At 49.3% G+C, this 1,153,433-nt stretch overlaps 1 protein-coding gene across 2 annotated transcripts; it reads right to left on the bottom strand.

Moving 5' to 3' along the window:
• Window positions 1-198,724: 198,724 nt before the first annotated feature.
• Window positions 198,725-821,930, bottom strand: LOC138487598 (transient receptor potential cation channel subfamily V member 6-like). Of its 2 annotated transcripts, XM_069614065.1 has the most exons (15): window positions 821,452-821,930; window positions 814,795-814,892; window positions 813,549-813,671; window positions 705,931-706,071; window positions 687,528-687,626; window positions 677,024-677,196; window positions 623,519-623,665; window positions 590,796-591,002; window positions 455,773-455,859; window positions 455,612-455,688; window positions 428,144-428,309; window positions 308,786-308,852; window positions 255,278-255,546; window positions 203,649-203,755; window positions 198,725-199,662 (listed from the first exon to the last, which is right to left on the bottom strand). In XM_069614065.1, exons 1-15 carry the CDS (start codon window positions 821,676-821,678, stop codon window positions 199,479-199,481), a joined length of 2,172 nt encoding a protein of 723 aa, XP_069470166.1. In that variant the 5' UTR covers window positions 821,679-821,930; the 3' UTR covers window positions 198,725-199,478. The 2 variants fall into 2 exon arrangements, with proteins under 2 accessions (XP_069470166.1, XP_069470167.1); XM_069614066.1 differs by lacking the exon at window positions 255,278-255,546 and having other exon boundaries at window positions 199,524-199,662; window positions 821,452-821,817.
• Between the last annotated feature and the right edge of the window lie 331,503 nt (window positions 821,931-1,153,433).

Genomic DNA, 1,153,433 nt, shown 5'->3' with positions numbered 1-1,153,433 from the left:
ATCTTCCATACTTAAAATTATGTATCTTTTCCTCACACAACACTTTGTTACATTTTAAACAAAATCAACAATATGAGCGAGCATCAATTGTCGCAAGCTCCAATCCTGTTTTTCACCCAAAAATGTTTTTTACACAACAACCATCAATTCACATTCTACAATATCTTAGTTAAACAATCGCGTAATTTTCACGCTAATTCTTCCAAAAATGTCTTATTTTTTATGACGTTAGAGGAAAAAGAAAAGAAAAAAAACATAAGACAGATGTGACAGACTAAACAGACTCCAGCCGGCTACATAGATCTCCTGCCCATATGATTTACTCCGACATGGAGTGTAGCCCATTCCTTTAGAAAACGTCTAACCTGTTTTGGTCTCCTATTGCCCTATCTGTTCAGGACTTTGAATGCAGGCTTCTTCTAACCGCTATATTTAAAGTGTAGGTATTTGGGCGGGCCCTCAAGTCAATATCACCTTCCCCTTATATATATACATTCTACTCTACTTCTGACTTTATTTTTTGTCCCACCTCCCTCCGTTGCCTTCCCTTACTTGTTCTAAGGCATGCAACTTTTTGCCAAATCATTTAGTCTTTTTCACTCACCGTTCGCATGTTTTTCCTCTCTGGAAACTCGGGATCACCGCCTTCGTCACCGCCTCTCCTGCTTTTCTTCCGGAAGGCTGCTCCTAGAAGTGGGAAGGGATTTGTGGGTGAAAACACAGGTTCCTTCAGACCTCAACTACAGATTTTATAATTTACTCTAGCCACTATCTACGGGGAGCTTCTTGGTCTACTTAGCAAAGGACCTGTGATATTGCAGAGGACCTAGAGTTACTTATGTCGATGGTCAATGGGTGTCTTCTCTAATCGATAGTTGATAAACCATTATCTCCTACCAAGTGTGCACTAGGACCACAACTGGCCCATAAAGCTGGGGATTACCCAATATCACTTTAAGATGAGTAGCAGCACCCGTGAAATGGATGGGGATGCAGATTAATACTCTCGCATCGAATCAATAATGACAACTCAATAGTTTGGCAAAGGAAGTCCGTTTAATAACAAGTACCAAAAACCCGGAGTTCATGAACATCAGCAATCGCTTGATCTTCCTTCTCGCTTCACAACTCCAACGAACTTCATAACTGGTCATCACTGACGTGTAACGCTTAAAAATGTTGCATGCAATTCTATTGGTTATAGGAAAGTAACCTTAATATAGATACTATATCTGTATATAGTAACAAAGTGAGGAGATTGGATAAACAGTGTCATGTGGGGCATCTGAGCATTTTCTTCAAAATGGCTGCCGTCGACATCACTAAAAGTATGACGTCTCATTGGTTATATTAACTATAGGACTCTAGATTACTTGGTCCACTATGATTGGGTTGGCATTAACCCCACTCATACTTTTCCACCAGCCTAGCAGCATGCAGAATAGCCGGCCAGGTGCAGGGAGCTTGTCCACTCCCCCAGTCTCCCTCCAATTATTGCAACAATCAATCCTCACTTCAGTGGTCATGTGTCAATTATTTCTTTGTATCTTGGCCTCGAGACTAATTCTTGATCTGGAAAAGTGAAGGCGTCTGGGCATGGCACAATCCCATGCGTGGTTGGGAAAGTTTCATCCCTTCTGCTGGCTCGGTCACGTGAGGCCGACACCGTGAAAGTCGTCTTATTCTTCATGTAATTTTTGCATTTGATTGAATTTTGTTGGCCACCTGCTTCCTGTGGCTTATCTTGACCTTTCACAATAGGATACTCTGGTCTTCTCTTCATTAAATGTATCTACGGCTGGCCTGTTTCAGCTGGTACACCTTGGCTTCTTGGTATGACTTGCCTTCGACTGAGTTTCTGTCTGTCCTTAATTCTCGATTTTCCTGCTGCGACGCTCTCCTCGTGAGACCTTAAGTAACCTTTGGTCAGTTCTGCTCTTGTGCATAGTGGGAAGTATACTTATATACAGTTCTTTTCTTGAGGTAGACATGTATAGGTGGTGCTTGCCGCAATCTATTTTACTATTAAGCTTGAGCAAGCCTCACGATTTTCTTAGCTTCTTGCGGTTCCTTGCATATGTACACGTGTACGCTGGCTGAATATCTGCATCATGCTCATGGCATAAGCATCTAACATTTGACATTGTTATTTCGCTTTAAACTCAGGATGTCACTTATCCATGGTGTTTTGTCTCTTTTCATCATTCATAGATCATCATATCTTTTATATGTGAGTCAGTCCGGGTTCTTGTGACGTCACCATTCGTCTTCTTTTAGGACTTTGTTGGCTTCTTCAGGCATTGCATTTTGACAATCGTCATTCTGTCTCACTTGTCGATATGGGTTTCTCAATGGGTACCTTATTGTCCAAGGTTTCTTAGGTGCAGGTACCTGAATAGGTGCTGTCAGTCTGATAGGTACTGGGCAGAGCCCCGCTGCTGCTCTCTGCTGGTTTATTTGCTCATCATACGTCACATATTTCAGCGTGAATGTTCCTGGTACCTCAAAATGGGCGGTGGGGGTGCGATTTTGTGTTTGGGACCTCCTCTTCAACCCCATTGCATGCATTACCTGTATTGAATTTAATTCTGATTGCCCAAACTGCCTGCATTACCTGTACTGAAACACACTGTGATTACCCATTTGCCTGCAATACTTGTATTGAAACTTGCCCTTTTACCCATAAGCCTGCTTTGAATGTGAAACCCACCAGGACATCTACACCCCTCTCTACTGAACACATCATGACACCCCCTACACTCCCACAACACACAGACATTCCACCCACCCCCTTCCTACCCTCCTGCTTCTCCAAACCTTTCTACCCAACTGCTGCTCTCTGCAGCTCCAATGTGCTCTGCCACAACCCCTCGAGATCAAGTAAGGTAGATGCTGTCCCATGGCTTGGGCGGAATCCAGTTTGCCTTTTGCTTAGGATGCTATTTTCTTGTAGGAATTGCTGGATTTGGGTATAAAATCTACAATAGCCCGCAAACCAGCTTCCTTTTCCTTCTGATAAGGGTGAGTGTTTAGATGCCTGTGTACCTAGTCATGTTCAACCCTTAACCATCAAAAAGGGCGAATGACCATGTATTATCCAAAAATATACATATTTTAATATTGATCAAAAACATCACAATTTACAATGCATTTCTGTAATCCCCACTTCCTGTCTCGTTTTAGGGGGAAATAATCCCCATTTTACTGGGTAATAATTGGTTTAGGGGGAAATAATCCCCACTTCCTGTCCTGGTTTAGTGGGGGAATATTCCCCACTTCCTTTCCTGGTTTAGGGGGAAATAATCCCCTCTTCCTTTCCTGGTTTAGAGGGAAATAATCCCCACTTCCTTTCCTGGTTTAGGGGGAAATAATCCCCTCTTCCTTTCCAGGTTTAGAGGGAAATAATCCCCTCTTCCTTTCCTGGTTTACAGGGAAATAATCCCCACTTCCTGTACTGGTTTAGGCGGAAATAATCCCCTCTACCTTTCCAGGTTTAGGGGGAAATAATCCCCTCTTCCTTTCCTGGTTTAGAGGGACATAATCCCCTCTTCCTGTACTGGTTTAGGGGGAAATAATCCCCTCTTCCTTACCAGGTTTAGCGGGAAATAATCCCCTCTTCCTTTCCTGGTTTAGAGGGAAATAATCCCCACTTCCTGTCCTGGTTTGGGGGAAATAATCCCCTCCTCCTTTCCTGGTTTAGGGGGAAATAATCCCCACTTCCTGTCCTGGTGTAGGGGGAAATAATCTCCTTCGTTTCCAGGTTTAGGGGGAAATTATCCACACTTCCTGTCCTTGTTTAGGGGGAAATAATCCCTTTTTCCTTTCCTGGTTTACGGGGAAATAATCCCCTATTCCTTTCCTGGTTTAGGGGGAAATAATCCCCACTTCCTTTCCTGGTTTAGGGGGAAATAATCCCCACTTCCTGTCCTGGTTTAGGGGGGAATATTCCCCACTTCCTTTCCTGGTTTAGAGGGAAATAATCCCCACTTCCTGTCCCGATTTAGGGGGTAACAATCCCCTATTCCTTTCCTGGTTTAGGGGAGAATATTCCCCACTTACTTTCCTGGTTTAGAGGGAAATAATCCCCACTTCCTGTCCTGGTTTAGGGGGTAATAATCCCCTCTTCCTTTCCTGGTTTAGGGGGAAATAATCCCCTCTTACTTTCCTGGTTTAGGGGGAAATAATCCCCACTTCCTGTACTGGTTTAGGGAGAAATAATCCCCACTTCCTGTACTGGTTTAGGGAGAAATAATAACCCTCTTCCTGTCCTGGTTTAGGGGGAAATAATCACCTATTCCTTTCCTGGTTAGGGGGAAATAATCTCCTCTTCGTTTCCAGGTTTAGGGGGAAATTGTCCACACTTCCTGTTCTGGTTTAGGGGGAAATAATCCCCTCATTCTTTACTGGTTTGCGGGGAAATAATCCCCACTTCCTGTCCTGGTTTAGGGGGAAATAATCCCCACTTCCTTTCCTCGTTTAGCAGCTTTCTAGACTCAGCTAAGCTTTGGCAACACATTCCTGCATACTCTGCTGTAAAGCAGCCGTGGCAACCCTACGAGCCTATCTGTGGTATGTGTCACTCAGTATTTATATATATATATATATATATATATATATATATATATATATATATATATATATATATATATATACACGCACACACACACACCCACACCCCGATGTGGGGCTCCAGTTGCACGGGGTCACTCTACGCAATAACTATTTGGCATTGTCTGGGCTCTGGGCTGAGGACGTGTCTGGCTGTCTTTCCTGTACACTGCTTGCCTCCCAAACCCACCATGTATAAACGCTGCTAGAATTCCGACGTGCACAGAGCTGACTTTGCTGCTCAGCCCAGCAAGTATAACACATTGGTATTAGGTTTGAGTAGGCTACTAGGCTGGTGGCTCCGCAGAACCTATGCCCTAATGTTCATAATTATTGAGAGTGCAGTTCTTAACACACTGAAGTAAAACATAAAAAATAAAAACCTTTATTAAAGTGCTCATTAAAAGGAATCCACAATAATTGGCCCATTAATAATGTTAAGAAAAGTGGTCCTTGAAGGCTACCTCAATTCAAGAAATGTTCAATTTCCCGATGGTAGGGTGACAGATAAAAAAAGAATAATGGGACAGGCCACAGACATAGAAGTAGGACTACAGCAAACAGAAACAGGACTCTGATAAAACTGCAGTCCTATTTCTATGTCGTTGGCCTGTTGCGGGGGTATGCTCACAGGCACATTCCTCTCATTGGAGCAGAGCGGCTATGGAGGGGAAGGAGGAGGAAATGGGGGCGTAAAAAGCCTTCAAACGCAGGAAGAGTCGCGCTGGTCCCGTGATTTCAGAATCAGTTCCCGGCAAAAACTGGGACCGTAGCCACCCACCCATCCAATCCCGGGACAGGGTTAATTAAATAAAAAAAACACTCTGGACCACGGGTCAGAGGGTGATTTCCTGGGACTTTCCTGAGAAATCCGGGACATCTGGTCACCCTACCTGATGGTCCGATCCACCCCTGGGAGCGGCGGGGGCTGTTATAGGTGTGTGCACATGGCACAGTTGTTTTGCATTTGGTATTTTTGCAGGAGTATGGAGGGTTTTAGTATGGATTCGTTGGGGGTTGCGGAGGGGTGTGATCCTTATGGCATTGGGTCAAGTCGCAGTCCTGCATGTAGCTTGTTGGGTAACTGAAAGTCAGTGTTCCATGGTTAGCTATGTTTGGTCTCTGTGAACAATGCAGTGTTTTCAAAGGGATCCTTTTCTTCAATCTACTGACCTTATTACTGGCATGATGTGTTCTCTCCTGTTGAGTCTCGCTGCTGCGTGTGCTGCCCATATGTGACAAATCAACTTCTGGGCCACCCGTGGGCCAGGATTTTTAAACCATCAATCAACCCCACACCTCTAGTATACCAGAAGGGATCCAAACAGATTGGAATACAAGTAAATTATAAGACCTTCTTGTCCAATTTTGATAACTTGGACGGAACGGCAGGCTTAGCTCGGCAAGGTCGTTGATCGTTGGTTAGTTGCAACACAGTGAAAATACAATTATTACCCAATGATAAAAGGGACTGTCCAGTCAAGGTTGTGTAACAATATCTACTTTATTATTACTACAACAGATAGTTCTACCGCACTACAATTTCAACCCACACTGTAAAGGGACACAGGGGAAAGAAAGTTTCACATAGGAATGGGATGCACTCTGGATACTGAAAGGAGGGTCGTTGGTAAAGCAATCAGTCTTACTGTTCAAGGTGACTTCATTTCAACACCAAAGGGGCAAAGCATCGTAACTGTCTCTAGGGGCTTTCTGAGAAGGACCAGGGGGGCAAAACCACAGTATACCTGGTGCTGAAGAAGTTCTTGGTGCTCGGTAGAGTCGAGGCGGTTCCAGGGTGCTTTGCAGCCCGTGAGACAGAGTTAGTGGAGGGAGACAGCTGTGGGTACCAGGCGGCAGGCAGTTTGGCAAGCGAGGCTGGACGGACGTCTGCAGGCTGTCTGGCGCGGCAGCTCAGGACCAGGAATCATGGAATCTGTGCTGGTTGGTGGATCTGGAATGCTGGTCGAGGCATTTTGGACGGCTCTGCTGACTGCGGCATTACAAGTCAGCAGTGCAGCCGGATGCGGTTCGAGGACTCTACTGTCTTTAAAATGTCCTTAAAAAGATGGATGCTGGATGATGCTTGTGTGGCACTCCTTCTAGCCTCTTCCAGAGCCCAGGTCCTTTCAAGGTGGACGGCCCAAAGCTCAGGAGAGTGATTGCAGGCAATGGCCTTGTCCTTTGCCCAGAGACTCTCTGGCACTTCCCTCCTAGGGAGCTTGCAGAACCTAGCTGGGCACGCTATGTGTTGGCTGGTTACCGGTTCTGGAGCTACTGGACGGGTCCTCTCAGTCTGGTATCTCCTCTGTTCCCTGGGAGATGTTTAGGGGAGTGATCTTGCTTCCCTCTAGAAATTCCTGGCCTTCCTTCACTGGCAGAAGATGTAAGGTACACTGTACATTCAGCTTGTGTCCAAATTAGTCATTTTTCATACTCCCTGCGAAGTCTTCAGATGATCTGATCAGTGAGGGGCTCAGCCCTCTTTTAAAGCCAAACGGGCCCCCGTGATTGGTGCAGACTAAGCCCACTTAATGAACCAATCTTTGGTTCCCACCAACAATCTTCAGTGATGCTTCCGGTCAGAATCAGAGTCCCACTCATCTTCCTTTCTGCTTTACATCAAAGTGTCTCCCTAATTAACTGAGCCCAGTGTTAGAGAGAATTTTCAAAATGCGCTAATTACCTTACCTTTTGAGACCCCCAGCAACTTTGCTGGATTTCTAGGATTTGATTTTTTTACCTGGGAAGAGTGTGAACCTTTTCCCACTCTTCCATGTATTTTGTGTATGTTTTACTTTTGTGTTCTTTGGTTATGGAGTTTTAAAACAACTCCAGTGGCATCATCTTTTTCTGTGTGTCAAACAGCACCTTCATTGCAGTGGCACAGGGGTGTCTTTCAGACACCTCTGGGGTTTAAATACCTTCTCTGGGACTGACTACCATCTCCCAGAGCATATATAGTTAAATTGGCTTTACTGACCCAGCACACACTATCTTCCTATAGAGTGCTGGAGGGGTTGCCTAGCTTCCTCTGAGTCAACACACTCATGTAACAGTAAAATGTTACCTTTTCCTACTTTAAATGGCAGTGGTTTAGATCAACTACCGTGATATTTCCCGACCGCTAAAAAAAGTAGCTAAAAATCAGGTCAGCCATGTTTTTCAATATGGCGCCCTAGACCTATCTGTAAAAACAGACTTCGTCATCTTTTTTCACCATTTCTTTTAGGAAAAGTCCTTGTTTTTGTCTCCAGGTTTGGTCCCTTTGTTCGTTGGCCTTTGGCGGGCTTCAGTGCTGAAGCCCTCCTCTGGTGCCTGAGTGTCTGGGATGGACAGGATGTGGGGGAGGTACCCGAAAATCCCTGTGCTTAGTCTCCTAGGAGACCTGAATGCACTCTGGTGTGATTGGCTGGCTGGCTGTCTGGCAAGGACAGCCACCCTGCTGTGTGAGTGACAGCCAGGCTGGAATGAATGGGGGAAAACTGTTTAAAAGCAGGTCTCTGGCACTTGGAAAGCAGAGTCGACCACTGGAACGAAAGAACCGAAGACGAGCTGAAGGAAGAGGACTGCTGCAACTCCTGGATGGCCGGTGAAGCCCTGCTGCAGGTCCTAATTGCCTGAAACTCAGATGACCGAGAAGCCCTTCAAGGTTAACTTCTTCCCTTGAGTTTGGTGGGAACAACCAACTCGTAAGTCACCTCGACACCGTCCCCATCTGGTCAAATTTTCATCGGAGTGCTGTTGAAAACCGGATAGCCAGAAGGAAGGAAACCATCTTGTGGACTTTAAGGCACTCACACCTTAAACCAACGTCTTGCTACTGCTTTTGGCCTCATGCCTGGGACATGCAGGAACCTCCCGATTTCCTCCTTGTCCCCAAGGATGAGGCTCAGGAACAGCGAGATCTGCTCGAACTGCCAGGAACAACTGCCTCAGCTATAGCTTTCTTCATTTACAAGATACTGTGCAAATACGGTCCAGAACTATTTTCGGCCATTGAGAAAGTGCGTGAAACTTTCCCCAACTATGAAGGATTGTTCTTCCCTAAACATTTGTCAAACATTTCGCCTAGCCAAATTCTTCTAAACTCTGTGGCAAAGACTTAACCGTTATCTACCAGAACTGAGCTATCCTATACAAAGGCTCTGAGCCATTGACTTTGGCCGAGGCCTATGAGAAGAATTGCTGGTTGCATTTAACTGAAACCGTTTGCCCTGCCTATGAATGTATTGGGGCTGTCTATTCTTAAAACCTTGTCTTTTTACTCCTTTAATAAGTATTTGAAGTGCCATTTTGCTCCCACTTCATAGGAGCTAAACTTGTTCAATTACTTACCGGTTGGATTTTTGTGGTTTATTAGTGTGTGATATTGAGCTGCTTATGCTAGTGTAAAGTTTTCTAAATGACTGAGTAAATAAATGTATATTCTTTTACCAAGAAACCTTGAGTAAGTGTTTACTTGAATCACTGTATTTGTTGGTCCTTTGTGTAACTTCTTCTACTGCTCATTTAAACTCTTGAGATAAGTCTGGCTGCTCAGCCATCGCTACCACTTTACTGTTTAGTACAGGCTTGTACCAAAGGTGAAATTGTGCTTACACTTGTAGTCCTAATTGCCTGTGGTGTTACTGCAGGGGATTCTGCCTAACGCCCAATGCGGCGCTTGGTCACAACATGGGCCTCCTTTGAAGTAGGGGGTTCCAGGCAGACTTTCGTCTCCTAAAATTCACAAACTTTCCTGCTCAGAAAAGGAAGGAGTAGTTCCTGACATCACATTCACTGCCCTTTCATACCAAGGATGGGGGTTAGTACCAAGTTCACACATTGCATTACAAAGAGGTGTTGGTTTCTGGTCTCCATTGATACTTCCTGCACCCAGGCCTTCCCTGAGGCCTGCGAATTAACACTCCTCAGTATTCGCCACCACCAGCAAGGTGTAACAATGGAGATGCTAATACATGGTGCTTTGAAATGCTAATCAGGCTGCTCACGGCCAGAGGCTTTTGATGTACCCACAAGTGTCAGCTACACATGACAGGTGAGGGTGGCGCTGGTAAACTGTGTCCTCCCAGAGTACATGGGTATTTTTCTGCTGCGCTGTAAGCATGGAAAATATGTGCGGGAATGGCCCCACATATTTGCAGATGTTAATCTCCCATCATTCATTCTTTTTAAATAAACGAAAAATGAAATAGCCCAGCCGAGCGCCCTCTCCCTGGGCGGAGGGTCGAATTCCTCACATGCCCTTCAGCCTCAACATGGGAACCACCACCCTATTGAAGGTCTGGTTCGTCATAAAGGCGAAAGTACAAGCTGAGGCCATCTAAATGTCCATGCTCGGAGCCTGGCTTGTGCTGGATTTCCATATCAAGTGCTTGTAGGGATATGGCCCCCACAAAGCTTAGGGTTCTCCGCTTGCATGGCCATTAACCATCACAGAGGCCGGTGGTCCTTATGGATCGTTAAGTGAGACCCACAGATGTAGGGTTTCAGCTTCTTTATGGCCCACACGACCCATATGCCTCTTTTTCTATCACAGCCCAGTTCATTTCCCTTTTTGACAACCACCTCCTAATATAGGTGACAGGTTGCTCTAACCTTTCAGAGTTCAGCTGCGCTAACACTGCTCCAATCCCAAAATCACAGGCTGTCTGGATAATGAAGTCCTGACCATAGTCTGTCACTTTCAGAACTGGGGCCCTGCACAATCCATCCTTTAAATCCTGAAAGGAGATTTGACAGGCAGGGGTCCAAGTTACCTTTTTTGGCATCTTTTTGGATGTTACATCATTCAGGGGCTTGGCAATGGCCCCACACCCTCTGATGAATGACTAGTAGTACCTGGCGAGACCTGGATAGGCTCTCACCTGCGTCTGTGTGGGGGGATGTCCCAATCCTTCACAGCCTGTACCTTTGCTTCTAGAGGGTGTTTATTACCTCCACTGAGCAGGTGGCCTAGGTAAGTCACGGTACCCTGCGCTATCTGGCACTTCGTGGCCTTGATAGTCACTTCTGCATTCTGCAGCGCCTGAAGCACTTGTTTCAGGTGGGATAAGTGACCCTTTCAGGTGTGGCTGAAGACAGCAATGTCATCTAGATAGGCGACGCTGAAGTTTTCCAGTCCGGAAAAAATGTGGTTAACCATCCTCTGAAAAGTGGCAGGGGCATTCTACAATCCAAAGGGCATCAGAGTGAACTGATAATGTCCTTCTGGGGTTGAGAATGCTGACCGCTCTCTCATTCCATCTGTCAAACCGACCTGCCAATACCCCGCTGTGAGGTTAAAAGTACTCATGTACTTGGCAGTGCCGAGCTTGTCAATGAGCTCATCTGCCCGAGGAATGGGGTGCGCATCTGTCTTCGTGACAGAATTGAGCCCCCTGTAGTCCACACAAAAGCAAACTTCAGTCTTCCCACTGCTGGTCTTTTTAGGGACCAGTACCACTGGGCTAGCGCAGGGGCTGTGGGATGGCTCTATCACTTCAAGGGACAAAATCTTGGAACATTCCTACTTGATGGTGTCCCTGACCTTATCGGACATCCAGTGAATTCTACTCTTCACAGGCTTACTGTCTCCAGTGTCCACATCATGGGTGCACCAATCTGCACAACCAGGAGTCCGTGAAAACAGACCAGCAAACTGTCCCAGTAAACAGCGACAGTCTGTCAGTTGCTGCTCTGACAGGTCTGTTGCAAGGTTGACACCTTCAACTGACCCATCTGTGGCTTCAGTGTGCAGGTGGTCTGGGAGGGGATCGGTCTCCTCTTCAGTCTCTCCATCAGTCTCTAACACCATGACCAAGTCATCCCGGCTATAATGGGGTTTTAGCCGGTTGACGTGAAAGACCCTGTGCATCTGTTTAGGTCCTTTCCCATCAATGAGATAATTCATTTCACTGACCTATTCTAGCACGCAGTACGCCCCAGTCCGCTTGTCCTGAAGGGCACTGGGTTTGACCGGCTCCATAATCAACACCCACTGGCCTGGAGAATCGACTGTCACTGTGGCCTTATGCCAGTGCTTTATCGGCTCCAGACTGGCCTGAGATTCTTGGTTGACTGTTCCATGTACTTTGCCATTCTAGAACGAAGGCCGAGTAGATAGTCCACCACATCTTGTGATGGGAATGAGGGCTTGATTTACCATCCCTCCTTCGCTAGAGTGAGGGGACCTCGTACAGGGTGTCCAAACAGAATCTCAAAGGAGCTAAACCCTACTCCGTTCTGTGGCACCTCCCTGTAGGCAAACAGAAGGCATAGCAGGAGAATATCCCATTTTCTCCTCAGGTGCTCTTCCACGCCCCCCATCATGCCTTTCAGGGTCTTTTTTGAACTGCTCAACAAGCCCATTGGTTTGTGGAGGAAAGGAGGTAGAGAACCGGTAGGTGACTTCACACTCTTCCGACATAGCCTTCATATATGCTGATATGAAGTTTGATCTCCTGTCAGAAACAACTTCCTTGGGGAATCAAACATGGGAGAATATTCCAATCAGTACCTTGGCAACCATGGGGGCTTTGATGCTCCACAGAGGGACAGCCTCAGGGTATCTTGTGGCATGGTGCACCACCACCAAGATATATTGGTTCCCTGAGCTTGTTTGAGGATTGAAAGGACCCACAATATCTATGCCTATTCTCTCGAAAGTCTGCCCAACCACGGGTTGTGGAATTAAGGGGGCCTTTGTGGCACCACCTTACATGTCAGAAGTTTAACAAGTCGGGCAGGACTGGACAAATTCCTTAACTTTTATGCCGAACTGCAGCCAGTAAAAGTGTGTAGACAACTGGTCCGATGTCTTAGTCACTCCAAAGTGACCTGCTAAACTAATTTGGTGAGCCAAATCCAAATGGAACTTTCTGTTGCATTGGGGAACCATCAACCTTCTGGTGTCCTTGCCCTCAGGATCCTTTGGCTCACTGTACAGGAGTCCATCCTTCCAGTACACTTTGAACAGTCCAGGGGCCTCGCCCTTAGCCTGCTCCCCTGCTTGCTTCCGCAGACCTGCCAAGTGGGACACTCTTTCTGGAGTGTGTAGAAGTCAGTCTGATCTGGGCCCACAGCTGTTGTGAACTCATCCAGCTTGGGCAGACACTTCAGATCTCCGCCCACCTGGTCCTCCACCTCAGGTTCCTGTGCTGCACCAGGCAACCCTGAGGTCATGGGGTTCCCTGTGTTAGGGAGAATTTTCAGAAATGTGCTAATTCCCTTCTACCTTAGAAACCCCCAGCTCTTTTTGCTAGACGTTAGAACTTTTCATTTCAAACCTGGAGGGAGTGAGACCCTTTTCCCACTCTCTCATGTTTTTTTCTGTGTTTTGGACTCTTTTGACTTTGGGGTCTGACAAACTCCATAGGCATCATCTTTGCATTGTGTCACACAGCACCTTCAGTGCAGTGGCCCAGGGAAGTCTCTCAGATTTCCCAAAGGGTTAAATACCTTCTCTGGGATAAACTACTATTTCCAAGAGAAGTGAAGTGAAATTGACCTTACTTAAATTTTGTAACTTTCTAGACCCAGCGCACACTATCTTACAATAGGGTGCAGTTACCTAGTATCCGACTGAGATAGTTTGGCAGGAGAAATTTGAAAACCTGAGTGCTTGTACTATTATGTTAGAAGTGGATTTGGCTGCAGGTAAATGCAAGGTGTGGGTCGCCTGCCAGGTTTGCCACAATTTGTAAGTTATAGAGCGAAGGTTGCATTCACACTGCGCACAAATCACAAAAGTCCAGACGGAAGTTGCATGTATTTAATGGATTGTAGGTCAGCCTGACACATGTTTCGAACTATGTGCTCTTTGTCTGTGGATGAACATATATACAAATGAGTTTTAAAACCACATCAAAATAATGTTTCCATTGAGGTAACACAAACCAAAAGACAGTTTAGCAGGGCGGAGAACCATAAACCGCATGACAATTCATTTGGGTTGGTGCATATAAAAAACAATAAGAATTTCGGAATTATGCACTCACAAAAACAGAAAATTGTACCCCTCCATGTAAGTATTGCATATAATACAAAAAAGGATATCAGGCGGCAGATATGCACAGAAAGATGAAGAGATGGAGGAGATGGATAGGGGAAAAGCAAACACACGAAATTAAAATGAATGTTTGTAAACAAATCATACATGGTTCAGTGTGTGCGCTGTATCCAAGCCTTGCAAGAGACTCATTGTATATAATAATAAAGGGAGTATACCTTGTGTGGTCTTGGTGTCATTCTATACCACAAAAGAATAAAGTTACCGGTAAATAACGTGAAGCCATCACTGGTTATATACAATTCTAACTAAAGAGTGGCTAAATATAAAGACTGCTCCTTACCAATTGTCGAGTGACCATGGACGTGCTTATTGTGCAAGCGGTCATCTTAAAGTCAATATAACAAACAATACTAATTAGATTAGACACCCTTTGGGTTTTAAATTGCAACCAAACTCATATTGATAAATCTAAATTGCACATAACTATATAAACCGCTGTTGCGTGATTCCATTCAATAGGTAATGGTAATTACTGCATGCGTGCAGCATTAGTAAACAATAACCGTCCAAATGTGTAGCCATCAAATCCATGATTTCCATGCACACAAAAGTAAAAGAAATGTGCGCTCTGTTCGCGTAATAGGTTAATACCATTATTATCCACATCACATGTGTGAGGATAGACCCCATTAGACCACCAGGGGTCATATAGAAAGACTCCTTACTCACCCAGCCTTTCGGCGTGTGATCCCTTGTGAAGCAAGTCCCTTGCTGCTTGCTGCTTGCCTATATCCAATGCATGGTGCAGGCTAGTGAAAACACAAGTGTGTGCTCAAGTAGCCGCCATGTTGGATGAGTAACTATCATCTCAAAGGTAATGCCACATATATAAAACAATCAAATCGACTACCACATTCCTAATAAGTGCTCCACTTGCATCTCTGGTAATCATCTTGACTGGATTATCATTAATAACGTTCAACTGACAGTGACCGACACCATTCCATGCATTTGGACAGATCATCATACAGTTGAAGCCACACTTTCCTTCACTTCCAATCTCGATCATATTAACAATTCCCCTAAATCAAATCACACTTGACATTCTTGAAGAAGGTCTTACAGATGTCATGATAAATACCACAGATAACGACTCTTGCGAGAACATCATCCGCAAATACAATAATCACTTCCTGGAGCTACTTGACAAACATGCACCACTCAAAAATAAACAGGCTCACCCTAGTCCTAACCACCAGCATTGGTTTACGCCCGAATTGAGCATTCTCAAGACAGCTAAAAGGAAATTAGAAAGAACATGGCATAAAACCCCTTCAGAGGAAAATAAAGACAACTGGAAAAAATGTGATCTCTTATACAGAGCTAAACTGACTGAAGTAAAAAAAGATTTCTACAATACTCTAATCACCAGTGCCTCTAATTCCACCGGGAAATTGTTCCAAGTCCTAAAATCTTTCGAAAAACTACCCACACTCTCCTCTCCCTTCCAACCAACTTTGACCGACTGCGATGCAGTTCAACTTGCCTTCTCGAATAAAATTAAAAAAGCCAGAGACTCTATCATAAGTTGCAATGTATCGATCCCACTACCATCTGTGCAACCTAAGACAACGAACCCGGACTTAAACATTCCTAAATTCAAATTTTCCCAAGTTTCTACTAAAGACATGAATGACACTCTTTCTGCCATAAATTGCACCACCTGCGCGGAAAACATGGTACCTCCAAAACTGATTTTAGACAACGTTGAAATCTTCTCCCCTTTTCTCTGTCGTATGACAAATGCCTCCTTTAGAGATCGGAATGTACCGACTGGAATTAAAACTGTCACAGTCACCCCCCTAGTTAAGAAACCCGGACTAGATCAACAAGACCCCACTAATCTTAGACCTATCACCAATAGCAATTTCCTGTTGAAGGTACTCGACAAAGTAGCAACTAAACAACTGCAAGAGTATGTAGATCAACACAGCCTGCTACACCCCCAACAATCAGGCTTTAGAAGTGCCCACAGCACAGAGTCAGCTTTGCTGGACTTGCAGACCGAAATGTTGAGCATTTTGGACAGAGGTGAAACAGGACTGTTAATCCTCTTGGACCTCTCGGCTGCTTACGATTTGTTAGATCATGGAAAGCTCCGAGAGGCCCTGGGCGCAGCTGGAAACTGCACCCAAGATGCAATAGATTGGGTTTCATCATTCTTAGAACACATGAATTCTAAAATCAATTGCGGAGGCCATTCCACCTCTCCCAAACCTGTAGATTGCGGCATCCCTCAGGGAGCTAGTTTCTCTCCCTTACTCTTCAACTTATATATCCGCTGCCTCTGTAACATTCTATCACAACTTGGAATCTTTTTCACCTATTTCGCTGATGATACACAGCTCATCCTGGAATTGAGTGGAAATCATTCCATTGACAACGACAAGCTATCGGTCATCTATAACACCATTGAAAACTGGATGTTAACACACTGGATGTGTCTTAATAGTTCCAAAACGGAACTCATGACCTTCGGAAATGCCAAAGCCTTAAACAATCCTGGTCCGGATTATTCCGAATTCTCTATAAAAGACTCTACCATCAAGGTATCAAGTAAGGTCAAAACCCTAGGTATTTACCTACAATCCTCCCTAGGTGCAGAAGCCCAAACCGATTATTTTAAGCGAAATTGCCATTACTGTCAAAGGCTCCTCTGCCGAATCAGAACATTCCTAAACATCAAGAATAGTGCCACGATAGGGAGAGCTACTATTCTGTCTCGCTTGGATTATGGCAATGCATTAATGCTTGGAGCCAGTAACAACTGCCTGAAACAATGCCAGCTCATTCAAAATAATGCTGTCAGGTCCATCGTAAACAAATCTAAGCGTGAACACATCACTAAGGACAGAAATGATCTTCATTGGCTGGCAGTGAAGGAACGGATCCTGTTTAAATCACTGACCTTAACCCACCGATGTCTCTACGGCACGGCAATAATAAACGTAAAGTGTGTCAGCGGAAAAAAACAACAAGTTATGGAGGAACCCGTCTATGGAACTAGGAGGGGGGCACCCAAATTCAGAACCACAGATCAAACCATACCAAGAGCAAAGAAATTTAGAAACCATAAATGTTTTATTTGTATTTCATTATATGTTTAAAATATACATATTGAATCATGTTTCAAGCTCATTATCTGAATAATACCATTTAATTAGAAAATTGAAAAACACAGTACTTTTCTAAAAACACGACTGATAATTCAGTCAACGCTAACTTGATGTAGCCAAGCAGTCTGAACGTCATGTCGGTTGAAGGGGATCATCCAGCTGGCGGTCAGAGGCTACGGCCACATTTAACAATATAAGAACCGCCGTAGCTTACTAGACAAAATAATGTTGGTTACTTCTGAAGTTAAGACCAACAGAAAAAAGAAGAAGGGGTACGGTTCTTAGCAAATAAGTCATGCTTCCAGTTGTCCAAGTTTCAATAAAAAGGTTGCCCCCTCTCTGAGGTAAGGTGACTTTTGCCAGACCCACAAATGTAATTGCTTTCTTGTCATCTATTTGGTATACCTTTTGCCAATGTATCACTAACGGGTATTTAGCACCCAGATTTGATATAGTGGACAGGTGTTCCCTTATTCAAATTTTAAGTGGCCGAATCGTGCTCCCAATATAATAGAGTCCACATACACATGAGATACAATAGACAGAATTTGGAATTGCAATTGACAAATTACTTCACATGGTGTGTTCCCAAGATTCCAAAGTCAACTGGTTTGGTTTCCAAAGCATGGGCACACATTGAGCAGCCCCTGCATTTGTAGAAACCTTTGTTCCATGCCAATTGCAACAAGGTTTGTTTTGATTGCGCGTTGGTCATAAAAGAAGGGCTAGGTATGTTCTTAAGAGTACTTGCTTTGTTATAAATGAAGTTAAGATATGGGCCTAACCATGTACTGATGTCCTTATCCAAATGCAGCAAATGCCAGTGTCGCTTCATGATTGAATATATGTTAGAACTGTCTGCATTGTAACGTGTAATAAATCTCAATTTTTTACTTTAAGTAGTCTTGGTGCGTACTTCTTCATATTGTTCACTTCATGAATCGCTGTGTTACGGGTGCGATAATCGTAGCCTCTTGATAGAAACCTCTTGGTTATCAATTCATATTCTGTTTTGAAGTCAGCAATATTGGAACAATTTTCTACTGGCCCTAGTACACTTTGAACAGTCCATGGGCCTCGCCCTTAGCCTGCTCCCCCGCCTGCTTCTGCAGACCCGCCAAGTGGGACACTCTTTCTGGAGTGTGTAGAAGTCAGTCTGATCTGGGCCCTCAGCTGATGCGAACTCATCCAGCTTGGGCAGACACTTCAGATACCCGCCCACCTGGTCCTCCACTTCAGGTTCCTGTGCTGCACCAGGCAACTCTGAGGTCACGGGGTTCCCTGTGTTAGGGAGAGTTTTCAGAAATTAATTAATTCCCTTCTCCCTTAGAGACCCCCAACTCCTTTTGCTAGACTTTATAACTTTTCATTTATGACCTGGAGGGAGTGACACCTTGTTCCCACTCTTGCATGTATTTTTCTGTGTTTTGGACTCTGTGTTTCTTTTGACTTTGGGGTCTGACAAACTCCATAGGTATCATCTTTAAATGGTGTCACACAGCACCTTCAGTGCAGTGGCCCAGGGAAGTCTCTCAGATTTCCCAAAGGTTTAAATACCTTCTCTTGGTGAAACTACTGTTTCCAAGAGAAGTGAAGTGAAATTCACTTTACTTACATTTTGTAACTTTCTAGACTCAGCACACACCATCTTACAATAGGGTGCTGGAGGGGTTACCTAGTACCCCCCTTGTCTAGTTTCTCATGTAACATTTTTATGTTACCCTTTCTACAATTAATGGCTGGTGGCAGTGGTTTGCTTTTTCCTACTTTTTTTGTTTCTACCGCAGGCTGCAATTGCAGCTGCAGTAAAGCACACATGGGTGCCCATTTTGTCAAAATGGCCGGTCATCTTTTTTCAACATTTCTTGTTGGAAATGTCCTTCTTGAGATTTACTCTGCGTGCCAAACCAAGTTTGGTTCCTTTGTTCGCTTTGTCTTTGGCAGGATTCACTGGTGAAGACCGCCTTTGGCTCCAGCGTGTCCGGCAGGGGCAGGAAGTGAGGGAGGTGCCCGAAACTCCCTGTGCTTAATCCCCTTGGTTACAGGAATGCACCCAAAGGTTATTGGCTGGCTGGCTGTCCTTGGAGGACAGCCACCCTGCTGTGTGAGTGACATCTAGACTGCGAATGAATGGGAGAAACCTGCATAAAATGCGAGGCTTTTGGCATGGAAGGCAGAGTGAACCACTGGACGAAGGAATCCAAAGAAGAAGTTGGAAGAGATGCTTGCTGCAACTCCTGGATTGTTGGTTTGCCCCATGAAGCTCTGCTGCATTGCTGAAGCTCCGAATTTGCCTCGACTAGAGAAGCCCTGCAACAGACGACTTCTCCCCTTGGGTTGGTGGGACTAATCAACCCCAAAGCGAACTTGTCTGGACATCCTCTTGGAGTTGGCTGTACTTCCATTGCTGCTGCAGGAACTGATTGCCAGGGAGAGGAACACCAGAGCGAATGTTTGTTTGTTTGTTTATTTATTTATAGCGCGCGCCAGACCCGAAGGTATCCGGGTGCATGTGCAAGAATACTTTAAGCTTACAGTTTACAGTTATACATTCCAAGTAGATACAGGATACATTGAGAACACGGCGAAGTTTACCCTACAAGTTTGTACACGAAGTTACATACAAAGTTATATACACAAGTATTTGTACAGAGAGGTGTATACACAGTATACATTGACAGTCAAAGAGCAAGGTGGAATAAGCAGGGGTGATGAGCAAGTAAGTATACGTTCCGCTGCAGTTTAACAAATGGGTGAGACGTAAGTAGTCTTGAGGTCGATAGTTATAGGTCGTTTTCTTTGAGCCATCTAATACAGTTAAGTCTGAAGTGTGGATAGGATTTGTCAGACCTTAAAGAGGATGGGAGGGAGTTCCACAACTGGGCTGCTTTGACAGGGAAGCTGTTGCCTCCGGCAGTGGTCAGTTTAAATGGGGGTACAACTAGTTGGTTGGTATATGCTTCTCTGGTGGGTCTATTGGAAGTTCTTCAATTGGACCTTTCTACTAAGTATTTGGAGGTTAGGTCATTAATGCTTTTAAATGTTAGTGATACTGTTTTAAGTTTAATTTTGTCCGCTGTGGAGAGCCAATTAGATTGTTTTCTGATATCTGAGATATGCTCTCTTCTTGCGATTCCTAAGGCAGCTCTGAGGGCGTTATTCTGCAAAGTTTGGATTTTTTGCAGCATGTGTTTGTTAGACCCTATGTATAATGCGTTACAATAGTCCAATTTGCATAATACCAGAGCTCTTGATAGGGTGTGGCAGCTGGTAGTGGACAGGTATGGTTTTGCTGCTCTAATCAACTTGCAGGTGTATGGGGTACTAGAGGCCATTGCACTCACCTGCTTTGTTAGAGAGAGGCAAGAGTGAAGGTAAAAACCTAATGTTTTTACCTCTTTTGCTACCTTAATGATTTTTCCATCTATAACAAATGATGAATTGTCATCGTTCAGTCTTTTGATATTTTGTGTGTTCCCCAGTATGATGAGTTCCGTTTTGTGGTCATTCAGGCATGGACCATGGCGGACCATCCATGCCTGGATGATTGATGAGGTATATCTTGTTCACCAAGGCCAAATCCTCTTCATAATCCCCTGAAAGTGGGATGAGAATCTCATAGTTAGTGTAGGTGACACCCAGAAGGTCCAGATCATCAAACAGGGGCTTCGTGAAAATGTTATACATAGTAAGAGGGACACAGGAGCCCTGGGGAACGCCACATGTGATAGATACTGGGTCAGCTGCTGCAGAGGTAGAGAAAACTCTCATAGTTCTGCCGCTTAAGAACGACTTGATCCACGCAATGGCATGCGTGGAGAAGTGGGCCGCAGATTCCAGGTGGGTACAGAGCACATCATGATCCACCAAGTCAAATGCCGCTGAGAGATCCAGAAGGAGGAGTAAGGCTGTTTTTCCAAGGTCTCTCAGCTCATCGACCTGGGTTTTGAGATCAATGAGCACGGTTTCGGTACCGTGCTGAGGCCTACAACCTGATTGTCTAGTGCCTAATTGTTGATGCAGCTCCAGGTATTTTCGAATCTCTAAGTAAGCACCTCTGTCTAGTATTTTTAACAGAAATGGTACTGTTGCGATTGGCCTGTAGTTAGTCGGGACGGATGGGTCCAGAGTTTGCTTTTTAAAGAGGTGGTGGACCCAGGATTGTTTGAGGTTGTCTGGTATCGTACCTGATGCAAAGGAAGCATTAATGAGTTTAGAGATAAATGGGGATAGGTCCCTGGCCGCATCTTTTATCAATTGGGTTGGGGATATGTCGCCTCGACAGTTGGAAGGTTTGAGCGAGAGTATTATCTTTTCAATCTCTAAAATAGTTACTTTGGTGAAGTTAAATTTTTGTTCTGGTTTGGTAGAAGTAGGTGCTTCACCTCTTTGACTAGTTGAAGGAGGAATATTTTGTTTCTTTTTCTCAATTTTGGTTTGGAATGCAGCTATTTTGTTGTTTAGCGCTTTTTGGATGTTGTAGCACCACGTTTTATTTTTGTCACAGTTGTCCGGAGCAGGGATGGGGTTTTCCAGTTCCTTTAGTATAATGAATAGCTCTTTGGTTCCGGATTAAACCTGCAGTATTCTGTTGTTAAAGTCCACTTTTTTAGCTTCCTTATTTCATTTTTGTAAATCTTAGAGGCGTTGGTGAGAGCTGCTTTATTAGTCTCAGATGGAGTTAGTCGCCTGGCAGATTCACATTTGCGTTTTTCAATCCTTAGGGATTTGAGGTGAGGATTGAACCAAGTGTTTAAGTGTGCTCTGAGCTTACTTTTTCTCATTTTCAAAGGGGCAATAGTGTCTAAGGCTATGGCCATGGTTGAGTTAAATTCATTCACTAGGGCTGAGGGGTCCAGTGATTCAGGTAGGAAGTTTAGAGTTGGGAGGATAAGTGGTAGCAGTTTATCTGTGGTTATATATTTTCTATTTCTGGTTGGTAAGGGGGGAGCTAGTATATTTTCATTGGGTTGGGTAGTGTTTTCATTTATGAGGAAGGTTATTAGCGCATGATCTGTCCAAATCTGTGGGCTGACATCAGTAATAGTTACATTACAATTGTGGTTGGATACCCAGTCGAGTGTTCTGCCTTTTTCATGTGTAGGTTGTGAGATTCTTTGGGTAAATCCTAGTTCTGTGATGACTATGGCGATATTAGTCACTTGCAGATCTTTGTGGTCATTGAAACCTAAGTTCAGTTCTCCCAGAAGGTTGGCTTGCGATGAGTTTTTTAAGTTGTTTGAGAGGATCATAGAAATGTCCTCCTCGAACGTTCCAATGGGACCTGGTGGCCTATAGCTGAGGTGTATACTGATAGATTAGATTGAGAGGATGATGTTAGGAGTTTAGCGGTTAAGGATTCGCAGGATTTGGTGTTTGAAGGCGTTTCTATTTTTATGGAGAGATTATTTTTAGTGATGATGGCTAAGCTGCCTCCTCGAGAGTTGGATCTATCTTCTCTGAGAATGTTGTAATTAGGGGGCAAGGCAAGCATCAGAGCGGGTCCTGCTGCTTGGTGAAGCCAAGTTTCCGTTATGGCTAGGAGGTCGTAATCCCCTATTTGGATGAGATTCAGTGGGGTGTTTGGTTGGGTGACACAATTTTTCTTTTTGGTTGGCCTATTGCTTGATTTGCAGTGATTGTTAGTGGGATTGTTGAAGTGGGAATCATTTTTGGTGGGGGAGGTGTTTAGTTTAGTGGCATTGAGTTGGAAGTCTCTTCTATTGCTAGGTTTGATGGCTAGTCTGGCTGGTGGTTCATAGATTTTAGGTAATCTTGATTGTAATTTGGCGTTTCTACTTAAGAGGTCACACAGGATGTTTGTTAGAGAGTGGTAGGTGATAGGTGACTATATAGACTGATGGTTGGTGTCTGGGGTGGTGGTCAGTCGGCGCTCATCAGAGTTCGATGTTGCAGTGGCCATAAATTGCTGTGGGTGGTTTACTGCTATCATTGTGGACCAGAGAGTGGTCAGATAGATGAGGGTGGAGGTCATTCTATCCTAAGGATGATTATCTATGTCTGGAGGGGACCACAGTAATGGCTAGGTAATCAACTGATAGGTTATGGAGCTCATGGTTTGTAATATGCAGTTCAGGACAGGTAAAGTGGGGCCCAATGGAGGGCTATTACCAGTAGTGGTAAGGTTATTACCAGTGGACTGATATTGCTTTCAGGTAAGGTCTAAGACACTTGCACCGGGATGGGCTGAGGTCAAGTACTCTGATGGGGATAGTTTAATATCACTTGCACAAGAGTAGGCTGGGGATTTGCGCAGGGATGGACTAGTATCAATTGGCTAGTAACAGTGTTCAGAGTAGGCTAGGTCACAGGCTAGAATCAAGGTACATTAGGCTAACAAGAGTACACTAGGATTGAATGCATATGGATTGCTTGTAGCAGTGTGCAGAGTAGGCTAGGTCACAGGCTAGAATCGCTAACAAGAGTACACTAGGATTGAATGGATATGAAATGCTAGCAGCAGTGTGCAGAGTAGGCTAGGTCACATGCTAGAATCGCTTACAAGTGTACACTGGTATTTGCACAGGGCTAATATCAATTTAAGGCTACGTCAAGGGCACTTGCGTTGGGGTTAGGTTGCTCACATAGTTAAAAACTATGTACATAACAGGCTACTTCCAGCTTGCAGAGCTGACTGTAGGGGTTAGGTTATTCACATAGTTAAAAACTATGTACATAACAGGCTATTTCCAGCTTATAGAGCTGACTAAGGGCAGAAGTTATAGCAGTGGAGACCGTACATAGGGAGGAAACAGGGCATTAACATAGCAGTTTTGCGTTTGTACGAAATGCATAGTATGTGTTCATAATGAGGGCTGGCTCATTTAGGAACTGATCTGGGCAGAGTGAAGTATATAGATGGTCGGCAAGGGGCCCAGATGGCATTAGTAGACAGGGTTTGTATGACATAGAGTCAAGGTGTTGTTCACGGACGAGCTGGCGGGTAAAGTTAGCGTTCGGTGGTGGCGTGTCACGGGTACCGTACTGGTAATGTATTGGGCTAATCAGTCGCTTCAGTAGACGAGCACGTTGTGTGGGCAAACTTACTATCTGGCAGCCTGGCAGGGCTTGCACCTTGTGTTAGGGAGAATTCTCTCTTTTGGCTGAATCTCCTAACCTAGTGAGTCCCCCAGCAGCTTTGCTGGATTTCTGGAGTTTGTTTTTTCCTCCTGCCAAGAGTGAGACTCTTTTTCTCCCACTCTTGGACATGATTAATGGTATTCCTTTGATTGGTAATGTGTTTTATGGGCTATGGGGTCCTTTACTCCATAGGGTCTCATGTGTGTTACACAGCACCCTCCGTGCAGTAACACAGGGGTGTCGTAGTGACACCCCACCATAGACTCCATGCCCTGGGACTGACTACTGTCTCCCAGGGCATGGAAAGTCACCATTGGCTTTACTAGTCCCAAATTATTAACAGAAACCAGTACAAACCATCATATTGTGGAAGTACTGGTCGGGGCAATTCGATTTCCCTGGGGTCTGTTAGTCGAGGGGGCACGTCTCCGTCCCCCTTGATCGAGTTTTGGCTGGTGGCAGTGGAAACTACTTTTTATATTCAACCGCAAATATTTTCCTATGGGATTTTCCCATTGTTCGAGGCTACCAGCTTTCATTATTTAATTCTCAGAGCCTCGAACATACCGCCGGTTTATTTAATTAATATTAATTCTCCGGTTGGTATGTTTTGCCAAGACTCGATTCTAAAATGGCGTTTGTGTTTTCTTCTGTGACTCCAACCCAAGTCGAGCCCTTTGTTCCAATTTTTGGCGGGCTTCTCCACAGAAGCCTCCAAAAGTGGTGCCACTCTGTCTGGGTACCACAGGGGGTGTGGGAGGGGGTTTAGGCACCCTGGACTGAGTTACCGTGGTAACTCAAGTTGCACTCTTGTGTGATTGGCCCAAGTGGTGAGCCGGCCAGCTCACCACTTAGCATGTTTGAGTGATAGCTAGGCTGAGTAAATGGGGGTTTTCTGCATAAAAGCAGGGCTTTGGGGACTGGAACTTCAGAAGTCGCCACAAGACCTGAGAATCCGACGAGGGAGAAGCTGAGCCGACCTACCACGACGACACCACCGGTGGAGCCCTGCGGAACCGACTCACCACTTCCCGACGACAGAGAAGATCTCCCGGCTGGAGAGGCTTCTTCCCCTGACTGGTGGGCACAACCAGTTTACCTTTCTTTCTTCGCACCCCAGCCCGGTTTGTGGTCGAACTGCCCGTGCCAAGCACCCCGGCGGCCGCATAGCCACTCACCACTGAAACGCGAATCAACGGACCGCTCCTTGTACCTGAGAAACTCCGCGGCTGGTTTCTTCCCTGGCAGTGCAACGGGCCCCTGTCTTCCTCCAGGACGAGATCCTCTCTTCCTCCGGACGAAGCACCGACTTGCACCCGCTGCCAGAAACAACTGCCCCCGCTGTAGCTTTCTCAACAGTTCAAGGTACCGTGTCCGCCAGGCCTCCCTTTCTAAAGATTGCAACAAGGTAATAATAACTCCTTAACCTTCTGGACTGGGCTGGCCACCTTGACCCTCTAACTGGTCCCTTTTCTTTGATCCAACTTCTTTTTGAAACATTACAAGACTTTTGTGCACTGCAACAGTGTGACCGTGGACACATTTCGTTTGGATCCTCTTAAAGTGGATCCGGCCTACTAACTCTGAATTCACGGTTTTACTTTGCCTTCCTCTCTTGCTATGTTCTTGTAAAAGTGTTGGGATCTGTTTCAAGTTGTTCTCTGCTTTTCTCTCCCTTTTTAAAACGAACTATTAGAGTGCCATCTACGTTAAGCGCTCACTGCTGTCTGAAAATAAGTGGGGCTTTACTTAAGACTTGTCTAATATTCTTTAAAGGGAGTGTATATCTTTTAGTGACCGTGTTTTTGAATTGCTTACTATTAGTGCCTGTATGTTTTTCTAGATGTGGTTTTAAATAAATAATGATATCTCTTTTACACCAAACCCTGGTCAGTGTTTACTTGTTCCATTGGGTGCTCTTGACCTATTGTGAATACTCTGTATACTGCCTAACTCTTCTTGAGGGAAGTCTGACTGCTCAGCCACAGCTACCAAGTGAATCTGTGTGGTACAGACTGCTACCAAGTGGGTTTACTGCCAAACACCTGTAGTCCTAAATATTTTGCAGTGGTCCCAGAGGGAACTGCACAGGTTTCTGCCTAACACTGGTGTACAGCGGTGGGATTTGTATTGAGTATACACTTTAGAGTGCTTGTTGAACACTTTAGGACAACTAACCACAGAGCTTAGCACTAAAAAACTGATTTTTCTAACTATGTCTGCTATGGAGAGTTATACCCTAGAATCATTGTGTGCCAAAACTGCTGATTGCTTAAAAGTATTGTGTAGACATAAGAATCTCTCTGAGAAGGGCAAGAAAATGGAACTTATAGAAAGATTGTTAGAAAACCAAAGTCTGGGTGGTACAGAGGAATCTACCCCCCCTCCCCAGCAAATGTAGAAAACAGTGATGGTATTGATCTGAATCAAAGTCTTGAGAATGAGTCAGAAGAGGAAAGTGAACCTAATGAAGTTAGCCACTCTGAGCCTCTGTCTGCCTTACCTACTGTACCTACTGGGCCTATCACAGGTCACACATGTAACCCTGCTTATTTTGAACTTGAAAAAATGAAGCTTGAATTAGAGTACTAACGTTTTTTTAGCTCAATCTGAAAGAAACCAAGAGCTAGAGTTCAGAAGAATGAATGCCCAGGCTGAGCAGAAGCAAGCTGAGTTAAGACTCAGAGAAATAGAGCTTAACCATGAATTAGAAATGAAAAAGTTGTCTGTAGAAAATGCTTCTCTCTCCTCTGGTTCTTCTAGGAGTTCCAGTCCCAAAAGACCCCGGATGCCTAAAGAATTAGTGGGTATGTATGAACCTAGATTGGATGTGTTGGATTGGTTGAAAATGTTTGAATGTAATCATGGGCTCGAGGACATCACAGGGAATGAGTTACTTCCCTGGTAGTTCTCTAGGCTCCCCCCTGTTGTAACTGATGTGGTAATGGAGTTGGGGGAGGTGGATAAGAAGGATTATGAATGTGTGAAGCTAGCTTTGATAACTAGATTTGGGAAGACCCCTTCCCAGTACCTTAAGAGGTTTAGGACCCTCAAAAAGCATGATGGTACCCCTTGGGCTACCTGGGTGAGTGAAAGTTTGAAAAACTTAAAAGGATGGATTAAGGGTTACAGAGTTAACACTTATGAAGGAATGAAGAATCTTTTAATGTTGGAGTCAATTTATGATGCCTGCTCTCCTGAGCTCAGACAGCACTTGGCTGATTCAAAGGAATTAGATTCCAGGAAGTTAGCTAAGGCTGCTGACTTGTGGGTTGCCAACCGGGGCCACTCACAAGGATTCTGGGGCTACTCAGAAAAAGGATGAGGGGAAACAGCCAAAGAAGGACTCCAAAGAGAATTCTAATAATTCCAATTCCAAAGAGGGCCCCAAACAGAACCAAAGGGGTGAGCCACCAGGGAAAACAAATAAGGGTAGTGTACCTCCTGGTGCCAAACCAGAAGGAGGTCAGGACAAGCCACCATTCCAGAAAGCATTTGGTAAATGCTTTGTTTGTGGCTCTACTGACCATGTGAAAGGATATCCCTGATGTAAGGGTAAACCTTCAGGGGTCCAGCTTGTGTCCTTAGCCTTCGCTCCAGAGGAGGAAGTCCGAATGGCAAGTGGAAACTTTCTATTACTGGCTGACGAACCCATTGGAGTCTCAGCCAGTGTTTCTTTAGTGTCTCTGGGTCTGTGGGAGCAACACAACTTAGATGTCTATAATTCTATCCCAGATAATACTAAAGAGTATTATAAGGACAGTGTCCAGGTGAATGGTCAGGAGACTCCTGCCATTAGGGACACTGGGGCCAGCATAACTGTGGTGGACAAATCGATTTTTCAGGCTGAGGATGTTGCTAAGGCAACCAAACGCCTCACCAAGTTAGCTGGAGGGCCTGTGCAGATGCTTCCCCAATTACCAGTTCTCATCCAGTGTAATGACATGACTGTGAAGATACCTGTCAGCATACAAAGTGAGGTGCCAGGAAGGGTTCTGCTGGGTAATGACTTGAAAACTCTTGGAGTAGTGTCACACACCCCCAGACCTTCTAGTAAAAGGTTACAGGAGCTCACCAGACCTGCAAGGGAGAGGACCATGAGAGGTACTCTCCAGGAGATGATGAAGAAAGAGATCACTCCTGCTCCACTGGAGATGTCAGCTGCTGTCTCTAAGAAAATAGAAGAAAAAGGCAAACCTAAAACTTCTAAAAAGACCCTCACAGCCAGCACTCCAGTGCAGCCAACAAGGACTTCCCCTAGGTTGTCCAAAGTTACACCAGTAACTCCCCCTCCAGCTGAGGCTGAGAGGGAGGTACAACCCTGTGTGGTTGAACTAGACTCTGAAGAAGAGCTAGTAGAAGGCCAGGAACTCATTGGCGATCTGGATCCTGTTGACCATCTTGAGCTGCAGTCTTTACTGGCAGAAGGTGGACCCAACAGGGCAGACTTCAGTAGGGGACAGAGAGAATGTCCAACTCTGGAAGGTCTTCGCGCCAGGCGGATGCTCAGGCTGAAGGGCAAGAGCCTGGGAAATATAGGTTACACTGGGAAGATGGCCTCTTCTACAGAGAACCAACCGAGTCTGCACCTGGGGACAACAAACGACTTGTAGTACCCCAAGAGAACAGACCACAGTTCTTGCAGTTAGCCCATGAGATTCCTTTGGCTGGTCACTTGAGTTTCAAGAAGACTAAGGAAAGGCTCTCACTCTACTTTATTGGCCAACGATGGGGGCCGAAGTAGATAAATACTGCAGGAGCTGCCACACCTGCCAGAACTCTGGTAAGGTTGGCTCCTAGAATGTGGCACCTTTAGTGCCTCTCCCAGTTGTGGGAGTCCCATTTGAGAGAGTAGGGATTGACATTGTTGGTCCCCTTGATCCTCCAACCTCCTCAGGCAACAGGTTTATACTTGTTGTAGTAGACCATGCTACTAGATACCCTGAGGCAATTCCTATGAGGACTGTTACAGCTCCGGCCGTGGCTAAGGCCCTCCTTGGTATTTTTACCAGGGTTGGGTTTCCTAAGGAAGTAATCTCTGACAGGGGGTAAAATTTTATGTCCCACTACATGAAAGCCATGTGGAAAACCTGCGGAGTTACTTACAAGCTCTCAACCGCATACCACCCTCAGACAAATGGACTGGTTGAAAGGTTCAACAGAACCATGAAGAGCATGATAGGTGCTTTAGAGGACCCCCTTAAAAGAAAGTGGGACCTTCTACTGCCCTGCCTTCTCTTTGCTTATAGAGAAGTCCCTCAGGAGGGAGTAGGTTATTCTCCCTTTGAACCTCTCTATGGTCATCCGGTCAGAGGTCCATTGGCCCTGATCAAGGAGGAGCTGTAGAGTGCTCCTTCCCCCAACCCAGTCAGAGTAACTGACTATGTGATAGGTCTCTGAAGGAGAATGTCACAAATGATGGCAGAAGCAAGTGATAACTTGAAAGCTGGACAAGCATTGGTCAAGCACTGGCATGACCAAAAGGCCAACATGGCTGAGTTTACTCAAGACCAGCTAGTTCTCGTTATGATTCCCAAAAGGCAGAGGGTCTTGCAAGACAAATGGATGGGACCCTTCAAAGTTGTGGGTAAACTTGGAGAGGTCAACTATCTGGTGGACTTGGGCAACCCCAAGGAGGCTCCAACAGTCTTCCACACCAACAGACTAAAAGTGTATGTCTCCAGACCAGATGTAGGAGCTTTGCTTCTAGCATCATCAGAGGAAGAAGAAGAGAGTGAAGCTCTTCCTGATCTCCTCAGAGGCTTACCTTTAGACGAAAAAATTGAAGGAGTAAATCTCTCTTCAAATCTGACACCTGAGCAACAGGAAGAGTACAAATCTATGTTGAACCAGTTTGCCTCTCTGTTCTCACTTTCACCAGGCTTGACCCCTTGGGGACAGCATGACATATTCACTGGTGACTGGCAGTCAAAAGTAGAGGATATCGAATGTCAGAGAATGTAAGAACCCACATCAAAGGTGAGGTCAACAAGATGCTTGATCTCGGGGTAATAGAGCCCTCTACTAGTCCATGGTCTAGCCCAGTTGTGTTAGTACCAAAGGCAGGATCTAAAGAACTTAGATTCTGTGTGGATTGCAGAGCTCTTAATGCAGTCACTAAGACTGATGCCCACCCTTTGCCAAGGACAGATGAGTTGGTGGATAGACTTGGTGCAGCCAAGTTCCTCAGCACATTTGACTTGACGTCAGGCTATTGGCAAATAGCCCTGACAGACCATGCCAAGGAGAAAACTGCATTTTCTACCCCAGTTGGCTTATACCAGTTTAAGGTTATGCCTTTTGGATTGAAAAATGCACCTGCTATGTTTCAAAGGAAGGTAAACCAGGTTCTGAATGGGATGGAGGACTTCTGCATGGCATACTTGGATGACATAGCAATGTTCAGCAATTCCTGGGAGGAACACGTGGACCACCTGAGATATGTTTTGCAAGCTCTTGGAAAGGCCAATCTGACCATAAAGGCAAGTAAATGCCAGATTGGACAGAGTAAAGTGGTCTACCTTGGACATGAGGTAAGAGGTGGAGAAATAAGGCCTTTGCCCACTAAGATTGAAGCTGTGCAAAATTGGACAACACCTACTACTCAAACCCAGGTGAGAGCCTTCTTAGGTCTCACTGGGTATTACAGGAATTTCATTGAGAACTATGGGTCCATAGCTTCTCCACTGAAGGTCATCTCCTCTCCAAAATTCCCCAAAAAGGTTAGATGGAATGAGGAATGCAATCAGGCCTTTGAAACCCTGAAAAAGGCTCTTTGCCAAGCCCCAGTACTCAGAGCTCCTGACTATCACCAAACTTTAATTGTGCAAACTGATGCTTCAAATGTAGGAATAGGTGCAGTCCTCAGTCAACTGGATGGGAAAGGTAGGGAGCACCCCATTTGCTTCCGTAAGCTGAAGGATCCTGAGACAAGGTGGGCAACAATCGAAAGAGAATGCTTTGCTATTGTGTGGGCACTGAAGAAGTTTAGGCCATACTTTTATGGTTCTACTTTTGTCATTTAGACTGACCACCAACCCTTGAGATGGTTAATGCAAATGAAAGGGGAAACTCCAAAACTATTGAGATGGTCAATCTGCCTCCAAGGGTTTGATTTCCCCACTGAGCACAGGTCAGGTGTCACCATCAAAATGCTGATGGACTCTCTAGGATGTATGTCATCGACTAGAGGTATGAGGTTCATCCAGGAGGGGATTAAATCCTCCTGTCCCTTAGTCTGGGGGGGCGAGTGTTAGGGAGAATTCTCTCTTTAGGCTGAATTTCCTAACCTAGTGAGTCCCCCAGCAGCATTGCTGGATTTCTAGAGTTTGTTTTTTCCTTCTGCCAAGAGTGAGATTCTTTTTCTCCCACTCTTGGACATGATTAATGGTATTCCTTTGATTGGTAATGTGTTTTATGGGCTATGGGGTCCTTTACTCCATAGGGTCTCATGTGTTTTTCCTATGTGTGTTACACAGCACCCTCCGTGCAGTAACACAGGGGTGTCGTAGTGACACCCCACCATAGACTCCATACCCTGGGACTGACTACTTTCTCCCAGGGCATGGAAAGTCACCATTGGCTTTACTAGTCCCAAATTATTAACAGAAACCAGTACAAACCATCATATTGTGGACGTACTGGTCGGGACAATTAGATTGCCCTGGGGTCTGTTAGTCGAGGGGGCACGTCTCCGTCCCCCCTGATCGAGTTTTGGCTGGTGGCAGTGGAAACTACTTTTTATATTCAACCGCAAATATTTTCCTATCCGATTTTCCCATTGTTCGACGCTACCAGCTTTCATTATTTAATTCTCTTAGCCTCGAACATACCGCCGGTTTATTTAATTAATATTAATTCTCCGGTTGGTATTTTTTGCCAAGACTCGATTCTAAAATGGCGTTTGTGTTCTCTTCTGTGACTCCAACCCAAGTCAAGCCCTTTGTTCCACATTTTGGCGGGCTTCTCCACAGAAGCCTCCAAAAGTGGTGCCACTCTGTCTGGGTAGTACAGGGGGTGTGGGAGGGGGTTTAGGCACCCTGGACTGAGTTACCGTGGTAACTGAAGTCGCACTCTTGTGTGATTGGCCCAAGTGGTGGGCCGGCCGGCTCACCACTTAGCATGTTTGATTGACAGCTAGGCTGAGTGAATGGGGGTTTTCTGCATAAAAGCAGGGCTTTGGGGACTGAAACTTCAGAAGTTGCCACAGGACCTGAGAATCCGACGAGGGAGAAGCTGAGCCGACCTACCACGACGACACCACCGATGGAGCCCTGCGGAACCGACTCACCACTTCCCGACGACAGAGAAGATCTCCCGGCTGGAGAGGCTTCTTCCCCTGACTGGTGGGCACAACCAGTTTACCTTTCTTTCTTCGCACCCCAGCCCGGTTTGTGGTCGAACTGCCCGTGCCAAGCACCCCGGCGGCCGCATAGCCACTCACCACTGAAACGCGAATCAACGGACCGCTCCTTGTACCTGAGAAACTCCGCGGCTGGTTTCTTCCCTGGCAGTGCAACGGGCCCCTGTCTTCCTCCAGGACGAGATCCTCTCTTCCTCCGGACGAAGCACCGACTTGCACCCGCTGCCAGGAACAACTGCCCCCGCTGGAGCGTTCTCACCACTTCAAGGTACCGTGTCCGCCAGGCCTCCCTTTCTAAAGATTGCTACAAGGTAATAATAACTCCTTAACCTTCTGTACTGGGCTGGCCGCCTTGACCCTCTAACTGGTCCCTTTTCTTTGATCCAACTTCTTTTTGAACCATTACAAGACTTTTGTGCACTGCAACCGTGTGACCTTGGACACATTTCGTTTGGATCCTCTTAAAGCGGATCCGGCCTACTAACTCTGAATTCACGGTTTTACTTTGCCTTCCTCTCTTGCTATGTTCTTGTAAAAGTGTTGGGATCTGTTTCAAGTTGTTCTCTGCTTTTCTCTCCCTTTTTAAAACAAACTATTAGAGTGCCATCTACGTTAAGCGCTCACCGCTGTCTGAAAATAAGTGGGGCTTTACTTAAGACTTGTCTAATATTCTTTAAAGGGAGTGTATATCTTTTAGTGACCGTGTTTTTGAATTGCTTACTATTAGTGCGTGTGTTTTTCTAGATGTGGTTTTTAAATAAATAATTATATCTCTTTTACACCAAGCTCTGGTCAGTGTTTACTTGTTCTACTGTGTTCTTCTGACCTATTGTGAATACTCTGTATACTGCCTAACTCTTCTTGAGGGAAGTCTGACTGCTCAGCCACAGCTACCAAGTGAATCTGTGTGGTACAGACTGCTACCAAGTGGCTTTACTGCCAAACACCTGTAGTCCTAAATCTTTTGCAGTGGTCCCAGAGGGAACTGCACAGGTTTCTGCCTAACACCTTGCAATCGCTGCAGACAGCTGCAGACAGGGCCCTTATAGGACACGGCCCTTCGAGAGATGTGGCAGGCTTCCGCCTCCAGTTACGAGGCAGTTAGTAAATAGGGGAACTGAGCCAATCAGCTGCTCAGATCCGACAGAGTAGAAACCCACAATAGGCATCTGTGGTCGCGTCAGCCATTTTAGAGTGGTCATTCGGTGTCCTCGAGGCAACGGGCCGAGGCTTCGTTACTGCTATTAATAGCCTTGCTTTCAGTGAAGGTAAGAGATTTACTTCAAAGTATGAATCAAGGCTTTTTTGTCGGCTGTAGTGCCACTGGCTGGGCAATCAAACGTTCCGTACGGCCGATGTGGGTTCCATGGCAGGGCATCGGTCCAACAGTGGAATCATGTCTCATTTTTAAGTTGGACTCGAGCTACAGGAAGATCCTCCGGACTTTCATGAAGCAGAACTGACCAAGCCTTAGCCACCTCAACAGAGTCCTGGACCCCAGATGCGGGGAAAGTCCATAAAGGTGCCCGAGAAACATGGTGGTGCTGTTTGCAAGAGCTGCGAGAAGCTGAAACCGCGAAGTGAGGCTGATCTGAAGTTTGCCCATTGCTGCCGCCAACCTTCCATTCGTAGTGCAGGAGTCCACAGACGTCCTCCCACTTGTCCCCATGACTGAGGCCCAGGAACAACAGGATCTGCCGACCTGCACAGGAACAGAAGCCAGCTGGAAGCAGTTTTTCTTCAAAGACTTCTAAAACTTTGTGCAAGACTTTTTTGCTTCAGTTCACCTAGACTTTTGCTCAATTGACGCTGGCTGTCCTGGTTCGCTGAAAGACTCTTCTCACCTCTGACTTTGTGCTTTAACTATTCCCCAGGAAAGGGTTAACATTCTTTGCATTGGAGGGTTTAAAAGTACTTACCTGTTTAAGAATATTTGTTAACCATTGTTTTATTTCCTCCTCCTTTCCTTTTGACACTAATCTCAGTATTGCTCTAAATGTGCCAGGTGTTATGAACCCATAGACCTAGGACCTTTAAGACGAGTTAGCAATATTTAGAGCTAGATGTGGATACAGAATTTACTCAAACATCAATCATCAAACCGACTCAGTAAGTTGGCAAAACTTGGTCTGTTTTATTTGCAATTGTCTAAAACAGGGAGTTACAACAGACATCAACGGACGTTCACTCGATTTCTCTCAGCGCATATTATAAAAAACACAATTTTTATAGTACAAACTTGTCATAAGTGACATCACACTACGCAGCAAACTACAAAAACCTACTTGGGGATGGGCTAGGGTTACAGGGAACATCTAAGTATACGTTCCATACTGACAGGGGAAGTGATTGGGTCTCTACTGTCAGGTGGCCATCCCAAGTGCAAGTCATCTTCCCTGTCACTCTAATACTCGACACTTCATTGGTTATACAAACTATAAGTCTCTTTGATACGTGGCCCTCTATAATTGGTTTGCACGCTTGTACCCTTCTGGAATATTCCACACGCTAGCAGCAAGCAGGCTACCATATCAGGTGCAGGGAGGCTCGGCGTGATCATGCCTCCCCACCCAATTAGCCCAACATCTATCATCACTCTTGCACTCTGCCAGTCAATTAAGGTTGTGAACTTGGCCTTGCAGAAGCTCTCTGTGCCCTGGAATAAAAGGGAGTATCTTCTTGGTTTCTGTAGAGCTCGACCCAATGTTTATTTTGATCTGACTGTGTGACTCGGAGGCCGCGTTTTCAAGCTCTTTGCAGCATTTAATTCTATTAAATTATGAACTTTTGATGCCTTCAGTGTTTTTCTATTCCACCTCAAACAGAAGTTTGTTTCTTTCTCACGTTCATGTGACTACTGGATGGACAACCAGGCTCACGGTGGCCTCGACTTCTTGGTGCTGGGCCAGCCAAGCCTTTCTTGAATTTCTCCTCCGCCATCAGGAATTTTCCAACTGTGCCACACTGAAAACTCTTCCCAATCATGGGGTTTCAAGCCTTGTTAAAGTGCACCGTAGAATATCCAGGTTCTATAAATTCCTATGTATTATACATTGGCGCATTGTCGCAACTATTCACTATGTAGCCAGCCTTAAGATCACTTTGTCTACCTGCAGTGCTGCGTATGTACATGTGTGTACTAATTTGCATTTTTTTTCAATGTTTCTGTAGCATGAGCATCTTCATCTCGGGCCCAAAATGTTGCTCACCTTTACCACCTCCTCTTCAGACCTTATAGAACGTCTATGTTCTTTTATCTCATGCATCTTTTCAGTATGCGTCAACTCTGCTTCGCATGACGCCATCAGTCCTCTCTTTCATTTGTTCTGATACTTCCTCTGGAAAGTTGTTTTAAAGGCATTATTTCTTCGTGAATGCATATAGGGTTTTCTCAATGGATGCCTTATTTCCAGGATTCTCTCCGGTACAGGCATTCTCACTGGTACTGCACGTGTCGCAATTTCCAGTTCCCAATATATAGGCAACATGGGGGCAGAGCTTTTGGTGGGGGTACTTGACTCCTCCTCTACAGATATATCAATGTCCAGTGTCCTAGTTATTTAAGTCACATCAGGGTGTTGGAAGCATCTGTGTACCATCCCCAATGGGTATCTACTGATTTACTGAAACTGAGAGTGTGTAGTTTTGAAGTGTATTTTTGTGTTACATATCTTTGCTCCCTTCTAAAGAAGGCTTTTTCAACTGACTGTTAAATTAATGAATAATAGTTTAATCAAGAAACCTTGAATGCAAGTGTTTATTTGGATACTTGCCACGTGAATCTCTGTGTAACAACCTTACTGCTCACATTGACCCCTCTTGAGATAAGCCTGGCTGCTCAGTCACGTTACCAACTTGTGTAGTACATGCTTATACCAAAGGTTGGGTTAACTATTGCCAAGAGTTCAAGGCTGGTGCAGTCTCTCGCCTAACACCCTGCTACCAAAGTAGCTTCTTCTGTGGCTACTTGCCCCTCTCCCACAGGAGTAGGCGATACAGCAATCTGTGGAACTGGACTATGGGCTATCGGCCACGCCGGTTCTTCCAACAAACTCTCTTGAAGCACTCCAGGCCCTGAGGCTTCAGAGCATTTAATCTGGCGTTCTCTTTGGCCCTTGATTGTGTAGCTGCTGCAAATATTTTGGGATTAGGAAGACAGGAAGATTATTACCCAACAGACATGGAACACGGATGGGGTCTTTCACCGCTACATGGTGGTGGGTCGTTACATCTTGCCAGGTGAACTTTAGTATCACCAAGAGGCACTTACTCTTACCATCAAATCCACTTACGCACAACTCAGGCCCATCAATATACTGGCCTGGCTGTACCCGCTGCCGGGTGAGCGAGGTGATGCTAGCTGCTGTGTCTCGGACCGCAGGAGTTTGCTGTCCATTGATGTACATGTGCTCTAGATAGAGTTGAGTATTTTTGGTAACTGGGGTCTCTTCTGGAGATCCGGTACCATTTGCACTCAGTGTAACCAATCCATATTCGGGCACTCCCTGAGTCTAACTTTCACTATGGCTTGCTTGGGTAAGCCCTTACAAGCAGGATCCCCTTTCCTATAGCCCAACTCCTTACACATGAAACAACCTTTGGGTGGTGAGAACGCAGGTATCCCAGTGTTACGGGTGCCTGCACGCTTCTTTTTGGTGTGCATGACTGAACTAGAGTTTGGGGGTTTTCATTCGCTCTTTTGGGGACCTGACTTTGGATAGGATTGGGTTGGACCTTTGTCCTTCCCATTCTTGTTAACTTTTTTGTCCGCTGATTTTTCTTCCGGCTTGGGTGTGCTCGCTTGAGCCTTTTTCTGGACTCGAGTACTGAAAAACCTTTCGGCAGCTTTGGCAAGCTCCCTAGGATCTGTGATAGTCTTGTCCACTAGATGCTGGTGTAGGTCAACCTCACAATTTTTCAATTCATGCTCACACGCCATCAAATTGTACATCCATTTTAAATGTGTCAACTTTGTTACCAGTCACCCACCTGCACAGATATTTCAACAATTGTGTGAACGTTTCAAAGTTCTGCCCACTTTTCTTTCTGAGCTCTTTGAAGCTCTTTAGATACTGTTCAGGGGTTTTACAGAACTTCCTGAGGAGGGCTGCCTTCATGCGCTCATAAACAGGCCTTTCCTCAGGAGTTAACTGAAGAATTGCAAGAGTCCCTGGTGTCGATAAGCGACTCATCAGGGCTGTACCCCACCGTACCTCATCACCTCCTGCAGCTGGAATGCCAGCTTTGAGCGCTTCAAACCAGTCAAAAATATCCCTCCCCACCTCATAAACCAGTACTAAATCTTTGGGGATGTGCCGTCGGGGCTAATCCCGAGCACTCTGGTTTGAGCCACTACTGCTGCTCGCGCTAGAGGCGGACCTGTTGGCCTCTTTCTGCTCTTCAAGTGGCAGCATGCACAGTTCTATGGTGACCTTGTCCCGCTGTTTCTGTTCCTCTATTGCTAACCTCCTCTCCTCAAGCAGGAGCTTTCTAGCCGCTACCTCATTAACAGTCGGAAGAATTACTGGGCCACACAGAGACTGTGCTGAGGCCTGGGACCTGCTGGGTGCCTCACTAGCTCCTGTCCTCACTGACACTCCTGTGTTTAGAGAAACCACACGTGCACCCCAGTGGGATGATTGGCGAGAGACACTGCTCTTGCGGTCGTTCTCATCATTTATCCCCTACGGAAGGTCTTGTCCTTTCGGATACACGAGGCCTAGCCCGATTCCTGGGGTCTCCTCCCCACCTGCCCTCGCTTCTACCCAAGCTTGGAGGCTGGTCAACAACTCAGGTTTATTAATCTTAGTGCTGTGGGGAAGTCCCCTCTCTTGACATAAGACGCACAGGACATCCTTGGTCATGCCTTTTATAGTCTCCATGTCAAGCACTATGACTATTACTATCACCTAGCAGTGACTAAACGTTGCCTGCAACAGTACTTTTATGTTTGGGTGACTAAACTGTGCACAAGGCTCCAACTGATCCGACCGTTTGCCACCAATGTGACAAATCAACTTCTGGGGCACCAGTGGTCCAGGGATGAATATCCGGTTCTAAACCATCAATCAGCCCCAGACCTCTAGTGCACCAGAAGAGATCCAAACAGATTGGAATACAAGTAAATTATAAGACCTCCTTGTGAAATTTTGGTAATGTGGACGGAACAGCAGGTCGTTGATTAGTTGCAACACAGCGAAAATACAATTATTACCCAATGATAAAAGGGACTGTCCAGTCAAGGTTGTATAAACATATCTACTTTATTATTATTACTACAACAGACAGTTCTATCACACTACAATTACAACCCACAGTATAAAGGAACACAGAGGACAGACAGTTTCACAAAGGAAAGGGATGCGCTCTGGATACTAACAGGAGGGTCGTTGGTAAAGCAATCAGTCTTACTGTTCAAGGTTATTTGGTTTCAACACCAAACTGTCGTAACTGTCTCTAGGGGCCTTGGGAGAAGGACCAGGGAGGCAGAACCACAATGTGCCTGGTGCTGAAGAAGTTCTTGGTGCTCGACAACGTCAAGGTGGTTCCAGAGTGCTTTGCAGCCCATCAGACAGAGTTAGTGATGGGAGACAGCTGCAGGTACCAGGCAGCAGGCAGTTCAGTAAGCGAGGCTAGACGGACATCTGCAGGCTGTCTGGCGACACGGCTCAGGGACAAGAATCTTTGTCTTTGTGCTGGTTGGCAGATCTGGAATGCTGGTCAGGGCGTCTCGAACGGCTCTGGTGACTGCGGCGTGACAACAGTCAGCGGTGCAGCTGAATGTGGTTCGAGGACTTGAGTGTCTCGAAATTGTTCTTAAAAATATGGACGCTGGATGATGCTTGTGTGGCACTCCTCGTAGCCTTTTCGCAGCGTCTGTATTCTATCAAGGCGGATGGCCCAAAGCTCAGGAGAGTGATTGCAGGCAACGGCTTTGTCCTTTGTCCAGAGACTCTCCAACACTTCCCACCTAGGAAGCTTGCTGTCGGAACCTAGCAGGACATGCTGTGTGCTGGCTGGGTACTGGTTCTGGAGTTGCTGGATGGGTCCTCAGAGTCCGGTATCTCCTTCTGTTCCCTGGGAGATGTTTAGGGGAGGGATCTTGCTTCCCTCTTGGACCTCCTGGCCTTCCTTCACTGGCAGAAGATGGAAGGTAGACTGTACATTCAGCTTGGGTCCAAATGAGTCTTCCTTCTTACTCACTGTGAAGTATTCAGTTGATCTGATCAGTGAGGGGCTCAGCCCTCTTTTAAAGCCAAACGGGCCCCTGTGATTGGTGCAGGCTAAGCCCACCTTAATGAACCAATCCTGGGTGCCTAGTCTGAGCTCCAATAAATGGGGACTGACACCGCCACCGGCACTTGTTATCCAGTGGTAAATCTGCTGTATCATGTGGTGGTATTCTGGCAGATTTACCGCTGGAATTCCACAAAACTTGAAATTAGGGCCTTGCCTTTCTTCCCAATAGGGACCGCGAAGGCTGTTGGACGAGAAGGCTGGTTGGTGGTGTGATGGTCTGAATAACATACCACTTGCTTAACTAATCTATAACATTGCAAGGGAAACAACAAAGCCAATTAATGTAAAAAATGGAGTGCAAACGTGATGACTTTGCTCAATGGAAAACGGGGACACATCACTGCTTTTAAAGCCAACGGAAGTATGTTATTTTACCACAAGGTGGCAGTGTTGTATAATCACTGTGAAAGAAATGACTCCAGAAGCTGAACCAAGTGACATACTTCCTTTTCTCATCATTGAAAACAATCGAATTGTCTTTAGGATCTTCACATTCTCAAGAACTAATAATTACTCCTAAGAAAAAATGTAAAGAAAGTAAAATGAATCTGTTGTTGTGAGACCGCCTAGGATGTTCTGTGAAGAGTGAGGAGAGGCGGTTCTGCGGTCCATAAGAGTGTGGGCCTCATTACGACTTTGGAGGTAGCCATGGTGCTATTAGCACCATGGCTGACTCCAAAATCGTGTCCGGGTCCGGGTTCCCTGAATGGGGAAATACCGGGCCATTACGACATCGGAGGGCCTGGTATTTCCTCCTTCAGGGAACCCGGGCCCGGTCCTTCCCCATTCGAGCCCCCATAGGGCTCAATGGGGAGGGAGCTAACAACGGGCCCATTATGAACAGGCCCGTTGTTAGCTCCCTGGTCCCCTCGCGGGACACGCTATGGATGTCTGGAAAAACCAGACGTCCAGAGCGGGTCCCGCGAGGGGACCTCGTAATAGTGCGGAGTGGGTTTAACGGCACCGGTACCATTACCAGCGCCGTTAACCCCATTCTGCACTAGTCGTAATGAGGCCCTGTGTCGGAATAATGATTGACGCAGGGAAGATGCACAAGATGAAAAAACACGACCCACACCTACCTTATTACATTAAGGCTTCCGCTTTTATGGTATTTATTTTTCTGCCATTTCCGTCTGTATTTATCCACACTTATTTTTTGTCATATAAAAAGATAATTCGCAACCAGTATTTTTCTGCATTTATTCTAATAAAAACATGCATTTATTAACGCACACATGCAGCCATATAGGAAAGAAATGCTGGCTGTAATTCTTCCATAGCTACAAACAGTTGCTCCTGTGACTGCTGCTGCCTTAAGATAGATGCTGTCAGTCATTTTAAGAAATGCAGTCCTTTTTTATGCAGCTTTTGCACTCTACATGCTCCCATTCGCAGGCCAATCGCATTACAGATGTATGAGTGACATCATAAAGAACCAGACAGAAAGACCTGTTTTTCCGTTTTTATCAATAAATACAGACAGAAAGCAGATTGATTTCCGTCTGTATATGTGTGTAAACATCAATAAAAAGGTAAAACTGGAATCCTCACCTATGATCCTCTGGGATCCTGGAAGGTTACGGATTGTACGTGAAACTTTTTACTGTCGTCGAGTGGCAGATACTGTGAGGACGAGGCGGACATTAGAACTCTGCCAGGTAGGTAGAGACGGTTTTGAAGTTCTTTAGAAGCTGCTGAGTAGAGAGTTTGAAGGAGTCCTCCTTCTAGCCGCCGACTCTGGGTGCTAGATAGCGCTGTATTCCACACTACCTGCAAGAACGCTGATTTTTCCCATGTAAAACGGGCGGGAACCCATGAGTGAAGCCAACTTCCGGTGCGAGTGCCACTGGCGATAAAGAAGCAGCATTCCAAGAAAGCCGTCGTGCGCACAAACTGTATTGTGTTTCCATATGCCCCGTGGCCCTCCATGTAACAGGAACCCCATACCTGAAGAGAAGACATGGACACGTCTTACTGTTACGGGCTCCCGGCGGCTACTGCCGTCACACGGGGTCCCCTTTTATTCATCGCGCATACGCAGGCCTCGTTCTGGCTCGCGCATGCGTACGGGGTGTGCATCACTCCGTAACATTCCTCCTTTTTCATAAAGAACAAACAGAGTGATAAAACAAACAATAGTCAACTGCCCAACTGGGGCGCATACATAAGTGCAAAACAGGTAACAAGTTTACTGGCCCAACGTGGGCCATTACCGTCCTCCCTGGGCATCAGGGATCAGGTTTCATTATGAGTTCACGGAACCTGGCCGGACACCTTCGACCTTCCCAACTCGGATGCTTTCTGCCATCATTCCTGGACTGATGGGAAGACTCGGTTGGTGCCAGACTCACTCGATCTTTGCTGTTTCTGGGCGTTGAAATGATGGGCTGAGTCGTGGGTTCACCTGCGACGGGGTCGTCCGCAGTGGATCTGGTGTCCACTTTCTTGAAATAACAGGAGTTTCTCGTGACAGTCCCTCTGCTGCGGTCACCACTGACCCATTGACATGAGTCACGCCCATGGGGCTGGGCTTGTATGTGAGAGAGAGTTTTCCTTCCGGGTGCCTGTTGAGCACCAGGACGGTGTCCCCCACTGTGATGTTGGGCTGCTGGAGGTGCCTCCTGACATTCTCCTGCTAATTGCGCATCTGTCGCTCCTCTGATACCCTCTGATCATCAATGGTACCCGGGTCACGCCCTTCCACCTGCGGTATCAGTCCTTGGGGGCACCGATTGAACAATGCCTCTGCTGGGGCCACCCCTGTGGACTGATGGGGTGTGGCACGGTATTCGTTGGCTCTGGGCCACAGTGGTGTCACCTTCCAAGGAATTATTCCACACCCCTTTATGCACTGTGCGAATTGATGGCCTTGGAATGGGGGTCCATTGTCTGAACATAACTCCATGGGGAACCATGTGTGGCGAATATCCGATCCAGCGCTTGAGTGGTGTGGTCACTGGCGGTAGATTCAACCAACTCAATCTCCGGGTATTGAGACCATTGGTCGATTACTGCTAGAAAGTATGTTCCTCTCTCTGTGGAACCGAAATTGGCATGTTACCGTGCCCCAAGGACTGTCACTTCTCCCCATGGACTCAATACAGGGTTCCCTCGCTGATGGGCTGACAGCTTGGCACCACATGCAGTGTTGCACGCACTCGTCTACACAACGTTTCAGGTCTGGGAATCAGACTTTGGTCCTCAGACGCGCCTTAGTATTGGCCATGCCCTGGTGGCCACTGTGGGCTAGTTCGAGCACCCTCTCGACCAACAGTTGCGGTACTACAATCTGCCATCCTCTTAGCAGCAACCCTTCATCTGACACAGACAGCTCATGATGGGACCACCACAGCGCTTGCAGATCCTGTTGTGCACCTTTCGACCTTCGTGATATGTTTGCCAGCGCCAGTTTCCAGTCCCCAACAGCCATAGCATTGTGAATCAGCTGAAAGCACTCATCATTTTTGGAAGTTTCTGCCAGCTCCTTCATGGTTAACGCTATTGGCATGGCAGCCTCTACAACATGCCTGACCAATTTTCCGAATGTCCTTTACTTTCTCTGGGTCTGGAGATATACCTCCTGCGTGAAACACAAAACTGAAGAATTCAATTTTATCTTTGAAGAACTTGCATTTCTCTCGATGGAGGGTTAACCCCAAGTCTCGGATCCTCTCCACCGTCTTCTCGAGTCTCTTCACGTGTTCCGCCTCAGAGGATGCGTATACCAAAATGTCATCACTCAAATGTAGTTCTCCGTTTAGACCTGCAAGGGCACCTCTGATCATGTTTTGAAAGACTTCTGCAGCCGAAAATATTCCAAAACTCAGTCTTTTGTATTGGTAAAGACCGTTGGGGGTGGTGAAGGTGGTTATGTACCTGGAGGTGGAGGCTAGCTCGAGCTGGTGGTACCCCAACCGAAGGACCAGTTTCGAAAATATCTTGGCTCCCTGGAGTTCTCCTACCACATCATCAAGAGTTGGTGTCAGGTGACGCTCCCGTTTTATGGCTATGTTGAGCAGGCGAATGTCCACACAGATGCGCACTGCCCCGGGTTGCTTAGGGTTGGACGCCACAACTATTGGAGAAACCCACGGGGTGGGGCCTTCCACCCTCTCTATGATGTCCAAATCAACGAGTTGTTGCAGTTCTTTTTCTACCTGCCGCCGTAGGTGAAATGGGATTGAGCGGTGTTTCAACCGGGTTGGGCTCACAGACTCATCAATGTGCAAACAGATGGGTTCTCCCCGCAGTTTGCCTATACCTTTTGAACAATTCGGCACACCATTCTGTAATGTCATTAACGTCGGATTGATATACGGACAAGGCGAAGTGTACAATGTTCAAAACCGCAGACGCTGCACAGCTTAGCAAAGAGTGTGGACTGACTCCTGTTACGAAAAATGAAGCCTTGATGGAGTGTTGGCCGTGGGTGACTGGTGTGGTGAACACCCCTTGCAGGGTGAGGGGTTTATTGCCCCCAAAGGAGTATATCCTGGCCTTTGTTTCATCAAGCACTGGTGGACCTGCCAGATCCTCATAATGTTTAGCGGCCATTACGCACACGGATGCTCCTGTGTCTATCAGCACTGGGGTGGGGGTATCACCAATTTCTACCACACAGGTGGGTTGTCGACATTTCCTCGAGCCAAAGTCAATATTCGAAATGAAGAACAACTCTACATCCTCCTCTTCCTCCTCGGCCAGTTCAAGATCTTGCATCCCTTGTACAATGGCAGCCACACTCTTTTGTTTTCACGGGCCACTACTGCCGGCCCTTGCTGGCCCTCATGAGACAGCTAAAGGGTTGGCTGCTCTGCATACCCTAGCAAAATGTCCAGTCGTGCCACAGCACCCACACACCCTTGACTTTGCTGGGCAGTCATTGGCATGCGAAGGTCGTAGCCGCAATACTGACATGGTTGGGGCAGGTCGGGCTTCTCAGATGACTCTGGTCTTCACTGGGCCCATGTTAGGTGGAAACCTGTGCAGTTCCCTCTGGGACCACTGCAAACGATTTAGGACTACAGGCGTTGGCGGTGAACCCACTTGGTAGCAGTCTGCACCACACAGATTCACGTGGTAGCTGTGGCTGAGCAGTCAGACTTCTCTCAAGAAAAGTTGAGCAGTATGTGGAGTATACAACATAGGGCAAGTCTTCACAGCAAGACAAGCAAACACGCAACGAGGCTTAGTGTAAAGATATTAAGGTATTTATTTATAACAAAATGTCTATGAAAAACACTAAGGCAAATCACGGCAAACAAATCAAACACAATTACTCTATGGAGTAGACGATCAATCCCCCTAGCAATATCGACAACTCTAGGTTCTACTGGTACCACTTATTTTCAGACAGAGGTGTATACCTCAACCCAGATGACACTCGAATATTAGTTAGGACGGGAGAGAAAAAGATAGATAGGCAGGTTACGAAATCAACACAGTTCAATCCTATCGGATAAAATGCAAGGCAGGAAGGCAAGAATCACAATAGATCGTAAAGTTCAGAGGCCAGGCCCACTCGGAGAGAGGCAAGGCGCGATGTCCCAAAAAGTCTCTAGTGGAGATGCATTCAAGTCTGTATTGCAAATTGTTATCGGTGGATTGAACCAGTTCAGAACAACGAATGAGAAAAACTTGGAGGCGACCCAATGGAACGGAGAGGATTAAGACACCTCACTCGAACCGATCGAAAGGGAAGCCAGGCGGACACGGTACCTTGTTGTGGAGGGCAGCTCCGGCGGGGGCAGTTGTTCCTGGTGGTGGATGCACGTTGGTTCTTTGCCAAGAGTAGAGATGACCTGGTCTTCGAAGAAAATGAAGTCCGGTGCACCACCAGGGAAGAGACCAGCCGCGGAGTGCTCCGTCACAAGGCACCACCTTTTGGTCGCGGTTCAGGGGTAGTGGCTATCCGGTTGCCGAGGTGCTTCTGCACGGGCAATTCGACCACCGCGTCCTGAGGCGAATAAAAAGCAAAGGGGACTGGTTGTTCCCACCAGTCAGGGGAAGAGACTCTCCGGCAGGGAGATCTCCTCTGTCGTCGGGAAGTGGTGAGTCGGTTCCGCAGGGCTCCACCGGAGGTGTCGTCGTGCAGGTCGGCTCAGCGTTACCCTCGTCGGATTCTTAGGTCCTGTGGCGACTTCTGAAGATCCAGTCCCAAAAGCCCTGCTTTTATGCAGAATACCCCCATTCATTCAGCCTAGCTGTCAATCAACACATGCTAAGTGGTGAGCGGGAAGGCTCACCACCTGGGCCAATCACTCCAGAGTGCGACCGGAGTTGGCAAGGCAACTTGGTCCAGGGTGCCTTAACCCCCTCCCACACCCCTGTGGTAACCCAGACAGAATGGCACCACTTTGGAGGGTCTCTGTACAGAGGCCCGCCAAAAGTGGAACAAAGGGCTCAACCTTTGGTTTAGGAGTTACAGAGACAAACACAGATGCCATTTTACAAACCGAGTTCTGGCAGAAAATACCACTCGATAAACCTATTTAAGATAAGTAGATCGGTGGTACGTCAGAGATTAATGAGAAAAAGTATCAATCTCCAACAAAGGGACGAGTCCCATAGGGTTATGCTCGGGGTCGAACATAACAAGTAGTTTCCACTGCCACCAGCCAAAACTCGACGAGGGGGGACGGGACAGTGCCCCCTCGAGTAACAGATCCAGGAGTAATCGAATTACCCCTACTAGTACGTCCACAATAAGATGGTTTGTACTAGTTCTGTTAGTAAATTTAGGTCTAGTAAAGCCAATGGTGACTTTACATGCCCGGGGAGACAGTAGTCAGTCCCCGGGTATGGAGTCTATGGTGGGGGACCCGCTAGGGCGCCCCGTGTTACGGCACGTAGGGTGCAGTGTAACACACATAGAAAAACATATGAGACCCTATGGAGTAAAAGACCCCATAGCCCATCGAACACATTGACATTTCAAACGAAATTACACACATACATGTCCAAGAGTGGGAGAAAAGAGTCTCACTCTTGGCAGGATGGAAAAAACAAACTCCAGAAATCCAACAAAGCTGCTGGGGGACTCACTAGGTTAGGAAATTCAGCCTAAACAGAGAATTCTCCCTAACACTCGCCCCCCCCAGACTAAGGGACAGGAGGATTTAATCCATTCCTGGATGAATCTCATACCTCTAGTCGATGACATACATCCTAGCGAGACCATCAGCATTTTGGTGGTGACACCCTGACCTGTGCTCAATGGTGAAATCAAACCCTTGCAGGCAGATCGACCATCTCAGTAGTTTTGGGTTTTCCCCTTTCATTTGCATTAACCATCTCAAGGGTTGGTGGTCAGTCTGAATGACGAAAGTAGAACCATACAAGTACGGCCTAAACTTCTTCAGAGCCCACACGATAGCAAAGCACTCTCTTTCGATTGTTGCCCACCTTGTTTCAGGATACTTCAGCTTGCGGCTGATGAAGCAAACGGGGTGCTCCCTACCTTTCCCATCCAGTTGACTGAGTACGGCACCTATTCCTACATTTGAAGCATCTGTCTGCACAATGAAGTGTTGGCGGTAATCAGGAGCTCTGAGTACTGGGGCTTGGCAAAGAGCCTTTTTCAGGTTTTCAAAAGCCTGATTGTACTCCTCGTTCCATTTAACCTTTTTAGGGAATTTGGGCGAGGAGATGACATTCAGTGGAGAAGCTATGGTCCCATAGTTCTCTATGAAATTCCTGTAATACCCGGTGAGGCCTAGGAAGGCTCTCACCTGGGTTTGAGTAGTGGGTGTTGTCCAATTTTGCACAGCTTCAATCTTACTGAGCAAAGGCCTTATTTCTCCACCGCATACCTCATGCCCAAGATAGACTACCTTACTCTGTCCAATTTGGCATTTGCTTGCCTTTATGGTCAGATTGGCTCGTCCAAGAGCCTGCAAAACATCTCTCAGGTGGGTTACATGTTCTTCCCAGGAATTGCTGAACACTGCGATGTCATCCAAGTATGCCATGCAGAAGTCCTCCATCCCATTCAGAACCTGGTTTACCATCCGTTGAAACGTAGCAGGTGCATTCTTCAGTCCGAAAGGCATTACCTTAAACTGGTATAAGCCAACGGGGGTAGAAAATGCAGTTTTCTCCTTGGCATGGTCTGTCAGGGCTATTTGCCAATAGCCTGACGTCAAGTCAAATGTGCTGAGGAACTTGGCGGCGCCAAGTTTATCCACCAACTCATCTGTTCTTGGCAAAGGGTGGGCATCAGTCTTGGTGACTGCATTAAGAGCTCTATAGTCCACGCAGAATCTAAGCTCTTTAGATCCGGCCTTTGGTACTAACACAACTGGGCTAGACCATTAACTAGTAGAGGGCTCTATTACCCCGAAATCAAGCATCTTGCTGACCTCACCTTTGATGTGGGTTCGTATGTTTTCTGACATGCGGTATCCTCTGCTTTTGACTGGCAGACAGTCACCAGTGAGTATGTCGTGCTGGCCCCAAGGGGTCAAGCCTGGTGAAAGCGAGAACAGGGAGGCAAACTGATTCAACATAGATTTGCACTCTTCTTGTTGCTCGGGTGTCAGATTGGAGGAGAGATTCACTCCTTCAATTTTTTCATCTAAAGGTAAGCCTCTGAGGAGATCCGGAAGAGCTTCACTCTCTTCTTCTTCCTCGGATGACGCTAGAAGCAACGCTCCTACATCAGGTCGCGAGACATACGCTTTAAGTCGGTTGGTGTGAAAGACTGTCGGAGCCTCCTTGGGATTGCCCAAGTCCACCAGATAGTTAACCTCTCCGAGTTTACCCACTACTTGGAAGGGTCCCATCCACTTATCTTGCAAGGCCCTCTGCCTTTTTGGGATCATAACGAGAACGAGCTGGTCTTGTGCGAATTCAACCATGTTAGCCTTTTGATCGTGCCAGTGCTTGACCAATGCTTGTCCAGCTTTCAAGTTATCGCTTGCTTCCGTCATCATGTGCGACATTCTCCTCCGGAGACCTATCACGTAGTCAGTCACTCTGACTGGCTTGGGGGAAGGAGCACTCTCCAACCCCTCCTTAATCAGGGCCAATGGACCTCTGACGGGATGACCATAGAGAAGTTCGAAGGGAGAGTAACCTACTCCCTCCTGAGGGACTTCTCTATAAGCAAAGAGAAGGCATGGCAGTAGAAGGTCCCACTTACGCTTAAGGGGTTCCTCTAAAGCACCTATCATGCTCTTCATGGTTTGGTTGAACCGTTCTACCAACGCATTGGTTTGTGGGTGGTAAGCTTTTGAGAACTTGTAAGTAACTCCACAGGTTTTCCACGTGGCTTTCAGGTAGTGGGACATAAAGTTTGACCCCCTGTCAGAGATTACTTCCTTAGGAAACCTGACCCTAGTAAAAATACCAAGGAGGGCCTTAGCCACAGCCAGAGCTGTAACAGTCCTCATAGGAATTGCCTCAGGATACCTAGTAGCATGGTCTACTACAACAAGTATAAACCTGTTCCCTGAGGAGGTTGGAGGATAAAGGGGACCAACAATGTCAATCCCTACTCTCTCAAATGGGACTCCCACAACTGGGAGAGGCACTAAAGGTGCCACATTCTTGGAGCCAACCTTACCAGCGATCTGGCAGGTGTGGCAGCTCCTGCAGTGTTTTTCTACTTCGGCCCCCATCTTTGGCCAATAGAAATAGAGAGAGAGCCTTTCCTTAGTCTTCTTGAAACTCAAGTGACCAGCCAAAGGAATCTCGTGGGCTAACTGCAAGAACTGTGGTCTGTTCTCTTGGGGTACTACAAGTCGTTTGTAGTCTCCAGGTGCAGACTCGGTCGGTTCACTGTAGAAGAGGCCATCTTCCCAGTGCAACCTGTATTTCCCAGGCTCTTGCCCTTCAGCCTGAGCTTCTGCCTGGTGGCGAAGACCTTCCAGAGTTGGACATTCTCTTTGTCCCTTACTGAAGTCTGCCCTGCTGGGTCCACCTTCTGCCAGTAAAGACTGCAGCTCAGGATGGTCAACAGGATCCAGATCTCCAATGAGTTCCTGGCCCTCCATAGGCTCTTCCTCAGAGTCTAATTCTACCACACAGGGTTGTACCTCCCTCTCAGCCTCGGCTGGAGGTGGAGTTACGGGTGTAACTTTGGACAACCGCGGGGAAGTCCGTGTTGGCTGCACTGGAATGCGGGCTGCTGGTTTGGGGATAGAAGCCTTAGGTTTCCCTTTTGCTTCTGATGTCTTGGAGACAGCGGCCGACAATTCCAGTGGAGCAGGAGTGATTTCTTTCTTCATCATCTCCCCGAGAGTACCGCGCATGGTCCTCTCTCTTGCAGGTCTGGTTAGCTCCTGTAACCGTTTACTAGGAGGTCTGGGAGTATGCGATACAACTCCGAGAGTTTTCAAATCGTTACCCAACAGTACGCGTCCTGGTACCTCACTCTGTATGCTGACAGGTATCTTCACAGTCATGTCGTTACACTGGATGAGAACTGGTAATTGGGGAAGCATCTGCACAGGCCCTCCAGCTAACTTGGTGAGGCGTTTGGGTGCCTTAGCAACATCCTCGGCCTGAAAAAACGATTTATCCACCACAGTTATGCTGGCCCCAGTGTCCCTAATGACAGGAGTCTCCTGACCATTCACCTGGACACTGTCCTTATAATACTCTTTAGTATCATCGGGGATAGAATTATAGACATCTAAATTCTGTTGTTCCCACAACCCCAGAGATACTAAAGAAACGCTGGCTGAGACTCCAATGGGTTCGTCAGCTAGCAGTAGAAAGTTTCCACTTGCCATTTGGACTTCCTCCTCTGGAGCGAAGGCTAAGGAGACAAGCTGGATCCCTGAAGGTTTACCCTTACATCTGGGATCTCCTTTCACGTGATCAGTCGAGCCACAAACAAAGCATTTACTGAATGCTTTCTGGAATGGTGGCTTGTTCTGACCTCCTTCCGGTTTAGCACCAGAAGACACACTATACTGCTGTGGTTTTCCCTGTGGCTTACCCTTCTGGTTTTGTTTGGGGCCCTCTTTGGAATGTGAGTTATTAGAATTCTCTTTTGAGTCTTTTTTAGGCTGTTTTCCCCTCATCCTTTTTCTGAGTTGCCCCAGAATCCTTGTGAGTAGCCCTGTTGGCAACCCACAAGTCAGCAGCCTTAGCTAGCTCCCTGGAATCCAATTCCTTTGAATCAGCCAAGTGCTGTCTGAGCTCAGGAGAACAGGCATCATAAATAGACTCCAACATAAAAAGATTTCTCATACCCTCATAAGTGTTCACTTTGTAACCCTTAATCCATCCCTCTAAGTTTTTCAACCCTTCACTCACCCAGGTAGCCCAAGGGGTACCATCATGCTTTTTGAGGGTTCTAAACCTCTTAAGATACTGGAAAGGGGTCTTCCCGAATCTAGCTATTAAAGCTAGTTTCACACTTTCGTAATCCGTCTTATCCGCCTCCCCCAACTCCATTACCACATCAGTCGCAACAGGAGGGAGCCTAGAGAACAACCAGGGAAGTAAATCATTCCCGGTGATGTCCTGGAGCCCATGATTGTATTCAAACAGTTTCAACCAATCCAACACATCCAATCTCGGTTCATACATACCCACTAATTCCTTCGGCATCCGGGGTCTTTTGGGACTGGAGCTCCTAGAGGAACCAGAGGAGAGAGAAGCATTTTCCATAGACAACTTTTTCATCTCTAACTCGTGATTAAGTTCTTTTTCTCTGAGTCTTAACTCAGCTTGCTTCTGCTCAGCCTGGGCATTCATCCGTCTGAACTCGAGCTCTTGGTTTCGTTCAGATTGAGCCAAGAACCATTTATATTCTAATTCGAGCTTCATTTTTCTAGTTCAAAATAAGCAGGGTTACTTGTGGGACCTGGTATGGGCCCCGTAGGCAGAGCTGGTAAGGCAGGTAGAGGAGCAGGGGAGACAGTTTTGTTAGCCTCTCCATCCTCGTCAGCCTCTTCATCGCTATCATCAGAATTACGATTCAGATCAACACCATTACTGTTATCTACAGTTGCTGGAGAGATTGGTTCCTCTGAACCAGTACCCAGACTTTGGTTCGCCAGCAATCTCTCGATTAGTTCTAACTTCTTGCCTCTTACAGGAAGATTCTCTTGCCTACAGAGAGCTCGCAGACTCTCAGTATTTTCACCTGACAAAGACTCTTGACTGTAAGTTTCCATCATAGACATGTTTTTTGAAAGTTGCTTTTTGTGCAAAGTTTTGTGGTTAGTTATCCTACAGTGTCGAAAAGCACTCTAAATTGTATACTCTATACAAATCCCAACGCTGTACACCAGTGTTAGGCGGAAACCTGTGCAGTTCCCTCTGGGACCACTGCAAAAGATTTAGGACTACAGGTGTTGGCGGTGAACCCACTTGGTAGCAGTCTGTACCACACAGATTCACTTGGTAGCTGTGGCTGAGCAGTCAGACTTCCCTCAAGAAGAGTTGAGCAGTATGTGGAGTATACAAAATAGGGCAGTTCTTCACAGCAAGACAAGCAAACACGCAACAAGGCTTAGTGTAAAGATATTATGGTATTTATTTATAATGAAACATCTATGGAAAACACTAAGGCAAATCACGGCAAACAAATCAAACACAATTACTCTACGAAGTAGAAAACGATCAATCCCCCTAGCAATATATCAACAACTCTAGGTTCTACCGGTACCACTTATTTTCAGACAGAGGTGTATACCTCAACCTAGATGACACTTGAATATTAGTTAGTACGGGAGAGAAAAAGACAGGCAGGTTATGAAATCAACACGGTTCAATCCTACTCGGATAAAATGCAAGGCAGGAAGGCAAGAATCACAATAGATCGTAGTTCAGAGGCCAGGCCCACTCGGAGAGAGGCAAGGCGCGATGTTCCAAAAAGTCTCTAGTGGAGATGCATTCAAGTCTTTATAGCAAATTGTTATCGGCAGATTGAACCAGTTCAGAACAATGAATGAGAAAATCTTGGAGGCAACCCAACGGAACGGAGAGGATTAAGACACCTCACTCGAACCGATCGAAAGGGACGCCAGGCGGACACGGTACCTTGTTGTGGAGGGCATCTCCGGCGGGGGCAGTTGTTCCTGGTGGTGGATGCACGTCGGGTCTTTGCCAAGAGTAGAGATGATCTAGTCGTCGAAGAAAATGAAGTCCGGTGCACCACCAGGGAAGAGACCAGCCGCGGAGTGCTCCGTCACAAGGCACCACCTTTTGGTCGCGGTAGAGGGGTAGTGGCTATCCGGTTGCCGAGGTGCGCTGCACGGGCAATTCGACCACTGCGTCCTGAGGTGAATAAAAAGTAAAGAGGACTGGTTGTTCCCACCAGTCAGGGAAAGTGACTCTCCGGCAGGGAGATCTCCTCTGTCGTCGGGAAGTGGTGAGTCGGTTCCGCAGGGCTCCACCGGAGGTGTCGTCGTGCAGGTCGGATCAGCGTTACCCTCGTCGGATTCTTAGGTCCTGTGGCGACTTCTGAAGATCCAGTCCCAAAAGCCCTGCTTTTATGCAGAAAACCCCCATTCATTCAGCCTAGCTGTCAATCAACACATGCTAAGTGGTGAGCGGGAAGGCTCACCACTTGGGCCAATCACTCCAGAGTGCGACCGGAGTTGGCAAGGCAACTCGGTCCAGGGTGCCTAAACCCCCTCCCACACCCCTGTGTTAACCCAGACAGAATGGCACCACTTTTGGAGGGTCTCTGTACAGAGCCCGCCAAAAGTGGAACAAAGGGCTCAACCTTTGGTTTAGGAGTCACAGAGACGAACACAGACGCCATTTTAAAAACCGAGTTCTGGCAGAAAATACCATCCGGTAAACTTATTTAAGATAGTAGACCGGTGGTACGTTAGAGATTAACGAGAAAAAGTATCAGTCTCCAACAATGGGACGAATCCCATAGGGTTATGTCCGGGGTCGAACATAACAAGTAGTTTCCACTGCCACCAGCCAAAACTCGACGAGGGGGGACGGGACAGTGCCCCCTCGAGTAACAGGTCCAGTAGTAATCGAATTACTCCTACTAGTACGTCCACAATAAGATGGTTGGTACTAGTCCTGTTAGTAAATTTAGGTCTAGTAAAGCCAATGGTGACTTTACATGCCCGGGGAGACAGTAGTCAGTCCCCGGGTATGGAGTCTATGGTGGGGGATCCGCTAGGACGCCCCCGTGTTACGGCACGTAGGGTGCGGTGTAACACACATAGAAAAACATATGAGACCCTATGGAGTAAAAGACCCCATAGCCCATAGAACACATTGGGCCTCATTACACGGAAGGCGGTGAGCCATGGCGCTATTAGCGGCATGGCTCATGCCGGTAAAATACCGGCACCGCCTTGGCGGAAAGGGGATTTACCGCCCCATTCCAAGGCGGTTAACCATTACCGCCTTCCGTGTAATGAGGCCCATTGACATTTGAAGGAATTACACACATACATGTCCAAGAGTGGGAAAAAAGAGTCTCACTCTTGGCAGGATGGAAAAAACAAAGTCCCGAAATCCAGCAAAGCTGCTGGGGGACTCACTAGGTTAGGAAATTCAGCCTAAACAGAGAATTCTCCCTAACAACTATGGGCGCCGGGGGCCGGTTGGCTCACCTTGCAAGATGCTGGAAGCCGGGGTGCACTGCTCCTGCAGTGTTGGGGGGAGCTCCTGCTCCAACCACGGCTAGAGATACGATGCTTAGTACATTGCATAGTACATTGTGAGATCCATAGCATCGACGTCCTGGACTGCTGTGTGGGTGTGGCCTTGACTTTCTCACATAGTACACTGTGAGGTCCATAGCATTGGCGTCCTGGACTTCTGTGTGGGTGTGGCCTTGACTTTCTCACATAGTACACTGTGAGATCCATACCATTGGCGTCCTGGACTTCTGTGTGGGTGTGGCCTTGACTTTCTCACATAGTACACTGTGAGATCCATAGCATTGGCGTCCTGGACTGCTGTGTGGCTGTGGCCTTGACTTTCTCACACAGTACACTGTGAGATCCATACCATTGGCGTCCTGGACTGCTGTGTGGTTGTGTGGCCTTGACTTTCTCACACAGTACACTGTGAGATCCATAGCATTGGCGTCCTGGACTGCTGTGTGGGTGTGGCCTTGACTTTCTCACATAGTACATTGTGAGATCCATACCATTGGCGTCCTGGACTGCTGTGTGGCCGTGGCCTTGACTTTCTCACATAGTACACTGTGAGATTCATAACATTAGCGTCCTGGACTGCTGTGTGGGTATGGCAGTGCTTATGTCACAAATATCTTTCAGCAGCATTTTCACCCAGGTGCTGGATGCCATGGCCGCTCTCCTGTTTCTGATCACACTCAGTTCCCAAATGATGCCAACACAATGTTCTCAGTTCAGATTTCTACAGAGTGGCAGTTCTCCCCCAAATTCCATTCAGACCCACAATTATTATAATAATTATAATAGTTTTTTTATAACATGCTTAATGCCAAAGAGGTTTCTAAGTGCGGACCGGGGATTCAAACCTGTGTTGCTCTTCGTCATCTTGCAAGACGAGCGCTTTGCCACTGAGTCTAATAAAGGAATGCCCTTTGGCAATAGCAAAGGGTTCACACCATCAACCTTCGGGTTCTATGTGACACCAGCATATTCCTCAAAGGCATCTGTGTCATTCGCCACGCTGAGTGGCGGTTACTTCCGCGTTGGCGGCTTCATCGCGGACAAATGCTTCACTAATTCCGGCACATTCTTTTTCATACTTGCGGTGCAGGTCTAGTTGTTGTCCAAGATGGCGGCCGCCGGAAGGTACTTGTTCTTCCTTCTCCCGGCGATCGTTGAGTTGCAACCCCTTAGCATAGGCTTTCGCTCATCTTTTGGTAAGACGCTAAGTGTTCCTTTCTTGGCTTGTGCTCAGCCGCTATATTTCTCCCTCTGATTTGCTCCTCTGGCGTTTCTGCTACTCTACCTCTTATCCTTCCCCCTTACCTTCTCTTCGGCTGTCCTCCTTGTCCTCTCGGCTACGCCGTTGCGAGTTCCTCTCCTTCCGCCTTCTGTTTGTTATTGTCCTTGCCGCCGCCTCTTGCGGTACCCTTCCGCTAGGATACTGGTCCAGTCGCGCTGCGGTTCTCCTATTGCTGGCTCCGTCACCTGTACCTGGTTCATCTCACCTCCCAGAACTTAGTTGCTGCAAAAAGGGTTTCTGGAGGCTTGCATTGTATACTTCACTTTCAGACCTCGTTTCTTCGCCACTGACCAATCAAAAGTTGGGTTTTTGATATCCAACATGATAGGAAACGTGCTGACATGGGCCACTCTGTTAGTAACCAGTGCGAACCCTATCTTGCAAGACTTTACCGGATTCCAGACTCTATTAAAACAGACTTTTGAGAGACCAGAACTAACATTTACAGCCTGTGAAGACTTATTAGATGTTCGCCAAGAAGCTTCAGATGTCTTGACTTATATATCTCGTTTCAAGACTTTGGCGGCCGGTGCTGGCTGGCCAGAACAAGTGCAGTATGTCATTTTTAGAAGAGACTTAAAAGAAGAGTTAAAAGATGAACTCGCTCGGTCTTCCCGACCTCTGACGTTTTCCGACTTACTTTCTTCGGTATTGCAGATAGAATACCAACTACAGGAACTACGCACGGAACACCGCAGACATCGTACAGCAGTACATCTCTCTGACGCCTTGCCTTTTACATCATCCTTGCCCTCTTCCTCCCACTCCCATGAAGAGCCATGCAAATTGGAGCCTCCAGGGGTCCTCTTTCATCTGCAGAGAAAAGACGAAGAAAGGAAAAGGGACTCTGCGCATGCTGTGGTTCGGAACAGCATCTTCTTAAGGATTGCCCGGAGGTTGCAACCAAACGACAGGGAAACGACTATGCTCGGCGCCAGTAGGGACTAGATTCCGAGGGGCATCTTGCAATTCACTTAGTCCCTATGTTTCACTCTCGGTCTCCACTCCAAACACTCCAGAAGATTCCAGATTGATGGTCATTCCAGTCCGTATCAACATACCCAAAAGACCAGTGGAATCCCTAGCCCTCCTGGATTGTGGGGCAGCAGGGAACTTTGTGGACACTCTTTGGGCGGAAAAGGTAGGCCTTCGCAGAGTAGTCCGCAATCAAGACCAAAAGGTAAAAGGAGTGGATGGTTTCCCCCCTTTCTTCGGGACCCATAACACACACCACTGAAGAACTACCTATTACCATTTTTCAACACTCTGAGGTGCTCAAGTTCGACATAATACAAGCTGCTTATTTCCCTATCATTCTCGGGATTACCTGGTTAAGGAAGCACAATCCTCAGATAAACTGGACCAGTAATCAGTTAAGTTTCAGTTCCTCATATTGTCGGCTTCACTGCTTCCCAGTAACCAATAGGAGTGATCTCCAAACCTTGATGGCAATAGCAAGCAATCATGTGGGAGTACACGCGTTACCACAGTACTGTACACCATATCAAAAAGTCTTCAAGGAAAGGAAGCCTGCTACGTTACCTCCCCACAGGCCAGAGGACTGCACAATAGATCTGGAATCTAACGCCCTGGTCCCTTTTGGTCAAATGTTTTCCTTGACTCAAATGGAAAGATAGGTTCTTAAAGACTACTTGGATACTAATATGCAGAATGGTCTCATTCTGTCATGACCCACAGAACGCACCCCTTCTGGACTTCCTGGTCCTTGTCACGGCGGGGCTTGCATTCATTGTTTCTCCCAACATGGCCGTATCACGTGACATGCCTCGCACTAGCCTTCACAGCGCACGTAGTACGTTTCATAAATATGCCACGCCCCCGTGGGCCCGCACGTCTCAATGTTATTGTGAAGTAGCGACCAGACGTGTGCTCCATAGCTCGCAATATTATTCCCTTACTTCTTCCACTCTAATCCAATTCTTGTCCCTTTCCTTCTTTTCGTGATTCCTGGACTCGTGTGCTATTTGCGCACCCTGTTATTTCCTGGATTCCTGGACCCCTGCTTCCCGGTACTTGAACGCACGCTGGAGTGGGAAGAGACTTGTGCAGCCTTAGTCAAGACTCGAGCAGTACGCAAGAAGGCATCGATCAAGAAATCCAGCAAAGATCGAACTCAGGTGAGAAGGGGGGAACTCCTTGACACGTTCAGCCTTCTAAGTCTCCAGCAGGAGCCTCTCTGTTCTTCATTAAGAAGAGAGATTCTACTGAACTTCAGTCCTGCATAGACTATAGGGGCCTCAATAAGGTTACAGTTTGTGACCGCTACCCTATGCCGCTTATATCTGAGATGATTGAGGCAGTTCAAGGTGCGTGCATTTTTACCAAGCTAGACCTCCGGAATGCATACCACTTGCTTCGCATTTCTGAGGGTGACGAGTGGAAGATGGCCTTCCGCACCCCGTATGGATTATACGAATACAAGGTCATGCCGTTCGGGTTAGTGAATGTGACGGCTGTATTCCAGCGGTTTATGGACTGAGTTTTGTCAGACCTGCTATCGGTCACAGTCATCGTTTACTTAGACGATATTTTGATCTATTCGTCTAAAGTAGAAGAACATATTCATCATGTCCAACAGGTCTTGGAACGTCTTCAACAGTACCAACTCCTGGTCAAACCCGAGAAATGTGTATTTGCAGTATCCTCTGTACCCTTTCTAGGATACATCCTATCGGAAGAAGGTATCTCCATGGACCCCGGCAAGGTCTCCGCTATACTCGGTTGGTCATCTCCTACTAACGTCAAGGAAGTACAAAGATTCCTCGGTCTATCAAACTTTTACAGGAGATTCATTTCCAATTTCTCTGAAATCGTCCTTCCAATCACCAAGCTACTTAAGAAGAGTGCTGGCATTTTCGAATGGTCTCCAGAGGCAGAACAGAGCTTTGATAAGCTGAAGAGTCTATTCTGTTCTGCTTCCATTCTTCGACATCCAGACCAGAACCGACAGTTTATCGTGAAGACAGACGCCTCAGCTTCTGCCATAGGAGCGGTTCTGCTTCAGTCCTACGAAGGCATGGAACATCCCGTTGCCCACCTCTCAAAAACGCTGTCCCCCAGCCAACTTAACTATTCAGTACTGGAGAAGGAGCTACTTGCTATGAAACAGGTTTGCGAGGAATGGCGACACTTGCTTATAGGATCTCGTCACCAATTTTTCATTCGAACCGATCATAAGAACTTGCGAGTCTTGCAGAACATGGAATGCGTTAACTCAAGGCAAGCCCGATGGGCTTACTTCTTTGCACAATACAACTTTTAAATCACCTATCTGCCTGGAACCAACAACAGAGTAGCCAATGCTTTGTCTAGGAAGGAAACCACCAGTGAGGGGATTACCCCTCCCAGGGAACAAATATTCCAAAGAAACAAGATACTGGGCCTTGTGGCAACTTTCTTCCAAGAGATCAAGATGGCTCTGACTACTGAAATGCCTGAACTATTAAGCCAGGGAGGAATGATCTATACCGAGAAAGACAGCTTGGTGTATCATGGTAATCAACTATATATCCCTTCCGGTCCATGGCGACGGAGGATTATCAGTTGGTGCCATGATCCACTCACAGCAGGTCACAGAGGACAGCAGAAAACTACTGAACTTGTTGCAAGATCTTTCTTCTGGCCTGAGCTCAGAAAGGACGTCAAAGACTATCTGAAAGCCTGCCCAGTGTGTGCCACAGCCAAATACCCTTCTGGTAAGCCATTAGGATTGCTGACCCAGTCTGAGATGCCTACACGCCCCTGGGGACTCGTTCCTACTGACTTCATAGTCGACTTACCTGTTTCGAATTCCTGTACCTGCATTATGGTGATGATAGATGCTTTCACCAAATTGGCACATTTTTCTCCCCTATCGGGATTACCAACGGCTATTGAGATGGCAGAGGCATTTGCTCAAGACATTTTTCGACTACACGGCCTTCCAGATAAGATCATCTCAGACCAAGGAAGCCAATACATTTCCAACTTCTGGAAGGCTCTCTCTTCCCGCATCGGGATTGAAAGAGCTCTGTCCTCTGACTTCCATCCCCAGTCCAATGGCCAGACGGAATGGCTCAATGCTACCTTAGAGCAGTATCTACGATGTTACAGTAACACATACCAAGACAACAGGGTTGCCTTACTACCCACGGCAGAATTTACATACAGCAATTCAAAACATTCAGCCACCGGTCAAACTCCATTCTTTTGTACGTATGGGGTACATCCTAGATCCTTTCTTCCTATTCTCCCATTCCCACTAACTCTCCCACTGCTGAAGCCGCACTCCAGTCTATTCAAGAAGCCCACAACTCGGCCAGACAGTGTTTAGAGATAAGTAGGAGGCAGAACAAGGAACAGGCAGATAGGCATCGCAAGAACTGTCCAAATTGTGAAAAATGAGACAAAAGAATGGCTCTCTACTAAGTTTTTGCCCAAATGGGTTCATCCTTCTAAGCTTTCACCTCGCTTCTTGGGTCCCTTTTCTATTCTCTCTAAGATCAACCCAGTGTCCTACAGCTTAGACCTACCCCCCATCTCAGTCGCATACATCCTGTCTTTCACTCTTCTCTCTCAAACATTTTGTTCCTGACACTTACCAGAGAACAGTTCCCAGTCAATACTTTGCCCGTTCCAGCAGCAAAGATGAATATGAGGTCTCCGCTATCCGGGATTCCCGGTACTACAGAGGACGTTTGGAATACTTACTTTCATGGAAGGGGTATCCCGAGTCGGAGGACTCGTGGGAACCAGCTTCCCATGTCCATGCCCCTAGGTTGTTAAGCAGATTTCACTGCTTAAACCCTAGTAAGCCCGGGGTCTTTCGCTCTAGAGGGGGCATACTGTCATGCTCCTTGCTGAGTGGCGGTTACTTCCGCATTGGCGGCTTCATCGCGGACAAATGCATCACTAATTCCGGCACGTTCTTTTTCATACGTGCGGTGCAGGTCTAGTTGTTGTCCAAGATGGCGGCCACCAGAAGGTACTTGTTCTTCCTTCTCCCGGCGACCGTTGCGTTGCAACCCCTTAGCATAGGCTTTTGCTCATCTTTGGGTAAGACGCTAAGTGTTCCTTTCTCTTTCTCGGCTTGCGCTCATCTGCTATAGTTCTCCCTCTGATTCGCTCCTCTGACGTTTCCGCTACTCTGCCTCTTATCCTTCCCCCTTACCTTCTCTTTGGCTGTCCTCCCTTGTCTGCTCGGCTCCGCTGTTGCGAGTTCCTCTCATTCCACCTTCTGTTTGTTATTGTCCTTGCCGCTGCCTCTTGCGGTACCCTTCCGCTAGGATACTGGTCCAGTCCCGCTGTGGTTCTCCTATTGCCAGCTCCGTCACCTGTAGCTGGTTCATTTCACCTCCCGGGAACTTCGTTGCTGCAAAAAGGTTTTTTTCTGCCATTCCGGCTTTTTCCCTTTTTTCTGCCTGGCCATGGGAACGAGACCACAGGACTGCTGGTTTGTTAGCAGTCACTGTGGCTTCCTCTCGAGGCAGGCACACACCACCAAAGAAAGAGAGAGATTACCTGACACGTCGTCACCTCAGCCCTGGAGATTTGGAGATACACGACGCAGGTGAGGAGAGAGGGGAGGAAGAAGGGCTTGAAGTTACAGAACAGGACAATCTGTGCCAAGTTCCCCAGATCAACACATGATGCAGCCCTAGGCATGCAGAACCACAGTGTGCCACAGTGGACCCGTAGCATGAGAAGCAACCGAATCTGGCTGCCAGGTAACTATTTGGCTCCCATAAGCAGGGCACATGTTCAACTGCAAATACCACAAAAAGAATCAATGATGATGCCTTGTCCAGACCATGGCTACTGACCCCCCGGTGCACTTGCCAGACTGCTGCTGAATGGAGTCGCCATCGAGTAACACACAGACCCGCTATCTCCCACCACACTGAATGCCCTTCCTCATACCTGTGCCTAATGAGGACAGGTGTGATCAATCTGCAGGCATCATTCACCTGCTGCCAGGCATGTCTGAACATAATTCAAGGGAAAGGCAAAGGGAAGAAGCAGTGAAGGGATCTCTTGGACGTGTGCCCGATCAACCCCTGGTGCCCCCTGTTGGCAGCCGATGATGCATTGCTTTCCATGCTCTGATACTGATGCCCAACTGGGAATGTGGTAGCTTTCTTCCATGTCTGTTGCCTCACATGCATGCCATGCAAAGCTTCCTATCCTGGTAAGCTGTGCTTCCTCATGCCCTGACAGGCAGCTTACTTCTTCCTCTGATGCTTCATCTAGTGTGTGGGAGTGCAGTGAGTCCTAACTGTGATGCCATGCTCTATACATGCCATAAAAATGAAGAGCTACTCTGCCAGTGGTCCAGATTGGATTCCCATGGTAGAAAACCACACAACCAACACCAGCAGAGAAGTGGGAGGGCAAGAACGAAGAGGCCCTGTCCCTCCAAAAGCATTTCCAGCATCACAGGCACCTTGTAAATCTAGTTTGGTAAAGATAACTGCTGAGCATAACTGATCTAATAAGATGCAGATCAAGGGAATCTGATATCTGTTCTTGATGGTAATATTGCTCTGCATGCAGTAGTCAATGCAAGGACGCAAATCGCCCTTTCTCTTTGGCACGAAGAATAAAGAAGAAGAAGCAGGTTATCTAGAAGGGCGGATAAAAACCTTCCATAAAGCGGAGTCAATGCATTCCTTCAAGACCCTGTTTTCTGTGGCTGTGAGCGAATACATTATATTATTAGGTAGTACTGCGCACTCCAACAGGTCGATAGGGCAATCATAGGGTCGATGTAGAGGGAGGATATCCGCTCTCCCTTATTAAATGCATCTGCGTATCCCTGGAAGTCCGATGGTATGAAGGACTCTACTGCTCCTACCATGTGTAAACTAGTGACCAAGGCCATGGCGGGCCTCTCTAAAGGCTAGGAGGAGAAGCAGTGTGTAGAACAGAACTCAAAAGAAAACATCACCTCCCTCTTAACCCAGTTGATGAGAGGATTGTGGATGTGAAGCCAATCAATGGCCAGGATAAGATCAAAATAACGGGCAGCAATAAGGTCAATCGAAATATGTTCAATGTGACCATTCAAACAAGTCTAAAGCAAGGTCTCAGTTTGTTCCTTGACCAATCCTGAAAGCAAGGCTGAACTATCCACCGCTCACACAGTTTCATGTACAGACCAATCCCGAAAGCAAGGCTGAACTATCCACCGCTCGCACAGGTTCACGTAGAGACCAATCCCGAAAGCAAGGCTGAACTATCCACCGCTCGCACAGGTTCACGTAGAGACCAATCCCGAAAGCAAGGCTGAACTATCGACCGCTCGCACACGTTCATGTACAGACCAATCCCGAAAGCAAGGCTGAACTATCGACCGCTCGCACACGTTCATGTACAGACCAATCCCGAAAGCAAGGCTGAACTATCCACCACTCGCACAGGTTCATGTAGAGACCAATCCCAAAAGCAAGGCTGAACTATCCACTGCTCGCACAGGTTCACGTAGAGACCAATCCCAAAAGCAAGGCTGAACTATCCACCGCTTGCACAAGTTCACGTAGAGACCAATCCCGAAAGCAAGGCTGAACTATCCACTGCTCGCACAGGTTCATGTACAGACCAATCCCGAAAGCAAGGCTGAACTATCCACCGCTCACACAGTTTCATGTACAGACCAATCCCGAAAGCAAGGCTGAACTATCCACCGCTCGCACAGGTTCACGTAGAGACCAATCCCGAAAGCAAGGCTGAACTATCCACCGCTCGCACAGGTTCACGTAGAGACCAATCCCGAAAGCAAGGCTGAACTATCGACCGCTCGCACACGTTCATGTACAGACCAATCCCGAAAGCAAGGCTGAACTATCGACCGCTCGCACACGTTCATGTACAGACCAATCCCGAAAGCAAGGCTGAACTATCCACCACTCGCACAGGTTCATGTAGAGACCAATCCCAAAAGCAAGGCTGAACTATCCACTGCTCGCACAGGTTCACGTAGAGACCAATCCCAAAAGCAAGGCTGAACTATCCACCGCTTGCACAAGTTCACGTAGAGACCAATCCCGAAAGCAAGGCTGAACTATCCACCGCTCGCACAGGTTCATGTAGAGACCAATCCCAAAAGCAAGGCTGAACTATTCACCGCTCGCACAGGTTCACGTAGAGACCAATCCCAAAAGCAAGGCTGAACTATCCACCGCTTGCACAAGTTCACGTAGAGACCAATCCCGAAAGCAAGGCTGAACTATCCACTGCTCGCACAGGTCCATGTACAGACCAATCCCGAAAGCAAGGCTGAACTATCCACTGCTCGCACAGGTTCATGTACAGACCAATCCCGAAAGCAAGGCTGAACTATCCACCGCTCGCACAGGTTCATGTAGAGACCAATCCCAAAAGCAAGGCTGAACTATCCACCGCTCGCACAGGTTCATGTACAGATTTATTCACAAAAGGAATTTGATATCTGTGGGCAAAGGAAATAGCCAAATGAATGCAGGTGGCTCCTTAATCCACTATAACAGTAGCATGAATGGGATCCTGACACAGGAAAGTAAGAGGGACTTGAAGTCAACATACAAAGAAGATGGAGAGAGAGCCTCGGGAGGCCGCTTAAATAACGGGGTCCCTGAGTGGCCCCTTCTAGGAGTGAGCCCAAGAGTTTCTGACTTCTTCTGTGGACACTTCTGGCTTTCCACAATATACGCAGAGATTGGAGTGAGTGGTGAGTGTATGCCGCCCGTCTGCATAGGTTCAGGAATGGGCTGGGGTGTATGCCGCCCGTCTGCATAGGTTCAGGAATGGGCTGGGGTGTATGCCATCCGTCTGCATAGGTTCAGGAATGGGCTGGGGTGTATGCCGCCCATCTGCATAGGTCCAGGAATGGGCTGGGATGTATGCCGCCCGTCTGCATAGGTCCAGGAATGGGATGGGGTGTATGCCGCCCGTCTGCATAGGTTCAGGAATGGGCTGGGGTGTATGCCGCCCGTCTGCATAGGTTCAGGAATTGGCTGGGTGTATGCCGCCCGTCTGCATAGGTTCAGGTATGGGCTGGGGTGTATGCCGCCCGTCTGCATAGGTTCAGGAATGGGCTGGGGTGTATGCCGCCCGTCTGCATAGGTTCAGGAATGGGCTGGGGTGTATGCCGCCCGTCTGCATAGGTTCAGGAATGGGCTGGGGTGTATGCCGTCCGTCTGCATAGGTTCAGGAATGGGCTGGGGTGTATGCCGCCCGTCTGCATAGGTTCAGGAATGGGCTGGGGTGTATGCCGCCCATCTGCATAGGTTCAGGAATGGGCTGGGGTGTATGCCGCCCGTCTGCATCGCTTCAGGAATGGGCTGGGGTGTATGCCGCCCGTCTGCATCAGTTCAGGAATGGGCTGGGGTGTATGCCGCCCGTCTGCATCGGTTCAGGAATGGGCTGGGGTGTATGCCGCCCGTCTGCATCGGTTCAGGAATGGGCTGGCGTGTATGCCGCCCGTCTGCATAGCTTCAGGAATGGGCTGGGGTGTATGCCGCCCGTCTGCATAGGTTCAGGAATGGGCTGGGGTGTATGCCGCCCGTCTGCATAGCTTCAGGAATGGGCTGGGGTGTATGCCGCCCGTCTGCATAGCTTCAGGAATGGGCTGGGGTGTATGCCGCCCGTCTGCATACGTCCAGGAATGGGCTGGGGTGTATGCCGCCCGTCTGCATAGCTTCAGGAATGGGCTGGGGTGTATGCCGCCCGTCTGCATAGGTTCAGGAATGGGCTGGGGTGTATGCCGCCCGTCTGCATAGGTTCAGGAATTGGCTGGGTGTATGCCGCCCGTCTGCATAGGTTCAGGTATGGGCTGGGGTGTATGCCGCCCGTCTGCATAGGTTCAGGAATGGGCTGGGGTGTATGCCGCCCGTCTGCATAGGTTCAGGAATGGGCTGGGGTGTATGCCGCCCGTCTGCATAGGTTCAGGAATGGGCTGGGGTGTATGCCGTCCGTCTGCATAGGTTCAGGAATGGGCTGGGGTGTATGCCGCCCGTCTGCATAGGTTCAGGAATGGGCTGGGGTGTATGCCGCCCGTCTGCATAGGTTCAGGAATGGGCTGGGGTGTATGCCGCCCGTCTGCATCGCTTCAGGAATGGGCTGGGGTGTATGCCGCCCGTCTGCATCAGTTCAGGAATGGGCTGGGGTGTATGCCGCCCGTCTGCATCGGTTCAGGAATGGGCTGGGGTGTATGCCGCCCGTCTGCATCGGTTCAGGAATGGGCTGGCGTGTATGCCGCCCGTCTGCATAGGTTCAGGAATGGGCTGGCGTGTATGCCGCCCGTCTGCATAGGTTCAGGAATGGGCTGGGGTGTATGCCGCCCGTCTGCATAGGTTCAGGAATGGGCTGGGGTGTATGCCGCCCGTCTGCATAGGTTCAGGAATGGGCTGGGGTGTATGCCGCCCGTCTGCATAGGTTCAGGAATGGGCTGGGGTGTATGCCGCCCGTCTGCATAGCTTCAGGAATGGGCTGGTGTGTATGCCGCCCGTCTGCAATGGTTCAGGAATGGGCTGGGGTGTATGCCGCCCGTCTGCATAGGTCCAGGAATGGGCTGGGGTGTATGCCGCCCGTCTGCATAGGTCCAGGAATGGGCTGGGGTGTATGCCGCCTGTCTGCATAGGTCCAGGAATGGGCTGGGGTGTATGCCGCCCGTCTGCATAGGTCCAGGAATGGGCTGGGGTGTATGCCGCCCATCTGCATTGCTCCAGGAATGGGCTGGGGTGTATGCCGCCCGTCGGCATCGGTTCAGGAATGGGCTGGGGGTGTATGCCGCCCGTCTGCATAGGTTCAGAAATGGGCTGGGGTGTATGCCGCCCGTCTGCATAGGTTCAGGAATGGGCTGGGGTGTATGCCGCCCGTCTGCATAGGTTCAGGAATGGGCTGGGGTGTATGCCGGCCGCCTGCATAGGTTCAGGAATGGGCTGGGGTGTATGCCGCCCGTCTGCATAGGTTCAGGAATGGGCTGAGGTGTATGCCGCCCGTCTGCATAGGTTCAGGAATGGGCTGGGCTGTATGCCGCCCGTCCGCATAGCTTCAGGAATGGGCTGGGGTGTATGCCGCCCGTCCGCATAGCTTCAGGAATGGGCTGGGGTGTATGCCGCCCGTCCGCATAGCTTCAGGAATGGGCTGGGGTGTATGCCGCCCGTCCGCATAGCTTCAGGAATGGGCTGGGGTGTATGCCGCCCGTCCGCATAGGTTCAGGAATGGGCTGGGGTGTATGCCGCCCGTCCGCATAGGTTCAGGAATGGGCTGGGGTGTATGCCGCCCGTCTGCATAGGTTCAGGAATGGGCTGGGGTGTATGCCGCCCGTCTGCATAGCTTCAGGAATGGGCTGGGGTGTATGCCGCCCGTCTGCATAGGTTCAGGAATGGGCTGGGGTGTATGCCGCCCGTCTGCATAGCTTCAGGAATGGGCTGGGGTGTATGCCGCCCGTCTGCATAGGTTCAGGAATGGGCTGGGGTGTATGCCGCCCGTCTGCATAGGTTCAGGAATGGGCTGGGGTGTATGCCGCCCATCTGCATAGCTTCAGGAATGGGCTGGGGTGTATGCCGCCCGTCTGCATAGCTTCAGGAATGGGCTGGGCTGTATGCCGCCCGTCCGCATAGCTTCAGGAATGGGCTGGGGTGTATGCCGAGAAAATGACCTGCTTCAAAGACAGGTAGACAGCGTTCCCCCTGCGTTCAGACTGGCACGCATCTAGTTGGAGAACAAATTCTAAGAGCTCGGGATAAGTCTTAGAAACAACAGCAATCCAGGACAGGGCATCCTTGAGAGGATTACTGAAAACATGGTAATAGACAACCACTCTTTTATGTTTCCGGCCACTGAGTTTCCACAGCCAATGGTTCAAACCTAGCAACACATTCCAACAAAGTCTGATGACCTTGTTGTATTTCAAGGAACTCGAGATCTGAGGCCTGAGCCTCAGAGTTGGTGTCAAAAGCTCTGGTTATGTGAACGACCAATGCTCAAGTTCTGAGCGCTCGCAATGCCTAGTAGGACCGCCTCTTTCCAGTTCATCAGTTTTATTCTATTTGCCTTTGTTCCCATGTTCCCTCCCCATTTGCCCTGTGGGCGCTTATTTCTTGATGCATAAGCACCTTACAAATGCACAATAAATAAATAAAATATAATACAGTATCATTTGCCTCCAGAAGAGGGTTTGCCCAAGGGGCTGTCACTCCTCCCAAATGAGATGGCACAAAATTGGCGCGTGAAGTGGCATACGGAAAGGCAGCCGGTCTACAAAGGAAGTACAGCTTGCACTGATTCAAAAAGGTGTGGAACGTTTTAGGATCCCCTAAAAAACGTCCCGGAGGAGCCAAAGGAAAAGGATGTGCTAGAGTCAATTGAAAACCCTCTAACGAAGCAGCCTGAGCCACTGGACGACTCCCAACAGGAGGAGAAATACCGGAGGGCTGCGAGGAAGGCCCTGCTGCGGAAGCATCCCTAAACTGTCAGGGGGCCAATGGGTGTTGAATGCTCTGGATGGCGTCAAATCATTGATGGAACTGCGCACAAGCTGTAGTCCTGTCCAAGCTGAGGGGCACAATGGCTTGCAGAACTGCAGACAGCGGATCTGCTGAAGCTTTCGCATCACCCAATATAAATGGTGGCTGCTCAAACTGCCAAGATCAGTGAAAGACACAGTACCAGAGGTCACCTGGAAGGCTAAAGGAACTTTGGGCGGATCAGACCTTCCTGACCACCCAGTTGCTCCCAGGAAGACACCCACTGCGATCACAATGGGGTGGTGAAGGAGATAATCCAAAAAAGCAACTCTCGCCAGGAAGCTGCAAGGCACAAAACAAGCAATCAAGAAGGGATCTCCAACTTCAGTACAAGCACAACTCCCATGTCCAAGCCAAATTCACCAAGACAACCGAACCAAGAGGGTAGTCCAAAAGAACCTCCAATTGGAATGTCAAATCCTAGTAAACCAGTTCACCCATGTACAACAAATCCAGAGGAAAACCCAAAAGAAGGTCCAAAGCCATCCAGGCCCAGTTAATTTAGGCACAACAAATCCAATGGACAAATCCCCAAAACGTCCAAAAAACAAATCCAAGTCCAGAAGGAAGAAGGCAATCCAAAAGGTAAGAAGCAGGTCTGGAAAGAACTACTCACAGAGAATGGTGAGGAGCACAGTTTGTTAGGCAGACTGCATTTAAATAGCTCCAGGAAGTGCAGGGGACGGAGACTGAATCGGGTAACACGCAGTGACGTCACCACGTGTTGTGTGGCGACGTCATGTGCACCACTGGGCACCCGCCAGGAACCATAGTGTGCAGCCAGGTGTGGCGGGATTGTCGCCAGGAAAGCTGCCAATGTCTTTGCCTGTTGAGGAACATGCTACCCTGGTTCCGCCGTGTGACGCCAACACCTTTTTCCACAGAAGGCCTTTGATTTAATTCAAGACTTCATCTAATGTGTATAGGACTGTCTGAATGCCATACGTTAGAGATGGGACCATCTTTTTTCGATAAATTGTCTCAAGGGTACAAATGAGAATTTACAGTAATCTCTGTACACCCTTTTCATCTGAGGAAGCGTTGCGTCTGCCTTTGCTCTTATCATAATTTTAATTGCATTGATTGTTGGAGACATATAGACATTGAAATCGAGATTTAAACCTCTCCAATTTCTGGTCACCCCACTGTCATCCTTTTTCTTTATGAACACCTCCAGTTCAGTGTCTGTAGATCTGGGGGCTCTTGCACCCAAAACTTGGATTGGCCATGGCGCTGTGGCCTATGTCTCACCACCTGCCCACTTAATGGCAGTCCCATCAAAACCACGGAATCCACTGTTTTCTGTGGACTTTGGGGCAGTGTTGGGTGCTTGCGTCATTGTTAGAGTGAATCCCACCTGGGCTCTTTTTAACAGCGCAAGGGCTTCAAAGTCACTTCATCTGGTGCTCGCTCAGACACCAAATGTGGTCTGAAGTCACTTCTGGCAGCCATGGCGGCTCTCTGTGGCAGTGGGACCGCCAACATACATGTTGGCTGGTTTGCTGGCTTCATCCCACTGCGGCGCAGTGCTTATGATACATTGCATTGGTATGCCGGCATCCAGGGGTGGCGTTCCATTGAAGCCTTCTGTGGCGATGGGCAGGCAGTCTGTCCACCCCCTCTATAAATCAGGCCCATTGTCTCCATGGGTGCAGGGGCTAGCTGTAGAACAGGTTGCCACAGAGCTAAAGTGAAAAATCCTCACGTCGTCCTCCAACTTTCTGGTTGTGTACTCTTCTTATACCCATCAAGATGCACATTTTATAGCACACACAAGTAGTACATCGGTGCCCCCTTTTTAAAGTGATGGCATTTTGACAGGTGGGAACGCCCCCTGCGTTTGGCATTAATACCACCCTTAGATGGTTGATTCAGCCCCAGTTTTTTTCCCTCAGACTTTTTTGCCGAAAATGTTTTGCAGAAAAAGATCATCAATATTTTTGTTTATTTGGGGGCCCCCCCAATCACCTTCTCCCTTATTATTTATTCTCTTTACACCACCCCACCATATCCCTTGCCCCTCCCCACATTTTTTGATGTTTTTTTCAGCAAAACATTTTCAGCAAAAAATGCAGCGGAAAAAAAAACAGGCGATGAATGAACTATGAGAAACCAGAAGGTGTCTCACCCGCTAGTCCCCAGGGATCTGTCAGCCAGGTGGCCAGGACATGGCCATCGCTTTTGGATCCCGTTCCTCTGGATGGACCAGTGCAGGAGGATCACCTGGTTGAGGGGACTTTGGGGAGTGGGACACCGGATGGTGAGACACGGTATCCCCTTCCCTGTAAGACCTTTACCCCATCCTACCAGGTAGGATATTTAGGAACTCACCCCCCTTTCCTGACACAAACACTTTCTCACAGACAGCTCACTGTGAGAGAAAACGGACTAACACCTGAGCCTTATACCTGACATGTCCAACACAAGGGTCAGGCAATTACTGATTTTTACACACCTGGCTTCCATCACACTTCCCCACACAGATAAAAGGCAGAGCACGAAAGCACACTTTGGCAAGGTAAAACACAGAAGGAAGCAGCAGGTCCAAGATGGCAGTTTAATACAAGGAAAAAGACGGCAAGAGCAGCAAGGGTTGCAGGGAGGGAAGTGCCCGTGACCTTTTTGGAGAAAAACAGCTACTTTTAGGAACCTTCCATAATAAGAAACATGATACGTGGAATTAAAGCTGAAGAAATGTGCATTCTGTGTCGGAGGTCCCCGGGGCTCTCCCGGGTCGATAGCCATGGCGGGGAGGAGCGATTGCCGCCATGATACTGTCCTTGGCTCCTACAACAAAGCAGCGCCAGTAAAGTCAGCACAGCTGGTAAATTGGGGAGACTAATCGCAGACCGTTCTGTGTTAGAACCAAGGTTGCAAGCGGCAATATTGTATGAAGAAATCTGAAGAGAACTGTGTGAAGTGTATGTGCTGAGCGACGCAAATATAACTGAACATCCAAGAAGTGACTGAATGTTTGAATCCAAGATAGATACCATACACAGAGTGCTCCGGCACCACGTGGGCGCTCATTTGAAGGTGTCTGTTAGGTATCCAACTGAAAGGTGGCAAATGCAAATTGTGAATTGTGAAATTGAAGTGGTCCTGCAACGGGTCAAGCTAAACCCTGTGCACATTCGAATGTCTTCGATAGTTTGATGCAAACTGAAATTGGTCCGAGCCCAGCTGAGGGAGACTCATTGTGTAAAGAGGAAGTCTCTGAACCTGGCTGAGAGGCATCTAGGGTGAACCGTGAGTCACCCAAGAAAGAATATTCTCTGAACATTATAAAGGGGGATCCAAAGTAATGAGCATTGTAAAAAGGGATATGAGCCTGGTTGAGCAGGATGCAGGGTGAAGAGTGAATCATCCAAATTGAATACTTGTGAGAGGAAAAGAACTGTGTGTTTTGTTTTTGATTCATCAGGGCCTCTGAATCAAAAGACTTTGATAAGTAAAGAGACATGGGCACAGAAGCCCCTGATGCTGGTAATTAAACTGTATCCCTGTGCCGAAGAAGCCAGAATGTGTGCTTTGCTCGAGTGAACAGCTTTGTCCCGTGCTGAAAATGTGGGGAAGGGAGGCCAAAGGCCTTAACATCCTGACATATCATTCTGTGAACGCTTGTTTCTTTTTCATGAACTCTACCCCACACTATTTATATTTAGCAGTAAGGATTGGCAATAGGTTTATTAGTATAGGCCCTTTTATTTTGACGAGACTCCACTAGGACTGCTTTATTATTATTTGATGGTCATAGCTTGCTCCCATCTTTAGATTTAGGATTAGATAGCCGTTTATCACACCCTTGTTGAAGTTCAATAAACACCTGGCATGATCGTTATGTTTTTTTGATAACATTAAAAGGCGCCTGTATGGGGGAAAGGAAATATCCACTGTTGAACTGTGGTCACTTGTGTCTGTCTTGCTATTGATACCATGCTTTTCTTGCAAAACTTTGTATCCACTTGATATGGTTTGATAATGGTTTGATATAAATTTAATACAAAAATATTAAAGTTGATATCAATTTTATGTTTAGACTCAGACTGGTATCTTTCTGGGGCTACTAGGTGTTTCTTTCAATCTGCAAGAGCTTGAGGCTATTATTCTGTGTCTGTTTAGTTAGTTTGGATCTGGTCCTCTTAAATGGGAACTCTTTGGATGACATCCTGCCTAGTTACACATGGTCCAATGCAGTGGAGTAACTTTGCTGAAAATGTTGGTGGGGGACATGAAATCTGAGGAAAAGGTGCCCCAGCCAAATGTAAGGGGACAGAATGGTGTACGATGAAATTTGGGGGGGACAAACACCCCTGTCCCCCCTAAAATTACACCCATGCTCCAATAGCCTTTACAAATCCACTTTGGACTTTGTATTTGTGTCCCCTAATTTTTTTATTTCATTGATAGTTTTAGCGTTGATTCTGATACGGTTAGTGATCATTCGCTCCTTAGGGCATGCTTTGGTGGCATCAGTATTTTGTATTTTTGTATTTTATTGTAGCTTATAAAGCACTTTTATACAAAGGGCTACACAGAGTATTTAAACAACTGTACAATAAATATGAAAAGATGAGGGAGGTTCAAATATCAATTCTGAAACCAGACAGTCATGGACAGCGGAGAAGATGATTTTTTAAAGAGACCTTAAAAAGAGAAAACACAGTAATAGATCGAAGAGGAAGAGTGTTCCAGTGGAGAGGAGTGAGAAGCTGGAAAGAGAGAAAGCGAGTCTGAGCACAGGGTGGATGAGGAACCGACAACTTTAATAGACACGGAGAACGAAGAGAATGAGAGGGGGTGTAAAAGGACAGGAGAGCACCAAGATAATTGGGGTTTAACCCATAGTGAGATTTAAAGACTAGACAAAGAACATTTAATTTAAGTTGACAGTGAAAGGTAACCAACCAAGAGAGGCAAGTGATGCTGAAATAGAATCCCGATAGGAGAGAAGACAAAGTAAACAGACAGAGGAATGATACATGGATTTCAAAGGAACCAGACAAGATGAAGGGAGGCTGAAAAGCGTGGCAGAACAATTGAAAAGTCGAGAAAGAATAAGAAGGAAAATAAGCAGTTTGGTTGCATAAAAGGTGAGGAAGGAGCGAACCTTACGGATAGTATATAAATGAAAACTGTAAGACCGGGATGTAAGGGATTTATGATGGATAAAAGAAAGATTAGAATCCAAATAAAGACCAAGATTTCATGCAGTGGGGGGAAATGGAAAGGATAGAGGATGGAAAAGAAATAGATGGAGGCAGTGAAAAGGAATTGGCAAGAAAAAATAAAACCTCGGTTTTCCCAGCATTCAAGGTAAGAAAGCGCAGTGACATCCTAGATTTAATAGCGGAGAGACAGGAAGAGAGAGTGTGTCGAATTTCAGGTGTAAAGGAAGAGAAAGATTGGAAAAGATGAGTCTCATCAGCGTAAAAGTGTTGAGAAAATCCATAGGAGGTACTCACAGGAGCAAGTCATGAAGTGTAAAGTGATCTTCCTGATCAGATTTCGGATGCCATTTATATAAATCCTCGGAAGCACGCTGTAATTTGGGGATCCAAGTATGCCTTTTAGTTTAATGCTAGGATTGATCAGGACTTGTTGGGGGGGACTCTTTGTAGACATGTGTCCCCGTTTGTTTTCTCGCCCACTTGCAGGATACGCTTGTGGTGCTAATTCTGTCTTCGACTCTTAGAAGGGACAGCAGCCTCTCAGTATTATCACATAGGTTTAATGCAAGGTACATGATAGAAACAAAAAGCTGAGAGGGGATATTAGGAAAACCATAAAATTAGGTTCTAATGTGGTTCCAACTATAGCTAAGCTTAAGCAAACCTATAGGAATTGGGTAAAGGGTCATCGTGCCTTGCTACTGCAGAACAATGCAGACAATATGCTTTATGGCCCTTTCCTCTCAAGAGACGGCTCATTTTTGGAGATGAATATGAGGTGGGAGGGGTGGGCAACTAACGTTGCAACCTCAGCCTATTCTAGGCAAGGTGTGGGAGAACTATTTTAGTAATATGAATGCTGTTGTAAGCCGTACAGAGGTTTGTGCGTTTGAGAATCGGGGTTGACTTTGGGTGTGGAGGCTTAGGACTTTTTGGATATTGACCCAGTAGGAATCCATGCGGCTATTAGAGGGCTAAGTCTTCAAATGCCCCTGGTCCCGATGTTCTATCAAATTTAACACTAAAATCAGTGCCTCTTCTATGGGCTATATCAGTTGTTTTGCGGTGTGGTCGGGCGGACTATGTTCCCAGATACTTGGAGAGAGGCGATTGTGGTAGTAATCTACAAAAAGGGTGATAGGGCTAAACGGGGAACTCTCACCCTATCACCCTTTTGGATGCTTCCTACAAGATCTTTTCCAGGTTTCTGTTGCGTGCACTGGAAAGATCGGCTACCTATGCTAACAAGTTGGATTTTAATCAATCTGGCTTTCTAAAGGGAACAAGCACAGCTCTGAATTGCTTGGTGTTACAGATTTTGAAGAACCAGGTGCTTCAATCAAAGTGCACAATTAATCTCTCCTTTCCCGATATTTCCAAGGCATTTTATTGTGTGGATCAAAACAGGTTTTGGGGGATGCTCTGGATATGGGGTGTCCTGAGGCCTTTGTTCAGATGTTGGAACTCCCGCATGAAGACAGTAGAATCAAGGTCAGGTTGGATAAAAAGGGTATGTATTCAGGGTAGATCTCTGTGGATTGTGGTTTGCATCAGGGATGTGTACTAGCCCTTTTTCTTTTTAACTTATACATCCTGGGAATCAGGGCAGCATTGGGGGGTCCAGGATTTAATCCCCCGAGGTTGGGACATGTGAAAATGCATTACATCTTGTATGCCGATGATCTTGTTTTACTTGACCACACTGCAGTAGGACTACAGAAGTCTCTGGTGCGGGCACGGGACTTCTTTAGGGACCTTGGGCTGGACATCAGTGTCATTAAATCCAAGGTTTTGATTCTTACCGCAGAAAGATCTTGTCGGGTAGGTCTAATTTTGGATGGTATATTGATAGTAAGAAGCTGCAGAATATCGGAAGTCACTGACTTGAAATATCTTGGCGATGTCTTGCTACAGGTTTTGGCCTCTTACCTGAGCAGTGCAGGAACCTCCCGACATCCTCCTTTTTGTCCCCACGACTGAAGCACAGGAACAGCGAGATCTGCTCGAATTGCCAGGAACAACTGCCTCAGCTTGAGCTTTCTTAATTTAAAAGGTACTGTGCAAACGCAGTCCGGAAATCTTTTCGGCCATCGAGAAAGTGCATGAAACTTTCATCAACTACGAAGGCTTGTCCTTCCCTTAACATTCGTCAAACCTTTCGCCTAGCCAAATCCTTTAAAAATCTGTGGCAAAAACGTAACCGTTACATACCAGAACTGTGCTATCTTATACAAAAGACTCTGAACCATTGACTTTGGCCCAGGCCTATTGAGAAGTCTTGCTGGTTGTATTTAAATGAAACCCTTTGCCCTGCCTATGAATGTATTTGGGCTGTCTTTTCTTATAACCTTGTCTTTTCCCTCCCTTTCTAAGTATCTAAAGTGCCATTTTGCTCACACTTCATTTTTGAGCTAAACTTGTTTAGTTACTTACCGGTTGGATTTTTGTGGTGTATTAGTGTGTGATATTGAGCTGCTTGTGCCAGTGTAATGTTTTTTTTATAAATGATTGAGTAAATAAATATATATTCTTTTACCAAGAAACCTTGAGTAAGTGTTTGCTTGAATCACTGTATTAGTTTGTCCTTTGTTTAACTTGTTCTGCTGCTCATTTAAACTCTTGTGATAAGTCTGGCTGCTCAGCCATTGCTACCACTTTACTGTGTAGTACAGGCTTGTACCAAAGGTGAAATTGTGCTTACACTTGTAGTCCTAATTGTCTGTAGTGTTCCCAAAGGGTACTGCGGGTGATTCTGCCTAACACCTGCTTGCAAAGCTTTCGACAGGCTTGTTACAGGGAGGGACAGCATTCTATGTGTAAAGGAAAGCTCAGGTCTAGGTCTTAGCTCTACATGCAAAGCTTCATGCAAGGTGTCTGTGTTTTAGAGGGCAGCAAGCATCTAAACCTCTGTAAATATTAATTTTAAAACATTGTGACAAGTCGTGCGGCTCATGTATTTCTTCGAATGCTGAGGCTTGACTGTAACTGTGCACACTTTGCTCAGCACAAGATATTTGAGTCAGTATGAAGTGGCACAAGCACATGTTTGTACAGGCCTTTTTCTTTTGTTTTTGTGGAAAAGCTGCAAACAATCAATTTTGACGTACACAACCGAACGGGGGTGTTATTTTAAACAGTGTTGCGTATGCATTCAGGGCTGGCCATGTATGAACACACCTTAGAAGAAAAAATACATTGGCAAAGTCAATAGTCGTGTCCTTTATATAGGTATAGTGATGTTAGAGTTTGAGGATTCGAGAATGTTGATTTAAACTATGTTACAAATGTATTCAGAGTTGGTCATGTATGAACACACTTTATAAGAAAAAAGACATTGTCCTCCTTACGAGATTGACCTTCCCATTCCCATTGAGTCCAATGGGACTCAATGGGAATGGGGAGTAATAATTAGCGGCACCCAGCAATGAGAAATTACCGGGTCCGCTGAGGCTGGAATGCCCCGGTAATGGCCCATTGCTGGTTGCCGGTAAATTCATGACTCCAGCGCCAGACGTGCCGGTATTTAGCAGCACGGCTACTGCCAGGGTCATAATGAGGCCCATTGACAAAGCTGATCGCTCTGGCCTTTATATAGGTGTAGTGAAGCAGAAATGTATTTTGAAGTAATTTAATTTAGTGTTTGTGAAGAATAGTTTGCCATATGGGAGCGATCTGAATTTAAATACATGTCATGCAGAAAATAAATTTTGAGAAGGGCTGTGTGGCCCAGTTGTCTCATGTGTCCGGTGTTTTATATTAGGGCACAATTTATAAAATGGGGCCATAGCTGTTTTAATGGTCCAGCTGTCCCATGTGCGATCGTGTTGTCCGATGTGTGGCACTGTGTCCGATCTGATGTTGTTTTTTTAATTGTATCATGATTTAAAAAAATATATTTGCAATTTTTATAAAATATTGACACTTTTGCCAATGTGTCACAGATCACACTGGTGGTTGAAATTATTAAAGGCAGCCAAGATTCAGTGTGTTATATTTGGGTTCAAGGTGTAAATATTAATGTTAAATGTTGAGATATACTGATTGTATATTTTTCATGTTTTTTGTAGAAATCGCTTTCAACAACTGGATGATGTGGCACGTTGCTCATGGAAAACCAGCTTGCAAGGATGGATGTTTTGAGGACCCAAGAATGGTGTTTGGGGACCCGGCAAATCATCACGGGCATTGCGCTGTTCCAGCATTGTGTGCGACATGTAGCCGCTGATGCTATAGATCTAGGATGTAGCGTGGATTGTGCAATCTTACAAACACGAAGGCCTGGGGGGGTGGCTCTAGGGCTGTCCATGGATGTGTCTGATGGATTTGTGGAGTGTGCCATTTGCTGGTTCTCAGGGGGCTTCAAGCCACATAAGGCAGGGGATGACACCGCCAACGGCGAATGGCTTTTGGGCTGGTTTAATGGTTTAATGAGCCCCAGCAACAAGGGTTATGGAAACGTCTTGAGAGAAAAGCAGGGTTTTTGGATGCCCTCGCTATCTGGAAGCACAAGGCATATAGGGGTTGGTGGCGCCCATTGCTTCATCATCACCAAGGGTTGTATACCAGAGGAGCTGCTGCTGCCAAGATATCAATCACAGAGTTTTGACAACCGGGACTACAGAATTTCAAGCATTGTTCTGATTCATCTTGCTTGTTGATCGTAAGGGCCGGAGGAATGTCTAATGGGTCCCTACTATTGATGTTGTTCTTTTTCTGATTTTTAAGGGGCCTGAGGAATGTCTGGGGGGGTCCCGAAGCATGGAGTTGTTCTTTTATTGATTTATCAAGGGGACAGAGGAATGGCTGACAAACGGCAAGCCCAATGTTTTTTGTTACAGGTGAGATGGGATGGGATGCTATATGTTGAATGATTTATCCTGACTTTTAAAGGCATGCTGTGTGTGCTATATACTGCATGGGTTTTCAAAGGTATATTGTATCATCATTTTTATTTACAGCTTTTAGCTATGTAGAGGAGGCAGCGCATTTAATTTGTAAGTGTTTACGTTGCACTTAAATGGCAAATAGAAATGAGCAGATACAGTCATTTTTGTTTTAGCAACTTCTAGGAGATTGAAAGGCTAACCACTGTAAGGAAGGCATGCTATCAAAGACTGAATACAGACACAAGTGATCCCAGTTCAAAGGTGTTTATTGAACTTCAATGGGTTGGTTGAACTCCTATCTAATCCTACATTTGAGGATGGGAGCAAGCGACGACCATCAAATGATAATACAGTCCTAGAGGAGTCTCTGTGAAAATAAAAGGGCCTATACTAATAACCCTATTGCCAATCTTCACTTCTACATACAAAGTGTGAGGGATAACAATGTAGGCAAAATACAAGTGTTCATGAAATAATATGCCAGGATAGTTGATCAGTTGGCTTCCCTTCACCACATTTTCAGCATGGGGCAAGGTGGCACGTTTGAGCTTCACACACACTCTGGCTTCTGGGACACGAGGAAACAGTTCAAAGGATAGGGATCAACACCTTCTGCCAAAGTCTCTCTCCCAATGACAGTCTCTTATTGCAGAGGGCCTGACGTAACAAACTAAACAACAAAATTCCTTTCTTATCAGGATTTTCACATTCATAGGTTTGCAATTGGTCTCCTTCGTTCGGGCTCAGACCACGGATCCCCATGGTACGGGCTCAGATCCCTTTAGCACAATGTTCACGATTGGTCTCCCTCATTCGGGATCAAACCACGGATCACCCTTGTTCGGGCTCAGACCACTTTGTATAAAAAACCAAAGACTTTTGATTGTGCAAAGGGTTTTGCTTGAACTGTCGCAGACCCACTTCGATTCACTCCATTTCTTATTCTTTAACTTTTACTTAAGTTTCTGCCACTTCTTGGCTGAATATCTTACAGAGACCTTCAATTGAGCACACTCGTGGTGCCGGACCACTCTGTCACAAATATTGCATCTTCTTTTCTACAGTTCTAACATCCACCAGCCATTAGGCTGTCCTCGCGTCTTTCATCACACGCGTTCAGCAATCTTTATCCTTGCTCTTTTTATACAATGTTGCTGCTTGCAACCTTGACTTCAACACAGACCGGTCTTGCATCAGTTTCCCCAACTCACCGGCTGTGTTGATCTTTGATCTTGGAACCAAGGACGATGCCACAGTGGCTGCTGCTTCTCTCCGACACGATCAGCCATGCAGGAGGGCCAGATATCTCTGACACACAATACAGCATTCTTCAATCTGGTTTCTTGGCCAGATGCTTTTTGATCCAAAGGTGTCTAGAAAGTAACGGCTTACCGCCGGAAAGGTCAGCGGTATCTCCCTCCTTGTGCACCCAACTTGGTTTGCCATTTTTCTTCCCTCATTCAGCTGCCATCCCAAAACTGCTGTTCCTTCATGTGCTTTGCCTCCAGAGTGTGCTCTCATGCTCTGCCTTTTGTCCATGTGGGAAAGTTTAATGGAAGTCAGGTGTGAATGGTTACCACTAATTGCCTGACCTTGCCTGACCATAGTAATGGAACATGTCAGGTACAATGCTCGGGTGCGACTCTGTTTTTCCCAAAGGCGATGGCTGTGCCCTGGCCACCTGAGAAAGAGATCCCCGGGGACTAGCGGGTGAGACACCTTCTGGTTTCTCACACCACCCACTGTCATTTAACCTCACCCGAGAAGCTCACACTTAGATATCTGTACATGTTTTGTTAATACTCAAGTATTTGTCATTATGGATACCAGGCTAGAACACCCCTTCGCGTGTGTGCTCACTAGACCTTCTAGCTGCAGCAAGAATTATTTTGTCAAAATACATTTAGAAAATGCCCACACTTTGAGATCACATGTACCTGATAATATTATTTGTTTTTCCTGTTGCTATCAACCCCTTTATAACACCTTGCAACAGCAGTTTAAACAACTGTGGTTTGTAGATAGTATGCCCGAGAGTCTCAACCACGATCGCTTATTGCCACGAGCATGGTGAAAATGATCATCGTGGATGATTTGATAATCGAAGGGGGTCAGAATGCTAAACTAGAAAAAGCCTTTAGTCAATATTCCCATCACTGCAATCTGAGCATTTGCTATATCATGCAAAACATATTTAACAACGGCAAGAGCAAATGACCTGTAACACTAACCACTAATTATATAGTGTAATTTAAAACCCCCCGAGATAAGCAACAATTAGCCATGATAACCCATCAAAGGTAGTGTTAGGGAGAATTCTCTGTTTAGGCTGAATTTCCTAACCTAGTGAGTCCCCCAGCAGCTTTGCTGGATTTCTGGAGTTTGTTTTTTTCTCCTGCCAAGAGTGAGACTCTTTTCCTCCCACTCTTGGACATGATCTATGGTGTTCCTTTGACTGTTAATGTGTTTTATGGGCTATGGGGTCCTTTACTCCATAGGGTCTCATGTGTTTTTACTATGTGTGTTACACAGCACCCTCCGTGCTGTGACAAAGGGGTGTCATAGTCACACCCCACCATAGACTCCATACCCTGGGACTGACTACTGTCTCCCAGGGCATGTAAAGTCACCATTGGCTTTACTAGTCCCAAATTATGAACAGAAACCAGTACAAACCATCATATTGTGGACGTACTGGTCGGGGCAATTCGATTGCCCTGGGGTCTGTTAGTCAAGGGGGCACGTCTCCGTCCCCCCTGATCGAGTTTTGACTGGTGGCAGTGGATACTACTTTTTATATTCGACCGCGAATATATCCCTATGGGATTTTCCCATTGTTCGAGGCTACCAACTTTAATTATTTAATTCTCATAGCCTCGAACATACCGCCAGTTTATTTATTTAATATTAATTCGCCGGTTGGTATTTTTTGCCAGGACTAAAATGGCGTTTGTGTTCTCATCTGTGACTCCAACCCAAGTCGAGCCCTTTGTTCCACTTTTGGCGGGCTTCTCCACAGAAGCCTCCAAATGTGGTGCCACTCTGTCTGGGTACCACAGGGGGTGTGGGAGGGGGTTTAGGCACCCTGGACGGAGTTACCTTGGTAACTCAAGTCGCACTCTTGTGTGATTGGCCCAAGTGGTGAGCCGGCCGGCTCACCACTTAGCATGTTTGATTGACAGCTAGGCTGAGTGAATGGGGGTGTGCAGCATAAAAGCAGGGCTTTGGGGACTGGAACTTCAGAAGTCGCCACAGGACCTGAGAATCCGATGAGGGAGAAACTGAGCCGACCTGCTACGACGACACCACCGGTGGAGCCCTGCGGAACCGACTCACCACTTCCCGACGACAGAGAAGATCTCCCTGCTGGAGAGTCTTCTTCCCCTGACTGGTGGGCACAACCAGTTTACCTTCTTTTCCTCGCATTCCAGGATGTCTTGTGGTCGAATTGCCCGTGCCAAGCACCCCGGCAACCGGATAGCCACTTACCACTGGACCGCGAACTAAAGGACCGCTCCTTTTAACTGAGAACTCCGCGGCTGGTTTCTTCCCTGGCAGTGCAACGGACTCCTGTCTTCCTCCCCGACGAGATCCTCTCTTCCCCCGGACAAAGCACCGACTTGCATCCGCTGCCAGGAACAACTGCCCCCGCTGGAGTATTCTCACCACTTTAAGGTACCGTGTCCGCCAGGCCTCCCTTTCTAAAGATTGCTACAAGGTAATAATAATCCCTTAACCTTCTGGACTGGGATGGCCACCTTGACCATTTAACTGGTCCCTTTCTTTTGGTCCAACTCTTTCTGAACCTTTTCGAGACTTTTGTGCACTTTTCAACCGTGTGACCTTGGACACATTTCGTTCTGATCCTCTTAAAGTGGATCCGGCCTTCTGAACTCTAACTTCACGGTTTGACACTGCCTTCCTCTCTTGCTGTGTTCTTGTGAAAGTGTTGGGATCTGTTTCAATTTATACTCTGCTTTTCTCTCCCTTTTAAAAAGAATTATTGGAGTGCCATCTGCGTTAAGCGCTCACCGCTGTCTGAAAATAAGTGGGCTTTACTTAAGACTTGTCTCATATTCTTTTAAGGGAGTGTATATCTTTTAGTGACCGTGCTTTTGAACTGCTTAATATTAGTGCCTCTGTGTTTTATTAGAAGTGGTTTTAAATAAATAATTATATCTCTTTTACACCAAGCTCTGGTCAGTGTTTGCTTGTTCTACTGTGTTCTTTTGAGCTATTGTGAATACTCTGTATACTGCCTAACTCTTATTGAGGGAAGTCTGACTGCTCAGCCACAGCTACCAAGTCAATCTGTGTGGTACAGACTGCTACCAAGTGGGTTTACTGTCAAACACCTGTAGTCTTAAATCTTTTGCAGTGGTCCCAGAGGGAACTGCACAGGTTTCTGCCTAACAGGTATCCATCCAAAACGCATTTTTTCATGGAGGCTTTTGAAGATGCGACCAGTAAGCCTTACGGATATCTCCTGGTTGATTTAAAAACAACCACTCTAGAGGATTATAGATTGCGCACCAATCTATTTTTGCCGGGATTACCTGCAGTTTTAATACCGAAAAAGACATAAAAATTAAATCATTAAGTGCAACATCACGTCAGTAGCCGGTCGCGCTTTTACCATGTCAACACAAAGAAACATTGCACTGTTGAAAATGCTTGTATATGCCACCCCTCAACAACGCAAGGCCATTCTAGATGCGACCTTCGACGATTTGGTGGCCGTGATTACAGAGATAGCTCAGTACACTTTAAAGTGACACGTCCCCCTAACACACTGTCAGATAAGTGTGTTGAAAAAGAAAAAGAATGTCATCAAGAAACTGAGCAATAAACAAATCTTGCTAAGGGCTAAAAGAGTAAAGGTCTCACAGACCGGCAGGTTCATAGGATCGCTCATAGGCATAGCCCTAGCGCTAATAACCAGCTTACTTGGGGGACAATAATGGAACACACCCATAAAATGTAGTTGGTGCGCAAGCATTAGTTGGAAAGCCTGACGACTCCCACACCCACGCCGGATTAGGATATACGAAAAGTTATCATGCGTCTCGACTCTGAAATGAAGGATGTTTTAAATAGATCTGATTTAGCGGCGCATGATAAAGCTGCATTATATTCAAATATTCTGCATAAATACCTAAACCACGCCCAACATGGCGATGCAGTGAAAAACAAACTAAGTTTATAAATGCTGCCTGAAGAGTCTAGCGGTGTGAAGGCTCCACCAGCAACAGATCCGGTTGTGGCCGATGTTGTGAACACTCTCATCCAGTACTATAAACCTAACACAGAACTATTGCTACATAAAATTAAACGTGCAAAGCATGTGGCCGCGTGGACCGAAAGGGGAGAGTTTATTTATAAAGGCAGGGTTTTAAGCTGTTCGAACCTGCATGATCTACAACAGAGTGTTACAAACCAACACCCCACTGCTATAATAAATGCCCCCATCGGCTGGAGCAAGTTTAGGCCATCAGTTGCCGAGTTTAATATTCCAAATCTGGTTGTGGGTAATGTCTCCCAATGACACATTCTGAAGGAGCTAAAAACTGGGGTTCTTTAAAGTAGGCATGGCATGACAAGTATGACACTGACACAATGGGTACAATTTGAAAAACCTTTATTGAAATTGTTGGGGTTGGAGAAACTCCTATGTTGCCCTATAACTAAGATGGGAGAAGTCACGACCACCAAATAATAAATAATGCAGTTCTAGTGGGGTCTGTCAAATCAAAATGGCCTATACTAACAAAACCTAATGCCTGCCCGATCTTTTGGACAAAAAATTGTAAAAGGGAGAAATGTATGCGAAAAGGAAAAAATTGGTGTTTAAATTAATAAATGTGGCTGAACCAGCTCTCCTCCCCACATTAGACCTCACGCAGTAAGGGTTTCCCTGTAGGCAGGATGACACACTCTGGCTCGGCTCCTGAAACAATAAACCGTTCCAAAACGTGGATCGAGGCCCAGCTGGCCCTCCTTAAGTCTCTTGTATTGAGTTCCCAAAATCATGTTTCAACCAAAAGTTCACAAAGGTCCCCCTCTGTCGGGCTCAGACCTTTCACCATGCAGTTTTCGTAGGTCCCCCTCTGCCGGACTCAGACCTCTCACGATAATGTTCAAAACAAACTTGCAAGGGGGCTCCCTTCCCCAAGCTTATTTCACTTCGGGTCTCCCTCTGTCAGGCTCGGACCACTTTTGGAAGTCAAAGACTTTCAAATGTGCATGGCTTTCTTTGCAGACCACTGCAAGACTACTTTGACTCAATGTTTACAGTTCAACCTTCACTTTCCCCTTCTCTAGGAGTTAAACTTCTTTATTTCACTTTTGGAGTTCATACGCTTTATCAATTCAAACAATTTACTTTTCACGGAGACTTTCGAGTGGGCTACTTTCTTTCGCCAGACCACTCCGTTACTTAGTATTGCTATTTTTGCAGCTGTCTTTTACTTCAAAGTTCATTCACAGGACTGCCTTTCCTTGTGTTTAATTTACATGTGTTGAGCTTTCATTTGCGATACACTGTTCCTACTTCAAACTTTAACACGCATTGGTCTTTCAGGTCACTTGCCAACTCACCGGCTGTGTGTCTCTTCTTGATTTTGCAATTCCCACTTCACAAGTCAAGGTTAGTACCACAGGTTTGGCCTTGCCTCCCCAACTCTGTCGTTCACCCTGGCATCCTTGAAACACAATGCAATCTTGTTACAGACTTGATGGTCGTGCAGAGTAAGGATACCTCCGTCCCCAAGTACCGCACAGGCAACACCAGAAATACTGCCTGTGTGGTCTTTGAGGCCACAGGTGAAGTGGTTCGTAGGCCTGGATTCGGGAACAGCCGGAAAAGGACCCCTCGAACGCTGTAAGGCAATGGGTTATAGGATAAGCACAGAGCAGTTGGCAAGAGTAGAACCACAGGGAAATGATCCTAAATGGCTTACCTAATGTGTTGGTAATAGATGTTTCAATATCAGCAGAGGGGCGTTGGGGGTTCCCCAAGTGGTGGATATGCAGACAGGCAAACGCCCAGCGTGAAGGCCAGAGGCCAAGAATCCAAGGCAAGAAACAATATCCGTAAGGCAGATCAGGGACAGTCCAAGGGTCAGGTAGCGAGAAAACAGTTCCAAAACGAGGTAACAAGAGGCAAAGGCACTAGGAATCCAATGAGCAAAGGTAGTCCGGCAACTGGTGATCCAATGTCAATTCTTGGGCAAGGCAAAGGCAATCCGTGGTACAGAAAACGTGGTCGAGAAAAATCCGTGGAGTTAGCAATAAAACGAGCGTCACGGAATCCGGGTGGAAACAGCTGTGAAGCGAAGCTCATTGATTTCCGGACTCTTTTATCCAATGACGGCGTATCACGTGATGGGGAGTAACAGAAATCACGTGATACGGAAGTATTGCTGCAATGGAGAGTCACGTGACGCGTGATGCGCGGATCCTCCGAGGTCCATTCAGGGCACCCTGGCGACATGGAAGCCTCCAGTGTAGCTGCCAGGAGCGGGAGGGAAAGTAAGTGCCAGGTGAATGAGTAAACCCCCGGGTATGTTGACTGAATGGGCGCCTGGACATGCGTGCAATCGGATGTGTATGTGAGTGAGTGGGACAGCAAGAGGCCGAGGGTGGGGGTGTGGCACCCGCAGAGGGGATGTTAGGTGTAGGAGACGTAACAGAGTCCCCCCTCAACGGCCCACAACCTCGTGGGCAAGCAGGGCAGTCCCTATGGAATCGAGCAACAAGGAGAGGGGCATGGACATCAGAGGAGGGAACCCAGGAACGATCTTCAGGGCCATAACCCACCCAGTCAACGAGATACTGAAGGCGCCCTCTGTGAAGACGAGAACCCATGATGGCATTGACCTCGTACTCATCAGGGGTGGATAGTGAAACGGGAGCAGGAGGCGTCGTAATACGGGTAGGAGCAAGACAGGGTTTGAGGAGGGAAGTATGAAAAACCGGGTGGAGCCGCCAGGCAGAAGGGATCCCAAGGCGAAAAGCAACAGGGTTCAGGACGCGAGTGATTCTGTAGGGACCAACAAAGCGAGGCAACAGTTTGCGACAACCGGGGATGCGTAGATGCCGGGTCGACAACCATACCCGATCACCCACGTGATACTCAGGGGCCGCCGTCCGCTTCCTATCAGCCTTTGATTTCATAACTGCCTGTGCCTCATGAAGATGGACAAGGGTTTGAGCATGGACATCGGTCAGATCGCGAACACAGGCGTTAGCAGCAGGAGTGGCAGTAGTGAGGTCAGGTAGTGGGAGAGTGCGGGGATGTTGACCGTACATAGAATAAAAGGGAGAGAAACCCATAGCAGAATGTCGGGAATTATTATATGCAAACTCAGCGAGATGGAGTAGGCTAAACCAGGAATCCTGATACTGGAGGGTCAAGCAACGCAGGTACTGTTCCAGGGCCTGGTTAACTCTCTCCGTCTGCCCGTCACTTTCTGGGTGATAGGCAGAAGAAAAGTGGGCATCAATGCCTAAGAGCTTGGTGAGGGCACGCCAGAAGCAGGAAGTAAACTGTGACCCACGATCCGATACAATAACCTGCGGAAGACCGAAAAGACAAAAAACAGCCTTAAAGAACAGGCGGGCAAGGGTCGGGGCTGAGGGAATGCCGGTACAGGGGATGAAGCGGCCCATTTTGGTGTAGGAATCTACTATAACCCAAACGGTATCATAGCCCTGTCTGCGTGGTAGGTCTGTGATAAGATCCATGGAGATGGTATGCCAAGGCCTGGGGGGAATAGGTAGGGGTTGGAGTAACCCCAAGGGACGTCCCCTACGAGCCTTACATTGAGCACATACTGAGCAGGTGTTAACATAGTTATCTATGTCTCGTCTCATGGATGGCCACCAACACCATCGGTGTAGCAACTCAAGAGTACGTTGCTGCCCTGGGTGGCCGTTGATAGCCGCGTCGTGGGACCAAGCAAGCGCCTGATTGCGGACATCGCTCGTGGGAAGGTACAGTCTACCCTGGACGAATGGCAACCCCTCCTGAAGTACGATATCCCATTCATTGAGTAAGTGTGGATGTTGGGAAACCCATTGCTTGATGGTCGTAAGCATGGGTGGGGATGGTGTACATAGACATATGACATGGCCCTTTCCCAAAACCGTGTCCGGGAACAGAGGCAGCGTTTCCCCCCCAGGGGAGCGGGAAAGAGCGTCAGCTTTGCCATGGACCGAACCCGGCCTGTGCTTAACCACAAAGTCAAAAGCAGCAAAGAACAAGTGCCAACGCACCTGTCTGCTATTTGCACATTTAAGCGAGGCCAAGTCCTGGAGGTTCTTATGGTCTGTGTATACTATCGTCTGGTGCCTTGCCCCCATGAGGTGGTGCCGCCAGACCTGGAGGGCATCCTTGATGGCCAGGAGTTCCTTCTCGGTCACCGTGTAGTGGGATTCGGCTGCGGAGAACTTCCGCGAATGGTAAGCAACCGGATGTAAACAGCCCGTGGCAGGGCATGGTTGGGACAGCACGGCACCTAGAGCATACGAAGAGGCATCTGCTTCTAGTACATACGGTAGATCTGGGTCGGGGTGCTGCAACACAGGGGCTGAGACAAACCTAGATTTGAGAGTGTCAAACGCCTTCTGGTGTATGGAGGTCCAGATAAAGGGGACAAGAGGGCTAGTTAACGCTGCCAAGGGAGATACAATGGAAGAAAACCCAACTATAAATCGTCGGTAAAAATTAGCAAAGCCGATAAAGGACTGTAATTGTTTGGTGTTGCCAGGGATTGGCCATTCCGTGACAGCACGGACCTTGGATTGATTCATCGATAGTCCCCCAGGAGAAATGTGGAAACCCAGGAAGTCCACCTCTCTGACATGGAACGAGCATTTTTCGGGTTTGGCAAACAATGCATTCTTCTTAAGGCGTGATAGGACTTCCCTGACATGAGAGACATGGTCCTCCAAAGAGGAAGAAAAAATCAGGATGTCGTCTAGATAGATCACCACATACGTATCTAAGATATCAGAAAAAATGTCATCGATGAAACGTTGGAACGTTGCAGGAGCATTACAAAGCCCGAAGGGCATCACGGTGTACTCGAACAACCCCTGTCGGGAACAAAACGCGGTTTTCCATTCGTCACCGCGTCGTATTCGGACCAGGTTATATGCCCCTCTAAGGTCTAGTTTGGTATAGATCGATGCCTTAGTCAGCCTATCCAGGAGCGTGGAAATAAGAGGGATAGGATATCTGTTCTTTATTGTGATGGAATTCAGTCGTCTGTAATCCACGCATGGGCGCAAATCACCCTCTTTCTTTGGTACAAAGAATATAGGACTAGCAGCCGGAGAGCAGGACGGCCGGATATGACCCAAACGCAAGGCCTGTTGTATATAGTGCTTTAGGGTTTGTTCCTCGGATGGTGATAGCGAGTAGACCCTTCCCTTGGGTATGGGAGCTTCTGGAAGGAGATCGATAGGGCAGTCATAGGGCCTATGTGGAGGTAGGCCTTCCGCTACGGTCTTATCGAAGACCATGTGGTAATCTTGGTATTCCTTGGGGATGCCTGCCATAACGGCTCCCACGGTGTGTGCTGACGTGCCGTCAGGTGCCGTATCGCTGATGTGGGAGGAAACCATAGCGCCGAGAATAGAGGCAGGTGATGAGAGTGACTCGGGTTCTATGAGACAGAAATGTTGGCATTCTTCTGACTCAAATAGTACTTGTCCCGTACCCCAGTTGATTAACGGGTTATGGTGTTTCAACCAGGGTATTCCGAGTATGACCCCGAACTGGGGTGTGGTAATGAGGTCGAACGACAAGTTTTCCTTGTGGGTACCTTGTATGACCACCTCCAAAGGTGCGGTTTGATGCTTAATCGGGCCGGAGGCTAAAGAGGTGCCGTCAACAGCCTGTACCGGTTCGGGGTGATCCTTTTGGATCAGAGGTAGGTTAAGACCATGTGCTAGCGCAATGTCCATAAAACAACCCGTGGCTCCGGAGTCTATCACTATTTGCACAGCATGAACGATCTCTCTGGTGGGTTTCAATAGGGCTTGTACTGTAACAGGTCTGATAGGACCAAATGCAGGGTCAGCGGGGGTCGTGAACGGGCTCGCCGGTGCCCCCGGTATCATGGGCGAGCCTTCTGAAAACCCGGCGCTTTGTTTCTCGGTCGGCGGGGGCATTCTTTTACATAATGTCCGTTTAGACCACAATAGAAACAAGCGTTATTGGTTCTTCGACGTTCACGTTCTGACTGTGTTATGGGACTCCGGATTCCGCCTATTTGCATGGGCTCGGAACCGACGGAAGACGGCGCTGGAGATGGCTGCCCAAACGTGGATTCCATCCTTCGTTCGGATTTGCGGGCGTCCACCTGTAAGGCAAGGTCTACAAGGTCTGTGAAAACAGAGGGAAGGGCAGGGACCACTGAAAGGGCGTCCTTCATAGCACCACTGAGTCCTCGGTAGAACACGATCGCCTTCTTTTCCTCAGGCCAAGAGGTTTCAGCGGCGAGTTGGTTGTACCGGGTGATGTACTCGATCAATGTTTGTTTACCCTGTGTAAGGTCCAATAGTTCCAGGTCCCTTGCCTGGGCCTTGTAGCGGGTATCGAACACTTTAGCCATCTCTGTGACCAGAAGCTCAAAATCATACAATACAGGGTGGTTGCCCTCTAAGAACGGATTTGCCCAAGTGGCCGCTATGCCTGACAGATGAGATAAGAGAAAAGCGGCTTTTGTTACCGAATCGGGGAAGGCCTGAGGTCTGCACAAGAAATGGAGTCTGCATTGATTTATGAAGGTGCGGTAGGTCCGTGGGTCTCCCTGAAAGCTTTCTGGGGCAGCAAGGGGAGAGGAGGTTGGGACCAATACAGGGGCAGGAGCGGAAGCAGGTATGGCCTGGACTGGAGGGGTGGCATCCCTAAACTCGATGTCCGCAGACGGGGAATGATGTGCGCTTTGTAGGAGGTCTAGGCGGTGGTGAATGGCGGCTGTGGCTGTGGCCATGTCAGTCCTGAGAGCCACTACGGCCTGCATTAAAGCGGTCACGGGGTCCCCGGCGGAGGGATCCATACTCCGACGGCCAGAGGCTTCACAGTCTGTTACAGACTTGATGGTCGTGCAGAGTAAGGATACCTCCGTCCCCAAGTACCGCACAGGCAACACCAGAAATACTGCCTGTGTGGTCTTTGAGGCCACAGGTGAAGTGGTTCGTAGGCCTGGATTCGGGAACAGCCGGAAAAGGACCCCTCGAACGCTGTAAGGCAATGGGTTATAGGATAAGCACAGAGCAGTTGGCAAGAGTAGAACCACAGGGAAATGATCCTAAATGGCTTACCTAATGTGTTGGTAATAGATGTTTCAATATCAGCAGAGGGGCGTTGGGGGTTCCCCAAGTGGTGGATATGCAGACAGGCAAACGCCCAGCGTGAAGGCCAGAGGCCAAGAATCCAAGGCAAGAAACAATATCCGTAAGGCAGATCAGGGACAGTCCAAGGGTCAGGTAGCGAGAAAACAGTTCCAAAACGAGGTAACAAGAGGCAAAGGCACTAGGAATCCAATGAGCAAAGGTAGTCCGGCAACTGGTGATCCAATGTCAATTCTTGGGCAAGGCAAAGGCAATCCGTGGTACAGAAAACGTGGTCGAGAAAAATCCGTGGAGTTAGCAATAAAACGAGCGTCACGGAATCCGGGTGGAAACAGCTGTGAAGCGAAGCTCATTGATTTCCGGACTCTTTTATCCAATGACGGCGTATCACGTGATGGGGAGTGACAGAAATCACGTGATACGGAAGTATTGCTGCAATGGAGAGTCACGTGACGCGTGACGCGCGGATCCTCCGAGGTCCATTCAGGGCACCCTGGCGACATGGAAGCCTCCAGTGTAGCTGCCAGGAGCGGGAGGGAAAGTAAGTGCCAGGTGAATGAGTAAACCCCCGGGTATGTTGACTGAATGGGCGCCTGGACATGCGTGCAATCGGATGTGTATGTGAGTGAGTGGGACGGCAAGAGGCCGAGGGTGGGGGCGTGGCACCCGCAGAGGGGATGTTAGGTGTAGGAGACGTAACAAATCTTCACTTGTGGGATCTGGCCTTCGCCACATGCCTTTCGCGGCCTGTCGGATGCAATGACCTCCAGTAAAGAACTCTTGGGTTTTGGACCCACTGCTCTTGCCCCTTGTTGCAATTGGTTTGCCTTCATCCCGGAAAGAGTGTGTCTTTGGGCCCTGCCTTTCTATTGTGTGAGGAGAGCTAGTTGGTATTGGGTGTATGCACTTAGAATTAAGTGCCTGACTTTGTCTGACCCGATTAGCGGGACATGTCCAGTACGATGTGTAAAAGTTAATGTTGTTACTCTGTCACCCTCTTCATTGGCCCAGTGTTTGTGTAAAAAGGCGGGGCGGAGTTGGGACCTCGGAGCATCCTAAAACATACGCTGGGTTGGATAAACAAAATAGGGGGCAATACCGCATCTCACCATCGGCTGCCTCACATCCACTCCTGAAGACCCCTCACCCAGGTGATCCTCCTGCACTGGTTCACCCCCAGGAACTGGATCCAAAAGCGATGGCCGTGTCCTGGCCACCTGGATGACAAGTCCCTGAGGACTAGTGGGTGAGACACTCTCTGGTTTCTCACAGTTAACGCAACTCCTCGCCAACAACAAAGCCCTTTAGTCCCTGCTCCCTGAGCCCCAAAAGGGTATTGAATACCAGCTGGTTTAAGGAATCTTTACCCACCCCCATCATGCATGACTCTGAAACGTCTAGACCACACTGAAGACGTGACAGACCTATATGTTTATCAGAATAGTGCAGGGTGCCCATTGTTGAATGTATATGTTTCTTCTTTGCTATACTGTGATATAAAAAATGTTCTTTCTGTCTTAAATATGTTTTTTTAAAATTAATGTTTTCAATTCATAAAACCGACTGGTTGTTTGTTATATTATTTAGTATGTATAACAATGCACAATGCTTGTTTTTCTATGTTTGAAAAACTATTGTATTGATATTTGTCTCACTGTATAGACGATCCACATTTACAATTTTGACATACTGTAAACATTTTCCAAGATTTATGAACATTATGTAACAGCTTGTCACCAAATCTGGTTACCATTTGATCGATTTACATGTAATTGCTCAAATACATTTTCAAAACATCCAACAGCGATTTCCATTCTGACATTTGACTGATAAAGAATATACAGTGTTGACCACAGGCCGTGGCTTTAGAGATTTGAAACGGTACGGTAATATAACATGAAGACTTTGCTGTACTTCTTAAAAGTCTGTTAGAACTCTGGCGCATATGTGGTGCTGCGGGAAGCACGCCAAACTGTCAAACACCCTCAGCACATCTCCCCCCAGCCACAGAACTATCTAATGTGTTCAGCCCAGGCCTGCGGATCAGTGTTCAGCACCAGGCTAATTGGACGATTTCTGGGTAGGCGTCTGGGACATGTATCGCTGGCATAATCACTGTAAAATGTTTTTCGAGCGTGTCTTAGCTTGCACAGAAAAGCTTTTATCTGTAGAGTATCCATTAAATATAAAAAAGTATGTTTTATATGTGCGTTGATCTTGAGAACGCTATTGAAAATGCTCCACACTAGCAGGGAGTGTGTGGCAGTTAGGTGTCTTTCAAACTTTATTTCAGCGCATAGGTTTCCGACCCTCATGTGGTTGAAATGCCCCGCTGATGCGTTATCGGGTCTTAGATCAAAGACCAGTAGGTTATAGCAGAGAGCATACTCGTTGCATGTGAATGAAAATGATACATCACGCATGTGTTTTCCTGTGACAGACACCTCCCCCATGTATTTCTGATTATGTTCGGAAGTCCAGAATTTGGGGTTTATGCTTTGGCAGGAATCTGAACACTGTTGTTGTGCAGCACCGCATAGTTCATGTCACATTGTTTGAACTCAAATGGGTTTTTATCGTATGCCCCGCTAAGGGCCATTGTTTCAACAATTCCCATGATGAATATTTTTGGGAGCTGCCCCAGAAACAGGTTGTCTTGACTGGTACAGCGGCTACCGGTAGGAATGCTGAAGACTTTGAGAGCAACTCTCTCCACAGGATACTTTATGTTAGATATCTGCAGAGCCTCTGCATGCGCCAGTCTAATAGTTGGAGAGACGATTACATGCGCAACAAATAAACTGGCCAATTTGATAACTAGTTTGTGTTGCTTAGCATTCCCGCTCATGAGGCAAAAAGCATCAGTGTTTCTGGATGATTTCACTTTAAGGTCAACGCTGTTAATCTGTAGTTTATCCTGAAAGGAATGGTCAGCATGTAGGCGGCCTAGTAAATCAAATACTTGTCTTGGCGTGATAGGCTCTTCTCACGAATCCCTTGCTGTCACCGTCCAGAGTGGTGTTGTCGAAATGTGCGTTGTTGCGATAAAAGAGCCCCGCTGAGAGTTGCTTATCCAAGTCATTGTGGGCATAATTTAACAGGCTCTATATATAGGTCCTGAAGGCGTACATGTTCTCACTCTGCGCTGTCATTCGATTGCCTAGCGTCACGTCCACCTGGTTAAACATGGTGGCTATCAGGTAAGCGATCATGCCAACTCATGTTGTTGCCCGCAATGTCGGTTCCACCCACCTTTGTTATTTTACAAGTTAGATGTAGCAGCGTGTTGTTCAAATCCAGATACATGTCGGTCGAGCCCGATACAAACAATTCTATAGGGGCTAGAAGTGATAAAGCCATCAGCGGTGAGACCTCGATAAAGAAACTGCTATCGATGATGGTCTGGGTTGGGGGTACCGTGAAAAATTCGCCTGAGGCTCTGTGTAAGAAGGCCATTGTTCTTTTATCACTGCCCTTGTGTCTTTTGGAAATAACACGTATCTTCTTCCTGTTTGCCTGTGTGCGACAGGGTTTTGATCTGCTTTTCCTGGAGGGTTTTAGGTGACTATGGAGCAGGACACTGACCACTGCCTCTTAACGTGCTTTATAAATGGGAACTGTTTTTTCAATTATGTTTCTAACACTGATCGGACACATGCGTCTAAACTGCTTCTTTTTCAAAAGAGGGTTATTAGATGCTTCTATGGCCCGTAAAGTTTTAGCTGCACATCGTTCAGTTCCTGCACCAATCCTAAATTGTGTCAGTGGTTGCGTCTGACGCATCATTTTTACAATGCGTTTAGGGTTGAACATGAAACATATTTTATGTAGCAAATTATACACGTAATATATTTCCAAACATTTCTGAGCATCCTGTTGGGGATCATTAATTTTATGTCCGTAGCACCATCTGTAAAAGTATTGTTTTAAACACGCCCCAGTCACTATGGCTGTAATCCCTTGGGTGGTTTGAATATCAGTGCGGAGAGGAGCCATGTGTCCATATCAGTCTCCATTAGCGTAACGCATATCATACACAGACTTTTATCCCTGGGCTTTCAATTCCTTTTGAACAACAAGCACAATGTCCTTAAGGCTATCAGTCGCCATCAGCGAAAAACACACCTTACATTGGCTACTTTCAAAATACCTAGAGTTTTCAAGTTGGTTGGAACAGCAAGCACAATAAATATTAATGACCTCTGCCGCAGGCTGGTTCTCCTCACCCCCACACACATGTCCCTGTTTTTCAAGGCTCAAAGGGGCAGAATCAATCTCTGTCGTCATCGCCACAGCCTCCTGTAGAACCATATCTTCACAGTCCTTGTCATCAGAGCTCGCACCAGCCACAAATGACTGCTCCACATCTGCATCATCTTTGTCCCAAAACTCTTCGGGTTCATAGTCGGCCATTAAATCCTGAGCATCTTCCATCCCATCATATATTGTGAAATCCACAGGGCTTCCTGGGGGTGTTCTCCCCCCTGTCGTAACTGTAGCTGTTCATAATAGCTGTTTCCTAAATAGGCCCTGTAAAGCTCAAACGTGCTGTGTTTTGCAGCACACTGCAAAAAGCTATATAACCGGGTTGCAAAGTCCATCCCGATGCCATCGCAGCCTCAAGCTGGCCCTTTCAATCAAATTTATATCAAACATTCTTGAAATTCTTAAACTATATCCATTTTATATCAAATGTATTAATGGTTTTATTAAAGTGCATGCCAACTTTATATAAAAAAATATTATAAAATGTATATAAAGTTTATATAAACATCATTCAAAAGTCTTAGCAAATGTCTACCAGCTTCAGATACAAATATGAAATATATATTTTTTTGATAATTGTTTTTAGTTTATTACAACCTTCAGTTTCACATTTTCAATTAAAATAGCGTCTTTCATAGTTCTTGCACATGTCCTATTCCTTACACATTCTTGTTACCGTATTAAATAAGGAGTTTTGAGATTTGTTCCAAAAATATGACCAGTGCAAATGTAAGCGTTGTATTTCTTCCTTCGCACATGGTATGCCACCATTCTTCCCCATTCAGCACCAGTCTACTCGCAATGACTGAACCCATCACTCTTGTTCGCAGTGATCGTAGCGTGGGGCAGTATAACGTAAGGTGCTGCAGAGATTCATCTGCATTTTGACAAAAACAACACCTCTTATCCATGAATAGATTTATTCTCTGGCTTTCAAGGATCTCCTTTGTTGGAAATAAGTTGAAGTGAAATTTCATGAAGAGGCAACAATGGCGCTCACTAAGAAACTTTTCTAGGTACTTTGGCACATTCTTCAAGGCCTTTGCTTCACTTACTGTGTTCTTATAAAGTCTGTGTTTTTGTCTTTGTTCTACAGTCTTGATCCAATCATACTCCCAAAGTCTCCTTTTTACAGCCTCAGCGTTCGTTTTTAGAGTTTCCACATTGGAGCCAATGTCACTTAGTAATTTCAAACAATAGTCGTTCCATTCTCTTAGAATTGGTTCTGCTTTGCATTTGTTTCCAGATTGCTGAATTACAATTTGGGGAGGGAAAACGTCGACTATTGTTTTCCTGTACATTGAAATAGAACTCCAAACTACTCTAGCATTTATAGAAACCACCCCCAACTCATACCTTATGATGGTAGTCGGTACACAGCATGTGAGGCGCCGAATAGTTCTCCAAAAAGTACCCTCCAATGTTTCCCACAGTCCTTGGACACCACAGTGCACAGTTTGCTCCGTGGGTTAGAGCTGGCAATACTTTCTGTTTGTAGTACATAATTATCGGCAACAATGAGAATTTGCAGAATTGTTTACAAACCATACACGCCTGTGCGGTTAGTTGCTTATTCTTGGTGCATCGTTGGCACTTGAATCAATTGGCATACCTAGATATCTTGTGATGTCTACTTGCTTCAGGTTTTTTTTACCCAGGTACCAGCAGTTTGTTTCTTTTCTTCTTTCCCTTCAGGTTTTGTAGGGTCAGGACCTTAGTTCTGTTTACGTTGATATTCGGCCTGTTGTTCTCTATGTGTTTTTGTAATGCATTCAGCTTCCTCTGCAGTCCTATTTGTGTTTGATCTGCTACGACTAAGTCGTCTGCGTAGAGCATCCACCCAACTTGATTTTGGGTGAAAATGAGTTCACATCCTCCAACACTTCTCCAATGTCTGATATGAAGAGATTAAATAACACAGATGCCAACGGGCATCCCTGTTTAACTCCCCTATGTGTGTCTATTGGTTTGGATAGGAGGCCAGCTTGAGGCCAAATCTTTATTTGCGTTTTTGAGTGGAGTGCTTTGATTGCAAGAAGTAGAGCTAGAGGGCAATTCCACTCTTTCAGCTTTGACCCATAGTAGCTCTCTATTGATACTATCGAACGCCTGAGTTAGGTCAATAAATGCTCGGTAGATTTATTTTCCCTGTTTAATTGCCTTCAACTTAAAAACAAATTGAATCCATATCCAAAGCCCTTTACAAAGCATGCTTGTCGGCAATCAAACTGCTTTGTATCCTTGATCCAGCATATCATTTTTTATTGAATTACAGATGCAAATATTTTTCCTAAGACATCTAATAGCGCTATTGGTCGGTAATTTTGGGGATCAGTTCTTATTCCCTTTTTATAAATTGCCACTATAATCGCGCTATGCCATGGCTTTGGAATTTCTTTCTTTTTTATTATGCGTGAGAACAGCGTGATGCAAAATTCTGTCCATTCTTCCTGCAACTCTTTGAGCATTTGGTTGGTTAGCCCATCAGGCACTGGTGCTCTTGATGAGCTGGCATTTTGTATTCTTTTGGCCATATCCTCCTTATCAAAGTCAACATCCCATTTGTCTGCCAGTGGAAGTACAGGATCAACCGAGTACCCTTTTTATTTTTTGCAACAGTCTTCAAAATGCCTTATCCAAACTTCTTCTGGGATCATGTTAGTCTGAATGGTCGCCTGTGGGTTATTTGCTTGACTTATTAGCCCCCGGAACTCTCTTGTGTTCCTGTCAGTTAAAGCTTGTAATATTGGTTTGGCGTCTTGTTGCTGGGTCATGACCTTGTGGGAGATAAGCCAATTTGTATACCTTTGTTTTAGGGCCTTTCTTTTTTTTGCTCCTTCCGTTGACATCAGATGCTAAGTGCATCTTAGGTCTTTCTGAAGTTCTCTCTTTTTCTTGACAATTTGTAGATCAAAGATGTGATTGGTTTTTAGTCTGCATCTAAGTGCCCCTCAGACTTTTTTCGTGTATACTTGAAGTAGCGGCATGTATTCAACATCGATTTTATCTTGCACGTTCCGGCTTCCAAATTTCCTATGCATTTCACACACATCTTCTGTGTTCAGGCGAATTGTGTTTATTTCCTGGTTCCACCGACAGCTCTGTCTTCCACATGTCCTGCATTACAGGTTGTATCAGGTTACACTCAAGCTCCAGTATTTTATGGTCACTGTTTTTCATGGGTTTGACATGTGTCGCTTTTCCTGACATGAAGAAGTAGTCCAATGTTGACCCTTGAGAACCTCTCCTCCATGCTGCTTGCACTGGGATATCGCCTCATATGCGGCCATTGAGCATGCAGATTTCTCTGGGTTCCACTTCTTCCCACAAGATCTTTGTTAGGGAGAATTCTCCAGAGTGGCTAATTTCCCTTACCTAATGAGTCCCTCAGCAGCTTTGCTGGATTTCTAGGATTTATTTTTTCACCTGGTAAGAGTGTGAGCCTTTTTTTCCCACTCTTACATGTGTTTTGCTGTGTGTGTTTAACATTTTTTGTGTTCATAGACTCTGGTTCCTCACCTGCTCCAAAGGCATCATCTTTTTACTGTGTGTTACATAGCACCTTCAGTGCAGTGACACAGGGTTGTCTTTTTGGCTTCCCAACTCAGACTCCATTTTCTGGGACTGACTACTGTCTCCCAGAACATGTAAAGTTGCCATTACCTTTATTAGTCTTTTAAAATCCACAGATCCAGTACACCCTATCTTACATAGAGTACTGGAAAGGGTTTATACTTGTCCCTTTTTGTCTGTTTCTCTTGGAGCCTTGTTTTGCTCCCTTTTCATCAAGACTTGGCTGGTGGCAGTGGTAACTACCCTATTTTTCATACCGCAGTTATCTTAAATAACCTTTGTATTGTTTTAGGCTATCTTGGTAGCCTCGAACTTAAAGCTGCTAGAGCATACACGTTTTTATACGGTTCCGGCTAGGTTTATTCGCCATTTCTTTTTGAAAATGTCTTTCTCGTGTTTTACTCCGTGCGCCAAACCAGGTTTGGTTTCTTTGTTCACCGTCTTTTCGCAGGCTTCAACACAGAAGTCCTCCTTAGGCGTCCAAAAGTCTGGATAGGCAGGATGTGAGGGAGGGGTTTTAGGACCCCTGCCAAGGGATCCCTTGGTAACTTAAGTTGCACTCCTTTTTGATTGGCTAGGTGACTGTCCCGGCGGGACAGCCACCCTGCTATGTGATTGACAGCCAGGCTGTGTGAATGGGGGAAAACTGCATAAAAAGCAGGTCTCTGGGGCTGGAAAGGCAGAGTCGCCACTGGAACGAAAGAACCGATGAGGAGCTGACAGAAGAGGATCCCTACAATGACTGAACCGCCCGGTGAAGCCCTGCTGCAGGTCCGAATCTGCAAGCTCCAACGACAGAGAAGATCTACCAGGAATCTTCTTCCCCTGAGCTGATGGGACCAACCAGTTCACTCAAACTGCAAACCAAGACTCCCTCCTCTGGTCGAATTTGCTGTACAGAGCTACAGTGAACCGGATAGCCAGGAAGGTCGGGCCCTGCTTGGGTTTTAAGGAGCGCACCTTTTATTCGTTGCTTTGCTCTGCTGCTGGTAGCTTCCCTGGGCAGTGCAGGACCCTCCAGTCTCCCTACTTCATATCAGTCTGACAGTCGCTTCAGGAAACGTGAGCCTGCAGGAACTGCCAGGAATGTCCGCTTCAGCTACAGCTTCTTCTCCATTTAAAGGTGTAAGTGATTTCAATCCAGCACTCCAACTAAGTCAATGCCTAGTATGGGATGCCCAATGGAAACCCATATTTATATATTTTTGTGTCAAAAGTTCTTTTAATTCTGGATGAAATACCCTTATATAACGGCCCTCTCTTTGAATCCCCCCGGTCTCACTGAACCAAGAAGAAGGTTGTTTTGCAAAGTTAAAAGATTTATTTGAAGAATTGAACAATATATAGATTACAATTTTATAAATATGAATAATATCTGAATATCACACTTATGAATATGAACAATGATCAGCAATGGCTTATATTACAATATTCAGCAATCTATTTAATCAATTAGGAGTAGGAATAGGAAGAATAATGTAGCAGAGAATACTTTGAATGGGTTCAAGGAAATGCAAGGATAGGAAGGAATGCAACACAGAAATAAACTTGATATGACTTCAATCAAAGACAATGGGATTACTCTTTCGCTCTGTTACTACTCACTCCCCCCAATATACAATATGAAGATATGGAATAAGGGCACACAGGTATCAGGAATAACAATCAACAATTTCAGTTTCGATCCACTTCCCCCAGCAAGCTTAGAAAGAACAGGTATGATTTTAAAACTGGTCACTTGCTTTTTAATGTAATATGAATTGAATGGCTAAAATGACTTTAATTCGCTAAATGGGATTCAGAACTAGAGAGAGTTGATTTGGATTGGGTCAGGTCAACACTAGCAATGATTATAGAATGATTAGCAGATGGAAAACGAAATACAGAACTTGAAAGCAAGAAATAGCTGTTTTACATGGAATGAAATTGGGCCAAATGCAAATTCGCGGCAACTTTTTTGCGTGAGAGAAACGCGAATACGGAAAAACTATAAGGAATTGGAATGTCGTTTTGGGTTCATTTGAAAGCTGAGGATGTTAGCTTGAAAATGACATTTAACTTTCTAGGACGTACGGTTCAAAAGTTACAGAGGTTTTAGTAGAGGTCGATTGTTCTCAAAAGGTGTGAAGATTTCTAATGAAATTGCGCTTTGAATTACAAACAGGTTGGCTTACACTAACAATTCTCACAGGATTAGATGGATGAGAAAGGATTCAACATGGACAAAAGAGATTCTACAATGCAGTCTGGATATGTTGGAATGGGTTGAATGGATTACTTCAAACTAAGAGATGACTATGGACAGTTCTACGCTAAATACTCACAACTCTGGTTTAAAGTGGACCCGTCAAAGATCTGGTCAAAGATTTGGACTGGACTTCGCTTGCCATCGGACAGGTCTCAGGTACTTGGTTCTGCTCTCAGCACTCTGGTCTCTGCGCAGCCTCTTGGACTGGATCTGACGGGTTCTGTGTTACAGCTCTGCTGGACTGATCTGGATCTTGGGTTTCTAGCAAAGGTTGTTGGCCAGAAGCAGCAAACAGCTCAGCCAGGCTGTTGAATGGATTAGGTTAGGCCCCGTGGAAATTTAGGGGTAAATCAGGTTGCAAGATTTTAAAGGCCCGCTGAGAAGCGTTCAGCTTTTTGGATTGGCCTTTCTCCTTCAGAGTTCTGGAGTCTGGATCTAGGTTCTAGAGTCTGGATCTAGGTTCTGGAGTCTGGATCTTCCTGCAGGGTGCTTTGCCAGTGAATCAGTTGATGAGTGAAAGTGTGTGTGTGGGGGTCCTCAACAGTCCCTATTTATCCATTTTCCAAAGAGGTGGGGAGGCTGATTCTACTATGCCCAACCCTCTAAGGATCTGATAGGTCAGAGAATTCCCCCTCTCCTGATTTGAGAAAGGAACAGTCTGCCATGATGTGTCATCATGTGTCAGAATGACACTGTGTTTAGGTTCCAAAGTAAATCCTTCCCCTTTGCTTTTACCCAGAAAATCTATTTTTCCTGAAAAAACATATTTTCAATATGCACAACTTGTTAAAAATACATATACAGTTCACAGATTGCCTAAGGTAAGTTTCTGTCCAAATCTTATCTTCCTATGAGTTTTGGTTCATAAATGCCAATTTTTTGCGCTTTTGGTTGGTTACACATTTTCGGATATGTACCATTTTTTACACATACATGCACATACCCTCTGGGCATATTCCTGTAATTTTTCATGTTCCTAACATAATCACAATTGCTAGAATATGCCCTTTTTCATGGTTCAGTCGCACAGATTCCAGATTAGTTTTAACCTGTGAGCGAATTTTTTATTTTAACAACCTATATTTGTATCAGTTCAGTAAAAATTGCTATAAGTCTTTTTCTAAAACATTCAGTTACTTCATTTTCAAATCCACATTTTCAGTCTGGCCCGCCTCCAAGCTTGGCTGAGTCAGAGAGTCACATGGCTTCTTCCTGCCAGTTGGTGTCAGTCACACCCAAATTAACATTTTCTATTCAGTTCAAGGAACCCATTGTCTCTTTCCCAGATCAGCAGAGCAACAGGCCAAAGGGCCCCTCCTACCCTTATTAGCATTCAAATGAAATTTCCTGTCCTTTTGGTGGGAAGCAAAAGGATGGTATGATCTCAGGGGAAGAAAGCCTCTTTGAAGTTTTAGCTGAATCAGGTTACCTTATGGTCAATTTGACATTGTCCCTTGTGAAAAATTACAGTTTCAAATTTAAAATCAGCAAACATATCGTCAATTCCAGTCTTTTTCAACATGAAAATCAATGTGTGGCACCCTATATTGCATTTGATGGAAGGCCCTTCTTTGGCATATTTAGCTTTTGAGACACAAGTTTCTCCTGTCAGATTTAGAGATTGCCAGCGTTTGACGGAGGCGAGTAACGGTATTGCGCTCATTTTTGACAGATTTCTTTCCAGCAACCATCTTCAACAGTGGGCTTTGTTCTCATAACATATACTCCTGTTGACATTATATTTATGTGGATTCTTAAAGTAGAATGATGTCCAACGCCCAACAAGGAGGTTGGATCTTTCTGGGTGGTTTGTGAGCCATGATTTTTGCAAATTTGACAACCAAGAAAAACGGATTTCAACACAGCTCTGTATTTCTTTTGCAATCAGCCTTGCTCTGTGGGCAGTCAATGGTGTGGTCTCCTGTGTTGCCACTGACATAGGCAAAAGTGGATGGTGGCCTATTTTTCAGATTTTTACTGCGCCCTTTTGGGTGATTTTAGCGAGCAGAATGCTTTCCAGTGGCCATTCTGATGTTCCTGTTGCAAGCAATGCACAGTAATGTTGCAGGGCCTGGACTAGTGGGGGAAAACATCCCACAAGCCCCCCCTCTTGCGATTTGGCATTGATCGTCCATCAATGGGAATTCGCAACACTGGGATGTCAGTTTCATCTCTTCTCATTCCACAAATGGCAAAGTTCCTCATCTTTTCCTCCATCAGGGGTGGATCGATCGGTTCTCCTCGCCAGTCCTGATGTGAGTATTGAACAATACTCTGGGCCCCTCAGATCTTTGCTCCTGGTCCCCGGGTAGTCCTCCTTGGTTTACGCCTCAATGGTTTATCAATCCTAGGATGACAAAGCACAAACATATTCATAGACATTTCCCCACCACTATTAATGTAGTGGGGCGGACACATACATTTGATAATCAGGACACTTTTTTATTATTGTATTTTATAGGCTATATATGGAATATTTTAGAGTTGGAATTCTATGGATCTGGAGTGGCCCCCTCTGGGGTTCCAGAAGACTCCTCCAGTTGCTGCAGAGTGTGCCTAGGATGGCAGCACTTTAGTTGGTTAATATGGACCCACTTATCTTCCCCCTCTGCCAAACTGCCTTTGGGGATGCTGATTTTGTAAGCGACTGGTGAGATTTTGTCTACAATTTCAAAAGGACCCCTCCAGGTAGGCAACAATTTGCGTTGTTTATCCTAGTTCCTTTGGAAATTGTATAAGTAGACCCGGTCTCCTACATTGTACTCTTTTCTGGTCGTCTTCAAGTCATAGTGGGTCTTCATGCTGTTGGCTGATCTTTCTAGATTTCGCTGAGCCTAGGCAAAAGCATGTTGAAGGTGTTTTCTCAGATTTTCAACATACTCATGAGTTGTGGAGGCATTGATCAATGTCTGCTCCTGGGTTCTATAGAACAGATGCTGGGGAAGCACCATCCTGCGTCCAGTCATCAGCTCAAACAGTGACATTTTAGTTGCAGATGAAGGGGTAGATCTGATGGCCATTAGGACAAGAGGTAATCGAATATCCCAACTTGGCCCAGAATCTGCCACAAACTTTTTTAATATGCTCACAATTGTTCTGTTGTATCTCTCGACTACACCACTAGAGGCTAGCCGGTAAGCAATGTGTAGCTTCCTTTTAACCCCAAGTATCTCCCACATCTTTGTCATTACTTCGCTGGTGGAATGGCTACCTCTGTCTGACTCGATCCTTTGGGGTAGTCCAAAACGCGAAAAGATGTGGTTGATAATCAGGGCAGCTGCTGTTTCTTCCTTGCAGTTTGGTGCCAGGAGACATTCCACCCATTTAGTAAACAAGCATTTCACGGTCAACATGTACTTGTTTCCCCTAGAAGAGCGAATCATGGGCCCGATAAAGTCGACTTGCAAATCTGACCATGGCAATGTCATCCCCCTCTTTTAGAGAGACGCACGGTGTGTGAGGGATGTTGGCTGAAATTGTGCACACAAGACACCCTTCAAGTATTGGTCAAGGTCCTGCCCCATGTGTGGCCAGTATGCAACCTATCTTAAGATTTCAAGTGTTGTATGAAACCCCCTATGACTGGCTGTGGCCACATCATGGGCGTGACTTAACATCAGGCTTCAGAATGAGGTAGGAACCACCCACTGATCATGGCCAGCTAGGGATTTCCTCACCAACAAACCGTCTTGGATTCGGAACATTTTTGGACATTACATCAACACTCTGAGGTCCTCTTTCCCTATGTAATCGGTATCCATCAGGGGAAAGTTCTCAGGGTCCTCAATGTGTTGATAAAACTTACCAATTATTGGATCCCCTTTTTGAGCCGTAATCAAATCAGCATCTGTGCTCTCCTTACTCCATTGTGCAGTTGAGAGTTCATTGTGAGCATTTGTCTGTGACCTAGTGATAGCAGTGACCTGGATTTCCCCCAACAGGGACTCAATTTCAATTAGATCTCATTGGATGGCTCCGGTTTTGACCAGCTGAACAGCTAAGTAATTTCCAGTTGTTTCTGGTCCCTCTATTTTGGAATGACCCTTGATCTTTTTCCAGTAGATGGTCATCCCATTTGAGGTGACCAGATCATCAATATTTTGAATTAATTTCCCATGTTTCAATGGTTTGTTGTTAGCACATAACATGCCTCTGGTCTTCCGGTTAACCAGGTGCTCCACAAACCCGTTCCGTACATAATCTGAATCTGTGATTATGACCAGTTTGTGGAGTTGAGGTTGGTAAGCAGTGAGGATGGCTTGATGCACAGCCATCAACTCTACCATTTGACTACTTCGGGGACCAATCTTGTACCCAGCGGAGGGTTCTGGGGACTCATTCACCCATGCATTCCCTACGCCGGCCACAAGTTCTTTTTCCCCGTTGTTTTCAACATGGTAAGAGCATCCATCGACATAGACAGTGGGCATTCCCTCACACTTGTCTTCTTCAAAGACTTTGTGTGGGGAATTGAGGTATGCCTCCATGTTTTCCTTGATTTTTAGACTCTCGTCCTCGAGACAGTTTTCTCTGGCACAATCATGCAAGTCAGCCAGACCTTGAGCGAGGGGACTCTTCTTGTTTTGGTCATATCTGACCTCCACAGGAAAGCCTTGCATTGACAGAATCCAGGAAGTAATTCAGGAATGACTCACATTTCCGGCCTGGATTCTGTCACTTTGGAGATATTGAAGAGGCTGGTGTGGAGTCTCCACTATGATGTGTTCCCCATGGATAAACGGGCAGTAATTCTTCAATGCCCACACCGTTGCCAGGAGTGCATTCTCACAATCATTGAATTTTTCCTCCACAGAGGATAAAGTTTTACTCGCATAGGAGATTACTTTATTGACCTTGTCATGCTTTTGGTATAATACTGCAGTCAAGCATGTATTAGAGAACCCTGTCTCCAAGAAGAACTCCTTGTTTCTGACAGGGTAAGCTAGGCAAGGCGCTTGTGAGAGGCTGCTCTTGAGTTGTCTTACTGCCTCTGCTTGTTCTGGACCCCATTCCCACTTGACTCCCCCCTTCAAAAGATGAATCAGGGGTCTTGTGATCTCTGCGTAGCCCTCAATGAACTTTCTACTGTAATTTGTCAGTCCAAGGAGGCTCCTTAGTTCCCGCAGAGTTGTGGGGTCCTTCAATTTCTGGAGTGCTTCCACTTTCTTTTCCTGGGGACAGAGACCCTGAGGAGTAATCTCATGCCCCAAGAAATTGACACGGGTTCTACACTACTGTGCCTTTTGAAAGGAACGTTTTGCTCCGGCGGCCCTCAACTGGGTCAGAACATAACGGATCTCCGCTATGTGTTCCTCTACAGATGAACTTTTGATGAGGACATCATCTACATAAGCCAGGTTACCCCTCGCACTCAGGTCAGGCATGGCCTTATGTAGGAAAATGTTGAATTCATTGCCGGAGTTGATGTATCCGAAGGGAGTCCAGGTCCATGTGTACTGCTGGCCCCCAAAGGTAAAAGCCAGCTTGTATTGGACCTCCCTACTGACAGGCACAGTCCAGTATCCATTGATCAGGTCTATTGCAGTGAATACCTGTGACCCCTGGATCTGGGCCAGCCCTGGGTCAATGTAGGGAAGAGGCTATCGGGAAGTATGGACACGTTTGTTGAGCTCCCTAAGGTCGGCACAGAGTCTCCACTGGCCGTTTGGCTTCAATATCCCCAGCACTGGATTATTGAAGGTGCTGTGGACTGGACGGATTATCCCACGGGACTCAAGGTTCTTAATTATTTCAGTAAGGGACTTGATGCGAGAGTCAAGCAATATTGCTTCACAAACACTAGAGTAATGCCAGGGTCCATGGGATTTGTTGTTGTATGGATGTCGGTGCCACCACAGTCATATGAGTCCACCGCAAAGAGATCTTGAAAATCCAAGAAAACATGTTTCAACTTTTGCTTCTGCTCCAGAGTCTCACAGGCATCAGCTAGGTTGGCTCTCTCTTCAACCATCTGCCCGAAGCTTGGAAAGACTTCTGGTTTCGCTATCTCAGCGGCCTCCTCCAGCTGGGTGGAGAAGTCCCTGGTCAGAGTGCTGATTTGGACTGGTGGCTTCAGGTGGGGAAGGCAGTCCTCACGGGCCCGGAAAATCACCTCATCAATCCTGAAGTCACAAGTCACATCCTCCTTAACATATGGGCAGGAAGTGTGCACCAGGAAGTTACCCCCATGCCGGGTAAATATCCTGTCTGGTGTCGTGTTGTCATCACTGTCACTGTCAAAACAGTCCTTGGGGATTGGTCCTAACAGTTCAGTGCCTAAATAAATCAAACAATGTCGGTCATCAACCGCCATTCCAATAATGGTGCCTGCGGCTAGAGTGATACTCTTTAAGTCGCTGTTATCCACCTCTATTGGAATGGTGTCATGTTCTATGTTGATTAATGGTGTTGGGTTTACCCCCAACCCTTGCTGTTGAAGAGAAGCATTTAGATGAATATAAGCATCAGGGTTTTTCAATATCTGTCCTCTTTTAACTTTCACTTCCAGGGAGAATTGTCGGGTCCTTTCTGGGATGGTGACTCCTTCTCCAATCTGAATTTCAACTGCATAAGGCAGCAGTAGAGCTGACCTAAATGCTTTCTCTGGGTCATCAAAGCCCATGGGATTATCTGCTAATCGGGACCAAGCTTTGAAGTTTATTAGGTCCAAACTATTGGCAAAGGGATTGAGAATGTCACTGTCAAAAGGTGGCAGTGACGTCTCGCACTAACCAACAATTATGGACTATGCTCTTGTTGCCCATGGAGATTTTGAGCATACACCTGCTCGGCAGGAGATGTTTGGAATTTGGTGTTTCCAGATCCATTTCCCATTTGTCTATGAGTCTAAATATGGGAATGGCTGGATCGTTTGGGAGTTGGCAGAACATGGCTTCGCTGAGGAAGCTCTTATCATTGTTCACATACACTCAGGCGGGAACAGGGTCCTTCCCTTCATTTAACTGAACAGGGATGAACAGCTGCTCTCCAATTTGCTGAATATCAGCCAGGCTCTGAGCTGATTTCACATCTTTCTGGACTATAGGAGTGGGAATGTCTGATTGTGGATTGGTAAAGAATTTCAGAGTGTTTCCTTCCAGTGTGGAATGCCACCTTAAACTGGAAGGAAGGTTGATTCTCAGAAATAGAGAGGACCCCCCCATCACCAGTTTGTTGTCCTACTGCTATTACTGTCACGTCTGGAATTTGGTTGTTCTGGAAGTGAAATTCTACTTGGTCAGATTTTTGTTCAACCATGTAGCATGTGCCGTTTAAACTGACATTGGTTGGCTAATCTGGGTCCGGAGGACCTTGTTTACGCAATCTATTAGGGGTGACAACCTTCGCAGGAGGTCATTCCCTAGTAAACAAGGGGTGCCCTCTGGAGTTACAACTATGACCGGGTGCTTCACCTTGTGTCGCCCAATTTTGATGTCCAAATCCGCAGTCCCCTCGGCAGGAATTTCCTTCCCGTCAAACTTCTGAAGTTGTCCAGGAAGGAGGGTGAGAGGAATTTGGCATTTCTCCCCCCTTCCTAAATTCAGTTTATCAAATGCCTTTTTGGACAGAAGGGTAGCTTGGGATCCAGTGTCCACCAGTGCCAAAATTGTACCCTGCCCCTGTACTTAGTATCTCCCCTCCTTCTCCGCAAGCGGGCACAGATAATGCACATTTTTTGACAACTGGTGGGTTAATTTTCTAGTTTTGGACATTGAGAGAGAAGAGATTTGGCCAGACTTCTGTGTGGAGTCTTGGGAATCTGAAAGAAAAAGGTGGCAACTAGAGATCGGAGGAGTTTGGAGTTCCCCTGGTTCCAGTTCTGGGCCGCCACCCCCCCTTTTTGGAGGTAGTCACCAGGATGGGTTTGAACCAGGGCTTTTTGATACTGTTGGGTCTGGGATGGGATGATGGGCGGCGCTAGCTCAGTCCCCACATCTACCCAGTCTGGATTTGAATCCTTTGGGACCCATTTTTCTTTGGGAGGAGTTCCCCCATCTCTGAAGGAGATCCTTTTCCCAGGATCCTCTGAGGATCCCTCTCCTTCAAATTGGAAGACTCGTACCTCCTCCTCAAAATGGGTCTGTTTGGGTCCTTTGTTTCTCCTACCCCCCTCTGCTCCTTAGGTGGCAGACTTTCAGGGGCAGGAGATTTTTGTTCCGGTTCCTTGGTTTCCAGGGGCTTTTGACAAGTGGGGAAGGAAGCTTCCTCCAAGGCTTTACACCCCCTTCCCCTTGTGCCTCCTCCCTGGGAACCGGTGGGTTGTTGAGGTGCTGCCCCCGTCATTGTTCTGGAGCCCCAGGTCCAGAGTTTGGGGCATTCTGTGCCGGCTTGCTCATCTGAGGGTTCTGCGGAGCACTCAGCATGCGACCCAGATCCTGTGCCATGCTCTGGACCTGGCGCTCTAGCTGTGAAACCCGCTCAGGCTGACACGGGGTTCTCATTTCTCCCCACTGACCACTGCCTCTTAACGTGCTTTATAAATGGGAACTGTTTTTTCAATTATGTTTCTAACACTGATCGGACACATGCGTCTAAACTGCTTCTTTTTCAAAAGAGGGTTATTAGCTGCTTCTATGGCCCGTAATGTTTTAGCTGCAGTTCCTGCACCAATCCTAAGTTGTGTCAGTGGTTGCGTCTGACGCATCATTTTTACAATGCGTTTAGGGTTGAACATGAAACATATTTTATGTAGCAAATTATACACGTAATATATTTCCAAACATTTCTGAGCATCCTGTTGGGGATCATTAATTTTATGTCCGTAGCACCATCTGTAAAAGTATTGTTTTAAACACGCCCCAGTCACTATGGCTGTAATCCCTTGGGTGGTTTGAATATCAGTGCGGAGAGGAGCCATGTGTCCATATCAGTCTCCATTAGCGTAATGCATATCATACACAGACTTTTATCCCTGGGCTTTCAATTCCTTTTGAACAACAAGCACAATGTCCTTAAGGCTATCAGTCGCCATCAGCGAAAAACACACCTTACATAGGCTACTTTCAAAATACCTAGAGTTTTCAAGTTGGTTGGAACAGCAAGCACAATAAATATTAATGACCTCTGCCGCAGGCTGGTTCTCCTCACCCCCACACACATGTCCCTGTTTTTCAAGGCTCAAAGGGGCAGAATCAATCTCTGTCGTCATCGCCACAGCCGCCTGTAGAACCATATCTTCACAGTCCTTGTCATCAGAGCTCGCATCAGCCACAAATGACTGCTCCACATCTGCATCATCTTTGTCCCAAAACTCTTCGGGTTCATAGTCGGCCATTAAATCCTGAGCATCTTCGATCCCATCATATATTGTGAAATCCACAGGGCTTCCTGGGGGTGTTCTCCCCCCCCCCGTCGTAACTGTAGCTGTTCATAATAGCTGTTTCCTAAATAGGCCCTGTAAAGCTCAAACGTGCTGTGTTTTGCAGCACACTGCAAAAAGCTATATAACCGGGTTGTAAAGTCCGTCCCGATGCCATCGCAGCCTCAAGCTGGCCCTTTCAATCAAATTTATATCAAACATTCTTGAAATTCTTAAACTATATCCATTTTATATCAAATGTATTAATGGTTTTATTAAAGTGCATGCCAACTTTATATAAAAAAATATTATAAAATGTATATAAAGTTTATATAAACATCATTCAAAAGTCTTAGCAAATGTCTACCAGCTTCAGATACAAATATGAAATATATATTTTTTTGATAATTGTTTTTAGTTTATTACAACCTTCAGTTTCACATTTTCAATTAAAATAGCGTCTTTCATAGTTCTTGCACATGTCCTATTCCTTACACATTCTTGTTACCGTATTAAATAAGGAGTTTTGAGATTTGTTCCAAAAATATGACCAGTGCAAATGTAAGCGTTGTATTTCTTCCTTCGCACATGGTATGCCACCATTCTTCCCCATTCAGCACCAGTCTACTCGCAATGACTGAACCCATCACTCTTGTTCGCAGTGATCGTAGCGTGGGGCAGTATAACGTAAGGTGCTGCAGAGATTCATCTGCATTTTGACAAAAACAACACCTCTTATCCATGAATAGATTTATTCTCTGGCTTTCAAGGATCTCCTTTGTTGGAAATAAGTTGAAGTGAAATTTCATGAAGAGGCAACAATGGCGCTCACTAGGAAACTTTTCTAGGTACTTTGGCACATTCTTCAAGGCCTTTGCTTCACTTACTGTGTTCTTATAAAGTCTGTGTTTTTGTCTTTGTTCTACAGTCTTGATCCAGTCACACTCCCAAAATCTCCTTTTTACAGCCTCAGCGTTCGTTTTTAGAGTTTCCACATTGGAGCCAATGTCACTTAGTAATTTCAAACAATAGTCGTTCCATTCTCTTAGAATTGGTTCTGCTTTGTATTTGTTTCCAGATTGCTGAATTACAATTTGGGGAGGGAAAACGTCGACTATTGTTTTCCTGTACATTGAAATAGCACTCCAAACTACTCTAGCATTTATAGAAACCACCCCCAACTCATACCTTATGATGGTATTCGGTACACAGCATGTGAGGCGCCGAATAGTTCTCCAAAAAGTACCCTCCAATGTTTCCCACAGTCCTTGGACACCACAGTGCACAGTTTGCTCCGTGGGTTAGAGCTGGCAATACTTTCTGTTTGTAGTACATAATTATCGGCAACAATGAGAATTTGCAGAATTGTTTACAAACCATACACGCCTGTGCGGTTAGTTGCTTATTCTTGGTGCATCGTTGGCACTTGAATCAATTGGCATACCTAGATATCTTGTGATGTCTACTTGCTTCAGGTTTTTTTTACCCAGGTACCAGCACAGTTTGTTTCTTTTCTTCTTTCCCTTCAGGTTTTGTAGGGTCAGGACCTTAGTTCTGTTTACGTTGATATTCGGCCTGTTGTTCTCTATATGTTTTTGTAATGCATTCAGCTTCCTCTGCAGTCCTATTTGGGTTTGATCTGCTACGACTAAGTCGTCTGCGTAGAGCATCCACCCAACTTGATTTTGGGTGAAAATGAGTTCACATCCTCCAACACTTCTCCAATGTCTGATATGAAGAGATTAAATAACACAGATGCCAACGGGCATCCCTGTTTAACTCCCCTATGTGTGTCTATTGGTTTGGATAGGAGGCCAGCTTGAGGCCAAATCTTTATTTGCGTTTTTGAGTGGAGTGCTTTGATTGCAAGAAGTAGAGCTAGAGGGCAATTCCACTCTTTCAGCTTTGACCCATAGTAGCTCTCTATTGATATTATCGAACGCCTGAGTTAGGTCAATAAATGCTAGGTAGATTTATTTTCCCTGTTTAATTGCCTTCAACTTAAAAACAAATTGAATCCATATCCAACGCCCTTTACAAAGCCTGCTTGTCGGCAATCAAACCGCTTTGTATCCTTGATCCAGCATATCATTTTTTATTGAATTACAGATGCAAATATTTTTCCTAAGACATCTAATAGCGCTATTGGTCGGTAATTTTGGGGATCAGTTCTTATTCCCTTTTTATAAATTGCCACTATAATCGCGCTATGCCATAGCTTTGGAATTTCTTTCTTTTTTATTATGCGTGAGAACAGCGTGATGCAAAATTCTGTCCATTCTTCCTGCAACTCTTTGAGCATTTGGTTGGTTAGCCCATCAGGCACTGGTGCTCTTGATGAGCTGGCATTTTGTATTCTTTTGGCCATATCCTCCTTATCAAAGTCAACATCCCATTTGTCTGCCAGTGGAAGTACAGGATCAACCGAGTACCCTTTTTATTTTTTGCAACAGTCTTCAAAAAGCCTTTTCCAAACTTCTTCTGGGATCATGTTAGTCTGAATGGTCGCCTGTGGGTTATTTGCTTGACTTATTAGCCCCCGGAACTCTCTTGTGTTCCTGTCAGTTAAAGCTTGTAATATTGCTTTGGCGTCTTGTTGCTGGGTCATGACCTTGTGGGAGATAAGCCAATTTGTATACCTTTGTTTTAGGGCCTTTCTTTTTTTTGCTCCTTCCGTTGACATCAGATGCTAAGTGCATCTTAGGTCTTTCTGAAGTTCTCTCTTTTTCTTGACAATTTGTAGATCAAAGGTGTGATTGGTTTTTAGTCTGCATCTAAGTGCCCCTCAGACTTTTTTTGTGTATACTTGAAGTAGCGGCATGTATTCAACATCGATTTTATCTCGCACGTTCCGGCTTCCAAATTTCCTATGCATTTCACACACATCTTCTGTGTTCAGGCGAATTCTGTTTTTTTCCTGGTTCCACCGACAGCTCTGTCTTCCACATGTCCTGCATTACAGGTTGTATCAGGTTACACTCAAGCTCCAGTATTTTATGGTCACTGTTTTTCATGGGTTTGACATGTGTCGCTTTTCCTGACATGAAGAAGTAGTCCAATGTTGACCCTTGAGAACCTCTCCTCCATGCTGCTTGCAGTGGGATATCGCCTCATATGCGGCCATTGGGCATGCAGATTTCTCTGGTTTCCACTTCTTCCCACCAGATCTTTGTTAGGGAGAATTCTCCAGAGTGGCTAATTTCCCTTACCTAATGAGTCCCTCAGCAGCTTTGCTGGATTTCTAGGATTTATTTTTTCACCTGGTAAGAGTGTGAGCCTTTTTTTCCCACTCTTACATGTGTTTTGCTGTGTGTGTTTAACATTTTTTTGTGTTCATAGACTCTGGTTCCTCACCTGCTCCAAAGGCATCATCTTTTTACTGTGTGTTACACAGCACCTTCAGTGCAGTGACAGAGGGTTGTCTTTTTGGCTTCCCAACTCAGACTCCATTTTCTGGGACTGACTACTGTCTCCCAGAACATGCAAAGTTGCCATTACCTTTATTAGTCTTTTAAAATCCACAGATCCAGTACACCCTATCTTACATAGAGTACTGGAAAGGGTTAATACTTGTCCCTTTTTGTCTGTTTCTCTTGGAGCCTTGTTTCGCTCCCTTTTCATCAAGACTTGGCTGGTGGCAGTGGTAACTACCCTATTTTTCATACTGCAGTTATCTTAAATAACCTTTGTATTGTTTTAGGCTATCTTGGTAGCCTCGAACTTAAAGCTGCTAGAGCATACACGTTTTTATACGGTTCCGGCTAGGTTTATTCGCCATTTCTTTTTGAAAATGTCTTTCTCGTGTTTTACTTCGTGCGCCAAACCAGGTTTGGTTTCTTTGTTCACCGTCTTTTCGCAGGCTTCAACACAGAAGCCCTCCTTAGGCGTCCAAAAGTCTGGATAGGCAGGATGTGAGGGAGGGGTTTTAGGACCCCTGCCAAGGGATCCCTTGGTAACTTAAGTTGCACTCCTGTTTGATTGGCTAGGTGACTGTCCCGGCGGGACAGCCACCCTGCTATGTGATTGACAGCCAGGCTGTGTGAATGGGGGAAAACTGCATAAAAAGCAGGTCTCTGGGGCTGGAAAGGCAGAGTCGCCACTGGAACGAAAGAACCGATGAGGAGCTGACAGAAGAGGATCCCTACAATGACTGAACCGCCCGGTGAAGCCCTGCTGCAGGTCCGAATCTGCAAGCTCCAACGACAGAGAAGATCTACCAGGAATCTTCTTCCCCTGAGCTGATGGGACCAACCAGTTCACTCAAACTGCAAGCCAAGACTCCCTCCTCTGGTCGAATTTGCTGTACAGAGCTACAGTGAACCGGATAGCCAGGAAGGTCGGGCCCTGCTTGGGTTTTAAGGAGCGCACCTTTTATTCGTTGCTTTGCTCTGCTGCTGGTAACTTCCCTGGGCAGTGCAGGACCCTCCAGTCTCCCTACTTCATATCAGTCTGACAGTCGCTTCAGGAAACGTGAGCCTGCGGGAACTGCCAGGAATGTCCGCTTCAGCTACAGCTTCTTCTCCATTTAAAGGTGTAAGTGATTTCAATCCAGCACTCCAACTAAGTCAATGCCTAGTATGGGATGCCCAATGGAAACCCATATTTATATATTTTTGTGTCAAAAGTTCTTTTAATTCTGGATGATATACCCTTATATAACGCCCCTCTCTTTGAATCCCCCCGGTCTCACTGAACCAAGAAGAAGGTTGTTTTGCAAAGTTAAAAGATTTAATTGAAGAATTGAACAATATATAGATTACAATTTTATAAATATGAATAATATCTGAATATCACACTTATGAATATGAACAATGATCAGCAATGGCTGATATTACAATATTCAGCAATCTATTTAATCAATTAGGAGTAGGAATAGGAAGAATGATGTAGCAGAGAATACTTTGTATGGGTTCAAGGAAATGCAAGGATAGGAAGGAATGCAACACAGAAATAAACTTGATATGACTTCAATCAAAGACAATGGGATTACTCTTTCGCTCTGTTACTACTCACTCCCCCCAATATGCAAAATGAAGATATGGAATAAGGGCACACAGGTATCAGGAATAACAATCAACAATTTCAGTTTCGATCCACTTCCCCCAGCAAACTTAGAAAGAACAGGTATGATTTTAAAACTGGTCACTTGCTTTTTAATGTAATATGAATCGAATGGCTAAAATGACTTTAATTCGCTAAATGGGATTCAGAACTAGATAGAGTTGATTTGGATTGGGTCAGGTCAACACTAGCAATGATTATAGAATGATTAGCAGATGGAAAACGAAATACAGAAGTTGAAAGCAAGAAATAGCTGTTTTACATGGAATGAAATTGGGCCAAATGCAAATTCGCGGCAACATTTTTGCGTGAGAGAAACGCGAATATGGAAAAACTATAAGGAATTGGAATGTCGTTTTGGGTTCATTTGAAAGCTGAGGATGTTAGCTTGAAAATGACATTTAACTTTCTAGGACGTACGGTTCAAAAGTTACATAGGTTTTAGTAGAGATCGATTGTTCTCAAAAGGTGTGAAGATTTCTAATGAAATTGCGCTTTGAATTACAAACAGGTTGGCTTACACTAACAATTCTCACAGGATTAGATGGATGAGAAAGGATTCAAAATGGACAAAAGAGATTCTACAATGCAGTCTAGATATGTTGGAATGGGTTGGATGGATTACTTCAAACTAAGAGATGACTATGGACAGTTCTACGCTAAATACTCACAACTCTGGTTTAAAATGGACCCGTCAAAGATCTGGTCAAAGATTTGGGCTGGACTTCGCTTGCCACCGGACAGGTCTCAGGTGCTTGGTTCTGCTCTCAGCACTCTGGTCTCTGCGCGGCCTCTTGGACTGGATCTGACGGGTTCTGTGTTACAGCTCTGCTGGACTGATCTGGATCTTGGGTTTCTAGCAAAGGTTGTTGGCCAGAAGCAGCAAACAGCTCAGCCAAGCTGTTGAATGGATTAGGTTAGGCCCCGTGGAAATTTAGGGGTAAATCAGGTTGCAAGATTTTAAAGGCCCGCTGAGAAGCGTTCAGCTTTTTGGATTGGCCTTTCTGCTTCAGAGTTCTGGAGTCTGGATCTAGGTTCTAGAGTCTGGATCTAGGTTCTGGAGTCTGGATCTTCCTGCAGGGTGCTTCGCCAGTGAATCAGTTGATGAGTGAAAGTGTGTGCGAGGGGGTCCTCAACAGTCCCTATTTATGGATTTTCCAAAGAGGTGGGGAGGCTGATTCTACTATGCCCAACCCTCTAAGGATCTGATAGGTCAGAGAATTCCCCCTCTCCTGATTTGAGAAAGGAACAGTCTGCCATGATGTGTCATCATGTGTCAGAATGACACTGTGTTTAGGTTCCAAAGTAAATCCTTCCCCTTTGCTTTTACCCAGAAAATCTATTTTTCCCGAAAAAACATATTTTCAATACGCACAACTTGTTAATAATACATATACAGATCACAGATTGCCTAAGGTAAGTTTCTGTCCAAATCTTATCTTCCTATGAGTTTTGGTTCATAAATGCCAATTTTTTGCGCTTTTGGTTGGTTACACATTTTCGGATATGTACCATTTTTTACACATACATGCACATACCCTCTGGGCATATTCCTGTAATTTTTTATGTTCCTAACATAATCACAATTGCTAGAATATGCACTTTTTCATGGTTCAGTCGCACAGATTGCAGATTAGTTTTAACCTGTGAGCGAATTTTTTATTTTAACAACCTATATTTGTATCAGTTCAGTACAAATTGCTATAAGTCTTTTTCTAAAACATTCAGTTACTTCATTTTCAAATCCACATTTTCAGTCTGGCCCGCCTCCAAAGCTTGGCTGAGTCAGAGAGTCACATGGCTTCTTCCTGCCAGGGCAGTTGGTGTCAGTCACACCCAAATTAACATTTTCTATTCAGTTCAAGGAACCCATTGTCTCTTTCCCAGATCAGCAGAGCAACAGGCCAAAGGGCCCCTCCTACCCTTATTAGCATTCAAATGAAACTTCCTGTCCTTTTGGTGGGAAGCAAAAGGATGGTATGATCTCAGGGGAAGAAAGCCTCTTTGAAGTTTTAGCTGAATCAGGTTACCTTATGGTCAATTTGACATTGTCCCTTGTGAAAAATTACAGTTTCAAATTTAAAATCAGCAAACATATCGTCAATTCCAGTCTTTTTCAACATGAAAATCAATGTGTGGCACCCTATATTGCATTTGATGGAAGTCCCTTCTTTGGCATATTTAGCTTTTGAGACACAAGTTTCTCCTGTCAGATTTAGAGATTGCCAGCGTTTGACGGAGGCGAGTAACGGTATTGCGCTCATTTTTGACAGATTTCTTTCCAGCAACCATCTTCAACAGTGGGCTTTGTTCTCATAACATATACTCCTGCTGACATTATATTTATGTGGATTCTTAAAGTAGATTGATGTCCAACGCCCAACAAGGAGGTTGGATCTTTCTGGGTGGTTTGTGAGCCATGATTTTTGCAAATTTGACAACCAAGAAAAACGGATTTCAACACAGCTCTGTATTTCTTTTGCAATCAGCCTTGCTCTGTGGGCAGTCAATGGTGTGGTCTCCTGTGTTGCCACTGACATAGGCAAAAGTGGATGGCGGCCTATTTTTCAGATTTTTACTGCGCCCTTTTGGGTGATTTTAGCGAGCAGAATGCTTTCCAGTGGCCATTCTGATGTTCCTGTTGCAAGCAATGCACAGTAATGTTGCAGGGCCTGGACTAGTGGGGAAAACATCCCACAAGCCCCCCTCTTGCGATTTGGTGTTGATCGTCCATCAATGGGAATTCGCAACACTGGGATGTCAGTTTCATCTCTTCTGATTCCACAAATGGCAAAGTTCCTCATCTTTTCCTCCATCAGGGGTGGATCGATCGGTTCTTCTCGCCAGTCCTGATGTGAGTATTGAACGATACTCCGGGCCCCTCAGGTCTTTGCTCCTGGTCCCCGGGTAGTCCTCCTTGGTTTCCGCCTCCATGGTTTATCAATCCTAGGATGACAAAGCACAAACATATTCATAGACATTTCCCCACCACTATTAATGTAGTGGGGCGGATACATACATTTGATAATCAGGACACTTTTTTATTATTGTATTTTATAGGCTATATATGGAATATTTTAGAGTTGGAATTCTATGGATCTGGAGTGGCCCCCTCTGGGGTTCCAGAAGACTCCTCCAGTTGCTGCAGAGTGTGCCTAGGATGGCAGCACTTTAGTTGGTTAATATGGACCCACTTATCTTCCCCCTCTGCCAAACTGCCTTTGGGGATGCTGATTTTGTAAGCGACTGGTGAGATTTTGTCTACAATTTCAAAAGGACCCCTCCAGGCAGGCAACAATTTGCGCTGTTTGTCCTAGTTCCTTTGGAAATTGTATAAGTAGACCCGGTCTCCTACATTGTACTCTTTTCTGGTCGTCTTCAAGTCATAGGGTCTTCATGCTGTTGGCTGATCTTTCTAGATTTCGCTGAGCCTAGGCAAAAGCATGTTGAAGGTGTTTTCTCAGATTTTCAACATACTCATGAGTTGTGGAGGCATTGATCAATGTCTGCTCTTGGGTTCTATAGAACAGATGATGGGGAAGCACCATCCTGCGTCCAGTCATCAGCTCAAACAGTGACATTTTAGTTGCAGATGAAGGGGTAGATCTGATGGCCATTAGGACAAGAGGTAATCGAATATCCCAACTTGGCCCAGAATCTGCCACAAACTTTTTTAATATGCTCACAATTGTTCTGTTGTATCTCTCGACTGCACCACTAGAGGCTAGCCGGTAAGCAATGTGTAGCTTCCTTTTAACCCCAAGTATCTCCCACATCTTTGTCATTACTTCGCTGGTGGAATGGCTACCTCTGTCTGACTCGATCCTTTGGGGTAGTCCAAAACGCGAAAAGATGTGGTTGATCATCAGGGCAGCTGCTGTTTCTTCCTTTCAGTTTGGTGCCAGGAGACATTCCACCCATTTAGTAAGCAAGCATGTCACGGTCAACATGTACTTGTTTCCCCTAGAAGAGCGAATCACGGGCCCGATAAAGTCGACTTGCAAATCTGACCATGGCAATGTCATCCCCCTCTTTTAGAGAGACGCACGGTGTGTGAGGGATGTTGGCTGAAATTGTGCACACACAAGACACCCTTCAAGTATTGGTCAAGGTCCTGCCCCATGTGTGGCCAGTATGCAACCTCTCTTAAGATTTCAAGTGTTGTATGAAACCCCCTATGACTGGCTGTGGCCACATCATGGGCATGACTTAACATCAGGCTTCAGAATGAGGTAGGAACCACCCACTGATCATGGCCAGCTAGGGATTTCCTCACCAACAAACCGTCTTGGATTCGGAACATTTTTGGACATTTCATCAACACTCTGAGGTCCTCTTTCCCTATGTAATCGGTATCCATCAGGGGAAAGTTCTCAGGGTTCTCAATGTGTTGATAAAACTTACCAATTATTGGATCCCCTTTTTGAGCCGTAATCAAATCAGCATCTGTGCTCTCCTTACTCCATTGTGCAGTTGAGAGTTCATTGTGAGCATTTGTCTGGGACTTAGTGATAGCAGTGACCTGGATTTCCCCCAACAGGGACTCAATTTCAATTAGATCTCATTGCATGGCTTCGGTTTTGACCAGCTGAACAGCTAAGTAATTTCCAGTTGTTTCTGGTCCCTCTATTTTGGAATGACCCTTGATCTTTTTCCAGTAGATGGTCATCCCATTTGAGGTGACCAGATCATCAATATTTTGAATTAATTTCCCATGTTTCAATGGTTTGTTGTTAGCACATAACATGCCTCTGGTCTTCCAGTTAACCAGGTGCTCCACAAACCCGTTCCGTACATAATCTGAATCTGTGATTATGACCAGTTTGTGGAGTTGAGGTTGGAAAGCAGTGAGGATAGCTTGATGCACAGCCATCAACTCTACCTTTTGACTACTTTGGGGACCAATCTTGTACCCAGCGGAGGGTTCTGGGGACTCATTCACCCATGCATTCCCTACGCCGGCCACAAGTTCTTTTTCCCCGTTGTTGTCAACATGGTAAGAGCATCCATCGACATAGACAGTGGGCATTCCCTCACACATGTCTTCTTCAAAGACTTTGTGTGGGGAATTGAGGTATGCCTCCATGTTTTCCTTGATTTTTAGACTCTCGTCCTCGAGACAGTTTTCTCTGGCACAATCATGCAAGTCAGCCAGACCTTGAGCGAGGGGACTCTTCTTGTTTTGGTCATATCTGACCTCCACAGGAAAGCCTTGCATTGACAGAATCCAGGAAGTAATTCAGGAATTACTCACATTTCCGGCCTGGATTCTGTCACTTTGGAGATATTGAAGAGGCTGGTGTGGAGTCTCCACTATGATGTGTTCCCCCTAGATAAACGGGCAGTAATTCTTCAATGCCCACACCGTTGCCAGGAGTGCATTCTCACAATCATTGAATTTTTCCTCCACAGAGGATAAAGTTTTACTCGCATAGGAGATTACTTTATTGACCTTGTCATGCTTTTGGTATAATACTGCAGTCAAGCATGTATTAGAGAACCCTGTCTCCAAGAAGAACTCCTTGTTTCTGACAGGGTAAGCTAGGCAAGGCGCTTGTGAGAGGCTGCTCTTCAGTTGTCTTACTGCCTCTGCTTGTTCTGGACCCCATTCCCACTTGACTCCCCCCTTCAAAAGATGAATCAGGGGTCTTGTGATCTCTGCGTAGCCCTCAATGAACTTTCTACTGTAATTTGTCAGTCCAAGGAGGCTCCTTAGTTCCCGCAGAGTTGTGGGGTCCTTCAAATTCTGGAGTGCTTCCACTTTCTTTTCCTGGGGACAGAGACCCTGAGGAGTAATCTCATGCCCCAAGAAATTGACACGGGTTCTACACCACTCTGCCTTTTGAAAGGAAAGTTTTGCTCCGGTGGCCCTCAACTGGGTCAGAACATAACGGATCTCCGCTATGTGTTCCTCTACAGATGAACTTTTGATGAGGACATCATCTACATAAGCCAGGTTACCCTTCGCACCCAGGTCAGGCATGGCCTTATGTAGGAAAATGTTGAATTAATTGCCGGAATTGATGTATCCGAAGGGAGTCCAGGTCCATGTGTACTGCTGGGCCCCAAAGGTAAAAGCCAGCTTGTATTGGACCTCCCTACTGACAGGTACAGTCCAGTATCCATTGATCAGGTCTATTGCAGTGAATACCTGTGACCCCTGGATCTGGGCCAGCCCTTGGTCAATGTAGGGAAGAGGCCATCGGGAAGTATGGACCCGTTTGTTGAGCTCCCTAAGGTCGGCACAGAGTCTCCACTGGCCGTTTGGCTTCAATATCCCCAGCACTGGATTATTGAAGGTGCTGTGGACTGGACGGATTATCCCACGGGACTCAAGGTTCTTAATTATTTCAGTAAGGGACTTGATGCGAGAGGCAAGCGATATTGCTTCACAAACACTGGAGTAATGCCAGGGTCCGTGGGATTTGTTGTTGTATGGATGTCGGTGCCACCACAGTCATATGAGTCCACCGCAAAGAGATCTTGAAAATCCAAGAAAACATGTTTCAACTTTTGCTGCTGGTTTCGCTATCTCAGCGGCCTCCTCCAGCTGGGTGGAGAAGTCCCTGGTCAGAGTGCTGATTTGGACTGGTGGCTTCAGGTGGGGAAGGCAGTCCTCACGGACCCGGAAAATCACCTCATCAATCCTGAAGTCACAAGTCACATCCTCCTTAACATATGGGCAGGAAGTGTGCACCAGGAAGTTACCCACATGCCGGGTAAATATCCTGTCTGGTGTCGTGTTGTCATCACTGTCACTGTCAAAACAGTCCTTGGGGATTGGTCCTAACAGTTCAGTGCCTAAATAAATCAAACAATGTCGGTCATCAACCGCCATTCCAATAATGGTGCCTGCGGCTAGAGTGATACTCTTTAAGTCGCTGTTATCCACCTCTATTGGAATGGTGTCATGTTCTATGTTGATTAATGGTGTTGGGTTTACCCCCAACCCTTGCTGTTGAAGAGAAGCATTTAGATGAATATAAGCATCAGGGTTTTTCAATATCTGTCCTCTTTTAACTTTCACTTCCAGGGAGAATTGTCGGGTCCTTTCTGGGATGGTGACTCCTTCTCCAATCTGAATTTCAACTGCATAAGGCAGCAGTAGAGCTGACCTAAATGCTTTCTCTGGGTCATCAAAGCCCATGGGATTATCTGCTAATCGGGACCAAGCTTTGAAGTTTATTAGGTCCAAACTATTGGCAAAGGGATTGAGAATGTCACTGTCAAAAGGTGGCAGTGACGTCTCGCACTAACCAACAATTATGGACTATGCTCTTGTTGCCCATGGAGATTTTGAGCATACACCTGCTTGGCAGGAGATGTTTGGAATTTGGTGTTTCCAGATCCATTTCCCATTTGTCTATGAGTCTAAATATGGGAATGGCTGGATCGTTTGGGAGTTGGCAGAACATGGCTTCGCTGAGGAAGCTCTTATCATTGTTCACATACACTCAGGCGGGAACAGGGTCCTTCCCTTCATTTAACTGAACAGGGATGAACAGCTGCTCTCCAATTTGCTGAATATCAGCCAGGCTCTGAGCTGATTTCACATCTTTCTGGACTTTAGGAGTTGGAATGTCTGATTGTGGATTGGTAAAGAATTTCAGAGTGTTTCCTTCCAGTGTGGAATGCCACCTTAAACTGGAAGGAAGGTTGATTCTCAGAAATAGAGAGGACCCCCCCCATCACCAGTTTGTTGTCCTACTGCTATTACTGTCACGTCTGGAATTTGGTTGTTCTGGAAGTGAAATTCTACTTGGTCAGATTTTTGTTCAACCATGTAGCATGTGCCGTTTAAACTGACATTGGTTGGCTAATCTGGGTCCGGAGGACCTTGTTTACGCAATCTATTAGGGGTGACAACCTTCGCAGGAGGTCATTCCCTAGTAAACAAGGGGTGCCCTCTGGAGTTACAACTATGACCGGGTGCTTCACCTTGTGTCGCCCAATTTTGATGTCCAAATCCGCAGTCCCCTCGGCAGGAATTTCCTTCCCGTCAAACTTCTGAAGTTGTCCAGGAAGGAGGGTGAGAGGAATTTGGCATTTCTCCCCCCTTCCTAAATTCAGTTTATCAAACGCCTTTTTGGACAGAAGGGTAGCTTGGGATCCAGTGTCCACCAGTGCCAAAATTGTACCCTGCCCCTGTACTTAGTATCTTCCCTCCTTCTCCGCAAGCGGGCACAGATAATGCAAATTTTTTGACAACTGGTGGGTTAATTTTCTAGTTTTGGACATTGAGAGAGAAGAGATTTGGCCAGAATTCTGTGTGGAGTCTTGGGAATCTGAAAGAAAAAGGTGGCAACTAGAGATCGGAGGAGTTTGGAGTTCCCCTGGTTCCGGTTCTGGGCCGCCCCCCGCCCCCCTTTTTGGAGGTAGTCACCAGGATGGGTTTGAACCAGGGATTTTTGATACTGTTGGTTCTGGGATGGGATGATGGGCGGCGCTAGCTCAGTCCCCACATCTACCCAGTCTGGATTTAAATCCTTTGGGACCCATTTTTCTTTGGGAGGAGTTCCCCCATCTCTGAAGGAGATCCTTTTCCCAGGATCCTCTGAGGATCCCTCTCCTTCAAATTGGAAGACTCGTACCTCCTCCTCAAAATGGGTCTGTTTGGGTCCTTTGTTTCTCCTACCCCCCTCTGCTCCTTAGGTGGCAGACTTTCAGGGGCAGGAGATTTTTGTTCCGGTTCCTTGGTTTCCAGGGGCTTTTGACAAGTGGGGAAGCAAGCTTCCTCCAAGGCTTTACACCCCCTTCCCCTTGTGCCTCCTCCCTGGGAACCGGTGGGTTGTTAAGGTGCTGCCCCCGTCATTGTTCTGGAGCCCCAGGTCCAGAGTTTGGGGCATTCTGCGCCGGCTTGCTCATCTGAGGGTTCTGCTGAGCCCTCAGCATGCGACCCAGATCCTGTGCCATGCTCTGGACCTGGCGCTCTAGCTGTGAAACCCGCTCAGGCTGATACGGGGTTCTCATTTCTCCCCACTGACCACTGCCTCTTAACGTGCTTTATAAATGGGAACTGTTTTTTCAATTATGTTTCTAACACTGATCGGACACATGCGTCTAAACTGCTTCCTTTTCAAAAGAGGGTTATTAGCTGCTTCTATGGCCCGTAATGTTTTAGCTGCACATCGTTCAGTTCCTGCACCAATCCTAAATTGTGTCAGTGGTTGCGTCTGACGCATCATTTTTACAATGCGTTTAGGGTTGAACATGAAACATATTTTATGTAGCAAATTATACACGTAATATATTTCCAAACATTTCTGAGCATCCTGTTGGGGATCATTAATTTTATGTCCGTAGCACCATCTGTAAAAGTATTGTTTTAAACACGCCCCAGTCACTATGGCTGTAATCCCTTGGGTGGTTTGAATATCAGTGCGGAGAGGAGCCATGTGTCCATATCAGTCTCCATTAGCGTAACGCATATCATACACAGACTTTTATCCCTGGGCTTTCAATTCCTTTTGAACAACAAGCACAATGTCCTTAAGGCTATCAGTCGCCATCAGCGAAAAACACACCTTACATAGGCTACTTTCAAAATACCTAGAGTTTTCAAGTTGGTTGGAACAGCAAGCACAATAAATATTAATGACCTCTGCCGCAGGCTGGTTCTCCTCACCCCCACACACATGTCCCTGTTTTTCAAGGCTCAAAGGGGCAGAATCAATCTCTGTCGTCATCGCCACAGCCACCTGTAGAACCATATCTTCACAGTCCTTGTCATCAGAGCTCGCATCAGCCACAAATGACTGCTCCACATCTGCATCATCTTTGTCCCAAAACTCTTCGGGTTCATAGTCGGCCATTAAATCCTGAGCATCTTCCATCCCATCATATATTGTGAAATCCACAGGGCTTCCTGGGGGTGTTCTCCCCCCCCGTCGTAACTGTAGCTGTTCATAATAGCTGTTTCCTAAATAGGCCCTGTAAAGCTCAAACGTGCTGTGTTTTGCAGCACACTGCAAAAAGCTATATAACCGGGTTGTAAAGTCCGTCCCGATGCCATCGCAGCCTCAAGCTGGCCCTTTCAATCAAATTTATATCAAACATTCTTGAAATTCTTAAACTATATCCATTTTATATCAAATGTATTAATGGTTTTCTTAAAGTGCATGCCAACTTTATATAAAAAAATATTATAAAATGTATATAAAGTTTATATAAACATCATTCAAAAGTCTTAGCAAATGTCTACCAGCTTCAGATACAAATAATATGAAATATATATTTTTTTGATAATTGTTTTTAGTTTATTACAACCTTCAGTTTCACATTTTCAATTAAAATAGCGTCTTTCATAGTTCTTGCACATGTCCTATTCCTTACACATTCTTGTTACCGCATTAAATCAGGAGTTTTGAGATTTGTTCCAAAAATATGACCAGTGCAAATGTAAGCGTTGTATTTCTTCCTTCGCACATGGTATGCCACCATTCTTCCCCATTCACCACCAGTCTACTCGCAATGACTGAACCCATCACTCTTGTTCGCAGTGATCGTAGCGTGGGGCAGTATAACGTAAGGTGCTGCAGAGATTCATCTGCATTTTGACAAAAACAACACCTCTTATCCATGAATAGATTTATTCTCTGGCTTTCAAGGATCTCCTTTGTTGGAAATAAGTTGAAGTGAAATTTCATGAAGAGGCAACAATGGCGCTCACTAGGAAACATTTCTAGGTACTTTGGCACATTCTTCAAGGCCTTTGCTTCACTTACTGTGTTCTTATAAAGTCTGTGTTTTTGTCTTTGTTCTACAGTCTTGATCCAATCACACTCCCAAAGTCTCCTTTTTACAGCCTCAGCGTTCGTTTTTAGAGTTTCCACATTGGAGCCAATGTCACTTAGTAATTTCAAACAATAGTCGTTCCATTCTCTTAGAATTGGTTCTGCTTTGCATTTGTTTCCAGATTGCTGAATTACAATTTGGGGAGGGAAAACGTCGACTATTGTTTTCCTGTACATTGAAATAGCACTCCAAACTACTCTAGCATTTATAGAAACCACCCCCAACTCATACCTTATGATGGTATTCGGTACACAGCATGTGAGGCGCAGAATAGTTCTCCAAAAAGTACCCTCCAATGTTTCCCACAGTCCTTGGACACCACAGTGCACAGTTTGCTCCGTGGGTTAGAGCTGGCAATACTTTCTGTTTGTAGTACATAATTATCGGCAACAATGAGAATTTGCAGAATTGTTTACAAACCATATACGCCTGTGCGGTTAGTTGCTTATTCTTGGTGCATCGTTGGCACTTGAATCAATTGGCATACCTAGATATCTTGTGATGTCTACTTGCTTCAGGTTTTTTTTACCCAGGTACCAGCACAGTTTGTTTCTTTTCTTCTTTCCCTTCAGGTTTTGTAGGGTCAGGACCTTAGTTCTGTTTACGTTGATATTCGGCCTGTTGTTCTCTATGTGTTTTTGTAATGCATTCAGCTTCCTCTGCAGTCCTATTTGTGTTTGATCTGCTACGACTAAGTCGTCTGCGTAGAGCATCCACCCAACTTGATTTTGGGTGAAAATGAGTTCACATCCTCCAACACTTCTCCAATGTCTGATATGAAGAGATTAAATAACACAGATGCCAACGGGCATCCCTGTTTAACTCCCCTATGTATGTCTATTGGTTTGGATAGGAGGCCAGCTTGAGGCCAAATCTTTATTTGCGTTTTTGAGTGGAGTGCTTTGATTGCAAGAAGTAGAGCTAGAGGGCAATTCCACTCTTTCAGCTTTGACCCATAGTAGCTCTCTATTGATATTATCGAACGCCTGAGTTAGGTCAATAAATGCTAGGTAGATTTATTTTCCCTGTTTAATTGCCTTCAACTTAAAAACAAATTGAATCCATATCCAACGCCCTTTACAAAGCCTGCTTGTCGGCAATCAAACCGCTTTGTATCCTTGATCCAGCATATCATTTTTTATTGAATTACAGATGCAAATATTTTTCCTAAGACATCTAATAGCGCTATTGGTCGGTAATTTTGGGGATCAGTTCTTATTCCCTTTTTATAAATTGCCACTATAATCGCGCTATGCCATAGCTTTGGAATTTCTTTCTTTTTTATTATGCGTGAGAACAGCGTGATGCAAAATTCTGTCCATTCTTCCTGCAACTCTTTGAGCATTTGGTTGGTTAGCCCATCAGGCACTGGTGCTCTTGATGAGCTGGCATTTTGTATTCTTTTGGCCATATCCTCCTTATCAAAGTCAACATCCCATTTGTCTGCCAGTGGAAGTACAGGATCAACCGAGTACCCTTTTTATTTTTTGCAACAGTCTTCAAAAAGCCTTTTCCAAACTTCTTCTGGGATCATGTTAGTCTGAATGGTCGCCTGTGGGTTATTTGCTTGACTTATTAGCCCCCGGAACTCTCTTGTGTTCCTGTCAGTTAAAGCTTGTAATATTGCTTTGGCGTCTTGTTGCTGGGTCATGACCTTGTGGGAGATAAGCCAATTTGTATACCTTTGTTTTAGGGCCTTTCTTTTTTTTGCTCCTTCCGTTGACATCAGATGCTAAGTGCATCTTAGGTCTTTCTGAAGTTCTCTCTTTTTCTTGACAATTTGTAGATCAAAGGTGTGATTGGTTTTTAGTCTGCATCTAAGTGCCCCTCAGACTTTTTTTGTGTATACTTGAAGTAGCGGCATGTATTCAACATCGATTTTATCTCGCACGTTCCGGCTTCCAAATTTCCTATGCATTTCACACACATCTTCTGTGTTCAGGCGAATTCTGTTTTTTTCCTGGTTCCACCGACAGCTCTGTCTTCCACATGTCCTGCATTACAGGTTGTATCAGGTTACACTCAAGCTCCAGTATTTTATGGTCACTGTTTTTCATGGGTTTGACATGTGTCGCTTTTCCTGACATGAAGAAGTAGTCCAATGTTGACCCTTGAGAACCTCTCCTCCATGCTGCTTGCAGTGGGATATCGCCTCATATGCGGCCATTGGGCATGCAGATTTCTCTGGTTTCCACTTCTTCCCACCAGATCTTTGTTAGGGAGAATTCTCCAGAGTGGCTAATTTCCCTTACCTAATGAGTCCCTCAGCAGCTTTGCTGGATTTCTAGGATTTATTTTTTCACCTGGTAAGAGTGTGAGCCTTTTTTTCCCACTCTTACATGTGTTTTGCTGTGTGTGTTTAACATTTTTTTGTGTTCATAGACTCTGGTTCCTCACCTGCTCCAAAGGCATCATCTTTTTACTGTGTGTTACACAGCACCTTCAGTGCAGTGACAGAGGGTTGTCTTTTTGGCTTCCCAACTCAGACTCCATTTTCTGGGACTGACTACTGTCTCCCAGAACATGCAAAGTTGCCATTACCTTTATTAGTCTTTTAAAATCCACAGATCCAGTACACCCTATCTTACATAGAGTACTGGAAAGGGTTAATACTTGTCCCTTTTTGTCTGTTTCTCTTGGAGCCTTGTTTCGCTCCCTTTTCATCAAGACTTGGCTGGTGGCAGTGGTAACTACCCTATTTTTCATACTGCAGTTATCTTAAATAACCTTTGTATTGTTTTAGGCTATCTTGGTAGCCTCGAACTTAAAGCTGCTAGAGCATACACGTTTTTATACGGTTCCGGCTAGGTTTATTCGCCATTTCTTTTTGAAAATGTCTTTCTCATGTTTTACTTCGTGCGCCAAACCAGGTTTGGTTTCTTTGTTCACCGTCTTTTCGCAGGCTTCAACACAGAAGCCCTCCTTAGGCGTCCAAAAGTCTGGATAGGCAGGATGTGAGGGAGGGGTTTTAGGACCCCTGCCAAGGGATCCCTTGGTAACTTAAGTTGCACTCCTGTTTGATTGGCTAGGTGACTGTCCCGGCGGGACAGCCACCCTGCTATGTGATTGACAGCCAGGCTGTGTGAATGGGGGAAAACTGCATAAAAAGCAGGTCTCTGGGGCTGGAAAGGCAGAGTCGCCACTGGAACGAAAGAACCGATGAGGAGCTGACAGAAGAGGATCCCTACAATGACTGAACCGCCCGGTGAAGCCCTGCTGCAGGTCCGAATCTGCAAGCTCCAACGACAGAGAAGATCTACCAGGAATCTTCTTCCCCTGAGCTGATGGGACCAACCAGTTCACTCAAACTGCAAGCCAAGACTCCCTCCTCTGGTCGAATTTGCTGTACAGAGCTACAGTGAACCGGATAGCCAGGAAGGTCGGGCCCTGCTTGGGTTTTAAGGAGCGCACCTTTTATTCGTTGCTTTGCTCTGCTGCTGGTAACTTCCCTGGGCAGTGCAGGACCCTCCAGTCTCCCTACTTCATATCAGTCTGACAGTCGCTTCAGGAAACGTGAGCCTGCGGGAACTGCCAGGAATGTCCGCTTCAGCTACAGCTTCTTCTCCATTTAAAGGTGTAAGTGATTTCAATCCAGCACTCCAACTAAGTCAATGCCTAGTATGGGATGCCCAATGGAAACCCATATTTATATATTTTTGTGTCAAAAGTTCTTTTAATTCTGGATGATATACCCTTATATAACGCCCCTCTCTTTGAATCCCCCCGGTCTCACTGAACCAAGAAGAAGGTTGTTTTGCAAAGTTAAAAGATTTAATTGAAGAATTGAACAATATATAGATTACAATTTTATAAATATGAATAATATCTGAATATCACACTTATGAATATGAACAATGATCAGCAATGGCTGATATTACAATATTCAGCAATCTATTTAATCAATTAGGAGTAGGAATAGGAAGAATGATGTAGCAGAGAATACTTTGTATGGGTTCAAGGAAATGCAAGGATAGGAAGGAATGCAACACAGAAATAAACTTGATATGACTTCAATCAAAGACAATGGGATTACTCTTTCGCTCTGTTACTACTCACTCCCCCCAATATGCAAAATGAAGATATGGAATAAGGGCACACAGGTATCAGGAATAACAATCAACAATTTCAGTTTCGATCCACTTCCCCCAGCAAACTTAGAAAGAACAGGTATGATTTTAAAACTGGTCACTTGCTTTTTAATGTAATATGAATCGAATGGCTAAAATGACTTTAATTCGCTAAATGGGATTCAGAACTAGAGAGAGTTGATTTGGATTGGGTCAGGTCAACACTAGCAATGATTATAGAATGATTAGCAGATGGAAAACGAAATACAGAAGTTGAAAGCAAGAAATAGCTGTTTTACATGGAATGAAATTGGGCCAAATGCAAATTCGCGGCAACATTTTTGCGTGAGAGAAACGCGAATATGGAAAAACTATAAGGAATTGGAATGTCGTTTTGGGTTCATTTGAAAGCTGAGGATGTTAGCTTGAAAATGACATTTAACTTTCTAGGACGTACGGTTCAAAAGTTACAGAGGTTTTAGTAGAGGTCGATTGTTCTCAAAAGGTGTGAAGATTTCTAATGAAATTGCGCTTTGAATTACAAACAGGTTGGCTTACACTAACAATTCTCACAGGATTAGATGGATGAGAAAGGATTCAAAATGGACAAAAGAGATTCTACAATGCAGTCTAGATATGTTGGAATGGGTTGGATGGATTACTTCAAACTAAGAGATGACTATGGACAGTTCTACGCTAAATACTCACAACTCTGGTTTAAAATGGACCCGTCAAAGATCTGGTCAAAGATTTGGGCTGGACTTCGCTTGCCACCGGACAGGTCTCAGGTGCTTGGTTCTGCTCTCAGCACTCTGGTCTCTGCGCGGCCTCTTGGACTGGATCTGACGGGTTCTGTGTTACAGCTCTGCTGGACTGATCTGGATCTTGGGTTTCTAGCAAAGGTTGTTGGCCAGAAGCAGCAAACAGCTCAGCCAAGCTGTTGAATGGATTAGGTTAGGCCCCGTGGAAATTTAGGGGTAAATCAGGTTGCAAGATTTTAAAGGCCCGCTGAGAAGCGTTCAGCTTTTTGGATTGGCCTTTCTGCTTCAGAGTTCTGGAGTCTGGATCTAGGTTCTAGAGTCTGGATCTAGGTTCTGGAGTCTGGATCTTCCTGCAGGGTGCTTCGCCAGTGAATCAGTTGATGAGTGAAAGTGTGTGCGAGGGGGTCCTCAACAGTCCCTATTTATGGATTTTCCAAAGAGGTGGGGAGGCTGATTCTACTATGCCCAACCCTCTAAGGATCTGATAGGTCAGAGAATTCCCCCTCTCCTGATTTGAGAAAGGAACAGTCTGCCATGATGTGTCATCATGTGTCAGAATGACACTGTGTTTAGGTTCCAAAGTAAATCCTTCCCCTTTGCTTTTACCCAGAAAATCTATTTTTCCCGAAAAAACATATTTTCAATACGCACAACTTGTTAATAATACATATACAGATCACAGATTGCCTAAGGTAAGTTTCTGTCCAAATCTTATCTTCCTATGAGTTTTGGTTCATAAATGCCAATTTTTTGCGCTTTTGGTTGGTTACACATTTTCGGATATGTACCATTTTTTACACATACATGCACATACCCTCTGGGCATATTCCTGTAATTTTTTATGTTCCTAACATAATCACAATTGCTAGAATATGCACTTTTTCATGGTTCAGTCGCACAGATTGCAGATTAGTTTTAACCTGTGAGCGAATTTTTTATTTTAACAACCTATATTTGTATCAGTTCAGTACAAATTGCTATAAGTCTTTTTCTAAAACATTCAGTTACTTCATTTTCAAATCCACATTTTCAGTCTGGCCCGCCTCCAAAGCTTGGCTGAGTCAGAGAGTCACATGGCTTCTTCCTGCCAGGGCAGTTGGTGTCAGTCACACCCAAATTAACATTTTCTATTCAGTTCAAGGAACCCATTGTCTCTTTCCCAGATCAGCAGAGCAACAGGCCAAAGGGCCCCTCCTACCCTTATTAGCATTCAAATGAAATTTCCTGTCCTTTTGGTGGGAAGCAAAAGGATGGTATGATCTCAGGGGAAGAAAGCCTCTTTGAAGTTTTAGCTGAATCAGGTTACCTTATGGTCAATTTGACATTGTCCCTTGTGAAAAATTACAGTTTCAAATTTAAAATCAGCAAACATATCGTCAATTCCAGTCTTTTTCAACATGAAAATCAATGTGTGGCACCCTATATTGCATTTGATGGAAGTCCCTTCTTTGGCATATTTAGCTTTTGAGACACAAGTTTCTCCTGTCAGATTTAGAGATTGCCAGCGTTTGACGGAGGCGAGTAACGGTATTGCGCTCATTTTTGACAGATTTCTTTCCAGCAACCATCTTCAACAGTGGGCTTTGTTCTCATAACATATACTCCTGCTGACATTATATTTATGTGGATTCTTAAAGTAGAATGATGTCCAACGCCCAACAAGGAGGTTGGATCTTTCTGGGTGGTTTGTGAGCCATGATTTTTGCAAATTTGACAACCAAGAAAAACGGATTTCAACACAGCTCTGTATTTCTTTTGCAATCAGCCTTGCTCTGTGGGCAGTCAATGGTGTGGTCTCCTGTGTTGCCACTGACATAGGCAAAAGTGGATGGCGGCCTATTTTTCAGATTTTTACTGCGCCCTTTTGGGTGATTTTAGCGAGCAGAATGCTTTCCAGTGGCCATTCTGATGTTCCTGTTGCAAGCAATGCACAGTAATGTTGCAGGGCCTGGACTAGTGGGGAAAACATCCCACAAGCCCCCCTCTTGCGATTTGGTGTTGATCGTCCATCAATGGGAATTCGCAACACTGGGATGTCAGTTTCATCTCTTCTGATTCCACAAATGGCAAAGTTCCTCATCTTTTCCTCCATCAGGGGTGGATCGATCGGTTCTTCTCGCCAGTCCTGATGTGAGTATTGAACGATACTCCGGGCCCCTCAGGTCTTTGCTCCTGGTCCCCGGGTAGTCCTCCTTGGTTTCCGCCTCCATGGTTTATCAATCCTAGGATGACAAAGCACAAACATATTCATAGACATTTCCCCACCACTATTAATGTAGTGGGGCGGATACATACATTTGATAATCAGGACACTTTTTTATTATTGTATTTTATAGGCTATATATGGAATATTTTAGAGTTGGAATTCTATGGATCTGGAGTGGCCCCCTCTGGGGTTCCAGAAGACTCCTCCAGTTGCTGCAGAGTGTGCCTAGGATGGCAGCACTTTAGTTGGTTAATATGGACCCACTTATCTTCCCCCTCTGCCAAACTGCCTTTGGGGATGCTGATTTTGTAAGCGACTGGTGAGATTTTGTCTACAATTTCAAAAGGACCCCTCCAGGCAGGCAACAATTTGCGCTGTTTGTCCTAGTTCCTTTGGAAATTGTATAAGTAGACCCGGTCTCCTACATTGTACTCTTTTCTGGTCGTCTTCAAGTCATAGGGTCTTCATGCTGTTGGCTGATCTTTCTAGATTTCGCTGAGCCTAGGCAAAAGCATGTTGAAGGTGTTTTCTCAGATTTTCAACATACTCATGAGTTGTGGAGGCATTGATCAATGTCTGCTCTTGGGTTCTATAGAACAGATGATGGGGAAGCACCATCCTGCGTCCAGTCATCAGCTCAAACAGTGACATTTTAGTTGCAGATGAAGGGGTAGATCTGATGGCCATTAGGACAAGAGGTAATCGAATATCCCAACTTGGCCCAGAATCTGCCACAAACTTTTTTAATATGCTCACAATTGTTCTGTTGTATCTCTCGACTGCACCACTAGAGGCTAGCCGGTAAGCAATGTGTAGCTTCCTTTTAACCCCAAGTATCTCCCACATCTTTGTCATTACTTCGCTGGTGGAATGGCTACCTCTGTCTGACTCGATCCTTTGGGGTAGTCCAAAACGCGAAAAGATGTGGTTGATCATCAGGGCAGCTGCTGTTTCTTCCTTTCAGTTTGGTGCCAGGAGACATTCCACCCATTTAGTAAGCAAGCATGTCACGGTCAACATGTACTTGTTTCCCCTAGAAGAGCGAATCACGGGCCCGATAAAGTCGACTTGCAAATCTGACCATGGCAATGTCATCCCCCTCTTTTAGAGAGACGCACGGTGTGTGAGGGATGTTGGCTGAAATTGTGCACACACAAGACACCCTTCAAGTATTGGTCAAGGTCCTGCCCCATGTGTGGCCAGTATGCAACCTCTCTTAAGATTTCAAGTGTTGTATGAAACCCCCTATGACTGGCTGTGGCCACATCATGGGCATGACTTAACATCAGGCTTCAGAATGAGGTAGGAACCACCCACTGATCATGGCCAGCTAGGGATTTCCTCACCAACAAACCGTCTTGGATTCGGAACATTTTTGGACATTTCATCAACACTCTGAGGTCCTCTTTCCCTATGTAATCGGTATCCATCAGGGGAAAGTTCTCAGGGTTCTCAATGTGTTGATAAAACTTACCAATTATTGGATCCCCTTTTTGAGCCGTAATCAAATCAGCATCTGTGCTCTCCTTACTCCATTGTGCAGTTGAGAGTTCATTGTGAGCATTTGTCTGGGACTTAGTGATAGCAGTGACCTGGATTTCCCCCAACAGGGACTCAATTTCAATTAGATCTCATTGCATGGCTTCGGTTTTGACCAGCTGAACAGCTAAGTAATTTCCAGTTGTTTCTGGTCCCTCTATTTTGGAATGACCCTTGATCTTTTTCCAGTAGATGGTCATCCCATTTGAGGTGACCAGATCATCAATATTTTGAATTAATTTCCCATGTTTCAATGGTTTGTTGTTAGCACATAACATGCCTCTGGTCTTCCAGTTAACCAGGTGCTCCACAAACCCGTTCCGTACATAATCTGAATCTGTGATTATGACCAGTTTGTGGAGTTGAGGTTGGAAAGCAGTGAGGATAGCTTGATGCACAGCCATCAACTCTACCTTTTGACTACTTTGGGGACCAATCTTGTACCCAGCGGAGGGTTCTGGGGACTCATTCACCCATGCATTCCCTACGCCGGCCACAAGTTCTTTTTCCCCGTTGTTGTCAACATGGTAAGAGCATCCATCGACATAGACAGTGGGCATTCCCTCACACTTGTCTTCTTCAAAGACTTTGTGTGGGGAATTGAGGTATGCCTCCATGTTTTCCTTGATTTTTAGACTCTCGTCCTCGAGACAGTTTTCTCTGGCACAATCATGCAAGTCAGCCAGACCTTGAGCGAGGGGACTCTTCTTGTTTTGGTCATATCTGACCTCCACAGGAAAGCCTTGCATTGACAGAATCCAGGAAGTAATTCAGGAATTACTCACATTTCCGGCTTGGATTCTGTCACTTTGGAGATATTGAAGAGGCTGGTGTGGAGTCTCCACTATGATGTGTTCCCCCTAGATAAACGGGCAGTAATTCTTCAATGCCCACACCGTTGCCAGGAGTGCATTCTCACAATCATTGAATTTTTCCTCCACAGAGGATAAAGTTTTACTCGCATAGGAGATTACTTTATTGACCTTGTCATGCTTTTGGTATAATACTGCAGTCAAGCATGTATTAGAGAACCCTGTCTCCAAGAAGAACTCCTTGTTTCTGACAGGGTAAGCTAGGCAAGGCGCTTGTGAGAGGCTGCTCTTCAGTTGTCTTACTGCCTCTGCTTGTTCTGGACCCCATTCCCACTTGACTCCCCCCTTCAAAAGATGAATCAGGGGTCTTGTGATCTCTGCATAGCCCTCAATGAACTTTCTACTGTAATTTGTCAGTCCAAGGAGGCTCCTTAGTTCCCGCAGAGTTGTGGGGTCCTTCAAATTCTGGAGTGCTTCCACTTTCTTTTCCTGGGGACAGAGACCCTGAGGAGTAATCTCATGCCCCAAGAAATTGACACGGGTTCTACACCACTCTGCCTTTTGAAAGGAAAGTTTTGCTCCGGTGGCCCTCAACTGGGTCAGAACATAACGGATCTCCGCTATGTGTTCCTCTACAGATGAACTTTTGATGAGGACATCATCTACATAAGCCAGGTTACCCTTCGCACCCAGGTCAGGCATGGCCTTATGTAGGAAAATGTTGAATTAATTGCCGGAATTGATGTATCCGAAGGGAGTCCAGGTCCATGTGTACTGCTGGGCCCCAAAGGTAAAAGCCAGCTTGTATTGGACCTCCCTACTGACAGGTACAGTCCAGTATCCATTGATCAGGTCTATTGCAGTGAATACCTGTGACCCCTGGATCTGGGCCAGCCCTTGGTCAATGTAGGGAAGAGGCCATCGGGAAGTATGGACCCGTTTGTTGAGCTCCCTAAGGTCGGCACAGAGTCTCCACTGGCCGTTTGGCTTCAATATCCCCAGCACTGGATTATTGAAGGTGCTGTGGACTGGACGGATTATCCCACGGGACTCAAGGTTCTTAATTATTTCAGTAAGGGACTTGATGCGAGAGGCAAGCGATATTGCTTCACAAACACTGGAGTAATGCCAGGGTCCGTGGGATTTGTTGTTGTATGGATGTCGGTGCCACCACAGTCATATGAGTCCACCGCAAAGAGATCTTGAAAATCCAAGAAAACATGTTTCAACTTTTGCTGCTGGTTTCGCTATCTCAGCGGCCTCCTCCAGCTGGGTGGAGAAGTCCCTGGTCAGAGTGCTGATTTGGACTGGTGGCTTCAGGTGGGGAAGGCAGTCCTCACGGACCCGGAAAATCACCTCATCAATCCTGAAGTCACAAGTCACATCCTCCTTAACATATGGGCAGGAAGTGTGCACCAGGAAGTTACCCACATGCCGGGTAAATATCCTGTCTGGTGTCGTGTTGTCATCACTGTCACTGTCAAAACAGTCCTTGGGGATTGGTCCTAACAGTTCAGTGCCTAAATAAATCAAACAATGTCGGTCATCAACCGCCATTCCAATAATGGTGCCTGCGGCTAGAGTGATACTCTTTAAGTCGCTGTTATCCACCTCTATTGGAATGGTGTCATGTTCTATGTTGATTAATGGTGTTGGGTTTACCCCCAACCCTTGCTGTTGAAGAGAAGCATTTAGATGAATATAAGCATCAGGGTTTTTCAATATCTGTCCTCTTTTAACTTTCACTTCCAGGGAGAATTGTCGGGTCCTTTCTGGGATGGTGACTCCTTCTCCAATCTGAATTTCAACTGCATAAGGCAGCAGTAGAGCTGACCTAAATGCTTTCTCTGGGTCATCAAAGCCCATGGGATTATCTGCTAATCGGGACCAAGCTTTGAAGTTTATTAGGTCCAAACTATTGGCAAAGGGATTGAGAATGTCACTGTCAAAAGGTGGCAGTGACGTCTCGCACTAACCAACAATTATGGACTATGCTCTTGTTGCCCATGGAGATTTTGAGCATACACCTGCTTGGCAGGAGATGTTTGGAATTTGGTGTTTCCAGATCCATTTCCCATTTGTCTATGAGTCTAAATATGGGAATGGCTGGATCGTTTGGGAGTTGGCAGAACATGGCTTCGCTGAGGAAGCTCTTATCATTGTTCACATACACTCAGGCGGGAACAGGGTCCTTCCCTTCATTTAACTGAACAGGGATGAACAGCTGCTCTCCAATTTGCTGAATATCAGCCAGGCTCTGAGCTGATTTCACATCTTTCTGGACTATAGGAGTTGGAATGTCTGATTGTGGATTGGTAAAGAATTTCAGAGTGTTTCCTTCCAGTGTGGAATGCCACCTTAAACTGGAAGGAAGGTTGATTCTCAGAAATAGAGAGGACCCCCCCCATCACCAGTTTGTTGTCCTACTGCTATTACTGTCACGTCTGGAATTTGGTTGTTCTGGAAGTGAAATTCTACTTGGTCAGATTTTTGTTCAACCATGTAGCATGTGCCGTTTAAACTGACATTGGTTGGCTAATCTGGGTCCGGAGGACCTTGTTTACGCAATCTATTAGGGGTGACAACCTTCGCAGGAGGTCATTCCCTAGTAAACAAGGGGTGCCCTCTGGAGTTACAACTATGACCGGGTGCTTCACCTTGTGTCGCCCAATTTTGATGTCCAAATCCGCAGTCCCCTCGGCAGGAATTTCCTTCCCGTCAAACTTCTGAAGTTGTCCAGGAAGGAGGGTGAGAGGAATTTGGCATTTCTCCCCCCTTCCTAAATTCAGTTTATCAAACGCCTTTTTGGACAGAAGGGTAGCTTGGGATCCAGTGTCCACCAGTGCCAAAATTGTACCCTGCCCCTGTACTTAGTATCTTCCCTCCTTCTCCGCAAGCGGGCACAGATAATGCAAATTTTTTGACAACTGGTGGGTTAATTTTCTAGTTTTGGACATTGAGAGAGAAGAGATTTGGCCAGAATTCTGTGTGGAGTCTTGGGAATCTGAAAGAAAAAGGTGGCAACTAGAGATCGGAGGAGTTTGGAGTTCCCCTGGTTCCGGTTCTGGGCCGCCCCCGCCCACCTTTTTGGAGGTAGTCACCAGGATGGGTTTGAACCAGGGATTTTTGATACTGTTGGTTCTGGGATGGGATGATGGGCGGCGCTAGCTCAGTCCCCACATCTACCCAGTCTGGATTTAAATCCTTTGGGACCCATTTTTCTTTGGGAGGAGTTCCCCCATCTCTGAAGGAGATCCTTTTCCCAGGATCCTCTGAGGATCCCTCTCCTTCAAATTGGAAGACTCGTACCTCCTCCTCAAAATGGGTCTGTTTGGGTCCTTTGTTTCTCCTACCCCCCTCTGCTCCTTAGGTGGCAGACTTTCAGGGGCAGGAGATTTTTGTTCCGGTTCCTTGGTTTCCAGGGGCTTTTGACAAGTGGGGAAGCAAGCTTCCTCCAAGGCTTTACACCCCCTTCCCCTTGTGCCTCCTCCCTGGGAACCGGTGGGTTGTTGAGGTGCTGCCCCCGTCATTGTTCTGGAGCCCCAGGTCCAGAGTTTGGGGCATTCTGCGCCGGCTTGCTCATCTGAGGGTTCTGCTGAGCCCTCAGCATGCGACCCAGATCCTGTGCCATGCTCTGGACCTGGCGCTCTAGCTGTGAAACCCGCTCAGGCTGATACGGGGTTCTCATTTCTCCCCACTGACCACTGCCTCTTAACGTGCTTTATAAATGGGAACTGTTTTTTCAATTATGTTTCTAACACTGATCGGACACATGCGTCTAAACTGCTTCCTTTTCAAAAGAGGGTTATTAGCTGCTTCTATGGCCCGTAATGTTTTAGCTGCACATCGTTCAGTTCCTGCACCAATCCTAAATTGTGTCAGTGGTTGCGTCTGACGCATCATTTTTACAATGCGTTTAGGGTTGAACATGAAACATATTTTATGTAGCAAATTATACACGTAATATATTTCCAAACATTTCTGAGCATCCTGTTGGGGATCATTAATTTTATGTCCGTAGCACCATCTGTAAAAGTATTGTTTTAAACACGCCCCAGTCACTATGGCTGTAATCCCTTGGGTGGTTTGAATATCAGTGCGGAGAGGAGCCATGTGTCCATATCAGTCTCCATTAGCGTAACGCATATCATACACAGACTTTTATCCCTGGGCTTTCAATTCCTTTTGAACAACAAGCACAATGTCCTTAAGGCTATCAGTCGCCATCAGCGAAAAACACACCTTACATAGGCTACTTTCAAAATACCTAGAGTTTTCAAGTTGGTTGGAACAGCAAGCACAATAAATATTAATGACCTCTGCCGCAGGCTGGTTCTCCTCACCCCCACACACATGTCCCTGTTTTTCAAGGCTCAAAGGGGCAGAATCAATCTCTGTCGTCATCGCCACAGCCACCTGTAGAACCATATCTTCACAGTCCTTGTCATCAGAGCTCGCATCAGCCACAAATGACTGCTCCACATCTGCATCATCTTTGTCCCAAAACTCTTCGGGTTCATAGTCGGCCATTAAATCCTGAGCATCTTCCATCCCATCATATATTGTGAAATCCACAGGGCTTCCTGGGGGTGTTCTCCCCCCCCCGTCGTAACTGTAGCTGTTCATAATAGCTGTTTCCTAAATAGGCCCTGTAAAGCTCAAACGTGCTGTGTTTTGCAGCACACTGCAAAAAGCTATATAACCGGGTTGTAAAGTCCGTCCCGATGCCATCGCAGCCTCAAGCTGGCCCTTTCAATCAAATTTATATCAAACATTCTTGAAATTCTTAAACTATATCCATTTTATATCAAATGTATTAATGGTTTTATTAAAGTGCATGCCAACTTTATATAAAAAAATATTATAAAATGTATATAAAGTTTATATAAACATCATTCAAAAGTCTTAGCAAATGTCTACCAGCTTCAGATACAAATAATATGAAATATATATTTTTTTGATAATTGTTTTTAGTTTATTACAACCTTCAGTTTCACATTTTCAATTAAAATAGCGTCTTTCATAGTTCTTGCACATGTCCTATTCCTTACACATTCTTGTTACCGTATTAAATCAGGAGTTTTGAGATTTGTTCCAAAAATATGACCAGTGCAAATGTAAGCGTTGTATTTCTTCCTTCGCACATGGTATGCCACCATTCTTCCCCATTCACCACCAGTCTACTCGCAATGACTGAACCCATCACTCTTGTTCGCAGTGATCGTAGCGTGGGGCAGTATAACGTAAGGTGCTGCAGAGATTCATCTGCATTTTGACAAAAACAACACCTCTTATCCATGAATAGATTTATTCTCTGGCTTTCAAGGATCTCCTTTGTTGGAAATAAGTTGAAGTGAAATTTCATGAAGAGGCAACAATGGCGCTCACTAGGAAACATTTCTAGGTACTTTGGCACATTCTTCAAGGCCTTTGCTTCACTTACTGTGTTCTTATAAAGTCTGTGTTTTTGTCTTTGTTCTACAGTCTTGATCGAATCACACTCCCAAAGTCTCCTTTTTACAGCCTCAGCGTTCGTTTTTAGAGTTTCCACATTGGAGCCAATGTCACTTAGTAATTTCAAACAATAGTCGTTCCATTCTCTTAGAATTGGTTCTGCTTTGTATTTGTTTCCAGATTGCTGAATTACAATTTGGGGAGGGAAAACGTCGACTATTGTTTTCCTGTACATTGAAATAGCACTCCAAACTACTCTAGCATTTATAGAAACCACCCCCAACTCATACCTTCTGATGGTAGTCGGGACACAGCATGTGAGGCGCCGAATAGTTCTCCAAAAAGTAACCTCCAATGTTTCCCACAGTTTGCTCCGTGGGTTAGAGCTGGCAATACTTTCTGTTTGTAGTACATAATTATCGGCAACAATGAGAATTTGCAGAATTGTTTACAAACCATATACGCCTGTGCGGTTAGTTGCTTATTCTTGGTGCATCGTTGGCACTTGAATCAATTGGCATACCTAGATATCTTGTGATGTCTACTTGCTTCAGGTTTTTTTTACCCAGGTACCAGCACAGTTTGTTTCTTTTCTTCTTTCCCTTCAGGTTTTGTAGGGTCAGGACCTTAGTTCTGTTTACGTTGATATTCGGCCTGTTGTTCTCTATGTGTTTTTGTAATGCATTCAGCTTCCTCTGCAGTCCTATTTGTGTTTGATCTGCTACGACTAAGTCATCTGCGTAGAGCATCCACCCAACTTGATTTTGGGTGAAAATGAGTTCACATCCTCCAACACTTCTCCAATGTCTGATATGAAGAGATTAAATAACACAGATGCCAACGGGCATCCCTGTTTAACTCCCCTATGTGTGTCTATTGGTTTGGATAGGAGGCCAGCTTGAGGCCAAATCTTTATTTGCGTTTTTGAGTGGAGTGCTTTGATTGCAAGAAGTAGAGCTAGAGGGCAATTCCACTCTTTCAGCTTTGACCCATAGTAGCTCTCTATTGATACTATCGAACGCCTGAGTTAGGTCAATAAATGCTTGGTAGATTTATTTTCCCTGTTTAATTGCCTTCAACTTAAAAACAAATTGAATCCATATCCAACGCCCTTTACAAAGCCTGCTTGTCGGCAATCAAACTGCTTTGTATCCTTGATCCAGCATATCATTTTTTATTGAATTACAGATGCAAATATTTTTCCTAAGACATCTAATAGCGCTATTGGTCGGTAATTTTGGGGATCAGTTCTTATTCCCTTTTTATAAATTGCCACTATAATCGCGCTATGCCATGGCTTTGGAATTTCTTTCTTTTTTATTATGCGTGAGAACAGCGTGATGCAAAATTCTGTCCATTCTTCCTGCAACTCTTTGAGCATTTGGTTGGTTAGCCCATCAGGCACTGGTGCTCTTGATGAGCTGGCATTTTGTATTCTTTTGGCCATATCCTCCTTATCAAAGTCAACATCCCATTTGTCTGCCAGTGGAAGTACAGGATCAACCGAGTACCCTTTTTATTTTTTGCAACAGTCTTCAAAATGCCTTATCCAAACTTCTTCTGGGATCATGTTAGTCTGAATGGTCCCCTGTGGGTTATTTGCTTGACTTATTAGCCCCCGGAACTCTCTTGTGTTCCTGTCAGTTAAAGCTTGTAATATTGCTTTGGCGTCTTGTTGCTGGGTCATGACCTTGTGGGAGATAAGCCAATTTGTATACCTTTGTTTTAGGGCCTTTCTTTTTTTTGCTCCTTCCGTTGACATCAGATGCTAAGTGCATCTTAGGTCTTTCTGAAGTTCTCTCTTTTTCTTGACAATTTGTAGATCAAAGGTGTGATTGGTTTTTAGTCTGCATCTAAGTGCCCCTCAGACTTTTTTCGTGCATACTTGAAGAAGCGGCATGTATTCAACATCGATTTTATCTCGTACGTTCCGGCTTCCAAATTTCCTATGCATTTCACACACATCTTCTGTGTTCAGGCGAATTCTGTTTATTTCCTGGTTCCACAGACAGCTCTGTCTTCCACATGTCCTGCATTACAGATTGTATCAGGTTACACTCAAGCTCCAGTATTTTATGGTCACTGTTTTTCATGGGTTTGACATGTGTCGCTTTTCCTGACATGAAGAAGTAGTCCAATGTTGACCCTTGAGAACCTCTCCTCCATGCTGCTTGCACTGGGATATCGCCTCATATGCGGCCATTGAGCATGCAGATATCTCTGGGTTCCACTTCTTCCCACAAGATCTTTGTTAGGGAGAATTCTCCAGAGTGGCTAATTTCCCTTACCTAATGAGTCCCTCAGCAGCTTTGCTGGATTTCTAGGATTTATTTTTTCACCTGGTAAGAGTGTGAGCCTTTTTTTCCCACTCTTACATGTGTTTTGCTGTGTGTGTTTAACATTTGTTTGTGTTCATAGACTCTGGTTCCTCACCTGCTCCAAAGGCATCATCTTTTTACTGTGTGTTACATAGCACCTTCAGTGCAGTGACACAGGGTTGTCTTTTTGGCTTCCCAACTCAGACTCCATTTTCTGGGACTGACTACTGTCTCCCAGAACATGTAAAGTTGCCATTACCTTTATTAGTCTTTTAAAATCCACAGATCCAGTACACCTTATCTTACATAGAGTACTGGAAAGGGTTAATACTTATCCCTTTTTGTCTGTTTCTCTTGGAGCCTTGTTTTGCTCCCTTTTCATCAAGACTTGGCTGGTGGCAGTGGTAACTACCCTATTTTTCATACCGCAGTTATCTTAAATAACCTTTGTATTGTTTTAGGCTATCTTGGTAGCCTCGAACTTAAAGCTGCTAGAGCATACACGTTTTTATACGGTTCCGGCTAGGTTTATTCGCCATTTCTTTTTGAAAATGTCTTTCTCGTGTTTTACTCCGTGCGCCAAACCAGGTTTGGTTTCTTTGTTCACCGTCTTTTCGCAGGCTTCAACACAGAAGTCCTCCTTAGGCGTCCAAAAGTCTGGATAGGCAGGATGTGAGGGAGGGGTTTTAGGACCCCTGCCAAGGGATCCCTTGGTAACTTAAGTTGCACTCCTTTTCGATTGGCTAGGTGACTGTCCCGGCGGGACAGCCACCCTGCTATGTGATTGACAGCCAGGCTGTGTGAATGGGGGAAAACTGCATAAAAAGCAGGTCTCTGGGGCTGGAAAGGCAGAGTCGCCACTGGAACGAAAGAACCGATGAGGAGCTGACAGAAGAGGATCCCTACAATGACTGAACCGCCCGGTGAAGCCCTGCTGCAGGTCCGAATCTGCAAGCTCCAACGACAGAGAAGATCTACCAGGAATCTTCTTCCCCTGAGCTGATGGGACCAACTAGTTCACTCAAACTGCAAGCCAAGACTCCCTCCTCTGGTCGAATTTGCTGTACAGAGCTACAGTGAACCGGATAGCCAGGAAGGTCGGGCCCTGCTTGGGTTTTAAGGAGCGCACCTTTTATTCGTTGCTTTGCTCTGCTGCTGGTAGCTTCCCTGGGCAGTGCAGGACCCTCCAGTCTCCCTACTTCATATCAGTCTGACAGTCGCTTCAGGAAACGTGAGCCTGCAGGAACTGCCAGGAATGTCCGCTTCAGCTACAGCTTCTTCTCCATTTAAAGGTGTAAGTGATTTCAATCCAGCACTCCAACTAAGTCAATGCCTAGTATGGGATGCCCAATGGAAACCCATATTTATATATTTTTGTGTCAAAAGTTCTTTTAATTCTGGATGAAATACCCTTATATAACGGCCCTCTCTTTGAATCCCCCCGGTCTCACTGAACCAAGAAGAAGGTTGTTTTGCAAAGTTAAAAGATTTATTTGAAGAATTGAACAATATATAGATTACAATTTTATAAATATGAATAATATCTGAATATCACACTTATGAATATGAACAATGATCAGCAATGGCTTATATTACAATATTCAGCAATCTATTTAATCAATTAGGAGTAGGAATAGGAAAAATAATGTAGCAGAGAATACTTTGTATGGGTTCAAGGAAATGCAAGGATAGGAAGGAATGCAACACAGAAATAAACTTGATATGACTTCAATCAAAGACAATGGGATTACTCTTTCGCTCTGTTACTACTCACTCCCCCCAATATACAATATGAAGATATGGAATAAGGGCACACAGGTATCAGGAATAACAATCAACAATTTCAGTTTCGATCCACTTCCCCCAGCAAGCTTAGAAAGAACAGGTATGATTTTAAAACTGGTCACTTGCTTTTTAATGTAATATGAATTGAATGGCTAAAATGACTTTAATTCGCTAAATGGGATTCAGAACTAGAGAGAGTTGATTTGGATTGGGTCAGGTCAACACTCGCAATGATTATAGAACGATTAGCAGATGGAAAACGAAATACAGAACTTGAAAGCAAGAAATAGCTGTTTTACATGGAATGAAATTGGGCCAAATGCATATTCGCGGCAACTTTTTTGCGTGAGAGAAACGCGAATACGGAAAAACTATAAGGAATTGGAATGTCGTTTTGGGTTCATTTGAAAGCTGAGGATGTTAGCTTGAAAATGACATTTAACTTTCTAGGACGTACGGTTCAAAAGTTACAGAGGTTTTAGTAGAGGTCGATTGTTCTCAAAAGGTGTGAAGATTTCTAATGAAATTGCGCTTTGAATTACAAACAGGTTGGCTTACACTAACAATTCTCACAGGATTAGATGGATGAGAAAGGATTCAACATGGACAAAAGAGATTCTACAATGCAGTCTGGATATGTTGGAATGGGTTGAATGGATTACTTCAAACTAAGAGATGACTATGGACAGTTCTACGCTAAATACTCACAATTCTGGTTTAAAGTGGACCCGTCAAAGATCTGGTCAAAGATTTGGACTGGACTTCGCTTGCCATCGGACAGGTCTCAGGTGCTTGGTTCTGCTCTCAGCACTCTGGTCTCTGCGCAGCCTCTTGGACTGGATCTGACGGGTTCTGTGTTACAGCTCTGCTGGACTGATCTGGATCTTGGGTTTCTAGCAAAGGTTGTTGGCCAGAAGCAGCAAACAGCTCAGCCAGGCTGTTGAATGGATTAGGTTAGGCCCCGTGGAAATTTAGGGGTAAATCAGGTTGCAAGATTTTAAAGGCCCGCTGAGAAGCGTTCAGCTTTTTGGATTGGCCTTTCTGCTTCAGAGTTCTGGAGTCTGGATCTAGGTTCTAGAGTCTGGATCTAGGTTCTGGAGTCTGGATCTTCCTGCAGGGTGCTTTGCCAGTGAATCAGTTGATGAGTGAAAGTGTGTGTGTGGGGGTCCTCAACAGTCCCTATTTATCCATTTTCCAAAGAGGTGGGGAGGCTGATTCTACTATGCCCAACCCTCTAAGGATCTGATAGGTCAGAGAATTCCCCCTCTCCTGATTTGAGAAAGGAACAGTCTGCCATGATGTGTCATCATGTGTCAGAATGACACTGTGTTTAGGTTCCAAAGTAAATCCTTCCCCTTTGCTTTTACCCAGAAAATCTATTTTTCCTGAAAAAACATATTTTCAATATGCACAACTTGTTAAAAATACATATACAGTTCACAGATTGCCTAAGGTAAGTTTCTGTCCAAATCTTATCTTCCTATGAGTTTTGGTTCATAAATGCCAATTTTTTGCGCTTTTGGTTGGTTACACATTTTCGGATATGTACCATTTTTTACACATACATGCACATACCCTCTGGGCATATTCCTGTAATTTTTCATGTTCCTAACATAATCACAATTGCTAGAATATGCACTTTTTCATGGTTCAGTCGCACAGATTCCAGATTAGTTTTAACCTGTGAGCGAATTTTTTATTTTAACAACCTATATTTGTATCAGTTCAGTACAAATTGCTATAAGTCTTTTTCTAAAACATTCAGTTACTTCATTTTCAAATCCACATTTTCAGTCTGGCCCGCCTCCAAAGCTTGGCTGAGTCAGAGAGTCACATGGCTTCTTCCTGCCAGTTGGTGTCAGTCACACCCAAATTAACATTTTCTATTCAGTTCAAGGAACCCATTGTCTCTTTCCCAGATCAGCAGAGCAACAGGCCAAAGGGCCCCTCCTACCCTTATTAGCATTCAAATGAAATTTCCTGTCCTTTTGGTGGGAAGCAAAAGGATGGTATGATCTCAGGGGAAGAAAGCCTCTTTGAAGTAGTAGCTGAATCAGGTTACCTTATGGTCAATTTGACATTGTCCCTTGTGAAAAATTACAGTTTCAAATTTAAAATCAGCAAACATATCGTCAATTCCAGTCTTTTTCAACATGAAAATCAATGTGTGGCACCCTATATTGCATTTGATGGAAGTCCCTTCTTTGGCATATTTAGCTTTTGAGACACAAGTTTCTCCTGTCAGATTTAGAGATTGCCAGTGTTTGACGGAGGCGAGTAACGGTATTGCGCTCATTTTTGACAGATTTCTTTCCAGCAACCATCTTCAACAGTGGGCTTTGTTCTCATAACATATACTCCTGCTGACATTATATTTATGTGGATTCTTAAAGTAGAATGATGTCCAACGCCCAACAAGGAGGTTGGATCTTTCTGGGTGGTTTGTGAGCCATGATTTTTGCAAATTTGACAACCAAGAAAAACGGATTTCAACACAGCTCTGTATTTCTTTTGCAATCAGCCTTGCTCTGTGGGCAGTCAATGGTGTGGTCTCCTGTGTTGCCACTGACATAGGCAAAAGTGGATGGCGGCCTATTTTTCAGATTTTTACTGCGCCCTTTTGGGTGATTTTAGCGAGCAGAATGCTTTCCAGTGGCCATTCTGATGTTCCTGTTGCAAGCAATGCACAGTAATGTTGCAGGGCCTGGACTAGTGGGGGAAAACATCCCACAAGCCCCCCCCTTGCGATTTGGCATTGATCGTCCATCAATGGGAATTCGCAACACTGGGATGTCAGTTTCATCTCTTCTCATTCCACAAATGGCAAAGTTCCTCATCTTTTCCTCCATCAGGGGTGGATCGATCGGTTCTCCTCGCCAGTCCTGATGTGAGTATTGAACAATACTCTGGGCCCCTCAGATCTTTGCTCCTGGTCCCCGGGTAGTCCTCCTTGGTTTCCGCCTCAATGGTTTATCAATCCTAGGATGACAAAGCACAAACATATTCATAGACATTTCCCCACCACTATTAATGTAGTGGGGCGGACACATACATTTGATAATCAGGACACTTTTTTATTATTGTATTTTATAGGCTATATATGGAATATTTTAGAGTTGGAATTCTATGGATCTGGAGTGGCCCCCTCTGGGGTTCCAGAAGACTCCTCCAGTTGCTGCAGAGTGTGCCTAGGATGGCAGCACTTTAGTTGGTTAATATGGACCCACTTATCTTCCCCCTCTGCCAAACTGCCTTTGGGGATGCTGATTTTGTAAGCGACTGGTGAGATTTTGTCTACAATTTCAAAAGGACCCCTCCAGGTAGGCAACAATTTGCGTTGTTTATCCTAGTTCCTTTGGAAATTGTATAAGTAGACCCGGTCTCCTACATTGTACTCTTTTCTGGTCGTCTTCAAGTCATAGTGGGTCTTCATGCTGTTGGCTGATCTTTCTAGATTTCGCTGAGCCTAGGCAAAAGCATGTTGAAGGTGTTTTCTCAGATTTTCAACATACTCATGAGTTGTGGAGGCATTGATCAATGTCTGCTCTTGGGTTCTATAGAACAGATGCTGGGGAAGCACCATCCTGCGTCCAGTCATCAGCTCAAACAGTGACATTTTAGTTGCAGATGAAGGGGTAGATCTGATGGCCATTAGGACAAGAGGTAATCGAATATCCCAACTTGGCCCAGAATCTGCCACAAACTTTTTTAATATGCTCACAATTGTTCTGTTGTATCTCTCGACTGCACCACTAGAGGCTAGCCGGTAAGCAATGTGTAGCTTCCTTTTAACCCCAAGTATCTCCCACATCTTTGTCATTACTTCGCTGGTGGAATGGCTACCTCTGTCTGACTCGATCCTTTGGGTTAGTCCAAAACGCGAAAAGATGTGGTTGATAATCAGGGCAGCTGCTGTTTCTTCCTTGCAGTTTGGTGCCAGGAGACATTCCACCCATTTAGTAAACAAGCATTTCACGGTCAACATGTACTTGTTTCCCCTAGAAGAGCGAATCACGGGCCCGATAAAGTCGACTTGCAAATCTGACCATGGCAGTGTCATCCCCCTCTTTTAGAGAGACGCACGGTGTGTGAGGGATGTTGGCTGAAATTGTGCACACAAGACACCCTTCAAGTATTGGTCAAGGTCCTGCCCCATGTGTGGCCAGTATGCAACCTATCTTAAGATTTCAAGTGTTGTATGAAACCCCCTATGACTGGCTGTGGCCACATCATGGGCGTGACTTAACATCGGGCTTCAGAATGAGGTAGGAACCACCCACTGATCATGGCCAGCTAGGGATTTCCTCACCAACAAACCGTCTTGGATTCGGAACATTTTTGGACATTACATCAACACTCTGAGGTCCTCTTTCCCTATGTAATCGGTATCCATCAGGGGAAAGTTCTCAGGGTCCTCAATTTGTTGATAAAACTTACCAATTATTGGATCCCCTTTTTGAGCCGTAATCAAATCAGCATCTGTGCTCTCCTTACTCCATTGTGCAGTTGAGAGTTCATTGTGAGCATTTGTCTTTGACCTAGTGATAGCAGTGACCTGGATTTCCCCCAACAGGGACTCAATTTCAATTAGATCTCATTGGATGGCTCCGGTTTTGACCAGCTGAACAGCTAAGTAATTTCCAGTTGTTTCTGGTCCCTCTATTTTGGAATGACCCTTGATCTTTTTCCAGTAGATGGTCATCCCATTTGAGGTGACCAGATCATCAATATTTTGAATTAATTTCCCATGTTTCAATGGTTTGTTGTTAGCACATAACATGCCTCTGGTCTTCCAGTTAACCAGGTGCTCCACAAACCCGTTCCGTACATAATCTGAATCTGTGATTATGACCAGTTTGTGGAGTTGAGGTTGGAAAGCAGTGAGGATGGCTTGATGCACAGCCATCAACTCTACCATTTGACTACTTCGGGGACCAATCTTGTACCCAGCGGAGGGTTCTGGGGACTTATTCACCCATGCATTCCCTACGCCGGCCACAAGTTCTTTTTCCCCGTTGTTGTCAACATGGTAAGAGCATCCATCGACATAGACAGTGGGCATTCCCTCACACTTGTCTTCTTCAAAGACTTTGTGTGGGGAATTGAGGTATGCCTCCATGTTTTCCTTGATTTTTAGACTCTCGTCCTCGAGACAGTTTTCTCTGGCACAATCATGCAAGTCAGCCAGACCTTGAGCGAGGGGACTCTTCTTGTTTTGGTCATATCTGACCTCCACAGGAAAGCCTTGCATTGACAGAATCCAGGAAGTAATTCAGGAATTACTCACATTTCGGGCCTGGATTTTGTCACTTTGGAGATATTGAAGAGGCTGGTGTGGAGTCTCCACTATGATGTGTTCCTCCTAGATAAACGGGCAGTAATTCTTCAATGCCCACACCGTTGCCAGGAGTGCATTCTCACAATCATTGAATTTTTCCTCCACAGAGGATAAAGTTTTACTCGCATAGGAGATTACTTTATTGACCTTGTCATGCTTTTGGTATAATACTGCAGTCAAGCATGTATTAGAGAACCCTGTCTCCAAGAAGAACTCCTTGTTTCTGACAGGGTAAGCTAGGCAAGGCGCTTGTGAGAGGCTGCTCTTCAGTTGTCTTACTGCCTCTGCTTGTTCTGGACCCCATTCCCACTTGACCCCCCCCTTCAAAAGATGAATCAGGGGTCTTGTGATCTCTGCGTAGCCCTCAATGAACTTTCTACTGTAATTTGTCAGTCCAAGGAGGCTCCTTAGTTCCCGCAGAGTTGTGGGGTCCTTCAATTTCTGGAGTGCTTCCACTTTCTTTTCCTGGGGACAGAGACCCTGAGGAGTAATCTCATGCCCCAAGAAATTGACACGGGTTCTACACCACTGTGCCTTTTGAAAGGAAAGTTTTGCTCCGGCGGCCCTCAACTGGGTCAGAACATAACGGATCTCCGCTATGTGTTCCTCTACAGATGAACTTTTGATGAGGACATCATCTACATAAGCCAGGTTACCCCTCGCACTCAGGTCAGGCATGGCCTTATGTAGGAAAATGTTGAATTCATTGCCGGAGTTGATGTATCCGAAGGGAGTCCAGGTCCATTTGTACTGCTGGCCCCCAAAGGTAAAAGCCAGCTTGTATTGGACCTCCCTACTGACAGGTACAGTCCAGTATCCATTGATCAGGTCTATTGCAGTGAATACCTGTGACCCCTGGATCTGGGCCAGCCCTGGGTCAATGTAGGGAAGAGGCCATCGGGAAGTATGGACCCGTTTGTTGAGCTCCCTAAGGTCGGCACAGAGTCTCCACTGGCCGTTTGGCTTCAATATCCCCAGCACTGGATTATTGAAGGTGCTGTGGACTGGACGGATTATCCCACGGGACTCAAGGTTCTTAATTATTTCAGTAAGGGACTTGATGCGAGAGTCAAGCAATATTGCTTCACAAACACTAGAGTAATGCCAGGGTCCATGGGATTTGTTGTTGTATGGATGTCGGTGCCACCACAGTCATATGAGTCCACCGCAAAGAGATCTTGAAAATCCAAGAAAACATGTTTCAACTTTTGCTTCTGCTCCAGAGTCTCACAGGCATCAGCTAGGTTGGCTCTCTCTTCAACCATCTGCCCGAAGCTTGGAAAGACTTCTGGTTTCGCTATCTCAGCGGCCTCCTCCAGCTGGGTGGAGAAGTCCCTGGTCAGAGTGCTGATTTGGACTGGTGGCTTCAGGTGGGGAAGGCAGTCCTCACGGGCCCGGAAAATCACCTCATCAATCCTGAAGTCACAAGTCACATCCTCCTTAACATATGGGCAGGAAGTGTGCACCAGGAAGTTACCCCCATGCCGGGTAAATATCCTGTCTGGTGTCGTGTTGTCATCACTGTCACTGTCAAAACAGTACTTGGGGATTGCTCCTAACAGTTCAGTGCCTAAATAAATCAAACAATGTCGGTCATCAACCGCCATTCCAATAATGGTGCCTGCGGCTAGAGTGATACTCTTTAAGTTGCTGTTATCCACCTCTATTGGAATGGTGTCATGTTCTATGTTGATTAATGGTGTTGGGTTTACCCCCAACCCTTACTGTTGAAGAGAAGCATTTAGATGAATATAAGCATCAGGGTTTTTCAATATCTGTCCTCTTTTAACTTTCACTTCCAGGGAGAATTGTCGGGTCCTTTCTGGGATGGTGACTCCTTCTCCAATCTGAATTTCAACTGCATAAGGCAGCAGTAGAGCTGACCTAAATGCTTTCTCTGGGTCATCAAAGCCCATGGGATTATCTGCTAATCGGGACCAAGCTTTGAAGTTTATTAGGTCCAAACTATTGGCAAAGGGATTGAGAATGTCACTGTCAAAAGGTGGCAGTGACGTCTCGCACTAACCAACAATTATGGACTATGCTCTTGTTGCCCATGGAGATTTTGAGCATACACCTGCTTGGCAGGAGATGTTTGGAATTTGGTGTTTCCAGATCCATTTCCCATTTGTCTATGAGTCCAAATATGGGAATGGCTGGATCGTTTGGGAGTTGGCAGAACATGGCTTCGCTGAGGAAGCTCTTATCATTGTTCACATACACTCAGGCGGGAACAGGGTCCTTCCCTTCATTTAACTGAACAGGGATGAACAGCTGCTCTCCAATTTGCTGAATATCAGCCAGGATCTGAGCTGATTTCACATCTTTCTGGACTATAGGAGTGGGAATGTCTGATTGTGGATTGGTAAAGAATTTCAGAGTGTTTCCTTCCAGTGTGGAATGCCACCTTAAACTGGAAGGAAGGTTGATTCTCAGAAATAGAGAGGACCCCCCCATCACCAGTTTGTTGTCCTACTGCTATTACTGTCACGTCTGAAATTTGGTTGTTCTGGAAGTGAAATTCTACTTGGTCAGATTTTTGTTCAACCATGTGGCATGTGCCGTTTAAACTGACATTGGTTGGCTAATCTGGGTCCGGAGGACCTTGTTTACGCAATCTATTAGGGGTGACAACCTTCGCAGGAGGTCATTCCCTAGTAAACAAGGGTTGCCCTCTGGAGTTACAACTATGACCGGGTGCTTCACCTTGTGTCGCCCAATTTTGATGTCCAAATCCGCAGTCCCCTCGGCAGGAATTTCCTTCCCGTCAAACTTCTGAAGTTGTCCAGGAAGGAGGGTGAGAGGAATTTGGCATTTCTCCCCCCTTCCTAAATTCAGTTTATCAAACGCCTTTTTGGACAGAAGGGTAGCTTGGGTTCCAGTGTCCACCAGTGCCAAAATTGTACCCTGCCCCTGTACTTAGTATCTCCCCTCCTTCTCCGCAAGCGGGCACAGATAATGCACATTTTTTGACAACTGGTGGGTTAATTTTCTAGTTTTGGACATTGAGAGAGAAGAGATTTGGCCAGACTTCTGTGTGGAGTCTTGGGAATCTGAAAGAAAAAGGTGGCAACTAGAGATCGGAGGAGTTTGGAGTTCCCCTGGTTCCAGTTCTGGGCCGCCACCCCCCCTTTTTGGAGGTAGTCACCAGGATGGGTTTGAACCAGGGGTTTTTGATACTGTTGGGTCTGGGATGGGATGATGGGCGGCGCTAGCTCAGTCCCCACATCTACCCAGTCTGGATTTGAATCCTTTGGGACCCATTTTTCTTTGGGAGGAGTTCCCCCATCTCTGAAGGAGATCCTTTTCCCAGGATCCTCTGAGGATCCCTCTCCTTCAAATTGGAAGACTCGTACCTCCTCCTCAAAATGGGTCTGTTTGGGTCCTTTGTTTCTCCTACCCCCCTCTGCTCCTTAGGTGGCAGACTTTCAGGGGCAGGAGATTTTTGTTCCGGTTCCTTGGTTTCCAGGGGCTTTTGACAAGTGGGGAAGGAAGCTTCCTCCAAGGCTTTACACCCCCTTCCCCTTGTGCCTCCTCCCTGGGAACCGGTGGGTTGTTGAGGTGCTGCCCCCGTCATTGTTCTGGAGCCCCAGGTCCAGAGTTTGGGGCATTCTGCGCTGGCTTGCTCATCTGAGGGTTCTGCTGAGCCCTCAGCATGCGACCCAGATCCTGTGCCATGCTCTGGACCTGGCGCTCTAGCTGTGAAACCCGCTCAGGCTGATACGGGGTTCTCATTTCTCCCCACTGACCACTGCCTCTTAACGTGCTTTATAAATGGGAACTGTTTTTTCAATTATGTTTCTAACACTGATCGGACACATGCGTCTAAACTGCTTCTTTTTCAAAAGAGGGTTATTAGCTGCTTCTATGGCCCGTAATGTTTTAGCTGCACATCGTTCAGTTCCTGCACCAATCCTAAGTTGTGTCAGTGGTTGCGTCTGACGCATCATTTTTACAATGCGTTTAGGGTTGAACATGAAACATATTTTATGTAGCAAATTATACACGTAATATATTTCCAAACATTTCTGAGCATCCTGTTGGGGATCATTAATTTTATGTCCGTAGCACCATCTGTAAAAGTATTGTTTTAAACACGCCCCAGTCACTATGGCTGTAATCCCTTGGGTGGTTTGAATATCAGTGCGGAGAGGAGCCATGTGTCCATATCAGTCTCCATTAGCGTAACGCATATCATACACAGACTTTTATCCCTGGGCTTTCAATTCCTTTTGAACAACAAGCACAATGTCCTTAAGGCTATCAGTCGCCATCAGCGAAAAACACACCTTACATAGGCTACTTTCAAAATACCTAGAGTTTTCAAGTTGGTTGGAACAGCAAGCACAATAAATATTAATGACCTCTGCCGCAGGCTGGTTCTCCTCACCCAGACACACATGTCCCTGTTTTTAAAGGCTCAAAGGGGCAGAATCAATCTCTGTCGTCATCGCCACAGCCGCCTGTAGAACCATATCTTCACAGTCCTTGTCATCAGAGCTCGCATCAGCCACAAATGACTGCTCCACATCTGCATCATCTTTGTCCCAAAACTCTTCGGGTTCATAGTCGGCCATTAAATCCTGAGCATCTTCCATCCCATCATATATTGTGAAATCCACAGGGCTTCCTGGGGGTGTTCTCCCCCCCCCCCCCGTCGTAACTGTAGCTGTTCATAATAGCTGTTTCCTAAATAGGCCCTGTAAAGCTCAAACGTGCTGTGTTTTGCAGCACACTCCAAAAAGCTATATAACCGGGTTGTAAAGTCCGTCCCGATGCCATCGCAGCCTCAAGCTGGCCCTTTCAATCAAATTTATATCAAACATTCTTGAAATTCTTAAACTATATCCATTTTATATCAAATGTATTAATGGTTTTATTAAAGTGCGTGCCAACTTTATATAAAAAATATTATAAAATGTATATAAAGTTTATATAAACATCATTCAAAAGTCTTAACAAATGTCTACCAGCTTCAGATACAAATAATATGAAATATATATTTTTTTGATAATTGTTTTTAGTTTATTACAACCTTCAGTTTCACATTTTCAATTAAAATAGCGTCTTTCATAGTTCTTGCACATGTCCTATTCCTTACACATTCTTGTTACCGTATTAAATCAGGAGTTTTGAGATTTGTTCCAAAAATATGACCAGTGCAAATGTAAGCGTTGTATTTCTTCCTTCGCACATGGTATGCCACCATTCTTCCCCATTCAGCACCAGTCTACTCGCAATGACTGAACCCATCACTCTTGTTCGCAGTGATCGTAGCGTGGGGCAGTATAACGTAAGGTGCTGCAGAGATTCATCTGCATTTTGACAAAAACAACACCTCTTATCCATGAATAGATTTATTCTCTGGCTTTCAAGGATCTCCTTTGTTGGAAATAAGTTGAAGTGAAATTTCATGAAGAGGCAACAATGGCGCTCACTAGGAAACTTTTCTAGGTACTTTGGCACATTCTTCAAGGCCTTTGCTTCACTTACTGTGTTCTTATAAAGTCTGTGTTTTTGTCTTTGTTCTACAGTCTTGATCCAATCACACTCCCAAAGTCTCCTTTTTACAGCCTCAGCGTTCGTTTTTAGAGTTTCCACATTGGAGCCAATGTCACTTAGTAATTTCAAACAATAGTCGTTCCATTCTCTTAGAATTGGTTCTGCTTTGTATTTGTTTCCAGATTGCTGAATTACAATTTGGGGAGGGAAAACGTCGACTATTGTTTTCCTGTACATTGAAATAGAACTCCAAACTACTCTAGCATTTATAGAAACCACCCCCAACTCATACCTTCTGATGGTAGTCGGTACACAGCATGTGAGGCGCCGAATAGTTCTCCAAAAAGTAACCTCCAATGTTTCCCACAGTTTGCTCCGTGGGTTAGAGCTGGCAATACTTTCTGTTTGTAGTACATAATTATCGGCAACAATGAGAATTTGCAGTATTGTTTACAAACCATACACGCCTGTGCGGTTTGTTGCTTATTCTTGGTGCATCGTTGGCACTTGAATCAATGGGCATACCTAGATATCTTGTGATGTCTACTTGCTTCAGGTTTTTTTTTACCCAGGTACCAGCACAGTTTGTTTCTTTTCTCCTTTCCCTTCAGGTTTTGTAGGGTCAGGACCTTAGTTCTGTTTACGTTGATATTCGGCCTGTTGTTCTCTATGTGTTTTTGTAATGCATTCAGCTTCCTCTGCAGTCCTATTTGTGTTTGATCTGCTACGACTAAGTCGTCTGCGTAGAGTTTCCACCCAACTTGATTTTGGGTGAAAATGAGTTCACATCCTCCAACACTTCTCCAATGTCTGATATGAAGAGATTAAATAACACAGATGCCAATGGGCATCCCTGTTTAACTCCCCTATGTGTGTCTATTGGTTTGGATAGGAGGCCAGCTTGAGGCCAAATCTTTATTTGCGTTTTTGAGTGGAGTGCTTTGATTGCAAGAAGTAGAGCTAGAGGGCAATTCCACTCTTTCAGCTTTGACCCATAGTAGCTCTCTATTGATATTATCGAACGCCTGAGTTAGGTCAATAAATGCTAGGTAGATTTATTTTCCCTGTTTAATTGCCTTCAACTTAAAAACAAATTGAATCCATATCCAACGCCCTTTACAAAGCCTGCTTGTCGGCAATCAAACCGCTTTGTATCCTTGATCCAGCATATCATTTTTTATTGAATTACAGATGCAAATATTTTTCCTAAGACATCTAATAGCGCTATTGGTCGGTAATTTTGGGGATCAGTTCTTATTCCCTTTTTATAAATTGCCACTATAATCGCGCTATGCCATAGCTTTGGAATTTCTTTCTTTTTTATTATGCGTGAGAACAGCGTGATGCAAAATTCTGTCCATTCTTCCTGCAACTCTTTGAGCATTTGGTTGGTTAGCCCATCAGGCACTGGTGCTCTTGATGAGCTGGCATTTTGTATTCTTTTGGCCATATCCTCCTTATCAAAGTCAACATCCCATTTGTCTGCCAGTGGAAGTACAAGATCAACCGAGTACCCTTTTTATTTTTTGCAACAGTCTTCAAAATGCCTTTTCCAAACTTCTTCTGGGATCATGTTAGTCTGAATGGTCGCCTGTGGGTTATTTGCTTGACTTATTAGCCCCCGGAACTCTCTTGTGTTCCTGTCAGTTAAAGCTTGTAATATTGCTTTGGCGTCTTGTTGCTGGGTCATGACCTTGTGGGAGATAAGCCAATTTGTATACCTTTGTTTTAGGGCCTTTCTTTTTTTTGCTCCTTCCGTTGACATCAGATGCTAAGTGCATCTTAGGTCTTTCTGAAGTTCTCTCTTTTTCTTGACAATTTGTAGATCAAAGGTGTGATTGGTTTTTAGTCTGCATCTAAGTGCCCCTCAGACTTTTTTTGTGTATACTTGAAGTAGCGGCATGTATTCAACATCGATTTTATCTCGCACGTTCCGGCTTCCAAATTTCCTATGCATTTCACACACATCTTCTGTGTTCAGGCGAATTCTGTTTTTTTCCTGGTTCCACCGACAGCTCTGTCTTCCACATGTCCTGCATTACAGGTTGTATCAGGTTACACTCAAGCTCCAGTATTTTATGGTCACTGTTTTTCATGGGTTTGACATGTGTCGCTTTTCCTGACATGAAGAAGTAGTCCAATGTTGACCCTTGAGAACCTCTCCTCCATGCTGCTTGCACTGGGATATCGCCTCATATGCGGCCATTGGGCATGCAGATTTCTCTGGTTTCCACTTCTTCCCACCAGATCTTTGTTAGGGAGAATTCTCCAGAGTGGCTAATTTCCCTTACCTAATGAGTCCCTCAGCAGCTTTGCTGGATTTCTAGGATTTATTTTTTCACCTGGTAAGAGTGTGAGCCTTTTTTTCCCACTCTTACATGTGTTTTGCTGTGTGTGTTTAACATTTTTTTGTGTTCATAGACTCTGGTTCCTCACCTGCTCCAAAGGCATCATCTATTTACTGTGTGTTACACAGCACCTTCAGTGCAGTGACAGAGGGTTGTCTTTTTGGCTTCCCAACTCAGACTCCATTTTCTGGGACTGACTACTGTCTCCCAGAACATGCAAAGTTGCCATTACCTTTATTAGTCTTTTAAAATCCACAGATCCAGTACACCCTATCTTACATAGAGTACTGGAAAGGGTTAATACTTGTCCCTTTTTGTCTGTTTCTCTTGGAGCCTTGTTTCGCTCCCTTTTCATCAAGACTTGGCTGGTGGCAGTGGCAACTACCCTATTTTTCATACTGCAGTTATCTTAAATAACCTTTGTATTGTTTTAGGCTATCTTGGTAGCCTCGAACTTAAAGCTGCTAGAGCATACACGTTTTTATACGGTTCCGGCTAGGTTTATTCGCCATTTCTTCTTGAAAATGTCTTTCTCGTGTTTTACTCCGTGCGCCAAACCAGGTTTGGTTTCTTTGTTCACCGTCTTTTCGCAGGCTTCAACACAGAAGCCCTCCTTAGGCGTCCAAAAGTCTGGATAGGCAGGATGTGAGGGAGGGGTTTTAGGACCCCTGCCAAGGGATCCCTTGGTAACTTAAGTTGCACTCCTGTTTGATTGGCTAGGTGACTGTCCCGGCGGGACAGCCACCCTGCTATGTGATTGACAGCCAGGCTGTGTGAATGGGGGAAAACTGCATAAAAAGCAGGTCTCTGGGGCTGGAAAGGCAGAGTCGCCACTGGAACGAAAGAACCGATGAGGAGCTGACAGAAGAGGATCCCTACAATGACTGAACCGCCCGGTGAAGCCCTGCTGCAGGTCCGAATCTGCAAGCTCCAACGACAGAGAAGATCTACCAGGAATCTTCTTCCCCTGAGCTGATGGGACCAACCAGTTCACTCAAACTGCAAGCCACGACTCCCTCCTCTGGTCGAATTTGCTGTACAGAGCTACAGTGAACCGGATAGCCAGGAAGGTCGGGCCCTGCTTGGGTTTTAAGGAGCGCACCTTTTATTTGTTGCTTTGCTCTGCTGCTGGTAACTTCCCTGGGCAGTGCAGGACCCTCCAGTCTCCCTACTTCATATCAGTCTGACAGTCGCTTCAGGAAACGTGAGCCTGCGGGAACTGCCAGGAATGTCCGCTTCAGCTACAGCTTCTTCTCCATTTAAAGGTGTAAGTGATTTCAATCCAGCACTCCAACTAAGTCAATGCCTAGTATGGGATGCCCAATGGAAACCCATATTTATATATTTTTGTGTCAAAAGTTCTTTTAATTCTGGATGATATACCCTTATATAACGCCCCTCTCTTTGAATCCCCCCGGTCTCACTGAACCAAGAAGAAGGTTGTTTTGCAAAGTTAAAAGATTTAATTGAAGAATTGAACAATATATAGATTACAATTTTATAAATATGAATAATATCTGAATATCACACTTATGAATATGAACAATGATCAGCAATGGCTGATATTACAATATTCAGCAATCTATTTAATCAATTAGGAGTAGGAATAGGAAGAATGATGTAGCAGAGAATACTTTGTATGGGTTCAAGGAAATGCAAGGATAGGAAGGAATGCAACACAGAAATAAACTTGATATGACTTCAATCAAAGACAATGGGATTACTCTTTCGCTCTGTTACTACTCACTTCCCCCAATATGCAAAATGAAGATATGGAATAAGGGCACACAGGTATCAGGAATAACAATCAACAATTTCAGTTTCGATCCACTTCCCCCAGCAAGCTTAGAAAGAACAGGTATGATTTTAAAACTGGTCACTTGCTTTTTAATGTAATATGAATCGAATGGCTAAAATGACTTTAATTCGCTAAATGGGATTCAGAACTAGAGAGAGTTGTTTGGATTGGGTCAGGTCAACACTAGCAATGATTATAGAATGATTAGCAGATGGAAAACGAAATACAGAAGTTGAAAGCAAGAAATAGCTGTTTTACATGGAATGAAATTGGGCCAAATGCAAATTCGCGGCAACTTTTTTGCGTGAGAGAAACGCGAATATGGAAAAACTATAAGGAATTGGAATGTCGTTTTGGGTTCATTTGAAAGCTGAGGATGTTAGCTTGAAAATGACATTTAACTTTCTAGGACGTACGGTTCAAAAGTTACAGAGGTTTTAGTAGAGGTCGATTGTTCTCAAAAGGTGTGAAGATTTCTAATGAAATTGCGCTTTGAATTACAAACAGGTTGGCTTACACTAACAATTCTCACAGGATTAGATGGATGAGAAAGGATTCAAAATGGACAAAAGAGATTCTACAATGCAGTCTGGATATGTTGGAATGGGTTGGATGGATTACTTCAAACTAAGAGATGACTATGGACAGTTCTACGCTAAATACTCACAACTCTGGTTTAAAATGGACCCGTCAAAGATCTGGTCAAAGATTTGGGCTGGACTTCGCTTGCCACCGGACAGGTCTCAGGTGCTTGGTTCTGCTCTCAGCACTCTGGTCTCTGCGCGGCCTCTTGGACTGGATCTGACGGGTTCTGTGTTACAGCTCTGCTGGACTGATCTGGATCTTGGGTTTCTAGCAAAGGTTGTTGGCCAGAAGCAGCAAACAGCTCAGCCAAGCTGTTGAATGGATTAGGTTAGGCCCCGTGGAAATTTAGGGGTAAATCAGGTTGCAAGATTTTAAAGGCCCGCTGAGAAGCGTTCAGCTTTTTGGATTGGCCTTTCTGCTTCAGAGTTCTGGAGTCTGGATCTAGGTTCTAGAGTCTGGATCTAGGTTCTGGAGTCTGGATCTTCCTGCAGGGTGCTTCGCCAGTGAATCAGTTGATGAGTGAAAGTGTGTGCGTGGGGGTCCTCAACAGTCCCTATTTATCCATTTTCCAAAGAGGTGGGGAGGCTGATTCTACTATGCCCAACCCTCTAAGGATCTGATAGGTCGGAGAATTCCCCCTCTCCTGATTTGAGAAAGGAACAGTCTGCCATGATGTGTCATCATGTGTCAGAATGACACTGTGTTTAGGTTCCAAAGTAAATCCTTCCCCTTTGCTTTTACCCAGAAAATCTATTTTTCCCGAAAAAACATATTTTCAATACGCACAACTTGTTAATAATACATATACAGATCACAGATTGCCTAAGGTAAGTTTCTGTCCAAATCTTATCTTCCTATGAGTTTTGGTTCATAAATGCCAATTTTTTGCGCTTTTGGTTGGTTACACATTTTCGGATATGTACCATTTTTTACACATACATGCACATACCCTCTGGGCATATTCCTGTAATTTTTCATATTCCTAACATAATCACAATTGCTAGAATATGCACTTTTTCATGGTTCAGTCGCACAGATTGCAGATTAGTTTTAACCTGTGAGCGAATTTTTTATTTTAACAACCTATATTTGTATCAGTTCAGTACAAATTGCTATAAGTCTTTTTCTAAAACATTCAGTTACTTCATTTTCAAATCCACATTTTCAGTCTGGCCCGCCTCCAAAGCTTGGCTGAGTCAGAGAGTCAAATGGCTACTTCCTGCCAGGGCAGTTGGTGTCAGTCACACCCAAATTAACATTTTCTATTCATTGTCTCTTTCCCAGATCAGCAGAGCAACAGGCCAAAGGGCCCCTCCTACCCTTATTAGCATTCAAATGAAATTTCCTGTCCTTTTGGTGGGAAGCAAAAGGATGGTATGATCTCAGGGGAAGAAAGCCTCTTTGAAGTTTTAGCTGAATCAGGTTACCTTATGGTCAATTTGACATTGTCCCTTGTGAAAAATTACAGTTTCAAATTTAAAATCAGCAAACATATCGTCAATTCCAGTCTTTTTCAACATGAAAATCAATGTGTGGCACCCTATATTGCATTTGATGGAAGTCCCTTCTTTGGCATATTTAGCTTTTGAGACACAAGTTTCTCCTGTCAGATTTAGAGATTGCCAGCGTTTGACGGAGGCGAGTAACGGTATTGCGCTCATTTTTGACAGATTTCTTTCCAGCAACCATCTTCAACAGTGGGCTTTGTTCTCATAACATATACTCCTGCTGACATTATATTTATGTGGATTCTTAAAGTAGAATGATGTCCAACGCCCAACAAGGAGGTTGGATCTTTCTGGGTGGTTTGTGAGCCATGATTTTTGCAAATTTGACAACCAAGAAAAACGGATTTCAACACAGCTCTGTATTTCTTTTGCAATCAGCCTTGCTCTGTGGGCAGTCAATGGTGTGGTCGCCTGTGTTACCACTGACATAGGCAAAAGTGGATGGCGGCCTATTTTTCAGATTTTTACTGCGCCCTTTTGGGTGATTTTAGCGAGCAGAATGCTTTCCAGTGGCCATTCTGATGTTCCTGTTGCAAGCAATGCACAGTAATGTTGCAGGGCCTGGACTAGTGGGGGAAAACATCCCACAAGCCCCCCTCTTGCGATTTGGTGTTGATCGTCCATCAATGGGAATTCGCAAAACACTGGGATGTCAGTTTCACCTCTTCTGATTCCACAAATGGCAAAGTTCCTCATCTTTTCCTCCATCAGGGGTGGATCGATCGGTTCTCCTCGCCAGTCCTGATGTGAGTATTGAACGATACTCCGGGCCCCTCAGATCTTTGCTCCTGGTCCCCGGGTAGTCCTCCTTGGTTTCCGCCTCCATGGTTTATCAATCCTAGGATGACAAAGCACAAACATATTCATAGACATTTCCCCACCACTATTAATCTAGTGGGGCGGATACATACATTTGATAATCAGGACACTTTTTTATTATTGTATTTTATAGGCTATATATGGAATATTTTAGAGTTGGAATTCTATGGATCTGGAGTGGCCCCCTCTGGGGTTCCAGAAGACTACTCCAGTTGCTGCAGAGTGTGCCTAGGATGGCAGCACTTTAGTTGGTTAATATGGACCCACTTATCTTCCCCCTCTGCCAAACTGCCTTTGGGGATGCTGATTTTGTAAGCGACTGGTGAGATTTTGTCTACAATTTCAAAAGGACCCCTCCAGGCAGGCAACAATTTGCGCTGTTTGTCCTAGTTCCTTTGGAAATTGTATAAGTAGACCCGGTCTCCTACATTGTACTCTTTTCTGGTCGTCTTCAAGTCATAGGGTCTTCATGCTGTTGGCTGATCTTTCTAGATTTCGCTGAGCCTAGGCAAAAGCATGTTGAAGGTGTTTTCTCAGATTTTCAACATACTCATGAGTTGTGGAGGCATTGATCAATGTCTGCTCTTGGGTTCTATAGAACAGATGATGGGGAAGCACCATCCTGCGTCCAGTCATCAGCTCAAACAGTGACATTTTAGTTGCAGATGAAGGGGTAGATCTGATGGCCATTAGGACAAGAGGTAATCGAATATCCCAACTTGGCCCAGAATCTGCCACAAACTTTTTTAATATGCTCACAATTGTTCTGTTGTATCTCTCGACTGCACCACTAGAGGCTAGCCGGTAAGCAATGTGTAGCTTCCTTTTAACCCCAAGTATCTCCCACATCTTTGTCATTACTTTGCTGGTTGAATGGCTACCTCTGTCTGACTCGATCCTTTGGGGTAGTCCAAAACGCGAAAAGATGTGGTTGATCATCAGGGCAGCTGCTGTTTCTTCCTTTCAGTTTGGTGCCAGGAGACATTCCACCCATTTAGTAAGCAAGCATGTCACGGTCAACATGTACTTGTTTCCCCTAGAAGAGCGAATCACGGGCCCGATAAAGTCGACTTGCAAATCTGACCATTGCAATGTCATCCCCCTCTTTTAGAGAGACGCACGGTGTGTGAGGGATGTTGGCTGAAATTGTGCACACACAAGACACCCTTCAAGTATTGGTCAAGGTCCTGCCCCATGTGTGGCCAGTAGGCAACCTCTCTTAAGATTTCAAGTGTTGTATGAAACCCCCTATGACTGGCTGTGGCCACATCATGGGCATGACTTAACATCAGGCTTCAGAATGAGGTAGGAACCACCCACTGATCATGGCCAGCTAGGGATTTCCTCACCAACAAACCGTCTTGGATTCGGAACATTTTTGGACATTTCATCAACACTCTGAGGTCCTCTTTCCCTATGTAATCGGTATCCATCAGGGGAAAGTTCTCAGGGTTCTCAATGTGTTGATAAATCTTACCAATTATTGGATCCCCTTTTTGAGCCGTAATCAAATCAGCATCTGTGCTCTCCTTACTCCATTGTGCAGTTGAGAGTTCATTGTGAGCATTTGTCTGGGACTTAGTGATAGCAGTGACCTGGATTTCCCCCAACAGGGACTCAATTTCAATTAGATCTCATTGCATGGCTTCGGTTTTGACCAGCTGAACAGCTAAGTAATTTCCAGTTGTTTCTGGTCCCTCTATTTTGGAATGACCCTTGATCTTTTTCCAGTAGATGGTCATCCCATTTGAGGTGACCAGATCATCAATATTTTGAATTAATTTCCCATGTTTCAATGGTTTGTTGTTAGCACATAACATGCCTCTGGTCTTCCAGTTAACCAGGTGCTCCACAAACCCGTTCCGTACATAATCTGAATCTGTGATTATGACCAGTTTGTGGAGTTGAGGTTGGAAAGCAGTGAGGATAGCTTGATGCACAGCCATCAACCCTACCTTTTGACTACTTTGGGGACCAATCTTGTACCCAGCGGAGGGTTCTGGGGACTCATTCGCCCATGCATTCCCTACGCCGGCCACAAGTTCTTTTTCCCCGTTGTTGTCAACATGGTAAGAGCATCCATCGACATAGACAGTGGGCATTCCCTCACACTTGTCTTCTTCAAAGACTTTGTGTGGGGAATTGAGGTATGCCTCCATGTTTTCCTTGATTTTTAGACTCTCGTCCTCGAGACAGTTTTCTCTGGCACAATCATGCAAGTCAGCCAGACCTTGAGCGAGGGGACTCTTCTTGTTTTGGTCATATCTGACCTCCACAGGAAAGCCTTGCATTGACAGAATCCAGGAAGTAATTCAGGAATTACTCACATTTCCGGCCTGGATTCTGTCACTTTGGAGATATTGAAGAGGCTGGTGTGGAGTCTCCACTATGATGTGTTCCCCCTGGATAAATGGGCAGTAATTCTTCAATGCCCACACCGTTGCCAGGAGTGCATTCTCACAATCATTGAATTTTTCCTCCACAGAGGATAAAGTTTTACTCGCATAGGAGATTACTTTATTGACCTTGTCATGCTTTTGGTATAATACTGCAGTCAAGCATGTATTAGAGAACCCTGTCTCCAAGAAGAACTCCTTGTTTCTGACAGGGCAAGCTAGGCAAGGCGCTTGTGAGAGGCTGCTCTTCAGTTGTCTTACTGCCTCTGCTTGTTCTGGACCCCATTCCCACTTGACTCCCCCCTTCAAAAGATGAATCTGGGGTCTTGTGATCTCTGCGTAGCCCTCAATGAACTTTCTACTGTAATTTGTCAGTCCAAGGAGGCTCCTTAGTTCCCGCAGAGTTGTGGGGTCCTTCAAATTCTGGAGTGCTTCCACTTTCTTTTCCTGGGGACAGAGACCCTGAGGAGTAATCTCATGCCCCAAGAAATTGACACGGGTTCTACACCACTGTGCCTTTTGAAAGGAAAGTTTTGCTCCGGCGGCCCTCAACTGGGTCAGAACATAACGGATCTCCGCTATGTGTTCCTCTACAGATGAACTTTTGATGAGGACATCATCTACATAAGCCAGGTTACCCTTCGCACCCAGGTCAGGCATGGCCTTATGTAGGAAAATGTTGAATTAATTGCCGGAATTGATGTATCCGAAGGGAGTCCAGGTCCATGTGTACTGCTGGGCCCCAAAGGTAAAAGCCAGCTTGTATTGGACCTCCCTACTGACAGGTACAGTCCAGTATCCATTGATCAGGTCTATTGCAGTGAATACCTGTGACCCCTGGATCTGGGCCAGCCCTTGGTCAATGTAGGGAAGAGGCCATCGGGAAGTATGGACCCGTTTGTTGAGCTCCCTAAGGTCGGCACAGAGTCTCCACTGGCCGTTTGGCTTCAATATCCCCAGCACTGGATTATTGAAGGTGCTGTGGACTGGACGGATTATCCCACGGGACTCAAGGTTCTTAATTATTTCAGTAAGGGACTTGATGCGAGAGGCAAGCGATATTGCTTCACAAACACTGGAGTAATGCCAGGGTCCGTGGGATTTGTTGTTGTATGGATGTCGGTGCCACCACAGTCATATGAGTCCACCGCAAAGAGATCTTGAAAATCCAAGAAAACATGTTTCAACTTTTGCTGCTGGTTTCGCTATCTCAGCGGCCTCCTCCAGCTGGGTGGAGAAGTCCCTGGTCAGAGTGCTGATTTGGACTGGTGGCTTCAGGTGGGGAAGGCAGTCCTCACGGACCCGGAAAATCACCTCATCAATCCTGAAGTCACAAGTCACATCCTCCTTAACATATGGGCAGGAAGTGTGCACCAGGAAGTTACCCACATGCCGGGTAAATATCCTGTCTGGTGTCGTGTTGTCATCACTGTCACTGTCAAAACAGTCCTTGGGCATTGGTCCTAACAGTTCAGTGCCTAAATAAATCAAACAATGTCGGTCATCAACCGCCATTCCAATAATGGTGCCTGCGGCTAGAGTGATACTCTTTAAGTCGCTGTTATCCACCTCTATTGGAATGGTGTCATGTTCTATGTTGATTAATGGTGTTGGGTTTACCCCCAACCCTTGCTGTTGAAGAGAAGCATTTAGATGAATATAAGCATCAGGGTTTTTCAATATCTGTCCTCTTTTAACTTTCACTTCCAGGGAGAATTGTCGGGTCCTTTCTGGGATGGTGACTCCTTCTCCAATCTGAATTTCAACTGCATAAGGCAGCAGTAGAGCTGACCTAAATGCTTTCTCTGGGTCATCAAAGCCCACGGGATTATCTGCTAATCGGGACCAAGCTTTGAAGTTTATTAGGTCCAAACTATTGGCAAAGGGATTGAGAATGTCACTGTCAAAAGGTGGCAGTGACGTCTCGCACTAACCAACAATTATGGACTATGCTCTTGTTGCCCATGGAGATTTTGAGCATACACCTGCTTAGCAGGAGATGTTTGGAATTTGGTGTTTCCAGATCCATTTCCCATTTGTCTATGAGTCTAAATATGGGAATGGCTGGATCGTTTGGGAGTTGGCAGAACATGGCTTCGCTGAGGAAGCTCTTATCATTGTTCACATACACTCAGGCGGGAACAGGGTCCTTCCCTTCATTTAACTGAACAGGGATGAACAGCTGCTCTCCAATTTGCTGAATATCAGCCAGGCTCTGAGCTGATTTCACATCTTTCTGGACTATAGGAGTTGGAATGTCTGATTGTGGATTGGTAAAGAATTTCAGAGTGTTTCCTTCCAGTGTGGAATGCCACCTTAAACTGGAAGGAAGGTTGATTCTCAGAAATAGAGAGGACCCCCCCCATCACCAGTTTGTTGTCCTACTGCTATTACTGTCACGTCTGGAATTTGGTTGTTCTGGAAGTGAAATTCTACTTGGTCAGATTTTTGTTCAACCATGTAGCATGTGCCGTTTAAACTGACATGGTTGACGCTCTGTTTTAACTTTATTGGTTGGCTAGTCTGGGTCCAGAGGACCTTGTTTACGCAATCTATTAGGGGTGACAACCTTCGCAGGAGGTCATTCCCTAGTAAACAAGGGGTGCCCTCTGGAGTTACAACTATGACCGGGTGCTTCACCTTGTGTCGCCCAATTTTGATGTCCAAATCCGCAGTCCCCTCGGCAGGAATTTCCTTCCCGGGTGAGAGGAATTTGGCATTTCTCCCCCCTTCCTAAATTCAGTTTATCAAACGCCTTTTTGGACAGAAGGGTAGCTTGGGATCCAGTGTCCACCAGTGCCAAAATTGTACCCTGCCCCTGTACTTAGTATCTTCCCTCCTTCTCCGCAAGCGGGCACAGATAATGCAAATTTTTTGACAACTGGTGGGTTAATTTTCTAGTTTTGGACATTGAGAGAGAAGAGATTTGGCCAGAATTCTGTGTGGAGTCTTGGGAATCTGAAAGAAAAAGGTGGCAACTAGAGATCGGAGGAGTTTGGAGTTCCCCTGGTTCCGGTTCTGGGCCGCCCCCCCCCCCTTTTTGGAGGTAGTCACCAGGATGGGTTTGAACCAGGGGTTTTTGATACTGTTGGTTCTGGGATGGGATGATGGGCGGCGCTAGCTCAGTCCCCACATCTACCCAGTCTGGATTTAAATCCTTTGGGACCCATTTTTCTTTGGGAGGAGTTCCCCCATCTCTGAAGGAGATCCTTTTCCCAGGATCCTCTGAGGATCCCTCTCCTTCAAATTGGAAGACTCGTACCTCCTCCTCAAAATGGGTCTGTTTGGGTCCTTTGTTTCTCCTACCCCCTCTGCTCCTTAGGTGGCAGACTTTCAGGGGCAGGAGATTTTTGTTCCGGTTCCTTGGTTTCCAGGGGCTTTTGACAAGTGGGGAAGGAAGCTTCCTCCAAGGCTTTACACCCCCTTCCCCTTGTGCCTCCTCCCTGGGAACCGGTGGGTTGTTGAGGTGCTGCCCCCGTCATTGTTCTGGAGCCCCAGGTCCAGAGTTTGGGGCATTCTGCGCCGGCTTGCTCATCTGAGGGTTCTGCTGAGCCCTCAGCATGCGACCCAGATCCTGTGCCATGCTCTGGACCTGGCGCTCTAGCTGTGAAACCCGCTCAGGCTGATACGGGGTTCTCATTTCTCCCCACTGACCACTGCCTCTTAACGTGCTTTATAAATGGGAACTGTTTTTTCAATTATGTTTCTAACACTGATCGGACACATGCGTCTAAACTGCTTCTTTTTCAAAAGAGGGTTATTAGCTGCTTCTATGGCCCGTAATGTTTTAGCTGCACATCGTTCAGTTCCTGCACCAATCCTAAATTGTGTCAGTGGTTGCGTCTGACGCATCATTTTTACAATGCGTTTAGGATTGAACATGAAACATATTTTATGTAGCAAATTATACACGTAATATATTTCCAAACATTTCTGAGCATCCTGTTGGGGATCATTAATTTTATGTCTGTAGCACCATCTGTAAAAGTATTGTTTTAAACACGCCCCAGTCACTATGGCTGTAATCCCTTGGGTGGTTTGAATATCAGTGCGGAGAGGAGCCATGTGTCCATATCAGTCTCCATTAGCGTAACGCATATCATACACAGACATTTATCCCTGGGCTTTCAATTCCTTTTGAACAACAAGCACAATGTCCTTAAGGCTATCAGTCGCCATCAGCGAAAAAAACACACCTTACATAGGCTACTTTCAAAATACCTAGAGTTTTCAAGTTGGTTGGAACAGCAAGCACAATAAATATTAATGACCTCTGCCGCAGGCTGGTTCTCCTCACCCCCACACACATGTCCCTGTTTTTTAAGGCTCAAAGGGGCAGAATCAATCTCTGTCGTCATCGCCACAGCCGCCTGTAGAACCATATCTTCACAGTCCTTGTCATCAGAGCTCGCATCAGCCACAAATGACTGCTCCACATCTGCATCATCTTTGTCCCAAAACTCTTCGGGTTCATAGTCGGCCAATAAATCCTGAGCATCTTCCATCCCATCATATATTGTGAAATCCACAGGGCTTCCTGGGGGTGTTCTCCCCCCTGTCGTAACTGTAGCTGTTCATAATAGCTGTTTCCTAAATAGGCCCTGTAAAGCTCAAACGTGCTGTGTTTTGCAGCACACTGCAAAAAGCTATATAACCGGGTTGCAAAGTCCATCCCAATGCCATCGCAGCCTCAAGCTGGCCCTTTCAATCAAATTTATATCAAACATTCTTGAAATTCTTAAACTATATCCATTTTATATCAAATGTATTAATGGTTTTATTAAAGTGCGTGCCAACTTTATATAAAAAAAATATTATAAAATGTATATAAAGTTTATATAAACATCATTCAAAAGTCTTAGCAAATGTCTACCAGCTTCAGATACAAATAATATGAAATATATATTTTTTTGATAATTGTTTTTAGTTTATTACAACCATCAGTTTCACATTTTCAATTAAAATAGCGTCTTTCATAGTTCTTGCACATGTCCTATTTCTTACACATTCTTGTTACCGTATTAAATCAGGAGTTTTGAGATTTGTTCCAAAAATATGACCAGTGCAAATGTAAGCGTTGTATTTCTTCCTTCGCACATGGTATGCCACCATTCTTCCCCATTCAGCACCAGTCTACTCGCAATGACTGAACCCATCACTCTTGTTCGCAGTGATCGTAGCGTGGGGCAGTATAACGTAAGGTGCTGCAGAGATTCATCTGCATTTTGACAAAAACAACACCTCTTATCCATGAATAGATTTATTCTCTGGCTTTCAAGGATCTCCTTTGTTGGAAATAAGTTGAAGTGAAATTTCATGAAGAGGCAACAATGGCGCTCACTAGGAAACTTTTCTAGGTACTTTGGCACATTCTTCAAGGCCTTTGCTTCACTTACTGTGTTCTTATAAAGTCTGTGTTTTTGTCTTTGTTCTACAGTCTTGATCCAATCACACTCCCAAAATCTCCTTTTTACAGCCTCAGCGTTCGTTTTTAGAGTTTCCACATTGGAGCCAATGTCACTTAGTAATTTCAAACAATAGTCGTTCCATTCTCTTAGAATTGGTTCTGCTTTGTATTTGTTTCCAGATTGCTGAATTACAATTTGGGGAGGGAAAACGTCGACTATTGTTTTCCTGTACATTGAAATAGCACTCCAAACTACTCTAGCATTTATAGAAACCACCCCCAACTCATACCTTATGATGGTATTCGGTACACAGCATGTGAGGCGCAGAATAGTTCTCCAAAAAGTACCCTCCAATGTTTCCCACAGTCCTTGGACACCACAGTGCACAGTTTGCTCCGTGGGTTAGAGCTGGCAATACTTTCTGTTTGTAGTACATAATTATCGGCAACAATGAGAATTTGCAGAATTGTTTACAAACCATACACGCCTGTGCGGTTAGTTGCTTATTCTTGGTGCATCGTTGGCACTTGAATCAATTGGCATACCTAGATATCTTGTGATGTCTACTTGCTTCAGGTTTTTTTTACCCAGATACCAGCACAGTTTGTTTCTTTTCTCCTTTCCCTTCAGGTTTTGTAGGGTCAGGACCTTAGTTCTGTTTACGTTGATATTCGGCCTGTTGTTCTCTATGTGTTTTTGTAATGCATTCAGCTTCCTCTGCAGTCCTATTTGTGTTTGATCTGCTACGACTAAGTCGTCTGCGTAGAGCATCCACCCAACTTGATTTTGGGTGAAAATGAGTTCACATCCTCCAACACTTCTCCAATGTCTGATATGAAGAGATTAAATAACACAGATGCCAACGGGCATCCCTGTTTAACTCCCCTATGTGTGTCTATTGGTTTGGATAGGAGGCCAGCTTGAGGCCAAATCTTTATTTGCGTTTTTGAGTGGAGTGCTTTGATTGCAAGAAGTAGAGCTAGAGGGCAATTCCACTCTTTCAGCTTTGACCCATAGTAGCTCTCTATTGATACTATCGAACGCCTGAGTTAGGTCAATAAATGCTCGGTAGATTTATTTTCCCTGTTTAATTGCCTTCAACTTAAAAACAAATTGAATCCATATCCAACGCCCTTTACAAAGCCTGCTTGTCGGCAATCAAACCGCTTTGTATCCTTGATCCAGCATATCATTTTTTATTGAATTACAGATGCAAATATTTTTCCTAACACATCTAATAGCGCTATTGGTCAGTAATTTTGGGGATCAGTTCTTATTCCCTTTTTATAAATTGCCACTATAATCGCGCTATGCCATGGCTTTGGAATTTCTTTCTTTTTTATTATGCGTGAGAACAGCGTGATGCAAAATTCTGTCCATTCTTCCTGCAACTCTTTGAGCATTTGGTTGGTTAGCCCATCAGGCACTGGTGCTCTTGATGAGCTGGCATTTTGTATTCTTTTGGCCATATCCTCCTTATCAAAGTCAACATCCCATTTGTCTGCCAGTGGAAGTACAGGATCAACCGAGTACCCTTTTTATTTTTTGCAACAGTCTTCAAAATGCCTTTTCCAAACTTCTTCTGGGATCATGTTAGTCTGAATGGTCGCCTGTGGGTTATTTGCTTGACTTATTAGCCCCCGGAACTCTCTTGTGTTCCTGTCAGTTAAAGCTTGTAATATTGCTTCGGCGTCTTGTTGCTGGGTCATGACCTTGTGGGAGATAAGCCAATTTGTATACCTTTGTTTTAGGGCCTTTCTTTTTTTTGCTCCTTCCGTTGACATCAGATGCTAAGTGCATCTTAGGTCTTTCTGAAGTTCTCTCTTTTTCTTGACAATTTGTAGATCAAAGGTGTGATTGGTTTTTAGTCTGCATCTAAGTGCCCCTCAGACTTTTTTTGTGTATACTTGAAGTAGCGGCATGTATTCAACATCGATTTTATCTCGCACGTTCCGGCTTCCAAATTTCCTATGCATTTCACACACATCTTCTGTGTTCAGGCGAATTCTGTTTTTTTCCTGGTTCCACCGACAGCTCTGTCTTCCACATGTCCTGCATTACAGGTTGTATCAGGTTACACTCAAGCTCCAGTATTTTATGGTCACTGTTTTTCATGGGTTTGACATGTGTCGCTTTTCCTGACATGAAGAAGTAGTCCAATGTTGACCCTTGAGAACCTCTCCTCCATGCTGCTTGCACTGGGATATCGCCTCATATGCGGCCATTGGGCATGCAGATTTCTCTGGTTTCCACTTCTTCCCACCAGATCTTTGTTAGGGAGAATTCTCCAGAGTGGCTAATTTCCCTTACCTAATGAGTCCCTCAGCAGCTTTGCTGGATTTCTAGGATTTATTTTTTCACCTGGTAAGAGTGTGAGCCTTTTTTTCCCACTCTTACATGTGTTTTGCTGTGTGTGTTTAACATTTTTTTGTGTTCATAGACTCTGGTTCCTCACCTACTCCAAAGGCATCATCTTTTTACTGTGTGTTACACAGCACCTTCAGTGCAGTGACACAGGGTTGTCTTTTTGGCTTCCCAACTCAGACTCCATTTTCTGGGACTGACTACTGTCTTCCAGAACATGTAAAGTTGCCATTACCTTTATTAGTCTTTTAAAATCCACAGATCCAGTACACCCTATCTTACATAGAGTACTGGAAAGGGTTTATACTTGTCCCTTTTTGTCTGTTTCTCTTGGAGCCTTGTTTCGCTCCCTTTTCATCAAGACTTGGCTGGTGGCAGTGGTAACTACCCTATTTTTCATACCGCAGTTATCTTAAATAACCTTTGTATTGTTTTAGGCTATCTTGGTAGCCTCGAACTTAAAGCTGCTAGAGCATACACGTTTTTATACAGTTCCGGCTAGGTTTATTCGCCATTTCTTTTTGAAAATGTCTTTCTCGTGTTTTACTCCGTGCGCCAAACCAGGTTTGGTTTCTTTGTTCACCGTCTTTTCGCAGGCTTCAACACAGAAGCCCTCCTTAGGCGTCCAAAAGTCTGGATAGGCAGGATGTGAGGGAGGGGTTTTAGGACCCCTGCCAAGGGATCCCTTGGTAACTTAAGTTGCACTCCTGTTTGATTGGCTAGGTGACTGTCCCGGCGGGACAGCCACCCTGCTATGTGATTGACAGCCAGGCTGTGTGAATGGGGGAAAACTGCATAAAAAGCAGGTCTCTGGGGCTGGAAAGGCAGAGTCGCTACTGGAACGAAAGAACCGATGAGGAGCTGACAGAAGAGGATCCCTACAATGACTGAACCGCCCGGTGAAGCCCTGCTGCAGGTCCGAATCTGCAAGCTCCAACGACAGAGAAGATCTACCAGGAATCTTCTTCCCCTGAGCTGATGGGACCAACCAGTTCACTCAAACTGCAAGCCAAGACTCCCTCCTCTGGTCGAATTTGCTGTACAGAGCTACAGTGCACCGGATAGCCAGGAAGGTCGGGCCCTGCTTGGGTTTTAAGGAGCGCACCTTTTATTCGTTGCTTTGCTCTGCTGCTGGTAACTTCCCTGGGCAGTGCAGGACCCTCCAGTCTCCCTACTTCATATCAGTCTGACAGTCGCTTCAGGAAACGTGAGCCTGCGGGAACTGCCAGGAATGTCCGCTTCAGCTACAGCTTCTTCTCCATTTAAAGGTGTAAGTGATTTCAATCCAGCACTCCAACTAAGTCAATGCCTAGTATGGGATGCCCAATGGAAACCCATATTTATATATTTTTGTGTCAAAAGTTCTTTTAATTCTGGATGATATACCCTTATATAACGCCCCTCTCTTTGAATCCCCCCGGTCTCACTGAACCAAGAAGAAGGTTGTTTTGCAAAGTTAAAAGATTTATTTGAAGAATTGAACAATATATAGATTACAATTTTATAAATATGAATAATATCTGAATATCACACTTATGAATATGAACAATGATCAGCAATGGCTGATATTACAATATTCAGCAATCTATTTAATCAATTAGGAGTAGGAATAGGAAGAATAATGTAGCAGAGAATACTGTGTATGGGTTCAAGGAAATGCAAGGATAGGAAGGAATGCAACACAGAAATAAACTTGATATGACTTCAATCAAAGACAATGGGATTACTCTTTCGCTCTGTTACTACTCACTCCCCCCAATATGCAATATGAAGATATGGAATAAGGGCACACAGGCATCAGGAATAACAATCAACAATTTCAGTTTCGATCCACTTCCCCCAGCAAGCTTAGAAAGAACAGGTATGATTTTAAAACTGGTCACTTGCCTTTTAATGTAATATGAATTGAATGGCTAAAATGACTTTAATTCGCTAAATGGGATTCAGAACTAGAGAGAGTTGATTTGGATTGGGTCAGGTCAACACTAGCAATGATTATAGAATGATTAGCAGATGGAAAACGAAATACAGAAGTTGAAAGCAAGAAATAGCTGTTTTACATGGAATGAAATTGGGCCAAATGCAAATTCGAGGCAACTTTTTTGCGTGAGAGAAACGCGAATACGGAAAAACTATAAGGAATTGGAATGTCGTTTTGGGTTCATTTGAAAGCTGAGGATGTTAGCTTGAAAATGACATTTAACTTTCTAGGACGTACGGTTCAAAAGTTACAGAGGTTTTAGTAGAGGTCGATTGTTCTCAAAAGGTGTGAAGATTTCTAATGAAATTGCGCTTTGAATTACAAACAGGTTGGCTTACACTAACAATTCTCACAGGATTAGATGGATGAGAAAGGATTCAACATGGACAAAAGAGATTCTACAATGCAGTCTGGATATGTTGGAATGGGTTGGATGGATTACTTCAAACTAAGAGATGACTATGGACAGTTCTACGCTAAATACTCACAACTCTGGTTTAAAATGGACCCGTCAAAGATCTGGTCAAAGATTTGGACTGGACTTCGCTTGCCACCAGACAGGTCTCAGGTGCTTGGTTCTGCTCTCAGCACTCTGGTCTCTGCGCGGCCTCTTGGACTGGATCTGACGGGTTCTGTGTTACAGCTCTGCTGGACTGATCTGGATCTTGGGTTTCTAGCAAAGGTTGTTGGCCAGAAGCAGCAAACAGCTCAGCCAGGCTGTTGAATGGATTAGGTTAGGCCCCGTGGAAATTTAGGGGTAAATCAGGTTGCAAGACTTTAAAGGCCCGCTGAGAAGCGTTCAGCTTTTTGGATTGGTCTTTCTGCTTCAGAGTTCTGGAGTCTGGATCTAGGTTCTAGAGTCTGGATCTAGGTTCTGGAGTCTGGATCTTCCTCCAGGGTGCTTCGCCAGTGGATCAGTTAATGAGTGAAAGTGTGTGTGTGTGGGTCCTCAACAGTCCCTATTTATCTATTTTCCAAAGGGGTGGGGAAGCTGATTCTACTATGCCCAACCCTCTAAGGATCTGATAGGTCAGAGAATTCCCCCTCTCCTGATTTGAGAAAGGAACAGTGTGTCATGTGTCATCATGTGTCAGAATGACACTGTTCAGGGTCCAAAGGAAATCCCTCCCCTTTGCTTTTACCCAGAAAATCTATTTTTCCCCAAAAACATATTTTCAATATGCAAAACTTGTTAATAATACATATTCATATCACATATTGCCTAAGGTACGTTTCTGTCCAAATCTTATCTTCCTACGAGTTTTGGTTCATAAATCACAATTTTTCTTGCTTTTGGTTTGTTACACATTTTCGGATCTGTACCATTTTTTACACATACATGCACATACCCTCTGGGCATATTTCTGTAATTTTTCATGTTCCTAACATAATCACAATTGCTAGAATATGCACTTTTTCGTGGTTCTGTCTCTAAATGTCGCACAGATTCCAGATTAGTTTTAAACTGTGAGCACATTTTTCATTTTGACAACCTATACATTTCATATGTGTATCAGTTCAGTACAATTTGCTATAGGTCTTTTCCCAAAACATACAGTTACTTTAGTTTCCAATCCACATTTTCAGTCTGGCCCGCCTCTAAAGCTTGGATGAGTCAGAGAGTCACATGGCTTCTTCCTGCCAGGGCAGATTGTGTCAGTCACACCTGAATTAGCATTTTCTATTCAGTTCAAGGAACCCATTGGGCCTCATTACGAGTCCGGCGGTAACCATGGCGGTAAAACTGCCTGGTTACCGCCAGACTCGTATTACCATTCCCATTGAGTCCTTACCCGAGTTTTTGTCCATTAAACGCATGCGAAAACAGGCACCAGGGAGCCGCCATTTTGTGATAATCCTATCACTTGCCGCATCGCCCTGGCTGACCTGCTTCTGCGGCACTAAATCAAATCCCCCGCCCCTGAGCCTGTCATCAGCAGACTCGTACCGCCCATTTCCCAACGCCAAAGAACGTCTCGTGTCAACAATCGCTGCGCCTCAGCTAATGACGTGTCGCCATGGAAATGGCAGGACGCCTCTTTCCTCAATAAGTATAAACAGACCGTTTCCCAACACACAGCAGCAGATTTTCGATTCCATTCCTCTCTGTGTGTTACTTTCAGTATTCTGTGACTCGTTTCTGTGCTCTGGTCAGCTACCTTCGCCGCTTGTAGCCCGTGTGAACAACTGTACCATCTCTGTAAATTATTTTACTTTGTTTACCACACAATGGCTACAATAATGCCCTACATGTACGAGCCCGAGTATACCGAGGAGGAACTACTGGAAAGGGAAGCACGCGAAAACGATGGGGATTCGGACGGCAGTTGGGAGGACGATTCAACAGATGAAGAGCCTGGGCCTAGTCGCATGGACGGCGTCTCCACCTGGTGCACATGCAATCGGTGCGAGCTAATGCCAACCGAGGACGAGAACTGCTGCTGCCGAGAAAACTCGGGATGCCTGGCCTACATTTCGGAAGGCGAGCCACGACCGCAATGCATCAACGAGCTGCCAGACTTCAAGGCAGCCTGCCTCACACGGGCCGTGTTGAGAATAATGATGGTGCTTATGCACGAACTTCGCGCAACTGTTCGTCCTCGTAATCCGAGTAACGAGTAAGTATACTCTGCTTGTCATCCCACTCCTATTTCATGTTCTTCTACTATATCCAAAATTATATATTCATATCATAGTAACGCATGAAAGTCGTTCAATAGTGTGCATTGTCTAGATAGCATTTGTCTGTGCAGAATGCCATTAGTTACAAGAATTGTCATTGACAACAAATGTTTATTAAACTTATCTTGGTCATTTAAAAACAGTGTGTTTCATTCCTTTTCACAGGTGGTACAGGCTGGTGGCCTATCGTTCCTTTACATGGTGGCTCCACGGAGGCTTGGACACCGCGTTCGAAGAGTAATACCCGCCTGTGCCGTTCGTGCCATTAGAGAAACGTTCCCGAGTGACAACGGTCAGTACAGGGGATTTTCTCTCGCTGTGCTGCAACCTGACCTGTATAATATTTAAATTCTTGTATTTTTGTGTCATGAAAATAAGATACAAAATAAAACACCACATATATTTTAACAACGGTTGTTTCAATTTTTTAAATGAACCAAGTGTGTCTTCATTCAAGGATGGACGTCAGACATCTGTGCTCCGAATGGGTGAAGGTCTGGTCGCTGTGAAGCAGGGTGGTCACTATCTATCTAAGCTAACATAACATATTCTCGATAATGCATGCACTAAATAACACTTGTTCAAAGTCTTTCAGAAGGTTATGTCTCTATAAAAGTCACACATATATCTATACTAACAATTACCATTGGATTATACAGGCCTTAGGGTCTTGACCACTATAATACACCGGTTGAAGTGTGGGTCTGTGCTCACAAGAATCTCCGGTATGTGGCATTTGTTATTGATAAGCAACGATATACTATCAAAGGCGGTTCGAGCCAGTGGATGAGCACTGGCATGTGGGGCTGTCTGGGGCGCGAACGGCCAAGGTGCCAAACTACATGTACACTTCAAAAGGTATGCCACGCAAAGGGGCCATCGGTCACATGGCCTCCTCAGACCCCGTGTCTCCAGCCAGGCCTCCCCTTGAAGCAGGCCGCCCCCTCCAATCCACATAAGTGTGTCTCCATTCAGCAGTCTTCCTGTGCCTTATCTGCACGCCCCAGGCCTCTCCATCCCACCCCCTCTATCAAAGGCGGTTCGCACCCAGGGATGAGCGCTGGGATGGGGAGCTGTCACGGGCGCAAACGGCCAAGGTGCCAAACAGCATGTACACTTCAAACGGTATCCCACGCCCAGGGGCCATCGCTCACATGGCCTCCTCAGATCCTGTGTCTCCAGCCAGGCCTCCCCTTGAAGCAGGCTGCCCCCCTGCAATCCACATAAGTGTGTCTCCATTCAGCAGTCTTCCTGTGCCTTATCTGCACGCCCCAGGCCTCCCCATCCCACCCCCTCTATCAAAGGCGGTTCGGACCCAGGGATGAGCGCTGGCATGGGGAGCTGTCACGGGCGCAAACGGCCAAGGTGCCAAACAGCATGTACACTTCAAACGGTATCCCACGCCCAGGGGCCATCGCTCACATGGCCTCCTCTGATCCTGTGTCTCCAGCCAGGCCTCCCCTTGAAGCAGGCTGCCCCCCTGCAATCCACATAAGTGTGTCTCCTTTCAGCAGTCTTCCTGTGCCTTATCTGCACGCCCCAGGCCCCTCCATCCCACCCCCTCTATCAAAGGCGGTTCGGACCCAGGGAAGAGCGCTGGCATGGGGGGCTGTCACGGGCGCAAACGGCCAAGGTGCCAAACAGCATGCACACTTCAAAAGGTATCCCACGCCCAGGGGCCATCGCTCACATGGCCTCCTCAGACCCTGTGTCTTCAGCCAGGCCTCCCCTTCAAGCAGGCCGCCCCCCTAAGACCACGACATACATACGTCATTCATTCACAAACACACCCCTGTTTCTAATACTTTATAAACCACTTGATATACCTCATGAGAACATCTTTGTGCTTTGCAAGTCAACTCCTGAACGTGCTACCTGGCAACCACTGAGATCTACGCTAATCTGCTCGTCATCGTGCTATCCGTGAACTTCTGTGACCGCTTAGAGCAAACCCATCAGTGTGCTACCTGTGGCCACCCACCTATTCTCCTGCAACATACTGCTCTGCTTGCTCAATCCAACTGTTTGTTGGTCAAGTTAAGGCCATGTATCCTAGTCATATTTCGCAGACTTTTAAATTTCTATCTATTTGCGAGTAGAGTACACAATAGTGCTATGTTCATTGGTCTCATTGCTATTGACTTGAGTTTCCATTGCTATGCTATCAATAGATCTATTTATTTTCATCTTTGTCTATTGTCATCGAATTGCATCCTTCGGGGGTCCAGTCTATAATGTAAGCATGTTTCCTTCTCGTGCAAGACAGAACATCCAAGGGACGAGTCACATGTTCAGATTTTAGTCACATCATTTATACATTTCTGCAACTTATGCAAATACTAAGCCGCACATAATGAACTGGTATAGTTCCTGCGACCAAAACAAACCTTGCATTGATCATTGTATGATTCATTTACTTTTGTATCAAATCTTTATTCATGAAGATTGTATAATAATGTCGATATTTACTTTTCAGATTTATCAACAATGCCTGCCTGTTCGATTAGCGGTTGCCCTACGAAGACCCATGCAAAATCTGAAGGCACTACAATGCATGTATTCCCGAAAACTGTTGATCGAATAAGAGAATGGTTCAGACATTGCGGATATCCACTGGATGAGCTGGAAAGTAGAGTCCAACAAGTCTTACAGGACAAGAGGGGTGATCGATACTGCATCTGCAGCCGGCACTTTTCCTTGGACATGTACACAACATCTTGGGTAACAAAGAAGAATAAACGGCGAACAACACGGAAATTGCTCGAAAACGCTATTCACACTCTATTCGTCCACATTCCGCCAGCGGTGAGTCAAGTGTCCGGATTTAGCTTTAGGCCTTGCGGTAGTGTGTAGGTAGCCGAATGGATTAATTGATATTGTAGGTGTTCTATCCCTTGTAATAATTTCGATATTGATATGAGTGTATAGCTTTTTGAATAATGACATTTATCAATATATTCTTTTTCGATTTCATAACCCACAAACGAAATGTATATATATGGGAACAGGGAACTGTGCTGTATTGAGCATTTTTCAAGTATTCTGTCGCCTTACATGGCTATTTTTAATATTGGCATTTCATTATCAATCATTAATTTACCTTTACAACTTCTTGACTATCCCTTGAATCTGAAGCAAGTACATTCTACATCCTTGACGTGGTCGCAGTTATCAACCACTTCTAGCGTGTATCAGGTAATCTTACTAGGCTAATCCGCTACAGACTTGTTTTATGCATGTCAAGTAATAGTTTTATTCTATTGTGTAATTATTTTACCCAATGTTTGGTTAGTGCTTTCCAATTGATATACACCTTAGTTATCATCCACTGGTGTTTGTTTTCAGTTATAATTAGTGTTATCAATACTAATGCAAGTACTGTCTTTCAGGGAGATGCTGAAGCGTCCGCCACATCTACAACATTTCTAGATGTTCTTCACCAGCAGGAGGTATGGATACTGACAGCTCCATCGAGCGTCATCATCAGAGCTGGAATTCTTGTCGTTTGATTGTTCTACACAATGTTTCATTCGTGGTTAGCCATTGATATGTACCTGTGCTGTCGACCCCAGGTGTGTGTTATGTTTTCACTATTGTAATCCTCACTAATGCAAGTACTATGTTTCAGGCAGTTGATGGAGCGTCAACCCCTGCACTTGATGCAGAGCCTGACATTCAAGTAATTCCAGGGGAAGTGGAAGCGGGACCATGCGTATATGAATCGGCGCAACAGCTTTCGGAAGTGCGCACTACATTTGCAACATCCATAGATATTCTTCAGCAGCACGAGGTATGGATACTGACAGCTCCATCATGCGTGATCATATAACGTGATTCCATTTGCTATACTTTCTTCCCTATTAACGCAAGTGCTGTGTTTCAGGGAGACGGCGGAGCTTCCACTACAATCACAACATCCCATTTAGATGATGCAGATATAAATAAATAGGAGAAATAACTCGATTAAATGTGATCATATTTACATTTTCCTTGATTCTTTTAGACAATGCATCATTTGTGGTTATCTCTTTATATGTACCTGTGCGTTCGACCCCAAGTGTGTGTTATGTTTCCAATATTGAAAACCATACTAATGCAAGTACTGTGTTTCAGGGAGACGACGGAGCTTCCACTACAATCACAACATCCCATTTTGATTATGCAGATGTAAAGGAATCAGAGAAATAAGTCGATGAAATCTGCATATTTATATTTTCCTTGATTGTTTTAGACAATGCATCATTTGTGGTTATCTCTTTATATGTACCTGTGCCATCGACCCCAAGTGTGTGTTATGTTTCCAATATTGAAAACCATACTAATGCAAGTACTGTGTTTCAGAGAGATGCTGATGCCTCCTCTCCAAAACAACGATTCATGGCAGTCCATGCAGAGCCATAGGTATGGATACTGACAGTTCTATCGAAATAGATCATCACTCGTCGAATACTTGTCGTTTGATTGTTGCACACATTGGGCCTCATTACGAGTCCGGCGGTAACCGCGGTGGTAAAACCGCCTGGTTACCGCCGGAATCGTATTACCATTCTGCCTCCGTGATTCCCGGAATTACTGGGGCATTACAACCCCGGTTTTCCGGGAATCACGGAGGCGGAATTGTGTAAATCCCCATTCCCATTGAGCCCTATGGGACTCAATGGGAATCGGGATCATGGAAACACCGGCAGCATCTCGTAATGCTGCCGGTGTTTCCTCGTCCGCCTGCATGCGGGAGGTGTTAAACCCGCCAGGTCAGACCTGGCGGGAACATCACCTCCCGCCTGCAGGGGATGGGATCAGGCGGTCCGGAAACAACGGTGGCGGCGGGTTTACCGCCACCGTTATTTCCGGACCGCCAGGGTCGTAATGAGGTTTAAATCGTGTTTGGCTATTGAGATGTACCTGTGTGTTCGTCCTCACGTGTGTTTTATGCTAACAATATTTTGATACATAGTAATACAAGTACTATGTTTCAGGGAGATGCTGATGCCTCCTCTCCAATACAACCATTCATGGCAGTCCATGCAGAGCCAGAGGTATGGATACTGACAGCTCCATCGAAATAGATCATCACTGGTTGAATACTTGTCGTTTGATTGTTGCACACAATGTTTAAATCGTGTTTGGCTATTGAGATGTACCTGTGTGTTCGTCCTCACGTGTGTTTTATGCTAACAATATTTTGATACATAGTAATGAAAGTACTATGTTTCAGGGAGACGATGGAGCCTCATTCCGTGCTGTCTATGCGGATACAGAAAATATAGTCGTTGCAGCGCAAGAGGAAGGGAGGACATGCGGAAACGAATCGGAGCTACAGCGTGCGGATGTTGAAGGTCGAGTCAAAAAAGTTGCAAAGAAAAAAAAACAAAAAAAGGTTAGCTACAACCAGTTAATAACTTTAAAAAAATGTTTGTGCTGGGGACTATTGTATGTTTTTTTCCAGTCAATTGGACTACACTTTATCTTGTTTTTAAACTGAACATCGCTTTTCCAATCTCTCCTCTAGTTACCCGTGGGTGTCAGAACTATACATACACAGACAGTGAAGCGAATGAGAGATGTTGCTTGCCAGACCATGTACACTATGGAGGAACTATTAATTGAGGCGAGGCGTGTTCAGGCTCGATATGCTCATGTCCAATAGCCAGAACATGAATTAACTGTGTTTGGAGAATACAGCAAAGTTGCATTGGACCATTGCTACAGTGCGACCGCACCACCACAAGAAGATGATATTGAATGTATTGAAGATAGCTCTGAAGTAGTTGCAGATCAATTCACACAATCTACACCCGCAAAAAAATTGGCACCCAAAAACATGTCAACATTGTTGTGTTCTCCCATCAATGTTATTGTAGCAGATGTCGAAATGACAGAGAATGAACCAGCCGCAGCATCCATAGACGCATCAGAACTTGACAGCAGCGATATTACTTTCCAATGTGTTGAAATCTCTGCAACGTCACAGGCCGAAACAACGTTGACGCAGGATGACAGTCTAATGAAAGAGGGCAAATACATTGTATTCTACAGTTGTTTGATGGAAATTATAAGTATGCTGAAATGTGGGCATTCAGTTAGAGGGAAAGTATGTGGGAAGCCATTGATTAATGTAACTCGTCAAATAAAAGGCAGTACGTCAAAATAAATGCCGCCTGTCGATTAAATCATAGGTTCTCATGGTCTGCACAAACGATGCTGGGGAAAATGCCAGCAGGCAATCTACTGTGTGCAGCTGCATCACTTTTTAGTGGCTCCAGTTTTAGAAAGTTAGAGGCTTTCTTTCAGTTTGTGGGACTCCATTTCATTTCTAAATCGCTGTACTACATATACCAACGTGATTATCTGTTTCCGGCCATTAGTGATGCTTGGAAAATTGAACAATTGTCTCTAGCAAGTACATTCGAAGGGAAACGTTTCGGGCTAGCCGGCGATGGACAGTGCGACAGCCCTGGATTTTCTGCCAAGTACTGCACCTACCACTTTCAGGACATGGATAGTAAGAAAATTGTGAGTTTGGTGGTCGTGCAGGTAACACAATGTACATCCTCAGTGGCCATGGAGAAACTAGGATTTAGAAAATCAGTGGAATATCTACAATCAAGGGGAATGCACATCGACCTCATAGCCACGGACAGACACTTTTCAATTGCCAAGACAATGAGAGAGCAGTTCCCGCACATTAATCATCAATTTGACATATGGCATCTTGCTAAATCAATCAGTAAGAAAATCTCGGCTGCAGGAAAAAAAAGGTTTTGAAAGTATTTTGAGTGGTCCCAGTCTATCACCAACCATCTTTGGTGGAGCTCAAAAACTTGTGAAGGGTCAGTGGAAATACTACTTGAAAAATGGCGGTCACTAATGCACCACTGTACCAACGTTCACCGCTGGACAGCAAATTAACATTTCCACCAATGTGAACATGGCCCTTTGTCCCAGAGGAGGCACGGAAGAAGAAGTGGTTGATTCCATCTTCACCGACACACAAAGCCATTGAGAAGATTGTTTTCGACAAAACTCTATCAAGAGATTTGAGAGGACTGACAGAATTCTGTCACACAGGAGATTTGGAGGTGTTCCACAATGTGTGCCTAAAGTACAGGCCAAAGCGCTTGCATTTTAGCTTTCGGGGCATGAAACATCGCACTCTACTAGCGGTCTTGGCCCATAACAGCAATGTCGGATGGGAAAAATCTAGGACTAGGGGTAAAGTAAGGAAGCCTCGCTACACTAAGGTGTTTTCAAAACGAAGTAAGCGATGGGTGATCAAACCAGTCTATGATGAAATGCAGTTCGACTTTGTGAAAGGCCTTATTGTTGCTGTGTTAGAGAAGCACAGAATTTTGGACGTTTCTGTGCAGAGCAGTGATCCATTGCCACCGAACATTGCAACTGTGCCATGTCCACCAGAAGCACAGCTGGTTGTGAAGTACAAATCCCGGTTTAAATAATTGCAATACGATTGTCTTTTTGTAAATAAATGTTATTGTACAGTGTACCTGTAACCCTAACCCCTACCTTCACCATCATGGGTGGCGAACAAGCTGAGTGTCATCTTTGAATTCTCTCTATTCACCTCATATATGTGTATGTATATATTTTTCTCATGTAAATGTAAATGCTGCGCACTGTTGCGCACTGTTAACGGAGGGGAGGCTTGCGTATTGCAAATAATAAAACAAACAAACAAACAATAAATCTCACTTTTAACTCAACTCCTGTGGTACTTTATACTTTCCCTGATCTTCCGCCAAAAATTAAATGTCTCCATTTGGGCTGCAAAGCTCGCAGACAACGGGGACAAAATTGGGGGCCTCAGAACACGCCAAGCGGGCCGTGGCATTTGGGAGAGAAGCCAGTTTGCATTTGCACATTGTGGCGCACTACATAGACGGATTCTAAACTTCAAGTTCTCACAGATGCCTATACTACGTTATGTTGCAAATAAAGAATGCGAAGGACAGCGGCTTTGATTTTCAGCTCGTGCCCAGAAGAGGCCCACAAGTCGCACTGGAAGTATAAGGGTCTATTGTTTTTTGACCTTGAGACAGGGACCATGCCGAAAGAACTTCATTTGAAGGGGGTGCGCAATAACGTAAGAGACGATAAGGCAGAAAATTCAGAAACTAGACCGAGTTTCATTTTAGTTCAGTATACGAAAAATCGTTGTCAAGAGCACGGTCCGATTTACAGACTGCATTACGCAGAGACACAATGGAAATTTCAAATATAATGTGAGTAAATCTTTAGATGCTTTTATACCGGAATGAAGAATTAATGAATGGATGCATGAATAAATGAATGAATGAATGAAGAGCTAGGAAAAGCAAGGAAAACGTGTTCGTAGTGGGCACATGGGCATGCAGGTCCACTGGTCTCACCGATCTCGGTCCTTGGCTCAGCCACTTTTCCCTGCACTGCCTACCTGCACTACGGGACTGTCTCTGTATCCTTCAGCCCCTTCTCCCGGCATTTACCTTGCACTTGCCACCAGCTGGCCCTATTATTTATCTTGTATTCTACTAACCATGTACAGCACTTTTACCCCCCTCTCCCCTTCCCCATGCGCGATCTGAAAGACAGCTGGCCTAGTAGGATCGTTGTCTGTCTGCCCTTGTTCGCCCCCCTGCCTCGTCGCGCCTTGAAACACTTGTGTATAGGCGCGTTACAAATGCCACATCATATTATTCCACACGCATGTAGACTAACTGTCGTTTCTCATTGTGTGTTGGCCTCGATTTATTTCGTTACTTTTCGCATTGATTTTAGAGCCGAACATAATCCATTGAACTATCCTTGCAAGCAAATAGTTTCTGATTGGCCGTAATAAATAAAATGAGTAATATTAATGAAGATCGGCTGGCGAGACTAATTATAATTTTTTTGTTTTCATAACAGGTATTTGCTCCCCTTCTGCTACTGTCATCGGTTTGAGACACCGGCAGACGGATTCTTCAATAGACACCTGCAGCTTCCTGTGAACATCTGGAGCATGTTAACCATATTATGGGACGATCGCCAAGGGCCCTCATGCCCTTACGCTGTACTATTGGCTAGAAGCAACATAACCTTTACGGTGGACTAGTGCCTAGTTGATGGAACAGCCTTGCGGTTCACCGTACTTCCAAAGTGCTTCTTTTAACGAAAAGCAACACCCTGTGTACCATAAAGGAACAGCGCGTGACTCAATATAAACTTATCCGGATTTGCGGATACAGATAAAAGAAAATAAATGGCTTTCGGAGTTCATATGGCAATTGCTGAATATTCTCTAAACATTTAAGGTCAAATAAATGTACTTTACCAAATGTACCGTGTTACTGTTTGATTTTAAAGTACAGTTTCATATTCCGAATTGTGGCACGCTGTGTTGTGAGATGGTCTGTGTTGGTTTCCGGGTTCTGTGTGGAGTCGCGTAGAAGACGACTGGACGCGTTTGCCTACGCAGCACAGTAACGTCATGGAGAGAGGCGGGGAATATGAATGTTTTGATAATGTCAGGCTCAGGGGCGGGGGATTTGATTTAGTGCCGCAGAAGCAGGTCAGCCAGGGCGATGCGGCAAGTGATAGGATTATCACAAAATGGCGGCTCCCTGGTGCCTGTTTTCGCTTGTGTTTAATGGACGAAAACTCGGGTAAGGTCCATAGGAAAGTTTTCTAAAATCGAGCCACTTAGGCTTAAAAAAACATGGCCAACCCGTAGGGACAATAACATTTTTTACTGGACCATGCCTTTAAGAGGGGCAATGGTGTTGATTGCGTGGGCGAGGGTGTCGTTAAATATATCCGCTAGGATGTTAGGGTCTTGAGAAAATGGAGGTGCTAGACACGGTAAGTCAAGATAAGGTTGGAGGTTATCAGCAGTTAACTTTTTGGAACTTCTGGCTTGGGTAGCTGGAGCACAAGTATTCTTTTTAGTGATTGGGGCTGTAGGGATGGAGAATTGTATAAAGCTATGGTAGACCGCGTTGGACGTGATGGTGGCCTCGCAATTGTGGTCGACTAGTCAGTCCAATGTACGACCTTTGGAATGGGTCGGTGTCATAATTGTTTGGAAGAAGCCAAGGTCTGTGAGGTCCTTGCTGAAGGATATAGCGGCTTTATCATTAGGGTCTTTGAAACCAAGGTTGAGGTCACCAAGGAGTAGGGTTTTGGTAGGTTTTTTTTATATTTTCGCTTAGTAAGTGGGTGATGTGTCCTTGGAAGTCTGCTGGGAGTCCCGGGGGGTGATAGATAAGATGAATATTGATGGTGCTGTTAGGCGAGAGTGTCAGTTTGGCTGATAGGATGTCTACGTAGCCTTCCCAGTGGTGAGTTATAGGCCTAAAATGTAGGGCATTTTTGAAGATTCTAACTACCCCTCTCCTATTTTAGAGGGTCTATACTGTCTGAGGATAGAATAATCTGCGAATAGGGCTAAGGTTATGGTTGGACCAGATGCTTCGTGGAGCCATGTTTATATCTAAGTTCTGGCTTGAGATGAGGTTGTTGATTTCAAGAGTGTGGGTGTTACGAGAACGGACATTGAGCAGGGTGCATCTGAAGTGCGGTGCCTGGTTAATATTATTTGGTCATGCCTGTTTACCTACTTTGGGTGTAGAATCATGTACCTTGAAGGGGTTGAGAGTGGGCTTAGTTTTGGGTGGCAGTGTGGTGCTAGAGTTGAGGGTGTGCAGACCCTGGTGGGAAATGTTGACCCTGGTGGGAAATGTTACATTTAGCAGAGGTGCAAGTTTTTAGTCTGAGGTTCCTATGTGATACTTGCGTGGGAAGGGAGGTTATGAGCATGGGTAGTGTGCGTGTTCTGTAGAGTCTAGAGTGGTAGTTGGGTACATGCGTGACAGCACGTGTAATGTAGTGAGATGGAAGGTTGGGCCTGTGTGCATCAGTCATAGTGCGATTGGATAGGTTGGCGGTATCTGGACAACTACGGGCATGCAATCTGGCATAGAGAAGTATAGAGTTCAAGAAGAGAACTGCACCTATCATGCTACAGTGTAGGAGCGTGGTGCACATATTGACTGGAGAGGTGGAGAAGAGCTCCCTGATAGGCTAGTGCATAATACGAAGAGGCAAGGACAGATGGGCTGTATTGAGTATGATTGGCTGACACGGGGACGGCTAGGACAAAGTAATTTAGTAGAGTGGCAGATAGGCTGCTTCAGCAAACAAATGGCAGTGGGCTAATTCAAATATGTTTCAGTAGTAGGCATAGGCTATATCAGCACACAGGTGGCTCCTGCCGCTAAGCAATTGGCACTCGGATGGGGCATTCCGCCCATGGCAGTCCGCATAAAGATCGCTAGTTCCATGATTACATCAGCCATTAGTAGATGTTCCAATAAGGTGTACGAGAGAGTGTGTGGAATTATCTTGGCATGGCTAGCAAACGGCGATGCAAGTGGGGAAGAGCCGAGGGTAGCAGCATATTGTATATGGTCGGTGAGGCAATTAGTTATGCGGGTGGCATTACAGTCTTTTTTATGCTTATAGCTTTAATATATACTTTCAATATACCATGAAGTTTAGTAAGCGGGGCGATGCCCAGGACATACCCGCAGCCCCAGTTTGTCTTTTTACAATGCTACCACCAAATGTTCAAACTTTTGGTGTTCAAACCTTTGGTGGGAGCATTTTTAGAACTTTTGGTCATTGCAACCATTTATTCAGTCAAATCAGCCTATGCCCCCCTAGCCACACACAAGGGCAGGCGTATAGCAGCTCTGCTGAAGTAGACCCTCCCAGCCACATACAAGGGCAGGCGTATAGCAGCTCTTCTAAAGTAGGCCCCCCTAGCCACACACAAGGGCAGGCGTATAGCAGCTCTGCTAAAGTAGGCCCCCCTAGCCACATACAAGGGCAGGCGTATAGCAGCAGCTCGTGCTGAAGTAGACCCTCCCAGCCACATACAAGGGCAGGCGTATAGCAGCTCTGCTAAAGTAGGCCCCCCTAGCCACATACAAGGACAGGTGTATAGCAGCAGCTCATGCTGAAGTAGACTCCCCTAGCCACATATAAGGGCCGGCGTATAGCAGCAGCTCATGCTGAAATAGCCCCTCTCAGGCACATTCAAAGGCAGGCGTATGGCAGCAGCTCGTGCTGAAGTAGACCCTCCCAGGCACATACAAGGGCAGGCATATAGCAGCTCTGCTGAAGTAGGCCCCCCTAGCCACATACCATGGCAGGCATATAGCAGCAAATCGTGCTGAAGTAGACCCTCCCAGGCACATACAAGGGCAGACGTATAGCAGCTCGTGCTGAAGTAGGCCCTCTTAGGCATATACAAGGGCAGGCTTATAGCAGCTCGTGCTGAAGTAGGCCGTCCCAGCCACATACAAGGGCAGGAGTATAGCAGCCGCTCGTGATGAAGTAGACCCTCCCAGGCACATACAAAGTCAGGAGTATAGCAGCAGCTCGTGCTGAAGTAGACCCTACCAGGCACATACAAGGGCCGGCGTATAGCAGCTCGTGATGAAGTAGGCCTTCCCAGGCATATACAAGGGCAGGAGTATAGCAGCTGCTCGTGCTTAAGTAGGCCATCCCAGGCACATACAAGGGCAGGTGTATCGCAGCTTGTGCTGAAGTAGGCCCTCCCAAGCACATACAAGGGCAGGAGTATAGCAGCTGCTTGTGCTGAAGTAGGCCCGTCCAGGCACATACAAGGGCAGGTGTATAGCAGCTTGTGCTGAAGTAGGCCCTCCCAGCCACATACAAGGGCAGGAGTATAGCAGCAGCTTGTGCTGAAGTAGACCCTCCCGGCACATACAAGGGCAGGAGTATACCATCAGCTCGTGCTGAAGTAGACCCTGCCAGGCACATACAAGGGACGGTGTACAGCAGCTGCTCATGCTGAAGTAGGCCCTCCCAGGCACATACAAGGGCAGGTGTATAGCAGCTTGTGCTGAAGTAGGCCCTCCCAGCCACATACAATGTCAGGAGTATAGCAGCAGCTCGTGCTGAAGTAGGCCCTCCCAGGCATATACAAGGGCAGGCGTATACCAGCTTGTGCTGAAGTAGACCCTTCCAGGCACATACAAGGGCAGGAGTATAGCAGCTGCTCGTGCTGAAGTAGGCCCTGCCAGGCACATACAAGGGCAGGTGTATAGCAGCTTGTGCTGAAGTAGGCCCTCCCAGCCACATACAAGGGCAGGAGTATACCAGCAGCTCGTGCTGAAGTAGACCCTCCCAGGCACATACAAGGGCCAGCGTATAGCAGCTCGTGCTGAAGTAGGCCCCCCCTAGGCACATACAAGGGCAGGCTTATAGCAGCAGCTTGTGCTTAAGTAGACCCTCCCAAGGACATACAAGGGCAGGCGTATAGCAGCAGGTCGTGCTGAAGTTGGCCCCCCTAGCCACATAGAAGGGCAGGCGTATAGCAGCTCATCTTAAAGTAGACCCTCCCAGGCACATACAAGGGCAGGCGTATAGCAGCTCGTGCTGAACTAGCCCCCCCTAGCCACAAACAAGGGCAGGAGTATTGCAGCAGCTCGTGCTGAAGTAGACCCTCCCAGGCATATACAAGGGCAGGCGTCTAGAAGCTCGTGCTGAAGTAGGCCCCCCAAGCCACATGCAAGGGCAGGCGTATAGCAGCAGCTCGTGCTGAAGTAGACCCTCCCAGCCACATACATGGTAAGGCGTATAGCAGCTCGTGCTGAAGTAGGTCCCCCTAGCCACATACAAGGGCAGGCGCATAGCAGCAGCTCGTGCTGAAGTAGACCCTCCCAGGCACATACCACTCAGGTGTACAGCAGCAGCTCGTGCTGAAGTAGGCCCTCCCAGCCACATACAAGGGCAGGTGTATAGCAGTTCGTGCTGAAGTAGGCCCTCCCAGCCAGATACAAGCGCAGATGTATAGCAGCTCTGTTGAAGTAGGTCCCCCCTAGCCACATACAAGGGCAGGCGTATAGCAGCAGCTCGTGCTGAAGTAGACCCTCCCTGGCACATACAAGGGCAGCCATATAGCAGTAGCTCATGCTGAAGTAGACCCCCCCTAGCCACATATAAGGGCTGGCGTATAGCAGCAGCTCGTTCTGAAATAGGCCCTCCCAGGCACATACAAAGGCAGGCGTATAGCAGCAGCTCGTGCTGAAGTATACCCTCCCAGGCACATACAAGGGCAGACGTATAGCAGCTCGTGCCGAAGTAGGCCCTCCCAGCCACATACAAGGGCAGGAGTATAGCAGCCGCTCGTGATGAAGCAGACCCTCCAAGGCATACAAGGGCAGGAGTATAGCAGCTGCTCGTGCTGAAGTAGGCCCTCCCAGGCACATACAAGGGCAGGCTTATAGCAGCAGCTCGTGCTGAAGTAGGCCCCTCTAGCCACATACAAGGGCATGTACATAGCAGCAGCTCGTGCTGAAGTAGACCCTCCCAGGCACATACAAGGGCAGGTGTATAGCAGTTTGTGCTGAAGTAGGCCCTCCCAGCACCATCAAGGGCAGGTGTATAGCAATAGCAGGCGTATAGCAGCAGCTCGTGCTGATGTAGGTCCCCCTAGCCAAATACAAGGGCAGGCGTATAGCAGTTTGTGCTGATGTAGCCCACCTAGCCACATACGAGGGCAGGCGTATAGCAGCTCTGCTGAAGTAGCCCCCCAGCCACATACAAGGGCAGGCATATAGCAGCAGCTTGTGCTGAAGTAGGCCCTCCCAGCCACATACAAGGGCAGCCGTATAGCAGCAGCTCTGCTGAAGTAGGCCCCCCTGGTGACATACAAGGGCAGCCGTATAGCAGCAGCTCGTGCTGAAGTAGGCCCCCCTAGCCACACACAAGGGCAGGCGTATAGCAGCAGCTCGTGCTGAAGTAAACCCTCGCAGGTACATATAATGGTAGGTGTATAGAAGCTCTGCTGAAGTAGCCCCCCCAGCCACATGCAAGGGCAGACGTATAGCAGCAGCTCATGCTCAAGTGGACCTTCCCAGGCACATACAAGGGCAGGCGTATAGCAGCTCGTGCTGAAGTAGGCCCCTCTAGCCACATACAAGGGCAGGCACATAGCAGCAGCTCGTGCTGAAGTAGACCCTCCCAGGCACATACAACGGCAGGCGTATAGCAGCAGTTCGTGCTGAAGTAGGCCCCCCCTAGCCACATACAAGGGCAGGTGCATAGCAGTTTGTGCTGAAGTAGGCCCTCCCAGCTCCATCAAGGGCAGGTGTATAGCAACGGCAGGCGTATAGCAGCAGCTCGTGCTGATGTAGGTCCCCCCTAGCCAAATACAAGGGCAGGCGTATAGCAGTTTGTGTTGATGTAGGCCCACCTAGCGACATACAAGGGCAGGCGTATAGCAGCTCTGCTGAAGTAGCCCCCCAGCCACATACTAGGGCAGGCATATAGCCGCAGCTTGTGCTGAAGCAGGCCCTCCCAGCCACATACAAGGGCAGCCGTATAGCAGCAGCTCTGCTGAAGTAGGCCCCCCTGGTGACATACAAGGGCAGCCGTATAGCAGTAGCTTTGCTGAAGTAGGCCCCCCTGTTGACATACAAGGGCAGCAGTATAGCAGCAGCTCATGCTGAAGTAGGCCCTCCCAGACACATGCTATGGCAGGCGTATAGCAGCTCTTCTGAAGTAGGCCCCCCTAGCCACATACAATGGCAGGCGTATAGCAGCAGCTCATGCTGAAGTAAACCCTCCCAGTCCCATATAATGGTAGGCGTATAGAAGCTCTGCTGAAGTAGGCCCCCCCCAGCCACATGCAAGGGCAGACGCATAGCAGCAGCTCGTGCTGAAGTAGACACCTATAGTCACATACGAGGGCAGGTGTATAGCATCAGCTTGTGCTGAAGTAGGCCCCTATAGTCACATACGAGGGCAGGCGTATAGAAGCAGCTCGTGCTGAAGTAGGCACGTATAGTCACATATGAGGGCAGGCGTATAGCAGCAGCTTGTGCTGAAGTAGGCCCCTATAGTCACATACGAGGGCAGGCGTATAGGAGCAGCTTGTGCTGAAGTAAGCCCCTATAGTCACATACGAGGGCAGGCGTATAGCATCAGGTCGTGCTGAAGTAGGCCCCTATAGTCACATACGAGGGCAGGCGTATAGCATCAGCTCATGCTGAAGTAGGCCCTCCTAGCCACATACAAGGGCAGGAGCATAGCATCAGCTCATGCTGAAGTAGGCCCCCCTAGCCACATATAAGGGCAGGCGTATAGCAGCTCTGCTAAAGTAGGCCCCCCTAGCCACATACAAGGGCGGGCGTATAGCAGCAGCTCATGCTGATGTAGACCCTCCTAGCCACATATAAGGGCCGGCGTATAGCAGCAGCTCGCGCTGAAATAGGCCCTCCCAGGCACAAACAAAGGCAGGCGTATAGCAGCAGCTTGTGCTGAAGTAGACCCTCCCAGCCACATACAAGTGCAAGAGTATAGCAGCAGCTCGTGATGAAGTAGACCCTCCCAGGCACATACAAGGTCAGGAGTATATCAGCAGCTCGTGCTGAAGTAGACTCTCCCAGGCACATACAAGGGCCGGTGTAGAGCAGCTTGTGCTGAAGTAGGCCCTCCCAGCCACATAGAAGGGCAGGAGTATAGCAGCAGCTCGTGCTCAAGTAGACCCTCCCAGGCACATACAAGGGCAGGTGTATAGCAGCTCGTGCTGAAGTAGACCCTCCCAGGCACATAAAAGGGCAGGCGTATAGCAGCTCTGCTAAAGTAGGCCCCCCTAGCCACATACAAGGGCGGGCGTATAGCAGCAGCTCATGCTGATGTAGACCCTCCTAGCCACATATAAGGGCCGGCGTATAGCAGCAGCTCGCGCTGAAATAGGCCCTCCCAGGCACACACAAAGGCAGGCGTATAGCAGCAGCTTGTGCTGAAGTAGACCCTCCCAGCCACATACAAGTGCAAGAGTATAGCAGCAGCTCGTGATGAAGTAGACCCTCCCAGCCACATACAAGGGCGGGCGTATAGCAGCAGCTCATGCTGATGTAGACCCTCCTAGCCACATATAAGGGCAGGCGTATAGCAGCAGCTTGTGCTGAAGTAGACCCTCCCAGCCACATACAAGTGCAAGAGTATAGCAGCAGCTCGTGATGAAGTAGACCCTCCCAGGCACATACAAGGTCAGGAGTATATCAGCAGCTCGTGCTAAAGTAGACTCTTCCAGGCACATACAAGGGCCGGTGTAGAGCAGCTTGTGCTGAAGTAGGCCCTCCCAGCCACATAGAAGGGCAGGAGTATAGCAGCAGCTCGTGCTCAAGTAGACCCTCCCAGGCACATACAAGGGCAGGTGTATAGCAGCTCGTGCTGAAGTAGACCCTCCCAGGCACATAAAAGGGCAGGAGTATAGCAGCTGCTCGTGCTGAAGTAGGCCCTCCCAAGCACATTCCAGGGCAGGTGTATAGCAGCTTGTGCTGAAGTAGGCCCTCCCAGCCACATAGAAGGGCAGGAGTATAGCAGCAGCTCGTGCTCAAGTAGACCCTCCCAGGCACATACAAGGTCGGAAGTATAGCAGCAGCTTGTGCTAAAGTAGACCCTCTCAGGCACATACAAGGGCCGGCGTATAGCAGCTTGTGCTGAAGTAGGCCCTCCCAGCCACATAGAAGGGCAGGAGTATAGCAGCAGCTCGTGCTCAAGTAGGCCCTCCCAGGCACATACAAGGGAAGGCGTATAGCAGCTCATGTTGAAGTAGACCCTCCCAGGCACATACAAGGGCAGGAGTATAGCAGCTGCTCGTGCTGAAGTAGGCCCTCCCAGGCACATAAAAGGGCAGGCTTATAGCAGCAGCTCATGCTAAAGTAGGCCCTCCCAGGCACATACAAGGGCAGGTGTATAGCAGCTTGTGCTGAAGTAGGCCCCCCTAGCCACATACAAGGGCAGGAGTATAGCGGTAGCTAGTGCTGAAGTAGACCCTCCCAGGCACATACAAGGGCAGGTGTATAGCAGCTTGTGCTGATGTAGGCCCCCCTAGCCACATACAAGGGCAGGAGTATAGCGGTAGCTAGTGCTGAAGTAGACCCTCCCAGGCACATACAAGGGCAGGTGTATAGCAGCTTGTGCTGATGTAGGCCCCCCTAGCCACATGCAAGGGCAGACGTATAGCAGCTGCTCGTGCTGAAGTAGAATCTCCCAGGCACATACAAGGGCAGGCGTATAGCAGCAGCTCGTGCTGAAGTAAACCCTTCCAGGCACATATAATGGTAGGCGTATATAAGCTCTGCTGAAGTAGCCCCCCAGCCACATGCAAGGGCAGACGTATAGAAGCAGCTCGTGCTGAAGTAGGCAACTATAGTCACATACGAGGGCAGGCGTATAGCAGCAGCTCGTGCTGAAGTAGGCACCTATAGTCACATACCAGGGCAGGCTTATAGCAGCAGCTCGTGCTGACGTAGGCCCCTATAGTCACATACGAGGGCAGGCATATAGCTGCAGCTCGTGCTGAGGTAGACCCTCCCAGGCACATACAGGGGCCGGCGCATAGCAGCTCGTGCTGAAGTAGGCCCCCCTAGCCACATACAAGGGCAGGAGTATAGCAGCAGCTCGTGCTGAAGTAGACCCTCCCAGGCACATACAAGGGCAGGTGTATAGCAGCTCGTGCTGAAGTAGGCCCCCCCTAGCCACATACAAGGGCAGGCGTATAGCAGCTCTGCTAAAGTAGGCCCCCCTAGCCACATACAAGGGCAGGCGTATAGCAGCTCTGCTAAAGTAGGCCCCCCTAGCCACATACAAGGCCAGGCGTATAGCAGCTCTGCTAAAGTAGGCCACCCTAGCCACATACAAGGGCAGGCGTATAGCAGCTCTGCTAAAGTAGGCCCCCTAGCCACATACAAGGGCAGGCGTATAGCAGCTCTGCTAAAGTAGGCCCCCCTAGCCACATACAAGGGCAGGCGTATAGCAGCTCTGCTAAAGTAGGCCCCCCTAGCCACATACAAGGGCAGGAGTATAGCAGCTCTGCTAAAGTAGGCCCCCCTAGCCACATACATGGTCCGGTGTATAGCAGCTCATGCTAAAGTAGGCCCCCCTAGCCACATACAAGGGCAGGAGTATAGCAGCAGCTCGTGCTAAAGTAGGCCCCCCTAGCCACATACAAGGGCAGGAGTATAGCAGCAGCTCGTGCTGAAGTAGACCCCCTTAGCCCCACCCATCTGCAAAATAGAGCACACCTTACCTTCAAATGTGCATTTGTAATCTTTGTACAGAGAAGCTATTGAGTACATATTTGTAGATGTAAAGACACATGAAGAGTGCTTGGATTTTAGGATCATACATTCAACCCACAGTGACCATCGTATGTTACAAGCCACCTTCACATTAAATCATGAGACTATAACATCTCCTGGAATATGGCAACCGCAGTAGGGTCCATACAATCAAGGGCGAGCTCCTCAGCTGGTCTTCTAGTGAATGCACCATTGATACTTGTTCTACTGATCATTTTGAGGAATTTTCTAAAGATCTGGTATTTAAGGGCTCAGAGAGTGGGAATTTTCCATGTAAAAAGCGAAGTCACATACATGTATTCAGCTTGGAGGTTGCTGAAAGAAAATGGAAACGAATGTGGTCAGTATATCGAATTAAGAAGAACACTGACGAATATCCAGCTCAGAAAAGTGTGCTTGTCATGTCGAAAGTGGTCTCGACAAAATGGGGCAAGAAAGAGTCAGGCTGATGCAAAAGGCATGTTGAGGATATTACGAAACAAACATTCTCAGGCAATTTGGAGGGTGATTAACAACTTGGATCCCCCCCCATTGCATAAACGGTTGAATGCTGTTACAGAACATGAATGGGTGCAACATTTGAATATTCTGTATTCTTGTATGATGGGTGCACCCAATAGTGTGTCCTTCGATGGAGGACTTGATTATAATTTGGGACCCTCAAATTTTGAGGAAGGAATTATGCTGGACGTGATCTCGTGCATCAGCTTGTCTCTTGCTGCTGGTCCGCACCTTCTATCAAACTTCCTGTTCAAGCTAAATCCTCACGTATGAGCACACACTTTGTCCATCTTATTTAAATCTATTCCTAAATCATGGTTCAAATCACACATTGTTCCCATATATAAGAAAGGTGTGAGATCAGTCCGACAAACTACAGGCCAATCGTTGTACTTGATACTGACAGCAAGGTCTTTGCTGGGATCTTGCTGTCCCAAATCCAATCCTGGTCCTGTTCAGCCGGTAGATTGGATAAATGGCAGCTAGACTTTAGAAGAAATCTGTGAACGTCTCTTAATGGTCTTATAGTAAAGGGCATACACGATGTGGCTTGGGGTAAGAAATACAAGTCTGTCTTTGTTGTATCGATTGATTTGACATCTGCATTTGATATGTTTGATTGCAACTTATGGTGGAGAAACGGACGGGGGATACCACCCGGTCTCCTGCGGTTAGTAATGGGCTTGTACCAAATGGGCCTACTATCGCATCCAATTAAGACCTCTCCAGGTGTCAGGCGGGGGTGTGTGTGGGCCCCTTTCCTACACAGTTTGTATATATCTGACCTGGGCGAGTATTTGAAATCTGTAGCATTTGTCACACTGGAGTTCCAACACTTAAAGGAATGGCTAAATAAATGTGCTATTGCTCTTGCAAGTCAACGGGGAAGAATGGACACTTGTTTGTAGATTCTCACTCATGCCCGCTGTTTGGTGTAGTGGAGGCAAAATGATGCCCAAGACTACATATGACATTGCGGTATACCCTTTGGAAGTGGTGGACTATCTACTATACCTGGAAGCCTTACTATGGAGAAGGGCGCTTCGACTCCCGAGCCCGGTGCCTATCCATGCTGTTGGGTACGAGCTTGGTGTGGTCTCTTTAAAAGCAAGAGACAGTGCAAGATTGTATCTGCTGTGCGAAAGATGCTTTGTCGTGCTAAAGGAACCCTGTATGATGATCTGGGGTCATTCTAAATTCTAAATCTTGGAATTGGGTTCATGAAATGTTGTTATACTGTCAAGCCCTTCGGAGAGAATTGAGCTTATCCCTCCATGATCTTGGGGGAAACCCTGTACGATTGGACTCACAGTAGAAAGTATGCATGTTTATCCATCTTAGGTGCAATCCCAGTTTGATCCTATCTAGCTATCTACCCGACCAAGTATGGAAGGTTCATTTTCTTGCGTTTTCGGTGGAATATGTTGGCAACTAAACCCTTGCTGGTTAGGTGCGGCCTGCTGGATTCTCTGTTAGCAAACTCTAGATTGTGTAATGTTGTGGGGGAGAGTGAAACACTGACACACATTTTATTGGAATGTTCTGCTGTACATTGGCAGAGATGTAAATACTTGAGGACATTTCTTGGACAAATGTGTGCGGGAGGTAGCGATCAGCTGTGGACCGTGTCTTACAGGACACATGACTTCAACTGTTCTTGCAGTTGTGATTTTTTTAAAATGTTTGGGTCTGGATACTTTTCAGAAAGAGTTCTAGATGTTCTTTTTTCTCTTTTTTTCTAATTTTATTTAGTTTCTTTCCATTCTGAACTGGTAGTATGCAGAGACAATGTGTAACAGAGTATATTGTATGAAAACACGTTTAATGGTTTTATTGTTACATTTCCGGCATTGTTATTACTCTGCATTGTTATCATTTGTGTATTTTTCTTTATTTTAATGTTTCTTGTTTTTTTTTACATGTAATTTCTTGTTTCTTTTGGTTAAGGTTTCTTAGCTATATGACAATAATAAAAAAAAAGAAAACAAATAAAGAAATGCCCATTTGAGTCTGGACTGACCAACAAAGACAGAATTGTGTGAGTTGGAAAAAGTCAATAACGGAAAGGTGCCGGTGTTGGGCAGACTGAAGACGGTGGATTCCATGTAGAGTTGTGACGTGGCCTGGGCAAGATGGCTGCATTATGTACAGTGGACATAGGTCTGCATATTGAGCAACGTGCTGAGTGATATTTCATTTGCCGTTAGAGGAAATCCATGTAAGAAATGGCAACGAGGAGTTATGCTGCGTTCTGTGGGCTGTCTAAAACACAGTTGTCTTTTGTGGCGAATGCACCTATGCAGAAATGTGGTCCATCCCCCGGGCAGCCTGGCTCTGAAGTAGCCGCTGAGGGAGAGTGGTATTTCATCAGCTGTGAGTGTGCACTTCCTCCCAGGCCACGTGCTTGCTCCCAGGCCATGCGCTTGCTCCCAGGCCACGTGCTTGCTCCGAGGGTGCGTGCTAGCTCACAAGCCCCACGCTTGCTCCCAGGACGCGCACGTGCTCCCAGGGCGGCGCACACTCATCTTGCAGAATAGAGGATTGCAGCGGCCGTGGCCTAGACGTGGTAAATCCTTTCTTCGCTCTCCTCCAGTGTGTGGTCCAGACCTATCCCATGGTGTTGGTTGGTGGTTGCAGAGGTCTCCAGTTCACCCAAGCTGTCATCAGACTCGTCCTCCTCCTGGTCCGAAACCTGCGGCATCTTCTGCTTGCTGGATTTGCTGTCGTGCCGATCTTGCACACTGCCACAAAGAAGCAGAAAGAGACAATTAGAAAGCATTACAGTACAACCCCAGCTGGATTCCATCCTTCCTAAAGGACTGCTTCCATTTGGACACATGTATCATTTCATGGGGTCACAGTGCCTGGTTCTGCGAGAGCCCTCACACCCTGTACTTGCTTGGCTATTTCCAGCTGCAAGTGTGGAGCTTTTGTCATATTTAAACAGGGACCAATTTGCCTTCGGAGTGATCAGCATTTGAGATCGACTTTGGCTTTCCGCAGAACTGGATGGCCTCTATACTTATAACAGCGAAGTTGGCAAAATGAGTGGTTTCAGAGGATCAGGTTACCACAATCCGATCTCTGTGACCACAATCTGATCCCTGTGACCACAATCCGATCTCTGCGACCACAATCTGATCTCTGTGACCACAATCCGATCTCTGCGACCACAATCTGATCTCTGTGACCACAATCCGATCTCTGCGACCACAATCCGATCTCTGTGACCACAATCCGATCTCTGCGACCACAATCTGATCTCTGTGACCACAATCCGATCTCTGCGACCACAATCTGATCTCTGTGACCACAATCCGATCTCTGCAACAACAATCCGATCTCTGTGACCACAAACAGCTTTTTCTAATTCAGATGAATATCATGGGTGGTCTTGGGAGTATTCGGGCTTTGCATGTTGTGTTTTTAGATTTTCTGGGCTGCGCCTTTATCCCTGTATAGATTGTGTCCTTCCACTGACTTTTGGAAGGAGGCCTTGTTAAAGCCCCCGCTGGCCACTATCTGACCCTGGTGGTCCTTTGTGATGGTCCTGTGCGGCTGACGTTGCTGTGAGTGAGTCTGGCAGGTTCTCCCTCTGACCACAGAGCACAATCGCCAGGCCACCATGTATTTTTTGACCAGTGTGGTTGGATGTTTGGAAATGTGTTAGGTTTTTTACTTGAACTGGACTGTTTGTGGCATAGAGGTTTCTGGGTTCTCACCATGTTTGGATCAGAAAAGAACCTGAACTGCTCTGTCCACTTTATAAACATAAAACATAGAATCAAACCAGGTGTCATCAATTGAGATGAACTTTATATTGATAAAAGAGTTCATTGCAGTTCAAAGAAAGGCCTGTGCTCGCTCAAGCATCCCGGCTGACTCATGATCATGAAGAGATCAACAGGGATTGAAGCAATAATGCTTCACCCGGCAGGACATGACTCTGTGTGATAGTCGGCAGGACATGACTCTGTGTGATAATGCTTCACACGGCAGGACATGACTCTGTGTGATAGTCGGCAGGACATGACTCTGTGTGATAATGCTTCACCCGGCAGGACATGACTCTGTGTGATAATGCTTCACCCGGCAGGACATGACTCTGTGTGATAATGCTTCACCCGGCAGGACATGACTCTGTGTGATAATGCTTCACACGGCAGGACATGACTCTGTGTGATAATGCTTCACCCGGCAGGACATGACTCTGTGTGATAATGCTTCACCCGGCAGGACATGACTCTGTGTGATAATGCTTCACACGGCAGGACATGACTTGTGTGATAATTCTTCACCCGGGAGGACATGACTCTGTGTGATAATGCTTCACCCGGCAGGACATGACTCTGTGTGATAACATGACTCTGTGTGATAATGCTTCACCCGGCAGGACATGACTTGTGTGATAATTCTTCACCCGGGAGGACATGACTCTGTGTGATAATGCTTCACACGGCAGGACATGACTCTGTGTGATAATGCTTCACACGGCAGGACATGACTCTGTGTGATAATGCTTCACCCGGCAGGACATGACTCTGTGTGATAATGCTTCACCCGGCAGGACATGACTCTGTGTGATAATGCTTCACCCGGCAGGACATGACTCTGTGTGATAATGCTTCACCCGGCAGGACATGACTTGTGTGATAATTCTTCACCCGGGAGGACATGACTTGTGTGATAATGCTTCACACGGCAGGACATGACTCTGTGTGATAATGCTTCACCCGGCAGGACATGACTCTGTGTGATAATGCTTCACCCGGCAGGACATGACTTGTGTGATAATTCTTCACCCGGGAGGACATGACTCTGTGTGATAATGCTTCACCCGGCAGGACATGACTCTGTGTGATAACATGACTCTGTGTGATAATGCTTCACCCGGCAGGACATGACTTGTGTGATAATTCTTCACCCGGGAGGACATGACTTTGTGTGATAATGCTTCACACGGCAGGACATGACTCTGTGTGATAATGCTTCACCCGGCAGGACATGACTCTGTGTGATAATGCTTCACCCGGCAGGACATGACTCTGTGTGATAATGCTTCACACGGCAGGACATGACTCTGTGTGATAATGCTTCACCCGGCAGGACATGACTCTGTGTGATAATGCTTCACCCGGCAGGACATGACTTGTGTGATAATTCTTCACCCGGGAGGACATGACTTGTGTGATAATGCTTCACCCGGCAGGACATGACTTGTGTGATAATTCTTCACCCGGCAGGACATGACTTGTGTGATAATACTTCACGCGCGAGGACATGACTTGTGTGATAATGCTTCACCCGGCAGGACATGACTTTGTGTGATAATGCTTCACCCGGGAGGACATGACTTGTGTGATAATGCTTCACCCGGCAGGACATGACTTGTCTGATAATGCTTCACCCGGCAGGACATGACTTGTGTGATAATACTTCACGCGCGAGGACATGACTTGTGTGATAATGCTTCACCCGGCAGGACATGACTTGTGTGATAATGCTTCACCCGGCAGGACATGACTTGTGTGATAATGCATCACCCGGCAGGACATGACTCTGTGTGATAATGCTTCACCCGGCAGGACATGAGTCTGTGTGATAATTCTTCACCCGGCAGGACATGACTTGTGCGATAATGCTTCACCTGGCAGGACATGACTCTGTGTGATAATGCTTCACCCGGCAGGACATGACTTGTGTGATAATGCTTCAACCGGGAGGACATGACTTGTGTGATAATGCTTCACCCGGCAGGACATGACTTGTGCGATAATGCTTCAACCGGGAGGACATGACTTGTGTGATAATGCTTCACCCGGCAGGACATGACTTGTGTAATAATGCTTGACCCGGCAGGATATGACTTGTGTGATAATGCTTCACCCGGCAGGACATGACTTCTATGATAATGCTTCACCCGGGAGGACATGACTTGTGTGATAATTCTTCACCCGACAGGACATGACTCTGTGCGATAATGCTTCACCCAGCAGGACATGACTCTGTGTGATAATGCTTCACCCGGCAGGACATGACTTGTGTAATAATGCTTGACCCGGCAGGATATGACTTGTGTGATAATGCTTCACCCGGTAGGACATGACTTCTATGATAATGCTTCACCCGGGAGGACATGACTTGTGTGATAACGCTTCACCCAGCAGGACATGACTCTGTGTGATAATGCTTCACCCGGCAGGACATGACTCTGTGTGATAATGCATCACCCGGCAGGACATGACTCTGTGTGATAATGCATAACCCGGCAGGACATGACTCTGTGTGATAATGCTTCACCCGGCAGGTCATGACTCTGTGTGATAATGCAACACCCAGCAGGACATGACTTGTGTGATAATGCTTCACCCAGCAGGACATGACTTGTGTGATAATGCTTCACCCGGCAGGACATGACTTTTGTGATAATGCTTCACCCGGCAGGACAAGACTTGTGTGATAATGCTTCACCCGGCAGGACTTGACTTGTGTGATAAAGCTTCACCCAGCACGACATGACTTGTGTGGTAATGCTTCACCCCACAGGACATGACTTGTGTGATAATGCTTCACCCGGCAGAACATGACTTGTGTGATAATGCTTCACCCCTCAGGACATGACTTGAGTCATAATCCTTCATCCAGCAGGACATGACTTGTGTGATAATGCTTCACCCCACAGGATATGACTTGTATTACCCGCTCACTGTAATGCCGGGTGACTTACTTGATGTACCATCTATCCTTCAAGCCATACTCCTTCCCAGGGATCCCGGTGCGCAGCCACAGGCGCTGTGGCAGTCTGTGTTCCACCATTGTAGCAGCAGCAGCGATCTGGGAAAGTACAAGAAAATTAATGTTTCAAAATGGAATATGGTTGTGCTCTTCTTCAGGGTTTAAGGTTTACATTCTAAATGATGAAGAAAGGGCATGAATAAGCAGTGAACACGTCTCACTTCAGTTGATTAACATTTAGGAGCCTAATATACACGGACAGCTCTGGAATATCTATTGAATGCCTGCATCGACGAGCTGGAACAACATGATCCACGGCACATAGACACCAACGCCACAACTTGCAGAACACCACACATCCCATCTCGCAAAACCACCATCAACTCGGCAAGTGAGGGTGGCAATGCCTTCACAAAGGTCTTTCAGTGACTACTTTGGCTCCACTGAGATTTTTCCTGCATGCTGCAGCATGACTCATCAAAGGGCTCCACAAATTCAACCATATCACCCCAACTCTTCTGCTGTAAGCACGTATCATCTTCAAATACTCTACATTTACAAGGCTGTCACCCTGAAGTGTCCAAGCTACCTCGCTGAGAAACTCAGCATCTCTGGAAGCCTAGGAACCACTAGAATTAAGGACGCATGCAGGGTGGCAGGAACCAGAAGACAGGCCTTCTCTGTCTATGCTCCCAGACTCTGGAACCTCCTCCCTGTCACAAAAATCTTGCCACTTCACATCTGTGTTTGACGAAGCAGTTCAAGACACCTTTTCAAAGAATGGCTCCACCCTAACACCTAGGTCCACACACATTCCCCACCTAACCTGAGACGATGTGATCTGCCCCGCCCCACGGCCTGTTTCCTCCGATAGTTGCTTGGAGATAAATACCTTGCTGCCAAATTGCTCACCGTCTGCTGCCCCGTTCTTAGCTTCCTGCTCCTTTGTACCTCTGCTTCCCTCACTGTGTTCTTTCCCCTATGGCTTGTAAAGTGCTCCGCTGCTTCCTGAAGCCGGGTCCACGCTCAATAAATACCATAGTAATAATAATAATAATAATACATTTCCTCTGGATCTCAAAATCCACTCAAGCCGTCTCCGTGGTGCTAGGGATGCAAATGCATTCAACGTTTCTTTTCCCGTCGTCTGTGAGATACAGAGACTGCAGGGGCAGGCATTTCAAGAAAGCACATGCTGACCTACCAGAGACGACAGATAGAAGAACAATCGAAAACCACTGGCTGAGACGCCATCCCACCATAGCAGACCCTACCACAGAGAAGGTACCATGGTTGCCCAGGCTAGAGGGAGGCGAGCGGGAGGAAGAAGACAAGACGGGCTCTGGGAGCCCGAGAAACCCGACTAATGAACACTCGCCAGGACCAAAGACATTAACCGAGCTAGAGGGTCAAAGGGGTCTGGAGAACCCCAAGAGAAACACGAGGCAATGATGCCTGCCGCTTAGCGAAGAGAGAGATAGTAAAATGTGTGGGTCTTAAAGTAGGGATGGACAGCGACAGGTCACGTGCGCTAAGGACCTACTATGAATCCCTGCTTGTGCCAAAGAGAGAGAGTTTGCCGATGAGCGTTGGAGGGCACTACATAATGCTCGCTAAGCAGGGGACGCTTCTCTATTTGGGAAATTGGACTCTAGTAGAGACCTTAAATCTGACCAGTGCCTGTGACGTTGTATCAGCGGTGAGCTGTGAAGAGCTCACTTTTCAGGCCTATATCACAAATGTTTGCCTTTCTTGCCCTTGGGTGCCTCTGTGCCCTGTTTGAGTGAAGCAGTTCCTTTGACTATTATAGTGGAAGAGGTTGAACTAGCTCTGCCAGGTCCAAATGGGGTAAGGCCCCAGGCCCAGACTTAGTTCCTTCAGATTTATTGAAAAAGGAAGTTAAAATCTGGCCCGCAGATCTTTAAAAGCTTTTCAATGCCATCTTAACTACGGGCGCTACCCCTGATTCCTTGCGTAGAGCAGTCATGGTTCCGATCTACAAAGAGGGAGGCAGGGAGAACCCCCCAAATTATCATCCAAATTCTTTCCTTGATGGTGTGGGAAAGTTATTTAGTAAAATCATTTTGAAGCACTTCCAAGATTGGGCGGATAGCAGCAACATAATAACTGATATGCAGGCGGGGTTCAGGAGAAATAGGGGCGCGGCTGAGCAGTCTTTGATTCTATCCCTGTTGATTCTTTATGCTGTGTTTCTTGCTGTGTTTCTTGCTTTAAACACCGCTTTTGATTCTGTTTCCAGGGGAATGATGTGGCAAATTCTGTTAACTTGGGGGGCTCTGTTACATTTGATTGACGCATTAAACCAATTGCATTAAAACACAAATGCTTGTGTTCACTATGGCTGGGGTGCGTGGGGGGAGTCAACCGACACGGTTGATGTGTCCATTCGTGTGACACAAGGTTGTGTCCTGGCCCGCGCCTTTTTATCCTCTACATACAGGAAATAATTGATGTTTTATTGAGCGGGTGCCAGGACTGCCCGGAATTAGCCTTGTGCAAATACCCGCTGCTTTTCTACGCGGGTGATGCAGTCCTAATCTCAACCACTCCTCAAGGCCTGGAAAAATCCCTTTCTACTCTTCTGGCCAAGTCTTCTGAGCTTCACCTGAAACTGAAGGTGGGTAAAACAAAATCGATGGCGTTCAGTTCACAACCCTCCAAACATAGCGTGATGAATTTGAAGGTAGGAGGCGCTCTGATTGAACAAGAGGACCGTTTCCACGATCTTGTGGCGAGGTTCCAGGAGCTTCCAGGCTGGGTTGCCCAAGTTGATAAAGTGGCAATCAACCTGGACAAACTAAATGGCATTGTTAGGTCATATTTTTGAAGCCGTGGTAGTGATGCTGTGCCCCCAGCTCTGGACCTATATAGCAAGCAGGTACAGCCTGCAGTGCTTTATGGGTCGGTGCTCTGGGGCCATGCAAAGGTTGGCCAATTGAATATAAAAGGAAACACATTTTTAAAACAATTATTGGTTCTCCCCAGGAGTGCTCCCTCTGCCCCTACTCACTTGACGTTTGATATAATTCCTATGGGCACCCTGGCTTTGTGCAATCCTGCCTTCTTTTGGATAAAGGTCTGGTCTCAACCGGGCCTGGAAAAGTGTAGGGAGGCGCTGTCACGCCTCATGTCTATGAGCAGAGGCAAAAGCCACAAATGGTTTGTTCATATTAAGAAGATGTTACATGGCCTGGGTGTCAGTGAATTTTGGGGTGATCCAAGGGGGAGCTGCTGTTCAGCCTTGAATAAATCAAAGATCTCTGCTAAACGGATTGCAATGGAGCTTCTCGAGGATGCCACAAGTGCAAGCTTGGTGTCTCTACTTTGCCCACTTTAGCAGTACTTGGACGAGATCTCCAGGCGCCTGAGATTGGGCGTCTTCCCAGTTGCCCTGTGGACCGAGGCCTGGTGCCCCTCAGCATCTGGTATCTGTCCTCTGTGCAGTAGCATAAGAGAAGCAGTGTCACACTCCTTTCTGTTCTGTGAAAAGTCAAAGAGGTGGAGACTCCTGTTCTTAAAGCCGGTCCTTCGAGACTCCGGAATTCCGCAGCCCATCCCCCATCCCCCATTCTCCCCCCCCCCACTGGGATATCTGCGACAGGCTGTGGCTGATGGGAAAGACATTTCGAGTCATCCTTTAGGATAAGGGAGCCTTGTATGTGCCAAGGCTGCAAGCATCGCTCTCCTTGGTTTCATCATTGAGGAAGGCTCAGACCACTGCAATGTACTGGTTTTAACTTGCTCTTTTTTTTAACTAAATCTAAAAGTTTGTTTTTTATTGATTATGTATTTCATAATGTTTTATGACAAATGTCGAAATAAACCATTATTACAATTACAATACGAGAAGCGTGAACCTGGAGGGTGAAATCAGTTGAAAAGGGAAGGCACCAGGTGGTGGAGAGGAGAATAAGGGAAGCTTCCCTCCACTTCATATAGATTTCCAAGAGAGTGGGAAGACAAGGCGGGTTGAGGGAGCCCTAGAAACCTGAGTAGTAAACAATGGCCAGGGCCAGAAATACCATATAAGCAAGAAGGTCATAGGGGTCCGGAGAACCCCATGGAAACAAGCGACTTTGTACAGTTCACAAGTAGAAACGGATTAAACAGTTTAACCAAAAGCCTAAAGGGCAACAACTAAGTTGGCGGAGAAGGGATGACGAAAGCATCCCTCCTTTTAAAGAGACTGGCCCTCATTCCGAGTACGGTGGTAGTCATGGCGCTATTTGCGCCATGACTGCCTCCCATACCGGTACCGACGCCGGTTTGGTTCAATGGGGACTTACCGGTCCATTCCGACCTTGGAGGGACCGGTAAATCCCCATTTACCAAACCATTCCCCATTTCCACTTGAGCCCCTATAGGGCTCAATAGGAATGGGGAGGGCGCAAATAACAGGTCGGCGTATGCCAAGCCCGTTATTTGCGCCCAGGTCCCTTAACGGGTCCCGTCCTTAACACCTGGTCAGACCAGGCGTTAAGGAAGGGACCCGCTAAGGGACCTCGTAATGGGGCGGTAAGGGATTACCGCCACCGTTCTCCTTACCGGTGCCCAGTATCCCTTACTGCCCTACTCGTAATGACCCCCACTGAGACTCTGGGGGAGTAGAAGCGTTTTCTTTGGTGAATTTACATGAACATTTTCCTTTGAGCTGACATCAATATTCATAAAGATATTACAGTGATCTTGGCTGGACGAGACCTGAGCCAGAAGCCGAGAGCTCCGGCGGGTTTTTGTTGTTCTTCCACAGTGGCAGGGCCGTATAGTGGATAGGTTTTGGACTGAGGACTACTTTTGATTTTGACTGACAAGCCGACTCCTTCTTCTGGTTCACCGCACTACCAATACTGGGCCTCCTTACGAGGTGGGCGGTAAGGGATACCGGGCACCAGTAATGAGACCGGTGCCGGTAATCCCTTACCGCCCTATTCCAAGGTCCCTTGGCGGGGACCGTAAGGAACGTGTGGTCTGACCACACGTCCCTTATGGGTCCCGCTAAGGGACCAGAGCGCTAATAACGGGCTTGCAAGTCGCAAGCCCGGTATTAGCACCCTCCCAATTCCCATTGAGCGCTATGGGGGCTCAAATGGGAATGGGGAATGGCATTTTCATTGGGGACTTACCAGTCCCGCCAGGGTCGGACTACACCGGTAAGTCCCCATTGAACAACTCCGGTGCCGGACCCGTTATTGGAGGCAGTCATGGCACAAATAGCACCATGGGCCTCATTACGACCCAGGCGGTAAGTTACCGCCTGAGCCGTGACTTTACCACCATGGCGTAAACTACGTTTACGCCATGGTGGTTGGCGGACTTACCGCCCCATTCCGAGGTCGGCGGGGCGGTAAGTCCCCAATCCCCATTTACCCTTCCCCATTCCCATTTTTGCCCCATAGGGCATAATGGGAGTGGGGAAGGCGTTAATTACGCCACCGTAAATTACGGTGGCGTAATTAACTCCATGGTCCCTTAGCGCCATGGATTTTAACACCTGCTAAAAGCAGGTGTTAAAAGCGCCATGGCGCTAAGGGACCTCGTAGTTGGCGGTAAGGGGTCGGCGCAGCTAACGCTGGCGTTAACCCCTTACCGCCAGGGTCGTAATGAGGCCCCATGTCTACCACCAATCTCGATTGAGGCCCACTGTCTCCATAACAAAGTGTTTTAGAGATCACCTACATTACCTTTGATGATAATCTTCAAGCAGTAACAGATTGTACTGAATATGTTGCACTTTTATGTAAGAAAAAAGACAACATAGCCAAAGACAGCATTTGCAGAGACTCCAGTGATCCCTAAACTGCCGCAGCACAGACTGACCAATAGGCTGCAGTGTTGTTGATGTCCAGCCTGTGAATCTTTCTGGAAGAGTTATATTAATGGGGACTTACCGGGTCCTCCAAGGTCGGAATGACCCGGTAAGTCCCCATTCAGCAAGACCGGACCCGTACCCGGGTTTGGAGGCAGCCATGGTGCTAATAGCACCATGGCTGCCTCCAAACTTGGAATGGCCCCCAATGAATATAATGAAATGGGCCCTGTATCCACCCGGGTAACTTAGTGAAGAGGCTCTCAAAGTCGCTCAATCATTCTTGTAAGTCCCTTTTCTGGTTGGGGGTCAGATCTTCAGATGCTAAGGTCGCGACTGGGTCAGAGGATGGGCAACCAGATTCTGTAGTTTTTATAGCAGCCATGAAGGGGAGTTTATTGTTCTGATTTCATCACTTTAACCAGTTAATCTGATATGTGTTCTCTCTTCTGCCAGTTAGGTTGCTGGCCCTTATAGTTGAGATCATCTAGAACATCTGCGACAATATAGGGCACGAGTCACTAGGCAAGGAGTTTACTGTCCTTGGTAGGCAATAGGACCATGGCGGGATCACCCACAATTGCTCCTGGGCCTACCTCCAGGGATCACAACTAAGCATGATCTAAAAGCAGCTTCTTGGTATCCAGAATAACCAGTGACCAGGAGCTACCACAGCAGGTCAAGCAGCTAGTACATAGCATTCCGCAAGTCTAGCTTTCACATAAGATACAAAAACATCAATGTGTGTATTCTTTATGACCTCTTGTGCTTTAAATGTTGTATAGATGTGTCCTGATGTGTATTTATAGATTGTTCCAAATGCGGCCAGGGACATCATTTAGGGGTCACCAGGGGTCACACTTGTGATCCCTGAGGTCTCCATTGCTACCCCTAAAAAAAGATTTTTTTTTTTTTACAAATTGAAGCTCCTGAGCAGTGGCCAATGCCATGTGGCTATTTGAGCTATGTGTCTTTCTGGGATTCCATACAATAATTGCTACACCCATTAAAAGTTTATTTCAGGCACACTTCAGGGGGTGAGTCACTGATTTAGTCTGTTCTTAAACACATCAAATTCACAATGCAGACAAAATCCTCCAAAAAGCATTTACAGTAGAATAAGCATCCATTTCGGATTATGGGGGTCATTACGACCCTGGCAGTAGGGGGTTAATGGCACCGGTAAGGATGCCGGTGCCGTTAACCCCCTACCGCCCTGTTATGAGGTCCTTTAGCGGGTCCCACACTGGGCCAGCTGGTTTTACCAGCCGCCTTTAGCGGGACCCGTTAAGGGACCAGGGTGCCAATAACAGGCCCGCTATTTGCGGGCCCGTTATTAGCTCCTTCCCCATTCCCATTGAGCCCTATGGGGGCTCAAATGGGAATGGGTAATGGTTTTCGAAATGGGGACTTACCGGGTCCGCAGAGTTCGGAATGTCCCGGTAAGTCCCCATTCCGACACCCTGGACCCGGACCCGAGTTTGGAGGCAGCCATGGTGCTAATGGCACCATGGCTGCCTCCAAGCTCGGAATGACCTCCTATGTCTTTTGCTTTTTGCAAGTTGCAGTTACAGCATGTTAACAGGTTGACAGGGAACAGGGGGACACATGGACACATAGAGACTTGGGGCTGGGCTTACAGCAACGGGGGGATACGGATATATAGCAACAGCATGGGGAACAGGAAAGACATGGTACACAGTGATACATGTGTGGGGCATGTTTACATTTACATTCGTATTTCTATCCAGATGAGATTCAGGCTCATGTTTACAGATTCACCCAAGTGGAGCTGTACTGGCTGCTTTCCTGTGTCCATTCCCATTCCACTTCTTTCCTTTGCATTCTTCCTCATCAGGCATTTTAACTTCTTTCTCATGGATCTCTAGTTCGTGCCTTAGTTTTGTGTGCCCCGGTCAAGAAATGCACTGCCTGGCTGTGGGTCGAGAGTGTGGGCTGGGTACGACCACCCGCTAAATGACACAGGGCCGGTGGATGGTAGGGGCAGGATCTCTTGGCCCACCAACCATGCCCCATTAGCATGGCAGGGGCTTGACATCGGGGGCGAAGATATGATGCTGTCCCACAGTTTAATGGAAAGTTATACCCCAAGGTAACTGCAGAATGGCTGCCCTCTTGTGGTGAGGTGCTCCCAAAATGCACCATGCTCAAATTCATTAAAGAAGCATGGGTCACACCACTCCTGAAAAAACCTACCCTAGATGCCAACCTTCCCACAAACTACCGCCCCATTACAACGGTATCCTATCTCCTGAAAATCCTTTACCACACTGCTTATTCCCAAGTCCAAACACACCTAGAAACGAACAACCTACTTGTTACCCGTCAATCCCGCTTCAGGCCCAGACACAGCATGGAATCCAGCCTTCTTGACTTAAAGATCCAATTGGACCACCTCTGTGACAATGGAGACCTCGCCATCCTCCTCCCTCTTGACCTCTCAGCAGCGTTCGACCTCGTCCACCATGACATCCATTGTCACCACCTCACTGGCTTATTCAACCTTTCTCCTGAAGCAGCCAACTGGATTAAATCCTTCCTGAGCGATTAAACCTCTACGGTCTTTGCCGGGTCGGAATCAGCTGACCCCATCCCTGTCTTCTTTGGTGTCCTTTAAGGCTCCTTTCTATCTCCCACACTGTACAATATGTATACCAAACCACTCGTTGACCACCTGAACAACCTAAAGATCCGCTAAACTAAATTCACTGACGACACACAAGTTATCCTTAAGCTCACCGGCAATCACAAACTTGACTCCGACAACATCAATTGAGTTTACAGCATCATCCAAACTTGAATGGCCAACCACCACCTGTTCCTTAACGATGACAAGACAGAGCTGCTCATTGTTGGCTCTCTGCATCGCCTCAAACACCTTGACCCCGCCTTCTCCACCTTCTGTATCGATGGAAACACCACCCCTGTCTGTGACCATGTCAAAACACTGTTGGGGTCATTACGACCAAGGCGGTAAGTACACCAACTTTACCACCATGGTGTAAACTACGTTTACACCATGGTGGATGGCGGATGTACCGCCCCATTCCAAGGTGAGTGGGCGGTAAATCCCCATTTCCCATTTACCCTTCCCCATTCCCATTTTTGCCCCATAGGGCATAATGGGAGTGGGGAAGGCGCTAATTACGGCACCGTAAATTAGGTGCCGTAATTAGCACCAAGGCGGGTTAGCGCCATGGATTTTAATGCCTGCTAAAAGCAGCCGTTAAAATTGGAATCAGGCGTTAAGGGTTAACGACGGCGTTAACCCTTAATGCCTGAGTTGTAATGAGGCCGTGTGCGTCTACTTTGACTCTGAGCTAAACATGCACAAACATGTAAAGGCTGTTGCCTCATCCGCAGTATATTCCACCAAACTCATCAACCTTTCCAGAAAGTTCCTCACCCCCACCAACTGTCTCACACTAGCCGGAGCCATCATTGGTAGCAGACTTTACTATTGCAATGCCATCCTTGCAGTGACCTCCTCTAAAAACCTCAAAAAACTCCAATGGATCCAAAACAACACTGTGAGAGCAGTGTGGGGCTTGAAACGTTCCGACCACATCTCCAAAGTGAGACTGGGAGCTCATTGGCTGCCTATCAAGGCATGCATTGACTTTAAATCTGATCCATCACCCACCGATGCCTGCACAACACCGGCCCCCTGTTAGGCAGAATCCTGTGCAGTTCCCTTAGGGAGCACTACAGAAGATTAAGACTACAGGTATGAGCAATAAATCCCCTTTGGTATCAGTCTGTACTACACAGATTTAGTTGGTAGCTGTGGCTAAGCAGTCAGACTTATCTCAAGAGGGAAATGAGCAGTATTCAGGGTTCACACAATAGGACTATAATACTATGGTACAAGGAAACACTGACCAAAGCTTTGTATTAAAAAGAATATATATATTTATTTTTTCACACTTCTAAGTTAACACATTAATCACAGTTATTAAAGCAAGTTAAAATCAGTCAGGAAAAGTATACACAACTCCCTAGTTTAAATTGTAGACAAGTTTGAGCAAGAGTGAAAACTGAGCAAAACGGCACAGTGAAAACCAAACACAAATGGCACTCTAGTAATTTCTCACAAGGGAGGAAAAGCACAAGTTATGCAGGAATATATTCTTAAAGACCTTAGCAACACTTCCCATAAGTTTGTGAACAAGTTTAGGCAAGGCAGTACTTTAGCATGTATAATACTTAAATGAAAACCGAGCAAAATGGCACTTCACAAGTTTTAAAAGTGGGAAGAAGAAGGTGGTTATAAGAAGTGGGTGCACCGCACAGTTCTAGTTGAGAAGCAATCTAGAGAAGGCAGTTCTAACAAATTCAACCAGAGTCAATAGGCCTGTGCCAGAGTCAGTGGTACAGGGCAAAGAGCCGAGGAGCAAAATGTTCTTGTAGCTGCAGTCAAGTCTTTGTTAAACGATTCGAAAAGGTGGATGCAAAAGGTGAAAGACAATGTTAGAGTATAGGGGCGGCCAACCCAACAGGTAGGTGAAGGATTTAACAACAAAAAAGAAAAACAGAGTGAGATCCACCCTGTAAACCCAGTGCTCCTCCTTGCTCCTTGATGGGAGCTAATTTCATTCCTCTGTAAATTCCAAAACAATAAAGCTGGCATTTAAAGGTCAATTGTGTGCGATACACCAAGTTGTAGAATTTCAAATTTCATGAATGCAATGAAGTTTCAAACTCTTTCTAAAAGTAAATAGTTTGTGTTTTAATCACACAATATTTAAGGCGAATAAGCAATTTCCAGGCTTCAAGTATAAGCTGTTTGCCAATGCATTTCGGTGCATAGCACCATCTTCAGGGCTACATAAATTAAAATAAACACAATTGTAATACATTGATATTGAAAGAGAGTTCCAAATATACATACCGCCATGATGCGTCAATTCATATATATGCGTGAAGACAAGGAAAAGGACAAAACACAGAATTTCTATTAGTGTCCTAGGCTGTATTACATTGCTGGGTGAACTGTTTTTACATTATCATAACTGGTTCCAAACCCGTATATCACGGTTACCTTAGCTTAATCCTAGCTTCGAAGTTGGTATCACCTTGCGGTCAATCAATCAAGTGCATCGGGAACCCGTCCTCCTTATTTGGAGAAACACGTATTGAGCTTCACTCAAGTGCTACTCTAAAGAGTGCTTCCAATTCAGCTGCAGCATGCAATCAAAGGTGCTTACCTCTACAGAGCTCCGGTCCGTCTGCCTCGAGCATCCGGTTGCGAGTGCTTGCGCCCGTTCTAACCTTCGTTTTTAGTGTTGCCATGGTGATCGCAGCGACGTCCCATGTCCAGGATTGGACAAAGCCGGTGCGCCTCCAGTCCCGCCCCCCATAGACATGAGAGGGCGGGACTGGTGACCACCATGGCAACTGCACATGCGTGCGAATCTAATGTGTGAAACAGGACCATGCGTCCTTTATTTAGGATCAGGGCACAGCCTGTAGTGCTGCAGGTGTTTATGGGCGCTAAAAGATAAAATACAGCTCATACATATACCGACATTAGAGTTGTGTTTAAATATGATCTAAGGAGCTGAGCAGCAATGCGTGCCCCACTCCCGTACGTATACCAGAACACCTCATTGTCTCATCTGGTAACTAAGGCTAATGGTTACCATGGTAACTACTATTGCAGGTCTAGTGAGTAAAGGACGTATTTAAATGCCCCGTAACAGTGCAGGATCTCCTTACTGTAATAAAAATCAAGTAAAGTGAACATCCACAGAGCATATCTTATTGCATATGTGGTGATCAATTTATCAGGGAAATTTACATGTTCCAACCTATGTTTTAACCACATTTATATGCTGTCAGGAATAAGGGCTGGTGCCGCCGGGGAGTAACTAAGTTTGCTTTTTGAAGCATTGGTAAAGAGAACTACATTTCCCAGCATTCCGGGGAGGACCTGTAGTTCAGCGCAAGTTGCCGCGCGTTGCCAGCTGCAAGTAATGAAGGGCAGCATAAAGCCAACACGCTCGCAGCCGCAGGTGTGGCTTATTTTGTGTTCCTGGATGGGTGCGGTCGGAGCGAGACGTGAGCGAAGCTTTCCTTACAGCCCGTAAGATTGAAGCTGGCGGACTGACTACAGCGTTTTCTTCAGACTCTGAGTGGTCCCGTGGGGCCGCTCAGAGCTCAGATAAGTAATGGGTACATTACTCTGGTAAATGCTGGAAGCAGGAGGAATGCGGGCGGGATGGTTGACATTGGTTACGGCATTTTCTTCAGACTCCGAGTGGTCCCATGGGGCTGCTCGGAATTCAGATAAGTACCGGGCACATTACGAGTTTTACAGCAAAGTGTTTGTTTTCAGTAAATCCTTGTTAAGGACTTCGATGCTTAATACTCGTGTGTTCAAAAGCACACGACCGAGTGTGGACCATGTTTTGGGTTGCTAAATCAGCAACATACAGTACAGCACATTCAGGGTTCGGGGCTGTTTAGGCACACCAGTGTTCTGTGTCCCTGTCTTGGCATGTACATTATGGCTATAGGTGTTCAGTGTTGCTTCCGCTTGCCCAACGGGCCATGTGTCATGTATTTCATGTATGGAATCTAATTCCATTGTTGGTGTTCATCTATGCTTGCCATGTGTTTATCTTGTTACATGTTCACACGTATTAAGGTGTGTTTATACGATTTTGGAGGTAGGCTGGAGGCAGAGCATAACCTATGGGTTTAGTTTAGGAAAAGAACTAGATAAGGAGGTTTTTTCCCTGTGCTTCCCCTTTCCTATCCACCTTAGGAGTTCCCTAACCCTCTATCCGGTGTTCCTACATCCCTACCCTATCCACAACCTCTTCCTAACTCCTCTTCCCCCCATTGGCTGCCACGTGGTGTCCTGTGTCTATAATCAGGCGCCTGTGCCAACCACGGATGGAGGGTCGAATTCATTCGGCTTATGTGGTTCGGGGGAGAGTGTCGATTCCTCTCCTCCATTATTGTGTGCATACTGGCATAATAAGCCACCCCCATATTGGGATACTAAAACCACCCAAGCCAAATGGATACGACTCCTCCGCCTTTAGCCGATGTGCTAAAGGCTCTTTAAGATATTCAGTTTGAATTAGCACAGGCACGCCAAGAGTCAGACAACTTAAAAGTACAAGTACAAGGTTTGATGGCTCAGCGAACTCCCTTGGAGGGGGCTAGTGGGTCTAATGTTAGAGAACCATCTACTAGTCAACATGCTACCGTTATTGTTCAATCTCCTAGTAATGTACCGTTAGCAGCACCTGAACGGTTTTCTGGTGATCCTCGGAAGTATATGATGTTTCTTACACAATGTAGATTGCATTTTCTGTGTAAACCCATGGCGTTTGAGACCATTCAGGCCAGAACGGCATTTGTAATATCATACTTGACAGGGGATGCAGCGGCCTGGGCAATGCCCTTGGTTCAAAAGGATGATCCTTTGTTGTATAGTTGGGATGGGTTTTTGGCAGAATTTGGAAGGTTGTTTGATCGGCGGGAAGTGTCTTTGGCCCAAGATAAAGAACTATTAGGGTTGAAGCAGGGTACTAAAGATTTGGTAACGTACGTGACCCAATTTAATAGATTGGTGATTGAAACAGAATGGCCAGAGGCTAAACAAACAGTGTTATTTTATCAAGGATTGAAGGATGAACTAAAGGATGCCATTGTTCAAGTGGAGCCGCAACCTAGAACATGTACAGCTATGATAGATTTGGCATTAAGACTAGATCACAGATTGAACGAGAGAAGAGGTGAAAGAAAAAGACCGGAGGCTGTTTCGTTTGCGAGACTAGATAGAAGTAGAGGAGGAAGGTTGAGTGAGGCGGAACCCATGCAGATTGGTAGTATCAGAGGACCTTTATCAACCGCGGAAAAAGAGCAGCGTAAAAGTAACAATCTATGTCTTTATTGTGGACAAGCAGGGCATTTTATCCGCAATTGCCCTAATACTCCTCAGAAAGGGGGCGGGGGAGACAAGAGCAAGAAGGAAACGGTAAAAGAGATGGGCCGGCCTTAGGGGGAACACAGGTGTCTGGCCCGAGTGAAGTAAGGTTCCCCAGATGGGAGCAAACACGGTTGGAAGTAAAACCTCTCATTTTTATATCCTTGTGACATTATGTTTTGCGTTGTCCAAAAAAGAGGTATGGGCAATGGTGAATTCGGGGGCTACGGGAAATTTTGTAGACATTACTTTGGCTGAACAGTTAGGATTACCTGTGCAAGACAAGGAGAGGGTGGAAGGTGTGCAGTCAGTGGATGGGTCCCCATTGATATCCCGACCAATTCGGAAGCAGACTGAGAAATTGGAAATGATATGTGCGGCAGGTCATAGAGAGGAAATCACATTTGATTTGATAGCAGCACCTCAGTTTGGTGTGATCCTGGGAATGCCTTGGTTGAAGGAACATAATCCAAGAATTGACTGGGCAAAGCAGAGGTTGTGGTTCGAGGAACAGGAGTGTAAGGAACATATGTTATCAGAATCGGGACCGGCAGCATTGTTGGTGGAAAGGAAACTGGATATGCCAGTAGTGGGAGTGGTGGAAACAGAGATCCCTGCCCAGTATATGGAATTTGCTAAAGTTTTTGACAAAAAAGGAGCGGAACAACTACCACCGCATTGATCATATGATTGTGTAATTGAATTAGAGGAGGGGGCCAAGTTGCCTTGCAGTCGGATATATGCCCTCACTGAAACTGAAAACAAACATCTCAGAGAATATCTTGATGAGATGTTGGCTAAAGGGTTTATCCGACATTCAACTTCCCCTGTTTCTTCCCCCTTATTTTTTGTTCCCAAAAAGGAAGGCACGTTACGAACATGCATTGATTATCGTGCACTAAATAAGGTCACAATTAAGAATAGGTTTCCTTTACCTTTGATTTCTGTCTTGTTGGATCAAGTACGGTCCGCAAAGATTTACACTAAGTTTGATTTGAGAGGTGCCTATCACTTGATAAGAGTTAAGGAGGGTGATGAGTGGAAGACGGCCTTCAGAACTAAGTTTGGGTTGTTTGAGTACCTTGTAATGCCATTTGGCTTATGTAACGCTCCGGCGGCCTTTCAGTTTTTTATGCAAGAAGTATTGCGAGATTTCATTGACATTTTTGTTATTGTTTACATTGACGACATTTTGATATACTCAGATTCCCCAGAACAACATGTTGGACATGTACAGGCCATGTTGAAGCGTCTGCAGGAATACCAACTGAGTGTAAAATTGGAGAAATGTGTATTCCATGTAAAACAGGTTGAATTTTTAGGATTTATTTTGACACCAGCAGGAGTGGTTATGGATCCCAAGAAAGTGCAGGCAGTAACTGAGTGGCCTTCCCCGCAGTGCATTAAAGATATCCAATCATTCTTAGGGTTCGCCAATTTTTATCGGCGTTTCATTAGTAATTTCTCTAAGATAGTTTCTCCTATCACACAATTACTTCGGAAGGCAGTAAGGTTTGTTTGGAATTCTGAGGCAGAAAGTGCTTTTAAAGAATTAAAGAAAGCCTTTACTACAGCACCCGTGTTAAGACATCCAAACACTGAGAAAGCTTTTCAGGTGGAGACAGATGCTAGCAATTTCGCCGTGGGAGCTATATTGTCACAGAAAGAGGAAGATGGAATATGGCATCCAGTGGCGTTTTTCTCTAGAAAATTGACCAGTTGTGAGCAGAACTACTCCAATACTGATAAGGAATTGTTGGCCATTCGGGCAGCCTTTCTAGAATGGAGACATTATTTACTAGGGGCACGACATCAGGTGGTGGTGGTAACAGATCACAAGAACTTGCAATATTTTAAAACTGCACAAACCCTGAGCCAGAGACAACTGAGATGGTCCCAGTATTTTAATGAGTTTGATTTTGTGGTAACATTCAGACCAGGCAGTAAAAATGGGAAGGCGGATGCCTTATCCCGACAACAAAATACAGACAACCTAGTAGAAGAAGTCAAAACAATCATTGCCCCAGAAAAGGTTATTGGAGCAGTCACTAAACACATAACTGATCAAATAAAGAAGGTGTTGTCACCAAGTCAAATGCAGAATTGGAAAAATATGGATGAAACACGAATGGTGCGGGAGGGGTTGCCGTACCATAATGGGCATTTGTACTTACCCACCAATGAATTACAAGAAAAGGCGTTGTATTGGTGCCATAATTCACCTTTAGCCGGACATGCTGGGCAAAGGAAAATGCAAAGTATGTTAGAGAAGTACTTTTGGTGGCCTACATTAAGAAAGGATGTGGAGAACTATTTATTGCACTGTGAAAATTGTGCGCATAATAAGTCTGAGCATGTAAAAAAGAGAGGGCTCTTACAACCATTGGCCACTCCTGAAAGACCATGGACTCACCTGTCAATGGATTTCATTACTGACCTACCACCCGATAATCAGTTCAATACCATTTGGGTGGTGGTAGATTTTCTGTCCAAACAAGCCCATTTTGTTCCATGTGTGGGAATTCCGGAAGCAGGCAAGTTGGCAGAGTTGTTTTTGCAACATGTAGTCAGATTGCATGGTCTGCCAAAGAGCATTGTGTCGGATAGGGGCTCGCAGTTTACATCCAGGTTTTGGCGTGCTTTCTGTCGGATGTTGGGAATCAATTGTGCTCTGTCCACTAGCTATCATCCTCAAACCGATGGGCAGACCGAAAGAGTGAACCAGACATTGGAGCAATACCTGAGAGGTTACCTGGGGGATGGCAGAGAATCATGGGTGCAGGCACTGTGGTTGGCGGAGTTTACATATAATAACACTTTTCACAGTTCTTTGGGAATGGCACCTAATGAATCTTTGTATGGGCATGAACAAAACATGATACCAGAACAACTACCAAACATGGAAAATATGCCAGCGTTGCAAGAGCGAAAAGAGTTGCTTCTTCAAGTCAGACAGAGGGCACGCACAAATCTGGAGAGAGCCAAAGAGGCATATAAAAGACAGGCAGATAAACATCGACAAGAGAGTCCGCAGTATCAAGTGGGGGATCGGGTTTGGTTATCAACACGCAATCTTTCATTGGTAGGATCACGTAAATTTATGCCTCGGTTTATTGGTCCTTATGAAATATGTAAGTGTGTATCAAATACTGCTATGAAATTGTGTTTGCCAAAGACTGTGCCGGTACATCCGGTATTTCATGTATCTTTACTTAAACCTGCAGCTCCCGGAATGAAAACCAAACGGCCTCCACCCATTGTACAAGATGGACAAGAGGAATACGAGGTTAAAAGGATTTTGGATGTGAAAAGGAAGAAGACGCATCTATGGTACCTCATTCAATGGGTAGGTTACGGACCAGAAGACTGTTCATGGGAACCAGCAGAGGCCGTACATGCCCCCAGATTGGTGAAATTATTTCATTTGAGACATCCAGAAAAACCCGGTCCTGGAAAGAGGCCTGGGAGAGGAGGTAATGTCAGGAATAAGGGCTGGTGCCGCCGGGGAGTAACTAAGTTTGCTTTTTGAAGCATTGGTAAAGAGAACTACATTTCCCAGCATTCCGGGGAGGACCTGTAGTTCAGCGCAAGTTGCCGCGCGTTGCCAGCTGCAAGTAATGAAGGGCAGCATAAAGCCAACACGCTCGCAGCCGCAGGTGTGGCTTTTTTTGTGTTCCTGGATGGGTGCGGTCGGAGCGAGACGTGAGCGAAGCTTTCCTTACAGCCCGTAAGATTGAAGCTGGCGGACTGACTACAGCGTTTTCTTCAGACTCTGAGTGGTCCCGTGGGGCCGCTCAGAGCTCAGATAAGTAATGGGTACATTACTCTGGTAAATGCTGGAAGCAGGAGGAATGCGGGCGGGATGGTTGACATTGGTTATGGCATTTTCTTCAGACTCCGAGTGGTCCCGTGGGGCTGCTCGGAATTCAGATAAGTACCGGGCACATTACGAGTTTTACAGCAAAGTGTGTGTTTTCAGTAAATCCTTGTTAAGGACTTAGATGCTTAATACTCGTGTGTTCAAAAGCACACGACCGAGTGTGGACCATGTTTTGGGTTGCTAAATCAGCAACATACAGTACAGGACATTCAGGGTTCGGGGCTGTTTAGGCACACCAGTGTTCTGTGTCCCTGTCTTGGCATGTACATTATGGCTATAGGTGTTCAGTGTTGCTTCCGCTTGCCCAACGGGCCATGTGTCATGTATTTCATGTATGGAATCTAATTCCATTGTTGGTGTTCATCTATGCTTGCCATGTGTTTATCTTGTTACATGTTCACACGTATTAAGGTGTGTTTATACGATTTTGGAGGTAGGCTGGAGGCAGAGCATAACCTATGGGTTTAGTTTAGGAAAAGAACTAGATAAGGAGGTTTTTTCCCTGTGCTTCCCCTTTCCTATCCACCTTAGGAGTTCCCTAACCCTCTATCCGGTGTTCCTACATCCCTACCCTATCCACAACCTCTTCCTAACTCCTCTTCCCCCCATTGGCTGCCACGTGGTGTCCTGTGTCTATAATCTGGCGCCTGTGCCAACCATGGGTGGAGGGTCGGATTCATTCGGCTTCTGTGGTTCGGGGGAGAGTGTCGATTCCTCTCCTCCATTATTGTGTGCATACTGACATATGCGCAGCTTGAAGTGAACCAACAGAACAATCCTAAGGATCCAACTGATGTGTTGACCAAAATCATATTTGCAGTTTCAAAGGGAGTGACCCTAGTGCTCGACAGTGTGTCCATCCTATTATAGATCCTTTATACAAAAGGAAAAAATGCAACAAAAATCAAAAAAAGGGCATCAACAAAAAAACAAATTTTAAGGAAAACAACCATAATGCATTTCTTCAAGAGAACACCCCTCATGATCAGTTATGTCTATCAAATTCATAGCTTTTTACAATGCAAAAACACAAAATACAATTTTCTAAAGAAAACAAGCAACATTAATTTCTTCATTCAATCCTCTTGGTGTTAAAGTACCCAGTTTATCGATCAAGAAGGATTCCCTCTGGTCAAGTCTCTGCTGCAAGTTCATATGGGTTTTTTTTTTCTTCACCACTTCAAGAATTTGGAATCTTATCTGGGATAAATTATGTTTTCTTGCATCCCAGTGTCGTGCCACTGCGAAATTCTTGTTGTCATTGCGTATACAAAAGTGGTGCTTGTTCCATCTCAATTTAGCAGCATGTGTCGATTGTCCCACATAGTAAAGTCCACAGGGACATCTTATGGAGTAAATTATTACATGATCCAAATTGCCTCAGTTTTATCTTCTCTCCAGTGTGTGGATGGTTCACTACATTCCCCTTCTGTATGTATCCACAGTTGGTACAGTTAAGGCACGGAAATTTTCCAGTTTTTGTCGTGTCCTTTTTAGAATTGAGGTATCCCTCAAGTTTTGACTTCTTTTGTAAGCAAACGTAGGCAGTTCTTTAAAAAGTGTTTGCACTCTTTCGTCTAGGGCTAGTGTGCTCCAATTCTTTCTGATTATCTCTTTAATGCGTTTACTCTGTTTTGAAAATTTAGAAACAAACACCACAGGGGGTGTTCCTTCAGTCTTTTGCTGTGTTTTCAAAAGCTCTTCTCTCTCTTTGTTCTCCAATCTTGCCTCAGCTTCCTCTATATCAGATACAGTATACCCACGGGTCATACATTTTTCTCCCTTTCTGCTTATTGCTTCTTCATAATCTGCCGGGTCACTAACAATCCTCTTCACTCTTAACATTTGGCTGTAGGGTAGGTTTTTTATCAGGCTAGATTGATGAAAACTCAATTTGAGTAAAATTTTGTTCCTGTCTGTGGGTTTTTGATATATGTTGGTCCTGTAGCCTGTAGTTTCCTTAGCGACCTTTACATCCAGGAAGTGTATGGTTTCTGTGGAAAATTCTGATGTAAACTGAATATGTTGGTCTATACTGTTCAGATATTCTAAAAACATTTTGAGCTCTACTTCAGTATCATGCCAAATTCCGAAAATATTGTGGATATATTCGATCCACAGTTTAATCTTGCTTTTCCACCCTTCATGTTTCAAAACGTGATCTACTTCAAATTTGTGCATGAATGCGTTAGCGTAGGACGGTGCCATAGTTGCACCCATCGATGTCCCCGCTATTTGTAGGAAAAATGTCTCATTGTACTGAAAATAGGAGTTTTCACCAATAAATTCAAGTAAAGCCATGATGAATTCTTTCTGGGCTGGAATGTCATCTTCTTGAAGCAGCAGCCATTCTACTGCCGACCTTCCCTGGTCGTGCGGGTAGCGAAGTATAGAAGCTTCTTACATCTATTGTGAACAAGATGTTTGTTTCAGCATATTTCGATTCTTTCAAATATTTCAAGAAGTGTGTGGTATCCTTTACATACGTACTGGTTTTCTGTATTAAAGGTTGTAAAAAATAATCGGTGTAGACCCCCAAAGGTTGTAGTATGCTATTCGTGCCAGTGACTATGGGTCTGCCCAGTGGGTTAATGAGATCTTTGTGTACTTTAGGTAGTGTGTAGACGTGGGTGATTTTAGGGAAATTATTGGTCAGAAATTTCTTGGTATGGTGATTTATCCAGCTAAGTTCTTCTGCCTTGGTAAGTAGTTCTTCTAAATTTAATTTGATTTCGACAGTCGAGTCCTTGTCCAATCGTGCATACGTGTCGGGATCATCTAGTTGCCTCACACATTCCCTGTTGTAGTCCATTTTGTCTAAGAGTAGTAGTGCTCCCCCTTTGTCTGCACTCCTGATGGTTAATTGTTCATCCCCATACAATCTATTAATCAACTCCCATTTGTGTGGTTTCATAATCCCACACCCTTTGGATTTAAATTTGATTTTCTCAAGGTCTTTGCTAGTCTGTTTTTGGAATATCTCAATGGATGGCACATTGATTGGTGGAATGAATCCACTCTTTCCTCTAAATTCCTTCAGTTCTTCTTCATCCATTGTTCTTCCTTCTGATACCTCCAGTTCATTGAAAGAGACTTTTAACTTCATTTTCCTTACCAGTTTGGAAAGTTCTACTCGTGTGTCAAACAGAGAGCTATTGTATGTAGGTACAAAACTGAGAAAAATTAAGTACTAAACTTTTCTCTATCTCTGTCTCGTTTCTGGTCCTTCCCTTTGCTTTCCTCTTCCCCTCCTTGTTCTTTTGGTTCTTTTTGGCCTCTCTCTAAAAAGGAGTTACTCGTAGAGGTGCTTGGTCTTTGTGTGGGGCTGCTGTTTCTAGTTTCCTGTTATGTCCTGGGAGACAGTAGCCAGTCCCAGGGTACGTCCTTTACCCACTAGACCTGCAATAGTAGTTACCATGGTAACCATTAGCCTTAGTTACCAGATGAGACAATGAGGTGTTCTCGTATACGTACGGGAGTGGGGCACGCATTGCTGCTCAGCTCCTTAGATCATATTTAAACACAACTCTAATGTCGGTATATGTATGAGCTGTATTTTATCTTTTAGCGCCCATAAACACCTGCAGCACTACAGGCTGTGCCCTGAGCCTAAATAAAGGACGCATGGTCCTGTTTCACGCATTAGACTCGCACGCATGTGCATTTGCCATGCTGGTCACCAGTCCCGCCCTCTCATGTCTATGGGGGCTGGGACTGGAGGCGCGCCCGCTTTGTCCAATCCTGGATGCGGGACGTCGCTGCGATCACCATAGCAACACTAAAAACGAAAGTTAGAACGGGCGCGAGCACTCGCAACCGGATCCTCGAGGCAGGCGGACTGGAGCTCTGCAGAGGTAATCACCTTTGATTGTATGCTGCAGCTGAATTGGAAGTACTCTTTAGAGTAGCACTTGAGTGAAGCTCAATACGTGTTTCTCCAAATAGGCAGGACGGGTTCCCGATGCACTTGATTGATTGACCGCAAGGCAATACCAACTTCGAAGCTAGGATTAAGCTAAGGTAACCGTGATACATGGGTTTGGAAGCAGTTATGATAATGTAACAACAGTTCTCCCGGCAATGCAATACAGCCTAGGAGACTAATAGAAATCCTGTTTTTTTTCCTTTTCCTTGTCTTTACGCATATATATGAATTGACGCATCATGGCGGTATGTATATTTGGAACTCTCTTTCAATATCAATGTATTATAATTGTGTTTATTTTAATTTATGTAGCCCTGAAGATGGTGCTATGCACCGAAATGCATTGGCAAACAGCTTATACTTGAAGCCTGGAAATTGCTTATTCGCCTTAAATATTGTGTGATTAAAACACAAACTATTTACTTTTAGAAAGAGTTTGAAACTTCATTGCATTTGTGAAATTTGAAATTCTACAACTTGGTGTATCGCACACAATTGAACTTTAAATACCAGCTTTATTGTTTTGGAATTTACAGAGGAATTAAATTAGCTCCCATCAAGGAGCAAGGAGGAGCACTGGGTTTACAGGGTGGATCTCACTCTGTTTTTCTTTTTGTCAGTATTTTGTATAGCCTGTGTGTCATTGGGCTACTCTCAACCTGGTAGCTCCACATAGAAGCAACAAACGCATAAAGTAATATATAGCATATCAACTTATTTGTTTAATTAAATAGAACTAATAGTGGTGCCCACCTCATCTCCTCACAGGTAAAGGATTTAAAACTCCTTTAGCACTACCACACGGAAAGGGAGGCCTGGCGGAACAAAGTACCTTGAAATGTAGAAGAGGCTCCTGCGGTGGTGGTTGTTGCTGGCAGTTCCTGCCGTTCGGGAGATCCAGCAGAGGAAGAGGGGCTCTCATCGTGTAGGAAGGTTTGAGTTACTGCACTGCCCCGGGATGAAACCAGCCGCGGTACTGCCCAACGCAAAAAAGGTACGCTCCTTTAAATCGCGGTCCGGGTGGATGGGTGCCTGGCTATCCAGTCTCCGAGTACAGGGTACTGGCGATTCGACCAAGGCAGGTCCAGGAAGGCGATTGGCAAACTGGTTGGCCCCACCAGCTCAAGGGAAGAAGGCTTTTGCAGATGAAGATCTTCTCTTGTCGTGTGGAGAAAAGTGGTGAGACGCTGCAGCAGGGCTTCAACCGGTGGTTCAGTTGTTGCAGATGTCTTTGGCTTCTCTCCTCATCAGCTTCTTAGTTCCAGTGGTGACGTCTTGCTCTTCCCTTCCTCAGGACCCTGATTTTATGCAAAAGGATCCCCATTCATACGGCCTAGCTGTCACTCACACAGTGGAGTGGTCATCTTGGCGGGAGACCCTCCAGCCTATCAGGGCAGAGTGCGACATGGGTTGCTGAGGCAACCCTGTCCAGGGGTCCTACTCCCCCTCCCACACAATGGATCCACCCCAGACTCAGTGGCGCCGAAAGGAGGGATTCTTGGCAGAAGCCCGCCAAAAGGACGAACAAAGGATCCCCGACCTGGGTTAGGAGTTTAGAGAAAGACAGGAGAAAGAATTTATATAAAAGTTCTGGCAAATAAAACCTACCGGAGCAAAGTTAATATAAAAATAAACCAGTGGTATGTTAGAGGCTGTCAGTAAATGTGGTAGCCTCGAACAATGGGAAAATCCCATAGGGAAATATTTGCGGTTGAATATTTTTGGTAGTAACCACTGCCAACAGCCAGAAACTTTTGAGAGAGGGACGGTACGGTACCCTCTCGAAAATGAACATAAGGGAAAAACTGTTAACCCTTCCAGTACCTCCATAGTAAGATGGGTTGTACTGGTTTTGTTCATAAAGATTGACTAGTAAAGTCAATGGGGACTTAAATGCCCTGGGAGACAGTAGTCAGTCCCAGGGTATGGAGTCTTTGTTTGGGGGTCACTACGACACCCCTGTGTCATTGCACGGAGGGTGCTGTGTAACACATGTGTATAAAGATGGTTCCTATGGGGGTGAGATAAACCCCATAAACATTAAACACAAAAAAATAGCCTAGAACACACGTAGCAAACATGCATAAGAGTGGGAAAAAGAGTCACACTCTTAGCAGGAGAAGAAAACAAACCCTTCAAATCCAGCAAAGCTGCTGGGGGACTCTATAGGTAAGGGAAATTAGCCATAGAATGAGAATTCTCCCTAACAACCCCCTACCTCACCCATCGTATCGCCAAAAAACCCAACGTGCGCAGCCTCCATTCCTCCTCCACGTTAATGAGAACCCCCAGATTCACCAGAAAAAGAGCCGGAGTAACCTGCTTCACCACCACTGCCCCTACCCTTTGCAGCACACCCCCCACCCAACAGCAGAGATGATCCCTCCTACCTGACCTTTCGCAAAAACATAAATGCGGTAATTCATGGGATAAATGTGCGCCGAAAAGGGGAGCGCAAGCGTGAAAATCACAGTGCATGCGTGCCAAAGCCGCACACATCGCCGTTGATCGATTCATGGAATGCTCTGCGCTAGTAAAAGCTGGGATGTGCCCCAAATCCGTGGGTGGCACACGTGGGCGCACATGTCACTAAACGGCGTGCGCTACGTGCACAGGGAAAGCACACATAGCGTAGCGTACACAAGAAAAGTGGGCATAACATGGGGCGTAACAGGTGGAATGGTGAACAACACATGAAAATGTGGGCGTTACAGGGGAAGTACAGGAGGCAAATGCTCGCAACGCCCACACGCGCGCTAACAACACGTATTCATGGAATCGAACAGGGGAAAGGCATGTGCCAAAAAAGACGCGCTAATCCGGAAACACGTACGCCAGCAGGAAGCAGGCGTAAGCGCCCCCGTGCAGCATAAAAGTGCACACAAACAACAAACAAGCTCAGACGCTACGATGAATATACCGTTCCTCGCAGCAGTGGTCGTGGGACACTGCAGGAGGAGGAGGATAGCCAGGCCCCGCATTTATTTTACCCAGGACCAGCCTTTTTGGGATGCCTGATGACCAGGTGTATGGGAGGTACAGGTTTCCACCACAAATGATCCTAGACCTGGTGAGGGAGTGGGAGGATCTCACATCACCCACCCTGTGCTCGCAAGCACTGAGCCCCTTGGAAAAGGTGCTGAATGTACTGCACTTCTTGGCTACTGGTTCTTTTCAGCGGACAAGTGCCATAGTGGAGGGTGTGTCACAGACCACGCAGTCACGCTGCCTACACCAGGTGTTGGCCATCATGACTGCACGCCCCTCAGTCCGCAGGCACATATACATGCCCAGAACACCTGCAGAAAAGGCAGGCTGTTGTCCAGCAATTTTACAGGGTGGCACACTTCCCCAAAGTGCTAGGTGCCATTGATTGCACCCATGTGGCTCTACGTCCACCCAGGGCCACTGAGCATATCTATCAGAACCGCAAGCACTGGCATTCCATCAACGTGCAGGTTGTATGAGATGCCAAGGGAATCATCACCTCAGTATATGCCAACTATCCAGGGTCTAGCCATGATAGTTTCATATTCAGAATGTCACCCCTAAACTGGGACCTGGAAGCTGGCCGGCATGGCGACACATGGCTAATTGGTGAGTATAAATGCCTCTCCACATGCATGCATGTCACAAACTGAGAAATGGGAAAACCCCACTAATGACAACCATTATCACCTCCCCAGGGGACAGTGCCTACCCTCTGAGCACCCACATGATGATGCCAATTCAGAACCCCACCACACCACCCGAGGTAAGATACAACACAGCCCATATTGCAACCTGGGGCATAGTGGAGCGCACATTCAGAGTGCTCAAGTCACACTTTCGCTCCCTTGACCGCTCTGGTGGGCAGCTGCTATACGTACCCCCAGTAGTGTGCAGGATCATAGTGGCAGCATGTGTCCTGCACAACGTTGCAACCCAGCGGGGCGTGCCAGTGGACATGGTGGTGCCCCCACATCCCCAACCACATGCACGGCCACTGCGCATGGGAGGTGAAATTGCACGTGGTGAGGCAGCCCGGACCCAGCTTGTGGCAAATTACTTCACCTAAAATCCCACCCCTGCGGAGTGCACACAGGCCTGGCACATACCAGCTGACAATCAATGATGATGACAAAAGGGACAGTCAACTGTCACAACCATACCAGCCTGAGATTGTTCATCTGGAAGTGCTACATTGTGTGCATCCCTAGCTACTCAAATAAACCCAATGCTGTGTCACAAAAGGGCACAAATTCATGCAACATGAAGGACTACCCCCTTGCAAAATACCACATCAAAATAGTGGCATGTCACCCAACACCTCCCCAACACACCATGGCATGGCATGCAATGTGAAAGCAACCAAATGAATGCACAACACATGACACAAGTGTCACAAAGTGCACTGTCCTAAATGGAAACAGGCCACAGATAATTTTCTCTCAATAATGAATACAAAAAGAACACACATGAACAAATACTTACCAGCAAGAGAAAAAATCAGTACATGGTCAAACAGTGCCAATATATTACAATAAAATATAAAAGTAATGCAAGTGTCACAACCTGACTAAGGCAGCACATCGACCCCTTCCAACTGCAGATTGTTGCTGGAAGGCAAATGTATCAGTGAACTGCATACAACATGAACTGCATCTGCAAAGTAGATAGGCTTGTTAAGACATGAAGAAGGTACATGTATATAAGGAAAAAGTCAAGGATGTAGAACCATACATAAATCCACCATGCAGTGGAGATTTCTACAACAATACCCACTAGGGATGCACACACAGTTTTGACTACAGATTGTCCACACAATTTATGGGAGCCCAATGTCACTGTGTAAGTTACTGTCACTTTGTCACACCCTTTGAAAGCCCATGGAAAGGGGAAGCAGGAGGGGTGTGTGTGTCAGGAACCCAACCATCTAACCCAAAGACTTGACAAGCCTGCATGTGCCCAGCTGGAATACACAGTGGATTCATATGGGAGCCACACAAAGCACCACACTGTTAACAAAAAAAACAAATAAGAAATGGCCATGTGTGGACCAGGGGGGAAGCCACCGAGGAGTGACGAGGTACAGGGTGCACCCCAACACCCACATGCGTGGATGTTGAGAAAAAACAAAAATACCTCCATTGGCTCATGGCCTGCACGGCTACACTACAGTGGGAGAACTGCCATCGATGTCATCACCCTGTGGTGGTACATCAGAAGGTGGCCGTGATATGGGAGGCAGACCACGCAAAGCCCTGGCATGCTCCTCCATGGCAGCAAGCATGCGGGTCTGAAAGGTTTGGTTTTGCAGGATGATGGTACGGAGATCCCCATGCAGCACCTCACGGGTAGCACGCATTTCTGCCCGCATGGCCTCGCGTGATGCCCGGATCTCCTGACGGGTTGCCTGGAGCTCAGCTGAGAGTGTACGTGTCAGCTGCTCCAGCTGCTGTTCTGCCCTTGTACTCTGGGACACCTCAAGTTCACCCAGAGTATCTCTGAGGGAGCTGTGTTCTAACCTGAGGGCTGCCCTGTGGGCCTGTGACTCTACAGATATGGCTGTGCAAAGAGTCTCCAGTCCAGCCCGTCGGTCCCTGTCGGACGCCAACATGTCCTCCCTGTGTGAGTGGCAAATGGACTCTGTTGCCTGCTGCTGGAGCTCCATCTGCCTTTCAGGGGGGAGAATGGAAGTGGCCAACCTATCCATTGCCTGAGCCATCATTTCAACCGATGCTCCCTGTTGTGCTGCTATACCGTACATGGAGTTTTCCCGGACAGTATTGCCGTGTGGCGCACGGCCACTGCATTGGCAGGCATCACACCTGTTTGGGGCAAGGCGATCTGCACCTTGCTGTGCTGGCACTGCCTGAGGCTGCAGGACTGCATTCCCCCTTTGATCTGCTGGCCAGGAACAGGAGCAAATATTGTGGAGTGTGACCCTGCATCCATAACCGCCACAGGCAGACTTTCCAACACTGAAATCCCCATAGAGGGGTCTACCCCCGGTGCAGGTGGGTTGGACAGAACAGCATCCCTGCCAGAAACACTCACCTGCGACGGCACATATGTCTCAATGTCCGATTCAGCACCTGATCCATAGAGGTCTCTGGAGGTGTACCCAGAGACACCCGTGGACAGTATGGTCTGCAGGAGGATTGGGTTTTCACCCACCACCACCCCACGTCCTCAACTGGTGCCCGGTTGTGCCTGAGATTCCTCCTGGGTCTGCACCATCTCCTCAACCTCAACAGCATCAAGTGCCTCATCACCTGCAAAAACATGAAAGATAACAAATGGAAACAGGCATAAGCACCATAACACACACATAGGCCTGAGGAGGCAGAGATGCAGTACATAAATGACACATGTCCCACATGATAATAACTCTGGCATGCATGCACTGTCAAAGAGTTGGAAGGGGAGGCAAAAAGCACACACTGATGACTGCAAGATGGAAAACCAACACATGTGCTGCATGCTGGATAGCACTGGCATCAAACATTAGCCTGTGAGTGGCATGGACAATCCACATACATGACACATGCCAGCACACAGACGGCACGTACCACAGCCATGGCAGATTTGACAAGGACACCCAGATGGTAGCAAATCAGTACTGTCACCCATCCATGTGAGATGGACATCATGAAATAAAATATGTAAAAAAGAGTGAGAAAACACGCATGTGCCACACGTTGCTACAAAGCCAGTGTTCACTGATGCAGTGATGGCAGGCACATGGATAAATCCATGGTTGATCACTTCGACATGAGAGGATACAATTGTCATGTTCAACATTCAAACAGGGCCCCAAAATGATAGAGTGCAGGGCATGTGTAGGTGCACATTACTCAATCAGCCTGATTGTACAAATCTTTCCCCTAATAAGTCAATAAATGCGGGCCATTGTGTGGAGTTATCCATGACAGAAGGCAACAGAAATGTCTGGTAAATATGCTAATCATTTCATCAATCAGGCAGAATGAAGAGGAAAACAATATGAACAATGTTGTGGCAAGAGGACAGCTGAAGGCCAAGTGGATTAATCATGTGCAAAAAGTGAACTGTGGTCAGAAGGGATACTGTGAAACGGAAACACAAGGCCGGGGAATGGTTTTGAGGGACCACATGGGTGACCCATAGCAGTCATGACTAGACAGCCTCACCTGGCACTCAACCAGAACACATCACCCACGCAACATACACATGGATTGCACACACATGCATGGTCACTCACCGGACATTGCTTCAAGATCTGGTAGGTCTCCCACGCCTTGGATCTGATCCTCTGTGATGAATGTTCCAGCGACAGACACATGTTCAGTGCGTTGTTCCTCCTCTGGTGGAGACCCACCGCCAGTCACCAGAGTAGAGGCATGATTTGAAGCCAGCTTGTTCTTTGCTCTGCGTTTCAGCTCATTCCAGTGCTTAGAGCAATCATCAGCTGTGCGCTTCACAAATCCAAGGGAACTAATGTGCTCCGAGATGGTCTGCCGGTGGGCCCTACGTTGAGCAGTTGTAGTCTTGCACCCTGCAGTCACCACCATTTCGCGGCCATGGGCCGACACATACCCCACAAGTACATCTAGTTCTGCATCATTGAAACTAGGCTTCCTTGATGTGCCGGAGTGAGTAGCCGTATCTGGGGTCCCAGCCTGTACTGCAAGAGCACCCTTCTTCCTCTTGGGAGGTGGTGCGGACCCTGAGTGGCTTACGCCGCTCTGGTTGGTAGGGGCTGAAGCGCAGGTGGACTGGGCACTGGAAGTTGCCAAAGGCACGATGACTAAAGGTCTCACTGCAGGCATTGGCTGCTGAGTGATGTTGGCAGGACCAACCTCGGTGTGATGGACTTGGACCGACACTGCCCCGGCTGGGAGACTCAGAGCTGGTGTGGATTGAGCTGCAGCTGACCCTGCAGCCTCCTCACCCTGGCTACATGGGGCAGCAGATGACATTGCTGCCCCAAATCCACGTGGCCTGGTGACAGCAACTTTCACCGCCACACGTGGCTTAGACTTGGTGACACGGAAGTCAGCCTGTGAGTCATCCTGTGCCGGTTCTGTTGACAATATGGGCCAGTTTAACAAGGGCTGAGCTGGGATGGTGTCAGCTACATCTCCCCGAACCATTGGGGGGGGCTTAGGTGTCCCTGATTGGTCCTCCACACACTGGCCTCTTGGGCCACCCTGCACATCCTGGCCACATCCCATATGGCGCCCACCTCTTTGAGCTCGGCCACCTTTGCCTCCCTTACTGCTTGTCGCCTCCCAACCATGGCACTGATGTTGTTGTGCGTATGGGAGTTGCAGTTAACAATCGTTCTGGGCAATTGGGGTGAAAGGGGTAGGGTACTAGATGGAATTCATACCCTAGTGCTCTAGCAAGGCTGTCTGTGACCCTTGGGGGAAGATGAGGGGTCACGCAATGCACAGGCACCCCGAAAACAATATTTAACGTGCACGCAACCCCTGGTAGACCACATGCGTGGTAAAATAAACCCGCACTACGCTGTGGCACCCAGAAACACAAAAATAAGCGTAAGCGTGATACACACAGCCTACAATGACCTCTGAATGGGTACGCGACACACAGGGGCAACCACAGTTGGAAAATACATGCGCGACTCACCGTCTGCCTGGAAAAAGAATGTGAAAAAGACGCACGTGTGTGTGTTGGCAACACCCCCGCCAAAAGAAGAATTGAACGCTGTCTGAGTAAACAGGGAGTACAAACTGGAACCGTTGTGAAGTTATCGCGTGTGAACCGACAAGAAGTACAAGAATCACCCGCTCGCTCTCCACAAAAAGCACATACAAGAAAATGGCGTCCTGCGCATACCTTTTAAGCCAGCCCACACGTGCAACGTCACTTACGCGTGTACGCGCTAAGGCCCTTTCCTCCAATTTTACGCAGTGACACCTGGATGTGCATTTTTTGCACGTGTACAATCAACATGCACCCGTGTTGAGGGAAACGCCCTTGTGCGTCACGTCCCAGATGCACTTACACGCTAAGGGTCTTTCCTCGAATTACACGCAGACGTGCAATTTTTTCACGTGCCAAATCACTCTGTATCAAGCTGGCCATGCAACAACACACAGAAGACCACGCTCCTGCCCAGAAGGCCATTTTCCTGCCCCCCAGAGCCCTGAGCACGCTCCCACCTGCCATCTGCTGCTGCTGCCTGCTGCCCATGTCCCCTGCTGTTTGGTGCCTGCACGTCAGCCATCTGCAGGGGTCCAGTTGGTGTGACCACCCCTGCTGGAACAGAAGACTCCCGACTGGGATACCATCGCTCCACAGCCCAGCCCCAGCACCCAGTTGCCCACCCACACCTGCCTCTGGGGTTGCCATGTCAGACACAACACCATCTGGCGCCACTGGCAACCCCCAGCCAGAGAGGCAGAGGGCTACCAGCTTCAGTGCCAGTGAAGTTGGTATCCTGGTGGAGCAAGTCCTGGGGCAGTATGATGCCCTCTTTGGAAGTTTGTGCGCCGACAACGAAGGATGGAAGAGGATCTGGATGGACATTGTGGCTGCCATCAATGAGGAGAGGGTGGCAGTCCGTGACATTCAACACATCGGAAGCGCTGGGAGGACTTCAGGTCCAGGACCCTCAACAAGGCCCGGCGCCTCTTGAAGGCAGTGGATGTCAAGGGGTGCCGGGTCCGCCTAACCAACAACCAAATGAGGGTCCTGGAACGTATACGCCCAGCACTCCACGTCCAGGTCCTTGAGGAGCAGACCCGTCTGGAGTCGAGCGGTAAGTGTACATGCATACTGATTGGACGCTGTGCATGTTGTGATGTGCCAGGAGTGTGCAGGTTCAACATATGTCTGTGTAGGGCCATGTATGCATGTGTATGTACAGGGAAATGAGCCTGCCGCATGTGAGTCCTCTCATGTGTGAGACACATCTATGGTGTATGTGTTGGTAAGCATGCTTGGCAAATGCAGGTGTTGGTGCACACATTTTTGAATGTCTGTGTATGTACTGTGGCATGGTTGTGGTGTCACACATGAATGCTGCTCCCACCTGCATGTATCTGCACTATGTACATTTGCATGTGTGTGTATTTGACAAGTGTGCAACTGTGATACACCATGGATGCATGTGACACCTTCATGTAGGAGGCTGATTGCCAGATGTGACATGGATGGGGATGTTATCACAGCAACAGGTGGTGGAGATGTACAGATACATGTATGTCTGGTGGCGTGTGTGCATGTGTTCTGCACTCCCCGTGTTGCATGTGACGTCAGGCTCACCTTCGGCTGTTCATGCTGTTGTTTGTGTATGGATGGTGCTGCCTGGTGCAACATTCCTGTTGATGTGCTCATGTGTGTGAGTTGAAATGACATGTGTGTTGGGGAGTGTGATGACATGTTTGAAGTTTGACACTGCCACTCATGTACAACTGTCATGTGTGTATCAGACTATTGTACAGTGCCCTGATGCCTGTGTTCTATCTCTCCCTGTCTGCAGCGTCCACTGATGAAGAGGGCGGAGATGGTGCTGTGGAGCAAAGCGGCAGGGATCGCACCGCCAGCCGGAGATGCAGGGCCCAGCTCCCCTCCCATGTTGTCATCTCATCGGGGAGTGAGAAGTCTGGTGCCGCGTCCGTGGCCGCAGCCGCCGAGTGTACGTCCAAGAGGCGGAGGTCAGAGGTGGACTCCTCGGCAGCAGAAGGGGCATCTGAGACCCCACAGGGTCTGATGGAGGAAGATGGCACCGAGTCATCCAGGTTGGTGGGGGGATTGGTTGAGGAGGAGGCCGTGGAAGGGACACACAAGGGGTCTGGAGGGGGGGATTCCACTGGTGCTAGTGGTGCAGTCGAGGGGCAGGGACAGGAGGCAGCACAGGCAGCTGCGGAGGTGCCTGTGTGTAATCCTGTCCCCGATCATGTGACTGCATCATCCCGCAGCAGCAGGGATGCCTACGTCCAGACCCGTTTTCAGGGAGGGGATGAGTGCACAACAACTGGCCTTCCTCTCCCTGCGGATGTAGCAATCCGGGACCGTGTTGAGCCTGTCCTGGCTGGGATGGCGTTGCGTCAACGGGGCATGCGAGATGATGTGCAGTGTTTTCGTGAAGACACTGCATGTCATCTCAGATGCCTCTTTCACTGCGTCGACCTACTGGGACGGGTCACCAGGACTGGATTCCTCCGTCTGCTGGACCTTCTTCCGACCCCCTCCTCACCTGAACCCCCTATGCGCCAGTCGTACTCCATGCCATCTTCCGGCCCATATATCACCTGGGTACCCTATGGAGCTGCCTCTGACCCAGCGGCCAGGCTGGTGGAGGACACATCCCTGCCACAGTCGGGAGTCGGAGGTCCAGCAGGGTTGGCCACACCAACAACTGCACCCCAGCAGGAGGAGGATGTGCAGGCATCAAGAGCCAGGGCACAGGCACAGCAGCAGCAGGCTCAAGGTGGGAGCGATGATGGCTCGGGGCCATCAACATCAGAGGGGCAGGCATCAGCCAGGGGTCAGGAGGACCCTGGATTGGGAGTGTCTTCCATGTGGCAGCGGTTGGGCCAGCACATAAATGCGGAGCGGCAGCGGGCAGAAGAAGCACGGCTCACTATGGTCAGGGTGGAGAACTCCATGCGCAGGGCACTGAGGCAGGCCGAGTGCCTCGAGGCAATTCACAGGGAGTTGGAGTTGGACATGGCGTTATCCCTGCGAAACCTCAGGGCCGCCTCCAGGACATAGAACAGGAGTTCGATGATGCCCTGGCCTGGGATATCGGCAAGTGAGCCGTTGGACTATGCCCCACCTTTTTGTAGATAGTTCTTTATTAGGTATTTTATTTTGTAGGTTTCATTTCAATGGTTGGGCTCATGGACCCTGGATTTGTTATTTGTATATAGTTGAACAATGGATTTATCGTCATTTTATATTTTTTTCACCCGTGAGCAATGGATTTTACTTATTATTTTCCCTTTGGATTTGCTTTGGTGTACGGAGACTTTGGACACATTTTCATTTGGATTTATTTGGATTCTGATTTCATATTTTTTTTCATTTTGGAACATGCTGCATTTTATTTCTTATTTCCATTATTGTGTGTTTTCATTTGATTCACTTCATTTTATGTTGAATACATTTTTGTTTCATACTTCAATGTGTGGTGTTCTCTCATTGGTTTCATGCATGTCACAATGTGGATTTTCACATTCACTGGCACCCATTGTGTGTGTGTGACGGAAATGTGTTGATGTACATACATGCCATTTTGGTTGTATGATGTAATGGGCATTTCAATGTGGGGTGGATGTAATACTTGGTTGATTCTTTGGGCAGGGGTGGCGTGCAGTGGGATTTAGGTGGCCATGAGGGCCATGATTGTGGATCATGATGACGTGTTGGGGGGGACATGAGTCGGGGCCTGCTGGTAGGTGCCCCTCACTGCCGGGTGGGTGGGGATTCAAGGGGACATGAGTCGGGGCCTGCTGGCAGGTGCCCCTCACTGCTGGGTGGGTGGGGGTGCAGGGGGACATGAGTCGGGGCCTGCTGGCAGGTGCCTGTCACTGCTGGGTGGGTGGGGATGCAGGTGGACATGAGTCGGGGCCTGCTGGCAGGTGCCCCTCACTGCCGGGTGGGTGGGGGTGCAGGGGGACATGAGTTAGGGCCTGCTGGCAGGTTCCTGTCACTGCCGGGTGGGTGGAGGTGTAGGGGGACATGAGTCAGGGCCTGCTGGCAGGTGCCCCTCACTGCTGGGTGGGTGGGGGTGCAGGGGGACATGAGTCGGGGCCTGCTGGCAGGTGCCTGTCAATGCCGAGTGGGTGGGGGTGCAGGGGGACATGAGTCGGGGCCTGCTGGCAGGTACCCCTCACTGCCGGGTGGGTGGGAGTGCAGGGGGACATGAGTCGGGGCCTGCTGGCAGGTGCCCCTCACTGCTGGGGGGTGGGGGTGGGGGTGCTGGGGGACATGAGTGGGGTCCTGCTGGTAGGTGCCCCTCACTGATGGGGGTTGGGGGTGCTGGGGGACATGAGTGGGGGCCTGCTGGCAGGTGCCCGTCAATGCTGGGTGGGTGGGGGTGCAAGGGGACATGAGTCGGGCCTGCTGGCAGGTGCCCCTCACTGCTGGGTGGGTGGGGTGCAGGGGGACATGAGTCGGGGCCTGCTGGCAGGTTCCTGTCACTGCCGGGTGGGTGGAGGTGTAGGGGGACATGTGTCAGGGCCTGCTGGCAGGTGCCCCTCACTGCCGGGTGGGTGGGGGTGCAGGGGGACATGAGTCGGGGCCTGCTGGCAGGTGCCTTTCAATGCCGGGTGGGTGGGTGTGCAGGGGGACATGAGTCGGGGCCTGCTGGCAGGTACCCCTCACTGCCGGGTGGGTGGGAGTGCAGGGGGACATGAGTCGGGGCCTGCTGGCAGGTGCCCCTCACTGCCGGGTGGGTGGGGGTGCAGGGGGACATGAGTCGGTGCTCACTGGTGCATGGTGACATGTGGGCTCGCTGGGGTGCATGCCCAGGGTGGATGGGCCACCCGCGGGCCATGCCGAAGGTGGATGGGCTGCCTGCGGGGCATGGCCTGGGGTGCAGGGTAGTCCCCTGTGGTGTGGGCTGCCTGCAGGGCCTGGGGAGGGGGGAGAGGGCACACCTGTGAGGACCCACACTGCCAATTTGTGTGTGATACTTCCAGCGCACCCCCAAGATACACGTACCCCGCTCGCACAAGGCCTATCGCATGTGATACTCCACGCGCACCCCCAGTAATACACGTACCCCGCTCGCTCAGCAAAATCGCGTGTGAAACTGCACACGTGCCCCAAAATACACGTACCCCGCTCGCCCAAGGCCTATCGCGTGTGAAACTTACTCCGCACCCCCAAGATACACGTACCCCGCTCACCCAGCGAAATCATGTGTAATACTCCCCGCGCAGCCCTAAGAATACACGTACCCCGCTCGCACAAGGCCTATCACTTGTGAAACTTACCGCGCACCCCCAAGATACACGTACCCCGCTCGCCCAGCGAAATTGCATGTGAAAATGCACACACACCCCAAAATACACGTACCCCGCTCGCCCAAGGCCTATCGCGTGTGATATTCCCTGCGCACCCCTCAGAATACACGTACCCAGCTCGCACAAGGCCTATCGCATGTGATACTCCCAGCTCACCCCCAAGATACACGTACCCTGCTTGCACAAGGCCTATCGCGTGTGATACTCCCTGCGCACCCCCAAGATACATGTAGCCCACTAGCCCAAGGCCTATCGCGTGTGATACTCCTCACGCACCCCTAAGAATACACGTACCCCACTCGCACAAGGCCTATCGTGTGTCAAACTTACCGCGCACCCCCAAGATAAACATACCCCGATCGCCCAGCGAAATCGCATGCAAAACTGCACGCGCCCCCCAAAATACACATACCCCACTCGCCCAAGGCCTATCGCGTGTGATACTCCCCGCACACCCCTCAGAATACATGTACCCTGCTCACACAAGGCCTATCGCGTGTGATACTCCACACGCACCCCCAAGATACACGTACCCTGCTTGCACAAGGCCTATCACATGTGATACTCCCTGCGCACCCCTCAGAATACACGTACCCCGCTCGCCCAGCTAAATCGCGTTTGAAACTGCACAAGCACCCCTCAGACCACCCGTACCCCCGCTCGCCTAGCGAAATTGCATGTAATACTCCCTGCGCACCCCCAAAATACACGTACCCAACTCGCACAAGGCCTATCGCGTGTGATACTCCCTGTGCACCCCTCAGAATACATGTACCCCGCTCGCACAAGGCCTATCGCGTGTGATACTCCCTGCGCACCCCTCAGAATACACGTAACCTGCTCGCCCAAGGCCTATCGTTTGTGAAACTTCCCGCGCACCCCCCAAATGCACTGTCCCGGCCCTGTGAACTGGTGCAGGGTTAGCGCGGCCCTTTGCGCAGCATTGGGGATTCAATGCCTTATCCTTGCGCAAGGGGCGTTCTTGGGGGCGTAACTGGCGCTGCGGGATGTTCTCTGCGCCAGCGCTCAAAATGGCTTTGATATTCCATGAATACGTGGTGCACCAGAATGCTGTTTAGTGCACATGGCTGGCGCACGCTGGCGCACGCTACCTCTCTGCGCTGCTCGCGTGCGCTGCCTCTGCGCTGAAATCTATGAATTACCCTGAAAAACTATATTATTCAGCAAATATGTGTAACCTTGCACACCTGCCTTGCTCTATGTACTGTTTGACTGTGATGTAATCCTTAGCGCTGTGATACCTCCGGGTCCTGGGTGCTATCAACAAATGAAATAAATAAATAAAATAAATAATCTACAACTGAAGGATTGTATCATCAGCTGCAGAGCAGTTATTGGTGTGATAAGAGGCCTTGCAAGACTCTGATCTAAATGCGCACTGTAGATATACATGTTATATTATACACAAACCTTGCAAACAGATTAGATCGTATTAGAAAAGTGGCTCTGCATGAAATCATGAGGTGCTTTAAGATTTCCATCTTGTCCACACGGTGGCAAAGCCTGCATATGTGTTGCTCTTTGGAGAAACCACGCTGTAGACCTTAAATTCCCATCGTAGATATCGGGTTGAAGCGACACTGCAGGCATAGAAATCTGTGATGGAGACAGTAAAGTCATCGGCATAGGGAAGCCTTATGATGGAGCCAGTAATGGCATTGACATAGGGAAGCCATACTATGGAGATAGTAAAGTAATCGCCATAGGAAAGCCATATGATGGAGCCAGTAAGAGCAAGAAGCCGCTGTGAACCAAAGGACCACCAAACCCATTGAAACTGACTACAAGGCCGGTGGGCGAGACGGATCACGAAAGGAAGAACATTGAATTGCAAAGCCGTCCTCTCGTTACGTGTGTAGGCTACTTCTCCACCAGGCACCAACTTTATAAATAAACGGCCTAAGAAGCACCAGGTCCGGAAATCTGTTAAAAAAGGGAACCCCTTGACGAAAGGAAACAACAACGGCATGATGCCTGGCACAAGCCTAAAATTGATTGTTTAAGTTGCGTAACGCAATGCACAAAGAGAAAGTGACCCTCCACCTTCTCTGCTACAGTAATCGACCTTTAGTCCAACCACAAGAGTCTATAAAGTTCCTGAAAAACTATGAAAAACCCGGGGATTTGTTTTTGTGAACTTCTCCGTCACCTTAGAAGCAATATACTGTCCTGAAGAGGGCCATAATTAGAACAGCAGAACACCAGGGATGGTGTTGATGTAATCTGTGGGCCGAAACATATGTAGACATCCTGTAGACACTACAATTCATGGGTCTCCCCCCTACAGCATTAGAACTTTCACGCTGTGTATATTGAGTTTGTTCCCCTAAAAATTTTTGTTAGAAAACCAACATTTTGTCAAGGTGATCTGTTACAACTGTCACTATACCAACTCTAGACACCACTAGTAGAAAAAATGTGTTTTTGCTGGACTTTTTAATTTCAGAGTTTTTTTAATGTGTTTTAAATTTTTGAGGTGTCTTGTGGAAAGCACCCACCATGTTCTTTTGTGTTACTAAATTGATGTGATTACAAATGTGTTTTGTACTCTGGTTACTCTTTTGAAAACAACATTTGTTCTATGTGCCTCTCAGATAGATGAAATATATAATCTATCCCCATCTCCTGTTCCCAGACCCAAGTCCGAGGTGGACTAAAAGAGGGGTAATTGAGCTTGTCTTTTTGCGTGTTTGACACTCCATAATCAGTCCCTACTCTAGCTCAATCCCCCTGTAACAAAAAATTGAGACTCACCCTTTGCTTACCCCATCGGCATAGGGAAGCCATACGATGGAGACAGTAATGTCATTGGCTTAGGGAACCATGTGATGGAGACAGTAATGTCATCGGCATAGTGAAGCCATACGATGGAGAAAGTAAAGTCATCGGCATAGGGAAGCCATACGATGGAGACAGTAAAGTCATCGGCATAGGGAAGCCATACAATGGAGACAGTAATGTCATTGGCATATGGAAGTCATACAATGGGGACAGTAATATCATCGGCATAGGGAAGCCATATGATGGAAACAGTAATGTCATCAGCATAGGGAAGCCATATGATGGAGACAGTAATGTCATCGTCATAGGGAAGCCATATGATGGAGACAGTAATGTCATCGGCATAGGGAAGCCATAAAATGGAGACAGTAATGTCATTGTATAGGGAAGCCATATGATGTAGACTGTAATGTCATCAGCATAGTGAAGCTATATGATGGAGACAGTAATAGGGAAGCCATACGATGGAGACAGTAATGTCATCGGCATAGTGAAGCCTTAAAATGGAGACAGTAATGTAATCGGCATAGGGAAGCCATAAAATGGAGACAGTAATGTCATTGCATAGGGGAGCCACATGATGGAGACTGTAATGTCATTGGCATAGTGAAGCCATACGATGGAGACAGTAATGTCATTGGCATAGTGAAGCCATATGATGGAGACAGTACTGTAATCGGCATAGGGAAGCCATAAAATGGAGACAGTATGTCATTGCATAGGGAAGCCATATGATGGAGACTGTAATGTCATTGGCATAGTGAAACCATACGATGGAGACAGTAATGTCATCGGCATAGGGAAGCCATACAATGGAGAAAGTAATGTCATTGGCATAGGGAAACCATGTGATGGAGACAGTAATGTCATCGGCATAGTGAAGCCATATGATGGAGACTGTAATGTCATCAGTATAGGGAAACCATGTGATGGAGACAGTAATGTCATCAGCATAGTGAAGCCATATGATGGAGACAGTAATGTCATTGGCATAGTGAAGCCATATGATGGAGACAGTAATGTCATTGGCATAGGGAAGCCATATGTGGAGACAGCAATGTCATTGGCATAGTGAAGCCATACGATGGAGACAGTAATGTCATCAGCATAGGGAAGCCATATGATGGAGACAGTAATGTCATTGCATAGGGAAGCCATATGATGGAGAGAGTAATGTCATTGTATAGGGAAGCCATATGATGGAGACAGTAATGTCATTGTATAGGGAAGCCATATGATGGAGACAGTAATGTCATTGCATAGGGAAGCCATATGATGGAGACAGTAATGTCATTGGCATATTGAAGCCATACGATGGAGACAGTAATGTCATCAGCATAGGGAAGCCATATGATGGAGACAGTAATGTCATTGTATAGGGAAGCCATATGATGGAGACAGTAATGTCATCGCATAGGGAAGCCATATGATGGAGACAGTAATGTCATCAGCATAGGGAAGCCATATGATGGAGACAGTAATGTCATTGCATAGGGATGCCATATGATGGAGACAGTAATGTCATTGGCATATTGAAGCCATACGATGGAGACAGTAATGTCATCAGCATAGGGAAGCCATATGATGGAGACAGTAATGTCATTGCATAGGGAAGCCATATGATGGAGACAGTAATGTCATTGGCATATTGAAGCCATACGATGGAGACAGTAATGTCATCAGCATAGGGAAGCCATATGATGGAGACAGTAATGTCATCGGCATAGTGCAGCCATACGATGGAGACAGTAATGTCATTGCGTAGGGATGCCATATGATGGAGACAGTAATGTCATTGCGTAGGGAAGCCATATGATGGAGACAGTAATGTCATCACATAGTGAAGCCATACGATGTAGACAGTAATGTCATCAGGATACGGAAGCCATATGATGGAGACAGTAATGTCATTGGCATATTGAAGCCATACAATGGAGACAGTAATGTCATCAGCATAGGGAAGCCATATGATGGAGACAGTAATGTCATTGTATAGGGAAGCCATAGGATGGAGACAGTAATGTCATCGGCATAGTGCAGCCATACGATGGAGACAGTAATGTCATTGTATAGGGAAGCCATATGATGGAGACAGTAATGTCATTGCTTAGTGAAGCCATACGATGGAGACAGTAATGTCATCGCATAGGGAAGCCATATGATGGAGACAAGCATGTTATCGACATAGCACGGCTCGATTTTGGATGGGAATTCTTGGACTGCTTCCAGAGTTTGCAGTATATCTGACACATATATACGCTAAACTCTATAGTTACACCCTGGTGATGAAGTAGATTATTGTATTCATGCCAGATTTGAGCCCTTCTTTAGGGCCCTGAGAGAGGCCGAATACCATTACCAGACTATGGTATGATAAAATCCTTGAAATGCAGCCGAGGTGGGAAGTACTGACCAGCGTAACTCGGCACGTTCCCATTGCAATGCCCATGAGCACATATTATAAGTGAAGGTTTTCACAATGACATCCAAAATGGCATTATGGGGGACATCAACGGCACATCAACGCGAGTGCACCGAGTTAAGCTGGTCATGACTTCCCACATCTTCTGAATTTCAAGGGTTTTGATGCGCTAAATCTGCTCATTTTAACTGCACCGTAACTAAAGTTTTTTCTGTGTATTTATGTATGCACATTAAATGCTCAGATTTGCCAAAAACCTGGCATAATCCCAATAGTGTCTCTGTTTATAAGAAAGGCATGAGAAACAATCCTAACAACTATAGGCTGATTACCTTAATTTACCTCAAAGTCTTACCAGGGATGTCATTTCACCAAAATGCCGTAAGTGACATCACACGACTCTTGACCTCTGATGACATCACAGGAAATTATGTCATTTGGCCCCACCCCAAAGTGGCATCACGGGAAGTGATAGAACACAACGTTTCACCACTTGACAAAACAGGAAGTGGCATCACATAGCATTGTTCCTAAGTACACTATGAAAAATATGGTTTACGATATCACTATAACCTGATATACATTTCATACAAGAATGGATCGCCATATGTATCATTAGGATCAGCGTGTATAGGCCCATATTACCAAATTACTGTGAATGCCAGCAGACGTCTCATGGCCAAATGCTAATGATGTGTTATTATATAGCACTTACGCTTAATCGCTTTATATAGAACAAATACACATACAATATCATCCAACCTGTGTTGGTTCTCATTTTTCGACCTCAGAAGGATGAAAGGCTGAGTTGGCCTTGCCCGTTTTCAAACCGGCAACCTGCAGATCACACACACATTGCAGCAGCGATCGCTCAACCCACTGAGCTATCTTACCAGCTATAGATATCTTACCGGCTATATAACAATGAGCAATTATATGTCTGAATGTTCTGAAAGTCAGAAAGCAAATTACACTCTGTAGTGGATACAATTAAACTGGTAGCTGAGATTTAACAGCAGGCCAGTTCATCTGCAGGTCTGGTGCAAAGTTGGGCACATGTCAAGCCTGCGTGGATCTACTTTTCAGGCTTCAGAGGGTGGCAAAATACATACCATTTGGAGGGTTCATAACTTTGTATTAAATAATTTAGTATAGCGCATAGAAAGCAGTGCACTCACACGGCATTCCGTACTCTGGGCACCCGTTACTCATACATGCAAACATACATCCCAAACAGCATGCCAGGGAGATGGGAAAGATAGACACAGTACAACAAAGCATTGATTGTGGCATGTGTGCCATGGTCAAACAATTCTACACTGTACACAATCTTTTTGGCACAAGGATGTTGCCAAGTGACCGAGGACACCGAGATGGAATGCCTTGTGATGATCGGAACAGACACAACGGCAGAAAAGAACAGGCTATAACTGCAACTTGCGAAAAGCAATATACATAGGCTGAAATGGATGCTTATTCTACTCTAAATGCTTTTTGGATGTTTTTGTCTGCATTGTGAATCTGAGGTGTTTCAGAAGAGATTAAATCAGTGAATCATCCCCTGAAGTGTGTCTGAAATAAACCTTTTATGAGTCTAGCAATTATTGTATAGAATTCCAGAAAGACACATTATTTGATATTCCCATTCTTTCTTATTTAGGGTCACCCCTTGTTTTTTTAAGAGGCCTGAACAAGAAAGCCTTCCACTCCAGAAACAGAGAGCCACTTGGCGCTGGCACAGCCCAGGAGCTTCTGTTTAAAAAAATAAAAACAGCAAAAACATTTTTCTTTTTTTTAGGGGTAGCAACTGTGACCCCCCTGGAACCCTTCAAAATGGCGTCCCTGTTCCCCGGTCTTTCTCCTCTGCTCCTCTTAGCGGACTTCTTCCTTCATTCGTTCTGTTTCTTCTTTCTTCTTTCTGATCTTCCATTCCCAATATGGCTTCTGCTCCCTGCTCTCTCCTCCCTCCTCTTACCTTTTCCTCTGTCCTTTCCTTTCCTTTTGATCGATCCCTCCTAACACACCTGCCTTCCTTTACTTGCTTCTCCTCCAAGATCCTGCCGTCTTCACTTCCTTAATGCTCGTTGCCATATTCAAACGGGATTGAATGGGTAAATACAGGGCACTAGCATGGACCAGTTGAGTTTACAGACTAGTCGATAGTCGATAGATGGTCCGGGCCACCAGGCCACTGTAGGTATAAGATGAGCATCTCGAGGGCCTACAAGGCTGGGGTGCCATCTTGTAATGGGGTGGCCCTTCCATGATGGCTGCCTGTCCTCAGGGTGTTTCTCTCCCTGACTGCATCTGACATTGGCAGTCCCAGTTGCCTCAGGCTAAGCGGTGGTGGCGTGGCGCGATCCTACGTACGGGGCGCCTCTTCTAAGGTTCACTGCTCTAGGTTTGCAATCTGGGGTTTATGCCCTCCCTTCTTATGGGGTGATTGTGGGCTGCTGCATAGAGGCTGAGAATAGGGGAGGGCTCCTGGGGGTGCCGCCATATTGCACCTGTGTGGTGGACATCAAGCAGCGGGTGGCGTCCCCTAAACCCACGGCCCCCCTCTCTCTCCTCTTTCTTGGCGCGAAGTGGCAAAATAAGTCCAAATAAATGTTTGTAGCGTCGATTTCACAAGTATTTGATTTGCTTTTTCAAGATAACTTGATATCAATGTTGACAGGAAGCTGCTTCCGTTCTGGCACAAATGGCCTCATTTCAAGTTCAGCAGTGCAGGAAAAAACTAGTGGTAATTCTGTTACTGGCACTTTTTTTGCGGTAATGGAATAACTGCAATTTAGACTGCACCGCCGAACTACAGGTTTGATTTAAGTGGAGGATTTTCCTCCCGCATACCGCTTCAGGCTGACGGTAAGTATACCACTTTAAGGTAAAAAATCTGCGGAATTCCACCAAAATCCCCATGGAGTCCTACTGACTCCAGAAGTGAGGATTAACACTGTCATGCCAGCTCTTGCACAGAAGTGAATGCTGGCAGAGGTAAGTCAATGCTGTGGAACACTCACAGGAATGAATGCTGGCAGAGGTAAGTCAATGCTGTGGAAACCTCACAGGACTGAATGCTGGCAGAGGTAAGTCAATGCTGTGGAACACTCACAGGACTGAATGCTGGCAGAGGTAAGTCAATGCTGTGGAAACCTCACAGGACTGAATGCTGGCAGAGGTAAGTCAATGCTGTGGAACACTCACAGGACTGAATGCTGGCAGAGGTAAGTCAATGCTGTGGAAACCTCACAGGACTGAATGCTGGCAGAGGTAAGTCAATGCTGTGGAAACCTCACAGGACTGAATGCTGGCAGAGGTAAGTCAATGCTGTGGAAACCTCACAGGACTGAATGCTGGCAGAGGTAAGTCAATGCTGTGGAACACTCACAGGACTGAATGCTGGCAGAGGTAAGTCAATGCTGTGGAAACCTCACAGGACTGAATGCTGGCAGAGGTAAGTCAATGCTGTGGAAACCTCACAGGACTGAATGCTGGCAGAGGTAAGTCAATGCTGTGGAACACTCACAGGACTGAATGCTGGCAGAGGTAAGTCAGTGCTGTGGAAACCTCACAGGACTGAATGCTGGCAGAGGTAAGTCAATGCTGTGGAAACCTCAGAGGATTGAATGCTGGCAGAGGTAAGTCAATGCTGTGGAAACCTCACAGGACTGAATGCTGGCAGAGGTAAGTCAATGCTGTGGAAACCTCACAGGACTGAATGCTGGCAGAGGTAAGTCAATGCTGTGGAAACCTCACAGGACTGAATGCTGGCAGAGGTAAGTCAATGCTGTGGAATACTCACAGGACTGAATGCTGGCAGAGGTAAGTCAATGCTGTGGAAACCTCACAGGACTGAATGCTGGCAGAGGTAAGTCAATGCTGTGGAACACTCACAGGACTGAATGCTGGCAGAGGTAAGTCAATGCTGTGGAAACCTCACAGGACTGAATGCTGGCAGAGGTAAGTCAATGCTGTGGAACACTGACAGGACTGAATGCTGGCAGAGTTAAGTCAATGATGTGGAAACCTCACAGGACTGAATGCTGGCAGAGGTAAGTCAATGCTGTGGAACACTTGCAGGACTGAATGCTGGCAGAGGTAAGTCAATGCTGTGGAAACCTCACAGGACTGAATGCTGGCAGAGGTAAGTCAATGCTGTGGAAACCTCACAGGACTGAATGCTGGCAGAGGTAAGTCAATGCTGTGGAAACCTCACAGGACTGAATGCTAGCAGAGGTAAGTCAATGCTGTGGAATACTCACAGGACTGAATGCTGGCAGAGGTAAGTCAATGCTGTGGAAACCTCACAGGACTGAATGCTGGCAGAGGTAAGTCAATGCTGTGGAAACCTCACAGGACTGAATGCTGGCAGAGGTAAGTCAATGCTGTGGAATACTCACAGGACTGAATGCTGGCAGAGGTAAGTCAATGCTGTGGAATACTCACAGGACTGAATGCTGGCAGAGGTAAGTCAATGCTGTGGAAACCTCACAGGACTGAATGCTGGCAGAGGTAAGTCAATGCTGTGGAACACTCACAGGACTGAATGCTGGCAGAGGTAAGTCAATGCTGTGGAAACCTCACAGGACTGAATGCTGGCAGAGGTAAGTCAATGCTGTGGAAACCTCACAGGACTGAATGCTGGCAGAGGTAAGTCAATGCTGTGGAAACCTCACAGGACTGAATGCTGGCAGAGGTAAGTCAATGCTGTGGAACACTCACAGGACTGAATGCTGGCAGAGGTAAGTCAATGCTGTGGAAACCTCACAGGACTGAATGCTGGCAGAGGTAAGTCAATGCTGTGGAATACTCACAGGACTGAATGCTGGCAGAGGTACGTCAATGCTGTGGAAACCTCACAGGACTGAATGCTGGCAAAGGTAAGTGAGTCTGGAGGTAATTTGGTGGATTTAACTTGTAATGAGACCCAGAGTCTCTTGTAAACATGTTGGGACTTCCTCTTCCAGGATGAAGTATCTGAATGTTCCTTCTCGCAGTCTTGATAGTGCGCTTTGGTACAGAAATTACGTTTTATCCTGTGTCAAAACTCTGCACACCGTCTGTTAGTTACTTCAGTACTTGGACTACATTTCTTAGAATTCACTATCCAAACCTCTCTCATACGCTTAATCGAGCATTTTGGTACTTTGGCTACATTTCTTATTTTATTTATTTCAGCAGCTTTATTTCGACATGAAAGTCCTGAAAGCAGTACACAATAAAAAGTAAATACATCAACATCAAAATCACTTAACACATAAGTAATTTACAATCAAGAACACATTCATCACAAGTAGTTTCCTCCCCTGCAGGACATTGAGCTAATACCTTGGCCTTTCTCATGTGAATCGTTCTTGCCCAGCTCAGATAGTTGCTGGTAGCAGAAACGGCCAATACGTCTGCAGAATCCAAGCTCTTAGCCATTTCTTCGCTTAGGCACCTGCAGCTGCTATTTAAAAACAGGGGCTTCAGAAAAGCCTTCCTCGAGGGTTTAGTCACTGGGCACAGAAATAGGTAATGTTGCACAGGGTCGTCCACCTCGCTGCAAAGAATACATGTTGCAGGAACCGCATTGTTCAATCAGTGCCGGAGTGCGGCTGTAGGCAGAATTCCAATACAGAACTTTAGATATGCATCCCTTTCCCACCTGGAGGTGACATAATCCAGGTACTATTCTCAACTGACCCATTGCTTATTAGCACGGTATCGGGCCATTTGCTCTGAGACCCTGGATTTCATCAGGATATCACACTGGGCCTTAGCCCCGCTGCGCTCTTGATCACTTCCTTAGAAGCGAATGTTATTACACAGGGGTTAGACCAATACTTTTCACGTGGACAACCCACTTCAGAGAGCCATATCAACAGACAAGGTATTGGTTCAACCACTGTGCATTGACCATTGATCAATCCTCTCCTTAATATACAATGTTATCGATAGGTATCAGTATTCTTTCCAATTTTTTCGCAAATTAGAGTTTTCAACAGATTCTTCACCTTCAAATTTAATTTCAATTGGTGATTACTATGCTCCTGCCAACACGTGTTTCGACCTTACAGAAAACAAGTCTTCTTCAGGGCCAATGTATCACCTTTCTCCTGTTTAAATATTCTAACTTACTAATTGAACGATGTCCAGCAGCTTACATATAACCTTGCTGGCTGGACTAAGAGATCTAATCCCCTTTGTTTATTCAGAAAGACAATGGTTTCTCCTTGGCTTGGAGTTGCGCTTCTTAACCTTTACAATGCTTCCAATAGCGGGTTGATGCTGCCTGCAGTGGTCTGGCCATTTTTGAGGGTGAACATTTTTTTCTTTCACTTCAGAGAGCTGCTCATTTGCCCAGACAAAACATCCATGACTGCCGCTTTACATTGGCGCAGATGGTTATTTGACCATAAACTGGCCCAAAAGAGCGCCGGGCGCAGTTTGCAAATCTTCCTAAACCCTTCTAGACCAGTTTCCAGTAACACTAGAATGTTCAAGGCAGTGGTGGGCATTCCAAGGATATTTCTCTCCGCCACTAAAAGGGCTGAATCTCCACTTGTCCCCAGAGTTCAGACCCATAAAATGCTGCCTGGAGGGCTTGTGCTTCATACGCCTCCAGCGAGAGCCATACCGCCCCATTCTCAAGCTCATTAGTGAATCTAGCAAGGGCCACACTATACCTAACCAGCATTAACTTGCCCTCTCAACCTGCATTTTCCAGCCTCATGACGCCATGACTCTCAGACCTATGTAATCTCACGAATGGACTTGCGCAATTGCACATCCCCCAAAGAGAGAGTTAGGGGCTTCTACTTCCTCCTGGAACATCATGGCCTTAGGGGGGGGCCAGTTCCTCTTAGTAAAAGCCACAACATTCTCCAGTTGCTTACGGGCACTGGCAGGTGTTAGGAAGGAAAATATTGCATCGTCTGCAAACAATAGTGCTGGGAACTTATCGCTCGCTAGCGAAGGATCCTCAGTCTGGGCGGCCAAGAGCCTCTTCAGGACTTCATTAATAAAGATACAGAACAGCTTGGGTGCCAACACACATCCCTGACAAACTTCCTCTGGATGTCAATGCTGCGGGGGTACTTCCATCAGCGCCCCAGCGGACCACCGTGGAGTTCCCTGTATAAAGGCTCTGGACAGCTGAGAGCAATACGGCTGGGATGCCAAGCTCCTCTAGCATCTTTCAGAGATGTGCTCGGGGTACAGTGTCGAAGGCAGTTCGTAAATCAAAGAACAGTGCACATACATTTGTCTTTATAAGAACAGCTGTATTTCTCACAAACCAGTCGGAGGCTTTGATCGATGGTGCTGAAGCCCTCACAAAACCCCACCTGGCGGTGGTCTATTACCCCGTTAGTCAGAGCCCAGTCATTCATGTGGAATAAGAGTGCCTGGGCACACGTCTTCCCCCTAGCATCCTCCCGGCATCTAACAGGGAGATAGGTCTAAAAGGAGCTGGATCATCATGTGGCCCCTTTTTATGTACTGCCGAGGTCCAAGACATGCTAGACAGCACTACATTGAATAGTTTAGTAAAATAAGGTACCCAGACGGTAGACTCATTTCTGAAAAAGTCTATCGGTACTCTGTCCGGGCCTGGCGCCTTACCTAACGTTTGGCGCAGCAGTGCAAGTTCTACCTGGGCATCGCTGAGTATCAGTGGGGTGGGGAATGGGACCCCAGCTGAAGCAGCACATTCCTTGATGGTACAAGACCCCATCAGAGTCCCACAACCCTCTCGATAGAGGTTATCATAGCATTCTGCCCATGCTGCTTCAGGGATCGAGCCGTGTGGCTGACTATGGCTCCCTCGGTGAACGGCCCCCATATTAGACCAGAAGCCCTTTGAGTCCCTGCAGCCAATTGCTTCCAGGAGTGCCCTCCATAAGTCATCATGCCACCCTCTTTTCTTGTCATTCAACATCTTGTGGTATTCGCCTGTTACCCGTCTAACCTCAGCACACCTCTGGGGCACTTGATTCTTAGTGGCCACTATGAGTTGCCCCTTGTCCTCCCGGCACTCCCTGTCATACCATGGGGCTGCTTTCTCTGGAAAGTTATGAGCTGGTTCAGAGCAATACGCTCCCACCTGCGCTATAATTTACTCATGGAGTTTGATCAGGGCTGTGGCATCACTGGGATCAGAACTTGCAAAGGACTCACAGAGGGGACAGATGCCAGCCTACTCCCTCCAGACCCAAACCACAGAGCTCATATTCTTTCTGGCCTCGCCAAGGGATTCAAGGGCGAGCACTCGTCACTCATCTACAGCTTGGCTCCCTCCGAGCACCGCCCAAAAGTGCTTTCTCACCACCATACATAGCGGGGGGGGTGATCCCTCTCCACCCCCTCTACAACTTCAAATGCCCTGATAAATCCCCAGGTCTCGAGATTAACAAGCATGTCATCAATTTTACTAGAGGACCAGTCGTTATGAAAGGTGGGGGCAGCAGGTCAGTCCCCAGGAAATTGGCCGTTGCACGCCCTGAGGTCGACCGAGGCAAACAGAATTACCATTTCTTCCGCCGACCTGTGCTGCCTCCTAGAGGGAGTGGTAATCGGGGGGGCAGACCCCAGAGCCTATCCTCCTCTGTCATGGCATCTTCCAGGACACACACCAGCTCAATCTGTGCATTAAGGTCCCCCATAACTAAGGTTTTTGGGAGTCCAGTAGGACACACCCTCCAGGCCACCCCCCTCCCTGGGAAACCCCTGTTATAAAAATGTACAAGCAGCACGCAGGTGCCATCGAGCAATTTTATGTCCAGCGCCAAGACATCAGGTGGATGCATATCTATCACTGTTACTGTTTTAAATAAGGTCACATTGACCCAAGACACCAGGCCCCCACAGAGGCCCCCCCTTACTCCCCTGGATGTGGAATAGAGAATGTTGCATACCCCCGCAAGTGCGTAGGTTCCAGGGCACCTCAGACTCCCTAATAAATGTGCGCCAGTCTTTGTCAATGAGGTACTTGTCGATCCCACTTATGTGCCATGACAGAACTGGCACCCCGGGCAATAATGATGTCAAACTATCTGCCATACAATGGGATGGATTTGCTCGCTGCACCCTGTCATCTTGTTCACGGGTGAGAGCAGAAAGAGTTGAATTCCAACCCTGCACGGGGTGCCCAGAACTTTAGGTACTGTAGCCCAACTCCTGGTTTTCGCTCAGCTGAACTAGGCGTTCTTGAATCCCGGCGGCGTTGAGACAAGGAATCCTAGCGAACCTTCTGCTCCTACATTTCACACCATGGAGCGTCTGGCCCAACGTGTGCACTTCTACCTCCAAAGTTCCTATTCCACTTGTCCTTGTCCTCGTTCTTTTTATTCTTGTTCTGTCTCAGGATTTCCCATGGCTCCTCACAATGCCCCCCTCTGCTCTCGAATATCATTCATGTCTCCCCATCTCTCAGAAAACCTGTCACAGATCTCTTGACAGGTCTCTATCGTCTGCCACTCCTCAGTCGATGTGGTCTCCTGGATTGTTTGCTTCCTTCCCACTGTGGCCTCCAGTTCCCATACCTGTTCTTCCCACAGTGCCCTCCAGTTCCTATACCTGTTCTTCCCACTGTGGCCTCCAGTTCCCATACCTGTTCTTCCCACTGTGGACTCCAGTTTCCATACCTGCTCTAACCACTGTGGCCTCCAGTTCCCATACCTGTTCTTCCCACTGTGGCCTCCAGTTCCCATATCTGTTCTTCCCACTTTGGCCTCCATTTCTCATACCTGTTCTTCCCACGGTGGCCTCCAGTACCCATACCTGTTCTTCCCACAGTGGCCTCCAGTTCCCATACCTGTGCTTCCTACTGTGGCCTCCAGTTCCCATATCTCTTCTTCCCACGGTGGCCTCCAGTTCCCATACCTGTTCTTCCCAATTTGGCCTCCAGTTCCCATACCTGTTCTTCCCACTTTGGCCTCCAGTTCCCATACCTGTTCTTCCCACGGAGGCCTCCAGTTCCCATACCTGTTCTTCCCACGGAGGCCTCCAGTTCCCATACCTGTTCTTCCCACGGTGGCCCCAGTTCCCATATCTGTTCTCCCACGGTGGCCTCCAATTCCCATACCTGTTCTTCCCACGGAGGCCTCCAGTTCCCATACCTGTTCTTCCCATGTGGCCTCTTGGGTACCGTCTTCCAATGATGGAATGCTTCCCCATACCTCTGGGCTCGTGCTCGTCCAGGTCTCCACAGGTTCTCCTCTTCTCATCGTGCGCTCCTCATGCTTCACCCACCAGCTGGAGATTCGTAGGGCCTGTTCTCACTTGTCTCATTGACACAGTGCTTCTCTTATCCTTCTCACTCCCCCGTCTTTGACCTTTAGCCACATGGCCCACAGAAGGAAAGTGATAAGAGCTCATGCCGCCATCTTGGATTTGGATTTCAATGCCATTTCTCTCTGGAGCTGTTTGGTCAGAGGTGAGTTCTCTGATCCCATTCTTTATCAGAGGTAATACCTGTCTGTGGTTCTGCTTCCAGCAGGGCTCCCATTTCCGTGCATGTAGTTGTATGTATTTGTGACAGTCTAGAGAGGCATTCTTTCACAGACTAGCCTTTTCTGTTTTTCTACTCTTTGTAACTGTGATATTCTGTCTCGCTGGGTGAGCCTTTAGCTCTCTGGCGCCCACCTCTGCTATTGCCTGGATTCTCCTCGGCTCCCGTAGCTCTTACATGCAATCAAGACTCACCTGTGCTCACAGCAGCCCTGTCTTTGGGTGTCTCACACACATGCACTCGGGACACAGCCCCTCCTCGCCAGTCATCACACATTGAGACAGGACACAGCAATACTCTGGGTATTTCTCGTGTTTCCGGATCCGTATCAGCGTGGGCTCACCTGTGCCAGCCAGAGCCCCTCCTTCTCCTGGGTAATGCTGGAATATGTGTCTCCCAGGGTGGCAATCAGCAGGTTGAACATGAGCAGGAAGGCTATCACGCAGAAGGACCCGTAGAGGGGGCTGTACATGGGGGGCAGATGCACGGTGTAGTTGGCAGGTCCATTCAGGATGTTGGAGAACATTTCGTAGGTGGAGACAAGGGACATTGGGTAACTGTAGAAGGCCCCCACTGCCATGCCTTGCACCTCCTGGAAGGCCACATAGTAGGCTGTGGCAGGAAGACAAACACAGGTCAGAGGAACATGGAGGCACCTGCCAATCAATCAATCAATCAAAGCAACCTAACAAGTTCATCATACAATCATAAAAGAAACAAATATACGTCAAAATACAGGGCAAAAACATGATCATACATATGGTAAAAATGTTTTAAACAAACCGCATGTATAGAAAACATACCACAACAAATATAGGGAGAGTATTCTCGCAGCCCTAGGACTCCGTTCTCTCTAACTTCAAACGTGAAGACACGGATTGGACATTCTAGTCAGTCAATTGCCCTGACTGAATACAGGTAACAAACATGATACTTCATATGGTCAAATATTAAAACAAACCACATATGGCGAAAAATATATACAACAAGTGTAGGGGAGAGTATTCTCGCAGCACTGGGACCATTTCCTACCTTACTTCTAGCATGAAGGCGTGGATTCCATATTCTACTTGTGTCGCTCAGTGAGTTATGCCATGAAGGCGTGGATTCCATATTCTACTTGTGTCGTGAGTTATGCCATGAAGGCATGGATTCAATATTCTACTTGTGTTGCTCAGTGAGTTATGCCATGAAGGCGTTGTTAAGACGGATTTCTGAACTCTGTCCTGGTGGCGCAGAAGTTCAGAAGGCCAACCTAATTACTTGGAACAGGGTAACCTCTGGACAAGCCAGACCAATCAAGGTAGCGATCGCGGCGGTCAAGACTAGGTCTCAAGAGGGGTGAGGGTGACTGAAAGCCCGCAATGAGCACACAAAGCAAGAGCGCTTACAAACTACTCCAAACAGGTGTTATATCAAAAATATAAACACATTTATTTTAAGGCCTTTAAAACAACGACCGTAGCGAGAAAATCACAATATCACAATATTAAACCAACACATACCATATCAACACAATATATATACAAATACACAGTCGCAAGCGTTTAAAGCACGAAATATGTAGTCCACCTGAAAGGAAAGGAAAACAGGCAGTGCGATAACGCTTTAGACTCAGTTCGCCTTCAGAGGCACCTAACTAGATGGAAGTCCGAGCCCTGCGAAGAGTGGAGCCTTGTGCTCAAAGTACCTGCCACGCCGGTGCCAACGGGCAAAAGGGGAAGCTCTTCGGAGGAAGTCAGGCAGTTCGGGTTAGTGCACAGCAGAAGGAGAACAGGTTCCGCAACTCAAGCGCAGCCTCCACAGCGGGCAGAAGCAGAGCGCGAGTACGGCCAAAAGGGTGCTGTTTTTACACAGCAGGGAAAAGCAATGGGATACTGCAGGAGGGCGACCAGATCCTAGCTAAACTACTCACCGGTCCCCGAAGCAAGCAGACCCAGGCTTCTCCACGTTAGTTTCAGCAGCTGGCAGGTTCAGAAGAGCAGGGAACGCCTCGTAGTCGTGTAGAGCAAAAAGACGTCCCAATCGACGAAACCAGCACAGTTTTGTTGCCGCAGCAGGACAACGGAGCGGCTGTGTGTATTCAAGCCAAATGTACACTCCTCCCTTCAGACCTGGGGACGCCAAGCGTACGAAGCGTGGGAGAGTGACAAGGACTCGAAATACAACACAACCTGGCGGCAGTTGCAGAGCAGGACTCCCTTGTAAACTGGTCAGTCAGCTGGATGGCCCAGAGACACTTCCGAAGGCTTACTTGGCAGGAGATGATGAAGTCGCCGGGAATAGCTGTTCCTGCTATTCCAAAGGTCGAAGCACCAGTACAGGCCTTCTGGTTCGATCCAAGGAGGAAAGGGTTTCACAGGACGACAGCAGTGCAAAGGAGGATTCCTTCAGCGGGTCACCAGCGATTCCTCGGTCCAGCCTCGTAGTTGCAGGATACTTGGCTCCTGTATTCCTTCGTTCGTGAGAACTCAGGAGATCGACATGGTAGTGGTGTTTCCAGCTCCCTCTTATCCACGGTTCCCTTCGCGCCAAAACGGAGGGGAGCCAATGGGAGATCCGCTCATCAACACACATACCATACGTGGACCAATCACGGACCACAGTGGTCCCAGGCATTCACACCACCCTAGACTCTCTGGCACCCAGGATGTGTATTGGGACCAGACATCCCAGCCCACACCCTGGAGGCACACAAACGACATGTAGAAGCCCGCGAAAGCAACCACGTTTCGCGGGAAAGTACATGCCCAAATAAGGAAGGCCCCGGGTCGCTCGACCTGGGGAAGGTGAAGGGAGCAAGACGGTCAGTGGACAAGACAAAGGAGCCTCGCGGCCTGGCCATTTTGGGAGCCAGGCCACCATTTTGGGTTCAGTGCAAAAACGTGCTCAGAACGCCAAAAGGAGCTCAAAATAAACAAAACGATCGCTGCCACCATTCGAGTCCCTGAATGACTTGCACCGATCAAATACCATCCTAAAAGAGTATCTAGGGCCTGTAGAAGGCTAGAGACCCAAGAGAGCTGTAACTTAGCTTACAGTGCCCTCTTGTGTCATGTTGCACTAAAGCCGCAACACGATAAAAGAAACTACGGGAAACCACGTTCCCCGGTACTGACTGTCTTAAGGGCATGTCAGTTTCCCCGTAAGAAAAGAGCGAAAGCCCAGAGAAGTGCAGCAGTAGGCTGTACTTCTCTGGCAAAGTCAAGAACAAGGTTAAAAACAATAGCAAAAAGTTTAGGGGTTGCCACATGGAAGGAAAATTCCCTACAATTACGAAATCTTTCCTAACAGGCGTGGATTCCATATTCTACTTGTGTCGTGAGTTATGCCATGAAGGCATGGATTCCATATTCTACTTGTGTCGCTCAGTGAGTAATGCCATGAAGGCGTGGATTCCATATTCTACTTGTGTCGCTCAGTGAGTAATGCCATGAAGGCGTGGATTCCATATTCTACTTGTGTCGTGAGTTATGCCATGAAGGTGTGGATTGAATATTCTACTTGTGTATGGATTCAATATTCTACTTGTGTTGCTCAGTGAGTTATGTCATGAAGGCGTGGATTCCATATTCTACTTGTGTCGTGAGTTATGCCATGAAGGTGTGGATTGAATATTCTACTTGTATATGGATTCAATATTCTACTTGTGTTGCTCAGTGAGTAATGCCATGAAGGCGTGGATTCCATATTCTACTTGTGTCGCTCAGTGAGTAATGCCATGAAGGCATGGATTCCATATTCTACTTGTGTCGTGAGTTATGCCATGAAGGTGTGGATTGAATATTCTACTTGTGTATGGATTCAATATTCTACTTGTGTTGCTCAGTGAGTAATGCCATGAAGGCGTGGATTCCATATTCTACTTGTGTCGCTCAGTGAGTAATGTCATGAAGGCGTGGATTCCATATTCTACTTGTGTCGCTCAGTGAGTAATGCCATGAAGGCGTGGATTCCATATTCTACTTGTGTCGTGAGTTATGCCATGAAGGTGTGGATTGAATATTCTACTTGTGTATGGATTCAATATTCTACTTGTGTTGCTCAGTGAGTAATGCCATGAAGGCGTGGATTCCATATTCTACTTGTGTCGCTCAGTGAGTTATGCCATGAAGGCATGGATTCCATATTCTACTTGTGTCGTGAGTTATGCCATGAAGGTGTGGATTGAATATTCTACTTGTGTATGGATTCAATATTCTACTTGTGTTGCTCAGTGAGTAATGCCATGAAGGCGTGGATTCCATATTCTACTTGTGTCGCTCAGTGAGTTATGCCATGAAGGCATGGATTCCATATTCTACTTGTGTCGTGAGTTATGCCATGAAGGTGTGGATTGAATATTCTACTTGTGTATGGATTCAATATTCTACTTGTGTTGCTCAGTGAGTAATGCCATGAAGGCGTGGATTCAATATTCTACTTGTGTTGCTCAGTGAGTAATGCCATGAAGGCGTGGATTCCATATTCTACTTGTGTCGCTCAGTGAGTAATGCCATGAAGGCGTGGATTCCATATTCTACTTGTGTCGCTCAGTGAGTTATGCCATGAAGGCATGGATTCCATATTCTACTTGTGTCGTGAGTTATGCCATGAAGGCATGGATTCCATATTCTACTTGTGTCGTGAGTTATGCCATGAAGGCATGGATTCCATATTCTACTTGTGTCGTGCGTTATGCCATGAAGGCATGGATTCAATATTCTTCTTGTGTATGGATTAAATATTCTACTTGTGTCGCTCAGTGAGTTATGTCATGAAGGCGTAGATTCAATATTCTACTTGTCTTGCTCAGTGAGTTGCGCTGATGCAGTTTTCTTCGACATAACCAAGCTCGAAGAAGATATTGGGCTGCACAAGCCACTCTCGAAAGATCTGTAGTACATTTGCCAAATTGCAAAGCATCCTGTGTAGTGTGGATGCCTGCTTCCCTAAGAAGCACTCTCAGATACTGTACTGGTATAGGTTTCAATACATCACATATAAACAAAAGATGTGGGAGTGTCTCTTCACCCATACCACTGAGGGGGCACAAGCCTGACCCCCTTAGGGTCCAAGACTTCATAAAGCATGCAGACTAATGCACAGAGCTCTTGCCTACGGTGGAACTATACTGTCTAAACACTCCCCGGATGCCAGCTCCCAGGGCCTGGTTTCAAGATTCTAGATGCTTCTATCCTTCTGCTCCTGGTGGCCTGGAGGGATTGCTGTGTAGCATGTTGCAGGCTCTCCTCACAGCTTCTTCCATAGTTCAGCTTCCTTCAGGTCATACAGCACCCTTTGCACATGGCAACCCACAGTATACACCCCCACGCCCTCAAACGATGCTTTGGAGCATCCCATTATTTGCCACGCCCCTCAGCACCCCAATATAGGGCCGGAGGCTGAGCGGCTCGGTCTCCGATTGGGCAAACATCAAGTCCAAGGTGAAGCAGCGCATTGGGCGAGCATGTGGCAACCTGGACTAGACCTTTTAAATGCGTATTTACTATTTATTAGCTGCAAGATTAGCTGCATCCAGGAATCCCCAAAGTTCTGCTCCATACAGTGAGGCGGGGATAGATTCTGGGGCTGGCGTGGTGACCCCTCTGCCCTGTGCGCACCACTCTATTCTCTCCGAGCAGCACAGTCCCTGCTCAGATGCATAACCCAATAGCTGCTTATTCCTAGGTACTCCTAGGTACTCATAGGTGCTCCTATGCACTCCTAGGTACTCCTAGTTACTCATAGGTACTCCTAGTTACTCATAGATACTCCTAGGTAGTCCCATTTACTCCTAGGCACTCCTAGGTACTCCTAGTTACTCATAGGTACTCCTAGTTATCCCTAGGTACTCATAGGTACTCCTAGTTACTCATAGGTACTCTTAGGCACTCATGGGTACTCCTAGGTACTCCTAGGTACTCATAGGACTGCACTTCTTCCAAGAGATTTCCGGTCGCAGTCATATCTATTTTGTGATATTTTGAGAACCGGGGCCTGAAAACAGCACCTTTGTTTTGCCGATATTCAGGATAAGCTTATGAACATCACATTTCTTTACAAAGATGTCCAAATGATGTTTAGGCCTTGTGGGGCAAGTGGAAACGAGGCGCGCGCTTGCACTTGTGAAAACGTGCACTTGAACATCATGAAGAGAAGTGACTGACACCGATATCCATGCCACCTCGGTGAGAACATTCTCTATCATGTAGCACTTTATCAGTCTTTTTTTCCTGTAGCTGAATCCTACCCAGCGTAAAGTCAAAGTCTTTCTTTACTGTTGTTGAGAGAATCGTTATGCCTCCATGGGGCCAACTCTTCTCAGTACTCTGGTAAAGAACCTGTTATTACTCTGCAGGTTTCTTAGGCTCTGCTTTGCCTGAGTTATATTAATGTGTGGATCAAAGGCGGAAGAGACGTCACCAAAACAGACAGTAGTGTTATCAGGGATTTCTGAGGGAAAATGGGTTAGGGAGTTTCTTCACGGAATGGGACTCCCTATCCTCACGAGGGGAGTCTCTCCCTGTGAGGCCTCACTTTCCACCATCCTTAAAGGGACTATTGGGTAGTGGCCTCACCTCCCTAGCCTCACAGGGAAGGGCTCCCCACTGGGAAGAAGTGACCAGGTCCTGTGAATCGTCACACCATCTGGTGTGGCAAGAACTCATAGACAATTCCTTTTACATCAATTTCTTTGCACCGATGTCATTCATTTTGTGCATAGCCCCACATAAAATAGTTCACTCTCACTCAAAAGACATTGTCCATGCATGTGTTTTTACATGTGACTTATTTTGTACAGTGCAAAGCACCCATCCTCTCCCATCGTCCTCAGTCCCAACACTCACACTCTCCCACCTCTCTCAATCCCCAACACCCATGACCTCCCACCTCTCTCAATCCCCAACACCCATGGCCTCTCTCCTCCCTCAATTTCCAACACACATGCCCTCCCACCTCACTCAATCCCCAACACCTATAACCCCCACCTCTCTCAATCCCCAACACTGATGCCCTCCCACATCCCTCAATCCCCAACACCCATGCCCTCCTACCTCTCTCAATCTCCAACACCCATGCCCTCCTACCTCTCTCAATCCCCAACACCCATGACCTCCCACCTCTCTCAATCCCCAACACCCATGACCTCTCTCCTCCCTCAATTTCCAACACACATGCCCTCCCACCTCACTCAATCCCCAACACCTATAACCCCCACCTCTCTCAATCCCCAACACTGATGCCCTCCCACCTCCCTCAATCCCCAACACCCATGCCCTCCTACCTCTCTCAATCTCCAACACCCATGCCCTCCCACCTCTCTTAAGCCTGAACACTCATGCTCGCCCACCTCTCTCAACCGTCAAAACAAATGCCCTCCCATCTCCCTCAATCCCCAATACCCATGACCACCCACCTTTCTCAATCCCCAAAACCCAGGCCCTCCCACCTCTCCCAATCCCCAAAACAAATGCTCACCTATCTCCCTCAATCCTCAACACCCATGTCCTCCCACCTCTCTCAATCTCCAACACCCATGCTCTCCAACCTCCCTCAATCCCCAACACCTATGGCTTCCCACCTCCCTAAATCTCCAATACCTTTCTCAATCTCATCCTCCTCGATCTTACCTCTGCCTTTGACGTGGTCAACCAAGCCGCCCTCATAAATCATCTATGGATCTTGCACTGGCTTGGCTGACCTCCTTCCTATCCAACCAAACTTCCCAGGTACAACTGGGCCTTTTCCTCTCCCTCCTCCACCTCACACTTTACCTGTGGTGTCCCTCAGGGCTCTATCCTAACGGTGTGGCTCTTCAATATCTACCTTTCCCCTCTGGCCCACTTGATCCTCACCTTCTCGCCTCACTTCCAGTGTTATGCTGATGACACACAGCTCTCCTTCAACCTTCCCTCCTCTACTTCCTCTATTATACCTGACTGCCTGACTGCTATTCAAGCATGGTACACAGCTAATGATCCCTGCCTTAATGCGGTAAGAATGAGATCCTAGTCATTGGGATTTCTGCTCCCTGTTTCCCTCCCACTCTCTGGCCGCCATCATAGGGTCCCCTCCCCTCATCTTCTTTTGAGGCTAAAAACCTCATTGTCATCTTCGACTCCTCTCTCTCCTTCTCCCTTCACATCATAGCCCTTGCCAAGAAGGCCAACTGTCAGCTGCACCTCCTCAGAGGTACTATTCCTTTCCTCACCTTCCCTCAGAAGCTTAGTGCCTCCAGAGCTCTGGTTCTCTCTAGGCTTGACTATTGCAATAGCCTCATCCTCAATCTGCCTCTTTCCTCTCTTCAACCCCTCCACTACTCCAGAATAGGACTGCAAGATGTATCCTTGGCCTCAAGCCAGGGCTTCATCTCCCCAGCCCTAATATCTCTCCAGTGGTTCCCAGTGGCGGCAAGTTTCAAATTCAAGACCCTCTGCACCATCCACAAGCCTTTCTGGGGCCTGGGACCGCGCAACATCCAACTCTCTCTCCCTAAATACCCCCCTGCTAGAGCATTTCGGCCCTCTAGCTCCGACTCTCTGCAGACTCAACGTTTCTCCAAGCAGAGCATGGGGTAGATCTCAATCTTCGGCAGGAACTTCCCTCTGGAATTGCCTCCCTGCCTCTCTCAGACTTCAGCTGGATCTCCTTAAGTGTAGGAAGTGGCTCAAGACCCTGCTTTTCTCTTCTTCCTTCCCTCTTGCTCTCCCTTTCTAGTGCCCCGGTCTGTCTGCTGTAACTGGTGGCATGGTCCCGTATGAGTCTTACAGGGCACCAGGCCCCCCTCACCCAGTCTATCTCAGCACCGGACCAACCTAGCACTGCCTTTCTGGGCCCCCTCCCTGACAAGCCTGGAGGGTTGGCACTCCAGGTGAGTCCGGTCCTCCCCCGTCCCACCACCTGATGGTGATCCCCTGGCACTTGCCCTCCTGGGTTCCCCTTGGCACTTGCCCAACCCTACGCCCTCCTTCCACCTCGCATTGCACTTCTTGGTGCTGCACTTTCATGATCTGAATGTCACAAGGCCTAGTAGGACCGTTATTGTTTTTATCTCCTTGCCCCACCCCCCCTCCTTTTTGTCTTGTGGTGCCTGGAAACACATTGTGTATAACCGCCTTATAAATATGCTACAAGTAAAAAATAAAATAAAAAAAAAATACCCATGTTCTCTCACCTCACTAGTGCCAGCTCTCTCGATCTCCAACACCCGTGTTCTTCCACCTCCCTCGATCTCCAACACCCTGCCCTCCCACCTGCCTCAATCCCCAACACCCGTGTTCTTCCACCTCCCTCGATCTCCAACACCCTGCCCTCCCACATCCCTCGATCCCCAACACCCGTGTTCTTCCACCTCCCTCGATCTCCAACACCCTGCCCTCCCACCTGCCTCAGTCCCCAACACCCGTGTTCTTCCACCTCCCTCGATCTCCAACACCCGTGTTCTTCCACCTCCCTCGATCTCCAACACCCTGCCCTCCCACAGCCCTCGATCTCCAACACCCTGCCCTCCCACCTGCCTCAATCCTCAACACCCTGCCCTCCCACATCCCTCAATCCTCAACACCCTGCCCTCCCACCTGCCTCAATCGCCAACACCTGTGCCTTCCCACATCCCTCAATCCTCAACACCCTGCCCTCCCACCTGCCTCAATTGCCAACACCTGTGCCCTCCCACATCCCTCGATCTCCAACACCCTGCCCTCCCACCTGCCTCAATTGCCAACACCTGTGCCCTCCCACATCCCTCGATCTCCAACACCCTGCCCTCCCACCTGCCTCAATCGCCAACACCTGTGCCCTCCCACATCCCTCGATCTCCAACACCCTGCCCTCCCACCTGCCTCAATCCCCAACACCCGTGTTCTCTCACCTCACTAGTGCCAGCTCTCTCAATCCCCAACACCCGTGTTCTCTCACCTCACTAGTGCCAGCTCTCTCAATCCCCAACACCCGTGTTCTCTCACCTCACTAGTGCCAGCTCTCTCAATCCCCAACACCCGTGTTCTCTCACCTCACTAGTGCCAGCTCTCTCAATCCCCAACACCCGTGTTCTCTCACCTCACTAGTGCCAACTCTCTCAATCCCCAGCACCCGTGTTCTCTCACCTCACTAGTGCCAGCTCTCTCAATCCCCAACACCCGTGTTCTCTCACCTCACTAGTGCCAGCTCTCTCAATCCCCAACACCCGTGTCCTCTCACCTCACTAGTGCCAGCTCTCTCAATCCCCAACACCCGTGTTCTCTCACCTCACTAGTGCCAACTCTCTCAATCCCCAACACCCGTGTTCTCTCACCTCACTAGTGCCAGCTCTCTCAATCCCCAACACCCGTGTTCTCTCACCTCACTAGTGCCAACTCTCTCAATCCCCAACACCCGTGTTCTCTCACCTCACTAGTGCCAGCTCTCTCAATCCCCAACACCCGTGTTCTCTCACCTCACTAGTGCCAGCTCTCTCAATCCCCAACACCCGTGTTCTCTCACCTCACTAGTGCCAGCTCTCTCAATCCCCAACACCCGTGTTCTTCCACCTCCCTCGATCTCCAACACCCTGCCCTCCCACCTGCCTCAATCCCCAACACCCGTGTTCTTCCACCTCCCTCGATCTCCAACACCCTGCCCTCCCACCTGCCTCAATTGCCAACACCTGTGCCCTCCCACATCCCTCAATCCTCAACACCCTGCCTTCCCACCTGCCTCAAATTCCGAAACCCATGCCCCCTCACCTCCCTTGTGCCCGTTATAAATGTAAATTCTGAATAAGGGACATCCCTGTGCCCTCGTAGGGCATGTCTGCTGGTTCAGGCTGTGAGCGGGCCACATTCCTCTGGAAGTGGCAATGAGGGTGACAGAGGTGGAAACCTCTGCCTCCTCACCCCGGATGTGCTGAGGGGTCAGGTCTATGGCGCTCTGCCCCTCTAGCCCACACCAGTATTGTCTTCCTGCTCTTTTCATGGCTGCGGGGGCCGAGTACTGGAGGTAGAGGGGCTTGGGATGGTGGATGAGCCCTGGGATGTGGTTGGGTGAGAATTGTCTACCTGAATGGACTGTGAACCTGTTGGGTGGTGAATGATAGGCAGTCAGTTATCTCGCACACTACTTGTACATGGTATAGCAGAACACCCATGCGCTATAATGGATGCTGATCCTAGACATATGTCGCTTCACAGTGGTTTAACATACGTTATGTTATGTTATTAGGCTTGTAACGTGCCAAAGCCCGTGGGCACCCAGGCACCGAGAGGCAGAAAGAGTAGTGAGTAGCAGAGCACAGTCAATTCTAGTAAAACAGCATTGTCTTCAGCTGTTTACGAAAGACAAGATGGTCCTCTGTCTTTCGTAGCTGTGGGGGAAGGGCATTCCATGCTCTGGCAGCCTGGATATGGAAGGCTCGACCTAAACCACAGGATAGTTTTATCCGGGGTAATTCCAACAGGAAGCCCTCAGTAGATCTTAGATATTTCCGAGGTCGGTAAATGCTGATCTTTTCTTTCAGGTATAGGGGAGCATTACCAAAAATACATTTATGACAGGTTGTTAGCAGTCTGAACTGGATACGAGCTGCCACCGGAAGCCAGTGGAGTTTTCTCCTGGCTGCACTGGTGGGTTCTGAGTATTTCATCAGATAGATGATCCATACTGCTGCGTTCTGTATTTTCTGTAGCTGCTGAATGTCAGCCTTATTGGCACCTCTCAATAAGGCATTGCAGTAGTCTATGCGTGGGAGAATCACCGCCCTCGCAAGCTTAATGCGGTTTTCCACCGAGATTAGAGGTGCCACTTGTCTGAGCAGCTTAAGGTGGTAGTTGGCATTGGTGGAAATTGCTGTAACATGCGCCTCACAGTCCAGACTTTCCTCCATGTACGTACCTAGTGTCTTAACTTTCTGCACTACTTTAATTTGGTTGCCATCGATAGTAAAACAGGGATACCTCTGGTCTAATTTAGATTGGGCCTGCTGGGGGGCGAAAAGTGTTAATTCGGTCTTGGCAGTGTTTAAACAGAGCCAATTCATGGACATCCATTGTTTTTTAACATGATAGGCTGCTGCCAGTGTCAGTTGGTCAATATCAAGATTCCCAGTGATATCCTGATTTAGACTTTGGATTAAAGTGCTATATAAATTCAATAAAATACAAATACAAAATCCAACACCAGTTGGAAATCATCAGCGTAAGTGCAGAAGAAATCCCCACTGATTCTAAATCGACACATAGGGGGAAGATGTAAATGTTGAACAACAGGGGGGGAAAGACAAGCCCCCTGAGGAACTCTGCATGTCGTGGTCTGTGACTCAGAAGCAGAGTCACCCCAAAATACCTGTGACTGGCAGCCTCCCAAAAAGGATCCGAGCCAGGTGATGGCATTTTTGGAGAGTCCTCCCATGGTGGACATCCGATCGAGCAAGGTTTTGTGGTCTAGCAAGTCGAAGGCTAACATACGCTAGGATGTGTTCAATATTTCCAACAGATCAAGCCTCTGTGGCACCCACAGCTTACAGGAGGTGGCGGCTGTATCTCGTCTGGCATGGTCTTAGATCAAGTGTCATCTGTGTATTGGGCCGTGGGGTGGCCAGCAGACATGGCACAGTAGGTTAAAGACACTGCTCCTGCAAGGTGGGAGTAGGGTCAGGAGATGGTACCGCTTGCACAAATGGCATTTATATGTACTGGGCAATTCTTTGGCGCTGATGTTTCCTACGTGGATTGATTGCTGTTTGGGGGTTTCAGTGATGAATGTAGGTGCACAGGATTCATTTTGGAACTTGGCCATGGCCTGCCCTCATGGATGTGTCTCATGATTGCATGGGGGTCACAGGTGCATTTACACAACGGTAGCTATCTATATCCATTTACACAATGCCCCACCCTGCCTTGCACATGCATGTTGCTGCTGTGCCATTCTTCACATTGTCCTTTGGCAGTGCAGTGTCATGGGAGATGTGACGTTCATACTCAGCAGCCTCGGGTGGAATGCTGGATCCAACTTTGGGCCACCTATGCTCCGAAAGCCTTCCATGCGGAGGATGCCGCTGGCTTTTTCCTTCCATGGTCTGAGGGCAAGTGGCTCTACAGTGCCACCTCCTGTTGTCTCCCGCCGGTAGTTTGCCAGGAGTCTGTGGTCCCTGGCCTTGAGATCATTCCACCTCTTCCGGCAGTCCTCTATGTCATGTGGTACTGTGCCCACTGCCACCACTGTGTCCTATATAGAGTCCTAGATGGCACCCTTCCTCTGGAATGATGTCTTCCTCTGCCTTACCCTGAAAAGCTCCTTTGGATGGAATACGACTTTGTCAACGAGCACCTGCAGCTCTGCCTCGCTGAATTGTTGTGTCCTTAGCTGCATTTCAGGCACTTTTGATGTGCCTTTCTCCTATGACATTTTTGCCACCATGTTACGGTCAATGGTTTGTGCATACTCCTCTATACTTGTAATGTGGCAGTAATTCTGTCAGACAACACATACTTAATGCCCTACTCGTAATGAGGCCCAAAGAATTTTTAGGAAGTGAAACAGATTGTTGCCTAGCACTGAGGAAGAACAAGACTTTTGAATCCCATCCACGGAGACTGTATAGGAAGTGAAGCAGATTATTGCCTAGCACGGAGGAAGAGCAAGCTTTTTGAATCCCATCCACAGAGACTGTATAGGAAGGGAAGCAGATTGTTGCCTAGCATGGAGGAAGACCACATCTTTTCAGTCCCATCCAAAGAGACTGTATAGGAAGTGAAGCAGACTGTTGCCTAGCATGGAGGAAGACCACATCTTTTCAGTCCCATCCACAGAGACTGTATAGGAAGTGAAGCAGATTGTTGCCTAGCACAGAGGAAGACCACGGGCCTCATTACACGGAAGGCGGTAAGGTTTTACCGGTACCGGTAAGGGCACCAGCACTGGTAAACCCTTACCGCCTTACTACAAGGTCCCTTTGTGGGTCCTCCCTTAACGCCTGGTTTTTACAGGCGTTAAGTACGGGACCCGCAAAGGGACCTTGGTGCTAATTACGGTACCGCAATTTGCGGTACCGTAATTAGCACCTTCACCATTAACATGGAGCCCTATGGGGCTGACTGGCAATGGTGAAGGGGCAATGGTGGATGGCGGAATTAGCCCCCCCACACACCTTGGAATATGGCGCTAATTCCGCCATCCACCAAGGCGGACCCGGTAATGAGGCCCCACATCTTTTCAGTCCCATCCAAAGAGACTGTATAGGAAGTGAAGCAGACTGTTGCCTAGCATGGAGGAAGAACAAGCCTTTTCAATCCCATCCACAGAGACTGTATAGGAAGTGAAGCAGATTGTTGCCTAGCATGGAGGAAGACCAACCCTCTTGAATCCCAACGAATGGCGACTGTATATGAAGTGAAGCAGATTGTTGCCTAACATGGAGGAAAACCAAGACTTTTGAATCCCATCCACGGAGACTGTATAGGAAGTGAAGCAGATTATTGCCTAGCACGGAGGAAGACCAAGATTTTTGAATCCCATCCACTGAGACTGTATAGGAAGTGAAGCAGATTATTGCCTTGCACGGAGGAAGGCCAAGCTTTTTGAATCCCATTCACAGAGACTGTATAGGAAGTGAAGCATATTGTTGCCTAGCATGGAGGAAGACCAACCCTCTTGAATCCCAACGACTGGAGACTGTATAGGAAGTGAAGTAGATTGTTGCCTAGCACGGAGGAAGACCACATCTTTTCAGTCCCATCCAAAGAGACTGTATAGAAAGTGAATCAGACTGTTGCCTAGCACGGAGGAAGACCACATCTTTTCAGTCCCATCCAAAGAGACTGTATAGGAAGTGAAGCAGATTTTTGCCTAGCACAGAGGAAGACCAGGCCTTTTGAATGCCACCCACAGAGACTGTATAGAAAGTGAAGCAGATTGTTGCCTAGCACAGAGGAAGACCAAGCCTCTTGAATCCCAACGAATGGCGACTGTATATGAAGTGAAGCAGATTGCTGCCTAACATGGAGGAAAATCAAGCCTTTTGAATCCCATCCACGGAGACTGTCTAGGAAGTGAAGCAGATTATTGCTTAGCACTGAGGAAGACCACCAAGCTTTTTGAATCCCATTCACAGAGACTGTATAGGAAGTGAAGCAGATTGTTGCCTAGCACGGATGAAGACCAAGACTTTTGAATCCCATCCACAGAGACTGTATAGGAGGTGAAACAGATTGTTGCCTAGCACGGAGGAAGACCAAGCCTTTTGAATCCCATCCACGGAGACTGTATAGGAAGTGAAGCAGATTGTTGCCTAGCACAGAGGAAGACCAGGCCTTTTGAATCCCATCCACGGAGACTGTATAGGAAGTGAAGCAGATTGTTGCCTAGCCTTTTGAATAACATCCACTTGGACTGTATAAGAAGTGAAGCATTGTGTTGCGTAGCATGGAGGAAGACCAGCCCTCTCGAATCCCAATGAATGGGGACTGTATTGGAAGTGAAGCAGATTGTTGCCTGTCAAGGAGTTCCCCCCTTCTCACCTGAGTTCGATCTGTGCTGGATTTCTTGGTCGATGCCTTCTTGCGGACGGATCGGGTCTTGAATAAGGCTGCACGAGTCCCTTCCGACTCCAGCGTGCATTCAAAGTTCCGGGATGCAAAGATCCAGGAATCCGGGAAATTTACAGAGTGCGCTACTCAGCATACGAGTCCAGGAATCAAGAAAGGAAGGAAAGGGACTAGGAATGGGGTTGGCTGGGAAAGAACCAAGGAAAACAATACCACGAGCTACGGAGCACACGTCTGGTCGCTACTTCGCAATAGCATTGAGATGCACGGAGCGCGGGAGGCGTGGTCTATTAATAGACACGCTACATCCAACATGTAGAGCGACGAAGGTGTTTCACAGTGGATGGCCATGTTGGGAGTACCAGGGAGTGTAAGCCCCGTTGAGACAAGGACCAGGAAGTCCAAAAGGGGCGTGTTCTGTAGGTCATGACAGCATGCCTCCTCCAAAGACCCGTTCCTCCGGGTTTGCCCGGGTGTATAAGGTGAAATCTTCTGAGCAGTCGAGGGGCCTTGAGATTAGAAAGTGGTTCCCAGGTTCTTTCACTAGGAGGATATCCTTTCCATTCAACCAGGTATTGAAGCTGACCCCATTTATACCTGGAGTCACATATTCGGGATACTTCATGTTTCAATTGGTTGTCTATCAGCAGAGGAGGAGGTCAGCAGGATTTCCGGGAGGACTGGGTGTAGGGTTTTAATAAGGAGGTGTGAAATACTGGGTGAATTTTCTTCCAGGAGTCTGGTAGTCTGATCCGGTATGAAACTGGATTGATAATTTCCTTGATGGGAAATGGACCATAGTACCGAGGGGCCAACTTGTTTGGCCGTAGATGACGGGGTAGTAATTTCGAGGACAACCAGACTTGATCACCAATTGCATAAGAAGGGCCTGGTCTTCTATTGGAATCCGCATACCTCTTACTCTGTGTTCTGGCCTTCTCTAAGTTTTCTTTGGCCTCCTGGTGTACGTTGATGAGAGTTTCTATCCAGGAGTCAACAGTAGTTACTGGTGTAGGATGAGGGAGAACAGAGGATAGAATCGATGGATGGAAACCTTGGCTACAATAAAAGGGACTGGTCTTAAGTGCTGAATGATCGGAATTGTTGTAGGCGAATTCAGCCACGGGTATCAGGAGTGACCAGTCACCCTGAACCTTGGTGGCGAAACATCGAAGATACTGCTCCAGGGTCTGATTAGCACGTTCTGTGGTCCCGTTGGTTTGGGGATGATAACCAGATGAGAGGGCGCGTTGGATTCCCAAAATGCGACAGAGATGTTTCCAGAATTGAGAGACGTATTGAGGTCCTCAATGAGATATAGGGCCTCATTACACGGATGGTGGAGAACCATGGCGCTATTAGCACCATGGTTCAGGCCGGTAAAATACCGGCACCGCCTTGGCGGAAAGGGGAATTACCGCCCCATTCCAAGGTTGGCGGGGCGGTAATTCCCCCTTCCACCATTGCCCTTCCCCATTCCCATTTTTGCCCCATAGGGCATAATGGGAATGGGGAAGGCGCTAACTACGGTACCGCAAATTGCGGTACCGTAATTAGCTCCCTGGGTCCCTTTGCGGGTTGGTTTTTAATGCCTGCAAAAAGCAGGCGTTAAATTCCCCAAACCGCAAAGGGACCTCGTAGTAAGGCGGTAAGGATTTACCGGTACCGGTAAAATACCGGTACCGGTAAACCATTACCGCCATCCGTGTAATGAGGCCCATAATCTTGGAAGGAAGTCCATGCAAACGGAATATGTGTTCCAGGAAAATTCCAGCAAGCTCGGACGAGGATGGTAGCTTACACAGGGGTGTAAAATGAGCCATATGAGTGAACAAGTCTATGGTAACCATGATGGTCGTGTATCCTCAGGAAGGTGGTAATTCCACAATTAAGTCTGTAGCAATGAATTCCCATGGCCTTGTTGGCAGTGTAGGTTGCAGTAAAAGACCCGCCGGTCTCTTGTTATCATGTTTATTTTGACTACAGATAGTACAAGCTTTGATGTACTGCTGTTTGTTGGTCTTCATTCCAGGCCACCAAAACTGTCTTTGTATGAGACGGAGGGTGTTGGTTATGCCACAATGTCCGGAGTGAAGGGTATCATGACAGAGGTTTATTATTCTTTGTTGTAGTTTCTGTGTGGGAATGACCAGTGCATTGTCCTTGAATAAATATCCTTCCTTAACTCTTAGGTTCCATTGATTCCTCCTTGAAATATCCTTCCAGAGATCAGAGGATTGGGTTTGCACTCAAATTTCTTCCAGGAGATTGACTGCTTGAGCTACTAAGATCGTGTGGGGAAACATCTTAGCATAGGCCCTATCTTCAGTAGCTACATAGTCAGGACGTCGAGATAAGGCGCCAGCAATCAGGTTTTGTGATCCGGGAACATGAGTGATGTGGAACTGGTACTGGGCAAAGAAGTAGGCCCAACGCACCTGATGACTGTTCCTACACTCCAATGACTGTAGAATTTGAAGATTCCGATGGTACGTGTGGACCTGAACTGGATATCTAGCACCCAGAAGTAGATGTCGCCATTCAGTGAAGGCTTGGTGGATGGCTAACAGTTCCTTTTCCAGGACGGAGTAATGTGTCTCACTGGGAGTCAGGGTTCGTGAAAGGTAAGCAATGGGGTGTTCCAGTTTATCCTCAAGTTTCTGCTTCAAGACCGCTCCTATGGTGTAGTTAGAGGCTTCCGTTTCCACTAGGAATGGTCGATTTATGTCGGGTTGGGCCAAGGTGGGGGCTTGCATGAACTCTGTCTTTAAATGTTGGAATGCCTTATCTTGTGGTGTAGACCAGATAAAGGGGGTGTCTTTCTTCAAGAGAGCAACGATCGGCTGAACGATCTCAGAAAAGGTAGATATGAACTTCCGGTAGAAGTTGTCAAGCCCCAGGAAGGATTGAACTTGTTTCACGGACTTGGGAGCGGGCCATGCCAGTGTGGCCTTTACCTTTGAAGGGTCCATACCAATTCCTTCTGGGCTAAGGATGAATCCTAGGTAGTGAACAGAAGTAACATGAAACAAGCATTTTTCGGGTTTGGCTAAAAGTTTGTGTTCACGGAGTCGTTGTAATACTGCCTTTACATGTTCTTCATGCTTTAGAGGATCCTTGGAAAAGATCAATATGTCATCCAGATAGACAATGACGAAGAGGAATAACATGTCAGAAAACACCATATCCATAAAACGTTGAAAAACTGCGGGGGCATTAGCTAGTCCAAAGGGCATGACTAGATATTCATAGTGACCAAAGGGTGTTCTAAAGGCTGTTTTCCATTTGTCTCCTTCCCGGACACGGATCAAATGATAGGCACCCCGAAGATCCAACTTCGTGAATATTACGGCGCCTCCCACAGCTTCTAGGATATCCGAGATCAGGGGCAGTGGGTACCGATCTTTGAGGGTGCATTGATTTAAGCCACGATAGTCGAGGCAAGGTCTGAGTTCCTTGGTGTCCTTCTTGGGAACAAAGATCAATGAAGCACCCGCTCGAGATTTTGAGGGTCTTATGGTGCCGTTTTCAAGGTTGGTATCCAGGTATTCTCGGAGGGCCTTTTTCTCAGGTTCGGAAAGGATGAACATTCTGCCGAAGGGAATCACTGCTGAGGGATCTGTATCTATGGCGCAGTCTTCAGGTCCGTGAGGGGGTAAGGCCTGGACTATGGCAGTTGAAAATAAATCAGCATATCCCTGATAGGCCTCTGGTACTTGTATGATATTGGAAACCATGAGTGGTGTTTGCTGGTCTCTTGGTGGTTCTTTAGGGGGTGTCAAGGAGGGATCCAGGAATAGACAGTGAGACATACAAAACTCTGAGCCTAGGAATAGTGATCCTGCTGTCCAATTGATATACGGATTGTGCTTCTGTAACCAGGGCATACCCAATACCATGGGGTAATGAGCTGACTTAATGATGTCGAATGTAATCCGCTCTTGGTGATGGGTTATAGAAAGCTGGATCTCTTTAGTCTGCAGGCTTATGGGCCCTGAAGTGAGGGGTCTTCCGTCGATTGCTTCCACCAGCTGCATGGTGCTTCGTGTCTCATATGGAATATGATGACTAACAACCCAATCTTGATCAATGAAAATTCCCACAGCTCCGCAGTCTACCAAGGCCAAGATGGAATAGGTCTTATTCTTGGAGGGCGATAGGAAGGCCTGCAGTATCACCAAATTGTTTTGTCCAGGAGAGTGCAAGGATGGAATTGATGTGGAGCAAACATCTCTCTCCCGAAGCTCTGCTCCATCTAGGATCGGGAGCTGGCGTTTCCGGAACGCAGAGGAGGGGCTAGAGGACATTCCCTAACCAAGTGTTTGTCTGAGGCACAATACATGCACAACCCCGTATGAATCCTTCTCATCCTTTCTTGCTGGGATATAGGTCCATGGAAGGCTTCTATCTGCATGGGTTCTGGTTCAGAGACTGAGGCTGGGTTTGTGTACGTCTTGGTGGTACTCTCAAAGGACACTTTCAGAGGATTACCTCTGGATTTCTTCTTCTCTGCCTTCCTTTCCTGGATACGGAAATCTATTTGCATGGCAAGGTGCATTAGTGCCTGGAATGAGTTTGGGCGAGCTACTCTGGCCAACTCATCCTTAATCTCCTCATTCAGTCCTCTCCTGAAAAGGGTAAAACTCGCCTCAGGGGACCAATCAGCTTCCTTGACTAATTGCTTGAATCGGGTTACATAGGTGAGCATATCCTGGGATCCTTGCTGAAAGTCTAACAGGTATTCCTGGGCACTATAGACCTGCTCTGGACAGTCAAACATGGTCTTAAGGGCTTGTATGAACCCATCATAGTCATGTAGGAGAGCATCGCCAGAATTAACGAGGGGTGTAGCCCAGGTTAAGGCGTTTCCTGAAAGGTGGGAAATTATGAACCCCACCTTAGCCCTGGGAGTCGAAAAGTAGTAGGGCTTAAAAGTAAAGTGGACCAAACATGAATCCAGGAATCCGCGAAGGGTTTTTGCCGACCCATCGTATTTGTCCACTATGCCGCCCAGCAACACACTTTCTTTTGTGGCAGAATCACGGGATAGAACTAATTGTTTGAGAGCAGCGTTTTCCGCCTTTAGATTCTGTACCTCGGTTGTTAGTTCTTGCATGCCACGCATCAGGTCCTGAACGACCGCTTCCATGTCCATATCGAGTTTGGTCGGGTGGCATCTCAAACTGTCAAGGAGTTCCCCCCTTCTCACCTGAGTTCGATCTTTGCTGGATTTCTTGGTCGATGCCTTCTTGCGGACGGATCGGGTCTTGAATAAGGCTGCACGGGTCTCTTCCGACTCCAGCGTGCGTTCAAAGTTCCGGGATGCAAAGATCCACGAATCCGGGAAATTTACAGAGTGCGCTACTCAGCACACAAGTTCAGGAATCAAGAATGGAAGGAAAGGGACTAGGAATGGGGTTGGCTGGGAAAGAACCAAGGAAAACAATACCGCAAGCTACGGAGCACCCGACTGGTCGCTACTTCGCAATGGCATTGAGACGTGCAGATCCGCGGGAGGCGTGGTCTATTAATAGAACATGCTACGTCCAACGTGTAGAGCGAGGAAGGTGTTTCACAGTGGACGGCCATGTTGGGAGTACCAGGGAGTGTAAGCGTCGTTGAGACAAGGACCAGGAAGTCCAAAAGGGGCGTGTTCTGTAGGTCATGACAGTTGCCTAGCACAGAGGAAGACCAAGCCTTTTGAATCCCATCCACAGAGACTGTATAGGAAGTGAAACAGATTGTTGCCTAGCACGGAGGAAGACCAAGCCTTTTGAATCCCATCCACAGAGACTGTATAGGAAGTGAAGCAGATTGTTGCCTAGCACGGAGGAAGACCAAGCCTTTTCAATCCCATCCACAGAGACTGTATAGGAAGTGAAGCAGATTGTTGCCTAGCACAGAGGAAGACCAAGGCCCTCATTACGACCCTGGCGGAATTCGGAAAACGATGGCGGAAATGCAATACCGCCATCGAATAGCGCTCGGTGCGACTATGACCCGTCACCGCAAAGTACGAAGCCACTAGCGACACCGTAGTGAACGCCAACGCCAACTGCACCAAGCACGCGCGCGCGCGCCATGCCAAACCGTAAACACCACCATGGCGCAAGGGTACGCCAATTCCGACCCTAGCGGACATGTACCTAACGCCATCAAGCATGGCGGAATGTACCATCCCGCCATGGTGAGAAGTACGGCATCGCGAATCAACCGTAAACGGCCCCACTGAGTGCCTGTACACCGCTCCCTGCCCACAAAGTACAACTCCCCGTAGGTGCAATGAAGCCACAATGCAACCAGTGAAATGTACAAGTCACCCATGCATGCCAACGAACAAAAAAACACAACAGGGGCCAATGGGAGCTGCAGGGCACAGATGGCACGAATACAGAAGCCATCCCAATGGACATGACCACAGTCCCCCACCAAGAAACGCACGCAAACACAGGCACCTGTGACCAGAAATATTCCGAAAATCACATCATTCCACCAGTCCACCTGGCTGACCGGCATCTGTCACACAAAACCCAATCCCCCGCCCCTGAGCATGACAACATTCAAACAGTCATATTGGCAGCCCCCATCCCTGACCTCACGGGCTTCGTAGGCAAACGCGCCCAGTCCAGTACCACGCAACTAAACTCCGAAGCTGGAACCCAATGCAGATCTCCTCACAATACATCGCTCCCCAAATAGGCATATGCCACATCACTTGCAAAGAAGAACGCTACACGGGCCAAATCAGAATAGAAATTTAATGCACAACAAAATCACCAAGCCCATACAGCCATCAGGCCATGAACTCCAAAACACATTTCACCATTGTGGGCTGCATCCGCAAGAAATGACCAGCCACTACTTGTGTGACGCCCTGTTCCATCATGGTACACAGAGCCACATTCACGTACGAAAAGGCAACATGGAAGCGCACAGAACCGCAGGGCCGTCCCAATGGGGAGGCACTAGTCCAGCTGAAAGGCCGAAATGTTGCTCCGAGCCACCAGTACTGCGTAAGGGCATGTGGCCCATTGGCGATCGTCCCATAAGATCGTAATGCTGCTCCACTGATTAACACGAAGCAGCAGGTGTCGGGAGTAAAACCCATCTGCAGGAGTGGCATACAGATGGCAGTGGCAAAAGGGGAGGAGATACCTGTCAACCAAAAGAAAAGAAAAAGAACAGAATGGCCATCAGAACTACATTCCAACAACTCACTTCAATGATCACACTAAATCCACAGCCATATGCATGCTAGCCCACTCCAAAGGTCCATCACCACCCAAAAACCACTTGCGACTCATAACTATCTATATCGAGGTGTAAACACCATCACAAACGAGTGTACCTGTGCATGCGTCTGTCAAAACAGAATCCATCAGATGGGATTGGTAACGTGCATGGACACAAGTGTCTGAGGGCGCGTCGAGACAGGGAGGGCTCAACAAGGCCAGATAGACGATGGTCCCACTATGGCAGCCCTGCATCACATAGCGTAGGGGAGGCGGATAGATCCCAAGAAGCCCTGTACATGGCAAACTCTGTATCAAATCACCTGCCCATGCATCCATTCATCATTCCCTCATCCCGGGATTAAAACGCCTGAATATTTACTCACATAACATTAGAAATATCCATTGAGTCTGTGCGTTATGCAGCCTGCAAAATCCACAGTGCCCCAGCCCGTAATTCCAGTGTAGTGAAGTAACATGTATTTGGGAACGTCCGGCCTCATCGCCCACGTCGCCATTGCGCATCCCAAACCATTCATATCAATCATTGCATCCTCGCCATGGCCCCTGTCCCAAGGACATTGAACAATAGTACGTTATATTTGCAGTCAGACCTGTGGGCATTTCCTCGCCGCCAGCTGAAAACCGAAAGCGCCGCCCTTCGAATTCCTCATTTGCAACATCACGTCGAAGAGGCATCTGTGGCCGTTTGAAATCACTAATTAATCCATCGAGTGCGGCTGTGTGTGAAAATGGCAACTGCCTTCACCCACAAATGGGACGCCCCGCCCGTCGTTGCAACTCGGTACAGTGATGCATGAGGGCCCACCGTTACTCGAGTACTACGTTCCACTGACCCTTCACAAGTCTGTTCGCGACTGCACAGATAGTATGTGAAACAATGGGACCACAGCAGAATGAACATATCAACCAATGTTACACGGCCATCGGGCACAAATACATGATTGCAATAGCAAGATGCCATTCCCCGAATTGCAGCGTAGTGCGCGGGACGTGCTCGGCCAAAGGGGAGAGCAGTTTGCACAGGTGGAATGAATCACCACAGGTGGAGGCCATACAGCCTGATAACACATAAATTGCACAGCCAGTCTCCTCCCACAACCACACCGAAATGCTACCGGCAGGACTCGCGATGTTGGCCCTGGGGGACATGATAGCACTGCAAGTACTCCAACTCCAAGAAGAAGACGAACACCAACTACAACCGGCCGCACAGAGGAGACGCAGGAGGAGGAGGAGGGCAAGGCAGGGCCAGCAAGGGCCGCCAGCACAGCCACTACCACCACGCAGGCAGCCCGCAATCCCACGCCTCCGAGCACATCCGTTCAACCTCACTGATGAGCAGATCCACACCCTCTACCGTCTGGACCGGGACACCATAGCCGCCATTGTGGACATGACACAGGCTGACCTTGTCAGCATGATAGATAGCCCAACCGCCATCCCACCCCTACTGAAGGTGGTGTCTGTACTACACTTCCTGGCCACAGGCACCTACCAGCACACAGTCGGACAGTTGCATGGCATTTCTCAGCCACTGTTCTCACGGACACTATTGCAAGTGCTCGATGCCCTCCTGCAGCACGCAGACGACTACATCTCCCTACCACGCTCGGAGCAGGAAATTACCAACACAAAAGTGGGATTCCATGCACTTGCCGGCATACCGGGTTGCATTGGTGCCATCGACTGCACCCATGTGGAATTGGTCGTCCCACATGCCATGGAGGCCCAGTACCGCAACCGAAAACAATTTCATTCTCTGAATGTACAAATGGTGTGTGACTCCAACAGGATCATTACACATTGTTGTGCCCGATTCCCTGGATCAACCCATGATTCTATGGTCTTGAGGAACTCTACAATACCACGCTACATGGAGCGACACGCAGGGAACAGATCCTGGCTACTCGGTGAGTCTCATTACATGCATGATAATGTGGGGTATGTGATTCGGCAATGACCTGGCAGGAAGGGGGGGGGGTGTGCGTACGTAGCAATGGCATTCCACATCATACGTTTATCGTCCACATACAGGTGATGCTGGATATCCACTGAAGAGATGGCTCCTCACACCAGTCCGGAACCCACGGGACCAGCATGAGGAGGACTACAACCATGCCCACTCACGTACCCGTGTAGTCATTGAACAGGCATTCGGCCTACTGAAGGGTCGTTTCCGCTGCCTCAGCAGGTCTAGCGGGGCACTCCTGTACCGCCATGAGAAGGTTGCAAAGATGGTGATGGCATGTGTCATGCTCCACAACATGTGCGTACGTAGAAATGTGCCCATGCCCCCTGACGCAGAACTGCAAGCACCTGATGATGGTCATGATGAGGGTGGGGATGTGGCAGCACCTCAAGGAGTCTGCGAGGCACCGGAGGGCCGTGACATTCGTCAGCATCTCATTGAAGTATGCTTCTAGCACTCACGCCTGGTGGCTGATACATGGACACGGGACTCGTGGCACTGTGTGTGTCTGGGACATGCACAATATGGACTGTACGCCTATGATGGCCTAGTACACAAAGATCAATGTCCACACATCTCATTGGTTGATCGTGCACTGTTTATGGCATATGTGATATCATGTAGTACACCCTATCGACCCGCCACCCAAGTGAGCCCAACACACCCCCTCCACCCTCCTACCTCCCCCCCGAACACCAGTGTCCAAAGATGCTCATTGTCAGTGGGCTGTCGCTATTGCAAGCCCCCTCTGCGGGTATCAGGGGCACCCCTGCCTGTGGAGCGCAGGTTCCTCCCAGATCTACGTTGGGGGCTGCCCTGGACGGAGCTTGCAACGGATGATGTCTCTGCCTGCTCACGTCCATGCATGTCCCTAAGGGTTTGCGAGAGCTCAGTGAGCACACGGCGCACTGCGGCAAGTTCGGCACATACGTCCTTGGACGTCGCATGCAGTTCCCCCCTCAGGCTCTCGGTGCTTCTCTCCATTTGGACTCCCAGGCTCTCGGTGCTACTCTCCATTTGTGCCCTTAGTGTCTCTGTACCTCTCTCCATTTCTGCCCTAAGTGTCTCAGTTGATGTTTCTATGTCTGCCTTAGTGCCCCCACATTCATCGGCATGGTCCTTGAGGAGCGTGGCCAGTTGCTGCTGTTGCACGATTAACTGGTCGAGGGACTGTTGCCTCTGCTGGGCCATGGCCATTTGCGGGGGTGTCACAGAGGGGCTGTTGTCCTCATGTTGCCTTGCCACAGGGCTTGTGGGGGATGGCCAGTCGTCGTCTTGTGGGTGCCCCTGCGTGGTATCCTCATGTTGTACGGGATGGGACAGACAGGGGGATTGGGACAGGTCATGGATGGATCTGACTTCGACATCCCCGTCTTCTGTGTCGGAGCATGCTGCCATCAATGGGGTGTCACCTATGGTGCTGCTGCCACCAGAGGCAGTGCCTTCTGTGGCATCCGTTGGGGGGACCTGTGGTGGTGGTGTTGTGGGCATGCTGGCTGCTGGGGTGCCTGTTGATGTTCCCTCCTCTGTGCTGCCACCTGATTTGTGCTGCTGCCGTGTCTTGATGCGTGCAGCTGAGGTGGAGGGTCTTTGGCCGTTGGTCTTGGCCCTCTTTGCAGGTGTGCTGGTAGGGGTGTCCTGATGCTCGTCGTTTGGATCGGACCCTGTGGTGGAGTAAAGGAGGGCGAGGGTTATTAATGGGTCTGTGGGTATTGGAATGGCATTGTATCACATGCATTGGGGTGGTACCTGAGGGTGATTTGGGTCGGGGCCTTGGAGGTGCTTTCATTTGTGTGTGGGGTGAGGGTGCAGTTGTTTGGCAGCCTGCAGTTAGGGCGTGCCTGCTGCACGTGTAGTGCGTGTTTTAGGGGTTTTTAATTATTTATGTATTTATTGTGGGTTTTAACGTGCGCTATCAGGCCGATGTGTGTGGACGTTCTCCTGGACATGTGTTTCTGTTGCACTATGTGGACACATGGTACTTCACATGGATGGACTTTGTGGATTTGGCATTGTTTTATTTGGCCCACCTACCTGTATCTTCGGATGTCTGCACTCCTTTCTCCATCCCTCCGACTCCCTCTATGCTCTCCATTCCGATGGTGGAGGCACAGATTTCTTCCCAGGGGGTCAACTTGATGGGTGATTCAGGACCTCCCCCGGTGGCTGTGGCAATGTTGCGGTTGGCAGAGAGTATGCTGCGGACGCGTATCCGCAGGTTGTCCCATCGCTTTCGGCATTGCTGTGGGTTGCGGGGTGCGGTCCCCACCGCACTTACCCGCTGTGCCACCAGAGCCCATATGGCCTTCTTGTTTGCAAGTGCCGTCCTGGTCATTTGCGTGCAGAAGACGACGGCAGCATTCTCCTGGAGGGTCTCTGTAAGCACGGTGAGTTCCTCACGGGAGAAGTGGACCTGCCGCTTGCGGTCGCACGCTTTTTTCGCTACTTTTCCCATTTTTCTTGGTTTCGCTAGGGTGGATGTCGGGTTGGGGTGTGTCTCAGGGTAGTGTTTTTAGTGGTTGTGTGGTTTTAGTGGTTTTATAGGTGTACGGCGGGATGTTTCCCGTTCCGGGCCCATGTTTTAACTTCCCTTTCCGTATATTTCCGGTCACCGTACTTTTCGGTAGGCGCACACTGCGGTGTCCGCTGTGATGGGTGGCGGTATTGCACCTAGGACGCCGTACGGCGGCGGTGTGGGCCGTTTTGGGGTCATTTCTGCCATCGCGGACTTTGCACTTCCGCCATGCCGTGGTGCTCGTGCCCGATGGGTCGGAATGGGCCGCACTTTGCTCCTTCGTGCAATGGCGGAAACGCTATTTACGCTGTGGCGGTCCGGTCAGTCACTTTCCGCCAGGGTCGTAATGAGGGCCCAAGACTTTTGAATCCCAACCAAAGGAGACTTTACAGGAAGTGAAGCAGATTGTTGCTTAGCACAGAGGAAGACCAAGACTTTTGAATCCCAACCAAAGGAGACTTTACAGGAAGTGAAGCAGATTGTTACTTAGTGTGGTGGCAGACACGCCTCTTGGATCCCATTCACGGAGACTTTATAAAGAAGCTGAGCCAATTGTTTCCAAGTGTGGTAGGAGACCAGCTCTGGCTAAGGGAGCTACTTGGATCACAGAGAGCTCCACATAGACTGTTAAGTTCCTAACTGAAGACAGCACACTGTGTTTTCATAAAGTAATTGTAATGTAATTTTATAGCTTTGACTCGTCTCTTGTGTTAGTAGCAAAAACTGTCGTTAGTAGCAAAAACTGAGTAGAGAAATTAAATATTTTGCAGCACGAAGGACTTTCTCCACAGTGAGCAGAAAAGATTCTAAAGTTTCATGCATGCCTGGTCTGTCTACCTGAGATTCCATTTAAAGGCTTCCGGCCCAGCCGCGTGAACGGTGAGATGTTTTTAGGACAGACAACTTTCTGTTATCACATGTGCTTACAAAATATGCACAAAATGAGATTTGCAAACAATTAGGGCTAAATAAAAGGGACAAAAGAGGCAAGCCAAACAGATTATATGCTCTAAACTGTGCTGGGGGATTTGCTGATTTAATTTTAATTTAATTGTTTTTTATAACGCGGTTAATAACTGAATTTGGTTTCTCAGGAGTGAAATTTACAAACTACGCTGACGACACTCAGTTGTTGGCAGAACTGAGTGGAAATTGTAGTTAAGACTCAAAACCCATACAAAATATCTACCGAATCATTAAGGATTGGATTGCTCAACACTGACTATGCCTCAATAGCGGAAAGACTGAGTTGTTGGTCTTTGGATCTCCCCACGCGAGCTCTAAATTGGGCAAGGTGTATGCAGAATTCGACATTGATGGCCATTCTATCACGGTCTTAGACCAGGTCAAGACCCTTGGGGTGACAGTGGATTAGACACTGGGTGCTGACTCTCATGTAGCAAATGTTGTAAAAACATCCCAGTATCACCTGAGGCTGCGCAGGCTGGATAAACCATATGTTACCAGTAAAAACTGTCAGACCTTGGTCAGAGCCATAATAATGCCCTGCACTGATTATTGTAATGCCTTGCTCGGTGGAGCCGGCAAACACTGTATACAGAGACTCCAGGTCTTTCAGAACCACGCAGTTTGTATCATAAAAGGTGTCTCCAAAACAACACATACATTGGGCTAGGAGGGAACTTCACTGGCTCCCTGTTGGTTTTGACTCTGACACATAAATGCCTGTCTGGACTTGGTCCAATTTATCTGAAGAATATCCTCACCCGTAAAACTTTGGGTAGGTCAACCAGATCAAATAACACTAATCATCTTGTTTGCCACAGAATCAAGAGAGGTCGGGGCAAAGTTTGCTCTTTTTCGGTTATAGCCACTCTTGCTTTGAATGAACTCTCACTTGAGATGTGAACAGAGGAGAGCCTGTTTACCTTCAGAAAAATGCTCTAGACTCTTTTATTTAAATAGAATATCTGCCCCTATCGACCTCTCTGCCCGGAACTCCCATTTGGGTAGCCCTTTGCCTTGTTCTGTGTTATGTGTGTGCCCTGATACCTGCAGGCTCCGGCGCATTACAAGCATAAACATAACATAACATTCAAAAGTTGGTTTGAGGAGCTGCTGATTCTTGCAAAGCTATTAGCCGCTTTTTAGGCAGAAACCTGTGCAGTTCCCTCTGGGACCACTGCAAAAGATTTAGGACTACAGGTGTTTGGCAGTAAACCCACTTGGTAGCAGTCTGTACCACACAGATTCACTTGGTAGCTGTGGCTGAGCAGTCAGACTTCCCTCAATAAGAGTTACTCAGTATACAGAGTATTCACCATAGGTCAAGAGAACAAAATATAACAAGTAAACACTGACCGGGGCTTGGTGTAAAAGAGATATAATTATTTATTTAAAACCACATCTAGAAAAACACACAGGCACTAATAGTAAGCAATTCAAAAACATGGTCACTAGAAGATATACACTCCCTTAAAAGAATATTAGACAAGTCTTAAGTAAAGCCCCACTTATTTTCAGATAGCGGTGAGCGCTTAACGTAGATGGCACTCTAATAATTCGTTTTAAAAAGGGAGAGAAAAGCAGAGAATAAATTGAACAGGTCCCAACACTTTTCCACGAACACAACAAGAGAGGGAGGCAAAGTAACACCGTGAATTCAGAGTCAGTAGGCCGGATCCGCTTTAAGAGGATCAAAACGAAATGTGTCCAAGGTCACACGGTTGCAGTGCACAAAAAGTCTTGTAACAGTTCAAAAAGGCGTTGGACCAAAGAAAGGGACCAGTTAGAGGGTCAAGGCGGCCAGCCCAGTCCAGAAGGTTAAGGGGTTATTATTACCTTGTAGCAATCTTTAGAAAGGGAGGCCTGGCGGACACGGTACCTTAAAGTGGTGAGAATACTCCAGCGGGGGCAGTTGTTCCTGGCAGCGGATGCAAGTCAGTGCTTTGTCCGGGGGAAGAGAGGATCTTGTCGGGGAGGAAGACAGGAGTCTGTTGCACTGCCAGGGAAGAAACCAGCCGCGGAGTTTCTCAGGTACAAGGAGCGGTCCTTTGATTTGCGGTTCAGTGGTAAGTGGCTATCCGGCCGCCGGGGTGCTTGGCACGGTCCGTTCGACCACAAACCGATCTGGGGTGCGAAGAAAAGAAGGTAAACTGGTTGTGCCCACCAGTCAGGGGAAGAAGCCTCTCCAGCCGGGAGATCTTCTCTGTTGTCGGGAAGTGGTGAGTCGGTTCCGCAGGGCTCCACCGGTGGTGTCGTCGGGGTAGGTCGGCTCAGCTTCTCCCTCGTCGGATTCTCAGATCCTGTGGCGACTTCTGAAGTTCCAGTCCCCAAAGCCCTGCTTTTATGCAGCATACCCCCATTCACTCAGCCTAGCTGTCAATCAAACATGCTAAGTGGTGAGCCGGCCGGCTCACCACTTGGGCCAATCACACAAGAGTGTGACTTGAGTTACCAAGGTAACTCAGTCCAGGGTGCCTAAACCCCCTCCCACACCCCCTGTGGTACCCAGACAGAGTCGCACCACTGTTGGAGGCTTCTGTGGAGAAGCCCCCCAAAAAGTGGAACAAAGGGCTCAACTTGGGTTGGAGTCACAGAAGAGAACACAAATGCCATTTTAGAATCGAGTCCTGGCAAAAAATGCCAACCGGCGAATTAATATTAATTAAATAAACCGGCGGTATGTTCGAGCCTATGAGAATTAAATAATTAAAGTTGGTAGCCTCGAACAATGGGATAATCCCATAGGGAAATATTCGCGGTCGAATATAAAAAGTAATTTCCACTGCCACCACCCAAAACTCGATCAGGGGAGACGGAGACGTGCCCCCTCGGCTAACAGACCCGGGGGCAATCGAATTGCCCCGACCAGTACGTCCACAATATGATGGTATGTACTGGTTTCTGTTAATAATTTGGGACTAGTAAAGCCAATTGTGACTTTACATGCCCTGGGAGACAGTCAGTCCCCGGGTATGGAGTCTATGGTGGGGTGTCACTATGACACCCCTGTGTTACTGCACAGAGGGTGCTGTGTAACACACATAGTAAAAACACATGAGACCCTATGGAGTAAAGGACCCCATAGCCCATAAAACACATTAACAGTCAAAGGAACACCATAAATCATGTCCAAGAGTGGGAGAAAAAGAGTCTCACTCTTGGCAGGAGGAAAAGAAAATAAACTCCAGAAATCCAGCAAAGCTGCTGGGGGACTCACTAGGTTAGGAAATTCAGCGTAAGAGAGAATTCTCCCTAACACTGCTATTCTGTGCTTTGACCCTATCTGCTACATGTCTTCAAGGAACTTTGATTGCCATGCGGGTTCCAAACTACAGACTTTGGTTCCCTGGCCAAATTCTCATCTTTTTTCGGTAGCTCTAATCCAGTCATCAGATAGTCTCTCTGCCATCAATTTATATGATTCCAAAGGTGTTGGTCCTAGTTGGGTAAAAGCATGGTGGCTGAATGTGGCTGAAGAGTGAGCGATATGGCCGCGGGATATGCTCTGTATTGTACATCCATGAATCTCTTTCCAGGCGCATCTCTGCACATGTCCTTTCCCTGCCACGCACTTATTTCACTCTCCCACATCCACCTCTTTGTGGCTTCGGGACTGTAGTTCTTTTGTAATTTCTTATCAATCAGTACAAAGTTTATTCGGAAAACAAATTCCATCAAACTTACAATGCAATAAGATAATCAAAATTGTACAAAAGAGATAAAAAAATCAGACCAATGAATAAAATTAAGTTTGAAGTTTTAAATTCATGCAGAACATTCATGGAGGAACCAATCACATTCATCCTCAACTAAGCGACGCTCTGATTCTCAATGAGGCTCTAAGGAAACTCAACAACACACACGCCTCTAGTGGTGTCTAAACCTTCAGCAGGTTACATGGCCTAAAATTCAAACCTCCGTGCAACGAGATTAAGAAGTGCTGACAGGGTTTGGCCTCGGCCCGGCAAAAGACCAAGGGAGGCATCACGAGCTTGGCAGTAACCCTTAAATGCGGCACTAACGCTATTACCGCTGCATTTAAGGGTCCACCAAATCACAGGTTTGACAGGATTTACCACAGCTCAGAGCTGGGGGGAAATCCACTGGGAATTTGCCATTTTTCGGTGTTATTACCGCACGGTAATAGGGCCGATGGTAATCCCGCTGAAAATCCCCCATTCGGTCCAGTGGGGAATGGGGAACTACCGTTCCGCCAAACCAGTGAGACAAGTTGGTGGTAGCCCTTTTAGTGTGGGCGGTATCCTGGTGGGAATACCACTGGGATACCGCCCAGCTCGTGATGAGGCCCTACGAGATGCAACAGGTCTTCAATAACCCCATTACAAATCCCACAGCTTTAGCTGGTAGATCTAATTCCTGGCGCCTTTGCAGGATTCCTCGAGCCATATGGCACTGGACCTCGCTCTTGTGATGAGAACCTGTTCAATTCTAGTCTTGGGCCATGAAAGTAACCAGGCAGCTGACCATCAACCAAGGCATTACATGCTCTTTTGGCAGCTTCACAATCTCCAAACCTTCTTAATGCAAATATCTTCTTAAGCGTAAATCGGCCAAACTTCTAATAGCATTTGTTATTGTTATATCGCTGGGATTGAAAAAGGAGGAGGCAAATCCCCCTTCTGTAGAGATTTCAATATGAACGCCATGCATGCGATTCCCAGTATCTTTATTCCATGCATGAGAGTCTCAGTATCTTTATTCCATGCATGAGATTCCCAGTATCTTTATGCCATGCATGAGATTCCCAGTATCTTTATTCCATGCATGCGATTCCCAGTATCTTTATTCCATGCATGAGATTCCCAGTATATTTATTCCATGCATGCGATTCCCAGTATCTTTTTTCCATGCATGCGATTCCTGGTAAATTTACTCCATGCATGCTATTCCAAGTATATTTATTCCATGCATGCAATACCCAGTATCTTCATTCCATGTATGTGATTCCCAGTATATTTAATCCATGCATGCAGTTCCCAGTATATTTATTCCATGCATGCGATTCCCAGTATCTTTATTCTAAGCATGCGATTCCCAGTATATTTATTCCATGCATGCGATTCCCGGTATGTTTACTCCATGCATGTGATTCCCAGTATATTTATTCCATGCATGCGATTCCCAGTATCTTTATTCCATGCATGTGATTGCCAGTACATTTATTCAATGCATGCGATTCCCAGTACATTTATTCCATCAATGCGGTTCCCAGTATCTTTATTCCATGCATGCGATTCCCAGTATCTTTATTCCATGCATGCGATTCCCAGTATCTTTACTCCATGCATGCGATTCCCAGTATATTTATTCCATGCATGCGATTCCCAGTATCTTTATTCCATAGATGCGATTCCCAGTATATTTATTCCATGCATGCTATTCCCAGTATGCGATTCCCAGTATCTTTATTCCATAGATGCGATTCCCAGTATATTTATTCCATGCATGCTATTCCCAATATATTTACTCCATGCATGCGATTCCCAGTATATTTACTCCATGCATGCGATACCCAGTATCTTTTTTTCCATGCATGTGATTCCCAGTATATTCATTTCCCGGCACATGATGTGGGCAGAACTTCTTTGTTCAATACTACGATGTCACTTGACCATACCCTTAACTAGAGCCCGAAGGTTCCAGTCTTAAGTCCTCTTGATAGAATGGAACATCCAGCTGTTTATGCACTGCATAATGAGGCATGGATAGTGGGAGGCCCAGAGTGGTGTTATCAGGGGGGGTGGAGTGTGTTCCCGAATCCCCACAAGCTTGCCCTATACAAGGTTTAGCTCTATAGACGCAAAGTCTCATTTGTATACATTGGCCTTTATAAGATGAAGCGAATCTCTTTGTTCCCCCGATGCTCTGCAGCACCTTGGATGCCTGTTTACCAATGTGAACATTTCCATTAAAGGCCTCAGAGAATCAGATGCCCAAATAATAACAGGATTCCACAGTTTGCAACCTTTTCCATCTATCGAAAAGGCCCTTCGGCTTCCAAACTCAGCCTGCAGATCCAGGCACATTGGCCAACCAATCGAAATCCCCAGTGAAAGTACTACAGCCTCTCCAGCAGCATGGTGTCACCCACGTACGCTAGGACAGGGGTCTGCCATGCGCCAAAATGAGGGGTGTCCGTGTTACAGTTGTTTAAGTAATCAGCAAGGCTGTTACCACAAAGGGAAAAAAGCAGTGGTGAGAGCTCGCACCCCATGCAAACGCCAGTTTCCACTGGGAACAACGGTGTACAATGTCCATCAAAACCAGAACGAATACACGCATAACTATGTGCACCGCCGTGAAGAGAGAATATGGATACGGCTAATTGGGCAATTCATTTTCCTGCCATATTTTTCACCCGATTGCCATAGTTTTGCCCTATTGACTTTGTCAAACGCAGTGCTCAGGTCCACGAATGCCATAGAAATGACCTCCTTTTGCAAGTAAATAGAGCATCTGCTTGTTCATTCCCGCTCCGCACCAGAACGCCAATCGGCTCTCTGCAAGAAGATCTTTACTATCAGCCCAGAGTCCAGGATGGAGACAGGTCCATCGGCTGAAGGTCATTCTCTGCACTTCCCAGGCTCTCTGCAACAATATCTTTACTATCAGCCCAGAGTCCAGGATGGAGACAGGTCCATCCGCTGAAGGTCATTCGCTGCACTTCCCACGCTCTCTGCAACAATATCTTTACTATCAGCCCAGAGTCCAGGATGGAGACAGGTCCATCGGCTGAAGGTCATTCTCTGACCTTTACTATCAGCCCAGAGTCCAGGATGGAGATAGGTCCATGGGCTGAAGGTCATTCTCTGCACTTTCCAGGCTCTCTGCAAGAAGATCTTTACTATGAGCCCAGACTCCATGATGGAGATAGATCCATTGGCTGAAGGTCATTCTCTGCACTTCCCAGGCTCTCTGCAAGAAGATCTTTACTATCAGCCCAGAGGCCAGGATGGAGATAGGTCCATCGGCTGAAGATCATTTTCTGCACTTCCCAGGCTCTCTGCAAGAAGATCCTTATTATCAGCCCAGAGTCCAGGATGGAGATAGGTCCATCGGCTGAAGGTCATTCTCTGCACTTCCCAGGCTCTCTGCAAGAATATCCTTATTATCAGCCCAGAGTCCAGGATGGAGATAGGTCCATCGGCTGAAGGTCATTCTCTGCACTTCCCAGGCTCTCTGCAAGAAGATCTTTACTATCAGCCCAGAGTCCATGATGGAGATAGGTCCATGGACTGAAGGTCATTCTCTGCACTTCCCAGGCTCTCTGCAAGAAGGAAGATCTTTACTATCAGACCAGAGTCCAGGATGGAGATAGGTCCATGGGCTGAAGGTCATTCTCTGCACTTTCCAGGCTCTCTGCAAGAAGATCTTTACTATCAGCCCAGAGTCCAGGATGGAGACAGGTCCATGGGCTGAAGGTCATTCTCTGCACTTCCCAGGCTCTCTGCAAGAAGATCTTTACTATCAGCCCAGAGTCCAGGATGGAGACAGGTCCATCGGCTGAAGGTCATTCTCTGCACTTCCCAGGCTCTCTGCAAGAAGATCTTTACTATCAGCCCAGAGTCCATGATGGAGACAGGTCCATCGGCTGAAGGTCATTCTCTGCACTTCCCAGGCTCTCTGCAAGAAGATCTTTACTATCAGCCCAGAGTCCAGGATGGAGACAGTTCTACTGGCTGAAGATCATTCTCTGCACTTCCCAGGCTCTCTGCAAGAAGATCCTTATTATCAGCCCAGAGTCCAGGATGGAGATAGGTCCATCGGCTGAAGGTCATTCTCTGCACTTCCCAGGCTCTCTGCAAGAAGATCCTTATTATCAGCCCAGAGTCCAGGATGGAGATAGGTCCATCGGCTGAAGGTCATTCTCTGCACTTCCCAGGCTCTCTGCAAGAAGATCTTTACTATCAGCCCAGAGTCCAGGATGGAGATAGGTCCATCGGCTGAAGGTCATTCTCTGCACTTCCCAGGCTCTCTGCAAGAAGATCTTTACTATCAGCCCAGAGTCCAGGATGGAGATAGGTCCATGGACTGAAGGTCATTCTCTGCACTTCCCAGGCTCTCTGCAAGAAGGAAGATCTTTACTATCAGACCAGAGTCCAGGATGGAGATAGGTCCATGGGCTGAAGGTCATTCTCGCACTTTCCAGGCTCTCTGTAAGAAGATCTTTACTATCAGCCCAGACTCCATGATGGAGATAGGTCCATCGGCTGAAGGTCATTCTCTGCACTTCCCAGGCTCTCTGCAAGAACATCTTTACTATCAGCCCAGAGTCCAGGATGGACATAGATCCATTGGCTGAAGGTCATTCTCTGCACTTCCCAGGCTCTCTGCAAGAAGATCTTTAGTATCAGCCCAGAGTCCAGGATGGAGATAGGTCCATCGGCTGAAGGTCATTCTCTGCACTTCCCAGGCTCTCTGCAAGAACATCTTTACTATCAGCCCAGAGTCCAGGGTGGAGATAGGTCCATCGGCTGAAGGTCATTCTCTGCACTTCCCAGGCTCTCTACGAGAACATCCTTATTATCAGCCCAGAGTCCAGGATGGAGATAGGTCCATCCGCTGGAGGTCATTCTCTGCACTTCCCCTGGCTCTCTGCAATAAGATCTTTACTATCAGACCAGAGTCCAGGATGGAAATAGTTCTACCGGCTGAAGGTCATTCTCTGCCCTTCCCAGGCTCTCTGCAACAATATCTTTACTATCAGCCCAGAGTCCAGGATGGAGATAGTTCCATCGGCTGAAGGTCATTCTCTGCACTTCCCAGGCTCTCTGAAAGAAGATTTTTACTATCAGCCCAGAGTCCATGATGGAGATAGGTCCATCGGCTGAAGGTCATTCTCTGCACTTCCCAGGCTCTCTGCAAGAAGATCTTTACTATCAGCCCAGAGTCCAGGATGGAGACAGGTCCATCGGCTGAAGGTCATTCTCTGCACTTCCCAGGCTCTCTGCAAGAAGATCTTTAATATCAGCCCAGAGTCCAGGATGGAGACAGGTCCATCGGCTGAAGGTCATTCTATGCAGTTCCCAGGCTCTCTGCAAAAAGATCTTTACTATCAGCCCAGAGTCCATGATGGAGATAGGTCCATCGGCTGAAGGTCATTCTCTGCACTTCCCAGGCTCTCTGCAAGAAGATCTTAACTATCAGCCCAGAGTCCATGATGGAGACAGGTCCATCGGCTGAAGGTCATTCTCTGCACTTCCCAGGCTCTCTGCAAGAAGATCTTTACTATCAGCCCAGAGTCCAGGATGGAGATAGTTCTACCGGCTGAAGATCATTCTCTGCACTTCCCAGGCTCTCTGCAAGAATATCCTTATTATCAGCCCAGAGTCCAGGATGGAGATAGGTCCATCGGCTGAAGGTCATTCTCTGCACTTCCCAGGCTCTCTGCAAGAATATCCTTATTATCAGCCCAGAGTCCAGGATGGAGATAGGTCCATGGGCTGAAGGTCATTCTCGCACTTTCCAGGCTCTCTGCAAGAAGATCTTTACTATCAGCCCAGACTCCATGATGGAGATAGGTTCATCGGCTGAAGGTCATTCTCTGCACTTCCCAGGCTCTCTGCAAGAACATCTTTACTATCAGCCCAGAGTCCAGGATGGAGATAGATCCATTGGCTGAAGGTCATTCTCTGCACTTCCCAGGCTCTCTGCAAGAAGATCTTTAGTATCAGCCCAGAGTCCAGGATGGAGATAGGTCCATCGGCTGAAGGTCATTCTCTGCACTTCCCAGGCTCTCTGCGAGAACATCTTTACTATCAGCCCAGAGTCCAGGGTGGAGATAGGTCCATCGGCTGAAGGTCAGTCTCTGCACTTCCCAGGCTCTCTACGAGAACATCCTTATTATCAGCCCAGAGTCCAGGATGGAGATAGGTCCATCCGCTGGAGGTCATTCTCTGCACTTCCCCTGGGTCTCTGCAAAAAGATCTTTACTATCAGACCAGAGTCCAGGATGGAAATAGTTCTACCGGCTGAAGGTCATTCTCTGCACTTCCCAGGCTCTCTGCAACAATATCTTTACTATCAGCCCAGAGTCCAGGATGGAGATAGTTCCATTGGCTGAAGGTCATTCTCTGCACTTCCCAGGCTCTCTGAAAGAAGATCTTTACTATCAGCCCAGAGTCCATGATGGAGATAGGTCCATCGGCTGAAGGTCATTCTCTGCACTTCCCAGGCTCTCTGCAAGAAGATCTTTACTATCAGCCCAGAGTCCAGGATGGAGACAGGTCCATCGGTTGAAGGTCATTCTCTGCACTTCCCAGGCTCTCTGCAAGAAGATCTTTACTATCAGCCCAGAGTCCAGGATGGAGACAGGTCCATCGGCTGAAGGTCATTCTCTGCACTTCCCAGGCTCTCTGCAAGAAGATCTTTACTATCAGCCCAGAGTCCATGATGGAGATAGGTCCATCGGCTGAAGGTCATTCTCTGCACTTCCCAGGCTCTCTGCAAGAAGATCTTTACTATCAGCCCAGAGTCCATGATGGAGACAGGTCCATCGGCTGAAGGTCATTCTCTGCACTTCCCAGACTCTCTGCAAGAAGATCTTTACTATCAGCCCAGAGTCCAGGATGGAGATAGTTCTACCGGCTGAAGATCATTCTCTGCACTTCCCAGGCTCTCTGCAAGAATATCCTTATTATCAGCCCAGAGTCCAGGATGGAGATAGGTCCATCGGCTGAAGGTCATTCTCTGCACTTCCCAGGCTCTCTGCAAGAATATCCTTATTATCAGCCCAGAGTCCAGGATGGAGATAGGTCCATCGGCTGAAGGTTATTCTCTGCACTTCCCAGGCTCTCTGCAAGAAGATATTTACTATCAGCCCAGAGTCCAGGATGGAGATAGGTCCATGGACTGAAGGTCATTCTCTGCACTTCCCAGGCTCTCTGCAAGAAGGAAGATCTTTACTATCAGACCAGAGTCCAGGATGGAGATAGGTCCATGGGCTGAAGGTCATTCTCTGCACTTTCCAGGCTCTCTGCAAGAAGATCTTTACTATCAGCCCAGAGTCCAGGATGGAGACAGGTCCATCGGCTGAAGGTCATTCTCTGCACTTCCCAGGCTCTCTGCAAGAAGATCTTTACTATCAGCCCAGAGTCCAGGATGGATACAGGTCCATCGGCTGAAGGTCATTCTCTGCACTTCCCAGGCTCTCTGCAAGAAGATCTTTACTATCAGCCCAGAGTCCATGATGGAGACAGTTCTACCGGCTGAAGATCATTCTCTGCACTTCCCAGGCTCTCTGCAAGAATATCCTTATTATCAGCCCAGAGTCCAGGATGGAGATAGGTCCATCGGCTGAAGGTCATTCTCTGCACTTCCCAGGCTCTCTGCAAGAATATCCTTATTATCAGCCCAGAGTCCAGGATGGAGATAGGTCCATCGGCTGAAGGTTATTCTCTGCACTTCCCAGGCTCTCTGCAAGAAGATCTTTATTATCAGCCCAGAGTCCAGGATGGAGATAGGTCCATCGGCTGAAGGTCATTCTCTGCACTTCCCAGGCTCTCTGCAAGAAGATCTTTACTATCAGCCCAGAGTCCAGGATGGAGATAGGTCCATGGACTGAAGGTCATTCTCTGCACTTCCCAGGCTCTCTGCAAGAAGGAAGATCTTTACTATCAGACCAGAGTCCAGGATGGAGATAGGTCCATGGGCTGAAGGTCATTCTCTGCACTTTCCAGGCTCTCTGCAAGAAGATCTTTACTATCAGCCCAGAGTCCAGGATGGAGATAGGTCCATGGACTGAAGGTCATTCTCTGCACTTCCCAGGCTCTCTGCAAGAAGATCTTTACTATCAGCCCAGAGTCCAGGATGGAGACAGGTCCATCGGCTGAAGGTCAGTCTCTGCACTTCCCAGGCTCTCTGCGAGAACATCTTTACTATCAGCCCAGAGTCCAGGGTGGAGATAGGTCCATCGGCTGAAGGTCAGTCTCTGCACTTCCCAGGCTCTCTACGAGAACATCCTTATTATCAGCCCAGAGTCCAGGATGGAGATAGGTCCATCCGCTGGAGGTCATTCTCTGCACTTCCCCTGGGTCTCTGCAAAAAGATCTTTACTATCAGACCAGAGTCCAGGATGGAAATAGTTCTACCGGCTGAAGGTCATTCTCTGCACTTCCCAGGCTCTCTGCAACAATATCTTTACTATCAGCCCAGAGTCCAGGATGGAGATAGTTCCATCGGCTGAAGGTCATTCTCTGCACTTCCCAGGCTCTCTGAAAGAAGATCTTTACTATCAGCCCAGAGTCCATGATGGAGATAGGTCCATCGGCTGAAGGTCATTCTCTGCACTTCCCAGGCTCTCTGCAAGAAGATCTTTACTATCAGCCCAGAGTCCAGGATGGAGACAGGTCCATCGGTTGAAGGTCATTCTCTGCACTTCCCAGGCTCTCTGCAAGAAGATCTTTACTATCAGCCCAGAGTCCAGGATGGAGACAGGTCCATCGGCTGAAGGTCATTCTCTGCACTTCCCAGGCTCTCTGCAAGAAGATCTTTACTATCAGCCCAGAGTCCATGATGGAGATAGGTCCATCGGCTGAAGGTCATTCTCTGCACTTCCCAGGCTCTCTGCAAGAAGATCTTTACTATCAGCCCAGAGTCCATGATGGAGACAGGTCCATCGGCTGAAGGTCATTCTCTGCACTTCCCAGACTCTCTGCAAGAAGATCTTTACTATCAGCCCAGAGTCCAGGATGGAGATAGTTGTACCGGCTGAAGATCATTCTCTGCACTTCCCAGGCTCTCTGCAAGAATATCCTTATTATCAGCCCAGAGTCCAGGATGGAGATAGGTCCATCGGCTGAAGGTCATTCTCTGCACTTCCCAGGCTCTCTGCAAGAATATCCTTATTATCAGCCCAGAGTCCAGGATGGAGATAGGTCCATCGGCTGAAGGTTATTCTCTGCACTTCCCAGGCTCTCTGCAAGAAGATCTTTACTATCAGACCAGAGTCCAGGATGGAGATAGGTCCATGGACTGAAGGTCATTCTCTGCACTTCCCAGGCTCTCTGCAAGAAGGAAGATCTTTACTATCAGACCAGAGTCCAGGATGGAGATAGGTCCATGGGCTGAAGGTCATTCTCTGCACTTCCCAGGCTCTCTGCAAGAAGGAAGATCTTTACTATCAGCCCAGAGTCCAGGATGGAGACAGGTCCATCGGCTGAACGTCATTCTCTGCACTTCCCAGGCTCTCTGCAAGAAGATCTTTACTATCAGCCCAGAGTCCAGGATGGATACAGGTCCATCGGCTGAAGGTCATTCTCTGCACTTCCCAGGCTCTCTGCAAGAAGATCTTTACTATCAGCCCAGAGTCCATGATGGAGACAGTTCTACCGGCTGAAGATCATTCTCTGCACTTCCCAGGCTCTCTGCAAGAATATCCTTATTATCAGCCCAGAGTCCAGGATGGAGATAGGTCCATCGGCTGAAGGTCATTCTCTGCACTTCCCAGGCTCTCTGCAAGAATATCCTTATTATCAGCCCAGAGTCCAGGATGGAGATAGGTCCATCGGCTGAAGGTTATTCTCTGCACTTCCCAGGCTCTCTGCAAGAAGATCTTTACTATCAGCCCAGAGTCCAGGATGGAGATAGGTCCATCGGCTGAAGGTCATTCTCTGCACTTCCCAGGCTCTCTGCAAGAAGATCTTTACTATCAGCCCAGAGTCCAGGATGGAGATAGGTCCATGGACTGAAGGTCATTCTCTGCACTTCCCAGGCTCTCTGCAAGAAGGAAGATCTTTACTATCAGACCAGAGTCCAGGATGGAGATAGGTCCATGGGCTGAAGGTCATTCTCTGCACTTTCCAGGCTCTCTGCAAGAAGATCTTTACTATCAGCCCAGAGTCCAGGATGGAGATAGGTCCATGGACTGAAGGTCATTCTCTGCACTTCCCAGGCTCTCTGCAAGAAGATCTTTACTATCAGCCCAGAGTCCAGGATGGAGACAGGTCCATCGGCTGAAGGTCAGTCTCTGCACTTCCCAGGCTCTCTGCGAGAACATCTTTACTATCAGCCCAGAGTCCAGGGTGGAGATAGGTCCATCGGCTGAAGGTCAGTCTCTGCACTTCCCAGGCTCTCTACGAGAACATCCTTATTATCAGCCCAGAGTCCAGGATGGAGATAGGTCCATCCGCTGGAGGTCATTCTCTGCACTTCCCCTGGGTCTCTGCAAAAAGATCTTTACTATCAGACCAGAGTCCAGGATGGAAATAGTTCTACCGGCTGAAGGTCATTCTCTGCACTTCCCAGGCTCTCTGCAACAATATCTTTACTATCAGCCCAGAGTCCAGGATGGAGATAGTTCCATCGGCTGAAGGTCATTCTCTGCACTTCCCAGGCTCTCTGAAAGAAGATCTTTACTATCAGCCCAGAGTCCATGATGGAGATAGGTCCATCGGCTGAAGGTCATTCTCTGCACTTCCCAGGCTCTCTGCAAGAAGATCTTTACTATCAGCCCAGAGTCCAGGATGGAGACAGGTCCATCGGTTGAAGGTCATTCTCTGCACTTCCCAGGCTCTCTGCAAGAAGATCTTTACTATCAGCCCAGAGTCCAGGATGGAGACAGGTCCATCGGCTGAAGGTCATTCTCTGCACTTCCCAGGCTCTCTGCAAGAAGATCTTTACTATCAGCCCAGAGTCCATGATGGAGATAGGTCCATCGGCTGAAGGTCATTCTCTGCACTTCCCAGGCTCTCTGCAAGAAGATCTTTACTATCAGCCCAGAGTCCATGATGGAGACAGGTCCATCGGCTGAAGGTCATTCTCTGCACTTCCCAGACTCTCTGCAAGAAGATCTTTACTATCAGCCCAGAGTCCAGGATGGAGATAGTTCTACCGGCTGAAGATCATTCTCTGCACTTCCCAGGCTCTCTGCAAGAATATCCTTATTATCAGCCCAGAGTCCAGGATGGAGATAGGTCCATCGGCTGAAGGTCATTCTCTGCACTTCCCAGGCTCTCTGCAAGAATATCCTTATTATCAGCCCAGAGTCCAGGATGGAGATAGGTCCATCGGCTGAAGGTTATTCTCTGCACTTCCCAGGCTCTCTGCAAGAAGATCTTTACTATCAGCCCAGAGTCCAGGATGGAGATAGGTCCATGGACTGAAGGTCATTCTCTGCACTTCCCAGGCTCTCTGCAAGAAGGAAGATCTTTACTATCAGACCAGAGTCCAGGATGGAGATAGGTCCATGGGCTGAAGGTCATTCTCTGCACTTTCCAGGCTCTCTGCAAGAAGATCTTTACTATCAGCCCAGAGTCCAGGATGGAGACAGGTCCATCGGCTGAAGGTCATTCTCTGCACTTCCCAGGCTCTCTGCAAGAAGATCTTTACTATCAGCCCAGAGTCCAGGATGGATACAGGTCCATCGGCTGAAGGTCATTCTCTGCACTTCCCAGGCTCTCTGCAAGAAGATCTTTACTATCAGCCCAGAGTCCATGATGGAGACAGTTCTACCGGCTGAAGATCATTCTCTGCACTTCCCAGGCTCTCTGCAAGAATATCCTTATTATCAGCCCAGAGTCCAGGATGGAGATAGGTCCATCGGCTGAAGGTCATTCTCTGCACTTCCCAGGCTCTCTGCAAGAATATCCTTATTATCAGCCCAGAGTCCAGGATGGAGATAGGTCCATCGGCTGAAGGTTATTCTCTGCACTTCCCAGGCTCTCTGCAAGAAGATCTTTACTATCAGCCCAGAGTCCAGGATGGAGATAGGTCCATCGGCTGAAGGTCATTCTCTGCACTTCCCAGGCTCTCTGCAAGAAGATCTTTACTATCAGCCCAGAGTCCAGGATGGAGATAGGTCCATGGACTGAAGGTCATTCTCTGCACTTCCCAGGCTCTCTGCAAGAAGGAAGATCTTTACTATCAGACCAGAGTCCAGGATGGAGATAGGTCCATGGGCTGAAGGTCATTCTCTGCACTTTCCAGGCTCTCTGCAAGAAGATCTTTACTATCAGCCCAGAGTCCAGGACGGAGATAGGTCCATGGACTGAAGGTCATTCTCTGCACTTCCCAGGCTCTCTGCAAGAAGATCTTTACTATCAGCCCAGAGTCCAGGATGGAGACAGGTCCATCGGCTGAAGGTCATTCTCTGCACTTCCCAGGCTCTCTGCAAGAAGATCTTTACTATCAGCCCAGAGTCCATGATGGAGATAGGTCCATCGGCTGAAGGTCATTCTCTGCACTTCCCAGGCTCTCTGCAAGAAGATCTTTACTATCAGCCCAGAGTCCATGATGGAGACAGGTCCATCGGCTGAAGGTCATTCTCTGCACTTCCCAGGCTCTCTGCAAGAAGATCTTTACTATCAGCCCAGAGTCCAGGATGGAGATAGTTCTACCGGCTGAAGATCATTCTCTGCACTTCCCAGGCTCTCTGCAAGAATATCCTTATTATCAGCCCAGAGTCCAGGATGGAGATAGGTCCATCGGCTGAAGGTTATTCTCTGCACTTCCCAGGTTCTCTGCAAGAAGATCTTTACTATCAGCCCAGAGTCCAGGATGGAGATAGGTCCATCGGCTGAAGGTCATTCTCTGCACTTCCCAGGCTCTCTGCAAGAAGATCTTTACTATCAGCCCAGAGTCCAGGATGGAGATAGGTCCATGGACTGAAGGTCATTCTCTGCAATTCCCAGGCTCTCTGCAAGAAGGAAGATCTTTACTATCAGACCAGAGTCCAGGATGGAGATAGGTCCATGGGCTGAAGGTCATTCTCTGCACTTTCCAGGCTCTCTGCAAGAAGATCTTTACTATCAGCCCAGACTCCATGATGGAGATAGATCCATTGGCTGAAGGTCATTCTCTGCACTTCCCAGGCTCTCTGCAAGAAGATCTTTACTATCAGCCCAGAGTCCAGGATGGAGATAGGTCCATCGGCTGAAGGTCATTCTCTGCACTTCCCAGGCTCTCTGCAAGAACATCTTTACTATCAGCCCAGAGTCCAGGGTGGAGATAGGTCCATCGGCTGAAGGTCATTCTCTGCACTTCCCAGGCTCTCTGCAAGAAGATCCTTATTATCAGCCCAGAGTCCAGGATGGAGATAGGTCCATCGGCTGAAGGTCATTCTCTGCACTTCCCAGGCTCTCTACAAGAACATCTTTACTATCAGCCCAGAGTCCAGGATGTAGATAGGTCCATCCGCTGGAGGTCATTCTCTGCACTTCCCCTGGCTCTCTGCAAAAAGATCTTTACTATCAGACCAGAGTCCAGGATGGAAATAGTTCTACCGGCTGAAGGTCATTCTCTGCACTTCCCAGGCTCTCTGCAACAATATCTTTACTATCAGCCCAGAGTCCAGGATGGAGATAGGTCCATCGGCTGAAGGTCATTCTCTGCACTTCCCAGGCTCTCTACAAGAACATCTTTACTATCAGCCCAGAGTCCAGGATGGAGATAGGTCCATCCGCTGGAGGTCATTCTCTGCACTTCCCCTGGCTCTCTGCAAAAAGATCTTTACTATCAGACCAGAGTCCAGGATGGAAATAGTTCTACCGGCTGAAGGTCATTCTCTGCACTTCCCAGGCTCTCTGCAAGAAGATCTTTACTATCAGCCCAGAGTCCATGATGGAGATAGGTCCATCGGCTAAAGGTCATTCTCTGCACTTCCCAGGCTCTCTGCAAGAAGATCTTTACTATCAGCCCAGAGTCCAGGATGGAGACAGGTCCATCGGCTGAAGGTCATTCTCTGCACTTCCCAGGCTCTCTGCAAGAAGATCTTTACTATCAGCCCAGAGTCCAGGATGGAGATAGGTCCATGGACTGAAGGTCATTCTCTGCACTTCCCAGGCTCTCTGCAAGAAGGAAGATCTTTACTATCAGACCAGAGTCCAGGATGGAGATAGGTCCATGGGCTGAAGGTCATTCTCTGCACTTTCCAGGCTCTCTGCAAGAAGATCTTTACTATCAGCCCAGAGTCCAGGATGGAGATAGGTCCATGGACTGAAGGTCATTCTCTGCACTTCCCAGGCTCTCTGCAAGAAGATCTTTACTATCAGCCCAGAGTCCAGGATGGAGACAGGTCCATCGGCTGAAGGTCAGTCTCTGCACTTCCCAGGCTCTCTGCGAGAACATCTTTACTATCAGCCCAGAGTCCAGGGTGGAGATAGGTCCATCGGCTGAAGGTCAGTCTCTGCACTTCCCAGGCTCTCTACGAGAACATCCTTATTATCAGCCCAGAGTCCAGGATGGAGATAGGTCCATCCGCTGGAGGTCATTCTCTGCACTTCCCCTGGGTCTCTGCAAAAAGATCTTTACTATCAGACCAGAGTCCAGGATGGAAATAGTTCTACCGGCTGAAGGTCATTCTCTGCACTTCCCAGGCTCTCTGCAACAATATCTTTACTATCAGCCCAGAGTCCAGGATGGAGATAGTTCCATCGGCTGAAGGTCATTCTCTGCACTTCCCAGGCTCTCTGAAAGAAGATCTTTACTATCAGCCCAGAGTCCATGATGGAGATAGGTCCATCGGCTGAAGGTCATTCTCTGCACTTCCCAGGCTCTCTGCAAGAAGATCTTTACTATCAGCCCAGAGTCCAGGATGGAGACAGGTCCATCGGTTGAAGGTCATTCTCTGCACTTCCCAGGCTCTCTGCAAGAAGATCTTTACTATCAGCCCAGAGTCCAGGATGGAGACAGGTCCATCGGCTGAAGGTCATTCTCTGCACTTCCCAGGCTCTCTGCAAGAAGATCTTTACTATCAGCCCAGAGTCCATGATGGAGATAGGTCCATCGGCTGAAGGTCATTCTCTGCACTTCCCAGGCTCTCTGCAAGAAGATCTTTACTATCAGCCCAGAGTCCATGATGGAGACAGGTCCATCGGCTGAAGGTCATTCTCTGCACTTCCCAGACTCTCTGCAAGAAGATCTTTACTATCAGCCCAGAGTCCAGGATGGAGATAGTTCTACCGGCTGAAGATCATTCTCTGCACTTCCCAGGCTCTCTGCAAGAATATCCTTATTATCAGCCCAGAGTCCAGGATGGAGATAGGTCCATCGGCTGAAGGTCATTCTCTGCACTTCCCAGGCTCTCTGCAAGAATATCCTTATTATCAGCCCAGAGTCCAGGATGGAGATAGGTCCATCGGCTGAAGGTTATTCTCTGCACTTCCCAGGCTCTCTGCAAGAAGATCTTTACTATCAGCCCAGAGTCCAGGATGGAGATAGGTCCATGGACTGAAGGTCATTCTCTGCACTTCCCAGGCTCTCTGCAAGAAGGAAGATCTTTACTATCAGACCAGAGTCCAGGATGGAGATAGGTCCATGGGCTGAAGGTCATTCTCTGCACTTTCCAGGCTCTCTGCAAGAAGATCTTTACTATCAGCCCAGAGTCCAGGATGGAGACAGGTCCATCGGCTGAAGGTCATTCTCTGCACTTCCCAGGCTCTCTGCAAGAAGATCTTTACTATCAGCCCAGAGTCCAGGATGGATACAGGTCCATCGGCTGAAGGTCATTCTCTGCACTTCCCAGGCTCTCTGCAAGAAGATCTTTACTATCAGCCCAGAGTCCATGATGGAGACAGTTCTACCGGCTGAAGATCATTCTCTGCACTTCCCAGGCTCTCTGCAAGAATATCCTTATTATCAGCCCAGAGTCCAGGATGGAGATAGGTCCATCGGCTGAAGGTCATTCTCTGCACTTCCCAGGCTCTCTGCAAGAATATCCTTATTATCAGCCCAGAGTCCAGGATGGAGATAGGTCCATCGGCTGAAGGTTATTCTCTGCACTTCCCAGGCTCTCTGCAAGAAGATCTTTACTATCAGCCCAGAGTCCAGGATGGAGATAGGTCCATCGGCTGAAGGTCATTCTCTGCACTTCCCAGGCTCTCTGCAAGAAGATCTTTACTATCAGCCCAGAGTCCAGGATGGAGATAGGTCCATGGACTGAAGGTCATTCTCTGCACTTCCCAGGCTCTCTGCAAGAAGGAAGATCTTTACTATCAGACCAGAGTCCAGGATGGAGATAGGTCCATGGGCTGAAGGTCATTCTCTGCACTTTCCAGGCTCTCTGCAAGAAGATCTTTACTATCAGCCCAGAGTCCAGGACGGAGATAGGTCCATGGACTGAAGGTCATTCTCTGCACTTCCCAGGCTCTCTGCAAGAAGATCTTTACTATCAGCCCAGAGTCCAGGATGGAGACAGGTCCATCGGCTGAAGGTCATTCTCTGCACTTCCCAGGCTCTCTGCAAGAAGATCTTTACTATCAGCCCAGAGTCCATGATGGAGATAGGTCCATCGGCTGAAGGTCATTCTCTGCACTTCCCAGGCTCTCTGCAAGAAGATCTTTACTATCAGCCCAGAGTCCATGATGGAGACAGGTCCATCGGCTGAAGGTCATTCTCTGCACTTCCCAGGCTCTCTGCAAGAAGATCTTTACTATCAGCCCAGAGTCCAGGATGGAGATAGTTCTACCGGCTGAAGATCATTCTCTGCACTTCCCAGGCTCTCTGCAAGAATATCCTTATTATCAGCCCAGAGTCCAGGATGGAGATAGGTCCATCGGCTGAAGGTTATTCTCTGCACTTCCCAGGTTCTCTGCAAGAAGATCTTTACTATCAGCCCAGAGTCCAGGATGGAGATAGGTCCATCGGCTGAAGGTCATTCTCTGCACTTCCCAGGCTCTCTGCAAGAAGATCTTTACTATCAGCCCAGAGTCCAGGATGGAGATAGGTCCATGGACTGAAGGTCATTCTCTGCAATTCCCAGGCTCTCTGCAAGAAGGAAGATCTTTACTATCAGACCAGAGTCCAGGATGGAGATAGGTCCATGGGCTGAAGGTCATTCTCTGCACTTTCCAGGCTCTCTGCAAGAAGATCTTTACTATCAGCCCAGACTCCATGATGGAGATAGATCCATTGGCTGAAGGTCATTCTCTGCACTTCCCAGGCTCTCTGCAAGAAGATCTTTACTATCAGCCCAGAGTCCAGGATGGAGATAGGTCCATCGGCTGAAGGTCATTCTCTGCACTTCCCAGGCTCTCTGCAAGAACATCTTTACTATCAGCCCAGAGTCCAGGGTGGAGATAGGTCCATCGGCTGAAGGTCATTCTCTGCACTTCCCAGGCTCTCTGCAAGAAGATCCTTATTATCAGCCCAGAGTCCCGGATGGAGATAGGTCCATCGGCTGAAGGTCATTCTCTGCACTTCCCAGGCTCTCTACAAGAACATCTTTACTATCAGCCCAGAGTCCAGGATGTAGATAGGTCCATCCGCTGGAGGTCATTCTCTGCACTTCCCCTGGCTCTCTGCAAAAAGATCTTTACTATCAGACCAGAGTCCAGGATGGAAATAGTTCTACCGGCTGAAGGTCATTCTCTGCACTTCCCAGGCTCTCTGCAACAATATCTTTACTATCAGCCCAGAGTCCAGGATGGAGATAGGTCCATCGGCTGAAGGTCATTCTCTGCACTTCCCAGGCTCTCTACAAGAACATCTTTACTATCAGCCCAGAGTCCAGGATGGAGATAGGTCCATCCGCTGGAGGTCATTCTCTGCACTTCCCCTGGCTCTCTGCAAAAAGATCTTTACTATCAGACCAGAGTCCAGGATGGAAATAGTTCTACCGGCTGAAGGTCATTCTCTGCACTTCCCAGGCTCTCTGCAAGAAGATCTTTACTATCAGCCCAGAGTCCATGATGGAGATAGGTCCATCGGCTAAAGGTCATTCTCTGCACTTCCCAGGCTCTCTGCAAGAAGATCTTTACTATCAGCCCAGAGTCCAGGATGGAGACAGGTCCATCGGCTGAAGGTCATTCTCTGCACTTCCCAGGCTCTCTGCAAGAAGATCTTTACTATCAGCCCAGAGTCCATGATGGAGATAGGTCCATCGGCTGAAGGTCATTCTCTGCACTTCCCAGGCTCTCTGCAAGAGGATCTTTACTATCAGCCCAGAGTCCAGGATGGAGACAGGTCCATCGGCTGAAGGTCATTCTCTGCACTTCCCAGGCTCTCTGCAAGAAGATCTTTACTATCAGCCCAGAGTCCATGATGGAGATAGGTCAATCGGCTGAAGGTCATTCTCTGCACTTCCCAGGCTCTCTGCAAGAAGATCTTTACTATCAGCCCAGAGTCCATGATGGAGATAGGTCCATCGGCTGAAGGTCATTCTCTGCACTTCCCAGGCTCTCTGCAAGAAGATCTTTACTATCAGCCCAGAGTCCAGGATGGAGATAGGTCCATCGGCTGAAGGTCATTCTCTGCACTTTCCAGGCTCTCTGCAAGAAGATCTTTACTATCAGCCCAGAGTCCAGGGTGGAGATAGGTCTATCGGCTGAAGGTCATTCTCTGCACTTCCCAGGCTCTCTGCAAGAAGATCCTTATTATCAGCCCAGAGTCCAGAGTGGAGATAGGTCCATCGGCTGAAGGTCATTCTCTGCACTTACCAGGCTCTCTGCAAGAACATCTTTACTATCAGACCAGAGTCCAGGATGGAGATAGGTCCATCGGCTGGAGGTCATTCTCTGCACTTCCCCTGGCTCTCTGCAAAAAGATCTTTACTATCAGACCAGAGTCCAGGATGGAGATAGTTCTACCGGCTGAAGGTCATTCTCTGCACTTCCCAGGCTCTCTGCAACAATATCTTTACTATCAGCCCATAGTCCAGGATGGAGATAGTTCTACCGGCTGAAGGTCATTCTCTGCACTTCGCAGGCTCTCTGCAAGAAGATCTTTACTATCAGCCCAGAGTCCAGGATGGAGATAGGTCCATTGGCTGGAGGTCATTCTCTGCACTTCCCAGGCTCTCTGCAAGAAGATCTTTACTATCAGCCCAGAGTCCGTGATGGAGATAGGTCCATCGGCTGGAGGTCATTCTCTGCACTTCCCCTGGCTCTCTGCAAAAAGATCTTTACTATCAAACCAGAGTCCAGGATGGAGATAGTTCTACAGGCTGAAGGTCATTCTCTGCACTTCCCAGGCTCTCTGCAACAATATCTTTACTATCAGCCCAGAGTCCGTGATGGAGATAGGTCCATCGGCTGGAGGTCATTCTCTGCACTTCCCCTGGCTCTCTGCAAAAAGATCTTTACTATCAAACCAGAGTCCAGGATGGAGATAGTTCTACAGGCTGAAGGTCATTCTCTGCACTTCCCAGGCTCTCTGCAACAATATCTTTACTATCAGCCCAGAGTCCAGGATGGAGATAGTTCTACCAGCTGAAGGTCATTCTCTGCACTTCCCAGGCTCTCTGCAACAATATCTTTACTATCAGCCCAGAGTCCAGGATGGTGATAGTTCTACCGGCTGAAGGTCATTCTCTGCACTTCCCAGGCTCTCTGCAAGAAGATCTTTACTATCAGCCCAGAGTCCGTGATGGAGATAGGTCCATCGGCTGGAGGTCATTCTCTGCACTTCCCCTGGCTCTCTGCAAAAAGATCTTTACTATCAAACCAGAGTCCAGGATGGAGATAGTTCTACAGGCTGAAGGTCATTCTCTGCACTTCCCAGGCTCTCTGCAACAATATCTTTACTATCAGCCCAGAGTCCAGGATGGTGATAGTTCTACCGGCTGAAGGTCATTCTCTGCACTTCCCAGGCTCTCTGCAAGAAGATCTTTACTATCAGCCCAGAGTCCAGGATGGAGATAGGTCCATTGGCTGAAGGTCATTCTCTGCACTTCCCAGGCTCTCTGCAACAATATCTTTACTATCAGCCCAGAGTCCAGGATGGAGATAGGTTCATTGGCTGAAGGTCATTCTCTGCACTTCCCAGGCTCTCTGCAAGAAGGAAGATCTTTACTATCAGACCAGAGTCCAGGATGGAGATAGGTCTACCGGCTGAAGGTCATTCTCTGCACTTCCCAGGCTCTCTGCAACAATATCTTTACTATCAGCCCAGAGTCCAGGATGGAGATAGGTCCATTGGCTGAAGGTCATTCTCTGCACTTCCCAGGCTCTCTGCAAGAAGATCTTTACTATCAGCCCAGAGTCCGTGATGGAGATAGGTCCATCGGCTGGAGGTCATTCTCTGCACTTCCCCTGGCTCTCTGCAAAAAGATCTTTACTATCAAACCAGAGTCCAGGATGGAGATAGTTCTACCGGCTGAAGGTCATTCTCTGCACTTCCCAGGCTCTCTGCAACAATATCTTTACTATCAGCCCAGAGTCCAGGATGGAGATAGTTCTACCGGCTGAAGGTCATTCTCTGCACTTCCCAGGCTCTCTGCAACAATATCTTTACTATCAGCCCAGAGTCCAGGATGGAGATAGTTCTACCAGCTGAAGGTCATTCTCTGCACTTCCCAGGCTCTCTGCAACAATATCTTTACTATCAGCCCAGAGTCCAGGATGGTGATAGTTCTACCGGCTGAAGGTCATTCTCTGCACTTCCCAGGCTCTCTGCAAGAAGATCTTTACTATCAGCCCAGAGTCCAGGATGGAGATAGGTCCATTGGCTGAAGGTCATTCTCTGCACTTCCCAGGCTCTCTGCAACAATATCTTTACTATCAGCCCAGAGTCCAGGATGGAGATAGGTTCATTGGCTGAAGGTCATTCTCTGCACTTCCCAGGCTCTCTGCAAGAAGGAAGATCTTTACTATCAGACCAGAGTCCAGGATGGAGATAGGTCTACCGGCTGAAGGTCATTCTCTGCACTTCCCAGGCTCTCTGCAACAATATCTTTACTATCAGCCCAGAGTCCAGGATGGAGATAGTTCTACCGGCTGAAGGTCATTCTCTACACTTCCCAGGCTCTCTGCAAGAAGATCTTTACTATCAGCCCAGAGTCCAGGATGGAGATAGTTCTACCGGCTGAAGGTCATTCTCTATCAGGCCAGATTACAGGATGGAGATAGGGCCCGGGAATAATCAAGGCTCCAACGTACAGTCGAAGGCGCACATAAGAACTCGTGAATTTCTAGAGAGAAAAACAAGTCTGAAGGCATGGGGTTGGGCCAGGGTTTCTTCCCCACATGTGTGAATCGCACCTTCATCTTCTGCGGCGTAAGGCCCTGATTATCCTCAGCCCCAACATCGCCCTTGATAGCTGTCATAGGGGAAGAGAAATAATTGACCCAGGTTGTGTTTCGGACTTTTCTAGGAATCTGCTTATCGTTAGACTGTGATTAACAAATTCCCAGGAAGGCTGCCACTATCAAATCTTCCCCATTCTCCGCTGCTAAAGCCTTGTTTTCTGGCTTGTCTAATGTCTTATATGTACCTGTGTTCCGTCTTTACCACTGCCCGGTTGGTAGCCACTTGTCAGGCCTTGAGCCAGAATATTGCTACATTCCTCTGTCATTTCATTTCATATCCCGAAGCACAGCACCAAGTACTTGACATGAAATCGCAAATTGCCAAAGCTAACCAATAGATTCCACATTTATAAGGGGGCTAAATTGGTGAGGAGAGGGTAGGCTTGAGTGTTGCCGTCACCATAGCTTAACTTTCCTCCAGTTAATATTGCTGGGAAGGCATTTATTGTTTGCACAGCAAAGTGCCTGATTGGCAGCAAACTGGACAAAGTCCAAACCATGCTTAAGACATTGCTCACAATTCAGCTTGGGTCCTCCACAGAGTGCAAACAGAAACAACCCACTCCTTACGGACGTTTTATGCACGGCCATTTTCATCTGCATATTGTACTTTTCATGGGTTTTAACTGTGACAACTGAACAAGGACGATACAGTCTTTAAATACCTGCGCTATATCCAACGGTCACCACAGCCAGAATCCAGCAGAAGCGCCAGAGATCACCCACCACCATCTGCAAGGAGAAGAGAGGTGTGGGTACTTTATTGCTTTGCTCTTTTCATGTATCTGAAGTCTTAAAAACATGAAACACTCACCATTGAGTTGAATTTATGTTGGAGAGTCAACATGTTTTAGCTTTGCACTCACTCCTTTTGCTAGGCCTAGTCTAGCAGAAGGCAGGAGCCATGTCCTTGAGCCACGATCATGCCTTGTGGGATTTAAGCCTAGTCTAGCAGAAGGCAGGAGCCATGTCCTCTAACCTCACTCAGGCTTTGTGGGATTTAAGCTTAGTCTAGCAGAAGGCAGGAGCCATGTCCTTGAGCCACGATCGCGCCTTGTGGGATTTAAGCCTTGTCTAGCAGAAGGCAGGAGCCATGTCCTCTAGCCACACTCACGCCTTGTGGGATTTAAGCTTAGTCTAGCAGAAGGCAGGAGCCACATCCTCTAGCCACACTCACACCATGTCAGATTTAAGGCTAGTTTAGCAGCAGGCAAAAGCTATGTCCTTGAGTCACTCTCGTGCCTTGTGGGATTTAAGCCTAGTCTAGCAGAAGGCAGGAGCCATTTCCTCGAGCCATGCTTGCGCCTTGTGGGATTGAAGCCTATTCTAGCAGAAGGCAGGAGCCATGTCCTCTATCCACACTCGCATCTTGTGGGATTTAAGCCTATTCTAGCAGAAGGCAGCAGACATGGCCTCGAGCCACGTTCACACCTTGCGGGATTGAAGCCTAGTCTAGCAGAAGGCAGGAGTGAAGTCCTTCAGCCATGCTCGTGCCTTGTGGGATGTAAGCTTAGTATAGCAGAGGGCAGGAGCCATGTCCTCTAGCCACACTCACGCCTTGAGGGATTTAATCGTAGTCTAGCAGAAGGCAAGAGCCACATCCTCTAGCCACACTCACGCCTTGTGATATTGAAGCCTAGTCTAGCAGAAGGCAGGAGCCATGCCCTCTAGCCATGCTCGTGCCTTGTGGGATTTAAGCATAGTCTAGCAGAAGGCAGGAGCAATGTCCTCTAGCCAAACTTGTGCCTTGAGGGATTTAATAATAGTCTAGCAGAAGGCAGGAGCCACATCCTCTAGCCACACTCACACCATGTCAGATTAAAGGTTAGTCTAGCAGCAGGCAAAAGCTATGTCCTTGAGCCACGCTCGTACCTTGTGGGATTTAAGCCTCGTCTAGCAGAAGGCAGGAGCCACGTCCTCTAGCCACACTCACGCCTTGTGGGATTGAAGCCCAGTCTAGCAGAAGGCAGAAACCATGTCCTCTAGCCACACTCACACCTTGAGGGATATAATCGCAGTCTAGCAGAAGGCAGGAGCCATGTCCTCTAGCCACACTCGTGCCTTGTGGGATTTAAGCCTAGAATAGCAAAAGGTAGGAGCAATGTCCTCTAGCCACACTCGTGCATTGAGGGATTTAATCGTAGTCTAGCAGAAGGCAGGAGCCACATCCTCTAGCCACACTCACACCATGTCAGATTGAAGGCTATTCTAGCAGCAGGCAAAAGCTATGTCCTTGAGCCACGCTCGTGCCTTGTTGGATTTAAGCCTAGTCTATCAGAAGGCAGGAACCATGTCCTCTAGCCACACTCACGCCTTGCGGGATTTAAAACTAGTCTAGCAGAAGGCAGGAGCCATGTCCTCTAGCCACACTCATGCCTTGTGGGATTGAAGCCTGATCTAGTAGAAGGTAGGAGCCATGTCCTCTAGCCATGCTGTCGCCTTGTGGAATTTAAGCCTAGTCCAGCAGAAGGCAGAAACTATGTCCTCTAGTCATGCTCGCGCCCTGTGGGATTTAAGCCTAGTCTAGCAGTAGGCAGGAGCCATGTCCTCTAGCCATGCTCGCGCCTTGTGGGATTTAAACCTAGTCTTGCAGAAGGCAGGAGCCATGTCCTCTAGCCACACTCATGCCTTGTGGGATTTAAACCTAGTCTAGCAGAAGGCAGGAGCCATGTCCTCTAGCCACACTCACGCCTTGTGGGATTGAACCCTAGTCTAGTAGAAGGCAAGAGCCAAGTCCTCTAGCCATGCTGTCGCCTTGTGGAATTTAAGCCTAGTCTAGCAGAAGGCAGAAACTATGTCATCTAGCCATGCTCGCGCCGTGTGGGATTTAAGACTTGTCTAGCAGAAGGCAGGAGCCACGTCCTCTAGCCATGTTCGCGCCTTAAGGGATTTAAGCATAGTCTAGCAGAAGGCAGGAGCCATGTCCTCAGCCACACTCACGCCTTGTGGGATTGAAGCCTAGTCTAGTAGTAGGCAGGAGCCATGTCCTCTAGCCATGCTGTCGCCTTGTGTAATTTAAGCCTAGTCTAGTAGAAGGTAGAAATTATGTCCTCTAGCCATGCTCGCGCCCTGTGGGATTTAAACCTAGTCTAGCAGAAGGCAGGTGCCATGTCCTCTAGCCATGCTCGCCCCTTGTGGGATTTAAGACTAGTCTAGCAGTAGGCAGGAACCATGTCATCTAGCCATGCTCGCGCCTTGTGGGATTTAAACCTAGTCTAGCAGAAGGCAGGAGCCATGTCCTCTAGCCACACTCACGCCTTGTGGGATTTAAACCTAGTCTAGCATAAGGCAGGAGCGATGTCCTCTAGCAACACTCACGCCTTGTGGGATTGAAGCCTAGTCTAGCAGAAGGCAGGAGCCATGTCCTCTAGCCATGCTGTTGCCTTGTGGAATTTAAGCCTAGTCTAGCAGAAGGCAGGAGCCACGTCCCTCTAGCCACACTCACGCCTTGTGGGATTGAAACCTAGTCTAGCAGAAGGCAGGAGCCATGTCCTCTTACCATGCTTGTGCCTTGTGGGATTTAAACCTAGTCTAGCAGAAGGCAGGAGCCATGTCCTCGAGCCATGCTTGTGCCTTGTGGGATGTAAACCTAGTATAGCAGAAGGCAGGAGCCATGTCCTCTAGCAACACTAACGTCTTGTGGGATTAAAGCCTAGTCTAGAGAAGGCAGGAGCCATGTCATCTAGCCACACTCACGCCTTGTGGGATTGAAGCCTAGTCTAGCAGAAGGCAGGAGCCATGTCCTCTAACCATGCTTGTGCCTTGTGGGATTTAAACCTAGTCTAGCAGAAGGCAGGAGCCATGTCCTCGAGCCATGCTTGTGCCTTGTGGGATTTAAACCTAGTCTAGCAGAAAGCAGGAGCCATGTCCTCTAGCCACACTCATGCCTTGTGGGATTGAAGCCTAGTCTAGCAGAAAGCAGGAGCCATGTCCTCTAGCCATGCTTGTGCCTTGTGGGATTTAAACCTAGTCTAGAAGAAGGCAGGAGCCATGTCCTCGAGCCATGCTTGTGCCTTGTGGGATTTAAACTTAGTCTAGCAGAAGGCAGGAGCCATGTCCTCTAGCCACACTCACGCCTTGTGGGATTTAAACCTAGTCTAGCAGAAGGCAGGAGCCATGTCCTCTAGCCACACTCACGCCGTGTGGGATTTAAGCCTAGTCTAGCAGAAGGCAGGAGCCACGTCCTCTAGCCATGTTCGCGCCTTAAGGGATTTAAGCATAGTCTAGCAGAAGGCAGGAGCCATGTCCTCAGCCACACTCACGCCTTGTGGGATTGAAGCCTAGTCTAGCAGAAGGCAGGAGCCATGTCCTCTAGCCATGCTCGCACCTTTTGGGATTTAAGTCTTGTCTAGCAGAAGGCAGGAGCCATGTCCTCTAGCCACACTCACGCCTTGTGGGATTGAAGCCTAGTCTAGCAGAAGGCAGGAGCCATGTCCTCTAGCCATTCTCGCACCTTTTGGGATTTAAGCCTAGTCTAGCAGAAGGCAGGAGCCAGATCCTCTAGCCACACTCACACCATGTCAGATTGAAGGCTAGTCTAGCAGCAGGCAAAAGCTATGTCCTTGAGCCATGCTCGTGCATTGTGGGATTTAAGCAAGGTCTAGCAGAAGGCAGGAGGCATGTCCTCTAGCCACACTTGTGCCTTGTGGAATTTAAGCCTAGACTAACAGAAGGCAGGAGCCATGTCCTCTAGCCATGCTCGCGCCTTGTGGGATTTAAGCCTATTCTAGCAGAAGGCAGCAGCAATGTCCTCTAGCCATGCTGCCGCCTTGTGGAATTTAAGCCTATTCTAGCAGAAGGCAGGAGCCATGTCCTCTAGCCACACTCGTGCCTTGAGGGATTTAATAGTAGTCTAGCAGAAGGCAGGAGCCACATCCTCTAGCCACACTCACACCATGTCCGATTGAAGGTTAGTCTAGCAGCAGGCAAAAGGTATGTCCTTGAGCCACGCTTGTGCCTTGTGGGATTTAAGCCTAGTCTAGAAGAAGGTAGGCGCCATGTCCTCTAGCCACACTTGTGCATTGAGGGATTTAATCGTAGTCTAGCAGAAGGCAGGAGCCACATCCTCTAGCCACACTCACACCATGTCAGATTGAAGGCTAGTCTAGCAGCAGGCAAAAGATATGTCCTTGAGCCACGCTCGTGCATTGTGGGATTTAAGCCTAGTCTAACAGAAGGCAGGAGCCATGTCCTCTAGCCACACTCACACCTTCTGGGATTTAAACCTAGTGTAGCATTAGGCAGGAGCCATGTCCTCTAGCCACACTCACACCTTGTGGGATTGAAGCCTAGTCTAGTAGAAGGCAGGAGCCACATCCTCTAGCCACACTTACACCATGTCAGATTAAAGGCTAGTCCAGCAGCTGGCAAAAGCTATGTCCTTGAGCCACGCTCGTGCCTTGTGGGATTTAAGCCTAGTCTAGCAGAAGGCAGGAGCCATTTCCTCTAGCCACACTCACGCCTTGTGGGATTTAAGCTTGGTCTAGCAGAAGGGAGGAGCCACATCCTCTAGCCACACTCACACCATGTCAGATTAAAGGCTAGTCCAGCAGCAGGCAAAAGCTATGTCCTTGAGCCACGCTCGCGCCTTGTGGGATTTAAGCCTAGTCTAGCAGAAGGCAGGAGCCATTCCTCTAGCCACACTCATGCCTTGTGGGATTGAAGCCTAGTCTAGCAGAAGGCAGGAGCCATGTCCTCTAGCCACACTCATGCCTTGTGGGATTGAAGCCTAGTCTAGCAGAAGGCAGGAGTCATGTCCTCTAGCTACACTAACGCCTTGTGGGATTGAAGCTTAGTCTAGTAGAAGGCAGGAGCCATGTCCTCTAGCCATGCTGTCGCCTTGTGGAATTTAAGCCTAGTCTAGCAGAAGGCTGAAACTATGTTCTCTAGCTATGCTCACGCCGTGTGGGATTTTAGCCTAGTCTAGCAGAAGGCAGGAGCCACGTCCTCTAGCCATGCTTGCGCCGTAAGGGATTTAAGCCTAGTCTAGCAGAAGGCACGAGCCATGTCCTCTAGCCACACTCATGCCTTGTGGGATTTAAACCTACTCTAGCAGAAGGCAGGAGCCATGTCCTCTAGCCACACTCACGCCATGTGGGATTGAAGCCTAGTCTAGCAGAAGGGAGGAGCTATGTCCTCTAGCCATGCTGTCGCCTTGTGGAATTTAAGCCTAGTCTAGCAGAAGGCTGAAACTATGTCCTCTAGCCATGCTCACGCCGTGTGGGAGTTAAGCCTAGTCTAGCAGAAGGGAGGAGCCACGTCCTCTAGCCATGCTCACGCTTTACTGGATTTAAACCAAGTCTAGCAGAAGGCAGGAGCCATGTCCTCAGCCACACTAATGCCTTGTGGGATTGAAGCCTAGTCTAGCAGAAGGCAGGAGCCATGTCCTCTAGCCATGGCCGCGCCTTGTGGTATTTAAGCCTAGTCTGGCAGAAGGCAGGAGCCATGTCCTCTAGCCACACTCACACCATGTCAGATTAAAGGCTAGTCCAGCAGCAGGCAAAAGCTATGTCCTTGAGCCACGCTCATGCATTGTGGGATTTAAGCCTAGTATATCAGAAGGCAGGAGCCATGTCCTCTAGCCACACTCACACCTTGTGGGATTTAAACCTAGTCTAGCAGAAGGCAGGAGCCATGTCCTCTAGCCACACTCACACCTTGTGGGATTTAAACCTAGTCTAGCAGAAGGTAGGCGCCATGTCCTCTAGCCGCACTTGTGCATTGAGGGATTTAATCGTAGTCTAGCAGAAGGCAGGAGCCACATCCTCTAGCCACACTCACACCATGTCAGATTGAAGGCTAGTCTAGCAGCAGGCAAAAGCTATGTCCTTGAGCCACGCTCGTGCATTGTGGGATTTAAGCCTAGTCTAACAGAAGGCAGGAGCCATGTCCTCTAGCCACACTCACACCTTGTGGGATTTAAACCTAGTGTAGCATTAGGCAGGAGCCATGTCCTCTAGCCACACTCACACCTTGTGGGATTGAAGCCTAGTCTAGTAGAAGGCAGGAGCCACATCCTCTAGCCACACTTACACCATGTCAGATTAAAGGCTAGTCCAGCAGCTGGCAAAAGCTATGTCCTTGATCCACGCTCGTGCCTTGTGGGATTTAAGCCTAGTCTAGCAGAAGGCAGGAGCCATTTCCTCTAGCCACACTCACGCCTTGTGGGATTTAAGCTTGGTCTAGCAGAAGGCAGGAGCCACATCCTCTAGCCACACTCACACCATGTCAGATTAAAGGCTAGTCCAGCAGCAGGCAAAAGCTATGTCCTTGAGCCACGCTCGCGCCTTGTGGGATTTAAGACTAGTCTAGCAGAAGGCAGGAGCCATTTCCTCTAGCCACACTCATGCCTTGTGGGTTTGAAGCCTAGTCTAGCAGAAGGCAGGAGCCATGTCCTCTAGCCACACTCATGCCTTGTGGGATTGAAGCCTAGTCTAGCAGAAGGCAGGAGTCATGTCCTCTAGCTACACTAACGCCTTGTGGGATTGAAGCTTAGTCTAGTAGAAGGCAGGAGCCATGCCCTCTAGCCATGCTGTCGCCTTGTGGAATTTAAGCCTAGTCTAGCAGAAGGCTGAAACTATGTTCTCAAGCCATGCTCACGCCGCTTGGGATTTAAGCCTAGTCTAGCAGAAGGCAGGAGCCACGTCCTCTAGCCATGCTTGCGCCTTAAGGGATTTAAGCCTAGTCTAGCAGAAGGCACGAGCCATGTCCTCTAGCCATGCTCGTGCCTTGTGGGATTTAAACCTAGTCTAGCAGAAGGCAGGAGCCATGTCCTCTAGCCACACTCACGCCTTGTGGGATTTAAACCTACTCTAGCAGAAGGCAGGAGCCATGCCCTCTAGCCACACTCACGCCATGTGGGATTGAAGCCTAGTCTAGCAGAAGGGAGGAGCTATGTCCTCTAGCCATGCTGTCGCCTTGTGGAATTTAAGCCTAGTCTAGCAGAAGGCAGAAACTATGTCCTCTAGCCATGCTCACGCCGTGTGGGAGTTAAGCCTAGTCTATCAGAAGGGAGGAGCCACGTCCTCTAGCCATGCTCGCGCCTTACTGGATTTAAGCCAAGTCTAGCAGAAGGCAGGAGCCATGTCCTCAGCCACACTAATGCCTTGTGGGATTGAAGCCTAGTCTAGCAGAAGGCAGGAGCCATGTCCTTTAGCCATGGCCGTGCCTTGTGGGATTTAAGCCTAGTCTAGCAGAAGGCAGGAGCCATGTCCTCTAGCCACACTCACACCATGTCAGATTAAAGGCTAGTCCAGCAGCAGGCAAAAGCTATGTCCTTGAGCCACGCTCGTGCATTGTGGGATTTAAGCCTAGTCTATCAGAAGGCAGGAGCCATGTCCTCTAGCCACACTCACACCTTGTGGGAAGGCAGGAGCCATGTCCTCTAGCCACACTCACAGCTTGTGGGATTGAAGCCTAGTCTAGTAGAAGGCAGGAGCCACATCCTCTAGCCACACTCACACCATGTCAGATTAAAGGCTAGTCCAGCAGCAGGCAAAAGCTATGTCCTTGAGCCACGCTTGCGCCTTGTGGGATTTAAGCCTAGTCTAGCAGAAGGCAGGAGCCATTTCCTCTAGCCACACTCACGCCTTGTGGGATTTAAGCTTTGTCTAGCAGAAGGCAGGAGCCACATCCTCTAGCCACACTCACACCATGTCAGATTAAAGGCTAGTCCAGCAGCAGGCAAAAGCTATGTCCTTGAGCCACGCTCGCACCTTGTGGGATTTAAGCCTAGTCTAGCAGAAGGCAGGAGCCATTTCCTCTAGCCACACTCATGCCTTATGGGATTGAAGCCTAGTCCAGCAGAAGGCAGGAGCCATATCCTCTAGCCACACTCAAGCCTTGTGGGATTTAAGCTTGGTCTAGCAGAAGGCAGGAGCCACATCCTCTAGCCACACTCACACCATGTCAGATTGTAGGCTAGTCTAGCAGCAGGCAAAAGCTATGTCCTTGAGCCACGCTTGTGCCTTGTGGGATTTAAGCCTAGTCTAGCAGAAGGTAGGCGCCATGTCCTCTAGCCACACTCGTGCATTGAGGGATTCAATCGTAGTCTAGCAGAAGGCAGGAGCCACATCCTCTAGCCACACTCACACCATGTCAAATTGAAGGCTAGTCTAGCAGCAGGCAAAAGCTATGTCCTTGAGCCACGCTCGTGCATTGTGGGATTTAAGCCTAGTCTATGAGAAGGCAGGAGCCATGTCCTCTAGCCACACTCACACCTTGTGGGATTTAAACCTAGTCTAGCAGAAGGCAGGAGCCATGTCCTCTAGCCACACTCACACTTTGTGGGATTGAAGCCTAGTCTAGTAGAAGGCAGGAGCCACATCCTCTAGCCACACTCACACCATGTCAGATTAAAGGCTAGTCCAGCAGCAGGCAAAAGCTATGTCCTTGAGCCACGCTCGCGCCTTGTGGGATTTAAGCCTAGTCTAGCAGAAGGCAGGAGCCATTTCCTCTAGCCACACTCACGCCTTGTGGGATTTAAGCTGTGTCTAGCAGAAGGCAGGAGCCACATCCTCTAGCCACACTCACACCATATCAGATTAAAGGCTAGTCCAGCAGCAGGAAAAAGCTATGTCCTTGAGCCACGCTCGCACCTTGTGGGATTTAAGCCTAGTCTAGCAGAAGGCAGGAGCCATTTCCTCTAGCCACACTAATGCCTTGTGGGATTGAAGCCTAGTCTAGCAGAAGGCAGGAGCCATGTCCTCTAGCCACACTAATTCCTTGTGGGATTGAAGCCTAGTCTAGCAGAAGGCAGGAGGCATGTCCTCTAGCCACACTAACGCCTTGTGGGATTGAAGCTTAGTCTAGTAGAAGGCCGGAGCCATGTCCTCTAGCCATGCTGTCGCCTTGTGGAATTTAAGCCTAGTCTAGGAGAAGGCAGAAACTATGTTCTCTAGCCATGCTCACGCCGTGTGGGATTTAAGCCTAGTCTAGCAGAAGGCAGGAGCCACGTCCTCTAGCCATGCTTGAGCCTTAAGGGATTTAAGCCTAGTCTAGCAGAAGGCACGAGCCATGTCCTCTAGCCATGCTCGCGCCTTGTGGGATTTAAACCTAGTCTAGCAGAAGGCAGGAGCCATGTCCTCTAGCCACACTCACGCCTTGTGGGATTTAAACCTACTCTCGCAGAAGGCAGGAGCCATGTCCTCTAGCCACACTCACGTCTTGTGGGATTGAAGCCTAGTCTAGCAGAAGGCAGGAGCCATGTCCTCTAGCCATGCTGTCGCCTTGTGGAATTTAAGCCTAGTCTAGCAGAAGGCAGGAGCCATGTCCTCTAGCCACACTCACGCCTTGTGGGATTTAAACCTACTTTCGCAGAAGGCATGAGCCATGTCCTCTAGCCACACTCACGCCTTGTGGGATTGAAGCCTAGTCTAGCAGAAGGCAGGAGCCATGTCCTCTAGCCATGCTGTCGCCTTGTGGGATTGAAGCTTAGTCTAGCAGAAGTCAGGAGCTATGTCCTCTAGCCATGCTGTCGCCTTGTGGAATTTAAGCCTAGTCTAGCAGAACGCAGAAACTATGTCCTCTAGCCATGCTCACGCCGTGTGGGATTTAAGGCTAGTCTAGCAGAAGGGAGGAGCCACGTCCTCTAGCCATGCTCGCGCCTTACGGGATTTAAGGCAAGTCTAGCAGAAGGCAGGAGCCATGTCCTCTAGCCATGCTCGCGCCTTGTGGGATTTAAGACTAGTCTAGCAGAAGACAGGAGGCATGTCCTCAGCCACACTAATGCCTTGTGGGATTGAAGCCTAGTCTAGCAGAAGGCAGGAGCCACGTCCTCTAGCCATACTCGAGCCTTACGGGATTTAAGCCAAGTCTAGCAGAAGGCAGGAGCCATGTCCTCTAGCCATGCTGTCGCCTTGTGGAATTTAAGCCTAGTCTAGCAGAAGGCAGGAGCCATGTCCTCTAGCCACACTTGTGCCTTGAGGGATTTAATAGTAGTCTAGCAGAAGGCAGGAGCCACATCCTCTAGCCACACTCACACCATTTCAGATTGAAGGTTAGTCTAGCAGCAGGCAAAAGCTATGTCCTTGAGCCACGCTCGTGCCTTGTGGGATTTAAGCCTAGTCTAGCAGAAGGTAGGAGCCATGTCCTCTATCCACACTCGTGTATTGAGGGATTTAATCATAGTCTAGCAGAAGGCAGGAGCCATGTCCTCTAGCCACACTCACGCCTTGTGGGATTTAAACCTAGTCTAGCAGAAGGCAGGAGCCATGTCCTCTAGCCACACACAGCAGCAGGCAAAAGCTATGTCCTTGAGCCACGCTCGTGCCTTGTGGGATTTAAGCCTAGTCTAGCAGAAGGTAGGAGCCATGTCCTCTATCCACACTCGTGTATTGAGGGATTTAATCATAGTCTAGCAGAAGGCAGGAGCCATGTCCTCTAGCCACACTCACGCCTTGAGGGATTTAAACCTAGTCTAGCAGAAGGCAGGAGCCATGTCCTCTAGCCACACACACACCTTGTGGGATTTAAGCTTAGTCTAGCAGAAGGCAGGAGCCACGTCCTCTAGCCACCCTCACGCCTTGTGGTATTGAAGCCCAGTCTAGCAGAAGGCAGAAACAATGTCCTCTAGCCACACTCACGCCTTGAGGGATACAATCGTAGTTTAGCAGAAGGCAGGAGCCATGTCCTCTAGCCATGCTTGCGCCTTGTGGGATTTATGCCTATTCTAGCAGAAGGAAGGAGCTATGTCCTCTAGCCACAGTCGTGCCTTTAGGGATTTAATATTAGTCTAGTAGATGGCAGGAGCCACATCCTCTAGCAACACTTACACCATGTCAGATTGAAGGTTAGTCTAGCAGCAGGCAAAAGCTATGTCCTTGAGCCACGCTTGTGCCTTGTGGGATTTAAGCCTAGTCTAGCAGAAGGTAGGTGCCATGTCCTCTAGCCACACTCGTGCATTGAGGGATTTAATCGTAGTCTAGCAGAACGCAGGAGCCACATCCTCTAGCCACACTCACACCATGTCAGATTGAAGGCTAGTCTAGCAGCAGGCAAAAGCTATGTCCTTGAGCCACGCTCGTGAATTGTGGGATTTAAGCCTAGTCTAGCAGAAGGCAGGAGCCATGTCCTCTAGCCATGCTGTCGCCTTGTGGAATTTAAGCCTAGTCTAGCAGAAGGCAGGAGCCATGTCCTCTAGCCACACTTGTGCCTTGAGGGATTTAATAGTAGTCTAGCAGAAGGCAGGAGCCACATCCTCTAGCCACACTCACACCATTTCAGATTGAAGGTTAGTCTAGCAGCAGGCAAAAGCTATGTCCTTGAGCCACGCTCGTGCCTTGTGGGATTTAAGCCTAGTCTAGCAGAAGGTAGGAGCCATGTCCTCTAGCCACACTCGTGCATTGAGGGATTTAATCATAGTCTAGCAGAAGGCAGGAGCCATGTCCTCTAGCCATGCCCGCGCCTTGTGGGATTTAAGCCTAGACTAGCAGAAGGCATGAGCCCTGTCCTCTAGCCACACTCACGCCTTGTGGGATTGAAGCCTAGTCTAGCAGAAGGCAGGAGCCATGTCCTCTAGCCATGCTGTCGCCTTTTGGAATTTAAGCCTAGTCTAGCAGAAGGCAGGAGCCATGTCCTCTAGCCATGCTCGCACCTTGTGGGATTTAAGCCTAGTCTAGCAGAAGACAGGAGCCATGTCCTCTAGCCATGGTCGTACCTTGTGGGATTTAAGCTTAGTCTAGCAGAAGGCAGGAGCCATGTCCTCTAGCCATGCTCGCACCTTGTGGGATTTAAGCCTAGTCTAGCAGAAGACAGGAGCCATGTCCTCTAGCCACGGTCGTACCTTGTGGGATTTAAGCTTAGTCTAGCAGAAGGCAGGAGCCATGTCCTCTAGCCACACTCATGCCTTGTGGGATTGAAGCCTAGTCTAGCAGAAGGCAGGACCCACATCCTCTATTCACACTCACACCATTTCAGACTGTAGGCTAGTCTAGCAGCAGGAAAAAGCTATGTCCTTGAGCCACGCTAGTGCCTTTTGGGATTTAAGCATAGTCTAGCAGAAGGCAGGAGCCATGTCCTCTAGCCACACTCATGACTTGTGGGATTGAAGGCTAGTCTAGCAGCAGGCAAAAGCTATGTCCTTGAGCCACGCTCGTGCATTGTGTGATTTAAGCCTAGTCTATCAGAAGGCAGGAGCCATGTCCTCTAGCCATCTAACACCTTGTGGGATTTAAACCTAGTCTAGCAGAAGGCAGGAGCCATGTCCTCTAGCCACACTCACACCTTGTGGGATTGACCCCTAGTCTAGTAGAAGGCAGTAGCCACATCCTCTAGCCACACTCACACCATGTCAGATTAAAGGCTAGTCCAGCAGCAGGAAAAAGCTATGTCCTTGAGCCACGCTCGCGCCTTGTGGTATTTAAGCCTAGTCTAGCAGAAGGCAGGAGCCATTTCCTCTAGCCACACTCACGCCTTGTGGGATTTAAGCTTTGTCTAGCAGAAGGCAGGAGCCACATCCTCTAGCCACACTCACACCATGTCAGATTAAAGGCTAGTCCAGCAGCAGGCAAAAGCTATGTCCTTGAGCCACGCTCGCACCTTGTGGGATTTAAGCCTAGTCTAGCAGAAGGCAGGAGCCATTTCCTCTAGCCACACTCATGCCTTGTGGGATTGAAGCCTAGTCTAGCAGAAGGCAAGAGCCATGTCCTCTAGCCACACTCATGCCTTGTGGGATTGAAGCCTAGTCTAGCAGAAGGCAGGAGCCATGTCCTCTAGCCATGCTCGTGCCTTGTGGGATTTAAGCCTATTCTAGCAGAAGGCAGGAGCCATGTCCTCTAGCCACACTCGTGCCTTTAGGGATTTAATAGTAGTCTAGTAGATTACAGGAGCCACATCCTCTAGCAACACTTACACCATGTCAGATTGAAGGTTAGTCTAGCAGCAGGCAAAAGCTATGTCCTTGAGCCACGCTTGTGCCTTGTTGGATTTAAGCCTAGTCTAGCAGAAGGTAGGCACCATCTCCTCTAGCCACACTCGTGCCTTGAGGGATTTAATCGTAGTCTAGCAGAAGGCAGGAGCCACATCCTCTAGCCACACTCACACCATGTCAGATTGAAGGCTAGTCTAGCAGCAGGCAAAAGCTATGTCCTTGAGCCACGCTTGTGCATTATGGGATTAAAGCCTAGTCTATCAGAAGGCAGGAGCCATGTCCTCTAGCCACACTCACACCTTGTGGGATTGAAGCCTAGTCTAGTAGAAGGCAGGAGCCACATCCTCTAGCCACACTCACACCATGTCAGATTAAAGGCTAGTCCAGCAGCAGGCAAAAGCTATGTCCTTGAGCCACACTCGCGCCTTGTGGGATTTAAGCCTAGTCTAGCAGAAGGCAGGAGCCATTTCCTCTAGCCACACTCACGCCTTGTGGGATTTAAGCTTGGTCTGGCAGAAGGTAGGAGCCACATCCTCTAGCCACACTCACACCAAGTCAGATTAAAGGCTAGTCCAGCAGCAGGCAAAAGCTATGTCCTTGAGCCACGCTCGCACCTTGTGGGAGTTAAGCCTAGTCTAGCAGAAGGCAGGAGCCATTTCCTCTAGGCACACTCATGCCTTGTTGGATTGAAGCCTAGTCTAGCAGAAGGCAGGAGCCATGTCCTCTAGCCACACTCATGCCTTGTGGGATTGAAGCCTAGTCTAGCAGAAGGCAGGAGTCATGTCCTCTAGCCACACTAAAGCCTTGTGGGATTGAAGCTTAGTCTAGTAGAAGGCAGGAGCCATGTCCTCTAGCCATGCTGTCGCCTTGTGGAATTTAAGCCTAGTCTAGCAGAAGGCAGAAACTATGTTCTCTAGCCATGCTCACGCCGTGTGGGATTTAAGCCTAGTCTAGCAGAAGGCAGGAGCCACGTCCTCTAGCCATGCTTGCACCTTAAGGGATTTAAGCCTAGTCTAGCAGAAGGCACGAGCCATGTCCTCTAGCCACACTCACGCCTTGTGGGATTTAAAACTACTCTAGCAGAAGGCAGGAGCCACATCCTCTAGCCACACTCACACCAAGTCAGATTAAAGGCTAGTCCAGCAGCAGGCAAAAGCTATGTCCTTGAGCCACGCTCGCACCTTGTGGGATTTAAGCCTAGTCTAGCAGAAGGCAGGAGCCATTTCCTCTAGGCACACTCATGCCTTGTGGGATTGAAGCCTAGTCTAGCAGAAGGCAGGAGCCATGTCCTCTAGCCACACTCACGACTTGTGGGATTTAAACCTACTCTAGCAGAAGGCAGGAGCCATGTCCTCTAGCCACACTCACGCCTTGTGGGATTGAAGCCTAGTCTAGCAGAAGGCAGGAGCCATGTCCTCTAGCCATGCTGTCGCCTTGTGGAATTTAAGCCTAGTCTAGCAGAAGGCAGAAACGATGTCCTCTAGCCATGCTCGCGCTGTGTGGGATTTAAGCCTAGTCTAGCAGAAGGGAGGAGCCACGTCCTCTAGCCATGCTCACGCCTTACGGGATTTAAGCCAAGTCTAGCAGAAGACAGGAGCCATGTCCTCTAGCCACGGTCGTACCTTGTGGGATTTAAGCCTAGTCTAGTAGAAGGCAGGAGCCACATCCTCTAGCCACACTCACACCATTTCAGTCTGTAGGCTAGTCTAGCAGCAGGCAAAAGCTATGTCCTTGAGCCACGCTAGTGCCTTTTGGGATTTAAGCATAGTCTAGCAGAAGGCAGGAGCCATGTCCTCTAGCCACACTCATGACTTGTGGGATTGAAGTCTAGTCTAGCAGATGGCAGGAGCCATGTTCTCTAGCCATGCTGTCGCCTTTTGGAATTTAAGCCTAGTCTAGCAGAACTCAGGAGCCATGTCCTCTAGCCATGCTCGCGCCTTGTGGGATTTAAGCCTATTCTAGCAGAAGGCAGGAGCCATGTCCTCTAGCCACACTCGTGCCTTGAGGGATTTAATAGTAGTCTAGTAGAAGGCAGGAGCCACATCCTCTAGCCACACTCACAGCATGTTAGATTAAAGGCTAGTCCAGCAGCAGGCAAAAGCTATGTCCTTGAGCCACGCTCGCGCCTTGTGGCTAGAGGACATGGCTCCTGCCTTCTGCTAGACTAGGTTTAAATCCCACTAGTCTAGCAGAAGGCAGGAGCCATGTCCTCTAGCCATGCTGTCGCCTTGTGGAATTTAAGCCTAGTCTAGCAGAAGGCAGGAACCATGTCCTCTAGCCATGCTCGTGCCTTGTGGGATTTAAGCCTAGTCTAGCAGAAGACAGGAGCCATGTCCTCTAGCCACTGTCGTACCTTGTGGGATTTAAGCCTAGTCTAGCAGAAGGCAGGAGCCACATCCTCTAGCCACACTCACACCATTTCAGACTGTAGGCTAGTCTAGCAGCAGGCAAAAGCTATGTCCTTGAGCCACGCTAGTGCCTTTTGGGATATAAGCATAGTCTAGCAGAAGGCATGAGCCATGTCCTCTTGCCACACTCATGACTTGTGGGATTGAAGGCTAGTCTAGCAGCAGGCAAAAGCTATGTCCTTGAGCCACGCTCGTGCATTGTGGGATTTAAGCCTAGTCTATCAGAAGGCAGGAGCCATGTCCTCTAGCCACACTCACACCTTGTGGGATTTAAACCTAGTCTAGCAGAAGGCAGGAGCCATGTCCTCTAGCCACACTCACAGCTTGTGGGATTGAAGCCTAGTCTAGTAGAAGGCAGGAGCCACATCCTCTAGCCACACTCACACCATGTCAGATTAAAGGATAGTCCAGCAGCAGGCAAAAGCTATGTCCTTGAGCCACGCTCGCGCCTTGTGGGATTTAAGCCTAGTCTAGCAGAAGGCAGGAGCCATTTCCTCTAGCCACACTCACGCCTTGTGGGATTTAAGCTTTGTCTAGCAGAAGGCAGGAGCCACATCCTCTAGCCACACTCACACCATGTCAGATTAAAGGCTAGTCCAGCAGCAGGCAAAAGCTATGTCCTTGAGCCACGCTCGCACCTTGTGGGATTTAAGCCTAGTCTATCAGAAGGCAGGAGCCATAACCTCTAGCCACACTCATGCCTTATGGGATTGAAGCCTAGTCCAGCAGAAGGCAGGAGCCATATCCTCTAGCCACACTCACGCCTTGTGGGATTTAAGCTTGGTCTAGCAGAAGGCAGGAGCCACATCCTCTAGCCACACTCACACCATTTCAGATTGTAGGCTAGTCTTGCAGCAGGCAAAAGCTATGTCCTTGAGCCACGCTAGTGCCTTTTGGGATTTAAGCATAGTCTAGCAGAAGGCAGGAGTCATGTCCTCTAGCCACACTAACGCCTTGTGGGATTGAAGCTTAGTCTAGTAGAAGGCAGGAGCCATGTCCTCTAGCCATGCTGTCGCCTTGTGGAATTTAAGCCTAGTCTAGCAGAAGGCAGAAACTATGTTCTCTAGCCATGCTCACGCCATGTGGGATTTAAGCCTAGTCTAGCAGAAGGCAGGAGCCACGTCCTCTTGCCATGCTTGCGATTTAAGGGATTTAAGCCTAGTCTAGCAGAAGGCACGAGCCATGTCCTCTAGCCATGCTCGCGCCTTGCGGGATTTAAACCTAGTCTAGCAGAAGGCAGGAGCCATGTCCTCTAGCCACACTCACGCCTTGTGGGATTTAAACCTACTCTAGCAGAAGGCAGGAGTCATGTCCTCTAGCCACACTCACGCCTTGTGGGATTGAAGCCTAGTCTAGCAGAAGGCAGGAGCTATGTCCTCTAGCCATGCTGTTGCCTTGTGGAATTTAAGCCTAGTCTAGCAGAAGGCAGAAACTATGTCCTCTAGCCATGCCCACGCCGTGTGGGATTTAAGCCTAGTCTAGCAGAAGGGAGGAGACACGTCCTCTAGCCATGCTCGTGCCTTACGGGATTTAAGCCAAGTCTAGCAGAAGGCAGGAGCCATGTCCTCAGCCACACTAATGCCTTGTGGGATTGAAGCCTAGTCTAGCAGAAGGCAGGAGCCATGTCCTCTAACCATGCTTGTGCCTTGTGGGATTTAAACCTAGTCTAGCAGAAGGCAGGAGCCATGTCCTCGAGCCATGCTTGTGCCTTGTGGGATTTAAACCTAGTATAGCAGAAGGCAGGAGCCATGTCCTCTAGCAACACTAACGCCTTGTGGGATTAAAGCCTAGTCTAGAGAAGGCAGGAGCCATGTCATCTAGCCATGCTCGTGTCTTAAGGGATTTAAGCCTAGTCTAGCAGAAAGCAGGAGCCATGTCCTCTAGCCACACTCACGCCTTGTGGGATTGAAGCCTAGTCTAGCAGAAAGCAGGAGCCATGTCCTCTAGCCATGCTTGTGCCTTGTGGGATTTAAACCTAGTCTAGAAGAAGGCAGGAGCCATGTCCTCGAGCCATGCTTTTGCCTTGTGGGATTTAAACTTAGTCTAGCAGAAGGCAGGAGCCATGTCCTCTAGCCACACTCACGCCTTGTGGGATTTAAACCTAGTCTAGCAGAAGGCAGGAGCCATGTCCTCTAGCCATGCCCGCGCCTTGTGGGATTTAAGCCTAGTCTAGCAGAAGGCAGGAGCCACGTCCTCTAGCCATGTTCGCGCCTTAAGGGATTTAAGCATAGTCTAGCAGAAGGCAGGAGCCATGTCCTCAGCCACACTCACGCCTTGTGGGATTGAAGCCTAGTCTAGCAGAAGGCAGGAGCCATGTCCTCTAGCCATGCTCGCACCTTTTGGGATTTAAGTCTTGTCTAGCAGAAGGCAGGAGCCATGTCCTCTAGCCACACTCACGCCTTGTGGGATTGAAGCCTAGTCTAGCAGAAGGCAGGAGCCATGTCCTCTAGCCATTCTCGCACCTTTTGGGATTTAAGCCTAGTCTAGCAGAAGGCAGGAGCCAGATCCTCTAGCCACACTCACACCATGTCAGATTGAAGGCTATTCTAGCAGCAGGCAAAAGCTATGTCCTTGAGCCATGCTCGTGCATTGTGGGATTTAAGCAAGGTCTAGCAGAAGGCAGGAGGCATGTCCTCTAGCCACACTTGTGCCTTGTGGAATTTAAGCCTAGACTAACAGAAGGCAGGAGCCATGTCCTCTAGCCATGCTCGCGCCTTGTGGGATTTAAGCCTATTCTAGCAGAAGGCAGCAGCAATGTCCTCTAGCCATGCTGCCGCCTTGTGGAATTTAAGCCTATTCTAGCAGAAGGCAGGAGCCATGTCCTCTAGCCACACTCGTGCCTTGAGGGATTTAATAGTAGTCTAGCAGAAGGCAGGAGCCACATCCTCTAGCCACACTCACACCATGTCCGATTGAAGGTTAGTCTAGCAGCAGGCAAAAGGTATGTCCTTGAGCCACGCTTGTGCCTTGTGGGATTTAAGCCTAGTCTAGAAGAAGGTAGGCGCCATGTCCTCTAGCCACACTTGTGCATTGAGGGATTTAATCGTAGTCTAGCAGAAGGCAGGAGCCACATCCTCTAGCCACACTCACACCATGTCAGATTGAAGGCTAGTCTAGCAGCAGGCAAAAGATATGTCCTTGAGCCACGCTCGTGCATTGTGGGATTTAAGCCTAGTCTAACAGAAGGCAGGAGCCATGTCCTCTAGCCACACTCACACCTTCTGGGATTTAAACCTAGTGTAGCATTAGGCAGGAGCCATGTCCTCTAGCCACACTCACACCTTGTGGGATTGAAGCCTAGTCTAGTAGAAGGCAGGAGCCACATCCTCTAGCCACACTTACACCATGTCAGATTAAAGGCTAGTCCAGCAGCTGGCAAAAGCTATGTCCTTGAGCCACGCTCGTGCCTTGTGGGATTTAAGCCTAGTCTAGCAGAAGGCAGGAGCCATTTCCTCTAGCCACACTCACGCCTTGTGGGATTTAAGCTTGGTCTAGCAGAAGGGAGGAGCCACATCCTCTAGCCACACTCACACCATGTCAGATTAAAGGCTAGTCCAGCAGCAGGCAAAAGCTATGTCCTTGAGCCACGCTCGCGCCTTGTGGGATTTAAGCCTAGTCTAGCAGAAGGCAGGAGCCATTCCTCTAGCCACACTCATGCCTTGTGGGATTGAAGCCTAGTCTAGCAGAAGGCAGGAGCCATGTCCTCTAGCCACACTCATGCCTTGTGGGATTGAAGCCTAGTCTAGCAGAAGGCAGGAGTCATGTCCTCTAGCTACACTAACGCCTTGTGGGATTGAAGCTTAGTCTAGTAGAAGGCAGGAGCCATGTCCTCTAGCCATGCTGTCGCCTTGTGGAATTTAAGCCTAGTCTAGCAGAAGGCTGAAACTATGTTCTCTAGCTATGCTCACGCCGTGTGGGATTTTAGCCTAGTCTAGCAGAAGGCAGGAGCCACGTCCTCTAGCCATGCTTGCGCCGTAAGGGATTTAAGCCTAGTCTAGCAGAAGGCACGAGCCATGTCCTCTAGCCACACTCATGCCTTGTGGGATTTAAACCTACTCTAGCAGAAGGCAGGAGCCATGTCCTCTAGCCACACTCACGCCATGTGGGATTGAAGCCTAGTCTAGCAGAAGGGAGGAGCTATGTCCTCTAGCCATGCTGTCGCCTTGTGGAATTTAAGCCTAGTCTAGCAGAAGGCTGAAACTATGTCCTCTAGCCATGCTCACGCCGTGTGGGAGTTAAGCCTAGTCTAGCAGAAGGGAGGAGCCACGTCCTCTAGCCATGCTCACGCTTTACTGGATTTAAACCAAGTCTAGCAGAAGGCAGGAGCCATGTCCTCAGCCACACTAATGCCTTGTGGGATTGAAGCCTAGTCTAGCAGAAGGCAGGAGCCATGTCCTCTAGCCATGGCCGCGCCTTGTGGTATTTAAGCCTAGTCTGGCAGAAGGCAGGAGCCATGTCCTCTAGCCACACTCACACCATGTCAGATTAAAGGCTAGTCCAGCAGCAGGCAAAAGCTATGTCCTTGAGCCACGCTCATGCATTGTGGGATTTAAGCCTAGTATATCAGAAGGCAGGAGCCATGTCCTCTAGCCACACTCACACATTGTGGGATTTAAACCTAGTCTAGCAGAAGGCAGGAGCCATGTCCTCTAGCCACACTCACACCTTGTGGGATTTAAACCTAGTCTAGCAGAAGGTAGGCGCCATGTCCTCTAGCCGCACTTGTGCATTGAGGGATTTAATCGTAGTCTAGCAGAAGGCAGGAGCCACATCCTCTAGCCACACTCACACCATGTCAGATTGAAGGCTAGTCTAGCAGCAGGCAAAAGCTATGTCCTTGAGCCACGCTCGTGCATTGTGGGATTTAAGCCTAGTCTAACAGAAGGCAGGAGCCATGTCCTCTAGCCACACTCACACCTTGTGGGATTTAAACCTAGTGTAGCATTAGGCAGGAGCCATGTCCTCTAGCCACACTCACACCTTGTGGGATTGAAGCCTAGTCTAGTAGAAGGCAGGAGCCACATCCTCTAGCCACACTTACACCATGTCAGATTAAAGGCTAGTCCAGCAGCTGGCAAAAGCTATGTCCTTGATCCACGCTCGTGCCTTGTGGGATTTAAGCCTAGTCTAGCAGAAGGCAGGAGCCATTTCCTCTAGCCACACTCACGCCTTGTGGGATTTAAGCTTGGTCTAGCAGAAGGCAGGAGCCACATCCTCTAGCCACACTCACACCATGTCAGATTAAAGGCTAGTCCAGCAGCAGGCAAAAGCTATGTCCTTGAGCCACGCTCGCGCCTTGTGGGATTTAAGACTAGTCTAGCAGAAGGCAGGAGCCATTTCCTCTAGCCACACTCATGCCTTGTGGGTTTGAAGCCTAGTCTAGCAGAAGGCAGGAGCCATGTCCTCTAGCCACACTCATGCCTTGTGGGATTGAAGCCTAGTCTAGCAGAAGGCAGGAGTCATGTCCTCTAGCTACACTAACGCCTTGTGGGATTGAAGCTTAGTCTAGTAGAAGGCAGGAGCCATGCCCTCTAGCCATGCTGTCGCCTTGTGGAATTTAAGCCTAGTCTAGCAGAAGGCTGAAACTATGTTCTCAAGCCATGCTCACGCCGCTTGGGATTTAAGCCTAGTCTAGCAGAAGGCAGGAGCCACGTCCTCTAGCCATGCTTGCGCCTTAAGGGATTTAAGCCTAGTCTAGCAGAAGGCACGAGCCATGTCCTCTAGCCATGCTCGTGCCTTGTGGGATTTAAACCTAGTCTAGCAGAAGGCAGGAGCCATGTCCTCTATCCACACTCGTGTATTGAGGGATTTAATCATAGTCTAGCAGAAGGCAGGAGCCATGTCCTCTAGCCACACTCACGCCTTGAGGGATTTAAACCTAGTCTAGCAGAAGGCAGGAGCCATGTCCTCTAGCCACACACACACCTTGTGGGATTTAAGCTTAGTCTAGCAGAAGGCAGGAGCCACGTCCTCTAGCCACCCTCACGCCTTGTGGTATTGAAGCCCAGTCTAGCAGAAGGCAGAAACAATGTCCTCTAGCCACACTCACGCCTTGAGGGATACAATCGTAGTTTAGCAGAAGGCAGGAGCCATGTCCTCTAGCCATGCTTGCGCCTTGTGGGATTTATGCCTATTCTAGCAGAAGGAAGGAGCTATGTCCTCTAGCCACAGTCGTGCCTTTAGGGATTTAATATTAGTCTAGTAGATGGCAGGAGCCACATCCTCTAGCAACACTTACACCATGTCAGATTGAAGGTTAGTCTAGCAGCAGGCAAAAGCTATGTCCTTGAGCCACGCTTGTGCCTTGTGGGATTTAAGCCTAGTCTAGCAGAAGGTAGGTGCCATGTCCTCTAGCCACACTCGTGCATTGAGGGATTTAATCGTAGTCTAGCAGAACGCAGGAGCCACATCCTCTAGCCACACTCACACCATGTCAGATTGAAGGCTAGTCTAGCAGCAGGCAAAAGCTATGTCCTTGAGCCACGCTCGTGAATTGTGGGATTTAAGCCTAGTCTAGCAGAAGGCAGGAGCCATGTCCTCTAGCCATGCTGTCGCCTTGTGGAATTTAAGCCTAGTCTAGCAGAAGGCAGGAGCCATGTCCTCTAGCCACACTTGTGCCTTGAGGGATTTAATAGTAGTCTAGCAGAAGGCAGGAGCCACATCCTCTAGCCACACTCACACCATTTCAGATTGAAGGTTAGTCTAGCAGCAGGCAAAAGCTATGTCCTTGAGCCACGCTCGTGCCTTGTGGGATTTAAGCCTAGTCTAGCAGAAGGTAGGAGCCATGTCCTCTAGCCACACTCGTGCATTGAGGGATTTAATCATAGTCTAGCAGAAGGCAGGAGCCATGTCCTCTAGCCATGCCCGCGCCTTGTGGGATTTAAGCCTAGACTAGCAGAAGGCATGAGCCCTGTCCTCTAGCCACACTCACGCCTTGTGGGATTGAAGCCTAGTCTAGCAGAAGGCAGGAGCCATGTCCTCTAGCCATGCTGTCGCCTTTTGGAATTTAAGCCTAGTCTAGCAGAAGGCAGGAGCCATGTCCTCTAGCCATGCTCGCACCTTGTGGGATTTAAGCCTAGTCTAGCAGAAGACAGGAGCCATGTCCTCTAGCCATGGTCGTACCTTGTGGGATTTAAGCTTAGTCTAGCAGAAGGCAGGAGCCATGTCCTCTAGCCATGCTCGCACCTTGTGGGATTTAAGCCTAGTCTAGCAGAAGACAGGAGCCATGTCCTCTAGCCACGGTCGTACCTTGTGGGATTTAAGCTTAGTCTAGCAGAAGGCAGGAGCCATGTCCTCTAGCCACACTCATGCCTTGTGGGATTGAAGCCTAGTCTAGCAGAAGGCAGGACCTACATCCTCTATTCACACTCACACCATTTCAGACTGTAGGCTAGTCTAGCAGCAGGAAAAAGCTATGTCCTTGAGCCACGCTAGTGCCTTTTGGGATTTAAGCATAGTCTAGCAGAAGGCAGGAGCCATGTCCTCTAGCCACACTCATGACTTGTGGGATTGAAGGCTAGTCTAGCAGCAGGCAAAAGCTATGTCCTTGAGCCACGCTCGTGCATTGTGTGATTTAAGCCTAGTCTATCAGAAGGCAGGAGCCATGTCCTCTAGCCATCTAACACCTTGTGGGATTTAAACCTAGTCTAGCAGAAGGCAGGAGCCATGTCCTCTAGCCACACTCACACCTTGTGGGATTGACCCCTAGTCTAGTAGAAGGCAGTAGCCACATCCTCTAGCCACACTCACACCATGTCAGATTAAAGGCTAGTCCAGCAGCAGGAAAAAGCTATGTCCTTGAGCCACGCTCGCGCCTTGTGGTATTTAAGACTAGTCTAGCAGAAGGCAGGAGCCATTTCCTCTAGCCACACTCACGCCTTGTGGGATTTAAGCTTTGTCTAGCAGAAGGCAGGAGCCACATCCTCTAGCCACACTCACACCATGTCAGATTAAAGGCTAGTCCAGCAGCAGGCAAAAGCTATGTCCTTGAGCCACGCTCGCACCTTGTGGGATTTAAGCCTAGTCTAGCAGAAGGCAGGAGCCATTTCCTCTAGCCACACTCATGCCTTGTGGGATTGAAGCCTAGTCTAGCAGAAGGCAAGAGCCATGTCCTCTAGCCACACTCATGCCTTGTGGGATTGAAGCCTAGTCTAGCAGAAGGCAGGAGCCATGTCCTCTAGCCATGCTCGTGCCTTGTGGGATTTAAGCCTATTCTAGCAGAAGGCAGGAGCCATGTCCTCTAGCCACACTCGTGCCTTTAGGGATTTAATAGTAGTCTAGTAGATGGCAGGAGCCACATCCTCTAGCAACACTTACACCATGTCAGATTGAAGGTTAGTCTAGCAGCAGGCAAAAGCTATGTCCTTGAGCCACGCTTGTGCCTTGTTGGATTTAAGCCTAGTCTAGCAGAAGGTAGGCACCATCTCCTCTAGCCACACTCGTGCCTTGAGGGATTTAATCGTAGTCTAGCAGAAGGCAGGAGCCACATCCTCTAGCCACACTCACACCATGTCAGATTGAAGGCTAGTCTAGCAGCAGGCAAAAGCTATGTCCTTGAGCCACGCTTGTGCATTATGGGATTAAAGCCTAGTCTATCAGAAGGCAGGAGCCATGTCCTCTAGCCACACTCACACCTTGTGGGATTGAAGCCTAGTCTAGTAGAAGGCAGGAGCCACATCCTCTAGCCACACTCACACCATGTCAGATTAAAGGCTAGTCCAGCAGCAGGCAAAAGCTATGTCCTTGAGCCACACTCGCGCCTTGTGGGATTTAAGCCTAGTCTAGCAGAAGGCAGGAGCCATTTCCTCTAGCCACACTCACGCCTTGTGGGATTTAAGCTTGGTCTGGCAGAAGGTAGGAGCCACATCCTCTAGCCACACTCACACCAAGTCAGATTAAAGGCTAGTCCAGCAGCAGGCAAAAGCTATGTCCTTGAGCCACGCTCGCACCTTGTGGGAGTTAAGCCTAGTCTAGCAGAAGGCAGGAGCCATTTCCTCTAGGCACACTCATGCCTTGTTGGATTGAAGCCTAGTCTAGCAGAAGGCAGGAGCCATGTCCTCTAGCCACACTCATGCCTTGTGGGATTGAAGCCTAGTCTAGCAGAAGGCAGGAGTCATGTCCTCTAGCCACACTAAAGCCTTGTGGGATTGAAGCTTAGTCTAGTAGAAGGCAGGAGCCATGTCCTCTAGCCATGCTGTCGCCTTGTGGAATTTAAGCCTAGTCTAGCAGAAGGCAGAAACTATGTTCTCTAGCCATGCTCACGCCGTGTGGGATTTAAGCCTAGTCTAGCAGAAGGCAGGAGCCACGTCCTCTAGCCATGCTTGCACCTTAAGGGATTTAAGCCTAGTCTAGCAGAAGGCACGAGCCATGTCCTCTAGCCACACTCACGCCTTGTGGGATTTAAAACTACTCTAGCAGAAGGCAGGAGCCACATCCTCTAGCCACACTCACACCAAGTCAGATTAAAGGCTAGTCCAGCAGCAGGCAAAAGCTATGTCCTTGAGCCACGCTCGCACCTTGTGGGATTTAAGCCTAGTCTAGCAGAAGGCAGGAGCCATTTCCTCTAGGCACACTCATGCCTTGTGGGATTGAAGCCTAGTCTAGCAGAAGGCAGGAGCCATGTCCTCTAGCCACACTCACGACTTGTGGGATTTAAACCTACTCTAGCAGAAGGCAGGAGCCATGTCCTCTAGCCACACTCACGCCTTGTGGGATTGAAGCCTAGTCTAGCAGAAGGCAGGAGCCATATCCTCTAGCCATGCTGTCGCCTTGTGGAATTTAAGCCTAGTCTAGCAGAAGGCAGAAACGATGTCCTCTAGCCATGCTCGCGCTGTGTGGGATTTAAGCCTAGTATAGCAGAAGGGAGGAGCCACGTCCTCTAGCCATGCTCACGCCTTACGGGATTTAAGCCAAGTCTAGCAGAAGACAGGAGCCATGTCCTCTAGCCACGGTCGTACCTTGTGGGATTTAAGCCTAGTCTAGTAGAAGGCAGGAGCCACATCCTCTAGCCACACTCACACCATTTCAGACTGTAGGCTAGTCTAGCAGCAGGCAAAAGCTATGTCCTTGAGCCACGCTAGTGCCTTTTGGGATTTAAGCATAGTCTAGCAGAAGGCAGGAGCCATGTCCTCTAGCCACACTCATGACTTGTGGGATTGAAGTCTAGTCTAGCAGATGGCAGGAGCCATGTTCTCTAGCCATGCTGTCGCCTTTTGGAATTTAAGCCTAGTCTAGCAGAACTCAGGAGCCATGTCCTCTAGCCATGCTCGCGCCTTGTGGGATTTAAGCCTATTCTAGCAGAAGGCAGGAGCCATGTCCTCTAGCCACACTCGTGCCTTGAGGGATTTAATAGTAGTCTAGTAGAAGGCAGGAGCCACATCCTCTAGCCACACTCACAGCATGTTAGATTAAAGGCTAGTCCAGCAGCAGGCAAAAGCTATGTCCTTGAGCCACGCTCGCGCCTTGTGGCTAGAGGACATGGCTCCTGCCTTCTGCTAGACTAGGTTTAAATCCCACTAGTCTAGCAGAAGGCAGGAGCCATGTCCTCTAGCCATGCTGTCGCCTTGTGGAATTTAAGCCTAGTCTAGCAGAAGGCAGGAACCATGTCCTCTAGCCATGCTCGTGCCTTGTGGGATTTAAGCCTAGTCTAGCAGAAGACAGGAGCCATGTCCTCTAGCCACTGTCGTACCTTGTGGGATTTAAGCCTAGTCTAGCAGAAGGCAGGAGCCACATCCTCTAGCCACACTCACACCATTTCAGACTGTAGGCTAGTCTAGCAGCAGGCAAAAGCTATGTCCTTGAGCCACGCTAGTGCCTTTTGGGATATAAGCATAGTCTAGCAGAAGGCATGAGCCATGTCCTCTTGCCACACTCATGACTTGTGGGATTGAAGGCTAGTCTAGCAGCAGGCAAAAGCTATGTCCTTGAGCCACGCTCGTGCATTGTGGGATTTAAGCCTAGTCTATCAGAAGGCAGGAGCCATGTCCTCTAGCCACACTCACACCTTGTGGGATTTAAACCTAGTCTAGCAGAAGGCAGGAGCCATGTCCTCTAGCCACACTCACAGCTTGTGGGATTGAAGCCTAGTCTAGTAGAAGGCAGGAGCCACATCCTCTAGCCACACTCACACCATGTCAGATTAAAGGATAGTCCAGCAGCAGGCAAAAGCTATGTCCTTGAGCCACGCTCGCGCCTTGTGGGATTTAAGCCTAGTCTAGCAGAAGGCAGGAGCCATTTCCTCTAGCCACACTCACGCCTTGTGGGATTTAAGCTTTGTCTAGCAGAAGGCAGGAGCCACATCCTCTAGCCACACTCACACCATGTCAGATTAAAGGCTAGTCCAGCAGCAGGCAAAAGCTATGTCCTTGAGCCACGCTCGCACCTTGTGGGATTTAAGCCTAGTCTATCAGAAGGCAGGAGCCATAACCTCTAGCCACACTCATGCCTTATGGGATTGAAGCCTAGTCCAGCAGAAGGCAGGAGCCATATCCTCTAGCCACACTCACGCCTTGTGGGATTTAAGCTTGGTCTAGCAGAAGGCAGGAGCCACATCCTCTAGCCACACTCACACCATTTCAGATTGTAGGCTAGTCTTGCAGCAGGCAAAAGCTATGTCCTTGAGCCACGCTAGTGCCTTTTGGGATTTAAGCATAGTCTAGCAGAAGGCAGGAGTCATGTCCTCTAGCCACACTAACGCCTTGTGGGATTGAAGCTTAGTCTAGTAGAAGGCAGGAGCCATGTCCTCTAGCCATGCTGTCGCCTTGTGGAATTTAAGCCTAGTCTAGCAGAAGGCAGAAACTATGTTCTCTAGCCATGCTCACGCCATGTGGGATTTAAGCCTAGTCTAGCAGAAGGCAGGAGCCACGTCCTCTTGCCATGCTTGCGATTTAAGGGATTTAAGCCTAGTCTAGCAGAAGGCACGAGCCATGTCCTCTAGCCATGCTCGCGCCTTGCGGGATTTAAACCTAGTCTAGCAGAAGGCAGGAGCCATGTCCTCTAGCCACACTCACGCCTTGTGGGATTTAAACCTACTCTAGCAGAAGGCAGGAGTCATGTCCTCTAGCCACACTCACGCCTTGTGGGATTGAAGCCTAGTCTAGCAGAAGGCAGGAGCTATGTCCTCTAGCCATGCTGTTGCCTTGTGGAATTTAAGCCTAGTCTAGCAGAAGGCAGAAACTATGTCCTCTAGCCATGCCCACGCCGTGTGGGATTTAAGCCTAGTCTAGCAGAAGGGAGGAGACACGTCCTCTAGCCATGCTCGTGCCTTACGGGATTTAAGCCAAGTCTAGCAGAAGGCAGGAGCCATGTCCTCAGCCACACTAATGCCTTGTGGGATTGAAGCCTAGTCTAGCAGAAGGCAGGAGCCATGTCCTCTAACCATGCTTGTGCCTTGTGGGATTTAAACCTAGTCTAGCAGAAGGCAGGAGCCATGTCCTCGAGCCATGCTTGTGCCTTGTGGGATTTAAACCTAGTATAGCAGAAGGCAGGAGCCATGTCCTCTAGCAACACTAACGCCTTGTGGGATTAAAGCCTAGTCTAGAGAAGGCAGGAGCCATGTCATCTAGCCATGCTCGTGTCTTAAGGGATTTAAGCCTAGTCTAGCAGAAAGCAGGAGCCATGTCCTCTAGCCACACTCACGCCTTGTGGGATTGAAGCCTAGTCTAGCAGAAAGCAGGAGCCATGTCCTCTAGCCATGCTTGTGCCTTGTGGGATTTAAACCTAGTCTAGAAGAAGGCAGGAGCCATGTCCTCGAGCCATGCTTTTGCCTTGTGGGATTTAAACTTAGTCTAGCAGAAGGCAGGAGCCATGTCCTCTAGCCACACTCACGCCTTGTGGGATTTAAACCTAGTCTAGCAGAAGGCAGGAGCCATGTCCTCTAGCCATGCCCGCGCCTTGTGGGAGTTAAGCCTTGTCTAGCAGAAGGCAGGAGCCATGTCCTCTAGCCACACTCACGCCTTGTGGGATTGAAGCCTAGTCTAGCAGAAGGCAGGAGCCATGTCCTCTAGCCATGCTGTCGCCTTGTGGAATTTAAGCCTAGTCTAGCAGAAGGCAGGAGCCATGTCCTCTAGCCATGCTCGCGCCTTGTGGGATTTAAGCCTAGTCTAGCAGAAGACAGGAGCCATGTCCTCTAGCCACGGTCGTACCTTGTGGGATTAAAGCCTAGTCTAGCAGAAGGCAGGAGCCATGTCCTCTAGCCACACTCGTGCCTTGTGGGATTTAAGCCTAGTCTAGCAGAAGACAGGAGCCATGTCCTCTAGCCACGGTCGTACCTTGTGGGATTAAAGCCTAGTCTAGCAGAAGGCAGGAGCCATGTTCTCTAGCCACACTCATGCCTTGTGGGATTGAAGCCTAGTCTAGCAGAAGGCAGGAGCCACATCCTCTAGCCACACTCACACCATTTCAGACTGTAGGCTAGTCTAGCAGCAGGCAAAAGCTATGTCCTTGAGCCACGCTAGTGCCTTTTGGGATTTAAGCATAGTCTAGCAGAAGGCAGGAGCCAAGTCCGCTAGCCATGCTGTCGCCTTGTGGAATTTAAGCCTAGTCTAGCAGAAGGCAGAAACTATGTCATCTAGCCATGCTCGCGCCGTGTGGGATTTAAGACTTGTCTAGCAGAAGGCAGGAGCCACGTCCTCTAGCCATGTTCGCGCCTTAAGGGATTTAAGCATAGTCTAGCAGAAGGCAGGAGCCATGTCCTCAGCCACACTCACGCCTTGTGGGATTGAAGCCTAGTCTAGTAGAAGGCAGGAGCCATGTCCTCTAGCCATGCTGTCGCCTTGTGTAATTTAAGCCTAGTCTAGTAGAAGGCAGAAATTATGTCCTCTAGCCATGCTCGCGCCCTGTGGGATTTAAACCTAGTCTAGCAGAAGGCAGGTGCCATGTCCTCTAGCCATGCTCACCCCTTGTGGGATTTAAGACTAGTCTAGCAGTAGGAAGGAACCATGTCATCTAGCCATGCTCGCGCCTTGTGGGATTTAAACCTAGTCTAGCAGAAGGCAGGAGCCATGTCCTCTAGCCACACTCACGCCTTGTGGGATTTAAACCTAGTCTAGCATAAGGCAGGAGCGGTGTCCTCTAGCAACACTCACGCCTTGTGGGATTGAAGCCTAGTCTAGCAGAAGGCAGGAGCCATGTCCTCTAGCCATGCTGTCGCCTTGTGGAATTTAAGCCTAGTCTAGCAGAAGGCAGGAGCCACGTCCCTCTAGCCACACTAACGCCTTGTGGGATTGAAGCCTAGTCTAGCAGAAGGCAGGAGCCATGTCCTCTAACCATGCTTGTGCCTTGTGGGATTTAAACCTAGTCTAGCAGAAGGCAGGAGCCATGTCCTCGAGCCATGCTTGTGCCTTGTGGGATTTAAACCTAGTATAGCAGAAGGCAGGAGCCATATCCTCTAGCAACACTAACGCCTTGTGGGATTAAAGCCTAGTCTAGAGAAGGCAGGAGCCATGTCATCTAGCCATGCTCGTGTCTTAAGGGATTTAAGCCTAGTCTAGCAGAAAGCAGGAGCCATGTCCTCTAGCCACACTCACGCCTTGTGGGATTGAAGCCTAGTCTAGCAGAAAGCAGGAGCCATGTCCTCTAGCCATGCTTGTGCCTTGTGGGATTTAAACCTAGTCTAGAAGAAGGCAGGAGCCATGTCCTTGAGCCATGCTCGTGCATTGTGGGATTTAAGCAAGGTCTAGCAGAAGGCAGGAGCCATGTCCACTAGCCACACTCGTGCCTTGTGGAATTTAAGCCTAGACTAACAGAAGGCAGGAGCCATGTCCTCTAGCCATGCTCGCGCCTTGTGGGATTTAAGCCTATTCTAGCAGAAGGCAGCAGCCATGTCCTCTAGCCATGCTGCCGCCTTGTGGAATTTAAGCCTATTCTAGCAGAAGGCAGGAGCCATGTCCTCTAGCCACACTCGTGCCTTGAGGGATTTAATAGAAGTCTAGCAGAAGGCAGGAGCCACATCCTCTAGCCACACTCACACCATGTCCGATTGAAGGTTAGTCTAGCAGCAGGCAAAAGATATGTCCTTGAGCCACGCTCGTGCATTGTGGGATTTAAGCCTAGTCTAACAGAAGGCAGGAGCCAAGTCCTCTAGCCACACTCACACCTTGTGGGATTTAAACCTAGTGTAGCATTAGGCAGGAGCCATGTCCTCTAGTCACACTCACACCTTGTGGGATTGAAGCCTAGTCTAGTAGAAGGCAGGAGCCACATCCTCTAGCCACACTTACACCATGTCAGATTAAAGGCTAGTCCAGCAGCTGGCAAAAGCTATGTCCTTGAGCCACCCTCGTGCCTTGTGGGATTTAAGCCTAGTCTAGCAGAAGGCAGGAGCCATTTCCTCTAGCCACACTCACGCCTTGTGGGATTTAAGCTTGGTCTAGCAGAAGGGAGGAGCCACATCCTCTAGCCACACTCACACCATGTCAGATTAAAGGCTAGTCCAGCAGCAGGCAAAAGCTATGTCCTTGAGCCACGCTCGCGCCTTGTGGGATTTAAGCCTAGACTAACAGAAGGCAGGAGCCATGTCCTCTAGCCATGCTCGCGCCTTGTGGGATTTAAGCCTATTCTAGCAGAAGGCAGCAGCCATGTCCTCTAGCCATGCTGCCGCCTTGTGGAATTTAAGCCTATTCTAGCAGAAGGCAGGAGCCATGTCCTCTAGCCACACTCGTGCCTTGAGGGATTTAATAGAAGTCTAGCAGAAGGCAGGAGCCACATCCTCTAGCCACACTCACACCATGTCCGATTGAAGGTTAGTCTAGCAGCAGGCAAAAGCTATGTCCTTGAGCCACGCTTGTGACTTGTGGGATTTAAGCCTAGTCTAGCAGAAGGTAGGCGCCATGTCCTCTAGCCACACTTGTGCATTGAGGGATTTAATCGTAGTCTAGCAGAAGGCAGGAGCCACATCCTCTAGCCACACTCACACCATGTCAGATTGAAGGCTAGTCTAGCAGCAGGCAAAAGATATGTCCTTGAGCCACGCTCGTGCATTGTGGGATTTAAGCCTAGTCTAACAGAAGGCAGGAGCCAAGTCCTCTAGCCACACTCACACCTTGTGGGATTTAAACCTAGTGTAGCATTAGGCAGGAGCCATGTCCTCTAGTCACACTCACACCTTGTGGGATTGAAGCCTAGTCTAGTAGAAGGCAGGAGCCACATCCTCTAGCCACACTTACACCATGTCAGATTAAAGGCTAGTCCAGCAGCTGGCAAAAGCTATGTCCTTGAGCCACCCTCGTGCCTTGTGGGATTTAAACCTAGTCTAGCAGAAGGCAGGAGCCATTTCCTCTAGCCACACTCACGCCTTGTGGGATTTAAGCTTGGTCTAGCAGAAGGGAGGAGCCACATCCTCTAGCCACACTCACACCATGTCAGATTAAAGGCTAGTCCAGCAGCAGGCAAAAGCTATGTCCTTGAGCCACGCTCGCGCCTTGTGGGATTTAAGCCTAGTCTAGCAGAAGGCAGGAGCCATTTCCTCTAGCCACACTCATGCCTTGTGGGATTGAAGCCTAGTCTAGCAGAAGGCAGGAGCCATGTCCTCTAGCCACACTCATGCCTTGTGGGATTGAAGCCTAGTCTAGCAGAAGGCAGGAGTCAGGTCCTCTAGCTACACTAACGCCTTGTGGGATTGAAGCTTAGTCTAGTAGAAGGCAGGAGCCATGTCCTCTAGCCATGCTGTCGCCTTGTGGAATTTAAGCCTAGTCTAGCAGAAGGCTGAAACTATGTTCTCTACCCATGCTCACGCCGTGTGGGATTTTAGCCTAGTCTAGCAGAAGGCAGGAGCCATGTCCTCTAGCCATGCTTGCGCCATAAGGGATTTAAGCCTAGTCTAGCAGAAGGCACGAGCCATGTACTCTAGCCATGCTCACGCCTTGTGGAATTTAAACCTACTCTAGCAGAAGGCAGGAGCCATGTCCTCTATCCACACTCACGCCATGTGGGATTGAAGCCTAGTCTAGCAGAAGGGAGGAGCTATGTCCTCTAGCCATGCTGTCGCCTTGTGGAATTTAAGCCTAGTCTAGCAGAAGGCTGAAACTATGTCCTCTAGCCATGCTCACGCCGTGTGGGAGTTAAGCCTAGTCTAGCAGAAGGGAGGAGCCACGTCCTCTAGCCATGCTCACGCTTTACTGGATTTAAGCCAAGTCTAGCAGAAGGCAGGAGCCATGTCCTCAGCCACACTAATGCCTTGTGGGATTGAAGCCTAGTCTAGCAGAAGGCAGGAGCCATGTCCTCTAGCCATGGCCGCGCCTTGTGGGATTTAAGCCTAGTCTGGCAGAAGGCAGGAGCCATGTCCTCTAGCCACACTCACACCATGTCAGATTAAAGGCTAGTCCAGCAGCAGACAAAAGCTATGTCCTTGAGCCACGCTCATGCATTGTGGGATTTAAGCCTAGTATATCAGAAGGCAGGAGCCATGTCCTCTAGCCACACTCACACCTTGTGGGATTTAAACCTATTCTAGCAGAAGGAAGGAGCCATGTCCTCTAGCCACACTCACACCTTGTGGGATTTAAACCTAGTCTAGCAGAAGGTAGGCGCCATGTCCTCTAGCCGCACTTGTGCATTGAGGGATTTAATCGTAGTCTAGCAGAAGGCAGGAGCCACATCCTCTAGCCACACTCACACCATGTCAGATTGAAGGCTAGTCTAGCAGCAGGCAAAAGCTATGTCCTTGAGCCACGCTCGTGCATTGTGGGATTTAAGCCTAGTCTAACAGAAGGCAGGAGCCATGTCCTCTAGCCACACTCACACCTTGTGGGATTTAAACCTAGTGTAGCATTAGGCAGGAGCCATGTCCTCTAGCCACACTCACACCTTGTGGGATTGAAGCCTAGTCTAGTAGAAGGCAGGAGCCACATCCTCTAGCCACACTTACACCATGCCAGATTAAAGGCTAGTCCAGCAGCTGGCAAAAGCTATGTCCTTGATCCACGCTCGTGCCTTGTGGGATTTAAGCCTAGTCTAGCAGAAGGCAGGAGCCATTTCCTCTAGCCACACTCACGCCTTGTGGGATTTAAGCTTGGTCTAGCAGAAGGCAGGAGCCACATCCTCTAGCCACACTCACACCATGTCAGATTAAAGGCTAGTCCAGCAGCAGGCAAAAGCTATGTCCTTGAGCCACGCTCGCGCCTTGTGGGATTTAAGCCTAGTCTAGCAGAAGACAGGAGCCATTTCCTCTAGCCACACTCATGCCTTGTGGGATTGAAGCCTAGTCTAGCAGAAGGCAGGAGCCATGTCCTCTAGCCACACTCATGCCTTGTGGGATTGAAGCCTAGTCTAGCAGAAGGCAGGAGTCATGTCCTCTAGCTACACTAACGCCTTGTGGGATTGAAGCTTAGTCTAGTAGAAGGCAGGAGCCATGTCCTCTAGCCATGCTGTCGCCTTGTGGAATTTAAGCCTAGTCTAGCAGAAGGCTGAAACTATGTTCTCTAGCCATGCTCACGCCGTGTGGGATTTTAGCCTAGTCTAGCAGAAGGCAGGAGCCACGTCCTCTAGCCATGCTTGCGCCGTAAGGGATTTAAGCCTAGTCTAGCAGAAGGCACGAGCCATGTCCTCTAGCCATGCTCACGCCTTGTGGGATTTAAACCTACTCTAGCAGAAGGCAGGAGCCATGTCCTCTAGCCACACTCACGCCATGTGGGATTGAAGCCTAGTCTAGCAGAAGGAAGGAGCTATGTCCTCTAGCCATGCTGTCGCCTTGTGGAATTTAAGCCTAGTCTAGCAGAAGGCTGAAACTATGTCCTCTAGCCATGCTCACGCCGTGTGGGAGTTAAGCCTAGTCTAGCAGAAGGGAGGAGCCACGTCCTCTAGCCATGCTCACGCTTTACTGGATTTAAGCCAAGTCTAGCAGAAGGCAGGAGCCATGTCCTCAGCCACACTAATGCCTTGTGGGATTGAAGCCTAGTCTAGCAGAAGGCCGGAGCCATGTCCTCTAGCCATGGCCGCGCCTTGTGGGATTTAAGCCTAGTCTGGCAGAAGGCAGGAGCCATGTCCTCTAGCCACACTCACACCATGTCGGATTAAAGGCTAGTCAGGCAGCAGGCAAAAGCTATGTCCTTGAGCCACGCTCATGCATTGTGGGATTTAAGCCTAGTATATCAGAAGGCAGGAGCCATGTCCTCTAGCCACACTCACACCTTGTGGGATTTAAACCTAGTCTAGCAGAAGGCAGGAGCCATGTCCTCTAGCCACACTCACACCTTGTGGGATTTAAACCTAGTCTAGCAGAAGGTAGGCGCCATGTCCTCTAGCCGCACTTGTGCATTGAGGGATTTAATCGTAGTCTAGCAGAAGGCAGGAGCCACATCCTCTAGCCACACTCACACCATGTCAGATTGAAGGCTAGTCTAGCAGCAGGCAAAAGCTATGTCCTTGAGCCACACTCGTGCATTGTGGGATTTAAGCCTAGTCTAACAGAAGGCAGGAGCCATGTCCTCTAGCCACACTCACACCTTGTGGGATTTAAACCTAGTGTAGCATTAGGCAGGAGCCATGTCCTCTAGCCACACTCACACCTTGTGGGATTGAAGCCTAGTCTAGTAGAAGGCAGGAGCCACATCCTCTAGCCACACTTACACCATGCCAGATTAAAGGCTAGTCCAGCAGCTGGCAAAAGCTATGTCCTTGATCCACGCTCGTGCCTTGTGGGATTTAAGCCTAGTCTAGCAGAAGGCAGGAGCCATTTCCTCTAGCCACACTCACGCCTTGTGGGATTTAAGCTTGGTCTAGCAGAAGGCAGGAGCCACATCCTCTAGCCACACTCACACCATGTCAGATTAAAGGCTAGTCCAGCAGCAGGCAAAAGCTATGTCCTTGAGCCACGCTCGCGCCTTGTGGGATTTAAGCCTAGTCTAGCAGAAGGCAGGAGCCATTTCCTCTAGCCACACTCATGCCTTGTGGGATTGAAGCCTAGTCTAGCAGAAGGCAGGAGCCATGTCCTCTAGCCACACTCATGCCTTGTGGGATTGAAGCCTAGTCTAGCAGAAGGCAGGAGTCATGTCCTCTAGCTACACTAACGCCTTGTGGGATTGAAGCTTAGTCTAGTAGAAGGCAGGAGCCATGTCCTCTAGCCATGCTGTCGCCTTGTGGAATTTAAGCCTAGTCTAGCAGAAGGCTGAAACTATGTTCTCTAGCCATGCTCACGCCGTTTGGGATTTAAGCCTAGTCTAGCAGAAGGCAGGAGCCACGTCCTCTAGCCATGCTTGCGCCTTAAGGGATTTAAGCCTAGTCTAGCAGAAGGCACGAGCCATGTCCTCTAGCCATGCTCGTGCCTTGTGGGATTTAAACCTAGTCTAGCAGAAGGCAGGAGCCATGTCCTCTAGCCACACTCACGCCTTGTGGGATTTAAACCTACTCTAGCAGAAGGCAGGAGCCATGCCCTCTAGCCACACTCACGCCTTGTGGAATTTAAGCCTAGTCTAGCATAAGGCAGAAACTATGTCCTCTAGCCATGCTCACGCCGTGTGGGAGTTAAGCCTAGTCTAGCAGAAGGGAGGAACCACGTCCTCTAGCCATGCTCGCGCCTTACTGGATTTAAGCCAGGTCTAGCAGAAGGCAGGAGTCATGTCCTCAGCCACACTAATGCCTTGTGGGATTGAAGCCTAGTCTAGCAGAAGGCAGGAGCCATGTCCTCTAGCCATGGCCGCGCCTTGTGGGATTTAAGCCTAGTCTGGCAGAAGGCAGGAGCCATGTCCTCTAGCCACACTCACACCATGTCAGATTAAAGGCTAGTCCAGCAGCAGACAAAAGCTATGTCCTTGAGCCACGCTCATGCATTGTGGGATTTAAGCCTAGTATATCAGAAGGCAGGAGCCATGTCCTCTAGCCACACTCACACCTTGTGGGATTTAAACCTATTCTAGCAGAAGGAAGGAGCCATGTCCTCTAGCCACACTCACACCTTGTGGGATTTAAACCTAGTCTAGCAGAAGGTAGGCGCCATGTCCTCTAGCCGCACTTATGCATTGAGGGATTTAATCGTAGTCTAGCAGAAGGCAGGAGCCACATCCTCTAGCCACACTCACACCATGTCAGATTGAAGGCTAGTCTAGCAGCAGGCAAAAGCTATGTCCTTGAGCCACGCTCGTGCATTGTGGGATTTAAGCCTAGTCTAACAGAAGGCAGGAGCCATGTCCTCTAGCCACACTCACACCTTGTGGGATTTAAACCTAGTGTAGCATTAGGCAGGAGCCATGTCCTCTAGCCACACTCACACCTTGTGGGATTGAAGCCTAGTCTAGTAGAAGGCAGGAGCCACATCCTCTAGCCACACTTACACCATGCCAGATTAAAGGCTAGTCCAGCAGCTGGCAAAAGCTATGTCCTTGATCCACGCTCGTGCCTTGTGGGATTTAAGCCTAGTCTAGCAGAAGGCAGGAGCCATTTCCTCTAGCCACACTCACGCCTTGTGGGATTTAAGCTTGGTCTAGCAGAAGGCAGGAGCCACATCCTCTAGCCACACTCACACCATGTCAGATTAAAGGCTAGTCCAGCAGCAGGCAAAAGCTATGTCCTTGAGCCACGCTCGCGCCTTGTGGGATTTAAGCCTAGTCTAGCAGAAGACAGGAGCCATTTCCTCTAGCCACACTCATGCCTTGTGGGATTGAAGCCTAGTCTAGCAGAAGGCAGGAGCCATGTCCTCTAGCCACACTCATGCCTTGTGGGATTGAAGCCTAGTCTAGCAGAAGGCAGGAGTCATGTCCTCTAGCTACACTAACGCCTTGTGGGATTGAAGCTTAGTCTAGTAGAAGGCAGGAGCCATGTCCTCTAGCCATGCTGTCGCCTTGTGGAATTTAAGCCTAGTCTAGCAGAAGGCTGAAACTATGTTCTCTAGCCATGCTCACGCCGTGTGGGATTTTAGCCTAGTCTAGCAGAAGGCAGGAGCCACGTCCTCTAGCCATGCTTGCGCCGTAAGGGATTTAAGCCTAGTCTAGCAGAAGGCCCGAGCCATGTCCTCTAGCCATGCTCACGCCTTGTGGGATTTAAACCTACTCTAGCAGAAGGCAGGAGCCATGTCCTCTAGCCACACTCACGCCATGTGGGATTGAAGCCTAGTCTAGCAGAAGGGAGGAGCTATGTCCTCTAGCCATGCTGTCGCCTTGTGGAATTTAAGCCTAGTCTAGCAGAAGGCTGAAACTATGTCCTCTAGCCATGCTCACGCCGTGTGGGAGTTAAGCCTAGTCTAGCAGAAGGGAGGAGCCACGTCCTCTAGCCATGCTCACGCTTTACTGGATTTAAGCCAAGTCTAGCAGAAGGCAGGAGCCATGTCCTCAGCCACACTAATGCCTTGTGGGATTGAAGCCTAGTCTAGCAGAAGGCCGGAGCCATGTCCTCTAGCCATGGCCGCGCCTTGTGGGATTTAAGCCTAGTCTGGCAGAAGGCAGGAGCCATGTCCTCTAGCCACACTCACACCATGTCGGATTAAAGGCTAGTCAGGCAGCAGGCAAAAGCTATGTCCTTGAGCCACGCTCATGCATTGTGGGATTTAAGCCTAGTATATCAGAAGGCAGGAGCCATGTCCTCTAGCCACACTCACACCTTGTGGGATTTAAACCTAGTCTAGCAGAAGGCAGGAGCCATGTCCTCTAGCCACACTCACACCTTGTGGGATTTAAACCTAGTCTAGCAGAAGGTAGGCGCCATGTCCTCTAGCCGCACTTGTGCATTGAGGGATTTAATCGTAGTCTAGCAGAAGGCAGGAGCCACATCCTCTAGCCACACTCACACCATGTCAGATTGAAGGCTAGTCTAGCAGCAGGCAAAAGCTATGTCCTTGAGCCACGCTCGTGCATTGTGGGATTTAAGCCTAGTCTAACAGAAGGCAGGAGCCATGTCCTCTAGCCACACTCACACCATGTGGGATTTAAACCTAGTGTAGCATTAGGCAGAAGCCATGTCCTCTAGCCACACTCACACCTTGTGGGATTGAAGCCTAGTCTAGTAGAAGGCAGGAGCCACATCCTCTAGCCACACTTACACCATGCCAGATTAAAGGCTAGTCCAGCAGCTGGCAAAAGCTATGTCCTTGATCCACGCTCGTGCCTTGTGGGATTTAAGCCTAGTCTAGCAGAAGGCAGGAGCCATTTCCTCTAGCCACACTCACGCCTTGTGGGATTTAAGCTTGGTCTAGCAGAAGGCAGGAGCCACATCCTCTAGCCACACTCACACCATGTCAGATTAAAGGCTAGTCCAGCAGCAGGCAAAAGCTATGTCCTTGAGCCACGCTCGCGCCTTGTGGGATTTAAGCCTAGTCTAGCAGAAGGCAGGAGCCATTTCCTCTAGCCACACTCATGCCTTGTGGGATTGAAGCCTAGTCTAGCAGAAGGCAGGAGTCATGTCCTCTAGCTACACTAACGCCTTGTGGGATTGAAGCTTAGTCTAGTAGAAGGCAGGAGCCATGTCCTCTAGCCGTGCTGTCGCCTTGTGGAATTTAAGCCTAGTCTAGCAGAAGGCTGAAACTATGTTCTCTAGCCATGCTCACGCCGTTTGGGATTTAAGCCTAGTCTAGCAGAAGGCAGGAGCCACGTCCTCTAGCCATGCTTGCGCCTTAAGGGATTTAAGCCTAGTCTAGCAGAAGGCAGGAGCCATGTCCTCTAGCCATGCTCGTGCCTTGTGGGATTTAAACCTAGTCTAGCAGAAGGCAGGAGCCATGTCCTCTAGCCACACTCACGCCTTGTGGGATTTAAACCTACTCTAGCAGAAGGCAGGAGCCATGCCCTCTAGCCACACTCACGCCTTGTGGAATTTAAGCCTAGTCTAGCATAAGGCAGAAACTATGTCCTCTAGCCATGCTCACGCCGTGTGGGAGTTAAGCCTAGTCTAGCAGAAGGGAGGAACCACGTCCTCTAGCCATGCTCGCGCCTTACTGGATTTAAGCCAGGTCTAGCAGAAGGCAGGAGCCATGTCCTCAGCCACACTAATGCCTTGTGGGATTGAAGCCTAGTCTAGCAGAAGGCAGGAGCCATGTCCTCTAGCCATGGCTGCGCCTTGTGGGATTTAAGCCTAGTCTAGCAGAAGGCAGGAGCCATGTCCTCTAGCCACACTCACACCATGTCAGATTAAAGGCTAGTCCAGCAGCAGGCAAAAGCTATGTCCTTGAGCCACGCTCGTGCATTGTGGGATTTAAGCCTAGTCTATCAGAAGGCAGGAGCCATGTCCTCTAGCCACACTCACACGTTGTGGGATTTAAACCTAGTCTAGCAGAAGGCAGGAGCCATGTCCTCTAACCACACTCACAGCTTGTGGGATTGAAGCCTAGTCTAGTAGAAGGCAGGAGCCACATCCTCTAGCCACACTCACACCATGTCAGATTAAAGGCTAGTCCAGCAGCAGGCACAAGCTATGTCCTTGAGCCACGCTCGCGCCGTGTGGGATTTAAGCCTAGTCTAGCAGAAGGCAGGAGTCATTTCCTCTAGCCACACTCACGCCTTGTGGGATTTAAGCTTTGTCTAGCAGAAGGCAGGAGACACATCCTCTAGCCACACTCACACCATGTCAGATTAAAGGCTAGTCCAGCAGCAGGCAAAAGCTATGTCCTTGAGCCACGCTCGCACCTTGTGGGATTTAAGCCTAGTCTAGCAGAAGGCAGGAGCCATGTCCTCAAGCCATGTTCACACCTTGTGGGATTTAAGCCTAGTCTAGCAGAAGGCAGGAGCGACGTCCTTCAGCCATGCTCGTGGCTTGTGGGATGTAAGCTTAGTATAGCAGAGAGCAGGAGCCATGTCCTCTAGCCACAATCACGCCTTGAGGGATTTAATCATAGTCTAGCAGAAGGCAACAGCCACATCCTCTAGCCACACTCACGCCTTGTGGTATTGAAGCCTAGTCTAGCAGAAGGCAGGAGCCATGCCCTCTAGCCATGCTCGTGCCTTGTGGGATTTAAGCATAGTCTAGCAGAAGGCAGGAGCCATGTCCTCTAGCCAAACTCGTGCCTTTTGGGATTTAATAATAGTCTAGCAGAAGGCAGGAGCCACATCCTCTAGCCACACTCACACCATGTCAGATTGAAGGTTAGTCTAGCAGCAGGCAAAAGCTATGTCCTTGAGCCACGCTCGTACCTTGTGGGATTTAAGCCTTGTCTAGCAGAAGGCAGGAGCCAGGTCCTCTAGCCACACTCACGCCTTGTGGGATTGAAGCCCAGTCTAGCAGAAGGCAGAAACCATGTCCTCTAGCCACACTCACACCTTGAGGGATATAATCGTAGTCTAGCAGAAGGCAGGAGCCATGTCCTCTAGCCACGCTCGTGCCTTGTGGGATTTAAGCCTAGAATAGCAAAAGGGAGGAGCAATGTCCTCTAGCCACACTCGTACATTGAGGGATTTAATCGTAGTCTAGCAGAAGGCAGGAGCCACATCCTCTAGCCACACTCACACCATGTCAGATTGAAGGCTAGTCTAGCAGCAGGCAAAAGCTATGTCCTTGAGCCATACTCGTGCATTGTTGGATTTAAGCCTAGTCTATCAGAAGGCAGGAACCATGTCCTCTAGCCACACTCACGCCTTGTGGGATTTAAGCTTTGTCTAGCAGAAGGCAGGAGCCATGTTCTCTAGCCAAACCCATGCCTTGTGGGATTGAAGCCTAGTCTAGCAGAAGGCAGGAGCCATGTCCTCTAGCAACACTCACGCCTTGTGGGATTGAAGCCTAGTCTAGCAGAAGGCAGAAATTATGTCCTCTAGCCATGCTCGCGCCCTGTGGGATTTAAGCCTAGTCTAGCAGAACTCAGGAGCCATGTCCTCTAGCCATGCTCGCGCCTTGTGGGATTTAACCCTAGTGTAGCAGAAGGCAGGAGCCATGTCCTCTAGCCATGCTCATGCCTTGTGGGATTTAAACCCAGTCTAGCAGAAGGCAGGAGCCATGTCCTCCAGCCACACTCACGCCTTGTGGGATTTAAACCTAGTCTAGCAGAAGGCAGGAGCCACGTCCTCTAGCCACACTCACGCCTTGTGGGATTGAAGCCCAGTCTAGCAGAAGGCAGAAACCATGTCCTCTAGCCACACTCATGCCTTGTGGGATTTAAGCCTAGTCTAGCAGAAGGTAGGAGCTATGTCCTCTTGCCACACTCGTGCATTGAGGGATTTAATCGTAGTCTAGCAGAAGGCAGGAACCACATCCTCTAGCCACACTCACACCATGTCAGATTGAAGGCTATTCTAGCAGCAGGCAAAAGCTATGTCCTTGAGCCACGCTCGTGCCTTGTTGGATTTAAGCCTAGTCTATCAGAAGGCAGGAACTATGTCCTCTAGCCACACTCACGCCTTGTGGGATTTAAAACTAGTCTAGCAGAAGGCAGGAGCCATGTACTCTAGCCACACTCACGCCTTGTGGGATTGAAGCCTAATCAAGTAGAAGGTAGGAGCCATGTCCTCTAGCCATGCTGTCGCCTTGTGGAATTTAAGCCTAGTCTAGCAGAAGGCAGAAACTATGTCTTCTCGTCATGCTCGCACCCTGTGGGATTTAAGCCTAGTCTAGCAGTAGGCAGGAGCCATGTCCTCTAGCCATGCTCGCACCCTGTGGGATTTAAGCCTAGTCTAGCAGTAGGCAGGAGCCATGTCCTCTAGCCATGCTCGCACCTTGTGGGATTTAAGCCTAGTCTAGCAGAAGGCAGGAGCCATGTCCTCTAGCCACACTCATGCCTTGTGGGATTGAAGCCTAGTCTAGCAGAAGGCAGGAGCCATGTCCTCTAGCCATGCTGTCGCCTTGTGGAATTTAAGCCTAGTCTAGCAGAAGGCAGAAACTATGTCATCTAGCCATGTTCGCGCCGTGTGGGATTTAAGCCTAGTCTAGCAGAAGGCAGGAGCCACGTCCTCTAGCCATGCTCGCACCTTGTGGGATTTAAGCCTAGTCTAGCAGAAGGCAGGAGCCATGTCCTCTAGCCATGCTCGTGCCTTGTGGGATTTAAACCTAGTCTAGCAGAAGGCAGGAGCCATGTCCTCTAGCCACACTCACGCCTTGTGGGATTTAAAACTAGTCTAGCAGAAGGCAGGAGCCATGTCCTCTAGCCACACTCACGCCTTGTGGGATTGAAGCCTAATCAAGTAGAAGGTAGGAGCCATGTCCTCTAGCCATGCTGTCACCTTGTGGAATTTAAGCCTAGTCTAGCAGAAGGCAGACACTATGTCTTCTCCTCATGCTCGCGCCCTGTGGGATTTAAGCCTAGTCTAGCAGTAGGCAGGAGCCATGTCCTCTAGCCATGCTCGCACCTTGTGGGATTTAAGCCTAGTCTAGCAGAAGGCAGGAGCCATGTCCTCTAACCATACTCGTGCCTTGTGGGATTTAAACCTAGTCTAGCAGAAGGCATGAGCCATGTCCGCTAGCCACACTCATGCCTTGTGGGATTTAAACCTAGTCTAGCAGAAGGCAGGAGCCATGTCCTCTAGCCACACTCACGCCTTGTGGGATTGAAGCCTAGTCTAGCAGAAGGCAGGAGCCATGTCCTCTAGCCATGCTGTCGCCTTGTGGAATTTAAGCCTAGTCTAGCAGAAGGCAGAAACTATGTCATCTAGCCATGTTCGCGCCGTGTGGGATTTAAGCCTAGTCTAGCAGAAGGCAGGAGCCACGTCCTCTAGCCATGCTCGCACCTTGTGGGATTTAAGCCTAGTCTAGCAGAAGGCAGGAGCCATGTCCTCTAGCCATGCTCATGCCTTGTGGGATTTAAACCTAGTCTAGCGGAAGGCAGGAGCCATGTCCTCTAGCCACACTCACGCCTTGTGGGATTTAAAACTAGTCTAGCAGAAGGCAGGAGCCATGTCCTCTAGCCACACTCACGCCTTGTGGGATTGAAGCCTAATCAAGTCGAAGGTAGGAGCCATGTCCTCTAGCCATGCTGTCACCTTGTGGAATTTAAGCCTAGTCTAGCAGAAGGCAGAAACTATGTCTTCTCCTCATGCTCGCGCCTTGTGGGATTTAAGCCTAGTCTAGCAGTAGGCAGGAGCCATGTCCTCTAGCCATGCTCGCACCTTGTGGGATTTAAGCCTAGTTTAGCAGAAGGCAGGAGCCATGTCCTCTAGTCATGCTCGTGCCTTGTGGGATTTAAACCTAGTCTAGCAGAAGGCAGGAGCCATGTCCTCTAGCCACACTCATGCCTTGTGGGATTTAAACCTAGTCTAGCAGAAGGCAGGAGCCATGTCCTCTAGCCACACTCACGCCTTGTGGGATTGAAGCCTAGTCTAGCAGAAGGCAGGAGCCATGTCCTCTAGCTTGCTGTCGCCTTGTGGAATTTAAGCCTATTCTAGCAGAAGGCAGAAACTATGTCATCTAGCCATGTTCGCGCCGTGTGGGATTTAAGCCTAGTCTAGCAGAAGGCAGGAGCCACGTCCTCTAGCCATGCTCGCACCTTGTGGGATTTAAGCCTAGTCTAGCAGAAGTCAGGAGCCATGTCCTCTAGCCATGCTCGTGCCTTGTGGGATTTAAACCTAGTCTAGCAGAAGGCAGGAGCCAGGTCCTCTAGCCACACTCACGCCTTGTGGGATTTAAACCTAGTCTAGCATAAGGCAGGAGCCATGTCCTCTAGCAACACTCACACCTTGTGGGATTGAAGCCTAGTCTAGCAGAAGGCAGGAGCCATGTCCTCTAGATATGCTGTCGCCTTGTGGAATTTAAGCCTCGTCTAGCAGAAGGCAGGAGCCACGTCCCCCTAGCCACACTCACGCCTTGTGGGCTTGAAGCCTAGTCTAGCAGAAGGCAGGAGCCATGTCCTCTAGCCATGCTTGTGCCTTGTGGGATTTAAACCTAGTCTAGCAGAAGGCAGAAGCCATGTCCTCGAGCCATGCTTGTGCCTTGTGGGATTTAAACCTAGTCTAGCAGAAGGCAGGAGCCATGTCCTCCAGCAACACTAACGCCTTGTGCGATTGAAGCCTAGTCTAGCAGAAGGCAGGAGCCATGTCCTCTAGCCATGCTCGTGTCTTAAGGGATTTAAGCCTAGTCTAGCAGAAAGCAGGAGCCATGTCCTCTAACCACACTCACGCCTTGTGGGATTGAAGCCTAGTCTAGCAGAAGGCAGGAGCCATGTCCTCTAGCCATGCTTGTGCCTTGTGGGATTTAAACCTAGTCTAGCAGAAGGCAGGAGCCATGTCCTCGAGCCATGCTTGTGCCTTGTGGGATTTAAACCTAGTCTAGCAGAAGGCAGTAGCCATGTCTTCTATCCACACTCGCATCTTGTGGGATTTAAGCCCATTCTAGCAGAAGGCAGCAGACATGTCCTCGAGCCACGTTCACACCTTGCGGGATTTAAGCCTAGTCTAGCAGAAGGCAGGAGCGACATCCTTCAGCCATGCTCGTGCCTTGTGGGATGTAAGCTTAGTATAGCAGAGGGCAGGAGCCATGTCATCTCGCCACACTCACGCCTTGAGGGATGTTATCGTAGTCTAGCAGAAGGCAGAGCCACATCCTCTAGCCACAATCACACCTTGTGGTATTGAAGCCTAGTCTAGCAGAAGGCAGGAGCAATGTCCTCTAGCCACACTCACGCCTTGTGGGATTGAAGCCTAGTCTAGCAGAAGGCAGGAGCCATGTCCTCTAGCCACACTCACGCCTTCTGGGATTGAAGCCTAGTCTAGCAAAAGGCAGAAAATATGTCCTCTTGCCATGCTCGCGCCATGTGGGATTTAAGCATAGTCTAGCAGAAGGCAGGAACCACGTCATCTAGCCATGCTCGCGCCTTAAGGGATTTAAGAATAGTCAAGCAGAAGGCAGGAGCCATGTCCTCTAGCCACACTCACGCCTTGTGGGATTGAAGCCTAGTCTAGCAGAAGGCAGGAGCAATGTCCTCTAGCCATGCTTGTGCCTTGTGGGATTTAAACCTAGTCTAGCAGAAGGCAGGAGCCATGTCCTTGAGCCATGCTTGTGCCTCTTGGGATTTAAGCCTATTTTAGCAGAAGGCAGGAGCCATGTCCTCTATCCACACTCGCATCTTGTGGGATTTAAGCCTATTCTAGCAGAAGGCAGCAGACATGTCCTCGAGCCACGTTCACACCTTGCTGGATTTAAGCCTAGTCTAGCAGAAGGCACGAGCGACGTCCTTCAGCCATGCTCGTGCCTTGTGGGATGTAAACCTAGTATAGCAGAGGGCAGGAGCCATGTCCTCTAGCCACACTGGCACCTTGAGGGATTTAATCGTAGTCTAGCAGAAGGCAGGAGCCACATCCTCTAGCCACACTCACACCATGTCAGATTAAAGGCTAGTCCAGCAGCAGGCAAAAGCTATATCCTTGTGCCACGCTCGCGCCTTGTGGAATTTAAGTCTAGTCTAGCAGAAGGCAGGAGCCATATCCTCTAGCCACACTCACCCTTGTGGGATTTAAGCTTTTTCTAGCAGAAGGCAGGAACCATGTCCTCTAGCCACACTCGTGCTTTGAGGGATTTAATCTTAGTCTAGCAGAAGGCAGGAGCCACATCCTCTAGCCACACTCACACCATGTCAGATTGAAGGCTAGTCTAGCAGCAGGCAAAAGCTATGTCCTTGAGCCATGCTCGTGCATTGTGGGATTTAAGCAAGGTCTAGCAGAAGGCAGGAGCCATGTCCTCTAGCCACACTCGCGCCTTGTGGAATTTAAGCCTAGTCTAACAGAAGGCAGGAGCCATGTCCTCTAACCATGCTCGCGCCTTGTGGGATTTAAGCCTATTCTAGCAGAAGGCCGGAGCCATGTCCTCTAGCCACACTCGTGCCTTGAGGGATTTAATAGTAGTCTAGCAGTAGCAGGAGCCACATCCTCTAGCCACACTCAGACCATGTCAGATTGAAGGTTAGTCTAGCAGCAGGCAAAAGCTATGTCCTTGAGCCACGCTCGTGCCTTGTGGGATTTAAGCCTAGTCTAGCAGAAGGCAGGAGCCATGCCCTCTAGCCATGCTCGTGCCTTGTGGGATTTAAGCATAGTCTAGCAGAAGGCAGGAGCCATGTCCTCTAGCCAAACTCGTGCCTTTTGGGATTTAATAATAGTCTAGCAGAAGGCAGGAGCCACATCCTCTAGCCACACTCACACCATGTCAGATTGAAGGTTAGTCTAGCAGCAGGCAAAAGCTATGTCCTTGAGCCACGCTCGTACCTTGTGGGATTTAAGCCTTGTCTAGCAGAAGGCAGGAGCCAGGTCCTCTAGCCACACTCACGCCTTGTGGGATTGAAGCCCAGTCTAGCAGAAGGCAGAAACCATGTCCTCTAGCCACACTCACACCTTGAGGGATATAATCGTAGTCTAGCAGAAGGCAGGAGCCATGTCCTCTAGCCACGCTCGTGCCTTGTGGGATTTAAGCCTAGAATAGCAAAAGGGAGGAGCAATGTCCTCTAGCCACACTCGTACATTGAGGGATTTAATCGTAGTCTAGCAGAAGGCAGGAGCCACATCCTCTAGCCACACTCACACCATGTCAGATCGAAGGCTAGTCTAGCAGCAGGCAAAAGCTATGTCCTTGAGCCATACTCGTGCCTTGTTGGATTTAAGCCTAGTCTATCAGAAGGCAGGAACCATGTCCTCTAGCCACACTCACACCTTGTGGGATTTAAGCTTTGTCTAGCAGAAGGCAGGAGCCATGTCCTCTAGCCAAACCCATGCCTTGTGGGATTGAAGCCTAGTCTAGCAGAAGGCAGGAGCCAAGTCCTCTAGCAACACTCACGCCTTGTGGGATTGAAGCCTAGTCTAGCAGAAGGCAGAAACTATGACCTCTAGCCATGCTCGCGCCCTGTGGGATTTAAGCCTAGTCTAGCAGAACTCAGGAGCCATGTCCTCTAGCCATGCTCGCGCCTTGTGGGATTTAACCCTAGTGTAGCAGAAGGCAGGAGCCATGTCCTCTAGCCATGCTCATGCCTTGTGGGATTTAAACCCAGTCTAGCAGAAGGCAGGAGCCATGTCCTCCAGCCACACTCACGCCTTGTGGGATTTAAACCTAGTCTAGCAGAAGGCAGGAGCCACGTCCTCTAGCCACACTCACGCCTTGTGGGATTGAAGCCCAGTCTAGCAGAAGGCAGAAACCATGTCCTCTAGCCACACTCATGCCTTGTGGGATTTAAGCCTAGTCTAGCAGAAGGTAGGAGCTATGTCCTCTTGCCACACTCGTGCATTGAGGGATTTAATCGTAGTCTAGCAGAAGGCAGGAACCACATCCTCTAGCCACACTCACACCATGTCAGATTGAAGGCTATTCTAGCAGCAGGCAAAAGCTATGTCCTTGAGCCACGCTCGTGCCTTGTTGGATTTAAGCCTAGTCTATCAGAAGGCAGGAACTATGTCCTCTAGCCACACTCACGCCTTGTGGGATTTAAAACTAGTCTAGCAGAAGGCAGGAGCCATGTACTCTAGCCACACTCACGCCTTGTGGGATTGAAGCCTAGTCTAGCAGAAGGCAGGAGCCATGTCGTCTAGCCATGCTTGTGCCTTGTGGGATTTAAACCTAGTCTAGCAGAAGGCAGAAGCCATGTCCTCGAGCCATGCTTGTGCCTTGTGGGATTTAAACCTAGTCTAGCAGAAGGCAGGAGCCATGTCCTCTAGCAACACTAACGCCTTGTGCGATTGAAGCCTAGTCTAGCAGAAGGCAGGAGCCATGTCCTCTAGCCATGCTCGTGTCTTAAGGGATTTAAGCCTAGTCTAGCAGAAAGCAGGAGCCATGTCCTCTAACCACACTCACGCCTTGTGGGATTGAAGCCTAGTCTAGCAGAAGGCAGGAGCCATGTCCTCTAGCCATGCTTGTGCCTTGTGGGATTTAAACCTAGTCTAGCAGAAGGCAGGAGCCATGTCCTCGAGCCATGCTTGTGCCTTGTGGGATTTAAACCTAGTCTAGCAGAAGGCAGTAGCCATGTCTTCTATCCACACTCGCATCTTGTGGGATTTAAGCCCATTCTAGCAGAAGGCAGCAGACATGTCCTCGAGCCACGTTCACACCTTGCGGGATTTAAGCCTAGTCTAGCAGAAGGCAGGAGCGACATCCTTCAGCCATGCTCGTGCCTTGTGGGATGTAAGCTTAGTATAGCAGAGGGCAGGAGCCATGTCATCTAGCCACACTCACGCCTTGAGGGATGTTATCGTAGTCTAGCAGAAGGCAGAGCCACATCCTCTAGCCACAATCACACCTTGTGGTATTGAAGCCTAGTCTAGCAGAAGGCAGGAGCAATGTCCTCTAGCCACACTCACGCCTTGTGGGATTGAAGCCTAGTCTAGCAGAAGGCAGGAGCCATGTCCTCTAGCCACACTCACGCCTTCTGGGATTGAAGCCTAGTCTAGCAAAAGGCAGAAAATATGTCCTCTTGCCATGCTCGCGCCATGTGGGATTTAAGCATAGTCTAGCAGAAGGCAGGAGCCACGTCATCTAGCCATGCTCGCGCCTTAAGGGATTTAAGAATAGTCAAGCAGAAGGCAGGAGCCATGTCCTCTAGCCACACTCACGCCTTGTGGGATTGAAGCCTAGTCTAGCAGAAGGCAGGAGCAATGTCCTCTAGCCATGCTTGTGCCTTGTGGGATTTAAACCTAGTCTAGCAGAAGGCAGGAGCCATGTCCTTGAGCCATGCTTGTGCCTCTTGGGATTTAAGCCTATTTTAGCAGAAGGCAGGAGCCATGTCCTCTATCCACACTCGCATCTTGTGGGATTTAAGCCTATTCTAGCAGAAGGCAGCAGACATGTCCTCGAGCCACGTTCACACCTTTCTGGATTTAAGCCTAGTCTAGCAGAAGGCAGGAGCGACGTCCTTCAGCCATGCTCGTGCCTTGTGGGATGTAAACCTAGTATAGCAGAGGGCAGGAGCCATGTCCTCTAGCCACACTGGCACCTTGAGGGATTTAATCGTAGTCTAGCAGAAGGCAGGAGCCACATCCTCTAGCCACACTCACACCATGTCAGATTAAAGGCTAGTCCAGCAGCAGGCAAAAGCTATATCCTTGTGCCACGCTCGCGCCTTGTGGAATTTAAGTCTAGTCTAGCAGAAGGCAGGAGCCATATCCTCTAGCCACACTCACCCTTGTGGGATTTAAGCTTTTTCTAGCAGAAGGCAGGAACCATGTCCTCTAGCCACACTCGTGCTTTGAGGGATTTAATCTTAGTCTAGCAGAAGGCAGGAGCCACATCCTCTAGCCACACTCACACCATGTCAGATTGAAGGCTAGTCTAGCAGCAGGCAAAAGCTATGTCCTTGAGCCATGCTCGGGCATTGTGGGATTTAAGCAAGGTCTAGCAGAAGGCAGGAGCCATGTCCTCTAGCCACACTCGCGCCTTGTGGAATTTAAGCCTAGTCTAACAGAAGGCAGGAGCCATGTCCTCTAACCATGCTCGCGCCTTGTGGGATTTAAGCCTATTCTAGCAGAAGGCAGGAGCCATGTCCTCTAGCCACACTCGTGCCTTGAGGGATTTAATAGTAGTCTAGCAGTAGCAGGAGCCACATCCTCTAGCCACACTCAGACCATGTCAGATTGAAGGTTAGTCTAGCAGCAGGCAAAAGCTATGTCCTTGAGCCACGCTCGTGCCTTGTGGGATTTAAGCCTAGTCTAGCAGAAGGCAGGAGCCATGCCCTCTAGCCATTCTCGTGCCTTGTGGGATTTAAGCATAGTCTAGCAGAAGGCAGGAGCCATGTCCTCTAGCCACACTCGTGCTTTGAGGGATTTAATCTTAGTCTAGCAGAAGGCAGGAGCCACATCCTCTAGCCACACTCACACCATGTCAGATTGAAGGTTAGTCTAGCAGCAGGCAAAAGCTATGTCCTTGAGCCACGCTCGTACCTTGTGGGATTTAAGCCTTGTCTAGCAGAAGGCAGGAGCCAGGTCCTCTAGCCACACTCACGCCTTGTGGGATTGAAGCCCAGTCTAGCAGAAGGCAGAAACCATGTCCTCTAGCCACACTCACACCTTGAGGGATATAATCGTAGTCTAGCAGAAGGCAGGAGCCATGTCCTCTAGCCACGCTCGTGCCTTGTGGGATTTAAGCCTAGAATAGCAAAAGGGAGGAGCAATGTCCTCTAGCCACACTCGTACATTGAGGGATTTAATCGTAGTCTAGCAGAAGGCAGGAGCCACATCCTCTAGCCACACTCACACCATGTCAGATTGAAGGCTAGTCTAGCAGCAGGCAAAAGCTATGTCCTTGAGCCATACTCGTGCCTTGTTGGATTTAAGCCTAGTCTATCAGAAGGCAGGAACCATGTCCTCTAGCCACACTCACGCCTTGTGGGATTTAAGCTTTGTCTAGCAGAAGGCAGGAGCCATGTCCTCTAGCCAAACCCATGCCTTGTGGGATTGAAGCCTAGTCTAGCAGAAGGCAGGAGCCATGTCCTCTAGCAACACTCACGCCTTGTGGGATTGAAGCCTAGTCTAGCAGAAGGCAGAAACTATGTCCTCTAGCCATGCTCGCGCCCTGTGGGATTTAAGCCTAGTCTAGCAGAACTCAGGAGCCATGTCCTCTAGCCATGCTCGCGCCTTGTGGGATTTAACCCTAGTGTAGCAGAAGGCAGGAGCCATGTCCTCTAGCCATGCTCATGCCTTGTGGGATTTAAACCCAGTCTAGCAGAAGGCAGGAGCCATGTCCTCCAGCCACACTCACGCCTTGTGGGATTTAAACCTAGTCTAGCAGAAGGCAGGAGCCACGTCCTCTAGCCACACTCACGCCTTGTGGGATTGAAGCCCAGTCTAGCAGAAGGCAGAAACCATGTCCTCTAGCCACACTCATGCCTTGTGGGATTTAAGCCTAGTCTAGCAGAAGGTAGGAGCTATGTCCTCTTGCCACACTCGTGCATTGAGGGATTTAATCGTAGTCTAGCAGAAGGCAGGAACCACATCCTCTAGCCACACTCACACCATGTCAGATTGAAGGCTATTCTAGCAGCAGGCAAAAGCTATGTCCTTGAGCCACGCTCGTGCCTTGTTGGATTTAAGCCTAGTCTATCAGAAGGCAGGAACTATGTCCTCTAGCCACACTCACGCCTTGTGGGATTTAAAACTAGTCTAGCAGAAGGCAGGAGCCATGTACTCTAGCCACACTCACGCCTTGTGGGATTGAAGCCTAATCAAGTAGAAGGTAGGAGCCATGTCCTCTAGCCATGCTGTCGCCTTGTGGAATTTAAGCCTAGTCTAGCAGAAGGCAGAAACTATGTCTTCTCGTCATGCTCGCGCCCTGTGGGATTTAAGCCTAGTCTAGCAGTAGGCAGGAGCCATGTCCTCTAGCCATGCTCGCACCTTGTGGGATTTAAGCCTAGTCTAGCAGAAGGCAGGAGCCATGTCCTCTAGCCATGCTCGTGCCTTGTGGGATTTAAACCTAGTCTAGCAGAAGGCAGGAGCCATGTCCTCTAGCCACACTCATGCCTTGTGGGATTTAAACCTAGTCTAGCAGAAGGCAGGAGCCCTGTCCTCTCGTCATGCTCGCGCCCTGTGGGATTTAAGCCTAGTCTAGCAGTAGGCAGGAGCCATGTCCTCTAGCCATGCTCGCACCTTGTGGGATTTAAGCCTAGTCTAGCAGAAGGCAGGAGCCATGTCCTCTAGCCATGCTCGTGCCTTGTGGGATTTAAACCTAGTCTAGCAGAAGGCAGGAGCAATGTCCTCTAGCCATGCTTGTGCCTTGTGGGATTTAAACCTAGTCTAGCAGAAGGCAGGAGCCATGTCCTTGAGCCATGCTTGTGCCTCTTGGGATTTAAGCCTATTTTAGCAGAAGGCAGGAGCCATGTCCTCTATCCACACTCGCATCTTGTGGGATTTAAGCCTATTCTAGCAGAAGGCAGCAGACATGTCCTCGAGCCACGTTCACACCTTGCTGGATTTAAGCCTAGTCTAGCAGAAGGCACGAGCGACGTCCTTCAGCCATGCTCGTGCCTTGTGGGATGTAAACCTAGTATAGCAGAGGGCAGGAGACATGTCCTCTAGCCACACTGGCACCTTGAGGGATTTAATCGTAGTCTAGCAGAAGGCAGGAGCCACATCCTCTAGCCACACTCACACCATGTCAGATTAAAGGCTAGTCCAGCAGCAGGCAAAAGCTATATCCTTGTGCCACGCTCGCGCCTTGTGGAATTTAAGTCTAGTCTAGCAGAAGGCAGGAGCCATATCCTCTAGCCACACTCACCCTTGTGGGATTTAAGCTTTTTCTAGCAGAAGGCAGGAACCATGTCCTCTAGCCACACTCGTGCTTTGAGGGATTTAATCTTAGTCTAGCAGAAGGCAGGAGCCACATCCTCTAGCCACACTCACACCATGTCAGATTGAAGGCTAGTCTAGCAGCAGGCAAAAGCTATGTCCTTGAGCCATGCTCGTGCATTGTGGGATTTAAGCAAGGTCTAGCAGAAGGCAGGAGCCATGTCCTCTAGCCACACTCGCGCCTTGTGGAATTTAAGCCTAGTCTAACAGAAGGCAGGAGCCATGTCCTCTAACCATGCTCGCGCCTTGTGGGATTTAAGCCTATTCTAGCAGAAGGCCGGAGCCATGTCCTCTAGCCACACTCGTGCCTTGAGGGATTTAATAGTAGTCTAGCAGTAGCAGGAGCCACATCCTCTAGCCACACTCAGACCATGTCAGATTGAAGGTTAGTCTAGCAGCAGGCAAAAGCTATGTCCTTGAGCCACGCTCGTGCCTTGTGGGATTTAAGCCTAGTCTAGCAGAAGGCAGGAGCCATGCCCTCTAGCCATGCTCGTGCCTTGTGGGATTTAAGCATAGTCTAGCAGAAGGCAGGAGCCATGTCCTCTAGCCAAACTCGTGCCTTTTGGGATTTAATAATAGTCTAGCAGAAGGCAGGAGCCACATCCTCTAGCCACACTCACACCATGTCAGATTGAAGGTTAGTCTAGCAGCAGGCAAAAGCTATGTCCTTGAGCCACGCTCGTACCTTGTGGGATTTAAGCCTTGTCTAGCAGAAGGCAGGAGCCAGGTCCTCTAGCCACACTCACGCCTTGTGGGATTGAAGCCCAGTCTAGCAGAAGGCAGAAACCATGTCCTCTAGCCACACTCACACCTTGAGGGATATAATCGTAGTCTAGCAGAAGGCAGGAGCCATGTCCTCTAGCCACGCTCGTGCCTTGTGGGATTTAAGCCTAGAATAGCAAAAGGGAGGAGCAATGTCCTCTAGCCACACTCGTACATTGAGGGATTTAATCGTAGTCTAGCAGAAGGCAGGAGCCACATCCTCTAGCCACACTCACACCATGTCAGATCGAAGGCTAGTCTAGCAGCAGGCAAAAGCTATGTCCTTGAGCCATACTCGTGCCTTGTTGGATTTAAGCCTAGTCTATCAGAAGGCAGGAACCATGTCCTCTAGCCACACTCACACCTTGTGGGATTTAAGCTTTGTCTAGCAGAAGGCAGGAGCCATGTCCTCTAGCCAAACCCATGCCTTGTGGGATTGAAGCCTAGTCTAGCAGAAGGCAGGAGCCAAGTCCTCTAGCAACACTCACGCCTTGTGGGATTGAAGCCTAGTCTAGCAGAAGGCAGAAACTATGACCTCTAGCCATGCTCGCGCCCTGTGGGATTTAAGCCTAGTCTAGCAGAACTCAGGAGCCATGTCCTCTAGCCATGCTCGCGCCTTGTGGGATTTAACCCTAGTGTAGCAGAAGGCAGGAGCCATGTCCTCTAGCCATGCTCATGCCTTGTGGGATTTAAACCCAGTCTAGCAGAAGGCAGGAGCCATGTCCTCCAGCCACACTCACGCCTTGTGGGATTTAAACCTAGTCTAGCAGAAGGCAGGAGCCACGTCCTCTAGCCACACTCACGCCTTGTGGGATTGAAGCCCAGTCTAGCAGAAGGCAGAAACCATGTCCTCTAGCCACACTCATGCCTTGTGGGATTTAAGCCTAGTCTAGCAGAAGGTAGGAGCTATGTCCTCTTGCCACACTCGTGCATTGAGGGATTTAATCGTAGTCTAGCAGAAGGCAGGAACCACATCCTCTAGCCACACTCACACCATGTCAGATTGAAGGCTATTCTAGCAGCAGGCAAAAGCTATGTCCTTGAGCCACGCTCGTGCCTTGTTGGATTTAAGCCTAGTCTATCAGAAGGCAGGAACTATGTCCTCTAGCCACACTCACGCCTTGTGGGATTTAAAACTAGTCTAGCAGAAGGCAGGAGCCATGTACTCTAGCCACACTCACGCCTTGTGGGATTGAAGCCTAGTCTAGCAGAAGGCAGGAGCCATGTCGTCTAGCCATGCTTGTGCCTTGTGGGATTTAAACCTAGTCTAGCAGAAGGCAGAAGCCATGTCCTCGAGCCATGCTTGTGCCTTGTGGGATTTAAACCTAGTCTAGCAGAAGGCAGGAGCCATGTCCTCTAGCAACACTAACGCCTTGTGCGATTGAAGCCTAGTCTAGCAGAAGGCAGGAGCCATGTCCTCTAGCCATGCTCGTGTCTTAAGGGATTTAAGCCTAGTCTAGCAGAAAGCAGGAGCCATGTCCTCTAACCACACTCACGCCTTGTGGGATTGAAGCCTAGTCTAGCAGAAGGCAGGAGCCATGTCCTCTAGCCATGCTTGTGCCTTGTGGGATTTAAACCTAGTCTAGCAGAAGGCAGGAGCCATGTCCTCGAGCCATGCTTGTGCCTTGTGGGATTTAAACCTAGTCTAGCAGAAGGCAGTAGCCATGTCTTCTATCCACACTCGCATCTTGTGGGATTTAAGCCCATTCTAGCAGAAGGCAGCAGACATGTCCTCGAGCCACGTTCACACCTTGCGGGATTTAAGCCTAGTCTAGCAGAAGGCAGGAGCGACATCCTTCAGCCATGCTCGTGCCTTGTGGGATGTAAGCTTAGTATAGCAGAGGGCAGGAGCCATGTCATCTAGCCACACTCACGCCTTGAGGGATGTTATCGTAGTCTAGCAGAAGGCAGAGCCACATCCTCTAGCCACAATCACACCTTGTGGTATTGAAGCCTAGTCTAGCAGAAGGCAGGAGCAATGTCCTCTAGCCACACTCACGCCTTGTGGGATTGAAGCCTAGTCTAGCAGAAGGCAGGAGCCATGTCCTCTAGCCACACTCACGCCTTCTGGGATTGAAGCCTAGTCTAGCAAAAGGCAGAAAATATGTCCTCTTGCCATGCTCGCGCCATGTGGGATTTAAGCATAGTCTAGCAGAAGGCAGGAGCCACGTCATCTAGCCATGCTCGCGCCTTAAGGGATTTAAGAATAGTCAAGCAGAAGGCAGGAGCCATGTCCTCTAGCCACACTCACGCCTTGTGGGATTGAAGCCTAGTCTAGCAGAAGGCAGGAGCAATGTCCTCTAGCCATGCTTGTGCCTTGTGGGATTTAAACCTAGTCTAGCAGAAGGCAGGAGCCATGTCCTTGAGCCATGCTTGTGCCTCTTGGGATTTAAGCCTATTTTAGCAGAAGGCAGGAGCCATGTCCTCTATCCACACTCGCATCTTGTGGGATTTAAGCCTATTCTAGCAGAAGGCAGCAGACATGTCCTCGAGCCACGTTCCCACCTTTCTGGATTTAAGCCTAGTCTAGCAGAAGGCAGGAGCGACGTCCTTCAGCCATGCTCGTGCCTTGTGGGATGTAAACCTAGCATAGCAGAGGGCAGGAGCCATGTCCTCTAGCCACACTGGCACCTTGAGGGATTTAATCGTAGTCTAGCAGAAGGCAGGAGCCACATCCTCTAGCCACACTCACACCATGTCAGATTAAAGGCTAGTCCAGCAGCAGGCAAAAGCTATATCCTTGTGCCACGCTCGCGCCTTGTGGAATTTAAGTCTAGTCTAGCAGAAGGCAGGAGCCATATCCTCTAGCCACACTCACCCTTGTGGGATTTAAGCTTTTTCTAGCAGAAGGCAGGAACCATGTCCTCTAGCCACACTCGTGCTTTGAGGGATTTAATCTTAGTCTAGCAGAAGGCAGGAGCCACATCCTCTAGCCACACTCACACCATGTCAGATTGAAGGCTAGTCTAGCAGCAGGCAAAAGCTATGTCCTTGAGCCATGCTCGGGCATTGTGGGATTTAAGCAAGGTCTAGCAGAAGGCAGGAGCCATGTCCTCTAGCCACACTCGCGCCTTGTGGAATTTAAGCCTAGTCTAACAGAAGGCAGGAGCCATGTCCTCTAACCATGCTCGCGCCTTGTGGGATTTAAGCCTATTCTAGCAGAAGGCAGGAGCCATGTCCTCTAGCCACACTCGTGCCTTGAGGGATTTAATAGTAGTCTAGCAGTAGCAGGAGCCACATCCTCTAGCCACACTCAGACCATGTCAGATTGAAGGTTAGTCTAGCAGCAGGCAAAAGCTATGTCCTTGAGCCACGCTCGTGCCTTGTGGGATTTAAGCCTAGTCTAGCAGAAGGCAGGAGCCATGCCCTCTAGCCATTCTCGTGCCTTGTGGGATTTAAGAATAGTCTAGCAGAAGGCAGGAGCCATGTCCTCTAGCCACACTCGTGCTTTGAGGGATTTAATCTTAGTCTAGCAGAAGGCAGGAGCCACATCCTCTAGCCACACTCACACCATGTCAGATTGAAGGTTAGTCTAGCAGCAGGCAAAAGCTATGTCCTTGAGCCACGCTCGTACCTTGTGGGATTTAAGCCTTGTCTAGCAGAAGGCAGGAGCCAGGTCCTCTAGCCACACTCACGCCTTGTGGGATTGAAGCCCAGTCTAGCAGAAGGCAGAAACCATGTCCTCTAGCCACACTCACACCTTGAGGGATATAATCGTAGTCTAGCAGAAGGCAGGAGCCATGTCCTCTAGCCACGCTCGTGCCTTGTGGGATTTAAGCCTACAATAGCAAAAGGGAGGAGCAATGTCCTCTAGCCACACTCGTACATTGAGGGATTTAATCGTAGTCTAGCAGAAGGCAGGAGCCACATCCTCTAGCCACACTCACACCATGTCAGATTGAAGGCTAGTCTAGCAGCAGGCAAAAGCTATGTCCTTGAGCCATACTCGTGCCTTGTTGGATTTAAGCCTAGTCTATCAGAAGGCAGGAACCATGTCCTCTAGCCACACTCACGCCTTGTGGGATTTAAGCTTTGTCTAGCAGAAGGCAGGAGCCATGTCCTCTAGCCAAACCCATGCCTTGTGGGATTGAAGCCTAGTCTAGCAGAAGGCAGGAGCCATGTCCTCTAGCAACACTCACGCCTTGTGGGATTGAAGCCTAGTCTAGCAGAAGGCAGAAACTATGTCCTCTAGCCATGCTCGCGCCCTGTGGGATTTAAGCCTAGTCTAGCAGAACTCAGGAGCCATGTCCTCTAGCCATGCTCGCGCCTTGTGGGATTTAACCCTAGTGTAGCAGAAGGCAGGAGCCATGTCCTCTAGCCATGCTCATGCCTTGTGGGATTTAAACCCAGTCTAGCAGAAGGCAGGAGCCATGTCCTCCAGCCACACTCACGCCTTGTGGGATTTAAACCTAGTCTAGCAGAAGGCAGGAGCCACGTCCTCTAGCCACACTCACGCCTTGTGGGATTGAAGCCCAGTCTAGCAGAAGGCAGAAACCATGTCCTCTAGCCACACTCATGCCTTGTGGGATTTAAGCCTAGTCTAGCAGAAGGTAGGAGCTATGTCCTCTTGCCACACTCGTGCATTGAGGGATTTAATCGTAGTCTAGCAGAAGGCAGGAACCACATCCTCTAGCCACACTCACACCATGTCAGATTGAAGGCTATTCTAGCAGCAGGCAAAAGCTATGTCCTTGAGCCACGCTCGTGCCTTGTTGGATTTAAGCCTAGTCTATCAGAAGGCAGGAACTATGTCCTCTAGCCACACTCACGCCTTGTGGGATTTAAAACTAGTCTAGCAGAAGGCAGGAGCCATGTACTCTAGCCACACTCACGCCTTGTGGGATTGAAGCCTAATCAAGTAGAAGGTAGGAGCCATGTCCTCTAGCCATGCTGTCGCCTTGTGGAATTTAAGCCTAGTCTAGCAGAAGGCAGAAACTATGTCTTCTCGTCATGCTCGCGCCCTGTGGGATTTAAGCCTAGTCTAGCAGTAGGCAGGAGCCATGTCCTCTAGCCATGCTCGCACCTTGTGGGATTTAAGCCTAGTCTAGCAGAAGGCAGGAGACATGTCCTCTAGCCATGCTCGTGCCTTGTGGGATTTAAACCTAGTCTAGCAGAAGGCAGGAGCCATGTCCTCTAGCCACACTCATGCCTTGTGGGATTTAAACCTAGTCTAGCAGAAGGCAGGAGCCATGTCCTCTAGCAACACTCACGCCTTGTGGGATTGAAGCCTAGTCTAGCAGAAGGCAGGAGCCATGTCCTCTAGCCATGCTGTCGCCTTGTGGAATTTAAGCCTAGTCTAGCAGAAGGCAGAAACTATGTCATCTAGCCATGTTCGCGCCGTGTGGGATTTAAGCCTAGTCTAGCAGAAGGCAGGAGCCACGTCCTCTAGCCATGCTCGCACCTTGTGGGATTTAAGCCTAGTCTAGCAGAAGGCAGGAGCCATGTCCTCTAGCCATGCTCGTGCCTTGTGGGATTTAAACCTAGTCTAGCAGAAGGCAGGAGCCATGTCCTCTAGCCACACTCACGCCTTGTGGGATTTAAAACTAGTCTAGCAGAAGGCAGGAGCCATGTCCTCTAGCCACACTCACGCCTTGTGGGATTGAAGCCTAATCAAGTAGAAGGTAGGAGCATGTCCTCTAGCCATGCTGTCACCTTGTGGAATTTAAGCCTAGTCTAGCAGAAGGCAGAAACTATGTCTTCTCCTCATGCTCGCGCCCTGTGGGATTTAAGCCTAGTCTAGCAGTAGGCAGGAGCCATGTCCTCTAGCCATGCTCGCACCTTGTGGGATTTAAGCCTAGTCTAGCAGAAGGCAGGAGCCATGTCCTCTAACCATACTCGTGCCTTGTGGGATTTAAACCTAGTCTAGCAGAAGGCATGAGCCATGTCCTCTAGCCACACTCATGCCTTGTGGGATTTAAACCTAGTCTAGCAGAAGGCAGGAGCCATGTCCTCTAGCCACACTCACGCCTTGTGGGATTGAAGCCTAGTCTAGCAGAAGGCAGGAGCCATGTCCTCTAGCCATGCTGTCGCCTTGTGGAATTTAAGCCTAGTCTAGCAGAAGGCAGAAACTATGTCATCTAGCCATGTTCGCGCCGTGTGGGATTTAAGCCTAGTCTAGCAGAAGGCAGGAGCCACGTCCTCTAGCCATGCTCGCACCTTGTGGGATTTAAGCCTAGTCTAGCAGAAGGCAGGAGCCATGTCCTCTAGCCATGCTCATGCCTTGTGGGATTTAAACCTAGTCTAGCGGAAGGCAGGAGCCATGTCCTCTAGCCACACTCACGCCTTGTGGGATTTAAAACTAGTCTAGCAGAAGGCAGGAGCCATGTCCTCTAGCCACACTCACGCCTTGTGGGATTGAAGCCTAATCAAGTCGAAGGTAGGAGCCATGTCCTCTAGCCATGCTGTCACCTTGTGGAATTTAAGGCTAGTCTAGCAGAAGGCAGAAACTATGTCTTCTCCTCATGCTCGCGCCTTGTGGGATTTAAACCTAGTCTAGCAGAAGGCAGGAGCCATGTCCTCTAGCCACACTCATGCCTTGTGGGATTTAAACCTAGTCTAGCAGAAGGCAGGAGCCATGTCCTCTAGCCACACTCACGCCTTGTGGGATTGAAGCCTAGTCTAGCAGAAGGCAGGAGCCATGTCCTCTAGCTTGCTGTCGCCTTGTGGAATTTAAGCCTAGTCTAGCAGAAGGCAGAAACTATGTCATCTAGCCATGTTCGCGCCGTGTGGGATTTAAGCCTAGTCTAGCAGGAGGCAGGAGCCACGTCCTCTAGCCATGCTCGCACCTTGTGGGATTTAAGCCTAGTCTAGCAGAAGTCAGGAGCCATGTCCTCTAGCCATGCTCGTGCCTTGTGGGATTTAAACCTAGTCTAGCAGAAGGCAGGAGCCATGTCCTCTAGCCACACTCACGCCTTGTGGGATTTAAACCTAGTCTAGCATAAGGCAGGAGCCATGTCCTCTAGCAACACTCACACCTTGTGGGATTGAAGCCTAGTCTAGCAGAAGGCAGGAGCCATGTCCTCTAGATATGCTGTCGCCTTGTGGAATTTAAGCCTCGTCTAGCAGAAGGCAGGAGCCACGTCCCCCTAGCCACACTCACGCCTTGTGGGCTTGAAGCCTAGTCTAGCAGAAGGCAGGAGCCATGTCCTCTAGCCATGCTTGTGCCTTGTGGGATTTAAACCTAGTCTAGCAGAAGGCAGAAGCCATGTCCTCGAGCCATGCTTGTGCCTTGTGGGATTTAAACCTAGTCTAGCAGAAGGCAGGAGCCATGTCCTCTAGCAACACTAACGCCTTGTGCGATTGAAGCCTAGTCTAGCAGAAGGCAGGAGCCATGTCCTCTAGCCATGCTCGTGTCTTAAGGGATTTAAGCCTAGTCTAGCAGAAAGCAGGAGCCATGTCCTCTAACCACACTCACGCCTTGTGGGATTGAAGCCTAGTCTAGCAGAAGGCAGGAGCCATGTCCTCTAGCCATGCTTGTGCCTTGTGGGATTTAAACCTAGTCTAGCAGAAGGCAGGAGCCATGTCCTCGAGCCATGCTTGTGCCTTGTGGGATTTAAACCTAGTCTAGCAGAAGGCAGTAGCCATGTCTTCTATCCACACTCGCATCTTGTGGGATTTAAGCCCATTCTAGCAGAAGGCAGCAGACATGTCCTCGAGCCACGTTCACACCTTGCGGGATTTAAGCCTAGTCTAGCAGAAGGCAGGAGCGACATCCTTCAGCCATGCTCGTGCCTTGTGGGATGTAAGCTTAGTATAGCAGAGGGCAGGAGCCATGTCATCTAGCCACACTCACGCCTTGAGGGATGTTATCGTAGTCTAGCAGAAGGCAGAGCCACATCCTCTAGCCACAATCACACCTTGTGGTATTGAAGCCTAGTCTAGCAGAAGGCAGGAGCAATGTCCTCTAGCCACACTCACGCCTTGTGGGATTGAAGCCTAGTCTAGCAGAAGGCAGGAGCCATGTCCTCTAGCCACACTCACGCCTTCTGGGATTGAAGCCTAGTCTAGCAAAAGGCAGAAAATATGTCCTCTTGCCATGCTCGCGCCATGTGGGATTTAAGCATAGTCTAGCAGAAGGCAGGAGCCACGTCATCTAGCCATGCTCGCGCCTTAAGGGATTTAAGAATAGTCAAGCAGAAGGCAGGAGCCATGTCCTCTAGCCACACTCACGCCTTGTGGGATTGAAGCCTAGTCTAGCAGAAGGCAGGAGCAATGTCCTCTAGCCATGCTTGTGCCTTGTGGGATTTAAACCTAGTCTAGCAGAAGGCAGGAGCCATGTCCTTGAGCCATGCTTGTGCCTCTTGGGATTTAAGCCTATTTTAGCAGAAGGCAGGAGCCATGTCCTCTATCCACACTCGCATCTTGTGGGATTTAAGCCTATTCTAGCAGAAGGCAGCAGACATGTCCTCGAGCCACGTTCACACCTTGCTGGATTTAAGCCTAGTCTAGCAGAAGGCAGGAGCGACGTCCTTCAGCCATGCTCGTGCCTTGTGGGATGTAAACCTAGTATAGCAGAGGGCAGGAGCCATGTCCTCTAGCCACACTGGCACCTTGAGGGATTTAATCGTAGTCTAGCAGAAGGCAGGAGCCACATCCTCTAGCCACACTCACACCATGTCAGATTAAAGGCTAGTCCAGCAGCAGGCAAAAGCTATATCCTTGTGCCACGCTCCCGCCTTGTGGAATTTAAGTCTAGTCTAGCAGAAGGCAGGAGCCATATCCTCTAGCCACACTCACCCTTGTGGGATTTAAGCTTTTTCTAGCAGAAGGCAGGAACCATGTCCTCTAGCCACACTCGTGCTTTGAGGGATTTAATCTTAGTCTAGCAGAAGGCAGGAGCCACATCCTCTAGCCACACTCACACCATGTCAGATTGAAGGCTAGTCTAGCAGCAGGCAAAAGCTATGTCCTTGAGCCATGCTTGTGCATTGTGGGATTTAAGCAAGGTCTAGCAGAAGGCAGGAGCCATGTGCTCTAGCCACACTCGCGCCTTGTGGAATTTAAGCCTAGTCTAACAGAAGGCAGGAGCCATGTCCTCTAACCATGCTCGCGCCTTGTGGGATTTAAGCCTATTCTAGCAGAAGGCAGGAGCCATGTCCTCTAGCCACACTCGTGCCTTGAGGGATTTAATAGTAGTCTAGCAGTAGCAGGAGCCACATCCTCTAGCCACACTCAGACCATGTCAGATTGAAGGTTAGTCTAGCAGCAGGCAAAAGCTATGTCCTTGAGCCACGCTCGTGCCTTGTGGGATTTAAGCCTAGTCTAGCAGAAGGCAGGAACCATGCCCTCTAGCCATGCTCGTGCCTTGTGGGATTTAAGCATAGTCTAGCAGAAGGCAGGAGCCATGTCCTCTAGCCAAACTCGTGCCTTTTGGGATTTAATAATAGTCTAGCAGAAGGCAGGAGCCACATCCTCTAGCCACACTCACACCATGTCAGATTGAAGGTTAGTCTAGCAGCAGGCAAAAGCTATGTCCTTGAGCCACGCTCGTACCTTGTGGGATTTAAGCCTTGTCTAGCAGAAGGCAGGAGCCAGGTCCTCTAGCCACACTCACGCCTTGTGGGATTGAAGCCCAGTCTAGCAGAAGGCAGAAACCATGTCCTCTAGCCACACTCACACCTTGAGGGATATAATCGTAGTCTAGCAGAAGGCAGGAGCCACATCCTCTAGCCACACTCACACCATGTCAGATTGAAGGCTAGTCTAGCAGCAGGCAAAAGCTATGTCCTTGAGCCATACTCGTGCCTTGTTGGATTTAAGCCTAGTCTATCAGAAGGCAGGAACCATGTCCTCTAGCCACACTCACACCTTGTGGGATTTAAGCTTTGTCTAGCAGAAGGCAGGAGCCATGTCCTCTAGCCAAACCCATGCCTTGTGGGATTGAAGCCTAGTCTAGCAGAAGGCAGGAGCCAAGTCCTCTAGCAACACTCACGCCTTGTGGGATTGAAGCCTAGTCTAGCAGAAGGCAGAAACTATGACCTCTAGCCATGCTCGCGCCCTGTGGGATTTAAGCCTAGTCTAGCAGAACTCAGGAGCCATGTCCTCTAGCCATGCTCGCGCCTTGTGGGATTTAACCCTAGTGTAGCAGAAGGCAGGAGCCATGTCCTCTAGCCATGCTCATGCCTTGTGGGATTTAAACCCAGTCTAGCAGAAGGCAGGAGCCATGTCCTCCAGCCACACTCACGCCTTGTGGGATTTAAACCTAGTCTAGCAGAAGGCAGGAGCCACGTCCTCTAGCCACACTCACGCCTTGTGGGATTGAAGCCCAGTCTAGCAGAAGGCAGAAACCATGTCCTCTAGCCACACTCATGCCTTGTGGGATTTAAGCCTAGTCTAGCAGAAGGTAGGAGCTATGTCCTCTTGCCACACTCGTGCATTGAGGGATTTAATCGTAGTCTAGCAGAAGGCAGGAACCACATCCTCTAGCCACACTCACACCATGTCAGATTGAAGGCTATTCTAGCAGCAGGCAAAAGCTATGCCCTTGAGCCACGCTCGTGCCTTGTTGGATTTAAGCCTAGTCTATCAGAAGGCAGGAACTATGTCCTCTAGCCACACTCACGCCTTGTGGGATTTAAAACTAGTCTAGCAGAAGGCAGGAGCCATGTACTCTAGCCACACTCACGCCTTGTGGGATTGAAGCCTAATCAAGTAGAAGGTAGGAGCCATGTCCTCTAGCCATGCTGTGGCCTTGTGGAATTTAAGCCTAGTCTAGCAGAAGGCAGAAACTATGTCTTCTCGTCATGCTCGCGCCCTGTGGGATTTAAGCCTAGTCTAGCAGTAGGCAGGAGCCATGTCCTATAGCCATGCTCGCACCTTGTGGGATTTAAGCCTAGTCTAGCAGAAGGCAGGAGCCATGTCCTCTAGCCATGCTCGTGCCTTGTGGGATTTAAACCTAGTCTAGCAGAAGGCAGGAGCCATGTCCTCTAGCCACACTCATGCCTTGTGGGATTTAAACCTAGTCTAGCAGAAGGCAGGAGCCATGTCCTCTAGCAACACTCACGCCTTGTGGGATTGAAGCCTAGTCTAGCAGAAGGCAGGAGCCATGTCCTCTAGCCATGCTGTCGCCTTGTGGAATTTAAGCCTAGTCTAGCAGAAGGCAGAAACTATGTCATCTAGCCATGTTCGCGCCGTGTGGGATTTAAGCCTAGTCTAGCAGAAGGCAGGAGCCACGTCCTCTAGCCATGCTCGCACCTTGTGGGATTTAAGCCTAGTCTAGCAGAAGGCAGGAGCCATGTCCTCTAGCCATGCTCGTGCCTTGTGGGATTTAAACCTAGTCTAGCAGAAGGCAGGAGCCATGTCCTCTAGCCACACTCACGCCTTGTGGGATTTAAAACTAGTCTAGCAGAAGGCAGGAGCCATGTCCTCTAGCCACACTCACGCCTTGTGGGATTGAAGCCTAATCAAGTAGAAGGTAGGAGCCATGTCCTCTAGCCATGCTGTCACCTTGTGGAATTTAAGCCTAGTCTAGCAGAAGGCAGAAACTATGTCTTCTCCTCATGCTCGCGCCCTGTGGGATTTAAGCCTAGTCTAGCAGTAGGCAGGAGCCATGTCCTCTAGCCATGCTCGCACCTTGTGGGATTTAAGCCTAGTCTAGCAGAAGGCAGGAGCCATGTCCTCTAGCCATACTCGTGCCTTGTGGGATTTAAACCTAGTCTAGCAGAAGACATGAGCCATGTCCTCTAGCCACACTCATGCCTTGTGGGATTTAAACCTAGTCTAGCAGAAGGCAGGAGCCATGTCCTCTAGCCACACTCACGCCTTGTGGGATTGAAGCCTAGTCTAGCAGAAGGCAGGAGCCATGTCCTCTAGCCATGCTGTCGCCTTGTGGAATTTAAGCCTAGTCTAGCAGAAGGCAGAAACTATGTCATCTAGCCATGTTTGCGCCGTGTGGGATTTAAGCCTAGTCTAGCAGAAGGCAGGAGCCACGTCCTCTAGCCATGCTTGCACCTTGTGGGATTTAAGCCTAGTCTAGCAGAAGGCAGGAGCCATGTCCTCTAGCCATGCTCATGCCTTGTGGGATTTAAACCTAGTCTAGCGGAAGGCAGGAGCCATGTCCTCTAGCCACACTCACGCCTTGTGGGATTTAAAACTAGTCTAGCAGAAGGCAGGAGCCATGTCCTCTAGCCACACTCACGCCTTGTGGGATTGAAGCCTAATCAAGTCGAAGGTAGGAGCCATGTCCTCTAGCCATGCTGTCACCTTGTGGAATTTAAGCCTAGTCTAGCAGAAGGCAGAAACTATGTCTTCTCCTCATGCTCGCGCCTTGTGGGATTTAAGCCTAGTCTAGCAGTAGGCAGGAGCCATGTCCTCTAGCCATGCTCGCACCTTGTGGGATTTAAGCCTAGTTTAGCAGAAGGCAGGAGCCATGTCCTCTAGCCATGCTCGTGCCTTGTGGGATTTAAACCTAGTCTAGCAGAAGGCAGGAGCCATGTCCTCTAGCCACACTCATGCCTTGTGGGATTTAAACCTAGTCTAGCAGAAGGCAGGAGCCATGTCCTCTAGCCACACTCACGCCTTGTGGGATTGAAGCCTAGTCTAGCAGAAGGCAGGAGCCATGTCCTCTAGCTTGCTGTCGCCTTGTGGAATTTAAGCCTAGTCTAGCAGAAGGCAGAAACTATGTCATCTAGCCATGTTCGCGCCGTGTGGGATTTAAGCCTAGTCTAGCAGAAGGCAGGAGCCACGTCCTCTAGCCATGCTCGCACCTTGTGGGATTTAAGCCTAGTCTAGCAGAAGTCAGGAGCCATGTCCTCTAGCCATGCTCGTGCCTTGTGGGATTTAAACCTAGTCTAGCAGAAGGCAGGAGCCATGTCCTCTAGCCACACTCACGCCTTGTGGGATTTAAACCTAGTCTAGCATAAGGCAGGAGCCATGTCCTCTAGCAACACTCACACCTTGTGGGATTGAAGCCTAGTCTAGCAGAAGGCAGGAGCCATGTCCTCTAGATATGCTGTCGCCTTGTGGAATTTAAGCCTCGTCTAGCAGAAGGCAGGAGCCACGTCCCCCTAGCCACACTCACGCCTTGTGGGCTTGAAGCCTAGTCTAGCAGAAGGCAGGAGCCATGTCCTCTAGCCATGCTTGTGCCTTGTGGGATTTAAACCTAGTCTAGCAGAAGGCAGAAGCCATGTCCTCGAGCCATGCTTGTGCCTTGTGGGATTTAAACCTAGTCTAGCAGAAGGCAGGAGCCATGTCCTCTAGCAACACTAACGCCTTGTGCGATTGAAGCCTAGTCTAGCAGAAGGCAGGAGCCATGTCCTCTAGCCATGCCCGCGCCTTGTGGGATTTAAGCCTTGTCTAGCAGAAGGCAGGAGCCATGTCCTCTAGCCACACTCACGCCTTGTGGGATTGAAGCCTAGTCTAGCAGAAGGCAGGAGCCATGTCCTCTAGCCACACTCACGCCTTGTGGGATTTAAACCTAGTCTAGCATAAGGCAGGAGCGGTGTCCTCTAGCAACACTCACGCCTTGTGGGATTGAAGCCTAGTCTAGCAGAAGGCAGGAGCCATGTCCTCTAGCCATGCTGTCGCCTTGTGGAATTTAAGCCTAGTCTAGCAGAAGGCAGGAGCCACGTCCCTCTAGCCACACTAACGCCTTGTGGGATTGAAGCCTAGTCTAGCAGAAGGCAGGAGCCATGTCCTCTAACCATGCTTGTGCCTTGTGGGATTTAAACCTAGTCTAGCAGAAGGCAGGAGCCATGTCCTCGAGCCATGCTTGTGCCTTGTGGGATTTAAACCTAGTATAGCAGAAGGCAGGAGCCATGTCCTCTAGCAACACTAACGCCTTGTGGGATTAAAGCCTAGTCTAGAGAAGGCAGGAGCCATGTCATCTAGCCATGCTCGTGTCTTAAGGGATTTAAGCCTAGTCTAGCAGAAAGCAGGAGCCATGTCCTTGTTAGGGAGAATTCTCTGTTTAGGCTGAATTTCCCTACCTAGTGAGTCCCCCAGCAGCTTTGCTGGATTTCTGGGGTTTCTTTTTTTCTCCTGCCAAGAGTGAGACTCTTTTACCCTCACTCTTGGACATGTTGAAGTGTGTTTTCTTGGTTAAACCTTGTGTTGAATGGGCTATGGGGTCTTTTACCCCATAGGGCCTCATGTATTTTTGTGATGTGGGTTACACAGCACCCTCTGTGCCGTGACCCAGGGGTGTCCTAGGGACTCCCCAACATAGACTCCATACCCTGGGACTGACTACTGTCTCCCAGGGCATGTAAAGTCACCAAAGACTTTGCTAGTCTTGAATCCTGAACAGAACCAGTACAAACCATCATATTGTGGACGTACTGGCTGGGGCAATTCGATTGCCCCAGGGTCTGTTAGTCGAGGGGGCACGTCTCCGTCCCCCCTGATCGAGTTTTGGCTGGTGGCAGTGGAAACTACTTTTTATATTCGACCGCGAATATTTCCCTATGGGATTTCCCATTGTTTTAGGCAAACACATTTAATTATTTATTTACGGTAGCCTTAAACATACCGCCGGTTTATATATTTATTTTTATAACTCCGGTTGGGAGTTTTTGCCAAAACTTGATTCTAAAATGGCGTTGGTGTTCGCCTCTGTAACTCTGACCCAAAGTGGAGCCCTTTGTTCCACTTTTGGCGGGCTTCTCCACAGAAGCCCTCCAAAGTGGTGCCACTCTGTCTGGGGTACTTAGGAGGGGTGGAGGGGGATTTAGGCACCCTGGACTGAGTTACCTTGGTAACTCAAGTCGCACTCCGTCCTGATTGGCCCAAGTGGTGAGCCGGCCGGCTCACCACTTAGCATGTTTGAGTGACAGCTAGGCTGGGTGAATGGGGGTTTGCTCCATAAAAGCAGGGCTTTGGGGACTGGAACTTCAGAAGTCGCCACAGGACCAAGAATCCGACGAGGGAAGAGCTGAGCCGACCTGCTTCGACGACACCACCCGGTGGAGCCCTGCTGAACCGTCTCACCACTTTTCCCGACGACCGAGGAGAACTCTTAACGGAGTGGCTCCTTCCCTTGACTGGTGGGGACAACCAGTTTTCGCCTTCTTTTCGCTTCTCGAGGTATCTCGTGGCCGCCTTGCCAGTGCCAAGCACCCCGGCAACCGGAACCCCACCACTTTTACCCCAACCACGAAAGTCGGTACAACCCTTTATCCGGAGGACTCCGCGGCTGGTTTCTTCCCGGGCAGTGCAACGACCTTCTTCTTCTGCTCTTCAGCGAGAACTTCTTCTCCCCTGACCGACGTCGAGCCTTGCTGCCACTGCCTGGAACAACTGCCACCGCTGGAGGATCCTTTCCGCTTAAGGTACCGTGTTCCGCCTGGCTTCCCTTGCTACCGACTGTACGGGGTAGATTTAGCCCCCGGCTTTCGAACCTGGGAGTGCCTGGGACACGCTGGCTAAACTTTTCAAGCCACTCTAAACTCTTTCTAACTCTTTGCAAGACTTTGAATCCTTAACAACAGTGTGATCTTGGGCACATTTTCGCTCCGGCTACTCTAAGAGTGGGCCCTGCCTAGTGACTTTTGCTCACCTGAGACTTTGTGCTTCTTTGAGTCTATTGCAAGTGTTCTGGACCTTAGAGTGGTGTGTTTAACCCATTCCTGTTTCTTTTTACCCCTTTCTTGAACCTACTAGAGTGTCATCTAACGTTAAGCGCTCACCTCTGTTTTAATTATGTGGTGTTAACTTAGAGTTGTCTAGATAGGAGTAAGGGTTGGAACTGCTTTCATTATAACTGTGTTTGAAGTGTTTTTACTATATTTTGCTAGAGTGATTTCAACTTATGTGTGTTTTATAAATAAATAACTATATACTTTTGAAACCAAGCTCTGGTCAGTGTTTGCTTGTGCTATTGTGTCTGAGTACATATTGTGTATACTTTGCATACTGCCTAACTCTTCTTGAGGGAAGTCTGACTGCTCAGCCACAGCTACCAGGTAAATCTGGGTGGTGCAGACTGCTACCAAGTGGGTTTACTGCTATACCTGTAGTCTTAAATCTTTTGCAGTGTTCCCCAAGGGAACTGCACAGGTTTCTGCCTAACAGTCCTCTAGCCACACTCACGCCTTGTGGGATTGAAGCCTAGTCTAGCAGAAAGCAGGAGCCATGTCCTCTAGCCATGCTTGTGCCTTGTGGGATTTAAACCTAGTCTAGAAGAAGGCAGGAGCCATGTCCTTGAGCCATGCTCGTGCATTGTGGGATTTAAGCAAGGTCTAGCAGAAGGCAGGAGCCATGTCCACTAGCCACACTCGTGCCTTGTGGAATTTAAGCCTAGACTAACAGAAGGCAGGAGCCATGTCCTCTAGCCATGCTCGCGCCTTGTAGGATTTAAGCCTATTCTAGCAGAAGGCAGCAGCCATGTCCTCTAGCCATGCTGCCGCCTTGTGGAATTTAAGCCTATTCTAGCAGAAGGCAGGAGCCATGTCCTCTAGCCACACTCGTGCCTTGAGGGATTTAATAGAAGTCTAGCAGAAGGCAGGAGCCACATCCTCTAGCCACACTCACACCATGTCCGATTGAAGGTTAGTCTAGCAGCAGGCAAAAGATATGTCCTTGAGCCACGCTCGTGCATTGTGGGATTTAAGCCTAGTCTAACAGAAGGCAGGAGCCAAGTCCTCTAGCCACACTCACACCTTGTGGGATTTAAACCTAGTGTAGCATTAGGCAGGAGCCATGTCCTCTAGTCACACTCACACCTTGTGGGATTGAAGCCTAGTCTAGTAGAAGGCAGGAGCCACATCCTCTAGCCACACTTACACCATGTCAGATTAAAGGCTAGTCCAGCAGCTGGCAAAAGCTATGTCCTTGAGCCACCCTCGTGCCTTGTGGGATTTAAGCCTAGTCTAGCAGAAGGCAGGAGCCATTTCCTCTAGCCACACTCACGCCTTGTGGGATTTAAGCTTGGTCTAGCAGAAGGGAGGAGCCACATCCTCTAGCCACACTCACACCATGTCAGATTAAAGGCTAGTCCAGCAGCAGGCAAAAGCTATGTCCTTGAGCCACGCTCGCGCCTTGTGGGATTTAAGCCTAGACTAACAGAAGGCAGGAGCCATGTCCTCTAGCCATGCTCGCGCCTTGTGGGATTTAAGCCTATTCTAGCAGAAGGCAGCAGCCATGTCCTCTAGCCATGCTGCCGCCTTGTGGAATTTAAGCCTATTCTAGCAGAAGGCAGGAGCCATGTCCTCTAGCCACACTCGTGCCTTGAGGGATTTAATAGAAGTCTAGCAGAAGGCAGGAGCCACATCCTCTAGCCACACTCACACCATGTCCGATTGAAGGTTAGTCTAGCAGCAGGCAAAAGCTATGTCCTTGAGCCACGCTTGTGACTTGTGGGATTTAAGCCTAGTCTAGCAGAAGGTAGGCGCCATGTCCTCTAGCCACACTTGTGCATTGAGGGATTTAATCGTAGTCTAGCAGAAGGCAGGAGCCACATCCTCTAGCCACACTCACACCATGTCAGATTGAAGGCTAGTCTAGCAGCAGGCAAAAGATATGTCCTTGAGCCACGCTCGTGCATTGTGGGATTTAAGCCTAGTCTAACAGAAGGCAGGAGCCAAGTCCTCTAGCCACACTCACACCTTGTGGGATTTAAACCTAGTGTAGCATTAGGCAGGAGCCATGTCCTCTAGTCACACTCACACCTTGTGGGATTGAAGCCTAGTCTAGTAGAAGGCAGGAGCCACATCCTCTAGCCACACTTACACCATGTCAGATTAAAGGCTAGTCCAGCAGCTGGCAAAAGCTATGTCCTTGAGCCACCCTCGTGCCTTGTGGGATTTAAGCCTAGTCTAGCAGAAGGCAGGAGCCATTTCCTCTAGCCACACTCACGCCTTGTGGGATTTAAGCTTGGTCTAGCAGAAGGGAGGAGCCACATCCTCTAGCCACACTCACACCATGTCAGATTAAAGGCTAGTCCAGCAGCAGGCAAAAGCTATGTCCTTGAGCCACGCTCGCGCCTTGTGGGATTTAAGCCTAGTCTAGCAGAAGGCAGGAGCCATTTCCTCTAGCCACACTCATGCCTTGTGGGATTGAAGCCTAGTCTAGCAGAAGGCAGGAGCCATGTCCTCTAGCCACACTCATGCCTTGTGGGATTGAAGCCTAGTCTAGCAGAAGGCAGGAGTCAGGTCCTCTAGCTACACTAACGCCTTGTGGGATTGAAGCTTAGTCTAGTAGAAGGCAGGAGCCATGTCCTCTAGCCATGCTGTCGCCTTGTGGAATTTAAGCCTAGTCTAGCAGAAGGCTGAAACTATGTTCTCTACCCATGCTCACGCCGTGTGGGATTTTAGCCTAGTCTAGCAGAAGGCAGGAGCCACGTCCTCTAGCCATGCTTGCGCCGTAAGGGATTTAAGCCTAGTCTAGCAGAAGGCACGAGCCATGTACTCTAGCCATGCTCACGCCTTGTGGAATTTAAACCTACTCTAGCAGAAGGCAGGAGCCATGTCCTCTATCCACACTCACGCCATGTGGGATTGAAGCCTAGTCTAGCAGAAGGGAGGAGCTATGTCCTCTAGCCATGCTGTCGCCTTTTGGAATTTAAGCCTAGTCTAGCAGAAGGCTGAAACTATGTCCTCTAGCCATGCTCACGCCGTGTGGGAGTTAAGCCTAGTCTAGCAGAAGGGAGGAGCCACGTCCTCTAGCCATGCTCACGCTTTACTGGATTTAAGCCAAGTCTAGCAGAAGGCAGGAGCCATGTCCTCAGCCACACTAATGCCTTGTGGGATTGAAGCCTAGTCTAGCAGAAGGCAGGAGCCATGTCCTCTAGCCATGGCCGCGCCTTGTGGGATTTAAGCCTAGTCTGGCAGAAGGCAGGAGCCATGTCCTCTAGCCACACTCACACCATGTCAGATTAAAGGCTAGTCCAGCAGCAGACAAAAGCTATGTCCTTGAGCCACGCTCATGCATTGTGGGATTTAAGCCTAGTATATCAGAAGGCAGGAGCCATGTCCTCTAGCCACACTCACACCTTGTGGGATTTAAACCTATTCTAGCAGAAGGCAGGAGCCATGTCCTCTAGCCACACTCACACCTTGTGGGATTTAAACCTAGTCTAGCAGAAGGTAGGCGCCATGTCCTCTAGCCGCACTTGTGCATTGAGGGATTTAATCGTAGTCTAGCAGAAGGCAGGAGCCACATCCTCTAGCCACACTCACACCATGTCAGATTGAAGGCTAGTCTAGCAGCAGGCAAAAGCTATGTCCTTGAGCCACGCTCGTGCATTGTGGGATTTAAGCCTAGTCTAACAGAAGGCAGGAGCCATGTCCTCTAGCCACACTCACACCTTGTGGGATTTAAACCTAGTGTAGCATTAGGCAGGAGCCATGTCCTCTAGCCACACTCACACCTTGTGGGATTGAAGCCTAGTCTAGTAGAAGGCAGGAGCCACATCCTCTAGCCACACTTACACCATGCCAGATTAAAGGCTAGTCCAGCAGCTGGCAAAAGCTATGTCCTTGATCCACGCTCGTGCCTTGTGGGATTTAAGCCTAGTCTAGCAGAAGGCAGGAGCCATTTCCTCTAGCCACACTCACGCCTTGTGGGATTTAAGCTTGGTCTAGCAGAAGGCAGGAGCCACATCCTCTAGCCACACTCACACCATGTCAGATTAAAGGCTAGTCCAGCAGCAGGCAAAAGCTATGTCCTTGAGCCACGCTCGCGCCTTGTGGGATTTAAGCCTAGTCTAGCAGAAGGCAGGAGCCATTTCCTCTAGCCACACTCATGCCTTGTGGGATTGAAGCCTAGTCTAGCAGAAGGCAGGAGCCATGTCCTCTAGCCACACTCATGCCTTGTGGGATTGAAGCCTAGTCTAGCAGAAGGCAGGAGTCATGTCCTCTAGCTACACTAACGCCTTGTGGGATTGAAGCTTAGTCTAGTAGAAGGCAGGAGCCATGTCCTCTAGCCATGCTGTCGCCTTGTGGAATTTAAGCCTAGTCTAGCAGAAGGCTGAAACTATGTTCTCTAGCCATGCTCACGCCGTGTGGGATTTTAGCCTAGTCTAGCAGAAGGCAGGAGCCACGTCCTCTAGCCATGCTTGCGCCGTAAGGGATTTAAGCCTAGTCTAGCAGAAGGCACGAGCCATGTCCTCTAGCCACACTCATGCCTTGTGGGATTTAAACCTAGTCTAGCAGAAGGCAGGAGCCATGTCCTCTAGCAACACTCACGCCTTGTGGGATTGAAGCCTAGTCTAGCAGAAGGCAGGAGCCATGTCCTCTAGCCATGCTGTCGCCTTGTGGAATTTAAGCCTAGTCTAGCAGAAGGCAGAAACTATGTCATCTAGCCATGTTCGCGCCGTGTGGGATTTAAGCCTAGTCTAGCAGAAGGCAGGAGCCACGTCCTCTAGCCATGCTCGCACCTTGTGGGATTTAAGCCTAGTCTAGCAGAAGGCAGGAGCCATGTCCTCTAGCCATGCTCGTGCCTTGTGGGATTTAAACCTAGTCTAGCAGAAGGCAGGAGCCATGTCCTCTAGCCACACTCACGCCTTGTGGGATTTAAAACTAGTCTAGCAGAAGGCAGGAGCCATGTCCTCTAGCCACACTCACGCCTTGTGGGATTGAAGCCTAATCAAGTAGAAGGTAGGAGCCATGTCCTCTAGCCATGCTGTCACCTTGTGGAATTTAAGCCTAGTCTAGCAGAAGGCAGAAACTATGTCTTCTCCTCATGCTCGCGCCCTGTGGGATTTAAGCCTAGTCTAGCAGTAGGCAGGAGCCATGTCCTCTAGCCATGCTCGCACCTTGTGGGATTTAAGCCTAGTCTAGCAGAAGGCAGGAGCCATGTCCTCTAGCCATACTCGTGCCTTGTGGGATTTAAACCTAGTCTAGCAGAAGACATGAGCCATGTCCTCTAGCCACACTCATGCCTTGTGGGATTTAAACCTAGTCTAGCAGAAGGCAGGAGCCATGTCCTCTAGCCACACTCACGCCTTGTGGGATTGAAGCCTAGTCTAGCAGAAGGCAGGAGCCATGTCCTCTAGCCATGCTGTCGCCTTGTGGAATTTAAGCCTAGTCTAGCAGAAGGCAGAAACTATGTCATCTAGCCATGTTTGCGCCGTGTGGGATTTAAGCCTAGTCTAGCAGAAGGCAGGAGCCACGTCCTCTAGCCATGCTTGCACCTTGTGGGATTTAAGCCTAGTCTAGCAGAAGGCAGGAGCCATGTCCTCTAGCCATGCTCATGCCTTGTGGGATTTAAACCTAGTCTAGCGGAAGGCAGGAGCCATGTCCTCTAGCCACACTCACGCCTTGTGGGATTTAAAACTAGTCTAGCAGAAGGCAGGAGCCATGTCCTCTAGCCACACTCACGCCTTGTGGGATTGAAGCCTAATCAAGTCGAAGGTAGGAGCCATGTCCTCTAGCCATGCTGTCACCTTGTGGAATTTAAGCCTAGTCTAGCAGAAGGCAGAAACTATGTCTTCTCCTCATGCTCGCGCCTTGTGGGATTTAAGCCTAGTCTAGCAGTAGGCAGGAGCCATGTCCTCTAGCCATGCTCGCACCTTGTGGGATTTAAGCCTAGTTTAGCAGAAGGCAGGAGCCATGTCCTCTAGCCATGCTCGTGCCTTGTGGGATTTAAACCTAGTCTAGCAGAAGGCAGGAGCCATGTCCTCTAGCCACACTCATGCCTTGTGGGATTTAAACCTAGTCTAGCAGAAGGCAGGAGCCATGTCCTCTAGCCACACTCACGCCTTGTGGGATTGAAGCCTAGTCTAGCAGAAGGCAGGAGCCATGTCCTCTAGCTTGCTGTCGCCTTGTGGAATTTAAGCCTAGTCTAGCAGAAGGCAGAAACTATGTCATCTAGCCATGTTCGCGCCGTGTGGGATTTAAGCCTAGTCTAGCAGAAGGCAGGAGCCACGTCCTCTAGCCATGCTCGCACCTTGTGGGATTTAAGCCTAGTCTAGCAGAAGTCAGGAGCCATGTCCTCTAGCCATGCTCGTGCCTTGTGGGATTTAAACCTAGTCTAGCAGAAGGCAGGAGCCATGTCCTCTAGCCACACTCACGCCTTGTGGGATTTAAACCTAGTCTAGCATAAGGCAGGAGCCATGTCCTCTAGCAACACTCACACCTTGTGGGATTGAAGCCTAGTCTAGCAGAAGGCAGGAGCCATGTCCTCTAGCCATGCCCGCGCCTTGTGGGATTTAAGCCTTGTCTAGCAGAAGGCAGGAGCCATGTCCTCTAGCCACACTCACGCCTTGTGGGATTGAAGCCTAGTCTAGCAGAAGGCAGGAGCCATGTCCTCTAGCCACACTCACGCCTTGTGGGATTTAAACCTAGTCTAGCATAAGGCAGGAGCGGTGTCCTCTAGCAACACTCACGCCTTGTGGGATTGAAGCCTAGTCTAGCAGAAGGCAGGAGCCATGTCCTCTAGCCATGCTGTCGCCTTGTGGAATTTAAGCCTAGTCTAGCAGAAGGCAGGAGCCACGTCCCTCTAGCCACACTAACGCCTTGTGGGATTGAAGCCTAGTCTAGCAGAAGGCAGGAGCCATGTCCTCTAACCATGCTTGTGCCTTGTGGGATTTAAACCTAGTCTAGCAGAAGGCAGGAGCCATGTCCTCGAGCCATGCTTGTGCCTTGTGGGATTTAAACCTAGTATAGCAGAAGGCAGGAGCCATGTCCTCTAGCAACACTAACGCCTTGTGGGATTAAAGCCTAGTCTAGAGAAGGCAGGAGCCATGTCATCTAGCCATGCTCGTGTCTTAAGGGATTTAAGCCTAGTCTAGCAGAAAGCAGGAGCCATGTCCTTGTTAGGGAGAATTCTCTGTTTAGGCTGAATTTCCCTACCTAGTGAGTCCCCCAGCAGCTTTGCTGGATTTCTGGGGTTTCTTTTTTTCTCCTGCCAAGAGTGAGACTCTTTTACCCTCACTCTTGGACATGTTGAAGTGTGTTTTCTTGGTTAAACCTTGTGTTGAATGGGCTATGGGGTCTTTTACCCCATAGGGCCTCATGTATTTTTGTGATGTGGGTTACACAGCACCCTCTGTGCCGTGACCCAGGGGTGTCCTAGGGACTCCCCAACATAGACTCCATACCCTGGGACTGACTACTGTCTCCCAGGGCATGTAAAGTCACCAAAGACTTTGCTAGTCTTGAATCCTGAACAGAACCAGTACAAACCATCATATTGTGGACGTACTGGCTGGGGCAATTCGATTGCCCCAGGGTCTGTTAGTCGAGGGGGCACGTCTCCGTCCCCCCTGATCGAGTTTTGGCTGGTGGCAGTGGAAACTACTTTTTATATTCGACCGCGAATATTTCCCTATGGGATTTCCCATTGTTTTAGGCAAACACATTTAATTATTTATTTACGGTAGCCTTAAACATACCGCCGGTTTATATATTTATTTTTATAACTCCGGTTGGGAGTTTTTGCCAAAACTTGATTCTAAAATGGCGTTGGTGTTCGCCTCTGTAACTCTGACCCAAAGTGGAGCCCTTTGTTCCACTTTTGGCGGGCTTCTCCACAGAAGCCCTCCAAAGTGGTGCCACTCTGTCTGGGGTACTTAGGAGGGGTGGAGGGGGATTTAGGCACCCTGGACTGAGTTACCTTGGTAACTCAAGTCGCACTCCGTCCTGATTGGCCCAAGTGGTGAGCCGGCCGGCTCACCACTTAGCATGTTTGAGTGACAGCTAGGCTGGGTGAATGGGGGTTTGCTCCATAAAAGCAGGGCTTTGGGGACTGGAACTTCAGAAGTCGCCACAGGACCAAGAATCCGACGAGGGAAGAGCTGAGCCGACCTGCTTCGACGACACCACCCGGTGGAGCCCTGCTGAACCGTCTCACCACTTTTCCCGACGACCGAGGAGAACTCTTAACGGAGTGGCTCCTTCCCTTGACTGGTGGGGACAACCAGTTTTCGCCTTCTTTTCGCTTCTCGAGGTATCTCGTGGCCGCCTTGCCAGTGCCAAGCACCCCGGCAACCGGAACCCCACCACTTTTACCCCAACCACGAAAGTCGGTACAACCCTTTATCCGGAGGACTCCGCGGCTGGTTTCTTCCCGGGCAGTGCAACGACCTTCTTCTTCTGCTCTTCAGCGAGAACTTCTTCTCCCCTGACCGACGTCGAGCCTTGCTGCCACTGCCTGGAACAACTGCCACCGCTGGAGGATCCTTTCCGCTTAAGGTACCGTGTTCCGCCTGGCTTCCCTTGCTACCGACTGTACGGGGTAGATTTAGCCCCCGGCTTTCGAACCTGGGAGTGCCTGGGACACGCTGGCTAAACTTTTCAAGCCACTCTAAACTCTTTCTAACTCTTTGCAAGACTTTGAATCCTTAACAACAGTGTGATCTTGGGCACATTTTCGCTCCGGCTACTCTAAGAGTGGGCCCTGCCTAGTGACTTTTGCTCACCTGAGACTTTGTGCTTCTTTGAGTCTATTGCAAGTGTTCTGGACCTTAGAGTGGTGTGTTTAACCCATTCCTGTTTCTTTTTACCCCTTTCTTGAACCTACTAGAGTGTCATCTAACGTTAAGCGCTCACCTCTGTTTTAATTATGTGGTGTTAACTTAGAGTTGTCTAGATAGGAGTAAGGGTTGGAACTGCTTTCATTATAACTGTGTTTGAAGTGTTTTTACTATATTTTGCTAGAGTGATTTCAACTTATGTGTGTTTTATAAATAAATAACTATATACTTTTGAAACCAAGCTCTGGTCAGTGTTTGCTTGTGCTATTGTGTCTGAGTATGAGTACATATTGTGTATACTTTGCATACTGCCTAACTCTTCTTGAGGGAAGTCTGACTGCTCAGCCACAGCTACCAGGTAAATCTGGGTGGTGCAGACTGCTACCAAGTGGGTTTACTGCTATACCTGTAGTCTTAAATCTTTTGCAGTGTTCCCCAAGGGAACTGCACAGGTTTCTGCCTAACAGTCCTCTAGCCACACTCACGCCTTGTGGGATTGAAGCCTAGTCTAGCAGAAAGCAGGAGCCATGTCCTCTAGCCATGCTTGTGCCTTGTGGGATTTAAACCTAGTCTAGAAGAAGGCAGGAGCCATGTCCTTGAGCCATGCTCGTGCATTGTGGGATTTAAGCAAGGTCTAGCAGAAGGCAGGAGCCATGTCCACTAGCCACACTCGTGCCTTGTGGAATTTAAGCCTAGACTAACAGAAGGCAGGAGCCATGTCCTCTAGCCATGCTCGCGCCTTGTAGGATTTAAGCCTATTCTAGCAGAAGGCAGCAGCCATGTCCTCTAGCCATGCTGCCGCCTTGTGGAATTTAAGCCTATTCTAGCAGAAGGCAGGAGCCATGTCCTCTAGCCACATTCGTGCCTTGAGGGATTTAATAGAAGTCTAGCAGAAGGCAGGAGCCACATCCTCTAGCCACACTCACACCATGTCCGATTGAAGGTTAGTCTAGCAGCAGGCAAAAGATATGTCCTTGAGCCACGCTCGTGCATTGTGGGATTTAAGCCTAGTCTAACAGAAGGCAGGAGCCAAGTCCTCTAGCCACACTCACACCTTGTGGGATTTAAACCTAGTGTAGCATTAGGCAGGAGCCATGTCCTCTAGTCACACTCACACCTTGTGGGATTGAAGCCTAGTCTAGTAGAAGGCAGGAGCCACATCCTCTAGCCACACTTACACCATGTCAGATTAAAGGCTAGTCCAGCAGCTGGCAAAAGCTATGTCCTTGAGCCACCCTCGTGCCTTGTGGGATTTAAGCCTAGTCTAGCAGAAGGCAGGAGCCATTTCCTCTAGCCACACTCACGCCTTGTGGGATTTAAGCTTGGTCTAGCAGAAGGGAGGAGCCACATCCTCTAGCCACACTCACACCATGTCAGATTAAAGGCTAGTCCAGCAGCAGGCAAAAGCTATGTCCTTGAGCCACGCTCGCGCCTTGTGGGATTTAAGCCTAGACTAACAGAAGGCAGGAGCCATGTCCTCTAGCCATGCTCGCGCCTTGTGGGATTTAAGCCTATTCTAGCAGAAGGCAGCAGCCATGTCCTCTAGCCATGCTGCCGCCTTGTGGAATTTAAGCCTATTCTAGCAGAAGGCAGGAGCCATGTCCTCTAGCCACACTCGTGCCTTGAGGGATTTAATAGAAGTCTAGCAGAAGGCAGGAGCCACATCCTCTAGCCACACTCACACCATGTCCGATTGAAGGTTAGTCTAGCAGCAGGCAAAAGCTATGTCCTTGAGCCACGCTTGTGACTTGTGGGATTTAAGCCTAGTCTAGCAGAAGGTAGGCGCCATGTCCTCTAGCCACACTTGTGCATTGAGGGATTTAATCGTAGTCTAGCAGAAGGCAGGAGCCACATCCTCTAGCCACACTCACACCATGTCAGATTGAAGGCTAGTCTAGCAGCAGGCAAAAGATATGTCCTTGAGCCACGCTCGTGCATTGTGGGATTTAAGCCTAGTCTAACAGAAGGCAGGAGCCAAGTCCTCTAGCCACACTCACACCTTGTGGGATTTAAACCTAGTGTAGCATTAGGCAGGAGCCATGTCCTCTAGTCACACTCACACCTTGTGGGATTGAAGCCTAGTCTAGTAGAAGGCAGGAGCCACATCCTCTAGCCACACTTACACCATGTCAGATTAAAGGCTAGTCCAGCAGCTGGCAAAAGCTATGTCCTTGAGCCACCCTCGTGCCTTGTGGGATTTAAGCCTAGTCTAGCAGAAGGCAGGAGCCATTTCCTCTAGCCACACTCACGCCTTGTGGGATTTAAGCTTGGTCTAGCAGAAGGGAGGAGCCACATCCTCTAGCCACACTCACACCATGTCAGATTAAAGGCTAGTCCAGCAGCAGGCAAAAGCTATGTCCTTGAGCCACGCTCGCGCCTTGTGGGATTTAAGCCTAGTCTAGCAGAAGGCAGGAGCCATTTCCTCTAGCCACACTCATGCCTTGTGGGATTGAAGCCTAGTCTAGCAGAAGGCAGGAGCCATGTCCTCTAGCCACACTCATGCCTTGTGGGATTGAAGCCTAGTCTAGCAGAAGGCAGGAGTCAGGTCCTCTAGCTACACTAACGCCTTGTGGGATTGAAGCTTAGTCTAGTAGAAGGCAGGAGCCATGTCCTCTAGCCATGCTGTCGCCTTGTGGAATTTAAGCCTAGTCTAGCAGAAGGCTGAAACTATGTTCTCTACCCATGCTCACGCCGTGTGGGATTTTAGCCTAGTCTAGCAGAAGGCAGGAGCCACGTCCTCTAGCCATGCTTGCGCCGTAAGGGATTTAAGCCTAGTCTAGCAGAAGGCACGAGCCATGTACTCTAGCCATGCTCACGCCTTGTGGAATTTAAACCTACTCTAGCAGAAGGCAGGAGCCATGTCCTCTATCCACACTCACGCCATGTGGGATTGAAGCCTAGTCTAGCAGAAGGGAGGAGCTATGTCCTCTAGCCATGCTGTCGCCTTTTGGAATTTAAGCCTAGTCTAGCAGAAGGCTGAAACTATGTCCTCTAGCCATGCTCACGCCGTGTGGGAGTTAAGCCTAGTCTAGCAGAAGGGAGGAGCCACGTCCTCTAGCCATGCTCACGCTTTACTGGATTTAAGCCAAGTCTAGCAGAAGGCAGGAGCCATGTCCTCAGCCACACTAATGCCTTGTGGGATTGAAGCCTAGTCTAGCAGAAGGCAGGAGCCATGTCCTCTAGCCATGGCCGCGCCTTGTGGGATTTAAGCCTAGTCTGGCAGAAGGCAGGAGCCATGTCCTCTAGCCACACTCACACCATGTCAGATTAAAGGCTAGTCCAGCAGCAGACAAAAGCTATGTCCTTGAGCCACGCTCATGCATTGTGGGATTTAAGCCTAGTATATCAGAAGGCAGGAGCCATGTCCTCTAGCCACACTCACACCTTGTGGGATTTAAACCTATTCTAGCAGAAGGCAGGAGCCATGTCCTCTAGCCACACTCACACCTTGTGGGATTTAAACCTAGTCTAGCAGAAGGTAGGCGCCATGTCCTCTAGCCGCACTTGTGCATTGAGGGATTTAATCGTAGTCTAGCAGAAGGCAGGAGCCACATCCTCTAGCCACACTCACACCATGTCAGATTGAAGGCTAGTCTAGCAGCAGGCAAAAGCTATGTCCTTGAGCCACGCTCGTGCATTGTGGGATTTAAGCCTAGTCTAACAGAAGGCAGGAGCCATGTCCTCTAGCCACACTCACACCTTGTGGGATTTAAACCTAGTGTAGCATTAGGCAGGAGCCATGTCCTCTAGCCACACTCACACCTTGTGGGATTGAAGCCTAGTCTAGTAGAAGGCAGGAGCCACATCCTCTAGCCACACTTACACCATGCCAGATTAAAGGCTAGTCCAGCAGCTGGCAAAAGCTATGTCCTTGATCCACGCTCGTGCCTTGTGGGATTTAAGCCTAGTCTAGCAGAAGGCAGGAGCCATTTCCTCTAGCCACACTCACGCCTTGTGGGATTTAAGCTTGGTCTAGCAGAAGGCAGGAGCCACATCCTCTAGCCACACTCACACCATGTCAGATTAAAGGCTAGTCCAGCAGCAGGCAAAAGCTATGTCCTTGAGCCACGCTCGCGCCTTGTGGGATTTAAGCCTAGTCTAGCAGAAGGCAGGAGCCATTTCCTCTAGCCACACTCATGCCTTGTGGGATTGAAGCCTAGTCTAGCAGAAGGCAGGAGCCATGTCCTCTAGCCACACTCATGCCTTGTGGGATTGAAGCCTAGTCTAGCAGAAGGCAGGAGTCATGTCCTCTAGCTACACTAACGCCTTGTGGGATTGAAGCTTAGTCTAGTAGAAGGCAGGAGCCATGTCCTCTAGCCATGCTGTCGCCTTGTGGAATTTAAGCCTAGTCTAGCAGAAGGCTGAAACTATGTTCTCTAGCCATGCTCACGCCGTGTGGGATTTTAGCCTAGTCTAGCAGAAGGCAGGAGCCACGTCCTCTAGCCATGCTTGCGCCGTAAGGGATTTAAGCCTAGTCTAGCAGAAGGCACGAGCCATGTCCTCTAGCCATGCTCACGCCTTGTGGGATTTAAACCTACTCTAGCAGAAGGCAGGAGCCATGTCCTCTAGCCACACTCACGCCATGTGGGATTGAAGCCTAGTCTAGCAGAAGGGAGGAGCTATGTCCTCTAGCCATGCTGTCGCCTTGTGGAATTTAAGCCTAGTCTAGCAGAAGGCTGAAACTATGTCCTCTAGCCATGCTCACGCCGTGTGGGAGTTAAGCCTAGTCTAGCAGAAGGGAGGAGCCACGTCCTCTAGCCATGCTCACGCTTTACTGGATTTAAGCCAAGTCTAGCAGAAGGCAGGAGCCATGTCCTCAGCCACACTAATGCCTTGTGGGATTGAAGCCTAGTCTAGCAGAAGGCCGGAGCCATGTCCTCTAGCCATGGCCGCGCCTTGTGGGATTTAAGCCTAGTCTGGCAGAAGGCAGGAGCCATGTCCTCTAGCCACACTCACACCATGTCGGATTAAAGGCTAGTCAGGCAGCAGGCAAAAGCTATGTCCTTGAGCCACGCTCATGCATTGTGGGATTTAAGCCTAGTATATCAGAAGGCAGGAGCCATGTCCTCTAGCCACACTCACACCTTGTGGGATTTAAACCTAGTCTAGCAGAAGGCAGGAGCCATGTCCTCTAGCCACACTCACACCTTGTGGGATTTAAACCTAGTCTAGCAGAAGGTAGGCGCCATGTCCTCTAGCCGCACTTGTGCATTGAGGGATTTAATCGTAGTCTAGCAGAAGGCAGGAGCCACATCCTCTAGCCACACTCACACCATGTCAGATTGAAGGCTAGTCTAGCAGCAGGCAAAAGCTATGTCCTTGAGCCACGCTTGTGCATTGTGGGATTTAAGCCTAGTCTAACAGAAGGCAGGAGCCATGTCCTCTAGCCACACTCACACCTTGTGGGATTTAAACCTAGTGTAGCATTAGGCAGGAGCCATGTCCTCTAGCCACACTCACACCTTGTGGGATTGAAGCCTAGTCTAGAAGAAGGCAGGAGCCACATCCTCTAGCCACACTTACACCATGCCAGATTAAAGGCTAGTCCAGCAGCTGGCAAAAGCTATGTCCTTGATCCACGCTCGTGCCTTGTGGGATTTAAGCCTAGTCTAGCAGTAGCCAGGAGCCATTTCCTCTAGCCACACTCACGCCTTGTGGGATTTAAGCTTGGTCTAGCAGAAGGCAGGAGCCACATCCTCTAGCCACACTCACACCATGTCAGATTAAAGGCTAGTCCAGCAGCAGGCAAAAGCTATGTCCTTGAGCCACGCTCGCGCCTTGTGGGATTTAAGCCTAGTCTAGCAGAAGGCAGGAGCCATTTCCTCTAGCCACACTCATGCCTTGTGGGATTGAAGCCTAGTCTAGCAGAAGGCAGGAGCCATGTCCTCTAGCCACACTCATGCCTTGTGGGATTGAAGCCTAGTCTAGCAGAAGGCAGGAGTCATGTCCTCTAGCTACACTAACGCCTTGTGGGATTGAAGCTTAGTCTAGTAGAAGGCAGGAGCCATGTCCTCTAGCCATGCTGTCGCCTTGTGGAATTTAAGACTAGTCTAGCAGAAGGCTGAAACTATGTTCTCTAGCCATGCTCACGCCGTTTGGGATTTAAGCCTAGTCTAGCAGAAGGCAGGAGCCACGTCCTCTAGCCATGCTTGCGCCTTAAGGGATTTAAGCCTAGTCTAGCAGAAGGCACGAGCCATGTCCTCTAGCCATGCTCGTGCCTTGTGGGATTTAAACCTAGTCTAGCAGAAGGCAGGAGCCATGTCCTCTAGCCACACTCACGCCTTGTGGGATTTAAACCTACTCTAGCAGAAGGCAGGAGCCATGCCCTCTAGCCACACTCACGCCTTGTGGAATTTAAGCCTAGTCTAGCATAAGGCAGAAACTATGTCCTCTAGCCATGCTCACGCCGTGTGGGAGTTAAGCCTAGTCTAGCAGAAGGGAGGAGCCACGTCCTCTAGCCATGCTCGCGCCTTACTGGATTTAAGCCAAGTCTAGCAGAAGGCAGGAGCCATGTCCTCAGCCACACTAATGCCTTGTGGGATTGAAGCCTAGTCTAGCAGAAGGCAGGAGCCATGTCCTCTAGCCATGGCCGCGCCTTGTGGGATTTAAGCCTAGTCTAGCAGAAGGCAGGAGCCATGTCCTCTAGCCACACTCACACCATGTCAGATTAAAGGCTAGTCCAGCAGCAGGCAAAAGCTATGTCCTTGAGCCACGCTCGTGCATTGTGGGATTTAAGCCTAGTCTATCAGAAGGCAGGAGCCATGTCCTCTAGCCACACTCACACGTTGTGGGATTTAAACCTAGTCTAGCAGAAGGCAGGAGCCATGTCCTCTAGCCACACTCACAGCTTGTGGGATTGAAGCCTAGTCTAGTAGAAGGCAGGAGCCACATCCTCTAGCCACACTCACACCATGTCAGATTAAAGGCTAGTCCAGCAGCAGGCACAAGCTATGTCCTTGAGCCACGCTCGCGCCTTGTGGGATTTAAGCCTAGTCTAGCAGAAGGCAGGAGCCATTTCCTCTAGCCACACTCACGCCTTGTGGGATTTAAGCTTTGTCTAGCAGAAGGCAGGAGACACATCCTCTAGCCACACTCACACCATGTCAGATTAAAGGCTAGTCCAGCAGCAGGCAAAAGCTATGTCCTTGAGCCACGCTCGCACCTTGTGGGATTTAAGCCTAGTCTAGCAGAAGGCAGGAGCCATGTCCTCAAGCCATGTTCACACCTTGTGGGATTTAAGCCTAGTCTAGCAGAAGGCAGGAGCGACGTCCTTCAGCCATGCTCGTGGCTTGTGGGATGTAAGCTTAGTATAGCAGAGAGCAGGAGCCATGTCCTCTAGCCACAATCACGCCTTGAGGGATTTAATCATAGTCTAGCAGAAGGCAACAGCCACATCCTCTAGCCACACTCACGCCTTGTGGTATTGAAGCCTAGTCTAGCAGAAGGCAGGAGCCATGCCCTCTAGCCATGCTCGTGCCTTGTGGGATTTAAGCATAGTCTAGCAGAAGGCAGGAGCCATGTCCTCTAGCCAAACTCGTGCCTTTTGGGATTTAATAATAGTCTAGCAGAAGGCAGGAGCCACATCCTCTAGCCACACTCACACCATGTCAGATTGAAGGTTAGTCTAGCAGCAGGCAAAAGCTATGTCCTTGAGCCACGCTCGTACCTTGTGGGATTTAAGCCTTGTCTAGCAGAAGGCAGGAGCCAGGTCCTCTAGCCACACTCACGCCTTGTGGGATTGAAGCCCAGTCTAGCAGAAGGCAGAAACCATGTCCTCTAGCCACACTCACACCTTGAGGGATATAATCGTAGTCTAGCAGAAGGCAGGAGCCATGTCCTCTAGCCACGCTCGTGCCTTGTGGGATTTAAGCCTAGAATAGCAAAAGGGAGGAGCAATGTCCTCTAGCCACACTCGTACATTGAGGGATTTAATCGTAGTCTAGCAGAAGGCAGGAGCCACATCCTCTAGCCACACTCACACCATGTCAGATTGAAGGCTAGTCTAGCAGCAGGCAAAAGCTATGTCCTTGAGCCATACTCGTGCCTTGTTGGATTTAAGCCTAGTCTATCAGAAGGCAGGAACCATGTCCTCTAGCCACACTCACGCCTTGTGGGATTTAAGCTTTGTCTAGCAGAAGGCAGGAGCCATGTCCTCTAGCCAAACCCATGCCTTGTGGGATTGAAGCCTAGTCTAGCAGAAGGCAGGAGCCATGTCCTCTAGCAACACTCACGCCTTGTGGGATTGAAGCCTAGTCTAGCAGAACGCAGAAACTATGTCCTCTAGCCATGCTCGCGCCCTGTGGGATTTAAGCCTAGTCTAGCAGAACTCAGGAGCCATGTCCTCTAGCCATGCTCGCGCCTTGTGGGATTTAACCCTAGTGTAGCAGAAGGCAGGAGCCATGTCCTCTAGCCATGCTCATGCCTTGTGGGATTTAAACCCAGTCTAGCAGAAGGCAGGAGCCATGTCCTCCAGCCACACTCACGCCTTGTGGGATTTAAACCTAGTCTAGCAGAAGGCAGGAGCCACGTCCTCTAGCCACACTCACGCCTTGTGGGATTGAAGCCCAGTCTAGCAGAAGGCAGAAACCATGTCCTCTAGCCACACTCATGCCTTGTGGGATTTAAGCCTAGTCTAGCAGAAGGTAGGAGCTATGTCCTCTTGCCACACTCGTGCATTGAGGGATTTAATCGTAGTCTAGCAGAAGGCAGGAACCACATCCTCTAGCCACATTCACACCATGTCAGATTGAAGGCTATTCTAGCAGCAGGCAAAAGCTATGTCCTTGAGCCACGCTCGTGCCTTGTTGGATTTAAGCCTAGTTTATCAGAAGGCAGGAACTATGTCCTCTAGCCACACTCACGCCTTGTGGGATTTAAAACTAGTCTAGCAGAAGGCAGGAGCCATGTACTCTAGCCACACTCACGCCTTGTGGGATTGAAGCCTAATCAAGTAGAAGGTAGGAGCCATGTCCTCTAGCCATGCTTTCGCCTTGTGGAATTTAAGCCTAGTCTAGCAGAAGGCAGAAACTATGTCTTCTCGTCATGCTCGCGCCCTGTGGGATTTAAGCCTAGTCTAGCAGTAGGCAGGAGGCATGTCCTCTAGCCATGCTCGCACCTTGTGGGATTTAAGACTAGTCTAGCAGAAGGCAGGAGCCATGTCCTCTAGCCATGCTCGTGCCTTGTGGGATTTAAACCTAGTCTAGCAGAAGGCAGGAGCCATGTCCTCTAGCCACACTCATGCCTTGTGGGATTTAAACCTAGTCTAGCAGAAGGCAGGAGCCATGTCCTCTAGCAACACTCACGCCTTGTGGGATTGAAGCCTAGTCTAGCAGAAGGCAGGAGCCATGTCCTCTAGCCATGCTGTCGCCTTGTGGAATTTAAGCCTAGTCTAGCAGAAGGCAGAAACTATGTCATCTAGCCATGTTCGCGCCGTGTGGGATTTAAGCCTAGTCTAGCAGAAGGCAGGAGCCACGTCCTCTAGCCATGCTCGCACCTTGTGGGATTTAAGCCTAGTCTAGCAGAAGGCAGGAGCCATGTCCTCTAGCCATGCTCGTGCCTTGTGGGATTTAAACCTAGTCTAGCAGAAGGCAGGAGCCATGTCCTCTAGCCACACTCACGCCTTGTGGGATTTAAAACTAGTCTAGCAGAAGGCAGGAGCCATGTCCTCTAGCCACACTCACGCCTTGTGGGATTGAAGCCTAATCAAGTAGAAGGTAGGAGCCATGTCCTCTAGCCATGCTGTCACCTTGTGGAATTTAAGCCTAGTCTAGCAGAAGGCAGAAACTATGTCTTCTCCTCATGCTCGCGCCCTGTGGTATTTAAGCCTAGTCTAGCAGTAGGCAGGAGCCATGTCCTCTAGCCATGCTCGCACCTTGTGGGATTTAAGCCTAGTCTAGCAGAAGGCAGGAGCCATGTCCTCTAACCATACTCGTGCCTTGTGGGATTTAAACCTAGTCTAGCAGAAGGCATGAGCCATGTCCTCTAGCCACACTCATGCCTTGTGGGATTTAAACCTAGTCTAGCAGAAGGCAGGAGCCATGTCCTCTAGCCACACTCACGCCTTGTGGGATTGAAGCCTAGTCTAGCAGAAGGCAGGAGCCATGTCCTCTAGCCATGCTGTCGCCTTGTGGAATTTAAGCCTAGTCTAGCAGAAGGCAGAAACTATGTCATCTAGCCATGTTCGCGCCGTGTGGGATTTAAGCCTAGTCTAGCAGAAGGCAGGAGCCACGTCCTCTAGCCATGCTCGCACCTTGTGGGATTTAAGCCTAGTCTAGCAGAAGGCAGGAGCCATGTCCTCTAGCCATGCTCATGCCTTGTGGGATTTAAACCTAGTCTAGCGGAAGGCAGGAGCCATGTCCTCTAGCCACACTCACGCCTTGTGGGATTTAAAACTAGTCTAGCAGAAGGCAGGAGCCATGTCCTCTAGCCACACTCACGCCTTGTGGGATTGAAGCCTAATCAAGTCGAAGGTAGGAGCCATGTCCTCTAGCCATGCTGTCACCTTGTGGAATTTAAGCCTAGTCTAGCAGAAGGCAGAAACTATGTCTTCTCCTCATGCTCGCGCCTTGTGGGATTTAAGCCTAGTCTAGCAGTAGGCAGGAGCCATGTCCTCTAGCCATGCTCGCACCTTGTGTCAGGTGTACTCCCACTTTCTTCTAACTTCACCCCTGATCCCCCTCTATCTTCAATACCTTCCTGCTCACCTTGGGGTATCTCTTCCGGTTCAGCTCCGAATCTCCTTTTCCAGACTTCCTGTTCTCTGGTATGATGAGATGACCTACCCCGAGAGGAAGCCACCCTGCCCCTCAAACTCGGGGCAAAAAGGGGGCCCCCGAACCGGGGTAGACCGGTGTAGGGGAAAAAGCCTAAAAGGCACAAAAAACCCCTTCTTTGCAGGTCAGTAGTGGTTCTGGTCAAGACTGCAGGGCATATCAGGAGAATGTCGAAAGGGAGCTCGAGGAGCCCGCTAAATAGGGCAGAGGCAGGAGTGTCTACCTAGGAAGGCAGAACGGCAAGCAGAGAAAGGAGCCAGTAGGGAACGCGACACAATGAGAGAGCTTAAGAGGGGGGTCCCAGTAGTCAATGAGGGAGAGAAACAAAGGGAGAGGACGAGGCACGGAAGGAGGAACAAGAGAGGAAGGAGAGAAGCAGCAGGGGGAATGCGGTGGCGAAGCCACGGAAAGGAAAACTGTAGCGTACCAACCCGGAGCCTGACGCGAAGGTTGCAACGCGCGGGCTTCCGGGTTGGGTGACGTTACATAGGCTCCGCCGGGGAAGCGCGGAGAAAACTAGACCGCTGGATGCGGACGCCGTCAGCGTGACGTCCAATTCAATGGCCGCCCCATCGCCAGCGTCTCCACAGCCGCCAACGGCGGCCGAGCGTGACAGTATGCCCCCCCCAAGGCTGGTTCCCCCGGGCTTACCCGGATGAGCTCGGTGAAAACTCCTGACCATTCTGGGAGCACGAATATAGGATTTAGGCTCCCAGGAGTCCTCTGAACTAGGGTAGTTCCTCCAGGAAACCAGGTATTCCAACCTGCCTTTGCGATATCTGGAATCACGAATGGCCGATACCTCATATTCTTCGGGCAGGTCTTTGGCATTACTGGACAATCCAAAAGCCTTCTTAACTGAGATATGGGGATCAACAGGCCGAAGGAGGGACGAGTGAAAGACCGGGTGTACCCGGTGCATGGATTTGGGAAGCTGTAATTTATAGGCCACAGGATTGATCTTCTTGTTGATCTTATAGGGCCCTACAAATCGGGGGGTCAATTTGGTCGAATGCACCCATCTAGGCAGGAATCGGGTTGATAACCAAACTCGATCACCCTCCTTCCAATCAGGGCAAGGCAAGCGAGACCGATCAGCAAAAACCTTATACCTAAGCCTAGTGGAAGCCAAACTCCGTTGAGCGGTAGAATGTGCGGTAGTTAAGTGTTCCAAGGTAGATTCAATAGTAGGTATATTAGAAGGTGAGGGAAACACAGGAAGTATACTACGAGGGTGAACCCCATAGGAGCAGAAAAAAGGGCTAAGACCCGTAGCCGAATGTACTGTGTTGTTGTAGGCAAATTCTGCCGTGGGCAGAAGGCTAACCCAATTGTCCTGATTTTTGTTGATGTAACACCTAAGGTACTGCTCGAGGGAGGCGTTAATTCGCTCCGTCTGGCCATTGGTCTGGGGGTGAAAGCCAGATGATAAGGCCCTTTCTATCCCTAGTCGGTGGCATAGGGCTCCCCAGAATCGAGATGTGTATTGAGTGCCTCTATCAGAGATTATCTTATCGGGAAGACCATGGAGTCTGAATATGTCCCTAAGAAAAACTTCCGCCATCTGGGGGGCAGAAGGTATTCCTGGTAATGCAGAAAAATGTGCCATCTTAGTAAACGTGTCTATGGTAACCATGAGACAAGTCGAACCCTGGGATACTGGCAAGTCTACAATGAAGTCTGTAGAAATTTGAGTCCAGGGTCTGTTGGGTAATTCTGGTTGAGTCAATAACCCATAGGGTTTGCAGGTGGGATTCTTATTCTGTGCGCACACCATACACGTTCTACAGTGTCTTCTCACATCCTGAGATAGTGATGGCCAAAAGAATGAGCGAGAGATCAACTCAGTGGTTCCTTTAACTCCTCTATGTCCAGCTGTCATATGGTTATGGCCCCAATCCAGTACCTTCCGCTGTAGGATTTCGGAGGGAACATACAAACGCTGTCCCACTAGTAAAAGTCCTTCCGACCAACCTATTTGTGGGCGCAGACTTCCAGGTATTGAGGTGACTAAGTCCGGTCTGGTTACCATCTTGACTTCTTGCAGAAAGGAAGAAACTAATCCCACAATCCTGTTTCGAGGAAACCGAGGGTTCCCGATTGGGGCGGTGAGGTGCTCGAAAGACTGTCTTCAGGGCATCGGCCAAGCAATTCTGAGTGCCTGGTAGGTAGGTTATATCAAAATCATACTGGCTGAAGAAATGCGCCCACCGGGCCTGTCTGGAGTTAACACACTCCATACTTCCGAGTACCTTTAGGTTCTTATGGTCCGTGCGTAACACGAAAGGATGGGTACCGCCTTGGAGTAGGTGTCTCCATTCTTCACAGGCGACTTTGAGGGCCAACAGTTATTTTTCTATTACAGAGTAATTCCTTTGGCTAGCTGAAAGGGTTTTAGAGAGATAGGCTACGGGATGTTCTGTGCCATCCTTAAGTTGAAGGAGAACAGCTCCCAATGCGTGGGCCGAGGCGTCTGCCTCGACTATGAAGGGCTGGTCCTGATCCGGTTGAGACAGAATTGGAGCGGAGCAGAATCTTCCTTTCAGATCTAAAAAGGCTTGGTTGGCCGATTCCGACCAAAAGAAAGGTTTGGTATCCTTTTTCAGGAGGGCGGTGATTGAAAGCACTATCTGTGAGAAGTGATTGATAAATTTTCTATAGAAATTAGCTAACCCCAAAAACCGTTGGACGTCTTTTTGGGATGCTGGAACTGGCCAATCCAGGATGGCAGATACCTTCCTGGGATCCATACTGATTCCTTCTTGAGAGAGGATGTATCCTAAGTATGGAATAGAAGGTTGGTAGAAGAGACATTTCTCAAGCTTGACCAATAGCTGTTGCGAGCGTAGTCGCTGGAATACTGTCCGAAGATGACACACGTGTTCGGAATTGGTCTTTGAAAACACCAAGATGTCATCCAAATAAACTATGACACTACAATATAGCAGATCGGAAAACAGGCGGTCCATAAAGCGTTGGAATATGGCGGGTGCGTTTACCAGGCCGAATGGCATCACCCGATACTCAAAAAGGCCAAACGGGGTCCGAAAAGCAGTCTTCCATTCATCCCCATTTCTAATTCGCAGGAGATGATAGGCACTGCGAAGGTCCAATTTAGAAAATATTGTGGAACCCTGGACTGCTTCCAATATGTCAGCTATCAGGGGCATTGGGTATCTGTCCCGAATTGTGACCTTGTTCAGGCCCCGGTAATCAATACAGGGCCTTAGTTCTGAAGTATCTTTCTTGGGTATGAAGAAGAGAGATGCACCTGCCGGTGATTTGGAAGGTCGAATAAGGCCATTAACTAAATGGGAATCCAAATATTTACGAAGGGCCCTCTTTTCCGTAAGAGATAAGGAGAACATGCGACTGAATGGCACCAGGGCATCAGGTAGCAGCTCGATGACACAGTCTTCCGGCCGATGTGGGGGTAGTTCCAAAACTGAGTTGTCCTTGAAGAGGTCAGAAAATTCAGTCAATTCTTGAGGAACTTTACAAATCTCGTTTACCCCTTGTTGTAGAGGAGTAAGGACCTGTACCGGCTCTTCTGCGGGATGGATACCGCAATTGTGTCTACAGTAGGAGGAAGTGAAGGCCAAAGTGTTCTGTGTCCAATCTATTAGCGGGTTATGCATCCTCAGCCAGGAGATTCCAAGTATTACTGGGAAATGTGCTGCTCGAATTAAATCGAACTGTAACTGTTCCGAATGGTGAAAGATGCGAACCATCATGGTTTCGGTGGAGTGGGTGATAGGACCTGATGAAAGCGGAGACCCATCGACTCCTTCCACCTTCTGGACTTCCTCCCTTTGTACAAGTGTTAGCCCGTGTTTGTGTGCCCACATAGTATCCATAAACACTCCTGCAGCGCCACAATCCACCAAGGCCATGGTGGTAAGGACTTCCGTCGGGGTAGTCAATTGGATGGGAACTGCCATAAGACGTGAGTCCAGCGTAGTTGGATGTGACGTCACTGTCACTGTAAGATAGGGACTAAAAGTCCGACCTCGTTCACTCGTCCCCTTTAGTTCCGAGGTCGTTCGTTTCCCGACCGTCTTGGCGGTACTTCTGAGCAATTCCGAAGCAGGTGGGAATCCGAGCCGCAATACATACAAAGTCCCAATTCTCTACGGCGTCTTCTCTCTTCGGATGACAAAGGAGTTCTGGTAGACCCAATCTGCATAGGTTCTTCCTTGTTGCTGGGGTGAGCTAGAGAAGGTACCGAATGGGTGCCTTGAGGAAGGGAGACAGGGGACTTATACTTCTTTCTCTCTGCCTTACGTTCACTCAAACGATACTCAATCTGGGTGACTATGGAAAACAAATCCGACAGGGTTGTTGGACGAGCTATTCTTGCCAATTCGTCCTTAATCTCCTCCTTCAGTCCACGACGGAACACAGTATACTGGGCCTGTTCTGGCCATCCTGCGGTGGAAGCCAAGCGCTTAAAAGTGGAGATATACGTCAACAGGTCACTGGAACCCTGGTGAACATCCAATAGCTCTTCTGCTGCTACATGGACTATCTCGTCCTGTTCAAAGGTCTGGCGCAATAAGGTCACAAATCCACCAAAATTACTTATCACAGGATCATTGTTTGACACCAGGGGAGTGACCCAAGCTAAGGCGTTCCCTGTCATGTTGGAAACCATAAATCCCACCTTGGTGTGATCAGTGGAAAACAGACCAGGTCTGAACGTAAAATACATAGAACATGCTTCCAGGAATTCTTTGAGGCGCCTTGGGGTTCCGTCAAACTTGCCAGTAGATAAAGCCATGGGAGGCAAATCATGATCCCTGGGTTCTCGTGAAGTGATCATTTGTCTCAAGGTTAGATTATCAGCCTTAACGTTCTGTAGTTCAACGTTCAAGGCCTGAACTGCGGCCACTAACTCCTGTACCTGTTCAGGGGTGGCCATTGTTACTTCCTGGCGTTGCAATCTGTCAGGTGTACTCCCATTTTCTTCTAACTTCACCCCTGATCCCCCTCTATCTTCAATACCTTCCTGCTCACCTTGGGGTATCTCTTCCGGTTCAGCTCCGAATCTCCTTTTCCAGACTTCCTGTTCTCTGGTATGATGAGATGACCTACCCCGAGAGGAAGCCACCCTGCCCCTCAAACTCGGGGCAAAAAGGGGGCCCCCGAACCGGGGTAGACCGGTGTAGGGGAAAAAGCCTAAAAGGCACAAAAAACCCCTTCTTTGCAGGTCAGTAGTGGTTCTGGTCAAGACTGCAGGGCATATCAGGAGAATGTCGAAAGGGAGCTCGAGGAGCCCGCTAAATAGGGCAGAGGCAGGAGTGTCTACCTAGGAAGGCAGAACGGCAAGCAGAGAAAGGAGCCAGTAGGGAACGCGACACAATGAGAGAGCTTAAGAGGGGGGTCCCAGTAGTCAATGAGGGAGAGAAACAAAGGGAGAGGACGAGGAACGGAAGGAGGAACAAGAGAGGAAGGAGAGAAGCAGCAGGGGGAATGCGGTGGCGAAGCCACGGAAAGGAAAACTGTAGCGTACCAACCCAGAGCCTGACGCGAAGGTTGCAACGCGCGGGCTTCCGGGTTGGGTGACGTTACATAGGCTCCGCCGGGGAAGCGTGGAGAAAACTAGACCGCTGGATGCGGACGCCGTCAGCGTGACGTCCAATTCAATGGCCGCCCCATCGCCAGCGTCTCCACAGCCGCCAACGGCGGCCGAGCGTGACACCTTGTGGGATTTAAGCCTAGTTTAGCAGAAGGCAGGAGCCATGTCCTCTAGTCATGCTCGTGCCTTGTGGGATTTAAACCTAGTCTAGCAGAAGGCAGGAGCCATGTCCTCTAGCCACACTCATGCCTTGTGGGATTTAAACCTAGTCTAGCAGAAGGCAGGAGCCATGTCCTCTAGCCACACTCACGCCTTGTGGGATTGAAGCCTAGTCTAGCAGAAGGCAGGAGCCATGTCCTCTAGCTTGCTGTCGCCTTGTGGAATTTAAGCCTAGTCTAGCAGAAGGCAGAAACTATGTCATCTAGCCATGTTCGCGCCGTGTGGGATTTAAGCCTAGTCTAGCAGAAGGCAGGAGCCACGTCCTCTAGCCATGCTCGCACCTTGTGGGATTTAAGCCTAGTCTAGCAGAAGTCAGGAGCCATGTCCTCTAGCCATGCTCGTGCCTTGTGGGATTTAAACCTAGTCTAGCAGAAGGCAGGAGCCATGTCCTCTAGCCACACTCACGCCTTGTGGGATTTAAACCTAGTCTAGCATAAGGCAGGAGCCATGTCCTCTAGCAACACTCACACCTTGTGGGATTGAAGCCTAGTCTAGCAGAAGGCAGGAGCCATGTCCTCTAGATATGCTGTCGCCTTGTGGAATTTAAGCCTCGTCTAGCAGAAGGCAGGAGCCACGTCCCCCTAGCCACACTCACGCCTTGTGGGCTTGAAGCCTAGTCTAGCAGAAGGCAGGAGCCATGTCCTCTAGCCATGCTTGTGCCTTGTGGGATTTAAACCTAGTCTAGCAGAAGGCAGAAGCCATGTCCTCGAGCCATGCTTGTGCCTTGTGGGATTTAAACCTAGTCTAGCAGAAGGCAGGAGCCATGTCCTCTAGCAACACTAACGCCTTGTGCGATTGAAGCCTAGTCTAGCAGAAGGCAGGAGCCATGTCCTCTAGCCATGCTCGTGTCTTAAGGGATTTAAGCCTAGTCTAGCAGAAAGCAGGAGCCATGTCCTCTAACCACACTCACGCCTTGTGGGATTGAAGCCTAGTCTAGCAGAAGGCAGGAGCCATGTCCTCTAGCCATGCTTGTGCCTTGTGGGATTTAAACCTAGTCTAGCAGAAGGCAGGAGCCATGTCCTCGAGCCATGCTTGTGCCTTGTGGGATTTAAACCTAGTCTAGCAGAAGGCAGTAGCCATGTCTTCTATCCACACTCGCATCTTGTGGGATTTAAGCCCATTCTAGCAGAAGGCAGCAGACATGTCCTCGAGCCACGTTCACACCTTGCGGGATTTAAGCCTAGTCTAGCAGAAGGCAGGAGCGACATCCTTCAGCCATGCTCGTGCCTTGTGGGATGTAAGCTTAGTATAGCAGAGGGCAGGAGCCATGTCATCTAGCCACACTCACGCCTTGAGGGATGTTATCGTAGTCTAGCAGAAGGCAGAGCCACATCCTCTAGCCACAATCACACCTTGTGGTATTGAAGCCTAGTCTAGCAGAAGGCAGGAGCAATGTCCTCTAGCCACACTCACGCCTTGTGGGATTGAAGCCTAGTCTAGCAGAAGGCAGGAGCCATGTCCTCTAGCCACACTCACGCCTTCTGGGATTGAAGCCTAGTCTAGCAAAAGGCAGAAAATATGTCCTCTTGCCATGCTCGCGCCATGTGGGATTTAAGCATAGTCTAGCAGAAGGCAGGAGCCACGTCATCTAGCCATGCTCGCGCCTTAAGGGATTTAAGAATAGTCAAGCAGAAGGCAGGAGCCATGTCCTCTAGCCACACTCACGCCTTGTGGGATTGAAGCCTAGTCTAGCAGAAGGCAGGAGCAATGTCCTCTAGCCATGCTTGTGCCTTGTGGGATTTAAACCTAGTCTAGCAGAAGGCAGGAGCCATGTCCTTGAGCCATGCTTGTGCCTCTTGGGATTTAAGCCTATTTTAGCAGAAGGCAGGAGCCATGTCCTCTATCCACACTCGCATCTTGTGGGATTTAAGCCTATTCTAGCAGAAGGCAGCAGACATGTCCTCGAGCCACGTTCACACCTTGCTGGATTTAAGCCTAGTCTAGCAGAAGGCAGGAGCGACGTCATTCAGCAATGCTCGTGCCTTGTGGGATGTAAACCTAGTATAGCAGAGGGCAGGAGCCATGTCCTCTAGCCACACTGGCACCTTGAGGGATTTAATCGTAGTCTAGCAGAAGGCAGGAGCCACATCCTCTAGCCACACTCACACCATGTCAGATTAAAGGCTAGTCCAGCAGCAGGCAAAAGCTATATCCTTGTGCCACGCTCGCGCCTTGTGGAATTTAAGTCTAGTCTAGCAGAAGGCAGGAGCCATATCCTCTAGCCACACTCACCCTTGTGGGATTTAAGCTTTTTATAGCAGAAGGCAGGAACCATGTCCTCTAGCCACACTCGTGCTTTGAGGGATTTAATCTTAGTCTAGCAGAAGGCAGGAGCCACATCCTCTAGCCACACTCACACCATGTCAGATTGAAGGCTAGTCTAGCAGCAGGCAAAAGCTATGTCCTTGAGCCATGCTCGTGCATTGTGGGATTTAAGCAAGGTCTAGCAGAAGGCAGGAGCCATGTCCTCTAGCCACACTCGCGCCTTGTGGAATTTAAGCCTAGTCTAACAGAAGGCAGGAGCCATGTCCTCTAACCATGCTCGCGCCTTGTGGGATTTAAGCCTATTCTAGCAGAAGGCAGGAGCCATGTCTTCTAGCCACACTCGTGCCTTGAGGGATTTAATAGTAGTCTAGCAGTAGCAGGAGCCACATCCTCTAGCACACTCAGACCATGTCAGATTGAAGGTTAGTCTAGCAGCAGGCAAAAGCTATGTCCTTGAGCCACGCTCGTGCCCTGTGGGATTTAAGCCTAGTCTAGCAGAAGGCAGGAGCCATGCCCTCTAGCCATGCTCGTGCCTTGTGGGATTTAAGCATAGTCTAGCAGAAGGCAGGAGCCATGTCCTCTAGCCAAACTCGTGCCTTTTGGGATTTAATAATAGTCTAGCAGAAGGCAGGAGCCACATCCTCTAGCCACACTCACACCATGTCAGATTGAAGGTTAGTCTAGCAGCAGGCAAAAGCTATGTCCTTGAGCCACGCTCGTACCTTGTGGGATTTAAGCCTTGTCTAGCAGAAGGCAGGAGCCAGGTCCTCTAGCCACACTCACGCCTTGTGGGATTGAAGCCCAGTCTAGCAGAAGGCAGAAACCATGTCCTCTAGCCACACTCACACCTTGAGGGATATAATCGTAGTCTAGCAGAAGGCAGGAGCCATGTCCTCTAGCCACGCTCGTGCCTTGTGGGATTTAAGCCTAGAATAGCAAAAGGGAGGAGCAATGTCCTCTAGCCACACTCGTACATTGAGGGATTTAATCGTAGTCTAGCAGTAGCAGGAGCCACATCCTCTAGCCACACTCAGACCATGTCAGATTGAAGGTTAGTCTAGCAGCAGGCAAAAGCTATGTCCTTGAGCCACGCTCGTGCCTTGTGGGATTTAAGCCTAGTCTAGCAGAAGGCAGGAGCCATGCCCTCTAGCCATGCTCGTGCCTTGTGGGATTTAAGCATAGTCTAGCAGAAGGCAGGAGCCATGTCCTCTAGCCAAACTCGTGCCTTTTGGGATTTAATAATAGTCTAGCAGAAGGCAGGAGCCACATCCTCTAGCCACACTCACACCATGTCAGATTGAAGGTTAGTCTAGCAGCAGGCAAAAGCTATGTCCTTGAGCCACGCTCGTACCTTGTGGGATTTAAGCCTTGTCTAGCAGAAGGCAGGAGCCAGGTCCTCTAGCCACACTCACGCCTTGTGGGATTGAAGCCCAGTCTAGCAGAAGGCAGAAACCATGTCCTCTAGCCACACTCACACCTTGAGGGATATAATCGTAGTCTAGCAGAAGGCAGGAGCCATGTCCTCTAGCCACGCTCGTGCCTTGTGGGATTTAAGCCTAGAATAGCAAAAGGGAGGAGCAATGTCCTCTAGCCACACTCGTACATTGAGGGATTTAATCGTAGTCTAGCAGAAGGCAGGAGCCACATCCTCTAGCCACACTCACACCATGTCAGATTGAAGGCTAGTCTAGCAGCAGGCAAAAGCTATGTCCTTGAGCCATACTCGTGCCTTGTTGGATTTAAGCCTAGTCTATCAGAAGGCAGGAACCATGTCCTCTAGCCACACTCACACCTTGTGGGATTTAAGCTTTGTCTAGAAGAAGGCAGGAGCCATGTCCTCTAGCCAAACCCATGCCTTGTGGGATTGAAGCCTAGTCTAGCAGAAGGCAGGAGCCATGTCCTCTAGCAACACTCACGCCTTGTGGGATTGAAGCCTAGTCTAGCAGAAGGCAGAAACTATGACCTCTAGCCATGCTCGCGCCCTGTGGGATTTAAGCCTAGTCTAGCAGAACTCAGGAGCCATGTCCTCTAGCCATGCTCGCGCCTTGTGGGATTTAACCCTAGTGTAGCAGAAGGCAGGAGCCATGTCCTCTAGCCATGCTCATGCCTTGTGGGATTTAAACCCAGTCTAGCAGAAGGCAGGAGCCATGTCCTCCAGCCACACTCACGCCTTGTGGGATTTAAACCTAGTCTAGCAGAAGGCAGGAGCCACGTCCTCTAGCCACACTCACGCCTTGTGGGATTGAAGCCCAGTCTAGCAGAAGGCAGAAACCATGTCCTCTAGCCACACTCATGCCTTGTGGGATTTAAGCCTAGTCTAGCAGAAGGTAGGAGCTATGTCCTCTTGCCACACTCGTGCATTGAGGGATTTAATCGTAGTCTAGCAGAAGGCAGGAACCACATCCTCTAGCCACACTCACACCATGTCAGATTGAAGGCTATTCTAGCAGCAGGCAAAAGCTATGTCCTTGAGCCACGCTCGTGCCTTGTTGGATTTAAGACTAGTCTATCAGAAGGCAGGAACTATGTCCTCTAGCCACACTCACGCCTTGTGGGATTTAAAACTAGTCTAGCAGAAGGCAGGAGCCATGTACTCTAGCCACCCTCACGCCTTGTGGGATTGAAGCCTAATCAAGTAGAAGGTAGGAGCCATGTCCTCTAGCCATGCTGTCGCCTTGTGGAATTTAAGCCTAGTCTAGCAGAAGGCAGAAACTATGTCTTCTCGTCATGCTCGCGCCCTGTGGGATTTAAGCCTAGTCTAGCAGTAGGCAGGAGCCATGTCCTATAGCCATGCTCGCACCTTGTGGGATTTAAGCCTAGTCTAGCAGAAGGCAGGAGCCATGTCCTCTAGCCATGCTCGTGCCTTGTGGGATTTAAACCTAGTCTAGCAGAAGGCAGGAGCCATGTCCTCTAGCCACACTCATGCCTTGTGGGATTTAAACCTAGTCTAGCAGAAGGCAGGAGCCATGTCCTCTAGCAACACTCACGCCTTGTGGGATTGAAGCCTAGTCTAGCAGAAGGCAGGAGCCATGTCCTCTAGCCATGCTGTCGCCTTGTGGAATTTAAGCCTAGTCTAGCAGAAGGCAGAAACTATGTCATCTAGCCATGTTCGCGCCGTGTGGGATTTAAGCCTAGTCTAGCAGAAGGCAGAAACTATGTCTTCTCCTCATGCTCGCGCCTTGTGGGATTTAAGCCTAGTCTAGCAGAAGGCAGGAGCCACGTCCTCTAGCCATGCTCGCACCTTGTGGGATTTAAGCCTAGTCTAGCAGAAGGCAGGAGCCATGTCCTCTAGCTTGCTGTCGCCTTGTGGAATTTAAGCCTAGTCTAGCAGAAGGCAGAAACTATGTCATCTAGCCATGTTCGCGCCGTGTGGGATTTAAGCCTAGTCTAGCAGAAGGCAGGAGCCACGTCTTCTAGCCATGCTCGCACCTTGTGGGATTTAAGCCTAGTCTAGCAGAAGTCAGGAGCCATGTCCTCTAGCCATGCTCGTGCCTTGTGGGATTTAAACCTAGTCTAGCAGAAGGCAGGAGCCATGTCCTCTAGCCACACTCACGCCTTGTGGAATTTAAACCTAGTCTAGCATAAGGCAGGAGCCATGTCCTCTAGCAACACTCACACCTTGTGGGATTGAAGCCTAGTCTAGCAGAAGGCAGGAGCCATGTCCTCTAGATATGCTGTCGCCTTGTGGAATTTAAGCCTCGTCTAGCAGAAGGCAGGAGCCACGTCCCCCTAGCCACACTCACGCCTTGTGGGCTTGAAGCCTAGTCTAGCAGAAGGCAGGAGCCATGTCCTCTAGCCATGCTTGTGCCTTGTGGGATTTAAACCTAGTCTAGCAGAAGGCAGAAGCCATGTCCTCGAGCCATGCTTGTGCCTTGTGGGATTTAAACCTAGTCTAGCAGAAGGCAGAAGCCATGTCCTCTAGCAACACTAACGCCTTGTGCGATTGAAGCCTAGTCTAGCAGAAGGCAGGAGCCATGTCCTCTAGCCATGCTCGTGTCTTAAGGGATTTAAGCCTAGTCTAGCAGAAAGCAGGAGCCATGTCCTCTAACCACACTCACGCCTTGTGGGATTGAAGCCTAGTCTAGCAGAAGGCAGGAGCCATGTCCTCTAGCCATGCTTGTGCCTTGTGGGATTTAAACCTAGTCTAGCAGAAGGCAGGAGCCATGTCCTCGAGCCATGCTTGTGCCTTGTGGGATTTAAACCTAGTCTAGCAGAAGGCAGTAGCCATGTCTTCTATCCACACTCGCATCTTGTGGGATTTAAGCCCATTCTAGCAGAAGGCAGCAGACATGTCCTCGAGCCACGTTCACACCTTGCGGGATTTAAGCCTAGTCTAGCAGAAGGCAGGAGCGACATCCTTCAGCCATGCTCGTGCCTTGTGGGATGTAAGCTTAGTATAGCAGAGGGCAGGAGCCATGTCATCTAGCCACACTCACGCCTTGAGGGATGTTATCGTAGTCTAGCAGAAGGCAGAGCCACATCCTCTAGCCACAATCACACCTTGTGGTATTGAAGCCTAGTCTAGCAGAAGGCAGGAGCAATGTCCTCTAGCCACACTCACGCCTTGTGGGATTGAAGCCTAGTCTAGCAGAAGGCAGGAGCCATGTCCTCTAGCCACACTCACGCCTTCTGGGATTGAAGCCTAGTCTAGCAAAAGGCAGAAAATATGTCCTCTTGCCATGCTCGCGCCATGTGGGATTTAAGCATAGTCTAGCAGAAGGCAGGAGCCACGTCATCTAGCCATGCTCGCGCCTTAAGGGATTTAAGAATAGTCAAGCAGAAGGCAGGAGCCATGTCCTCTAGCCACACTCACGCCTTGTGGGATTGAAGCCTAGTCTAGCAGAAGGCAGGAGCAATGTCCTCTAGCCATGCTTGTGCCTTGTGGGATTTAAACCTAGTCTAGCAGAAGGCAGGAGCCATGTCCTTGAGCCATGCTTGTGCCTCTTGGGATTTAAGCCTATTTTAGCAGAAGGCAGGAGCCATGTCCTCTATCCACACTCGCATCTTGTGGGATTTAAGCCTATTCTAGCAGAAGGCAGCAGACATGTCCTCGAGCCACGTTCACACCTTGCTGGATTTAAGCCTAGTCTAGCAGAAGGCAGGAGCGACGTCCTTCAGCCATGCTCGTGCCTTGTGGGATGTAAACCTAGTATAGCAGAGGGCAGGAGCCATGTCCTCTAGCCACACTGGCACCTTGAGGGATTTAATCGTAGTCTAGCAGAAGGCAGGAGCCACATCCTCTAGCCACACTCACACCATGTCAGATTAAAGGCTAGTCCAGCAGCAGGCAAAAGCTATATCCTTGTGCCACGCTCGCGCCTTGTGGAATTTAAGTCTAGTCTAGCAGAAGGCAGGAGCCATATCCTCTAGCCACACTCACCCTTGTGGGATTTAAGCTTTTTCTAGCAGAAGGCAGGAACCATGTCCTCTAGCCACACTCGTGCTTTGAGGGATTTAATCTTAGTCTAGCAGAAGGCAGGAGCCACATCCTCTAGCCACACTCGCGCCTTGTGGAATTTAAGCCTAGTCTAACAGAAGGCAGGAGCCATGTCCTCTAACCATGCTCGCGCCTTGTGGGATTTAAGCCTATTCTAGCAGAAGGCAGGAGCCATGTCCTCTACCCACACTCGTGCCTTGAGGGATTTAATAGTAGTCTAGCAGTAGGCAGGAGCCACATCCTCTAGCCACACTCAGACCATGTCAGATTGAAGGTTAGTCTAGCAGCAGGCAAAAGCTATGTCCTTGAGCCACGCTCGTGCCTTGTGGGATTTAAGCCTAGTCTAGCAGAAGGTAGGAGCCATGTCCTCTAGCCACACTCGTGCATTGAGGGATTTAATCATAGTCTAGCAGAAGGCAGGAGCCACATCCTCTAGCCACACTCACACCATGTCAGATTGAAAGCCAGTCTAGCAGCAGGCAAAAGCTATGTCCTTGAGCCACGCTCGTGCCTTGTGGGATTTAAGCCTAGTCTATCAGAAGGCAGGAGCCATGTCCTCTAGCCACACTCACGCCTTGTGGGATTTAAACCTAGTCTAGCAGAAGGCAGGAGCCATGTCCTCTAGCCACACTCACACCTTGTGGGATTTAAGCTTAGTCTAGCAGAAGGCAGGAGCCACGTCCTCTAGCCACCCTCACGCCTTGTGGGATTGAAGCCCAGTCTAGCAGAAGGCAGAAACAATGTCCTCTAGCCACACTCATGCCTTGAGGGATACAATCGGAGTCTAGCAGAAGGCAGGAGACACATCCTCTAGCCACACTCACACCATGTTAGATTGAAGGCTAGTCTAGCAGCAGGCAAAACCTATGTCCTTGAGCCACGCTCGTGCCTTGTGGGATTTAAGCCTAGTCTAGCAGAAGGTAGGCGCCATGTCCTCTAGCCACACTCGTGCATTGAGGGATTTAATCGTAGTCTAGCAGAAGGCAGGAGCCACATCCTCTAGCCACACTCACACCATGTCAGATTGAAGGCTAGTCTAGCAGCAGGCAAAATCTATGTCCTTGAGCCATGCTCGTGCATTGTGGGATTTAAGCCTAGTCTATCAGAAGGCAGGAGCCATGTCCTCTAGCCACACTCACACCTTGTGGGATTTAAACCTAGTCTAGCAGAAGGCAGGAGCCATGTCCTCTAGCCACACTCACACCTTGTGGGATTGAAGCCTAGTCTAGTAGAAGGCAGAAACCACATCCTCTAGCCACACTCACACCATGTCAGATTAAAGGCTAGTCCAGCAGCAGGCAAAAGCTATGTCCTTGAGCCATGCTCGCGCCTTGTGGGATTTAAGCCTAGTCTATCAGAAGGCAGGAGCCATTTCCTCTAGCCACATTCACGCCTTGTGGGATTTAAGTATGTCTAGCAGAAGGCAGGAGCCACATCCTCTAGCCACACTCACACCATGTCAGATTAAAGGCTAGTCCAGCAGCAGGCAAAAGCTATGTCCTTGAGCCACGCTCGCACCTTGTGGGATTTAAGCCTAGTCTAGCAGAAGGCAGGAGCCATGTCCTCAGCCACACTAATGCCTTGTGGGATTGAAGCCTAGTCTAGCAGAAGGCAGGAGCCATGTCCTCTAGCCATGGCCGCGCCTTGTGGGATTTAAGCCTAGTCTAGCAGAAGGCAGGAGCCATGTCCTCTAGCCACACTCACACCATGTCAGATTAAAGGCTAGTCCAGCAGCAGGCAAAAGCTATGTCCTTGAGCCACGCTCGTGCATTGTGGGATTTAAGCCTAGTCTATCAGAAGGCAGGAGCCATGTCCTCTAGCCACACTCACACGTTGTGGGATTTAAACCTAGTCTAGCAGAAGGCAGGAGCCATGTCCTCTAGCCACACTCACAGCTTGTGGGATTGAAGCCTAGTCTAGTAGAAGGCAGGAGCCACATCCTCTAGCCACACTCACACCATGTCAGATTAAAGGCTAGTCCAGCAGCAGGCAAAAGCTATGTCCTTGAGCCACGCTCGCGCCTTGTGGGATTTAAGCCTAGTCTAGCAGAAGGCAGGAGCCATTTCCTCTAGCCACACTCACGCCTTGTGGGATTTAAGCTTTGTCTAGCAGAAGGCAGGAGACACATCCTCTAGCCACACTCACACCATGTCAGATTAAAGGCTAGTCCAGCAGCAGGCAAAAGCTATGTCCTTGAGCCACGCTCGCACCTTGTGGGATTTAAGCCTAGTCTAGCAGAAGGCAGGAGCCATGTCCTCAAGCCATGTTCACACCTTGTGGGATTTAAGCCTAGTCTAGCAGAAGGCAGGAGCGAGGTCCTTCAGCCATGCTCGTGGCTTGTGGGATGTAAGCTTAGTATAGCAGAGAGCAGGAGCCATGTCCTCTAGCCACAATCACGCCTTGAGGGATTTAATCATAGTCTAGCAGAAGGCAACAGCCACATCCTCTAGCCACACTCACGCCTTGTGGTATTGAAGCCTAGTCTAGCAGAAGGCAGGAGCCATGCCCTCTAGCCATGCTCGTGCCTTGTGGGATTTAAGCATAGTCTAGCAGAAGGCAGGAGCCATGTCCTCTAGCCAAACTCGTGCCTTTTGGGATTTAATAATAGTCTAGCAGAAGGCAGGAGCCACATCCTCTAGCCACACTCACACCATGTCAGATTGAAGGTTAGTCTAGCAGCAGGCAAAAGCTATGTCCTTGAGCCACGCTCGTACCTTGTGGGATTTAAGCCTTGTCTAGCAGAAGGCAGGAGCCAGGTCCTCTAGCCACACTCACGCCTTGTGGGATTGAAGCCCAGTCTAGCAGAAGGCAGAAACCATGTCCTCTAGCCACACTCACACCTTGAGGGATATAATAGTAGTCTAGCAGAAGGCAGGAGCCATGTCCTCTAGCCACGCTCGTGCCTTGTGGGATTTAAGCCTAGAATAGCAAAAGGGAGGAGCAATGTCCTCTAGCCACACTCGTACATTGAGGGATTTAATCGTAGTCTAGCAGAAGGCAGGAGCCACATCCTCTAGCCACACTCACACCATGTCAGATTGAAGGCTAGTCTAGCAGCAGGCAAAAGCTATGTCCTTGAGCCATACTCGTGCCTTGTTGGATTTAAGCCTAGTCTATCATAAGGCAGGAACCATGTCCTCTAGCCACACTTACGCCTTGTGGGATTTAAGCTTTGTCTAGCAGAAGGCAGGAGCCATGTCCTCTAGCCAAACCCATGCCTTGTGGGATTGAAGCCTAGTCTAGCAGAAGGCAGGAGCCATGTCCTCTAGCAACACTCACGCCTTGTGGGATTGAAGCCTAGTCTAGCAGAAGGCAGAAACTATGTCCTCTAGCCATGCTTGCGCCCTGTGGGATTTAAGCCTAGTCTAGCAGAACTCAGGAGCCATGTCCTCTAGCAATGCTCGCGCCTTGTGGGATTTAACCCTAGTGTAGCAGAAGGCAGGAGCCATGTCCTCTAGCCATGCTCATGCCTTGTGGGATTTAAACCCAATCTAGCAGAAGGCAGGAGCCATGTCCTCCAGCCACACTCACGCCTTGTGGGATTTAAACCTAGTCTAGCAGAAGGCAGGAGCCACGTCCTCTAGCCACACTCACGCCTTGTGGGATTGAAGCCCAGTCTAGCAGAAGGCAGAAACCATGTCCTCTAGCCACACTCATGCCTTGTGGGATTTAAGCCTAGTCTAGCAGAAGGTAGGAGCTATGTCCTCTTGCCACACTCGTGCATTGAGGGATTTAATCGTAGTCTAGCAGAAGGCAGGAACCACATCCTCTAGCCACACTCACACCATGTCAGATTGAAGGCTATTCTAGCAGCAGGCAAAAGCTATGTCCTTGAGCCACGCTCGTGCCTTGTTGGATTTAAGCCTAGTCTATCAGAAGGCAGGAACTATGTCCTCTAGCCACACTCACGCCTTGTGGGATTTAAAACTAGTCTAGCAGGAGGCAGGAGCCATGTACTCTAGCCACACTCACGCCTTGTGGGATTGAAGCCTAATCAAGTAGAAGGTAGGAGCCATGTCCTCTAGCCATGCTGTCGCCTTGTGGAATTTAAGCCTAGTCTAGCAGAAGGCAGAAACTATGTCTTCTCGTCATGCTCGCGCCCTGTGGGATTTAAGCCTAGTCTAGCAGTAGGCAGGAGCCATGTCCTCTAGCCATGCTCGCACCTTGTGGGATTGAAGCCTAGTCTAGCAGAAGGCAGGAGCCATGTCCTCTAGCCATGCTCGCACCTTGTGGGATTTAAGCCTAGTCTAGCAGAAGGCAGGAGCCATGTCCTCTAGCCATGCTCGTGCCTTGTGGGATTTAAACCTAGTCTAGCAGAAGGCAGGAGCCATGTCCTCTAGCCACACTCACGCCTTGTGGGATTTAAAACTAGTCTAGCAGAAGGCAGGAGCCATGTCCTCTAGCCACACTCACGCCTTGTGGGATTGAAGCCTAATCAAGTAGAAGGTAGGAGCCATGTCCTCTAGCCATGCTGTCACCTTGTGGAATTTAAGCCTAGTCTAGCAGAAGGCAGAAACTATGTCTTCTCCTCATGCTCGCGCCCTGTGGGATTTAAGCCTAGTCTAGCAGTAGGCAGGAGCCATGTCCTCTAGCCATGCTCACACCTTGTGGGATTTAAGCCTAGTCTAGCAGAAGGCAGGAGCCATGTCCTCTAACCATACTCGTGCCTTGTGGGATTTAAACCTAGTCTAGCAGAAGGCATGAGCCATGTCCTCTAGCCACACTCATGCCTTGTGGGATTTAAACCTAGTCTAGCAGAAGGCAGGAGCCATGTCCTCTAGCCACACTCACGCCTTGTGGGATTGAAGCCTAGTCTAGCAGAAGGCAGGAGCCATGTCCTCTAGCCATGCTGTCGCCTTGTGGAATTTAAGCCTAGTCTAGCAGAAGGCAGAAACTATGTCATCTAGCCATGTTCGCGCCGTGTGGGATTTAAGCCTAGTCTAGCAGAAGGCAGGAGCCACGTCCTCTAGCCATGCTCGCACCTTGTGGGATTTAAGCCTAGTCTAGCAGAAGGCAGGAGCCATGTCCTCTAGCCATGCTCATGCCTTGTGGGATTTAAACCTAGTCTAGCGGAAGGCAGGAGCCATGTCCTCTAGCCACACTCACGCCTTGTGGGATTTAAAACTAGTCTAGCAGAAGGCAGGAACCATGTCCTCTAGCCACACTCACGCCTTGTGGGATTGAAGCCTAATCAAGTCGAAGGTAGGAGCCATGTCCTCTAGCCATGCTGTCACCTTGTGGAATTTAAGCCTAGTCTAGCAGAAGGCAGAAACTATGTCTTCTCCTCATGCTTGCGCCTTGTGGGATTTAAGCCTAGTCTAGCAGTAGGCAGGAGCCATGTCCTCTAGCCATGCTCGCACCTTGTGGGATTTAAGCCTAGTTTAGCAGAAGGCAGGAGCCATGTCCTCTAGTCATGCTCGTGCCTTGTGGGATTTAAACCTAGTCTAGCAGAAGGCAGGAGCCATGTCCTCTAGCCACACTCATGCCTTGTGGGATTTAAACCTAGTCTAGCAGAAGGCAGGAGCCATGTCCTCTAGCCACACTCACGCCTTGTGGGATTGAAGCCTAGTCTAGCAGAAGGCAGGAGCCATGTCCTCTAGCTTGCTGTCGCCTTGTGGAATTTAAGCCTAGTCTAGCAGAAGGCAGAAACTATGTCATCTAGCCATGTTCGCGCCGTGTGGGATTTAAGCCTAGTCTAGCAGAAGGCAGGAGCCACGTCCTCTAGCAACACTCACACCTTGTGGGATTGAAGCCTAGTCTAGCAGAAGGCAGGAGCCATGTCCTCTAGATATGCTGTCGCCTTGTGGAATTTAAGCCTCGTCTAGCAGAAGGCAGGAGCCACGTCCCCCTAGCCACACTCACGCCTTGTGGGCTTGAAGCCTAGTCTAGCAGAAGGCAGGAGCCATGTCCTCTAGCCATGCTTGTGCCTTGTGGGATTTAAACCTAGTCTAGCAGAAGGCAGAAGCCATGTCCTCGAGCCATGCTTGTGCCTTGTGGGATTTAAACCTAGTCTAGCAGAAGGCAGGAGCCATGTCCTCTAGCAACACTAACGCCTTGTGCGATTGAAGCCTAGTCTAGCAGAAGGCAGGAGCCATGTCCTCTAGCCATGCTTGTGTCTTAAGGGATTTAAGCCTAGTCTAGCAGAAAGCAGGAGCCATGTCCTCTAACCACACTCACGCCTTGTGGGATTGAAGCCTAGTCTAGCAGAAGGCAGGAGCCATGTCCTCTAGCCATGCTTGTGCCTTGTGGGATTTAAATCTAGTCTAGCAGAAGGCAGGAGCCATGTCCTCGAGCCATGCTTGTGCCTTGTGGGATTTAAACCTAGTCTAGCAGAAGGCAGTAGCCATGTCTTCTATCCACACTCGCATCTTGTGGGATTTAAGCCCATTCTAGCAGAAGGCAGCAGACATGTCCTCGAGCCACGTTCACACCTTGCGGGATTTAAGCCTAGTCTAGCAGAAGGCAGGAGCCACGTCCTCTAGCCACACTCACGCCTTGTGGGATTGAAGCCCAGTCTAGCAGAAGGCAGAAACCATGTCCTCTAGCCACACTCATGCCTTGTGGGATTGAAGCCTAATCAAGTAGAAGGTAGGAGCCATGTCCTCTAGCCATGCTGTCACCTTGTGGAATTTAAGCCTAGTCTAGCAGAAGGCAGAAACTATGTCTTCTCCTCATGCTCGCGCCCTGTGGGATTTAAGCCTAGTCTAGCAGTAGGCAGGAGCCATGTCCTCTAGCCATGCTCACACCTTGTGGGATTGAAGCCTAGTCTAGCAGAAGGCAGGAGCCATGTCCTCTAGCCATGCTCGCACCTTGTGGGATTTAAGCCTAGTCTAGCAGAAGGCAGGAGCCATGTCCTCTAGCCATGCTCGTGCCTTGTGGGATTTAAACCTAGTCTAGCAGAAGGCAGGAGCCATGTCCTCTAGCCACACTCACGCCTTGTGGGATTTAAAACTAGTCTAGCAGAAGGCAGGAGCCATGTCCTCTAGCCACACTCACGCCTTGTGGGATTGAAGCCTAATCAAGAAGAAGGTAGGAGCCATGTCCTCTAGCCATGCTGTCACCTTGTGGAATTTAAGCCTAGTCTAGCAGAAGGCAGAAACTATGTCTTCTCCTCATGCTCGCGCCCTGTGGGATTTAAGCCTAGTCTAGCAGTAGGCAGGAGCCATGTCCTCTAGCCATGCTCACACCTTGTGGGATTTAAGCCTAGTCTAGCAGAAGGCAGGAGCCATGTCCTCTAACCATACTCGTGCCTTGTGGGATTTAAACCTAGTCTAGCAGAAGGCATGAGCCATGTCCTCTAGCCACACTCATGCCTTGTGGGATTTAAACCTAGTCTAGCAGAAGGCAGGAGCCATGTCCTCTAGCCACACTCACGCCTTGTGGGATTGAAGCCTAGTCTAGCAGAAGGCAGGAGCCATGTCCTCTAGCCATGCTGTCGCCTTGTGGAATTTAAGCCTAGTCTAGCAGAAGGCAGAAACTATGTCATCTAGCCATGTTCGCGCCGTGTGGGATTTAAGCCTAGTCTAGCAGAAGGCAGGAGCCACGTCCTCTAGCCATGCTCGCACCTTGTGGGATTTAAGCCTAGTCTAGCAGAAGGCAGGAGCCATGTCCTCTAGCCATGCTCATGCCTTGTGGGATTTAAACCTAGTCTAGCGGAAGGCAGGAGCCATGTCCTCTAGCCACACTCACGCCTTGTGGGATTTAAAACTAGTCTAGCAGAAGGCAGGAACCATGTCCTCTAGCCACACTCACGCCTTGTGGGATTGAAGCCTAATCAAGTCGAAGGTAGGAGCCATGTCCTCTAGCCATGCTGTCACCTTGTGGAATTTAAGCCTAGTCTAGCAGAAGGCAGAAACTATGTCTTCTCCTCATGCTCGCGCCTTGTGGGATTTAAGCCTAGTCTAGCAGTAGGCAGGAGCCATGTCCTCTAGCCATGCTCGCACCTTGTGGGATTTAAGCCTAGTTTAGCAGAAGGCAGGAGCCATGTCCTCTAGTCATGCTCGTGCCTTGTGGGATTTAAACCTAGTCTAGCAGAAGGCAGGAGCCATGTCCTCTAGCCACACTCATGCCTTGTGGGATTTAAACCTAGTCTAGCAGAAGGCAGGAGCCATGTCCTCTAGCCACACTCACGCCTTGTGTGATTGAAGCCTAGTCTAGCAGAAGGCAGGAGCCATGTCCTCTAGCTTGCTGTCGCCTTGTGGAATTTAAGCCTAGTCTAGCAGAAGGCAGAAACTATGTCATCTAGCCATGTTCGCGCCGTGTGGGATTTAAGCCTAGTCTAGCAGAAGGCAGGAGCCACGTCCTCTAGCAACACTCACACCTTGTGGGATTGAAGCCTAGTCTAGCAGAAGGCAGGAGCCATGTCCTCTAGATATGCTGTCGCCTTGTGGAATTTAAGCCTCGTCTAGCAGAAGGCAGGAGCCACGTCCCCCTAGCCACACTCACGCCTTGTGGGCTTGAAGCCTAGTCTAGCAGAAGGCAGGAGCCATGTCCTCTAGCCATGCTTGTGCCTTGTGGGATTTAAACCTAGTCTAGCAGAAGGCAGAAGCCATGTCCTCGAGCCATGCTTGTGCCTTGTGGGATTTAAACCTAGTCTAGCAGAAGGCAGGAGCCATGTCCTCTAGCAACACTAACGCCTTGTGCGATTGAAGCCTAGTCTAGCAGAAGGCAGGAGCCATGTCCTCTAGCCATGCTTGTGTCTTAAGGGATTTAAGCCTAGTCTAGCAGAAAGCAGGAGCCATGTCCTCTAACCACACTCACGCCTTGTGGGATTGAAGCCTAGTCTAGCAGAAGGCAGGAGCCATGTCCTCTAGCCATGCTTGTGCCTTGTGGGATTTAAATCTAGTCTAGCAGAAGGCAGGAGCCATGTCCTCGAGCCATGCTTGTGCCTTGTGGGATTTAAACCTAGTCTAGCAGAAGGCAGTAGCCATGTCTTCTATCCACACTCGCATCTTGTGGGATTTAAGCCCATTCTAGCAGAAGGCAGCAGACATGTCCTCGAGCCACGTTCACACCTTGCGGGATTTAAGCCTAGTCTAGCAGAAGGCAGGAGCGACATCCTTCAGCCATGCTCGTGCCTTGTGGGACGTAAGCTTAGTATAGCAGAGGGCAGGAGCCATGTCATCTAGCCACACTCACGCCTTGAGGGATGTTATCGTAGTCTAGCAGAAGGCAGAGCCACATCCTCTAGCCACAATCACACCTTGTGGTATTGAAGCCTAGTCTAGCAGAAGGCAGGAGCAATGTCCTCTAGCCACACTCACGCCTTGTGGGATTGAAGCCTAGTCTAGCAGAAGGCAGGAGCCATGTCCTCTAGCCACACTCACGCCTTCTGGGATTGAAGCCTAGTCTAGCAAAAGGCAGAAAATATGTCCTCTTGCCATGCTCGCGCCATGTGGGATTTAAGCATAGTCTAGCAGAAGGCAGGAGCCACCTCATCTAGCCATGCTCGCGCCTTAAGGGATTTAAGAATAGTCAAGCAGAAGGCAGGAGCCATGTCCTCTAGCCACACTCACGCCTTGTGGGATTGAAGCCTAGTCTAGCAGAAGGCAGGAGCAATGTCCTCTAGCCATGCTTGTGCCTTGTGGGATTTAAACCTAGTCTAGCAGAAGGCAGGAGCCATGTCCTTGAGCCATGCTTGTGCCTCTTGGGATTTAAGCCTATTTTAGCAGAAGGCAGGAGCCATGTCCTCTATCCACACTCGCATCTTGTGGGATTTAAGCCTATTCTAGCAGAAGGCAGCAGACATGTCCTCGAGCCACGTTCACACCTTGCTGGATTTAAGCCTAGTCTAGCAGAAGGCAGGAGCGACGTCCTTCAGCCATGCTCGTGCCTTGTGGGATGTAAACCTAGTATAGCAGAGGGCAGGAGCCATGTCCTCTAGCCACACTGGCACCTTGAGGGATTTAATCGTAGTCTAGCAGAAGGCAGGAGCCACATCCTCTAGCCACACTCACACCATGTCAGATTAAAGGCTAGTCCAGCAGCAGGCAAAAGCTATATCCTTGTGCCACGCTCGCGCCTTGTGGAATTTAAGTCTAGTCTAGCAGAAGGCAGGAGCCATATCCTCTAGCCACACTCACCCTTGTGGGATTTAAGCTTTTTCTAGCAGAAGGCAGGAACCATGTCCTCTAGCCACACTCGTGCTTTGAGGGATTTAATCTTAGTCTAGCAGAAGGCAGGAGCCACATTCTCTAGCCACACTCACACCATGTCAGATTGAAGGCTAGTCTAGCAGCAGGCAAAAGCTATGTCCTTGAGCCATGCTCGTGCATTGTGGGATTTAAGCAAGGTCTAGCAGAAGGCAGGAGCCATGTCCTCTAGCCACACTCGCGCCTTGTGGAATTTAAGCCTAGTCTAACAGAAGGCAGGAGCCATGTCCTCTAACCATGCTCGCGCCTTGTGGGATTTAAGCCTATTCTAGCAGAAGGCAGGAGCCATGTCCTCTAGCCACACTCGTGCCTTGAGGGATTTAATAGTAGTCTAGCAGTAGGCAGGAGCCACATCCTCTAGCCACACTCAGACCATGTCAGATTGAAGGTTAGTCTAGCAGCAGGCAAAAGCTATGTCCTTGAGCCACGCTCGTGCCTTGTGGGATTTAAGCCTAGTCTAGCAGAAGGCAGGTGCCATGTCCTCTAGCCACACTCGTGCATTGAGGGATTTAATCATAGTCTAGCAGAAGGCAGGAGCCACATCCTCTAGCCACACTCACACCATGTCAGATTGAAGGCCAGTCTAGCAGCAGGCAAAAGCTATGTCCTTGAGCCACGCTCGTGCCTTGTGGGATTTAAGCCTAGTCTATCAGAAGGCAGGAGCCATGTCCTCTAGCCACACTCACGCCTTGTGGGATTTAAACCTAGTCTAGCAGAAGGCAGGAGCCATGTCCTCTAGCCAAACTCACACCTTGTGGGATTTAAGCTTAGTCTAGCAGAAGGCAGGAGCCACGTCCTCTAGCCACCCTCACGCCTTGTGGGATTGAAGCCCAGTCTAGCAGAAGGCAGAAACAATGTCCTCTAGCCACACTCATGCCTTGAGGGATACAATCGGAGTCTAGCAGAAGGCAGGAGACACATCCTCTAGCCACACTCACACCATGTTAGATTGAAGGCTAGTCTAGCAGCAGGCAAAACCTATGTCCTTGAGCCACGCTCGTGCCTTGTGGGATTTAAGCCTAGTCTAGCAGAAGGTAGGCGCCATGTCCTCTAGCCACACTCGTGCATTGAGGGATTTAATCATAGTCTAGCAGAAGGCAGGAGCCACATCCTCTAGCCACACTCACACCATGTCAGATTGAAGGCTAGTCTAGCAGCAGGCAAAATCTATGTCCTTGAGCCATGCTCGTGCATTGTGGGATTTAAGCCTAGTCTATCAGAAGGCAGGAGCCATGTCCTCTAGCCACACTCACACCTTGTGGGATTTAAACCTAGTCTAGCAGAAGGCAGGAGCCATGTCCTCTAGCCACACTCACACCTTGTGGGATTGAAGCCTAGTCTAGTAGAAGGCAGAAACCACATCCTCTAGCCACACTCACACCATGTCAGATTAAAGGCTAGTCCAGCAGCAGGCAAAAGCTATGTCCTTGAGCCATGCTCGCGCCTTGTGGGATTTAAGCCTAGTCTATCAGAAGGCAGGAGCCATTTCCTCTAGCCACATTCACGCCTTGTGGGATTTAAGTATGTCTAGCAGAAGGCAGGAGCCACATCCTCTAGCCACACTCACACCATGTCAGATTAAAGGCTAGTCCAGCAGCAGGCAAAAGCTATGTCCTTGAGCCACGCTCGCACCTTGTGGGATTTAAGCCTAGTCTAGCAGAAGGCAGGAGCCATGTCCTCAGCCACACTAATGCCTTGTGGGATTGAAGCCTAGTCTAGCAGAAGGCAGGAGCCATGTCCTCTAGGCATGCCCGCGCCTTGTGGGATTTAAGCCTAGTCTAGCAGAAGGCAGGAGCCATGTCCTCAACCACACTAATGCCTTGTGGGATTGTAGCCTAGTCTAGCAGAAGGCAGGAGCCATGTCCTCTAGGCATGCCCCCGCCTTGTGGGATTTAAGCCTAGTCTAGCAGAAGGCAGGAGCCATGTCCTCAGCCACACTAATGCCTTGTGGGATTGAAGCCTAGTCTAGCAGAAGGCAGGAGCCATGTCCTCTAGGCATGCCCGCGCCTTGTGGGATTTATGCCTAGTCTAGCAGAAGGCAGGAGCCATGTCCTGTAGCCACACTCACGCCTTGTGGGATTGAAGCCTAGTCTAGCAGAAGGCAGGAGCCATGTCCTCTAGCCATGCTGTCGCCTTGTGGAATTTAAGCCTAGTCTAGCAGAAGGCAGGAGCCATGTCCTCTAGCCATGCTCGCGCCTTGTGGGATTTAAGCCTAGTCTAGCAGAAGGCAGGAGCCATGTCCTCTAGCCACACTCGTGCCTTGAGGGATTTATTCCTAGTCTAGCAGAAGGCAGGAGCCATATCCTCTAGCCACACTCACACCATGTCAGATTGAAGGTTAGTCTAGCAGCAGGCAAAAACTATGTCCTTGAGCCATGCTCGTGCCTTGTGGGATTTAAGCCTAGTCTAGCAGAAGGCAGGAGCCATGTCCTCTAGCCACACTCGTGCCTTGAGGGATTTAATAGTAGTCTAGCAGAAAGCAGGAGCCACATCCTCTAGCCACACTCACACCATGTCAGATTGAAGGTTAGTCTAGCAGCAGGCAAAAACTATGTCCTTGAGCCACGCTCGTGCCTTGTGGGATTTAAGCCTTGTCTAGCAGAAGGCAGGAGCCACGTCCTCTAGCCACACTCACGCCTTGTGGGATTGAAGCCCAGTCTAGCAGAAGGCAGAAACCATGTCCTCTAGCCACACTCATGCCTTGTGGGATTTAAGCCTAGTTTTGCAGAAGGTAGGAGCTATGTCCTCTAGCCACACTCGTGCATTGAGGGATTTAATCGTAGTCTATCAGAAGGCAAGAGCCACATCCTCTAGCCACACTCACACCATGTCAGATTGAAGGCTAGTCTAGCAGCAGGCAAAAGCTATTTCCTTGATCAACGCTCGTGCCTTGTGGGATTTAAGCCTAGTCTATCAGAAGGCAGGAACCACGTCCTCTAGCCACACGCACGCCATGTGGGATTGAAGCCCAGTCTAGCAGAAGGCAGAAACCATGTCCTCTAGCCACACTCACGCCTTGTGGGATTTAAGCCTAGTCTAGCACAAGGCAGGAGCCATGTCCTCCAGCCATGCTGTCGCCTTTTGGAATTTAAGCCTAGTCTAGCAGAACTCTGGAGCCATGTCCTCTAGCCATGTTCGCGCCTTGTGGGATTTAAGCCTAGTCTAGCAGAAGGCAGGAGCCATGTCCTCTAGCCACACTCGTGCCTTGAGGGATTTAATAGTAGTCTAGCAGAAAGCAGGAGCCACATCCTCTAGCCACACTCACACCATGTCAGATGGAAGGTTAGTCTAGCAGCAGGCAAAAACTATGTCCTTGAGCCACGCTCGTGCCTTGTGGGATTTAAGCCTAGTCTAGCAGAAGGCAGGAGCCACGTCCTCTAGCCACACTCACGCCTTGTGGGATTGAAGCCCAGTCTAGCAGAAGGCAGAAACCATGTCCTCTAGCCACACTCACGCCTTGTGGGATTTAAGCCTAGTCTAGCAGAAGGCAGGAGCCACATCTTCTAGCCACACTCACACCATGTCAGATTGAAGGCTAGTCTAGCAGCAGGCAAAAGCTATTTCCTTGATTAACGCTCGTGCCTTGTGGTATTGAAGCCCAGTCTAGCAGAAGGCAGGAGCCATGTCCTCCAGCCACACTCACGCCTTGTGGGATTTAAACCTAGTCTAGCAGAAGGCAGGAGCCATGTCCTCTAGCCACACTCACGCCTTGTGGGATTGAAGCCGAGACTAGTAGACGGCAGGAGCCATGTCCTCTTGCCATGCTGTCGCCTTGTGGAATTTAAGCCTAGTCTAGCAGAAGGCAGAAACTATGTACTCTAGCCATGCTTGCGCCCTTTGGGATTTAAGCCTAGTCTAGCAGAAGGCAGGAGCCATGTCCTTTAGCCATACTTGCGCCTTGTGGGATTTAAGCCTATTCTAGCAGAAGGCAGAAACCATGTCCTCTAGCCACACTCACGCCTCGTGGGATTTAAACCTAGTCTAGCAGAAGGCAAGAGACATGTCCTCTAGCCACACTCGTGCATTGAGGGATTTAATCGTAGTCTAGCAGAAGGCAGGAGCCACATCCTCTAGCCACACTCACACCATGTCAGATTGAAGGCTAGTCTAGCAGCAGGCAAAAGCTATTTCCTTGATCAACGCTCGTGCCTTGTGGGATTTAAGCCTAGTCTATCAGAAGGCAGGAGCCATGTCCTCTAGCCACACTCACACCTTGCGGGATTTAAGCCTAGTCTAGCAGTAGGCAGGAGCCACGTCCTCTAGCCACACGCACGCCTTGTGAGATTGAAGCACAGTCTAGCAGAAGGCAGAAACAATGTCCTCTAGCCACACTCATGCCTTCAGGGATACAATCATAGTCTAGCAGAAGGCAGGAGCCACATCCTCTAGCCACACTCACACCATGTCAGATTGAAGGCTAGTCTAGCAGCAGGCAAAAGCTATTTCCTTGATCAACGCTCGTGCCTTGTGGGATTTAAGCCTAGTCTATCAGAAGGCAGGAGCCATATCCTCTAGCCACACTCACACCTTGTGGGATTTAAACCTAGTCTAGCAGAAGGCAGGAGCCATGTCCTCTAGCCACACTCACGCCTTGTGGGATTGAAGACTAGACTAGTAGACGGCAGGAGCCATGTCCTCTTGCCATGCTGTCGCCTTGTGGAATTTAAGCCTAGTCTAGCAGAAGGCAGAAACTATGTACTCTAGCCATGCTCGCGCCCTTTGAGATTTAAGCCTAGTCTAGCAGAAGGCAGGAGCCATGTCCTTTAGCCATGCTTGCGCCTTGTGGGATTTAAGCCTATTCTAGCATAAGGCAGAAAACATGTCCTCTAGCCATACTCACGCCTTGTGGGATTTAAACCTAGTCTAGCAGAAGGCAGGAGCCATGTCCTCTAGCCACACTCACGCCTTGTGGGATTTAAACCTAGTCTAGCAGAAGGCAGGAGCCATGTTCTCTAGCCACACTCACGCTTTGTGGGACTGAAGCCTAGTCTAGCAGAAGGCAGGAGCCATCTCCTCTAGCCATGCTGTCACCTTGTGGAATTTAAGCCTAGTCTAGCAGAAGGCAGAAACTATGTCCTCTAGCCATGCTCGTGCCATGTTGGATTTAAACCTAGTCTAGCAGAACGCAGGGGCCACGTCCTCTAGCCATGCTCACGCCTTAAGGGATTTAAGACTAGTCTAGGAGAAGGCAGGAGCCATGTCCTCTAGCCACACTCACGCTTTGTGGGATTGAAGCCTAGTCTAGCAAAAGGCAAGAGCCATGCCCTCTAGCCATGCTTGCTCCTTGTGGGATTTAAGCCTAGTATAGCAGAAGGCAGGAGCCATGTCCTCTAGCCACACTCGTGCCTTGAGGGATTTAATCGTAGTCTAGCAAAAGGCAGGAGCCACATCCTCTAGCCACACTCACACCATGTCAGATTGAAGGCTAGTCTAGCCGCAGGCAAACGCTTTGTCCTTGAGCCACGCTCATGCCTTGTGGGATTTAAGCCTAGTCTAGCAGAAGACAGGAGCCACATCCTCTAGCCACACTCACGCCTTGTGGGATTGAACCCCAGTCTAGCAGAAGGCAAAACCATGTCCTCTAGCCACACTCACGCCTGGAGGGATATAATCGTAGTCTAGCAGAAGGCAGGAGCCATGTCCTCTAGCCACGCTCGTGCCTTGTGGGGTTTAAACCTAGTCTAGCAGAAGGTAGGAGCCATGTCCTCTAGCCACACTCGTACATTGAGGGATTTAATCGTAGTCTAACAGAAGGCAGGAGCCACATCCTCTAGCCACACTCACACCATGTCAGATTGAAGGCTAGTCTAGCAGCAGGCAAAAGCTATGTCCTTGAGCCACGCTCGTGCTTGGTGGGATTTAAGTCTAGTCTAGCAGAAGGTAAGAGCCATGTCCTCTAGCTGCACGCGCGCCTTGGGGGATTTAATCATAGTCTAGCAGAATGGAGGAGCCATGTCCTCGAGTCACACTTGTGCCTTATTTGATTTAAGTCTAGTCTAGCAGAAGGGAGGAGACATGTCCTCAAGCCATGCTCGCTCCTTGTTGGATTTAAGCCTAGTCTACCTGAAGGCAGGAGGCATGTCCTACAGCCACACTCGTGACTTTTGGGATTTAAGTGTAGTCTAGTAGAAGGCAGGAGCCATGTCCTCGAGCCACGCTCGCACCTTGTGGGATTTAAGCCTAGTCTAGCAGAAGGCCGTAGCCATGTCCTTTAGCCGCATGCGTGCTTTGTGGGATTTAAGTCTAGTCTAGCAGAAGGCAGGAGCCATGTCCTTGAGCCACGCTCGCACCTTGTGGGATTTAAGCCTACTCTAGCAGAAGGCCGTAGCTATGTCCTCTAGCCGCATGCGCGCTTTGTGGGATTTAAGTCTAGTCTAGCAGAAAGCAGAGCCATGTACTCGAGCTTCGCTCACGCTTTGTGGGATTTAAGTCTAGTCTAGCAGAAGGCAGGAGCCATGTCCTTGAGCCACGCTCGCACCTTGTGGGATTTAAGCCTAGTCTAGCAGAAGGCCGTAGCCATGTCCTCTAGCCGCATGCGCGCTCTGTGGGATTTTAGTCTAGTCTAGCAGAAGGCAGGAGCCATGTCCTTGAGCCACGCTCGCACCTTGTGGTATTTAAGCCTAGTCTAGCAGAAGGCCGTAGCTATGTCCTCTAGCCGCATGCGCGCTTTGTGGGATTTAAGTCTAGTCTAGCAGAAGGCAGAAGCCATGTCCTCTAGCCACACTCGCATCTTGTGGGATTTAAGCCTAGTCTAGCAGAAGGCAGGAGCCATGTCCTCGAGCTACTCTCACGCCTTGTGGGATTTAAGTCTAGTCTAGCAGAAGGCCGTAGCTATGTCCTCTAACCGCATGCATGCTTTGTGGGATTTAAGTCTAGTCTAGCAGAAGGCAGGAGCCATGTCTTTTAGCCACACTCGCATCTTGTGGGATTTAAGCCTAGTCTAGCAGAAGGCAGGAGCCATGTCCTCGAGCTACGCTCACGTCTTGTGGGATTTATGCCTAGTCTAGCAGAAGGCAGGAGCCATGTCCTTGAGCCACGGTCGCGCCTTGTGGGATTTAAGCCTAGTCTAGCAGACGGCAGGAACTATGTCCTCGAGCCACGGTCGCGCCTTGTGGGATTCATGCTGCCACAGTACTCACCCTCTGGATCATGATTGTGAATGGCCCGAGCATCTTTAACCCTCGAGAGAAGTACATGGTGTAACACCAGCCCAGGATCAGGGCGAGGCACATGGCAGTCTCCTCACCGTCGGCGTTGCTCACGCGCTGTACCAGGATCAGCAAGACCAGAAGAGCAAAGCTGGTGCTGCAGGAATGGGGCAAAGACAGCAGGTTACCCACTGCGCCCCAGCTTGCTTAACTTGTTCTATCTGCCCAAAGGGCAGGACTGGGCGGACAAGCCTATTGACTCCCATCCACTGGCATTTAGAAAGAAACTAAAAGCCTGGCGACTACCCATACAGGCTTCGTGCCATTTTCCCCTCTGAGTCCATAGCACTAATTGACCCGAAGGCAGGGGTCTGCAAACGGTGGCTCCCCCGATTTGGTGGACTACAGCTCCCATGATCCTTCACCTTTGACTTTCCTGGCTTTCTCTAGTGGCCTAGTGGGAGTGTTGTCGGAAACACATGGAGTGCCAAAGGCTGCCGCCCCCTGCCCTCGTGTGAACGAGAGCATCCACCATTTCAATCCTACAGGAGCCAATGTAGGCCGGGGGGAAGCCCAGAAAAAACAGGTATTTTAATTCTGGTGAAGGAAAAGCATGAAGGGCAGGAAGAGAAGAAGAGAAAGGGGGAGTTCAGCAAAGAATAGAACGGATTAGAAGAGTCAGGAAATTAAGCACTGCCATGGGGTCTTCATTCTGAGCAACAGTGCGGACACTTCAGCGCTTGGACATAAACTTTGCTTAAAATAGATAGAAAGCCCAGCTCATATCTTTTCTGTAATTAGCTGATTTTTGTCTTCCTGGTTGTCTTTGTTAATTTGACTTCAACTTTAAAGGCCATTTTGCATCTCAACTCTCGCAAAGGTCATTTCTTAGGCCCTTTTCTTCTGAAATGATGGCATGGGAAAGGTTTTTGACGGCGTTCATACCCCTTCACCCCCGAATCTTCGCGAGAGCGCGCCTGACATGGTGTCCTTCCTTCTCAGTAGCCTCTCCGAGATGTCTCTGCCTTTCCTATGACCTTTGACCGGAATATTAGAGCGGGTCCTCTTCTCTGAACCTCAGCCGGGTCTGCCCTACCCAGGTGGCTATAACAGACATTCGACTTTGGTGAAGGCCTAGATTTTATTGGCGCTCTGAGCAAGCCGAAGCCCTGTTGCAGAAGACACGTTAGTGCCTATATAAAAAGTATTAAGTCCCCCTTGATGTTTTTTCCGGTGATTATAGGACATATAAGCTGCCAGGTCACTACAAAGGGAAAGAGATGGTGGGCGTGTTCCTTCACTGCACCGGAGGAGTCTGTGGGCCTCATTACAAATTAGTTCGTCTCGCTTTAACGGTGCCGGTAAAACCGTACCGCCACCGTTTTCCGGACAGGCTGATTCTGAGTATGTGGCTGTGTGGTGTTACACCCGCTAGGTCCGACCTGGCGGGCGTAACGCCACCGGCCGCACATGGACGTGGAAATACCGGCACCATTACTGCATCGTGCCGGTGTTTCCACTGCCCCCATTCCCCTGGAGTCCTATTGCCTCCCCGGGAATGGGGAGTAACGGAATGCCGCTCCGGAATTACCGGACCACTGGGGCTTTAATGCCCCAGTGATTCTGGCAAGTCCGGAGCTGGTAAATCCCCACGAGCCCGGCGGCAGCCTGCCCTTTTACCGGCACGGCTACCGCCAGACTCGTAATGAAGCCCTGTTTTTCCATTTGTTGGGAGGGTGAAATGGACGTAAGGGGGGCGGTAGGGGAGAGAAACTGAGTCAGTAGATGGAAAGTACATTTTGGAAGCAATATCTCAGAGTTTAATATTTGTTCTTCCTGTTGTAAATATACTGTACGCATGAGTTCACTCGGTTATAAGTCATATAATCGCTGGAAAAAACATCGAGACTGCCAACAAACAGAGAAACAGACTCCTCCGGTGCAGTGAAGGAACAGGCCCACCATCTCTTTCCCTTGGTAGTGACCTGGCAGCTTATATGTCATACAGTCGCCAGAAAAAACATCGAGGGTGACTCAATACTTTTTTTAAAGGTACTAAATACCCTTCCCAACATATTATAGGACTAGTGCAATTATATCAACAAACTCCGGTCCTAGAATATTTGGGGAAAGTGTTGGATAGTGCCTTAAGAAAAATGTTGAGTCGCCCTGGATGTTTTTTCCAGCGGTTACATGACTGGATAGCGTTCACTCTCGGTTGCGCTGACTGTCGCTGCTGCTCACACTACTCTTTGGCCGGGTGTCTGTGCCGCACTGCAGGCTCCAGTTAAGATTTGGAAGTGGGAGTCATTTACACCCTATTTTTGAAGTTGGGTGTAAAATGATTTTATATGAAGTAGAACGTAATTGCCTTTCCCAGCGGGGTGTTTTGTAATCAATCTATACTTTCAGCCCATATTAAAAGATGCCTTTTTACCTCAAAGTTCCTCTTTAGAGCAGGCACTAATGGCAGTATAGCGCCCTCCTGTAGCACTGCTCTGCTGGTGCCACACATCTGTAGATATCCCTGAATCTGGGTGGGGAAAGCGGGGAGCGGGCTCCTATTTGCCCCTGGTGTCTATTTTGTTGGCAATATTTGTATTCCCAATGTTTTTTAATTAGTATTTGCCTGCTTTTAGGGAGTCATTCTGCCTGCTCCACCACTTCAGGTTAGGTCTGGGAATACGTACAACATTTTTTGTATTTGATTTGTTTTTAATGATGGCCATATCTATGCCTCAAAGAATTTCAATTTGATTCCCGTTTCTTCCTACTTTATTATAATGTCATCCATATCTTCTGTAGCTGCGTTGCTTTGCTCCTGCCTTTTGCTCCTGCCTCTTGCTCCTGCCTCTTGCGCCTGCCTCTTGGTCTTGCCTCCCGCTCCTGCCTCTTGTTCCTGCCTCTTGGTCCTGCCTCCTGCCTCTTGTTCCTGCCTCCTACTCCTGCCTCTTGGTCCTGCCTCTTGCTCCGGCCTCTTGCTCTTGCCTCCTGCTCCTGCCTCTTGTTCCTGCCTCTTGTTCCTGCCTCTTGGTCTTGCCTCCTGCCCCTGCCTCTTGCTCCTGCCTCTTGCTCCTGCCTCTTGTTCCTGCCTCTTGCTCCTGCCTCTTGGTCTTGCCTCCCGCTCCTGCCTCTTGTTCCTGCCTCTTGGTCCTGCCTCCTGCCTCTTGCTGCTGCCTCCTACTCCTGCCTCTTGGTCCTGCCTCTTGCTCCGGCCTCTTGGTCCTGCCTCTTGTTCCTGCCTCTTGTTGCTGCCTCCTAGTCCTGCCTCTTGGTCCTGCCTCTTGCTCCGGCCTCTTGTTCCTTCCTCTTGGTCCTGCCTCTTGTTCCTGCCTCTTGATCCTTCTGTAACGCTCACCTGGTTCCCACGGAGGCGCAGCGTCGAAGGCGCAGAACTCTGAAGATGGACAGGAAGGGCCCCTCTATTCTGGCTTCCCTGGCTCGTTGGATACCCTCCTGTGCGTGAAAAGGGAGTATTACCAACTGTGGAACAATGCTCAAGCCTCCCACTCCCTTCCAACCCTCCACGATACCTCCTCCACGATTCCCCGTGAAGCCTCACCTTAGGGTTTGGAAGGATGAGCTCTCCATCCTGCTTCTGATGCAGGGGCGCGTTGAAACCCAGTTACTTCACTGGATTGAGGATTGATGGGAGTTCAGGTAAGCTTGACTGTTCAGGTAAGGCGCTGTAAAAGTTCTGTTCAAAAGTTCAAGCTTAATAATAATGTTCGTTGTCTAATTGCAGCAAGCGCTAATGCTTATGTCTTTTTCCCCTTAGGGGCCGGGGTTCGGAGTGCCGGAGATATGGCGCCGACCCGAAGTGAAACAGTTCTGGATGAGCGCTCAGGTAATGTCTTTGCATTCGCTCATTCAATGTCTTTGTCTTTTTTCCCCATAGGGGCCGGGGTCCGGAGATGCCAGGAAGCGGCAGGACCCGAAATGCAGTGGGAATAATCCAACAGGTAAGACTTAAAAGGAAACTGAGCTTTCCTTATTCCTTTTCTCCCTCTCACCTTTGTTCTTGTCTTTTTTCCTCTAGGCGCCGGGGCGTAGCTGAATCTGGAAGATCGCTGAAGATGGAAGCGCCTTGCAAAGGTGAGTAAAATGCAGCGCTGCAGCGATCGAAACGAAATGCCTTTAAAATGATGTCTTCCTTTTCAGGGCCGTTGGAGAAATGACTCCGGGATGCAGATTTAGCAGGTAAGGGCTTTTCTTCTCCTATTCTCTTCCTTTCTCCCCTTGCAGGTGTTCCAGGGTGCTGGCAGGCGTGGCTGAAGTCAGGATGCAGGAGCTGACACGGTGAGCGTCCAGCTGCTAGGTGCAGAACAACGCGAAGCATGTGTGGCTGTTCGGGTGGGGTTTAAATAGCCTTGGAAGAAGTTCCTGGTATGTATCCTTCCACCAATCAGGTATGTATCCTTCCCCGACCACACCCGGGTGGTGAAGTAGTCCTACAGGTTAAGTAGTCCCATTCAGGCCTCAAGAGGGCCTGGATGAAGCAGCAAGGTCTGCATCAGGTAAGTGTGCACCCAAGCACTTAAACACATATCCTCTTCTATGAGCCTGGCGCCTAAGGCGCCAGGACTGGGGTCCGCTATGAGCCTGGCGCCTAAGGCGCCAGCACTGAGTCCAAAGGGCCCCGACTTGGGCCCGCTGAGACTTCCCTGGGGAAAATGATGTCTGCCTCTGGGGTTGCTGGGCCCGGCTTGGCTCCTTAGAGGTAGGCATCATGACAGTACCCCCCCTCAAGGCCCCTCCCAAGGTCTTTTCCTCCGGGGGTTTTGGTTTGTGCGGGAATCTTCGATGGAATCTTTGAATTAATCGTGGTGCGTGAACATAGTTACTGGGTTCCCAAGATCTTTCCTGAGGTCCATATCCTTTCCAATCAACAAGATAGAAGAGTTTCGACTTAACTATCTTGGAATCTAAAATGTCTTTCACTTCGAATTCTAATTCTCCATCAATTTGGACAGGGCCTGGGGGCTCAGACAGTCTGGTTCCAGGTTGTACTGGTTTTAGAAGAGATGCGTGAAAAACGGGATGAATCCGCATGTTGGATGGTAAATCGAGTTTAAAGGCCACTGGGTTGATAATAGCTTTGATGGGGTAAGGCCCAATGAATCTGGGATTAAAAGTTTGCTGACCCTTGAGGGGTAGATGTTTAGTTGCTAGCCATACCTGATCTCCTACTTGGTAAGGAGGAGTTTTACTTCGGTGCAAATCAGCGTTTTCTTTATACTTTTTCTTGGCTTGCTGTAAGTGGGTTGTAGCTTCTTTGAAGGCTTGGGTTATTGTGGAATGTAGGTGATTTACTGCAGGCATCTCCAGGGTCAGAGGTGGATCTAGGTCAGAGGTCCGAGGATGGTGACCATACAGGGTATAAAAAGGAGTCTGTCCGGTTCCAGAATGCACTGAATTGTTGTATGCATATTCTGCAATCCAAAGGATGTCCTTCCAATTCAACTCGGATTGGTGTAACATGCACCGCAGATATTGCTCGAGAGTCTGATTCGTTCTCTCGGTTTGTCCGTCGGTCTGGGGGTGGTGGCTGGTGGATAACCGCACGTCTATTTGTGCTAGTTGGCAACATTTCTTCCAAAAGTGGGAGATAAATTGACTTCCACGGTCTGAGACTAATATGGAAAGGAAACCATGTAACCGCACTATATTTTCCATAAATTCCTTGGCCAAGGTGGAAGCTGAAGGCAATCCTTTTAAAGGGATAAAATGGGCCATTTTGGAGAATAGATCCACTATTACGAGGATCGTGTTGTAACCACCACAAGGAGGCAGGTCAGTTATAAAGTCCATTGACAAGGTGTGCCAAGGTACTGGTGGAATGTCCAAAGGTTGAAGTAAGCCGGCTGGCCTTTTCTTTTGACTCTTATTTTGGGCACAGATTCCGCAAGACAACACAAATGACTTTATGTCTTTTCTCTAAGAAGGCCACCAGAAGTGGCGTTTGATCTTTTCTTCTGTTTTCGCGATACCGGGGTGTCCTTCCATTAATGATTCATGATGACGGGTAATGACAAGTTCCTGCAATTCTTTACTTGGCAGAAATAACCGCTCTTGGAAGTAGGGTAAATCATCCTTAACGGTGTAGTGAGGACCCTTTTGACTCCATTCCAGTAAGGCAGAAGAGTCAAAAAGCTGTTTTACTTGAGCTTGGATGTCCTCAATGGTTTACAATGAAGTCAAGCCCAGAATTCTTTGTTCCGGTATGATTGGCACAGGTTCTAAACTCGAATTGGGTTCTTCCATGCCTATCCGGGATAAGGCATCTGCCTTACCATTCTTGCAGCCAGGGCGATAGGTAATTACAAAATCAAATTCCGCAAAGAATAAAGCCCATCGGAGTTGTCGCGAAGATTGAGCTTTGGCCGTCTTTAAATATTGCAAATTTCTGTGGTCCGTAATTACGGTGATGGTGTGTCTTGCACCGAGAAGATAGTGACGCCAAGCCTTGAAAGCTTATTTAATAGCCAGTAGTTCTTTGTCGGTAATTGCGTAATTGAGTTCAGGTGGAGAGAATTTTCTGGACCAAAAGGCTACAGGGTGTAGCTGGTTAGTTTCTGGGTCTCTTTGCGACAGGACAGCTCCCATGGCCGAACTGGATGCATCGGTTTCCACGATGTAAGGGAGATCTGGGCGCGGGTGCTTCAATACAGGTGCAGAGGTGAATTTGGTTTTCAGGTCCTGAAAGGCTTGTTCAGCCTCAAGAGTCCATTCAAAGCGTTTATTTTTCTTTAGGAGAGCTGTGATGGGTTGAACAGTTCGAGAAAATTCCGGGATGAACCTTCGATAGAAATTGGCAAAGCCAAGCATGCTTTGCACTCCCTTCACAGAGCTAGGAGATGGCCATTTGAGAATGGCGTCCACTTTCCGCAAGTCCATTCGGATTCCTTGAGGTGTCAGGATGAATCCGAGAAACTCCACTTCTGTGGTATGAAAAACGCATTTTTCGAGCTTGGCAAATAATTTGTGCTGGCGCAATTTCTCAAGAACTGCCCTAACATGGTTTCTGTGATCAGATTTTGAGGAGGAATACACCAGGATGTCGTCAATATAAACGATGACACAAACATCGATAAGTTCCCGAAGAACATCATTTCATGAAGTACTGAAAGGCGGCAGGTGTGTTGCACAAACCGAAGGGCATTACTTGATATTCGAAGAGCCCAAATTTGGTGCGGAATGCAGTCTTCCACTCGTCGCCCTCTTTTATACGTACCAGGTGGTAAGCTCCTCGGAGATCTAGCTTGGTGTACACAAGAGCATCTTTTACTTGGTCGATAAGCTCAGGTATCAGGGGCAAAGGGTAACGATTCTTAATCGTTATCTGATTTAGGGCGCGGTAGTCAATACAGGCCCTAAGGTCTCCTTCCTTTTTAGGTACGAAGAACAAAGCGGAAGAGACTGGTGACTTTGATGGGCGAATGAAACCATTGGCCAGGTATTGATCCAAATACTGGCGCAAATGCAGGTTCTCAGGTTCAGTAAGAGCATAAATCCTACTACAAGGTAGTTGTGCATTGGGTACCAAGTCGTTTTGGCAATCATAAGATCGATGGGGAGGTAAGGTGTTAGCCTGCTCTTTCTGAAAAACGTCTTCGAATTCTTGGTATTCAGATGGTAGCTGTACAGGGGTGGAAGTTACAGAGGCTAGACCCATAGCTGGATTCCTTGGGTAACAGGTTGGTTCACAATCAGGAAAAGTTATCTTCTTTGCTCGCCAGTCTATTCTCGGATTATGTGTTTCTAACCAAGGGATTCCAAGAAGTACTTGAAATTGTGGGGCCTTGATCACATCAAACACGATTGCTTCCCGATGTCTGTCCTGACCCACCAGAGTGATTTCAACTGTGGAATGCGTTACAGGCCCTGAGGCTATTTCGGTTCCATCAACTGTAGTAATTACATCTTGGGTTACTTTCGGGCGGAGAGGAAGCTTAATCCTGGAAGCCAATTCACGGTCTATGTAATTTCCAATAGCTCCACTGTCTATGTATGCTTTTATAGCATGCAACTGCTGAGGCTGTTTTGGGTTCACAAGCACCATTGGCATGACAAAATGCGAGGTCAAAGAGTTTGTTTTCAAGCTCGGCAAGCGGACCCCTACGCTTGTCGGGCTAGGTCGTTTCCCGAACCAGGTGTCAATAACTCGTTATCAGTGGCTCCAACCACCTTCTTGGGTGGTTTAACTGGACAACTTTGAAGAAAGTGACCGGAAGTTCCGCAATACAGACAAAGTTGCATTTGTCGCCTTCTCTCTCGTTCCTTCTGCGTTAATGGTCCTTTAACACTGCCAATTTGCATAGGTTCGGAAAAGTCAGTACTCTTGGAGTTAACGTGGGTCTTGATAGGTACTCTGGTTTCATACTTGAGCCGATCTGCTTTTCTATTTTGAAGTCTGTGATCAAGTTGAACCACTAAGTATATGTAGTCTGCGCAGGCCTGGGGTGGATCTACTATCTGAGCTATAACATCTTTAAGCTCTCCGCGCAGGCCTCGATGAAACAATGTGATCCTTTTATTTTCAGGCCATCCGGTTTCCACAACTAGTCTATTAAAGGTGGCGATATAGGACAAAAGATCCTGATTACCTTGTCGTAAGGATAGCAGTTCGTTGTCAAGGGCCTGTCCCTGCGAGTGTCGAGCGAACAATCTTTCCATGCTGGCCTGGAAGCCCTGGAAATCCCGGAGAATGGGATCATCCTGATTTACCAATGGAATAGACCAAACGGCAGCACAGCCACTGAGGTAAGATAGTACAAAGGCTACTTTGGTCTGGTCGTTGGGGAAGGCCCCGGGCCTGCATAAAAAGTGTAAACGGCATTGGTTCATAAAAACGGCATATTTCTTGGGATCCCCCGCAAAACGTTCCAGCGGGGCCAAAGGCATGTGTCCAGGTAGATTGATTTGTACCGGGTTATTCGAACCCATTGTTGTAGAAATATCTCCGGAAACAGGTAAAGGAGTGTGCTCTGCCTGGCCCTGCAATAACCTTTTGGCCAGATCATTAGTTCTTTCCTTGGATAGGATTAGTTCCCTTCTGAGAGCATTAGTCCCCTGGCGGGCTGAGTGCACTTCTGCCCGTAATTCCCCTAAAAGATGGGCCAGCTGATCTGTCTCGGAAGTCTCCATAGCGCCCAGGTGGGAAATTGTGGTAAGGCTTCGCGTTCTGTAACGCTCACCTGGTTCCCACGGAGGCGCAGCGTCGAAGGCGCAGAACTCTGAAGATGGACAGGAAGGGCCCCTCTATTCTGGCTTCCCTGGCTCGTTGGATACCCTCCTGTGCGTGAAAAGGGAGTATTACCAACTGTGGAACAATGCTCAAGCCTCCCACTCCCTTCCAACCCTCCACGATACCTCCTCCACGATTCCCCGTGAAGCCTCACCTTAGGGTTTGGAAGGATGAGCTCTCCATCCTGCTTCTGATGTAGGGGCGCGTTGAAACCCAGTTACTTCACTGGATTGAGGATTGATGGGAGTTCAGGTAAGCTTGACTGTTCAGGTAAGGCGCTGTAAAAGTTCTGTTCAAAAGTTCAAGTTTAATAATAATGTTCGTTGTCTAATTGCAGCAAGCGCTAATGCTTATGTCTTTTTCCCCTTAGGGGCCGGGGTTCGGAGTGCCGGAGATATGGCGCCGACCCGAAGTGAAACAGTTCTGGATGAGCGCTCAGGTAATGTCTTTGCATTCGCTCATTCAATGTCTTTGTCTTTTTTCCCCATAGGGGCCGGGGTCCGGAGATGCCAGGAAGCGGCAGGACCCGAAATGCAGTGGGAATAATCCAACAGGTAAGACTTAAAAGGAAACTGAGCTTTCCTTATTCCTTTTCTCCCTCTCACCTTTGTTCTTGTCTTTTTTCCTCTAGGCGCCGGGGCGTAGCTGAATCCGGAAGATCGGTGCTGGAGATGGAAGCGCCTTGCAAAGGTGAGTAAAATGCAGCGCTGCAGCGATCGAAACGAAATGCCTTTAAAATGATGTCTTCCTTTTCAGGGCCGTTGGAGAAATGACTCCGGGATGCAGATTTAGCAGGTAAGGGCTTTTCTTCTCCTATTCTCTTCCTTTCTCCCCTTGCAGGTGTTCCAGGGTGCTGGCAGGCGTGGCTGAAGTCAGGATGCAGGAGCTGACACGGTGAGCGTCCAGCTGCTAGGTGCAGAACAACGCGAAGCATGTGTGGCTGTTCGGGTGGGGTTTAAATAGCCTTGGAAGATGTTCCTGGTATGTATCCTTCCACCAATCAGGTATGTATCCTTCCCCGACCACACCCGGGTGGTGAAGTAGTCCTACAGGTTAAGTAGTTCCATTCAGGCCTCAAGAGGACCTGGATGAAGCAGCAAGGTCTGCATCAGGTAAGTGTTCACCCAAGCACTTAAACACATATCCTCTTCTATGAGCCTGGCGCCTAAGGCGCCAGGACTGGGGTCCGCTATGAGCCTGGCGCCTAAGGCGCCAGCACTGAGTCCAAAGGGTCCCGACTTGGGCCCGCTGAGACTTCCCTGGGGAAAATGATGTCTGCCTCTGGGGTTGCTGGGCCCGGCCTGGCTCCTTAGAGGTAGGCATCATGACACCTGCCTCTTGGTCTTGCCTCCTGCTCCTGCCTCTTGTTCCTGCCTCTTGTTCCTGCCTCTTGGTCTTGCCTCCTGCCCCTGCCTCTTGCTCCTGCCTCTTGTTCCTGCCTCCTGCTCCTGCCTCTTGCTCCTGCCTCTTGGTCTTGCCTCCCGCTCCTGCCTCTTGGTCTTGCCTCCCGCTCCTGCCTCTTGGTCCTGCCTCTTGGTCCTGCCTCCTGCTCCTGCCTACTGCTCCTGCCTCTTGGTCCTGCCTCTTGTTCCTGCCTCTTCGTCCTGCCTCTTGGTCTTGCCTCCTGCTCCTGCCTCTTGGTCTTGCCTCCTGCTCCTGCCTCTTGGTCCTGCCTCTTGGTCCTGCCTCTTGCTCCTCTCTCTTGGTCCTGCCTCTTGTTCCTGCCTCTTGTTCCTGCCTCTTGCTCCTGCCTCTTGGTCTTGCCTCCTGCCCCTGCCTCTTGCTCCTGCCTCTTGTTCCTGCCTCTTGCTCCTGCCTCTTGTTCCTGCCTCTTGGTCCTGCCTCTTGGTCCTGCCTCCTGCTCCTGCCTCTTGGTCCTGCCTCCTGCTCCTGCCTCTTGCTCGTGCCGCTTGCTCCTGCCTCTTCCTCCTGTCTCTTGGCCCTGTCTCTTGGCCCTGCCTCTTGTTCCTGCCTCTTGCTCCTGCCTCTTGGTCCTGCCTCGTGCTCCTGCCTCTTGCTCCTGCCTCTTGGCCCTGCCTTTTGGTCCTGCCTCTTGTTCCTGCCTCTTGCTCCTGCCTCTTGCTCCTGCCTCTTGGTCCTGCCTCCTGCCTCTTCTTTCTGCCTCTTGTTCCTGCCTCTTGCTCCTGCCTCTTGCTCCTGCCTCTTGCTCCTGCCTCTTGGTCCTGCCTCCTGCCTCTTCTTTCTGCATCTTGTTCCTGCCTCTTGCCCCTGCCTCTTGCTCCTGCCTCTTGCTCCTGCCTCTTGTTCCTGCCTCCTGCCTCTTCTTTCTGCCTCTTGTTCCTGCCTCTTGTTCCTGCCTCTTGCTCCTGCCTCTTGCTCCTGCCTCTTGGTCTTGCCTCCTGCCCCTGCCCCTTGCTCCTGCCTCTTGCTCCTGCCTCTTGGTCCTGCCTCTTGGTCCTGCCTCCTGCTCCTGCCTCTTGCTCCTGCCTCTTGGTCTTGCCTCCCGCTCCTGCCTCTTGGTCCTGCCTCCTGATCCTGCCTCCTGCTCCTGCCTACCGCTCCTGCCTCTTGGCCCTGCCTCTTGTTCCTGCCTCTTGGTCCTGCCTCTTGGTCTTGCCTCCTGGTCCTGCCTCTTGGTCCCGCCTCTTGGTCCTGCCTCTTGCTCCTGCCTCTTGGTCCTGCCTCTTGCTCCTGCCTCTTGGTCCTGCCTCCTGCTCCTGCCTCTTGCTCCTCCCTCTTGTTCCTGCCTCTTGCTCCTGCCTCTTGGTCCTGCCTCTTGCTCCTGCCTCTTGGTCCTGCCTCTTGCTCCTGCCTCTTGCTCCTGCCTCTTGGTCCTGCCTCTTGCCTCTTCTTTCTGCTTCTTGTTCCTGCCTCTTGCTCCTGCCTGTTGTTCCTGCCTCTTGCTCCTGCCTCTTGCTCCTGCCTCTTGCTCCTGCCTCTTGCTTCTGCCTCTTGCTCCTGCCTCTTGGTCCTGCCTCTTGTTCCTGCCTCTTCCCCGCTGTTGGTTCCTCATTATGCCTGCCTTGGACTCCATCTTGCTCTCTGAATGCTACTTGACAGCTCTGTACACCTCGTGCCAAGGACCCCATTTAAAAAATGTATTTATTTATTTGTATGAATCAAAAAGGAAATTGATTTTTACAAAGAACTTTTCAAAGTCCGTTTCTCGTTTTGCCTTTGAAGCAAACTTTGTTTGAACGATGAACAAAAGAAGTGGAACAGCTAGGGTTTTCAGTCTTTTGAGGCCAATTTGAACTTGCACTGGAAGGTCAACATGTCGAGTCGCCTAGAGTCTCGCGTAGTAGAAGAGTCGGCGAGGAATCTCGGTCTGCAGAGATCGATTCAGAAGGTGCCAAGGTGTCCAGTTTAGCCATGATTTGCTACACAAGTTGAGATGTGGCCATAAACCAAGTTGGTTTATCTCTGCTGATCATTCTTGACCACCACCAAGATTCACTTTCCAAAGTGGGGTCCGAAGAAAAATGCTGCATGTAAGACATCCTGAGTTGTTTTGTTTCAGGGCAGCCCAGAAGCAGATGGCGAACTGTCTCTTTTTCGTTTATCTTGCGACATAGTCTACAATATGAAGAGTTGGACAGGCCCCTAATGGTTTTAATTTCGTTTGTAGGTAGCAGGTTTAGTCTCGCTCTTAAAAGGTAATTTCTTGCTTTTCTGTTAGGAAATAGTTTGAGGTATCCCTGCAGTATTTTTAATTTCTTGGTATTTGGGGGCAGATGTTGCGTTAGCTTATTTTCTGAAGCTTTTGCGAGTGTCGTTATCCAGTCTAACTCTTTGGTTTTTTTCAAGATTTTTGCCGGATTTTGAATCAAATCGTCTTCATCGCACTCCATATCCTTCAGGAGCAAGGAGACGTACGACTTCCAGGTTTGTACGAGTTTGTTTGATTCAACTGCTAATTCTGTTTTGATGATTTTGTATAACAGTGGGCTTTCAGGGAGTAGGATTTTCCTGTAAAGTCTTAAGGAATTGCAGTTCAGGATTCCTTGTAGCGACAAAAGACTAAGTTCTCTGCGAATAGAAGCTACTGGTGTAGAAGCCGGCAGACCGAGAACTGTTCGCCAGTAGTAAGCCTCAAGTTTGGGCCAGATTTCACGCAGGAGCAATATCATCGCTTCTGTGCCGTAGGTTAAGGCAGGAACCACCTTCATTTTATAGAAGTCGATCGCTGGGATTGTTGAGAAGCGACCTAGTTTTTGATCGATTGCTTTTCCTTGAGTGGCTAGTTTCCTGGTTTTAGTTCTTAGGTGCTCTTGCATGGAGGTTTCTTTTCTTGTATAATCCAGTATAATCCCTAGGTACTTGAAGTTTGGGACTGTTTCGATCTCTGCCGAATGGAAAAACCATTTTAGTTTTTCAATTTTCTTTGTTGTTTTCTCCAAGGTAATTATTTTTGTTTTACCTTTGTTTACTTCCAGGTTGTTGGCTGTTACGTATTCGTGTAGGTTTTCAAGTTGGCGTTGTAATCCAATGGGTGTTTGATCAATCAGGATGAGATCGTCTGCGTAAAGTAATCTGCTGATTGTGTGTTTCCCCACCCGTGGAGGGAACGATCTCACAGACATTTCTGATGTTTGGAAATCGCCAAGATAAGCCAAAAAGAGGGCGAGGGCCAGAGGACACCCCTGCTTAACTCCCCTTTGTATCATGGTAGAGTTGGATAGTGATCCTTGACAATTCAGTCTAACTCGTACTGATGTGTTCGTGTGGAGCAGTTTGATGGGGTTTAGTATGGCTTCTGGGCAGGTCCAGTTTTTCAATTTACTCCATAGGAGGGTCCTGTCGACTCTGTCGAATGCTTGGGTGAAGTCAATGAAGGCCAGGTGTAGCCGCGGTCCTCCTACGAGCACTTTAGTTTTTAGGATGCTTATTAAAAAGATGTTGGCTACAGTTCCCAGGTTTTTTTTATCCAGATTGTAATGGATCATTGCACAGAGCTTCCCGAGCCCAGTTTTGGAACCTTTTCAATAGCAGGGTTCCAAATAACTTTCCTATAGGGTCAAGCAGTGCTATAGGTCAGTAATTGGCTGGGTCGTTGATATTGCCCTTCTTGTATATTGGCACGATCGTAGCTGTTGTCCAGGAAGCAGGTATTGATTTTGATTTTGAGCATCTTAGAAAAACTTGGCTGATAAAGGTCGACCAGGCTTCCGAGTGCGACTTTAGGTCGATGTTTGTGATACCTTCGGGTCCTGGTGCTCTTGAATTTTTCAGCTTGCTTATTAGATCGAGGATTTCTTCCTGGTCATTGAGTTTAACCCGCGGAGGATCTTGGCTCTCTAGTTTAGCGAGGTTCTAGTCCCCAGGTAGTCTAAACGTATCCTTTATATACTTTTTCCAGGTTTCTTCGCCAATCACATTTTGGGTGTTTGAGCTCCTAGAGGTTTGCTTGGAGTTTAACAATGACCAAAATTCTTTCAAGTTTTTTATACAGATCGATCTCAATATTGCTTCGGAGTCCTGTTGGTATTGACTTCTTCGATGGGATTTTAACCATGAGTGGTAGATGGATTTTGCTTTCGCTTTGGCACCTTTCGCTTGATTTGTGTCGAGCTTGGTTGAGGCTCTAATGGCTTTGCGGTATAAACGTAGTTTTTCCACTAGTAATGTGTCGTACGAGTGTTTCACAGATGTTGAAAGGGATCTCGTTTGGCCAGGTTTCTTGTATATTGTTAACAGAGGGCCATAATCAGTCACGAACTCCAGTTCACTTGATTTGGCCCTGTTGTACTTGTTCGATAAGTCTTTGATGTCTTTCGCAGAGAGGCGTAGTCTGTTTCCTTGCGAGTTTAGCTCAGGCTGATAGATCAACGTGGTCAGTGGATCGTTGATACTTTGCCACGATGCAATTAGAGGGTTGTGGTCACTGGCCATGGTCTGTTTCACCTCAAAAGACGAGATTAGATCCAAAAGCGATCGTGAGACAAATATGTGGTCAATTGATGACTGAGAGACTCCGTTTGACCAAGTCGTTGGACGTGACTGATCAGGAAAAACCACGTCCAGGCTTTGGAAGTGTCTAGATTTCATAAGATCTTGCCACTGCTTACCTCTGTGGTCCGCCAGGGTCAAAGGTTTTTTGGGCTTTAGCTCTGAACATGTGGCGTTTAAATCGCCACAGATTAGAATATGCGTCACTGAGTGTGTTGTTAAGATCTCGTCAATTTCCATTTCCATTTCTCTGAGGAAAGCTGGGGCTTCTATTTTCGCTGGATTCCAATATGTGTTTAGGATGGCTAGGGGCGTGCTTTGTTCTTTCTTGTCAAGGTCACTCTGGTGGGTCCATTGTAGAAGCACCGCTAGAAGATGCTGGTTTGCCGTTAAAACTCTTTCAATTTTTAAGCCGTGGCCGATGCGGATAGCTGTCAAGAGGCCAGACGATGGACGGCCTTTTGTACTTTTTAGGGCCGGCGCCAGGGAGAGTTCATAGCCATTTTAAGTTGGAGGTTTAGTTAGCCACGTTTCTTGTAAACAAAGTATGTCATACTCCCCAAGGTGAATTTCGCCCGGGGAGGTCAAATGTAGAAAGCCTCTGGTGTTCCAAGAACAAAGACGAATTGTGTGTCTGACGATGTCTAGTTGTTGCTGTTCTTTGTGGTTATGGTCGGGGGTTCTTGAGTCGCTATTTAGATTTCCTTGGTATGAGGGCTTTGGGAAGCCAGGACCATAGGCCCGTAATGGTCGGCTTGGGCTGCTTTGCGCCTTCATTCGTTGGCATGGATTGAACCGATTGGCTAAAAGTTTTAATCAGAATCTGCGGAGATAAGTTGCTGATGTTGGTGGGACGGGTATTTGTATCAGTTTTTTTACCCTTTTCACCGAACCTTGGATTTAGTTTATCTTGCCCCCTCAGGGATGATTTTCCACAGTTGGGAGGAACAGGGGCATACACTGTAGTATAATTTTTTTGCTCTGGGTTTCTGTTACTGTGTAGCTCTGGCTGTTTCTTTGGCGAGTCCTTTGAGAGGTTGGTTTACTTGCTGAGTACTTTGTTGGTTTTCGTTTCCCCTTGAAGTGTGAGTGTTGTTGCTTGGGTGTTCACTGTGGTTTTTTGACTCAGTAAGATCATAGCCCAGCCTCAGTAATTCTCTAGTTTCGCATCTTAATAAGTCTTTGACCGTTGCTGATGTAACGTGAAGATATGTTTGCACCCTTCCTTTCCTATGACTCGGATCGACGATCTTTAGGTCGTCTGTTTTTATTTTCCTCAACTTTACCACGTGATTGAATAGGATTAGTACTGAACTTCGGTTTTGAATCACGTCATCATGGTTTCCCTGGATTTGTTCTAGTTTTAGAACCCACCGCTGTTTCTGCAGGGAGTTAGAGGTCTTGCTGTATTTTTCTTTTTCTGGATCGATAGTGGGGTGTGTTGGTCCCTGGTTTTTGGTAGCCTATATCAGATTTTGCCTTGGAGGTTACTTTCTCATGCAACTGATCCTCTTTTTGAGTGGCGTGCGTCCCGGTACAGTTTTTGTGTGAGGTAGAACTTTGTCTAGAGTCGTTCGCCGTTTGAAGAGGAGGAGCTGTTGGATGTTGGATCTTGCTCTGGTTTATAGGCGAGTAGTTACTAGCATTCGTTTGAAGTTTCATCAGGTTTTGATTTAATTTGTTGCAGCGTTCTTCTAGAGTAAGGAAGGGTGAAGTTTGGTTTGTGTTTTCGTCTTCTGATATGTCGGCTGAACTTTGAGAGTGACCCACAAATGTTACCGTTCTTCTTTGAGTTTCGGCTATTTCGTCCATGAGGTCTATTTGAGCACATTCATCAAGATGTTGACTGATGTTCATCAAGGGATCCCGGTCCATGGCGTCTTCAGTCATTTTCTAAGATTGCGTATTGGTACTTTGTGTGGTTGGAGCGATCTGAGTCAATGGAGGACTAATATTCTTCCTTACTGGTGTGGACTTGTCTTTGCTCACTTTCGTTCTAGGTTTGGACCGAGTTTCCTGTTGCTTCATCAGCTTCGGAGTTTGTGATTCACTCTTTTTGCTTTGGTCCTTTTCTGTTTTGTTTTTCTTAAAGATCAGGAAGGGTTGGTCGGCACTTTGGCCTGCAGGAGTATTTCCTGAGTCCGAGAGGATGATGTCATCTACTACCAACACCACATCTTTTCTCCCTACATCGACACGAGTTGCAGTTTTCGTTTTCGTTTGAATTGTGTCGGTTTGGGTTTGAGAATGTTTGTAAGCGGTTTGCGCAGTCAAATCTATGAACGGAGAGGTTTGTTCCCCCATCTCTCTAAAGGTTTTGAGGTGCCTCAAGTCTGCGATTGATGAATTTGAATCTCTAAGGTGATCTTGGGTTGGTGCAGAATAACGTTTTTGTTCTTTAGTCTGTTTCATGCTTTCTTCGTGGGCCATCACATAGCCCTCTAAGAAGATGAGCTTAGTGTACATCATCGCCTGGATTGAAGTGTGGTCTTTTAGGGTCTCGTTCAAAGATTCGTAAAGTTTTGTAAATGGAGTAAGACCTATTGATATTGCTGACATGATGGAGAAGATATCAAGTTTTTTCTCTGGTGGGATTTTTGTAGGAGAATTTGCTTGGCCTCTTGGACTTTTTTGTGGCGAAATAGATGGAAGTGCCGTTGAAGATTTTTGGTGATGTCTCGTAGACGGTTGGTCCAGAGAATATCTTCGAGGCGGACCCCGTACAGAAGGTAAAGCTGGAGTCGACTTTGAACTTCCAAAACCGTTTCCAGTGTTTCTAGGGTTTTCTTTTTCTGAGGCAATGGTGAGGTCTGGCGTGGTGGGTCTGGCCGGACCCGTCATTGAAGCTGCGACGTTCTTGTCCTGGTCAGCCAGTCGTCTTGAGGATAACCGGGGAAGTTCAGGATCCGGTTGAGGTCCCTCCTCTCAAGGGTTTGTTGGTACTTGGGTTTCGGACGTTACAGGTTGTAGGTCAGGATTCTGGGAGTCAGTAGCCATGAAATTTAGTCCAACCGATGCTTTTGATGATTTGTCTGCCGGAAAAATTTGAGGAAAGCTAGGTGGGACGAGAACTTGTCCTTTGGTGGTTGCAGAAGTGGAATCCGTAGTATTTCCATTTAGAATGTTTTTTTGGGAATCTCCATGGTCAATGTCGTCGTTTGTGGTAGAGTTAGTCCCGGGCGGTGCCGCTAATAGTTCGCTAAGGTCTATAAGGGGCGCCGATCTGTCCCCCTTCAGAACCTGTGGTTTCTGTTTGAGCGGGGTTGAAGTCTGCTCTAAAGTGTTAGTAAGTGGGACCTCTTTGTGCATTTGGTGTAGTTTGGAGGCGGCCAGAGTCGCCAACGTTTGGGGGCAGAATGACTGGTAATCAATCCTCCTCTGTTTTAACGTAGGCTGACTGACCTCGAGCGCCTCCAATATTTCAATGTCAGTGAGCTCTGCTGTGTACAGTGAGCGTTGGATGTTTTTAGAGTTGAAAAAGCTTGTAAGCAGGTTTTGGTTGGAGGCAGTTTGAATTGCCTTCCCAGTCTTATTCAAATAGGCAGTGATTCCGTTGCGGTTCTTTTTTGTGACGAAGCACGTGTGTAGAGGCAGCCCTTGTTTTCTTTCTTTTCCCGCTCAGGTCGTTTATTTTTCGCCGTTTTGGGAACTGCCGGCAAATATCTTGGGCGTTTTCTTTGGTTTGTCGTGGCCGGTGTGATGTAGTGCTCGGCTTGTCTAACGTTATTTGTGGGCTTTCGTGCACGCCGGGGAGACTGTAATCGGGCATACCTTCTGGAGGAAGATGGTCAAGAGAGGCCCTCGGAGCAGGTACCAAGTTGTTACGCCTTTCCAGGGCAAGGTTTACTTCTCCCGCATCGGCGTCGCAGTGTATGATGGCTTTAACTGCGACGCGGCTGCAGGGTACGGCCACTTGAGTCTCAGTCACTGCTGGATCGCTCGTGTTCGGCAAACTTTGGCCCTCGCCGCCAAAGCCAATGCCCACTTTGAGGACTCGCCGTTCGTCGATATTACTAAGCGCCGTCTCTCCTTGTCGCCGGCCTGGATCCTCTCCCAAGGGCAACGCGGACCTGTCATCCCCTCCGGGACCGACAGGTGAGCGGGTCGGTGGGACAGTGTTCACAGGGTCTGCGGAGCTCGCGGTCGGTGGAACTTCCAGATATAGGTCCTCCGTGGCCGGTGGTGTCGACCCCAGTGGGTGGTGCAATTCCAAGTGGGTCTTTACACGTTGGTCTTCTTCTGTCGGGGCTGATAAGGGAGTCAGAGAATCAGCTGGTTTCTTTTGCATTTGTTTGTAATTTAGTGTTTTTGTTACTGGTTTGCTTCTTTTTCCTGTTGGGCTGCGGACTGTAGGGAAGAAGTGGTCTTGAGTAAGTTTCGTAGCCGTCAGCTCTTCCAAGATAGAAAGGGGGCGCGAGCTACACATCATGCAATTTGCTTCTACATCACCTGTCGGGGAGTTAGGGGGGCAGCAGTCCTCGCAGCCTCGCCAGCCATGACTGCAGGACTGCCACTCGCCTCCGCTCCGCGGACTGTTGGGGTAGTTGTAGAGTAGTGAGGAAAGAGCTCCGCCTCCAAAGTGTGGGAAGGGAAAGCAGACTCAGCAGAAGAGAATACTGCAGGACTGCCACTCGCTGCCACTCCGCGTCCGCTCTGTGGACTGTTGGGGTAGTTGTAGAGTAGTGAGAAAAGAGCTCCGTCTCCAAAGTGTGGGAAGGGAAAGCAGACTCAGCAGAAGAGAATACTGCAGGACTGCCACTCGCCACCACTCTGCGTCCGCTCCGCGGACTGTTGGGGTAGTTGTAGAGTAGTGAGGAAAGAGCTCCACCTCCAAAATGTGGGAAGGGAAAGCAGACTCAGCAGAAGAGAATACTGCAGGACTGCCGCTTGCCGCCACTCCGCGTCCGCTCTGCGGACTGTTGGGGTAGTTGTAGAGTAGTGAGGAAAGAGCTCCGCCTCCAAAGTGTGGGAAGGGAAAGCAGACTCAGCAGAAGAGAATACTGCAGGACTGCCACTCACCGCCACCCCATTTTGAATGGTACCACGTGATGGCCCACAATCAACCCCCCATGGACAGTTGCCTCACCTTCTCTTGTGCAGTTGATAGGGCAGAATTCCATTCTTGGGGTTTGTGCAGTCTCATTTTATGGGACCCTTACTCTTTTGGTATTTTTCTCCTTGATTCTGATGGTCGGAGGGGCTTTTGCTCAAGTCCTCGGCCACTTAATTCTTTTTCACTACGTAAGAGTATATGGTCCTGTATTGCCCGTAAGGCTTCCATGCCCCGGGGTACTTTTTACGCACCCCTTTGTGCCCTAGGGTGAGTATATGGTGATTATAGGGAGATTTTACATTGGTTTTAGGGCTAGGGTTGTTGCCGCTAGTTTTAAGTTTAAGTCACCAGGGGGGCAAGCCGATGGAACATATTCGTCGCCCAATGTACCTTTGCGGTAGAAAGTGGGGTACTCACAGATTTCTTAAATCCTACTCTTGACCATTTTGTTTTGAGGGGCTTCCTTTGTCCGGGGAAATCATGAAGCAGGCCTAAAGTGATTTTTGGGCATCCCGATTGGAGGGCCACAAAGACCTGTTTTGAATTTCCTAATGGGATTGGTCGGCTGGCAGAAGTCTCGGGAGGATAGCTCAGGCGCAACGTGCTCGCCTTGGAAGCAAGATGACATGGAGCAACACGGGTTTGATCCCCGGGTCTGCGCTTAGAAACCTCTGGGTATTAAGTGCGTTATCAATAACCATTTACAGTTGCAAGCTAGACCACGTCTCTGAGGGTACACCTAGAGGAACCCCTGTTTTGCCGAATGTTTGGAGGGTAAGCAGGTTCAGTTACCCGGTGGGCGATTGTGTCACCCACAATCATTGTCCCGAATCTGAGACCAGGTGTGGCCATATTGGTGGAACTGGAGTCTCGTGCCCGTGCTCTGGTTTGCATTTTTGGGAACTGGGCATTCGTCACGTGCCCTCCTCATCCTGCTGCTGGCCCAGGTCATCTGCTTATGCCAGGCCTTCCAGCCTGGCACCATTTCTGGAGCGTTTTAATGGCTGTTAATACCAGGCTCTCCACCTTGGTGCAGAAATCTATTGTCACCACAGCACCCCACCATGCCTGCATCTCTGGCTGTCTTTAGATGCCTTTGCCATGGTCCTGCACAGGGCCAGTTCTGTTCCCGTACTCTCCACGTCTACCAGCTGCACTGGATCTTCTGGCCTCCTGGAGACATCTCTGCCATGGTCCTGCACAGGGCCAGTTCTGTTCACGTGCTATCCACGCTTACATGCTGAGCTGGATCTTCTGCCCTACTGGAGCCATCTCTGCCTCGGTCCTGCACAGGGCCAGTTCTGTTCACGTGCTCTCCACGCTTGCCTGCTGAGCTGGATCTTCTGTCCTACTGGAGCTATCTCTGCCATTGTCCTGCACAGGGCCAGTTCTGTTCACGTGCTATCCACGCTTGCCCACTGAGCTGGATCTTCTGTCCTACTGGAGCCATCTCTGCCACGGTCCTGCACAGGACCAGTTCTGTTGACGTGCAATCCACGTTTGCCCGCTGAGCTGGATCTTCTGTCCTACTGGAGCCATCTCTGCCATGGTCCTGCACAGGGCCAGTTCTGTTCACGTGCTATCCACGCTTGCCCGCTGAGCTGGATCTTCTGTCCTACTGGAGCCATCTCTGCCACCTATTCTATTTCTGGATGGTGGGTCCAAATCCTGCCATAGACAAATGGTCTATCGGTACATTAAGGTTGTCATTGGCTCGGGGTTCAAGTCCCCGAGTGACTGGATACTTGTTTGCACCCTATAAAAAGAAGTGTTTACTTACTGGACTGTTTTGCCTGCCTGGAAAAGTGTTTCGAGGAAGCCACGCCCGAGTACTTACCTCTGGGTCCTGGGTTGGTGTGTAGTTCTTGATACTCGTAGTCAGTGGAAGAAATGTCCCACTTGACTTGCATTGGAGGTTGTGTCTTGGGGCTGCTGGGAGAGGAACCCGGCCCTGGATTTAATGTCAGAGGTTTTCTCTGCTGCCCCCTGGGGTGGATGGCACCAGGGAGGAACTGGCACTTACCTGGCTTTTTAAAGACAACCACAGGTCAGCGTACAGACTCTCTCTCCCTAACAGCAGTGAAGGAACTTTTGGGCATATTCGAGAAAAGCAAGGCATCCTTTACTAGAGAGCAGGCGTACAGGACAGGGAAAAGCAAGGCATCCTTTACTAGAGAGCAGGCGTACAGGACAGGGAAAAGCAAGTCATCCTTTACTAGAGAGCAGGCGTACAGGACAGGGAAAAGCAAGGCATCCTTTACTAGAGAGCAGGCGTACAGGACAGGGAAAAGCAAGGCATCCTTTACTAGAGAGCAGGCGTACAGGACAGGGAAAAGCAAGGCATCCTTTACTAGAGAGCAGGCGTACAGGACAGGGAAAAGCAAGGCATCCTTTACTAGAGAGCAGGCGTACAGGACAGGGAAAAGCAAGGCATCCTTTACTAGAGAGCAGGCGTACAGGACAGGGAACAGCAAGGCATCCTTTACTAGAGAGCAGGCGTGCAGGGCAGGGAAAAGCAAGGCATCCTTTAAACTTTGGAAGAGGATATGAGATAATAATGGAGAGAAAGAGTAAAAGGCCATAGAAACAAATGATATTTGATAGGGACAGTGTGACGAGGGGAGGGATGGAACATGCGAAAATAATAGGTAATGTTAGAAGAGAAGTGGGGCAGAATAAAGGGAAAGAAGAAAGGGGGACCCTGCGAATGGAGGGCAGAGGGTCAATAAGAGGAGAAGCAGCTCTGTTGGGCCAGACAGTGAGCAGGATTGTGAGAGGTTGGTCTGCAGGAGGGCACTGTCATGACAGTAAGTAAGCAGGATTGTGAGAGGTTGGACAGCAGGAGGGCACTGTCATGACAGTAAGTGAGTAGGATTGTGAGAGGTTGGTCAGCAGGAGGGCACTGTCATGACAGTAAGTAAGGAGGATTGTGAGAGTTTGGTCAGCAGGATTGTGAGAGGTTGGTCTGCAGGAGGGCACTGTCATGACAGTAAGTGAGTAGGATTGTGAGAGGTTGGACAGCAGGAGGGCACTGTCATGACAGCAAGTGAGCAGGATTGTGAGAGGTTGGTCAGCAGGAGGGCACTGTCATGACAGTAAGTAAGCAGGATTGTGAGAGGTTGGACAGCAGGAGGGCACTGTCATGACAGTAAGTGAGTAGGATTGTGAGAGGTTGGTCAGCAGGAGGGCACTGTCATGACAGTAAGTAAGCAGGATTGTGAGAGGTTGGACAGCAGGAGGGCACTGTCATGACAGTAAGTGAGTAGGATTGTGAGAGGTTGGTCAGCAGGAGGGCACTGTCATGACAGTAAGTAAGCAGGATTGTGAGAGTTTGGTCAGCAGGATTGTGAGAGGTTGGTCTGCAGGAGGGCACTGTCATGACAGTAAGTGAGTAGGATTGTGAGAGGTTGGACAGCAGGAGGGCACTGTCATGACAGTAAGTGAGTAGGATTGTGAGAGGTTGGTCAGCAGGAGGGCACTGTCATGACAGTAAGTAAGCAGGATTGTGAGAGTTTGGTCAGCAGGATTGTGAGAGGTTGGTCTGCAGGAGGGCACTGTCATGACAGTAAGTAAGCAGGATTGTGAGAGGTCGGTCAGCAGGAGGGCACTGTCATGACAGTAAGTGAGTAGGATTGTGAGAGGTCGGTCAGCAGGAGGGCACTGTCATGACAGTAAGTAAGCAGGATTGTGAGAGCTTGGTCAGCAGGAGGGCACTGTCATGACAATAAGTGAGTAGGATTGTGAGAGGTTGGTCTGCAGGAGGGCACTGCCATGACAGTAAGTGAGCAGGATTGTGAGAGGTTGGTCAGCAGGAGGGCACTGCCATGACAGTAAGTGAGTAGGATTGTGAGAGCTTGGTCAGCAGGAGGGCACTGTCATGACAATAAGTGAGTAGGATTGTGAGAGGTTGGTCTGCAGGAGGGCACTGCCATGACAGTAAGTGAGCAGGATTGTGAGAGGTTGGTCAGCAGGAGGGCACTGTCATGACAGTAAGTGAGTAGGATTGTGAGAGGTTGGTCAGCAGGAGGGCACTGTCATGACAGTAAGTAAGCAGGATTGTGAGAGGTCGGTCAGCAGGAGGGCACTGTCATGACAATAAGTGAGTAGGATTGTGAGAGGTCGGTCAGCAGGAGGGCACTGTCATGACCGTAAGTAAGCTGGATTGTGAGAGGTCGGTCAGCAGGAGGGCACTGTCATGACAGTAAGTAAACAGGATTGTGAGAGGTCGGTCAGCAGGAGGTCACTGTTATGACAGTAAGTGAGTAGGATTGTGAGAGGTCGGTCAGCAGGAGGGCACTGTCATGACAGTAAGTAAGCAGGATTGTTAGAGCTTGGTCAGCAGGAGGGCACTGTCATGACAATAAGTGAGTAGGATTGTGAGAGGTTGGTCTGCAGGAGGGCACTGCCATGACAGTAAGTGAGCAGGATTGTGAGAGGTTGGTCAGCAGGAGGGCACTGTCATGACAGTAAGTGAGCAGGATTGTGAGAGGTTGGTCAGCAGGAGGGCACTGTCATGACAGCAAGTATGCAGGATTGTGAGAGGTTGGTCAGCAGGAGGGCACTGTCATGACAGTAAGTGAGTAGGATTGTGAGAGGTTGGTCAGCAGGAGGGCACTGCCATGACAGTAAGTGAGCAGGATTGTGAGAGGTCGGTCAGCAGGAGGGCACTGTCATGACAGTAAGTGAGTAGGATTGTGAGAGGTCGGTCAGCAGGAGGGCACTGTCATGACAGTAAGTAAGCTGGATTGTGAGAGGTCGGTCAGCAGGAGGGCACTGTCATGACAGTAAGTGAGTAGGATTGTGAGAGGTCGGTCAGCAGGAGGGCACTGTCATGACAGTAAGTAAGCAGGATTGTGAGAGGTTGGTCAGCAGGAGGGCACTGTCATGAAGGTCGGTCAGCAGGAGGGCACTGCCATGACAGTAAGTGAGCAGGATTGTGAGAGGTCGGTCAGCAGGAGGGCACTGTCATGACAGTAAGTGAGCAGGATTGTGAGAGGTTGGTCACAAGGAAGGCGCTGTCATGACAGTAAGTGAGCAGGATTATGAGAGGTTGGTCAGCAGGAGGGCATTGTCATGACAGTAAGAAAGCAGGATTGTGAGTGTCGGTCAGCAGGAGGGCACTGTCATGACAGTAAGGAAGCAGGATTGTGAGAGGTTGGTCAGCAGGAGGGTGAGAGGTTGGTCAGCAGGAGGGCAGTGTCATTACAGTAAGTAAGCAGGATTGTGAGAGTTTGGTCAGCAGGATTGTGAGAGGTTGGTCAGCAGGAGGGCACTGTCATGACAGTAAGAAAGCAGGATTGTGAGAGGTTGGTCAGCAGGAGGGCACTGTCATGACAGTAAGTGAGCAGGATTGTGAGAGGTTGGTCAGCAGGAAGGCACTGTCATGGCAGTAAGTGAGCAGGATTGTGAGAGGTCGGTCAGCAGGAGGGCACTGACTTGACAGTGAGTAGGATTGTGAGAGGTTGGTCAGCAGGAGGGGTTGGTCAGCAGGAGGGCACTGTCATGACAGTAAGTGAGTAGGATTTTGAGAGGTTGGTCAGCAGGAGGGCACTGTCATGACAGTAAGTGAGCAGGATTGTGAGAGGTTGGTCAGCAGGAGGGCACCGTAATGACAGTAAGTGAGCAGGATTGTGAGAGGTCGGCCAGCAGGAGGGCACTGTCTTGACAGTGAGTAGGATTGTGAGAGGTTGGTCAGCAGGAGGGGTTGGTCAGCAGGAGGGCACTGTCATGACAGTAAGTGAGTAGGATTGTGAGAGGTTGGTCAGCAGGAGGGGTTGGTCAGCAGGAGGGCACTGTCATGACAGTAAGTGAGCAGGATTGTGAGAGGTTTGTCAGCAGGAGGTCACTGTCATGGCAATAAGTAAGCAGGATTGTGAGAGGTTGGTCAGCAGGAGGTCACTGTCATGACAGTAAGTGAGTAGGACTGTGAGAGGTCGGTCAGCAGGAGGGCACTGTCATGACAGTAAGTGAGTAGGACTGTGAGAGGTCGGTCAGCAGGAGGGCACTGTCATGACAGTAAGTAAGCTGGATTGTGAGAGGTCGGTCAGCAGGAGGGCACTGTCATGACAGTAAGTGAGTAGGATTGTGAGAGGTTGGTCAGCAGGAGGGCACTGTCATGACAGTAAGTAAGCAGGATTGTGAGAGGTTGGTCAGCAGGAGGGCACTGTCATGAAGGTCGGTCAGCAGGAGGGCACTGCCATGACAGTAAGTGAGCAGGATTGTGAGAGGTCGGTCAGCAGGAGGGCACTGTCATGACAGTAAGTGAGCAGGATTGTGAGAGGTTGGTCACAAGGAAGGCGCTGTCATGACAGTAAGTGAGCAGGATTATGAGAGGTTGGTCAGCAGGAGGGTATTGTCATGACAGTAAGAAAGCAGGATTGTGAGAGGTCGGTCAGCAGGAGGGCACTGTCATGACAGTAAGGAAGCAGGATTGTGAGAGGTTGGTCAGCAGGAGGGTGAGAGGTTGGTCAGCAGGAGGGCAGTGTCATTACAGTAAGTAAGCAGGATTGTGAGAGTTTGGTCAGCAGGATTGTGAGAGGTTGGTCAGCAGGAGGGCACTGTCATGACAGTAAGAAAGCAGGATTGTGAGAGGTTGGTCAGCAGGAGGGCACTGCCATGACAGTAAGTGAGCAGGATTGTGAGAGGTTGGTCAGCAGGAAGGCACTGTCATGACAGTAAGTGAGCAGGATTGTGAGAGGTCGGTCAGCAGGAGGGCACTGACTTGACAGTGAGTAGGATTGTGAGAGGTTGGTCAGCAGGAGGGGTTGGTCAGCAGGAGGGCACTGTCATGACAGTAAGTGAGCAGGATTGTGAGAGGTTGGTCAGCAGGAGGGCACTGTCATGACAGTAAGTGAGCAGGATTGTGAGAGGTTGGTCAGCAGGAGGGCACTGTAATGACAGTAAGTGAGCAGGATTGTGAGAGGTCGGTCAGCAGGAGGGCACTGTCTTGACAGTGAGTAGAATTGTGAGAGGTTGGTCAGCAGGAGGGGTTGGTCAGCAGGAGGGCACTGTCATGACAGTAAGTGAGCAGGATTGTGAGAGGTTGGTCAGCAGGAGGGCACTGTCATGACAGTAAGTGAGCAGGATTGTGAGAGGTTGGTCAGCAGGAGGTCACTGTCATGGCAGTAAGTAAGCAGGATTGTGAGAGGTTGGTCAGCAGGAGGTCACTGTCATGGCAGTAAGTAAGCAGGATTGTGAGAGGTTGGTTAGTAGGAGGGCACTGTCATGACAGTAATGCCTGGCGTCTTACATCATAATGCCAAAGGGCTCGGCCCACATGGCCTTCCGGAAGAACCTCTTGCAGCCGGCATGAAGCACATCTGTGATCTGAGAGAGGGTTACATGTGGGTTAGATCATGTGAAGAGTGCGGGGGTCCTCTGCCTTCATATGGGGGGTGGAGGGCTGCATACCTGTAGCAATAATATTGCGATGGCGCCAGTCACAGAGATGAGCTCCCCCGCGAGCCGCAAGTAATCCTGGGACGTCACATAGGATTCCTTCAGGGGAGAGAAAGTGACAACATGTGTTATAGTTATAATTAGAGTCCCACCTGGGCATGGAGTCAGCTCTTGTTCTCTACCCGTCACCAGGCAAAGGGAAGTCACCCCAGGTGTGTCATGGATCTGCTCAAATGAAGAGCGTGAAGCAGCTAGAAAAGTGTTTAATAAAATCCAGCCTTTTCACGAGAGTCCAGAAGTGCAGTGCACCCACCTACCCAGCTGCGGAGAAAGGAGCACCTGGGAACCAGAGGTTAGTGGTAGCAAGCCTATCAGAGAAGCTTAAGGTGCTCACTCACAGGGGAACAGACCAACTCATTGTTATTTTAGATCAATTGTGTTAGGACTGTCAGATCCATCAGCAGAAGAGAGGGTAGCAAGTGTAAAGGGTTGCAAGTGTACAGGGTAGCAAGTGTAAAGGGTTGCAAGTTTAAAGGGTTGCAAGTTTAAAGGGTTGCAAGTTTAAAGGGTAGCAAGTTTAAAGGGTTGGCCAAACTGATTTAGGAGTTTTGTCATTATTGTGTAGAACATGAGCGAGCAGGTTTGATAACCATCACAACAATTTGGAACTCCAATACTTTGCATGGACATTTGTAATCTGCTGCAATATAAAGCCCTACAACACTGCAAGCCAACACCGAGACATTGGCTTCTTTTGAGCCCATTCGTCCATATGCCTGAAAGAAAGCTACCTGCACACCTCCACTCCCTTTGCAGTGTGGCACCAGCTGTAAAGTGCACGGCCTATGCACAAGGTTCAGCAATACCCCCAGCATGTTGCACTAGCTCCTGACCTGCGGTGTGTGCACTGAATATCTATCTCTGCTTCGAGCATTGTTACTGCAGAGGAGTGTACACTGAACTTCACAATAAGGGAGCAGTCCTGTGAGCTGGGTGTGAACCTCTCTGCCAGCGCTCTACCTATATTTAATGACGGAGGAGGCAGCGGAAATGTAGAGGTGGGGCGTGGAGTGAGCGAACCAAGTACCCCATGTTTATGCTGTGTGGGAGCAATGTGGGCGGAGAAGCATCAAAGAGGTACCCAGAAACAGAGTGAGAATGTACAAGACACTGGGGAAGATCCCCAAGGAACACGCTTTCAGGGGGACGGTGAGAAGGAAAGGCAGCTTGGAATGGGCCACTTACATGGACCATAAGAGAGGGAGGCAGCAGGAAACCCAGTAAGACCGCCCCCGCCATGGGTAGTTTTTGGGGTCTTCTATCTTCCTGCATCTTTGGACCTAGTTTTCATGCCGAATCCGACGCGGCTTCGCGCTCTGATCCCGGCAACAGACTCTGGTGCAGACTGACATTGTGAGGTAGGTGCCCCTCTGTACTCTAGCCGCACAAGAACACTGCTAGGAACAGAGCCTGGCTCTCAGATCCTGGCAACAGACTCTGGTGCAGGCTGACACTTTGAGGTAGGTGCCCCTCTGTACTCTAGCCGCAGAAGAACACTGCTAGGAACAGAGCCTGGCTCTAAGATCCTGGCAACAGACTCTGGTGCAGGCTGACACTTTGAGGTAGGTCCCCTCTGTACTCTAGCTGCACAAGAACACTGCTAGGAACAGGGCCTGGCTCTCAGATCCCGGCAACAGACTCTGGTGAGGGCTGACACTGTGAGGGAGGTGCCCCTCTGTACTCTAGCCAGAGAACACTGCTAGGAACAGAGCCTGGCTCTCAGATCCCAGCAACAGACTCTGGTGTGGGCAGACACTGTGAGGGAGATGCCCCTCTGTACTCTAGCCAGAGGACACTGCTAGGAACAGAGCCTGGCTCTCAGATCCCGGAAACAGACTCTGATGAGGGCTGACACTTTGAGAAAGGTGCCCCACAGTACTCTAGCCAGAGAACACTGCTAGGAACAGAGCCTGGCTCTCAGATCCCGGCAACAGACTCTGGTGCGGACTGACACTGTGAGGGAGGTGCCCCTCTGTACTCTAGCCAGCGAACACTGCTAGGAACAGAGCCTGGCTCTCAGATCCCGGCAACAGACTCTGGTGCGGGCTGACACTGTGAGGGAGGTGCCCCTCTGTACTCTAGCCAGAGAACACTACTAGGAACAGAGCCTGGCTCTCAGATCCCGGCAACAGACTCTGGTGCGGGCTGACAACGTGAGGGAGGTGCCCCTCTGTACTCTAGCCAGAGAACACTGCTAGGAACAGAGCCTGGCTCTCAGATCCTGGCAACAGACTCTGGTGCGGGCTGACAATTTGAGGGAGGTGCCCCTCTGTACTCTAGCCAGAGAACACTGCTGGGAACAGAGCCTGGCTCTCAGATCCCAGGAACAGACTCTGGTGAGGGCTCACAGTGTGAGGGAGGTGCCCCTCTGTACTCTAGCCAGAGAACCCTGCTAGGAACAGAGCCTGGCTCTCAGTTCCTGGCAACAGACTCTGACGAGGGCTGACACTTTGAGGGAGGTGCTCCTCTGTACTCTAGCCCGAGAACACTGCTAGGAACAGAGCCTGGCTCTCAGATCCCGGCAACAGACTCTGGTGAGAGCTGACACTTTGAGGGAGGTGCCCCTCTGTACTCTAGCCGCACAAGAACACTGCTAGGAACAGGGCCTGGCTCTCAGATCCCGGCAACAGACTCTGGTGAGGGCTGACACTGTGAGGGAGGTGCCCCTCTGTACTCTAGCCAGAGAACACTGCTAGGAACAGAGCCTGGCAATCAGATCCCGGCAACAGACTCTGGTGAGGGCTGACACTGTGAGGGAGGTGCCCCTCTGTACTCTATCCAGAGAACACTGCTAGGAACAGAGCCTGGCTCTCAGATCCCGGCAACTGACTCTGGTGCAGGCTGACACTGTGAGGGTGGTGATCCTCTGTACTCTAGCCAGAGAACACTGCTAGGAACAGAGCCTGGCTCTCAGATCCCGGCAACAGACTCTGGTGCTGGCAGACACTCTGAGGGAGGTGCCCCTCTGTACTCTAGCCAGAGAACACTGCTAGGAACAGAGCCTGGCTTTCAGGTCCCGGCAACAGACTCTGGTGCGGGCTGACACTGTGAGGGAGGTGCCCCTCTGTACTCTAGCCAGAGAACACTGTTGGGAACAGAGCCTGGCTCTCAGATCCTGGCAACAGACTCTGGTGCGGCTGACACTGTGAGGGAGGTGCCCCTCTGTATTCTAGCCAGAGAACACTGCTAGGAACAGAGCCTGGCTCTCAGACCCCAGCAACAGACTCTGGTGCGGGCTGACACTTTGAGGGAGGTGCCCCTCTGTACTCTAGCCAGAGAACACTGCTAGGAACAGAGCCTGGCTCTCAGACCTCGGCAACAGACTCTGGTGCGGGCTGACACTGTGAGGGAGGTGCCCCTCTGTACTCTAGCTAGAGAACACTGTTGGGAACAGAGCCTGGCTCTCAGATCCCGGCAACAGACTCTGATGCGGGCTGACACTGTGAGGGAGATGCCCCTCTGTACTCTAGCCAGAGAACACTACTAGGAACAGAGCCTGGCTCTCAGATCCCGGCAACAGACTCTGGTGTGGGCTGACACTGTGAGGGAGGTGCCCCTCTGTACTCTAGCCAGAGAACACTGCTAGGAACAGAGCATGGCTCTCAGATCCTAGCAACAACTCTGGTGCGGGCTGACACTGTGAGGGAGGTGCCCCTCTGTACTCTAGCCAGAGAACACTGCTAGGAACAGAGCCTGGCTCTCAGATCCTGGCAACAGACTCTGGTGCAGGCTGACACTGTGAGGGAGGTGCCCCTCTGTACTCTAGCCACACAAGAACACTGCTAGGAACAGAGCCTGGCTCTCAGATCCTGGCAACAGACTCTGGTGCGGGCTGACAATTTGAGGGAGGTGCCCCTCTGTACTCTAGCCAGAGAACACTGCTAGGAACAGAGCCTGGCTCTCAGGTCCCAGCAACAGACTCTGGTGAGGGCTCACAGTGTGAGGGAGGTGCCCCTCTGTACTCTAGCCAGAGAACCCTGCTAGGAACAGAGCCTGGCTCTCAGATCCTGGCAACAGACTCTGATGAGGGCTGACACTTTGAGGGAGGTGCCCCTCTGTACTCTAGCCCGAGAACACTGCTAGGAACAGAGCCTGGCTCTCAGATCCCGGCAACAGACTCTGGTGAGGGCTGACACTGTGAGGGAGGTGCCCCTCGGTACTCTAGCCAGAGAACACTGCTAGGAACAGAGCCTGGCTCTCAGATCCTGGCAACAGACTCTGGTGCTAGCTGACACTTTGAGGGAGGTGCCCCTCTGTACTCTAGCCAGAGAACACTGCTAGGAACAGAGCCTGTCTCTCAGATCCCAGCAACAGACTCTGGTGCGGGCTGACACTGTGAGGGAGGTGCCCCTCTGTACTCTAGACAAAGAACACTGCTAGGAAAAGAGCGTGGCTCTCAGATCCCGGCAACAGACTCTGGTGCGGGCTGACACTGTGAGGGAGGTGCCCCTCTGTACTCTAGCCAGAGAGCACTGCTAGGAACAGAGCCTGGCTTCCAGATCCCAGCAACAGACTCTGGTGCGAGCAGACACTGTGAGGGAGGTGCCCCTCTGTACTCTAGCCAGAGGACACTGCTAGGAACAGAGCCTGGCTCTCAGATCACGAAACAGACTCTGATGAGGGCTGACACTTTGAGAGAGGTGCCCCACAGTACTCTAGCCAGAGAACACTGCTAGGAACAGAGCCTGGCTCTCAGATCCCGGCAAAAGACTCTGGTGCGGACTGAAACTGTGAGGGAGGTGCCCCTCTGTACTCTAGCCAAAGAACACTGCTAGGAACAGAGCCTGGCTCTCAGATCCCGGCAACAGAGTCTGGTGCGAGCTGACACTGTGAGGGAGGTGCCCCTCTGTACTCTAGCCAGCGAACACTGCTAGGAACCGAGCCTGGCTCTCAGATCCCGGCAACAGACTCTGGTGCGGACTGACACTGTGAGGGAGGTGCCCCTCTGTATTCTAGCCAGAGAACACTGCTAGGAACAGAGCCTGGCTCTCAGACCCCAGCAACAGACTCTGGTGCGGGCTGACACTTTGAGGGAGGTGCCCCTCTGTACTCTAGCCAGAGAACACTGCTAGGAACAGAGCCTGGCTCTCAGACCCCGGCAACAGACTCTGGTGCGGGCTGACACTGTGAGGGAGGTGCCCCTCTGTACTCTAGCTAGAGAACACTGTTGGGAACAGAGCCTGGCTCTCAGATCCCGGCAACAGACTCTGATGCGGGCTGACACTGTGAGGGAGATGCCCCTCTGTACTCTAGCCAGAGAACACTACTAGGAACAGAGCCTGGCTCTCAGATCCCGGCAACAGACTCTGGTGTGGGCTGACACTGTGAGGGAGGTGCCCCTCTGTACTCTAGCCAGAGAACACTGCTAGGAACAGAGCATGGCTCTCAGATCCTAGCAACAACTCTGGTGCGGGCTGACACTGTGAGGGAGGTGCCCCTCTGTACTCTAGCCAGAGAACACTGCTAGGAACAGAGCCTGGCTCTCCGATCCTGGCAACAGACTCTGGTGCGGGCTGACACTGTGAGGGAGGTGCCCCTCTGTACTCTAGCCACACAAGAACACTGCTAGGAACAGAGCCTGGCTCTCAGATCCTGGCAACAGACTCTGGTGCGGGCTGACAATTTGAGGGAGGTGCCCCTCTGTACTCTAGCCAGAGAACACTGCTAGGAACAGAGCCTGGCTCTCAGGTCCCAGCAACAGACTCTGGTGAGGGCTCACAGTGTGAGGGAGGTGCCCCTCTGTACTCTAGCCAGAGAACCCTGCTAGGAACAGAGCCTGGCTCTCAGATCCTGGCAACAGACTCTGATGAGGGCTGACACTTTGAGGGAGGTGCCCCTCTGTACTCTAGCCCGAGAACACTGCTAGGAACAGAGCCTGGCTCTCAGATCCCGGCAACAGACTCTGGTGAGAGCTGACACTTTGAGGTAGGTGCCCCTCTGTACTCTAGCCGCACAAGAACACTGCTAGGAACAGGGCCTGGCTCTCAGATCCCGGCAACAGACTCTGGTGAGGGCTGACACTGTGAGGGAGGTGCCCCTCGGTACTCTAGCCAGAGAACACTGCTAGGAACAGAGCCTGGCTCTCAGATCCCGGCAACAGACTCTGGTGCCAGCTGACACTTTGAGGGAGGTGCCCCTCTGTACTCTAGCCAGAGAACACTGCTAGGAACAGAGCCTGTCTCTCAGATCCCAGCAACAGACTCTGGTGCGGGCTGACACTGTGAGGGAGGTGCCCCTCTGTACTCTAGACAAAGAACACTGCTAGGAAAAGAGCGTGGCTCTCAGATCCCGGCAACAGACTCTGGTGCGGGCTGACACTGTGAGGGAGGTGCCCCTCTGTACTCTAGCCAGAGAGCACTGCTAGGAACAGAGCCTGGCTCTCAGATCCCAGCAACAGACTCTGGTGCGGGCAGACACTGTGAGGGAGGTGCCCCTCTGTACTCTAGCCAGAGGACACTGCTAGGAACAGAGCCTGGCTCTCAGATCCCGAAACAGACTCTGATGAGGGCTGACACTTTGAGAGAGGTGCCCCACAGTACTCTAGCCAGAGAACACTGCTAGGAACAGAGCCTGGCTCTCAGATCCCGGCAACAGACTCTGGTGCGGACTGACACTGTGAGGGAGGTGCCCCTCTGTACTCTAGCCAAAGAACACTGCTAGGAACAGAGCCTGGCTCTCAGATCCCGGCAACAGAGTCTGGTGTGAGCTGACACTGTGAGGGAGGTGCCCCTCTGTACTCTAGCCAGCGAACACTGCTAGGAACCGAGCCTGGCTCTCAGATCCCGGCAACAGACTCTGGTGCGGGCTGACACTGTGAGGGAGGTGCCCCTCTGTACTCTAGCCAGAGAACACTACTAGGAACAGAGCCTGGCTCTCAGATCCCGGCAACAGACTCTGGTGTGGGCTGACACTGTGAGGGAGGTGCCCCTCTGTACTCTAGCCAGAGAACACTGCTAGGAACAGAGCCTGGCTCTCAGATCCTGGCAACAACTCTGGTGCGGGCTGACACTGTGAGGGAGGTGCCCCTCTGTACTCTAGCCAGAGAACACTGCTAGGAACAGAGCCTGGCTCTCAGATCCTGGCAACAGACTCTGGTGCGGGCTGACACTGTGAGGGAGGTGCCCCTCTGTACTCTAGCCACACAAGAACACTGCTAGGAACAGAGCCTGGCTCTCAGATCCTGGCAACAGACTCTGGTGCGGGCTGACAATTTGAGGGAGGTGCCCCTCTGTACTCTAGCCAGAGAACACTGCTAGGAACAGAGCCTGGCTCTCAGGTCCCAGCAACAGACTCTGGTGAAGGCTCACAGTGTGAGGGAGGTGCCCCTCTGTACTCTAGCCAGAGAACCCTACTAGGAACAGAGCCTGGCTCTCAGATACTGGCAACAGACTCTGATGAGGGCTGACACTTTGAGGGAGGTGCCCCTCTGTACTCTAGCCCGAGAACACTGCTAGGAACAGAGCCTGGCTCTGAGATCCCGGCAACAGACTCTGGTGAGAGCTGACACTTTGAGGGAGGTCCCCCTCTGTATTCTAACCGCACAAAAACACTGCTAGGAACAGGGCCTGGCTCTCAGATCCCAGCAACAGACTCTGGTGAGGGCTGACACTGTGAGGGAGGTGCCCCTCGGTACTCTAGCCAGAGAACACTGCTAGGAACAGAGCCTGGCTCTCAGATCCCAGCAACAGACGCTGGTGCCAGCTGACACTTTGAGGGAGGTGCCCCTCTGTACTCTAGCCAGAGAACACTGCTAGGAACAGAGCCTGGCAATCAGATCCCGGCAACAGACTCTGGTGCGGGCTGACACTGTGAGGGAGGTGCCCCTCTGTACTCTAGCCAGAGAGCACTGCTAGGAACAGAGCCTGGCTCTCAGATCCCAGCAACAGACTCTGGTGCGGGCAGACACTGTGAGGGAGGTGCCCCTCTGTACTCTAGCCAGAGGACACTGCTAGGAACAGAGCCTGGCTCTCAGATCCCGAAACAGACTCTGATGAGGGCTGACACTTTGAGAGAGGTGCCCCACAGTACTCTAGCCAGAGAACACTGCTAGGAACAGAGCCTGGCTCTCAGATCCCGGCAACAGACTCTGGTGCGGACTGACACTGTGAGGGAGGTGCCCCTCTGTACTCTAGCCAAAGAACACTGCTAGGAACAGAGCCTGGCTCTCAGATCCCGGCAACAGAGTCTGGTGTGAGCTGACACTGTGAGGGAGGTGCCCCTCTGTACTCTAGCCAGCGAACACTGCTAGGAACCGAGCCTGGCTCTCAGATCCCGGCAACAGACTCTGGTGCGGGCTGACGCTGTGAGGGAGGTGCCCCTCTGTACTCTAGCCAGAGAACACTACTAGGAACAGAGCCTGGCTCTCAGATCCCGGCAACAGACTCTGGTGTGGGCTGACACTGTGAGGGAGGTGCCCCTCTGTACTCTAGCCAGAGAACACTGCTAGGAACAGAGCCTGGCTCTCAGATCCTGGCAACAACTCTGGTGCGGGCTGACACTGTGAGGGAGGTGCCCCTCTGTACTCTAGCCAGAGAACACTGCTAGGAGCAGAGCCTGGCTCTCAGATCCAGGCAACAGACTCTGGTGCGGGCTGACACTGTGAGGGAGGTGCCCCTCTGTACTCTAGCCACACAAGAACACTGCTAGGAACAGAGCCTGGCTCTCAGATCCTGGCAACAGATTCTGGTGCGGGCTGACAATTTGAGGGAGGTGCCCCTCTGTACTCTAGCCAGAGAACACTGCTAGGAACAGAGCCTGGCTCTCAGGTCCCAGCAACAGACTCTGGTGAAGGCTCACAGTGTGAGGGAGGTGCCCCTCTGTACTCTAGCCAGAGAACCCTGCTAGGAACAGAGCCTGGCTCTCAGATACTGGCAACAGACTCTGATGAGGGCTGACACTTTGAGGGAGGTGCCCCTCTGTACTCTAGCCCGAGAACACTGCTAGGAACAGAGCCTGGCTCTGAGATCCCGGCAACAGACTCTGGTGAGAGCTGACACTTTGAGGGAGGTCCCCCTCTGTATTCTAGCCGCACAAAAACACTGCTAGGAACAGGGCCTGGCTCTCAGATCCCAGCAACAGACTCTGGTGAGGGCTGACACTGTGAGGGAGGTGCCCCTCGGTACTCTAGCCAGAGAACACTGCTAGGAACAGAGCCTGGCTCTCAGATCCCAGCAACAGACGCTGGTGCCAGCTGACACTTTGAGGGAGGTGCCCCTCTGTACTCTAGCCAGAGAACACTGCTAGGAACAGAGCCTGGCAATCAGATCCCGACAACAGACTCTGGTGAGGGCTGACACTTTGAGGGAGGTGCCCCTCTGTACTCTATCCAGAGAACACTGCTAGGAACAGAGCCTGGCTCTCAGATCCCGGCAACAGACTCTGGTGCGGGCTGACACTGTGAGGGAGGTTCCCCTCTGTACTCTAGCCAGAGAACACTGCTAGGAACAGAGCCTGGCTCTCAGATCCCGGCAACTGACTCTGGTGCGGGCTGACACTGTGAGGGTGATGATCCTCTGTACTTTAGCCAGAGAACACTGCTAGGAACAGAGCCTGGCTCTCAGATCCCGGCAACAGACTCTGGTGCTGGCTGACACTCTGAGGGAGGTGCCCCTCTGTACTCTAGCCAGAGAACACTGCTAGGAACAGAGCCTGGCTTTCAGGTCCCGGCAACAGACGCTGGTGCGGGCTGACACTGTGAGGGAGGTGCCCCTCTGTACTCTAGCCAGAGAACACTGTTGGGAACAGAGCCTGGCTCTCAGATCCCAGCAACAGACTCTGGTGCGGCTGACACTGTGAGGGAGGTGCCTCTCTGTACTCTAGCCAGATAACACTGCTAGGAACAGAGCCTGGATCTCAGATCCTGGCAACAGACTCTGGTGCGGGCTGACACTGTGAGGGAGGTGCCCCTCTGTACTCTAGCCACACAAGAACACTGCTAGGAACAGAGCCTGGCTCTCAGATCCTGGCAACAGACTCTGGTGCGGGCTGACAATTTGAGGGAGGTGCCCCTCTGTACTCTAGCCAGAGAACACTGCTAGGAACAGAGCCTGGCTCTCAGGTCCCAGCAACAGACTCTGGTGAGGGCTCACAGTGTGAGGTAGGTGCCCCTCTGTACTCTAGCCAGAGAACCCTGCTAGGAACAGAGCCTGGCTCTCAGATCCTGGCAAAAGACTCTGATGAGGGCTGACACTTTGAGGGAGGTGCCCCTCTGTACTCTAGCCCGAGAACACTGCTAGGAACAGAGCCTGGCTCTCAGATCCCGGCAACAGACTCTGGTGAGAGCTGACACTTTGAGGGAGGTGCCCCTCTGTACTCTAGCCGCACAAGAACACTGCTAGGAACAGGGCCTGGCTCTCAGATCCCGGCAACAGACTCTGGTGAGGGCTGACACTGTGAGGGAGGTGCCCCTCGGTATTCTAGCCAGAGAACACTGCTAGGAACAGAGCCTGGCTCTCAGATCCCAGCAACAGACTCTGGTGCCAGCTGACACTTTGAGGGAGGTGCCCCTCTGTACTCTAGCCAGAGAACACTGCTAGGAACAGAGCCTGGCAATCAGATCCCGACAACAGACTCTGGTGAGGGCTGACACTTTGAGGGAGGTGCCCCTCTGTACTCTATCCAGAGAACACTGCTAGGAACAGAGCCTGGCTCTCAGATCCCGGCAACAGACTCTGGTGCGGGCTGACACTGTGAGGGAGGTGCCCCTCTGTACTCTAGCCAGAGAACACTGCTAGGAACAGAGCATGGCTCTCATATCCCAGCAACTGACTCTGGTGCGGGCTGACACTGTGAGGGTGGTGATCCTCTGTACTCTAGCCAGAGAACACTGCTAGGAACAGAGCCTGGCTCTCAGATCCCGGCAACAGACTCTGGTGCGGGCTGACACTGTGAGGGAGGTGCCCCTCTGTACTCTAGCCAGAGAACACTACTAGGAACAGAGCCTTGCTCTCAGATCCCGGCAACAGACTCTGGTGTGGGCTGACACTGTGAGGGAGGTGCCCCTCTGTACTCTAGCCAGAGAACACTGCTAGGAACAGAGCCTGGCTCTCAGATCCTGGCAACAACTCTGGTGCGGGCTGACACTGTGAGGGAGGTGCCCCTCTGTACTCTAGCCAGAGAACACTGCTAGGAACAGAGGCTGGCTCTCAGATCCTGGCAACAGAGTCTGGTGCTGGCTGACAATTTGAGGGAGGTGCCCCTCTGTACTCTAGCCAGAGAACACTGCTAGGAACAGAGCCTGGCTCTCAGATCCCAGCAACAGACTCTGGTGAGGGCTCACAGTGTGAGGGAGGTGCCCCTCTGTACTCTAGCCAGAGAACCCTGCTAGGAACAGAGCCTGGCTCTCAGATCCCGGCAACAGACTCTGATGAGGGCTGACACTTTGAGGGAGGTGCCCCTCTGTACTCTAGCCAGAGAACACTGCTAGGAACAGAGCCTGGCAATCAGATCCTGGCAACAGACTCTGGTGAGGGCTGACACTTTGAGGGAGGTGCCCCTCTGTACTCTATCCAGAGACCACTGCTAGGAACAGAGCCTGGCTCTCAGATCCCGGCAACAGACTCTGGTGCGGGCTGACACTGTGAGGGAGGTGCCCCTCTGTACTCTAGCCAGAGAACACTGCTAGGAACAGAGCCTGGCTCTCAGATCCCGGCAACTGACTCAGTTGCGGGTTGACACTGTGAGGGTGGTGATCCTCTGTACTCTAGCCAGAGAACACTGCTAGGAACAGAGCCTGGCTCTCAGATCCTGGCCACAGACTCTGATGAGGGCTGACACTTTGAGGGAGGTGACCCTCTGTACTCTAGCCAGAGAACACTGCTAGGAACAGAGCCTGGCTCTCAGATCCCGGCAACAGACTCTGGTGCTGGCTGACACTCTGAGGGAGGTGCCCCTCTGTACTCTAGCCAGAGAACACTGCTAGGAACAGAGCCTGGCTTTCAGGTCCCGGCAACAGACTCTGGTGCGGGCTAACACTGTGAGGGAGGTGCCCCTCTGTACTCTAGCCAGAGAACACTGTTGGGAACAGAGCCTGGCTCTCAGATCCTGGCAACAGACTCTGGTGCGGCTGACACTGTGAGGGAGGTGCCCCTCGGTATTCTAGCTAGAGAACACTGCTAGGAACAGAGCCTGGCTCTCAGATCCCAGCAACGGACTCTGGTGCCAGCTGACACTTTGAGGGAGGTGCCCCTCTGTACTCTAGCCAGAGAACACTGCTAGGAACAGAGCCTGGCAATCAGATCCCGGCAACAGACTCTGGTGAGGGCTGACACTTTGAGGGAGGTGCCCCTCTGTACTCTATCCAGAGAACACTGCTAGGAACAGAGCCTGGCTCTCAGATCCCGGCAACAGACTCTGGTGCGGGCTGACACTGTGAGGGTGATGATCCTCTGTACTCTAGCCAGAGAACACTGCTAGGAACAGAGCCTGGCTCTCAGATCCTGGCCACAGACTCTGATGAGGGCTGACACTTTGAGGGAGGTGACCCTCTGTACTCTAGCCAGAGAACACTGCTAGGAACAGAGCCTGGCTCTCAGATCCCGGCAACAGACTCTGGTGCTGGCTGACACTCTGAGGGAGGTGCCCCTCTGTACTCTAGCTAGAGAACACTGCTAGGAACAGAGCCTGGCTTTCAGGTCCCGGGAACAGACTCTGGTGCTGGCTGACACTATGAGGGAGGTGCCCCTCTGTACTCTAGCCAGAGAACACTGTTGGGAACAGAGCCTGGCTCTCAGATCCCAGCAACAGACTCTGGTGCGGCTGACACTGTGAGGGAGGTGCCCCTCTGTACTCTAGCCAGAGAACACTGCTAGGAACAGAGCCTGGCTCTCAGACCCCAGCAACAGACTCTGGTGCGGGCTGACACTTTGAGGGAGGTGCCCCTCTGTACTCTAGCCAGAGAACACTGCTAGGAACAGAGCCTGGCTCTCAGGTCCCGGCAACAGACTCTGGTGCGGGCTGACACTGTGAGTGAGGTGCCCCTCTGTACTCTAGCTAGAGAACACTGTTGGGAACAGAGCCTGGCTCTCAGATCCCAGCAACAGACTCTGGTGCGGGCTGACACTGTGAGGGAGGTGCCCCTCTGTACTCTAGCCAGAGAACACTGCTAGGAACAGAGCCTGGCTCTCAGATCCTGGCAACAACTCTGGTGCGGGCTGACACTGTGAGGGAGGTGCCCCTCTGTACTCTAGCCAGAGAACACTGCTAGGAACAGAGCCTGGATCTCAGATCCTGGCAACAGACTCTGGTGCGGTCTGACACTGTGAGGGAGGTGCCCCTCTGTACTCTAGCCACACAAGAACACTGCTAGGAACAGAGCCTGGCTCTCAGATCCTGGCAACAACTCTGGTGCGGGCTGACACTGTGAGGGAGGTGCCCCTCTGTACTCTAGCCAGAGAACACTGCTAGGAACAGAGCCTGGCTCTCAGGTCCCAGCAACAGACTCTGGTGAGGGCTCACAGTGTGAGGTAGGTGCCCCTCTGTACTCTAGCCAGAGAACCCTGCTAGGAACAGAGCCTGGCTCTCAGATCCTGGCAACAGACTCTGATGAGGGCTGGCACTTTGAGGGAGGTGCCCCTCTGTACTCTAGCCTGAGAACACTGCTAGGAACAGAGCCTGGCTCTCAGATCCCGGCAACAGACTCTGGTGAGAGTTGACACTTTGAGGGAGGTGCCCCTCTGTACTCTAGCCGCACAAGAACACTGCTAGGAACAGGGCCTGGCTCTCAGATCCCGGCAACAGACTCTGGTGAGGGCTGACACTGTGAGGGAGGTGCCCCTCGGTACTCTAGCCAGAGAACACTGCTAGGAACAGAGCCTGGCTCTCAGATCCCAGCAACAGACTCTGGTGCCAGCTGACACTTTGAGGGAGGTGCCCCTCTGTACTCTAGCCAGAGAACACTGCTAGGAACAGAGCCTGGCAATCAGATCCCGGCAACAGACTCTGGTGAGGGCTGACACTTTGAGGGAGGTGCCCCTCTGTACTCTATCCAGAGAACACTGCTAGGAACAGAGCCTGGCTCTCAGATCCCGGCCACAGACTCTGATGAGGGCTGACACTTTGAGGGAGGTGACCCTCTGTACTCTAGCCAGAGAACACTGCTAGGGACAGAGCCTGGCTCTCAGATCCCGGCAACAGACTCTGGTGCTGGCTGACACTCTGAGGGAGGTGCCCCTCTGTACTCTAGCCAGAGAACACTGCTAGGAACAGAGCCTGGCTTTCAGGTCCCGGCAACAGACTCTGGTGCGGGCTGACACTGTGAGGGAGGTGCCCCTCTGTACTCTAGCCAGAGAACACTGTTGGGAACAGAGCCTGGCTCTCAGATCCCGGCAACAGACTCAGGTGCGGCTGACACTGTGAGGGAGGTGCCCCTCTGTACTCTAGCCAGAGAACACTGCTAGGAACAGAGCCTGGCTCTCAGATCCCGGCAACAGACTCTGGTGCGGGCTGACACTTTGAGGGAGGTGCCCCTCTGTACTCTAGCCAGAGAACACTGCTAGGAACAGAAACCTGGCTCTCAGGTCCCGGCAACAGACTCTGGTGCGGGCTGACACTGTGAGGGAGGTGCCCCTCTGTACTCTAGCTAGAGAACACTGTTGGGAACAGAGCCTGGCTCTCAGATCCCGGCAAAAGACTCTGGTGCGGGCTGACACTTTGAGGTAGGTGCCCCTATGTACTCTAGCCGCACAAGAACACTGCTAGAAACAGAGCTTGGCTCTCAGATCCTGGCAACAGACTCTGGTGCGGGCTGACACTTTGAGGTAGGTGCCCCTCTGTACTCTAGCCGCACAAGAACACTGCTAGGAACAGAGCCTGACTCTCAGATCCTGGCAACAGACTCTGGTGCGGGCTGACACTTTGAGGTAGGTGCCCCTCTGTACTCTAGCCGCACAAGAACACTGCTAGGAAGAGAGCCTGGCTCTCAGATCCTGGCAACAGACTCTGGTGCGGGTTGACACTTTGAGGGAGGTGCCCCTCTGTACTCTAGCCAGAGAACACTGCTAGGAACAGAGCCTGGCTCTCAGGTCCCGGCAACAGACTCTGGTGCGGGCTGACACTGTGAGTGAGGTGCCCCTCTGTACTCTAGCTAGAGAACACTGTTGGGAACAGAGCCTGGCTCTCAGATCCCAGCAACAGACTCTGGTGCGGGCTGACACTGTGAGGGAGGTGCCCCTCTGTACTCTAGCCAGAGAACACTGCTAGGAACAGAGCCTGGCTCTCAGATCCTGGCAACAACTCTGGTGCGGGCTGACACTGTGAGGGAGGTGCCCCTCTGTACTCTAGCCAGAGAACACTGCTAGGAACAGAGCCTGGATCTCAGATCCTGGCAACAGACTCTGGTGCAGTCTGACACTGTGAGGGAGGTGCCCCTCTGTACTCTAGCCACACAAGAACACTGCTAGGAACAGAGCCTGGCTCTCAGATCCTGGCAACAACTCTGGTGCGGGCTGACACTGTGAGGGAGGTGCCCCTCTGTACTCTAGCCAGAGAACACTGCTAGGAACAGAGCCTGGCTCTCAGGTCCCAGCAACAGACTCTGGTGAGGGCTCACAGTGTGAGGTAGGTGCCCCTCTGTACTCTAGCCAGAGAACCCTGCTAGGAACAGAGCCTGGCTCTTAGATCCTGGCAACAGACTCTGATGAGGGCTGGCACTTTGAGGGAGGTGCCCCTCTGTACTCTAGCCTGAGAACACTGCTAGGAACAGAGCCTGGCTCTCAGATCCCGGCAACAGACTCTGGTGAGAGTTGACACTTTGAGGGAGGTGCCCCTCTGTACTCTAGCCGCACAAGAACACTGCTAGGAACAGGGCCTGGCTCTCAGATCCCGGCAACAGACTCTGGTGAGGGCTGACACTGTGAGGGAGGTGCCCCTCGGTACTCTAGCCAGAGAACACTGCTAGGAACAGAGCCTGGCTCTCAGATCCCAGCAACAGACTCTGGTGCCAGCTGACACTTTGAGGGAGGTGCCCCTCTGTACTCTAGCCAGAGAACACTGCTAGGAACAGAGCCTGGCAATCAGATCCCGGCAACAGACTCTGGTGAGGGCTGACACTTTGAGGGAGGTGCCCCTCTGTACTCTATCCAGAGAACACTGCTAGGAACAGAGCCTGGCTCTCAGATCCCGGCCACAGACTCTGATGAGGGCTGACACTTTGAGGGAGGTGACCCTCTGTACTCTAGCCAGAGAACACTGCTAGGAACAGAGCCTGGCTCTCAGATCCCGGCAACAGACTCTGGTGCTGGCTGACACTCTGAGGGAGGTGCCCCTCTGTACTCTAGCCAGAGAACACTGCTAGGAACAGAGCCTGGCTTTCAGGTCCCGGCAACAGACTCTGGTGCGGGCTGACACTGTGAGGGAGGTGCCCCTCTGTACTCTAGCCAGAGAACACTGTTGGGAACAGAGCCTGGCTCTCAGATCCCGGCAACAGACTCAGGTGCGGCTGACACTGTGAGGGAGGTGCCCCTCTGTACTCTAGCCAGAGAACACTGCTAGGAACAGAGCCTGGCTCTCAGATCCCGGCAACAGACTCTGGTGCGGGCTGACACTTTGAGGGAGGTGCCCCTCTGTACTCTAGCCAGAGAACACTGCTAGGAACAGAAACCTGGCTCTCAGGTCCCGGCAACAGACTCTGGTGCGGGCTGACACTGTGAGGGAGGTGCCCCTCTGTACTCTAGCTAGAGAACACTGTTGGGAACAGAGCCTGGCTCTCAGATCCCGGCAAAAGACTCTGGTGCGGGCTGACACTTTGAGGTAGGTGCCCCTATGTACTCTAGCCGCACAAGAACACTGCTAGAAACAGAGCTTGGCTCTCAGATCCTGGCAACAGACTCTGGTGCGGGCTGACACTTTGAGGTAGGTGCCCCTCTGTACTCTAGCCGCACAAGAACACTGCTAGGAACAGAGCCTGACTCTCAGATCCTGGCAACAGACTCTGGTGCGGGCTGACACTTTGAGGTAGGTGCCCCTCTGTACTCTAGCCGCACAAGAACACTGCTAGGAAGAGAGCCTGGCTCTCAGATCCTGGCAACAGACTCTGGTGCGGGTTGACACTTTGAGGTAGGTGCCCCTCTGTACTCTAGCTGCACAAGAACACTGCGAGGAACAGAGCCTGGCTCTCAGATCCTGGCAACAGACTCTGGTGCGGGCTGACACTTTGAGGTATGTGCCCCTCTGTACTCTAGCCGCACAAGAACACTGCTAGGAACAGAGCCTGGCTCTCAGATCCTGGCAACAGACTCTGGAGCGGGCTGACACTTTGAGGTAGGTGCCCCCCTGTACTCTAGCTGCACAAGAACACTGCTAGGAACAGAGCCTGGCTCTCAGATCCTGGCAACAGACTCTGGTGCGGGCTGACACTTTGAGGTAGGTGCCCCTCGGTACTCTAGCCGCACAAGAACAATGCTAGGAACAGAGCCTGCCTCTCAGATCCTGGCAACAGACTCTGGTGCGGGCTGACATTTTGAGGTAGGTGCCCCTCTGTACTCTAGCCGCACAAGAACACTGCTAGGAACAGAGCCTGGCTCTCAGATCCTGGAAATAGACTCTGGTGCAGGCTGACACTTTGAGGTAGATGCCCCTCTGTACTCTAGCCGCACAAGAACACTGCTAGGAACAGAGCCTGGCTCTCAGATCCTGGCAACAGACTCTGATGAGGGCTGGCACTTTGAGGGAGGTGCCCCTCTGTACTCTAGCCTGAGAACACTGCTAGGAACAGAGCCTGGCTCTCAGATCCCGGCAACAGACTCTGGTGAGAGCTGACACTTTGAGGGAGGTGCCCCTCTGTGCTCTAGCCGCACAAGAACACTGCTAGGAACAGGGCCTGGCTCTCAGATCCCGGCAACAGACTCTGGTGCGGGCTGACACTTTGAGGTAGGTGCCCCTCTGTACTCTAGCCGCACAAGAACACTGCTAGGAAGAGAGCCTGGCTCTCAGATCCTGGCAACAGACTCTGGTGCGGGTTGACACTTTGAGGTAGGTGCCCCTCTGTACTCTAGCTGCACAAGAACACTGCGAGGAACAGAGCCTGGCTCTCAGATCCTGGCAACAGACTCTGGTGCGGGCTGACACTTTGAGGTATGTGCCCCTCTGTACTCTAGCCGCACAAGAACACTGCTAGGAACAGAGCCTGGCTCTCAGATCCTGGCAACAGACTCTGGAGCGGGCTGACACTTTGAGGTAGGTGCCCCCCTGTACTCTAGCTGCACAAGAACACTGCTAGGAACAGAGCCTGGCTCTCAGATCCTGGCAACAGACTCTGGTGCGGGCTGACACTTTGAGGTAGGTGCCCCTCGGTACTCTAGCCGCACAAGAACAATGCTAGGAACAGAGCCTGCCTCTCAGATCCTGGCAACAGACTCTGGTGCGGGCTGACATTTTGAGGTAGGTGCCCCTCTGTACTCTAGCCGCACAAGAACACTGCTAGGAACAGAGCCTGGCTCTCAGATCCTGGAAATAGACTCTGGTGCAGGCTGACACTTTGAGGTAGATGCCCCTCTGTACTCTAGCCGCACAAGAACACTGCTAGGAACAGAGCCTGGCTCTCAGATCCTGGCAACAGACTCTGATGAGGGCTGGCACTTTGAGGGAGGTGCCCCTCTGTACTCTAGCCTGAGAACACTGCTAGGAACAGAGCCTGGCTCTCAGATCCCGGCAACAGACTCTGGTGAGAGCTGACACTTTGAGGGAGGTGCCCCTCTGTGCTCTAGCCACACAAGAACACTGCTAGGAACAGGGCCTGGCTCTCAGATCCCGGCAACAGACTCTGGTGAGGGCTGACACTGTGAGGGAGGTGCCCCTCGGTACTCTAGCCAGAGAACACTGCTAGGAACAGAGCCTGGCTCTCAGATCCCAGCAACAGACTCTGGTGCCAGCTGACACTTTGAGGGAGGTGCCCCTCTGTACTCTAGCCAGAGAACACTGCTAGGAACAGAGCCTGGCAATCAGATCCCGGCAACAGACTCTGGTGAGGGCTGACACTTTGAGGGAGGTGCCCCTCTGTACTCTATCCAGAGAACACTGCTACGAACAGAGCCTGGCTCTCAGATCCCGGCCACAGACTCTGATGAGGGCTGACACTTTGAGGGAGGTGACCCTCTGTACTCTAGCCAGAGAACACTGCTAGGAACAGAGCCTGGCTCTCAGATCCCGGCAACAGAGTCTGGTGCTGGCTGACACTCTGAGGGAGGTGCCCCTCTGTACTCTAGCCAGAGAATACTGCTAGGAACAGAGCCTGGCTTTCAGGTCCCGGCAACAGACTCTGGTGCGGGCTGACACTGTGAGGGAGGTGCCCCTCTGTACTCTAGCCAGAGAACACTGTTGGGAACAGAGCCTGGCTCTCAGATCCCGGCAACAGACTCAGGTGCGGCTGACACTGTGAGGGAGGTGCCCCTCTGTACTCTAGCCAGAGAACACTGCTAGGAACAGAGCCTGGCTCTCAGATCCCGGCAACAGACTCTGGTGCGGGCTGACACTTTGAGGGAGGTGCCCCTCTGTACTCTAGCCAGAGAACACTGCTAGGAACAGAAACCTGGCTCTCAGGTCCCGGCAACAGACTCTGGTGCGGGCTGACACTGTGAGGGAGGTGCCCCTCTGTACTCTAGCTAGAGAACACTGTTGGGAACAGAGCCTGGCTCTCAGATCCCGGCAAAAGACTCTGGTGCGGGCTGACACTTTGAGGTAGGTGCCCCTATGTACTCTAGCCGCACAAGAACACTGCTAGAAACAGAGCTTGGCTCTCAGATCCTGGCAACAGACTCTGGTGCGGGCTGACACTTTGAGGTAGGTGCCCCTCTGTACTCTAGCCGCACAAGAACACTGCTAGGAAGAGAGCCTGGCTCTCAGATCCTGGCAACAGACTCTGGTGCCGGTTGACACTTTGAGGTAGGTGCCCCTCTGTACTCTAGCTGCACAAGAACACTGCGAGGAACAGAGCCTGGCTCTCAGATCCTGGCAACAGACTCTGGTGCGGGCTGACACTTTGAGGTATGTGCCCCTCTGTACTCTAGCTGCACAAGAACACTGCTAGGAACAGAGCCTGGCTCTCAGATCCTGGCAACAGACTCTGGAGCGGGCTGACACTTTGAGGTAGGTGCCCCCCTGTACTCTAGCTGCACACGAACACTGCTAGGAACAGAGCCTGGCTCTCAGATCCTGGCAACAGACTCTGGTGCGGGCTGACACTTTGAGGTAGGTGCCCCTCGGTACTCTAGCCGCACAAGAACAATGCTAGGAACAGAGCCTGCCTCTCAGATCCTGGCAACAGACTCTGGTGCGGGCTGACATTTTGAGGTAGGTGCCCCTCTGTACTCTAGCCGCACAAGAACACTGCTAGGAACAGAGCCTGGCTCTCAGATCCTGGCAACAACTCTGGTGCGGGCTGACACTGTGAGGGAGGTGCCCCTCTGTACTCTAGCCAGAGAACACTGCTAGGAACAGAGCCTGGCTCTCAGGTCCCAGCAACAGACTCTGGTGAGGGCTCACAGTGTGAGGTAGGTGCCCCTCTGTACTCTAGCCAGAGAACCCTGCTAGGAACAGAGCCTGGCTCTTAGATCCTGGCAACAGACTCTGATGAGGGCTGGCACTTTGAGGGAGGTGCCCCTCTGTACTCTAGCCTGAGAACACTGCTAGGAACAGAGCCTGGCTCTCAGATCCCGGCAACAGACTCTGGTGAGAGTTGACACTTTGAGGGAGGTGCCCCTCTGTACTCTAGCCGCACAAGAACACTGCTAGGAACAGGGCCTGGCTCTCAGATCCCGGCAACAGACTCTGGTGAGGGCTGACACTGTGAGGGAGGTGCCCCTCGGTACTCTAGCCAGAGAACACTGCTAGGAACAGAGCCTGGCTCTCAGATCCCAGCAACAGACTCTGGTGCCAGCTGACACTTTGAGGGAGGTGCCCCTCTGTACTCTAGCCAGAGAACACTGCTAGGAACAGAGCCTGGCAATCAGATCCCGGCAACAGACTCTGGTGAGGGCTGACACTTTGAGGGAGGTGCCCCTCTGTACTCTATCCAGAGAACACTGCTAGGAACAGAGCCTGGCTCTCAGATCCCGGCCACAGACTCTGATGAGGGCTGACACTTTGAGGGAGGTGACCCTCTGTACTCTAGCCAGAGAACACTGCTAGGAACAGAGCCTGGCTCTCAGATCCCGGCAACAGACTCTGGTGCTGGCTGACACTCTGAGGGAGGTGCCCCTCTGTACTCTAGCCAGAGAACACTGCTAGGAACAGAGCCTGGCTTTCAGGTCCCGGCAACAGACTCTGGTGCGGGCTGACACTGTGAGGGAGGTGCCCCTCTGTACTCTAGCCAGAGAACACTGTTGGGAACAGAGCCTGGCTCTCAGATCCCGGCAACAGACTCAGGTGCGGCTGACACTGTGAGGGAGGTGCCCCTCTGTACTCTAGCCAGAGAACACTGCTAGGAACAGAGCCTGGCTCTCAGATCCCGGCAACAGACTCTGGTGCGGGCTGACACTTTGAGGGAGGTGCCCCTCTGTACTCTAGCCAGAGAACACTGCTAGGAACAGAAACCTGGCTCTCAGGTCCCGGCAACAGACTCTGGTGCGGGCTGACACTGTGAGGGAGGTGCCCCTCTGTACTCTAGCTAGAGAACACTGTTGGGAACAGAGCCTGGCTCTCAGATCCCGGCAAAAGACTCTGGTGCGGGCTGACACTTTGAGGTAGGTGCCCCTATGTACTCTAGCCGCACAAGAACACTGCTAGAAACAGAGCTTGGCTCTCAGATCCTGGCAACAGACTCTGGTGCGGGCTGACACTTTGAGGTAGGTGCCCCTCTGTACTCTAGCCGCACAAGAACACTGCTAGGAACAGAGCCTGACTCTCAGATCCTGGCAACAGACTCTGGTGCGGGCTGACACTTTGAGGTAGGTGCCCCTCTGTACTCTAGCCGCACAAGAACACTGCTAGGAAGAGAGCCTGGCTCTCAGATCCTGGCAACAGACTCTGGTGCGGGTTGACACTTTGAGGTAGGTGCCCCTCTGTACTCTAGCTGCACAAGAACACTGCGAGGAACAGAGCCTGGCTCTCAGATCCTGGCAACAGACTCTGGTGCGGGCTGACACTTTGAGGTATGTGCCCCTCTGTACTCTAGCCGCACAAGAACACTGCTAGGAACAGAGCCTGGCTCTCAGATCCTGGCAACAGACTCTGGAGCGGGCTGACACTTTGAGGTAGGTGCCCCCCTGTACTCTAGCTGCACAAGAACACTGCTAGGAACAGAGCCTGGCTCTCAGATCCTGGCAACAGACTCTGGTGCGGGCTGACACTTTGAGGTAGGTGCCCCTCGGTACTCTAGCCGCACAAGAACAATGCTAGGAACAGAGCCTGCCTCTCAGATCCTGGCAACAGACTCTGGTGCGGGCTGACATTTTGAGGTAGGTGCCCCTCTGTACTCTAGCCGCACAAGAACACTGCTAGGAACAGAGCCTGGCTCTCAGATCCTGGAAATAGACTCTGGTGCAGGCTGACACTTTGAGGTAGATGCCCCTCTGTACTCTAGCCGCACAAGAACACTGCTAGGAACAGAGCCTGGCTCTCAGATCCTGGCAACAGACTCTGATGAGGGCTGGCACTTTGAGGGAGGTGCCCCTCTGTACTCTAGCCTGAGAACACTGCTAGGAACAGAGCCTGGCTCTCAGATCCCGGCAACAGACTCTGGTGAGAGCTGACACTTTGAGGGAGGTGCCCCTCTGTGCTCTAGCCGCACAAGAACACTGCTAGGAACAGGGCCTGGCTCTCAGATCCCGGCAACAGACTCTGGTGCGGGCTGACACTTTGAGGTAGGTGCCCCTCTGTACTCTAGCCGCACAAGAACACTGCTAGGAAGAGAGCCTGGCTCTCAGATCCTGGCAACAGACTCTGGTGCGGGTTGACACTTTGAGGTAGGTGCCCCTCTGTACTCTAGCTGCACAAGAACACTGCGAGGAACAGAGCCTGGCTCTCAGATCCTGGCAACAGACTCTGGTGCGGGCTGACACTTTGAGGTATGTGCCCCTCTGTACTCTAGCCGCACAAGAACACTGCTAGGAACAGAGCCTGGCTCTCAGATCCTGGCAACAGACTCTGGAGCGGGCTGACACTTTGAGGTAGGTGCCCCCCTGTACTCTAGCTGCACAAGAACACTGCTAGGAACAGAGCCTGGCTCTCAGATCCTGGCAACAGACTCTGGTGCGGGCTGACACTTTGAGGTAGGTGCCCCTCGGTACTCTAGCCGCACAAGAACAATGCTAGGAACAGAGCCTGCCTCTCAGATCCTGGCAACAGACTCTGGTGCGGGCTGACATTTTGAGGTAGGTGCCCCTCTGTACTCTAGCCGCACAAGAACACTGCTAGGAACAGAGCCTGGCTCTCAGATCCTGGAAATAGACTCTGGTGCAGGCTGACACTTTGAGGTAGATGCCCCTCTGTACTCTAGCCGCACAAGAACACTGCTAGGAACAGAGCCTGGCTCTCAGATCCTGGCAACAGACTCTGATGAGGGCTGGCACTTTGAGGGAGGTGCCCCTCTGTACTCTAGCCTGAGAACACTGCTAGGAACAGAGCCTGGCTCTCAGATCCCGGCAACAGACTCTGGTGAGAGCTGACACTTTGAGGGAGGTGCCCCTCTGTGCTCTAGCCACACAAGAACACTGCTAGGAACAGGGCCTGGCTCTCAGATCCCGGCAACAGACTCTGGTGAGGGCTGACACTGTGAGGGAGGTGCCCCTCGGTACTCTAGCCAGAGAACACTGCTAGGAACAGAGCCTGGCTCTCAGATCCCAGCAACAGACTCTGGTGCCAGCTGACACTTTGAGGGAGGTGCCCCTCTGTACTCTAGCCAGAGAACACTGCTAGGAACAGAGCCTGGCAATCAGATCCCGGCAACAGACTCTGGTGAGGGCTGACACTTTGAGGGAGGTGCCCCTCTGTACTCTATCCAGAGAACACTGCTACGAACAGAGCCTGGCTCTCAGATCCCGGCCACAGACTCTGATGAGGGCTGACACTTTGAGGGAGGTGACCCTCTGTACTCTAGCCAGAGAACACTGCTAGGAACAGAGCCTGGCTCTCAGATCCCGGCAACAGAGTCTGGTGCTGGCTGACACTCTGAGGGAGGTGCCCCTCTGTACTCTAGCCAGAGAATACTGCTAGGAACAGAGCCTGGCTTTCAGGTCCCGGCAACAGACTCTGGTGCGGGCTGACACTGTGAGGGAGGTGCCCCTCTGTACTCTAGCCAGAGAACACTGTTGGGAACAGAGCCTGGCTCTCAGATCCCGGCAACAGACTCAGGTGCGGCTGACACTGTGAGGGAGGTGCCCCTCTGTACTCTAGCCAGAGAACACTGCTAGGAACAGAGCCTGGCTCTCAGATCCCGGCAACAGACTCTGGTGCGGGCTGACACTTTGAGGGAGGTGCCCCTCTGTACTCTAGCCAGAGAACACTGCTAGGAACAGAAACCTGGCTCTCAGGTCCCGGCAACAGACTCTGGTGCGGGCTGACACTGTGAGGGAGGTGCCCCTCTGTACTCTAGCTAGAGAACACTGTTGGGAACAGAGCCTGGCTCTCAGATCCCGGCAAAAGACTCTGGTGCGGGCTGACACTTTGAGGTAGGTGCCCCTATGTACTCTAGCCGCACAAGAACACTGCTAGAAACAGAGCTTGGCTCTCAGATCCTGGCAACAGACTCTGGTGCGGGCTGACACTTTGAGGTAGGTGCCCCTCTGTACTCTAGCCGCACAAGAACACTGCTAGGAAGAGAGCCTGGCTCTCAGATCCTGGCAACAGACTCTGGTGCCGGTTGACACTTTGAGGTAGGTGCCCCTCTGTACTCTAGCTGCACAAGAACACTGCGAGGAACAGAGCCTGGCTCTCAGATCCTGGCAACAGACTCTGGTGCGGGCTGACACTTTGAGGTATGTGCCCCTCTGTACTCTAGCTGCACAAGAACACTGCTAGGAACAGAGCCTGGCTCTCAGATCCTGGCAACAGACTCTGGAGCGGGCTGACACTTTGAGGTAGGTGCCCCCCTGTACTCTAGCTGCACACGAACACTGCTAGGAACAGAGCCTGGCTCTCAGATCCTGGCAACAGACTCTGGTGCGGGCTGACACTTTGAGGTAGGTGCCCCTCGGTACTCTAGCCGCACAAGAACAATGCTAGGAACAGAGCCTGCCTCTCAGATCCTGGCAACAGACTCTGGTGCGGGCTGACATTTTGAGGTAGGTGCCCCTCTGTACTCTAGCCGCACAAGAACACTGCTAGGAACAGAGCCTGGCTCTCAGATCCTAGAAATAGACTCTGGTGCAGGCTGACACTTTGAGGTAGATGCCCCTCTGTACTCTAGCCAGAGAACACTGCTAGGAACAGAGCCTGGCTCTCAGGTCCCAGCAACCGACTCTGGTGAGGGCTCACAGTGTGAGGGAGGTGCCCCTCTGTACTCTAGCCAGAGAACCCTGCTAGGAACAGAGCCTGGCTCTCAGATCCTGGCAAAAGACTCTGGTGAGGGCTGACACTGTGAGGGAGGTGCCCCTCGGTACTCTAGCCAGAGAACACTGCTAGAAACAGAGCCTGGCTCTCAGATCCCAGCAACAGACACTGGTGCCAGTTGACACTTTGAGGGAGGTGCCCCTCTGTACTCTAGCCAGAGAACACTGCTAGGAACAGAGCCTGGCAATCAGATCCCGGCAACAGACTCTGGTGAGGGCTGAAACTTTGAGGGAGGTGCCCCTCTGTACTCTATCCAGAGAACACTGCTAGGAACAGAGCCTGGCTCTCAGATCCCGGCAACAGACTCTGGTGCGGGCTGACACTGTGAGGGAGGTGCCCCTCTGTACTCTAGCCAGAGAACACTGCTAGGAACAGAGCCTGGCTCTCAGATCCCGGAAACTGACTCTGGTGCGGGCTGACACTGTGAGGGTGATGATCCTCTGTACTCTAGCCAGAGAACACTGCTAGGAACAGAGCCTGGCTCTCAGATCCTGGCCACAGACTCTGATGAGGGCTGACACTTTGAGGGAGGTGACCCTCTGTACTCTAGCCAGAGAACACTGCTAGGAACAGAGCCTGGCTCTCAGATCCCCACAACAGACTCTGGTGCTGGCTGACACTCTGAGGGAGGTGCCCCTCTGTACTCTAGCCAGAGAACACTGCTAGGAACAGAGCCTGGCTTTCAGGTCCCGGCAACAGACTCTGGTGCGGGCTCACACTGTGAGGGAGGTGCCCCTCTGTACTCTAGCCAGAGAACACTGTTGGGAACAGAGCCTGGCTCTCAGATCCCAGCAACAGACTCTGGTGCGGCTGACACTGTGAGGGAGGTGCCCCTCTGTACTCTAGCCAGAGAACACTGCTAGGAACAGAGCCTGGCTCTCAGACCCCACCAAAAGACTCTGGTGCGGGCTGACACTTTGAGGGAGGTGCCCCTCTGTACTCTAGCCAGAGAACACTACTAGGAACAGAGCCTGGCTCTCAGGTCCCGGCAACAGACTCTGGTGCGGGCTGACACTGTGAGGGAGGTGCCCCTCTGTACTCTAGCCAGAGAACACTGTTGGGAACAGAGCCTGGCTCTCAGATCCCGGCAACAGACTCTGGTGTGGGCTGACACTGTGAGGGAGGTGCCCCTCTGTACTCTAGCCAGAGAACACTACTAGGAACAGAGCCTGGCTCTCAGATCCTGGAAACAGACTCTGGTGTGGGCTGACACTGTGAGGGAGGTGCCCCTCTGTACTCTAGCCAGAGAACACTGCTAGGAACAGAGCCTGGCTCTCAGGTCCCAGCAACAGACTCTGGTGAGGGCTCACAGTGTGAGGTAGGTGCCCCTCTGTACTCTAGCCAGAGAACCCTGCTAGGAACAGAGCCTGGCTCTCAGATCCTGGCAACAGACTCTGATGAGGGCTGACACTTTGAGGGAGGTGCCCCTCTGTACTCTAGCCCGAGAACACTGCTAGGAACAGAGCCTGGCTCTCAGATCCCGGCAATAAACTCTGGTGAGAGCTGACACTTTGAGGGAGGTGCCCCTCTGTACTCTAGCCGCACAAGAACACTGCTAGGAACAGGGCCTGGCTCTCAGATCCCGGCAACAGACTCTGGTGAGGGCTGACACTGTGAGGGAGGTGCCCCTCGGTACTCTAGCCAGAGAACACTGCTAGGAACAGAGCCTGGCTCTCAGATCCCAGCAACAGACTCTGGTGCCAGCTGACACTTTGAGGGAGGTGCCCCTCTGTACTCTAGCCAGAGAACACTGCTAGGAACAGAGCCTGGCTCCCAGATCCCGGCAACAGACTCTGGTGCGGGCTGACACTGTGAGGGAGGTGCCCCTCTGTACTCTAGCCAGAGAACACTGCTAGGAACAGAGTCTGGCTCTCAGATCCTGGCAACTGACTCTGGTGCGGGCTGACACTGTGAGGGTGGTGATCCTCTGTACTCTAGCCAGAGAACACTGCTAGGAACAGAGCCCGGCTCTCAGATCCCGGCCACAGACTCCGATGAGGGCTGACACTTTGAGGGAGGTGACCCTCTGTACTCTAGCCAGAGAACACTGCTAGGAACAGAGCCTGGCTCTCAGATCCCGGCAACAGACTCTGGTGCTGGCTGACACTCTGAGGGAGGTGCCCCTCTGTACTCTAGCCAGAGAACACTGCTAGGAACAGAGCCTGGCTTTCAGGTCCCGGCAACAGACTCTGGTGCGGGCTGACACTGTGAGGGAGGTGACCCTCTGTACTCTAGCCAGAGAACACTGTTGGGAACAGAGCCTGGCTCTCAGATCCCGGAACAGACTCTGGTGCGGCTGACGCTGTGAGGGAGGTGCCCCTCTGTACTCTAGCCAGAGAACACAGCTAGGAACAGAGCCTGGCTCTCAGACCCCAGCAACAGACTCTGGTGCTTGCTGACACTTTGAGGTAGGTGCCCCTCTGTATTCTAGCCGCACAAGAACACTGCTAGGAACAGAGCCTGGCTCTCAGATCCTGGAAACAGACTCTGGTGCGGGCTGACACTTTGAGGTAGGTGCCCCTCTGTACTCTAGCCACACAAGAACACTGCTAGGAACAGAGCCTGGCTCTCAGATCCTGGAAACAGACTCTGGTGCGGGCTGACACTTTGAGGTAGGTGCCCCTCTGTACTCTAGCCGCACAAGAACACTGCTAGGAACAGAGCCTGGCTCTCAGATCCTGGCAACAGACTCTGGTGCGGGTTGACACTTTCAGGTGGGTGCCCCTCTGTACTCTAGCCGCACAAGAACACTGCGAGGAACAGAGCCTGGCTCTCAGATCCCGGCAACAGACTCTGGTGCGGCTGACACTGTGAGGGAGGTGCCCCTCGGTACTCTAGCCAGAGAACACTGCTAGGAACAGAGCCTGGCTCTCAGATCCTGGCAACAGACTTTGGTGCGGGCTGACACTTTGAGGGAGGTGCCCCTCTGTACTCTAGCCAGAGAACACTGCTAGGAACAGAGCCTGGCTCTCAGGTCCTGGCAACAGACTCTGGTGCGGGCTGACACTGTGAGGGAGGTGCCCCTCTGTACTCTAGCCAGAGAACACTGCTAGGAACAGAGCCTGGCTCTCAGATCCCGGCAACAGACTCTGGTGCTGGCTGACACTCTGAGGGAGGTGCCCCTCTGTACTCTAGCCAGAGAACACTGCTAGGAACAGAGCCTGGCTCTCAGGTCCCAGCAACAGACTCTGGTGAGGGCTCACAGTGTGAGGTAGGTGCCCCTCTGTACTCTAGCCAGATAACCCTGCTAGGAACAGAGCCTGGCTCTCAGATCCTGGCAACAGACTCTGATGAGGGCTGACACTTTGAGGGAGGTGCCCCTCTGTACTCTAGCCCAAGAACACTGCTAGGAACAGAGCCTGGCTCTCAGATCCCGGCAACAGAATCTGGTGAGAGCTGACACTTTGAGGGAGGTGCCCCTCTGTACTCTAGCCGCACAAGAACACTGCTAGGAACAGGGCCTGGCTCTCAGATCCCGGCAACAGACTCTGGTGAGGGCTGACACTGTGAGGGAGGTGCCCCTCGGTACTCTAGCCAGAGAACACTGCTAGGAACAGAGCCTGGCTCTCAGATCCCAGCAACAGACTCTGGTGCCAGCTGACACTTTGAGGGAGGTGCCCCTCTGTACTCTAGCCAGAGAACACTGCTAGGAACAGAGCCTGGCTCCCAGATCCCGGCAACAGACTCTGGTGCGGGCTGACACTGTGAGGGAGGTGCCCCTCTGTACTCTAGCCAGAGAACACTGCTAGGAACAGAGCCTGGCTCTCAGATCCCGGCCACAGACTCCGATGAAGGCTGACACTTTGAGGGAGGTGACCCTCTGTACTCTAGCCAGAGAACACTGCTAGGAACAGAGCCTGGCTCTCAGATCCCGGCAACAGACTCTGGTGCTGGCTGACACTCTGAGGGAGGTGCCCCTCTGTACTCTAGCCAGAGAACACAGCTAGGAACAGAGCCTGGCTTTCAGGTCCCGGCAACAGACTCTGGTGCGGGCTGACACTGTGAGGGAGGTGACCCTCTGTACTCTAGCCAGAGAACACTGTTGGGAACAGAGCCTGGCTCTCAGATCCCAGAACAGACTCTGGTGCGGCTGACACTGTGAGGGAGGTGCCCCTCTGTACTCTAGCCAGAGAACACAGCTAGGAACAGAGCCTGGCTCTCAGACCCCAGCAACAGACTCTGGTGCGGGCTGACACTTTGAGGTAGGTGCCCCTCTGTATTCTAGCCGCACAAGAACACTGCTAGGAACAGAGCCTGGCTCTCAGATCCTGGAAACAGACTCTGGTGCGGGCTGACACTTTGAGGTAGGTGCCCCTCTGTACTCTAGCCACACAAGAACACTGCTAGGAACAGAGCCTGGCTCTCAGATCCTGGAAACAGACTCTGGTGCGGGCTGACACTTTGAGGTAGGTGCCCCTCTGTACTCTAGCCGCACAAGAACACTGCTAGGAACAGAGCCTGGCTCTCAGATCCTGGCAACAGACTCTGGTGCGGGTTGACACTTTCAGGTGGGTAACCCTCTGTACTCTAGCCGCACAAGAACACTGCGAGGAACAGAGCCTGGCTCTCAGATCCCGGCAACAGACTCTGGTGCGGCTGACACTGTGAGGGAGGTGCCCCTCGGTACTCTAGCCAGAGAACACTGCTAGGAACAGAGCCTGGCTCTCAGATCCCAGCAACAGACTTTGGTGCGGGCTGACACTTTGAGGGAGGTGCCCCTCTGTACTCTAGCCAGAGAACACTGCTAGGAACAGAGCCTGGCTCTCAGGTCCTGGCAACAGACTCTGGTGCGGGCTGACACTGTGAGGGAGGTGCCCCTCTGTACTCTAGCCAGAGAACACTGCTAGGAACAGAGCCTGGCTCTCAGATCCCGGCAACAGACTCTGGTGCTGGCTGACACTCTGAGGGAGGTGCCCCTCTGTACTCTAGCCAGAGAACACTGCTAGGAACAGAGCCTGGCTTTCAGGTCCCGGCAACAGACTCTGGTGCGGGCTGACACTGTGAGGGAGGTGCCCCTCTGTACTCTAGCCAGAGAACACTGCTAGGAACAGAGCCTGGCTCTCAGACCCCAGCACCAGACTCTGGTGCGGGCTGACACTTTGAGGTAGGTGCCCCTCTGTATTCTAGCCGCACAAGAACACTGCTAGGAACAGAGCCTCGCTCTCAGATCCTGGAAACAGACTCTGGTGCGGGCTGACACTTTGAGGTAGGTGCCCCTCTGTACTCTAGCCACACAAGAACACTGCTAGGAACAGAGCCTGCCTCTCAGATCCTGGAAACAGACTCTGGTGCGGGCTGACACTTTGAGGTAGGTGCCCCTCTGTACTCTAGCCGCACAAGAACACTGCTAGGAACAGAGCCTGGCTCTCAGATCCTGGCAACAGACTCTGGTGCGGGTTGACACTTTCAGGTGGGTGCCCCTCTATACTCTAGCCGCACAAGAACACTGCGAGGAACAGAGCCTGGCTCTCAGATCCCGGCAACAGACTCTGGTGCGGGCTGACACTGTGAGGGAGGTGCCCCTCGGTACTCTAGCCAGAGAACACTGCTAGGAACAGAGCCTGTCTCTCAGATCCCAGCAACAGACTCTGGTGTGGGCTGACACTGTGAGGGAGGTGCCCCTCTGTACTCTAGCCAAAGAACACTGCTAGGAACAGAGCGTGGCTCTCAGATCCCGGCAACAGACTCTGGTGCAGGCTGACACTGTGTGGAAGGTGCCCCTCTGTACTCTAGCCAGAGAGCACTGCTAGGAACAGAGCCTGGCTCTCAGATCCCAGCAACAGACTCTGGTGCGGGCAGACACTGTGAGGGAGGTGCCCCTCTGTACTCTAGCCAGAGGACACTGCTAGGAACAGAGCCTGGCTCTCAGATCCCGAAACAGACTCTGATGAGGGCTGACACTTTGAGAGAGGTGCCCCACAGTACTCTAGCCAGAGAACACTGCTAGGAACAGAGCCTGGCTCTCAGATCCCGGCAACAGACTCTGGTGCGGACTGACACTGTGAGGGAGGTACTCCGCTGTACTCTAGCCAAAGAACACTGCTAGGAACAGAGCCTGGCTCTCAGATCCCGGCAACAGAGTCTGGTGCGAGCTGACACTGTGAGGGAGGTGCCCCTCTGTACTCTAGCCAGCGAACACTGCTAGGAACAGAGCCTGGCTCTCAGATCCCGGCAACAGACTCTGGTGCGGGCTGACACTGTGAGGGAGGTGCCCCTCTGTACTCTAGCCAGAGAACACTACTAGGAACAGAGCCTGTCTCTGATCCCGGCAACAGACTCTGGTGTGGGCTGACACTGTGAGGGAGGTGCCCCTCTGTACTCTAGCCAGAGAACACTGCTAGGAACAGAGCCTGGCTCTCAGATCCTGGCAACAACTCTGGTGCGGGCTGACACTGTGAGGGAGGTGCCCCTCTGTACTCTAGCCAGAGAACACTGCTAGGAACAGAGCCTGGCTCTCAGATCCTGGCAACAGACTCTGGTGCGGGCTGACACTGTGAGGGAGGTGCCCCTCTGTACTCCAGCCAGAGAACACTGCTAGGAACAGATCCTGGCTCTCAGGTCCCAGCAACAGACTCTGGTGAGGGCTCACAGTGTGAGGGAGGTGCCCCTCTGTACTCTAGCCAGAGAACCCTGCTAGGAACAGAGCCTGGCTCTCAGATCCTGGCAACAGACTCTGGTGCGGGCTGACAATTTGAGGGAGGTGCCCCTCTGTACTCTAGCCAGAGAACACTGCTAGGAACAGATCCTGGCTCTCAGGTCCCAGCAACAGACTCTGGTGAGGGCTCACAGTGTGAGGGAGGTGCCCCTCTGTACTCTAGCCAGAGAACCCTGCTAGGAACAGAGCCTGGCTCTCAGATCCTGGCAACAGACTCTGATGAGGGCTGACACTTTGAGGGAGGTGCCCCTCTGTACTCTAGCCCGAGAACACTGCTAGGAACAGAGCCTGGCTCTCAGATCCCGGCAACAGACTCTGGTGAGAGCTGACACTTTGAGGGAGGTCCCCCTCTGTACTCTAGCCGCACAAGAACACTGGTAGGAACAGGGCCTGGCTCTCAGATCCCAGCAACAGACTCTGGTGAGGGCTGACACTGTGAGGGAGGTGCACCTCGGTACTCTAGCCAGAGAACACTGCTAGGAACAGAGCCTGGCTCTCAGATCCCAGCAACAGACACTGGTGCCAGCTGACACTTTGAGGGAGGTGCCCCTCTGTACTCTAGCCAGAGAACACTGCTAGGAACAGAGCCTGGCAATCAGATCCCGGCAACAGACTCTGGTGAGGGCTGACACTTTGAGGGAGGTGCCCTCTGTACTCTATCCAGAGAACACTGCTAGGAACAGAGCCTGGCTCTCAGATCCCGGCAACAGACTCTGGTGCGGGCTGACACTGTGAGGGAGGTGCCCCTCAGTACTCTAGCCAGAGAACACTGCTGGGAACAGAGCCTGGCTCTCAGATCCCGGCAACTGACTCTGGTGCGGGCTGACACTGTGAGGGTGATGATCCTCTGTACTCTAGCCAGAGAACACTGCTAGGAACAGAGCCTGGCTCTCAGATCCTGGCCACAGACTCTGATGAGGGCTGACACTTTGAGGGAGGTGACCCTCTGTACTCTAGCCAGAGAACACTGCTAGGAGCAGAGCCTGGCTCTCAGATCCCGGCAACAGACTCTGGTGCTGGCTGACACTCTGAGGGAGGTGCCCCTCTGTACTCTAGCCAGAGAACACTGCTAGGAACAGAGCCTGGCTTTCAGGTCCCGGCAACAGACTCTAGTGCGGGCTGACACTGTGAGGGAGGTGCCCCTCTGTACTCTAGCCAGAGAACACTGTTGGGAACAGAGCCTGGCTCTCACATCCCAGCAACAGACTCTGGTGCAGGCTGACACTGTGAGGGAGGTGCCCCTCTGTACTCTAGCCAGAGAACACTGCTAGTAACAGAGCCTGGCTCTCAGACCCCAGCAACAGACTCTGGTGCGGGCTGACACTTTGAGGGAGGTGCCACTCTGTACTCTAGCCAGAGAACACTGCTAGGAACAGAGCCTGGCTCTCAGGTCCCGGCAACAGACTCTGGTGCGGGCTGACACTGTGAGGGAGGTGCCCCTCTGTACTCTAGCTAGAGAACACTGTTGGGAACAGAGCCTGGCTCTCATATCCCGGCAACAGACTCTGGTGTGGGCTGACACTGTGAGGGAGATGCCCCTCTGTACTCCAGCCAGAGAACACTACTAGGAACAGAGCCTTGCTCTCAGATCCTGGCAACAGACTCTGGTGTGGGCTGACACTGTGAGGGAGGTGCCCCTCTGTACTCTAGCCAGAGAACACTGCTAGGAACAGAGCCTGGCTCTCAGATCCTGGCAACAACTCTGGTGCGGGCTGACACTGTGAGGGAGGTGCCCCTCTGTACTCTAGCCAGAGAACACTGCTAGGAACAGAGCCTGGATCTCAGATCCTGGCAACAGACTCTGGTGCGGGCTGACACTGTGAGGGAGGTGCCCCTCTGTACTCTAGCCACACAAGAACACTGCTAGGAACAGAGCCTGGCTCCCAGATCCTGGCAACAGACTCTGGTGCGGGCTGACAATTTGAGGGAGGTGCCCCTCTGTACTCTAGCCAGAGAACACTGCTAGGAACAGAGCCTGGCTCTCAGGTCCCAGCAACAGACTCTGGTGAGGGCTCACAGTGTGAGGTAGGTGCCCCTCTCTACTCTAGCCAGAGAAACCTGCTAGGAACAGAGCGTGGCTCTCAGATCCTGGCAACAGACTCTGATGAGGGCTGACACTTTGAGGGAGGTGCCCCTCTGTACTCTAGCCCGAGAACACTGCTAGGAACAGAGCCTGGCTCTCAGATCCCAGCAACAGACGCTGGTGCCAGCTGACACTTTGAGGGAGGTGCCCCTCTGTACTCTAGCCGCACAAGAACACTGCTAGGAACAGGGCCTGGCTCTCAGATCTCTGGTGAGGGCTGACACTGTGAGGGAGGTGCCCCTCGGTACCCTAGCCAGAGAACACTGCTAGGAACAGAGCCTGGCTCTCAGATCCCAGCAGCAGACTCTGGTGCCAGCTGACACTTTGAGGGAGGTGCCCCTCTGTACTCTAGCCAGAGAACATTGCTAGGAACAGAGCCTGGCTCTCAGATCCCGGCAACAGACTCTGGTGCGGGCTGACACTGTGAGGGAGGTGCCCCTCTGTACTCTAGCCAGAGAACACTGCTAGGAACAGAGCCTGGCTCTCAGATCCCGGCAACTGACTCTGGTGCGGGCTGACACTGTGAGGGTGGTGATCCTCTGTACTCTAGCCAGAGAACACTGCTAGGAACAGAGCCTGGCTCTCAGATCCCGGCCACAGACTCTGATGAGGGCTGACACTTTGAGGGATGTGACCCTCTGTACTCTAGCCAGAGAACACTGCTAGGAACAGAGCCTGGCTCTCAGATCCCGGCAACAGACTCTGGTGCTGGCTGACACTCTGAGGGAGGTGCCCCTCTGTACTCTAGCCAGAGAACACTGCTAGGAACAGAGCCTGGCTTTCAGGTCCCGGACACAGACTCTGGTGTGGGCTGAAACTGTGAGGGAGGTGCCCCTCTGTACTCTAGCCAGAGAACACTGTTGGGAACAGAGCCTGGCAACAGACTCTGGTGCGGCTGATACTGTGAGGGAGGTGCCCCTCTGTACTCTAGCCAGAGAACACTGCTAGGAACAGAGCCTGGCTCTCAGACCCCAGCAACAGACTCTGGTGCGGGCTGACACTTTGAGGGAGGTGCCCCTCTGTACTCTAGCCAGAGAACACTGCTAGGAACAGAGTCTGGCTCTCAGATCCCGGCAACTGACTCTGGTGCGGGCTGACACTGTGAGGGTGATGATCCTCTGTACTCTAGCTAGAGAACACTGTTGGAAATAGAGCCTGGCTCTCAGATCCCGGCAACAGACTCTGGTGCGGGCTGACACTGTGAGGGAGGTGCCCCTCTGTACTCTAGCCAGAGAACACTGCTAGGAACAGAGCCTGGCTCTCAGATCCCGGCAACTGACTCTGGTGCGGGCTGACACTGTGAGGGTGATGATCCTCTGTACTCTAGCCAGAGAACACTGCTAGGAACAGAGCCTGGCTCTCAGATCCTGGCCACAGACTCTGATGAGGGCTGACACTTTGAGGGAGGTGACCCTCTGTACTCTAGCCAGAGAACACTGCTAGGAGCAGAGCCTGGCTCTCAGATCCCGGCAACAGACTCTGGTGCTGGCTGACACTCTGAGGGAGGTGCCCCTCTGTACTCTAGCCAGAGAACACTGCTAGGAACAGAGCCTGGCTTTCAGGTCCCGGCAACAGACTCTGGTGCGGGCTGACACTGTGAGGGAGGTGCCCCTCTGTACTCTAGCCAGAGAACACTGTTGGGAACAGAGCCTGGCAACAGACTCTGGTGCGGCTGACACTGTGAGGGAGGTGCCCCTCTGTACTCTAGCCAGAGAACACTGCTAGGAACAGAGCCTGGCTCTCAGACCCCAGCAACAGACTCTGGTGCGGGCTGACACTTTGAGGGAGGTGCCCCTCTGTACTCTAGCCAGAGAACACTGCTAGGAACAGAGCCTGGCTCTCAGATCCCGGCAACTGACTCTGGTGCGGGCTGACACTGTGAGGGTGATGATCCTCTGTACTCTAGCTAGAGAACACTGTTGGAAATAGAGCCTGGCTCTCAGATCCCGGCAACAGACTCTGGTGCGGGCTGACACTGTGAGGGAGGTGCCCCTCTGTACTCTAGCCAGAGAACACTACTAGGAACAGAGCCTGTCTCTGATCCCGGCAACAGACTCTGGTGTGGGCTGACACTGTGAGGGAGGTGCCCCTCTGTACTCTAGCCAGAGAACACTGCTAGGAACAGAGCCTGGCTCTCAGATCCTGGCAACAACTCTGGTGCGGGCTGACACTGTGAGGGAGGTGCCCCTCTGTACTCTAGCCAGAGAACACTGCTAGGAACAGAGCCTGGCTCTCAGATCCTGGCAACAGACTCTGGTGCGGGCTGACACTGTGAGGGAGGTGCCCCTCTGTACTCTAGCCAGAGAACACTGCTAGGAACAGATCCTGGCTCTCAGGTCCCAGCAACAGACTCTGGTGAGGGCTGACACTGTGAGGGAGGTGCCCCTCTGTACTCTAGCCAGAGAACACTGTTGGGAACAGAGCCTGGCAACAGACTCTGGTGCGGCTGACACTGTGAGGGAGGTGCCCCTCTGTACTCTAGCCAGAGAACACTGCTAGGAACAGAGCCTGGCTCTCAGACCCCAGCAACAGACTCTGGTGCGGGCTGACACTTTGAGGGAGGTGCCCCTCTGTACTCTAGCCAGAGAACACTGCTAGGAACAGAGCCTGGCTCTCAGATCCCGGCAACTGACTCTGGTGCGGGCTGACACTGTGAGGGTGATGATCCTCTGTACTCTAGCTAGAGAACACTGTTGGAAATAGAGCCTGGCTCTCAGATCCCGGCAACAGACTCTGGTGCGGGCTGACACTGTGAGGGAGGTGCCCCTCTGTACTCTAGCCAGAGAACACTACTAGGAACAGAGCCTGTCTCTGATCCCGGCAACAGACTCTGGTGTGGGCTGACACTGTGAGGGAGGTGCCCCTCTGTACTCTAGCCAGAGAACACTGCTAGGAACAGAGCCTGGCTCTCAGATCCTGGCAACAACTCTGGTGCGGGCTGACACTGTGAGGGAGGTGCCCCTCTGTACTCTAGCCAGAGAACACTGCTAGGAACAGAGCCTGGCTCTCAGATCCTGGCAACAGACTCTGGTGCGGGCTGACACTGTGAGGGAGGTGCCCCTCTGTACTCTAGCCAGAGAACACTGCTAGGAACAGATCCTGGCTCTCAGGTCCCAGCAACAGACTCTGGTGAGGGCTCACAGTGTGAGGGAGGTGCCCCTCTGTACTCTAGCCAGAGAACCCTGCTAGGAACAGAGCCTGGCTCTCAGATCCTGGCAACAGACTCTGGTGCGGGCTGACAATTTGAGGGAGGTGCCCCTCTGTACTCTAGCCAGAGAACACTGCTAGGAACAGATCCTGGCTCTCAGGTCCCAGCAACAGACTCTGGTGAGGGCTCACAGTGTGAGGGAGGTGCCCCTCTGTACTCTAGCCAGAGAACCCTGCTAGGAACAGAGCCTGGCTCTCAGATCCTGGCAACAGACTCTGATGAGGGCTGACACTTTGAGGGAGGTGCCCCTCTGTACTCTAGCCCGAGAACACTGCTAGGAACAGAGCCTGGCTCTCAGATCCCGGCAACAGACTCTGGTGAGAGCTGACACTTTGAGGGAGGTCCCCCTCTGTACTCTAGCCGCACAAGAACACTGGTAGGAACAGGGCCTGGCTCTCAGATCCCAGCAACAGACTCTGGTGAGGGCTGACACTGTGAGGGAGGTGCACCTCGGTACTCTAGCCAGAGAACACTGCTAGGAACAGAGCCTGGCTCTCAGATCCCAGCAACAGACACTGGTGCCAGCTGACACTTTGAGGGAGGTGCCCCTCTGTACTCTAGCCAGAGAACACTGCTAGGAACAGAGCCTGGCAATCAGATCCCGGCAACAGACTCTGGTGAGGGCTGACACTTTGAGGGAGGTGCCCTCTGTACTCTATCCAGAGAACACTGCTAGGAACAGAGCCTGGCTCTCAGATCCCGGCAACTGACTCTGGTGCGGGCTGACACTGTGAGGGAGGTGCCCCTCTGTACTCTAGCCAGAGAACACTGCTTGGAACAGAGCCTGGCTCTCAGATCCCGGCAACTGACTCTGGTGCGGGCTGACACTGTGAGGGTGATGATCCTCTGTACTCTAGCCAGAGAACACTGCTAGGAACAGAGCCTGGCTCTCAGATCCTGGCCACAGACTCTGATGAGGGCTGACACTTTGAGGGAGGTGACCCTCTGTACTCTAGCCAGAGAACACTGCTAGGAGCAGAGCCTGGCTCTCAGATCCCGGCAACAGACTCTGGTGCTGGCTGACACTCTGAGGGAGGTGCCCCTCTGTACTCTAGCCAGAGAACACTGCTAGGAACAGAGCCTGGCTTTCAGGTCCCGGCAACAGACTCTAGTGCGGGCTGACACTGTGAGGGAGGTGCCCCTCTGTACTCTAGCCAGAGAACACTGTTGGGAACAGAGCCTGGCTCTCACATCCCAGCAACAGACTCTGGTGCAGGCTGACACTGTGAGGGAGGTGCCCCTCTGTACTCTAGCCAGAGAACACTGCTAGTAACAGAGCCTGGCTCTCAGACCCCAGCAACAGACTCTGGTGCGGGCTGACACTTTGAGGGAGGTGCCCCTCTGTACTCTAGCCAGAGAACACTGCTAGGAACAGAGCCTGGCTCTCAGGTCCCGGCAACAGACTCTGGTGCGGACTGACACTGTGAGGGAGGTACTCCGCTGTACTCTAGCCAAAGAACACTGCTAGGAACAGAGCCTGGCTCTCAGATCCCGGCAACAGAGTCTGGTGCGAGCTGACACTGTGAGGGAGGTGCCCCTCTGTACTCTAGCCAGCGAACACTGCTAGGAACAGAGCCTGGCTCTCAGATCCCGGCAACAGACTCTGGTGCGGGCTGACACTGTGAGGGAGGTGCCCCTCTGTACTCTAGCCAGAGAACACTACTAGGAACAGAGCCTGTCTCTGATCCCGGCAACAGACTCTGGTGTGGGCTGACACTGTGAGGGAGGTGCCCCTCTGTACTCTAGCCAGAGAACACTGCTAGGAACAGAGCCTGGCTCTCAGATCCTGGCAACAACTCTGGTGCGGGCTGACACTGTGAGGGAGGTGCCCCTCTGTACTCTAGCCAGAGAACACTGCTAGGAACAGAGCCTGGCTCTCAGATCCTGGCAACAGACTCTGGTGCGGGCTGACACTGTGAGGGAGGTGCCCCTCTGTACTCCAGCCAGAGAACACTGCTAGGAACAGATCCTGGCTCTCAGGTCCCAGCAACAGACTCTGGTGAGGGCTCACAGTGTGAGGGAGGTGCCCCTCTGTACTCTAGCCAGAGAACCCTGCTAGGAACAGAGCCTGGCTCTCAGATCCTGGCAACAGACTCTGGTGCGGGCTGACAATTTGAGGGAGGTGCCCCTCTGTACTCTAGCCAGAGAACACTGCTAGGAACAGATCCTGGCTCTCAGGTCCCAGCAACAGACTCTGGTGAGGGCTCACAGTGTGAGGGAGGTGCCCCTCTGTACTCTAGCCAGAGAACCCTGCTAGGAACAGAGCCTGGCTCTCAGATCCTGGCAACAGACTCTGATGAGGGCTGACACTTTGAGGGAGGTGCCCCTCTGTACTCTAGCCCGAGAACACTGCTAGGAACAGAGCCTGGCTCTCAGATCCCGGCAACAGACTCTGGTGAGAGCTGACACTTTGAGGGAGGTCCCCCTCTGTACTCTAGCCGCACAAGAACACTGGTAGGAACAGGGCCTGGCTCTCAGATCCCAGCAACAGACTCTGGTGAGGGCTGACACTGTGAGGGAGGTGCACCTCGGTACTCTAGCCAGAGAACACTGCTAGGAACAGAGCCTGGCTCTCAGATCCCAGCAACAGACACTGGTGCCAGCTGACACTTTGAGGGAGGTGCCCCTCTGTACTCTAGCCAGAGAACACTGCTAGGAACAGAGCCTGGCAATCAGATCCCGGCAACAGACTCTGGTGAGGGCTGACACTTTGAGGGAGGTGCCCTCTGTACTCTATCCAGAGAACACTGCTAGGAACAGAGCCTGGCTCTCAGATCCCGGCAACAGATTCTGGTGCGGGCTGACACTGTGAGGGAGGTGCCCCTCTGTACTCTAGCCAGAGAACACTGCTGGGAACAGAGCCTGGCTCTCAGATCCCGGCAACTGACTCTGGTGCGGGCTGACACTGTGAGGGTGATGATCCTCTGTACTCTAGCCAGAGAACACTGCTAGGAACAGAGCCTGGCTCTCAGATCCTGGCCACAGACTCTGATGAGGGCTGACACTTTGAGGGAGGTGACCCTCTGTACTCTAGCCAGAGAACACTGCTAGGAGCAGAGCCTGGCTCTCAGATCCCGGCAACAGACTCTGGTGCTGGCTGACACTCTGAGGGAGGTGCCCCTCTGTACTCTAGCCAGAGAACACTGCTAGGAACAGAGCCTGGCTTTCAGGTCCCGGCAACAGACTCTAGTGCGGGCTGACACTGTGAGGGAGGTGCCCCTCTGTACTCTAGCCAGAGAACACTGTTGGGAACAGAGCCTGGCTCTCACATCCAAGCAACAGACTCTGGTGCAGGCTGACACTGTGAGGGAGGTGCCCCTCTGTACTCTAGCCAGAGAACACTGCTAGTAACAGAGCCTGGCTCTCAGACCCCAGCAACAGACTCTGGTGCGGGCTGACACTTTGAGGGAGGTGCCCCTCTGTACTCTAGCCAGAGAACACTGCTAGGAACAGAGCCTGGCTCTCAGGTCCCGGCAACAGACTCTGGTGCGGGCTGACACTGTGCGGGAGGTGCCCCTCTGTACTCTAGCTAGAGAACACTGTTGGGAACAGAGCCTGGCTCTCAGATCCCGGCAACAGACTCTGGTGCGGGCTGACACTGTGAGGGAGATGCCCCTCTGTACTCCAGCCAGAGAACACTACTAGGAACAGAGCCTTGCTCTCAGATCCTGGCAACAGACTCTGGTGTGGGCTGACACTCTGAGGGAGGTGCCCCTCTGTACTCTAGCCAGAGAACACTGCTAGGAACAGAGCCTGGCTCTCAGATCCTGGCAACAACTCTGGTGCGGGCTGACACTGTGAGGGAGGTGCCCCTCTGTACTCTAGCCAGAGAACACTGCTAGGAACAGAGCCTGGATCTCAGATCCTGGCAACAGACTCTGGTGCGGGCTGACACTGTGAGGGAGGTGCCCCTCTGTACTCTAGCCACACAAGAACACTGCTAGGAACAGAGCCTGGCTCCCAGATCCTGGCAACAGACTCTGGTGCGGGCTGACAATTTGAGGGAGGTGCCCCTCTGTACTCTAGCCAGAGAACACTGCTAGGAACAGAGCCTGGCTCTCAGGTCCCAGCAACAGACTCTGGTGAGGGCTCACAGTGTGAGGTAGGTGCCCCTCTCTACTCTAGCCAGAGAAACCTGCTAGGAACAGAGCGTGGCTCTCAGATCCTGGCAACAGACTCTGATGAGGGCTGACACTTTGAGGGAGGTGCCCCTCTGTACTCTAGCCCGGGAACACTGCTAGGAACAGAGCCTGGCTCTCAGATCCCAGCAACAGACGCTGGTGCCAGCTGACACTTTGAGGGAGGTGCCCCTCTGTACTCTAGCCGCACAAGAACACTGCTAGGAACAGGGCCTGGCTCTCAGATCTCTGGTGAGGGCTGACACTGTGAGGGAGGTGCCCCTCGGTACCCTAGCCAGAGAACACTGCTAGGAACAGAGCCTGGCTCTCAGATCCCAGCAGCAGACTCTGGTGCCAGCTGACACTTTGAGGGAGGTGCCCCTCTGTACTCTAGCCAGAGAACATTGCTAGGAACAGAGCCTGGCTCTCAGATCCCGGCAACAGACTCTGGTGCGGGCTGACACTGTGAGGGAGGTGCCCCTCTGTACTCTAGCCAGAGAACACTGCTAGGAACAGAGCCTGGCTCTCAGATCCCGGCAACTGACTCTGGTGCGGGCTGACACTGTGAGGGTGGTGATTCTCTGTACTCTAGCCAGAGAACACTGCTAGGAACAGAGCCTGGCTCTCAGATCCCGGCCACAGACTCTGATGAGGGCTGACACTTTGAGGGATGTGACCCTCTGTACTCTAGCCAGAGAACACTGCTAGGAACAGAGCCTGGCTCTCAGATCCCGGCAACAGACTCTGGTGCTGGCTGACACTCTGAGGGAGGTGCCCCTCTGTACTCTAGCCAGAGAACACTGCTAGGAACAGAGCCTGGCTTTCAGGTCCCGGCAACAGACTCTGGTGCGGGCTGACACTGTGAGGGAGGTGCCCCTCTGTACTCTAGCCAGAGAACACTGTTGGGAACAGAGCCTGGCAACAGACTCTGGTGCGGCTGACACTGTGAGGGAGGTGCCCCTCTGTACTCTAGCCAGAGAACACTGCTAGGAACAGAGCCTGGCTCTCAGACCCCAGCAACAGACTCTGGTGCGGGCTGACACTTTGAGGGAGGTGCCCCTCTGTACTCTAGCCAGAGAACACTGCTAGGAACAGAGCCTGGCTCTCAGATCCCGGCAACTGACTCTGGTGCGGGCTGACACTGTGAGGGTGATGATCCTCTGTACTCTAGCTAGAGAACACTGTTGGAAATAGAGCCTGGCTCTCAGATCCCGGCAACAGACTCTGGTGCGGGCTGACACTGTGAGGGAGGTGCCCCTCTGTACTCTAGCCAGAGAACACTGCTAGGAACAGAGCCTGGCTCTCAGATCCCGGCAACTGACTCTGGTGCGGGCTGACACTGTGAGGGTGATGATCCTCTGTACTCTAGCCAGAGAACACTGCTAGGAACAGAGCCTGGCTCTCAGATCCTGGCCACAGACTCTGATGAGGGCTGACGCTTTGAGGGAGGTGACCCTCTGTACTCTAGCCAGAGAACACTGCTAGGAGCAGAGCCTGGCTCTCAGATCCCGGCAACAGACTCTGGTGCTGGCTGACACTCTGAGGGAGGTGCCCCTCTGTACTCTAGCCAGAGAACACTGCTAGGAACAGAGCCTGGCTTTCAGGTCCCGGCAACAGACTCTGGTGCGGGCTGACACTGTGAGGGAGGTGCCCCTCTGTACTCTAGCCAGAGAACACTGTTGGGAACAGAGCCTGGCAACAGACTCTGGTGCGGCTGACACTGTGAGGGAGGTGCCCCTTTGTACTCTAGCCAGAGAACACTGCTAGGAACAGAGCCTGGCTCTCAGACCCCAGCAACAGACTCTGGTGCGGGCTGACACTTTGAGGGAGGTGCCCCTCTGTACTCTAGCCAGAGAACACTGCTAGGAACAGAGCCTGGCTCTCAGATCCCGGCAACTGACTCTGGTGCGGGCTGACACTGTGAGGGTGATGATCCTCTGTACTCTAGCTAGAGAACACTGTTGGAAATAGAGCCTGGCTCTCAGATCCCGGCAACAGACTCTGGTGCGGGCTGACACTGTGAGGGAGGTGCCCCTCTGTACTCTAGCCAGAGAACACTACTAGGAACAGAGCCTGTCTCTGATCCCGGCAACAGACTCTGGTGTGGGCTGACACTGTGAGGGAGGTGCCCCTCTGTACTCTAGCCAGAGAACACTGCTAGGAACAGAGCCTGGCTCTCAGATCCTGGCAACAACTCTGGTGCGGGCTGACACTGTGAGGGAGGTGCCCCTCTGTACTCTAGCCAGAGAACACTGCTAGGAACAGAGCCTGGCTCTCAGATCCTGGCAACAGACTCTGGTGCGGGCTGACACTGTGAGGGAGGTGCCCCTCTGTACTCTAGCCAGAGAACACTGCTAGGAACAGATCCTGGCTCTCAGGTCCCAGCAACAGACTCTGGTGAGGGCTCACAGTGTGAGGGAGGTGCCCCTCTGTACTCTAGCCAGAGAACCCTGCTAGGAACAGAGCCTGGCTCTCAGATCCTGGCAACAGACTCTGGTGCGGGCTGACAATTTGAGGGAGGTGCCCCTCTGTACTCTAGCCAGAGAACACTGCTAGGAACAGATCCTGGCTCTCAGGTCCCAGCAACAGACTCTGGTGAGGGCTCACAGTGTGAGGGAGGTGCCCCTCTGTACTCTAGCCAGAGAACCCTGCTAGGAACAGAGCCTGGCTCTCAGATCCTGGCAACAGACTCTGATGAGGGCTGACACTTTGAGGGAGGTGCCCCTCTGTACTCTAGCCCGAGAACACTGCTAGGAACAGAGTCTGGCTCTCAGATCCCGGCAACAGACTCTGGTGAGAGCTGACACTTTGAGGGAGGTCCCCCTCTGTACTCTAGCCGCACAAGAACACTGGTAGGAACAGGGCCTGGCTCTCAGATCCCAGCAACAGACTCTGGTGAGGGCTGACACTGTGAGGGAGGTGCACCTCGGTACTCTAGCCAGAGAACACTGCTAGGAACAGAGCCTGGCTCTCTGATCCCAGCAACAGACACTGGTGCCAGCTGACACTTTGAGGGAGGTGCCCCTCTGTACTCTAGCCAGAGAACACTGCTAGGAACAGAGCCTGGCAATCAGATCCCGGCAACAGACTCTGGTGAGGGCTGACACTTTGAGGGAGGTGCCCTCTGTACTCTATCCAGAGAACACTGCTAGGAACAGAGCCTGGCTCTCAGATCCCGGCAACAGACTCTGGTGCGGGGTGACACTGTGAGGGAGGTGCCCCTCTGTACTCTAGCCAGAGAACACTGCTGGGAACAGAGCCTGGCTCTCAGATCCCGGCAACTGACTCTGGTGCGGGCTGACACTGTGAGGGTGATGATCCTCTGTACTCTAGCCAGAGAACACTGCTAGGAACAGAGCCTGGCTCTCAGATCCTGGCCACAGACTCTGATGAGGGCTGACACTTTGAGGGAGGTGACCCTCTGTACTCTAGCCAGAGAACACTGCTAGGAGCAGAGCCTGGCTCTCAGATCCCGGCAACAGACTCTGGTGCTGGCTGACACTCTGAGGGAGGTGCCCCTCTGTACTCTAGCCAGAGAACACTGCTAGGAACAGAGCCTGGCTTTCAGGTCCCGGCAACAGACTCTAGTGCGGGCTGACACTGTGAGGGAGGTGCCCCTCTGTACTCTAGCCAGAGAACACTGTTGGGAACAGAGCCTGGCTCTCACATCCCAGCAACAGACTCTGGTGCAGGCTGACACTGTGAGGGAGGTGCCCCTCTGTACTCTAGCCAGAGAACACTGCTAGTAACAGAGCCTGGCTCTCAGACCCCAGCAACAGACTCTGGTGCGGGCTGACACTTTGAGGGAGGTGCCCCTCTGTACTCTAGCCAGAGAACACTGCTAGGAACAGAGCCTGGCTCTCAGGTCCCGGCAACAGACTCTGGTGCGGGCTGACACTGTGAGGGAGGTGCCCCTCTGTACTCTAGCTAGAGAACACTGTTGGGAACAGAGCCTGGCTCTCAGATCCAGGCAACAGACTCTGGTGCGGGCTGACACTGTGAGGGAGATGCCCCTCTGTACTCCAGCCAGAGAACACTACTAGGAACAGAGCCTTGCTCTCAGATCCTGGCAACAGACTCTGGTGTGGGCTGACACTGTGAGGGAGGTGCCCCTCTGTACTCTAGCCAGAGAACACTGCTAGGAACAGAGCCTGGCTCTCAGATCCTGGCAACAACTCTGGTGCGGGCTGACACTGTGAGGGAGGTGCCCCTCTGTACTCTAGCCAGAGAACACTGCTAGGAACAGAGCCTGGATCTCAGATCCTGACAACAGACTCTGGTGCGGGCTGACACTGTGAGGGAGGTGCCCCTCTGTACTCTAGCCACACAAGAACACTGCTAGGAACAGAGCCTGGCTCCCAGATCCTGGCAACAGACTCTGGTGCGGGCTGACAATTTGAGGGAGGTGCCCCTCTGTACTCTAGCCAGAGAACACTGCTAGGAACAGAGCCTGGCTCTCAGGTCCCAGCAACAGACTCTGGTGAGGGCTCACAGTGTGAGGTAGGTGCCCCTCTCTACTCTAGCCAGAGAACCCTGCTAGGAACAGAGCGTGGCTCTCAGATCCTGGCAACAGACTCTGATGAGGGCTGACACTTTGAGGGAGGTGCCCCTCTGTACTCTAGCCCGAGAACACTGCTAGGAACAGAGCCTGGCTCTCAGATCCCAGCAACAGACGCTGGTGCCAGCTGACACTTTGAGGGAGGTGCCCCTCTGTACTCTAGCCGCACAAGAACACTGCTAGGAACAGGGCCTGGCTCTCAGATCTCTGGTGAGGGCTGACACTGTGAGGGAGGTGCCCCTCGGTACCCTAGCCAGAGAACACTGCTAGGAACAGAGCCTGGCTCTCAGATCCCAGCAGCAGACTCTGGTGCCAGCTGACACTTTGAGGGAGGTGCCCCTCTGTACTCTAGCCAGAGAACATTGCTAGGAACAGAGCCTGGCTCTCAGATCCCGGCAACAGACTCTGGTGCGGGCTGACACTGTGAGGGAGGTGCCCCTCTGTACTCTAGCCAGAGAACACTGCTAGGAACAGAGCCTGGCTCTCAGATCCCGGCAACTGACTCTGGTGCGGGCTGACACTGTGAGGGTGGTGATCCTCTGTACTCTAGCCAGAGAACACTGCTAGGAACAGAGCCTGGCTCTCAGATCCCGGCCACAGACTCTGATGAGGGCTGACACTTTGAGGGATGTGACCCTCTGTACTCTAGCCAGAGAACACTGCTAGGAACAGAGCCTGGCTCTCAGATCCCGGCAACAGACTCTGGTGCTGGCTGACACTCTGAGGGAGGTGCCCCTCTGTACTCTAGCCAGAGAACACTGCTAGGAACAGAGCCTGGCTTTCAGGTCCCGGCAACAGACTCTGGTGCGGGCTGACACTGTGAGGGAGGTGCCCCTCTGTACTCTAGCCAGAGAACACTGTTGGGAACAGAGCCTGGCAACAGACTCTGGTGCGGCTGACACTGTGAGGGAGGTGCCCCTCTGTACTCTAGCCAGAGAACACTGCTAGGAACAGAGCCTGGCTCTCAGACCCCAGCAACAGACTCTGGTGCGGGCTGACACTTTGAGGGAGGTGCCCCTCTGTACTCTAGCCAGAGAACACTGCTAGGAACAGAGCCTGGCTCTCAGATCCCGGCAACTGACTCTGGTGCGGGCTGACACTGTGAGGGTGATGATCCTCTGTACTCTAGCTAGAGAACACTGTTGGAAATAGAGCCTGGCTCTCAGATCCCGGCAACAGACTCTGGTGCGGGCTGACACTGTGAGGGAGGTGCCCCTCTGTACTCTAGCCAGAGAACACTGCTAGGAACAGAGCCTGGCTCTCAGATCCCGGCAACTGAGTCTGGTGCGGGCTGACACTGTGAGGGTGATGATCCTCTGTACTCTAGCCAGAGAACACTGCTAGGAACAGAGCCTGGCTCTCAGATCCTGGCCACAGACTCTGATGAGGGCTGACACTTTGAGGGAGGTGACCCTCTGTACTCTAGCCAGAGAACACTGCTAGGAGCAGAGCCTGGCTCTCAGATCCCGGCAACAGACTCTGGTGCTGGCTGACACTCTGAGGGAGGTGCCCCTCTGTACTCTAGCCAGAGAACACTGCTAGGAACAGAGCCTGGCTTTCAGGTCCCGGCAACAGACTCTGGTGCGGGCTGACACTGTGACGGAGGTGCCCCTCTGTACTCTAGCCAGAGAACACTGTTGGGAACAGAGCCTGGCTCTCACATCCCAGCAACAGACTCTGGTGCGGCTGACACTGTGAGGGAGGTGCCCCTATGTACTCTTGCCAGAGAACACTGCTAGGAACAGAGCCTGGCTCTCAGACCCCAGCAACAGACTCTGGTGCGGGCTGACACTTTGAGGGAGGTGCCCCTCTGTACTCTAGCCAGAGAACACTGCTAGGAACAGAGCCTGGCTCTCAGGTCCCGGCAACAGACTCTGGTGCGGGCTGACACTGTAAGGGAGGTGCCCCTCTGTACTCTAGCTAGAGAACACTGTTGGGAACAGAGCCTGGCTCTCAGATCCCGGCAACAGACTCTGGTGCGGGCTGACACTGTGAGGGAGATGCCCCTCTGTACTCTAGCCAGAGAACACTACTAGGAACAGAGCCTTGCTCTCAGATCCTGGCAACAGACTCTGGTGTGGGCTGACACTGTGAGGGAGGTGCCCCTCTGTACTCTAGCCAGAGAACACTGCTAGGAACAGAGCCTGGCTCTCAGATCCTGGCAACAACTCTGGTGCGGGCTGACACTGTGAGGGAGGTGCCCCTCTGTACTCTAGCCAGAGAACACTGCTAGGAACAGAGCCTGGATCTCAGATCCTGGCAACAGACTCTGGTGCGGGCTGACACTGTGAGGGAGGTGCCCCTCTGTACTCTAGCCACACAAGAACACTGCTAGGAACAGAGCCTGGCTCCCAGATCCTGGCAACAGACTCTGGTGCGGGCTGACAATTTGAGGGAGGTGCCCCTCTGTACTCTAGCCAGAGAACACTGCTAGGAACAGAGCCTGGCTCTCAGGTCCCAGCAACAGACTCTGGTGAGGGCTCACAGTGTGAGGTAGGTGCCCCTCTCTACTCTAGCCAGAGAACCCTGCTAGGAACAGAGCGTGGCTCTCAGATCCTGGCAACAGACTCTGATGAGGGCTGACACTTTGAGGGAGGTGCCCCTCTGTACTCTAGCCCGAGAACACTGCTAGGAACAGAGCCTGGCTCTCAGATCCCAGCAACAGACGCTGGTGCCAGCTGACACTTTGAGGGAGGTGCCCCTCTGTACTCTAGCCGCACAAGAACACTGCTAGGAACAGGGCCTGGCTCTCAGATCTCTGGTGAGGGCTGACACTGTGAGGGAGGTGCCCCTCGGTACCCTAGCCAGAGAACACTGCTAGGAACAGAGCCTGGCTCTCAGATCCCAGCAGCAGACTCTGGTGCCAGCTGACACTTTGAGGGAGGTGCCCCTCTGTACTCTAGCCAGAGAACACTGCTAGGAACAGAGCCTGGCTCTCAGATCCCGGCAACAGACTCTGGTGCGGGCTGACACTGTGAGGGAGGTGCCCCTCTGTACTCTAGCCAGAGAACACTGCTAGGAACAGAGCCTTGTTCTCAGATCCCGGCAACTGACTCTGGTGCGGGCTGACACTGTGAGGGTGGTGATCCTCTGTACTCTAGCCAGAGAACACTGCTAGGAACAGAGCCTGGCTCTCAGATCCCGGCCACAGACTCTGATGAGGGCTGACACTTTGAGGGATGTGACCCTCTGTACTCTAGCCAGAGAACACTGCTAGGAACAGAGCCTGGCTCTCAGATCCCGGCAACAGACTCTGGTGCTGGCTGACACTCTGAGGGAGGTGCCCCTCTGTACTCTAGCCAGAGAACACTGCTAGGAACAGAGCCTGGTTTTCAGGTCCCGGCAACAGACTCTGGTGCGGGCTGACACTGTGAGGGAGGTGCCCCTCTGTACTCTAGCCAGAGAACACTGTTGGGAACAGAGCCTGGCAAAAGACTCTGGTGCGGCTGACACTGTGAGGGAGGTGCCCCTCTGTACTCTAGCCAGAGAACACTGCTAGGAACAGAGCCTGGCTCTCAGACCCCAGCAACAGACTCTGGTGCGGGCTGACACTTTGAGGGAGGTGCCCCTCTGTACTCTAGCCAGAGAACACTGCTAGGAACAGAGCCTGGCTCTCAGGTCCCGGCTACAGACTCTGGTGCGGGCTGACACTGTGAGGGAGGTGCCCCTCTGTACTCTAGCTAGAGAACACTGTTGGGAATAGAGCCTGGCTCTCAGATCCCGGCAACAGACTCTGGTGCGGGCTGACACTTTGAGGTAGGTGCCCCTATGTACTCTAGCCAGAGAACACTGCTAGGAACAGAGCCTGGCTCTCAGATCCCGGCAACTGAGTCTGGTGCGGGCTGACACTGTGAGGGTGATGATCCTCTGTACTCTAGCCAGAGAACACTGCTAGGAACAGAGCCTGGCTCTCAGATCCTGGCCACAGACTCTGATGAGGGCTGACACTTTGAGGGAGGTGACCCTCTGTACTCTAGCCAGAGAACACTGCTAGGAGCAGAGCCTGGCTCTCAGATCCCGGCAACAGACTCTGGTGCTGGCTGACACTCTGAGGGAGGTGCCCCTCTGTACTCTAGCCAGAGAACACTGCTAGGAACAGAGCCTGGCTTTCAGGTCCCGGCAACAGACTCTGGTGCGGGCTGACACTGTGACGGAGGTGCCCCTCTGTACTCTAGCCAGAGAACACTGTTGGGAACAGAGCCTGGCTCTCACATCCCAGCAACAGACTCTGGTGCGGCTGACACTGTGAGGGAGGTGCCCCTATGTACTCTTGCCAGAGAACACTGCTAGGAACAGAGCCTGGCTCTCAGACCCCAGCAACAGACTCTGGTGCGGGCTGACACTTTGAGGGAGGTGCCCCTCTGTACTCTAGCCAGAGAACACTGCTAGGAACAGAGCCTGGCTCTCAGGTCCCGGCAACAGACTCTGGTGCGGGCTGACACTGTAAGGGAGGTGCCCCTCTGTACTCTAGCTAGAGAACACTGTTGGGAACAGAGCCTGGCTCTCAGATCCCGGCAACAGACTCTGGTGCGGGCTGACACTGTGAGGGAGATGCCCCTCTGTACTCTAGCCAGAGAACACTACTAGGAACAGAGCCTTGCTCTCAGATCCTGGCAACAGACTCTGGTGTGGGCTGACACTGTGAGGGAGGTGCCCCTCTGTACTCTAGCCAGAGAACACTGCTAGGAACAGAGCCTGGCTCTCAGATCCTGGCAACAACTCTGGTGCGGGCTGACACTGTGAGGGAGGTGCCCCTCTGTACTCTAGCCAGAGAACACTGCTAGGAACAGAGCCTGGATCTCAGATCCTGGCAACAGACTCTGGTGCGGGCTGACACTGTGAGGGAGGTGCCCCTCTGTACTCTAGCCACACAAGAACACTGCTAGGAACAGAGCCTGGCTCCCAGATCCTGGCAACAGACTCTGGTGCGGGCTGACAATTTGAGGGAGGTGCCCCTCTGTACTCTAGCCAGAGAACACTGCTAGGAACAGAGCCTGGCTCTCAGGTCCCAGCAACAGACTCTGGTGAGGGCTCACAGTGTGAGGTAGGTGCCCCTCTCTACTCTAGCCAGAGAACCCTGCTAGGAACAGAGCGTGGCTCTCAGATCCTGGCAACAGACTCTGATGAGGGCTGACACTTTGAGGGAGGTGCCCCTCTGTACTCTAGCCCGAGAACACTGCTAGGAACAGAGCCTGGCTCTCAGATCCCAGCAACAGACGCTGGTGCCAGCTGACACTTTGAGGGAGGTGCCCCTCTGTACTCTAGCCGCACAAGAACACTGCTAGGAACAGGGCCTGGCTCTCAGATCTCTGGTGAGGGCTGACACTGTGAGGGAGGTGCCCCTCGGTACCCTAGCCAGAGAACACTGCTAGGAACAGAGCCTGGCTCTCAGATCCCAGCAGCAGACTCTGGTGCCAGCTGACACTTTGAGGGAGGTGCCCCTCTGTACTCTAGCCAGAGAACACTGCTAGGAACAGAGCCTGGCTCTCAGATCCCGGCAACAGACTCTGGTGCGGGCTGACACTGTGAGGGAGGTGCCCCTCTGTACTCTAGCCAGAGAACACTGCTAGGAACAGAGCCTTGTTCTCAGATCCCGGCAACTGACTCTGGTGCGGGCTGACACTGTGAGGGTGGTGATCCTCTGTACTCTAGCCAGAGAACACTGCTAGGAACAGAGCCTGGCTCTCAGATCCCGGCCACAGACTCTGATGAGGGCTGACACTTTGAGGGATGTGACCCTCTGTACTCTAGCCAGAGAACACTGCTAGGAACAGAGCCTGGCTCTCAGATCCCGGCAACAGACTCTGGTGCTGGCTGACACTCTGAGGGAGGTGCCCCTCTGTACTCTAGCCAGAGAACACTGCTAGGAACAGAGCCTGGTTTTCAGGTCCCGGCAACAGACTCTGGTGCGGGCTGACACTGTGAGGGAGGTGCCCCTCTGTACTCTAGCCAGAGAACACTGTTGGGAACAGAGCCTGGCAAAAGACTCTGGTGCGGCTGACACTGTGAGGGAGGTGCCCCTCTGTACTCTAGCCAGAGAACACTGCTAGGAACAGAGCCTGGCTCTCAGACCCCAGCAACAGACTCTGGTGCGGGCTGACACTTTGAGGGAGGTGCCCCTCTGTACTCTAGCCAGAGAACACTGCTAGGAACAGAGCCTGGCTCTCAGGTCCCGGCTACAGACTCTGGTGCGGGCTGACACTGTGAGGGAGGTGCCCCTCTGTACTCTAGCTAGAGAACACTGTTGGGAATAGAGCCTGGCTCTCAGATCCCGGCAACAGACTCTGGTGCGGGCTGACACTTTGAGGTAGGTGCCCCTATGTACTCTAGCCGCACAAGAACACTGCTAGAAACAGAGCTTGGCTCTCAGATCCTGGCAACAGACTCTGGTGCAGGCTGACACTTTGAGGTAGGTGCCCCTCTGTACTCTAGCTGCACAAGAACACTGCTAGGAACAGAGCCTGGCTCTCAGATCCTGGCAACAGACTCTGGTGCGGGCTGACACTTTGAGGTAGGTGCCCCTCTGTACTCTAACCGCACAAGAACACTGCTAGGAACAGAGCCTGGCTCTCAGATCCCAGCAACAGACTCTGGTGCTGGCTGACACTCTGAGGGAGGTGCCCCTCTGTACTCTAGCCAGAGAACACTGCTAGGAACAGAGCCTGGCTCTCAGATCCCGGCAACAGACTCTGGTGCTGGCTGACACTCTGAGGGAGGTGCCCCTCTGTACTCTAGCCAGAGAACACTGCTAGGAACAGAGCCTGCCTTTCAGGTCCCGGCAACAGATTCTGGTGCGGGCTGACACTGTGAGGGAGGTGCCCCTCTGTACTCTAGCCAGAGAACACTGTTGGGAACAGAGCCTGGCTCTCAGATCCCGGCAACAGACTCTGGTGCGGCTGACACTGTGAGGGAGGTGCCCCTCTGTACTCTAGCCCGAGAACACTGCTAGGAACAGAGCCTGGCTCTCAGACCCCAGCAACAGACTCTGGTGCGGGCTGACACTTTGAGGGAGGTGCCCCTCTGTACTCTAGCCAGAGAACACTGCTAGGAACAGAGCCTGGCTCTCAGGTCCCGGCAACAGACTCTGGTGCGGGCTGACACTGTGAGGGAGGTGCCCCTCTGTACTCTAGCTAGAGAACACTGTTGGGAATAGAGCCTGGCTCTCTGATCCCGGCAACAGACTCTGGTGCGGGCTGACACTTTGAGGTAGGTGCCCCTATGTACTCTAGCCGCACAATAACACTGCTAGAAACAGAGCTTGGCTCTCAGATCCTGGCAACAGACTCTGGTGCAGGCTGACACTTTGAGGTAGGTGCCCCTCTGTACTCTAGCTGCACAAGAACACTGCCAGGAACAGAGCCTGGCTCTCAGATCCTGGCAACAGACTCTGGTGCGGGCTGACACTTTGAGGTAGGTGCCCCTCTGTACTCTAGCGGCACAAGAACACTGCTAGGGACAGAGCCTGGCTCTCAGATCCTGGCAACAGACTCTGGTGCGGGCTGACACTTTGAGGTAGGTGCCCCTCTGTACTCTAGCCGCACAAGAACACTGCTAGGAACAGAGACTGGCTCTCAGATCCTGGCAACAGACTCTGGTGCGGGTTGACACTTTGAGGTAGGTGCCCCTCTGTACTCTAGCTGCACAAGAACACTGCGAGGAACAGAGCCTGGCTCTCAGATCCTGGCAACAGACTCTGGTGCGGGCTGACACGTTGAGGTATGTGCCCCTCTGTACTCTAGCCGCACAAGAACACTGCTAGGAACAGAGCCTGGCTCTCAGATCCTGGCAACAGACTCTGGTGCGGGCTGACACTTTGAGGTAGGTGCCCCTCTGTACTCTAGCCGCACAAGAACACTGCTAGGAACAGAGCCTGGCTCTCAGATCCTGGCAACAGACTCTGGTGCGGGCTGACACTTTGAGGTAGGTGCCCCTCGGTACTCTAGCTGCACAAGAACACTGCTAGGAACAGAGCCTGCCTCTCAGATCCTGGCAACAGACTCTGGTGCGGGCTGACATTTTGAGGTAGGTGCCCCTCTGTACTATAGCCGCACAAGAACACTGCTGGGAACAGAGCCTGGCTCTCAGATCCTGGAAATAGACTCTGGTGCGGGCTGACACTTTGAGGTAGATGCCCCTCTGTACTCTAGCCGCACAAGAACACTGCTAGGAACAGAGCCTGGCTCTCAGATCCTGGCAACAGACTCTGGTGCGGGTTGACACTTTGAGGTAGGTGCCCCTCTGTACTCTAGCTGCACAAGAACACTGCGAGGAACAGAGCCTGGCTCTCAGACCCTGGCAACAGACTCTGGTGAGGGCTCACAGTGTGAGGGAGGTGCCCCTCTGTACTCTAGCCAGAGAACCCTGCTAGGAACAGAGCCTGGCTCTCAGATCCTGGCAACAGACTCTGATGAGGGCTGACACTTTGAGGGAGGTGCCCCTCTGTACTCTAGCCCGAGAACACTGCTAGGAACAGAGCCTGGCTCTCAGATCCCGGCAACAGACTCTGGTGAGAGCTGACACTTTGAGGGAGGTCCCCCTCTGTACTCTAGCCGCACAAGAACACTGGTAGGAACAGGGCCTGGCTCTCAGATCCCAGCAACAGACTCTGGTGAGGGCTGACACTGTGAGGGAGGTGCACCTCGGTACTCTAGCCAGAGAACACTGCTAGGAACAGAGCCTGGCTCTCTGATCCCAGCAACAGACACTGGTGCCAGCTGACACTTTGAGGGAGGTGCCCCTCTGTACTCTAGCCAGAGAACACTGCTAGGAACAGAGCCTGGCAATCAGATCCCGGCAACAGACTCTGGTGAGGGCTGACACTTTGAGGGAGGTGCCCTCTGTACTCTATCCAGAGAACACTGCTAGGAACAGAGCCTGGCTCTCAGATCCCGGCAACAGACTCTGGTGCGGGGTGACACTGTGAGGGAGGTGCCCCTCTGTACTCTAGCCAGAGAACACTGCTGGGAACAGAGCCTGGCTCTCAGATCCCGGCAACTGACTCTGGTGCGGGCTGACACTGTGAGGGTGATGATCCTCTGTACTCTAGCCAGAGAACACTGCTAGGAACAGAGCCTGGCTCTCAGATCCTGGCCACAGACTCTGATGAGGGCTGACACTTTGAGGGAGGTGACCCTCTGTACTCTAGCCAGAGAACACTGCTAGGAGCAGAGCCTGGCTCTCAGATCCCGGCAACAGACTCTGGTGCTGGCTGACACTCTGAGGGAGGTGCCCCTCTGTACTCTAGCCAGAGAACACTGCTAGGAACAGAGCCTGGCTTTCAGGTCCCGGCAACAGACTCTAGTGCGGGCTGACACTGTGAGGGAGGTGCCCCTCTGTACTCTAGCCAGAGAACACTGTTGGGAACAGAGCCTGGCTCTCACATCCCAGCAACAGACTCTGGTGCAGGCTGACACTGTGAGGGAGGTGCCCCTCTGTACTCTAGCCAGAGAACACTGCTAGTAACAGAGCCTGGCTCTCAGACCCCAGCAACAGACTCTGGTGCGGGCTGACACTTTGAGGGAGGTGCCCCTCTGTACTCTAGCCAGAGAACACTGCTAGGAACAGAGCCTGGCTCTCAGGTCCCGGCAACAGACTCTGGTGCGGGCTGACACTGTGAGGGAGGTGCCCCTCTGTACTCTAGCTAGAGAACACTGTTGGGAACAGAGCCTGGCTCTCAGATCCCGGCAACAGACTCTGGTGCGGGCTGACACTGTGAGGGAGATGCCCCTCTGTACTCCAGCCAGAGAACACTACTAGGAACAGAGCCTTGCTCTCAGATCCTGGCAACAGACTCTGGTGTGGGCTGACACTGTGAGGGAGGTGCCCCTCTGTACTCTAGCCAGAGAACACTGCTAGGAACAGAGCCTGGCTCTCAGATCCTGGCAACAACTCTGGTGCGGGCTGACACTGTGAGGGAGGTGCCCCTCTGTACTCTAGCCAGAGAACACTGCTAGGAACAGAGCCTGGATCTCAGATCCTGACAACAGACTCTGGTGCGGGCTGACACTGTGAGGGAGGTGCCCCTCTGTACTCTAGCCACACAAGAACACTGCTAGGAACAGAGCCTGGCTCCCAGATCCTGGCAACAGACTCTGGTGCGGGCTGACAATTTGAGGGAGGTGCCCCTCTGTACTCTAGCCAGAGAACACTGCTAGGAACAGAGCCTGGCTCTCAGGTCCCAGCAACAGACTCTGGTGAGGGCTCACAGTGTGAGGTAGGTGCCCCTCTCTACTCTAGCCAGAGAACCCTGCTAGGAACAGAGCGTGGCTCTCAGATCCTGGCAACAGACTCTGATGAGGGCTGACACTTTGAGGGAGGTGCCCCTCTGTACTCTAGCCCGAGAACACTGCTAGGAACAGAGCCTGGCTCTCAGATCCCAGCAACAGACGCTGGTGCCAGCTGACACTTTGAGGGAGGTGCCCCTCTGTACTCTAGCCGCACAAGAACACTGCTAGGAACAGGGCCTGGCTCTCAGATCTCTGGTGAGGGCTGACACTGTGAGGGAGGTGCCCCTCGGTACCCTAGCCAGAGAACACTGCTAGGAACAGAGCCTGGCTCTCAGATCCCAGCAGCAGACTCTGGTGCCAGCTGACACTTTGAGGGAGGTGCCCCTCTGTACTCTAGCCAGAGAACATTGCTAGGAACAGAGCCTGGCTCTCAGATCCCGGCAACAGACTCTGGTGCGGGCTGACACTGTGAGGGAGGTGCCCCTCTGTACTCTAGCCAGAGAACACTGCTAGGAACAGAGCCTGGCTCTCAGATCCCGGCAACTGACTCTGGTGCGGGCTGACACTGTGAGGGTGGTGATCCTCTGTACTCTAGCCAGAGAACACTGCTAGGAACAGAGCCTGGCTCTCAGATCCTGGCCACAGACTCTGATGAGGGCTGACACTTTGAGGGATGTGACCCTCTGTACTCTAGCCAGAGAACACTGCTAGGAACAGAGCCTGGCTCTCAGATCCCGGCAACAGACTCTGGTGCTGGCTGACACTCTGAGGGAGGTGCCCCTCTGTACTCTAGCCAGAGAACACTGCTAGGAACAGAGCCTGGCTTTCAGGTCCCGGCAACAGACTCTGGTGCGGGCTGACACTGTGAGGGAGGTGCCCCTCTGTACTCTAGCCAGAGAACACTGTTGGGAACAGAGCCTGGCAACAGACTCTGGTGCGGCTGACACTGTGAGGGAGGTGCCCCTCTGTACTCTAGCCAGAGAACACTGCTAGGAACAGAGCCTGGCTCTCAGACCCCAGCAACAGACTCTGGTGCGGGCTGACACTTTGAGGGAGGTGCCCCTCTGTACTCTAGCCAGAGAACACTGCTAGGAACAGAGCCTGGCTCTCAGATCCCGGCAACTGACTCTGGTGCGGGCTGACACTGTGAGGGTGATGATCCTCTGTACTCTAGCTAGAGAACACTGTTGGAAATAGAGCCTGGCTCTCAGATCCCGGCAACAGACTCTGGTGCGGGCTGACACTGTGAGGGAGGTGCCCCTCTGTACTCTAGCCAGAGAACACTGCTAGGAACAGAGCCTGGCTCTCAGATCCCGGCAACTGAGTCTGGTGCGGGCTGACACTGTGAGGGTGATGATCCTCTGTACTCTAGCCAGAGAACACTGCTAGGAACAGAGCCTGGCTCTCAGATCCTGGCCACAGACTCTGATGAGGGCTGACACTTTGAGGGAGGTGACCCTCTGTACTCTAGCCAGAGAACACTGCTAGGAGCAGAGCCTGGCTCTCAGATCCCGGCAACAGACTCTGGTGCTGGCTGACACTCTGAGGGAGGTGCCCCTCTGTACTCTAGCCAGAGAACACTGCTAGGAACAGAGCCTGGCTTTCAGGTCCCGGCAACAGACTCTGGTGCGGGCTGACACTGTGACGGAGGTGCCCCTCTGTACTCTAGCCAGAGAACACTGTTGGGAACAGAGCCTGGCTCTCACATCCCAGCAACAGACTCTGGTGCGGCTGACACTGTGAGGGAGGTGCCCCTATGTACTCTTGCCAGAGAACACTGCTAGGAACAGAGCCTGGCTCTCAGACCCCAGCAACAGACTCTGGTGCGGGCTGACACTTTGAGGGAGGTGCCCCTCTGTACTCTAGCCAGAGAACACTGCTAGGAACAGAGCCTGGCTCTCAGGTCCCGGCAACAGACTCTGGTGCGGGCTGACACTGTAAGGGAGGTGCCCCTCTGTACTCTAGCTAGAGAACACTGTTGGGAACAGAGCCTGGCTCTCAGATCCCGGCAACAGACTCTGGTGCGGGCTGACACTGTGAGGGAGATGCCCCTCTGTACTCTAGCCAGAGAACACTACTAGGAACAGAGCCTTGCTCTCAGATCCTGGCAACAGACTCTGGTGTGGGCTGACACTGTGAGGGAGGTGCCCCTCTGTACTCTAGCCAGAGAACACTGCTAGGAACAGAGCCTGGCTCTCAGATCCTGGCAACAACTCTGGTGCGGGCTGACACTGTGAGGGAGGTGCCCCTCTGTACTCTAGCCAGAGAACACTGCTAGGAACAGAGCCTGGATCTCAGATCCTGGCAACAGACTCTGGTGCGGGCTGACACTGTGAGGGAGGTGCCCCTCTGTACTCTAGCCACACAAGAACACTGCTAGGAACAGAGCCTGGCTCCCAGATCCTGGCAACAGACTCTGGTGCGGGCTGACAATTTGAGGGAGGTGCCCCTCTGTACTCTAGCCAGAGAACACTGCTAGGAACAGAGCCTGGCTCTCAGGTCCCAGCAACAGACTCTGGTGAGGGCTCACAGTGTGAGGTAGGTGCCCCTCTCTACTCTAGCCAGAGAACCCTGCTAGGAACAGAGCGTGGCTCTCAGATCCTGGCAACAGACTCTGATGAGGGCTGACACTTTGAGGGAGGTGCCCCTCTGTACTCTAGCCCGAGAACACTGCTAGGAACAGAGCCTGGCTCTCAGATCCCAGCAACAGACGCTGGTGCCAGCTGACACTTTGAGGGAGGTGCCCCTCTGTACTCTAGCCGCACAAGAACACTGCTAGGAACAGGGCCTGGCTCTCAGATCTCTGGTGAGGGCTGACACTGTGAGGGAGGTGCCCCTCGGTACCCTAGCCAGAGAACACTGCTAGGAACAGAGCCTGGCTCTCAGATCCCAGCAGCAGACTCTGGTGCCAGCTGACACTTTGAGGGAGGTGCCCCTCTGTACTCTAGCCAGAGAACACTGCTAGGAACAGAGCCTGGCTCTCAGATCCCGGCAACAGACTCTGGTGCGGGCTGACACTGTGAGGGAGGTGCCCCTCTGTACTCTAGCCAGAGAACACTGCTAGGAACAGAGCCTTGTTCTCAGATCCCGGCAACTGACTCTGGTGCGGGCTGACACTGTGAGGGTGGTGATCCTCTGTACTCTAGCCAGAGAACACTGCTAGGAACAGAGCCTGGCTCTCAGATCCCGGCCACAGACTCTGATGAGGGCTGACACTTTGAGGGATGTGACCCTCTGTACTCTAGCCAGAGAACACTGCTAGGAACAGAGCCTGGCTCTCAGATCCCGGCAACAGACTCTGGTGCTGGCTGACACTCTGAGGGAGGTGCCCCTCTGTACTCTAGCCAGAGAACACTGCTAGGAACAGAGCCTGGTTTTCAGGTCCCGGCAACAGACTCTGGTGCGGGCTGACACTGTGAGGGAGGTGCCCCTCTGTACTCTAGCCAGAGAACACTGTTGGGAACAGAGCCTGGCAAAAGACTCTGGTGCGGCTGACACTGTGAGGGAGGTGCCCCTCTGTACTCTAGCCAGAGAACACTGCTAGGAACAGAGCCTGGCTCTCAGACCCCAGCAACAGACTCTGGTGCGGGCTGACACTTTGAGGGAGGTGCCCCTCTGTACTCTAGCCAGAGAACACTGCTAGGAACATAGCCTGGCTCTCAGGTCCCGGCTACAGACTCTGGTGCGGGCTGACACTGTGAGGGAGGTGCCCCTCTGTACTCTAGCTAGAGAACACTGTTGGGAATAGAGCCTGGCTCTCAGATCCCGGCAACAGACTCTGGTGCGGGCTGACACTTTGAGGTAGGTGCCCCTATGTACTCTAGCCGCACAAGAACACTGCTAGAAACAGAGCTTGGCTCTCAGATCCTGGCAACAGACTCTGGTGCAGGCTGACACTTTGAGGTAGGTGCCCCTCTGTACTCTAGCTGCACAAGAACACTGCTAGGAACAGAGCCTGGCTCTCAGATCCTGGCAACAGACTCTGGTGCGGGCTGACACTTTGAGGTAGGTGCCCCTCTGTACTCTAACCGCACAAGAACACTGCTAGGAACAGAGCCTGGCTCTCAGATCCCAGCAACAGACTCTGGTGCTGGCTGACACTCTGAGGGAGGTGCCCCTCTGTACTCTAGCCAGAGAACACTGCTAGGAACAGAGCCTGGCTCTCAGATCCCGGCAACAGACTCTGGTGCTGGCTGACACTCTGAGGGAGGTGCCCCTCTGTACTCTAGCCAGAGAACACTGCTAGGAACAGAGCCTGCCTTTCAGGTCCCGGCAACAGATTCTGGTGCGGGCTGACACTGTGAGGGAGGTGCCCCTCTGTACTCTAGCCAGAGAACACTGTTGGGAACAGAGCCTGGCTCTCAGATCCCGGCAACAGACTCTGGTGCGGCTGACACTGTGAGGGAGGTGCCCCTCTGTACTCTAGCCCGAGAACACTGCTAGGAACAGAGCCTGGCTCTCAGACCCCAGCAACAGACTCTGGTGCGGGCTGACACTTTGAGGGAGGTGCCCCTCTGTACTCTAGCCAGAGAACACTGCTAGGAACAGAGCCTGGCTCTCAGGTCCCGGCAACAGACTCTGGTGCGGGCTGACACTGTGAGGGAGGTGCCCCTCTGTACTCTAGCTAGAGAACACTGTTGGGAATAGAGCCTGGCTCTCTGATCCCGGCAACAGACTCTGGTGCGGGCTGACACTTTGAGGTAGGTGCCCCTATGTACTCTAGCCGCACAATAACACTGCTAGAAACAGAGCTTGGCTCTCAGATCCTGGCAACAGACTCTGGTGCAGGCTGACACTTTGAGGTAGGTGCCCCTCTGTACTCTAGCTGCACAAGAACACTGCCAGGAACAGAGCCTGGCTCTCAGATCCTGGCAACAGACTCTGGTGCGGGCTGACACTTTGAGGTAGGTGCCCCTCTGTACTCTAGCGGCACAAGAACACTGCTAGGGACAGAGCCTGGCTCTCAGATCCTGGCAACAGACTCTGGTGCGGGCTGACACTTTGAGGTAGGTGCCCCTCTGTACTCTAGCCGCACAAGAACACTGCTAGGAACAGAGACTGGCTCTCAGATCCTGGCAACAGACTCTGGTGCGGGTTGACACTTTGAGGTAGGTGCCCCTCTGTACTCTAGCTGCACAAGAACACTGCGAGGAACAGAGCCTGGCTCTCAGATCCTGGCAACAGACTCTGGTGCGGGCTGACACGTTGAGGTATGTGCCCCTCTGTACTCTAGCCGCACAAGAACACTGCTAGGAACAGAGCCTGGCTCTCAGATCCTGGCAACAGACTCTGGTGCGGGCTGACACTTTGAGGTAGGTGCCCCTCTGTACTCTAGCCGCACAAGAACACTGCTAGGAACAGAGCCTGGCTCTCAGATCCTGGCAACAGACTCTGGTGCGGGCTGACACTTTGAGGTAGGTGCCCCTCGGTACTCTAGCTGCACAAGAACACTGCTAGGAACAGAGCCTGCCTCTCAGATCCTGGCAACAGACTCTGGTGCGGGCTGACATTTTGAGGTAGGTGCCCCTCTGTACTATAGCCGCACAAGAACACTGCTGGGAACAGAGCCTGGCTCTCAGATCCTGGAAATAGACTCTGGTGCGGGCTGACACTTTGAGGTAGATGCCCCTCTGTACTCTAGCCGCACAAGAACACTGCTAGGAACAGAGCCTGGCTCTCAGATCCTGGCAACAGACTCTGGTGCGGGTTGACACTTTGAGGTAGGTGCCCCTCTGTACTCTAGCTGCACAAGAACACTGCGAGGAACAGAGCCTGGCTCTCAGACCCTGGCAACAGACTCTGGTGAGGGCTGACACTGTGAGGGAGGTGCCCTTCTGTACTCTAGCCAGAAAACCCTGCTAGGAACAGAGCCTGGCTCTCAGATCCTGGCAACAGACTCCAGTGCGGGCTGACACTTTGAGGTAGGTGCCCCTCTGTACTCTAGCCGCACAAGTACACTGAGAGGAACAGAGCCTGGCTCTCAGATCTGGCAACAGACTCTGGTGCGGGCTGACACTTTGAGGTAGGTGCCCCTCTGTACTCTAGCGGCACAAGAACACTGCTAGGAACAGAGCCTGGCTCTCAGATCCTGGAAACAGACTCTGGTGCGGGCTCACACTTTGAGGTAGGTGCCCCTCTGTACTCTAGCCGCACAAGAACACTGCTAGAAACAGAGCTTGGATCTCAGATCCTGGCAACAGACTCTGGTGCAGGCTGACACTTTGAGGTAGGTGCCCCTCTGTACTCCAGCTGCACAAGAACACTGCTAGGAACAGAGCCTGGCTCTCAGATCCTGGCAACAGACTCTGGTGCGGGCTGACACTTTGAGGTAGGTGCCCCTCTGTACTCTAACCGCACAAGAACACTGCTAGGAACAGAGCCTGGCTCTCAGATCCTGGCAACAGACTCTGGTGCGGGCTGACACTTTGAGGTAGGTGCCCCTCTATACTCTAGCCGCACAAGAACACTGCTAGGAACAGAGCCTGGCTCTCAGATCCTGGCAACAGACTCTGGTGCGGGCTGACAATTTGAGGTAGGTGCCCCTCTATACTCTAGCCGCACAAGAACACTGCTAGGAACAGAGCCTGGCTCTCAGATCCTGGCAACAGACTCTGGTGCGGGCTGACACTTTGAGGTAGGTGCCCCTCTGTACTCTAGCGGCACAAGAACACTGCTAGGAACAGAGCCTGGCTCTCAGATCCTGGCAACAGACTCTGGTGCGGGCTGACACTTTGAGGTAGGTGCCCCTCTGTACTCTAGCCGCACAAGAACACTGCTAGGAACAGAGACTGGCTCTCAGATCCTGGCAACAGACTCTGGTGCGGGTTGACACTTTGAGGTAGGTGCCCCTCTGTACTCTAGCTGCACAAGAACACTGCGAGGAACAGAGCCTGGCTCTCAGATCCTGGCAACAGACTCTGGTGCGGGCTGACACTTTGAGGTATGTGCCCCTCTGTACTCTAGCCGCACAAGAACACTGCTAGGAACAGAGCCTGGCTCTCAGATCCTGGCAACAGACTCTGGTGCGGGCTGACACTTTGAGGTAGGTGCCCCTCTGTACTCTAGCCGCACAAGAACACTGCTAGGAACAGAGCCTGGCTCTCAGATCCTGGCAACAGACTCTGGTGCGGGCTGACACTTTGAGGTAGGTGCCCCTCGGTACTCTAGCTGCACAAGAACACTGCTAGGAACAGAGCCTGCCTCTCAGATCCTGGCAACAGACTCTGGTGCGGGCTGACATTTTGAGGTAGGTGCCCCTCTGTACTCTAGCCGCACAAGAACACTGCTGGGAACAGAGCCTGGCTCTCAGATCCTGGAAATAGACTCTGGTGCGGGCTGACACTTTGAGGTAGATGCCCCTCTGTACTCTAGCCGCACAAGAACACTGCTAGGAACAGAGCCTGGCTCTCAGATCCTGGCAACAGACTCTGGTGCGGGTTGACACTTTGAGGTAGGTGCCCCTCTGTACTCTAGCTGCACAAGAACACTGCGAGGAACAGAGCCTGGCTCTCAGACCCTGGCAACAGACTCTGGTGAGGGCTGACAATGTGAGGGAGGTGCCCTTCTGTACTCTAGCCAGAAAACCCTGCTAGGAACAGAGCCTGGCTCTCAGATCCTGGCAACAGACTCCAGTGCGGGCTGACACTTTGAGGTAGGTGCCCCTCTGTACTCTAGCCGCACAAGTACACTGCGAGGAACAGAGCCTGGCTCTCAGATCTGGCAACAGACTCTGGTGCGGGCTGACACTTTGAGGTAGGTGCCCCTCTGTACTCTAGCGGCACAAGAACACTGCTAGGAACAGAGCCTGGCTCTCAGATCCTGGAAACAGACTCTGGTGCGGGCTCACACTTTGAGGTAGGTGCCCCTCTGTACTCTAGCCGCACAAGAACACTGCTAGAAACAGAGCTTGGATCTCAGATCCTGGCAACAGACTCTGGTGCAGGCTGACACTTTGAGGTAGGTGCCCCTCTGTACTCCAGCTGCACAAGAACACTGCTAGGAACAGAGCCTGGCTCTCAGATCCTGGCAACAGACTCTGGTGCGGGCTGACACTTTGAGGTAGGTGCCCCTCTGTACTCTAACCGCACAAGAACACTGCTAGGAACAGAGCCTGGCTCTCAGATCCTGGCAACAGACTCTGGTGCGGGCTGACACTTTGAGGTAGGTGCCCCTCTATACTCTAGCCGCACAAGAACACTGCTAGGAACAGAGCCTGGCTCTCAGATCCTGGCAACAGACTCTGGTGCGGGTTGACACTTTGAGGTATGTGCCCCTCTGTACTCTAGCCGCACAAGAACACTGCTAGGAACAGAGCCTGGCTCTCAGACCCCAGCAACAGACTCTGGTGCGGGCTGACACTTTGAGGGCGGTGCCCCTCTGTACTCTAGCCAGAGAACACTGCTAGGAACAGAGCCTGGCTCTCAGGTCCCGGCAACAGACTCTGGTGCGGGCTGACACTGTGAGGGAGGTGCCCCTCTGTACTCTAGCTAGAGAACACTGTTGGGAATAGAGCCTGGCTCTCAGATCCCGGCAACAGACTCTGGTGCGGGCTGACACTTTGAGGTAGGTGCCCCTATGTACTCTAGCCGCACAATAACACTGCTAGAAACAGAGCTTGGCTCTCAGATCCTGGCAACAGACTCTGGTGCAGGCTGACACTTTGAGGTAGGTGCCCCTCTGTACTCTAGCTGCACAAGAACACTGCCAGGAACAGAGCCTGGCTCTCAGATCCTGGCAACAGACTCTGGTGCGGGCTGACACTTTGAGGTAGGTGCCCCTCTGTACTCTAGCGGCACAAGAACACTGCTAGGAACAGAGCCTGGCTCTCAGATCCTGGCAACAGACTCTGGTGCGGGCTGACACTTTGAGGTAGGTGCCCCTCTGTACTCTAGCCGCAGAAGAACACTGCTAGGAACAGAGACTGGCTCTCAGATCCTGGCAACAGACTCTGGTGCGGGTTGACACTTTGAGGTAGGTGCCCCTCTGTACTCTAGCTGCACAAGAACACTGCGAGGAACAGAGCCTGGCTCTCAGATCCTGGCAACAGACTCTGGTGCGGGCTGACACTTTGAGGTATGTGCCCCTCTGTACTCTAGCCGCACAAGAACACTGCTAGGAACAGAGCCTGGCTCTCAGATCCTGGCAACAGACTCTGGTGCGGGCTGACACTTTGAGGTAGGTGCCCCTCTGTACTCTAGCCGCACAAGAACACTGCTAGGAACAGAGCCTGGCTCTCAGATCCTGGCAACAGACTCTGGTGCGGGCTGACACTTTGAGGTAGGTGCCCCTCGGTACTCTAGCTGCACAAGAACACTGCTAGGAACAGAGCCTGCCTCTCAGATCCTGGCAACAGACTCTGGTGCGGGCTGACATTTTGAGGTAGGTGCCCCTCTGTACTCTAGCCGCACAAGAACACTGATGGGAACAGAGCCTGGCTCTCAGATCCTGGAAATAGACTCTGGTGCGGGCTGACACTTTGAGGTAGATGCCCCTCTGTACTCTAGCCGCACAAGAACACTGCTAGGAACAGAGCCTGGCTCTCAGATCCTGGCAACAGACTCTGGTGCGGGTTGAAACTTTGAGGTAGGTGCCCCTCTGTACTCTAGCTGCACAAGAACACTGCGAGGAACAGAGCCTGGCTCTCAGACCCTGGCAACAGACTCTGGTGAGGGCTGACACTGTGAGGGAGGTGCCCTTCTGTACTCTAGCCAGAAAACCCTGCTAGGAACAGAGCCTGGCTCTCAGATCCTGGCAACAGACTCCAGTGCGGGCTGACACTTTGAGGTAGGTGCCCCTCTGTACTCTAGCCGCACAAGTACACTGCGAGGAACAGAGCCTGGCTCTCAGATCTGGCAACAGACTCTGGTGCGGGCTGACACTTTGAGGTAGGTGCCCCTCTGTACTCTAGCGGCACAAGAACACTGCTAGGAACAGAGCCTGGCTCTCAGATCCTGGAAACAGACTCTGGTGCGGGCTCACACTTTGAGGTAGGTGCCCCTCTGTACTCTAGCCGCACAAGAACACTGCTAGAAACAGAGCTTGGATCTCAGATCCTGGCAACAGACTCTGGTGCAGGCTGACACTTTGAGGTAGGTGCCCCTCTGTACTCTAGCTGCACAAGAACACTGCGAGGAACAGAGCCTGGCTCTCAGACCCTGGCAACAGACTCTGGTGAGGGCTGACACTGTGAGGGAGGTGCCCTTCTGTACTCTAGCCAGAAAACCCTGCTAGGAACAGAGCCTGGCTCTCAGATCCTGGCAACAGACTCCAGTGCGGGCTGACACTTTGAGGTAGGTGCCCCTCTGTACTCTAGCCGCACAAGTACACTGCGAGGAACAGAGCCTGGCTCTCAGATCTGGCAACAGACTCTGGTGCGGGCTGAAACTTTGAGGTAGGTGCCCCTCTGTGCTCTAGCGGCACAAGAACACTGCTAGGAACAGAGCCTGGCTCTCAGATCCTGGAAACAGACTCTGGTGCGGGCTCACACTTTGAGGTAGGTGCACCTCTGTACTCTAGCCGCACAAGAACACTGCTAGAAACAGAGCTTGGATCTCAGATCCTGGCAACAGACTCTGGTGCAGGCTGACACTTTGAGGTAGGTGCCCCTCTGTACTCCAGCTGCACAAGAACACTGCTAGGAACAGAGCCTGGCTCTCAGATCCTGGCAACAGACTCTGGTGCGGGCTGACACTTTGAGGTTCGTGCCCCTCTGTACTCTAACCGCACAAGAACACTGCTAGGAACAGAGCCTGGCTCTCAGATCCTGGCAACAGACTCTGGTGCGGGCTGACACTTTGAGGTAGGTGCCCCTCTATACTCTAGCTGCACAAGAACACTGCTAGGAACAGAGCCTGGCTCTCAGATCCTGGCAACAGACTCTGGTGCGGGTTGACACTTTGAGGTAGGTGCCCCTCTGTACTCTAGCTGCACAAGAACACTGCGAGGAACAGAGCCTGGCTCTCAGATCCTGGCAACAGACTCTGGTGCGGGCTGACACTTTGAGGTATGTGCCCCTCTGTACTCTAGCCGCACAAGAACACTGCTAGGAACAGAGCCTGGCTCTCAGATCCTGGCAACAGACTCTGGTGCGGGCTGACACTTTGAAGTAGGTGCCCCTCTGTACTCTAGCCGCACAAGAACACTGCTAGGAACAGAGCCTGGCTCTCAGATCCTGGCAACAAACTCTGGTGCGGGCTGACACTTTGAGGTAGGTGCCCCTCGGTACTCTAGCCGCACAAGAACACTGCTAGGAACAGAGCCTGGCTCTCAGATCCTGGAAACAGACTTTGGTGCGGGTTGACACTTTCAGGTGGGTGCCCCTCTGTACTCTAGCCGCACAAGAACACTGCGAGGAACAGAGCCTGGCTCTCAGATCCCGGCAACAGACTCTGGTGCGGCTGACACTGTGAGGGAGGTGCCCCTCGGTACTCTAGCCAGAGAACACTGCTAGGAACAGAGCCTGGCTCTCAGATCCCGGCAACAGACTCTGGTGCGGGCTGACACTTTGAGGGAGGTGCCCCTCTGTACTCTAGCCAGAGAACACTGCTAGGAACAGAGCCTGGCTCTCAGGTCCCGGCAACAGACTCTGGTGCGGGCTGACACTGTGAGGGAGGTGCCCCTCTGTACTCTAGCCAGAGAACACTGCTAGGAACAGAGCCTGGCTCTCAGATCCCGGCAACAGACTCTGGTGCTGGCTGACACTCTGAGGGAGGTGCCCCTCTGTACTCTAGCCAGAGAACATTGCTAGGAACAGAGCCTGGCTTTCAGGTCCCGGCAACAGACTCTGGTGCGGGCTGACACTGTGAGGGAGGTGCCCCTCTGTACTCTAGCCAGAGAACACTGTTGGGAACAGAGCCTGGCTCTCAGATCCCGGAACAGACTCTGGTGCGGCTGACACTGTGAGGGAGGTGCCCCTCTGTACTCTAGCCAGAGAACACTGCTAGGAACAGAGCCTGGCTCTCAGACCCCAGCAACAGACTCTGGTGCGGGCTGACACTTTGAGGTAGGTGCCCCTCTGTACTCTAGCCAGAGAACACTGCTAGGAACAGAGCCTGGCTCTCAGATCCTGGAAACAGACTCTGGTTCGGGCTGACACTTTGAGGTAGGTGCCCCTCTGTACTCTAGCCACACAAGAACACTGCTAGGAACAGAGCCTGGCTCTCAGATCCTGGAAACAGACTCTGGTGCGGGCTGACACTGTGAGGGAGGTGCCCCTCGGTACTCTAGCCGCACAAGAACACTGCGAGGAACACAGCCTGGCTCTCAGATCCTGACAACAGACTCTGGTGCGGGCTGACACTGTGAGGGAGGTGCCCCTCTGTACTCTAGCCAGAGAACACTGCTAGGAACAGAGCCTGGCTCTCAGACCCCAGCAACAGACTCTGGTGCGGGCTGACACTTTGAGGTAGGTGCCAATCTGTACTCTAGCCGCACAAGAACACTGCTAGGAACAGAGCCTGGCTCTCAGATCCTGGCAACAGACTCTGGTGCGGGTTGACACTTTCAGGTGGGTGCCCCTCTGTACTCTAGCCGCACAAGAACACTGCGAGGAACAGAGCCTGGCTCTCAGATCCCGGCAACAGACTCTGGTGCGGCTGACACTGTGAGGGAGGTGCCCCTCGGTACTCTAGCCGCACAAGAACACTGCGAGGAACAGAGCCTGGCTCTCAGATCCTGACAACAGACTCTGGTGCGGGCTGACACTTTGAGGTAGGTGCCCCTCTGTACTCTAGCCGCACAAGAACACTGCTAGGAACAGAGCCTGGCTCTCAGATCCTGGAAACAGACTCTGGTGCGGGCTGACACTTTGAGGTAGGTGCCCCTCTGTACTCCAGCTGCACAAGAACACTGCTAGGAACAGAGCCTGGCTCTCAGACCCTGGAAACAGACTCTGGTGCGGGCTGACACTTTGAGGTAGGTGCCCCTCTGTACTCTAGCCGCACAAGAACACTGCTAGGAACAGAGCCTGGCTCTCAGATCCTGGCTCTCAGATCCTGGCAACAGACTCTGGTGCGGGCTGACACTTTGAGGTAGGTGCCCCTCTGTACTCTAGCCGCACAAGAACACTGCTAGGAACAGAGCCTGGCTCTCAGATCCTGGCAACAGACTCTGGTGCGGGTTGACACTTTGAGGTATGTGCCCCTCTGTACTCTAGCTGCACAAGAACACTGCTAGGAACAGAGCCTGGCTCTCAGATCCTGGCAACAGACTCTGGTGCGGGCTGACACTTTGAAGTAGGTGCCCCTCTGTACGCACAGGAACACTGCTAGGAACAGAGCCTGGCTCTCAGATCCTGGCAACAGACTCTGGTTCGGGCTGACACTTTGAGGTAGGTGCCCCTCTGTACTCTAGCCACACAAGAACACTGCTAGGAACAGAGCCTGGCTCTCAGATCCTGGAAACAGACTCTGGTGCGGGCTGACACTTTGAGGTAGGTGCCCCTCTGTACTCTAGCCGCACAAGAACACTGCTAGGAACAGAGCCTGGCTCTCAGATCCTGGCAACAGACTCTGGTGCGGGTTGACACTTTCAGGTGGGTGCCACTCTGTACTCTAGCCGCACAAGAACACTGCGAGGAACAGAGCCTGGCTCTCAGATCCCGGCAACAGACTCTGGTGCGGGCTGACACTGTGAGGGAGGTGCCCCTCGGTACTCTAGCGGCACAAGAACACTGCGAGGAACAGAGCCTGGCTCTCAGATCCTGACAACAGACTCTGGTGCGGGCTGACACTTTGAGGTAGGTGCCCCTCTGTCCTCTAGCCGCACAAGAACACTGCTAGGAACAGAGCCTGGCTCTCAGATCCTGGAAACAGACTCTGGTGCGGGCTGACACTTTGAGGTAGGTGCCCCTCTGTACTCCAGCTGCACAAGAACACTGCTAGGAACAGAGCCTGGCTCTCAGACCCTGGCAACAGACTGTGGCGCGGGCTGACACTTTGAGGTAGGTGCCCCTCTGTACTCTAGCCGCACAAGAACACTGCTAGGAACAGAGCCTGGCTCTCAGATCCTGGCAACAGACTCTGGTGCGGGCTGACACTTTGAGGTAGGTGCCCTTCTGTACTCTAGCCGCACAAGAACACTGCTAGGAACAGAGCCTGGCTCTCAGATCCTGGCAACAGACTCTGGTGCGCGTTGACACTTTGAGGTATGTGCCCCTCTGTACTCTAGCTGCACAAGAACACTGCTAGGAACAGAGCCTGGCTCTCAGATCCTGGCAACAGACTCTGGTGCGGGCTGACACTTTGAGGTAGGTGCCCCTCGGTACTCTAGCCGCACAAGAACACTGCTAGGAACAGAGCCTGGCTCTCAGATCCTGGCAACAGACTCTGGTGCGGGTTGACACTTTCAGGTGGGTGCCCCTCTGTACTCTAGCCGCACAAGAACACTGCGAGGAACAGAGCCTGGCTCTCAGATCCCGGCAACAGACTCTGGTGCGGCTGACACTGTGAGGGAGGTGCCCCTCGGTACTCTAGCCAGAGAACACTGCTAGGAACAGAGCCTGGCTCTCAGATCCCGGCAACAGACTCTGGTGCGGGCTGACACTTTGAGGGAGGTGCCCCTCTGTACTCTAGCCAGAGAACACTGCTAGGAACAGAGCCTGGCTCTCAAGTCCCGGCAACAGACTCTGGTGCGGGCTGACACTGTGAGGGAGGTGCCCCTCTGTACTCTAGCCAGAGAACACTGCTAGGAACAGAGCCTGGCTCTCAGATCCCGGCAACAGACTCTGGTGCTGGCTGACACTCTGAGGGAGGTGCCCCTCTGTACTCTAGCCAGAGAACATTGCTAGGAACAGAGCCTGGCTTTCAGGTCCCGGCAACAGACTCTGGTGCGGGCTGACACTGTGAGGGAGGTGCCCCTCTGTACTCTAGCCAGAGAACACTGTTGGGAACAGAGCCTGGCTCTCAGATCCCGGAACAGACTCTGGTGCGGCTGACACTGTGAGGGAGGTGCCCCTCTGTACTCTAGCCAGAGAACACTGCTAGGAACAGAGCCTGGCTCTCAGACCCTAGCAACAGACTCTGGTGCGGGCTGACACTTTGAGGTAGGTGCCCCTCTGTACTCTAGCCAGAGAACACTGCTAGGAACAGAGCCTGGCTCTCAGATCCTGGAAACAGACTCTGGTGCGGGCTGACACTTTGAGGTAGGTGCCCCTCTGTACTCTAGCCACACAAGAACACTGCTAGGAACAGAGCCTGGCTCTCAGATCCTGGAAACAGACTCTGGTGCGGGCTGACACTTTGAGGTAGGTGCCCCTCTGTACTCTAGGCGCACAAGAACACTGCTAGGAACAGAGCCTGGCTCTCAGATCCTGGCAACAGACTCTGGTGCGGGTTGACACTTTCAGGTGGGTGCCCCTCTGTACTCTAGCCGCACAAGAACACTGCAAGGAACAGAGCCTGGCTCTCAGATCCCGGCAACAGACTCTGGTGCGGGCTGACACTGTGAGGGAGGTGCCCCTCGGTACTCTAGCCAGAGAACACTGCTAGGAACAGAGCCTGTCTCTCAGATCCCAGCAACAGACTCTGGTGTGGGCTGACACTGTGAGGGAGGTGCCCCTCTGTACTCTAGCCAAAGAACACTGCTAGGAACAGAGCGTGGCTCTCAGATCCCGGCAACAGACTCTGGTGCAGGCTGACACTGTGTGGAAGGTGCCCCTCTGTACTCTAGCCAGAGAGCACTGCTAGGAACAGAGCCTGGCTCTCAGATCCCAGCAACAGACTCTGGTGCGGGCAGACACTGTGAGGGAGGTGCCCCTCTGTACTCTAGCCAGAGGACACTGCTAGGAACAGAGCCTGGCTCTCAGATCCCGAAACAGACTCTGATGAGGGCTGACACTTTGAGAGAGGTGCCCCACAGTACTCTAGCCAGAGAACACTGCTAGGAACAGAGCCTGTCTCTCAGATCCCAGCAACAGACTCTGGTGTGGGCTGACACTGTGAGGGAGGTGCCCCTCTGTACTCTAGCCAAAGAACACTGCTAGGAACAGAGCGTGGCTCTCAGATCCCGGCAACAGACTCTGGTGCAGGCTGACACTGTGTGGAAGGTGCCCCTCTGTACTCTAGCCAGAGAGCACTGCTAGGAACAGAGCCTGGCTCTCAGATCCCAGCAACAGACTCTGGTGCGGGCAGACACTGTGAGGGAGGTGCCCCTCTGTACTCTAGCCAGAGGACACTGCTAGGAACAGAGCCTGGCTCTCAGATCCCGAAACAGACTCTGATGAGGGCTGACACTTTGAGAGAGGTGCCCCACAGTACTCTAGCCAAAGAACACTGCTAGGAACAGAGCGTGGCTCTCAGATCCCGGCAACAGACTCTGGTGCAGGCTGACACTGTGTGGAAGGTGCCCCTCTGTACTATAGCCAGAGAACACTGCTAGGAACAGAGCCTGGCTCTCAGATCCCGGCAACAGACTCTGGTGCGAGCTGACACTGTGAGGGAGGTGCCCCTCTGTACTCTAGCCAGCGAACACTGCGAGGAACAGAGCCTGGCTCTCAGATCCCGGCAACAGACTCTGGTGCGGCTGACACTGTGAGGGAGGTGCCCCTCGGTACTCTAGCCAGAGAACACTGCTAGGAACAGAGCCTGGCTCTCAGATCCCGGCAACAGACTCTGGTGCGGGCTGACACTTTGAGGGAAGTGCCCCTCTGTACTCTAGCCAGAGAACACTGCTAGGAACAGAGCCTGGCTCTCAGGTCCCGGCAACAGACTCTGGTGCGGGCTGACACTGTGAGGGAGGTGCCCCTCTGTACTCTAGCCAGAGAACACTGCTAGGAACAGAGCCTGGCTCTCAGATCCCGGCAACAGACTCTGGTGCTGGCTGACACTCTGAGGGAGGTGCCCCTCTGTACTCTAGCCAGAGAACACTGCTAGGAACAGAGCCTGGCTTTCAGGTCCTGGCAACAGACTCTGGTGCGGGCTGACACTGTGAGGGAGGTGCCCCTGTGTACTCTAGCCAGAGAACACTGTTGGGAACAAAGCCTGGCTCTCAGATCCCGGAACAGACTCTGGTGCGGCTGACACTGTGAGGGAGGTGCCCCTCTGTACTCTAGCCAGAGAACACTGCTAGGAACAGAGCCTGTCTCTCAGATCCCAGCAACAGACTCTGGTGTGGGCTGACACTGTGAGGGAGGTGCCCCTCTGTACTCTAGCCAAAGAACACTGCTAGGAACAGAGCGTGGCTCTCAGATCCCGGCAACAGACTCTGGTGCAGGCTGACACTGTGTGGAAGGTGCCCCTCTGTACTCTAGCCAGAGAGCACTGCTAGGAACAGAGCCTGGCTCTCAGATCCCAGCAACAGACTCTGGTGCGGGCAGACACTGTGAGGGAGGTGCCCCTCTGTACTCTAGCCAGAGGACACTGCTAGGAACAGAGCCTGGCTCTCAGATCCCGAAACAGACTCTGATGAGGGCTGACACTTTGAGAGAGGTGCCCCACAGTACTCTAGCCAAAGAACACTGCTAGGAACAGAGCGTGGCTCTCAGATCCCGGCAACAGACTCTGGTGCAGGCTGACACTGTGTGGAAGGTGCCCCTCTGTACTATAGCCAGAGAACACTGCTAGGAACAGAGCCTGGCTCTCAGATCCCGGCAACAGACTCTGGTGCGAACTGACACTGTGAGGGAGGTGCCCCTCTGTACTCTAGCCAGCGAACACTGCGAGGAACAGAGCCTGGCTCTCAGATCCCGGCAACAGACTCTGGTGCGGCTGACACTGTGAGGGAGGTGCCCCTCGGTACTCTAGCCAGAGAACACTGCTAGGAACAGAGCCTGGCTCTCAGATCCCGGCAACAGACTCTGGTGCGGGCTGACACTTTGAGGGAAGTGCCCCTCTGTACTCTAGCCAGAGAACACTGCCAGGAACAGAGCCTGGCTCTCAGGTCCCGGCAACAGACTCTGGTGCGGGCTGACACTGTGAGGGAGGTGCCCCTCTGTACTCTAGCCAGAGAACACTGCTAGGAACAGAGCCTGGCTCTCAGATCCCGGCAACAGACTCTGGTGCTGGCTGACACTCTGAGGGAGGTGCCCCTCTGTACTCTAGCCAGAGAACACTGCTAGGAACAGAGCCTGGCTTTCAGGTCCCGGCAACAGACTCTGGTGCGGGCTGACACTGTGAGGGAGGTGCCCCTCTGTACTCTAGCCAGAGAACACTGTTGGGAACAGAGCCTGGCTCTCAGATCCCGGAACAGACTCTGGTGCGGCTGACACTGTGAGGGAGGTGCCCCTCTGTACTCTAGCCAGAGAACACTGCTAGGAACAGAGCCTGGCTCTCAGACCCCAGCAACAGACTCTGGTGCGGGCTGACACTTTGAGGTAGGTGCCCCTCTGTACTCTAGCCAGAGAACACTGCTAGGAACAGAGCCTGGCTCTCAGATCCTGGAAACAGACTCTGGTGCGGGCTGACACTTTGACGTAGGTGCCCCTCTGTACTCTAGCCACACAAGAACACTGCTAGGAACAGAGCCTGGCTCTCAGATCCTGGAAACAGACTCTGGTGCGGGCTGAAACTTTGAGGTAGGTGCCCCTCTGTACTCTCGCCGCACAAGAACACTGCTAGGAACAGAGCCTGGCTCTCAGATCCTGGCAACAGACTCTGGTGCGGGTTGACACTTTCAGGTGGGTGCCCCTCTGTACTCTAGCCGCACAAAAACACTGCGAGGAACAGAGCCTGGCTCTCAGATCCTGGCAACAGACTCTGGTGCGGGCTGACACTTTGAGGTAGGTGCCCCTCTGTACTCTAGCGGCACAAGAACACTGCTAGGAACAGAGCCTGGCTCTCAGATCCTGAAAACAGACTCTGGTGCGGGATCACACTTTGAGGTAGGTGCCCCTCTGTACTCTAGCCGCACAAGAACACTGCTAGAAACAGAGCTTGGATCTCAGATCCTGGCAACAGACTCTGGTGCAGGCTGACACTTTGAGGTAGGTTCCCCTCTGTACTCCAGCTGCACAAGAACACTGCTAGGAACAGAGCCTGGCTCTCAGATCCTGGCAACAGACTCTGGTGCGGGCTGACACTTTGAGGTAGGTGCCCCTCTGTACTCTAACCGCACAAGAACACTGCTAGGAACAGAGCCTGGCTCTCAGATCCTGGCAACAGACTCTGGTGCGGGCTGACACTTTGAGGTAGGTGCCCCGCTGTACTCTAGCCGCACAAGAACACTGCTAGGAACAGAGCCTGGCTCTCAGATCCTGGCAACAGACTCTGGTGCGGGTTGACACTTTGAGGTAGGTGCCCCTCTGTACTCTAGCTGCACAAGAACACTGCGAGGAACAGAGCCTGGCTCTCAGATCCTGGCAACAGACTCTGGTGTGGGCTGACACTTTGAGGTATGTGCCCCTCTGTACTCTAGCCGCACAAGAACACTGCTAGGAACAGAGCCTGGCTCTCAGATCCTGGCAACAGACTCTGGTGCGGGCTGACACTTTGAAGTAGGTGCCCCTCTGTACTCTAGCTGCCCAAGAACACTGCTAGGAACAGAGCCTGCCTCTCAGATCCTGGCAACAGATTCTGGTGCGGGCTGACATTTTGAGGTAGGTGCCCCTCTGTACTCTAGCCGCACAAGAACACTGCTGGGAACAGAGCCTGGCTCTCAGATCCTGGAAATAGACTCTGTTGCAGGCTGACACTTTGAGGTAGATGCCACTCTGTACTCTAGCCGCACAAGAACACTGCTAGGAACAGAGCCTGGCTCCCAGATCCTGGCAACAGACTCTGGTGCGAGTTGACACTTTGAGGTAGGTGCCCCTCTGTACTCTAGCTGCACAAGAACACTGCGAGGAACAGAGCCTGGCTCTCAGACCCTGGCAACAGACTCTGGTGAGGGCTGACACTGTGAGGGAGGTGCCCCTCTGTACTCTAGCCAGAAAACCCTGCTAGGAACAGAGCCTGGCTCTCAGATCCTGGCAACAGACTCCGGTGCGGGCTGACACTTTGAGGTAGGTGCCCCTCTGTACTCTAGCCGCACAAGAACACTGCTAGGAACAGAGCCTGGCTCTCAGATCCTGGCAACAGACTCTGGTGCGGGCTGACACTTTGAGGTAGGTGCCCCTCTGTACTCTAGCGGCACAAGAACACTGCTAGGAACAGAGCCTGGCTCTCAGATCCTGGAAACAGACTCTGGTGCGGGCTCACACTTTGAGGTAGGTGCCCCTCTGTACTCTAGCCGCACAAGAACACTGCTAGGAACAGAGCCTGGCTCTCAGATCCTGGCAACAGACTCTGGTGCGGGTTGACACTTTGAGGCATGTGCCCCTCTGTACTTTGGCTGCACAAGAACACTGCGAGGAACAGAGCCTGGCTCTTAGATCCTGGCAACAGACTCTGGTGCGGGCTGCCATTTTGAGGTAGGTGCCCCTCTGTACTCTAGCCGCACAAGAACACTGCTGGGAACAGAGCCTGGCTCTCAGATCCTGGAAATAGACTCTGTTGCGGGCTGACACTTTGAGGTAGATGCCCCTCTGTACTCTAGCCGCACAAGAACACTGCTAGGAACAGAGCCTGGCTCTCAGATCCTGGCAACAGACTCTGGTGCGGGTTGACACTTTGAGGTAGGTGCCCCTCTGTACTCTAGCTGCACAAGAACACTGCGAGGAACAAAGCCTGGCTCTCAGACCCTGGCAACAGACTCTGGTGAGGGCTGACACTGTGAGGGAGGTGCCCCTCTGTACTCTAGCCAGAAAACCCTGCTAGGAACAGAGCCTGGCTCTCAGATCCTGGCAACAGACTCCGGTGCGGGCTGACACTTTGAGGTAGGTGCCCCTCTGTACTCTAGCCGCACAAGAACACTGCTAGGAACAGAGCCTGGCTCTCAGATCCTGGCAACAGACTCTGGTGCGGGCTGACACTTTGAGGTAGGTGCCCCTCTGTACTCTAGCGGCACAAGAACACTGCTAGGAACAGAGCCTGGCTCTCAGATCCTGGCAACAGACTCTGGTGCGGGTTGACACTTTGAGGTATGTGCCCCTCTGTACTCTGGCTGCACAAGAACACTGCGAGGAACAGAGCCTGGCTCTTAGATCCTGGCAACAGACTCTGGTGCGGGCTGACACTTTGAGGTAGGTGCCCCTCTGTACTCTAGCCGCACAAGAACACTGCTAGGAACAGAGCCTGGCTCTCAGATCCTGGAAACAGACTCTGGTGCGGGCTGACACTTTGAGGTAGGTGCCCCTCTGTACTCTAGCCACACAAGAACACTGCTAGGAACAGAGCCTGGCTCTCAGATCCTGGCAACAGACTCTGGTGCGGGTTGACACTTTGAGGTAGGTGCCCCTCTGTACTCTAGCCGCACAAGAACACTGCGAGGAACAGAGCCTGGCTCTTAGATCCTGGAAACAGACTCTGGTGCGGGCTGACACTTTGAGGTAGGTACCCCTCTGTACTCTAGCCGCACAAGAACACTGCTAGGAACAGAGCCTGGCTCTCAGATCCTGGCAACAGACTCTGGTGCGGGCTGACACTTTGAGGTAGGTGCCCCTCTGTACTCTAGCCAGAGAACACTGCTAGGAACAGAGCCTGGCTCTCAGGTCCCGGCAACAGACTCTGGTGCGGGCTGACACTGTGAGGGAGGTGCCCCTCTGTACTCTAGCCAGAGAACACTGCTAGGAACAGAGCCTGGCTCTCAGATCCCGGCAACAGACTCTGGTGCTGGCTGACACTCTGAGGGAGGTGCCCCTCTGTACTCTAGCCAGAGAACACTGCTAGGAACAGAGCCTGGCTTTCAGGTCCTGGCAACAGACTCTGGTGCGGGCTGACACTGTGAGGGAGGTGCCCCTGTGTACTCTAGCCAGAGAACACTGTTGGGAACAGAGCCTGGCTCTCAGATCCCGGAACAGACTCTGGTGCGGCTGACACTGTGAGGGAGGTGCCCCTCTGTACTCTAGCCAGAGAACACTGCTAGGGACAGAGCCTGTCTCTCAGATCCCAGCAACAGACTCTGGTGTGGGCTGACACTGTGAGGGAGGTGCCCCTCTGTACTCTAGCCAAAGAACACTGCTAGGAACAGAGCGTGGCTCTCAGATCCCGGCAACAGACTCTGGTGCAGGCTGACACTGTGTGGAAGGTGCCCCTCTGTACTCTAGCCAGAGAGCACTGCTAGGAACAGAGCCTGGCTCTCAGATCCCAGCAACAGACTCTGGTGCGGGCAGACACTGTGAGGGAGGTGCCCCTCTGTACTCTAGCCAGAGGACACTGCTAGGAACAGAGCCTGGCTCTCAGATCCCGAAACAGACTCTGATGAGGGCTGACACTTTGAGAGAGGTGCCCCACAGTACTCTAGCCAAAGAACACTGCTAGGAACAGAGCGTGGCTCTCAGATCCCGGCAACAGACTCTGGTGCAGGCTGACACTGTGTGGAAGGTGCCCCTCTGTACTATAGCCAGAGAACACTGCTAGGAACAGAGCCTGGCTCTCAGATCCCGGCAACAGACTCTGGTGCGAACTGACACTGTGAGGGAGGTGCCCCTCTGTACTCTAGCCAGCGAACACTGCGAGGAACAGAGCCTGGCTCTCAGATCCCGGCAACAGACTCTGGTGCGGCTGACACTGTGAGGGAGGTGCCCCTCGGTACTCTAGCCAGAGAACACTGCTAGGAACAGAGCCTGGCTCTCAGATCCCGGCAACAGACTCTGGTGCGGGCTGACACTTTGAGGGAAGTGCCCCTCTGTACTCTAGCCAGAGAACACTGCCAGGAACAGAGCCTGGCTCTCAGGTCCCGGCAACAGACTCTGGTGCGGGCTGACACTGTGAGGGAGGTGCCCCTCTGTACTCTAGCCAGAGAACACTGCTAGGAACAGAGCCTGGCTCTCAGATCCCGGCAACAGACTCTGGTGCTGGCTGACACTCTGAGGGAGGTGCCCCTCTGTACTCTAGCCAGAGAACACTGCTAGGAACAGAGCCTGGCTTTCAGGTCCCGGCAACAGACTCTGGTGCGGGCTGACACTGTGAGGGAGGTGCCCCTCTGTACTCTAGCCAGAGAACACTGTTGGGAACAGAGCCTGGCTCTCAGATCCCGGAACAGACTCTGGTGCGGCTGACACTGTGAGGGAGGTGCCCCTCTGTACTCTAGCCAGAGAACACTGCTAGGAACAGAGCCTGGCTCTCAGACCCCAGCAACAGACTCTGGTGCGGGCTGACACTTTGAGGTAGGTGCCCCTCTGTACTCTAGCCAGAGAACACTGCTAGGAACAGAGCCTGGCTCTCAGATCCTGGAAACAGACTCTGGTGCGGGCTGACACTTTGACGTAGGTGCCCCTCTGTACTCTAGCCACACAAGAACACTGCTAGGAACAGAGCCTGGCTCTCAGATCCTGGAAACAGACTCTGGTGCGGGCTGAAACTTTGAGGTAGGTGCCCCTCTGTACTCTCGCCGCACAAGAACACTGCTAGGAACAGAGCCTGGCTCTCAGATCCTGGCAACAGACTCTGGTGCGGGTTGACACTTTCAGGTGGGTGCCCCTCTGTACTCTAGCCGCACAAAAACACTGCGAGGAACAGAGCCTGGCTCTCAGATCCTGGCAACAGACTCTGGTGCGGGCTGACACTTTGAGGTAGGTGCCCCTCTGTACTCTAGCGGCACAAGAACACTGCTAGGAACAGAGCCTGGCTCTCAGATCCTGAAAACAGACTCTGGTGCGGGATCACACTTTGAGGTAGGTGCCCCTCTGTACTCTAGCCGCACAAGAACACTGCTAGAAACAGAGCTTGGATCTCAGATCCTGGCAACAGACTCTGGTGCAGGCTGACACTTTGAGGTAGGTTCCCCTCTGTACTCCAGCTGCACAAGAACACTGCTAGGAACAGAGCCTGGCTCTCAGATCCTGGCAACAGACTCTGGTGCGGGCTGACACTTTGAGGTAGGTGCCCCTCTGTACTCTAACCGCACAAGAACACTGCTAGGAACAGAGCCTGGCTCTCAGATCCTGGCAACAGACTCTGGTGCGGGCTGACACTTTGAGGTAGGTGCCCCGCTGTACTCTAGCCGCACAAGAACACTGCTAGGAACAGAGCCTGGCTCTCAGATCCTGGCAACAGACTCTGGTGCGGGTTGACACTTTGAGGTAGGTGCCCCTCTGTACTCTAGCTGCACAAGAACACTGCGAGGAACAGAGCCTGGCTCTCAGATCCTGGCAACAGACTCTGGTGTGGGCTGACACTTTGAGGTATGTGCCCCTCTGTACTCTAGCCGCACAAGAACACTGCTAGGAACAGAGCCTGGCTCTCAGATCCTGGCAACAGACTCTGGTGCGGGCTGACACTTTGAAGTAGGTGCCCCTCTGTACTCTAGCTGCCCAAGAACACTGCTAGGAACAGAGCCTGCCTCTCAGATCCTGGCAACAGATTATGGTGCGGGCTGACATTTTGAGGTAGGTGCCCCTCTGTACTCTAGCCGCACAAGAACACTGCTGGGAACAGAGCCTGGCTCTCAGATCCTGGAAATAGACTCTGTTGCAGGCTGACACTTTGAGGTAGATGCCACTCTGTACTCTAGCCGCACAAGAACACTGTTAGGAACAGAGCCTGGCTCCCAGATCCTGGCAACAGACTCTGGTGCGAGTTGACACTTTGAGGTAGGTGCCCCTCTGTACTCTAGCTGCACAAGAACACTGCGAGGAACAGAGCCTGGCTCTCAGACCCTGGCAACAGACTCTGGTGAGGGCTGACACTGTGAGGGAGGTGCCCCTCTGTACTCTAGCCAGAAAACCCTGCTAGGAACAGAGCCTGGCTCTCAGATCCTGGCAACAGACTCCGGTGCGGGCTGACACTTTGAGGTAGGTGCCCCTCTGTACTCTAGCCGCACAAGAACACTGCTAGGAACAGAGCCTGGCTCTCAGATCCTGGCAACAGACTCTGGTGCGGGCTGACACTTTGAGGTAGGTGCCCCTCTGTACTCTAGCGGCACAAGAACACTGCTAGGAACAGAGCCTGGCTCTCAGATCCTGGAAACAGACTCTGGTGCGGGCTCACACTTTGAGGTAGGTGCCCCTCTGTACTCTAGCCGCACAAGAACACTGCTAGGAACAGAGCCTGGCTCTCAGATCCTGGCAACAGATTCTGGTGCGGGTTGACACTTTGAGGCATGTGCCCCTCTGTACTTTGGCTGCACAAGAACACTGCGAGGAACAGAGCCTGGCTCTTAGATCCTGGCAACAGACTCTGGTGCGGGCTGCCATTTTGAGGTAGGTGCCCCTCTGTACTCTAGCCGCACAAGAACACTGCTGGGAACAGAGCCTGGCTCTCAGATCCTGGAAATAGACTCTGTTGCGGGCTGACACTTTGAGGTAGATGCCCCTCTGTACTCTAGCCGCACAAGAACACTGCTAGGAACAGAGCCTGGCTCTCAGATCCTGGCAACAGACTCTGGTGCGGGTTGACACTTTGAGGTAGGTGCCCCTCTGTACTCTAGCTGCACAAGAACACTGCGAGGAACAAAGCCTGGCTCTCAGACCCTGGCAACAGACTCTGGTGAGGGCTGACACTGTGAGGGAGGTGCCCCTCTGTACTCTAGCCAGAAAACCCTGCTAGGAACAGAGCCTGGCTCTCAGATCCTGGCAACAGACTCCGGTGCGGGCTGACACTTTGAGGTAGGTGCCCCTCTGTACTCTAGCCGCACAAGAACACTGCTAGGAACAGAGCCTGGCTCTCAGATCCTGGCAACAGACTCTGGTGCGGGCTGACACTTTGAGGTAGGTGCCCCTCTGTACTCTAGCGGCACAAGAACACTGCTAGGAACAGAGCCTGGCTCTCAGATCCTGGCAACAGACTCTGGTGCGGGTTGACACTTTGAGGTATGTGCCCCTCTGTACTCTGGCTGCACAAGAACACTGCGAGGAACAGAGCCTGGCTCTTAGATCCTGGCAACAGACTCTGGTGCGGGCTGACACTTTGAGGTAGGTGCCCCTCTGTACTCTAGCCGCACAAGAACACTGCTAGGAACAGAGCCTGGCTCTCAGATCCTGGAAACAGACTCTGGTGCGGGCTGACACTTTGAGGTAGGTGCCCCTCTGTACTCTAGCCACACAAGAACACTGCTAGGAACAGAGCCTGGCTCTCAGATCCTGGCAACAGACTCTGGTGCGGGTTGACACTTTGAGGTAGGTGCCCCTCTGTACTCTAGCCGCACAAGAACACTGCGAGGAACAGAGCCTGGCTCTTAGATCCTGGAAACAGACTCTGGTGCGGGCTGACACTTTGAGGTAGGTGCCCCTCTGTACTCTAGCCGCACAAGAACACTGCTAGGAACAGAGCCTGGCTCTCAGATCCTGGCAACAGACTCTGGTGCGGGCTGACACTTTGAGGTAGGTGCCCCTCTGTACTCTAGCTGCACAAGAACACTGCTAGGAACAGAGCCTGGCTCTCAGATCCTGGAAACAGACTCTGGTGCCGGCTGACACTTTGAGGTAGGTGCCCCTCTGTACTCTAGCTGCACAAGAACACTGCTAGGAACAGAGCCTGGCTCTCAAATCCTGGCAACAGACTTTGGTGCGGGTTGACACTTTGAAGTAGGTGCCCCTATGTACTCTAGCCGCACAAGAACACTGCGAGGAACAGAGCCTGGCTCTCAGATCCTGACAACAGACTCTGGTGCGGGCTGACACTTTGAGGTAGGTGCCCCTCTGTACTCTAGCCGCACAAGAACACTGCTAGGAACAGAGCCTGGCTCTCAGATCCTGGAAACAGACTCTGGTGCGGGCTGACACTTTGAGGTAGGTGCCCCTCTGTACTCTAGCCGCACAAGAACACTGCTAGGAACAGAGCCTGGCTCTCAGATCCTGGAAACAGACTCTGGTGCGGGCTGACACTTTGAGGTAGGTGCCCCTCTGTACTCTAGCCGCACAAGGACACTGCTAGGAACAGAGCCTGGCTCTCAGATCCTGGCAACAGACTCTGGTGCGGGCTGACACTTTGAGATAGGTGCCCCTCTGTACTCTAGCCGCACAAGAACACTGCTAGGAACAGAGCCTGGCTCTCAGATCCTGGCAACAGACTCTGGTGCGGGCTGACACTTTGAGGTAGGTGCCCCTCTGTACTGTAGCCGCACAAGAACACTGCTAGGAACAGAGCCTGGCTCTCAGATCCTGGCAACAGACTCTGGTGCGGGCTGACACTTTGAGGTAGGTGCCCCTCTGTACTCTAGCCATACAAGAACACTGCTAGGAACAGAGCCTGGCTCTCAGATCCTGGCAACAGACTCTGGTGCGGGTTGACACTTTGAGGTAGGTGCCCCTCTGTACTCTAGCTGCACAAGAACACTTCGAGGAACAGAGCCTGGCTCTCAGATCCTGGCAACAGACTCTGGTGCGGCTGACACTTTGAGGTAGGTGCCCCTCTGTACTCTAGCCGCACAAGAACACTGCTAGGAATAGAGCCTGGCTCTCAGATCCTGGCAACAGACTCTGGTGCGTGCTGACACTTTGAGGTAGGTGCCCCTCTGTACTCTAGCTGCACAAGAACACTGCTAGGAACAGGGCCTGGCTCTCAGATCCTGGCAACAGACTCTGGTGCGGGCTGACACTTTGAGGTAGGTGCCCCTCTGTACTCTAGCTGCACAAGAACACTGCTAGGAACAGGGCCTGGCTCTCAGATCCCAGCAACAGACTCTGGTGAGGGCTGACACTGTGAGGGAGGTGCCCCTCGGTACTCTAGCCAGAGAACACTGCTAGGAACAGAGCCTGGCTCTCAGATCCCAGCAACAGACACTGGTGCCAGCTGACACTTTGAGGGAGGTGCCCCTCTGTACTCTAGCCCGAGAACACTGCTAGGAACAGAGCCTGGCTCTCAGATCCCGGCAACAGACTCTGGTGAGAGCTGACGCTTTGAGGGAGGTCCCCCTCTGTACTTTACCCGCACAAAAACACTGCTAGGAACAGGGCCTGGCTCTCAGATCCCAGCAACAGACTCTGGTGAGGGCTGACACTGTGAGGGAGGTGCCCCTCGGTACTCTAGCCAGAGAACACTGCTAGGAACAGAGCCTGGCTCTCAGATCCCAGCAACAGACACTGGTGCCAGCTGACACTTTGAGGGAGGTGCCCCTCTGTACTCTAGCCATAGAACACTGCTAGGAACAGAGCCTGGCAATCAGATCCCGGCAACAGACTCTGGTGAGGGCTGACACTTTGAGGGAGGTGCCCCTCTGTACTCTATCCAGAGAACACTGCTAGGAACAGAGCCTGGCTCTCAGATCCCAGCAACAGGCTCTGGTGCGGGCTGACACTGTGAGGGAGGTGCCCCTCTGTACTCTAGCCAGAGAACACTGCTAGGAACAGAGCCTGGCTCTCAGATCCCGGCAACTGACTCTGGTGTGGGCTGACACTGTGAGGGTGATGATCCTCTGTACTCTAGCCAGAGAACACTGCTAGGAACAGAGCCTGGCTCTCAGATCCTGGCCACAGACTCTGATGAGGGCTGACACTTTGAGGGAGGTGACCCTCTGTACTCTAGCCAGAGAACACTGCTAGGAACAGACCCTGGCTCTCAGATCCCGGTAACAGACTCTGGTGCTGGCTGACACTCTGAGGGAGGTGCCCCTCTCTACTCTAGCCAGAGAACACTGCTAGGAACAGAGCCTGGCTTTCAGGTCCCGGCAACAGACTCTGGTGCGGGCTGACACTGTGAGGGAGGTGCCCCTCTGTACTCTAGCCAGAGAACACTGTTGGGAACAGAGCCTGGCTCTCAGATCCCAGCAACAGACTCTGGTGCGGCTGACACTGTGAGGGAGGTGCCCCTCTGTACTCTAGCCAGAGAACACTGCTAGGAACAGAGCCTGGCTCTCAGACCCCAGCAACAGACTCTGGTGCGGCTGACACTTTGAGGTAAGTGCCCCTTTGTACTCTAGCCGCACAAGAACACTGCTAGGAATAGAGCCTGGCTCTCAGATCCTGGCAACAGACTCTGGTGCGTGCTGACACTTTGAGGTAGGTGCCCCTCTGTACTCTAGCTGCACAAGAACACTGCTAGGAACAGAGCCTGGCTCTCAGATCCTGGCAACAGACTCTGGTGCGGGCTGACACTTTGAGGTAGGTGCCCCTCTGTACTCTAGCTGCACAAGAACACTGCTAGGAACAGGGCCTGGCTCTCAGATCCCAGCAACAGACTCTGGTGAGGGCTGACACTGTGAGGGAGGTGTCCCTCGGTACTCTAGCCAGAGAACACTGCTAGGAACAGAGCCTGGCTCTCAGATCCCAGCAACAGACACTGGTGCCAGCTGACACTTTGAGGGAGGTGCCCCTCTGTACTCTAGCCCGAGAACACTGCTAGGAACAGAGCCTGGCTCTCAGATCCCGGCAACAGACTCTGGTGAGAGCTGACACTTTGAGGGCGGTCCCCCTCTGTACTCTAGCCGCACAAGAACACTGCTAGGAACAGGGCCTGGCTCTCAGATCCCAGCAACAGACTCTGGTGAGGGCTGACACTGTGAGGGAGGTGCCCCTCGGTACTCTAGCCAGAGAACACTGCTAGGAACAGAGCCTGGCTCTCAGATCCCAGCAACAGACACTGGTGCCAGCTGACACTTTGAGGGAGGTGCCCCTCTGTACTCTAGCCATAGAACACTGCTAGGAACAGAGCCTGGCAATCAGATCCCGGCAACAGACTCTGGTGAGGGCTGACACTTTGAGGGAGGTGCCCCTCTGTACTCTATCCAGAGAACACTGCTAGGAACAGAGCCTGGCTCTCATATCCCGGCAACAGACTCTGGTGCGGGCTGACACTGTGAGGGAGGTGCCCCTCTGTACTCTAGCCAGAGAACACTGCTAGGAACAGAGCCTGGCTCTCAGATCCCGGCAACTGACTCTGGTGCGGGCTGACACTGTGAGGGTGATGATCCTCTGTACTCTAGCCAGAGAACACTGCTAGGAACAGAGCCTGGCTCTCAGATCCTGGCCACAGACTCTGATGAGGGCTGACACTTTGGGGGAGGTGACCCTCTGTACTCTAGCCAGAGAACACTGCTAGGAACAGAGCCTGGCTCTCAGATCCCGGCAACAGACTCTGGTGCTGGCTGACACTCTGAGGGAGTGCCCCTCTCTACTCTAGCCAGAGAACACTGCTAGGAACAGAGCCTGGCTTTCAGGTCCCGGCAACAGACTCTGGTGCGGGCTGACACTGTGAGGGAGGTGCCCCTCTGTACTCTAGCCAGAGAACACTGCTAGGAACAGAGCCTGGCTCTCAGACCCCAGCAACAGACTCTGGTGCGTGCTGACACTGTGAGGGAGGTGCCCCTCTGTACTCTAGCTAGAGAACACTGTTGGGAACAGAGCCTGGCTCTCAGATCCCGGCAACAGACTCAGGTGCGGGCTGACACTGTGAGGGAGGTGCCCCTCTGTACTCTAGCCAGAGAACACTACTAGGAACAGAGCCTGGCTTTCAGATCCTGGCAACAGATTCTGGTGTGGGCTGACACTGTGAGGGAGGTGCCCCTCTGTACTCTAGCCAGAGAACACTGCTAGGAACAGAGCCTGGCTCTCAGATCCTGGCAACAGACTTTGGTGCGGGCTGACACTGTGAGGGAGGTGCCCCTCTGTACTCTAGCCATACAAGAACACTGCTAGGAACAGAGCCTGGCTCTCAGATCCTGGCAACAGACTCTGGTGCGGGCTGGCAATTTGAGGGAGGTGCCCCTCGGTACTCTAGCCAGAGAACACTGCTAGGAACAGAGCCTGGCTCTCAGGTCCCAGCAACAGACTCTGGTGAGGGCTCACAGTGTGAGGTAGGTGCCCCTCTGTACTCTAGCCAGAGAACACTGCTAGGAACAGAGCCTGGCTCTCAGATCCTGGTAACAGACTCTGATGAGGGCTGACACTTTGAGGGAGGTGCCCCTCTGTACTCTAGCCCGAGAACACTGCTAGGAACAGAGCCTGGCTCTCAGATCCCGGAAACAGACTCTGGTGAGAGCTGACACTTTGAGGGAGGTGCCCCTCTGTACTCTAGCCGCACAAGAACACTGCTAGGAACAGGGCCTGGCTCTCAGATCTCTGGTGAGGGCTGACACTGTGAGGGAGGTGCCCCTCGGTACTCTAGCCAGAGAACACTGCTAGGAACAGAGCCTGGCTCTCAGATCCCAGCAACAGACTCTGGTGCCAGCTGACACTTTGAGGGAGGTGCCCCTCTGTACTCTAGCCAGAGAACACTGCTAGGAACAGAGCCTGGCTCTCAGATCCCGGCAACAGACTCTGGTGCGGGCTGATACTGTGAGGGAGGTGCCCCTCTGTACTCTAGCCAGAGAACACTGCTAGGAACAGAGCCTGGCTCTCAGATCCCGGCAACTGACTCTGGTGCGGGCTGACACTGTGAGGGTGGTGATCCTCTGTACTCTAGCCAGAGAACACTGCTAGGAACAGAGCCTGGCTCTCAGATCCCGGCCACAGACTCTGATGAGGGCTGACACTTTGAGGGAGGTGACCCTCTGTACTCTAGCCAGAAAACACTGCTAGGAACAGAGCCTGGCTCTCAGATCCAGGCAACAGACTCTGGTGCTGGCTGACACTCTGAGGGAGGTGCCCCTCTGTACTCTAGCCAGAGAACACTGGTAGGAACAGAGCCTGGCTTTCAGGTCCCGGCAACAGACTCTGGTGCGGGCTGACACTGTGAGGGAGGTGCCCCTCTGTACTCTAGCCAGAGAACACTGTTGGGAACAGAGCCTGGCTCTCAGATCCCGGCAACAGACTCTGGTGCGGCGGACACTGTGAGGGAGGTGCCCCTCTGTACTCTAGCCAGAGAACACTGCTAGAAACAGAGCCTGGCTCTCAGACCCCAGCAACAGACTCTGGTGCGGGCTGACACTTTGAGGGAGGTGCCCCTCTGTACTCTAGCCAGAGAACACTGCTAGGAACAGAGCCTGGCTCTCAGGTCCCGGCAACAGACTCTGGTGCGGGCTGACACTGTGAGGGAGGTGCCCCTCTGTACTCTAGCTAGAGAACACTGTTGGGAATAGAGCCTGGCTCTCAGATCCCGGCAACAGACTCTGGTGCGGGCTGACACTTTGAGGTAGGTGCCCCTATGTACTCTAGCCGCACAAGAACACTGCTAGAAACAGAGCTGGCTCTCAGATCCTGGCAACAGACTCTGGTGCAGGCTGACACTTTGAGGTAGGTGCCCCTCTGTACTCTAGCTGCACAAGAACACTGCTAGGAACAGAGCCTGGCTCTCAGATCCTGGCAACAGACTCTGGTGCGGGCTGACACTTTGAGGTAGGTGCCCCTCTGTACTCTAACCGCACAAGAACACGGCTAGAAACAGAGCCTGGCTCTCAGATCCTGGCAACAGACTCTGGTGCGGGCTGACACTTTGAGGTAGGTGCCCCTCTGTACTCTAGCCGCACAAGAACACTGCTAGGAACAGAGCCTGGCTCTCAGATCCTGGCAACAGACTCTGGTGCGGGCTGACACTTTGAGGTATGTTCCCCTCTGTACTCTAGCCGCACAAGAACACTGCTAGGAACAGAGCCTGGCTCTCAGATCCTGGCAACAGACTCTGGTGCGGGCTGACACTTTGAGGTAGGTGCCCCTCTGTACTCTAGCCACACAAGAACACTGCTAGGAACAGAGCCTGGCTCTCAGATCCTGGCAACAGACTCTGGTGCGGGCTGACACTTTGAGGTAGGTGACCCTCGGTACTCTAGCTGCACAAGAACACTGCTAGGAACAGAGCCTGCCTCTCAGATCCTGGCAACAGACTCTGGTGCGGGCTGACATTTTGAGGTAGGTGTCCCTCTGTACTCTAGCCGCACAAGAACACTGCTGGGAACAGAGCCTGGCTCTCAGATCCTGGAAATAGACTCTGGTGCGGGCTGACACTTTGAGGTAGATGCCCCTCTGTACTCTAGCTGCACAAGAACACTGCTAGGAACAGAGCCTGGCTCTCAGATCCTGGCAACAGACTCTGGTGCGGGTTGACACTTTGAGGTAGTTGCCCCTCTGTACTCTAGCTGCACAAGAACACTGCGAGGAACAGAGCCTGGCTCTCAGATCCTGGCAACAGACTCTGGTGAGGGCTGACACTGTGAGGGAGGTGCCCCTCTGTACTCTAGCCCGAAAACCCTGCTAGGAACAGAGCCTGGCTCTCAGATCCTGGCAACAGACTCCGGTGCGGGCTGACACTTTGAGGTAGGTGCCCCTCTGTACTCTAGCCGCACAAGAACACTGCTAGGAACAGAGCCTGGCTCTCAGATCCTGGCAAAAGTCTCTGGTGCGGGCTGACACTTTGAGGTAGGTGCCCCTCTGTACTCTAGCGGCACAAGAACACTGCTAGGAACAGAGCCTGGCTCTCAGATCCTGGAAACAGACTCTGGTGCGGGCTCACACTTTGAGGTAGGTGCCCCTCTGTACTCTAGCCGCACAAGAACACTGCTAGGAACAGAGCCTGGCTCTCAGATCCTGGTAACAGACTCTGGTGCGGGTTGACACTTTGAGGTATGTGCCCCTCTGTACTTTGGCTGCACAAGAACACTGCGAGGAACAGAGCCTGGCTCTTAGATCCTGGCAACAGACTCTGGTGCGGGCTGACACTTTGAGATAGGTGCCCCTCTGTACTCTAGCCGCACAAGAACACTGCTAGGAACAGAGCCTGGCTCTCAGATCCTGGCAACAGACTCTGGTGCGGGCTGACACTTTGAGGTAGGTGCCCCTCTGTACTCTAGCCGCACAAGAACACTGCTAGGAACAGAGCCTGGCTCTCAGATCCTGGAAACAGACTCTGGTGCGGGCTGACACTTTGAGGTAGGTGCCCCTCTGTACTCTAGCCGCACAAGAACACTGCTAGGAACAGAGCCTGGCTCTCAGATCCTGGAAACAGACTCTGGTGCGGGCTGACACTTTGAGGTAGGTGCCCCTCTGTACTCTAGCCGCACAAGGACACTGCTAGGAACAGAGCCTGGCTCTCAGATCCTGGCAACAGACTCTGGTGCGGGCTGACACTTTGAGATAGGTGCCCCTCTGTACTCTAGCCGCACAAGAACACTGCTAGGAACAGAGCCTGGCTCTCAGATCCTGGCAACAGACTCTGGTGCGGGCTGACACTTTGAGGTAGGTGCCCCTCTGTACTGTAGCCGCACAAGAACACTGCTAGGAACAGAGCCTGGCTCTCAGATCCTGGCAACAGACTCTGGTGCGGGCTGACACTTTGAGGTAGGTGCCCCTCTGTACTCTAGCCATACAAGAACACTGCTAGGAACAGAGCCTGGCTCTCAGATCCTGGCAACAGACTCTGGTGCGGGTTGACACTTTGAGGTAGGTGCCCCTCTGTACTCTAGCTGCACAAGAACACTTCGAGGAACAGAGCCTGGCTCTCAGATCCTGGAAACAGACTCTGGTGCGGCTGACACTTTGAGGTAGGTGCCCCTCTGTACTCTAGCCGCACAAGAACACTGCTAGGAATAGAGCCTGGCTCTCAGATCCTGGCAACAGACTCTGGTGCGTGCTGACACTTTGAGGTAGGTGCCCCTCTGTACTCTAGCTGCACAAGAACACTGCTAGGAACAGGGCCTGGCTCTCAGATCCTGGCAACAGACTCTGGTGCGGGCTGACACTTTGAGGTAGGTGCCCCTCTGTACTCTAGCTGCACAAGAACACTGCTAGGAACAGGGCCTGGCTCTCAGATCCCAGCAACAGACTCTGGTGAGGGCTGACACTGTGAGGGAGGTGCCCCTCGGTACTCTAGCCAGAGAACACTGCTAGGAACAGAGCCTGGCTCTCAGATCCCAGCAACAGACACTGGTGCCAGCTGACACTTTGAGGGAGGTGCCCCTCTGTACTCTAGCCCGAGAACACTGCTAGGAACAGAGCCTGGCTCTCAGATCCCGGCAACAGACTCTGGTGAGAGCTGACACTTTGAGGGAGGTCCCCCTCTGTACTTTACCCGCACAAAAACACTGCTAGGAACAGGGCCTGGCTCTCAGATCCCAGCAACAGACTCTGGTGAGGGCTGACACTGTGAGGGAGGTGCCCCTCGGTACTCTAGCCAGAGAACACTGCTAGGAACAGAGCCTGGCTCTCAGATCCCAGCAACAGACACTGGTGCCAGCTGACACTTTGAGGGAGGTGCCCCTCTGTACTCTAGCCATAGAACACTGCTAGGAACAGAGCCTGGCAATCAGATCCCGGCAACAGACTCTGGTGAGGGCTGACACTTTGAGGGAGGTGCCCCTCTGTACTCTATCCAGAGAACACTGCTAGGAACAGAGCCTGGCTCTCAGATCCCAGCAACAGGCTCTGGTGCGGGCTGACACTGTGAGGGAGGTGCCCCTCTGTACTCTAGCCAGAGAACACTGCTAGGAACAGAGCCTGGCTCTCAGATCCCGGCAACTGACTCTGGTGTGGGCTGACACTGTGAGGGTGATGATCCTCTGTACTCTAGCCAGAGAACACTGCTAGGAACAGAGCCTGGCTCTCAGATCCTGGCCACAGACTCTGATGAGGGCTGACACTTTGAGGGAGGTGACCCTCTGTACTCTAGCCAGAGAACACTGCTAGGAACAGACCCTGGCTCTCAGATCCCGGTAACAGACTCTGGTGCTGGCTGACACTCTGAGGGAGGTGCCCCTCTCTACTCTAGCCAGAGAACACTGCTAGGAACAGAGCCTGGCTTTCAGGTCCCGGCAACAGACTCTGGTGCGGGCTGACACTGTGAGGGAGGTGCCCCTCTGTACTCTAGCCAGAGAACACTGTTGGGAACAGAGCCTGGCTCTCAGATCCCAGCAACAGACTCTGGTGCGGCTGACACTGTGAGGGAGGTGCCCCTCTGTACTCTAGCCAGAGAACACTGCTAGGAACAGAGCCTGGCTCTCAGACCCCAGCAACAGACTCTGGTGCGGCTGACACTTTGAGGTAAGTGCCCCTTTGTACTCTAGCCGCACAAGAACACTGCTAGGAATAGAGCCTGGCTCTCAGATCCTGGCAACAGACTCTGGTGCGTGCTGACACTTTGAGGTAGGTGCCCCTCTGTACTCTAGCTGCACAAGAACACTGCTAGGAACAGAGCCTGGCTCTCAGATCCTGGCAACAGACTCTGGTGCGGGCTGACACTTTGAGGTAGGTGCCCCTCTGTACTCTAGCTGCACAAGAACACTGCTAGGAACAGGGCCTGGCTCTCAGATCCCAGCAACAGACTCTGGTGAGGGCTGACACTGTGAGGGAGGTGTCCCTCGGTACTCTAGCCAGAGAACACTGCTAGGAACAGAGCCTGGCTCTCAGATCCCAGCAACAGACACTGGTGCCAGCTGACACTTTGAGGGAGGTGCCCCTCTGTACTCTAGCCCGAGAACACTGCTAGGAACAGAGCCTGGCTCTCAGATCCCGGCAACAGACTCTGGTGAGAGCTGACACTTTGAGGGAGGTCCCCCTCTGTACTCTAGCCGCACAAGAACACTGCTAGGAACAGGGCCTGGCTCTCAGATCCCAGCAACAGACTCTGGTGAGGGCTGACACTGTGAGGGAGGTGCCCCTCGGTACTCTAGCCAGAGAACACTGCTAGGAACAGAGCCTGGCTCTCAGATCCCAGCAACAGACACTGGTGCCAGCTGACACTTTGAGGGAGGTGCCCCTCTGTACTCTAGCCATAGAACACTGCTAGGAACAGAGCCTGGCAATCAGATCCCGGCAACAGACTCTGGTGCTGGCTGACACTTTGAGGGAGGTGCCCCTCTCTACTCTAGCCAGAGAACACTGCTAGGAACAGAGCCTGGCTCTCATATCCCGGCAACAGACTCTGGTGCGGGCTGACACTGTGAGGGAGGTGCCCCTCTGTACTCTAGCCAGAGAACACTGCTAGGAACAGAGCCTGGCTCTCAGATCCCGGCAACTGACTCTGGTGCGGGCTGACACTGTGAGGGTGATGATCCTCTGTACTCTAGCCAGAGAACACTGCTAGGAACAGAGCCTGGCTCTCAGATCCTGGCCACAGACTCTGATGAGGGCTGACACTTTGGGGGAGGTGACCCTCTGTACTCTAGCCAGAGAACACTGCTAGGAACAGAGCCTGGCTCTCAGATCCCGGCAACAGACTCTGGTGCTGGCTGACACTCTGAGGGAGTGCCCCTCTCTACTCTAGCCAGAGAACACTGCTAGGAACAGAGCCTGGCTTTCAGGTCCCGGCAACAGACTCTGGTGCGGGCTGACACTGTGAGGGAGGTGCCCCTCTGTACTCTAGCCAGAGAACACTGCTAGGAACAGAGCCTGGCTCTCAGACCCCAGCAACAGACTCTGGTGCGTGCTGACACTGTGAGGGAGGTGCCCCTCTGTACTCTAGCTAGAGAACACTGTTGGGAACAGAGCCTGGCTCTCAGATCCCGGCAACAGACTCAGGTGCGGGCTGACACTGTGAGGGAGGTGCCCCTCTGTACTCTAGCCAGAGAACACTGCTAGGAACAGAGCCTGGCTCTCAGATCCCGGCAACTGACTCTGGTGCGGGCTGACACTGTGAGGGTGATGATCCTCTGTACTCTAGCCAGAGAACACTGCTAGGAACAGAGCCTGGCTCTCAGATCCTGGCCACAGACTCTGATGAGGGCTGACACTTTGGGGGAGGTGACCCTCTGTACTCTAGCCAGAGAACACTGCTAGGAACAGAGCCTGGCTCTCAGATCCCGGCAACAGACTCTGGTGCTGGCTGACACTCTGAGGGAGTGCCCCTCTCTACTCTAGCCAGAGAACACTGCTAGGAACAGAGCCTGGCTTTCAGGTCCCGGCAACAGACTCTGGTGCGGGCTGACACTGTGAGGGAGGTGCCCCTCTGTACTCTAGCCAGAGAACACTGCTAGGAACAGAGCCTGGCTCTCAGACCCCAGCAACAGACTCTGGTGCGTGCTGACACTGTGAGGGAGGTGCCCCTCTGTACTCTAGCTAGAGAACACTGTTGGGAACAGAGCCTGGCTCTCAGATCCCGGCAACAGACTCAGGTGCGGGCTGACACTGTGAGGGAGGTGCCCCTCTGTACTCTAGCCAGAGAACACTACTAGGAACAGAGCCTGGCTTTCAGATCCTGGCAACAGATTCTGGTATGGGCTGACACTGTGAGGGAGGTGCCCCTCTGTACTCTAGCCAGAGAACACTGCTAGGAACAGAGCCTGGCTCTCAGATCCTGGCAACAGACTTTGGTGCGGGCTGACACTGTGAGGGAGGTGCCCCTCTGTACTCTAGCCATACAAGAACACTGCTAGGAACAGAGCCTGGCTCTCAGATCCTGGCAACAGACTCTGGTGCGGGCTGGCAATTTGAGGGAGGTGCCCCTCGGTACTCTAGCCAGAGAACACTGCTAGGAACAGAGCCTGGCTCTCAGGTCCCAGCAACAGACTCTGGTGAGGGCTCACAGTGTGAGGTAGGTGCCCCTCTGTACTCTAGCCAGAGAACCCTGCTAGGAACAGAGCCTGGCTCTCAGATCCTGGTAACAGACTCTGATGAGGGCTGACACTTTGAGGGAGGTGCCCCTCTGTACTCTAGCCCGAGAACACTGCTAGGAACAGAGCCTGGCTCTCAGATCCCGGAAACAGACTCTGGTGAGAGCTGACACTTTGAGGGAGGTGCCCCTCTGTACTCTAGCCGCACAAGAACACTGCTAGGAACAGGGCCTGGCTCTCAGATCTCTGGTGAGGGCTGACACTGTGAGGGAGGTGCCCCTCAGTACTCTAGCCAGAGAACACTGCTAGGAACAGAGCCTGGCTCTCAGATCCCAGCAACAGACTCTGGTGCCAGCTGACACTTTGAGGGAGGTGCCCCTCTGTACTCTAGCCAGAGAACACTGCTAGGAACAGAGCCTGGCTCTCAGATCCCGGCAACAGACTCTGGTGCGGGCTGATACTGTGAGGGAGGTGCCCCTCTGTACTCTAGCCAGAGAACACTGCTAGGAACAGAGCCTGGCTCTCAGATCCCGGCAACTGACTCTGGTGCGGGCTGACACTGTGAGGGTGGTGATCCTCTGTACTCTAGCCAGAGAACACTGCTAGGAACAGAGCCTGGCTCTCAGATCCCGGCCACAGACTCTGATGAGGGCTGACACTTTGAGGGAGGTGACCCTCTGTACTCTAGCCAGAAAACACTGCTAGGAACAGAGCCTGGCTCTCAGATCCAGGCAACAGACTCTGGTGCTGGCTGACACTCTGAGGGAGGTGCCCCTCTGTACTCTAGCCAGAGAACACTGGTAGGAACAGAGCCTGGCTTTCAGGTCCCGGCAACAGACTCTGGTGCGGGCTGACACTGTGAGGGAGGTGCCCCTCTGTACTCTAGCCAGAGAACACTGTTGGGAACAGAGCCTGGCTCTCAGATCCCGGCAACAGACTCTGGTGCGGCGGACACTGTGAGGGAGGTGCCCCTCTGTACTCTAGCCAGAGAACACTGCTAGAAACAGAGCCTGGCTCTCAGACCCCAGCAACAGACTCTGGTGCGGGCTGACACTTTGAGGGAGGTGCCCCTCTGTACTCTAGCCAGAGAACACTGCTAGGAACAGAGCCTGGCTCTCAGGTCCCGGCAACAGACTCTGGTGCGGGCTGACACTGTGAGGGAGGTGCCCCTCTGTACTCTAGCTAGAGAACACTGTTGGGAATAGAGCCTGGCTCTCAGATCCCGGCAACAGACTCTGGTGCGGGCTGACACTTTGAGGTAGGTGCCCCTATGTACTCTAGCCGCACAAGAACACTGCTAGAAACAGAGCTGGCTCTCAGATCCTGGCAACAGACTCTGGTGCAGGCTGACACTTTGAGGTAGGTGCCCCTCTGTACTCTAGCTGCACAAGAACACTGCTAGGAACAGAGCCTGGCTCTCAGATCCTGGCAACAGACTCTGGTGCGGGCTGACACTTTGAGGTAGGTGCCCCTCTGTACTCTAACCGCACAAGAACACGGCTAGAAACAGAGCCTGGCTCTCAGATCCTGGCAACAGACTCTGGTGCGGGCTGACACTTTGAGGTAGGTGCCCCTCTGTACTCTAGCCGCACAAGAACACTGCTAGGAACAGAGCCTGGCTCTCAGATCCTGGCAACAGACTCTGGTGCGGGCTGACACTTTGAGGTATGTTCCCCTCTTTACTCTAGCCGCACAAGAACACTGCTAGGAACAGAGCCTGGCTCTCAGATCCTGGCAACAGACTCTGGTGCGGGCTGACACTTTGAGGTAGGTGCCCCTCTGTACTCTAGCCACACAAGAACACTGCTAGGAACAGAGCCTGGCTCTCAGATCCTGGCAACAGACTCTGGTGCGGGCTGACACTTTGAGGTAGGTGACCCTCGGTACTCTAGCTGCACAAGAACACTGCTAGGAACAGAGCCTGCCTCTCAGATCCTGGCAACAGACTCTGGTGCGGGCTGACATTTTGAGGTAGGTGCCCCTCTGTACTCTAGCCGCACAAGAACACTGCTGGGAACAGAGCCTGGCTCTCAGATCCTGGAAATAGACTCTGGTGCGGGCTGACACTTTGAGGTAGATGCCCCTCTGTACTCTAGCTGCACAAGAACACTGCTAGGAACAGAGCCTGGCTCTCAGATCCTGGCAACAGACTCTGGTGCGGGTTGACACTTTGAGGTAGTTGCCCCTCTGTACTCTAGCTGCACAAGAACACTGCGAGGAACAGAGCCTGGCTCTCAGATCCTGGCAACAGACTCTGGTGAGGGCTGACACTGTGAGGGAGGTGCCCCTCTGTACTCTAGCCCGAAAACCCTGCTAGGAACAGAGCCTGGCTCTCAGATCCTGGCAACAGACTCCGGTGCGGGCTGACACTTTGAGGTAGGTGCCCCTCTGTACTCTAGCCGCACAAGAACACTGCTAGGAACAGAGCCTGGCTCTCAGATCCTGGCAAAAGACTCTGGTGCGGGCTGACACTTTGAGGTAGGTGCCCCTCTGTACTCTAGCGGCACAAGAACACTGCTAGGAACAGAGCCTGGCTCTCAGATCCTGGAAACAGACTCTGGTGCGGGCTCACACTTTGAGGTAGGTGCCCCTCTGTACTCTAGCCGCACAAGAACACTGCTAGGAACAGAGCCTGGCTCTCAGATCCTGGTAACAGACTCTGGTGCGGGTTGACACTTTGAGGTATGTGCCCCTCTGTACTTTGGCTGCACAAGAACACTGCAAGGAACAGAGCCTGGCTCTTAGATCCTGGCAACAGACTCTGGTGCGGGCTGACACTTTGAGGTAGGTGCCCCTCTGTACTCTAGCCGCACAAGAACACTGCTAGGAACAGAGCCTGGCTCTCAGATCCTGGAAACAGACTCTGGTGCGGGCTGACACTTTGAGGTAGGTGCCCCTCTGTACTCTAGCCGCACAAGAACACTGCTAGGAACAGAGCCTGGCTCTCAGATCCTGGAAACAGACTCTGGTGCGGGCTGACACTTTGAGGTAGGTGCCCCTCTGTACTCTAGCCGCACAAGAACACTGATAGGAACAGAGCCTGGCTCTCAGATCCTGGCAACAGACTTTGGTGCGGGTTGACACTTTGAGGTAGGTGCCCCTCTGTACTCTAGCCGCACAAGAACACTGCGAGGAACAGAGCCTGGCTCTCAGATCCTGACAACAGACTCTGGTGCGGGCTGACACTTTGAGGTAGGTGCCCCTCTGTACTCTAGCCGCACAAGAACACTGATAGGAACAGAGCCTGGCTCTCAGATCCTGGAAACAGACTCTGGTGCGGGCTGACACTTTGAGGTAGGTGCCCCTCTGTACTCTAGCCGCACAAGAACACTGCTAGGAACAGAGCCTGGCTCTCAGATCCTGGAAACAGACTCTGGTGCGGGCTGATACTTTGAGGTAGGTGCCCCTCTGTACTCTAGCCGCACAAGGACACTGCTAGGAACAGAGCCTGGCTCTCAGATCCTGGCAACAGACTCTGGTGCTGGCTGACACTTTGAGGTAGGTGCCCCTCTGTACTCTAGCCGCACAAGGACACTGCTAGGAACAGAGCCTGGCTCTCAGATCCTGGCAACAGACTCTGGTGCTGGCTGACACTTTGAGGTAGGTGCCCCTCTGTACTCTAGCCGCACAAGAACACTGCTAGGAACAGAGCCTGGCTCTCAGATCCTGGCAACAGACTCTGGTGCGGGCTGACACTTTGAGGTAGGTGCCCCTCTGTACTCTAGCCGCACAAGAACACTGCTAGGAACAGAGCCTGGCACTCAGATCCTGGCAACAGACTCTGGTGCGGGCTGACACTTTGAGGTAGGTGCCCCTCTGTACTCTAGCCGCACAAGAACACTGCTAGGAACAGAGCCTGGCTCTCAGTTCCTGGCAACAGACTCTGGTGCGGGCTGACACTTTGAGGTAGGTGCCCCTCTGTACTCTAGCCGCACAAGAACACTGCTAGGAACAGAGCCTGGCACTCAGATCCTGGCAACAGACTCTGGTGCGGGCTGACACTTTGAGGTAGGTGCCCCTCTGTACTCTAGCCGCACAAGAACACTGCTAGGAACAGAGCCTGGCACTCAGATCTTGGCAACAGACTCTGGTGCGGGCTGACACTTTGAGGTAGGTGCCCCTCTGTACTCTAGCCGCACAAGAACACTGCTAGGAACAGAGCCTGGCTCTCAGATCCTGGCAACAGACTCTGGTGCGGGCTGACACTTTGAGGTAGGTGCCCCTCTGTACTCTAGCCGCACAAGAACACTGCTAGGAACAGAGCCTGGCTCTCAGATCCTGGCAACAGACTCTGGTGCGGCTGACACTTTGAGGTAGGTGCCCCTCTGTACTCTAGCTGCACAAGAACACTGCTAGGAACAGAGCCTGGCTCTCAGATCCTGGCAACAGACTCTGGTGCGGGCTGACACTTTGAGGTAGGTGCCCCTCTGTACTCTAGCCGCACAAGAACACTGCGAGGAACAGAGCCTGGCTCTCAGATCCTGGCAACAGACTCTGGTGCGGGCTGACACATTGAGGTAGGTGCCCCTCTGTACTCTAGCAGCACAAGAACACTGCTAGAAACAGAGCCTGGCTCTCAGATCCTGGCAACAAACTCTGGTGCGGGCCAACACTTTGAGGTAGGTGCCCCTCTGTACTCTAGCTGCACAAGAACACTGCTAGGAACAGAGCCTGGCTCTCAGATCCTGGAAACAGACTCTGGTGTGGGCTGACACTTTGAGGTAGGTGCCCCTCTGTACTCTAGCCGCACAAGAACACTGCTAGGAACAGAGCCTGGCTCTCAGATCCTGGAAACAGACTCCGGTGCGGGCTGATACTTTGAGGTAGGTGCCCCTCTGTACTCTAGCCGCACAAGGACACTGCTAGGAACAGAGCCTGGCTCTCAGATCCTGGCAACAGACTCTGGTGCGGGCTGACACTTTGAGGTAGGTGCCCCTCTGTACTCTAGCCGCACAAGAACACTGCTAGGAACAGAGCCTGGCTCTCAGATCCTGGCAACAGACTCTGGTGCGGGCTGACACTTTGGGGTAGGTGCCCCTCTGTACTCTAGCCGCACAAGAACACTGCTAGGAACAGAGCCTGGCTCTCAGATCCTGGCAACAGACTCTGCTGCGGGTTGACACTTTGAGGTAGGTGCCCCTCTGTACTCTAGCTGCACAAGAACACTTCGAGGAACAGAGCCTGGCTCTCAGATCCTGGCAACAGACTCTGGTGCGGCTGACACTTTGGGGTAGGTGCCCCTCTGTACTCTAGCTGCACAAGAACACTGCTAGGAACAGAGCCTGGCTCTCAGATCCTGGCAACAGACTCTGGTGCGGGCTAACACTTTGAGGTAGGTGCCCCTCTGTACTCTAGCTGCACAAGAACACTGCTAGGAACAGAGCCTGACTCTCAGATCCTGGCAACAGACTCTGGTGCGAGCTGACACTTTGAGGTAGGTGCCCCTCTGTAATCTAGCCGCACAAGAACACTGCTAGGAACAGAGCCTGGCTCTCCGATCCTGGCAACAGACTCTGGTGCGGGTTGACTCTTTGAGGTAGGTGCCCCTCTGTACTCTAGCTGCACAAGAACACTGCGAGGAACAGAGCCTGGCTCTCAGATCCTGGCAACAGACTCTGGTGCGGGCTGACACATTGAGGTAGGTGCCCCTCTGTACTCTAGCAGCACAAGAACACTGCTAGAAACAGAGCCTGGCTCTCAGATCCTGGCAACAGACTCTGGTGCGGGCCAACACTTTGAGGTAGGTGCCCCTCTGTACTCTAGCTGCACAAGAACACTGCTAGGAACAGAGCCTGGCTCTCAGATCCTGGCAACAGACTCTGGTGCGGCTGACACTTTGAGGGAGGTGCCCCTCTGTACTCTAGCCAGAGAACACTGCTAGGAACAGAGCCTGGCTCTCAGATCCTGGCAACAGACTCTGGTGCGGGCTGACACTTTGAGGTAGGTGCCCCTCGGTACTCTAGCTGCCCAAGAACACTGCTAGGAACAGAGCCTGCCTCTCAGATCCTGGCAACAGACGCTGGTGCGGGCTGACATTTTGAGGTAGGTGCCCCTCTGTACTCTAGCCGCACAAGAACACTGCTGGGAACAGAGCCTGGCTCTCAGATCCTGGAAATAGACTCTGTTGCGGGCTGACACTTTGAGGTAGATGCCACTCTGTACTCTAGCCGCACAAGAACACTGCTAGGAACAGAGCCTGGCTCCCAGATCCTGGCAACAGACTCTGGTGTGGGTTGACACTTTGAGGTAGGTGCCCCTCTGTACTCTAGCTGCACAAGAACACTGCGAGGAACAGAGCCTGGCTCTCAGACCCTGGCAACAGACTCTGGTGAGGGCTGACACTGTGAGGGAGGTGCCCCTCTGTACTCTAGCCAGAAAACCCTGCTAGGAACAGAGCCTGGCTCTCAGATCCTGGCAACAGACTCCGGTGAGGGCTGACACTTTGAGGTAGGTGCCCCTCTGTACTCTAGCCGCACAAGAACACTGCTAGGAACAGAGCCTGGCTCTCAGATCCTGGCAACAGACTCTGGTGCGGGCTGACACTTTGAGGTAGGTGCCCCTCTGTACTCTAGCGGCACAAGAACACTGCTAGGAACAGAGCCTGGCTCTCAGATCCTGGAAACAGACTCTGGTGCGGGCTGACACTTTGAGGTAGGTGCACCTCTGTACTTTAGCCGCACAAGAACACTGCTAGGAACAGAGCCTGGCTCTCAGATCCTGGCAACAGACTCTGGTGCGGGTTGACACTTTGAGGCATGTGCCCCTCTGTACTCTGGCTGCACAAGAACACTGCGAGGAACAGAGCCTGGCTCTTAGATCCTGGCAACAGACTCTGGTGCGGGCTGACATTTTGAGGTAGGTGCCCCTCTGTACTCTAGCCGCACAAGAACACTGCTGGGAACAGAGCCTGGCTCTCAGATCCTGGAAATAGACTCTGTTGCGGGCTGACACTTTGAGGTAGATGCCCCTCTGTACTCTAGCCGCACAAGAACACTGCTAGGAACAGAGCCTGGCTCTCAGATCCTGGCAACAGACTCTGGTGCGGGTTGACACTTTGAGGTAGGTGCCCCTCTGTACTCTAGCTGCACAAGAACACTGCGAGGAACAAAGCCTGGCTCTCAGACCCTGGCAACAGACTCTGGTGAGGGCTGACACTGTGAGGGAGGTGCCCCTCTGTACTCTAGCCAGAAAACCCTGCTAGGAACAGAGCCTGGCTCTCAGATCCTGGCAACAGACTCCGGTGCAGGCTGACACTTTGAGGTAGGTGCCCCTCTGTACTCTAGCCGCACAAGAACACTGCTAGGAACAGAGCCTGGCTCTCAGATCCTGGCAACAGACTCTAGTGCGGGCTGACACTTTGAGGTAGGTGCCCCTCTGTACTCTAGCGGCACAAGAACACTGCTAGGAACAGAGCCTGGCTCTCAGATCCTGGAAACAGACTCTGGTGCGGGCTCACACTTTGAGGTAGGTGCCCCTTTGTACTCTAGCCGCACAAGAACACTGCTAGGAACAGAGCCTGGCTCTCAGATCCTGGCAACAGACTCTGGTGCGGGTTGACACTTTGAGGTATGTGCCCCTCTGTACTCTGGCTGCACAAGAACACTGCGAGGAACAGAGCCTGGCTCTTAGATCCTGGCAACAGACTCTGGTGCGGGCTGACACTTTGAGGTAGGTGCCCCTCTGTACTCTAGCCGCACAAGAACACTGCTAGGAACAGAGCCTGGCTCTCAGATCCTGGAAACAGACTCTGGTGCGGGCTGACACTTTGAGGTAGGTGCCCCTCTGTACTCTAGCCACACAAGAACACTGCTAGGAACAGAGCCTGGCTCTCAGATCCTGGAAACAGACTCTGGTGCGGGCTGACACTTTGAGGTAGGTGCCCCTCTGTACTCTAGCCACACAAGAACACTGCTAGGAACAGAGCCTGGCTCTCAGATCCTGGCAACAGACTCTGGTGCGGGTTGACACTTTTAGGTAGGTGCCCCTCTGTACTCTAGCCGCACAAGAACACTGCGAGGAACAGAGCCTGGCTCTTAGATCCTGGAAACAGACTCTGGTGCGGGCTGACACTTTGAGGTAGGTGCCCCTCTGTACTCTAGCCGCACAAGAACACTGCTAGGAACAGAGCCTGGCTCTCAGATCCTGGCAACAGACTCTGGTGCGGGATGACACTTTGAGGTAGGTGCCCCTCTGTACTCTAGCTGCACAAGAACACTGCTAGGAACAGAGCCTGGCTCTCAGATCCTGGAAACAGACTCTGGTGCGGGCTGACACTTTGAGGTAGGTGCCCCTCTGTACTCTAGCTGCACAAGAACACTGCTAGGAACAGAGCCTGGCTCTCAAATCCTGGCAACAGACTTTGGTGCGGGTTGACACTTTGAAGTAGGTGCCCCTATGTACTCTAGCCGCACAAGAACACTGCGAGGAACAGAGCCTGGCTCTCAGATCCTGACAACAGACTCTGGTGCGGGCTGACACTTTGAGATAGGTGCCCCTCTGTACTCTAGCCGCACAAGAACACTGCTAGGAACAGAGCCTGGCTCTCAGATCCTGGCAACAGACTCTGGTGCGGGCTGACACTTTGAGGTAGGTGCCCCTCTGTACTGTAGCCGCACAAGAACACTGCTAGGAACAGAGCCTGGCTTTCAGATCCTGGCAACAGACTCTGGTGCGGGCTGACACTTTGAGGTAGGTGCCCCTCTGTACTCTAGCCGCACAAGAACACTGCTAGGAACAGAGCCTGGCTCTCAGATCCTGGCAACAGACTCTGGTGCGGGTTGACACTTTGAGGTAGGTGCCCCTCTGTACTCTAGCTGCACAAGAACACTTCGAGGAACAGAGCCTGGCTCTCAGATCCTGGCAACAGACTCTGGTGCGGCTGACACTTTGAGGTAGGTGCCCCTCTGTACTCTAGCTGCACAAGAAAACTGCTAGGAATAGAGCCTGGCTCTCAGATCCTGGCAACAGACTCTGGTGCGTGCTGACACTTTGAGGTAGGTGCCCCTCTGTACTCTAGCTGCACAAGAACACTGCTAGGAACAGAGCCTGGCTCTCAGATCCTGGCAACAGACTCTGGTGCGGGCTGACACTTTGAGGTAGGTGCCCCTCTGTACTCTAGCTGCACAAGAACACTGCTAGGAACAGCGCCTGGCTCTCAGATCCCAGCAACAGACTCTGGTGAGGGCTGACACTGTGAGGGAGGTGCCCCTCGGTACTCTAGCCAGAGAACACTGCTAGGAACAGAGCCTGGCTCTCAGATCCCAGCAACAGACACTGGTGCCAGCTGACACTTTGAGGGAGGTGCCCCTCTGTACTCTAGCCCGAGAACACTGCTAGGAACAGAGCCTGGCTCTCAGATCCCGGCAACAGACTCTGGTGAGAGCTGACACTTTGAGGGAGGTCCCCCTCTGTACTTTACCCGCACAAAAACACTGCTAGGAACAGGGCCTGGCTCTCAGATCCCAGCAACAGACTCTGGTGAGGGCTGACACTGTGAGGGAGGTGCCCCTCGGTACTCTAGCCAGAGAACACTGCTAGGAACAGAGCCTGGCTCTCAGATCCCAGCAACAGACACTGGTGCCAGCTGACACTTTGAGGGAGGTGCCCCTCTGTACTCTGGCCATAGAACACTGCTAGGAACAGAGCCTGGCAATCAGATCCCGGCAACAGACTCTGGTGAGGGCTGACACTTTGAGGGAGGTGCCCCTCTGTACTCTATCCAGAGACCACTGCTAGGAACAGAGCCTGGCTCTCAGATCCCAGCAACAGACTCTGGTGCGGGCTGACACTGTGAGGGAGGTGCCCCTCTGTACTCTAGCCAGAGAACACTGCTAGGAACAGAGCCTGGCTCTCAGATCCCGGCAACTGACTCTGGTGTGGGCTGACACTGTGAGGGTGATGATCCTCTGTACTCTAGCCAGAGAACACTGCTAGGAACAGAGCCTGGCTCTCAGATCCTGGCCACAGACTCTGATGAGGGCTGACACTTTGAGGGAGGTGACCCTCTGTACTCTAGCCAGAGAACACTGCTAGGAACAGAGCCTGGCTCTCAGATCCCGGTAACAGACTCTGGTGCTGGCTGACACTCTGAGGGAGGTGCCCCTCTCTACTCTAGCCAGAGAACACTGCTAGGAACAGAGCCTGGCTTTCAGGTCCCGGCAACAGACTCTGGTGCGGGCTGACACTGTGAGGGAGGTGCCCCTCTGTACTCTAGCCAGAGAACACTGTTGGGAACAGAGCCTGGCTCTCAGATCCCAGCAACAGACTCTGGTGTGGCTGACACTGTGAGGGAGGTGCCCCTCTGTACTCTAGCCAGAGAACACTGCTAGGAACAGAGCCTGGCTCTCAGACCCCAGCAACAGACTCTGGTGCGGCTGACACTTTGAGGTAAGTGCCCCTTTGTACTCTAGCCGCACAAGAACACTGCTAGGAATAGAGCCTGGCTCTCAGATCCTGGCAACAGACTCTGGTGCGTGCTGACACTTTGAGGTAGGTGCCCCTCTGTACTCTAGCTGCACAAGAACACTGCTAGGAACAGAGCCTGGCTCTCAGATCCTGGCAACAGACTCTGGTGCGGGCTGACACTTTGAGGTAGGTGCCCCTCTGTACTCTAGCTGCACAAGAACACTGCTAGGAACAGGGCCTGGCTCTCAGATCCCAGCAACAGACTCTGGTGAGGGCTGACACTGTGAGGGAGGTGCCCCTCGGTACTCTAGCCAGAGAACACTGCTAGGAACAGAGCCTGGCTCTCAGATCCCAGCAACAGACACTGGTGCCAGCTGACACTTTGAGGGAGGGGCCCCTCTGTACTCTAGCCCGAGAACACTGCTAGGAACAGAGCCTGGCTCTCAGATCCCGGCAACAGACTCTGGTGAGAGGTGACACTTTGAGGGAGGTCCCCCTCTGTACTCTAGCCGCACAAGAACACTGCTAGGAAAAGGGCCTGGCTCTCAGATCCCAGCAACAGACTCTGGTGAGGGCTGACACTGTGAGGGAGGTGCCCCTCGGTACTCTAGCCAGAGAACACTGCTAGGAACAGAGCCTGGCTCTCAGATCCCAGCAACAGACACTGGTGCCAGCTGACACTTTGAGGGAGGTGCCCCTCTGTACTCTAGCCATAGAACACTGCTAGGAACAGAGCCTGGCAATCAGATCCCGGCAACAGACTCTGGTGAGGGCTGACACTTTGAGGGAGGTGCCCCTCTGTACTCTATCCAGAGAACACTGCTAGGAACAGAGCCTGGCTCTCAGATCCCGGCTACAGACTCTGGTGCGGGCTGACACTGTGAGGGAGGTGCCCCTCTGTACTCTAGCCAGAGAACACTGCTAGGAACAGAGCCTGGCTCTCAGATCCCGGCAACTGACTCTGGTGCGGGCTGACACTGTGAGGGTGATGATCCTCTGTACTCTAGCCAGAGAACACTGCTAGGAACAGAGCCTGGCTCTCAGATCCTGGCCACAGACTCTGATGAGGGCTGACACTTTGGGGGAGGTGACCCTCTGTACTCTAGCCAGAGAACACTGCTAGGAACAGAGCCTGGCTCTCAGATCCCAGCAACAGACTCTGGTGCTGGCTGACACTCTGAGGGAGTGCCCCTCTCTACTCTAGCCAGAGAACACTGCTAGGAACAGAGCCTGGCTTTCAGGTCCCGGCAACAGACTCTGGTGCGGGCTGACACTGTGAGGGAGGTGCCCCTCTGTACTCTAGCCAGAGAACACTGTTGGGAACAGAGCCTGGCTCTCAGATCCCAGCAACAGACTCTGGTGCGGCTGACACTGTGAGGGAGGTGCCCCTCTGTACTCTAGCCAGAGAACACTGCTAGGAAGAGAGCCTGGCTCTCAGACCCCAGCAACAGACTCTGGTGCGGGCTGACACTGTGAGGGAGGTGCCCCTCTGTACTCTAGCTAGAGAACACTGTTGGGAACAGAGCCTGGCTCTCAGATCCCGGCAACAGACTCAGGTGCGGGCTGACACTGTGAGGGAGGTGCCCCTCTGTACTCTAGCCAGAGAACACTACTAGGAACAGAGCCTGGCTTTCAGATCCTGGCAACAGATTCTGGTGTGGGCTGACACTGTGAGGGAGGTGCCCCTCTGTACTCTAGCCAGAGAACACTGCTAGGAACAGAGCCTGGCTCTCAGATCCTGGCAACAGACTTTGGTGCGGGCTGACACTGTGAGGGAGGTGCCCCTCTGTACTCTAGCCATACAAGAACACTGCTAGGAGCAGAGCCTGGCTCTCAGATCCTGGCAACAGACTCTGGTGCGGGCTGGCAATTTGAGGGAGGTGCCCCTCGGTACTCTAGCCAGAGAACACTGCTAGGAACAGAGCCTGGCTCTCAGGTCCCAGCAACAGACTCTGGTGAGGGCTCACAGTGTGAGGTAGGTGCCCCTCTGTACTCTAGCCAGAGAACCCTGCTAGGAACAGAGCCTGGCTCTCAGATCCTGGTAACAGACTCTGATGAGGGCTGACACTTTGAGGGAGGAGCCTCTCTGTACTCTAGCCCGAGAACACTGCTAGGAACAGAGCCTGGCTCTCAGATCCCGGCAACAGACTCTGGCGAGAGCTGACACTTTGAGGGAGGTGCCCCTCTGTACTCTAGCCGCACAAGAACACTGCTAGGAACAGGGCCTGGCTCTCAGATCTCTTGTGAGGGCTGACACTGTGAGGGAGGTGCCCCTCGGTACTCTAGCCAGAGAACACTGCTAGGAACAGAGCCTGGCTCTCAGATCCCAGCAACAGACTCTGGTGCCAGCTGACACTTTGAGGGAGGTGCCCCTCTGTACTCTAGCCAGAGAACACTGCTAGGAACAGAGCCTGGCTCTCAGATCCCGGCAACAGACTCTGGTGCGGGCTGACACTGTGAGGGAGGTGCCCCTCTGTACTCTAGCCAGAGAACACTGCTAGGAACAGAGCCTGGCTCTCAGATCCCGGCAACTGACTCTGGTGCGGGCTGACACTGTGAGGGTGGTGATCCTCTGTACTTTAGCCAGAGAACACTGCTAGGAACAGAGCCTGGCTCTCAGATCCCGGCCACAGACTCTGATGAGGGCTGACACTCTGAGGGAGGTGCCACTCTGTACTCTAGCCAGAGAACACTGGTAGGAACAGAGCCTGGCTTTCAGGTCCCGGCAACAGACTCTGGTGCGGGCTGACACTGTGAGGGAGGTGCCCCTCTGTACTCTAGCCAGAGAACACTGTTGGGAACAGAGCCTGGCTCTCAGATCCCGGCAACAGACTCTGGTGCGGCGGACACTGTGAGGGAGGTGCCCCTCTGTACTCTAGCCAGAGAACACTGCTAGAAAACGAGCCTGGCTCTCAGACCCCAGCAACAGACTCTGGTGCGGGCTGACACTTTGAGGGAGGTGCCCCTCTGTACTCTAGCCAGAGAACACTGCTAGGAACAGAGCCTGGCTCTCAGGTCCCGGCAACAGACTCTGGTGCGGGCTGACACTGTGAGGGAGGTGCCCCTCTGTACTCTAGCTAGAGAACACTGTTGGGAATAGAGCCTGGCTCTCAGATCGCGGCAACAGACTCTGGTGCGGGCTGACACTTTGAGGTAGGTGCCCCTCTGTACTCTAACCGCACAAGAACACGGCTAGAAACAGAGCCTGGCTCTCAGATCCTGGCAACAGACTCTGGTGCGGGCTGACACTTTGAGGTAGTTGCCCCTCTGTACTCTAGCTGCACAAGAACACTGCGAGGAACAGAGCCTGGCTCTCAGATCCTGGCAACAGACTCTGGTGAGGGCTGACACTGTGAGGGAGGTGCCCCTCTGTACTCTAGCCAGAAAACCCTGCTAGGAACAGAGCCTGGCTCTCAGATCCTGGCAACAGACTCCGGTGCGGGCTGACACTTTGAGGTAGGTGCCCCTCTGTACTCTAGCCGCACAAGAACACTGCTAGGAACAGAGCCTGGCTCTCAGATCCTGGCAAAAGACTCTGGTGCGGGCTGACACTTTGAGGTAGATGCCCCTCTGTACTCTAGCGGCACAAGAACACTGCTAGGAACAGAGCCTGGCTCTCAGATCCTGGAAACAGACTCTGGTGCGGGCTCACACTTTGAGGTAGGTGCCCCTCTGTACTCTAGCCGCACAAGAACACTGCTAGGAACAGAGCCTGGCTCTCAGATCCTGGTAACAGACTCTGGTGCGGGTTGACACTTTGAGGTATGTGCCCCTCTGTACTCTGGCTGCACAAGAACACTGCGAGGAACAGAGCCTGGCTCTTAGATCCTGGCAACAGACTCTGGTGCGGGCTGACACTTTGAGGTAGGTGCCCCTCTGTACTCTAGCCGCACAAGAACACTGCTAGGAACAGAGCCTGGCTCTCAGATCCTGGAAACAGACTCTGGTGCAGGCTGACACTTTGAGGTAGGTGCCCCTCTGTACTCTAGCCACACAAGAACACTGCTAGGAACAGAGCCTGGCTCTCAGATCCTGGAAACAGACTCTGGTGCGGGCTGACACTTTGAGGTAGGTGCCCCTCTGTACTCTAGCCGCATAAGAACACTGCTAGGAACAGAGCCTGGCTCTCAGATCCTGGCAACAGACTCTGGTGCGGGTTGACACTTTGAGGTAGGTGCCCCTCTGTACTCTAGCCGCACAAGAACACCGCGAGGAACAGAGCCTGGCTCTCAGATCCTGGAAACAGACTCTGGTGCGGGCTGACACTTTGAGGTAGGTGCCCCTCTGTACTCTAGCCGCACAAGAACACCGCTAGGAACAGAGCCTGGTTCTCAGATCCTGGCAACAGACTCTGGTGCGGGCTGACACTTTGAGGTAGGTCCCCCTCTGTACTCTAGCCGCACAAGAACACTGCTAGGAACAGAGCCTGGCTCTCAGATCCTGGAAACAGACTCTGGTGCAGGCTGACACTTTGAGGTAGGTGCCCCTCTGTACTCTAGCTGCACAAGAACACTGCTAGGAACAGAGCCTGGCTCTCAGATCCTGGCAACAGACTTTGGTGCGGGCTGACACTTTGAGGTAGGTGCCCCTCTGTACTCTAGCCGCACAAGAACACTGCGAGGAACAGAGCCTGGCTCTCAGATCCTGACAACAGACTCTGGTGTGGGCTGACACTTTGAGGTAGGTGCCCCTCTGTACTCTAGCCGCACAAGAACACTGCTAGGAACAGAGCCTGGCTCTCAGATCCTGGAAACAGACTCTGGTGCGGGCTGACACTTTGAGGTAGGTGCCCCTCTGTACTCTAGCCGCACAAGAACACTGCTAGGAACAGAGCCTGGCTCTCAGATCCTGGAAACAGACTCTGGTGCGGGCTGATACTTTGAGGTAGGTGCCCCTCTGTACTCTAGCCGCACAAGGACACTGCTAGGAACAGAGCCTGGCTCTCAGATCCTGGCAACAGACTCTGGTGCTGGCTGACACTTTGAGGTAGGTGCCCCTCTGTACTCTAGCCGCACAAGAACACTGCTAGGAACAGAGCCTGGCTCTCAGATCCTGGCAACAGACTCTGGTGCGGGCTGACACTTAGAGGTAGGGGCCCCTCTGTACTCTAGCCGCACAAGAACACTGCTAGGAACAGAGCCTGGCACTCAGATCCTGGCAACAGACTCTGGTGCGGGCTGACACTTTGAGGTAGGTGCCCCTCTGTACTCTAGCCGCACAAGAACACTGCTAGGAACAGAGCCTGGCTCTCAGATCCTGGCAACAGACTCTGGTGCGGGCTGACACTTTGAGGTAGGTGCCCCTCTGAACTCTAGCCGCACAAGAACACTGCTAGGAACAGAGCCTGGCACTCAGATCCTGGCAACAGACTCTGGTGCGGGCTGACACTTTGAGGTAGGTGCCCCTCTGTACTCTAGCCGCACAAGAACACTGCTAGGAACAGAGCCTGGCTCTCAGATCCTGGCAACAGACTCTGGTGCGGGCTGACACTTTGAGGTAGGTGCCCCTCTGTACTCTAGCCGCACAAGAACACTGCTAGGAACAGAGCCTGGCTCTCAGATCCTGGCAACAGACTCTGGTGTGGCTGACACTTTGAGGTAGGTGCCGCTCTGTACTCTAGCTGCACAAGAACACTGCTAGGAACAGAGCCTGGCTCTCAGATCCTGGCAACAGACTCTGGTGCGGGCTGACACTTTGAGGTAGGTGCCCCTCTGTACTCTAGCCGCACAAGAACACTGCGAGGAACAGAGCCTGGCTCTCAGATCCTGGCAACAGACTCTGGTGCGGGCTGACACATTGAGGTAGGTGCCCCTCTGTACTCTAGCAGCACAAGAACACTGCTAGAAACAGAGCCTGGCTCTCAGATCCTGGCAACAAACTCTGGTGCGGGCTGACACTTTGAGGTAGGTGCCCCTCTGTACTCTAGCCGCACAAGAACACTGCGAGGAACAGAGCCTGGCTCTCAGATCCTGGCAACAGACTCTGGTGCGGGCTGACACATTGAGGTAGGTGCCCCTCTGTACTCTAGCCGCACAAGAACACTGCTAGGAACAGAGCCTGGCTCTCAGATCCTGGCAACAGACTCTGGTGTGGCTGACACTTTGAGGTAGGTGCCCCTCTGTACTCTAGCTGCACAAGAACACTGCTAGGAACAGAGCCTGGCTCTCAGATCCTGGAAACAGACTCTGGTGTGGGCTGACACTTTGAGGTATGTGCCCCTCTGTACTCTAGCCGCACAAGAACACTGCTAGGAACAGAGCCTGGCTCTCAGATCCTGGAAACAGACTCCGGTGCGGGCTGATACTTTGAGGTAGGTGCCCCTCTGTACTCTAGCCGCACAAGGACACTGCTAGGAACAGAGCCTGGCTCTCAGATCCTGGCAACAGACTCTGGTGCGGGCTGACACTTTGAGGTAGGTGCCCCTCTGTACTCTAGCCGCACAAGAACACTGCTAGGAACAGAGCCTGGCTCTCAGATCCTGGCAACAGACTCTGGTGCGGGCTGACACTTTGGGGTAGGTGCCCCTCTGTACTCTAGCCGCACAAGAACACTGCTAGGAACAGAGCCTGGCTCTCAGATCCTGGCAACAGACTCTGGTGCGGGCTGACACTTTGAGGTAGGTGCCCCTCTGTACTCTAGCCGCACAAGAACACTGCTAGGAACAGAGCCTGGCTCTCAGATCCTGGCAACAGACTCTGGTGCGGGTTGACACTTTGAGGTAGGTGCCCCTCTGTACTCTAGCTGCACAAGAACACTTCGAGGAACAGAGCATGGCTCTCAGATCCTGGCAACAGACTCTGGTGCGGCTGACACTTTGAGGTAGGTGCCCCTCTGTACTCTAGCTGCACAAGAACACTGCTAGGACTAGAGCCTGGCTCTCAGATCCTGGCAACAGACTCTGGTGCGGGCTAACACTTTGAGGTAGGTGCCCCTCTGTACTCTAGCTGCACAAGAACACTGCTAGGAACAGAGCCTGGCTCTCAGATCCTGGCAACAGACTCTGGTGCGAGCTGACACTTTGAGGTAGGTGCCCCTCTGTAATCTAGCTGCACAAGAACACTGCTAGGAACAGAGCCTGGCTCTCAGATCCTGGCAACAGACTCTGGTGCGGGCTGACACTTTGAGGTAGGTGCCCCTCTGTACTCTAGCCGCACAAGAACACTGCTAGGAACAGAGCCTGGCTCTCCGATCCTGGCAACAGACTCTGGTGCGGGTTGACTCTTTGAGGTAGGTGCCCCTCTGTACTCTAGCTGCACAAGAACACTGTGAGGAACAGAGCCTGGCTCTCAGATCCTGGCAACAGACTCTGGTGCGGGCTGACACATTGAGGTAGGTGCCCCTCTGTACTCTAGCTGCACAAGAACACTGCTAGGAACAGAGCCTGGCTCTCAGATCCTGGCAACAGACTCTGGTGCGGGCTGACACTTTGAGGGAGGTGCCCCTCTGTACTCTAGCCAGAGAACACTGCTAGGAACAGAGCCTGGCACTCAGATCCTAGCAACAGACTCTGGTGCGGGCTGACACGTTGAGGGAGGTGCCCCTCTGTACTCTAGCCGCACAAGAACACTGCTAGGAACAGAGCCTGGCTCTCAGATCCTGGCTACAGACTCTGGTGCGGGCTGACACTTTGAGGGAGGTGCCCCTCTGTACTCTAGCCAGAGAACACTGCTAGGAACAGAGCCTGGCTCTCATATCCTGGCAACAGACTCTGGTGTGGGCCAACACTTTGAGGTAGGTGCCCCTCTGTACTCTAGCTGCACAAGAAAACTGCTAGGAACAGAGCCTGCCTCTCAGATCCTGGCAACAGACTCTGGTGCGGGCTGACACTTTGAGGTAGGTGCCCCTCTGTACTCTAGCTGCACAAGAACACTGCTAGGAACAGAGCCTGGCTCTCAGATCCTGGAAACAGACTCTGGTGCGGGCTGACACTTTGAGGTAGGTGCCCCTCTGTACTCTAGCCACACAAGAACACTGCTAGGAACAGAGCCTTGCTCTCAGATCCTGGAAACAGACTCTGGTGCGGGCTGACACTTTGAGGTAGGTGCCCCTCTGTACTCTAGCTGCACAAGAACACTGCTAGGAACAGAGCCTGGCTCTCAGATCCTGGCAACAGACTCTGGTGCGGGTTGACACTTTGAGGTAGGTGCCCCTCTGTACTCTAGCCAGAGAACACTGCTAGGAACAGAGCCTGGCTCTCAGATCCTGGAAACAGACTCTGGTGCGGGCTGACACTTTGAGGTAGGTGCCCCTCTGTACTCTAGCCACACAAGAACACTGCTAGGAACAGAGCCTTGCTCTCAGATCCTGGAAACAGACTCTGGTGCGGGCTGACACTTTGAGGTAGGTGCCCCTCTGTACTCTAGCTGCACAAGAACACTGCTAGGAACAGAGCCTGGCTCTCAGATCCTGGCAACAGACTCTGGTGCGGGTTGACACTTTGAGGTAGGTGCCCCTCTGTACTCTAGGCGCACAAGAACACTGCGAGGAACAGAGCCTGGCTCTCAGATCCTGGCAACAGACTCTGGTGCGGGCTGACACTTTGAGGTAGGTGCTCCTCTGTACTCTAGCCGCACAAGAACACTGCTAGGAACAGAGCCTGGCTCTCAGATCCTGGCAACAGACTCTGGTGCGGGCTGACACTTTGAGGGAGGTACCCCTCTGTACTCTAGCTGCACAAGAACACTGCTAGGAACAGAGCCTGGCTCTCATATCCTAGCAACAGACTCTGGTGTGGGCTGACACTGTGAGGGAGGTGCCCCTCTGTACTCTGGCTGCACAAGAACACTGCGAGGAACAGAGCCTGGCTCTCAGATCCTGGCAACAGACTCTGGTGCGGGCTGACACTTTGAGGTAGGTGCGCCTCTGTACTATAGCTGCACAAGAACACTGCTAGGAACAGAGCCTGGCTCTCAGATCCTGGCAACAGACTCTGGTGCGGGCTGACACTTTGAGGGAGGTACCCCTCTGTACTCTAGCAGAGAACACTGCTAGGAACAGAGCCTGGCTCTCAGATCCTGGCAACAGACTCTGGTGCGGGCTGACACTTTGAGGTAGGTGCCCCTCTGTACTCTAGCTGCACAAGAACACTGCTAGGAACAGAGCCTGGCTCTCATATCCTAGCAACAGACTCTGGTGCGGGCTGACACTGTGAGGGAGGTGCCCCTCTGTACTCTGGCTGCACAAGAACACTGCGAGGAACAGAGCCTGGCACTCAGATCCTGGCAACAGACTCTGGTGCGGGCTGACACTTTGAGGTAGGTGCCCCTCTGTACTCTAGCCGCACAAGAACACTGCTAGGAACAGAGCCTGGCTCTCAGGTCCTGGAAACAGACTCTGGTGCGGGCTGACACTTTGAGGTAGGTGCCCCTCTGTACTCTAGCCGCACAAGAAAACTGCTAGGAACAGAGCCTTGCTCTCAGATCCTGGAAACAGACTCTGGTGCGGGCTGACACTTTGAGGTAGGTGCCCCTCTGTACTCTAGCCGCACAAGAACACTGCTAGGAACAGAGCCTGGCTCTCAGATCCTGGCAACAGACTCTGGTGCAGGCTGACACTTTGAGGTAGGTGCTCCTCTGTACTCTAGCCGCACAAGAACACTGCTAGGAACAGAGCCTGGCTCTTTGATCCTGGCAAAAGACTCTTGTGCGGGCTGACACTTTGAGGTAGGTGCCCATCTGTACTCTAGCCGCACAAGAACACTGCTAGGAACAGAGCCTGGCTCTCAGATCCTGGCAACATACTCTGGTGTGGGCTGACACTTTGAGGTAGGTGCCCCTCTGTACTCTAGCCGCACAAGAACACTGCTAGGAACAGAGCCTGGCTCTCAGATCCTGGCAACAGACTCTGGTGCGGGCTGACACTTTAAGGTAGGTGCCCCTCTGTACTCTAGCCGCACAAGAACACTGCTAGGAACAGCGCCTGGCTCTCAGATCCTGGAAACAGACTCTGGTGCGGGTTGACACTTTGAGGTAGGTGCCCCTCTGTACTCTAGCAGCACAAGAACACTGCGAGGAACACAGCCTGGCTCTCAGATCCTGGCAACAGACTCTGGTACGGGCTGACACTTTGAGGAAGGTGCCCCTCTGTACTCTAGCTGCACAAGAACACTGCTAGGAACACAGCCTGGCTCTCAGATCCTGGCAACAAACTCTGGTGCGGGCTGACACTTTGAGGTAGGTGCCCCTCTGTACTCTAGCCGCACAAGAACACTGCTAGGAACAGAACCTGGCTCTCAGATCCTGGCAACAGACTCTGGTGCGGGCTGACACTGAGGTAGGTGCCCCTCTGTACTCTAGCGGCACAAGAACACTGCTAGAAACAGAGCCTGGCTCTCAGATCCTGGAAACAGACTCTGGTGCGGGCTGACACTTTGAGGTAGGTGCCCCTCTGTACTCTAGCCGCACAAGAACACTGCTAGGAACAGAGACTGGCTCTCAGATCCTGGCAACAGACTCTGGTGCGGGTTGACTCTTTGAGGTAGGTGCCCCTCTGTACTCTAGCCGCACAAGAACACTGCTAGGAACAGAGCCTGGCTCCCAGATCCTGGCAAAAGACTCTGGTGCGGGCTGACACTTTGAGGTAGGTGCCCCTCTGTACTCTAGCCGCACAAGAACACTGCTAGGAACAGAGCCTGGCTCTCAGATCCTAGCAACAGACTCTGGTGCGGGCTGACACTTTGAGGGAGGTGCCCCTCTGTACTCTAGCCGCACAAGAACACTGCTAGGAACAGAGCCTGCCTCTCAGATCCTGGCAACAGACTCTGGTGCGGGCTGACACATTGAGGTAGGTGCCCCTCTGTACTCTAGCAGCACAAGAACACTGCTAGGAACAGAGCCTGGCTCTCAGATCCTTGCAACAGACTCTGGTGCGGGCTGACACTTTGAGGTAGGTGCCCCTCTGTACTCTAGCCGCACAAGAACACTGCTAGGAACAGAGCCTGGCTCTCAGATCCTGGCAACAGACTCTGGTGCGGGTTGACTCTTTGAGGTAGGTGCCCCTCTGTACTCTAGCCGCACAAGAACACTGCTAGGAACAGAGCCTGGCTCCCAGATCCTGGCAAAAGACTCTGGTGCGGGCTGACACTTTGAGGTAGGTGCCCCTCTGTACTCTAGCCGCACAAGAACACTGCTAGGAACAGAGCCTGGCTCTCAGATCCTAGCAACAGACTCTGGTGCGGGCTGACACTTTGAGGTAGGTGCCCCTCTGTACTATAGCCGCACAAGAACACTGCTAGGAACAGAACCTGGCTCTCAGATCCTGGCAACAGACTCTGGTGCTGGCTGACACTTTGAGGGAGGTGCCCCTCTGTACTCTAGCCACACAAGAACACTGCTAGGAACAGAGCCTGGCTCTCAGATCCTAGCAACAGACTCTGGTGCGGGCTGACACTTTGAGGGAGGTGCCCCTCTGTACTCTAGCCAGAGAACACTGCTAGGAACAGAGCCTGGCTCTCAGATCCTAGCAACAGACTCTGGTGCGGGCTGACACTTTGAGGGAGGTGCCCCTCTGTACTCTAGCCAGAGAACACTGCTAGGAACAGAGCCTGGCTCTCAGATCCTGGAAACAGACTCTGGTGCGGGCTGACACTTTGAGGTAGGTGCCCCTCTGTACTCTAGCCGCACAAGAACACTGCTAGGAACAGAACCTGGCTCTCAGATCCTGGCAACAGACTCTGGTGCGGGCTGACACTGAGGTAGGTGCCCCTCTGTACTCTAGCGGCACAAGAACACTGCTAGAAACAGAGCCTGGCTCTCAGATCCTGGAAACAGACTCTGGTGCGGGCTGACACTTTGAGGTAGGTGCCCCTCTGTACTCTAGCTGCACAAGAACACTGCTAGGAACAGAGCCTGGCTCCCAGATCCTGGCAAAAGACTCTGGTGCGGGCTGACACTTTGAGGTAGGTGCCCCTCTGTACTCTAGCCGCACAAGAACACTGCTAGGAACAGAGCCTGGCTCTCAGATCCTAGCAACAGACTCTGGTGCGGGCTGACACTGAGGTAGGTGCCCCTCTGTACTCTAGCGGCACAAGAACACTGCTAGGAACAGAGCCTGGCTCTCAGATCCTGGAAACAGACTCTGGTGCGGGCTGACTCTTTGAGGTAGGTGCCCCTCTGTACTCTAGCCGCACAAGAACACTGCTAGGAACAGAGCCTGGCTCCCAGATCCTGGCAAAAGACTCTGGTGCGGGCTGACACTTTGAGGTAGGTGCCCCTCTGTACTCTAGCCGCACAAGAACACTGCTAGGAACAGAGCCTGGCTCTCAGATCCTAGCAACAGACTCTGGTGCGGGCTGACACTTTGAGGGAGGTGCCCCTCTGTACTCTAGCCAGAGAACACTGCTAGGAACAGAGCCTGGCTCTCAGATCCTAGCAACAGACTCTGGTGCGGGCTGACACTTTGAGGGAGGTGCCCCTCTGTACTCTAGCCAGAGAACACTGCTAGGAACAGAGCCCGGGATTATGCTGAGAACAAGAAGAATGAGAGTCCTTTACATTATTGCAGATGAGGTTTCCAACACACGGCATGTTTTATCCTGGCATTACATGTTATTGCTCGGGACTAATCAATAAAGACAGTTGTTGCATGTTTACATACCCAATGTTTTCCATTAGTTTCAGTAGAATGTGAACATATCACATGTGTGTACATGTCAGGAATTCCTGCCCCCTTCCTCAAGCTTCTCCGAGCTATCGATCCAGCTTACCCACTGGGTGACTCATTCTTATAAGGAAGGCAAGCATGCAGTCGCCTGGGAGGTGGAGGCGTCGTGATGATGAGCCCTTCTTCAGCATCACAGCAACATGGCGGGCTCTGAAGACACACATGCACGCTCATGGCTGGACACTTCCAGCATGTTCTGGCAATGCACATTCCAGCCATAGAAACATGAACCCAGCCAGTTTCCGAGTGTGAGAAGGAATGTCTCTGGTCTATCCCAGTAGTCCAATCAGAGGAGAGTCTGGAATGTTTCACCTAGGTTCTTGCCCATTATCCAAAAGACTTATTTCCAGAAGACATATATCTGTCTTCCTTGACCCGCCTGTGATGAATCAACTTCCAGGGCACCAGAGGTCCAGGGCTGAACATCGGTTTCTAAACCATCAATCAGCCCCACACCTCTAGTACACCAGAAGGGATCTGAACAATTTTGGTAACGTGGACGGAACGGCAGGCTTATCTCCACAAGGTCGCTGATCGTTGGTTAGTTGCAACACAGCAAAAATACAATTATTGCCCAATGATAAAATGGACTGCTCAGTCAAGTTTGTATACCAATATCTACTTTATTATTATACAACAGACAGTTCTAGCACACTACAAAATACAACCCACCACACTGTAAAGGAACACAGAGGAATGACAGTTTCACGAAGGAAAGGGATGCTCTCTGGATACTGACAGGAGGGTAGTTGGTAAAGTAATCAGTCTTACTGTTCAAGATTATTTGGTTCCAGCACCAAAGGGCCAAAGGTTCATAACTGTCTCTAGGGGCCTTCGGAGAAGGACCAGGGGGGCAGAACCACAATGTACCTGGTGCTGAATACGTTCTTGGTGCTCGACAGCTTTGAGTTGGTTCCAGAGCGCTTTGCAGCCCTTGAAACAGAGTTAATGGCAGGAGATAGCTGCGATTACCAGGCAGCAGGCAGTTCGGCAAGCGAGGCTGGATGGACGTCTGCAGGCTGTCCGGCACTGCAACGTAGGACCAAGAATCATTGTCTCTGTGCTTGTTGGCAGATCTGGAATGCTGGTTGAGGCGGCGTGGGCGGCTCTTGTGACTGTAGCGTGACAACAGTCAGCGGAGCATCCGGATGCGCTTTGAGGGCTCGACTGTCTCAAAAAATGTCCTTAAAAGATGGACGTTGGATGATGCTTGTGTGGCACTCCTCCTAGCTTCTTTGCAGGGTTCGTTCAAGGCGGATGGGCCAAACCTCAGGAGAGTGATTGCAGGCAACGGCCTTGTCCTTTGTCCAGAGACTCTCCGGCACTTCCCACCTAGGAAGCTTGCTGTCAGAACCTAGCAGGGCATGCTGTGTGCTGGCTGGGTACTGGTTCTGGAGCTGATGGACGGGTCCTCTGAGTCCAGTAACTCCCTCTGTTCCCTGGGAGATGTTTAGGGGAAGGATCTTGCTTCCCTCTTGGAGCTCCTGGCCTTCCTTCACTGGCGGAAGATGTAAGGTAGTCTGTACCTTCAGCTCGGGTTCAAATTAGTCCTTCTTCTTACTCCTTTCAAAATCGTCAGATGATCTCCTAAGTGAGGGGTTCAGCTCTCTTTTGAAGCCAAATGGACCCAGTGATTAGTGCAGGCTAGGCCTACCTTAATGAACCCATCCTGGGTCCCCACCAACAATCTTCTGTCATGTATGAGGTTAGGACCAGGGTGCTCGGCAACAAGACAGACAATGGGTGACAGTATGCTGTAAAACTGCTGCACAGGAGGTAAGCGTCTTAACTTAAACATCCTTCAAGGATCTATTGCTTACAAAGAGCTCACATGTAGATACATCATAACATTTTGATTTGCTATAATTCTTGTGTAGAATACAGAACTCTACAGGGACGCGAGACACGCGCGCCTCTTTCGATCACAGGTCAGTGAGCCAAACATAATAGTATAACATGGTTTCGTGGACCCTCACGGTTCCTGGGCACTATCTACTAACACGCATGGGTTTTGTCACGAAATGGCACACTCCAAAATAATTTAAGAAAGGAATGTTGTGTTCTACTTACATGCATTAAAAACGGCATTAGAAATGTGCAAATATCAAATTACACTAACACACACCGCGGGATCAGTGTTTAACATAAAGTAAACCGACAAACAGGTATAACAACTTTATCTTCACCGTGACTGGTCACGAAATATGATTTATCGATGACAACAAGTTAACAATGTGAATGTAGATATTTTCAAATGTGGACTGTGTGAAAAAGGAAAGTAATTTTGGACACCTGTGCATTTTTTCTCTCTATATTTTCTCTCTCTATCTATATGTGATTACATGTTGGTCTGTCTACTGTGGGCACCCTGTTACCGTTTCAAATTCTATAATTGCTTATTTATGTTTGTTTTTGTTTTGTTTTATTCATATTTATATAGCGCACAACAGCCCGAGGACATCGTGGCACTTGTTACAGTACAAAGCTTAGTTACTTAGTTACATGGTCATTAGCAATATATAAACAGGTTGCAATATAGTTACATAGTCATTAGCAGTATATATACAGGTTACAATATAGTTATATTACAGTTGTGTTATATTACAATATACATGGCAGAAGTGGAGGAGGCAGTCCTCCACTTGCTAGTTGAGGAGAGTGGCCTTGAGGTTGTTGCAGAAGACAGAGATGGAAGTTTCAGCTCTAAGGGTGGCAGGGAGTGAGTTCCAGAGTTTCTGTGCAATATAGGAGAAGCCTAGACCTCCCGCTGTGGCTCTCTTTATGCGTGGTATGTGTAGCTGGTTGGTGTACTGAGCTCTGGTGGGGCGAGTGGATGTGGTCCTTGATATTGCTTCAGATAGGTATGCTGGAGCGGTTTTGTTGATGCACCTGTGAGTGATGGTGAGGATTTTCAGAGTAATACGGTCTTTGACCTGGAGCCACTGGGCTTCACGTCTGGCGTGGGATATATGGTCTCTTCTAGGGATGCTCATGGCGGCTCTGAGGGCATTGTTTTGTGTGGTTTGCAGTCCGTGAATGTTTTTGGCGGAGGTGCCAGCTAGAAGGCGTTGCAATAATCGAGTTTGGCTCCTATAGTTGCTCTAGCTATGGCCAAGCGGTTGGGGGTGGATAAGTAGGGTTTAATGGCATTGATGAGTTTGGTGCTGAACGCTGATGCAGAGGCTATGGCGCTGACTTGTTTGTTCATCGATAGATTTGCATCAATGTGAACACCTAGAGTCTTGACAGAGGATGATACGGAGATGGTTGAGTTGTCTATGTTGAAGTTGTTGTATTGGGGCTTAGTTTCGAAATTGTGTTTGTCTGGCCCAGGAGAGAATTTCAGTCTTCTCCCCGTTAAGACAGAGGCCGTTGATTGCCATCCAAGCTTGGATAGTGGCATAGATGTTGTGAAGGGCCGTGGCGTCTTGGTGATAGAGTCCAGATAGGGGTAAAAGTATTTGAGTGTCGTCTGCATAGTTTGTATATGCAACACCCATGGAGTCAAGTAGGTCGAAGAGGGGTTTTGTGAAGAGGTTAAGAGGTTATAAAGGGTGGGGGCTGTACAAGATCCTTGGGGGACACCACAGTTTATAGTGGTAGGATCTGCATTAGCTGTGTCGGAGCAGACCTTCATGGCTCTTCCTTCAAGGAAGGAAGTGATCCAGGATGCTGCTTGATTAGAGAAATGGGCTGCATGGGTGAGGTGGGTGGTGAGTGTTTGGTGATCTACCAGGTCAAAAGCAGCTGATATATTGAGGAGGAGGAGCAAGACAGGTTTGCCTTTGTCCATGATCTGTGAGATATGATTTTGTAGGTCTAATAAGGAGGATTCTGTTCCATGCCCGACACGGAAGCCAGATTGTCTTTTGCCTAGTATGGAGTTAGCTTCTATGTATGATTGGATCTGGATGTGAGCTGCTTTGTCCAAGATTTTTAGGAGGAACAGGACTGTCATTATTGGTCTGTAGTTGTTGGGTTGCGCTGGGTCAAGTGTGGCCTTTTTTAGAAGTGGCCGCACACAGGCTTCCTTGAGATTGTTTAGGACAGTTCCTGTTTGGAAAGATGCGTTAATGAAGGCAGTAATCAGGGGTGCTAGGTCATTGGCGCATTCCTTGATGATTTTGGGAGGGCAAATGTCTGCTTTGCAGAGGGATGGTTTGAGGTTTTTGATGAGATTGAGGACCTCAGGTTCAGTGACGTTTCTGAAGGAGAATTGAGCGTGTTTGAGATTACTATGCTTGTCTTGTGTAGGGCGGTTGTTTTTTTGGTTTGGGAGGGCTTTGCAGTGGTTTTGGATTTTGTTCTGGAGGAGTTTTATTTTGTTGAGCATGGCGGACTGAATGCTGGCACACCAGGCTTTGTCTTTAGTTATCTCGTCAACGGTAGCAAGAGGAGTGACCAATTCATTAAAGATTGTGAATAGTTCTTTAGCTTGGGAGTTGGCCTTTGAGATCCTATCATTGAAGGAGTTGTATTTTGCTGCTAAGATGGCTTTTTATATTGGAGGGTTATTTGTTTGAAGAGGCTCTTATTTAGATCACTCGGATCCGTTTGCCAGTTTTTAAGCGACTAGCGATTTTGAGCTCGGAGGGTTTGGAGTTCTTCCGAGAACCAAGAGTTGCAGTGAAATTATTTTTTTTCTTTCTTGCTTTCACGTGGGGCTATAGAGTTTATGGCATTGGTGAGAATATGATTGAATATAGCTTATAGTGTATTTGGGTCCTGAGAATAAGGTGGTGCTAGGCAGGGGCTTTTAAGGTGGGGACACAAGTTGTCTGCATTGAGTTTTTTTAGAACTTCTTATTGTGGCAGGTGGTGCGTGGGTGAGAGTCTTAAGTTTAGGGTTGGTGGGGATGAGGAATTCAATGCATGTGTGGTCCGTCCAAGGAAGGGCGGTGTTTGAGGTAATGTTGGATGCACAGTTGTGATCCATGACCCAGTCAAGGGTGCAGCCATTGGAGTGAGTGGGGTGAGGACTCTTTGGGAGAAACCTAAGTCTGCGAGTTCTTTAGCTAGGGTTGCGGCTGATTTATCCTTAGGATCATTGTATCCTAAATTTAAGTCTCCTAATAGAAGGATTTTGGAGGACTTTTTAATGTTGTTGCTGAGTCGATGGGAGAGGTGCTCTTGGAAGTCAGCTGGGAGTTCGGGAGGTCTGTATAGGATGTGGATGTTGATTAGATTATTGGGGGAGAGCGTAAGCTTGGCTGATAGCGTATCAGCATTACCACCCCATGTACTATGGTCTGCTAATCTAATGGATAATGAGTCTTTGTGGATAAGGGCGACTCCCCCTCCAATCTTATCAAATCTATCTTGCCTAAGGATGGTGTAGCCTGTGGGTAGGGCTAGTGCGATGGCTGGGCAGGAGCATCATTGAGCCAGGATTCGGTGATGCAAAGTAAGTCCAGATTAAGTGTGGATAGTAGATCATTTATCTCGAGGGCATGTGCAGGTAGGGAGTGTATGTTCAGTAGTGCACATTTAAGAGGTGGGTGTTGTGTTCCTTTGATGTTTTTGTTTGTACTCGTATGGGGTGAAGTGTGCTTGTTGTGGTGTGTGGTAGTGAGGAGCTTAGTGTGAAGTAATGTAGAGGCACGTTGGGGTGGTGGGGGGAGAGGGGCAGTGCCTATGCTCATCTTAGTATGGGGTAGTGGTGCAGTGAGGGTGCCTAATCTGGTGTTTTATAGTCGTGATGGGTGTGGGTGAGCAGAGTAAATACCTAGGATGTGATCGATTTCTGAGATTGCGGAGTCTGGTGGCTAGGCTAGGTGGCCGAGACTGTGTGATTTTGTAGTCTGGTGCTGCGGCATGTGAAATTAGTGCCGGGCGCTGGGTGAGGTGTGCTGGGAATATGTGGGGAGGCGTAGAGACCATTATAGTGAGGGCTATAAGGATGGCTTTTCGGCTGGCTGAGCGGAGTGTGGCAGGGAGAGTGCGGGAGAGTGAAACTATGCTATGATTGGGAGGTGCATTCTTGGGCATCATGATCGTGGAGAGTGGCTGTGTGTGTGTGTGTGTGTGTGTGTGTGTGTGTGTGCAGCTGGTGTGTGCCGCTGGTATGTCACATAAATGACAGGGGGATCCTGTGACTAGTGCTAGGTAGTTCAGAGGTAGGGCATAATAGGTAGCAGTTCATCAAAATACAATGCCTAAATTCGATTTTCTAAGTGGGGCAGGCAGAGGCTAAATGGTGGCAGGGCATAATAGGTAGTAGTTGGCTGCACAATAAGATACAGTACAAGTGGATAAGCAATACTGGTAAATGTGCTAAATAGTATTGGTATAAGAAAGGGTGAGGTGGAGACCCGCTAGATACTACAACAATAAGGCACACAAATAATATAGTTGATGTTTTAATTGTAGCAGAAACAGCCGACACGTGTTTCGACACGCTGGTCGTTCTCAGAGCTGAGTAGTTAGTAGATCATGATTATAACAACAACAAAAAAGGAGTTACAAATCAGAGTTGATACACACATTAACAACATCATCGCACAAAAAATGGTGATTGAAATTAGAACAAAACAAATATACCACAACACATTGTATAATACAAACAATTGTTGGCATACCGTGAACCAGGGTTGGAGAGTGGAGTACGCGAGGTGGAAGCAGTTGCAAGAATTAAAACAGATCAAAAATTGTATGATGAGTATAGTCATTTTTGAAAATGTTCAACCTGTGAATACAATACTAGAATGGTGATCCCATTTAATGTATACAGCACTCAGAGTGTGGAAAAATATAAAGAGGGACAATCCCTTTGAACAGTGCGCAGAGACACCGGAGCCACCAGCCATGCATTGAAAACACCAATTACTCATTAATCGAATAGAGAGAATGTCTTATTGCAACATATAAATGGTCACCAAATGGCCCTTGAGAAATCAAAAGAGAGTCCTGACAGGAAGAGACTAGAGTCCAAAGGGAACAAAATAGTAAATAGTCTAAGCTTACCGTACGCAAGACAAATATGTTGATAAATCGTGGTGGGGTAATCCCTAAACCAAAATAACCATGGGTGAAAAATAAAGTAACACTCAATAAACTGATCAGATTATTGTGCAGAGGACCCAAAACTAAAGGTGAAGAATATCAAATTAGCATACCACAAAAAAGAAGGCGATGTGAGACTCAATCGGACATCGCATACAGATAACAATCCCTGCCGTAATGGCCGCACAAGTATATTACCTTGGAAACAAAAGTAAACAATATCGTAAGGATACTGGTTATAAAGGAACGGAAAACAATTGTGCTAGAGCCGGGCTGGCAAAGTACTTACTCGTAAATCGAGCGAACAAATAACACGGAAATCCCCGAAAGCAGTTGTCCGGGTAAAAGAGAGGAAAGAAATACGGGATAACGGCCGACGTCACGGCGGTGACGTTGGCAGCGTCGCACAGATCGGACGTCGCATGAATGACGTCAGATGTAAACAAAAAATGGTATTAGCGGTCTAATGCTAAATTGGCATAAGGGTCGAGTTACAATAATGAAAAATATATAGGATCATTAAACGAATGCTATTACATGTAATGTAAATAATGAAATACGGTCGCAATAACAAGAATAACTGGGAGATAATGGCGAATAATCCCAAAAACAGCATTAAAAATGAGCCGTACCGGCATACAGTACAGAGAGTGGTGAAACCAAGCAGCAGAGTGAATGCAAATGCAGGGAACAAAATACTAGATGTTACAAACAAGTAGAACTATTATTGTACAAGAGTAAAGCATATTGGTCAATATGGAAGATAAAACAAAACAAGCTAAGTATACAAGGTGCTGGTGCCGTCATGCGATGTTTAGTGGCTCCGGCGTAGTGCAACTCGATTCACCAATTTAGGACATACAGTTCATTGTGAAATAGACAGGAAGATGTTATAAAAAGACAGACATCTCATTATCAGTATTGAGACCCCGTGTGGTGCAACGTAATAAACAAATAAGTTTAGCCTCCATTTGGCGTAGTTTCAATTGAAGATTGCCACCCCTTTTCCCCTTATGTGCCTTCATCAAGCCAATAAAACGTAAATCCTCAATATTATCCAGCTGGTGTTCCAATTGCCAATGGACAGCCAAAGGTGATTTAGATTCAGGCATCTTTAAGCTGGACAAGTGTTCCCTTATTCGGATACGAAGTTGGCGAATAGTGCTGCCCACATACAATTTCTCACAGGTACAAACAATAGCATAGACCACATGGGTGGTTTTACAGTTAATGAAATCACGTATGTCAATTTGAGATCCAAATTTGTCACAGAAGATTTTACATTTGGTGACAGCCCAAGGACATTGGTTGCAATGGCCACATTTGTGAAAACCAACCGGCTGTTGTAGCCAAGTAGAGGTAGTTGGTTGTTTACTGAAAAAGGAGGGACTCACTAGATTTTTAATCGTGGGAGCTCGGGTGAAAGTAAACTTTGGTTTGGGTGTCAAGCAAGGTTGTAAATCTTTGTCCAGTCTTAGAATGTGCCAATGTTTGGCAACTATTTTGTACAAAAGGGAAGAATCATCCGTGAACAGTGTAATTAGAGAAATATATGGGGGATGTTCTTTTGGCCTGGTCACATTAGTCATGAGGTCATGTTGGTCAATTAGGGTAAATTTCGAATAAGCTTTATGAATAACATTTGTACCCTCGGTTGAGGAATCGCTGATTGAGGATATTACATTCTCTGTCAAAATCTTTAGGTAAGGAACAATTACGTCCGGCCCTATGGAATTCACCCATTGGGATATTATTAATAGTGGCGCGTTGATGGTTGCTGTGAGCAGCCAAAATTGAGTTCACTTCAGTAGGTTTTCTGAAAGTACTAGTGTATATATTATTATTTTCTAGAAAAATATGTAAATCAAGAAAGTCAATTTGACATGGGTTACAAAGGCCAATGAGGCTGATTCCAAATCCATAAGTGTTAGCATGACATAGAAAAGCAGTAAAGGAGTCTTCAGAACCCTTCCAAATCAGAAAGATATCATCAATGTAACGGCGCCACATCACAATGTTTGACACAAATTTGCACTTGATTGAGTATATGCGTTTCTTCATAGAAGGCCATGAATAGATTAGCCAAAGAGGACGACCAGCGTCCGAAACACGTGTCGGCTGTTTCTGCTACAATTAAAACATCAACTATATTATTTGTGTGCCTTATTGTTGTAGTATCTAGCGCGCCTCCACCTCACCCTTTCTTCTACCAATTTTCAGTTCCAGCCAGGGTGGTCTGGCTGCGTGGGTGGTAATGCTGCTGACGCCTTACAATTTTTGATAGAACTTTTACTGCAATCAGTGATTACTAGCGCACAGACTTTATTTGCGAACCCACAGCTTTTCTTCAATTGTGCTAAATAGTATAGTGAGATATTATATATCAACAATAGACCAGGTGATAGCAAGCAATTGTTCAAAGTAATTTAATTGATTAAAGTGCAGGCTTTGTTGGTGTTGATGCACATATGTTATTTGTTGTAAAATATGTTGGTGTAAACAGCGTGTGTCTAAACAAGCAGACAAGGAATGTGATTGTCTTGGATACAAAGGCCAGAACATGTGGCCCTGAAGAAGGACAGTAGTGCGAAATGCATAGGCCTTACACATGTTCCTTTGATGCCTCTAAATAAAATCCACCACTTGTTTGGTGTTGTTAAGCAAAATAAAAAGCACATATATCTTCATAACAAAGTGCTCCAGATAAATTGCCTTATTTTACTTGATTTGGAAAATGTGGAAAAAGAACAAACAAACCGACAAATAGATCTACCCTTCTTGGGCTAGAGGGTGTGCGGTCCACACCGATGGCTCATAAGCCTTGGTCCTACCTCTTCAACATATACCCACCCATCTTCCTGCTGGTTGTAGTTCAAAGTGTATCCCTCGTTAACTGAGCCCTCTAGTACTCTTGATTAAAGTGCAGGCTTCTCTTGAAGTATGTGCTGGTAGCAGACTTCCTGTCTCTCCCAAATCACATCCTTCATCCCTCTGAAAGGGGTCTGCTATGTAGGGACACCTGCGGCAACTGCTGGACCCAGACAGGCCATTCAATGCCTTTCATAAAGAGAGGTGGGAACTAGCTTCAAGTTGACACATTGCATACAAAAGGGGTATTAGTCCCGCCTTCCGTTTGTCTCTTCCGGCAACCAAGCCTCTCCTGTAGGCTTGCTTCAATTATCTTGTTAGTATGCACTGCCACCAGCCGGAATAGCCAAAAGGAAGGCAGATCCATGGAGGCTTTTTATATTTAAATTAGGGTGCTCATGGCTGGAGGAAGGTGTGCCCTCCCCCTTCTGGAGATGCTTTGATGTACCTGGGGCTGTCACATTCCAGCTGAATATGGAAGGGGAAGATGGCACCTGTAGGCTGTGTCTTCCCGGAGTACATGTGACTATGCGTTTTGTGCGGTAAGCAGAGGGACTGTGTGCAGAATGCCCTCACACAGTCCTTGGAGGTTGATTTCCCATCATTCATTCTCATTATTAAAAAATCAAAAAGCCCAGACGAGAGCACTCTCCCCGTGTCAAACAGTCAGATAATATTTATGCAGCCGGGCAGGTGAGTAATACAGCTGGTTTAAAAGCTGGTTTAAAAGCTGAAAATGAATACGCTTAAATCGATCAGATACTCACTTTATCAGTGCGAAGATATATTTTGCACTCCCTATCTTTGATTGTCATCTGGAGTTATCGTTACCATAGCCTTCTAGAACATTCTGCATTCCCTATTCTCTTTCCAATAGGTTTTGCATACATGGTAGACACCAAGCACTGCCCCCCTGGAGCAATTATGCTATCATGAAGTAGCCCCCTTGTCTGCAGTTGTATTTGAAATGTTATGAATATATTTTTCCTCATATTGCGTAGTCTAAAGTAAAGTCATATTTCCAAAGTGCATGCACCATCTCCTGTTTTTGAATTTCTCTAACTAAATGAATTGGCCATCCTGAAAGAAGTCCGTCAAAGGTAGTAACCCCAACACTTTTCACACTCTGTATGCACAGTTTCTCGGGTGATAGCTCAGCTCTTGCTACATGAATACAGTGAGCGGATCAGAAGACGGAGTCAGACACACTATGCACATGTTTATTTTCCTTTTCATAAAATGATAAAGAAAAGGCCCATCGCGCCCTATTGCTATGGGGATTTCCGCTAAAGGTGCTCGTCTGTCGTCAGGAAGTCTAAACATAACTCTATCTGCCCCTACCATTAATATGAACAACTTTTAATCTCTCTTATCTTCTCTCCCCTCTTCCATTGCTCCTCTTTACTCTTTGGTCTACCTGTTTCTCATCTTGCCCCCCTCAAATCTATCTACCACTCAGCCGTCCGTACCCTCTGTCTCCTTGCCCTGCATGACTCCATTTCTTCTTCACTTTCCTTCCTTGGCTGGCTTCCCTTCCACTCCCAATTAAAATTTAATTTCCTATGTCTAGTCTTTAAATCTCTCCATGATCTTGCTCCCCCTTATCTCTCCTCTCTCCTCTCCTTCTACACTCCTTTCCGCTCCCTTCGTTCAGCTGACCACTTCCTTCTCACCGTCCCTCTTTCCCCATGTGCCACCTCCCGTTTCCGCTCCTTTCAGCATCTAGCCCCCCCTGCACTGGAACTCCTTACCTCTCTCAATCCGCTCTCTGCCTACCTTTTCCACCTTCTGCACTTCCCTGAAATCTCTCCTTCTCCATTGCCCGCCATGAAACCTTCTCCACCTCTCAATCTCTCTCCTTCCCTTGAATCTACCCTATGATCCTCTCTCTGCCCTCCCCCTTCCCCTTCCCCTCCCTCATTTTCACCCTTATACCCCTTCTGTTTCCCTCCTCCTTCCCTTCCTCACCCCTCCCTCTTCCCTCACAGATTAATTGCTCTACTTACTGTTTTATTGGTTTGATTCATGATTGTAAATTGCTTCTACTGTTATAATGTTCTATGTATTCTGTTGTTGTAATGTAAAGCGCTTTGGATTAAAGTGCTATATAAACACAATAAATACAAATACAAATACAAACTCAAAGTGGGCCAAAAGAATGTCTTTCCTCTTTTGGCCGTTTCCCTTGATGCCTTCTCTCCTGCAGCTTTCTCTTGCGGGGTGTTTATCAAAAGTCTTTCTTCTTTTGGCCGCTTCCCTCAATGCTTTCTCTTCTGCAGCTTTCTCTCACAGGTGTTTATGGAATGTCTTTCCTCTTTTGGCCGCTTCCCTCAATGCCTTCTCTCCTGCAGCTTTCTCTCGTGGGTTGTTTATCGAATGTTTTGCTTCTTTTGTCCGCTTCCCTCAATGCCTTCTCTCCTGCAGCTTTCTCTCGTGGGTTATCGAATGTTTTGCTTCTTTTGTCCGCTTCCCTCAATGCCTTCTCTCCTGCAGCTTTCTCTCGGGGTGTTTATCTTGTCTTTCTTCTTTTGGCCACTTCCCTCGATGCCTTCTCTCCTGCAACTTCTCTTGGGGCGTGTATCTTGTCTTTCTTGTTTTGGCCGCTTCCCCTGATGCCTTCTCTCCTGCAGCTTTCTCTCACGGGGTGTTTAGCAAATGTTTTGCTTCTTTTGTCCGCTTCCCTCAATGCCTTCTCTCCTGCTGCTTTCTCTCGCGGGGTGTTTATAGAATGTTTTGCTTCTTTTGTCTGCTTCCCTCAATGCCTTCTCTCCTGCAGCTTTCTCTGACGGGGTGTTTATCGAATGTCTTTCCTCTTTTGGCCGCTTCCCTCGATGCCTTCTCTCCTGCAGCTTTCTCTTAGGGCATTTTTCTTGTCTTTCTTGTTTTGGCCGCTTTCCTCGATACCTTCTTTTCTTCAGCTTCTCTCGGGGCGTTTATCTTGTCTTTCTTGTTTTGGCTGCTTCCCTCAATGCCTTCTCTCCTACAGCTTCTCTCGGAGTGTTTATCTTGTCTTTCTTCTTTTGGATTGTAATTCCATATAGCACCTTTTCCCCATCCTACCCCGTAGTGCAATCAGACACACTAATCTCTCCCCTTTCCGACACAAACACTGTCTTACCCCACAGAAGACAACAGACTAATAAAACTGTTTACCTTACATGTCCCAACCCAAGGGTCAGGCAAAGTCAGGCAATTGAACAGAACCTCACACACCTAATGGCCCATTCCTTTCCCTACAGGGATAAAAGGTGGGGCACAAGAGCACAATACGAGCAAGGCAGACCGCACAAGAGAGCTAACTCAGCACGGCAGTTCAAGAGGAGGAGAAAGACGGCGCGAACCGAGTCGGTGACAAGGGAGAAGCAACCTTGCCCTTTCCTACCGAGACCCGTGAATCCTCCACGGAAAGAATCTTAAGACCGCGAACAATAGCCAGTCAACATTGCAGAAGATGTCAACGGTACACTGGGCCCTCCTACGCTGATAACCAAGCCGGGGAGAGACGATTTTCTCTGTGGTACCAACCTTGACTCGAGAAAGAAGAAAGCCAAGTGGTTAATCACAGCTGGTGAGTCGAGGGGAGAGCTAATAAGAAACCAAACTGTGTTGAACCAAAAGTATCAAACGGCTAATTGAACTGTGAAAGTACAAAGAACTATTGATACTAAAAAGGGGGGGAAAACCAGCAACCGAGGAGTCTGGCACCACTTGGGTGCTCACTCCAGAAACTCTGGGCGATGACCGATTGTTAAACTATTGTTATCAGAAGGCCTTGGGGAGTGGCGAGAAACCGGTCAAAGTGGTCATACAGGGGTCTAGTAAAATCCTTGGTACAGTCAAAAGTCTTTGTGTAGAGGAGCAGCTGCATGCATGCAGGCCCTGATTGCAGAGAGGGGAAATGTTGGCTCATGCTGGGAAGGCTCAAGCGTGTACTGTGCTCCAGTATTCTACCTTGTCCCATGTTGAAAACGTGGGGAAGTGAGATTCCAACTACCGCATCCTGAAATAATCTTTGTGAACACTTACTTTTTTCTTATGAACATTATCCCACACTTCCTTTTTGCATTTACCGTAAGGATTGGCAATAGTTTTTTTTAGTAAAGGCCCTTTTATTTGACACAACGCCACTAGGACTGCCTTATTATTATTTGATGGTCGAAGCTCACTCCCATCTTAGATTTGGGTTTAAAATAGGCGTTTTTCCAACCTACCTTTGCAGTTTAATAAACACTCTTTAACTGTGATCACTTGTGTCTGTGCTTACTGTTGTCACCATGAGTTCCTTACAGCAGTAACAGAAAAAGAGGGAGAGGGGGAGGAGGGGAAGTGAAGGTTGGGATGAGCAAGTGTTGCGAAGTGACTATGCAGAGTTACGCATGCGTGGCCGGCAACGAGGCTCGCACATGCGCGTTAATAATAAAGACGGTCCACCCGACAGTTGCGGCCGGGGACCTGAGCATTACACACACGTCCCGTGTGTTCTCTGCAGCATGCGTGTGTGATTGCATGTGAGTGCAGGTGTGGGCCCTGGCCAGCCCACACCTTATAACACTGGCGACGAGGACGACACCGGAGCCCTGTATCACCACTCCGAAGGTGTCAGAGACAGAGGCTCTACTCCGTGTCAGCACGGACTCACGCGCATGGCCGGCGGCCATTTTGATCATACGCGGATCGCAGCGGTTGCGGCCCAGGAGGGTACTCGTGCGTCGGCTGCGATGCCCTGGCTGAGAAGCTCATTTTTGGAACTTTCCACAGCCCTACCTTGCAGAAGGGCTGTGGCATCAAAAAAAAAAAAAAAAACAAGAAGGAAAGAAAGACGAAGGGAGGTTGTCCCTGGTTGGGAAAGGAGGCTCCTAGAACTTTCTACACCCAAGTCCACAGGGCCTTCTGCTATCATCCTTCGGTGCTGGACACCCGCACTCGCATCCAGTGACTGGGCTGTTTTTTCAACCTTCGAAGAGCGCCAGTCTGTAAGTACTTTGCCCTGCTGCCATCATGGGTGAGGGAGGAGAAGAAGAGGGTGCCCCTGCGCCTGCCCACAGGGAACCAGGCTGCACCTCACTGAGGAGGTCCAACAAGGCCGAAACATGTCTGGGGTTGCTTGGTTTTCTGTGCAGAGGGGACCTGGCCTAGCAGTTCGGGCTGGGCTGCTACCTTCGGTGGCGGCAGCTGCTGACTGATTTGCACATGGCTGGTCCCCTTTTACAATGGCGCAGACGGGCTAAAAAACGGTGGTGTGGAAGGTTGCCCAGAGCAATTGCCAGTGGTTTAGATTAATTTGAAACCTTCCACCCATCACTTTTGTGGTCAGTTTGTTTCTCCTTGTGAGAGAGGGTATGCCCAGACGTGGGTCCCTTTCTCGCTGCGCCACAGGGAACCAGGCTGCACCTCACTGAGGAGGTCCAACAAGGCCGAAACATGTCTGGGGTTGCTTGGTTTTCTGTGCAGAGGGGACCTGGCCTAGCAGTTCGGGCTGGGCTGCTACCTTCGGTGGCGGCAGCTGCTGACTGATTTGCACATGGCTGGTCCCCTTTTACAATGGCGCAGACGGGCTAAAAAACGGTGGTGTGGAAGGTTGCCCAGAGCAATTGCCAGTGGTTTAGATTAATTTGAAACCTTCCACCCATCACTTTTGTGGTCAGTTTGTTTCTCCTTGTGAGAGAGGGTATGCCCAGACGTGGGTCCCTTTCTCGCTGCGCCACAGGGAACCAGGCTGCACCTCACTGAGGAGGTCCAACAAGGCCGAAACATGTCTGGGGTTGCTTGGTTTTCTGTGCAGAGGGGACCTGGCCTAGCAGTTCGGGCTGGGCTGCTACCTTCGGTGGCGGCAGCTGCTGACTGATTTGCACATGGCTGGTCCCCTTTTGCAATGGCGCAGACGGGCTAAAAAACGGTGGTGTGGAAGGTTCAGAGCAATTGCCAGTGGTTTAGATTAATTTGAAACCTTCCACCCATCACTTTTGAGGTCAGTTTGTTTCTCCTTGTGAGAGAGGCTTTGCCCAGACGTGGGTCCCTTGCTTGCTGCGCCACAGGGAACCAGGCTGCACCTCACTGAGGAGGTTCAACAAGGCCGAAACATGTCTGGGGTTGCTTGGTTTTCTGTGCAGAGGGGACCTGGCCTAGCAGTTCGGGCTGGGCTGCTACCTTCGGTGGCGGCAGCTGCTGACTGATTTGCACATGGCTGGTCCCCTTTTGCAATGGCGCAGATGGGCTAAAAAACGGTGGTGTGAAAGGTTGCCCAGAGCAATTGCCAGTGGTTTAGATTCATTCGAAACCTTCCACCCATCACTTTTGTGGTCACCACGCAATATGCAGAGCACATTTGCCCCCATGCCTGAATTTGACACCACTGGCCCACCATCCAAGCTGGGGCCAAAATGGCTTCTGAGGGTCAAGAAACTGGAAATGTTTTTCAGGGCCTCTGGGGAAGAGGATGACGACACGAAGATCGCCACCATGGTGTACTCTGCAGGCACGGAGGTCCACAGAATTTATGACTCTCTCAACATCCCGGTGGTCACGTATGATGCTGTAAAACAGGCTCTCCAAGATCATTTTCTTCCCATGGCAAATGTCGATTTCGACAGATTGGTTATGTGTGCGGGGAGGCAGCTGAAAGGGGAGTCGCTGGACCAGTTCTGTGCGCGGCTGAGGCACCTAGCGAGCACCTGCAGGTGGGTGAATGAGGAGGAGATGGTACGGATCCAGCTGCTGCAAGAAGACAAACAATAATGTTCCTTTTTGGTCGTGAGACCATTCGGATCGTGCAAGTGCAGTACCAGAAATGAGGGGCGAGGGGGAGGAGGAGAAGTGCCGAGCGGGGAGGAAAGGGCAGTGCCCCGGCGGGAGAGAGGAGAAGGGTACATTAAGTGCAAGTGAACAGGTTCACTTCACTTTGAGGAGAGGGGGCACAAGTTAGTGCTTGAGGAGAAGAGGGAAGGAGCCAGTGGCAAGGAGTGATTGCAGAATCTGCCAAGGCCAGAGAAAGGGAGGCCAGGGTTTTCCTTTCAAGATCCAAGTGAAAATTATTCGAAATGAATGGGATTCTGGTTCTTTTAAAATATATTCACTTTGCTTACCAGAGATAGGGTAGTTGTTCAAAAGATGTTATCCAATGTTTGGATGAATTCTAAAGAGACCCAGTTTCGAAATGCATTCGTTTTTTGAAAGGGGATGGAATGCGCTGCAACTTCCTGAAATTACTTTTCTGTCATTAAGCTCTTTTTTGCTAATTTGATAATATAAACAAAGTGAAAAGCTCATGCTATTGCTACCTCCATTTCTGAAAGCTGGGAGGGTTATCATTCTCCAACACACATCCCTTCACAGAAGTACCACCATCAGCCCCAGTAAAGTAGCCGATTTACCCCTCCCAATGGGCAGAACTCTCACCTGCAAGGTTGTCTCTCTGAACAATTCCCCGTTGGTGGGGTCTTGGGATCTGCACGGCTTCCTTGGCCGGTTGACGCAACACAAGCTGAAACAGACCATGTACAGAACGTAGGAGAAGCCAGAAGCCGAGAAATAGGAGCCCTTGTAGCGTTTCCATTTCTCATACACCAGCTCCTTCACCGGGGTCACGCCAAGTGTCCGATAGGCCTGGAAGAGGGGGTGCAAATAAAAGGGCTCATTAGTCATTGGGAAGAGAGGAAACTCTCCTATTCCTAATACATGTATTCGGTTTTTATTTGGTCACTATTGAATGTTAGCAGACTGGAATGTAAGAGGACATTCTAGTGCCTTTGGAAAGTTTGCTCTCCATCATGCCTGAGCCCCACCCTGTACACTGCGGTAGGAGGCCTCTAAAGGGTAGGTACCAAGAGTCCTGGTGTGATTGAGAAGGGGTTAAAGGGTAGGTACCAAGAGTCCTAGCGTGCTTGAGCGGGGTCCCATCTAAAGGGTAGGTACCAAGAGTCCTAACGTGCTTGAGAAGGGGTTAAAGGGTAGGTACCAAGAGTCCTAGCGTGCTTGAGCGGGGTCCCATCTAAAGGGTAGGTACCAAGAGTCCTAGCGTGCTTGAGAAGGGGTTAAAGGGTAGGTACCAAGCGTCCTAGCGTGCTTGAGCGGGGTCCCATCTAAAGGGTAGGTACCAAGAATCCTAGCGTGCTTGAGAAGGGGTTAAAGGGTAGGTACCAAGAGTCCTAGCGTGCTTGAGCGGGGTCCCATCTAAATGGTAGGTACCAAGAGTCCTAGCGTGCTTGAGCGGGGTCCCATCTAAAGGGTAGGTACCAAGAGTCCTAGCGTGCTTGAGCGGGGTCCCATCTAAAGGGTAGGTACCAAGAGTCCTAGCGTGCTTGAGCGGGGTCCCATCTAAAGGGTAGGTACCAAGAGTCCTAGCGTGCTTGAGCGGGGTCCCATCTAAAGGGTAGGTACCAAGAGTCCTAGCGTGCTTGAGCGGGGTCCCATCCAAAGGGTAGGTACCAAGAGTCCTAGTGTGCTTGAGCGGGGTCCCATCTAAAGGGTATGTACCAAGAGTCGTAGCGTGCTTGAGAAGGGGTTAAAGGGTAGGTACCAAGCGTCCTAGCGTGCTTGAGCGGGGTCCCATCTAAAGGGTAGGTACCAAGAATCCTAGCGTGCTTGAGAAGGGGTTAAAGGGTAGGTACCAAGAGTCCTAGCGTGCTTGAGCGGGGTCCCATCTAAATGGTAGGTACCAAGAGTCCTAGCGTGCTTGAGCGGGGTCCCATCTAAAGGGTAGGTACCAAGAGTCCTAGCGTGCTTGAGCGGGGTCCCATCTAAAGGGTAGGTACCAAGAGTCCTAGCGTGCTTGAGCGGGGTCCCATCTAAAGGGTAGGTACCAAGAGTCCTAGCGTGCTTGAGCGGGGTCCCATCCAAAGGGTTGGTACCAAGAGTCCTAGTGTGCTTGAGCGGGGTCCCATCTAAAGGGTATGTACCAAGAGTCGTAGCGTGCTTGAGAAGGGGTTAAAGGGTAGGTACCAAGAGTCCTAGCGTGCTTGAGCGGGGTCCCATCTAAAGGGCAGGTACCAAGAGTACTAGTGTGCTTGAGCGGGGTCCCATCTAAAGGGTAGGTACCAAGAGTCCTAGTGTGCTTGAGCGGGGTCCCATCTAAAGGGTAGGTACCAAGAGTCCTAGTGTGCTTGAGCGGGGTCCCATCTAAAGGGTAGGTACCAAGAGTCCTAGCATGCTGGAGCGGGGTCCCATCTAAAGGGTAGTTACCAAGAGTCCTAGTGTGCTTGAGCGGGGTCCCATCTAAAGGGTAGGTACCAAGAGTCCTAGCGTGCTGGAGCGGAGTCCCATTACTCTGGTCTCCCTCAGTCATTACAGGGGGTAGCCAGTCGACTGTAGTTTAGCCCCCTTCGCAATAAATAATACTCTCTGATGCTGGAGGCGGGGGCATCGTTTATAGCGCTGGGCGATTGTATGTAAGTTCCTTCCACATTACAGGGGTCTAGCAGTCTCTCTCATGGCCTTTTATTGTCGGTACAAACAGGGACCAGTGGTCGAAGTGAGCGGGAACTGTCAGGAGCGGTGCTCCTCTACTTTTTTTAATTAAGCTTTACTGTTCCTATACTTTTATTTTAAAAAGAAACCGTTCCGGAATGGTTTGGTTGTAAAATAAAAGTGTTTGAAGCAGTTGAAACTTGCACTTTCAGTGCACTATAGTGAACCTTCCTCTAAACAGTAGGCACATTTGTTTGGGGGTTTTTATTGTGTGTGGGAGGTGGCGCGGTGATGAGGTTTGTGGTGAGCGGGGGCAGGCCAGTACGGAACATAGCTCCACTACTTCTTTTCGTACACTTCAACCACTGACAGGGACTGAGAGGGTGGGTTATAGTTACCGTTTGCTCACAGCCCTCTACCCTGTAGCATGGACGTATTCCTTGCAGTGTGACATTTTAGACTTTTATGTGTGGAATTTAAGCACTTTTTGACTTTACATATTGATTGTGCAAATTGTAAATGATCAAATCCACAACTAGGCACGAGCTTTGCAGCGGTAAATCATATACTCGAGCCACCAAGGCCGACCAATACATATCTGATGCAGAGATGTTGGTGGTGGTCAATTTACCCCTTCCTGCCTCTCCCGAACCAACCCAAAAGTGCTCTGACCTTTACTCCTGTCCTGTGGTCATGTTATTAATAAGTGAGGCTGTATCCGACTCTCTAGAAATGAACTTACACAATACTGTGAGTAATAGAACATCAAAAGCCTTAATAACCTGCTTCTTTCCTTCTGGAGTAAAAATAAAAACAGGAAGTAATGTGACTCAGGCTCCAGCGTATACACAGGTACAGGATGAATTAGGGAACCCTGGCCTGGATGAGGTGCCATTCAGTGACTACGAAGCCTCCGCGGAACACCGTCTTGCTGACACTCCACCAGACTCTTCTTCTTTCACTGCCTCCTTCTTTGACTCACCCCAGCACCAGCTCAGCCAGGACGGCTTTCTGCCTTGACTCCAGGTCTGCCTTGTGGGTGGAACTCTCCCTCGAATCAACCATTAATTGAGATAAACCAGGTCCTGTGTATTTTGGTATCTCTCTTTGAAAGCTTGAAGTTATATCAAATTAAGCAGCCTTGGAGTCTCTGTTCTTTAAATTTGATAATATCAAACTACATATTGCAGCCAAAGAGTTTCTCTTTCAGTGTGGGGGTTGGCGTGACGTAATGCCCACAGGTGGCGTTTCTATGCAGGCAACTGCCCCATTGAGGAGCGAGCAATGAGGAGCGAGAATGTCAGAGTGGAAACAATTCCTGTGTGTGCGACGGGAGTCGCATCTGATCCAAGGGGGGACAACACGGGTGGGAAATCAGGTGTTATGAATCCACACAATGTTGATGAAATTATGAAACAAACCTACTCTGACATACCTTCAAAGAGGTTGTAATTTCGGACTCCCCATCTGACGATGATGTGCCACACTTAATATCCACTGTGAATATTGATTCTGATGTTGCGGCTACTTGCTCGGTATCACAAGTCTCGTCCGTGCCTATTATTACTACAACTGCGCATGCTAAGAATCAACAGACTAATGGAGCCCAACAACGCAAAACTAAGAACATGCACAGCCAAAAAAAGTAATAATGTAATAATCAAGCTACAAAGCACCTCCTACCCTCCTTCTTTAATCAACCTAAGGTGAAGGCTTCTCTCTCAAAACCTGCCCTCTCTACCATTAATTCCCATAAAGAACAATTACAGGTAGAGCCGATTGCAACACCAAACCTCCACTCTAATGATGATGGCTTAATGTGTGTAGGGCCTGGTGAGAATAACCTGACTGTTGACAATCTTGGAGACCCTGTCATCAAATCCATTAGGCATGGCGTATCTAAATCATGCTTTATGAGAAATGCAGCAGGCATGGGCATGCCTGATAAACATGAGAGTAGCCATCAAAAAATGTTCCTAGCTTGATTACATCTAATGGTCAACTTACTAACGGGACCCCGATGTTAGGAAATTTAGGAAATATCGATCAGCTTTGCAATAACAATCTAACAAACTCCTTGGCTATCAATGATTCCCCTTTACCTGCTAATATAGTGGCTACTGACGGTTTAGTCCAAGGTGTAAAAGATTCTGCACCACATGTTAATATGGTGGAAAGTCAGGATTTGTTTCACATGTGTGGCTTGAGATTAGACAAACATAATCACAATGGCTGCGGTTCTACATATAGGGCCACGCCTGTTATATCTGACCTGTTATGTTCAAACATGGCATTACCTAAGACTTTCTCCTGAGCAGCACAATGTGGAAATCAATGTGTTAATGATGACCAGAGATTAGGTATTTGGTTGGCCCAAATCATGTGAAACCACGAGCAAACCAACCACGAGCAAGGTCAGTATACTAACAAGAGGGGTAACAAGAGGGGTAACATGAAAGAAGCAATTCATGGAATTATATTTGAGGGGATATTACCGGAAAATTGTTCTGTCTCCCTGAGAAGAACTGCAATCCTGCAGTTGTTCTCGGCATTGCCGACGTTGGCTAGTATCTCCTCAGGTGACTTACAAAGGGTTGGTTTTGTTGATCGCTCTAGAGCTGACCGATCTATTGTCTTCATAGAATAAAAGTTTATTCGTGGTAGTATTATGAATGAATGAAAGAACTTCAGAATTCTTGGTTTTGATATTTCTGAATACCAATGGGATCAAGGGCTTGATCTGCGTGTGGTAGCGACGTCTCCTGATCCAAGGGCAGAAATACAGCTCTTGAAAGATATGATTCAAACCTCAGAGCAAACGAATAATTGGTCATGGTTAGGCATGCCAACAAAAGTGAATGTTAAACAACCGGGAAGCATGCAAGTGTTCAGGTCTCATATTGATTTCCTGGAACACCAGGTACCACGTGCACCTTTCCTCAAATGCTGAATTGGGTAGCTGGCTTCCATCGTTCATAAACGTTATTCTACAAGAGACATGGTTGCCGGAGATTCCAGCTATGGACGGATGTCATGTAATATGTCAAATGGCAAAGCGACGTACTGCTGGATGACCTTTTGGTGGCCTTTTGATAGATGTTCGTTCCAGCCCCTCGCTAGATGTAATTGGGTCAAGTGAGATTTGTCACGGCATCCTAACTACCCATGTGCGTTTGTTGAATGAGCCCTACTCAGATTACTTGATTATAAACGAATACTGGCATAACAAAATGGGAAATTTGGAATCTATGCTGAAAATATTGATGAATCATTTGGAGACCTGGAGCTTGACTATTTTGGGCGGCCATATAATACTAGCCGGTGACCTGAATTCTAATTGTACTAGTCCAGAATTGCTTGGCGAGAGAGGTATAAAGGGGACTTGGAGTTCTAATGAAAAGGGAAATTGAAAACACCTGCTTAAGTATTTGAACGGTTTAGGGTTGGACATCTTGAATGATTAATATAACTCTTCAGTTAAAGTCGAACCAACATGGTCAGATGGTCTTAGATCGTTAACCATTGTCTACATTTCTGTGAGCAGTTGGTTATACTCACGCTGTACTGTATTCACGGTGACAACAACTGCTTGTAGTGATCATGCAATGCTGGAAGCGGTCTTTAAGATCGAATTGGACTTTGGAAGGGATACTTTGACAGGTCCTAGAGATCTTACTTTGAACAAGGCAGGTAATAGAATTACGTGGAACGCCGCTAATGTAAACCTTATAAATAGTCATTTGTCTACATTTATCAAATCCACTCCCGAGGTTTGAAGGTAAAGATCTGTGCCACAGAACATGTGGGTTATTTATTACAACCATGATAGCCAACACCGGTATGTGTGTGACTGATGGAAGATGGGAGAAGGGTAAACGTGAGGACATAATTCTGCGCAAGGCAGATAAAGGTGGTGCAATTGTGATGCTGGGACGTCAAACATACATAGACGAGTGCAACCGTCAATTGGAAGACACGTCATTCTATGAGGCGATTGCAGAAGATCTTACAGGACATTTACAAGGATCAATTAACACAAAAGTAGACAAAGCATATACACAGGGTTGGATCTGCAAACAAGAACATGACTTTTTAATAGCAGAGAATCTGAGTATTTCAAAATATTACATCTTACCCAAGATTCATAAATCGCTTATAAATCCTGCAGGCCGTCTCATTGTTTCAGGCACAGGTTCACTTCTAGAACCCTTGTCCAAGTTTGCAGACTGGGATTTAAAACCTTTTGTTACAGGTATATATTTGTTCATCCAGAACAATAATATAATCAAGGACTTTCCGTTTGACACCAATATCAAACATCTGGTGAGTCTTGACATCGTATCACTTTATACTTGTATCCCTCAGGGGGCTACACTTTTAGTGACAGAGGAAGTCTTGTTGGCCAAGAGAAGAGACTGGACCACACCAAATAGTTTCATTCTGTGGTATGCCGAGTTGGCTCTTACCGAAAACTATTTCAGTTTTAATAATAAAATGTTTCACCAAATCCAAGGCACTGCAATGGGGTCATCTGTGGCCCCCTCGGCAGCTAATCCATATGTGTATGCTTTTGAGCTACATTTGATATACAATGAATCAAATTCTTTTTTGCCAAACCTGCACTTTTAATTTGGGATGGTGACACAACTTTGTTTATGCACTTTATAACATGCATTAGTGAACAAAACTAATTTCAGAAATTTACATCGGTACAGAGCTCTACAGAAATTTACTTTTGATATATCACAATATGGACAGACAAGAGTAAAAACATGTTGTAGGTAAAACCATTTCGTAAGCCTACAGATAGAAATTCTTTACTCTTGTTTGATAGTTGCCATCCTCGTCATACAAGAGAGAACCTTCCCATAGGCCAATTTATACGGCTGAAAAGAAACAGTTCTGAGACAAAAACATTTGAATGTGAGGCCCTAGATCTTAGTTTTAAACTAAGGTGAGGGGCTATCCGAAGTCAATTGTTAAGAGAGCATACAAGAGGTGCAAAAATAACAACTGGGAGGCACTACTTGAATACAAAGACAAACCACTTGACAATAAGACGGTTGAGTTTTATCAGCACGTTCAATCACTTGTCCAACAAAGAGAAGATCATTAAGGCACATTTTGAAAGGTGGTGATTTCCCTCTGGACACACCCCTATGTGCTTTTAAACGTGGAGCAAATTTGAAAGATTTGCTCACAAAAAATGATATTTACAAACCAAGTCAACCTCAGATGAGTATCACTGAGACTTGGGGCCTTTCAAAGCCCACTGGCCATACCCCTTGTGGGATGTGTAGCAGCTGTATCTTTACTAAGAGGACTAAAGAAGTAAACCTTGGACTGGAAAGACCATGGGTACAAAAGCAATTTACGAGGGCAACTCTTCCATGGTTGTGTATGCAATTTGGTGATCTTGTGACAAATTATACATAGGTATGACAGAGAGGAGAGTGAAGATTTGAATTTCAGAGTATAGAAGCTGTATTAGAAATATGGTCCTGACAGCACCATTAGTTGGTCACTTTGCAACTATGAGATACTCTTGTGACTACCTGCGATGGACAGTCCCATTACAAACTTCACCTTTTGGCACATCAGCCAATGACAAAAGAAGACTGTATGAAAAAGAACAATGGGCAATTTTTTATGTAGCACGGTAGAATGCGGGCTTAATGAAATGGTCGACTGGCATAATTTATAATACTCTAAATGCCATTGTACGATCAATATTAATGGCCAACCTTGTATGTTTTGGCTACACAATTTCACACAGTCATGTTATTACAGTAGATTCCACATGGGTTCCCCACATCAACATCTGTGCTAACCCACAGTTATCACGTATTTACACATTCCTGAGATGGCCACTGGGTTGGACTCTGAGTTTCACTAAGGCAGAAATGAAAGAGGGACTGAGTCTCACTCTGGGTATGCATCTAGTGCTGCCACGCGGTGTCCTGACAATCAGTGTGTTACTGTCTGACGGAGTACGCGGTTGCAGGAAGTCCTTCCACTGAGATTTCTATGGATTGACTTCGCTACAACAAGGTAATGACACTCTACGTTCAGGTTGTTAGCTGAAATTGACTTGATCTCTGGGATATGACATATGGGTGGTTTACCTTATTTAAAATCCCATGTTCTGCTCTAGGCAACAAGGACCAACGGGTACCAGGATGCTGAACACCTCAGAGATAGCCGCGATGTGGCTTTCAGAAAGCAATTAAGAACGAGGCAGGGTATGATCCCCACTTCCTCTCTCACCTGAGTCTATCTTAAGCTGTTACTAAACGTGAGGGACACCATCATTCATACAATGAAGAATTGGTTAATAGAAGGCCAATTGTGAGGAGGGCGGTAAAGTACTATAAAACTCAACGCAATTTACCTTGGAGCACATGCTCTTATTAAGAAAGCTCAGCAGTCCTATAAAAGTTAGATCAACAATTCCCGTGCCAAAAGATTACAGGAAGTCTCCGAAGTAATGTTGGCCTGCCTTGTTAATAAAGACCCCAGAGCATTCTGGAAACAAGGCAATATAATTGACACTTCACAACCAAGTATGCAAATCAAAACTATAAATGAAATGGCATGGGACACTCACTTTTGTAATGTCTTTTCAACCAAGAACCACAAGCCTTGTACCTTGTTGGCAGCTTATGTAATAGGTACTGACTTAAATTCAGGTGATTTTGGACCTGAAAGAGTGCTTTGTTCTATTCAGCACCTTAGATCCTCTTGTGCCCCTGGTCCCAGTAAACTCACCAATGCTTTGTTCAAATGTTATCCCGAATAATGGTCGGACGTTCTATCCTCTTTATTTCAGAATGTTGAGAGTTTGGGCAAAATGCCTGACTCTTGGTCCACAGCATATGTAATTCCAATACATAAAAGGGGAGATCATTTCCACCCCTGAATTATCGGCTGATTGCAATCCAAGATGCCAAAAGAAAGATTTTTGCATCAACCTTGTTAAAGCAATGTAGGGACATTAAATGGACTGGTGATAAACTGCCTACAGCAATTGTCGTGGGCCGGGACCTACAAGTCCTTCTTTGTTGCGTTCCTCGACCTGGCATCGGCTTTTGATGCGGTAATATTGTAATAAATAATGGCCAAAATTACAAGTGTGGGGTATACCATCACGATTGCTGTGATTGATTGTCAGATTGTATAGTAATAAAAAGATTCAGGTTTGCCTAAACCATCAGGGAGGTTTATGCAGGCCCATACTTGCCTTGCGTGGAGTTAGACAGGGATGTGTTTTTTTAGCAGCTTGTCTGTTTAAACGATACCTTGCAGATGCAGATGACTCTCTTCAGTCTTCAGCTTTTGTGTCACCTAATTTGGGCAACCTAAGGAAAACATCTCTGGCCTACTCTGATGATTTCTTGCTTTTTGACTGCATCGCGGTTGCCCTTCAGCGATTGATTAACTCATTTGTGAATTACATCAAGAATCATTTCAGAGGGCCAATCCGGAAAAACAAAGATAATGCAGCTTACTAGAAGGAAGACTAAAGGCTCTTATCGATGGAAGATACGTGAGACAATGTTGGACATTCTCCATTCTATGATGTATATACACAGTCAAGGGCAGACACCTGCATACTATGTGGCCTGTTCTGGGCAAGGTCTGAACACAGTCAAGGGCAGACACCTGCATACTATGTGGCCTGTTCTGGGGAGGGTCTGAACACAGTCAAGGGCAGACACCTGCATACGGTGTGGCCTGTTCTGGGGAGGGTCTGAACACAGTCAGGGGCAGACACCTGCATACAGTGTGGCCTGTTCTGGTCAGGGTCTGAACACAGTCAAGGGGCAGACACCTGCATACTGTGTGGCTTGTTCTGGGGAGGCACTGAACACAGTCCTGGAGCAGACACCTGCATACTGTGTGGCTTGTTCTGGGGAGGCACCGAACACAGTCCTGGGCAGACACCTGCATTCTGTTTGGCCTGTTCTGGGGAGGGTCTGAACACCATCAAGGGGCAGACACCTGCATTCTGTGTGGCCTGTTCTGGGGAGGGTCTGAACACCGTCAAGGGGCAGACACCTGCATACGGTGTGGCCTGTTCTGGGGAGGGTCTGAACACAGTCAAGGGGCAGACACCTGCATACGGTGTGGCCTGTTCTGGGGAGGGTCTGAACACAGTCAAGGGGCAGACACCTGCATACGGTGTGGCCTGTTCTGGGGAGGGTCTGAACACAGCCAAGGGCAGACACCTGCATACAGTGTGGCCTGTTCTGGGCAGGGTCTGAACACAGTCAAGGGACAGACACCTGCATAGGGTGTCGCCTGTTCTGGGCAGGGTCTGAACACAGTCAAGGGGCAGACACCTGCATACTGTGTGGCCTGTTCTGGGGAGGGTCTGAACACAGTCAAGAGCAGACACTTGCATACTGTGTGACCTGTTCTGGGGAGGGTCTGAACACAGTCAAGGGGCAGACACCTGCATACTGTGTGGCTTGTTCTGGAGAGGCACTGAACACAGTCCTGGAGCAGACACCTGCATACTGTGTGGCTTGTTCTGGGGAGGCACCGAACACAGTCCTGGGCAGACACCTGCATTCTGTGTGGCCTGTTCTGGGGAGGGTCTGAACACTGTAAAGGGCAGAAACCTGCATACGGTGTGGCCTGTTCTGGGGAGGGTCTGAACACAGTCAAGGGGCAGACACCTGCATACTGTGTGGCTTGTTCTGGGGAGGCACTGAACATAGTCCTGGAGCAGACACCTGCATACTGTGTGGCTTGTTCTGGGGAGGCACTGAACACAGTCCTGGGGCAGAAACCTGCATTCTGTGTGGCCTGTTCTGGGGAGGGTCTGAACACCATCAAGGGGCAGACACCTGCATTCTGTGTGGCCTGTTCTGGGGAGGGTCTGAACACCGTCAAGGGGCAGACACCTGCATTATGTGTGGCCTGTTCTGGGGAGGGTCTAAACACCGTCAAGGGGCAGACACCTGGATACGGTGTAGCCTGTTCTGGGGAGGGTCTGAACACAGTCAAGGGCAGACACCTCCATACAGTGTGGCCTGTTCTTGGGAGGGTCTGAACACAGTCAAGGGGCAGACACCTGCATACGGTGTAGCCTGTTCTGGGGAGGGTCTGAAAACAGTCAAGGGCAGACACCTACATACGGTGTGGCCTGTTCTGGGCAGGGTCTGAACACAGTAAAGGGGCAGACCCCTGCATACGGTGTGGCCTGTTCTGGGGAGGGTTTGAACACAGTCAAGGACAGACACCTGCATACTGTGTGGCCTGTTCTGGGGAGGGTCTGAGCACAGTCAAGTGCAGACACCTGCATACGGTGTGGCCTGTTCTGGGGAGGGTCTGAACACAGTCAAGGGGCAGACACCTGCATACTGTGTGGCTTGTTCTGGGGAGGCACTGAACACAGTCCTGGAGCAGACACCTGCATTCTGTGTGGCCTGTTCTGGGGGTTGTCTGAACACCGTCAAGGGGTAGACACCTGCATTCTGTGTGGCCTGTTCTGCGGAGGGTCTGAACACCGTCAAGGGGCAGACACCTGCATTCTGTGTGGCCTGTTCTGGGGAGGGTCTGAACACCGTCAAGGGCAGACACCTGCATACGGTGTGGCCTGATCTGGGGAGGGTCTGAACACAGTCAAGGGGCAGACACCTGCATACTGTGTGGCCTGTTCTGGGGAGGGTCTGAACACAGTCAAGGGGCGGACACCTGCATACTGTGTGGCTTGTTCTGGGGAGGCACTGAACACAGTCATGGAGCAGACACCTGCATACTGTGTGGCTTGTTCTGGGGAGGGTCTGAACACCATCAAGGGGCAGACACCTGCATTCTGTGTGGCCTGTTCTGGGGAGGTTCTGAACACCGTCAAGGGGCAGACACCTGCATTCTGTGTGGCCTGTTCTGGGGAGGGTCTGAAAACCGTCAAGGGCAGAAACCTGCATACGGTGTGGCCTGTTCTGGGGAGGGTCTGAACACAGTCAAGGGGCAGAAACCGCATACTTTGTGGCCTGTTCTGGGGAGGGTCTGAACACAGTCAAAGGGCAGACACCTGCATACTGTGTAGCTTGTTTTGGGGAGGCACTGAACACAGTCCTGGAGCAGACACATGCATACTGTGTGGCTTGTTCTGGGGAGGCACTGAACACAGTCCTGGGGCAGACACCTGCATTCTGTGTGGCTTGTTCTGGGGAGGGTCTGAACACCGTCAAGGGGCAGACACCTGCATTCTGTGTGGCCTGTTCTGGGGAGGCACTGAACACAGTCCTGGAGCAGAGACCTGCATACTTTGTGGCTTGTTCTGGGGAGGCACCGAACACAGTCCTGGGCAGACACCTGCATTCTGTATGGCCTGTTCTGGGGAGGGTCTGAACACCATCAAGGGGCAGACACCTGCATTCTGTGTGGCCTGTTCTGGGGAGGGTCTGAACACTGTAAAGGGCAGAAACCTGCATACGGTGTGGCCTGTTCTGGGGAGGGTCTGAACACAGTCAAGGGGCAGACACCTGCATACTGTGTGGCCTGTTCTGGGGAGGGTCTGAACACAGTCAAGGGGCAGATACCTGCATACTGTGTGGCTTGTTCTGGGGAGGCACTGAACATAGTCCTGGAGCAGACACCTGCATACTGTGTGGCTTGTTCTGGGGAGGCACTGAACACAGTCCTGGGGCAGAAACCTGCATTCTGTGTGGCCTGTTCTGGGGAGGGTCTGAACACTGTCAAGGGGCAGACACCTGCATTCTGTGTGGCCTGTTCTGGGGAGGGTCTGAACACCGTCAAGGGGCAGACACCTGCATTATGTGTGGCCTGTTCTGGGGAGGGTCTGAACACCGTCAAGGGCAGACACCTGCATACAGTGTAGCCTGTTCTGGGGGGGGTTTGAACACAGTCAAGGACAGACACCTGCATACTGTGTGGCCTGTTCTGGGGAGGGTCTGAAAACAGTCAAGTGCAGACACCTGCATACGGTGTGGCCTGTTCTGGGGAGGGTCTGAACACAGTCAAGGGGCAGACACCTGCATACTGTGTGGCTTGTTCTGGGGAGGCACTGAACACAGTCCTGGAGCAGACACCTGCATTCTGTGTGGCCTGTTCTGCGGAGGGTCTGAACACCGTCAAGGGCAGACACCTGCATACGGTGTGGCCTGATCTGGGGAGGGTCTGAACACAGTCAAGGGGCAGACACCTGCATACTGTGTGGCCTGTTCTGGGGAGGGTCTGAACACAGTCAAGGGGCAGACACCTGCATACTGTGTGGCTTGTTTTGGGGAGGCACTGAACACAGTCCTGGAGCAGACACCTGCATACTGTGTGGCTTGTTCTGGGGAGGCACCGAACACAGTCCTGGGAAGACACATGCATTTTGTGTGGCCTGTTCTGGGGAGGGTCTGAACACCATCAAGGGGCAGACACCTGCATTCTGTGTGGCCTGTTCTGGGGAGGGTCTGAACACCGTCAAGGGGCAGACACCTGCATTCTGTGTGGCCTGTTCTGGGGAGGGTCTGAACACAGTCAAGGGGCAGAAACCTGCATACTTTGTGGCCTGTTCTGGGGAGGGTCTGAACACAGTCAAGGGGCAGACACCTGCATACTGTGTAGCTTGTTCTGGGGAGGCACTGAACACAGTCCTGGAGCAGACACATGCATACTGTGTGGCTTGTTCTGGGGAGGCACTGAACACCGTCCTGGGGCAGAGACCTGCATTCTGTGTGGCTTGTTCTGGGGAGGGTCTGAACACCGTCAAGGGGCAGACACCTGCATTCTGTGTGGCCTGTTGTGGGGAGGCACTGAACACAGTCCTGGAGCAGAGACCTGCATACTGTGTGGCTTGTTCTGGGGAGGCACTGAACACAGTCCTGGGGCAGACCCCTGCATTCTGTGTGGCCTGTTCTGCAGACGGTCTGAACACCGTCAAGGGGCAGACACCTGCATTCTGTGTGGCCTGTTCTGGGGAGGGTCTGAACACCGTCAAGGGCAGGCACCTACATACGGTGTGGCCTGATCTGGGGAGGGTCTGAACACAGTCAAGGGGCAGACACCTGCATACTGTGTGGCTTGTTCTGGGGAGGCACTGAACACAGTCCTGGAGCAGACACCTGCATACTGTGTGGCTTGTTCTGGGGAGGCACTGAACACAGTCCTGGGGCAGACACCTGCATTCTGTGTGGCCTGTTCTGGGGAGGGTCTGAACACCGTCAAGGGGCAGACACCTGCATACGGTGTGGCCTGTTCTGGGCAGGGTCTGAACACAATCAAGGGGCAGACACCTGCATACTGTGTGGCCTGTTCTGGGGAGGGTCTGAACACAGTCAAGGGCAGACATCTGCATACGGTGTGGCCTGTTCTGGGGAGGGTCTGAACACAATCAAGGGGCAGACACCTGCATACTGTGTGACCTGTTGTGGGGAGGGTCTGAACACCGTCAAGGGGCAGACACCTGCATACGGTGTGGCCTGTTCTGGGGAGGGTCTGAACACAGTCAAGGGCAGACACCTGCATACAGTGTGTCCTGTTCTTGGGAGGGTCTGAACACAGTCAAGGGGCAGACAACTGCATACGGTGTAGCCTGTTCTGGGGAGGGTCTGAAAACAGTCAAGGGCAGACACCTACATACGGTGTGGCCTGTTCTGGGCAGGGTCTGAACACAGTAAAGGGGCAGACCCCTGCATATGGTGTGGCCTGTTCTGGGGAGGGTCTGAACACAGTCAAGGACAGACAATTGCATACGGTGTGGCCTGTTCTGGGGAGGGTTTGAACACAGTCAAGGGCAGACACCTGCATACTGTGTGGCCTGTTCTGGGGAGGGTCTGAACACAGTCAAGTGCAGACACCTGCATACGGTGTGGCCTGTTCTGGGGAGGGTCTGAACACCGTCAAGGGGCAGACACCTGCATTCTGTGTGGCCTGTTCTGCGGAGGGTCTGAACACCGTCAAGGGGCAGACACCTGCATTCTGTGTGGCCTGCTCTGGGGAGGGTCTGAACACCGTCAAGGGCAGACACCTGCATACGGTGTGGCCTGATCTGGGGAGGGTCTGAACACAATCAAGGGGCAGACACCTGCATACTGTGTGGCCTGTTCTGGGGAGGGTCTGAACACAGTCAAGGGGCGGACACCTGCATACTGTGTGGCTTGTTCTGGGGAGGCACTGAACACAGTCCTGGAGCAGACACCTGCATACTGTGTGGCTTGTTCTGGGGAGGCACCAAACACAGTCCTGGGAAGACACCTGCATTCTGTGTGGCCTGTTCAGGGGAGGGTCTGAGCACCATCAAGGGGCAGACACCTGCATTCTGTGTGGCCTGTTCTGGGGAGGGTCTGAACACCGTCAAGGGGCAGACACCTGCATTCTGTGTGGCCTGTTCTGGGGACGGTCTGAATACTGTCAAGGGCAGAAACCTGCATACGGTGTGGCCTGTTCTGGGGAGGGTCTGAACACAGTCAAGGGCAGAAACCTGCATACTGTGTGGCCTGTTCTGGGGAGGGTCTGAACACAGTCAAGGGGCAGACACCTGCATACTGTGTAGCTTGTTCTGGGGAGGCACTGAACACAGTCCTGGAGCAGGCACATGCATACTGTGTGGCTTGTTCTGGGGAGGCACTGAACACAGTCCTGGGGCAGACACCAGCATTCTGTGTGGCTTGTTCTGGGGAGGGTCTGAACACCGTCTAGGGGCAGACACCTGCATTCTGTGTGGCCTTTTCTGGGGAGGGTCTGAACACTGTAAAGGGCAGAAACCTGCATACGGTGTGGCCTGTTCTGGGGAGGGTCTGAACACAGTCAAGGGGCAGACACCTGCATACTGTGTGGCCTGTTCTGGGGAGGGTCTGAACACAGTCAAGGGGCAGACACCTGCGTACTGTGTGGCTTGTTCTGGGGAGGCACTGAACATAGTCCTGGAGCAGACACCTGCATACTGTGTGGCTTGTTCTGGGGAGGCACTGAACACAGTCCTGGGGCAGAAACCTGCATTCTGTGTGGCCTGTTCTGGGGAGGGTCTGAACACCGTCAAGGGGCAGACACCTGCATTCTGTGTGGCCTGTTCTGGGGAGGGTCTGAACACCGTCAAGGGGCAGACACCTGCATTCTGTGTGGCCTGTTCTGGGGAGGGTCTGAACACCGTCAAGGGCAGACACCTGCATACGGTGTGGCCTGATCTGGGGAGGGTCTGAACACAGTCAAGGGGCAGACACCTGCATACTGTGTGGCCTGTTCTGGGGAGGGTCTGAACACAGTCAAGGGGCAGACACCTGCATACTGTGTGGCTTGTTTTGGGGAGGCACTGAACACAGTCCTGGAGCAGACACCTGCATACTGTGTGGCTTGTTCTGGGGAGGCACCGAACACAGTCCTGGGAAGACACCTGCATTTTGTGTGGCCTGTTCTGGGGAGGGTCTGAACACCATCAAGGGGCAGACACCTGCATTCTGTGTGGCCTGTTCTGGGGAGGGTCTGAACACCGTCAAGGGGCAGACACCTGCATTCTGTGTGGCCTGTTCTGGGGAGGGTCTGAACACCGTCAAGGGCAGAAACCAGCATACGGTGTGGCCTGTTCTGGGGAGGGTCTGAACACAGTCAAGGGGCAGAAACCTGCATACTTTGTGGCCTGTTCTGGGGAGGGTCTGAACACAGTCAAGGGGCAGACACCTGCATACTGTGTAGCTTGTTCTGGGGAGGCACTGAACACAGTCCTGGAGCAGACACCTGCATACTGTGTGGCTTGTTCTGGGGAGGCACTGAACACCGTCCTGGGGCAGAGACCTGCATTCTGTGTGGCTTGTTCTGGGGAGGGTCTGAACACCGTCAAGGGGCAGACACCTGCATTCTGTGTGGCCTGTTGTGGGGAGGCACTGAACACAGTCCTGGAGCAGAGACCTGCATACTGTGTGGCTTGTTCTGGGGAGGCACTGAACACAGTCCTGGGGCAGACCCCTGCATTCTGTGTGGCCTGTTCTGCAGGGGGTCTGAACACCGTCAAGGGGCAGACACCTGCATTCTGTGTGGCCTGTTCTGGGGAGGGTCTGAACACCGTCAAGGGCAGGCACCTACATACGGTATGGCCTGATCTGGGGAGGGTCTGAACACAGTCAAGGGGCAGACACCTGCATACTGTGTGGCTTGTTCTGGGGAGGCACTGAACACAGTTCTGGAGCAGACACCTGCATACTGTGTGGCTTGTTCTGGGGAGGCACTGAACACAGTCCTGGGGCAGACACCTGCATTCTGTGTGGCCTGTTCTGGGGAGGGTCTGAACACCGTCAAGGGTCAGACACCTGCATACGGTGTGGCCTGTTCTGGGCAGGGTCTGAACACAGTCAAGGGGCAGACACCTGCATACTGTGTGGCCTGTTCTGGGGAGGGTCTGAACACAGTCAAGGGCAGACATCTGCATACGGTGTGGCCTGTTCTGGGGAGGGTCTGAACACAATCAAGGGGCAGACACCTGCATACTGTGTGACTTGTTCTGGGGAGGGTCTGAACACCGTCAAGGGGCAGACACCTGCATACGGTGTGGCCTGTTCTGGGGAGGGTCTGAACACAGTCAAGGGCAGACACCTGCATACAGTGTGGCCTGTTCTTGGGAGGGTCTGAACACAGTCAAGGGGCAGACACCTGCATACGGTGTAGCCTGTTCTGGGGAGGGTCTGAAAACAGTCAAGGGCAGACACCTACATACGGTGTGGCCTGTTCTGGGCAGGGTCTGAACACAGTAAAGGGGCAGACCCCTGCATATGGTGTGGCCTGTTCTGGGGAGGGTCTGAACACAGTCAAGGACAGACAATTGCATGTGGTGTGGCCTGTTCTGGGGAGGGTTTGAACACAGTCAAGGGCAGACACCTGCATACTGTGTGGCCTGTTCTGGGGAGCGTCTGAACACAGTCAAGTGCAGACACCTGCATACGGTGTGGCCTGTTCTGGGGAGGGTCTGAACACCGTCAAGGGGCAGACACCTGCATTCTGTGTGGCCTGTTCTGCGGAGGGTCTGAACACCGTCAAGGGGCAGACACCTGCATTCTGTGTGGCCTGCTCTGGGGAGGGTCTGAACACCGTCAAGGGCAGACACCTGCATATGGTGTGGCCTGATCTGGGGAGGGTCTGAACACAATGAAGGGGCAGACACCTGCATACTGTGTGGCCTGTTCTGGGGGGGGTCTGAACACAGTCAAGGGGCGGACACCTGCATACTGTGTGGCTTGTTCTGGGGAGGCACTGAACACAGTCCTGAAGCAGACACCTGCATACTGTGTGGCTTGTTCTGGGGAGGCACCAAACACAGTCCTGGGAAGACACCTGCATTCTGTGTGGCCTGTTCTGGGGAGGGTCTGAGCACCATCAAGGGGCAGACACCTGCATTCTGTGTGGCCTGTTCTGGGGAGGGTCTGAACACCGTCAAGGGGCAGACACCTGCATTCTGTGTGGCCTGTTCTGGGGACGGTCTGAATACTGTCAAGGGCAGAAACCTGCATACGGTGTGGCCTGTTCTGGGGAGGGTCTGAACACAGTCAAGGGCAGAAACCTGCATACTGTGTGGCCTGTTCTGGGGAGGGTCTGAACACTGTCAAGGGGCAGACACCTGCATACTGTGTAGCTTGTTCTGGGGAGGCACTGAACACAGTCCTGGAGCAGGCACATGCATACTGTATGGCTTGTTCTGGGGAGGCACTGAACACAGTCCTGGGGCAGACACCAGCATTCTGTGTGGCTTGTTCTGGGGAGGGTCTGAACACCGTCTAGGGGCAGACACCTGCATTCTGTGTGGCCTTTTCTGGGGAGGGTCTGAACACTGTAAAGGGCAGAAACCTGCATACGGTGTGGCCTGTTCTGGGGAGGGTCTGAACACAGTCAAGGGGCAGACACCTGCATACTGTGTGGCCTGTTCTTTGGAGGGTCTGAACACAGTCAAGGGGCAGACACCTGCGTACTGTGTGGCTTGTTCTGGGGAGGCACTGAACATAGTCCTGGAGCAGACACCTGCATACTGTGTGGCTTGTTCTGGGGAGGCACTGAACACAGTCCTGGGGCAGAAGCCTGCATTCTGTGTGGCCTGTTCTGGGGAGGGTCTGAACACCGTCAAGGGCAGACACCTGCATACGGTGTGGCCTGATCTGGGGAGGGTCTGAACACAGTCAAGGGGCAGACACCTGCATACTGTGTGGCCTGTTCTGGGGAGGGTCTGAACACAGTCAAGGGGCAGACACCTGCATACTGTGTGGCTTGTTCTGGGGAGGCACTGAACACAGTCCTGGAGCAGACACCTGCATACTGTGTGGCTTGTTCTGGGGAGGCACCGAACACAGTCCTGGGAAGACACCTGCATTTTGTGTGGCCTGTTCTGGGGAGGGTCTGAACACCATCAAGGGGCAGACACCTGCATTCTGTGTGGCCTGTTCTGGGGAGGGTCTGAACACCGTCAAGGGGCAGACACCTGCATTCTGTGTGGCCTGTTCTGGGGAGGGTCTGAACACCGTCAAGTGCAGAAACCAGCATACGGTGTGGCCTGTTCTGGGGAGGGTCTGAACACAGTCAAGGGGCAGAAACCTGCATACTTTGTGGCCTGTTCTGGGGAGGGTCTGAACACAGTCAAGGGGCAGACACCTGCATACTGTGTAGCTTGTTCTGGGGAGGCACTGAACACAGTCCTGGAGCAGACACATGCATACTGTGTGGCTTGTTCTGGGGAGGCACTGAACACCGTCCTGGGGCAGAGACCTGCATTCTGTGTGGCTTGTTCTGGGGAGGGTCTGAACACTGTCAAGGGGCAGACACCTGCATTCTGTGTGGCCTGTTCTGGGGAGGGTCTGAACACAGTCAAGGGCAGACACCTGCATACTGTGTGGCCTGTTCTGGGGAGGGTCTGAACACAGGCAAGTGCAGACACCTGCATACGGTGTGGCCTGTTCTGGGGAGGGTCTGAACACCGTCAAGGGGCAGACACCTGCATTCTGTGTGGCCTGTTCTGCGGAGGGTCTGAACACCGTCAAGGGGCAGACACCTGCATTCTGTGTGGCCTGCTCTGGGGAGGGTCTGAACACCGTCAAGGGCAGACACCTGCATACGGTGTGGCCTGATCTGGGGAGGGTCTGAACACAATCAAGGGGCAGACACCTGCATACTGTGTGGCCTGTTCTGGGGAGGGTCTGAACACAGTCAAGGGGCGGACACCTGCATACTGTGTGTCTTGTTCTGGGGAGGCACTGAACACAGTCCTGGAGCAGACACCTGCATACTGTGTGGCTTGTTCTGGGGAGGCACCAAACACAGTCCTGGGAAGACACCTGCATTCTGTGTGGCCTGTTCTGCGGAGGGTCTGAGCACCATCAAGGGGCAGATACCTGCATTCTGTGTGGCCTGTTCTGGGGAGGGTCTGAACACCGTCAAGGGGCCGACACCTGCATCCTGTGTGGCCTGTTCTGGGGAGGGTCTGAATACTGTCAAGGGCAGAAACCTGCATATGGTGTGGCCTGTTCTGGGGAGGGTCTGAACACAGTCAAGGGCAGAAACCTGCATACTGTGTGGCCTGTTCTGGGGAGGGTCTGAACACAGTCAAGGGGCAGACACCTGCATACTGTGTAGCTTGTTCTGGGGAGGCACTGAACACAGTCCTGGAGCAGACACATGCATACTGTGTGGCTTGTTCTGGGGAGGCACTGAACACAGTCCTGGAGCAGAGACCTGCATACTGTGTGGCTTGTTCTGGGGAGGCACTGAACACAGTCCTGGGGCAGACACCTGCATTCTGTGTGGCCTGTTCTGCAGAGGGTCTGAACACCGTCAAGGGGCAGACACCTGCATTCTGTGTGGCCTGTTCTGGGGAGGGTCTGAACACCGTCAAGGGCAGACACCTACATACGGTGTGGCCTGATCTGGGGAGGGTCTGAACACAGTCATGGGGCAGACACCTGCATACTGTGTGGCTTGTTCTGGGGAGGCACTGAACACAGTCCTGGAGCAGACACCTGCATACTGTGTGGCTTGTTCTGGGGAGGCACTGAACACAGTCCTAGGGCAGACACCTGCATACTGTGTGGCCTGTTCTGGGGAGGGTCTGAACACAGTCAAGGGCAGACACCTGCATTCGGTGTGGCCTGTTCTGGGGAGGGTCTGAACACAATCAAGGGGCAGACACCTGCATACTGTGTGACCTGTTCTGGGGAGGGTCTGAACACAGTCAAGGGGCAGACACCTGTATACTGGGTGGCTTGTTCTGGGGAGGCACTGAACACAGTCCTGGAGCAGACACCTGCATACTGTGTGGCTTGTTCTGGGGAGGCACCGAACACAGTCCTGGGGCAGACACCTGCATTCTGTGTGGCCTGTTCTGGGGAGGGTCTGAACACCATCAAGGGGCAGACACCTGCATTCTGTGTGGCCTGTTCTGGGGAGGGTCTGAACACTGTCAAGGGCAGAAACCTGCATACGGTGTGGCATGTTCTGGGAAGGGTCTGAACACAGTCAAGGTGCAGACACCTGCATACTGTGTGGCCTGTTCTGGGGAGGGTCTGAACACCGTCAAGGGCAGACACCTACATACAGTGTGGCCTGATCTGGGGAGGGTCTGAACACAGTCAAGGGGCAGACACCTGCATACTGTGTGGCCGGTTCTGGGGAGGGTCTGAACACAGTCAAGGGGCAGACACCTGCATACTGTGTAGCTTGTTCTGGGGAGGCACTGAACACAGTCCTGGAGCAGACACATGCATACTGTGTGGCTTGTTCTGGGGAGGCACTGAACACAGTCCTGGGGCAGACACCAGCATTCTGTGTGGCTTGGTCTGGGGAGGGTCTGAACACCGTCTAGGGGCAGACACCTGCATTCTGTGTGGCCTTTTCTGGGGAGGCACTGAACACAGTCCTGGAGCAGAGACCTGCATACTGTGTGGCTTGTTCTGGGGAGGCACTGAACACAGTCCTGGGGCAGACACCTGCATTCTGTGTGGCCTCTTCTGCAGAGGGTCTGAACACCGTCAAGGGGCAGACACCTGCATTCTGTGTGGCCTGTTCTGGGGAGGGTCTGAACACCGTCAAGGGCAGACACCTACATACGGTGTGGCCTGATCTGGGGAGGGTCTGAACACAGTCATGGGGCAGACACCTGCATACTGTGTGGCTTGTTTTGGGGAGGCACTGAACACAGTCCTGGAGCAGACACCTGCATACTGTGTGGCTTGTTCTGGGGAGGCACTGAACACAGTCCTAGGGCAGACACCTGCATACTGTGTGGCCTGTTCTGGGGAGGGTCTGAACACAGTCAAGGGCAGACACCTGCATTCGGTGTGGCCTGTTCTGGGGAGGGTCTGAACACAATCAAGGGGCAGACACCTGCATACTGTGTGACCTGTTCTGGGGAGGGTCTGAACACAGTCAAGGGGCAGACACCTGTATACTGGGTGGCTTCTTCTGGGGAGGCACTGAACACAGTCCTGGAGCAGACACCTGCATACTGTGTGGCTTGTTCTGGGGAGGCACCGAACACAGTCCTGGGGCAGACACCTGCATTCTGTGTGGCCTGTTCTGGGGAGGGTCTGAACACCATCAAGGGGCAGACACCTGCATTCTGTGTGGCCTGTTCTGGGGAGGGTCTGAACACTGTCAAGGGCAGAAACCTGCATACGGTGTGGTATGTTCTGGGAAGGGTCTGAACACAGTCAAGGTGCAGACACCTGCATACTGTGTGGCCTGTTCTGGGGAGGGTCTGAACACCGTCAAGGGCAGACACCTACATACAGTGTGGCCTGATCTGGGGAGGGTCTGAACACAGTCAAGGGGCAGACACCTGCATACTGTGTGGCTTGTTCTGGGGAGGCACTGAACACAGTCCTGGAGCAGACACCTGCATACTGTGTGGCTTGTTCTGGGGAGGCACCGAACACAGTCCTGGGGCAGACACCTGCATTCTGTGTGGCCTGTTCTGGGGAGGGTCTGAACACCATCAAGGGGCAGACACCTGCATTCTGTGTGGCCTGTTCTGGGGAGGGTCTGAACACTGTCAAGGGCAGAAACCTGCATACGGTGTGGCATGTTCTGGGAAGGGTCTGAACACAGTCAAGGTGCAGACACCTGCATACTGTGTGGCCTGTTCTGGGGAGGGTCTGAACACCGTCAAGGGCAGACACCTACATACAGTGTGGCCTGATCTGGGGAGGGTCTGAACACAGTCAAGGGGCAGACACCTGCATACTGTGTGGCTTGTTCTGGGGAGGCACTGAACACAGTCCTGGAGCAGACACCTGCATACTGTGTGGCTTGTTCTGGGGAGGCACTGAACACAGTCCTCGGGCAGACACCTGCATTCTGTGTGGCCTGTTCTCGGCAAGGTCTGAACACAGTCAAGGGGCAGACACCTGCATACTGTGTTGCTTGTTCTGGGGAGGCACTGAACACAATCCTGGGGCAGACACCTGCATACTGTGTGGCTTGTTCTGAGGAGGCAATGAACACAGTCCCAGGGCAGACACCTGCAGTCTGTGTGGCCTGTTCTGGGGAGGTTCTGAACACCATCAAGGGGCAGACACCTGTATTATGTGTGGCCTGTTCTGGAGAGGGTCTGAACACCATCAAGGGGCAGACACCTGCATGCTGTGTGGCCTGTTATGGGGAGGGTCTGAACACAATCAAGGGGCAGACACCTTTATACTGTGTGACCTGTTCTGGGGAGGGTCTGAACACAGTCAAGGGGCAGACACCTGTATACTGTGTGGCTTGTTCTGGGGAGGCACTGAACACAATCCTGGAGCAGACACCTGCATACTGTGTGGCCTGTTCTGGGAAGGGTCTGAACACAGTCAAGGGGCAGACACATGCATACTGTATGGCCTGTTCTGGGGAGGGTCTGAACACCATCAAGGGGCAGACACCTGCATTCTGTGTGGCCTGTTCTGGGGAGGGTCTGAACACTGTCAAGGGGCAGACACCTGCATTCTGTGTGGCCTGTTCTGGGGAGGGTCTGAACACTGTCAAGGGCAGAAACCTGCATACGGTGTGGCCTGTTCTGGGAAGGGTCTGAACACAGTCAAGGGGCAGACACCTGCATACTGTGTGGCCTGTTCTGGAGAGGGTCTGAACACAGTCAAGGGGCGGACACCTGCATACTGTGTGGCCTGTTCTGGGGAGGGTCTGAACACCATCAAGGGGCAGACACCTGCATTCTGTGTGGCCTGTTCTGGGGAGGGTCTGAAGACTGTCAAGGGGCAGACACCTGCATTCTGTGTGGCCTGTTCTGGGGAGGGTCTGAACACTGTCAAGGGCAGAATCCTGCAAACGGTGTGGCCTGTTCTGGGAAGGGTCTGAACACAGTCAAGGGGCAGACACCTGCATACTGTGTGGCCTGTTCTGGGGAGGGTCTGAACACAGTCAAGGGGCGGACACCTGCATACTGTGTGGCTTGTTCTGGGGAGGCACTGAACACAGTCCTGGAGCAGACACCTGCATACTGTGAGGCACCGATCACAGTCCTGGAGCAGACACATGCATACTGTGTGGCCTGTTCTGGGGAGGGTCTGAACACCATCAAGGGGCAGGCACCTGCATTCTGTGTGGCCTGTTCTGGGGAGGGTCTGAACACTGTCAAGGGGCAGACACCTGCATTCTGTGTGGCCTGTTCTGGGGAGGGTCTGAACACTGTCAAGGGCAGAAACATGCATACGGTGTGGCCTGTTCTGGGAAGGGTCTGAACACAGTCAAGGGGCAGACACCTGCATACTGTGTGGCCTGTTCTGGGGAGGGTCTGAACACAGTCAAAGGGCGGACACCTGCATACTGTGTGGCTTGTTCTGGGGAGGCACTGAACACAGTCCTGGAGCAGACACCTGCATACTGTGTGGCTTGTTCTGGGGAGGCACCGAACGCAGTCCTGGGAAGACACCTGCATTCTGTGTGGCCTGTTCTGGGGAGGGTCTGAACACCATCAAGGGGCAGACACCTGCATTCTGTGTGGCCTGTTCTGGGGAGGGTCTGAACACCGTCAAGGGGCAGACACCTGCATTCTGTGTAGCCTGTTCTGGGGAGGGTCTGAACACTGTCAAGGGCAGAAACCTGCATACGGTGTGGCCTGTTCTGGGGAGGGTCTGAACACAGTCAAGGGGCAGCAACCTGCATACTGTGTGGCCTGTTCTGGGGAGGGTCTGAACACAGTCAAGGGGCAGACACCTGCATACTGTGTAGCTTGTTCTGGTGTTCTGGGGAGGCACTGAACACAGTCCTGGAGCAGCAGACACATGCATACTGTGTGGCTTGTTCTGGGGAGGCACTGAACACAGTCCTGGGGCAGACATCAGCATTCTGTGTGGCTTGTTCTGGGGAGGGTCTGAACACCGTCAAGGGGCAGACACCTGCATTCTGTGTGGCCTGTTTGTTTAGATAGTCAGGATTAGAAATTGGCGGGTGGTCGCCATACACCCTCCCCCGCCCCCAGTGCTCATTGTGTCATGTCCTAAGTTGGATATATATATATCTCTCTCACTCTCTCCTTCTCCCTCTCTCTCCCCCTCTTTTCCTGTCCCCCTTCTCACTCCCTCTCTCTCTTGCTCTCTTTCTCTCTCCCTCCCTATCTCTCACTCTCTACCTCTCCCCCTCTCACCCCCTCTTTCTCTGTCCCCCTCTGTCCCCCTCTCACTCCCTCTCTCCCTTTCTCTCTTTCTCTCCCTCCCTCTCTCGCCCTCTCCCTCTTTCTCTCTCTCGCCCTGCCTCATAAAGTTTCCTGGTTCTCTTATGCGCCTGTGAACCTCACCCCAGGATGATCTAGGATGCAGTGCAGTTACTGACCCTGCCTCATGTTTTCTGGTTCCTGTTATGTACTTGGGAACCTTTACCCTGCTGCGCCTAGAATGACCTATGTACAGGCGCGTTATAAATGTCATATCATATATCATACCCCAGGTTACATGATGCAGCACAGTTGCTCGCCCTACCTTATAACAATTCCTTGTTACTGTTATGTCCTCAGAAACCTTCACCGCAGGGTCCAGGGTGAAGGTTAGTTACTCAGCCTGCTGCATAACGTTTCCTGGTTACTGTTATGCACTTTGGAGGCTTCCCCCAAGTTTCCAGGATGCAGCACAGTTGCTCGCCCAGCCTCAAAACGTTTCATGGTTACTGTTATGCTTAGGAACCTTCTCCCTAGGTTCCAGCATGCAGCTCAGTTATTCACCCTACTGCATACATTTTCCTGGTTACTGTTTTGCACTTTGGAGGCTTCAACCTAGGATCTAGGCTGCTTTGCAGTTGCTCACCATGCCTCATAATGTTTCCTGATTATGTGTATGGGAACCCTCACCCTAGATTCCTGGATGCAGCTCAGTTACTCACCCTGCCGCTTTAAGTTTCCTTGTTACTGTTATGTGCTTGGGAATCCTCGCCCCAGGAGCCAGGATGCAGTGCAGTTACTCGCCCTGCCTCATAAAGTTTCCTGGTTAGTGTTATGCTATTTGGAGCTTTCATCCCAGGATCTAGGATGCAGTGCAGTTAATCGTCCTGTCTGATACAGTTTCTTGTTTCCTGTTAACGTGTTTGGGAGCTTTCATCCCAGGATCTAGGATGCAGTGCAGTTGCTCGCCCTGCCTGATACAGTTTCCTGATTCTTGTTAATGTGTTTTGGGAGCTTTCATCCCAGGATCTAGGATGCAGTGCAGTTGCTCGCCCTGCCTGATACAGTTTCCTGGTTCCTGTTAATGTGTTTTGGGAGCTTTCACCCCAGGTTACAGGATGCAGTGTTTTGGGAACTTTCACCCCAGGTTACAGGATGCAGTGCAGTTGCTCGCCCTGCCTGATACAGTTTCCTGGTTCCTGTTAATGTGTTTTGGGAACTTTCACCCCAGGTTACAGGATGCAGTGCAGTTGCTCGCCCTGCCTGATACAGTTTCCTGGTTCCTGTTAATGTGTTTTGGGAGCTTTCACCCCAGGTTACAGGATGCAGTGCAGTTGCTCGCCCTGCCTGATACAGTTTCCTGATTCTTGTTAATGTGTTTTGGGAGCTTTCATCCGAGGATCTAGGATGCAGTGCAGTTGCTCGCCCTGCCTGATACAGTTTCCTGGTTCCTGTTAATGTGTTTTGGGAACTTTCACCCCAGGTTACAGGATGCAGTGCAGTTGCTCGCCCTGTCTGATACAGTTTCCTGGTTCCTGTTAATGTGTTTTGGGAACTTTCACCCCAGGTTACAGGATGCAGTGCAGTTGCTCGTCCTGCCTGATACAGTTTCCTGGTTCCTGTTAATGTGTTTTGGGAACTTTCACCCCAGGTTACAGGATGCAGTGCAGTTGCTCGCCCTGCCTGATACAGTTTCCTGGTTCCTGTTAATGTGTTTTGGGAACTTTCACCCCAGGTTACAGGATGCAGTGCAGTTGCTCGCCCTGCCTGATACAGTTTCCTGGTTCCTGTTAATGTGCTTTGGGCCTCCTTCCTCGATGAATCCCCTGCACATTATCTTGTGGCAGCGTCCGCTGCTTTTACCCACCCTTTCCTCCACTTGCCCTCAGGCTACCACTGTTTATGACCTCAGTTTCGCCATCCAGTGGTGGATGACACCTTTGCAGGGTTCACCTTCACGATGGTCCCTGCAGCCTCTTGGTGGCTGTGGGTCCTTAGCGCACTACTTAGGGTAGGATTGGGGTCGTTTTTCTTTTATGGAAATATTTTGGATAAAAGGACATGAAATGCAAAGTCTCGAGGACGAAAAGAACACCAGCGTCTCTATTCCCCTCCCTTCTGCCCAATGGTAGGTCATCCAAACGAAAGCAGCTCAGTAATTGGCTCTGGCAGGCATTAATGACCCCGTTCACATATCCCCCATTTGCACGCATGATTTCATGACACTGTGGGCTTTATTTTGAATGTCCCCCTGGATACTCTTGACTACCTACTTAAAGAATAAGCACTGTCTCTTTTCTTTTTCGTTGGCTATTGCTGAAGGCATGAACCCCAGCTCTTCTTTCCCATGCTGGCAGCAATGAACCCCATCAACATGACATCTTGTTAGGATGTCTTCTACACTCGTGTGTGCACGCATTGTTCTTTAGACCATACAGACATTCAAAGTTCCACAGGCGGAATTTTCCTTTGTCTGCTTTTAAGGGGAGCCTAACGTGTAATGTGAAGAATGTAAGGGTGTGCCGCAGTAACTCCCCCTAACCTGGAGGGGGCATCGCTGCTCAAGGAATAATGCATATAGCCATGACCACAGCACCAACACTCGGTTTCTCCAGCTCTATTATCCGCTGGTTCCATTAAAATCTCTCTAATCGCGCGTGTTCTGTGTCCTTTCTGCTGCCTTAGGCCCAGATAAATGCATGTGCCCCCCAACTTTACTTCACCTCTGCCAGCTTCCACCTCTTTAACACACTGGGCCTCATTACGACCCTGGAGGTACGGAGTGGACGGCGCCGTAAAAGGTGCCGGCGCCGTTCACTCCGTACCGCCGCATTACGAGTTCCCCTTGCGGGACACGGTAAGCACGCCTGGGAAAACCAGGCGTTCTTACCAGGTCCCGCGAGGGGAAGAGGGAGCAAACAACGGGCCATCTCGTAATGGCCCGTTGTTTGCTCCCATTCCCATTTCCATTCAGCCCTATGGAGGCTGAAATGGGAATGGGGAAGGACCATGTCCGGGTCCTTGGAGGGAGCAATTACCGGGCCTTCCGAACTCGGAATGGCCCGGTAAGTCCTCATTCCGAGGACCCAGACCCCAACAGGATTTCCGCGGCAGCCATGCCGCCAATAGCGGCATGGTTACCGCCGAACTCGTAATGAGGGCCACTGTGTCCAAACAAACCCCTTCATCCCCATTTTGTCCCCATTTTGGCTCCATAACAGGATGTTTTTTGGGTTGCTGGGATTAGAAAGGTATTGCTTCCTCTCCATGGAATCAAGCCTGTCATCTTCTGTGAAGTAAGTTGAAAGAGTGTTTTCAGATCTCCGCGGCCCAAGATTTGGAGAAGGCAGTGTGTTCTACAAAAGAGTGCACTCAAGGTACTTGTTACGTCTAACTGTCTACTTTCAGTTAGGTCTGGAAACAATCTTTTAGAGGGCGCGATCAGAACATAAACCGTGTTCCAATTGGACACAAGTGAGAGAAGGTTGCAATGAGGAATTTTGGTTTCAATGGTAAAATCTGGTCCCTCCCACAAATTGCCTATGAGAAGCACCTAGGCTGATCTGTAATATTAAAGCAACAGAACTAAATGTCAACACCCGGTCTTGTGCAATGGTAACATTTATATATGACATATATGCAAGTGGTACAGGCACATCTTATAAAAAAAGGTAATAAAAAGAACTCAACCCCCTTCTCATGGTTACAGCTCTGGTGTTAGCCGGGGTGAACATGGAAACAGGCAAGTCACCTGCTGCAACCGATGTACCTCCAATCCCTTGGGCTGGGACCCATTAAAATATGGCAAAATCACAAGTGACATTTGTAAACGGCCTGGGCACAAATACCTCAGTAGAGTAAAGACAGCTTTAGAAGCTTCTTGAAATCTTTGGCTCTGCATTCTCACGGTGGAGTAATGGATAAGGGCGACCCTGAACATTCAGGTGCGGGAAGCAACAGCATTCCTCGCAGCTGCACAACGCAGGCACCTTTCATAACAAATGAAGTGGTACTTACTGTTTACATCATTGCTGTTTGTGCAAATGCCCAAAATACCCAAACTCCAAGAGTAAAACTGAGAAATGGATCAGGCGTTCCAGCACAATATTACCTCTGTGGGTGTGGCTTAGGTTCTGAGTCTTGCCAGCTTGCGTTTAAGGTAATTTAAAATGTTTCTCAACTCTGTTGAGTTGGTTGGACTGTAAAATGCATTGGAACATTTTGAGATGTGTGGGTATAGATATAGATGTCCTGCTGTCGTTTGAAGTACTGTTTCACAGTAAAAGTCCTACCTTGTATTTAAAATATAATTCATGTAAAGTTTACTTATAAACATCACAGTTATGCACTGTGTGACATACTTTACAGTTGGTTCTCCTGGTAGTGCTGAGCGTGCAGCAGAACGTCATCCAAGACACATGATAAACCCAGCAGGGGCCATTTGCCTGCTTAGCACTGAGCAGCTTCTGTAAAGATGGCTGAATGGATATCTTTACGGGACCCTTTACAGCTGTGAAACAGTGTGTATCTTTGGCACACACACAGTTTCTGTTCTCACCCTTCTATGGCTTTGTGTATCCTTTCACAGGTTTCTTGATGCACTTGCGCTTTCAGATGTACTCTTCGCCATTTTAACATCTCTTTGATCTATTGATCTATTTTATGCTCGCACCTTTTGGGCGGCCACAGACCTCTGAAATGTGGGGCCGGGGAGGGAAATGAGTGCTTGCTTCTGAATGTCATTTAGTGTCACCTGTGGGAACTCTGTGCTTGACCTGAGCATAGGCATGTGTTTAATATTGAAAAAAGATGCATTATGTTTAACCTTTACCTTTCTGAAGGGAAAACCCACCTTTTTGCAATGTTTTAAAAAAAGCATGTAGTGTATTTGAATATAAAAGTGATTGCTTAACACAGTGTATGTCTGTATCGATTTGAAAGAACTCCAAAGATAATGTGAAGTGCTACCAATAATACCAGAGAGGTGTTGGCTGTTTTACATATTAAAGAGCATTTTGGGAGCTAAGAATGACCAAAGAGCTTTATATCTGTCATATATGTCTCTGAGGGTTGTATAACTGAATTACTAAATACCTAAAGTACGCTGGGTTTAGTAGGTGAGTCCTTTTTTCAAAATATTTTATTTTTTAAAGAAAAGTCACCTTAACAATAAAGCTTTTGCAAATATGAAGCATATATACAAGTTTGGCCATCAAAAACTTTGCAGTCAGAGTGGAATGACTGCTAACAGTTCAGAATTGATCAGCCACACTGGAGAAAACATATTGGCCTTATTTTTAAAAATGAGAACCAGTAAATTGAAAATTAACTGCAATAAAATGGTCCAATCTCTGGTTTTATGTGTCCTGGGCCAGCTGCACCTCTCCTCCAAGGGCTCCCACAAGGCTCAGTACTTGACCCTTTGCTCTTGTCTATATTTGCTGTCCCCTTATTCTCTATCATTCAAACTTTCATTGCACACAGTCTTAGTATGTCTCTCTGCCGTACAGGATTGGATGAACTCCCATTTTCTTCATCTTAACCCTTCAAAAGCAGACATTCTGTACTTCCCCCCCACCTTCTCCCACTGCATGTCTCTTATTTCAGCCCCCCCCCACCTCTTCTCCCCTTTTCTTCATCTGCACATGATCTAGGCCTCACTTTTGATTCCTCTCTTTCCTACTTTACGCTTATTCCCTGCCTTGGGAGGATAGCTCAGGCGCAACGTGCTCGCCTTGGAAGCAAGACGACCCAGAGCAATACAGGTTTGATACCTGGGTTTGCACTTAAAAACCTCTGGGTATTAAGCACATTATAAATAATCTATGATATCATAACTTCTCACACCTGCCGCTTTCTTCTCTTTAACACCTCACCTGCCTTTCACTCTGCAATCTTTTCTGGACTGCTGCTCTGCTCCCCTCATTGGACTGCCATTCTCCCATTCGCCTCCTCGGTCTTCTGTTCTCACTTTCTCCTCACTCTCCCCTTACTCCCTCGCTTCTCTGTAAATGTCTCCTTCTTCGTGACTCTCGACTTCTTTCCCAGTTCTTCTGCGTGATTCTGAAGTGCTATCGTGGTGTTGCTCCCCTTATGTCTCCTTACTGCCCCTCACATTCTCTTCGTCCCCAGCCTCTCCACCTCCTCAGTGTTCCTAAGCCTCCTTGTGCTCCTTCTCGCTACTGGCTCCAGCATTTAGGAATGCCCTTCCTCCTGCCCTTCCTCTCCCACTCTTCACATGTGCTCTTGTTTAAATGCTCATTTTCTGGCGTCCCTTTTACCCCCTTAATCTCTCCTTCTTTACCTCTCTTTGATGCACATTATCATCACTTTCAGTTTTTTGTACCTTCTTTGTTACAATTTGATGTTTACAGCAGTTTGAAGAAAGCGCTTTATAAATTGCAACTTACTTAGCTGTGCGTGTAAGCAGTGTAGCGGAGCGCAGGACCGGTTTACATGGATTTGCACGCAGATTATTCGCGTTTAGACCGAGTTATGATTTTTCCGTGCTCCCTGTCCCCAGTCCTCCACCCCCTGCTTCCTGTCCCCTTCTCTCTGCTCCCAGACCCCTGCCCCCTGCTCCGTGCCCCCTGTTCCCTGCTCCCTGTCCCCTTCTCTCGGCTCCCTGATCCGAGCCCCCTTCCCACTACCCCTGCTCCCTGCCCCCTGCTCCCTTCTCCCTGCTCTGTGCTCCCTGCTCCCGGCCCCGTGCCCCCTGTCCCCCTCCCCCTTCTCCCAGCCCCTTGCCCCCGGCTCCCTGCCTCCTACCCCCTTCCCCCTGCCCCATGCCCCCTTCTCCCTGCTCCGTGCCCCCTGTCCCTTCTCCCTGAAACCAGCGCCCTTCCCACTACCCCCTGCTCCCTGCCCCCTTCTGCCTGCTCCGTGCCCCCTGCCCCTTTCCCCCTTCTCCCTGCTCCCAGTCCCGTGCCCCCTGCTCCCTGCCACCTGCCCCTGCTCCCTTCTCCCTGCTCCCAGTCCCGTGCCCCCTGCTCCCTGCCACCTGCCCCTGCTCCCTTCTCCCTGATCCCAGCCCCGTGCACCCTGCCTGCCGGGCGTTTGCCAAGCCGCACAGATAGTAACTATGCATGGAACTCACAGACGTTGCCAGATATGAATACTGTGTGCACAGGTCTGTGGGACTTACCTCCCGGCTCCCCATGGAAGTCACGAGCTCCAGGACAGACTGCACGTCGCCCCCCGAGTCTATGTCTGTGAGCTCGTACAGGGTGGAGGATACGGGGCCCAGCAGCCGTTGCACCCGCTTCCGTTTCTGTACCATGTGCTGGAACATCTGGACAGGATAGCAAAGAAAGACATGTGAGACCCTAGCACATGAACACTGAAGACACGCGCTCCTAGCACCACACCGGGCCAGCGCCAACACCACACGCGCTCCTATGCACCACACGGGGCCAGGGCCAACACGACACGCGCTCCTATGCACCACACGGGGCCAGCGCCAACACGACACGCGCTCCTATGCACCACACAGGGCCAGCGCTAACACGACACGCGCTCCTATGCACCACACGGGGCCAGCCCCAACACGACACGCGCTCCTATGCACCACACGGGGCCAGCGCCAACACGACACGCGCTCTTATGCACCACACGGGGCCAGCACCAACACGACACGCGCTCCTATGCACCACACGGGGCCAGCCCCAACACGACACGCGCTCCTATGCACCACACGGGGCCAGCGCCAACACGACACGCGGTCCTATGCACCACACGGGGCCAGCCCCAACACGACAAGCGGTCCTATGCACCACACGGGGCCAGCGCCAACACGACACGCGGTCCTATGCACCACACGGGGCCAGCACCAACACGACACGCGCTCTTATGCACCACACGGGGCCAGCGCCAACACGACACGCGCTCCTATGCACCACACGGGGCCAGCGCCAACACGACACGCGCTCCTATGCACCACACAGGGCCAGTGCCAACACCACGGGCGCTCCCATGCACCACACGGGGCCAGCACCAACACCACACGCGCTCCTATGCACCGCCAACATGACTGGCACATGAACACTGAAGACACGCGCTCCTAGCACCACACCGGGCCAGCGCCAACACCACACGCGCTCCTATGCACCACACGGGGCCAGCGCCAACACGACACGCGCTCCTATGCACCACACGGGGCCAGCGCCAACACGACACGTGCTCCTATGCACCACACGGGGCCAGCACCAACACCACACGCGCTCCTATGCACCACACGGGGCCAGCGCCAACACGACACGCGCTCCTATGCACCACACGGGGCCAGTGCCAACACGACACGCGCTCCTATGCACCACACGGGGCCAGCGCCAACACGACACGCGGTCCTATGCACCACACGGGGCCAGTGCCAACACGACATGCGCTCCTATGCACCACACGGGGCCAGCGCCAATACGACACGCGCTCCTATGCACCACACGGGGCCAGCGCCAACACGACACGCGCTCCTATGCACCACACAGGGCCAGCGCCAACACCACACGCGCTCCTATGCACCACACGGGGCCAGCACCAACACCACACGGGGCCAGCACCAACACCACACGCGCTCCTATGCACCGCCAACACGACTGGCACATGAACACTGAAGACACGCGCTCCTATGCACCACACGGGGCCAGCGCCAACACGACACGCGCTCCTATGCACCACACGGGGCCAGCGCCAACACGACACGCGCTCCTATGCACCACATGGGGCCAGCACCAACACCACACGCGCTCCTATGCACCACACGGGGCCAGCACCAACACGACACGCGCTCTTATGCACCACACGGGGCCAGCGCCAACACGACACGCGCTCCTATGCACCACATGGGGCCAGCACCAACACCACACGCGCTCCTATGCACCACACGGGGCCAGCACCAACACGACACGCGCTCTTATGCACCACACGGGGCCAGCGCTAACACGACACGCGCTCCTATGCACCACACGGGGCCAGCCCCAACACGACACGCGCTCCTATGCACCACACGGGGCCAGCGCCAACACGACACGCGCTCTTATGCACCACACGGGGCCAGCACCAACACGACACGCGCTCCTATGCACCACACGGGGCCAGCCCCAACACGACACGCGCTCCTATGCACCACACAGGGCCAGCGCCAACACGACACGCGGTCCTATGCACCACACGGGGCCAGCGCCAACACGACACGCGGTCCTATGCACCACACGGGGCCAGCGCCAACACGACACGCGGTCCTATGCACCACACGGGGCCAGCACCAACACGACACGCGCTCTTATGCACCACAGGGGGCCAGCGCCAACACGACACGCGCTCCTATGCACCACACGGGGCCAGCGCCAACACGACACGCGCTCCTATGCACCACACAGGGCCAGTGCCAACACCACGGGCGCTCCTATGCACCACACGGGGCCAGCACCAACACCACACGCGCTCCTATGCACCGCCAACATGACTGGCACATGAACACTGAAGACACGCGCTCCTAGCACCACACCGGGCCAGCGCCAACACCACACGCGCTCCTATGCACCACACGGGGCCAGCGCCAACACGACACGCGCTCCTATGCACCACACGGGGCCAGCGCCAACACGACACGTGCTCCTATGCACCACACGGGGCCAGCACCAACACCACACGCGCTCCTATGCACCACACGGGGCCAGCGCCAACACGACACGCGCTCCTATGCACCACACGGGGCCAGCGCCAACACGACACGCGCTCCTATGCACCACACGGGGCCAGCGCCAACACGACACGCGGTCCTATGCACCACACGTGGCCAGTGCCAACACGACATGCGCTCCTATGCACCACACGGGGCCAGCGCCAATACGACACGCGCTCCTATGCACCACACGGGGCCAGCGCCAACACGACACGCGCTCCTATGCACCACACAGGGCCAGCGCCAACACCACACGCGCTCCTATGCACCACACGGGGCCAGCACCAACACCACACGGGGCCAGCACCAACACCACACGCGCTCCTATGCACCGCCAACACGACTGGCACATGAACACTGAAGACACGCGCTCCTATGCACCACACGGGGCCAGCGCCAACACGACACGCGCTCCTATGCACCACACAGGGCCAGCGCCAACACGACACGCGCTCCTATGCACCACATGGGGCCAGCACCAACACCACACGCGCTCCTATGCACCACACGGGGCCAGCACCAACACGACACGCGCTCTTATGCACCACACGGGGCCAGCACCAACACGACACGCGCTTTTATGCACCACACGGGGCCAGCACCAACACGACACGCGCTCCTATGCACCACACGGGGCCAGCACCAACACCACACACGCTCCTATGCACCACACGGGGCCAGCACCAACACGACACGCGCTCTTATGCACCACATGGGGCCAGCGCCAACATGACACGCGCTCCTATGCTCCACACGGGGCCAGTGCCAACACCACACACGCTTCTATGCACCACACAGGGCCAGTGCCAACACCACACGCGCTCCTATGCACCACACGGGGCCAGCGCCAACACCACACTCGCTCCTATGCACCACACGGGGCCAGCGCCAACACGACAGGCATGGAACAGGAAGGCAGCAAAGACTTGCAGTACAGAAAAGCCGACATACAATCAGGGGACCCCCCAAAATACCCAAGGGTTAATAATGGGAAGAAAGGAGCATGCGCCCTCCTCTCCAATCATCAAAGCAAGGCGAATCCAGGCAGCAGCCTCCTGGGCACCTCTGCAGGGGGCACCTCTGTAGCCCCCCTCCAGGCAGTGACAACAAAGGAAGGAGAGGGTACTTGCAGCCACTGCAATGGTCCATCCACAGCCTCCACCTTTTCAAGCTCTGCACCAGATCTGACTTCAACACATCTCTTCTTAAACCACAGCAGTTTCCTGTCCAACTCCCTCTGCCTGTCCCCATGAACAGCAACAAAACACTGGATCTCCTTCCAGCGTCTGTGCACAGCGCCTGCTGCATGGCTTCACACTGCGCCCGTCCGCTGGCAGCGCAAACATAACTAGTGCTACTCGGAGAGATGGCAAGAATTCTAAAAGTGCTTTCCATTGACTCATCTTCCCATGATGCGCCTGCCGGAGCAAGCACTCACTCCTCACTCTGATATATCAGAGCAACCCTACAAGGGGCCAGGAGTGATGAAGGGAAAGGGAATCCATTTAAGAATGGAGGTCCAGCACACCGAAGGCTTCTTCCAGCCCAAAACCTCACAGAGGCGATGCAGTGTGGCCCAAACAGTCACAGCTCCTTACTCAGTCACGGCCACAGACAGGGAAGCCGACTTCTGAATTTCCCTGGGGGTGCACAAATATAGGAAGTGACATCACCAGCAGTTATATGACAGCATTTGCACGTAGTCGCCAACTTGGTGCGAGGCGGGTGCGGGGGGGGGCTGAACAGGGGAAACATTGGCTAGCAGTGGTCCCCGATGTGTAGCTCGGGAGCAACATGTTGCTCGCGACATCCTAAATTGTTGCTCGCCAGTTGATGGTGTGGAGGCCTAGAAAGAGATACTGAAGAGAAGAGACCTCAGTCACTAGCAGTATAGCCAGGACTGAGTCCTGGACTGTGCAAGAATGTTGGCCAACGAGCCTGCTGTGGTACAAGTTGGCTTTTATTTGTACATGCAAGATTTGAGTTTGTTGTCACAGAGCAAATTATTTTTCAGTAAATGTCCTTTCTTATTATAGCAGTGTCATTGTTCAAACCCTGTCACTTTCAGATACTTTACTCAGCTGTGTGTCTCCTGGAGAAAATGGTCTTATTCTGTTCCTTTGTACAGCTAGTAGCAGCATAATGGACAAATAAGTGGCATGCATACCCAACGTTGCTTTATTAAATCATTTGTATGCACTCGTTTTTGTACGAATAAAGTTTGTGTTTATTGGAAATGTTGCTTTTAGCGTCACCTATATTTATTATTACAGTGTCCAGTGGAAAAATTGTCAAGGTTTGAAACTGTGCCCATACGGCACATGGATAACGGGCAGATAAGGCACCTGCATGCCACTTTAACTAATTTGTCCTATATTCAAATGCCATTAAATTAATCCAAATACCTAGTTAAAACCACACCTCTCTATGAAATAGTGCTCAAATGCTCAAAGTTTTGACCAATGTGTGACACTAGGTTTTGTGTAAAATCCCTTTTGGGCAGAACAAAAAGAGGCTCCAAATCCTTCAGAAAAGTTAAATTCCTAACCACATTTTCACCAATGTAACAGGCCCCAGGTGTTTTAGAATGCAACTCTGCTCTAAACTAACCAGACTCCATGAGCAATTAGCTAATGTGAGGAAGACCGGCAGACTCCCAAGAGAAGACGTATGTGATAAGCATAACACCAAGAATATAAAGAAACCCCAATTCACCCTACGTTCACCATCGGCCAAGAACAGCTCACTTATAAAACAACCAGCTCCACCCAACCTTTAGACTCCAACCAGCCAACCGCTAACCAAGCCAACTGACTGATCCTCCAGACTATATACAATGCTCCGGACATCAAGTGCACTCTTATCAACGCTAGATCTTTGGCGGCACACACCACAGAAATAGCTGATTTAATCTGACTAAGATTTTCTGGCCATTACAGAGTCAGGGCTCCACACATCCGCAAGCCCTACCCTTTTGCTCGCAGTCCCTGATAATTATATTATACTTAGAGCTGATAGGGCTAACACCAGAGGCGGAGGTATTGCTATCACAGCTAAATCTACCCTCTCCATGAGACTAGCCCCTCCACTCAACTTCAAATCTTGTGAAGCACTTTCTGCAAAACTCTCCCTCTCTGACTCTCAAACACTCACTATCCATCTTATCTATAGGGCACCAGGCACCCTCGGCACCATTAAGGAGGATATATCTATAATCCGATCGAACAACCTGAAAACTTCATCTCAAATATTAGTATTAGGAGATTGTAATCTGGGACTCAATGACTCCAATGACCAGCAAGCCTCCATTATATCCAACCTGTTCACTGAACTTGGTTTCACTCAAAGATTTACATCGCCTACACACAATAAAGGCAGGATTTTAGACTGGGTCGCTGACCTTAACTGCACTGCCTCTATTACCTCTACAACCCTTCAAATTTTGACCAACCATGCCCTCCTCTACTTTACCTTGGCAGGCAAAACCATTACCACCAGTAGCATCCTCACCAGGAACAAAAAGAACATTACAGCGGACAAATTTATGCCACTGATTATACCCACTCTTAATTCTCTTCCGGATAACTTTGGCCCAGCTACCTTGGTAAACAAACACAACAATGCGATGAGCAAAGCCTTGGACAGGAACGATCCACTAAAAATGAGGAAGAGTAAACCAAGAGCTCTCCTGAACTCCTGGTTCACTCCCCATCTCAAAATATTGAGGGCTTAAAAATGAAAATGTAAAGTCATATGGAAACACCTACCCAACGAGGAAAACAAAATCACTCTGGCTACCATATCAGCCCAATATAAAAAAGAAATAATTAAGACTAAACAGGAAACCTACAACAATAGAATACTTCAGGCCAAATCAAGCACAAAGGAGCTTTTTGTTATACTAAAAGAGTTGAAAGCCGCCATACCCCTCGCAGACAATTCCATGAAATATAAACTCTGGCGTGCAGACATTCAGAACACACTAATGAATAAAATCACTTTGCTCCAAACCAAGATTGCTAAGAAAAAGGCGAACTTACCCAATTTAGCCACATGTGCCAGCACCCCTACTCTGGGCACTAAGCCCGCAAAACGCTTTAGCTTCTCCAAAGTCACCACCCTTGGGGTTGAAAAAATCATACTCTCCCATAAACCGTCTAAATGCCAGGGTGATAAATGCCCGGCCCAAATTATCCCATTTTGCATAACACCCTTCTATAATATTTTGTTCAAAAATTGTCATGTTTGGTAATGTGATTTGTGTACTTTCCAAGACAGTTTTTTTTAATAAAATGAGATCCGTTTTAGTTCATGTTAAGAACTGGAAAAGAAAGTGTTCAAATGCAGATATTGCAGAGTTGGAACAAATCCCAGCTTCACCCCTTCACCCCTTAACCCTGTGCATATCATTTAATCTTTTATTGCCTAACCTCTCAATATTGCCAGTCCCTAAACCTTTCAAAATTGTCAGCCCTTCCGAGCGATTTCCTTTTCATGGTATTATCTTCATAAAAGCCTTATTCATGGTTTCACTGTCTTAATAGTGTGCATATTTATATAACACACCACAGGCATTTGTTCATTTGATATCTAATGGCAACACTAATTTAAAACCATATCCCACTTCTAATCACAGTCTGTCTGGATAAAGATACCTTCCCGGTAGCTTCTAATCTGCCTCCACTATCCATGCTACGGTATGTGTAGTTTTCTCCTTCCTTCCAATTGGTGGTCTCTATCCATGCATGAGCACTTTTGCATTCTGTGAGGCAGCTAATGTGAGTTCTCTGTCTATTATGGGTTACATGTACCTTTTACATATGGTCCTGCATTAATACCACATCTACCTTCCTGGAAGTTATTGATAAAAAAGTATCCTGTATGTATTAGAACAGTAACCCCTTTGTAGACTGCTAATGTTGGTCTTCAAATTCTACTTGTTTATTATTCTGATTAGAGCAAGAATGAAGAGGGCAAGGGGTCTTAAAGGGAGTAAAGGTGCTTATTATGCTGCGAGACAGCATATCAACCTATAGGTTGTGAGCGCGACAGACGGGGGGCGTGACCAGTATTCTTGATCCCTTCATTACTTTGGTTTGGTGGAGGGGGGCCCCAAAGATGTCAGTGCCCAGGGCCCCAAAAGTGCTTAAGATGGCTCTGCACAAAGGGCCATCCATACTGCGTCTCTTCTCTCCGGCTCAGGGACCGGGGGGGCTCAGCCCTGACTGCTTTCTGCCGGCGGGTGCCCGGGCCCTGGAGCACCCACGTACTTTGCGCCCCTAGCCACAGATGTAAACCCTCAGAGGAAGCCCAGTCCCAGGGGAGGGCCACAGGGCTATGCAAGCACAAAGCCTCAGTCAGGCAGATTGGGTGTTTGGAGCAGGAGCTGGTGGCAGGAGTTTGGAGCGTGTTGAAGACAGGAAAGGAGATTAGAGAGAGATGGGAGACAGGAGGAGGATGGACACAGGGGGAGGCTGGATCTAGGAGGGGAGAAAGGTTTGGAAGAGATTGGCTGGACTCATCAGGAAGAGAACATATACATTTGGAGGAGTTTGGTTAGCGTCATCAGGAAGAGGCAGAGATACATTTGTAGGAGGTCGGACACCAGTTGTAGATGTGATATGATATGATATGATATGGCATTTATAATGCGCCTATACACACGTGCAGATGGCTGGTGTAATTTATCTGGAGGAGGTTGGATTTTATTCTGAGGAAGTTGCCAGGGGAAGGAAGATATTGAGGAGACCATCAAAGGGTTCATGAAACCCTTATGCCTGTGACACAGAAAAGAATTACACTACGAAGATCAGCGAGGAAGGTTGGGGGTACCTTAAACCTTGGCTGAGAACCCAGAGAGAAGGAGATGCTCAGACGTCCACACAAAAGGGAACTGGAACCCTTTCAAATGGAGACTGAGAGTTAAAAGAGAGAAGGATCCTGAGAAGGAGAGAGATACAGGGTGTAGGAAACCCTTTACACCCGAGATAGGAAGCATACAGTGTATTCTTTTGGATAATGACTCTGCCAGCTTTAAATGTGTCATTGTAAATCATTACTGATTGGAATAGGCACACCTGTTCCTCAAATAAATACAAATAGAGAGTTTTGTCTTGATCTGGCTGTTGATTCCTTTTCAATATGGCAGAACCTCTTCCCAGCTTTGGAAGGGCTAAGGGGTCTCATAATGTCCATACCTAACTGGGAAAATGGAATATCTATGATGGGCAGTGATTGAAAAAGGGTAACATGTCACATCTCGACAAGAGATTATTTGGTAGATGGTGCACTCCCCACAACATTTCTCCTTTACTTGTTAGTAAACTCATGACTATAAAAACTTATTAAGGACATTACGGATTTGTTACCACCAAACAGATTTACCCTTACCATCACTTGGTCTGGTGGAATTACTGCGGGATTGCAAGTGGAGGTAGGAGGTGTAAATACCCATTTATTGGAGTCCATAGGACTGCATGGGTATTTTGGCAGCATTACCACCAGCGGTAATTCTGCCAGAAGGTAATTTCACCAATTTGGCCTTTCTTTGGCTTTAAAGTGGAAGAATAACCTCTCAACACTGTCATGTTCCCTAGTATTTGGCTCATCTGGATTCTCTTTGGTACCTTCTGAACTCCTGTCCTTCTTATGCTCTGTCTTTTCTTGAGAAGTCTGTCGATCCTTGAAGAAATAGGGCCGACTTCCGTTGGAGGCCACAGTGCTCGACTAATTGAAACAGATCGAGCCAAATGAACACCAGGGAAATTGCCCCTGTGGGGAAAAAGCCACAAGTGGCAGAAAACCCCTCTTGAAGATTCTAATGTCCAGTTGTTGTCCACAGGGTAAGTCCGCAAAAATGGACGTCGCACAAAAGATGGAATCCGGAATGGCATTAAAGGCTCAGAAGCAAAGAACGTAAATTATATAGAAATATCAGCAAGGTATCACAAATGGAAAGAGGCAGGCTAGGGGATAAATGGTTGAACAGAATGACGCTGAAGAGGTTACTAAGGTACAAGGTGGCGTAAAAGGGAAAAAGAAAGCAAGGGTACACAAGTGGTAGACCAACTGTAAAGTCAGCGTTAACTCGTAAGACAAGGAAAGTGTTGCAATGCGAGGAGCACTAGCCCACTAGCACAGATAAGGTGCTGGTCGCCATCTTGGGAAAGCCTTGTCTAGCTTCCATCGTCTCCATAGAGACCATTGTTGCATTGTGACAATATAACCCCCCTGCATCAGGGTCCTCCCTGGTTTCCAGGGATGTAAAAGATGAATCGATACAACAATTGTGGGCATGAATTTGGTGTACTGGTTCCCAAGATCTCTCGGCAACTGAGTAGCCTTTCCAATGCATAAGGTACTATAAGGTTCCTCTATGATACCAAGAGTGTATCATTCTGGAGACTTTGTATTCTTCTGGTTCAGGAGTCATAGAGAAAATAGGTTTCATCTTCTTTCGTTGATACTTCTCGGGAACATATGTCTGGAACAAAGAAGAATGGAAGACAGGATGTAGCCATCGTAATCTCTTAGGTAAGCATAACTTGAAAGCTACTAGATTGATCTTGGATACAATTTCGCAAGAACCAATATATCAGGGAGAGAGCTTAGAAGGACGAATCCATCTAGAAATGCCACATCATATCATATCTAGGTAGGTATTTGGTTGAGTGACAGACTTTGGTACCAATCTGCCATTCAGTACAACCTCTTTGGTTCTGGTCGGCATATGTCTTATTTCTTTTTTTGCTTTTCTCCAGATTAGCGTAAGCTCCTTATGTGTCCGAGTAAGACTATCAAGAAGAGGGTCCACTGTAGGCATCCTAGATGGTGCTAATGCTGATATAGGAAGATGCCTGGGATGAATACCAGTTGTGCAGTAGAAGGGCTCATGCTGGTAGCTTTGTTTATGGTATTGGTTTATACAAAATCAGTTATGGGCAAAAGATCGAACCAGTTATCTTGTTTCTCGCTAGTAAAACAACGGATGTACTGCTCCAATGTATGATTGAGTCTCTCAGTTTGGTCATTGCTTTGAGGGTGGTAACTGGATGACGAGGACCTCTGGATACTCAAGAGGCTGCATAGTGTAGTCCAAAAAAGAGAAGTGTAGTGAGGCCCCTGTCAGATACGACAGTATGAGGAAGACCATGCAATCTGAAAATATCCTTGAGAAAAATGTAGCCTATCGAGATAGCTGTTAGGATCCCAGGTAAGGGGGGAAATGTGCCATATTACTGGAAGAATCTATCGTGACCATTATGGCTTTGCAGTTATGACAAGGGGGTAAGTCAACAATGAAGTCGGTGGAGACGTGCTTCCAGGGTGCACTGGGGGGAGGTTCTTGCTGTAAGGGTAATAAGGGCTTGGCAGTAGAATATTTATATTGGGCACACACAGGACAGGTAGAGACATATTCCTGTACATCCTTCTTAACAGAGGACCACCAGAAGGTGCGTGTTACCAGCTCTAGGGTGGCACACACACCCTTATGACCAGTTGTCTTGATATCATGGCACCAGGAGAGAACCTGCCTCTGTAGTTCTGAAGTGGGAACAACCAGCCTTCTTTCTAGGAGCAAGAGACCATCTTCTCTAGTCACACAATGAAGGGAGTTCTTGAAGTACGGAATAATGTAGTCAACTAAAGCGGTCCTTACATCTTGCAAAAAAAAAATTGATGACAAAAATAAATCTTTTCTCTGGAAGAAGTCTTACCTTCAACTGGAAATGCTCAGTATTTTCTTCTATGCTTCTGAAGAGAATATCCACAAGAACGCTTTGATTCCCTGGAAGGTATGTGATAAAGAAGTCAAACTGGGAAAAAGAATAAGCCCACCTAGCGTGGCTGGAATTATGACACTCCATTTGTTGGAGGATCTTGAGGTTTCAGTGGTCTGTATGTACTTCGAAGAGATGTTTAGCTCCTTGAAGAAAGTGATGCAATTCGGAACAAGCCTGTCGGATAGCTAGAAATTCCTTCTCCAAAACAGAATAGTGTATCTCACTGGTTATGGGAGTTCGACAGTAGTAGGCTACAGGGTGTCCTCTTTATCTGGCCACAATTGTTTCAGGACAGCCCCTATGGCTGCCGCTGAAGCATCTGTCTCAAGAACAAAAGGTAAGCCTAAGGACTGATACGGTTGGCGAAGAATAGGAGAAGAGCAGAATAAAGGATTCACTTGGAGAATGGCATGGTTGGCTGCTGTGTTCCATTGAAATTGCACACCCTTCTTTAAGAGAGCTGTGATTGGCAATACAATAGCAGAAACATTTCAGATGAACTTTCTGTAAAAATTGGCCAGACCAAGAAAACGTTGTATGCCCTTTACTAATCTCGGAACAGCCAATTGCATTATAGCCCTTATCCTTAGATGATCCATCTGAACACCTTTATTGGACAAAATGAATCCAAGATAAGGAACTGAAGAGGTCTCAAAAACACATTTTTCTGGCTTGACCAGAAGGTTATGCTGGCGTAAACGGAGAAGCACTTCGTTGAGATGCTGGTACACTTTAACAGTATGGAATAGTAGATCCGCAAAAATCTTGTCCAGAACTCTAGGGAATTTACCAACCCAAAGGGCATGACTTGGTATTCAAAATGACTGAAAGGAGTTCTGAAGGTGTTCTTCCGCTCATCGCTCATGCGAATGCAAAGGAGACGATACGCTCCACGCAGGTCCAGCTTAGTGACTATCATGGCCCCTTGAACTGCTTCCAAGATATCTTTGATCAGTGGCATGGGGTAGCGGTCTCCAATGGTTACACTGTTGAGAACACGGTAGTCTATGCATGGTTGCAATTCCTTTGAGTCTTTCTTGGGGACAAAGAACAATGACACCCCAGCCGATGACTTCAATTCTCCAATCAAACCGTTCTGAACGTTGTTCTCCAGATACTCCTTAAGAGCCTCTTTTTCAGGTAGAGACAAAGGATACATCCTACAAAAGGGAAAGGAAGCATCAAGAATCAGATCTATAGCCAAATCCTCCGGCCAGTGAGGTGGTAATCACTTGAGTGATTTATCTTCAAACACATCCCTAAATTCCTCATATCTGGTAGGAATGCAATGATTGACAGGAGTGGAAAAGTTCATGGGAATTACTTCAGCATCTTCTTTGGCTCCTAGTAGACTACAATTGGTTGAACAACATCCAGAAAAGAATTGGACCATTTGTGAGAAACCTGACAGTATTCTCCCAGGTATACCTCAGGAATCCCTCAATCAGGTGGCCAGGGAAGGGCTTGCACTCTCAGATCCCAACCCTGAGGGTGGATGAATGAGGGAGGATCACCTGGGTAGGGGAACCTGGGATTATGTTTGGAGGAATGCCCCAGGAGAGACGTGATATTCTACCAGGGAAGTCTTTTTTGGTTATTCCACTTCTACCTCCCTTCCATTTAAAGACGCTCCCTTAATAAAATCCAACTGCCCCTACACCTCTGGTAAACCAACTAGAAATTTAAACCCAGTTAAACTTGAAAACCACAACTCCTAGAATCCTTGTTTTCCTGGTTTCCACCCAAATACTCCCCATCTTCTCCACATCCCTCTGATTATTCTTACCTGAACTCCCAGTCTACTTTGACAAAACACTACAGTTCCCACAATAACCCCTGTTCCTTTCACGATAATAATCCCGGTCATTCCTGTTTGCTTCACAAATCCTACCAATCTCACCCTTTTGATATTTCCAAACCCCCCTACTTTTCCAACACGGACAGTCTTTTACATTGTAAAAACCAACTAACAAATACTAGAACTGTTCACCTGACATGTCCCTACGACACAAGAGTCAGGTGAAGTCAAGAAATTGAGCAGAATCACTCACACCTGACAGGCCTTTCCCTTCCCCACAGGGATAAAAGGTGGGGTAAGACAGCACACAGAGAGCAAGACAGAGAGCACGATAAGAGGGCTATCCCAGGACGGCAGTGCAAGAAGAGGAGAAAGGCAGTGAGAACCGAAGGGGTGACAAGGAAAGAAGCAACCATGCCCTTTCCTACCCAGACCCGTGATTCCTCTGTGGAAGAAATCATAAGACCTCAAACAAAAGCTAACATGATGCAGCAGATGCCAATGGTACACAGAGCGCACCTACGCTGATAAGCAGAAGAACAGGAAGTGCTTGCTACCGTGGTACCGTCCTTAACTCCAGATACAAGGAAAGCCAAGCAGTTCATCACAGCCGGTGAGTCAAGGGGAGAACTGATAAGAAACCAAACTGTGTTGAATGAAAGTTTCAAGTTGAGGAAAGTTCAAAGAACTCTGAAGGTCGCAGCGGAAAGCCAGCTGAAAAGGTCTGGCAGCATGTAGGTGTACGGTAAGAGACTCTAGTTTGTTCCCCATTTATTTAGAAACTGCCAGTACCAGAAGGCTGTGCGAGGGCTGTGAGAAGAGGGTCAAAGTGGTAATTCAGAGGTCTAGCAAAATCTGCTGTACAGTCGAAAGTCTTTGACCAGTAAGTAATGGAAAGCTAAGGGAAAAAAATCCTGCGTGGTGGGAGAAAAGATTTGCAAGAGCGAACCCGACGAGGGGATGCCGATAAAAAGGGGTGGAGCCTAAAGTCCTGATGAACAGGTGTTAACAAATGTAAACCTGACAGAGGGATGAGCAAAGTGAACTGTTTAAAAAGACATTAAGAATTTTGAATACCACATGTGGAATTTAGCTGAGAAAAGGGGATAGTGAACCTGGCAGAGGGAAGAAAACATTCGGACAGTCTGAAAAGCCATCACCCACCGAAAAAGGCCATATTGAACCCAACAGAGGAAGGCACACATTTGAGAAGGGTCTGGGGAATCCAAGGCTGAAAAACTATCACACGACCGAGATATGAATGCAACAGAAGAGATCTTTTGAGTACAGTACAGGGTGAACCCGCTAGAGGGAGGCTGATATTTGAGAAGGGTCTGAGCCCGGAAGAGGGGGACCGAGGGGTGAAGAAGAACCACACTAGTGTAATCAAGAAAGGACGCTTTGTTTTGTTGTATCATACCCTCAGAACCACAAGATACATAACCACCGAAGGTCCTGATACTGTTAGAAACCCTTTGTGGATCTGAGCCCGGAAGAGGGGGATTCAGGGGTGAAAGGTCATCACCCAACGTACAGACAAAAATGAACTCTTTGTTTATTATTTGTATGCAGCACGTCCTCGGAGGCAAGATACTTTTTGTAGAAAAGAGACTTAACCGCCAGAGGTCCTGATACCTGAGAAGAACAAGTTACTTTCTTACCTGGTAACGTTCTTTCGATGGGAGGGTCCGACGACGTATTCCATATCTATGACATGTAATCACCACAGCTGTGCTGCTTCGGAAACTTTTTTCGGCGTCTGCGTCCTGCGTCGATGACGTCGATGCGCCGTCGTCGAGGGCCTCCTCCGACGTCCGACGTCATCCGATGTGATAAGTAGGACGCACGACGCCCGTAGCCTCAGTTGTAGTTTTTTCCCCCAGAACGTGTGACACCAGTCAACTGCCAGTCAGACACAAAGCCTTGCGGAACGTAAGCTGCAATCGCAAAAGAAATTCTGCAGCGGGGAAGGCAGGGCGGGAGCGATATGGAATACGTCGTCGGACCCTCCCATGGAAAGAACGTTACCAGGTAAGAAAGTAACTTGTTCTTCGAGGGGATTGGGTCCTCCGACGTATTCCATATCTATGACAGACTCCCAAAGCAGTACCAGAGCAAGGAGGAGGGAAAGAATTTAGAATCAAGATTTAGAATAGCCAATCAAATAGCAGAGCAAAGGACCGCCTTGCCAAAGGCCAGATCCTGTGCTCGGATGGAATCGAGGGAATAGTGACATACAAACGTATGTACTGAAGCCCAGGTGGCTGCATCACAGATGTTGCGAATAGGAACACCCCTCTGCAGGGCAGTAGACGCAGCCATACCCCTGGTAGAATGGGCCCGCAAGCCAGCCGGTGGGTCCTTACCCGCCAAGCGGTAGCACTCCGAGATGGCCAAAATAATCCAGCGAGACAAAGTCTGTTTCGTCACAGCTTGCCCCAAACGCTTTCCAGCGTAACCAATAAAGAGTTGATCGTCCACTCTGACCCGGGACATGCGTGAAACATAAAAGCTTAAAGCTCTCCTAGGATCAAGCCTACGGAGCCTCTCCTCTTCCTTACCAGGATGCGGAGGAGGAAAGAATGCCGGAAGAACAACCTTCTGGGCCAAATGAAATTCCGACACTACCTTTGGAAGAAAAGAAGGACGAACTCTAAGGACAACCCTGTCCTTGTGAAATACAGTGAAGGGAGGCTTAACTGAAAGTGCCTGCAACTCACTCACTCTGCGAGCGGAAGTAACCGCAACTAAAAACACAGTTTTCAGAGTTAACAGCCTCAAAGGGCAAGAATGTAAAGGCTCAAACGGAGCACCCATAAGAAACTTAAGAACAAGGTTTAAATCCCAACCGGGCACCAGGAAAGGTGACGGAGGGAACACATTAGTGAGCCCTTTCAGAAACTGCGAAATCAAAGGGATTTTAAAGTAAGAACACTCTTCAGACGAGCGCTTAAAGATGGACAGCGCCGCCAGATAACCTTTAACGGTACCCACTTGCAAGCCCCTGTGGGCCAAAGAAAGTAAAAAGGACAGAACCATGGGGATGTCACATGCAAAAGGATCCACATTCCGAACTCTGCACCAGTCGCAGAACTTACGCCAACGGCAACGGTACAGAGACTTTGTTGCTGGCCTTCGGGCCGAAAGCAACACCTCCATCACGTCCTCAGGGAGGTCCCAATCCTTATACCTCAACCTTTCAGAAGCCAAGCGTGAAGGTTGAGGGATCTGACCTCTGGATGGAGAACCTGACCCCCCTCCCGTGAGAGCAGATCGTCTCGGTAGGGAAGACGACGTGGAGGGCAGATGGATAAGTCGAGAAGGTCCGGGTACCACGTCCTCCGAGCCCACGCCGGGGCAATGAGGATCATCCGGGAACCGAACTTCCGTAACCTCCGCAGCACTTGCGGGATGACGGGGACTGGAGGAAACGCGTACAGCAGCGGGAATGACCACTCCACCACGAACGCGTCTCCTAAGGCTCCTTTTGGAGGAAATTCCCGCAAGCAAAACTTTTCGCACTTCCGGTTGACACTGGAGGCGAAGAGATCCACTTGAGGGGTCCCCCAAAGGGCGAAGATCTCCAGGAGAATCTCCTGAGCCACCTCCCACTCGTGAGAGATTGCGCTCTGCCTGCTCAGAGCGTCCGCCGTCACGTTCTCGACTCCGGCCAGATGAACTGCCGAGATCGAAACTTCCTGCTGGATGGCCCAGAACTCGAGCTGCATCGCCTCCCTGCACAGAGGAAGTGACCCTGCCCCCCTTTTTTGTTGAGGTAGTGCATGGCCACTGTATTGTCCGTCAGGATCAGGACACTCTTTCCTCGCACAGTCGGCAGAAAAGCCTTCAGGGCTAGCCTGATGGCCCTCAGCTCCAAAAGATTGATATGGAGTCTGGACTCCGACGGAGACCAACGACCGCTGACTGTCAGCCCGTTGGCATGAGCTCCCCATCCCGTGAGGGACGCATCCATCACGATCGTCACCTCCGGCCAGGGAAGCCAAAATGGAGCCCCCCTCATCAAGTTGCCTTCGACGGCCCACCACAGAAGATCCCGGGCGACCGAGGGCGGCACCTGAACCGGGTCCGACATCCTGCCGGAGGACTGCGACCATTGCGTCTTGAGTGCCCACTGCAAAGATCTCATCCGCAGGCGAGCCTCTGGCACCAGAAGAATGCAGGATGCCATGAGGCCGAGCAACCTCAAGAACTCGAACGCAGGGAGCGTCTGGGCATGCTGAAACTTGTGCACCATCTGCTGAATGTGAAGAGCCCTCACCTGGGGAGGAAAACACTGCCCCAGGGAAGTGTCGAGCACTGCTCTGATGTACTGGAGCCGCTGTGTTGGCGTCAAATGGGACTTCTTTAAATTGAGGGAGAAGCCCAGCCTGTGAAGGGAGCGGCAGGTGACGGACAGATGATCCAGGACTTGCTCGGGAGAGCTCCCCCTGATCAACCAATCGTCCAGGTAGGGGTAGACGTGAATCCCCCCTTGCCTGAGATGCGCTGCCACCACCACCATGAGCTTGGTGAAAACCCTCGGGGCGGAGGTCAATCCGAACGGCAGGACCCGAAACTGAAAGTGCGAGTCGCCAACCGCGAACCTCAGGTACTTCTTGTGCTTGGGATGGATCGGCACATGGAAGTAAGCATCCTTGAGGTCGAGTGACACCAACCAGTCCTGAAGCTGAAGGGCCTGGAGGACTTGAGAGAGAGTAACCATCTTGAACTTGTCCTTCCTGAGGAGTTTGTTCAAACCGCGCAAGTCCATAATGGGTCTCAATCCCCCGTCTTTCTTCGAAATCAAAAAATAAGGGGAATACCATCCCTTGTCCCACTCCGCTACAGGCACCAGTTCTATGGCGCCTTTCTCCAGCAGGGCTTGAATTTCCTGCGCAAGGAGCGGATCCGGACCCTGCAAAGAGAGGTTCCCCGGTGGATTGTCGCGAGGCCTGTGCCGAAAGGGAAGACAGTAGCCGTGGGTTATGATCTCCAGAACCCACACATCTGAAGTAATGGCTTGCCACTCTACAAGATGCTGCGCCAGCCTTCCCCCAACCGGCGAACCATGGGACATGGCCTCACGACTGAGTGGGAGCGGCTGCGGCGTTACCTGAGGGCAAAGAGGCAACCGCCCGAGCGGCCTTGGCACCACGGGTACCCTGTCGTCCACCTCTGGTACCCCTGCGTTGGCCTCTTTGACTGCCAGCTCCTCTCGCTTTACTGAAGGACGAGTAATAGCGAAAGGAACCTCCCCTCCACTGCTGTCCCCTAGGACGAAAAGGCGGAGGTTGGCGAACTGCAGCGCCCAACGACTTCGCTGCAGCTTTTGAGGTCTGCAACCTCTCAAGGCTCTCGTCAGCCTTGCTGCCAAAAAGGTGTTCACCGTCAAAGGGCATGTTGAGGAGCCGGGACTGCACATCAGGAGCAAACCCCGACTTCCGCAACCACGCAAACCTGCGTATCACGGTGCTCGCCGCCATGGACCTACTGACGCATTCAGCTAAGTCCAAACCCGACTGAACGGACTCACACATGGCATCCTTACCATCCTGGACCATAAGGAAAGGAAAAAGAATGGGCGAACCCTCTTTTTTAAGGGGCCTGACTCGAGAGGGTTGAGAAGTGCAGGAGGTCGCCAAGGCCTTGCAGGAGAGCTAGATTGCTGCTAGCTCGAAACAAAGAATCACAGTGGAGGAACGAAACAATATAAATTTATTTAACAGGAAGACGTTTTTGAGTTTTTTTGTGCCATTGTGTGGCATATATACATACAAAAAATCAGCATTATAGTGAAATAATATACAGTAGTGACAGTCTATTAAATGTGTTGTTAACTCTCACAACACATTACACAATGTCATAGTGAATTAATATACAGTAGTGACAGTCTATTAAATGTGTTGTTAACTCTCACAACACATTACACAATGTCGACACTTGAGTTTGTGTTTCTGGTTCGGTGTTTAGATGATAAAAGGCAGTGGCTGATGGAAATGGAGCAGCGCTGCACTGAGGATACCGAACTGTCTTCAGGACGTGGGGGTCAAGTTCAGACTTGGTGAATGAGTAAGGCGTCGTCCTATAGTAAAAGAGGCTATGTTAAAAACAGTGAGAAAAACAGCAAGTCCACTGATGGTGAGAAAAGCAAGGCGAAGGACCTACCATGTTGACGTTGATAAATGCCATGGCTGTGGTCTGAATAAAAGAGCAGCTGTAGGAATTTCGGCTGCGGGGGTCAGTCTGCAGATGTCAGAGTCCCCAATCTAAGTCAAAAGGAAGTCGAAAATGACTGGTGAGAAATAATCTGTGCAAAAGCCGTGACTGTGTCAAAGATATAATCAAGCAGTTGCAGCTGTGGGGGTCAGTCTGCAGATTGTCAGAGGCCCCAATCTAAGTGAAAAGGAAGTGGAAATGACTGGTGAGATTTAATCTGTGTTACGGCAGTGACTATGCAGACGACTTAATCAAGCACTGTGTCAGGTGGGCGGCCGAGACTAAGAGTTTAAGGTGAAGAATGCTATTAGCTGGTCTCAAAAGTACAAAGTGGGTAAGAGTTACGGGCCAACCTTGTAGTGATTTATGAACCGCACTAGATATCGGTTCATTATTTAGTGGTACACGAAAACGGTTAATGTGTAGACTGTAATTATTGCCAGTACATGGCGCGAGTGAAGAAGGGTCCTGGACAGAAGCCAGGGTGGATATGAATTTAGCGAAGCCATCTTGAATGCGAGGGTTACGTTACGAACAGATGGACTGGGTACATGCACTGCGAAGGGAGAACTAGAGCGGTGCCGTGAAACTTACCCGTGCCGGAGTCAGGAAAAAGAGCTGTGTCACTGCTGTCGGTTGCGCTTGACTGGCTGCGCATGTCAATACTTAAGAAGAGGCCATAGTGACTGCAGGGACTGCGCATGCGTCCGGAGGTAGTGTAAGGGGTTGGCGCGGTCGTACTGAGTGCGTCGGTTCACGTAGAGCTTGTTAGTCATGTGTGTTAATGCATACGTCTGGAGGTAGTGTCAGTGGTTGGCGCGGTCGTACTAATGTACGTCGGTTCGCGCGTTGCTTATTGATCATGTATGACAGTTGACAAGATTGAAAATAGCGCCCATTGGAAATACATAGGAATTTTTTATGAGGAGATAGAATTGAAATGATGCAAGTCACTGGGTTCTTCTAGTGTTCCATGCCAAAAGTGCAGGTTTACATATGGGATCGTGTGTTACAAAGTAGTACAGAGAAACACTGCGGCACTCTTTAACATAGTATCTATGAGATATTACACATGTGATCGGTTTGCAATTGTTGTATCTTTTTTGTACAGACAGATAATGGACATTAATACATTACAATAATACTCCCGGTTGATGCACCGGGGTTTTTCAAAAAGAGTCATGTGTTGAAGTTGATCACAGACAATTGACCAAAACTAATGAATCAACAATTGGAAAAGCGTTATCTTATTTCGCACTATGCTATAGCACCTAAGAATTGTGCAGGTGTAAGCAGTACTAAAGGCGTGGTCTATTTATTAGAGGAGACACAAGGGTGCAATGGTGACCGTGACTGGGTCGAGGCTCGGTGAGGGGAGCAGTTGGACATAATTGCATTTATTAAAAGAACAGGTTCCATTCGATGGAAATGTTTAGCCCCTGTCTCACAGAATCCAGACGATAAATCCATTTTTGCTCTAGTTTGCGGAGGGCAAGGTCCCTGTTACCTCCGCGGGAAGGGTTGCTTACTGTTTGCAATACTGCCCAGAAGATGTCGTTGTGGGTGTGATTCATCATCTTGAAGTGTGCCACTAGTGGTTTGTCTTCTATTTGGTTTCGTACGCAGGAACGGTGTTCACAAATCCGTTGCCGAATTTCTCTCTTTGATTTGCCTATGTAAACGAGGTCACAAGGGCATTTGATGATGTATACCGACCATTTTGTTTTACAGTTGGTGAACGAGTTGAAGGTCCACTGGTTTCCTTTCAGATCAATGGTCTTGAGGTTGGCCGTGAGGTTGCAGACGGAGCAATTGCCGCATTTAAAATGGCCTATCACAGGCGGGAGGTTCCACAATGTAGTTTGGGTGCTGTTAGGAGCATCCGCTTCTGTGTATGTGTGTACGAGTCGGTCTTTTAGATTACGGCTGCGTTTAAAGGCAAATCTTGGTTTTTCTGGTTTAAAAGATTCTGTCTGCAGCTTGTCCCAGTGTTTTAGGACTGCCTTTTTGATTGAGTTACTCAGTGGAGTGAAAGTGGTGACACAGGTCATTCTAGAGTCGGATAGATCTTTAGTTGTGGGAGTAAGGCAGGTCTCCCGACTGGTGTGTTTGACTCTTTTTCTGGCTTGACGAACAATGTGGCTAGGGTATCCCCGTTCTTTTAAACGGGTTGCAAGTTCTTTACTCTTGGATTCGTATTCAGATAATGTGGAGCAATTACGTCTAATACGTAGGAATTGGCCGTAGGGTAGGTTGGTTTTTAACCCTGAAGGGTGGAAGCTTGAATACTCGAGTAGAGTGTTTTTGGATGTCGGTTTGCGATATAGAGAGGTGCTGAGAGATTTGTTTAGATTCTTGGATATTGCTAAATCCAGGAAAGGAATCTGATTTGAACTGTACTCCATAGTGAATTTGATGGACTCGTTTTGTGAGTTCAGCCAGAGCAGGAATATGTGGAGATTATCTTCGGTCCCTTTCCAAATCATAAACACGTCATCGATATATCTTAGCCAGCAACCGATGGAGTCTTTAAAGGTGTTGTGTTCGTTATAGATGGAATTCTTTTCAAAAGTGTCCATGAACAAGTTAGCCATGTCTGGGGCAAAGGTGGCACCCATGCTGGTCCCGTGGCATTGTTGATAAAAAGATTGTTTAAAGATGAAGTAATTTTCCGTTAGAGCTAGTCGGGTGCACTCAAGAAGAAAAGCGGTGGGGGGTTCTCTTTTTCGCCTATCGTCTAAGTAGGTTTTAAGAACTTGCAGGCATTCCATTTGAGGGATGCTCGTGTAAAGTGACTCGACGTCCAGGGTAACTAATAGGTCTTCTTGTTCGACTTGTATAGTGTCCAGTTTTTTTATCATAGACGTGGTGTCTTGGACGTAGGAGGGCATCTTACTGATGAAGGGCCTTAGGAAGTGATCTACGTAGATTGATAGAGGCTCAAGGACTGATCCGATGCCGGCTACGATAGGTCTCCCAGGTGGATTAGTAGTGTTTTTGTGGATTTTTGGGAGCAAATAGAATGCTGGAACGATCGGATGGTTATTGACCAGGAATGCTTTCTCGTCTTCGTCAATCCAACCTTCGTCATATGCGTGACACATCAGACTGTTGACTTCAGATAGGATCCTCGACGTAGGGTTCAACGGTATTTGTCTGTAGAACTTGGTATTCGAAAGTTGTCTTGTTACTTCAGTGTCATATAGGGTGCTACTCCAGAGAACGATGCCTCCGCCCTTGTCTGCTGGTTTTATGAGAAAGTGTTTATTGCTTTCTAATGACTTTAGGGCCAACCTTTGTTGGGCCGGGAGGTTGTTCTTAAAGTGGGTCTGTTTTTTGAAAATGTTCCGCATTTCGAGGAGAATGCGATTCTCAAAAGATAGGATCTCTGGACATACCATGGAGGAGAGGGGGGTGAAAGTAGATGGAGGTTTTAGGCCTGTTGATTTTGGCGGTTCTTTTTCAGGGCTATCTCTGAAAAAATAACGTAAACGGATGGTACGAAAATGTTTTCGTAATTCTACCTCCGTGTTGAACATGTCTGCACGGGAGCTGGGAATGAAGCTAAGGCCTTTACTAAGAACATTGATTTCGTGTGAAGACAAGATGTGATCACTGAGATTGAAAATTAGGATCACCATGTTTGTTGTGCGCGTGGGGTCCAGTTCCGTGTGCGCATGGGGTGTTGGCCTTGGTAGCGGAGTCTGCCCCGTTGTCCTCTTTTTTGAAAACTTGAAGATTGTTGAGGAGTGTCGGGTCCTGTGGTAGTTGAATCTGAATCGCTACTGTTGGAGCTATTAGAGAAAGTGACAAATTTATTCCTTTGTTGTCTTCGTGGGTTTTGTCTATTGTTTGATGCCTGTGAGTTCAACTGATTTTAGAAGCCTGGGACTAAATAAGGATAGGTTTTTTCCTCCTTGTAGTTTTTTATATCATTTTGTAATTTCCACAGTTTTTTGTCGATTGTGAATTTTTGAAATTTCTTTATTTCCTCTTCTATCTTGTCCAGGTGTGTCTTTATATCTGGTATCACAGAATCGTTTTTGATTTTGTCCTCAAGGATTTTGAGTTCTTCCTTTTGTTTTTTGGTTTCCTCTTCTGCTGTCTCAATTACTAAAATGACCCAATCGCGGGAGCATTTGTTGCCTATATGACACTGAAGTAACAAGACAACTTTCGAATACCAAGTTCTACAGACAAATACCGTTGAACCCTACGTCGAGGATCCTATCTGAAGTCAACAGTCTGATGTGTCACGCATATGACGAAGGTTGGATTGACGAAGACGAGAAAGCATTCCTGGTCAATAACCATCCGATCGTTCCAGCATTCTATTTGCTCCCAAAAATCCACGAAAACACTACTAATCCACCTGGGAGACCTATCGTAGCCGGCATCGGATCAGTCCTTGAGCCTCTATCAATCTACGTAGATCACTTCCTAAGGCCCTTCATCAGTAAGATGCCCTCCTACGTCCAAGACACCACGTCTATGATAAAAAAACTGGACACTATACAAGTCGAACAAGAAGACCTATTAGTTACCCTGGACGTCGAGTCACTTTACACGAGCATCCCTCAAATGGAATGCCTGCAAGTTCTTAAAACCTACTTAGACGATAGGCGAAAAAGAGAACCCCCCACCGCTTTTCTTCTTGAGTGCACCCGACTAGCTCTAACGGAAAATGACTTCATCTTTAAACAATCTTTTTATCAACAATGCCACGGGACCAGCATGGGTGCCACCTTTGCCCCAGACGTGGCTAACTTGTTCATGGACACTTTTGAAAAGAATTCCATCTATAACGAACACAACACCTTTAAAGACTCCATCGGTTGCTGGCTAAGATATATCGATGACGTGTTTATGATTTGGAAAGGGACCGAAGATAATCTCCACATATTCCTGCTCTGGCTGAACTCACAAAACGAGTCCATCAAATTCACTATGGAGTACAGTTCAAATCAGATTCCTTTCCTGGACTTAGCAATATCCAAGAATCTAAACAAATCTCTCAGCACCTCTCTATATCGCAAACCGACATCCAAAAACACTCTACTCGAGTATTCAAGCTTCCACCCTTCAGGGTTAAAAACCAACCTACCCTACGGCCAATTCCTACGTATTAGACGTAATTGCTCCGTATTATCTGAATACGAATCCAAGAGTAAAGAACTTGCAACCCGTTTAAAAGAACGGGGATACCCTAGCCACATTGTTCGTCAAGCCAGAAAAAGAGTCAAACACACCAGTCGGGAGACCTGCCTTACTCCCACAACTAAAGATCTATCCGACTCTAGAATGACCTGTGTCACCACTTTCACTCCACTGAGTAACTCAATCAAAAAGGCAGTCCTAAAACACTGGGACAAGCTGCAGACAGAATCTTTTAAACCAGAAAAACCAAGATTTGCCTTTAAACGCAGCCGTAATCTAAAAGACCGACTCGTACACACATACACAGAAGCGGATGCTCCTAACAGCACCCAAACTACATTGTGGAACCTCCCGCCTGTGATAGGCCATTTTAAATGCGGCAATTGCTCCGTCTGCAACCTCACGGCCAATTCAAGACCATTGATCTGAAAGGAAACCAGTGGACCTTCAACTCGTTCACCAACTGTAAAACAAAATGGTCGGTATACATCATCAAATGCCCTTGTGACCTCGTTTACATAGGCAAATCAAAGAGAGAAATTCGGCAACGGATTTGTGAACACCGTTCCTGCGTACGAAACCAAATAGAAGACAAACCACTAGTGGCACACTTCAAGATGATGAATCACACCCACAACGACATCTTCTGGGCAGTATTGCAAACAGTAAGCAACCCTTCCCGCGGAGGTAACAGGGACCTTGCCCTCCGCAAACTAGAGCAAAAATGGATTTATCGTCTGGATTCTGTGAGACAGGGGCTAAACATTTCCATCGAATGGAACCTGTTCTTTTAATAAATGCAATTATGTCCAACTGCTCCCCTCACCGAGCCTCGACCCAGTCACGGTCACCATTGCACCCTTGTGTCTCCTCTAATAAATAGACCACGCCTTTAGTACTGCTTACACCTGCACAATTCTTAGGTGCTATAGCATAGTGCGAAATAAGATAACGCTTTTCCAATTGTTGATTCATTAGTTTTGGTCAATTGTCTGTGATCAACTTCAACACATGACTCTTTTTGGAAAACCCCGGTGCATCAACCGGGAGTATTATTGTAATGTATTAATGTCCATTATCTGTCTGTACAAAAAAGATACAACAATTGCAAACCGATCACATGTGTAATATCTCATAGATACTATGTTAAAGAGTGCTGCAGTGTTTCTCTGTACTACTTTGTAACACACGATCCCATATGTAAACCTGCACTTTTGGCATGGAACACTAGAAGAACCCAGTGACTTGCATCATTTCAATTCTATCTCCTCATAAAAAATTCCTATGTATTTCCAATGGGCGCTATTTTCAATCTTGTCAACTGTCATACATGATCAATAAGCAACGCGCGAACCGACGTACATTAGTACGACCGCGCCAACCACTGACACTACCTCCAGACGTATGCATTAACACACATGACTAACAAGCTCTACGTGAACCGACGCACTCAGTACGACCGCGCCAACCCCTTACACTACCCCCGGACGCATGCGCAGTCCCTGCAGTCACTATGGCCTCTTCTTAAGTATTGACATGCGCAGCCAGTCAAGCGCAACCGACAGCAGTGACACAGCTCTTTTTCCTGACTCCGGCACGGGTAAGTTTCACGGCACCGCTCTAGTTCTCCCTTCGCAGTGCATGTACCCAGTCCATCTGTTCGTAACGTAACCCTCGCATTCAAGATGGCTTCGCTAAATTCATATCCACCCTGGCTTCTGTCCAGGACCCTTCTTCACTCGCGCCATGTACTGGCAATAATTACAGTCTACACATTAACCGTTTTCGTGTACCACTAAATAATGAACCGATATCTAGTGCGGTTCATAAATCACTACAAGGTTGGCCCGTAACTCTTACCCACTTTGTACTTTTGAGACCAGCTAATAGCATTCTTCACCTTAAACTCTTAGTCTCGGCCGCCCACCTGACACAGTGCTTGATTAAGTCGTCTGCATAGTCACTGCCGTAACACAGATTAAATCTCACCAGTCATTTCCACTTCCTTTTCACTTAGATTGGGGCCTCTGACAATCTGCAGACTGACCCCCACAGCCGCAACTGCTTGATTATATCTTTGACACAGTCACGGCTTTTGCACAGATTATTTCTCACCAGTCATTTTCGACTTCCTTTTTACTTAGATTGGGGACTCTGACATCTGCAGACTGACCCCCGCAGCCGAAATTCCTACAGCTGCTCTTTTATTCAGACCACAGCCATGGCATTTATCAACGTCAACATGGTAGGTCCTTCGCCTTGCTTTTCTCACCATCAGTGGACTTGCTGTTTTTCTCACTGTTTTTAACATAGCCTCTTTTACTATAGGACGACGCCTTACTCATTCACCAAGTCTGAACTTGACCCCCACGTCCTGAAGACAGTTCGGTATCCTCAGTGCAGCGCTGCTCCATTTCCATCAGCCACTGCCTTTTATCATCTAAACACCGAACCAGAAACACAAACTCAAGTGTCGACATTGTGTAATGTGTTGTGAGAGTTAACAACACATTTAATAGACTGTCACTACTGTATATTAATTCACTATGACATTGTGTAATGTGTTGTGAGAGTTAACAACACATTTAATAGACTGTCACTACTGTATATTATTTCACTATAATGCTGATTTTTTGTATGTATATATGCCACACAATGGCACAAAAAAACTCAAAAACGTCTTCCTGTTAAATAAATTTATATTGTTTCGTTCCTCCACTGTGATTCTTTGTTTCGAGCTAGCAGCAATCTAGCTCTCCTGCAAGGCCTTGGCGACCTCCTGTAAAGCTATTGGCTAGGGAAGCCTTTGACTCAACCCCCTCATATCTCCCCATCCTGGACCATAGCAAGGAAACCATCCCGTTTGTCCCCTTCGGGAATATGTTCAGCCGCTAACGCAACACAGTTCCACAGAGTGTGCGTGAAACGCGACAAGGCACAAATGGAGTTGGCCGCCTGAAGCGCCATACCACCAGAAGAAAACACTTTCTTCGCCCAGCCATCAAAACGTTTGTCGTCCCTATCAGGAGGGATGGTAGGGTACGACGCCTGCTTCGCCGGGGCCGTGGCCGCCTGCACCACCAAACTCTCCGGAGTGGGGTGCCTGGTCAAGTAGCAGGGGTCGCCACTGGCCGGACGGTATTTTCGCGACAAGGATCTGCCCACCGCCGGGAGACTCTCCGGAGCAGTCCAAGCCGCTGCCACCCTTCTCTGTAAAGCCATATGGAACGGCAGAACCGGGTCAGTTGGGGGACCAACATCAAGGATGTCCGTCAGATCATCCTGCACAAACTCCCCTGGGGGAGCAGACCATCCCAAGTACTCCGAAACCCTAGCCATAAGGCGTCGGTACGAGGAATCAGCATGAGAGCCAGGCTCAGGCCTACAAAACTCCACCTCCGGAGAGGTGTCCAGACCACTGGCATCATGCAGTGACTGTCTCAACTCGTCAAACTGACTATGGCCCGAGACAATGTCATCCGGAACCTGACTAGGAACCAGGCCATCAGAATCCTCATCCGCCTCTGAAATATAGTCCAGGTGGCGAAAAGAAGGCACCCTAGAGTGCTTGCTCTTAACCAGAGCCTACCTAGGGGGTCCACCCGTGCCCCGGGGTACCTCCGTCACGAAAGGCGTCGATGGCGTCGAGCGAATCGGCGCCAGCGTCGAGAGAACCGGCACCGGCGCCGAGAGGATCGGCGTCGACGTCGAGGAAATCGGCGTCGAAGTCAGATGCAGCGCCTCCAGAATCGGCGGTGTCGACACAGCCCTCGAGGCCGGAGCCCCGAGCGTGTCCCTCGACGACCCGAGCGTCGACGGCCTCGACGACTTCCCCGAAGCCGGAGCCTCGAGAAAGCCCGTCGACGCCCTCGACGCCTCAGACGTCGATGTCTTCCTCGAAGACTTCACAGGTGCACACGGTCTCGAACGCGTCGAGGACCGGGACCTGGAACGGGTACGGCGAGAACGAGTCTCCTTGTCCGAACGGGACCTCTCCCGCGACTCGTGCCGACCACTCATGCAAGCGGTGTCTCTCGACCTCACACGACCGACCCCACTCGGGGGCGCGGACGGCTTAGTACCCTGCGACTCAAGAATCGCCAGCATTTACTTCCCGAAGGAAGCCCATTCCTCCGGCGTCGCACGGCTGGTGGGGTAAGCGACGTGCCGGGCAGAGTCCTCCGAGGAGGACCTGGAAGATGACCGGTGTCGGCGCTTCCGAGAACGCCTCGAAGAGGCAGAGGAGTGGCGAGATCGACTCCTAGAAGGAGACCCACGAGACTTCCGACGATGACGCGGAGAGTCACCCCTCGAATCATCCGTCGAAAGCCCCGCAGACTTCGACTTCCTGGGCTTGGACATCCGACCTACCGACAACTTCTTCTTACGTTCGCGTAAGGCTTTGGACGTGAGCGACAGGCAGTCGATACAGTCATCCGTGTCGTGGGCCTCCCCGAGGCACCAGAGGCAGGCGTCGTGCGAGTCCGTCACCGACATCTTGGACCCACACTCCCCGCACTTCTTGAAGCCCAGACGCGGAGTCGAAGACGAAGTAGAAGACATCCTCACACGAAGGATTTGCACAAAATGAACCGGTTCGAAGAACCGGGAAGAACAGAACTCCAAAGAGTCGAGGCGTGAACCGAGAATCACGAAGCAACACGTTCGCGGAAAAAACGGAACTGAGGCTACGGGCGTCGTGCGTCCTACTTATCACATCGGATGTCGTCGGACGTCGGAGGAGGCCCTCGACGACGGCGCATCGACGTCATCGACGCAGGACGCAGAAAAAAGTTTCCGAAGCAGCACAGCTGTGGTGATTACATGTCATAGATATGGAATACGTCGGAGGACCCAATCCCCTCGAATGGAACTGTTGGCATGTGCTGATAAAAGCTTGAGTGTACGCTCCGCTCCAGAATCACACCTTGTCCCGTGCTGAAAACGTGGCCAAGGGAGAACCCCGGCTACTACATCCTGGTTTATCATTTGTGAACACTTCTTTCTTTCTCAAAAACCTTATCACACACTTTTCTGTATTTAGTTGTAAGCATTGGCAATAGTTTTATTTTAGTATAGACCCTTTTATTTTGACAAGACGCCACTAGGACTGTCTGGAGTTTAACAGAGGAGGCATGGCCAGTCGTGCACAAATATATGGGACCTAGATGGCATAAGGAAAGGTGCAGTATAAGTACATTGTACCTCACATCATCAACATGCGTAAGTAGACCCTAATGTAGTTTGGCTAACTTAACTGTGTATTTATCAAGTGTCCATGGGACAAGGTGGACAGCCCTTGTGTGTGCTCACATCTTAGTGGGCTAATATGCGCCCCAAAGTCTGTGTCACAAGGGAACACACTAAACAAGGTGGTTGCCAGCACAGCAGTGCCAGTGGGTTACAGGGAAAGAAGTTAGAAGTGGACCTTCACTGGGATAGCGCTCTGTACGCTTATAGAAGATGGGTCTGGTCCCTCTAATAGACTCACCCAGTTATTATCGTAAACAGCCTCAGTATCATGCTACGGCAGCTCAAGACTTGTGGTGTTCACTCTCTGTTGCTGCGTGCCGGAATATGACTGTGGGCCTCATTAGTACTCCGGCACTAAACCATAGTGTTATTAGCACCATGGTCCATGCCGGAGTCCGCCATGGCGGAATGGGGAATTACCACCCCATTCCGAGGTTGGTGGGGCGGTAATTCCCCATGCTGCCATGGCCCTTCCCCATTCCCATTTTTGCCCCATAGGGCTCAATGGGAATGGGGAAGGCGCTAATTACGGTACCGCAAATTGCGGTACCGTAATTAGCACCAAGGTCCCTTTGCGGGTCCTTGCTTTAACAGCTGGTAAAACCAGCCGTTAAGGTCGGGTCCCGCAAAGGGACCTCGTAATTAGGCGCTAGGTGTTTAACGGCGCCGCAGCCTTTTACGGCGCCGTTAAACACTTAGCGCCAGGGTCATAATGAGGCCATGTGTCTCATGATCTGCAACAGTGTCTAAACAGAGACACAGTCAAATGTAGAGGGAGAAGTTTATGGAATCCCACATGCATAGTGGGTTCACATATGTGCACTTCTAGGCATTACTTGTGAGTCGGAGTGAAGTCCCGTACTCTTGTTGCTGCGCGTACTAGCACCCAGAAGTGCTTGTATTTTTGTTTACCGTGTGAAAGCGGATTCAAAACTCTGCATGTGAGTGCTTATGATGCCGATTGGCACTCAGCTCACGCTGCCATATTGGATTGGGTTGGATAATGCGGATCGCCTAAGCTGGGATGTTCAGCAGATACCTGTAATAGAGTTAGATCATGGAGCACATTGGATTCAAAACGCTCTGCATCATCCCTCAGCAGGACAGGAAGTTCTAAATGATTTTCATACGAAAAATGTCCAGAACATCCGCTACCCGACTCTGCAGCACTGTGAGTGTGCAGTGATAATGCAGATCAATAAGCAGCACACCCTCAAACTGCATAAACTGCAGCAACACTAGTACCAGTGAAATCTGTGCCCATAACTGAAGATCATGTATGGTGGGCGCATGTCGTGGTTAATATTGCAAAAATGAGGGGAGGGGGGTTGCTTATGTCGGGGACCAGAATCCCCGTATCCCCTTGGAGGTGGTGGTGGTCTCTAACTATGTAGATGTTGCTTTCATGAAGCAATATATATATACCCAGTATCATTATTGTAAAGTTAACATTACAGTCTGTATGGTACTGGTATCTCCTCATTAAGACCCCCTTCCAGAGTGTTCATATGGAAAATCCACAGCACCACTTTTCTTCAAGGTTTTCTTGAGGAATTGGACTGATTTTGCACCACATCCAGCACCCACCATCTCAGGTCTTCTGCTGTGTGCGAATATTCAAGAAAATGTGGGACAAGTGGCGCTGTGATGTTTTTACATCTAATTCTGGACCAATGTTCATTTATTCTGATGTTGATCGCTCGCCTTGTCTGTCCCACATATCGTAAGCCTCCTGGGCAATCAATGACTCAATGCAGTAAACCACATTGGATGTTTTGCAATTTGACATGAACCGCAGTTCCCATATCTTATCTCCAATCATAAATGTCACATTTATTTTGGTGTATTTACAAGCGTTACACATCCTACACAGAAAATGACCTTTCAGAGGGCGTAGTTACCAGTTTCTGATTGTATTCCTAACACTTTGACATCTAGAGTGGACCAATTTGTCCCTGAGATTTTGTGACTGCTTAAATGCAAAAAGGGGTAATTGTGCATCGAGGAGACATGAATTAACTATTGGCCAATACTTTTTGACCATCTTTTTGATCTGATATGAGTCCGTGTTGTATGTGGTGACAAATGTAATTCTGTCCACTGTATTCTGTTTCTCTTTGGGCTCTAAGAGCGTTTCCCTTGGTGTAAATCTGGCCGTCTTCAGATCATGCGCAATCTGTTTTTTGGGGTAACCTCTTTTTTTTAAAGTTGTCCTTTAGACTAGTGGCATGTTTATAGTAGTCTGTTAATAAAGTACAATTTCATCTTAAACGTAAGAACTGGCTATATGTTAAGTTCTCTTTCAATGATCTAGGATGGAAACTTGAAAAAAGTAGCATAGTTTTTCTATCTGTGCTTTTCTGATAAAGCGAACAGTTCAAACACCTTCCAATACCTTGATTTTGAGGTCCAGAACATGTAGTTCATATCTATCAAATTAAGTTGTGAATTTAATAGTTGGATGATTGTCATTCAAGCTGTTGAAGAATGCCAATAGTGATTCTTGGTCACCTGTCCATATAAAAATTATATTGTCTATATAACGATACCAGTTCATAATCTGTTGTTGAAACAGATAATTCTCAGTCATGATGAATTCGTCTTCATAGGCTGCCATAAATAATATGGGCAAGCTTGGGGTAAACGCTGCTCTCGTCGCTATTCCCCGAGTTTGTAGGTAAAACTGGTTTGCATATTGGAATTTTTTTTTTAAGTGCTAGGTTAATGAGATCAATTATAAAGTCCACAGGGACTCTATGTTGTGTCATACCATGTGTAAATACTTGATGGATTTTAATTGCCTCATCCTGAGTTATATTTGTATAGAGTGATTTGATGTCCATGGTCACCAGGAAACTGCTTTCTGGATTAAACTGTAGACCTTCAAAGGTCTTTATCATTGCCATAGTGTCCTTTCCTTAATGTAGGATGCAGTCTCCTGACCGCTTGGCAGCAAAGAAATGTCCACAAATTTGAAAAGAGGTTCTAGTATGGGACCACCTCCCGAGACAATTGGTCGACCCGGGGTTCAATTGGATCTGTATGGATCTTAGGTAATGCATAAAATGAAGGTGTTCTTTGTTTAGAGGAATTCAGATATTCAAATGATTTTTTGAGATCCATCCTCTGTCTGCATTAAACTCTATCAATCCCAGAATGCCCTGGGGTGGAGCAGACAGAGCTTGCCTGGTTTACCGATAGCTCTGCTTGCTATGTAGGAATTGTAGCATTACTGGAAAGCAGTGTCATATAATCCAGACACATAAAGATCTTGACAACATCAGGAAAAGGGAAGAGCTGTAAGGTTGCAGAACACTATGCAGTCTATCAAGCATTGCAACCAGAGACACCTGGTCCATGTCACTTGTACACAGATTCATGGTCGGTGGCGACTGGGCTGGAAAAAGAATGAGTGGAGAATACATTCAAAAGAATTGTGGAGAAAGGAACGGTGGCAAGATATCTGGGAGCTGCTATCACACAGTGAGGTCACATTGTATCATGTGGCTGTGCACTGTACTACTGACTCATTAGAATGTTGGTTTAATTCTGTCTCAGGTGAACACACCAAGATGTCACCTGTGGATGCAGATGATCAGGTGGGCGATTTGGAGGGTCTGGCAAAGTGGGCTCACCAGGCATGTGGGCACATGGGAGTAAAAGCTACTTGCAGGTGGGCACACGCTTGGGGGATCAATATCCCTTTAGAGGTAGTCAAAAAACAATCATTTTGCAATGTCCTGTGTGTCAACATCAACAGCATGGACCCGTCCCTCCCATTGTCCCGGGCACTTTGCAAAGAGGCCAATTACTGGGTCACATCTATGCCAATCAGTAAAAGCTGCCAATCTGCCTGCACCATTGTGGATAACTTTTCAGGATATTTGATGGTGTTTCCATGCAAGAGGGACACACAATTGAACACAATTAAGCAGTTAGATCAAATCATATTGCATAATGGAGTGCACTTGTAAATTCAGAGTGACAATGGCACACATTTCAAAGGCAAGTTGATTTAGGAGTACTGTCAAGAGAATAATATAGAGTGGCTTTACCGTGTGCAGTATCATCCACAAGGGGCGGCTCTGAGTGAGAGGATGAATGGTGTGTTGAAAGAACAATTGCATAAATCAGGTAGTGGCAGTTTAGTAGGCTGGCATGATCGTGTGTTTTATGCTGTGAAAGTGTTGAACAATCAGCCATTGGCCGATTGTGAAACACATTTGACACGCCCGTTGACACCTACTATGCATATGCAACCTAACTCAGCTACAGAAACTATAGCTTATTGGGAAATCATGGCAGGTGCCCTATCCCATAGCGCGCAACTCCAGAATCTGCAGGAGTAGACTGGCATACACACAGAGGAATCAGATTAGAACCCAGAGGTATAATAGTCACTGAGACTGGGATTGGAGTACACATTCCCTCGGAACACATGGGATTGGTTGCCCTAGATCTGGATTAGCATTGAAGGGCATCCAAGTACTGGGAGAAGCAATAGATGCTGACTATCAAGGAGAAATCCAAGTCATTTTAATAAAGGGCGGTGATCAGATATTGCCTATCCATGTAGGAGATAGGGTAGCCCAATTGATTGCCATACCTGTAAAACTGTCCATGGTCAAAAAGGGAGAGCCCCCTACAGTGTTAACTACCTAGGAGAACAGTGGTTTTGGTTCATCAGACTGTATGGTACTGAGTGCAAAAGTGGGGGTGGAGAAGCCTAGTGACCCACCTGTACCCGCAGATGTCATGGGGTCAGGCAGAGACCAAGTTGTGCTGGTCACTGAGCCCGGTAGGGAAAAGCGGGACTATGTTCCTGCTGATCAATGTTTTTAAAGAGAATGATTATCAACACTGATGTTTTTTTCTGGGTTTGCTTTACAGCTTCTGTGCCTGGCTGGTGTACATGCAATTTGTGAATGGACTCCATTTGAAAGAGTCAAACGACACACTGAAACAAAAACAAGATGTCTTATTTGCGCAGCCAACAAATACGAGTCTGATGATGAGGAATGATGTGAGTGGGTCACTTGATGCTGACGCCTACATACCAGCCCAAGCAGGCATGAGGAAACGGATTTGCAAAGCATTGAGGATAAACCAAGTACAAGCTGCACAGGAAGTACTTAACATCACCTACTTGTGTTTATCGGATGCGCGCAATGCTATGGACCTACTGACAACATGTCTGATAGCGGCACCAACGCCTGCTTCAACTTTAAAACACATTTTCAGAATCACTCAAAAGATTCTTTGGTGGAGGATAATGACGTCCGACAGTCGTTTTCTGTTTATGAATATTTTTAATTTTGTCAGGAGACCAACCAAAAATTGAAGAATTTGACCAAAGCCTTATCATACAACATTGCCCAAGGTGATGTCTGTTTTTCAATGACCTGTCAGCCAGAAGAGGTTGGCAAATGTCAGCAACTGGATATGACCAAAGAAATGAACCAGACTGTGTTTGAAGAACAACTGTGCTCACATGCTCCAAGCACATGCACCAACGTTGACAATACAATGATCTGTAATCATAGAGTTGTCGCTGCAAGTCATTTGAACCATGTAAAACGTCCAGTGGGACGGCTTTTTACCACCTTCACTGACATCCCTGCTAACACCTCTGGAGGACCATGCGCAGTGTCACGAGTAGCCCTTATGCTCTTTCCTTTTCAGCCAGCACTACCTAGAGTTGAAAGATCAGTTTTTGAATCTAATGGGCTAACCCCAGACTGTGATTGAAATTTGTATTTGTTGTCTGAATTGGAAGTCCTAGCTCTTGCATAGTCATTGGTGGGAGTTTGGGGATTAGCTGCTGGGGCGATACATCTTTGACTAAGTTAGCATATTTAGTAGCAAAGGGGTTAAATCAGACCTCTCAAGTCTTAGAATAATTCCTTCTAGAGAGCAAAGCTATGAGAATGGAGCTGCTATTGACGATCTATTATTAAAGCATAATTTTGGGTCTAACGCATTTGAAGGAATGTCTGAATTTGAAGGATTTGACAAAACAGGTGAGATAAAGCAGGTGACATCTTTCCATACTGGGTATTGGTGGGATAAAGCAGGTGACATCTTTCCATACTGGGTATTGGTGGGATAAAGCAGGTGACATCTTTCCATACTGGGAATTGGTTGGATTGGTTGTTTTCCTGGATTCCAAATATGGGAGAAACCTTGCGTTATGCTTTTGCTTGCATTGTTATGATTTTGATTTTTTTCATTTTCAATGCATTTCTAGTTTACTTATAATGCTTTGTTGGTTTCAGAAGCCGGCTTTACTGCCACTGAGTTATGAAAGTCAAATGTCCAATGGTGGAATGCAATGCTTTAAAAAAAGAAATATCTTAAAACATGAAGTCTATTGGGAATGCATCCTGGGTGCAGCAGTGGGCTTTTTTTTTTTATTATGGTTTTTTCAAACCTTTAAAAAAAGAAAAGAAACGTGATACACACAGCAAGAGAATACATATTTTACATCCAGTCCATAGGTGAATCACATCTTTCGTCGGCAGGGCACACTTATAAACATCCCCCTCAATTAGAGGGCAGGCTTTATGTCCAAACGATCTTTTATGACGCGGAGAAAGGAGACCAAGGCATATAACATAGATCTATTTGACCTGTCAAACATGGCTCTCCACCAATCTTCCCGAGAAACAAGCTGAAATCTCTCTCTTACTGGGCCAAAGATGATGTTTCTTTCTTGTTCTAGCCCAGAGCATGTCATTGTCAGATGCTTGAGATTTTAATTTGTGGTTTTGCAGAGTCGACACACTAGATCGAAATCATTTGACTGGGACCAAAAGCTTAGTCGCTCCTTGGTAGGCAGTACATTGAGCCTAAACTGTAAGTATATGGTTCTGGACCACTGACCTGGGAAACAGGCCAAGCATTCTGGGAGACGGCCGTAAGCTCTCGCCTCTTCAGGAGCTTCTTTCATTGTTCGTGATTCCGATTTTAGTTTACAAGTGTTGATCCAATCTGTACTCCACAGCTTCAATTTCGCAGAGTCAGGATTTTCTAGCAAGGTTTGTGTCGTGATGTCGTATGTGTCGAGAACCTCATGACACAACTCATTCCATTGATACAAGATTGTTTGGGCTTTTTCGGAATCTGGATTGTGAAGTATTGCAATTTGTGAAGGCGGATTCATTTGTATAGTTTTCCTGAAAAGACTTAAAAGATTCCAGGCAACTCTTGCTTGAATTGAGATATACCTGAGTTCGTATCTTACACATGCTGTGGAAGTCCCCTTAGGGAGGTGTAGAACTTTGGACCAAAAGATGTTTTCCAATGAGTTACACACCTCGTGCCCACAGCCAAATGCATTTTCTCCGCCATATATCAGGGATGGAGCCACCTTTTGTTGGAAAAAGGTTACCGTTGGTTTTAGGGAGAATTTACCAAATTTTTTGTTGATCAGCGACACCTGGCATGCCAACTGCCGGCATTTGCTCTTCGCTGTCTCTACCCAGGGTGCGTCATTTCTACTGGCACTGATTCTCATCCCCAGATAGGTGGTGTTCTTCACAATCCTGATAGGTTCTTTGTCCAGGTACCAGTTGAATTTCTTCTTGTTTCCTTTGGAGCCCTGCAGTTTTTCAAAAACAAGAATTTCACATTTCCCCTTGTTAATATTGAGACCATTCTCTGTTAGATACGTTTCCACAACACTCAGTTTACGTTGGAGTCCTATTGGTGTTAGGTCCAACAGAAGAATGTCATCTGCATAAACCAGGTAATCAATGTGAGTACCATGTATTTTCGGTGGAAACGTAGTCAGTCCTTTGAAAATGTCTTTGATATCTGATATGAACAGATTGAAAATGCTCTCTGCTAGGGGACAACCTTGTTAAACACCTGTAAATGTGTCAATTGGGGCCGATAGATTACCCTTAAGGTCTAGTCTGGCCCTGATAGAGGTGTTTGTGTGGAGTTCACGAATGGCGGCCAACAGGCTAGGTGGACAATTCCACTCGCTCGCTTTCCCCCATAATAGGTTTCTATTTATACTGTCAAAAGCCTGAGATAGATCAATTAGTGCCAAATAGATCTTAGAATTTGACCGGTGGGCTTCCATCTTCAGTAAGTTTAACAGTAGGGGGTTAACGCAGCGTCCCACACCCATAACAAATCCTGTCTGTCTCGGGTCCACACGATTACATTTAATAGACCATTCCAGGAGTTGTTGTTGGCGAAGGGAGGCATACACTTTCCCCAACACGTCAAGCAGGGCGATGGGTCTATAATTCTTGGGGTTTCTACGGTCTCCTTTTTTGAAAATCGGCATGATCACAGCCGTTTTCCATGATTTAGGGGTCTTACAACACTTGATAATTCTATTGAAGAAAATCTCGCAAAAGACTGACCATTCTTCCGGGTGACGTTTGATAGAAAAGTTTGTGAGCCTGTCCGATCCTGGTGCTCTAGAATCATGCACGTTCTTAATGATTTGTAAGATATCTTCATAGTCAAAGGTGAGTTCCCAGTGTGTTAGTTTTGGGGATTCCCATTCTTTGATACCTTTGTCTTTGCGAAAGAGATCAGAGTAGAAGAAAATCCACTCTGTCTCTAGGACCAAATTTGCCTGCAAAGCGTGTTGTGGAGCAAGGTTATCATTTATGAGTCTCCAGTAATCGGCTGGATTAGTGCTCGCCATTTTCAGCAGCATAAGCTCTGCGTCATTTTGTAACATGATGGCCTTGTGAGATTTGAGCCAGTTCTTGTAGGCTTGTTTGAGTTTTCGTGATTGCTCGCTGGCATTTGTAGAGAGGGATTTTCGCATCTTTCTCAGTTGCCAACGCTAAAGTCTTTTTTGTTGAGAAATCTCAAGATCAAATGTGTGTTTGCATGTAAATTCAGTGTTCCTTGGATTTTTCTTCTGTTCTAGGTATTGAGTCAGAAGGTGGTTGTATTCCAAAGCTCCTGAAGTCTGGTAATCCGCCGAGATGAGAGATACCTCGACAGTGTCGAGGTATAGACGGATGCGACCATCACCCGTTCTGACTGCATAAGCTCAGTGCTCCTGATTTGATCGAATATGTGTAGAGAATAGTAGAGTCACCATATCGTGATCACTATGAGGCATTTCTGTAACTACAAGACCATTGGTTCTCATATGAATGTTTCCAGATACCAAGATGTAATCAAGTGTTGAGCTTAGGTCTCCTCTTCTCCATGTCGGGGCCGCCGGGATATCCCCTGGTGTTTGACCATTGAGCATTGTTAGCTCTCGTAAGTCCATTTCCACGCACCACTGCGTTGTCAGTTGTTCTTCAAGTTTGTTGACTCTCTTCTTGCTGCCAATTAGGTTTAAGTGACTGATGCAGTCAATGTTGAGATCGCCACAAATGATCAAGTCATTTGAGTTGCCCGTTTCCATGAGGTCATCGATGACAGTTGTTACTTCATCAATGAAGAATTTTGCGCCAGCTGTCCCATGGTTCCAATAGAGGTTGACGATATAGAGTTTGCAGTCTTGAACTTGTGCTGCCCCTGCAGAACTGACCGTTACCACCTGAATGAAGGGAGAGATGTTAACGCAGTTCGTAATCTTGAAACCTGAGGCTATCCTAGCTGCCACCAAAAGACCGGCCATTGGTCTACCCTTGGTTTGCTAAATGGCTGGGTTATGAGCTATTTCAAACCCCTCCAGTATTGGGTTGTCACACAGCCATGTCTCCTGTAAACAGATAAGATCTAGATCGGTGGTCCATGCAGTGTTGAACAAGTGACTAAAGCCCCTAGTGTTCCAGGATCCCAATTTGCAGTTCGTGGATGGTTTATAGGCCTGGCATTAATTCGACTGTTATGTGTTTAACGTTCCAGTGGGCTTTTTCCTCAAGCCTCAGTGTAGGTTGCATGTGCATGTGAATGTGAGCTCTGAATACCATCTGCATTCTTAGAATCACTAGGAGAATATATTGTTCCAGTCTGCAGTGTTTACGTGTTTCAGGGATTGTTCTGAGTAAAGCGCTGGTAACGTTGCACGGGCCGAAAGCAAACTAAGATGTCTTTCGCGCTCCCATGAAAAAGAGGCCTCTTGGAGTATTCCATGTGACATTTTGGCCGAATGCCAAGTGGATGCTTTCAAGAGGTGGATTTTCTGGAAAAGTACTTTGTGGGAGGTTTAAATTGGGGGCACCAGATCAGGACATCAGATGGAGCTTTGGGGGAAGGATAGACGTATCGCTTCCTAATTGCCAGTTATGCATAAATCTCTCTGTTCGCCTGGTCCGGAGTTCCCGAGTGCAGATTTTGCCAGAGATGAATATTTGCAGAAAAGGTGCTTTAACGGTGATGTATTACTAACCTTTTGTTTGATGTAGTATTTTTTAGTGTATTCATTTGTGTAATAAACGGCCATAAAGAGCCATTTTGTAATCTGGCTGAATGTGTGTGCGTGAATTCTTGCCTTTCAAGTGTACAATGTGTTTCTATTTAGTGTATTGGGGAGAAGAATAATTACTATATCCATGCACATTTAGAAAAGCAAAACAGATTTTTACAAAACAATTATTTGTGAACTCTAAAATAGAAGTTTAATTGCTCCAAACAATTGGATCAACAATTGTGTTGTTTACTTTCTTTGTTCTTTCGTGTTGTTATATTGGTAGATTTTGTGTAAATAACATGAATTATTTGGATTTTATGTAAATAATATGAAATATGAATTATTGGATTTTTTATATTTATAAGAGTATAAGGTTTATTTTTAAACCAATTCACTTAAATAAAATAAAATGCTACTCCATCTCTCCTCTTGTAAAATCTTTACCGGCCTACTTCACCCCATTGTGTCTCCTTCCCCCCTTTGGTGCTCCGTCTTTTAATCGTTCACCCCCTCAGCTCTCTCCTCCTTCTCCTAGTTAAGGTTTCAAGGTACCCTCATCACCTCCACCTGGTTATCATCTTTCCTTTACTCATTCCTTCTTCCTCTCTCAGCTCCTTTCTAACCTCCTCTGTCGAACCTCTTCGCCCCAGCTTCACCTCTTCTTTTCTGTTCTCTCTCCAGCCTCATTCTCTGCTCTCGAGGTTCACCTCCTTCTCTTACTCCTCCTCTCTCCTGCCTCTTCTCCCCAGCTTCACCTCCTATTTTCTGTTCTCTCTCCATCCTCATTCTCTGCTCTCGAGGTTCACCTCCTTCTCTTACTCCTCCTCTCTCCTGCCTCTTCTCCCCAGCTTCACCTCCTATTTTCTGTTCTCTCCCCAGCCTCATTCTCTGCTCTCCAGGTTCACCCCTTCTCTTAATCGGCCTTTCTCCAGCCTTCTGCACCACACTTCCACCTTCTTGCATCATTCCCCACCCTTTTACAATCCTTGGGTATTATGGAGGGGCTTGGGCCTGCACCCGGTTCATCCTTCCTTAGCTGTATCTGGTATGTGGACATTTGAATGTGGAAATAAGATTGGCTAGAATGTTGCAGCCAGCTCACTTTCTGTTGCTCCCTTTGCCCCACCTCCTGTTTCCGCAGGACCGTAGACGGAGCCTTCATTTATGCTTGCTGCTATCAATAGTTTCCAGTTTGTTTATGCACAGAATTGCACAAGTGTCGATTACAAACTGCAAGCGGAGAACAGAGGAATCTGTGAGCCTGGTGGCTTGCACATACACATTTAGTTTACTCTTTATTACATGTGGGTATTCCTGAACCCGGGCTTCCTCCAAACCCATGTCGGGCATTTCCACTAATCTGTCTGAGACTCATAGAGCAATAACCACTCTGGGACTATGTGAGTTGGCGTTTCAACACCAGAAAGGAAAGTGGCATTATCAATAGGTATCACTGTATCACAACGTTCCCTTTAGGGACAGGACTATACATATAACAGGTCCCTGCCACATGGCTGTGGTGTGGTGGGGTAAGAAACCCCCTCACCCTTCATTGCTTAGTGGGCATTGGCACATAGTCCCTATGGCTGCCTCACCCTTCGCTCTGGGAACCAGGCATGGAACTTCATCATGGACGCAGGACTGTATTCAGAGGCATGGAACTTCCTCATGGAAGCAGGACAGGATTCAGATGCATGGAACTTCATCATGGAAGCAGGACAGTATTCAGAGGCATGGAACTTCATCATGGAAGCAGTTCCGTATTCAGAGACATAGAACTTCATCATGGAAGCAGGACCGTATTCAGAGGCATAGAACTTCATCATGGAAGCAGGATAGTATTCAGAGGCAGAGAACTTCATCGTGGAAGCAAGACCCTATTCAGAGGCATGGAACATCATCATGGAAGCAGGACCATATTCAGAGTCATAGAACTTCATCATGGAAGCAGGACCCTATTCAGAGGCATGGAACTTCATCAAGGAAGCAGGACAGTATTCAGAGGCATGGAACTTCATCATGGAAGCAGGACCCTATTCAGAGGCATGGAACTTCATCAAGGAAGCAGGACAGTATTCAGAGGCATGGAACTTCATCATGGAAGCAGGACCGTATTCAGAGGCATAGAACTTCATCATGGAAGCAGGACCGTATTCAGAGGCATAGAACTTCATCATGGAAGCAGGACCCTATTCAGAGGCATGGAACTTCATCATGGAAGCAGGACAGGATTCAGAGGCATGGAACTTCATCATGGAAGCAGGACCGTATTCAGAGACAAGGAACTTCATCATGGAAACAGGACAGTATTCAGATGCATGGAACTTCATCATGGAAGCAGGACAGTATTCAGAGGCATAGAACTTCATCATGGAAGCAGGACTGTATTCAGAGGCATGGAATTTCATCATGGAAGCAGGACCGTATTTAGAGTCATAGAACTTCATCATGGAAGCAGGACCCTATTCAGAGGCAAGGAACTTCATCATGGAAGCAGGACAGTATTCAGATGCATGGAACTTCATCATGGAAGCAGGACTGTATTCAGAGGCATGGAACTTCATCATGGAAGCAGGACCCTATTCAGAGGCATGGAACTTCATCATGGAAGCAGGACCGTATTCAGAGGCATAGAACTTCATCATGGAAGCAGGACCTTATTCAGAGGCATGGAACTTCATCATGGAAGCAGGACCGTATTCAGAGTCATAGAACTTCATCATGGAAGCAGGACAGTATTCAGAGGCATGGAACTTCATCATGGAAGCAGGACAGTATTCAGAGGCATGGAACTTCATCATGGAAACAGGACCCTATTCAGAGGCAAGGAACTTCATTATGGAAGCAGGACAGTATTCAGAGGCATGGAACTTCATCATGGAAGCAGGAGAGTATTCAGAGGCATGGAACTTCATCATGGAAGCAGGACAGTATTCAGAGGCATGGAACTTCATCATGGAAGCAGGACCATATTCAGAGGAATAGAACTTCATCATGGAAGCAGGACCCTATTCAGAGGCAAGGAACTTCATCATGGAAGCAGGACCATATTCAGAGGCATGGAACTTCATCATGGAAGCAGGACCGTATTCAGAGGCATAGAACTTCATCATGGAAGCAGGATAATATTCAGAGGCATGGAACTTCATCATGGAAGAAGCAGGACCGTATTCAGAGGCATAGAACTTCATCATGGAAGCAGGACAGTATTCATTTGAACTAGAAAAGTAAAGCGATTCTGAAACTGTATGTGTAGGTGCTGTGAGAAACGTGAAGATGTCTCCCTGGCTAGTCCCCAGGATTCTGTCATCCAGGTGACCAGGACATGGCCATCGCTATTGGATCCAGTTCCTGGGGGTGGACCAGTGAGGGAGGATCACCTGTATGGGGGGACCCCGGGGAGTGGCAGTGGGACACTGACGGGTGTGCCGCGGTATCCCCTTCTTTCAACACCTTTTCCCATTCCTACCGTGTAGGACATTCAAAACCACAGCCCCCTCCCCTTTTCTGACATGGACACTTTCGCACGACACACCAGAGAACGGACTAACGCCAGAGCTGTTTACCTGACATGTCCCAATACAAGGGTCAGGCAAAGTCAGGCAATGGATCAGAATCACATACACCTGACAGCCCTTTCCCTTCCCACAGAGATAAAAGGTGGAGCAAGAGAGCACAGTAAAGCAAGGTAGACCATGCAATGAGACAGCTATCCAGCTCCGGCAGTTCAAGAAGAGGGCAAAGGCAGCAAATATCAAGAGGCGGACGAGAAGAGATACGATCTTGCCCTTTTCGACAAAACCCTGCGCACCCTCTGCTGAGAGAAATGTAAGACCGAGGACAATAGCCCAAGTGTGCTGCAGCAGATGTCAACGGTACACAGAGCGTAGCGATGCCGATAAACCAGAGCGAGGGATTCTCCTGCTTCCGTGGTACCAGCCTTGACTCCAGTCAAAAGGAAAGCCAAGCGGTTCATCACAGCCGCTGAGTTGAGGGGAGAGCCGATAAGAAGCAGGCTGTGGTGGATGAAAGGCGCAAAGTGGCAAAGTGAGAAAGTTCAAAAAACTGTAAAATTGTAAAAGGGAGACCAGCTGCAGAAGGGGACCGGCACCACGTGGGTGCTGCTCTGAGGAATCTCTGGTCGATCCCTATCTGAGTAAAACTACAGAGACCAGAAGGCCATAGGAGAACCCCCAAGATAGGTCAAAGTGGTCATACAGGAGGCCAAGCAAAATCCCTGTACGGTAGAAAGCCTTTGATCTACAAACTATAAAGAAAGCAAGGTAAGTGAATCCCGTAAACTTTGAAAGTGAATGTACAGATGAAGTTGGCAAGTATGAACCTGACCGAGGGATGCTGACGAGAGGGGAGCAAGTCTAAAGTCCCAAGAAACAGTGTGTTGACAAGAGTGAACCCAACCGAGGGATGTCCACTGGAACTGTTTAAAAGGACGTTGACATTTGAGAAGGGTTCGAGCTCGAACGAGGGAGATCCAGGGGTGAATCCATCACCCGAGAGAAGCCAGAGTGAACCCGGTGAACGAGGCTGAAAGCACTGAGGGGTCTGCACCAGAATGAGGGAGATCCAAGGGTGAACCTATCACCCGAGAAATAAATAGAACAGAACTTTGTGTTCATTTGTTGTTTTAATTATTTGAGAATCTATCAGGCCCTCGGAATTAGGGGATGCATCCACTGAGGCCCTGATATCGAGATGAAGAGGGGTCAGCACCCAGAAGAGGGGGGCCAGGGGTGAGAAATCCTTACCTAAAGTGAAACCAAGAAACAAACTTTCATTTTTTGTTGAAGGAACATTTATTTGTTATTTACGTCAGGACCTTGAAGGCAAGAGACTTTCAAGAGAAACAAGATTTGGCCATCAAAGCTCCTGATAAACTGGAACGGAACTGTTCGCTCGTGCTGGGGAAGCTCGAGTGTGTGATGTGCTCCAAGATCCTACCTGAACCCATGCTCAAAACATGGGGAAGGGAGAACCAAGCTGCCGCATCCCGACATATTATTTAAGAACACTTCTTTCTTTACTTGAAAACCAACCCACACACTTTTTGTATTAGTTGTAAGGTTTGGCAGTAGGTTTCTTAGTATAGGCTCTTTTTATTTTGACATAACGCCACAAGGACGGCCTTATTTTCATTTGATGGTCGATACTTGCTCCCATATTAGATTTAGGCTTAGAATAGGCATTTTTCCAACTTGCGTACAGTTTAATAAATACCCTTGAACTGTGATCACTTGTGTCTGTCTTTACTTTTGCCACCATGAGTTCCTTACAGCGTCCAGTTATGGGGAAGAGTTACATAATTCGGCCGCACAATATGATTGGCGACACTATGCCGCCTAAAAATACATCCAGCGGAGGCATGCACCATAGGCACAGTTGCACAAGTGATTGCGTCGCACGTATGCAAACAGTATCTCTTTATAAGCACAGCAAATAATGAGCTCTAAGACAGTGTGAATGGTTTATACAGAAACATCCTTTCCAGAGCCACAATGTTGGGCATGGGAACCATCTTGTAGAAAAATAGTGTTGCGATAATTTAGGAAAAAACTCAAACTGTCCCCATTATTCAGCATTTTAAGAGCAATGTCCCCTTTAGTATCCCTGGAGTAAGAGATTCACTCTGCCAGCAGGAAACAGGTGAGCAGCCCTGATCCAGCGACCCTCCTGGGAGCCCAATACCTAAAATCTCGGGCCTAGTCCCTGCCTCCTGCGCCCGTGTGCGGCCTGCCCTAAACCCCCCTCCCCCCGGCATCCACATCCCTGACCAGCCTCCATCCCACCCTCCAACCCACCCACAAGCCCTGATTGGAGGACCGGAGGCCCAGCGCTAGCTACTGCTACACGCTCGCTCCGTGTGCATTCACTCTGCCAGCAGGAAACAGGTGAGCAGCCCTGATCCAGCGACCCTGCTGGGAGCCCAATACCTAAAATCTCGGGCCTAGTCCCTGCCTCCTGCGCCCGTGTGCGGCCTGCCCTAAACCCCCCTCCCCCCGGCATCCACTTCCCTGACCAGCCTCCATCCCTCCTCCCAACCCACCCACCAGCCCTGATTGGAGGACCAGAGGCCCAGCGCTAGCTACTGCTACACGCTCGCTCCGTGTGCATTCACTCTGCCAGCAGGAAACAGCTGAGCAGCCCTGATCCAGCGACCCTGCTGGGAGCCCAATACCTAAAATCTCGGGCCTAGTCCCTGCCTCCTGCGCCCGTGTGCGGCCTGCCCTAAACCCCCCTCCACCCGGCATCCACTTCCCTGACCAGCCTCCATCCCTCCTCCCAACCCACATACCAGCCCTGATTGGAGGACTGGAGGCCCAGCGCTAGCTACTGCTACACGCTCGTTCCATGTGCATTCACTCTGCCATCAGGTGAGCAGCCTTGATCCAGCGACCCTCCTGGGAGCCCAATACCTAAAATCTCGGGCCTAGTCCCTGCCTTCTGCGCTCGTGTGCGGCCTGACCTAAACCCCCCTCCCCCCGGCATCCACTTCCCTGCCCAGCCTCCATCCAGCCTCCATCCCGCCTTCCAACCCACCCACCAGCCCTGATTGGAGGACCGGAGGCCCAGCGCTAGCTACTGCTACACGCTCGCTCTGTGTGCATTCACCCTGCCATCAGGAAACAGGTGAGCAGCCCTGATCCAGCGACCCTCCTGGGAGCCCAATACCTAAAATTTCGGGCCTTGTCCGTGCCTCCTGCGCCTGTGTGCGGCCTGCCCTAAAGCCCCTTCCCCTCGGCATCTACTTCCCTGACCAGCCTCCATCCCGCCTCCCAACCCACCCACCAGCCCTGATTGCAGGACCGGGGGCCCAGCGCTAGCTACTGCTACAGGCTCGCTCCGTGTGCATTCGCTCTGCCATCAGGAAACAGGTGAGCAGCCTTGATCCAGCGACCCTCTTGGGAGCCCAATACCTAAAATCTCGGGCCTAGTCCCTGCCTCCTGCGCCCGTGTGCGGCCTGCCCTAAAACCCCCTCCCCCGGCATCCACTTCCCTGACCAGCCTCCATCCAGCCTCCCAACCCACCCACCAGCCCTGATTGGAGGACCGGAGGCCCAGCGCTAGCTACTGCTACACGCTCGCTCCGTGTGCATTCACTCTGCCATCAGGAAACAGGTGAGCAGCCCTGATCCAGTGACCCTCCTGGGAGCCCAATACCTAAAATCTCGGGCCTAGTCCCTGCATCCTGCGCCCGTGTGCGGCCTGCCCTAAACCCCCCTCCCCCCCGGCATCCACTTCCCTGACCAGCCTCCATCCCGCCTCCCAACCCACCCACCAGCCCTGATTGGAGGACCGGAGGCCCAGCGCTAGCTACTGCTACACGCTTGCTCTGTGTGCATTCACTCTGCCAGCAGGAAACGGGTGAGCAGCCCTGATCCAGCGACCCTCCTGGGAGCCCAATACCTAAAATCTCAGGCCTAGTCCCTGCCTCCTGCGCCCGTGTGTGGCCTGCCCTAAACCCCCCTCCCCCTGGCATCCACTTCCCTGACCAGCCCCCATCCCGCCTCCCAACCCACCCACCAGCCCTGATTGGAGGATTGGAGGACCGGAGGCCCAGCGCTAGCTACTGCTACACGCTCGCTCCGTGTGCATTCACTCTGCCAGCAGGAAACAGGTGAGCAGCCCTGATCCAGCGACCCTGCTGGGAGCCCAACACCTAAAATCTCGGGCCTAGTCCCTGCCTCCTGCGCCCGTGTGTGGCCTGCCCTAAACTACCTCCCCACAAGGGCGGCTGCAACAGAAGCGGCTCCAAGAGAAGCGGCTCCAAGAAGTGTCAGCCGCTGTCTGCAGGGGACGCAGTGGCCAGCCGTCAACCATCACCTACAAGGACCAGTAAGGTAGGAGTGGCCAGGGTCTGGAGTAGAGCAACTACTCTGCCCCAGACTCTGAGCCACTTAGCAATCCCAAAGTAAAGAAGGCGATTACCCCCCTCTGCATCTCTTTCCCTCACCTCATACTTAATCATTATTTAAGACTGTACCAACCTAGCTAGGCACAGACCCCCTTCCTCTGTATAGACTTATACAGGTCTCTCCAGTTCACCAGGGGCTCTGTCTCCAAATTGCATTGTATGATGTTTAGATTGCATGGATAGGCCTCTCTCCCACTATGCAGGTCTCTCAGACTTAGCGCGGGTTCTGTCTCCAAATTGCATTGTATGGTGTTTTAGATTGCACTGATAGGCCTCTCTCCCACTATACAGGTCTCTCAGACTTAGCGGGGGTTCTGTCTCCAAATTGCATTGTTTGATGTTTTAAATTGCACTGATAGGCCTCTCTCCCAATATACAGGTCTCTCAAAGTTAGAAGGGGTTCTGTCTCCAAATTGCATTGTATGATGTTTAGATTGCATGGTTAGGCCTCTCTCCCACTATACAGGTCTCTCAAATTTAGCAGGGGCTCTGTCTCCAAATTGCATTGTATGATGTTTAGATTGCATGGTTAGGCCTCTCTCCCACTATGCAGGTCTCTCAGACTTAGCACGGGTTCTGTCTCCAAATTGCATTGTATGGTGTTTTAGATTGCACTGATAGGCCTCTCTCCCACTATACAGGTCTCTCAGACTTAGCGGGGGTTCTGTCTCCAAATTGCATTGTTTGATGTTTTAAATTGCACTGATAGGCCTCTCTCCCACTAAACAGGTTTCTCAAATTTAGCAGGGGTTCTGTCTCCAAACTGCATTGTATGATGTTTAGATTGCACTGATAGGCCTGTATGATGTTTAGATTGCATGGTTAAGCCTCTCTCACATTATACAGATCTCTCAAATTTAGCAGGGGTTCCATCTCCAAATCGCATTGTATGATGTTTAGATTGCATGGTTAGGCCTCTCTCCACTATACAGGTCTCTCAAAGTTAGAAGGGGTTCTGTCTCCAAATTGCATTGTATGATGTTTAGATTGCATGGTTAGGCCTCTCTCCTACTATACAGGTCTCTCAAATCTAGTTGGGCTTTTGTGTCCAGATTGCATGGTAAGATATTCGGTAAGTCCTAGCTGCGCCTTCAAACTCACTCCTCAACAGTACCCTTACCACCCCCCTTTCCCCACCTAGGACAGCGACTGAACGAGTCCCCAACTCCAGCCGGAATACCACCTACAGACAGAGCCCAAATAGTAGCAGACACCCCCTCAACCGCCACTACACCACAAGACCACAAGACAACCAGACCAAAGCAGGACCAACTAGACGTCACCAAACGAAGGCTAGACAATTCTCAATCTCACAATGCCGTGCAAACGACCCATCGCAAGGAAAAGACGAAGAGATGCAAGAACAAACACTCCAGAACAGCAACTTAGAACAACAACCATTGACTGGACCCCCACAGACAAGAACACAAACCGAAGCAACTCTGAGAGAAGAGAAATCCCTCTACCTAACTCCATACCTCGCAGACAACTGGCCACCACGGCAACCCAATCCAACTCTAGAAGCAGAAACTTCAAACACCCTAACACAAGCAAGGAGAAGAAGGATGACCAACACAAACAACAAACAGACGACCGACGCAATAACCCCCTATGTCACCAAAGCAAGAGGAACTTCCAATCAACAACCACAACTCCCGGAAGACGAACCCGATGAAAACACAAAGAACCCAAGACAAAACCTAGAAAAACTCTTCGAAGACGCTGACACCCCGAATCCCACAGCCCAACAAGTGACCGACCAGGAAGGAAACCTCAACACTGAGCAGAAGAAGACCGCGACAACGTCCAAACCAAACAACACCTCCAAACTTCACTGCAATCTAGTAAACGCAAGATCCATGTCAAAACACTCAACAGAGATCTTCGACCTACTCGACGACAATGGCATTGACATCCTGTTCATCACAGAAACATGGCTGGGTGACAACTACAAAACCACACTCCAAAGCTGCCTTCCGACCGACTTCAAATGCCTACAAATAAACAGAAAAAACAAAAAAGGAGGTGGCATAGCTTTAGCATTCAAAGAACATCTGAAAATACAAACTGACGAACCACTCAACATCCTCAACTGCGAAACCATGGTCATACACCTAACACTGAGCCCGAAAACCAACATCACATTCATCCTGGTATACAGACCGCCAACATATGATGCAACATTCATCGATAACTTCATAGAAGCGATCACCAACTTAGCCATCAACCACAAACACCTAATCATCCTGGGGGACTTCAACATCTGGTTTGAAGGCAGCCACGCCAACTCCCAAAACTCACTAATTGAACAACTCAGCACCATGAAGCTATGCAACTAGTCAAAGGAGCAACGCACTCGGCAGGACACACCCTAGACGCAATTTTCACAAAAGAAAAACTCATCACCACGGCACCTCCTATACAAATACTGTGGAGCGACAATCTCATCATCCCATTCGTGATCACTCTGCCTACCCAAGCCTACATTCAACATCTGAAACTCACAACCACCACAAAAAGAAACTGGAAACACGTCAAAGAAAGCAATCTATTCTAACAACTGGAATTAACGAAACCCTCAACTACAGAACTGGAACTAGCGGACCTAAAGGGGAAAGCAGAGATTCTGCACAAATGGATCGCGGATACAAACGACAAGATCGCCCCGGAAAAACCATTCACCCCATCAAAAAAAAGAGCAACGGCAAAATGGTTCACCCCACTATTAAGCGACATGAAAAAGGAAAACAAAAAGATGGAATTAGAATGGAGGAAAGAATACAACCCAGGAAAAAAAACACTGTACCAGAAACAAATCCGCACATAGAAAAAGGAAATTCAAAAGGCAAAGAGAAGACATTACGATGACAGAATCAACAATGCCACCAACACTCAAAAAGAAATGTTTAGCATCATTGAATAAATGAGAAACCCACCAGGCTGCGATAACAACCCAACCCCTTCAGAAAAACTATGCAACGACCTGGCAGACCACTTAAAAAAAAAAATCAATGACATCCGTCAAACCATACAAAAGCGACCAACCAACCACAACATACAACCCAACGAACCTAACGCGGAGCCACAGCACAAACTCCGAAGCTTCCTGAAATATCAGCAGAGGCATTCGCAATGCTGGTAAAATGAAGCAAGAAAGCGGGATCACCCATGGACCCATGTCCCCCAGACATCTACAAATCGATTTTTGCGCAAGGATCACCAGCAGAACACCACAGAAACTTTCTAAATCTATCACTATCAACAGGGACTGTACCGAAGATCTTCAAATCAGCATACATCAAGCCACTCTTGAAAAACACAAATGGTGATGTAGATGATCTGTCCAACTACAGGCCGATCAACACCCCCTACCCAGCAAAACTTCTAGAAACCTACGTACATAAACTAACCCAAGCACACGTAGAAAAACACCACCTCTTGGACCAAGCTCAAATCGGTTTCAGACCAGTGAGAGGAACGGAAACAGCACTACTATCCATCTGGGACGACCTCAAAACTAACGCAGACTCGAACACTACCTCAGCCCTTATTCTGCTCGACCTCTCCGCAGCATTTGACACAGTTAGCCACGACACCCTGACCAAAAAACTAGAAGACATAGGCATAACAGGCACAGCACTACGCTGGACCAAATAATTCCTAGCAGACAGGACAGAAACCGTATGGATCAAATCTTTCAAATCCACTCCACGAGTTAACGACTGTGGAGTGCCACAAGGATCCTCACTATCTCCACTATATTTCAACATCTATCAGACTCCGGTCATCAGAATCTTCAAAAAATACAACATGACATGTTACAACTACGCAGATGACACCCAGATCATATACAAAATCAAGGACACCGATGCCGACCATTCAACCCTTACCGACTGCCTAAAAGAAGTCTTCGACTGGATGGATGCCAACAACCTGAAAATCAACCCAGGAAAGACAGAAATCATGATCGTATCCAAATACCAAGAGAACGAAACCACCATCCCATGGCCTACGGAAATGGGAAACACACCAACACCATCGAAGGTAGTAAAAAATCTGGGAGTCCTAATGGATAACACCCTAACCCTGGAACCACAAATAAATGCAACAGTGAAGAAATGCTTTTTTCTCCTCCACCTGGCAAGAAGAATTCTACCTTTCCTCTCCTTCACGCACAAAACACTCACTATCGTCGCCCTAATCATGTCAAAAATCGACTATGCAAACAGCCTCTACCTCGGAATACCAGAATACCTCCTAAAGAAACTGCAACGGATCCAAAATGCAGCAGCAAGACTACTGCTCAAACTATCCAGAAGAGACCACATCACTCCAGCCCTAGAAACACTACACTGGCTCCCAGTAAAACATCGCATCACCTTCAAAACAATGTGCATAACACACAGGGCAATCAGCGGACAAGGAGCAGAATTCCTACAAAAGAAAATAACAGTCTACAAACCAACGAGACCCCTCCGATCAAGCAACGAAATCCGCCTGGAACTCAAACCATACCTTAAGAAAAAACTTGGAGGCACCTCCTTCTACCACTTAGCCGCAAAAACCTGGAACAACATCCCAAACGAAATAAGAAACACTGAAGATCACCTAAAATTCAGGAAATCACAAACAATCTGGCTCTTCAACACCACAGACTAAATCTGGAAACCAAAACCGGAAAAAGGACGACTAAGCCAGAAAGGACACAGACATCCCCGACCCGAGAGGATAGCTCCCACGGCACCTGGACGGATGACACCGGATAGATTGGAACACAGGCGGCACGCACAGAGACTGAGTCAACTATCCCAGACAATCCCACCAACACTTTCGCCCGCCCCTTAGTTACCGCCAGGTACCACAGTAGCGTGGAATTGTCGAGATATTGGCTATCACCACACTACCTGAGAGGTAGACATAGGCAGGTGCACTGGCCACAGGAGTAGGAAGGGAGGACAAGGGGAGCTATGAGAGAGCATGTTAGAGGTGGGGGCCAGAGGAGTAAGGAACCCATTCTACAAGTCGGACCCATATCAGGACAGAGCCGCATCAGGGGAGACTACGCAAGCCGAGCGACTCAATTCAGGATAGAGACGCAAACTAACCAACCTTAATTAACAATTTCCCTTTCTGCATACACCTCTCAAACTCCAAACCAAACACAACCAAACCTACAGCACAACAAACCGCACAAACTTCACTACATTACAACAAGAAAACAAAAACACACATAGTCTTGCACAACAGTACACGACGACTACCGGCCACAAACACCTCAGGCCCAGCCAACGGACCCACCGGGCTGAGGCCGCCAACAGCACATCACTGCTCTCTTGCACTTTTCCTGCTTCCTCCCACTAACCCACCCCCTCTCCTCCTCTTTCAGAGCTGCCAGAGCGCCAGGGGACCACTCCGGTGGTGATAGTGCATGGTACAAATGTCCTTTAACATTAAAATTAACAGTAAGACCAGGGCACTTTTTTAAACTCACCTCAGTGTTGCCCTCTACTGCTGCAAGCTTGAATGGTGTGAGTCCATCCTTGTTCAAGACCTTTTCTAGAGGTGTCCCCTTAGTGCCCTTCTCATATGAGAGGATGAAGTCAAACATCTGACAGGACATGGCCTTGTTGGGCTGCAAAGCGAGGATGTGGAGAACGGTGTTACCTAAGAAAGGGAGCAAACAGACATGAAAACACAAGATGAGCAAGAGGAAGAGGGAGCACAGGAGTGGAACCGGGACAACACTTCTGTGTGTCTCCATTGCTGGAAGAGGAGGAAGAAGAGAAAATATGAGGCGAGTAAGGAGAACACTTCTGTGCGCCTCCTGTGATGCCAGAGGAGGAAGAAGAGAGAATATGAGGCGAGTAAGGAGAACGCTTCTGTGCGCCTCCTGTGATGCCAGAGGAGGAAGAGGAGAGAATATGAGGCGAGTAAGGAGAACACTTCTGCGTGCCTCCTGTGATGCCAGAGGAGGAAGAGGAGAGAATATGAGGCGAGTAAGGAGAACACTTCTGTGCGCCTCCTGTGATGCCAGAGGAGGAAGAGGAGAGAATATGAGGCGAGTAAGGAGAACGCTTCTGCGTGCCTCCTGTGATGCCAGAGGAGGAAGAAGAGAGAATATGTGGTGAGTAAGGAGAATGCTTCTGTGTGCCTCCTGTGCTGCCAGAGGAGGAAGAAGAGAGAATGTGAGGTGAGTAAGGAGAACACTTCTGTGTGCCTCCTGTGATGCCAGAGGAGAATAGAGAATACGAGTGTGGGGACATCACAGATCGCGGGAGCATGTTCTCGCGAGATCGCACATAACGTGATCTCGCGAGCCCACGCTCCGCGGGAAGACGTTCCCGCTTCAGAGCTGGCAGCCCGCCAGATGAAGCGGTCGCACCACAGCGCTGCTCCTGATAAGGAGCTGAGAAAGTGAGAACTTGTAGCAGCCTTACAGCACAGCTTCTAGGGTGTAACACCACAGCCACAGGAGGCTACATGGGGGCCCTAGAAGCTTACAGCGTGCCATCATAGTGCACACACTTCCCACAGTGATTCAACTGGGGAAGTCCTGAACTGAACTGAACTGTAAGTAGGTGCTTGATTTGAGCTTGGACATATAAGGGTCCACACCGGTTGTCATTTCATAAAGTCGGTTGGAACTCACTACAGCGTCCTGTCGTCCCTTAAGGCCACAACATAATTGGCGACGAGGATACCAAAAGCCCCACGGCCCCACCATGCAAGGCGCCACACCGCCCCCTGCCTTTCTCCCTTCACCAGGGACACCAGCAATTCCATGGATGCAGTGGGAGCCCCTTTTCTCCACCTATCTGGAAGCAGTGGGCGGCACGTGGTATGCCCCCGTCAGGAAGAGGGCGATGCTGTTAAATGCATTGGGGGTTGAAGGTCAGCACATTTTTGCCAGTTTGAAGGCAATACCTGCAGCCGATGATAACGACGACGACGACGACGTCTACAAGGAAGCGACTCGTCGCATTTGAAGAGGTTCACCAATAAGGAGAACGTTGTACTGCACAGGCTGAGGTTCTACACCCGCAAACAAGAAGGGAGCGAACCCGTGGACGACTAGATCACCAGGATGAGGGAGCTGGCTTCTCTTTGCGCCTTTGGCGAAAACGCAGAACAGGTCATCTGCGACATGTTCGTCGTTCACACTAACTCTAGGAAAGTGCAGGCCAAGTTCATACAAGAAAAGGAGGTCACCCTTGACAAGGCCATCCAAATTGCCAGGGCGGAGGAAGAAACCTCCAGCAGACGCAAAGAGGCGGGAAGTCACCTGCCCGTGCCCGAACTTGCGGCGCTACAATGGAGAGGGCGCAGAGACAAGCAGTCCCGCGACGGCCCCAGAGACAAAGGTCCCAGGCAAAAGGAGGCACCCAAATGCTATAGATGCGCCAGCACCAAGCACATGGCGAATGATCGCGACTGCCCCGCCAGGAATAAAGAGTGCTCCAAGTGCGGACGCATTGGTCACGTGGCTCCGGCATGCACGTGGCGGGAGAAAACTGTTTCCCGTGTCGATGTTGACTGCGCTTCAAGCGATGATGACGATCTACAGGACAGACCCATGGTCGTCATGGTCAACGCCCCCCATGCCAGGAGGGAAAAGCCCCACTGCACCATTAAGGTTGACGGAATGGAAACGCGCGTCATGGCAGACTCGGAATCTGACCTCACTATCCTCCCCATCAACACATATAAGGAGATGATGGGACAAGCAAAAGTAGAGATTAGAACGACCAGGCAAAAACCGGCAGTGTTCGGTGGTGCAACTGTCGACCTTTTAGGCTACATCAAAGCCCGGATCGATTTCAAAGGGAGGTCTACCACCGCCAAAGTGTATTTCTCACCCAAAGGCCCAGCCGTGCTGGGATGGGACGATCAACACAAACTCAGCATAAAACTAGATCCCAGCACTCCGGAACAGGTACTCATGGTCTCCTCAGGAGCAGCGCTAAATTTCAAGGAGATGTTCCCGAACCTGTTTTCCGAGAACCCAGGGAAGGTGAGAAACTTTGTCCACAAGATTCGCCTGAAACCCAACGCGATCCCGGTGAAACACAAAGTTAGGGCAGTACCTGCCACAGCGAGGCCCGCATTGGATGCCCACCTTCGGAAGATGGTCGAAGAAGGAACTATCGAGACCGTGGAATCCTCAGAGTGGCTGAGTCCAGTAGTTTTGGTCAAAAAGAAATCCAGCAACGACCTCAGGATCTGCATCGAGCTAAGAAGCCTCAATCTAGAGGTAATCACGGATAGCTTTCCATTCCCCAGCATCAACGAAATTGTCCTCATGATGAAAGAGGCGGCAATCTTCTCTAAGCTGGACATGCGTGATGCCTATCACCAGATTCCCCTGCACAAATCCTCTCGCCCCCTCACAGCGTTCATCACTCCTTTCGGCACCTTTCAATATACCCGCATGCCATTTGGGTTGTCGTCGGCAGCATCCGCATTTCAGAGGATGATGAACTCCTTACTTAAAGGACTCACAAATGTTTCCTTCTTTCAAGATGATATCCTCGTGTATGCCAAAGACAACGAGACCCATGACAAGGCACTCAGGACAGTCTTGAGCAGGCTTCAAGAGGAGGGCATTCACCTACGCCACGAAAAATGCATCTTCGGAGTGAGCAAGGTAGACTACCTTGGGTACTGCATTTCAAGTGACGGCATCAGTCCCAAGAAGAACCTCATGCAGGCCATAACAGAAGCCCCGGCTCCGATGTCCAAAGAGGAACTACGCTCATTCCTGGGCCTAGCGGAGTACTATGCCAAATTCGTCCCTAGATTCTCCGAGACCACGCCTCCCATGAGGGAGCTTCTGAAGAAGGGGGCAGCCTACTCGTGGGGCCCGGAACAGAACAAAGCTTTCTGTGAAATCAAAAAGAGAATTCTGCACGCGCCGTGCCTGAAACCATATAACCCTGAATGGGACACCTGCATTACCACAGACGCCAGCGCGTATGGCCTTACCGGAGAAGATCAAGACCGCCAGGGGACATCCGAAAACCCTTGCCTCTCAGAAGGAGATGCCTTGGAGCCACACCATGGCAATGAGTTCTCAAGCCCCAACTCTCCAACTACACCCAGGGAGTCACGGCAAAGAACAAGACAAGGAGAACTCGAATCACCCGCACCTCCTCAAGAGTACGCCCCATATACAGATCTAAGCAGACCTCAGAGAGAGAGAAGAAAACCCAGCAAGTTTGCAGACTTCGTCATGGAATGACCACCCATCCTTTTTCCCGGCAAAGGAGGTGTGTGGGGACATCACACGATCGCGGGAGCGTGTTCTCGCGAGATCGCACATAACGTGATCTCGCGAGCCCACACTCCGCGGGAAGACGTTCCCGCTTCAGAGCTGGCAGCCCGCCAGATGAAGCGGTCGCACCACAGCGTTGCTCCTGATGAGGAGCTGAGAAAGTGAGAACTTGTAGCAGCCTTACAGCACAGCTTCTAGGGTGCAACACCACAGCCACAGGAGGCTACAAGGGGGCCCTAGAAGCTTACTGCGTGCCATCATAGTGCACACACTTCCCACAGTGATTCAACTGGGGAAGTCCTGAACTGAACTGAACTGTAAGTAAGTGCTTGATTTGAGCTTGGACATATAAGGGTCCACACCGGTTGTCATTTCATAAAGTCGGTTGGAACTCACTACAGCGTCCTGTCGTCCCTTAAGGCCACAACAACGAGGCAAGGAAAACGCTTCTGTGTGCCTCCTGTGATGCCAGAGGGGGAAGAGGAGAGAATATGAGGCGAGTAAGGAGAACGCTTCTGTGTGCCTCCTGTGATGCCAGAGGAGAAGAGAGAAAACGAGGCAAGGAAAACGCTTCTGTGTGCCTCCTGTGCTGCCAGAAGAGGAAGAAGAGAGAGGCTGTCAGAATATGCCATATATACAGTCACGCCTTACCGTTTCTTGACTCACTTTCATCATCATTTTTTTACTATGGTTTAGGAATGTTTTAATATTAGTTCCACATCCTTCTTATTTTATTTGTTTATCTCACAGGCACATTTGGGCACCTACTTTTCACTCTTATGCAGGCAAACATAGGGACTACCCCTATGCAGCACGTATGTTTTGTTTATATATGATGTCAGTGCGCACTGACGTCACAACCTCCATTTGCTGGCTTGTCAGTCTTGATTCCCCACGTTTGCCAGCGCTGGGATGGGAGCGTGCAAATAGCCCATATGTAAGTGCTTTCAGACCTCGGGCCTCGTCTACTATAGCCCAGGTTTTGAGAAGGATGCAGCGTATATACCTTGAGACTACGGGCTATTTAATATCAGTGATGACAAGGGGACCTCAAGGAGGCACACCGATAACGGGTATGGGGAGACTGGTCTTGATCGGGGTCTTCACCAGTATAACGGGTGTGTGGGAGACAGGTCTTGAATGGGGTCTTCACCAGTATAACGGGTGTGCGGGGGATGGGTCTTGACTGGACAGGTCTTGACTGGGGTCTTCACCATTATAACGGGTGTGGGGGGACTGGTCTTGACTGGGGTCTTCACCACTATAACAGGTGTGTGGGGGACGGGTCTTGACTGAGGTCTTCACCAGTATAACGGGTGTGGGGGGACTGGTCTTGACTGGGGTCTTCACCAGTATAACGGGTGTGCGGGGGACGGGTCTTGATCGGGGTCTTCACCAGTATAACGGGTGTGCGGGGGACGGGTCTTGACTGAGGTCTTCATCAGTATAACGGGTGTGGGGGACTGGTCTTGACTGGGGTCTTCACCACTATAACGGGTGTGGGGGGACTGGTCTTGATTGGGGTCTTCCCCAGTATAACGGGTGTGGGGGGACTGGTCTTGACTGGGGTCTTCACCAGTATAACGGGTGTGGGGGGACTGGTCTTGACTGGGGTCTTCACCAGTATAACGGGTGTGGGGGATGGGTCTTGACTGGACAGGTCTTGACTGGGGTCTTCACCAGTATAACGGGTGTGGGGGGACTGGTCTTGATCGGGGTCTTCACCAGTATAACGGGTGTGGGGGGACTGGTCTTGACTGGGGTCTTCACTAGTATAACGGGTGTGGGGGGACTGGTCTTGACTGGGGTCTTCACCAGTATAACGGGTGTGGGGGACGGGTCTTGACTGGACAGGTCTTGACTGGGGTCTTCACCAGTATAACGGGTGTGGGGGGACTGGTCTTGATCGGGGTCTTCACCAGTATAACGGGTGTGCAGGGGATGGGTCTTGACTGGACAGGTCTTGACTGGGGTCTTCACCAGTATAACGGGTGTGCGGGGGATGGGTCTTGACTGGACAGGTCTTGACTGGGGTCTTCACCAGTATAACGGGTGTGCGGGGGACGGGTCTTGACTGGGGTCTTCACCAGTATAACGGGTGTGCTGGGGACGGGTCTTGACTGGGGTCTTCACCAGTATAACGGGTGTGGGGGGACTGGTCTTGACTGGGGTCTTCACCAGTATAACGGGTGTGCGGGGGACAGGTCTTGATCGGGGTCTTCACCAGTATAACGGGTGTGCGGGGGACGGGTCTTGACTGAGGTCTTCACCAGTATAACGGGTGTGGGGGACTGGTCTTGACTGGGGTCTTCACCACTATAACGGGTGTGGGGGGACTGGTCTTGATTGGGGTCTTCACCAGTATAACGGGTGTGGGGGGACTGGTCTTGACTGGGGTCTTCACCAGTATAACGGGTGTGGGGGGACTGGTCTTGACTGGGGTCTTCACCAGTATAACGGGTGTGGGGGACGGGTCTTGACTGGACAGGTCTTGACTGGGGTCTTCACCAGTATAACGGGTGTGGGGGGACTGGTCTTGATCGGGGTCTTCACCAGTATAACGGGTGTGGGGGGACTGGTCTTGACTGGGGTCTTCACCAGTATAACGGGTGTGGGGGGACGGGTCTTGACTGGGGTCTTCACCACTATAACGGGTGTGCGGGGACGGGTCTTGACTGGGGTCTTCACCACTATAACGGGTGTGTGGGGGACGGGTCTTGACTGGGGTCTTCACCAGTATAACGGGTGTGTGGGGGATGGTTCTTGACCAGGGTCTTCACCAGTATAACGGGTGTGGGGGGACTGGTCTTGACTGGGGTCTTCACCAGTATAACGGTTGTGGGGGGACTGGTCTTGACTGGGGTCTTCACCAGTATAACGGGTGTGCGGGGGATGGGTCTTGACTGGACAGGTCTTGACTGGGGTCTTCACCATTATAACGGGTGTGGGGGGACTGGTCTTGACTGGGGTCTTCACCACTATAACAGGTGTGTGGGGGACGGGTCTTGACTGAGGTCTTCACCAGTATAACGGGTGTGGGGGGACTGGTCTTGACTGGGGTCTTCACCACTATAACGGGTGTTTGGGGACGGGTCTTGACTGAGGTCTTCACCACTATAACGGGTGTGGGGGACTGGTCTTGACTGGGGTCTTCACCACTATAACGGGTGTGTGGGGGACGGGTCTTGACTGAGGTCTTCACCAGTATAACGGGTGTGGGGGGACTGGTCTTGACTGGGGTCTTCACCACTATAACGGGTGTGGGGGGACTGGTCTTGACTGGGGTCTTCACCAGTATAACGGGTGTGGGGGGACTGGTCTTGACTGGGGTCTTCACCAGTATAACGGGTGTGGGGGACTGGTCTTGACTGGGGTCTTCACCAGTATAACGGGTGTGTGGGGGACGGGTCTTGACTGAGGTCTTCACCAGTATAACGGGTGTGGGGGACTGGTCGTGACTGGGGTCTTCACCACTATAACGGGTGTGGGGGGACTGGTCTTGACTGGGGTCTTCACCAGTATAACGGGTGTGGGGGGACGGGTCTTGACTGGGGTCTTCACCACTATAACGGGTGTGTGGGAGACGGGTCTTGACTGGGGTCTTCACCAGTATAACGGGTGTGGGGGGACGGGTCTTGACTGGGGTCTTCACCACTATAACGGGTGTGCGGGGACGGGTCTTGACTGGGGTCTTCACCACTATAACGGGTGTGTGGGGGACGGGTCTTGACTGGGGTCTTCACCAGTATAACGGGTGTGGGGGACTGGTCGTGACTGGGGTCTTCACCACTATAACGGGTGTGGGGGACTGGTCTTGTCTGGGGTCTTCACCAGTATAACGGGTGTGGGGAGACGGGTCTTGACTGGGGTCTTCACCAGTATAACGGGTGTGTGGGAGACGGGTCTTGACTGGGGTCTTCACCAGTATAACGGGTGTGGGGGGACGGGTCTTGACTGGGGTCTTCACCACTATAACGGGTGTGCGGGGACGGGTCTTGACTGGGGTCTTCACCACTATAACGGGTGTGTGGGGGACGGGTCTTGACTGGGGTCTTCACCAGTATAACGGGTGTGTGGGGGATGGTTCTTGACCAGGGTCTTCACCAGTATAACGGGTGTGGGGGGACTGGTCTTGACTGGGGTCTTCACCAGTATAACGGTTGTGGGGGGACTGGTCTTGACTGGGGTCTTCACCAGTATAACGGGTGTGCGGGGGATGGGTCTTGACTGGACAGGTCTTGACTGGGGTCTTCACCATTATAACGGGTGTGGGGGGACTGGTCTTGACTGGGGTCTTCACCACTATAACAGGTGTGTGGGGGACGGGTCTTGACTGAGGTCTTCACCAGTATAACGGGTGTGGGGGGACTGGTCTTGACTGGGGTCTTCACCACTATAACGGGTGTTTGGGGACGGGTCTTGACTGAGGTCTTCACCACTATAACGGGTGTGGGGGACTGGTCTTGACTGGGGTCTTCACCACTATAACGGGTGTGTGGGGGACGGGTCTTGACTGAGGTCTTCACCAGTATAACGGGTGTGGGGGGACTGGTCTTGACTGGGGTCTTCACCACTATAACGGGTGTGGGGGGACTGGTCTTGACTGGGGTCTTCACCAGTATAACGGGTGTGGGGGGACTGGTCTTGACTGGGGTCTTCACCAGTATAACGGGTGTGGGGGACTGGTCTTGACTGGGGTCTTCACCAGTATAACGGGTGTGTGGGGGACGGGTCTTGACTGAGGTCTTCACCAGTATAACGGGTGTGGGGGACTGGTCGTGACTGGGGTCTTCACCACTATAACGGGTGTGGGGGGACTGGTCTTGACTGGGGTCTTCACCAGTATAACGGGTGTGGGGGGACTGGTCTTGACTGGGGTCTTCACCAGTATAACGGGTGTGGGGGGACTGGTCTTGACTGAGGTCTTCACCACTATAACGGGTGTGTGGGGGACGGGTCTTGACTGAGGTCTTCACCAGTATAACGGGTGTGGGGGGACTGGTCTTGACTGGGGTCTTCACCACTATAACGGGTGTGGGGGGACTGGTCTTGACTGGGGTCTTCACCACTATAACAGGTGTGTGGGGGACGGGTCTTGACTGAGGTCTTCACCAGTATAACGGGTGTGGGGGGACTGGTCTTGACTGGGGTCTTCACCACTATAACGGGTGTGGGGGACTGGTCTTGACTGGGGTCTTCACCAGTATAACGGGTGTGGGGGGACTGGTCTTGACTGAGGTCTTCACCACTATAACGGGTGTGTGGGGGACGGGTCTTGACTGAGGTCTTCACCAGTATAACGGGTGTGGGGGGACTGGTCTTGACTGGGGTCTTCACCACTATAACGGGTGTGGGGGGACTGGTCTTGACTGGGGTCTTCACCAGTATAACGGGTGTGGGGGGACTGGTCTTGACTGGGGTCTTCACCAGTATAACGGGTGTGGGGGACTGGTCTTGACTGGGGTCTTCACCAGTATAACGGGTGTGTGGGGGACGGGTCTTGACTGAGGTCTTCACCAGTATAACGGGTGTGGGGGACTGGTTGTGACTGGGGTCTTCACCACTATAACGGGTGTGGGGGGACTGGTCTTGACTGGGGTCTTCACCAGTATAACGGGTGTGGGGGGACTGGTCTTGACTGGGGTCTTCACCAGTATAACGGGTGTGCAGGGGATGGGTCTTGACTGGACAGGTCTTGACTGGGGTCTTCACCAATATAACGGGTGTGCGGGGGATGGGTCTTGACTGGGGTCTTCACCAGTATAATGGGTGTGCGGGGGACGGGCCTTGACTGGGGTCTTCACCAGTATAACGGGTGTGCTGGGGACGGGTCTTGACTGGGGTCTTCACCAGTATACCGGGTGTGGGGGGACTGGTCTTGACTGGGGTCTTCACCAGTATAACGGGTGTGCAGGGGACGGGTCTTGACTGGACTGGTCTTGATCGGGGTCTTCACCAGTATAACGGGTGTGCGGGGGATGGGTCTTGACTGGACAGGTCTTGACTGGGGTCTTCACCAGTATAACGGGTGTGCGGGGGACGGGTCTTGACTGGGGTCTTCACCAGTATAACGGGTGTGCTGGGGACGGGTCTTGACTGGGGTCTTCACCAGTATACCGGGTGTGGGGGGACTGGTCTTGACTGGGGTCTTCACCAGTATAACGGGTGTTCGGGGGACGGGTCTTGACTGGACTGGTCTTGATCGGGGTCTTCACCAGTATAACGGGTGTGCGGGGGACGGGTCTTGACTGGACTGGTCTTGATCGGGGTCTTCACCAGTATAACGGGTGTGGGGGATGGGTCTTGACTGGACTGGTCTTGATCGGGGTCTTCACCAGTATAACGGGTGTGGGGGACGGGTCTTGACTGGACAGGTCTTGACTGGGGTCTTCACCAGTATAATGGGTGTGGGGAGACTGGTCTTGACTGGGGTCTTCACCAGTATAACGGGTGTGCTGGGGACGGGTCTTGACTGGGGTCTTCACCAGTATAACGGGTGTGGGGGGACTGGTCTTGACTGGGGTCTTCACCAGTATAACGGGTGTGCTGGGGACGGGTCTTGACTGGACTGGTCTTGACTGGGGTCTTCACCAGTATAACGGGTGTGCGGGGGACGGGTCTTGACTGGACTGGTCTTGATCGGGGTCTTCACCCGTATAACGGGTGTGCGGGGGATTCCTAAGCCTGAACTCTGAGGATTGCCCTAAGAGTGGACCCCACTTACCAAGACTGTCCTGCGCTTTGATGTTGGCCCCATTTTTAATCAGCAAATGCACGATCTCTTTGTTTCCCATGCAGGCGGCAAAGGACAGGATATGCTCCCCTGCGAAGAAAGAAAGGAGACATTAGAAGAGAGGGAGTGTGCATGAGAAGGAACTCCAGGCCCCAGACCACTGCCCAAGAAGGGTGGTCCTAAGGGCATGAGAGGACAGGAACAAGCCAGGAAAGATGCCCGGTGCACCCTGACAGGCTGTCTCCTCTGGAGAGCAGACCATCACTTCCGGAACAGACCCTGGACGGGCACAAATGCAACTGGTCCACCCGTCCCACTGCACTTGCCCTCCCTCCCTCGCCTTTCCCACTAGCACTTCCCTTGCGCCTCCAGCCCCCAGACTCCCCACTCCTGCACTTCACCCCCCCCACCCACCCCTACTTCCACCCCCTGCACTTCTTTGTCTTGTTCTTGCACGGTAAGAATGTCACAAGTCTTAGTACCAGGGTTTACTGTAGTTTTTCTCTTATGTCCACCCTCCTCTTTGTTGCCTTGTGGAAACACTTGTTATAGGCGCCATACTAATGCCCAATACATGTGTGCTCACAAATGAGAGATACACGAAGGGGCGTGGCACTGCCCTCACTGGGCACCCCTTCTCTCCCTGGCCACTGTCGCCCCCCCACCCCCCCCTCCACATCGCTTTTCCTCTGGGACTTGATTAGCTCTGGGTTGCGAGGCTCATGCATATACTGCTCTGCACTGCTTGTGAAGGACCCCTCACTAAATAACTCCTTAAAAGAGAGTAGAGAGAGAGAGGGAATCGCCTGCCGACGAGGGACCCCGAGAGAAAGAAGCCCCAGGGCCCAGGGGGGCGCGCAATGGCACCAGGAGCCCCGGGGACACTGCAGGGAACCCCCCGAGAAGGAAGACGAGGGACCCAGAGAGAAACAGGGCCCAGTGGGGCGCGCAATGGCACCAGGAGCCCTGGGGACACTGCAGGGAACCCCCCGAGAAGGAAGACGAGGGACTCAGAGAGAAACAGGGCCCTGGGGGCGCGCAATGGCACCAGGAGCCCCGGGGACACTGCAGGGAACCCCCCGAGAAGGAAGACGAGGGACCCTGAGAGAAACAGGGCCCAGGGGGCGCGCAATGGCACCAGGAGCCCTGGGGACACTGCAGGGAACCCCCCGAGAAGGAAGACGAGGGGCCCTGAGAGAAACAGGGCCCAGGGAAGCGCGATGGCACCAGGAGCCCCGGGGACAATGCAGGAAACCCCCGAGAAGGAAGACGAGGGACCCAGAGAGAAACAGGGCCCAGGGGGCGCGCAATGGCACCAGGAGCCCTGGGGACACTGCAGGGAACCCCCCGAGAAGGAAGACGAGGGACCCAGAGAGAAACAGGGCCCAGGGGGCGCGCAATGGCACCAGGAGCCCCGGGGACACTGCAGGGAACCCCCCGAGAAGGAAGACGAGGGACCCAGAGAGAAACAGGGCCCAGGGGCGCGCAATGGCACCAGGAGCCCAGGGGACACTGCAGGGAACCCCCCGAGAAGAAGACGAGGGGCCCTGAGAGAAACAGGGCCCAGGGAAGCGCGATGGCACCAGGAGCCCCGGGGACAATGCAGGAAACCCCCGAGAAGGAAGACGAGGGACCCAGAGAGAAACAGGGCCCAGTGGGGCGCGCAATGGCACCAGGAGCCCCGGGGACACTGCAGGGAACCCCCCGAGAAGGAAGACGAGGGACCCAGAGAGAAACAGGGCCCAGGGGGCAGGCAATGGCACCAGGAGCCCCGGGGACACTGCAGGGAACCCACCGAGAAGGAAGACGAGGGACCCTGAGAGAAACAGGGCCCAGGGGGCGCGCAATGGCACCAGGAGCCCCGGGGACACTGCAGGGAACCCCCCGAGAAGGAAGACGAGGGGCCCTGAGAGAAACAGGGCCCAGGGAAGCGCAATGGCACCAGGAGCCCCGGGGACAATGCAGGAAACCCCCGAGAAGGAAGACGAGGGACCCAGAGAGAAACAGGGCCCAGTGGGGCGCGCAATGGCACCAGGAGCCCCGGGGACACTGCAGGGAACCCCCGAGAAGGAAGACGAGGGACACAGAGAGAAACAGGGCCCAGGGGGCGCGCAATGGCACCAGGAGCCCTGGGGACACTGCAGGGAACCCCCCAAGAAGGAAGACGAGGGACCCAGAGAGAAACAGGGCCCAGGGGGCGCGCAATGGCACCAGGAGCCCCGGGGACACTGCAGGGAACCCCCCGAGAAGAAGACGAGGGGCCCTGAGAGAAACAGGGCCCAGGGAAGCGCGATGGCACCAGGAGCCCCGGGGACAATGCAGGAAACCCCCGAGAAGGAAGACGAGGGACCCAGAGAGAAACAGGGCCCAGTGGGGCGCGCAATGGCACCAGGAGCCCCGGGGACACTGCAGGGAACCCCCCGAGAAGGAAGACGAGGGACCCAGAGAGAAACAGGGCCCAGGGGGCGCGCAATGGCACCAGGAGCCCCGGGGACAGTGCAGGGAACCCCCCGAGAAGGAAGACGAGGGGACCTGAGAGAAACAGGGCCCAGGGAAGCGCAATGGCACCAGGAGCCCCGGGGACAATGCAGGAAACCCCAGAGAAGGAAGACGAGGGACCCAGAGAGAAACAGGGCCCAGGGGGGCGCGCGATGGCACCAGGAGCCCCGGGGACACTGCAGGGAACCCCCCGAGAAGGAAGACGAGGGACCCTGAGAGAAACAGGGCCCAGGGGGGCGCGCGATGGCACCAGGAGCCCCGGGTACACTGCAGGGAACCCCCCTAGAAGGAAGACGAGGGACCCAGAGAGAAACAGGGCCCAGGGGGCGCGCAATGGCACCAGGAACCCCCTGGGACACTGCAGGGAACCCCCCGAGAAGGAAGACGAGGGGCCCTGAGAGAAACATGGCCCAGGGAAGCGCGATGGCACCAGGAGCCCCGGGGACAATGCAGGAAACCCCCGAGAAGGAAGACGAGGGACCCAGAGAGAAACAGGGCCCAGGGGGGCGCGCGATGGCACCAGGAACCCCGGGGACACTGCAGGGAACCCCCCGAGAAGGAAGACGAGGGACCCTGAGAGAAACAGGGCCCAGGGGGGTGCGCAATGGCACCAGGAGCCCCGGGGACACTGCAGGGAACCCCCCAAGAAGGAAGACGAAGGACCCTGAGAGAAACAGGGCCCAGGGGAGCGCGCGTGCACCAGGAGCCCCAGGACACTGCAGGGAACCCCTGAGAAGGAAGAGGAGGGACCCTGAGAGAAACAGGGCCCAGGGGAGTGCGCAATGGTGTCATGATGCCTACCTCTAAGGAGCCAGGCCGGGCCCAGCAACCCCAGAGGCAGACATCATTTTCCCCAGGGACGTCTCAGCGGGCCCAAGTCGGGGCCCTTTGGACTCAGTCCTGGCGCCTTAGGCGCCAGGCTCATAGCGGACCCCAGTCCTGGCGCCTTAGGAGCCAGGCTCATAGAAGAGGATATGTGTTTAAGTGCTTGGGTGCACACTTACCTGATGCAGACCTTGCTGCTTCATCCAGGCCCTCTTGAGGCCTGAATGGGACTACTTAACCTGTAGGACTACTTCACCACCCGGGTGTGGTCGGGGAAGGATACATACCTGATTGGTGGAAGGATACATACCAGGAACTTCTTCCAAGGCTATTTAAACCCCACCCGAACAGCCACACATGCTTCACGTTGTTCTGCACCTAGCAGCTGGACGCTCACCGTGTCAGCTCCTGCATCCTGACTTCAGCCACGCCTGCCAGCACCCTGGAACACCTGCAAGGGGAGAAAGGAAGAGAATAGGAGAAGAAAAGCCCTTACCTGCTAAATCTGCATCCCGGAATCATTTCTCCAACGGCCCTGAAAAGGAAGACATCATTTTAAAGGCATTTCGTTTCGATCGCTGCAGCGCTGCATTTTACTCACCTTTGCAAGGCGCTTCCATCTCCAGCACCGATCTTCCGGATTCAGCTACGCCCCGGCGCCTAGAGGAAAAAAGACAAGAACAAAGGTGAGAGGGAGAAAAGGAATAAGGAAAGCTCAGTTTCCTTTTAAGTCTTACCTGTTGGATTATTCCCACTGCATTTCGGGTCCTGCCGCTTCCTGGCATCTCCGGACCCCGGCCCCTATGGGGAAAAAAGACAAAGACATTGAATGAGGGAATGCAAAGACATTACCTGAGCGCTCATCCAGAACTGTTTCACTTCGGGTCGGCGCCATATCTCCGGCACTCCGAACCCCGGCGCCTAAGGGGAAAAAGACATAAGCATTAGCGCTTGCTGCAATTAGACAACGAACATTATTATTAAGCTTGAACTTTTGAACAAAACTTTTACAGCGCCTTACCTGAACAGTCAAGCTTACCTGAACTCCCATCAATCCTCAATCCAGTGAAGTAACTGGGTTTCAACGCGCCCCTGCATCAGAAGCAGGATGGAGACCTCATCCTTCCAAACCCTAAGGTGAGGCTTCACAGGGAATCGTGGAGGAGGTATCGTGGAGGGTTGGAAGGGAGTGGGAGGCTTGAGCATTGTTCCACATTTGGTAATACTCCCTTTTCACGCACAGGAGGGTATCCAACGAGCCAGGGAAGCCAGAATAGAGGGGCCCTTCCTGTCCATCTTCTGAGTTCTGCGCCTTCGACGCCGCGCCTCCGTGGGAACCAGGTGAGCGTTACAGAACGCGAAGCCTTACCACAATTTCCCACCTGGGCGCTATGGAGACTTCCGAGACAGATCAGCTGGCCCATCTTTTAGGGGAATTACGGGCAGAAGTGCACTCAGCCCGCCAGGAGACTAATGCTCTCAGAAGGGAACTAATCCTATCCAAGGAAAGAACTGATAATCTGGCCAAAAGGTTATTGCAGGGCCAGGCAGAGCACACTCCTTTACCTGTTTCCGGAGATATTTCTACAACAATGGGTTTGAATAACCCGGTACAAATCAATCTACCTGGACACATGCCTTTGGCCCCGCCGGAACGTTTTGCGGGGGATCCCAAGAAATATGCCGTTTTTATGAACCAATGCCGTTTACACTTTTTATGCAGGCCCGGGGCCTTCCCCAACGACCAGACCAAAGTAGCCTTGGTACTATCTTACCTCAGTGGCTGTGCTGCCGATTGGTCTATTCCATTGGTAAATCAGGATGATCCCATTCTCCGGGATTTCCAGGGCTTCCAGGCCAGCATGGAAAGATTGTTCGCTCGACACTCGCAGGGACAGGCCCTTGACAACGAACTGCTATCCTTACGACAAGGTAATCAGGATCTTTTGTCCTATATCGCCACCTTTAATAGACTAGTTGTGGAAACCGGATGGCCTGAAAATAAAAGGATCACATTGTTTCATCGAGGCCTGCGCGGAGAGCTTAAAGATGTTATAGCTCAGATAGTAGATCCACCCCAGGCCTGCGCAGACTACATAGACTTAGTGGTTCAACTTGATCACAGACTTCAAAATAGAAAAGCAGATCGGCTCAAGTATGAAACCAGAGTACCTATCAAGACCCACGTTAACTCCAAGAGTACTGACGTTTCCGAACCTATGCAAATTGGCAGTGTTAAAGGACCATTAACGCAGAAGGAACGAGAGAGAAGGCGACAAATGCAACTTTGTCTGTATTGCGGAACTTCCGGTCACTTTCTTCAAAGTTGTCCAGTTAAACCACCCAAGAAGGTGGTTGGAGCCACTGATAACGAGTTATTGACACCTGGTTCGGGAAACGACCTAGCCCGACAAGCGTAGGGGTCCGCTTGCCGAGCTTGAAAACAAACTCTTTGACCTCGCATTTTGTCATGCCAATGGTGCTTGTGAACCCAAAACAGCCTCAGCAGTTGCATGCTATAAAAGCATACATAGACAGTGGAGCTATTGGAAATTACATAGACCGTGAATTGGCTTCCAGGATTAAGCTTCCTCTCCGCCCGAAAGTAACCCAAGATGTAATTACTACAGTTGATGGAACCGAAATAGCATCAGGGCCTGTAACGCATTCCACAGTTGAAATCACTCTGGTGGGTCAGGACGGACATCGGGAAGCAATCGTGTTTGATGTGATCAAGGCCCCACAATTTCAAGTACTTCTTGGAATCCCTTGGTTAGAAACACATAATCCGAGAATAGACTGGCGAGCAAAGAAGATAACTTTTCCTGATTGTGAACCAACCTGTTACCCAAGGAATCCAGCTATGGGTCTAGCCTCTGTAACTTCCACCCCTGTACAGCTACCATCTGAATACCAAGAATTCCAAGACGTTTTTCAGAAAGAGCAGGCTAACACCTTACCTCCCCATCGATCTTACGATTGCCAAATCGACTTGGTACCCAATGCACAACTACCTTGTAGTAGGATTTATGCTCTTACTGAACCTTAGAACCTGCATTTGCGCCAGAATTTGGATCAATACCTGGCCAATAGTTTCATTCGCCCATCAAAGTCACCAGTCTCTTCCGCTTTGTTCTTCGTACCTAAAAAGGAAGGAGACCTTAGGGCCTGTATTGACTACTGCACCCTAAATCAGATAACGATTAAGAATCGTTACCCTTTGCCCCTGATACCTGAGCTTATCGACCAAGTAAAAGATGCTCGTGTGTACACCAAGCTAGATCTCCGAGGAGCTTACCACCTGGTACGTATAAAAGCGGGCGACGAGTGGAAGACTGCATTCCGCACCAAATTTGGGCTCTTCGAATATCAAGTAATGCCCTTCGGTTTGTGCAACGCACCTGCCGCCTTTCAGTACTTCATGAATGATGTTCTTCGGGAACTTATCGATGTTTGTGTCATCGTTTATATTGACGACATCCTGGTGTATTCCTCCTCAGAATCTGATCACAGAAACCATGTTAGGGCAGTTCTTGAGAAATTGCGCCAGCACAAATTATTTGCCAAGCTCGAAAAATGCGTTTTTCATACCACAGAAGTGGAGTTTCTCGGATTCATCCTGACACCTCAAGGAATCCGAATGGACTCGCGGAAAGTGGACGCCATTCTCAAATGGCCATCTCCTAGCTCTGTGAAGGGAGTGCAAAGCATGCTTGGCTTTGCCAATTTCTATCGAAGGTTCATCCCGGAATTTTCTCGAACTGTTCAACCCATCACAGCTCTCCTAAAGAAAAACAAACGCTTTGAATGGACTCTTGAGGCTGAACAAGCCTTTCAGGACCTGAAAACCAAATTCACCTCTGCACCTGTATTGAAGCACCCGCGCCCAGATCTTCCTTACATCGTGGAAACCGATGCATCCAGTTCGGCCATGGGAGCTGTCCTGTCGCAAAGAGACCCAGAAACTAACCAACTACACCCTGTAGCCTTTTGGTCCAGAAAATTCTCTCCACCTGAACTCAATTACGCAATTACCGACAAAGAACTACTGGCTATTAAATCAGCTTTCAAGGCTTGGCGTCACTATCTTCTCGGTGCAAGACACACCATCACCGTAATTACGGACCACAGAAATTTGCAGTATTTAAAGACGGCCAAAGCTCAATCTTCGCGACAACTCCGATGGGCTTTATTCTTTGCGGAATTTGATTTTGTAATTACCTATCGCCCTGGCTGCAAGAATGGTAAGGCAGATGCCTTATCCCGGATAGGCATGGAAGAACCCAATTCGAGTTTAGAACCTGTGCCAATCATACCGGAACAAAGAATTCTGGGCTTGACTTCATTGCAAACCATTGAGGACATCCAAGCTCAAATAAAACAGCTTTTTGACTCTTCTGCCTTACTGGAATGGAGTCAAAAGGGTCCTCACTACACCGTTAAGGATGATTTACCCTACTTCCAAGAGCGGTTATTTCTGCCAAGTAAAGAATTGCAGGAACTTGTCATTACCCGTCATCATGAATCATTAATGGAAGGACACCCCGGTATCGCGAAAACAGAAGAAAAGATCAAACGCCACTTCTGGTGGCCTTCTTGGAGAAAAGACATAAAGTCATTTGTGTTGTCTTGCGGAATCTGTGCCCAAAATAAGAGTCAAAAGAAAAGGCCAGCCGGCCTACTTCAACCTTTGGACATTCCACCAGCACCTTGGCACACCTTGTCAATGGACTTTATAACTGACCTGCCTCCTTGTGGCGGTTACAACACGATTCTCGTAATAGTGGATCTATTGTCCAAAATGGCCCATTTTATCCCTTTAAAAGGATTGCCGTCAGCTTCCACCTTGGCCAAGGAATTTATGGAAAATATAGTGCGGTTACATGGTTTCCCTTCCATATTAGTCTCAGACCGTGGAAGTCAATTTATCTCCCACTTTTGGAAGAAATGTTGCCAACTAGCACAAATAGACGTGCGGTTATCCACCAGCCACCACCCCCAGATCGACGGACAAACCGAGAGAACCAATCAGACTCTCGAGCAATATCTGCGGTGCATGTTACACCAATCCGAGTTGAATTGGAAGGACATCCTTTGGATTGCAGAATATGCATACAACAATTCAGTGCATTCTGGAACCGGACAGACTCCTTTTTATACCCTGTATGGTCACCATCCTCGGACCTCTGACCTAGATCCACCTCTGACCCTGGAGATGCCTGCAGTAAATCACCTACATTCCACAATAACCCAAGCCTTCAAAGAAGCTACAACCCACTTACAGCAAGCCAAGAAAAAGTATAAAGAAAACGCTGATTTGCACCGAAGTAAAACTCCTCCTTACCAAGTAGGAGATCAGGTATGGCTAGCAACTAAACATCTACCCCTCAAGGGTCAGCGAACTTTTAATCCCAGATTCATTGGGCCTTACCCCATCAAAGCTATTATCAACCCAGTGGCCTTTAAACTCGATTTACCATCCAACATGCGGATTCATCCCGTTTTTCACGCATCTCTTCTAAAACCAGTACAACCTGGAACCAGACTGTCTGAGCCCCCAGGCCCTGTCCAAATTGATGGAGAATTAGAATTTGAAGTGAAAGACATTTTAGATTCCAAGATAGTTAAGTCGAAACTCTTCTATCTTGTTGATTGGAAAGGATATGGACCTCAGGAAAGATCTTGGGAACCCAGTAACTATGTTCACGCACCACGATTAATTCAAAGATTCCATCGAAGATTCCCGCACAAACCAAAACCCCCGGAGGAAAAGACCTTGGGAGGGGCCTTGAGGGGGGGTACTGTCATGATGCCTACCTCTAAGGAGCCAGGCCGGGCCCAGCAACCCCAGAGGCAGACATCATTTTCCCCAGGGAAGTCTCAGCGGGCCCAAGTCGGGGCCCTTTGGACTCAGTCCTGGCGCCTTAGGCGCCAGGCTCATAGCGGACCCCAGTCCTGGCGCCTTAGGCGCCAGGCTCATAGAAGAGGATATGTGTTTAAGTGCTTGGGTGCACACTTACCTGATGCAGACCTTGCTGCTTCATCCAGGCCCTCTTGAGGCCTGAATGGGACTACTTAACCTGTAGGACTACTTCACCACCCGGGTGTGGTCGGGGAAGGATACATACCTGATTGGTGGAAGGATACATACCAGGAACTTCTTCCAAGGCTATTTAAACCCCACCCGAACAGCCACACATGCTTCGCGTTGTTCTGCACCTAGCAGCTGGACGCTCACCATGTCAGCTCCTGCATCCTGACTTCAGCCACGCCTGCCAGCACCCTGGAACACCTGCAAGGGGAGAAAGGAAGAGAATAGGAGAAGAAAAGCCCTTACCTGCTAAATATGCATCCCGGAATCATTTCTCCAACGGCCCTGAAAAGGAAGACATCATTTTAAAGGCATTTCGTTTCGATCGCTGCAGCGCTGCATTTTACTCACCTTTGCAAGGCGCTTCCATCTTCAGCACCGATCTTCCGGATTCAGCTACGCCCCGGCACCTAGAGGAAAAAAGACAAGAACAAAGGTGAGAGGGAGAAAAGGAATAAGGAAAGCTCAGTTTCCTTTTAAGTCTTACCTGTTGGATTATTCCCACTGCATTTCGGGTCCTGCCGCTTCCTGGCATCTCCGGACCCCGGCCCCTATGGGGAAAAAAGACAAAGACATTGAATGAGCGAATGCAAAGACATTACCTGAGCGCTCATCCAGAACTGTTTCACTTCGGGTCGGCGCCATATCTCCGGCACTCCGAACCCCGGCGCCTAAGGGGAAAAAGACATAAGCATTAGCGCTTGCTGCAATTAGACAACGAACATTATTATTAAGCTTGAACTTTTGAACAAAACTTTTACAGCGCCTTACCTGAACAGTCAAGCTTACCTGAACTCCCATCAATCCTCAATCCAGTGAAGTAACTGGGTTTCAACGCGCCCCTGCATCAGAAGCAGGATGGAGAGCTCATCCTTCCAAACCCTAAGGTGAGGCTTCACAGGGAATCGTGGAGGAGGTATCGTGGAGGGTTGGAAGGGAGTGGGAGGCTTGAGCATTGTTCCACATTTGGTAATACTCCCTTTTCACGCACAGGAGGGTATCCAACGAGCCAGGGAAGCCAGAATAGAGGGGCCCTTCCTGTCCATCTTCAGAGTTCTGCGCCTTCGACGCCGCGCCTCCGTGGGAACCAGGTGAGCGTTACAGATGGCACCAGGAGCCCCGGGGACACTGCAGGGAACCCCCCAAGAAGGAAGACGAGGGGCCCAGAGAGCCCCAGGGCCCAGGGAAGCGCCGGATGGCACCAGGAGCCCCAGGACACTGCAGGGAACCCCCCGAGAAGGAAGACGAGGGACCCTGAGAGAAAGAAGCCCCAGGGCCCAGGGGGGCACGCAATGGCACCAGGAGCGCCCTGAGAGAAACAGGGCCCAGGGAAGCGCCTGATGGCACCAGGAGTCCCAGGACACTGCAGGGAACCCCCCGAGAAGGAAGACGAGGGGCCCTGAGAGAAACAGGGCCCAGGGAAGCGCCCGATGGCACCAGGAGCCTCGGGGACACTGCAGGGAACCCCCCGAGAAGGAAGACGAGGGACCCTGAGAGAAACAGGGCCCAGGGGGGCGCGCGATGGCACCAGGAGCCCCGGGGACACTGCAGGGAACCCCCCGAGAAGGAAGACGAGGGACCCAGAGAGAAACAGGGCCCAGGGGGGCGCGCGATGGCACCAGGAGCCCCGGGGACACTGCAGGGAACCCCCCGAGAAGGAAGACGAGGGACCCTGAGAGAAACAGGGCCCAGGGGGGCGCGCGATGGCACCAGGAGCCCCGGGGACACTGCAGGGAACCCCCCGAGAAGGAAGACGGAAGGACCCTGAGAGAAACAGGGCCCAGGGGAGCGCGCGGGCACCAGGAGCCCCAGGACACTGCAGGGAACCCCTGAGAAGGAAGACGAGGGACCCTGAGAGAAACAGGGCCCAGGGGAGTGCGCAATGGCACCAGGAGCCCTGGGGACACTGCAGGGAACCCCCCGAGAAGGAAGACGAGGGGCCCAGAGAGCCCCAGGGCCCAGGGAAGCGCCGGATGGCACCAGGAGCCCCAGGACACTGCAGGGAACCCCCCGAGAAGGAAGACGAGGGACCCTGAGAGAAAGAAGCCCCAGGGCCCACGGGGGGCACGCGTTGGCACCAGGAGCCCCGGGGACAATGCAGGGAACCCCCGAGAAGGAAGACGAGGGGCCCTGAGAGAAACAGGGCCCAGGGAAGCGCCCGATGGCACCAGGAGTCCCAGGAAACTGCAGGGAACCACCAGAGAAGGAAGACGAGGGACCCTGAGAGAAACAGGGCTCAGGGGAGTGCGCAATGGCACCAGGAGCCCCGGGGACACTGCAGGGAACCCCCCGAGAAGGAAGACGAGGGACCCTGAGAGAAACAGGGCCCAGGGGAGCGCGCAATGGCACTAGACGCCCTGGGGACACTGCAGGGAACCCCCGAGAAGGAAGACGAGGGACCCTGAGAGAAACAGGGCCCAGGGAAGAACCCGATGGCACCAGGAGCCCCGGGGACACTGCAGGGAACCCCCCGAGAAGGAAGACGAGGGACCCTGAGAGAAACAGGGCCCAGGGGGGCGCGCGATGGCACCAGGAGCCCCGGGGACACTGCAGGGAACCCCCCGAGAAGAAAGACGAGGGACCCTGAGAGAAACAGGGCCCAGGGGAGTCCGCAATGGCACCAGGAGCCCCGGGGATACTGCAGGGAACCCCCGAGAAGGAAGACGAGGGACCCTGAGAGAAACAGGGCCCAGGGGAGCGTGCGATGGCACTAGGCGCCCCGGGGACACTGCAGGGAACCCCCGAGAAGGAAGACGAGGGACCCTGAGAGAAACAGGGCCCAGGGGAGTCCGCTATGGCACCAGGAGCCCCGGGGATACTGCAGGGAACCCCCGAGAAGGAAGACGAGGGACCCTGAGAGAGACAGGGCCCAGGGGAGCGTGCGATGGCACTAGGCGCCCCGGGGACACTGCAGGGAACCCCCGAGAAGGAAGACGAGGGACCCTGAGAGAAACAGGGCCCAGGGAAGTGCGCAATGGCACCAGGAGCCCCGGGGACACTGCAGGGAACCCCCGACAAGGAAGAAGTGGGACCATGAGGGAAAGAAGCCCCAGGGCCCAGGGTGCGCGCGATGGCACCAGGAGCCCAGGACACTGCAGGGAAACCCCGAGAAGGAAGACGAGGGGCCCTGAGAGAAAGAAGCCAGAGGGCCCAGGGGAGCGCACGATGGCACCAGGAGCCCCATGACACTGCAGGGAACCCCCGAGAAGGAAGACGAGGGACCCTGAGAGAAACAGGGCCCAGGGAAGCACCGATGGCACCAGGGGCCCCGGGGATACTGCAGGGAACCCCCGAGAAGGAAGACGAGGGACCCTGAGAGAAACAGGGCCCAGGGGAGCACACAATGGCACCAGGAGCCCCAGGACACTGCAGGGAATCCCTGAGAAGGAAGACAAGGGACCCTGAGAGAAACAGGGCCCAGGGGAGCGCGCAATGGCACCAGGAGCCCCAGGACACTACAGGGAACCCCCTGAGAAGGAAGACGAGGGACCCTGAGAGAAACAGGGCCCAGGGGAGCGTGCAATGGCACCAGGACCCCCATGACACTGCAGGGAACCCCCGAGAAGGAAGATGAGGGACCCTGAGAGAAACAGAGCCCAGGGGAGCTAACTTGGCACCGGGAGCCCCGGGGACAATGCAGGGAACCCCCCGAGAAGGAAGACGGAGGGACCCTGAGAGAAACAGAGCCCAGGGGAGCTAACTTGGCACCGGGAGCCCCGGGGACAATGCAGGGAACCCCCCAGAAGGAAGACGAGGGACCATGAGGGAAAGAAGTCCCAGGGCCCAGGGGAGCATGCGATGACACCAGGAGCCCTGGGGACACTGCAGGAAACCCCCGAGAAGGAAGACGAGGGACCCTGAGAGAAACAGGGCCCAGGGAAGCGCTCAATGGCACCAGGAGCCCCAGGACACTGAAGGGAACCCCCCTAGAAGGAAGAGGAGGGACCCTGAGAGAAACAGGGCCCAGGGAAGCGCCCGGTGGCACCAGGAGCTCCAGGACACTGCAGGGAACCCCCCGAGAAGGAAGATGAGGGACCCTGAGAGAAACAGAGCCCAGGGGAGCTAACTTGGCACCGGGAGTCCCGGGGACAATGCAGGGAACCCCCCGAGAAGGAAGACGGAGGGACCCTGAGAGAAACAGAGCCCAGGGGAGCTAACTTGGCACCGGGAGCCCCGGGGACAATGCAGGGAAACCCCCAGAAGGAAGACGAGGGACCATGAGGGAAAGAAGTCCCAGGGCCCAGGGGAGCATGCGATGACACCAGGAGCCCTGGGGACACTGCAGGAAACCCCCGAGAAGGAAGACGAGGGACCCTGAGAGAAACAGGGCCCAGGGAAGCGCTCGATGGCACCAGGAGCCCCAGGACACTGAAGGGAACCCCCCTAGAAGGAAGAGGAGGGACCCTGAGAGAAACAGGGCCCAGGGAAGCGCCCGGTGGCACCAGGAGCTCCAGGACACTGCAGGGAACCCCCCGAGAAGGAAGACGAGGGAGTCTGAGAGAAACAGGGCCCAGGGGAGCGTGCAATGGCACCAGGAGCCCCAGGACACTGCAGGGAACCCCCCGAGAAGGAAGACGAGGGACCCTGAGAGAAACAGGGCCCAGGGGAGCTCGCATGGCATCGGGAGCAGTGAACCCCCCGAAAAGGAAGATGGAGGGACCCTGAGAGAAACAGGGCCCAGGGGAGCGCGCAATGGCACTAGGAGCCCCAGGACACTGCAGGGAACCCCCGAGAAGGAAGACGAGGGACCATGAGGGAAAGAAGCCCCAGGGCCCAGGGAAGTAGGCAATGGCACCTGGAGCCCCGGGGACACTGCAGGGAATCCCCCGAGAAGGAAGATGAGGGACCCTGAGAGAAACAGAGCCCAGGGAAGCGCACAATGGCACCAGGAATCCCAGGACACTGCAGGGAACCCTCGAGAAGGAAGACGAGGGACCCTGAGAGAAACAGGGCCCAGGGAAGCGTGCGGGCACCAGGAGCCCCGGGGACACTGCAGGGAACCCCTGAGAAGGAAGACGAGGGACCCTGAGAGAAACATTGCCCAGGGAAGCGTGCGGGCACCAGGAGCCCCGGGGACACTGTAGGGAACCCCCCGAGAAGGAAGACGAGGGACCCTGAGAGAAACAGGGCCCAGGGAAGCGCTGATGGCACCAGGAGCCCCGGGGACACTGCAGGGAACCCCCCGAGAAGGAAGATGAGGGACCCTGAGAGAAACAGGGCCCAGGGAAGCGCCCGATGACACCAGGAGCCCCAGGACACTACAGGGAACCCCTCGAGAAGGAAGAGGAGGGACCTGAGAGAAACAGGGCCCAGGGAAGCACGCAATGGCACCAGTAGCCCCAGGACACTGCAGGGAACCCCCCGAGAAGGAAGACGAGGGACCCTGAGAGAAACAGGGCCCAGGGGAGCGTGTGATGGCACCAGGAGCCCCAGGACACTGCAGCGAACCCCCCGAGAAGGAAGACTAGGGACCCTGAGAGAAACAGGGCCCAGGGAAGCACGCAATGGCACCAGGAGCCACAGGACACTGCAGGGAATCCCTGAGAAGGAAGACAAGGGACCCTGAGAGAAACAGGGCCCAGGGGAGCGCGCAATGGCACCAGGAGCCCCAGGACACTACAGGGAACCCCCTGAGAAGGAAGACGAGGGACCCTGAGAGAAACAGGGCCCAGGGGAGCGTGCAATGGCACCAGGACCCCCATGACACTGCAGGGAACCCCCGAGAAGGAAGATGAGGGACCCTGAGAGAAACAGAGCCCAGGGGAGCTAACTTGGCACCGGGAGCCCCGGGGACAATGCAGGGAACCCCCCGAGAAGGAAGACGGAGGGACCCTGAGAGAAACAGAGCCCAGGGGAGCTAACTTGGCACCGGGAGCCCCGGGGACAATGCAGGGAACCCCCCAGAAGGAAGACGAGGGACCATGAGGGAAAGAAGTCCCAGGGCCCAGGGAAGCGCGCAATGGCACCAGGAGCCCCAGGGACACTGCAGGGAACCCCCCAGAAGGAAGATGAGGGACCCTGAGAGAAACAGGGCCCAGGGAAGCGCGCAATGGCACCAGGAGCCCCGGGGACACTGCAGGGAACCCCCGAGAAGGAAGACGAGGGACCCTGAGAGAAACAGGGCCCAGGGGAGCGCGCAATGGCACCGGGAGCCCCGGGACACTGCAGGGAACCCCCTGAGAAGGAAGACGAGGGAGGGGTCAAGCATACAAAAAGAAAACTACGGAGAGTAAAAGAAACAAACAAATGTTCAAAGGGTGAATGAATACGATGAGAAAGTAGAGGGAGAGATTCTGTAGAAAAGGAAGAGAGAAATCAAGAGTCAATTGCCTACTTTTCTTTCCCTTCATTTTTAATCAGGAGCAAGAGGAAGAGAGGCCAACGCGTGCAGGGACCCCCCTACCCCGCGTGGCGGCATTTCAGGCACTTGCCTCCTTAGTAACCGATGCATGTAGAAATACTGATTGCAGGATTTTTGAAACTCCACAGGCATTTTTTTCATTTATGATCTGATATCATAGATTATTTATAATGCGCTTAATACCCAGAGCTTTCTAAGCGGGGACCCGAGGATCGAACCTGTGGTGCTCGTGTCGTTTTTCTTCCAAGGCGAGCACGTTGCCCCTGAGCTATCCTCCCATTTCCACCTTAATTGTGTGGGTGTAAGAGGATTCTCTGCAGTAGCAGATCTTACCCCAGTGAGGTTTTTAATAATGAACAGAAGGGTCGGCATTGACCCCCATCCTTATTACATTACAAATGGTGCGAGAAGGTGGACAACCGAGCTACCACTTTTTCACCCTCTTTGGGGGTCTACTTTGGGTTTTGTTTTTCATAAAGTTGAAAGAGTGCTCTTTATTTCTTTATCAGGAATAATGGTTTAATATTTGTTTTTGTTGTTTTCTTAGAATTTCTATTTCATCATCTTAGGTATAGGTAAAAATTGGGGGATTTCCGATGAGGTATGTTACCTCATAATCAAGGCAGTGTTTACTGCAGGGAGTGTTCCCAGGAATACTCACCTGGTCGATGATTAGGAGGCTGCAAAGACAGCTAGTATTTACTGCAGGGAGTATTCCCGGGAATACTCACCTGGTCCATGATTAGGCAGGCTGCAAAGACAGCTAGTATTTACTGCATGGAGTATTCCTGGGAATACTCACCTGGTCCGTGATTAGGCAGGCTGCAAAGACAGCCAGTATTTACTGCATGGAGTATTGCCTGGAATACCCACCTGGCCCATAATCAGGCAGGCTGCAAAGACAGCTAGTATTTACTGCATGGAGTATTCCCTGGAATACTCACTTGCTCCATGATCAGGCAGGTTGCAAAGACAGCTAGTATTTACTGCATGGAGTATTCCCAGGAATACCCACCTGGCCAATGATCAGGAAGTCTGCAAAGATAGCTAGTACTTACTGCATGGAATATTCCGGAGAATACCCACCTGGCCTATGTTCAGGCAGGCTGCAAAGACAGCTAGCATTTACTGCATAGACTAGAGAATTCCCGGGAATACCCACCTGGCCCATGTCCAGGCAGGCTGCAAAGACAGCTAGTATTTGCTGCATGGCGTATTCCTGGGAATACCCACCTGGCCCATGTTCAGGCAGGCTGCAAAGACAGCTAGTATTTACTGCATGGAGTATTCCCGGGAATACCCACCTTGCCCATGTTCAGGCAGGCTGCAAAGACAGCTAGTATTTACTGCATGGAGTATTCCTGGGAATACCCACCTGGCCCATATTCAGGCAGGCTGCAAAGACAGCTAGTATTTACTGCATGGAGTATTCCTGGGAAAACCCACCTGGCCCATATTCAGGCAGGCTGCAAAGACAGCTAGTATTTACTGCATGGAGTATTCCCGGGAATACCCACCTGGCCCATGTTCAGGCAGGCTGCAAAGACAGCTAGTATTTACTGCATGGAGTATTCCTGGGAAAACCCACCTGGCCCATATTCAGGCAGGCTGCAAAGACAGCTAGTATTTACTGCATGGAGTATTCCCGGGAATACCCACCTGGCCCATGTTCAGGCAGGCTGCAAAGACAGCTAGCATTTACTGCATAGAGTATTCACAGGAATACTCACCTGGCCCATGTTCAGGCAGGCTGCAAAGACAGCTAGTATTTACTGCTTGGAGTATTCCCGGGAATACCCACCTGGCCCATGTTCAGGCAAGCTGCAAAGACAGGGAGCATTAACAAATCCCCATTTTCCCCTTTTAACCAACCTTATGATGAGGCCCGAGAGAAGAAAGAGGAAGACAACATGATAGTGAGAAAAAAGGAAGAACGAGAAAGGAATAGTAGCCCTTCCCTGTTACCAAACCCAGGGGCTCTACTTGACCTTCCAAACACAGAGAGACACTTCTGTCAGAACTCTGCCTTCCAATTCCTTCAGCTGTTGGATTTATGTGTGCCAAGAGGTGGGTTTAGGGATTGCACTCTGGAATGCCCACTACCGCTACACGAGTCTGGAATCCAGTGCTACAGCATGGGGGAAGAGACCTGCAAACCTCTTTGCCACCTTTGCATCCCTTCTACTACTCTTCTGAGTCCTGGTGGCAGAGGTGCTAGTGCCTTGCTGCACCTTTCGGTTGTCTGCTGTTGGGTCCAAAGGCCAGTTCCTTTTCATTGGGTTGTGCCATCGAGAGGCATCACTTACTCCACCTGTATAGGCCAGAGGATTTACCCACTCTTTCCCTAGGGTAGGTACTCAGCAGAGCATTAATTGCTCCTCAGGCCAGTGGCTGATTGCCTGGCATAGCATTTAGAAGTGCTATGTTTTTGCCCAAATCCCTACCAGCCAATTCATGATAGCACCAACAATTCTTTCTCAAGTGCACTGAAGACAGCCACTTGGAGCGGCACTATGGAAGGTTTTCAATGGGCATTAAGAGCTCTGCTTTCATTCATAGTCTGTTTTAGCCATGTGTCACTTGAGGATGTCCATCCCATTCTCACCACTCTCACTTACCAACGTAAATGAGGTTCTGTGGCCTGCGTTGGAAGAAGGTCCCAGTGGCTTTCGGCGTTGACACATAAGCTCCTCTCTCAACAAGCTTTGTCACCAGGTTTAGGTTCTGGTTCAGCACTGCGATGTGTAGTGCCACCTGCCCTATGTCCCAAAACACAAACACAATATTCAAGAAGCAAGTAAGCACCCAAAGGCGTACAATGGCAGTCTTTTCTTCACTCCCCTGCGGTACCTCAAGGGTTGCCAAGGGAACGATTTAATTTTCACCAACGTTTTCACACACACACACACATATATATATATATATATATTCACTGAAAAAACTTTGTTAAAGAGACGTTATGGTTAAGTTGCCGTGAGAAAAACCAATCAAATTCAGTGCACATTTTTTTTTAAAAGGGACATTATAGTTACTTTGCACTACTAACAACCTATCCATATTATGGTTACAAGTAAAACCGAAGACCCTCCAGAAATTCTGCTACGACTAACACCCATGACATCAAAGATACATCACAAATGTAATTGATGCCATCACATGTGCATTTACTTTGCATGAAAAGTCTGTACAAGGGATTGTTATTGTAACATTGGCAAAACAGTGTCAGGAGTCATTTGGATATATATCACGAGGTACGTAGTTCATTAAGGAATGCATTGCTATACACAGTATTGTCTTATGGACGGCTTTCCAGTATAGGAATCTACTCGTGTAGACACATTGCCGTTGTGTGTAGCATACACAATAGCGGTGCAATGTTCATAATCTTGCCATGTTGGATAGTGACATGACAAATGTTTTCATATTAGAGTTTTACGTTCTGTGCAACATGTAATAAGTAGGTAATTGCTTCAGACAAAATATAAAGAAACCACAACGCATACAAATATGAGCATATACAGGGGAAGTAACGTAAGCAAAAAAGCAGCAGTACTACCAGAAAGTGTTCATAACCTAACGGATTATCTTAATGCACAGAAATGATTGCTGTGTTTCAAGGCTCTTACTTCCCCTATGTACATGTATCACATGATGTGACTGGATTCCTTTTTTTGTTGACATTTTTTTTTAGTTGATATATCAACTTTTTCAATTATTATATTAGATTCACATATTTAGACAGGTTCTTCCTTTACATACACTTTTTGCTTATTTATACAGTGTTTAAGAAAAGATGATTTGTGACCTAAGGCAAGTATCCATAAAAACAGTTGTTGTCGAGTTTGCATATCTAAAACTTCCATTGTCTTGTATTACTTATATTATGAAACACTAGGCTCATCCAAGTGATCTATACTATTTCAATTTTAGCAGTTTAAAGGAGAAAAGATTTTAAAATAAAATCCGTCAGTAATTCGGTTAAGTTTGCATCTGGCCTAACAACTATATTCATACCGATATGCTTTCCTAGCTGGTTACTTTAGATATATTATTAAAATTCCTAATTTCAGTGCCTCCAGTTAATAGTTCATAAGATAGTCATACAGTTCAAAATGTCAATCGATGCATTTAAAATGTATCAAGTTCAGATCATAAAAACACTGCATACCAAGAGTAACTTATACAAAAAATAAAAATAGAGCGATTCATTCAGATCCTAACAACAGTAGACAGAATTAAAGTTAAAACTCAACATCATTGTAGTTATAGAAATATTACTTTCTAGATGATGTCATAATTAAACTTGTGAATAGTCTTGTTTACAAAGTGCCACAGAGAGTACTCATTAGATAACTGGAAGCATGAGTTTTTTGGGCCTTAGCATTCAGGTCAAAGTCATTATTAGAAATTATCACATTTATATCTTAGAATCATCATGTTTCAAGGAATATCATATTAAACACGTGGAACCTCGATGGAATAAAGTTAAAAGCTCCACACCAGAGTATACCATTTTTTCACTTGATCAGCTACTCTGTAGGTAGATCATAAAAAAAAAGATGTGAAGTCAGAGGCATTTAGAGTGTTCAGACCCGTTGCAATTAGAGTCATGTAACCAGTACATGTGGGCTATGCAGAATCCACAAGACTAGCTTTACGGCAAACTATTAATTATTGTTTTTTATCACTATAAGGCAGTGCTGTGGATATGGATTTATGTTGTTCCATTGCATAATGGTATATAGAGTTGGGCATTAGATGTTCAGCTCCATAAAAAACGGAACCATATCAATAATCAAGGAGGTGTTGGTAGCATTAAACACTGCTGTCCGCAATTGTTCTTTTGATAGGAGATTTCTCTGTTCAAAATCTTTGTGAAAATGTATTTTTCTTGAATCTGCAAGCGTTTTGCATTCAGTGACTAGGTGCTCGGTGGTCTCCTCCTTATCATCTTGGTTACAAAATCTACAGATTTTGCTTGACTGTTCTTCTTTTGAACATGATGCAATTTTTACTTTGGTTGGTAGCAAATTAAGGCGGAGCTGCAAAAAGAAATCAGCATATATGGGGCCAGGGAATGTCCTGAGATAGAGAGGGACTTCATTTAGAGGTTTTTATTATAAATGCTCCATTTTTAAATGTGACATATGTGGTGCACGTGTCCCGTGTAGCAATCCAGTCCTGTCTCCATAGCTTGAGCTTGGCTTTATCGGGGTACTCAAGTAGTAAATCTATTGAGATATCCGCCATTTGGAGTGCTTGCTTACAGGCTTGCATCCAATTTTCAAGTGGACCAGAGAACAGACTTTCCAGCAAGGTTTTAAGGGCTGGGAATAGGTTTCTCGAGGTAGTTGTGGAGATTAAGCATTGGATAGCATGGATAGCATTAGCCAAGACACAGAGTTAGAAAGTGATATCAAGCCAAGCTCAAATTGGATTAAAGCTATTGGGGTATTTATAATTACTGGTAGGATTCATCCCATCTGACAGCTTTGGGGAACATTTTCGTTTGGCTGCCATAGCGGATAATGGGGATACATTTTTGCAAGTAGAATAGTCTTGTTAGTAATATCGAAAATCCCCTGTATTTCTTCTGTACAGCTTTACCTTGAATGCTAGCAGTCTCATTCTTGCACTTAGTTCGGATGTATGTGGTTGGTCTGATGAGGGGGGAGTTAGTGTTTACTCGTAGCTATTTATCTTGAGGTATTTGGACAAGAGAATTCTTAGCTAGAACCCAGTTACATTTGTATCCTGCTTTCCGTGTACGATGATGGAATACAAGAATGTTAGATTTACTTGTGTTTATCACAATATTGTTAGCTTCAGCATAAAGAGTTAAGCTGTAAGCTTCCTCTGCAGTCCAATAGGCGTTCTGTCTAGAAGTACCAAATCATCGGCATACAATAAATGAGATATTTGGTAGCTTCCTAGTCTAGGGGGAAATGAACGGACAGCGTTAAAAACGCAATAAATATCATTAATGAAAAAGTTAAAAAGTATTGAAACAAAAGGGAAACCTTGTTTTAGTCCTGAATTTGTTTTGATAGCTTTATAGCAGGCCGTCAGCAGTAAGTTTTATTTTAACAGAAGTTTGAGAGTAAAACTGGTAGATTAGGAAGCTAATGTAGGATGGACAGTTTGAATTAAGTAATTTATTCCATAGAATGTGCCGAGGTACGGAGTCAAACGCCTGTTTGAAGTCAATTAAGGCAATAAAAACTGGTTGTTTCGTTTGTATTGCTTGAAATTTAATTCTAGAGAGCATTAAAAGATTTAAAGCAGTGCCAATTCCAGCAACACATCCAGATTGATGGGTATCCATCAGTTCCTTTTCTATAAACCAATTTATAAAATCACGTATTAAAAGTCTAGCTAAAAATGTTCCCAGGGTATCTAAAAGCGCAATGGGACGGTAATTATCTGGATTAGCTCTGTTGCCTTTTTTATAGATTGGTATTAGTATAGCTTCTTGCCAGGATGGAGGTATTTTTTTTGTTCTCAAAATCTTTTTAACTATTATATCGAGGAGGTCCGCCCAAGCCTCGGGATATGCTTTAATAATTGCATTAGTTAAATTATCAGGTCCAGGTGCTCTGGAGGAGCTCTGTTTTTTGATTATGATTAGTATGTCAATAGCATCAAATTTGAAATTACTTAGGTCAGGTATCTCACTTACTGCAGTATTTGATGGAGTTCCTGATTTCATAAGAAGCTTTCGAAAGTGGTTGGTCCAAGTTGTTTCAGCTATTACATTTATCTGTAGGGATCTGTGTGCGTTCAACCGCATATTGTTAATTACGCGCCAGCTCTCTCCAGAGGATTTGATTAAAAGCGCTTTAAGCATCATCCCAGCATCAGTTTGTCTTTGCAGTTGCAAGATTTGTTTTGATATATAGTTTTCAGTAAAGTCTTTGTTGCACTAGACAATGTGAGTGCAAGAGCTCTCAGGGCTCGTCGCAATTCACCTTTAAGATTTTGTATCACTGGATTCAACAGATATTTCTGTGAGGAAATCGGTTGAGTTGAAACAGTATTTGTTTGTTTAATAATCTGGATATAGTCATTATAAAATACTTGTGTCGGTCCCTCATTGTTTTGACTATTCTCAATAAGTTTCCGATGAAGGGTAGCTATAAGTCTAGGATTCCATTTGAGCCGGTTTCTTGAATTGCGTAGCTCGAGTGAGCATTTATAGTATTGGGCATTTCCTCGACTATGAGGAGACCATCGTGTTTCCAATATGTTATGATCACTATGTGACTTGGAAAGAGGCTACGTATTTATTTGCATTATGTAAAATAAATACGTAGTCTAGTATAGAATGGCTGGTGCCTCTGGACCATGTTGCAGTTGGGGGGGAGTCTTTATTAGAGGAACCATTTAGCATACACAACTGTCTTATTTTCATTAGATCGAGCAACTTACACACCTTCGAGTTAGTACCTATTTTTGATGGTAAGAAACAATTCATATTAAGGTCACCAGCGATGATCGTAGTCATGATATTAGGATCCAGTAGAATTTGGTCCAATATTGTTTCAATCTTGTCCATGAATTGGCCTTCAGTAGGAGAAGTCGGATTACAATAAATATTTAGTAATGCAGTGGTTGGGTAAAAGGGATGATTTCTCTTAGAGATATGAATTTTGACTGCTTGGATGCCAGAATCTGGTGACAACCATGGTTCAAGAGTTAATTTGGAATCATTTCTTGCTGCTATTAATTGTCATGCACCCTTCTACAGTCAGCGGCCCTACTCCTCTGGGCTCACTCCTTGCTGCCCGGCCCTTCTGGGCTCCTTGCCGTGTAGCCTGCTTCACTCCGCTGCCCTAAGCCCTATCCCTCGGGGCTTCCTTCCTTACAGCCCTGCTCCTTTTGGACTTGCCCATTGCTTCCTTGCTTTTCTGAGCTTTCCACCTTGTACCCTACCGTCCTCTGCTATCCACATCAGTTTACCTTCATTATTTACTTTCAGTTATTACAGTTCCTCTGTTTCCTGACTGCTGCTCCCTTGCTTTCTTCCTTGTTTTCAACCCTCAGTTCTTTCTCCCTATCCAATCTTGTTATACGGCTTTCCCTTCATTTCCTTCTGCTAGTTTGCTATTCAACTTCCTTTTCCCTGGATTTATCTGTTAGTGTCTTCTCTTGTACTGTTTGTTAACCCCTTGTACAGAGCTTGTCTGTTTGTTTCCGTCAGGCAACCTCAGCCCCTTCCCTTGTTTCGTTTCTGCGTTACAGACACCCTTAGCTGTTGTTCCAAGCTATGAGCAAACAGCGTGGGCCTCTGTTATAGCAAACTGTGCAGAAGGCTAGAGTTTTCCTAAGGTTCGTGGAATACTCTTTTCCTATATCTGCATACACCCCAAGAGGGAATTCATTCTGTACCTTTTTCCTTGCTACTCTTGCCTACTCTTCGTTCTCTTTCCTTTCAGCTGTGTGTGTACTTATCTGTCCACTTTACTTTGGCACAACCACCCAAACCCTTCCTGGGTGTCCTGTGACACTCTTAATAGAGTGCCATCCCTGACAGAATGCAAGAGCCAAAAATGTCTTGTTCAATAGGCAGGAAAGGCACACACAGACCAAGGATGCTTTCCTTTCGGGTTAAGAAACCTTTGCAAAAATCTATAGTTTCCCTAAAGACAGCAAACAAGAACCTTAGTCTAAAGAACAGCCTCGCCTTAGTAAACAAAGATTTACAAGCACGGTACTACACTCACTGGCATGCTGACCCTTCTTCCATGTATAACTATTATGACATTTGCGACAATGATCCGCAGTCCTTATCGGTTGAATAGCTACAGCAAGATAATGAATTCTTACAGATCTTGTTAGCCCAAACAGTGAAAGACACTCCTGCGTCTGATATTTTTTCTAACACTGTTACAGCCAAGGATATTGCACTCATTGTGGGGGTCTCTAAACCAGAGTACGCTGTTGCTAGAGGGATATGTTCAAGATCTGCTTGGCAAGCTCCCCAGTCTACTGGAAACCCTCATTTGACAGGACACAGCATTATGTATCCTGAGGTTAGTTCACCTAGTCCTGGGTACAAAAGACCAATACTGACCATCTGTGGTCTTAATACTTCCCCAGTATCTACCAACCACAATAACCTTAACGTCAGTCTTCCCATTGCTACAACCGAATTTTCTGCCACACCAGATTCTGAAGCTTTAGATCAGGCTAATGATACATACCTGCTACAAGAACAACTCCTATGCCTTACAAGAAAGACCGAAGATCTCTATGATGACTTTGTTTATTTACATAGTAAAAATTCCAGACCTTTTGACACAATGTCTTACACCCGAAATACTGTCTTTAGAGATCGACATGGTAAGGCCTGGAATGGCCACGCAGAAAAGGATACAGATTTATACCAAGCAGATGGAAGACCTAAATTTAGCATATGCATCCCTTCTAAAGTCTGACACAGCTCTTTTACTTTCCAACCACAGCAACTCAGGTTCTGGTACTCTAGACCATGTTTCCAATCCTGAACAATACCCATTACCTGCCTGGAATCCAGCCTTTCCATCAGTCAATACCCCAGACCCACCAAGTAATTTGAGCACACCAGACTTTGAAGATCAGCCTTCAGAACGCCTACCCAATCATGACCCCACATCTGTCTTACTACCTGTTACTGTATCTGCTAGCCCAATCTCTGCTGCTCCTCCTGCTAATACTTCTAAATCTGCTACTGTTGCAGCATCTCACATCACTCTTTTCGCAGCAGAAGCACCCCCTTCCTCTCTGCCTGCAAGGACAGAACCTGTTGCTAAGTCAGATAACAACTTTTCTTTTGGGACTACAGCTCCGGTTGTTCTTGCTGGCGCCTCTGCAGCACTAAGACTACCAGACTCTACTCTATCAGTCTCAGGTGCGTCACTGTCCGCTGGTTCTTCTATGGCACCCACTCTCCCAGTTGCTACAGCATCGGAACTATCCACAGCCATTCATGATCTCTCTGCTGCGGTGGCTTCTGAAACTCCTACAAATCATGGAGAACCCGCCACTGTGACTCCTGACGTTTCTGCGGCTAATCTTGACTCTGCCATTGCTGCGTCTGATGCCTTGGAAAACCTTCCTAAAGCAACCAACTCTGCTGTACCTCTGGCTCCACCTTTCACCACCTTACTGTTGCCTTTCAAAGCAAGCTTTGCCATGGAACCTGCAACAGACATTCACAGTTCCTCTATTCATGAACACTCTGTTGGGTTTTGTGCTCCAAAGACTTTGTTTTTTCTGATTTCTATCGCAAAGGTTCAGCACATTGATACCGTCTCCACCTTTCAAGACTCCCACCTTACAACCTGAAACAGTTTTTGGTGCTTCATGATGTGCCTTTTTGGAATAAGACTCTTTCACGGTGTGACAGACATTCTTCTTGTTGGTCGGCCTTCAGGGAGCCTGGAGAGGGGCCTGGAGAGGGGCATACTGTCATGCCTGCGCCATGGGCGCATACATTGGCGATCAATATGGACAAATTGTTATTCATTTATCTACAGAAAACTCTTGGATCAACCGCTATTCACTTTATGGACCTTATTTCCCATTTGCGAGACTTTGGTGCTTTTTTATTTTTCCCAAAAAACTACACTTACCACAATGCACTTAGCTATAACCATCTATTCCTGGCTATTCCTATTTTTCTTCATCAGAACTACAATCCCCAGAATCCCTAGGGATTTGCTCTGCTTCCACCAGCTCAGGAACAGAGAGGGAGGTGGCCGATTGTCTGCAGGTGTGCTGAGCCAGGTGCAACCAATTAGCCTGCCTCTGTGCTGTGCTGGGCGGTATAAAAGCTGCTGCCTGCAGGAGCTCAGTCTCTTGCATTGAGAGTCCTTCTGGCACCTTTTTGCTTCGAGCTACAAACTTTGTATGCTGTTTCCTGCTTACACCTGCTTTTGTTCCAGTGCCCTGGCGGGCTCCAGCCTTGCAGCCGATCCCGCTCTGCTGCCTTCTACCTTCCGCCCTGGGCCTTTTGGGCTCCCGCCTCAGCCCTGCTCCTCTGGGCGTCCTGCTTTGCAGTCTGCTACACCCTGCTGCCTACAGCCCTAGCCTTTTGGGCTCCCTGCCTCAGCCCTGCTCCTCTGGGCGTCCTGCCTTGCAGTCTGCTACACCCTGCTGCCTACAGCCCTAGCCTTTTGGGCTCCCTGCCTCAGCCCTGCTCCTCTGGGCGTCCTGCCTTGCAGCCTGCTACACCCTGCTGCCTACAGCCCTAGCCTTTTGGGCTCCCAGCCTCAGCCCTGCTCTTCCAGGCTCCTGCCTTGCAGCCGATCACGCTCCGCTGCTACCTTCCGCCATTGCCTCCCAGGCTTCTGCCTTACAGCAGATCACGCTCCACTGCCTTCAACCTATAGTCTTCGTCCGCTGGGTTTCCAGTCTAGCAACCTTCTACAGTCCTCCTGCACCCTTCTACAGTCAGCGGCCCTACTCCTCTGGGCTCACTCCTTGCTGCCCGGCCCTTCTGGGCTCCTTGCCGTGTAGCCTGCTTCACTCCGCTGCCCTAAGCCCTATCCCTCGGGGCTTCCTTCCTTACAGCCCTGCTCCTTTTGGACTTGCCCATTGCTTCCTTGCTTTTCTGAGCTTTCCACCTTGTACCCTACCGTCCTCTGCTATCCACATCAGTTTACCTTCATTATTTACTTTCAGTTATTACAGTTCCTCTGTTTCCTGACTGCTGCTCCCTTGCTTTCTTCCTTGTTTTCAACCCTCAGTTCTTTCTCCCTATCCAATCTTGTTATACGGCTTTCCCTTCATTTCCTTCTGCTAGTTTGCTATTCAACTTCCTTTTCCCTGGATTTATCTGTTAGTGTCTTCTCTTGTACTGTTTGTTAACCCCTTGTACAGAGCTTGTCTGTTTGTTTCCGTCAGGCAACCTCAGCCCCTTCCCTTGTTTCGTTTCTGCGTTACAGACACCCTTAGCTGTTGTTCCAAGCTATGAGCAAACAGCGTGGGCCTCTGTTATAGCAAACTGTGCAGAAGGCTAGAGTTTTCCTAAGGTTCGTGGAATACTCTTTTCCTATATCTGCATACACCCCAAGAGGGAATTCATTCTGTACCTTTTTCCTTGCTACTCTTGCCTACTCTTCGTTCTCTTTCCTTTCAGCTGTGTGTGTACTTATCTGTCCATTTTACTTTGGCACAACCACCCAAACCCTTCCTGGGTGTCCTGTGCCACTCTTAATAGAGTGCCATCCCTGACATTAATAATCCAGCAGCCGGTCGTCCTCTCGTGGCTTTAGAAACCAAGATTGAAACAACCTGATGTGGGTTTTGTTGTTAATAGATGAAAAAACCCTCTTGTGTTCCATGAGGCGAGAGAGCAAACATGAAAGACAGTAGAACAGTTATGCTACTGTAAAGTAAGACCCTTGTCTCTGGCTTGAGTCACCCAAGCCCATTTGGATTCAGGGATCTGCACGGGTTTGAAAGAGTCCGTTTTGCAGTTGCAGCAGATATGTGAATCCATAGATGGATTATTTCCAGAGTTAGTGTCCAAAGTACATTGGGCTGATTTAGATGTTAGGGGTAGGTTTGATGAGGGCGGGGGGTGCAACGGCTTCGAGGAGCAGGCCTTTCAGATGTAGCAGGTGTCTTTCTCGCCAGACAAGGTTTTTTACAATTAGCGAGTGTATGACTATTTCAACAATATCCTGATGAGCAGGTATAGGCTATCTTACAGCCTGAATGTTAGCGGAATTGATATGTTTTAACAGCACTATTGCATGGAATACTGTGAGAAATGTTGACTGGTTAGGAAATGGATAAGAGTGTAGTCTGTCTACCATTGTGATTTGCATCATTTCATCTTGTAGGCTCCCAGATTCATGGGCATGGTTGTTACAATGATTTGGCTTAGCATTATGTGGTCCTTCCGTTGGAACCCATGAGGTGGGGATAAGTGAAAGGAGTTCATTTCTGTTAGGTACTGTAATGGGAAGTATATTAGAAGTGGAAGGATTGGAATTAGCATTGATGCTGGACACCAGACCACTACCCGTGGTGGTGGCCTCATTCCCAGGAGGGGAACCCTTCTCAAGGGGAGCTCGGTCAAGTATATCGTTAAATATTGATCCAACAACATTTAGAACTTTGGATCAAAAACTCAAGTTGACGCAGAACGTAGGTCTTTGGTTAGAGGGGGCTGAGTTGACCTCATGCAAACTATGAATGATAGTTCCAGAGATTGACACATTGTTACTAGAGTAAACTGACAAGTTCATAAGTTCATCAATGAGGATGGTCTTCATTTCGGTGTTTACATCAGTAGTACAACCATCAAAAGTCTGAGCATTAGACATAGAGGATTTTGCAGCTTTCTTACCTTTGGACCATGACACACACAAACTCGGAGAGTGAGGTTTTTCCACAGGGATATCAGTATCCCTTTCGTGATGAGTAAGAGAGTTGCTCTCAGATGGGGACCCACTTGTCAAGATATTTGCCATGAAAGCTTTTGTCTTGGACTTAATGCTTTTGTTTTTTTATTGGTAGGGGTATGTTTTTTTGATTTTTTCTTTTTTCTTTTGGTCTGAAATTAAATTGTGATTAAGGCCAATTTGGGAAGTACTTTTCGTGTTTCATTTTCTTTTTCTTCTCTTATTTTGAGAGGCACGACAGAAAACATTGCACAAGGGTAGCTCCATCCCATGAAGGGATGAGGTGTTTGACAAGATCAGAATTGTTGCCTGGGTGAGGTTAGCAGGGGAGACTTGATCCCTCTTAGTCAGTGGCATCTCCATAGGTGTGGCAGCGACCGGGTCATGACTTGTGAGTTCAGGTTCTTCGTTACCACGTGAGCCTTTCAGCATGTTTGGCAGGTGCCAGACAAGCCAGTGTCATTTATTAGTCAGAGGTTTTAACATCCTGGCTTGAGTTGAAGCTCTTTGGTCAAGAAGTTCCAATAGCTTAGTTAGTGTAAAGATAGTCGTATTAATGGCAGTGAGGGCGGAGTAAACTGCCGGTTTTACTATTGACGGGAAACAAAATGATGGAAGTGGCATTGGGTTCGCAAAGGATGCAGCCGAAGATGAATTCAGGTCAGCAGGTGAGATTATGTAATTTGGGAAGTCCGTTGGATATAATTCAGGTGAATTGGAAAGTCTGGATTGGGTCACCTTGGCGTGCATCAGGTTGGTATTGGGTGCAGTTTTGGAGGCGGGGGGTGTTTGGGTTGAGTGTGCAGCTGGGGGGACAGGCAAGGAACTATGCCAAGCATTCAGATTCCTGGCTAAGACTTCAGCTTTGCTTGGGTTGGGGGGACCTTTCAGTACTTGTGAGTAGAGTGTGAGTGAACTAGCAGCATCTGAGAGCTGTGGTAAACCTGGAGATCGGACCTCAACAGGCTTGTCAGGATGATACCCTTGGTGTATGAAAAGAGTCACCATCAAGATTCTGGACGGATACTGCAACACACTCCTGCATGGTTCTGTCTGATAACAGAGGAGCTGGGTAAACTTCTGTGTGCAGAGGAAGGTTTCGAAGAGTCCTTCTGCCATTTTTACGACCACTTCCCCCACTAACACACCTGCTATAACATTCCTACAATGCACACAGAAAAAGAAAACTGCATCTATCTTACCAAAGAATAGAAAATATACAGATTGCATGCATTTTGAACATGGTACCTGCCACTTACCTTGCATAACCTATTAAATAAATAATATTGACCACGTCGGACGGAGCTACAGAGCAATTCTCTGAGATAAGCTATCTAGCCCTCGGACCCAATATCTTTCATTTGGCATCCATGTCACCTAACTTGTGTCGGCCTTGATAAAGACTACGGTCGAAACGCGCGTCGGCTCTTTGTTTCACCCTTATGGCAAATATTGCCAGAAGTTGTCATGTGTTATTGAGTACATTAAAAAGCATGTACAGAAACAACCTTTGACTGATGTGTCTACATTCTCCACTCGCGTATAACTTGTACCAATACAAACCGCACAGAAAGTGGACAACCACGAACTGCCAGCGCCAACTACCAACAAGGCTTGTCACCTCACCCAGTACTAAATAATCATACTGTCATTTGTCCCATCTCCTAACATCAAGTGGACCTTACAATGCTGTGTGCTTACAAACTTTTCTTTTAATGCCCACTTGCATAACTGTCTTCAGATTTCATATTTCCATTTTATCACCACTCTCTCTGATGTATTTGTACATGAAAAAAAGAAAACCACATTGGAAACTCTGTAGAGGAGGTCACAGACATGGCCTGCACCCCAGCCCCCCATTTCAAGGTACCAGGGACATACTCGCCGAGATAAGTGACATGAGGAACAAATGAACCAACAGAGAAAAATTCTAGGCCTCTGCCCAATGCACATCAGAAATGCAATACCCATCGAAAGTGCCTATAACCAGACAGCCATGGGCAGCTCGGTACCCACTGAGACAACTGTACCAGCAGCTCACACAAAATGAAGACTACTTACAGGCCGTCCCTGAGGAGACCCAAAGAGCCCTAATGGAGGGTAAATGATGACGACTTAAGAGACCAGATAGACGTACAGATGAACATAAACAACGAACGAAACAAGGGCGAAATACAAAGAATAACGATGTAAAGGACATATAAGAAGAAACGATGCTGATACATAAAGAGACTTAAGGAAACGTAGTGGTGAAGCAAGATGAAAGTCTTCAACCAGCTAACGCTTGTATATAGGCTTGGAACGCACAAAGCTAAGAAAACGGAACTGCTTGCAATGCTTAGTAGAAGAATAGAGCGGCATGCGCCAATTATATATCTACCTCAATGAAGCACAGTATACAAGTGCGACTCCATTTTGTAAAAGCAGAATTAAGCCCAGGCAGCAAAGGGCTAACAAGGCCCAGATTCATATTCCATCCAAAGCCAAAGGAAGGAGCAGAATCGAAACTCAGTAAGAAGCAGCTCAATGCCTGGGAATTCAAGGTCAACCTAAGGAAGGGAGGAGAAAGGCAGCCTCGGAGAACAGAAACTTCAGAGCATAGCAGCCACCCAGTGAAGGTCGAGATAAGGAGGCCTCATGCAGGTGGCAAGGCTATGGAAGAAACAAATACACGGAAAGAAGGAGAATGAAGCAGATTCACAGTGGACAGACATGTGACCAACCAAGGGCGAAGAGGTACCAACGTCTGATGTCACCCAGAACCCAAGGATGCCATACCTTTTCCTGGTAAGAAGCTACAGTTTCGAGGCCATCCTCAGCCAACTAATTAACACATAGCCCTAAAGTACTGATTGATGGAAGGGAGGCAGGGTGAATCTTGGGGCATGCCGCATCTGGGTGAACATTCTGCATGCTGCTAATTAAAGTGGAGATTTATACTTGGGGGTGTAACTGACCCAATCACAATGGACCAAGTAATCTAGGGTCCTATAGTTAGTAGAACCAATGAGACGTCGTAATTGTAGTGACGTCTATCACGAGTGATGTAGAGGGATGGGCGTAGACGCCCACCCGATAAGAATTATCCAATCCTTAGGCTTTGTTACTATATACAGATATAGCACCTATACTTAAGTAACCTTTTCCAGCCAATAGAATTATATGATAAACTTATGAGTGTTGCACGTCAATGATGACGATTTTTGGGTATAACTATTGCTGTTTGAATGAAGAGTTGGGAAGTTGAAGCAAGACAGGCGATCGCAACACTGCTGATTTCCATTTGTTTCCCCGTTTTTGTACTTGTCATTAAACAGACTTCCCTTTGCCAAACCATTGAGTTGTCCTTATTGAAATGTATCGGAGTAAGAGATCCTGCACCCCATCCTCCTCAAGGTGCAGCTATCTCATTTTAAGGTGCCTGAGGGCGAGCTCTGAATCTCAATGGGCCCGTTCAGAGGTCGCTCCGCCCTCCAGTACACTTGTTAGTGACGAGGATGGTTTTGACCATCAACTATTGATTAATTAATACTAAGACACCTATTGACTGTCGACACAAAGTAACTCTAGGCCTTCGGCAATATCACGAGTACTTCGCTATTCTGCTCAGTAGACTGAGAAGCTTCCCATGGACAATGATATTATAAGTACATAAAAGAAAAACTGCAGTAGGTCGGAAGAAACCTGCCTTTCAAAGCATCACTCTTCTCATTCCTATAGGCAGCTGATCGGGCAAAACAACTGGGCAAGGCGGTAAAGGAAGGGCGGTGATCCCGAATATCCAGAGAGGAACCATGCGAGCAGTGAGTTAACCAATAAAGTCAATATTTTGGCAAAAGTTTTGTAGACATTAGAACAAGTAAGGGAAAAGGTAACGGAGGGTGGCAGAAAATGAAATAATCAGAAGTAGGGAACATTGTATATATATATAAGGGGATAATGACTCGAGTATAATAGAGAAAAACAGTGATTACCGGGATAGATACCCGAGAGAAAAACAGTGGTTACTGGGATAGATTCCCGAGAAAAAAACAGTGGTTACCGGGAGGGCACCCGAGAGAAAAAAGAGGTTACCGGGAAGACACCTGAGAGAAAACTGAGGATACCAGGAAGGACACCTGAGATAAAAAAGTAAGAGGATTTGTCTTGTTCCCGCGCTTTAATATAGCGGTCAGAAGAAACGTGAACTCAGAGTCCATAAAATAGGGGACGATTAGGCTATTGTGACGATTAAATACGTCACAAAAGGGGCTAGTTTAAACTCCATGTCAGGGTATTGATTAGAAGGCAGGGATGTGTGTGTCCAGCTGGTGTCCATCTAGTCTGTCAAGTGTCTGTCGTGTGTGTTCTGTTATATGTCAAATGCAAAGAACTGTATCGTTGATTGGTTGAAATTAAGTTTGGGTTTTACGTGATTCTGTAACTAAGAGGGAATCGCCAATGGATTGATGTTCTTGAATAAATTGATGATATTAAATTTTGGAGGGAAAAGATTGGATTGGAGCTTGAGGTATTTGGTGCTCGCTCATATTGTTGGGAGTATTGAAAGTACATGAAAATATTGTTGAAAACATTTCAAGCATGGAGGATATTACACCACTCGCCCACTTATGTAAGTAATTGCCTAAACATGCACCCAAACGTAAGAAATATAGTGCTGAGTGGGTTAAGGTTAAGGGTACCGCCCACAAGATGTTTATGCCGTGGCCACAGAATGGGTCCTTATCGAAAGCCATCTTACAACATATGATGACTTATTTGCATGCCACATATACCGGCAAGAAACTAGAAAAACGCCTTGCTGTTCTAGAACTTTGGAAAATGTTTGAACAGCCAAAGGAGGAAGAGCCTCCCACAGACTGGATATTAAACGTATGCACGGAGGGGGGTGAGATGCCTACCGCGCCACCAGCCCTGCCTGAGCCAGGGATCGAGAGAAGTAAGTCAGAGGGACTCTACCCGTTAAGAGAGCTTAAGGCAGCAACAGGGTATAGCAACCCCCCATATGAGTCACCTACGTACAGTAGTGACGAAATCAAGGGGAAGGATCAGGAAATTAATCTTACCTCCGCAGTCCCGAGGGACAAGGAGAGACGCGATGATAAAAGAAAGGCCCAGGCACAGATTGGTGCACCTCTTGATAAAGAGAATCGAAAAAGTGGAAAGGAAGTGAAGACAGAACTGATGAGATAGACGAATGGATGGGAGGGCAGATATTGTTGAAACTTGATGGTAAGGGAAGTGATGATGTGAGACCAAGAGAGAAGTCTCATGAGACGCAAAGAAGGGAGAGAGAAAAGGAGAAGGAAATAAGGGACGAAAGGATAAAAAGGAAAGATAGGCTGAGGCGAGAACAGCTATATCACGAAGAGCAAGAAAAACAGCTAGTTTGCAAACAGAAGGCAGCCTATGACCAGTACAGACAGAATCAGCAAAGTTTGAAAGAAGAGCAAAGAGTACGTGAAAAGAGGCAAAAGGATGAGGAAGTTAGAAGGGTAAATGAATGTAGGAATGAAAGAAAAAGGGAAGAAGAAAGGACTAGGGAAGACGCGAGGAGATGTAAGGAAGTTGACGATGATATAGAACGTAAGCGTAGATAGAGGGCACTCGATCTTGAATATTTGGAACGGGAAGTTGAAAAACTCAATCCTGTTGTAGAATGGGAAAATATCAAAGAATTCTTTCCTGCGTATGACTCAGTACCGGGCACGAGTGGGGCAAATATTGAAGACGACTTCGACAACAGAAGCATCGGAGAAACGATCGATAAAATATATGATGAAATGGGGTTGGAGCCAACATCCCACAGGGAAAGGGAAGACGAGCACTTGGAGAGCACTCAGTTATATGATACAGAGGAGGTCATCAGAACTAGTAGGAGCGGGAGACTGTCCCTGGACATGCTAGAAATTAGTAAGAACAATGATGATGCAAGGAGTTATTCGGAATTCGGAACAATCAATGTCCGACTCCGGAGGGGAAACGGAGGATGACATAAATGAAGAAGGGAGACGGCGCGAGAAGCGGCTCCCAAGGGACAAAGGGGTACGATGGTCAGATGCCAGTGAGTCTGCATCTAGGGCATCAGAGTCTGCCGCGCAGCCTGGCCGACATGAAGGAACACCCCACGGTCAGAGGGGGGTGTTAGCACCTGCCTATTTAGAAAGATTGAGGACACTGCCAGGTAGACGGCGATGCGGGAATGCTACTCCAGCAATAGACAGGAGAGCTATGGGGAAAGAGAAGGAGGACTGCACATTCCAATTCCCGCTACTGGAAAAGGGGGGGCTAAAACCACAATATATTCCATGGCCACACATGGACAGAGAAAACCTTAAAAACAAGCTTCCAATGTTGACATCAGGAGCCGGGAAGTGGATACAAGAGTTAGAGAAAATGACAGGGGGTGTCACCTTAGCTATAGGGGACATTAAGGGCCTACTAATCGCTATACTTGGTGAGAGAGCAGACAATGTATGGAAAAGAGCAGGGTACCCTGGGATAACCATAATTAACACTACCCACGACGGAGCACCATTTAATAACTGTAGAGCAGCAGTGTGGAAAGCGCTACGGGTGCTGTACCCAGACACTTCGGATATGGGAGCTATAATGACTCGAAAAATGAAAGAGTCAGAAGATCTGTTGATTTATATCCAGAATTTTCAGGACGCGTGGGTGCTCGAAATGCATGAATCTTGGATGAAATCCATCCCTGTATTCTACCATATATTATGCCATGGGTTACCAGAACCGTTGCAAAAACAGCTCAAGAAATTGGTAGGAGTAGAAGCTAAACCATGGGCCGAAATACAGTTGACTATTGCACATTACTGTAGATTGTTGCAAGAAAAGAATCGAAAAAAGGAGGCAACTCGTAAGGCTGAGGAAGCGAAGCTGGTACAGAAGAAACTCTCAAAGTATGCTCTCGAAGGAGCTGTGCTGACCAGCCCAGCTGAATCGAACGTACAACAGGCGACTAACCCATCGCAGAATAACCAGGGTAACCCGGGATTTTACCCGAGGGGAAGGGGATTCAGAGGAAGAGGATGGCAGAGTAATCAGGGAGGTTTCCAGAATATTGAAGGAGGGTTTAAAAACGTCCAGATGGGCAATCCAGATATGTCATATGGACAGATAGCCCGACCACCGCCAGTTTGTTGGCTGTGTGGTATGTCAGGGCATGTGGCACGTGCATGCAGAAGCCAAGACATGTGGCAAAATGGACAAGGAATGGGACCACCTGCCATCCCACAAAAGGGCAGTGCACCGAATCACACAGTACTGCAGCAACAAGGGATCCAACCATCGAACATGGGGAACCCGCCGCACGGGCAATCCCAACAGGCACTACCGCAAATGTCTCAGGGCACAAACTCCAGAAGGGGAGGCAACCCTGGGAATGGAGAAAATACACAAGCATACAGTAAACTGAACTTAAACATGAAATAGGACAGTTCGCTGAGAACCCTGGATGGAGTGTTCTATCTTATCAGTGACACCAGACCCTAACAGGGAACCAAGGGTAAATGTTGTCATAGGGGGGAAAGAATATTCCTTCTTAGTTGACACGGGTGCAACACGCTCGTGCATACGAGAAGGCAAGTTTTCCCTGTCTGGCCAGGCCACAGATACTCCGAGTTTTACAGGAGCTCACAGCAGAGTTCGCTTTACGGACAATCTCCCAGTCTCTGTAGGATATTGTGAGATGAATGTACCTTTATATAGTCACGTCAGACCCCAGTAAACATTTTGGGTCGAGACTTAATGATAAAGTTGAATATGACTATATCAGTCACGGAGAAGGGCATAGTATGCTCCACTCCAGAAATGCATTATTCAAATGTGTGCGAAATGATTAGAGCATACTCCGGACGTATAGCCATGAGAGCTATACCGTTAGAACCAGAAGTCGTCGCATATAGCATACGTGTACTTATGGCGGGGTTGCCGGGTCTTGCAGAAAGGACCATGAGAACCCCTGACGAGTTTCTATTCAGACCATGAATACCCATGCTTGAAGAAGGAGGACAAGTATTTCCCTTAACGATACATATTGCAGCAGTACGGGGGAAGGTAGCAATGGTCGAAGGGTTCGACGACGAAGGCAGACAATGGTGTACAATTATCGCCATTGAAGAAGGGTATTGAGTGACTGACGTCACAGATGACGATCTGTTCGAAGAACACCCTGACTTAGAAGAGACGAGGGTGGAAGTAATTCTCATATTCTGGGTCAAAATGATCAAACGAGAAGTCCCACAGAGAATGATGTTAGCATTGATCCGTCCCTCATACTTTGATGACGATATGGCCCAGGTGCCTGTCTCCGTATGGACTACAGCGCTCTATGATGTAGGCTTTCTGAAAGGGGCAGGGGAAGTGAAAATTAAACTAAAACCAGGAGCAATTCTACCAAGAGCGCGACAATATCCCATGTCCAGAGAAGCGGATGAAGGGATCGCGAAGACAATTTCTGCCATGATGGATCGGAGCATCCTAGTGACATCAGAATCACCCTGTAATACGGTGATTTAACCAGTCAAGTAATCAAAGGGAGGATCTTGCCGTTTAATCCAAGATTTAAGAGCATTAAACGATATTGTTGAAGCCGAGTTCCCTATAGTCCCTAATCCATCTACGATCTTGTGTAACATACCGATCGAGGCGAAATACTTCATGGGGATTGATTTGAAAAATGCTTTTTTCTCAATCCCGTTACACCGTGACTCGCAAGATCTGACGTCATTTACATTCGACAAATGCGTCTGAAGAGCACGAGATTGCCACAGGGATATTGTGAGTCCCCGTCCATTTTAACAGAGTCCTGCAAATGGACCTAAGCAATATTGCAGTAAACAGTGTTGTTTTGCAGTATTTGGATGACATTCTGATCTGCAGCACCACTGAAGAGCAATGCAGACGCGATTCTATTCAGTTACTGACTATACTGGCTGAGAAAGGATATAAGGTTGACAAGGAAAAGCTACAATACTGTCAACAGGAGGTGCTGTACATAGGCCAGTTAATTTCGCATGAAGGGAAAAAGGTGACCCCAGAAAGGGCTGAAGCTATCATGAACACGGCTAAACCACTCACGATAAAACAAATGCAGAGCTTCTTAGGCCTGTGCAATTATGTAAGAGCATGGGTCTTCGACTACAGCTCATAACCCAAGCCTTTACTCCAGGCCCTAAAGAAGGCCCAAGCAACAAAGGAACAGATCTAATGGACTGAGGCTATGGAAAAAGGGTTCGCAAAACTCAAGAGACCGATTTGCACCGCTCCAGTTCTCGGGATTCCTAATTATGCAGAGGAATTCTACCTGTTCTCGCACACAGATGGAAGAGTTATGACGGCAGTGCTCACTCAGAAAACCTCTTTGGGGTACAAGCTCCTTGCATATTATAGTGGAAATCTGGACCCAGTGATGAGAGGCCAGTTCCCATGCGAACAAAGCTTAGCTGCCGCAGCGTTCGCCATAGAGAAGGCGACAACCATTGTAATGGGATGCTCCATGACGTTATACGCCGAGCACTCATTATTCGCCATCTTGGAGAAACCAAAAGGCACATTGACATCACAGAGGGCTTCTGCCTATGAAGTGATTATATCTAACCCATCAATCAAAATAGTTTGATGTAAAACTGTAAACCCAGCTACGTTCATAGCTGAGCCAGCCACTGAGGGAGAGTCAATACATGATTGCACAAACTATGAAGAATTCTATGATGAAATCCCAAGGGTGTAGGAAAATGCCCTGGCGGGTGGTGAGATCGTTTTCATTGACGGTTCTTCGAGAATCGACCAAGAAGACGGACAAAGATACACAGCCGTAATGAAACACATAGCAAACGGAGATTTCAAATACTTGTCAGTGCACGAATACCATCTCATTATTCAGCACAGGCGGCAGAACTATTGGCGTTGATACTCGCCATTGAGAATCATGCAGATCAGGAAGTAACTGTGTACAGCGACTCCGCCTATGTGACGTCAACACTGCACGCAGGTTTAGCGCGCTGGAAAAGGAGGGGTTACCTCTGAGCGGACGGCACGCCAGTGCAGCATCTAGCCTTATTGGACAGGCTGTTAAAAGCACTGCAGCTCCCAGTGCACATAGCGGTCGTGAAATGTGCCGCCCATACTCATGGGACAGATTTTGAGTCACGCGGAAATCACACAGCAGACAAAAAAGCCAAGCGTGTGGCATCCAAGAGTGAAACGATCATGGAAGTGGAAGAGGCACGCACCCATGATTGAATGATGGTAGCTTGAGCCACACCAGAAGCCTATAATATGAAATTATATGATATGGAATTTGTAACGCGCCTATACACAAGTGTTTCAAGGTGCGACGAGGCAGGGGGGAAACAAGGGGAGAACGGACAACGATCCTACTAGGCCAGGTGTCATTCAGATCGCGCAAGTGCAAGGTTAGGGGGACTGGGAAAAGTGCAAGGGGAAGGGGAGAGTGGAAGTGCAGTACATGGTTAGTAGAATACAAGGTAAGTAATAGGGCCAGCTGGTGGCGTGCAAGGAGAGTGCAGTACATGGTTAGTAGAATACAAGATAAATAATAGGGCCAGCTGGTGGCAAGTGCAAGGTAAGTGCCGGGAGAAGGGGCTGTAGGATACAGAGACAGTCCCGTAGTGCAGGTAGGCAGTGCAGGGAAGAGTGGCAGGGCCAAGGACCGAGATCGGTGAGTGGCCAGTTGCAGATTCAGTGCAGGTTCAGTGATATATATTAGTAATATAGTAATATGGGGCAGACTCAACTGATGGAGATTCAAGGGGAGGCACCACAGGACAAAAAGAACCTGTGGAAGCATCGAGGGTGTTCCTTAAACCCCTCTGACGGATTGTGACAGCAAGTCAGCACTGGTAAACCAGTCATGCCGCTAGCCCTATTGAAAATTTCATTGGAACAACTGCACTACCCATTGAATATGACAAAGGAAAATCTTGCTGCAACGCTTGCAGAAGACTGGTTTATACCAAATTTAGCAGAGCATGTTGCATTCTTCATGGTGAACTGCATAATCTGCCAGCAATTCACCGCTGGGCACACAATTAATGATAGGAGTCATCCCCCGGCCAAATGGGCCTTTTCAATGGGCCTTTTCAGCACTTATATATCGATTATGTCGACATGATTCAAGTGTGTAACAAGTACAGGTATTTAATTGTAGAGGTGTGTCCATTCTCTAGATGAATAGAAGCAGGTCCCCATACACACCCAGACTAAACCTGTGCTGCCAAATTCCTGGTGAGGGAAGTGTTCCCTAGATGGGGGGGTGGGGGGTGAGGTGATGAGATCAGACAATGGGGCTTATTTTGTAAACTCTGTCTTTGAGCAGATTAGCTTGCTGCTTGGTATAAAGCACAAGTTCTCGTCGGCATATCATCCGGAAGGTAATGGTATTTGTGAGAGGCTCAAACGGCTTGGTAAAGGAAAGGATAGCCAAATTGAAGCTTACTCTAAAGAGGGGATGGTTGCACTGCCTTCCACTTGCATTTTATGCTCTTCGGAACCAACCAGGCTCCAACCATCATCTGACGCCGCACGAGGTCACAGGAAGAAGAATGACCACCCCCGTTACCCCACGGAATAGAGCTAAATGTGATGCCCAGTCAACCCGAAAGGTCCTGGGAACCGAATTATCGGAATACCTAAACTGCATGACATCAAGCCTTCTTATCATTTCAGACCAAGTACAGCGACAATGAAAAGGGTGCAGTACAACACGAGACACAGCAGGAGGTGCTGAAACAGACACAGTTCAAGATCTATGTGCACCAATCATCTTCCCTGGTGATGCAGTGTTGGTAAAGAACCACACGAGGAAAAGGTGGGACGAGCCAAGATTCAACTGCCCTTTCATCGTCGAGGACTGCACTTCTTCAGCAGTCAAATTGCAAGGTAGGCGAGCATGGATCTTCCTTAATGACATTAGACCCTTCATCTGTGAGTTCCGTCTAGCTGCACCCCACTTTGAAGAAACTATAGACAACAGGGAAGAACCTTAGCACGTACAGACGAGATCCATGATGAGGAAGAAGGACGCATGAGCAGAAAAGCCAAAACAACAAACTCAGTTTGAAAATTGTGGCTTTAAACTGGACATTTCCTCTAAGCAAAAAGGGGATAAGGACATAATAGACACTCTGTGCATCTTAGTTGCAGGGTGAAGAAGAGAATCACGCATCTAAGTCACAAAGCACTGACAATACGAACTTTTCAACCAAGCCACACTTAGGCATTGCTGAAGAAACAAGACTCTGATAGACTGTACACAAGGACTTTTTCGCTAAGAACTTAACACAGTAACCTGAAGCAACCAGCACCAAGACGTTGTTTTGCAGATCTCATGGTATCTCCCAGCCAAAATCTCACATGGGATGTACTCACCTACTTCCAGTTAGTGGTGATATCATACCCGTCACTCGTAGGGAGAGTCACCAGTGTCACAGACTTTGTTCAAGATCCTGCCAACAAGAAAGTAACCCGGCAAATTACGAGAATACAGTGATAAGGACACAAATGCTTCCACCGCAGGTGATCATTGATGAACTCACTTATACGCTTTTCTTTCGTATCATAGAGGAGTGCCCAGGACTAGTCTTGAGAACCACGGACACACTAACCTACACTAACCTACATTAGAGACCCAAGAAACACTGAACATTTGAACCAACTGAACCAACTGTGGATCAAGCTCAACCACGCAGTGGCAATCCACGCAGCAGGAAAGTGTAAAGACTGTTCACTTCAAAAGAAAGGCCTATGATCTCGAAACCAGCAAAGCAGGACAATGTCCCCATCTCCCGAGGACAGCCGGCTGGCCCACAATGTCCTATTCCGCCTAGTCACTGATTATCCAGAAATGGTGGAGAGACCTGCCAAGTTTGACGTCATCACCTTCATCAGAGATCCAGCTAATGTTGCACACATGGAACACTTCTCCATGGGATCATGCTCCAGGTGGAGTTGTCCAACTTTCAACGAGAATATCTACAGAGATTCCAGTGAAACCTTCCACCGAGGGACAGATCCAAGAGACAGAGATTTGATTTTGATTTTGAGGATTTCTAACGCGCACCAGGCAGAATAAACTGCATTCGGGCGCCGATGATTACTAAGTTTGTATCGATCAAAATGACCAGAATATTCAGAATATTCAGAATGTAGCGGCTGGCGTATAGATTTCTTAGGTTTACTTAAAGAGGAAGGTTTTTAATGCCTTTCTAAAGCTTTCCAGCGATGAGCATGAACGGATGGTAAGTGGTAGATGATTCCATACCTTTGGGCCAAAAGGCGAAAACCTCCGATCCCCCTTTGAGACCTGCTTAGTCCGAGGTATGGACATTAGCATTTTATCTCCCGATCTAAGATCTCTAGATGGCTCAAGATGGTGAATCTTAGCACTGAGATATTTTGGTGCATTGTCATAATAGCATTTGTGCATCAGAGAAGGTATCTTAAAGTTGACCCGATCCTCCACCATCAGCCAGTGAAGAGATCTCTGTGAGGGCGAAACATGATCTCTTTTTCCCAAATGGGCTATCAGCCTAACAGCCATTCTGTGCCCTTTGCAGTCTCATCATCTGTCTGGTGGGAATCCCTATCAATAAACTGTTACAGTAATCGAGATGGGAGTTAGTTAACGCCCCCACGTCCAGAGACACAGTTCTTCATCTTTCCGCCATGGGACTGATCGAGAAGAGCAGAGAAAAGAACTTCACTGTTTGTTTTATTTTTAATTTTCATTTTTTGTTTATTTTGAGTGATACCACTCCTTCTATTGTTCCGCATTTGAACAGGTACCAGCGTGTGCTCAGGACTGAAGCAGATTCGGGGAGTCCATTGGGAACTTACCTATTTTGAATATGCATAATGAATGTGATGTACCAAAGGTGTCAGTCTAATCTTTTTCCATAATCCAGTATGAGAACTATTTCACATAACCAGAGACAATCGTCCACCACAAGAGGGGGACACTCGAGAAGCACTTGACACTTTATGATACGAATCTCTTGAGAAACAAGAACGGAAAAAGAAAAAAAAAATAAACACTGACAATTGACTCATGATTGAAATGGGGCCCAGAACAGTAACTTGGTCCTCCCACAAACAGAGGGGCGCCCCACTTTCCTGGAAGAAAATGCTGCAAGCTGTCGTACCGATCAATCATGGGCGTATGCATAGTAATCATAGTTGTTTTTCTGTCCTTAACAATCAGAACTGCATTTTTCATTGGTGCATGAAATGTCCCAATTTCAGTGCACCCACCGTAAAAGGTATGCACGAGTCCCACGAAAGCTCCTAGACCCTATATAGTAATCCCAGTCCCAAGAAAATCTGATGGTAAAGTAAACGACCTAAAATTGAATATAATTAGTAGTGATTTATACACACTTGAGGTAACGAATGAAGAGAAAAGCTGGTACATGGTCAGCGCGAAGTGAATGAAAATGTAGCATGGACCACTACACGCACACACACACTGAATGCACACGAACAGGGGCAAGTGTCAATGGCTTCAGAACCCCAAACGATGGCAACAGAAAGTATGAGACTGCCTACCAAACAATCAGTCCCAGAAAATAGTGGAAGTGACCAAGAAGAAGCAAATGAAAGACCAACTAAAGAAGATATAGCAAAAGCCCTAGAGAAGACAGAAACGGCTACGAGAGAATTCACTGCAAAGACACAAATGCTAATAGATCATTTATTCCCGTTTATAGCTAAAGCAAAGAAACTACACAAGGACCTGAAAAATAAAACTACAGAGACTAGAATGACAAGCATACCAGTTCCAACAAAAATGCCAAACACCAGGCCCATGATACAACCTTACGTTGGGCAGATGCCAAACGGATGGTGGATAAAGGCACTCCACGAAAGAATACAAGAGGAGAGGAAGAGAAATGCAAAACCGCCTCCTTTCACAGCGATACAGGCAATGAAACCTGCTTCACCGACAAGCATGCCAGAGAGTCCTCTAGCGAGGAAAAGTCACACCAACACATTTACAGATGTAGTTATGACTAACTACAGAAAGACACTAAGAAACAAGAGAAGCCTTCATGAAGATAACAATGAACTAAACGAGAACCTGGACAGCAAAGCACATCTAGGAAATAACATTTGGTACCAACACATGAAAGAGGTCAGAAGAAGAAAGGCTGAAGGAGAATGCTATGTCTGTGCACTCCTAAAGTACAGCATGGGAAAATCAAAGATCTTCGTAGCTGTAGAAATTGATGTCCTGACAGCACACTGTCTGTCGCACGTAGCAATGTCCAACACCAGAGAACAGTTTATGGGAAGAGATGACTCACTGATATGGGCAACAGAAACAGCATATCCCGATGAAGATGACTATGTCCAGGACATTAACACAAGAAACAGAGCCCATACCAGGAATCATATGATCAGGTATGCAAAGCCAGAAGTGCAAGGAGCAGGAACAAGATGGGAGATAAACCCGAGACTAAACGTCCAAGGGAAAACTCCTGAAGAAGCCCAAATTTGGAAGAATAGAAGCCAGATGCAGATTTGGGGAACAGTGCTCTCTCCAAATGGATGGGAGAAAGGAGTAGTGATATGCCGAGCACGGATGGTCCTTGGAGCCTGCAAGGAAGCAATAGAAAACTCACAAAAACTGTGCAAACCTCGATGCCCAAAGTTGGTGAAGTTGCTAATGTGGGTCGAAGACAGAGGAGGACCCCTGCAGATAGTGCCAGAGGAAAGCCCAAAATTGTGCTTCAGGAACAATGGCACTAGGAAGATGAGAGAGAATCAAAACTGCGGACACATCTTTGAAGCTCCAGGAATGACTCAGGGAACCGCAGTCATTATGGACCATTACTGGGCATGTGGATCCAAAGCGTATATAAGGCTGCCGAAAAACTGGGGCGGCATATGCACGATAGTGAACGTCCACGATCCTGCACTAGTAATCCCGAAAAGTGACCAGACTATGGACAGTTTCCCGAAAGCAGATGCTCACCTAAGGAAGAGGAGGTCTGCAGAACTGGTATCCCGAATGAAGAGGGAAAATTACTTTTCTGCCAAAAAGGAAGAAGCATTTTATTCAATCCCATACAAACACAGGCTGTTTAGCCTCACCTCATCAGTAATCACAACAATACTCTTGCCACACATCCAAGTTGGAATAAATACGAAATGGTTGCAGATAACCAGATGGGAGTCACTGCAGACCATCAACACCACCATAAAAGGATTTAACGCAATCAAAGAAGAACTGAGAGCAATCCGATTGTTGACCCTCCAGAACAGATATGTACTTGACATGATCACCGTGATGGATGGAGGTGTTTGCACAAAAATCGGAGAATCATGTTGCACATTTATACCTTCACATGATGAAGAAAATGGAACCTTAACAGAAGCCATAAGTATGCTGACAAACCTGCAGAACCAGATGATCAATGAAACCAACGAGGTTGAGGACGACAGCTGGTTTAGAACACTATTTCTATGGGTCCCACAATGGATGGCAGACATATTCAAAATTCTGCGAGCCCTGCTAGTAATGATACTACTAGGATTTTGTGTTATCAAGTTAATTATCACACAATGTCAGAAAACTGCAAAGAAAGCCATTGGGATGAAGATCATGGTCGATGTCAAACCAGGATGGAAGCCCAGAGACATGACTGATGAAGAAATATGAGACTGTGTGAGGGCTAGCAAATTTGCGCCAGAAGGAACAAAGTTTGTGTATCCCAGAAAACGACGAACGCACGAAGGAAAGTGGTTCTATTGCAGCCCAAATGGAGAATGTCAGCTCATGACCTGGAACAAAGACGAACATGTAAAGACAGCAGGAAGTCTGAAAGGAGTGATAAAAATATGGACACCAAAGATACATACGTTCACACCATCGTGTACAACCCCAGAAGATGATGAACGAGAAGCAGAAGAGCCAAATAAGACAAACCCAAAGGAGGATGCAGAAGTGCTCGATGAACCGACCAGAGGGGGGAGTGTAGAGGAGGTCCCAGACATGGCCTGCACCCCAGCCAGGTAACAGGGACATACTCGCCGGGATATGTGACGTATAAGGAACAAATGAACCAACAGAGAGCAATTCTAGGCCTCGGCCCAGTGCCCATCATAAATGCAATACCCTTCGAAGTGCCTATAACCAGACAGCCATGGGAAGCTTGGTACCCACTGAGACAACCGTACCAGCAGCTGACACGAAATGAAGACTACTTACAGGCCGTCCCCAAGGAGACCCAAAGAGCCCTAATGGAGGGTAAATGGTGATGACTTAAGAGCCCAGATAGACGTACAGATGAACATAAACGACGAACGAAAGATGACACACAAGGGCGAAATACAAAGAATAACGATGTAATGGACATATAAGAAGAAACGATGTTGATACATAAAGAGACATAAGGAAACATAGCGGTGAAGCAAGATGAAAGTCTTCAACCAGCTAACGCTTGTAAATAGGCTTGCAACGCACAAAGCTAAGAAAATGGAAATGCTTGCAATGCTTAGTAGAAGAATAGAGTGGCATGCCCCAATTATATATCTACCTCAATGAAGCACAGTATACAAGTGCAACTCCATTTTGTAAAAGCAGAATTAAGCCCAGGCAGCAAAGGGCTAACACGGCCCAGATTAATAGTCCATCCAAAGCCAAAGGAAGGAGCAGAATCGAAACTCAGTAAGAAGCAGCTCAATGCCTAGGAATTTGAGATTAATCTAAGGAAGGGAGGAGAGCGGCAGCCTCAGAGAATCGAAACTTCAGAGCATAGCAGCCAGCCAGTGAAGGTCGAGATAAGGAGGCCACAGGCAGGTGGCGAGGCTATGGAAGAAACAAATACACGAAATGAAGGAGAATGAAGCAGATTCACGGTGGACAGACACGTTACCAGCCAAGGGCGAAGAGGTACCAACGTCTGATGTCACCCAGAACCCGAGTATGCCATAACTTTTCCTGATAAGAAGCTACAGTTTCGAAGCCATCCTCAGCCAACTAATTGACACATAGCCCTAAAGTACTGATTGATGGAAGGGAGGCATGGGGAATCTTGGGGCATGCCGCATCTGGGTGAACATTCTGCATGCTGCTAATTAAAGTGGAGATTTATGCTTGGGGGTGTAACTGACCCAATCACAATGGACCAAGTAATCTAGGGTTCTATAGTTAGTAGAACCAATGAGATGTCGTAATAGTAGTGACATCTATTATGAGTGATTAGAGGGATGGGCGTAGACGCCCACCCGATAAGAATTATCCGATCCTTACGCTTTGTTACTATATACAGATATAGCACCTATACTTAAGTTACCTTTTCCAATCAATAGAATTGTATGATAAACTTATGAGTGTTGCACGTCAATGATGATGATTTTTGGGTATAACTATTGCTGTCTGAATGAAGAGTTGGGAAGTTGAAGCGACACAGGCGATCGCAACACTGCTGATTTCCATTTGTTTCCCCGTTTTTTGTACTTGTCATTAAACAGACTTCCCTTTGCCAAACCATTGCGTTGTCCTTGTTGAATTGTGTCGGAGTAAGAGAATCTTGCACCCCATCCTCCTCAAGGTGCAGCTATCTTGTTTTAAGGTGCCAGAGGGCAAGCTCTGAATCTCAATGGGCCTGTTCAGAGGTCGCTCCGCCCTCCAGTACAACCCTTTTACAGCAAGTTGAAAAGGCAGGTCCTATGTGAAATGCCCATAATGCACACAGAAAAGGGAAACTGCATGTATATTTGCAAAGCATGGCAAGTACATACTTTGCACAATTGACAGAATGCACCATTGCTTGAAAAGCAAACACATGCATGTGTACATTGGGAACAGTGCCATTTGTAAATGTGGATAAATAAATCAAAGAAAAGAAAGGATTTCTGCACTCATGTAGCAAGCATCAATGTAGGAGTAAGTTAATGGAATTCCACACACGGAAACATAATCTTTTCCAATCTGTACATCTTTCTGAGCCTTTTTCTCACCCTACTACAACTGCACTAATCCATTTCCAAACTACATAGTGCAACACCAACGTACACACTTGCAAAAGTGCACCTCATAGGACACACTTATAAATACACCACTGCCCCCCATAGCAACAATATTGATGCTCCCAAGTCCCCATTCATGTGCACAGCTGTGCAATTTCACACACACACTAACTCTTCCTGCCAAGAAATACTTCTACAACTTTAAATAATGTGTTCTCCAAGTGCAATTACTCTGCCATTAACATACATATGTACTAACGTCCTTCTTTCGCAATTACAGTGAAGACCACTCTCCTGAAAGCCAGTGGCATCTCAAGTGGAAAATAGGACCCAGAAGAAACCTCCTCTTCACACCCGGAATACTGTTGTGGTGTTCTGCCTATTACTCAGACAGTGCAGTGTTCTTGTATTGTATGCCACACAATTGTATCAACCCAACAGCATTTGCTTTACTCTTACTCATTGCACTTCAGCAGGTGCACACTTTGTATCGTCATCTGAACACCAATATAGTAACACACAGATACCAGTACAGCCTTCCATACCTGAAGTAACAGCCAATTCCAAAATCACACACCTCTACATGTATGCCTACCCTCATATTCAGACACTCATGCACAGTGCACACATAATCATTGTACAACCTCCCAACCCACACTTTCCTTTCCCCTCGAACAGACACTAAAGAATTCCTACCAAAAAGCAACTCCGTAGAGAGCAACGCAGAAATATAGCAGATCTAACTAAAAGCGTACAAAATAGCCATCCATCTCTAACAGAATGTGTACAAAAAGTTCTAACAAAACAGCTAATGAAGTCATTAAGCAAAACTGAAGCAGCTAACAGGAAAGAAACACATGTAAAAATAAAAATAAATGTATTAAGAAGATTGCAACTACAACTAGTGCAAAAACTGCATCTACCAATGGTAATGTAGCCACAAGTAAGCATTGCAAAAAATTAGTTTTACAAAAAAACATCCACCGCAGAGTCCTTCAGAACCTTATAAAAACAGCGGAGAAATCACGCTCCACCCTTAAAGCTTAACGCAGAAAACTCATACTGGAAGCTCTCATCAACAGTGCAATCCTTCTCAAAAGGAAATTAGTTATATTAGTTTTAAACAGAATGAGCCCACTAACAAAATTAATTACTAAACTACAACAAGTACTTCGCAACAGACATAATATAAACATAGATACCTTTGCAAACGTATGTGCTGGTGAGTGGAGTCACACCAACAGCACATAGCCATATTTCAATGAAGACGCATACAAACAAAAGCAAACGAGTCCAATTTCCATACATAGCACTGGGCGCGGGTATGAAAAGGTAGACAGTACCATTGTGGAAGAAGAAACACTGCTCACAAGAGTATACCTAGCAAACTTACAATCAACTCTCCATTCCACCAGACCAATACATCCAGTCTACAAATGGCCATGCACATCAATGTGCAACATGCGAAAACAATCTTTCACATCTTTACAGCAGTTCCTCAATAAGTATGTGAAAGGCAAAGACAAATTAAAAATAAAAATATTACAAACTATGGACACCTTTCCAGTGTGCAAATATTCAGGACTACAAGGACATTCATTAGCCTGCATTTCTGGACCTGCTTGCAAAAGCACCTTGGACCATATCAAAATCTTAGCAACACACCATGCGACTGTACGAAATCTCATTCACAAACTGTACTATGCAAAAAGTCCTGCTTTAGCACTGGACCATTTAAATGGCATTCTACTACATGGAGCAGCCAAAGAACTGCTAGAAGAAATAGACCATATCTAAAGCAAAGAATTTGGAACTGAAGAGCACTTAGAAAATCCAGTAACTTTAGAAAAGAGTAGCAACAACCTTGCAGATGTCAACCTGCTATCACACTCGTACAAAAAAGAAATACTAAAGTTTAAAAGTACATCTGCTGAAATACCAAACCAAGTGTGTGTGTGTTGCCACAGAACTTTTTTTTATAAAAAAGAGCACCAAAACTGTAGACATAATGTACAAAATAGAAGACAATGAGAAATCCCAGTGATTCCAATTAGCTCTCTATCTTATAGCAGAAAACAAACACAAAATTACTAATTCCTCAATACTTATACTGCACTGCAAACCTTGACAATAACCAAATGCCTTCATGGGCTATAACTAATAACTTGGAAATATTCCCACTGCCAAAACTACTCAGACAACTTCACTTGTATGAGAGCATAATAATCTAAATAGTGCACCCATTTCAAGCAATAATATGCCTTCAACAAAAAACAGCGAAACTGCTTCCTTCTGAATCACTGAAAGGCATTTGTGGCAAAGTAATTTATTTGCCATTAGATCTCCAAGAAAATGTAGACATTCTAGGAGTGCAACGGCCAATAGATCAATCTTTGATTATTTTAGTGAATGGTGTACCTACAAAAAACAAAACGTAATTGGCACCAACTAGTGTACTTACATAAAGTTAGAGAAGCTCTGCAATATCTTAAAGACAACAATGAATACTACAAAGAAATAAACATTGAAGAAAACCTGAGGGAAACCACCGAAATAATTCAGGACTCTTCAGCAACTGGCCAATTTGAACTTCTAGTTCCTACTACAGCCTCCAATATTTTAGACCACTATACAATTCACCCACTGCACTCCAAAGACCCATAGACGATGCACTGGAAACATATCAAATGCGGCAAGCCAAAGGATCTCCAATCAGCATATGGGAAAAAAGTGTAGAAGCACGAGCCTTTCCTCTACTGTTTCCTACTGGAAAAGGAGGAAGGTACGAGGAAAGATGCACACAAATAACAGCATCAGAATACCGCTCTCTACGAATGTATTCTGAAGACCCCAGATTCAGACAAAACGTTGAATACATATTCCACCTCCTCTTTGAAAGTGAACTAGCAACTCTATGTTATGGAGTTGCACCCACATTGAAAACAGGTTCCAATTTTCAAAACATGTCTGCTATGCAGCTACTCCAAAAGGAGCAAGAGAAAGATGAAGGTTTACAGTCCAGTATCACAAATCTCTTGGCAAACATGCGTGGTACGAAAGAATACTGGCTCTGACATCATGCAGATGTACAGTGTATGCTATGCAACCTTGGCCCACCCAGATGTTTTGTGACTTTAAGTTGTGCAGAGTATGCATGGGAAGACATGCACAATTTCCTATGCATAGCAAACAAAAACAAAGCAGATATAGAAATGAAAACACCAAGGGAACTCTGCTCTCCTGATCCTGTAAATGTATCAAGGTACTTCCATCAGCTCTTTATAGCCATGCTGCACTTCATTTGTAATAAAACACTTCTTCTCATCGGAGAAGTGGAACACTTCTTTTGGAGAAAAGAATATCAAGCCAGAGGAGCACCACACATCCACATGCTTTTGTGGATTAAACATGCTCCTAAATTTGTTCAGGACAGTGATGCAACTGTTTTGCAGTTCATTCACAAATACGTCACTTGCAAAATCCCTTCGGAAACTACACATAGCGACCTACATGCACAGATTTTGCAGTTTCAAAGACACAGTGTGGCAAGTATTGTCACGGTGCAAGTATAAAAACAGAGGCAAATACTACACCAAATGAAACTTTGTTTTCTCTAGACCAGTTTCAGCAACAGGACAAGTAACCAGCTTCATGTCTTTGGTTAGACATAGTGAGAAAGTAAAATCACCTAAAAACACATACTGCATAAAATGAACCGAAGCATCAAAGTACATCAATGGTTACAATGCAATCATTGCCCTCCTATGGAATGCAAACATGGATATGCAGTACATGGTTTATATTGACATTTTCGAATGTAATAATTTCGAAAATGCCTTTTTTCGAATGAAAAATGTCAAAAAAAGTCACTAACTAAACCAAAAAAACCTATAAAATAAATAAAAATATATTCAAAATTTTTGTTCAACTTTTTTTTTTTCGACATTAAGACATTCGAAATGATGCATTCGAAATTTTCACTGGATACCGCAGCACATACATTGCAAACAATTCCACTGCAGTTGCACGATATGTCACATCCTACTAAACCAAAGCAGAGAAAACAGAGCTCAAAGACCTCTGGGATGACATATCATCTGACAAAACACTTTCACAAAAATTGTACAGCTTTGGCATAAAAATGCTCTCCCATAAAGAATGTGGCTGCTACAAAGCCGCAGACCGTTTAACCGGCACTGCCTTGTATGGGAAATCTGAAAACATTGTCTGCCTAAGCCTTGGTCCTGCTGCATCCAGAAAAAGAGTTCTCAGATCATACCAACACATAGAAACAATAGCCAAAACGGACCCCACCAACCAGGACATTTTGAAAAACAACATATTGGACACATGCTACCCAGACAGGAGTACTGCTTTAGAAACCACGTGCCTATTCCACATAGCCCAAGATTTCTCATACAAAAATAATATTAAACCAGATGAGAAAAAAGGTAAATACATAGTCAAACATTGTGAGGGCAGCTTGGTTAAAGTTACCAAATGCAGCATGGTTAATCATATGAAGCTATCATTAAGAACTCCTCAACATAGAGAACTGTACTACATGTCCCTACTCCAGCTTTTTAAACCATGGAGAAAAGAAGATTTATTGGACACCCATGCCTCCTATGAATGCTTACAGCGCAAATGAAAGTACTCTATACTAGGCAAAAGACATTCCGGAATATGTGTTGGGCACAGGACAGAATCCGCCTTATTGGACCTAAAAAATCAAATCTCACAGATCATGGACAAAGGCAATCCTGCACTGCTCCTCCTACTCGATCTATCAGCTGCATTTGACTTGGTAGATCAGCAAGCACTTACCACTCACCTCAGTCATGCAGCTCATTTCTCTAAACAAGCAGCATCCTGGATCACATCCTTCCTCGAAGGTAGAGCCATGAAGGTCTACTCGGACACAGCAAACACAGACCCTACCACCATCAACTGTGGTGTCCCCCAAGGATCTTGTACAGCCCCCACCCTCTATAACCTCTTTACAAAACCCCTCTTCGACCTACTGGACTACATGGGTATAGCATATACCAACTATGCAGACGATACCCAAGTACTTATTCCCCTATCTGGACTCTATCACCAAGACACCACGACCCTTCACAGCATCTATGCCACTATCCAAGCCTGGATGGCAATCAACGGCCTGTGTCTTAATGGGGAGAAGACTGAAATCCTCATCCTTGGCCTAACAAACACAATAACGAAACTAAGCCCTCAATACGCCAACTTCAATATAGACAACACTACCATCCCTGTATCATCCACTGTCAAGACTCTAGGTGTTCACATTGACGCAAATCTATCAATGAACAAACAAGTCAGTGCCATAGCCTCTGCATCTGCATTCAGCACCAAACTCATCAATGCCATTAAACCATACCTATCCACCCCCAACTGCTTGGCCATAGCTAGAGCAACTATAGGCGCCAAACTTGACTATTATAACGCCCTCCTAGCTGGCACCTCCGAACATTCAAAGACTGCAAACCACACAAAACAATGCACTCAGAGCCACGCTGAGCATCCCTAGAAGAGACCATATATCTCGCGCCTGACGTGAAGCACGTTGGCTCCAGGTCATAGACTGTATCACTCTGAAAATACTCACCATCACACACAGATGTATCTACAAAACCGCCCCAACATACCTATCTGAAGCATTATCCAGGACCCCATCCACTCGCCCCACAGTGCACAGTACACCAACCAGCTAGCCTTACCACACATAAAGAGAGCTACAGCTGGAGGTCTAGACTTCTCCTACATTGCACCAAAACCTTGGACCTCTCTCCCGGCCACCCTTAGAGCTGAAACTTCCATCTCTGTCTTCCGCAACAACCTCAAGGCCACTTTCCTCAACTAGCCTTGCCCTGGCATCCATGATTGTAATATAGTACAAATGTATATTGATATTGTAACCTCTACATATATTACCAATGACTATGGGCCTCATTACACGGTAGGCGGTAAGGGTTAACGGTCACCGGTAATGGTACCGGTGACCGTTAACCCTTACCACCTTACTACGAGGTCCCTTAGCGGGTTGGTACTTCAACGCCTGCTTTTAGCAGGCGTTAAAAACCAACCCGCTAAGGGACCTTGGTGCTAATTACGGCACCGCAAATTTGCAGTACCGTAATTAGCACCTTCCCCATTCCCATTATGCCCTATGGGGCAAAAATGGGAATGGGGAAGGGCAATGGTGCCAGGGGGAATTACCGCCCTGCCAATCTTGGAATAGGGCAGTAATTCCCCTTTCCACCAAGATCGGTGCCGGTATTTTACCAGCATGGACCAAGGTGCTACTAGCACCTTGGTCCACCGCCTACCGTGTAATGAGACCCTATATAACTATTTTGTACCCTGTATATATATTGCTGATGACTATGTAACTAAGCTTTGTACTGTAACAAGTGCCACAATGTCCTTGGACTGTTGTGCGCTATATAAATACGGATAAAATAAACAAAATAACAGATATAAACTTTATGCAGTTCAAAAACATTTTGGACAACGAATCCCAACAAGAAGAAGAACTTCAAGCACAACCACACATAGACACTCCTGACAGCAGTCAACCTTCTCTGACAGGAATCCAAGAACCACTTGAACAGCCACTCATACTAAGTGAGGCAGAATTAGTCATGACGGAAGTAGAAAACACCATGTGTCAATAGTCTCTGCTCTAATAAAAACACCACTAAATAATGAGCAGCGTAGCATTTTACCAAAAGTAACTAAAGAAATTGAACATGGTATGCAGCACAAGACTAAAAGTTGTACCTGTCAAAGCTATAAACCTATACTCCTATATGTAAGTGATCCAAGCTGGTTCATGCAAAACATTCTTAATAGAAATCATCAGCAAATTCCTCCAACAATTGAAAACAACAAGCTTTCAGCTGTTGGAACTGCCCCCACAGGTTTAGCTGCCTACAACGTAGGTGGGGTCACTTTTCATCGATTGCTATTCCTCCAGTGGAACACCAAACAAATTAGACTACTACACACTTTCAGCAGAAGCTGCTATGGAGCTAAGCAGAGTTTTCAAACAAATGAAAATGCTCCTAATAGATGAGGTGAGCATGGTTTCTAACCAATGTTGGCTTTGATTCACCTCATATTGCAAGAGGTCCTCAAAACAGACTACAAAGAACTCTTTGGAGGAAAACACATTATTGTTTTTGGAGATCTTCAATTAACACCAGCAAAAGGTGAACCTATTTTTAAAACCTTAGGACACAAACTGTGCCGTACAACTCTTGGCAGCATAGGAAATGTAAATCTCTGGCAACATTTCCAATAGAGAGAACTAACTGAAAACATGCGTCAGTCTGCAGACCTCACCTATGCCAGCATTTTGAAAAGCATTCGGATTGTGTTATGCTCACTTGGTCTCTGCGGGGACGTTGGGGCACGGTTGGAGCCCTCCCTGGATTTGGCTTCCCTGAATCTTGCTTTACGCCCAGCTGTGGCGATTTGGTCTGGTCAGGTTGCTGGCAATGCCCTTGGGGAAAGGTAAGAGGGAGTGAGAATACTGTGACTGAATGGCGATCTCCCTCAAACCCCTCGTGCCAGAATGAGATGCACAAGCGTTTCCCCTAGGCTTTCACCTGTTATTTTGCAAAGATGAGCTCTCCGTCCTGCTTCTCTTCAGCAGGGGTGCTATAGACGGACCCAGTTACTTCACTGGCCCGTATGCATAATGGCCCAGATCGGCTGCGACCAATTCTCCTGGGAGGTGAGTGTTGATAACAATGATTATTGTCCGTATGCTTCTGTAAAGTCTTTCCCAATGATTATTGTCCGTATCATTAATAATATTTTTCTTTTCCCCAATAGCTGTTGAAGATGGCTCTGCTGAGTCGCGTTGCTGACAGTGTACCTACGCGGTGTCAGAAAAGAATGGAGCAGACCCCACTAGAAGGTAAGTAGGGTTTCTAAATGAAACGCAAGGCTTAGGTGTTGCGCGGCCAAGCGTTAAATGTTTATGCGTTTTCTAATCTTGTGCTGTCTTTATTTCTTGCAGGGGTGGCCTGGCGTCGGAAAGTGGAGAACGGCTATACGGGAAGCTGTCCACGGCTGCGAGATGAAAGAACTGCGAGGATGCCTGATGACAAGAAGACTTATGCGTGGATGAAGACTCTGACAGGTGAGGAAGAGGCACCCAACAGAAGATGAATTCGAAAGACAGGTAAGGTGCAGGCAGGAGATACTGGCGTGAAGCTCGTAGAACTTCAAGCGGTGGTATGGCTGGCTTCAGGTAAGTTGCACGCTGCGGATGCTGGATCGAGGTAGGATGCGCTCCGGGCGATGGTATAGATGGATCCAGGTAAGGTGCACGTTGAAGATGTACATCTGGAATCAGGTAGGTGCGTGCCGAAGATGTGAAGCTGGAATCAGGTAGGTGCGCGTCGAAGATGTGAAACTGGAATCAGAAGATGCAGAGCTGGAGACAGGTAAGAGCTTCAGACGGTGGTAAGCGTTACGCTGCATACAGCAGATTAAGACGAAGCCTCAACATGCGGGTCGGGCCAGCTTAAATAGTCTGTCCACTCTCCTTTAGCTCTGCCTTGTGGCCCCACCTCACCACTCCCATAGATGATTGCACGTGCCTTCCAATGCTTTCTAATGGCCACGCCCGGCCTGGATACACGTGCCTTGGATCCAAAGTGTGCAGAGCACACTTTCTTAAAGGTGCCAGGACAGGGTCCAATTGCACCCTTTGGAAGGAGGAAATAAGGGCCCTTGGTTAGTGACATGACAGATTGGTGTACTTTCTAGGGAAGCAAAGTCTATCTTAAATAGCAGACACATCCATGAGCTATACAGGCATAACACATGTGCTACTGATGTCATGGAACAATTAGCACACAACAATGTAAACTGGCAGTAGGGGGTTAACGGCAACGATAAGGATGCTGGTGCCGTCAACCCCCTACTGCCGCATTCTGAGGTCCCTTAGCGGGAGCAGCTATGGGACCAGGGAGCTAATAACGGGCCTGCTATTTGCGGGCCCGTTATTAGCTCCTTCCCCATTCCCATTGAGCCCTGTGGGGGCTCGAATGGGAATGGGGAATGGTTTTCAGAATGGGGACTTACCGGATCCCCCAAGGTTGGAATGACCCGGTAAGTCCCCATTCCGACTACCCAGACCCGGACACAGGTTTGGAGGCAGCCATGGCGCTAATAGCAAAATGGGTACCTCCAAACTCATAATGAGGCCCTGTATGTCCTTAATACCAACTCTAGCAAGCTGTGCACAATTCAATGTGACAATGTTGAAAAAAGAAATGCAACCACTAGTGCAAATTTACACCACAGACAAACTAGACGTACACCGTATGACAGTACCTATGTGTCAACAAGCCACAGCATGACTAAATACCTTAGAGAACTCTATCTCTAACACAGCTGGTTTAGAGCAAAATGTAACATTGGGCCTCATTACGAGTTTGGAGGTAGCCATGGCACTATTAGTGCCATGGCTGCCTCCAAACCCGGGTCTGGGTCCGGTCTGGCGGAATGGGGACTTACCAGGACATTTCGATCTGGGCGGACCCGGTAAGTCCCCATTCCAAATACCATTCCTCATTCACATTTGAGCCCCCATAGGGCTCAATGGAAATGGGGAAGGCGCTAATAACGGGCCAGCAATTTATTAGCTCCAAGGTCCCTTAACGGGTCCTGCTGGGACCCGCTAAGGGACCTCGGAATAGGGCGGTAAGGGTTTTCCGGCACCGGTCTCCTTACTGGTGCCCGTTAACCCTTACCGCCCACCTCGTAATGAGGCCCATTGAGTTTAAACTCTAAAGTTATGCTAAGGCATAACCTTGATGTGGAGCAAGGTTTGGTTAATGGTGCACTTGGTACAGTTGTTGGATTCCAGACATACCACGTGACAACAGCATTCAATTTGTCAATATTCACTTTGACAAACTTTCAGACGTTAAAAGGATAGGACGCTCAACAGTCCGATTCCTTCTTTTCAAAGACATGTATGTATGCAGAGAACAGTGTTCTCTGTCTCTAGCATACACAGTCACCATCCATAAATCACAAGGTCTAACCCGAGATCAAGCGTTGATTGATATTGGCAGAACCGTCTTTAAAAAAGGCATGAGTTACATAGCACTGTCACACCTACGCACATTTGAAGGACCGTTTCTAGTCAATTTTGACACAAGTAAAGTCACTGCTGAACAATAAACTACGTGAACTCAACACACCCCATCTCAAAATGTACCCTATTCCTCAAAAAGGCAAACTTTGTAAAAGGAAATTAGTGCAAACTCAACTTAAACATGATCTCACAATACCACCAAACAAATTGAAAGCAGATGCTACTCCATCAATTACCACAACCAAAGGATGCACTGAAAAAACAAATGCAAACCCAACTGCACAAACAAAGACAACTACCGCTTCTAAATACTACGTGCACTTCCATCAAATGAGTCAGACACAGAACTGTCTGGTCCATTCAAATTTTCCTATACAACTGGTGTAAATTGCTATGAAACTTCGCAATCAATGTTCCATTCCAATTGCCAACAATTGTTGAAAACAATTACTTAAACAGCATAGACCAATTGCGTTTGCAAATGTTACTCCTTCACAGAAATGCAACAAACAATCCTGACAACACTTACAGTGTTTCTGGAATAAGGCAGGAATTGGACTACTGTGCAGGAATGGTGAAATTCACTATAAACACACAAGAAGAGCCACGAGAATGTCTAATGTACTCGCTATAAGTACTGGAAAACAAAAACATACCTATAAATGAAATCTTCCAGATTTCATACATGTGAAGACATACATGCATTTTCTGCAGCCATGTCATGCACAACCAAATCCCTAACAAACGCTTTGTGTATGTATCTATACCTAACTATCAATTCATTCCATTTCAGCAGCTCATACAAAATGCAAACCATGGCATATTATGTACTACTTGCAATTCCGATAAGTGCTCTAGCTTACATATACAATCACATAGCCAATACGTAATAGTGATGCTTTTACTATACAATGCAGATGGTATCAAAAACAACTGCAAGCTTACTGGCTTCACACATGGACAAGTGTCACTTGGCAAGAAAACCTTCAGAACAGTAGGCATAATCTACACACATGAGCCACAACCAATGCAGGTCCCTATACTGCATACTTAAAAGAAATGTGGGTGGTTTGAATGCAATGATTCTTCAACTACTCTGAAGCAGAGATTACCAGCAAATCTTACAAACGCCTACTTAATATTCTTGAAACCTAAATGTACGCACTAATCTGAGTATGAGCGTCTACAAACTGTCCTCAATAACCTTTGAAACCACCAACTGGTAGAATAAGGCAACAGCTATCTAACAATGCCCACACTAATGCAAGCAATACAGATATATGTAACCACACCCATACTGCTGCAAAAGCACTTCACAAGAGCGAAAGAAAGTACATCCACCAACAAGAATGAACGTGCTCGAAGACATACCCTGCAAAAGTGAGAAACTGAAAACAGTTAGAATACAGCAACTGGTATCTGACTGCAACCATAATACTACAATATAACTTCCCATTACTACACAATGTGAAATCCACCAGCAAAAATGAAAGTTCTTCTGAGGAAACCCTTCAACACTTATTACGTATAAACATACCCTCAACAATTTCGAAACTATCAACAGTTAGAATACGCCAACAGGTATCTAACAACCCCCACAATTCTGCAACATTACTGTGCAATACTACAGTACTTAGAAAACATCAGCAGCAACCAAACGCATAAAGAAATACTGCTAAAAGGCAGAAACAAATAAACAGTTAGAATACGCCAACTGGTATCTAATTGCAACCATAGTACCACCACTTCCACAACATAAATCATACACCTTTTCAATTCCTCCAACTACAGTAGACCACCTTAAACACGACACTGAAACAGACTGTGCCACATAACAATAAATAAATGTAGAAAGGTTTTTTTAAATCCTGCATGGATTTTCTTTTCCCACAGACCCAATGATTATGCGAACAAACACAAGTACCTACCCTAGCATGTTATGCTTTCTTTTATCACAGAGAACGAAAAAACAATGGGCCTCATTACACGGACGGCGGTAAGGGTTAACGGTCACCGTTAATGGTACCGGTGACCGTTAACCCTTACCGCCTTACTACGAGGTCCCTTTGCGGGTTAGAGACTTTAACGCCTGCTTTTTGCAGGCGTTAAAAACCAACCCGCAAAGGGACCAGGGGGCTAATTACGGTACTGCAATTTGCGGTGCCGTAATAAGCACCTTCCCCATTCCCATTATGCCCTATGGGGCAAAAATGGGAATGGGGAAGGGCAATGGGGGAAGGGGGAATTACCGCCCCACCAACCTTGGAATAGGGCGGTAATTCCCCTTTCCTCCAAGGCGGTGCCGGTATTTTACCGGCATGGACCAAGGTGCTAATAGCACCATGGTCCACCACCGTCCATGTAATGAGGCCCAATGTCTGCTGCATTTCCACATACCACGCAAAGAACTGCATAGAGCCTCAACAATACAAACAGTAAATATACAATGATTGGTGTCATACTTATTTGTAATGTACAAATTACATTCTGCACACATATTTCTACAAACCATATAGCAGTATCACAACGTTCAGTGCATACCTGTATTGTATTGCAGTAGTTGTAGCCAGGCCTTACACTCTTGGGTGTAAGGCCTACAGCCTCCAGCCATGCACCCAATAGTCTAGGGCCTGGCACAACCACCACAGCATAATGCAGTCATGCATGCAAACATCTACCCACTGACCACAACTCACACACATAACACAGCCACCTGAGACCGTATCCACTTCAGTTCACATACTGTTACAATACTTCAATCAGTGGCCAGACTCTATGAGTGCATACACCAAATATTATAGTAACTGGCCACAATTACCTCCCACTGCATAGAATATCATACACCAACAATCTCAAGACAGTCCACCAAACCACCGACCACCCACCCTCTCCACTTTTGTACACATACTATTACACTACTTGCAGCCAGTGGACAGACTCTTGGGTACATGGCCTCCTATGCGATCCACAAGCACTATCAAAATGTTTGCATGCATGGCTGTATTATGCTGCAGTGGTTGTGGGAGTGGTTGTGGCATCTTGGGTGCATGGCCTACGCTTTACGGCCTCTGGCCATGCACCCAAGACTCTATGCCCTGCCCACAACCACCGCAGCATAATGTAGCCATGCATGCAAACCTCTGCCCACTTACCACACCCCACAAACATAACACATCCACCTCAGGCCCTATCCACTTCACTTGACATACTATTAAAGTACTTGCAGCCGATGGACAAACTCTTGAATGCATGGCCTCTCCACCCAATCCTCTACTAACTACCCGCAACCAATACATCATAGTATAGTAAACTACCCTACAATCTGCCCAGTGGCCATAACCCAAACACAAAGGCATGAACTTGAAGCCCTGTCTACTACAGTACACATAGCATCCAGTATGTGCAACTAGTCAGAACACTCTTCAGTCTAATAAGCCAGCCAACTGAGGCCCTCCACACTTTTCTACACATACCATTACAGTACTTTAACGAGTGGCCACACTACTGGACTCTTCAGTGCATCACCTCCAGCCATGCACCCAAAACTTTAATAGCTGGTCACAATGAACACAGCATAACACGCGCTTGCACCCATCAATCTATACACTGGCCGCAACCCACACACATAATCCAGCTCCCTGAAGCAGTGTCCACGTCTATACACTTTCTCATATCATCTAAATTCCACTCCCCCACCCTAATGAATCCTACCTGCAGTCACCACATAAACTGCCTGCCTGAGGATCTATCCGCGAACTGCAGCGGAGTCTGCGGACACTATGTCCACAGCGCGGTCTTCTTCCACCTAAACAAATACATCATATGACCCATCTTTCATTCCCCCACCCTTTCCAGCCCATCCTCCTCCCCAGCAGATGCCCCAAAATTGGTTTTCAGCCCTGTACGCTGCCGCGCTATCCGCGGACCCAACATGGCGGGCGCTTCAGGAAAATGTGACACACATCACACTTCCCTCCAGCCAATCAGAGGGTGCGTCGTATGTCCGCAGACTCCAAGTTACCCCCGGGCCAATCAGAGTCCTGTCCACTCCGCGGACAGGGAAATGGGTCTGCGGAGCGCACCTAGATATTACTCATTTTTGGCGACCTACATTTTGCCTGTTTTAAAACAAACTACTGAACAGATTTTCACCAAATTTACAAAAGCACGCTTTCGGGACCAAGCTGCCGTTCCTGCCACAAATTTGGTGAAAAACCTTCCAGCGGTTTGAGCTGTTGGCGTGAGCAAAGTTTTTTCCCCATTCAATCTATGGAGAAAAACAAATGTGGGACCCCCCTATAACTTTGCCCCCACTTTACCAAATTCAGAGTGGGCCATATACTTATTGTGCAAAGTTTGGTAAACATTTGTCCAGGGGGACCAAAGTTATAAGCCAACCAAAAAGTGTTCTTCCTCTGAGTTGAGCAACTTAACCATAACTACACAGCCGCTACTGAAGGGCGTGTTATAAAATAACTTTTGTCTTGCATGACGGATTTGGCTGAAATTTTGCAAGCACAATGTTTTTCACAGGCCCCCCAGACTGGGAATTTTCGGAAAGATTTATTGAAAAATGGAAATGTTATTAAAAAAGTTATTAAAAGCTGTTTTCGGCCTACTCCCATTCATTTCTCCATAGCGAAAAAGTCAACATTTCTGCGCAGCGTACAGCAAAAAACCACTGGACGGAATTGCACCAGGTACGAAGCAACTTGGGCACAAATCATTGACTTGATTTTCGTGAGGAGTCTGGGGTTATTCCATCCAGTAGTCGTTAAAATATATATTTAAAAAAAAACTTTATTTAACACATAGGCAAACATGCTACAGAGCCCAGACAGAAGGCTATATTACATTCGTGGTTCAACACATGAGTTTGGCATGTGTTATTTATACCTGATCAGATTGCTGTTTCACAGAGCTATTACAACACCCTAGAAATCTGCTTCATCCTCACCCATCTCCCGCTGTTGGTTCATGCAAGAAAGTCTCAGAAGGGTCCCTAAATGCCTTTTGGCCTGCACCTGGGTGTAACCCTCCTCCATTTCATTGCAAATGTTAGTACCTTAAGCCATTCCGTTCCCATGGGTGCTACTTTAGGTTTCCAATACTTTATTATACACTATTTGGCAATTAAACAATTCGGATTGAAGAACCTGTGCACCAGTACAAAGACCTTCCCAATGTCCCCCAGGAGATACTTAGGGGCAGAAAGCACAGGGGTTATCTGCCCATATCATACAATGTGTCTGCCACCACTTGCCAGAATGGAGTAATGAGTGGGCAGCCCCAGTACATGTGAAAATAGTCTGCCCATGCCCAGTCTGCCACACTTCACACATTTATCACTGACATTTGGTGCAAATCTGCAGATACGTGCTGGAGGGTAGTGTAATTGGATCAATACCTTGAATTGTATCAAGCTGAACCGTACATTAAGCAAGACTTTCCTCGTCAATAGGCACCATCTCTGCCATTGGTCATCTTGTATTTCGGTGTTTGAGACCTTCTCCCATTTCTGTAGAGCCTTGTTTACTAAAGTCTGCCCTTCTTGGCATAGTCGGGATAGCCTAGACCAGCCTTCTGGCCTTACCGCCAGACGCCACTGCTTCCAGGCATTCATTTGTGTCTGGTTCCCGCTGGAACGGCGGCCATCAACGGCAAACCACTGCCCTCATCCTATAGTACTGCAGTGGTTTAATGGGGCTGTCCCCCAGCTTTGTTGCGAACTCCTCTGGTGTCACAAACCTCACATCTGGGAACAAGTCACGTAGGACCATACACTCCTCAGCGTCTCAAGATCTCTTGATATCAAAGTCCCGGGCAATTCCACAAGGGAATCGCTCCGCAATACAGGGCATTCATGTCTTACTTCTTAAACGACCTCCACCACGCGTTCACTGTAGTGCTAACTGGGTCAAAGGTACAGGAGTCTACATGCTGGTCTCCAAGGATGACCGACTGAAGATCCGTCGGTGCTGCACTATATGATTCTAGAACAGAGTGTATCGGCCCAAGGGTAGTAGAATACCAGAGCCCGGCATATTACACCTGCGCTACAATATAATATAACTCAAAGTCAGGCACCGCCAGACCCCCTTTGTGATATGGTTCCGCTAACCCTTCCCAACTCACCTGGGCCACTGCCTTCCCCCAAACATAGTCAATAGCCAGGGATCTAAGTTTAGTAAAGAATAATCTTCCGAGCCATATTGGGATAATGCTAAAATAGTACAACAATTTAGGGACCACCATCATCTTAAGCAAGGACAGCCTCCTACACATTGACATAGGTGGTCAGGCCCACAATTGCAGCTTACTAGTTAAAATGTCGAAGTAAGCCTCATGATTGTCACTGTATAGAGAACCATGCGAGTGAGACACCAGCACAGCCAGATATTTAAACTTGTCAGGTACCCATTGGAACCCCAACAAAACGGCCGGTCCTGGTGTGTTGTCAGTCCATGGGAAAAGCTATGAATTAGCCTTGTTTATTTTATAACTAGAATAGTGTGCAAATGTACAGACCTCCTCCATTATCGGTCCAATATTCTGCTGCGGGTCTCGAATATACAATAGAGTGTTATCCGCATACAATGGTCTTCGGACCCCTCTGAGACCATGCTTATCCTGCATCAGTCACGCTAGGGCCTCTATCGTTAATAAAAACAATAATGAGGATAGGGGACACCCCCATCGAGTCCCATGTCCCAACCGAAAGGCCATCAACAATTTGCCATTGGTTTGGATCCTGGCCAGAGGGTCAGCATACAGAAGCCAAACACAACCCATAAAGTAGTCACCAAACCTCATATGTCGTAAGACCCCAAAGAGGAATTTCCATGACCTAGAGTCCAAGGCCTTCTCCGTGTCCAGGGAAGCGGCGACTGCCCTGGTCTGTGGGTTGTTGATCTGTGACATGATGCCAAAAGCCTCCGAAGGTTAAGCACGGCAGACCGTTCCGGGAGAAATCCTGATTGGCCTGGATGCACCAGAGTTGACATGGATTGTCGCCAATATCCTTGCATCTCTATTAATCAATGACAGGCCATGTCTTGTGATGGTCTATTTGGCTTAAACAGCACCAAAATTATAGCCTTGGGAAGTGTTGATGGGAGCCTGCCAGAGTCTAATGATTCTTCCCATACCTTCAGTAGGTTCGGTGCCAGTAACAACCCCAGTTCTCTATACAGTTCGATACCCAGGGCGTCAGAGCCTGGGGCTTTCCCAGTGGCAAGTGCCGCAATTGCATCAGCTTCTTCCTCCACCATAACCGGCAATTCTAGGGCAGAGCGTGCCTCCTTGGGTAGACCTGGGAGCGCAATGTCCCCAATATATCGGGTGAGTTCGTCCTCTAAACACATATTCCCAGCTCGTCCCCTTATCCCAGTGATAAACTGAGCCCCTTTTTTGCTCCATACTGCTCCCGCCATGAAACGTCCCAGCCTGTCAGCCTCCCCACACCTATGAGCCTCGGAAGGTCTGACGATGCAACGGACCTCCTTGTCAGCCAAGTGCTAAAACTTCAATACATTCCCTTTAATTAGACCCAGCCGAGCCCTTTCATTAGTTGTGCATACTCGTTCTCAAGTTGTCTCAAACATATTTCAACCTCATGCAATTCGCACCGGACGATTTCTCCGGCAACCATACCTTAAAGGCTTCCCACACTGTGGCTTAATAGGGCACTGATCCCTCATTCCTACCAAAGAAGCCCTCAATTTTGTCCTGCAATGATAACCGCAAATCTGCATTCCACATCATAGAGGGAGCCATTTTCCACAACGGTCGAGGCACAACAGGACCCTCCCGCGCCACCAACATCTCAATCAGTGAGTGGTCAGAGAGTGCCCTCCAATGAATGATGCAATCCTGCACCCGTGACGCCCACGCTGCTGACAACGACAAATAATCTATTCTGGTGAGGATGAGCGCATTTAGAAAACATGGATCACTGTGCTGATGATTGTGTATATGCTGTGTGTGTCCTGCTGCCAGTTGCTGGGTTCTTGTGGGACAATGCTCTAATGTCCCGTATTGTGTGGTAGGAGTGTTTGGTAAGAACCCTGTCTGCTGCGGCGCTAGACCTTGGGTATTATGACCAGTTTAGGCAGTACATCAAGAGCTAGTAAATGATAAATCTGGTTACTTCAGTTTGTTTGAAGGGTGTTGCTTTATTGGCATATAGTTGCCAAGATCTTGGAGCACATGTAGTGCCCAACCACATATAGAGTGCCAGCACGTGTTTCGACCATAAGGTCTTTGTCAAGGCAGGTGAAGATGAGGCTTGTTTGAAGTCTTAGTAGAGGATGTTGAATAGATTGTATGCTGGATAGCAGCTGTCAGGCCTGGGAGGCCTCCGGAGAAGAGATGGGGAGTCACAGTGATATTCATTTATTAAAGAATGTTCTCATGTAAACAAATCATTATATTCCAGTCTTGTTGTTAGTAGAGGAACATTATCATACATACATATAGGCAAAGGTTGCAGCATGCACCGTAGAGCACAATATTTTGAATCTAGTAATTTCCGATAGTAAAATAATAAATCCTACCTTATGACCATTTTGAATAATGTTAAACATGGAATAAATAGGTAACAATTGAAAACGTACCACAAACTTGTGTTAGTAGAAAAAATACATATAGAAAATGGACAATAGATACAAATCAGAGGAACATTCAGAGAAACTAAAGTAAGGAAGAAAGAAACAACAGCACCAAACAATGCCAATGAGTTAATCATTATGTACACACATTAATTGTGTTTTTTTTAGGCCTGCTTATTGCCCCATGTATGTGCTATGGAAAGTACTTTAAGAACATATAAAAAGGTTAATGTGTAGATAACATTTTTGACATTCTCATTGTCAGTAAAAAAAAACAAAAAAAAAACAAGTGGCTTTGTGATGTCATCTTTCATGTCCTGGGTGTTAGTCTTAGCAGTGCATGGTGGTGGTGTGAGTTATGGTTGCTTAGATTACTATAACTGGCACATTTCTGGGTTTTTTCGGTTTCATTTATAACCATAACATCCCTTTAACAGTGTTTTGACAGTGGATTTCATTTTGTTAGGAAAGATTCTCTTTACTGCACCTTTCCTTCCATCTTTATAGAACCCCCAAACTTTTTGCTTTTATTTTTTAATCTGACCGGTACATTTTGCAGCCATAAGCCTCACTGTACTGGCCTTTGCTCACATGTTATGGGGAAACTGACATGTCCTTCAGGCTGTCAGTACTGTGAAACAGTGGTTCCCTTAGTCGTGTTACTGTGTTACTCATTTTAGTTACTTTTGTATCACTTGTGGTAACTTTTTATCATTGTGCACAGCAGCTTACACTGCAGTACAATGGGGTGGATTTTTGCTTTGCCCTAGACTAACACTCAGAGGATTTCTGGTTACTCTAGGTGTGCTAGAAGGAGCAGTGGCAGCAGCAGTGACTTTTTCTTACTTTTAGGGAATTTTCATTTTAGCCTTACCACGTTTAGCGAGTTTGGCTACTAACTGTGGCTACTGGTCAAACATGGCTGTGCCACAAGATTTTTCGCTTTTCCTTTTGCCATCTTCTTCTTTAGCCTTCTTCTTGGCCTGAGAGGCCAGGAAGATCCTTATAAGGACTTTCTGTGCCCGGGAAAGCAGAAGCTTTTGGCGGGCTACTGGAGGGTGGTGTGAGTTTGCTGGCAGAATGTGGGCTGGGACTGTCTGGCGCCAATCCACAAACTGGTTTCAGTGTGTCTGAGTGGGATGCATGAATGTTCCCGCCAGTGGTCCTGATTGGACCGCTGCAGGGGTGTGTGTGTGGGCTAGTCCTGCTATTGGCTAGTGGGAGTTTTGGCTCTTACCTGGCTTTTAGGATAAGAAAAGGATCCCTGCACCCATTCTTCCGAGATCCTGGAGAAACCTGAAGGAGCCATGTGTCCTGTCCAGCTGTGAGGAGGCCTGGCAACCAACTTCTGCTGCTGTCCTGGAGGAACCCTGTCTTGCTTGTGATGTTTAGCAGTCCTGCGAAAGAGCTGCAACCCTTGGAGTGGAGGGACCATCCCTGCCTGATGTCTGCTGGGTGGCCTGCCAAAGGAAGCCTTCAGAAGTGCCCTGGAACTGTCCTGTGGGTGACCAGCTTAAATTTTGGGCTACCGTGCTGCCGGCGTCACTGTTCTGAGTTTCTGCTTGGAGGATCCTCAGCTGGCCCTACGAGGCTAACTTCTACGAAATGTTGGCATCCTAGCATCGAGGGCACCCAAGATAGGAGAGAAAGACTGAACATGGCTGCTGAGTCCTTTTGTGTCGCCAAGCCAACTTCAGACCCTCTTCCTTTGTCCTGACAAGTCTGGGGAAGAATTGGAGTACGGGGGTAAGTTAAAGAGCTTCTAAGCTACCCCTATGCTCCCATTATAAGTCAATGGGCTTATAATAAAGCTTAATTCTAACATTACTGGCTTTGCCATTGCTTGCTTGAGGAAGACATCTGACTGTTGGGGCTACTTTTGGGCATTAGTCTAATTTGAGCCCTAACCCCAAGAACCCTTCACTGGACCCCACAGACCCTACCTGCATTTTTTCCTGCTTCATAACTTTTGTGTAATCTTTACCTGAACAATTGGGAAAAGGCTCCAGACAGTTTAGGGCTGGACAATATTAGTTAGGGGTCATCTCTCTGGACCTGGTGCGTATAATACTCTTCTAACCTTTCCTTTTCAGGAGTTTCTGATGTGTATTATGCCCTATAACAAAGTCAATGTGCATTTGGATTTAGTGTAAAAGTCTTGTGTGATAACTTTACCTGCTAGTAGTCACTTTTCATAGTGTGTTTTTGGCCATAAATAAATAACTGTATTTTTCTACATCCTGTTTATGTGTAATTTGTGATTCCCATTGTGTGACCTCATTGTGGACCCCTTTCAAGCTCGTAATTTCTCAAAATCTTAGCCTAGACCGCCTGTTACTGCTACCTGAACTGGTTTGGCTAAAGCTTCCCAGAGTTGTTCGTGTCACTATATAGGTTGGCCTTCTATACATCTGTCCGCCAGGCCAGAGTATAGGAAATCAGACCTAACAGTTTTTACCAGTGTACGCTAATTTCCTACAACTTAGTAATATCATACTTACCCCAATAGAGCAACATTTTTGTCCAATTTACTAAGTTTCACCTTAAAACTGTGCCATTTCCCCCTTCCTAACATCATTTTCAACACTTCTAAACACTTTCTGCTACTTTTTCTACTGTTTTTGTGTTCGCTGACATTTGCAAATCTCTGATGTCATTGCAGACTTTTCAGGAAGTGTCACGTGATCACGCGCTTGCGCATGGCACAATTATGTGTTACTGAACGCGTCCGCACTTCACAAACGGGTTTGTGCTTAGCAAACAGTTCGGAACTGCATTTTCTGCTGGTCTAGGAACTTTCAAGCTCATAATGTTCCCCTTGCACTGCTCCTACATCTATTCCTACTCATTATCCATTAGCAATCTAGCACAGAGCACATACCTGGAAGAATATTAGCAAAACTGCTATTCATCTTAAAAATGGCATCAGCTATTGCCATCTCTACTCCCCAAGAGCCATCACCACCACAACCAGCTGCAGGACCTACACAACAAAAGAAGCGCAGTGCTTCCAAAGACAATGAAGAGGACCAAGATGAGGTAGAGGAAGTGCCTACCTCTAGCACCCAGAGAGAATCATGCGTGTGGCAGTTCTTTACCACTGATGGGAATGTACCAAAGGCTAAAGCTACCAAAGTGAAATGCACTGAGCGCAACTTTGTACTCAGTCGCAGACTTCCTGGGCAGTACGCCTACGGGACCACTTCCATGCGCTGCCACACCCAATCCCGCCCTCACAATGCTCTCAGAAAGGTTGCTCCTTTCTTAGCAAGTAGGAGGCTGTTTTCCTCAACCTCATCTTCCTCAACGAATGCTGTAAACACACAGCCTTTTTCGGTGGGACACAAAATCCCACCAGCTACCTTGCAAGCGATAATATAGGCTGTCGATCCATATCTTTCGAAGTCAACAGTACTCTGTATATGCTGCAACACACCACTCTGCAGGGGGGAGCAATTTCAAAAGACATGTATAACATCTTCCCCTGTCCACATGTCCCTCCAACTTTGTGGCTGGTGCCTCCTCCCTCATTTCCCTCCCCACCTTACTTTCTGACCTCCGTCTACTTTACATTTCTCAGTAAAGTACATAGACTCAATAAGATTCTCCAACATTTCCATTAGCATTTTGTGTTATGCTAATGGGAATAATGTGGCATTTATCCCCTGTTCTAGATACTGGAACGGGGGATAATGGCATGGTAGCTCAAGATATCGCCCCAAGTGAAGTGAGGGTGGATAACGAGGGTCCCAGGACGGTATTCCCCATTCCAGCCCCTGCAACGGGGGATGAGGGCCATTAGCACCCCAGGTTGCCAAAGCGGTAAACCGGGGTGCTAATAAAAGGATTTTCCTTCCTACAGCGGGACATGTGCGGCGTGCCAATGTAGGAAGGAAAACCCTTTTCCAAGATGGCTGCTATGGAAAGTGAAGCGAGGCGCCATACAGAGCCCCTCCTACCTTTCCATAGCAGCCTGAAGGAGGCAAAGAGAAGGAGCAAATGCAACAGCAGCACCCACCGCTGAAATAAGGTAAGTAGAGAGTGAGGTGTTAAAAAAGAAGAAATGGAACGGAGGATGGGGGAGAGCTGGCCATCAGGTGGCTTGGAATGCAAGCTTGTACCGGCAGTTTAAGCCCACATTCCTAGTCACCTGATTGACTGTCTCCCTCACCCAGGGTGCTAATGGACAATTGTATACTAGAGAAAAATATAAAAGTACAGAAACTATTTTCTGTCCCAAATACCTTTCTCTAGCATACAATAAGGACCATAATCGATAGACCTTTATAACTATCCACGGTCTCCACAGACCCCTTTCCAGGCCATGGATCATTAAAAGATCTGGATGGCACGTGCACATTATCGCACAGGGCAGCACTCCCTCAATGCCTACTCTCGAAAAGTCACACATCCATCCACCAATCACTTCCAAAAACTCTACATATAACCGTATGACCATATCAAGCTTCCACGCTCCAACGGCCACTTAATCTTCAACAAATCTTTTGCATCTGCATTTCATGGTGTTATCACTGTATATAAGTTATTAATAATTCCTCTTTTCATATATATGAAAGAATTATAAACCTCCTTTAGGAAACATATTTTTTGCAACACATACTGTTACTGTTGCCTGTCGTTATCAGCAGGGCATGCTGTGGGTGGAAATCACTGTTCAATTGCCCACGGCATAAGGCTCCACCATGACCCCAGCCAAACCAAACCACTCCTATTATTCACTGTGTCCACTATGCCCGGATAACGTAATCAATTGCCAGTGATCATGGCTTGCAGCCAATGCCAGTCTCCATATCCATGGGGCATATGGCTCCACAATGACCCCAGCCAAACGAAAGCACCCCGATTAGTCACTGCACCTACCCTGCATCCTAGCTCAGTGCCCACTATACCATAATAATGCAGCCAATGGCCAGTGCTCATGGGTGGCAGCCATGGCCAGTCTCCATATCCATGGGGCATAAGGTTCCACCATGACCCCAGCCAAACCAAACCACTCCTATTATTCACTGTGTCCACTATGCCCGGATAACGTAATCAATTGCCAGTGGTCATGGCTTGCAGCCAATGCCAGTCTCCATATCCATGGGGCATAAGGCTCCACCATGACCCCAGCCAAACCAAACCACCCCCTAACATTCACTGCACCTACCCTGCATCCTAGCTCAGTGTCCACTATGCCCGGATAACGTAATCAATTGCCAGTGGTCATGCCTTGCAGCCAATGCCAGTCTCCATATCCATGGGGCATAAGGCTCCACCATGACCCCAGCCAAACTAAAGCACCCCGATTATTCACTGTATCTACCCTGCATCCTAGCTCAGTGCCCACTATACCATAATAATGCAGCCAATGGCCAGTGCTCATGGGTGGCAGCCATGGCCAGTCTCCATATCCATGGGGCATAAGGCTCCACCATGACCCCAGCCGAACCAAACCACTCCTATTATTCACTGTGTCCACTATACCCGGATAACATAATCAATTGCCAGTGATCATGGCTTGCAGCCAATGCCAGTCTCCATATCCATGGGGCATATGGCTCCACAATGACCCCAGCCAAACGAAAGCACCCCGATTAGTCACTGCACCTACCCTGCATCCTAGCTCAGTGCCCACTATACCATAATAATGCAGCCAATGGCCAGTGCTCATGGGTGGCAGCCATGGCCAGTCTCCATATCCATGGGGCATAAGGTTCCACCATGACCCCAGCCGAACCAAACCACCCCCTATTATTCACTGCACCTACCCTGCATCCTAGCTCAGTGTTCACTATACCCGGATAACGTAATCAATTGCCAGTGGTCATGGCTTGCAGCCAATGCCAGTCTCTGTATCCATGGGGCATATGGCTCCACAATGACCCCAGCCAAACGAAAGCACCCCGATTATTCACTGCACCTACCCTGCATCCTAGCTCAGTGCCCACTATACCATAATAATGCAGCCAATGGCCAGTGCTCATGGGTGGCAGCCATGGCCAGTCTCCATATCCATGGGGCATGGGCTTCACCATGACCCCAGCCGAACCAAACCACCCCCTTTTATTCACTGCACCTACCCTGCATCCTAGCTCAGTGTCCACTATACCTGGATAACGTAATCAATTGCCAGTGGTCATGGCTTGCAGCCAATGCCAGTCTCCGTATCCATGGGGCATATGGCTCCACAATGACCCCAGCCAAACGAAAGCACCCCGATTATTCACTGCACCTACCCTGCATCCTAGCACAGTGCCCACTATACCATAATAATGCAGCCAATGGCCAGTGCTCATGGGTGGCAGCCATGGCCAGTCTCCATATCCATGGGGCTTAAGGCTCCACCATGACCCCAGCCGAACCAAACCACCCCCTATTATTAACTGCACCTACCCTGCATCCTAGCTCAGTGCCCACTATACCATAATAATGCAGCCAATGGCCAGTGCTCATGGGTGGCAGCCATGGCCAGTCTCCATATCCATGGGGCATAAGGCTCCACCATGACCCCAGCCGAACCAAACCACCCCCTATTATTCACTGTACCTACCCTGCATCCTAGCTCAGTGTCCACTATACCCGGATAACGTAATCAATTGCCAGTGGTCATGGCTTGCAGCCAATGCCAGTCTCCATATCCATGGGGCATATGGCTCCACAATGACCCCAGCCAAACGAAAGCACCCCGATTATTCACTGCACCTACCCTGCATCCTAGCTCAGTGCCCACTATACCATAATAATGCAGCCAATGGCCAGTGCTCATGGGTGGCAGCCATGGCCAGTCTCCATATCCATGGGGCATAAGGTTCCACCATGACCCCAGCCGAACCAAACCACCCCCTATTATTCACTGCACCTACCCTGCATCCTAGCTCAGTGTTCACTATACCCGGATAACGTAATCAATTGCCAGTGGTCATGGCTTGCAGCCAATGCCAGTCTCCGTATCCATGGGGCATATGGCTCCACAATGACCCCAGCCAAACGAAAGCACCCCGATTATTCACTGCGCCTACCCTGCATCCTAGCTCAGTGCCCACTATACCATAATAATGCAGCCAATGGCCAGTGCTCATGGGTGGCAGCCATGGCCAGTCTCCATATCCATGGGGCATAAGGCTCCACCATGACCCCAGCCGAACCAAACCACCCCCTTTTATTCACTGTACCTACCCTGCATCCTAGCTCAGTGTCCACTATACCTGGATAACGTAATCAATTGCCAGTGGTCATGGCTTTCAGCCAGTGCCAGTCTCCATATCCATGGGGCATAAGGCTCCACCATGACCCCAGCCAAACCAAAGCACCCCGATTATTCACTGCACCTACCCTGCATCCTAGCTCAGTGCCCACTATACCATAATAATGCAGCCAATGGCCAGTGCTCATGGGTGGCAGCCATGGCCAGTCTCCATATCCATGGGGCATAAGGCTCCACCATGACCCCAGCCGAACCAAACCACCCCCTATTATTCACTGTACCTACCCTGCATCCTAGCTCAGTGCCCACTATACCATAATAATGCAGCCAATGGCCAGTGCTCATGGGTGGCAGCCATGGTCAGTCTCAATATCCATGGGGCATAAGGCTCCACCATGACCCCAGCCGAACCAAACCACCCCCTATTATTCACTGTACCTACCCTGCATCCTAGCTCAGTGTCCACTATACCTGGATAACGTAATCAATTGCCAGTGGTCATGGCTTGCAGCCAATGCCAGTCTCCATATCCATGGGGCATATGGCTCCACAATGACCCCAGCCAAACGAAAGCACCCCGATTATTCACTGCACCTACCCTGCATCCTAGCTCAGTGCCCACTATACCATAATAATGCAGCCAATGGCCAGTGCTCATGGGTGGCAGCCATGGGCAGTCTCCATATCCATGGGGCATAAGGTTCCACCATGACCCCAGCCGAACCAAACCACCCCCTATTATTCACTGCACCTACCCTGCATCCTAGCTCAGTGTTCACTATACCCGGATAACGTAATCAATTGCCAGTGGTCATGGCTTGCAGCCAATTCCAGTCTCCGTATCCATGGGGCATATGGCTCCACAATGACCCCAGCCAAACGAAAGCACCCCGATTATTCACTGCACCTACCCTCCATCCTAGCTCAGTGCCCACTATACTATAATAATGCAGCCAATGGCCAGTGCTCATGGGTGGCAGCCATGGCCAGTCTCCATATCCATGGGGCATAAGGCTCCACCATGACCCCAGCCGAACCAAACCACCCCCTTTTATTCACTGTACCTACCCTGCATCCTAGCTCAGTGTCCACTATACCTGGATAACGTAATCAATTGCCAGTGGTCATGGCTTTCAGCCAATGCCAGTCTCCATATCCATGGGGCATAAGGCTCCACCATGACCCCAGCCAAACCAAAGCACCCCGATTATTCACTGCACCTACCCTGCATCCTAGCTCAGTGCCCACTATACCATAATAATGCAGCCAATGGCCAGTGCTCATGGGTGGCAGCCATGGCCAGTCTCCATATCCATGGGGCATAAGGCTCCACCATGACCCCAGCCGAACCAAACCACCCCCTATTATTCACTGTACCTACCCTGCATCCTAGCTCAGTGTCCACTATACCCGGATAACGTAATCAATTGCCATTGGTCATGGCTTGCAGCCAATGCCAGTCTCCATATCCATGGGGCATATGGCTCCACAATGACCCCAGCCAAACGAAAGCACCCCGATTATTCACTGCACCTACCCTGCATCCTAGCTCAGTGCCCACTATACCATAATAATGCAGCCAATGGCCAGTGCTCATGGGTGGCAGCCATGGCCAGTCTCCATATCCATGGGGCATAAGGCTCCACCATGACCCCAGCCGAACCAAACCACCCCCTATTATTCACTGTACCTACCCTGCATCCTAGCTCAGTGTCTACTATACCTGGATAACGTAATCAATTGCCAGTGGTCATGGCTTTCAGCCAATGCCAGTCTCCATATCCATGGGGCATAAGGCTCCACCATGACCCCAGCCAAACCAAAGCACCCCGATTATTCACTGCACCTACCCTGCATCCTAGCTCAGTGCCCACTATACCATAATAATGCAGCCAATGGCCAGTGCTCATGGGTGGCAGCCATGGCCAGTCTCCATATCCATGGGGCATAAGGCTCCACCATGACCCCAGCCGAACCAAACCACCCCCTATTATTCACTGTACCTACCCTGCATCCTAGCTCAGTGTCCACTATACCCGGATAACGTAATCAATTGCCAGTGGTCATGGCTTTCAGCCAATGCCAGTCTCCGTATCCATGGGGCATATGGCTCCACAATGACCCCAGCCAAACGAAAGCACCCCAATTATTCACTGCACCTACCCTGCATCCTAGCTCAGTGCCCACTATACCATAATAATGCAGCCAATGGCCAGTGCTCATGGGTGGCAGCCATGGCCAGTCTCCATATCCATGGGGCATGGGCTTCACCATGACCCCAGCCGAACCAAACCACCCCCTTTTATTCCCTGCACCTACCCTGCATCCTAGCTCAGTGTCCACTATACCTGGATAACGTAATCAATTGCCAGTGGTCATGGCTTGCAGCCAATGCCAGTCTCCGTATCCATGGGGCATATGGCTCCACAATGACCCCAGCCAAACGAAAGCACCCCGATTATTCACTGCACCTACCCTGCATCCTAGCTCAGTGCCCACTATACCATAATAATGCAGCCAATGGCCAGTGCTCATGGGTGGCAGCCATGGCCAGTCTCCATATCCATGGGGCTTAAGGCTCCACCATGACCCCAGCCGAACCAAACCACCCCCTATTATTCACTGCACCTACCCTGCATCCTAGCTCAGTGCCCACTATACAATAATAATGCAGCCAATGGCCAGTGCTCATGGGTGGCAGCCATGGCAAGTCTCCATATCCATGGGGCATAAGGTTCCACCATGACCCCAGCCGAACCAAACCACCCCCTATTATTCACTGCACCTACCCTGCATCCTAGCTCAGTGTTCACTATACCCAGATAACGTAATCAATTGCCAGTAGTCATGGCTTGCAGCCAATGCCAGTCTCCGTATCCATGGGGCATATGGCTCCACAATGACCCCAGCCAAACGAAAGCACCCCGATTATTCACTGCACCTACCCTGCATCCTAGCTCAGTGCCCACTATACCATAATAATGCATCCAAAGGCCAGTGCTCATGGGTGGCAGCCATGGCCAGTCTCCATATCCATGGGGCATAAGGCTCCACCATGACCCCAGCCGAACCAAACCACCCCCTTTTATTCACTGTACCTACCCTGCATCCTAGCTCAGTGTCCACTATACCTGGATAACGTAATCAATTGCCAGTGGTCATGGCTTTCAGCCAATGGCAGTCTCCATATCCATGGGGCATAAGGCTCCACCATGACCCCAGCCAAACCAAAGCACCCCGATTATTCACTGCACCTACCCTGCATCCTAGCTCAGTGCCCACTATACCATAATAATGCAGCCAATGGCCAGTGCTCATGGGTGGCAGCCATGGCCAGTCTCCATATCCATGGGGCATAAGGCTCCACCATGACCCCAGCCGAACCAAACCACCCCCTATTATTCACTGTACCTACCCTGCATCCTAGCTCAGTGTCCACTATACCCGGATAACGTAATCAATTGCCAGTGGTCATGGCTTGCAGCCAATGCCAGTCTCCATATCCATGGGGCATATGGCTCCACAATGACCCCAGCCAAACGAAAGCACCCCGATTATTCACTGCACCTACCCTGCATCCTAGCTCAGTGCCCACTATACCATAATAATGCAGCCAATGGCCAGTGCTCATGGGTGGCAGCCATGGCCAGTCTCCATATCCATGGGGCATAAGGCTCCACCATGACCCCAGCCGAACCAAACCACCCCCTATTATTCACTGTACCTACCCTGCATCCTAGCTCAGTGTCCACTATACCCGGATAACGTAATCAATTGCCAGTGGTCATGGCTTTCAGCCAATGCCAGTCTCCATATCCATGGGGCATAAGGCTCCACCATGACCCCAGCCAAAACAAAGCACCCCGATTATTCACTGCACCTACCCTGCATCCGAGCTCAGTGCCCACTATGCCCGGATAACGTAATCAATTGCCAGTGGTCATGGCTTGCAGCCAATGCCAGTCTTCAAATCCATGGGGCATAAGGCTCCACCATGACCCCAGCCAAGCCAAAGCACCCCGATTATTCACTGCACCTACCCTGCATCCTAGCTCAGTGTCCACTATACCCGGATAACGTAATCAATTGCCAGTGGTCATGGCTTGCAGCCAATGCCAGTCTCCATATCCATGGGGCATATGGCTCCACAATGACCCCAGCCAAACGAAAGCACCCCGATTATTCACTGCACCTACCCTGCATCCTAGCTCAGTGCCCACTATACCATAATAATGCTGCCAATGGCCAGTGCTCATGGGTGGCAGCCATGGCCAGTCTCCATATCATGGGGCATAAGGCTCCACCATGACCCCAGCCGAACCAAACCACCCCCTTTTATGCTCAGTGTCCACTATACCCGGATAACGTAATCAATTGCCAGTGGTCATGGCTTGCAGCCAATGCCAGTCTTCAAATCCATGGGGCATATGGCTCCACAATGACCCCAGCCAAACCAAAGCACCCCGATTATTCACTGCACCTACCCTGCATCCTAGCTCAGTGCCCACTATACCATAATAATGCAGCCAATGGCCAGTGCTCATGGGTGGCAGCCATGGCCAGTCTCCATATCCATGGGGCATAAGGCTCCACCATGACCCCAGCCGAACCAAACCACCCCCTATTATTCACTGTACCTACCCTGCATCCTAGCTCAGTGTCCACTATACCCGGATAACGTAATCAATTGCCAGTGGTCATGGCTTTCAGCCAATGCCAGTCTCCATATCCATGGGGCATAAGGCTCCACCATGACCCCAGCCGAAACAAAGCACCCCGATTATTCACTGCACCTACCCTGCATCCGAGCTCAGTGCCCACTATGCCCGGATAACGTAATCAATTGCCAGTGGTCATGGCTTGCAGCCAATGCCAGTCTTCAAATCCATGGGGCATAAGGCTCCACCATGACCCCAGCCAAGCCAAAGCACCCCGATTATTCACTGCACCTACCCTGCATCCTAGCTCAGTGTCCACTATACCCGGATAACGTAATCAATTGCCAGTGGTCATGGCTTGCAGCCAATGCCAGTCTCCATATCCATGGGGCATATGGCTCCACAATGACCCCAGCCAAACGAAAGCACCCCGATTATTCACTGCACCTACCCTGCATCCTAGCTCAGTGCCCACTATACCATAATAATGCTGCCAATGGCCAGTGCTCATGGGCGGCAGCCATGGCCAGTCTCCATATCCATGGGGCATAAGGCTCCACCATGACCCCAGCCGAACCAAACCACCCCCTTTTATTCACTGTATCTACCCTGCATCCTAGCTCAGTGTCCACTATACCCGGATAACGTAATCAATTGCCAGTGGTCATGGCTTGCAGCCAATGCCAGTCTTCAAATCCATGGGGCATATGGCTCCACAATGACCCCAGCCAAACGAAAGCACCCCGATTATTCACTGCACCTACCCTGCATCCTAGCTCAGTGCCCACTATACCATAATAATGCAGCCAATGGCCAGTGCTCATGGGTGGCAGCCATGGCCAGTCTCCATATCCATGCGGCATGGGCTTCGGCCATGCCGCATTCCCCAATAAGCAAATCAGAATACACATTTGCGTTTGCCGAGGGCCAGGCCCACTACCCAGACACCAAATGTATATCACTAGTTTTTCTACTTACATTCTTACACTTTGGAAAAATAAAACACAAGACATATTTCAGAAAACATGCCTGCAGGTCCTTGCTAATGCTCGTCGCGCAGGTTTGTTGTAATCTAGTCAAGCACTGGAGGCTGTAACTGCAAGCAGAATATTTTTTCCCCTTCCAACCTACCGCTTCGGCCGTGCCGCATGCCCCATTAAGCAAATTATAGTACGAATGCCTCCTTGCTGACGGCCAGGCCCACTGCCCAGACACCAATGTTATATCTCTTTTTTGTGCACTTACATTTTCACACTTTCAAAAAAATAAAATACAGGACATATTTGCAAAACGATGCTTTGAAGTTCTTGCTCACCCTCCTCGTGCATATTTGCTGCAATCCCATCCAGTATTTCAACCTGTACCCACAAGTAGAATTTTTATTTCCATTCACACCTATCTCAATTTCAAAAATCTTTACCACATAGCCGGTCCCTGGTGGCCATGCCCACCTTAACCCCATTGCTAGTCCCTCATGGCCATGGCCAGTAGCCAGATTGTCCAGGTCATGACCTTATGCCATGACCTGGACAATCTGGCAACTGAACCATGGCCACAGGCTATACCTCAGTCACCAAAGGTATATCACTGTCTTTTATACCTACATCATGACACTTTTCAAAAAATAAAACAGAGACACATTTGCAAAAACATGCTTTCAGGTCTTTGCCAATGCTCCTTGCACGAGTTTGCTGCAAATCCTTCCATGTTTTATTTTGTGAAAAGTGTTAAAATTAACATACATATAATCGTCAAATAACTTAGACCCCACTTGAGAAAATACATTCAGACTTTGCACAAACATTCAAGATTGGGTCTATAATCTTTTTGAACACTTTTCTGAAAATTCGTCAAATGGCAACAAAGTTATAAGCCATCTAAAAATGTTGAGACCCCCGCTCTAATGGTGTCCCCTCTTGACAAAATCCCACCAAGCGTTGCAGAAACATTCATATCTAGGTCTAAAATCTGCAGAACCATTCATGGTCAGGTCATAGATGTCCCCGAGCATCTCAGATGTTCTCGAACATCAGAGGACCGCCCGCACATCTAGACTGTTTGCATACTTGTGGAAGAAAAAACAGCCGTTTTTGGGGGTTTTTTAAAGCCATATCCCATCCCATCCTCATCACCCCTCAGCTCCCCAGAGATTGTTTCATTAGTTTGACAAGTGCAATGTTGTGTTTTGTAATATGTCTTCACTGCGCTGTCCGCAGACATTGGTGGCTATCCACAAATCCAACATGGCAGACGATTCCTAAAATCTGATGCACCTCATTTTTTGTTGACCAATCAGCGTCACTCTCTAGGCCAATAGGAGGCCTGATGCATTTTGGGATTGTCTCAGTTCTTTCGTCTATGCTGGTTGAGTCTAAAATGGTGATCGAAGTTTTTGTGGCTTCCAATCTGATGTTTAGGTCCGCAGTGTTTACTGATTTCCATTTTCTTTTCTGAATTGGAGTTTTTTTTGGGAGGTTAGCTAGTATCCACATTGGTGTGTGGATCACAAAGGGTATTATGAGGTGGTCACTCCATAGGATTTGCATTGGCGGTGCAGTTGTGACCAGGTTTTTGCTGCATAAGGGTGTGGCCTGCAGTGTGTGTATCGTTCCTTTAACCCGATGTTGTAGATGTTTCATTGCAGGTGATTTGTTAGAGCTTTGGGTGAATGTGTATTCTTTTCTTCGAACCAGATGGTGAAATCTCCCAGTATGCTCAGGTGATCATGTTGAATGGCGATGTTGGTGATGGCATCCACAAATGTGTCCCTGAAAGTATGAAAGTATGATGTCGGTGGCCTGTAGACAAGTAGGAAAGATAGGTTGGCTTGTTGATCTAAGGCTGGGTGCAGGAGCAGTGATTCACAGTTTGGGATGTTCAGTGGTGGTGCTGTTGTTATCTTTAGCTGGTCTTTGTATGCAACGGCGAGACCGCCTCTTTTGTTTCTATTCTCGGTTGGCTTGTTTAAGATTGAAGTTGTTGGGTATGGAGTCAGGTGCTGTTACCTTGAAGTTTTGAGTTAGCCAGGTTTTGGTGAGGAATAGCATGTCTGTCCCTCCATCTCTTAGCAGTTTGTGTATTTCCGATGAGTGTTTTGACATTGATCTGGCGTTGACTACACTTCAGTGTAACTTTTTGATGTTTGCGGTTAGTTTGTCCTTTGGTGGTGATGTTGGTAGTTTCAGTTGGTGTTGATTCATTTTTTTATCAAATTGCGCATTTGGTTTTGTTTCTGGTTCTTCGTTGAGTAGGTCTGAAAGTCGTCTGTCTCATAATGATGATTTTTTTGTGTTGTGAGAGTTTTTTGTTTTCTGTCTGTTAGGTTTCTGACTTTCTTCCTTCTGTGCTTGCAGTTATTTGGCCTGGGTGGTTGTCTGAGTAGCTGGTAAGTTGATTGGCAGTGCGATATGTGAAGTGATTTTGGTCTTGTTCCAGCAGAGGTGGCTTTTTGTGGGGGATGGCCTTATGTGTTATTTCTGGTGTAGGTTGGTTCCCAGGTGTGGTGTTTTGAAATGTTTGGGATTCTTCCAATTGGTTTACTCTGATTTGGCTATTTCTTGTGCGTCTGTCTTTTGTGGTATGGTGCATTTTGTGGTGTGGCCGGTTGATTGGTATTGTTTTTTCTTGTTTGTTTCTGTGTTAGGCTGTTTGTGCTATTCAAGCATAGGATGGTGGCATCTCTGGTTGTGACTTGTAGGGTGATATTCTAAGCCTGTCCCATTGCAGTGTTATACATTCAAAGGAAAAACATTGTTAAATGGGCGATATGGTTAAGATGCACTAATAAAAACCTATGAAATTCAGTGAAAGTGAAAAAAAATGCTAAAGGGACCTTATGGTTATGTTGCACTAATAAAATCCTATCAAATGTGGGGACAAAATGTTGTTAAAGGGAAGTTATGATTACAAGTAAAACTGAAAAAACCCAAGAGATTCACCAGTTATGGTAAGCTATGCAACATAACTCGTGCCACCGCCATGCACTGCTAACAATAACACCCAGGACATCAAATACGACATCACAAATGACATAATCGATGACATCACTGATGATTGTCAAACTAATGAAACAATATCTGGGGAGTTGAGGGGTGATGAGGATGGTGTAGAGAAGGAGCTTTGTATCCTCACCCCAACCATCTCACCCACAGCACCTGTATGTTGTGTCCCAGAGTGGGAAACGTGTGGTTCCAGTAAAAGTACTGATACCTAGGAGAATCTGGGAAGCAAGGTTCCCATTAAGAAAGCCACACCTGCATACGAGACAATATGATGGTCGTCTGAATGAAATCCCTGAAAAAGCAGAGAATATGAATGATGAAGAAGAATGGTGATGTCACCATCACCAGTGATGTCATAACAGAGTAATGCTGACGTATAGAGAAGATATGTAGAAACTAAAATATCAAGACTGAGGACATCTTGGGATCAAGATGAAGAAACTTATGCTGCAGGCATGAGGGATAGATCAGGCTGTTTCACGCGTGTATACATGCAAAGAAACGCAAGCAGATGAAGTATTCTTGAGGCTAGCTTTTTAGTGAATAGATTGTGGCATGCACCAACATGTACACATATATGTTTATATTGGAGTCAGTAAAGGATGGATGCTCCCATTACAAGGAAGGGCAGTGCTGAGCGAAAGACATGAGAGTTCGAGGAGCTAAGGGTGTATTTTGGAAAAGAAATTATATTAATGATGTTCATTAGCAGATTAAAGTAAAAAATGTGGTAAACAAAGGGTTTAGAGCCTGCGACAATGGTGCACGCTCATATTATGTTGTTTTTCATTGAATAAATAATGTCGAAATTTGCAAAGAGTAAACTGTGAGAATGGACAGTCAAAGAGTGATGTGTCAAACATTGAGAATATTACTCTGCTTATACATTGTTGCAAGCATACACACTTAAGCTTAGAAAATATAATAAGGAATAGAGGGAAGAATCGAAAATGAAAAATGAGTGTCACAGCTGCAAGAAAGATCGCCATTAAAGGCAGTTCTGCAATATATGACAACATATTTGCATGATGCATGTGCAAGAAAAAAGTTATACAAGTGGCTTTTGGGCTAGCACTCTTTTTAATATAGATTAGGAGGGGAAAGATGAGTCAACTATTAGCGATTATACAGTTAAATGTATGCACAAGAGGGGGGTGAGGAGCATTTAGCTCCACCCGCTGTGTCTGAAACAGACGGCAATAGTAACACAGGCAAAGGGCTGTACCCATTCGGGGAGCTCAAAGCAGTGATAAGATATTGCAACCCGGCAGACAGATCACCTGTGCAAAGCAGCGCCAAGGGTCAGGAAGAAATATATTAAGAGAGAGATGGAATCTCTCAAAAGTCCGAATGGACAAGGAGAGATGCAACAAGGGAAGAAGCAATAACTGATGGGTTAGCACACTTATAGAGCTAATGAAGGATGGTTGACGTTGCGCATACTCAATGGTAAGAGTATTGAGGACACAAGAGTATACAGCACTGATCATCTGGAAAAGGAAGAAATGAAAACTTAAAAATTCAGCAGTGACGAAAGAGAAGGTTTTGAAGAAGCTGTTGTCAACACATAAATTGATAATAGACCTATTTAGAATAGATTTGGAAGTCGAGGTAAACTCGGAAAGCAGTGAACGAGAATGATACAAGTATATCATGATACGAAACAGAAGGAAGCCCCACAGAGGAAGGGTACATATAAAATGATCGACTCACAATACGCGGTTATATGTCATGAGGAAAGCCTTGTGCAGTGCAAGACCCAAAGATTTGTCTTTTAACTAGACGGACTCTGAATAGAAATTATGAACCAGAAGGGTTGTACAGGATGGGAATAGAATATTACAAAAGGGAAGAGAAAACACAATTATGAGGAGACGGGTAACACATATAGCTCTGTAGAAAACCTTAAAGGAGTAAAAAAGTGAAGCGGTCGGATTTAAACCTCCCTATATCTTGGGCGCTGACCTTGGTGATGCGGCTAAAATCAACATTATAATAGGCAGTCCTACGGACAGAGGGGTGACGTGCCATTGTACGTGAGCAGGTTAAAGCCCTTGCCAGGTGGAAGGCAATGTAGGACTATTGTCTCTACCATAAGCAGGAAGCGGTGGGTGACAAAATGTGAGATTTGGGGTTTTCTATAGTCTTTATCTTTAAGAAAAAAGACTTTCAAGGTAGGAACTTCCAGAGTGATTATGAAAAATATTAAGGTATGAAGATAGGGGAAATAAACAGACTTTCGATTAAAGGGTGGACATGTAGAGTAATAGAACACTTATTTAGTATATGAAGAGAGTTAGGATACACATGGAAAAGAGATTATAGAAATGTGCCTGCATATTAGCAGTAGGGCAGAGATGAGTTGTTCAGAATTAGAAGGTGCAGCAGACAAGCGCTGAGACGCAGTAACCACTTATAAAACACAGAAGAACGTAAGACACAGGTTTAACATGTCCATGTATAAGGAAGAGATACGTTTGGGTCATTTGGTTGTATTTTACATATTGTAGTAAGATTAATGGACAGAATCAAGGTTGATGATTTTATTTTTAGTGCATGAAGATAGGGAATGTTTGTATTAAGAATGTATTAGTTAAATAAGAATGAATGTATTATGGCATGCGGAAATGGATGATTATATGAGGAGCAATGGTAGAATTAAAAAGGTTTATTATAAGGGTGTGTTATATTTTGCATATTTTAAAGAAACGTAAAAATCAGCACCATGGAGTCATGTTTATTATGAACAGACGTTGACGAATATTTTCTTTTTTATTAAGACAGGTTGTTAGTATAGCAAATAGGGTGCTTTATGATGATAATTGACGAGTAGGTATTATCTGCCATAAGGGAAGAGCCTTAGCGAATGTTGGAAACTTAGAAAACTTCGGCTATGGGGTAATTGCATCTAAATTAGCAATTGTAAGGTTTGGGTATTGAGTAATGAACCATGCCATGTTTGTATTGAAACCACTGGCAGAGGGTAAGCATGCGCATGATTGTTTGAACTATGACGAGTTCTATGATGATCTCCCAAGGGTAAAAGGAAATGCATTGATAATTGAGGAACTCCTTATAAAGTGAAGAACCTTTTAGAATTGAGCAATAAGTAAGAATATGGAGGATCTGCTGGGATACAGCACGCGGTCGATGGAGAGTTTCTTGGAGTAATAACAAGTGTATGACTATCGTCTCATTTTATCGGCATAAGCCGTAGAATCAGTGGCGCTGATTGTCACGCTCCAGAAATTATGCAGACCTGGAAGTAATGGTGTACGATGACTCCACCTTTGTGATGTCAACGGTGCATGCAAGAATAGCACATTGGGAAGGGCCACTTCGAAGAGGGCAACTCTCTCATGTAGCACACAGTCTTATTGAACACTACAACTCCCAATGATCATTGTGCTAGTGAAATATGCAGTGCATGTTAAACGGGGAGATTTTAGTTGATGTGGAAATTAAACTAAGAAAGGGAAGGAAATAGAAATGTGTTGTATATGACTGCGGTGTATTGATTAGCTGTAAATGTTTAACAGTGGATGGAAGTATGATGATGATTATGGTTACAGTATTCTGATAAATATCTTTAGACTTTAATGAATAAAAGCTTAAGGAGAAGCGCTTCAATATAAGAAAGACTTGAGGGCGCAGAAAGGGTGTTCTCTGAACCCCTTTAAGGCAGCGTAGTGACAAAACAGTAACAGTAAAAGAGCAATGCCTGTAACCTTATGAAGGGTGGCGTTGGAATAGCTACACTACCCTCTGCACATAATTAGGAAAAAACCTTGCCATGAGGAATGTGAAGAAGTGCTTTGGCTTTGCATTTAGTAGAATATGTTGCATTTTGTATAGTAAAATGTTTCGTGTGTAAAAAGATGATTACTGGGCACACGTTATGCACAATTAAGGAGTTCTTCCGAGGCTTAATGATCCCGTGAAGCAGTTGTATACAGATCGGATATATAATCAGAAAGACATATTTTTCTTTTTTAAGGATGTAGTTACCATAGTGGAAAATGTATAGCACGAAAATGTTCTCTGAATGGAGAATATAGGAACTAGGAAGGATCATAGCTTAACCTTATTTTGCGTCAAAAGAAAAGAGCAAGCCTTTGGACATATGACATTGTTGCTTAAAGAAAAGGCACAAGGTTTATAGACAGATTATCAGCAGACTAATGAGGTCTGTATGAAGACTTGATAGTTTGTTTAAAGGAGAAAATAGAGAAGTGACAGATCCTGAAAAAGGGATGATTGCATGGACATGCATCAGGGAAATGGATATATTCAAGAAGATTATCTTGTTGTACACAAGAGTGATAAGTAGTTGAACAAGGTAATTGCTCACACCTCCATATAAATTAGAAATGATGCCCAGCAAAAGGTAGGATTGCTAGGAAAGGAGCTATGTGTGTCTTCTTATGTGTATTATTTCAAATATCTCTGTCCTTTCAGTTCCGCTCAAGCAACAAGGGTATGGGACAGAGAAGAACGCAGAAGGAGATGTTGCAACAACCCGAAATGCAGAGCTTTGTGTTTCCAAATTTCTACCCGGAAATCAGGTCATAAGATTCACAGACCTGTCAAAAGGAAAGGTGGCACGAGTGTTCCAGTAGCCCCTGTAGAGTGAAAGACATTATACCGTCACAGTGTAAGGCAGACGTGTTTAGACATTCTTGACAAATGAAAAGATCCAGGCTGGAGAATCCACAGCACCCACACCCATCGGAAGCAAGCATCAGAAGCAAGCAACAGAAGCAAGGATTGGGGAAGAACCACAATACGTGCAGACTAGGTCTAGGATGCAGAAGCGGTCAAGTAAAGAAAAAGGGCCTCAATATGAGGCGGCAGAATGGGTTTAATGGGCAGAACAGCACTTTTACCGACGCCGTTAAACCCATTCCGCCCCATTACGAGGTCTGGTCAGACCAGACGTCCTTTCTGGGTCCCACGAGGGGACCAGCGAGCTAACAACGGGCCCATCATTAACGGGCCCATTGTTAGCTCCCTCCCCATTCCCATTGAGCCCTATGGGGGCTCGAATGGGGAAGGTCCGGGTTCCCTGAATGGGGAAATACCAGGCCCTCCAAAGTCGGAATGGCCCGGTATTTCCCCATTCAGGGGCCACGGACCCGGACCCTAGTTTGGAGGCAGCCATGCCCTTATTGGCTGCCTCCAAACTCGTAATGGAGCCCAAAGAGTTCATTTGAACTGTGCCTTGTTTCAAAGACTTTACTTTAAGTAATTGAAAGAGGGTGAAAGAAAATTCTTGGTTCTGGAGCCACAAGAACTTGTTCACATTGAATTGAGGCACACTTAAGCCTTGAGTAAACAGAAGAGTATGCCAGATTTGGAATTCGTGTTTGACAATTGGAAAAGAGAGCATTGTCCCCATTCCTTTCTCATTGACTTTCTCTTTGGCGGTACCTATGGCGGTGCCCAATGACAACGTTTCACAGGTCATTCTTGTATTTCTTGAGTTCTGTGAATGTGGGGAGAGCTACTAGCATTCCTATTTTCCTGCAAGATCCTAAGCATAGCCCAGTTGTGAGAAGATTGCTCATAGTTATCACTGAGCACATTCTTCAACTTCCTGAACAATGGGGAAAAAACAGATGCCCCTGTCACCAGATAATGCACGTAGACTGGTTAGTCTTGTCTTTTATTACTTGATCGAAGAATGTCCACATCTTGTAGGGAGACACACAGATGTCAGAACATTCCTACGAGACCCAAGAAATAATCCAGTGCTCAATCGAATATTGAGAGACACTATACATCAAGTGAATGAGTGCTCTGAGAGAACCCTGAGGACTGATTGATAATCGATAAAGGAGAGATGAATCAAAGAAGTTCATCAATGTAGGAACTTTCGTTTCATGCTGAAAGAGAATTCTTCATGTCATCTGATCTAATTCGAGGCATGGACTGGGAACTGGTGTATGTTATTGAACTGATCCCAGACAACTGAAGTGAACTAAGAACATACTCAATGAGACTTTCTGAGGAGGAAATCCAGAACCTACTTGTTGTAGTCTTTTATTTCTTGTTGGACAGGTATCCAAATTTCGTCTGGAGAAAGGACGATTAGTTTCTATACATCAGGAACCTGTTAATCATTCTGAGATCAGCCAGCTCCTTGAATAACTCATTGAGAAAATTAGAATATTCCCTGAGTACTGTATGATGTTGCCCCATTAAAGGTTTTTCTTTTTCCTTCCATTAAAACGTAACATGGGAAGTACCAATAGCAACTTCATCATGGCTGACCATGAGAGATGTCCACGTTGTGCACGAAGTTCATGGTGTAAAACGTCATACAGGTGTGTAATCTATGTTTGCATAATATTCATAGTGGTATTGCTTTCACTTACAATACACACTACAACTTTTGTAGAGACACATGAGGTAAAAATTCCTGTGTATCCTCCTATGCAAGAGAAGGGTACAAACGTGGCAACTACTAGGCAGCCGAGACCCAATGTTGCTTTCCCTACAATAAAGGTACATGCACAAGCACCTATTTCTGTGATAGATAACCCTGAGTTACCTGCTGAATAAGGGTCACGTATGGAGATTGTAGGAGACTCTCTATAGCCCTCTCATGCTGCTGCTAGAAAAAAGCATAGGGATAGCATAAGGTCCCTGGAACGTGCGCCTACACAGGTAGCACATGTGAATACATTTGGTCCACTGATGAATGTTTCTATGATTGATCCAGTAAGAAACATAAAAGAAAGATGAGACCCAAAAGACTTATTATGGAGAATGATCACGAGTTAAACGATTACGTGGACAGTACAGCACATTTGGGGAATAATCTTTGGTACCAGCGTATGAAAGAAGTGGAAGAAGAACGTCAAAGGAGAAATGCTTTGGATGGGCACCCCTGCCTTATAGTATGGGGAAGTTCAAAATCTTCATAGCTATCGAAATGGACGTCCATACAGCACATTGTCTATCGCATGTAGCACTCTGCAGAACAAGCGGTCAGTTCATGGGTCGAGATGCCCATATCAAATGGGCTACAGAATGGACAGATCCAGATGATGAATATGTGCAAGACTCAAAGACCAGAGATAAAGCACAGATGAAGAAAATTGTGATCAGATATGGAAAATCTGGAGTGAAAGGAGCAGAAATCAGACGAGAAGCAAAGAGGAAACTTGAGGTTTCAGGGAAATCTGCAGAAGAAACTCGTAGATGGAAGAACAGAGGCCAGATGCAGATTTGGGGATCCGTATTATCTCCAGATGGATGGGAAGAAGGAGTGGTTATTTGCAGAGAATAGGGTAGTTGGTGGATTCGAATCCTAGAGCCTGTGCGCTAATGACCACTCTATGATTTTTAAGGTAAACAGATATAAATTGAGATTTGGCAGCAATCACACTTGTCCCTCTAACTCACCCACCAGGCTGGAAAATGGAAATATAGAGATCGGGGCGTGGGACAGTGATTTGTGCTCAAAAAAAGATTTAATATAAACAGAGACTTGTTTTCATTGAGTAATCGCTGTAAAACACAGATGTGAACAAACAATCACAGTTTTTAATAGAAATTGCGAACAGCCGACACATGTTTCGACACACTGGTTGTTTTCAAGGCCTGAATCTTGATTCAAGCATAAAGTGTATCCTGAAAAGACATAAATGTCTGCAAATAATAGATTATTCATGGTCAGTATGTTATCAAAGTCCAAAGTTCAAAAAGATTTTTTGAGTGAATTGTCAAATAGGCCCTGAGACCCAAATGGTAATTAGTCAGAGTCCCAGTGGGGCACAAGATCCAAATTGGGTATGCCCCCTTAAGAGAACTTCTATATGAATTGCAGCAGTTGGTTTGTACAATTTAAATCCCAAAACTTGGGAGCACAGAAATTATCAGGGGTTTAATCCCCAAACAGGCGAGTAGGTCTCAGGGCCTATTTGACAATTCACACAAAAAATCTTTTGGAATTTGGGACTTTGATAACATACTGTGGATAATCTATTATTTGCAGACATTTATGTGTATATATTGGAGTCAGTAAAGGATGGATGCTCCCACTACGAACAAGGGCAGTGCTGAGCGAAAGAAGGAAGACCACGTTTTTATTTGTCGCAGTTAAAAACAAATGAATTACAGGAGAAAACTCAGAAAGGCAAAACTGGATTAGCCAAGAAGCCAAGGCTATCTCAGACTGGGGAGAGCTGACATTGGATACAAATCATGAGGAAGAACGAAGCTTCTGTTCAGAAGGCATGGACAAAAACAAGAAGACGTCAGAGGTCTATTTAAGAATAGTATTTTAATAAACCGAAAGGCTCGATTTCGTGGTCTTGAGTCACATGGGGAGAAGAAGTTGGAGGAGCATGATGGTCACACCTACGCAGGAGGGCAGAATGTGCCTTCACTCCCTTGAATTTCCCAGAGCAAAGAACATGTTGAAGGCCAATTTCAAAAGACCTCATTGACAGTAGACCACTGAGGTGATGATGGTTGAATATGTTAATTGGTGGGAAGCTCTGGTCAAAACTAGGTCATCTGCACCTGGATGTTCAGCCTGCGTACTGCCAAAGCAGGTTGAGAAGGCACTGATGGAGGTTAGAATGTAACCAATGATAGAGGACTGCATGATTAAGGGTCCTATAGTTGTATAACAAATTAGACTTCGTGTATGTAGTGACGTTTAAAGTGACACATTTTGGGGAAGGGCTTAGTTGCCCCACCTGATGTTAAGAGACCTATGACATAATTCCACTGCCCAAGACGAGTGTGGCTCGTATACCTAGATGATCCTTGTAGAACCTATCACATTAGCCTTTAGGTTTTTGCAGTTCGCCACGTAGGATGACGTTAGCGATACACAGGTTAAACATCACCTATGATGATTTTTTACTATAAGAATGTACGTTTTTTCTAAATGCTTTGACAAGTCTCAAGAGAGATCATGAGGGATGTCTATTGATGCCTGTTGTACTCCCTGTTTTAGATAATTGAGATTGAAACAGTATCTTTTGCCAACTCCCTGAGTTGCGTCTATTATTGATGCCTGAGTAACCTCTACATCCCCCAGCTATCTCTGATGCACTGCTCACCAATCTTAAAGGGCTCAGTAGGAAACCCAGTTCAATGGGAGGGGATATGGCCTTAAATAGACCAAAAATTGGTGTGTTTTTTCTCCGCTCTCTGTGAACATGTTGCGGATAGCATTTGGATTTCAGGGGGGTGGGGTGAGTTTCATTAGCCCCCCAGAATATGTTCACTGGGCACAATGGGCCTCATTACGAGTTTGGAGGTAGCCAAGCCATTTGTACCATCATGGCTACCCCCAAACTCGGGTCCGGGTCCCATAAAATGGGAATAACCACGCCATTCCGACCTTTGCGGGCCCGGTTATTCCCATTCACGGGACCCGGATCCGATACGTCCCCATTCCCATTTGAGCCCACACAGGGTTCAATGGGAATGGGGAGGATGGTAACAATAGACGCGTTCATAATGGGACTGTTGCTACCATCCTGTTCTGCTAGCGGGTGCCGCTCTGCACGTCTGGTATGACCAGGTGTGAAGAGCGGCCCCGCGAGCAGAAGTCGTAATGTGGCGGTAGAGTGATAACGGCACCAGCAGCACTACCGGCGCTGTTATCACTCTACTGCCAGGGTCGTAATGAGGCCCAATGACTACAGTAGTAGTAAGTGTATTGTAATTATAGGTAATGTAGTAGGAGTAAGGCCAGAATGATCATGGTAGCAATATGTCTAAAGTAATTGTCCGTAATGTAGTGGGAGCATAAAGTATTTGTAATATGAGGTATTATGAAATTGAGTCATTGGAAGAAAAAAACGTACTGAATACAAATAAATACAAATATTACAAATAGTTGCAGGTAAACAGTTGTGAGACACTTTTGTAAGTGCACAACACGTTCAAGCATATCAGCGTATTGTTACATATTGGTGTGCAATAACGCATGCATTGGTCTATGGCAGTCGCCTTAGCCTTACGTACCCCCCCATCTAGTATCAATGGCAGTTGGCAGCTGTGATGGTGCGCCGGAAAGGGGGCAGGGTGGAGGAGTGGTACACCATGTGCACAAGAAAGGTATGTTATGCACTGAGATTATTGTGGAAATGGACACTGCAGTGCTGGTGTCTGCAGACTCTCCACTGAACATATGTATGAGTCCATTGAATATTGTCCGAGGCCTATTGCACTTACCCCATAAGCTGAGTAGCAGCCATGGCCCCTGGTCCTCTTGTGTTATTACCCACTACTCCCAAACTTGTTGGGTTGTTTATCCAAAGACTACTGACACATTGTAGGTAGTGTTGGCATTAAAAGGCTGTGGATATTACTGCACAATTACATATATCATAATAAAATGTAATTGATAACATTTGCATTAAATACATGTAAAAGTCCTCTTGGGCACAAGGGCAGTTAGTGTCACCTTTGGCCTGTGTCGCTTTCTTTTCCCACGACTGTGTGACAATGGTCATTGTACTGTCCTTCTTTTTTCTGTCTGTGTTTTGTTTTTTTAATTCTTATTTTTTCAGGTGGGTGGGTTGGTTGAAAAAGTTGAAGTGTTCTGCGGTCGTAGAACAGCTCCTTTGCGCTCCGTTCGGAGTGATGTGCAAATTGGAGACCCTTGCTGGCAGGGCTCCTTTTATTCATTTTTTGTGGCCGTAGGCCATTTGTTTGTTCATGGAGGTGCTGCCCTTGCTGTCTGGCTGGCGCCGAGAATTGTGCATATCCGTGTGTTACCCCCCACCCTTATCCTCCTGTGCTGCACTTGCATCCCTTCCTTTCTTGTTCTGCAGAGTGATACCTGGGTACTTTTGGCACCATGGTGGGAGATCATAAGTTGCCTTTTGGTTGCCCCGGTGGTCCCCTTTTTGTATTGTGGTTAAAGGAAAGGAGAGGGGGAGAGAAGAAAACAGGAACTTAGGCGGGAAAAGGGGGATAACAGCCCCTGTTGGTGTTGTGTACTTATTATGTTGTACTAATATTGAACAACGTCAGCTCTGCTGTACTCGCCTTATGGGTCCCTGCAGCCTCTGCTTATGTTCCAGTGTCTTCTAGCTACATATGGTACCCTTATTTCACAGCGCTGGTCCTTGTTATAGTCTTCCTCTATCTTTTATCTAGAAGCTGAACACGTGCAGAGCAATGGTACTGAGCAGGCGGACTTGGTGGTTGATTTAAGGATGAAAGTGACAATCCGCAATGAAATGATAAGATTCACAGTATTAAAAGCAGACAGTGGAAAGTAAAGTTTGTATTTTAGAAAACTGTGTTGTGAAGAGGTTTGTCATGTACAACATTGGAAAAAATTGATTCACAAAGTGCAATTTAATCACACTTTTTTTAAGTGAAAGCTATTGAAGTGTTGAAAGTGAACTGTCTGCCATATGATGAATGGTGTGATGCATGAATGTTGAATTTAACGCAAAGCGTAGACGTAGTACATGTTACGAGAAACTTTTATTTATAGCCAAAATATGAATGTATGTTTATGTTGAATTGTAAATTCTTTACTGAAATTTCACATATTTATATACTCCCGCTGTGTTTGTGTCATGGGTTCAGTCTACCAGCCGATGGTTTTTTTCAACAGTGTTTAGATAATAATTATGAACAACAGATGTGTCGTAAACATTGTGTGGGATGATCGCCAGACAACAATTTGTTCTTTTGCTGTTGCAGTAACAAGAAGCAACATGGTCGCATATAGGTTCTAGAAAAGTGCGGATATGAAAGTATTGCATTTATTTCAATTGGAAAGCAGTAATTTGTCCTATGTAATGGAGCAGAATGTGCACAGATTATTTGTCGCTTATGGAAAATAATTTTTGTTGGAGAACGCAAAGACTTGCATTGATGGATCAATGATTGGATTTGGCATTAGGAGATAACAGTTGTGTGTTTTAGTGAAAATATAAATTCTGCAACATTCGGTAACTATGAACTGGGTTTGAAAAAAAGTTAATGAGCTTTCTGTGGACCTAAGTGAATGTTTTCATTGTTGTGTCAAAATGAAAAGAATTCTTTACGGTCCCCACTACTGCTGTTTTATTCAAAATAAAATGTTTCTATCATTTCTGTAACATAACTTTATGACGTTGGTGATGACTGTGCACCTTTGACTACGCTGCCCACTAATGTCATTGAAGTAGGTGGAGCTAATTTTGAGCATTAAGTGATGTTAGCGTTAGGGGAGGGCGAATGTAATCAGTGCCACGCAGCTCTTTGAAGTGCGGCTGATAGAATCTTATTGAGTTTATATACTTGATTGAACATTCAAAGTAGATGAATTCTATACGATTACTTTGTTAGTTTTATTTTGTAACTGTGAGAGGTGGTTCCTAACGGAACGTTTTTTGCTGTTGTTGTTTTTTTTTTTTCCCCTGAAAGGTCACAATGTAAGATGGGGCAGAAAATGAGGGTATATACACCAAGGACTAATATGGAGGGGCAGGTGGACAGGGGAATATGTAGCATGTGTGTTATATCTAAGGTAGGGAGCAGTGTTTTTCATGCTCTTTGATTACAGCTTGAAAAAGCACTTCAAAATTGCTCCCCCTGCAGAGTGTTTTGTTGCAGTATATACGGAGAACTGTTGTCTTTAAAAGATATGGATAAACAGCTTCTTTTATTGCTTGCAAGGTAGCTGGTGCCATTTGTTGTCCCACAGAACTAGGTTGTGTGGTTATAGTATTGGTTGAGGAAGATGAGGTGGAGGAAGGCAGGCTACTACTTGCTAAGAAAGGAACAGCCTTTCGAGCATGGCGGTGGTTAGATTGGGTGTGGCGGTGCATAGATGTGGTCCCGTAGGAGTGTTGTCCAGGTACACTGCCACTGAGAACAACTTTGCACTCAATGCATTTCACTTTGGTAGCTTTAGCGTTTGCTACATTCCCAACAGTGGTAAAGAACGGCCACACCCATGATTGTCTCTGGGTGGTAGAGGTATGTACTTCTTCTAGCTCATTTTCTTGGTCCTCTTCTTTATCTTTGGAAGTGCAGCGTTTTTTTGTGCTCATCCTGCAGCTAGTAGTTGTGGTGGTGGTTCTTGGGGAGGAGGGATGGCCATTTTAAAGATAAATAGCAGATGAGGCCATTTCAAGTTCACACAGACCAAGAAGAATCCTAACCCACGACTGCATACTCAACCCGAGAAGATGGAGTAAAGAGGCTCAAGCCTCGGTATCCATAATATCACTGCTGATGGATGGAATCTATCAGCAAGAACAAGGTTATCCGGGCTGTCAGGACTATACTGAACTGACGATCTCTACTAAGGGTGAAACGAGATATGACAGCCTTATGGCAGCCTTGCAAATGTCTGTCTTGTGTTGACTACGCTATGCATAAAGTAGCAGTGCCATCTTTGACACAGGCAATTTCCTGAAAGAAATGGTTTGCATTTGAGCTAATTTGCATACCCACAATGCCCTGATGTTGTGGCTCAGAACTGGAGGTGAATTTCTAGCAATGGCTACTAGGTGGCGTTGAGGAATGTATGACTTGACTCAAATGGACTTTCCTGTTTTATAAATATATATACTCAGTGAAAACACTTTGTTAAATCGATGTTATGGTTAAGTTGCACTAATGAAAACCTATCAAATTCAGTGAAAAGACTTTGTTAAGGGACATTATGGTTACAAGTAAAATCGAAAAACCCAACAACTTCGCCAGTATGGTAAACTATGCAACCATAACTCGCCCAACCACCATGCACTGTTAAAACTAACACCCAAAAAAATAAAGATGACTTCACAACTGTCTTTCAAAGTTTAAAAATAGAATCAGAAAAAATAATCATATAGACTCCATCTACTTTATATATATACTTAAAGTAGTAAGAGTGTATAAGAACATCTAACATTTTCATTAGCATTACATTGTATGCTAATGAAAATTGTAGACAATATGCCTAGCAAAGAAAATGTGACAGTAGTACATTTCTGTCCCAAACCCTTTTTTCTGCCATATAAAATGTTAGCATAAAGTGTAACATGCATAAGAAGTGTTTTACCATTATTTATGACTTTCAAAATTCCCACTCTTATTACACTACCATTAAAAAATGAATCGACTCCCTTTCCCCAATCACATAGTCTGCAGACAGTTTTACTGTCCGCAGACTTCTTGGAGAATTAAAAGGTGGGGGGAATTGAAAATGAATTGACTTTTTCCGTTCTACAAAAGTGGCTCTTATAAGCAACTTTTTATTTTTTTGTTTTTTAAAAAGCGCCTTTTTTGTTTTTTGATTTTATGTTAACATATAGTGTAACATGTGCAGGAATTGTTTTACCATTATTTATGGCGTTAAAACGTCCCACTTATATTACACTACCATCAAAAAATGAATCAACTCCTTTTCCCCAATCACCTAGTCCGCAGACAGTTTTACTGTCTGCAGACTTCTTTGAGAATTAAAGGGTGGGGGGATTTAAAATCAATTTAATTTTTTCCGTTCTACAATGTTGGCTCTTATAAGAAACGTTTTTTGTTTTTTACATTTTTTTAAAAGACACTTTTTTGCTTTTTTTGGTTTGATGTTAACATATAGTGTAACATGCGTAGGAAGTGTTTTAGCATTATTTATGGCTTTCAAGCGTCCCACTCATATTACACTACCATAAAAAAATGAATCGACTCCTTTTCCCCAATCACATAGTACGCAGACAGTAAAACTGTCCGCAGATTTCTTGGAGTATTTAAGGGTGGGGGGAATTTAAAATCAATTGACTTTTTCCATTCTACAATGGTGGCTCTTATATGAAACTTTTTTTTTATGTACTATACTAACAAATACTCTAATTATTTGTTTTTTATAACTTTTGCAAAAACCGCTTCAAACTTTTTTTGTGTTTTTGGTTTTTATGTAGTATACCTACTAACAGATGCTTTACTACATATTTCGTGTGATCCGTTTTCATTTTTTTCACAAAGAAAAATCTAATTTCCAACATCTGTTAAATGTACTCCATCTCTTCGAAAAATGTTCATGCCATCAAACTTTATATTATTGTGGAAAGATGCCATTCCTACATCCTGCAAAAAAGCACATACAGCTTTATTCACATTCCGTCTGGTTTTTTCAATTTATGGACAAAACAAGTTTGAACCTTTCCACATTTTCCTTTGAGTTATTTGTGAAAAAATTATTTTTGAAGCTGGAAACAGTTCCATTAGTCTTTTAAATCTGTCCTTCATGGCAAACTGCAATGATACTCCAGTCCACTACCCCAAACTGTTACTACCACAATGTATTAAACTAATGTCAGAATGTTTAAACATAACATAACATAACTTCCACTTCTTCCAATCCAGGATTAGCAGAGAGCCACGGTGCTCAATGTAAATTTTTAACCAGTGTACCCATGAATCTCCCAGCATCCACACACTCTGCTTCTTCATAGCCAAAGCCATCTTTCGACCACTTCACACAAGAAAATACATGCTACCCTGTGCTCCTGTACACTTCAACACCTCCTCCACAACCACAAAACCTGATTGGCTAATTCCCTATGTCCACGGACATTCACGACTTTCTGCGGTCTGCGCACTCCCCTCCGTGCAGAGCATCCTTAAACGCCTGGATGGCATGTGCGGGTCCATGGACTATCATGGACATCTGTGGATACTGTAGCACAGGACAGCCCGTCCACCATTTTAACTTGTATGTTTGCAACGCTTCCTCATTGGCTACTTCAAACAGTCACACATACATCCATAAATCACATCCACAACTCCACTTGTAAACCTCTCACCTCAGTACAACATTTGCGATGTACATTTCAACGTTCACAGTGCATGTCACCTGTCATTCAAAGCCTCCTGCGTCAAAAACTAATATGAAACTATCCAAGATTTCTATTGACAGATTCAACAATATCGACATCTAACAAGACATAGTGCAAGTATGCTTATATTTTTTAAAGTAATGTTTTTCACCACCTTTATAAATATGTATTTATTTATTTATTATTAATATGCATACAGCCAGTTAGGCTTTACATATAAACATCATTATACATATTAACATGTTTCCCCAAATTGGACCATTACTCAAAAACATATCAACACCAAGATACTAACAATAATACAAATATTCATAATAAAAACTTTAAAACAGTATGCCTTTAGACAGTTCCATCACTATCGTTAAAATCATTTAATAAAATTTCATCATATGATAAATAGCATTTAAATCATTTCCTTGCAGTAAAAATGTCCAAAATCTGTGCATATTTGCTACCTCAAAACTATTATTATACGCTTTCACATCTTTTACTCTCATTAATTGAAGGCTTTCACATTAGCACGGCAAATGTTGAGCAGTTTCTATGGTTACAATTCCACATAGTCTACAATATCTTTCATCTTTAATGATACCCAGTTTCCCGCCCAACACTTCCAATGTAGGCTGAAGGTTAAACTTAAACAGAAGATATTGTCTTACTGTTATACAATTTGGAAAGGCTAGTTGGCACCCAGGCTTAGTCAAGTTAGGTTCCCAGTACTCTAGGAAAAGACCACTATTAGCTTTAGTAGCCAAATTTATATTGGCACGCTCTATGGCAAAGCCATAAATCAATAGTTTTAATAACCGTTTGGTTCCTGCATAGGATCGGTGTAACCGATCCTCTGCATTATCTTTGGCCCATCTGTGATATGCCTTACCTAACTGTGCAAGGGTACCATTTACAATCATAAATTCCTTTCTCAAAAAACCATCCATCAGCTCTGCGATAAATGTATTAATAGTCAAGTTGCACAGTTTCACATATAGCATTGCTTTTTTATATTCTATAAGATCAGTAGCACTCATCAAATTACATTCCAATAATATATATTCTCTAGATAATGTTTTAGACATCCTGAATAAAATCTTTAAGAGTTTTGCTTCAAAACAGTCTATTTCCTTGGTATATCCTGTGCCCCACACTTCAGCTGCATACCACCTTAGAAGAATAAAGCAGCATTATGATGTGAACAGAGAATCCGCCTTGCTTACCAATAAAGTGACTTAGTGCACATACAATTTTAAGGCATTTAGTTTTTGTCTATTCCCAATGATGTTTCCAGTTCATTTTATGATCAAAAATGACCTCCAGATATTTATAAAATGCTACTTCCTCAATATTTTGTTCCATAATTGTCCATCTATAGGATGTATGCCTAATCCCCCTAGCTGTATTGGAAAAAAGTAGGATATTGGTTTTACTTATGTTAATACAAAGACCATTCAATTTTGCAAAACGTTCTAGTTCAGATAATTTATATTGCATGCCTTTGGGTGTATAGTCTAGGTCTGAGAACAAGGTAATCTGCATAACCTATCCAGCTCAGTCTCAAGGTACCTATTTTGATGTCATTCATTAGTGTGTGACATACATTTCTCATGAGGTCTGCTAGATACAAGTTAAATAAGGTTGCTGCAAGTATGCAGCCTTGCTTGACTCCTCTATAGGTTTTCATGGATACTGAAAATTTATCTTCATTATCTAACCTTATTCTTACTGAAGTATCACTGTACAGAAATTTGATCATAGATAACAAACCTGCCGGTATCCCCATGTCTCGAGTTTCATCCACAACCGGTCCCGCAATATGGTGTCAAATGCTGCTGTAAAATCTATAAAAGCAGCATACACAGGCAACTTTCGTATTTTCCATGACGCCTCTATTGCTGTTACTAAATTCACTATATTGTGGGTGGTTGATGAGTATCTTCTAAAACCAGCTTTATTAGGAGGAAGAATATTGGATATATCTATCCATTGATTTAGTTCCATTAATAGTGTTTTCGCAAAAATCTTTACTGGAATATCCAGCATAGCTAGCATCCCATAATTGCCAGGTAATTTCCATGAGCTCTTTTTATAGACTGGGAGGATTATACTCTCATGCCAGCTTGGGGGTATAACCCCATGTATACCAATCCATTTGAAAAGTATATCTAGTGCCTCAGCCCATCTTGCTGGGGACATTTTAATTGGTGCATTGCAGGTACCACCAGGTCCTACTGCTCTTGAGTTTCGCAGATTCTTTATCAGTGTTAACAACTCGTGACTGATATAACCCCCTTTCCATGCAGTAAAGTTGCACTCTAACATACCCCAGCCGTAGTTGGTTTTCCCAGTGTATTTGCAATATGTTTAATCCATTCAGTTTCAGGTACACCGTTTAAAGGAAGCGTTCTAAGTCTGGTGTCATTAATCACATTCCAAATACCTTCATCATTATCATTATTATTTGCTATCATTCGCCAAGTTTCATTTACTTTCATCCAGTGATGGAAACGCAGCCATGTGTCACGATCCATGCCCCTGACCCCCTCAGGTATAACAGCCCCCTGGCAGCAGTGGGGCTAAAGCCCTTCACACTGGCCCCAAGGGCCTTACAACTCCATCAGAAACATACATGGAGTCAGTCCTGGCGCCTCTGGTGCCAGGCTCATTATCAGGAATAAAGCAATACCAGTTTTGGACCTTAATCCAACATGGAGGCCTATTACACATCTCAAGGTTCTTTAGAACCAAGCCACGCGGTCTAGTGTTTTGGGTGTGGCTGGGCCTGGAACTACTGTACTTGGGCTATTTAAACCACACCCAAACAGCAGAGCACGCTTCGCGTTATTCTGCACTCCTGCAGCGTAACGCTCACCGTGTCCAGCTCCTACTCATCTGATTCTCTGGCGGCCCGATCCTGAAGCCCTAGATCTGGATTCCATTAATAACCTCGAAGAACAAGAACAACATTAGCGAGAAAGAACTTACCTGTGAAGTAACCGTCCTTGAATCCATCCTGCGCTTCACTTACCTCGCCCATCTCCAGAGTTCGCCACAACCTGCAAAGGTAAAGAAACAAGGACAGCATTAATAACAATTCTTACCTGGGCAAGCAGCGAGTCCTGGCAGCACCCTGCGCTTCTCTTACCTCGCCCATCTCCGGGTTTCACCACAACCTGCAAGGAAGAAGGAACAAGGTCAGCATTAACAAAGCACTTACCTGGGCAAGCAGCTCTTCGATCGCTCATCACTCAGGCACATCACCGCAACCTGTACAAAGAAGGGAAGAGAACACAGTTTAGCAATTAACAGCAATAAACAGCGCAGCGATCCGCACTTCAATAACTCACCGTGGTCTTCGCCATCGGCACGGCAACTCCGGGATCGCAACCATCCCTGTGAAAACAAAAAGAGACATTGTTAGGGAACGGCTTAGTGGAGCAAGATGCCGAGAAGACAGAGAAAACAGAGGGAAAGAAAGAGACAGAATAAAGATGGAAAAGACATTATAACTCACCTGAAAGACAGCAAGCAGAGTCGGAGTCACAGCCGGTCTGGACCCGACATAAGGGCACACGGACCAGTGAAGCAACTAGGTCCACAGAACGCCCACACCAACCACGCACCCCTGCACAGAGACGCAGGACAGAGAGTTCAACGCACAAAAACTTAAGGTGAGCAATAACCCCAATGGAGGGAATTTGGACCAGAGGGAGGTGGGAGTCCACCCATTACAGAACCAGTATCTTAACCCTCCATTCTCCTGTTATAGGCGCTACCCAACGTCTGGCACATAACCAAGCAGAGAGGAGTCCGGGATAGTGCTTAGATCTCCATCCAGTATCGAGTGGCGCCCCCTTGGATACCAGGTGAGCGTAACACCATGTGCGATACTTTTTCTTTTCTGATCGAATTTGTGCTGGGGCAACTAATTTTTCCCCACGTATTATTTCACTAATGCAAGTTCTGAGTTGTTTTTTTGTTTTATGTATCGCTATATCATAAGTCATATTTTTACCATGGTTAAGGTTCCATCGCTCATGAACGCTTTGATAGACTCTTTTTTTGGCAGTAACTGGTTTTATTGCTATTACCGTTTCTTCAAAGGCCTGTAGCATTTCTATTGGGCTCCAAGTAGATGTTTTTGTCATACTATCAATACATTTCTCCAATTCCATCCCTGCAATTACTTTGGCTTTTTACAGTTTGCCTGGGATCCACACAATCCGGTTACCTTTATTATTCACTGATATCTGGTCATTCAGTTGGTATTCACCAGAAGTCCCATGTGTAGGTAGTAATATGAATAATGGGAGGTGGTCACTATCTTCCCTGCAACCTATGGCCAAATCTAATGCTATCAAATTAGCTTTTTCATTGACTAATACATAATCAATCGTCGACATAGATTGTCCACTTACTCTCGTCACCCCTCGATGTGGATCACTGCTAGATGTACCATTAAGCATTTTTAGATCATACTTCAGAAAGAACTTTGTCCAGGGTTTACCATGACTATTAGAAGTCTCTTCCATATGGCCAGTTTGCTGGAGTCCTGTAGTTTCACTATTATGAATATAAATGTGTGCATTAAAATCATCTAATAAGATGACTGGTAATATAAATTCAATGTCATCAAGACCGATTCTCAAAGTAGCTTTTAAATTCTGCTGGCAGCCATTGCCAATATCTGCTGGTTATGTTGTTGCCTGCCTCAAATGGTTTAGGAGGATTTTCTCAGGCACTGTTTTATAGACTATTTTCTGTTCTCTAATCGGTGGTACAGGTAACCTCATTACTGTTTTATCTATTGAGTTTCTACTAAGATATTTTGTAGAAGGGATCAGGGATTCTTTCCAGCTGTATCCCACTTGTTCAAATAGTTTAGCGTGATTACGTATATAATCATGCATTGAGCTCTCACAACAGCATACATTAGAGTAACTTTCTCAGGCATGACTACCTGATCTACTATCTTTAGGTCATTCGATGTTATCATCCTTAAAGGAAGTATAGATCTACATAGCTCTAATATCGCTTTACGATTAAGGATTTTGAGTTTTTTTTCTATGTTCCATTACTTCTAGCTGGATAACGTTAATCATGGAGACATTATCACTTTTAGGCTTATGCATAATGTCTGAGGTGGGTAGAGTTTCTATTTCTACATTATGTACCTTAACATCCTTATTTGTTGGATCCTCCAATAATATTGGAGGTGCTATAGGTCTCTGCACTGCTTCATCGATAGGTTTTTCGATGGTTGACTCATCATTAAATAATGTGTGCAAGTCATAAAGTACCACGTCGGCTATCCCTTTGTCTTTCTTATCCTTTGTTTTTCTCTGCAAGGCAATCTTCTTGCTAGCAATCCATGGTTCATGGATAAGCTTCGAGTCTCCTACATCAAGGCAAGTTAAAAAAGATCTAATGCCTGAAATGGTGGTTATCTTCTTCAAGCTTTTATTATTGGTCATTACTTCATTAGAGTTCACATTTTTATTATTTGTTGGACTGTAGTGTACTGAATTTACTAAATTAGTGTGAAGCAAAACTGTGTGGGGTCCAGTGAAATTTGGTTCTTTACAAAGGGCCAGTGATTTCGGTGTTGCTGTATTTGTGATTTTGACTGTTTGCACTTCTTCATTAATAGCCTTTTCTATTATCAATGATGTTTTTTAGTTAAAATGCATCAATTCATATTATGACTATTAGATTTGTTACCATACATTATAGCTTGTGCTAGTAGCTTCCGACGTTTCTTTATCTTTCGTGGTCTAGGAATAATTTTAGGACTTTCTGTTCTCAACATATCTTCTCTATTAATAGGGGAGGGACAGGTTAAGACTTCCTGCGGATTAGAGATAACAACTTCAGTATTAGTGCTATAGTCTTTCCTGACTCTTCTCTGTTTGTTGATACTTTTGTGTAAGAGTACCAAGTGTACATCTAAGGTTTGCTCGATATTCTCACATCAACTAAAGTAGTGAGCACATTCTCCAAGGCATCAAATAATTCTGAGTTACTTTTTCCCACAACGCTTACATCGTCAGATCTATCTACCGTCTGCTCATCCGGTAAGTCACTCATAGCAGGTGTTCATGATAACGCTACAGAAGATAGTATGATGATATCTTGTACTTTCGAAAATATCAGTCGGTCTGATTTAGGATCGACTGTTACTCTATCGCCATCTTTGTAACTCTATTGCTCAGTCAATGTTAACAGGGGGGTAATAGCACCGACAGTACGGAATCATCACAGGTCGTTACTGAGCGGTCAGAAAGTTTCTTCCATACTTTACATTTCATTCCCTTCTGCATTAAATCGCGGACTACCACTGCTTCCCAGCCAAACATTCCACAGATATTCTTCTTGTGCTGATTTGTATCTGCCCGTAGTAGCACCATTTTGACATTTATATTTGCTATTTCACTTAAAGAGGGCACTTTCCAAGATGGATTCTCACCTCCCAGTTTCACATTCTCTTCACCGTGTACACACATTTGCTGGAGAGACTCTTCATTTAGAGTTTTACTTCCCTCTGGGTTCATTTCATGCATCAATGAATTACTCTCGTTCTCAATTGGTGCCTCTATGATATGTACTGGTGTGATACCTTCCTCAAGGCAGTCAGCTGTTTTATGGGGTAACTGAAATGCTTGGGATATCAATTTTGTTCCTATACATGGGAGATTAGTGCAAATATCCGTAACAATTTCACAACATGCCTCGTCTGCTGCATTCACAGGTTCCCGCATGCTGGTTACAGCTTGTTCATGTTCTATATTTGTGAAAATACTTGTCATTTTTGCTAAATTTATATCAGATACAAGTCCTAACCGACTTATTGTTTTCCTAGCACAAGTTTTAGTTGCGCGGATATTCTGCTCTGGTAACTTATTTAACCCTATAGAGATTTTTTTGTTCAAAGTTTCTCTTAGTTTCAGATCACTAACTGCAGAACACAGTTCCATCTTATTCAAAAAAGCTTAAGTAAGCAGAAAAACACTTTCACTTTAATTATTTCAGTTCACACGCTTTAATCAGCTCTGCCCAGTTTCCGGACTCCAGCTGTGACACACCCCACCCTATTCCAATTCAAGGGAGTTGAGTGACGGGACGGGGGCAACAAAGAAAGGTGTCGCTGATACCAATTTTTAGCTACCGTCACGTCAAACACTATATGGGATCTCAACTGTACTCGCAACCATGCAGAACAGTGTATAACGCAATGCACCAACGCCACTATTCCATTCTCCCGCCGCGTCCCACGGTTAGAATACTAAAGTAGCTATAACCAGGGCCAGAGCACGTGAGGACATCGGCTAGCTTATATCATGACTTTACACTATCCAAATATATGTAAAGGAAAGTAAGGAGCCTCCTACCTCCCAGCGAACAGATAACAGACAACAGACTTTGCCGGGACATCACCGTGCGTGCGCACTGGTGCGCGCAGCAGTCAGTATTTGAATGTTGTAAAAAGGGGTGGGGCCACACCTAAAATCATTATAAAACACATTTAAAAATAGTAATAGCTTGGGCCAATGTCACCCAAATACAAGTGTTCATATTCCAATAAAGTTCCTCGACGTACTTTTAAATCAATGTCTCCAATCCTGAAGTTCAGCCCGTCAATACTCTCATGCAAAGACAGTATCCAGACTTTTGACTTCTGACAACAGACTTTGCCGGGACTTTGCCATGCACGCACGGTGGTGCATGCAGCAGTCAGTATTTGAATGTTGTAACACAAAGGGGCAGAGCCACACTTTTAAAACAAAGTCTCCAATCCTGAAGTTCAGCACATCAATCCTCTCATGCAAAGACAGTATCCAGACTTCTGACTTCTGACAACAGACTTTGCCGGGACTTTGCCCTATATACATATATATACAGGGTTGCTGTCACTTGCTCTGAAATAAGCATCTCAATAAGCATACACTCTTTTTAATCACTGCTAAGAAATGCCATGTATTGTAACATTCTCCACCTGCTCACAATAAGTGGCAGTTACTTACATGTACTGGCAACATATTGGACTTCCTCACACCAACTGCCTGTGAGGAATTCGACCATCCGCACTGGGAATGTGATCTTGACTGGGCTTTTTGAACATTTTGTAAGAAATGGAATGATTGAGATTAACCTCAGAAAATGTGTGGGGCTAATCTGGACACATTCTCCTATGCTCGCCGCACAACAAACACAAACTAAAGTGTACTCTAGAGGAACACAGACTACAGGCGGATTCCTCCCTGTCACATTTAACTGGAATGTGACAGCCAAAGGTACATCAAAGCTTCTCAGGAAGGGGGAAAGCAACACCTTCCTAATGCCATGGCCAGCCTAATTAAATATCAAAGGCTCCGTGGATCCGCCCTGTTCTATTGTCAAAGTTCTGTGTGTGGCAGCGCATACTGATGAGAGTTAAACAAAAGCAGGCCTGCCAAGAGGCCTGGTCACAGAGCTAAGACAAGGAACAGGAAACAAACACCTTTTTGATATGCAATGTGTCAACTTGAAGCCCTTCATACAGTGGACATTCACTACCTCAATAAATAACAACCCATGCTACTGAACCTACTTAACCATTACCATATATACCAACAAACTTCCTTTTAAAATTAGGGGAAAAAGAAGATTCGCAAACACAGCTATTGAGTGAAGAAAACGCTTCAAATCTTAAAAAGTAAGTATATTGATATAGCAGGTATATGTCTCTAACTGAAAAACGTACTTTCAATATGTATTAGCCTAAAGTATTCTTTTCTACTCATTCACACGATTTCTAATCCTATCTCAACAATGCTCTTTATTCAATACTCCGCCAGTTCCTTATTGCCTAACAGCACAACTGCGTTTGTTCCAACACAAAACTGTCCACACTCAATCCATTCCAAATTAGTAACACACATTACCACTCATACACACTGTCCCTCACCCCTTTACAATTACACCCACACAGCCCCCATACCTGTACACTAAATCCCACCAATACGGAAACCACTGTTTTCCTCAACACCTCATAATATTCCTACTTATTCAATCACACCACCACTCCCTTACTCACTACCACCAGTAGATTATTACCATTCCCCATCACATTAATGCACTTATTTTATAGAACACCACCCAATTTCAATGTCATATTTCCCCAAAACCATCACACTCCTACAGCCTCTTACACTTACATCCTTCTCAACCACACCTATCATCCTACTGCACAATCACACAGCACTCTTTTTCATCCCTCTACAATCACACCCACACACCCATCATGTTTATACAATAATACATGCATAAACATCCCACAACTTTGAAACACACACTTTCTTTTTTCCCAACAAACACAACAGAATGCCTATTAAAATCCAACTCTGTAAAAAACAAAGACAACATAGAGCAGATAAAAATGAGAACAAGCGACCTAGTCATCCGCCTCAAACACTGTGTAGAAAACATTCAAACAGAGCAGCTAGTAAACTCACTCAATGAAACGAAACAAGTCAGCACTAAAAGAAAATAAAAGTAAAACAAGTAGAAATGAAACCAGACCTAAATATGAACCTAACACTATGGGGGTCATTACAACACTGGAAGTAGCCATGCCGATATTTGCAGCATGGCTACCCCCATACCGGGTCCGGGTTCCCAGAATGGGGAAATACAGGGCCACTCCGACTTTGGAGGGCCCGGTATTTCCTCATTCAGGGACCCAGGCCCTGTGCATCCCCATTCCCATTGAGCCCCCATGGGGCTCAATGGGAAAGGGGAGCATGATAACAACGGCCCCGTTAATGACGGGCCCTTTGTTAGCATGCTGGACCGCTCGTGGGACCCGCTAAGGACGCCTGGTTTGACCAGGCGTCCTTAGCGGGTCCCACGAGCAGACCTCGTAATGAGGTGGTAGGGGGTTAACGGGGCTGGCAGCTCTACCGGCCCCATTAACCCCCTACTACCAGGGTTGTAATGACCCCCAACGTCTAGCAATGTTAACATAGCCACAGTAAAGCATTCCAGAAAGTCAATTTTACAAAATAAATTCCACTGTGGAGTTCGTAATAATCTCATAAAAAAATCTAAGAAGTCAAGTTCTACACTCAAAAATGACTGCAGAAAATTAATCCTCAAAGTTCTAAATGACAGTGCATTTCAACTAAAGAAAATGTTCTTTATATTGACTTTAAACAGAATGAAACCACTGACTAAATTAATTAACAAATTACAAAATGTACTTCTAAACACACGCAATGTCAACATAGAAACCTTTTCACACTTCTGTGAAGGTGAATGGTTTCATGTATTTCAATGAAGAGGCTTATAAACAAGAACAAATAACCCTAATTGCCAGAGACAATAACGGGTGAGGCTTTGAAGTGGTAGGAGACACCATTATGGCATAAGAAACCCCTATGGAAAAATGTTCCCCAACAAGCTTTCAACCAAATGCTCCTTTTGTCCAATCAAGCCATCCAGTGTACAAATGGACCTGCAGCGCAATATGTGACGTACGCCAACAATCGTTCAAATGTTTACAACAATTCCTCAATCGCGCCTTGAAACACTTGTTTATAGGCGTGTTATAAATGCCATATCATATCATATCAATCACCATGTGAAACTAAAGGACAAAAGTAGAATCAAAACTTTACAAACCATGGACTCCTTCCCAGGACACATGCACACTGGACTGAGAGGACATTCATTAGCCTACATTTCTGGAACTCTTGCAAAAGCACCTTCCATTACATCAAAATGTTAGCAACTCACCATTCTGTTATGCAAAACCTTACCTATAGATTGTACTATGTAGAACAACCTGCTCTAGAACTGAAAACATTAAATAGCATTTTCCTACATGGAACAGCCAAACAACTCCTTTGAGAAATGGAAGATCTCCAAAGTAAATATTTTGGAATGGAAGTTGACTTAGAAATCAGTAGCTTTAGAAAACATTAGCGAAAACCTCACAAACACCAACCTCCGTACAGACACATACAAAAATGAAATAGCAAAGTTTCAAAACACATCTGCTGAGAAACCAGAGAAAGCAAGTCGGTTGTCGCAGAACTTTTTATAAAAAGAGTACAAAAACAGTACATATGGTCTACAAAATACAAGACAATGAAGAATCCCAATGGTTCCAATTAGCTTTATATATAACAGAAGAAAATAAATACAAAATAACTGACCCGTCAATAGTTTGCACACACTGCAATACAAAGCTTGACAATAACCAAATGCCATCACAGGCTATCATTAATAACTTCCTACTTCCAAAGGTCTCCAACAACTTAACTTGTATGAGAGCATCATAATCCAAACAGTGCACCCATTTCAAGCTTTATTTCGCCTTCAATCCAAAACTGCCAAATTGCCTCCATCTGAGTTACTAAAAGGCCTTTGTGGCAAAGTAGTATATTTTCCATTAGATCTTAAAGAACATGTAGAAACTCTAGGAGTACGATGGCCAATAGAGCAATCTTTGATTGTACTAGAAAATGGTGTTCCAACAAAAGATAATGAATGTGGCAACAACTAGTCGACTTTAAAAAAGTTAGACACGCCCTACAATATCTTAAAGAAAACAATGAATACTGCAGAGATATAAACATAGAGGAAAATGCAAGAGAAATCACCCAAATATTCAAAGATTTATCACAAACATATAATAATAATAATTTAGCATTTATATAGCGCTACAAACCCTCAGGCATCTGAGCGCTGCTTATTTTTACCCACAGTGTGTGCTGCTCATTTATCAACCTAGGAAGGATGAAAGGGTGAGTTTGGCCCTGCTGGGATTTGAACCTGCATCAGCAAGCTCTGTACAGATGTCAAAGCGAGCGCTCTACTCGCTGTGCTATCGGACTAGCCCATTTGCATCAAATAATCAAGCCAAAGGATCACCAATGTCCATATGGGAGAAACGTGTAGAAGAACATACCTTTCCTCTACTCTTTCCCACAGGAAAAGGAGGAAGATATGATGAAAGGGCCACACAAATGAGTGCATCAGAATATCACTCTTTATACATGTATTCTGAACACCCAAGATTCAGACTAAATCTAGAATACATTTTCCACCTCCTGTTCAAAGGTGAACTAGCAGCTCTAAGTTATGGAGTTGCACAAACATTAAAAATAGGCTCTCATTTCTTAAACATGTCCGCTACCCAACTGCTTCAAAAGATAAAAGACAAAGACAATGTTTTTCTGTCTAGTATCACAAATCGCTTGGCAAAGATGCATGGCACAAAAGAATACTGGTTCCAACGTCACACTGATGTACGTTGCATGCTGAGGGACCTAGGTTCACCCACATGGTTTGTTACTTTAAGTTGTTCAGAATACTCATGGGATGACTTGCACGACTTCTTACACACTGCAAACCAAAATAAAGAGGGAATAGAAATAAAAACACCAGGAGACGTCTGTTCTCTTGACCTTGTCAATGTTTCAAATACTTTCACCATTGCTTCATTGCCATGCTGCACTTCATCTGCAACAAAACTACCCCTTCACTCGGAGAAGTACAACACTTCTTTTGGAGAAAAGAATATCAATCCAGAGGAGCACCACACATCCACATGCTTTAGTGGTTTGAAAATGCTCCTAAATTTGGCCATGACAGTGATGCCACTGTTTTACAATTTATTCAAAAATACATTACCTGGGACATCCCTTCAGAAACCAAACATAGTGACCTACATACCCAAATCTTACACTTCTAAAAACAAGTGTGGCAAATACTGTTGACATGAATGTAAAAACAAAGATAAATACTGCACCAAACGTCGCTTTGGCTTCCAAAGACCGGTTTCCACCAAAGGACAAGTACAGAGCTTGATGTCTTCTGTTAGCCAAAGGGAAACCCCCTAGAAATACATTCAACATTAAATATGATGAGGCATCCAAATACTTCAGTGATTACAGTGCAATCATTGCCCTCCTGTGGATCCAAATATAGACATTCAATACATTGGAGACAATTCCACTGCAGTTGCAAGATATGTCACAACCTATCTCACCAAAGCTGAGAAGACAGAGCTAAAAGACCTTTGGGATGACATATCATCCGACAAAACTCTGTCACAAAAATTGTACAGCTTTGGTATAAAAAAGCAGTTACATAGAGAATGTGGGTGCTACGAAGCTGCAGACCGCTTAACAGTGCACCCTTATATCAGAAATCTGAAAATATTGTCTGGCTCAGCCTTTGTCCAGCTTCATCACATAAAAGGCCTCTAAAATCCTACCAAGAGATAGAAACAATAGCCACAAATGATCCCAACAGCAAGAACATTGTAATTGATGCACACTATCCAAGCAGCAGTACTGCTTTGGAAAACATATGCCTGTCCAGCATAGCCCAAAACTACATCTACAAAAACAATGTTATGCCAGATGAGGCAACTGGTAAATATTCAGTCCCAACTTGTGAAGGAAGCCTAGTAAAATCTACCAAGCCCAGCCTAATTAATCATGTACACTTATTGGTTAAATCTCCACAACATAGAGAACTTTATTATATGGCCCTGCTGCAACTTTTCAAACCTTTGAGAAAAGAAGAACAATTAGGTGACCATGACACATTTATTTTTTAATTTTTAATTTTGTATTTTATTGGACATTTGTACGATGCCTATACACAAGTGTTTCCAGGTCCCACAAGGCAAGAGGGGGGGAGTAGGAAAACAACAGTAACGGTGATGCTAGGCCTTGTGACATTCTTATTGTGCAAGCGAGAAGATAAAAAGTGCAAGGGAGGGTGGGGGTAGATGGGCAGGGCTGGGAAGGCAGGAGTGGCAGGCCTAGGGGGCTGAGCAAGTGCTGAGGGGAGCCACAAAGGCAAGTGTCAGGGGAGAAGGGAAAAGGGAAACAAGTGTGATGGACGGAGTGGACCAGATTCAGGTTAGTCCGGGAAGGGTGCCCAAGGGGAAGTGCTGGTTAGGGATGCTGGGGGAGACTGGTCAAGGAGGACCTGTCTCTTGGTAGACCCATAAGGAGCTAGGCACCGGTCGCAGTGGCAGAGGGGCATTAGCAAGGGAAGGGGAAGGGGAAGGGGAAAGGAAGAGGAGAAAAGGAAAGTCTTGAGAAGTTTTCAAAACTTAAAGGAGATCCGGCTCAAGTCTGAGGGGGGCAGGGAGGCCATTCCAGAGGGCGGCTCCTGCCAAGGAAAGAGATCTACCTCCCACTCTCTGCTTGGCGAAACATCTGACCTGCAGAGAGTTGAAGCAATAGGACCAAAGAGCTCTAGCAGGGAGGTATTTAGTGAGAGAAAGCTGGATGTAGGGAGGCCCAGGCCCCAGACAGCCTTGTGGATGATGCAGAGGGTCTTGAATTTTATCCTTGTGGTCAACAGGAGCAAGTGGAGATATTTTAGAGCTGGAGAGAAGTGGGCCCTGGGCTTTAGGCCAAGGATAAGTCTCACAGCCCTATTCCAGATTAGTTGAAGGGGGCAAAGGGAGGAAAGGGGCAGATTGAGGAAGAGGATGTTGCAGTAGTCCATCCTAGAGAGAACCAGAGCTCTGGAGACATTGGGCTTCTGGGGAAGGCAAGGAAAGGGAGAATGCCTTTGAGGAGGTGGACTGAAAGTTGGACTTCTTGGCAAGGTCTATGATGTGTGGAGAGAAGGAGAGTTTGGAGTCAAAGATGACACCAAGATGTTTTGCCTCACAAGAGGGTGAGGGGAAGGGCTCCAGGGAGGGTGGCCAGGGGGTGGTGGGGAATAGGGAGCAAGCATCCCAATGAGAAGGATCTCTGCCTTACTGGTATTAAGGCTGGGATCGTTAGCAGAGCACCACACCATTTGAAGCTGCATTCGAGGCAAATGAGAGCAGTTTAACAAATGTCAATTTTAAGCAATACAAACAAATGTTGGACAATGAACACCAACAAGAGGAAGAAATGTAAACTCGGATAAAGACACTCCTGAAGGCAGTCAACCTTCTCTTACAGTAAGCCAAGAACCACTTGGAGTACCACTCATTAATAATTAAGCAGAAATAGCCATGACTGAGGTAATAAACACCATTTATTAATCTTAATAATCTGAAGAAGACGTGCCAGTGCTGAAATCACAGCTAAATAATGAACAACTCACCATTTATCTAGAAATCACTGAAAAAATTGAACATGGAATTAAACGTGCAACTAAAACATGTAGCTGTAAACATTATAAACCTCTGCTCTTGTATGTAGGTGGGGAAGCCGGTTCTGTCAAAACCTTCTTAATTAAAATAGCCAGGAAATGTCTACAGGAGTTAACAAATAACCTTTCAGCTGTTGTAGTAGCTCCCACGGGTTTAGCTGCCTACAACATAGGAGGTGTATGTTTACACTGACTACTGCTCCTCTGAGTAGAACACCAAAACAAGTTAGAATACTACAAATTACCAGCAGAAGCTGCTACTGAAGTATGCAGAATTCTGCAACAAATGAAAGTCCTCCTGGTTGATGAAGTGAGCACGGTCTTCAACCTCATGCTGGCTTTAATTCATCTCAGAATGCAGACAGGCATAAAAACCGACTACAAAGAACTGTTTGGAGGAAAATATGTTATTGTTTTCAAAGACCTCCTACAGTTAACACCAACAAAAGCTCAGCCCACTTTCAAAACATTAGGACACAAACAATGCCGTAATACACTCAATAGCACAACTAAATAGCTTAGCTTTTTAATAACATCTACCTCCAGTGACGTGATCATTGCGGGAGATTTGAACATGGATCTAACTCTCGATTTTAAAGAGCCCCAAGGTAGAAACAGCATGTGGCACAACTTCTTAAACACAAGAGAGATGCATATCCTTGGGCAAAGGGCCGGTAAGAAGACAGAAGATGTCCCAACCTGGGAAAGAGGGAATCAAGCGGCAACAATTGATTACATCCAGGTGTCTAGGAGCCTCCTGCCGCTGTGCTTATCCCTCACAACTATAAGAACGCAGCATAGCGACCATAACCTACTTACTTTCTCGTGGAAGTCGCTGAGAAGAAAGGCGGAGTATGGCGCTCAGAATCTGCTAGTAAACCAGAGTGGGATAAAGCTGAGACTGTCGGAAGCAGCCATTTCCAATATAACAAATCAATACAAGGAACGCAAGCTGATTAAGCACTTAAGCCCAGCAATTTGGATTGAATATCTGCCTCTACTGACAGTCTACCACCGGAAATAAAATGTGCTGAAACACGGAATTAAGGCCCCACTTCATACTTACAACGAACAGATAGTTATTCGAAGAAAGGGGGTCAGAAAGCTGCAACGGGAGGCAGCAAAAACAATGTCACTGAGCAAGAAGGTTGAAGCCGTTACTGCAGAAAAAGCCTACAAAGCAGAGAGGTACCAGGCAGACGCGGAAAACATGCTGAACGCTATTAGTGGACACAAGGTCCGCGACTTCTGGTCATTGATTAAAGGTAACTCTCAATTAGTGAACTAGGCATTACAAAATTCAATCGGTGAAAAATCCTGGATATCACATTTTGAAAACCTTTACGGAGTCCGGGATAAGGTGACAGTGAATTGAACACCTAGCTCAGGAGAACTGTGGGAAATCCCAACGGACCTGAACACAATTAAAGGGAAAATATCTCAGCTTAACGGATCCAGAGCGGCAGGACCCGATGGCATAACCAATTTCGACATCAAGAACAAATTGGAATTTTGGGCCCCATTTATCCAAGAAGTCTTCTCAAACTGTGTTAGATTCTCGACCATTCCATCATCCTGGAAGAAAGCGATTTTGGTCCCTATTTTCAAAAAGGGAGCTAAAGACAACCCTTCACATTATCATCCCATCGCTTTACTAGACTCCATAGGAAAGCTCTTTGGTGCTCTAATCCTGGACAACTTTAGTAACTGGATCTCGGTGACTGGCCTGTCGGATCCCTTCCAGGCGGGTTTCGTGAAAAATGTCGGTACCTTGGTTAATGTTTTGGCAGTGAGCACATGTAACGCTCACCTGATTCCCGCAGAGGTGCCGGTCTTGACTGGGTGAATGCCGTATCTTCAAAGGTGATGTGTAACATACGGTTGGCTCTTTGGGCTGGACCTCTGTGCACTGTATGTCTGACTCAAAGAGTAAGATGTCTGCAGATAGAAAATATGGGATTAATGAACTGGGGTTATTGGGTGCCTCTCTCCTCTTCCCTTTCTCTTCTCCTGTAGAACCCCAAAGGTTAACACCCTCACCTTAGGTAAGTGAACGCCGAGCTCTCCATCTGCCTCGGGGCAGGGTGCCGTAACCAGTTTCTTCACTGGATAAGGGTGCAGGCCTCTTGACCTCAGAGGACTGCTGTCCGTCGTTAACTGCACGAACGGTAAGTTCTGGGCACTTCAAATGTCTTAAAAGTCTTTTGTAATGATATCTCTTGTTTTGCAGGGTTCCGGCGATGGCGGATGGCGGGCTGATGAGAGTTGAGGATCGAACCCGCGTGAGGAATAGAAGCGCCTGGAAGCACGTAAGTAAGCGCTTGTAGCCTGCTTCACGATGCGCACTAACTGTCCCTTTTATCTTGCAGGTACAAGTTCAGAGCTTTAGAGAAGCTGAAGGGTGATGGAATACCCACTGGATTCGGCGTGGGAAGGAGTAATGGCACGTGAGTAATAAAGTTGCCCAATGTCTTTAAACGCACCTTCTTTTGTCTTTCAGATGCGGGATGCAGCGCCGAAGGCCTCCGGAGCGTGCGAAGAGCTGGTAAGCTTTTGTCTTTCAGATGCAGGAATGCAGTGCGAAGACCTCCGGAGCATACGAAGAGTAGGTAAGCCTTTGTCTTTCAGATGCCGGAATGCAGCGCGAGGCGTTGGTGACAGCCGATGGACCAAGTAAGAGATGCGCTGCCACTGAAGACCGTAGTGCTAACCTGTTCTTTCTTTGTCTTTACAGGTGCTGCTGAAGACTGGATTCCAGGATGGTAAGCCTTTGTTCCCTTAGGCCCAGGATCAGAAGCAGAAGACACGATGAGCGTTCTGCTGCAGAGAATGCAGAATAAGGCAAAGCAAGATTTATCCATCGGTGTGGTTTAAATAGCCTCCTGTAGTGCTTAGGTGTCTCCTTCCACAGCCACGCCTAAGAAAAGAGTTCCTGCTTTCCAGAAGAGTTCCAGTGTTCTGAACCTAGGGAGTGGCTCCTGCCCCACCCAACAGGAAAAGTAGTCCCAAACAGAAGAGGATCAGGGGTTCAACTGGCAGGTAAGTAAGCAGCATGGTCTGCTGCAGGTAAGTCCACCCAAGCATTATGAGCCCGGCGCTTCCAGCGCTGGGACTGGGCATCTTTATGAGCCTGGTGCCACTGGCGCCAGGACAGGGTCCAAAAGGTCCCAATTGGGACTGGCTGGCACTCGGAACCGGGGTTATGGGTCTGCTTCCAAGGGAGTCGGGCAAGTCCTGATCTTTTGGAAGCAGAGATCATGACAGCACACTTAAAGCCAAAGTATTCGAGGGCAGCCCCAAGATCTATATGGCATTCATCGACCTGGTCCAGGCCTTTGACCGGGTAGACAGGCAACGATTATGGGAAAAATTACATCTCCAAGCCTGTCCCCCAAGGATACTGGAACCCATAAAGGCCCTATATACGGAAACCACAATGTGTGTCCGGCTGAATAACCAAGGCCTTCTATCTGCCTGGATGAAGACGGTAAGAGGGGTAAAGCAGGGGTGCCCCGTAGCTCCCGCCCTGTATAACGCATAAACGGCCGACTTCAAAGAGTACGAAGCTAGAGTCCGGATGTTCCCTCCGACATTGGGATCCAGCAAAATTTCACGCTTGCTATATGTGGACGATATAATTCTCTTTGATGTAACTCCAATCGGCCTCCAGAGACAGATAAACAACCTCGATTCCTACCTCAAAGAGAACAATCTCTTGATGAATCTGGAAAAGACCAAAATCATGACTTTGGGAGGAAACGAAAGGAAGTCAGAGAAATTCACATGGGTGGTAAATAACATCAAAATTGAATTGGTAGACAGCTTTAAATACTTGGGAGTGATCATTAACAAGAACAGCAAGGAAAAATTGATGCAGGAGAACATTATGGCTAAGACGAGACTTCTTATCTCTCAATCTCGGGCAATACTGTAAAAATACGGAAGATTCACTATGGCCCCTGTGGTGACCTTCTACAAGGCTAAAGTGATCCCGATGCTTACGTATGGGGCAGAAGCCTTACCGAACCTGCCAACATCTTTCTGGTTAAAAGTGGCAGGTTTTTATTGAAGAAAGGTCCTTAACCTTCCTGATTCGTTACCAATGGTGATAATAAGAAGGGAACTTTCTTTACAATCTTTGACCTCTATTGTCTCCCGAAACGAAGCAATGTTATTCCGAAAGTGCCTACTCCCAAGTCCTCCACGGATCATGCAAGAAATCCAGCACGAAATCCGGTCTGGATCAGGCAAAATGCTCACAAGTTGGGCGGCAAAGATCGACTCAATCTTAGAGAGCGCTGGAAGTTCTAAAGATGAACTAATTAACAACCCCGCCAAGGTGAAATCTCGACTTTTAAATCAAGATTGGATCGACACTTTGGAAAAAGCTGCCGCCTCAAAACTGTTTAAAGACCTTCCTCCACAGCTGTCAAAAGTGAACGAGCTTAAACCTTATTTATTAAGAGGACCGGATTCGAAACTCACGATGAACTTCTTAAGAATCTGTCTTAATATCCTTCACACAAGGGAAGTCCTATTCCGTAGAAAATTGGCCCCGGACGAAGTATGCAGATTCTGCAAGTTAGAGATGGCTGAAACCATAAGACACCTCTTGCTCAACTGCTTTGGTGTTATGGGCCCCCGCCAGAGACATCTCGGACATCTGTTCAAAAACCTATATGTCTATGAGGAAGAGGAATGGTGGTGTCGGCTCCTAAGTGGGGAAAAGACCACTTGGGTGATCGCGGTGGTAGGCTTTTTTCGAGAGATTGACCTGCTTACCTGACCGCAGATATGGATGGGCAGGATAGCCAGCTGGGTGTCATTACCCTGCCACTTATGTGGGGGACGTGGACCCTGTCCTTGATCCCGGTGCTGAATCAGATATGGAACTACGTGTGGATTGCAGCATAGGACAAAGAAAGACTCTGTGCCGCTGTGTCTGTGGGGAACTCGGACAGTTAATGGGGGACTGCATCTTTATTTTGTAAAAATTGTATTATACAATTAAATCAAATAAATAAAAATAAAAAAAAAAAGCTTAGAAAAATGAATCCTCAATGTCAGATTAATTCTAAAACGTAACCTTGATGTAGAAAAAGGTTTAGTCAATGGAGCAATTGGTTCGATTTTTGGCTTCCAAAAATATCCACATGACAACAACGTTCAGTTTGTCAACATCCATTTTGACAAACTTGCAGACGTTAAAAGAATAGGCCACACGATGGCACATTTCCTCCTTTTCAAAGACGTGTACGTAGGCATATGCTGCCACTATTCACAAATCGCAAGTTCTAACTCTAGATCAGACACTAATCGACATTGACAGCAAAGTCTTCAAAGAGGTTATGAGTTACGTAGCACTTTCACATCTCTGTACACTCAATGGTCTATTCCTGGTTAACTTTGAACAAAGTAAATGCTGACATTCCTTGCATCCTAGAATACAACAGTCTTCATTCACTCTATACCCCAGCTAGATATGTACCCTGTACCTAAAAAAACAAAACCTTTAAAAAGGAAAGTTATAAAAACAGAAGCTATACCAGGTCTCTCTCCAATATCACAAACAAAGAACTGAAAGTCCATCCAATTATACCAGCACAAAACTCTCTAGTCCAAAAATAACTGCATGCCCATCAACAGACGCAGAGACAAATGTCTCTTGTTGAAAAACAACTGCAGTCCCATCAAAGGATACAGAGGAACAACTCTCTGGTCCATTTAAATTCAGCAACACAACAGGAGTAAATTGCTATGCAAATGTAGCAATCAATCTTCTCTTCCAACTGCCACCAATTTTCACAACATTTACGTAAACGCTCAGACCAGTTGTCTATGCAAATGCTCGTCCTTTATAGAAATGCCACAAATAATCCTGACAGCACCTACAGTGTCTCAGGTACAAGGCAAGAATTGGACTACTGTGCAGGAACAGTACAATTCCCCATAAACACACAGGAAGATCCCCAAGAATTCCTAGGGTACGTACTACAAGTACTGGAAACCAAAAACATCCCTATAAATGAAATCTTCCAGATTTCATACACATGGAAACATGCATGCACTCTCTGCAACCATGTTTCACAAGAGCCCATCCCTAATGAATGATTTGTGTATGTATCCATTCCAAATTCTGATTCCATTCCACCAGCTTCTGCAGGATGCAAATCATGGTCAATACGTCCTACTAATGCTTCTAAGGTACAATGCAAATGGTACCGAAAATAACTGGAAGCTCACTAGCGTTACACACGTCCAAGTACCTCTTGGCAAGAAAACCTTCCCAACAGTAGGCATAACGTAACAACACTTCCGTTACTCCAGAACACAAGTGTACCAGCAAATCTAACCAATAACTACCTAATATTTTGGCAACTCGAATGTACTCACTAAAGTATACTACAATACACAGTTAAAATACGCCAACGGGTATCTAACTACTTTAAACATAACCTTAATTACAACACACTTCTAACATACCATCACACATACTTAAATAATACATCCATAGTACAACAATAGTACTTTTAAATAGAGTTAGAATACGCCAACGGGTATCTAAGTTCTTTAAACAATATACGTCAAACATGCTATCACAAAAACAGGGATATACCACAAACTGTATCTCCACAGTAGGGTTTTTTTCAATCCACTATGGATTTTTCTTTCCCAGTGACCTAATGATTACGACATGTTAAAACAACAACAGTGTACCATGCACAAATGTTGTACCAAACATAGTAAAAACAATGTACTATTTATGAGGGTAAAAAAAGTGAATCTATATGTACAAATGTATGTACTTACATGTTTCAAAATATGTTGTTTAACACATTATACTCTTTTTTTTCTTTAGCGATAAATAACCACAGATTACACCCTTGTTTCTATAATCAAGTAATTATCCACACCCAGTATCAGTTACTATTGGCATATAAGTGTATCCATAATTACTAAGGAGAAATGATTATATGTTTCAGCACTGTCTACAATTCTACATTACAGCCTTCTTACAATATTCAACTGAGCATCCATCCCCACTATCAAGTTCTATGAAACTATTGTAGCCATAAGCAGTGTTCACAATTCTGGTAGATTATAAATCCTACCAGCAATATCTTCAATAATATCCTTCCACCATATTACAAACCTTGTATACTCACACTAGAGTAGCAATAATTACGATGCACATATTACTGTGGCCGTGTCCAGATTCTTGGGGGCATGTCACGACTAGACTGGCCACGACCACAACAATAGAATTCAACCATATCATAAATACACACACATAAGACCACCATCAAGTCTCTCCCATTGTGCTGTTACTGTACAATATGGCGACAGTTTCAAAAAGTTTGACACGCCTCACGTTTTTCAACAACCAATCAGCGTACGTGTTTGATGTTCGTGAACACCATGCCCCCCTTCGATTGGTACAGAGGTGTCCATGGACACCGAACCAGGAAAAAACCTGTGGACCGCATGCAGACATCACTCTTTTTGTTTACCTCATTTTTGCCCATTTAAAAAACTACTGGACGGATTTACACTAAATTTGCAAAAGCAGCCTTTCGGGACCAAGCTGCCACACCACGTGCAAGTTTGCTGCAAATCCTTGGTTTGGCCTGTAGGTGTGAGCAACTATTTATTTTTCATTATGTCTATGAGGATTTCAAAGGTTTTGGAAACCCCCTCTATAACTAACTTTGTCCCCCTTGTCGAAACCGCACCAATCTTCGCAAAGTCATTACGGGGCGGCCCTATACATTTTTTTGCAAAGTTTGGTGCGGATTCGTCAAACGGCAACAAAGTTATAAGCAACCCAAAAGCAGCTCTTGAATTGAGCAATTTAACCATAACTACACAGCCACTAGCGCAGGCTATATATATATATATATCTACAATACTCATTTTCTTACAGTTGTTATTTTTGTTAATTGAATATCAGAGAAGGAATGACTATACCTGAAATCCTGACAGTGGAAAGAGTGAGAGACTACATTGGTAAGTGACCTGAGTGGTGGGGATGTCAGTAGGATCAGAGCCACAGGATGACAGAAGGCTTCCATGAAGAGGGGGCAAGACCTTCACTGTTACCGCCATTGCCTCCCTCTCTCCCAGAGTTCTCCACCTGCCCCAATCGCTCGCTCTTCCCTGCTGTCTCACCGCAAGTTTCCTTCACATAAAGCTTGGCACTGTATTGCGTTCTTAGGAGTACCCTTTTTGATCTTAGGGTCTTCCACTTCCTTTTAACAATATTCTGCTCCACACTTCTCTCTACCACCTCCGAACCTATTCCTTCAACACTCCTCCACTACAGATCTTTAATTCCTTATGATACCTTCTCCTTCACCTTCTCCTCCTCTATTTCCTGGTCTTGTTTGTCCAGTCAGTATTTGAAAGCCATGTAGTCTCCTTCCCACATTCTTCACCACTTTGGTAACTCTATTATAACAGTGAAGGTTCTCAAACTCTCTTCAAACTCTGCCATCTTGTTCTACCATGTCAATGCCTTCTCCATCCGTCTCCACTATCTCTGCCACCTTCTGGACCTTCCTGTCTCCTGTCTTCCTTCTCACAGCCCACTGAGTTCCTTAGTTCCCTACTTTGAGGGTCTGTCTTTCCCCAGCCCACTGGGTTCCTTAGTTCCCTACCCTGAGGGTCTGTCTTTCCGCAGCCCACTGGGGGCCTTAGTTCCCTACCCTGAGAGTCTGTCTTTCCCCAGCCCACTGGGGGCCTTAGTTCCCTACCCTAAGAGTCTGTCTTTCCCCAGCCCACTGGGGGCCTTAGTTCCCTACCCTGAGAGTCTGTCTTTCCCCAGCCCACTGGGGGCCTTAGTTCCCTACCCCGAGGGTCTGTCTTTCCCCAGCCCACTGGGGGCCTTAGTTCCCTACCCCGAGGGTCTGTCTTTCCCCAGCCCACTGGAGGCCTTAGTTCCCTACTCTGAGGGTCTGTCTTTCCCCAGTCTCGTGGGTGTCCGCTGTAGCCTCCTCTCTCCTCTTTACACCAAACTTCAGGCTCTCTCTTCTATCCTCCTGTCTCCTGATCTCCTCAGGTTGTATGGACCCTCCTCCAGTACCTGTCTGCAGCTCTTGCTCCATCTACAAGTCCTTCTCCAGTTGCTTCTGTTCACTTCTCCCGCCTATTCCGAAAGAGGTCTTCCTCCTAACTCTGAGACCTACTCACTGAGCCCTTGGGCTTTTATTGGGGTGTGGACCCTCTTCCAGCTTCTCCGTGGTGTTTTGGGACTCAGGTATGGTAGATGGGATGGGGATTGGCTGTTAGGCTCCATTTCTGGTGATAGCCTATATCCCTGGTGGGGGGTGGCGGGGGGGTTTGGGATCAGCTTGTCCCTCCCCTCGGGGAGCCTCCTTTGCCTGCCACCCCCCACACCCCCGCCCCCTTGCGTGCTCTCTCTGGGGGAAGGAAGCTTAGGAGTGCATGTTCAGTGTAGGTAACTTGGTGTCATAGTTGTTTGGGTCTGCGTGGGTCTCTAGGGAGAAGGAAGCTTAGGAGTGCAGGTTTGGTGTAGGTAACTTGGTGTCATAGTTCTTTGGGCCTGCGTGGGTCTCTAGGGGGAAGGAAGCCTAAGAGTGCTTGTTCGGTGTAGGTAACTTGATGTCATAGTTCTTTGGGCCTGCGTGGGTCTCTAGGGGGAAGGAAGCTTAGGAGTGCAGGTTCGGTGTAGATAACTTGGTGTCATAGTTCTTTGGGCCTGCGTGGGTCTCTACGGGGAAGGAAGCCTAGGAGTGCAGGTTCGGTGTAGGTAACTTGGTGTCATAGTTCTTTGGGTCTGCGTGGGTCTCTAGGGGGAAGGAAGTTTAGGAGTGCAGGTTCGGTGTAAGTAACTTGGTGTCATAGTTCTTTGGGACTGCGTGGGTCTCTAGGGGGAAGGAAGCCTAGGAGTGCAGGTTCGGTGTAGGTAACTTGGTGTCATAGTTCTTTGGGCCTGCTCGGGTCTATAGGGGAAGGAAGCCTACGAGTGCATGTTCGGTGTAGGTAACTTGGTGTCATAGTTCTTTGGGCCTGCACGGGTCTATAGGGGAAGAAAGCTAAGAAGTGCAGGTTCTTGTAGGTAACTTGGTGTCATAGTTCTTTGGGTCTGCGTGGGTGTCTAGGGGGAAGGAAGCTTAGGAGTGTATGTTTGGTGTAGGTAACCTGGTGTCATAGTTCTTAGTGCCTGCATGGGTCTCTGGGGGAAGGAAGCTTAGAAGCGCCGGTTCGGTGTATGTAACTTGGTGTCATAGTTCTTTGGGCCTGCGTGGGTCTCTAGGGGGAAGGAAGCCTAAGAGTGCTTGTTCGGTGTAGGTAACTTGATGTCATAGTTCTTTGGGCCTGCGTGGGTCTCTAGGGGGAAGGAAGCTTAGGAGTGCAGGTTCGGTGTAGATAACTTGGTGTCATAGTTCTTTGGGCTTGCGTGGGTCTCTACGGGGAAGGAAGCCTAGGAGTGCAGGTTCGGTGTAGGTAACTTGGTGTCATAGTTCTTTGGGTCTGCGTGGGTCTCTAGGGGGAAGGAAGCTTAGGAGTGCAGGTTCGGTGTAAGTAACTTGGTGTCATAGTTCTTTGGGCCTGCGTGGGTCTCTAGGGAGAAGGAAGCTTAGGAGTGCAGGTTTGGTGGTAACTTGGTGTCATAGTTCTTTGGGTCTGCGTGGGTCTCTAGGGGAAGGAAGCTTAGGAGTGCATGTTCGGTGTAGGTAACTTGGTGTCATAGTTCTTTGGGTCTGCGTGGGTCTCTAGGGAGAAGGAAGCTTTGGAGTGCAGGTTTGGTGGTAACTTGGTGTCATAGTTCTTTGGGCCTGCGTGGGTCTCTAAGGAGAAGGAAGCCTAAGAGTGCATGTTCGGTGTAGGTAACTTGGTGTCATAGTTCTTTGGGTCTGCGTGGGTCTCTAGGGAGAAGGAAGCTTAGGAGTGCAGGTTTGGTGGTAACTTGGTGTCATAGTTCTTTGGGCCTGCGTGGGTCTCTAGGGAGAAGGAAGCCTAAGAGTGCATGTTCGGTGTAGGTAACTTGATGGGCCTCATTACGACCCTGGCGGAAATCGCGGTGCTAAATGCACCGCGGAGCACGGCGGAAAGCTGCCGATAGCGCCATGGAGGTTGGCGGATTTTCCGCCCCATGCCGACCTTGGCGGGGCGGTAAATCCCCATTCCCCATTTTACCCTTCCCCATTCCCATTTTTGCCCCATAGGGTATAATGGGAGTGGGAAAGGCGTTAATTGCGCCACCGTAAAATACGGTGGCGTAATTAACAACAAGGTCCCGTAGCGCCATGGATTTTTCCGCCCGGAAAAACCAGGCGGAAAACGTTCCATGGCGCTACGGGAACTCGTAGTAGGGCGGACGGGTCCGCCGCGAATAACGCTGGCGTAAACCCACTCCGCCAGGGTCGTAATGAGGCCCGATGTCATAGTTCTTTGGGCCTGCGTGGGTCTCTAGGGAGAAGGAAGCTTAGGAGTGCAGGTTTGGTGGTAACTTGGTGTCATAGTTCTTTGGGCCTGCGTCGGTCTCTAGGGGGAAGGAAGCTTAGGGGTTCAGGTTCGGTGTAGATAACTTGGTGTCATAGTTCTTTGGGCCTGCGTGGGTCTCTAGGGGGAAGGAAGCTTAGGAGTGCAGGTTTGGTGGTAACTTGATGTCATAGTTCTTTGGGCCTGCGTAGGTCTCTAGGGGGAAGGAAGCCTAGGAGTGCATGTTCGGTGTAGGTAACTTGGTGTCAAAGTTATTTGGCCCTGCGTGGGTCCCTAGAGTAACTTCCTCTAATGGCTACAGTTATATGGAGTCGCTGGTGGGTACCACCTTCCAGTTCCGTGGTGCACTTTGGGGTATGACATCCTTCCTGTTGGGTGGTCCTTTCTCTGGGGGTCCGACTGTGGCCCCTCCCTTGAAATGGCCCATCTGTTCTTAACTGTATGGGAGTGGACGCATGGCTGCCTGATTCCCGGCTCTGGCACCTCTGTTTCCCAGGGTATAATCAGGAGAGGTTTCTGCACCTGCGCGGGGACACCTGGAGGTGCAGGTGCCACAGGACTTCTGCTCCTCAATATGCCCCGCCTCCTGCACGTGGCATGGTGAGGCTAGCCAGGGCACCCAGCATCACGTTTCTCAATGCAGACCTGCCCCCCCCCCACCCCCTGGGCAACTGGACTATCCCCCCACACAGGGCGGCAGGTGATTTCTACCCACCCAGGCAGTTCTGACGTCATTGCCTGTGCTGCACAGCTGACGTCATTCGCTCTGCTTTGGCCATGGGCGTGCTCTTACCTGCGTAGAGTTCTGACGTCATGGGCTCATTGATGAGAGTCAGTGCGGCGTCCAGAAGAGCAGAGGCGGCCTCCGTGCTGCCGTAGAGAGCGGCTACGTGGAGAGCGGTCTCTCCGACTGCACCTGCGCGCCAAGAACAGCACAGCACGTTAGATGTGCACATTCACTCACGCACTCAGACATGCCTACAGACGTGCACAGGGACTCACATGCATGATCACACACACACCAGGGACGTCACATGACGCTCGACCCCCTGATGACATCACAGGAAGTGATATGGCGGGAAGCGATGGAACACGACCTTTCACCCGTTGACAAAACAGGAAGTGGCATCACATAGCATTGTATACTACGAACAATATGGTTACAATATCACTTTAATGTGATCTACATTTCATACAAGAATGGATCGCCATATGTATCATTAAGATCAGTGTGTATAGGCCCATATTACCAAATTACTGTGAATGTAAGCAGACGTCCCAGGCCAAATGATAATGATGTGTTATTATATAGCACTTACGCTTAAGTGCTTTATATAGAAAAAATATACACCCAATATCACCCAACCTGTGTTGGTACTCATTTATCGACCTCAGAAGGATGAAAGGCTGAGTGAGGTATTTAAGAACAGACTAAATCAGTGACTCACCCCTGGAAGTGTGCCTGAAATAAACATTTAATGAGCCTAGCAATTATGGTATAGAATTCCAGAAAGACACATTATTTGGCATTCCTACTATTTCTTATTTAGGGTCAGTGCTGAGAGCGTTAGACTTGTGGCCCCCCTGTTCTTATTTTTCTTCTTTTTTAAGGGGCCTGAACAGGAAAGGCAGCCCCTCCAGAAGTGAAGAGCCACATGGTGCTGGCCACAGCCCAGGAGCCTGCATTACACATTTTTTTGTTAAAAAAGAAACACTGTTTTTGTTTTTTTTGTTAGAGGTCGCAGTTGTGACCTCTGTCGACCCCGAAGTGACGTCCCTGACACACACACACAGGAATGCACTGCAAGGCTGGGTTCAGGGACCCGGCCAACACTAGAATCAAGTCCGGCTTTCAAGGCGCCCAGAGAAGTCTTTATCGACTTTGAAAGCCATTCTGATGGCGCGCACCTGTGGTAACGTCCAAGGTGTACTTTATGAGTGATGTCACTCTGCGACTTTAGGAAGCGTAGATTGCAGGGAAGCCCCCCACAAGGGTTAGACTACCGCTGCCGCGGAGTGCATTGAGTTAACACACCTACCTCTCTGGAAGGGGTCGAATAATCCACGGGCCACCCAGGCCCTGATGTCCTTGTGTCTGTTCTCTTTGGCGGCCAGAAACAGGGGCAGCTCTCGGATCCTGCAATGGGAAAGGTGGTTTTAAGTGAGGAGGAACGGGGCAGAGGTGCTCCTCAGAAGCCCCCTTGGGCGCATGGCCTCTGCGCTCCATGGCCTCTCGTGTCATCTTGTGTGACCAAGCCGTGGTGCCAGCCCTCTGTGAACTGTCACCTGGAAGGAACGTGCCCGGACAGCAGAGCAATCTCCACAGCCCACCCTACCTCCAGTCACCGCGCAGACAGCCATGCAGTGTCCATGCTCCGTCATGTCCCTTGAACACAGAGTAACACGCGCACTGCTTCCCTGACCCTCTAGGGCCCGCTTGCCCACACAGTCACGTGTGTACACCGCCCATGCTCTGTGAGATGTGCGTGCATGCAAGCACAGAGATGAACAAGCAAGAATTCTCCTTGTGGCACATTGTGCACACACAAAGACCCACATCCACACACACTCACACAATTCTTGCACCTCGATGTCTCTCCTAAATATACACACACACTCCATGCATCTTGATGTTCCTCCGACACACACGCGCACACACAAACACACACACACTCTATCCATGCACCTTGATGTTCCTCCTACACACACGCACAGACACATCCTATCCGTGCACCTTGATGTCCATTCTACACACACATAATATCTTTGCACCTTTATGTCCTTCATACCCACACGCACACACACGCACACACACACACACACTCTATCCATGCACCTTGATGTCCCCCAACACACACACACACTATCCTTGCAACTTGATGTCCCCCCAACACACACACACACACACTATCCTTGCAACTTGATGTCCCCCCAACACACACACACACACTATCCATGCACCTTGATGTCCCCCAACACACACACACTCTATCCATGCACCTTGATGTCCCCCCAACACACACACACACTATCCTTGCAACTTGATGTCCCCCCAACACACACACACACTATCCTTGCAACTTGATGTCCCTCCTACACACACGCACAGACACATCCTATCCGTGCACCTTGATGTCCCTTCTACACACACATAATATCTTTGCACCTTTATGTCCTTCATACCCACACGCACACACACGCGCAAACACACACACACACTCTATCCATGCACCTTGATGTCCCCCCAACACACACTATCCTTGCAACTTGATGTCCCCCAACACACACACACACTATCCTTGCAACTTGATGTCCCCCCAACACACACACACACACTATCCTTGCAACTTGATGTCCCCCCAACACACACACACACACTATCCATGCACCTTGATGTCCCCCAACACACACACACTCTATCCATGCACCTTGATGTCCCCCCAACACACACACACACTATCCTTGCAACTTGATGTCCCCCCAACACACACACACACTATCCTTGCAACTTGATGTCCCTCCTACACACACGCACAGACACATCCTATCCGTGCACCTTGATGTCCCTTCTACACACACATAATATCTTTGCACCTTTATGTCCTTCATACCCACACGCACACACACGCGCAAACACACACACACACTCTATCCATGCACCTTGATGTCCCCCAACACACACACACTATCCTTGCACTTTGATGTCCCTCCTACACACACAATATCCTTGCACCTTGATGTCCTTCATACCCCCACACACACACACGCAGGCAAACACACACTCTATCCTTGCACCTTGATGTCCCTTCTAAACACACACACACATCCCATCCGTGCACCTTGATGTCCCTTCTACACACACACATCCTATCCATGCACCTTGATGTCCCTCCTACACACCCTTGAAGTCGCTAACATGGTTCGCATTCAACCCCGTAGACTGCCCCCTGAACCATGGCTCACTAATCTTTTGAAAGAAGAACGCCTCCAACTGCGCCAGGCGGAGCGTAAATGCAGAGCATTTGATCCTGCTCTTAAAATTCAATATAAAATACATTCTTCTGCATATTGAGCTAAAATGAAAGCTGCCAAAATGGTGCATTTTACTACCAACATTGAGTCCTCTCTTTCTCAGCCAAGGGCCCTGTTCGCTGCTGTTAAGGATCTTACATCAGTGGAGAGGCTCACCCCTATCACACCCACCCAGGAACTCTGTGATGTTCTATCTCACTTCTTTATTTCTTAGGTTGATGCTATAAGACAAACCATCGCTTTGGCAGTGACAAGGGCTGGGCCCACTGGTAATACCACCCCTTTCCTCGCTGTCTCTGATCCCACCATTCTTGATACCTGGTCTATCTTTCCGACTTATACCGTGGAAACCCTTCTAATGGCTATTGGAAAAATCAAGTCATGCTCTCCCTCGATGCTATTCCTTTGCAGGTCATGAAAGACATTGCCCCTGATCTGCCATCAGAGATTACCAAAGCTATTAATGAAACCTTTCAAACATGCTCTGTCCCTCGAGAGATGAAGTCTGATAGGGTGAGCCCTCTTTTGAAAAAACCTACCTTGGACCCGAACATTCCATCTAATTTACGTCCTATTTCACTTTTCCCTTTTCTGGCTAAACTTTTAGAATCATTGGTGACCCCCTACTATCCACTTTTCTAGAATCTTCTAATCTTCTGGACACGGTTCAGTCCGGGTTCAGTCCGGGTCGTGGCACGGAGAGTGCTCTGGTCGTCGTTTTGGATGATATGGCCAAGCTGGTGGATGCAGGTGGAGTGGGTGCCCTGATTTTGTTAGACCTATCAGCAGCTTTCGACACGGTCGACCACTCCATCCTGCTATCCCGCCTCTGCCAGTTCGGTATATCTGGACAGGTACTAGCTTGGTTCAGTTTGTTCCTTGCGGATCGTACTCAGACCCTCTCGATGCCTCCTTTTCTCTCTGCTCCTTGTCACCTCAGTTGTGGGGTGCCCCAAGGCTCTTCCCTGTCGCCTATTTTGTTTAACATCTACATATGGGCCCTTGAATGTCTCCTCCACTCCTTCGGCATCAGGTGTTACTCCTATGCTGACGACACCCAGATACTGATCAGACTAGACCTTGATCAGACTGAGATGTCGTCGTGCTTGCAGGGGTTCCTAACTGCTGTTGGAGATTGGATGAACCACAACGGGCTCAAACTGAACGGGGCCAATACTGAGGTGATGGTGGTGGGCTATCCCCTGATCCTACACTCGTGGTGTCTTCCTTTTGGCCCTCCTCCCTGGGACCCCTACCGACTCCGGTTAAGAAAGTGAAAAAATTGGGTGTGGTCCTATCTGCACCCTTGTCTATGGACCGACAAGTCTCTGCGGTCTGTCAGGCTGGTCATTTTCAGCTGAAAATTCTGAGAAAAGTATTAACCCTGATCCAGGCTCCACTGCACCCTCCTGTGGCTGCTGCCATGGTTCTATCATGAATAGACTATTGTAACTCCCTGTATCTGGCCCAACCAAAGGGCTTGATTAAACAGCTGCAGCGGCTACAGAATCTGGCTGCAATGGTAACCACAGGCTCCCCTTTTGGAGCTCACATCTCCCCTGTGTTACGGAACCTGCACTGGCTCCCTGTGGCTCAAAGGGTTGAATTTAAGACCTTGTGTATTGTACACTGTGCCCTTCATGGTCAGCGAGCGGAGTACCTTGCAGCCAAGTTTATACGTTATCACCCCACTCGTCACCTTTGCTCAGCCACTTCTGAACAACTTGCTCAAAAACACAACATAGAACGGGTTTGGTGGCCGGGCCTTCTCCATTGCTGCAGCAGTTCTGTGGGATAATCTCCCACTTACCATAAAGAAAACCCCCAACTATTTGGAGTTTAGAAGGCGGGTTAAAACTTAATTTTCATAGGGCTGTCTCCATCTCTCCTCGAGCCATGATGCCCTCGGGCGACCATGCGCTTTATGAGAATCACTAACATAACATATCATAACCCTCCGTGAACCTGGATGTCCCTCCTACACACACATCGTATCCGTGCACCTGGATGTCCCTCCTACACACACATCCTATCTGTGCACCCTGATGTCCCTCCTACACACACATCCTATCCGTGCACCTGGATGTCCCTCCTACACACACATCCTATCCGTGCACCTTGATGTCCCTCCTACACACACATCCTATCCGTGCACCTGGATGTCCCTCCTACACACACATCGTATCCGTGCACCTGGATGTCCCTCCTACACACACATCCTATCCGTGCACCTGGATGTCCCTCCTACACACACATCCTATCCGTGCACCCTGATGTCCCTCCTACACACACATCCTATCCGTGCACCTTGATGTCCCTCCTACACACACATCCTATCCGTGCACCGTGATGTCCCTCCTACACACACATCCTATCCGTGCACCTTGATGTCCCTCCTACACACACATCCTATCCGTGAACCTTGATGTCCCTCCTACACACACATCCTATCTGTGCACCCTGATGTCCCTCCTACACACACATCCTATCCGTGAACCTTGATGTCCCTCCTACACACACATCCTATCCGTGCACCTTGATGTCCCTCCTACACACACATCGTATCCGTGCACCTGGATGTCCCTCCTACACACACATCCTATCTGTGCACCCTGATGTCCCTCCTACACACACATCCTATCCGTGCACCTGGATGTCCCTCCTACACACACATCCTATCCGTGCACCTTGATGTCCCTCCTACACACACATCCTATCCGTGCACCTGGATGTCCCTCCTACACACACATCCTATCCGTGCACCTGGATGTCCCTCCTACACACACATCGTATCCGTGCACCTGGATGTCCCTCCTACACACACATCGTATCCGTGCACCTGGATGTCCCTCCTACACACACATCCTATCTGTGCACCCTGATGTCCCTCCTACACACACATCCTATCCGTGCACCTGGATGTCCCTCCTACACACACATCCTATCCGTGCACCTTGATGTCCCTCCTACACACACATCCTATCCGTGCACCTGGATGTCCCTCCTACACACACATCGTATCCGTGCACCTGGATGTCCCTCCTACACACACATCCTATCCGTGCACCTGGATGTCCCTCCTACACACACATCCTATCCGTGCACCCTGATGTCCCTCCTACACACACATCCTATCCGTGCACCTTGATGTCCCTCCTACACACACATCCTATCCGTGCACCTTGATGTCCCTCCTACACACACATCCTATCCGTGAACCTTGATGTCCCTCCTACACACACATCCTATCTGTGCACCCTGATGTCCCTCCTACACACACATCCTATCCGTGAACCTTGATGTCCCTCCTACACACACATCCTATCCGTGCACCTGGATGTCCCTCCTACACACACATCCTATCCGTGCACCCTGATGTCCCTCCTACACACACATCCTATCCGTGCACCCTGATGTCCCTCCTACACACACATCCTATCCGTGCACCTTGATGTCCCTCCTACACACACATCCTATCCGTGCACCGTGATGTCCCTCCTACACACACATCCTATCCGTGCACCTTGATGTCCCTCCTACACACACATCCTATCCGTGAACCTTGATGTCCCTCCTACACACACATCCTATCTGTGCACCCTGATGTCCCTCCTACACACACATCCTATCCGTGAACCTTGATGTCCCTCCTACACACACATCCTATCCGTGAACCTTGATGTCCCTCCTACACACACATCGTATCCGTGCACCTGGATGTCCCTCCTACACACACATCCTATCTGTGCACCTTGATGTGCCTCCTACACACACACTGCACAACTTGAGGTATATCTCCTACACACACACAAACACCCACTTAGCCTTCTTTCCTTGATGCAGGCCTTGCACACACCCAGTGTCATGCTCTCTATGCACGTCGAACACATGCATATGACCTATGCTCTATGAAGTACATGCTACATGGAGTGTGGTACTTCAGGAAACATGTAGATTGTCTACATGCAAGATGTACCCCGAGGAACATGTTTCCCCACATAAGAGCACTCTCTTGCACATGTACACAGACACACACACTGAACCTGCTTGATGAGGTACACATCTGACCTCTGCTACTTGTTTACATGTTGTGATCCTGGGCAAATCGCTACATTTTGGTGTGCCTTAAATCCCTTCTGTGCACACGTTGAGAGTGCCTGGAAGCGGCTGGACACTGGTAGGGATTGCTGTACCATCCTTCTCAGGTGGGAAGCGCCTAGAGGTGGTTCCGACTCTACAAGTCCCACTCAGTCACAACATGTAGGCAGAGAATTGATAACCCAACACATCGGTCCATCAAAGGGGACGCATTGCTGACCCCAGCTCAAGCACGGCCTCAATGCGCTTCCTTTTTAGTGACTTGGGGGAAGTTTGTTGAGAACGAGTAAAGTCTAAGGAAATCTTCTCTCCCCTCAATCCCACCCCACTCCATGCACCCCAATCACGTGCACTTCAGATGTACTAAGCAGTTTTCCCTTTAAAAGCAGGCGCGCTACTCCATCTCAAGAAGGCCCCAAACATCAAGACGGGGGCGTGGAGCCTTCTTGTGTCACACTGTGGACTCCCCACTAGTAAAGACGGGGTCTACCCTGGCACCTGGTACCGAGGCAGGGCACTGCGTGTTGCAGGTTGCAGCGCCCTGAAGCAGCCTCCATAGCGCTTACCTCTTCTGCTGCTTCAGGTCAACGTCGTCCTGCATCGGACAGCGCACGTGGAACCAGGCACGCAGTCGCTCCCTGAGGCTGGAGAGAGCCCCCTTCTCCCCTCGGGCTCTCCCAGGGTGCTGGGAGAGCCGGGAGAGCGCGAGGTCGGCTTCCTTCATGGGCGCGAGAGTCTCGCCACTGCACACACGGATCTTGCAGTCTTTCCCGTAGGGTGTGGAGTAGGGCATGGCGGCCCAGGGCCTCCCAGAGGGCTGCGGTGCTGGGCTTGCACCCCTGCCCGCGCCGCTCCTCACCGCGCCTCTCTCCCTGCGAAGCAGCAAGAGGCGAGCCTCGCAGCGCTGCCTGGCAGCCCGGGAGGGGCACGCACAGGTTGGGGGGAAGCGGAGGGGTGGGGGGGCTGGAATAGCCCTCGGGCCGGGCAGAACGACTTCTGCCCCGTGCCTTCGCTTAAATAGAAAGCGCTCCAGGAAGAAGCCGCGGAAGATGAACGCCTCGCAGTTCGGGTTAGGCGCTAGGGCGCTCCCGGGTGAACCCGAAAAACCGGGTGTGCAGCCGACGCCGCCACTAGCAGGGCCTCCAGGGTTGGCTGCACAGCTGCCTCATAAACGCCTCTGCCCCCCTTCCGCTCCCCCCCCAGGGAAGGGTTAAGCACTAAGTAATTCCACAGTCACCCGAGAAATACCCCCCTCCCTGCCTCCTGGGGGCCGGGCACGGCTTGCAAATCCGAGGGGGCTAGAAAGTAATGCAGCCAGGCGTGAGTTCACGATCGCAAGATACCCCCCTAGAATGCCACAAAGCTATGGCATTTCCACCGCAGAGCTGTAAGCCCTTCTTTGTCAGCAAGGGGCTGATGCGGCGGAACCAGAGTTGGAAGGCAATGAGGTGATAACACGTCTTCCTCACGTGAAGAGAGGCCAGAGGGACACCAGGAAATGCAGCTTGTAATGCGAGCGCTGCGAAGTGCACACTTCAAGCCCCAGAACGAAAATAGAGACATTCTTTCTTTTTTATTTGTGTTTTTGGTTAATAACAAACCTTACACAATTAAACAATATATATAAAATGCAATGTAGACACCTTCACTATTACACAAAAAGACATATTATAAAATTAGCCACATTTTAAAATGAGATGCATAGTTTCCTAATAGGATATTTCTTAATCACGTTCGTAAAATGTAAGAAATATATGAATTACAGTTGAAAATTGAATTAATTCCAATTCGCTTAAAAATGACTCTAAAAAAAATCGACTATGGTCAAAGTGGTGGGTCACCGTCCAGCCCCAAAGGACAGGCACGAGCAGCTGCTGGGCACGCACTTCTCGCTTCTGCAGAAGTGCCGGCACTTCATAGCCCGATGCAGGAGCGCTCCCCGGGGAATCCCGCATCTACGGCCAAAGACTTGGAACCTAAGGAATCTACTGGCAGGGACGTCATTTCACCAAAATGCCAGGGGCAGCGGCAGTGACGTCACACGACCCTTGACCCCCAGATGGCATCACAGGAAGTGATGACATTTGACCCCACCCAAAGTAATATGGTGGGAAGCGATGGAGCACCACCTTTCACCCGTTGCCAAGATAGGAAGTGCCATCACCTAGCATTGTGCACTACGTGTAGATCGCCCTGTCAGGGGGTAGCAGTACCACGCAGCTGGGCGACAACTTAACACTCCATGTATGAGACATGTACAGAATGCAGAGGGTGGAGGCGAGCAGGCAGCCCTGTCTCGGGCCCTTCCCCTTCTCTTCGGTCCCAATAGAACCCCCTCAGCATTGACACGCGCACGAACAATGCTATTATTATTGGGTTTTTTCCCTTTATTTTTATTTGGTTAACAAAGAAAATGAACCTTTAACATTTAAATAACATTCATAGTTAAAATTCATACAGCACAAAAAACATTTCAAAATGCTCAATAAAAAATACATTAATAAAGAAAAATGCAAATTTTAAATACCACCGCCTCCCCCTTAATAAGTGGGATAAACCTTCAAGGCACAATTCATTAATAACAGAGTAAATATAAAATCACCAAACACAGTCAAAGATTGTCACCGATAGAGGAAGGGATAACCACATCGCAGCTAAATGTACTGTCACTTGACTTTCCAGCTTCCGGAGTTTTAAGAAACCAGTTAGCACGACTACGGTAGATGTAGTATGGCCGTGGCTACGGTAGATGTAGTATGGCCGTGGCTACGGTGGACGTAGTATGGCCATGGCTACGGTGGATGTAGTATGGCCATGGCTACGGTGGATGTAGTATGGCCGTGACTTCGGTGGACGTAGTATGGCTGCGGCTACGGTGGATGTAGTATGGCTGCGGCTACGGTGGACGTAGTATGGCCATGGCTACGGTGGATGTAGTATGGCCGTGACTACGGTGGACGTAGTATGGCCATGGCTACGGTGGATGTAGTATGGCCATGTTTACGGTAGATGTAGTATGGCTGCAGCTACGGTGGACGTAGTATGGCTGCGGCTACGGTGGATGTAGTATGGCCATGGCTACGGTGGATGTAGTATGGCCATGGCTACGGTGGATGTAGTATGGCCGTGACTACGGTGGATGTAGTATGGCCATGGCTACGGTGGATGTAGTATGGCCATGGCTACGGTGGATGTAGTATGGCCGTGACTACGGTGGATGTAGTATGGCCATGTTTACGGTAGATGTAGTATGGCTGCAGCTACGGTGGACGTAGTATGGCTGCGGCTACGGTGGATGTAGTATGGCCATGGCTACGGTGGATGTAGTATGGCCATGGCTACGGTGGATGTAGTATGGCCGTGACTACGGTGGATGTAGTATGGCCATGTTTACGGTAGATGTAGTATGGCTGCAGCTACGGTGGACGTAGTATGGCTGCGGCTACGGTGGATGTAGTATGGCCATGTTTACGGTAGATGTAGTATGGCTGCAGCTACGGTGGACGTAGTATGGCTGCGGCTACGGTGGATGTAGTATGGCCGTGACTACGGTGGACGTAGTATGGCCATGTTTACGGTAGATGTAGTATGGCTGCAGCTACGGTGGATGTAGTATGGCCATGGCTACGGTGGATGTAGTATGGCCGTGACTACGGTGGACGTAGTATGGCCATGTTTACGGTAGATGTGGTATGGCCGTGGCTACGGTGGACGTAGTATGGCTGCGGCTACAGTGGACGTAGTATGGCTGCAGCTACGGTGGATGAAGTATGGCCATGGCTACGGTGGATGTAGTATGGCCGTGACTTCGGTGGACGTAGTATGGCTGCGGCTACGGTGGATGTAGTATGGCTGCGGCTACGGTGGATGTAGTATGGCTGCGGCTACGGTGGATGTAGTATGGCCGTGACTACGGTGGACGTAGTATGGCCATGTTTACGGTAGATGTAGTATGGCTGCAGCTACGGTGGATGTAGTATGGCCATGGCTACGGTGGATGTAGTATGGCCGTGACTAGGGTGGATGTAGTATGGCCATGTTTACGGTAGATGTAGTATGGCTGCAGCTACGGTGGACGTAGTATGGCTGCGGCTACGGTGGATGTAGTATGGCCATGGCTACGGTGGATGTAGTATGGCCATGGCTACGGTGGATGTAGTATGGCCGTGACTACGGTGGATGTAGTATGGCCATGTTTACGGTAGATGTAGTATGGCTGCAGCTACGGTGGACGTAGTATGGCTGCGGCTACGGTGGATGTAGTATGGCCATGTTTACGGTAGATGTAGTATGGCTGCAGCTACGGTGGACGTAGTATGGCTGCGGCTACGGTGGATGTAGTATGGCCGTGACTACGGTGGACGTAGTATGGCCATGTTTACGGTAGATGTAGTATGGCTGCAGCTACGGTGGATGTAGTATGGCCATGGCTACGGTGGATGTAGTATGGCCGTGACTACGGTGGACGTAGTATGGCCATGTTTACGGTAGATGTGGTATGGCCGTGGCTACGGTGGACGTAGTATGGCTGCGGCTACGGTGGACGTAGTATGGCTGCAGCTACGGTGGATGAAGTATGGCCATGGCTACGGTGGATGTAGTATGGCCGTGACTTCGGTGGACGTAGTATGGCTGCGGCTACGGTGGATGTAGTATGGCTGCGGCTACGGTGGATGTAGTATGGCTGCGGCTACGGTGGATGTAGTATGGCCGTGACTACGGTGGACGTAGTATGGCCATGTTTACGGTAGATGTAGTATGGCTGCAGCTACGGTGGATGTAGTATGGCCATGGCTACGGTGGATGTAGTATGGCCGTGACTACGGTGGACGTAGTATGGCCATGTCTTCAGTGGATGTAGTATGGCCGTGACTACGGTGGATGTAGTATGGCCATGTCTTCAGTGGATGTAGTATGGCCGCGGCTACGGTAGATGTAGTATTGCCACGACTATGGTGGATGCAGTATGGCCGTGGCTATGGTAGATGTAGTATGGCCGCGGCTACGGTGGATGTAGTATGGCCCTGGCTACGGTGGATGTAGTATGGCCCTGGCTACGGTGGATGTAGTATGGCCGCGGCTACGGTGGTTGTAGTATGTCCATGACTACAATGGACGCAGTATGGCCGCCACTAAGGTGGATGTAGTATGGCCATGACTACGGTGGATGTAGTATGGCCGCAGCTACGGTGGATGTAGTATGGCCACAACTACGGTGAATGTAGTATGGCCGTGGCTATGGTGCATGTAGTATGGCTGTGACTACGGTGGACGTAGTATGGCCGTGGCTACGGTGGATGTAGTATGGCCGCAGCTACGGTGGATGTAGTATGGCCACAACTACGGTGGATGTAGTATGACCATGACTATGTTGGATGTAGTATGGCCATGACTATGGTGGATGAAGTATTGACACAACTACATTGGATGTAGTGTTGCCACGACTATGGTGGATGTAGTATGGCCGTGACTATGGTGGATGTGTGACTACGGTGGATGTAGTATGGCCGTGACTACGGTGGATGTAGTATGTCCGCGACTACGATGGATGTAGTATGGCCGTGACTATGGTGGATGTGTGACTACGGTGGATGTAGTATGGCCGTGACTACGGTGGATGTAGTATGGCTGCGACTACGGTGGATGTATTATGGCCGCGGCTACGGTGGATGTAGTATGGCCGCGGCTACGGTGGATGTAGTATGGCCACGACTACGGTGGATGTAGTATGGCCGTGACTATGGTGGATGTAGTATGGCCGTGACTATTGTGGATGAAGTATGGACGCGACTACGGTGGATGTAGTATGGCCGTGGCTACAGTGGATGTAGTATGGCCACGGCTACGGTGGATGTAGTATGGCCGTGGCTAAGGTGGATGTAGTATGGCCGCAACTATGGTAGATGTAGTATGGCCGTGACTATGGTGGATGTAGTATGGCTGCGACTACGGTGGACGTAGTATGGCCGTGGCTACGGTGGATGTAGTATGGCCGCAGCTACGGTGGATGTAGTATGGCCACAACTACGGTGGATGTAGTATGGCCGTGACTATGGTGGATGTGTGACTACGGTGAATGTAGTATGGCCGTGATTATGGTGGATGTAGTATGGCCGCGACTACGGTGGATGTAGTATGGCCATGACTATGTTGGATGTAGTATGGCCGTGACTATGGTGGATGAAGTATGGACGCAACTACATTGGATGTAGTATTGCCACGACTATGGTGAATGTAGTATGGCCGTGACTATGGTGGATGTGTGACTATGGTGAATGTAGTATGGCCGTGACTACGGTGGATGTAGTATGGCCGCGACTACTGTGATTGTAGTATGGCAGTGACTATGGTGGATGTGTGACTACGGTGGATGAAGTATGGCCGTGACTACGGTGGATGCAGTATGGCTGCGACTAAGGTGGACGTATTATGGCCGCGGCTACGGTGGATGTAGTATGGCCGCGGCTACGGTGGATGTAGTATGGCCGCGGCTATGGTGGATGTAGTATGGCCACGACTACGGTGGATGTAGTATGGCTGTGACTATGATGGATGAAGTATGGATGCAACTACATTGGATGTAGTATTTCTGCGATTATGGGGGATGTAGCACGGCTGTGACTATGATGGATGTGTGACTACGGTGGATGTAGTATGGCCGTGACTACGGTGGATGTAGTATGACCGTGACTATGGTGGATTTAGTATGGCTGCGGCTACAGTGGATGTAGTATGGCCGAGACTATGGTGGATGTAGTATGGCCATGGCTACGGTGGATGTAGTATGGCTCCAGCAACAGTGGATGTAGTATGACAGTGGCTACATTGGATGTAGTATGTCCGTCACTACTATGGACGTAGTATGGCCGCGGCTAAGGTGGATGTAGTATGGCCATGACTAGTGGCTACAGTGGACATAGTATGGCTGCGACTACGGTGGATGGAGTATGGCCGCGGCTACAGTGGATGTAATATGGCCGCGACTACAGTGGATGTAGTATGGCCGTGGCTACAGTGGATGTAGTTTGGCTGTGACTATGGTGGATGTAGTATGGCCGTGGCTACGGTGGATGTAGCATTGCCTTGACTACGGGGGATGTAGTATGGCCACGACTACGGTGGATGTAGTCTTGGCGCGACTACGGGGAATGTAGTCTGGACGCGACTACGGTGGATGATGTAGTATTGCCGCGACTACGGGGGATGTAGTATGGCCATGACTACGGGCGAAGTAGTATGGCCGCGACTATGGTGGATGTATTATGGCCGCGACTACAGTGGATGTAGTATGGCCACAGCTACATGTAGTATGGCCGCGGCTACGTTGGATGTAGTATGTCCGCGACTACAATGGATGTAGTATGGCTGTGACTACGGTGGATGTAGTATGGCGGCGGCTACAGTGGATGTAGTATTGCTGTGACTACGGGGGATGTAGTATGGCCACAACTACGGCGGATGTAATATGGGCGCGACTACGGGAGATGTAGTCTGGACGCGACTACGGTGGATGATGTAGTATTGCCGCGACTACAGGGGATGTAGTATGGCCATGACTATGGGCGATGTAGTATGGCCGCGACTACGGTGGATGTATTATGGCCGCGACCACGGTAGATGTAGTATGGCCACAGCTACCGGGTCCGGCTTCCCTGAATGGGAGGATCCGGTATTTCCCCATTCAGGGACATATCCACATTCCCATTGGAGCCCCCATAGGGCTCAATGGAAATGGGGACCATGCTAACAACGGGCCCGTTAGTAACGTGCCCGTTGTTAGCATGCTTGTCCTTTAACGGCTCCCGCTAAGGGCGCCTGGTAAAACCATCGCCCTTAGCGGGACCCGCTAGAAGACCTCGTAAAGCGGTACCTTTACCGGCGCTGTTAACCCCTTACCGCCCACCTTGTAATGACCCCCTAGATGTGGTCTTGACACTGGTAATGCCATCATTTTCAACGTCCACTACATAAGGGCATGAACATAGTCATCGTGACTGGCATTATCATCAATTGCTGTAAGCTTCTTTTCTTGATTTTTCAGACTATCCATTGTGGGGCTGCTTAAAGCAGCTAAGTCCACTCCGTGCTCTGTTGTGACCCATACTTCGGTCATCAAGTATCCACGACTGATGACCTACACAACGGGGATTGCATATCTGCCCTGACGAACGCTGCAACCAAGATACCTACCGGCAACCGGTAACCGGCAACCGGTAGCTGGTAAGCCAGTAAGCTGTGGTGCTCATGCTTATTTACAGCCTACACCGGGACTGGCGGGTATGTTTTACATGCAGCCTTTAGAAATTAGAACCGCTACATCATCCTTAGGGGTTTGCCCCTCAACCATTTCCTGTACTAAATATTTGTTTTCCGCCTGAGCCAGACAGATGCTCCAATGTCCATCACTTTTGCTCACAGGTTGCAATAACCGTGCAAGCCAGAAAATTGGTATCTCCTATTCTAATTGGTGACCCATCTGATTAGTACAGACGGGAGTTGTTGACTTACTGATAAGCCAATATTAGACATATCTATTCTATTGCAGGTGATGCCCTCCACCGCCCGTATATAAGAGAAGACTGACGGGCCGCTTGTAATATTTCCATCATTGGTTACTTGGTGCCCATCCGTATTGACACAGTGATTGTAAAGTTTACTTGATGTTTTCTCATGTGTTTTATTTAAAACCCCTTCTTTTAAATTTGATATCAGTGCACTCAGCAGCCCTCAGACAGCCCCTGAAGAATTTCCTAAGAATCTGTTCACACTAAATTGGAAAGAAACATGTTGGGATGAGTTTGATGAAAGAAAGAATGAGTTTGAGTGAAAAATGAAAAGTACGAATGGAGTGCTTGATGTGATTGAGTGTTTGAATTTGCACAGCACAAGACACATTTTTACATTAACTATTAGTACCCGGCGAGGGCACAATCAGAATGAAAGAGACATTCTGATTGGCCCTCACCGAGGCATTACCCAGCCGAGAATCCTTTGATTCTCTGCCGGGATTCCAGCTGCCTTGTCCTTGCCAGGGGGCATGGCAGCCCCTCAGCCAATGAGGAGGCTCGAAGCCAGGCCATCACTGCTCCGAGCCTCCCCACGGCTGAGAGGCTGCCTTCGCCCCCTGCCGGGGACTCAGGTAAGGCTTTCTTTTCCCCCTTTCCTCCCTCCTTCCACCTTCCTGCCCTCCCCACCCCACTTACCTTCTATCCCTTGGTTCCCGGTGGGGGATGATGGCAGCCTCCAGGCGTGGGGAGACTCGGAGCGGGGTCATTCCTGCTCCGAGCCTCCACGCGGTTGGAGGCTTCCATCGTACCCCGCCAGAGACTGTTGTACATTTTTTTTCCCTTCCCCTCCCTTCTGCCCCCCAACCAAACTTCCCTTCTTTTTTTTCGGGAGCGGATGCGTTGGGAACGCTTCTGTTTCCAGCGCGTCCACTCCCGATGGCCACCATGGAAAGGGAAAACAGACTCCGTTTTCCCTTTCCCGGTGGGCATTTTCTTTGTCTTTTTTTTCCTTCTTCTTTTTCTCCCAAAACGCTGCTGCGTTTCAGGACAAAAAAATGCTTTTAGTGCCCCGGTCACGCAGTTCTTGCGGGCTGGGGTCCTAATAGTTATATGCCCCTCACGGTGGGGGCATAACCGACTCAGGTAATGCCCCCGCAACTCGGGCACATTGCTTTATTATAGGGCTGGAAATAATAAGCCCACAATATGATAAACTGCCTGGTACATTGATGCGCTGTCTAAATGGCCACATATTAACCTGTGTATTTAGTATTTTGATTGTATTGTAATCTTGTTTTGATACTAATAAAATGGTTGTATTTTGTGATTTCTGCCTCATGAGTTTGGTTGTTCTGGTTGGCATTCACCTCCATGCAATAGAGTGGCTCGCCCCCTCGTGCTGTTTGGTTTGTTGTTGAAGGATTTCGAGCCTCTTTGAGGGATGGCTCGGGGTGGGCTTAATCTCCCTCACACCTCTTTGTGTTCTGATGGCCATGTGGCTGTTACACCATGTGATGTAGTATAACCACAAGCCTCCGCCCCAGTCTCGTAGCGTGTGTCATCTCCCAGCAGCTGCTTAGGGCTGAACTAATACACGCGGAGCAGCGTTAGAGGCCCTGCATTACGTACAAAGTGGCAAGAAAAGGACGGTACCGGTGTTTCCGGGCACTGTCGGTGAAGATGATTTGCGCTCCCACATGCGCCACCCTTAAACAGCTGCTGGGAGCTACTCAACGCCCGCCCCCTCAAGGGTGCCTTCCAGCAGAGCCCTGCAGTGTTTATAGGGACCAATTCCAACAAAGTGCGAAAAGTGATGGACCCATGTCTCTTCCACCCACTCTCAGGTTTTTCATATGAATGCATTCAACATACGCCGGATTCCTCCTACGTCACTTCATTCCTGTCTGATTGGGCTCTACATACGACTTGATCCTGTGAGCCTTACACCAGCTCCCGTGGGACTGACTACGTAGTCCCTTTTCCATATAAGACAGGTCTTGAGCCAGTTCTACTTTCCTCATGTTTTCCCTCTCACTAATTAGTGCCACACACTCCACCCGTTTCCATGCTGAACGCCCCTTCTTCCCTTGCGCCACACAGCGAGTTTCATCATCCCAGTTTGCAAGTGCTAGACAGTGACTCTGGCTTACAGTGCCTCTACCTCGCAAGTGCTAGACAGTGACTCTAGCTTACAGTGCATCTGCTTGCAAGTGCTAGAGAGTGACTCTGGCTTACAATTTCTCTGCCTCGCAAGTGCCAGACTGTGACTCTGATTTACAGTGCCTCTGCCTTTTAAGTGTTAGACAGTGACTCTGGCTTACATTGCCTCTGCCTTGCAAGTGTTATACAGTGACTCTGACTTACAGTGCCTCTGCCTTGCAAGTGCTAGACAGTGACTCTGGCTTACATTACCTCTGCCTTGCAAGTGTTAGACAGTGACTCTGACTTACATTGCCTCTGCCTTGCAAGTGCTAGACAGTGACTCTGGCTTACAGTGCATCTGCCTTGCAAATGCTAGACAGTGACTCTGGCTTACAATGTCTCTGCCTCGCAAGTGCCAGACAGTGACTCTGGCTTACAGTGCATCTGCATCGCAAGTGCTCGACAGTGACTCTGGCTTACAGTGCATCTGACTCGCAAGTGCCAGACAGTGACTCTGGCTTACAGAGGAGTGGGTGTTGGTCGCTAGAAAGCCCCAGGAGGTTGGGAGGCGACACTGTGGCCTCACATGAGATGGGAGTGGTTGTTGGTCACTAGAAAGCCCCAGGAGGTTGGGAGGCAACACTGTGGTCTCATGTGAGATGGGAGTGGGAGTTGGTCTCTAGAGCTCCTCAGGAGGTTGGGAGGTGACACTGTGTCCTCACGCGAGATGGGAGTGGGAGTTGGTGTCTGGAGAGGTGCAGGAGGAGGTTGGGAGGCACTACTGTGGCCTCACGTGAGATCAGAGTGGGTGTGGGTTGTTAGAAAGCCCCAGGAGGTTGGGGGGCAACACTGCGGCCTCACATGAGATGGGAGTGGTTGTTGGTTGCTGGAAAGACCCAGGAGGTTGGGAGGCAACACTGTGGTCTCATGTGAGATGGGAGTGGGTGCTGGTCTCTAGAGAGCCCCAGGAGGTTGGGAGGCAACACTGTGGCCTCACGTGAGATCAGAGTGGGTGTGGGTTGTTAGAAAGCCCCAGGAGGTTGGGGGGCAACACTGCGGCCTCACATGAGATGGGAGTGGTTGTTGGTTGCTGGAAAGACCCAGGAGGTTGGGAGGCAACACTGTGGTCTCATGTGAGATGGGAGTGGGTGCTGGTCTCTAGAGAGCCCCAGGAGGTTGGGAGGCAACACTGTGGCCTCAAGCGAAATGGGAGTGGGTGCTGGTCGCTAGAGAGCCCCAGGAGGTTGAGAGGCGACACTGTAGCCTCATGCAAGATGGGAGTGGGAGTTGGTGTCTAGAGAGCTGCAGGAGGAGGTTAGGAGGTGACACTGTGGCCTCACGTGAGACGGGAGTGGGTGCTGGTCTCTAGAAAGCCCCAGGAGGAGGTTGGTAGGCGACACTGTGGCCTCACGTGAGATGGGAGTGGGTGCTGATTTCTAGAAAGCCACAGGAGGAGGTTGGTAGGCGACACTGTGGCCTTATGTGAGATGGGAGTGGGCACTGGTCTCTAGAAAGCCCCAGGATGAGGTTGGTAGGCGACATTGTGGCCTCACGCTAGATGGGAGTGGGTACTTGTCTCCAGAGAACCCCAGGAGGTTGGGAGGTGACACTGTGATCTCACGTGAGAGGGGAGTGGGTATTGGCCTCTAGAGAGCCCTAGAGGTTGGCAGACGACCCTGTGGCCTCACGCGAGATGGGGGTGGGTGTTGGTATCTAGAGAGTCTCAGGAGGTTGGCAGACGACCCTATGGCCTCACGCGAGATGGGGGTGGGTGTTGGTCTCTAGAGAGCCCCAGGAGGTTGGGAGGTGACACTGTGACCTCACCTGAGATGGGAGTGGGAGTTGGTCTCTAGAGAGCCCCAGGAGGTTGGGAGGTGACACTGTGACCTCACCTGAGATGGGAGTTGGTCTCTAGAGATCCCAGGAGGTTGGCAGACGACCCTGTGGCCTCACGCGAGATGGGGGTGGGTGTTGGGTGTTGGTCTCTAGAGAGCCCCAGGAGGTTAGGAGGTGACACTGTGACCTCACCTGAGATGGGAGTAGGTGCTGATCTCTAGAAAGCCCCAGGAGGAGGTTGGTAGGTGACATTGCGGCCTCACGCTAGATGGGAGTGGGTGGGTGCTTGTCTCTAGAGAACCACAGGAGGTGGGAGGTGACACTGTGACCTCACACGCGAGGGGAGTGGGTGTTGGTCCCTAGGGAGCCCCTGGAGGTTGGGAGGCATCACTGTGGCCTCACACGAGCTTAGTACATGGAAGCCTCACACACACTATTCTTGGTATAGTTGAAGCGGGCACTGCTGCCGGCGGGGTTGGGGCGGAGGGGGCCCTCTGACAGATTCTGTCAGTGGGGCTCTGGGCCACCGCACAGACTGCCCATGCCTCGGGCCCTCTCGTGGGCGAGGAGAAGAGTGCAAGCAGTCCTGGTGCACACGTCCACCATTGGCTGCCTCTGGAATGCAGCTGACGGGCCTGTTCTGCTGCTCTAGGCCGGCCCAGGGCACCCCTGCAGCCGCTGAACTCTGTCACCTGTGGATGCAGGGAGAGGAGCTGAAGACCTGTTCTGCAGCTCTCCCGCCCCCGCCCCAAACCTAACACATATTTACTGTAACAGTAGGGACTGTCCTAGCCTCAAATGCGCGCCTGTGGGTTGTTATGGCGACTGTATGTACTGCTCTAACAATAACCTGAGTGGAAAGGATTTTAAATGACATCTGTCTAGAGCCTAATTCCCATTGTCATGGCCTCGAAGCTCCTTAGGTTATCTGGGGGTACAGGAAAAACAGTACATTGCATGACACCAGAAGGCGTTGCACGATGCCTTCACTATTGCATTCATATGAGCAATGCATAGTACTGCCACATCATATTCAGCACATGTATGTGTGTGGTTCAGGCTGCTGTGTGAGTCGCTATGCCAATGAACATGTGATTGTTGGCATGGACAGAGTTTGGGGTGAGACCCTTCGGCTAATATGCGGAGACCACAGGTAAGGGCGGGGTGGGCAACTTGTTTAAACCCAACCAACTCTAGAGCAACTGATTGCAGTTAAGGGCTTTGCAATAATGTAAACGCACACTGCATACACATGCGTTGTCATGTTCCAAATATATGTGATAAGTGCAACATTGCCCTGCAAGGGAAGCATGTACTCAATAGTCTGCATGTGCTATTGCAGGCAGGTGCCACATCAGTAGCCCAAGCTCCCAGCATGGTGGCCTTTGGGCTACTCATGCATGTTTTAAGTCCCACCGAAGCCATTTTGTTTCTGGCCATTCCTTTGTTTGTGAGAACTACGAGTAAGGTCCACACATGGACTCACTTACTTGACAAGAATTGCACCCTTTGGACCGGTTTGGACTGGTTTAGACCAGTGGCGTCGCCAGGAATCAAATTTGGAAGGAGTACAGAGGGTGCCAAAGACAAAAGTAGGGGGGGCACAGACAAAAGTGGGGGAGGGGCACCTATGAAATGTAATGTGTGACGTCACAAGCACTCCTGCAGAGAGGCTTTTGTGCACAACGACTACCCACACCCCACTGCACCTCCCCTCCCCTCCCATCAGAATGCAGGCACGAAACAATTCAGTGACTAATGGCCCATCATTAGCACTTTCGTGGACTACATTCTGATGGGAGGGGCTGCATTCTGATGGGAGGGGCTGCATTCTGGTGGGAGGGGCTGCAAGCTGCTCGATCACTGCTCGCTTTGATACAAAAAGAGTATTGCCATCTGATCTGCAGACATTTGCCTCAGTGAGTGTCACAAATAATACCTCGAACAGAGAACACAGTCACTGCTCGCCTTAGGTAGGGGAGGCACAAGGGGGGGGGGCACTGCCCCCCCCAGTAATCCCCCTCGCGACGCCACAGGTTTAGACTAGTCCCATGCTACAGACAGTCTAAATATATAACCTGTAAGCATGAGTGTTTGGCGTTTTTTAGGTCCGATCTGATTGTTTAGCTGCAAACCCTTTTTGTGTCTGACTGGTGTGTCATTGGAGGGCGTGCTTAGGCCAGTCATGCGTGCATGCAGGGGTGATCGAGTGCATGGGTGGCGACTTTTGATTTTCAGCACAGGGTGAGATTTTTTTGATTTTGCACGTACTAAACCCATAACCCCAGCGCTGCAAAAGTTAGCACGATTTGCACCAACAAATTTGCACAACACTTTCCAATTGTTGGTTAAATCATGGGATTCTGTTGCACGGTGTCTAACGGGGCCCAGCGTATTGCTTTCCGTATCATTTGGGAGTCTAGTACAAAGCATTCTGCATCCATTTATTTATTGGACATTTATAAGGTGACCTATACACCAGTTTTTCAACGTATTGAATTGTAGAGGAGCAGCTTAATGCCCTCTTCTTCCGGTATGTTGGGAGCCTGAGATCGTGCATGCCTGACACCAGCAGTTGCGACCATACCACAGCGAATATTTGAAAAAAGATACCCGTATCTGATGCATCGCTGAAGAGAGGACAATCTGACGGAGGAACTCCCCGAAGGAATATAAAAAGAGCGAAAAAAGACCTGGTCATGTCACGAGTGACAAACCTGACGCCCTGAAAATTGGTTGTAGAAGAAAACATATGGACCTCATAGAAACTAATGATGGAGTAAAGAATCATGTAACTATCATATGCGAAAAGAAGATTGCACGCGTGAAAAACACTGTGCAACATGCAAGCCGTTCAATAATTATAATGATGCAGCAATGCAAGTAAACTAAGAGACCTTAGAAACTGGCTATATGTAGTGGATAGACTGCAGGCGGTGCCGCCATTGTATAGAAGCTGGACATCGGTGTCATGCATTAGTGAGCTCAGACCCACAGAGAAAGAAGGATCAAGAGCTGTGACACAGCAAAGAATTAGCTGAAATCGCAGATGTGAATGGTGAAGCTGTCTGGCCTGGTATCCAAGTTGAAGCAAGCCAAGGCCCGTTAACTATTCTCAAGGCAGTGAACGCGAGAAGCAGAATCATTCCTTGTTAAGGTTAAAGAAAGAACATCATGCGTGGCAAGTTTTATGTATTTATGACAATTAAAAGTGGCAAAATGGTCCGAATTGTGGTCTCTTGTCTCATGAGCCAAGGATGGAAATAGATTTGGGCATGCAGTTCCAGAACTATGATAGGGAATGCTCACACTCCCTTATATTCCCAGAGAGGAGACTACACTGCAAGGCCAACTTCAAAGACAATCTTCATGTTAGAAGGCATGGGTGATGAGAGAGGGGAGGTAAAGTTAAGTCCACCTCCTAGAACCTGGGTACGAGCTTACGTGCTGCTAGTGAACCGAATGTTCCAGACTGGCATGAGCGTGCCAACCAATTGTAGAGGGCCATATAACAAAGGGCCTTATAATTTGTGAACCAATAACATACTTTGCACTTAATAGTGTTGAAGATGACTTTTACTAGAGGAGGGCACAAGTTCTCTGCCTGAAAGAAGATATCCAATCACAACCTGATCCCTTATAGAACGTACACTTAAATATTCCCCTTGAACTACTCACAATCCCTCTTAGGTTTATCTTATTTTCCACATAGTATGACATCACGTATGATGATTTTTTACTATATAACTGTCATTTTTTGTGTGTGAAATGTAACCTGTTTTAAACAATTGATATTAAAACAGAAATACTTTGCCATCTTCCTGAGTTGGTTTGATTATTTGGAGTTGGAGTTATTCTGCATCCCATCCACTGCATGCGTGTTACCTAAAGGGCTCTAAAGCTCAGAATGTAAAACACAGTTTATTAAAATGACCACCATTGCAGGCAATCTTTCTGTGCAAATATGTTTTCACATCCAGTTGCCATCTGATAAATATATCCATAATGGTGTCTATGTCCAAAAGGTGCAGTACATCAGAATGGAAATTTTAAATCAAGAAATGCTTACAACCCAAAATGTGCCCAAAAGAGAGGAGTGAGGTAAGCCATAAGACACACCCATTAAAACCATGGCCTCACCGCTGCGACTGCAAACAATCGAGTTTTGGTTGGCACCAATGTGCTGCGATTTGATATAAAGCAGAGGCTGCCTCCCTAAGCATGGAAACCTGTCCCACACATGGTGTTAAACCATATTCACATAAATACTGCCTGATTATAAACATTGGCCTAAGCCATTTTGCATTTGTATTAAAAACCTATGCTTAACTAGATCTAGACAGAATTGACTTTGCCGCCATTTTGGAAAACATCTGCCATTTTGATTCTGACTCTTGCTCTCTGTTCAGAAATGATTAACCATGTTTTCAGCTGCCAGAGCAGACTGACCTTTGAGCCTATGTCAACACAAGAGCTGCCAAAAGCAGACTATTTGTTCTGTGCAAAGAAACCTTGTAGTCAGAATGAACTCTCATCCAAAGTGTTATCTATTTCTACAAACTCATCCTCCCTCAAACAGTGACATACAATGCAAAGTAACTAATGCTGTGAGTTTTATCCTAAATCTCAAGAAACAAGGAAAGATCTACACAGCTGAATACAATAAAGTTTGCCAGTATATTTAAGGAACCATGGAGCCACAGTGAACCTCAATTCAAAGTGTTGTCTGCATAAATAACATCAGCCATATACACACATCAGCACTGAATGGTAGACAAACTAAAACTATCTGCCTTAGCAATAAACTGTTGAATTTGTTTCTTGAAACTGGGATCAACCTAAGCTGGAGAGCCAACATCGCCATTGAATCTTCAAGGATAGGACAACATGTCAAAGGTTTATACTAATATTGCTATATTTGTTATGTGAAGTGGGCACAAACCCAAATTTGTAACTTATTAGTTTGGAGAAGGGCTTGGCTATGACCAGGACTGTGTATAAATACTGCATGCTTTGTGATGACCAGTACTCACTCCCCTCACAGTGTCTGCTGGTACACACTGTGAGGCGCTTTGGAGCCAGATAGCTATCTGCTTTGATATTTGAATCTGTACAGAATAACGCTATATTCATAACTTTGACTTCGTGACTGGCAGATTCAATTTTTGGTAGTACTAAGCCTCGATATTCCTTACCAATCTATCAGATGGCGCCCGAAGAGGCACCCTCAAGATTGATGTCACCTCACTAATCACGGGCATGGCGACCTGGATCGGAGCGTGAGAAATGGGCCCCTTTTTGTATGAGACACAACACCTCAACAGTACTGCACTATCTGATCCCTGAACGGTGAGCAAGCGGTTCGAGGGGACATCTTGACGAGGGTCCCCATATCGAGGCAGGTATTTTTGCTGGAATCGCCATCCACGTCGATCCTTTGTAATCTGATCGGACCTCCTTTGTCCTTTGTAATCAGTTGAGTCGTGTCCCGATTCCTAAGTATCCTGATATTTGGTTGTAGATTCGCACCCGCGATTTCAAACGACGCCAGGTAACACCAGTGATCTGAAATGCCTGGGAAATTGTCTGCCTGTTTCAGGGGTTTATTCCGCTGAGACAATCTTTGGAATATGGTCGACCAGTGCCACCGGAGGGGTCGCCAGCATGTACTATGTACTGTAAGTACAGCATTGGTAGTATAGTATTCAACGATATTTGGCACAGACAAACTAGACATGCTTCCAAATTTCAGTGGCCAGTTCATGGTAGTTTTGAAATTGTTTGTATAGCGTATTTATAGTCTATATTGTTAAAGAAAAAGGCCAGGCCTGCAGCATTTGATGTAATTAAGAATTGGAGAAAGGAAGCTATGCAGCAACTTAAGAGTAAAGAGAAACATGCCCGTAGACACATGTTTAACTCAGAAAAGGCATTATTGTATGATCAACAGAAACAGTCAGAATCTATTAGAAGTATGGATAGGGCTTTTCAACTTGGGGTACAGAAAATGTATCCGTCTCAGGACTTTCATGCCTCAGATGAACTAATCTATAAGCTTTTAAATGAGCGTAGGACTGTTGCTACTGCACCACCTCCCTATGTGTCTCTCCCTGTTGTTTTACCTCTTCCCGCTGTTGCACCTCCTCCCGTTGTTATTCCTGTTCCTCCCGTTGTTGCTCCTCCTCCATTCGTTGCTCCTCTTCCTGTTGTTATCTCTCCCCTTCTGCACCTCAGCCCTTACCGATAGTTACTGTTCCCTTAATTCCGTCTCCACTGCCAGCGGTAGTGTCTCTACTATCTATTGAACAGGATTTGCCTGAATTTCCTTTTCCAAGTGGTTCTGCTCCACTTGCAGTGATTGAAGGGGTGGGTGCAGATTAAAGAATAGTGACTCGTAGCACAGTATCCAAAGCTAGACAAAGAGAATTGTATGCATGGGCTAAGAAATATATAGCAGAGGGTGAAGAATCAGCTGTTTTAGCTGCGATTTCTGTTCAAGAAAGTATTCCCGAACAGGCTATTTTGATAGAGGGGATGGGAATGCATTTATCTGATATTTGGAGTGATTTGACGGACATGAATGTCCCACCGGAGTTGCGGGATTGGAATGTCCTTGCCCACTCAAGAGACACTGCAGAGAAAGTATGTGAGCATGTTGAGAAGCTATTTGAGTTTAAAAGGGAGCTAGATCAGTTACAGAAAGATGAATTGGATAGTAATAGATTAGAAGCCGTATATGTGCAAAAGCAGTTTCTTCCTTCATTGAAACCAGTGAGTGAAAAAATGCGCATTTGCACAAGAGACGCTCTTAGATGGATTTCGGATGTTTCAATTTCTCCCATTGAAGTGCATGACACGTTTAGTCACTATGCTTCGGCTATGCAAAGGAAAGTGTTACAGGTGATGGTAGAGTATCTACAAGATAAGTTTATGAAGAGAAAGGTTTGTTGTCCTGAATATTTGATGGTCATTTATAAGAGAGCATTTTCATCCGATGCTGCTTTGACTACTTTGTCGCTAGATTTACCTTTATTGCTTAATAAACGTTCAGAATTGCCTACTTCACAATTGCCAATGAGGGAGGTTCCTCCGACATTTCTCCGACATTTCTTCCCAAAGTGGAAATTCCAGTGGAAATTCCAGTTGATGCCGTAGCAGGTACACCAGCCACTACTATTGAAGCACACTATGGGGCTGATTCATGGAATTTTTGTGCCGAAAAATGAGGATTTGTGCGCCATTCTGCCCACAAATCCTCATTTGTTAAACAGGGATTTGCGGGAAGAATGGCTCACAAATCTCAGTTTTTCGGCGCAAATAATTCCATGAATCAGCCCCTATGTCTCACAGTTTGTGTATGTACCATTTTCTAGACAGGAAGTGAATACCATTAGACAAACAATTCCAGATATTAAAATCCATCAGGATTTTATAAAGAAATTGAATCTGTCTTGCATTCATCAGTTTTCACACTGGGTTATATAGATTTGATGTTCCCTGTTATCCTACCTGCTGATTTATGGAAACAGATTAGAACTGTAAATGATCAGGCAGGGATGGGTGATACATGAGTTAACTTGGTATGGATAGATGGAGAAAGGAAGGTTGGTGAGAAACCGCCACAGGTGATAGTGACACTGCGAGACAGAATAGTAGCTAAATTGAAAACTTTGGTTCCAGAAAATAATAGTTTGGGACAAGCTTACAGCTTGCATCCAGGGGAAGTCTGAGGGCACTACCAAATTTTTTAATCGATTCGACCAAGTGTTTTGAGATTTTAGCAGTCAGGACTTAAGTACTGAGTCAGGAAAAAGACTGTTTGTAGACAAATGTGTACGTGGATTGTTGCATGGTATCCAATCACAAATTATGACTTCTGAAAGCGCCTGGCAAGCTCAGTCGCAGTCTGAAGTATTGCACATGGCTCAGTATTATGAAAATAGAGTCAATACTGAAAAAGAGAGGATAGAAAAGAAGAAGGGAGACTTGAAAACTAAAGTACTACTGCAACAGATTGTTACAGGGGCCAGAGGTGGGAATACACAGATTAGACGTCAATTTACACAACAGAGTAATGTGCAACTGGGTCCTGTACACATGAACCAATGTGCATATTGTAGACAGGAAGGTTATTGGCGAGCACAATGCCCAATTCTTCAGTAGAGGTCAAATAGCACATATGGTGGATGGGGTGCATTTAACGATTTCTCCTCAACAAACTTCTGTCTCACAGTTTTTGTCTAGACCTTTACCATCTGAATTAGATAAGGTTCCGACATGTCTATGGGCAGTTAATGACAATGACGTTGGCATTTTGCAAATTGAACCAGTTAAAATTGTGTTGAAACCAGGTGTTAAACTACCACGTATTCCGCAATATAAGATTTGGGCTGAAGGTGAGCAGGCTTTGAAGAGTATTGTCTCTAACTTGTACACATTGGTGTGATTGAGGACATTTCAGGGAGTGTATGTAATAGTCTGATTTTGCCTGTGTATTAGAAAGGGGATAGTGTGATTCCTTTTTGTTTTATTAGTGGCTTGCGCGCTATCAATAAGGTTGTTGCCCCACAGTTTCCAATTGTACCTGATGTGACTACAATATCGGCAATGATTCCAGCTTCAGCTACTCATTTTAGTGTTGTGGATTTAAAGAATGCTTTTTTCAGTATTCCTGTACATGTTGACAGTAGATATTTGTTTGAGTTCACCTTAGGAGGACGCTTGTTTACATTTACTTGTGTGCCACAAGGGTACACTGAGAGTCCAAGCATCTAAAGTAGAGCTTTGAAGGAACAGCTTGATACACTTGAGTTGCCTTCCACTTGTACGTTGTTGCAATATGTTGACAATCTTCTTTTATCTGCAGACTCAGAAGTTGCTTGCAAGGAGGGCACCGTGTTGCTGCTTATTCATCTAGCAGAACATGGGCATAAGGATTCATTAAAAAAGTTTCAATATTGTCAACAGTAGGTCGCCTATTTAGGCTACCTCCTGTCAAAGGAGGGAAGAAGACTGACATCTGAATGGATACAAAGCATCTCTATCATGTCTGTCCCAAATACACAGAAGGAAGTCAGAGCTTTGATAGGCATGGCTTCATACTGTAGACCGTGGATCCCTACCTTCTCATTAATGATAAAACCAATGTTGGCATTGACAAAGAAGGAGTTTCTTTGCCTTTACCATGGAACTTGGATTGCAAGAAAGCTTTTGATCTGCTCAAGGCTGCGTTCTGTTCAGTACTGGTTTTGGGCACACCAAATTATGAAAAGGCCTTTGTGTTGTATGTGCATGAATGTGATGGATGCGCTTTGGCTGTGTTGACGCAGGAGCATGGAGGGAAGAATAGACTGTGGGGTTATTTTTCCTCCATGCTTGACCCTGTTGCATGTGCTTTGCCGAGATGTTTAAGAGCTGTTGCTGCTGCCGCTGCATCTGTAAAACAAAGCGAGGGTATGGTTCTGGGTCACTCCTTAACCGTGATGGTACCTCACTCTGTAGACGTTCTATTAAACAGAACACAAAAGCAACATCTCACATCAGCACGATTAACAAGATACAAACTGATTCTATTTGCACCGCATATCCAAATTAAGAGATGTTGGGCATTAAATCCGGCCACACTATTGCCTCTTCCGCAAGAAATTGCTTGCAGTGACAAGATGTCACATGACTACCTCTATACCACAGAACAAGAGACTAAAGGCAGAATTGATTTAAATGATACACCATTAAAAGATCCACAAGGGGAGTTGTTTTGCGATGGCTCCTCCTTCAAACTTCCGGATGGTACATCCACTGCTGCTCATGCCATCACTACATTAAGCACTATTGTGGAAACCAAAAGAATTCTGCATAATTATGCACAGAACGCAGGGATTATTGCATTGAATTGAGCTTGTGAACTTTCTGAAGGGCTTAGTGTGAATATATTTACAGACAGTCAGTATGTCTTTGTGGTGGTTCACAACCTCGGTAGATTATGGGCAGAAAGAAGTTTCTTGACCTCACATGGAACTAAGATTCAACATGGCACTTTGATGGTTCAGCTACTCTCAGCACTTGCACTTCCTACTCAACTAGCAATAATGAAGTGCATAGCACACCAGAAAGTAACAGATGATGTGGGGAGAGGAAACGCTTTTGCTGACAGGATAGCCAAACAGACTGCCACCGATCTATAGTCTGAAATGTATATAACGAGAGAAGTCACTAACACTTGTATAATAGGCAATGGAATTGATTGTATAAAAGACATTCAGGCGGATGCCACTCCAGAAGAGCTTAAGAAATGGGCTGAGGGTTCAGCATGTTTGGACGATGAAGGTTGTTGGATAGATAATGCACAACAAAGATGGATGCTACCCGATGCTTATATCACCGCTTTGGTTACGATGGCTCATGGTCCAACTAATATATGTGTCAAAAAGATTTGTAAACTATTAGAACCTGTCTTAGTTAATGTAAATATTCCGAAGACTGCTAAGTATTTTGTCCAAATTTGCATGATATGCCTACAGCATAATATTGGGAAAGGAACACCAACACCAAGGGGTAGTTTAGACCTCCCTTCTATGCCTTATTAGGGTACCAGAGCCCAAATTACTGAAAGATGTCGAAAATGTACTTCTTTCTGAGTACTGTGACCAGTTAACTCAAAACTTGTATTTGATTTATCAACAGGTGTGAGAAGCCCTCCCAGTAAAATACAAGGGTCCAGGCCATTGACTTTGACCCCAACTGGGTGCTAATCAAGGCATTTGAAAGAGAATCCTGTCTCGCACCTCACTGGAGAGGACCGTTCCAAGTCCTCCTTGCCACACTGACCGCCGTCCGGGTAGACGGAAAACGACACTGGATTCACACAACGCACATCAAGAAGATACCCTTTCCTCTGCCTCACGATGAAGGAGAAGAGAAGGACATTGTTAACTCTGTTCTGCATCACAAATCTGTTCTAACCGACACCGAGGGTGTCTTGGAAATCCTTCCTGAGCCCATGGGGCCTAGGGAGACTGCTGCTTTGCCTTCAAGTTCTTCTTTGGGTCTTTCTTCACCATTGAGCAATCTTGCTTCTGCTTCATCACTTCCTTCAGGAAGCGATGACACTCAGTTCGCAGATCACACCATACCTGGAGTCTTGAGGTACGATCTGCGTCCGAGGCACCAGTCTTACAGTACAGTATCAGCTGTGTCCACAAGGAATCATCGTTGAGCCAGTCCCTTGTCACTCTTCTGCTGAAACATAAATAAGAGGCAGGGACCGGGAAAGCTACCTTCAAGCAAGGTGGGCCACATGGTCAGGGGCCACCGACGGATGAACTAAAAGAGGCTTCTAAACAGACTCTGAGAAACAATGTCCTTTCCTAAATCTACTTGTGCGGAACAAGCTACCGGTCTTGTGGCTGAGAGAGAATCTGTTCATCAGAGATCATGGTCCCTGAGGACCCATTGTTTTTTGATCACAGTACTAATATGTCTAGTAATTGTATTATCGCTTGGGTTTTGGCACATCGAGGGGGTGCGTCCACTTGAGACTTTGTTACCCACTGAAATTATTTCCACTGTGTCTCCACCTTTCGTGCATCTGCACACTCTTCCTCCTAGGAACACCCAACATAGACAGGGGTATCACAATAACACTCTTCTATTGATCATGAATGCAACCCATGCGATTCTAAACAGAACAAATTGCTGGGTGTGTTCCCATTTGCCACAACACGGGGAAAAGAGGTTGGGCTGATATATTCATCCTCTTCCTTTAACTACTGTTTGCTACGCCTCACTAAGGGCACTATTCTTTGGTCGTTGGACTGACAGTATTTCTGGGAACTTCGATGGGACTAATTTGAATGAGTTCGAAAAATGAGTCCTAACACCTTTGGGGTGTTCCCTCTTCGCAAATAGGAGCAAATTTAATGTTGCTTCTATTAGGCCTTCCGATAGACTTCATAGACCTTTTTGATCACTGATTTCTTTCAAGATGACTCCCGTAGGCAACCGGGATACCATGCCTCCTTCTTATATTATTAATCATAGCTCCAAATCTGTTTCCTTCTGTCTACAAAGGGAGGGTTCTCAGCCAATGGGTACATTTGAGGGTTGTACTAACATTGCAAATCTAACCAATGAGGACAGACCTTTGTATGTAGGAGATCCTGTTTACTTTATCTGTGGCAATGAAGCCAATCCTTTGTTACCTAGAGATTGATATTGATATTGATATTTTATTTCTATCACGCTCGTACACACGTGTTTCAGAGCACGAAAAAGCAAGGGAGGGGAACAGGGGAGAACAAAACAGCGATCTTACTAGGCCCAGTGACATTGAGAACGCGCAAGTGCATGGGAAGGGGGGAGGGGAAAAGTGCGTGGAAGGGGGGAGAAGTTGAAAGTGCGAAGCAGAGGAGAAAAATATAAATAACAATAAATAAATAATAAAGGCAAACAACAGTGGTAGTGCAGCCAGCAATTTGCAAGTGCTAGGTTTAAGGCAGCAGACAGGGTAGGTCTGATAAGTGCAGGAAGATAAACAGGGGTTTATGGGTACAGATACAGACCCCAGTTCAAGGGGTGGCCCGGAGGACGTGCGGGAGGGTGGCAGGGTGAGCAGGTACCTGGGCCCGGAGGACAGAGGGTGGCCGGGTGCACGGTGCCAAGAGAGAACAGATCAGCAGGGGAGAGGGGGAGTGAAGGCAGAAGAAAAGAGGAAGGTCTTGAGGTGCTTCTGGAACCGGAGATGGTTCTCCTTAAGTTTTAGAGTGGCAGGGAGGCTGTTCCAGAGGGAGGCCTCAGCCAAAGACAGAGATCTACCCCCGCTTGTTTCTTTGAAAAACGACTGACCCTGAGGGGGTTGGAGGTAGAGGAGAGAAGAGCTCCAGAGGGAAGGTTTTTGCGGAGGGATAGTTGAAGGTATTTTGGACCCAGGCCTCAGAAAGTCTTGTGGACAATGCAGAGGGTTTTGAATTTAATCCTTGCATCCACTGGTAGCCAATGGAGAGATTTCAGAGCTAGAGAGATACGATCCCAGGGCTTGAGGCCAAGGACACGTCCCGGAGTCCTTTTCTGTATTAGTTGCAGAGGGCGGAGAGTAGAGGCAGGTAGATATAGAAAGAGGCTGTTACAATAGTCCAAACTAGAGACAACCAGAGCTTGGGATACCATAAGCTTCTGGGGGAAGGAGAGGAACGGCAGAGTACCTCTGAGGAGGTGCAGTAGGAAATTTGACTTTTTAGAGACCTCAGAGATGTGGGCGGAGAAGGAAAGGGTGGAGTTAAAGATGACCTTGAGGTTCATAGCCTCGCAGGTGGGGGTAGGAGGAGGGCCAAGGGAGGCCAGCAAGAGAGTGAGGGGAAAGGATGGTGAAGGTGTGCCAATGAGGAGGATCTCCGTATTGCTGGCATTCAGACAAAGATCATTGGCGGCACACCAATCTTTAATGGCAATTAGTATATCAGAGATGAGAGAGGGAGAGGAGGTGGCAGAGGGCAGAGTGAAAATGAGTTGAGTGTCATCAGCGTAGCACTGGATATTTGAGCAGAAAGTGGCAATGCAGTGGGCGAGATTTGCCAAGCATTGTTTGAAAAGCCAGGGCGAGAGGGTAGACCCCTGGGGAACACCACAGGTAGAGAGGAAGATAGATGAAAGGAAGGACCCAAGTTGGACCTGGGAGGGTCAATCTGAGAGGAAAGAGGTCAGACAGGCCAGAGCCTGATAAGTGATACCCAGGTTTTCACGGAGACGGTTGAGCAGGATGGTATGGTTGACTGTGACAAAGGCAGAAGAGAGATCGAGGAGGATGAGGACAGAGGGAATGTTAGAGTCAAGGTTGGGGAGCAGATCTTCACGGATGTTCAGGAGAGCAGTTTCCATGCTTCTGGCAGCTCTGAAGCCAGACTGATGGTCATGGAGGCAGCCAACAGAATTGGAATGAAGGTTAAGCTGAGCGATGGCCAACTCTTCCAGGAGTTTGCCCAGAAAGGGAGTAATGGAAATTGGGCGATAGTTAGCTGGACAAGAAGGATCAGCTGTGAGTTTCTTGAGAAGAGGAAGCACAAAGGATTGGTTCAGGGGGGAAGGGAAGGATCCCGAGGCAAAGGAGTGGTTGCAAAAATCAGCAAGGGCTGGAGCGAGGGTGTAGATGTGGTCCTTGATGGTTTTAGAGGAACAGGGATGAACCTGTTTTGATAAGGCTTTCATAGATCAGACTTGTCTAACAATCTCGTCAGGGGAGAAAAGAGGAAAGGATGAGAAGGAAGGTGGGGGGTGGCTAAAGGAGGGTCAGCAAGCACAGATGGAGAGGTAGGTATTGCCTTTGTGGCAGGCGACAGGCCAGTTTGTCAGAGGATGAACAGGAAGTCCTCCATTTCCTCTCAGGCGCCCTACACTTACGTTTAGGTGTAGCTAGGACAGGGTCATACCAGGAACTGCACTTGGCTTTGGACTTCAAACGGATCCTCATGACAGGGGCAAGAGGATCAAGCGTATCAGAAATTGAAGAGTAGAGCAGAGACAAGGCTGTGTCAGGATGTGAGAAAACCAAAGGTGGAGGGGGGAGAGAAAGTGGTGGCAAAAGCCTCAACTGAAAAACGCTTCATGGGCCGGATGTCCGAGAAGGTAGGTGGCAGTGTTGGGGTAGGCTTGGCTTGGGGGGAAGAGAGAGAGAAATGAGAGGAGAGCAGGCAGTGATCACTCCAGGAGAGAGGGGTGGTCAGAGGGTTGGAGAGGGAGAGGTCAGAGGAGATCAAGACATTGAGTGTGTGCCCTGCAGAGTGAGTCGGGCCAGAGGGAAGGATGGACAGGGAGAGGAAGTCGCAGAGGTCACGGAAGAGTACAGAGGAGGAGCAAGGAGAGTCTAAATGTATATGGAGGTCACCGAGGAGGAGGAGTTGAGTGGTAGATGCCAGGAGGGTGGCGGAGAGGCCTGCCCGCTCAGAGAGAAATGAGGTGATTTGACCAGGAGGCCGGTAGATGGTAACCACAGTAAGGGAATAGGTAGGTGAGAGAGAAAGCCTCCAGTCAAGGCATTCAAAAGAGGATTAGGTCTGAGTGGGAATGATAGAGACAGGAATCCACTCAGGAAAGATCAGGGCTAACCCCCCACCGGACCGGGAGGATCTGGTTGCTGAGAGGATCTTGTAGCAATCAGGGAGGAGAGTGTCAAAGCTCGTGACAGAGCTGGCCGTGAACCATGTCTCAGTAAAACCAAGGACATCAAGGTCTAGTTCTTCAAGGAGGTGGCAGATGTCAGAGGAGTGTTTGACAGCAGAGCGAGAGTTGAGAGTGGCAATATGAAGAAGGTTGCCAGCCTTAAAGACCTTCCAGGGAGGGGTACAGATCAGAGGTACGCCCTGCGGAGGAGAAAGAGCTAGGTGTGGGACAAAAGAGAGTGGTGAGGTCACTGGGCTGGCAAGTTACAGAGAAGAAACAGTATATAAGCAAAATAAAGAGAATTTCACAATGGGCAGCAAGATTTAACTTTTTAGCTAAAAGCAAAAACAGCAAGATTTGACTTTTTAGAACAAAGCAAAAACAGCAAGATTTGACTTTTCAATCTTGGAATTGGATGTTAGCAAAGGGTTTTAGGAAGCACTGCACATCAGGATGACAACATGGGAATAACAAGCAGAAAGAAAAGTGATAGTCAAAGGCAGTAGGAGTGAGTCCATAAGGAGGGAACTAGCCCATAGCTCTGGAGGAGGCAAAGTCAAGGCAGTCTGGATTTCTTATAGGAGTGAGGTGGCAGCATCATTGTGGTTAGGGTGCAAGGAGGACCCCAATTAGCATTCCGGAAGCAGACAAGGAGCAGACAGTGGCCTTACAAGTGGGCTTTGATGAGAAGGCTGACTGAAGCCTGCTGGTCCCTGATTGGATGGAAGAAAACACTCAGAAACTAATGGGAGAGCAGCACAGGGAGAGGTGTTTCAGCACAGCCTGCCTACACAACAAAGAAAACCACGGTGGCCATCTTAGAAGGGCCAAAAAAACAGTCAAATAAGCAGGCAATAGTGGGAAAAAACCTGTGCTTTCAAAATAGCAAGGCAGCTCCAGGTATTAAAAAGCTCAGAAAATGGCAGCACGATGAAAATACCAAATAAAACAGTCCTTTCCAACAATTTTATGCACAGTTTGATTTTTACTTTTTCTTCTCTTTTTTTCCAATTTCGATTTTTCAGGTTCAATAATTCCCCTGGAGGTGCAGCAATGCACAGAAAGTACACCTATCTAATGGAATGGTCAACAGCCAGGTACAAACTCCACATGTGCAGGAAAACAACAGATGGCCAGGAGGGTGGAAACAGGACCTCACTCTCAGTGAGAAGTAGATGAAAGAAACCAGTTCCAGCCAGTGGGCCTTGCTGAGAGGGCCGGGTGAAGCCTGCCGGTCCCCGATTGGATGGAAGAAAACACTCAGCAACCAATGGGAGTGCAGCACAGGGAGAGGTGGTCCAGCACAGCCTGCCTACACAACAAAGAAAACCACCTTGGAAGGGCCAAAAAACAGTCAAATAAGCAGGCAATAGTGGGAAAAAACGTGTGCGTTCAATTGGCAGGGTTCTTGTTATTTGGGTATCTTGTTACCAGGGGTATGTGCGGCCAGCACCTCTGAAGTCTCTAGAGCTCATCCAAGGCAGGATGAGAATGGAGATACTCCTTCACAAGTCTTGGGTGATGTAGCAAAATCATTTTTGCCATTTTGGGGACAAATAATGAATTCTGAGGATATAAGAAGACTAGCAAGGGTACTGGAGAAAACCATCAATAGGACCACCGATATACTGAACAACATGACGCTAGAGCAAAAGGCCGTTAGATTAGTGACCCTTCAAAATAGAATGGTGTTAGAGGTCATTCTAGCTGAGCATGGTGGGGTATGCAAAATGGTAGGATCCGCATGCTGTGTTTTTGTACCCGACTCCTCCCTACCATATTTAAGGCAATTCAAAATCTACATACCTTGAGTACTGAAGTACATTCCCCAGAGGGAAACTGCAATCTTAGTACTTGGTTCTGGGACTTGTTACGATCATGAGGTTGTAAGATCTTTGCAGTCTTAATGGTGATTCTTGGTATTCTCCTGTTCTGTTGTTGTTGTGTACAATGCCTCCCTGTCATATGTTCCATGATAGGAGGATGTTGTGCACAAGCGGTAGGTAAACTAGGGCCTAAGATACACATGCCTGAAAAAGCAACCAATGCCTCAGTAATGCAGGAAATAACTATTAAAGAGTTAATGGCAATTGATGTTTTTGAACCCAGCAATTCAGAGTGTTCTGATTATGATACATGGTCATCATAATGTCAGAACGTTTGGATTATGCTCTTGGTTTAGGCCAAAAGGAGGGTTTGTTAAACCATATTCGCATAAATACTGCCTGATTATAAACATTGGCCTTAGTCCTTTCGCATTTATATTAAAAACCTATGCTTAACTAGATCTAGAAAGAATTGACTTTGCTGCCATTTTGGAAAACATCTGCCATTTTGATTCTGACTCTTACTCTCTGTTCAGAAATGATAAACCATGTTTTCAGCTAACAAAGTAACTAATGCTGTGAATTTTGGAAGAAATCCTTTGTGCAATTCTTAGAACAGGATTTATCCTAAAGCTCAAGAAACAAGGAAAGATCTACACAGCTGAATACAACAAAGTTTGCCAGTATATTTAAGGAATCTTGGAGCCACAATGAGCCTCAATTCAAAGTGTTGTCTGCATCAATAACATCAGCCATGTACAAACATCAGAAGTGAATGGTAGACAACCTAAAACTATCTGCCTTAGCAAAAAAACTGTTAAATTCGTGTCTTGAAACTAGGAACAACCTAAGCTGGAGAACCAACATAACCATTGCATTTTCAAGGATAGGACAACATGTCAAAAGTGGATACCAATACTTTTACATTTGTTATGTGAACTGGGCACAAACCCAAATTTGTAACTTATTAGTTTGGAGAAGGGCTGGGCTATGACCAGGACTGTGTATAAATATTGCATGCTTTGTGATGACCAGTACTCACTCCCCTCACAGTGTCTGCTGGTACATACTGCAAGGCGCTTGGGAGCCAGATAGCTATCTACTGTGATATTTGAATATGTACAGAATAAAGTTATATTCATAACGTTGACTTTGTGACTGGCGGATTCAATTTTTGGTGGTACTAAGCCTCGATATTCCTTGCTGATCTATCAATGGAACCATGCTTTGATCGATACCCACATAAATCAGAGTATTACCAGCAGCCATGGGGTGTAAGGGTTGGAGGGTTAGTAGTCAATGGGCCTCATTACAACCTTGGTGCTAAGTGCACCAACATTACCACCATGGTGTAAACTCTGTTTACACCATGGTGGATGGCGGATTTACCGCCCCATTCCAAGGTGAGTGGGGCGGTAAATCCCCATTTCCCATTTTCCCTTCCCCATTCCCATTTTTGCCCCATACGGCATAATGGGAGTGGGGAAGGCGCTAATTACGCCGCCGTAAATTACGGCGGCGTAATTAGCACCATGGCAGGTTAGCGCCATGGATTTTAACGCCTGCTAAAAGCAGGCGTTAAAATCAGAATCAGGCGTTAAGGGTTAACGGTGGCGTTAACCCTTAACGCCTGAGTTGTAATGAGGCCCAATACAGAGAAATAGGAAACTGCAGAGCCAGCAAAAAATGTGTCAGGACTTTGGGGTCCCATTTCACACCAGCCCTAAAAAGTCTACACTGGCTATCAGTAAAAACATGCATGAACCTTAAAGCCCTCTTCATCGCCCACAAATCACCATTCAGAGAAGCAGCAGCATTCTCAAAGCTAAAATCACCCGCTACCAACCCAGAAGAAACCTAAAATCAAGCAACACAGAAACAAAATGCTGTGAGAAAAGGAAATTCAGAGGAACTGCATTGTCCTATTTGATAGCCAAACTATGGAACTCGGTGCTGAAGGAACTAAGAACCACGGAAGACCACATATGAAAACCTGGCTATTCAGCAAGCATTATAACAGGCACCAACAAACCACACCTTGGTCCCAAAGCAAACATGAGCAATACGGACTGAAAAGTGAACAATAAAACAACCAGACACCCTGAGCCACACAGACACCAACTAACCAGCCCCTCCTCTTTTCCACACTCGCACACCCCCCACACATTACACACACAAACACAGAGTCCACTCACCCACTGCAAACCACACAAGACCAAACAGTTCAAACAACAAACAAACCAGACACTAGACACTACCTCTCCAGACACAAGAAGCCCAGATTGCCAACATGGTGCCGCCTGATGCTCCGGGCTCATTTGAACTGAAAATGTTGAAAGGCCACGACGCTGTTCCTGGGACATTTAGAAGAATCTCTGGCCATCGGTAGGGTAACCATCATCATGAATGGTTGGCATTTTCTCTGCCACTTATTCGGAGGGCCTCAGAAAGGACTTGCACTTCGCAAGGCCTGTGGTTCTAAGGGGGGCATATCCCTCCATCCTGATTATACCCTTTGCTTCTCAGAGTTTGTGTCTGTGTGTAAATGTCTGAGGGTGGGGTTGCTGCAGCATGAAGGGCCACTGGTGAGGAAGTATAGCTCAGAGGCAACGTGTTTGCTTTGGAAGCAAGACAACGCAGCACAACACAGGTTTGAATCCCGATCCTACATTTAGAAACCACTCGCTGGTATGAAGCGCGTTATAAACGAACAATTATAATTATATACACAATCCCTGCATCTGCCCCTCCACGCTTGCATCCGTTTCCCCTCCCAGCTCACTCCTCCTTCCAATATCCCACCACTCTCCCTCTATCTTTCCCCATCTGTCACTCCCTCTTCTTCCCCTCCCTCTCTCCATGCCTCAAATGCTTAATTTTGCTTCCCTTTGCTCTCATCCCTCCAACTCACACTCTCTCAGACTCCCTCCCTTTCATCTCTCCTCTCTCACCACACATTGCTTCCAGAACCCTCCCTCATTCTTTCTCCCTTAGTTGCCCCTTCCCAAACCTAGTTACCCCCACTCTTTCTCTCCCCTCAACCCTACCCTCCCTCCTTTACTCTCCACATGTCTATTTCTTGCCAACTCCCTGCCTTCTTTTCCCTTTCCCTTCTTTCTCTCAGTTTCTTCTCCTACCTTCCTCCCTCTATTACATGTCTTCCTCTCCTTCTCTCTATATTTCCCTTCTCCTCCATTCCTCTCTCTTACACAGTTGAACCCTCTGGCTGCACACAGCATTCCGCTGCAGGTGCATTAACATGATGAGCTATCTTATTGAGTTAGAGTAAGTGGCCTTCGGTTTAAAACAGCCAGGCACAAGGGAGCTGGTGGGGGCTGAATCACTAGGGAGATAGACACAGTATCAAAATCATATGGATGGAGATGATGGGGAGGAGATGAAAGAATCAAAGGAAAAGGGAAGGATGACAGGTGAGATGGCTGGAAAAAGATGCAGAACGAAAGAGAACGCCATGGAAGAAAGAATGGACATAAAGTAATATAAAAAAGTAAAAGCAAGAAAAATTTAACAAATTTAAGAAAATAAAGTAAGAAATAGCAAAAGGAGAACAAGTATGGAGTGTCCTCTGTCCCCACAATCAAGGCTGAGGAGATGATGAGGCGGCCTTCCCACTTTGAAGAAGTGCCGAGCACATGCTAGTTTTGCAAGATGCATGTTAACACTTCATGTGACGAATCAACTTCTGGGGCACCACTAGTCCAGGGATGAATATCGGTTTATAAACCATCAATCAGCCCCAGACCTCTAGTACAGCAGAAGGGATCCGAACAGATTGGAAACACAAGTCAATTATAAACCTCCATGTCCAGTTTTGGTAACATGGACAGAATGGCAGGCTTATCTCCTAAAGATTGTGAATTGTTGGTTAGTTGCAACACAGCGAAAATACTATTATTACCCAATGATAAAAGGGACTGTCCAGTCAAGGTTGTATACAAATGTTTACTTTATTATTATCACAACAGACAGTTCTAGCAACACTACAAAATACAACCCACCTTGTAAATGAATGCAAAGGACAGACAGTTTCAAAGAAGAGGGTAGATGGTATAATAATTAATCGCAATAGTTCAAGGATACTTGGTTTCAACACAAAGGAATCAATGAGTCGTACCAATATACCTTGTGTGTGAAGAAGTTCGTGGTGCTCCACAGGGTACAGTTGGTTTGAGGGCGCTTTGCAGCTTCTGCGACAGAGTTCAAGACAGGAGATAGCATGGGTATCAGGCAGCAGGAAGTTCGGCGAGCGAGGCTGGACGGATGGCTGCAGGCTTACCTACACAGCAACTCCAGGTCAGGAATCATTGGCTCAGTACTCAGTACCTACCCATACGAAAGGTAGAATATTAGACTGGATCGCTGACTCTAACTGTACTACAGTCATCTCCTCTATCTCGGCTTTATCATGGTCTGACCACTCATTAGTGTCCTTTGACCTCCTAACCTCCCAACCATCCGCTACAGTCGTCCCCATGGCACCTTCATGCCCCACAAGAAACAAAAAGATTATGACAATAGATAATGTCATACCTGCTATTCTTCCAACCTTAAACGCCTTGCCTGACAATCTAGACCCCGGCACTTTAGTTCACGAGTATAACAAAATTATGACTGATACCTTGGACAAAATTGCCCCACTTAAAATGCGCACAAGTAAACCCAAAGCCCATCTAAATAAATGGTTCACGCCCGAACTCAAGGCCTTACGCCTCACCAAGAGAAAATATGAATCCAACTGGAAAATATGTGCAACTGCTGAGAACAAGGCTAACCTAATATCTATCTCCCGTCAATACAAAAACGCAGTCTGTCTGGCTAAGAAAAACTCATACAACGATCGTATCGCCAATTCTAAATCAAGCATGAAGGAACTCTTCTCCATCCTAAAGGAACTTGAGTCACCTATTGCCATACCAGACACTTGCACTAAAGATCAGACCTGGTGTTCTGACATCCAATATGCTCTATCTAATAAAATCACTACCCTCCAAAACAAAATTCAACTGAAAAAAGACTCGCTTAAACTCCCTACACTGTCACCACCTAAGGCGATCCACATGCCTCAACATACCAAATTTTCCTTCACCAAAACTTCCACACTTGAGATTGAAAAAATTATCCTCACCCTCAAACCATCCCACTGCAAAGGTGACATCTGCCCAGCACAGCTAATAAAAGACGCTGCCAGAGACCTATCACCATTTATCTCCAAACTGGTCAATGCATCCTTCTCTACAGGCATCATCCCAGCTAATCTAAAACAATCCTGGGTGCTCCCGTTGCTTAAAAAGCAAACTCTAGATCCTCTTATCCCCACCAATTACCGCCCAATCACTACAGTTCCGTTTCTGCTAAAGATCCTGGACAAAGTGGCCTATATACAGATTCAAAACTACCTTGAACTGCACAAACTACTAGGAACTAGACAATCTGGCTTCCGCCCACTACACGGAACGGAAACAGCCCTGATTGACTTAAAGGCCCAAATAGACGAACTGAGAGATCAGGGCAAGACAGCCCTCCTCCTCCTACTAGATCTCTCAGCTGCGTTTGATCTTGTGGACCACAAAGTCCTCTGCAAACACCTGGACGTTGCCGCTCACTTCTCCACCCAAGCCATCAGTTGGATAGAATCCTTTCTAAGTGAGAGAACTATGAGAGTCTTTTCCCCTTCGGCAGCAGCTGACCCTATACCTATTACTTGTGGAGTCCCTCAGGGATCCTGCGTCTCTCCGACCCTCTACAATATATTCACCAAACCTCTGTTCGACGATCTGGACAATCTCGGTATCACCTACACTAACTATGCAGATGATACACAGATTCTCTTCCCACTTTCTGGGGATCACAGCAGGGATGGGGAGTTGGTGAATAGAGTGTATCTCATCATTCAGGCATGGATGGCCACTCACGGTCTTTGCCTGAATGATGATAAGACAGAGTTGATCATTCTGGGCACACAAGCTAATATTAACAAATTGGGCCCGGATTACTCAGCCTTCAGCATAGACGGAAATGCCATTAAAGTCTCGAGGGAAGTAAAAACACTTGGTTTCTATCTCGACTCTACCCTGTCCTTCACTAAACAGGTAAACTCCCTAGCCTCCACTACTGCCTACACTTGTAAATTGATCAGAGCAGGCAAGCCCTTCCTGTCCAATACCAGCTGCCTAATCCTGGCTAGAGCCTTAATTCTTTCCCGACTAGACTACTGTAATGCCCTATACAGTAGCGCCAATAAAGCCACTACCCTAAGACTTCAAATTCTACAAAATAATGCTCTCAGAGCTGCATTAGGAATAAAAAAGAGGGAGCATATCTCCTCGACTAGGCGGCAACATAAATGGCTCTCTACGGAGAATAAAATCCAGCTAAAAATGATCTCATTAACCCATAAGGCCTTAAATAATGCAGCTCCCAGCTACTTAATGGACAAAATAAAAAGAAAAACTTCTAATAGACCCATGAGAATCGCCAATTCCAATTGTTTGGCAGTACCTAGATTCAGACTCGCCAAAATTGGTGGCGCCTGCTTCCCTGTGAAAGCTGCTAACCTGTGGAACGCCCTGCCACCTAACCTAAGAGCTGACCAACCCTTCCCCCATTTCAGAAGGAACCTTATCAAACACATTATCGCCAACAACGACCTAACACCCGAACACTCACAAGTGTAGTCCGACCCAATGCACCCTGACGTGACATCTACCTTTATGCTTATTACCGCAAATCCTGTATGTTGCTAACTGTACATTCATGTAAATACGGCAAATCTTTATCTGTACATTCTTGTAATTTGTGCAATATGGTGTAATATTGTAAATTCATTTATATAACATTGTAACATTGTAAGCTTCGCATATACTTGTTGCTGCGCCCGGTAACCTAAGGGTCTGGTGCGCAATATAAATAAATAAACAAACAAACTGGTTGGCGGTTCTGAAGCACTGGTCAAGGTGCCTCAGATGGCTTAGCGACTCCGGTGTTACAACAGTCTGCCATGCAGTCGGTTGCAGCTCGAGGGGCTCGACTGCTGGACAATGCCCTTTAAGGCAGACGTCAGAAGATGCGTGTCGATGCACTTCTCTTAGCTTCCTCACTGGGTTTGTGTCGTCCTTTAAGGCGGACTGCCCAAAGCTGAGGAGAGTGTTGCAGGCACCGGCCTTGCCCTTGGTTTGGTTGAGCGACTCTCTGGCACTTCCCACTTACGAAGCTTGCTGCTGAGCCTAGCAGGGCAAGCTATGTGCTGGCTGGTGTTCGGGTTGTATGAACCCTCTTGGGAAACAGGACACAGAGACGTACATTGGGTATAACCTCTTAAATCTTGAACTGGAACTTAACCAAACATCCCCCAGGCTCCCTGCCTGGGGCTCCTCCTCTTCCTCCTTTTATGACGTGTCCTTAAAGGGCACATTTTTTTTCAATCCCTCATAACACCTCCTTCGCACTTATCTCTTTGCATCCATCTCATATTTCTTCAATGATTCTGCTGGGTCTTTTGATGGTTTGTCGCGGCCGGTCATCTCCCTTGGTCTCACTTTCTGGGTGCACTGTACTCTCCTGCTGTGCTGCTCCTCCTTTCTCTTGTGCCGTTGCTTGCATGGTCTGCATCTGGCTCTATTCTTGGTCTGCTCTCATCCCCAGATATAAGATGTTTAATGAATGACACGTTCCTGGTCACTTCCTTTTTCCCCGTTGGTGGCGGTGACCATTGTCCCTTTCACCTCAGTCACCCGCAAAGGCATACACTCATATCCCGAATCCATCTTCCTCTGTATCCTTTGTTTGACTAGCACTTCATCTCCTTCACCGAAAACCTTAATTTTCGCCTTTCTCGCCCAGTCTGTTCGTTCCTTGGCCACTTCCTTCTCTCGGGCATCCCTCTTACGCACGTCTGCTTCCATGGTTTCTGCTTCTCCTGACTGGGCCTTCAGCTTGAGGTAGTTGGGTCTTCGCACGGTAGGCCCTCATCAGGTCTCTGGGCGGCCCTCCCGTCACGGTGTGTACTGAGTTCTTGTAGTGTCATTTTTACGGCATGGGGAATGCCCCATTCACTGAAGACCTCTTCTATTACCCCTACCACCTGAGTGAATGCTGTGGAGGCGTTCCTCTTCACCAGTGGAAATCTCAAACTCATTCATGATCCCTAGCAGGTTGTCTCCAGCAGCCCATAAAAGTCCATTGCAACCCTGTGACACACTTTCTCGGGAATCACTGCGACTTTTAGCGGGAGTGGTGGGTTACTCTTGGCCGCTGTTAGGAAAGATTTCCATTTATGGGTAATTTTCCCTTCAGTTGTGAACCCCCCCAACAGTTCGCTGTTGTCTGACCATGCTAGCCTGAATTTTGCCACTGCATCCCAGTCTTCTGCTGTACTCTGCTGGGCTTTTGCTCACTTTTTGTTTTTTAAATTTGATTTTATTAGGTTTTAAGACATAACAATTCTCTCAATGAGAAAAAAGAAAAGGTTACATATGCGTCCATAATCGTTACACAGTTGGAAAGTGCTTTTTCAAAAAATATAATAACGTCAGTGTTCATTGCTTAAATCCGTTTCTATACACACAACAGTATAACAATGGAGATAACAAACATAGTTTTTCTCGTTCTCTTTATTCGTTTACACCTTCCCCCCTCCCGCCACCCCCCATGGGCTAGAGAATCGTGTTATCAAGAAGTTGTGGTTTCATGGTCATGTGCTCATTGTCACAGGCTGAACATTTTTCGATATGGCGTGTTTGGGGACTCGCCATAAGGAGGGCGTCCCGTCGTGATTCTACTGGTGCCTGAGAGGTAGTGTGGAAGCGGCCTCAGAACAGATAGAGGGGGACTAGTACACAAGAGGGGAAAGACTTAGTCAGGCCCTATAGACAATGGACCTCATTACTATTTGGGGTTGGATGTCTGTTTCATGTGTGTTTGCTCAGGAAATCTGACCACAAGACTTCACACTTTGTTGCCCTGTCGTGGAGCGATGCGGTAATTTTCTCCATGGTACATATGTTCATTGCAACATTGATCCACTCATTCTTGGTCGGGGTCGTAATTGATTTCCATTTAGTGGCCAGTAGAGCCCAAGCAGCGAGCAACAGATGGGGGGCTAAGCCTTGGACACTCTTCCACTCGTCCTATATTTTCTCGAGACCGAACAGGATAAGATGGGGGTCTGCCGTTCTTTGAATCCCATCCAGGTGCCTAATCCATCCCAAGACTTCATCCCAGTAGACCTTAATCATAGAACATCCCCACTACATATGCCAATAGTCTGTGACTTGTCCACATTCACGCCAACAGAAGGGGGAAGATGATAGGTACATTTTGGATAATTTATAAGGGTCGTACTGCCAGCGGTGCAAGAGTTTGATGGAATGGAGTTTGTATTGGCACGATATGGAAGTGCGTGTTGCCATGCGGCACATTTTGTCCCACATGTCTTCATCGATTTCCATCCCCATGTCATTCCCCCAACGTGCTCTGAGGTTATGTGTGTTCCCTCTACCCGCCTCCACTAGTAATTTGTCCATGGCGGAAATCAGACCCTTCCTGCCAGTCTTGGAGTCCAACAGTTTTACAAAGAGGATGAGCTCCCTACTCAGATTTTCTTTCCATGCTGCCTTCGTCAAGACTCCTTTGATCTGTAAATAGTGGAAAGTGGACAGCACGCCTATATTTAGGGCCTCCGTTAGCTCTGGGAGAGTGATAAAGGAGTCAGTTCGGAGAAGCTGGCCCACCCTTTCCAGCCCTGCTTCCTACCATTTGACAAGGGAGGTCCTGGGAGTCTCTCTGCCAGACATTAGTCCTGGTTACGAGAGACTTACCCAAAGTCTTTAGCTCACTATCTTTCACAGAGAAGAAATATCCCAAACATATCAGTCTTTGTCCTGCCCTGGGGCAGTCCAGCACCGAAATGCTAGGCAATTCTCCTCTGAACAAGAGTACCAACAGCATCCCCAGACACATGTTTCGGTCTGGTTGGACCTCATCAGTAGGGAGGAGCTGTCCCTCTCTAAGAATAGTGAGCAAGGCGTCCATGTCTGGATTCCCCAAGTAACTTAGGGTGAGACCCAAAGTTACTTAAATATGCAAATTGACAAGGGGGGTCCTGGGAGTTTCTCTGCCAGACATTAGTGCTTCATACCATGCCTGGAATCTTTCAACATTGGGGATGTGGTTATTTATGCCGGGGGACCATAGGTGGCTCAGTGGAGACGGCCATGTTGTGATTTCTCTCATCTCTAGACCCTCCCTCCATATTTCCCATATGGCGGCAAAGAGCGGATGCTCCTTTGTCTTTCTCAATATTCTCTGTCATGGGGCCCATAGCCACTCCGAGAGTGTTGCTGGATCTAAGTAGTGATTATCCATTGCTATCCACTGTGGTTCTTTTTGGTTGCGTAAGTGGGGGACGAGTACCCGTAATTGGGCAGCAGCATAGTACTTCTTGAGGTCTGGGAGGCCTACCCCTCCTTTATATTTGGGCAACGTCAATGTGTTGTAAGCAATCCTGGGTTTTTTCCCACGCCACAGGAATTTTAGAGTCGCTTTTTTAACTTCTGTGAAGTATTGCTCCGGTATTTTAATGGGAAGCATCTGAAAGGGATAGAGAAACCTCGGGTGACAGGTCATTTTTATGGCGTTAAGCCACGAAATTGTCAATTTGTCCCACCTTGCCAGGTCCGCATGGAATTTGGCAAGGAGCTTTGGATAGTTTGCTTCATATAGAAGTGTCTATTTGTTTCGTAATTCATATCCCTAAGTATTGCATGGTGTCATGCTGAAGCGTCAGTCCAAGGAAGGAATATTTCATTTCATTCACCTCCGCTGCCCCCTGAAGGGGTAGAATATGGATTTGGACTGATTGACCTAAACCCTGATAACTGACCATATTCTTCAAGGAGGGATATAGCTCGGAGAATGGACCTTTCGGATTGACCACATGCAGGAGTATGTCGTCGGCATACAATGCTAACTTGTACACCATGTGTCCTAGGTGCATCCATTCTATTCCGGTGTCCGTTCTTATCTTGTGTGCCAATGGTTCAAGCGATAAAGCAAACAAGATGGCCGATAGGGGGCATCCCTGTCTGGTACCCCGCTTCAACTGGAACCACCTAGAATATTCCCTGTTTACAAATACCGAGGCTGTAGGCGTTGTGTAGACTGCCTGGATTCCCTTTCTAAGCTTGGGGCCCATTCCAATTTTGCGAAGAACTCCCATTAGAAAGTCCCAATCTACCCTATCAAATGCTTTTTCTGCATCGATGGAAAATAGTGAGGGATCAGTGTTCAGGTTGTGGGAGGCATGCACCAAATGCAGGGTCTTGCAAATGGTGTCGGCACCCTGGCGGGCCAGTATAAAGCCCACTTGGTCAGGGTGGATGAGGCGGGGCATGAATGATTAAATTCTCACTGCCAGGACCCTTGTGTATATTTTTGCATCTATGTTGAGCAGGGAGATGGGACGATATGATCCACAGTTTTTGGGATCTCTCCCCTCTTTCGGGATGACTGTTATGAGTGCCCTGACAAATGAATCTGGAGGTTTCCCTGTCTCTAGGATCTCATTAAATAGTTCAGCAAGAAAGGGTGTGAGCTGTGCTTCAAATGTCTTGTAAAAACCTGCCATATACCCATCTTCTCCCAGGGATTTACCTAGTGTGAGTCGTTTTATGGCCTCCTGAATCTCCTCTTCAGTTATGGGGGCGTCCATGGCCTCTGACTCAATGCATGGACAGTTTGGGCATATTGATGTCGGCTAGATAGGACCGAATGCTAGACGGGTCTGGGTCCGTCTCTGGGGTGTACAAAGCTTTGTAGAATTCTGCAAAGGCTTCGGGGATGGTGGTCCTACTTATTTCTGTGTTGGATCCTCCATCAACTATTTCCTGCACCCTGCGTTCTGCCTGTTGTGCTCGTAGCCTGGCCGCCAACAACGCATCCGCTTTATCACCTTTCTCATAAAACTTTTGTTTTAGGAGGAGAAGTTTACGAGCTATTTGGTCGTGTTCTAGGAGGCGGAGTTCCTCCCTTTTTTCCTGGCTTCACTGACTTTTTCATGGTCTAATACGTCCCCTTCCTTTGCTTCGTTATCTAGTTGGGTGATTTCTCTGCGGAGTCTATTTTCAATCAGGGTTCTCTCTCTCTTTTTATTGGCTCCCTCCCTCATAAGGATTCCCCTCCAGGGCGCTTTCCCCGCATCCCAGACCCCCTGTTTAGAGACCTCCCCGGTATCATTCAATCGAAAGTAATCGGTAATTTCAGTTTCTATCTCTGACTTAAAAACAGGGTCTTTCCATAGGGTCTCATTGCATCTCCATTTTCCACCTCTAACTGGTAGGGATTCCCATATTATGTTGGTGGTCACCATGTTGTGGTCAGACCATGTGATCGTGTGATTTCTGTGTGTGAGGCCGTATCGCATAGATCTCTTGAGAAAAAGAGGTGGTCAATGCGAGTGCGTGTATTGTGTGGGGCTGAAAAAAAGGTGTAAACTCTCTCCATAGGGTGCATTCGTCTCCACACATCAGTCAGTCCATACAGTTTCATCATTACCCTGAATTGGGCGTGATCTCCTCCGATTTTATCGCGTGTTTCTGGATTACAAGGTTTCCAATCTAACGTGGGATCAGCCCATGTATTAAAATCTCCTCCAAGGATGACATGACCTGTTGACTCTAGCATGATTTTGGGGATTGTCCTGGAGAGGAATCTGACTTGCCCTACGTTGGGGGAGTAAATCGTGGCAATCGTAGTGGACACATTCCCAATGGTCCCGAAACAAGCAAGGCTCGGCCTTCTGCATCTGACCAAACCTTTGTGGTCTTGAAGTCTTTCCCTTTTCTAATGAGTATTCCCACTCCCGCCCTCTTCAATGGTCCCAAACCCCAGAACTCCATCCCGGATCACCTCCCCAGGACCACCCTCTCATCACCCTTCATAAATTTAGTCTCCTGCAATAAAAGGATCTCGATATTTGATCTCCGGAATTCTCTAAAGACAAGTGATCTCTTACTCGGTGAATTAAGACCTTTGAAGTTCAGCGTTCCCACCCTTATGGCACCCCTGCTATAGGAGTCAGAGGTCATCGGAACAACTGAGTCAGAGGCCATACATACTCTCTGACCATTTCAACCCGCTTCCTCAGTCCTTAGTTCACCATGTAACCATTTCACTTTTCGTAGCTCCCAAATGTACCCTTGAATTGACACGTGCCCCTGTCCCCCCTTCTCACCCCCATCTCTTCCCGCTCCCTGAGTTCGGTGGTGTCCGATCGAGCCTAGTTAAACACACTAGCCCGGAACCGAACCACCAGTGGAGACAGTTACCTCACGGTCCCCTTGGAAAATAAACATCAACATAACTAATGAGCCCCCGGTAACCTCCCCCCTGTTCTGATCTTGATGGTCGTGCAGATTATCGTACCTCTGTCCCCAAGAACCGCACAGGTAGGAGAAATAAACTGCCTGTGCAATCTTTGAGGCCACAGGTGTTGTGAGCCGTCAATCAGGAACCAGGAACACCGGAAGAACCCCAGACCACTGTAAGGCAATGGGTGATTATTTAAACAGGTGCAGTACTAAGGAAATACAATGTAAACACCAATTGGAATAGGGCTTACCCCAGTGTATGACAGCAGTGCCTGGAATGTAGTGGGTAGCAGGAGGTCGAGGGTGAGAAGACCAGGCATTCCGCATGGCTTGTAGGAGGATAACACCTGGGTCAGATGGCAAAGACCCGAAAACACAAGTTCCAAGATACAGAGTTCAAAGATCCAAAGTTCCAGAGAGATTGATCAGAATCGATCCAGGGGATAGGCAAAAATCAAGTCCGTTGAGCAGTCCGAGGTCGTAAGGGACAGGAGTTCCGAGTTCTGAGGAGTAGACAAAGATCGAGTCCGTAAGGCAATCCGAGGTCGTACAGGAAACAGTTCCAAAATCCAAGGAGAAGGCAAAAATCAGGTCCGTTGAACAGTCCGAGGTCGTAGTAAATGTGATTCGAAGGGAAAAAACAAGAAACGCCAAACAATCCTCACGAGATCAGCTGTGAAGCACTGCTTCCGTGTTTTCGGATGCTTTTGAACTCGTTTGAGGCAGTCATGTGATGTGAATCACGGAAGCGTGCAACGTGAGCATTGTCACATGATCTTGATCACATGATGCAGGATGATTGAGGTTGATGTGGGAGTATCTCTATGTGTCGCATGGATGATCGTGAAGACCAGGGACGTTGCCAGTTGTGTGAAAGTCTCCATGGCAACTGCCAACGAAATGAAGGACGGAAAACACCCGGATTGCATGCTGGTGTTTTCACTCGTTGGGTAGGATGCTGCCACCTTGGTGTGTGTGCCGTGACTGCCTTTGCAGGTAAGTGTGAGGAGGGAGGAGCAGCTGTACTGGGGGACGTGGCACCCCCGGAGTGAGCACATTTCTTCAAAATAAGTGGAGGTCTCAGTCACGTTTCCACAATAGACACCCGTGTCTTCCCCTTATTAGATGTCAATTCAAGCAAAATGTACCATACTTGTCGGGGGTCAACTGCCCCCTTCTGGAGAGCCGTTTCCTCTGTGATATTTTCTCGAGCCTTTCACCTTCTTCCTCTTCGGGCCCTGTGTCTGCCATCCCCTCCCGTCCTTGGGGGCATGGTCACGAGATTCCTCCGTATCCTGCTGGCCTAGTAGATCGAATATGCACGCTTTGATTTGTTGCTCAGAGCTCAACCTGATCTTTGTGCCTTCATGTTCGAAAGAAAGAGAAAAGGGGTATCCCCATCTGTAGCGGGTGTCACGAGTTTGGAGCCATGTCGTAAGTGGTTTAGACATTTTCCTCAAGGCTAAGGTCAGGAAGGAGAGGTCCTGATATATCGTTATTTGGTATACACTTAGGGTGATGGTGCCACCACTCCTCGCCTTTTCTAACACTCTTATCCTATCCTGATAACGGTGAAAACGTGCCAGCACTGACCTCGGGCCTCCAGGTGGGCCTCCTGCTCTATGAATGTGCTCTGTCTTGGGTTCATCAATGTTGTCGTCCGCAACCAGGAGCTTGATGATGTCATGGAGAGTTGTTTTTAGGTCCTCTTCTGTTTCCCCATCTTTCTCAGGAATCCCAAAAAAGCGTAGATTATTTCTCCTTTCCCGGTTCTCCAAATCATCCATCTTAAGTTTAAACTCTTGTTCTCTTTGTTCTAGTTCAGTTATTCTGTGGGCCAGCTGTGTTTCCAAGACGACAATTGAGTCCTGGTTGTTCTCGACACCTTCAACCCTATCCTCTATGTTGTCAAGGCGCTGTGTCTATCAATTTTCAATCCTATATTGGCTCCCATATTCCTTATTTCCTCCAGTAAATCTGCTATATCTCCTTTTGTGACGGCGGTTTCTGTATCTGTGGTTGGCGATGAGGCCATTTTGGGGGCCGACATCGAGTCGGGGTGTCGGACCGTATGCGTAGATGGCAAGTTTCTGTCGGGCGTTCATGCGCCTAATGTCTTATTTTCAATGTGTCGGACGGTGCAGCCACCGGAATTCCTGTTACCACAGAGGAGGCACACGCCCCTGCTTCCCTTATTTCCTCCTTATACTTTCTGTCTGAGACAGACCGTTTTGGATCTATCTCCTGGGGCCTTTCCCTCTGTGAGGCAGATGCGTCTGTTATTACAGTCTGGGTAAGGTCCTCATCCCGTGGAAAAGGTCGTGGATGGGGTTGTTGATAAATCCCCAAAGTCTTGTGGTCACCTCCCCGTGGGGGTGGGTGGTTCAGGTGCGGAGTTCATCTATTATATCCCCAATCCTTTGCTGTTACCTTAGGGAGGGTCGGGTTCTTCGGGTATCTCGGGGGATTACGATAGTCTATAGTGGGGTGGTTAGCGTGAGGCTATATGACTCTCGAGGGGCAGCTTACCTCGGGTGGCGCGCAATCCCCTCCCCTACCTCTACCGCCACCAGGGGGGCAACAAAGCTCTGTATTCTGTGTGGTTAATGTCAGAAGGCGTGTGTAGCTAAGCAGGTATCATCTTCCATATGCCTCACTTTCGCCGTTATGTTTCTTCCCCTCTTGAGGTATCTTACAACTTCCTAAATGGGGATGGCACGGGAAATGTTGTTGAGTGTTCCTTATTTATTTAGCTGTAGGATGCATCCATGGGCTGTGGTCAGGGATGTGCAGAAGAATTGCCCCACGGCCGTGCCATATGTGCGTACTACAAATTCGTCCCTCATGAGGGGGAAGTCCTGTGGATAATACGCGACCGGGTGCCAAGCTATTGCCGTGGTTCTGGCCGTACGGTTTGCATGGTCCCGCCGCGGGGCATAGGGCGCGAGCAAGGCCGCGACCGGCTTTACTTTAGTCTCGGTGTGAGACCGTTATATGTTGCGGGTAAACGGAGGGGGGCAACGGCGGTCACTTACTTCTCGTGGACCGCAGGGAGCACTAGCGCTTCGCCGTGTGCGTCCCTGGTTGCAGCCCAGTACAGCGGGGAGCCCGCTTCATTTGATCTGTCAGGGTGAGGCGATTTGGGCCCGCCACGAAGGCTTGTTTCAGCGGAAAAGGAAGCACAGGACCCGTATCTCCATTTTCTTCTTGGGGCGCCCAGCGTCACACCACTTCCGAAGTTATCCCCGCTCCTTTCACTGCCATTGAGGTCCACCGTCTGTTCTGCCGGATCCTCGCATCCGTGAATGGCGTTGTGTGGAGGTGAGGGCACAGCCTCCAGCGCGCATTCCACTGGGTGTTGGCGCAGCAATCGCTCCTGACAGGTGAAGAGTTCCGGCCAGAGTCGGGGTCGATTCCACTTTCGTTTTCGCCCTCACAGATCCACAACAATATCTGCATGAAGCTGGGGCCGTTTTCACCCAGATTTTCTTCTGTGCGTGGCAACGACCTTCCCACACCTCCGTCTGGAGTTTCTACCCAGGGGAGGTTGGGGGGCTCTAAAAACGGGGGCTCATTCCGTTTTTTGGGACCTCGGGACGGGAGCTCAAGCAGGAGAGGATCTCATCCGCGCGCCCCCTGGTGGCCACCTTTTGCTCACTTTTTATGGGGAAACTGACATGGCCATCAGACTGTCAGTATTGGGAGACTTTGTTTCCCTTAGTCTAACACATTGTTGCTATTCTTTAGTAACATTTTATCAGTGCACAATGTACCTTCCAGTAGAGTGCGCTGGAGTCCCTTTTTCATTTTCAAGGATTTTACGTGAATGTACAGATTTGCCCAGGACAGAGCTGGTGGCAGCTGTTACTTTTAAAGCATTTTTAACTCTTTTCTATGGTCCAAACTACGTTTACCGCATTTGGCCCAGGACAGTGGCCAGTGCCCAAAATGGCCATGCCATGAGGTCCTTCGTTCCGTCCTTTGGCCATCTTTTCTCTTTGCCTTCCCCAGGTCGAGCCGACCTGGAAAATTCCTTATTTGGTCATGCGGACCCCCGCGCAAACCTAAGCTTTCCTTGTCTTCTGCATGCCTTCTGCGTGTGCACCCAGGATGTGGGCTGCAGCTGTCTAGTTCCAATACACATTCTGGGTGCTAGGATGTCTGGTGTGCTGGGATGACTGGGACCACTGTGGTCCGTGATTGGTCCATGTCTGGGATGGCTGAATGTGACCAGATCTCTTATTGGTTTCGCTTCGTTTTGGTGCGAAGGAGATTTTGTATAAGAGAAGGCACCTTATACCCATTCCAGGTCATCTTCTGAGTTCACGCCGAATTTAGTAAAGGAGCCAAGTATCCTGAACAGCTGAAGCAGATCCGTGGAACCACTGGTGACCCGCTAGAAGGTTTGGCACCCTGACCCTGCTGTTGTGCCATCAGAGCCCCTGTTTCGCATCGATTACAGAAGGCCTGCAAGGGCGCTTCGTCCCATTGGAATAGTGGGACCAACTATTCTTGGAACTTCCTGCTTAACCTGTAAGCAAACATTTTCGAAAATGTTCCTGGACCACCAGTGAACTGACCAGCTTGTCCAGGACCTTTGCCCTGTAGCCGCTGCTGTCTTGAGTTTCGCCTTGAGCCTTTGGGGACTTTAAGCTTGGGTATTTGGGACTCTCCTGCCGAGTTTCGTACACATAGCATTCCTAGGTCTGGAATTAGGAGAATACACCTGAACCTGAGCATATACAGTCACTTTGTCGCCCGGCTGTGGTGACAAACTTCGTGGGTGCCTTGCTGCTGTGCCCCCATGTATTATCAGATTTGCTGCAGTGGAACTGGCCTGATCCCTTCAGCAGGAGTGGAGAAATCAACACTGTCCTGCCACAGATTCATTCCCGGAACGCAGCCCTTGAAAGCTGCAGAGCCGCGCAATTGCAGGATTTGAACCTGTGAAGGAGCTGGACTTGACTGGCGAAGTTTGGTTTGGAGTGCGCAGAGGGTCGGTAAGTACTTGCATCCCTTACAGGTGGCCCCTGGCGCATCCATATACATTTACGCACAAGTGTCCCCTGAGGGCCACTCTTCTTTATCGAGGTAGCCTGTGCTACCAAGGTATTCCCAATTCTTGGAGCTTGATCTGACCTCTTGGGGAGACCCTCCTCAAATAGTGGGAAGCTATTCTTCATCACCTCACCCACCTTCCTGAGCCAGTACAGCCCCTTGAAGAAGACCCGTTTTGACTTAACCGCATGATTGAGTGCACCAGCACTGAATGTATTTTTGAGCCCAAGGCACAGTGTTGTGCTGGCTCTCCACTAGAAGATGCGTTCCTTGGATTGCATTAGGTCTCCCATGTCTCCTGTCTGCGGAAACTCCTGTTCCCCCATGATGTTGACAGTGGCTCCAGTGTCAATCATAAAATAGTGTGTTGCCTGCCCTATCTTAACTATTCCTTTCGGGGCTTCCGTCCCTTCCTGCTCACAATGTATGAGATTGACAAACTCGTCAGTGTACTCGGGGTATGGTTCCTGTGGGTAATCTTCATATTCATTGTAGAAGTCGCCCGGATATTCATACTGATCTGGGCATAAACACACTTGCAAGATCTGGTCATCGACGGGGAGCTCTCCATAGTCTTGACTCTGGTCCATCGCCCTGATCACCCTTCTTGGTAGCTGCGGTTACAATGGTGCTGGTCTCCGTTGCTGTGGTGGGTTTGGTCTGGCCGGTGAGCGCCACTCCGTGGGCATCACTTGTGGTTGTCATCCAGACGGGAATGGTCTCCCTTCCCAACAGACGGTGTGAAAATGGCCCTCTCGGCCACACTTTGAGCATTATTGGCTGATAGCTGGGCACATCCCTGAGTGTGGGAATTCATAGCCACATCATTAGCAGTCTCTGAGGGCGGGCCTCCATCTGCCCCTACAGGTATCCGTCCCTCTGCGGGCCTCTCACTGTGATTGGGTTGTGACCGGGTATTTTTTCTGTGTCCCTCACAACCGAGAACACAGCCACCGACTCCTCCTTTTCAGTTCTCTTCTTAGGCATCTCCATGGCGGTCACCTGAATCTCCGCTCTCTCCTGGACCCTCGCCATCTCTATGACCTCGTTGATGGTCAGAGGCTCCTTTAGGAGTTGATTCCATAGGGTGGACTATACACACCCCTCTATGAGTGGAGTCGTATTGCCTTATCATCGGAGAAATCAGAACTCTTCCACAGTCTCATGGGTGGACTGTTGGCATTGGTTGAAAACGTATAATTCGTAGTCCCTGTTGGGTTGTATTACCAGTTTCTCGTTTAATGCTGCTACCAGTTCATCAAAGTTGGTTGTTTCTCCAGCCGGGATCGTCTTGATGATACCCTTTATTTCCTTCCCAGCAAAGTTCATTAAGATGTCTTCCAGTACTGGTGATTTCTCTTTCCCTGTGGCCTTGATGAAGTTGTCAAACTCCTCAACCCATTCAGGCCACTGTGGCCCCTTGCCCTGTTGCAGTAGGAGGGTGAATGGGCACGGTTTCCTCAGAAATCCCAATTTCACTTCACCTTGCAGCCCCAACCCAGAGTCTTTTGCCTGGTTGAACATGACGCCATCAAGCAGGTCACTCAGGTCACCTGACGGATCTCCACCCTTCACTTCCATGAGCTAGTGTGATCGGCAGCACAGCAGGAGGCACCTGCTGCACAGCACCAGAGTGCGAGTTGGGCAATTGGGTCACCAATGGTAAGAGTCTTGCAGAGTCCAAACATCCCGCAATGTGGGCCAGTAATGAGTGGCTCTGGAGGCGTCCAAATGTCTTTCGTTATGGACCCCTGGCGATCAGGTAATTGTTGCTCACTGTTCTCCTGGGCAGCACACTTAGTGAAATAGTAAATGTCACTTTATATCCTCTGTAATTAATTCCTTTTATGTTCTTGCCACTTCACGTGCCCCACAACTTGTCTGTGCAGCACGGCCCTGCTGCCCAGAACTGCCATCACAGGCGGGGGAGGCCTCCCGGCTATACAGCGAGCTCCCTAGTGAAACAGAGGTCTCCAGGCCTCCGATGCACGCACAATGGTGCTAGATCTCTACCCCCCGGCAGTGCCGTCTTCTGTGGGGCAGGCGAAGTGCTGGACCACCTCACTTTCCCTCGTGCACCTTCCTCAGCAGAGCAGGATAAGGCAACTCAGCCGCAACACTAACAGGATGCGGCACAGCAGATTAGAAAGGACACGTCAACAGACACAAGACGTGTCAGCAGAGACAGCATGCAGGCAGCACTGAATTTACAGGAACCTCAGCGGACAACTCTGTTTATGGAAACTGGCTCATTTCCCCTCATCACCAGTTGTTGGGGTTGTATGGACCCTCTTGGGAAAAAGGACATGGAGACGTGCGTATGGTATAACCTCTTTAATCTAAAACTGAAACTAAAACTAATATCCCACAGGCTTCCTCCCTGGGGCTCCTCCTCTTCCTCCTTACATGACATGTCCTTAAAGGACACGTTTGCTTTCAGTCCCTCATAACAGCTGGGTACCAGTTCTGGAGCTGCTGGAGGGTCCTGTTAGGAAGGCAGGGTATCAAACAGTGAAGACAGCCACAAGTGATCACAGTTCAAGGGTGTTTATTGAACTTCAAGGGGTTGATTGAACACCTATCTAACCCCAAGTCTATGGATGGGATTATGCTACGACCATCAAATAATAATAACGCAGTCCTAGTGGAGTCTCTGTCAAAATAAAAGGGCATGTGGTAATAAACCCATTGCCAATCCTTACTTCTAAATGCAAAATGGTGTTGGACAATAGTGTATGCAAAAAGAAAAGTGTTCAAGAAATAACATGTCAGGATGGTTGAGCATTTGGCTTCCCTTCCCCACGTTTTCAGCACGGGACAAGGCGGCATGTTCGAGCTTCGCACACACTCTGCCACAAGGATACAGTTCAAAGCATAGGTATCAGGACCTTCTGCCAAAGTCTCTTTTCCAATAACATTCTCTTACTGCAGAGGGCCTGTCGCAACAAACAAATATCAAAGTTCCACTTTTATTAGATCTTCACATGCACAAGTTATCGTTTCCAGTGTTCATCATGGGTCTCCCTCTTTCAGGCTTGGACCCCCTTTGTACCGCAATGTTTGCACCTGGTCTCCCTCGTTCGAGTTCGGACCATGGATCTCCCTCATTCGGACTCGGATCATGGATCTCCCTCGGTTGGGCTTGGTTCCCATTAGCACAATATTTCCATTTTGTCTCCCCCGTTTGGGCTCGGACCATGTAATCTCACTTTGCATGGTTTCCTCTTGATATCAAAATGAAAAAGTTTCAAATGTGCAATTGGTTTTGCTTAAACCATTGCAGGATCACTTTGATTCACTTCACACAATGTTTTGATCAATCTTCAACTTTCATTTCTGCCACTCCTTGGTGGGATACCTTACAGAGACCTTCAATTGAGCACATTCACGGTGCCGGACCACTCTGTCAACGGCATGTATCTTTCCTTCTCAAGTTCAAACATTCATCAGCAGTTTAGCTTTACTCGCGTCTTTCATCACACGTGTTTAACAATGTTCGTTCCACTGCTAGTTATACAATGCTGCCACTTGCAACCTTGAATTCAACAGAGACCGGTCTTGCATCGGTCTCCCCAACTCACTGGCTGTGTTGATCTCTCTGGTGCTTCTTTGTTCTTGGAGCTAAGGATGATAACACAGCAGCTGCTGCTTTTTTCACCTTGGTTGTTTACGCAGGAGGGCCTCCGTCTGGTTTCCAGGCCTTATGTTTTCTGACTCAAAGGTTTCTTGAAAGTAATGGTTTCTTGCCGAAAAGGTAAAGGGTATTTCCCTCATTGCAAACCCTTCTTGGTTTGCCGTCTTTCTCCCCTCGTTCAGCTGCAAACTCGTAACTGCTGTTCCTTCATGTGATTTGCCTTGCTCAGAGTGTGCTGTCATGCTCCGCCTTATATCCGTGTGGGGAAGTTAAATGGAAGTCAGGTGTGAGTGATTGTCAGTATTTGCCTGCCTTCGCCTGACCATGGTAGCGGGACATGTCAGGTACTCTGCTCCGGTGTGAGTCTGTTTTCTCCCAGAGCAGACTGTCCATGTGGAAATGTTTGTGAAGGGAAAGGGGTTGGGGGTAAGGCTCCTATGTATCCTACCTGGTATGATGGGGTAAAGGTGTTACAAGGGGAGGGAGACCGCATCTCACCATGTGGTGTTCCACTCCCACTACCCAAAGACCCCTCCCCCAGGTGATCCTCCCGCACTGGTCCACCCCCAGGAACTGGATCGAAAAGCAATGGCTGTGTCCTGACCACCTTGATAACAGATCCCCAGGGACTAGTGAGTGAGACACCTTCTGGTTTCTCACAGTCCTCTGGATTCAGTATCTCAATATGTTCCCTGGGAGATGTTTAGGGGAGGGATCTTGCTTCCCTCTTGGAGGTACTGGCCCTCCATCACTGGCGGAAGATGTAAGGCAGACTGTACCTTCAGCCAGGGTCCAATGCTGAGTTCTTCTTGCCACTCCTTGCAAAGTCCTGAGATGATCTGCCCAAAAGAGGGGCTCAGCCCTCTTTTAAAGCCAAATGGGCCACAGTGATTTGTGTAGACTAAGCCTATCTTAATGAACTAATCCTGGACCCCACCAAAAATCTCTTGATTGCATTAGGTCATAACCAGAGTGCTTTGCAACAGAAAAGGTAAAGGGGTGAACACGTGTAACACTAAGGGCCTCATTACGACCCAGGCGGTAAGGGGTTTACGGCAGCGTAAACAGCGCCGACCCTTACCGCCTGATTCCGAGGTCCCTTAGCGCCATGGAGGTTTTAACACCTGCTTTTAGCAGGTGTTAAAATCCATGGCGCTAAGGGACCTTGATGTTAATTACGCCACCGTAATTTACGGTGGCGTAATTAACGCCTTCCCCACTCCCATTATGCCCTATGGGGCAAAAATGGGAATGGGGAAGGGTAAATGGGGATTGGGGACTTACCGCCCCGCCGACCTCGGAATGGGGCGGTAAGTCCGCCTACCACCATGGCGGAATTGCAACGTTAGCGGCATGGACCATGGTGCTAATAGCACCATGGTCCTCCGCCAAGGTTGTAATGAGGGCCTAAGTCCCACCTATCTTCCTGTCTGTTGTGGATCAAAGGGTCTCTCTAGTTAATGGAAATCTCTGTGATTCCTGATTAAAGCGGCAGGTCTCCTATGAAACTGCAGTGGGAACAGTCTTTGTGTCTCAAACAGTCCACATACTTGTATCTTCTGATTGAGGTCCCCCTCTGGGGATGACTATTGTAAACATGCAGTCCCAGACATGACCTTTCACTGTCCATTGAAACTAAGGGCGGGAGATGGCTTCAGGTTGACACACATCATATCAAAGGTTCTTGGGGTTTCCTGTCTCCTCTGCAGCCAGGCCCCATGTGGTCCTGTTTGAATTATACTCAATTAGTATGCTAATTATGTTAATACATGCCACCATTTTGCAGGGCTCAACAAAAGAACAGGGCAGATCCCTGAAGCCTTTGATAGTTAATTAGGCTGGCCATGGCAGCAGGATAGTTTTGCCCTCCCCCTTCTGAGAGGACATGGTGTACTCTTGGCTGTAATATCCCAACTAAATATCATAGAGGGGACGGTGCCTGTAGGCTGTGTCCACCCAGAGTACATGGGTCTAAATGTATGTTTGTGGTGAGCATAGGAAAATATGTGCAGATTAGCACCACACATTTTCCAGCTGCAGATCTACCATCATTAAATTTTATATAAAATTTCCAAAAAGCCAGACGAGCGCACACCCACCATGCGGATGGTCGAATTCCTCACTCATCACTTAACCTGAGCCCAGCAACAGAGGAGCCAGAAGCCCTTCCATGCCCAGTGAGGGTGCAGTCATGGCATGCTTGCCCATGAGCACAGCAGCAGAGGAGCCAGAAGCCCTGCTGTGCCATGTGAGGGTGCAGTCACAGCATGCTTGCCGCTGACCACAGCAGGAGAGGAGCCAGAAGCCGTGCCATACCCGGTGAGGGCGCAGTCACGGCATGTTTACCCCTGAGCACAGCAGCAGAGGTGCCAGAAGCCCTGCCGTGCCCGGTAAGGGCATAGTCACGGCATGCTTGCCCCTGAGCACAGCAGCAGAGGAGCCAGAAGCCCTGCCGTGCCGGTGAGGGCGCAGTCACGGTATGGTTGACCCTGAGCACAGCAGCAGAAGAGCCATAAGCCCTGCCGTGCCCGGTGAGGGCGCAGTCACAGCTTACTTGCCCCTGAGCACAGCAGCAGAGGAGCCAGAAGCCCTGCTGTGCCCAGTGAGGACACAGTCATGGAGCCAGAAGCCATGCCGTGCCCAGTGAGGGCGCAGTCACGGCATGTTTGCCCCTGAGCACAGCAACAGAGGTGCCTTTAGGCCTGCCGTGCACAGTGAGGGTGCAGTCGCTGCATGAGCAAAGCAGCAGAGGAGCCACAATTAGGAAGGAGGAAAGGGGGGAGCCGCGGTGGGCAGTAACCCACCTTCGGTGTGGCAGTGTTTTGGCGACCAATGACAAGAGACAGACTCTGAATGATAACTCGGTCAGGGTCCTCCTCCTCCCTCCTCCTCCCTCCTCCCTGGGTAAGGGGAGGGATAAGGCTAAACGCGCCAAAGCGCTGGGCAACCACGCAAAGGGCAATAATGAAAGGGGGTGGGACAAGCCCCATATGAGCGGGGGCGTCCTGCTACAGGACGCATCCAGCCCTCAGCAGAAGGACGCCCGCCGCCGCAGAAAGGATTTTCGTTTTCCACCCACCCACCCTGCATAAGAGACAGCTATGGTGAGGCCTAGCCATTGAAGTCGCGGGATGGCGAGGCAGTGTTTTGGTGACCAGAGACAGACTCCGAATGAGCCATTGCAAAGCCGGAAGGGTCTTTGCTCTTCTCGGACCAGCACCTCTTGGGAGCCTAAGCGGCGGGGCGTCTGGTGGTAGCAATGAGGGCTCAGCTTCCCCCGAACAAACGGTGCTCTCTCAGCCCAGGAACACCTGCAGGGGCAGCGGGTCTCAGGCACAAAGGGTTGGGGGAGTTGTGCCTACTAAGGACTTTGTTGGGAAGAGGGGGAAGTCAGTTTTGGACACGGAGCAGTCACCACACCTTCGGAACTATTTTCACAATTGTTTGCTGTGTGTGCCTTTTTTATGCCAAAAGGAAGACGTGTCTCATTCTGCACCTTACTGGGTGGGAGATGAAGGGCCGAGAGGAATGAGCAAGATTAATGGACAAATGCCTGGGTTATGAGTTCCTGCGCACCCTTCCTCCCTCCAGCCCCCTTCACCTGGTGTGGAAGTAGCGCCCTCACTTTGATTCGGACTGATGCTGAGAGCCTGCAGGAGGTTCCTCAAGGGGAGCCCCCAGCCCAAATGCAATCCAGCAGCACAAGCAAGGTTCTGAAGTCCTCTCTTTAAGGGGACTACCTGGGCTTTTAGGGTGCAGTGCAGGGTGAGGATGCCTGGGTGTCCATCTGCCTGAGGCCGGCCAGTTCCGCATGCCGAGGGGAAAGCGTGCACGGAAACAGAGGAGGGAGGAACACTCTGTGGGTGACTGGGGTCATTCTACGTTATGTTAATAGTGTGTTGGACAGCACCACTCACCACTGCAGTGGTCTTACAGTGCTGACGCGTGTGCAGAAAGTGGTGTACTGTGGTGGAATAGAAATGGGCATTGGAGGTGAGGGAGGTGCCATAAACCACATTATGCACCTGAACTGTGATGCACTCTACCTGCAAGCCACGCCCCACAGGCCAGCATGCACAAGTATAGCCTTCCTATTCGCCTTTACAGGGAGGCCTTTTTTACAGCTGTGCCTTCCGACCAGTGCCGTTGCCAGGGGGAGGGCGCTGGACGGGGCATGCCCCCCCTTTGAAATCCTGTGTACACCATGTGCCCCCCTTACCTAAAGCGAGCAGTGACTGTGTTCTCGTTTCGAGGTGTTATTTGTGACACTCACCGAGGCAAATGTCTGCATATCACACGGCAATACTCCTTTTGTCTCAAAGCTAGTAGTGATCGAGCAGCTTGCAGCCCTTCCCATCAGAATGCAGCTCCTCCCATCAGAATGCAGCCCCTCTCATCAGAATGCAGCCCCTCCCATCAGAATGCAGCCCCTCCCATCAGAATGCAGCCCCTTCCATCAGAATGCAGCCCTTCCCATCAGAATGCAGCCCCTCCCATCAGAATGCTTCTCCTCCCATCAGAATGCAGCCCCTTCCATCAGAATGCAGCCCTTCCCATCAGAATGCAGCCCCTCCCATCAGAATATAAGAATGTAGCCATGAAACTGCTAATGATGGGCCAGTAGTCTTGTGCCTGCATGCTGGGGGGGATAGGGGGGGGGTGCAGAGGGGTGTGGGAAGCTGGTGTGCACAAAAGCCTCTCTGCAAGAATGCTTGTCACACATTACCTTTCATGGGTTGCCCCTCCACTTTTGTCTGTGGCCCCCCTACTTTTGTCTTTGGCCCCCTCTGTGCCCCTCCTAAATTTGATTCCTGGCACGCCACTGCTTCCGACTACTGGCTGAGTCAGCGGGCTCTTTTCAACCACAAGTGAATATGGGGTGACCTGATTCGAGTCACCTGTTTTAACTGCAAACTACAAAAGCGTAGCACATTAAACCTGCATTTTTCTATGCAAGACCATCGAACCCTAAAGCGTACAGACCCATTTCTGCTCTAGGCAACTCTCACATTAGACTGTTGATAGGGCTGGGGCGGGGGGGGGTGGGGGGGGGTTCCCCACTGACGGGCACAGTGGATGCTTTGGATCAAGCGCCCTTTTCCTGCTATGCCACCTACAGAACATGGACATATACTTCCCCTTCACGGCTGTCTCCACAGCGGTTGTAGGTCAACTGGTCGAATCTAAATGGTCGACAGGACAAATGGTCGACACCAAAAGGTCGACAGGTCAAATAATCGATTTTTTTTTGTTTTGTTTTTTCACATTGTTTTTTTTTTTGGGGGGTTGGGGGCCCCAACCCCCTTTTTTTTGCAAAAAATCCCTTTTTCTCCCTAAACGAAAACCTAAAAAAATATATACAACTAAAAAAAAAATGCGATCATTTGTCCTGTCGACCAAATTGTGTCGACCATTTGTCTGTCGACCATTTGACTAGACACCCTCCACAGCCGTTGACATTGCTAATCAGCAAAGGATGTGGAGGCCTTTGGAGGCGTTCTGCCCTCTAATTGGTGACTGTCCGCTGCTGGCAATGCTCCATGACTCTGTCGAGGCCATGGTGAGGTTTCACAATGGGTGAGGTGGTTGCTTTAGGGCGTCCCTATTGATCTATCTATCTATAAAATTCTTATATAGCGCCATTCACCCATGGGCTTCAAGGCGCTCAATAGAGAGGTAAGAGAACGCTGTTTGCTGCCCTAAACCCATTTAACCTCCATACCTTTGCTCTGCAACCTTTGGCTCGCCATACGTTTTGGACAACAAGTCCCATCAGCCCAAGACGCTGAAGTGAATGGTAAGGCATCATGGGGGCTGTAGTTTGAAACTTCTGGAGAGCCTTAGGTGGCAGAGGCCAGCTCTATAAGAACTCATGGCCGCCCAGGGTGGCGTGTGGACTGCTCCAGATGTACATAGGTCTGTGCCTGGCACCTCTGCCGCCCCATGTAGACGATGTGCTAATCACTGGAACCCCAACAGTCCCATAATGGTGCAGGGATAAACAAGGACGTGGATTTCATGATCTTACGCAATATGATAGTAAACTTTTCTACAGCCATAGTATCCACGCTGGCGGGTCTGGTTGGCCAGTAACGGCCTGGAGCTCCTCTTCCAGTCCTATATGACGGCCGGGGAGTGATGGAGGGGGCCCAGAAAAACTAAAGGTTAGTAGGCAGGGAGGCAGGAGGTCACAGGAGGTGGTTGCCAGGGGCATAGGAGACACATAAAATCTGGGGGGGACAGGGGACACCTTGGGGACACCTTGGGGACACCTTGGGGACTTTGCTTTTGGTATGAGGGAAGACCCCAAGCTGGACTTGAGAGAAGTGACGCCCAGAAGGTCTCCAGCAAAGCACACATTGTAAGCCCCAGAACGAATGCAATATAGAATGGAATTTATTGCCATGTTGTAGGTGCTGACTGGCAAAACGGGGGGTCAATGTCATCTGGAAGTTTGAGACCACTTTTAAATGAAATGTTTGAAAGGCCCTTATGCTGCCCCTGGGGGACCACTTTGTTTTTCCGGTGTTACGCACTTGGCCGTTAACTTGTACCAGCCTCAAGCCCTTGACATAAGTTTCACCATGTTCCCACTTACCCTGTGCCCTGCTTCCTCCAGCCGCTCAAGCAGAACCCTTGGGCCATTTCCATGGGTTTTGTCAATCATGAGGGGAGAAGCTCCCTGCTGGTTTGTTTCATTATGTTGACATCATTATGTTGCCATATACATTTTGCTGCCTCAATTCCCATTAAGGGGGTGTTACAGGTTCGATGCTTTGTTTCTAATGTTCAGGTACACGGGGGTCAGAGGAATGTATGTTTGTAGTGATCTTATCCCTCCTTCGCCCATTGGCTGCCACGTGGTCACCTGTAATTTCTATCATCAGGAACTCATGCCAACCATGGTGGGAGGGTCACACATTGTTAGGGAGAATTCTCATTCTATGGCTAATTTCCCTTACCTATAGCGTCCCCCAGCAGCTTTTCTGGATTTGAAGGGTTTGTTTCTTTTCTCCTGCTAAGAGTGAGACTCTTTTTCCCACTCTTAGGCATTTTTGCCATGTGTGTTCTAGGCTATTTTTGTGTTTAATGTCTATGGGATTTTCTCAACCCCATAGGAACCATCTTTATTCACATGTGTTACACAGCACCCTCAGTGCAGTGACACAGGGGTGTCGTAGCGACCCCCAAACATAGAGTCCATACCCTGGGACTGACTACTGTCTCCCAGGGCATGTAAAGTCCCCATTGACTTTACTAGTCAATTTTATGAACTAAACCAGCACAAACCATCTTACTATGGAGGTACTGGAAAGGGTTAATAGTTTTTCCCTTATGTTCATTTTCAAGAGGGTACCGCACAGTCCCTCTCTCAAAGGTTTCTGGCTGGTGGCAGTGGTTACTACCGTAAATATTCGACCGCAAAGATTTCCCTATGGGATTTTCCCATTGTTCGAGGCTACCACTTTTTCTGACAGCCTCTAACATACCGCCGGGGCATTTTAATAGTAACTTGCCTCCGGTAGGTTTTATTTGCCAGAACTTTAATATAACTTCTTTCTCGTGTCTTTCTCTAAACTCCTAACCCAGGTCGGGGATCTTTGTTCGTCCTTTTGGCGGGCTTCTGCCGAGAAGCCCTCCTTTCGGCGCCACTGAGTCTGGGGTGGGTCCATTGTGTGGGAGGGGGAGTAGGACCCCTGGACAGGGTTGCCTCAGCAACCCATGTCGCACTCTATCCTGATAGGCTCGAGGGTCTCCCGCCAAGATGACCACTCCACTGTGTGAGGGACAGCTAGGCTGTATGAATGGGGATCTTTTTGCATAAAAGCAGGGTCCTGAGGACTGGAAGAGCAAGACGTCGCCACTGGAACTAAGAAGCCGAAGAAGAGAGAAGCCAAAGACATCTGCAATGACTGAACCACCGTTGAAGCCCTGCTGCAGGGCCTCACCACTTTTCTCCACACGACGAGAGAAGATCTTTATCTGCAAGAGCCTTCTTCCCTTGAGCTGGTGGGGCCAACCAGTTTGCCAATCGCCTTCCCGGACCTGCCTTGGTCGGATCTCCCGTACCCTGTACTCGGAGGCTGTATAGCCAGGCACCAGTCCACCCGGACCGATTTAAAGGAGTGTACCTTTCATTCGTTGGGCAGCACCGCGGCTGGTTTCATCCCTGGGTAGTGCAGTAACTCGAACCTTCCTCCCTGACGAAAGCCTCTCTTCCTCTGCTGGATCACCCGAACTGCAGGAACTACCACCACCTCAGGATCCACTTCTTCATTTTAAAGGTACATTGTTCCGCCAGGCCGCCCTTTCTTCGCGGTAGCACTAAAGGTGTTTTAAATCCTTTACCTACCTGTTGGGTTGGCCGCCCCTCTCTCTTAACATTGTCTTTTCAACTTCTGCATCCACCTTTTGAGATAAGTCTGACTGCTCAGCCACAGCTACCAACTAAATCTTTGTGGTACAGACTGATACCAAAGGGGATTTATTGCTCTCACCTGTAGTCCTAATCTGGGTAGTGCTCCCTAAGGGAACTGCACTGGATTCTGCCTAACACACATCCAGCCCCCAAACTAAACAAGTTGTGCACCCCTGCATTACGGTTGGGGCCACTAATATGGAACTCCTTTTGGGGGATGCCTGGGATGTTGGCCATATGGTTTCCTCTTTACTCGTCAGAAGATGCTTCGGTATTACATTCATAACACAGCTCCCAAAACCAGTGCAGTTAATTTACATTATTTCTTAAAAATGCACAGTGCAGCCCCTAATTACGTAGACATATGGCCATTGCCATATATGTGAGACACGGCTGCTCATTTGCTGGCACAGTTCGCCAACCACAGGGTACATTTGCTCTGCTTCCCTGATTTTTCTTCCATTCATTTATGAAACGTAGCTTTCTTCCAACTAATCTAGAGCTGTGCATTTATAATGGAATGGTAGGCCAATCAAATTACCCACCAACAAAATGCTGCCAATTATATAGTTCTGCGTTATAACATGACATGTCTTTTCTGCAGGTCAGCCGACCAGGCCCTAACATGGAATCTTGAGCCCCCCACATGCACCACCTGCCAACCAGGCCCTAACATGGAAGCTTGAGCCCCCCACATGCACCCTCCGCTGACCAGGCCCTAACATAGAAGCTTGAGCCCGCCACATGCACCCCCCTGCCAACCAGGCCCTAACATGGAAGCTTCACCCCCCCACATGCACCCCCAGCCGACCAGGTCCTAACATGGAAGCTTGAGCCCCCCACATGCACCCTCCGCTGACCAGGCCCTAACATGGACGCTTGAGCCCGCCACATGCACCCCCCAGCCGACCAGGCCCTAACATGGAAGCTTCAGCCCCCCACATGCACCCCCAGCCGACCAGGTCCTAACATGGAAGCTTCAGCCCCCCACATGCACCCCCCGCAGACCAGGTCCTAACATGGAAGTTTCAGCCCCCCACATGCACCCCCGAGCCGACCAGGCCCTAACATGGAGGTTTCAGCCCCCACATGAACCCCCAGCCGACCAGGCCCTAACATGGAAGCTTCAGCCCCCCACATGCACCCCCAGCTGACCAGGTCCTAACATGGAACCTTCAGCCCCCCACATGCACCCCCAGCCGACCAGGCCCTAACATGGAAGCTTCAGCCCCCCACATGCAAGCCTCGCCGACCCGGCCCTCACATGGAAGCTCGAGCCCCCCCACATGCACCCCCTGCTGACCAAGCCCTAACATGGAAGCTTGAGCCCCCCAAATGCACCCCCTGCTGACAAGACCCTAACATGGAAGCTTCAGCCCCCCACATGCATCCCCCGCTACCCAGGCCCTAAAATGGAAGCTTCAGCACCCCACATGCACCCCCCCCCGCCAACCAGGCCCTAACATGGAAGCTTGAGCCCCCCGCATGCACCCTGCACCGGCAAGGCCCTAACATGGAAGCTTCAGCCCCCCACATGAACCCCCAGCCGACCAGGCCCTAACGTGGAAGCTTCAGCCCCCCATATGCACCCCCAGCCGAACAGGTCCTAACATGGAACCTTCAGCCCCCCAGATGCACCCCCAGCCGACCAGGCCCTAACATGGAAGCTTCAGCCCCCCACATGCAAGCCTCGCCGACCCGGCCCTCACATGGAAGCTCGAGCCCCCCCACATGCACCCCCTGCCGACCAAGCCCTAACATGGAAGCTTGAGCCCCCCAAATGCACCCCCCGCTGACAAGACCCTAACATGGAAGCTTCAGCCCCCCACATGCATCCCCCGCTGCCCAGGCCCTAACATGGAAACTTCAGCCCCCCACATGCACCCCCCGCCGACCAGGCCCCAACATGGAAACTTGAGCCCCCTGCATGCACCCTGCACTGACCAGGCCCTAACATGGAAGCTTCAGCCCCCCACATTCACCCCCCCGCCGACCAGGCCCTAACATGGAAGCTTCAGCCCCCCACATGCACCCCTGTGCTCAGCATTGTCTCCCTTATGTGACTCTGGGAATGTACATGATAGGTTGTTGGGTGCAGGTGTTAAAGGGGGCAGGTGGCCATAGACATGTATACTGAGATTTGGGTAGGCAATACACCTAGAGTTGTAGTGAATAATCGTTCCTCCTACACTAGACCACATTTAAAGTATCAGCCTGCAATTATGTTTCAGGTTACTTTTGACACACATGCAGGAATTTACATTTGATTAACTTCTGCGGCCTCCAAAAGCATTTTTAATCGGGAAACAGAAGTGCTGGGTGTCCTTTCACTAGGATACGCCCCGTTGGTTTGTGTCACGCTCACCTGAAAGCTCTGCAGGTGCGATGTATTCTCTCGACCTCTGCTCTCCTATCTGAATTCTGTTCTATCTCTCTCTCCTGGGGTTTTTCCTGTAAGGGTAGGTAAAGAACGGGTTAAATACTATACCAGGCCCTGATAAACCCCCTCCCAGCCCCCTGAGTGAGTGCAGTGTTTTGGGGCTCACCTCCTAATGTGGTAAGGCGGGCTCTCTGTCCTGGCTCAGCAGGGGCGCTATGGTGCGGGGCCGGATGGCTGTTGTGCTGTATGGAATGATGTCCCCGTTTGTGAGGGTTGCGGTGGAAGACCGCCTCTTTGAGTCTTTGGTTGTTCCGGAGATCCGGGAATAAGTCCAAGGGCAGTTTATTCACTGACCCATATATGGCTGATGTGAGAGTTCAATGTCCAAGTGTCCGCCGAGGCCCAGTTACTTCACTAGGTGCAGGTAAGGATGAGGCCCAGTTACTTCACTAGGTGCAGGTAAGGAAAAAAGAAGTATGTCCTTTGGGGTTCTTGTACTTGAATTGTTTATAGTGACTAATCCGCCTTTCTTTTGTCTTTTTCCCAACAGGTTTGTCAAGAAGTACCTCTGCAGAAAAGAAATCCGGATGAACTGCAGAAGCCAGATAGTCCGCGTGATGAATATCGAACTGAAATGACGATCGGACCCGCCGAAGAACAGGTGAGTAGAAAAACAAAGCTTACTAATGCTTTCTGTTGTTTTCCTTCTTGCAGGTGCGGAGCTCGAGGACACGAGGATGTCGTCCGGCCAAGGATCGGAACTGCAGGAAGCCGTAGAATAGCTCCGGAGACTGAACCAGGTAAGCGCGTGCTCACTGCTACAGAGAAAACACACGAAGCAAGTCCTGCTCTTTGGGCGTGGCCTTTTATAGGGAGCCTCGCCCAAAGACTAGAGCATTGCATCAAATCCAGGTTGGCACAAAGGAAGTGATGTAAAATGAACAGGAAGTCCCTCGCTATTCTATGGGGGTAGCGGTTTCTAAATGGAATCATGGATATTAACCTGACTTGCCCTCCAAGCTCTTACTCATACTGCTCCCGCCTGATTTCTCCTCGTGTTACCATGAGCTAGGTATGAAATCGACTGGCCTGTTTGACCTAACCTAGTATCCATGACAGTTTGCATTGCTGTTCTGCACAGAGTGCTGAGGTCAGTGATGGGTTAACATTTTTAGAGAAAGAGGGAAATCAAGGGGCGGGCAAGGGGCTACACACTCCAGAACCTTCCAGAGATGTTCATTGCATTCTGAGGGCATAGCTCGTTGCAATATGCGGATTGCAGTCTCTTATTCAAAATGGTAAAAGCAAAACCACAAGTCTCAGAACGCAGATGAAAACAGGGACTGGATGGGCAACTCACAGAGGATCTGGTGGCTTCTGACATGTGATGCAGACACATCGAGTCGCCTTGTATGACAGTAGGAGGAAGGGCCCATGATTTGATGGGGGCAGGGTATGCAATACCGGAGTAAGGCAGAACTGGACTAAGGCAAAGTGTGCCATGCAGTAGCGCCACGAGACCCAAATCCAGGCAATGCTCACTTTTTTCATTTTCAGCACCTTTTATAGGTCGTGAATGAAGACCCCAGTAATGTTGTTCAAGGCTGTGAGGGCCCCTTTGGCGTGACTTTCACATGGCCTGGTAATCTTCAGGGATGTATCCAGCATGTGAGGACCCCTTCAGGTGATGTGGAATGCTATGTGGGCCCGGCCCTGCAGAATTATCTAGCACGTCTGCCAGGTGCACAGCAGAGGTGTCCTCCTTATTGGAAAGATAGGAGTGACTTAAGAAGAAGCAGGGTTGGGTTGCTAGGGTACAGGGGGTCCAGGGAGCTGGGGTCCTTGAGGGCGAGGAGCCCCATAGCATCGTCGGAAGAGGACACCACCTCGTGCTGTGCGTGTGTGTGTCTGGGGCCCTGGTGTGATATAGCCACATGCCCCCTGGGAGACCTCAGCGGTATGGGAGGGACATTATGCGTGCCACACCACGGAAGAGACTCAGAGTGTGGAAGCCATGGGTGTCGCTAGGTTTGAGCAACACATTTTGCAGCGTGTTAATCTCCGATCCATTCCACTTACAGGCCCGTTTCTTGGCCTGTCCCAGGTGCACTACCATTGCCTTTGCGGGCGCTATTGGTCTTAAAGACTGGGACCAAGGCCAAGGGACCCTGACACCCCCCCGCGACATCACACACTCAGTCAAGCTGTCCCCCCTCGTCCAGACAGTCACACGATATCACACACACACACAGACACTACTATTCAGTAACTTACCTCAGCTAGCTCCGGCTCGAGTTGAGTCTTTATCTAGTCTCCTACTCCCTCGCCTCGATAATGCAAATGCTGTCGCAAAGTTCTCTGCATGTGTCGCTGCCTGGCTGATCCACTTCGCTCTGGCCTCTGGACAAACGCAGGCTGAGGCTGCTCAGCAGTACACTTCGCAGGGGCACATGCAGTTTGTTTCCCCGGACTGGGCATGTACCAAATGCGCAGGTATGTGGCATGCAGCGAGCAGAAGTACTTTAAGCCTGCAGTCTGTAAAACTTGTACTTTTGCACGGTGACGGCTGCAGCCTGCTGATAATTACACACTGCAAATGTTTACATGCTGCATGCACAACACTTACATATTTTACTTACATATTCTGGAGGGGATAAATGCCATTATATCCCCCCACTTAAAATGGTGGAGGGGGTTTGTCTCCCCTGTTCCCCCATGACCTACGCTCATGGTGGTTGCGGGTCCAGCTGTGGCAAAATGGAGGGGCGGGTTGAAGCAGCTTTTGGAAGTCAGAACGCGGTCTTGGATTGTGAGATGCAGCCGCGATCCAAGCAATTTGGTTGACTGCAGTGTCCCTCCCGGCGCTAGTGATGAATAGAGAGTTGCAAGCTTTTGGGGCCCCCCTACTCGGTGGAGCATCTATCCCTTGTGCAGATAGATAGGATTATCTCGGAGCACACGCATATGCCCGACAGAACGGGCAGGCTTCTTAGATCTCCAGTTGACGTCATGCCGAGGGCTTATACCCCAACAAGATGCAAAGGTTCTGCACCGCATCAATGCCGGCTGTGGTGTGGGACCCACCACAGTGGGTTGCCCCTTTAAGGGAATGTGTCCCTCCCCTGTGTGTTGCCTTTTTAACATGGGCCATGACTGTGTCATGGCCCAAGCTAATAAAAGGAGTCTCTGCAGACAATCCCACCAGAACGGCTGCAGACTCCGAAAGAGGAACGACTGAGTCTGTGTCTCATTTATGTAGGCCTGCAGGCCTACACGTGGAGGCACAGGCCAGCATGCCTTGATGCAGTGGGACCCTCGTGCCAGGACGGTGGCACAAGTCTGCATGGTCATGGCCGGCTGTGCCCCCACCCCAATGGTGCTGGAGTCCTGTAGCACCATGGGGCCTGCCGGATGTCCAGGGCAGGTCCCCCACCCTCACAGGCACTGGGCCTGTCATGTGCTGATGTCCACAGTACTATAGGGGCCTGCCGGATGTCAATGGAAGGCCACCCACAACATTGGCGACGAGGACGGAAACCCGAGGGGCTCCCTATCCCTGCTTCTTCGCTGTTTTATTTGTCCCCTTCCTTTGTTTGGTTTTCCCTATTCCCTTTGTTTGAAGGTAGTGGGGGAGGCACAGTCAGCTGTCCCCTGCTGCAGAGAGATGCATGCGGCATCCATCGCAGTGGATGAGGGAGGAGGAGCGGTGACAAAGGACAATGCAGGGAGCCTTGCTGCCGAGTTCACCCCCAGCCGTGGCCCTCTGTGGAGGGTGCTCGTGCGGCCGGGGTGCGAGTTTCCCCCGCAGGCTTCTCTACATGCTGAACAAACAAAGTACTCCGGTGCAGCCAGAGAGGTGTGCACCCTCTCCTACAGGGGCTGATGTGGGTGCGCACAGTCCGCTGAAAGAGGAAGTTGTAGGGGGTGTTAGGCGGAAACCTGTGCAGTTCCCTCTGGGACCACTGCAAAAGATTTAGGACTACAGGTGTTTGGCAGTAAACCCACTTGGTAGCAGTCTGTACCACACAGATTCACTTGGTAGCTGTGGCTGAGCAGTCAGACTTCCCTCAAGAAGAGTTAAGCAGTATGTGGAGTATACAATATAGGGCAATTCTTCACAGTAAGACAAGCAAACACGCAACGAGGCTCAGTGTAAAGATATTAAGGTATTTATTTATAACGGAACATCTATGGAAAACACTATGGCACTATCACAGCAAACACTTCAATCACAATTACTCTACGAAGAAGAAAACGATCAATCCCCCTAACAATATTTCGACAAGTCTAGGTTCTACCGGTATCACTTATTTTCAGACAGAGGTGTATACCTCAACCTAGATGGCACTCTAATATCAGTTAGGATGGGAGAGAAAAATAGGCAGGTTACGAAGTCAACGCAGTTCAATACTTTACGGGAAAAAAAATGCAAGGCAAGAAGACAAGAACCACAATAGATCATAAAGTTCAGAGGCCAGGCCCACTCGGAGAGAGGCAAGGCAATTTGTCCCAAAAAGTCTCTTTGTGGAAATGCGTTCAAGCCCGTATAGCAAATTGTTATTGGAAAGTTTGGAACCAGTTCAGAACCATACGATAAAGAAAGCTTGGAGGCGACCCAATGGAAAGGTGAGGATTAAGACACCTCACTCGATCCGGCAGAAAGGGAAGCCAGGTGGACACGGTACCTTGTTTGTGGAGAGACAGCTCCTGCGGGGGCAGTTGTTCCTGGTGGTGGATGCACGTCGGGTCTTTGCCAAGAGTAGAGATGCTCTCGTCGTCGAAGAAAAGTGAAGTCCGGTGCACCACCAGGGAAGAGACCAGCCGCGGAGAGCTCCGTCACAGGGCACCACCTTTTGGTCGCGGTACAGGGGTAGTGGCTATCCGGTTACCGAGGTGCTCTGCACGGGCAATTCGACCACTGCATCCTGAGGCGAAGAAAAAGGAAAAGGGGACTGGTTGTTCCCACCAGTCAGGGGAAGAGACTCTCCGGCAGGGAGATCTACTCTGTCGTCGGGAAGTGGTGAGTCGGTTCCGCAGGGCTCCACCGGGAGTGTCGTCGTGCAGGTCGGCTCAGCGTTACCCTCGTCGGATTCTTAGGTCCTGTGGCGACTTCTGAAGATCCAGTCCCAAAAGCCCTGCTTTTATGCAGAAAACCCCCATTCATTCAGCCTAGCTGTCAATCAACACACGCTAAGTGGTGAGCGGGGAGGCTCACCACTTGGGACAATCACACCAGAGTGCGACCGGAGTTGGCAAGGCAACTCGGTCCAGGGTGCCCAAACCCCCTCCCACCACCTGTGGTAACCCAGACAGAATGGCACCACTTTGGAGGGTCTCTGTCCAGAGGCCCGCCAAAAGTGGAACAAAGGGCTCAACCTTTGGTTTAGGAGTCACAGAGACGAACACAGACGCCATTTTAAAAACCGAGTTCTGGCAGAAAATACCATCCGATAAACTTATTTAAGATAAGTAGACCGGTGGTATGTTAGAGATTAACGAGGAAAAGTATCAATCTCCAACAATGGGACGAATCCCATAGGGTTATACTCGGGGTCGAACATAACAAGTAGTTTCCACTGCCACCAGCCAAAACTCGACGAGGGGGGACGGGACAGTGCCCCCTCGAATAACAGATCCAGGAGTAATCGAATTACCCCTACTAGCACGTCCACAATAAGATGGTTTGTACTAGTTCTGTTAGTAAATTTAGGTCTAGTAAAGCCAATGGTGACTTTACATGCCCGGGGAGACAGTAGTCAGTCTATGGTGGAGGTCCGCTAGGACGCCCCAGTGTTACGGCACGTAGGGTGTGGTGTAACACACATAGAAAAACATATGAGACCCTATGGAGTAAAAGACCCTATAGCCCATAGAACACATTGACATTCAAAGGAATTACACACATTCATGTCCACGAGTGGGAGGAAAAGAGTCTCCCTCTTGGCAGGATGGAAAAAAACAAACTCCAGAAATCCAGCAAAGCTGCTGGGGGACTCACTAGGTTAGGAAATTCAGCCTAAACAGAGAATTCTCCCTAACAGGGGGCAGGGGGGATGCCTGCTCCCCGGAGGAGGTAGAGAGTGGCCAGCTGGTGCAACTCCTCAGTTGCGGCCCTCTGCGGAGAGGGTGTTCGTGCAATCGGAGAGAGGGGCAGCCCTGTGGTAGTGCCCGCATTACCCACAAGGATGGGAGGTGAATGCTCCCACAAGCGGCAGCACCATCCCACATGGCGCCGCCGCTCAAGCCCCCATTGTGATCATGGGCCCGCGGTGGTGAAGTGAGGCACTCTCTGTCTGCCACTCTCATCGGGAGCGGGCCGACCCCATTGAGAACCAGAGTGGCCCGCGTGCGTGTCGCTTTGATGTGGGTGGATGATGGTTGTGCGCTGCTGCTCCAGCCCGGAGCTGTGCTGAAGGGAGTCCGATTTGCTGCCCTGTGGTGAAGCAACATGCAGCTGTGGGTCGGGTTGAAGGAGGAGAGGGCCACGCGCGACTAAAATAAGGGTGTATGCCCCCACTGACAACCCATGCCATCCATGTAACAGGCCCTAATCAATCTTAGGCCATTGGTGGTGAGGGGGCTGGGGACGAAAGCCAAAGGAGAAGTGCATTGGTGCCGGAGGGAACCCCGACTCGCTTGAGTACTTGGTCAGTCCAAAAGAAATTGGCATCGAACAGACATTCCTTGGCCCCTCCAGCCCGTTAGTCTCACCTTAGCAGACTTGTCATCCTGGCAAAGTATCTCTCAGTTTAACCTCTCACAATATAGATACATTTTAATAGTGAAATTTGAGCAGACCATGGTTACCCACTTACCTGTTCCAGATGCATATTGTCTGTTGGTACCTCTGCAGTACTACGATGTCCGGCCAGACCATATTGACTACCAGCTGCAAGACCCTGACCTCCAGGCAATGCCGTCATATTGCCAGTTTCCAATGGGCAACATTCCCCTGTAATGCCATCTGGACCCTCCCAATCACAGTACAGTGCTTACGAGGTGGGCCCATGGTACAGCGACTGATGGTTCATGAGCATTTGTGAGCTAAGTACACAAACTGGCATGGTGGTCCACAATGGGGAAGAAGCCTACCCCGGAATGAGAGGGACGAGACTGAGCCATTCCTCGGTTCAGGTGAAGGGGCAGGTGGAGCCGTGTGTGTGGTCTGCGGCGATAAAGCATCAGGGCATCATTCTAACGCTCTCACAAGTGAAGGCCGTAGAGGTTTGTTCTGGCGTAGGATCACCAAGAATGCGTCAACCCGTAGTTCTCCTGGACCGCCACCTGGTGGAAAGGGGTAGCGCCCCCTTGTCGGTGGTAGGAAACACAATGGCAGTCCATGACCTCACGATGACCCCGGGGCCCACCGGCGGTGAGAACATGTGCGCTCTAGACCAGCACACTAAACAGACAGAAGGCTCCATCCAGGTCCCGTGAAACATAGACGATGATGTGCCCAGCGATTCTACATCGGCGCATGGACAAGAAATGCAGTAGGGGCCAGTACGATCCCGGTTCCATCAGGAGTGGAGCGTGGACAATAATCAAAGATGCCTATGGTGAGGAAGTCTGGGTGGTCACGGGCTGAGGACTGCAGAAAAGGAGTAATGACACTGCACAGAATCAGGGGTGGTCCTCCGACACTCAGAATGGCAACAAGTAAGTGCAAGTCTGCATGGAGATGTGCTGCCTCGAGAGCACTCCTGGCGGGCTAAGTGCCGAGATCCCTCACACAGCATGGTGCCTCACACCTGCATGGCACACTATGCAAATACACAAGTCGGCGGTGCTGAAACGAAGGAAGTGGCAAGGACGTGACATCTTGCCACCAATGTCGCCCTGCATGCGGACAGTGCAATGCCGCCTACTCCTGCCTGGGGGAGGGAGCTGAAAAAGGAGGCGGCCCTAACTCCGCTGGGGGGTAGTGGCCTGCCTACACTCCCACCTGGGAGTTGAACTGTGCGAGTGGTTTCATCGCACTGCTATTGGTGTGAGCCCTGCCGGGCCTGCTATGCATGGACCAGGCCGATGTGGCCCTTGGTAAGTTTCCTACAAACCCCGAACTGGGGCATCACTTGTCCCGTCAGCAGCAGTGACTCCTGCCTGGGGAAGGGGGAGAAATGGCCCAGACACCCTGTCATCTATGTTGGGCAAGCCAACGTCTCGCAACCCTCTAGTACACCACCGTGATGAAGTGCTATGAGGCAATGGAGGGTTGCAGCTCTGTATGAGTGTTTGTGCGCCCACCTGTCCCATGACAGTGAAGAGACACTCCTGCCTGGCGAAGGTTGGCCAAGAAGAGGGGGGTGAGTAACATGCTGACACCTCTGTCCTGTTGGCATCCTGTGGCGTATCTTGGATGCCGTGCTATCTGTGTCTCGCTGCCTGCCCCACATCAAGGGACTAAAGCGATGTGGCCTCTGGTGTCCCTAGGCGCGGCTTTAATGGCCTCTGAACTGGAACGTCAACAGACCTAAACCCATGGAAATGACTATCCTGAACGGACACTGGAGCCTAGTGAGCTGGTCTCTTGTAATCAGGCAATTGCGCGGAAGAGACACAGTGGTCATGTGTTTAGATGCTGGGGGCCTGCATGCAAATTTTATGCTTAAAGTCGTCCCAGTTAAATGGATGTGAAGCTGTATTCCCGTAAAGTTCAGTGTTATGCTCTAAATGGTGCCAGCGAGGCCACCCACAACACCGGCCACTGCCTGAGACTCCTCCTCTCATGTGGCTGCTGGGAATATGCTGGAAAGGTTTGGCCTAGCAAGTCACCATTGACGCCCGAGAATCCGCCCAGTCGCCCCCTCATGGCCCGTGCGGGACCCTAGAACCTACTTCACATCGAGCCTGTCATGGAAGCGTAAGGAAATGGAGGCCTTGGAAAATGGGGGCCAAATTCATGGCGCAGCGGATTGGAAGCAATGGCAGTGAATGAAATGATTGCCATCGTTTCCGATTCGCATCATTTTGGAGCAGTATATGGTGCACTCGGGGAGCGTATGGACGAAACGTGTCTGCTTCCATCTCCAGCTCCGTCGTGCACACGTGATGCATTAACGACAGCGTGGAATTCCAGGCTGTCGTTAATGCAATGGCTCTCTGTGTAATTACCACCTGTAAAAGCAGGTGGATTCCATAGGAATCCATTGCAAATACTCCCTGCGAAGCAGCTAAAAAGATGTGCTATTCCGATCGTATTCTCTTGCACTCTCCTCACCCGCGTCATCTCCTAATCCGGTTCTTTCTCCCCCTCCCCCGAATCCTTCCCTACTTTCTTCCCCATCTCCCTCTGCCTCTGCTACATTATTTTCGGATAAAATACCTAAAGTTCACTGCTCCGTCTCCATCACTCCACCTTCTCTCTGATTCAGCACTGCATCCCCTACCGCCTCCCCCTGGCATCCTACTCCCTCCCTTCTCATTCCTAAAATCTACCTCTTCATCTTAAGTTTCCTGACTGCTCTTATCAACTCTTCCCTTTCTTCTGCTACTTTTCTTCCTTCATTCGAGAAGGTCACTATTATCCCTGTTCTCGACCTTCCCCCCTTTCTCTCCAAGCAAATTGGAATGGGTGGTCCCTTTCCGACTTTCCTCCTATTTTGACTCCAACTCTCTACTTTCTCCTCTGCAAACTGGTTACCGCCCTTATCAATCGATAGACACCGCTTTGTTAAGTATTTCTAACTCCTTTCTCTTCTCTCATCATCTAAACACTCATCCATTCTTATCCTCCTTGACTGGTCTGCTGCTTCTAACGCTGTGATCACTGCACTCTTCTTCCCACGCTTTCTTCACTTCGACTCTCTAACTTCGCACTACTCTGATTCTCCTCCTATCTCCATGAGTGCTCCTTTTCGGTATCTTGGTCGCCTTGAAACCCCATGTGTTGTACAGGCGCTTTATAAATACACAATAAAATTGGTCTGATAGCACTTCGTCCTCCAACCCTCTTGTGTACGTGTTCCCGAAAGTTCTGTCATCAGGACCCTCCTGTTCTCACATTACGATACTCCTCGTTCTTCTCTCATTTCATCCTTTGGGCTATCTTCCCATCTCTCTGTGGACGATTCCCAAATCTTTGTTTCATCCGCTCTAAAATCTCTCACTGCCTTCTTGCTATCCAATCTTGGACGAGTGCTCATTTTCTTTCACTAAATGCCTCTAAAACGGAAATTCATTTTCCCCGTACCCCGCCTCCCTTCCCCGTTGCTTTTCCTTCCTTCCCTCTCTCTTTCAATCCTGCGGCTCGCAATTTGGGTTGATAACCCTTTCTTTTTCACCTCATGTCGCTGCCATCGCTAAATCATTCCGCTATCAACTTTTCAATGTTTGCAAGGCTCGGCCGGCCCTTACTCTCTTTCCACACTACTAAGCTTCTTCTTTCTACAATGCTGTTCTCCCAGGTGGCGATTGCTCTGCTTTATTCACTGCTCCGCCATTCTACGACCTTGCTCCTTTGCGCTCCATTTTCAACTCTGCGTTTCACACACTCTGCTCGCCTCTCGGTCTTCAATCTCCTTCCACTCTCCTCACTCTGTCATGGTTTACTTTTGACAATCGGACACTGTTTCACTTTCTCACCATTGTCTATAAATCCACCAATGGTCTTGCCCCACCATCCCTTTCTTCGACCCATGGTCTTGGCCTCCATACCTTTCTTCTACCCATGGTCTTGCCCCTCCATCCCTTTCCTCTACCCACAGTGTTTCCCCTCCATACCTTTCTTCTACCCATGGTCTTGCCCCTCCATACCTTTCTTGGACCCATGGTCTTGCCCCACCATACCTTTCTTCTACCCATGGTCTTGCCCCACCATACCTTTCTTGTACCAATGGTCTTGCCTCGCCATCCCTTTCTTCTACCCATTGTCTTGCCCTACCATCCCTTTCTTCTACCCATGGTCTTGCCCCACCATACCTTTCTTCTACCCATGGTCTTGCCCTTCTATACCTTTCTTCTACCCATGGTCTTGCCCCCCATAGGTTTCTTCTACCCATGGTGTTGCCCCTCCATTCCTTTCTTCTACCCATGGTCTTGCCCCAACATACCATTCTTCTACTCATGGTCATGCCCCACCATCCCTTTCTTCTACCCATTGTCTTGCCCCACAATACCTTTCTTCTACCCATGGTCTTTCCCCTCTATACATTTCTTCTGCCCATGGTCTTGCCTCTCCATAACTTTCTTCTACCATGGTCTTGCCTCTCCATACCTTTCTTCTACCCATGGTCTTGCCCCACCATACCTTTCTTCTACCCATGGCCTTGCCCCACCATCCCTTTCTTCGACCCATGGTCTTGCCCCTCCATACCTTTCTTCTACCCATGGTCTTGCCCCTCCATACCTTTCTTCTACCCATGGTCTTGCCGCTCCATACCTTTCTTCAACCCATGTTCTTGCCCCTAAATACCTTTCTTCAACCCATGGTCTTGCCCCTACATACCTTTCTCCTACCCATGATCTTGCCCCTCCATACCTTTCTTCTACCCATGGTCATGCCCCTCCATACATTTCTTCAACCTATAGTCTTGCACCTCCATACCTTTCTTCTACCCATGGTCTTGCCCCTCCATACCTTTCTTCTATCCATGGTCTTGCCCCTCCATACCTTTCTTCTACCCGTGGTCTTGCCCTGCCATACCTTTCATCCACCCATGGTCTTGCCCCTCATACCTTTCTTCTGCCCATGGTCTTGCCCCACCATATCTTTCTTCTACCCTTTGTCCTGCCCCTCCATACCTTTCTTCCGGCCATGGTCTTGCCCCTCCATACCTTTATTCCGCCCATGGTCTTGCCCCTCCATACCTTTCTTCCGCCCATGGTCTTGCCCCTGCATACCTTTCTTCTGCTCATGGTCTTGCCCCACCATTACTTTCTTCTACCCATGGTCTTGCCCCTCTATACCTTTCTTCTACCCATGGTCTTGCCCCTCTATACCATTCTTCTACCCATGGCCTTGCTCCTCCATACCTTTCTCTACCCATAGTCTTGCCTCTCCATACCTTTCTTCTACCCATGGTCTTGCCCCTCCATACCTTTCATCTACCCATTTTCTTTCCCCTCCATACCTTTCTTCTACCCATGGTTTTGCCCGTCCATCCCTTTCTTCTACCCATGGTCTTGCCTCTCCATTACCTTCTTCTACCCATGGTCTTGTCCCTACATACCTTTCTTCTACCCATGGTCTTGCCCGTCCATCCCTTTCTTCTACCCATGATCTTGCCTCCCCATACCTTTCTTCAACCGATGGTCTTGCCCCACCATGCCTTTCTTCTACCCATGGTCCTACCCCACCACCCCACCATCCCTTTCTTTGACCCATGGTCTTTCCCCTCCATACCTTTCTTCTACCGAGGGTCTTGCCTCTCGATACCTTTCTTCCACCCATGTTCTTGCCCCTCCATACCTTTCTTCTACCCATGATCTTGCATCTCCATACCTTTCTTCTACCCATGGTCTTGTCCCTCCATACCTTTCTTCTACCAATGGTCTTTCCCCTCCATACCATTCTTCTACCCATGGTCTTGCCTCTCCATACCTTTCTTCTACCCATGGTCTTGCCTCTCCATACCTTTCTTCTACCCATGGTCTTGCCCCTCCATACCTTTCTTCTACCCATGTTCTTGCCCCCCCCCCATACCTTTCTTCAACCCATGGTCTTGCCCCTGAATATCTTTCTTCAACCTATAGTCTTGCCCCTCCATACCTTTCTTCTACCCATGGTCTTGACCCTCCTTACCTTTCTTCTACCCATGGTCTTGCCTCTCCATACCTTTCTTCCACCCATGGTCTTGACCGTCCATCCCTTTCTTCTACCCATGGTATTGCCCCTCCATACATTTCTTCAACCCATAGTCTGGCCCCTCCATACTTTTTTTCTACCCATGGTCTTGCCTCTCCATACCTTTCTTCTACTCATGTTCTTGCCCCTCCATACCTGTCTTTATCCCATGGTCTTGCCCCTCCATACCTTTCTTCTACCCATGGTCTTGCCCCTCCATCCCTTTCTTCTACCCATGGTCTTGCCCCGCCATCCCTTTCTTCTACCCATTGTCTTGCCCCACCATCCCTTTCTTCTCCCCATGGTCTTGCCCCACCATACCTTTCTTCTACCCATGGTCTTGCCCTTCTATACCTTTCTTCTACCCATGGTCTTGCCCTTCTATACCTTTCTTCTACCCATGGTCTTGCCCCCCATAGCTTTCTTCTACCCATGGTGTTGCCCCTCCATCCCTTTCTTTTACCCATGGTCTTGCCCCAACATACCTTTCTTCTACTCATGGTCTTGCCCCACCATCCCTTTCTTCTACCCATTGTCTTGCCCCACCATACCTTTCTTCTACCTATGGTCTTGCCCCTCCATACCTTTCTTCTACCCATGGTCTTGCCCCTCCATACCTTTCTTCTACCCATGGTCTTGCCCCACCATCCCTTTCTTCGACCCATGGTCTTTACCTTCCATACCTTTCTTCTACCGAGGGTCTTGCCTGTCCATACCTTTCTTCCACCCATGTTCTTGCCCCTCCATACCTTTCTTCTACCCATGATCTTGCCTCTCCATACCTTTCTTCTACCATGGTCCTGCCCCTCCATCCCTTTCTTCTACCCATGGTCTTGCCTCTCCATACCTTTCTTCCACCCATGGTCTTGCCAGTCATTCCCTTTATTCTTCCCATGGTCTTGCCCCTCCATACATTTCTTTGACCCATGGTCTTGCCTCTCCATGCCTTCTTCTACCTATGGTCTTGCCTCTCCATACCTTTCTTCTACCCATAGTCTTGCCCCTCCATACCTTTCTTCAACCCATGTTCTTGCCCCTCCATACCTTTCTTCTACCCATGGTCATGCCCCTCCATCCCTTTCTTCTACCCATGGTATTGCCTCTCCATATCTTTCTTCCACCCATGGTCTTGCCCCTCCATACCTTTCCTCCACCCATGGTCTTGCCTCTCCATACCTTTCTTCTACCCATGGTCTTGCCCCTCCATACCTTTCTTCTACCCATGGTCTTGCCCCTCCATACATTTCTTCTACCTATGGTCTCGCCCCTCCATACCTTTCTTCGACCCATGGTCTTGCCCCTCCATACGTTTCTTCTGGCCATGGTCTTGCCCCTCCATACCTTTCTTCTACCCATGGTCTTGCCCCTCCATACCTTTCTTCAACCAATGGTCTTTCCCCTAAATACCTTTCTTCTACCAATGGTCTTTCCCCTCCATACCATTCTTCTACCCATGGTCTTGCCTCTCCATACCTTTCTTCTACCCATGGTCTTGCCTCTCCATACCTTTCTTCTACCCATGGTCTTGCCCCTCCATACCTTTCTTCTACCCATGTTCTTGCCCCCCCCATACCTTTCTTCAACCCATGGTCTTGCCCCTGAATATCTTTCTTCAACCTATAGTCTTGCCCCTCCATACCTTTCTTCTACCCATGGTCTTGACCCTCCTTAGCTTTCTTCTACCCATGGTCTTGCCTCTCCATACCTTTCTTCCACCCATGGTCTTGCCCGTCCATCCCTTTCTTCTACCCATGGTATTGCCCCTCCATACATTTCTTCAACCCATAGTCTGGCCCCTCCATACTTTTTCTCTACCCATGGTCTTGCCTCTCCATACCTTTCTTCTACTCATGTTCTTGCCCCTCCATACCTGTCTTTATCCCATGGTCTTGCCCCTCCATACCTTTCTTCTACCCATGGTCTTGCCCCTCCATCCCTTTCTTCTACCCATGGTCTTGCCCCGCCATCCCTTTCTTCTACCCATTGTCTTGCCCCACAATCCCTTTCTTCTACCCATGGTCTTGCCCCACCATACCTTTCTTCTACCCATGGTCTTGCCCTTCTATACCTTTCTTCTACCCATGGTCTTGCCCTTCTATACCTTTCTTCTACCCATGGTCTTGCCCCCCATAGCTTTCTTCTACCCATGGTGTTGCCCCTCCATCCCTTTCTTCTACCCATGGTCTTGCCCCAACATACCTTTCTTCTACTCATGGTCTTGCCCCACCATCCCTTTCTTCTACCCATTGTCTTGCCCCACCATACCTTTCTTCTACCTATGGTCTTGCCCCTCCATACCTTTCTTCTACCCATGGTCTTGCCCCTCCATACCTTTCTTCTACCCATGGTCTTGCCCGTCCATCCCTTTCTTCTACCCATGATCTTGCCTCCCCATACCTTTCTTCAACCGATGGTCTTGCCCCACCATGCCTTTCTTCTACCCATGGTCCTACCCCACCACCCCACCATCCCTTTCTTTGACCCATGGTCTTTCCCCTCCATACCTTTCTTCTACCGAGGGTCTTGCCTCTCGATACCTTTCTTCCACCCATGTTCTTGCCCCTCCATACCTTTCTTCTACCCATGATCTTGCATCTCCATACCTTTCTTCTACCCATGGTCTTGTCCCTCCATACCTTTCTTCTACCAATGGTCTTTCCCCTCCATACCATTCTTCTACCCATGCCCATGGTCTTGCCTCTCCATACCTTTCTTCTACCCATGGTCTTGCCTCTCCATACCTTTCTTCTACCCATGGTCTTGCCCCTCCATACCTTTCTTCTACCCATGTTCTTGCCCCCCCCCATACCTTTCTTCAACCCATGGTCTTGCCCCTGAATATCTTTCTTAAACCTATAGTCTTGCCCCTCCATACCTTTCTTCTACCCATGGTCTTGACCCTCCTTACCTTTCTTCTACCCATGGTCTTGCCTCTCCATACCTTTCTTCCACCCATGGTCTTGCCCGTCCATCCCTTTCTTCTACCCATGGTATTGCCCCTCCATACATTTCTTCAACCCATAGTCTGGCCCCTCCATACTTTTTTTCTACCCATGGTCTTGCCTCTCCATACCTTTCTTCTACTCATGTTCTTGCCCCCCCATACCTGTCTTTATCCCATGGTCTTGCCCCTCCATACCTTTCTTCTACCATGGTCCTGCCCCTCCATCCCTTTCTTCTACCCATGGTCTTGCCTCTCCATACCTTTCTTCCACCCATGGTCTTGCCCGTCATTCCCTTTATTCTTCCCATGGTCTTGCCCCTCCATACATTTCTTTGACCCATGGTCTTGCCTCTCCATGCCTTCTTCTACCTATGGTCTTGCCTCTCCATACCTTTCTTCTACCCATAGTCTTGCCCCTCCATACCTTTCTTCAACCCATGTTCTTGCCCCTCCATACCTTTCTTCTACCCATGGTCATGCCCCTCCATCCCTTTCTTCTACCCATGGTATTGCCTCTCCATATCTTTCTTCCACCCATGGTCTTGCCCCTCCATACCTTTCCTCCACCCATGGTCTTGCCTCTCCATACCTTTCTTCTACCCATGGTCTTGCCCCTCCATACCTTTCTTCTACCCATGGTCTTGCCCCTCCATACATTTCTTCTACCTATGGTCTCGCCCCTCCATACCTTTCTTCGACCCATGGTCTTGCCCCTCCATACGTTTCTTCTGGCCATGGTCTTGCCCCTCCATACCTTTCTTCTACCCATGGTCTTGCCCCTCCATACCTTTCTTCAACCAATGGTCTTTCCCCTAAATACCTTTCTTCTACCAATGGTCTTTCCCCTCCATACCATTCTTCTACCCATGGTCTTGCCTCTCCATACCTTTCTTCTACCCATGGTCTTGCCTCTCCATACCTTTCTTCTACCCATGGTCTTGCCCCTCCATACCTTTCTTCTACCCATGTTCTTGCCCCCCCCATACCTTTCTTCAACCCATGGTCTTGCCCCTGAATATCTTTCTTCAACCTATAGTCTTGCCCCTCCATACCTTTCTTCTACCCATGGTCTTGACCCTCCTTAGCTTTCTTCTACCCATGGTCTTGCCTCTCCATACCTTTCTTCCACCCATGGTCTTGCCCGTCCATCCCTTTCTTCTACCCATGGTATTGCCCCTCCATACATTTCTTCAACCCATAGTCTGGCCCCTCCATACTTTTTCTCTACCCATGGTCTTGCCTCTCCATACCTTTCTTCTACTCATGTTCTTGCCCCTCCATACCTGTCTTTATCCCATGGTCTTGCCCCTCCATACCTTTCTTCTACCCATGGTCTTGCCCCTCCATCCCTTTCTTCTACCCATGGTCTTGCCCCGCCATCCCTTTCTTCTACCCATTGTCTTGCCCCACAATCCCTTTCTTCTACCCATGGTCTTGCCCCACCATACCTTTCTTCTACCCATGGTCTTGCCCTTCTATACCTTTCTTCTACCCATGGTCTTGCCCTTCTATACCTTTCTTCTACCCATGGTCTTGCCCCCCATAGCTTTCTTCTACCCATGGTGTTGCCCCTCCATCCCTTTCTTCTACCCATGGTCTTGCCCCAACATACCTTTCTTCTACTCATGGTCTTGCCCCACCATCCCTTTCTTCTACCCATTGTCTTGCCCCACCATACCTTTCTTCTACCTATGGTCTTGCCCCTCCATACCTTTCTTCTACCCATGGTCTTGCCCCTCCATACCTTTCTTCTACCCATGGTCTTGCCCGTCCATCCCTTTCTTCTACCCATGATCTTGCCTCCCCATACCTTTCTTCAACCGATGGTCTTGCCCCACCATGCCTTTCTTCTACCCATGGTCCTACCCCACCACCCCACCATCCCTTTCTTTGACCCATGGTCTTTCCCCTCCATACCTTTCTTCTACCGAGGGTCTTGCCTCTCGATACCTTTCTTCCACCCATGTTCTTGCCCCTCCATACCTTTCTTCTACCCATGATCTTGCATCTCCATACCTTTCTTCTACCCATGGTCTTGTCCCTCCATACCTTTCTTCTACCAATGGTCTTTCCCCTCCATACCATTCTTCTACCCATGGTCTTGCCTCTCCATACCTTTCTTCTACCCATGGTCTTGCCTCTCCATACCTTTCTTCTACCCATGGTCTTGCCCCTCCATACCTTTCTTCTACCCATGTTCTTGCCCCCCCCATACCTTTCTTCAACCCATGGTCTTGCCCCTGAATATCTTTCTTCAACCTATAGTCTTGCCCCTCCATACCTTTCTTCTACCCATGGTCTTGACCCTCCTTACCTTTCTTCTACCCATGGTCTTGCCTCTCCATACCTTTCTTCCACCCATGGTCTTGCCCGTCCATCCCTTTCTTCTACCCATGGTATTGCCCCTCCATACATTTCTTCAACCCATAGTCTGGCCCCTCCATACTTTTTTTCTACCCATGGTCTTGCCTCTCCATACCTTTCTTCTACTCATGTTCTTGCCCCTCCATACCTGTCTTTATCCCATGGTCTTGCCCCTCCATACCTTTCTTCTACCCATGGTCTTGCCCCTCCATCCCTTTCTTCTACCCATGGTCTTGCCCCGCCATCCCTTTCTTCTACCCATTGTCTTGCCCCACCATCCCTTTCTTCTCCCCATGGTCTTGCCCCACCATACCTTTCTTCTACCCATGGTCTTGCCCTTCTATACCTTTCTTCTACCCATGGTCTTGCCCTTCTATACCTTTCTTCTACCCATGGTCTTGCCCCCCATAGCTTTCTTCTACCCATGGTGTTGCCCCTCCATCCCTTTCTTTTACCCATGGTCTTGCCCCAACATACCTTTCTTCTACTCATGGTCTTGCCCCACCATCCCTTTCTTCTACCCATTGTCTTGCCCCACCATACCTTTCTTCTACCTATGGTCTTGCCCCTCCATACCTTTCTTCTACCCATGGTCTTGCCCCTCCATACCTTTCTTCTACCCATGGTCTTGCCCCACCATCCCTTTCTTCGACCCATGATCTTTACCTTCCATACCTTTCTTCTACCGAGGGTCTTGCCTGTCCATACCTTTCTTCCACCCATGTTCTTGCCCCTCCATACCTTTCTTCTACCCATGATCTTGCCTCTCCATACCTTTCTTCCACCCATGGTCTTGCCCGTCATTCCCTTTATTCTTCCCATGGTCTTGCCCCTCCATACATTTCTTTGACCCATGGTCTTGCCTCTCCATGCCTTCTTCTACCTATGGTCTTGCCTCTCCATACCTTTCTTCTACCCATAGTCTTGCCCCTCCATACCTTTCTTCAACCCATGTTCTTGCCCCTCCATACCTTTCTTCTACCCATGGTCATGCCCCTCCATCCCTTTCTTCTACCCATGGTATTGCCTCTCCATATCTTTCTTCCACCCATGGTCTTGCCCCTCCATACCTTTCCTCCACCCATGGTCTTGCCTCTCCATACCTTTCTTCTACCCATGGTCTTGCCCCTCCATACCTTTCTTCTACCCATGGTCTTGCCCCTCCATACATTTCTTCTACCTATGGTCTCGCCCCTCCATACCTTTCTTCGACCCATGGTCTTGCCCCTCCATACGTTTCTTCTGGCCATGGTCTTGCCCCTCCATACCTTTCTTCTACCCATGGTCTTGCCCCTCCATACCTTTCTTCAACCAATGGTCTTTCCCCTAAATACCTTTCTTCTACCAATGGTCTTTCCCCTCCATACCATTCTTCTACCCATGGTCTTGCCTCTCCATACCTTTCTTCTACCCATGGTCTTGCCTCTCCATACCTTTCTTCTACCCATGGTCTTGCCCCTCCATACCTTTCTTCTACCCATGTTCTTGCCCCCCCCATACCTTTCTTCAACCCATGGTCTTGCCCCTGAATATCTTTCTTCAACCTATAGTCTTGCCCCTCCATACCTTTCTTCTACCCATGGTCTTGACCCTCCTTAGCTTTCTTCTACCCATGGTCTTGCCTCTCCATACCTTTCTTCCACCCATGGTCTTGCCCGTCCATCCCTTTCTTCTACCCATGGTATTGCCCCTCCATACATTTCTTCAACCCATAGTCTGGCCCCTCCATACTTTTTCTCTACCCATGGTCTTGCCTCTCCATACCTTTCTTCTACTCATGTTCTTGCCCCTCCATACCTGTCTTTATCCCATGGTCTTGCCCCTCCATACCTTTCTTCTACCCATGGTCTTGCCCCTCCATCCCTTTCTTCTACCCATGGTCTTGCCCCGCCATCCATTTCTTCTACCCATTGTCTTGCCCCACAATCCCTTTCTTCTACCCATGGTCTTGCCCCACCATACCTTTCTTCTACCCATGGTCTTGCCCTTCTATACCTTTCTTCTACCCATGGTCTTGCCCTTCTATACCTTTCTTCTACCCATGGTCTTGCCCCCCATAGCTTTCTTCTACCCATGGTGTTGCCCCTCCATCCCTTTCTTCTACCCATGGTCTTGCCCCAACATACCTTTCTTCTACTCATGGTCTTGCCCCACCATCCCTTTCTTCTACCCATTGTCTTGCCCCACCATACCTTTCTTCTACCTATGGTCTTGCCCCTCCATACCTTTCTTCTACCCATGGTCTTGCCCCTCCATACCTTTCTTCTAGCCATGGTCTTGCCCCACCATCCCTTTCTTCGACCCATGGTCTTTACCTTCCATACCTTTCTTCTACCGAGGGTCTTGCCTGTCCATACCTTTCTTCCACCCATGTTCTTGCCCCTCCATACCTTTCTTCTACCCATGATCTTGCCTCTCCATACCTTTCTTCTACCATGGTCCTGCCCCTCCATCCCTTTCTTCTACCCATGGTCTTGCCTCTCCATACCTTTCTTCCACCCATGGTCTTGCCCGTCATTCCCTTTATTCTTCCCATGGTCTTGCCCCTCCATACATTTCTTTGACCCATGGTCTTGCCTCTCCATGCCTTCTTCTACCTATGGTCTTGCCTCTCCATACCTTTCTTCTACCCATAGTCTTGCCCCTCCATACCTTTCTTCAACCCATGTTCTTGCCCCTCCATACCTTTCCTCTACCCATGGTCATGCCCCTCCATCCCTTTCTTCTACCCATGGTATTGCCTCTCCATATCTTTCTTCCACCCATGGTCTTGCCCCTCCATACCTTTCCTCCACCCATGGTCTTGCCTCTCCATACCTTTCTTCTACCCATGGTCTTGCCCCTCCATACCTTTCTTCTACCCATGGTCTTGCCCCTCCATACATTTCTTCTACCCATGGTCTCGCCCCTCCATACCTTTCTTCGACCCATGGTCTTGCCCCTCCATACCTTTCTTCTGGCCATGGTCTTGCCCCTCCATACCTTTCTTCTACCCATGGTCTTGCCCCTCCATACCTTTCTTCAACCAATGGTCTTTCCCCTAAATACCTTTCTTCAACCTATGGTCTTGCCCCTCCATACCTTTCTTCTACCCATGGTCTTGCCCGTCCATCCCTTTCTTCTACCTATGGTCTTGCCTCTCCATACCTTTCACTATCCATGGTCTTGCCCCTCCATACTTTTCTTCTACCCATGTTCTTGCCTCTCCATCCCTTTCTTCTACCCATGGTCTTTGCCCACCATACCTTTCTTCTACCCATGGTCTTGTTCCCCCATGCCTTTCTTCTACCCATGGCCTTGCCCACCATGCCTTTCTTCTACCCATGGTATTGCCCCCCCATACCTTTCTTCTACCCATGGTCTTGCCTCTTCATACCTTTCTTCTACCCATGGTCTTGTCTCTCCATACCTTTCTTCTACCCATGGTCTTGCCCCTCCATACCTTTCTTCCGCCCATGGTCTTGCCCCCGATACCTTTCTTCTACTCATGGTCTTGCTCCTCCATGCCTTTCTTCTACCCCTGGTCTTGCCCCACCATGCCTTTCTTCTACCCACAGTTTTGCCTCTTCATACCTTTCTTCTACCATGGTCCTGCCCCTCCATCCCTTTCTTCTACCCATGGTCTTGCCTCTCGATACCTTTCTTCCACCCATGGTCTTGCCCATCATTCCCTTTATTCTTTCCATGGTCTTGCCCCTCCATACATTTCTTCGACCCATGGTCTTGCCTCTCCATACCTTCTTCTACCTATGGTCTTGCCTCTCCATACCTTTCTTCTACCAATAGTCTTGCCCCTCCATACCTTTCTTCAACCTATGGTCTTGCCCATCCATACCTTTCTTCTACCCGTGGTCATGCCCCTCCATCCCTTTCTTCTACCCATGGTATTGCCTCTCCATATCTTTCTTTCACCCATGGTCTTGCCCCTCCATACCTTTCCTCCGCCCATGATCTTGCCTCTCCATACCTTTCTTCTACCCATGGTCTTGCCCCTCCATACCTTTCTTCTACCCATGGTCTTGCCTCTACATACCTTTCTTCGACCCATGGTCTTGTCCCTCCATACCTTTCTTCTACCCATGGTCTTGCCCCTCCATACCTTTCTTCAACCAATGGTCTTGCCCCTAAATACCTTTCTTCAACCTATGGTCTTGCCCCTCCATACCTTTCTTCTACCCATGGTCTTGCCCCTCCATACCTTTCTTCTACCCATGGTCATGCCCCTCCATCCCTTTCTTCTACCCATGGTATTGCCTCTCCATATCTTTCTTCCACCCATGGTCTTGCCCCTCCATACCTTTCCTCCATCCATGTTCTTGCCTCTCCATACCTTTCTTCTACCCATGGTCTTGCCCCTCCATACCTTTCTTCTACCCATGGTATTGCCTCTCCATGCCTTTCTTCTACCCATGGTCTTGCCCCTCCATACATTTCTTCTACCCATGGTCTCGCCTCTCCATACCTTTCTTCGACCCATGGTCTTGCCCATCAATACCTTTCTTCTGCCCATGGTCTTGCCCCTCCATACCTTTCTTCTACTCATGGTCTTGCCCCTCCATACCTTTCTTCAACCAATGGTCTTTCCCCTAAATACCTTTCTTCAACCTATGGTCTTGCCCCTCCATACCTTTCTTCTACCCATGGTCTTGCCCCTCCATACCTTTCTTCTACCCATGGTCTTGCCTCTCCATACCTTTCTTCCACCCATGGTCTTGCCCGTCCATCCCTTTCTTCTACCCATGGTCTTGCCCCTCCATACATTTCTTCAACCCATTGTCTTGCCCCTCCATTCCTTTCTTCTACCCATGGTCTTGCCTCTCCATACCTTTCTTCTACCCATGTTCTTGCCTCTCCATCCATTTCTTCTACCCATGGTCTTTGCCCACCATACCTTTCTTCTACCCATGGTCTTGCTCCCCCATGCCTTTCTTCTACCCATGGTCTTGCCACCATGCCTTTCTTCTACCCATGGTATTACCCCTCCATACCTTTCTTCTACCCATGGTCTTGCCTCTACATACCTTTCTTCGACCCATGGTCTTGTCCCTCCATACCTTTCTTCTACCCATGGTCTTGCCCCTCCATACCTTTCTTCAACCAATGGTCTTGCCCCTAAATACCTTTCTTCAACCTATGGTCTTGCCCCTCCATACCTTTCTTCTACCCATGGTCTTGCCCATCCATACCTTTCTTCTACCCATGGTCATGCCCCTCCATCCCTTTCTTCTACCCATGGTATTGCCTCTCCATATCTTTCTTCCACCCATGGTCTTGCCCCTCCATACCTTTCCTCCACCCATGGTCTTGCCTCTCCATACCTTTCTTCTACCCATGGTCTTGCCCCTCCATACCTTTCTTCTACCCATGGTATTGCCTCTCCATGCCTTTCTTCTACCCATGGTCTTGCCCCTCCATACATTTCTTCTACCCATGGTCTCGCCTCTCCATACCTTTCTTCGACCCATGGTCTTGCCCATCAATACCTTTCTTCTGCCCATGGTCTTGCCCCTCCATACCTTTCTTCTACTCATGGTCTTGCCCCTCCATACCTTGCTTCAACCAATGGTCTTTCCCCTAAATACCTTTCTTCAACCTATGGTCTTGCCCCTCCATACCTTTCTTCTACCCATGGTCTTGCCCCTCCATACCTTTCTTCTACCCATGGTCTTGCCTCTCCATACCTTTCTTCCACCCATGGTCTTGCCCGTCCATCCCTTTCTTCTACCCATGGTCTTGCCCCTCCATACATTTCTTCAACCCATTGTCTTGCCCCTCCATACCTTTCTTCTACCCATGGTCTTGCCTCTCCATACCTTTCTCTATCCATGGTCTTGCCCCTCCATACTTTTCTTCTACCCATGTTCTTGCCTCTCCATCCATTTCTTCTACCCATGGTCTTTGCCCACCATACCTTTCTTCTACCCATGGTATTGCTCCCCCATGCCTTTCTTCTACCCATGGTCTTGCCCACCATGCCTTTCTTCTACCCATGGTATTGCCCCTCCATACCTTTCTTCTACCATCTTCTTGCCTCTTCATACCTTTCTTCTACCCATGGTCTTGTCTCTCCATACCTTTCTTCTACCCATGGTCTTGCCCCTCCATACCTTTCTTCCGCCTTGGTCTTGCCCCTGATACCTTTCTTCTACTCATGGTCTTGCTCCTCCATGCCCTTCTTCTACCCCTGGTCTTGCCCCACGATGCCTTTCTTCTACCACGGTCTTGCCTCTTCATACCTTTCTTCTACCATGGTCCTGCCCCTCCATCCCTTTCTTCTACCCATGGTCTTGCCTCTCGATACCTTTCTTCCACCCATGGTCTTGCCCATCATTCCCTTTATTCTTTCCATGGTCTTGCCCCTCCATACATTTCTTCGACCCATGGTCTTGCTTCTCCATGCCTTCTTCTACCTATGGTCTTGCCTCTCCATACCTTTCTTCTACCCATAGTCTTGCCCCTCCATACCTTTCTTCAACCCATGGTCTTGCCCATCCATACCTTTCTTCTACCCATGGTCATGCCCCTCCATCCCTTTCTTCTACCCATGGTATTGCCTCTCCATATCTTTCTTCGACCCATGGTCTTGCCCCTCCATACCTTTCCTCCGCCCATGATCTTGCCTCTCCATACCTTTCTATATCCATGGTCTTGCCCCTCCATCCTTTTCTTCTACCCATGTTCTTGCCTCTCCATCCCTTTCTTCTACCCATGGTATTGCCCCTCCATACCTTTCTTCTACCCATGGTCTTTGCCCACCATACCTTTCTTCTACCCATGGTCTTGCTCCCCCATGCCTTTCTTCTACCCATGGTCTTGCCACCATGCCTTTCTTCTACCCATGGTATTACCCCTCCATACCTTTCTTCTACCCATGGTCTTGCCTCTACATACCTTTCTTCGACCCATGGTCTTGTCCCTCCATACCTTTCTTCTACCCATGGTCTTGCCCCTCCATACCTTTCTTCAACCAATGGTCTTGCCCCTAAATACCTTTCTTCAACCTATGGTCTTGCCCCTCCATACCTTTCTTCTACCCATGGTCTTGCCCATCCATACCTTTCTTCTACCCATGGTCATGCCCCTCCATCCCTTTCTTCTACCCATGGTCTTGTCTCTCCATACCTTTCTTCTACCCATGGTCTTGCCCCTCCATACCTTTCTTCCACCCATGGTCTTGCCCCCAATACCTTTCTTCTACTCATGGTCTTGCTTCTCCATGCCTTTCTTCTACCCCTGGTCTTGCCCCACCATGCCTTTCTTCTACCCAGGGTCTTGCCTCTCCATACCTTTCTTCGACCCATGGTCTTGTCCCTCCATACCTTTCTTCTACCTATGGTCTTGCCCCTCCATACCTTTCTTCAACCAATGGTCTTGCCCCTAAATACCTTTCTTCAACCTATAGTCTTGCTCCTCCATGCCTTTCTTCTACCCCCGGTCCTGCCCCACCATGCCTTTCTTCTACCCACGGTCTTGCCTCTCCATACCTTTCTTCGACCCATGGTCTTGCCCCTCCATACCTTTCTTCTACCCATGGTCCTGCCTCTCCATACCTTTCTTCCACCCATGGTCTTGCCCGTCCATCCCTTTCTTCTATTCATGGTCTTGCCCCTCCATACATTTCTTCAACCCATTGTCTTGCCCCTCCATACCTTTCTTCTACCCATGGTCTTGCGTCTCCATACCTTTCTATATCCATGGTCTTGCCCCTCCATCCTTTTCTTCTACCCATGTTCTTGCCTCTCCATCCCTTTCTTCTACCCATGGTCTTGGCCCACCATACCTTTCTTCTACCCATGGTGTTGTTCCTCCATGCCTTTCTTCTACCCATGGTCTTGCCCCACCATGCCTTTCTTCTACCCATGGTATTGCCCCTCCATACCTTTCTTCTACCCATGGTCTTGCCTCTTCATACCTTTCTTCTACCCATGGTCTTGTCTCTCCATACCTTTCTTCTACCCATGGTCTTGCCCCTCCATACCTTTCTTCCGCCCATGGTCTTGCCCTCAAAACCTTTCTTCTACTCATGGTCTTGCCTCTCCATGCCTCTCTTCTACCCATGGTCTTGCCCCACCATGCCTTTCTTCTACCCACGGTCTTGCCTCTTCATACCTTTCTTCTATCCATGGTCTTGTCTCTCCATACCTTTCTTCAACCTATGGTCTTGCCCCTCCATACCTTTCTTCAACCCATGGTCTTGCCCCTCCATACGTTTCATCTACCCATGGCCTTGCCCCACCATACCTTTCTTCCACCCATGGTCTTGCCCCTCATACCTTTCTTCTGCCCATGCTCTTGCCCGACCATATCTTTCTTCTACCCTTTGTCTTGCCCCTCCATACCTTTCTTCTACCCATGGTCTTGCCCCTACATACCTTTCTTCTACCCATGGTCTTGCCCGTCCATCCCTCTCTTCTACCCATGGTCTTGCCTCTCCATACCTTTCTTCGACCCATGGTCTTGCCCCACCATGCCTGTCTTCTACCCATGGTCTTGCCCCACCATCCCTTTCTTTGACCCATGATCTTTCCCCTCCATACCTTTCTTCTACCGAGGGTCTTGCCTCTCCATACCTTTCTTCCACCCATGTTCTTGCCCATCTATACCTTTCTTCTACCCATGGTCTTGCCTCTCCACACCTTTCTTCTACGCATGGTCATGCCCCTCCATCGCTTTCTTCTACCCATGGTCTTGCCTCTCCATACCTTTCTTCCACCCATGGTCTTGCCTTCCATACATTTCTTCTACCCATGGTCTTGCCTCTCCATGCTTTTCTTCTACCCATGGTCTTGCCCCTCTATACCTTTCTTCTGCCCATGGTCTTGCCTCTCCATACCTTTCTTCTACCCATGGTCTTGCCCCTCCATACCTTTCTTCTACCCATGGTCTTTCCCCTAAATACTTTCCTTCTACCCATGGTCTTGCCTCTCCATACCTTTCTTCTACCCATGGTCTTGCCAATCCATACCTTTCTTCTACCCATGGTCGTGCCCCTCTATGCCTTTCTTCTACCCATAATCTTGCCCCACCATCTCTTTCTTCGACCCTTGGTCTTTCCCCTCCATACCTTTCTTCTACCGAGGGTCTTGCCTGTCCATACCTTTCTTCCACCCATGTTCTTGCCCCTCCATACCTTTCTTCTACCCATGGTCTTGCCTCTCCATACCTTTCTCTATCCATGGTCTTGCCCCTCCATACTTTTCTTCTACCCATGTTCTTGCCTCTCCATCCATTTCTTCTACCCATGGTCTTTGCCCACCATACCTTTCTTCTACCCATGGTATTGCTCCCCCATGCCTTTCTTCTACCCATGGTCTTGCCCACCATGCCTTTCTTCTACCCATGGTATTGCCCCTCCATACCTTTCTTCTACCATGGTCTTGCCTCTTCATACCTTTCTTCTACCCATGGTCTTGTCTCTCCATACCTTTCTTCTACCCATGGTCTTGCCCCTCCATACCTTTCTTCCGCCCATGGTCTTGCCCCTGATACCTTTCTTCTACTCATGGTCTTGCTCCTCCATGCCTTTCTTCTACCCCTGGTCTTGCCCCACCATGCCTTTCTTCTACCACGGTCTTGCCTCTTCATACCTTTCTTCTACCATGGTCCTGCCCCTCCATCCCTTTCTTCTACCCATGGTCTTGCCTCTCGATACCTTTCTTCCACCCATTGTCTTGCCCATCATTCCCTTTATTCTTTCCATGGTCTTGCCCTTCCATACATTTCTTCGACCCATGGTCTTGCCTCTCCATGCCTTCTTCTACCTATGGTCTTGCCTCTCCATACCTTTCTTCTACCCATAGTCTTGCTCCTCCATACCTTTCTTCAACCCATGGTCTTGCCCATCCATACCTTTCTTCTACCCATGGTCATGCCCCTCCATCCCTTTCTTCTACCCATGGTATTGCCTCTCCATATCTTTCTTCCACCCATGGTCTTGCCCCTCCATACCTTTCCTCCGCCCATGATCTTGCCACTCCATACCTTTCTATATCCATGGTCTTTCCCCTCCATCCTTTTCTTCTACCCATGTTCTTGCCTCTCCATCCCTTTTTTCTACCCATGGTATTGCCCCTCCATACCTTTCTTCTACCCATGGTCTTGCCTCTTCATACCTTTCTTCTACCCATGGTCTTGTCTCTCCATACCTTTCTTCTACCCATGGTCTTGCCCCTCCATACCTTTCTTCCACCCATGGTCTTGCCCCCAATACCTTTCTTCTACTCATGGTCTTGCTTTTCCATGCCTTTCTTCTACCCCTGGTCTTGCCCCACCATGCCTTTCTTCTACCCACGGTCTTGCCTCTCCACACCTTTCTTCGACCCATGGTCTTGCCCCTCCATACCTTTCTTCTACCTATGGTCTTGCCCCTCCATACCTTTCTTCAACCAATGGTCTTGCCCCTAAATACCTTTCTTCAACCCATAGTCTTGCTCCTCCATGCCTTTCGTCTACCCCTGGTCCTGCCCCACCATGCCTTTCTTCTACCCACGGTCTTGCCTCTCCATACCTTTCTTCGACCCATGGTCTTGCCCCTCCATACCTTTCTTCTACCCATGGTCCTGCCTCTCCATACCTTTCTTCCACCCATGGTCTTGCCCGTCCATCCCTTTCTTCTATTCATGGTCTTGCCCCTCCATACATTTCTTCAACCCATTGTCTTGCCCCTCCATACCTTTCTTCTATCCATGGTCTTGCGTCTCCATACCTTTCTATATCCATGGTCTTGCCCCTCCATCCTTTTCTTCTACCCATGTTCTTGCCTCTCCATCCCTTTCTTCTACCCATGGTCTTGGCCCACCATACCTTTCTTCTACCCATGGTTTTGCTCCTCCATGCCTTTCTTCTACCCATGGTCTTGCCCCACCATGCCTTTCTTCTACCCATGGTATTGACCCTCCATACCTTTCTTCCGCCCATGGTCTTGCCCCCAAAACTTTTCTTCTACTCATGGTCTTGCTCCTCCATGCCTTTCTTCTACACCTGGTCTTGCCCCACCATGCCTTTCTTCTACCAACAGTCTTGCCTCTTCATACCTTTCTTCTACCCATGGCCTTGCCTCTTCATACCTTTCTTCTACCCATGGTCTTGTCTCTCCATACCTTTCTTCCGCCCATGGTCTTGCCCCCCATACCTTTCTTCTACTCATGGTTCTTGCCTCTCCATGCCTCTCTTCTACCCATGGTCTTGCCCCACCATGCCTTTCTTCTACCCACGGTCTTGCCTCTTCATACCTTTCTTCTACCCATGGTCTTGTCTCTCCATACCTTTCTTCAACCTATGGTCTTGCCCCTCCATACCTTTCTTCAACCCATGGTCTTGCCCCTCCATACGTTTCATCTACCCATGGCCTTGCCCCACCATACCTTTCTTCCACCCATGGTCTTGCCCCTCATACCTTTCTTCTGCCCATGCTCTTGCCCGACCATATCTTTCTTCTACCCTTTCTCTTGCCCCTCCATACCTTTCTTCTACCCATGGTCTTGCCCCTACATACCTTTCTTCTACCCATGGTCTTGCCCGTCCATCCCTTTCTTCTACCCATGGTCTTGCCTCTCCATACCTTTCTTCGACCCATGGTCTTCCCCCACCATGCCTGTCTTTTACCCATGGTCTTGCCCCACCATCCCTTTCTTTGACCAATGATCTTTCCCCTCCATACCTTTCTTCTACCGAGGGTCTTGCCTCTCCATACCTTTCTTCCACCCATGTTCTTGCCCATCTATACCTTTCTTCTACCCATGGTCTTGCCTCTCCATACCTTTCTTCTACGCATGGTCATGCCCCTCCATCGCTTTCTTCTACCCATGGTCTTGCCTCTCCATACCTTTCTTCCGCCCATGGTCTTGCCCTCCATACATTTCTTCTACCCATGGTCTTGCCTCTCCATGCTTTTCTTCTACCCATGGTCTTGCCCCTCTATACCTTTCTTCTACCCATGGTCTTGCCTCTCCATACCTTTCTTCTACCCATGGTCTTGCCCCTCCATACCTTTCTTCTACCCATGGTCTTTCCCCTAAATACTTTCCTTCTACCCATGGTCTTGCCTCTCCATACCTTTCTTCTACCCATGGTCTTGCCAATCCATACCTTTCTTCTACCCATGGTCGTGCCCCTCCATGCCTTTCTTCTACCCATAATCTTGCCCCACCATCTCTTTCTTCGACCCTTGGTCTTTCCCCTCCATACCTTTCTTCTACCGAGGGTCTTGCCTATCCATACCTTTCTTCCACCCATGGTCTTGCCCCTCCATATCTTTCATCTACCCATGGCCTTGCCCCACCATACCTTTCTTCCACCTATGGTCTTGCCCCTCATACCTTTCTTCTGCCCATGCTCTTGCCCGACCATATCTTTCTTCTACCCTTTGTCTTGCCCCTCCATTCCTTTCTTCTACCCATGGTCTTGCCCCTACATACCTTTCTTCTACCCATGGTCTTGCCCGTCCATCCCTTTCTTCTACCCATGGTCTTGCCTCTCCATACCTTTCTTCGACCCATGGTCTTGCCCCACCATGCCTGTCTTCTACCCATGGTCTTGCCTCTCCATACCTTTCTTCTACCCATGGTCTTGCCCCTCCATACCTTGCTTCTACCCATGGTCTTTCCCCTAAATACTTTCCTTCTACCCATGGTCTTGCCTCTCCATACCTTTCTTCTACCCATGGTCTTGCCAATCCATACCTTTCTTCTACCCATGGTCGTGCCCCTCCATGCCTTTCTTCTACCCATAATCTTGCCCCACCATCTCTTTCTTCGACCCTTGGTCTTTCCCCTCCATACCTTTCTTCTACCGAGGGTCTTGCCTGTCCATACCTTTCTTCCACCCATGTTCTTGCCCCTCCATACCTTTCTTCTACCCATGATCTTGCCTCTCCATACCTTTCTTCCACACATGGTCTTGCCCCTCCATACCTTTCTTCCGCCCATGGTCTTGCCCCTCCATACCTTTCTTCTGCCCACGGTCTTGCCTCTCCATACCTTTCATCGACCAATGGTCTTGCCCCTCCATACCTTTCTTCTACCCATGAACTTGCCCCACCATACCTTTTTTCTACCCATGGTCTTGCCCCTCCATACCTTTCTTCAACCCGTGGTCTTGCCCCTAAATACCTTTCTTCAACCTATGGTCTTGCCCCTCCATACCTTTCTTCTCCCCATGGTCTTGCCCCCATACCTTTCTTCTACTCATGGTCTTGCCCCTACATGCCTTTCTTCTCCCCATGGTCTTGCCCCACCATGCCTTTCTTCTACCCACAGTCTTGCCTCTTCATACCTTTCTTCTACCCATGGTCTTACCTCTTCATACCTTTCTTCTACCCATGGTCTTGTCTCTCCATACCTTTCTTCCGCCCATGGTCTTGCCCCTCATACATTTCTTCTACTCATTGTCTTGCCCCTCCATGCTTTTCTTCTACACATGGTCTTGCCCCACCATGCCTTTCTTCTACCCACGGTCTTGCCTCTTCATACCTTTCTTCTACCCACGGTCTTGCCCCACCATCCCTTTCATTGACCCATGATCTTTCCCCTCCATACCTTTCTTCTACCCATGGTCTTGCCCCTCCATACCTTTCTTCAACCCGTGGTCTTGCCCCTAAATACCTTTCTTCAACCTATGGTCTTGCCCCTCCATACCTTTCTTCTGCCAATGGTCTTGCCCCCCATACCTTTCTTCTACTCATGGTCTTGCCCCTACATGCCTTTCTTCTCCCCATGGTCTTGCCCCACCATGCCTTTCTTCTACCCACAGTCTTGCCTCTTCATACCTTTTTTCTACCCATGGTCTTGCCTCTCCATACCTTTCTTCCGCCCATGGTCTTGCCTCTCCATGCCTTTCTTCTACCCATGGTCTTGCCCCTCTATACCTTTCTTCTACCCATGGTCTTGCCTCTCCATACCTTTCTTCTACCCATGGTCTTGCCCCTCCATACCTTTCTTCTACCCATGGTCTTTCCCCTAAATACTTTCCTTCTACCCATGGTCTTGCCTCTCCATACCTTTCTTCTACCCATGGTCTTGTCTCTCCATACCTTTCTTCAACCTATGGTCTTGCCCCTCCATACCTTTCTTCAACCCATGGTCTTGCCCCTCCATACCTTTCATCTACCCATGGCCTTGCCCCACCATACCTTTCTTCCACCTATGGTCTTGCCCCTCATACCTTTCTTCTGCCCATGCTCTTGTCCGACCATATCTTTCTTCTACCCTTTGTCTTGCCCCTCCATACCTTTCTTCTACCCATGGTCTTGCCCCTAAATACCTTTCTTCTACCCATGGTCTTGCCCGTCCATCCCTTTCTTCTACCCAGGGTCTACCCTCTCCATACCTTTCTTCCACCCATGTTCTTGCCCATCTATACCTTTCTTCCTCCCATGTTCTTGCCCATCTATACCTTTCTTCTACCCATGGTCTTGCCTCTCCATACCTTTCTTCTACCCATGGTCATGCCCCTCCATCACTTTCTTCTACCCATGGTCTTGCCTCTCCATACCTTTCTTCCGCCCATGGTCTTGCCCTCCATACATTTCTTCTACCCATGGTCTTGCCTCTCCATGCCTTTATTCTACCCATGGTCTTACCCCTCAATACCATTCTTCTACCCATGGTCTTGCCTCTCCATACCTTTCTTCTACCCATGGTCTTGCCCCTCCATACCTTTCTTCTACCCATGGTCTTTCCCCTAAATACTTTCCTTCTACCCATGGTCTTGCCTCCCCATACATTTCTTCTACCCATGGTCTTGCCAATCCATTCCTTTCTTCTACCCATGGTCTTGCCCCTCCATACCTTTCTTCAACCCATGTTCTTGCCCCTAATTACCTTTCTTCAACCCATGGTCTTGCCCCTCCATACCTTTCTCCTACCCATGATCTTGCCCCTCCATACCTTTCTTCTACCCATGGTCTTGCCCCTCCATACATTTCTTCAACCTATAGTCTTGCACCTCCATACCTTTCTTCTACCCATGGTCTTGCCCTTCCATACCTTTCTTCTATCCATGGTCTTGCCCCTCCATACCTTTCTTCTACTCGTGGTCTTGCCCTGCCATACCTTTCATCCACCCATGGTCTTGCCCCTCATACCTTTCTTCTGCCCATGGTCTTGCCCCACCATATCTTTCTTCTACCCTTTGTCCTGCCCCTCCATACCTTTCTTCCGGCCATGGTCTTGCCCCTCCATACCTTTATTCCGCCCATGGTCTTGCCCCTCCATACCTTTCTTCCGCCCATGGTCTTGCCCCTGCATACATTTCTTCTGCTCATGGTCTTCCCCCACCATTACTTTCTTCTACCCATGGTCTTGCCCCTCTATACCTTTCTTCTACCCATGGTCTTGCCCCTCTATACCATTCTTCTACCCATGGCCTTGCTCCTCCATACCTTTCTCTACCCATGGTCTTGCCTCTCCATACCTTTCTTCTACCCATGGTCTTGCCCCTCCATACCTTTCATCTACCCATTTTCGTTCCCCTCCATACCTTTCTTCTACCCATGGTTTTGCCCGTCCATCCCTTTCTTCTACCCATGGTCTTGCCTCTCCATTACCTTCTCCTACCCATGGTCTTGTCCCTACATACCTTTCTTCTACCCATGGTCCTACCCCACCACCCCACCATCCCTTTCTTTGACCCATGGTCTTTCCCCTCCATACCTTTCTTCTACTGAGGGTCTTGCCTCTCCATACCTTTCTTCCACCCATGGTGTTGCCCCTCCATCCCTTTCTTCTACCCATGGTCTTGCCCCAACATACCTTTCTTCTACTCATGGTCTTGCCCCACCATCCCTTTCTTCTACCCATTGTCTTGCCCCACCATACCTTTCTTCTACCCATGGTCTTGCCCCTCCATACCTTTCTTCTACCCATGGTCTTGCCCCTCCATACCTTTCTTCTACCCATGGTCTTGCCCCACCATCCCTTTCTTCGACCCATGGTCTTTACCTTCCATACCTTTCTTCTACCGAGGGTCTTGCCTGTCCATACCTTTCTTCCACCCATGTTCTTGCCCCTCCATACCTTTCTTCTACCCATGATCTTGCCTCTCCATACCTTTCTTCTACCATGGTCCTGCCCCTCCATCCCTTTCTTCTACCCATGGTCTTGCCTCTCCATACCTTTCTTCCACCCATGGTCTATGGTCTTGCCCGTCATTCCCTTTATTCTTCCCATGGTCTTGCCCCTCCATACATTACTTTGACCCATGGTCTTGCCTCTCCATGCCTTCTTCTACCTATGGTCTTGCCTCTCCATACCTTTCTTCTACCCATAGTCTTGCCCCTCCATACCTTTCTTCAACCCATGTTCTTGCCCCTCCATACCTTTCTTCTACCCATGGTCATGCCCCTCCATCCCTTTCTTCTACCCATGGTATTGCCTCTCCATATCTTTCTTCCACCCATGGTCTTGCCCCTCCATACCTTTCCTCCACCCATGGTCTTGCCCCTCCATACCTTTCTTCTACCCATGGTCTTGCCCCTCCATACCTTTCTTCTACCCATGGTCTTGCCCCTCCATACATTTCTTCTACCCATGGTCTCGCCCCTCCATACCTTTCTTCGACCCATGGTCTTTCCCCTCCATACGTTTCTTCTGGCCATGGTCTTGCCCCTCCATACCTTTCTTCTACCCATGGTCTTGCCCCTCCATACCTTTCTTCAACCAATGGTCTTTCCCCTAAATACCTTTCTTCAACCTATGGTCTTGCCCCTCCATACCTTTCTTCTACCCATGGTCTTGCCCCTCCATACCTTTCTTCTAGCCATGGTCTTGCCTCTCCATACCTTTCTTCCACCCATGGTCTTGCCCGTCCATCCATTTCTTCTACCCATGGTCTTGTCCCTCCATACATTTCTTCAACCCATTGTCTTGCCTCTCCATACCTTTCTTCTACCCATGGTCTTGCCTCTCCATACCTTTCTCTATCCATGGTCTTGCCCCTCCATACTTTTCATTTACCCATGTTCTTGCCTCTCCATCCCTTTCTTCTACCCATGGTCTTTGCCCACCATACCTTTCTTCTACCCATGGTCTTGCTCCCCCATGCCTTTCTTCTACCCATGGCCTTGCCCACCATGCCTTTCTTCTACCCATGGTATTGCCCCTCCATACCTTTCTTCTACCCATGGTCTTTCCCCTAAATACTTTCCTTCTACCCATGGTCTTGCCTCCCCATACATTTCTTCTACCCATGGTCTTGCCAATCCATTCCTTTCTTCTACCCATGGTCTTGCCCCTCCATACCTTTCTTCAACCCATGTTATTGCCCCTAAATACCTTTCTTCAACCCATGGTCTTGCCCCTCCATACCTTTCTCCTACCCATGATCTTGCCCCTCCATACCTTTCTTCTACCCATGGTCTTGCCCCTCCATACATTTCTTCAACCTATAGTCTTGCACCTCCATACCTTTCTTCTACCCATGGTCTTGCCCCTCCATACCTTTCTTCTATCCATGGTCTTGCCCCTCCATACCTTTCTTCTACCCGTGGTCTTGCCCTGCCATACCTTTCATCCACCCATGGTCTTGCCCCTCATACCTTTCTTCTGCCCATGGTCTTGCCCCACCATATCTTTCTTCTACCCTTTGTCCTGCCCCTCCATACCTTTCTTCCGGCCATGGTCTTGCCCCTCCATACCTTTATTCCGCCCATGGTCTTGCCCCTCCATACCTTTCTTCCGCCCATGGTCTTGCCCCTGCATACATTTCTTCTGCTCATGGTCTTCCCCCACCATTACTTTCTTCTACCCATGGTCTTGCCCCTCTATACCTTTCTTCTACCCATGGTCTTGCCCCTCTATACCATTCTTCTACCCATGGCCTTGCTCCTCCATACCTTTCTCTACCCATGGTCTTGCCTCTCCATACCTTTCTTCTACAAATGGTCTTGCCCCTCCATACCTTTCATTTACCCATTTTCTTTCCCCTCCATACCTTTCTTCTACCCATGGTTTTGCCCGTCCATCCCTTTCTTCTACCCATGGTCTTGCCTCTCCATTACCTTCTTCTACCCATGGTCTTGTCCCTACATACCTTTCTTCTACCCATGGTCTTGCCCGTCCATCCCTTTCTTCTACCCATGGTCTTGCCTCCCCATACCTTTCTTCAACCCATGGTCTTGCCCCACCATGCCTTTCTTCTACCCATGGTCCTACCCCACCACCCCACCATCCCTTTCTTTGACCCATGGTCTTTCCCCTCCATACCTTTCTTCTACCGAGGGTCTTGCCTCTCCATACCTTTCTTCCACCCATGGTGTTGCCCCTCCATCCCTTTCTTCTACCCATGGTCTTCCCCCAACATACCTTTCTTTTACTCATGGTCTTGCCCCACCATCCCTTTCTTCTACCCATTGTCTTGCCCCACCATACCTTTCTTCTACCCATGGTCTTGCCCCTCCATACCTTTCTTCTACCCATGGTCTTGCCCCTCCATACCTTTCTTCTACCCATGGTCTTGCCCCACCATCCCTTTCTTCGACCCATGGTCTTTACCTTCCATACCTTTCTTCTACCGAGGGTCTTGCCTGTCCATACCTTTCTTCCACCCATGTTCTTGCCCCTCCATACCTTTCTTCTACCCATGATCTTGCCTCTCCATACCTTTCTTCTACCATGGTCCTGCCCCTCCATCCCTTTCTTCTACCCATGGTCTTGCCTCTCCATACCTTTCTTCCACCCATGGTCTTGCCCGTCATTCCCTTTATTCTTCCCATGGTCTTGCCCCTCCATACATTACTTTGACCCATGGTCTTGCCTCTCCATGCCTTCTTCTACCTATGGTCTTGCCTCTCCATACCTTTCTTCTACCCATAGTCTTGCCCCTCCATACCTTTCTTCAACCCATGTTCTTGCCCCTCCATACCTTTCTTCTACCCATGGTCATGCCCCTCCATCCCTTTCTTCTACCCATGGTATTGCCTCTCCATATCTTTCTTCCACCCATGGTCTTGCCCCTCCATACCTTTCCTCCACCCATGGTCTTGCCCCTCCATACCTTTCTTCTACCCATGGTCTTGCCCCTCCATACCTTTCTTCTACCCATGGTCTTGCCCCTCCATACATTTCTTCTACCCATGGTCTCGCCCCTCCATACCTTTCTTCGACCCATGGTCTTGCCCCTCCATACGTTTCTTCTGGCCATGGTCTTGCCCCTCCATACCTTTCTTCTACCCATGGTCTTGCCCCTCCATACCTTTCTTCAACCAATGGTCTTTCCCCTAAATACCTTTCTTCAACCTATGGTCTTGCCCCTCCATACCTTTCTTCTACCCATGGTCTTGCCCCTCCATACCTTTCTTCTACCCATGGTCTTGCCTCTCCATACCTTTCTTCCACCCATGGTCTTGCCCGTCCATCCCTTTCTTCTACCCATGGTCTTGTCCCTCCATACATTTCTTCAACCCATTGTCTTGCCTCTCCATACCTTTCTTCTACCCATGGTCTTGCCTCTCCATACCTTTCTCTATCCATGGTCTTGCCCCTCCATACTTTTCTTCTACCCATGTTCTTGCCTCTCCATCCCTTTCTTCTACCCATGGTCTTTGCCCACCATACCTTTCTTCTACCCATGGTCTTGCTCCCCCATGCCTTTCTTCTACCCATGGCCTTGCCCACCATGCCTTTCTTCTACCCATGGTATTGCCCCTCCATACCTTTCTTCTACCCATGGTCTTGCCTCTTCATACCTTTCTTCTACCCATGGTCTTGTCTCTCCATACCTTTCTTCTACCCATGGTCTTGCCCCTCCATACCTTTCTTCCGCCCATGGTCTTGCCCCCGATACCTTTCTTCTACTCATGGTCTTGCTCCTCCATGCCTTTCTTCTACCCCTGGTCTTGCCCCACCATGCCTTTCTTCTACCCACAGTTTTGCCTCTTCATACCTTTCTTCTACCATGGTCCTGCCCCTCCATCCCTTTCTTCTACCCATGGTCTTGCCTCTTGATACCTTTCTTCCACACATGGTCTTGCCCATCATTCCCTTTATTCTTTCCATGGTCTTGCCCCTCCATACATTTCTTCGACCCATGGTCTTGCCTCTCCATACCTTCTTCTACCTATGGTCTTGCCTCTCCATACCTTTCTTCTACCAATAGTCTTGCCCCTCCATACCTTTCTTCAACCCATGGTCTTGCCCATCCATACATTTCTTCTACCCATGGTCATGCCCCTCCATCCCTTTCTTCTACCCATGGTATTGCCTCTCCATATCTTTCTTTCACCCATGGTCTTGCCCCTTCATACCTTTCCTCCGCCCATGATCTTGCCTCTCCATACCTTTCTTATACCCATGGTCTTGCCCTTCCATACCTTTTTTCTACCCATGGTATTGCCTCTCCATGCCTTTCTTCTACCCATGGTCTTGCCCCTCCATACCTTTCTTCTACCCATGGTCTTGCCTCTACATACCTTTCTTCGAACCATGGTCTTGTCCCTCCATACCTTTCTTCTACCCATGGTCTTGCCCCTCCATACCTTTCTTCAATCAATGGTCTTTCCCCTAAATACCTTTCTTCAAACTATGGTCTTGCCCCTCCATACCTTTCTTCTACCCATGGTCTTGCCCCTCCATACCTTTCTTCTACCCATGGTCTTGCCTCTCCATACCTTTCTTCCACCCATAGTCTTGCCCGTCCATCCCTTTCTTCTACCCATGGTCTTGTCCCTCCATACATTTCTTCAACCCATTGTCTTGCCTCTCCATACCTTTCTTCTACCCATGGTCTTGCCTCTCCATACCTTTCTCTAGCCATGGTCTTGCCCCTCCATACTTTTCTTCTACCCATGTTCTTGCCTCTCCATCCCTTTCTTCTACCCATGGTCTTTGCCCACCATACCTTTCTTCTACCCATGGTCTTGCTCCCCCATGCCTTTCTTCTACCCATGGCCTTGCCCACCATGCCTTTCTTCTACCCATGGTATTGCCCCTCCATACCTTTCTTCTACCCATGGTCTTGCCTCTTCATACCTTTCTTCTACCCATGGTCTTGTCTCTCCATACCTTTCTTCTACCCATGGTCTTGCCCCTCCATACCTTTCTTCCGTCCGCCCATGGTCTTGCCCCCGATACCTTTCTTCTACTCATGGTCTTGCTCCTCCATGCCTTTCTTCTACCCCTGGTCTTGCCCCACCATGCCTTTCTTCTACCCACAGTTTTGCCTCTTCATACCTTTCTTCTACTATGGTCCTGCCCCTCCATCCCTTTCTTCTACCCATGGTCTTGCCTCTCGATACCTTTCTTCCACCCATGGTCTTGCCCATCATTCCCTTTATTCTTTCCATGGTCTTGCCCCTCCATACATTTCTTCGACCCATGGTCTTGCCTCTCCATACCTTCTTCTACCTATGGTCTTGCCTCTCCATACCTTTCTTCTACCAATAGTCTTGCCCCTCCATACCTTTCTTCAACCCATGGTCTTGCCCATCCATACCTTTCTTCTACCCATGGTCATGCCCCTCCATCCCTTTCTTCTACCCATGGTATTGCCTCTCCATATCTTTCTTTCACCCATGGTCTGCCCCTTCATACCTTTCCTCCGCCCATGATCTTGCCTCTCCATACCTTTCTTATACCCATGGTCTTGCCCCTCCATACCTTTTTTCTACCCATGGTATTGCCTCTCCATGCCTTTCTTCTACCCATGGTCTTGCCCCTCCATACCTTTCTTCTACCCATGGTCTTGCCTCTACATACCTTTCTTCGAACCATGGTCTTGTCCCTCCATACCTTTCTTCTACCCATGGTCTTGCCCCTCCATACCTTTCTTCAACCAATGGTCTTTCCCCTAAATACCTTTCTTCAACCTATGGTCTTGCCCCTCCATACCTTTCTTCTACCCATGATCTTGCCCATCCATACCTTTCTTCTACCCATGGTCATGCGCCTCCATCCCTTTCTTCTACCCATGGTATTGCCTCTCCATATCTTTCTTCCACCCATGGTCTTGCCCCTCCATACCTTTCCTCCACCCATGGTCTTGCCTCTCCATACCTTTCTTCTACCCATGGTCTTGCCCCTCCATACCTTTCTTCTACCCATGGTATTGCCTCTCCATGCCTTTCTTCTATCCATGGTCTTGCCCCTCCATACATTTCTTCTACCCATGGTCTCGCCTTTCCATACCTTTATTCGACCCATGGTCTTGCCCATCAATGCCTTTCTTCTGTCCATGGTCTTGCCCCTCCATACCTTTCTTCTACTCAGGGTCTTGCCCCTCCATACCTTTCTTCAACCAATGGTCTTTCCCCTAAATACCTTTCTTCAACCTATGGTCTTGCCCCTCCATACCTTTCTTCTACCCATGGTCTTGCCCCTCCATACCTTTCTTCTACCCATGGTCTTGCCTCTCCATACCTTTCTCTATCCATGGTCTTGCCCCTCCATACTTTTCTTCAACCCATTGTCTTGCCCCTCCATACCTTTCTTCTACCCATGGTCTTGCCTCTCCATACCTTTCTCTATCCATGGTCTTGCCCCTCCATACTTTTCTTCTACCCATGTTCTTGCCTCTCCATCCATTTCTTCTACCCATGGTCTTTGCCCACCATACCTTTCTTCTACCCATGGTCTTGCTCAACCATGCCTTTCTTCTACCCATGGTCTTGCCCACCATGCCTTTCTTCTACCCATGGTATTGCCCCTCCATACCTTTCTTCTACCCATGGTCTTGCCTCTACATACCTTTCTTCGACCCATGGTCTTGTCCCTCCATACCTTTCTTCTACCCATGGTCTTGCCCCTCCATACCTTTCTTCAACCAATGGTCTTGCCCCTAAATACCTTTCTTCAACCTATGGTCTTGCCCCTCCATACCTTTCTTCAACCCATGGTCTTGCCTCTCCATACCTTTCTCTATCCATGGTCTTGCCCCTCCATACTTTTCATTTACCCATGTTCTTGCCTCTCCATCCCTTTCTTCTACCCATGGTCTTTGCCCACCATACCTTTCTTCTACCCATGGTCTTGCTCCCCCATGCCTTTCTTCTACCCATGGCCTTGCCCACCATGCCTTTCTTCTACCCATGGTATTGACCCTCCATACCTTTCTTCTACCCATGGTCTTTCCCCTAAATACTTTCCTTCTACCCATGGTCTTGCCTCCCCATACATTTCTTCTACCCATGGTCTTGCCAATCCATTCCTTTCTTCTACCCATGGTCTTGCCCCTCCATACCTTTCTTCAACCCATGTTCTTGCCCCTAAATACCTTTCTTCAACCCATGGTCTTGCCCCTCCATACCTTTCTCCTACCCATGATCTTGCCCCTCCATACCTTTCTTCTACCCATGGTCTTGCCCCTCCATACATTTCTTCAACCTATAGTCTTGCACCTCCATACCTTTCTTCTACCCATGGTCTTGCCCCTCCATACCTTTCTTCTATCCATGGTCTTGCCCCTCCATACCTTTCTTCTACCCGTGGTCTTGCCCTGCCATACCTTTCATCCACCCATGGTCTTGCCCCTCATACCTTTCTTCTGCCCATGGTCTTGCCCCACCATATCTTTCTTCTACCCTTTGTCCTGCCCCTCCATACCTTTCTTCCGGCCATGGTCTTGCCCCTCCATACCTTTATTCCGCCCATGGTCTTGCCCCTCCATACCTTTCTTCCGCCCATGGTCTTGCCCCTGCATACATTTCTTCTGCTCATGGTCTTCCCCCACCATTACTTTCTTCTACCCATGGTCTTGCCCCTCTATACCTTTCTTCTACCCATGGTCTTGCCCCTCTATACCATTCTTCTACCCATGGCCTTGCTCCTCCATACCTTTCTCTACCCATGGTCTTGCCTCTCCATACCTTTCTTCTACAAATGGTCTTGCCCCTCCATACCTTTCATTTACCCATTTTCTTTCCCCTCCATACCTTTCTTCTACCCATGGTTTTGCCCGTCCATCCCTTTCTTCTACCCATGGTCTTGCCTCTCCATTACCTTCTTCTACCCATGGTCTTGTCCCTACATACCTTTCTTCTACCCATGGTCTTGCCCGTCCATCCCTTTCTTCTACCCATGGTCTTGCCTCCCCATACCTTTCTTCAACCCATGGTCTTGCCCCACCATGCCTTTCTTCTACCCATGGTCCTACCCCACCACCCCACCATCCCTTTCTTTGACCCATGGTCTTTCCCCTCCATACCTTTCTTCTACCGAGGGTCTTGCCTCTCCATACCTTTCTTCCACCCATGGTGTTGCCCCTCCATCCCTTTCTTCTACCCATGGTCTTCCCCCAACATACCTTTCTTCTACTCATGGTCTTGCCCCACCATCCCTTTCTTCTACCCATTGTCTTGCCCCACCATACCTTTCTTCTACCCATGGTCTTGCCCCTCCATACCTTTCTTCTACCCATGGTCTTGCCCCTCCATACCTTTCTTCTACCCATGGTCTTGCCCCACCATCCCTTTCTTCGACCCATGGTCTTTACCTTCCATACCTTTCTTCTACCGAGGGTCTTGCCTGTCCATACCTTTCTTCCACCCATGTTCTTGCCCCTCCATACCTTTCTTCTACCCATGATCTTGCCTCTCCATACCTTTCTTCTACCATGGTCCTGCCCCTCCATCCCTTTCTTCTACCCATGGTCTTGCCTCTCCATACCTTTCTTCCACCCATGGTCTTGCCCGTCATTCCCTTTATTCTTCCCATGGTCTTGCCCCTCCATACATTACTTTGACCCATGGTCTTGCCTCTCCATGCCTTCTTCTACCTATGGTCTTGCCTCTCCATACCTTTCTTCTACCCATAGTCTTGCCCCTCCATACCTTTCTTCAACCCATGTTCTTGCCCCTCCATACCTTTCTTCTACCCATGGTCATGCCCCTCCATCCCTTTCTTCTACCCATGGTCTTGCCCCTCCATACCTTTCTTCTACCCATGGTATTGCCTCTCCATGCCTTTCTTCTATCCATGGTCTTGCCCCTCCATACATTTCTTCTACCCATGGTATTGCCTCTCCATGCCTTTCTTCTATCCATGGTCTTGCCCCTCCATACATTTCTTCTACCCATGGTCTCGCCTTTCCATACCTTTATTCGACCCATGGTCTTGCCCATCAATGCCTTTCTTCTGTCCATGGTCTTGCCCCTCCATACCTTTCTTCTACTCAGGGTCTTGCCCCTCCATACCTTTCTTCAACCAATGGTCTTTCCCCTAAATACCTTTCTTCAACCTATGGTCTTGCCCCTCCATACCTTTCTTCTACTCATGGTCTTGCCCCACCATCCCTTTCTTCTACCCATTGTCTTGCCCCACCATACCTTTCTTCTACCCATGGTCTTGCCCCTCCATACCTTTCTTCTACCCATGGTCTTGCCCCTCCATACCTTTCTTCTACCCATGGTCTTGCCCCACCATCCCTTTCTTCGACCCATGGTCTTTACCTTCCATACCTTTCTTCTACCGAGGGTCTTGCCTGTCCATACCTTTCTTCCACCCATGTTCTTGCCCCTCCATACCTTTCTTCTACCCATGATCTTGCCTCTCCATACCTTTCTTCTACCATGGTCCTGCCCCTCCATCCCTTTCTTCTACCCATGGTCTTGCCTCTCCATACCTTTCTTCCACCCATGGTCTTGCCCGTCATTCCCTTTATTCTTCCCATGGTCTTGCCCCTCCATACATTACTTTGACCCATGGTCTTGCCTCTCCATGCCTTCTTCTACCTATGGTCTTGCCTCTCCATACCTTTCTTCTACCCATAGTCTTGCCCCTCCATACCTTTCTTCAACCCATGTTCTTGCCCCTCCATACCTTTCTTCTACCCATGGTCATGCCCCTCCATCCCTTTCTTCTACCCATGGTATTGCCTCTCCATATCTTTCTTCCACCCATGGTCTTGCCCCTCCATACCTTTCCTCCACCCATGGTCTTGCCCCTCCATACCTTTCTTCTACCCATGGTCTTGCCCCTCCATACCTTTCTTCTACCCATGGTCTTGCCCCTCCATACATTTCTTCTACCCATGGTCTCGCCCCTCCATACCTTTCTTCGACCCATGGTCTTGCCCCTCCATACGTTTCTTCTGGCCATGGTCTTGCCCCTCCATACCTTTCTTCTACCCATGGTCTTGCCCCTCCATACCTTTCTTCAACCAATGGTCTTTCCCCTAAATACCTTTCTTCAACCTATGGTCTTGCCCCTCCATACCTTTCTTCTACCCATGGTCTTGCCCCTCCATACCTTTCTTCTACCCATGGTCTTGCCTCTCCATACCTTTCTTCCACCCATGGTCTTGCCCGTCCATCCCTTTCTTCTACCCATGGTCTTGTCCCTCCATACATTTCTTCAACCCATTGTCTTGCCTCTCCATACCTTTCTTCTACCCATGGTCTTGCCTCTCCATACCTTTCTCTATCCATGGTCTTGCCCCTCCATACTTTTCTTCTACCCATGTTCTTGCCTCTCCATCCCTTTCTTCTACCCATGGTCTTTGCCCACCATACCTTTCTTCTACCCATGGTCTTGCTCCCCCATGCCTTTCTTCTACCCATGGCCTTGCCCACCATGCCTTTCTTCTACCCATGGTATTGCCCCTCCATACCTTTCTTCTACCCATGGTCTTGCCTCTTCATACCTTTCTTCTACCCATGGTCTTGTCTCTCCATACCTTTCTTCTACCCATGGTCTTGCCCCTCCATACCTTTCTTCCGCCCATGGTCTTGCCCCCGATACCTTTCTTCTACTCATGGTCTTGCTCCTCCATGCCTTTCTTCTACCCCTGGTCTTGCCCCACCATGCCTTTCTTCTACCCACAGTTTTGCCTCTTCATACCTTTCTTCTACCATGGTCCTGCCCCTCCATCCCTTTCTTCTACCCATGGTCTTGCCTCTTGATACCTTTCTTCCACACATGGGGCCTCATTACGACCCTGGCGGTAAGTTACCGCCAGGGCCGTGACTTTACCGCCATGGTGCTAACTACGTTAACGCCATGGCGGTAAGGGGATTTACCGCCCCATTCCGACCTTGGCGGGGCGGTAAATCCCCAATCCCCATTTACCCTTCCCCATTCCCATTTTTGCCCCATAGGGCATAATGGGAGTGGGGAAGGCGTTAATTACGCCACCGTAAATTACGGTGGCGTAATTAACACCAAGTTCCCTTACCGCCATGGTTTTTTACACCCGCTAAAAGCAGGTGTAAAAACCGCCATGGCGGAAAGGGAACTCGTAATTGGCGGTAAGGGGTCGGCGCAGCTAACGCTGGCGCTAACCCCTTACCGCCAGGGTCGTAATGAGGCCCATGGTCTTGCCCATCATTCCCTTTATTCTTTCCATGGTCTTGCCCCTCCATACATTTCTTCGACCCATGGTCTTGCCTCTCCATACCTTCTTCTACCTATGGTCTTGCCTCTCCATACCTTTCTTCTACCAATAGTCTTGCCCCTCCATACCTTTCTTCAACCCATGGTCTTGCCCATCCATACCTTTCTTCTACCCATGGTCATGCCCCTCCATCCCTTTCTTCTACCCATGGTATTGCCTCTCCATATCTTTCTTTCACCCATGGTCTTGCCCCTTCATACCTTTCCTCCGCCCATGATCTTGCCTCTCCATACCTTTCTTATACCCATGGTCTTGCCCTTCCATACCTTTTTTCTACCCATGGTATTGCCTCTCCATGCCTTTCTTCTACCCATGGTCTTGCCCCTCCATACCTTTCTTCTACCCATGGTCTTGCCTCTACATACCTTTCTTCGAACCATGGTCTTGTCCCTCCATACCTTTCTTCTACCCATGGTCTTGCCCCTCCATACCTTTCTTCAATCAATGGTCTTTCCCCTAAATACCTTTCTTCAAACTATGGTCTTGCCCCTCCATACCTTTCTTCTACCCATGGTCTTGCCCCTCCATACCTTTCTTCTACCCATGGTCTTGCCTCTCCATACCTTTCTTCCACCCATAGTCTTGCCCGTCCATCCCTTTCTTCTACCCATGGTCTTGTCCCTCCATACATTTCTTCAACCCATTGTCTTGCCTCTCCATACCTTTCTTCTACCCATGGTCTTGCCTCTCCATACCTTTCTCTATCCATGGTCTTGCCCCTCCATACTTTTCTTCTACCCATGTTCTTGCCTCTCCATCCCTTTCTTCTACCCATGGTCTTTGCCCACCATACCTTTCTTCTACCCATGGTCTTGCTCCCCCATGCCTTTCTTCTACCCATGGCCTTGCCCACCATGCCTTTCTTCTACCCATGGTATTGCCCCTCCATACCTTTCTTCTACCCATGGTCTTGCCTCTTCATACCTTTCTTCTACCCATGGTCTTGTCTCTCCATACCTTTCTTCTACCCATGGTCTTGCCCCTCCATACCTTTCTTCCGTCCGCCCATGGTCTTGCCCCCGATACCTTTCTTCTACTCATGGTCTTGCTCCTCCATGCCTTTCTTCTACCCCTGGTCTTGCCCCACCATGCCTTTCTTCTACCCACAGTTTTGCCTCTTCATACCTTTCTTCTACTATGGTCCTGCCCCTCCATCCCTTTCTTCTACCCATGGTCTTGCCTCTCGATACCTTTCTTCCACCCATGGTCTTGCCCATCATTCCCTTTATTCTTTCCATGGTCTTGCCCCTCCATACATTTCTTCGACCCATGGTCTTGCCTCTCCATACCTTCTTCTACCTATGGTCTTGCCTCTCCATACCTTTCTTCTACCAATAGTCTTGCCCCTCCATACCTTTCTTCAACCCATGGTCTTGCCCATCCATACCTTTCTTCTACCCATGGTCATGCCCCTCCATCCCTTTCTTCTACCCATGGTATTGCCTCTCCATATCTTTCTTTCACCCATGGTCTGCCCCTTCATACCTTTCCTCCGCCCATGATCTTGCCTCTCCATACCTTTCTTATACCCATGGTCTTGCCCCTCCATACCTTTTTTCTACCCATGGTATTGCCTCTCCATGCCTTTCTTCTACCCATGGTCTTGCCCCTCCATACCTTTCTTCTACCCATGGTCTTGCCTCTACATACCTTTCTTCGAACCATGGTCTTGTCCCTCCATACCTTTCTTCTACCCATGGTCTTGCCCCTCCATACCTTTCTTCAACCAATGGTCTTTCCCCTAAATACCTTTCTTCAACCTATGGTCTTGCCCCTCCATACCTTTCTTCTACCCATGATCTTGCCCATCCATACCTTTCTTCTACCCATGGTCATGCGCCTCCATCCCTTTCTTCTACCCATGGTATTGCCTCTCCATATCTTTCTTCCACCCATGGTCTTGCCCCTCCATACCTTTCCTCCACCCATGGTCTTGCCTCTCCATACCTTTCTTCTACCCATGGTCTTGCCCCTCCATACCTTTCTTCTACCCATGGTATTGCCTCTCCATGCCTTTCTTCTATCCATGGTCTTGCCCCTCCATACATTTCTTCTACCCATGGTCTCGCCTTTCCATACCTTTATTCGACCCATGGTCTTGCCCATCAATGCCTTTCTTCTGTCCATGGTCTTGCCCCTCCATACCTTTCTTCTACTCAGGGTCTTGCCCCTCCATACCTTTCTTCAACCAATGGTCTTTCCCCTAAATACCTTTCTTCAACCTATGGTCTTGCCCCTCCATACCTTTCTTCTACCCATGGTCTTGCCCCTCCATACCTTTCTTCTACCCATGGTCTTGCCTCTCCATACCTTTCTCTATCCATGGTCTTGCCCCTCCATACTTTTCTTCAACCCATTGTCTTGCCCCTCCATACCTTTCTTCTACCCATGGTCTTGCCTCTCCATACCTTTCTCTATCCATGGTCTTGCCCCTCCATACTTTTCTTCTACCCATGTTCTTGCCTCTCCATCCATTTCTTCTACCCATGGTCTTTGCCCACCATACCTTTCTTCTACCCATGGTCTTGCTCAACCATGCCTTTCTTCTACCCATGGTCTTGCCCACCATGCCTTTCTTCTACCCATGGTATTGCCCCTCCATACCTTTCTTCTACCCATGGTCTTGCCTCTACATACCTTTCTTCGACCCATGGTCTTGTCCCTCCATACCTTTCTTCTACCCATGGTCTTGCCCCTCCATACCTTTCTTCAACCAATGGTCTTGCCCCTAAATACCTTTCTTCAACCTATGGTCTTGCCCCTCCATACCTTTCTTCAACCCATGGTCTTGCCTCTCCATACCTTTCTCTATCCATGGTCTTGCCCCTCCATACTTTTCATTTACCCATGTTCTTGCCTCTCCATCCCTTTCTTCTACCCATGGTCTTTGCCCACCATACCTTTCTTCTACCCATGGTCTTGCTCCCCCATGCCTTTCTTCTACCCATGGCCTTGCCCACCATGCCTTTCTTCTACCCATGGTATTGACCCTCCATACCTTTCTTCTACCCATGGTCTTTCCCCTAAATACTTTCCTTCTACCCATGGTCTTGCCTCCCCATACATTTCTTCTACCCATGGTCTTGCCAATCCATTCCTTTCTTCTACCCATGGTCTTGCCCCTCCATACCTTTCTTCAACCCATGTTCTTGCCCCTAAATACCTTTCTTCAACCCATGGTCTTGCCCCTCCATACCTTTCTCCTACCCATGATCTTGCCCCTCCATACCTTTCTTCTACCCATGGTCTTGCCCCTCCATACATTTCTTCAACCTATAGTCTTGCACCTCCATACCTTTCTTCTACCCATGGTCTTGCCCCTCCATACCTTTCTTCTATCCATGGTCTTGCCCCTCCATACCTTTCTTCTACCCGTGGTCTTGCCCTGCCATACCTTTCATCCACCCATGGTCTTGCCCCTCATACCTTTCTTCTGCCCATGGTCTTGCCCCACCATATCTTTCTTCTACCCTTTGTCCTGCCCCTCCATACCTTTCTTCCGGCCATGGTCTTGCCCCTCCATACCTTTATTCCGCCCATGGTCTTGCCCCTCCATACCTTTCTTCCGCCCATGGTCTTGCCCCTGCATACATTTCTTCTGCTCATGGTCTTCCCCCACCATTACTTTCTTCTACCCATGGTCTTGCCCCTCTATACCTTTCTTCTACCCATGGTCTTGCCCCTCTATACCATTCTTCTACCCATGGCCTTGCTCCTCCATACCTTTCTCTACCCATGGTCTTGCCTCTCCATACCTTTCTTCTACAAATGGTCTTGCCCCTCCATACCTTTCATTTACCCATTTTCTTTCCCCTCCATACCTTTCTTCTACCCATGGTTTTGCCCGTCCATCCCTTTCTTCTACCCATGGTCTTGCCTCTCCATTACCTTCTTCTACCCATGGTCTTGTCCCTACATACCTTTCTTCTACCCATGGTCTTGCCCGTCCATCCCTTTCTTCTACCCATGGTCTTGCCTCCCCATACCTTTCTTCAACCCATGGTCTTGCCCCACCATGCCTTTCTTCTACCCATGGTCCTACCCCACCACCCCACCATCCCTTTCTTTGACCCATGGTCTTTCCCCTCCATACCTTTCTTCTACCGAGGGTCTTGCCTCTCCATACCTTTCTTCCACCCATGGTGTTGCCCCTCCATCCCTTTCTTCTACCCATGGTCTTCCCCCAACATACCTTTCTTCTACTCATGGTCTTGCCCCACCATCCCTTTCTTCTACCCATTGTCTTGCCCCACCATACCTTTCTTCTACCCATGGTCTTGCCCCTCCATACCTTTCTTCTACCCATGGTCTTGCCCCTCCATACCTTTCTTCTACCCATGGTCTTGCCCCACCATCCCTTTCTTCGACCCATGGTCTTTACCTTCCATACCTTTCTTCTACCGAGGGTCTTGCCTGTCCATACCTTTCTTCCACCCATGTTCTTGCCCCTCCATACCTTTCTTCTACCCATGATCTTGCCTCTCCATACCTTTCTTCTACCATGGTCCTGCCCCTCCATCCCTTTCTTCTACCCATGGTCTTGCCTCTCCATACCTTTCTTCCACCCATGGTCTTGCCCGTCATTCCCTTTATTCTTCCCATGGTCTTGCCCCTCCATACATTACTTTGACCCATGGTCTTGCATCTCCATGCCTTCTTCTACCTATGGTCTTGCCTCTCCATACCTTTCTTCTACCCATAGTCTTGCCCCTCCATACCTTTCTTCAACCCATGTTCTTGCCCCTCCATACCTTTCTTCTACCCATGGTCATGCCCCTCCATCCCTTTCTTCTACCCATGGTATTGCCTCTCCATATCTTTCTTCCACCCATGGTCTTGCCCCTCCATACCTTTCCTCCACCCATGGTCTTGCCCCTCCATACCTTTCTTCTACCCATGGTCTTGCCCCTCCATACCTTTCTTCTACCCATGGTCTTGCCCCTCCATACATTTCTTCTACCCATGGTCTCGCCCCTCCATACCTTTCTTCGACCCATGGTCTTGCCCCTCCATACGTTTCTTCTGGCCATGGTCTTGCCCCTCCATACCTTTCTTCTACCCATGGTCTTGCCCCTCCATACCTTTCTTCAACCAATGGCCTTTCCCCTAAATACCTTTCTTCAACCTATGGTCTTGCCCCTCCATACCTTTCTTCTACCCATGGTCTTGCCCCTCCATACCTTTCTTCTACCCATGGTCTTGCCTCTCCATACCTTTCTTCCACCCATGGTCTTGCCCGTCCATCCCTTTCTTCTACCCATGGTCTTGTCCCTCCATACATTTCTTCAACCCATTGTCTTGCCTCTCCATACCTTTCTTCTACCCATGGTCTTGCCTCTCCATACCTTTCTCTATCCATGGTCTTGCCCCTCCATACTTTTCTTCTACCCATGTTCTTGCCTCTCCATCCCTTTCTTCTACCCATGGTCTTTGCCCACCATACCTTTCTTCTACCCATGGTCTTGCTCCCCCATGCCTTTCTTCTACCCATGGCCTTGCCCACCATACCTTTCTTCTACCCATGGTATTGCCCCTCCATACCTTTCTTCTACCCATGGTCTTGCCTCTTCATACCTTTCTTCTACCCATGGTCTTGTCTCTCCATACCTTTCTTCTACCCATGGTCTTGCCCCTCCATACCTTTCTTCCGCCCATGGTCTTGCCCCCGATACCTTTCTTCTACTCATGGTCTTGCTCCTCCATGCCTTTCTTCTACCCCTGGTCTTGCCCCACCATGCCTTTCTTCTACCCACAGTTTTGCCTCTTCATACCTTTCTTCTACCATGGTCCTGCCCCTCCATCCCTTTCTTCTACCCATGGTCTTGCCTCTCGATACCTTTCTTCCACCCATGGTCTTGCCCATCATTCCCTTTATTCTTTCCATGGTCTTGCCCCTCCATACATTTCTTCGACCCATGGTCTTGCCTCTCCATACCTTCTTCTACCTATGGTCTTGCCTCTCCATACCTTTCTTCTACCAATAGTCTTGCCCCTCCATACCTTTCTTCAACCCATGGTCTTGCCCATCCATACCTTTCTTCTACCCATGGTCATGCCCCTCCATCCCTTTCTTCTACCCATGGTATTGCCTCTCCATATCTTTCTTTCACCCATGGTCTTGCCCCTTCATACCTTTCCTCCGCCCATGATCTTGCCTCTCCATACCTTTCTCATACCCATGGTCTTGCCCTTCCATACCTTTTTTCTACCCATGGTATTGCCTCTCCATGCCTTTCTTCTACCCATGGTCTTGCCCCTCCATACCTTTCTTCTACCCATGGTCTTTCCCCTCCATACCTTTCTTCTACCGAGGGTCTTGCCTCTCCATACCTTTCTTCCACCCATGGTGTTGCCCCTCCATCCCTTTCTTCTACCCATGGTCTTCCCCCAACATACCTTTCTTCTACTCATGGTCTTGCCCCACCATCCCTTTCTTCTACCCATTGTCTTGCCCCACCATACCTTTCTTCTACCCATGGTCTTGCCCCTCCATACCTTTCTTCTACCCATGGTCTTGCCCCTCCATACCTTTCTTCTACCCGTGGTCTTGCCCCACCATCCCTTTCTTCGACCCATGGTCTTTACCTTCCATACCTTTCTTCTACCGAGGGTCTTGCCTGTCCATACCTTTCTTCCACCCATGTTCTTGCCCCTCCATACCTTTCTTCTACCCATGATCTTGCCTCTCCATACCTTTCTTCTACCATGGTCCTGCCCCTCCATCCCTTTCTTCTACCCATGGTCTTGCCTCTCCATACCTTTCTTCCACCCATGGTCTTGCCCGTCATTCCCTTTATTCTTCCCATGGTCTTGCCCCTCCATACATTACTTTGACCCATGGTCTTGCATCTCCATGCCTTCTTCTACCTATGGTCTTGCCTCTCCATACCTTTCTTCTACCCATAGTCTTGCCCCTCCATACCTTTCTTCAACCCATGTTCTTGCCCCTCCATACCTTTCTTCTACCCATGGTCATGCCCCTCCATCCCTTTCTTCTACCCATGGTATTGCCTCTCCATATCTTTCTTCCACCCATGGTCTTGCCCCTCCATACCTTTCCTCCACCCATGGTCTTGCCCCTCCATACCTTTCTTCTACCCATGGTCTTGCCCCTCCATACCTTTCTTCTACCCATGGTCTTGCCCCTCCATACATTTCTTCTACCCATGGTCTCGCCCCTCCATACCTTTCTTCGACCCATGGTCTTGCCCCTCCATACGTTTCTTCTGGCCATGGTCTTGCCCCTCCATACCTTTCTTCTACCCATGGTCTTGCCCCTCCATACCTTTCTTCAACCAATGGCCTTTCCCCTAAATACCTTTCTTCAACCTATGGTCTTGCCCCTCCATACCTTTCTTCTACCCATGGTCTTGCCCCTCCATACCTTTCTTCTACCCATGGTCTTGCCTCTCCATACCTTTCTTCCACCCATGGTCTTGCCCGTCCATCCCTTTCTTCTACCCATGGTCTTGTCCCTCCATACATTTCTTCAACCCATTGTCTTGCCTCTCCATACCTTTCTTCTACCCATGGTCTTGCCTCTCCATACCTTTCTCTATCCATGGTCTTGCCCCTCCATACTTTTCTTCTACCCATGTTCTTGCCTCTCCATCCCTTTCTTCTACCCATGGTCTTTGCCCACCATACCTTTCTTCTACCCATGGTCTTGCTCCCCCATGCCTTTCTTCTACCCATGGCCTTGCCCACCATACCTTTCTTCTACCCATGGTATTGCCCCTCCATACCTTTCTTCTACCCATGGTCTTGCCTCTTCATACCTTTCTTCTACCCATGGTCTTGTCTCTCCATACCTTTCTTCTACCCATGGTCTTGCCCCTCCATACCTTTCTTCCGCCCATGGTCTTGCCCCCGATACCTTTCTTCTACTCATGGTCTTGCTCCTCCATGCCTTTCTTCTACCCCTGGTCTTGCCCCACCATGCCTTTCTTCTACCCACAGTTTTGCCTCTTCATACCTTTCTTCTACCATGGTCCTGCCCCTCCATCCCTTTCTTCTACCCATGGTCTTGCCTCTCGATACCTTTCTTCCACCCATGGTCTTGCCCATCATTCCCTTTATTCTTTCCATGGTCTTGCCCCTCCATACATTTCTTCGACCCATTGTCTTGCCTCTCCATACCTTCTTCTACCTATGGTCTTGCCTCTCCATACCTTTCTTCTACCAATAGTCTTGCCCCTCCATACCTTTCTTCAACCCATGGTCTTGCCCATCCATACCTTTCTTCTACCCATGGTCATGCCCCTCCATCCCTTTCTTCTACCCATGGTATTGCCTCTCCATATCTTTCTTTCACCCATGGTCTTGCCCCTTCATACCTTTCCTCCGCCCATGATCTTGCCTCTCCATACCTTTCTCATACCCATGGTCTTACCCTTCCATACCTTTTTTCTACCCATGGTATTGCCTCTCCATGCCTTTCTTCTACCCATGGTCTTGCCCCTCCATACCTTTCTTCTACCCATGGTCTTGCCTCTACATACCTTTCTTCGAACCATGGTCTTGTCCCTCCATACCTTTCTTCTACCCATGGTCTTGCCCCTCCATACCTTTCTTCAATCAATGGTCTTTCCCCTAAATACCTTTCTTCAACTATGGTCTTGCCCCTCCATACCTTTCTTCTACCCATGGTCTTGCCCCTCCATACCTTTCTTCTACCCATGGTCTTGCCTCTCCATACCTTTCTTCCACCCATGGTCTTGCCCGTCCATCCCTTTCTTCTACCCATGGTCTTGTCCCTCCATACATTTCTTCAACCCATTGTCTTGCCTCTCCATACCTTTCTTCTACCCATGGTCTTGCCTCTCCATACCTTTCTCTATCCATGGTCTTGCCCCTCCATACTTTTCTTCTACCCATGTTCTTGCCTCTCCATCTCTTTCTTCTACCCATGGTCTTTGCCCACCATACCTTTCTTCTACCCATGGTCTTGCTCCCCCATGCCTTTCTTCTACCCATGGCCTTGCCCACCATGCCTTTCTTCTACCCATGGTATTGCCCCTCCATACCTTTCTTCTACCCATGGTCTTGCCTCTTCATACCTTTCTTCTACCCATGGTCTTGTCTCTCCATACCTTTCTTCTACCCATGGTCTTGCCCCTCCATACCTTTCTTCCGCCCATGGTCTTGCCCCCGATACCTTTCTTCTACTCATGGTCTTGCTCCTCCATGCCTTTCTTCTACCCCTGGTCTTGCCCCACCATGCCTTTCTTCTACCCACAGTTTTGCCTCTTCATACCTTTCTTCTACCATGGTCCTGCCCCTCCATCCCTTTCTTCTACCCATGGTCTTGCCTCTCGATACCTTTCTTCCACCCATGGTCTTGCCCATCATTCCCTTTATTCTTTCCATGGTCTTGCCCCTCCATACATTTCTTCGACCCATGGTCTTGCCTCTCCATACCTTCTTCTACCTATGGTCTTGCCTCTCCATACCTTTCTTCTACCAATAGTCTTGCCCCTCCATACCTTTCTTCAACCCATGGTCTTGCCCATCCATACCTTTCTTCTACCCATGGTCATGCCCCTCCATCCCTTTCTTCTACCCATGGTATTGCCTCTCCATATCTTTCTTTCACCCATGGTCTGCCCCTTCATACCTTTCCTCCGCCCATGATCTTGCCTCTCCATACCTTTCTTATACCCATGGTCTTGCCCCTCCATACCTTTTTTCTACCCATGGTATTGCCTCTCCATGCCTTTCTTCTACCCATGGTCTTGCCCCTCCATACCTTTCTTCTAGCCATGGTCTTGCCTCTACATACCTTTCTTCGAACCATGGTCTTGTCCCTCCATACCTTTCTTCTACCCATGGTCTTGCCCCTCCATACCTTTCTTCAACCAATGGTCTTGCCCCTAAATACCTTTCTTCAACCTATGGTCTTGCCCCTCCATACCTTTCTTCTACCCATGGTCTTGCCCATCCATACCTTTCTTCTACCCATGGTCATGCGCCTCCATCCCTTTCTTCTACCCATGGTATTGCCTCTCCATATCTTTCTTCCACCCATGGTCTTGCCCCTCCATACCTTTCCTCCACCCATGGTCTTGCCTCTCCATACCTTTCTTCTACCCATGGTCTTGCCCCTCCATACCTTTCTTCTACCCATGGTATTGCCTCTCCATGCCTTTCTTCTATCCATGGTCTTGCCCCTCCATACATTTCTTCTACCCATGGTCTTGCCTCTCCATACCTTTCTTCGACCCATGGTCTTGCCCATCAATGCCTTTCTTCTGCCCATGGTCTTGCCCCTCCATACCTTTCTTCTACTCAGGGTCTTGCCCCTCCATACCTTTCTTCAACCAATGGTCTTTCCCCTAAATACCTTTCTTCAACCTATGGTCTTGCCCCTCCATACCTTTCTTCTACCCATGGTCTTGCCCCTCCATACCTTTCTTCTACCCATGGTCTTGCCTCTCCATACCTTTCTCTATCCATGGTCTTGCCCCTCCATACTTTTCTTCAACCCATTGTCTTGCCCCTCCATACCTTTCTTCTACCCATGGTCTTGCCTCTCCATACCTTTCTCTATCCATGGTCTTGCCCCTCCATACTTTTCTTCTACCCATGTTCTTGCCTCTCCATCCATTTCTTCTACCCATGGTCTTTGCCCACCATACCTTTCTTCTACCCATGGTCTTGCTCAACCATGCCTTTCTTCTACCCATGGTCTTGCCCACCATGCCTTTCTTCTACCCATGGTATTGCCCCTCCATACCTTTCTTCTACCCATGGTCTTGCCTCTACATACCTTTCTTCGACCCATGGTCTTGTCCCTCCATACCTTTCTTCTACCCATGGTCTTGCCCCTCCATACCTTTCTTCAACCAATGGTCTTGCCCCTAAATACCTTTCTTCAACCTATGGTCTTGCCCCTTCATACCGTTCTTCTACCCATGGTCTTGCCCATCCATACCTTTCTTCTACCCATGGTCATGCCCCTCCATCCCTTTCTTCTACCCATGGTATTGCCTCTACATATCTTTCTTCCACCCATGGTCTTGCCCCTCCATACCTTTCCTCCACCCATTGTCTTGCCTCTCCATACCTTTCTTCTACCCATGGTCTTGCCCCTCCATACCTTTCTTCTACCCATGGTATTGCCTCTCCATGCCTTTCTTCTACCCATGGTCTTGCCCCTCCATACATTTCTTCTACCCATGGTCTCGCCTCTCCATACCTTTCTTCGACCCATGGTCTTGCCCATCAATACCTTTCTTCTGCCCATGGTCTTGCCCCTCCATACCTTTCTTCTACTCATGGTCTTGCCCCTCCATACCTTTCTTCAACCAATGGTCTTTCCCCTAAATACCTTTCTTCAAGCTATGGTCTTGCCCCTCCATACCTTTCTTCTACCCATGGTCTTGCCCCTCCATACCTTTCTTCTACCCATGGTCTTGCCTCTCCATACCTTTCTTCCACCCATGGTCTTGCCCGTCCATCCCTTTCTTCTACCCATGGTCTTGCCCCTCCATACATTTCTTCAACCCATTGTCTTGCCCCTCCATACCTTTCTTCTACCCAGGGTCTTGCCTCTCCATACCTTTCTCTATCCATGGTCTTGCCCCTCCATACTTTTCTTCTACCCATGTCCTTGCCTCTCCATCCATTTCTTCTACCCATGGTCTTTGCCCACCATACCTTTCTTCTACCCATGGTCTTGCTCCCCCATGCCTTTCTTCTACCCATGGTCTTGCCCACCATGCCTTTCTTCTACCCATGGTATTGCCCCTCCATACCTTTCTTCTACCATGGTCTTGCCTCTTCATACCTTTCTTCTACCCATGGTCTTGTCTCTCCATACTTTTCTTCTACCCATGGTCTTGCCCCTCCATACCTTTCTTCCGCCCATGGTCTTGCCCCTGATACCTTTCTTCTACTCATGGTCTTGCTCCTCCATACCTTTCTTCTACCCATAGTCTTGCCCCTCCATACCTTTCTTCAACCCATGGTCTTGCCCATCCATACCTTTCTTCTACCCATGGTCATGCCCCTCCATCCCTTTCTTCTACCCATGGTCATGCCCCTCCATCCCTTTCTTCTACCCATGGTATTGCCTCTCCATATCTTTCTTCCACCCATGGTCTTGCCCCTCCATACCTTTCCTCCGCCCATGATCTTGCCTCTCCATACCTTTCTATATCCATGGTCTTGCCCCTCCATCCTTTTCTTCTACCCATGTTCTTGCCTCTCCATCCCGTTCTTCTACCCATGGTATTGCCCCTCCATACCTTTCTTCTACCCATGGTCTTGCCTCTTCATACCTTTCTTCTACCCATGGTCTTGTCTCTCCATACCTTTCTTCTACCCATGGTCTTGCCCCTCCATACCTTTCTTCCACCCATGGTCTTGCCCCCAATACCTTTCTTCTAGTCATGGTCTTGCTCCTCCATGCCTTTCTTCTACCCCTGGTCTTGCCCCACCATGCCTTTCTTCTACCCACGGTCTTGCCTCTCCATAACTTTCTTCGACTCATGGTCTTGCCCCTCCATACCTTTCTTCTACCTATGGTCTTGCCCCTCCATACCTTTCTTCAACCAATGGTCTTGCCCCTAAATACCTTTCTTCAACCTATAGTCTTGCTCCTCCATGCCTTTCTTCTACCCCTGGTCCTGCCCCACCATGCCTTTCTTCTACACACGGTCTTGCCTCTCCATACCTTTCTTCGACCCATGGTCTTGCCCCTCCATACCTTTCTTCTACCCATGGCCCTGCCTCTCCATCCCTTTCTTCTATTCATGGTCTTGCCCCTCCATACATTTCTTCAACCCATTGTCTTGCCCCTCCATACCTTTCTTCTACCCATGGTCTTGCGTCTCCATACCTTTCTATATCCATGGTCTTGCCCCTCCACCCTTTTCTTCTACCCATGTTCTTGCCTCTCCATCCCTTTCTTCTACCCATGGTCTTGGCCCACCATACCTTTCTTCTACCCATGGTGTTGCTCCTCTATGCCTTTCTTCTACCCATGGTCTTGCCCCACCATGCCTTTCTTCTACCCATGGTATTGCCCCTAAATACCTTTCTATAACCTATGGTCTTGCCCCTCCATACCTTTCTTCCGCCCATGGTCTTGCCCCCATACCTTTCTTCTACCCATGGTATTGCCTCTCCATGCCTTTCTTCTACCCATGGTCTTGCCCCTCCATACATTTCTTCTACCCATGGTCTCGCCTCCCCATACCTTTCTTCGACCCATGGTCTTGCCCATCAATACCTTTCTTCTGCCCATGGTCTTGCCCCTCCATACCTTTCTTCTACTCATGGTCTTGCCCCTCCATACCTTTCTTCAACCAATGGTCTTTCCCCTAAATACCTTTCTTCAAGCTATGGTCTTGCCCCTCCATACCTTTCTTCTACCCATGGTCTTGCCCCTCCATACCTTTCTTCTACCCATGGTCTTGCCTCTCCATACCTTTCTTCCACCCATGGTCTTGCCCGTCCATCCCTTTCTTCTACCCATGGTCTTGCCCCTCCATACATTTCTTCAACCCATTGTCTTGCCCCTCCATACCTTTCTTCTACCCAGGGTCTTGCCTCTCCATACCTTTCTCTATCCATGGTCTTGCCCCTCCATACTTTTCTTCTACCCATGTTCTTGCCTCTCCATCCATTTCTTCTACCCATGGTCTTTGCCCACCATACCTTTCTTCTACCCATGGTCTTGCTCCCCCATGCCTTTCTTCTACCCATGGTCTTGCCCACCATGCCTTTCTTCTACCCATGGTATTGCCCCTCCATACCTTTCTTCTACCATGGTCTTGCCTCTTCATACCTTTCTTCTACCCATGGTCTTGTCTCTCCATACTTTTCTTCTACCCATGGTCTTGCCCCTCCATACCTTTCTTCCGCCCATGGTCTTGCCCCTGATACCTTTCTTCTACTCATGGTCTTGCTCCTCCATACCTTTCTTCTACCCATAGTCTTGCCCCTCCATACCTTTCTTCAACCCATGGTCTTGCCCATCCATACCTTTCTTCTACCCATGGTCATGCCCCTCCATCCCTTTCTTCTACCCATGGTATTGCCTCTCCATATCTTTCTTCCACCCATGGTCTTGCCCCTCCATACCTTTCCTCCGCCCATGATCTTGCCTCTCCATACCTTTCTATATCCATGGTCTTGCCCCTCCATCCTTTTCTTCTACCCATGTTCTTGCCTCTCCATCCCTTTCTTCTACCCATGGTATTGCCCCTCCATACCTTTCTTCTACCCATGGTCTTGCCTCTTCATACCTTTCTTCTACCCACGGTCTTGCCTCTCCATACCTTTCTTCGACCCATGGTCTTGCCCCTCCATACCTTTCTTCTACCTATGGTCTTGCCCCTCCATACCTTTCTTCAACCAATCGTCTTGCCCCTAAATACCTTTCTTCAACCTATAGTCTTGCTCCTCCATGCCTTTCTTATACCCCTGGTCCTGCCCCACCATGCCTTTCTTCTACCCACGGTCTTGCCTCTCCATACCTTTCTTCGACCCATGGTCTTGCCCCTCCATACCTTTCTTCTACCCATGGCCCTGCCTCTCGATACCTTTCTTCCACCCATGGTCTTGCCCGTCCATCCCTTTCTTCTATTCATGGTCTTGCCCCTCCATACATATCTTCAACCCATTGTCTTGCCCCTCCATACCTTTCTTCTACCCATGGTCTTGCGTCTCCATACCTTTCTATATCCATGGTCTTGCCCCTCCACCCTTTTCTTCTACCCATGTTCTTGCCTCTCCATCCCTTTCTTCTACCCATGGTCTAGGCCCACCATACCTTTCTTCTACCCATGGTGTTGCTCCTCCATGCCTTTCTTCTACCCATGGTCTTGCCCCACCATGCCTTTCTTCTACCCATGGTATTGCCCCTCCATACTTTTCTTCTACCCATGGTCTTGCCTCTTCATACCTTTCTTCTACCCATGGTCTTGTCTCTCCATACCTTTCTTCTACCCATGGTCTTGCCCCTCCATACCTTTCTTCCGCCCATGGTCTTGCCCCCAAAACCTTTCTTCTACTCATGGTCTTGCTCCTCCATGCCTTTCTTCTACCCCTGGTCTTGCCCCACCATGCCTTTCTTCTACCCACGGTCTTGCCTCTTCATACCTTTCTTCTACCCATGGCCTTGCCTCTTCATACCTTTCTTCTACCCATGGTCTTGTCTCTCCATACCTTTCTTCCGCCCATGGTCTTGCCCCCCATACCTTTCTTCTACTCATGGTCTTGCCTCTCCATGCCTCTCTTCTACCCATGGTCTTGCCCCACCATGCCTTTCTTCTACCCACGGTCTTGCCTCTTCATACCTTTCTTCTACCCATGGTCTTGTCTCTCCATACCTTTCTTCAACCTATGGTCTTGCCCCTCCACACCTTTCTTCTACCCATGGTCTTGCCCGTCCATCCCTCTCTTCTACCCATGGTCTTGCCCCTACATACCTTTCTTCTACCCATGGTCTTGCCCGTCCATCCCTCTCTTCTACCCATGGTCTTGCCTCTCCATCCCTTTCTTCTACCCATGGTCATGCCCCTCCATCCCTTTCTTCTACCCATGGTATTGCCTCTCCATATCTTTCTTCCACCCATGGTCTTGCCCCTCCATACCTTTCCTCCGCCCATGATCTTGCCTCTCCATACCTTTCTATATCCATGGTCTTGCCCCTCCATCCCTTTCTTCTACCCATGGTCATGCCCCTCCATCCCTTTCTTCTACCCATGGTATTGCCTCTCCATATCTTTCTTCCACCCATGGTCTTGCCCCTCCATACCTTTCCTCCGCCCATGATCTTGCCTCTCCATACCTTTCTATATCCATGGTCTTGCCCCTCCATCCTTTTCTTCTACCCATGTTCTTGCCTCTCCATCCCGTTCTTCTACCCATGGTATTGCCCCTCCATACCTTTCTTCTACCCATGGTCTTGCCTCTTCATACCTTTCTTCTACCCATGGTCTTGTCTCTCCATACCTTTCTTCTACCCATGGTCTTGCCCCTCCATACCTTTCTTCCACCCATGGTCTTGCCCCCAATACCTTTCTTCTAGTCATGGTCTTGCTCCTCCATGCCTTTCTTCTACCCCTGGTCTTGCCCCACCATGCCTTTCTTCTACCCACGGTCTTGCCTCTCCATAACTTTCTTCGACTCATGGTCTTGCCCCTCCATACCTTTCTTCTACCTATGGTCTTGCCCCTCCATACCTTTCTTCAACCAATGGTCTTGCCCCTAAATACCTTTCTTCAACCTATAGTCTTGCTCCTCCATGCCTTTCTTCTACCCCTGGTCCTGCCCCACCATGCCTTTCTTCTACACACGGTCTTGCCTCTCCATACCTTTCTTCGACCCATGGTCTTGCCCCTCCATACCTTTCTTCTACCCATGGCCCTGCCTCTCCATACCTTTCTTCCACCCATGGTCTTGCCCGTCCATCCCTTTCTTCTATTCATGGTCTTGCCCCTCCATACATTTCTTCAACCCATTGTCTTGCCCCTCCATACCTTTCTTCTACCCATGGTCTTGCGTCTCCATACCTTTCTATATCCATGGTCTTGCCCCTCCACCCTTTTCTTCTACCCATGTTCTTGCCTCTCCATCCCTTTCTTCTACCCATGGTCTTGGCCCACCATACCTTTCTTCTACCCATGGTGTTGCTCCTCTATGCCTTTCTTCTACCCATGGTCTTGCCCCACCATGCCTTTCTTCTACCCATGGTATTGCCCCTAAATACCTTTCTATAACCTATGGTCTTGCCCCTCCATACCTTTCTTCCGCCCATGGTCTTGCCCCCATACCTTTCTTCTACCCATGGTATTGCCTCTCCATGCCTTTCTTCTACCCATGGTCTTGCCCCTCCATACATTTCTTCTACCCATGGTCTCGCCTCCCCATACCTTTCTTCGACCCATGGTCTTGCCCATCAATACCTTTCTTCTGCCCATGGTCTTGCCCCTCCATACCTTTCTTCTACTCATGGTCTTGCCCCTCCATACCTTTCTTCAACCAATGGTCTTTCCCCTAAATACCTTTCTTCAAGCTATGGTCTTGCCCCTCCATACCTTTCTTCTACCCATGGTCTTGCCCCTCCATACCTTTCTTCTACCCATGGTCTTGCCTCTCCATACCTTTCTTCCACCCATGGTCTTGCCCGTCCATCCCTTTCTTCTACCCATGGTCTTGCCCCTCCATACATTTCTTCAACCCATTGTCTTGCCCCTCCATACCTTTCTTCTACCCAGGGTCTTGCCTCTCCATACCTTTCTCTATCCATGGTCTTGCCCCTCCATACTTTTCTTCTACCCATGTTCTTGCCTCTCCATCCATTTCTTCTACCCATGGTCTTTGCCCACCATACCTTTCTTCTACCCATGGTCTTGCTCCCCCATGCCTTTCTTCTACCCATGGTCTTGCCCACCATGCCTTTCTTCTACCCATGGTATTGCCCCTCCATACCTTTCTTCTACCATGGTCTTGCCTCTTCATACCTTTCTTCTACCCATGGTCTTGTCTCTCCATACTTTTCTTCTACCCATGGTCTTGCCCCTCCATACCTTTCTTCCGCCCATGGTCTTGCCCCTGATACCTTTCTTCTACTCATGGTCTTGCTCCTCCATACCTTTCTTCTACCCATAGTCTTGCCCCTCCATACCTTTCTTCAACCCATGGTCTTGCCCATCCATACCTTTCTTCTACCCATGGTCATGCCCCTCCATCCCTTTCTTCTACCCATGGTATTGCCTCTCCATATCTTTCTTCCACCCATGGTCTTGCCCCTCCATACCTTTCCTCCGCCCATGATCTTGCCTCTCCATACCTTTCTATATCCATGGTCTTGCCCCTCCATCCTTTTCTTCTACCCATGTTCTTGCCTCTCCATCCCTTTCTTCTACCCATGGTATTGCCCCTCCATACCTTTCTTCTACCCATGGTCTTGCCTCTTCATACCTTTCTTCTACCCACGGTCTTGCCTCTCCATACCTTTCTTCGACCCATGGTCTTGCCCCTCCATACCTTTCTTCTACCTATGGTCTTGCCCCTCCATACCTTTCTTCAACCAATGGTCTTGCCCCTAAATACCTTTCTTCAACCTATAGTCTTGCTCCTCCATGCCTTTCTTATACCCCTGGTCCTGCCCCACCATGCCTTTCTTCTACCCACGGTCTTGCCTCTCCATACCTTTCTTCGACCCATGGTCTTGCCCCTCCATACCTTTCTTCTACCCATGGCCCTGCCTCTCGATACCTTTCTTCCACCCATGGTCTTGCCCGTCCATCCCTTTCTTCTATTCATGGTCTTGCCCCTCCATACATATCTTCAACCCATTGTCTTGCCCCTCCATACCTTTCTTCTACCCATGGTCTTGCGTCTCCATACCTTTCTATATCCATGGTCTTGCCCCTCCACCCTTTTCTTCTACCCATGTTCTTGCCTCTCCATCCCTTTCTTCTACCCATGGTCTAGGCCCACCATACCTTTCTTCTACCCATGGTGTTGCTCCTCCATGCCTTTCTTCTACCCATGGTCTTGCCCCACCATGCCTTTCTTCTACCCATGGTATTGCCCCTCCATACCTTTCTTCTACCCATGGTCTTGCCTCTTCATACCTTTCTTCTACCCATGGTCTTGTCTCTCCATACCTTTCTTCTACCCATGGTCTTGCCCCTCCATACCTTTCTTCCGCCCATGGTCTTGCCCCCAAAACCTTTCTTCTACTCATGGTCTTGCTCCTCCATGCCTTTCTTCTACCCCTGGTCTTGCCCCACCATGCCTTTCTTCTACCCACGGTCTTGCCTCTTCATACCTTTCTTCTACCCATGGCCTTGCCTCTTCATACCTTTCTTCTACCCATGGTCTTGTCTCTCCATACCTTTCTTCCGCCCATGGTCTTGCCCCCCATACCTTTCTTCTACTCATGGTCTTGCCTCTCCATGCCTCTCTTCTACCCATGGTCTTGCGCCACCATGCCTTTCTTCTACCCACGGTCTTGCCTCTTCATACCTTTCTTCTACCCATGGTCTTGTCTCTCCATACCTTTCTTCGACCTATGGTCTTGCCCCTCCACACCTTTCTTCTACCCATGGTCTTGCCCGTCCATCCCTCTCTTCTACCCATGGTCTTGCCCCTACATACCTTTCTTCTACCCATGGTCTTGCCCGTCCATCCCTCTCTTCTACCCATGGTCTTGCCTCTCCATACCTTTCTTCGACCCATGGTCTTGCCCCACCATGCCTGTCTTCTACCCATGGTCTTGCCCCACCATCCCTTTCTTTGACCCATGATCTTTCCCCTCCATACCTTTCTTCTACCGAGGGTCTTGCCTCTCCATACCTTTCTTCCACCCATGTTCTTGCCCATCTATACCTTTCTTCTACCCATGGTCTTGCCTCTCCATACCTTTCTTCTACGCATGGTCATGCCCCTCCATCGCTTTCTTCTACCCATGGTCTTGCCTCTCCATACCTTTCTTCCGCCCATGGTCTTGCCTCTCTATACCTTTCTTCTACTCATGGTCTTGCCCCTCCATACCTTTCTTCTACCCATGGTCTTTCCCCTAAATACTTTCCTTCTACCCATGGTCTTGCCTCTCCATACCTTTCTTCTACCCATGGTCGTGCCCCTCCATGCCTTTCTTCTACCCATAATCTTGCCCCACCATCTCTTTTTTCGACCCTTGGTCTTTCCCCTCCATACCTTTCTTCTACCGAGGGTCTTGCCTCTCCATACCTTTCTTCCACACATGGTCTTGCCCCTCCATACCTTTCTTCAACCAATGGTCTTGCCCCTAAATACCTTTCTTCAACCCATAGTCTTGCTCCTCCATGCCTTTCTTCTACCCCTGGTCCTGCCCCACCATGCCTTTCTTCTACCCACGGTCTTGCCTCTCCACACCTTTCTTCGACCCATGGTCTTGCCCCTCCATACCTTTCTTCTACCCATGGCCCTGCCTCTCCATACCTTTCTTCCACCCATGGTCTTGCCCGTCCATCCCTTTCTTCTATTCATGGTCTTGCCCCTCCATACATTTCTTCAACCCATTGTCTTGCCCTCCATACCTTTCTTCTACCCATGGTCTTGCGTCTCCATACCTTTCTATATCCATGGTCTTGCCCCTCCACCCTTTTCTTCTACCCATGTTCTTGCCTCTCCATCCCTTTCTTCTACCCATGGTCTTGGCCCACCATACCTTTCTTCTACCCATGGTGTTGCTCCTCCATGCCTTTCTTCTACCCATGGTCTTGCCCCACCATGCCTTTCTTCTACCCATGGTATTGCCCCTCCATACCTTTCTTCTACCCATGGTCTTGCCTCTTCATACCTTTCTTCTACCCATGGTCTTGTCTCTCCATACCTTTCTTCTACCCATGGTCTTGCCCCTCCATACCTTTCTTCCACCCATGGTCTTGCCCCCAAAACCTTTCTTCTACTCATGGTCTTGCTCCTCCATGCCTTTCTTCTACCCCTGGTCTTGCCCCACCATGCCTTTCTTCTACCCACGGTCTTGCCTCTTCATACCTTTCTTCTACCCATGGCCTTGCCTCTTCATACCTTTCTTCTACCCATGGTCTTGTCTCTCCATACCTTTCTTCCGCCCATGGTCTTGCCCCCCATACCTTTCTTCTACTCATGGTCTTGCCTCTCCATGCCTCTCTTCTACCCATGGTCTTGCCCCACCATGCCTTTCTTCTAAACACGGTCTTGCCTCTTCATACCTTTCTTCTACCCATGGTCTTGTCTCTCCATACCTTTCTTCAACCTATGGTCTTGCCCCTCCATACCTTTCTTCAACCCATGGTCTTGCCCCTCCATACGTTTCATCTACCCATGGCCTTGCCCCACCATACCTTTCTTCCACCCATGGTCTTGCCCCTCATACCTTTCTTCTGCCCATGCTCTTGCCCGACCATATCTTTCTTCTACCCTTTGTCTTGCCCCTCCATACCTTTCTTCTACCCATGGTCTTGCCCCTACATACCTTTCTTCTACCCATGGTCTTGCCCGTCCATCCCTCTCTTCTACCCATGGTCTTGCCTCTCCATACCTTTCTTCGACCCATGGTCTTGCCCCACCATGCCTGTCTTCTACCCATGGTCTTGCCCCACCATCCCTTTCTTTGACCCATGATCTTTCCCCTCCATACCTTTCTTCTACCGAGGGTCTTGCCTCTCCATACCTTTCTTCCACCCATGTTCTTGCCCATCTATACCTTTCTTCTACCCATGGTCTTGCCTCTCCATACCTTTCTTCTACGCATGGTCATGCCCCTCCATCGCTTTCTTCTACCCATGGTCTTGCCTCTCCATACCTTTCTTCTGCCCATGGTCTTGCCCTCCATACATTTCTTCTACCCATGGTCTTGCCTCTCCATGCCTTTCTTCTACCCATGGTCCTGCCCCTCTATACCTTTCTTCTACCCATGGTCTTGCCTCTCCATACCTTTCTTCTACTCATGGTCTTGCCCCTCCATACCTTTCTTCTACCCATGGTCTTTCCCCTAAATACTTTCCTTCTACCCATGGTCTTGCCTCTCCATACCTTTCTTCTACCCATGGTCGTGCCCCTCCATGCCTTTCTTCTACCCATAATCTTGCCCCACCATCTCTTTCTTCGACCCTTGGTCTTTCCCCTCCATACCTTTCTTCTACCGAGGGTCTTGCCTGTCCATACCTTTCTTCTACCCATGGTATTGCCTCTCCATATCTTTCTTCCACCCATGGTCTTGCCCCTCCATACCTTTCCTCCGCCCATGATCTTGCCTCTCCATACCTTTCTATATCCATGGTCTTGCCCCTCCATCCTTTTCTTCTACCCATGTTCTTGCCTCTCCATCCCTTTCTTCTACCCATGGTATTGCCCCTCCATACCTTTCTTCTACCCATGGTCTTGCCTCTTCATACCTTTCTTCTACCCATGGTCTTGTCTCTCCATACCTTTCTTCTACCCATGGTCTTGCCCCTCCATACCTTTCTTCCACCCATGGTCTTGCCCCCAATACCTTTCTTCTAGTCATGGTCTTGCTCCTCCATGCCTTTCTTCTACCCCTGGTCTTGCCCCACCATGCCTTTCTTCTACCCACGGTCTTGCCTCTCCATAACTTTCTTCGACCCATGGTCTTGCCCCTCCATACCTTTCTTCTACCTATGGTCTTGCCCCTCCATACCTTTCTTCAACCAATGGTCTTGCCCCTAAATACCTTTCTTCAACCTATAGTCTTGCTCCTCCATGCCTTTCTTCTACCCCTGGTCCTGCCCCACCATGCCTTTCTTCTACACACGGTCTTGCCTTTCCATACCTTTCTTCGACCCATGGTCTTGCCCCTCCATACCTTTCTTCTACCCATGGCCCTGCCTCTCCATACCTTTCTTCCACCCATGGTCTTGCCCGTCCATCCCTTTCTTCTATTCATGGTCTTGCCCCTCCATACATTTCTTCAACCCATTGTCTTGCCCCTCCATACCTTTCTTCTACCCATGGTCTTGCGTCTCCATACCTTTCTATATCCATGGTCTTGCCCCTCCACCCTTTTCTTCTACCCATGTTCTTGCCTCTCCATCCCTTTCTTCTACGCATGGTCTTGGCACACCATACCTTTCTTCTACCCATGGTGTTGCTCCTCCATGCCTTTCTTCTACCCATGGTCTTGCCCCACCATGCCTTTCTTCTACCCATGGTATTGACCCTAAATACCTTTCTTCAACCTATGGTCTTGCCCCTCCATACCTTTCTTCCGCCCATGGTCTTGCCCCCCATACCTTTCTTCTACCCATGGTATTGCCTCTCCATACCTTTCTTCTACCCATGGTCTTGCCCCTCCATACATTTCTTCTACCCATAGTCTCGCCTCTCCATACCTTTCTTCGACCCATGGTCTTGCCCATCAATACCTTTCTTCTCCCCATGGTCTTGCCCCTCCATACATTTCTTCAACCCATTGTCTTGCCCCTCCATACCTTTCTTCTACCCAGGGTCTTGCCTCTCCATACCTTTCTCTATCCATGGTCTTGCCCCTCTATACTTTTCTTCTACCCATGTTCTTGCCTCTCCATCCATTTCTTCTACCCATGGTCTTTGCCCACCATACCTTTCTTCTACCCATGGTCTTGCTCCCCCATGCCTTTCTTCTACCCATGGTCTTGCCCACCATGCCTTTCTTCTACCCATGGTATTGCCCCTCCATACCGTTCTTCTACCATGGTCTTGCCTCTTCATACCTTTCTTCTACCCATGGTCTTGTCTCTCCATACTTTTCTTCTACCCATGGTCTTGCCCCTCCATACCTTTCTTCCGCCCATGGTCTTGCCCCTGATACCTTTCTTCTACTCATGGTCTTGCTCCTCCATACCTTTCTTCTACCCATAGTCTTGCCCCTCCATACCTTTCTTCAACCCATGGTCTTGCCCATCCATACCTTTCTTCTACCCATGGTCATGCCCCTCCATCCCTTTCTTCTACCCATGGTATTGCCTCTCCATATCTTTCTTCCACCCATGGTCTTGCCCCTCCATATCTTTCCTCCGCCCATGATCTTGCTTCTCCATACCTTTCTATATCCATGGTCTTGCCCCTCCATCCTTTTCTTCTGCCCATGTTCTTGCCTCTCCATCCCTTTCTTCTACCCATGGTATTGCCCCTCCATACCTTTCTTCTACCCATGGTCTTGCCTCTTCATACGTTTCTTCTACCCATGGTCTTGTCTCTCCATACCTTTCTTCTACCCATGGTCTTGCCCCTCCATACCTTTCTTCCACCCATGGTCTTGCCCCCAATACCTTTCTTCTAGTCATGGTCTTGCTCCTCCATGCCTTTCTTCTACCCCTGGTCTTGCCCCACCATGCCTTTCTTCTACCCACGGTCTTGCCTCTCCATACCTTTCTTCGACCCATGGTCTTGCCCCTCCATACCTTTCTTCTACCTATGGTCTTGCCCCTCCATACCTTTCTTCAACCAATGGTCTTGCCCCTAAATACCTTTCTTCAACCTATAGTCTTGCTCCTCCATGCCTTTCTTATACCTCTGGTCCTGCCCCACCATGCCTTTCTTCTACCCACGGTCTTGCCTCTCCATACCTTTCTTCGACCCATGGTCTTGCCCCTCCATACCTTTCTTCTACCCATGGCCCTGCCTCTCCATACCTTTCTTCCACCCATGGTCTTGCCCGTCCATCCCTTTCTTCTATTCATGGTCTTGCCCCTCCATACATTTCTTCAACCCATTGTCTTGCCCCTCCATACCTTTCTTCTACCCATGGTCTTGCATCTCCATACCTTTCTATATCCATGGTCTTGCCCCTCCACCCTTTTCTTCTACCCATGTTCCTGCCTCTCCATCCCTTTCTTCTACCCATGGTCTAGGCCCACCATACCTTTCTTCTACCCATGGTGTTGCTCCTCCATGCCTTTCTTCTACCCATGGTCTTGCCCCACCATGCCTTTCTTCTACCCATGGTCTTGCCCCTCCATACCTTTCTTCCGCCCATGGTCTTGCCCCTGATACCTTTCTTCTACTCATGGTCTTGCCCCACCATGCCTGTCTTCTACCCATGGTCTTGCCCCACCATCCCTTTCTTTGACCCATGATCTTTCCCCTCCATACCTTTCTTCTACCGAGGGTCTTGCCTCTCCATACCTTTCTTCCACCCATGTTCTTGCCCATCTATACCTTTCTTCTACCCATGGTCTTGCCTCTCCATACCTTTCTTCTACGCATGGTCATGCCCCTCCATCGCTTTCTTCTACCCATGGTCTTGCCTCTCCATACCTTTCTTCCACCCATGGTCTTGCCCTCCATACATTTCTTCTACCCATGGTCTTGCCTCTCCATGCCTTTCTTCTACCCATGGTCTTGCCTCTCCATACCTTTCTTCTACTCATGGTCTTGCCCCTCCATACCTTTCTTCTACCCATGGTCTTTCCCCTAAATACTTTCCTTCTACCCATGGTCTTGCCTCTCCATACCTTTCTTCTACCCATGGTCGTGCCCCTCCATGCCTTTCTTCTACCCATAATCTTGCCCCACCATCTCTTTCTTCGACCCTTGGTCTTTCCCCTCCATACCTTTCTTCTACCGAGGGTCTTGCCTGTCCATACCTTTCTTCTACCCATGGTATTGCCTCTCCATATCTTTCTTCCACCCATGGTCTTGCCCCTCCATACCTTTCCTCCGCCCATGATCTTGCCTCTCCATACCTTTCTATATCCATGGTCTTGCCCCTCCATCCTTTTCTTCTACCCATGTTCTTGCTTCTCCATCCCTTTCTTCTACCCATGGTATTGCCCCTCCATACCTTTCTTCTACCCATGGTCTTGCCTCTTCATACCTTTCTTCTACCCATGGTCTTGTCTCTCCATACCTTTCTTCTACCCATGGTCTTGCCCCTCCATACCTTTCTTCCACCCATGGTCTTGCCCCCAATACCTTTCTTCTAGTCATGGTCTTGCTCCTCCATGCCTTTCTTCTACCCCTGGTCTTGCCCCACCATGCCTTTCTTCTACCCACGGTCTTGCCTCTCCATAACTTTCTTCGACCCATGGTCTTGCCCCTCCATACCTTTCTTCTACCTATGGTCTTGCCCCGCCATACCTTTCTTCAACCAATGGTCTTGCCCCTAAATACCTTTCTTCAACCTATAGTCTTGCTCCTCCATGCCTTTCTTCTACCCCTGGTCCTGCCCCACCATGCCTTTCTTCTACACACGGTCTTGCCCCTCCATACCTTTCTTCGACCCATGGTCTTGCCCCTCCATACCTTTCTTCTACCCATGGCCCTGCCTCTCCATACCTTTCTTCCACCCATGGTCTTGCCCGTCCATCCCTTTCTTCTATTCATGGTCTTGCTCCTCCATACATTTCTTCAACCCATTGTCTTGCCCCTCCATACCTTTCTTCTACCCATGGTCTTGCGTCTCCATACCTTTCTATATCCATGGTCTTGCCCCTCCACCCTTTTCTTCTACCCATGTTCTTGCCTCTCCATCCCTTTCTTCTACCCATGGTCTTGGCCCACCATACCTTTCTTCTACCCATGGTGTTGCTCCTCCATGCCTTTCTTCTACCCATGGTCTTGCCCCACCATGCCTTTCTTCTACCCATGGTATTGCCCCTAAATACCTTTCTTCAACCTATGGTCTTGCCCCTCCATACCTTTCTTCCGCCCATGGTCTTGCCCCCCATACCTTTCTTCTACACATGGTATTGCCTCTCCATGCCTTTCTTCTACCCATGGTCTTGCCCCTCCATACATTTCTTCTACCCATGGTCTCGCCTCTCCATACCTTTCTTCGACCCATGGTCTTGCCCATCAATACCTTTCTTCTGCCCATGGTCTTGCCCCTCCATACCTTTCCTCTACTCATGGTCTTGCCCCTCCATACCTTTCTTCAACCAATGGTCTTTCCCCTAAATACCTTTCTTCAAGCTATGGTCTTGCCCCTCCATACCTTTCTTCTACCCATGGTCTTGCCCCTCCATACCTTTCTTCTACCCATGGTCTTGCCTCTCCATACCTTTCTTCCACCCATGGTCTTGCCCGTCCATCCCTTTCTTCTACCCATGGTCTTGCCCCTCCATACATTTCTTCAACCCATTGTCTTGCCCCTCCATACCTTTCTTCTACCCATGGTCTTGCCTCTTCATACCTTTCTTCTACCCATGGTCTTGTCTCTCCATACCTTTCTTCTACCCATGGTCTTGCCCCTCCATACCTTTCTTCCACCCATGGTCTTGCCCCCAATACCTTTCTTCTAGTCATGGTCTTGCTCCTCCATGCCTTTCTTCTACCCCTGGTCTTGCCCCACCATGCCTTTCTTCTACCCACGGTCTTGCCTCTCCATAACTTTCTTCGACCCATGGTCTTGCCCCTCCATACCTTTCTTCTACCTATGGTCTTGCCCCTCCATACCTTTCTTCAACCAATGGTCTTGCCCCTAAATACCTTTCTTCAACCTATAGTCTTGCTCCTCCATGCCTTTCTTCTACCCCTGGTCCTGCCCCACCATGCCTTTCTTCTACACACGGTCTTGCCCCTCCATACCTTTCTTCGACCCATGGTCTTGCCCCTCCATACCTTTCTTCTACCCATGGCCCTGCCTCTCCATACCTTTCTTCCACCCATGGTCTTGCCCGTCCATCCCTTTCTTCTATTCATGGTCTTGCCCCTCCATACATTTCTTCAACCCATTGTCTTGCCCCTCCATACCTTTCTTCTACCCATGGTCTTGCGTCTCCATACCTTTCTATATCCATGGTCTTGCCCCTCCACCCTTTTCTTCTACCCATGTTCTTGCCTCTCCATCCCTTTCTTCTACCCATGGTCTTGGCCCACCATACCTTTCTTCTACCCATGGTGTTGCTCCTCCATGCCTTTCTTCTACCCATGGTCTTGCCCCACCATGCCTTTCTTCTACCCATGGTATTGCCCCTAAATACCTTTCTTCAACCTATGGTCTTGCCCCTCCATACCTTTCTTCCGCCCATGGTCTTGCCCCCCATACCTTTCTTCTACCCATGGTATTGCCTCTCCATACCTTTCTTCTACCCATGGTCTTGCCCCTCCATACATTTCTTCTACCCATGGTCTCGCCTCTCCATACCTTTCTTCGACCCATGGTCTTGCCCATCAATACCTTTCTTCTGCCCATGGTCTTGCCCCTCCATACCTTTCTTCTACTCATGGTCTTGCCCCTCCATACCTTTCTTCAACCAATGGTCTTTCCCCTAAATACCTTTCTTCAAGCTATGGTCTTGCCCCTCCATACCTTTCTTCTACCCATGGTCTTGCCTCTCCATACCTTTCTTCCACCCATGGTCTTGCCCGTCCATCCCTTTCTTCTACCCATGGTCTTGCCCCTCCATACATTTCTTCAACCCATTGTCTTGCCCCTCCATACCTTTCTTCTACCCAGGGTCTTGCCTCTCCATACCTTTCTCTATCCATGGTCTTGCCCCTCCATACTTTTCTTCTACCCATGTTCTTGCCTCTCCATCCATTTCTTCTACCCATGGTCTTTGCCCACCATACCTTTCTTCTACCCATGGTCTTGCCCGTCCATCCCTTTCTTCTACCCATGGTCTTGCCCCTCCATACATTTCTTCAACCCATTGTCTTGCCCCTCCATACCTTTCTTCTACCCAGGGTCTTGCCTCTCCATAAATTTCTCTATCCATGGTCTTGCCCCTCCATACTTTTCTTCTACCCATGTTCTTGCCTCTCCATCCATTTCTTCTACCCATGGTCTTTGCCCACCATGCCTTTCTTCTACCCATGGTATTGCCCCTCCATACCGTTCTTCTACCATGGTCTTGCCTCTTCATACCTTTCTTCTACCCATGGTCTTGTCTCTCCATACTTTTCTTCTACCCATGGTCTTGCCCCTCCATACCTTTCTTCCGCCCATGGTCTTGCCCCTGATACCTTTCTTCTACTCATGGTCTTGCTCCTCCATACCTTTCTTCTACCCATAGTCTTGCCCCTCCATACCTTTCTTCAACCCATGGTCTTGCCCATCCATACCTTTCTTCTACCCATGGTCATGCCCCTCCATCCCTTTCTTCTACCCATGGTATTGCCTCTCCATATCTTTCTTCCACCCATGGTCTTGTCCCTCCAAATCTTTCCTCCGCCCATGATCTTGCTTCTCCATACCTTTCTATATCCATGGTCTTGCCCCTCCATCCTTTTCTTCTACCCATGTTCTTGCCTCTCCATCCCTTTCTTCTACCCATGGTCTTGCCCCTCCATGCCTTTCTTCTACCCCTGGTCTTGCCCCACCATGCCTTTCTTCTACCCACGGTCTTGCCTCTCCATACCTTTCTTCGACCCATGGTCTTGCCCCTCCATACCTTTCTTCTACCTATGGTCTTGCCCCTCCATACCTTTCTTCAACCAATGGTCTTGCCCCTAAATACCTTTCTTCAACCTATAGTCTTGCTCCTCCATGCCTTTCTTATACCCCTGGTCCTGCCCCACCATGCCTTTCTTCTACCCACGGTCTTGCCTCTCCATACCTTTCTTCGACCCATGGTCTTGCCCCTCCATACCTTTCTTCTACCCATGGCCCTGCCTCTCCATACCTTTCTTCCACCCATGGTCTTGCCCGTCCATCCCTTTCTTCTATTCATGGTCTTGCCCCTCCATACATTTCTTCAACCCATTGTCTTGCCCCTCCATACCTTTCTTCTACCCATGGTCTTGCGTCTCCATACCTTTCTATATCCATGGTCTTGCCCCTCCACCCTTTTCTTCTACCCATGTTCTTGCCTCTCCATCCCTTTCTTCTACCCATGGTCTAGGCCCACCATACCTTTCTTCTACCCATGGTGTTGCTCCTCCATGCCTTTCTTCTACCCATGGTCTTGCCCCACCATGCCTTTCTTCTACCCATGGTATTGCCCCTCCATACCTTTCTTCTACCCATGGTCTTGCCTCTTCATACCTTTCTTCTACCCATGGTCTTGTCTCTCCATACCTTTCTTCTACCCATGGTCTTGCCCCTCCATACCTTTCTTCCGCCCATGGTCTTGCCCCCAAAACCTTTCTTCTACTCATGGTCTTGCTCCTCCATGCCTTTCTTCTACCCCTGGTCTTGCCCCACCATGCCTTTCTTCTACCCACGGTCTTGCCTCTTCATACCTTTCTTCTACCCATGGCCTTGCCTCTTCATACCTTTCTTCTACCCATGGTCTTGTCTCTCCATACCTTTCTTCCGCCCATGGTCTTGCCCCCCATACCTTTCTTCTACTCATGGTCTTGCCTCTCCATGCCTCTCTTCTACCCATGGTCTTGCCCCACCATGCCTTTCTTCTACCCACGGTCTTGCCTCTTCATACCTTTCTTCTACCCATGGTCTTGTCTCTCCATACCTTTCTTCAACCTATGGTCTTGCCCCTCCATACCTTTCTTCTACCCATGGTCTTGCCCGTCCATCCCTCTCTTCTACCCATGGTCTTGCCCCTACATACCTTTCTTCTACCCATGGTCTTGCCCGTCCATCCCTCTCTTCTACCCATGGTCTTGCCTCTCCATACCTTTCTTCGACCCATGGTCTTGCCCCACCATGCCTGTCTTCTACCCATGGTCTTGCCCCACCATCCCTTTCTTTGACCCATGATCTTTCCCCTCCATACCTTTCTTCTACCGAGGGTCTTGCCTCTCCATACCTTTCTTCCACCCATGTTCTTGCCCATCTATACCTTTCTTCTACCCATGGTCTTGCCTCTCCATACCTTTCTTCTACGCATGGTCATGCCCCTCCATCGCTTTCTTCTACCCATGGTCTTGCCTCTCCATACCTTTCTTCCGCCCATGGTCTTGCCCTCCATACATTTCTTCTACCCATGGTCTTGCCTCTCCATGCCTTTCTTCTACCCATGGTCTTGCCCCTCTATACCTTTCTTCTACCCATGGTCTTGCCTCTCTATACCTTTCTTCTACTCATGGTCTTGCCCCTCCATACCTTTCTTCTACCCATGGTCTTTCCCCTAAATACTTTCCTTCTACCCATGGTCTTGCCTCTCCATACCTTTCTTCTACCCATGGTCGTGCCCCTCCATGCCTTTCTTCTACCCATAATCTTGCCCCACCATCTCTTTTTCCGACCCTTGGTCTTTCCCCTCCATACCTTTCTTCTACCGAGGGTCTTGCCTGTCCATACCTTTCTTCCACCCATGTTCTTGCCCCTCCATACCTTTCTTCTACCCATGATCTTGCCTCTCCATACCTTTCTTCCACACATGGTCTTGCCCCTCCATACCTTTCTTCAACCAATGGTCTTGCCCCTAAATACCTTTCTTCAACCTATAGTCTTGCTCCTCCATGCCTTTCTTCTACCCCTGGTCCTGCCCCACCATGCCTTTCTTCTACCCACGGTCTTGCCTCTCCATAACTTTCTTCGACCCATGGTCTTGCCCCTCCATACCTTTCTTCTACCCATGGCCCTGCCTCTCCATACCTTTCTTCCACTCATGGTCTTGCCCGTCCATCCCTTTCTTCTATTCATGGTCTTGCCCCTCCATACATTTCTTCAACCCATTGTCTTGCCCTCCATACCTTTCTTCTACCCATGGTCTTGCGTCTCCATACCTTTCTATATCCATGGTCTTGCCCCTCCACCCTTTATTTCTACCCATGTTCTTGCCTTTCCATCCCTTTCTTCTACCCATGGTCTTGGCCCACCATACCTTTCTTCTACCCATGGTGTTGCTCCTCCATGCCTTTCTTCTACCCATGGTCTTGCCCCACCATGCCTTTCTTCTACCCATGGTATTGCCCCTCCATACCTTTCTTCTACCCATGGTCTTGCCTCTTCATACCTTTCTTCTACCCATGGTCTTGTCTCTCCATACCTTTCTTCTACCCATGGTCTTGCCCCTCCATACCTTTCTTCCGCCCATGGTCTTGCCCCCAAAACCTTTCTTCTACTCATGGTCTTGCTCCTCCATGCCTTTCTTCTACCCCTGGTCTTGCCCCACCATGCCTTTCTTCTACCCACGGTCTTGCCTCTTCATACCTTTCTTCTACCCATGGCCTTGCCTCTTCATACCTTTCTTCTACCCATGGTCTTGTCTCTCCATACCTTTCTTCCGCCCATGGTCTTGCCCCCCATACCTTTCTTCTACTCATGGTCTTGCCTCTCCATGCCTCTCTTCTACCCATGGTCTTGCCCCACCATGCCTTTCTTCTACCCACGGTCTTGCCTCTTCATACCTTTCTTCTACCCATGGTCTTGTCTCTCCATACCTTTCTTCAACCTATGGTCTTGCCCCTCCATACCTTTCTTCAACCCATGGTCTTGCCCCTCCATACGTTTCATCTACCCATGGCCTTGCCCCACCATACCTTTCTTCCACCCATGGTCTTGCCCCTCATACCTTTCTTCTGCCCATGCTCTTGCCCGACCATATCTTTCTTCTACCCTTTGTCTTGCCCCTCCCTACCTTTCTTCTACCCATGGTCTTGCCCCTACAGACCTTTCTTCTACCCATGGTCTTGCCCGTCCATCCCTCTATTCTACCCATGGTCTTGCTCTCCATACCTTTCTTCGACCCATGGTCTTGCCCCACCATGCCTGTCTTCTACCCATGGTCTTGCCCCACCATCCCTTTCTTTGACCCATGATCTTTCCCCTCCATACCTTTCTTCTACCGAGGGTCTTGCCTCTCCATACCTTTCTTCCACCCATGTTCTTGCCCATCTATACCTTTCTTCTACCCATGGTCTTGCCTCTCCATACCTTTCTTCTACGCATGGTCATGCCCCTCCATCGCTTTCTTCTACCCATGGTCTTGCCTCTCCATACCTTTCTTCCGCCCATGGTCTTGCCCTCCATACATTTCTTCTACCCATGGTCTTGCCTCTCCATGCCTTTCTTCTACCCATGGTCTTGCCCCTCTATACCTTTCTTCTACCCATGGTCTTGCCTCTCCATACCTTTCTTCTACTCATGGTCTTGCCCCTCCATACCTTTCTTCTACCCATGGTCTTTCCCCTAAATACTTTCCTTCTACCCATGGTCTTGCCTCTCCATACCTTTCTTCTACCCATGGTCGTGCCCCTCCATGCCTTTCTTCTACCCATAATCTTGCCCCACCATCTCTTTCTTCGACCCTTGGTCTTTCCCCTCCATACCTTTCTTCTACCAAGGGTCTTGCCTGTCCATACCTTTCTTCCACCCATGTTCTTGCCCCTCCATACCTTTCTTCTACCCATGGTCTTGCCCCTCCATAACTTTCTTCTGCCCACGGTCTTGCCTCTCCATACCTTTCATCGACCAATGGTCTTGCCCCTCCATACCTTTCTTCTACCCATGAACTTTCCCCACCATACCTTTCTTCTACCCATTGTCTTGCCCCTCCATACCTTTCTTCTCCCCATGGTCTTGCCCCCATACCTTTCTTCTACTCATGGTCTTGCCCCTACATGCCTTTCCTCTCCCCATGGTCTTGCCCCACCATGCCTTTCTTCTACCCACAGTCTTGCCTCTTCATACCTTTCTTCTACCCATGGTCTTACCTCTTCATACCTTTCTTCTACCCATGGTCTTGTCTCTCCATACCTTTCTTCCGCCCATGGTCTTGCCCCTCATACCTTTCTTCTACTCATTGTCTTGCCCCTCCATGCTTTTCTTCTACACATGGTCTTGCCCCACCATGCCTTTCTTCTACCCACGGTCTTGCCTCTTCATACCTTTCTTCTACCCACGGTCTTGCCCGTCCATCCCTTTCTTCTACCCATGGTCTTGCCCCTCCATACCTTTCTTCTACCCATGAACTTGCCCCACCATACCTTTCTTCTACCCATGGTCTTGCCCCTCCATACCTTTCTTCAACCCGTGGTCTTGCCCCTAAATACCTTTCTTCAACCTATGGTCTTGCCCCTCCATACCTTTCTTCTGCCCATGGTCTTGCCCCCATACCTTTCTTCTAATCATGGTCTTGCCCCTACATGCCTTTCTTCTCCCCATGGTCTTGCCCCACCATGCCTTTCTTCTACCCACAGTCTTGCCTCTTCATACCTTTCTTCTACCCATGGTCTTACCTCGTCATACCTTTCTTCTACCCATGGTCTTGTCTCTCCATACCTTTCTTCCGCCCATGGTCTTGCCCCTCATACCTTTCTTCTACTCATGGTCTTGCCCCTCCATGCTTTTCTTCTACACATGGTCTTGCCCCACCATGCCTTTCTTCTACCCACGGTCTTGCCTCTTCATACCTTTCTTCTACCCACGGTCTTGCCCGTCCATCCCTTTCTTCTACCCATGGTCTTGCCTCTCCATACCTTTCTTCGACCCATGGTCTTGCCCCACCATGCCTGTCTCCTACCCATGGTCTTGCCCCACCATCCCTTTCTTTGACCCATGATCTTTCCCCTCCATACCTTTCTTCTACCCATGGTCTTGCCCCTCCATACCTTTCTTCAACCCGTGGTCTTGCCCCTAAATACCTTTCTTCAACCTATGGTCTTGCCCCTCCATACCTTTCTTCTGCCCATGGTCTTGCCCCCCATACCTTTCTTCTACTCATGGTCTTGCCCCTACATGCCTTTCTTCTCCCCATGGTCTTGCCCCACCATGCCTTTCTTCTACCCACAGTCTTGCCTCTTCATACCTTTCTTCTACCCATGGTCTTGCCTCTCCATACCTTTCTTCCGCCCATGGTCTTGCCTCTCCATGCCTTTCTTCCACCCATGGTCTTGCCCCTCTATACCTTTCTTCTACCCATGGTCTTGCCTCTCCATACCTTTCTTCTACCCATGGTCTTGCCCCTCCATACCTTTCTTCTACCCATGGTATTTCCCCTAAATACTTTCCTTCTACCCATGGTCTTGCCTCTCCATACCTTTCTTCTACCCATGGTCTTGTCTCTCCATACCTTTCCTCAACCTATGGTCTTGCCCCTCCATACCTTTCTTCAACCCATGGTCTTGCCCCTCCATACCTTTCATCTACCCATGGCCTTGACCCACCATACCTTTCTTCCACCTATGGTCTTGCCCCTCATACCTTTCTTCTGCCCATGCTCTTGCCCGACCATATCTTTCTTCTACCCTTTGTCTTGCCCCTCCATACCTTTCTTCTACCCATGGTCTTGCCCCTACATACCTTTCTTCTACCCATGGTCTTGCCCGTCCATCCCTTTCTTCTACCCATGGTCTTGCCTCTCCATACCTTTCTTCGACCCATGGTCTTGCCCCACCATGCCTGTCTTCTACCCATGGTCTTGCCCCACCATCCCTTTCTTTGACCCATGGTCTTTCCCCTCCATACCTTTCTTCTACCGAGGGTCTTGCCTCTCCATACCTTTCTTCCACCCATGTTCTTGCCCATCTATACCTTTCTTCTACCCATGGCCTTGCCTCTCCATACCTTTCTTCTACCCATGGTCCTGCCCCTCCATCGCTTTCTTCTACCCATGGTCTTGCCTCTCCATACCTTTCTTCCGCCCATGGTCTTGCCCTCCATACATTTCTTCTACCCATGGTCTTGCCTCTCCATGCCTTTCTTCTACCCATGGTCTTACCCCTCTATACCTTTCTTCTACCCATGGTCTTGCCTCTCCAGACCTTTCTTCTACCCATGGTCTTGCCCCTCCATACCTTTCTTCTACTCATGGTCTTTCCCCTAAATACTTTCCTTCTACCCATGGTCTTGCCTCCCCATAACTTTCTTCTACCCATGGTCTTGCCAATCCATACCTTTCTTCTAAACATGGTCGTGCCCCTCCATGCCTTTCTTCTACCCATAGTCTTACCCCACCATCTCTTTCTTTGACCCATGGTCTTTCCCCTCCATACCTTTCTTCTACCGAGGGTCTTGCCTGTCCATACCTTTCTTCCACCCATGTTCTTGCCCCTCCATACCTTTCTTCTACCCATGATCTTGCCTCTCCATACCTTTCTTCTACCATGGTCCTGGTGCTCCATCCCTTTATTCTACCCATGGTCTTGCCTCTCCATACCTTTCTTCCACCCATGGTCTTGCCCATACATCTCTTTCTTCTACCCATGGTCTTGCCCCTCCATACATTTCTTCTACCCATGGTCTTGCCTCTCCATGCCTTTCTTCTACCTATGGTCTTGCCTCTCCATACCTTTCTTCTACCCATAGTCTTGCCCCTCCATACCTTTCTTCAACCCATGGTCTTGCCCCTCCATACCTTTCTTCTACCCATGGTCATGCCTTTCCATCCCTTTCTTCTACCCATGGTTTTGCCCCTCCATACCTTTCTTCCACACATGGTCTTGCCCCTCCATACCTTTCTTCCGCCCATGGTCTTGCCCCTCCATACATTTCTTCTGCCCACGGTCTTGCCTCTCCATACCTTTCATCGACCAATGGTCTTGCCCCTCCATCCCTTTCTTCTACCCATGAACTTGCCCCTCCATACCTTTCTTCTACCCATGGTCTCGCCCCTCCATACCTTTCTTCAACCCGTGGTCTTGCCCCTAAATACCTTTCTTCAACCTATGGTCTTGCCCCTCCATACCTTTCTTCTGCCCATGGTCTTGCCCCCCATACCTTTCTTCTACTCATGGTCTTGGCCCTACATGCCTTTCTTCTCCCCATGGTCTTGCCCCACCATGCCTTTCTTCTACCCACGGTCTTGCCTTTTCATACCTTTCTTCTACCCATGGTCTTGTCTCTACATACCTTTCTTCTACTCATGGTCTTGCCCCACCATACCTTTCTTCCACCCATGGTCTTGCCCCTCATACCTTTCTTTTGCCCATGGTCCTGCCCCACCATATCTTTCTTCTACCCTTTGTCTTGCCACTCCATACCTTTCTTCCGGCCATGGTCTTGGCCCTCCATACCTTTCTTCTACCCATGGTCTTGCCTCTACATACCTTTCTTCTACCCATGGTCTTGCTCGTCCACCCCTTTCTTCTACCCATGTTCTTGCCTCTCCATACCTTTCTTCTACTCATGGTCTTGCCCCACCATGCCTTACTTCTACCCATGGTCTTGCCCCACCATCCCTTTCTTTGACCCATGGTCTTTCACCTCCATACCTTTCTTCTACCGAGGGTCTTGCCTCTCCATACTTTTCTTCGACCCATGTTTTTGCCCCTCCATACCTTTCTTCTACCCATGATCTTGCCTCTCCATACCTTTCTTCAACCAATGGTCTTGCCCCTAAATACCTTTCTTCAACCTATCGTCTTGCCCCTCCATACCTTTCTTCTACCCATGGTCTTACCCCTCCATACCTTTCTTCTACCCATGGTCTTGCCTCTCCATACCTTTCTTCCACCCATGGTCTTGCCCGTCCATCCCTTTCTTCTACCCATGTTCTTGCCCCACCAAACCTTTCTTCTACCCATGGTTTTGCTCCTCCATGCCTTTCTTCTACCCATGGTCTTTCCCCACCATGCCTTTCTTCTACCCATGGTATTGCCCCTCCATACCTTTCTTCTACCTATGGTCTTGCCTCTCCATACCTTTCTTCAACCAATGGTCTTGCCCCTAAATACCTTTCTTCAACCTATCGTCTTGCCCCTCCATACCTTTCTTCTACCCATGGTCTTACCCCTCCATACCTTTCTTCTACCCATGGTCTTGCCTCTCCATACCTTTCTTCCACCCATGGTCTTGCCCGTCCATCCCTTTCTTCTACCCATGTTCTTGCCCCACCAAACCTTTCTTCTACCCATGGTCTTGCTCCTCCATGCCTTTCTTCTACCCATGGTCTTTCCCCACCATGCCTTTCTTCTACCCATGGTATTGCCCCTCCATACCTTTCTTCTACCTATGGTCTTGTCTCTCCGTACCTTTCTTCTACCCATGGTCTTGCCCCTCCATACCTTTCTTCCGCCAATGATCTTGCCACCGATACCTTTCTTCTACTCATGGTCTTGCTCCTCCATGCCTTTCTTCTACCCCTGGTCTTGCCCCACCATGCCTTTCTTCTACCCACGGTCTTGCCTCTTCATACCTTTCTTCTACTCATGGTCTTGCCCCTCCATGCTTTTCTTCTACCCATGGTCTTGCCCCACCATGCCTTTCTTCTACCCATGGTCTTGCCTCTTCATACCTTTCTTCTACCCATGGTCTTGTCTCTCCATACCTTTCTTCTACCCATGGTCTTGCCCCTCCATACCTTTTTTCTACTCATGGTCTTGCCCCACCATACCTTTCTTCCACCCATGGTCTTGCCCCTCATAACTTTCTTCTGCCCATGGTCTTGCCCCACCATATCTTTCTTCTACCCTTTGTCTTGCCCCTCCATACCTTTCTTCCGGCCATGGCCTTGCCCCTACATACCTTTATTCTGCGCATGGTCTTGCCCCTCCATGCTTTTCTTCTACCCATGGTCTTGCACCACCATACCTTTCTTCTACCCATGGTCTTGTCTCTCCATACCTTTCTTCTACCCATGGTCTTGCCCCTCCATACCTTTCTTCTACTCATGGTCTTGCCCCACCATACCATTCTTCCACCCATGGTCTTGCCCCTCATACTTTTCTTCTGCCCATGGTCTTGCCCCACCATATCTTTCTTCTACCCTTTGTCTTGCCCCTCCATATCTTTCTTCTGGCCATGGCCTTGCCCCTACATACCTTTATTCTGCCCATGATCTTGCCCCTCCATACCTTTCTTCCGCCCATGGTCTTGTCCCTCCATGCCTTTCTTCTACCCATGATCTTGCCTCTCCATACTTTTCTTCCACCCATGTTTTTGCCCCTCCATACCTTTCTTCTACCCATGATCTTGCCTCTCCATACCTTTCTTCAACCAATAGTCTTGCCCCTAAATACCTTTCTTCAATCTATGGTCTTGCCCCTCCATACCTTTCTACTACCTATGGTCTTGCCCCTCCATACCTTTCTTCTACCCATGGTCTTGCCTCTCCATACCTTTCTTCCACCAATGGTCTTGCCCGTCCATCCCTTTCTTCTACCCATGGTCTTGCCCCTCCATACCTTTCTTCTACCCATGGTCTTACCCCTCCATACCTTTCTTCTACCCATGGTCTTGCCTCTCCATACCTTTCTTCCACCCATGGTCTTGTCCGTCCATCCCTTTCTTCTACCCATGTTCTTGCCCCACCAAACCTTTCTTCTACCCATGGTCTTGCTCCTCCATGCCTTTCTTCTACCCATGGTCTTTCCCCACCATGCCTTTCTTCTACCCATGGTATTGCCCCTCCATACCTTTCTTCTACCTATGGTCTTGTCTCTCCGTACCTTTCTTCTACCCATGGTCTTGCCCCTCCATACCTTTCTTCTACCCACGGTCTTGCCTCTTCATACCTTTCTTCTACTCATGATCTTGCCCCTCCATGCTTTTCTTCTACCCATGGTCTTGCCCCACCATGCCTTTCTTCTACCCACGGTCTTGCCTCTTCATACCTTTCTTCTACCCATGGTCTTGTCTCTCCATACCTTTCTTCTACCCATGGTCTTGCCCCTCCATACCTTTCTTCTACTCATGGTCTTGCCCCACCATACCATTCTTCCACCCATGGTCTTGCCCCTCATACTTTTCTTCTGCCCATGGTCTCGCCCCACCATATCTTTCTTCTACCCTTTGTCTTGCCCCTCCATACCTTTCTTCTGGCCATGGTCTTGCCCCTCCATGCTTTTCTTCTACCCATGGTCTTGCCCCACCATGCCTTTCTTCTACCCACGGTCTTGCCTCTTCATACCTTTTTTCTACTCATGGTCTTGCCCCACCATACCTTTCTTCCACCCATGGTCTTGCCCCTCATAACTTTCTTCTGCTCATGGTCTTGCCCCTCCATGCTTTTCTTCTACCCATGGTCTTGCCCCACCATACCTTTCTTCTACCCACGGTCTTGCCTCTTCATACCATTCTTCCACCCATGGTCTTGCCCCTCATACTTTTCTTCTGCCCATGGTCTCGCCCCACCATATCTTTCTTCTACCCTTTGTCTTGCCCCTCCATACCTTTCTTCTGGCCATGGCCTTGCCCCTACATACCTTTATTCTGCCCATGATCTTGCCCCTCCATACCTTTCTTCCGCCCATGGTCTTGTCCCTCCATGCCTTTCTTCTACCCATGGTCCTGCCTCTCCATACCTTTCTTCTACTCATGGTCTTGCCCCACCATGCCTTTCTTCTACCCATGGTCTTGCCCCACCATCCCTTTCTTTGACCCATGGTCTTTCACCTCCATACTTTTCTTCTACCGTGGGTCTTGCCTCTCCATACTTTTCTTCCACCCATGTTTTTGCCCCTCCATACCTTTCTTCTACCCATGATCTTGCCTCTCCATACCTTTCTTCAACCAATAGTCTTGCCCCTAAATACCTTTCTTCAATCTATGGTCTTGCCCCTCCATACCTTTCTACTACCTATGGTCTTGCCCCTCCATACATTTCTTCTACCCATGGTCTTGCCTCTCCATACCTTTCTTCCACCAATGGTCTTGCCCGTCCATCCCTTTCTTCTACCCATGGTCTTGCCCCTCCATACATTTCTTCAACCCATTGTCTTGCCCCTCCATACCTTTCTTCTAACCATGGTCTTGCCTCTCCATACCTTTCTCTATCAATGGTCTTCCCCCTCCATACTTTTCTTCTACCCATGTTCTTGCCTCTCCATCCCTTTCTTCTGCCCATGGTCTTGGCCTACCATACCTTTCTTCTACCCACGGTCTTGCTCCTCCATGCCTTTCTTATACCCATGGTCTTGCCCCATCATGCCTTTCTTCTACCCATGGTATTGCCCCTCCATACCTTTCTTCTACCAATGGTCTTGCCTCTTCATACCTTTCTTCTACCCATGGTCTTGTCTCTCCATACCTTTCTTCTACCCATGGTCTTGCCCCTCCATACCTTTCTTCCGCCCATGGTCTTGCCCCCGATACCTTTCTTCTTCCCATGTTCTTGCCTCTCCATACCTTTCTTCTACTCATGGTCATGCCCCACCATGCCTTTCTTCTACCCATGGTCTTGCCCCACCATCCCTTTCTTTGACCCGTGGTCTTTCACCTCCATACCTTTCTTCTACCGAGGGTCTTGCCTCTCCATACTTTTCTTCCACCCATGTTTTTGCCCCTCCATACCTTTCTTCTACCCATGATCTTGCCTCTCCATACCTTTCTTCTACCATGGTCCTGCCCCTCCATCCCTTTCTTCTACCCATGGTATTGCCTCTCTATATCTTTCTTCCACCCATGGTCTTGCCCCCCCATACCTTTCCTCCGCCCATGGTCTTGCCTCTCCATACCTTTCTTCTACCCATGGTCTTGCCCCTCGATACCTTTCTTCTAAACATGGTATTGCCTCTCCATGCCTTTCTTCTACCCATGGTCTTGCCGCTCCATACCTTTCTTCTACCCATGGTTTTGCCTCTCCATACCTTTCTTCGACCCATGTTCTTGCCCCTCCATACCTTTCTTCTGCCCATGGTCTTGCCCCTTCATACCTTTCTTCAACCAATGGTCTTCCCCTAAATACCTTTCTTCAACCTATGGTCTTGCCCCTCCATACCTTTCTTCTACCCATTGTCTTGCCCCTCCATACCTTTCTTCTACCTATGGTCTTGCCTCTCCATACCTTTCTTCCGCCCATGGTCTTGCCCGTCCATCCCTTTCTTCTATCCATGGTCTTGCCCCTCCATACATTTCTTGAACCCATTGTCTTGCCCCTCCATACCTTTCTTCTACCCATGGCCATGCCTCTCCATACCTTTCTCTATCCATGGTCTTGCCCCTCCATACTTTTCTTCTACCCATGTTCTTGCCTCTCCATCCCTTTCTTCTACCCATGGTCTTGGCCCACCATACCTTACTTCTACCCATGGTCTTGCTCCCCCTTGCCTTTCTTCTACCCATGGTCTTGCCCCACCATGCCTTTCTTCTACCCATTGTATTGCCCCTCCATACCTTTCTTCTACCCATGGTCTTGCCTCTTCATGCCTTTCTTCTACCCATGGCCTTGCCTCTTCATACCTTTCTTCTACCCATGGTCTTGTCTCTCCATACCTTTTTTTCCGCCCATGGTCTTGCCCCCCATACCTTTCTTCTACCCATGGCCTTGCCCCTCCATGCCTTTCTTCTACCCCTGGTCTTGCCCCACTATGCCTTTCTTCTACCCACGGTCTTGCCTCTTCATACCTTTCTTCTACCCATGGTCTTGTCTCTCCATACCTTTCTTCAACCTATGGTCTTGCCCCTCCATACCTTTTTTTCCTCCCATGGTCTTGCCCCCCATACCTTTCTTCTACCCATGGCCTTGCCCCTCCATGCCTTTCTTCTACTCCTGGTCTTGCCCCACTATGCCTTTCTTCTACCCACGGTCTTGCCTCTTCATACCTTTCTTCTACCCATGGTCTTGTCTCTCCATACCTTTCTTCAACCTATGGTCTTGCCCCTCCATACCTTTCTTCAACCCATGGTCTTGCCCCTCCATACCTTTCATCTACCCATGGCCTTGCCCCTCCATACCTTTCTTCCACCCATGGTCTTGTCCCTCATACCTTTCTTCTGCCCATGGTCTTGCCCGACCATATATTTCTTCTACCCTTTGTCTTACCCCTCCATACCTTTCTTCCGGCCATGGTCTTGCACCTCCATACCTTTATTCCGCTCATGGTCTTGCCCCTCCATACCTTTCTTCTGCCCATGTTCTTGCCCCTGCATACCTTTCTTCTGCTCATGGTCTTGCCCCACCATGCCTTTCTTCTACCCATGGTCTTGCCCCTCCATACCTTTCTTCTACCCATGGTCTTGCCCCTACATACCTTTCTTCTACCTGTGGTCTTGCCCGTCCATCCCTTTCTTCCACCCATGGTCTTGCCTCTCCATACCCTTCTTCTACCCATGGTCTTGTCCCACCATGCCTGTCTTCTACCCATGGTCTTGCCCCACCATCCCTTTCTTTGACCCATGGTCTTTCCCCTCCATACCTTTCTTCTACCAAGGGTCTTACCTCTCCATACCTTTCTTCCACCCATGTTCTTGCCCATCCATACCTTTCTTCTACCCATGGTCTTGCCTCTCCATACCTTTCTTCTACCCATGGTCATGCCCCTCCATCGTTTTCTTCTACCCATGGTCTTGCCTCTCCAAACCTTTCTTCTACCCATGGTCTTGCCAATCCATACCTTTCTTCTACCCATGGTCTTGCCCCTCCATGCCTTTCTTCAACCCATGGTCTTGCCCCTCCATACCTTTCTTCTACCCATAGTCTTGCCTCTCCATGCCTTTCTTCTACCTATGGTCTTGCCTCTCCATACCTTTCTTCTACCCATAGTCTTGCCCCTCCATACCTTTCTTCAACCCATGGTCTTGCCCCTCCATACCTTTCTTCTACCCATGGTCATGCCCCTCCATCCCTTTCTTCTACCCATGGTTTTGCCTCTCCATACCTTTCTTCCAGCCATGGTCTTGCCCCTCCATACCTTTCTTCCGCCCATGTTCTTGCCCCTCCATACCTTTCTTCTGCCCACGGTCTTGCCTCTCCATACCTTTCTTCGACCCATGGTCTTGCCCCTCCATACCTTTCTTCTACCCATGGTCTTGCCCCTGCATACCTTTCTTCTACCCATGGTCTTGCCCCTCCATACCTTTCTTCAACCCATGGTCTTGCCCCTAAATACCTTTCTTCAACCTATGGTCTTGCCCCTCCATACCTTTCTTCCGCCCATGGTCTTGCCCCCCATACCTTTCTTCTACTCATGGTCTTGCCCCTCCATGCCTTTATTCTCCCCATGGTCTTGCCCCACCATGCCTTTCTTCTACCCACAGTCTTGCCTCTTCATACCTTTCTTCTACCCATGGTCTTACGCCTTCATACCTTTCTTCTACCCATGGTCTTGTCTCTCCACATCTTTCTTCCGCCCATGGTCTTGCCCCCCATACCTTTCTTCTACTCATGATCTTGCCCTTCCATGCTTTTCTTCTACCCATGCTCTTGCCCCACCATGCCTTTCTTCTACCCACAGTCTTGCCTCTTCATACCTTTCTTCTACCCATGGTCTTGTCTCTCCATACCTTCCTTCTACCCATGGTCTTGCCCCTCCATACCTTTCTTCTACCCATGGTCTTGCCCCACCATACCTTCCTTCCACCCATGGTCTTGCCCCTCATACCTTTCTTCTGCCCATGGTCTTGCCCCACCATATCTTTCTTCTACCCTTTGTCTTGCCCCTCCATACCTTTCTTCCGCCCATGTTCTTGCCCCTCCATACCTTTCTTCTACCCATGGTCTTGCCTCTACATACCTTTCTTCAACCCATGGTCTTGCCCCTCCATACCTTTCTTCTACCCATAGTCTTGCCTCTCCATGCCTTTCTTCTACCTATGGTCTTGCCTCTCCATACCTTTCTTCTACCCATAGTCTTGCCCCTCCATACCTTTCTTCAACCCATGGTCTTGCCCCTCCATACCTTTCTTCTACCCATGGTCATGCCCCTCCATCCCTTTCTTCTACCCATGGTTTTGCCTCTCCATACCTTGCTTCCACCCATGGTCTTGCCCCTCCATACCTTTCTTCCGCCCATGTTCTTGCCCCTCCATACCTTTCTTCTGCCCACGGTCTTGCCTCTCCATACCTTTCTTCGACCCATGGTCTTGCCCCTCCATACCTTTCTTCTACCCATGGTCTTGCCCCTGCATACCTTTCCTCTACCCATGGTCTTGCCCCTCTATACCTTTCTTCAACCCATATGGTCTTGCCCCTAAATACCTTTCTTCAACCTATGGTCTTGCCCCTCCATACCTTTCTTCTGCCCATGGTCTTGCCCCCCATACCTTTCTTCTACTCATGGTCTTGCCCCTCCATGCCTTTATTCTCCCCATGGTCTTGCCCCACCATGCCTTTCTTCTACCCACAGTCTTGCCTCTTCATACCTTTCTTCTACCCATGGTCTTACGCCTTCATACCTTTCTTCTACCCATGGTCTTGTCTCTCCACATCTTTCTTCCGCCCATTGTCTTGCCCCCCATACCTTTCTTCTACTCATGGTCTTGCCCTTCCATGCTTTTCTTCTACCCATGGTCTTGCCCCACCATGCCTTTCTTCTACCCACAGTCTTGCCTCTTCATACCTTTCTTCTACCCATGGTTTTGTCTCTCCATACCTTTCTTCTACCCATGGTCTTGCCCCTCCATACCTTTCTTCTACCCATGGTCTTGCCCCACCATACCTTTCTTCCACCCATGGTCTTGCCCCTCATACCTTTCTTCTGCCCATGGTCTTGCCCCATCATATCTTTCTTCTACCCTTTGTCTTGCCTCTACATACCTTTCTTCTATCCATGGTCTTGCCCCCCATACCTTTCTTCTCCCCATGGTCTTGCCCCACCATACCTTTCTTCCGCCCATGGTCTTGCCCCTCCATACCTTTCTTCTACCCATGGTCTTGCCTCTACATACCTTTCTTCTATCCATGGTCTTGCCCCCCATACCTTTCTTCTCCCCATGGTCTTGCCCCACCATGCCTTTCTTCTACCCATGGTCTTGCCTCTTCATACCTTTCTTCTACCCATGGTCTTGCCTATCCATACCTTTCTTCTACCCATGGTCTTGCCCCCATACCTTTCTTCTACCCATGGTCTTGCCTCTCCATACCTTTCTTCTACTCATGGTCTTGCCACACCATACCTTTCTTCTACCCATGGTCTTGCTCGACCATCCCTTTCTTTGACCCATGGTCTTGCCTCTCCATACCTTTCTTCTACCCATGGTCTTGCCTCTCCATACCTTTCTTCCACCCATGGTCTTGCCCCTCCATACCTTTCTTCAACCCATGTTCTGGCCCCTCCATACCTTTCTTCTACCCATGGTCTTGCCAATCCATACCTTTCTTCTACCCATGGTCTTGCCCCCATACCTTTCTTCTACCCATGGTCTTGCCTCTCCATACCTTTCTTCTACTCATGGTCTTGCCCCACCATGACTTTCTTCTACCCATGGTCTTGCCCCACCATCTCTTTCTTTGACCCATGGTCTTGCCTCTCCATACCTTTCTTCTACCCATGGTCTTGCCTCTCCATACCTTTCTTCCACCCATGGTCTTGCCCCTCCATACCTTTCTTCAACCAATGGTCTGGCCCCTCCATACCTTTCTTCTTCCCATGGTCTTGCCTCTCCATACCTTTCTTCTACCCATGATCTTGCCTCTCCATACTTTTCTTCCACCCATGTTTTGCCCCTCCATACCTTTCTTCTACCCATGATCTTGCCTCTCCATACCTTTCTTCAACCAATAGTCTTGCCCCTAAATACCTTTCTTCAATCTATGGTCTTGCCCCTCCATACCTTTCTACTACCTATGGTCTTGCCCCTCCATACCTTTCTTCTACCCATGGTCTTGCCTCTCCATACCTTTCTTCCACCAATGGTCTTGCCCGTCCATCTCTTTCTTCTACCCATGGTCTTGCCCCTCCATACCTTTCTTCTACCCATGGTCTTACCCCTCCATACCTTTCTTCTACCCATGGTCTTGCCTCTCCATACCTTTCTTCCACCCCTGGTCTTGTCCGTCCATCCCTTTCTTCTACCCATGTTCTTGCCCCACCAAACCTTTCTTCTACCCATGGTCTTGCTCCTCCATGCCTTTCTTCTACCCATGGTCTTTCCCCACCATGCCTTTCTTCTACCCATGGTATTGCCCCTCCATACCTTTCTTCTACCTATGGTCTTGTCTCTCCGTACCTTTCTTCTACCCATGGTCTTGCCCCTCCATACCTTTCTTCCGCCCATGATCTTGCCACCGATACCTTTCTTCTACTCATGGTCTTGCTCCTCCATGCCTTTCTTCTACCCCTGGTCTTGCCCCACCATGCCTTTCTTCTACCCACGGTCTTGCCTCTTCATACCTTTCTTCTACTCATGGTCTTGCCCCTCCATGCTTTTCTTCTACCCATGGTCTTGCCCCACCATGCCTTTCTTCTACCCACGGTCTTGCCTCTTCATACCTTTCTTCCACCAATGGTCTTGCCCGTCCATCCCTTTCTTCTACCCATGGTCTTGCCCCTCCATACCTTTCTTCTACCCATGGTCTTACCCCTCCATACCTTTCTTCTACCCATGGTCTTGCCTCTCCATACCTTTCTTCCACCCATGTTCTTGTCCGTCCATCCCTTTCTTCTACCCATGTTCTTGCCCCACCAAACCTTTCTTCTACCCATGGTCTTGCTCCTCCATGCCTTTCTTCTACCCATGGTCTTTCCCCACCATGACTTTCTTCTACCCATGGTATTGCCCCTCCATACCTTTCTTCTACCTATGGTCTTGTCTCTCCGTACCTTTCTTCTACCCATGGTCTTGCCCCTCCATACCTTTCCTCCGCCCATGATCTTGCCACCGATACCTTTCTTCTACTCATGGTCTTGCTCCTCCATGCCTTTCTTCTACCCCTGGTCTTGCCCCACCATGCCTTTCTTCTACCCACGGTCTTGCCTCTTCATACCTTTCTTCTACTCATGGTCTTGCCCCTCCATGCTTTTCTTCTACCCATGGTCTTGCCCACCATGCCTTTCTTCTACCCATGGTATTGCCCCTCCATACCTTTCTTCTACCATGGTCTTGCCTCTTCATACCTTTCTTCTACCCATGGTCTTGTCTCTCCATACTTTTCTTCTACCCATGGTCTTGCCCCTCCATACCTTTCTTCCGCCCATGGTCTTGCCCCTGATACCTTTCTTCTACTCATGGTCTTGCTCCTCCATACCTTTCTTCTACCCATAGTCTTGCCCCTCCATACCTTTCTTCAACCCATGGTCTTGCCCATCCATACCTTTCTTCTACCCATGGTCATGCCCCTCCATCCCTTTCTTCTACCCATGGTATTGCCTCTCCATATCTTTCTTCCACCCATGGTCTTGCCCCTCCATACCTTTCCTCCGCCCATGATCTTGCCTCTCCATACCTTTCTATATCCATGGTCTTGCCCCTCCATCCTTTTCTTCTACCCATGTTCTTGCCTCTCCATCCCTTTCTTCTACCCATGGTATTGCCCCTCCATACCTTTCTTCTACCCATGGTCTTGCCTCTTCATACCTTTCTTCTACCCACGGTCTTGCCTCTCCATACCTTTCTTCGACCCATGGTCTTGCCCCTCCATACCTTTCTTCTACCTTTGGTCTTGCCCCTCCATACCTTTCTTCAACCAATGGTCTTGCCCCTAAATACCTTTCTTCAACCTATAGTCTTGCTCCTCCATGCCTTTCTTATACCCCTGGTCCTGCCCCACCATGCCTTTCTTCTACCCACGGTCTTGCCTCTCCATACCTTTCTTCGACCCATGGTCTTGCCCCTCCATACCTTTCTTCTACCCATGGCCCTGCCTCTCGATACCTTTCTTCCACCCATGGTCTTGCCCGTCCATCCCTTTCTTCTATTCATGGTCTTGCCCCTCCATACATTTCTTCAACCCATTGTCTTGCCCCTCCATACCTTTCTTCTACCCATGGTCTTGCGTCTCCATACCTTTCTATATCCATGGTCTTGCCCCTCCACCCTTTTCTTCTACCCATGTTCTTGCCTCTCCATCCCTTTCTTCTACCCATGGTCTTGCCTCTCCATACCTTTCTTCCACCCATGGTCTTGTCCGTCCATCCCTTTCTTCTACCCATGTTCTTGCCCCACCAAACCTTTCTTCTACCCATGGTCTTGCTCCTCCATGCCTTTCTTCTACCCATGGTCTTTCCCCACCAAGCCTTTCTTCTACCCATGGTATTGCCCCTCCATAACCTTTCTTCTACCTATGGTCTTGTCTCTCCGTACCTTTCTTCTACCCATGGTCTTGCCCCTCCATACCTTTCTTCCGCCCATGATCTTGCCACCGATACCTTTCTTCTACACATGGTCTTGCTCCTCCATGCCTTTCTTCTACCCCTGGTCTTGCCCCACCATGCCTTTCTTCTACCCACAGTCTTGCCTCTTCATACCTTTCTTCTACTCATGGTCTTGCCCCTCCATGCTTTTCTTCTACCCATGGTCTTGCCCACCATGCCTTTCTTCTACCCATGGTATTGCCCCTCCATACCTTTCTTCTACCATGGTCTTGCCTCTTCATACCTTTCTTCTACCCATGGTCTTGTCTCTCCATACTTTTCTTCTACCCATGGTCTTGCCCCTCCATACCTTTCTTCCGCCCATGGTCTTGCCCCTGATACCTTTCTTCTACTCATGGTCTTGCTCCTCCATACCTTTCTTCTACCCATAGTCTTGCCCCTCCATACCTTTCTTCAACCCATGGTCTTGCCCATCCATACCTTTCTTCTACCCATGGTCATGCCCCTCCATCCCTTTCTTCTACCCATGGTATTGCCTCTCCATATCTTTCTTCCACCCATGGTCTTGCCCCTCCATACCTTTCCTCCGCCCATGATCTTGCCTCTCCATACCTTTCTATATCCATGGTCTTGCCCCTCCATCCTTTTCTTCTACCCATGTTCTTGCCTCTCCATCCCTTTCTTCTACCCATGGTATTGCCCCTCCATACCTTTCTTCTACCCATGGTCTTGCCTCTTCATACCTTTCTTCTACCCACGGTCTTGCCTCTCCATACCTTTCTTCGACCCATGGTCTTGCCCCTCCATACCTTTCTTCTACCTATGGTCTTGCCCCTCCATACCTTTCTTCAACCAATGGTCTTGCCCCTAAATACCTTTCTTCAACCTATAGTCTTGCTCCTCCATGCCTTTCTTATACCCCTGGTCCTGCCCCACCATGCCTTTCTTCTACCCACGGTCTTGCCTCTCCATACCTTTCTTCGACCCATGGTCTTGCCCCTCCATACCTTTCTTCTACCCATGGCCCTGCCTCTCGATACCTTTCTTCCACCCATGGTCTTGCCCGTCCATCCCTTTCTTCTATTCATGGTCTTGCCCCTCCATACATTTCTTCAACCCATTGTCTTGCCCCTCCATACCTTTCTTCTACCCATGGTCTTGCCTCTTCATACCTTTCTTCTACCCACGGTCTTGCCTCTCCATACCTTTCTTCGACCCATGATCTTGCCCCTCCATACCTTTCTTCTACCTATGGTCTTGCCCCTCCATACCTTTCTTCAACCAATGGTCTTGCCCCTAAATACCTTTCTTCAACCTATAGTCTTGCTCCTCCATGCCTTTCTTATACCCCTGGTCCTGCCCCACCATGCCTTTCTTCTACCCACGGTCTTGCCACTCCATACCTTTCTTCGACCCATGGTCTTGCCCCTCCATACCTTTCTTCTACCCATGGCCCTGCCTCTCGATACCTTTCTTCCACCCATGGTCTTGCCCGTCCATCCCTTTCTTCTATTCATGGTCTTGCCCCTCCATACATTTCTTCAACCCATTGTCTTGCCCCTCCATACCTTTCTTCTACCCATGGTCTTGCGTCTCCATACCTTTCTATATCCATGGTCTTGCCCCTCCACCCTTTTCTTCTACCCATGTTCTTGCCTCTCCATCCCTTTCTTCTACCCATGGTCTTGCCTCTCCATACCTTTCTTCCACCCATGGTCTTGTCCGTCCATCCCTTTCTTCTACCCATGTTCTTGCCCCACCAAACCTTTCTTCTACCCATGGTCTTGCTCCTCCATGCCTTTCTTCTACCCATGGTCTTTCCCCACCATGCCTTTCTTCTACCCATGGTATTGCCCCTCCATACCTTTCTTCTACCTATGGTCTTGTATCTCCGTACCTTTCTTCTACCCATGGTCTTGCCCCTCCATACCTTTCTTCCGCCCATGATCTTGCCACCGATACCTTTCTTCTACTCATGGTCTTGCTCCTCCATGCCTTTCTTCTACCCCTGGTCTTGCCCCACCATGCCTTTCTTCTACCCACGGTCTTGCCTCTTCATACCTTTCTTCTACTCATGGTCTTGCCCCTCCATGCTTTTCTTCTACCCATGGTCTTGCCCACCATGCCTTTCTTCTACCCATGGTATTGCCCCTCCATACCTTTCTTCTACAATGGTCTTGCCTCTTCATACCTTTCTTCTACCCATGGTCTTGTCTCTCCATACTTTTCTTCTACCCATGGTCTTGCCCCTCCATACCTTTCTTCCGCCCATGGTCTTGCCCCTGATACCTTTCTTCTACTCATGGTCTTGCTCCTCCATACCTTTCTTCTACCCATAGTCTTGCCCCTCCATACCTTTCTTCAACCCATGGTCTTGCCCATCCATACCTTTCTTCTACCCATGGTCATGCCCCTCCATCCCTTTCTTCTACCCATGGTATTGCCTCTCCATATCTTTCTTCCACCCATGGTCTTGCCCCTCCATACCTTTCCTCCGCCCATGATCTTGCCTCTCCATACCTTTCTATATCCATGGTCTTGCCCCTCCATCCTTTTCTTCTACCCATGTTCTTGCCTCTCCATCCCTTTCTTCTACCCATGGTATTGCCCCTCCATACCTTTCTTCTACCCATGGTCTTGCCTCTTCATACCTTTCTTCTACCCACGGTCTTGCCTCTCCATACCTTTCTTCGACCCATGGTCTTGCCCCTCCATACCTTTCTTCTACCTATGGTCTTGCCCCTCCATACCTTTCTTCAACCAATGGTCTTGCCCCTAAATACCTTTCTTCAACCTATAGTCTTGCTCCTCCATGCCTTTCTTACACCCCTGGTCCTGCCCCACCATGCCTTTCTTCTACCCACGGTCTTGCCTCTCCATACCTTTCTTCGACCCATGGTCTTGCCCCTCCATACCTTTCTTCTACCCATGGCCCTGCCTCTCGATACCTTTCTTCCACCCATGGTCTTGCCCGTCCATCCCTTTCTTCTATTCATGGTCTTGCCCCTCCATACATTTCTTCAACCCATTGTCTTGCCCCTCCATACCTTTCTTCTACCCATGGTCTTGCGTCTCCATACCTTTCTATATCCATGGTCTTGCCCCTCCACCCTTTTCTTCTACCCATGTTCTTGCCTCTCCATCCCTTTCTTCTACCCATGGTCTAGGCCCACCATACCTTTCTTCTACCCATGGTGTTGCTCCTCCATGCCTTTCTTCTACCCATGGTCTTGCCCCACCATGCCTTTGTTCTACCCATGGTATTGCCCCTCCATACCTTTCTTCTACCCATGGTCTTGCCTCTTCATACCTTTCTTCTACCCATGGTCTTGTCTCTCCATACCTTTCTTCTACCCATGGTCTTGCCCCTCCATACCTTTCTTCCGCCCATGGTCTTGCCCCCAAAACCTTTCTTCTACTCATGGTCTTGCTCCTCCATGCCTTTCTTCTACCCCTGGTCTTGCCCCACCATGCCTTTCTTCTACCCACGGTCTTGCCTCTTCATACCTTTCTTCTACCCATGGCCTTGCCTCTTCATACCTTTCTTCTACCCATGGTCTTGTCTCTCCATACCTTTCTTCCGCCCATGGTCTTGCCCCCCATACCTTTCTTCTACTCATGGTCTTGCCTCTCCATGCCTCTCTTCTACCCATGGTCTTGCCCCACCATGCCTTTCTTCTACCCACGGTCTTGCCTCTTCATACCTTTCTTCTACCCATGGTCTTGTCTCTCCATACCTTTCTTCAACCTATGGTCTTGCCCCTCCATACCTTTCTTCTACCCATGGTCTTGCCCGTCCATCCCTCTCTTCTACCCATGGTCTTGCCCCTACATACCTTTCTTCTACCCATGGTCTTGCCCGTCCATCCCTCTCTTCTACCCATGGTCTTGCCTCTCCATACCTTTCTTCTACCCATGGTCGTGCCCCTCCATGCCTTTCTTCTACCCATAATCTTGCCCCACCATCTCTTTTTTCGACCCTTGGTCTTTCCCCTCCATACCTTTCTTCTACCGAGGGTCTTGCCTGTCCATACCTTTCTTCCACCCATGTTCTTGCCCCTCCATACCTTTCTTCTACCCATGATCTTGCCTCTCCATACCTTTCTTCCACACATGGTCTTGCCCCTCCATACCTTTCTTCAACCAATGGTCTTGCCCCTAAATACCTTTCTTCAACCTATAGTCTTGCTCCTCCATGCCTTTCTTCTACCCCTGGTCCTGCCCAACCATGCCTTTCTTCTACCCACGGTCTTGCCTCTCCATACCTTTCTTCGACCCATGGTCTTGCCCCTCCATACCTTTCTTCTACCCATAGCCCTGCCTCTCCATACCTTTCTTCCACCCATGGTCTTGCCCGTCCATCCCTTTCTTCTATTCATGGTCTTGCCCCTCCATACCTTTCTTCTACCCATGGTCTTGCGTCTCCATACCTTTCTATATCCATGGTCTTGCCCCTCCACCCTTTTCTTCTACCCATGTTCTTGCCTCTCCATCCCTTTCTTCTACCCATGGTCTTGGCCCACCATACCTTTCTTCTACCCATGGTGTTGCTCCTCCATGCCTTTCTTCTACCCATGGTCTTGCCCCACCATGCCTTTCTTCTACCCATGGTATTGCCCCTCCATACCTTTCTTCTACCCATGGTCTTGCCTCTTCATGCCTTTCTTCTACCCATGGTCTTGTCTCTCCATACCTTTCTTCTACCCATGGTCTTGCCCCTCCATACCTTTCTTCCACCCATGGTCTTGCCCCCAAAACCTTTCTTCTACTCATGGTCTTGCTCCTCCATGCCTTTCTTCTACCCCTGGTCTTCCCCCACCATGCCTTTCTTCTACCCACGGTCTTGCCTCTTCATACCTTTCTTCTACCCATGGTCTTGTCCGTCCATCCCTTTCTTCTACCCATGTTCTTGCCCCACCAAACCTTTCTTCTACCCATGGTCTTGCTCCTCCATGCCTTTCTTCTACCCATGGTCTTTCCCCACCATGCCTTTCTTCTACCCATGGTATTGCCCCTCCATACCTTTCTTCTACCCATGGTCTTGCCCGTCCATCCCTCTCTTCTACCCATGGTCTTGCCTCTCCATACCTTTCTTCGACCCATGGTCTTGCCCCACCATGCCTGTCTTCTACCCATGGTCTTGCCCCACCATCCCTTTCTTTGACCCATGATCTTTCCCCTCCATACCTTTCTTCTACCGAGGGTCTTGCCTCTCCATACCTTTCTTCCACCCATGTTCTTGCCCATCTATACCTTTCTTCTACCCATGGTCTTGCCTCTCCATACCTTTCTTCTACGCATGGTCATGCCCCTCCATCGCTTTCTTCTACCCATGGTCTTGCCTCTCCATACCTTTCTTCCGCCCATGGTCTTGCCCTCCATACATTTCTTCTACCCATGGTCTTGCCTCTCCATGCCTTTCTTCTACCCATGGTCTTGCCCCTCTATACCTTTCTTCTACCCATGGTCTTGCCTCTCTATACCTTTCTTCTACTCATGGTCTTGCCCCTCCATACCTTTCTTCTACCCATGGTCTTTCCCCTAAATACTTTCCTTCTACCCATGGTCTTGCCTCTCCATACCTTTCTTCTACCCATGGTCGTGCCCCTCCATGCCTTTCTTCTACCCATAATCTTGCCCCACCATCTCTTTTTTCGACCCTTGGTCTTTCCCCTCCATACCTTTCTTCTACCGAGGGTCTTGCCTGTCCATACCTTTCTTCCACCCATGTTCTTGCCCCTCCATACCTTTCTTCTACCCATGATCTTGCCTCTCCATACCTTTCTTCCACACATGGTCTTGCCCCTCCATACCTTTCTTCAACCAATGGTCTTGCCCCTAAATACCTTTCTTCAACCTATAGTCTTGCTCCTCCATGCCTTTCTTCTACCCCTGGTCCTGCCCCACCATGCCTTTCTTCTACCCACGGTCTTGCCTCTCCATACCTTTCTTCGACCCATGGTCTTGCCCCTCCATACCTTTCTTCTACCCATAGCCCTGCCTCTCCATACCTTTCTTCCACCCATGGTCTTGCCCGTCCATCCCTTTCTTCTATTCATGGTCTTGCCCCTCCATACCTTTCTTCTACCCATGGTCTTGCGTCTCCATACCTTTCTATATCCATGGTCTTGCCCCTCCACCCTTTTCTTCTACCCATGTTCTTGCCTCTCCATCCCTTTCTTCTACCCATGGTCTTGGCCCACCATACCTTTCTTCTACCCATGGTGTTGCTCCTCCATGCCTTTCTTCTACCCATGGTCTTGCCCCACCATGCCTTTCTTCTACCCATGGTATTGCCCCTCCATACCTTTCTTCTACCCATGGTCTTGCCTCTTCATGCCTTTCTTCTACCCATGGTCTTGTCTCTCCATACCTTTCTTCTACCCATGGTCTTGCCCCTCCATACCTTTCTTCCACCCATGGTCTTGCCCCCAAAACCTTTCTTCTACTCATGGTCTTGCTCCTCCATGCCTTTCTTCTACCCCTGGTCTTGCCCCACCATGCCTTTCTTCTACCCACGGTCTTGCCTCTTCATACCTTTCTTCTACCCATGGCCTTGCCTCTTCATACCTTTCTTCTACCCATGGTCTTGTCTCTCCATACCTTTCTTCCGCCCATGGTCTTGCCCCCCATACCTTTCTTCTACTCATGGTCTTGCCTCTCCATGCCTCTCTTCTACCCATGGTCTTGCCCCACCATGCCTTTCTTCTAAACACGGTCTTGCCTCTTCATACCTTTCTTCTACCCATGGTCTTGACTCTCCATACCTTTCTTCAACCTATGGTCTTGCCCCTCCATACCTTTCTTCAACCCATGGTCTTGCCCCTCCATACGTTTCATCTACCCATGGCCTTGCCCCACCATACCTTTCTTCCACCCATGGTCTTGCCCCTCATACCTTTCTTCTGCCCATGCTCTTGCCCGACCATATCTTTCTTCTACCCTTTGTCTTGCCCCTCCATACCTTTCTTCTACCCATGGTCTTGCCCCTACATACCTTTCTTCTACCCATGGTCTTGCCCGTCCATCCCTCTCTTCTACCCATGGTCTTGCCTCTCCATACCTTTCTTCGACCCATGGTCTTGCCCCACCATGCCTGTCTTCTACCCATGGTCTTGCCCCACCATCCCTTTCTTTGACACATGATCTTTCCCCTCCATACCTTTCTTCTACCGAGGGTCTTGCCTCTCCATACCTTTCTTCCACCCATGTTCTTGCCCATCTATACCTTTCTTCTACCCATGGTCTTGCCTCTCCATACCTTTCTTCTACGCATGGTCATGCCCCTCCATCGCTTTCTTCTACCCATGGTCTTGCCTCTCCATACCTTTCTTCTGCCCATGGTCTTGCCCTCCATACATTTCTTCTACCCATGGTCTTGCCTCTCCATGCCTTTCTTCTACCCATGGTCTTGCCCCTCTATACCTTTCTTCTACCCATGGTCTTGCCTCTCCATACCTTTCTTCTACTCATGGTCTTGCCCCTCCATACCTTTCTTCTACCCATGGTCTTTCCCCTAAATACTTTCCTTCTACCCATGGTCTTGCCTCTCCATACCTTTCTTCTACCCATGGTCGTGCCCCTCCATGCCTTTCTTCTACCCATAATCTTGCCCCACCATCTCTTTCTTCGACCCTTGGTCTTTCCCCTCCATACCTTTCTTCTACCGAGGGTCTTGCCTGTCCATACCTTTCTTCTACCCATGGTATTGCCTCTCCATATCTTTCTTCCACCCATGGTCTTGCCCCTCCATACCTTTCCTCCGCCCATGATCTTGCCTCTCCATACCTTTCTATATCCATGGTCTTGCCCCTCCATCCTTTTCTTCTACCCATGTTCTTGCCTCTCCATCCCTTTCTTCTACCCATGGTATTGCCCCTCCATACCTTTCTTCTACCCATGGTCTTGCCTCTTCATACCTTTCTTCTACCCATGGTCTTGTCTCTCCATACCTTTCTTCTACCCATGGTCTTGCCCCTCCATACCTTTCTTCCACCCATGGTCTTGCCCCCAATACCTTTCTTCTAGTCATGGTCTTGCTCCTCCATGCCTTTCTTCTACCCCTGGTCTTGCCCCACCATGCCTTTCTTCTACCCACGGTCTTGCCTCTCCATAACTTTCTTCGACCCATGGTCTTGCCCCTCCATACCTTTCTTCTACCTATGGTCTTGCCCCGCCATACCTTTCTTCAACCAATGGTCTTGCCCCTAAATACCTTTCTTCAACCTATAGTCTTGCTCCTCCATGACTTTCTTCTACCCCTGGTCCTGCCCCACCATGCCTTTCTTCTACACACGGTCTTGCCCCTCCATACCTTTCTTCGACCCATGGTCTTGCCCCTCCATACCTTTCTTCTACCCATGGCCCTGCCTCTCCATACCTTTCTTCCACCCATGGTCTTGCCCGTCCATCCCTTTCTTCTATTCATGGTCTTGCCCCTCCATACATTTCTTCAACCCATTGTCTTGCCCCTCCATACCTTTCTTCTACCCATGGTCTTGCGTCTCCATACCTTTCTATATCCATGGTCTTGCCCCTCCACCCTTTTCTTCTACCCATGTTCTTGCCTCTCCATCCCTTTCTTCTACCCATGGTCTTGGCCCACCATACCTTTCTTCTACCCATGGTGTTGCTCCTCCATGCCTTTCTTCTACCCATGGTCTTGCCCCACCATGCCTTTCTTCTACCCATGGTATTGCCCCTAAATACCTTTCTTCAACCTATGGTCTTGCCCCTCCATACCTTTCTTCCGCCCATGGTCTTGCCCCCCATACCTTTCTTCTACCCATGGTATTGCCTCTCCATGCCTTTCTTCTACCCATGGTCTTGCCCCTCCATACATTTCTTCTACCCATGGTCTCGCCTCTCCATACCTTTCTTCGACCCATCGTCTTGCCCATCAATAACTTTCTTCTGCCCATGGTCTTGCCCCTCCATACCTTTCTTCTACTCATGGTCTTGCCCCTCCATACCTTTCTTCAACCAATGGTCTTTCCCCTAAATACCTTTCTTCAAGCTATGGTCTTGCCCCTCCATACCTTTCTTCTACCCATGGTCTTGCCCCTACATACCTTTCTTCTACCCATGGTCTTGCCTCTCCATACCTTTCTTCCACCCATGGTCTTGCCCGTCCATCCCTTTCTTCTACCCATGGTCTTGCCCCTCCATACATTTCTTCAACCCATTGTCTTGCCCCTCCATACCTTTCTTCTACCCATGGTCTTGCCTCTTCATACCTTCCTTCTACCCATGGTCTTGTCTCTCCATACCTTTCTTCTACCCATGGTCTTGCCCCTCCATACCTTTCTTCCACCCATGGTCTTGCCCCCAATACCTTTCTTCTAGTCATGGTCTTGCTCCTCCATGCCTTTCTTCTACCCCTGGTCTTGCCCCACCATGCCTTTCTTCTACCCACGGTCTTGCCTCTCCATAACTTTCTTCGACCCATGGTCTTGCCCCTCCATACCTTTCTTCTACCTATGGTCTTGCCCCTCCATACCTTTCTTCAACCAATGGTCTTGCCCCTAAATACCTTTCTTCAACCTATAGTCTTGCTCCTCCATGCCTTTCTTCTACCCCTGGTCCTGCCCCACCATGCCTTTCTTCTACACACGGTCTTGCCCCTCCATACCTTTCTTCGACCCATGGTCTTGCCCCTCCATACCTTTCTTCTACCCATGGCCCTGCCTCTCCATACCTTTCTTCCACCCATGGTCTTGCCTGTCCATCCCTTTCTTCTATTCATGGTCTTGCCCCTCCATACATTTCTTCAACCCATTGTCTTGCCCCTCCATACCTTTCTTCTACCCATGGTCTTGCGTCTCCATACCTTTCTATATCCATGGTCTTGCCCCTCCACCCTTTTCTTCTACCCATGTTCTTGCCTCTCCATCCCTTTCTTCTACCCATGGTCTTGGCCCACCATACCTTTCTTCTACCCATGGTGTTGCTCCTCCATGCCTTTCTTCTACCCATGGTCTTGCCCCACCATGCCTTTCTTCTACCCATGGTATTGCCCCTAAATACCTTTCTTCAACCTATGGTCTTGCCCCTCCATACCTTTCTTCCGCCCATGGTCTTGCCCCCCATACCTTTCTTCTACCCATGGTATTGCCTCTCCATACCTTTCTTCTACCCATGGTCTTGCCCCTCCATACATTTCTTCTACCCATAGTCTCGCCTCTCCATACCTTTCTTCGACCCATGGTCTTGCCCATCAATACCTTTCTTCTGCCCATGGTCTTGCCCCTCCATACCTTTCTTCTACTCATGGTCTTGCCCCTCCATACCTTTCTTCAACCAATGGTCTTTCCCCTAAATACCTTTCTTCAAGCTATGGTCTTGCCCCTCCATACCTTTCTTCTACCCATGGTCTTGCCCCTCCATACCTTTCTTCTACCCATGGTCTTGCCTCTCCATACCTTTCTTCCACCCATGGTCTTGCCCGTCCATCCCTTTCTTCTACCCATGGTCTTGCCCCTCCATACATTTCTTCAACCCATTGTCTTGCCCCTCCATACCTTTCTTCTACCCAGGGTCTTGCCTCTCCATACCTTTCTCTATCCATGGTCTTGCCCCTCCATACTTTTCTTCTACCCATGTTCTTGCCTCTCCATCCATTTCTTCTACCCATGGTCTTTGCCCACCATACCTTTCTTCTACCCATGGTCTTGCTCCCCCATGCCTTTCTTCTACCCATGGTCTTGCCCACCATGCCTTTCTTCTACCCATGGTATTGCCCCTCCATACCGTTCTTCTACCATGGTCTTGCCTCTTCATACCTTTCTTCTACCCATGGTCTTGTCTCTCCATACTTTTCTTCTACCCATGGTCTTGCCCCTCCATACCTTTCTTCCGCCCATGGTCTTGCCCCTGATACCTTTCTTCTACTCATGGTCTTGCTCCTCCATACCTTTCTTCTACCCATAGTCTTGCCCCTCCATACCTTTCTTCAACCCATGGTCTTGCCCATCCATACCTTTCTTCTACCCATGGTCATGCCCCTCCATCCCTTTCTTCTACCCATGGTATTGCCTCTCCATATCTTTCTTCCACCCATGGTCTTGCCCCTCCATATCTTTCCTCCGCCCATGATCTTGCTTCTCCATACCTTTCTATATCCATGGTCTTGCCCCTCCATCCTTTTCTTCTACCCATGTTCTTGCCTCTCCATCCCTTTCTTCTACCCATGGTATTGCCCCTCCATACCTTTCTTCTACCCATGGTCTTGCCTCTTCATACCTTTCTTCTACCCATGGTCTTGTCTCTCCATACCTTTCTTCTACCCATGGTCTTGCCCCTCCATACCTTTCTTCCACCCATGGTCTTGCCCCCAATACCTTTCTTCTAGTCATGGTCTTGCTCCTCCATGCCTTTCTTCTACCCCTGGTCTTGCCCCACCATGCCTTTCTTCTACCCACGGTCTTGCCTCTCCATACCTTTCTTCGACCCATGGTCTTGCCCCTCCATACCTTTCTTCTACCTATGGTCTTGCCCCTCCATACCTTTCTTCAACCAATGGTCTTGCCCCTAAATACCTTTCTTCAACCTATAGTCTTGCTCCTCCATGCCTTTCTTATACCCCTGGTCCTGCCCCACCATGCCTTTCTTCTACCCACAGTCTTGCCTCTCCATACCTTTCTTCGACCCATGGTCTTGCCCCTCCATACCTTTCTTCTACCCATGGCCCTGCCTCTCCATACCTTTCTTCCACCCATGGTCTTGCCCGTCCATCCCTTTCTTCTATTCATGGTCTTGCCTCTCCATACCTTTCTTCTACTCATGGTCTTGCCCCTCCATACCTTTCTTCTACCCATGGTCTTTCCCCTAAATACTTTCCTTCTACCCATGGTCTTGCCTCTCCATAACTTTCTTCGACCCATGGTCTTGCCCCTCCATACCTTTCTTCTACCTATGGTCTTGCCCCTCCATACCTTTCTTCAACCAATGGTCTTGCCCCTAAATACCTTTCTTCAACCTATAGTCTTGCTCCTCCATGCCTTTCTTCTACCCCTGGTCCTGCCCCACCATGCCTTTCTTCTACACACGGTCTTGCCCCTCCATACCTTTCTTCGACCCATGGTCTTGCCCCTCCATACCTTTCTTCTACCCATGGCCCTGCCTCTCCATACCTTTCTTCCACCCATGGTCTTGCCTGTCCATCCCTTTCTTCTATTCATGGTCTTGCCCCTCCATACATTTCTTCAACCCATTGTCTTGCCCCTCCATACCTTTCTTCTACCCATGGTCTTGCGTCTCCATACCTTTCTATATCCATGGTCTTGCCCCTCCACCCTTTTCTTCTACCCATGTTCTTGCCTCTCCATCCCTTTCTTCTACCCATGGTCTTGGCCCACCATACCTTTCTTCTACCCATGGTGTTGCTCCTCCATGCCTTTCTTCTACCCATGGTCTTGCCCCACCATGCCTTTCTTCTACCCATGGTATTGCCCCTAAATACCTTTCTTCAACCTATGGTCTTGCCCCTCCATACCTTTCTTCCGCCCATGGTCTTGCCCCCCATACCTTTCTTCTACCCATGGTATTGCCTCTCCATACCTTTCTTCTACCCATGGTCTTGCCCCTCCATACATTTCTTCTACCCATAGTCTCGCCTCTCCATACCTTTCTTCGACCCATGGTCTTGCCCATCAATACCTTTCTTCTGCCCATGGTCTTGCCCCTCCATACCTTTCTTCTACTCATGGTCTTGCCCCTCCATACCTTTCTTCAACCAATGGTCTTTCCCCTAAATACCTTTCTTCAAGCTATGGTCTTGCCCCTCCATACCTTTCTTCTACCCATGGTCTTGCCCCTCCATACCTTTCTTCTACCCATGGTCTTGCCTCTCCATACCTTTCTTCCACCCATGGTCTTGCCCGTCCATCCCTTTCTTCTACCCATGGTCTTGCCCCTCCATACATTTCTTCAACCCATTGTCTTGCCCCTCCATACCTTTCTTCTACCCAGGGTCTTGCCTCTCCATACCTTTCTCTATCCATGGTCTTGCCCCTCCATACTTTTCTTCTACCCATGTTCTTGCCTCTCCATCCATTTCTTCTACCCATGGTCTTTGCCCACCATACCTTTCTTCTACCCATGGTCTTGCTCCCCCATGCCTTTCTTCTACCCATGGTCTTGCCCACCATGCCTTTCTTCTACCCATGGTATTGCCCCTCCATACCGTTCTTCTACCATGGTCTTGCCTCTTCATACCTTTCTTCTACCCATGGTCTTGTCTCTCCATACTTTTCTTCTACCCATGGTCTTGCCCCTCCATACCTTTCTTCCGCCCATGGTCTTGCCCCTGATACCTTTCTTCTACTCATGGTCTTGCTCCTCCATACCTTTCTTCTACCCATAGTCTTGCCCCTCCATACCTTTCTTCAACCCATGGTCTTGCCCATCCATACCTTTCTTCTACCCATGGTCATGCCCCTCCATCCCTTTCTTCTACCCATGGTATTGCCTCTCCATATCTTTCTTCCACCCATGGTCTTGCCCCTCCATATCTTTCCTCCGCCCATGATCTTGCTTCTCCATACCTTTCTATATCCATGGTCTTGCCCCTCCATCCTTTTCTTCTACCCATGTTCTTGCCTCTCCATCCCTTTCTTCTACCCATGGTATTGCCCCTCCATACCTTTCTTCTACCCATGGTCTTGCCTCTTCATACCTTTCTTCTACCCATGGTCTTGTCTCTCCATACCTTTCTTCTACCCATGGTCTTGCCCCTCCATACCTTTCTTCCACCCATGGTCTTGCCCCCAATACCTTTCTTCTAGTCATGGTCTTGCTCCTCCATGCCTTTCTTCTACCCCTGGTCTTGCCCCACCATGCCTTTCTTCTACCCACGGTCTTGCCTCTCCATACCTTTCTTCGACCCATGGTCTTGCCCCTCCATACCTTTCTTCTACCTATGGTCTTGCCCCTCCATACCTTTCTTCAACCAATGGTCTTGCCCCTAAATACCTTTCTTCAACCTATAGTCTTGCTCCTCCATGCCTTTCTTATACCCCTGGTCCTGCCCCACCATGCCTTTCTTCTACCCACAGTCTTGCCTCTCCATACCTTTCTTCGACCCATGGTCTTGCCCCTCCATACCTTTCTTCTACCCATGGCCCTGCCTCTCCATACCTTTCTTCCACCCATGGTCTTGCCCGTCCATCCCTTTCTTCTATTCATGGTCTTGCCCCTCCATACATTTCTTCAACCCATTGTCTTGCCCCTCCATACCTTTCTTCTACCCATGGTCTTGCGTCTCCATACCTTTCTATATCCATGGTCTTGCCCCTCCACCCTTTTCTTCTACCCATGTTCCTGCCTCTCCATCCCTTTCTTCTACCCATGGTCTAGGCCCACCATACCTTTCTTCTACCCATGGTGTTGCTCCTCCATGCCTTTCTTCTACCCATGGTCTTGCCCCACCATGCCTTTCTTCTACCCATGGTATTGCCCCTCCATACCTTTCTTCTACCCATGGTCTTGCCTCTTCATACCTTTCTTCTACCCATGGTCTTGTCTCTCCATACTTTTCTTCTACCCATGGTCTTGCCCCTCCATACCTTTCTTCCGCCCATGGTCTTGCCCCTGATACCTTTCTTCTACTCATGGTCTTGCCCCACCATGCCTGTCTTCTACCCATGGTCTTGCCCCACCATCCCTTTCTTTGACCCATGATCTTTCCCCTCCATACCTTTCTTCTACCGAGGGTCTTGCCTCTCCATACCTTTCTTCCACCCATGTTCTTGCCCATCTATACCTTTCTTCTACCCATGGTCTTGCCTCTCCATACCTTTCTTCTACGCATGGTCATGCCCCTCCATCGCTTTCTTCTACCCATGGTCTTGCCTCTCCATACCTTTCTTCCGCCCATGGTCTTGCCCTCCATACATTTCTTCTACCCATGGTCTTGCCTCTCCATGCCTTTCTTCTACCCATGGTCTTGCCCCTCTATACCTTTCTTCTACCCATGGTCTTGCCTCTCCATACCTTTCTTCTACTCATGGTCTTGCCCCTCCATACCTTTCTTCTACCCATGGTCTTTCCCCTAAATACTTTCCTTCTACCCATGGTCTTGCCTCTCCATACCTTTCTTCTACCCATGGTCGTGCCCCTCCATGCCTTTCTTCTACCCATAATCTTGCCCCACCATCTCTTTCTTCGACCCTTGGTCTTTCCCCTCCATACCTTTCTTCTACCGAGGGTCTTGCCTGTCCATACCTTTCTTCTACCCATGGTATTGCCTCTCCATATCTTTCTTCCACCCATGGTCTTGCCCCTCCATACCTTTCCTCCGCCCATGATCTTGCCTCTCCATACCTTTCTATATCCATGGTCTTGCCCCTCCATCCTTTTCTTCTACCCATGTTCTTGCCTCTCCATCCCTTTCTTCTACCCATGGTATTGCCCCTCCATACCTTTCTTCTACCCATGGTCTTGCCTCTTCATACCTTTCTTCTACCCATGGTCTTGTCTCTCCATACCTTTCTTCTACCCATGGTCTTGCCCCTCCATACCTTTCTTCCACCCATGGTCTTGCCCCCAATACCTTTCTTCTAGTCATGGTCTTGCTCCTCCATGCCTTTCTTCTACCCCTGGTCTTGCCCCACCATGCCTTTCTTCTACCCACGGTCTTGCCTCTCCATAACTTTCTTCGACCCATGGTCTTGCCCCTCCATACCTTTCTTCTACCTATGGTCTTGCCCCGCCATACCTTTCTTCAACCAATGGTCTTGCCCCTAAATACCTTTCTTCAACCTATACTCTTGCTCCTCCATGCCTTTCTTCTACCCCTGGTCCTGCCCCACCATGCCATTCTTCTACACACGGTCTTGCCCCTCCATACCTTTCTTCGACCCATGGTCTTGCCCCTCCATACCTTTCTTCTACCCATGGCCCTGCCTCTCCATACCTTTCTTCCACCCATGGTCTTGCCCGTCCATCCCTTTCTTCTATTCATGGTCTTGCCCCTCCATACATTTCTTCAACCCATTGTCTTGCCCCTCCATACCTTTCTTCTACCCATGGTCTTGCGTCTCCATACCTTTCTATATCCATGGTCTTGCCCCTCCACCCTTTTCTTCTACCCATGTTCTTGCCTCTCCATCCCTTTCTTCTACCCATGGTCTTGGCCCACCATACCTTTCTTCTACCCATGGTGTTGCTCCTCCATGCCTTTCTTCTACCCATGGTCTTGCCCCACCATGCCTTTCTTCTACCCATGGTATTGCCCCTAAATACCTTTCTTCAACCTATGGTCTTGCCCCTCCATACCTTTCTTCCGCCCATGGTCTTGCCCCCCATACCTTTCTTCTACCCATGGTATTGCCTCTCCATGCCTTTCTTCTACCCATGGTCTTGCCCCTCCATACATTTCTTCTACCCATGGTCTCGCCTCTCCATACCTTTCTTCGACCCATGGTCTTGCCCATCAATACCTTTCTTCTGCCCATGGTCTTGCCCCTCCATACCTTTCTTCTACTCATGGTCTTGCCCCTCCATACCTTTCTTCAACCAATGGTCTTTCCCCTAAATACCTTTCTTCAAGCTATGGTCTTGCCCCTCCATACCTTTCTTCTACCCATGGTCTTGCCCCTACATACCTTTCTTCTACCCATGGTCTTGCCTCTCCATACCTTTCTTCCACCCATGGTCTTGCCCGTCCATCCCTTTCTTCTACCCATGGTCTTGCCCCTCCATACATTTCTTCAACCCATTGTCTTGCCCCTCCATACCTTTCTTCTACCCATGGTCTTGTCTCTCCATACCTTTCTTCTACCCATGGTCTTGCCCCTCCATACCTTTCTTCCACCCATGGTCTTGCCCCCAATACCTTTCTTCTAGTCATGGTCTTGCTCCTCCATGCCTTTCTTCTACCCCTGGTCTTGCCCCACCATGCCTTTCTTCTACCCACGGTCTTGCCTCTCCATAACTTTCTTCGACCCATGGTCTTGCCCCTCCATACCTTTCTTCTACCTATGGTCTTGCCCCTCCATACCTTTCTTCAACCAATGGTCTTGCCCCTAAATACCTTTCTTCAACCTATAGTCTTGCTCCTCCATGCCTTTCTTCTACCCATGGTCTTGCGTCTCCATACCTTTCTATATCCATGGTCTTGCCCCTCCACCCTTTTCTTCTACCCATGTTCTTGCCTCTCCATCCCTTTCTTCTACCCATGGTCTTGGCCCACCATAACTTTCTTCTACCCATGGTGTTGCTCCTCCATGCCTTTCTTCTACCCATGGTCTTGCCCCACCATGCCTTTCTTCTACCCATGGTATTGCCCCTAAATACCTTTCTTCAACCTATGGTCTTGCCCCTCCATACCTTTCTTCCGCCCATGGTCTTGCCCCCCATACCTTTCTTCTACCCATGGTATTGCCTCTCCATGCCTTTCTTCTACCCATGGTCTTGCCCCTCCATACATTTCTTCTACCCATGGTCTCGCCTCTCCATACCTTTCTTCGACCCATGGTCTTGCCCATCAATACCTTTCTTCTGCCCATGGTCTTGCCCCTCCATACCTTTCTTCTACTCATGGTCTTGCCCCTCCATACCTTTCTTCAACCAATGGTCTTTCCCCTAAATACCTTTCTTCAAGCTATGGTCTTGCCCCTCCATACCTTTCTTCTACCCATGGTCTTGCCCCTCCATACCTTTCTTCTACCCATGGTCTTGCCTCTCCATACCTTTCTTCCACCCATGGTCTTGCCCGTCCATCCCTTTCTTCTACCCATGGTCTTGCCCCTCCATACATTTCTTCAACCCATTGTCTTGCCCCTCCATACCTTTCTTCTACCCAGGGTCTTGCCTCTCCATACCTTTCTCTATCCATGGTCTTGCCCCTCCATACTTTTCTTCTACCCATGTTCTTGCCTCTCCATCCATTTCTTCTACCCATGGTCTTTGCCCACCATACCTTTCTTCTACCCATGGTCTTGCTCCCCCATGCCTTTCTTCTACCCATGGTCTTGCCCACCATGCCTTTCTTCTACCCATGGTATTGCCCCTCCATACCGTTCTTCTACCATGGTCTTGCCTCTTCATACCTTTCTTCTACCCATGGTCTTGTCTCTCCATACTTTTCTTCTACCCATGGTCTTGCCCCTCCATACCTTTCTTCCGCCCATGGTCTTGCACCTGATACCTTTCTTCTACTCATGGTCTTGCTCCTCCATACCTTTCTTCTACCCATAGTCTTGCCCCTCCATACCTTTCTTCAACCCATGGTCTTGCCCATCCATACCTTTCTTCTACCCATGGTCATGCCCCTCCATCCCTTTCTTCTACCCATGGTATTGCCTCTCCATATCTTTCTTCCACCCATGGTCTTGCCCCTCCATATCTTTCCTCCGCCCATGATCTTGCTTCTCCATACCTTTCTATATCCATGGTCTTGCCCCTCCATCCTTTTCTTCTACCCATGTTCTTGCCTCTCCATCCCTTTCTTCTACCCATGGTATTGCCCCTCCATACCTTTCTTCTACCCATGGTCTTGTCTCTCCATACCTTTCTTCTACCCATGGTCTTGCCCCTCCATACCTTTCTTCCACCCATGGTCTTGCCCCCAATACCTTTCTTCTAGTCATGGTCTTGCTCCTCCACGCCTTTCTTCTACCCCTGGTCTTGCCCCACCATGCCTTTCTTCTACCCACGGTCTTGCCTCTCCATACCTTTCTTCGACCCATGGTCTTGCCCCTCCATACCTTTCTTCTACCTATGGTCTTGCCCCTCCATACCTTTCTTCAACCAATGGTCTTGCCCCTAAATACCTTTCTTCAACCTATAGTCTTGCTCCTCCATGCCTTTCTTATACCCCTGGTCCTGCCCCACCATGCCTTTCTTCTACCCAAGGTCTTGCCTCTCCATACCTTTCTTCGACCCATGGTCTTGCCCCTCCATACCTTTCTTCTACCCATGGCCCTGCCTCTCCATACCTTTCTTCCACCCATGGTCTTGCCCGTCCATCCCTTTCTTCTATTCATGGTCTTGCCCCTCCATACATTTCTTCAACCCATTGTCTTGCCCCTCCATACCTTTCTTCTACCCATGGTCTTGCGTCTCCATACCTTTCTATATCCATGGTCTTGCCCCTCCACCCTTTTCTTCTACCCATGTTCTTGCCTCTCCATCCCTTTCTTCTACCCATGGTCTAGGCCCACCATACCTTTCTTCTACCCATGGTGTTGCTCCTCCATGCCTTTCTTCTACCCATGGTCTTGCCCCACCATGCCTTTCTTCTACCCATGGTATTGCCCCTCCATACCTTTCTTCTACCCATGGTCTTGCCTCTTCATACCTTTCTTCTACCCATGGTCTTGTCTCTCCATACCTTTCTTCTACCCATGGTCTTGCCCCTCCATACCTTTCTTCCGCCCATGGTCTTGCCCCCAAAACCTTTCTTCTACTCATGGTCTTGCTCCTCCATGCCTTTCTTCTACCCCTGGTCTTGCCCCACCATGCCTTTCTTCTACCCACGGTCTTGCCTCTTCATACCTTTCTTCTACCCATGGCCTTGCCTCTTCATACCTTTCTTCTACCCATGGTCTTGTCTCTCCATACCTTTCTTCCGCCCATGGTCTTGCCCCCCATACCTTTCTTCTACTCATGGTCTTGCCTCTCCATGCCTCTCTTCTACCCATGGTCTTGCCCCACCATGCCTTTCTTCTACCCACGGTCTTGCCTCTTCATACCTTTCTTCTACCCATGGTCTTGTCTCTCCATACCTTTCTTCAACCTATGGTCTTGCCCCTCCATACCTTTCTTCTACCCATGGTCTTGCCCGTCCATCCCTCTCTTCTACCCATGGTCTTGCCCCTACATACCTTTCTTCTACCCATGGTCTTGCCCGTCCATCCCTCTCTTCTACCCATGGTCTTGCCTCTCCATACCTTTCTTCGACCCATGGTCTTGCCCCACCATGCCTGTCTTCTACCCATGGTCTTGCCCCACCATCCCTTTCTTTGACCCATGATCTTTCCCCTCCATACCTTTCTTCTACCGAGGGTCTTGCCTCTCCATACCTTTCTTCCACCCATGTTCTTGCCCATCTATACCTTTCTTCTACCCATGGTCTTGCCTCTCCATACCTTTCTTCTACGCATGGTCATGCCCCTCCATCGCTTTCTTCTACCCATGGTCTTGCCTCTCCATACCTTTCTTCCGCCCATGGTCTTGCCCTCCATACATTTCTTCTACCCATGGTCTTGCCTCTCCATGCCTTTCTTCTACCCATGGTCTTGCCCCTCTATACCTTTCTTCTACCCATGGTCTTGCCTCTCTATACCTTTCTTCTACTCATGGTCTTGCCCCTCCATACCTTTCTTCTACCCATGGTCTTTCCCCTAAATACTTTCCTTCTACCCATGGTCTTGCCTCGCCATACCTTTCTTCTACCCATGGTCGTGCCCCTCCATGCCTTTCTTCTACCCATAATCTTGCCCCACCATCTCTTTTTCCGACCCTTGGTCTTTCCCCTCCATACCTTTCTTCTACCGAGGGTCTTGCCTGTCCATACCTTTCTTCCACCCATGTTCTTGCCCCTCCATACCTTTCTTCTACCCATGATCTTGCCTCTCCATACCTTTCTTCCACACATGGTCTTGCCCCTCCATACCTTTCTTCAACCAATGGTCTTGCCCCTAAATACCTTTCTTCAACCTATAGTCTTGCTCCTCCATGCCTTTCTTCTACCCCTGGTCCTGCCCCACCATGCCTTTCTTCTACCCACAGTCTTGCCTCTCCATAACTTTCTTCGACCCATGGTCTTGCCCCTCCATACCTTTCTTCTACCCATGGCCCTGCCTCTCCATACCTTTCTTCCACCCATGGTCTTGCCCGTCCATCCTTTTCTTCTATTCATGGTCTTGCCCCTCCATACATTTCTTCAACCCATTGTCTTGCCCTCCATACCTTTCTTCTACCCATGGTCTTGCGTCTCCATACCTTTCTATATCCATGGTCTTGCCCCTCCACCCTTTTCTTCTACCCATGTTCTTGCCTTTCCATCCCTTTCTTCTACCCATGGTCTTGGCCCACCATACCTTTCTTCTACCCATGGTGTTGCTCCTCCATGCCTTTCTTCTACCCATGGTCCTGCCCCACCATGCCTTTCTTCTACCCATGGTATTGCCCCTCCATACCTTTCTTCTACCCATGGTCTTGCCTCTTCATACCTTTCTTCTACCCATGGTCTTGTCTCTCCATACCTTTCTTCTACCCATGGTCTTGCCCCTCCATACCTTTCTTCCGCCCATGGTCTTGCCCCCAAAACCTTTCTTCTACTCATGGTCTTGCTCCTCCATGCCTTTCTTCTACCCCTGGTCTTGCCCCACCATGCCTTTCTTCTACCCACGGTCTTGCCTCTTCATACCTTTCTTCTACCCATGGCCTTGCCTCTTCATACCTTTCTTCTACCCATGGTCTTGTCTCTCCATACCTTTCTTCCGCCCATGGTCTTGCCCCCCATACCTTTCTTCTACTCATGGTCTTGCCTCTCCATGCCTCTCTTCTACCCATGGTCTTGCCCCACAATGCCTTTCTTCTACCCACGGTCTTGCCTCTTCATACCTTTCTTCTACCCATGGTCTTGTCTCTCCATACCTTTCTTCAACCTATGGTCTTGCCCCTCCATACCTTTCTTCAACCCATGGTCTTGCCCCTCCATACGTTTCATCTACCCATGGCCTTGCCCCACCATACCTTTCTTCCACCCATGGTCTTGCCCCTCATACCTTTCTTCTGCCCATGCTCTTGCCCGACCATATCTTTCTTCTACCCTTTGTCTTGCCCCTCCCTACCTTTCTTCTACCCATGGTCTTGCCCCTACAGACCTTTCTTCTACCCATGGTCTTGCCCGTCCATCCCTCTCTTCTACCCATGGTCTTGCTCTCCATACCTTTCTTCGACCCATGGTCTTGCCCCACCATGCCTGTCTTCTACCCATGGTCTTGCCCCACCATCCCTTTCTTTGACCCATGATCTTTCCCCTCCATACCTTTCTTCTACCGAGGGTCTTGCCTCTCCATACCTTTCTTCCACCCATGTTCTTGCCCATCTATACCTTTCTTCTACCCATGGTCTTGCCTCTCCATACCTTTCTTCTACGCATGGTCATGCCCCTCCATCGCTTTCTTCTACCCATGGTCTTGCCTCTCCATACCTTTCTTCCGCCCATGGTCTTGCCCTCCATACATTTCTTCTACCCATGGTCTTGCCTCTCCATGCCTTTCTTCTACCCATGGTCTTGCCCCTCTATACCTTTCTTCTACCCATGGTCTTGCCTCTCCATACCTTTCTTCTACTCATGGTCTTGCCCCTCCATACCTTTCTTCTACCCATGGTCTTTCCCCTAAATACTTTCCTTCTACCCATGGTCTTGCCTCTCCATACCTTTCTTCTACCCATGGTCGTGCCCCTCCATGCCTTTCTTCTACCCATAATCTTGCCCCACCATCTCTTTCTTCGACCCTTGGTCTTTCCCCTCCATACCTTTCTTCTACCGAGGGTCTTGCCTGTCCATACCTTTCTTCTACCCATGATCTTGCCTCTCCATACCTTTCTTCCACACATGGTCTTGCCCCTCCATACCTTTCTTCCGCCCATGGTCTTGCCCCTCCATACCTTTCTTCTGCCCACGGTCTTGCCTCTCCATACCTTTCATCGACCACTGGTCTTGCCCCTCCATACCTTTCTTCTACCCATGAACTTGCCCCACCATACCTTTCTTCTACCCATTGTCTTGCCCCTCCATACCTTTCTTCTCCCCATGGTCTTGCCCCCATACCTTTCTTCTACTCATGGTCTTGCCCCTACATGCCTTTCCTCTCCCCATGGTCTTGCCCCACCATGCCTTTCTTCTACCCACAGTCTTGCCTCTTCATACCTTTCTTCTACCCATGGTCTTACCTCTTCATACCTTTCTACCCATGGTCTTGTCTCTCCATACCTTTCTTCCGCCCATGGTCTTGCCCCTCATACCTTTCTTCTACTCATTGTCTTGCCCCTCCATGCTTTTCTTCTACACATGGTCTTGCCCCACCATGCCTTTCTTCTACCCACGGTCTTGCCTCTTCATACCTTTCTTCTACCCACGGTCTTGCCCGTCCATCCCTTTCTTCTACCCATGGTCTTGCCCCTCCATACCTTTCTTCTACCCATGAACTTGCCCCACCATACCTTTCTTCTACCCATGGTCTTGCCCCTCCATACCTTTCTTCAACCCGTGGTCTTGCCCCTAAATACCTTTCTTCAACCTATGGTCTTGCCCCTCCATACCTTTCTTCTGCCCATGGTCTTGCCCCCATACCTTTCTTCTAATCATGGTCTTGCCCCTACATGCCTTTCTTCTCGCCATGGTCTTGCCCCACCATGACTTTCTTCTACCCACAGTCTTGCCTCTTCATACCTTTCTTCTACCCATGGTCTTACCTCGTCATAACTTTCTTCTACCCATGGTCTTGTCTCTCCATACCTTTCTTCCGCCCATGGTCTTGCCCCTCATACCTTTCTTCTACTCATGGTCTTGCCCCTCCATGCTTTTCTTCTACACATGGTCTTGCCCCACCATGCCTTTCTTCTACCCACGGTCTTGCCTCTTCATACCTTTCTTCTACCCACGGTCTTGCCCGTCCATCCCTTTCTTCTACCCATGGTCTTGCCTCTCCATACCTTTCTTCGACCCATGGTCTTGCCCCACCATGCCTGTCTCCTACCCATGGTCTTGCCCCACCATCCCTTTCTTTGACCCATGATCTTTCCCCTCCATACCTTTCTTCTACCCATGGTCTTGCCCCTCCATACCTTTCTTCAACCCGTGGTCTTGCCCCTAAATACCTTTCTTCAACCTATGGTCTTGCCCCTCCATACCTTTCTTCTGCCCATGGTCTTGCCCCCCATACCTTTCTTCTACTCATGGTCTTGCCCCTACATGCCTTTCTTCTCCCCATGGTCTTGCCCCACCATGCCTTTCTTCTACCCACAGTCTTGCCTCTTCATACCTTTCTTCTACCCATGGTCTTGCCTCTCCATACCTTTCTTCCGCCCATGGTCTTGCCTCTCCATGCCTTTCTTCCACCCATGGTCTTGCCCCTCTATACCTTTCTTCTACCCATGGTCTTGCCTCTCCATACCTTTCTTCTACCCATGGTCTTGCCCCTCCATACCTTTCTTCTACCCATGGTCTTTCCCCTAAATACTTTCCTTCTACCCATGGTCTTGCCTCTCCATACCTTTCTTCTACCCATGGTCTTGTCTCTCCATACCTTTCTTCAACCTATGGTCTTGCCCCTCCATACCTTTCTTCAACCCATGGTCTTGCCCCTCCATACCTTTCATCTACCCATGGCCTTGACCCACCATACCTTTCTTCCACCTATGGTCTTGCCCCTCATACCTTTCTTCTGCCCATGCTCTTGCCCGACCATATCTTTCTTCTACCCTTTGTCTTGCCCCTCCATACCTTTCTTCTACCCATGGTCTTGCCCCTACATACCTTTCTTCTACCCATGGTCTTGCCCGTCCATCCCTTTCTTCTACCCAGGGTCTTGCCTCTCCATACCTTTCTTTGACCCATGGTCTTGCCCCACCATGCCTGTCTTCTACCCATGGTCTTGCCCCACCATCCCTTTCTTTGACCCATGGTCTTTCCCCTCCATACCTTTCTTCTACCGAGGGTCTTGCCTCTCCATACCTTTCTTCCACCCATGTTCTTGCCCATCTATACCTTTCTTCTACCCATGGCCTTGCCTCTCCATACCTTTCTTCTACCCATGGTCCTGCCCCTCCATCGCTTTCTTCTACCCATGGTCTTGCCTCTCCATACCTTTCTTCCGCCCATGGTCTTGCCCTCCATACATTTCTTCTACCCATGGTCTTGCCTCTCCATGCCTTTCTTCTACCCATGGTCTTACCCCTCTATACCTTTCTTCTACCCATGGTCTTGCCTCTCCATACCTTTCTTCTACCCATGGTCTTGCCCCTCCATACCTTTCTTCTACCCATGGTCTTTCCCCTAAATACTTTCCTTCTACCCATGGTCTTGCCTCCCCATACCTTTCTTCTACCCATGGTCTTGCCAATCCATACCTTTCTTCTAAACATGGTCGTGCCCCTCCATGCCTTTCTTCTACCCATAGTCTTACCCCACCATCTCTTTCTTCGACCCATGGTCTTTCCCCTCCATACCTTTCTTCTACCGAGGGTCTTGCCTGTCCATACCTTTCTTCCACCCATGTTCTTGCCCCTCCATACCTTTCTTCTACCCATGATCTTGCCTCTCCATACCTTTCTTCTACCATGGTCCTGGCGCTCCATCCCTTTATTCTACCCATGGTCTTGCCTCTCCATACCTTTCTTCCACCCATGGTCTTGCCCATACATCTCTTTCTTCTACCCATGGTCTTGCCCCTCCATACATTTCTTCTACCCATGGTCTTGCCTCTCCATGCCTTTCTTCTACCTATGGTCTTGCCTCTCCATACCTTTCTTCTACCCATAGTCTTGCCCCTCCATACCTTTCTTCAACCCATGGTCTTGCCCCTCCATACCTTTCTTCTACCCATGGTCATGCCTTTCCATCCCTTTCTTCTACCCATGGTTTTGCCCCTCCATACCTTTCTTCCACACATGGTCTTGCCCCTCCATACCTTTCTTCCGCCCATGGTCTTGCCCCTCCATACCTTTCTTCTGCCCACGGTCTTGCCTCTCCATACCTTTCATCGACCAATGGTCTTGCCCCTCCATACATTTCTTCTACCCATGAACTTGCCCCTCCATACCTTTCTTCTACCCATGGTCTCGCCCCTCCATACCTTTCTTCAACCCGTGGTCTTGCCCCTAAATACCTTTCTTCAACCTATGGTCTTGCCCCTCCATACCTTTCTTCTGCCCATGGTCTTGCCCCCCATACCTTTCTTCTACTCATGGTCTTGGCCCTACATGCCTTTCTTCTCCCCATGGTCTTGCCCCACCATGCCTTTCTTCTACCCACGGTCTTGCCTTTTCATACCTTTCTTCTACCCATGGTCTTGTCTCTACATACCTTTCTTCTACTCATGGTCTTGCCCCACCATACCTTTCTTCCACCCATGGTCTTGCCCCTCATACCTTTCTTTTGCCCATGGTCCTGCCCCACCATATCTTTCTTCTACCCTTTGTCTTGCCACTCCATACCTTTCTTCCGGCCATGGTCTTGGCCCTCCATACCTTTCTTCTACCCATGGTCTTGCCTCTACATACCTTTCTTCTACCCATGGTCTTGCTCGTCCACCCCTTTCTTCTACCCATGTTCTTGCCTCTCCATACCTTTCTTCTACTCATGGTCTTGCCCCACCATGCCTTACTTCTACCCATGGTCTTGCCCCACCATCCCTTTCTTTGACCCATGGTCTTTCACCTCCATACCTTTCTTCTACCGAGGGTCTTGCCTCTCCATACTTTTCTTCGACCCATGTTTTTGCCCCTCCATACCTTTCTTCTACCCATGATCTTGCCTCTCCATACCTTTCTTCAACCAATGGTCTTGCCCCTAAATACCTTTCTTCAACCTATCGTCTTGCCCCTCCATACCTTTCTTCTACCCATGGTCTTACCCCTCCATACCTTTCTTCTACCCATGGTCTTGCCTCTCCATACCTTTCTTCCACCCATGGTCTTGCCCGTCCATCCCTTTCTTCTACCCATGTTCTTGCCCCACCAAACCTTTCTTCTACCCATGGTCTTGTCTCTCCGTACCTTTCTTCTACCCATGGTCTTGCCCCTCCATACCTTTCTTCCGCCCATGATCTTGCCACCGATACCTTTCTTCTACTCATGGTCTTGCTCCTCCATGCCTTTCTTCTACCCCTGGTCTTGCCCCACCATGCCTTTCTTCTACCCACGGTCTTGCCTCTTCATACCTTTCTTCTACTCATGGTCTTGCCCCTCCATGCTTTTCTTCTACCCATGGTCTTGCCCCACCATGCCTTTCTTCTACCCACGGTCTTGCCTCTTCATACCTTTCTTCTACCCATGGTCTTGTCTCTCCATACCTTTCTTCTACCCATGGTCTTGCCCCTCCATACCTTTTTTCTACTCATGGTCTTGCCCCACCATACCTTTCTTCCACCCATGGTCTTGCCCCTCATAACTTTCTTCTGCCCATGGTCTTGCCCCACCATATCTTTCTTCTACCCTTTGTCTTGCCCCTCCATACCTTTCTTCCGGCCATGGCCTTGCCCCTACATACCTTTATTCTGCTCATGGTCTTGCCCCTCCATGCTTTTCTTCTACCCATGGTCTTGCCCCTTCATACCTTTCTTCTACTCATGGTCTTGCCCCTCCATGCTTTTCTTCTACCCATGGTCTTGCACCACCATACCTTTCTTCTACCCACGGTCTTGCCTCTTCATACCTTTCTTCTACCCATGGTCTTGTCTCTCCATACCTTTCTTCTACCCATGGTCTTGCCCCTCCATACCTTTCTTCTACTCATGGTCTTGCCCCACCATACCATTCTTCCACCCATGGTCTTGCCCCTCATACTTTTCTTCTGCCCATGGTCTTGCCCCACCATATCTTTCTTCTACCCTTTGTCTTGCCCCTCCATATCTTTCTTCTGGCCATGGCCTTGCCCCTACATACCTTTATTCTGCCCATGATCTTGCCCCTCCATACCTTTCTTCCGCCCATGGTCTTGTCCCTCCATGCCTTTCTTCTACCCATGATCTTGCCTCTCCATACTTTTCTTCCACCCATGTTTTTGCCCCTCCATACCTTTCTTCTACCCATGATCTTGCCTCTCCATACCTTTCTTCAACCAATAGTCTTGCCCCTAAATACCCTTCTTCAATCTATGGTCTTGCCCCTCCATACCTTTCTACTACCTATGGTCTTGCCCCTCCATACCTTTCTTCTACCCATGGTCTTTCCTCTCCATACCTTTCTTCCACCAATGGTCTTGCCCGTCCATCCCTTTCTTCTACCCATGGTCTTGCCCCTCCATACCTTTCTTCTACCCATGGTCTTACCCCTCCATACCTTTCTTCTACCCATGGTCTTGCCTCTCCATACCTTTCTTCCACCCATGGTCTTGTCCGTCCATCCCTTTCTTCTACCCATGTTCTTGCCCCACCAAACCTTTCTTCTACCCATGGTCTTGCTCCTCCATGCCTTTCTTCTACCCATGGTCTTTCCCCACCATGCCTTTCTTCTACCCATGGTATTGCCCCTCCATACCTTTCTTCTACCTATGGTCTTGTCTCTCCGTACCTTTCTTCTACCCATGGTCTTGCCCCTCCATACCTTTCTTCCGCCCATGATCTTGCCACCGATACCTTTCTTCTACTCATGGTCTTGCTCCTCCATGCCTTTCTTCTACCCCTGGTCTTGCCCCACCATGCCTTTCTTCTACCCACGGTCTTGCCTCTTCATACCTTTCTTCTACTCATGGTCTTGCCCCTCCATGCTTTTCTTCTACCCATGGTCTTGCCCCACCATGCCTTTCTTCTACCCACGGTCTTGCCTCTTCATACCTTTCTTCTACCCATGGTCTTGTCTCTCCATACCTTTCTTCTACCCATGGTCTTGCCCCTCCATACCTTTTTTCTACTCATGGTCTTGCCCCACCATACCTTTCTTTCACCCATGGTCTTGCCCCTCATAACTTTCTTCTGCCCATGGTCTTGCCCACCATATCTTTCTTCTACCCATGGTCTTGTCTCTCCATACCTTTCTTCTACCCATGGTCTTGCCCCTCCATACCTTTCTTCTACTCATGGTCTTGCCCCACCATACCATTCTTCCACCCATGGTCTTGCCCCTCACACTTTTCTTCTGCCCATGGTCTTGCCCCACCATATCTTTCTTCTACCCTTTGTCTTGCCCCTCCATACCTTTCTTCTGGCCATGGCCTTGCCCCTACATACCTTTATTCTGCCCATGATCTTGCCCCTCCATACCTTTCTTCCGCCCATGGTCTTGTCCCTCCATGCCTTTCTTCTACCCATGGTCCTGCCTCTCCATACCTTTCTTCTACTCATGGTCTTGCCCCACCATGCCTTTCTTCTACCCATGGTCTTGCCCCACCATCCCTTTCTTTGACCCATGGTCTTTCACCTCCATACTTTTCTTCTACCGTGGGTCTTGCCTCTCCATACTTTTCTTCCACCCATGTTTTTGCCCCTCCATACCTTTCTTCTACCCATGATCTTGCCTCTCCATACCTTTCTTCAACCAATAGTCTTGCCCCTAAATACCTTTCTTCAATCTATGGTCTTGCCCCTCCATACCTTTCTACTACCTATGGTCTTGCCCCTCCATACCTTTCTTCTACCCATGGTCTTGCCTCTCCATACCTTTCTTCCACCAATGGTCTTGCCCGTCCATCCCTTTCTTCTACCCATGGTCTTGCCCCTCCATACATTTCTTCAACCCATTGTCTTGCCCCTCCATACCTTTCTTCTAACCATGGTCTTGCCTCTCCATACCTTTCTCTATCAATGGTCTTGCCCCTCCATACTTTTCTTCTACCCATGTTCTTGCCACTCCATCCCTTTCTTCTACCCATGGTCTTGGCCTACCATACCTTTCTTCTACCCACGGTCTTGCTCCTCCATGCCTTTCTTATACCCATGGTCTTGCCCCATCATGCCTTTCTTCTACCCATGGTATTGCCCCTCCATACCTTTATTCTACCAATGGTCTTGCCTCTTCATACCTTTCTTCTACCCATGGTCTTGTCTCTCCATACCTTTCTTCTACCCATGGTCTTGCCCCTCCATACCTTTCTTCCGCCCATGGTCTTGCCCCCGATACCTTTCTTCTTCCCATGTTCTTGCCTCTCCATACCTTTCTTCTACTCATGGTCATGCCCCACCATGCCTTTCTTCTACCCATGGTCTTGCCCCACCATCCCTTTCTTTGACCCGTGGTCTTTCACCTCCATACCTTTCTTCTACCGAGGGTCTTGCCTCTCCATACTTTTCTTCCACCCATGTTTTTGCCCCTCCATACCTTTCTTCTACCCATGATCTTGCCTCTCCATACCTTTCTTCTACCATGGTCCTGCCCCTCCATCCCTTTCTTCTACCCATGGTATTGCCTCTCTATATCTTTCTTCCACCCATGGTCTTGCCCCCCCATACCTTTCCTCCGCCCATGGTCTTGCCTCTCCATACCTTTCTTCTACCCATGGTCTTGCCCCTCGATACCTTTCTTCTAAACATGGTATTGCCTCTCCATGCCTTTCTTCTACCCATGGTCTTGCCGCTCCATACCTTTCTTCTACCCATGGTTTTGCCTCTCCATACCTTTCTTCGACCCATGTTCTTGCCCCTCCATACCTTTCTTCTGCCCATGGTCTTGCCCCTTCATACCTTTCTTCAACCAATGGTCTTCCCCTAAATACCTTTCTTCAACCTATGGTCTTGCCCCTCCATACCTTTCTTCTACCCATTGTCTTGCCCCTCCATACCTTTCTTCTACCTATGGTCTTGCCTCTCCATACCTTTCTTCCGCCCATGGTCTTGCCCGTCCATCCCTTTCTTCTATCCATGGTCTTGCCCCTCCATACATTTCTTGAACCCATTGTCTTGCCCCTCCACACCTTTCTTCTACCCATGGTCATGCCTCTCCATACCTTTCTCTATCCATGGTCTTGCCCCTCCATACTTTTCTTCTACCCATGTTCTTGCCTCTCCATCCCTTTCTTCTACCCATGGTCTTGGCCCACCATACCTTACTTCTACCCATGGTCTTGCTCCCCCTTGCCTTTCTTCTACCCATGGTCTTGCCCCACCATGCCTTTCTTCTACCCATGGTATTGCCCCTCCATACCTTTCTTCTACCCATGGTCTTGCCTCTTCATGCCTTTCTTCTACCCATGGCCTTGCCTCTTCATACCTTTCTTCTACCCATGGTCTTGTCTCTCCATACCTTTTTTTCCGCCCATGGTCTTGCCCCCCATACCTTTCTTCTACCCATGGCCTTGCCCCTCCATGCCTTAATTCTACCCCTGGTCTTGCCCCACTATGCCTTTCTTCTACCCACGGTCTTGCCTATTCATGCCTTTCTTCTACCCATGGTCTTGTCTCTCCATACCTTTCTTCAACCTATGGTCTTGCCCCTCCATACCTTTTTTTCCGCCCATGGTCTTGCCCCCCATACCTTTCTTCTACCCATGGCCTTGCCCCTCCATGCCTTTCTTCTACCCCTGGTCTTGCCCCACTATGCCTTTCTTCTACCCACGGTCTTGCCTCTTCATACCTTTCTTCTACCCATGGTCTTGTCTCTCCATACCTTTCTTCAACCTATGGTCTTGCCCCTCCATACCTTTCTTCAACCCATGGTCTTGCCCCTCCATACCTTTCATCTACCCATGGCCTTGCCCCTCCATACCTTTCTTCCACCCATGGTCTTGCCCCTCATACCTTTCTTCTGCCCATGGTCTTGCCCGACCATATATTTCTTCTACCCTTTGTCTTACCCCTCCATACCTTTCTTCCGGCCATGGTCTTGCCCCTCCATACCTTTATTCCGCTCATGGTCTTGCCCCTCCATACCTTTCTTCTGCCCATGTTCTTGCCCCTGCATACCTTTCTTCTGCTCATTGTCTTGCCCCACCATGCCTTTCTTCTACCCATGGTCTTGCCCCTCCATACCTTTCTTCTACCCATGGTCTTGCCCCTACATACCTTTCTTCTACCTGTGGTCTTGCCCGTCCATCCCTTTCTTCCACCCATGGTCTTGCCTCTCCATACCCTTCTTCTACCCATGGTCTTGTCCCACCATGCCTGTCTTCTACCCATGGTCTTGCCCCACCATCCCTTTCTTTGACCCATGGTCTTTCCCCTCCATACCTTTCTTCTACCAAGGGTCTTACCTCTCCATACCTTTCTTCCACCCATGTTCTTGCCCATCCATACCTTTCTTCTACCCATGGTCTTGCCTCTCCATACCTTTCTTCTACCCATGGTCATGCCCCTCCATCGCTTTCTTCTACCCATGGTCTTGCCTCTCCAAACCTTTCTTCTACCCATGGTCTTGCCAATCCATACCTTTCTTCTACCCATGGTCTTGCCCCTCCATGCCTTTCTTCAACCCATGGTCTTGCCCCTCCATACCTTTCTTCTACCCATAGTCTTGCCTCTCTATGCCTTTCTTCTACCTATGGTCTTGCCTCTCCATACCTTTCTTCTACCCATAGTCTTGCCCCTCCATACCTTTCTTCAACCCATGGTCTTGCCCCTCCATACCTTTCTTCTACCCATGGTCATGCCCCTCCATCCCTTTCTTCTACCCATGGTTTTGCCTCTCCATACCTTTCTTCCAGCCATGGTCTTGCCCCTCCATACCTTTCTTCCGCCCATGTTCTTGCCCCTCCATACCTTTCTTCTGCCCACGGTCTTGCCTCTCCATACCTTTCTTCGACCCATGGTCTTGCCCCTCCATACCTTTCTTCTACCCATGGTCTTGCCCCTGCATACCTTTCTTCTACCCATGGTCTTGCCCCTCCATACCTTTCTTCAACCCATGGTCTTGCCCCTAAATACCTTTCTTCAACCTATGGTCTTGCCCCTCCATACCTTTCTTCCGCCCATGGTCTTGCCCCCCATACCTTTCTTCTACTCATGGTCTTGCCCCTCCATGCCTTTATTCTCCCCATGGTCTTGCCCCACCATGCCTTTCTTCTACCCACAGTCTTGCCTCTTCATACCTTTCTTCTGCCCATGGTCTTGCCCCACCATATCTTTCTTCTACCCTTTGTCTTGCCCCTCCATACCTTTCTTCCGGCCATGGCCTTGCCCCTCGATACCTTTATTCTGCCCATGATCTTGCCCCTCCATACCTTTCTTCCGCCCATGTTCTTGCCCCTCCATACCTTTCTTCTACCCATGGTCTTGCCTCTACATACCTTTCTTCAACCCATGGTCTTGCCCCTCCATACCTTTCTTCTACCCATAGTCTTGCCTCTCCATGCCTTTCTTCTACCTATGGTCTTGCCTCTCCATACCTTTCTTCTACCCATAGTCTTGCCCCTCCATACCTTTCTTCAACCCATGGTCTTGCCCCTCCATACCTTTCTTCTACCCATGGTCATGCCCCTCCATCCCTTTCTTCTACCCATGGTTTTGCCTCTCCATACCTTGCTTCCACCCATGGTCTTGCCCCTCCATACCTTTCTTCCGCCCATGTTCTTGCCCCTCCATACCTTTCTTCTGCCCACGGTCTTGCCTCTCCATACCTTTCTTCGACCCATGGTCCTGCCCCTCCATACCTTTCTTCTACCCATGGTCTTGCCCCTGCATACCTTTCCTCTACCCATGGTCTTGCCCCTCCATACCTTTCTTCAACCCATGGTCTTGCCCCTAAATACCTTTCTTCAACCTATGGTCTTGCCCCTCCATACCTTTCTTCTGCCCATGGTCTTGCCCCCCATACCTTTCTTCTACTCATGGTCTTGCCCCTCCATGCCTTTATTCTCCCCATGGTCTTGCCCCACCATGCCTTTCTTCTACCCACAGTCTTGCCTCTTCATACCTTTCTTCTACCCATGGTCTTACGCCTTCATACCTTTCTTCTACCCATGGTCTTGTCTCTCCACATCTTTCTTCCGCCCATTGTCTTGCCCCCCATACCTTTCTTCTACTCATGGTCTTGCCCTTCCATGCTTTTCTTCTACCCATGGTCTTGCCCCACCATGCCTTTCTTCTACCCACAGTCTTGCCTCTTCATACCTTTCTTCTACCCATGGTTTTGTCTCTCCATACCTTTCTTCTACCCATGGTCTTGCCCCTCCATACCTTTCTTCTACCCATGGTCTTGCCCCACCATACCTTTCTTCCACCCATGGTCTTGCCCCTCATACCTTTCTTCTGCCCATGGTCTTGCCCCATCATATCTTTCTTCTACCCTTTGTCTTGCCTCTACATACCTTTCTTCTATCCATGGTCTTGCCCCCCATACCTTTCTTCTCCCCATGGTCTTGCCCCACCATACCTTTCTTCCGCCCATGGTCTTGCCCCTCCATACCTTTCTTCTACCCATGGTCTTGCCTCTACATACCTTTCTTCTATCCATGGTCTTGCCCCCCATACCTTTCTTCTCCCCATGGTCTTGCCCCACCATGCCTTTCTTCTACCCATGGTCTTGCCTCTTCATACCTTTCTTCTACCCATGGTCTTGCCTATCCATACCTTTCTTCTACCCATGGTCTTGCCCCCATACCTTTCTTATACCCATGGTCTTGCCTCTCCATACCTTTCTTCTACTCATGGTCTTGCCACACCATACCTTTCTTCTACCCATGGTCTTGCTCCACCATCCCTTTCTTTGACCCATGGTCTTGCCTCTCCATACCTTTCTTCTACCCATGGTCTTGCCTCTCCATACCTTTCTTCCACCCATGGTCTTGCCCCTCCATACCTTTCTTCAACCCATGGTCTGGCCCCTCCATACCTTTCTTCTACCCATGGTCTTGCCAATCCATACCTTTCTTCTACCCATGGTCTTGCCCCCATACCTTTCTTCTACCCATGGTCTTGCCTCTCCATACCTTTCTTCTACTCATGGTCTTGCCCCACCATGACATTCTTCTACCCATGGTCTTGCCCCACCATCTCTTTCTTTGACCCATGGTCTTGCCTCTCCATACCTTTCTTCTACCCATGGTCTTGCCTCTCCATACCTTTCTTCCACCCATGGTCTTGCCCCTCCATACCTTTCTTCAACCAATGGTCTGGCCCCTCCATACCTTTCTTCTTCCCATGGTCTTGCCTCTCCATACCTTTCTTCTACCCATGATCTTGCCTCTCCATACTTTTCTTCCACCCATGTTTTGCCCCTCCATACCTTTCTTCTACCCATGATCTTGCCTCTCCATACCTTTCTTCAACCAATAGTCTTGCCCCTAAATACCTTTCTTCAATCTATGGTCTTGCCCCTCCATACCTTTCTACTACCTATGGTATTGCCCCTCCATACCTTTCTTCTACCCATGGTCTTGCCTCTCCATACCTTTCTTCCACCAATGGTCTTGCCCGTCCATCCCTTTCTTCTACCCATGGTCTTGCCCCTCCATACCTTTCTTCTACCCATGGTCTTACCCCTCCATACCTTTCTTCTACCCATGGTCTTGCCTCTCCATACCTTTCTTCCACCCATGGTCTTGTCCGTCCATCCCTTTCTTCTACCCATGTTCTTGCCCCACCAAACCTTTCTTCTACCCATGGTCTTGCTCCTCCATGCCTTTCTTCTACCCATGGTCTTTCCCCACCATGCCTTTCTTCTACCCATGGTATTGCCCCTCCATACCTTTCTTCTACCTATGGTCTTGTCTCTCCGTACCTTTCTTCTACCCATGGTCTTGCCCCTCCATACCTTTCTTCCGCCCATGATCTTGCCACCGATACCTTTCTTCTACTCATGGTCTTGCTCCTCCATGCCTTTCTTCTACCCCTGGTCTTGCCCCACCATGCCTTTCTTCTACCCACGGTCTTGCCTCTTCATACCTTTCTTCTACTCATGGTCTTGCCCCTCCATGCTTTTCTTCTACCCATGGTCTTGCCCCACCATGCCTTTCTTCTACCCACGGTCTTGCCTCTTCATACCTTTCTTCTACCCATGGTCTTGTCTCTCCATACCTTTCTTCTACCCATGGTCTTGCCCCTCCATACCTTTCTTCCACCCATGGTCTTGCCCCTCATAACTTTCTTCTACCCTTTGTCTTGCCCCTCCATACCTTTCTTCCGGCCATGGCCTTGCCCCTACATACCTTTATTCTGCTCATGTTCTTGCCCCTCCATGCTTTTCTTCTACCCATGGTCTTGCCCCACCATACCTTTCTTCTACCCACGGTCTTGCCTCTTCATACCTTTCTTCTACCCATGGTCTTGTCCCTCCATACCTTTCTTCTACCCATGGTCTTGCCCCTCCATACCTTTCTTCTACTCATGGTCTTGCCCCACCATACCATTCTTCCACCCATGGTCTTGCCCCTCATACTTTTCTTCTGCCCATGGTCTTGCCCCACCATATCTTTCTTCTACCCTTTGTCTTGCCCCTCCATACCTTTCTTCTGGCCATGGCCTTGCCCCTACATACCTTTATTCTGCCCATGATCTTGCCCCTCCATACCTTTCTTCCGCCCATGGTCTTGTCCCTCCATGCCTTTCTTCTACCCATGGTCCTGCCTCTCCATACCTTTCTTCTACTCATGGTCTTGCCAATCCATACCTTTCTTCTACCCATGGTCTTGCCCCTCCATGCCTTTCTTCAACCCATGGTCTTGCCCCTCCATACCTTTCTTCTACCCATAGTCTTGCCTCTCTATGCCTTTCTTCTACCTATGGTCTTGCCTCTCCATACCTTTCTTCTACCCATAGTCTTGCCCCTCCATACCTTTCTTCAACCCATGGTCTTGCCCCTCCATACCTTTCTTCTACCCATGGTCATGCCCCTCCATCCCTTTCTTCTACCCATGGTTTTGCCTCTCCATACCTTTCTTCCAGCCATGGTCTTGCCCCTCCATACCTTTCTTCCGCCCATGTTCTTGCCCCTCCATACCTTTCTTCTGCCCACGGTCTTGCCTCTCCATACCTTTCTTCGACCCATGGTCTTGCCCCTCCATACCTTTCTTCTACCCATGGTCTTGCCCCTGCATACCTTTCTTCTACCCATGGTCTTGCCCCTCCATACCTTTCTTCAACCCATGGTCTTGCCCCTAAATACCTTTCTTCAACCTATGGTCTTGCCCCTCCATACCTTTCTTCCGCCCATGGTCTTGCCCCCCATACCTTTCTTCTACTCATGGTCTTGCCCCTCCATGCCTTTATTCTCCCCATGGTCTTGCCCCACCATGCCTTTCTTCTACCCACAGTCTTGCCTCTTCATACCTTTCTTCTGCCCATGGTCTTGCCCCACCATATCTTTCTTCTACCCTTTGTCTTGCCCCTCCATACCTTTCTTCCGGCCATGGCCTTGCCCCTCGATACCTTTATTCTGCCCATGATCTTGCCCCTCCATACCTTTCTTCCGCCCATGTTCTTGCCCCTCCATACCTTTCTTCTACCCATGGTCTTGCCTCTACATACCTTTCTTCAACCCATGGTCTTGCCCCTCCATACCTTTCTTCTACCCATAGTCTTGCCTCTCCATGCCTTTCTTCTACCTATGGTCTTGCCTCTCCATACCTTTCTTCTACCCATAGTCTTGCCCCTCCATACCTTTCTTCAACCCATGGTCTTGCCCCTCCATACCTTTCTTCTACCCATGGTCATGCCCCTCCATCCCTTTCTTCTACCCATGGTTTTGCCTCTCCATACCTTGCTTCCACCCATGGTCTTGCCCCTCCATACCTTTCTTCCGCCCATGTTCTTGCCCCTCCATACCTTTCTTCTGCCCACGGTCTTGCCTCTCCATACCTTTCTTCGACCCATGGTCCTGCCCCTCCATACCTTTCTTCTACCCATGGTCTTGCCCCTGCATACCTTTCCTCTACCCATGGTCTTGCCCCTCCATACCTTTCTTCAACCCATGGTCTTGCCCCTAAATACCTTTCTTCAACCTATGGTCTTGCCCCTCCATACCTTTCTTCTGCCCATGGTCTTGCCCCCCATACCTTTCTTCTACTCATGGTCTTGCCCCTCCATGCCTTTATTCTCCCCATGGTCTTGCCCCACCATGCCTTTCTTCTACCCACAGTCTTGCCTCTTCATACCTTTCTTCTACCCATGGTCTTACGCCTTCATACCTTTCTTCTACCCATGGTCTTGTCTCTCCACATCTTTCTTCCGCCCATTGTCTTGCCCCCCATACCTTTCTTCTACTCATGGTCTTGCCCTTCCATGCTTTTCTTCTACCCATGGTCTTGCCCCACCATGCCTTTCTTCTACCCACAGTCTTGCCTCTTCATACCTTTCTTCTACCCATGGTTTTGTCTCTCCATACCTTTCTTCTACCCATGGTCTTGCCCCTCCATACCTTTCTTCTACCCATGGTCTTGCCCCACCATACCTTTCTTCCACCCATGGTCTTGCCCCTCATACCTTTCTTCTGCCCATGGTCTTGCCCCATCATATCTTTCTTCTACCCTTTGTCTTGCCTCTACATACCTTTCTTCTATCCATGGTCTTGCCCCCCATACCTTTCTTCTCCCCATGGTCTTGCCCCACCATACCTTTCTTCCGCCCATGGTCTTGCCCCTCCATACCTTTCTTCTACCCATGGTCTTGCCTCTACATACCTTTCTTCTATCCATGGTCTTGCCCCCCATACCTTTCTTCTCCCCATGGTCTTGCCCCACCATGCCTTTCTTCTACCCATGGTCTTGCCTCTTCATACCTTTCTTCTACCCATGGTCTTGCCTATCCATACCTTTCTTCTACCCATGGTCTTGCCCCCATACCTTTCTTATACCCATGGTCTTGCCTCTCCATACCTTTCTTCTACTCATGGTCTTGCCACACCATACCTTTCTTCTACCCATGGTCTTGCTCCACCATCCCTTTCTTTGACCCATGGTCTTGCCTCTCCATACCTTTCTTCTACCCATGGTCTTGCCTCTCCATACCTTTCTTCCACCCATGGTCTTGCCCCTCCATACCTTTCTTCAACCCATGGTCTGGCCCCTCCATACCTTTCTTCTACCCATGGTCTTGCCAATCCATACCTTTCTTCTACCCATGGTCTTGCCCCCATACCTTTCTTCTACCCATGGTCTTGCCTCTCCATACCTTTCTTCTACTCATGGTCTTGCCCCACCATGACATTCTTCTACCCATGGTCTTGCCCCACCATCTCTTTCTTTGACCCATGGTCTTGCCTCTCCATACCTTTCTTCTACCCATGGTCTTGCCTCTCCATACCTTTCTTCCACCCATGGTCTTGCCCCTCCATACCTTTCTTCAACCAATGGTCTGGCCCCTCCATACCTTTCTTCTTCCCATGGTCTTGCCTCTCCATACCTTTCTTCTACCCATGATCTTGCCTCTCCATACTTTTCTTCCACCCATGTTTTGCCCCTCCATACCTTTCTTCTACCCATGATCTTGCCTCTCCATACCTTTCTTCAACCAATAGTCTTGCCCCTAAATACCTTTCTTCAATCTATGGTCTTGCCCCTCCATACCTTTCTACTACCTATGGTATTGCCCCTCCATACCTTTCTTCTACCCATGGTCTTGCCTCTCCATACCTTTCTTCCACCAATGGTCTTGCCCGTCCATCCCTTTCTTCTACCCATGGTCTTGCCCCTCCATACCTTTCTTCTACCCATGGTCTTACCCCTCCATACCTTTCTTCTACCCATGGTCTTGCCTCTCCATACCTTTCTTCCACCCATGGTCTTGTCCGTCCATCCCTTTCTTCTACCCATGTTCTTGCCCCACCAAACCTTTCTTCTACCCATGGTCTTGCTCCTCCATGCCTTTCTTCTACCCATGGTCTTTCCCCACCATGCCTTTCTTCTACCCATGGTATTGCCCCTCCATACCTTTCTTCTACCTATGGTCTTGTCTCTCCGTACCTTTCTTCTACCCATGGTCTTGCCCCTCCATACCTTTCTTCCGCCCATGATCTTGCCACCGATACCTTTCTTCTACTCATGGTCTTGCTCCTCCATGCCTTTCTTCTACCCCTGGTCTTGCCCCACCATGCCTTTCTTCTACCCACGGTCTTGCCTCTTCATACCTTTCTTCTACTCATGGTCTTGCCCCTCCATGCTTTTCTTCTACCCATGGTCTTGCCCCACCATGCCTTTCTTCTACCCACGGTCTTGCCTCTTCATACCTTTCTTCTACCCATGGTCTTGTCTCTCCATACCTTTCTTCTACCCATGGTCTTGCCCCTCCATACCTTTCTTCCACCCATGGTCTTGCCCCTCATAACTTTCTTCTACCCTTTGTCTTGCCCCTCCATACCTTTCTTCCGGCCATGGCCTTGCCCCTACATACCTTTATTCTGCTCATGTTCTTGCCCCTCCATGCTTTTCTTCTACCCATGGTCTTGCCCCACCATACCTTTCTTCTACCCACGGTCTTGCCTCTTCATACCTTTCTTCTACCCATGGTCTTGCCCCCCATACCTTTCTTCTACCCATGGTCTTGCCCCTCCATACCTTTCTTCTACTCATGGTCTTGCCCCACCATACCATTCTTCCACCCATGGTCTTGCCCCTCATACTTTTCTTCTGCCCATGGTCTTGCCCCACCATATCTTTCTTCTACCCTTTGTCTTGCCCCTCCATACCTTTCTTCTGGCCATGGCCTTGCCCCTACATACCTTTATTCTGCCCATGATCTTGCCCCTCCATACCTTTCTTCCGCCCATGGTCTTGTCCCTCCATGCCTTTCTTCTACCCATGGTCCTGCCTCTCCATACCTTTCTTCTACTCATGGTCTTGCCCCACCATGCCTTTCTTCTACCCATGGTCTTGCCCCACCATCCCTTTCTTCTACCCATGGTCCTGCCTCTCCATACCTTTCTTCTACTCATGGTCTTGCCTCTCCATACCTTTCTTTGACCCATGGTCTTTCACCTCCATACTTTTCTTCTACCGTGGGTCTTGCCTCTCCATACTTTTCTTCCACCCATGTTTTTGTCCCTCCATACCTTTCTTCTACCCATGATCTTGCCTCTCCATACCTTTCTTCAACCAATAGTCTTGCCCCTAAATACCTTTCTTCAATCTATGGTCTTGCCCCTCCATACCTTTCTACTACCTATGGTCTTGCCCCTCCATATCTTTCTTCTACCCATGGTCTTGCCTCTCCATACCTTTCTTCCACCAATGGTCTTGCCCGTCCATCCCTTTCTTCTACCCATGGTCTTGCCCCTCCATACATTTCTTCAACCCATTGTCTTGCCCCTCCATACCTTTCTTCTAACCATGGTCTTGCCTCTCCATACCTTTCTCTATCAATGGTCTTGCCCCTCCATACTTTTCTTCTACCCATGTTCTTGCCTCTCCATCCCTTTCTTCTACCCATGGTCTTGGCCTACCATACCTTTCTTCTACCCACGGTCTTGCTCCTCCATGCCTTTCTTATACCCATGGTCTTGCCCCATCATGCCTTTCTTCTACCCATGGTATTGCCCCTCCATACCTTTCTTCTACCAATGGTCTTGCCTCTTCATACCTTTCTTCTACCCATGGTCTTGTCTCTCCATACCTTTCTTCTACCCATGGTCTTGCCCCTCCATACCTTTCTTCCGCCCATGGTCTTGCCCCCGATACCTTTCTTCTTCCCATACCTTTCTTCTACTCATGGTCATGCCCCACCATGCCTTTCTTCTACCCATGGTCTTGCCCCACCATCCCTTTCTTTGACCCGTGGTCTTTCACCTCCATACCTTTCTTCTACCGAGGGTCTTGCCTCTCCATACTTTTCTTCCACCCATGTTTTTGCCCCTCCATACCTTTCTTCTACCCATGATCTTGCCTCTCCATACCTTTCTTCTACCATGGTCCTGCCCCTCCATCCCTTTCTTCTACCCATGGTATTGCCTCTCTATATCTTTCTTCCACCCATGGTCTTGCCCCCCCATACCTTTCCTCCGCCCATGGTCTTGCCTCTCCCTACCTTTCTTCTACCCATGGTCTTGCCCCTCGATACCTTTCTTCTAAACATGGTATTGCCTCTCCATGCCTTTCTTCTACCCATGGTCTTGCCGCTCCATACCTTTCTTCTACCCATGGTTTTGCCTCTCCATACCTTTCTTCGACCCATGTTCTTGCCCCTCCATACCTTTCTTCTGCCCATGGTCTTGCCCCTTCATACCTTTCTTCAACCAATGGTCTTCCCCTAAATACCTTTCTTCAACCTATGGTCTTGCCCCTCCATACCTTTCTTCTACCCATTGTCTTGCCCCTCCATACCTTTCTTCTACCTATGGTCTTGCCTCTCCATACCTTTCTTCCGCCCATGGTCTTGCTCGTCCATCCCTTTCTTCTATCCATGGTCTTGCCCCTCCATACATTTCTTGAACCCATTGTCTTGCCCCTCCATACCTTTCTTCTACCCATGGTCATGCCTCTCCATACCTTTCTCTATCCATGGTCTTGCCCCTCCATACTTTTCTTCTACCCATGTTCTTGCCTCTCCATCCCTTTCTTCTACCCATGGTCTTGGCCCACCATACCTTACTTCTACCCATGGTCTTGCTCCCCCTTGCCTTTCTTCTACCCATGGTCTTGCCCCAACATGCCTTTCTTCTACCCATGGTATTGCCCCTCCATACCTTTCTTCTACCCATGGTCTTGCCTCTTCATGCCTTTCTTCTACCCATGGCCTTGCCTCTTCATACCTTTCTTCTACCCATGGTCTTGTCTCTCCATACCTTTTTTTCCGCCCATGGTCTTGCCCCCCATACCTTTCTTCTACCCATGGCCTTGCCCCTCCATGCCTTTCTTCTACCCCTGGTCTTGCCCCACTATGCCTTTCTTCTACCCACGGTCTTGCCTCTTCATACCTTTCTTCTACCCATGGTCTTGTCTCTCCATACCTTTCTTCAACCTATGGTCTTGCCCCTCCATACTTTTTTTTCCGCCCATGGTCTTGCCCCCCATACCTTTCTTCTACCCATGGCCTTGCCCCTCCATGCCTTTCTTCTACCCCTGGTCTTGCCCCACTATGCCTTTCCTCTACCCACGGTCTTGCCTCTTCATACCTTTCTTCTACCCATGGTCTTGTCTCTCCATACCTTTCTTCAACCTATGGTCTTGCCCCTCCATACCTTTCTTCAACCCATGGTCTTGCCCCTCCATACCTTTCATCTACCCATGGCCTTGCCCCTCCATACCTTTCTTCCACCCATGGTCTTGCCCCTCATACCTTTCTTCTGCCCATGGTCTTGCCCGACCATATATTTCTTCTACCCTTTGTCTTACCCCTCCATACCTTTCTTCCGGCCATGGTCTTGCCCCTCCATACCTTTATTCCGCTCATGGTCTTGCCCCTCCATACCTTTCTTCTGCCCATGTTCTTGCCCCTGCATACCTTTCTTCTGCTCATGGTCTTGCCCCACCATGCCTTTCTTCTACCCATGGTCTTGCCCCTCCATACCTTTCTTCTATCCATGGTCTTGCCCCTACATACCTTTCTTCTACCTGTGGTCTTGCCCGTCCATCCCTTTCTTCCACCCATGGTCTTGCCTCTCCATACCCTTCTTCTACCCATGGTCTTGTCCCACCATGCCTGTCTTCTACCCATGGTCTTGCCCCACCATCCCTTTCTTTGACCCATGGTCTTTCCCCTCCATACCTTTCTTCTACCAAGGGTCTTACCTCTCCATACCTTTCTTCCACCCATGTTCGTGCCCATCCATACCTTTCTTCTACCCATGGTCTTGCCTCTCCATACCTTTCTTCTACCCATGGTCATGCCCCTCCATCGCTTTCTTCTACCCATGGTCTTGCCTCTCCAAACCTTTCTTCTACCCATGGTCTTGCCAATCCATACCTTTCTTCTACCGATGGTCTTGCCCCTCCATGCCTTTCTTCAACCCATGGTCTTGCCCCTCCATGCCTTTCTTCTACCCATAGTCTTGCCTCTCCATGCCTTTCTTCTACCTATGGTCTTGCCTCTCCATACCTTTCTTCTACCCATAGTCTTGCCCCTCCATACCTTTCTTCAACCCATGGTCTTGCCCCTCCATACCTTTCTTCTACCCATGGTCATGCCCCTCCATCCCTTTCTTCTACCGATGGTTTTGCCTCTCCATACCTTTCTTCCAGCCATGGTCTTGCCCCTCCATACCTTTCTTCCGCCCATGTTCTTGCCCCTCCATACCTTTCTTCTGCCCACGGTCTTGCCTCTCCATACCTTTCTTCGACCCATGGTCTTGCCCCTCCATACCTTTCTTCTACCCATGGTCTTGCCCCTGCATACCTTTCTTCTACCCATGGTCTTGCCCCTCCATACCTTTCTTCAACCCATGGTCTTGCCCCTAAATACCTTTCTTCAACCTATGGTCTTGCCCCTCCATACCTTTCTTCCGCCCATGGTCTTGCCCCCCATACCTTTCTTCTACTCATGGTCTTGCCCCTCCATGCCTTTATTCTCCCCATGGTCTTGCCCCACCATGCCTTTCTTCTACCCACAGTCTTGCCTCTTCATACCTTTCTTCTACCCATGGTCTTACGCCTTCATACCTTTCTTCTACCCATGGTCTTGTCTCTCCACATCTTTCTTCCGCCCATGGTCTTGCCCCCCATACCTTTCTTCTACTCATGATCTTGCCCTTCCATGCTTTTCTTCTACCCATGCTCTTGCCCCACCATGCCTTTCTTCTACCCACAGTCTTGCCTCTTCATACCTTTCTTCTACCCATGGTCTTGTCTCTCCATACCTTCCTTCTACCCATGGTCCTGCCCCTCCATAACTTTCTTCTACCCATGGTCTTGCCCCACCATACCTTCCTTCCACCCATGGTCTTGCCCCTCATACCTTTCTTCTGCCCATGGTCTTGCCCCACCATATCTTTCTTCTACCCTTTGTCTTGCCCCTCCATACCTTTCTTCCGGCCATGGCCTTGCCCCTCGATACCTTTATTCTGCCCATGATCTTGCCCCTCCATACCTTTCTTCCGCCCATGTTCTTGCCCCTCCATACCTTTCTTCTACCCATGGTCTTGCCTCTACATACCTTTCTTCAACCCATGGTCTTGCCCCTCCATACCTTTCTTCTACCCATAGTCTTGCATCTCCATGCCTTTCTTCTACCTATGGTCTTGCCTCTCCATACCTTTCTTCTACCCATAGTCTTGCCCCTCCATACCTTTCTTCAACCCATGGTCTTGCCCCTCCATACCTTTCTTCTACCCATGGTCATGCCCCTCCATCCCTTTCTTCTACCCATGGTTTTGCCTCTCCATACCTTGCTTCCACCCATGGTCTTGCCCCTCCATACCTTTCTTCTGCCCATGTTCTTGCCCCTCCATACCTTTCTTCTGCCCACGGTCTTGCCTCTCCATACCTTTCTTCGACCCATGGTCTTGCCCCTCCATACCTTTCTTCTACCCATGGTCTTGCCCCTGCATACCTTTCCTCTACCCATGGTCTTGCCCCTCCGTACCTTTCTTCAACCCATGGTCTTGCCCCTAAATACCTTTCTTCAACCTATGGTCTTGCCCCTCCATACCTTTCTTCTGCCCATGCTCTTGCCCCCCATACCTTTCTTCTACTCATGGTCTTGCCCCTCCATGCCTTTATTCTCCCCATGGTCTTGCCCCACCATGCCTTTCTTCTACCCACAGTCTTGCCTCTTCATACCTTTCTTCTACCCATGGTCTTACGCCTTCATACCTTTCTTCTACCCATGGTCTTGTCTCTCCACATCTTTCTTCTGCCCATTGTCTTGCCCCCCATACCTTTCTTCTACTCATGGTCTTGCCCTTCCATGCTTTTCTTCTACCCATGGTCTTGCCCCACCATGCCTTTCTTCTACCCACAGTCTTGCCTCTTCATACCTTTCTTCTACCCATGGTTTTGTCTCTCCATACCTTTCTTCTACCCATGGTCTTGCCCCTCCATACCTTTCTTCTACCCATGGTCTTGCCCCACCATACCTTTCTTCCACCCATGGTCTTGCCCCTCATACCTTTCTTCTGCCCATGGTCTTGCCCCACCATATCTTTCTTCTACCCTTTGTCTTGCCTCTACATACCTTTCTTCTATCCATGGTCTTGCCCCCCATACCTTTCTTCTCCCCATGGTCTTGCCCCACCATACCTTTCTTCCGCCCATGGTCTTGCCCCTCCATACCTTTCTTCTACCCATGGTCTTGCCTCTACATACCTTTCTTCTATCCATGGTCTTGCCCCCCATACCTTTCTTCTCCCCATGGTCTTGCCCCACCATGCCTTTCTTCTACCCATGGTCTTGCCTCTTCATACATTTCTTCTACCCATGGTCTTGCCTATCCATACCTTTCTTCTACCCATGGTCTTGCCCCCATACCTTTCTTCTACCCATGGTCTTGCCTCTCCATACCTTTCTTCTACTCATGGTCTTGCCACACCATAACTTTCCTCTACCCATGGTCTTGCTCCACCATCCCTTTCTTTGACCCATGGTCTTGCCTCTCCATACCTTTCTTCTACCCATGGTCTTGCCTCTCCATACCTTTCTTCCACCCATGGTCTTGCCCCTCCATACCTTTCTTCAACCCATGGTCTGGCCCCTCCATACCTTTCTTCTACCCATGGTCTTGCCAATCCATACCTTTCTTCTACCCATGGTCTTGCCCCCATACCTTTCTTCTACCCATGGTCTTGCCTCTCCATACCTTTCTTCTACTCATGGTCTTGCCCCACCATGACTTTCTTCTACCCATGGTCTTGCCCCACCATCTCTTTCTTTGACCCATGGTCTTGCCTCTCCATACCTTTCTTCTACCCATGGTCTTGCCTCTCCATACCTTTCTTCCACCCATGGTCTTGCCCCTCCATACCTTTCTTCAACCAATGGTCTGGCCCCTCCATACCTTTCTTCTACCCATGGTCTTGCCTCTCCATACCTTTCTTCTACCCATGGTCTTGCCAATCCATACCTTTCTTCGACCCATGGTCTTGACCCTCCATACCTTTCTTCTACCCATGGTCTTGCTGCTCCATACCTTTCTTCTACCCATGGTCTTGCCCCTCCATACCTTTCTTCAACCCATGGTCTTTCCCCTAAATACCTTTCTTCAACATATGGTCTTGCCCCTTCATACCTTTCTTCTAACCATGGTCTTGCCCCTCCATACCTTTCTTCTACCCATGATCTTGCTCCTCCATGCCTTTCTTCTACCCATGGTCTTGTCACTTCATACCTTTCTTCTACCCATGGTCTTGTCTCTCCAAACCTTTCTTATACCCATGGTCTTGCCCCTCCATACCTTTCTTCTGCCCATGGTCTTGCCCCCCATACCTTTCTTCTACTCATGGTCTTGCCCCTCCATGCCTTTCTTCTCCCCATGGTCTTGCCCCACCATGCCTTTCTTCTACCCATGGTCTTGCCTCTTCATACCTTTCTTCTACCCATGGTCTTGCCTCTTCATACCTTTCTTCTACCCATGGTCTTGCCTCTCCATACCTTTCTTCCACCCATGGTCTTGCGCCTCCATACATTTCTTCTACCGTGGGTCTTGCCTCTCCATACTTTTCTTCCACCCATGTTCTTGCCCCTCCATACCTTTCTTCTACCCATGATGTTGCCTCTCCATACCTTTCGTCTACCGATGGTCTTGTCCCTCCATACCTTTCTTCTACCCATGGTCTTTCCCCTCCATACCTTTCTTCTACCCATGGTCTTGCCTCTCCATACCTTTCTTCTACCCATGGTCTTGCCTCTCCATACCTTTCTTCCACCCATTGTCTTGCCCCTCCATACCTTTCTTCAACCCATGGTCTTGCCCCTCCATACCTTTCTTCTACCCATGGTCTTGCCCCTCCATCCCTTTCTTCTACCCATGGTCTTGACCCTCCTTACCTTTCTTCTACCCATGGTCTTGCCTCTCCATACCTTTCTTCCACCCATGGTCTTGCCCGTCCATCCCTTTCTTCTACCCATGGTATTGCCCCTCCATACATTTCTTCAACCCATAGTCTGGCCCCTCCATACCTTTCTTCTACCCATGGTCTTGCCTCTCCATACCTTTCTTCCACCCATTGTCTTGCCCCTCCATACCTTTCTTCAACCCATGGTCTTGCCCCTCCATACCTTTCTTCTACCCATGGTCTTGCCCCTCCATCCCTTTCTTCTACCCATGGTCTTGCCTCTCCATACCTTTCTTCCAACAATGTTCTTGCCCCTCCATACCTTTCTTCTACCCATGATGTTGCCTCTCCATACCTTTCTTCTACCGATGGTCTTGTCCCTCCATACCTTTCTTCTACCCATGGTCTTTCCCCTCCATACCTTTCTTCTACCCATGGTCTTGCCTCTCCATACCTTTCTTCTACCCATGGTCTTGCCTCTCCATACCTTTCTTCCACCCATTGTCTTGCCCCTCCATACCTTTCTTCAACCCATGGTCTTGCCCCTCCATACCTTTCTTCTACCCATGGTCTTGCCCCTCCATCCCTTTCTTCTACCCATGGTCTTGCCTCTCCATACCTTTCTTCCAACAATGGTCTTGCCCCTCCATACCTTTCTTCCCCCAATGTCTTGCCCCTCCATACCTTTCTTCTACCCATGGTCTTGCCTCTCCATACCTTTCTTCCGCCCATGGTCCTGCCCCTCCATACATTTTTTCTACCCATGGTCTTGCCTCTCCATGCCTTTCTTCTACCCATGGTCTTGCCCCTCCATACCTTTCTTCTACCAATGGTCTTGCCTCTCCATACCTTTCTTCTACCCATGGTCTTGCCCCTCCATACATTTCTTCTACCCATGGTCTTTCCCCTCCATAATTTTCTTCTACCCATGGTCCTTCCCCTCCATACCTTCCTTCTACCCATGGTCTTGCCTCTCCATACCTTTCTTCTACCCATGGCCTTGCCACACCATCCCTTTCTTCGACCCATGGTCTTTCCCCTCCATACCTATCTTCTACCGAGGGTCTTGCCTGTCCATACCTTTCTTCTACCCATGGTCTTGCCCCTCCATACCTTCATTCCGCCCATGGTCTTGCCCCCCATACCTTTCTTCTACTCATGGTCTTGCCTGTCCATACCTTTCTTCTACCCATGGTCTTGCCCCTCCATACCTTTATTCCGCCCATGGTCTTGCCCCCCATACCTTTCTTCTACTCATGGTCTTGCCTCTCCATACCTTTCTTCCAACAATGGTCTTGCCCCTCCATACCTTTCTTCCCCCATGGTCTTGCCCCTCCATACCTTTCTTCTACCCATGGTCTTGCCTCTCCATACCTTTCCTCCGCCCATGGTCCTGCCCCTCCATACATTTTTTCTACCCATGGTCTTGCCTCTCCATGCCTTTCTTCTACCCATGGTCTTGCCCCTCCATACCTTTCTTCTACCAATGGTCTTGCCTCTCCATACCTTTCTTCTACCCATGGTCTTGCCCCTCCATACATTTCTTCTACCCATGGTCTTTCCCCTCCATAATTTTCTTCTACCCATGGTCCTTCCCCTCCATACCTTCCTTCTACCCATGGTCTTGCCTCTCCATACCTTTCTTCTACCCATGGTCTTGCCCCACCATCCCTTTCTTCGACCCATGGTCTTTCCACTCCATACCTATCTTCTACCGAGGGTCTTGCCTGTCCATACCTTTCTTCTACCCATGGTCATGCCCCTCCATACCTTTATTCCGCCCATGGTCTTGCCCCCCATACCTTTCTTCTACTCATGGTCTTGCCCTTCCATGCCTTTCTTTTACCCATGGTCTTGCCCCCATACCTTTCTTCAACCCATGGTCTTGCCACTCCATACCTTTCCTCTGACCATGGTCTTGCTCCACCATACCTTTCATCCACCCATGGTCTTGCCCCTGATACTTTTCTTCTGCCCATGGTCTTGCCCCACCATATCATTCTTCTACCCTTTGTCTTGCCCCTCCATACCTTTCTTCCGGCCATGGTCTTGCCCCTCCATACCTTTATTCTGCCCATGGTTTTGTCCCTCCATACCTTTCTTCCGCCCATGGACTTGCCCCTGAATACCTTTCTTCTACTCATGGTCTTGCCCCTCCATGCCTTTCTTCTACCCATGGTCTTGCCGCACCATGCCTTTCTTCTACCCACGGTCTTGCATCTTCATACCTTTCTTTTACCCATGGTCTTGCTCTTCATACCTTTCTTCTACCTATGGTCTTGCCCCTCCATACCTTTCTTCTACCCATGGTCTTGCCCCTCCATACCTTTCTTCAACCCATGGTCTTGCCCCTAAATACCTTTCTTCAACCCCTGGTCTTTCCCCTCCATACCTTTCTTCTACCCATGGTCTTGCCCCTCCATACATTTCTTCAACCCATAGTCTTGCCCCTCCATCACTTTCTTCTACCCATGGTCTTGCCTCTCCATACCTTTCTTCTACCCATGGTCTTGCCAATCCATAACTTTCTTCTACCCATGGTCTTGCCCCTCCATGCCTTTCTTCTACCCATAGTCTTGCCCCACCTTCCCTTTCTTCGACCCATGGTCTTTCCCCTCCATACCTTTCTTCTACCGAGGGTCTTGCCTGTCCATACCTTTCTTCCACCCATGTTCTTGCCCCTCCATACCTTTCTTCTACCCATGATCTTGCCTCTCCATACCTTTCTTCTACCATGGTCCTGGCGCTCCATCCCTTTATTCTACCCATGGTCTTGCCTCTCCATACCTCTCTTCCACCCATGGTCTTGCCCATCCATCCCTTTCTTCTACCCATGGTCTTGCCCCTCCATACATTTCCTCTACCCATAGTCTTGCCTCTCCATGCCTTTCTTCTACCTATGTTCTTGCCTCTCTATACCTTTCTTCTACCCATAGTCTTGCCCCTCCATACCTTTCTTCAACCCATGGTCTTGCCCCTCCATACCTTTCTTCTACCCATGGTCATGCCCCTCCCTCACTTTCTTCTACCCATGGTTTTGCCTCTCCATACCTTTCTTCCACCCATGGTCTTGCCCCTCCATACCTTTCTTCCGCCCATGGTCTTGCACCTCCATACCTTTCTTCTGCCCACGGTCTTGCCTCTCCATACCTTTCTTCGACCCATGGTCTTGCCCCTCCATACCTTTCTTCTACCCATGGTCTTGCCCCTGCATACCTTTCTTCTACCCATGGTCTTGCACCTCCATACCTTTCTTCAACCCATGGTCTTGCCCCTAAATACCTTTCTTCAACCTATGGTCTTGCCCCTCCATACCTTTCTTCCGCCCATGGTCTTGCCCCCAATACCTTTCTTCTACTCATGTTCTTGCCCCTCCATGCCTTTATTCTCCCCATGGTCTTGCCCCAATATACCTTTCCTCTACCCACAGTCTTGCCTCTTCATACCTTTCTTCTACCCATGGTCTTACGCCTTCATACCTTTCTTCTACCCATGGTCTTGTCTCTCCACACCTTTCTTCCGCCCATGGTCTTGCCCCCCATACCTTTCTTCTACTCATGGTCTTGCCCCTCCATGCTATTCTTCTACCCATGGTCTTGCCCCACCATGCCTTTCTTCTACCCACAGTCTTGCCTCTTCATACCTTTCTTCTACCCATGGTCTTGTCTCTCCATACCTTTCTTCTACCCATGGTCTTGCCCCTCCATACCTTTCTTCTACCCATGGTCTTGCCCCACCATACCTTTCTTCCACCCATGGTCTTGCCCCTCATACCTTTCTTCTGCCCATGGTCTTGCCCCACCATATCTTTCTTCTACCCTTTGTCTTGCCCCTCCATACCTTTCTTCCGGCCATGGCCTTGCCCCTCGATACCTTTATTCTGCCCATGATCTTGCCCCTCCATACCTTTCTTCCGCCCATGGTCTTGCCCCTCCATACCTTTCTTCTACCCATGGTCTTGCCTCTACATACCTTTCTTCTACCCATGGTCTTGCCCCCCATACCTTTCTTCTACCCATGGTCTTGCCCCACCATGCCTTTCTTCTACCCATGGTCTTGCCTCTTCATACCTTTCTTCTACCCATGGTCTTGCCAATCCATATCTTTCTTCTACCCATGGTCTTGCCCCCATACCTTTCTTCTACCCATGGTCTTGCCTCTCCATACCTTTCTTCCACCCATGGTCTTTCCCCTCCATACCTTTCTTCAACCCATGGTCTGGCCCCTCCATACCTTTCTTCTACCCATGGTCCTGCCAATCCATACCTTTCTTCTACCCATGGTCTTGACCCCATACCTTTCTTCTACCCATGGTCTTGCCTCTCCATACCTTTCTTCTACTCATGGTCTTGACCCACCATGACTTTCTTCTACCCATGGTCTTGCCCCACCATCCCTTTCTTTGACCCATGGTCTTGCCTCTCCAAACCTTTCTTCTACCCATGGTCTTGCCTCTCCATACCTTTCTTCGACCCATGTCTTGCCCCACCATGCCTGTCTTCTACCCACGGTCTTGCCCCACCATCCCTTTCTTTGACCCATGGTCTTTCCCCTCCATACCTTTCTTCTACCGAGGGTCTTGCCTCTCCATACCTTTCTTCCACCCATGTTCTTGCCCATCTATACCTTTCTTCTACCCATGGTCTTGCCTCTCCATACCTTTCTTCTACCCATGGTCATGCCCCTCCATCGCTTTCTTCTACCCATGGTCTTGCCTCTCCATACCTTTCTTCCGCCCATGGTCTTGCCCTCCATACATTTCTTCTACCCGTGGTCTTGCCTCTCCATGCCTTTCTCCTACCCATGGTCTTGCCCCTCTATACTTTTCTCCTACCCATGGTCTTGCCTCTCCATACCTTTCTTCTACCCATGGTCTTGCCCCTCCATACCTTTCTTCTACCCATGGTCTTTCCCCTAAATACTTTCCTTCTACCCATGGTCTTGCCTCTCCATACCTTTCTTCTACCCATGGTCTTGCCAATCCATACCTTTCTTCTACCCATGGTCGTGCTCCTCCATGCCTTTCTTCTACCCATAGTCTTGCTCCACCATCTCTTTCTTCGACCCATGGTCTTTCCCCTCCATACCTTTCTTCTACCGAGGGTCTTGCCTGTCCATACCTTTCTTCCACCCATGTTCTTGCCCCTCCATACCTTTCTTCTACCCATGATCTTGCCTCTCCATACCTTTCTTCTACCATGGTCCTGGCGCTCTATCCCTTTATTCTACCCATGGTCTTGCCTCTCCATACCTTTCTTCCACCCATGGTCATGCCCCTCCATTGCTTTCTTCTACCCATGGTCTTGCCTCTCCATACCTTTCTTCCGCCCATGGTCTTGCCCATCCATCCCTTTCTTCTACCTATGGTCTTGCCTCTCCATACCTTTCTTCCACCCATGGTCTTGCCCATCCATCCCTTTCTTCTACCTATGGTCTTGCCTCTCCATACCTTTCTTCCAACAATGGTCTTGCCCCTCCATACCTTTCTTCCCCCATGGTCTTGCCCCTCCATACCTTTCTTCTACCCATGGTCTTGCCTCTCCATACCTTTCCTCCGCCCATGGTCCTGCCCCTCCATACATTTTTTCTACCCATGGTCTTGCCTCTCCATGCCTTTCTTCTACCCATGGTCTTGCCCCTCCATACCTTTCTTCTACCAATGGTCTTGCCTCTCCATACCTTTCTTCTACCCATGGTCTTGCCCCTCCATACATTTCTTCTACCCATGGTCTTTCCCCTCCATAATTTTCTTCTACCCATGGTCCTTCCCCTCCATACCTTTCTTCTACCCATGGTCTTGCCCCACCATCCCTTTCTTCGACCCATGGTCTTTTCCCTCCATACCTATCTTCTACCGAGGGTCTTGCCTGTCCATACCTTTCTTCTACGCATGGTCATGCCCCTCCATACCTTTATTCGGCCCATGGTCTTGCCCCCCCATACCTTTCTTCTACTCATGGTCTTGCCCCCCATACCTTTCTTCAACCCATGGTCTTGCCACTCCATACCTTTCCTCTGACCATGGTCTTGCTCCATCATACCTTTCATCCACCCATGGTCTTGCCCCTGATACTTTTCTTCTGCCCATGGTCTTCCCCCACCATATCTTTCTTCTACCCTTTGTCTTGCCCCTCCATACCTTTCTTCCGGCCATGGTCTTGCCCCTCCATACCTTTATTCTGCCCATGGTTTTGTCCCTCCATGCCTTTCTTCTACCCATGGTCTTGCCGCACCATGCCTTTCTTCTACCCACGGTCTTGCATCTTCATACCTTTCTTCTACCCATGGTCTTGTCTCTTCATACCTTTCTTCTACCTATGGTCTTGCCCCTCCATACCTTTCTTCTACCCATGGTCTTGCCCCTCCATACCTTTCTTCAACCCATGGTCTTGCCCCTAAATACCTTTCTTCAACCCCTGGTCTTTCCCCTCCATACCTTTCTTCTACCCATGGTCTTGCCCCTCCATACATTTCTTCAACCCATAGTCTTGTCCCTCCATCGCTTTCTTCTACCCATGGTTTTGCCTCTCCATACCTTTCTTCTACCCATGGTCTTGCCCCTCCATGCCTTTCTTCTACCCATAGTCTTGCCCCACCTTCCCTTTCTTCGACCCATGGTCTTTCCCCTCCATAGCTTTCTTCTACCGAGGGTCTTGCCTGTCCATACCTTTCTTCTACCCATGATCTTGCCTCTCCATAAATTTCTTCTACCCATGGTCTTGCCAATCCATACCTTTCTTCTACCCATGGTCGTGCCCCTCCATGCCTTTCTTCTACCCATAGTCTTGCCCCACCATCTCTTTCTTCGACCCATGGTCTTTCCCCTCCATTCCTTTCTTCTACAGAGGGTCTTGCCTGTCCATACCTTTCTTCCACCCATGTTCTTGCCCCTCCATACCTTTCTTCTACCCATGATCTTGCCTCTCCATACCTTTCTTCTACCATGGTCCTGGCGCTCCATCCCTTTATTCTACCCATGGTCTTGCCTCTCCATCCCTTTCTTCTACCCATGGTTTTGCCTCTCCATACCTTTCTTCCACCCATGGTCTTGCCCCTCCATACCTTTCTTCCGCCCATGGTCTTGCCCCTCCATACCTTTCTTCTGCCCACGGTCTTGCCTCTCCATACCTTTCTTCGACCTATGGTCTTGCCCATCCATACCTTTCTTCTACCCATGGTCTTGCCCCTGCATACCTTTCTTCTACCCATGGTCTTGCCCCTCCATACCTTTCTTCAACCCATGGTCTTGCCCCTAAATACCTTTCTTCAACCTATGGTCTTGCCCCTCCATACCTTTCTTCCGCCCATGGTCTTGCCCCCCCATACCTTTCTTCTACTCATGTTCTTGCCCCTCCATGCCTTTATTCTCCCCATGGTCTTGCCCCACCATGCCTTTCTTCTACCCACAGTCTTGCCTCTTCATACCTTTCTTCTACCCATGGTCTTACGCCTTCATACCTTTCTTCTACCCGTGGTCTTGTCTCTCCACACCTTTCTTCCGCCCATGGTCTTGCCCCCCATACCTTTCTTCTACTCATGGTCTTGCCCCTCCATGCTTTTCTTCTACCCATGGTCTTGCCCCACCATGCCTTTCTTCTACCCACAGTCTTGCCTCTTCATACCTTTCTTCTACCCATGGTCTTGTCTCTCCATACCTTTCTTCTACCCATGGTCTTGCCCCTCCATACCTTTCTTCTACCCATGGTCTTGCCCCACCATACCTTTCTTCCACCCATGGTCTTGCCCCTCATACCTTTCTTCTGCCCATGGTCTTGCCCCACCATATCTTTCTTCTACCCTTCGTCTTGCCCCTCCATACCTTTCTTCCGGCCATGGCCTTGCCCCTCGATACCTTTATTCTGCCCATGATCTTGCCCCTCCATACCTTTCTTCCGCCCATGGTCTTGCCCCTCCAAACCTTTCTTCTACCCATGGTCTTGCCTCTACATACCTTTCTTCTACCCATGGTCTTGCCCCCCATACCTTTCTTCTCCCCATCATCTTGCCCCACCATGCCTTTCTTCTACCCATGGTCTTGCCTCTTCATACCTTTCTTCTACCCATGGTCTTGCCAATCCATACCTTTCTTCTACCCATGGTCTTGCCCCCATACCTTTCTTCTACCCATGGTCTTGCCTCTCCATACCTTTCTTCTACTCATGGTCTTGCCACACCATGCCTTTCTTCTACCCATGGTCTTGCTCCACCATCCCTTTCTTTGACCCATGGTCTTGCCTCTCCATACCTTTCTTCTACCCATGGTCTTGCCTCTCCATACCTTTCTTCCACCCATGGTCTTGCCCCTCCATACCTTTCTTCAACCCATGGTCTGGCCCCTCCATACCTTTCTTCTACCCATGGTCTTGCCAATCCATACCTTTCTTCTACCCATGGTCTTGCCCCCATACCTTTCTTCTACCCATGGTCTTGCCTCTCCATACCTTTCTTCTACTCATGGTCTTGACCCACCATGACTTTCTTCTACCCATGGTCTTGCCCCACCATCCCTTTCTTTGACCCTTGGTCTTGCCTCTCCATACCTTTCTTCTACCCATGGTCTTGCCTCTCCATACCTTTCTTCGACCCATGTCTTGCCCCACCATGCCTGTCTTCTACCCATGGTCTTGCCCCACCTTCCCTTTCTTTGACCCATGGTCTTTCCCCTCCATACCTTTCTTCTTCCGAGGGTCTTGCCTCTCCATACCTTTCTTCCACCCATGTTCTTGCCCATCTATACCTTTCTTCTACCCATGGTCTTGCCTCTCCATACCTTTCTTCTACCCATGGTCATGCCCCTCCATTGCTTTCTTCTACCCATGGTCTTGCCTCTCCATACCTTTCTTCCGCCCATGGTCTTGCCCTCCATACATTTCTTCTACCCATGGTCCTGCCTCTCCATGCCTTTCTTCTACCCATGGTCTTGCCCATCTATACTTTTCTTCTACCCATGGTCTTGCCTCTCCATACCTTTCTTCTACCCATGGTCTTGCCCCTCCATACCTTTCTTCTACCCATGGTCTTTCCCCTAAATACTTTCCTTCTACCCATGGTCTTGCCTCTCCATACCTTTCTTCTACCCATGGTCTTGCCAATCCATACCTTTCTTCTACCCATGGTCGTGCCCCTCCATGCCTTTCTTCTACCCATAGTCTGTCCCACCATCTCTTTCTTCAACCCATGGTCTTTCCACTCCATACCTTTCTTCTACCGAGGGTCTTGCCTGTCCATACCTTTCTTCCACCCATGTTCTTGCCCCTCCATACATTTCTTCTACCCATGATCTTGCCTCTCCATACCTTTCTTCTACCATGGTCCTGGCGCTCCATCCCTTTATTCTACCCATGGTCTTGCCGCTCCATACCTTTCTTCCACATATGGTCTTGCCCATCCATCCCTTTCTTCTACCCATGGTCTTGCCCCTCCATACATTTCTTCTACCCATGGTCTTGCCTCTCCATGCCTTTCTTCTACCTATGGTCTTGCCTCTACATACCTTTCTTCTACCCATAGTCTTGCCCCTCCATACCTTTCTTCCGGCCATGGCCTTGCCCCTTGATACCTTTATTCTGCCCATGATCTTGCCCCTCCATACCTTTCTTCCGCCCATGGTCTTGCCCCTCCATACCTTTCTTCTACCCATGGTCTTGCCTCTACATACCTTTCTTCTACCCATGGTCTTGCCCCCCATACCTTTCTTCTCCCCATGGTCTTGCCCCACCATGCCTTTCTTCTACCCATGGTCTTGCCTCTTCATACCTTTCTTCTACCCATGGTCTTGCCAATCCATACCTTTCTTCTACCCATGGTCTTGCCCCCATACCTTTCTTCTACCCATGGTCTTGCCTCTCCATACCTTTCTTCTACTCATGGTCTTGCCACACCATGCCTTTCTTCTACCCATGGTCTTGTTCCACCATCCCTTTCTTTGACCCATGGTCTTGCCTCTCCATACCTTTCTTCTACCCATGGTCTTGCCTCTCCATACATTTCTTCCACCCATGGTCTTGCCCCTCCATACCTTTCTTCAACCCATGGTCTGGCCCCTCCATACCTTTCTTCTACCCATGGTCTTGCCAATCCATACCTTTCTTCTACCCATGGTCTTGCCCCCATACCTTTCTTCTACCCATGGTCTTGCCTCTCCATACCTTTCTTCTACTCATGGTCTTGCCCCACCATGACTTTCTTCTACCCATGGTCTTGCCCCACCATCCCTTTCTTTGACCCATGGTCTTGCCTCTCCATACCTTTCTTCTACCCATGGTCTTGCCTCCCCATACCTTTCTTCTACCCATGGTCTTGCCAATCCATACCTTTCTTCAACTCATGGTCTGGCCCCTCCATACCTTTCTTCTACCCATGGTCTTGCCAATCCATACCTTTCTTCTACCCATGGTCTTGCCCCCATACCTTTCTTCTACCCATGGTCTTGCATCTCCATACCTTTCTTCGACCCATGGTCTTGCCCCTCCATACCTTTCTTCTACCCATGGTCTTGCCGCTCCATACCTTTCTTCTACCCATGATCTTGCCCCTCCATACCTTTCTTCTAACCATGGTCTTGCCCCTCCATACCTTTCTTCTACCCATGACCTTGCTCCTCCATGCCTTTCTTCTACCCATGGTCTTGTCACTTCATACCTTTCTTCTACCCATGGTCTTTTCTCTCCAAACCTTTCTTATACCCATGGTCTTGCCCCTCCATACCTTTCTTCTGCCCATGGTCTTGCCCCCATACCTTTCTTCTACTCATGGTCTTGCCTCTACATACCTTTCTTCTACCCATGGTCTTGCCCCCCATACCTTTCTTCTCCCCATGGTCTTGCCCCACCATGCCTTTCTTCTACCCATGGTCTTGCCTCTTCATACCTTTCTTCTACCCATGGTCTTGCCAATCCATACCTTTCTTCTACCCATGGTCTTGCCCCACCATCCCTTTCTTTGACCCATGGTCTTGCCTCTCCATACCTTTCTTCTACCCATGGTCTTGCCTCTCCATACCTTTCTTCCACCCATGGTCTTGCCCCTCCATACCTTTCTTCAACCCATGGTCTGGCCACTCCATACCGTTCTTCTACCCATGGTCTTGCCAATCCATACCTTTCTTCAACTCATGGTCTGGCCCCTCCATACCTTTCTTCTACCCATGATCTTGCCAATCCATACCTTTCTTCTACCCATGGTCTTGCCCCTATACCTTTCTTCTACCCATGGTCTTGCCTCTCCATACCTTTCTTCGACCCATGGTCTTGCCCCTCCATACCTTTCTTCTACCCATGGTCTTGCCACTCCATACCTTTCTTCTACCCATGGTCTTGCCCCTCCATACCTTTCTTCAACCCATGGTCTTGCCCCTAAATACCTTTCTTCAACATATGGTCTTGCCCCTTCATACCTTTCTTCTACCCATGGTCTTGCCTCTCCATACCTTTCTTCTGCTCATGGTCTTGACCCACCATGCCTTTCTTCTACCCATGGTCTTGCCCCACCATCCCTTTCTTTGACCCATGGTCTTGCCTCTCCATACCTTTCTTCTACCCATGGTCTTGCCTCTCCATACCTTTCTTCCACCCATGGTCTTGCCCCTCCATACCTTTCTTCAACCCATGGTCTGGCCACTCCATACCGTTCTTCTACCCATGGTCTTGCCAATCCATACCTTTCTTCAACTCATGGTCTGGCCCCTCCATACCTTTCTTCTACCCATGATCTTGCCAATCCATACCTTTCTTCTACCCATGGTCTTGCCCCTATACCTTTCTTCTACCCATGGTCTTGCCTCTCCATACCTTTCTTCGACCCATGGTCTTGCCCCTCCATACCTTTCTTCTACCCATGGTCTTGCCACTCCATACCTTTCTTCTACCCATGGTCTTGCCCCTCCATACCTTTCTTCAACCCATGGTCTTGCCCCTAAATACCTTTCTTCAACATATGGTCTTGCCCCCATACCTTTCTTCTACCCATGGTCTTGCCTCTCCATACCTTTCTTCTACTCATGGTCTTGCCACACCATGCCTTTCTTCTACCCATGGTCTTGCTCCACCATCCCTTTCTTTGACCCATGGTCTTGCCTCTCCATACCTTTCTTCTACCCATGGTCTTGCCTCTCCATACCTTTCTTCCACCCATGGTCTTGCCCCTCCATACCTTTCTTCAACCCATGGTCTGGCCCCTCCATACCTTTCTTCTACCCATGGTCTTGCCAATCCATACCTTTCTTCTACCCATGGTCTTGCCCCCATACCTTTCTTCTACCCATGGTCTTGCCTCTCCATACCTTTCTTCTACTCATGGTCTTGACCCACCATGACTTTCTTCTACCCATGGTCTTGCCCCACCATCCCTTTCTTTGACCCTTGGTCTTGCCTCTCCATACCTTTCTTCTACCCATGGTCTTGCCTCTCCATACCTTTCTTCGACCCATGTCTTGCCCCACCATGCCTGTCTTCTACCCATGGTCTTGCCCCACCTTCCCTTTCTTTGACCCATGGTCTTTCCCCTCCATACCTTTCTTCTTCCGAGGGTCTTGCCTCTCCATACCTTTCTTCCACCCATGTTCTTGCCCATCTATACCTTTCTTCTACCCATGGTCTTGCCTCTCCATACCTTTCTTCTACCCATGGTCATGCCCCTCCATTGCTTTCTTCTACCCATGGTCTTGCCTCTCCATACCTTTCTTCCGCCCATGGTCTTGCCCTCCATACATTTCTTCTACCCATGGTCCTGCCTCTCCATGCCTTTCTTCTACCCATGGTCTTGCCCATCTATACTTTTCTTCTACCCATGGTCTTGCCTCTCCATACCTTTCTTCTACCCATGGTCTTGCCCCTCCATACCTTTCTTCTACCCATGGTCTTTCCCCTAAATACTTTCCTTCTACCCATGGTCTTGCCTCTCCATACCTTTCTTCTACCCATGGTCTTGCCAATCCATACCTTTCTTCTACCCATGGTCGTGCCCCTCCATGCCTTTCTTCTACCCATAGTCTGTCCCACCATCTCTTTCTTCAACCCATGGTCTTTCCACTCCATACCTTTCTTCTACCGAGGGTCTTGCCTGTCCATACCTTTCTTCCACCCATGTTCTTGCCCCTCCATACATTTCTTCTACCCATGATCTTGCCTCTCCATACCTTTCTTCTACCATGGTCCTGGCGCTCCATCCCTTTATTCTACCCATGGTCTTGCCGCTCCATACCTTTCTTCCACATATGGTCTTGCCCATCCATCCCTTTCTTCTACCCATGGTCTTGCCCCTCCATACATTTCTTCTACCCATGGTCTTGCCTCTCCATGCCTTTCTTCTACCTATGGTCTTGCCTCTACATACCTTTCTTCTACCCATAGTCTTGCCCCTCCATACCTTTCTTCCGGCCATGGCCTTGCCCCTTGATACCTTTATTCTGCCCATGATCTTGCCCCTCCATACCTTTCTTCCGCCCATGGTCTTGCCCCTCCATACCTTTCTTCTACCCATGGTCTTGCCTCTACATACCTTTCTTCTACCCATGGTCTTGCCCCCCATACCTTTCTTCTCCCCATGGTCTTGCCCCACCATGCCTTTCTTCTACCCATGGTCTTGCCTCTTCATACCTTTCTTCTACCCATGGTCTTGCCAATCCATACCTTTCTTCTACCCATGGTCTTGCCCCCATACCTTTCTTCTACCCATGGTCTTGCCTCTCCATACCTTTCTTCTACTCATGGTCTTGCCACACCATGCCTTTCTTCTACCCATGGTCTTGTTCCACCATCCCTTTCTTTGACCCATGGTCTTGCCTCTCCATACCTTTCTTCTACCCATGGTCTTGCCTCTCCATACATTTCTTCCACCCATGGTCTTGCCCCTCCATACCTTTCTTCAACCCATGGTCTGGCCCCTCCATACCTTTCTTCTACCCATGGTCTTGCCAATCCATACCTTTCTTCTACCCATGGTCTTGCCCCCATACCTTTCTTCTACCCATGGTCTTGCCTCTCCATACCTTTCTTCTACTCATGGTCTTGCCCCACCATGACTTTCTTCTACCCATGGTCTTGCCCCACCATCCCTTTCTTTGACCCATGGTCTTGCCTCTCCATACCTTTCTTCTACCCATGGTCTTGCCTCCCCATACCTTTCTTCTACCCATGGTCTTGCCAATCCATACCTTTCTTCAACTCATGGTCTGGCCCCTCCATACCTTTCTTCTACCCATGGTCTTGCCAATCCATACCTTTCTTCTACCCATGGTCTTGCCCCCATACCTTTCTTCTACCCATGGTCTTGCATCTCCATACCTTTCTTCGACCCATGGTCTTGCCCCTCCATACCTTTCTTCTACCCATGGTCTTGCCGCTCCATACCTTTCTTCTACCCATGATCTTGCCCCTCCATACCTTTCTTCTAACCATGGTCTTGCCCCTCCATACCTTTCTTCTACCCATGACCTTGCTCCTCCATGCCTTTCTTCTACCCATGGTCTTGTCACTTCATACCTTTCTTCTACCCATGGTCTTTTCTCTCCAAACCTTTCTTATACCCATGGTCTTGCCCCTCCATACCTTTCTTCTGCCCATGGTCTTGCCCCCATACCTTTCTTCTACTCATGGTCTTGCCTCTACATACCTTTCTTCTACCCATGGTCTTGCCCCCCATACCTTTCTTCTCCCCATGGTCTTGCCCCACCATGCCTTTCTTCTACCCATGGTCTTGCCTCTTCATACCTTTCTTCTACCCATGGTCTTGCCAATCCATACCTTTCTTCTACCCATGGTCTTGCCCCCATACCTTTCTTCTACCCATGGTCTTGCCTCTCCATACCTTTCTTCTACTCATGGTCTTGCCACACCATGCCTTTCTTCTACCCATGGTCTTGCTCCACCATCCCTTTCTTTAACCCATGGTCTTGCCTCTCCATACCTTTCTACTATCCATGGTCTTGCCTCTCCATACCTTTCTTCCACCCATGGTCTTGCCCCTCCATATCTTTCTTCAACCCATGGTCTGGCCCCTCCATACCTTTCTTCTACCCATGGTATTGCCAATCGATACCTTTCTTCTACCCATGGTCTTGCCCCCATACCTTTCTTCTACCCATGGTCTTGCCTCTCCATACCTTTCTTCTGCTCATGGTCTTGACCCACCATGCCTTTCTTCTACCCATGGTCTTGCCCCACCATCCCTTTCTTTGACCCATGGTCTTGCCTCTCCATACCTTTCTTCTACCCATGGTCTTGCCTCTCCATACCTTTCTTCCACCCATGGTCTTGCCCCTCCATACCTTTCTTCAACCCATGGTCTGGCCACTCCATACCGTTCTTCTACCCATGGTCTTGCCAATCCATACCTTTCTTCAACTCATGGTCTGGCCCCTCCATACCTTTCTTCTACCCATGATCTTGCCAATCCATACCTTTCTTCTACCCATGGTCTTGCCCCTATACCTTTCTTCTACCCATGGTCTTGCCTCTCCATACCTTTCTTCGACCCATGGTCTTGCCCCTCCATACCTTTCTTCTACCCATGGTCTTGCCACTCCATACCTTTCTTCTACCCATGGTCTTGCCCCTCCATACCTTTCTTCAACCCATGGTCTTGCCCCTAAATACCTTTCTTCAACATATGGTCTTGCCCCTTCATACCTTTCTTCTAACCATGGTCTTGCCCCTCCATACCTTTCTTCTACCCATGACCTTGCTCCTCCATGCCTTTCTTCTACCCATGGTCTTGTCACTTCATACCTTTCTTCTACCCATGGTCTTGTCTCTCCAAACCTTTCTTATACCCATGGTCTTGCCCCTCCATACCTTTCTTCTGCCATGGTCTTGCCCCCCATACCTTTCTTCTACTCATGGTCTTGCCCCTCCATGCCTTTCTTCTCCCCATGGTCTTGCCTCTACATACCTTTCTTCTACCCATGGTCTTGCCCCCCATACCTTTCTTCTCCCCATGGTCTTGCCCCACCATGCCTTTCTTCTACCCATGGTCTTGCCTCTTCATACCTTTCTTCTACCCATGGTCTTGGCAATCCATACCTTTCTTCTACCCATGGTCTTGCCCCCATACCTTTCTTCTACCCATGGTCTTGCCTCTCCATACCTTTCTTCTACTCATGGTCTTGCCACACCATGCCTTTCTTCTACCCATGGTCTTGCTCCACCATCCCTTTCTTTGACCCATGGTCTTGCCTCTCCATACCTTTCTTCTACCCATGGTCTTGCCTCTCCATACCTTTCTTCCACCCATGGTCTTGCCCCTCCATACCTTTCTTCAACCCATGGTCTGGCCACTCCATACCTTTCTTCTACCCATGGTCTTGCCAATCCATACCTTTCTTATACCCATGGTCTTGCCCCCATACCTTTCTTCTACCCATGGTCTTGCCTCTCCATACCTTTCTTCTACTCATGGTCTTGACCCACCATGACTTTCTTCTACCCATGGTCTTGCCCCACCATCCCTTTCTTTGACCCATGGTCTTGCCTCTCCATACCTTTCTTCTACCCATGGTCTTGCCTCTCCGTACCTTTCTTCGACCCATATCTTGCCCCACCATGCCTGTCTTCTACCCATGGTCTTGCCCCACCATCCCTTTCTTTGACCCATGGTCTTTCCCCTCCATACCTTTCTTCTACCGAGGGTCTTGCCTCTCCATACCTTACTTCCACCCATGTTCTTGCCCATCTATACCTTTCTTCTACCCATGGTCTTGCCTCTCCATACCTTTCTTCCACCCATGTTCTTGCCCATCTATACCTTTCTTCTACCCATGGTCTTGCCTCTCCATACCTTTCTTCTACCCATGGTCTTGCCCCCATACCTTTCTTCTACCCATGGTCTTGCCTCTCCATACCTTTCTTCTACTCATGGTCTTGCCACACCATGCCTTTCTTCTACCCATGATCTTGCTCCACCATCCCTTTCTTTGACCCATGGTCTTGCCTCTCCATACCTTTCTTCTACCCATGGTCTTGCCTCTCCATACCTTTCTTCCACCAATGGTCTTGCCCCTCCATACCTTTCTTCAACCCATGGTCTGGCCCCTCCATACCTTTCTTCTACCCATGGTCTTGCCAATCCATACCTTTCTTATACCCATGGTCTTGCCCCCATACCTTTCTTCTACCCATGGTCTTGCCTCTCCATACCTTTCTTCTACTCATGGTCTTGACCCACCATGACTTTCTTCTACCCATGGTCTTGCCGCACCATCCCTTTCTTTGACCCATGGTCTTGCCTCTCCATACCTTTCTTCTACCCACGGTCTTGCCTCTCCATACCTTTCTTCGACCCATATCTTGCCCCACCATGCCTGTCTTCTACCCATGGTCTTGCCCCACCATCCCTTTCTTTGACCCATGGTCTTTCCCCTCCATACCTTTCTTCTACCGAGGGTCTTGCCTCTCCATACCTTTCTTCCACCCATGTTCTTGCCCATCTATACCTTTCTTCTACCCATGGTCTTGCCTCTCCATACCTTTCTTCTACCCATGGTCATGCCCCTCCATCGCTTTCTTCTACCCATGGTCTTGCCGCTCCATACCTTTCTTCCGCCCATGGTCTTGCCCTCCATACATTTCTTCTACCCATGGTCTTGCCTCTCCATGCCTTTCTTCTACCCATGGTCTTGCCCCTCTATACTTTTCTTCTACCCATGGTCTTGCCTCTCCATACCTTTCTTCCACCCATGGTCTTGCCCCTCCATACCTTTCTTCTACCCATGGCCTTTCCCCTAAATACTTTCCTTCTACCCATGGTCTTGCCTCTCCATACCTTTCTTCTACCCATGGTCTTGCCAATCCATACCTTTCTTCTACCCATGGTCGTGCCCCTCCATGCCTTTCTTCTACCAATAGTCTTGCCCCACCATCTCTTTCTTCAACCCATGGTCTTTCCCCTCCATACCTTTCTTCTACCCATGATCTTGCCTTTCCATACCTTTCTTCTACCATGGTCCTGGCGCTCCATCCCTTTATGCTACCCATGGTCTTGCCTCTCCATACCTTTCTTCCACCATTGTCTTGCCCATCCATCCCTTTCTTCTACCCATGGTCTTGCCCCTCCATACATTTCTTCTACCCATGGTCTTGCCTCTCCATGCCTTTCTTCTACCTATGGTCTTGCCTCTACATACCTTTCTTCTACCCATAGTCTTGCCCCTCCATACCTTTCTTCTACCCATGGCCTTGCCCCTTGATACCTTTATTCTGCCCATGATCTTGCCCCTCCATACCTTTCTTCCGCCCATGGTCTTGCCCCTCCATACCTTTCTTCTACCCATCGTCTTGCCTCTACATACCTTTCTTCTACCCATGGTCTTGCCCCCATACCTTTCTTCTCCCCATGGTCTTGCCCCACCATGCCTTTCTACTACCCATGGTCTTGCCTCTTCATACCTTTCTTCTACCCATGGTCTTGCCAATCCATACCTTTCTTCTACCCATGGTCTTGCCCCCATACCTTTCTTCTACCCATGGTCTTGCCTCTCCATACCTTTCTTCTACTAATGGTCTTGCCACACCATGCCTTTCTTCTACCCATGGTCTTGCACCACCATCCCTTTCTTTGACCCATGGTCTTGCCTCTCCAAACCTTTCTTCTACCCATGGTCTTGCCTCTCCATACGTTTCTTCCACCCATGGTCTTGCCCCTCCATACCTTTCTTCAACCCATGGTCTGGCCCCTCCATACCTTTCTTCTACCCATGGTCTTGCCAATCCATACCTTTCTTCTACCCATGGTCTTGCCCCCATACCTTTCTTCTACCCATGGTCTTGCCTCTCCATACCTTTCTTCTACCCATGGTCTTGCCTCTCCATACCTTTCTTCCACCCATGGTCTTGCCCCTCCATACCTTTCTTCAACCCATGGTCTGGCCCCTCCATACCTTTCTTCTACCCATGATCTTGCCCCTCCATACCTTTCTTCAACCCATGGTCTTGCTCCTAAATACCTTTCTTCAACATATGGTCTTGCCCCTTCATACCTTTCTTCTAACCATGGTCTTGCCCCTCCATATCTTTCTTCTACCCATGACCTTGCTCCTCCATGCCTTTCTTCTACCCATGGTCTTGTCACTTCATACCTTTCTTCTACCCATGGTCTTTTCTCTCCAAACCTTTCTTATACCCATGGTCTTGCCCCTCCATACCTTTCTTCTGCCCATGGTCTTGCCCCCCATACCTTTCTTCTACTCATGGTCTTGCCCCTCCATGCCTTTCTTCTCCCCATGGTCTTGCCTCTACATACCTTTCTTCTACCCATGGTCTTGCCCCCATACCTTTCTTCTCCCCATGGTCTTGCCCCACCATGCCTTTCTTCTACCCATGGTCTTGCCTCTTCATACCTTTCTTCTACCCATGGTCTTGCCAATCCATACCTTTCTTCTACCCATGGTCTTGCCCCCATACCTTTCTTCTACCCATGGTCTTGCCTCTCCATACCTTTCTTCTGCTCATGGTCTTGCCACACCATGCCTTTCTTCTACCCATGGTCTTGCTCCACCATCCCTTTCTTTGACCCATGGTCTTGCCTCTCCATACCTTTCTTCTACCCATGGTTTTGCCCCTCCATACTTTTCTTCCGCCCATGGACTTGGCCCTGAATACCTTTCTTCTACTCATGGTCTTGCCCCTCCATGCCTTTCTTCTACCCACGGTCTTGCATCTTCATACCTTTCTTCTACCCAGGTCTTGTCTCTTCATACCTTTCTTCTACCTATGGTCTTGCCCCTCCATACCTTTCTTCTACCCATGGTCTTGCCCCTCCATACCTTTCTTCAACCCATGGTCTTGCCCCTAAATACCTTTCTTCAACCCCTGGTCTTTCCCCTCCATACCTTTCTACTACCCATGGTCTTGCCCCTCCATACATTTCTTCAACCCATAGTCTTGCCCCTCCATACCTTTATTCTACCCATGGTCTTGCCTGCCCATACCTTTCTTCTACCCATGGTCTTGCCCCTCCATACCTTTCTTCAACCCATGGTCTTGCCCCTCCATACCTTTCCTCTGACCATGGTCTTGCTCCACCATACCTTTCATCCACCCATGGTCTTGCCCCTGATACTTTTCTTCTGCCCATGGTCTTGCCCCACCATATCTTTCTTCTACCCTTTGTCTTGCCCCTCAATACCTTTCTTCTGGCCATGGTCTTGCCCCTCCACACATTTATTCTGCCCATGGTTTTGCCCCTCCTTACTTTTCTTCCGCCCATGGTCTTGCCCCTGAATACCTTTCTTCTACTCATGGTCTTGCCCCTCCATACCTTTCTTCTACCCATGGTCTTGCCGCTCCATACCTTTCTTCTACCCATGATCTTGCCCCTCCATACCTTTCTTCAACCCATGGTCTTGCCCCTAAATACCTTTCTTCAACATATGGTCTTGCCCCTTCATACCTTTCTTCTAACCATGGTCTTGCCCCTCCATACCTTTCTTCTACCCATGACCTTGCTCCTCCATGCCTTTCTTCTACCCATGGTCTTGTCACTTCATACCTTTCTTCTACCCATGGTCTTTTCTCTCCAAACCTTTCTTATACCCATGGTCTTGCCCCTCCATACCTTTCTTCTGCCCATGGTCTTGCCCCCCATACCTTTCTTCTCCCCATGGTCTTGCCCCACCATGCCTTTCTTCTACCCATGGTCTTGCCTCTTCATACCTTTCTTCTACCCATGGTCTTGCCAATCCATACCTTTCTTCTACCCATGGTCTTGCCCCCATACCTTTCTTCTACCCATGGTCTTGCCTCTCCATACCTTTCTTCTGCTCATGGTCTTGCCACACCATGCCTTTATTCTACCCATGGTCTTGCTCCACCATCCCTTTCTTTGACCCATGGTCTTGCCTCTCCATACCTTTCTTCTACCCACGGTTTTGCCCCTCCATACATTTCTTCCGCCCATGGTCTTGCCCCTAAATACCTTTCTTCAACCCCTGGTCTTTCCCCTCCATACCTTTCTTCTACCCATGGTCTTGCCCCTCCATACATTTCTTCAACCCATAGTCTTGCCCCTCCATACCTTTATTCTACCCATGGTCTTGCCTGCCCATACCTTTCTTCTACCCATGGTCTTGCCCCTCCATACCTTTCTTCAACCCATGGTCTTGCCCCTCCATACCTTTCCTCTGACCATGGTCTTGCTCCACCATACCTTTCATCCACCCATGGTCTTGCCCCTGATACTTTTCTTCTGCCCATGGTCTTGCCCCACCATATCTTTCTTCTACCCTTTGTCTTGCCCCTCAATACCTTTCTTCTGGCCATGGTCTTGCCCCTCCACACATTTATTCTGCCCATGGTTTTGCCCCTCCTTACTTTTCTTCCGCCCATGGTCTTGCCCCTGAATACCTTTCTTCTACTCATGGTCTTGACCCGCCATGCCTTTCTTCTACCCATGGTCTTGCCGCACCATGCCTTTCTTCTACCCACGGTCTTGCATCTTCATACCTTTCTTCTACCCATGGTCTTGTCTCTTCATACCTTTCTTCTACCTATGGTCTTGCCCCTCCATACCTTTCTTCTACCCATGGTCTTACCCCTCCATACCTTTCTTCCACCCATAGTCTTGCCCCTCATACCTTTCTTTGGCCCATGTCCTGCCCCACCATATCTTTCTTCTACCCTTTGTCTTGCCACTCCATACCTTTCTTCCGGCCATGGTCTTGCCCCTCCATACCTTTCTTCTACCCATGGTCTTGCCTCTACATACGTTTCTTCTACCCATGGTCTTGCTCGTCCACCCCTTTCTTCTACCCATGTTCTTGCCTCTCCATACCTTTCTTCTACTCATGGCCTTGCCCCACCATGCCTTACTTCTACCCATGGTCTTGCCTCTCCATAACTTTCTTCTACCGAGGGTCTTGCCTCTCCATACTTTTCTTCGACCCATGTTTTTGCCCCTCCACACCTTTCTTCTACCCATGATCTTGCCTCTCCATACCTTTCTTCAACCAATGGTCTTGCCCCTAAATACCTTTCTTCAACCTATCGTCTTGCCCCTCCATACCTTTCTTCTACCCATGGTCTTACCCCTCCATACCTTTCTTCTACCCATGGTCTTGCCAATCCATACCTTTCTTCTACCCATGGTCTTGCCAATCCATACCTTTCTTCTACCCATGGTCGTGCCCCTCCATGCCTTTCTTCTACCCATAGTCTTGCCCCACCATCTCTTTCTTCGACCCATGGTCTTTCCCCTCCATACCTTTCTTCTACAGAGGGTCCTGCCTGTCCGTACCTTTCTTCCACCCATGTTCTTGCCCCTCCATACCTTTCTTCTACCCATGATCTTGCCTCTCCATACCTTTCTTCTACCATGGTCCTGGCGCTCCATCCCTTTATTCTACGCATGGTCTTGCCTCTCCATACCTTTCTTCCACCCAGGGTTTTGCCCATCCATCCCTTTCTTCTACCCATGGTCTTGCCCCTCCATACATTTCTTCTACCCATGGTCTTGCCCATCCATCCCTTTCTTCTACCCATGGTCTTGCCCCTCCATACATTTCTTCTACCCATGGTCTTGCCTCTCCATGCCTTTCTTCTACCTATGGTCTTGCCTCTCCATACCTTTCTTCTACCCATAGTCTTGCCCCTCCATACCTTTCTTCCGGCCATGGCCTTGCCCCTTGATACCTTTATTCTGCCCATGATCTTGCCCCTCCATACCTTTCTTCCGCCCATGGTCTTGCCCCTCCATACCTTTCTTCTACCCATGGTCTTGCCTCTACATACCTTTCTTCTACCCATGGTCTTGCCCCCCCATACCTTTCTTCTCCCCATGGTCTTGCCCCACCATGCCTTTCTGCTACCCATGGTCTTGCCTCTTCATATCTTTCTTCTACCCATGGTCTTGCCAATCCATACCTTTCTTCTACCCATGGTCTTGCCCCCATACCTTTCTTCTACCCATGGTCTTGCCACACCATGCCTTTCTTCTACCCATGGTCTTGCTCCACCATCCCTTTCTTTGACCCATGGTCTTGCCTCTCCATACCTTTCTTCTACCCATGGTCTTGCCAATCCATACCTTTCTTCTACCCATGGTCGTGCCCCTCCATGCCTTTCTTCTACCCATAGTCTTGCCCCACCATCTCTTTGTTCGACCCATGGTCTTTCCCCTCCATACCTTTCTTCTACAGAGGGTCTTGCCTGTCCGTACCTTTCTTCCGCCCATGTTCTTGCCCCTCCATACCTTTCTTCTACCCATGATCTTGCCTCTCCATACCTTTCTTCTACCATGGTCCTGGCGCTCCATCCCTTTATTCTACCCATGGTCTTGCCTCTCCATACCTTTCTTCCACCCATGGTCTTGCCCATCCATCCCTTTCTTCTACCCATGGTCTTGCCCCTCCATACATTTCTTCTACCCATGGTCTTGCCTCTCCATGCCTTTCTTCTACCTATGGTCTTGCCTCTCCACACCTTTCTTCTACCCATAGTCTTGCCCCTCCATACCTTTCTTCCGGCCATGGCCTTGCCCCTTGATACCTTTATTCTGCCCATGATCTTGCCCCTCCATACCTTTCTTCCGCCCATGGTCTTGCCAATCCATACCTTTCTTCTACCCATGGTCGTGCCCCTCCATGCCTTTCTTCTACCCATATTCTTGCCCCACCATCTCTTTCTTCAACCCATGGTCTTTCCCCTCCATACCTTTCTTCTACCGAGGGTCTTGCCTGTCCATACCTTTCTTCCACCCATGTTCTTGCCCCTCCATACCTTTCTTCTACCCATGATCATGCCTCTCCATACCTTTCTTCTACCATGGTCCTGGCGCTCCATCCCTTTATTCTACCCATGGTCTTGCCTCTCCATACCTTTCTTCCACCCATGGTCTTGCCCCTCCATCCCTTTCTTCTACCCATGGTCTTGCCCCTCCATACATTTCTTCTACCCATGGTCTTGCCTCTCCATGCCTTTCTTCTACCTATGGCCTTGCCTCTACATACCTTTCTTCTACCCATAGTCTTGCCCCTCCATACCTTTCTTCTACCCATGGCCTTGCCCCTTCATACCTTTATTCTGCCCATGATCTTGCCCCTCCATACCTTTCTTCCGCCCATGGTCTTGCCCCTCCATACCTTTCTTCTACCCATGGTCTTGCCTCTCCATACCTTTCTTCTACTCATGGTCTTGCCACACCATGCCTTTCTTCTACCCATGGTCTTGCTCCACCATCCCTTTCTTTGACCCATGGTCTTGCCTTTCCATACCTTTCTTCTACCCATGGTCTTGCCTCTCCATACGTTTCTTCCACCCATGGTCTTGCCCATCCATACATTTCTTCAACCCATGGTCTGGCCCCTCCATACCTTTCTTCTACCCATGGTCTTGCCAATCCATACCTTTCTTCTACCCATGGTCTTGCCCCCATACCTTTCTTCTACCCATGGTCTTGCCTCTCCATACCTTTCTTCTACTCATGGTCTTGCCCCACCATGACTTTCTTCTACCCATGGTCTTGCCCCACCATCCCTTTCTTTGACCCATGGTCTTGCCTCTCCATACCTTTCTTCTACCCATGGTCTTGCCTCTCCATACCTTTCTTCCGCCCATGGTCTTGCCCATCCATCCTTTCTTCTACCCATGGTCTTGCACCTCCATACATTTCTTCTACCCATGGTCTTGCCTCTCCATGCCTTTCTTCTACCTATGGTCTTGCCTCTACATACCTTTCTTCTACCCATAGTCTTGCCCCTCCATACCTTTCTTCTTCCCATGGCCTTGCCCCTTGATACCTTTATTTTGCCCATGATCTTGCCCCTCCATACCTTTCTTCTGCCCATGGTCTTGCCCCTCCATACCTTTCTTCTACCCATGGTCTTGCCTCTACATACCTTTCTTCTACCCATGGTCTTGCCCCCCATACCTTTCTTCTCCCCATGGTCTTGCCCCACCATGCCTTTCTTCTACCCATGGTCTTGCCTCTTCATACTTTTCTTCTACCCATGATCTTGCCAATCCATACCTTTCTTCTACCCATGGTCTTGCCCCCATACCTTTCTTCTACCCATGGTCTTGCCTCTCCATACCTTTCTACTACTCATGGTCTTGCCACACCATGCCTTTCTTCTACCCATGGTCTTGCTCCACCATCCCTTTCTTTGACCCATGGTCTTGCCTCTCCATACCTTTCTTCTACCCATGGTCTTGCCTCTCCATACGTTTCTTCCACCCATGGTCTTGCCCCTCCATACCTTTCTTCAACCCATGGTCTGGCCCCTCCATACCTTTCTTCTACCCATGGTCTTGCCAATCCATACCTTTCTTCTACCCATGGTCTTGCCCCCATACCTTTCTTCTACTCATGGTCTTGCCTCTCCATACCTTTCTTCTACTCATGGTCTTGCCCCACCATGACTTTCTTCTACCCATGGTCTTGCCCCGCCATCCCTTTCTTTGACCCATGGTCTTGCCTCTCCATACCTTTCTTCTACCCATGGTCTTGCCTCTCCGTACCTTTCTTCCACCCATGGTCTTGCCCCTCCATACATTTCTTCAACCCATGGTCTGGCCCCTCCATACCTTTCTTCTACCCATGGTCTTGCCAATCCATACCTTTCTTCAACTCATGGTCTGGCCCCTTCATACCTTTCTTCTACCCATGGTCTTGCCAATCCATACCTTTCTTCTACCCATGACCTTGCCCCTCCATACCTTTCTTCTACCCATGGTCTTGCCGCTCCATACCTTTCTTCTACCCATGATCTTGCCCCTCCATACCTTTCTTCAACCCATGGTCTTGCCCCTAAATACCTTTCTTCAATATATGGTCTTGCCCCTTCATACCTTTCTTCTAACCATGGTCTTGCCCCTCCATACCTTTCTTCTACCCATGACCTTGCTCCTCCATGCCTTTCTTCTACCCATGGTCTTGTCACTTCATACCTTTCTTCTACCCATGGTCTTTTCTCTCCAAACCTTTCTTATACCCATGGTCTTGCCCCTCCATACCTTTCTTCTGCCCATGGTCTTGCCCCCCATACCTTTCTTCTACTCATGGTCTTGCCCCTCCATGCCTTTCTTCTCCCCATGGTCTTTCGTCTACATACCTTTCTTCTACCCATGGTCTTGCCCCCCATACCTTTCTTCTCCCCATGGTCTTGCCCCACCATGCCTTTCTTCTACCCATGGTCTTGCCTCTTCATACCTTTCTTCTACCCATGGTCTTGCCAATCCATACCTTTCTTCTACCCATGGTCTTGCCCCCATACCTTTCTTCTACCCATGGTCTTGCCTCTCCATACCTTTCTTCTACTCATGGTTTTGCCACACCATGCCTTTCTTCTACCCATGGTCTTGCTCCACCATCCCTTTCTTTGACCCATGGTCTTGCCTCTCCATACCTTCCTTCTACCCATGGTTTTGCCCCTCCATACCTTTCTTCCGCCCATGGACTTGCCCCTGAATACCTTTCTTCTACTCATGGTCTTGCCCCTCCATGCCTTTCTTCTACCCATGGTCTTGCCGCACCATGCCTTTCTTCTACCCACGGTCTTGCATCTTCATACCTTTCTTCTACCGATGGTCTTGTCTCTTCATACCTTTCTTCTACCTATGGTCTTGCCCCTCCATACCTTTCTTCTACCCATGGTCTTGCCCCTCCATACCTTTCTTCAACCCATGGTCTTGCCCCTAAATACCTTTCTTCAACCCCTGGTCTTTCCCCTCCATACCTTTCTTCTACCCATGGTCTTGCCCCTCCATACATTTCTTCAACCCATAGTCTTGCCCCTCCATACATTTATTCTACCCATGGTCTTGCCTCCCCATGCCTTTCTTCTACCCATGGTCTTGCTCCACCATCCCTTTCTTTGACCCATGGTCTTGCCTCTCCATACCTTTCTTCTACCCATGGTCTTGCCTCTCCATACGTTTCTTCCACCCATGGTCTTGCCCCTCCATACCTTTCTTCAACCCATGGTCTGGCCCCTCCATACCTTTCTTCTACCCATGGTCTTGCCAATCCATACCTTTCTTCTACCCATGGTCTTGCCCCCATACCTTTCTTCTACCCATGGTCTTGCCTCTCCATACCTTTCTTCTGCCCATGGTCTTGCCCCTGAATACCTTTCTTCTACTCATGGTCTTGACCCGCCATGCCTTTCTTCTACCCATGGTCTTGCCGCACCATGCCTTTCTTCTACCCACGGTCTTGCATCTTCATACCTTTCTTCTACCCATGGTCTTGTCTCTTCATACCTTTCTTCTACCTATGGTCTTGCCCCTCCATACCTTTCTTCTACCCATGGTCTTACCCCTCCATACCTTTCTTCGACCCATAGTCTTGCCCCTCATACCTTTCTTTTGCCCATGGTCCTGCCCCACCATATCTTTCTTCTACCCTTTGTCTTGCCACTCCATACCTTTCTTCCGGCCATGGTCTTGCCCCTCCATACCTTTCTTCTACCCATGGTCTTGCCTCTACATACCTTTCTTCTACCCATGGTCTTGCTCGTCCACCCCTTTCTTCTACCCATGTTCTTGCCTCTCCATACCTTTCTTCTACTCATGGTCTTGCCCCTCCATACCTTTCTTTTACACATGATCTTGCCTCTCCATACCTTTCTTCTACCATGGTCCTGGCGCTCCATCCCTTTATTCTACCCATGGTCTTGCCTCTCCATACCTTTCTTCCACCCATGGTCTTGCCCATCCATCCCTTTCTTCTACCCATGGTCTTGCCCCTCCATACATTTCTTCTACCCATGGTCTTGCCTCTCCATGCCTTTCTTCTACCTATGGTCTTGCCTCTCCATACCTTTCTTCTACCCATAGTCTTGCCCCTCCATACCTTTCTTCCGGCCATGGCCTTGCCCCTTGATACCTTTATTCTGCCCATGATCTTGCCCCTCCATACCTTTCTTCCGCCCATGGTCTTGCCAATCCATACCTTTCTTCTACCCATGGTCGTGCCCCTCCATGCCTTTCTTCTACCCATATTCTTGCCCCACCATCTCTTTCTTCAACCCATGGTCTTTCCCCTCCATACCTTTCTTCTACCGAGGGTCTTGCCTGTCCATACCTTTCTTCCACCCATGTTCTTGCCCCTCCATCCCTTTCTTCTACCCATGATCTTGCCTCTCCATACCTTTCTTCTACCATGGTCCTGGTGCTCCATCCCTTTATTTTACCCATGGTTTTGCCTCTACATACCTTTCTTCTACCCATAGTCTTGCCCCTCCATACCTTTCTTCTACCCATGGCCTTGCCCCTTGATACCTTTATTCTGCCCATGATCTTGCCCCTCCATACCTTTCTTCCGCCCATGGTCTTGCCCCTCCATACCTTTCTTCTACCCATGGTCTTGCCTCTACATACCTTTCTTCTACCCATGGTCTTGCCCCCCATACCTTTCTTCTCCCCATGGTCTTGCCCCACCATGCCTTTCTTCTACCCATGGTCTTGCCTCATCATACCTTTCTTCTACCCATGGTCTTGCCAATCCATACCTTTCTTCTACCCATGGTCTTGCCCCCATACCTTTCTTCTACCCATGGTCTTGCCTCTCCATACCTTTCTTCTACTCATGGTCTTGCCACACCATGCCTTTCTTCTACCCATGGTCTTGCTCCACCATCCCTTTCTTTGACCCATGGTCTTGCCTCTCCATACCTTTCTTCTACCCATGGTCTTGCCTCTCCATACGTTTCTTCCACCCATGGTCTTGCCCCTCCATACCTTTCTTCAACCCATGGTCTGGCCCCTCCATACCTTTCTTCTACCCATGGTCTTGCCAATCCATACCTTTCTTCTACCCATGGTCTTGCCCCCATACCTTTCTTCTACCCATGGTCTTGCCTCTCCATACCTTTCTTCTACTCATGGTCTTGCCCCACCATGACTTTCTTCTACCCATGGTCTTGCCCCACCATCCCTTTCTTCTACCGAGGGTCTTGCCTGTCCATACCTTTCTTCCACCCATGTTCTTGCCCCTCCATCCCTTTCTTCTACCCATGATCTTGCCTCTCCATACCTTTCTTCTACCATGGTCCTGGCGCTCCATCCCTTTATTTTACCCATGGTCTTGCCTCTACATACCTTTCTTCTACCCATAGTCTTGCCCCTCCATACCTTTCTTCTACCCATGGCCTTGCCCCTTGATACCTTTATTCTGCCCATGATCTTGCCCCTCCATACCTTTCTTCCGCCCATGGTCTTGCCCCTCCATACCTTTCTTCTACCCATGGTCTTGCCTCTACATACCTTTCTTCTACCCATGGTCTTGCCCCCCATACCTTTCTTCTCCCCATGGTCTTGCCCCACCATGCCTTTCTTCTACCCATGGTCTTGCCTCATCATACCTTTCTTCTACCCATGGTCTTGCCAATCCATACCTTTCTTCTACCCATGGTCTTGCCTCTCCATACCTTTCTTCTACTCATGGTCTTGCCACACCATGCCTTTCTTCTACCCATGGTCTTGCTCCACCATCCCTTTCTTTGACCCATGGTCTTGCCTCTCCATACCTTTCTTCTACCCATGGTCTTGCTCCACCATCCCTTTCTTTGACCCATGGTCTTGCCTCTCCATACCTTTCTTCTACCCATGGTCTTGCCTCTCCATACGTTTCTTCCACCCATGGTCTTGCCCCTCCATACCTTTCTTCAACCCATGGTCTGGCCCCTCCATACCTTTCTTCTACCCATGGTCTTGCCAATCCATACCTTTCTTCTACCCATGGTCTTGCCCCCATACCTTTCTTCTACTCATGGTCTTGCCTCTCCATACCTTTCTTCTACTCATGGTCTTGCCCCACCATGACTTTCTTCTACCCATGGTCTTGCCCCACCATCCCTTTCTTTGACCCATGTTCTTGCCTCTCCATACCTTTCTTCTACCCATGGTCTTGCCTCTCCGTACCTTTCTTCCACCCATGGTCTTGCCCCTCCATACCTTTCTTCAACCCATGGTCTGGCCCCTCCATACCTTTCTTCTACCCATGGTCTTGCCAATCCATACCTTTCTTCAACTCATGGTCTGACCCCTTCATACCTTTCTTCTACCCATGGTCTTGCCAATCCATACCTTTCTTCTACCCATGACCTTGCCCCTCCATACCTTTCTTCTACCCATGGTCTTGCCGCTCCATACCTTTCTTCTACCCATGATCTTGCCCCTCCATACCTTTCTTCAACCCATGGTCTTGCCCCTAAATACCTTTCTTCAACATATGGTCTTGCCCCTTCATACCTTTCTTCTAACCATGGTCTTGCCCCTCCATACCTTTCTTCTACCCATGACCTTGCTCCTCCATGCCTTTCTTCTACCCATGGTCTTGTCACTTCATACCTTTCTTCTACCCATGGTCTTTTCTCTCCAAACCTTTCTTATACCCATGGTCTTGCCCCTCCATACCTTTCTTCTGCCCATGGTCTTGCCCCCCATACCTTTCTTCTACTCATGGTCTTGCCCCTCCATGCCTTTCTTCTCCCCATGGTCTTTCGTCTACATACCTTTCTTCTACCCATGGTCTTGCCCCCCATACCTTTCTTCTCCCCATGGTCTTGCCCCACCATGCCTTTCTTCTACCCATGGTCTTGCCTCTTCATACCTTTCTTCTACCCATGGTCTTGCCAATCCATACCTTTCTTCTACCCATGGTCTTGCCCCCATACCTTTCTTCTACCCATGGTCTTGCCTCTCCATACCTTTCTTCTACTCATGGTCTTGCCACACCATGCCTTTCTTCTACCCATGGTCTTGCTCCACCATCCCTTTATTTGACCCATGGTCTTGCCTCTCCATACCTTCCTTCTACCCATGGTTTTGCCCCTCCATACCTTTCTTCCGCCCATGGACTTGCCCCTGAATACCTTTCTTCTACTCATGGTCTTGCCCCTCCATGCCTTTCTTCTACCCATGGTCTTGCCGCACCATGCCTTTCTTCTACCCACGGTCTTGCATCTTCATACCTTTCTTCTACCGATGGTCTTGTCTCTTCATACCTTTCTTCTACCTATGGTCTTGCTCCTCCATACCTTTCTTCTACCCATGGTCTTGCCCCTCCATACCTTTCTTCAACCCATGGTCTTGCCCCTCCATACATTTCTTCAACCCATAGTCTTGCCCCTCCATACCTTTATTCTACCCATGGTCTTGCCTCCCCATGCCTTTCTTCTACCCATGGTCTTGCTCCACCATCCCTTTCTTTGACCCATGGTCTTGCCTCTCCATACCTTTCTTCTACCCATGGTCTTGCCTCTCCATACGTTTCTTCCACCCATGGTCTTGCCCCTCCATACCTTTCTTCAACCCATGGTCTGGCCCCTCCATACCTTTCTTCTACCCATGGTCTTGCCAATCCATACCTTTCTTCTACCCATGGTCTTGCCCCCATACCTTTCTTCTACCCATGGTCTTGCCTCTCCATACCTTTCTTCTGCCCATGGTCTTGCCCCTGAATACCTTTCTTCTACTCATGGTCTTGACCCGCCATGCCTTTCTTCTACCCATGGTCTTGCCGCACCATGCCTTTCTTCTACCCACGGTCTTGCATCTTCATACCTTTCTTCTACCCATGGTCTTGTCTCTTCATACCTTTCTTCTACCTATGGTCTTGCCCCTCCATACCTTTCTTCTACCCATGGTCTTACCCCTCCATACCTTTCTTCGACCCATAGTCTTGCCCCTCATACCTTTCTTTTGCCCATGGTCCTGCCCCACCATATCTTTCTTCTACCCTTTGTCTTGCCACTCCATACCTTTCTTCCGGCCATGGTCTTGCCCCTCCATACCTTTCTTCTACCCATGGTCTTGCCTCTACATACCTTTCTTCTACCCATGGTCTTGCTCGTCCACCCCTTTCTTCTACCCATGTTCTTGCCTCTCCATACCTTTCTTCTACTCATGGTCTTGCCCCTCCATACCTTTCTTTTACCCATGATCTTGCCTCTCCATACCTTTCTTCTACCATGGTCCTGGCGCTCCATCCCTTTATTCTACCCATGGTCTTGCCTCTCCATACCTTTCTTCCACCCATGGTCTTGCCCATCCATCCCTTTCTTCTACCCATGGTCTTGCCCCTCCATACATTTCTTCTACCCATGGTCTTGCCTCTCCATGCCTTTCTTCTACCTATGGTCTTGCCTCTCCATACCTTTCTTCTACCCATAGTCTTGCCCCTCCATACCTTTCTTCCGGCCATGGCCTTGCCCCTTGATACCTTTATTCTGCCCATGATCTTGCCCCTCCATACCTTTCTTCCGCCCATGGTCTTGCCAATCCATACCTTTCTTCTACCCATGGTCGTGCCCCTCCATGCCTTTCTTCTACCCATATTCTTGCCCCACCATCTCTTTCTTCAACCCATGGTCTTTCCCCTCCATACCTTTCTTCTACCGAGGGTCTTGCCTGTCCATACCTTTCTTCCACCCATGTTCTTGCCCCTCCATCCCTTTCTTCTACCCATGATCTTGCCTCTCCATACCTTTCTTCTACCATGGTCCTGGCGCTCCATCCCTTTATTTTACCCATGGTCTTGCCTCTACATACCTTTCTTCTACCCATAGTCTTGCCCCTCCATACCTTTCTTCTACCCATGGCCTTGCCCCTTGATACCTTTATTCTGCCCATGATCTTGCCCCTCCATACCTTTCTTCCGCCCATGGTCTTGCCCCTCCATACCTTTCTTCTACCCATGGTCTTGCCTCTACATACCTTTCTTCTACCCATGGTCTTGCCCCCCATACCTTTCTTCTCCCCATGGTCTTGCCCCACCATGCCTTTCTTCTACCCATGGTCTTGCCTCATCATACCTTTCTTCTACCCATGGTCTTGCCAATCCATACCTTTCTTCTACCCATGGTCTTGCCCCCATACCTTTCTTCTACCCATGGTCTTGCCTCTCCATACCTTTCTTCTACTCATGGTCTTGCCACACCATGCCTTTCTTCTACCCATGGTCTTGCTCCACCATCCCTTTCTTTGACCCATGGTCTTGCCTCTCCATACCTTTCTTCTACCCATGGTCTTGCCTCTCCATACGTTTCTTCCACCCATGGTCTTGCCCCTCCATACCTTTCTTCAACCCATGGTCTGGCCCCTCCATACCTTTCTTCTACCCATGGTCTTGCCAATCCATACCTTTCTTCTACCCATGGTCTTGCCCCCATACCTTTCTTCTACCCATGGTCTTGCCTCTCCATACCTTTCTTCTACTCATGGTCTTGCCCCACCATGACTTTCTTCTACCCATGGTCTTGCCCCACCATCCCTTTCTTCTACCGAGGGTCTTGCCTGTCCATACCTTTCTTCCACCCATGTTCTTGCCCCTCCATCCCTTTCTTCTACCCATGATCTTGCCTCTCCATACCTTTCTTCTACCATGGTCCTGGCGCTCCATCCCTTTATTTTACCCATGGTCTTGCCTCTACATACCTTTCTTCTACCCATAGTCTTGCCCCTCCATACCTTTCTTCTACCCATGGCCTTGCCCCTTGATACCTTTATTCTGCCCATGATCTTGCCCCTCCATACCTTTCTTCCGCCCATGGTCTTGCCCCTCCATACCTTTCTTCTACCCATGGTCTTGCCTCTACATACCTTTCTTCTACCCATTGTCTTGCCCCCCATACCTTTCTTCTCCCCATGGTCTTGCCCCACCATGCCTTTCTTCTACCCATGGTCTTGCCTCATCATACCTTTCTTCTACCCATGGTCTTGCCAATCCATACCTTTCTTCTACCCATGGTCTTGCCCCCATACCTTTCTTCTACCCATGGTCTTGCCTCTCCATACCTTTCTTCTACTCATGGTCTTGCCACACCATGCCTTTCTTCTACCCATGGTCTTGCTCCACCATCCCTTTCTTTGACCCATGGTCTTGCCTCTCCATACCTTTCTTCTACCCATGGTCTTGCCTCTCCATACGTTTCTTCCACCCATGGTCTTGCCCCTCCATACCTTTCTTCAACCCATGGTCTGGCCCCTCCATACCTTTCTTCTACCCATGGTCTTGCCAATCCATACCTTTCTTCTACCCATGGTCTTGCCCCCATACCTTTCTTCTACCCATGGTCTTGCCTCTCCATACCTTTCTTCTACTCATGGTCTTGCCCCACCATGACTTTCTTCTACCCATGGTCTTGCCCCACCATCCCTTTCTTTGACCCATGGTGTTGCCTCTCCATACCTTTCTTCTACCCATGGTCTTGCCCCTCCATACATTTCTTCTACCCATGGTCTTGCCTCTCCATGCCTTTCTTCTACCTATGGTCTTGCCTCTCCATACCTTGCTTCTACCCATAGTCTTGCCCCTCCATACCTTTCTTCGGCCCATGGCCTTGCCCCTTGATACCTTTATTCTGCCCATGATCTTGCCCCTCCATACCTTTCTTCCGCCCATGGTCTTGCCAATCCATACCTTTCTTCTACCCATGGTCGTGCCCCTCCATGCCTTTCTTCTACCCATATTCTTGCCCCACCATCTCTTTCTTCAACCCATGGTCTTTCCCCTCCATACCTTTCTTCTACCGAGGGTCTTGCCTGTCCATACCTTTCTTCCACCCATGTTCTTGCCCCTCCATACCTTTCTTCTACCCATGATCTTGCCTCTCCATACCTTTCTTCTACCATGGTCCTGGCGCTCCATCCCTTTATTTTACCAATGGTCTTGCCTCTACATACCTTTCTTCTACCCATAGTCTTGCCCCTCCATACCTTTCTTCTACCCATGGCCTTGCCCCTTGATACCTTTATTCTGCCCATGATCTTGCCCCTCCATACCTTTCTTCCGCCCATGGTCTTGCCCCTCCATACCTTTCTTCTACCCATGGTCTTGCCTCTACATACCTTTCTTCTACCCATGGTCTTGCCCCCCATACCTTTCTTCTCCCCATGGTCTTGCCCCACCATGCCTTTCTTCTACCCATGGTCTTGCCTCTTCATACCTTTCTTCTACCCATGGTCTTGCCAATCCATACCTTTCTTCTACCCATGGTCTTGCCCCCATACCTTTCTTCTGCCCATGGTCTTGCCTCTCCATACCTTTCTTCTACTCATGGTCTTGCCACACCATGCCTTTCTACTACCCATGGTCTTGCTCCACCATCCCTTTCTTTGACCCATGGTCTTGCCTCTCCATACCTTTCTTCTACCCATGGTCTTGCCTCTCCATACGTTTCTTCCACCCATGGTCTTGCCCCTCCATACCTTTCTTCAACCCATGGTCTGGCCCCTCCATACCTTTCTTCTACCCATGGTCTTGCCAATCCATACCTTTCTTCTACCCATGGTCTTGCCCCCATACCTTTCTTCTACCCATGGTCTTGCCTCTCCATACCTTTCTTCTACTCATGGTCTTGCCCCACCATGACTTTCTTCTACCCATGGTCTTGCCCCACCATCCCTTTCTTTGACCCATGGTGTTGCCTCTCCATACCTTTCTTCTACCCATGGTCTTGCCTCCCCATACCTTTCTTCTACCCATGATCTTGCCTCTCCATACCTTTCTTCTACCATGGTCCTGGCACTCCATCCCTTTATTCTACGCATGGTCTTGCCTCTCCATACCTTTCTTCCACCCATGGTCTTGCCCATCCATCCCTTTCTTCTACCCATGGTCTTGCCCCTCCATACCTTTCTTCTACCCATGGTCTTGCCTCTCCATGCCTTTCTTCTACCTATGGTCTTGCCTCTACATACCTTTCTTCTACCCATAGTCTTGCCCCTCCATACCTTTCTTCTACCCATGGCCTTGCCCCTTGATACCTTTATTCTGCCCATGATCTTGCCCCTCCATACCTTTCTTCCGCCCATGGTCTTGCCCCTCCATACCTTTCTTCTACCCATGGTCTTGCCTCTACATACCTTTCTTCTACCCATGGTCTTGCCCCCCATACCTTTCTTCTCCCCATGGTCTTGCCCCACCATGCCTTTCTTCTACCCATGGTCTTGCCTCTTCATACCTTTCTTCTACCCATGGTCTTGCCCCCATACCTTTCTTCTACCCATGGTCTTGCCTCTCCATACCTTTCTTCTACTCATGGTCTTGCCACACCATGCCTTTCTTCTACCCATGGTCTTGCTCCACCATCCCTTTCTTTGACCCATGGTCTTGCCTCTCCATACCTTTCTTCTACCCATGGTCTTGCCTCTCCATACGTTTCTTCCACCCATGGTCTTGCCCCTCCATACCTTTCTTCAACCCATGGTCTGGCCCCTCCATACCTTTCTTCTACCCATGGTCTTGCCAATCCATACCTTTCTTCTACCCATGGTCTTGCCCCCATACCTTTCTTCTACCCATGGTCTTGCCTCTCCATACCTTTCTTCTACTCATGGTCTTGCCCCACCATGACTTTCTTCTACCCATGGTCTTGCCCCACCATCCCTTTCTTTGACCCATGGTCTTGCCTCTCCATACCTTTCTTCTACCCATGGTCTTGCCTCTCCATACCTTTCTTCCACCCATGGTCTTGCCCCTCCATACCTTTCTTCAACCCATGGTCTGGCCCCTCCATACCTTTCTTCTACCCATGGTCTTGCCAATCCATACCTTTCTTCAACTCATGGTCTGACCCCTCCATACCTTTCTTCTACCCATGGTCTTGCCAATCCATACCTTTCTTCTACCCATGGTCTTGCCCCCATACCTTTCTTCTACCCATGGTCTTGCCTCTCCATACCTTTCTTCGACCCATGGTCTTGCCCCTCCATACCTTTCTTCTACCCATGGTCTTGCCGCTCCATACCTTTCTTCTACCCATGATCTTGCCCCTCCATACCTTTCTTCAACCCATGGTCTTGCCCCTAAATACCTTTCTTCAACATATGGTCTTGCCCCTTCATACCTTTCTTCTAACCATGGTCTTGCCCCTCCATACCTTTCTTCTACCCATGACCTTGCTCCTCCATGCCTTTCTTCTACCCATGGTCTTGTCACTTCATACCTTTCTTCTACCCATGGTCTTTTCTCTCCAAACCTTTCTTATACCCATTGTCATGATCACAGCAAAAGTTCCCACAAAGGCTTCCAAAAAGAATTGGTCTTCAATCTACCATTCGTGGATGTTAAGAAAAAAACAACTCAGATCAGTGTTAGGTATGAGCAGCTCTTCCGGACACTCAACAGGGCTGCCTGGTTTATGCTGGTAGAATGCACAGTGTAGGTCTAGTTGTTCTCTCTCTCCTCCTATTTAAGCCCCTCCCCTCGATCATTCCCTGCTTCGCGTCGGAGAATTCAGTCAACGCTTGCCGCTGTCCAGCTTTAGGTTCTGTCACGCTCCAGCGCCACTTATTATGTTTACCCCTTTTTCAGTCATTTGATTCCTCCTCAGCCCCTTCTGTATTCCCTAGTTCCAGTCACCGAATCTTTCTCAGCAGTTTTGTAACTCTCGTCACAGACTTCGTTCCGGTCCTTCATAGCCCCGTTATTTCCCAGTCACGGAACGTCTTTCAAAACTTCGAGAGTTCCTGTCAGAAATTCTTCGCAAGTATCTTGGCTTTTATTTTTATGAAGCATTACAACATTTTCCGATGATATTGTGAAGTTCAGTGTTACTAGGAATTCTGTGCTGAGCGCTTGTTGCGCGTAACAGATGAAGCTTAGTGGCTCTTCAGAGTTGCCGAGTTTTTCGTAGCTTGAGTCTTAGTTTGTCGGGTGTTCTTCACCTATTGTTTTTTTTTTCTGGCGCGAATCGTGAATGGTATGTTGATGTATGCTTTTCCACCTGCTACAAAGGGTTGGTGTGTTTCCTGAGGTGATTCGTTTCCCAGTTGTGGTGCCCATGTATGTTAGGGCGTAGGAATTTCCCTCACACTTTAGGTTCTCTCAAAATCTTCCTGGCCCTATTCCAGTTACTTCAGCACGGCACAGTTCTTGGTTTCACACTCTTATCGGTCGTGTGATTGTTGTACGCTGTGTCTTTCCCGCTTATTAAACATTAGGAAAATGTCCTCCCTGGCCACCCTAGTAGCACCATCACCCCTCTTCAGAACAAGCGCCCCTGCACCGATGCAGGATGGAGAGCTAACAACATTAAACCCCAAGGTAATTAGAAAAGTTGAAGTGTTGTATTGAGTGTGGAATTCGTTTAAACTCCATTGAAGCGTTAATCAAAATCCTTATAAAATTCTTGTGTTTGTCCTAGGAACTCACATCCGTTTAGTTTAAGGAAGGATTGGAGCTACACCATTGAGAAGAACTGAGTTAAGTGGTTCCTTCGTGAGTGTCCCCTCAGAGTCCAGGTAAGCGTTACAGAACGCGAAGCCATTGAAACATACTTTGCCTGGACATCATGGGAACTCCTGAGGTAGATCAGTTGGCCCAATTGTTGGGGGAATTGAGAGCGGAAGTGCATGCAGCACGTTCCGAAACTAATGCTCTGAGGAAAGAGTTAGTGGTAAATAGGGATAGAACTGAGGAGTTGGCCCGCCAATTATTGCAGTCACAAGCTGGTCAGGTTCCGTTACCTTCTGGTCACCCTCAAGTTTCAGCCCCAATTGCACCATCAGTTCGTGTCCAAGTAGTAGTACCAGGCAATATTCCCTTAGCTCCCCCAGAACGCTTTTTTGGAGACCCTAAAAGGTTTGCTGTGTTTCTAAATTAATGCAGGCTACATTTCTTATGCAGACCGGGAACGTTTCCCACAGACCAATCTAAGGTGGCCTTTGTGTTGTCTTACCTGGGTGGGTATGCTGCTGACTGGGCAGTTCCTCTTGTCAATAGAGATGATCCGGTGTTGAGAAACTTTCAAAACTTCCAATGTGAACTAGAGAAACTTTTTGCCCGCCATACCCAAGGTCAAGCATTAGATAACGAATTGTTGTCACTTCGACAGGGTAATCAAGAATTGCTGGCATATGTAGCTACTTTCAATCGACTTGTTGCAGAAACCAATTGGCCTTCAGAGAAAAGAACTACCTTGTTTTACCGTGGGTTACGGGGTGAGCTGAAGGATGTCCTAGCTCAAGTGGTAAACCCACCAGAAGGAATTGCCAAATTCATCGACTTAACCATCCAGTTGGATCACCGACTTCAAGATCGAAGAATGGATCGAGGTCGCCCAGAGAGTCGGGCATATTTTGTTCGCCCCAAGGAAACTTCTGGACGGGTGTCGTCAGAAAACCATGCCGAACCTATGCAACTGGGTGTCATTCGTGGTCCTATCTCCCAAGCTGAGAGAGAAAAAAGGAGGCAGCAACAGCTCTGCTTGTACTGCGGGAAGGCTGGTCATTTCCTGAAGGACTGTCCTGTGAAACCTTCCCGAAAACCCCTGGGCAGTGTTAGTCAGGAAAAGAAGGAGCAAACTCCGGAAAACTTGAGTGCCCGACAAGCATAGAGGTCAGCTTGTCGAGCGTGAAGAAGGTTTCGGTGACCTCACACTTTGTGATTCCAGTTATCCTATGCAGTCAGGATGGTCCTACAAGAAAATTCACGCTAAACGCTTATATTGATTGTGGGGCCATCGGCAACTATATGGATTTAAACCTGGCAAGCAGATTGGGCATCCCGTTAATGGATAAGTTGGAAGCAGAAAATGTTTCTGGAGTGGATGGCACTCCCCTTGTGTCAGGTCCAGTTACTAAACGCACTAACAATATCATCATGCTCTGCCAGGGGGGACACAAGGAGGAGATTTCCTTTGACCTTATTCAGGCGCCACAGTTCCAGATTATCCTAGGAATTCCTTGGCTAGAAAAACATAATCCTGTCATTGATTGGCGTGTAAGAACTGTGGTGTTTGGTTCAGAGTGTGAAGAAAATTGTAATGGGACGGAACATGTTCAGGAAGAGAAACCACCGCCGAACACTCCAGAAGTCACGTTGGGTCTCATCGGTTCATTGCCCTATGAATACCAACGGTTCCAGGATGTTTTTCAGGAGGAGAAGCAAGCTGAAGTCCTGCCCCCGCATAGACCTTACGATTGCCAAATAGACCTGGTTCCAGGAGCCCAACTTCCATGCCATCGAATTTATGCACTAACTGAAAAAGAAAACCTCCATTTGAGAACGTATCTGGACCAGTATTTAGCCAATGGATTTATTCGACCATCCAAGTCCCCAGCAGCATCGCCTTTGTTCTTTGTGCCCAAAAAGGAAGGGGACCTTAGAACCTGCATCGATTACAGGGCCTTAAATCAAATCACTATAAAAAACCGATACCCCTTGCCTCTGATTTCCACATTGCTGGATCAGGTAAAAGGAGCCAGGATCTTCACCAAACTAGACCTTCGTGGGGCATACCATCTCATTCGCATAAAACCTGGAGATGAATGGAAGACTGCTTTTCGCACACGTTATGGACTCTTCGAATATCAGGTTATGCCCTTTGGGTTATGTAACGCACCAGCAGCCTTTCAGTCATTCATGAATGACATCTTTCGGGAGCTTCTGGATATCTGTGTTGTGATATATGTGGATGACATCCTAATTTTTTCTGCCAACCCCCGGGAACATGTCAAACATGTAACTTCTGTTCTCCAAATCCTCAAGGAAAACTTCTTGTACATAAAACTGGAGAAATGTCACTTCCATGTTCCTGAGGTGGAATTTTTGGGATTCATATTGTCTTCGGAAGGAGTGAAAATGGACAATAGAAAGGTTGATGCAATTCTATCCTGGCCAGCTCCAACATCAGTGAAAGGAGTCCAAAGTTTTTTGGGATTCGCTAACTTTTATCGACAATTCGTGCCTGATTTCTCTCAGCTGGTTCATCCTATCACGTCATTGCTACGAAAGAATAAGACCTTTGCTTGGACAGACGAGGCTGGTGAGGCCTTCCAGAAACTGAAAGAAAAATTCACTGCGGCACCTGTTCTTCAACATCCAAAGTTGGATCTTCCTTTTGTGGTCGAGACCGACGCATCTAACGTTGCCATGGGAGCAGTCTTATCGCAGCGTGATCCTATCTCGCACGAACTACACCCAGTGGCCTTTTGGTCAAAAAAGTTCTCAGCAGCGGAATTGAATTACACAGTCACCGATAAGGAGTTGTTGGCAATAAAGTGTGCATTGAAGGAATGGAGGCACTATCTGCTTGGGGCTAGGCACACAGTTACCATTTTCACAGATCACCGGAATCTTCAGTACTTGCGTTCGGCAAAGGCACAATCTTCACGTCAGTTGAGATGGGCTCTTTTCTTTGCTGAGTACGACTTTGTTATCACCTTTCGGCCTGGTATCCGTAACGGAAAGGCCGATGCTCTGTCCCGAATTGGTAAAGGAGAAGAAGCTTACAGTGCCACAACTCCGGTGGAGATAATTCCAGTCGAAAAGGTGCTTGGAGTCATGGATGTTACAGATTCCTTATTTGAAAAATTGAGAGTTGAAATCAAAGCCAATATCAGTACAGCAGAATTGCAAAAATGGGAGTCCGTAAAGGAACATTGTTATGTACAGGACGAATTGCCATTTTATAAGGGGCGACTATTCTTGCCAACTCAAAGGCTACGAGAGCAAGTAATTGCGGACTACCATGGTGCACTAATGGAAGGACATCCGGGAGTCACTAAAACCTTAGAAAGAGTCAAGAGATCGTATTGGTGGCCAACTTGGCGAAAGGATGTAATTCAATTCATCAAGACATGTGGAGTCTGCGCTCAAAATAAATCGCAGAAAATGAAACCTGCCGGTCTCCTTAAACCACTGGAAGTTCCGCCTCTTCCTTGGCATACGCTCTCCTTGGATTTTATTACAGACTTACCCAACTGTGAAGGATTTGACACCATCCTGGTGGTGGTGGATTTATTTTCTAAAATGGCACACTTTGTGGCATTGAAAGGATTGCCTACTGCATCGGTCCTAGCCAAGGTATTTTTGGAAAACATTGTAAGGCTGCATGGCTTTCCTTCCATTGTGGTATCTGATCGGGGAAGTCAATTTGTCTCTGAATTCTGGAAAAGATGTTGCAAGATGGCTCAGATGGAGATTCGTTTGTCCTCTAGTTATCACCCACAAACTGATGGGCAAACAGAACGCACAAATCAAACGTTGGAACAGTACCTCAGGTGCATGCTTCATCAAACCGACGATTCTTGGCAAAAGATATTGTGGATTGCAGAATATGCCTACAATAATTCCGTACACTCCTCAACTGGATTAAGTCCATTCTTCACTGTATATGGTCGGCATCCACGAACATCGGTTCATGATCCACCTGAATCCTTGGAAATGCCCGCTATAAAGCCACTGCATGACAACATTATCACCGCTGTTCACTTAGCCAGTAAACAGTTGAATTTGGCGAAGACTGCTCAGAAGAAGTTTGCTGATCAAAAGCGAAGAGACTCTCCGGAATACAAGGTGGGAGACTCAGTGTGGTTGGCTACTAGGAACCTGAGGTTGAGAGGATCCAGGAAATTTCTTCCAAGATTCTTGGGTCCTTTTCCCATTGAGAAGATCATCAACCCGGTGGCCATGAAATTAACACTCCCCAAACACATGAAAATCCATTCAGTGTTCCATGTGTCCTTATTGAAGGCTGTAAGTCCAAATACCCGAATCCAGGGTCCACCGGCTCCTGTAATTGTGGAAGGTGACCAGCCAGAGTACGAGGTAAAGGCTATCTTGGACTCTAAGGTTGTTCGCAGAAAATTGCATTACCTGGTGGACTGGAAGGGTTATGGGCCGCAGGAGAGAACTTGGGAACCCCTCGAAAACATTCACGCACCCCGATTAATTAAATCCTTTCATCTGAATAATCCTAGTAAGCCAGGGGGAGAAGGTTTCACCTTAGGAGGGGCCTTGGGGGGGAATACTGTCATGATCACAGCAAAAGTTCCCACAAAGGCTTCCAAAAATAATTGGTCTTCAATCTACCATTCGTGGATGTTAAGAAAAAAACAACTCAGATCAGTGTTAGGTATGAGCAGCTCTTCCGGACACTCAACAGGGCTGCCTGGTTTATGCTGGTAGAATGCACAGTGTAGGTCTAGTTGTTCTCTCTCTCCTCCTATTTAAGCCCCTCCCCTCGATCATTCCCTGCTTCGCGTCGGAGAATTCAGTCAACGCTTGCCGCTGTCCAGCTTTAGGTTCTGTCACGCTCCAGCGCCACTTATTACGTTTACCCCTTTTTCAGTCATTTTATTCCTCCTCAGCCCCTTCTGTATTCCCTAGTTCCAGTCACCGAATCTTTCTCAGCAGTTTTGTAACTCTCGTCACAGACTTCGTTCCGGTCCTTCATAGCCCCGTTATTTCCCAGTCACGGAACGTCTTTCAAAACTTCGAGAGTTCCTGTCAGAAATTCTTCGCAAGTATCTTGGCTTTTATTTTTATGAAGCATTACAACATTTTCCGATGATATTGTGAAGTTCAGTGTTACTAGGAATTCTGTGCTGAGCGCTTGTTGCGCGTAACAGATGAAGCTTAGTGGCTCTTCAGAGTTGCCGAGTGTTTCGTAGCTTGAGTCTTAGTTTGGCGGGTGTTCTTCACCTATTGTTTTTTTTTTCTGCCGCGAATCGTGAATGGCATGTTGCTGTATGCTTTTCCACCTACTACAAAGGGTTGGTGTGTTTCCTGAGGTGATTCGTTTCCCAGTTGTGGTGCCCATGTATGTTAGGGCGTAGGAATTTCCCTCACACTTTAGGTTCTCTCAAAATCTTCCTGGCCCTATTCCAGTTACTTCAGCACGGCACAGTTCTTGGTTTCACACTCTTATCGGTCGTGTGATTGTTGTACGCTGTGTCTTTCCCGCTTATTAAACATTAGGAAAATTTCCTCCCTGGCCACCCTAGTAGCACCATCACCCCTCTTCAGAACAAGCGCCCCTGCACCGATGCAGGATGGAGAGCTAACAACATTAAACCCCAAGGTAATTAGAAAAGTTGAAGTGTTGTATTGAGTGTGGAATTCGTTTAAACTCCATTGAAGCGTTAATCAAAATCCTTAGAAAATTCTTGTGTTTGTCCTAGGAACTCACGTCCGTTTAGTTTAAGGAAGGATTGGAGCTACACCATTGAGAAGAACTGAGTTAAGTGGTTCCTTCGTGAGTGTCCCCGCAGAGTCCAGGTAAGCGTTACACCCATGGTCTTGCCCCTCCATACCTTTCTTCTGCCCATGGTCTTGCCCCCCATACCTTTCTTCTACTCATGGTCTTGCCCCTCCATGCCTTTCTTCTCCCCATGGTCTTGCCTCTACATACCTTTCTTCTACCCATGGTCTTGCCCCCCATACCTTTCTTCTCCCCATGGTCTTGCCCCACCATGCCTTTCTTCTACCCATGGTCTTGCCTCTTCATACCTTTCTTCTACCCATGGTCTTGCCAATCCATACCTTTCTTCTACCCATGGTCTTGCCCCCATACCTTTCTTCTACCCATGGTCTTGCCTCTCCATACCTTTCTTCTACTCATGGTCTTGCCACACCATGCCTTTCTTCTACCCATGGTCTTGCTCCACCATCCCTTTCTTTGACCCATGGTCTTGCCTCTCCATACCTTCCTTCTACCCATGGTTTTGCCCCTCCATACCTTTCTTCCGCCCATGGACTTGCCCCTGAATACCTTTCTTCTACTCATGGTCTTGCCCCTCCATGCCTTTCTTCTACCCATGGTCATGCCGCACCATGCCTTTCTTCTACCCACGGTCTTGCATCTTCATACCTTTCTTCTACCCATGGTCTTGTCTCTTCATACCTTTCTTCTACCTATGGTCTTGCCCCTCCATACCTTTCTTCTACCCATGGTCTTGCCCCTCCATACCTTTCTTCAACCCATGGTCTTGCCCCTAAAAACCTTTCTTCAACCCCTGGTCTTTCCCCTCCATACCTTTCTTCTACCCATGGTCTTGCCCCTCCATACATTTCTTCAACCCATAGTCTTGCCCTCCATACCTTTATTCTACCCATGGTCTTGCCTCCCCATACCTTTCTTCTACCCATGGTCTTGCCCCTCCATACCTTTCTTCACCCCATGGTCTTGCCCCTCCATACCTTTCCTCTGACCATGGTCTTGCTCCACCATACCTTTCATCCACCCATGGTCTTGCCCCTGATACTTTTCTTCTGCCCATGGTCTTGCCCCACCATATCTTTCTTCTACCCTTTGTCTTGCCCCTCAATACCTTTCTTCTGGCCATGGTCTTGCCCCTCCATACATTTATTCTGCCCATGGTTTTGCCCCTCCATACCTTTCTTCCGCCCATGGTCTTGCCCCTGAATACCTTTCTTCTACTCATGGTCTTGACCCGCCATGCCTTTCTTCTACCCATGGTCTTGCCACACCATGCCTTTCTTCTACCCACGGTCTTGCATCTTCATACCTTTCTTCTACCCATGGTCTTGTCTCTTCATACCTTTCTTCTACCTATGGTCTTGCCCCTCCATACCTTTCTTCTACCATGGTCTTACCCATCCATACCTTTCTTCCACCCATAGTCTTGCCCCTCATACCTTTCTTTTGCCCATGGTCCTGCCCCACCATATCTTTCTTCTACCCTTTGTCTTGCCACTCCATACCTTTCTTCCGGCCATGGTCTTGCCCCTCCATACCTTTCTTCTACCCATAGTCTTGCCTCTACATACCTTTCTTCTACCCATGGTCTTGCTCGTCCACCCCTTTCTTCTACCCATGTTCTTGCCTCTCCATACCTTTCTTCTACTCATGGTCTTGCCCCACCGTGCCTTACTTCTACCCATGGTCTTGCCTCTCCATACCTTTCTTCTACCGAGGGTCTTGCCTCTCCATACTTTTCTTCGACCCATGTTTTTGCCCCTCCATACCTTTCTTCTACCCATGATCTTGCCTCTCCATACCTTTCTTCAACCAATGGTCTTGCCCCTAAATACCTTTCTTCAACCTATCGTCTTGCCCCTCCATACCTTTCTTCTACCCATGGTCTTACCCCTCCATACCTTTCTTCTACCCATGGTCTTTCCCCTAAATACTTTCCTTCTACCCATGGTCTTGCCTCTCCATACCTTTCTTCTACCCATGGTCTTGCCAATCCATACCTTTCTTCTACCCATGGTCGTGCCCCTCCATGCCTTTCTTCTACCCATAGTCTTGCCCCACCATCTCTTTCTTCGACCCATGGTCTTTCCCCTCCATACCTTTCTTCTACAGAGGGTCTTGCCTGTCCATACCTTTCTTCCACCCATGTTCTTGCCCCTCCATACCTTTCTTCTACCCATGATCTTGCCTCTCCATACCTTTCTTCTACCATGGTTCTGGCGCTCCATCCCTTTATTCTACCCATGGTCTTGCCTCTCCATACCTTTCTTCCACCCATGGTCTTGCCCATCCATCCCTTTCTTCTACCCATGGTCTTGCCCCTTCATACATTTCTTCTACCCATGGTCTTGCCCATCCGTCCCTTTCTTCTACCCATGTTCTTGCCCCTCCATACATTTCTTCTACCCATGGTCTTGCCTCTCCATGCCTTTCTTCTACCTATGGTCTTGCCTCTCCATACCTTTCTTCTACCCATAGTCTTGCCCCTCCATACCTTTCTTCCGGCCATGGCCTTGCCCCTTGATACCTTTATTCTGCCCATGATCTTGCCCCTCCATACCTTTCTTCCGCCCATGGTCTTGCCCCTCCATACCTTTCTTCTACCCATGGTCTTGCCTCTACATACCTTTCTTCTACCCATGGTCTTGCCCCCCATACCTTTCTTCTCCCCATGGTCTTGCCCCACCATGCCTTTCTGCTACCCATGGTCTTGCCTCTTCATACCTTTCTTCTACCCATGGTCTTGCCAATCCATACCTTTCTTCTACCAATGGTCTTGCCCCCATACCTTTCTTCTACCCATGGTCTTGCCTCTCCATACCTTTCTTCTACTCATGGTCTTGCCACACCATGCCTTTCTTCTACCCATGGTCTTGCTCCACCATCCCTTTCTTTGACCCATGGTCTTGCCTCTCCATACCTTTCTTCTACCCATGGTCTTGCCTCTCCATACCTTTCTTCCACCCATGGTCTTGCCCCTCCATACCTTTCTTCAACCCATGGACTGGCCCCTCCATACCTTTCTTCTACCCATGGTCTTGCCAATCCATACCTTTCTTCTACCCATGGTCTTGCCCCCATACCTTTCTTCTACCCATGGTCTTGCCTCTCCATACCTTTCTTCTACTCATGGGCTTGCCCCACCATGACTTTCTTCTACCCATGGTCTTGCCCCACCATCCCTTTCTTTGACCCATGGTCTTGCCTCTCCATACCTTTCTTCTACCCATGGTCTTGCCTCTCCATACCTTTCTTCCACCCATGGTCTTGCCCCTCCATACCTTTCGTCAACCCATGGTCTGGCCCCTCCATACCTTTCTTCTACCCATGGTCTTGCCAATCCATACCTTTCTTCAACCCATGGTCTGGCCCCTCCATACCTTTCTTCTACCCATGGTCTTGCCAATCCATACCTTTCTTCTACCCATGGTCTTGCCCCCATACCTTTCTTCTACCCATGGTCTTGCCTCTCCATACCTTTCTTCGACCCATGGTCTTGCCCCTCCATACCTTTCTTCTACCCATGGTCTTGCCGCTCCATACCTTTCTTCTACCCATGGTCTTGCCCCTCCATACCTTTCTTCAACCCATGGTCTTGCCCCTAAATACCTTTCTTCAACATATGGTCTTGCCCCTTCATACCTTTCTTCTAACCATGGTCTTGCCCCTCCATACCTTTCTTCTACCCATGACCTTGCTCCTCCATACGTTTCTTCCACCCATGGTCTTGCCCCTCCATACCTTTCTTCAACCCATGGTCTGGCCCCTCCATACCTTTCTTCTACCCATGGTCTTGCCAATCCATACCTTTCTTCTACCCATGGTCTTGCCCCCATACCTTTCTTCTACCCATGGTCTTGCCTCTCCATACCTTTCTTCTACTCATGGTCTTGCCCCACTATGACTTTCTTCTACCCATGGTCTTGCCCCACCATCCCTTTCTTTGACCCATGGTCTTGCCTCTCCATACCTTTCTTCTACCCATGGTTGTGCCTCTCCATACCTTTCTTCCACCCATGGTCTTGCCCCTCCATACCTTTCTTCAACCCATGGTCTGGCCCCTCCATACCTTTCTTCTACCCATGGTCTTGCCAATCCATACCTTTCTTCAACTCATGGTCTGGCCCCTCCATACCTTTCTTCTACCCATGGTCTTGCCAATCCATACCTTTCTTCTACCCATGGTCTTGCCCCCATACCTTTCTTCTACCCATGGTCTTGCCTCTCCATACCTTTCTTCGACCCATGGTCTTGCCCCTCCATACCTTTCTTCTACCCATGGTCTTGCCGCTCCATACCTTTCTTCTACCCATGATCTTGCCCCTCCATACCTTTCTTCAACCCATGGTCTTGCCCCTAAATACCTTTCTTCAACATATGGTCTTGCCCCTTCATACCTTTCTTCTAACCATGGTCTTGCCCCTCCATACCTTTCTTCTACCCATGACCTTGCTCCTCCATGCCTTTCTTCTACCCATGGTCTTGTCACTTCATACCTTTCTTCTACCCATGGTCTTTTCTCTCCAAACCTTTCTTATACCCATGGTCTTGCCCCTCCATACCTTTCTTCTGCCTATGGTCTTGCCCCCCATACCTTTCTTCTACTCATGGTCTTGCCCCTCCATGCCTTTCTTCTCCCCATGGTCTTGCCTCTACATACCTTTCTTCTACCCATGGTCTTGCCCCCCATACCTTTCTTCTCCCCATGGTCTTGCCCCACCATGCCTTTCTTCTACCCATGGTCTTGCCTCTTCATACCTTTCTTCTACCCATGGTCTTGCCAAACCATACCTTTCTTCTACCCATGGTCTTGCCCCCATACCTTTCTTCTACCCATGGTCTTGCCTCTCCATACCTTTCTTCTACTCATGGTCTTGCCACACCATGCCTTTCTTCTACCCATGGTCTTGCTCCACCATCCCTTTCTTTGCCCCATGGTCTTGCCTCTCCATACCTTTCTTCTACCCATGGTTTTGCCCCTCCATACCTTTCTTCCGCCCATGGACTTGCCCCTGAATACCTTTCTTCTACTCATGGTCTTGCCCCTCCATGCCTTTCTTCTACCCATGGTCTTGCCGCACCATGCCTTTCTTCTACCCACGGTCTTGCATCTTCATACCTTTCTTCTACCCATGGTCTTGTCTCTTCATACCTTTCTTCTACCTATGGTCTTGCCCCTCCATACCTTTCTTCTACCCATGGTCTTGCCCCTAAATACCTTTCTTCAACCCCTGGTCTTTCCCCTCCATACCTTTCTTCTACCCATGGTCTTGCCCCTCCATACATTTCTTCAACCCATAGTCTTGCCCCTCCATACCTTTATTCTACCCATGTTCTTGCCTCCCCATACCTTTCTTCTACCCATGGTCTTGCCCCTCCATACCTTTCTTCAACCCATGGTCTTGCCCCTCCATACCTTTCCTCTGACCATGGTCTTGCTCCACCATACCTTTCATCCACCCATGGTCTTGCCCCTGATACTTTTCTTCTGCCCATGGTCTTGCCCCACCATATCTTTCTTCTACCCTTTGTCTTGCCCCTCAATACCTTTCTTCTGGCCATGGTCTTGCCCCTCCATACATTTATTCTGCTCATGGTTTTGCCCCTCCATACCTTTCTTCCGCCCATGGTCTTGCCCCTGAATACCTTTCTTCTACTCATGGTCTTGACCCGCCATGCCTTTCTTCTACCCATGGTCTTGCCGCACCATGCCTTTCTTCTACCCACGGTCTTGGATCTTCATACCTTTCTTCTACCCATGGTCTTGTCTCTTCATAACTTTCTTCTACTCATGGTCTTGCCTCTCCATACCTTTCTTCTACTCATGGTCTTGCCCCACCATGACTTTCTTCTACCCATGGTCTTGCCCATCCATCCCTTTCTTCTACCCATGGTCTTGCCCCTCCATACATTTCTTCTACCCATGGTCTTGCCCATCCGTCCCTTTCTTCTACCCATGGTCTTGCCCCTCCATACATTTCTTCTACCCATGGTCTTGCCTCTCCATGCCTTTCTTCTACCTATGGTCTTGCCTCTCCATACCTTTCTTCTACCCATAGTCTTGCCCCTCCATACCTTTCTTCCGGCCATGGCCTTGCCCCTTGATACCTTTATTCTGCCAATGATCTTGCCCCTCCATACCTTTCTTCCGCCCATGGTCTTGCCCCTCCATACCTTTCTTCTACCCATGGTCTTGCCTCTACATACCTTTCTTCTACCCATGGTCTTGCCCCCCATACCTTTCTTCTCCCCATGGTCTTGCCCCACCATGCCTTTCTGCTACCCATGGTCTTGCCTCTTCATACCTTTCTTCTACCCATGGTCTTGCCAATCCATACCTTTCTTCTACCAATGGTCTTGCCCCCATACCTTTCTTCTACCCATGGTCTTGCCTCTCCATACCTTTCTTCTACTCATGGTCTTGCCACACCATGCCTTTCTTCTACCCATGGTCTTGCTCCACCATCCCTTTCTTTGACCCATGGTCTTGCCTCTCCATACCTTTCTTCTACCCATGGTCTTGCCTCTCCATACCTTTCTTCCACCCATGGTCTTGCCCCTCCATACCTTTCTTCAACCCATGGACTGGCCCCTCCATACCTTTCTTCTACCCATGGTCTTGCCAATCCATACCTTTCTTCTACCCATGGTCTTGCCCCCATACCTTTCTTCTACCCATGGTCTTGCCTCTCCATACCTTTCTTCTACTCATGGGCTTGCCCCACCATGACTTTCTTCTACCCATGGTCTTGCCCCACCATCCCTTTCTTTGACCCATGGTCTTGCCTCTCCATACCTTTCTTCTACCCATGGTCTTGCCTCTCCATACCTTTCTTCCACCCATGGTCTTGCCCCTCCATACCTTTCGTCAACCCATGGTCTGGCCCCTCCATACCTTTCTTCTACCCATGGTCTTGCCAATCCATACCTTTCTTCAACCCATGGTCTGGCCCCTCCATACCTTTCTTCTACCCATGGTCTTGCCAATCCATACCTTTCTTCTACCCATGGTCTTGCCCCCATACCTTTCTTCTACCCATGGTCTTGCCTCTCCATACCTTTCTTCGACCCATGGTCTTGCCCCTCCATACCTTTCTTCTACCCATGGTCTTGCCGCTCCATACCTTTCTTCTACCCATGGTCTTGCCCCTCCATACCTTTCTTCAACCCATGGTCTTGCCCCTAAATACCTTTCTTCAACATATGGTCTTGCCCCTTCATACCTTTCTTCTAACCATGGTCTTGCCCCTCCATACCTTTCTTCTACCCATGACCTTGCTCCTCCATACGTTTCTTCCACCCATGGTCTTGCCCCTCCATACCTTTCTTCAACCCATGGTCTGGCCCCTCCATACCTTTCTTCTACCCATGGTCTTGCCAATCCATACCTTTCTTCTACCCATGGTCTTGCCCCCATACCTTTCTTCTACCCATGGTCTTGCCTCTCCATACCTTTCTTCTACTCATGGTCTTGCCCCACTATGACTTTCTTCTACCCATGGTCTTGCCCCACCATCCCTTTCTTTGACCCATGGTCTTGCCTCTCCATACCTTTCTTCTACCCATGGTTGTGCCTCTCCATACCTTTCTTCCACCCATGGTCTTGCCCCTCCATACCTTTCTTCAACCCATGGTCTGGCCCCTCCATACCTTTCTTCTACCCATGGTCTTGCCAATCCATACCTTTCTTCAACTCATGGTCTGGCCCCTCCATACCTTTCTTCTACCCATGGTCTTGCCAATCCATACCTTTCTTCTACCCATGGTCTTGCCCCCATACCTTTCTTCTACCCATGGTCTTGCCTCTCCATACCTTTCTTCGACCCATGGTCTTGCCCCTCCATACCTTTCTTCTACCCATGGTCTTGCCGCTCCATACCTTTCTTCTACCCATGATCTTGCCCCTCCATACCTTTCTTCAACCCATGGTCTTGCCCCTAAATACCTTTCTTCAACATATGGTCTTGCCCCTTCATACCTTTCTTCTAACCATGGTCTTGCCCCTCCATACCTTTCTTCTACCCATGACCTTGCTCCTCCATGCCTTTCTTCTACCCATGGTCTTGTCACTTCATACCTTTCTTCTACCCATGGTCTTTTCTCTCCAAACCTTTCTTATACCCCTGGTCTTGCCCCTCCATACCTTTCTTCTGCCTATGGTCTTGCCCCCCATACCTTTCTTCTACTCATGGTCTTGCCCCTCCATGCCTTTCTTCTCCCCATGGTCTTGCCTCTACATACCTTTCTTCTACCCATGGTCTTGCCCCCCCATACCTTTCTTCTCCCCATGGTCTTGCCCCACCATGCCTTTCTTCTACCCATGGTCTTGCCTCTTCATACCTTTCTTCTACCCATGGTCTTGCCAAACCATACCTTTCTTCTACCCATGGTCTTGCCCCCATACCTTTCTTCTACCCATGGTCTTGCCTCTCCATACCTTTCTTCTACTCATGGTCTTGCCACACCATGCCTTTCTTCTACCCATGGTCTTGCTCCACCATCCCTTTCTTTGCCCCATGGTCTTGCCTCTCCATACCTTTCTTCTACCCATGGTTTTGCCCCTCCATACCTTTCTTCCGCCCATGGACTTGCCCCTGAATACCTTTCTTCTACTCATGGTCTTGCCCCTCCATGCCTTTCTTCTACCCATGGTCTTGCCGCACCATGCCTTTCTTCTACCCACGGTCTTGCATCTTCATACCTTTCTTCTACCCATGGTCTTGTCTCTTCATACCTTTCTTCTACCTATGGTCTTGCCCCTCCATACCTTTATTCTACCCATGTTCTTGCCTCCCCATACCTTTCTTCTACCCATGGTCTTGCCCCTCCATACCTTTCTTCAACCCATGGTCTTGCCCCTCCATACCTTTCCTCTGACCATGGTCTTGCTCCACCATACCTTTCATCCACCCATGGTCTTGCCCCTGATACCTTTCTTCTACCCATGGTCTTGCCAATCCATACCTTTCTTCAACTCATGGTCTGGCCCCTCCATACCTTTCTTCTACCCATGGTCTTGCCAATCCATACCTTTCTTCTACCCATGGTCTTGCCCCCATACCTTTCTTCTACCCATGGTCTTGCCTCTCCATACCTTTCTTCGACCCATGGTCTTGCCCCTCCATACCTTTCTTCTACCCATGGTCTTGCCGCTCCATACCTTTCTTCTACCCATGATCTTGCCCCTCCATACCTTTCTTCAACCCATGGTCTTGCCCCTAAATACCTTTCTTCAACATATGGTCTTGCCCCTTCATACCTTTCTTCTAACCATGGTCTTGCCCCTCCATACCTTTCTTCTACCCATGACCTTGCTCCTCCATGCCTTTCTTCTACCCATGGTCTTGTCACTTCATACCTTTCTTCTACCCATGGTCTTTTCTCTCCAAACCTTTCTTATACCCCTGGTCTTGCCCCTCCATACCTTTCTTCTGCCTATGGTCTTGCCCCCCATACCTTTCTTCTACTCATGGTCTTGCCCCTCCATGCCTTTCTTCTCCCCATGGTCTTGCCTCTACATACCTTTCTTCTACCCATGGTCTTGCCCCCCCCATACCTTTCTTCTCCCCATGGTCTTGCCCCACCATGCCTTTCTTCTACCCATGGTCTTGCCTCTTCATACCTTTCTTCTACCCATGGTCTTGCCAAACCATACCTTTCTTCTACCCATGGTCTTGCCCCCATACCTTTCTTCTACCCATGGTCTTGCCTCTCCATACCTTTCTTCTACTCATGGTCTTGCCACACCATGCCTTTCTTCTACCCATGGTCTTGCTCCACCATCCCTTTCTTTGCCCCATGGTCTTGCCTCTCCATACCTTTCTTCTACCCATGGTTTTGCCCCTCCATACCTTTCTTCCGCCCATGGACTTGCCCCTGAATACCTTTCTTCTACTCATGGTCTTGCCCCTCCATGCCTTTCTTCTACCCATGGTCTTGCCGCACCATGCCTTTCTTCTACCCACGGTCTTGCATCTTCATACCTTTCTTCTACCCATGGTCTTGTCTCTTCATACCTTTCTTCTACCTATGGTCTTGCCCCTCCATACCTTTATTCTACCCATGTTCTTGCCTCCCCATACCTTTCTTCTACCCATGGTCTTGCCCCTCCATACCTTTCTTCAACCCATGGTCTTGCCCCTCCATACCTTTCCTCTGACCATGGTCTTGCTCCACCATACCTTTCATCCACCCATGGTCTTGCCCCTGATACTTTTCTTCTGCCCATGGTCTTGCCCCACCATATCTTTCTTCTACCCTTTGTCTTGCCCCTCAATACCTTTCTTCTGGCCATGGTCTTGCCCCTCCATACATTTATTCTGCTCATGGTTTTGCCCCTCCATACCTTTCTTCCGCCCATGGTCTTGCCCCTGAATACCTTTCTTCTACTCATGGTCTTGACCCGCCATGTCTTTCTTCTACCCATGGTCTTGCCGCACCATGCCTTTCTTCTACCCACGGTCTTGGATCTTCATACCTTTCTTCTACCCATGGTCTTGTCTCTTCATAACTTTCTTCTACCTATGGTCTTGCCCCTCCATACCTTTCTTCTACCCATGGTCTTACCCCTCCATACCTTTCTTCCACACATAGTCTTGCCCCTCATACCTTTCTTTTGCCCATGGTCCTGCCCCACCATATCTTTCTTCTACCCTTTGTCTTGCCACTCCATACATTTCTTCCGGCCATGGTCTTGCCCCTCCATACCTTTCTTCTACCCATGGTCTTGCCTCTACATACCTTTCTTCTACCCATGGTCTTGCTCGTCCACCCCTTTCTTCTACCCATGGTCTTGCCTCTCCATACCTTTCTTCTACCCATGGTCTTGCCTCTCCATACCTTTCTTCTACGGAGGGTCTTGCCTCTCCATACTTTTCTTCGACCCATGTTTTTGCCCCTCCATACCTTTCTTCTACCCATGATCTTGCCTCTCAATACCTTTCTTCAACCAATGGTCTTGCCCCTAAATACCTTTCTTCAACCTATCGTCTTGCCCCTCCATACCTTTCTTCTACCCATGGTCTTACCCCTCCATACCTTTCTTCTACCCATGGTCTTTCCCCTAAATACTTTCCTTCTACCCATGGTCTTGCCTCTCCATACCTTTCTTCTACCCATGGTCTTGCCAATCCATACCTTTCTTCTACCCATGATCTTGCCTCTCCATATCTTTCTTCTACCATGGTCCTGGCGCTCCATCCCTTTATTCTACCCATGATCTTGCCTCTCCATACCTTTCTTCTACCCATGGTCTTTCCCCTAAATACTTTCCTTCTACCCATGGTCTTGCCTCTCCATACCTTTCTTCTACCCATGGTCTTGCCAATCCATACCTTTCTTCGACCCATGTTTTTGCCCCTCCATACCTTTCTTCTACCCATGAGCTTGCCTCTCCATACCTTTCTTCAACCAATGGTCTTGCCAATCCATACCTTTCTTCTACCCATGGTCTTTCCCCTCCATACCTTTCTTCTACAGAGGGTCTTGCCTGTCCATACCTTTCTTCCACCCATGTTCTTGCCCCTCCATACCTTTCTTCTACCCATGATCTTGCCTCTCCATACCTTTCTTCTACCATGGTCCTGGCGCTCCATCCCTTTATTCTACCCATGGTCTTGCCTCTCCATACTTTTCTTCCACCCATGGTCTTGCCCATCCATCCCTTTCTTCTACCCATGGTCTTGCCCCTCCATACATTTCTTCTACCCATGGTCTTGCCCATCCGTCCCTTTCTTCTACCCATGGTCTTGCCCCTCCATACATTTCTTCTACCCATGGTCTTGCCTCTCCATGCCTTTCTTCTACCTATGGTCTTGCCTCTCCATACCTTTCTTCTACCCATAGTCTTGCCCCTCCATACCTTTCTTCCGGCCATGGCCTTGCCCCTTGATACCTTTATTCTGCCCATGATCTTGCCCCTCCATATCTTTCTTCCGCCCATGGTCTTGCCCCTCCATACCTTTCTTCTACCCATGGTCTTGCCTCTACATACCTTTCTTCTACCCATGGTCTTGCCCCCCTACCTTTCTTCTCCCCATGGTCTTGCCCCACCATGCCTTTCTGCTACCCATGGTCTTGCCTCTTCATACCTTTCTTCTACCCATGGTCTTGCCAATCCATACCTTTCTTCTACCCATGGTCTTGCCCCCATACCTTTCTTCTACCCATGGTCTTGCCTCTCCATACCTTTCTTCTACTCATGGTCTTGCCACACCATGCCTTTCTTCTAGCCATGGTCTTGCTCCACCATCCCTTTCTTTGACCCATGGTCTTGCCTCTCCATACCTTTCTTCTACCCATGGTCTTGCCTCTCCGTACCTTTCTTCCACCCATGGTCTTGCCCCTCCATACCTTTCTTCAACCCATGGTCTGGCCCCTCCATACCTTTCTTCTACCCATGGTCTTGCCAATCCATACCTTTCTTCTACCCATGGTCTTGCCCCCATATCTTTCTTCTACCCATGGTCTTGCCTCTCCATACCTTTCTTCTACTCATGGTCTTGCCCCACCATGACTTTCTTCTACCCATGGTCTTGCCCCACCATCCCTTTCTTTGACCCATGGTCTTGCCTCTCCATACCTTTCTTCTACCCATGGTCTTGCCTCTCCATACCTTTCTTCCACCCATGGTCTTGCCCCTCCATACCTTTCGTCAACCCATGGTCTGGCCCCTCCATACCTTTCTTCTACCCATGGTCTTGCCAATCCATACCTTTCTTCAACCCATGGTCTGGCCCCTCCATACCTTTCTTCTACCCATGGTCTTGCCAATCCATACCTTTCTTCGACCCATGGTCTTGCCCCTCCATACCTTTCTTCTACCCATGGTCTTGCCGCTCCATACCTTTCTTCTACCCATGGTCTTGCCCCTCCATACCTTTCTTCAACCCATGGTCTTGCCCCTAAATACCTTTCTGCATTCTGCAACATATGGTCTTGCCCCTTCATACCTTTCTTCTAACCATGGTCTTGCCCCTCCATACCTTTCTTCTACCCATGACCTTGCTCCTCCATACGTTTCTTCCACCCATGGTCTTGCCCCTCCATACCTTTCTTCAACCCATGGTCTGGCCCCTCCATACCTTTCTTCTACCCATGGTCTTGCCAATCCATACCTTTCTTCTACCCATGGTCTTGCCCCCATACCTTTCTTCTACCCATGGTCTTGCCTCTCCATACCTTTCTTCTACTCATGGTCTTGCCCCACCATGACTTTCTTCTACCCATGATCTCGCCCCACCATCCCTTTCTTTGACCCATGGTCTTGCCTCTCCATACCTTTCTTCTACCCATGGTCTTGCCTCTCCATACCTTTCTTCCACCCATGGTCTTGCCCCTCCATACCTTTCTTCAACCCATGGTCTGGCCCCTCCATACCTTTCTTCTACCCATGGTCTTGCCAATCCATACCTTTCTTCAGCTCATGGTCTGGCCCCTCCATACCTTTCTTCTACCCATGGTCTTGCCAATCCATACCTTTCTTCTACCCATGGTCTTGCCCCCATACCTTTTTTCTACCCATGGTCTTGCCTCTCCATACCTTTCTTCGACCCATGGTCTTGCCCCTCCATACCTTTCTTCTACCCATGGTCTTGCCGCTCCATACCTTTCTTCTACCCATGATCTTGCCCCTCCATACCTTACTTCAACCCATGGTCTTGCCCCTAAATACCTTTCTTCAACATATGGTCTTGCCCCTTCATACCTTTCTTCTAACCATGGTCTTGCCCCTCCATACCTTTCTTCTACCCATGACCTTGCTCCTCCATGCCTTTCTTCTACCCATGGTCTTGTCACTTCATACCTTTATTCTACCCATGGTCTTTTCTCTCCAAACCTTTGTTATACCCATGGTCTTGCCCCTCCATACCTTTCTTCTGCCTATGGTCTTGCCCCCCATACCTTTCTTCTACTCATGGTCTTGCCCCTCCATGCCTTTCTTCTCCCCATGGTCTTGCCTCTACATACCTTTCTTCTACCCATGGTCTTGCCCCCCATACCTTTCTTCTCCCCATGGTCTTGCCCCACCATGCCTTTCTTCTACCCATGGTCTTGCCTCTTCATACCTTTCTTCTACCCATGGTCTTGCCAAACCATACCTTTCTTCTACCCATGGTCTTGCCCCCATACCTTTCTTCTACCCATGGTCTTGCCTCTCCATACCTTTCTTCTACTCATGGTCTTGCCACACCATGCCTTTCTTCTACCCATGGTCTTGCTCCACCATCCCTTTCTTTGACCCATGGTCTTGCCTCTCCATACCTTTCTTCTACCCATGGTTTTGCCCCTCCATACCTTTCTTCCGCCCATGGACTTGCCCCTGAATACCTTTCTTCTACTCATGGTCTTGCCCCTCCATGCCTTTCTTCTACCCATGGTCTTGCCGCACCATGCCTTTCTTCTACCCACGGTCTTGCATCTTCATACCTTTCTTCTACCCATGGTCTTGTCTCTTCATACCTTTCTTCTACCTATGGTCTTGCCCCTCCATACCTTTCTTCTACCCATGGTCTTGCACCTCCATACCTTTCTTCAACCCATGGTCTTGCCCCTAAATACCTTTCTTCAACCCCTGGTCTTTCCCCTCCATACCTTTCTTCTACCCATGGTCTTGCCCCTCCATACATTTCTTCAACCCATAGTCTTGCCCCTCCATACCTTTATTCTACCCATGGTCTTGCCTCCCCATACCTTTCTTCTACCCATGGTCTTGCCCCTCCATACCTTTCTTCAACCCATGGTCTTGCCCCTCCATACCTTTCCTCTGACCATGGTCTTGCTCCACCATACCTTTCATCCACCCATGGTCTTGCCCCTGATACTTTTCTTCTGCCCATGATCTTGCCCCACCATATCTTTCTTCTACCCTTTGTCTTGCCCCTCAATACCTTTCTTCTGGCCATGGTCTTGCCCCTCCATACATTTATTCTGCCCATGGTTTTGCCCCTCCATACCTTTCTTCCGCCCATGGTCTTGCCCCTGAATACCTTTCTTCTACTCATGGTCTTGACCCGCCATGCCTTTCTTCTACCCATGGTCTTGCTGCACCATGCCTTTCTTCTACCCACGGTCTTGCATCTTCATACCTTTCTTCTACCCATGGTCTTGTCTCTTCATAACTTTCTTCTACCTATGGTCTTGCCCCTCCATACCTTTCTTCTACCCATGGTCTTACCCCTCCATACCTTTCTTCCACACATAGTCTTGCCCCTCATACCTTTCTTTTGCCCATGGTCCTGCCCCACCATATCTTTCTTCTACCCTTTGTCTTGCCACTCCATACCTTTCTTCCAGCCATGGTCTTGCCCCTCCATACCTTTCTTCTACCCATGGTCTTGCCTCTACATACCTTTCTTCTACCCATGGTCTTGCTCGTCCACCCCTTTCTTCTACCCATGTTCTTGCCTCTCCATACCTTTCTTCTACGGAGGGTCTTGCCTCTCCATACTTTTCTTCGACCCATGTTTTTGCCCCTCCATACCTTTCTTCTACCCATGATCTTGCCTCTCCATACCTTTCTTCAACCAATGGTCTTGCCCCTAAATACCTTTCTTCAACCTATCGTCTTGCCCCTCCATACCTTTCTTCTACCCATGGTTTTACCCCTCCATACCTTTCTTCTACCCATGGTCTTTCCCCTAAATACTTTCCTTCTACCCATGGTCTTGCCTCTCCATACCTTTCTTCTACCCATGGTCTTGCCAATCCATAACTTTCTTCTACCCATGGTCGTGCCCCTCCATGCCTTTCTTCTACCCATAGTCTTGCCCCACAATCTCTTTCTTCGACCCATGGTCTTTCCCCTCCATACCTTTCTTCTACAGAGGGTCTTGCCTGTCCATACCTTTCTTCCACCCATGTTCTTGCCCCTCCATACCTTTCTTCTACCCATGATCTTGCCTCTCCATACCTTTCTTCTACCATGGTCCTGGCGCTCCATCCCTTTATTCTACCCATGGTCTTGCCTCTCCATACCTTTCTTCCACCCATGGTCTTGCCCATCCATCCCTTTCTTCTACCCATGGTCTTGCCCCTCCATACATTTCTTCTACCCATGGTCTTGCCCATCCATCCCTTTCTTCTACCCATGGTCTTGCCCCTCCATACATTTCTTCTACCCATGGTCTTGCCTCTCCATGCCTTTCTTCTACCTATGGTCTTGCCTCTCCATACCTTTCTTCTACCCATAGTCTTGCCCCTCCATACCTTTCTTCCGGCCATGGCCTTGCCCCTTGATACCTTTATTCTGCCCATGATCTTGCCCCTCCATACCTTTCTTCCGCCCATGGTCTTGCCCCTCCATACCTTTCTTCTACCCATGGTCTTGCCTCTACATACCTTTCTTCTACCCATGGTCTTGCCCCCCATACCTTTCTTCTCCCCATGGTCTTGCCCCACCATGCCTTTCTGCTACCCATGGTCTTGCCTCTTCATACCTTTCTTCTACCCATGGTCTTGCCAATCCATACCTTTCTTCTACCCATGGTCTTGCCCCCATACCTTTCTTCTACCCATGGTCTTGCCTCTCCATACCTTTCTTCTACTCATGGTCTTGCCACACCATGCCTTTCTTCTACCCATGGTCTTGCTCCACCATCCCTTTCTTTGACCCATGGTCTTGCCTCTCCATACCTTTCTTCTACCCATGGTCTTGCCTCTCCATACCTTTCTTCCACCCATGGTCTTGCCCCTCCATACCTTTCTTCAACCCATGGTCTGGCCCCTCCATACCTTTCTTCTACCCATGGTCTTGCCAATCCATACCTTTCTTCTACCCATGGTCTTGCCCCCATACCTTTCTTCTACCCATGGTCTTGCCTCTCCATACCTTTCTTCTACTCATGGTCTTGCCCCACCATGACTTTCTTCTACCCATGGTCTTGCCCCACCATCCCTTTCTTTGACCCATGGTCTTGCCTCTCCATACCTTTCTTCTACCCATGGTCTTGCCTCTCCATACCTTTCTTCCACCCATGGTCTTGCCCCTCCATACCTTTCGTCAACCCATGGTCTGGCCCCTCCATACCTTTCTTCTACCGATGGTCTTGCCAATCCATACCTTTCTTCAACCCATGGTCTGGCCCCTCCATACCTTTCTTCTACCCATGATCTTGCCAATCCATACCTTTCTTCTACCCATGGTCTTGCCCCCATACCTTTCTTCTACCCATGGTCTTGCCTCTCCATACCTTTCTTCGACCCATGGTCTTGCCCCTCCATACCTTTCTTCTACCCATGGTCTTGCCGCTCCATACCTTTCTTCTACCCATGGTCTTGCCCCTCCATACCTTTCTTCAACCCATGGTCTTGCCCCTAAATACCTTTCTTCAACATATGGTCTTGCCCCTTCATACCTTTCTTCTAACCATGGTCTTGCCCCTCCATACCTTTCTTCTACCCATGACCTTGCTCCTCCATTCCTTTCTTCTACCCATGGTCTTGTCACTTCATACCTTTCTTCTACCCATGGTCTTGTCTCTCCAAACCTTTCTTATACCCATGGTCTTGCCCCTCCATACCTTTCTTCTGCCCATGGTCTTGCCCCCCATACCTTTCTTCTACTCATGGTCTTGCCCCTCCATGCCTTTCTTCTCCCCATGGTCTTGCCCCACCATTCCTTTCTTCTACCCATGGTCTTGCCTCTTCATACCTTTCTTCTACCCATGGTCTTGCCTCTTCATACCTTTCTTCTACCCATGGTCTTGTCTCTCCATACCTTTCTTCCGCCCATGGTCTTGCCCCCCATACCTTTCTTTTACTCATGGTCTTGCCCCTCCATGCTTTTCTTCTACCCATGGTCTTGCCCCACCATGCCTTTCTTCTACCCATGGTCTTGCCTCTTCATACCTTTCTTCTACCCATGGTCTTGTCTCTCCATACCTTTCTTCTACCTGTGGTCCTGCCCCTCCATACCTTTCTTCAACCCATGGTTTTGCCTCTGCATACCTTTCTTCTACCCATGGTCTTGCCTCTCCATACCTTTCTTCCACCCATGGTCTTGCCCCTCCATACATTTCTTCTACGTGGGTCTTGCCTCTCCATACTTTTCTTCCACCCATGTTCTTGCCCCTCCATACCTTTCTTCTACCCATGATGTTGCCTCTCCATACCTTTCTTCTACCGATGGTCTTGTCCCTCCATACCTTTCTTCTACCCATGGTCTTTCCCCTCCATACCTTTCTTCTACCCATGGTCTTGCCTCTCCATACCTTTCTTCCACCCATTGTCTTGCCCCTCCATACCTTTCTTCAACCCATGGTCTTGCCCCTCCATACCTTTCTTCTACCCATGGTCTTGCCCCTCCATCCCTTTATTCTACCCATGGTCTTGCCTCTCCATACCTTTCTTCCAACAATGGTCTTGCCCCTCCATACCTTTCTTCTACCCATGGTCTTGCCTCTCCATACCTTTCTTCCGCCCATGGTCCTGCCCCTCCATACATTTTTTCTACCCATGGTCTTGCCTCTCCATGCCTTTCTTCTACCCATGGTCTTGCCCCTCCATACCTTTCTTCTACCAATGGTCTTGCCTCTCCATACCTTTCTTCTACCCATGGTCTTGCCCCTCCATACATTTCTTCTACCCATGGTCTTTCCCCTTCATAATTTTCTTCTACCCATGGTCCTTCCCCTCCATACCTTCATTCCGCCCATGGTCTTGCCCCCCATACCTTTATTCTACTCATGGTTTTGCCTGTCCATACCTTTCTTCTACCCATGGTCTTGCCCCTCCATACCTTCATTCCGCCCATGGTCTTGCCCCCCATACCTTTCTTCTACTCATGGTCTTGCCTGTCCATACCTTTCTTCTACCGATGGTCTTACCCCTCCATACCTTTCTTCTACCCATGGTCTTTCCCCTAAATACTTTCCTTCTACCCATGGTCTTGTCTCTCCATACCTTTCTTCTACCCATGGTCTTGCCAATCCATACCTTTCTTCTACCCATGGTCGTGCCCCTCCATGCCTTTCTTCTACCCATAGTCTTGCCCCACCATCTCTTTCTTCGACCCATGGTCTTTCCCCTCCATACCTTTCTTCTACAGAGGGTCTTGCCTGTCCATACCTTTCTTCCACCCATGTTCTTGCCCCTCCATACCTTTCTTCTACCCATGATCTTGCCTCTCCATACCTTTCTTCTACCATGGTCCTGGCGCTCCATCCCTTTATTCTACCCATGGTCTTGCCCCTCCATACCTTTCTTCTACCCATGGTCTTGCCTCTCCATGCCTTTCTTCTACCTATGGTCTTGCCTCTACATACCTTTCTTCTACCCCTAGTCTTGCCCCTCCATACCTTTCTTCTACCCATGGCCTTGCCCCTTGATACCTTTATTCTGCCCATGATCTTGCCCCTCCATACCTTTCTTCCGCCCATGGTCTTGCCCCTCCATACCTTTCTTCTACCCATGGTCTTGCCTCTACATACCTTTCTTCTACCCATGGTCTTGCCCCCCATACCTTTCTTCTCCCCATGGTCTTGCCCCACCATGCCTTTCTTCTACCCATGGTCTTGCCTCTTCATACCTTTCTTCTACCCATGGTCTTGCCAATCCATACCTTTCTTCTACCCATGGTCTTGCCCCCATACCTTTCTTCTACCCATGGTCTTGCCTCTCCATACCTTTCTTCTACTCATGGTCTTGCCACACCATGCCTTTCTTCTACCCATGGTCTTGCTCCACCATCCCTTTCTTTGACCCATGGTCTTGCCTCTCCATACCTTTCTTCTACCCATGGTCTTGCCTCTCCATACGTTTCTTCCACCCATGGTCTTGCCCCTCCATACCTTTCTTCAACCCATGGTCTGGCCCCTCCATACCTTTCTTCTACCCATGGTCTTGCCCCACCATGACTTTCTTCTACCCATGGTCTTGCCCCACCATCCCTTTCTTTGACCCATGGTCTTGCCTCTCCATACCTTTCTTCTACCCATGGTCTTGCCTCTACATACCTTTCTTCCACCCATGGTCTTGCCCCTCCATACCTTTCTTCAACCCATGGTCTGGCCCCTCCATACCTTTCTTCTACCCATGGTCTTGCCAATCCATACCTTTCTTCAACTCATGGTCTGACCCCTCCATTCCTTTCTTCTACCCATGGTCTTGCCAATCCATACCTTTCTTCTACCCATGGTCTTGCCCCCATACCTTTCTTCTACTCATGGTCTTGCCTGTCCATACCTTTCTTCTACCCATGGTCTTACCCCTCCATACCTTTCTTCTACCCATGGTCTTTCCCCTAAATACTTTCCTTCTACCCATGGTCTTGTCTCTCCATACCTTTCTTCTACCCATGGTCTTGCCAATCCATACCTTTCTTCTACCCATGGTCGTGCCCCTCCATGCCTTTCTTCTACCCATAGTCTTGCCCCACCATCTCTTTCTTCGACCCATGGTCTTTCCCCTCCATACCTTTCTTCTACAGAGGGTCTTGCCTGTCCATACCTTTCTTCCACCCATGTTCTTGCCCCTCCATACCTTTCTTCTACCCATGATCTTGCCTCTCCATACCTTTCTTCTACCATGGTCCTGGCGCTCCATCCCTTTATTCTACCCATGGTCTTGCCCCTCCATACCTTTCTTCTACCCATGGTCTTGCCTCTCCATGCCTTTCTTCTACCTATGGTCTTGCCTCTACATACCTTTCTTCTACCCATAGTCTTGCCCCTCCATACCTTTCTTCTACCCATGGCCTTGCCCCTTGATACCTTTATTCTGCCCATGATCTTGCCCCTCCATACCTTTCTTCCGCCCATGGTCTTGCCCCTCCATACCTTTCTTCTACCCATGGTCTTGCCTCTACATACCTTTCTTCTACCCATGGTCTTGCCCCCCATACCTTTCTTCTCCCCATGGTCTTGCCCCACCATGCCTTTCTTCTACCCATGGTCTTGCCTCTTCATACCTTTCTTCTACCCATGGTCTTGCCAATCCATACCTTTCTTCTACCCATGGTCTTGCCCCATACCTTTCTTCTACCCATGGTCTTGCCTCTCCATACCTTTCTTCTACTCATGGTCTTGCCACACCATGCCTTTCTTCTACCCATGGTCTTGCTCCACCATCCCTTTCTTTGACCCATGGTCTTGCCTCTCCATACCTTTCTTCTACCCATGGTCTTGCCTCTCCATACGTTTCTTCCACCCATGGTCTTGCCCCTCCATACCTTTCTTCAACCCATGGTCTGGCCCCTCCATACCTTTCTTCTACCCATGGTCTTGCCCCACCATGACTTTCTTCTACCCATGGTCTTGCCCCACCATCCCTTTCTTTGACCCATGGTCTTGCCTCTCCATACCTTTCTTCTACCCATGGTCTTGCCTCTACATACCTTTCTTCCACCCATGGTCTTGCCCCTCCATACCTTTCTTCAACCCATGGTCTGGCCCCTCCATACCTTTCTTCTACCCATGGTCTTGCCAATCCATACCTTTCTTCAACTCATGGTCTGACCCCTCCATACCTTTCTTCTACCCATGGTCTTGCCAATCCATACCTTTCTTCTACCCATGGTCTTGCCCCCATACCTTTCTTCTACCCATGGTCTTGCCTCTCCATACCTTTCTTCGACCCATGGTCTTGCCCCTCCATACCTTTCTTCTACCCATGGTCTTGCCGCTCCATACCTTTCTTCTACCCATGATCTTGCCCCTCCATACCTTTCTTCAACCCATGGTCTTGCCCCTAAATACCTTTCTTCAACATATGGTCTTGCCCCTTCATACCTTTCTTCTAACCATGGTCTTGCCCCTCCATACCTTTCTTCTACCCATGACCTTGCTCCTCCATGCCTTTCTTCTACCCATGGTCTTGTCACTTCATACCTTTCTTCTACCCATGGTCTTTTCTCTCCAAACCTTTCTTATACCCATTGTCATGATCACAGCAAAAGTTCCCACAAAGGCTTCCAAAAAGAATTGGTCTTCAATCTACCATTCGTGGATGTTAAGAAAAAAACAACTCAGATCAGTGTTAGGTATGAGCAGCTCTTCCGGACACTCAACAGGGCTGCCTGGTTTATGCTGGTAGAATGCACAGTGTAGGTCTAGTTGTTCTCTCTCTCCTCCTATTTAAGCCCCTCCCCTCGATCATTCCCTGCTTCGCGTCGGAGAATTCAGTCAACGCTTGCCGCTGTCCAGCTTTAGGTTCTGTCACGCTCCAGCGCCACTTATTACGTTTACCCCTTTTTCAGTCATTTGATTCCTCCTCAGCCCCTTCTGTATTCCCTAGTTCCAGTCACCGAATCTTTCTCAGCAGTTTTGTAACTCTCGTCACAGACTTCGTTCCGGTCCTTCATAGCCCCGTTATTTCCCAGTCACGGAACGTCTTTCAAAACTTCGAGAGTTCCTGTCAGAAATTCTTCGCAAGTATCTTGGCTTTTATTTTTATGAAGCATTACAACATTTTCCGATGATATTGTGAAGTTCAGTGTTACTAGGAATTCTGTGCTGAGCGCTTGTTGCGCGTAACAGATGAAGCTTAGTGGCTCTTCAGAGTTGCCGAGTGTTTCGTAGCTTGAGTCTTAGTTTGGCGGGTGTTCTTCACCTATTGTTTTTTTTTTTCTGCCGCGAATCGTGAATGGCATGTTGCTGTATGCTTTTCCACCTACTACAAATGGTTGGTGTGTTTCCTGAGGTGATTCGTTTCCCAGTTGTGGTGCCCATGTATGTTAGGGCGTAGGAATTTCCCTCACACTTTAGGTTCTCTCAAAATCTTCCTGGCCCTATTCCAGTTACTTCAGCACGGCACAGTTCTTGGTTTCACACTCTTATCGGTCGTGTGATTGTTGTACGCTGTGTCTTTCCCGCTTATTAAACATTAGGAAAATTTCCTCCCTGGCCACCCTAGTAGCACCATCACCCCTCTTCAGAACAAGCGCCCCTGCACCGATGCAGGATGGAGAGCTAACAACATTAAACCCCAAGGTAATTAGAAAAGTTGAAGTGTTGTATTGAGTGTGGAATTCGTTTAAACTCCATTGAAGCGTTAATCAAAATCCTTATAAAATTCTTGTGTTTGTCCTAGGAACTCACATCCGTTTAGTTTAAGGAAGGATTGGAGCTACACCATTGAGAAGAACTGAGTTAAGTGGTTCCTTCGTGAGTGTCCCCGCAGAGTCCAGGTAAGCGTTACAGAACGCGAAGCCATTGAAACATACTTTGCCTGGACATCATGGGAACTCCTGAGGTAGATCAGTTGGCCCAATTGTTGGGGGAATTGAGAGCGGAAGTGCATGCAGCACGTTCCGAAACTAATGCTCTGAGGAAAGAGTTAGTGGTAAATAGGGATAGAACTGAGGAGTTGGCCCGCCAATTATTGCAGTCACAAGCTTGTCAGGTTCCGTTACCTTCTGGTCACCCTCAAGTTTCATCCCCAATTGCACCATCAGTTCGTGTCCAAGTAGTAGTACCAGGCAATATTCCCTTAGCTCCCCCAGAACGCTTTTTTGGAGACCCTAAAAGGTTTGCTGTGTTTCTAAATTAATGCAGGCTACATATCTTATGCAGACCAGGAACGTTTCCCACAGACCAATCTACGGTGGCCTTTGTGTTGTCTTACCTGGGTGGGTATGCTGCTGACTGGGCAGTTCCTCTTGTCAATAGAGATGATCCGGTGTTGAGAAACTTTCAAAACTTCCAATGTGAACTAGAGAAACTTTTTGCCCGCCATACCCAAGGTCAAGCATTAGATAACGAATTGTTGTCACTTCGACAGGGTAATCAAGAATTGCTGGCATATGTAGCTACTTTCAATCGACTTGTTGCAGAAACCAATTGGCCTTCAGAGAAAAGAACTACCTTGTTTTACCGTGGGTTACGGGGTGAGTTGAAGGATGTCCTAGCTCAAGTGGTAAACCCACCAGAAGGAATTGCCGAATTCATCGACTTAACCATCCAGTTGGATCACCGACTTCAAGATCGAAGAATGGATCGAGGTCGCCCAGAGAGTCGGGCATATTTTGTTCGCCCCAAGGAAACTTCTGGACGGGTGTCGTCAGAAAACCATGCCGAACCTATGCAACTGGGTGTCATTTGTGGTCCTATCTCCCAAGCTGAGAGAGAAAAAAGGAGGCAGCAACAGCTCTGCTTGTACTGCGGGAAGGCTGGTCATTTCCTGAAGGACTGTCCTGTGAAACCTTCCCGAAAACCCCTGGGCAGTGTTAGTCAGGAAAAGAAGGAGCAAACTCCGGAAAACTTGAGTGCCCGACAAGCATAGAGGTCAGCTTGTCGAGCGTGAAGAAGGTTTCGGTGACCTCACACTTTGTGATTCCAGTTATCCTATGCAGTCAGGATGGTCCTACAAGAAAATTCACGCTAAACGCTTATATTGATTGTGGGGCCATCGGCAACTATAGGGATTTAAACCTGGCAAGCAGATTGGGCATCCCGTTAATGGATAAGTTGGAAGCAGAACATGTTTCTGGAGTGGATGGCACTCCCCTTGTGTCAGGTCCAGTTACTAAACGCACTAACAATATCATCATGCTCTGCCAGGGGGGACACAAGGAGGAGATTTCCTTTGACCTTATTCAGGCGCCACAGTTCCAGATTATCCTAGGAATTCCTTGGCTAGAAAAACATAATCCTGTCATTGATTGGCGTGTAAGAACTGTGGTGTTTGGTTCAGAGTGTGAAGAAAATTGTAATGGGACGGAACATGTTCAGGAAGAGAAACCACCGCCGAACACTCCAGAAGTCACGTTGGGTCTCATCGGTTCATTGCCCTATGAATACCAACGGTTCCAGGATGTTTTTCAGGAGGAGAAGCAAGCTGAAGTCCTGCCCCCGCATAGACCTTACGATTGCCAAATAGACCTGGTTCCAGGAACCCAACTTCCATGCCATCGAATTTATGCACTAACTGAAAAAGAAAACCTCCATTTGAGAACGTATCTGGACCAGTATTTAGCCAATGGATTTATTCGACCATCCAAGTCCCCAGCAGCATCGCCTTTGTTCTTTGTGCCCAAAAAGGAAGGGGACCTTAGAACCTGCATCGATTACAGGGCCTTAAATCAAATCACTATAAAAAACCGATACCCCTTGCCTCTGATTTCCACATTGCTGGATCAGGTAAAAGGAGCCAGGATCTTCACCAAACTAGACCTTCGTGGGGCATACCATCTCATTCGCATAAAACCTGGAGATGAATGGAAGACTGCTTTTCGCACACGTTATGGACTCTTCGAATATCAGGTTATGCCCTTTGGGTTATGTAACGCACCAGCAGCCTTTCAGTCATTCATGAATGACATCTTTCGGGAGCTTCTGGATATCTGTGTTGTGATATATGTGGATGACATCCTAATTTTTTCTGCCAACCCCCGGGAACATGTCAAACATGTAACTTCTGTTCTCCAAAACCTCAAGGAAAACTTCTTGTACATAAAACTGGAGAAATGTCACTTCCATGTTCCTGAGGTGGAATTTTTGGGATTCATATTGTCTTCGGAAGGAGTGAAAATGGACAATAGAAAGGTTGATGCAATTCTATCCTGGCCAGCTCCAACATCAGTGAAAGGAGTCCAAAGTTTTTTGGGATTCGCTAACTTTTATCGACAATTCATGCCTGATTTCTCTCAGCTGGTTCATCCTATCACGTCATTGCTACGAAAGAATAAGACCTTTGCTTGGACAGACGAGGCTGGTGAGGCCTTCCAGAAACTGAAAGAAAAATTCACTGCGGCACCTGTTCTTCAACATCCTAAGTTGGATCTTCCTTTTGTGGTCGAGACCGACGCATCTAACGTTGCCATGGGAGCAGTCTTATCGCAGCGTGATCCTATCTCGCACGAACTACACCCAGTGGCCTTTTGGTCAAAAAAGTTCTCAGCAGCGGAATTGAATTACACAGTCACCGATAAGGAGTTGTTGGCAATAAAGTGTGCATTGAAGGAATGGAGGCACTATCTGCTTGGGGCTAGGCACACAGTTACCATTTTCACAGATCACCGGAATCTTCAGTACTTGCGTTCGGCAAAGGCACAATCTTCACGTCAGTTGAGATGGGCTCTTTTCTTTGCTGAGTACGACTTTGTTATCACCTTTCGGCCTGGTATCCGTAACGGAAAGGCCGATGCTCTGTCCCGAATTGGTAAAGGAGAAGAAGCTTACAGTGCCACAACTCCGGTGGAGATAATTCCAGTCGAAAAGGTGCTTGGAGTCATGGATGTTACAGATTCCTTATTTGAAAAATTGAGAGTTGAAATCAAAGCCAATATCAGTACAGCAGAATTGCAAAAATGGGAGTCCGTAAAGGAACATTGTTATGTACAGGACGAATTGCCATTTTATAAGGGGCGACTATTCTTGCCAACTCAAAGGCTACGAGAGCAAGTAATTGCGGACTACCATGGTGCACTAATGGAAGGACATCCGGGAGTCACTAAAACCTTAGAAAGAGTCAAGAGATCGTATTGGTGGCCAACTTGGCGAAAGGATGTAATTCAATTCATCAAGACATGTGGAGTCTGCGCTCAAAATAAATCGCAGAAAATGAAACCTGCCGGTCTCCTTAAACCACTGGAAGTTCCGCCTCTTCCTTGGCATACGCTCTCCTTGGATTTTATTACAGACTTACCCAACTGTGAAGGATTTGACACCATCCTGGTGGTGGTGGATTTATTTTCTAAAATGGCACACTTTGTGGCATTGAAAGGATTGCCTACTGCATCGGTCCTAGCCAAGGTATTTTTGGAAAACATTGTAAGGCTGCATGGCTTTCCTTCCATTGTGGTATCTGATCGGGGAAGTCAATTTGTCTCTGAATTCTGGAAAAGATGTTGCAAGATGGCTCAGATGGAGATTCGTTTGTCCTCTAGTTATCACCCACAAACTGATGGGCAAACAGAACGCACAAATCAAACGTTGGAACAGTACCTCAGGTGCATGCTTCATCAAACCGACGATTCTTGGCAAAAGATATTGTGGATTGCAGAATATGCCTACAATAATTCCGTACACTCCTCAACTGGATTAAGTCCATTCTTCACTGTATATGGTCGGCATCCACGAACATCGGTTCATGATCCACCTGAATCCTTGGAAATGCCCGCTATAAAGCCACTGCATGACAACATTATCACCGCTGTTCACTTAGCCAGTAAACAGTTGAATTTGGCGAAGACTGCTCAGAAGAAGTTTTCTGATCAAAAGCGAAGAGACTCTCCGGAATACAAGGTGGGAGACTCAGTGTGGTTGGCTACTAGGAACCTGAGGTTGAGAGGATCCAGGAAATTTCTTCCAAGATTCTTGGGTCCTTTTCCCATTGAGAAGATCATCAACCCGGTGGCCATGAAATTAACACTCCCCAAACACATGAAAATCCATTCAGTGTTCCATGTGTCCTTATTGAAGGCTGTAAGTCCAAATACCCGAATCCAGGGTCCACCGGCTCCTGTAATTGTGGAAGGTGACCAGCCAGAGTACGAGGTAAAGGCTATCTTGGACTCTAAGGTTGTTCGCAGAAAATTGCATTACCTGGTGGACTGGAAGGGTTATGGGCCGCAGGAGAGAACTTGGGAACCCCTCGAAAACATTCACGCACCCCGATTAATTAAATCCTTTCATCTGAATAATCCTAGTAAGCCAGGGGGAGAAGGTTTCACCTTAGGAGGGGCCTTGGGGGGGAATACTGTCATGATCACAGCAAAAGTTCCCACAAAGGCTTCCAAAAAGAATTGGTCTTCAATCTACCATTCGTGGATGTTAAGAAAAAAACAACTCAGATCAGTGTTAGGTATGAGCAGCTCTTCCGGACACTCAACAGGGCTGCCTGGTTTATGCTGGTAGAATGCACAGTGTAGGTCTAGTTGTTCTCTCTCTCCTCCTATTTAAGCCCCTCCCCTCGATCATTCCCTGCTTCGCGTCGGAGAATTCAGTCAACGCTTGCCGCTGTCCAGCTTTAGGTTCTGTCACGCTCCAGCGCCACTTATTACGTTTACCCCTTTTTCAGTCATTTGATTCCTCCTCAGCCCCTTCTGTATTCCCTAGTTCCAGTCACCGAATCTTTCTCAGCAGTTTTGTAACTCTCGTCACAGACTTCGTTCCGGTCCTTCATAGCCCTGTTATTTCCCAGTCACGGAACGTCTTTCAAAACTTCGAGAGTTCCTGTCAGAAATTCTTCGCAAGTATCTTGGCTTTTATTTTTATGAAGCATTACAACATTTTCCGATGATATTGTGAAGTTCAGTGTTACTAGGAATTCTGTGCTGAGCGCTTGTTGCGCGTAACAGATGAAGCTTAGTGGCTCTTCAGAGTTGCCGAGTGTTTCGTAGCTTGAGTCTTAGTTTGGCGGGTGTTCTTCACCTATTGTTTTTTTTTTCTGCCGCGAATCGTGAATGGCATGTTGCTGTATGCTTTTCCACCTACTACAAAGGGTTGGTGTGTTTCCTGAGGTGATTCGTTTCCCAGTTGTGGTGCCCATGTATGTTAGGGCGTAGGAATTTCCCTCACACTTTAGGTTCTCTCAAAATCTTCCTGGCCCTATTCCAGTTACTTCAGCACGGCACAGTTCTTGGTTTCACACTCTTATCGGTCGTGTGATTGTTGTACGCTGTGTCTTTCCCGCTTATTAAACATTAGGAACATTTCCTCCCTGGCCACCCTAGTAGCACCATCACCCCTCTTCAGAACAAGCGCCCCTGCACCGATGCAGGATGGAGAGCTAACAACATTAAACCCCAAGGTAATTAGAAAAGTTGAAGTGTTGTATTGAGTGTGGAATTCGTTTAAACTCCATTGAAGCGTTAATCAAAATCCTTAGAAAATTCTTGTGTTTGTCCTAGGAACTCACGTCCGTTTAGTTTAAGGAAGGATTGGAGCTACACCATTGAGAAGAACTGAGTTAAGTGGTTCCTTCGTGAGTGTCCCCGCAGAGTCCAGGTAAGCGTTACACCCATGGTCTTGCCCCTCCATACCTTTCTTCTGCCCATGGTCTTGCCCCCCATACCTTTCTTCTACTCATGGTCTTGCCCCTCCATGCCTTTCTTCTCCCCATGGTCTTGCCTCTACATACCTTTCTTCTACCCATGGTCTTGCCCCCCATACCTTTCTTCTCCCCATGGTCTTGCCCCACCATGCCTTTCTTCTACCCATGGTCTTGCCTCTTCATACCTTTCTTCTACCCATGGTCTTGCCAATCAATACCTTTCTTCTACCCATGGTCTTGCCCCCATACCTTTCTTCTACCCATGGTCTTGCCTCTCCATACCTTTCTTCTACTCATGGTCTTGCCACACCATGCCTTTCTTCTACCCATGGTCTTGCTCCACCATCCCTTTCTTTGACCCATGGTCTTGCCTCTCCATACCTTCCTTCTACCCATGGTTTTGCCCCTCCATACCTTTCTTCCGCCCATGGACTTGCCCCTGAATACCTTTCTTCTACTCATGGTCTTGCCGCTCCATGCCTTTCTTCTACCCATGGTCATGCCGCACCATGCCTTTCTTCTACCCACGGTCTTGCATCTTCATACCTTTCTTCTACCCATGGTCTTGTCTCTTCATACCTTTCTTCTACCTATGGTCTTGCCCCTCCATACCTTTCTTCTACCCATGGTCTTGCCCCTCCATACCTTTCTTCAACCCATGGTCTTGCCCCTAAATACCTTTCTTCAACCCCTGGTCTTTCCCCTCCATACCTTTCTTCTACCCATGGTCTTGCCCCTCCATACATTTCTTCAACCCATAGTCTTGCCCTCCATACCTTTATTCTACCCATGGTCTTGCCTCCCCATACCTTTCTTCTACCCATGGTCTTGCCCCTCCATACCTTTCTTCACCCCATGGTCTTGCCCCTCCATACCTTTCCTCTGACCATGGTCTTGCTCCACCATACCTTTCATCCACCCATGGTCTTGCCCCTGATACTTTTCTTCTGCCCATGGTCTTGCCCCACCATATCTTTCTTCTACCCTTTGTCTTGCCCCTCAATACCTTTCTTCTGGCCATGGTCTTGCCCCTCCATACATTTATTCTGCCCATGGTTTTGCCCCTCCATACCTTTCTTCCGCCCATGGTCTTGCCCCTGAATACCTTTCTTCTACTCATGGTCTTGACCCGCCATGCCTTTCTTCTACCCATGGTCTTGCCACACCATGCCTTTCTTCTACCCACGGTCTTGCATCTTCATACCTTTCTTCTACCCATGGTCTTGTCTCTTCATACCTTTCTTCTACCTATGGTCTTGCCCCTCCATACCTTTCTTCTACCATGGTCTTACCCCTCCATACCTTTCTTCCACCCATAGTCTTGCCCCTCATACCTTTCTTTTGCCCATGGTCCTGCCCCACCATATCTTTCTTCTACCCTTTGTCTTGCCACTCCATACCTTTCTTCCGGCCATGGTCTTGCCCCTCCATACCTTTCTTCTACCCATAGTCTTGCCTCTACATACCTTTCTTCTACCCATGGTCTTGCTCGTCCACCCCTTTCTTCTACCCATGTTCTTGCCTCTCCATACCTTTCTTCTACTCATGGTCTTGCCCCACCGTGCCTTACTTCTACCCATGGTCTTGCCTCTCCATACCTTTCTTCTACCGAGGGTCTTGCCTCTCCATACTTTTCTTCGACCCATGTTTTTGCCCCTCCATACCTTTCTTCTACCCATGATCTTGCCTCTCCATACCTTTCTTCAACCAATGGTCTTGCCCCTAAATACCTTTCTTCAACCTATCGTCTTGCCCCTCCATACCTTTCTTCTACCCATGGTCTTACCCCTCCATACCTTTCTTCTACCCATGGTCTTTCCCCTAAATACTTTCCTTCTACCCATGGTCTTGCCTCTCCATACCTTTCTTCTACCGATGGTCTTGCCAATCCATACCTTTCTTCTACCCATGGTCGTGCCCCTCCATGCCTTTCTTCTACCCATAGTCTTGCCCCACCATCTCTTTCTTCGACCCATGGTCTTTCCCCTCCACACCTTTCTTCTACAGAGGGTCTTGCCTGTCCATACCTTTCTTCCACCCATGTTCTTGCCCCTCCATACCTTTCTTCTACCCATGATCTTGCCTCTCCATACCTTTCTTCTACCATGGTTCTGGCGCTCCATCCCTTTATTCTACCCATGGTCTTGCCTCTCCATACCTTTCTTCCACCCATGGTCTTGCCCATCCATCCCTTTCTTCTACCCATGGTCTTGCCCCTCCATACATTTCTTCTACCCATGGTCTTGCCCATCCGTCCCTTTCTTCTACCCATGGTCTTGCCCCTCCATACATTTCTTCTACCCATGGTCTTGCCTCTCCATGCCTTTCTTCTACCTATGGTCTTGCCTCTCCATACCTTTCTTCTACCCATAGTCTTGCCCCTCCATACCTTTCTTCCGGCCATGGCCTTGCCCCTTGATACCTTTATTCTGCCCATGATCTTGCCCCTCCATACCTTTCTTCCGCCCATGGTCTTGCCCCTCCATACCTTTCTTCTACCCATGGTCTTGCCTCTACATACCTTTCTTCTACCCATGGTCTTGCCCCCCATACCTTTCTTCTCCCCATGGTCTTGCCCCACCATGCCTTTCTGCTACCCATGGTCTTGCCTCTTCATACCTTTCTTCTACCCATGGTCTTGCCAATCCATACCTTTCTTCTACCCATGGTCTTGCCCCCATACCTTTCTTCTACCCATGGTCTTGCCTCTCCATACCTTTCTTCTACTCATGGTCTTGCCACACCATGCCTTTCTTCTACCCATGGTCTTGCGCCACCATCCCTTTCTTTGACCCATGGTCTTGCCTCTCCATACCTTTCTTCTACCCATGGTCTTGCCTCTCCATACCTTTCTTCCACCCATGGTCTTGCCCCTCCATACCTTTCTTCAACCCATGGTCTGGCCCCTCCATACCTTTCTTCTACCCATGGTCTTGCCAATCCATACCTTTCTTCTACACATGGTCTTGCCCCCATACCTTTCTTCTACCCATGGTCTTGCCTCTCCATACCTTTCTTCTACTCATGGGCTTGCCCCACCATGACTTTCTTCTACCCATGGTCTTGCCCCACCATCCCTTTCTTTGACCCATGGTCTTGCCTCTCCATACCTTTCTTCTACCCATGGTCTTGCCTCTCCATACCTTTCTTCCACCCATGGTCTTGCCCCTCCATACCTTTCGTCAACCCATGGTCTGGCCCCTCCATACCTTTCTTCTACCCATGGTCTTGCCAATCCATACCTTTCTTCAACCCATGGTCTGGCCCCTCCATACCTTTCTTCTACCCATGGTCTTGCCAATCCATACCTTTCTTCTACCCATGGTCTTGCCCCCATACCTTTCTTCTACCCATGGTCTTGCCTCTCCATACCTTTCTTCGACCCATGGTCTTGCCCCTCCATACCTTTCTTCTACCCATGGTCTTGCCGCACCATACCTTTCTTCTACCCATGGTCTTGCCCCTCCATACCGTTCTTCAACCCATGGTCTTGCCCCTAAATACCTTTCTTCAACATATGGTCTTGCCCCTTCATACCTTTCTTCTAACCATGGTCTTGCCCCTCCATACCTTTCTTCTACCCATGACCTTGCTCCTCCATACGTTTCTTCCACCCATGGTCTTGCCCCCCATACCTTTCTTCAACCCATGGTCTGGCCCCTCCATACCTTTCTTCTACCCATGGTCTTGCCAATCCATACCTTTCTTCTACCCATGGTCTTGCCCCCATACCTTTCTTCTACCCATGGTCTTGCCTCTCCATACCTTTCTTCTACTCATGGTCTTGCCCCACTATGACTTTCTTCTACCCATGGTCTTGCCCCACCATCCCTTTCTTTGACCCATGGTCTTGCCTCTCCATACCTTTCTTCTACCCATGGTTGTGCCTCTCCATACCTTTCTTCCACCCATGGTCTTGCCCCTCCATACCTTTCTTCAACCCATGGTCTGGCCCCTCCATACCTTTCTTCTACCCATGGTCTTGCCAATCCATACCTTTCTTCAACTCATGGTCTGGCCCCTCCATACCTTTCTTCTACCCATGGTCTTGCCAATCCATACCTTTCTTCTACCCATGGTCTTGCCCCCATACCTTTCTTCTACCCATGGTCTTGCCTCTCCATACCTTTCTTCGACCCATGGTCTTGCCCCTCCATACCTTTCTTCTACCCATGGTCTTGCCGCTCCATACCTTTCTTCTACCCATGATCTTGACCCTCCATACCTTTCTTCAACCCATGGTCTTGCCCCTAAATACCTTTCTTCAACATATGGTCTTGCCCCTTCATACCTTTCTTCTAACCATGGTCTTGCCCCTCCATACCTTTCTTCTACCCATGACCTTGCTCCTCCATGCCTTTCTTCTACCCATGGTCTTGTCACTTCATACCTTTCTTCTACCCATGGTCTTTTCTCTCCAAACCTTTCTTATACCCATGGTCTTGCCCCTCCATACCTTTATTCTGCCTATGGTCTTGCCCCCCATACCTTTCTTCTACTCATGGTCTTGCCCCTCCATGCCTTTCTTCTCCCCATGGTCTTGCCTCTACATACCTTTCTTCTACCCATGGTCTTGCCCCCCATACCTTTCTTCTCCCCATGGTCTTGCCCCACCATGCCTTTCTTCTACCCATGGTCTTGCCTCTTCATACCTTTCTTCTACCCATGGTCTTGCCAAACCATACCTTTCTTCTACCCATGGTCTTGCCCCCATACCTTTCTTCTACCCATGGTCTTGCCTCTCCATACCTTTCTTCTACTCATGGTCTTGCCACACCATGCCTTTCTTCTACCCATGGTCTTGCTCCACCATCCCTTTCTTTGACCCATGGTCTTGCCTCTCCATACCTTTCTTCTACCCATGGTTTTGCCCCTCCATACCTTTCTTCCGCCCATGGACTTGCCCCTGAATACCTTTCTTCTACTCATGGTCTTGCCCCTCCATGCCTTTCTTCTACCCATGGTCTTGCCGCACCATGCCTTTCTTCTACCCACGGTCTTGCATCTTCATACCTTTCTTCTACCCATGGTCTTGTCTCTTCATACCTTTCTTCTACCTATGGTCTTGCCCCTCCATACCTTTCTTCTACCCATGGTCTTGCCCCTCCATACCTTTCTTCAACCCATGGTCTTGCCCCTAAATACCTTTCTTCAACCCCTGGTCTTTCCCCTCCATACCTTTCTTCTACCCATGGTCTTGCCCCTCCATACATTTCTTCAACCCATAGTCTTGCTCCTCCATACCTTTATTCTACCCATGTTCTTGCCTCCCCATACCTTTCTTCTACCCATGGTCTTGCCCCTCCATACCTTTCTTCAACCCATGGTCTTGCCCCTCCATACCTTTCCTCTGACCATGGTCTTGCTCCACCATACCTTTCATCCACCCATGGTCTTGCCCCTGATACTTTTCTTCTGCCCATGGTCTTGCCCCACTATATCTTTCTTCTACCCTTTGTCTTGCCCCTCAATACCTTTCTTCTGGCCATGGTCTTGCCCCTCCATACATTTATTCTGCCCATGGTTTTGCCCCTCCATACCTTTCTTCCGCCCATGGTCTTGCCCCTGAATACCTTTCTTCTACTCATGGTCTTGCCGCACCATGCCTTTCTTCTACCCACGGTCTTGCATCTTCATACCTTTCTTCTACCCATGGTCTTGTCTCTTCATAACTTTCTTCTACCTATGGTCTTGCCCCTCCATACCTTTCTTCTACCCATGGTCTTACCCCTCCATACCTTTCTTCCACACATAGTCTTGCCCCTCATACCTTTCTTTTGCCCATGGTCCTGCCCCACCATATCTTTCTTCTACCCTTTGTCTTGCCACTCCATACATTTCTTCCGGCCATGGTCTTGCCCCTCCATACCTTTCTTCTACCCATGATCTTGCCTCTACATACCTTTCTTCTACCCATGGTCTTGCTCGTCCACCCCTTTCTTCTACCCATGTTCTTGCCTCTCCATACCTTTCTTCTACTCATGGTCTTGCTCCACCATGCCTTACTTCTACCCATGGTCTTGCCTCTCCATACCTTTCTTCTACGGAGGGTCTTGCCTCTCCATACTTTTCTTCGACCCATGTTTTTGCCCCTCCATACCTTTCTTCTACCCATGATCTTGCCTCTCCATACCTTTCTTCAACCAATGGTCTTGCCCCTAAATACCTTTCTTCAACCTATCGTCTTGCCCCTCCATACCTTTCTTCTACCCATGGTCTTACCCCTCCATACCTTTCTTCTACCCATGGTCTTTCCCCTAAATACTTTCCTTCTACCCATGGTCTTGCCTCTCCATACCTTTCTTCTACCCAATGTCTTGCCAATCCATACCTTTCTTCTACCCATGGTCGTGCCCCTCCATGCCTTTCTTCTACCCATAGTCTTGCCCCACCATCTCTTTCTTCGACCCATGGTCTTTCCCCTCCATACCTTTCTTCTACAGAGGGTCTTGCCTGTCCATACCTTTCTTCCACCCATGTTCTTGCCCCTCCATACCTTTCTTCTACCCATGATCTTGCCTCTCCATACCTTTCTTCTACCATGGTCCTGGCGCTCCATCCCTTTATTCTACCCATGGTCTTGCCTCTCCATACTTTTCTTCCACCCATGGTCTTGCCCATCCATCCCTTCCTTCTACCCATGGTCTTGCCCCTCCATACATTTCTTCTACCCATGGTCTTGCCCATCCGTCCCTTTCTTCTACCCATGGTCTTGCCCCTCCATACATTTCTTCTACCCATGGTCTTGCCTCTCCATGCCTTTCTTCTACCTATGGTCTTGCCTCTCCATACCTTTCTTCTACCCATAGTCTTGCCCCTCCATACCTTTCTTCCGGCCATGGCCTTGCCCCTTGATACCTTTATTCTGCCCATGATCTTGCTCCTCCATATCTTTCTTCCGCCCATGGTCTTGCCCCTCCATACCTTTCTTCTACCCATGGTCTTACCTCTACATACCTTTCTTCTACCCATGGTCTTGCCCCCCCTACCTTTCTTCTCCCCATGGTCTTGCCCCACCATGCCTTTCTGCTACCCATGGTCTTGCCTCTTCATACCTTTCTTCTACCCATGGTCTTGCCAATCCATACCTTTCTTCTACCCATGGTCTTGCCCCCATACCTTTCTTCTACCCATGGTCTTGCCTCTCCATACCTTTCTTCTACTCATGGTCTTGCCACACCATGCCTTTCTTCTACCCATGGTCTTGCTCCACCATCCCTTTCTTTGACCCATGGTCTTGCCTCTCCATACCTTTCTTCTACCCATGGTCTTGCCTCTCCATACCTTTCTTCCACCCATGGTCTTGCCCCTCCATACCTTTCTTCAACCCATGGTCTGGCCCCTCCATACCTTTCTTCTACCCATGGTCTTGCCAATCCATACCTTTCTTCTACCCATGGTCTTGCCCCCATATCTTTCTTCTACCCATGGTCTTGCCTCTCCATACCTTTCTTCTACTCATGGTCTTGCCCCACCATGACTTTCTTCTACCCATGGTCTTGCCCCACCATCCCTTTCTTTGACCCATGGTCTTGCCTCTCCATACCTTTCTTCTACCCATTGTCTTGCCTCTCCATACCTTTCTTCCACCCTTGGTCTTGCCCCTCCATACCTTTCGTCAACCCATGGTCTGGCCCCTCCATACCTTTCTTCTACCCATGGTCTTGCCAATCCATACCTTTCTTCAACCCATGGTCTGGCCCCTCCATACCTTTCTTCTACCCATGGTCTTGCCAATCCATACCTTTCTTCTACCCATGGTCTTGCCCCCATACCTTTCTTCTACCCATGTTCTTGCCTCTCCATACCTTTCTTCGACCCATGGTCTTGCCCCTCCATACCTTTCTTCTACCCATGGTCTTGCCGCTCCATACCTTTCTTCTACCCATGGTCTTGCCCCTCCATACCTTTCTTCAACCCATGGTCTTGCCCCTAAATACCTTTCTTCAACATATGGTCTTGCCCCTTCATACCTTTCTTCTAACCATGGTCTTGCCCCTCCATACCTTTCTTCTACCCATGACCTTGCTCCTCCATACGTTTCTTCCACCCATGGTCTTGCCCCTCCATACCTTTCTTCAACCCATGGTCTGGCCCCTCCATACCTTTCTTCTACCCATGGTCTTGCCAATCCATACCTTTCTTCTACCCATGGTCTTGCCCCCATACCTTTCTTCTACCCATGGTCTTGCCTCTCCATACCTTTCTTCTACTCATGGTCTTGCCCCACCATGACTTTCTTCTACCCATGATCTTGCCCCACCATCCCTTTCTTTGACCCATGGTCTTGCCTCTCCATACCTTTCTTCTACCCATGGTCTTGCCTCTCCATACCTTTCTTCCACCCATGGTCTTGCCCCTCCATACCTTTCTTCAACCCATGGTCTGGCCCCTCCATACCTTTCTTCTACCCATGGTCTTGCCAATCCATACCTTTATTCAGCTCATGGTCTGGCCCCTCCATACCTTTCTTCTACCCATGGTCTTGCCAATCCATACCTTTCTTCTACCCATGGTCTTGCCCCCATACCTTTCTTCTACCCATGGTCTTGCCTCTCCATACCTTTCTTCGACCCATGGTCTTGCCCCTCCATACCTTTCTTCTACCCATGGTCTTGCCGCTCCATACCTTTCTTCTACCCATGATCTTGCCCCTCCATACCTTTCTTCAACCCATGGTCTTGCCCCTAAATACCTTTCTTCAACATATGGTCTTGCCCCTTCATACCTTTCTTCTAACCATGGTCTTGCCCCTCCATACCTTTCTTCTGCCTATGGTCTTGCCCCCCATACCTTTCTTCTACTCATGGTCTTGCCCCTCCATGCCTTTCTTCTCCCCATGGTCTTGCCTCTACATACCTTTCTTCTACCCATGGTCTTGCCCCCCATACCTTTCTTCTCCCCATGGTCTTGCCCCACCATGCCTTTCTTCTACCCATGGTCTTGTCACTTCATACCTTTCTTCTACCCATGGTCTTTTCTCTCCAAACCTTTGTTATACCCATGGTCTTGCCCCTCCATACCTTTCTTCTGCCTATGGTCTTGCCCCCCATACCTTTCTTCTACTCATGGTCTTGCCCCTCCATGCCTTTCTTCTCCCCATGGTCTTGCCTCTTCATACCTTTCTTCTACCCATGGTCTTGCCAAACCATACCTTTCTTCTACCCATGGTCTTGCCCCCATACCTTTCTTCTACCCATGGTCTTGCCTCTCCATACCTTTCTTCTACTCATGGTCTTGCCACACCATGCCTTTCTTCTACCCATGGTCTTGCTCCACCATCACTTTCTTTGACCCATGGTCTTGCCTCTCCATACCTTTCTTCTACCCATGGTTTTGCCCCTCCATACCTTTCTTCCGCCCATGGACTTGCCCCTGAATACCTTTCTTCTACTCATGGTCTTGCCCCTCCATGCCTTTCTTCTACCCATGGTCTTGCCGCACCATGCCTTTCTTCTACCCACGGTCTTGCATCTTCATACCTTTCTTCTACCCATGGTCTTGTCTCTTCATACCTTTCTTCTACCTATGGTCTTGCCCCTCCATACCTTTCTTCTACCCATGGTCTTGCCCCTCCATACCTTTCTTCAACCCATGGTCTTGCCCCTAAATACCTTTCTTCAACCCCTGGTCTTTCCCCTCCATACCTTTCTTCTACCCATGGTCTTGCCCCTCCATACATTTCTTCAACCCATAGTCTTGCCCCTCCATACCTTTATTCTACCCATGGTCTTGCCTCCCCATACCTTTCTTCTACCCATGGTCTTGCCCCTCCATACCTTTCTTCAACACATGGTCTTGCCCCTCCATACCTTTCCTCTGACCATGGTCTTGCTCCACCATACCTTTCATCCACCCATGGTCTTGCCCCTGATACTTTTCTTCTGCCCATGGTCTTGCCCCACCATATCTTTCTTCTACCCTTTGTCTTGCCCCTCAATACCTTTCTTCTGGCCATGGTCTTGCCCCTCCATACATTTATTCTGCCCATGGTTTTGCCCCTCCATACCTTTCTTCCGCCCATGGTCTTGCCCCTGAATACCTTTCTTCTACTCATGGTCTTGACCCGCCATGCCTTTCTTCTACCCACGGTCTTGCCGCACCATGCCTTTCTTCTACCCACGGTCTTGCATCTTCATACCTTTCTTCTACCCATGGTCTTGTCTCTTCATAACTTTCTTCTACCTATGGTCTTGCCCCTCCATACCTTTCTTCTACCCATGGTCTTACCCCTCCATACCTTTCTTCCACACATAGTCTTGCCCCTCATACCTTTCTTTTGCCCATGGTCCTGCCCCACCATATCTTTCTTCTACCCTTTGTCTTGCCACTCCATACCTTTCTACCGCCATGGTCTTGCCCCTCCATACCTTTCTTCTACCCATGGTCTTGCCTCTACATACCTTTCTTCTACCCATGGTCTTGCTCGTCCACCCCTTTCTTCTACCCATGTTCTTGCCTCTCCATACCTTTCTTCTACTCATGGTCTTGCCTCTCCATACCTTTCTTCTACGGAGGGTCTTGCCTCTCCATACTTTTCTTCGACCCATGTTTTTGCCCCTCCATACCTTTCTTCTACCCATGATCTTGCCTCTCCATACCTTTCTTCAACCAATGGTCTTGCCCCTAAATACCTTTCTTCAACCTATCGTCTTGCCCCTCCATACCTTTCTTCTACCCATGGTTTTACCCCTCCATACCTTTCTTCTACCCATGGTCTTTCCCCTAAATACTTTCCTTCTACCCATGGTCTTGCCTCTCCATACCTTTCTTCTACCCATGGTCTTGCCAATCCATAACTTTCTTCTACCCATGGTCTTTCCCCTCCATACCTTTCTTCTACAGAGGGTCTTGCCTGTCCATACCTTTCTTCCACCCATGTTCTTGCCCCTCCATACCTTTCTTCTACCCATGATCTTGCCTCTCCATACCTTTCTTCTACCATGGTCCTGGCGCTCCATCCCTTTATTCTACCCATGGTCTTGCCTCTCCATACCTTTCTTCCACCCATGGTCTTGCCCCTCCATACCTTTCTTCTACCCATGGTCTTGCCGCTCCATACCTTTCTTCTACCCATGACCTTGCTCCTCCATGCCTTTCTTCTACCCATGGTCTTGTCACTTCATACCTTTCTTCTACCCATGGTCTTTTCTCTCCAAACCTTTGTTATACCCATGGTCTTGCCCCTCCATACCTTTCTTCTGCCTATGGTCTTGCCCCCCATACCTTTCTTCTACTCATGGTCTTGCCCCTCCATGCCTTTCTTCTCCCCATGGTCTTGCCTCTACATACCTTTCTTCTACCCATGGTCTTGCCCCCCATACCTTTCTTCTCCCCATGGTCTTGCCCCACCATGCCTTTCTTCTACCCATGGTCTTGTCACTTCATACCTTTCTTCTACCCATGGTCTTTTCTCTCCAAACCTTTGTTATACCCATGGTCTTGCCCCTCCATACCTTTCTTCTGCCTATGGTCTTGCCCCCCATACCTTTCTTCTACTCATGGTCTTGCCCCTCCATGCCTTTCTTCTCCCCATGGTCTTGCCTCTTCATACCTTTCTTCTACCCATGGTCTTGCCAAACCATACCTTTCTTCTACCCATGGTCTTGCCCCCATACCTTTCTTCTACCCATGGTCTTGCCTCTCCATACCTTTCTTCTACTCATGGTCTTGCCACACCATGCCTTTCTTCTACCCATGGTCTTGCTCCACCATCCCTTTCTTTGACCCATGGTCTTGCCTCTCCATACCTTTCTTCTACCCATGGTTTTGCCCCTCCATACATTTCTTCCGCCCATGGACTTGCCCCTGAATACCTTTCTTCTACTCATGGTCTTGCCCCTCCATGCCTTTCTTCTACCCATGGTCTTGCCGCACCATGCCTTTCTTCTACCCACGGTCTTGCATCTTCATACCTTTCTTCTACCCATGGTCTTGTCTCTTCATACCTTTCTTCTACCTATGGTCTTGCCCCTCCATACCTTTCTTCTACCCATGGTCTTGCCCCTCCATACCTTTCTTCAACCCATGGTCTTGCCCCTAAATACCTTTCTTCAACCCCTGGTCTTTCCCCTCCATACCTTTCTTCTACCCATGGTCTTGCCCCTCCATACATTTCTTCAACCCATAGTCTTGCCCCTCCATACCTTTATTCTACCCATGGTCTTGCCTCCCCATACCTTTCTTCTACCCATGGTCTTGCCCCTCCATACCTTTCTTCAACCCATGGTCTTGCCCCTCCATACCTTTCCTCTGACCATGGTCTTGCTCCACCATACCTTTCATCCACCCATGGTCTTGCCCCTGATACTTTTCTTCTGCCCATGGTCTTGCCCCACCATATCTTTCTTCTACCCTTTGTCTTGCCCCTCAATACCTTTCTTCTGGCCATGGTCTTGCCCCTCCATACATTTATTCTGCCCATGGTTTTGCCCCTCCATACCTTTCTTCCGCCCATGGTCTTGCCCCTGAATACCTTTCTTCTACTCATGGTCTTGACCCGCCATGCCTTTCTTCTACCCACGGTCTTGCCGCACCATGCCTTTCTTCTACCCACGGTCTTGCATCTTCATACCTTTCTTCTACCCATGGTCTTGTCTCTTCATAACTTTCTTCTACCTATGGTCTTGCCCCTCCATACCTTTCTTCTACCCATGGTCTTACCCCTCCATACCTTTCTTCCACACATAGTCTTGCCCCTCATACCTTTCTTTTGCCCATGGTCCTGCCCCACCATATCTTTCTTCTACCCTTTGTCTTGCCACTCCATACCTTTCTTCCGCCATGGTCTTGCCCCTCCATACCTTTCTTCTACCCATGGTCTTGCCTCTACATACCTTTCTTCTACTCATGGTCTTGCCCCCATACCTTACTTCTACCCATGGTCTTGCCTCTCCATACCTTTCTTCTACGGAGGGTCTTGCCTCTCCATACTTTTCTTCGACCCATGTTTTTGCCCCTCCATACCTTTCTTCTACCCATGATCTTGCCTCTCCATACCTTTCTTCAACCAATGGTCTTGCCCCTAAATACCTTTCTTCAACCTATCGTCTTGCCCCTCCATACCTTTCTTCTACCCATGGTTTTACCCCTCCATACCTTTCTTCTACCCATGGTCTTGCCCCCATACCTTACTTCTACCCATGGTCTTGCCTCTCCATACCTTTCTTCTACGGAGGGTCTTGCCTCTCCATACTTTTCTTCGACCCATGTTTTTGCCCCTCCATACCTTTCTTCTACCCATGATCTTGCCTCTCCATACCTTTCTTCAACCAATGGTCTTGCCCCTAAATACCTTTCTTCAACCTATCGTCTTGCCCCTCCATACCTTTCTTCTACCCATGGTTTTACCCCTCCATACCTTTCTTCTACCCATGGTCTTTCCCCTAAATACTTTCCTTCTACCCATGGTCTTGGCTCTCCATACCTTTCTTCTACCCATGGTCTTGCCAATCCATAACTTTCTTCTACCCATGGTCTTTCCCCTCCATACCTTTCTTCTACAGAGGGTCTTGCCTGTCCATACCTTTCTTCCACCCATGTTCTTGCCCCTCCATACCTTTCTTCTACCCATGATCTTGCCTCTCCATACCTTTCTTCTACCATGGTCCTGGCGCTCCATCCCTTTATTCTACCCATGGTCTTGCCTCTCCATACCTTTCTTCCACCCATGGTCTTGCCCATCCATCCCTTTCTTCTACCCATGGTCTTGCCCCTCCATACATTTCTTCTACCCATGGTCTTGCCCATCCATCCCTTTCTTCTACCCATGGTCTTGCCCCTCCATACATTTCTTCTACCCATGGTCTTGCCTCTCCATGCCTTTCTTCTACCTATGGTCTTGCCTCTCCATACCTTTCTTCTACCCATAGTCTTGCCCCTCCATACCTTTCTTCCGGCCATGGCCTTGCCCCTTGATACCTTTATTCTGCCCATGATCTTGCCCCTCCATACCTTTCTTCCGCCCATGGTCTTGCCCCTCCATACCTTTCTTCTACCCATGGTCTTGCCTCTACATACCTTTCTTCTACCCATGGTCTTGCCCCCCATACCTTTCTTCTCCCCATGGTCTTGCCCCACCATGCCTTTCTGCTACCCATGGTCTTGCCTCTTCATACCTTTCTTCTACCCATGGTCTTGCCAATCCATACCTTTCTTCTACCCATGGTCTTGCCCCCATACCTTTCTTCTACCCATGGTCTTGCCTCTCCATACCTTTCTTCTACTCATGGTCTTGCCACACCATGCCTTTCTTCTACCCATGGTCTTGCTCCACCATCCCTTTCTTTGACCCATGGTCTTGCCTCTCCATACCTTTCTTCTACCCATGGTCTTGCCTCTCCATACCTTTCTTCCACCCATGGTCTTGCCCCTCCATACCTTTCTTCAACCCATGGTCTGGCCCCTCCATACCTTTCTTCTACCCATGGTCTTGCCAATCCATACCTTTCTTCTACCCATGGTGTTGCCCCCATACCTTTCTTCTACCCATGGTCTTGCCTCTCCATACCTTTCTTCTACTCGTGGTCTTGCCCCACCATGACTTTCTTCTACCCATGGTCTTGCCCCACCATCCCTTTCTTTGACCCATGGTCTTGCCTCTCCATACCTTTCTTCTACCCATGGTCTTGCCTCTCCATACCTTTCTTCCACCCATGGTCTTGCCCCTCCATACCTTTCGTCAACCCATGGTCTGGCCCCTCCATACCTTTCTTCTACCGATGGTCTTGCCAATCCATACCTTTCTTCAACCCATGGTCTGGCCCCTCCATACCTTTCTTCTACCCATGATCTTGCCAATCCATACCTTTCTTCTACCCATGGTCTTGCCCCCATACCTTTCTTCTACCCATGGTCTTGCCTCTCCATACCTTTCTTCGACCCATGGTCTTGCCCCTCCATACCTTTCTTCTACCCATGGTCTTGCCGCTCCATACCTTTCTTCTACCCATGGTCTTGCCCCTCCATACCTTTCTTCAACCCATGGTCTTGCCCCTAAATACCTTTCTTCAACATATGGTCTTGCCCCTTCATACCTTTCTTCTAACCATGGTCTTGCCCCTCCATACCTTTCTTCTACCCATGACCTTGCTCCTCCATTCCTTTCTTCTACCCATGGTCTTGTCACTTCATACCTTTCTTCTACCCATGGTCTTGTCTCTCCAAACCTTTCTTATACCCATGGTCTTGCCCCTCCATACCTTTCTTCTGCCCATGGTCTTGCCCCCCATACCTTTCTTCTACTCATGGTCTTGCCCCTCCATGCCTTTCTTCTCCCCATGGTCTTGCCCCACCATTCCTTTCTTCTACCCATGGTCTTGCCTCTTCATACCTTTCTTCTACCCATGGTCTTGCCTCTTCATACCTTTCTTCTACCCATGGTCTTGTCTCTCCATACCTTTCTTCCGCCCATGGTCTTGCCCCCCATACCTTTCTTTTACTCATGGTCTTGCCCCTCCATGCTTTTCTTCTACCCATGGTCTTGCCCCACCATGCCTTTCTTCTACCCATGGTCTTGCCTCTTCATACCTTTCTTCTACCCATGGTCTTGTCTCTCCATACCTTTCTTCTACCTGTGGTCCTGCCCCTCCATACCTTTCTTCAACCCATGGTTTTGCCTCTCCATACATTTCTTCCACCCATGGTCTTGCCCCTCCATACATTTCTTCTACCGTGGGTCTTGCCTCTCCATACTTTTCTTCCACCCATGTTCTTGCCCCTCCATACCTTTCTTCTACCCATGATGTTGCCTCTCCATACCTTTCTTCTACCCATGATGTTGCCTCTCCATACCTTTCTTCTACCGATGGTCTTGTCCCTCCATACCTTTCTTCTACCCATGGTCTTTCCCCTCCATACCTTTCTTCTACCCATGGTCTTGCCTCTCCATACCTTTCTTCCACCCATTGTCTTGCTCCTCCATACCTTTCTTCAACCCATGGTCTTGCCCCTCTATACCTTTCTTCTACCCATGGTCTTGCCCCTCCATCCCTTTATTCTACCCATGGTCTTGCCTCTCCATACCTTTCTTCCAACAATGGTCTTGCCCCTCCATACCTTTCTTCTACCCATGGTCTTGCCTCTCCATACCTTTCTTCCGCCAATGGTCCTGCCCCTCCATACATTTTTTCTACCCATGGTCTTGCCTCTCCATGCCTTTCTTCTACCCATGGTCTTGCCCCTCCATACCTTTCTTCTACCAATGGTCTTGCCTCTCCATACCTTTCTTCTACCCTTGGTCTTGCCCCTCCATACATTTCTTCTACCCATGGTCTTTCCCCTTCATAATTTTCTTCTACCCATGGTCCTTCCCCTCCATACCTTCATTCCGCCCATGGTCTTGCCCCCCATACCTTTATTCTACTCATGGTTTTGCCTGTCCATACCTTTCTTCTACCCATGGTCTTGCCCCTCCATACCTTCATTCCGCCCATGGTCTTGCCCCCCATACCTTTCTTCTACTCATGGTCTTGCCTGTCCATACCTTCCTTCTACCCATGGTCTTGCCCCTCCATACCTTTATTCCGCCCATGGTCTTACCCCTCCATACCTTTCTTCTACCCATGGTCTTTCCCCTAAATACTTTCCTTCTACCCATGGTCTTGTCTCTCCATACCTTTCTTCTACCCATGGTCTTGCCAATCCATACCTTTCTTCTACCCATGGTCGTGCCCCTCCATGCCTTTCTTCTACCCATAGTCTTGCCCCACCATCTCTTTCTTCGACCCATGGTCTTTCCCCTCCATACCTTTCTTCTACAGAGGGTCTTGCCTGTCCATACCTTTCTTCCACCCATGTTCTTGCCCCTCCATACCTTTCTTCTACCCATGATCTTGCCTCTCCATACCTTTCTTCTACCATGGTCCTGGCGCTCCATCCCTTTATTCTACCCATGGTCTTGCCTCTCCATACCTTTCTTCCACCCATGGTCTTGCCCATCCATCCCTTTCTTCTACCCATGGTCTTGCCCCTCCATACATTTCTTCTACCCATGGTCTTGCCCATCCGTCCCTTTCTTCTACCCATGGTCTTGCCCCTCCATACATTTCTTCTACCCATGGTCTTGACTCTCCATACCTTTCTTCGACCCATGGTCTTGCCCCTCCATACCTTTCTTCTACCCATAGTCTTGCCCCTCCATACCTTTCTTCCGGCCATGGCCTTGCCCCTTGATACCTTTATTCTGCCCATGATCTTGCCCCTCCATACCTTTCTTCCGCCCATGGTCTTGCCCCTCCATACCTTTCTTCTACCCATGGTCTTGCCTCTACATACCTTTCTTCTACCCATGGTCTTGCCCCCCATACCTTTGTTCTCCCCATGGTCTTGCCCCACCATGCCTTTCTGCTACCCATGGTCTTGCCTCTTCATACCTTTCTTCTACCCATGGTCTTGCCAATCCATACCTTTCTTCTACCCATGGTCTTGCCCCCATACCTTTCTTCTACCCATGGTCTTGCCTCTCCATATCTTTCTTCTACTCATGGTCTTGCCACACCATGCCTTTCTTCTACCCATGGTCTTGCTCCACCATCCCTTTCTTTGACCCATGGTCTTGCCTCTCCATACCTTTCTTCTACCCATGGTCTTGCCTCTCCATACCTTTCTTCCACCCATGGTCTTGCCCCTCCATACCTTTCGTCAACCCATGGTCTGGCCCCTCCATACCTTTCTTCTACCCATGGTCTTGCCAATCCATACCTTTCTTCAACCCATGGTCTGGCCCCTCCATACCTTTCTTCTACCCATGGTCTTGCCAATCCATACCTTTCTTCTACCCATGGTCTTGCCCCCATACCTTTCTTCTACCCATGGTCTTGCCTCTCCATACCTTTCTTCGACCCATGGTCTTGCCCCTCCATACCTTTCTTCTACCCATGGTCTTGCCGCTCCATACCTTTCTTCTACCCATGGTCTTGCCCCTCCATACCGTTCTTCAACCCATGGTCTTGCCCCTAAATACCTTTCTTCAACATATGGTCTTGCCCCTTCATACCTTTCTTCTAACCATGGTCTTGCCCCTCCATACCTTTCTTCTACCCATGACCTTGCTCCTCCATACGTTTCTTCCACCCATGGTCTTGCCCCCCATACCTTTCTTCAACCCATGGTCTGGCCCCTCCATACCTTTCTTCTACCCATGGTCTTGCCAATCCATACCTTTCTTCTACCCATGGTCTTGCCCCCATACCTTTCTTCTACCCATGGTCTTGCCTCTCCATACCTTTCTTCTACTCATGGTCTTGCCCCACTATGACTTTCTTCTACCCATGGTCTTGCCCCACCATCCCTTTCTTTGACCCATGGTCTTGCCTCTCCATACCTTTCTTCTACCCATGGTTGTGCCTCTCCATACCTTTCTTCCACCCATGGTCTTGCTCCTCCATACCTTTCTTCAACCCATGGTCTGGCCCCTCCATACCTTTCTTCTACCCATGGTCTTGCCAATCCATACCTTTCTTCAACTCATGGTCTGGCCCCTCCATACCTTTCTTCTACCCATGGTCTTGCCAATCCATACCTTTCTTCTACCCATGGTCTTGCCCCCATACCTTTCTTCTACCCATGGTCTTGCCTCTCCATACCTTTCTTCGACCCATGGTCTTGCCCCTCCATACCTTTCTTCTACCCATGGTCTTGCCGCTCCATACCTTTCTTCTACCCATGATCTTGCCCCTCCATACCTTTCTTCAACCCATGGTCTTGCCCCTAAATACCTTTCTTCAACATATGGTCTTGCCCCTTCATACCTTTCTTCTAACCATGGTCTTGCCCCTCCATACCTTTCTTCTACCCATGACCTTGCTCCTCCATGCCTTTCTTCTACCCATGGTCTTGTCACTTCATACCTTTCTTCTACCCATGGTCTTTTCTCTCCAAACCTTTCTTATACCCATGGTCTTGCCCCTCCATACCTTTCTTCTGCCTATGGTCTTGCCCCCCATACCTTTCTTCTACTCATGGTCTTGCCCCTCCATGCCTTTCTTCTCCCCATGGTCTTGCCTCTACATACCTTTCTTCTACCCATGGTCTTGCCCCCCATACCTTTCTTCTCCCCATGGTCTTGCCCCACCATGCCTTTCTTCTACCCATGGTCTTGCCTCTTCATACCTTTCTTCTACCCATGGTCTTGCCAAACCATACCTTTCTTCTACCCATGGTCTTGCCCCCATACCTTTCTTCTACCCATGGTCTTGCCTCTCCATACCTTTCTTCTACTCATGGTCTTGCCACACCATGCCTTTCTTCTACCCATGGTCTTGCTCCACCATCCCTTTCTTTGACCCATGGTCTTGCCTCTCCATACCTTTCTTCTACCCATGGTTTTGCCCCTCCATACCTTTCTTCCGCCCATGGACTTGCCCCTGAATACCTTTCTTCTACTCATGGTCTTGCCCCTCCATGCCTTTCTTCTACCCATGGTCTTGCCGCACCATGCCTTTCTTCTACCCACGGTCTTGCATCTTCATACCTTTCTTCTACCCATGGTCTTGTCTCTTCATACCTTTCTTCTACCTATGGTCTTGCCCCTCCATACCTTTCTTCTACCCATGGTCTTGCCCCTCCATACCTTTCTTCAACCCATGGTCTTGCCCCTAAATACCTTTCTTCAACCCCTGGTCTTTCCCCTCCATACCTTTCTTCTACCCATGACCTTGCTCCTCCATTCCTTTCTTCTACCCATGGTCTTGCCGCACCATGCCTTTCTTCTACCCACGGTCTTGCATCTTCATACCTTTCTTCTACCCATGTTCTTGCCTCCCCATACCTTTCTTCTACCCATGGTCTTGCCCCTCCATACCTTTCTTCAACCCATGGTCTTGCCCCTCCATACCTTTCCTCTGACCATGGTCTTGCTCCACCATACCTTTCATCCACCCATGGTCTTGCCCCTGATACTTTTCTTCTGCCCATGGTCTTGCCCCACTATATCTTTCTTCTACCCTTTGTCTTGCCCCTCAATACCTTTCTTCTGGCCATGGTCTTGCCCCTCCATACATTTATTCTGCCCATGGTTTTGCCCCTCCATACCTTTCTTCCGCCCATGGTCTTGCCCCTGAATACCTTTCTTCTACTCATGGTCTTGACCCGCCATGCCTTTCTTCTACCCATGGTCTTGCCGCACCATGCCTTTCTTCTACCCACGGTCTTGCATCTTCATACCTTTCTTCTACCCATGGTCTTGTCTCTTCATAACTTTCTTCTACCTATGGTCTTGCCCCTCCATACCTTTCTTCTACCCATGGTCTTACCCCTCCATACCTTTCTTCCACACATAGTCTTGCCCCTCATACCTTTCTTTTGCCCATGGTCCTGCCCCACCATATCTTTCTTCTACCCTTTGTCTTGCCACTCCATACATTTCTTCCGGCCATGGTCTTGCCCCTCCATACCTTTCTTCTACCCATGGTCTTGCCTCTACATACCTTTCTTCTACCCATGGTCTTGCTCGTCCACCCCTTTCTTCTACCCATGGTCTTGCCTCTCCATACCTTTCTTCTACGGAGGGTCTTGCCTCTCCATACTTTTCTTCGACCCATGTTTTTGCCCCTCCATACCTTTCTTCTACCCATGATCTTGCCTCTCCATACCTTTCTTCAACCAATGGTCTTGCCCCTAAATACCTTTCTTCAACCTATCGTCTTGCCCCTCCATACCTTTCTTCTACCCATGGTCTTACCCCTCCATACCTTTCTTCTACCCATGGTCTTTCCCCTAAATACTTTCCTTCTACCCATGGTCTTGCCTCTCCATACCTTTCTTCTACCCATGGTCTTGCCAATCCATACCTTTCTTCTACCCATGGTCGTGCCCCTCCATGCCTTTCTTCTACCCATAGTCTTGCCCCACCATCTCTTTCTTCGACCCATGGTCTTTCCCCTCCATACCTTTCTTCTACAGAGGGTCTTGCCTGTCCATACCTTTCTTCCACCCATGTTCTTGCCCCTCCATACCTTTCTTCTACCCATGATCTTGCCTCTCCATACCTTTCTTCTACCATGGTCCTGGCGCTCCATCCCTTTATTCTACCCATGGTCTTGCCTCTCCATACTTTTCTTCCACCCATGGTCTTGCCCATCCATCCCTTTCTTCTACCCATGGTCTTGCCCCTCCATACATTTCTTCTACCCATGGTCTTGCCCATCCGTCCCTTTCTTCTACCCATGGTCTTGCCCCTCCATACATTTCTTCTACCCATGGTCTTGCCTCTCCATGCCTTTCTTCTACCTATGGTCTTGCCTCTCCATACCTTTCTTCTACCCATAGTCTTGCCCCTCCATACCTTTCTTCCGGCCATGGCCTTGCCCCTTGATACCTTTATTCTGCCCATGATCTTGCTCCTCCATATCTTTCTTCCGCCCATGGTCTTGCCCCTCCATACCTTTCTTCTACCCATGGTCTTGCCTCTACATACCTTTCTTCTACCCATGGTCTTGCCCCCCCTACCTTTCTTCTCCCCATGGTCTTGCCCCACCATGCCTTTCTGCTACCCATGGTCTTGCCTCTTCATACCTTTCTTCTACCCATGGTCTTGCCAATCCATACCTTTCTTCTACCCATGGTCTTGCCCCCATACCTTTCTTCTACCCATGGTCTTGCCTCTCCATACCTTTCTTCTACTCATGGTCTTGCCACACCATGCCTTTCTTCTACCCATGGTCTTGCTCCACCATCCCTTTCTTTGACCCATGGTCTTGCCTCTCCATACCTTTCTTCTACCCATGGTCTTGCCTCTCCATACCTTTCTTCCACCCATGGTCTTGCCCCTCCATACCTTTCTTCAACCCATGGTCTGGCCCCTCCATACCTTTCTTCTACCCATGGTCTTGCCAATCCATACCTTTCTTCTACCCATGGTCTTGCCCCCATATCTTTCTTCTACCCATGGTCTTGCCTCTCCATACCTTTCTTCTACCCATGGTCTTGCCCCACCATCCCTTTCTTTGACCCATGGTCTTGCCTCTCCATACCTTTCTTCTACCCATGGTCTTGCCTCTCCATACCTTTCTTCCACCCTTGGTCTTGCCCCTCCATACCTTTCGTCAACCCATGGTCTGGCCCCTCCATACCTTTCTTCTACCCATGGTCTTGCCAATCCATACCTTTCTTCAACCCATGGTCTGGCCCCTCCATACCTTTCTTCTACCCATGGTCTTGCCAATCCATACCTTTCTTCTACCCATGGTCTTGCCCCCATACCTTTCTTCTACCCATGTTCTTGCCTCTCCATACCTTTCTTCGACCCATGGTCTTGCCCCTCCATACCTTTCTTCTACCCATGGTCTTGCCGCTCCATACCTTTCTTCTACCCATGGTCTTGCCCCTCCATACCTTTCTTCAACCCATAGTCTTGCCCCTAAATACCTTTCTTCAACATATGGTCTTGCCCCTTCATACCTTTCTTCTAACCATGGTCTTGCCCCTCCATACCTTTCTTCTACCCATGACCTTGCTCCTCCATACGTTTCTTCCACCCATGGTCTTGCCCCTCCATACCTTTCTTCAACCCATGGTCTGGCCCCTCCATACCTTTCTTCTACCCATGGTCTTGCCAATCCATACCTTTCTTCTACCCATGGTCTTGCCCCCATACCTTTCTTCTACCCATGGTCTTGCCTCTCCATACCTTTCTTCTACTCATGGTCTTGCCCCACCATGACTTTCTTCTACCCATGATCTTGCCCCACCATCCCTTTCTTTGACCCATGGTCTTGCCTCTCCATACCTTTCTTCTACCCATGGTCTTGCCTCTCCATACCTTTCTTCCACCCATGGTCTTGCCCCTCCATACCTTTCTTCAACCCATGGTCTGGCCCCTCCATACCTTTCTTCTACCCATGGTCTTGCCAATCCATACCTTTATTCAGCTCATGGTCTTGCCCCTCCATACCTTTCTTCTACCCATGGTCTTGCCAATCCATACCTTTCTTCTACCCATGGTCTTGCCCCCATACCTTTCTTCTACCCATGGTCTTGCCTCTCCATACCTTTCTTCGACCCATGGTCTTGCCCCTCCATACCTTTCTTCTACCCATGGTCTTGCCGCTCCATACCTTTCTTCTACCCATGATCTTGCCCCTCCATACCTTTCTTCAACCCATGGTCTTGCCCCTAAATACCTTTCTTCAACATATGGTCTTGCCCCTTCATACCTTTCTTCTAACCATGGTCTTGCCCCTCCATACCTTTCTTCTACCCATGACCTTGCTCCTCCATGCCTTTCTTCTACCCATGGTCTTGTCACTTCATACCTTTCTTCTACCCATGGTCTTTTCTCTCCAAACCTTTGTTATACCCATGGTCTTGCCCCTCCATACCTTTCTTCTGCCTATGGTCTTGCCCCCCATACCTTTCTTCTACTCATGGTCTTGCCCCTCCATGCCTTTCTTCTCCCCATGGTCTTGCCTCTACATACCTTTCTTCTACCCATGGTCTTGCCCCCCATACCTTTCTTCTCCCCATGGTCTTGCCCCACCATGCCTTTCTTCTACCCATGGTCTTGTCACTTCATACCTTTCTTCTACCCATGGTCTTTTCTCTCCAAACCTTTGTTATACCCATGGTCTTGCCCCTCCATACCTTTCTTCTGCCTATGGTCTTGCCCCCCATACCTTTCTTCTACTCATGGTCTTGCCCCTCCATGCCTTTCTTCTCCCCATGGTCTTGCCTCTTCATACCTTTCTTCTACCCATGGTCTTGCCAAACCATACCTTTCTTCTACCCATGGTCTTGCCCCCATACCTTTCTTCTACCCATGGTCTTGCCTCTCCATACCTTTCTTCTACTCATGGTCTTGCCACACCATGCCTTTCTTCTACCCATGGTCTTGCTCCACCATCCCTTTCTTTGACCCATGGTCTTGCCTCTCCATACCTTTCTTCTACCCATGGTTTTGCCCCTCCATACCTTTCTTCCGCCCATGGACTTGCCCCTGAATACCTTTCTTCTACTCATGGTCTTGCCCCTCCATGCCTTTCTTCTACCCATGGTCTTGCCGCACCATGCCTTTCTTCTACCCACGGTCTTGCATCTTCATACCTTTCTTCTACCCATGGTCTTGTCTCTTCATACCTTTCTTCTACCTATGGTCTTGCCCCTCCATACCTTTCTTCTACCCATGGTCTTGCCCCTCCATACCTTTCTTCAACCCATGGTCTTGCCCCTAAATACCTTTCTTCAACCCCTGGTCTTTCCCCTCCATACCTTTCTTCTACCCATGGTCTTGCCCCTCCATACATTTCTTCAACCCATAGTCTTGCCCCTCCATACCTTTATTCTACCCATGGTCTTGCCTCCCCATACCTTTCTTCTACCCATGGTCTTGCCCCTCCATACCTTTCTTCAACCCATGGTCTTGCCCCTCCATACCTTTCCTCTGACCATGGTCTTGCTCCACCATACCTTTCATCCACCCATGGTCTTGCCCCTGATACTTTTCTTCTGCCCATGGTCTTGCCCCACCATATCTTTCTTCTACCCTTTGTCTTGCCCCTCAATACCTTTCTTCTGGCCATGGTCTTGCCCCTCCATACATTTATTCTGCCCATGGTTTTGCCCCTCCATACCTTTCTTCCGCCCATGGTCTTGCCCCTGAATACCTTTCTTCTACTCATGGTCTTGACCCGCCATGCCTTTCTTCTACCCACGGTCTTGCCGCACCATGCCTTTCTTCTACCCACGGTCTTGCATCTTCATACCTTTCTTCTACCCATGGTCTTGTCTCTTCATAACTTTCTTCTACCTATGGTCTTGCCCCTCCATACCTTTCTTCTACCCATGGTCTTACCCCTCCATACCTTTCTTCCACACATAGTCTTGCCCCTCATACCTTTCTTTTGCCCATGGTCCTGCCCCACCATATCTTTCTTCTACCCTTTGTCTTGCCACTCCATACCTTTCTTCCGGCCATGGTCTTGCCCCTCCATACCTTTCTTCTACCCATGGTCTTGCCTCTACATACCTTTCTTCTACCCATGGTCTTGCTCGTCCACCCCTTTCTTCTACCCATGTTCTTGCCTCTCCATACCTTTCTTCTACTCATGGTCTTGCCCCACCGTGCCTTACTTCTACCCATGGTCTTGCCTCTCCATACCTTTCTTCTACCGAGGGTCTTGCCTCTCCATACTTTTCTTCGACCCATGTTTTTGCCCCTCCATACCTTTCTTCTACCCATGATCTTGCCTCTCCATACCTTTCTTCAACCAATGGTCTTGCCCCTAAATACCTTTCTTCAACCTATCGTCTTGCCCCTCCATACCTTTCTTCTACCCATGGTCTTACCCCTCCATACCTTTCTTCTACCCATGGTCTTTCCCCTAAATACTTTCCTTCTACCCATGGTCTTGCCCCACCATGCCTTACTTCTACCCATGGTCTTGCCTCTCCATACCTTTCTTCTACGGAGGGTCTTGCCTCTCCATACTTTTCTTCGACCCATGTTTTTGCCCCTCCATACCTTTCTTCTACCCATGATCTTGCCTCTCCATACCTTTCTTCAACCTATCGTCTTGCCCCTCCATACCTTTCTTCTACCCATGGTTTTACCCCTCCATACCTTTCTTCTACCCATGGTCTTTCCCCTAAATACTTTCCTTCTACCCATGGTCTTGCCTCTCCATACCTTTCTTCTACCCATGGTCTTGCCAATCCATAACTTTCTTCTACCCATGGTCGTGCCCCTCCATGCCTTTCTTCTACCCATAGTCTTGCCCCACCATCTCTTTCTTCGACCCATGGTCTTTCCCCTCCATACCTTTCTTCTACAGAGGGTCTTGCCTGTCCATACCTTTCTTCCACCCATGTTCTTGCCCCTCCATACCTTTCTTCTACCCATGATCTTGCCTCTCCATACCTTTCTTCTACCATGGTTCTGGCGCTCCATCCCTTTATTCTACCCATGGTCTTGCCTCTCCATACCTTTCTTCCACCCATGGTCTTGCCCATCCATCCCTTTCTTCTACCCATGGTCTTGCCCCTCCATACATTTCTTCTACCCATGGTCTTGCCCATCCATCCCTTTCTTCTACCCATGGTCTTGCCCCTCCATACATTTCTTCTACCCATGGTCTTGCCTCTCCATGCCTTTCTTCTACCTATGGTCTTGCCTCTCCATACCCTTCTTCTACCCATAGTCTTGCCCCTCCATACCTTTCTTCCGGCCATGGCCTTGCCCCTTGATACCTTTATTCTGCCCATGATCTTGCCCCTCCATACCTTTCTTCCGCCCATGGTCTTGCCCCTCCATACCTTTCTTCTACCCATGGTCTTGCCTCTACATACCTTTCTTCTACCCATGGTCTTGCCCCCCATACCTTTCTTCTCCCCATGGTCTTGCCCCACCATGCCTTTCTGCTACCCATGGTCTTGCCTCTTCATACCTTTCTTCTACCCATGGTCTTGCCAATCCATACCTTTCTTCTACCCATGGTCTTGCCCCCATACCTTTCTTCTACCCATGGTCTTGCCTCTCCATACCTTTCTTCTACTCATGGTCTTGCCACACCATGCCTTTCTTCTACCCATGGTCTTGCTCCACCATCCCTTTCTTTGACCCATGGTCTTGCCTCTCCATACCTTTCTTCTACCCATGGTCTTGCCTCTCCATACCTTTCTTCCACCCATGGTCTTGCCCCTCCATACCTTTCTTCAACCCATGGTCTGGCCCCTCCATACCTTTCTTCTACCCATGGTCTTGCCAATCCATACCTTTCTTCTACCCATGGTGTTGCCCCCATACCTTTCTTCTACCCATGGTCTTGCCTCTCCATACCTTTCTTCTACTCATGGTCTTGCCCCACCATGACTTTCTTCTACCCATGGTCTTGCCCCACCATCCCTTTCTTTGACCCATGGTCTTGCCTCTCCATACCTTTCTTCTACCCAAGGTCTTGCCTCTCCATACCTTTCTTCCACCCATGGTCTTGCCCCTCCATACCTTTCGTCAACCCATGGTCTGGCCCCTCCATACCTTTCTTCTACCGATGGTCTTGCCAATCCATACCTTTCTTCAACCCATGGTCTGGCCCCTCCATACCTTTCTTCTACCCATGATCTTGCCAATCCATACCTTTCTTCTACCCATGGTCTTGCCCCCATACCTTTCTTCTACCCATGGTCTTGCCTCTCCATACCTTTCTTCGACCCATGGTCTTGCCCCTCCATACCTTTCTTCTACCCATGGTCTTGCCGCTCCATACCTTTCTTCTACCCATGGTCTTGCCCCTCCATACCTTTCTTCAACCCATGGTCTTGCCCCTAAATACCTTTCTTCAACATATGGTCTTGCCCCTTCATACCTTTCTTCTAACCATGGTCTTGCCCCTCCATACCTTTCTTCTACCCATGACCTTGCTCCTCCATTCCTTTCTTCTACCCATGGTCTTGTCACTTCATACCTTTCTTCTACCCATGGTCTTGTCTCTCCAAACCTTTCTTATACCCATGGTCTTGCCCCCCATACCTTTCTTCTGCCCATGGTCTTGCCCCCCATACCTTTCTTCTACTCATGGTCTTGCCCCTCCATGCCTTTCTTCTCCCCATGGTCTTGCCCCACCATTCCTTTCTTCTACCCATGGTCTTGCCTCTTCATACCTTTCTTCTACCCATGGTCTTGCCTCTTCATACCTTTCTTCTACCCATGGTCTTGTCTCTCCATACCTTTCTTCCGCCCATGGTCTTGCCCCCCATACCTTTCTTTTACTCATGGTCTTGCCCCTCCATGCTTTTCTTCCACCCATGGTCTTGCCCCTCCATACATTTCTTCTACCGTGGGTCTTGCCTCTCCATACTTTTCTTCCACCCATGTTCTTGCCCCTCCATACCTTTCTTCTACCCATGATGTTGCCTCTCCATACCTTTCTTCTACCGATGGTCTTGTCCCTCCATACCTTTCTTCTACCCATGGTCTTTCCCCTCCATACCTTTCTTCTACCCATGGTCTTGCCTCTCCATACCTTTCTTCCACCCATTGTCTTGCTCCTCCATACCTTTCTTCAACCCATGGTCTTGCCCCTCCATACCTTTCTTCTACCCATGGTCTTGCCCCTCCATCCCTTTATTCTACCCATGGTCTTGCCTCTCCATACCTTTCTTCCAACAATGGTCTTGCCCCTCCATACCTTTCTTCTACCCATGGTCTTGCCTCTCCATACCTTTCTTCCGCCAATGGTCCTGCCCCTCCATACATTTTTTCTACCCATGGTCTTGCCTCTCCATGCCTTTCTTCTACCCATGGTCTTGCCCCTCCATACCTTTCTTCTACCAATGGTCTTGCCTCTCCATACCTTTCTTCTACCCATGGTCTTGCCCCTCCATACATTTCTTCTACCCATGGTCTTTCCCCTTCATAATTTTCTTCTACCCATGGTCCTTCCCCTCCATACCTTCATTCCGCCCATGGTCTTGCCCCCCATACCTTTATTCTACTCATGGTTTTGCCTGTCCATACCTTTCTTCTACCCATGGTCTTGCCCCTCCATACCTTCATTCCGCCCATGGTCTTGCCCCCCATACCTTTCTTCTACTCATGGTCTTGCCTGTCCATACCTTTCTTCTACCCATGGTCTTGCCCCTCCATACCTTTATTCCGCCCATGGTCTTACCCCTCCATACCTTTCTTCTACCCATGGTCTTTCCCCTAAATACTTTCCTTCTACCCATGGTCTTGTCTCTCCATACCTTTCTTCTACCCATGGTCTTGCCAATCCATACCTTTCTTCTACCCATGGTCGTGCCCCTCCATGCCTTTCTTCTACCCATAGTCTTGCCCCACCATCTCTTTCTTCGACCCATGGTCTTTCCCCTCCATACCTTTCTTCTACAGAGGGTCTTGCCTGTCCATACCTTTCTTCCACCCATGTTCTTGCCCCTCCATACCTTTCTTCTACCCATGATCTTGCCTCTCCATACCTTTCTTCTACCATGGTCCTGGCGCTCCATCCCTTTATTCTACCCATGGTCTTGCCTCTCCATACCTTTCTTCCACCCATGGTCTTGCCCATCCATCCCTTTCTTCTACCCATGGTCTTGCCCCTCCATACATTTCTTCTACCCATGGTCTTGCCCATCCGTCCCTTTCTTCTACCCATGGTCTTGCCCCTCCATACATTTCTTCTACCCATGGTCTTGACTCTCCATACCTTTCTTCGACCCATGGTCTTGCCCCTCCATACCTTTCTTCTACCCATAGTCTTGCCCCTCCATACCTTTCTTCCGGCCATGGCCTTGCCCCTTGATACCTTTATTCTGCCCATGATCTTGCCCCTCCATACCTTTCTTCCGCCCATGGTCTTGCCCCTCCATACCTTTCTTCTACCCATGGTCTTGCCTCTACATACCTTTCTTCTACCCATGGTCTTGCCCCCCATACCTTTGTTCTCCCCATGGTCTTGCCCCACCATGCCTTTCTGCTACCCATGGTCTTGCCTCTTCATACCTTTCTTCTACCCATGGTCTTGCCAATCCATACCTTTCTTCTACCCATGGTCTTGCCCCCATACCTTTCTTCTACCCATGGTCTTGCCTCTCCATATCTTTCTTCTACTCATGGTCTTGCCACACCATGCCTTTCTTCTACCCATGGTCTTGCTCCACCATCCCTTTCTTTGACCCATGGTCTTGCCTCTCCATACCTTTCTTCTACCCATGGTCTTGCCTCTCCATACCTTTCTTCCACCCATGGTCTTGCCCCTCCATACCTTTCTTCAACCCATGGTCTGGCCCCTCCATACCTTTCTTCTACCCATGGTCTTGCCAATCCATACCTTTCTTCTACCCATGGTCTTGCCCCCATACCTTTCTTCTACCCATGGTCTTGCCTCTCCATACCTTTCTTCTACTCATGGTCTTGCCTCTCCATACCTTTCTTCTACTCATGGTCTTGCCCCACTATCCCTTTCTTTGACCCATGGTCTTGCCTCTCCATACCTTTCTTCTACCCATGGTCTTGTCTCTCCATACCTTTCTTCCACCCATGGTCTTGCCCCTCCATACCTTTCGTCAACCCATGGTCTGGCCCCTCCATACCTTTCTTCTACCCATGGTCTTGCCAATCCATACCTTTCTTCAACCCATGATCTGGCCCCTCCATACCTTTCTTCTACCCATGGTCTTGCCAATCCATACCTTTCTTCTACCCATGGTCTTGCCCCCATACCTTTCTTCTACCCATGGTCTTGCCTCTCCATACCTTTCTTCGACCCATGGTCTTGCCCCTCCATACCTTTCTTCTACCCATGGTCTTGCCGCTCCATACCTTTCTTCTACCCATGGTCTTGCCCCTCCATACCTTTCTTCAACCCATGGTCTTGCCCCTAAATACCTTTCTTCAACATATGGTCTTGCCCCTTCATACCTTTCTTCTAACCATGGTCTTGCCCCTCCATACCTTTCTTCTACCCATGACCTTGCTCCTCCATACGTTTCTTCCACCCATGGTCTTGCTCCTCCATACCTTTCTTCAACCCATGGTCTGGCCCCTCCATACCTTTCTTCTACCCATGGTCTTGCCAATCCATACCTTTCTTCAACTCATGGTCTGGCCCCTCCATACCTTTCTTCTACCCATGGTCTTGCCAATCCATACCTTTCTTCTACCCATGGTCTTGCCCCCATACCTTTCTTCTACCCATGGTCTTGCCTCTCCATACCTTTCTTCGACCCATGGTCTTGCCCCTCCATACCTTTCTTCTACCCATGGTCTTGCCGCTCCATACCTTTCTTCTGCCCATGGTCTTGCCTCTCCATACCTTTCTTCCACCCATGGTCTTGCCCCTCCATACCTTTCTTCAACCCATGGTCTGGCCCCTCCATACCTTTCTTCTACCCATGGTCTTGCCAATCCATACCTTTCTTCAACTCATGGTCTGGCCCCTCCATACCTTTCTTCTACCCATGGTCTTGCCAATCCATACCTTTCTTCTACCCATGGTCTTGCCCCCATACCTTTCTTCTACCCATGGTCTTGCCTCTCCATACCTTTCTTCGACCCATGGTCTTGCCCCTCCATACCTTTCTTCTACCCATGGTCTTGCCGCTCCATACCTTTCTTCTACCCATGATCTTGCCCCTCCATACCTTTCTTCAACCCATGGTCTTGCCCCTAAATACCTTTCTTCAACATATCGTCTTGCCCCTTCATACCTTTCTTCTAACCATGGTCTTGCCCCTCCATACCTTTCTTCTACCCATGACCTTGCTCCTCCATGCCTTTCTTCTACCCATGGTCTTGTCACTTCATACCTTTCTTCTACCCATGGTCTTTTCTCTCCAAACCTTTCTTATACCCATGGTCTTGCCCCTCCATACCTTTCTTCTGCCTATGGTCTTGCCCCCCATACCTTTCTTCTACTCATGGTCTTGCCCCTCCATGCCTTTCTTCTCCCCATGGTCTTGCCTCTACATACCTTTCTTCTACCCATGGTCTTGCCCCCCATACCTTTCTTCTCCCCATGGTCTTGCCCCACCATGCCTTTCTTCTACCCATGATCTTGCCTCTTCATACCTTTCTTCTACCCATTGTCTTGCCAATCCATACCTTTCTTCTACCCATGGTCTTGCCAATCCATACCTTTCTTCTACCCATGATCTTGCCTCTTCATACCTTTCTTCTACCCATTGTCTTGCCAATCCATACCTTTCTTCTACCCATGGTCTTGCCCCCATACCTTTCTTCTACCCATGGTCTTGCCTCTCCATACCTTTCTTCTACTCATGGTCTTGCCACGCCATGCCTTTCTTCTACCCATGGTCTTGCTCCACCATCCCTTTCTTTGACCCATGGTCTTGCTTCTCCATACCTTTCTTCTACCCATGGTTTTGCCCCTCCATACCTTTCTTCCGCCCATGGACTTGCCCCTGAATACCTTTCTTCTACTCATGGTCTTGCCCCTCCATGCCTTTCTTCTACCCATGGTCTTGCCGCACCATGCCTTTCTTCTACCCACGGTCTTGCATCTTCATACCTTTCTTCTATCCATGGTCTTGTCTCTTCATACCTTTCTTCTACCTATGGTCTTGCCCCTCCATACCTTTCTTCTACCCATGGTCTTGCCCCTCCATACCTTTCTTCAACCCATGGTCTTGCCCCTAAATACCTTTCTTCAACCCCTGGTCTTTCCCCTCCATACCTTTCTTCTACCCATGGTCTTGCCCCTCCATACATTTCTTCAACCCATAGTCTTGCCCCTCCATACCTTTATTCTACCCATGGTCTTGCCTCCCCATACCTTTCTTCTACCCATGGTCTTGCCCCTCCATACCTTTCTTCAACCCATGGTCTTGTCCTCCATACCTTTCCTCTGACCATGGTCTTGCTCCACCATACCTTTCATCCACCCACGGTCTTGCCCCTGATACTTTTCTTCTGCCCATGGTCTTGCCCCACCATATCTTTCTTCTACCCTTTGTCTTGCCCCTCAATACCTTTCTTCTGCCCATGGTTTTGCCCCTCCATACCTTTCTTCCGCCCATGGTCTTGCCCCTGAATACCTTTCTTCTACTCATGGTCTTGACCCGCCATGCCTTTCTTCTACCCATGGTCTTGCCGCACCATGCCTTTCTTCTACCCACGGTCTTGCATCTTCATACCTTTCTTCTACCCATGGTCTTGTCTCTTCATACCTTTCTTCTACCTATGGTCTTGCCCCTCCATACCTTTCTTCTACCCATGGTTTTACCCCTCCATACCTTTCTTCCACACATAGTCTTGCCCCTCATACCTTTCTTTTGCCCATGGTCCTGCCCCACCATATCTTTCTTCTACCCTTTGTCTTGCCACTCCATACCTTTCTTCCGGCCATGGTCTTGCCCCTCCATACCTTTCTTCTACCCATGGTCTTGCCTCTACATACCTTTCTTCTACCCATGGTCTTGCTCGTCCACCCCTTTCTACTACCCATGTTCTTGCCTCTCCATACCTTTCTTCTACCCATGGTCTTGCCTCTCCATACCTTTCTTCTACCGAGGGTCTTGCCTCTATATACTTTTCTTCGACCCATGTTTTTGCCCCTCCATACCTTTCTTCTACCCATGATCTTGCCTCTCCATACCTTTCTTCAACCAATGGTCTTGCCCCTAAATACCTTTCTTCAACCTATCGTCTTGCCCCTCCATACCTTTCTTCTCCCCATGGTCTTGCCCCACCATGCCTTTCTTCTACCCATGGTCTTGCCTCTTCATACCTTTCTTCTACCCATGGTCTTGCCAATCCATACCTTTCTTCTACCCATGGTCTTGCCCCCATACCTTTCTTCTACCCATGGTCTTGCCTCTCCATACCTTTGTTCTACTCATGGTCTTGCCACACCATGCCTTTCTTCTACCCATGGTCTTGCTCCACCATCCCTTTCTTTGACCCATGGTCTTGCCTCTCCATACCTTTCTTCTACCCATGGTTTTGCCCCTCCATACCTTTCTTCTGCCCATGGACTTGCCCCTGAATACCTTTCTTCTACTCATGGTCTTGCCCCTCCATGCCTTTCTTCTACCCATGGTCTTGCCGCACCATGCCTTTCTTCTACCCACGGTCTTGCATCTTCATACCTTTCTTCTACCCATGGTCTTGTCTCTTCATACCTTTCTTCTACCTATGGTCTTGCCCCTCCATACCTTTCTTCTACCCATGGTCTTGCCCCTCCATACCTTTCTTCAACCCATGGTCTTGCCCCTAAATACCTTTCTTCAACCCCTGGTCTTTTCCCTCCATACCTTTCTTCTACCCATGGTCTTGCCCCTCCATACATTTCTTCAACCCATAGTCTTGCCCCTCCATACCTTTATTCTACCCATGGTCTTGCCTCCCCATACCTTTCTTCTACCCATGGTCTTGCCCCTCCATACCTTTCTTCAACCCATGGTCTTGCCCCTCCATACCTTTCCTCTGACCATGGTCTTGCTCCACCATACCTTTCATCCACCCATGGTCTTGCCCCTTATGCTTTTCTTCTGCCCATGGTCTTGCCCCACCATATCTTTCTTCTACCCTTTGTCTTGCCCCTCAATACCTTTCTTCTGGCCATGGTCTTGCCCCTCCATACATTTATTCTGCCCATGGTTTTGCCCCTCCATACCTTTCTTCCGCCCATGGTCTTGCCCCTGAATACCTTTCTTCTATTCATGGTCTTGACCCGCCATGCCTTTCTTCTACCCATGGTCTTGCCGCACCATGCCTTTCTTCTACCCACGGTCTTGCATCTTCATACCTTTCTTCTACCCATGGTCTTGTCTCTTCATACCTTTCTTCTACCTATGGTCTTGCCCCTCCATAACTTTCTTCTACCCATGGTCTTACCCCTCCATACCTTTCTTCCACACATAGTCTTGCCCCTCATACCTTTCTTTTGCCCATGGTCCTGCCCCACCATATCTTTCTTCTACCCTTTGTCTTGCCACTCCATACCTTTCTTCCGGCCATGGTCTTGCCCCTCCATACCTTTCTTCTACCCATGGTCTTGCCTCTACATACCTTTCTTCTACCCATGGTCTTGCTCGTCCACCCCTTTCTTCTACCCATGTTCTTGCCTCTCCATACCTTTCTTCTACTCATGGTCTTGCTCCACCATGCCTTACTTCTACCCATGGTCTTGCCTCTCCATACCTTTCTTCTACCGAGGGTCTTGCCTCTCCATACTTTTCTTCGACCCATGTTTTTGCCCCTCCATACCTTTCTTCTACCCATGATCTTGCCTCTCCATACCTTTCTTCAACCAATGGTCTTGCCCCTAAATACCTTTCTTCAACCTATCGTCTTGCCCCTCCATACTTTTCTTCTACCCATGGTCTTACCCCTCCATACCTTTCTTCTACCCATGGTCTTTCCCCTAAATACTTTCCTTCTACCCATGGTCTTGCCTCTCCATACCTTTCTTCTACCCATGGTCTTGCCAATCCATACCTTTCTTCTACCCATGGTCGTGCCCCTCCATGCCTTTCTTCTACCCATAGTCTTGCCCCACCATCTCTTTCTTCGACCCATGGTCTTTCCCCTCCATACCTTTCTTCTACAGAGGGTCTTGCCTGTCCATACCTTTCTTCCACCCATGTTCTTGCCCCTCCATACCTTTCTTCTACCCATGATCTTGCCTCTCCATACCTTTCTTCTACCATGGTCCTGGCGCTCCATCCCTTTATTCTACCCATGGTCTTGCCTCTCCATACCTTTCTTCCACCCATGGTCTTGCCCATCCATCCCTTTCTTCTACCCATGGTCTTGCCCCTCCATACATTTCTTCTACCCATGGTCTTGCCCATCCATCCCTTTCTTCTACCCATGGTCTTGCCCCTCCATACATTTCTTCTACCCATGGTCTTGCCTCTCCATGCCTTTCTTCTACCTATGGTCTTGCCTCTCCATACCTTTCTTCTACCCATAGTCTTGCCCCTCCATACCTTTCTTCTGGCCATGGCCTTGCCCCTTGATACCTTTATTCTGCCCATGATCTTGCCCCTCCATACCTTTCTTCCGCCCATGGTCTTGCCCCTCCATACCTTTCTTCTACCCATGGTCTTGCCTCTACATACCTTTCTTCTACCCATGGTCTTGCCCCCCATACCTTTCTTCTCCCCATGGTCTTGCCCCACCATGCCTTTCTGCTACCCATGGTCTTGCCTCTTCATACCTTTCTTCTACCCATGGTCTTGCCAATCCATACCTTTCTTCTACCCATGGTCTTGCCCCCATACCTTTCTTCTACCCATGGTCTTGCCTCTCCATACCTTTCTTCTACTCATGGTCTTGCCACACCATGCCTTTCTTCTACCCATGGTCTTGCTCCACCATCCCTTTCTTTGACCCATGGTCTTGCCTCTCCATACCTTTCTTCGACCCATGGTCTTGCCTCTCCATACCTTTCTTCCACCCATGGTCTTGCCCCTCCATACCTTTCTTCAACCCATGGTCTGGCCCCTCCATACCTTTCTTCTACCCATGGTCTTGCCAATCCATACCTTTCTTCTACCCATGGTCTTGCCCCCATACCTTTCTTCTACCCATGGTCTTGCCTCTCCATACCTTTCTTCTACTCATGGTCTTGCCCCACCATGACTTTCTTCTACCCATGGTCTTGCCCCACCATCCCTTTCTTTGACCCATGGTCTTACCTCTCCATACCTTTCTTCTACCCATGGTCTTGCCTCTCCATACCTTTCTTCCACCCATGGTTTTGCCCCTCCATACCTTTCATCAACCCATGGTCTGGCCCCTCCATACCTTTCTTCTACCCATGGTCTTGCCAATCCATACCTTTCTTCAACCCATGGTCTGGCCCCTCCATACCTTTCTTCTACCCATGGTCTTGCCAATCCATACCTTTCTTCTACCCATGGTCTTGCCCCCATAACTTTCTTCTACCCATGGTCTTGCCTCTCCATACCTTTCTTCGACCCATGGTCTTGCCCCTCCATACCTTTCTTCTACCCATGGTCTTGCCGCTCCATACCTTTCTTCTACCCATGATCTTGCCCCTCCATACCTTTCTTCAACCCATGGTCTTGCCCCTAAATACCTTTCTTCAACATATGGTCTTGCCCCTTCATACCTTTCTTCTAACCATGGTCTTGCCCCTCCATACCTTTCTTCTACCCATGACCTTGCTCCTCTATTCCTTTCTTCTACCCATGGTCTTGTCACTTCATACCTTTCTTCTACCCATGGTCTTGTCTCTCCAAACCTTACTTATACCCATGGTCTTGCCCCTCCATACCTTTCTTCTGCCCATGGTCTTGCCCCCCATACCTTTCTTTTACTCATGGTCTTGCCCCTCCATGCTTTTCTTCTACCCATGGTCTTGCCCCACCATGCCTTTCTTCTACCCATGGTCTTGCCTCTTCATACCTTTCTTCTACCCATGGTCTTGTCTCTCCATACCTTTCTTCTACCTGTGGTCCTGCCCCTCCATACCTTTCTTCAACCCATGGTTTTGCCTCTGCATACCTTTCTTCTACCCATGGTCTTGCCTCTCCATACCTTTCTTCCACCCATGGTCTTGCCCCTCCATACATTTCTTCTACCGTGGGTCTTGCCTCTCCATACTTTTCTTCCACCCATGTTCTTGCCCCTCCATACCTTTCTTCTACCCATGATGTTGCCTCTCCATACCTTTCTTCTACCGATGGTCTTGTCCCTCCATACCTTTATTCTACCCATGGTCTTTCCCCTCCATACCTTTCTTCTACCCATGGTCTTGCCTCTCCATGCATTTCTTCCACCCATTGTCTTGCCCCTCCATACCTTTCTTCAACCCATGGTCTTGCCCCTCCATACCTTTCTTCTACCCATGGTCTTGCCCCTCCATCCCTTTCTTCTACCCATGGTCTTGCCTCTCCATACCTTTCTTCCAACAATGGTCTTGCCTCTCCATACCTTTCTTCTACCCATGGTCTTGCCTCTCCATACCTTTCTTCCGCCCATGGTCCTGCCCCTCCATACATTTTTTCTACCCATGGTCTTGCCTCTCCATGCCTTTCTTCTACCCATGGTCTTGCCCCTCCATACCTTTCTTCTACCAATGGTCTTGCCTCTCCATACCTTTCTTCTACCCATGGTCTTGCCCCTCCATACATTTCTTCTACCCATGGTCTTTCCCCTTCATAATTTTCTTCTACCCATGGTCCTTCCCCTCCATACCTTCATTCCGCCCATGGTCTTGCCCCCCATACCTTTATTCTACTCATGGTTTTGCCTGTCCATACCTTTCTTCTACCCATGGTCTTGCCCCTCATTACCTTCATTCCGCCCATGGTCTTGCCCCCCATACCTTTCTTCTACTCATGGTCTTGCCTGTCCATACCTTTCTTCTACCCATGGTCTTGCCCCTCCATACCTTTATTCCGCCCATGGTCTTGCCCCCCATACCTTTCTTCTACTCATGGTCTTGCCTCTCCATACCTTTCTTCCAACAATGGTCTTGCCCCTCCATACCTTTCTTCTACCCATGGTCTTGCCTCTCCATACCTTTCTTCAACCCATGGTCTTGCCCCTCCATACCTTTCCTCTGACCATGGTCTTGCCCCTCCATACCTTTATTCCGCCCATGGTCTTGCCCCCCATACCTTTCTTCTACTCATGGTCTTGCCTCTCCATACCTTTCTTCCAACAATGGTCTTGCCCCTCCATACCTTTCTTCTACCCATGGTCTTGCCTCTCCATACCTTTCTTCAACCCATGGTCTTGCCCCTCCATACCTTTCTTCTGCCCATGGTCTTGCCCCACCATATCTTTCTTCTACCCTTTGTCTTGCCCCTCCATACCTTTCTTCCGGCCATGGTCTTGCCCCTCCATACCTTTATTCTGCCCATGGTTTTGCCCCTCCATACCTTTCTTCCGCCCATGGACTTGCCCCTGAATACCTTTCTTCTACTCATGGTCTTGTCCCTCCATGCCTTTCTTCTACCCATGGTCTTGCCGCACCATGCCTTTCTTCTACCCACGGTCTTGAATCTTCATACCTTTCTTCTACCCATGGTCTTGTCTCTTCATACCTTTCTTCTACCTATGGTCTTGCCCCTCCATACCTTTCTTCAACCCATGGTCTGGCCCCTCCATACCTTTCTTCTACCCATGGTCTTGCCAATCCATACCTTTCTTCTACCCATGGTCTTGCCCCCATAACTTTCTTCTACCCATGGTCTTGCCTCTCCATACCTTTCTTTGACCCATGGTCTTGCCCCTCCATACCTTTCTTCTACCCATGGTCTTGCCGCTCCATACCTTTCTTCTACCCATGGTCTTGCCCCTCCATACCTTTCTTCAACCCATGGTCTTGCCCCTAAATACCTTTCTTCAACATATGGTCTTGCCCCTTCATACCTTTCTTCTAACCATGGTCTTGCCCCTCCATACCTTTCTTCTACCCATGACCTTGCTCCTCCATTCCTTTCTTCTACCCATGGTCTTGTCACTTCATACCTTTCTTCTACCCATGGTCTTGTCTCTCCAAACCTTTCTTATACCCATGGTCTTGCCCCTCCATACCTTTCTTCTGCCCATGGTCTTGCCCCCCATACCTTTCTTCTACTCATGGTCTTGCCCCTCCATGCCTTTCTTCTCCCCATGGTCTTGCCCCACCATTCCTTTCTTCTACCCATGGTCTTGCCTCTTCATACCTTTCTTCTACCCATGGTCTTGCCTCTTCATACCTTTCTTCTACCCATGGTCTTGTCTCTCCATACCTTTCTTCCGCCCATGGTCTTGCCCCCGATACCTTTCTTTTACTCATGGTCTTGCCCCTCCATGCTTTTCTTCTACCCATGGTCTTGCCCCACCATGCCTTTCTTCTACCCATGCTCTTGCCTCTTCATACCTTTCTTCTACCCATGGTCTTGTCTCTCCATACCTTTCTTCTACCTGTGGTCCTGCCCCTCCATACCTTTCTTCAACCCATGGTTTTGCCTCTGCATACCTTTCTTCTACCCATGGTCTTGCCTCTCCATACCTTTCTTCCACCCATGGTCTTGCCCCTCCATACATTTCTTCTACCGTGGGTCTTGCCTCTCCATACTTTTCTTCCACCCATGTTCTTGCCCCTCCATACCTTTCTTCTACCCATGATGTTGCCTCTCCATACCTTTCTTCTACCGATGGTCTTGTCCCTCCATACCTTTCTTCTACCCATGGTCTTTCCCCTCCATACCTTTCTTCTACCCATGGTCTTGCCTCTCCATACCTTTCTTCCACCCATTGTCTTGCCCCTCCATACCTTTCTTCAACCCATGGTCTTGCCCCTCCATACCTTTCTTCTACCCATGGTCTTGCCCCTCCATCCCTTTCTTCTACCCATGGTCTTGCCTCTCCATACCTTTCTTCCAACAATGGTCTTGCCCCTCCATACCTTTCTTCTACCCATGGTCTTGCCTCTCCATACCTTTCTTCCGCCCATGGTCCTGCCCCTCCATACATTTTTTCTACCCATGGTCTTGCCTCTCCATGCCTTTCTTCTACCCATGGTCTTGCCCCTCCATACCTTTCTTCTACCAATGGTCTTGCCTCTCCATACCTTTCTTCTACCCATGGTCTTGCCCCTCTATACATTTCTTCTACCCATGGTCTTTCCCCTTCATAATTTTCTTCTACCCATGGTCCTTCCCCTCCATACCTTCATTCTGCCCATGGTCTTGCCCCCCATACCTTTATTCTACTCATGGTTTTGCCTGTCCATACCTTTCTTTTACCCATGGTCTTGCCCCTCCATACCTTCATTCCACCCATGGTCTTGCCCCCCATACCTTTCTTCTACTCATGGTCTTGCCTGTCCATACCTTTCTTCTACCCATGGTCTTGCCCCTCCATACCTTTATTCCGCCCATGGTCTTGCCTCCCATACTCATGGTCTTGCCTCTCCATACCTTTCTTCCAACAATGGTCTTGCCCCTCCATACCTTTCTTCTACCCATGGTCTTGCCTCTCCATACCTTTCTTCAACCCATGGTCTTGCCCCTCCATACCTTTCCTCTGACCATGGTCTTGCTCCACCATACCTTTCATCCACCCATGGTCTTGCCCCTGATACTTTTCTTCTGCCCATGGGCTTGCCCCACCATATCTTTCTTCTACCCTTTGTCTTGCCCCTCCATACCTTTCTTCCGGCCATGGTCTTGCCCCTCCATACCTTTATTCTGCCCATGGTTTTGCCCCTCCATACCTTTCTTCCGCCCATGGACTTGCCCCTGAATACCTTTCTTCTACTCATGGTCTTGTCCCTCCATGCCTTTCTTCTACCCATGGTCTTGCCGCACCATGCCTTTCTTCTACCCACGGTCTTGAATCTTCATACCTTTCTTCTACCCATGGTCTTGTCTCTTCATACCTTTCTTCTACCTATGGTCTTGCCCCTCCATACCTTTCTTCTACCCATGGTCTTGCCCCTCCATACCTTTCTTCAACCCATGGTCTTGCCCCTAAATACCTTTCTTCAACCCCTGGTCTTTCCCCTCCATACCTTTCTTCTACCCATGGTCTTGCCCCTCCATACATTTCTTCAACCCATAGTCTTGCCCCTCCATACCTTTATTCTACCCATGGTCTTGCCTCCCCATACCTTTCTTCTATCCATGGTCTTGCCCCTCCATACCTTTCTTCAACCCATGGTCTTGCCCCTCCATACCTTTCCTCTGACCATGGTCTTGCTCCACTATACCTTTCATCCACCCATGGTCTTGCCCCTGATACTTTTCTTCTGCCCATGGTCTTGCCCCACCATATCTTTCTTCTACCCTTTGTCTTGCCCCTCAATACCTTTCTTCTGGCCATGGTCTTGCCCCTCCATACATTTATTTTGCCCATGGTTTTGCCCCTCCATACGTTTCTTCCGCCCATGGTCTTGCCCTTGAATACCTTTCTTCTACTCATGGTCTTGACCCGCCATGCCTTTCTTCTACCCATGGTCTTGCCGCACCATGCCTTTCTTCTACCCACGGTCTTGCATCTTCATACCTTTCTTCTACCCATGGTCTTGTCTCTTCATACCTTTCTTCTACCTATGGTCTTGCCCCTCCATACCTTTCTTCTACCCATGGTCTTACCCCTCCATACCTTTCTTCCACCCATGGTCTTGCCCCTCATACCTTTCTTTTGCCCATGGTCCTGCCCCACCATATCTTTCTTCTACCCTTTGTCTTGCCACTCCATACCTTTCTTCCGGCCATGGTCTTGCCCCTCCATACCTTTCTTCTACCCATGGTCTTGCCTCTACATACCTTTCTTCTACCCATGGTCTTGCTCGTCCACCCCTTTCTTCTACCCATGTTCTTGCCTCTCCATACCTTTCTTCTACTCATGGTCTTGCCCCACCATGCCTTACTTCTACCCATGGTCTTGCCCCACCATCCCTTTCTTTGACCCATGGTCTTTCACCTCCATACCTTTCTTCTACCGAGGGTCTTGCCTCTCCATACTTTTCTTCGACCCATGTTTTTGCCCCTCCATACCTTTCTTCTACCCATGATCTTGCCTCTCCATACCTTTCTTCAACCAATGGTCTTGCCCCTAAATACCTTTCTTCAACCTATCGTCTTGCCCCTCCATACCTTTCTTCTACCCATGGTCTTACCCCTCCATACCTTTCTTCTACCCATGGTCTTGCCTCTCCATACCTTTCTTCCACCCATGGTCTTGCCCGTCCATCCCTTTCTTCTACCCATGTTCTTGCCCCACCAAACCTTTCTTCTACCCATGGTCCTGCTCCTCCATGCCTTTCTTCTACCCATGGTCTTGCCCCACCATGCCTTTCTTCTACCCATGGTATTGCCCCTCCATACCTTTCTTCTACCTATGGTCTTGTCTCTCCGTACCTTTCTTTTACCCATGGTCTTGCCTCTACATACCTTTCTTCTACCCATGGTCTTGCTCGTCCACCCCTTTCTTCTACCCATGTTCTTGCCTCTCCATACCTTTCTTCTACTCATGGTCTTGCCCCACCATGCCTTACTTCTACCCATGGTCTTGCCCCACCATCCCTTTCTTTGACCCATGGTCTTTCACCTCCATACCTTTCTTCTACCGAGGGTCTTGCCTCTCCATACTTTTCTTCGACCCATGTTTTTGCCCCTCCATACCTTTCTTCTACCCATGATCTTGCCTCTCCATACCTTTCTTCAACCAATGGTCTTGCCCCTAAATACCTTTCTTCAACCTATCGTCTTGCCCCTCCGTACCTTTCTTCTACCCATGGTCTTACCCCTCCATACCTTTCTTCTACCCATGGTCTTGCCTCTCCATACCTTTCTTCCACCCATAGTCTTGCCCGTCCATCCCTTTCTTCTACCCATGTTCTTGCCCCACCAAACCTTTCTTCTACACATGGTCCTGCTCCTCCATGCCTTTCTTCTACCCATGGTCTTGCCCCACCATGCCTTTCTTCTACCCATGGTATTGCCCCTCCATACCTTTCTTCTACCTATGGTCTTGTCTCTCCGTACCTTTCTTTTACCCATGGTCTTGCCCCTCCATACCTTTCTTCCGCCCATGATCTTGCCACCGATACCTTTCTTCTACTCATGGTCTTGCTCCTCCATGCCTTTCTTCTACCCCTGGTCTTGCCCCACCATGCCTTTCTTCTACCCACGGTCTTGCCTCTTCATACCTTTCTTCTACTCATGGTCTTGCCCCTCCATGCTTTTAATCTACCCATGGTCTTGCCCCACCATGCCTTTCTTCTACCCACGGTCTTGCCTCTTCATACCTTTCTTCTACCCATGGTCTTGTCTCTCCATACCTTTCTTCTACCCATGGTCTTGCCCCTCCATACCTTTCTTCCACCCATGGTCTTGCCCCTCATAAATTTCTTCTGCCCATGGTCTTGCCCCACCATATCTTTCTTCTACCCTTTGTCTTGCCCCTCCATACCTTTCTTCTGGCCATGGCCTTGCCCCTACATACCTTTATTCTGCTCATGGTCTTGCCCCTCCATGCTTTTCTTCTACCCATGGTCTTGCCCCACCATGCCTTTCTTCTACCCACGGTCTTGCCTCTTCATACCTTTCTTCTACCCATGGTCTTGTCTCTCCATACCTTTCTTCTACCCATGGTCTTGCCCCTCCATACCTTTCTTCTACTCATGGTCTTGCCCCACCATACCATTCTTCTACCCATGGTCTTGCCCCTCATACCTTTCTTCTGCCCATGGTCTTGCACCACCATATCTTTCTTCTACCCTTTGTCTTGCCCCTCCATACCTTTCTTCCGGCCATGGCCTTGCCCCTACATACCTTTCTTCTACCCATGGTCCTGCCTCTACATACCTTTCTTCTACCCATGGTCTTGCTCGTCCATCCCTTTCTTCTACCCATGTTCTTGCCTCTCCATACCTTTCTTCTACCCATGGTCTTGCCCCCCATACCTTTCTTCTACCCATGGTCTTGCCGCTCCATACCTTTCTTCTACCCATGGTCTTGCCCCACCATCCCTTTCTTCTACCCATGGTCTTGCCCCACCATCCCTTTCTTTGACCCATGGTCTTTCACCTCCATACTTTTCTTCTACCGTGGGTCTTGCCTCTCCATACTTTTCTTCCACCCATTTTTTGGCCCCTCCATACCTTTCTTCTACCCATGATCTTGCCTCTCCATACCTTTCTTCAACCAATAGTCTTGCCCCTAAATACCTTTCTTCAATCTATGGTCTTGCCCCTCCATACCTTTCTACTACCCATGGTCTTGCCCCTCCATACCTTTCTTCTACCCCGGGTCTTGCCTCTCCATACCTTTCTTCCACCAATGGTCTTGCCCGTCCATACATTTCTTCAACCCATTGTCTTGCCCCTCCATACCTTTCTTCTACCCATGGTCTTGCCTCTCCATACCTTTCTCTATCAATGGTCTTGCCCCTCCATACTTTTCTTCTACCCATGTTCTTGCCTCTCCATCCCTTTCTTCTACCCATGGTCTTGGCCCACCATACCTTTCTTCTACCCACGGTCTTGCTCCTCCATGCCTTTCTTCTACCCATGGTCTTGCCCCATCATGCCTTTCTTCTACCCATGGTATTGCCCCTCCATACCTTTCTTCCACCAATGGTCTTGCCTCTTCATACCTTTCTTCTACCCATGGTCTTGTCTCTCCATACCTTTCTTCTACCCATGGTCTTGCCCCTCCATACCTTTCTTCCGCCCATGGTCTTGCCCCCGATACCTTTCTTCTTCCCATGTTCTTGCCTCTCCATACCTTTCTTCTACCCATGGTCTTGCCCCACCATCCCTTTCTTTGACCCATGGTCTTTCACCTCCATACCTTTCTTCTACCGAGGGTCTTGCCTCTCCATACTTTTCTTCCACCCATGTTTTTGCCCCTCCATACCTTTCTTCTACCCATGATCTTGCCTCTCCATACCTTTCTTCTACCATGGTCCTGCCCCTCCATCCCTTTCTTCTACCCATGGTATTGCCTCTCTATATCTTTCTTCCACCCATGGTCTTGCCCCTCCATACCTTTCCTCCGCCCATGGTCTTACCTCTCCATACCTTTCTTCTACCCATGGTCTTGCCCCTCGATACCTTTCTTCTAAACATGGTATTGCCTCTCCATGCCTTTCTTCTACCCATGGTCTTGCCCCTCCATACCTTTCTTCTACCCATGGTTTTGCCTCTCCATACCTTTCTTCGACCCATGGTCTTGCCCCTCCATACCTTTCTTCTGCCCATGGTCTTGCCCCTTCATACCTTTCTTCAACCAATGGTCTTCCCCTAAATACCTTTCTTCAACCTATGGTCTTGCCCCTCCATACCTTTCTTCTACCCATTGTCTTGCCCCTCCATACCTTTCTTCTACCTATGGTCTTGCCTCTCCATACCTTTCTTCCACCCATGGTCTTGCCCGTCCATCCCTTTCTTCTATCCATGGTCTTGCCCCTTCATACATTTCTTGAACCCATTGTCTTGCCCCTCCATACCTTTCTTCTACCCATGGTCATGCCTCTCCATACCTTTCTCTATCCATGGTCTTGCCCCTCCATACTTTTCTTCTACCCATGTTCTTGCCTCTCCATCCCTTTCTTCTACCCATGGTCTTGGCCCACCATACCTTACTTCTACCCATGGTCTTGCTCCTCCTTGCCTTTCTTCTACCCATGGTCTTGCCCCACCATGCCTTTCTTCTACCCATGGTATTGCCCCTCCATACCTTTCTTCTACCCATGGTCTTGCCTCTTCATACCTTTCTTCTACCCATGGTCTTGTCTCTCCATACCTTTCTTCTACCCATGGTCTTGCCCCTCCATACCTTTCTTCCGCCCATGGTCTTGCCCCCAATATTTTTCTTCTACTCATGGTCTTGCTCCTCCATGCCTTTCTTCTACCCCTGGTCTTGCCCCACTATGCCTTTCTTCTACCCACGGTCTTGCCTCTTCATACCTTTCTTCTACCCATGGCCTTGCCTCTTCATACCTTTCTTCTACCCATGGTCTTGTCTCTCCATACCTTTTTTTCCGCCCATGGTCTTGCCCCCCATACCTTTCTTCTACTCATGGTCTTGCCTCTCCATGCCTCTCTTCTACCCATGGTCTTGCCCCACCAAGCCTTTCTTCTACCCACGGTCTTGCCTCTTCATAACTTTCTTCTACCCATGGTCTTGTCTCTCCATACCTTTCTTCAACCTATGGTCTTGCCCCTCCATACCTTTCTTCAACCCATGGTCTTGCCCCTCCATACCTTTCATCTACCCATGGCCTTGCCCCTCCATACCTTTCTTCTACCCATGGTCTTGCCTCTTCATACCTTTCTTCTACCCATGGTCTTGTCTCTCCATACCTTTCTTCTACCCATGGTCTTGCCCCTCCATACCTTTCTTCCGCCCATGGTCTTGCCCCCAATATTTTTCTTCTACTCATGGTCTTGCTCCTCCATGCCTTTCTTCTACCCCTGGTCTTGCCCCACCATACCTTACTTCTACCCATGGTCTTGCTCCTCCTTGCCTTTCTTCTACCCATGGTCTTGCCCCACCATGCCTTTCTTCTACCCATGGTATTGCCCCTCCATACCTTTCTTCTACCCATGGTCTTGCCTCTTCATACCTTTCTTCTACCCATGGTCTTGTCTCTCCATACCTTTCTTCTACCCATGGTCTTGCCCCTCCATACCTTTCTTCCGCCCATGGTCTTGCCCCCAATATTTTTCTTCTACTCATGGTCTTGCTCCTCCATGCCTTTCTTCTACCCCTGGTCTTGCCCCACTATGCCTTTCTTCTACCCACGGTCTTGCCTCTTCATACCTTTCTTCTACCCATGGCCTTGCCTCTTCATACCTTTCTTCTACCCATGGTCTTGTCTCTCCATACCTTTTTTTCCGCCCATGGTCTTGCCCCCCATACCTTTCTTCTACTCATGGTCTTGCCTCTCCATGCCTCTCTTCTACCCATGGTCTTGCCCCACCAAGCCTTTCTTCTACCCACGGTCTTGCCTCTTCATAACTTTCTTCTACCCATGGTCTTGTCTCTCCATACCTTTCTTCAACCTATGGTCTTGCCCCTCCATACCTTTCTTCAACCCATGGTCTTGCCCCTCCATACCTTTCATCTACCCATGGCCTTGCCCCTCCATACCTTTCTTCCACTCATGGTCTTGCCCCTCATACCTTTCTTCTGCCCATGGTCTTGCCCGACCATATATTTCTTCTACCCTTTGTCTTACCCCTCCATACCTTTCTTCCGACCATGATCTTGCCCCTCCATACCTTTATTCCGCTCATGGTCTTGCCCTTCCATACCTTTCTTCTGCCCATGTTCTTGCCCCTGCATACCTTTCTTCTGCTCATGGTCTTGCCCCACCATGCCTTTCTTCTACCCATGGTCTTGCCCCTCCATACCTTTCTTCTACCCATGGTCTTGCCCCTACATACCTTTCTTCTACCTGTGGTCTTGCCCGTCCATCCCTTTCTTCCACCCATGGTCTTGCCTCTCCATACCTTTCTTCTACCCATGGTCTTGCCCCACCATGCCTGTCTTCTACCCATGGTCTTGCCCCACCATCCCTTTCTTTGACCCATGGTCTTTCCCCTCCATACCTTTCTTCTACCAAGGGTCTTACCTCTCCATACCTTTCTTCCACCCATGTTCTTGCCCATCCATATCTTTCTTCTACCCATGGTCTTGCCTCTCCAAACCTTTCTTCTACCCATGGTCTTGCCAATCTATACCTTTCTTCTACCCATGGTCTTGCCCCTCCGTGCTTTTCTTCAACCCATGGTCTTGCCTCTCCATACCTTTCTTCCACCCATGGTCTTGCCCCTCCATACCTTTCTTCCGCCCATGTTCTTGCCCCTCCATACCTTTCTTCTGCCCACGGTCTTGCCTCTCCATACCTTTCTTCGACCCATGGTCTTGCCCCTCCATATCTTTCTTCTACCCATGGTCTTGCCCCTGCATACCTTTCTTCTACCCATGGTCTTGCCCCTAAATACCTTTCTTCAACCTATGGTCTTGCCCCTCCATACCTTTCTTCCGCCCATGGTCTTGCCCCCCATACCTTTCTTCTACTCATGGTCTTGCCCCTCCATGCCTTTATTCTCCCCATGGTCTTGCCCCACCATGCCTTTCTTCTACCCACAGTCTTGCCTCTTCATACCTTTCTTCTACCCATGGTCTTATGCCTTCATACCTTTCTTCTACCCATGGTCTTGTCTCTCCACATCTTTCTTCCGCCCATGGTCTTGCCCCCCATACCTTTCTTCTACTCATGATCTTGCCCTTCCATGCTTTTCTTCTACCAATGGTCTTGCCCCACCATGCCTTTCTTCTACCCACAGTCTTGCCTCTTCATACCTTTCTTCTACCCATGGTCTTGCCCCACCATACCTTCCTTCCACCCATGGTCTTGCCCCTCATACCTTTCTTCTGCCCATGGTCTTGCCCCACCATATCTTTCTTCTACCCTTTGTCTTGCCCCTCCATACCTTTCTTCCGGCCATGGCCTTGCCCCTCGATACCTTTATTCTGCCCATGATCTTGCTCCTCTATACCTTTCTTCTGCCCATGGTCTTGCCCCTCCATACCTTTCTTCTACCCATGTTCTTGCCTCTACATACCTTTCTTCAACCCATGGTCTTGCCCCTCCATACCTTTCTTCTACCCATAGTCTTGCCTCTCCATGCCTTTCTTCTACCTATGGTCTTGCCTCTCCATACCTTTCTTCTACCCATAGTCTTGCCCCTTCATACCTTTCTTCAACCCATGGTCTTGCCCCTCCATACCTTTCTTCTACCCATGGTCATGCCCCTCCATCCCTTTCTTCTACCCATGGTTTTGCCTCTCCATACCTTTCTTCCACCCATGGTCTTGCCCCTCCATACCTTTCTTCCGCCCATGTTCTAGCCCCTCCATACCTTTCTTCTGCCCACGGTCTTGCCTCTCCATACCTTTCTTCGACCCATGGTCTTGCCCCTCCATACCTTTCTTCTACCCATGGTCTTGCCCCTGCATACCTGTCTTCTACCCATGGTCTTGCCCCTCCATACCTTTCAACCCATGGTCTTGCCCCTAAATACCTTTCTTCAACCTATGGTCTTGCCCCTCCATACCTTTCTTCCGCCCATGGTCTTGCCCCTGCATACCTTTCTTCTACCCATGGTCTTGCCCCTAAATACCTTTCTTCAACCTATGGTCTTGCCCCTCCATACCTTTCTTCCGCCCATGGTCTTGCCCCCCATACCTTTCTTCTACTCATGGTCTTGCCCCTCCATGCCTTTATTCTCCCCATGGTCTTGCCCCACCATGCCTTTCTTCTACCCACAGTCTTGCCTCTTCATACCTTTCTTCTACCCATGGTCTTACGCCTTCATACCTTTCTTCTACCCATGGTCTTGTCTCTCCACATCTTTCTTCCGCCCATGGTCTTGCCCCCCATACCTTTCTTCTACTCATGATCTTGCCCTTCCATGCTTTTCTTCTACCCATGGTCTTGTCTCTCCATACCTTTCTTCTACCCATGGTCTTGCCCCTCCATACCTTTCTTCTACCCATGGTCTTGCCCCACCATACCTTCCTTCCACCCATGGTCTTGCCCCTCATACCTTTCTTCTGCCCATGGTCTTGCCCCACCATATCTTTCTTCTACCCTTTGTCTTGCCCCTCCATACCTTTCTTCTGGCCATGGCCTTGCCCCTCGATGCCTTTATTCTGCCCATGATCTTGCTCCTCTATACCTTTCTTCCGCCCATGGTCTTGCCCCTCCATACCTTTCTTCTACCCATGGTCTTGCCTCTACATACCTTTCTTCAACCCATGGTCTTGCCCCTCCATACCTTTCTTCTACCCATAGTCTTGCCTCTCCATGCCTTTCTTCTACCTATGGTCTTGCCTCTCCATACCTTTCTTCTACCCATAGTCTTGCCCCTTCATACCTTTCTTCAACCCATGGTCTTGCCCCTCCATACCTTTCTTCTACCCATGGTCATGCCCCTCCATCCCTTTCTTCTACCCATGGTTTTGCCTCTCCATACCTTTCTTCCACCCATGGTCTTGCCCCTCCATACCTTTCTTCCGCCCATGTTCTTGCCCCTCCATACCTTTCTTCTGCCCACGGTCTTGCCTCTCCATACCTTTCTTCGACCCATGGTCTTGCCCCTCCATACCTTTCTTCTACCCATGGTCTTGCCCCTGCATACCTGTCTTCTACCCATGGTCTTGCCCCTCCATACCTTTCAACCCATGGTCTTGCCCCTAAATACCTTTCTTCAACCTATGGTCTTGCCCCTCCATACCTTTCTTCCGCCCATGGTCTTGCCCCCCATACCTTTCTTCTACTCATGGTCTTGCCCCTCCATGCCTTTGTTCTCCCCATGGTCTTGCCCCACCATGCCTTTCTTCTACCCACAGTCTTGCCTCTTCATACCTTTCTTCTACCCATGGTCTTACGCCTTCATACCTTTCTTCTACCCATGGTCTTGTCTCTCCACATCTTTCTTCCGCCCATGGTCTTGCCCCCCGTACCTTTCTTCTACTCATGGTCTTGCCCTTCCATGCTTTTCTTCTACCCATGGTCTTGCCCCACCATGCCTTTCTTCTACCCACAGTCTTGCCTCTTCATACCTTTCTTCTACCCATGGTCTTGTCTCTCCATACCTTTCTTCTACCCATGGTCTTGCCCCTCCATACCTTTCTTCTACCCATGGTCTTGCCCCACCATACCTTTCTTCCACCCATGGTCTTGCCCCTCATACCTTTCTTCTGCCCATGGTCTTGCCCCACCATATCTTTCTTCTACCCTTTGTCTTGCCCCTCCATACCTTTCTTCTACTCATGGTCTTGCCCCACCATGACTTTCTTCTACCCATGGTCTTGCCCCACCATCTCTTTCTTTGACCCATGGTCTTGCCCCACCATGCCTTTCTTCTACCCATGGTCTTGCATCTTCATACCTTTCTTCCACCCATGGTCTTGCCAATCCATACCTTTCTTCTACCCATGGTCTTGCCCCCATACCTTTCTTCTACCCATGGTCTTGCCTCTCCATACCTTTCTTCTACTCATGGTCTTGCCACACCATGCCTTTCTTCTACCCATGGTCTTGCTCCACCATCCCTTTCTTTGACCCATGGTCTTGCCTCTCCATACCTTTCTTCTACCCATGGTCTTGCCTCTCCATACCTTTCTTCCACCCATGGTCTTGCCCCTCCATACCTTTCTTCAACCCATGGTCTGGCCCCTCCATACCTTTCTTCTACCCATGGTCTTGCCAATCCATACCTTTCTTCTACCATGATCTTGCCCCCATACCTTTCTTCTACCCATGGTCTTGCCTCTCCATACCTTTCTTCTACTCATGGTCTTGCCCCACCATGACTTTCTTCTACCCATGGTCTTGCCCCACCATCTCTTTCTTTGACCCATGGTCTTGCCGCTCCATACCTTTCTTCTACCCATGGTCTAGCCTCTCCATACCTTTCTTCCACCCATGGTCTTGCCCCTCCATACCTTTCTTCAACCCATGGTCTGGCCCCTCCATACCTTTCTTCTACCCATGGTCTTGCCAATCCATACCTTTCTTCTACCCATGGTCTTGCCCCCATACCTTTCTTCTACCCATGGTCTTGCCTCTCCATACCTTTCTTCGACCCATGGTCTTGCCCCTCCATACCTTTCTTCTACCCATGGTTTTGCCGCTCCATACCTTTCTTCCACCCATGGTCTTGCCCCTCCATACCTTTCTTCAACCCATGGTCTTGCCCCTAAATACCTTTCTTCAACATATGGTCTTGCCCCTTCATACCTTTCTTCTAACCATGGTCTTGCCCCTCCATACCTTTCTTCTACCCATGATCTTGCTCCTCCATGCCTTTCTTCCGCCCATGTTCTTGCCCCTCCATACCTTTCTTCTGCCCACGGTCTTGCCTCTCCATACCTTTCTTCGACCCATGGTCTTGCCCCACCATGCCTTTCTTCTACCCATGGTCTTGCCTCTTCATACCTTTCTTCTACCCATGGTCTTGCCAATCCATACCTTTCTTCTACCCATGGTCTTGCCCCCATACCTTTCTTCTACCCATGGTCTTGCCTCTCCATACCTTTCTTCTACTCATGGTCTTGCCACACCATGCCTTTCTTCTACCCATGGTCTTGCTCCACCATCCCTTTCTTTGACCCATGGTCTTGCCTCTCCATACCTTTCTTCTACCCATGCTCTTGCCTCTCCATACCTTTCTTCAACCCATGGTCTTGCCCCTAAATACCTTTCTTCAACATATGGTCTTGCCCCTTCATACCTTTCTTCTAACCATGGTCTTGCCCCTCCATACCTTTCTTCTACCCATGATCTTGCTCCTCCATGCCTTTCTTCCGCCCATGTTCTTGCCCCTCCATACCTTTCTTCTGCCCACGGTCTTGCCTCTCCATACCTTTCTTCTACCCATGATCTTGCTCCTCCATGCCTTTCTTCAACCCATGGTCTTGCCCCTCCATACCTTTTTTCTACCCATAGTCTTGCCTCTCCATGCCTTTCTTCTACCTATGGTCTTGCCTCTCCATACCTTTCTTCTACCCATAGTCTTGCCCCTCCATACCTTTCTTCAACCCATGGTCTTGCCCCTCCATACCTTTCTTCTACCCATGGTCATGCCCCTCCATCCCTTTCTTCTACCCATGGTTTTGCCTCTCCATACCTTTCTTCCACCCATGGTCTTGCCCCTCCATACCTTTCTTCCGCCCATGTTCTTGCCCCTCCATACCTTTCTTCTGCCCACGGTCTTGCCTCTCCATACCTTTCTTCGACCCATGGTCTTGCCCCTCCATACCTTTCTTCTACCCATGGTCTTGCCCCTGCATACCTTTCTTCTACCCATGGTCTTGCTCCTCCATACCTTTCTTCAACCCATGGTCTTGCCCCTAAATACCTTTCTTCAACCTATGGTCTTGCCCCTCCATACCTTTCTTCCGCCCATGGTCTTGCCCCCCATACCTTTCTTCTACCCACAGTCTTGCCTCTTCATACCTTTCTTCTACCCATGGTCTTACGCCTTCATACCTTTCTTCTACCCATGGTCTTGTCTCTCCACATCTTTCTTCCGTCCATGGTCTTGACCCCCATACCTTTCTTCTACTCATGATCTTGCCCTTCCATGCTTTTCTTCTACCCATGGTCTTGCTCCACCATGCCTTTCTTCTACCCACAGTCTTGCCTCTTCATACCTTTCTTCTACCCATGGTCTTGTCTCTCCATACCTTTCTTCTACCCATGGTCTTGCCCCTCCATATCTTTCTTCTACCCATGGTCTTGCCCCACCATACTTTCCTTCCACCCATGGTCTTGCCCCTCATACCTTTCTTCTGCCCATGGTCTTGCCCCACCATATCTTTCTTCTACCCTTTGTCTTGCCCCTCCATACCTTTCTTCCGGCCATGGCCTTGCCCCTCGATACCTTTATTCTGCCCATGATCTTGCCCCTCCATACCTTTCTTCCGCCCATGGTCTTGCCCCTCCATACCTTTCTTCTACCCATGTTCTTGCCTCTAGATACCTTTCTTCAACCTATGGTCTTGCCCCTCCATACCTTTCTTCTACCCATAGTCTTGCCTCTCCATGCCTTTCTTCTACCTATGGTCTTGCCTCTCCATACCTTTCTTCTACCCATAGTCTTGCCATCCATACCTTTCTTCAACCCATGGTCTTGCCCCTCCATACCTTTCTTCTACCCATGGTCATGCCCCTCCATCCCTTTCGTCTACCCATGGTTTTGCCTCTCCATACCTTTCTTCCACCCATGGTCTTGCCCCTCCAAACCTTTCTTCCGCCCATGGTCTTGCCCCTCCAAACCTTTCTTCCGCCCATGTTCTTGCCCCTCCATACCTTTCTTCCGCCCATGGTCTTGCCCCCCATACCTTTCTTCTACTCATGGTCTTGCCCCTCCATGCCTTTATTCTCCCCATGGTCTTGCCCCACCATGCCTTTCTTCTACCCACAGTCTTGCCTCTTCATACCTTTCTTCTACCCATGGTTTTACGCCTTCATACCTTTCTTCTACCCATGGTCTTGTCTCTCCACATCTTTCTTCCGCCCATGGTCTTGCCCCCCATACCTTTCTTCTACTCATGGTCTTGCCCTTCCATACTTTTCTTCTACCCATGGTCTTGCCCCACCATGCCTTTCTTCTACCCACGGTCTTGCCTCTTCATACCTTTCTTCTACCCATGGTCTTGTCTCTCCATACCTTTCTTCTACCCATGGTCTTGCCCCTCCATACCTTTCCTCTTCCCATGGTCTTGCCCCACCATACCTTTCTTCCACCCATGGTCTTGCCCCTCATACCTTTCTTCTGCCCATGGTCTTGCCCCACCATATCTTTCTTCTACCCTTTGTCTTGCCCCTCCATACCTTTCTTCCGGCCATGGCCTTGCCCCTCGATACCTTTATTCTGCCCATGATCTTGCCCCTCCATACCTTTCTTCCGCCCATGGTCTTGCCCCTCCATACCTTTCTTCTACCCATGGTCTTGCCTCTACATACCTTTCCTCTACCCATGGTCTTGCCCCCCATACCTTTCTTCTCCCCATGGTCTTGCCCCACCATGCCTTTCTTCTACCCATGGTCTTGCCTCTTCATACCTTTCTTCTACCCATGGTCTTGCCAATCCATACCTTTCTTCTACCCATGGTCTTGCCCCCATACCTTTCTTCTACCCATGGTCTTGCCTCTCCATACCTTTCTTCTACTCATGGTCTTGCCACACCATGCCTTTCTTCTACCCATGGTCTTGCTCCACCATCCCTTTCTTTGACCCATGGTCTTGCCTCTCCATACCTTTCTTCTACCCATGGTCTTGCCTCTCCGTACCTTTCTTCCACCCATGGTCTTGCCCCTCCATACCTTTCTTCAACCCATGGTCTGGCCCCTCCATACCTTTCTTCTACCCATGGTCTTGCCAATCCATACCTTTCTTCTACCCATGGTCTTGGCCCCATACCTTTCTTCTACCCATGGTCTTGCCTCTCCATATCTTTCTTCTACTCATGGTCTTGCCCCACCATGACTTTCTTCTACCCATGGTCTTGCCCCACCATGCCTTTCTTCTACCCATGGTCTTGCCTCTTCATACCTTTCTTCTACCCATGGTCTTGCCAATCCATACCTTTCTTCTACCCATGGTCTTGCCCCCATACCTTTCTTCTACCCATGGTCTTGCCTCTCCATACCTTTCTTCTACTCATGGTCTTGCCACACCATGCCTTTCTTCTACCCATGGTCTTGCTCCACCATCCCTTTCTTTGACCCATGGTCTTGCCTCTCCATACCTTTCTTCTACCCATGGTCTTGCCTCTCCGTACCTTTCTTCACCCATGGTCTTGCCCCTCCATACCTTTCTTCAACCCATGGTCTGGCCCCTCCATACCTTTCTTCTACCCATGGTCTTGCCCCCATACCTTTCTTCTACCCATGGTCTTGCCCCTCCATACCTTTCTTCTACCCATGCTCTTGCCGCTCCATACCTTTCTTCTACCCATGGTCTTGCCCCTCCATACCTTTCTTCAACCCATGGTCTTGCCCCTATATACCTTTCTTCAACATATGGTCTTGCCCCTTCATACCTTTCTTCTAACCATGGTCTTGCCCCTCCATACCTTTCTTCTACCCATGATCTTGCTCCTCCATGCCTTTCTTCTACCCATGGTGTTGTCACTTCATACCTTTCTTCTACCCATGGTCTTGTCTCTCCAAACCTTTCTTATACCCATGGTCTTGCCCCTCCATACCTTTCTTCTGCCCATGGTCTTGCCCCCCATACCTTTCTTCTACTCATGGTCTTGCCCCTCCATGCCTTTCTTCTCCCCATGGTCTTGCCCCACCATGCCTTTCTTCTACCCCTGGTCTTGCCTCTTCATACCTTTCTTCTACCCATGGTCTTGCCTCTTCATACCTTTCTTCTACCCATGGTCTTGTCTCTCCATACCTTTCTTCCGCCCATGGGCTTGCCTCTCCATACCTTTCTTCTACCTGTGGTCTTGCCCCTCCATACCTTTCTTCAACCCATGGTCTTGCCTCTGCATACCTTTCTGCTACCCATGGTCTTGCCCCACCATACCTTTCTTCCACCCATGGTCTTGCCCCTCCATACATTTCTTCTACCGTGGGTCTTGCCTCTCCATACTTTTCTTCCACCCATGTTCTTGCCCCTCCATACCTTTCTTCTACCCATGATGTTGCCTCTCCATACCTTTCTTCTACCGATGGTCTTGTCTCTCCATACCTTTCTTCTACCCATGGTCTTGCTTCTCCATACCTTTCTTCCAACAATGGTCTTGCCCCTCCATACCTTTCTTTCCCCAATGTCTTGCCCCTCCATACCTTTCTTCTACCCATGGTCTTGCCTCTCCATACCTTTCTTCCGCCCATGGTCCTACCCCTCCATACATTTTTTCTACCCATGGTCTTGCCTCTCCATGCCTTTCT

The sequence above is a fragment of the Ambystoma mexicanum genome, chromosome 9 (genome assembly GCF_040938575.1).
Source record: "Ambystoma mexicanum isolate Mex_15411 chromosome 9, UKY_AmexF1_1, whole genome shotgun sequence".
Taxonomy (NCBI): Eukaryota; Metazoa; Chordata; class Amphibia; order Caudata; family Ambystomatidae; genus Ambystoma; species Ambystoma mexicanum.
This window is presented reverse-complemented; position numbering and strand designations above follow the sequence as displayed.

Excerpts from the sequence above, each read along its gene's own strand:
- LOC138487598 (XM_069614065.1), bottom strand. The coding sequence starts at position 821,678 with ATGCCCTACTCCACACCCTACGGGAAAGACTGCAAGATCCGTGTGTGC. Across the intron at positions 687,627-705,930 it reads ACAGAACCTCATTTACGTTG|GGGAGCATATCCTGTCCTTT; the intron begins GTAAGTGAGAGT and ends CTTTCTTCGCAG. Across the intron at positions 203,756-255,277 it reads AGGGGCTCTGGCTGGCACAG|ATCGCTGCTGCTGCTACAAT; the intron begins GTGAGCCCACGC and ends GTACTTTCCCAG.